The 1,153,433-nt window shown below is 40.1% G+C and overlaps 12 protein-coding genes, 1 non-coding gene and 9 pseudogenes across 16 annotated transcripts; 11 read left to right on the forward strand and 11 right to left on the reverse strand.

The window, feature by feature from the left end:
* Positions 1-14,270: 14,270 nt before the first annotated feature.
* Positions 14,271-586,324, reverse strand: LOC117694026 (claudin-34-like). The gene is made up of 6 exons (XM_034484749.2): positions 586,273-586,324; positions 524,682-524,785; positions 362,977-363,141; positions 305,248-305,285; positions 42,574-42,690; positions 14,271-15,111 (listed from the first exon to the last, which is right to left on the reverse strand). Exons 3-6 carry the CDS (start codon positions 363,079-363,081, stop codon positions 14,451-14,453), a joined length of 921 nt encoding a protein of 306 aa, XP_034340640.2. The 5' UTR covers positions 363,082-363,141; positions 524,682-524,785; positions 586,273-586,324; the 3' UTR covers positions 14,271-14,450.
* LOC117694322 (UBX domain-containing protein 2A pseudogene) lies at positions 50,517-54,029 on the forward strand (annotated as a pseudogene).
* LOC117694875 (proteasome activator complex subunit 2 pseudogene) lies at positions 108,645-109,737 on the reverse strand (annotated as a pseudogene).
* On the reverse strand, positions 175,857-176,508 carry LOC117694712 (high mobility group protein B1 pseudogene; annotated as a pseudogene).
* On the forward strand, positions 193,505-193,643 carry LOC117695643 (small nucleolar RNA SNORA17; annotated as a pseudogene).
* LOC117694325 (ribosome biogenesis protein NSA2 homolog) lies at positions 425,810-426,770 on the forward strand (annotated as a pseudogene).
* On the forward strand, positions 473,747-474,370 carry LOC117694883 (synaptobrevin homolog YKT6 pseudogene; annotated as a pseudogene).
* Positions 586,325-602,287: 15,963 nt separating the features above from the next.
* On the forward strand, positions 602,288-603,112 carry LOC117694884 (EZH inhibitory protein-like). The gene is given in 3 exon segments (XM_076918602.1): positions 602,288-602,366; positions 602,369-602,607; positions 602,609-603,112. Coding segments are annotated over 3 exon segments (822 nt in total).
* Positions 603,113-603,284: 172 nt separating this feature from the next.
* LOC143435553 (EZH inhibitory protein-like) lies at positions 603,285-603,866 on the forward strand. Its single transcript, XM_076918603.1, has one exon. It carries the CDS (start codon positions 603,285-603,287, stop codon positions 603,864-603,866), a length of 582 nt encoding a protein of 193 aa, XP_076774718.1.
* Positions 603,867-660,637: 56,771 nt separating this feature from the next.
* On the forward strand, positions 660,638-826,220 carry LOC117694145 (F-box-like/WD repeat-containing protein TBL1X). Of its 3 annotated transcripts, none has more exons than XM_034484924.2 (17): positions 660,784-661,049; positions 734,949-735,017; positions 793,418-793,512; positions 806,560-806,673; positions 808,317-808,462; positions 811,293-811,554; positions 812,409-812,541; positions 812,886-813,027; positions 813,294-813,357; positions 813,454-813,551; positions 814,499-814,559; positions 815,006-815,127; positions 815,801-815,875; positions 816,271-816,398; positions 818,523-818,688; positions 821,912-822,013; positions 822,937-826,220. In XM_034484924.2, the coding sequence occupies exons 4-17, from the start codon at positions 806,616-806,618 to the stop codon at positions 822,961-822,963; spliced, it is 1,584 nt and encodes a 527-aa protein (XP_034340815.1). In that variant the 5' UTR covers positions 660,784-661,049; positions 734,949-735,017; positions 793,418-793,512; positions 806,560-806,615; the 3' UTR covers positions 822,964-826,220. The 3 variants fall into 3 exon arrangements, with proteins under 3 accessions (XP_034340816.1, XP_034340815.1, XP_076774494.1); XM_076918379.1 differs by lacking the exon at positions 660,784-661,049 and adding an exon at positions 661,617-661,635; XM_034484925.2 differs by lacking the exon at positions 734,949-735,017 and having other exon boundaries at positions 660,638-661,049.
* A 9,618-nt stretch (positions 826,221-835,838) lies between these two features.
* Positions 835,839-840,738, reverse strand: LOC117694071 (claudin-34-like). The gene is made up of 2 exons (XM_034484804.2): positions 840,596-840,738; positions 835,839-836,625 (listed from the first exon to the last, which is right to left on the reverse strand). The coding sequence occupies exon 2, from the start codon at positions 836,601-836,603 to the stop codon at positions 835,965-835,967; it is 639 nt and encodes a 212-aa protein (XP_034340695.1). The 5' UTR covers positions 836,604-836,625; positions 840,596-840,738; the 3' UTR covers positions 835,839-835,964.
* Positions 840,739-866,412: 25,674 nt separating this feature from the next.
* Positions 866,413-866,553, reverse strand: LOC117695614 (small nucleolar RNA SNORA48). Its single transcript, XR_004604665.1, has one exon. It is a non-coding gene; the product is annotated as a small nucleolar RNA SNORA48 (small nucleolar RNA).
* Positions 866,554-892,527: 25,974 nt separating this feature from the next.
* LOC143435470 (cyclin-dependent kinase 2-associated protein 1 pseudogene) lies at positions 892,528-903,496 on the reverse strand (annotated as a pseudogene).
* A 7,235-nt stretch (positions 903,497-910,731) lies between these two features.
* On the reverse strand, positions 910,732-942,437 carry Prkx (protein kinase cAMP-dependent X-linked catalytic subunit). 2 transcript variants are annotated; one of them, XM_034485883.2, is made up of 9 exons: positions 942,009-942,437; positions 933,640-933,808; positions 929,489-929,752; positions 921,861-921,980; positions 919,906-920,001; positions 914,912-914,969; positions 914,138-914,215; positions 913,667-913,815; positions 910,732-913,367 (listed from the first exon to the last, which is right to left on the reverse strand). In XM_034485883.2, the coding sequence occupies exons 1-8, from the start codon at positions 942,172-942,174 to the stop codon at positions 913,690-913,692; spliced, it is 1,077 nt and encodes a 358-aa protein (XP_034341774.1). In that variant the 5' UTR covers positions 942,175-942,437; the 3' UTR covers positions 910,732-913,367; positions 913,667-913,689. The 2 variants fall into 2 exon arrangements, with proteins under 2 accessions (XP_034341774.1, XP_034341775.1); XM_034485884.2 differs by having other exon boundaries at positions 910,732-913,364; positions 942,009-942,401.
* Positions 942,438-974,098: 31,661 nt separating this feature from the next.
* LOC117694885 (zinc finger protein 280B-like) lies at positions 974,099-975,700 on the reverse strand (annotated as a pseudogene).
* Positions 975,701-991,159: 15,459 nt separating this feature from the next.
* On the reverse strand, positions 991,160-999,489 carry LOC117695499 (probasin-like). Its single transcript, XM_034486392.1, has 6 exons — positions 999,406-999,489; positions 997,499-997,638; positions 995,468-995,535; positions 993,384-993,494; positions 991,797-991,898; positions 991,160-991,191 (listed from the first exon to the last, which is right to left on the reverse strand). The coding sequence occupies exons 1-6, from the start codon at positions 999,487-999,489 to the stop codon at positions 991,160-991,162; spliced, it is 537 nt and encodes a 178-aa protein (XP_034342283.1).
* Positions 999,490-1,014,452: 14,963 nt separating this feature from the next.
* Positions 1,014,453-1,019,554, forward strand: LOC117694839 (odorant-binding protein-like). The gene is made up of 7 exons (XM_034485856.2): positions 1,014,453-1,014,608; positions 1,015,056-1,015,195; positions 1,015,641-1,015,711; positions 1,016,507-1,016,617; positions 1,018,425-1,018,526; positions 1,018,702-1,018,731; positions 1,019,342-1,019,554. Exons 1-6 carry the CDS (start codon positions 1,014,528-1,014,530, stop codon positions 1,018,716-1,018,718), a joined length of 522 nt encoding a protein of 173 aa, XP_034341747.1. The 5' UTR covers positions 1,014,453-1,014,527; the 3' UTR covers positions 1,018,719-1,018,731; positions 1,019,342-1,019,554.
* A 4,197-nt stretch (positions 1,019,555-1,023,751) lies between these two features.
* On the forward strand, positions 1,023,752-1,032,977 carry LOC143435549 (lipocalin Cav p 3.0101-like). Its single transcript, XM_076918577.1, has 7 exons — positions 1,023,752-1,023,855; positions 1,024,932-1,025,071; positions 1,028,283-1,028,353; positions 1,029,884-1,029,994; positions 1,031,093-1,031,194; positions 1,031,353-1,031,386; positions 1,032,777-1,032,977. The coding sequence occupies exons 1-6, from the start codon at positions 1,023,775-1,023,777 to the stop codon at positions 1,031,367-1,031,369; spliced, it is 522 nt and encodes a 173-aa protein (XP_076774692.1). The 5' UTR covers positions 1,023,752-1,023,774; the 3' UTR covers positions 1,031,370-1,031,386; positions 1,032,777-1,032,977.
* An 8,167-nt stretch (positions 1,032,978-1,041,144) lies between these two features.
* LOC117694886 (odorant-binding protein-like) lies at positions 1,041,145-1,046,257 on the reverse strand. Its single transcript, XM_034485910.2, has 7 exons — positions 1,046,102-1,046,257; positions 1,045,515-1,045,654; positions 1,044,999-1,045,069; positions 1,044,086-1,044,196; positions 1,042,173-1,042,274; positions 1,041,968-1,041,997; positions 1,041,145-1,041,357 (listed from the first exon to the last, which is right to left on the reverse strand). Exons 1-6 carry the CDS (start codon positions 1,046,180-1,046,182, stop codon positions 1,041,981-1,041,983), a joined length of 522 nt encoding a protein of 173 aa, XP_034341801.2. The 5' UTR covers positions 1,046,183-1,046,257; the 3' UTR covers positions 1,041,145-1,041,357; positions 1,041,968-1,041,980.
* A 10,166-nt stretch (positions 1,046,258-1,056,423) lies between these two features.
* Positions 1,056,424-1,087,512, forward strand: LOC117694887 (cytokine receptor common subunit gamma-like; annotated as a pseudogene).
* Positions 1,087,513-1,092,298: 4,786 nt separating this feature from the next.
* Positions 1,092,299-1,108,341, forward strand: LOC117694888 (anomalous homeobox protein-like). The gene is made up of 9 exons (XM_034485911.1): positions 1,092,299-1,092,547; positions 1,097,692-1,097,819; positions 1,100,176-1,100,299; positions 1,101,137-1,101,344; positions 1,101,649-1,101,769; positions 1,102,545-1,102,846; positions 1,105,887-1,106,001; positions 1,107,870-1,107,954; positions 1,108,219-1,108,341. The coding sequence occupies exons 1-9, from the start codon at positions 1,092,299-1,092,301 to the stop codon at positions 1,108,339-1,108,341; spliced, it is 1,455 nt and encodes a 484-aa protein (XP_034341802.1).
* A 6,047-nt stretch (positions 1,108,342-1,114,388) lies between these two features.
* LOC117694889 (anomalous homeobox protein-like) lies at positions 1,114,389-1,130,432 on the reverse strand. Its single transcript, XM_076918606.1, has 7 exons — positions 1,130,184-1,130,432; positions 1,124,905-1,125,032; positions 1,122,425-1,122,548; positions 1,121,383-1,121,590; positions 1,119,986-1,120,163; positions 1,114,776-1,114,860; positions 1,114,389-1,114,511 (listed from the first exon to the last, which is right to left on the reverse strand). The coding sequence occupies exons 1-7, from the start codon at positions 1,130,430-1,130,432 to the stop codon at positions 1,114,389-1,114,391; spliced, it is 1,095 nt and encodes a 364-aa protein (XP_076774721.1).
* Positions 1,130,433-1,153,433: the final 23,001 nt, after the last annotated feature.

Raw genomic sequence — 1,153,433 nt, forward strand, 5'->3', positions numbered from 1 at the left:
CTCATGAGGAGAACAATACCAACCAGCCAGAGCTCCCCAGGGTCTAAACCACCAGCCTAGGAGCACATATGGAGAGACACATGACTCCAGCTGTATATGTAGGGGAGGATGGACTTGTTGGGCATAGGTGGGAGATGAGGTCAATGATACCTTCAAGGCTGAGCACTGAGTGGGGGAGGGGGGAATCTGAGGGTGGGGAGGCGGATTGTGGGGTAGGTGGGTAAAAACCCTCATAGAAGCAGGAGGAGGGGAGATGGGATAAGGGGTTCCTGAGAGGTGGGGGGAATGTGGTAAGAGGATGAAATTTGAAATGTAAATATTATATCCAATAAAAGAGGGGGAAAAAGTGGTTAGAACCAACATCCTTAATAAAATGTCAGCCCTCTTTAAAAAAAACTATCTTTATACTAAAATTTGTTTTGAGAATTGTATATTGCAGAATGATTAGCCTTGGTGTATCTACTCAACAAGCAACCTGGGCAGACCTGCTCAAACCTCTGAGGTCCGGGAATTCCATCTGGAGGCAGTGAAGACACAGCATGAGAGGCATATCAATTTGCTCTTCCCCCCACTCCTCTTCTAATATCTCAACGCCCATAATCAGCTTGAAGAAGCTAATGAAGAGTCATCGCCCCTATTCCCTGGGCTTGGGGACTAAGGTGGTAAATGTTGGGCTGTCTTTCTAGGGAAAAGTAGTGGTTTTGTGGGAATAGAGAGGATTGGCTAGGGTTTATTGCATAGCCATAACCTATTAGTAGAAATCTGTATAATTAGTATCAAGATGAAGATATAAGTTCTTAAGTGGCACCAATTTACTTTGAGTACAAATTTTAAGGTTTTCATTGGTACGAGCTTCTTATTGATATAAGAGTGAGATGAATATTGTTACCCTCATAGGCACTGTACCAGTATAACACATTTAGGAGTACAAGGCTTAGACCCAGTCCTTCTTTAACTTTTTTAACTGATTTGAGATGGACAGCCTGTGAGTTAAGGGACTATAGCAAATTAATGGCTTGGAGTTTATTGTTATGGTGTTTTCTATGTTTTATTTAGAAATAGCTGAGTGGAGTTAACAGGCAACAGTCCAGATTACCTTACATGGATAGTTGGTTTTCAAAACATCAGAAATCCACAGAATTGACATGACAAACATTTCTGTATTAATGTTCATTTTGATTAGAGACCTGTCTGCTCCTGACAGCTTCCTATATTGAATTCTAAGAAGAAATTGAGCATCTTTGGAGTTACTCCAGTTGTGGTGAGACAGCCACTAGACAAGAATTGCCTCTTTCCTTCTACAGACAAATTACTATCCAGAAAAGGACACACTCTCAGAATAGTCGACTGGTTATATCTGCCTAGACAGAGTAATCAGCCCTTAATAATTCTGCAGCACTAAGGTCTGTCTGATGATCCTGGGCCAGAAGACAGAAAAACAGATGCTCCAAATTTTTGAAGTAGAGCGAGTGTCCAGGTGTTCAGAGGTCTCTATAAATTGGCAAATTTTTAGAAGCTATGCTTAGTGCTTCCCGCAATTATAGTTAACTCAGTCATTCTGGATTTCTGACGGGGTTGAAAACTTATAGCCTCATAGCCAATCCTGGCTATTTAGCTTGAGAGAAAAGATTTGAGTGGATGGTCGTCAGCTGACATTCATCCTAAAGCCAGGTTCAGAACTAAATGTTTTAGTTAGGATATATGACAGAGGTTCTGGTTAGTCAACAAAATGATGGACTGGGTATTAGGACTATCTTGTACCTCACGGGTACAAATTGGCATAATTATGCTCTAACTGTATTTTGAGAGAAAAGTTTCATTTTAACAGGAAGGGTGATATGTAGGAGGAGCTAAGGCGGGAGGAGTACTGAGAGGAAGAGATGGAGTAAGAAGAGGAGGAGAAGATGGAGAGTAGAATCTAGGTGATGAAAGAGAGAAAGAGGGGGGAGACAGGGAGGCAGATGTTCATGTATCTCCACCAGTCAAAGATAGTTGATATATCTAGGTTGGGTAGTGGGTTACACCTCTGATTGAGCAACACTTAACTTAGAAAGCCTATGATTAGCATTTTTTAAAAAAATGTATAAGTGCAAAAAGGAAAAGGGGGCATGGGATAGGGGTTTTCTAAGGGGGAATGGGGAAAGGGGATGGTATCTGAAGTATAAATAAAATATCTAATAAAAATGGAAAAAAATAAAAATTTATTATATATTATCATATATATAATCAATTATATATTAATATATATTAACATATATATATATATATATATATATATATATATATATATATATATATATATTGCATGCAGTGCATTCAGTATAGGTTTACTTTTTTGTAAATTGTTAGTAGTGTGATTCCTTGTGGCAGCTTTAGCCATCCACAGTATAATTTTACCTCCCTCCTCCCTTCTCCAGTACTCCATCCATGTTCCTTAAGAATTACCCAAGTTTCCTCATTACCCCTATCAGAACAATTACATCCTGCTATTTCCTTTTATATCCTTGCAACTTCTATATTTTTTTTCCTCTCACTCTATAAGGAGCTATACTATTCCCCATTTCATCAGTCATATCACTTATATCTTGTAATTCCTCATTAATTTCTAGCCCCTTTTCTTTATTTCCATCCTTGCCATTACTAAAGGAAAGCCCCCACTTTCCTGTTTATCTGATCATATTACTTGTACCTTGTTATTCCTATTTCTATTTCTTCTTACCACCTCCATTCTGGCAATGATCTCAATTTGCTTTTCTAGTTACTGTCATTACTGCAGACTATATACTCAATTGGAAGGTTTGGACCTAGGAGTCACCAGTAAGAAAGAACATGTGATGATTGTGTTTCTGAGTATGGGTTACCTCACTCAATATGATCTTTTCTAGTTACATGAATTTACATGCACAATTCATAATTTCATTTTATTTATGTATTAATAGTATTTCAATGTGTATGTAATACATTTGCATTATCCATTCACCTGTTGTAGGAAACTTATGTGACTTCTATATCCTAGCTATTATGAATAGAGCAGCAAGTATCTGGGGATTATGATGTTGAGATTTTTGGAATATGCCAAGGATTAGTAGAATATTGAATGAGTATTCCCTTTCCCCCATATCACATATAGCATTTGTTGTTGCTTCTTCCATTGATCTTGTAACTCTGACTCAATAACATGAAGTCCCAAAGTTTTTTGATTTGTATTCCCCAACTGCTAAAGATTATTAACATTTTTGGAGACATTTCTCAGCCATTCTGGATTCCTTTCAGTTCCCAGTCCCATTGTTGAGATGGGTAATTTTTTTTACTTTTCTCTTGGTTTAGTGTCTTTGTATACTCTAGGTATTAATCCTCTGTTAGATGTATAGCTGGCAAAAGGATTCTAATTCTTTAGGTTTACTCTTTACTCAATTGATTGTTCCATTTGTTGTTTGAAAGTCTTTTATTTTCACAAAGTCCTATTTGTCAATTTTTGACCTTAATTCCTGGGCAAATGGAGTCCTTTTTTCATAGAGTTCTTTCCTACACCTACATCATGTAGAGTGCCTCATATGTTTCCAGCTAGGTTTTGGGCTTAGTTTAGTGATTTGTTTGGTGTTAGTTTTTATTAAAGGTGATAGATATAGGTGTAATTTTATTTTTTCTGTACATGAAAATCCAGTTTTGCACAGAAACACATGGTGAAGATGCTTTCTTTTTTTCTTGAGTGGACTTTTGGTGTCTGTGCCAAACATTATGTGGCTGAAATTACATGCGTGCATGTTTTATTCTTCAATTTTGTTCTATTGTTTTACATACTTATATTTCATGATACACTAGTTGTTCTCCTCTGACACCTCAGAAGCCATACCTCCACTGTCAGCATTTATTTTGGTATTCTTTTTCTTCAATATATTTGTATTAGATCTTTGATGATATTATACAATATATTTTTATAAAATTCTCCCTTATCACAACTCCTCTCAAATCTGCTCTCTTCTACTGTTTTATCCACAAGCTAAACAAATTTTTCTTCCTTTTTTCCCATGTAAGTTCATTTTGTGTTCTCAACTATTAGAAGTGTGGTTGACTTAACAATGAGAATCATATTATTAACAAAAAATGACTATGCTTCTCTAAAGAGCTAAAAATTTCTAATACCTTCTCAGGTGTATGTAGGATTTCTTGCAAAAATTTCCCCTATAACATGAGATTGTGTATTGACTTGAGTTTGTTCAAATATTTTATATACTCTCATAATCACTGTGATTTTATATATGCAATTGTCTTCTTGTATCTGGAAAACTGTTTTTTTTTAACTTATCTACCACCTTTGGATCTTAAAATTTTTCTATCTCCTCTTCTGTGATGATCTCACAAGCCTGGTGTGTGTGTGTGTGTGTGTGTGTGTGTGTGTGTGTGTGTGTTGTAATCCAATTTGTGTATGAACATTCTACAGTCTTTTATTTTCTTCACATTGACCACTTGAACCTCTGTGTAATTTTCCAGCTACTGTAGAAAGCATTCTCTGATGAGGTTGGAGACATGCCAGGCTCTATGTATATGACTACAAGTGATTATGAGTTATTTTAATAATATGTCAATTTAGCAGAAGACAAATATTAGGTTCTTACCTAGAAACTATTTAGTTAGAGGATCTTAGCCCCATTAAATTTCCAGAAATGGGTTTTATCTCAGGAAGTATGCCTTAGATCTGCTAAGAAATATTTGGTTCCTTCCATTACATCCATACAATTATTTCATCAATTGATATATATTGCTAGGCCAGTTGTTATTTTAGCTACAGGATTCACAGCTAGACAAAAACTGATAAAATTGATTTCACTCTAATGGCATGTATATCATCTTCTGGCACAATGAAATATGTCTAATAAGGATGGCACTTCCAAGTGAGAACTTGCTTTACTCCTCCAGGTTCTGGGACTTCAATATGTGTTGCTTTTAACAATATAGTCGTACCATCAACTTCTAGAATGTATCCAAGGCTATTGGCATTAGTTTGTCATGAGGTGAATTGGGTGGCCAATAAAGCAGGCAGGCAAGGAAATTGGCCTTGGTGACCCACCAGTAGTTCTCTGTTAGATTATATATTGTCAATGCCAGAAATAGTGCTGAAATGAGTGACTGATGTGTAGGTCACCTTTAACTTAATAGTCTTACCTTCTAAGGTCTAACAACAACAACTCATTAAAACCACAAGTATTCAACAGCTTTTCAGCCCAAATGTCTTATATAATCCTCCAAGAAAATTGACCAAACTCAAACACTCATATTGTTAAGTCTATCACAACGACACCTTCATCTTCTTGCTACCAGTTTCCTTTGTTTTGCTGTATAAAACACTGTCACCAAAACCAACTTGGAGATCAAAGAGTTTATTTGGATTACACTTTTAGGTCATAGTTCATCACTGAGAGAGTTCAGATCAGGAAATCAAGGTAGGTGCCCTAGAAGAATATTGCTTGCTTGGGTCATTTCTGACTTACTAACAATCTCATCCTTAGCCATTCTTCTAAAACAGCCTAGTACCACCTACACATGGAAGGTGTTACCTAAAGTGGCCTAGGCTATCTTGCATCAATTAATAGTCAAGACAGTTCCTCTCTGATATGTCCATAGACCAATCTGATAAAGACATTTACTCAAGTGAGACTTTTTACAGTGATAAGACTGTGACAAATTGACAGTTACTGATAACTAGACAGTCACTAATTTGGGTAAGTACTATTAAATACTAATGTTTCTGGGTGACAGCTTCAAAAGTCTACTGATTTTTGTGGCCACTATCAGTGACTGGAGAGAAGAAATCCATACCATGACTGAAAAAGCTACTGAAGTGTCAAAGGTCCTCCTAAAGAAAAATAATCCATGAATTGGCCTTCTGTTTTCATTACATATGGACAATGTCATCTGTCATTATGTATGGACATTGTCATCTATCTTGGTTATTGTCTTGATTACTTTTCTATTTCTGTGATAAAACATTATAATCAAAGAAGCTTATAGAAGAAAAGGTTTATTTTGGGATTTTAGTTCAAGATGGATGAGAGTCCACCATAGTGAGGAAGTGGCAGCAGACCAGCATGCATAGTCATTAGAATAGCAACCTGAGAAGTTGTATCAGTAACTGCAAACACAAAGGTGTGTGTGTGTGTGTGTGTGTGTGTGAGAGAGAGAGAGAGAGAGAGAGAGAGAGAGAGAGAGAGAGAGAGAGAGACTGATAGATGCAGAAAGAAAGAGACAGAAAGAGAATTGAGAATGGCATATGGCTTAGTAAACTCAAAGCCTATCTCCAGTACCATCTTTTTCTAACAAGGCCATGCCTTCTAAATCTAAACAAACTTCAGCACCAACTATAGACTAAATATTAATATCTGCACCTATATGATACTCTTATTCAATCTACCATAACATCCTTTACAACACTTGTGACCCAGCTGATGTCTAAGAACCAAGGGATAAATATTATCTGCATTTTGTTTTGAGGACACAATCTTCATAGAAAATTGACAAAACTATCCAAACTAATAAATAGAATCTAGCAAAACTGTGCCAGGAAACCTCTAAGAAGTAGATATTGTTATGTATTGCCTTCATGAGAATCAGAATAGATTTAAAAATCTAGCATCAAGTTTACCCTCTGTGAACCTCTATTAATTGGAAGGACATTCCTCATACTATGTCTGATCTTAGACACCATGGACATTAAACTACTTCATACATAATAAATCTAGGTCACAAACAGCTACCACTATAGGAATATGGAAATAAGATTATGGCCAGTGACCTAGGCAACTTAGTCAGTCAAGCAGGTCTCAAGGGAGGGAGTGAAGATTGAAAAGAAAAAGACAATTAGACAAAACTATATCATGACTCCAGACAGTACTGAGGCTGAAGCAGCTTTATTTTTTCCTAGTCTGCTTTTATATTATTTTAGGTATATCTAAAAAACATGATCAGTTCTTAGATCAAAGACAAAGTAATCAAGAGAAGTAGTAAACAAGGAGATCACCCAAGATAGTAATCAAGCAAAGTAGTAAGCAAAGAGATCATACAACATAGTAATTAACCAAAGCAATAAGCAAAGCCCCATGTTCACTGTTTCTAATATTCTTATTTGAGCCTACTTCCTTGTCCGAGCCCACTGACAAATCCGAAATTCCTAGAAGCAGCACTAAAAGCTCTCAACAATGTAGTCTAAAATATGAAGCAAAAAGATCATAGACACTGGAAACTGAGTCCTTCTAAAATCCTGGAAAGAATGATCCATAAACAAGTTGATAACATTATAAGAAGAACCTCATCAAATTATTCTGACAAACCTTATGGATGTCAAAGTGCTGGAAGTCAGATTAGGGCTCATATATCTCAACTAAAACAAGAAACTTCAAATCAGAAGATATAACCTGAAGACTTACAGAAAATTGCCTCTCTAAGTGATACATCACACACAAACATATACTGTAGAAACCTTTCATGTTACTTCACCTAATTTTGATCCATAGAAGTTAATGGACAAGCCCACCTTGCTTATCCAGAAAGCATGGATAACTAAGGTATCCTCCTGCTACAGCATGCTGTATCTTTGCCTCATTTATTGATCTTCTTTCCATAGATGCAACCCAAAGTATTTTCATCTGTAATTTTTTATCAGTTTCAAATGCTAGATTAAAACATAGCCATGCTATCATATATAGAAAACCAATAACAGTTCCAGTGACACGTTAGATATTTGTGACATTTTCCCATTTTCATGAGCTGAATCCATTCCTGACTATACCAATTTTAGGTGCTTGTAGCTTCCACATGTTTTTACAATGCATTAAATGTTATTTATGATGAAAATCAACCTTAACCTAAGTATAAGATCTTCAGAAGATGTTGCATAAGTCAAGAATCTCAGTATTTTCTCATTCCTTTTAAATATGATTCTTTTTGTGTGTGAAGAGCTGAAACAAAGCTCTATTAAACCATATCATTGCCAATGAATTTGGATATTACAGATATTTTACAATATTTAGAGCTTTAAGGCACTGAAATGGTCATCTAACATGCCATGTACATTTTATTAAATGAAAAGAAAAATGGACATTATTTTTTATATTTTCTTGTCATACACTTCTAGCATAAATTTTATTTGCTACCCTTCAAAGTACTAATGAATATCAACAGGAAAGAAGAAATCATTCAAAACCAATAACCTCTTGACTGTTTTACATGGATGCTCTTTCTAAGTGCTTTGAAGAATAAAGAAATGGAAGCAATGTTGAATTTTCCCCTCATTTTATGTATCAATGATTTTTCACCAGGGTGAACAGGGTAAACAGGGCAGCTTAGACACTTAGGGATATGTGGTATGATAATCAGCATTAGTTGTTAGGGTGGCAAAAATCTAGAATCACCTTGAAGATGAATCTTTGATCATTTGTTTATTGAATTACCTTATTATAGCAATTGACATGGTTTAAGACTCAGTTTTTTAGTTAGTCTTCTATTTGCTATGATAAAACATTATGACCAAAAGCAAGTTGGTGAAGGAGGTGTTTATTTCATCTTACAGAATGATGTAGTACATCATCCAGACAAGTAAGGGCAGGTACTCAAGCAGGACAGAAACTCAGAGGCAGGAAATGATATAGAGAAAATGGAGGAATGTTTGTTACTGTTTGCTCCCGATGAGTTGCTTAGACTGATTTTTAAAAAAAAATAAATAAATAAGGGCTAGAACAAGAAACCTCAAAGTGGTTGCAACTACAATAGGCTGGGCCCTTCTATATTAATCATCAATGGAGGAAATGCATCATTGGCTTGCTTATAGGCCAATTTGATGGAGGAATTTTTTCAACTGTGGTTCCTTCTTCTGAAATGCTTCTAGCTTATGGCAATTTGAAATAAAACTAACCAGCACAGTCACATAAGATAGATGACATTTTTATAGTCAGGAATATTGGACAGTATAAAATGGAGAGAGCAATATAGGCAATAGCATGCACATATTAATTGCTCTTACTTTTTCATGATTTTCAATTTTATTTCATACATTTTATGTAACTTTTATGTATTATTATTTATTTTATTGAAAACAGACTCTTCTCTCATACAATGTATCTCAACCACAGTTTTCCCTTCCTCCATTTTCTAAGCCCCACCCACAGCTCCCCTTTTTCCCCATATCTACCCTCCTTCATTTTCCTTCAGAAAGGAGCAGTACTCCAAGCAATAACAACCAAGCATGACAAAACAAGGTATGATAAGATAAGACAAAAGCTCTTATATTGAGTTTGGACAAGGCAACCTAATAGGAGATAAAGAGTCCCATGAGCAGGCAAAAAAAAAAAATAAGATACACCAGCTCCCATTGTTAGGAGTCCCAGAAAACAACAAGGTTTTAGCCACAACATATATGTAGAGAATCTGGTGGAAACCCATGCAGGTCCTGTGCTTGCTGCTTCGGTCTCTGTGATTTTATGTGAGCCCTGCTGGAAATGTTATGTTGCTATCCTTCATCCCCTCTGACTCCTAAATTCATTGACTTTTTTGGCCATGTGTGTTTGGTTCTATTCTATATCTCTGAGATATCCAATCTCTGGTTCCTAGTCATCCAAACATTGTCAAGCATGGGATTCCTCTTGTGGCATGGTTCTCAAGTTAAACCGGTCATTGGCTGACTATTCCCACAAGTTCTGAACCTCCATTACCCCAATACATCTTGTAAGTTGGGTTGTAGTTAAAAGGTTTTGTAGCTGGGATGGTGTCTGGGTTTCCCTTTTAGTAACCAGCAAAGTATCTCCCTGTTCAAAATAGCCAAGACCATAGGGGCAAGGTTTCATGCAGGCATCAGCTGGACCTCTCTATCTTCAATAAGCTGTGTGGAACTTGTCCTCAGCAATGTTGATCCATGATCATGAGACTAATGCTCTGTCCTAACACCAGCATGGGTTGTTTGGGGATCTTCGTGGAAATTCTTCTGCCAACAACTTGACCTAATGAAACCAGGCCCAACACTGAAAGCCTTGCCTGGCTACAGAAGATGATCAGTTTAGACTCTGTGTCCTCTATTACTAGGGGTCCTCACTAGAGTCACCGTTATAGATTCCAAGAAATTTCCACTGTACTAGTTTTCTACACTACCCTTCAAGAGACTTCCTCCAATTCTACCTGTCTCTTCCCATTCTCTCTTCTTCCATCCCTTCTCCCCACACCTGATTCCTCCCACTCCTGTATCCACCTTCCCCTTATGACTGTGTTTTTAAAGTAAATGTTTGCTTTAATCTCCTGTTGATATTACTTTCCTGTCATAATGAATTGTGCTTTGAACTGTAATCCTAAATACATCCTTTCTCCATTAAGTTGTGTTGGACTGAGTCCTCTTTCAAATTAATCAGAAAATTTAAAAAAATAAGTTGGATTGTTAAAATGAAGTAGAATAATTGTGCTGACAATCCTACAACTTGGATCTTAGCACTTTGGAACTCTGTTTTTTTCTGATTAGAAAATCAGTTCCATAGTCTCATCCCTAGCTCTGTAGGACACCCTTCACCCATCCTCTATCTCTAGTGGATCACATGGATCTTCCCAGACTAACATCCTTCCCCATATTCATTATACAATTCAACTCCTATTTATAGCAGAAACTCTCTGAGAACTCACAGGCTACTCCAGCCACAGAAAAGGGTAGGCTAACTTCAAAAAACTTTTCCCCCAGTTCCTCCAAAACCACCCCTTGGGCTCATCCCTAGATGTGTAGCAGAATACCTGCTGCAGTCCCTGTTAGCCCTTTGCACAATCTTCAGTGAACTACACATATCTTCCCCTTTAAAAGTCTTTCTTAAACTCATTGCTTTCTTTAAGCCCAGTAACAGTAAGTGCTCCCTAAGAATACACAGGCCACTTTGGCCAAGGAAGTAGATAGGTTAACTGTAGACCTTCACCTTTATTAATTTCATCTTTCCAAGTCCAATCTGTCAGTCTCATGCTGAGATCTATGTCAGACCTTATGCTTTGACCTCTCCTCAATTTCTGCCCCAATTGCCAGGGGGACTAAGAAGTTCCTGGTGGGATCATAGTACTTTCGTCCATCCTGTAGATCCCTCCTTTTATTCCAACCTTATTTCTAAGTATCAGCATCCAATAACTTGAAGTACATTTTACCTGGAATCCTCAGTGAACACACCTATCAGGATTTCAGTAGGATTTCCTAACAGACAACACAGAAACACCACTCTTTCCTAAGAACCAGGAAGGGCAACAGAAACCAAGCTACAAAATATCCACCCAACAAAGATAAGATAGATATTAGCATAAAAATAATGAAAATTAGCAAGACCATACTTATCCACTAGAGCCCATTAACTTTTCCACAACAGGAGGAAGGACTCCTGGGAGCTCTCACACATAGGAACATAGGATAATAAAATGAAAGGATCTCAGGAGCTTGAGCACACCAAAACTTTGGAGCCCAGAAGCAGCCTGACTCCCAAGACCTATCACATCACAACAAGGGTCTCAGGATCACAGGATCACAGAGACAGCTGGACTCTGAGGAGTTTTGACACAGCCAAGATAAGAGAAAAGACAGGCTCCAGTCAGAGACAGTGAGTGAAGGAACGACTAGAAATAACCAAATGGAAAAAGGCAAACACAAGAAAATAAGCAACAGAAACCAAGGTTACTTGGCATCATAAGAACCTAGTTCTCCCACCATAGCCAGTCTTGAATACCTGATGACACCAGTAAAGCAAGATTCAGATTTAAAATCACTTCTCATAATGAGGATAGAGGACTTTAAGAAGGACATAAATAACACTCTCAAAGAATTGGAGGAGAACACAGGTAAACAACTAGAAGCCCTTAAAGTGGAAACACAAAAATCCCTTAAAGAATTACAAGAAAACACAGTCAAACAGGTGAAGGAGTCCAGCGAGGTGTCTGTTGTTCTGGGTGCAGTGTCTCCTCTAGGATATCTAGGGATATGTTGTCTGATGCTCTGAGTTCAGTTGTTCCTCTGTGGCTCTGGGTTGAGTGGACCTTCCAGTATGTCTCAGGCGGAATCCGGGGTCCACACAACAGTAGACAGGGCAGAGGTCTGGTCCAGGCCTCAGATCTGGGAGAGGGGCGGAAGGGGAGTGCTAGTCCGCAGGGGCGGGAAGGGGGGGGTATCTGCTGGAATCTGAGCGCTCACAGCACCCAGCTATGGGCTTAGGGCAGTGTGTGGGTCTTCCTCATAATCAACGTTTTTTATAGAAGAAGTTGCAAGGATGTAAAAGGAAATAGCAGGATGTAATTGTTCTGATAGGGGTAATGAGGAAACTTGGGTAATTCTTAAGGAACATGGATGGAGTACTAGAGAAGGGAGGAGGGAGGTAAAATTATACTGTGAATGGCTAAAGCTGCCACAAGGAATCACACTACTAACAATTTACACAAAAGTAAACCTATACTGCATGCACTGCATGCAATATATATATATATATATATATATATATATATATATATATATAATGTATTATATATGTATTATATACATATATATGTGTGTATATATACATATATTAATATATATTAATTATATATTAATATATAATTGATCATATATAGAATCAACTTTTTTCAACTCAACTTATACGACTCTCTCCAAGAGCCAAAGACCACCTAATACAAAATTTAATATCAGACATAAGAAGCCCTCTTTTTAATTGTTAACCAGGGCTCTCTAAAAGACTCCACAAACATAGCTATGATCATTGTTAAAGTTAGCTGTCCCTAGAATTGTAAGGTATATCTTCATTGTTGGCAACACCATGCACTTTGGAAACATAACACCGGGGCCCCTGAGCTGGAACTGACTTGAATGCGTTCTCCCTGAGGTCCAGATTTCACGGTACCAGAAGCTGCCATACAAGTTCACAACAGAGAAAGGCAAGCAGAAGTCCTACTTAGCCATGATATCTATGAACTACATCAATGACTAGAACAGTATAATCCTACAGGTACAATAGTGGCATACATACCTTGGCTTTAACCAATAAGTCTCTAAATGTACTAAAGACATGCTCAACAGATATGTGCCATGCCTGGTACTAGAAACACAGATAACTAATCAGTGCTATTGAAGTCATGGTTATTGATGATAATCTACAATCACTAATTTACTAAATCGGGGTAATCTCTAATATCAATCCATAAACATTTGTCCTTATACCCATAGGTAACTAACAATTTCATATCCCATGAAGGAAACTTCTCATTGCAACAGAGGCTACTGTAGAAAACCACAACCAATCAAAAGCAGGGACCAGTCCCAATAAATGCACCAATAAAACATTCCTATACATAAGGCTCAGGAAATAATGCTGAAGAGAGGACAGATTTATTCTAAAAGCCAGAGGAACAGACGGTTTGCTGTGAAATTGTGTATTCTAGTAACATCAGAAGCTATACCTATGGAAGGCCACAGAAGTAAAACTTCAATTACCATTTTTGATTATCCTTGTATATCTTTTTTTAAAATTTCTTGATTTACAATGCAGCTCCTCCAATTATTAAACTAACTCTCCTTTGAATTTCTAGGGTCTTTTCACTAAGTCAGACAAACTTATTCATTATAGTGTTAACATTAATATGGTGTGATAGTTACTGTTAATTTCACAGGATCTAGACCAGTAGTTCTCAACCTTCCTAAAGCTGAAACCCTTTAATATTGTTCCTCTGTTGTAGTGACCCAAACAATAAATTCATTGTATTGGTACTTCATAACTGCAATTTTGATGCAGTTATGAGTAGTAATGTAAATATCTGATATGAACTATGATAGATATGGGGCTCCTGTGGAGGTCATGACCCACAATGTTAAGAACTACTGATCTAGAGTTGCATATAATAAATTTCTGAACACACCTGTGAGAGATTATCTAGATTTTATTAGCCTCTGGGAATGACTATATGGTGTTATTTTACGTAGATTAGTTGATTTGGGAAGACCTGTACTGAAAGATGGCAGGACCATTCCCTGGGCCTGGGTCATAGATTGCATGGAAAAGAAAAACCAGGCCAAACACAGCACTTGCCTATCTCTGTTTTCTCACTGTGGATAAAATGTAACCAGCTATCCTGCCCCCATGACTTCCTTACCACTATGGACTGGGTCCCATACTTCCAGCCAAAATTAACCCGTCTTTCAAGAATATCAGCTGCAGTAAGAAAAAAATCCAGAACTCATAACACTAATTGGGAAAGATTTTATTTAATGAAAATCCATAAGCCAATTGAACTACTGAAGCAACCAAGACAGAAAATCACAGGAGGCCGAATTATCATCATTGGGCATGGTTTTGAATGTAGAATATTCAGAAAAGAGTCTGGAAATTTTAAGTAGGTATCTGAAGAATGCTTGCAATTACTCTTGGTAATTTTAGATTTTCAAGTCTATTTAAGTTGGAAATTTACTTTTAAATAGTATAGCGCACTCGGTAACGTGGGGGACGAGTGAAAGAAAGGGGAATTATGCCACCTACTAGAAATAAGAAGCAGGAAATAGTTGCCATTGCCAGTGCAGCGCCAACTTTTTGACTATCCGGGAAAGAGGGTGTATGGAAAGATGGGGGGAAGGCAATCCCATCCTTGCGAAAGATCGATAAATAATTGTACAGGATGGAAAGGAAGACAAAGCTGCTAGCAATGATGTTCAGAATCCCTGGAAGGCGGAACGGATTGAAGGTGTTTATCTTCCGGAGTCTCCCTGAGTACAATTTCCAAAGAGCAACGATGACAGAGAATGTGGCAGTAATGCCAAGAAAGCTTGCGATGAGTAACAGATGTTGGGCAACTCGAATATCCAGAGGGATGAAGGTGTCCTGGTAGGTGTATTTGTAACACACTCTGTTAAAGCTGGAATTGCTTTCCTGGTGGTAAACGCAGGTCCTCCACATGCCTACTAAGGTTATGCCTGGCTTGGACTCCATGGGCTCTTGAAAGAACCATACTCGCCATTGAGGGAGGCTCATAGAGACACTACAAAGAAACCATGCCATGGTTCCTGCAGCAAAACCTCCTATCTGCCGCTTGGCATGCTTTCTGACAATCATCACGGTGACAGTGATCTCTTGGAAACTGAAAAAAAAACACACAGGATATCATAAGGATGGTCTCTTCAGGCCTAAAAGAATGTCTTCTATGGGATCAATACCAGGAGAAAAGGGTCATGTTGAGCAAGTCAGCCTCTGATCAGGAAATCTCTTGCAGAAAGTATGTCCTGATCAAACTCAGAGAAGGTCCAACTCTCTGTGGCAACATTTACTAGCAGGTTGATAATCCACACAGGATCTAAGATTTTCTTTTTCCACTGTTTAGAGACTCCCAATGAAGTTCAGCCCCAAATATCTAGCCACCAAGATGGCCATTATAGCATGAAATTTTATACTGAAAATAGGAAGCCACTTCAAGCACAACAATTGAGTAATTTATACAGTATCCATACCAGGTAGTTACATGTCAACTTTCAAGAGATGAATGTTATAATACATTAAAACTATGGTATTTTGGGCTTGGCACATTTCACTTGACCACATTTTTTGTTATTGTTGTATGGCTCTGCAGTCCTGGCTGGACCAGAACTATGCTCCTAATCTGGCCTTCACATAGAGGCCATCCTTCTGCCTCTTCTTCCCAAATACTGCTATTAGAGTTCCCAGATACATAAAATTATCAACATCATGTTTTCAAAAATTGTACTTTCTCTGCTCCATTATTGAGCTTTGACATGTAGATTGATACCAACATTTATTTATTATAAATAGTGTCATGTGCTTTGTGCATTTCATTTGTGTGCATGTGTGTACGTGTGTGTGTGTATAAAACATCAATCAAGTAGCAGAATCATTCAAAATGTCTTAGTAAGTTTTTCTATTACTGAAATAAAATGCTATAAACCAAAAGATACTTTGGTAATGGGAAAGGGTTTCTATTTTCTTATGGGTATATATAAAACTTATGTTGATATAAATTCTCATTTCCCTTGGATTTTATCCTTAGGAGCAGAAATACCTCTGTGTAGTATCATATCTAGTGTGTATTTAGAATTTACTAAATTGAAAATAGGAATAAGTATAGAAAACATAATATATAAAGAAAGCAAATGAGGGTATAATAACCAAACCATAATCTACAACTAAGAATACAAATATCAAAACTACAAAATGACTGAGATTAATAAAACTTTCCAATAATAATTTTAAGTACACTGAACTCTACTCAATAAAAATACTCAAGCTGAATAAAGGAACAAGATCTATCTTGTTGTGGTCTGCAAGGAACTTGTCTTACTTTCAAAGTTAGAGGCCACGTTAAATTTAAAAATATGAAGACAGTATCTTAAACAACAAATGAGTAGTTATCTTCATCCTAATATAAAAAACCTCCAAAATAAAAGAAAAAAATGAAAAAGGACAAAGAAGGATGTTTTAGGTACACATCATCCAACTTCTCCATCCAGCTTGATCTGTGAATGAGATCTTCTCTAGCTTCTAACTCAGTGAGTACTTATGAACCTCCCCAGATGCACAGACTTCCCTAATGCCAGATCCATCTTTGAGACCTGCATCCTAACCCAAGCCTAGTCTACCCATCACTCCCTAAACCACAAAAAACCTTTAGGCTTCTGCCAGGAGCCATCCTACCTGCCCCTCCATCCCATGGGCTCCTGTCACACAACTCACAACACTTCCATCCAGTCAGACCTAATCCTATCCTCAAGGCTTGGAATAAGAGGCATATCCTATATACCAGGCTAGCTAACTATTTTCAGTAGATTTCATTTCTCCTTAGCCATTTCCAACCTCTAAATCTAACATGCCTGCACCCGTACATCCTCTCTTTTGACTCAATCCACTCTGTCTATATAAGAAAAACTAAGAGGACACATGCCGAGATCTCATTGTAAAAAATGCAACCAATATGAATGATTAAGCTAGTGTATTCTATCAAAAAAACCTACCAAATCTGTACAAGTGCTTGCTAATGAGAACTATATAGATGAACTATGGTGTGTTGAATATGTATGACCCATGGTGTGCCATTATTAGAAGGTGTGGCCTCTTTGGAGTAGCTGTGACCTTGTTGGAGGAAGTGTGTCATTGTAGAGGCATGTTTTAAGACTCTTCTGCTAGCTGCCTGGAAGAGACAAGTCTTTGGAACAAGATATAGAACTCTCAGCTCCTTCTCTAGTGCCAAAATTCCAAACTCCATGAACATCACCATGCTTCCCGCCTTGATGATAATTAACTGAACCTCTGAACCTGTAAGCCAACCTCAATGAAATGTTGTTCTTTATAAGAGATGTCTTGGTCATAGTGTCTCTTCACAGCAATGGAAACCCTACCACAATTATAACACATAATTTAAAAGAACAATCATAGATGTCAGTGGAAAATTCAATGAGTATAAGAAGACACACACACAAAAACAACTCAATAAAGTTAAAGAAAAAGAACAGAAGAAGAATAAATGTCTGAATGATGTGCAGGAACACATAAGAATGATAAAAATTACAAAGACAGCCCTGCCCTCCTGCAGTCTGAGGCCTGCGAGTGAGTGCACCTAGGAGCCCCCCAGACACTTTCTGGGGGATCCATAGAACCCATAGCCAGCGCTAGCAAACCCTTCCGCCGCTCGCCCCTCCTGCAGTCTGAGGCCTGCGAGTGAGTGCACCTAGGAGCCCCCCAGACACATTCTGGGGGATCCATAGAACCCATAGCCAGCGCTAGCACGCCCCTTCCGCCGCTCGCCCCTCCTGCAGTCTGAGGCCTGCGGGTAAATGCACCCAGGAGCCCCACAGACACTTTCTGGGGGATCCATAGAACCCATAGCCAGCGCTAGCACACCCTTCCGCCGCTCGCCCCTCCTGCAGTCTGAGGCCTGCGAGTGAGTGCACCTAGGAGCCCCCCAGACACATTCTGGGGGATCCATAGAACCCATAGCCAGCGCTAGTACGCTCCTTCTGCTGCTCGCCCCCCCTCCGGTCTGAGGCCTGCAGGGTCTGAGTCCCAGACCAGACCTCTACCAGGTCTGCAGTTGTGTGGACCCCGGATTCCACCTGAGACATACTGGAAGGTCCACTCAACCCAGAGCCACAGAGGAACAACTGAACTCAGAGTGTCAGACAACATACCCTGAGATATCCAAGAGGAGACACTGCACCCAGAACAGCAGACATCTAGCTGGACTGCTACCTTGGAGGCACCATATCCTGAGGCATCCTAGAGATACCACTGTAATCAGGGCAGCTGGAAAAAAATCACAAAGACATCTGGACTCCTAGAAGACCAAACAAAAGCGAGACAACTGGAAAGACAGGCTTCAATCAGAGACAGAAGTACAGGTAGCACTAGAATTAACCAGATGGCAAAAGGCAGGCACAAGAACGTAAGCAACAGAAACCAAAGTTACATGGCATCATCAGAACCCAGTTCCCCTATCATAGCAAGCCCTGAACACCCCATCACACCAGAAAAGCAGGATTCAGAATTAAAATCACTTCTCATGATGATGATAGAGGACTTTAAGAAAGACATAAATAACACTCTCAAAGAACAGATAGAAACCCTTAGAGAGGAAACACAAAAATCCCTTAAGGAATTACAAGAAAATGCAACCAAACAGGAGAAGGAATTAAACAAAACCATGCAGGATCTAAAAACGGAAGTAGAAACAATAAAGAAATCACAAAGGGAGAACATCCTGGAGATAGAAAACTTAAAAAAACGATCAGGAGTCATAGATACAAGTATTACCAACAGAATACAAGAGATGGAAGAGAGAATCTCATGTGCAGAAGATACCATGGAAAACATTGACACAACTGTCAAAGAAAATGCAAAATACAAAAAGCTACTAACCCAAAATATACAAGAAATCCAAGACACAATGAGAAGGCCAAACCTAAGGATAATAGGAATAGATGAGGGGGAAGACTCCCAACTTAAAGGACCAGTAAATATTCTCAACAAAATTATAGAGGAAAACTTCCCTAACCTAAAGAAAGAGATGTCCATAAATATACAAGAAGCCTACAGAACTCCAAATAGTTTAGACCAGAAAAGAAATACTTCCCGCCACATAATAGTCAAAACATCAAATGTACAAAACAAAGAAAAAATACTAAAAGCAGTAAGGGAAAAAGGCAAAGTAACATATAAAGGCAGACCTATAAGAATTACAACAGACTTCTCACCAGAGACCATAAAAGCCAGAAGATCCTGGACTGATATCATACAGACCCTAAAAGAACATAAATGTCAGCCCAGACTACTATACCCAGCAAAACTGTCAATCATTATTGATGGAGAAACCAAAATATTCCATGATAAATCCAAATTTACACAGTATCTCAACACAAACCCAGCACTTCAAAGGATAATTGGTGGAAAACTCCATCACAAGGAGGGAAACTACAACCTGGAAAAAGCAGGAAAGTAATCCTCCAAAAACCGTAAAAGAAGGTAGCTACACAAACATATCTCCACTGCCAATAACAAAAATAACAGGAAACAACACTCATTTTTCCTTAATATCTCTTAATATCAATGGACTCAATTCTCCAGTAAAAAGACATAGACTATCAGACTGGATACATAAACAGGACCCAACATTTTGCTGCATTCAGGAAATGCACCTCTGTGGAAAGGACAGACACTACCTCAGAGTAAAAGGTTGGAAAACAATCTACCAAGCAAATGGTCCCAAGAAACAAGCTGGAGTAGCGATTCTAATATCAAATAAAATCAGTTTTCAACCAGAAGTAATCAAAAAAGATAAAGAAGGACACTTCATATTCATGAAAGGAAAAATGTACCAAGAGGAACTTGCAATTCTCAACATCTATGCCCCAAATGTAAGGGCACCCACATACATAAAAGACACTTTACTAAAACTTAAAGCAGACATTGCACCCTACACAATAATAGTGGGAGATTTCAACACCCCACTCTCAGCTATGGACAGATCATGGAAACAGAAACTAAATCGAGACACAATGAAACTAACAGAAGTTATGAACCAATTGGACTTAACTGACATCTATAGAACATTTCATCCTAAAACAAAAGAATACACCTTCTTCTCAGCACCTCATGGTACCTTCTCGAAAATAGACCATATAACAAAACAGGCCTCAACAGATACAAAAAGATTGAAATAATCCCCAGCACCTTATCAGACCACCATGGATTAAGACTTGTCTTTGACATGGACAAAAACATCAGAAAACCGACATACACTTGGCAACTGAACAATGCTCTACTCAATGATAACTTGGTCAAGGAAGAAATTAAGAAAGAAATTAAAGACTTTTTAGATTTAAATGAAAATGAGGACACATCATATCAAAACATGTGGGACTCACTGAAAGCAGTACTAAGAGGAAAAATCATAGCTCTAAGTGCTCACAAAAAGAAAGTGGAAAGAGCATACATCAACAACTTGACAGCAAACCTGAAAGCATTAGAACAAAAAGAAGCTAGTATACCCAAGAGGAGTAGACGGCAGGAAATAGTCAAACTCAGGGCTGAAATCAACCAAGTCGAAACAAAAAGAACTATACAAAATATCAACAAAGCCAGGAGCTGGTTCTTTGAGAAAATCAACAAGATAGACAAACCCTTAGCCAGACTAACCAAAGGGCGCAGAGACAGCATTCAAATTAATAAAATCAGAACTGAAAAGGGAGACATAACAACAGGAACAGAGGAAATTAAAAAAATTATCAGATCCTACTACAAAGGCCTATACTCAACAAAATTGGAAAATCTGGAGGAAATGGACAATTTCTAGATAGATACCAGGTACCAAAGTTAAAGGAGGAGCAGATAAACCACCTAAACAGTCCAATAACGCCTAAAGAAATAGACACAGTCATTAAAAATCTTCCCACCAAAAAATGTCCGGGGCCAGATGGTTTCAGTGCAAAATTCTTTCAGACCTTCAAGGAAGACCTAATACCAATCCTCTTCAAGTTATTCCATCGAATAGAAACAGAAGGAACACTACCCAATTCATTCTATGAAGCTACCATTATACTCATACCTAAACCACAGAAAGACCCAACAAAGAAAGAGAACTACAGACCAATCTCTCTTATGAATATCGATGCAAAAATACTCAATAAAATTCTCGCAAACCGAATCCAACAACATATCAAAACAATTATCCATCAAGATCAAGTAGGCTTTATCCCAGGAATGCAGGGATGGTTCAATATTCGGAAATCCATCAATGTAATCCACTACATAAATAAACTCAAAGAGAAAAACCACATGGTCATATCACTAGATGCTGAGAAAGCATTTGACAAAATTCAACATCCCTTCATGTTAAAAGTCTTGGAAAGATCAGGAATACAAGACCCATATCTAAACATAGTAAAAGCAATATACAGCAAGCCAGTAGCCAACATCAAACTAAATGGAGAGAAACTTGAAGCAATCCCACTAAAATCAGGGACTAGGCAAGGCTGCCCACTCTCACCTTACCTATTCAATATAGTACTGGAAGTCTTAGCTAGAGCAATTAGACAACAAAAGGAAGTCAAAGGGATACAGATAGGAAAGGAAGAAGTCAAAATTTCACTATTTGCAGATGATATGAATAGTATACTTAAGTGAACCTAAAACTTCCACCAGAGAACTCCTAAACCTGATAAACAACTTTAGCAATGTGGCTGGATATAAAATCAACTCAAACAAATCAGTAGCCTTCCTCTACTCAAAGGATAAACAGGCAGAGAAAGAAATCAGGGAAATGACACCCTTCACAATAGCCAGGAATAAAATAAATTACCTTGGAGTGAATCTAACAAAGCAAGTGAAAGATCTGTATGACAAGAACTGCAAGTCTCTCAAGAAAGAAATTGAAGAACATCTCAGAAGATGGAAAGATCTCCCATGCTCCTGGATTGGCAGGATTAATTTAGTAAAAATGGCTATCCTGCCAAAAGCAATCAACAGATTCAATGCAATATCCATCAAAATTCCAAATCAATTCTTCATAGAGATAGAAAGAGCAATTTACAAATTCATATGGAATAACAAAAAACCTAGGATAGCGAGAACTATTCTCAACAATAAAAGAACCTCTGGGGGAATCACCATTCCGGACCTCAAACTGTACTACAGAGCAGTAGTGATAAAAACTGCTTGGTATTGGTACAGAGACAGAAAGGACGATCAATGGAACAGAATTGAAGACCCAGAAATGAACCCGCATACCTATGGTCACTTGATATTTGACAAGGGAGCTAAATTCATCCAGTGGAAAAAGGACAGCATTTTCAACAAGTGGTGCTGGCTCAACTGGAGGTCAACATGTAGAAGAATGCAAATTAATCCATTCTTATCTCCTTGCACAAGGCTCAACTCCAAGTGGATAAAGGACCTTCACATAAAGCCAGGTACACTGAAAATATTAGAAGAGAAGTTGGGGAAGACCCTCGAATACCTAGGCACAGGGGAAAAGTTCCTGAACAGAACACCAATGGCTTATGCTCTAAGATCAAGAATTGACAAATGGGACCTCATCAAATTGCAAAGCTTCTGTAAGGCAAAGGACACTGTCAACAAGACAAAACAGCAAACCAACAGATTGGGAAAAGATCATTACCAATCCTACATCTGATAGGGGGGCTAATATCTAATATTTACAAAGAACTCAAGAAATTAGACGCCAAACAACAAAATAACCCCATTAAAAAATGGGGTACAGAGCTAAACAAAGAATTTTCAACTGAGGAAACTCGAATGGCCGAGAAGCACCTTAAGAAATGCTCAACATCCTTAGTCATCAAGGAAATGCAAATCAAAACAACACTGAGATACCACCTCACACCAGTCAGAATGGCTAAGATCAAAAACTCAGGTGATAGTAGATGCTGGCGAGGATGTGAAGAAAGAGGAACACTCCTGCATTGTTGGTGGTTTTGCAAGCTGGTACAACCACTTTGGAAGTCAGTCTGGCGGTTCCTCAGAAAATTGGACATAGCACTACCTGAGGACCCAGCTATACCACTTCTGGGTATATACCCAGAAAATGCCTCAACAAATAACAAAGACATATGCTTCACTATGTTCATAGCAGCCCTATTTATAATAGCCAGAAGCTGGAAAGAACCCAGATGCCCTTCAACAGAGGAATGGATACAAAAAATGTGGTACATTTACACAATGGAATATTATTCAGCTATTAAAAATAATGAATTCGAGAAATTCTTAGGTAAATGGATGGATCTAGAAAATATCATCCTGAGTGAGGTAACCCAATCACAAAAGAACACACATGGAACTTACTCACTGATAAGCGGAGATTAGCCCAAAAGTTTGAAACAACAAAGATTCAACTACCAGACGACATGAAGCTCATGAAGAAGAAAGAACAAGTGAGGATGCCTAGGTCTTTCTTAGAAGGAGTAACTAAATAACCAAGGGAGCAAATATGGAGACAAAGTGTGGGTCAGAATCTGAAGGGGGGGTTGTAGGGAGACCATTGTGTCTGGGTATTCATTCCATAGGCAGTCACCAAAAAATAGACGCTGATAGGGATGTCAGGATGGGAAAGCTGACAGCAGCCTGATAAGGCTGTCTCCTTAGAGGTCTCTCAGAGTCAGACATACCCAGAGACAGATACCCACAGCTATCCATTAATCTGATCAAAGTTCCCAATGGAGGAGTTAGAGAGTAAATTGAAGGAACCGTGAACCATAAGGGCTGGTGGCCCTGTGAGGAGAGCAAGAATACCAACCAGCCAGAGCTCCCCAGGGTCTAAACCACTAGCCCAGGAGCACATAGGGAGAGACACATGACTCCAGCTGTATATGTAGGGGAGGATGGCCCTGTTGGGCATAGGTGGGAGACAAGATCATTGGTACCCTGAAGGCTGAGCACTGAGGGGGGGGAATCTGAGGGTGGGGAGGGAGGCTGGGGGTAGGTGGGTAAACACCTTCATAGAGGCAGGAGGAGGGGGGATGGGATAAGGGGTTCCTGGGTGGTGGGGGAAATATGGTAAGGGGATAAAATTTGAAATGTAAATATTATATCCAATAAAAGAGGGGAAAAATAGAAAAGCGGTTAGAACCAACATTCTTAATAAAATGTCAGCCCTCTTTAAAAAAAAAAACTATCTTGATACTAAAATTTGTTTTGAGAATTGTATATTGCAGAATGATCAGCCTTGGTGTATCTACTCAACAAGCAAGCTGGGCAGACCTGCTCAAACCTCTGAGGTCCGGGAATTCCATCTGGAGGCAGTGAAGACACAGCATCAGAGGATTGTCAACTTGCTCTCCCCCCAACTCCTCTTCTAATATCTCAACGCCCATAATCAGCTTGAAGAAGCTAATGATGAGTCAGCGCCCCTATTCCCTGGGCATGGGGACTAAGGTGGTAAATGTTGGGCTGTCTCCCTAGGGAAAAGTAGTGGTTTTGTGGGAATAGAGAGGATTAGCTAGGGTTTATTGCATAGCGATAACCTATTAGTAGAAATCTGTATAATTAATATCAAGATGAAGATATAAATTCTTAAATGGCACCAATTTACTTTGTTTACAAATTTTAAGGTTTTCATTGGCATGAGATTCTTAGTGATATAAGAGTGAGATGAATATTGTTACTCTCATAGGCATTGTACCTGTATAACACACTTAGGAATACAAAGCTTAGACCCAGTCCTTCTTTAACTTTTTAACTGATTTGAGATGGTCAGCCTGTGAGTTAAGGGACTATAGCAAATTCATGACTTGGAGTTTATTATAAGGGTGTTCTCTATGTTTTATTTAGAAATAGCTGAGTGGAGTTAACAGGCAACAGTCCAGATTACCTTACATGGATAGCTGGTTTTCAAAACATCAGAAATCCTTAGAATTGACATGACAAACATTTCAGTATTAATGTTCATTTTCATTAGAGACCTGTCTGCTCCGGACAGCTTCCTATGTTAAATTCTAAGAAGAAATTGAGCATCCTTGGAGTTACTCCAGTTGTGGTGAGACAGCCACTAGGCAAGAATTGCCACTTTCCTTCTACAGACAAATTACTGTCCAGAAAAGGACACACTTGCAGAATAGTCGACTGATTATATCTGCCTAGACAGAGTAATCAGCCCTTAATAATTCTGCAGCACTAAGGTCTGTCAGATGATCCTGGGCCAGAAGGCAGAAGAACAGATGCTCCAACGTTTTGAAGTAGAGCGAGTGTCCAGATGTTCAGAGGTCTCTATAAATTGGCTAAGTTTTAGAAGCTATGCTTTGTGCTTCCCACAATTATAGTCAACTCAGTCATTCTGGATTTCTGATGGGGTTGAAAACTTATAGCTATTTACTTTGAGAGAAAAGATCTGAGTGTATGGTCATCAGCTGACGTTCATCCTAAAGCCAAGGAAAAAGCCAGGTTCAGAACTAAGTGTTTTAGTTAGGATAGATGACAGAGGTGCTGGTTAGTCAACAAAAGGATGGACTGGGTATTAGGACTATCTTGTACCTCACTGGTACAAATAGGCATAATTATGCTCTAATTGTATTTTGAGAGAAAAGTTTCCTTTTAACAGGAAGGGTGATGTGTAGGAGGAGCTAAGGTGGGAGGAGTACTGAGAGGAAGAAAAGGAGTAAGAAGAGGAGAAGAAGAAGGAGAGGAGAAGCTAGGTGATGAAAGAGAGATAGAGGGGGGAGACAGGGAAGCAGATGTTCATGTATCTCCACCAGTCAAAGATAGTTGATATATCTAGGTTGGGTAGTGGGTTACACCTCTGATTGAACAATACCAAACTTATAAAGCCTATGATTAACATTTCTTAAAAAATGTATAAATGCAAAAAGGAAAAGGGGGCATGAAATAGGGGTTTTCTAAGGGGGCAGAATGGGGAAACGGGATGGTATCTGAAGTGTAAATGAAAGATCTAATAAAAAAAAAAATAAAATAAAATAAATGTTAACACACACACACACAAAAAAAAAAAAAAAAAAAAAAAAAAGACAGCCCTGGAGTTGAGAACAGAATTCAATCAGGAGTTAGAAACATGGAAGAGAATTCAAACTAAAATGAAATCCAACAGCTAAAATAGAAAACTCAGAGGAAATCATTATAAGAAGAATGACTATAGCATAAGATAAAACATCAGGATTCAAAGCTAAGGTAGAGTATCAAGACAAAACAGATAGTTTTGTCTGGTATATGAGTCTAGGTTTGCCATCATATCTGTTATAATATGTATTGTATTGTTTCAAGCTCTATGATATAAATAGCCTAAACAATTTTATATCCAGCAAACCAAACATTAAAAAGTTCAGAAACTAAAGAAATCAAAACATTAGTATTTTTGAAATGTACCACTGAGGAAAATAACAACATAAAAATCAACAACCAGCTGATCATATTAACATACATGTCTTAGTAATAACTGTAAGAATGAATGTTCTAAATTCTCCAACCAAAAGACACCTACTTTCTGAATAGATTAAGAAAAACTCTATCTATTGCCTCCAGAAAACATACCCCAGTTTTGAAGAAAGAAAGCACCAAAAAGTAAAAGGATGGGACCAGGAAGCAAGTTGACTGATCTACCTTAATAGCTAACAGAATAAACTTTAAAATAAAATGAATAAAAGCAATAAAAATTATACTTTATTCTAATCAAAGTAACAGTTACCTGAGAAGGTAACAATACACTACATATAAGCTGAAGCATCCAATTCCATAAAAAAATACAAACAATTTAAAGACATAGATTAACATCAATCATTTATTGGAGCTTATTTCTATATACCACTTTTTCCAATACATAGTTAATCTAAATAAAAATAAAGAACCCATCATCAAAATTAATTGCCTTTTTATTGAACAAGTATCTATAAAATGTTCTACTTAAGCACCACATGAAAGCTTCTCTAAAATATGCTACATCTGGGGACTGAAAACATATCTTTATAAATTCAAAAAGACTGAAATTACTCTGTATATTCTATCTGATCACAATGCAATAAAACTTAAAACAAATCTCTAGTAAATACATAAACTCATAGAGATTAAAAAACTCACCATTAAATGACTGAGGGGGCAATGAAGAAATCAAGGAAGAAATAAAATACTCCTGTTTACTAAGTGAAATTGAAACTACAGTAAAATAATCCCACAGGGACACATTGAAACCAGCCCTGGAAAGGAAATTAACAGCTCTAGATGCCTGTCCTAAATCAATAAACCAGGAAGAACAGAAATAAACAACTTTATGGTTCATCTAAAACATTTGGAAAATCAATAACAAAACAAATCCAGACCCAGTTGATAGCAAGAAACACTACTACTACTACTACTATTAATAATAATAATAATAATAATAATAATAATAATAATAATAATAATAATAAATCACGAAAGAAACCAATACAAACATCTGGTCTTTTGAGAAGTTGAAGATGATTGGCAGACTCAGGTGCAAATAAAGAATGAGAAGGACATAAAACCAGAATCCAAACAAACAGGGGAATATAGTAACAGACATAAAAAATTCAGAATATTACAAGTGGATATTTTTAAAAAATATGTACTCCTTAAAGATGGAAAACCTAAAAGAAATGGCTGAATTTCTAGATTCATCCAAACCCCCAGAGTTAAACTAAAACTATCAAGAACCTAAACAGACCCATAATAAGTGAAGACATTGAAATATAATAAAGAAGAACCTTAAACCTTAGCCAGTTGGATTCACAGCAGAATTCTATTGATCTTTCAAAGTAGATATACTGCCAATACTTCTTAATTTATTCAACAAACAGTGACAGGAGTAGCACTTTTAAGCTTCTTCTATGAAATCTGTATGACTCAACTATTCAAAATGTGTAAAGACACAGTAGGAAAAGAAACAGAAGGCCACTATTGCTGATAAACGAAGATTGAACATTGCTCAATAAATAGTTGGAAGTAGAAAAAGACATACATCAAAAATGTTATCCACCAGGAGAAAATTGTCTTTATCTCTGAATTGTAGGGTTGGTTCAACATATGCAAGTAAGGAAATATAATAAACCATACAAGTAGACAGAAAGACAAACTCAAATTGTTATCTCAATAGACACAGAAAAAGTTTTTGACATAATCCAACATTCCTACATGATAAAGTCTTAGAGGATGTAAGACTGGAATGAACATAACTAAGCATGATAAAAGCTGTGTGGGGAAAACATTTTCAACATCATCCTAAAGGAAGAAAATCTTGAAACAATCCCACTGAAGTCAGAAAATATACCTTGATGTTCATTTTATCCACTCCTCTTTAAGATTGTTCTCAAAATACTAGCTGGATCACCAAGTAAAGAGGAGGTAATAAAAATAAAATAAAGTTGTCTAACTATCACTATGTAACAACGACATGATACTATGCATTAGTGGACTCAAATATTCTACTAGATAACCCATGGAAATGACAAATAAAGAGAGCTATGCGGCAGAATACAGAATCAGCTTGCACAAATGAATAGAATTTCTCTGAGAAAAATGAAAAGGAGATTGTGGACACATTCACAATAGCCTCAAAGAAAAGAAAATATCTAGGAATAAGCCTAACCAAGAAAGGGAAGAGAATTTTAAACCTCTGAAGACAGGGAAAAAGAAAGATACTAGAAATGGTAAGACATCCTATGCTCATGGGATAATATAAATAATATTGTGACAATGGCCATTTTACAAAAGATGTTTACAGATTCAATGCACTCTCATGCAATCACCATCTCACAGTTGTCAGGAATAGAAAGTGAACTATCCTAAAATTGATAAGGATCCACAAAAGAAAATGGATAGACCAAAAAACTGTTTTAATAGAACAATGCTGGAAGGATTACTATTCTACATCATGATATACTAAAGAGCTACAGTAATAAAAACATTACAGTACTGACACAAGAACTAACAGGTAGAACAATGAAAGCAAATTGAAAACCCAACCATGAGTACATATAAATTCAGCCATTTAATATTTGACAATTAATCATGCCATAAACATGAGCAAGGAGAAAAGAATACATATTGAACTAACAATGCTAGAAATACTGTATGTCCACGAGCTGAAGTGTGAAAGCAAACCTGTGTCCATCACCTTCTACATAAACTAACTTCAAATGGATCAAAGACCTAGACATGAAAGTCATGAAATTCTGAAATTGCTAGAAAATAACATAGGCAGTATCCTACCTACATAATATACTTTTAGGAAAGGACTCTCTAAATAGAACTCAATTTTCCTAGGAATTAAGCCCAACAACTGACCAGTGGAACTTCATAAAAGTAAAAGTTGGTATAAATTGCAGATAGAAATTATTTCTCTTGCTTTACTTTATCATTTTTTACTGGTCTCTGTGGCAGAAATTTCCTGCCCAATGTATTTGTAGTGGGAGCCCTGTCATTTGACAGGGAAGAGGGAGTTGGAGCTTGGAGTTGGGAGGAGGGAAGAATGAGAGGGAGGCAAAATGGCAGCAGACATGTACCTGTGTGTCTCTAGCAGTCTCAGGTAGTTATTCTTATCAAAAGGCTAGATAATTGGGATAACAATTCTAAATTGTGTGTGCATCTTGTGATTTGAATACTTGCTGATGTATAAATCCATTGGTTAACTTTATGCATTAAGAATCTTATTTCTACCGGGTACTGGGAATTGTGATATCTATTGCCAAGATGGCTGTTATTGTCTGGGGTTAAGCCAAGCACTGTGGGGGTGGTGGAGTTGGGAGGGGCTGTGGTTGTCTCTCTCTCTCTCTCTCTCTCTCTCTCTCTCTCTCTCTCTCTCTCTCTCTCTCTCTGTCTTTCTCTGTTTCTTTCCATATCTCTCTTCCTCAGTCTCTCTCCCTCCATCCTCTGTCCTCTCCACCCCCTATCTCTGCCTGTGGATCAGGATGTAGCTGTCAGATACTACTCCAGTGTCACACATGTTACATTCTCCCTGCTATGATGATAATGTTCTAAGCCTCTGAATCTGTAAGCTATGCCCTCATTTAAATACTTTATTTCATAACAGTTGCCTACATCATGGTGTTTCTTCACTTCAGTAGAACAGAGACAAAAGACAAAAATGGTGCATTTAAATTAAAATAATCATAATGATTAGGTACCCTCTTAGGGTCAATGGAAGAGAAGATCATCCCCAAAGAAAAGGAAATTGGAGAATAATGTCATTAAGAGGTAAAGGGGAAACTAGAATAGAAATATTAAATGGAGAGGGGGGTGATAGGCAAGGGTACAGGGCACTTGGGGGCAGGAGGAAGTAATAACACTAATGCATATTTGAAAAAAGTATGAAAACCTACTGCTGTAGAAGATTCCTAAAATATATACATATTTGACAAATTTAAATAGAGTTATTTATGATGGAAGAAACAATGTCTCAATTACATAAATTATGCCACAAAGTAAAACATCCAGTGCCATAAATGGGTTACATTTTGTTGAGCCATTGTGCAGATTTGGGATCTGTTTTTCATAGATCCCAAATATCAAATGGTACTGCCAAGACTCTTGATTACTCTCTATATCCTGGCAATAAGGTCCTATTCTTGAAGACACCACTTACTTACATCACCAACCAGAAAAGCTTTACCCATACTGCTTAGCTAGAAGGTACTTTGTGTGCTACCAGAAAAAAAAAAGCAACCATCAATTTCACCCAGCTTCAAATGTTGACACATACAATAGTAACAAGTTTTTAAAATATACTGATATAATAGTTGCACAAATGTTGTGTGGATAACCAATCACTCTTTCTTTATTGGATTTAAAACTCACTCTATGCAATAATTTGAAACCCCATGCAAAAACTTGGGATAAGGTCACAGGCCTAAAAGAAAATCTCATACGATTATTCTGCTAAAGAAACACAGCAATAAAATGAATCCCAATTATATAATGTTATGTGAATAGATCAGTATCTCATTAAATGTTCATCAAAAAGCTTCTTGTGGTAAAATGGTAATAATGCAGAGAACCACAAACTGTTCATTACACAGAAAATGAAAACTTTGAAATATTCACACTAAATTAGATGTCTTTATAAAATCCCCTCCCCACACAGTTCAGGGGTTTATGTACAAGAGGAGGCAGAAAGATATTTAAGAGCCAGAGGTGATGGATAAATACAAGAAAACAGCATCTTCTATACACAACAGGACTGATGTACACATGAACTCACAGAGATTGTGGCAGCATGTGAAAGGACTGCAAAAGTTAAAAGATACATAATACATACAGAGGAGAAGAGGTGGACAGAGGGTCCAACTCATTAGTAAACAATTATTTGCAACTTATAACTGCTAGGAAAGAGAAAATAAATTTTATTTAATAGATTATCACTGGGTATATCAACCACATACTAAGAGTTGAGACCATATTCTATAGTTATTTACCAACAAAAAATAGACTTCATTTTCAGAGACAGACAAGGGAGCAGACATGAGGAGCTATCTTCATAGGCACATTCTATAGGAACTAATTCCTGCCCAGCATCCCATTTGTTCAGATCCTTTTAAGTTGAAATTAAAAATTACATATGACTGATTCACACAAGAGCCTTTTGCAGATACAGGCTATATTGAAATGATAACACCACAGTAAATTAGAGACTAAACATACAGGTGCAGGTGTTAGAATGATTCCTACTTATAGATTTGAGGAGAGAAATTTTCAGATGAGTGGTAAATAGATCCAACTTATATACATTATATTAATTTGCCAGTCCCAAAAGATCAATTGACATATGATTTTACTAAAATGGACCCTGGTGTAGTCAAATCCAGATGGAGACAGTATAGTAGTTTTTTATAGCAGCCAGAGCAGTGAGAAATGTTAGATGACATTTTATTAGGAGAACATTTCAGCTGAGGTATATGAACAGTGGTGACATTTCCACATCACTGCAAATGTACATATAGCCATCAACCAATTTTTCAAAAGTAAGTCAAAAATTCTGATACTTAGCAACATTGATTACATATACAACAAAGATGGATGAAGAATCTACTTGCCTATGATGCTGTCTCCAAGTGAATTGGTGGCCCCTTATGTAGCAGACTGTGAAGATAACTGGATCAGTAGTGCTAAGGAGAATACACCTTTCTTAAAGACCTTCAAATCTAGTTGGTGACTTCCTAGCTGTGTGGTAACTAGCCTAATTCAGAGTTCTGAGACCTTTATTTTGTCATCAAATTCCAACTCTCACTGATATTATCTCCCAAGCTTTAGCCATTAGTAGAGGTGTGCAATGACAATGTGGGGGCTAATCACACAAGGTTTTCAATTTCTTTGTTGTGTGTTTTCTTGTACAACATTTGCAGGGTGTGATGTGTTTACCAGTGTTTGCCTGCTCATAGTCAAGTCCTACCTGACTGATTCATCCTTGTGTGCTGTTCCTACCTTGTTTTATTCTCTTTGAGGCATAGATTCTAACCCTGTAACTGGAGGTAGTGACATTTTAGAAGAGTCATTGCCATGTACAGGTCCAGGTACTGGCAGAAATAGAATCAACAAACTGGGGTTTATTCTGGTTAATTCATCAGAGATGTTCATAAACATCCAAGGATATAGAACAACCAATGAGACAATAGCTGTAATGAAAGGGAAAATACCCCAAACCACATGTAGAAAACTCCTTCAGTATACCACTGTAGATCATGGTAACATATAATATATAACACACACACACACACACACACACACACACACACACACACACACATATATATATATATATATATATATATATATTACAGTATTATACAGCTACATATTATGTTGAAACATTTAAGAATGCGTCTTATTGTTGCTTAATGAATAGCTCATTTAAAAATTATAAAATTAGCTCACTTCTAGTTCTAAAAAATGCAAAAGGAAAGGAATAAAGAGAGGCTGAACAGAAGTTAAGGAAAATAAGGAATGATGGAATTAGTAGCAATTTGGTATTTTTCTTATTTTTGTTTTTCTGTTAAGATAGTTTCTACATCTAGCTAATGATCACCTTGATATTGAAGTCACACTACCTCTGACTCCAGGGAACTTGTACTTCAGGCATGTTCTATTATAATTTTACTAAACACTTGTATTAGTTACTTTTCTGCTGCTGTGATAAAATACCCTGACAATCTTATAGAAGACAGAGATGACTTGGGCTTATGTTTCCAAATGTACAGTACAAAATGGCAGGAAAAACAGGATTGAAGGCAACCAGGTCAGGAAAATGAGACCTCATATCTGTATCTCATAGATACCAAACTAGAACTGGACAAGGCAATGAACCATCTATGCCCTCTATACAGGGCATGGATGGATGAGAAATTTACCTCAGCAAGACTCTACCTCCTAAAGGTTCCACAACATCCACAAAGACCACCATTTTTTGTGGGTCAAGTATTAAAATATGCGAGTCTATGTGGGACCCTTCTCATTTAAACCACAACAGCAACCATAGGAAAATAAGATAGTGAGTATCTATAGTTTTTTTACAATATTCTGTAACATGGTTACTTAAAATTCTATCCTCACTACTAGATACCTATCACAATAGAAAAAAAACATGCAATAATTACCTTCCATTATTTAAATACTATGTACAGTGTTAGTAGTCACAGGTTATCCTGGATCATAATCCCTTCAAGAAGGACAACTGTACTCAATGCTTACATGCATTGTCTGCATAGGGCCTGGGTTCCAAGCATTTGAATCATTGATCTCACAATGGCCCACCTTCAATTATAACACAGAACATATCAGATTAGAAGTTCTAAATCATTTTCTCAGGCCATATAACTATGAAGTGAGAGGGGCTTTACACCAGGATAGCTGCTCAGGGTGTTAAATGCTATTGCCCTTGACCACTGGACTTCCATCAGATGAAGGAGGGTCACTAGGTATAATATGTCCAAAGTATGGGAAGTGTGTTTATAACTTGATTCTTGTGCACCAGCTGATCACATTCACAGATCAAATGGCTGCACTCAGAATGAAGATTAGAAGAATATGCCACAGAGCAGAGCCTGGACTATTTATTTGACAAAAAATTATGATCCAAGTAATGTTTTTTTATTGTTTGCTGTTGAGACGTTATAGCTCTGATGCATAACATTTTGAATGACAGTTAGCCAATATAAACTCTGTCCCTCATGGTTGTCTGACTAAGTTATTTAAGAATCTGTACCAGGCTCTGAAAGACTTCTAATGAGACAGCTATATCAGGCTCCTATCACCATGCCAGAGCCTGACATATACAGAGGTGTATGCTCACAGCTAACCATTGAACTGGTCATGGGGTTCCCAATGGAGAAGTTAGAGAGAAGACTGAAGAAGCTGAAATAGTTTCTGGCCCCATGAGGAGAGCAACAATACCAACCAACCAGAGCTCCCAGAGTCTAAACCACCAGCCTGGGAGCACATAGGGAGGGACCCATGGCTCCAGCTGTATGTGTAGGGGAGGATGGCCTTGTCGGGCATGGTGGGAGAGGAGGTCTTTGGTCCCGTGAAGTCTGGATGCCCCAATGTATGAGAATATGAAAGTAGGGAGGTGGGAGTGGGTGGGTGGGACACATCTTCATAGAAGCAGGAGGAGTGGGATCAGATAGGGAGTTTCTGGGTGGAGGGGGAATGGTGAAAAGGGCTAACATCTGAAATGTAATTAAAATATCCAATTTTTAAAAATCTGCTACCAGATGAATGGGGGCCTTTCTCTTTCTCTTTCTCTTTCTCTTTCCCTTCCTATTTCTCTTCCTCCTCTTTTTGAGACAATGTGTAGCAATGTACCCGAAGTTGTGCTTGAAGCTCCAACAATGATTACTTCTCTGCACCTCAAGAGTTTGTATAGAAGGAATGGACTTCAGTGCAGTGTTTCACATACTGTTGTGTGTCCAGGAGGGTGTTTGTTAGTGTTTGAACCCACGGTGTCCTGCTCATATTCTCTTCCCATGAACTACATATTTAGCACTCACACTTTAATTCTTTATATAAAGCTGTAGTGGAGTAAATAAAAGCCATCTCCATTCATTGCAAGAGACATTATTTTGTTAAAAGCAAGCCCTGAGCATGAAGTCTACATATTTTCCATGGTGGATTGTAGGGTAAAAACACAATAGCTGACCTCAAGCAACCTCAGTGTATATATAGAGTTCCACAACTTTGCCACTCCTATGCATGCCAATGGACAACTATTAGAACCACACTGTTTCTCATTGAATACTATCAGTATATACACAGATATATGTGCACTCTCTGGAATCCTTACATCTTTGCTAATGAAACACGGAACAGGCAAGCAAGAAATGGGCAGAAAAATCATAATTACATTTGATTCACTAAAAGCCTGCTAGAGCACCACAGATTAATTTCCTTAACTAAAATCCTGAAAAAAAAACATGCTAAGTATAGACAAACAAAATTCCATTATCCACATGTTACACATCTATCATTATAGGGATCATAATACCATCTTTGGAGAAAAAATGGACTATCTCAGTGCAACTTAAAAGCAAAATCCTCTATAACTTCTTGGAATATTTTTGGACAGTCACATTTTCTGATATGACGCACATTCAGAGTAAAAGCTGACCATGTAGAGGAGTCTTAAATGGCAGATCAAGACCCAAGTAGCTTCATTTAATAGGAATCTATTGTATTTGCTGTTCTGTAAGTTTATTGTATCTGGCTAGACAGTTCACTGTAGGTTTTGGAAGTTTCTTTATATGATTTTATTAAAAATATTTTCTATTTCTTTAGTGCCACTTTTCTAAGTCATCATTTAAATATATGGATGCTTACTGGCGTCTCAAAGCTCTCAAAATTTCCATTCATATTTTACTTCCTTTTTACATTTCCTGAATGAATTCTGCAGTTCCCATACCTATTCTTCTAGTACTGATACCATTTGCTATGTGATCCATTCTGTTAATGAGGCTTTCCACTAATCTTTTAATATGTCCTTTTGAGTTTTTTATTTCGAGCATTTGATTTTTATTCATCAGTTCTAGCTCTTCATTGATTTCAGCTTTTATATTTTCTGTTTAATTCCTCATTACATTCAGCTTTGTTTTTGTATGTCTAAAGTCCATTCATATCATCTTGTTTAAAAGTAGTTATAATTTGTGCTTTAAATTCTTTATCTCTAAATTTTTCTAAATTATCCTTATGTGAAATTATAAATATTAAAAACTATAGTTATTTTTCATTTTTAATTATTCATTCATTCATTCATTCATTCAATATCCTAATCACTGTGTTCCACTCCATTCTCCCCTTCACATAGTCCCTGCCACAATTATGCAATCACCTTCTCCTCTGAGAGGGTGGGAGCCCCTGGATATCCCCCTACTCTGGCATATCAAGTCTCTGTATCCACTCCCACTGAGGACAGACAAGGAAGCCCAGTTAGGGGAACGGACGCCACAGTCAGGCTACAGCTTTAGGGAAAGCCCCTACTCCTGTTGTTGGAGAAGCCACATGAAAAATGAGTTGCACATATGCTATATATGTGCCAAGGGCCTCAATTCAGCATGTATGCTCTTTGGTTAATTGCTCAGTCTCTGATAGTCCCCAAGGGTCTAGGTTAGTTTGCTTTGTTGGTCTTCCTGTGGAAATCCTGCTTCAGGGGCCTCAATTGATTTCCCAATTCTTCCATAACAATCCCCAAGCTCTGTCCATTGTTTAGTGATTGGTCTCTATATCTGTTTCAGTCAAATGTTGGGTGGAGTTTCTCAAAGGACAGGTATGTTAGGATTCTGTCTGCAAACATAACAGACTACCATTAATAGTGTCAAAGATTGATGCTTGCTCATAGGATGGGTTTCATGTTGGGCTGGTTATTGGTTAGCCATTCCCTCAGTCTCTGATCCATCTTAGTCCCTTCATTTCTTTTAGACAGGACAAATTTTTGGTCAAAAGTTATATTTTGATGGAATCTCAATGTAGTTGCTGTCCTAATCCCTCCACTGTGTGTCCTACCTGGCTGCAGGAGGTAGACTCTTCAAGTACCATATCTCCAGTGCTATGCATCTCTGTTGAAGTCACCCACATTGACTCCTGGGAGCCTCCCCTTGTAGGTCTCTGGATTGTCCTAGAAATGACCCCCCACCCGCCACCTCTGCAAGCTTCACATTTCCATTCATTCTCATGGCCCTCAGGGCCCCTTCTTCTGTCACTCTCCATGATGGATCTTGATTTCCATTCCCCTCCCCATTACATTTCCTACCCAGTTCCCTCCCTCCTTCTTCCTCCTATGACTATTTTTACTTCCCCTTTTAACTGAGATTCAAGAATCTTCACTTGGACATTCTTTCTTATTTAGCTTTGTTGTGTCTCTGGACTGTATCATGGGTAATCCATACTTAATGGTTAATATCCACTTATAAGTATGTACATGTCATGCATGTCCTTTTATGTCTGGGTGACCTCACTCAGGATGATATTCTCAAGTTCCATCCATTTGCCTGAAAAAGTCATGATGTCCTTGTTTGTATAGCTGAATAGTATTCTATTGTGGAAATGAACCACATTTTTCATATTCATTCTTCAACTGAAGGACATCTGAGTTATTGCATATTTCTATTTGGTTATTCATATGGTATGAACATAATGGAACACAAGTCCTTGTGGTATCATGGAGTGTATTTTGGGTATATGACCAGGAGCATTATAGCTGGTCTTCAAGTAAAACTACTTCCAATTTTCTGAGAAAGGTCACATTGATTTCTAAAGTAGTAGTACAAGTTTGCATTCACTCCAGCAATGGAGGAGTGTTTCCTATTCTTCACATCCTTGCCAGCATGGGCTGTCACTTGAGTGTTTCATCTTAGCCCATTCTGCTATGTGTAAGATGGAATCTCAGGGTAGTTTCCATTTGCATTGCTCTGATGGCTAAATACATTGAATATTTCTTTAAGCACTTCTCAGCCACTGAAGAGTCCCCTATTGTGAACTCTCTGTTTTGCTCTGAATCTCTTTTTAAATTGGGTTAATTTATTTGTTAGTGTCTAACTTATTAAGTTCTTTATAAATTTTGGATATTAGGCTTCTGTCAAATGGAAAGTTAGTAAAGATATTTTCCCAATTTGTAGGCTGCCTTTTTGTCCTACTAACAGTGTTCTTTGCCTTGCAAAAGCTCCATTTAATTTGATTATTGCTTGGTTTGTTACTGGTTGGTGTATATTGCCTTTTTATATTTAAGTATTCAACTTGTATCCCTGATCTTTCAAAGAATTTTAACATGAAGGGGTCTTGGATTTTCAAAGATTTTGCAGCATTTAATTAGATGATCATGTGATTTTTTTCTTTCAGTTTCTTCATATGGAATATTATGTTGATGCATTTTCTTTTTTTATTGGATATTATATTTACATTTCAGATTTTATCCCCTTACCCCATTCCCCCTACCACACAGAAACCCCTATATATCCCCACTCCTCCTGCTTCTAAGAGGATGTGCTCCCACCTACTCCCCCATTCCCACCTACCCACCCTCAAATTCCCCCCGATGCAGTGTTCAGCCTTCATGGGACCAAGGATCTCCTCTCCCACCTATGCCTGACAAGGCCATCCTCTCCTACGTATACAGCTGGAGTCATGGGTCCATCCCTATGTGTTTGCAGGCTGGTGGTTTAGACTCTGGGAGCTCTGGTTGGTTGGTATTGTTGCTCTTCTCATGGGGCCACCAACCCTTCCAGCTCCTTCAGTCTTTTCTCTAACTCCTCCATTGGGAACCCCTTGATCAGATCAATGGTTGGCAGTGAGCATTTGCCTCTGAATGTGTCAGAATTTGGCAGAACTCTAAAGAGACACCTATATCAGGCGCTTGTCAGCATGCACTTCCTGACATCCACATCACCTTTGGTGACTGCACATGGGATGGATACCCAGGTGGAATGGTCTCCAGACAGCCCTTCCTTCAGTTTCTGTCCCACACTTTGTCTCCGTATTTGCTCCCTTGAGTATTTTGTTACTCCTTCTAAGAAGGACCGAAGCACCCACACTTGGTCTTCCTTCTTCATGAGCTTCATGTGGTCTGTGAGTTGAATCTTGGATATTTTAAACTTTTGGGCTAATATCCACTTATCAGTGAGTAAATATCATGTGTGTTCTTTTGTGACTTGGTTAGCTCACTCAGGATGATATTTTCTAATTCTATCCATTTGACTGAGAATTTCATAAATTCATTGTATTTAATAGCTGAGTAGTACTCCATTGTGTAAATGTACCACATTTTCTGTATCTATTCCTCTGCTGAAGGACATATGGGTTCTTTCCAGCTTCTGGCTATTATAAATAAGGCTGCTATAAACATAGTGGAGCATATGTCCTTGTTATATGTTGGAGGAGTCAAGTTGCCAGTGTGTGCTCTCTCCAGTTTCTTTTTGTAGGCACTTAGAGCTATGAGTTTTCCTCTTATTACTGCCTTCATGGAGTCCCACAAGTTTTGGTATAATGTGTCCTTATTTTCATTAAATTCTAAAAAGTCTTTAATTTCTCTCTTTATTTCTTTCTTGACCAAGTCATCATTGAGTAGAGCATTGTTCAGTTTCCACATGAATGTGGGCTTTCCAGTGTTTTTTTCATATTAAAGACCAGCCTTAGTCCGTGGTGATCTGATATGGTGCAAGGGATTATTTCAATCTTTTTTTATCTGTTGAGGCCTTTTTTGACCAATTATATGGTCTATTTTGAAGAAGGTACCACGAGGTACTAAGAAAAAGGTATATTCTTTTGTTTTAGGATGAAATGTTTTATTGATATCAGTTAAATCCATTTGGTTCATAACTTCTGTTAATTTCATTGTGTCTTGGTTTCGTTTCTGTTTCCATGATCTGTCCATAGCTGAGAGTGGGGTGTTGAAATCTCCCACTATTATTGTGTGAGGTGCAATGTGTGCTTTAAGCTTTAGTAAAGTTTCTCTTATTTATGTGGGTGCCCTTGCATTTGAGACATAGATGTTCAGAATTGAGAGTTCATCTTGGTAGATTTTTCCTTTGATGAGTATGAAGTGTCCTTCCTTATCTTTTTTGATAATTTTTGGTTGAAAGTTTATTTTATTTGATAGTAGAATTGCTACTCCAGCTTGTTTCTTGGGACCATTTTCTTGGAAGATTGTTTTCCATCCTTTTACTCTGAGGTAAGTGTTTGTCTTTTTCACGGAGATGAGTTTCCTCTATGCATCAAAATTCTGGGTCCCTGTTTATGTATCCAGTCTGATAGTCTATATCTTTTTATTGAGTCCATTGATATTAGGAGATATTAAGGAAAATGATGGCTGCTTCCTATTATTTTTGTTGTTAGAGGTAGAATTATGTTTGTGTAACTATCTTCTTTTGGGATTGTTGGAAGATTACTTCCTTGTTTTTTCTAGGTTGTAGTTTCCCTCCTTGTGTTGGAGTTTTCCACCAATTATCCTTTGAAGTGATGGATTTGTGGGAAGTTATTGTGTAAATTTGGATTTGTCATGGAATATCTTGGTTTCTCCATCAATAATGATTGAAAGTTTTGCTGGGTATAGTAGTCTGGGCTGGCATTTGTGTTCTCTTAGGGCCTGTATGATATCACTCCAGGATATTCTGGCTTTTATAGCCTCTGGTGAGAAGTCTGGTGTAATTCTTATAGGTCTGCCTTTATATGTTACTTTACCTTTTTCCCTTCCTGATTTTAGTATTTTTTCTTTGTTTTGTACATTTGATGTTTTGATTATTATGTGACAGGAGGTATTTCTTTTCTGGTCTAGTCTATTTGGAGTTCTGTAGGCTTCTTGTATATTCATGGACATCTCTTTCTTTAGGTTAGGAACATTTTCTTCTATAATTTTGTTGAAGATATTTACTGGCCCTTTACGTTGGGAATCTTCACCCTCATCTATACATATTATCCTTAGGTTTGGCCTTCTCATTGTGTCCTGGATTTCCTGGAGATTTTAGGTTAGGAGCTTTTTTCATTTTGAGTTTTCTTTGACAGTTATGTCAATGTTTTCCATGGTATCTTCTGCACATGAGATTCTCTCTTCTATCTCTTGTATTCTGTTGGTGATGATTGCGTCTATGACTCCTGATTTCTTTCTTAGGTTTTCTATCTCCAGGGTAGTCTCCCTTTGAGATTTTTTTTTTTATTGTTTCTACTTCCATTTTTAGATCCTGGATGGTTTTTTTTTTTTAATTTTTTCACATGTTTGGTTGTGTTTTCCTGCAATTCCTTAAGGGGTTTTTGTGTTTCCTCTACAATGGTTTCTACCTGTTTACCTGTTTTCTCCTGTACTTCTTTAAGGGAGTTATTTATGTCCTTTTAAAGTCCTCTATCATTATCATGAGAAGTAATTTTAATTCTGAATCCTGCTTTTCTGGTGTGATGGGGTGTCCAGGGATTGCTATGGTGGAAGAACTGGGTTCTGATGATTCCAAGTAACTTTGTTTTCTGATGCTTACATTCTTGTGCTTGCCTTTCACCATCGGGTTAACTCTGGTGCTACCTGCACTCACTGTCTCTGACTGGTGCCTGTCTTTCCAGTTATCTTGCTTGTGTCAGAACTCCTCAGGGTCCAGATATCTCTCTGTGATCCTGTGATTCTGTGATCCTGTGATCCTGTGATCCTGTGATCCTGTGATCCTGTGATCCTGTGATCCTGAGCTCCAGCTGCTCTGAGTGCAGTGGCTCCTCTAGGATGTCTCAGGATTTGGTGTCTTCATGGGAGCAGACCAGCTAGGTGTCCATTACTCTGGGTGCAGTGACTCCTCTAGTATGTCTCAGGATATTGTGTCTTCAGGGGAGCACACCAGCTAGGTGTCTGCCCCAGCCACAAGGACCAAGTGAGGGGTGAAAGGAGAGTGGTATTCTGCAGGAGTGGGGTTTGAGTGCCTGGTGGGTCCTGAGTGACCCCTGCTCCCAGTTGTAGCTCCGGGGTGTAGGGTAGTGGGTGAGTGTTCTTACCTGCTACTCTGTGTGCAGTGGCTCCTCTAGGATATCCCTGGGGTATGGTGTCTTCACAGGAGCAGACCACCTAGTTGTCTGCCCCAGCCACAAGGCAGATGCATTTTCATATATTGAACAATCCCTATATCCCTGAGATGAAGCTTATTTGATTTGGATGAACGAAGTCTTTCTTGTGTTCTTGGATTCAATTTGTGAATATTTTAATGAGTATTTTTACATAGATGTTCATAAAGTAAATTGGCCTAAAAATTATCTTTCTTATTTTGAGTGTTTGTGTAGTTTAGGTATGAGTGTGCCTGTGGCCTCATAGAATGAGTTCAGTGGTGTTCCTTCTGTTCTTACTGTAGAATTGTTTGAGTGTTTGAGGAGAATTGGTATTAGCTCTTTTTCAAAAGTCTGGAAGAATTCTCTACTAAAATCATCTGTCCCTGAACTTTTGTTTTTGGTTGAGAGACATTGTTGTTGTTGTTGTTGTTGTTGTTGTTGTTGTTGTTGCCGTTGCAACAGGATTGCAGAGTTATGGTCCAAAAAAATGTAGCTCACAGGAGCAGGTGCAGTTTGCAAGTGTTGTGAGTGCTTTGGGGATACAAGAGGGCCAGACATTGGAGGGGAGACGTCTTACCTTGTAGTACCTGATGGCAGTAGTCCTCCTATAATGCACACATGGCAGTAGGCTGGGAAATGGTGTGCACCAGGAACAGGGTGGTGTTTACACTGCTGGGCTTGCCAGAAGGGGATCCTACAGACAGAAAATTAGAAATGAGGGGGTATCTCACTTTGTAGTCCCTATTGGCAGCAGGCTTCTGGGGATGCAGGTAGAGCTATGGGCCTTAAATGGAGCATACAAAAGACAGGTAGGATGTCAAAGTTGCTGGGCTTGGGAGAAGCAGATAGGGAAGGCAGCTTGCAGGGAATTGTAGTACAGGGGTCTCACCCAGTTGACCCTGGCATCAGCAGGCAGGCCTCCTGGAATGTAGACTGATCTGTGTGATTGGAAATGTAGTGCACAACAAAACGAAGTGTTTTCAGTAAAATAAAAATACAAAAATGAAAACAAACAAGCTCTATGATTCTAAAATTCTATGTAATAAAATTCGAAGTGTGTAGTCTTAAAAAATGAAAGGCCACAGTATATCACAGCTTCTTCAAATGTGATTCAAGATGCCAAGACTCACCTCAAACTGGCAATCAAATTTGGCAGTATATCCATGTGATTCTGAATATAGAGTCATGAAGGATACATTAATGAAAGTGGTGTGGAATTTTTCACTGTTAAGAATAGGTTTAGGTTTTGAGATTAGACATGTGAATGGGGTGTTGGTCCATGAATATCCTGTCTCAAGCAAGTAGGTAATATAACAAAAAGTTGTTTTATTATGCAGAGAGTCATCAAACAATATTCATAATCATTCTTCATGATGGTTATAAGCTTATGCCCCCAAGGCTGCTTACCTCTGTGATCTATCTTAGCTGAAATCAGAATACTGAGAGAGACTCTCCAGCTTCAGAGCAGATCAAGGTAGCATCTCTTCAGATGTGCAGAGTAGAGCATTGCTCTTGATCTTTGCTTATATACTGCCTAGTAGGTGCTGTGAAGCTTTAGGACTGTGACTGGTTATCATGAGTGAGTGATGTCATTTGGTTCTGGTTATCAGGTGCAGACTTGGGTATAGTGAGGATTCTGATGAAGGTATTTTTATATGTATAAAAGGCATTTTTACTATGTTCATTACATGCCATGTCAGGCTATGCAAGGCTAGAGTCAAGTAAACCCTCGATTATGTTGGGATTCCAAAATGTTGGACATGCCAGAGCCATGAGATATCATCTAAGTGGATCTTCAAATGAAGAGTGAAACCAGCCTAGGGAAAAGAAGTATTTTGTAGACATATAAGATAGAATTGTGGTGCTATCTAAGCATTCTGATATAGGACTACAGGATTTGAAGTTTGTCCACTGGTTGTTGGTCTTAACTTACTCCAGTATTTCTTCATTCTGCCCCATTCTTCCCTTTGGTAATGGTAATGCTTATTCTGTGCAATTGATTGCTGGAAATACACAATGGTTTTTTGCTTTTAACTTTACAGTTAAGACATTGCTTTGATTCACAGAAAAAACTTTGAGATTTTAAATGAATTTGAAACTAAAAGACTATGGAATCTTCTAAAGTTGGATTAAACTCATCTTGCATTGTGATAAGGTTATAATCCCAATCCTATAGGGAACAAGAGTGTAATGTGGTGGTTTGAATAAAAATGGAACCCATAGGCTCATATGTTTAACCACTTGGTTCCTACTTGGTGAAACTGTTCTGCAAGGATTAGGAAGCATGACCTTGTACAGGGAGGTGTGTCATTGAGGGTGAGCTTTGAAGTTTAAAAAGATTAGCACAGTTCCCTGTGTCTTTCTATGCCTAGTGGTTGTCTCCCAATATAGGACCTCTCAGGTATCATTCCAGCACCATGCCTGCTTACCTGCTGCTTTGCTCCCCACCAATATGCTCATAAATTCAAAATATCTGAACTGTAAGTACCAAATACATACTTTATTTTAAAAGTTACTTTGGTCATAATTTCTTGTCATACAACAGAAAAGTAACCAACACATCCTACAAAGAGAGTATTGTTTATAGGTCAGAAAGGTTCTAGGAAGCTATAATTGAGTCCCTTGGTGTCCAGAATATATAGAAGACACACCACTAAAGGAAATAAGATGAGATAAAATGACTAAGTATCACTTATATCTGGAGTTGGGGAATTTAGATATACAATGGGGGGAAGAACTCTCATGGAGCTGGACCACTTGTCAAGTGAAAAGATCAACACTGTTGAATGAAGGATTTCCCTGTGAATGTATATGTGTATATTCAATTACATTCATATATATATATATGCATACACTCACACATGGACACACACACACACACACACAAACACTCATGATTGCCAACCATTAAACTATCTAGGGAAGAAAATAGTCCTCTCATGATTCTCAAGAAATTTTCAGTTTTACATGGGAAATACTACTCACTGCCCAATAGGAAGCCTTACTCTCTTTAAAGACTTCAGAGGTCTGCTTCCTCATTGTTTAGAACCGTGCTTCCCAAAGGAAATTGCTCTCTCTGCATCCTAGAGACAGCATTATAATTTTGTCTATTGAGTCAGATCTAAAAAGCACTGTGTTACTCTGTTACAACCAAAACTCTATATATCAGAGGGCATAGAATAAGGTGGGCAACTGTCACAAAGAGAAAAACACCTACCTCAACAGAGGTCTAATACTCAAAATAACATTAAACTTTGCAAAAGGTGGCTCTAGGCTAGACAGAGGGAAACAACCAGATGTTTGCATCTCTGGGGAATCCAAGTTCTTAGAAAATTTCTCAGAGTCTTATAGTAGAGTAAAGCCAACTCTCCAAACCTTTGGTCATCTTGTTCACAGATCCTCAGCTCTATAATCAGGTACCCTAGCTATGGGTTCAAGATCAAGCAGCTAGCCATCTTCTGCAGTATAGGTCATTGCTCAGCTGGGAGAATACCCAACTGACGTCTGCTAAAATGACAGATTGTACAGGTTTCTAATCTGGAGAAAAAGGAAATACACACACACACACACACACACACACAGACACACACATGGGGAGAGCAAGAGCGAGAGCGAGAGCGAGAGCGAGAGAGAGAGAGAGAGAGAGAGAGAGAGAGAGAGAGAGAGAGATCACTGCATCCAGACATCTACCTATAAGGCTGACTTGCAATATGGGCATTTTATTCCAAACATCTCCTTGGGATTGCTAATCATCATATAACAGATCTGTCACAATATCTGCCCTGTCCTGAACCTACAACTCCAACTTATCCACACATGGTTCCTCAGGATATTTTATGTCTTGTCTCTAAAAGACAAGTTTAACTGATAAGCAAAGCAAGGAAGGCACTGTGGTACTATTGAAGTTGATCGATGAACACCTACATAAATTAAGACACATTAGTCTTCCTGGATCCTACCAGAATACCAGAAAACCTGTATCTCTACATAATTTGGACCCTTGTCACTATAATCCTTTTATTCTCTAACTTTTGGAGACTTTTACCTTAGAGTCTAAGGTGAAACATAAGTTCTCTTCATCATGTTTTCTCTTGTAGACATGGAATAATTATGCAAGGGAGAATTTTAGTGGAGGAGGTAGGTAAATGAATGAATGAATAGGTTTCTCATTAGCTTATATGTACTGCTATTTTACAAATGTGCCTGGGGAATTACCATATGTGCTTTGGAAACATTTTCACCTACCATTTGGAAGCTTTCCTCTTCATAACTACTGAGACTCAAGAAACACAATTCTTCATTCCTGAGGACTTCTATGCTACTCAGAGGAAGAATACTTCTGAACCTGCATCATGGAAACAGCCCCAGCATTCCTTTCCCATTCTTATACTACCTCAAGAAATTTAACTGGTCTAGAACATCACAAAACTCCTGGATCCTGACTCCCCATAGACATACCATGCCTGATGGATCTTTCTGCTCTATTCTGCTTTAGAGGTAGTTCCAATCCTATCCATGAGTAGCTCAGAAAAGTACAGGCATCAGCAAGGTTATTCTGCTTAAAGACATCATTTTACCAAAATACCAACATCATGATGCTACCTACAGACTTTGTTAGATTGGCCTGCCACAGCCCATGTGGTTTACAGCCTATAATCTGAGCAACCTAGCCATAGGCACAAACACCTACTCACTGACAATACTGGATGCCTATCCTCAGGAAATCAAGCACTAATTACTACATCTGCCTACACAGACTCTGGTTGGGAGTCTCGAAAATGCTTCTAGCACTAACCAAACCTCCTCCCGTGTGAACATAGGACTATCTTTAGACTCCTTCTATGCATGTGGTATGTTGCTGCTATGGCTTCTGTACTCTATGAGTCCTTACTTCCTTTCCAGGATGATACACAGAATCTATGACCCTTCCTCTGTTCACCAACTGAATTTCAGCCACTTTCATGTGCTTAATTTAGCCCTTGTCCTACCATTCATCAACTTCTGATCAAAAGCAGCGCAGTAACAGGGTTTCCTTGACAAGAGAAAAGTGGGTGGAAGGCCTTTTCTAAAAGAAAGCCTAGATATTTTGCAGGAACCTTGAGCAATATAGACAAGTAAATAGGTGCCCCTCTATAAATAATCTATACATTGGTCAGCTCTTACAGTGTGTTTGGTATTGGAGCCGTAGAGAGTGAAACATGACTGCTGCTATTGCCTCTCCTCTTTGGGGCACTCCTCCATCCACATATAATTGTCCCTCTATTGAAGCAGGATTAGAAAGTCTTGGGCTTCTCTCTGGCCCCTTTGTGGAATGGTCCTTGGTCTAGGGGTAATCCACCCCATCAAGGACTTGCAACTGTTATAAAATGGTCAACAATGAAATAGAACCTGTACAAAGGGAGCCTAGGGGAGAATTTGGAGGGGGAAGGAAACCTAGGAGCTTATAAGTAGTCCTACCTACTCACAGCCTTCCTGGCTAGGGGAGAGAACCACCCCTGGGGTCATTGCAATTCCACTGATGGGAGATAATTATCTCTTCTAACAGTTTTTCATTTTCATTCTCTTTGACAATGTCAATCTATAACTAACTGTCAGGGTGAGGTGTTATTAGTTTGTTCAGGAAACTGACAGTCTCTGCATTCTCAAGTGTGTGCCATGTTGGTCTCTGACTCAGGTCAGTAACTGTCACTTGTTTGGGACCTCCATGATCTAAGCTACTTTTATTCTCATGTTGCTGATACGTTCATTTCTTCTGGCTCAGTTTAGATTCAACTATTGCCCTAGCTCATTCTCCAACTGATATTTTCATTTCTTCCTCGAGTGGTTCTTTACACAATATACCCATCTTTCTCTGTCCCACACAAGGAACATGGAAGAAAACCCAAGTGTCTACCACGTAACAAAGACCCATAAGTACTTCATGTTCCAGAAAATATTCTTTATGCAGGGATAGGAAGCCCATAAAACAGCTATGTACAGTATACCATGCCTCTTCATTCAGACATTCTCTTGCTTGCTGATAGGACAGTATTTCTCAACCTGTGGGTCACAACATTTTGGGGGAAGGGTTCAAACAAACATTTTATAGGGGTCACATATCAGATATCTTGCATATTATGTACTTACATTATGATTCATAATAGTAGTCATATTACATTTATGAAGTAGCAATAAAATAATTTTATGATTGAGGGTCACAATATGAAAAACTACGTATTAAAGAGCCAAAGCATTAGGAAGTTTGAGAACCACTGTAATCGGAAGATAGGAAGAGAACTCAGGAAAGTTTCTTACTTCCCTGAGCATCAAACACATTCCTGGGGAGTGATAACCTGACATTCCTGCCAGACATGGGAGACAAAGAAACTGTACCTGGAAGGATGAGCTTCTGGAATGCTCTAGACCAAGGCCTTTGGGGCACAGATATCTCATAGAAGTCTGACTCACCTCAGACTTGCAAAATTGCATTAGAACCCTGAACTCTTGTGCAAGAAGTAGAGAATCCAGGCTCAGAGGTCCTGCCAAGAAAACTACAAAGAAATATTGTAGGTAGGGCATTATCAAAACAGCACTACTTCAAGGCATTGCTACACCAAGAATGACAACTTACCCTTGCTCCAGGTCCACTTTCCAAGATCTTTGATGCACATATGCATGTTAATTTTTGCCTGTCATCTGACTCCCTCTTAGTTCTCTCTATCTTTGCATACTCTGGCCTAATAAATCCTCCCAGTCTTAATCAGGGGATCCATTATATGGGTCAAAGATACCACATGGCTGTCAAATTCATTGGACTCAAGGCAACAGAGAAGTACACACAAGGAGCCTAAACTAACCTTCTCTTAAGATTAAAGAGGGATCCAAAGCCCCAGGAAAAAAAGCCGATGGGTCCAGGGGCTGAGTCCAGGTTAACAAGAAATCACCATGTACAGAATGGGATGCTCAGATTAAAAGTATTTTAAAGTCATGTTAAAGCATAAAAATTATGGACACTGGGCATAGGGGTGAACCCTTGTACTATCACTACATGATGTCAACATTCTGACTCAGGCTTTTTCACAGGAACCTATGCCCAAGAATGAAACATGGTGGCCAGGGCTACCAAGAGTGTCCTACACTTTGTACTCATTCTCTAACCAAGCTTCTAGAGAAAAGGGGACATAGAAGAATGGGGGCAGCTGCTGTAGAAGAAACTAGCACCCACCTAAACATGAGACTAGCTCCAATAATGCGTTCAAACCAAGCAGATGGTAGATCTGTTATGAAGACAGAAGAAAAAAAAAACTTACCCAAGTATGTATACTTTTCAGGCTTTCGGGTTCTCAGGCAAGAGTCTAGAGTTCAGACAGAGATAAAAGCCACCACTGAAACTGTTTGGACATCTTGTACACAGATCACAGACTGTGCCATCAGGTAACATCATTGAGAACTTGGCTGAAAGCTGAAGCCAACTTCCCTAGCTCCCTACATCTCCTGAAAGACAAGCTGTAGAATAGTGGTTCTTAGCCTGTGGGTTGCTAGCCCAGTAGAGGTCATATATCTGATATCCTGCATATCAGATATTTACATTATGATTCATAGCTGCAGAAAACTTATAGTTATGAAATACCAATCAAAATAATTATATGGTTTGGGCTGAAATTTTTGAGAAACTTTATTAAAATGCTGTAGCATTAGGAAGAATGAGAAGCACTGCTGTAGAGGATCCTAACCTAGAGATTTAAAAATTTGAAGAAGAAATACCACATCCTAGTTGTGACCTGCATGCCTGGCATGGATAGTGACACTAATCCTTTCTTTGGGATCTCCAAGAAACCACTATAGTCTTGCTTTATTTCACAATGTCTTACTTCTCCCTGCCTCAAAATATCAACACACAGACCCATAGACCCTTGGGATACTTTTATTTCACCAAAGAACTCCAAGTCTCTGTGGGATTTGTAAAGTTTTTTATTCAACAGACACCTAGCTAATCATAATTGTGAGTGGGAACACATGCAAAGGCAGCCTGGTTTCTGGTCAAGGCTGGAAATCACTGGAGACCCCAGGTGATCCTGAGGGGCTCCGAGAGGAGCTGCTCATGACCCCAAGGCCCCCAGACTCTAGGCTCCTGACAGGAGGCTGCAGCCCTCCATAGATTTGTGTCTTTCAGTCATGTAAGGGCAACACCCCCTACTAGCCTCTCCACAGGTAGAAGGCATGACCACAAATCATGTAGCCTCAAGACAGATCTCCATATTAATGAGGTACCTAAAGGCCAGAAAGGTTTAGTCAATTAAGCTTTCCTTCCCAGACCCTCCTCCCTGTAAAAGGTATTTAATCTCAGGACTGAGAAAACCCCTGCCCTGAGAAAATGAGGTATGGTTCTTATTCATCTACTCTCTGCCATGACAATAAAAGCCTTAAAATCATGGACTGTTTCCCTTTCATAGGGATCTGCTGTACGAATCAATGGAGACGGCCTTCACCTACAGAACTGCCATGTAATCTCCCACAGAAGACTTCTCAGTGTTCCCAGCTATGGAGATCACCAACCCAAGCAAGTTGCTAGCAACCAAGCTGGGACCCAGTGCTCTCCTCCCTCTCCTCCTCAGCCGTGGGTCAGTTTAGCCCATGGGCCCTCACTTCATTCTCAGATTTTCCACAGCTCCCAGTGGTGCCTGGGTGCCCAAGAGCCTGAGAACCAGATAGTCCCCAGCCATCCTCTAGGCCGGGGGACCCCCCCAAGCCAGGTCCAGCTCCCCCACTCCAGCTCAGACTTCAGACTTCACTCCCCCACCCTTGGAGCCGTGTCCCCAAAGCGGCTTCTCACAGCCTGACACCCACCTGGCACAGGCATGGAGTAAAAGCAGTCAAACTTTCCACATGCCACACCCTGTCTCCCCAAGCAGTGGCCCTAGCCCCATGGCATGGTAGACGCAGGACTCCCCTCACTAACCCTACAAATAGACCCATGCTTTCCTCATCTAGTTTTCCTAAGTCATTATGATAAACTGGATTTACTTGACAGGATGACATGCATGCTTGTGCCTCCCCTCCCGCTCCCCTCCCTACACACACACAGAGTCAGGAGAGGAGCCTCACAGATATTCAGGTTAGACAGCCATTTCTGGATTCCAGAGGATTAACATTTTCACTTGAGGAATGCTTTTCACTACCCTAGGGGAATGTTCCTTCCACTTAATGACTCCCTGTAAGTTATTCTTTTCTAAGTTCTCAACACCACCAGTCTAGACACTCAAATGGACTGACCTGCTACAATCCACATGGTTCCAACACAATCCTCTGGATCACCAGGGCATGAGTACAGACACAACTACTGACAAGATAGGACCCATCTCCTCTTGGATGCTGTCACTTCTTGCCACCTGTGCCCATCTCCAGCCTCCTGCTGATGGCTAGGGCCCTAAAACACATCAAGTACAGACCAATAATTATCCTACTCTCTGAGAACTTAGCACTGTGCTTCAGCAACTGCTTCATACATAATATGCTCTCCCATGGCTTCTGGACTTGCTAAGGCCCTGGATCCTCTCCATTGGACACATAGACAACACATACCACACATCCTATTTACAGGTTCCATTCACCCCAGCTTCTGCCATAGGCCACAGATACCTGCCATAACCATTATATTACCTGTGATCACACAGAAGCTTGGTCATCTTCGCATGGAAGAGGGGGGTTGGAGGACTTTCCTAGCCTTGGCCCTGGATACTATTCTGTGATTCTGACAAGTATGGCCAAGAAAGGGTGTGTGTCCTAGGTAGGCCTGGGCCAGATATTGTAGAGAGGGAGACATTCAGGTGAATTCATCCCACATAGTATTTTCCGTACCTCATTTCTTCTGAGAACACTGATGTCCAAGAACTAATCATTGTTGCTTCTATACATGTTCACCCAGAGTAATGACACTGTGTTTTGATGCTTGCTGTTGAACACCCACTGAATGTATATATCTAGAATACTATAGGTACATTCCATCATTGCAGTATTTTCCAACTCACTTACATTGGGATCAAGATGTGGTTCTCTTACACTTGACTTAGTAGAAAAAAGATAAAGGATGGATAGTGAATGAGAAAATAGTAGAAAGGCAGGATGTGCAATTAAGAGAGTTGCATGGAAAAAAAACAGTATTTTCACAACCCTTTGAGAAGAAGCAAGAATATCAAAGGCAGGGTATGATTTCAAGAAGTGAGCTGTGTATGGGGTTGAGGAAGCCCAGAAATCTAGGAATGCTGAATAAAGCCTAGTGTACTAGAAACTCACATTTTCTTTTACTACAAGAATGGAGCCCAGGCAAGCCCCCATATCTCTCAGGCCCAGATGCAGACTCTTGGGGAGTAAGCAAGTCATATCCATGCCAAATATGAATTTCAGAGTCTCCTGGAGCCTGTTTCCTTTTTCTAACAGGTAAAGGGCTCAGAGTTCCTAGGTGACACTGGATCTTACAGACACAGGCCATCACTGGTCATCAGAACCTTGGCTCTCCCATGACACCAAAGAGTGCAGAAGACCACTACACTATTCTTCAGGAAACAGAGTAGGCTGTTTCACAAACATGCCAAGAAAACCACAAGGATCTATTGGGTGCATAAGCAATTAAATTCCACTTCAGTGCAGTATTGCCTAAAAAAATGCCAACAGTTACTTGTCACTAGGTTGTGATACACTGACTTAGCTGTTTCTAGGCAGAGATGTGATTTCGAGCCTGAGCCATAGCATCTTCCCTAAGGATCAAAATCACAAGAGGGTCCTCATTAGCACTGAACTGAGATACTCTAACATTGGAATAATACTTCCTCAATGCACTAGCACTATGAATGCAGGAATGCAAAAAAAAAAAAAAAAAAAAAAAAAAAAAAACCCTCATTCCTAGCTATAATATAGGTCAGAAACTAAAACAATTGAACCTGGAGCAGAAGATGTGCACAAGAGCCTGAACTTCATATTGGCAAATTTTTGACGTGTGCATTGATTCAGGATACTCATCTGTCATCTTAATCCCAGTATCAAGTGTGAAGCATAGGGCAGTTAGGATGCAAAAGATATACTGATACTGCATCCACGCTGCAGCCAACATTCTAGAGAACAAAGAGTGTAGAAGGAAGGAATCTACTGAAGGCAATAAAAACATCTGCCTCAAAAATGACCTCTGGCTCTTCTGCAATTCTGCTGATGTCAAGAGGGTCTTCAGGCACTCCTGGACTGAGGGGCTCCAGCCCAGCAACCAGGGTGTCACTTGTTGCCTGCAGTGACCTGAAGACTAGGTTGCAGAGCCAAACTCTGAGTAGCAGGAAGAAAAATAAGTAGATAATCTTTAAAGTATAAAAGAAGTATAGGTTCATGAAACAGAACTTTCAGACAAGTGACCCCTCAATGATAATCAACAAAAGACTGTGAATATTTTTGACAGCCTTTTTGAGGAAGAAGAGAAAGTTATTGCCAAATGCTTGTCCACTAAACAGAAGAAACAGGGAGATATAAATATAAAATTGTGGTAATATGAATTCAGTGATAATTTTAGAAGTTACACTAACTTCTAAAGTGCAAGGCAGCAGTTTCAGAACTCCATCAAAAGGGGTGGGGATTACCTTCAGAATTATGGAAAATTGTTAATAAAGAGTAAGTAGATGTTAAAGTTAAAGATAAAATATAATACTGTATGCCCTTGTCAGGTCAGGGTCACAGACTAGGAATTGCTACATCTAAAATCATTTCTAAAGCAAAGAGCATCAAAGTTGAAAATAAAAGTACATAGCTGTTTCACTGAGCAATTTAGAGCCCATCACTGTTATCTATATCAGGTTAGTGAATGGACAAAGGACTGTCTAAAGATTCATTTCTCATAAGGTGAGCCACTTCAAACTCTTCATTTAAAAATAACAATCTCAAAGAAGCCATCCCATTGCCTTGGCAACAGCCTTTCTTTTCCTTGGATTTCTAGATTAGATGCTCACATTGGAAGAAGCAGATTTGCAGAATGCCATAATCATTCAGAGGCCCCAGAAAACTGATGGTTTTGACTGAGAGAAATGATGGTTGAAAGTGGACATGTAGAAGTGGACCTGAAATCATGGCTTGGGTGATATTTAACTCTTTATGAGAGGCCATTTAAATAATCACAAGTTAAGAGAGTAGCATATTGCTGGAAACTATAGTCAATGAACTTTTCTCAAAAGGCTACTCAGAAAAAAATGCATTATTTTAAAAATACTAGTTAACCAATATGATATATTAAATAGCTGTGTCATTAGTTTAATGTGGTCTAAATGGACAGAGTATTCACAGCATTAGCATTCAAATATCATTTCCAAACAGCAGATATTTAAATAAATGTTAGTCAACTCAGTTTCTAAACACCAATATAACTAAATATTATACATGATGTGTTAAAAGCATCAATGTAAATATTATATTGCCTGTACCTAATCCTCAAATCTTTTCAGTTTTTATTCTGTTGTGGCAAGAGATATTTAAGTATTAATTTGGCAACATTATCTGAAATATATAATCTTTTAGGAATAAAATTGTGTACATTAATATAATGTTAGTATTAATTTGCCTGCATTTATTATGTATATGTAATTTTATGTATATGTAATTCTATATGTTATTTTATGGACTGGGGGTGGAGTTCCCTGGTAGAGTGCTTGCCTAACATATATGACCCCAGTTTTCATGACTTCAGCAAGGAATCCAGCACTACATTTATATGCCTGCCTCCTTAATCTATCTCTTTCCACCACAGTCCTGGCATCCTCAATGAAAACTCACAAGTTGCCTTTATCTATTTTTTTCTCATAGAGTTGGACTACATGCTAAGGAAAAAGTCATAAGAGAAGGTAGTTGAGCAAGTAGTTCCTACCACTTTAGATGTGCTCACAGACACAAAAGCACAGAAGCACACATGCACACACACACACACACACACACACACACACACACACACTCCAACACAGGCATTGCAAATACCTTCTCTGTATTCATGTGGGATTATCATTTTCACTTGGTAAATGTTTTTCACTACAAAACAGGCTTCCCTTAGTCAAACCCCCCAGCAGTCTGCCTCCTCATTTTTGAGGTCTGTCATTCTGTCTCAATTATTTCTCAAAAGAAATAAACTGGTCTCCCTGCAGCCTGGATATAGCCCCATTATTATTTCTGACCCTCTTGACCAGTCCCAGACTTAGGAGCCAGGTCTACACAGTGTGTGTTGACTCCATGGAACTGTGCTACCAACAAGCTTCTAGAAACCATAAGACATATAAGAAAGGAGTCAGTTTCCACAGGGATATTAGCACCTGCCTCAATCAGGCCCTTAAACCTGGAAGAAGATGGCTCTGGGGTGAACAGAAGGAGACATTCAACCAAGTGTTTTCATCTCTAGAGAATCTGGTTTCTTAGAGAATAACCCAGAGTCTGATAGGGGAGAACAACCCCTTCCCAAAACCTTTGATCATCTTGTTCATAGATCCTAGACTCTTCAATAAGGTATCCTGGCTTTGGATGCAAGGGTAAGCTGCTGAACATCTTCCACAACTCAAATCATCATCAGCTTGGAGTATAGACAGCTAGTATCTGCTGAAATCACAGGTTGTGTAAGACTTTGATCTGTGGACAAGGAAATACCCAATAAAAACATTGTATCCAAGCTGCCACCTGCCTACCTGGCCCAAGACTTGCACATGGGCTCCCAACCATTTCTTTTGCATTCTAGGCAAGCATTATATCACTGTCTTCACAATCTCTCTACTTAGCCTGCCCCACAATGCCACTTTATCCACGCACAGCCCCTCAGAATATTCTTATTTCCTTTTCCGTAGCATCAAACTCTCTCTGTGACATGTAATATTTTTCCTTTGTGGGACATATGGCTAATTATGACAGCCTACTACACAAGAAAAAAAATGGCCCTATGATTTTATTTACATAGACTGATGGCCAGCTAGACACATTCCAGATACCCCTAATCTTCATGTCTCCAAACAGAATGTCAGAATTATACCTCAATCTGGTTCAGTCCCTTGCCACCACAGTCTTGGAATCCTCTGAAGTAGCATACAAGTTGTCTTTATGTTTTCTCTCACAGAAATGTACCACAAAAAGTACACTCACAAACATGCTCTCTCTCTCTCTCACACACACACACACACACACACACACACACACACACACACACCCTCAGGTTCACAAAATCACACTATCCAGGACAGAGTCCTGTCTGAATTGCTCCAGAATTACCATTCTCACTTGAGAAAAGTTTTCACTCCCCAACATGAGGGCTTCCTCTGCTTACCTACAGATTCATGAGTTCTACTTCCTCATGACTGAGACCTTCTTTGGTATTCAGAGGAAAAAGACCATTGTCTGTGTGTACTGCAGACAGCCCTGTCATTACTTTTTCCAATCTCCCACTCCACTAAACCTAGCTTAGGGAGCCCATTTGTTGCTGTCAACCAAACGTTTTAAAAAGCTGGACTGATGTAAATTCTCACCTACAGCAAGCTACTCACTCAAATTGACAGACCTGTTTCAGTCCACACAATTTACAGACAACTGTCTGGACCACTTAGCCACAAAAAGATACACACAACTTGACAGGAATGGATATCTTTCTTCTAGCATAAAAGGTTTAACTGCCACCTGTGCTGACTTTGGCTTCAACTCAAAACTGAGTCCTTAAATTTCTTCCACTAGAAGATAGTCATCCTTTCCTCTCCCATATATGCTACACATGTGTAATTATCCTCTCTTATTCAACACATATAGAAAGGCATTCTATCTACACCTGCTGTGCATTTGGCCTGCTAAGACAACACTTCTGAACTGTCTGAGGCATTTGTCCTTCTCCAGGATACAAACACAGAATTCATATTCCCTTACTTCCTCACTACCGAACACAGCTCATTAAACTCCAGGATCTCCCATGTGCCAAAGTTTTGCCTACCCATAACAAGTCTTTTATCTGTGATCACAGAGAAGCTTGGTACATGAGAACACAATAAATAGGGAGAAGATGGTGGGAGATTTTTCCTAACCTTAACTCTGTGTTGTTCTCCAAGGAGGTTGAGAAAGGTGGCCAAGAAAGGTGTTGTCTCCTCCTACTACCAGCAATGTCTGAATCAGCTACTCCAGGCAGTGGTTTTGCTAGCAATGGTACAGTTCATGAAACCCAGACATATAGCATGCTCCTGCCTTGTCTTTTTGGGGGGTACCCTTCCATCCATAAATGTCTGTTACTATTTCTACTCTGATTCAACCTGAGAAAGGACATTTCCTTCTGCTCCTTGCTGTCATGTACTAAGTAGCTGCATGCCTCCATGATGCCCCAGCTGTATTCCATCCTTGCAGTGGTTCATTGCCCAGGAATTGAGCTGGGAATATGATTGTAGAACCCTTAGACATAAGGCCAGATTTCAAAAAAAATGTTTGGGCCTATACAAAACTAATGCTATGGGCAGAGGCTAGAATATACAGTACAATGAGTAATTCCAGGTAATGAGGTGTGAGTATGGGCAGAAAGGGCAGAACATAGCTAAGAATTTTGGGTACTTATACATAATCTTGCATTTTTGTAGAAGGGCAGGAACGAAGCCCAGGTGTGTTCTCTGAGGCCCACATATAGACTTCTGGTTAGTGAGTCCCTGTCCTCCTGCAAGATATACCTGACAAAAGACCTGTAAGCATGTGCTTCCTACATTTCCAGGCCAAGAACTCTGGAGCCTTGACTACCTCAGAAATGAATTTTGTACTGGACCAGGTAACTACATGTAATTTGATTTCCAGTTATCCCTCAAAGCCTTCTAAGCCTGCTGGAACTCCCTGCCCTGTTCCTTGGGACAATTGTCCACCCATTCATTTCCAAGCAAAAAATAAACATATGGAATTATTGGGTACATCAGCAGCACAATCTGCTTTAGGATAGTATTACACTAAAAATGTTAAGCTACTATTAATCCAAGTACATTCTGTGGTCCCTTTGCAGAGTAAAGCAATGATGCACCTAAACCAGTTTTCCTAGGAAGTGACCACAGTATCTTGTCTACTCTGGCCTTGTATGTATCTACAAACCTGAGTCTGGGGATCTGTCCAGTTAAAACTATTTTAAAAATATAGACACTAGGCCTAGAGCTTGTCAATGGCATAATTACAATCTAGGTACTGGCAAAGGACCTTCTACTGTCACCATGAATCTATGTCTAAGAATGAACCACAGGGTGCTCATGCCTACTCATGGTGTATAGAAACTGGAGCAATGGTAGAACCATATGTCTAGAGACAAAAAAAATCATATAAGAATGAGATTAGCTGCCACTCTAATAAAAGGAAATCTCTTCAAACAGAGCCTTGCCCCAGTACCTCAGGTTCACTCATCATGAGTTTGCATCCAATTTGCCAGCCATCTTACATAGCATGCCTGTCTTGTAGTACTTCAAACCACCATCATATGAAATAACATACTGGGATCATGGGATGAACAAAAAATACATAGAACAAACACTGTGTGCAATCTCCTATCTGATTACCTGATCATGAGAATGGGACCTCAACCATCTGTCTTTGATTGTCAGGCAACCATTATGATTTTTATATCTGTCAATATCTCCATATTCTGGCACTAACAGATGACCATGGTCCTTCAGGTTTTTCTTGGTTCATTTTGCCAAAGAATTCCAAATCCTTCCAAGATTTTAAATTTTTATTTAATTCAATAGCTACATGGTTACACATGACTGTGACAGGGATCTCACTGAAGTGAAGGCACTATGATGCCATTCAAGTAGAGTTTTGGTTACCTAGACATATTCCAGAAAACCCAGTCCTCATGTCTCTATCCAGATTAACAAGACCCTTGCCTTATTCTGTCCCTTTCCATCACAGCACCATCATCCCTTAAATAAATCCTCATGTTGCCTACATCTAGTTTTTTGTTAGTGCTAGACATCATGGGCAATGGACAAAATCAGGTAAGTAGTACTTGTAAACAAGTTGTTTTTAAATCTAGCCTATGTACACCCATATCCATCCCAGTCACTGTTTTCTCACATTCTCTCTACTGAGTACAGCTTAGAGAACCAAGAGAGCTGATCTGCTCTGAACGCTCACCAGCACCTGTCCATGCACTCCAATGAACTGACTGGCTCAGTTTACAATGACCCCATCCAATGGTTGAATGTGTTTGACCACAAGTTACAATACCCACACCATGACAATATCAAACACCTCTCCCCTAATCTCCCAGAACTACACTTTCCACTTGTGCTCACCTGGGTTCCCTGTGAGGGATGGATCACTAATGGGCTTCTGGTACAATCCAGCTGTTCATAAGTATGTGAATTTTGTCTTTGCTTCCACACCTGTTACATATAGCATGCTCTACCATGGCTTCTGGATTCTCTGAAGCATTTCTTTCTCTGCAGGAGACTCACACAGAATGCATTTCTGTCCCCTACTTACCTGCCTGTTGAACCCATGCCTTCTTCATGTATATACTCTACTAGTTATTTCATCTGTGTTCACAGATAAGATTGGCAGAGGGCCGCCTTCACATAACAGATAATGCCTAGGGGGTTTCCATAAATTTGACTCTGGCAGCTCTTAGGACATAAGAATGTTGGCCAAAGAAGGAGTTTCCTCAAAATACTATCAGGAATACATGAATAAACTGTTGCATCTAAGAGAATATATAGCACAATGATAATGAGAAAAACCCAGTTGCAAGGCACACTTCTACTTTGCATTTTTGGAGTCCTTCTATTATTGCACAAAACCTCGTCTACACAGATTCTCCTTGAAGAAGGACACTGATATATGCTCCTTGTTGCTAAGCATCTACTAGCCACATGTTTCCAGTATTCTCCAGGCATATATCACCTTTGAAGTGCTTCCCAAAGCACTTGGATTAGGCTGAGGGTAAGATTGTCTTGCAGCACCCTTGTTTAATAGGTAGAAGATGCCTGAATTCCACCTGCAACCTTCCCAAGTGTGAAAAATTTAATAAATTATCAAAATAAAAAGAAGTTATGCTAAATCTAAAAGAAGATAGATTAGGAAATAGGCTTGAAGTCATTGGCATGGAAAATGACTATCTGAACACATAACTACAGCACAGGCATTAAGACCAGCAATTAATTCAGGTCTGATAGAGGTTTAGTATCTAGAAAACCCAAAGAACTAAAAATTGTGAACATAAAAGAAATTAAATAACCCAATTAAAATTGGCTATAAAACAAGACAGAGGCATCAAGACCTGTAGCAAAAATGGCTGAGAAACAAAAATGTGTAACATCTGTGGTTGTTTGTTTATGCTTAACCCAGGGAGCGGCACTATTAGGAGGTGTGGTCTTGTTGGAGTAGGTGTGGTCTTGTAGAAAGAACTGTGTCATAGTAGTGGTAGGCTTTGAGACCCTCCTCTTCCTAGCATCCTGAGAGTCTTCTATTGGTGGCATTCAAACCAAAATGTAGAGCTCTCAGCTCTTCCCATGCCATTCCTGTCTAGACACTGCCATGCTTCCTGCCAGGATGATATAATAAACTGAACCTCTAAACCTGTAAGCCATCCCCAATTAAATATTGTCCTTTGTAAGAGCTGCCTTGATCATGGTGTTCCCTCACAGCAATGGAAAGCCTAAGACAACATCCCTAGATATGAGGGAAACAAAAAGTTAGAAGTACTCTGAGATTTCAGGTCAGAATGGCCAAGACTAATGAAGAAAATGAAAGCACATGCTCCTGAGGATGAGGGTAAAGGGCAACACTTATTGCTTGCTAGTAAGAGTTCAAAATACTATATGCAATGCCAAAATCAGTGTAGAGGGTCCTTAATAAGCTGAAAATTGGGTAGGTTAAAGTAGGTTAAGTATGTTTAGGATGAAAATTAAATAGGATGTGTCCCACAGAACACAACTCCTTGCTACAAAGATTCCATCACCTTTAAGTTTCTACTCTAGTCATAGTAGTTGAAAATTGGAAACAGCTTAGACATTCATCAACTAATCACTGGATAATAAAGTGTAGTAAATTTAAACAATAAAAATTTAATTCTGTGAATAAGAAATATGATGTGGCCTTTTTGGCTGGGGCAGACACCTGGCTGGTCTGCCCCGTGAAGAAACCTTATCCTGAACCATCCTAGAGCAGCAGATATGAGCCTTCCCTCACAACCCTAAGCCCCAGAGCTGCAACCCACCCAAATCCAGCACCTCCAGAATACCACTCACCTTTTACCCCTTGCTTGGTCTTTTGGGTGGGTCAGACACCTGGCTGGTCTGTTCCATGAAGACACCTTATCCTGAACATTCCTAGAACAGCTGCTAAGACCCCCCCCCACCAACCCTATGCCCCAGAACTGAAACTGGGAGACTGGGGCACTCAGGATTCCTCACCAACACAAACCCCACACCTCTAGAATACCACTCCCCTTCAACCCCTTGCTTGGTCTTTTTAGCTGGTTTACTCCTGTGAAGACACCATAACCTGAACCATATTAGAGCAGTGGTGGAACTACTTCACTCAGAGCAGCTGAGGAACCACTGAACTCAGAGCAGTGGAGGATCCACTGCACTCAGAGCAGCAGGATTTCAGGATCCCACAGGAAGCCTGAGTCCCAAGAGCTCTTACAGCAAGGAGCTCAAGATCACAGGATCACAGAGACATCTGGACCCTGAGGAGTTCTGACACAAGTAAGATAACTGGAAAGACAGGTTCTAGTCAGAGACAGTGAGTGCAGGTAGCACTAGAGTTAACCAGATAATGAAAGGCAAGCGCAAAAATATAAGCAACAGAAACCAAAGTTACTTGGAATCATCAGAACCCAGTTCTCCCACCATACCACACCCAGGACACCCCATCACACTGGAAAAGAAGGATTCAGAATTAAAATCACTTCTCATGATGATGATGATGATAGAGGACTTTAAGAAGGACATAAATAACTCCCTTAAAGAAGTACAGGAGAACACAGGTAAACAGGTAGAAGCCCTTAAAGAGGAAATACAAAAATCCCTATAGGAATTGCAAGAAAACACAACCAAACAGGTGAAAGAAATTAAAAACACATCCAGGATCTAAAAATGGAAGTAAATGGAAGTAGAAACAATAAAGAAATCTCAAAGGGGGATTACCATGGATATAGAAAATCTAGAAAAGAAATCAGGAGTCATAGACACAAGAATCACCAACAGAATACAAGAGATAGAAGAGAGAATCTTATGTGCAGAAGATACTATGAAAAACATTGACACAACTGTCAAAGAAAATGCAAAATGCAAAATGCAAAAAGCTCCTAACCTAAAACATCCAGGAAATCCAGGACAAAACAAGAAGGCCAAACCTAAGGATAATAGGTATAGATGAGAGTGAAGATTCCCAACTTAAAGGGTCAGTAAATATCTTCAACAAAATTATAGAAGAAAACATCCCTAACCTAAAGAAAGAAATGTCTATGAACATACAGGAAGCCTACAGAACTCCAAATAGACTAGACCAGAAAAGAAATACCTCCTGTCACATAATAATTAAAACATCAAATGCACAAAACAAATAAAAATTACTAAAAGCAGTAAGGTAAAAAGGTCAATAATATATAAAGCAGACCTATCAGAATTATACCAGACTTCTCACCAGAGACTATAAAAGCCAGAAGATCCTGGACTGATATCATACAGAACCTAAGAGAACACAAATGCCAGCCCAGACTACTATACCCAACAAAACTCCCAATCACTATAGATGGAGAAGCCAAGATATTCCATAACAAAGCCAAATTTACACAATATCTCCCCACAAATCCAGCCCTACAAGGGATAATAGATGGAAAACTACCACACAAGGAGAAAAACTACAACACAGAAAAAGCAAGAAAGTAATATTCCAAAAACCCAAAAGAAGATAGCTAAACAAACATGATTACACCTCTAATGACTAAAATTACAAGAGGAAACAATCACTTTTTCTTAAAATCTATTAACACCAATGGAATCAAGTCCCTAATAAAAAAGAGGTAGACTAACAGACTAGATACATAAACAGAACCAAGAATTTTACTGTGTACAGGAAACACACCTTACTGGCAAAGACAGATACTACCTCAGAGTAAAGGGCTAGAAAACAATTTTCCAAGCAAATTGTCCATAGAAACAAGACAGAGGATTGCCTGGATCCCAGAGGCTGGAGCAGTCACACAGCTGATCTGCTCCCCTGAGGAAACTGCCTCTGGAGGCATCCAAGGGAGGTCACAGACTGCAAAGCTGTAGGTAGGAGAACCCGCACACAGCCCTAGGCCCCAGAACCACAACTAGCAGTAGGGAGCCCCCACAGCGCACCTGGCAACAAGAACCCACCCCTGCGGAAAACCACTCCCCTTCTGCCCATTGCCCAGATCCCGGAGGCTGGAAGAGTCACACAGCTGATCTGCTCCCCTGAGGAAACTGCTTCGGAGGCATCCTACAGAGGTCACTGACCACAGAGATGCAGGCATCCTAGAGAGGTCACGGACCACAGAGCTGCAGAGCAGGGGACACCATATCCTGAAGCATCCTAGAAGAGCAAATACACACAGAGCAGCAAATACCTAGTTTCTCTACTACCATGGAGACACCATATCCTGAGATATCCTAGAGGAGCCACTGTACCCAGAACAGCTGGAACTCAGGATCATAGAGACACCCAGACCCTAAGGAGTTCTGACACAACCAAGATAACTGGAAAGGCCAACTCCAGTCAGAACTAGTGAGTGCAAGTAGCACTAGAGCTAAGCAAATGGCGAAAGGCAAACTTAAGAATGTAAACAACAGAAACCAAAGTTACTTGGCATCACCAGAACCCAGTTCCCCCAACATAGCAAGTCCTGAACACCACATCACACCAGAAAAGCAGGGCTCAGAATTAAAATCACTTCTCATGATGATGATAGAGGACTTTAAAAAAAACATAAACAACACTCTCAAAAAATTTGAGAAGAGTGTAGGTAAACAGGTAGATGCCCTTAAAGAAATGCAAGAAAACACAACCAAACAGGTGAAGGAATTACACGAAACTGTTCAGGATCTAAAAATGGAAGTAGAAACAATAAAGAAATCTCAAAGGGAGACTATCCTTGAGATAGAAAACCTTGGAAAAAGATCAGGAGTCATAGACACAAGCATCATCAACAGAATACAAGAGATAGAAGAGAGAATTTCATTCGAAGAAGATACCATGGAAAACAACGGTCAAAGAAAATGTGAAATGCAAAAGCTCCTAACACAAAACATCCAGGAAATCCAGGACACAATGAAAAGACCAAACCTAAGGATAATAGGTATAGATGAGGGTGAAGATTCCCAACTTAAAGGACCAGTAAATATCTTCAAGAAAATTATAGAGGAAAACTTCCCTAACCTAAAGAAAGAGATGTCCTTAAATATACAAGAAGCCTACATAACTCCAAATAGACTAGACCAAAAAAGAAATACCTCCCGTCACATAATAATCAAAACATCAAATATACAAAACAAAGAGAAGATACTAAAAGCAGTAAGGGGAAAAGGAAAAGTAACATATAAAGGCAGGCATATAAGAATTATACCAGATTTCTCACCAGAGACTATAAAAGCCAGAAGATCCTGGAGTGATATCATACAGACCCTAAGAGAACACAAATGCTAGCCCAGACTACTATACCCAGCAAAACTTTCAATCAATATTGATGGAGAAACCAAAATATTCCATGACAAATCCAAATTTACACAATATCTTACCACAAATCCAGCACTTCAAAGGATAATTGGTGGAAAACTCCAACACAAGGAGGGAAACTACAACCTAGAAAAAACAAGGAAGTAATCTTCCAACAATCCCAAAAGAAGATAGTTACACAAACATAATTCTACCTCTAACAACAAAAATAACAGGAAGCAGCCATCATTTTCCTTAATATCTCCTAATATCAATGGACTCAATAAAAAGATATAGACTATCAGACTGGATACGTAAACAGGGACCCAGAATTTTGATGCATAGAGGAAACTCATCTCTGTGAAAAAGACAAACACTTACCTCAGAGTAAAAGGATGGAAAACAATCTTCCAAGCAAATGGTCCCAAGAAACAAGCTGGAGTAGCGATTCTAATATCAAATAAAATCGTTTTGTCAACCAAATGTAATTTAAAAAGATAAAGAAGGACACTTCATATTCATCAAAGGAAAAATGTACCAAGAGGAACTTGCAATTTTGATCATTTATGCTCCGAATGCAAGGGCACCCACATACATAAAAGAAACTTTACTAAAGCTGAAAGCATACATTACACTTCACAGAATAATAGTGGGAGACTTCAACACCCCACTCTCAGCTATGACAGATCATGGAAACAGAAACTAAACAGAGACACAATGAAACTAAGAGAAGTTATGAACCAATTGGACTTAACTGACATCTATAGAACATTTTATCCTAAAACAAAAGAATAGACCTTTTTCTCAGCACCTTATGGTACCTTCTCCAAAATAGACCATATAATTGGTCACAAAACTGGCCTCAACAGGTACAAAAAGATTGAAATAATCCCTTGTACCCAATCAGACCACCATGGACTAAGACTTGTCTTTGACATGGACAAAAACAATGGAAAGCCCACATACAGGTGGAAACTGAACAATGCTCTACTCAATGATAACTTGGTCAAGGTAGAAATAAAAAAAGAAATTAAAGACTTTTTAGAATTAAATGAAAATGAGAACACATCATATCAAAACTTGTGGGACTCCATGAAAGCAGTACTAAGAGGAAAACTCATAGCTCTAAGTGCCTACAAAAAGAAAATGGAAATAGCATACACTAACAGCTTGACATCACAACTGAAAGCTTTAGAACAAAACGAAGCTAATATACCCAAGAGGAGTAGACGGCAGGAAATAATCAAACTCAGGGCTGAAATCAACCAAGTAGCAACAGAAAGAACTATACAAAATTGGAAAATCTGGATGAAATGGACAATTTTCTAGATAGATACCAGATACCAAAGTTAAACGAGGAGCAGATAAACCATCTAAACAATCATATAACCCCTAAAGAAATAGAAGCAGTCATTAAAAATCTCCCCACCAAAAAAAGTCCGGGGCCAGATGGTTTTAGTGCAGAATTCTATCAGACCTTCCAGGAAGACCTAGTACCAATTCTCTCCAAATTATTCCACAGAATAGAAACAGAAGGAACAATACCCAATTTGTTCTATGAAGCTACAATTACACTCATACCTAAGCCTCACAAACACCCAACAAAGACAGAGAACTACAGACCAATCTCTTATGAATATTGATGCAAAAATACTCAATAAAATTCTCGCAAACCAAATCCAACAACACATCAAAACAACTATCCATCATGATCAAGTAGGCTTTATCCCAGGAATGCAGGGATGGTTCAATATTCAGAAATCCATCAACGTAATCCACTACATAAATAAATTCAAAGAAAAAAACAACATGATCATCTCACTAGATGCTGAGAAAGCATTAAACAAAATTCAACATCCCGTCACATTAAAAGTCTTGGAAAGATCAGGAATTCAAGGTCCATACCTAAACATAGTAAAAGCAATATACAGCAAGCCAGTAGCCAACATCAAACTAAATAGAGAGAAACTTGAAGCAATCCCACTAAAATCAGGGACTAGACAAGGCTGCCCACTCTCACCCTACCTATTCAACATAGTACTGGAAGTCCTAGCTAGAGCAATTAGACAACAAAAGGAAGTCAAATGGATACAAATAGGAAAAAAAGAAGTCAAAATCTCACTATTTGCAGATGATATGATAGTATACTTAAGTGAACCTAAAACTTCCACCAGAGAATTCCTCAACCTGATAAACAACTTCAGCAAAGTGGCTGGATATAAAATCAACTCAAACAAATTAGTACCCTTCCTCCACTTAAAGGATAAACAGGCTGAGAAAGAAATTAGGGAAACGACACCCTTCACAATAGTCACAAATAATATAAAATACCTTGGTGTGAATCTAACCAAGCAAGTGAAAGATCTGTATGACAAGAACTTCAAGTCTCTGAAGAAAGAAATCAAAGAAGATCTCAGAAGATGGAAAGATCTCCTATGCTCCTGGATTGACAGGATTAATTTAATAAAAATGGCTGTCCTGCCAAAAGCAATCTACAGATTCAATGCAATACCCATCAAAATTCCAAATCAATTCTTCATAGAGATAGAAAGAGCAATCTACAAATTCATTTGAAACAACAAAAAACCCAGGATAGTGAGAACCATTCTCAACAATAAAAGAACTTTTGGGGGAATCACTATCCCTGACCTCAAACTGTACTACAGAGCAGTAGTGATAAAAAAAAAAAACTGCATGGTATTGGTACAGAGACAGACAGGAAGATCAGTGGAATAGAACTGAAAATCCAGAAATAAACCCACACACCTATGGTCACTTGATCTTTGACAAAGGAGCTAAAACTGCCCAGTGGGAAAAGGACAGCATTTTCAACAAATGGTGCTTGTTCAACTGGAGGATAACATGTAGAAGAATGCAAATTGATCCAGTCTTATCTCCTTGTACAAAGCTCAAGTAAAAGTGGATAAAGGACCGTCACATAAAACCAGATACACTGAAACTAATAGAAGAGAAGGTGAGGAATACCCTCAAAAACTTGGGCACAGTGGAAAAGTTCCTGAACAGAACACTTATGCTCTAAGATCAAGAATTTGTAAATGGGACATCATAAAATTGCAAGGCAAAGAACACTGTCAACAGGACAAAATGGCAACCAACAGATTGTTATAAGATCTGTACCAATCCTATATCTGATAGAGGGCTAATATCCAGTACATACAAAGAACTCAAGACATTAGACTTCAGACAACCAAATAACCATATTATATAATGGAGTACCCAGCTAAACAAAGAATTATCAACTGAAGAATCTCAAATGGCCAAGAAGCACCTAAAGAAATGTTCAGCATCCTTATTAATCAGGGAAATGCAAATCAAAAAACCCTGAGATTCCATTTCACACCAATCATAATTGCTAAGATCAAAAACTCAGCTAACAGCAGATGCTGGCAAGGATGTGGAGGAAGAGAAGTGCTACTACATTGCTGCTTGGAGTTCAAGCTAGGAAAACCACTTTGGAAATCAATCTGGTGGTTCCTCAGAAAATTGGAAATAGTTCTACCTGAAGACCCAGCTATTTCACTACTAGTATACCCAAAAGATGTTCTAATCATACAAGGACACATGCTACACTATGTTTATAGCAGCCTAATTTATAATAGCCAGAAGTGGAAACAACCCAGATGTTCCTCAACAGAAGAATGAATACAGAAATTGTGGAACATTTACACAATGGAGTACTACTTAGCTATTAAAAACAATAAAATTCTTAGGCAAATGTATAGAACTAGAAAATATCATTGTTACTGAGGTAACCCAGACTCAAAGAATAGACCTGGTATGTACTCAGTGATAAGTGACTTTCAACCCAAAAGCTCAGAATACCCACAATACAACCCACAAACCATATGCAGCTAAAGAAGAAGGAAGACCAAAGTATGGATGCTTCAATTCTACATAGAACAGGAAACAAAATAATCACAGGATCTAGAGGGTGGGAGATATCTGGGAGGGACAGAGGAGTGGGAGGGAAAAAAAGAGTGGCAGGAACAGGTATTGGAAAAGACAGGAGAGAAGTAAAGAGGATCAGGAAATTGAATAGAAACATGTAGCAATTGGTGATGGGGAACTGGAGTAGCTATTAGAAAGCCTTAGACTCCAGAGAATCTATAGGCTCCCAGGAGTCAATGGCAATGATATTAGCCAAAATACCCAACAAAAGGATGATGCAACCTGTAGAGACCACCTCCAATAGACAGTCATGGCCCCCAGTTTAGAGGTGTGGCCAACTATGCATCTCAAAATTTTAAACCCAGAAATGTTCCTGTCAAAAGGAAAGACAGGGACCAAAAATGGAAAAGATACTGAAGAAAAGGCCATCCAGAGACAGCCTACCCATGTGCAGACACCAAACCCAGACACTATTGCTGATGCCAAGAAGTGCTTGGTGACAGAAGCCTTATATGGCTATTCACTGAGAGGTTCTCATAGCACCTGACCAATATAGATGCAGATACTTACAGACAACCATTGGACTGAGCCCAGGGACCTCAGCTAGGGGAAAGACTTATGGAGCTGAAAGTGATTGCAATCCCATAAGAAGAACAATATCAACTAACTGGACAACCCAGAGGTCCCAGGGACTAAACGACCAACCAAAGAGTATTCACAGAGGGAGCCAGGACTCCAGATACATATGTAGCAGAGGATGGCCTTATCTGACATCAATGGGAGGGAAGAAAGGCTTAATGCCTCAGTGTAGGGGGATTGTAGAAGGGTGAGATAGGAGTGGGTAAGTGGGTGGAGGAGCACCCTAATAGTGACAAAGGGGAGGGTGAAGAAGGGGGATGAGATGGAGGACTGGTGGAGGGGTAATCAGAAAGGGAGATAGCATTTGAAAAGTAAACAAAAAACAATTAATAAAAAAAGATGATGTGACCTCATAAAATTACAAAGCTTCTGTAGGGGAAAGAACACTATCAATGGGGCAAAATGGCAACCAACAGATTGGGAAAAGATCATTACCAATTTTATATCTGATAGAGGGCTAATAGCCAATATAAACAAAGAATTCAAGAAGTTAGACTCCAGAGAACCAAATAACCCTATTTAAAAATGTGGTACAGAGCTAAACAAAGAATTCTCAACTGAGGAAACTCGAATGGCCGAGAAGTACCTAAAGGAATGTTCAACACCTTTAGTCATTAAGGAAATGCAAATCAAAACAACTCTGAGATTCCACCTCACACTAGTTACAATGTCTAAGAACAAATATTCAGGTGACAGCAAATGCTGATGAGAATGTGGAGAAAGAGGAACACTCCTCCATTGTTGGTTGGATTACAAGCTGATACAAGCACTCTGGAAATCAGTCTGGTGGTTCCTCAGAAAATTGGGCATAGCATTACCTGAGGATCCAGCTATACCACTCCTGGGCATATACCTGAAAGATGCACCAACATATAAATAACAAGGACACATGCTCTACTATGTTCATAGCAGCTTTATTTATAATAACCAGAAGCTGTAAAGAACTCAAATGTCCTTCTACAGTGGAATGGATACAGAAAATGTGGTACGTTTACACAATAGAGTACTACTCAGCTATTAAAAACAATAATTTTATGAAACTCTTAGGCAAATGGATGGATCTAGACAATATCACCCTGATTGAGGTAACCAGTCACAAAAGAACACACATGGTATGCACTCACTGATAAGTGGATATTAGCCCCAAAGCTCACAGTGTCCATGATATAACCCACAGATCATATGGAGCTCAAGAAGAAGGAAGACCAAAGTGTGGATGCTTCAGTCATTCTTAGACAGGGCAACAAAATACTCACTGGAGGTAGAGGGTAAGAGTGACCTTGGAGGAAGAGAGGAGGGAGAGGTAAAAAAGGGGATGAGAGCAGGTATGGGAGAAGACTGGGATGATAAACAGAGGGTCAGAAATTTGAACCAAGATGTATAGCAATGGGAGATGGGGAACAGGGGATAGCCAGCAGCAATTCCCAGATGCCAGGAAAGTAAGAGGCTCCCAGGACCCAACAGGGATGAAATTAGCTGAAATTCTCAAGAAAGGGAAGGGAGAACCTGTAAAGACCATATCCAGAGATTAGGCAAGGTTGCCAGTTGGAGAATGGTGCCACCTACTCATTTCCAAATTTTTAACCCAGAATTGCTCCTGTCTAAAGAAAATACAGGGACAAAGTGTAGAGTAGAGACTGAAGGAAACTCCATCCAGAGACTGTCTCACCTGGGAATCCATCCCATATGCAGACACCAAACCTACACACAATTGTTGATACCAAGAAGTGTTTTGCTGACAGGAGCCTGATATAGCTGTATCCTGTGAGGCTCTGACAGAGCCTGACAAATACAGAGGTGGATGCTTGCAGCCAATCATTGGACTGAGCACAGGGTCCACAATGGAAGAGTTAGAGAAAGGACTGAAGGAGTTGAAGGAGTTTGCAACCCCATAGGAAGAACAGTATCAACCAATCAGATCCCCCAGAGCTCCCAAGGACTAAACTAGCAACCAAAGAGTACACATGGAAGGACCCATGGCTCCAGTCACATATGTAGCAGAGGATGGCATTGTCTAGCATCAGTGAGAAGAGAGGCCCTTGATCCTGTGAAGGCTTGATGCCCCAGTGTAGGGGAATGCCAGGGCAGTGAGGTGAGAGTGGGTGGGTGGATGGGGGAACACCCTCATAGAAGCAGGGGAGGAGAGATGGGATAAGGGGCTTCCAGAGGGAAAACCAGGAAAGGGCATAACATGTGAAATGTAAATAAATAAATATCCAATTATGTTGGGCCTTGGACGAGGTAACTCCATTTAACCTGTTACCTTCAGTCATATAAGGCACAGGTAGGGGGCGTGGTTAACAAGTCTCTACCTCCAGAGATTTAAATATTAATGAATTATCAAAAGGCCAGGGGTGTAGCTAATTAAGTTATTCCCTCCTCTTTCTCCCTTCCCTATAAGACTGGTCTCCCCTGGCTTTTGGGGGGGTGGGGGGGAAGCGTACCAGTTGCGCCCATTCACCATGCCATGAACAATAAAAGCTTTGGAAAACTGGCCTCCACGTGTCCATGGTCTCTCCGCCTGATTCCCAGCTTTTGGAACCCTGGAACCTTGCCGATGCAGCCACCGGCCCACCCACCGACAGCTGCGTGAATGTGGGATCCTCCACTGGTGGCGCAGGAAGCTCTGGTGCCGGACCTCCCTGAGACTCTGTCGCTGGACTCCCTCCCTTCCCCCCGCCTGCGAAATTTCTGCCACACACAATTAAAAAGAGTAAAAAGATGAAATAAATAATTAATTAAAAAAGAAAAAAAAAGAAAAACTTAAACACATGGGGAAATAATCAGGAAATTCCAATAAGGAACTATTTTTCTACCAATGAACATCTAGAATTAGCCAGGGAGTGCTAACTAGAACATGCTGTGCTAGCTGAAGTATGTGTGATGGTAGGGTGGTTTTTATCCAAAGGCCCAAAGACTTTATCCCAACACCCTCCAATATCTATCTAAGCTTACTCCCTCCACCTATTCTAGATCCTCCTAAGTCTCTATATTTCATCTTACACCTTTGAAGATGTGTTCTCCAATACTAAGAACCCTCACGGAGATCAATAAAAGCCAGGTCTTTCTTGGGGGTACTAAGTATAGTTGTTATGCAGAAAAATAATATACTCCATGTATGAATTAATCATATTATAAGATGTATATAATACATATATAAATATTTATATTTATATAAAGATAAGTATTTATACCTTTAGATATATTTCTTTCTAGGGAACACACAAAAATTGGGTGCCTGCTCACCTGTTCATGGATCCACTAAACACTAGAATAAGTGATATGCCAAAATTGCACTCTAATCTGCACATTTTTCCATGTTGTCACAAAGTATCTTGTCACTAAGGGCTTCCTTGACTTAGACACTAACAAAAGATACTTAGCTGTTATTTTGACTATATAGAAGCCAGAATGGATACTCTTATGCCTCACCACAATCATGCTTTTAGAGTCAACAGGGCATTGAAGAAGTAGGGAAGCTTACATTGGGGAGATAGATGCATATCTTAAATAATGGCTATGTATAAAAATGGATCAAAACTAGCTAAGGTTGCCTTTGATTTGAACACAGTGAAAAATTCACCCAGGAATATGCACCACTATAAGCTTGAGTTTTTCAGGCCCAAATGTAGAGGCCTGGTGGAGATTACAGACACTGCTGAAACCCTTTGGTCAATTTGTTCAGAGATGCCAGTCTGTGCAGTCAAGTATCATGCCTGTGGACTTAAAAGTAAGTTGTGGGTTATCTTCCATAACTAATTATATGGCTGGGCTGAAAACATACTTAAACATCATCTGCTGAAATTCATGGTGCATATAGAACTTATAGTATCATGATCTGGGAAGAAGTATTTATAGAAAAATATCTTAGATAATACATGCATGTATGTCCATGGGTAAGGGCATGGTACCTAACTTTTGAGAATTGCTAGGCCACAATTGTATGACTGTTCTCTATCACAGCTACTCTTCTGTCCTCATGCTACTACCACAAACTATCCACTCATAATTAATCTAGATTTTTAAAATTGTCATTATCCGAAGAACTTCAAGTCCTTCTGTATCTTGAAACATTTTTCTTCCTCTATGGTGACCCTATGGTTACCTGTGGTTGCTGCCTGGCCTCTATACAACAGAAGACTGTCTCATGCAAATTGACTCAAAGGCACCTAGCAAGATAAAAGGACCTCCATCCACTTGTCTTTAACTGGAAGGTCACTTTCTTAAAATCATAAACCTAATATCTTTTAAAAAATTCATAGCCTTCATCCAATTTTCTCCTACAGAGATGGTTCCCTTTGTCAACTGACAAAGGTAGTGAAGGTATCAGTTGAGGAAATGAGACTCCCACCATTCTATGTGTACTCATACAAATGCTCACACACAAGTACACAAACACACACACACACACACACACACACACACACACACACACACATATATATATATATATATATATATATATATATAGAGAGAGAGAGAGAGAGAGAGAGAGAGAGAGAGAGAGATAGAGATAGAGATATGATGCAAAAAATAAAAATACATGCATCATATAAACTCAATCTCTTTCTCACTCTCTGTCTCTCTCGGTCTCTCTCTCTCTCTCTCTCTCTCTCTCTCTCTCTCTCTCTCTCTCACACACACACACACACACACACACACACACACACACACATACACAGCACAAAACTCCCACTTCAGTGCCTCTCCTATCCCCTTCATAAAAGCAATTCATAAGTTCTGTTTGTTGTCCCACTGTGGATCTATAACTATTAATTTGTATCCAGAACCTTGAGGTTCTTTACTTTCAGCCCTGGTTGCTCCAACTCAGAGTCTGACAAGGGCAGCTCTCCTTCTCCAACTATAATTTCAATTTCCATTCTGAGTAGGCCTTTCACCAGGGCATATAATTCTATATCTTATGCAATGAACTCTGTGGTACAAATAAATGATAATCCCATACCCAAAAACTTAAAATAATTCTACATAGATTCACCCTGAAACACTAACACTCCCTTATGCTCCTTGAACTTGCACACTGAAGTTACATGCATAGAGGATATCACAGATGCATTCCAGTCTTGTAGTGCTTCATAACTCCCTTCTATTGCTCTTGGAGGTGGTTCATTTGCAGAACCACCAGTCTGACTGGTAGTGTGTCCCCAGCCTTTACTGCAGTTCTCCCAAAGGAGGTGAAAAGTAATGATAATAGAACAAACAAGCAGAGAAAAAGAGGGAAGGGAAGAAGGTGGAGAAAGATGAATAATGGAGAGGTAGGCAGAGAAAGTCTAGAAGGAAGGAGAAAGGAAGAAAGAAATGATTTAAAAAAACTTTGAGTTGAAAGTTTATCTGCCCAACCCCATATTTAGAGGACATAATATCCACAAAAAGTGGTTCCAGAATATTTTGTTGTGGGTGTTATGCAAAGCCCAGAAAATAGCCTTGGAAAATGTGGAGGATCGTGCACACTTGGGAGCTCTACATTTTCTTCTATGAGGACTAAGGGACAAGTTGATACATCACTAAATAGGAGTTGAAAGTTTCTGAGCAATGGGTACTCCACATTTCTCTCACACATAATTGCTGCAGGACTTGAAAATGTGCTTCATGTATCTACCAGACCATGAGATCTAGATGTCTACCAACTTTACTGGTCATCCAGATCCTAAGTACTTACAGGCCTCCCAAACCTGCATGATCAGTCTTTCCTGTCTGACAAGATTCCTTTTTCATGTACTTCTAAAAGGCTACATGGAAATACGGAGTCATTGTGAAGACAATTCTATATTAGTACATTATTGCATCAAGAATACCAAGCAACATCTTCCCTAGATTCACTCCCTGAGGGCCCTCTAAATACCCAGATGCCTTCCAGCAGACTTCCCCACTCCCAGTCTGAGTCACATGATTCTCTTATTCAGGACAAAGACACCCCAGGGTTTTCATTTCTATGGAATCCAGAAGTTCCACTAAAGAAAGTTTCCTCCTTTGCCTTAGTTACTTCTTATTGCTATTATAAAATACCACCAATTTATATAAAAAAAAAATTGGATTAAAGTTTCATGTTTTTGGAGTGGAGATGATCAAGTGAAGAAACACCTGAAAGAAATCACCTTGATCCTCAACCACAATGAAGAGAGCTAGCTCTAAGAATTGGACTATATTTTTTATTGAATATTTTATTTATTTACATTTCAGATTTCATCAGCTTTCCCCATTTCCCCTCCATAGAAAATCCCTATTCCATAACTCCTCCTCCTTTTTGCTTTTATACAATTTAAATGACATGCAAGTGCTAAGATCAGTTTTAGGTTGAAAGACTAGCAATACAATAGATGCAAATAGTCAAAGAACAAGCAAGTCAATAAACAAAGTTCCCTGAACACTCCCTGGAACACTGTTTCTAAGGGCTTATCAGGATGACCAAAATATCTGAGCCAACTTCCCAGTCCTAGCCCAAAGTTATTTTCATGTCTGACGTCTACTTCCTTGTTCTATCCTTAAATTTAGATTCTTGCCTGAAATTATTTCTTTGTTCTAGCCTAAGATTTAGGTTCCTGCCTGAAATTACTTCTTTGTTCTAAACTAATGTCAGATTCTTGCCTGCAGCCAACTTTCTTGTCCTTGAACAATGTCATGTTCCTGCCAAGCAGCCCAATTCTTTGTCCTTGGTCCATGTCAGACTCTTGCCAAACAGCCACAGAGGCTCCCCACCTCTCCCCCTTTTTTATTTCATTAACAAGACTGGGCCTGTCTTAGGTCATTCTGAAAAGAATGCCTTCTTTCCTCATTGTGTAATATGCATTATAAAAAAGCAATGCACTTATGTCTTAGGTTGGTAAGGCTCTGTGCAGAATCTTACCTGTCCTTGGATTGCCAGCCTGTTAATTTAATAACTCTCTCTGAGGGTACATTTTGAGTTTCAAGCCATGTACTTTGGCTACCAACATGCTGATGTTGTTAAAAACAAGCTTGAACATGATGGGCAGGAATAAAAGTATTCCCAGGACAAAAAGGGATAGCAGGATCAGGCTATATATATGCCATTCTTGAAGCTTGACCAAAATAGAAATACTGACCTCAGGCCATGGGTCATTTTATCAGCAGTATCTGCCACATCAATTCTCAGCAGAACAGCATCCTTTAAATTCATAAGCTCACTATGCAAAGTTAAAACATCCATCCAGAGATGTGTTAGAATTATGCCAAATACACTGCAAGTGTCCTTAAACTTTTTTTTCTAATTATAATGACTACCACTGTAAATTTTAGAACTAACATGAATCCAAGGGTATTTGGCACGACACTCGATTGCTCCTTACTCTTACATTCTGAACTTCCTTCCAGTAATTTGAATAGGATAAAGAGCATCAATCCATTCTTCCAAATGCCTATCTAAATCCTCTTGTATACTCAACACATTAGTAACAATTTTTGCTAAATGATTAACAAAAGAAGCTGTCTTAACTTCTTGTGTCAAAACAATTGCAGAAGCAGTGGTGCTAGCAATTAATGTAGTTAAAGCTGTTATACCAGCAATAATCAAACTCCATAACTGACATGCCAGATTTCAATACACTAACACAATTAGAAGGTGTACAATCAAAGCAACTTACATTAAATATTGTAGAAGAAACAAAAGTAATTTATTATAACTCAACAATTAAAAGAGCCTTAACATATGTGCTAACACCTGTTTGAAATCCAGATCCTGCTCCAACTTTATCTCTTGCTAACATAACATCATAGAGAACTGCAGCCAACTTCCAAATGTGTCTCTGAAATTGTCCAGAACCAGATTTCCAAATGAAGACTATTATTTCTAATATTGGATTGATTTCTAGACCAGTCCATGGTTGAATCCAAATAACTAGCCATGTTTAAGAACAATACAAGAGTCATTATAGGCTCTCTTTTTTTATTCTCTGTTCTACAAGGTCTAAAAATTTGCGGCAAGGCAGCTTGTCAGATGAGGGGTATAGGTAAGCAATAGTAGATCAGGAACATATGTCCAATACAGCTTCCCAGTCACCATTGTCAGGGCACTCAGCAAGCTCACAGGTCAGCATCATTCTTTGTCCTGGCATCAGCATGACTCACCTGTCACTCTGCTAGCCACCATGCTCCTTCAGCATCCTGCAGAAAAAACACAAACATGCCCTCTTCCCCATATTAAATACCTGATTGGGATTATGCCTTATGCCAGTAAGTGGATCCTTCCCTTTCACCTATGCATAAGTATGCCTAGTTGTAGAGTGCCATAGGCACTCAGCAGAAAGTTCCTTGTCATCCAAATTTTTTTAAACAAAAATTTAAAATAAAAAGAGCATGATTTAAATAAATCTGTGCTGTACAGGAATATATCTCCCCATTTTTTTGTTTTATGAAGATATTGTTTTGAAGTTCTATGGACCCTTTCCACTATCTCTTGTCCTTGACAATTATAAGGAATCCCATATAATATGGGTAATGTTAATTTGCTGCCAAAAACCTCTCAGATGTTTGTCTCCAATAGTTAATTCCATTATCTGTTTTGTTTGTTTGTTTGTTTTTCTTTTTTGTTTTTTTAATTATTGGATACTTCATTTATCTATATTTCAAATGTTATCTTCTTTCCCCATGCCCCCCCAGCAACCCATTATCCCATCCTCCCTCCTCCTATTTTCGTGAGGGTGTGCCCCCATTCATCCACCCACTCCCACGTGCCTGCCCTCGAATTCTTCCTCACTGGGGCATCCAGCCTTCAAGGGACCAAGACTCTCCTTTCCCAATGAGGCCCAACAAGGCTATCCTCCACTACATATACAGCTGGAGACATGGGTCCCTTCATGTGTGTTCCCAGGCTAGCTGCTTAAACCCTGGGAGCTCTGGTTGGTTGGTTAGCTCTCCCCATGGGGCTGCAAGCTACTTCATCTTCTTCAATCTTCTCTCTAACTCTTTCATTGGGGACCCTGTGATCACTTCAATGGTTAGCTCTGAGTATCTGACTCTCTATGTTAAGTTCTGGCAGTGCCTCTTGGGAGACAGGTAGATCAGGCTCCTGTCAACATGGACTTCTAAATATCCACAACAGTCTTTGCATATGGTGATTGAACCTGGGGTGGATCCCCAGGTGGGGCGGTCTCTGGATGGTCCCTCCTCCAGTCTCTTCCCCATTTTGTCCTATTGACATTGTCCTTTGCTTTACAGAAGCTATGCAATTTGATGAGGTCCCATTTGTCAATTCTTGATCTTAGAGCATAAGCCATTGGTGTCCTATTCTGGAACTTTTTCCCTATGCACATATATTCCAATGGTTTTGTTCCATTTGTTCACCCATTTGGTTGTGTTTTCTAGTAATTCATTAAGGGATTTTTGTGTTTCCTCTTTAAGAGCTTCTACATGTTTACATGTGTTCTCCTGTATTTCTTTGAGAGAGTTATTTATGTCCTTCTTAAAGTTTTCTATATACCTCATGAAAAGTTATTTTAAATTTGAATCTTGCTTTTCTGGTGTCATGGGGTATTCAGGACTTGCTATGGTGGGAGAACTAGCTAGCTTCTGATGATAGCAAGTAATCTTGGTTTCTCTTGCTTATGTTCTTGTGCTTGCCTTTTGCCGTCTGGTTATTTCTAGTTCCATCTTCACTCACTGTCTCTGACTGGAGCCTGTTTGTCCTATTATCTTGGTTGTGTGTGGACTCCTCAGAGTTCAGTTGTCTCTGTGATCCTGTGATCCTGAGATTCTGGTTGTGATAGCTCCTGGGAGTCAGGCTGCTTACAGGATCCTGAAATCCTGGTGTGCCCAAACTCCTAAGATCCTCTGATCCTATTTTCCTATATTCCTGGACGTGTTAAAACTCGTGGGATTCCAGCTTTCTCTGGCTTTTGGGGGATTGGGTGCAGAGCTGGCACCCTAAGATTGCTCCAGGCACAGGCACAGACCAGAAGGTTCCTGTGCCACTGGCCTTGAGAGAGTTCCTGGGTTCCTGGGGGTCCCACTTACTCCCTGTTTTGGAAGGGGGTGGTGGCACAGCCTACTCACCTACACTCCTGGGCATACTAGAGCTACTGGGAGTACAGTCTCCTCTGGGTTTTGGAGAATTGGGTGCAAAGCTGATGCCCTAGGACTGCTCTGACTCCATTTTTATTTTTAAATTTAATTTCTAAAAGATTTTGCCCCAAAGTATGTATCTGCAAAGTGTGCTTATGAAGCAACATTGGTAAATAGCCAATCCAATAATTCCAATTAAAACAATGCTAATAAGTAAAGCAATACTGGCTCTGCCAGCTACATGAATCGCACTCTATAAGTAAAGGTCTAGGATCCATGCCAGACAATTTATCAGCTAATATTTTAGCAACATCAGATGCATCATCAGATGGAAATTGCTTTTTGAATGTGTCTAGCACTTGATATTGTAATTGTTCAATATCCTTTCTGACATTAGAATTTCCTTTCAAATATTGTTGAATCTTTTTCCAATCCTGAAGGCTGGAATTATATTGAAAATTAGTAACATAAAAAGCAGTAGAATTCCAGTTACAATTTAATTGCAGCTGTTGTTGCACATTCAAATATTTTTGACCTAACCAAGATATTGATTGTTTTAATGCATCTACTTTTATCTGCAAGCTTGCATCTATTTCACCTGATGAACCCACAATTATTCATGAGAGTCTTTATGCCATTGCTCTACACTCAACCTTTCTAATGCTGCAGCACTTTAATGCAGTTCCTCATGTTATGGTGACCCACAACCATAAAATTATTTTCATTGCCACTTCATAACTGTAATTTTGCTACCATTATGAGTCATTACATTAATAGCTGATGGACAACTCCAGTGAAATGGTAGTTTGACTCTCCCACCCACACATGTAACTGTAAGAAGAGGTTGACAGCTATCAGAGGAGAGACAGTTACCCATATCATCCATTTCTTATGCCTTGGAATGAGCACAAACCATACAAAATTAGTCTGTGGAGTGATAACAGCAAAAAAAAAAAAAAAAAAAAAAAAACATATCCAAAGCACCTCTAAGGGCTCCAGTTTCTCAGGCTAGAGCCTGGATTCTGAAGGAAGATGACAGCTGAATCCCAAACACTTTGGTCATCTTGTCCACAAGGTTACCATCAGTAACCTTGACCATGGAATTGAATGCAAACTGCTGTCTATCTTCTAAAGCCTGTGACATTTCTCAACAGGGGCATCCTCAACCAACATTTGCTTAAATGACAAGTTGTACAGACTCCTTATCTGATGGAATGAATATATCACCCCCCCAAAACCCCCAAACATTTCAGTTACTACTTGTATGCCTAGTTCTGGGCATGGGCATGGCTCCACAAACATCTCCTACAGACTATCAGACTGCCATTATATTCTTACTGTTTATCATAATCTCTGCCCAGTCTATGCCTCACTTTCCACCCCAAATGAACAAGGTATAATTTTCCTTTTACTAAAAATTTATTTGGGACTTATAGTTTTATTTTTTCTTCTGTGGCTAACGAGATATAACCCATGGTTGAAGCCAAGCACACACCCAAGTTAAACGCACTCTAATGCCATTCAAATAGACTGACCAATATCAAGACACATCACAAAGTCCCAGTCCTTACAGCTTTGGCCAGGATGCCACCACCACAATGTCACCCCAGTCCCTTCTCATTACAGTTCCAGCGTACTCAAAAAACTATACAAGTTATTTCATTCAGATTTATATCAAGAAGCTGGATCCCCCTTGGCAAGAGACAAAATCATTGGAGGTGACAGGTAAAACAAATGGGTTTCAAAACTAGCCTATATGCACTCATACGTATGTACACATATACAAAAACACACAGAGAGAGAAAGAGAGAGAGAGGAGAGAGAGAGAGAGAGAGAGAGAGAGAGAGAGAGAGAGAGAGAGAGTCCTACACTCACATAGAATCCCTGACACATAGTCCTTTCTGGATTCCTAGGGATTTATCATATTCACATGTGAAATACTTTTCACTAACAAACACAAAGCCTTCCTCTTCTTAAGGACTGAACCTACAGATGCTCACCTCTCATTCTTGAAATCACTCATATGTTCTACAGACAGCTTCATTATTGCTTTTTAACTCTCCATCTCTACCATATTTAGTGCACAAAACCCTCTGATGTTGACAAACAAGGTCCCTGGAAATGGTCTGATCTAAGTTCTCATCAGTACCAAGCCATACATTCCAGTGGCCTGTTCTGACACAGAATATACAAATGGTTTGGGCTGCTCAGCAATAAGCGTGATGTCTACTCCTCTATAAGACAGATGCCTCTCCTTAAGTACGCCAGCTCTGATTGCCAACTGTGCTCCTGTGCTCCTTCTGAGGTTGCAGTCTCTAAATAGCTTTCAACACAGACAATTGATCCTATCCTGTGGCAACCTAAGGCTGTTATTGTACACCTGATAGATATGTGACATACTTTACTATGGTTTCTGTACTTTCCAACTTCTGCTGTGTACTAAGTTTCAGCATTGTCCTATCTTTCATTCCACCTGTAGTTACAGAACAGCTTTGAAATGAAGACCCTAGGAACACTCCAGGAATATTGAGTAAGGTGGACAAGTAAGGGGAAATGAAGGAGTCTGTGTGCCTGAAACTATGCATAGCTCAGCTCCTAGAGATTTTGTGTTTGCTAGTATAGCCAAGGCAGTCAAACAGCCACAGTGCAGTGATCGTGATTCAACACTGCTAGGCACCCTTCCATCTATGGCCAAATGCTGCTCCTTCTGAAACAGGAAAGGGGAATGTTGACTGATATGAGGAAAATAAGTGACTGCTTTAAGAAAGGCTGATTGTTGTTTTAATAGTTGCCTTCAAACCAGAGGAGCTTGCAGCTGTTACAAAAAGGCATTCAGCCAAGAAGCACCTAAAGAAATGTTCAACATCTTTAGTCATCAGGGAAATGAGAATCAAAACAACCTTGAGATTCTACCTCACACCAGTCAGAATGGCTAAGATTAAAAACTCAGATGACAGCAGATGCTGACAAGGATGTGACAAAAGACAAACACTCTTCCATTGTTGGGATTGTAAGCTGGTACAACCACTCTGGAAATCAATCTGGAGGTTCCTAAAAAAAATTAGACATAGTATTACCTGAGTATCCAGCAATACCAATCCTGGGCATATACTCAAAAGATGTTCCAACATATAACAAGGACACATGGTTAACTACATTCATAGTAGCCTTATTTATAATAGCCAGAAGCTGTAAAGAACCCAGATGTCCTTCAACAGAGAAATGGATACAGAAATGTGGTACATGTACACAATGGAGTATTACTCAGCTATTAAAAACAACAAATTCGTGAAATTCTTAGGCAAATGGATGGAACTAGAAAATATCATTTTAAGTGAGGTAACTCAATCAGAAAGGATGGCACATGGTATGCACTCATTGATAAGTGGATATTAGTCAAAAAATCTCATAGTAACCAAGTTATAACTCACAGACAACATGATGTCCAAGAAAAAGGAAAACCAACGTGTGGATTATTTGGTCCTTTTTAGATGGAGTAACAAAATACTCACAAGAGCAAATATGGAGACAATGTGTGGGGTAGAAACTGGAGAAGGGACCATCCAGAGACCACCTCCCCACCTGGGGATCCATCCCAGGTTCAGTCACCATATGCAAAGACTGTTGTGGATGTCTGGAAGTGCATGCTGACAGGAACCTGATATACCTGTCTCCTGAGAGGCACTGCCAGAGCCTGACATATACAGAGAAAGATGCTCACAGCTAACCATTGAACTGATCATGGGGTCCCCAGTGGAAGAATTAGAGAGAGGACTAAAGGAGTTGAAGCAGCTTGTGGCCCCATGGAGAGAGCTACAATACCAACCAATCAGAGCTCCCAGGGTTTAAACAGCTAGCCTGGGAACACACATGGAGGGACCCATGTCTCCAGTTGTATATGTAGTGGAGCATGGCCTTGTTGGGCATCAGTGGGAAGGAAGAGTTTTCATCCCTTGAATTCTGGATGCCCAATGAGTGGGAGTGGGTGGGGGTACATCCTCATAGAAATAGGAGAAGGGAGGATGGCAATAAGTGATTTCTTGTAGGGAAGAATGGAAACGGGGACAACATCTGAAGTATAGATAAATAAAGTATCCAATAACGAAAAACCAACAAAAAAGAAAACCAAACAAAAAAACAGATAATGGAAATGGATATCATACCCAAGCACTTGAGACTTTTTGGCAGCAAATTAACATTACCCATATTATATGGGATTCCTTATAATTGTCAAGGACAAGAGATAGTGGAAAGGGTCCATGGAACTTCAAAACAATATCTTCATAAAACAAAAAAATGGGGAGATATATTCCCATACAGCACAAATTTATTTAAATCATGCTCTTTTTACTTTAAATTTTTGTTAAAAAATTTGGATGACAAGGAACTTTCTGCTGAGTGTCTATGGCATTCTACAACTAGGCATACTTATGCATAGGTGAAAGGGAAGGATCCACTTACTGGCATAAGGCATAATCCCAATCAGGTATTTAATATGGGGAAGAGGGCATGTTTGTGTTTTTTTCTGCAGGATGCTGAAGGAGCATGGTGGCTGGCAGAGTGACGGGTGAGACATGCTGATGCCAGGACAAAGAATGATGCTGACCTGTGAAGCTTGCTGAGTGCCCTGATAATGGTGACTGGGAAGCTGTATTGGACATATGTTCCTGATCTACTATTGCTTACCTATACCCCTCATCTGACAAGCTGCCTTGCCGCAAATTTTTAGACCTTGTAGAACAGAGAATAAAAAAAGAGAGCCTATAATGACTCTTGTATTGTTCTTAAACATGGCTAGTTATTTGGATTCAACCATGGACTGGTCTAGAAATCAATCCAATATTAGAAATAATAGTCTTCATTTGGAAATCTGGTTCTGGACAATTTCAGAGACACATTTGGAAGTTGGCTGCAGTTCTCTATGATGTTATGTTAGCAAGAGATAAAGTTGGAGCAGGATCTGGATTTCAAACAGGTGTTAGCACATATGTTAAGGCTCTTTTAATTGTTGAGTTATAATAAATTACTTTTGTTTCTTCTACAATATTTAATGTAAGTTGCTTTGATTGTACACCTTCTAATTGTGTTAGTGTATTGAAATCTGGCATGTCAGTTATGGAGTTTGATTATTGCTGGTATAACAGCTTTAACTACATTAATTGCTAGCACCACTGCTTCTGCAATTGTTTTGACACAAGAAGTTAAGACAGCTTCTTTTGTTAATCATTTAGCAAAAATTGTTACTAATGTGTTGAGTATACAAGAGGATTTAGATAGGCATTTGGAAGAATGGATTGATGCTCTTTGTTGGGGGCCGACTTTTAGCAGAAAGTGGCTATCAGCTTTGCAGCCATCTTGAGCCATATACCCTGACATGAGACTTGGATTACAATAGCCTACAACAGCTGAGCACACTCCGATAATCTTGGTTTAGATACCTTGAGATTAAAGGTGCATGAGATTAAAGGTGTGTGAGATTAAAGGTGTGTGACTTAAGAGTATGACTTAGAAGTATAGAGATCAGAGTTAGAGACAAGACCTAAGGGCATGATTAAAGGTGTAACTTAGAGGCGTGGCTTAGAAGTGAGACATATAAAAGGCAGAGGCAGACAGTAGAGATTCAGACTATAGAGGGAGAATCAGACAGGAGACACTTAGAGGAAGAGAGACTGAAGAATAAACCGGATTGAATCACACCCTGTCTGGTCTCCATTCTTTGAGTCTGCCCTCACCCTCGCTCTTGCTGAACCCCCGACCCGCAGACCTGAGCAGCAGCTTGGGCCGGGATACAGTGGCCGCCCAACCGTGGGTAGGCCCAGGCCTCAACATTTTGCCTGGGCTGCAACATTTATTTTGGCCGCCCCAACGTGAGGCTAGTGTGGACCCCAACATTATTTTGGCACCCGAACAGGGACTCGAGCTTGGGCCACAACAGCTCTTTATCCTATTCAAATTACTGGAAGGAAGTTCAGAATGTAAGAGTAAGGAGCAATCTTGAGTGTCGTGCCAAATACCCTTGGATTCATGTTAGTTCTAAAATTTACAGTGGTAGTCATTATAATTAGAAAAAAAGTTTAAGGACACTTGCAGTGTATTTGGCATAATTCTAACACATCTCTGGATGGATGTTTTAACTTTGCATAGTGAGCTTATGAATTTAAAGAATGCTGTTCTGCTGAGAATTGATGTGGCAGATACTGCTGATAAAATGACCCATGGCCTGAGGTCAGTATTTCTATTTTGGTCAAGCTTCAAGAATGGCATATATATAGCCTGATCCTGCTATCCCTTTTTGTCCTGGGAATACTTTTATTCCTGCCCATCATGTTCAAGCTTGTTTTTAACAACATCAGCGTGTTGGTAGCCAAAGTACATGGCTTGAAACTCAAAATGTACCCTCAGAAAGAGTTATTAAACTAACAGGCTGGCAATCCAAGGACAGGTAAGATTCTGCACAGAGCCTTACCAACCTAAGACATAAGTGCATTGCTTTTTTATAATGCATATTACACAATGAGGAAAGAAGGCATTCTTTTCAGAATGACCTAAGACAGGCCCAGTCTTGTTAATGAAATAAAAAAGGGGAGAGGTGGGGAGCCTCTGTGGCTGTTTGGCAAGAGTCTGACATGGACCAAGGACAAAGAATTGGGCTGCTTGGCAGGAACATGACATTGTTCAAGGACAAGAAAGTTGGCTGCAGGCAAGAATCTGACATTAGTTTAGAACAAAGAAGTAATTTCAGGCAGGAACCTAAATCTTAGGCTAGAACAAAGAAATAATTTCAGGCAAGAATCTAAATCTTAGGATAGAACAAGGAAGTAGACGTCAGACATAAAAATAACTTTGGGCTAGGACTGGGAAGTTGGCTCAGATATTTTGGTCATCCTGATAAGCCCTTAGAAACAGTGTTCAAGGGAGTGTTCAGGGAACTTTGTTTATTGACTTGCTTGTTCTTTGACTATTTGCATCTATTGTACTGCTAGTCTCTCAACCTAGAACTGACCTTAATACTTGCATGTAATTAAAATATTATAAAAGCAAAAAGAAGGAGTAGGGATGGGATGGGAGTTCTTGGGAGGGCACATAGGGAATGGGGATTACATCTGATATGTAAATGAATAAAATATCCAATAATAAATAAATAAATAAATAAATAAATAAATAAATAAAATGGCATTCCAAACAAAATAAAACAAACAAACAAAAACAAACAATGTGTCATTCAGGAAAGAGAGATTATGTGACTGTGGATAACCAGAGCAGTACCAATCGCACAAGGGAGGGAATCTGAAGGGAGAACATACCAAAACATACTTATATAAAAACATACTTATATAAAGTCTGATCCAGAGACTGAAGCTAACTCCTACCTATATAGGCACTCTTATCACCATGATGGGAGCAGTTCATCTGTTCTAATAATGATGATATTTTTGTTCTTTTTTCTATTGATGGTTGTTTTTCTATTCCCATGTCAACCTATAACTTATTTTCAGTTTGTCAGCTGCACTTAGCATCTGAGACTATCACTTTGCCTCCAGGCTCCTCAGATCCTCTGCTTTCATTCTAAAAGATTGGGCTTTATTCAAGTGGGAGCAAGCACAGCCAACACTGGCTGAAAATATAACTTGTACAGAACTCTGATCTGTGGACAAGAAAATATCAAAAAATAAAAATAAAATAAACACTACATACCAGCTACTGCATATCTGCATAGCCCTTGACATGGCCTCTAATTACCTCCTCATGATTTCTAGATAACCACTATTATCTCAGTGTTTAGCACAATCTCTCCTAGTTCCTCAGCTTTCCACCTCACTCCATCAAACCATAGTCCCTCAGGATATTGTGATTACAAATCTCTCTGGAACTTATCCTTTCATTTTTTTTTTTTTTTGCAGTGTCCATCTAGCTACCTATAACTGTAGCCTGGCACATTTGCAAAGGAAGGCATTCTAATTCCATTCAAATAAACAGACTGACAGGTAACTAGACACATGCAAGGGACCATAGATAGACCTCATGCCTCCAGTCAGAACTCCAGCACCACACCTTCAACCATTTCTTACTCAGTACTTTCTCAGTATGCTCATAGAAAACAAGTTGCTTTCACCCAATTTTCTCACATACAACTTGTTTATGTGAGAAAAGGACAAAGTCAGTGGACATTGGAGATAAAGGAAAGAGTTTCTCATCAAACTACACACACACACACACACACACACACCACCACCACCACCACCACCACCACCACCACCACCATGGCTGGAAGACAGCTACATCATTGCTTCTTCACTTTCCCTCTCTAACAAATACAATCAAGCCCTTCTGTTGCTAACAAGTGAACTGCCTCACAGACAACCTCTTATGAGTTCTCAACAACACTAGGCCACACCTTCCAATGAACTGACCTCCCACAGACCTTATAATTTTAACAAACTGTAAGGTTTTCTCATTGATGCCTACCATGTGACAATACCTGATGTCTTGTCTCTAGGATGCCAGCACTACTTGGCAACTGTGGGCACCTGGGCTTTTTCTGAGGGTTAGTCCCTAAAGGGCTTCTACTATATACAAACTAACCTGGCCTATGTGTCCTTCCACACATCCAACATGTGCATCACACTCTGAAATGGCTTCCAGATTTTCTTAGGCTTTATATCTTCTCCAGGGAACAAAACAGAATGTAGAACACCTACCCTATTCAATGTCTGCTTAACTATCACCTCTGTTAAAGTCCTTCCCTACCATAACTCCCACATGTAATTACAGGGTACCTTCACACCTAGGGACATTATGACTTAGAGAGGCAAAATGAAGGGCTTCATTAATCTCAAATCCATGTGTTCTACCAGAATTCTCGAAGAATGTGAATAATTAAGGAGGTGCCTTCTAATGGAAACAACAGTGCATAGGCTAGAAGTTTTAGGTATTCATTTTGCTACAAAAACCTCATGGCATACTGCTTATTCATCTCTTTGGGGCACCACTCTTCACACTGTGTGGTCTCTGGTTCAACTCATATGTACCTAAGAAATGATACTGTCCTCTGATCCTCATTGTTCACACCCACTAGCTACATAAATCTAGACTTCTCCAGATTCATACCATATTTCCAGTGCTTCAGAGCATCCTTGTATTGGGTTGAAATTTAATTCTTCTACAGAAGCCTTATCTGTTACTTATAGCCACCCTAAACTCAACTACAGCTCTCCCAAAGGAAAAAAGTAAACTAGGAACAAATAAAAAGTCAAAATTAACAAAGAGGAGTCAGAAAGAAGGGAAAGAAAGGAGAAACTAATTAGAGAGGGTGAAAATGGGAAGTTGTGCAGAAAAGGAGAAGGAAAGTAAAGAAAGCAAAGAAGGAAAGGGGGACAGATTTTTAGAACTATGTATATAATAAGGTCTGTGTGCTCCCCAACCCCATAAGAAGATGTATGAATACACAATACAAGGTAGAATTTTGGAAGATAATGTGGGGGTGGAGGTGGGGCTAGGGAGCCAAGAAAAGAACTAGGGATCTATTGACTGTCTCCATGTACTTGGGAACTATCCTGATTTCTACTAGGAAGACAGGGAGAGCCCAGATAATTTCCCAATATCCCTGAAACATCTGCAGACTTGTTGATAATAAACACCTTGAATCTATGCCAGCTGGACTACTACTGGATCTGGAAGAGTATTTTTTTTGTTTATACTAGGCCCAGAGACTTGGATCCCTACCAGGTTTAACCATGCCTTGTTCTAAAGCATGGTTGGTTACTTATATTCTCAATCTCCCAGGCATCCTAATACTTCAGAATATTCTTGACTTGTTGCACAGGGACCTAAATCCCCAACTCAAAAGCACAGCCAAGAAAAAGATAGGGATGGATTGAGTGCATCAGTGAGACACATAAGCTTCAGGGCAGGATTGTCCCAGACATGAAAAGCTACCCTTACCCCATTTCTATACCCTGGCCTCTGCTGAGAAAAATATCCCATCCAGTTGCCTGTAAACAGATAATGGTGTGGTACTGTTGCAAAACCTTTATCTGACAGGAAACTGTTCCATGTACTTCACCAGCAGCTATCTTGAAGAAAAGGTATAGTTTTTTTAAGTGTTCAAAAACATAAAGGAGAGGAAGAAGTAAGAAAGTGTAGAAAGGAATAATGTGGGAAAGAATGCGGAATGAAGAAGACTGAAAGAGAGGAAGGAAGGAAGGAAGGAAGGAAGGAAGGAAGGAAGGAAGGAAGGAAGGAAGAAGGAAGGAAGGAAGTGATGGATGAATGAACTTTAGGTAGAAGGTCTATGTCTCCCCAGTTCTATGGATAATAGCAGGGGCAATGTATGGCATTAAGAAATGTGATTAGGAATTGAGGACTCTAGAAAATATCTTGGGGGCTTTGGGAGTCTTGTGCATTTAGGAGCTACTTTATTATTAATAGGACAAAAAAGGATCTCAGGCAAGTTCCTCACATTCTTTTTTTATTAATTTTTTTTATTTATTCATGTTACATCCAGATGACAGCTCCTCATGGTTTCTGCTTACACATCCCCTCCCCCATCTCCCTTCCACTTCTCTGAGAAGGGGTGAGGAGCCCTGGATATGAACCCAACCTGGCACATCAAGTAACTTCAGGACTAGGAACATCCTTTCCCACTGAGGCCAGTCAAGACATCCCAGTTAGAGGAAACAGGATCCAGAGGCAGGCAACAGAGTCAGAGACATCCCCCACTCCAGTTGTTGAGAAACCCACATGAAGACCAAGATACATCTCTGCTACATATATGAGGGACTAGGTGCAGTCCATGCTTTCTCTTTGATAGGTGTTTCATTCTCTGGGAGCCCCCAAGGGTTCAGGTTAGTTCAGTCTATTGGTCTTGTGGAGTCCCTATCCCCTTCAGGTTACTCAATCCTTCCCTCACTTCTTCACTTCTGTTTGGCTGTGGGTCTCTGCATTTTTTGTTTCAATTGGCTGCTGGATGGAGCCTCTCAGAGGATAGTTATGCTAGGATTCTGTCTATAAGCATAACAGAGTATCAATGATAGTATTAGGGATTGATTTTTGCCCATGAGAAGGGTCTCAATTTGGGGCAGTCGTTGGTTGGCCATTCCCTCAATCTCTGCTCCATCTTTGTTACTGAACATCTTGTATGCAGGACAGATTTGGGGTTGAAGATTTTGGGTAAGTTTGTGTCCTTATGTCTTCCTCCACTAGGAGTACTGATTAGCTCACCCTGGACAAAACTGAAGTACAAGTGGATTAATGACCTCAACATAAAGCCAGATATATTAATTCTAATATAAGATAAAGTAAGAAATAACTTTGAACACACTGGTACAGGGGACAAGTTCTTGAAAAGAACAACCATAGCTCAGGCATTAAAATCAACAATTAATAAATGGGACCTTATTAAAATGTAAAGTTTCTGTAAGAAAAGGACATTATCAATAGAAAAAAACAGCAGCCTACAGAATGAGAAATGATCTTCACCAAATCTACATCTGAAGGAGGACTAATACCTAAAATATATAAATAATTCAAGAAGCTAAGCTCCAAAAAACAAACAACCCATTAAAATTGGGTACAGAGCTAAACAGAGAATATGCAACAGAGGAATCTTGAATGGCCAAGAAGAACTGAAAGAAATGTTCAATATCCTTAGTTATCAAATCCTTAGTTATCAGGAAAATGCAAATCAAAATGACTCTGAGATTCCATCCTACACCTGTCAGAATAGCTAAAATGTAAAAAAAAAAAAAAAAAAAAAAGAAAAAAAAAAAAAGAAAAAAAAAAAAGAAAAAAAAAGAAAAAAGAAAAAAAAAAACCTCAAATGACAGCACTTGGTGACAGGGATGTGGAGCAAATGGGAACACTCCTCCACTTCTGGTGGGAATGCAAACTTGTACAATCACTTTACAAGTCAATTTGTCAGTGAAAACTGGGAATAATTCTACCTCAAGGCTCAGCTGTATCACTCCTGGATATATATCCAAAGGATGCCCTACTGTACCACAGGGACACTTTTCACCTGTGTTCATAGCCACTTTATTCATAATATCCAGAAACTGGAAACAACCTAGATGTCCCTCAGCTAAAGAATGGATATAGAAAATGATCTGAAAAAGATACTCTCATTGATCACTGGCATCATTATTGTTTGGGCATCGGTTCAAGATCTTCAACTGTCATCTTGACTCTAGGGTCAAAAATGATGTACTGGACACCCAGGCCTTCCAAGGATGTTCTGTATTGTGGAACCACATCAAAATTAAGCTTCTAGAGATCATGGGGTATATATAATGTGGGAAAGTACCATCAGAAATAAAATAGACCCCCTGAAATCTGGTCCTAAGCTCATAAATCACTTTAAGCATAGCTGGAGGAAACAAAAACCTCTGATGTCTCCTTTTTCTGAGGACAGATTCCAGAGTCCATAGAGAGAAAATATCCTTTGCCAAAACCATAGTCATCTTGTCCATAGTCCCTAAACTCGCAGTGAATTCAAATTAAAGCCACTGGCTATTTTCTATGGCTGGTTATGACTTGACTGTTACCATTCCCAACAACACCTGCTGAAATGACAGGTTTTATTGGATTCTAATCTGGAAACAAGAAACTATCCAAACAAAAATACTGCAACCCAGCAGCTACTTCTATGGTTTTGCCTGACATGTACATGTTCATTGCCCGCCCCAATAGTTCCTAGTGATTGCCAGGCATCATGATTTCAAAGCCTTTCTCAGTCTCTCCACTCTCTTCATTTCACACCTCACCTCACCCAGGTATGGCCTTCAGGACTTCAAGTCCTTCTGTAACTTTTTTCTATTGCTTCAACTGTCACCAAAGCTATCCATGAATGCGGTCCAGTACACAGACCAGGGAAGACACTATGATGCAATTCAAGTAGTCAAACAGGCACTTAGACAACTTAGAGAGACCAGAGTCCTCATATCTTCTCCAATGACCCGAGCACCAAACTTGTAAACCAGCCTTACCAAGTACCTTCCCACTGCAGTAATGACATTATCAAAGGAAGTACACAAGTTACCTGATTTCATGTTTCTCTCACAGAGCCAGCCTCCAAGACAAAGGAATAAAGTCAATAGAGGTAGCAGTTAAATACCTGGCTTCTGCACACCCACACCCACAGAGGCAAAAAGAGAGCAAAGAGAGATGGAGAGAGGGAGAGGGAGAAAGACTTCAATGCTAACACTCAATCCCCAAAAGTACATAGTGTTTTCTGCATTCCTGAGGAATTAACATTTTAATTTTAGCTGTGTGGATGGAGAAGTGTTTTGCACTGCCCAACAGGAAACCTTCCTCTACTATGACTGATCGCTCATAGGATCTGGTCTCCTCAATGTTGAGACTTTGTTTCCCAAAGGAAAATGACTACTGCCTTGCAATCTTGAGACTTGCTTTCTGTCTCTTTTCTAACAATCCCAGCTCAATTAGCTCCTTTGGTGCTCACAACTTAGCCTTCCTGGAGCTAATCTGCTCTGATTACTCAAGAACATGAGGCCACACACTCTAAGTGACTGTCTCTATGGTCTTTACCTTTCTAATCTGATAGTCTGAGCTTCCTGGCCAATAGCATAAACACTCTCCCCTTGAATACCAGATGCCTTTCCTCTAGGATCCGAAAACTTATTGCCAAGTGTCCTAATTGTGTTATACCTCTCATTTGAGTTCTTAAATGGCTTCTAAAACAGAGAAATCGTCATCCCCCTTGTGTACTTAGTCCTGCCTCTAAATTATCACCAGAGCCTAACAGCTACAAAGCAACTCACAGTTTCCAGGCAATTGTCTGAGTCACCTAGGCATAAGTGTAGGCACCAAACACTTTATAAGGCTGGACGAGTTTCATGTGACATCCCAGCACTAATGGCCACCTGTGCCCACTCAGTTTCCTGCTAGGGTCTGGGACCCAAAATGTCTTTCAGTGCAAACCAACTGACTTTCTCCAAACAAAACTGGGTCTGACCTTGAATATCTACTACAACTACAGCATATGTTAGAGTGGCTTCTATGATATCTTCACCTGTGGTTGCTTTCTAGTGAGCACATTGTCTCCAGCCCTGTTCACTGTCTCCCTGAATTCTCTGTCCTGTGCAAATTTAGACCCTCCCTACCCTTTCTTCTCCCTGTTGTCACAGAACATCTAGGCACTAAGTGGTACTATTGGACTTGAAAGCTTTTCTAAATATGACCCTGACTGCTCTTTAGAGATTGTGAACAGTGTGACCAAGTTAGGAGGTGCCTTCACATGCACACAGACATGCATGAGTTAGTAACTGCAGGTAGTTTGTTTTCTAGGGAAGTTATGGGTCACAAAACATAGCCACATGTCACCAAAGCTGCCACACATAGTTTTGGCACCTGTCCACACAGGGGTGACTTTGTTCTTCTGAAGCAGGGTAAGAAAAAGTTGACTTTGTTCTTCTGAAGCAGGGTAAGAAAAGGTTAGACTGATCTTGGAAGAAGGAACTGGCTCCTATAAGATGGATTGCTTTTTGCTCAGAGAGAAGCAACCTGCATCTTCACCTCTACCTCTGCTTCACACACAAAGGTTATTACAACTATTCCAAAAGGCCACTGAGTAGGAAAGTGCTTGTGAAAAATTCAAAACCTGTGGTGGCCTAACAAAAGTGTTGGGAAGCCAGCCAGTAGCATATGTTAAATTTGATGCAGAGACCTCCTAGAGAACTTCCACCTAAGGAGCCTGTCATATCACATTGACTGGAGCCATTTGTTCGGTCTAATCAACTTCTTTGTTTCTATTTTTCCTCTCTGGAATGTATTTTCCTGTTCCCCTGTCAATCCACAAACTTTCACACTGTCTGTTATCCTTCCAATCAGTAACTCTTACTATTTTGTCATAGCCCTCAGGATCTACTTACAATCTCTGAAAGTGTTGGCAGATTTGGTTTCCCACATCAGATCTGTAAATATTACTTGTTACCTTGTATCTAGGACTATGAGGACCTCAACTTTCACTCTGGTAACTGCCATTGTTGTCTTTCAATTCTGTGACTGTTACTTTCTGTCTAAGAACCTCATGAACCCTCACAGGGTGCTGGTGCTTTTAAATCTTGCCTCAGATCTCTGGCTGACAAATTATGTCTCTGGCTCCTCTGTTTTTCTCTATCAGTTTCCTATATGAGTGTGTGTGTGTGTGTGTGTGTGTGTGTGTGTGTGTGTGTGTGTTCTCTCCAGAACATACAATTCCTTGTGTGTTCTCCAGAATATACTCTGTGGTGCACATGGACTACTACCCCTCACTCAAGATACCCATAACTTTTCTGGGGGCAAATTCTTGATTTTAAGATGCCATTGCTGATTGGAAGAGCTCTACTAATGGTTAGTTTAACTGACTGGAAAATATGATAGAAACCTCAGTGTGGCCACGATCATTAGTCTCCCTGAGCAACTGTGTGGAGTGAGGTGGACCAAACATGGTCACTATCAGCATACAAATTTCATCAGTCAACTACCCTTTATATTATTTTGCCTAATATTTAATGTATTCATGGCTTTAACCACATACAGCTAAATGGTGATTACCCCCCATAATAGGGATAAACTTGAGCAGGCGTTTATACCAGTATTCTTAAGCTAATGGCCATTATCCACTATTCTTGAGGAAAGGCTACTCTAATCTCTGGTGTGAGGGGTTTATCCTTCCCCTAAAATATTCAGTCAACCTCTTAGTCTCTGTTGCACTTGATGAGTTTCTGTATGGAATTCTAGGCAACGTCTGAATAATGCACACCTTTTCCTTGAACATCATCTAATCAGCTTCTAGTAACCCTACCACATACTCCCAAATCCCTTTGGCACCATCCCTTTCTCCTGGCTATTTCCTTGGTATCAGTCTCTCCCTTTTCCAATTCAACATCTTCATCTCTGCTGTCACAAAGTTTACCAAAATATAGATATAGTTTACCAGAATACAGATATATTATAGTTATTATAATAAATGCTTGGGTACTAGCAGGTCATTTTTGGAGCTTCCAGAGACCCATGATGTTTGAGAAGTAGACACATACCCCCATCCTTAACATAGAAACTATCTCCAATTTACAAGCACTTGAAAATGCAAATTTAATTTAATTTTCCAAAATAAACCTGTAAACTTTATTCTAATATCCCCACATTGCAGTCAGAGACATGGCAATTGGACTAGAAAGATTTCAGTGCAGGATATAAAATTCTTCATTCAAGATTTTGACAGAGAGCTTTGTTCCCATGACAAATACTCCATGGTATGCCTGGATAATTTTTTCTTTGTGCAAGGAAATGCAGACACCAGCTATGTATAGAAGTTTAGGAGAAGTTAAAGGTCACAACCTAGGTCAGACTTTCCCTCTCCCTCTCCCTCTCCCTCTCCCTCTCCCTCTCCCTCTCCCTCTCCCTCTCCCTCTCCCTCTCCCTCTCCCTCTCCCTCTCCCTCTCCCTCTCCCTCTCCCTCTCCCTCTCCCTCTCCCCCTCCCCCTCCCCCCTCCCCCTCCCCCTCCCCCCTTCCCCCTCCCCCTCTCCCTTCCCCCTCCCCCTCCCCCTTTCCCCTCCCTCTCTCCCTCCCCATCCTTCTCCCCCTCTCCCTCGCTGGTAATTTGAAGGCCATGTACTTCACCCCTCTGATCAAGAGGGTCTTGTTCCACACTGGTTTATTACTCTGGCAAGTAACCTAATGCCCAAGGCAGCCTGAAACACCTCTTTTCCCAAGGAGGGTTCAGACCTGTCAGCTCTGTATAAAGGGGCTATAGATTTTGTTCCATTGACCATAGAAACCTCAGATATTTACATGTGTCTGGTATAGACTTCTAACTAGTACCTATAGTATATGACATTATCTCTGTGAACAAACAAGCCTCAGGATTACTTCATCTGACCAAGGTTTTCATAAACCTTTCCTTTATACCCCACAAGACCTCCTACTTACCTCCTTTGACAAATGAAAACAAAATCCTTCCCATTCTTACCAAGAAATTGTGGGACCAAGTTGACTTTGTTCCACTCTGGTTTTCTGTCCCTGAGCCTCAAAGTAGCAAGCAGATCCTTATACTCAGGACATCTCCCTTTAATCCAGGCACTAGAAATGAAATGACTCCATCCTTCCTGCCTGTGCCCAGATAGTGAACACAAATTTGAAGAGGAAGTCAAATTGAAAATAAACTTTCAACCTAGCAGAAGAATGCAAAGATTGCTTTCTTACCTACCATACAGCCCACATGAGCTATGGACATTCTAAACAGTGAAGAGTTGGAAGCTGATCAAGCAGTTCAGAGACATTCCTCTGCTCCTCAAAGTATTCACTTTCTGCCTGCCCAAGGGAAAATCTGCTTTCCTCTTTTGCTGACTATATCCAGAGACTTTATCCCTCTGACAAAATATCTCAGAAGTTCCTCTCATGATATGAGTGCTTCAATGCCTCCCCTCATGTCTAAGACTTTTTATACCTTTTCTCTTTAATACATAGAATGTCAGACATTCTCCTTTGTCCAATGATGCCTCACCTGTCCCACATCAAATCTATGGAGATTCACACATTTACCTCTAATAAAGGGAGTATCATACGTGGTTTGTGTGATCAAGCAAATCTCATATATTCACTGAGTGCTTAACAGATTTTAGAAATACAACCTCTAACCTAGATGCCCTGGAAAGCCCAAATTCCAGTTTTACATTAATTACTGAAGCAATAAATAGTTTTAGAGTTTCAGGCTTTAATACTTGAAAATAGCTAAAAATAAGACAGAAAGAATACTAAATAGTGAAAAATCAAATCTATATCCTTCTAATGAGCATTTGGTGAAAAATGTAGTTTTAATGTCTGTGCATGTGTCTATCTATGTGTGTATGTGTGTCTGTGCGTGTCTGTATGTGTGTATGTGTGTGTGCATGCAGTTCAGATATTATTTTAGAGCTATGTGTTCTACATGTATTAATTTTTGTTTTGAAACTTTTGGTCTAAGTAATACTTTTATTTTGTTTATTCACTTTACATCTCTATATCAGCCCCTCTACTCAAATACCCTCTTATGAATACCCTCCCCTCATTCCTTCCTCCTCATACCTACATATTCTATCCTCCCTCGCCTTGCACATCAAATCTCAGCAGGACTAGGCTTATCTTCTCCTACTGAGGCCAGACAAGTGGGTCCTGTTGTGGGAACAGGATCCACAGACAGGCAACAGAGCCAGGGACAGCCCCCATTCTAGTTGTTGGGAAACCCATAAAAAGACCAAACTGCATATCTGTTACATATGTTCAGGGGGCCCAAGTCCAGCCCATGTTAATTTTTTGGTTGAAGATTCAGTCTGTGGGAGCCCGCAAGGGTCCAGGTTGGTTAACTCTGTTGCTCTTCCTATGAAGTCCCTGTTCTCTTTGGGTCCCTCAATCCTTATCCAAACTCTTCCATAAGACTTCATGAACTCCATCTAATGTTTGACTATGGGTCTCTACATCTCTTCCATTGATTACTAGGTAGATGTGGGCTTATATTTTTCTCTAAACCAACTTGATTTAGGGTTCTTTAATGTTTCAACTTCCCTTCTAGCCCACCTGCAAAAGGTAGGGTAGAAAGAAGGTTAATAGGAAAAGGGGTTTGTGGGATCTGCTTAGTAGTAGTTCTTTGTGCCAATTGCATTTTTTTTCTTTCAGAATACCAGCAGTCTAGTTCAATAGCAAACACCAAACACAATTCAGTAGTAGTGGCACAATCCAGCAGAAACTACAAGGCTCCTCTTAATCATGAGTCAGAAGTGGCCAGAATCAGTCAGAATATCACAAGAAGTTCTTCAGTGCCTTTTTTCTACAATGTAAAGAGCAGTAAAAACCAGTGAAGACATGAAAACCAGGAAAGCATTGCTGGGCCAATGAAGACCAGGATGAAGCAAGACTACTGAGCCATTGCATGGCCAGAAAAGACCAGGAAAGCATTGCATAGCTAGCAAAGACTAACTACAATTGGCATGATGGTCCTGAGAACCAATACTAGTTGTCTCTCTTATCTACTCATCTACTGAGGCCCTTTGTGATTTCAATACTCTGATGGCTCTCTTTCATTCAGTATTTTCATTTTCAAATGCCAAGCTTTATATCGATAACTATCTGGCTTTAGGGTCTGATATAGCTCTATTTACAACCGAACCCAATCTCTGTAAAAAGACAGTAAAGGCTTCTGCAGGACCCTTTATTATCTTAGTAAATAAGGGAAGATATTTCCCCCAATTCCTGAGTTGTATCTCAACCTTTAAAAGCCATAAAACAACATTGTTCAATTACATCAACAAATTAGACTTGATCTTGTAGGTCAGCATAATGTCCTTCACCAAACAGTTGATCTTTAGCAACATTTTATCCCCCTTGCTAAATTATGTTGTTTTATTTTTGTGGCTTTATGCTTCTTACACCATGACAACCACTGTAATTGTTGACCAGCTTCTAGCACATCTGACACCAATCCCTTCCACTCTTGGTGAATACCTCTATGCTGTGTAGCCCAGTTACTTAACATTTCTTTAACAAATGAAGAATGCAAACCATACATTACAATAGCACCTTTAAAATGCTTTAAATCTAAGATTTCTCTTGGATGCCATGTCAACTCATTATAAGCATGAGCACCATCATTAGCAGGCATGTGCTGCACAAAGACTGGGAAGGCTGAAGGTGCCTGTATATCCCTAATCAAATCCTATAGCAGTGCACTTGGCTCAACACTAATGCATTGTCCCTGTACTGCATCCTGTTCTTCCAAGCCATTTGTCTCACAGAGGAATGGTACAGCATCTTTTGAGTGTATTCCCAGGAGGTATATAGCTGGTCTTGAGGTAGAGCTATTCCTAGTTTCCTGAGAAACTGTCAAATTGTTTTCCAAACTGAATGTAAAATTTTGTGCTCCCACCTACAATGAAAAAGTGTTCCCTTGCTCCAAAACCTCACCAGCAGGTGCTGTCCCTTGAGTTTTTTAATATATCTATTCTGATGTAATGTGAAATTTCAGAGTCATTTTGATTTGCATTTCTCTGATAACTAAGGACTTTGAACATTTCTTTAAGGACTTCACAGCCATTTGAAATTCCTCTAAAGAGAATGCTTTGTTTAGCTCTATATTCCATTTTTAATTGGGATATTTGTTTTATTGGAGTCTAACTTCTTGAGTTCTTCGCATATTTTGGATATTAGCCCTTTGTCAGATACAGAGTTGGTAGAGATTTTTTTGCAATCTGTAAGCTGATGTTTTGCCATATTGAGAGTGTCCTTTGCCTTAGAGAAGTTTTTCAGTTCATCAGAACCCATTTATTAATTGTTGATCTTAGTGCCTAAGCCATTGGTGTTCTCCTCAGGAAGTTGTCTCCTATACTGATGAGTTCATGGCTATTTCCCACTTTTGTTCTATTAGACTTAGTTTATATGGTTTTGTGTTGAGGTCTTTGATTGACTTGGACTTTTTGTCCAGTGTGATACATATGGATCTATTTGCATTCTTTTACATGCAGATATCTAGTTAGACAAGCACCATTTGTTGAAGATGCTCTCCATTTTCATTGTATGGATTTGGCTTCTTTGTCCAAAATCAAGTGTCCATATGTGTATGGTTTTATTTCTGCATCTTTAATTCTATTAAACTGATTGTTCTATTTCTATACCAATCAGTTGTATGGGCACAGCACAGCATATTAACTAGAGTTGTTGTGAGTTTGTAATTTTGATAGCTGTATTGAATCTAGAGAATGATGTTACATATCCCGTCATCCTTTTTCTGGCCCTTACATATTCCTTGTCTTCTCTTCTACAATGTTCACTGAGTGTTAGAACAAAGTTGCAAATGCCTTGTTCAGAGATGAGCACAATACCATTGGTTTTCCTCTGCATCTTGAGAGCTATTGTTCTCTGCATCCACCACTGTCAATAGTATGATCAGCTCTTTCTGATTAAGGCTAGGGAACCTTTCCTCTATGGCAGTGGTTCTCAATTTTCCTAATGCTGTGACCCCTTAGTACAGTTTTTCGTTTAAAACATTATGTTTTTGCTATTTTGTGACTATAGCTTTTGCTACTGTTATGAATGGTGATGCAAATATCTGACATGAAGGATATCTGACATGAGACCTATGTGGAGTTTATAACCCACAGGCTGAAAACCACTACTCTGTGGATGAAAAAAAATTACTTTGCTGTAGGGCTGGACTGGCTTAGGTCTTGGTGGGAACTGAGTGATGTTAGATTTCTGAGAGAAAAGAAAAACAAGATTCTGACGTTCAATAGATGGGACTGTGTTTATTAACCCACACAGTGAGGGGCAGCCTCTCTCCCATGGCAAGTTGAGGGTTCTGCCAAGGAAAAAGACTGGCTATGACCCTTTATATGGGTGAGGTAAGCTTTAGAATGAGGAAAATGTTGAAACTATAGCCCATGTTTCTTGCCTCCACTCAGTCTCTCCTTCCTGAAATTGATTGCTCGAGGCACAACAGTTGACAGGCTATCTGCACAGACATTCCTTTCTCTGCTGACTAATAAGACTGAGCAAACTCATCTATAATCTCATAGCAATCCTGTTTTCCCACAAAGATACTCTATCAAATGAAACCATGGACTTTAGAACCAAGCAAAACACTGCTTAGGTGGAACAACTGAGGCAGAATGAATGGAGAGAAGTGGGCAGGCTTGATTGGGCAAAGAAATCACTGAGCTATTTGAACCTCTTGGAAGTATGTTGAGATGAATTTATAGCCTGAGCAGGACAGGCCAGTCACAGAAGGAGTGGAAAATTTTTACTGGGCCATTAAGACCATATGGAAATATGATTAAGGGAACCAGGCTGTAGTCAGGGTCTTGGCAGGGGAGGAATAACTCAATGAGGTATAGAAACTGCTTGGTTACTATGGCAGAACCAAGGGCCCAGAGTCTATCCAGCACCAGAAAACTTACTAGACTGTGGTGGTTCTCAAGTTTCCTAGTGTGTGACCTTTTAATATAATAGTTCCTCATGTTGTGGCAAGGCTAACCATAAACTTATAGTGTTGCTGTAGAAATTTCAGGTCTCAGTTTAAACTTAAGATTAAAAGAATCTCCGGTTTCAGTTTAAACTCGAAAATTAACTGCCCCAAGACACATCCTGGAAGGAGCACATTCCAAAGACTTACACACATTCCAGAGAGGGCCCAAGAAAAGGGAGTTAAAAGGTAATCAGGAAGCTGGGCCCTTAATATAATACACCTGGGTAAACAGAAGCTCCTTAGATAAACCTCATTGTTATAAAGATAAGGTGTAAATCTGAGTTACCTAGTAACCGGGCCTGGGAAGGCTGTTTGAAATCAGCCTTTGTGGTTATTGTTTAAGAAGTGGTCATAAAACTGCCATTACAAGGTCCCCTTTAATTACTAGAGGTCAAGCCTCTATCCCTGCCTTGGCAAGATTAGAATCACCACGGCCCTTCTATACTTGGAGAAGGGAGAATATGTCAGGGGCAGCCCTGCTTATACACTGAAGGCCTAAAATCAGCCATAAGCCTAAAATCAGCAGTAGGCCTGACATACGTGCCTGCTAACACAAAGTCTTGAGTCTCTGTGGAAAAACACTGAAACAGATGGCTATAAACTATTGTAAACAGGCAGTTTTTGTGGAAATTTACCAGCCTGAGTAGTCACAGACCTTGTAAATAGGCAGCCTTGGGGGATAGTACCAACTTAGATAAGGACAAGTGAATCATAGGCAGAGTCATAGGGACCTGTCCCCTGAACCTTTACCCAGATGATACCCTGTTCTGAAAGATATCTGTACTCCCCCTGAATACCTATGTTCCTATGTCATCCCCTTCCCCACATCCTGTATTTTTGTGTTTATAACCCCTGTGTTAAAAAGTAAAAATTATGATTTGATAATAAAAAAAACTGTCCTTATGAGCCCTATGGTATGAAAGCTGCTCTTAGCTTTAACTTGGGATTGCTCTTGCCTGCATGCAAGGGAACCTCAGTGCACTGGTTATCAATATCAATAAACCTCTTGTTATTGCATAGACTCTGCTCTCCATGAGTGTTTCTGTGGGAGCGCTTCCCCCGGTTTTGGGTCTTTGGGTCCAACATTGCTACTTCATAACTGTAATTTTGCTACTGTTATGAATTGCAATGTAAATATCTGATATATTGAGTATTTGATATGTAACTTCAACAGGGGTTATGACCCAAACCAATGCCAGGAAATTTCCCCAATTATAAGGTGATTCAGTCCTAAACCTTTACTCAAGAGTACTTTGGTATTTAACCATTTGACAAGTGTCATATTATTTTCCTTCTTTTCCAGGGGTTTCTCATATCTCCTCTTATGAATTTATGTCATATTCTTTCTATCTGACCAAGGGGGCAGCAGAGTTACCTCCTCTACCAAGGAATACTCAGAGAGTTTCCTCATACAATGAGGTCCTTAACACAGCTCTCATATGCCTAGGAAGTCATCAAACCTCCCGCCTCTGATAAAAAATGAAGTTCTGCCATTTTTTTTGTCCATAAGAGATAGGTCTGAAGACCCTATTCTTTAAAGAATGTTCCAATCTTTTTAGAAAAGAAAAAAATATGTAAGGTCTCCTTGATCTCAGATCATTTCTCTCTGGCCAAGGGGGCTTCAAATCTGCTGTGACAATATGAACATTAGTCTTTACCTATTTGCCCAATGAAAACTAGTGCCCACATCTTTTTACAACGTAAATTGAAGTCCTCACTCCTACCCATAAGGGCCTAAGAAATGTCCCAATCCTTATCACCAAAAGTTACTTACATCTTCCCTTTTGTCTACTGGGGTTCACAAGTACCTTCTATGACAATGGTGGTAGATACATCTAAATCTTCTCAATAATAGGACCCTGTGGCTTGATTCTCTATTCAGATGTCCCTTGGGAATATACTTTTATCTTAAGGTACCTCAGAATTTCTTCTAGTGTCCAAGGACACAAGATTAATTTCTGAAAAGAGGTGCTGCAGAATTTCCATCTCTGCTCAAAGAGGCATTCATCATTGTCACTAGTTTCTTTCTTTATAGGCACCAGGGCTTTTCTGGGGCCATATGAGTCCTTAGACATTCCCCATTTAGTCCAAAGTACCTCAGACCTTTTATGTCTTGCCAGAAGATCCTTAGAACTCATCTCATGACCAAACAGGCCCCTCAAACTTACTTTTTGACCAAGGAGATTTAAGATTAACTTAGAATGCCAAAGAAGGCCTAAGATTTACTCCTTGTGACACAGGGTCCAGGGATGCTCTCTTCCATTCAGCCTATCTTTGATCACTCAAGTTTCATGTCCCCAATGCTAGATTTAGCAATTGGAACCCAGAATACAGTCATCAGAAATGTAGTGGCTTCAACCTTCATGTCCAGACTTGGGCAGCATAGAATACCTCAAGAGGAGATGTAGCTACAGACTGCCATCCAGTTTGCTGGAAGAAAGTTTAAGCTGCTTCCTGATCTGCTGTTAACTCTTTATAGATAATAGCCCACATTCAACCTAAAACTTTCTAACAAGAAATCAGTATTTAGATCTTCCTCCCCTTCAGATAATGGCCATGGACCTTCAACTTTCACCAACAAATGCCTGTAGTCTTCCTACTCAATGAATAGATTGAAGCTCTGATGTTCTCTTAGTCAGAGACAGCAGGTCAAAAGCTTTCATTTACAGATTGTTAAGGTCAGAGGGAAAAAGCCTGAAGCCATCTTGTTCAGAGGGAACAAGACTGAAAATACTTTGTTCAAAGGTATAGGCCAGAGGCTATACCCTATTTAGGCAGAGGGAGAAGGCTGGAACCCTTGATCTCAGATGACCTTCAAAGAAGTAACCCTGGTTCTGAGGACCTCTGAGCAAATAGAAGCTCAAAGTCCTCCTTAAACAAATGTGAATGGTATGAGGCCCCATGACTTAATGAAGACAGTTTGAAAACCCTCTTAGTAATAGAGCATAGGTCTCAGAACCTGTTGGATGAAGGAAGGTTTATTATTTTCTTGTTCAGTAGAATAGGCCAGAGTTCTACTTGGTTTTACTAGGAAGATCTGAGGCCCATCAAATCAAGAAAGACTGGTGTATAAGGTCCCCTTGGTTGGAAGGAGAATATCTGAGACCCCTTAGGGCAAAGGAGTAAGATCTAAGGCTTTGTTAGGCAAATGAAAATGCCTAAGTCCTCATTTGTGAGAGAGGTTTCATCAAGGGTCTGAAGTACTTTTGAGCAGAGGAAAAGGTCTGGAGCTCCCTTGGATAGAGAGGAGAAGGACCAAATCCCACTTGGCAATGGAAGAAATTTTAGGCCCTTCAGGACAGAAAGAGAAGGTTTGTGGTCCCTTTGAGCACAGAGGGATGGACTGAGGAAATATTGGTTACAGGAGGTAGTTTTAAGCCCCATGTGCAAATGGGAAGGTCTGAGTCCCTTTAGTTCTAGAATGAAGGTCTCCAGACCCTTAAAGCTGATGGAAAAGGCATAAGGCTATTTTAGGCAGAAGAGATATGTCTGTGGTTCCACTGGTTGTTAAAGAGGTAGTTCTCAGATTCCTTTGGCATAGGAATATGTCTAAGAAACCTTTTGTAAGAGTTGGAGGTTCTGAGACTTCCTAGGGCAAAGGGGAAGTTCTTATGCCTTTCTTACTGGCCCACCTTACTCTGGGACTTTCCTCACTCTGATACTTTCCCTTTTGCCCAAGAGAACTGCAGACATTCCCCTTCTCTTCAGTGGAGCCTCAGACAAACTTGTCAAACTAAGAGGTCTGGGTCTGAGACCTTCCATTCTAACAGAGTGGGCCTCAGATCTGGTACTCAATAAGCTCACAAGTATAAGCTAAGTTACTGGGCTCCTGGCAAAAGAACCCTTAAATCTACACACTCTTAAATTTTGTTTAGATGGTTAGGTTTGGCACGGGATTGAACCTTAGGTCCCAGGCTTTGTAAATCGGTGTTCTTCAACTCTCCTATTCCTTTTTTAAAACTTCTTATTCAATGAGCAATGGTACTTAGTTTGCATGTGCATCATGTGCATGCCTGGTGCCAGCAGAGATAAGAGGTCGTCAGATTCCCATGGGTCTGGAGTCACAGATGGCTGTTAGCCACTATGTGGGTTGCTGGGAGTCAAGCCCAGGTCTTCTGAAAGAACAACCAGTCCTCTTCAATACTAAGCCGTCTCTTCAGCCCCTTCAAATTCCATTTTAAATGCTTCTCTAGATTGTTGGCTAGAGATCAGTCCAGGCTGTTGGTAAGGCCACCTGTGGTCTTCCATCTTTCATAATCCTGAAGTGTTTTGACCTGCACATTCTCAAGTCCAATAAACTTGCCAGTCATAAACTTAAAAGCTCTTAAGTCATGCTTTCCAACAATTGAGGTAACCAAGGTAATCGTGCAATATTTTTATAATAATATCAATGAAACATGAAAAAGAAATGTGTTGCCAGACTGGAAGTATGGATTATCTGCATAGATAGAAGTGATCATACAAGAGTCTTTCCAGAATCTTTATTTGAATGTGTGTTAAGTAAATTTAACAGACATTTATAATCCTCTTCATTAAGAAAGAAAAGAAAGCATTTATCTATGTCTAAAACCCTTCTCTGAGCTTCTTCTTGCAGTATTTGGGAACTAACAGAGAGACCCACAATTTGACACCGTGCAGAGTGGGAAAGACTTTGGAGCACTCAATCCTAAATTGGAGGTCCTCATCAAAGCCCTCCATCAGGGCTCAAGTAGTTATCTGTAAGAAGAGATAAAAAGACTATAAAAGCCAGAGGTATAGGATGACCCCAAAGAAGCAGTATTTTTCAGACACAACAGGATTGATGCATATATGAACTCACAAAGACTAGTAACAAGATCTGTACTGGTTCAAGCCAGATGGGATCCCAGCACTGAGTGTGGGAAGGAGACAAAGGCTCTCACCCCTACCCAAGAAGAAAGCTATCTACAATAGTTACCTGCTGGGAAAGAGAAAACTCAGTTTTCTCCAATAAAGTGTCACTGGGTATCTCAACCACTCCTTGGAGCAGGCCCATGTATTTTGTTTCATTTTTGTTTTGTCATTTTTTTTTTTTTTTTTGGTCTTACTAGCTATTTGGACTTTTGGTTCAATTTTCATTTTGTGTTTTTTTTTTTTTTTAATGGAGATAATGAACATAAAATTGAGTAGTTAGAGAAGTGGGAGCATCAGAAGGATCAGGGAAAAGAAATATATTATATAGATTTTTTTTAAACAAAAAGTAAACCTCTGCTTAGAAAGAGTCTCAGTGCAAAAAAAAAAAAAAAAAAAACTATTTCAGTTCTCCAGAAAAATTAAATAATGTTTAAGCAGTGTGACACAAGGTGGCAGTATTCACCTGTGGTTTTCATTTACACACAGGCAGGTAGAATACACCAACACCAGCCTTCCCATTGGGGACAAAGCTCAAGAGAACATAACAATTTGTATGGGTAGCAGACATGCAATGATTACATCAGAGAACTGCTACAAGCTTTAAGTATTCAACCCATTTTTTCCCACTTAAAAATAGTTCATATTTATCTTCTTCATTTATGTGAACAGAGCCACTTGATTAGAAAAATTATATCTATTCTGACAAAGAGGAAGAGTTATTTTTAATGAATATTAAAATGTTTAAATTAGCATGTGATATTAGTAAATGATGGTTTTATTCAGTATTTTCTTTGTTTCTATAATAAATTATTTTCTAGTATTTGAGCCTTACAGCCTGACATACGATAAACAGAATATGCTAATGACAACATTCTACAAGAAAATGCACATGCCCACACACAAAGAAGCTCAATGTTTTCAAACAGATTCAAAAAATCTTGGGCACAACCATGTAGTGTTGAAAATTAATCCAAAAAGAATTATATCTAGTCAAAACTCAACTGCAGAGGTTTAGATCTATGGAACTAGTTAGGCTTGCTTCTTTCAAGTTGTAAGAATTTTGCAGAATTAAAAATATATACGTATTCCCCTCAGGCTCTGGGAGCACTATGGAAGAGGATGCTGAAAGATCTTAAGAGCTGGGGGGCATAGAGGAAACTAAGGAAACAAAGTCTTCTAGACACAATAGGAAAAAGACAGTTCTGAACTCACAGAGACTGAGGCAGCTTGCACAAGGCCTGCATAAATCTCCTGGAGGTGAGAGGGGAAGTAGACATACACTCCCATCCCTAACCTAGAAGCTATTTCCAATTGATAACTACTTCCAAATGAAAATTTAATTTTCTCAGAGTCTCACAGGTGAAACAAACCACCACTCTTAAGGTTTGGCCACATTTCCAACAGAAAACGAGCTTAGTAGCATCTTTGTAGGTTCCTTTTCTCACAATATCATGCCAGTGCTTTTCTTAAAGTATATATATATATTCTCTTTTTTATTTTACAGGTCCTTTGTGTATATATTATGACTTCCAATTTGTGTTTTTATGGGATCCCTTAGTGTGCAATTGAGTGGGTCTCTGGTCTATTTACTATGTTTTTTCTTGAGTTCTTTTTTCTGGTTGTTTGTTGGCTCCTATTCCAATGTTAGTTTTTGTTTTATCTTATATTATCTTATATTCCAATCCCTTATAGCCTGTGTGTTTTCTAATGAGAGACAGAAAGAGGATCGATCCAGATGGGAGGGGAGCAGAGAGAAGGAAAACCATAATCAGGACATATTACATGTGAAAAAAATCAATTTTCAAAAGAGAAAAAATACATATGTGAAAATTTCATGATTTCACTTTCTTTAACAGCTGAATAGTATTCCATAGTGCATATTGCCACATTTTCATGATCCATTTGTTAGTTGAAGGGCATTGAGGTTATTTCTAATTCTTGGCTACTGGGAAGGGAGTGGTTATCTGTGGAGTAGAATGTCAAGTTCATTGGGCATATGCAATGAGTATATCTGAGTTATATGGTAAGTTTATTTTTATATTTTTAGAGTTCTCCACACTGATACATCTACAATGCAGGTTAGGCTCAGGGTCATAGTGAAAAGGGGCCTGAAAGATTATAAGAGCCTGAGAGACAAGATGTTTACTGTGAGACTGTACCCTAGAAATATCAGAGAAGTTGCCTAAACAAGACCTCATCAAGGATGATGCCAATAGACATGCCAACATGAAAGGGAGAAATCTCTCAGGGCTCCACCACTAGACAAAGAACTACAGGTACCTAAAGAATGCTGAGACTGAGACAAGTATTCTTCCCAAGGGAAGAGACCCCCTAGTTATTTATTTAATACCAAGTGGTAAGTCCTGAAACCATTCCATACAGGTAACTTTACATAACCTGAGCAGGTTATATTCATATATTTAGGAAAAAATGTAGCCTGCCATATATATATATATATATATATATATATATATATATATATATATATATATGTATATATGCCATAAATTTGAGAAATAACAGGGGGGCTGCATGGGAAGGGTTGAAGGGAGGAAAGGGAATGGGGGAAATGCTATCATATTTTAATTTAAAAATGCAAAAGAAAATAAAAAACATCAAATGCAATAAAAATTAATGAGACTGGGTTGGATCAATTATAGTGTGTGTGTGTGTGTGTGTGTGTGTGTGTGTGTGTAAAATTGTTAAAATTTTCATTATCTGGCTGGGGAGAATGAATGAAGGACAGGATAAAATTGACTAAACTTATGCATTCGAGGCATAATAAGTATTTCAGGAAACAGCAATAATGATCACTGACCTGACTGGTCATTGCTGCTTATGAACTCTTGATTATTTTTATACATAAAGTATAAATCGTTTATTTTCCTTCTAATTTTTAGCTCAGTACATAGATGGCTTTTCTTCACCCTTGGGTTGACAATTTTCTCTAGGTTGCTGCTGATGATATGATAGAGCACAGCATAGAAGGCCCTCAGGTCCAGCACCATGGCCCTAAGCACCCCATAGGCTGTTCATCTCACTCATGCACCAAGGCCCGGTAATCCATTACATGGGCATCCTTGGAGGCCTTGGCTACAGCATCCACACATTCTGAGAAGTACTTGGAAGTGGTTTTCTGGAAAGCTTCTACTTTGGTCTTCACAGCATTCACTCTCTCCAGCACCTTCTCCCGAATTGCCACCCCAAAATAATTTCTATCCTCAGTCTCAGGGATCAGGTGCTGGATCCATGAGATTATCAGAATGCACTTCTCTTTGAGAGTCCACTGCCTTAAGCAAAGCAAGCAGGGCCAGAAGCTTCTCATTCCCAGGGAGGAAGCCAAATTTAGGAACTTCTTTCTTCTCCTGCTTGTCTGTTTCCATCTTATCATCTTTGGGTGGGGGATCTGGAATAGGGATGTCCAGAGGAGCCCGGAGAAAGGAGAGGTCAGCCATATTGAGGGAATCCACTTGCAAGAGCTGACTCGAGGATATGATTTTCTGTGGCAAGAAAGTGTAGAGGAAGTCATCAGCCTCCTGGAAAAGATTTTGTCAGAAAACATCTACCTGTTTACAGGCTTCTCCACTCAAGCGAACCCCACAAGGCTTGCCCATGCTTCCCCAGTTGCCAGCTCTCGAGTCCCAAATTCTTGATTTTTGATGTACATTTACTGATTTTGTGTGTGAGCAAAGGCATGCAGGAAAATAGCTTTAAAAGACAGATGTGCCTCATGTGTGTGGAGATCAGAGGACAAGTCAAGGACAATTCTCTCCTCTCACCATTTGGAGGCTGGGGACAGAATTTAGGTCTTAAAGCTTAATTGTTTACTACCTACTGCCCTAGGGAAGGACATGGGAGTCTTGTAACTTTCTGAGCTTGGGGAGTCTTCTAAGTTCTATCAGCTCTCTGAGCCCTTTAAATTTCATTAGCTTCCTGAATCTTGACCCTCCCTTCCTCCTCCAGGTGGAAATACTTAAGGTGAGAGGAAATAGGTATAGCACAGTGACCCTAATCTTCTGGAATACTTTCCACTACTAACCTAGTTTCCAGGGTGAAGAATATATAGAAGCAGAGGTAGAACAAAGGCATGAGTAATAAGCTCCTGTGTTTTATGTAATGATTCCTGCTGATTGGGAAGAAAGAAAGGGCACAGTTTTCATAATATGAAATTTAGAATACACCTTTTAACTTTATTTCATGCAGATCCACTCTATTTTGTATATCATGGGCTGAAGTAATGATTGGTATTCTGCTGATCCTTGAGGAAGTCACTCACAATACATGAAGACATTTGCTCTACCTGCAAATCTTGGAAGCTTCCTCTCTTCCCTCAGTGATGAATTTAAATCCATGTTCAAAACTCAATCCTATTTTTGGTATCATGAACTATTTCAACCCCAAGGTAGAATAGTGGTTTTCTCTTGTCTTTTTTTGTTGTGCTATTAAACGCACAATATTTTAGTAGAAGCATAGAACTGTGAAAGCTTTCTGATACCATAACGAATTAGTGATATAATCAATGTACAAAGAGGAAAGGTTGGGTTTTGCTCACAACTGGAAGGATCACCACATGCTCGGTTAGCTCTGTGGCTTTCAGCACAGTGGACTCTAATATAGCACTGTGAATGTAAATTTTTTTCACTTGATATCTGGGAAACAAAAGAATGAAATAAGTAGAAACTAGAGAACCACTATATTCTTCAAAGTTGTTCCTCTGGATACCTAATGACTTCCCAGTAGATTCTATCTTCTACATGTTCTATGTTTATCAATAGCTCACAGTGTGAAGACCCAAACACATGCATCTCTAAAAGCCACTAAAATTTCAACAGAGCAGAGCAGATGCTATCCCTTACTGTGAGTTCCTTGCAAATAGATCTTTTTATTTACCCTTGTGCAAGATACATAACAAGATTGCCTTGTCAACAATTCCATACTAAATACACTGTGCTGCTCTCACCTAAGATAATGTGGATACAATAGTAAACACAGTACAACTTTTGCTTTTTAAAAGCAACTACCAACTCAAGTGATCTATCCATGCCTATTTAATCATTTAATGAATATATCATATTTGCCTCATGTCTTACAAACTAACTGAGATGACTGTAGACAGTCTGCATCAAATTCTATTCATTTATGGTTACAAAAAACTTCAGTTTGGAGAAAAAAATGAAGCTTCTTGTATTTTACTTACAGTTATTCAAGCAGAACCTGACAGAACCTGACAAGATCTTTTCCATCATGTGTGGCTGAGGTGACTGATCTGTCCTCTTGGGACTCTAGAAGAACCTCTTATTAGTTCCCATTATGCTTCAAACAGGGAGAGCATAAAAGAGAACCTTGAAGGACCTAAGGCAAAATGTATAGAATTGGTACATTGGTTATTTCAAGCTGAAATGCCATTAGGGAACTGTAACTGAAGAAGTGCCAAATCTGTGCTGTGTCAACTTCTCATCTGCCCAAGTGACCAAACTTGCAGTTTCTCGTCTCAACTTAAATTGTACAATGAGAAAAAAAAAGTAATGACATAGATGTGGTATATCCACTGAAATCAGTTCATATTCTCACCTCAGAGCAGCAAAGACAACCAATCATGGACTGAAACCCTCAATATTGTGAACTAAAATCCAATGTAACAGTTACTGTTAGGAGAGGAGTAAGACTTTGTTTCTGGGTGTGTTTGACTTTGCCTATATTGATCTCTGGTACAAAAGAATTGCCTAAAAATCATCCTTCAGGATAGGCTGTCTCTTATTAACACTAACTGGAACAACCTGTTCTGGAAAGAATGGCATACTCATAATGGATATCCTATTTCTAGGTCCTTCTGATTGTGTGTAGAGGGTAACCAGTTTTGGAAATCTAAACAATGTAAAAAATAAAGATACAATTCTCAAATAATAAAATCTAAGTAATAGAAACTACAGTGGACCATAGTGGATATTTTATAGGCCTTAAAAATCTATTGTCTTCTGTAGTCTCTACTCCTTATGTCACTCAGCAAAAAAAATGAATAAAGTATTTTCTATAGAAGTTTTTATTTCATTCACATCTGATTGTTTGGATATCATACTAACACATAAAATAGAATTCTTCATTTAAGTCACTTCTCCCCATTCCTCCTCAGGCATTCCCAGGAAGGAAAATGAGGATAGGTAAAAGGAAGAATATGACAGATAGTTATAAAGTTATTGTTGGAATTTGACACAAGAACTGGTCACATTCAGTTGGAAGAATATTGAGTTTTAAATTGTGCAAGGTTACAAGAAGGTGAAGACTGTCTTAGGATCATAGACTTTGTCTTATTGAAAGGAAGGTATTAGAGAATGTTGACAGCTTGCATACTCTACACAAAAGAGCAGTTGTGATGAGAGTTTATTACTACAAAAGATGAAACTGACAGTGACAACTACAGAGAACAACTCAGAGTGCCTGGGCCATCAACCCTTCAGCATAGTCTTTTTATAGACCAATCTCCCTGCACCCTGGGGCAAATCAGCTTCACCAAATCTCCCAATTGTCAAATTTGCAGCACGAAGGAAACAGGAAGTACAAAATAGCACATTAATATGCAGCACGCTGTCTCCAGAAGGGAAACTCAAAAGAAGTATGAGAGATTAATCTTTGTCCTGAGATTCTTAGCCCTGGCCTTGAATCCAAAAGGAGGAGTCTATCGCAATAAATACAGTGCTCCAGCTTCTGATACTGGAAACGGGCTGTGGGGCTGCAGGAAGTTAATTTTCAAAGATTCATATGCCTGCTTCTCAAAAGAAAATATGGTGATACATGCCTTTCTCCAAGACACCCACATGTAATCAGGACTTCAGAAACTACCCCATAGCCTTGATCGTTTTGAGAAGTCACAGATTAAATTCATGGGTGTCACTATGTCCATGATTATCTTTTATTTCTGAATTTTTCAAGGAAATAATTTTCTATTCAGATATTTTAAATTCACCATATTCCCATAGATCTAAATACTATAGACTTCATTTTCTCTTTTATTCTAACCACAGAAACACATGCACATACACACTGACATCAGACACTCATAGAACACATATAGAAACTGATAGCCCACTGGATCTCTCCTATGGGAATAATTACAGGCTTTGGAGAAGGATGTTATTTTCTCTCCTAGAGATGTTAATGTGTGATGATATGTCAATTTAGTTATTTGTTGAAATCTCTGTGGTCACAAAGATGAATAAAAAGACCCAAATTTTATCTTTTAAAAATGGGCATTGGAGTTTAACTTGACTTCTAAAAAACTAGCATTTCTCACAAACTACAAGGATGACTGATGGTTTTCACAGACACAGAACACAGAAGAACAGTTATCAGAGTCCAGGTGAAGTGAGAGAGTATAGTGTGCTGATTAATGAACAAAGAATTTTTTAACTGGAGTGATGGAAACATTTAAGAGTAGCAGTGATAACACAGCAGCATGAATGTCACCAATGCCACTTGTGTATTCCATTTTAATATGTGCAATGGCTACACACACACACACACACACCAGTAACCAAATATTTGTAATTTCTCGCATTTATAGTGAAAGAATGCCAGTCTGCAGAATGATGATTGTTGGGTTGTTGTTGCAGGCATTACTAGAGGCTGGCTTTAATCCAAACCATTCCTGCATACATATTTAAATACAAACTTGGACAAGTAGGGCTAGGCAGATGGCTCATAAATAATCTGATTACCACAAAAACAAAAAGATTTGCGTCTGCTTCCCAGAATCTGTATAAAATTTGGGCATGGTGATTTGAGATCTACAATACCAGAACTAGGAAGCCTGAGACTGAAAGATCTCTGTAGCACACTGGTTAGATAGCATAGATGAATCAGTAAATTTCAGGTCCAGTGAAATATCTTTTCTCAAAAATATTGAAGATAGAGAAAGATATCTACCATCTTTTCTGGTCATCATAAATATGCACACATACACAAATTGTACAGAGGAATTTTTCATAAGAATATAATTTTGATCATGGGTATTCTAAGCTGTAAAATGAAACCCTTTTGTTCTGGTGTCTTTACCTCTCTATTTATTGACATAGCTACATTATTTTCAGAAAGCATAATAGAGCCGACAAACTTTGTGTATATGAGCACTCAATGAATTTTGACGCTCTCTATTCATTATTGGAGTTTAAGACTTCTGACCTTGCTTTTCATCAGTGTGACTAAGGACAAGAGTTAGCTCAGAATGTGAACATGAGGAAAAATAGAGAAGCACAGAACTAATTCTTTACTCCCTGCTCAGGTATGTTCCAAGAATTCTATCGCCTTTAATATTTGACATTCAATGTTTAAATATTTACTATTTTCTAGATAACATTCCTGTGAGGCTGAGTTGTCTTTATGCCAGTGCCTTATGCAGATGTCTCCCTACTGACTGGTAGTAAAAACATTTCCAGTTCCATGAAGTTGATGATACAAAGTGTCTATCTTGTTCCTTAGATGGAAAACAGAGGCTTCTGGTTGGCTCTTTTAAGATTCTATACTCATTTCTCAAGGGCTGACTGTCTGTCAGAATGGTCCTTAAGTGAAGAGTGCTGGGGAAGAATCCCAACAGGAAAGAGGGATCCTATTATTAGAAAAAAAGAGGTTGTAAAAAAACATAAAACTGAATTTACACTAGTAGTGAAATTCTTACTGGAAAAGGAAATAAAGCTAAGAAGCAGCAAAAGTAATCATTATACACACTACTATATTTGTTGAATATACAGTACAAAGGAGAGATATAAACCTAGAAAGAGTAACAAGGGGGTTGAGTGGCAAGTGAAAATCCACCTTGATCAATAATGGTAAATAGGGCACCGATAAATAAAGAGCCTCAATGGACAGAGTCTCTGGACTCCCAATCCTATTCTCTCTTACACGTGCTCCTAATTTCAAAACACACAATAAAATATAAGGTAGTGACTTTGTCACTGTTCCTCCTCATTATAACTCCCAAACCTAAATAAAAATCTACTATGCCACTTGAACTAAAACAAAAAACCTTTCTGCATGACAAGTAGGCAAGGAAACTAAATTTTATGCATGCTGTGAAAGTCAGTTTTATGATTCTACCATAAATTGATAAGTTAACTGATCTATACAAAGAATGGTTTCTTTAGCTGACTGATAGTTTTGAGCGTCAGTGGTATGTCTCCTGCATTGGCTTAGAACTCTGAAGTGGATGTGATAGTTTTGAACTTCAGTGACATGTCTCCTGTATTGGCTTAGAACTTCAAAGTGGATGTGGCTGTGTCATACTGACATGTGTCAGGTTAAGCAGTGGTGTCTAGGGCCAGGATGCATAAAAGGAAGAAGAATGACAGGAGGGAGAAGAAAAGGGATGGAGAATAAGTAGAACTCCAAAATTATTTTGGAGAACATATCTGCAAATGTGCCAAAGGGCCCCCATGAATCTTCAACTCCTAGCCTAATACCTCCCAATAGCATGACCTGGGGCCCAAGTCTTTAGCATAACAGGGTGTTTGGAACACTAAATCAAACTACTAAGGAATGCTCATAGCATCACGGCCAACTACTTGGAAGGCTAAGATGTTGCAGCCAGACTCTGTCTATTAAGATTTGTGGAATAAAAAGAATTTTTTTATTCATCTCATGCCCTGAGCTTTGAAATTTCATAAAGACATATCATTGTCTAACCTAGCCAACTCTTCATCTTGTTTTACCTTTACCACCTATGTATAAAATCATGATTTTGAAATTTTGTTATCAACCTGAACAGAACATAAACTTATGCTTCTATATGTGAATTTTGAATAATTATTTAGTAAAAAGTTTGATGTGATAGTGGTTCAAAGTCCTCACATATAAGTGGAATGCCCCAGTATGGATGGTAAATGGAGACAGTTCATCTGACTGACAAGAATTACAGCTAACTCTGTGAAAGCCATTCCTTGTGACTTTGGAGGTAATAACTCAGTTAATTTGATTCGGTTCATATAATGTTTTAACATTATGAGCTTGTGGAAAAGAATCTTGTGATTTAAGATGCATCACCATTATTCATGAAATATGTAGCCATCAGTTCATTTAATGGATTCAACATCTTGATTTTGAGTGAAAATCTTGGCTATTATTTGACAGGAAGATAGGGAAACCTAGTAATTAGGTCTAGAACAGATTTAGACTATTGTGTGTTTGTTGCTTGTTACAATGGATTTACTGTCACTTCTGTCCAATAAGACAATGTCACAAAGAAATGACAATATTTGAGCAGTTTGCTAAGAGGTTTTTTTTTTTTATTGGCTTTTGGGAAATATGCAACTAGATGATGACAATTATTTTATGCATATGTGGATGCCAGAGGACAACTTCAAATATCATTCCTCTGGCTCTGTGGACTTTGTTTTCTTGTTTGTTTCTTTTTTACACTGGGTTCCCACTGGTCTGGAAATCACCAAAAAGGCAAGGCTTGCTGGTGAGTCCCAGTGATCTTCTTCCATAGCTCTAGAATTACAAGTATGCACAAACACACCTTGTTAAAATGTAGTCGCTTGGGATCCAATTCAGATCTTCATGCTTGTCAGACAAGCACTTAACCTCCTGAAAGAACTGAGAAGCTGAAATTTTATGGTGCTGCAACTCTAATATACATACTAGAAATGCTTAGATGTGGTATTGAGGAGAACTAGGGAGACTCCCCACCACTCATTTGAAGAACTTGAGTCCTATGTCTTTTGTACAGGTTTTTGCTGCTGCATTTCCTAGATAGGCCATTTGATCATGGGTCTAGAGTCAGGTCACCCAGAGAAATGCAATCATCTATGCTTACATTTTCTTGAAATTGGTGGAAACGGAAGCATATTGTTGTGTTTTCAGCTACATATATTCATCTTTGGTCCTAAAACCTTCTTGAAGGATGTCTAATGCATATTGAAATGACTCTGAAGATGGCAGAATTGCTTCCAAGGCAGGAGTTTCTTAGTTTTGACCTTTCCCACAATCTTTCACTTCGGCTGGAAATCATAGTTTGTCTCCTGGAATAGCCAGTTTCACTTGAAATAGCCCATTGAAATGCCATTTAGTCTTATTGAACTTAACCCTCAAAAATTGAATTTTAAAAAGTATTAGGTAAATGGAGGTTTTCTCTAAGCATAGTTGTCATTTAAGCAAAGCCCTTTGCTTAACAGAGGTAACAGCAAGACTGATCAAACAACTAAAAGGCCTGTCTGTTTACAAATGTGAATTATAAAAATCCCTTTATATTTCTGCATGCAGCCCTTGTATAGCCAGGTATGAAAACTAGTCAGCCCAATGTTCCTAGTAAGGATAAATTTCTATTCCTATATTCATCTTTCCATTTCTGTTGTATGAGTTTCTTGTATGCTATTTTTAAATTAATTATCCGGACACTTAGAGTGTTACATACCATGCCTATATCAAAATTGAATTTGCATAGTTTATAAAATTATTTTCTATAAAATTAAAAACATTGATGTCTTAACAAAAATAGCAGGTTGCAAGATTTTAGAACTTGATTAAACCCCCAAACAAGCTACATTTTTTTGGTTCACATATTTCACAATAAAAGGATCTTAAAAGAACGTTCAAATATCAGAAATATAGCCAAATCTCTACCAATATAGCTGTGATTATGTTGTCCTTATACCAGGTGCTGTTAGGCAATAGCTTGCCAAGGGGTAAACCATGGCAGAGTTCAGCTTTACATAGGTTCTGATGATCCAAACTCATGTCTTCGTGCTTGTAGAGAAGAGCACCTTACCTCCTGAGTCATCTCCCTAGCCTATACACATTTCATTTAAAGCATGTTCAGGAATGTGCTCATCTCTAAAAGGGTGTTTTCTAAAAATATGTATAGTCTTTTTATAGAATAAAGTCCCCTCTTTCTGTGTTCACTCAGGTGGTGCTATGGAAGTGATTCTCCTTCCCTGCCTCAAGGAATCTTGCTGAGCATTTCTTTCTTGATCAAGCATGATCAAGACTCTGAAATCACCCAAAGGAAAACCCATTTGTCTTCACTTTGACCATTGCTAGCTTTACAGAGAATTCCAGTCATAAGCCTGGGAACACTAGTTGAGCGGAGCCCCACATGGAAGCCATCTAGGAAGGGAGGACCCCCCCCCCCCCAAGTATCAGACTAGAAGTAAATTCTGACAAGAATTCAAATAAATCTAGAACTGGGGGTGAGGGGGTTGCAGACCTCACTCAGTGCCTTTGTTTGACTGAGATTCTTGGTAACATTCTCTTAAAGAACTAGGAGGTGGTGTGTGTCAGATAATAGAAATTGGGTCATCTTAAACTACTACATTTGAATCAATTTTTCACAGCAGTACAATAGCTCTATGTTGTCTCAGGGTTAATATTACTATGTTAAAATGCCATGATCAAAACAACTTGGAGATGAAAGGGTTTATTCAGCTTTTGCTTCCACATCACTGTTCATCATCAAAGGAAGTCAGGACAGGAAGTCAAACATGGCAGCAACTTGGGAGGCAGGAGCTGATGCAGAGGCCATAGAGGGGTACTACTTACTGGCTTGTCCATTATGCTTTCTTGTAAAACCAAGGACCACCAGCCCAGGCCTGGGTCCATCTACAATGGGTTGGACACTCCCTCATCTGTCACTAATTTTAAAAATGCCCAACAGTCTGATCTATAGCCCAATCTTATAGAAGTATTTTCTACACTGAAGATCCCTTCTCTCAGATAAATTTAGCTTGTGTCAAGTTGACATAAGACTAACCAGAATGAATGTTCTCAACGTGACTCACACAAGGCCCTGCAACCTTTTGTTCTGAAGCACTATCAGCTGCACATATTGAGATTTTCAGGGGAAGAAACATTAGTACATTCTTTCAGTTCAAGCTTTCTGAAACAGAAGGTAAAGTTAAGAAGTCTGTTTTTCTGCTGTGGTAAAGATGGCTCAAGGTCTACAGTTACATACTGCTCTTGCAGAAGAGCCAAGTTCTAGCCCCAGAACACAGGTCATACAGTTCATAATTACCTGCAATTCAGCTTCAGAACTGACCTCTCCTAGCCTATACAAGCAATTAAAATATAAATAAATAAGTAGGCAATCTTCAAGCTAAAGAACTATGCTGTTTATTTATGCTCAAATTTGTGGAATTTATTTAAAAGCTTATTTAAAAATACAGGTTCCTCTAGTCTCTTGAACAATATATGCTTTCACCTATTTCTATAATGCTCCAGACAGTTTGGAAGCCTATGCATATTTAAGCTGACTGCTAATATTGGCTTCCCTCTCCTTACAGTGTGGTTAAAGGTTGAAAGCTCTGTCAGGTTTATCACTCTTCAGGTGATTACTTGGCATATTCCCTACATGGGTAAAATGCTGGAAACTTAAGGCAGAATGAACACATGGTAAACAAACAATTTCAAGAGTGTTGAAAGGAATGATTCTCCTGTGATTTGAAGTTATCCTCAAAATTGCAACTTGTAACAATCTAAAACTGGTGCTGTACTTTTTCGTATCCAATGCACTCTTGATGATTCCAACATGGAAAGTAATATATAATTTACCTGCTCATTTTATCTAAAGTTTCCAGGAGCCAGGAACTGCTCCTTGTTCAAATCCAATCTTTCTCCAATTAGATTCTGAAATAGCAGCTGTTACTATAAGTGGGTAAGGATTGTTTTTAGCTTGATGTTTTTCTAAGGAATACATAAAATTACGCTGATTTCTACACCTTCTTCTGACACAGTCCTAATGTATGTATCTAAGTTAATAAAAGGTAAACAATTGTTGAATCTTGTAGCAATTAAAAAAACTTGCGAGGATAAACAATTCTGCCAGGGATTTTATTTTCTGAACTTAAGGAATGGTGGTTGAAGAACTGAGTTTCCTGTTCCAAAATAAGTTGACATCTGTTAACAAAAAAATCAATGAAAATTGATGAGTTAAAAGGTGTTGGGATTCTTAATTAGAAAGCATATGTATTCAAGAGTGTGTTGTGTATGTGAGGGGTTCATGGTCTATAGTTGTTCAGCATGTATGTAAGAGTCTGCAAATTTTTCATGGCAGAAGACATGTCTAAAGTTGAGGATGGGCTATAACATCTACTTCCCAGGAAGACTAACTCAATAAAGTATAAAGGGGAGACTAACTCAATAAAGTATAAAGTTACGGAGTAGTGTTTCTAGAGAACTTACTCCATGATCTCTGTTCAATACCCTGAGTTCAAATGTTATTCCAATATATACTTTGATTAAAAATAAATGAGATAACATTCTTTTCTGTTGGCTTTAGCAATCAGCTCACTCTGAAGATACCTCCTTTTTGCTCACTACATCAACCTTAATAGAGTAGAAAGCTGTGATGAAGGTCGCTGTTATAGTTTATCTCAATTCAACTTGAATAGAATCATTTCCTGCAAGTTCCTGGTCCACAAAGCTGGATGCCTCAGAAGCCTCTGTCTGGCACTGAAAGCCTAGAGAATTTCTGGAGAGCCACTGGTCTTGGAAACATGAACACTGCTCATTGGAACTTGCAGGATTCTTGGCCTCTCCAGTGCAATGACAGCCACAGTTGGACTAGATAGCATGTATCATATAAGCCTACATTCTCTTGGTTCTGTTGCTCTAAAGAAGCCTGATTAATGCAGTCATTTCTGAAAAAGTTTGCCCTCACCATTGCTGAATATGCTTCAACAGGTTTCCTAAAAGTACCTAATGATTGTTTTATACCCTTCACTAGTTTTATGGATGCTTTTCTTTCCATACTTGGCTATCCTTGCTTCAAAGTCCAAGCACCATTTATCATATGTGTTGTCTTACCTCTCTCACCTAAGAAGAAATAAACTTCTAAGGGTGTTAGTTCAGTTCTCTGAGATTGCAGCACGCAGCTTTCAGCTCTTGTTTAATCCAGCACCCTCTGAGGTATATCCTTAATCTCACCTGTTCTCAACTGGAATGCAAACTGCAAAGAAAACTATACATTGCATCATCCTGTGTTTCCACTACATGCACTAAGTCAAGAAAATCTTGTTTTCTGTTGTTTATGGTAGCCAAAATAACACAAGGCTCTCTGCAAGTGTACAAAGCCACATTAAATATATCTGTATCTGAGGCTAAAGAGATGACACAGAGGTTCAAAGCACTTGTTCTTGTATAGTATCCATTCCTAGCACTCACATGTATGCTCACAGAGTTCTTTAACTCCAGTTACCAGAGATTCAGTGCCCTCTTCTGATCTCATTTAAGCAGGAGGCATGTATGTAACAAGGACACATACATGCAAGAAAGATATACACAAACAATAGAAATTTAAAAATCTAAAAATAATTAGAGGTACATATCCTGAAACAAAATATTATCTGAAAATTATAAAGATGAGATTATTATTTAAGGAATAGTTATTTAAAGGTGAAAATAGGGATATTAATTCAAAACAAAATTTTTACTTTTAAAATAATAATATGCTATGTGACTATGTCTAAATTCAGATTACCCAGCAGCAGATTTTTGAGATAGGTGTTTGTATGCAGTCTGTATGCTTTTCCCTTATTTATTTATTTATGTATTTATTTATGTATTTATTTATTTATTTTACATCTCAATCACAGCCCCCCTCCTCCCTGTCTTTTATCACAGGGCCCCTCATTAACCCTCCCCACCTTCATCTCTGAGAATGGGGAGATCGACCCTGGGTACCAACTCAACCTGGCACCTCAAGTCATTGCAGTACTAGGTACATCTCCCACTGAAGCCATACAAGACAGCCCACTTAGGAGAACAAAATTCACAGGCAGGCAAAAGAATCAGGGTACACCCTGCTCCCGTTATTGGGAGAATCCCATGAAGACCAAGCTGCACATCTGCTACATACATTCATGGGACCTAGGTCTAGCCCCATGTGTCTTTTGGTGGTTCAGTCTCTGGGAGCCCACAAGGATCTAGATTAGTTGACTTTGTTTGTCTTGCTGTGGAGTCCCTACCCACACCAGGTTCCTCAATCCTTCTCCCAACTCTGCTACAAGACTTCCCAAGTTCCATTTAATGTTTGGCTGTGGGTTTCTGTATCTGTTTTGGTCAGTTTCTGGGTGGAGCCTTTCAGAGGACAGTAATCCTAAGTTCCTGTCTGCAAGTTTATGAAATGGATTTCAAGTTTGACCAGTCATTGGGTGTCCATTCCTTCAGTCTCTGATTAATCTTTGTCCCTGCACTGTTTGTAGGCAGGACGAATTTTGGTGGGATGTTTTATGGGTGGGTTGCTGTCTTTATCTCTCCTCTAAGAGTCCTGCCTGGCTAGAGGAGATAACCACTTTAGAGTCCATGTTGCCCACTTCTGAGAGTCTCAGCTAGAATCACCCCACAGACTTCAGGGAGCCTCCTCCATCCCAGATCTCTGGCACATCCTGCCTCTGATTTCTGTTCACTCTCCTGGTCCTCTCTGTCTTGTTCTCTATACACCTGACCCCCCCCCCCCACCCCATCACCCATTCCCCTTTCCCACCCAGTTCTATTTCTTCATCCACAATGAAGAAGTGATGACAATTTTATTTCCCATTCTGAGTGAGATTCAGGAATTCTCCCTTAGGCCCTCCTTGTTATTTATCTTCTTTGGGTCTCTGGATTGTAGTGTGGATATCCTTCACTTTATAGCTAATATGTACTTATAAGTAAGTATATGCTATGCATGCTTTTTGGGGTCTGGGTCATTTCACTCAGGATATTTTCTAGTTCCCTCCATTTGCCTGCAAATTTCAGGATATCCTTGTTTTTATCTGAATAGTATTGTGTAAATGAACCCAGACCTTGAGAGAACAATTCTCAACTTAATATGGAAAAATTAAAAACCCAGGATAGCTAAAACAGCCCTGTACAATAAAAGACCTCAAGCTGTACTACAGAGAAATAGTGATTTAAAAAATTCCTTGCTTTTGGTACAGAAACAGATAATTTGATCAATGGAATTGTATTAAAGACCCAGAAATAAACCCACGCACTTATGGGCATTTGATTTTTTTTATAAAGAAACCAAAACCATACAACAGAAAAGGGATGGCATCTTCCACAAATGGTACTGGACTAACTGGATGTCTACAGGTAGACAAATGAAAGTAGATTCAGATTTCACCATGCACAAACTCAAGTCCAAATGTAACAAAATTACAGTTATGAAGTAGCAACAGACATAATTTAATGGTTGGGGGATCAGCACGAGAGGAACTATATTAAAGGGTCACAGCCTTAGGAAGGTTAAGATTCTCTAGAGCCCCACTGTCATGTCTTCAGTGATGACAAAACCCAATTGATGTGTCAGTAAATGGGTAAATTACCTCCTGTAAATACAAACCACAACGAAAATCAAAGATGTAGGCAGAAGGATTGTAGGGGGGTAAGAAATATTAAAGTCTAGTCTTCCTAAAAGTTGATACTAATTTGAGTGTCTGCCTTACTGATTTACTTTTACTGCCTGCATTGTTGAAAGTAATCCACTGCTTCCTAGTTTTTATTACTATTATCTGACAACACATTGATGCTTTTTCTCTTTGCTTCATTTTACTCATCTTCTTCCTCCTCTCATCTTCTTCCTCTCCATGTCTTCTTCTCACCTTTCTAGTTCTGTTTCCAACTTGTTTCACTGCCTTTCTTCTCATCTTCTTCCTTCTCTTCCTGTTTCTTTAGCTTCCCATCTTCCTCCTGTTATCTTTTGTACTTTCTCTTCTTAGTATCATTATCTTAATCTTCTTTTTTCTTCCTTCTCCTTCCCCTCATCCTTTTGCTCCCTTTTCTTTCATTCTGTCTTTTTATAATTCTAGATCTAATTGTTCTTTTAATTCTAATTGTTCTCCTATTTCTAACTTGTCTTAATTTCTCTCTCCACCTTCTTCCCATACTTCTTAATCTTTTATTTCCATAGGTATTAGACACATTTTATGTAGATATTAAGAAACATTAATCTTTCTGAGCTTTTAATAAAGTTTCTGTCGTTGTAGCAAGTAGTATCCCTCTCATTCTACTAATAACCAAAAGTGCACAGCTGGGTAGCATTAGGTCTATAAATGGGAATAGAGGGATGATTGGTCAAAATAATTCCTGTATACACTGACAGCTTGTCTGACTATTGTCATTTCAGAGTTAAGTCTTCAAGCACAGTGTTGTAAAGAGGAAGCCAATTTTATTGAACTGCTTTTGAGAACTAGATATACAGATAAATAATAGTGCTACCAACATATATGGAATGCCTAATATAAGTCATACTACTTCTATTGAGTATTGCCAATATCCAGAAAGCTGTATTCTTTGAGTGGACATTTTTGTCTTTGCTTTGCTTTGCTTTGCTTTGCTTTGCTTTGCTTTGCTTTGCTTTGCTTTGCTTTGCTGCAGTGCAAGCTGGATATGCAACTCAAGACCTCATGCCTGCAGGGCTAGTACTCTACCTTGAAGCTACAACTCTAACCCTTGAATGAGGTTCAGATTTTAAAAGAAATTTTTATTATTTCTTGTGTTCTTTCTGTGTCTCTGTCTCTGTCTCTGTCTCTGTCTCTGTCTCTCTCTGAAATGTGGATAGGGTTTGGGGTGTATAACATGGAGTGCACATAGAGATCAGTGGAAAACTTTGTGAAGGTTATACTTTTCTTCTACCTTCATACAGATTCCACGTTTTATGGCAAGTGCCCTTTCTGTCCAGCCACTTGGCTGGATCCTCAGAATTTAATATGTTTAATGTGACAATGAAATTGTCTTGTAGATATCTCTCTGTGTGTTTTTCTCTTTCTCTCTCCCTTCATCCTTTCTTCTCTCCTCACTCTCTTCCTTTCTTTCTTTTGTCTTCCCTTCCTTGCTTTTTTCCTTATTTCTGAACACCTAAGGCTATCCTCAAAATCACAACCTCCTCAGTCCTAGGGTTCCAAGCATGCATTACCACACTACAGGTGTCTGTTAAAGACTGCATGAAATGAACCATCAACCTCTGGGTCATAATCTAACGCCCTATCTTTTCTTCTATTTGGGTAGCTGAAATAGACTTGTACCTCTGCCAGTCTCATTGTTTTCATGCTATGCAGCATATACAACATACTTGACTTTTTTCTCACACATTTAGAACATATAGATACTTTTGATCCCCTCATTCCAGCCTTGTAATTGTCTTTCTTACTTAGATGTTCCTAATGACTGCTTGAGACAATCTATCCCCCGCTGCTATAATTTGAAAGCTTCAAAACTGACAACCTTCCTTTTTTCTGGCTTCTGCTGATCCAGATTTTGAATTCCAGTGGAAAGCCTTTGTGTGTCTCATTGTGTTTGTATTTTAAAACTCATTTTTTTTTTCAGAATTCCATTTGTCAGATAGTATCTGAGGAAAAACATTTCAAAATCTGGACTCATTATTCTATAGAATATAATGATAATTCTTCCAGCAATTCCAATAGCTCACACACATCTGTTAAAAAGTCTTGTTTTAATGAGCTCCCTATTAGTCTCATTTAAAGTATGTTATCAAGAATGATACATAAAAGAAAATAATAGTCTTTCTTACTATCTTAAGCTAAATTTCTCAATGCATGTGACAGTTAAATGCTGCCATTGACTTTTAAGGGAATTAAATGGGCTTGATTTTGGTGACTGATTATCTAGTGCTGGAACTATGCATTTTTCTACTACAGTAGAGGAAATAATTTAATTAGTGGGTTATTGTAAATGTTCTGATTCGAATGCATTAACTCCTGTGGCCTGAGGCTGATAGGAAAGAAATTAACACTGACTCTTTCTGACTGTGGGAAAGAATTGGTCTTTCTGGGGCATGAAAATTAATTATAAATGCTCTCAAGTTTAAGTCTGCCAGATTTTTTATGATAAATGATGTAATTATGAGATGTCAAGTATACAAATAGTCATGATTCGACATTTCAGCTTATTAATTCCAGCATTTCCCCATTATATAGGGCACAGCCATCACATTTAACTGCTCAGTAAAAAAAAGCAAAAATCATTGTTCTCTCCACTCACCCCATGATTTCCAGTCAGTAAATTTCAGGAGACAATGAATACTAATTCACAGCATCTCCTCTGACAGTCTCATGTTTCATTTTGAGCCAATACCAAAATAAATAGAACAAAAATGACCTAGGAAAGTGGTCTAATGCCATAAAAATTGAAAGAACCTTTTAATTATTTTTTTAATTTTTATTTTGTGGTCACATCCATGGGCACACTTGTCACAGTCCTCATGAAGAAAACAGAGAACAACTTTATGTAGTTCGTACTCTTTTTTCACCAGGACATGAATGCTGCAGATTAACCACATGCTACCAGGCTTGCCTGACAAGAACATTTAAGCCCTAAGTCATCATGTTGTCTATAAGTTAATATTTGTAGAATACATGTGAAATTTTATTATTATCATCAAACATATCTACTCATCCCTCTCTCTTCTACCCACTTTCGGTTAAATGAGTGTCTAGTACCTTGATACAAAGCTCTATTTAGTCTCAGAGATTTGTATTTACCTAAAAATTTCCACCCTCACTTATCTATCATGGTCCCTATACTTTGTTGGATAATGACAATTGAAATTTTTCTTTTTATTAAAAACTGGATTTTTTCATACAATATATTCTGAATATAATTTCACCTCCTCCTCTTAGCTCATCCCCATCTTCCCTCCCATCCAAAGTCACATGATTTCAGTCTCATTAGAAAACAGACATCTGTTTTTAAGTTGAGGTCCTTGATCAACATGGACCTGAGCTTTGTGTAAAGTGATAAATATGGACCTATTTTTATTCTTTTACATACAGACTACCAGTTAGACAGGTATCAGGTTTTGAAGATGCTTTCTTTCTCCACTGCACATTTTTGGCTTCCTTGTCAAAGATTAAGTGTCCATAGGTGTATGGGTTGACTGCTGGATCTTCAATTCTAATTCATTGATCAAACTGTCTGTCTCTGTATCAATAACCAATACCATGCAGTTTTTACCACTATTGCTTTATAGTACAGTTGTGAGGTCAGAGATAGTGATTATTCCAGAAGTTCTTTTATTGTTGAGAATTTTTTGGCTATTATGGGATTTTTCCATATGAAGTTGAGCATTGCTCTTTCCATGTTTGTGAAGAATTGTGTTGACATTTTGATAGAAATTGCATTGAATCTGTAGATTGCTTTTGGTGTGATGACCATTTTCACTATGTAAATTCTACCAATCCATGAGCATGGGAGATCATTCCATTTTCTGAGGTCTTCTCTGATTTCTTTATTTCAGGGATCTCAAGTTTTTTCTGTACAGATCATTCACTTGCATGGTTAGAGTTACACCTAGATATTTTTTATATTATTCATAGCTATTTTAAAGGGTATTACTTTCCTAATTTCTTTTTCAGTCTGCTTAGCAATTGTATAAAGGAAGGCTACTGATTTGTTTGAGTTAATTTTATATCTAGCCACTTTGCTGAAGTTGTTTATCAGTTGTAGAAGTTCTCTGGTAGAATTTTTAGAGTCACTTATGTATATCATATCATCTACAAATAGTGATACCTTGACTTCTTCCTTACCAATTTGTTCTGCTATATTTGGTTTCCATATGACCCCTCAATTCTCCCTTAATTTTAGCCATCCCTCCCCCGTGTTCCCTGCTCCATCCTCCTCTTTCCTCCTCATATCTATTTGATCCCCCCATTTCAGGCCACCCATGTCCATCCATAATTATCTAACCTCCATGTTTTATATAGATTGTTGCTTGCTTATAAGTGACATAAGAGCTAACTAACATCCATATAAAAAATACATGCCATGTCTTTCTGATTCTGAATTACCATACTCAAGATGATTTTTTTCCAGTGTTAACCATTTATCTGTGAATTTCATGATTTTATTTTTTAACATCTGAGTAATATAGATGTGATTGAAGTCTATGACCAGTTAACTTTGAAGAAGAAGCATGATTTCATTCAGTGGACATGGCTAAGTCACAAGGGTCTCTGAAAGATGACAGCAAGAGGCTCAACAGAATAAAAGAAGCTATAAGAATGGAGCCTGAGGTTTAAGCATCACCTTTGAAAGTAGAAGAAGGGGAAATGAAGCAAAAAGTACTAGCAGCCCCTAGAAGACTGTTCAAACATGATAATGGACTGTCTTCTAGAGCATCTATCAACAAATAGCTAGCCCATTGAGGTCCTTCTGATTCTCCGAGGATTGGTAAGAATAAATTTTGCTTATTTTAAGTCACTCAGTGTGCAGCAATTTGTTACTATGACAACAAAAAATAAATATACCACAAAATACATTACAAATATTATTAGGCAAATACATATGTTGGGCTATTTTTACATATAGTTTTGTAAACATGTACTGATTCAACAACAGAAGAAAAATCCTTGGGACTGTGTATGTACTAAACTTGGAAAAGTGCTGTTTTCTTTCTTATAACCATTTCCAAGCAATGCAGTATAACTATTTATATATAACTTAAAAGTAATGTACTTTACATAAATATTTAGAGTAACCTAGAGATTACTTAAAGTGGAGGCAAAGATGTGCATGTGTTACATACCAATACTGCATTGCCTTCCAGAAGACTCTTGAACAGCTATGTATTTTTATATAAATGCATCTTTCTTTTTGCTTTCTTTCCTTCTTTTTACATCCTGAACACCTTTTCCTCCTCTTCCCCAATTCTTCCCCCTACTCCTCCTCTGTTTCTCTTCAGAAAATGACAGGCCTCTCCTGGAAAATCAACCAGCCATGGCATATCAACTTGCAATAAGACCTCATTAAGGTTGGACAAGGAAACCCAGTAGGAGGAAAAGGGTCCCTAAAGTACACAACAGAATCATAGATAGCTGCTGTCCCCACTATTAGGAGCCCCACAAGAAGACCATGCTACACAGCTGTAACATATATGTGGAGGTCCTATGTCAGTCCCATGCAGGTTCTCTGGTTGTTGGTTTAGTCTCTGTGAGCCCCTGTGATCCCACATTAGTAGTTTCTGTGGGTTTTCTTGTGGTGCCTTTGACCCCTCTGGTTGCTAAAATCCTTCCTACCCAACTTCCACAGGATTCCCCCAAGTTCCACATAATATTTGTCTGTGAGTCTCTGGATCTGTTTTCATCAGTTGCTGGGTGAAACACTTCTGATGACAGTTATGCTAGGCTCCTGTCTCCAAGTATAGCAGAATATCATTAATATGTCAGGGATGGGCTTCCTTTCATGGCATGAGTTTCACACTGGGCCATCATTGGTTGGTTATTCCTACAATTTCTGTACTACATTTATCGCAGTACATCTTGTGGGCAGAATAATTTGTAGGTCAAAGGTTTTATGGCTGGGTTGGTGTCTCAGTCCCTGCACTGGAATTCTTGCTTGTTTACAGGAGATGGCTGGTTCAGGCTTCTATTCCTCATTGCTAGGTATAAGTCTTACCTAGAGTCACCCTCATAGATTCCTGGGAGTTTCCATTACATTGGGTTTCTATCTTATCCCAGAGATAGCCCCCAGATTCCAGTTGTCTTTCCAAGTACTATCTCCATTATCCTCCTGACCTGATCCTCCTATTCCTGCACCCACCCTGCAACCAAGACACTCCCACATCCATGTATTTTTGTTCCACAGGGTGTGGGTACATAAAAACACTCTCCCATATATGCAAGAAATGAAAGTCAGTGAACACAGAGCCTCACAATAGCCTGATGAACCTGTAGAAGTCCAACCCAGAGTTAATACTATCAACCAAAGAAGATCAGTACCTGCATGCTGACAATTTCTTCTGTCTTTACTAGGTTTTCTCTATCTATCAGAGTGGTTCTCAATCTGTGGGTCACCATCCATTTAGGAGTTGAATGACCCTTTCACAGGAGTCATCTAAGAGTATCAGAAACACCAGATGTTTATATTAGGACTCATAATAGCAGCAAAATTATAGTTATGAAGAGTAACTAAAATAATTTTATGGTTGGGGGTTACAGCAGCATGAAGAACTGTATCAAAGGGTCACACCATTAAGAACCACTATTCTAGCACTTGTATAATCTCCCAACCCTGCTTCAAGATGACTGTTCCTGATATAGAATACAAATTCAGTCATTATTGTCTTTCAGGCACCTATATAATCATCTACCCTTATTTCTACCTAGGATAAGAAGAATTCGAATATGTGCTCTAGAATTATGACATACAAGTGTATGTGCCTTATATCTCCTTCCTTGGGCAAAGGCGGGACCAGTAAGTAGAACAAATGTCATTCCAAGGACTAAGTCTCTTATCAGGTAAATGTGAATTCATCAAATAGATGCAAATTTTCCACCTATGCACTCACTCTCTACTCCCAAAACATTGACAAGTAGTGGGGCTAGGGATAAATCAGTTGGTAAAATTCTGGGTTGCATGAGAACCTGACTTTGAGCCCCAGATCCCATGTTAAAAAGCCAGCTGTGACATGTGCTTGTAATTCCAGCACTGTAGAAGTATAGATGGGCTTGCTAGCCATTCAGCCAAGCAGAAACTAATTGGCACACTCCAGTCCAATGACAGATTCTTTCCAAAATCAAGACAGAAAGAACCTGAAGAAGAATGCCTACATTTGACCTCTGACCACCACATATGCCTGACTAAGCAGTAGCATACACACACACTTGCATAACCCCCCCCCCACACACACACACAACAAGAAGCAACAACATTTGGTATATTCCATGGAGAAAGGAACCAGACATTCTATTAGCAATGCCTTATGTGGGTTTGTGACAAGGAATCTAGAATTTTAATTTTTGAAGTGGCCTAGGCAGGCAGCCAGCAAGAAAGAAAAGCCCAATCACTAAGACACAGCTGTAAGGAAATGGTTTCTGCCAACAACTGTGAGTGTAGACAGGAGACTAACCTTGAGAATGGAACACAGAGCTAATTTCATACAATAATTTCAACCTGGAGAGGCATATAAGCACAGGTGACACAGACATCTTATATGCAACTCTAGGACTAATAGAAGATTTAACATTCTATTGTTATACAATGTTATAACCACTGTAACATCAGTGGTTATACGGACATAGAAAATAAATACACCTCTCTGCAGCAAGCATTATTTTGTGAGCTATTATGAAATGCCCATGATTAAGTCAAAGCATGTCTTGACATTTGTCATTTTTAAAATTTTTGTTAGTCCTTTCAGAATCTTATATATTTTTATCATATTTAATCTCTACTCCTTCTAGATACATTTTGACTACCCTACATACCTTAGTACCTTCATTTAAAAAAAACTCTCAAGCACTGTTGATGCTACCAATATATCCTTAGATATGTAGTCTTCAGGTAGAATACAATCACTGCTAAATGGACACAGTATTAAACTGACCACTAGTGATTTATTGTTGCACCCGTAAATTAGTGCATCTCTAAACCCTCACCAAAGAAGCATCTACTTTCAATAGCCACTTTTCTACTCTTTCTCCAATAACACAATGGAAGTCATAATACAAATATATGAAGGAATTTGTTAATGTGCATTTATTTATCCAAAGGTTGATGTACACATCCTTCCAACTAAGAATTCCATAAATAACTGATACTTTCATTATAGAAGCATGGCTTCTATAATTTCCATAGTTGATATGGAAATTCTGCCCTGAAAATGGTAGGATATGCAACATTCAGCTTAGCATTCTTGAAGGAGCTGAGGATACCAGACATCTGTGAGTTGCTGGTGTACAATTGACTGGACACAGTGATTCTTGAAAGGATATTAACTAAAGTGAAGCTTCTAAGTCTCCCATAGGGAAAAGGTTGAGATTTCCCTCACAGCAAGGTGCTTGGTTCACCTCATTTTCTAAACTCCACAATAAATGACTTATAATGGGTATAAGCCTAAGAATGAGAAAAATGGGATAATAGTTAAGAAGGCTCCTCACAGAATATAATGGAAGAGCGTGGGATTTACCTTTCATCCAGAAAGTTCCACTCACTAGACTTAATGAAAAAAAGCTATGCCCACAAGGCTAGTAAGAAAAAACTCATTCCTGGGAGATTCCTTTTATATATAATGAATTATTAATTAATTAATTCAATTATTCACTTTACATTCCAACTGCAGTTTCCCCTCCCTCCTCTCCTCAGTCTTTTCCCTCACATCTCCCCCCACATCCACTTCTCCCTTTCCCTTCAGAAAAGCAGAGGATCTCCCAGGAAAATCAACCAGCCTTGGCATATCAAGTTGCAGTAAGACTAGGTGCATCTTCTCCTACTGAGACTAGACAAGGCAGCCCAGTTAGGGGAAAGCATCCCTAAGGCAGGCAACAGTGTCAGAGGCGTTCCAGGAGTCCCTGGGAGATTCTTGATTCTACTCAAACTACATTCTTCTATTTTATGTAAAAACTAGTGGGCTTCTACATAAACCTGTCTTGTGATATATACTTTCCAGCATATTACAGCAACCTAATTATTGTTGAAAGTTTACTATCCCTCCTTCCATTTTCCTTTGGGAAAAGTTCAATTCAGGACTTTCCCAAAGAATATTTTGCCTTATTTCTTTGAATCATTGATATACTGTACATTTTACAATAGTTTTTCTTCTGAATCACAACAATATCTCACATGATAAATTCTAGGAAACATCTAGACGCTGTGGCAGAACTTCTACATGCAAAATGATTGTGATATCTATGTTTGACACAAAGCACAAAGATATTGAGCCAATGCTTAGATTTCATGAAATAGTGATAAATGAAGCACAGAGCGGACATTGTGGTATTGCACTGTTGTCTTAAGTGCATCAGTATACAATCCTAAATATTAGTCTGTGGGAAAGCATAATTCAGAAGAAACTGAGATTCAATATGGCAGGAATATCCCATAGATTAAAATAAAGTGCATCAATCTCAGATAAACCATATTGCAGTATACTGACCATTCTGAGAATACTTGAACAATGGGACAGAGGAACATCATTAGATGATGCAGGGTAACTGTACAAGTGGGTGAAAGCTCAAACTTCTGGAAACATTTCATTTTCAAGGGGAGAGGGTGAAGGCCCTATAAAGAAAAACTGTAGGGAAAAAAAGGCTTGGGGATCCCGCGGTTCCTCCTGCCATGCTGTGGGTAGTCGGCTGGGAACGCTCTGGGTTTCTCCTGCTGGAAGTTGGGCCCGGCTGTTCATTAACTAAAAGTCTCTCCCTGGCTCCTCACGGATCCTCATAGCGGCGCAGCCCCAACACACGAGGAAGCCCTTGGGTTTCCAAACTGGTTTATTCACATGGCGGATCGTGGATGGATCTGGATGCATACCCCTCAAACCCAGGATCGACCTGAGTTAAAAGGGGAGGGGAGAAGGGTGGAGGGGCTGGGGAGGAATGTTTAATTGGCTCCACCTCTGGCCTTCAGGTACCTCATTAGTATGTAAATCTCTCTAGGGCCTGTTGCGCCCTCCACCTGTGTACATGACTGAAGGGTGGAGGTGGAATGGAGATTAGACCTTGTGTTAGGCCCAACAAAAAACGGCTACTTTTCTTTAGCATAACATCAATTCCTGGTTAGAGTTTTTAAAAATAAACATACATGTATAGAATAAATAGATATAACAAGAAGATAATATAAAGGAGATAGATAGATAAAATGAAGAGATAATTGATAGATGATAGATATATGATACAATTGAACAAAATGAATGAGCATAAATGGATGAGATAGATTAAAGATAGATAAATGATAGATAGATAGATAGAGTAGATGGGTGAAGAAAATAAATCCAGAAGTAGATGTGATAGATGACAAATATGACAGATGAAAGATAGAAAACACATACAGGTACAAACGTAAGTACTTATTTTAAACAATGTAGTCATTACTGATGCTGGAAAATTAGCCATGAGCTAAGGTTCCAATAGAAATGAGTAGGTGCTACAGTCTTGGGTCTGCAGCATGGAAATTCTAGCAGGGTATCTATGCTGTAGAAGCATTTCTCTGTAAAACCTCAGTCTTTGTTCTTAAGACCCTCAACTGAATGTCATATCACATACCCTCAGGAAATCTGATTCCCTTAAGATACTATAATTTCAATGCAATCAAATTTAAGAAGTATTCCAACAGAAACTTATGGATCAGTGTTTAGCCAAATAGATAGTTCCTAGAATCTAATAAAGGTACCTCATAAAACTATTCATGACACTATGATTCAAATTTGTCAGAGGCCATTCCTGGTAGTTCTTTCTTCTTGGTTCCTCTTGAGGCAGCAGAGGGTGAAGAGCATTAGCTTTGGGATAAGACTTAGTCTTACAAGGTATTTAGGGTTACTGTATAATAATAAATCATTTACCTATCTTAATTCTAAGTCACTTTGCTACTGTAGTTGACCTGCCTCTGTCCCTTTGAGGCCAGAAACTGCAGGTTCTAGCATTTAGCTACTCATCATAAAACATCAGGGCATTAAGTAAGTTAGCCTTTGTTCTATCTCTGCAGAAAAGTCCAGCCTGCTAGTTGAAGTCGCAGGAAGAAAACAGGATACATTGAAAAGTAGTTTTAACTTCTATTTCTAAGTTCTTCAATCTCCAAAAACTTTTTATAAAAATTCTCCTCCAAAAAGTTCTCTCTAAAAAATTATCACTACTCTCTTCTAATCTTGTTGTTTCCTCCTGCTTTGATGTCACAATAATCTTACTCTCAATATCATTACTCTCAATGAACTTTATTTTTAAGTTCTTCTTGAGTTTAGTTCTGCTCAGTTAAGTCTAAAAAACTTCTTGAGCACAACTTTTTTCTCTTTGTCCTCAGCACTTACACATTTTTTAGAATACATAATCACATGGTAAAAAGCTCATCACAAATTTACACAAAATTCTAATCATAAATTGAATGACAAATTTACAACTGCGAATGTTTACATGTATATCCATTAGGAGTAATTATCTGGCTAAACATTCACCATTTGTCATCAGTTCTACAGGTTCATGGGGAATTAAAAAACAACTTCTGTGACTAAGTTACTAGTGAAGTTTTGTATACATAAACTTAGTCAATATTTTATCTTCTTTGCTTGCACCTATAATAAATCGTTAGTTCCCCTTTTATGACCTTTGGTTAGTTGTTTTACAACCTCTTGGCATGTACTCTAAGCTGCAGATACTTGCTTGCTATCTCAGAAGAAATTAACTCATGACACTTGAAGACTGGCAGGGTTCTCAATGCAGTTTTGATATCAGAAAGGATTTAATAGTAGTCATATTATAAAAGAGCTTAATAATTACTAATATAATTTTAAGAATTCATATAGGATCATTATTAAGAATTAAGAAGCCATCTATTTGTCTTTATAGCATCACTATAAGAGTACATTTTTGTTGTTCTGCAGAGATATGCTCAAAAGAGTGGGCAAATACATAGTGATATATATATGTATATGTATATATACATATATATATATATATATATATATATATATATATATATATATATGAAAAGCATATTGATAGCATGAATTTATTCTCCTGGGCCTTGCCTGTAGGAGCAAATCCATTAGATTTTAATCCAAGGCAGAACCATCTCAGGAAGATCACGTGATCGTTTTTAGCTTCTCCTAGATGGTTCCTGGCAAAGGTTAGCTATAGAAAGGAACTGACACATATCAGACAGATATCAGCAAAGAGCATAGAGAATGGGCTAAATAGGGCCTATGTTTTCATAATAAAATGATGCTTAGCTTGTCAGTGAATAGTTACTGGATAAAGAAGAGGAACTTTTTATTGTTATAGTTCCCACAGACAGAAAAGTAAACAGCTACATATACTCTTTGTCCTGGTAGAGGAACCAGGCTAGAGTTGGCATCAGTAAATGTGACCCAGAGGTCAAGTCTAGTCTACCACCTGTCTATGATAATCAAGCTTTGTGGAAGTTCAACCACGCTGTTTACTTAGGAATTGTGTATGAATGTTTCAGAGTTGGAAGGCAGAGCTGAAAAAAAGATTGCATGAATAACTAAGCTCTCTCTGGAGAGATATTTGCCTTTCAACTGACCTCCTGATGCGGGCATTTGTATGGCAGGACAGAAGCTTGAGGCACACTTCTATTGACAGAGGTCAGCACTGGATGGCCTGCTTCTTCAGAATTAAATAAAGAGAAAGTTAGCATGTAGATTTTAAATCTCAAGTAAAGAAACTTCTTAAAACAAAAATATCTATCAAAGGAACAAAGACAACTAAGAAATTGCATTTTGTGTTGGGAAACATTAGAAATGTATCTATAAGGGGAAGGCAAGAATAAAGGACAAAAGAACTAGCAGCACTTTGTTGTAGTGCCTCGTAAGCATTCGGCTGCACCAAGATGAAGCTGAGTATCTCCTTTGCAGCCACCATTTATCAAAAACTTATTGAATCAGGCAACGAACAGAATCTTTGTACACTCTATGAGAAGAAAATGGCCACAGAAGCAGCTGCTGATGCGCTGGGTGAAAAACTTCAGGGTCATGTGATCTTAATCAGTAATTGGAATGACAAACAAGGTTTTCCTATGAAGCAAGGTATCCCATGAACCATGGCAGAATGTACCTGTTGTTTAGTAAGGTACATTCTTGTTTTAGACCAAGGAGAACTAGAGATAGGAAGAACAAATCTGTTTGGGGATGCATTGTGAATGTCAACCTGAGTGTTTTCAACTTAGTTAAAATAATGTAAAGAGAGAGGATCTTCCTGAACTGACAGACACTACCATATTTGGAATCCAAAAGACTTAGCAAAATCTCGAAGGTTTTCAATACCTCTAAAGGAAATAATGTCCACCAATATGTTGTCAGAAAGACCTTTTAAAAAGAAGGTAAGAAACCCAAGACCAAAGAACCAATCCATGTGTCCTGAAACAAACAAACAACAACAAAAAAAACACATTGCTCTGAAGAAACAATGTACTAAGAAAAATGAAGAGATTGTGGACTGTGGGGCAGTGGGCTGTGAAAAGCAGCTGAGTGTTTGGTTGAGCATGAGTTTCGAACCCCGGAAACTTTATCGGACGGCAGGAGTTCAGCTCTGCTCCCAGACCCTGGTTCTTTTCACTTAGCTTCAGTCCTCCAACAACCCCTCCTATAGAGAGGTTTATGACCATCAGTCACAAGGAATGGTCCCTCAAGCTCTCCCATATGCAGATGAGGTATCTCCAAGCTCTCAGACCAACCCAATAGGCATTATCTGCTGCCAGACCCTAACCCACCCTGAAACTGTATATAAGGGCTCTATTTAGGGGAAGTAAAGTGCTCAAGAATCATTCTGGAGTCTGAGAGTGTCTGTCACAAAAGCTGTAACACTTGGGGAGAGATCTGCTCTCCCAGAACCCGCCTAGGACACCAAGCTGCCTCCTTGCCAGCAAACCGGCTTCTTATCAGCCCAGCCCGGGCCTGGACTGGCTCAGCGTGGAGAGACAGGTGCAGCAGCTGAGAGAGACTAGTCAGCGACAGCAGCGAGCTAGCAGAGGCAGCAGTGGGGGCAGGCAATCTCCCCTCTGGCTCACACTGTGTGTCCTTTGGCCCAGACCTCCCGCATCAGGCCAGGCCTGAGACCTACAGACAGTGGAGATGCAGGCCTGAGGCAGCTTGGAGACAGTATCGAACCTTCAAAGCCTGCTCTCACCCTGTCTGCAGCCGGGAGATCATCGTGGGACAACCTCCAGAACAAGGGACCACCAGTGGGCTATGTTAAACTTCTGGCCAACAGATTGAAGAAAGCCAAAGGAAAATGTCAGAATGTCACAAGATGTAGGCTGCCCTGTATGAGAGACTCTATTTCTAACTATGAATTGAGAAAAATAGGAATGTTTATGATTAACAAGCAAATTATCAGACTTTGAAAGAAAAATACCTAACAGAGCAAATACAAGCATTAGCCAACATGAAGAAAAAAGCAGTTCAGTATTTTAGATCCCATTGTCTCCAAAGAAATCAAAATTATAAAAGCAAACTATCTGAACTAGATAGCAGATCACACTGTGCAGTAAAAAATAAAAAGATCTAAATCAATGAAATGGATTTAAAAACAATACAGATCTAATAAGAATGTGGAGAAAAGTAATAATGAAGTAAAACATTAAGTAACATACATTGAAGAAAAACAGATGACAATAAAGATACCAGTATAAAGAAAATTATTTTCTCAGAAAGCTACCAGAATGATTGAGAAAGAAGAAATTACAACAATTTTCATTACATAACTAACTGCATATGCAGTGTGGTAAGTATTTTGTACCTATTAACTCTAATTCTTATACTAATTCTCTAAGATACAACCTCATTTAAGCCTAATGTATAAATTGAAAATTAAATAATGGTGGGAAGCTAATACATTAGCCATAAAAATCAGCTAGAAATAAATGAAACCAGTATTAAATCACAGGTTGGTTAATTTCAACACCCCAAATTCCATATTTCCAATTTCAACAAGAAACCAATGAAAAATTTTACAGATGGGAAAATAAAGGAAGACCCATCTTTGGAAACCAAATGATTTCCCCCTTATCCTATTCCAAACAAATCAATGAAGAATGGTTCAAATTGTAACATTTGTGTCAAACAATGAAAAAACCCATATCTGTGGGGATGATTGAAATTACCCTAAAACCTGCTTACAAAATGAGACAAATCCAATGATGTCATTCTGAGCTACACAGTTGAGAATGTATTATTTAAGTGAAAGAAAAGCAAAATGTGTTTACATGTAACAAGCTATATGTGGGATAAATAACTAGATACAGGAACTATTATTAGTCATATTTTTATTAACATGTGTTAACTGTATAAAATAATAGACTGCATCATGACATTTTCCTACATGTATAATGTGCTTCAGTCACTTTAACAGCAATTGCCCTCGCTCATCATCCTTCTTCTAATTTTTTATGCCTTTCTTCTTCCTAATTGCCCCTTTGGACCTTCGTGTCTATTTTTCCAGATTATGGAGACATTTAAAAATACTACTTATTTTATATATCTTTTAATTTTATGGTGTGTGTGTGTATGTATGTATGTATGTATGTGTGTGTGTGTGTGTATCTATTTTAGGAATATGTGAACATAAGTTTACTTGCCAGCAAAAGCCATAAGAGGGTATCTGATACCCTAGAGAGGATTAGAGCAGCCTAATACAGATGCTGAAAACAACATTTCAGTCCTCTGGAAGAACAGAGAGTTCTTAACTGCTGAGCCATCTTTCCAGACCCTTACAACCAATTTTTAAGGATAGATGTCACTCAGATGAACAGAATCTTATAAGCCAAGTATAGAGAACAACACTGTGAGGTGATCTTGATTCATAGTAGTAGAAAATCAAGTCACATAGTCATACCACATATATGTTTAAATGCTTTCTCATAAATATGTACTGTGAACCAACTGCTCAAATTGAAGCTAGACTTGTGTAGATACAAGGACAAATTCAACCTTCTTATGTCATTGCATGCATCATGTTCAAATGAAATTCCAGGTATGAAAATAATTCCTCATTTGGAGTATTAGAGGCCATTATTATTATTTTCTGTTGCTCATATAGTAAATGACCCATTTTGCTCATTCTAATTTCTGAACATCTTAATTATTTCAACCATTACCATCATCTGAGAATTGTACTTTTACAAAATTAGCAAAAAAAGAATGGTCCTAATCTAAATAACTCTCCAAAGTGTCTTTGAATGGCCCCTTGATAGATTTTTCAGATGCTTATAACTGCTATGAAAAAGCTTAGCCTATCAAAAATTAGCTCTTTAAGGGCTGAACCAAATCAAAAGAAAGAAATGCCTTGGCATGTAATTTTAAAATTGTTGCTGCTCTTGATTTGGTAATGTAAAGGAATCAAATGAACCACATTACAAGTTTTGTTCAGATTATGCAAAATAGTGGCTGTTTTATGAATGTTTGCTAATGTCAATTATTATCCATTATTAATGCTTCAACATCAAATTAAAAGAATATATATTCATGTACCTCATATTTTTATTCTAGCCCCACTATCACAGTGGTTTCATCACTAATTAATGATTTGACACAATTTAGGAATAGAAATCACAATCAAAACGCCACATGCTCTTGGTTTGAGATGACATTCTGAAATGTTCTCTGCTTATGTATCAAATTTTATTTGTGGTAACTATTTACTTGCACTAATATCTGCTTTCATATATGGGCTGTTGTATGTGATCTTTCATTTCCTTGTGTTCTGGTTCGGGGAAAGAAATTCAGCTTCACATAGCTTTCAATTTCAGAGCTTTTGTTTATATTACTAAATGAATCTAACATAACACTAAGGAGCTACAAATCTTCAAGGCAGTCAGTTGCTTACCCACCTCTTTGGGTATTTTTCTTTTAAGGGAAATAATTTGGATATCTTTCAAAGGTGAGTATTTCCTCTTGAAATTGAGATGGGCTAGAAGCTCCAAGAGCTTGGGTATAATAACTAATGAAGAACAATCATATTGTTTGTTGCCTTCTGAGGTAGCTTTGATGTTGTTCATTAAAGACAAAATTATGAGGACTAAACATCGAGTGATTTTTCCAAGTGTAAAAATTTTAGACTGCTCATCCAGAGATGAGAGTTCTAGTTTTATCATAGGGTATGAACTTAGCCTGTGCAAGGACATGGGTTCAGTCCCTAGCACTGAAAAGAAAATATACAAACCAGCCTTCAAAATAGTGTTGTGATTCCCTTCAATCCACTTTGTTGAAGTTGCTATTATTAAAGGAAAAGTTTTGAAGATCTTACCCAAGAAGTTTTCTTACCTTACTTCTCAAAAATAAATGTGGTGGGTGACACTGAAGGCAATAGTAAACATATTTTGTGTGATTCTCCATTTGGAAGTTTGACATTAAACAGCTTTCCTGATATGAAAAGACTGTCTCAAATATGAATCCAGTGACAGAAATGGCTCCCTCCCTTTCTCCAAAATGATTAATTTCAATGATGAAGGCATTGAAACAATTGAGATTTTGATGTCCTACTCTAAGTTTTAGTTACAAGATGTGTTAATAGTTGCTAATGATACACCTTTTGAAACATATAAGTTCAATATAAACAGAAAAATATCTAGTACATTTAGTTTTAAAAGTTATTACTAGAATACAAAAAATCAAAATAACTTCTATTTCAGTTAAGCAAAGAATCATTTTTTATATCCCATGATGTAACTCCAGGAATATAAAACCTTTGGACATTGTTAAGTGAAGATATCATCTACAAAGGTTAGTCTTTCTTTAGGGAAAATAACTATGTGATAATAATAACAAAAATGGACCCATTTTTACTAGCTCCCAAGGAGGCAGAAATTCCTCCCAAATACCTCAGAAATTGAGGTATGGCTCTTGTTATAACATTTCACAGATGATGTTATCTGCATATCATTTTTTAGTCTCAGCTCCATGTTACATTTTGAAAAATTAAACAACCCTGGAAAAATAGAAATTTTATAAAACAAAGATACTGTCACTGTTATCTCTAAAGCAAGCCAAAATGGGAAAATTTGTACTATAAAATACTGTCAAATTATACAAAGGTGTGTTATTTTTGTTGCTGGAGGTTATATGTGTGTGTGGTTCTCTTCTTTTGAGTTTGTTGTAAACTGTTTAGTTTCTTGTGTTTTCTTTGTTGTAGTTACCCTCCTTGTGTTGGAGATTTCATTCCAGTATCTTCTGTAGGGCTAGATTAGTAGAAAGATATTGTAAAATTTTAGTTTTGTCATTGAATATCTTGCTTTCTCTATTTATGATAATTGAGAGTTTTGCTAGGTAGTACCCTGGGCAGATGATGTTATCTGCATATCATTTTTTTAGTCTCAGCTCCATGTTACATTTTGAAAAATTAAACAACCCTGGAAAAATAGAAATTTTATAAAACAAAGATACTATCACTGTTATCTCTAAAGCAAGCCAAAATGGGAAAATTTGTACTATAAAATACTGTCAAATTATAAAAGGTGTGTTATTTTTGTTGCTGGAGGTTGTATGTGTGTGTGGTTCTCTTCTTTTGAGTTTGTTGTAAACTGTTTAGTTTCTTGTGTTTTCTTTGTTGTAGTTACCCTCCTTGTGTTGGAGATTTCATTCCAGTATCTTCTGTAGGGCTAGATTAGTAGAAAGATATTGTAAAAATTTAGTTTTGTCATTGAATATCTTGCTTTCTCTATTTATGATAATTGAGAGTTTTGCTAGGTAGTACCCTGGGCTGGCATTTGTATTCTCTCAGGGTCTGGATAACATCTGTCCAGGACTTTCTGGCCTTTAGAGTCTCTGTTGAGAAGTCTGTTGTAATTCTGATAGGTCTGTCTTTATAGGTCACTTGGCCTTTTTCCCTTACAACTTTTAATATTCTTTCATTGTTCTGTGCATTTAGTATTTTGATTATTATGTAACGAGAGCAAACTAAACAGAGACACAGTGAAACTAACAGAAGTTTTGAACCAAATGGATTTAACAAATATCTACAAAACACTTCACTCCAAAACAGAAGAATATACAATCTTCTCAGCACCTCATGGAACCTTTTCCAAAATTGATCATGTAATTAGATACAAAACTAGCCTCAACAAACACAAGAAGATTTAAATAATACCATGCATCCTATGAGATAACCATGGACTAAGGCTAGACTTCTACAACAACAAAAAACAACAGAAAGCTGACATACACATGGAAATTGAACAACTCTCTACTCAATGATAACTTGGCCAGGGAGGAAATAAAGAAAAAACTTAAAGACTTTCTAAAATTCAATGAAAATGAAAACACAGCATACCCCAAATTAAGGGACACAATGAAAGCAGTACTAAGAGGAAAATTTATACCACTAAGTGCCCTTGTAAAGAAACTGGAAAGATCCTACACTCTCAACTTAACAGCACACCTAAAATCCCTAGTACAAAAAGAAGTAAACACACCCAAGAGAAGTAGACAGCCAACCAATTATAAACAAAGAAAACTATACAAAGAATCAACAAAACCAAAAGCTAGCTCTTTGAGAAAATCAACAAGATAGTTAAACCCTTAGCCAAACTAACTAAAGGATACAGAGACCAAATCCAAATTAAAACAATCAGAAATGAAAATGTAGACATAATAATAGAAACTGAGGAAATTAAAAAAAATCATCAAATCCTACTACAAAAGCCTATCTTCAACAAAACTGGAAAATCTAGATGACATGGATGGCTTTTAAGACAGATAGCTCATACCAAAGTTAAATCAAGAGCAGATAAATGATCTAAATAGTCCTATATCCCCTAAGGAATTAGAAGTAGTCATTAGAAATGTCCTAACCAAAAAAAAAAAAAAAAAAAAAGCTCAGGGACATATGGTTTTAGTGTAGAATTCTATCAGAACTTCAAAGAATAGCTAATAGCAACACTCCTCAAAATATTCCATACTATAGAAACAAAAGGAACACTACCTAATTGATTCTATGAAGCCACAATTACTCTGATACATAAACCTCACAAAGACCCAACAAAGAAAGAAAACTTCAGGTCAATTTCACTAATGAATATTGATACAAAACTTACTCAGTTAACTTCTGGCAAACCAAATCCAAAAACACATCAAAACTATCATTCACCATGATCAAGTAGGCTTCACCCCAGGGATGCAGGGATGGTTCAATATATGAAAATCCATTAATGTAATACACCATATAAATAAACTCATAAAGATTCACATGATAATCTCATTAGATGTTGAAAACCCATTTGACAAAATATAACACCCCTTCATGTTAACAGTATTGGAGGATCAGGAATTCAAGGCCCTTACCTAAACATCATAAAAACAATATCCAGCAAACCAACAGCCACCATCAAATTAAATGGAAAGAAACTAGAAACAATCCCACTAAAAATTGGGATGAGACAAAGTTACACACTCTCCCTATCTATTCAATATAGTACCCAAAATTCTAGCTAGATCAATTAGACAACAAAAAGAGATCATAGGGATACAAATCAGAAAGGAAGAAGTCAAAGTATTATTTGCAGATGATATGATAGTATACATAAATGACCCCCAAAATTCCACCAGAGAAATTCAAGAGCTGATAAACAACTTCAGCAAAGTAGCTGGATATAAAATCAACTCAAATAAATAAATAGCCTTCCTTTATATAAATGATAAACAGGCCGAGAAAGAAATTAGCGAAACAATACCTTCACAATAGCCACCAATAATATAAAATATCTTGGTATAACTCTATCCAAGCAAGTGAAAGATCTGTACAAAAAGAACTTCAAATCCCTGTAAAAAGAAATCAAAGACCTGAGAAGATGGAAAGATGTCCCAGGCTCACGAATTGTCAGGATTAACATAGTAAAAATGGCCATCCTACCAAAAGCAATCTACAGATTCAATGCAGTCAACATCAAAATTCCAACTCAATTCCTCACAAACGTGGAAAGAAAAATTCTCAACTTTATATGGAAAATCAAAAACAAAACCCATGGTAGCCAAAACAGTTCTCCACAATATAACAACTTCTAGAGGAATCACCATCCCTGACCTCAAGCTTTACTACAAAGCAATAGTGATAAAAATCATGTGGTATTGGTACAGAGACAGACAGTTTGATCAATCAAATAGAATCAGAGACCCAAAAGTAAACACATACACCTATGGACACATGATCTTTGACAAAGAAATCAAAACCATCCAGTGTTAAAAAAGAAAATATCTTCAATAAATAGTGCTGGTATAATTGGTGGTCTGTATTAGGAGAATGAAAATAGATCCATGTTTATACTCAAGTCCAAGCAGATCAAGGACCTCAACATAAAACCAAATACACTAAGTCAAATAGAAGAGAAAATGAGAAAAGGACTTGAAGTCATTGACATAGGGGATAACTTCCTAAACAGAACACCAGTGGCTCAGGCTCTAAGAGAACGAATTGATAAATAGGACCTCATAAAACTAAAAAGCTTCTGTAAAGCAAAAGACAAAATCAATAAGACAAATTGGCAACATACAGATTGGGAAAAATTCTTTACTAACCCTATATCCTATAGAGGGTTAATACCCAAAATACAGGAAAAACTCAAGTAGTTAGTTAATCACACCAAAACCAAATAACCCAATTAAAAATGAGGTACACAGCTAAACAGAGAATTCACAACAGAAGGATCTTGAACGGCTGAAAAGCACTTAAAGAAATGTTCAAAGTCCTTAGTCATCAGACAAATGAAGATCAAATCTACTCTGAGATTCCACTTCACACCAATCAAAATGTCTAAGAGCAAAAAACATGCATAGAAAGAGGAACACTCCATTGCTGGTGGGATTGCAAACTGGTACAACCACTCTGGAATTCAATGTGGTGGTTCCTTAGAAAATTGGAAATAGTTCTACCTGAAGATCCAGATATACCACTCTTGGGCATATACCCAAAAGATGCCACACCATAACACAAGAACATATACTCCACCATGTTCATAGCAGCTTTGTTTGTAATAGCCAGAAGTTGGAAACAACCCAGATTTCCCTCAACCAAAGAATAGATACAGAAAATATGGTTCATTTCCACAATGGAATACTATTCAGCTATTAAAAACAAAGACATCATGGATTTTGCAGGCAAATGGATGGAACTAGAAAATATCATCCTGAGTAAGGTAACTCAGACTCAAGTCAGCATGCATATTTACTCACTGATACATGGATATTAGCCAGACAGTACAGAATATCTAGGATACAACCTACAGATCTTAAGAAGGGTAACAAGCAGAAATTCCCAAGTGAGGAGGCTTCAATCCTACTTAGAGAGAGGAAAGAAATAATCATGGGAGACAGAGAAAGGGAGGGACTTTAGTGGGAGAGTGGGGGTGGAAAGGGGAACAATATCAGATGGGGGAGGGGACAGAAGAGAAGCTCAGAGGGCCAAAAGAATAAATGGAAATAAGCAGCCTCAAAGAGTGGGAGGTTGGAGGACCCTCTAGAAAGTACCAGAGACCTGAGAGGCCCTGCCAGCAGCTGACTGATACAGAAGCAGATACATAACCTAACCTAACCATTAGACTGAAATCTGGGACTCCTATGGTTGAATTAGGAGAAGGATTGAAGAAGCTGAAAGGGAGAGCGACCCCATGGGAGGACCAGAAGTCTCAACTAACCCAGATCCCAGGGAGAGCTTAGTGACTAAACCACCAACCAGGAGCATATATGGACCAGTTGAAGGCCCCTGGCACATATATAGCAGAGAACTGACTAGTCTGGCCCCAATGGGAGAAGACAAGCTTAATCCTTGAGAGACTTGAGGCCCCAGGGAATGAGGAGGCATGTAGGAAGGGATCACCCTCTCAGAGGCAAAGGGGAGGAGGCATGGGATAAAGAACTGTGGGAGGAAGGACTGGGGGGGGGAGCAATGACTAGAATGTAAATAAAACAATTTAATTAAAAGAAGACTATGTTATCCATTTTCACTTGGACTGGATTCTTCCTTACAAATGCCCACCCAACTATTGCTGCCTTGACTTTTATAGCAAGAAAGTACTTACTCATGTTTATGGTAGAGAAGAGGCATGGGAAATTGGGTCTTCTCTAATTACAAAACTTCAGCAGATACAGTGTTATAGTTTCTAGGTGAAATATTCTCCTGAAAGTTCATGTGTTACTGATGAATTGATGCTATGCTCTTTTTCTCATTCCATACTGCAACATCCTCTTTACCATGATATCCAAACATAACAGAAGCCCACCGCAATGATTCCAAGTAAATATGGAGAAAAATCTCTAAAATAAAGCTTACCCCCCTTACGTTACTTTCCTGAGTATTTTGTCAGAAATGTAACTTATATGTAATTTATCTGTTTTACTTCAGCAATGAAATCCATTGTCAATTTTCTTCATGAGTTTAGATCCTCAAATTCCTTAGACACGTATGGCCTTTCTAGAATGGTTGTTATTTTTATCTTATAATAGAGCAGCCACTAGGCACATATGGTTCAGAAAAATTTTTTGAAGTGTGTTTGATGCATTTGCATGACTGTGATTAAATTAAATTTAATTTTTAATCGATATATACTTCAATGTACATGACAATACAACTTAAGAGATTACATTTTGTGGATTGTGTTCAGTGTTATTCTAGCCATCTATAGCACTGCATGGAGTATTTTATTAGATATATGTAAGTAGTTTGATTTTATCTAAGTATATTAACAACTGTACACATTAGAAAAATTCTACAAGTTTGTGATGTACAAATGGAACCATTATATAAAATAAGGTAGTATGACACAACAGAAAAATTTAATTATAAGCAGCACTTCTTTTGTTGACATCACAATGTACTGGAAGCCATGCTGAAAGGACAAGCTTTCATGATTTTAAACCTTTAAAGTGAATTTCTCACTTTTGGTATTCATCTGAAGTTCAGCTTTTTTCTTCTCTGACCTTCCCCTGTTCTAAGTATTGATATGTTTTATTACAGTGTGAAACTCAAAATTTTGTTCTTGTACCCCCCAAGATATGGATTTTTAATGAACTCTTTATTGCTTAATCATATTTTTAGTTCTAAAGAACAGATCATCTCCTCTTTATTCCCACTACAAGAAAGACATAAGCCAGTATACTAAGCCAGGAAAGAATTAAGAATCCTTCTATAGAGTCTGTCCCAAGCATCCTTATAGAGTGACATTTTGGACAGATTACAGGAATTAAAGAACCTCAAAAAAGTAACCATTTGCCAGCAGTGCTCTGGAAAATTCTATAGTGTCTTGACAGTGTACAACCATAGATAATGGAGTCATCCTGGGAGATATTAGCACTTAGGAAATATTTCCATAAAGAGGAAAGTGTTCTCCAGCAGGCTAAGAAAAATACAACATACAGACATATGATAGATCAAAAATGAAGGTAAGAAAGATGTTAAGTCAGCCAGAAAATTTAAGAACTCAACCTTGGTGCCTATGGCCTGGTGTCTATCCCTAAGGAACTAGAGAGTAATAGTGAGAATACTGAGTGTTGCACACTCAAAATATAATCCACCCCATTTTTAATGACACAGAAACACAAGTTAGAGTGTCTCGTGCATATGAAAAATACAAATAGTTTTGACAATAATCCAAGGAGTACATGGTCACATCTGGCCCTAGAAATATAAGTTGACTTAAGACCTATTCAGATGGCCAGGCTGAAAAGGGCTTGGAAAAAAATAATAACAAGACTCCTCAGTGCTTAACCCTAACATAGATGCCTCAAGTCTACACAACAGAGCTATCACTGACTGTGAGAAAAGCTACCAATCTCAAGAGAATATGTATGAACATAGTCAGGAATGGCAGCCACAGAATCATGCTAGTACCTGAAAAATAAGTGGTCATTTTCAGCATGTTTAAGCATGCTGCACTTGTTTCAGTGTGTATGTAAGTGTTTATTTTTCCAAACAAAAGTTAAGCACTCAATCCTGTCAATCACTTTCTCCACTTAGAGTGGAGTCTGTTCAGCTAGATAAATGCACATATTTTGGCTGTGCTTCTCTCTGGGAAGCTGCACTTTCCTTCACTTGGGAAATGATCAAATTCAATATAGGGCTACATGGAATGCCTACTTCCAACTGTGTCCCACAACATTCAGCCAGTGCTTGTGACATGCTGTCCTCCAAATGCAAGCAGTACCTCCAGTTGGAGACTGTCAAATGCCTCCTGCCTTGGAATGAAATGGGGTAACCACCAGCACTCCATGTGTTCTGAATACATTGCTTATTCATGGAGGATGTTGTCATTCTGCCACCCTGTGTGCTCAATCAAGTTGATGTTATTATGGCAATTAGTTTCCTAAGGCAACTGCAGATTTAGTGACTTAAAAAGCAGAAATATCAGTCATATAGATCTGGAGGTTAGAAGTCCAAAGAACAAGTATCAGCGAAGCTATATTCCATCTCAAGGCTTAAAGAGAGATGCCTTTCCTGCTCTGTCCTAGTTGCCTGGTTCTATCATCAATTTTTTTTAGGTTACTTGCACTGAAACTCCATCACTCCAAACTGCACCCCCACTGTCACTCAGTATTGGCTCTCTGTGCTGTTTTATCTAAATGTGTTTTCATCAGCTAAGTCACTATGACACTGGAGTATTACTTCAGTGACTTCATCTTGATATGAATGTTTTCAAAGACTTATTCTTTTCTGATATATTGCATTCTGACCAGCTCCCCTCCCCTGAGTCCCCCCCCCTTCCACTTCCACCAGATACATGCCCCTCCTCCCACATAAGAAATGAACAGACCTCTCAAGAACATCAAACAAACATGCCATCACATCAAGACTGGACGAGGCATCCTAGTAGGAGAAAAAGTGTCCCACATGTAGCAAAAAAGTCAGGCACAACCTCTGCTGCCACTGTTAGGATTCCTACAAGAATATCAAGCTACTCAGCGATAACATATGTGCAGAAGACCTACATCAGATCCCTACAGACTCCCTGATCTGAATTCAAAGTCCTGATCACTTAATTATTTGAGCCTTATTCTCATGGTGTCCCTGACTCTTCTGGCTCCTTTTACCCATCCTCCCTTTTCTCTGAAGGACTCCATAAATGATCTTCCTAATGCTTGTCTGTGGGACTCTGGATCTGCTCTCATCAGTTGATGAATGAAGTCCCTCTGGTATCATTGATGATGACTCTGCCAGGCTCTAATGTGAAAATACCCTGCAGGAAGGACAAACTGTAGGTAAAAGGTTTTGTAGAATGTTATAGATACTAGGGGTTAGGATTGCACACCCCTTTGAGGAGACACTAAACATATAATATGTCACATTTCCTGATTCTAATCACTAAACTTGGTTAACACCCCTGGGAAGAGGAACTTCCAACTGTGATTATACTGTGGACATGTCTGTTGGTCACTGTCTTAATTGATAGTAGATGTAGGTGATCATAGCCCAGCATGGATAGTGTTATCATTGGGTAGGTAGACCTTGGCTATATTAGAATTTTAGCTGAGCAAGTCAGAGGAAGAAAGCTAGTAAACACCACCATTCCATAACCTTGATTTAGTCCCTGCCTTTGGATTCCTAGCTTTTGCTCCTGTTTTGGCTCCACTAAATGATGGACTATAAACTATAGGCTGGAATAAACAAACCTCTTTATGCCAAGTTGGTTTTGGTCAGTCTTTTATTACGACCAAAAGAAAGCAAATTAGAACACTGATATTTGTGGATGTTTCTTCATTGATAATTTTCCCACAAACTTTGATATGAATAGGAAAAAAAGCCCATTCAACCTAATGCTGATTGTGTGTAAAAATTTTATTTCCACGAATGCTACATGCCATCAGACACTAATCTCAATCTAGGAAATAGAATATATTTGCTAATGACTGTACATGGTTTTATGAAAATGTATCTGGTTGTAATAACTATTGGATTGTGTACCTGATCCAATCATTAGTTTAGAGGTGAGTTCTCTTAAAATATGAATCAATAAACTATACCTGTGTCACTTATTATATAAAGTATAGATCTTATTCTGCCTTAGTGTTCAATGCCTGTCACATACAAGGACCTCAATAAATGTTTGCCAAGTAAGAGAAAGAAAAAGATAAAGAAAAAAAAGAGGGCCTGAGCAACTTTCTAGCTTAATGTTCTGTCTTCACTGTTAACCAGCTTAACTCCCCTTCCCACTTAACCTTTCCTAATGGCCTCCATCTGTCTCCTTTTCTGGCCTTGCAAAGCTTCAAACTCATCCTCATTCATTAGTGATAAGCTGAAAAGCGAGTGATAAAGAGTGATGGCTGAGATATTAATCTGGCTCCTATTTGTAGACAGAACAGATTAAGTCTGTGACTGAAGACCTGTGATTCTTCTGGCTGCTAATAGAGACCGCTGTGGGGAGAGTCTGTTTGCATGGCCAGGAGTGATACTGTATGAACATCTGTCAGTCCTAAATGGCAAATTACCATAACTTTGAGTCAGTTATTCAGAATTGTGTCTTAAATACCTCACCCACAGTAGGGGGAGTTTATTTGCACAACTCTAATAATCAGTCATATGCTGTATTGGTGCAAATCATTACATAACTATTTGTTCACATCTTACTAACTTAAAACAAATCATAGTTCACCCTAGCTTCTGCGTGTCAAGAAGTTAGACCACAGTATAGCTAAGTTATCTTTTTTCAAAGTTTTGTAAAAGGCTGAGAAAACATTTGAGCATTCTTTCTGAGTTTACATGATTGTTGGTGGAATTGTTTGGGCTTTTGGCAAGAAGCCACTCTCAACTCCAAGGGGTGGCTTGAGTTTCTCTTAACTTCTGGGATCCACTTAGTCACTTCACTGAAGTCAGCAAGGAAAAGACATCTTCCCAAAATGGAGGTCCGTCTTAGGGAATGTAATCAGGATAATTATGTCCCACTAAGCTCATAATCTATAGATCCTGACCACCCTTGGAGAGGGGACTCTATAAGGGTCTGAAAACCCTGACAAGGATAATAAGAACCATCTTGAATCTGACTACTAGACTCTCTGGCCCAAGTAAGGTCTTCTTTTTAAAACTCAGATGAGATACACTTTTATGGAGAGCAAGCCACAAGGACCTATATGACCCCTAACATGCAAATACCTAGATAATATGTATGGTTGCTACAGATTGACTGTGTTTTCTCAAAATGTGGAGCTATTTATCATAATGGTAACAGAAGGTGGAGTCATAGGGAGATAAGCAATATGTGTTTGTAAGGCTGCCCAGTTTACATTTTATTATGGAAGCCCAATGAGACTAACATAATGATAAATCAGCCTTTGACCAGTGCAATGACTGAATATCTATCACAGTCCCTCAATTTCTATATTGAATCCTTATCTTCAGGGTGATGATGTTAGAAGGTAGAGTCATTCAGTGGCTATGAGGCCTCATGGATGGGATTAGCATTCTTATAAAAGATATCACAGAGGATTCCCTGCCCCTTTCACCAGGTGAAGGAAACAGTGAGAAGACACCATGTATAAACCAAGAAACTTTTCTTATAAGGCACCAAATCTGATACTGTTTAGACTTCTAGCCTCCTGAACTATAAGCAATACATCTCTGTCATTTACGCACACGTATTTGGTAGCAGCAACACAAATGGACAAAGACATTATTTGATGAATGTCTTATTTCAAACTGAAAATGTTCTTCCACTTTGCTTATTCAACAGACCCTTATTAAACATACATTAAAATTTTAGTGATCAAGGGAAACTAATTTGTGTATCTTAAACTGATTAAGGATCTTTTTTCAGAAACTATTTTGTTACAAATAACTATTCAAATACTCTAATAGATGTCTTTGGGATAATGACTACACTAACAAACAAATAGTTGAAGCCTAGACATGATAGGAAAGAATGACGATGTTTAGACAGGCAAGAATGCAGCATAGTTAACTGTAGCTGCTGCCTGTTGCTCTTCTAGAGGCAGCCCACATTGGTGGAATCCTGCACAAAACACACTTCAAGAGTAGGCACTTCATAAGAAAATAAACATGTATCAGGTCTTGCTTTAGACAGACTGAGAAAGACAGAAAATAATAACTGAGAATTCCTGAATTCTCACACTTCATGTTTGTGATTAAAGAGTGACCCCCACCCCCCCAAAACTACTCCAACCATATTTTAATTAAATTTCTTGTGCTGCCTTACCAAACCACATTTGGATAATACTCACATGCTAATTTTTTGTTCATTTTTGTTTGCTATGTGTATATATCTTAAATAACCTTTGTTTTCTGGCACAAATAAAGGTAATTTATATTAACTGACCTTACTATGTGTCCATCTGGTTAAGTACTATTTTTTTACGGTATAGCCTAGGTTTTAATACATAATAATAACATTTTAAGATAATTGTGATTGCTTCTGTCTTTCTAAGTTTTATATTTTCTTTTTTATTTTTTCTTTTTCTCTTTTTCCTTTATTTATTTATTTATTTATATATTTATATATTTGCTTTACATCCCCATCTCAGCCCCTCCTCCCTCTTCCCTCTTCTCCCAGTCTGACCCTCACATGCCCCTCCTCCAATTGTCCCCTCCCCTTTGTCTCAAAGAAGGGGAAGCCCTCTGTGGGCACCAACTGGACCTGGCACATCCGGTTGCAACAGGACTAAGCATATCCTCTCTGACTGAGGCCAGACAAGGTAGCCCAGCTAGGGAAAGGGGAGCCAAAGGCAGGCGACAGAGACTGAGACAACCCCCACTCCAATTGTTAAGGAACCCACATGAAGGCCAAGCTGCACATCTGCTATATATGTGTAGGGGGCCTAGTTCCAGCACATGCACGCTCTTTGGTTGGTGGTTCAGTCTCTGTGAGTGCCCATGGGAACAGGTTAGTTGTCTCTGTGTCCTTCTTGTGGTGCCCGAGTCCCCACCAACTCCCTCAAACCTTCTCCCAGTCTTCCACAAGTCTCTCTGTGCTTCATCTAATGTTTGGCCATGAGTATCTGCATCAGTGTCCATCAGCTGATGAAGCCTCTGAAAATATAATTTTGCTAGCATCCTATCTTCAAGCATAGCAGAGTATCATTAATAGTGTCAAAGATTGGATCTCTCCCATGGGATGGGTCTCAAGTTGGGCCAGTCATTGGTTGGCCATTCCTTCCATCTCTGCTCCATCTTCCTTCTAGTGGAAGACCTGCCTGGCTACAGTAAATGGACTTCAGTCTCCATACACCCAGCTGCTAAGAGTCTCATCTAATGTTACCCTTATAGATTCTCAGGATCCTCCCCTGTCCAAGGTCTCTGGCTTGTCCCAGGGATACCCGCGCCAATTTCCATTTGCTCTCCCAGCCCTCTCCTGCAGCCCTCTCAGATCTTTCTACTCCTGTTCCCCTCCCCACACCCTCTGCCACCTAGTTTCCTCCCTCGTCTATTTCACTTCACCTTCTAAATAAGATTCAAGTTTCTTCTTTTGGGCTCTCCTTATTACTTAGTTTCTTTGGGTCTGTGGATTGTAGGATACCTATCTTGTACTTTATAGCTAGTATCCATTTACAAATGAGTACTTACCATGTTTGTCTTTCTGGGTCTATGTTACCTCACTCAGGATGCGATTTTCTAGTTCTATCCATTTGCCTTCAAATTCCATAAGTCGTTTTTAATAGCTGACTAGTACTGCATTGTGAAATTTACCATATTTTCTTTATCCATTCTTCATCTGTGGGATATCTGGGTTGTTTCCAGTTTCTGGCTATTATTAATAAAGCTGCTATAAAACATACTTGAACACTGTGAATAATTGCTGAGCATTGACTTAGTTTTTCCCCCTTTCAGATTTGAATATACCTTACTGATATTTTTTAAGCTAGTTATCAATTTAAGATGCTTTACTTTGACTCTATTTTTCCTGAGGGTTTATTTAAAATCATATATCAACTTCACTAACCATTCCCTAAAATTATTGACAAACTTATTTTCCTAATTATTTTATTCCTTGATTTGACAAATTATCTCAATAACACAACTTAAAGATGAAAGAGTTTGTTGTGGCTTATAGTTCTAATGTAAAATAGTCCATTATGGCAAGGAAGGCATAGCAGCAGAAATGTGTCTATTTATAGTCAGGAAGTATGACAGAACAGGGTGTGGGGCCAGTTTATAAACCATCAGTGTCCATCCTCAGTGACATACTTTCTAAAAGTTCCAGAACTTTCCCAAACAGAAAGGCCAACTAGGAGCCACGTGTTCAGACATAAGAGTCTATGTATGACATTTCACATTCAAACTATAGCGCTTATCTAGAAATTCTTCTATAAATATATTAATCAAGTAGATTAGATGATTAGATATTATTTTCTTGAAGAAAAAACTCCATAAGCATTAGTAATTAGAAATATATCTACATAAGAATGCATGCCAAAAATGCATATGCAATACAGTAAATATTTGATAAATATTGACCAAATAAATAACAGTACAGTATCTATGATTGTTATCTTAATTGTCAACTTGAAAGTACTTAGAACAACCTAGGAAATACATCTCCAGAAGTTTTCCAAAGAGGCTTAACTAGTGGTTGGCATCATCTCTTGGGCTATGTTCCTTGACTGAATCCAGGGAAGAAAGCAGGAGGAATGCCAGCATTCATTACACTTCTTACTGAATATGAATGCAATGTGACCAGCTGCCTCAAGCTCTAGCAGCCATGCCTTCCTCACCATGATGGGATGTACCCTCAAACATGGGACCAAAATAAAACCATGGTCCTTAAGTTGCTTCATATTAGGTAGCTGGTACATCACTATATTAACAAATAACTGGTTGTAATAATTATATTAAATTAAGCTTTTCATGGTCATCAAAACAGTACACGCTACACTTTCTCCCATCTCAGTACTAACCAGGCCCCACCCTGCTTAACTATCAAAATCAGAAAAGATTGGGTGCATTTGGGGCAGTATACCCACCAGCATATTTGATACACAAAATACATTGCATAAAGAATGGAAATGCCACACTGAACCCCACCATCATTTATAATTAACATATTCTAACAAAAACCCTTAAAACACAATATCTGATAAAATTTAGTCTTCATTTTATCTTTTTCCTTAGGCCACATTTATATTCTCAGAATCACAAGTTGGAGAAGCTAGACAGAAGATGCAATTTTATTTTCCAATCTCATCCTATCATCCTAAATTATTCTTGAAAATTATCTGTGTCATTCCTGGCTCATACTTTTTTATATTCTGCATTATTAAAGTGTACCGACTGGTAATTTTAAAAGGGAAGCATTTAAGAAAGCTGGAATGAATATATACAGTGCTATTAATATTAATGAGCAAATACACATATAGAATATTTCAACAACCAGAAATGTTTTAAACAAGAAATAATGTATCTAGTGTGAAAAGGGATGACTCCTCTACCTAGCATGCCACTTACAAAGGATTTTATAAAGCAAAGTCTGATCCAAAAACAAAAGGTATCTTGAGTTCCAGCACAGATACAGCATTCTACATAAATGAAATGGACATGCAAAGGCCCTTCAGCACAAATGTGTCTGCTGTGTTAAAGTATCATACAGGTGAGTCTAATAAGTAAATGGTTACTGATTGGCTGTGCATGCTCTGGAAATCAAAGAAAAATCACACTGAATTTGCCTCATGTTATTCAGCACTTGGTGCATAATTTGGGTTCATTATGTTAATCAAAATTGTTCTTCTGTAGATGATAGGTTGAAAATGATCCTGGGTTGTACAGCCCTAAATCAAAATTACAAGTGTGTCCATCATACTTTTTAGTGCAATGACAAAAAAAAGGACTCAAAATGAGGAGCATAAAACTTGAAGAGATATGTATTTTGGCTTGTGGTTTTCAATGTTTCAATCCATGGGCAGATGACTCCACTGCAATGAGCCCAATGTGCAACATAACCCAATGATGAAGAATAGGTGGTGAAAGCAGAAAGATACAAGAAAGAATAATGAGCTGGAAACAAGATGAAGTTCCCCAAGAATCCCCAAGAATTTAGATGGTAAAGAATGATTAAGGTGGAGCCTCATGATATAAGCACTCCCACTTGGGCTAGCCCTATATAAACAGCATTGCTATTTAATGATTAATTTACTATGTATACAAGCTCTGCTGTGAGTCATTGCCTGATACATAGGACATGTACCAAATTACATATTAAACACCTTCCTCTTACCACACATTTGTCCTTTAAAGGAAAATCCCAGGATATACATGCATCAACTATACAATATGTTTAGGCTTTACAGCCACAATTTAGACAGCATCTCCCCCCACCCCCTGTAAGACCCAGACATCCTAATCAGCATACATCCATGAGAATACTAATGGATGTCCATTAGAAACAGTAGAAGGGGCTAGAGAGCACAATAGGTAATTTTCCTACAGCACAAGCTAGAGGAGTATGGGTTCAGATGCCCAGAATCCATGCTAAAAAGCCAGGTACATTGGTAAGCACACACAATCCTAGTAATGGGGTAGTAGAGAGAGATTCCAGGAGCTCAAAAATGCCAGCTCTAGGTTCAGTATGAGACTCCCATCTCGGGAAATAAAATAAGTGGAGCTGGAGAAATGGTTCAGTAGTTAAGAGCACACAGTGCTCTTCTTTAGATGACCACTGCATTTTAAGTGCCTGCATTCAGTGGCTCACAATCACTTTTAACTCCATCCAGCTCCAGGATCTATGATCTAAACACTTCTGTTGGCCTCCATATGCACTTGAATTTACACACACACACACACACACACACACACACACACACACACACTCACTCACAAGAGAACAATAACTCAGAAAAGTAAGAATGGTTTCTCATTAATATCCATTCTATTCTTGAAATTGCACAAGACCTGAATTTACATATGTATTGTTTCTGTCATTTTTATCCACTTCCCACACTAGATGTCACTGTGTAGCTCATTATTAAGTAGGCTAAGAAAAACCTTCTCAGAGAAATGGAAACTATTTTAAAAATAAAAAATCCACAAGCCATTCTTACATGGCAGCACTGAGAGCAAGCACTCTGCTTCCCTTCTGACAGAGACACAAGACAACTCACTATATGCTCTATACAGAAGGTGAGCCTGCCCTCATGGAATGCCACGAAGACTTAACAACACCTCAAAATATGTTTTTCTGTCTTTTCTCCATTTGCATACCTGTCAACCTGATAAAAAGTGAGAATTTGGGAAATGCAAATAGCTTACTCATGAAATTTAATGAAGTACGCATATGCTCTAGTTTTGAAGTCTTGCAAAAATATACCATTCTCTTGAAGCTTTAAAAAAAATGACTTTCATGAAAACAATGGAGATTGGAATAGAATAAGGACACCTCCCACCTTCTTTGTCTCTTCTTGATGTCAGGGTAATTTTTTGTACATAATCCTTAAAGGTAGATATGTTTTTAATCAGGAATGTGTTTGTCATTCTTTCCTTAGCTAGAATGACTTGGGAAATTATTTTTTTAAAGACAGGGTCTTACTATGCAGCTCTGGTTAGCCTGAAACTAACTATATAGAACAAGCTGACTTTGAACTCACAGAAATCTATTTGCTTCTTCCTCCAAAGTGATACATTTAAAAAGTGACACACTGCCTACCCTGACTGAAGAGATTTTCAAACCAGGAAAATTCAATTACTTGCCTAGCTGTGTAATGTTCCAAAATTAGCTACCTTGCATTATCAAAGCCCAGAGCCCCACTGAAGAAGTACCATGTATGCACAGAGAACCCTCATTTTTTTGTACCTAGGAACCAAGACAACACAAAGAACACTTAGATTACAAGGCTTTTAAATTCCATCAAGACAAAGTGTATACAATAATTGCTGGATGGTGCTAAAGAAAAATATTTTCTAGAGATGGAGTCATTGGTCATGTCCAAAGTTGTAGCAAGAATAACTACAAACATAATTTGAATTGGACAGTATATCTAAGTTCTAATAAAATAATCAGACTTTCTTCAAAGTTAAATATGGTAACAATCCAGGGGTGATAATATTGGCTGAGAGGCTTACACTTTTCTTTTAAAACAGAAAAGAGTTAATGATCCATTGTGTATTAGGGAAAGGGATGTGAGAGTGCTAGAGATAGAACCCAGATCTCACATGTGTTTGGCAAGTGCTCTACCACTGAGCTATATCCCCACCCTCCACTTCATTGATCTACAAGGCAACACTACAATATACACACTTGGTGACACTGAATTCAAAGGCAAGTTCTTAGGTGATCTAAAATAAAGCTAGAAATAAAATCACATTTTTATTAATTAGACTTTATGTTGCTATAACCAAATACTTGACAAAAGCAACTTAATAAAATGATCATTTATTTTATCAAACTCTCAGAGGATTCAGTCTACAGATACTTGATTTCTTGTTTGTAGATTGAGTATCACAGCCATGAAAGTGGGTAGCAAAGATTATCCATTCCTAGTGGACAAAAAAAAATCAAAAAACAAAAAGAACATGCCAAGGACAAGACATACAGCCTCAGTGGCCTACTTCCAACAGTGAAGTCTCAAGATGCTAAAATTCCAGAATCTCTCAAAATGAAACCAACAGCTAGTGGCCACTTGTTCAACATATGAGTCTATTGGAGTCTTTTCATATTCTAACATAACAATAATCTTTGTCCAATGAAGAACAAATCAACCATTGTTCTATTACTATCAGAAAGAGGTAACAATGGTAGTAATGGTGTTGATTGTTATGATGGCAATAATAATGACAATGATAGTAAATAAGGTGGTGATCTTACCAATATTAATCTTCATTCCTTACCTTTGGGGAATGTAGTTTCATCTGTATCTTATAGACAAGGAGATTTGAGTTCATCTTTGTTGTAGTTTTCTTTGGCAATGTGTTGAAATCTGGCTCTGAAACTGTTTTCCCCTAAAACAACTAATGGGACTCTTTTCCCAAACTTTTCATTCTGTCTAAGGGACTATGCAGATTTCAGTCAATACCAATGCCCTACTCAAGACCTGCTATCCACATGATCCATTTTTCTGGGTACATACTCTAATTATTACCCAAGGATAATCCAAATTATAGACACCTAGCCTTTGGCTTTCATCTGAGTTTTCTTTTTTCTAAAGGATATGGTTAAGAAGAACTTCTAGAAAGGAATACAATTCACATTGAATACTGATTTCTGTAGAATTTCTAAGGAGGTAGAATACAATAAAAATAATGCATGAGTATTTCTTCTTCCACCAAAAAAAATTGAGGAGAGATTAAAAAATAACTATTTTTAAGGTGTGGGAGAGAATGCTGCATGGGGTTCCTAAGGTGGTGGGTCACAGGTAAATAACCATTACTTCTGACTTTAAGTGTCAGTGGATAGACAAAGCTACCAGAATTCTATACTTACTGCATCTATGTTGGTTTCCTGCCTCCTACAAATCTCTACCAGAAGCTGACATCTGACTGGTTACAACAGAACCAAGGTATCAATAAAGCTCCCTTCTCAACCACTCTCACTTTTCTCCTGTCTCTAAAGCTGCACATTCCCAATTTCATGATCCTCCCCCTTACATCTTTCTTCTTTGTATGCAACTTTTAGCTGCATCACATTGAGTCTAAGTCTTAAAATAGAAAATGTGCAAATACAGAATTTGGCAGTTCTTTCTCAGCACTGTGATTTGATTCCCAAGGCTATGTTCTTATTGCAAAACCCTCTGTTTGTCATTGGCATTCAAACACGGCTATGACTCTGTTAGACTCCTTGCCATTCTTCTGCGAGAAAGCAGACTTTCACCTACTCCCTCAACTCTATCCAGTTGGAGGAACCCCTGAGTGAGCTATAGAAAAAGATTACCTTTTTTAGATGAAAAGGAGAAACAAATGGGGAAAAGAGTAATTTCATAATATCTCTTGTTCTATGAAACACCCAACTGCCAAGCATTATTGCTGTGTCAGAAGGAAAATAAACTCAATGTCCTGAGGCAACTTGTGGTCTGAGTCAGAACTTTGAAAATGCAGCCAAACATTCAAAATCACTGTGGAAGCCTAAGACACAGATTCTTCAAAACCATTCATTCCCAGAATGTTGTGATGGGGCTGATATTTTGCTATGCCAACAGGTTTCCCTTGGGATGCTGATATTGCTTGTCTAACAGTGGACATACAGTGTAAACCCACTTGCCAAAATACCCAAGCAAAGCATGGTGGTTCCATTCTGTGAGTGGAGCAAGCAGGCACCTCTAGGCAGGAAACATAGGCACAATCTGTGCTCAGAGAAAACATGAGGTATGAATTTTTTGGGGAGAGTATAGGATGAAACAGTGATTCCGGCAGCAGTCAAAACCAGAACTTAGGATGGAAGGTAAAGAGAAGAAATCAATACTTATGCAAAGGAGTTCAATATAGGTTTGAAATAGAGATTCAAGCTAAAGGAAGAGATGGAAAAGGGAGACATGAGGATTGAGAACATGAGCAGATTAACATCTGCCATGAGGAGAGTCCAGAGTAGCCTAAGAGTACTGCATGAAGCCTAGGAGAGTTGCCTGTATTTTGTAGGACTTATATACAATCTGAGAAATCTTGTTACTAAAAAGAGCCACAGGGCACTGGATACAGCTGAAGGAGACTGGATGCAGTATAAGGGATACTCAAGATGACTATATAGGCACATTTACCTGAGTCCTAAAGGTAAATACTGTAGTTGATACCTTCTCTTTCATAGCTCCATATTTAATTTCTAAAAGCCAAAGTTGGCTACATATACTAGGCTTCTTGATACCTCACTGAACTAAAGAACCATGTGACATTACTAGAAGCCATGGAAAATATGATCTATTTCTTCTATAAGGCCAGACGCTAGGGTTCCTTATTGCTTAATAGTTAGAAGCAGATTTACAGCTGCCAATACTATTATTCAGTAAAGCAGTGCAGGTATGTCTCATTCTAAAATGAATGAGTTGCCACAATAGGAAAACAGTTTTTAAGAATGTATTATTTCATCCATTAACAATCTTACACCTGGATATAATGCATTTTGGTCATTTGACATCCTGTTACTTTTGTCATCTTCTCCTCCTCTTGCTAAACCCTTTGTTCTTCCCAAGAAGTTCCTTTCTACATGTGTGTGTGTGTGTGTGTGTGTGTGTGTGTGTGTGTGTGTCCTATTATAGTGTTTTATTTACTAGAGCATTTAACTAGCCAGTGGCTACATTACTAATGAAAATGTCTGTTACTCCCCAAGCAACGAATATCTGCCAATAGCTTCTCAGGAAGATGAGGTCTCCTACCCCCTCTCCTTCATCTATAATGGAATATCAGCAAGTCCCTCCTTGTCTTTGTGCTAATAACAGATTTGCTGGAAGTGTATCTGTGCAATGACAATGGTGAATTCAGAAAACATTTCACAGAACCCCTCCCTATCCTCTAGCTCTTACATTCTTGCCACTCCATCTTCAGATGGGAATACAAATACCTTAATGGGTAGGTATTTGTGACTATGCAAAGTGAATGTGAAAGCCCACATCCTTCCCTTACCAATAGAAACAGTACAGTAAGAAGTCATGCTATTCTGCACATGAACATGAAAACAACCTTACTGTACAGGTCAGGGCTGAGGCATTATGAATGATTCAGACAAGTGGTAGAAATGGAAGAATTCACTGCTCTTTGCAGAGAAGACCAGAGATGAACCCTCAGTTCCCACCAATGACATAAAAGGAGGCACTTACAAATGGCAGTGCATCCAGAATTGGGTAGGGATAAGAAGAGGCAGGCAGACTTGTAGAAGTTTAATACAGCACACACAATGTATTCATAAGTTATAATCAATTCACCCCTTTAGAGCAAATTTATCCAGGATATGATTGAGGATGCAATTATAAATTTAAATACATACAGTTTAGGCATTAAGGAAGGCATACGTAGAGAAATAGATAGCTTTGTTAACATGGATATATCATAATTGTAACCATAGCCATGGATGTATGCATAGATTTAGGCATTTGTGTAGAAGCCAGCCCCTAACATATTATTGACTAACAATGGATATATACTATAGATATATACTATGCTCTGCATATGTGTTTCTTCCCAATGTTCCTATATGGAAATCCTCATTCATCTTCAAGTTGATGGTATTAAGATGTAAGAACTTTTGTAAGTCTTGATGTTATTAATGTAAAGTTTAATGAATGGCATTACTGTCTTTGTGAAAGTACCTAAGACAGATCCTGGATCATCCCATCCACTAAGAACATAGCAAGACGGTATTATCTATGAAACAGGAAGTGTGTCCCACTAGACACCAAATCTGCTACATCTTGTCCTTGGAGTTATAGTCCTAAGAAGTATGAGCAATCAATGTTTTGGGATTGTTAGTCCATAGTCTATATCTTGTAATAGGTGACAAATGAGTTGGTCTTCAATTGATGATGTCAAACATATTCAGATTAAAAACACAAACATTTCCACGATTTGGTTTTTGTCTGCATTCCAGCTTTTCTAGACGTTCCCAGGTTTTCATACTAAAACTGTGACCCACATCTGTTGTGTCTTTTCCTGGGGAGACACAAGGAAACATCTACTCACTCCAGATACAGAACTACTGACAGACTAAACAATTGCACCAACAGTTCAACTTGGTATATCAATAAATTTTTCTGGGTAACTTACGGGCATTTGTGAGAGGTTATACAGAAGCACAACTACTAAAAGATAGCTGCATCATTGACAACCCACCCTAGGATTGATGAGGACTTACAAAGTAAAATCCTTGGAACCACTACATAGTCAGAGACAGTTTAGATTATCAGACTATTACTTCACTCCAGCAACTGTGACTGCTTGTGTATCATTGGGAATGGTCATTATTAATCTTTTTAGATGCATGAGCTTCCTGAAATGTATGAGTCATTTGCTTTCTGAGTCTTAAGAGCTCAAGGATATCAGTGTTTCAGTCCCTAGCATATTGCTATACAAGACTTTCAGGCAGTGCTGAAAAAGGCTAAACATCAACACCAACATCTTCACTACCAAAGGTGCCCTTATTTTTCACAGATAGTAAATAAATCTTTACATTAAAGTGCAACTTGACCAGACATTGATTTCATGGTCCCATTTCTACCAGTGCTAACTGTGTGCAATGTCCATGTTATGTGAAATTTTTCTCTTGTGCAGTTTTCCAGAACTATGTAAATAAGAATCGTTTTAAAGCATATTAAAAATCAGGCAACCATGGCAACCACCTGTCATCATACAAGATGTGCTTATATAGTTCCTGGGCAAAGAGCTCTTCAATTCTCTTGGTTAGTTAAATGATTTTATCATGGTCCACCATGTTTATTTGGTGTTCCCTTTACAACTGAAGTTTGAATTTTCCTGGTGTGTGTGTGTGTGTGTGTGTGTGTGTGTGTTCAAATACATGTATATAATAGGTGCAAAGTTCTGTAAAATAAAAGCTATGACTATTTATTTGCTTCACAACATTGATATCAGAAGATAGAGTTAGGATGATATGTGAACTACAAATCTAAAAAGTATATATATAATTAATACTAGTCTTATTGTGACTTATACTATGCTTGGTTGATGTTCCTGGGAAGCCTGCTTTTTTCTGAAGTGGAACAGAGGAGGCATGCATCTGGAGGAGAGGAGATTTAGAGGGGGCTGGGAAAAGTGGAAAGAGGGGAAACTGTGGTTGGGATGTAATGTATGAGAGAGAAATTAATATTTTTAAAAGAAAATACAAAAAATAATAATTTAAATTTCTAAAAGATGAGATAAAATTTGTCCTTCATATTTTGCTTAAGTAAATAGAACTGATAATGTAGATTCCTGCTTAAAACATGTACTGTTTCAGTATTCTGTGTTTACCTAATTAATTCCAATAAAATTCGATTGTTATTTCATTTATGTTTTAAATCTTGGATATTTGCTGTGGTTTGAATGTGTTCTTTAAATACAATATATTGAAATTTAATTGCCATATGTGATATTAAGTAATGATTACATCACAAAATGTTATAATAAAGTGGCATATGGCTGCCCCTTTGTCTTCCATATCCTGTAGTATGAGGTTCTAGATTCATTCCTTTTATGATTGGTCAGAAGCATCATGGAGGTAAAAAAAGTCCAGAGTTTAGTAAGCAGTGAACACATAAAAACTTTGGTCTTAGATTTCTCTGCCTCCAGAAAGGTAACAAGTATCTTTTCCCTCTTTATAAACTATTTAATATCAGACAATTTGTTATAGCAGCAAACTGATGTACTGGAAAAATATTGAATTATGTTGCACATTACTGTTTCTATTGATTTTCCTTAATACTGTGCAGACAAGCATTAAGCAAGTCTCTTGAGATTTCCTGATAGGATTCTGTTCATCAGTGATGCCTTGAAACCCTCCTTTCCCTTACACCATTCACAGCACTACAACTTGGTCCAACAGAGCAAGTAAGAAACAGGCCCACAGTAAAGAGAAAAAAATGGAATATAGTCATTTGAAGATACAGTCCATCAGTTTTTGATATATTACATTTGGTAGAAGCAAATTTATAGGCAGATGCAATAATTGAAGGATGAGAATTACACAAATGTATAACTTTAGCCAGGCTTCTTGTTGGCTACAGACTCCCAACCACTCCTTCTATTATTTTCTTTTACAAACTATACTTGTTAATCTGTCTCTGCGCTTTGAGATACACATCTTCCCAAGGAGATAAAGTGCCTACAAGTAGCAAACATGGATGGTCTTAACATGCTTTATAGTAATTACGATGTCCTAATGCATCACTATGTTTCTACTAACACACAACTGTGTTTAAATTCTCCCCTACTTTATGTTATTAGAGAATTGGTTTCATGATACCTCATTGCAATAGTCTTACCACAATACCCTTATTATAATAGTTTTAGAGTCTCAAATAAGATTTTCTTTGATGATGATGATGGGGTGTGCATGTGTTTGCATACTTCCATGAGAGCTTGCAAACATGAACACACTGAAGATCAGGCAAGGGCTTTGCCTAAGCAAATAATCCACATAGCACTGAAGTACACTGTCAGCATCTTCTCTTCTGTTTTTAATAAGCATCCAGTACAAATTAATTTTTTGCAGTACTAAGAGCTGGAGATCATGGCTGGACTAGCCGACACTGTGGTGTGGGTGGGAGAAGTTTCACAGGCTCCCACCCCTAAGTGAAGAGTTGCAGGCTGCTGAGAGAGAAATTGTTTTCTCCAGGGACAAGACCCCTGCTAAACTATCCAATTCCAAGTGATCTCTCCCTAAACACATATGAGCAATACTAAATGGACTCAATAGATTTTGTGTGTGTGTGTGTGTGTGTGTGTGTGTATCTTAAACATTAGCTCTTTTCATATGATACGTGATTATAGTATATTTACATACTAATGAAACATATCCTGTGTTTAAATTGTTACCATAGAATTTGAATGTCTCACAATGTGGGAAAAGAGCACAGATCTCTCTTCCAAGGGAAAGAGTTCATGGAACCAAATATGAGTGACCATGGCCCTCAAATACCATGTTCCAAATTAGGACAGTTTCATGAAGTTTTTTATAGTAATTGAACAAAGAAAATTATAAATCAAAAAATTTTCCAAATACATTAGTGGGTGCATCAGGTGTGAAGGTTCCAGCAAAGTGAACAACCTGTGCTATAGGCTTCAGGTGCTGACAAATGAGATTCTTATCTTTTGAGTTAAAAAAACAGCTTGGATTCTGTAAATACATTCCAAAAGAATTTACCTGATATTTACAAAGACACTAAATCACGTATAAAGGTCTGAAATGAAGGGCTATTTAGGGGACTAACAATAGCCCAAGATAATTTACCTCTGTACCTCCAATATACCAACCTCTCCACAATCACTGAAATTCTATTCAATTTAGTCAGCTTCATGGAATATTGAACACAGGCACTGGCATCTCTTTGGGAACTTTAGTTCACATTTCAAAGGATTAATGATGCCTGGATGACCCAGATAATAAAGGAGGTTAAGAAAATCCAACCAGTATAGGATGTGTCAGTAGTAGACTCTCCAAAGGGGGTGAAAATTAATTTCCCAGCAACCAGTAATCAGTGCCTTATCAGATGAAGAATTGTTTGACAAAATGAAATCAAATACAATTGAGGACAGACAAATAAATAAATAAATCATTGTCTTCCTTTCTTTGAGTCTGTATGTTAGATAAGTCAGACTTGACATTAACATCTTAATAGCTCTGATGGAATCAGTTGCAGCCTGACTCCTATAAAAAAAAGAAAATGTTAATGAGAAGAAAATGTGGGTGATTAATAAATGTGATTGTAATGAAATGACCTTTATTTATTCACAGAGTAATTAAAGTAATTAAGGGAGACCCAACTGTGATGAGAATGTCAGAAAACAGAACCCAATGCAATCACATATCATCTTTGGTGGGGGTTAGGGAGATGAGTCCACTTGATACATATTTTTAAGCAAAGTAGTACTTTTAAAACTGGCTTTTTGAGTGAATGTAAGAGTTTTGGAAAGTGCCCAGGAAATTATCCTACTTTTAGCCAATTATATAATTATACCTTAATGAACACGGAAGCCCCATGAGATAATAAAGTAGCCTGCAAAGATTTAAACTTCTATAGCCTCACATATCCTTTGAATTCCAATTAAGAACCATCCTTAGCTCATGGGCAGTAGCAGTCAGAAAACAATGGCTCAGCAGCACCAGGTCATATTAAGTCCCTGTCATGGTTCATTGGAGGGAAAGTTTGTACAGAGAGTATATTTTCCCTAAAAAGCTTTTATCCTCTCTTTTTTGGCAGAGGAAAAAAAAAAACAATTCAGCCCAAAAAGCTAAGAAGAAAATCAATCCACATGGGAGTGTCAGCAGTAAATTTTTTCCTCTATTAAACTGATGAGGAACATCAGAACATTGCTGCCTTTGTTCCAAAAAAAAATCAAGCAATGCAATGCAATACACTGTATTGTGATGTCCAAGCTCCATTTTCTCTCCCTTCTTCTCAAAACACACTAACCAGGAGCTGGGAATAAGGCTCAGTGAGTAAGGAGATTGCTGGAAAAACCCAAGAGCCTGAGTTTGATCCCTAACACCCACATAAAAAACAAAGCAGATGGCACAATAGCACTAAGGGTGAAATAGTGGCATGTATAACTTGGTAGTAACTAACAGCTTTGTAATTGGACTTAAGACTTAATCAATAAGGGTGGGGGAGAGGGAATCATGCCTGATAGGATGCCTAGCCAACAATCCAGGGATAATGAAATTATGAATCTTGGAGAAGAACCAACAACTACCACTTTACTAAACCAGCATAATTCTTAAGTACATTCTAGATATTTGTCCTCATACCTACAGATAAGTATTGTCCTCACACCTCATGAAAGAAACTTCTCCTTGCCATAGACAGAGACCACTATAGAAAAATGCAACCAATCAAGATGAAGAGTTGTTGAGCTCAGTCCCAACTAACATATCTATAAAATGTTCCTGCACCTAAGGCTCAGAAAGCATTACAGCATTATGGAAGAGAGGGTGGAAAGATTGTAAGAGCCAGGGACAAAGCAGTTTGTGTATTCTAGTAATGTCAGAAGCTATGCCCATAAAGTCTCACAAACATGACTGCTATAACATGAGATAAACATGAACAACAGCAGCAGACATACTAATATGGATGAAAAAAAAAAACAAAGGGACTCAATCTTATACAAACAACGATAGGAAAATAAGGGATGCTGAGAGCAAGAGAAATAATCTTCCCTGGGGAAGAATACATAATTGATTATCTAATACCAAATGGTTATCCCTGAAAACATACATACAAAAATTATGTATTTGTGTATTGAGGAATACATATGTATATGTACACACATGTATGTGGCAACAATTAATGAAAAAGAGACTATGAATTTGAAAGAGAACACATAGGTGTATATGGGAGGGCTTGAAGGGAGGGGGGAAATGATTTAATTATGTTTTAATCTCAAAAAACAAAATATTTTTAGAATATATTCTTAAAAGAGCCAGGCAGAGTAGAAGAATTTGTAACCCCAAGATGGGAGGTTTAGACACAGCTAAGAAGATCCCTGGAGATCACTAGCCAACCACCCTAGGTTAATCAATGAATTTAGCTTCAGTGAAAAATTCTGTCTCAAAAAGTAAGAATGAGAAAAATCAAGAAAGATCCCAACTTTATATGGAAGGCAAATGATGTCAACTGATGACCTACACACACACACACACACACACACACAGGCACACGCGCTCACACATGCAAACAGAGAGACAGAGAGAGAGAGAGAGAGAGAGAGAGAGAGAGAGAGAGAGAGAGAGAGAGAGAGAGACCACAGTTAGAACACTCCAATAGGCATCTCCCATTAGAGATCAGGTAGAATTTCAGCAGCACAGTACCTAGAAACTCACCCAGGTAAAACACTCATCATCTTTCCAAGGATGGTCAACTTGCTAAACCTTCATTTTCTTTTTTTTCTTTTCTTTATTTTTTTTCCAAGACAGGGTTTCTCTGTGTAGCCCTGGCTGTCCTGGAACTCACTCTGTAGACCAGGCTGGCCTCGAACTCAGAAATCTGCCTGCCTCTGCCTCCCAAGTGCTAGGATTAAAGATGTGTGCCACCACTGCCTAGCAATCTTCATTTTCTTAACTCTTTCATTTATGGGCATGAATGGAAGTGGGCTTGCTATATTAAGATTCTAAATCTATCAACATCATGGCAAGCATTTATATAGGTCTTAGTGCTTAGAAGCACTACATATCTAGCTAAATAACTTTACCCTCTCTAAGGACACTTCCCCATCTATATAATGGAAAATAATAATAATTCCCAAGTCTGTTGTACTGAGATGGACCAATAGACAAACAATATATAGTACCTACTAATGAACCAGCTCTATCTACATGTTGACTATTCTAACTTATATTCTCTTTCTGAGCCCCAAATCATGAAAACTAGGTTGAATGACTGAAAATTATACAATGATATTATTATCATAATGTAACATTAAATACTGCAATATAAAACCAGTTCCTACCCCATGGTAGTTCAACTTATTTTCAATTTTATGATAATAATAAACCAGTGGAAACCACACTTTCTACTAAAATTTGGATCATAAATGTCTCTTAAAGACTTATGTGTTGAAGCTTAGACCCCAGTTTGTGGTGCTATTAAAGAGATAATGAAGTCTTTAAGAGGTGGAGCCCAGTGTGTGGAAGTTGGGTCAGTATAAGTATAGCACTGAGGAGGATATTAAAATCGCAGGATTTTTTCTATGCTTTTTGACTGTCACAAGGCAAGCAGTTATAATTTACTACATGTTTCTGCCATGATGTTCTAGCATACCACAGACCCAAAGCATCAAGCTGAGTGACTATATACTGAAACTGCTGACCATGAGCAAATATAAACCCTTTTCTCTTTGCTCATATTGGTTATTCTGTCATAGCAATGAAAGCTAACAAAGATACTTCTTTTTGAATTTTGATCATTTCTTGACCTAATACTACACAGATTAATAAAATATAGCATTGAGCTTCTTTGAAGTCACACCAAACAAAAGACTGTACAGAGAAAGCTTTGTCTTGGTTTGTTTGGTTTGGTTTCCTTTCCCCTTTGGGAGTTTTATTGGAAAAAATGTTTTTATTCAATGTATGCTGATGATACTTTTCTTCCCTCCCTACTACTCCTAGATCCTCTCAAATTCTCTACCTACCCAACATGCTTCATGCTTTCTTTGGGGGGGGGGGGCTGCTTCATTTTAATAGACATATTCCAAGATCCAAACATTTCTTTTTATTGGATATTATATTTACATTTCAGATTTTATCACCTAACCCCTCTTTCCCCCACCACCCAGGAACCTCCTATCCCATCCCCCCTCCTCATGCTTCTATGAGGATGTGCCCCAACCTACCCCCCACTCCCACCTTGCCACCCTCAAATTCCCCCACACACTCGGTGTTCATCCTTCATGGGACCAAGAATCTCCTCTCCCACCTCTGCCAGACAAGGCTATCCTTTCCTTTCATGTACAGATGAAGTCATGGGTCCCTCCCTATGTGCTCCCAGGCTGGTGGTTTAGACCTTGGGGAGCTCTGGTTGGTTGGTATTGTTGCTCTCCTCATGGGGCCACAAACCCTTTCTGCTCCTTCAGTCTTCTCTCTAACTTCTCCATTTGGAACCCCTTGATCAGATCAGTGGTTAGCTGTGAGCATCCTCCTCTGTATATGTCAGTCTCTGGCAGACCCTCTAAGGAGACAGCTGTATCAGGCTCTTGTCAGCATGCACTTCCTGACATGCACATCAGCGTCTACCTTTGGTGACTGTACCTGGGATGGAGACCCAGGTGGAATGGTATCCAGATGGCTCCTCCTTCAGTTTCTGTCCCACACTTTGTTTCTATATTTGCTCCCTTGAGTACTTTTGTTACTCCTTCTAAGTAGGACTGAGGCATCCACACTTGGTCTTTCTTCATGAGCTTCATATGGTCTGTGTGTTGAGTCTTGGCTATTCTAAGCTTTTGGGCTAACATCTGCTTATCAGTGAGTAAATACCATGTATGTTCTTTTGTGATTGCGTTAACTCACTCAGGATGATAATTTCTAGTTCCATCCATTTACCTAAGAATTTCTCAAATTCATTGTTTTTAATAGCCGAGTAATACTCCACTGTGTAAATGTACCACTTTTTTATTTTTTTATCCATTCCTCTGTTGAAGGACATCTGGGTTCTTTCCAGCTTCTGGCTATTATAAATAAGGCTGCTATGAACATAGTGGAGCATATGTCTTTGTTATTTGTTGGGGCATTTTCTGGGTATATGCCCAGGAGTGGTATAGCTGGATCCTCAGGTAATACTATGTCCAATTTTCTGAGGAACCGCCAGACTGATTTCCAGAGTGGTTGTACCAGCTTACAATCCCACCAACAATGGAGGAGTGTTCCTCTTTCTCCACATCCTCGCCAGCATCTACTATCACCTGAGTTTTTGATCTTAGCCATTCTGAATGGTGTGAGGTGGTATCTCAGGGTTGTTTTGATTTGCATTTCCCTGATAACTAAGGATGCTGAGCATTTCTTAAGATGTTTCTCGGCCATTCAAGTTTCTTCAGTTGAAAATTCTTTGTTTAGCTCTGTACCCCATTTTTAATAGGGTTATTTGATTTTCTGGAGTCTAATTTCTAGAGTTCTTTGTATATATTCGATATTAGCCCTCTATTGGATGTAGGATTGGTAAAGATCTTTTCCCAAACTGTTGGTTGCCATTTTGTTTTATTGACAATGTCCTTTGCCTTACAGAAGCTTTGCAATTTTATGAGGTCCCATTTGTCAATTCTTGATCTTAGAGCATAAGCCATCGGTGTTCTGTTCAGGAACCTTTCCCCTGTGCCTAGGTATTCGAGGGTCTGCCCCACCTTCTCTTCTATTAGGCTTCATGCTTTCTTTCTCATTGAGAAATACAACACAAACATAATAGAAACAAGGGAAAACACACAAAATCAAAACCAAAATACACAAGCAAAAGACCAATAAGGCAAAAAAAAAATGATGAAACAAAGCTATATGAGACAAAAAGTTCTAATAGAATAACATTGAGTTGATTTTGTGTTCGCCTTCTTCTCCTAGGCATGGGGCCAACCTTGAAATGTGGTTAATAGACCTTGTGAGACTCCACTGGAGTAAATTTTTATAATACAAGTAATTTTTACAATACAAGCAAGTACCAACTGAAGATAGCTTCTCGGTTAGTCAAGGAAACTAGTGTCCATTTTCCTCCCCTCTCCACTCTGCGATTCCAACTGGCTTGAATCTATCTAAGTCCCGTGCATTTTGCCACAGTATCTGTGAGTTCATATTGCATCAGTCATACTGTGTCTGGAGAACACTGTTTCCTTGGAGTCCCCCATCACCTCTGGCTTTTACAGTCTTTGTGCTTCATCTTCCATATAGATCCCTGAGCCCAGAAAAGCGAGTTTAATGAAAACATCCAATTTAGGACTGAGTGCTCCAATGTTTCTCACTCTCTGTGCATTGTTCAGTTGTAGGTCTCTGTGTTACCTCCACTATACTGCAAAAACCTTCTCTGATCATTGTTGATCACGGAACTGACCTATAGGTATAGGAGAATGTCATTAAGAATCATTTTACTACTATGTTCCTTTAGCAGAACAAACGTATTTTCTTGTCCCTTAGGCCCATCACCTATCTAGTCCTGAATGATTGTTCATCTGAACACTGTTAGGCCTGGGTTCCAGCTCATGGGGAAGGCTTTAAATACAGAAAAAGAGTGGTTAGTTACCTTTACATATTTGTGTCACCATTGTACCAGCATATCTATCAGGCAGTTCACTGTTGTAGGTTGCAAAGCTGTAGCTCTATTAATGTGTACTTTTCTCCTCTGGTAGCATGCAGAGTACTTTCTAGTACCATGAACTCTAGGCAGCTAAGATGAAAACCTTACTTAGCTGCCAGTTGGAATTCCGTGTTTGTTGAGATATGTAATTAATGTCTTCAGCAATAGGACTTTGCCCTCAGTTTCTAAAGACCAACCAAATAGTACTAGCAATAGTCTGAGATGTTTAAGATTTCCATGGGGCCCCTTTTGGACAGTGACTCAACTAGATGTAACCCATTCCAGGCTGAGGAAAATTTACTTGGTGACAAAATGTCTAGTTGGGGCATATTGTCTCCCATTATTTGGTGAATCAATTTAGCTTTTGTATATGAATATATTTTGGTAATATTCTTTGATATCAGGTTTCCATATGGACCTTCCTTGATGAGTAAAGATTTTAAATATTTCTCTAAATTTTTCTCAGCCATTCATGTTTTATATTTTAAGAATTCTGCTTAGTTTTCTACCCCATTTTTAAAATTGGGTTATTTGTTTTCTTGATGTTCAATCTTTTTTCAGTTCTTTATATATTTTAGATTCTATGCTTCTATCAGGTGTGTAATTGGTAAATATCTTTTCCCATTTTGTAGCTTGCCAGTTTGTCTAAATGATGGTATCCTTTGTTATACAGAAGTTTTTTTTTGATTCATCGGGTCCCACTTATTAATAGTTGTTTGAGTGCCTGTGTTATCAGTGTGCTGTTCAGAAAGCCTGTCTTTTCTCCAGTGTGAGTAGTTTTAATTTTTACTTCTTTATAAAAAAATCAGGTGTCTGAGACTTATGTCTGGGTCTTCAATTAGATTTCATTAATCAACATGTCTGTTTTTATGCCAAAACCATCATATTTTTACTACTACAGCTTTGTAGTACAACTTGAAATCTGGAGTAGAGATACAGTCAGGCAATCTTTTATTACTTGGGGTGGTTTTTATGTATTCTCAGGTTTCTTTGTTTCAAATATGAAGCTGAAAATGGTTCTTTCAATTTCTGAGAAGAAGTGTGTAGAATTTTGATGGGCATTGTATTGAATCTGTAGATTGATTTTGGTGAAAGAGCCATTTTCACAGTATTACTGATCCATGAGCATGGGTAATCTTTCTATCTTCTGATATCGTCTTCCATTTCTTTCTTAAATGTTTTAAAGTTTTTATTATACAGTCATTTTTACTTATTTGGTTATAGGCATCCCATGATATCTCTTAGGCTATTGCAAAACATCCTGTTTCCCTGATTTTTTTCCTCAGGCTTTTTGTTATTCATGTATAAGAAAACTACTGATTTTGGAACATTAATTTTGTATTCTGCTGCTTTTATAAGTGTTTGCCAGCTGTAAATATTTCTTGGTAGAGTTTCTAGGGTCTTTTATTATGAAATCATATCATCTGTAAATAAGAATGCTTTGACTGCTTCCTTTCCATTTTATATCCCCTTAATCTCTTATAGTTGTCTTTTACTCTAGATAAACTTCAAGTACTATACTGAATAGATATGGAAGAGTGGATAACCTTGTCTTGTTCTTTATTTTAGTGAAATTGCTTTGAGTTTCTCTCCATTTCAGTTGACAATAGGTGTGTTCTTTCTGTAAGCTGTTATTGGTTGTTATATTGAGGTATGTTACCTGTATCTCTAATACCTGAGACTTTGTGTAAGTGAAGTTAACTGGCATAATGTGAGAGATCTCAATAATGAGCTTGCCAAAGCATAAAGAACTCTAAACTTTTGTTTAATTTGTCTTATTAGAGCTGCAGGCTGACTTATTCTGAAGCTATGTTGCTTCTGTGTTTTATTTCTGTTCATGATAATTGAGTCAACTCAGTTGATAACTGCCAGGTACAGGGATAACTGTCCACATGGCTAAGCCCACTAGCTACTAAGATATTCAGCAAGTACCTGCATTAACATACCTTCAAATTGTTCATTCTTTTATATCACAAAAAAAACTCTTTGGAGACATTTTTGGTGAACCAGTAAAGGTCACAAAACCACACTGTCATATTCTTTAAGTAACCTCAGTAAATATGGCTTATTTAATACTGGACTCTGCACTTGCAGATGCATTCATATCCATTTTACCCTAAACTGAACATGACCAGTAAAGCTCATGTCTACCATCTTTATGATCCTTAACTGAGCATGTCCAGTAGTATTAACCTTCACTATCTTTATGACCTTGAACAGAGTATGCATAATAATATTTACCTCCACTATCTTTATAATCCTGAATTGAGAATACCTAAAAATGTTCAAGTTATCACCTTAACTTACTGAACACATGTTTGGTGACCCTAATATGAGCATACTGAGAAGTATGTCTGCCATATTTTCTTTGTAAATTTTTGTCAACATCTAGTGCATTGGGGTCCCAAGAGTAGAGCCACATTAACTTGGACACAGAAACCATAGCCAAGCCAACTAATGCAAAGTTTATTCAAAATTTCAACCTCTTTTAAAGGCAAAGCCGAATAAGGATTTCCCAGTTTCTTTTTTTTTTTTCTAATAAAAAAAACTGTATTTACTTAGAAGCATTCAGAATGTCAACAAAACAGCAGCATTTTTTTTTTTTTTTGCAATTACAGAGTGGTATTCAGTTAACAGAACAACAATTATCTTTGTATAAGCTGCATCAGAGACAACTGAAATGGAAAAACAAAAAACAAAAAGAAAACCAAAAGAAAAGAAAAACAAAAACCAAACTACTATCCCCATATATAACTAATTTGTGCTGTGCACCAATAAGAACCTGCTTTAAATTTCCATGCCAATTTACAACCCCAGACTGTACCAGGCAAGGTTAGTGGCTATTGAAAATACCACCAGGACAGGGCTATCTAAAGACACATTCGGTAGTGTGTTAACTATACAAAAATGACACTGTACAGTTTTAATACAAATCTTACTTACACAGCCTTACATTTCAATTTTTCTTTAAAAGGAGTGAGTTGTGTACAGGGGGTTAAATGCTTTATAGACAAGAAAAAATGTGCTAGAACCAACTTATTCATCATCTTCTTCATCATCATCTTCATCATCCTCTTCATCACCCTCCTCATCTTCCTCTTCCTTCTTTTTCTTGCTCTTTTCAGCCTTGACTACCCCCTTTTTCGCTGCATCCGGTTTTCCTTTAGCTCTGTAGGCAGCAATATCCTTTTCATACTTCTCCTTCAGCTTGGCTGCCTTCTTCTCGTAGGGCTGCTTGTCATCCGCGGCAGTGTTGTTCCACATCTCTCCTAGTTTCTTTGCAACATCACCAGTGGATAAGCCAGGATGCTCGCCTTTGATTTTTGGGTGGTACTCAGAACAGAACAGGAAAAAGGCCGAAGGAGGCCTCTTGGGTGCATTGGGGTCCTTGAACTTCTTTTTGGTCTCCCCTTTGGGAGGGATGTAGGTTTTCATTTCTCTTTCATAACGAGCCTTGTCAGCCTTTGCCATATCTTCAAATTTCCCCTTTTCTTTAGCAGACATAGTCTTCCACCTCTCTGAGCACTTCTTGGAGAACTCTGAGAAGTTGACAGAAGCATCTGGGTGCTTCTTTTTGTGCTCCTCCCGGCAGGTTTGCACAAAGAATGCATATGAGGACATTTTGCCTCTCAGCTTCTTAGGATCTCCTTTGCCCATGTTTAGTTGATTTTCCTCCGCGAGGCACAGAGTCTCCCAGTCTTCCTGCAGTTTCTAGTTCTCAGCAGCTGCTGTTTCCCTAGCAATAGCTTATCTTGATTCAAAGTGACCCAAACCTCCTTGCAGACTGAGAAATCTATCAGCAGTCCAACTCTTAGATATGCTGCTTCTTATAATTAAAAACAGTTACTTTCTCATGAGAAAAGGATTGTGAAGGTCACTTCCCAGTCTGCTGCTTACTTGGCAAAACACCCGAATCCTCTGCTTAAGAGGCTATACCCTCTCAGTGTCTCAGTATGCTGAGAGTCACAAAGATCCCATTTTGCCTCTCAGCTAGCAAGCTAGAACAGTCATCTCACACCATTTCTCTACAAACTTTGACTTTCAGTGAATCATATTAAAAAATGTATGTCTTACACTGAGCATCATCAGGAATATGGCCTGCCTGAAAAGTGCTTCCCTATGTGACTCTACCAAGAATTCCCAAATAAAATTACCTTTCTTACTTCCTGAGAGTTCTGCCTGGAGTAGCTACAGTGGTCTTCATATGTACCAGAAGGTATGCATCTGTCTCTATTCTTTCATTTCCTGGTTACTCTCCTTAATCTTAGACTCCCCAAGATCTGACATTGTTATATTCAAATACCTGAATACCATAAAAAATGAACAATTTCACAAAAGAAAGGATGGACACTCAAAATTAGAGAGGTCAAATTTCCTGTTGTTCTTGTGATAGCCTTCTGACAAGACTGAGTCTAAATCATGTATGTAGTAAAGACAATGAACAGATTTCAGTCATGTTTTATAGTGTTTGAAAAATAAACTCAGCAAGTATCTTCTGAGTCATTGAGTGCATAATGATTGAGGAATTAAGGGAATAAAGTCTACACTTTTGCCTTGAGGTAAAATATATTAGGCAGAAGAAGATATTAATGGAAAATAAAGGAAATTCATTGGGAAAGCCATAGCTGTAGTTTGAAGAGGTTAAATACAAATAATTTAGTCACTTGTCTTGTATCGGGTTTCATTTTTAATTATGGTGGTTATTTCAACCTGTTATTGAATGGAATAGCTAATGTGACTTAAATGTAAATAGTTAATTTAGATTTCACAAACCTCCTAGTAAATTTAGAATGTTTAATTGATACCATTGCATTTCCAAAGAACAGTTGTCAGTTCCCTGGATTACGGTGGCCCTGACAGAAATATAAAGACCCTCCTTGATTTCTGGTGAGATTATATCCCAATTAACTCAACACAAATTAGACATTCATCAAATCCTACCTGCCTAGCACCCAGGCTTAGCAACAAAAACTTAGCAACAGTGTGGCTGCTTTGGTTCTGCTGTCCACTGCAAATCATTAATACTAACCATTTTCAAAGCATTATTTTTAGACTAGGTCTAGTTGGATTGTAAATCACTATCCAACCCTTGCTATTGTCCACATATAATGCTGTCCCAGGAAAAGATCAGAACTCTAAGTATGAGTTCTGCTTACTGTACATTACTTTCACACCATGAAGCTTCAAAAATTGGAAGTTTGGAGATATTATTCAATATGTAAGAGTGTTTGCTGATCTTCCAGAGGGACATGAATTTCATTCCCTGCACATATCAGGTAGCTCACACCTGCCTGTAATTCCAGCTCCAAGTGATTCAATGCCCACTTCTGGCTTCTGCTGGCATTTTCACTGGCATGCACATACCCTAACATAGACCATATAATTTAAAATAAAAAATATAAATCAGAGGACATTTATCTCAGGATATGATTCTTGCAGGTAGAAACCTGTTTGACTTTTAGAAGTTGCTCAGCCAACTACAGTATCTTAAGTAGAACACACATACCTTGGCTGCCTGCAGCTTTCCCCTCTGTATATTAGATCAATCTGGTCCTTTATCTTTATATCCCTTAACTTCCAAAGATCCTTGGAAATGTCTGACTTGCTCTTCTCCATGGAAGATTCAATTTGCCAACATTTTTTGAAGGAGAAGGAATGAGAAGAATTCAGTTGTTCAACTTAGCTGAAGCCAAAATATAGCACCATGCAGCAATTAGATAACTTTTCAAAATAAAAGCACTTAATTCTCCACTCTCAGATGGCCATGTTCCTCAGGGTGACTTCTAGCTAACTCAACGTTTGTGAAGGTGTTGTGTCCACTAGTTATCTGGAGATACTTCAGTGTACCCTTTGACTAGCTCCTGTCGAGTTAGACCACTCTCATCCATGTTGTGGCTAAGGTCTCCAGCCTCACCTTCAATGGAGAAGCTTTTGAAAGCAAGCAGAATTTATGGTAGCTGATCTTCTTAGCACCTCTGTATTTTTTTTTAAGGAAATTCCTCCATTGACATTGAATTCAAATGTGTTTTATTATTCTAGCTAACAGTATGGCTGAAAAGAAATGAGAACTAAAGACAACTAGAAAATTTAAACAGAAATTATGGGTTTTGTGTTGATTGTAATAGTAAGGTTGTATGCCTGTGGGGGAGGGTCAGAGGGAGCACAATGTGAGTTCTCAGGATCCAAACTCAGCTCCTCATGTTTATCCAACAAGCACTATAACCACTGAGACAATACCATAGCCCTTAAAAACATTTTCCTAGTTAGTTGACCATATTAAAAATGTTTGCATAGGTAGCCATGATTTTTATTAATTAATTAATTAATTAATTAACAAAGTTCATGAGGTGAAAGAAAGAAATACACACCCATGGAGCTAGGGATGGTAATGTACACCCATGATTCTAACACTTGAGATATTGAGAAAGAATTGTGCGTTTCAAGCCAGTGCAGGCTATGTGGGGAGGTCCAATCCAGCCTGAATTTTCTAGCAAGATCTATCTTAAAATCATATTTAGAAAATTGACTGAGTATACTGTTCAACAGATGCACTTGCCTGGCACACATGAGGTACTAGGTTGGATGCTCAGCAAATTAATGTGCTTTGTATCACTTGGGGTAAGAAGAAATATTACAAAAAAATTATCAATGGGGAATCTGAGAAAAAACAGGCTTCACTCAAACGATCTTCTACAAAAGAAATGACCACTGTTTTATAATTTTAGTCTTGGCTTCTCCCTCTGTCTCTGACTCTCTGTCTTTCTTTCCCATACACACTTTTCGCTGCTTATTCACTTTTTAAATCCATTCTCTTAAGATATTGTTTTAATTTTTTCCACAGTACACCATTTGATGACTGCTTTTTCATATTTGTATTTGTATACTTTTGTAGTTAGCCCCAAGGTTAAATCCCTAGCATAACACAAACTGGGTATGGTAGCATATGCTGCTAATACCGGCAATGGGGAGGTGAAGGTAGGAGGACCAGAGGTTGAAGGTTATGCACAGCTAAATAGTAAGTTGAAGGTCAGCTATGTTTACATGAGACTCTGCACTAAAATATTTTTTCATACTGTTTTCAGGATGGTGTTTATTGGTGGTACTAAAGTTTGCATTTGAAGACTGAATAAATGGACTTCCTTTGTCCAGTAAAAAATGAGTACAAGAAAATACCAACACTTTTATGAGGAGATGATTCCTCAGTTTTCCCATTTCTGGGCTCTTATCCATATATCAGCTCTTTCTGAGTGTTGAGCCTTCTGTTGCTTTTCTTATTAAAACTATTTACTATATTAGTTTGTCTGCTTAAAAAGTCATTGGACAGACCCTGTAGTTTCTTATTCTTCACAATTACACAAGCCAACTCATTATTCTAAATCTTTTTCTACTTTCCTGAATACGCTGTATTCTATTTATCTAAAGAAATTCACAAAAAAAAAACCAAAAAAGCAAATCGAACAACAAAAACAACAAACAAAAAGCCATAAAAACTGTGAGAATCTTTAAAATTACTTTGTTGCTATAAGAAATACCTGGGATAATCGACTTATAAAGAGAAAGGGCTCTTTGGGGATTTTAATCTGTGATTAGCTGACCTTGTTATTTGGATGTGGAGTCAGAAAGCACATCCTAACTGAGACACAAAAGAATGAATCCCATAATACCTTCACCAGCATGTCCCCGACTATATTAAAAATCTTCTTTCCACTAAGGCACACCCCTTAGGGGTTCCTCAACTTCCTAATAGTGACATGCACTGGGAAACAAACCTTTAGATGCAAAATTTGAGGTGTGGTAGTGTCATGTTTTACATCATAATTTTATATGCAAGAAAAAGTCAGAAAAAAAAACAAGGAGTCTGGTCAAACTTGGGCAGCAATTTCTGTTATTGCTAATTGGACTATATCAAACACTGTGAATATTCTAGGGAAATCAGGGAATCCTTTATATGTTTAAGGAGATCTGAATTCTAATTTTTGCCTTCCTGATACTAGAGTAATTACAAAATTCCAGTATAAGTATGTTCATTTTATTTGGTCAAAGATTTACTAGAAATTTTTAATAATTATTAGTTGCACTCACTGTGAAGGCTGATAACCACTCTTCCACCCTTGTAGAGGGCTAGAGGAGCAAAATCTGCTCTCATCTTTGTTTATAGATGCTGGAGTATGATTTAGGTAGATAGAATGGCACACTCATAAACCCATCTACTTCCTAATGCTCAGCACTGTAGCATGACATGGAAAAGGGGGTCCCTCTATATATCTGAAAGTTAAGGGTCTTGAGATTTTATATATATGCATATATATATTATATATAATATATATATGCATAAATGAGAAAGAGTTCATCAGTTAAGAGCAATTGCTGTTCTTCCAGAAGTTTGTATACAGTTCTCAATACTCACATTCAGCAGCTCACAACCAGCTCTAAGTGATGCTTCAGGAATGTTGACCTTGGCATTACATGCACAGAAATAAAATAAATGTATTCATCATGAAAAAGAGTATTGAAAAGATTAGAAGAGCTGGACTTCAGGGAGGGACCAGGGCAAATGGTATCTTCTGGACACAACAGGACTCATACTGTCATGAACTCCCAGTATCTGTGGTCATCTATATAAGACCCTCATAAAATCAAGTTAGTAAACATCCTCTCGTGTAATGAGAAGGGATTCATGAGCTCTCACCTATAAGAAACTGTGTGATATTTCATGTATCATATGAATCTCCTTTTAGTACAGTAGGGTGACAGACATTCTCGATATTTCATGACAATCCTAGTTGTAATCTTACTCTTAATGAGAAAATACACTACTTCAAAACATTTGAAAGTTGGCATGATCAAAGTTTTGGATTAACTTATAAAGATAAGGAAGGGACTTTTGTTTTTTTCAAATTGTTAACAATTTATTCTATCTTTGGTTTGTATATGTAGTCTATGTATCTGGGTGGGTGTACCTATGTGTGCATGTGTTTATACCTGAGATTGATGTTAAATGTCTTGTATTGTTTCCATGTTATTTTTTTAGACAGGATTTCTTACTAAGCCTGAAGTCTATAGTTCATAAAGCCTGGCTAGACAGCAAGACCCAGCATCTGCCTGTCTCTACCACACAACATCCACATAGTGCTGAGATGTCAGGAGTGAGCTGTGACATGCAGCATTAAAGATGGATGTTGGGGATCCAATTTCAGGTCTTCATGTTTGTAAATTAGGACCTTTAGCTACTGAGACATATCCCCAGCTCCACACAATGTTTTGACTCTAAACTGATCACTCAAGGACTCATGTGCTAAAAGCATAATTACCAGCTAGTGGGCTAAACTACAGGACTCAATCATTTCTCTCAGTTGTCTTGTCATAATGACAAAGGGTAACTAGAACAATTTAACACTACAGGAAGGAAGGAAGTTAGCTGATTTTTTAAAAATCTCTCTAAAAGGAAGAAGGGGTAGAGAAAGAGGGAGAGGGAGAAAGATTAAGGTGCTTGCCATGCAGAGACAATTAAGCAAGAGGGAAACTAAGTACAAAATATGGACTTTTTTCTGAAAACTGAATACAATTTTTACTTGAAAAAGAACATTCAATGAAATGGAAAACATTCTGTATAAAGATCTCAGCTTCTTCCGAATTGTAATTTTAATTGCTAACATGAATGTAGAACCTGATTTAGCACAAAAATGATAATTGACCATCATTTTCTCTTGTTTTCATCATCATTCTTGCAATGCTGAGTATAATTTAAAAGTTATTCTTCCACATGATATAAGATGAGTTGAAACATACCACATACCCTCTCAAGGAAATGTTGAAGTCTGACCCTGCTATACCCATAAATGTGGCCATATTTGCAAATAGGGAGGTTTCTTAAGGTGGAAATTCAACCAATATGGTGTCTAATATTGTCAATTTGGCAGGATATTAAATTAACTAGGAGATAAACCTCACATTATATCTGTGAGGCAATTCCTAGTTGTATCAGTCAAGAAGGGAAGAACTATCCCTAAATATGTATAGCAGCATTCCATGAGTTAGGGCCCTAAATTGAAAAATAAGAGAGAGGGGGAGGGAAGGAGGGAGGGAGAGAAAGAGAGAGAGAAGGAGAGAGCAATCTGATCATTAGCATTTACCTCCCTCTGCTTCCAAACTGTAATTGCAATGTGACAGGCTGCCTCATCAATGATAGTCCCTTGAACTGTAAGCCAAAATCAATACTTCCTTAAGCTGCTTTTTGAAGGCATAGTATTTCATCAGTGAGAGTAATAACTAATGTAATCCAATGTGATTAGTCCACTTTGTAAAAAGCAGGAATTTCAGTGTAGACTTATATATACAGACAGGGAGCAAATGACATAAAGATGGAAGGAGCTTGCTTTGTGCAATCCAAACCTGGGTGTTTGCAAAGCTAGATGGAAGCAAAAAGCAGAACCTAATTTAGGAACCAATCCTCCTGACAATATATTGATCTTATGTTTCCAGACTCCAGAATTACAAAAGGCATTTCTGTTGGATTAGCTGCATAGTTGTAGTATTTTGTTGTCATGGTAGTCCCAGAGTCCAGTACAGATGTCATGCTTGTTCTATGTCCTTGATATTTTATACATTAAAAGGTACTAATGGCAATGTTAACTGTCTTAGAAAGCCAACATTTTCACACCCCTTCTCTCAATGTACTTGAGGACTTTGGTGTACCTCACAGCGTCTTATTAAAAATTAACTTCTGTAGTATATGTGTGTGAATATGGTCATATACATGTTAGGACATAGGTGCGTGTGTGTGTGTGTGTGTGTGTGTGTGTGTGTGTGTGGAGTCACAGATCAACTTGTAGCATCTTCCTGAGCAATTATCCACCTTACTTTTCTGATAAAAGTCTCTCACTGAATTTCAAACTCACTGATTGGATAGACAGTGAGCTTCAGAAATCAGACTGCCTTTGCCTCACAGAGCTGAAATTACAGATGTGCACAGCTATGCCTTGCTTTTTAATTAACATGTGTGCTAGGAATTTTAACTTGTGTTCTCCAGTCTGCTCAGCAAGCATATTACCAATGAAGTCCCGCTCTGTGTGAAGCAGTGTCTAGATTGTGTTCATCAAGATTAGAAGAAGCATCTCTCCATTCTGGGAAGCACACAGATCTCTCTTGTGTTTTTTTTTTTTTTCATCTCTTGTCTAAATCTCCCCATTGCAATCTCTCAACAATCTTGGCACCAAAGATAAAAATGATTTAAGTCATTGTGTTAGCTGTCAGGAACAACCTGCACCTGTTTTTCATAATGTTGTGTTGTGACACCATGAATGGACACATTATTATCACTTTCTAGTTGCTTTGGCAATGTTGAGTAGTTACAAAATAGTTATTCTATGAAGCTAAGCAAGATGCTTCATTTATGTGATCCTGGCCTTTCAAAGGTTGAGGTAGGAGGGTTGAGTTTAAGGTCATCCTTGGCTACATTACCACGATATATTTTTAAAAATATGTGGTCTACAGACAAAAATATGTACACTCTGATGTTGTGCCAAAATGGCTATGTTGTATTTTATTATTTCTCTTTCAATAAAAGCAGAAACAAACAAACTAACAAACTCTACATGTTTATATTATACTCAAACTCTACAGGACATAACTATAAAAGTAAATAGCAATGGTGTGTGGGATGTCTAAATCACAGATTTCACATCAATGAAAATCACAAACTCATATTCAAATTACATCTATGAGTACATGAAACAGATTGAGGAGAAGATATTTCCGTAGCTGTATATGTAGATGGACAGGAGCGGATTGTATTCATGTACACAGTTGTTGGAGCTAAAATGGCCTCCCATTGACTTAGGCATGGAATGCATGGTCCTCAATGTGCTTTATTCACTCAGAGGTAATATGTCAAGATAAATCCAACTCATCAATAGATTTATCTATAGGCAGACTACAGCATAATAGGCTATTGGCATAAATGTTTAGATGCCAGATCATAGTGTAAAAAAGCAAGAAGATCTGAGTGCCCTTCAAGAGTATATTTTTCCCAGGTACATGTATCTGTCTCTATTTCTCGTTTTTCTCTCCTCTTTCCTAGATACCATGGGGTGAACAAATTTGTTCCAAGATGCACTCTTCACCATCATGTCCTACCTCACTACAAGCTCATAAAAATGAAGTCCAGTTAGCACAAACCAATACTTCTAAAACTGTAAACCAAGTAAATTTCTCCTCTAAGAGAGTCATTTTTCTTAGGGTATTTTGTTGTGGTGGCAGAAATTTTATCTTTCTACAAAGTATCTGTATGTCTACCTTGGCCCTTGTTTATTTCTGATCTTATAATCTAAGTTACAAATTTGTTTTCAGAGATGCTAATGGTCACTTTATTCCCACACCTTAATTTTGGAGAGACACATTTGTGCAAATAACAATTAAAATTCACTTTTGAAGTTAGTTCTTTCCTGTTTACGTGCTCTTCCACATCAGTTTCTGGCATACCTACCTGTGGGAACAGGGATCCAGGAAAGGGTGAGGGAGGCAAAGTCACTGACCCAGGAAACTGACACTGGAGCCCAGCATTCAGTGCAGATCTAATGTAATACACAGCAGCAAACTTTTATATATACAATTCCACCTTGAACCAAGGTGGAACTGCATGAGCTCTGGAGTAGCCAACCATCACATTGTCACTACTGGGAGGTGCCAGGCTGCCAGCATCCAAGGGGACTTCTATAAAGACAGGGGAAGCAGCCACTGCCATCCCTGTTCCAGGCCCACTCTGAGGTTCCACTAGTTTGCTAGGATTCTCTATTTTGCATCAAGCAGTATGCCAGCAGACATTGCCATCCATTTTATTAGAGCTGTGTGATAGCCTAGATAGATGAAATAGACTCATATCAAGGTTTCCCATGTTCTCCTCCAGGGTCTGTCCCAATAATTCTCCTTGACTTCCCCATCTACACCTTTTCTGAAACCTTCCAGATATAGTGAAGGTGACACAATCACTGCTCTGGCCCACTCTAACCATGTCTACCTGCTCCACAGCCAACCTCTAGGCTTCTGACATGACCCACTCTACCTGAAAACATCCACCAGTCCCTTCTGCTCTATTCATGACCACCCCACTAAGTACCCAGACTTCCAAGGTCCTTCTCTATGATATAGTCCTGTGAAGCTCTCTGATGTCTCCATCCACACTCTTCTGTGGTCCATCAGATCTAGTCTAGGTCCTTCAATCAGTGCAACAGTTTAGTCAAGACTCCCCTACCTGCACCACCACTATCTCTCCCTAATGCATAGGACCCACCTCTGTCATATCCAACCTGTCCACCTAGCCAGATCTACCCCCACAATCCAGGCTTAGACCAGGACATAAATCCTATATACCAGCCCAGTTCCCTCTGTCTACTTGACTTCATTCCACCCAAACCATTTTCAGCCTCCAGGCTCAATCTGCCCACACATCCTCTTTTCTACCCCAACCTACTCTGCCTATAACAGACACAGAGCTAACAGAGTAATCCATATGCCCAGATCTCATTTCCAAAATACCAACAATATAAAAGCTCAACCTAGTATCTCTTGACCAAAAATAACTACTAGCCCTGTAAAAATACTTGCCAATGTGAATTACTTAGTTGAGCTCCAGGACACAAAATTTAAAATAATAATAAACTTCATCAGTGAATTCAGAGAGTTTAAAGAAGACAAAAAGAAACAGTTCAGTAAGAGAGAGAGAGAGAGAGAGAGAGAGAGAGAGAGAGAGAGAGAGATATTAAAAAGAAGAAATGACTACTGAATGGTGGCAAATAACACATACGGATCAGTCTGATGAAAATGACAAAGAGAAAGACTTGAGAATGGAATTCAATCAGATGATGGAAACATTGAAGAGAACTCAAGCAAAACTAAAGGTGTAATTTGAATCCCAATAATTCAACTAGAAGACCCAATTAAAAGCCTCACTAGTCGAATGAATTGAGCAGAAGACAGTCTATCAGGTCTAAAAGATAAAACAGGCCAATTTACACCAAATAAGCAAGAAACATGAACAATTAAAGAGACACAGAAAAAGAACATTCAGAAAATAGGTGATACCAAGAAAAATACCAAACCTTTGAATTATAGGAGTAGATGAGAGCGAATTCATAGTCAATTGCATAGACCAAATCTTCAACAAGATTATAGAAGAAAATGCCCCAAAATGAAAGAAAGACATACCCCTTCAAACACAAGAAGCACACAAAACACCAAATAGACAAGATCAAAAAAAGTCCCCATGGCATATTTTAGCTAAAACACTAAGTCAACAGAACATAGAAAGTATTTTCAAAACTGCAAGAAAAAAACAACCTCAATTCACATATAAAGGAAAACCTATCAGAATAACAATTGAATTTTCAATGAAAACTTTGAAATCCAAAAGCGCCTAAAGCAATATATTTCAAGTCCTAAAAGACTATAATGGTCAATCTAGACTAACATACTAAGCAAAATTATCTGCCATGGTTGAAGGAGAAAGTAAAACTTCCTGCAATATAAACAAGCTTTTAAAAACAAATCTATAACAAATCAAAACTAAAGAAAATACAAGAAGCATCATTTGGCCTGAGGAGAGGCATAACAGACTGTGTGGGAAGAAGTATAAAACCATAGTTACTAAAACACAAACTACCACTGAATATTTTCTCTCTCTCTCTCTCTCTCTCTCTCTCTCTCTCTCTCTCTCTCTCTCTCTCTCTCTCTCTCACACACACACACACACACACACACACACACACACACACACACCATGAACACCATCAAAATCAGCAACCCAATAATTATACACACAGTTCAATAATAACTTTAAATACCAATGCCTCAATTTCCCAATTTAAAAAAAAAAAACAAGCTGACTGAATGGGTAAGAAAACAAAAGACTTTTGTCTGTCATCTAGTGCAATGGAAACTATCAGGAATCTGAGGGTGACTCTAGAAAAGACTCTTAGTAATGGTGGATATGGAGTCTGAAACAGCCATCTCCTCTAACCAGGCAAGACTTCCAGCCACAAAACCTTCAACCTACAATTTTTCCTGCCTGCAAGATGTGCCCAGGGTAAATGTGGCACAGGACTTGGGGAGTGGCCAACCAATTACTGGTCCAACATAAGATCTATGTCACTATACAGAGCCCACCCTTGACACTGCCTCGATGGCCAGAAACATGAATCTGTATAGCCCAGAGACTTAGAATAGAACCAAGTGTGACTGGCAAATTTTTAAAACGTCAATGAAATGTTCCTAATGATTCTCTGCCATTCTAGTAGTCTGGATCTTAGCATAATCATCAGAGATTCTCCATCTAGCAACTGAGAAGAGCAGATGCAGAGTCACACAGCCAAACATTAGGTTGAGCTCAGTGAATCCTGCATATGAAGAAGAGGAAGGATTGTAGGAGCCAGAAAGGTCTAAGACACCACAAAAAATGTCCTATAAAATCAAACACCCAAAGCATGCAGAGATTGAATCAATAACCAGGGAGCCTATATGGGCCTGTGTTAGGTCCTCTGTGTGTGTGTGTGTGTGTGTGTGTGTGTGTGTGTGTGTGTTTATGTGTGTGTGTTTGTGCATGCATGTGCGTGTGTGTGTGTGTGTGTGTGTGTGTGTGTGTGTGTGTGTGTGTGGGTGTATGAGTATGTGTATGTATATATGTATATATAATGGTTGTGTAGCTGGGTGTTCTTCTGAGACTCCTAACAATGAAAATGGAGGCTGTCTCTGACTCTTTGCCTGCTTGGAGGACCCTTTTTCTTTTACTGGGTTGCCTCATCCATCATTAATATGGGGGATTACCTAGTCTTGTTGCAACTTGATAAGTCCTGTTTGGTTGATATTCCTGGAAGGCCAGCCCTTTTCTGAAGGAAAATGGAGGAGAAGTGGATCAGAAGGGAAAGGGAGGTAGTGGGGAGTGACTGGATGAAGAAGAAAGAGGTGAAATTGTGGTTGGGATGTAATATATTAGAGAATATGTTTAAAGAAACATATTTTAAAGATAGGAACTGTCATATAAAAAGGATGGGTCAAAGCATTCCAAAGATATAGAATCAGGAACCAAATAGGCATAACTAGCCTAATTAACAAACTAGAATTCAAACTATAACTATTAGAACTATCTAGTTATCAGAAGAAATAAATATGGAATTCCTAATTAAGGAAACAATTAACCAAGAAGACATTACTATTATAAATGTATACAAACTAGAGTCTAGGCTACCCAATTTCATTAAAAATTTACTACTGGATTTAAAGACATGATTAACATCAACCCATTAATAGTAAAATATGTCATATCAAACTTTCTACAATAGACAGGTCATATGGATAAAATTAGAGAAACATCAGAAGTTATAGTTATTAATATACTATGGTAAATAAACTTAATAGATATTTACACAACATTCTACTAAAACAAGTTGAGTGAGTATTCTTATAGTAGAATGGAGTGGGTATATGCCCAGGAGTAATATATCTGGGTCTTAAGATAGACCAATTCTCAATTTTCTGATAAACCACAATATTGATTTCCAAATGCTTGTATAGATTTACACTCTCACCAGTAATGGAGTAGTGTTCCTTTTGCTCCACATCCTCACCAACATGAGCTTTCACGTGTGTCTTTGATTTTAGCCATCCTGACAGGTATAAGACAGAATCTCAGAGTCATTTTGATTTGTATTTCCCTGATGTCTAAGGATGTCCAACATTTAAGTGTTTCTCAGTCATTTGAGATTCCTAGCTGAAAATTCTGTTTAGATCTGCACTCCATTTTTATTTGAATTATTTGGCTTGTTGATGTCTGGTTTCTTGAGCTCTTTATATATTTTGGATATTAGACCTCTGACAAATGTAGTATTGGTAAAGATCGTTTTCCCAATATGTAGGCTGCCATTTTCTCCTTTTATGTCCTTTGACTTATAGAAGCTTTTCAGTTTTACAAGGTCCCATATATTAATTATTGATCTGAGAACCTGAGTCATTGGTGTTCTGTTCAGGAAGTTGTCTGCTATGCTAAAGCATTCAAAGCTATTCTACACTTTCTCTTCAATATGGTTCAGTGTGTCTGGTTTTTGTTGTTGTTGTTGTTGTTGAGGTCTTTGATTCACCTGGACATGAGTTTTGTCCAGGGTGATAGATATGGATCTATTTACATTCTTCCACATTCCAACATCCAGCTTGAACAGTACCATTTTCCAAGATGCTTTTTATTTACTATTGTATATTTCTGGATTCTTTACAAAAAATCAGGTAGCCATAGGTGTATGAATTTACAATTGTGTCTTCAATTAAATTCCATTGAACAACCTGTCGTTATGACGATACCATATGGTTTTATTACTCTGTAGTACAGCTTGAAATCACAGATGGTTATATCTCCAAAATTTCTTTTATTGAACAAATATTTTTTTAGCTATTCTGGAGTGGGGTTTTTTTGTTGTTGTTTTGTTTTTCCAAGTGAAGCTGCATATTGTTCTTTGAAAGTCTGTAAAGAATTGTGTTTTGATTTTGATGTGGATTGTGTTGAAACTATAGATAGTTTTTGGTAAAGTGGTCATTTTTACTATGTTATTCCTACTAGTTGATAAGGATTAGAGATCTTCCATCTCCTGATATTTTCCTCAATTTCTTTCTTCAGAGACTTGAAGGTTTCTGTATAAGCTTTCACTTGTTTGATCAGAGCTAAACAAGATAATTTATACTTTTGGGACTATTGTGAAGAACATTGTTTCCATAATCTCTTTCTCAGCCCATTTATCATTTTTATAAAGGAAGGCTACTGATTTTTGAGTTAATTTTATATCCAGCCACTTTGCTGAATGTGTTTATCAGCTGTAAAAGTTTTCTAGTGGAGTTTTTGAGGTCACTTATATATACTATTATATCATCTATGAATAGCAATGCAGTACTTCCATTTCTTTTTTTACAAATTGTATTCCCTTGACCATCTTTAGTTGTTTTATTGATCTAGCTAGAACTTCAAGGACTATATTGAATAGATAAAAAGAGAACAGCAGCCTTTTCTTGTTCAGAGTTTTAGTGGGTTTGCTCCATTTAAATCGATATTGTCTATCAGCTTGCTATAAATTGCCTTCATTGTATTCAAGTATGTCCTTTGTATCCCTGATCTATCCAATACTTTTAATGAGAATGGGGTGTTGAATTTTGTCAAAGCCTTTTTCAGCATCTAATGAGATGATCATGTAGGGGTTTTTTTTTTTCTTTCAATTTGTTAATATGATTGAATAAATTGACAAAATTTTATATGTTGAACTATTCCTGCATCCCTGGGATGAAGCCTACTTGATCAGAGTGGATGATCACTTTGATGTGATCTTGGATTTGTTTTGTATTTTGTTGTGTATTTTTGCATCAACATTCATGAAAGAAATCAGTCTAAAATTACTTTTCTTTATTGAGTCTTTGTGTGGTTTGGGTATCAGGGTCACTGTAGCCTCATAAAATGAATTTGACAATGTTACTTCTGTTTCATTTTGAGGAATATTTGAGGAGTATTGGTATTGGTTCTTCTTTGAAAGTCTATTGGAATTCTTCACTAAAACCATCTGGCCCTGGACTTTTTTGTTGGGAAATTTTGATGACTGCTTATATTTCCTTAGGGGTTATAGGACTACTTAAAGTGTTTATCTGATCTTGATTTAACTTTGGTAAGTGGATCTATCAGAAAAATTGTGCGTTTATCTTTATATTTTACTCCAATTTTGTGGCGTATAGGTTTTTGAAGTAAAACCTAATAATCCTTTGGATTTCCTCAGTGTCTGTTGTTATGTCCCCTCTTCGTTTCTGGCTTTATTTTTTTTTAATTGGGATATTTTTTCTTTACTTTTTAGTTACTTTTGCTAAGGGTTTCTCTATCTTGTTGATTTTTCTCAAAGAACCAACTCATTGTTTCACTGATTTTTTTTGTTTTGTTCTCTTTGTTTCTATTTTATGGTTTTCAGCCTTTATATGTTATTTGCACTTTTCCCTTTGCAGCTTTGAATATTCTTTCTTCGGTTTGTAAATTTAGTTTTATTATTATTATATGGTGCTGGAGGGGGGGCAGTGGACAGGTGACAACACATGACACTTTCTTTTCTGGTTCAAACTATTTGGTATTCTATAAGCTTTTTGTACATTTATAGGCATGTCCTTCTTAATGTTAGAAAAATTTTCTCCTATGATTCGTTAAAAATAATTTCTGGGTCTTTGAGCTGAAATTCTATTCCTATTATTCCTTGGTCTTTCCACAATGTCCCTGGGTTGTCTCAGGAATTTTTTAAATTTATCATTTTCATTGACTAATGCATCAGTTTCTTCTATTTTATCTCCTATGCCTGAGATTAACTCTTCCATCTTTTATATTCTGTTGGTGATGCTTGTGTCTATAGTTCCTGTTCTCTTACCTAGATTTTCCATCCCCAGAAATCCCTCAGATTGTGTTTTCTTTATGGCTTCTATTTCTATAGAAGTTTTATTCATTTCCTTTACCTGTTTTGTTTTATTCTGGCTTTCTTGGCTTTATTTTAGGAATTCCTTAATTTCTTCCCATTGTTTGTTTGCATTTTCCTGGGTTTCTTTAATGGATTTATTATTTTCCTCTTTAGGCACTTCTGTTATCTTCAAACTTCATAAGTTTGGTTTTAATGTTGTTTACTTCTGCTTCAACTGTGTTGGAATATTCAGGGTTTGCTGTAGTAGAACAGCTGGTCTCTCGTGGTGCCATATTACCCTGGTTGTTGTTGTTGATTGTGTTCTTATGATGGCCTCTAAGCATGCAGGCTTGAGGTAATTATAGGTTTTAGTGTCAATTTATGAATTTGTCTTTAATGGTTGGATATATTTTTCCTTGGTTTATTTTGTCTTTATTGTTTCCTGATTTGGTTGGCTTGTGGTTCTTGTGATGGTTGAGTCTTTTGGCCCAGTAGGGTGTGGTTGTGGCTACCTGTGTGACATCTAGAGTTCTGAGTGCTGATGTTGCTTCTGGGGTTCTGACAAGTGGCATGGCCTCTGGTAGAGCAGGATGCTTATACTAGAGTTGTGGGTGTGGTATAATGACAAGAGGGGGAGCTGTTGTGGAGACGATAGTCTGGCTCTGAGGAATTGTTGGCAGGCTGCAATCAAGGTCTTACCTGGGGTTCTAGGTATTAGCATGGCCTCTGGAAGAGCAGGGGCTTTCTGCTTGAGTTGTGGACTGGGATGTGATGACAAGGGGGAAAGGCTACATTATAAATTTTAATGCCAGTCGCTTTCCATTTCTTTGTATTGAAAGGACAATTTGGAAAACATCAGTATTTACTGAGATAACAAGAAATACAGTAATCCATTGCACCATGAACTAAAAATTGGAACTATTCTTGTTAGGTATTTTGCAAACTGATTCTTAATGCTTCTGGGAAAGTGCCCTTCAAAAAAATTTTAAACTGATACATTAAAATGAAATTGAGTGTAATAGTGGCATGTCACCTGATGGTTTAATATGTGTATTTGTTATATAATGTTTAAAGCAGGTTAAAAATATCTACAACCATGCACATTTATTACTTCTTGGGCTGTAGTTATAGTTAAAATTGATAAATTGCTGAACTTGCAAACATGAGTACATAAGTTTGGGCCACAGTATCCAATCCACATTTTTTTTTTAAAAAGCTGCTTCCACCTAGAAGCATTTCAGGTGTGTCTACTGTGTCACATATGCATGAATATGTGACAGAAAAGAAAGAGGCTATGTCTACCTAGCCTACCATTATTCTGACCTATGAACATCTGAATGATTAGTAGGCTAACATTCCCCTAAAGAAGCAATCCTAAAACGACTACCAGTCTAGCACCATGCAGGCCCTGAAAGTTTCCAGAACCAGGAGCAATCCAGAGACTAGAATTCTGCCTGTAACTAAGGGTCCTAGGCAGGAGTGAGCCCGAAACAGATGAGCCTCATATGGAGCCATTCAGGTGGGCCTAGCAAGGAGAGAACCCAAGATAACCACCAGACCTTTCTGCACATGGAATTAGCCTGAGGCAACCACCAGTCAGGTGCCAGGCAGGCCTGGTGTAGGTGGAGTGGACCGTGCCCGAGTTGACCCCTTCCCAGTGTCATAATGCACTAACAGGGCAAAGCATTCCTGAGATTCCTCGAGACACAACCTCAGATACTCAAGATCCTGGGTGCCTCTAAGAGAAACAAGTAAGTGGTAGAAAGAAAAAATGGAAGAGAAAGAGAAACAGAAAGATATGGGGAAAATGAAGAGAGGCAGAACCAATGGCAATGAGGAACAGTCTGACATGAGTAGCCAGTGATGCCAAACAAAAGTTGATCTCTAATTTGTAGATTGGGTTCCACCAGAATATTGATTTTTCAAAAGTATAGATCCATTATAGATAGTTTTCTTGCCCAAAATAAGTCCAGATTTTTCCTTTTTCTTTATTCATCTTTCACACAATACATCTAGACCACAGCCTCCCCACTCCCAGTTTCCCCATTCCACTTCTCCTCTCTTCTAGATCCACTGCTCCTCCATTTCCCTTCAGAAAAGAACAGTTCTCCCAGGGCTATCAACCAAATATGGTATAACAAGATGCAATAAACTGAGGTGTTAAAAATGACATAATGAAATTTGCAAACAAATAGATGAAACTAGAAAAAAAATTATCCTGAACAATGCAACCCAGACCTGGAAAGACAAACATGATATGTGCTCACATATAAGTGAATGTTAGCTGTTAAATAAATGATTATCACACTCCAGAAACCCAGAGAAGTTATTACACAAAGTTAAGAAGTCATGGGAGGAACACATCTCCCAGAGATGGGGAAATAAGAATGTATTTTGTGGGTGGACTGGGGGTCCTGGTATGGATGAGAACAAGTCCAGATTTTATGATTACAAGGTACAAACAGGAATTTCAATAAGAAATAGAAAATATATTATAATAGTGTGCTTTATGCATGTAGCTATTTTTTAAAATGTGTGTACACTGGCCTAAAATAAAGTAGTTTGAAAATTTAAATTAACATCAACATTGGGGAAGGTGTTATCATTCTCTATTTAATACATTCAAAAAATAATTGTTCCTTCTGATGTTCAAACAGGTTCTTTTACTGAAGTATCAATTTCCCTCTGACATAAATGTCTTAAAGAAGAAATATGTGGTATTTATGTTCCAGGAAATGTGTTATACACAAAATATGACTTTCTTGTAAGAAAAGGGGAATTAAAGTGGTATTGATTTCTCAGCTGTGGAGTTGTCTGGTATTTAATAGAATCGACAATTCTAGTGAAAAATTCTAGTGAGTGAATTCTAAGTAGTGTCATTTATAGGCATAAAATATCTTAGAAAGGAAATGCATTAACTATTCTACATTGATGAGCAACTGAAAATACAGTCTATACTACAAGCCTGAGTGAGTCAGAAGGTCACAAAAGGGACACTTTTTTCATCAGAACAAAATAGAGGGTCCAACTCTAAGTATGGAGGGAACAGGTGGGAATTTCTATAATGTTAGAAGAATATAAGCCCAATTATGTTCTATATTAAGTGACAATAAGAACATTTCATATCTGAGAAGGAGTTAAGGTGAGAATCTAGGATTAACCAAGAACCAACTCACCTTAGATTCCCCAATGAAAAGATATTACATTCCAGATTTGGGGAGATTTCCCAGTTGGTAAATGCATATTTCCCAAACAAGAAAGCCTGAGTATGATCCCAAAACTTCAAGTAATTGTTCCTTCTGAAAATTATACTAGCTAGGCATTTTAAAAGCCAGATGTGATGGTGGTTTTTTGTAACCCAGCCACTAAGAGATCTCACAGGTAGGCAGATCACCAGGGCTCCCTGGCTAACTACCCTACCCTTCCTTTCAGGCTCTATGCTAATAAGAGACTTTGTCTAAAAGAAAATGGTGGGAGCTGGGAGCACATCTCAGTGAGTAAAAGCATTTACTGTGTAACTATGATGACTCAGTTCAGATACCAAGAAGCCTCATAAAAGTCTCTTTGCTTTTCTGTGGAAAAAAAATAAAAAGGAAAGGTAGGGACTTCTAAGTATGGCAAAGGAGAAATTTTATTATAGATAAGCAGGAGAGCATTGCCAGAGGCAGAGACATCTGGGAGAGTTCTGAGCCATGAGAAAATTGTTGGGAAAGGGAAAGGAAAGGGTAGAGAAGAGAACCATGTGAAGCAGCCAGAAGGCCCAAATGTAGAAAGAGAGTGAGTAACAAAAATGTCTGGATTATATGTGGAAGAACAGCTTAGCCCCCTGGGCTAAAGTGTTCAGAGTAGGGGGGACAGGATATACCAGCAATACCCTGTAACAGATAGGGACTGAGGGATGCTGAGAGGACCTGAAAGCAAGATCTACTTTGATATGCCAAATAGGTACCTCAGTCATTTGTCCTAGTTTGAAACTTAACACTCTGTACCAAAAAAGGTAGATCTCCCCAAATTGTCCTCTGATCTTCACACATGTACTGTGGCACACACATGCTCATATTTAAACATTTTACACAAACACACACACACACACACACACACACACACACGGGTGTCATCTCAGGAATAATAGCCAAGGTTGTCCTCTGGATTCCAAATGTATACATATGGACTTGTATACATACAGAGATTCAAAGAATTGCAGACTCATTATAGACCTCACAAATGATGTCAATCACTCTGCTTACAGGTTTCCTGCTTTCTAGAAATGCAACTTAGGAATGAAACAGAATCCTGTGCTCTTTCTACATTTGCCAACCCCATGGAAGGACACTCGGGTATAAAATGGGCATTGTTAATGTCAGTAATTTGGAGTTTAATCACTAGTGCATGACCAACACATTTTGGTGCCTCATGTAAAAAACATTTTTTCTCCCTTTCTTTCTTCTTTCTTTTTAAATGTTCTTTTACTGGATATTTTCTTTATTCACATTTCAAATGAAGCATCTTCTAGCATTTGAGCATACTGAGAAAACTCCCTGGAAGAATCCCTTGTTGGGTGTCTGAATTTTGGACACCCCAGTCACCAAAAGCAAAAGGAGCCTGGGAGTCTCCCAGAAGCCCCAACTTCTTTTGTATAATGGAGAAGTCCTGAAGGAAAAGTGAAATTTAGACATACTAGGTCAACTAAGCCTGTAAATCCATCTCAGGAGCAGGAGGCCTGTACTCTAAAAGCTTTCTTCAAAGCTACTTCTTTCATTCTTTCATTTCATATTCTCTCTCTTTCTATCTCTTTTTTTCTCTCTCTCTCTCCCCTGTTTGTTTGTTTGCTTGCTTTTCAAGATGGGATTTCTTTGTGTAGTGATGACTATCCTAAAATTTACTCTGTAGATTCATTGACTTTCTTTATCAAGTCTAAGTTGACTCTACTTCAACTACTGTCACAAGGAAGGAACTGGGTGATTTTTCCCCTAAGAAAGCAGTACCTAGTTTTTCACTTTGCTTTTTTTTCATTTGGGAAATTCTTTGTCTCCTGTATCTCACATACAGGCATAGCAGTTAAGAACCTTACTTAAAGAAGTTAAAACTAAGGCATCTTTAAAACAAGCTGATAAATATTTGTCATTGGTCAGACCACGCATGCACAATTTCTGTGGGGGCTCCTTGTTCTAGGCCTTATCTTCTTCCAAAAAATTAACAGCCCCACCTCTTGCTAAAATCAAAAAGCTGGCATCTACCAGCCCCAGACACATTTCCAAAACTGTCTGGCCAGTCTAGTCATAATTAAAATGTCTGCTTTCACCTTAAGAACATTCAGGCTTTACAGTGACTTTCGATACAAAGAATGGACATGTTGCTTGCTGATGATGTAAATTTAAGAGTCTTGAAGAAAGCTTTAATTACCCAAATCTCTTAAATAAGAAAGCTTCAATGGATCTGGGAAAGAGAGAAGGTGGGTGAGAGCCATAAGAAGGACAAACTGGGGAGGCTTTGGTCTGGATGTTCTATATAAAAAGCATAAAGAAAAAAGAAAAAAAACAAGAAAAGTAAACATGTAATATATATTAAAAAAAAAAGAAGAAGAGAAAGGTTTCAAAAATGGTGTTCAAATACCTGCTAACCTTCAATTAGTTAACAAGTCAATGTAGCAGGTATTTGAAGGTCAGTTTTTAATCCATTACATTTTAAGTTTTCTTGTTTTTTTTCAGGCTTTGTCACAAAGTAAGCAAGTAGATAGATAGATAGATAGATAGATAGATAGATAGATAGATAGACAGACAGAGAGTTGAAAGTCCTTGATCTTAAGACACACTCTAGATCTTCTTCAACTAACAGGCAAAAACCATAAAAAAAACCTTTATATCCTTTACAAATGTACTAATCTTCTATGACAAGCTATAAAAGCACAGATAATAAAGAGACTGGTACCACCTTATTTCTTTCATTGACTTATGAAAACACAAATTCTGACTATGCCTCTAGATGATTCAAATGTAATACTCATGCTTTTTTCTTTACCTAGAACACACAGGCTTCATGCTATGATAGATAAACCCACAAACAACTTTTAAGGGGAAACTAAACTCAAAACTACCCTGCTGTTGCTACTGACTTAAAAATTGAATTTACTACTCCTTTTTGCACTAATGACAATTAAAAAGATTTGCTTTTTCAGTTACTGATCTCAATAATCAAGCACCTATGTCTCATGGCATTAAGAAAAAAGCAGTAAATCAAAATGTTAAATTTCTAATAAGTACAGTGAAAAATGCCTTTTATCAATGCAAAAATAAGTTAACCAGAATCCCCACTATACCCAAGTCTGCACCCAATAACCAAAACCCAGTGATATCAGTCACTTAAAATAACAAAACAAAAAATGAGTTAGGCTATAAGCAGAAGCAAGAGGGTAGTGGGCTTGTTTATTGCTGGTATAACAGCTATAATTACATTAATTGCTAGCACCACTGCTTCTGCAAAAGCTTTGACACAAGGAGTTAAGACAGCTACTTTTGTTAATCATCTAGCAAAAATATGTTCCTAATGTGTTGAGTATATAAGAGGATTTATATAGGTGTTTGGAACAACAGATTGAAGCTCTATATCCTATTCAAATTATTGGAAGGAGGTTCAGGGTTTAAGAGTTAGGAGCCATCTCAAGTGTCATGACAAATACCATTAGAGTGGTGTTACTTCTAAAATTTACAATAATAGTCATTATAATTAGGAAAAAGTTTAAAGATACCTGTGGGGTATTTGGCATAATTCTAACACCTCTCTAGATGTTTTAACTTTGCATAGTGAGATTATAAATTTAAACAAAGCTGCTCTGTTGAGCTTTGATACTATAGCTAATGCTGATAAAACTATCCATGGCTTGAGGTCAGTATTTCCATTTTGGTCAAACCTCAGGAATGGCATATATAGCTTTATCAGGCTAGCCCCTTTTGTCCTGGGAATACTTTTACTCCTGCCCATTGTGTTAAAGTTTGTCTCTAACTACATCAACAGGCTGGCGGCCAAAGTACATGACTTGAAACTGAAAGTGGACCCCCCAGACAGAGCTATTAATTTAACAGGCTAGCAAGCCAAGAACAGGTAAGATTCTGCACAGAGCATTACCAACCTAAGACATAAGTGCATTGCTTTTGATAATGCATACCCCATGATGGGTAAAGAAAGCATTCTTGTCAGAAGAACCTAAGACAGGCTCAGTCTGGTTTACGCAATAAAACGGGGGAAGATGTAGAGCTTTTGGGGCTGCCTGACAGGAATCTGACATAAGCCAAGGACAAGGAAATGGACGACAAGCAGGAATCTGCCATTAGGCTAGGACAAAGAAGTAAGTCTAGGCATAAATCTAAATCCTAAGCTAGAACAAAGAAGTATTTCAGGAAGGAATCTAAAACCTGAGCTAGAACGTAGAAGTAGGCTTCAAGCATAAAAATGACTTTGGGCTAGGACAGGGAACTAGACTCAGATATTTTGGTCATCCTGATAAGCCCTTAGAAATAGTGATCGCAGGATTCTGTTTATTGTCCTTCATGTTCTTTGACTAATTGTGTTTATTGTCCTGCTTGCTCCTTGACTATTTGCATCTATTGTATTGCTAGTTCTTCAACCTAGAACTGACCTTAATACTTGCATGTAATTTAAACAGAATAAAAGCAAAACAGGAGGAGGAGGAATGGGATAGGAGGTTAATTGGGGGAAGGGAAGGTGGGAATGGAAAAAGGGGGTAATATCTGAAATATAAATAAATAAAATATTGAATAAAAAATAACAAAACACATTCCTTGAGCCCCATGAAACCCACTGGACAGTATATACTCAATATATAAGCAATAGTCTGTTCTGCATATCTAGAGAAATGGCACCTTAATCTTCCCCGTGGCTGTCAAATCTCCCACAGGATTCTGTTTGGTTTCAGAACCTAGGACAATGGACTGGGGTTCATATATCACAAAAGCCCACCTAACCTCCAGGTTTTCCCAGCATCCTTTGGTCCCTACCTACCATGTGCTTCCTGGAACCCTGAAATTTCCAGACCAGAGGCTAGTCTGCACTTCCCTTATAATCCAGATATCTCTCTATCCTCTCTCTCTCTCTCTCTCTCTCTCTCTCTCTCTCTCTCTCCCTCTCCCTCTCCCTCTCCCTCTCCCTCTCCCTCTCCCTCTCCCTCTCCCTCTCCCTCTCCCTCTCCCTCTCCCTCTCTCTCTCTCTCTCTCTCTCTCTCTCTCTCTCTCTCTCTCTCTCTCACACAGAGAGAGAGTGTGTGTGTATGTGTATCTCTCCCTCTCTCTCTTCTCTTTCTTCATTTCCTCTTCCTCTTCTCTCTTCCCATCTTCCTCTTCTCTCTATTCTTCTCTTCTCTTTCCTCTCTTCTCTCTTAGTGCATTCGCCATTCTTTCTTTCTTCCTCCCTCTCCTATCCATGGTGACTTCCTAGGTCTCCATCCTTGGGGCCTATGAACTCACCTAGATCAGCACAGCTTCCCAATAACCCTGCCTTTAATATAATCTAATCTGGTTTAAATTGGCTCAGTTCATTGGTGATGGGGAAATAACCTATCACTGACCTTACAATTCTGCTAGAGTCTGGACCAGACATTCAGCTAAAACATGTGGCACAGGTGAGTAGCCTTGGGGATATAGCCTTGTACCATAATTAGGAACTTAAAGTGTGAATCTTGTCTGATGTATGATTTTCAGTATAATAAAATATAACTTTTGTTAAACTATGTGTGTCTACTTTCTTGCTTGTGACAAATGGATACAAAGGTGAAAAAAACAATAATATATATGAAGGTTAAAATTTTAAAGTAAAAGGTTCATTGTGCCAGTTATAAAGAATGTTAAGATGCATGAAAATGATAGCTGGTCTGCTCCCGGGAAGACACCATATGCTAAATCTTCCTGGAACAGCAGAACAGTGGTGTAACCACTGCACTTGGTGGAGCTGATGAACCACCGCATTCAAAGCAGCTGAGGAACCACTGCACTCAGAGCAGCAGAGGAACCACTAGACTCAGAGCAGCTGAGGAACCACTGCACTTGTAGCAGCGAAAGAACCACTGCACTCAGAGCACCAGAGGAACCATTGTACTCAGAGCAGAGGAAGAACCACTGCAATCAGGATCCCAGAGGCAGCCTGAATCACAGGAGCTCTTCCAGCCAGGAGCTCAGGATCACAGGATCACAGAGACAACTGGACTCTGAGGACTTCTGACACAAGCAAGATAACTGGAAAGACAGGCTCCAGTCAGAGACAGTGAGTGCAGGTAGCACTAGAGTTAACCAGATGGTGAAAGGCAAGCAAGCACAAGAACATAAGCAACAGAAACCAATGTTACCTAGCATGATCAGAACCCAGTTCTCCCCTGTAGCAAGTCCTGGACAACCAATCACACCGGAAAAGCAGGATTCAGATTTAAAATCACTTCTCATGATTAGGATAGAGGACTTTAAGAAGGACATAAATAACTCCCTTAAAGAAGTACAGGAGAACACAGGTAAACAGGTAGAATCACTTAAAGAGGAAACATAAAAGTCCCTTAAAGAATTACAAGAAAACACAACCAAACAGGTGAAGGAATTACACAAAACTATCAAGGATCTGAAAATGGAAGTAGAAACAATAAAGAAATCTCAAAGGGAGACTACCCTGGAGATAGAAAACCTAGAAAAGAAATCAGGAGTCAGAGATGCAAGTATTACCAACAGAATGCAAGAGATAGAAGAGAGACTCTCATGTGCAGAAGATAGCATCGAAAACATTGACACAACTGTCAAAGAAAATGCAAAATGCAAAAAGCTCCTAACCCAAAACATCCAGGAAATCCAGGACACAATGAGAAGATCAAACCTAAGGATAATAGGTATAGATGAGAGTGAAGATTCCCAACTTAAAGTGCCAGTAAACATCTTCAACAAAATTATAGAAAAAAAAATTTCCTAGCCTAAATAAAGAGATGCTCATGAAGGTACAGGAAGCCTACAGAACTCCAAATATACTAGACCAGAAAAGTAATTCTTCTAGTCACACAATAGTCAAAACATAAAATGCACAAAACAAAGAAAAAAATCCTAAAAGCAGTAAGGGGAAAGGTCAAGTAACAAAGAAAGGTGAAGCTATAAGAATTATACCAGACTTCTCACCAGAGACTATAAAAGCCAGAAATTCCTGGACTGATATCATACAGATCCTAAGAAAACACAAATGTCAGCCCAGACTACTATACCCAACAAAACTCTCAATCACTATTGATGGAGAAACCAAGATATTCCATGACAAAAACAAATTTACACAATATCTTCCCAAAAATCCAACCTTACAAAGGATAACAGAGTAAAAACTCCAATACAAGGAGGGAAAATACAACCTATATAAAGCAAGAAAGTAATCTTCCAACAAACCCAAAAGAAAATAGCTACACAAATATAAAAAAATATAATTACACTTCTAATAATAAAAATAACAAGAAGAAACAATCATTTTCCTTAATATCTCTTAACATCAATGGACTCAGTTCCCCAATAAAAAGATATGGGCTAACAGACAGGATACATACACAGGACCCAGAATTTTGCTGCATAAAGGAAACACACCTCCAGTGACAAATACAAGACACTACCTCAGAGTACAAGACTGGAAAAGGATTTTCCAAGAAAATGGTCCCAAGAAACAAGCTGGAGTAGCCATTCTAATTTTGAGGAAAATCGACATTCAACCAAAAGTTATTTTAAAAGATAAGGAAGGACATTTCATACTCGTCAAAGGAAAAATCTACCAAGACGAACTCTCAATTCTGAACATCTATGCTCCAAATGCAAGGGCACCCATACTCATAAACAGCTAAAAGCACACATTGCACCTCACACAATAATAGTGGGGGATTTCAACACGCCACTCTAAGCAATGGACAGATTGTGGAAACAGAAACTAAACAGAGACACAGTGAAACTAACAGAAGTTATGAACCAAATGGATTTAACAGACATCTATAGAAAATTTCATTCTAAAACAAAAGAATATACCTTTTTCTCAGCACCTCATGGTACCTTCTCCAACATAAACCATATAATTGGTCACAAAGCAGGCCTCAACAGATACAAAAATATTAAAATAATCCCTTGCATCCTATCAGATCACCATGGACTAAGGTTGCTCTTCAATAGTAACAAAAACAATGGCAAGCCCACACATACACGTGGAAACTGAACAACACTACTCAATGATGACTTGGTCAAGGAAGAAATAAAGAAAGGAATTAAAGACTTTTTAGAATTTAATGAAAATGAAGGCTCATCATACCAAAACTTATGAGACATAATGAAATCAGTGCTAAGGGGAAAACTACAAAAAGAAACTGGAGAGAGCATACACTAGCAACTTGACAGCACACCTGAAAGCTTTAGAATGGAAAGAAGCAAATATACCAAAGAGGAGTAGGAGGCAGGAAATAATCAAAATCAGAGCTGAAATCAACCAAGTAGAAACAAAAAAAACTATACAAAGAATCAATAAAACTAGGAGCTGGTTCTTTGAGAAAATTGACAAGATAGATAAACCCTTAGCCAGACTAACCAGAGGGAACAGAGACGGTATCCAAATTAATAAAATTAGAACAGAAAAGGGAGACATAACAACAGAAACTGAGGGAATTCAAAAAATCATCAGATCCCACTACAAAAGCCTATACTCAACAAAACTGGAAAATCTGGAAAAAATAAACAATTTTCTAGACAGATACCATGTAACAAAGTTAAATCAGGAGCAGATAAACCATCTATACAGTTCCATAACACCTAAAGAAATAGCAGCCATCATTAAAAATCTCCCCACTAAAAAAAGCACAGGACCAGATGGTTTTAGCACAGAATTCTATCATACCTTCAAGGAAGACTTAATTCCAATTCTCTTCAAACTATTCCACAAAATAGAACCAATGTGGCTTCATAGAACTACTCAATTCGTTCTATGAAGCCACAATTAATCTAAAACCTAAACCACACAAAGACACAACAAAGAAAAAAAACTTCAAACCAATCTCCCTTATGAATATCAATTCAAAAATACTCAATAGAATTCTCCCAAACCAAATCCAAGAACACATCAAAACAGCCATCCATCATGATCAAGTAGGCTTTATCCCAGGAATGCAAGGATGGTTCAATATTTGGAAATCCATCAATGTAATCCACTATATAAACAAACTCAAATAGAAAAACCACATGATAATCTCACTAGATGCTGAGAAAGCATTTAAGAAAATTCAACATCCCTTCATGGTAAAAGTTTTGGAAAGATCAGGAATTCAAGGCCCATATCTAAACATAGTAAAAGCAATATACAGCAAGCCAGTAGCCAACATGGAGAGAAACTTGAAGCAATCCCACTAAAATCAGGGACTAGACAAGGCTGCCCACTCTCTCCCTCTACCTATTCAATATAGTACTTGAAGTCCTAGCGAGAACAATTACACAACAAAAAGAAGTCAAAGGAATACAAATTGGAAAGGAAGAAGTCAAAATTTCACTATTTGCAGATGATATGATAGTATACTTAAGTGATCCCAAAACTTTCACTAGAGAACTCCTAAACCTGAGAAACAACTTCAGCAAAGGGGCTGGTTATAACATCATCTCAAACAAATCAGTAGCCTTCCTCTACTCCAAGGATAAAAGGCTGAGAAGGAAATTAGGTAAATTATACCCTTCACAATAGTTACAAATCTAACCAAGCAAGTGAAAGATCTGTATGACAAGAACTTCAAGTCTCTGAAGAAACAAATAGAAGAAGATCTCAGAAGATGGAAAGATCTCCCATGCTCCTGGATTGGCAGGATTAATTTAGTAAAAATGGCCATCTTGCCAAAAGCAATCTACAGATTCGTTGTAATCTCCATTAAAATCCCAACTCAATTCTTCACAGAATTAGAAAGAAAATTTCTCAAATTCATTTGGAATAACAAAAAACCCAGCATAGCGAAAACTATTCTCAACAATAAAAGAACATCTGGGGGAATCACCATCCCTGACCTCAAACTGTACTACAGAGCAATAGCAATAAAAGCTGCATGATATTGGTACAGAGACAGGCAGGAAGATCAATAGACTAGAATTGAAGACACAGACATGAATCCACACACCTATGGTCACTTGATCTTTGACAAAGAAGCTAAAACTGTCCAGTGAAAAAAGGACAGCCTTTTCGACAAATGGTGCTTATTCAACTGGAGATCAGTATGAGGAAGAATGCAAATCAATCCATTCTTATCTCCTTGTACAAAGCACAAGTCCAAGTGGATAAAGGGCCTTCAAATAAAACCAGATACACTGAAACTAATAGAAGAGAAGGTGGGTAAGAACCTTGAATACTTGGGCACAGGGGGGAAGTTCCTGAACAGAACAACAATGGCTTATGACCTAAGATCAAGAATTGACAAATGGGACCTCATAAAATTGCAAAGCTTCTGTAAGGCAAAGGACACTGTTGATAGGACAAAATGGCAACCAATAGATTGGGAGAAGATCTTTACCAATCCTACATCTGATAGAGGGCTAATATCCAATATATACAAAGAACTCAAGAAATTAGACTCCAGAAAATCAAATAACCCTATTAAAAATGGGGTACAAAGCTAAACAAAGAATTCTCAACAGAGGAAACTCGAATGGCTGAGAAGTACCTTAAGAAATGCTCAACATCCTTAGTTATCAGGGAAATGCAAATCAAAACAACCCTGAGATACCACCTCACACCAGTCAGAATGGCTAAAATCATAAACTCAGGTGATAGTAGATGCTGTCGAGGATGTGGAGGAAGAGGAACACTCCTGCATTGTTGGTGGGATTGTAAGCTGGTACAATCACTATGGAAATCAGTCTGGCAGTTCCTCAGAAAATTGGACATAGCATTACCTGAGGACCCAGCTATACCACTCCTGGGCATATACCCAGAAGATGCTCCAACATATAACAAGGACATATGGTCCACTACATTCATAGCAGCCTTATTTATAATATCCAGAAGCTGGAAAGAACCCAGATGTTCTTCAACAGAGGAATGGATACAAAAAAATGTGGTACATTTACACAATGGAGTATTACTCAGCTATTAAAAACAATGAATTCAAGAAATTCTTAGGTAAATGGATGGAACTAGAAAATATCATCCTGAATGAGGTAACTCAATCACAAAAGAACACACATGGTATTCATTCACTGATAATTGTATATTAGCCCAGCAGCTCGCAATACCCAAGATGCAATACACCGACCACGTGAAGCTCATGATGAAGGAAGACCAAAGTGTGGGTGCTTCGGTCCTTCTTAGAAGGGGTAACAAAATACTCATGGGAGCAAATATGGAGACAAAGCATGGGTCAGAAACTGGAGATTCCATTCAGAGTCTACTCCACCTGGGTAACCATCCCTTGTGCATTCACCACAGGTAGACACTGATGTGGATGCCAGGAAGTGCATTCTGACAGGAGCCTGATATAGCCGTCTCCTTAGAGGTCTGCCAGAGTCTGACATATTCAGAGGCAGATGCTCACAGCTAACCATTGAACTGATCATGGGGTTCCCAATGGAGGAGTTAGAGAGAAGACTGAAGGAGCTGAAAGTGTTTTTAGGACCCATGGGGAGAGCAACAATACCAACCAACCAGAGCTCCCTGGGTCTAAACCACCAGCCTGGGAGCACATAGGGAGGGACCCATGGTTCCAGCTGTATGTTTAGGGGAGGATGGCCTTCTTGGACATAGGTGGGAGAAGAGATCCTCGGTCCCATGAAGGCCGGATGCCCAATGTGGCGGAATTTGAAGGTGGTGAGGTGGGAGTGGGCCAGGGTGGGGGCACATCCTCATAGAAGTGGGAGGAGGAGGGGGGATGGGATGGGAGTTTCTGGGCTGAGGGCAAGTGGGGTAAGAGGATAACAACTGAAATGTAAATAAAACATCCAATAAAAAAGATGCATAGAAATGTCTGGATGGAAAAGAAAGATAAAAGGTTTATGTACGTTGTAATAAAGATAAAGATGGCTGCATGTTTCCAGAATAGAAAGAGAAAATAGAAGGTTTATGCCAGTTATGAACGTCTGAGGAAATGACTTAAGTCATGTAAAAGATGAGAGGTAAAAACAATACATGTAAAAAAATACATGTGATACTAAAACTTCAAAGTTCAGAGTTTAGCACATTGATGTTAAATCTCCACTTAAATCAATGGAGTTCTCATATTTTATTAAGCTACACTTGGTAGCAGTTATAAATGTTACTAAGGCTCTGACACATAAGTATCACAGGCTCAAAAAAATTTTAATATCCTTTGGTTATTCTAAATGTATTCATGTTTGTGTTGATAATTTTCCATGGATTATCTGTGCTGCTGCTCAAACACATGAGCCTGCTGTAGCTGTTTGCAGACACTTACTGACTGCTTTCTTTGTACTAGGAGTCCTAAAACTGATCAATACAAACAATGGTTCTAAGTATATATTTAAAACTTTTATCTTCTGTCAACTTTGGAGATTCATGTCACTTGTAGCATTCCCTAAATGTCTCTAGAAGGCTCAAGCATGGCAAATACAGACCCACGTGTGGCAAACATGGCACTGACAGGCTTTTCCCTTTACCCTTCTCTCTCCCTTGTTTATATTCATTAGATTATATTCCTAAAGCTAGCCCCCAAAGTCCATTCTGCTATTTTGCCATTGAATCATTCCATAGACAATACACCAGTGTCCAACTATCAAAATTCATTATTTTACTAACATGTCCAATCAGGACTTACTAAACTCATTCTTGCAGAGAATCCACTTTTTCCTTAAAATCTCACTCCTGCAAAAAATACCTGCTGCTGCTTGTTTTCTGTCTTTGGTCCAGAGGCAGCACCCCTGACCCCCACCTCCACCTCCACCCCCATCCCAACCCACTTGCCCCTCCAAAGTAATAAATCTCCTTTTTGCTGAGAACTTAGTGTCTGGGTGTGCCGTGTACTAATTCTGAAAGGCCATCCTCCCCTATCCCCTATAACTGCCAAGAACAAGCCATAATTGTGCAATCAAACTTACTGCTCAAATGTCAAAAACCCAAACAAAGGGGGGCTGGGAGAATAAGGGATTAACAGTTCAGGAGTTACTTCCCAAAGCAAAAATACTTTAAATTTTAAAAAGTGTTCCCCTCAAGTTTACCCTGACTTCTCAAGAAAAACATCACAAAGAAGCAAAAAGTTTATCTGAAGGGTTAATGACCAAATAGCCTCAGATGGACTGAGAAGTTCTGGACAGCAAAGCTGACTTCACTTATAACACCTGTGAGCTGCTAGGTTGAGGGAAGCTTCTAATAAGACAACCAATACTACTCTTTGAGTAACACCTAGCACTCTGAGACTGCAGTGCAACTGACCTACAGAAGGCATATTCCATCCTCTGTGATTTTAGCTCCTGATTTTCATTCTTAAACAAATCCATTCCTGGATTCCTATTCATCTCACTTCTCCATAGCATGGGGTATCTGCCTTAAAAGAGCTTAACTGTACCCTGGAACATATATGTACAAAAATATTCATTGGGGTTATTATTGTAGCTACCATAGCTGCTACAATTACCCTGTCAAGGCATCAGTAGCCTCATTTCAGTATGTCTACACTGCAGCAAATGACATTTCTTATCTTTAAAACATCACTCCTGAGTTACAAGAACAAACTCATGTTGACCAACAAATCCCTAAAAGATTAGATGCTCTTGAAACTGCTCTCATGTGGCTTGGAGAGTATCAAGAAGCCTGGTGGCTCTGCCATCAACTTAAATGTGACACAGGTTTTCACTGTATGTGTGCCACCCTATTCACTGTTAACTTTACTCAGAGATGAAATCGCATTATTATAAACACCTCAGAATGGTGTTTAGTTCCCCTTTATAACAAGATATGGCTAGGTTAGATAAACAGCTTTCTCTCTAAATAAAAAAAAAAAACAAAACAAAACAGAGAACAAACTCGAAATACATCTAAACTGGAAGAAGTAGCTACCTGCCTCAATCCCTCTAATTGGTCTTCAAGGATTAAAATCATAAAATATGCTCCTTTATAAGAATAGCCATTCTGTTTGCTTCATCCTCTCAGTCCTACTTACTATGTCATTTCCAATTAGGACCGCCTACCACAAGGTCATACTGTTTCCCGCTGCCCTATAGTATACCATGCCTAGACCAGCTCTTCACCAGTGACCACAACCCATGGACATGCATCTTTAATAAAAACAAAAGTGGGAACTTTGGTGATGCAATGTTCTGAAAATATCTGTCACATTTTAAGAGACAGGAATGTTTACCGGACCTGACAGCCAAAGTTAATAACACACCTTGAGGTCACATAAGACTTAAGAGTGCTATCCTACTGTGTACCTCAACTGTTTGCTTAACCTGCCTTTAAGAGAACATTGTAGCAATCAACCTACTTGCAATGGATTTCCCATGTAATCAACTTTTACAACCTAAGATAATGCGTAGCTGCAATCTTAAATTATGAACTCTTTCATGCCTCTGAGCCAGAATGTGTAAATGTATGCATGTGTATCATTTGCTGAAAGCAGCAAATACAGATGTTGAAAGCAACTACTTAAAATCTACCATAAAATTTAAAAACAATTTATGGATATAGGTTGATAAAGAATATGTTTGTTATATATGTCAGTTGGGATCAGGTGGAATCAGTGACTTAATGCCTTATAAAACACTGTTAAAGCGGTTGAGTTGCCCTGTCCCTCGCCAACTGCGACACATGAAAGAGCAGGTCCTCAACCTTGCCTAGGCAGCACAGTAGAGCCGACCTGGTGGAGGGAAGGAATGTTTCTAGAATGAGATTTTTTTCTAAGCTTTGTGTGTATGTATGTTTATTTAAGGTGAGGAGAGGTTGTAAGAGCAAAGGGTAGTTTTGAGAGGATGGGGAGATGAGCAGGACTGGGGTGCATGATGTGAAGCTCACAAAGAATCAATACAAAGTTTTTTTTAAAAAAAAAAAAACTGTTAAAGATTTCTGTAAAGTATATCCCATTTCTTCCCCCATGTGATGCTTTCTGTGCTATAAAGACTCATAAAAGCCCTTTGTTAAATACATAAAGCTCATAGGACAGACAGATACAGACACACAGCAAACACACGAAGACAGAACAGACAGATTCACAAGACAGCCTTCAGACAAACACAAATTCAGAATCATATAACAGAGGATGGAAGACACATGGAGCATGAAGTAGAGAATTCAAATATGAACTTGATCCTTGTTAAATGACCCGGAAGAGAGAGCACTTTTCTTTCTTTCCTTAATGCTACACCAATGCATTATTGATTACATAGTTAATCGCTGATATATATTTAATGTATAAATATGACACAATTTCAGTTGCTGTGGTGAAATATCTTGACAACAAGACACTTGAGAAAGAAAGGAATTTATTTTAGCTTACAGTTTCAGATAAACCAAGGTAACAAGGATTTGAAGCAACTGGTTACATATGTCCACAGTCAAGAACAGAAATAAATAAATGCATGTGTGTTTACTTGTTTGCTTATGCTTAGTTTGATTTTTCTCTATATAGTTTAGGATCCCTGACTAATGACCAATGCCACCTAGAATGGGCTGGGTCTTCCCATACCAATTAACTTAAGACAATTCCCCTACAGTCATGCCCATAGGCTAACCAGATCTAGACAGTCCCTTATTGAGATTATCTTTTAGGTGTGATTTTAAGTCTTGTCAAGTTAACAGTTAAAACTAACCATCATAGGCACACAAGAGAAGACTAAATTTACTCCTTGCCTCAGAGTATACACTTCTTTGAGGCAGACGCATCACTGGACCCAGATGGGGAAAGTGCTATTATTTTCATCTTACTGGAGTTGTGTTTGGACAGTAGCAAGGAAGCCATAAGTTGGAGCAAAGAAAGAAAATGAGACAGATTTGTGGGTGAATAAAACATCTAGATAAGGAAACTCCAGAGAATAACACTATTTCTTTTTAAATAGCACTGTAATTGAAACTGCAGGACATGTCAGTGTCAATATAGTAGCCATAATAAACTGTGAGTTTGTGTATTCAATGAGGTAGAGAGGCAAGGTAAGGATTTTGAAATAGAAATAAAAAATATTACATCAGATATTTTGAATCAATCACCTTTGGCCAGTGACATCAGTCCAACTAGTAGCTTGGCATATGTCCTTATAGAAGCACTTTTTATACAAGGTTGTGGTACTTTTCATGAAATTTTGTGTTTCTGGAAGGATCTGTGACAGTTACCGCCATGTGTTAGAATTCTTTCTTCATAACCTCCTACTTTGATTTCAATTTTTTTTTCATGGAGTTTACACAAGGGACTCCATTTTGATCCTGATGACTTTGGCATTTTTTAAAATCACAAAATAGCATAGAGAGTTAAAGGCAAGAAAATTATCCTGAGGATGAGGTCTGATTGCATATGGTCTCCTACATACTAATAAAAGGTGTGCTTTTAAACTTCTACTGAGGATTTTAAAAAGAGACATTACAAGCTTGTTTTACAAATTTGAATGTGTGTAATTGTGTCTGTGTGAATTTAGTGTATGTATGCGATGTATGTACATAAAAGTATATGAACCTGTGTATACAGGCAGAGGCCAGAGGGGGACAGTGTCCAATCTACAAGCCTCTGCCTTATTCCCTTGAGACAGGGTCTCTCAATGAACCTAGAGCTAGCCTGGCAATCAGAAAGCCCCACTGATCTTATTACATATGCCCACTTACCTGATGGGCTGGTAGTACACGTGGGTATACCCACACCGGGCTTTATGCATAGGTTCACAGCCCTGAACTTGGGTCCTCAGAAACGTGTTCAACAAGCATCCATTTAGCTTGGTCATTTACAGGTTTTGTGCAGACAACCATAGCTTCTGTGAGTTCACCAGTGTAGTGGTCCAATGTCCAGAAGATATTGTTTTGCCCTTGTGCTTCCCAACCTCTGGCTTTTTTACTCTATCTGCCCCTCTTCAGCAGTGTTCCCTGAGCCTTGGTAAGGAAATGATATAAATATTCCACTGCTGATTGAGCACTGGTCATTACTTATTCTCTGCACTTTGACCACTTGTGAGTTTATGCATTAACAGCTGTCAACAACACAAAGATGCTTCAGGACTAAGAGTTGCACTAATGTGTGGACATAGATAAAAGCTTCAATGGCAGTTTGATACTATTGTCCATTTAACGAATATAATAGTGTAGGTTCACTCCATGGGTCTATGAACTCCCCAGCCACTACGATGTCAGGCATTTTAAGTAGAAAAATACTCCAAAAACATCTGATTCCATATACTTTTAAAGGGACACTTGTGGACAGCAGGTGGGCTAAATCAAGAATGTGTGCTGTTGGCTTCTTGGGCCATCAGCTGGAGACATGCTCTAAGGGTGGCTCAAATTTATCACCACTGTATGTAAGTGCTTAAATTGCCACAAAGACACTGCAAGCATTGCTCTGGTGGTGATAAGTGGAACAAGAAAAGGGAATTTACAAACACAATTTGAAAATATGGAATCTGCTAAATATGAGGACTGGCGATCAGGCTGAGTGTTGTGATGGTCTCTTAGTTAGAGTTTCTATTGCTGTGAAGAGACACCATAACCACAGCAATTCTTATAAAAAGAAACATTTAATCAAGGTCTGATTTACAATGCAGAGGTTTAGTCCATTATCATCATTGTGACACACAGGTAGATGTGATGCTGGAGAGTTTTACATCTGGATCCCCAGATAGCAGGAAGAGAGAGTGACGCTGAACCTGGCTTGAGCTTCTGAAACCTCAAAGCCCTCCCCTACTAAACGTACTTCCTCCAATAAGGTTACACCTACTCCAACAAGGCTACACCTCCAATAATATCCAATAATATCACTATGAGTCTATAGAGGGCATGGGAACATAAAGTACAGAAAGGATAATGGAAACTGAGAGGAAAATGAAGTTATTCACAAAGAGATTTCTTATCATTAACTTACCATTTACACCTTCAAATTGAGGCTGATTGATCTGCCCTTTAAAATGTTCCATGCAGAAATCATATACCATCAGGCAGAGACATAGCATCTACCTGATGATAGTGATGACTATCACTTGGTAATAGTATCTAAGACAGAATACAGAGCCATAGTTATGATGATGAAGGACACAGGATGTCTGTGTAAACACTGAGTCAAAAACCTTTCTAGGATATGTGTACCCATGGTGTGATTAACCTCCAGTTTCCCAGAACAGGTTTAGAATTTCAATTTTATTTGTAGAAGAAGATATCAGACCATACATAGTGGCACACAACTGGTATCTGAATATTTAGGAGGGTGAGGCATGAGCTTTTTCAGGAGTTCAAGGATAACCTGGCCTATATAGTGAGCTCCAGGACAGCCTGGGCTAAAAGACAAAGCTCTGTCTCAAAAAGTAGCTTTTAAAAAGTTCAGAAATGTACATTTGGGTTTATTTGTTTAAAGACAGAAACTTGCTATGTACCCTATGCTGGCAAGGACCTCAGGATACTCTTCTCTCATCTTCCTGAATGAATGTGAGATTCAATACATGTACCACCACCAGTCCCTATAACATATCCAATGGCTTCTACTTTCTTTCTTTGTGCATCTGTGTATGTGTGAGAGAATAGATGTACATTTTCATGTGTGTACACACATGCATTCATGTGTGGATGCCAGAGGTTATTTTCAAGTATCTTCCTCAATCACTCGCTACCTAGTTTTATGAGGCAGAGTCTGTCACTGAACCCGAAGCTCACCTATTTTGCTAGGCTAGATGGCTCATAGGCTAGGATATCCTCCTGTCTCTACCTCCTCAGCAGATTGCAAGCATGAGCCAGCACATTTGGCTTTTCTACATGAATTCTAAAAACTCAACTGAGATTTTCATGTCTGTGTGGCAAACTCTTTACTGTAATTAGAAAAATAAACCCAACACAGACATGCACAGAAGAAATTAATAATTTCTTTTGCTCTATCTAGTTTACATTACTGCAGGGACAGTTGTTCTTTGACATGCATTTCCCAATATTTTCTCTGAATCTTTTGAGATTTGTTTTTAATTTATGCTTTTGGTGTCAAAAATTATAAAACCACTCATCACTCTCTGTTAAAGAGAGCTTTGAAGAATGCATCTGTAAAGCAAACAGAACTAGACAGTTGATTCTTGCAGTATACAATAGAAGTGATGTGATTTCTCAGCAAGCAAGTGTGCTCAATCTAATGTACCCCCAACACTACATAAAAATTATACAGCACTCTCCAGGCATTGGGGGACATCAGTACCTTTTTCTTTAGACATTACTTTGACAAGTGATAAATGAAAAGAAAAGAGAAAGGAAGGAAAGAAAATAATAAAGAAAAAAATCAAAGTTAACATTTGCACATTTCACAATTTTGTTCCTAGAAGTAGTTTGATTCCAAAGCAGATAAACTGTTCTTGTCTTCCATTTAACTTCCTGTGTTACATCTCTTTATTTCAGCTTATTCTTCTATTTTCAATAGAAGAGTATATATAGAAGAGTATTTTCAATAGAAGAGTATGTTGGGAAGAGTTCATTGTTGGAGAGATTGCTCAGTGGTTGAGTGTGCCTTCCAATTTTTATTTTATTTTTGAGATTGGGTCATTTTCCCCTTCCCTTTCCCCACCTCAAACCCTCCTGTATACTCCTTGCTCTCCTTCAAATTCATATTCTCCTCATTAATTTTTGTTACAGGCATATATATTCCTAAATATAAGCTCTTCAGTCTATATAAAGCTACTTGTATGTCTTTTCAGACATAATCATTTGGTATTGCATAACCAATTGGTAACCATTTCTCCCACTCTCCGCATTCTTTCGTTTCCTGTAGTTCTTTGTGCAATATTGAGGCCTTGTGGTCTTCCCACTGTTGTTTTGGTATGTCTGTTGTTGTACTTGTTCAGCTCATGTTAGGCAGTTCTTTTGGCAAGAGTCTGTATATACCCCCTAACATGAGAAGGAGACAATCTCACATCAAACTCCCAAATCCTCTTAGTCTTACAATCTTTCCACCTCCTCTTTATGCAATATTTTCTGAGATTTAGGTTCAGGAATTGTTTCGTAGATATATCCATTGGGACTGTGCTCTACAACTCTACAATTGAACTGGTTGTAATTTTCTGTAATGGTCTCTGTCTTTGTGGTGTACAAAGAGATATTTCTTTGATAAGGAGTAAACACTGCACTTATCTACAGATATAATAATAAATACGTAGAGTGTCGTTTACGATTACACTGAGTTAAAGTGTCTGTTGTAGGTTCTTTCCCAAGATCCAGGACTTTACTAGCCATAAGTTTCTAGTACCAGGCATGATTTCCCTCTTGTCAAGTGGGTTTGAAGTCTAACTAGAGTGTTCTTGGTCACTTCCAAGATGTGTGCATGGCTACTTCATCATTAAGGTTATTGCACAATGCTTATGATTATTGTAGTTCATAGGTGTCATAGATGGATAGGACTGTTGGTTGCTTCCCTCCTTTGAAAGCTTTCATGACACCTTCTGGTACCATGAAAACAAGTCTTCAGGAAAGAAACATTCAGATCAATATGGTAGGGAGGATGTATTCAGTTGGAGAGATTGTTCAGTGGTTAAGAGAACCTGCTGTTCTTGCAGAGAACCTGAGTGAGTTTTGGTTTTCTGCATCCACCTGGTGGCTTACAACTATGTGTGATTCAAGTTCCAGGGGATCTGTCTCCCTCTTCTGGCCTCTATGAGTACTGCACTTGTGCGGTGTGCATGCATATTCAGACACTCATGTAGACACAATCCACAAATAAATAAATTTCAAAAACAAACATAATATGGGGCTAGAGAGATGGCTGAGTGTTTAAAAGAACTGGTTGTTCTTTCCGCGGACCCGGATTCGATTCCTAACACCCATGTGGCTCCCACGGTAGTGGCAGCTGGAGATCCAGTGTAAATTTCTCACATTTGCCAGCACATGTATTGTACAGAACACATGTATTGTACAGAAATATATTCAGGGAAAATATTCATACAGACAAAATAAAAAGAATAAAAAATAGTGTGTCAATCAGTGACCAAGAGACAAGCAAGAAATATTCTGGTGAGAAGCTACAAATATCATTGCATGGTAGAAATGCAATTGTGTAAGAAGAACATTTTGAAAATAATTTTCTCAATTCAAAGCACAGTTGCAGAATATAAACATTTTTACACGTGGCTTAATATATTAGGTATTTTTAAATTCATTTCATTTTTTAATTTTTATCTGTGTGTGTATGTGTGCGTGTGTACATGCATGAGCAGGTACTCACAGATACCACAAAATTGTGTTGCATCTCCTGAAGCTAGAGTTGTAGGAAATCATAAGCCTCCTGACATGGGTACTGGGAACCATTTTCAATCCTCTGGAAAAGTAGCACAACTTTAACTGCCCAGCCATGTCTACAGCCCCAGTTTGTTGTTTTGTTTGATCAATGGGTCTTGGAAAAGATTAGGGGATGCTAGGTTAAAGGTTGGGGTGAAGCTACAGATATAGCTTTAGGTATATATTTGCATTGTTGTAACAAAATACCTTAGTTAAACAGCCTAGGAGGAGGAAAGATTTCTTTTTGTTTGTAATTCACAAGGTTCCACTCATGGTTGACCCTGTGCTTCTGGCTCTGTGCTGAGATGATTCACCATAATCGGAAGTGTGTGTTAAAGCCAGCTGTTTACTTCATGACAACCAAGAAACAAAGAAAATCCTGAATGGTTTTTTCATCAACACACTCCTTCGATGACTTAAATTCCTCCCACTATGCCCTACTTCTTAAAGGTTACAGCATGTTCTAATAACTAGCCAGGCTGATGATCCATCTGCAGTGTAAAGGCTCTGGGGGATACTTATCTAAGGCATAGAAAGTAGAAATGGTGGGAGCAGCTCTAGAAATTTTTCTTCAGAAAATGCAGAGAGGGGTTCTATGGAATTTCAATTTCCTAAGTTCTCAACATAGAGCTACAATCAGTATAAGTTTAAGGTATTTGGACAGAGATCCCAACTCTATATAACAGAGGATGCCTTTTCATTCCAGCTACTTTAACAATTTGTGTATTTATGACTCTATGTGTATGTGTGCCTGTATATACCATGGGAATGATTGAAACTCACGGAGGCCAAAAGAATGGTATTAGATCCCTGGGAGGTTCACATACAAGTGACTGTGAGTCTCTGCGTGCATTCCAGAAATATATCCCAGGTATTGTACAAGAGCAGAGAGCAGTCTTAACAGCTGAGCCATCTCTCAACTCATAGAACCCACTATTTTAAATAGCAAAATTTTAATAAGCACATAGCCTCCTATAATGGTTCACATCTTACTGCTGCTTTACAGGTCCCAAAGTCTTTTCAGACATAGAGGTCACATGCGATCATCCAAAGGCAATTTTCTAGACCATCCATATTTCCCAGCCTGTCTGAAATCACCTTGCTTCTGGGTGTTTTGTTGCATCCCACTACTTTCGGAGCACTGTGAAGAAGAGGCCTGAGGGATTCATGTTTGCCATGCATTAGTGATCCCCACAAGAGGCAGGGTTAGGATGTAACTTATAACTGTGATGGTGATTCTGAGTGTGTGTAGACTAGTTTCCCATTAGTGCCTCCTTTTAGAAGAAATCATTTCTGATCAGTTCCTCTATTATGCAAAGCACTATTTAACACCAGTCACTCACTCCAAAGATCAGTGTGTTTCAGTCTACATATTCACTTGTGGAGAGTGGAACACCTTGAAATCTCTGATGTGTAGAGCTCACAAAATCACCTTAATGTTCCCCCCCCCCTCAATTTTACTTTCTATAATATTGTCATCCCTCCAGCTCTTCCTACAGAAAAGTTTTAGAATTTTCACTCAGCTGTATCACTGAAAAGAAAACCAATTATCCACCCACCACAACTAGATAATAAGACCCTGTTGCTGAGAATATACATTGCTTGTGGGATGCAGACAAATCAACATTGAAGTAATCAGAAAACTTCCTCTCTGCTTGATAGCTTTTATAGTGTCAGAAGGTGCTATGCAGACTGCTGGGAGACAAAAAACATCAATGACCTTACCCAGCAGTAGATTCTGCATGATATAATACTGACCAGCTGGGTACAATGTACCCACTGGTACAATAGATTATGGGGCTGACCAACCACTTTCTTGACTTGCTTTGAGCTCTGCTCTACAGGAGGGAATTCATACTTGGTACTGTAAATGTGGTTAAATTCCCTAGCTAGGGATGTCTTAGGCTCTATAGAGGAAACTACTGATGTTATTTTGCTGAATTGTCATGTTGTCAAAGCACTTGTGGCGTGTGTGTGTGGTGTAGTAGTGTGTGTGTGTGTGTGTGTGTGTGTGTGTGTGTGTGATGAATACATAGATTTGTGCTGCTTTCAAATCACAGTGGTGACTGATTAATGTAGAGATGCATTACTGTTCAAAGTGCTGAAAATAGGCAACCATGAGTTACCAAACAGATATAGCATTGTTATCAACCTCTCTCTAACACCAAGGCTCAGGAAACATCATGGAAGAAAGGGCAAAACAAGCCAGACAGTGAGGAGCAGGGATGTAATATGAAATACTGTCAATGATATATGGCACGGCTGTTGTACACCCGAACTCACAGAAGCTATGGTTACCTACCTCGACAAGAATGATATAAGATGAAGGCATTGGAGAGGGGAGTGAAGGATGGAGATGATCAAGGCTCAAGAGAGGAACATATTATACTACTGTTGTTTTGTTAAATCCTGATCTCATGAAACTGCCTTCTAAATATTATTTTAGAAAAAGGAGAAGTGGTAAGGAGAAAGTCTGAAGCAACCATAGTTTGAAACCAGGTCAACTCATGTCCAGTAATAGATTAGTAATGCAAAGTGTTTTTTTTTTTTTTTTACCTACTATCTCTTCCTGGTTCCTCCCTCTAGCTCCTCTTCCTCTTATTTATATTGTGTTTTAGTGGGGAAGGTACTTGTACCAAGGAATGTGTGTGGAGACAAGAGAAAAACCTGTGATTGTTGGTCCTCTTCTACACATAGGATCTAACTTAAATGCTAGACTCAGCAGCAAGTGTCCTACCTGCTGAGCCATCCCAAGGGCCCTATTCATCCCCTCTTCTTTTCCACCCCACCCTTCTTTCCATTGCTCCCTCCTATTCCTCCACCTCTTTTTTCTTTTCTCTCTCTTTTTTTTATTTACTGTCTTTTCCCAGTTTATGACCCTAAATTACTTTTCCCTTTCTTTCATACCACATAGTTCACTGGGCTAAACGTCAAAGCAACACTTGAGAGACTAGAGCTCTTTTGAATACCAGTTCAGCTGCTGCTGCATATATCTATTCACTTCAGGGTACTTTGAACTCCATCTCCCCTGATAGTGTTTCAAGTATACTTTTTTATTTAGAAAGATGTAGGAAGATGAATTCTCTGACTTTAATGTTTAGTGAAGCAGGGCTCTGGGTTTTAAACATTGGTTAAGCATGAGGCATGTGCATCTTAGTATTAGATGCTTTTCACACACAAAGCACTTCAGGTGCTTTTAATGTTAAGGGTTAAATATCTGTTAGAAAATGCACATGAAATCTTAATGCTGTCATTGTTGTATTGTAATGTGGAACCCTTAAGAATTAATTAAGTCATGGGGCTTGTGGCCTCATGAGAAAATCCACAGTAATAATACAGAGTGAGTTAACTTAGGTATGGCTTGGTTTTAAATGGTCATTCATATTCTCTTCTCCTCATCCATCCTCCTCATTATTCCCTCCTCTCTCTGTTGTATCATGAGTACTTCTGTCCCCTATGTGTGTTTCACACCCTCCCTCCCTCCATCTTCTTTCTTCTCCCCTCACCCCTTCACTCGTCTTCCTTCCTCTCTCCTCACTCCCTCTATCATCCTCTGCCTCTTCTCTGCCCTCTCTCTTACATGATGAGTACCTTTGTACCCTGTGGGTGCCACCCTCTTTCCATCCATCCTCTCTGCTCTCCCTTTACTCCCGCCATTCATCCTTCTCCCTCCTGCCTCTGTTCTCTCAAGAATATCCATCTCTTTTTGTAAATCATTTCCTCCATCCACCCTCTCTCCTTTCCTGTAGTTCTTCTCTCTTCTCTCCCTTTTCTTTCACAATACTCCCATGGTTTTTATCTGAAGTGCTCCCAAAAGCCTGGTACCCAAAAATGGCAACATTACTGGGAGGTGATAAACACTTTAGGTAGTGTGCTCTAAGTGGAGGAAGGAGGTATTTAGATGTTTCTTTGAAATTTACCTTGTTTCTTTCCCCCTTTTTTCTGTTGGACCCTTTCTTGATCCTCAAGAAGAGAGAATCACCATGCCCACTCCATTTTGGTACTCTGGCTTTTTTAACATGCCCCAAAACAATAGAGCCAAGTAACCATGGGCTGAGACCTCTAATACCATGAACTAAAACAAGTATTTCCACACTTAAGTTGTTTTTCTAAGCTATTCTGTCATAGTGACAAAAGATATTTTTCATGTTATACTGTAGCAAAAGGGCCCTCACTATATATGACCATCTCATTATGAATTTTTTGGCTGTCAGTACTGTAACAACTAAATTCCTTTGGTTTATACATTAACAGGCTGATGGTGCTCTGTTACAGCCACAGAAACGGACTGAGAAAGTTTCCAATTTAGAGCTAAGAAAATTGCAGCTTAAGGAAGCACAGCAACTTACTCAAAGCTCACAAGTGATAAGGGGAACATTCTACAGTAGAGTTTTTTCAGTATAACATTCACATTTCACTAAGAATCACAGTACACTGGTTGCCCATATGAACAATTATTTCCAATTTTTCAAAAGTATGACATGCTGTGAACAAGTCTAAAACTATTCTGAATGTAGTTAGTCGTCTAGACCTTCTGGTTTCTCTTAGCCAAAGCTCATGCTTTGGTGAAAAGTATTTATTGGTAAGGAACAAGCTAAGAACCCAACTTTGTCCCACCAGTACCTTTCTTATCCTTTCCCATATTATTTCCCCAGAGATGCAGAACAAAGTAATAAAATTTTCCATTGTATATAAATGAAAAGAGATAGTCATTTTCATAGAACCTGTATAAATCAAAGGCCAAAAATAAAAGTGGTTCAAGTACACATACACACACACACAGAGAGAGAGAGAGAGAGAGAGAGAGAGAGAGAGAGAGAGAGAGAGAGAGAGAGAGAGAGAGAGAGAGAGAGAGAGAAGAAAGATAGAAGATAGATGGGGGAGCAAAGTACTTTACTGTGTAACCATGATTACCTGAGTTTGGATGCTCAATACTCACATAAAAGGTTAGAATGGTGGTGGCATTGTAATCCTAGTACTTAAAAGATGAAGACATGTGGATGCCTAGAACTTTTTGGATAGCCAGCCTAGCCAAGCTGTGAGCTTCAAGCTGGGTAAGAGACCCTGTCTCAATAAATAAAGTGAACAATGGGTGAGGAATCACCCAATGTTGATTTCTGGCCTCCAAACATATGTGTATTACATACACATATATGCACAGATGAACATGTATGTATGCATATACTACACAGACAAAATAAATCAATATTCATATACTTCAATCCCCAAGAATCTTAACTCTGAAACAAGTTTTCACTCAAACCCTGGTGCAACGGATGGTTTGCTACTTCTCAAACACTACTGCCTATCCTCACCCTAGGACACTGTCCAAGTATTGCCTCTGCTTAGCATACTAGGAATACATAGGATAGGCTCATTCCTGGCCTTGCGTAAGTACAGATGTGGCCAAGAGAAATTGATGCCAGGCATTTTGTCTGAACAAGAAGAAGAAGGGTGTATTCCTTAACTGCAGAGCACTTAATAAAAAATTCAGCATGCATTAGAAAGCATGTGCTAACAGCTACAACTCTGTAATAGAAAAGTAGACAAGAAAGAGAAAATATAGCCAGGGCAGTATGGTTGTCCATTGCCTGATGATGCAAGCAATGTTTAGATTCCCATGGTTGTGTCACAGCCCCATGTTTGTGCATACTAGATAGAAGCAATTTGGTCCTATACAATCTTCATAAGCTCATGTTCCTTATACATAAATCAGGGACCACAGACTCAAAATATGTGACAACAGATGCAGTGTCACAGAAACACCTGGTGTGACTTAAGTGATAATTGCAGAAGCCAGTTTACATTGTTCACAGGATGATATGGATTGCATATCCAACTCTAGAGCACCAGATTTTCCAATTCTTCAAGAGGAGCCAAAAATTGGCAATTGACTTTTAAGTGTGTGTGTGTGTGTGTGTGTGTGTGTGTGTGTGTGTGTGTGTGTGTGTTAATGTCTATGCATATACATGTGGGTTCATGTTCATGTATGTGGCAGTACATGTGGAGGCTGACAGACAACACTAGGTTCTCTTCTGTCACATTATGCCTTATCTTTTGACCAGGGTCTCTCAGTGAATTCATCAGCTAAAATGGATGGCCAGGAAGCTCTAGGGAACTGCCTTGTCTCTGCCTGTACCACTAGACTTACAGACATTAACTACCACACCCAACATTTTTCATGATTTCAGAGGATCTGAACTCAGGTACTCATGTTTTCACTGCAGAAACTTTCCTCTATCAGCCATCCTCCCAGGTTCCTAGGTACAATTTTTTTTTTTTTTTGAGAAATGGTCTCATGCTGGCATCAAATCCACTCTGTAGCCCAGGCTGACTTTGATGTCCCAATTCTCCTGACTTCATTTTGCAAGTACTGTAGATTGATCCCAGTGCTACATGCATAGTAGACAGAAACTTTACTAAATGAACTATATTCCTAGCTCAACATCATTATTTTTTAATGGTGGTAGGATGTTGAGAATTTTATAATAGTGTGCCCATACAAATGACTGTATATCAAAGTTACATAATGATTATCAAAGCAACACACAATTAAGGTTTAGTCATAGCAGACACACTATGATTTGCTAGAATTAAATGCACTTTATCTCATAAAATGGGAACAAAGTTTTTACTCTCCAAAAAACTTATGAAGTCTTATCATCTAAAGTTGTCATCTTTTCTATTTTCTTTTATCCCCATTGGTTTTTATGATTTTTTCTCTTTTATATTAAATTATTTTATTTATTTACATTCCAAAAGTTGCCTCCTCTTCCTGGACCCTCCTCCCAGAGTTCTTCACCCCATACCCCCTTCCCCTCAATCTCAGAGAGGGTGTTCCCCACCCGCCTACCCCCACCTTATCCCTACCAGCATCCCTTTTCCCTGGGGCATCAAGTTTCCACAGGATTAAACACATCCTCTCCCTCTGAGGCCAGACAAGGCAGTCCTCTGATACATATGTGCCCAAGCCCCATAGCAGCCCATGTATGCTCCTTGGAGTTTAGCTTAGTCTCTGGGAGCTCTGAGGGTTCCAGGATAGTTGACACTGTTGTTCTTCCTATGGCATTGCAATCCCCCTCAGCTCCTTCAGTCCTTCCTCTAGCTCTTCCATATGGGTCCCCAACTTATAGCCTCATAGTTGGCTCTAAGTATCTGCATTTGTCTCAGTCAGTTGCTGGTAGTGCTTTTCAGAGGACAGACATGCCAGGCTCCTGTCTGCAAGCACAATATGGCATCAGTAATAGTTCCTGGGTTTGGTGTGCAGGCATGGGATGGATCCCAAGTTCGGCCAGTCACTGGGTGGCCTTTCTTTCAGTCTCTGCTCCATTTTTGTCCCTTCATTTCCTTTAGACAGGAAAAATTCAGAGTTAAACATTTTGAAGATGGGTGGGTGGTCTCCTGCCTCAACTGGGTACCATGTCTATCTGGTAGAGGTGGTCTTTTGGGGTTCCATCTCCCCATTGTTGGACATTTCTGCTAATGTCATCCCCACTGAGTCCTTGTAGCCTCTCAGATGCCAGGTCTCTGAGACTTTCTAGAGGTTCCACCCCTCCACTCGCCACAGCTGCATATTTTGATTCATTCCTCTGGCCCTCTGATTGTCTCTCCTGTCTGTCCCATACCTGATCCTGACCCCCTTTCTCCTCTCCCTACCCCCTCCCCTCTCCCATCTAGGTTCCTCCCTCCCTCTACCTCCCATGATTATTTTGTTCCACCTTCCAAGTAGGTTTGAGGTATCCACACTTGGGCCTTCCTTCTTGTTAAGCTTCCTTCAGTCTATGAGTTGTATCATGAGTATTCTGAACTTTTTGGCTAATATCCACTTATCAGCAAGCACATACCATGCATGTCCTTCTGGGTCTGGGTTACCTCACTCAGGATATTTTCCAGTTCCATCCATTTGCCTGCAAAATTCATGACATCCTCATTTTTTTTATAATTTATTTTTATTGGATATTTTACATATTTACATTTCAAATGTATCCCCCTTCCTGGTTTCCCCTCCAGAAAACCCCAGTCCTATTCCCCCCTCTCTGCTTCTATAAGGGTGCTCCCCCTCCCAGCCTCCATTGTTTTTAATAGCCAAATTATATTTCATTGTATAAATGAACTACATCTTCTGTATCCAGTCTTTGGTTGAGGATCATTGAACACATGGGCGCAGGGGAAAATTTCCTGAACAGAACACCAATGGCTCAGGCTCTAAGATCAACAGTTGACAAATGGAACCTCATGAAACTGAAAAGCTTCTGTAAGGCAAAGGACACTGTCAATAGGACAAAACTGCAACATATAGACTGAAAAAAGATCTTCACTAACCTTACAGGACTAGTATACAATAGGGCTGATATATGAAATACACAAAAGCTAATATACAAAATATACAAGAACTCAAAAGGTTAACTTCCAAAAAGACCAAATAACCCAATTCAAAAATGGTCTACAGACTTAGAGAATTCTGAACAGGAATCTCAAATGGCTGAGAAACACTTAAAGAAATGTTCAACATCCTTAGTCATCAAGGAACTGCAAACCAAAATGACCCTGGGATTCTACCTCACACCAATCAGAATGGCTAAGATCATAAACTCAAGTGATAGCACATGATGGTGAGGATGTGGAGAAAGAAGAACACTCCTCCATGGTGGGATTGCAAGCTGGAAAAACCACTCTAGAAAACAATCTGGAGGTTCCTCAGAAAATTGGACATAGCACTACCTGAGGACCCAGCTATACCACTCCTGGGCATATACCCAAAAGATGCTCCAACATATAACAAGGACACATGATCTACTATGTTCATAACAGCCTTATTTGTAATAGCCAGAAGTTTGTTGCCTTCTTTTGGTTTTACTTTAAATTGATTTTCCAACTCAGTTAATAAAAGCAACCTTTGGTTACCAAGAGAAGGTAATAAAATTTTGTCTGATGAGTCTTCATTGAAAGTAACTGCTTTGTTCTCCACTGACTTGTTCTTGTTGGTCAATCTCTCTTGATTCCATATATGTGTTTGTACATGGCATATATACATGGATTTGCATAAAGTGTGTATAAGGGGAATGGATACTGGGTGGGAGGAGAATGGAAACAAAACGAAGTTCATTAGGAGTCATTAGACCATTCAGACTGCTATAAAAGAACTCCATAAACTGGGTGCCTTCTAAGTAACAGACAATGGATGCTAATGGTCCTGGAGACTGATAATCCAAGGTCAACGCATGGAAGATTTAGTGTCTTGTGAAGGCTGTTTCCTGAACCACAAATGGGTCTTTTCCTTGTGACTTCAACAAGGTGTATGGGGTAGGAAGCTCTCTGGGGTCTCTTTGATCAGGACATGAATTCCATCTATAAGTATCCACCCTCGTGACATCACCATCTCACAGATCCCCCCACATTCCAACACCATAACCATGTGCATGAGGCTCCAAAAGGATATTTGTTAGGCAAACACACATTTGTTCTTAGATATAAATTATAATTAAATAATAATGTACTAACAATTTCTTGGGAAAGCATTCCTAATTTTAACTCAATTCTTAAAGAATGTAAATGTGTGAGTTAAAAATAAAACATAATAGAAGTAAAATAGAAAAGTTCAATCAAACAGCTGGAAGGGGTTGTTCAGTGAAAAGAACATTAGCGTTGTGTTTTCTCTTCTGTTGATTGAGCTGTTCAGGTCTCTTACCTATCAGGCATCAAAAGTCAGAAAGCATGAAAGTTCCCAAGAGGGCTATTTATGTCACCATCACTTTCATAAAGAGTGAGCGAAGAGGCATTTTCCAGGTAAGCAAACTGCTGGGTAATAAATGTGCTGAGCAACATGCTTACATAAACGTTCCAGGGAGTTGATTTACTTGGAAATAGAATTAAATGCAATCAGGGGAGATCGTTGGGGAAAGGCTTATGTTGACAGTCACTTGGAAATGTGTCCCTAAATGTCTTCATAGCAGGAGAATTTCAATGGATTGACAGGTACTCCACCAGCATTCAGAGCCTTTTGAGTTCACAGAAAAAGCTGTTCTCTCTAGTAATGTGAAATACCAGCACATGTGGGGCTTCAAAATGATGCTCACTGGGCAAAAGTATCACCTTCCACTTGGTGGACCTCCATTCTCACCACTTGATGTTGCCAAGGATATGAAATTGAGGTGTAAACATTTTTTTCTAGCTTCTCTACACCTAATGATGTATGGCCTTAGATAGATGAAAATCCCACAGACACTAAACAGCCAAACCTCAGAAGAGCATTTATTTATTCAAGAAACTGTCTTTTTTAAGTATTAAATAGAGTTTATTTAGGGAATGGGGAGGGGAGTTGAGGGAGTAGTAGAGACAAGAAAGGAGAGAGAGAGAGAGAGAGAGAGAGAAAGAGAGAGAGAGAGAGAGAGAGAGAGAGAGAGAGAGAGAGAGAGAGAGAGAATGAATTAGAGGCTGGTCATGTGCATGTGGAGAGGGGGAAAGGGGAATCGTGAGAGACTGGGAAGAGGGTAAGGGACCAGGAGCAAGAAGAGAAGAGAGCAAGAGGAAGAAACTGTATTGAATGATACAGGTACTTTATGACAAACTGGCATTAATGCAGCAAATACTCTTCAAATTTTCTAAGTACATCTTGGAAAAAGTCAAGATGTTCTTAGGTACATTCTTAGAAAAAGAATGATGTTCTTAGGTACATTGTACTCTTTTGGCTGCTCATGGGACTGAAACAGAACTTGATGGCCCCCATGTGGAAATTGTTGATGGCTCTACTCACAAAGCCTAGGTAGCACATGTATGCCTGGTGCTTTGGAGGCCAGAACAGGAAAAGGGCATTTAATTCCCTAGGACTAGAGTTACAGATGATTGTTAGCCACCACATAGGTCCTGAGAATGGAGCCTAGGTCATCTGGAAGAAGAGCTAGTGCTTTAAACCACTGAATCATCTCTCTATCCCCATGTTCTATCATTTTGTTACCAACATTTCTTCTTGGAAAAAGATGGCCTTGCCTAAAACCATCATATGTAATTCTCAGTAAACTCATACTAAGTCAACTATGCTTTTTATAATTAGTATGCAAATGAATGTATTTAATATATTTTCCTTAGACATCTAGCATGTACTTAGTTCATATTAACCTCTTCATCTCTTATGCTTGTTGAAAATGAATTTTTCTTAACATAACTGTAAATAGTGAACTAATCTGTTTTCTGAATTTATTTACCTTATGCTAATCCCCAATAACTGCACAAATAAATCAAGATTTACTTTAGGCTGCAATTCAATAGTGGAAGAGTTAAATGATGTGTCTTAAACTTCTATGAAAATCTGGCTACCTCCCAGCCTCATCCCATGATACTTGCACATTATTATTAATCTGGTTCTTTGGATCCCTTCTTCATCACTCCAATTCCTCCATTGTAACTTTATTTTTTTCAAAACCTATTTTTAATGATGGTTCTTAAATGCTTTAACCTCCCTTTAGTCCACCACCCACCAGAGGTAGTGAGAAAGAAAGGATACAGGGGAAGTAGACCTTTTTTAGAAAGGTTCTTTGGAGCAATTCCCATCAATGTTGTCTAGAAATTGGCAGTTCAGGTCATAGGTTAGTGACAGGAGCTCGATCCACCCACAAACACTTCACAGATACACCAGCAATCCAGCTATGCAGTGTAGAGATAACAAACATGAGTCAGCAGTGGTGGCACTACCTAGCAGAGACAGTCAGGCTTCAGTGTCAGCATGAGTCAGCTAGAGGCACCAGGAGTGACCAAGAGGAACACCGGAAGTTCTCAGTTGTGCTTCTCTCAGGGAAGTGAAGATCAGTGAATATGTGGGACCAACAACCATTGCACAACTAGCTCTATAAGTAAGCCAAGCTCAGCCTCAGTCACTGGAGTCTTATTATACATCCTCCAAATATCACATATCTGCCATTGGTCTTGCCTCAGCTAAGGATCTGTCTCAGCCAACGTCACTCTGCCAATCAGCTTGAATCGTGGAAGTGGCAAGAAACTGAGGCACACCAACTGGAAGTTTTTGGGTGCATTTCTGTCTATGGATTCCTGACAAATGCAGCTCAACTATGCAATGCAAGGCAGACAGATACATGAGTGTTGCTAGCAAAGAATCATGTGTCCTTTCACATGCTTGCTTTAGCAGAACATCCTTTCACCTGTGTCTGCTTCAATTAAATGTTCCTTCCCAAGACTGCCGTAGTCTTTCACTTGTGTCCACTTTAGCTAAACATTCCTTCACGTGTCTGCCTGAAAACATCTTCCAACCAACTTTCTAAAAAGAACACTTAAGTTTCCACTTCATTCCATCCTCCTGATAGATCTGATCCTCCTTCTCTCCTTCCTCTCACTGCTGGACGTTCTACCCTATTCTCTATTCTGCCCAGCTATTGGGTGATCAGTATTTATTGACAAGGCAAAGAATAAATGATAGGAACTGTTTACACAAAGTTGAGACTGAAGATTCTTAGTATAAGCATTACAATGCCATGTCCAGTTTGAAACAAAATATGAGGGTATATATATATATATACTCTACCCTCATATTTATATATAGAGAGTATATATATATATATATATATATATATATATAGTCAGTCTGTATTATTAGTCTGGAATATATCTCATTCAATGTAATGATTTTCAGCTCAATCTTATTTTCTTTTGTGGCTGATAAAAAACTTCATCATATATGAATACTGCATTTTCTTTATCCACTCAGCTGTATATGCATATACAGTCTCATTCCATAGCCTGACTCTCACGAACAGGTAGGTACATGCTAAAAATAGGTGTGCAAGCACTTAGATTTCTTCAGACATGAACATGGAGGTGGTATAGCAGCATCATATAGTAGTTCTATTTCCAATTGGTTAAGGAACCTCCAAATTGTTCTCAGTGTCAGTTTTCATTCATCCCAGAAATGTTGTTCTCCCTCTTCCCCATATCCTCATCAGAATTTGTTGTTTGTGAGGGCACTGTGATTAGAAATGAAAAAAATTGACATTTAGAAATTGTCTCAGCTTGAAAACTACAGAGGAGGATACTGGGAGGTTACAAAGTCTAAAAAGGGCTGACAATATCCCAAGAGAGGTTAAACATGTCAGGAAGAATGCTGATGTATTTACAGTTTTGAATCCTATGTTTGAAAATCATTGAGTCATGTCAGTCCACTACTGGAGGAAAAATTGTTTACAAAAAGTTCAACTTCATTCTGCGAATTAGGTACTCCCTCCAAGCTAATGCCAATTTTTTCTCACAAAAAGAGTTTATATTTCCCTACCTTCGGGATTGCACGGTGAGAAGTGACCCTTCCGTGCAATGAGAGGAACAATTACTTTCATGCCCAAGTTAAGTTCTCATGTACTTAATCATGTAATTATTGTCCCTTGAAAATAGAATTTAACATTGGATACTAGCAAACCCTTGTGGTATTTAGTATGTATTTTCTCCAGGGACTGTCAAGGCATTCCAAGAACCCAGGACATCTTGAATATTCTCCAACCTCTCCAGCAGCCTCTTACTGTGATTTTTGAACATTTCTTCACCTTGTGCTCATACAGTGCAAAATAATAATTGCTGTTTCTGCCAAGTTCTTGGTTTCTGTGGCCTTCTATTTCTTCTGCCTATGCTAAACCCAGAGGGACTTTGGATTGCAGTTGAGCAAAGAATTCATGTTCCAAGAGACAAAAGTGTATAGTTCAAAAGACCAAAAGCTGTGGAGATTTTTTCCTAAGTTCTTTTTCTCCACTGAGTTGGGTTGTTGATAGTGATGAATGAACCTGGCAATTAATTTATTAATTTAATTAATTAATTAGTAAGTTTAATTAAATTATAATTTTGTGTATGTATGTATGTATGGTGTGCATGTATGTCTACATGTTCATGTATGTGTGCTCTCATGTATGAATGAATATGTGTGCATGTTTGAGCGAGTGTCTATGGAAGCCAGACAATGTCAGGTTTCTTCTTCAATTGTTCTTGATCTCCAGTTAGCTTGCTCCAGTTATCTTTCATCTCAGTTTCTCAGATGCATTGATTACAGACTGTAGGCCACAACTTCCTGGTATTTATAAAATTGTTATGGATCTGAACTCTAGTCCTCATACTTGCAGGGAAAGCACTTGACCTATTGAGTTATTTTTCCAGCCCGAGTCTGACAGTCTTTTGTAGTCCTCTGAGATTGCAATACATCTGGAAGAAGAAAGATCTTTTTCAAACCTTTCTCAGATTACAGGAATCCAGAAATGATGCTCTTGTATGGATGAGTGCCTCGAGAAACACTGGTGGAGTTTTCACATTACTGTAACTCTCTACTTTCTTTTTTAAAAAGCACATGGCTTCTGACTTCATAGTAAAGCATGGAAGCATGAGCTGTGTGTTCTTGATCTCCTCATTACTGGACATCTCTACCTCCTATCCAGACCACCCAACACCATAATGAGTTGTCATACACTGCTCCTCCTAGTGCATATATTTAGGTCACATGTTTAGAGTACAAGTTTCAGTTGTAAGTTATTTCAATAATTGATTGGGCTAACTATGCGTTTTTTATTAGCCCCCATCTATATTCAACCTGTCATGTTAACTCTTCCTGGGGAGATAGACACAAGCATCTATTCACTCCAGACAGGCCACCCAAGATAGACCACATCATGTTTCAAGTAAAGAAGAACATGAGTAACCAATGAGTTTTTGACTTCTCTATGGAGCACAGACAAGGGATTATTTCTAGGAGCAAATGTGACCTCAAGGAAGCTGCACTAAAGTCTCACTCCAGCATTGATAACAACTTCCCCTAGTTCATAGAACCTTCTCCCTACCCTTTAGTTAACTATGTATGCCCTCTATGCTCTAGCACCTCCTAAGATCAGGACAAAATGAACAGAATTCCATACAGCTAGGAGGGAAGTATAGAAAGGTGTGATTAGCATTTCAGGTGAGAGCCTAATGACTCTCCTCACATCATCCTTCCATAAGGTTCATCTCCAGGGGCTCTTGCTGCCACTCATAGCTGCTGTGAAAAAATGGTTAATAGTTGTTAATGTAGTGTTTTATACACACATGTGTTTGTTCTTATGACAAATTGTACTGTTTTGATTGCTATGCTTTCATATCTCTTAAGGTAATTAAAATTCTTCCTTCTTAGCTATTTTTATCATTTTCATAAAAATTTATTCCTAAGGATAAATTTTAGGTGAGGTTTATCAAGTTTCTGGAGAAATATAAATGAAATATTAAACTCAGATTAATTAGAAGTACTGATAACCTTATAATATCAAAATCATCCCACATCAAAGAAGAAATATCTCTCAATATATTTCAGATTCCTTTTTATTCTTTATAAAAAGTGTGTATTTTAAAATATTTTATTTTTAATTGTACATTTGTATGTGTGTGGGAGGAGAGAGAGAGAAAGTGTGTGTGTGTGTCTGTGTGTGTGTCTGTGTGTGTGTCTGTGTGTGTGTGTGTGTGTGTGTGTGTGTGTATACAGAAACCCTAAAAGTCGGGTAAGAGTGTTGGAGTCTCTCAAGCTGTACTTACAGGTAGTTGAAGGCTCCTGACATGGGTTTTGGGAACCAAACTGAGGTCCTGTGCAAGAGGCACTCTCCTCAAAGCCTAATAACTTCAGTTCAGTAGCAAGCACCTACACTGGAAGGAGAAAACCAACTCCTGCAACTAGATCTCCATATATTTATGGTGGCATGAACCCATGTATGCTGCACACACACACTAGCAATGCCTTATCCTATTTTATAAGAAAAATAAAAGTAAGAGTTAAGGATCAAACTATTTTGTATATTTTATGAGTTTGAAAAAATGGTATATAACATTTGTTTATTGTAGAGTTTTGCCTAATTATAATGTCTTCAGTTTATTAATACCATCATTGAAATATTTTATGATGGTGTACTTAGGCTGGGGAGATGACACAGCAGTCAAAGCACTTGCCATGCAAACATGAAGACCAGAGTTTAAATGCCCAGAAACCTGTGTAAACATCAGGTGAAAATGGTGTCTCACCTGCAATTTCAACCTAATAAGTCAGAAGGCTAACAAAATTAACTATAGTGACAAACTCTGGGTTTGATTAAGAGACTCTGAAGCAATGAATAAGGTGGAAGCAGTATCAAAAATGAATCTTGACATCAACTCTGGATTCATGTGCACACATATGCCTTAGACATGCATAAGCAAAAGCATGCATACACATCAACACACTATGCACAAAAATGGGGAAAATATATGATACTGTGTTGTTATACCACATTGACATCATTACTTGCAGAAATATGCTACCAACTAAGACTACATTGATAATAAATTTATTAAACACAATTATATCATGATTGTAGCCTTTTGTGATTCTTTACATAGTGCCATATGATATTTATACCTATATTTTGATTTTTGGGATCTTAGTACTCTTCATTGGCTCTGACACTTCCTATATGTTATCTTTTCATGAACATGACTCCAAGGACAAGAAATTACTTAGTCATATTTTATAGTTGAACATTTAAGCCTCCATAACTTAACTAGAAAAGAGAGCTTAACTAAATTATCATATCTCTTTGTATGTATGTATTGTCTTTCTGTACATTTTTTCTGGTGTGTTAGTTTTAAATTTGTACTTTCTCTTTTCTGCTTTTTGTGAGGTATTTTCTTCTCATTTAAATGCAAAGCATTATACTTATTTTCTGCTCATACTCACTGATTAAGATGCGTAATTCACTACTGATTTCTTAAACTTGCTGATGTCTAGTGCTGAGTCCAGCTTAGCCATGGCAGGGATGACATGACATGGTTCTTGTCCCTGGAACAGAGCCATCAGGGCATGGACCTCCATGAGTGTTGAAGGGCTGATGGTTGCTGTGGCCATTAAGCATATATTACATATATATCACATATATGCATATATGCTTAATGGCCACATATATATATATGTGTGTGTGTGTGTATACATGAAGATATATATATATATATATATATATATATATATATATATATATATCAAGGAATGTCCTTTCTGCCAAGGTTAGTGACTGCATGGTAAAGACAGCATGAGTCTATGAGGTTAGGGTATGGCTAATGTCTCAGAAAAATGGTAAACTGAGACATTCAGGACAGCACTTAAGACTATGGAAAAGAACTCCGAAGACGTAAGTTCAAAAAAATATATGATTTCACAAATATGAAAAATATAAGGATGCATTATGAATTGTATAAAGAGCTTTACAGATCTAAAAGAACAGAGGCTCTATGAGCCAACTTGTCAGAAAGACACTAAGGAAGGAGAAAAAGAGATTTAGAGAGTAGTAATCATAGGACAACATCCCACTCAGCTAAGTTTTATGTTTGTGCATACAAAGGCAGGCAGATTCTTGAGTTCAACATCAGTCTGGGACAAAGGGAGTTTAGGTCCAGGCTCAGGTAAGGTAGAAATGGTAATTTCAGGGCATACAGCTAGTTTATTGTCTGTGCTTAACAAAGACAGGCAGATCTCTGAATTCTTTGCATTGTTAAAAACAATGTTCTTGCTGTCTCCTTCTAAGAATCAAGGGGCTAGTGTCATGGAATGCTGATTCATTGGATAATCAAAAGGGGACCTGGGGTAGTGACTGAGTTGATATGTAAATAAAAGACTGGACTTTGGATCTGCAAGGGATAAGCTATCCAGAGATAGAAAGTTGTCTTGGACAGAACATAGAGAAAGCAATCTGAAAGCTGTCTCAAGCAGAGCATAGGCCATCAGCTTGTAACCCGTGATTTAAATTTGAGTCTTTTGTTTCACCACTCCCAGACACCCTTTCTGTCATGAACCACTCTGCAAGATTAGGCTGGTAGATCGTTGTCCTACCAAGGCCCATATTTGAGTGAGTTGAATGAGATGAACTCATTTGCCCTGTCATGTCTCCCACTGCTTGGTGTTGTTGGAAATCTTTGTTCTCAGTTAACATAAACATTCTCCTTTTCTTATCCTGGTTTTTATGCACAACAATAAAAATACCTACCCTGTATATCCACTTTCCCCCTATATTTCTCACATCTTCATGAGGTTGAGTACTTATTCTCAGCCTGGTTCCCAAGTGGATTTTTGCTTGGCCAATCTTTGCAAAGCCAGAAGCTTAAAAATATTTTTATCACATCCTTACTTTTCAGTGACAATCTAGCTAGGATATAGAGCTTTGTGGTTCAAAATAACTTGCACATATTATCCTGACGTTATATTGGCATTAATTGTGTGGTTGATTTTATTCATGTTGGTTTGGAGTCAGTCGGTTTATTTCTGGAATTTCTCATGTTTCACTGGTTTTGGTATTTGAAATGTTCCTTCAGTTGTGTTACGGTAGGGTTTTTTTGTTGCTTGTATTTATCATCTTGGAAACTCTCTGTACCATATTTATCTATTACCTAAGATAATGTTTCCTTTTTCTCTTTTAATAATGGAGGTATTTTCTTCTCTTCTCCAAACAAAATCTTCTTTCCGTTGCATTTTTCTTCTGTTCCCCTGGCCTCTGGCATTCCTAAGATAATTAATACCATTTTAGCTCTTCAAAGCATTTACAGATAGTCCTGAAAGCTTCCTCATGGCTCAGTCATTTGCTCTTCTGCATTCATTCTATGATCTTAATACCTATGTCCTTTATCTACATAATGACAGATTTTTATAGCTATCTATTTCAGCCTGATGCATTTATAGGAATCTGGGCTTACTGCTCTCTTTCCAACAGTCATGCTGAGCCTATTCCTTAATATCTATTCTCTATAATTCTGCTTCGACAGGAGGATGTGTTTCCATTTTCCTCCCTTTGAGTATCTAAACCATTACTTACTTTAGCATACTGGTATATGCTATTCAAGGACAGGGTTCTTTCTTAGGAAACACATGATCTCTCTGAGAATACCTGGCAATGCCGAAGTTATTTTTGGCTTTCACAGCTGGATCAATAAAGAAGCTGTATCACCTGGTATGTGAAGGCCAAGGATGCTACTCAAAATTACACACTGTAGGCAACAGTCCACATCAGTTACATGCAGCTAACAATTATCTTGCCCTAAATGTTACAGTTGCTGAGGCTATTACCTTAACTGGCAGTCTTTGATGTTCTGTGTACGTGATAATTCAGGGTTAATCCCAATGGTGAACACACCCCAAAATCACAAAACCAGACTCTTTTTTTTTAATCTAGTGTTGCACCAGGTAGCTCACTAGAAAGATGAAAAAATCTCCAAGGCGTAGAGAAAACCCCCAAGTCTAAACATGGAAAAAGAGAAATTCTGTGTGCCACTTCTCTCCAGACTGCCTTGGCAGACTGGCCCAGGATTAAAGAGAGAACGTCTGCCCCCATCACTTACAAAAGAGAAGTAATGTGAGAAGCTAGCTCTCTGTGGCAGCCCTGCTACAGGCAGGAGGCAGCAGCTCTCATATTGTGGGTTTCACAAGATATCCCTTCGTCCTTTAAAACTACAACAGTGAGTGCTTTATAAATTCTCTTCTTCATTAATGGTTGATGTAATAGATTATTGTAATCTGCAATGGCATGAGATAAATTTATGACTTGTTCTTTTCCCCTCTTTTGAACAGAAAATTATTTTTCTTTAGAGTCTGACAGTTACCATACACATAAATATCTAGATAAGAAGAAAAAAGTCTTTCCCCCTTCCTGGTTTCTATTGAACAATGTTGAACATCGCAGGTCTGTTTTTGCTATCTCAGTGAGCAGAATCACATTCCTAGCTACTAATAACATTAATCAAAGTTGTCTTTTGTGACATTTAAATAAATGGATTTTTCTTTATGCACACAAGGACAATATAGACAATCTTCAGAGAGGGGATATTTATCACGGTGATGCGTTTCTGTTATCGCATTGCTATTATTTAGCCATTGATCCAGAGAAAGGCAACTGCTGAGGGTACCAAGACATTGTGATGGTAACAGAAATAAAAAAGGACTGAGAAAAGTCAAAGATGGCTTTTATGGGCCACTTCCTGTGTCATCTTTAGAGATTCAGTATATGATTTATGCCTAGGATACATACTTCACATGAATAATATGTTCCTATGCTAAAGCAGTTTTTTTCCATGTAAGCAGGATACATTGTTCTAAACCATTTTAGAAAACAAATCTCACACAACCTCAAGCTCAATATCTGAAATCAGGTTTGTGTATATTTGAGTCTGTAGGAGGAAATGACTAATTTTAAATACATGTTCATATCTATTAATTTTCTCTCTTTCAGTGACTTGACATAGAACAATTTTCCATCTCATTGAGATCAAATGGCAAAGTAAAACCAATTATTTATCAAATGCTTGAAATAAATGTTACATGTAAACTCTATTCTAACTACAAGCATTGCTGAGCAGAAAACAATGAACTTTGTGGAAACTGCATAAAATATTATCATTAGTTGCTCGAGTAACCCAAATGACTTGCTTATACTCATATAAATTCAAGGGTTTTCAATAAATAATATTTTGTATTAAAAACAACTATGCAAAGCTTTCTCATTCCCTAAGTGTTCTCTAGTAATTCTGCCAAAATACCTCACAGAAGCAGCATAAGAGAGAAAGGATTTCTTTTGGCTTACAGTTTTGGAAGGAACAGTCTGTCAAAGCAGAGGTCCATTATAACAGGATAAGAAAAGAGCCAGGCTAAAACCTTCATAGCCTTACTGTCAATGATACATCTCTCTACTTGAGGAAGCCAACTCTCAATGATACATCTCTCTACTTGAGGAGGCCAAAGTCCCAAAGGTTCCAAAACCTCTCAAACCAGCACCAGCAGCTGAGGACCAAATTCAAATGTGTGAGTCTGTGGAGCAAGTTTCCCATTTACAAAGTAACACCAGATAACACAAAACCCAATTTACATAAAACCATTGCTTTCTAATTCATGTTTTCTCCTGTACCATTTTAGAAATGAAGGCCAGAGAACTGGTAATTTCAAGTAGAATCTGGTTCTGTTGACTCTTTGTATTGTTCTCTTGTTTCTAATTGATTGATTTCAGCCCTGAGTTTGAGTATTTCCTGCTGTCTACTCCTCTTGGATTTATTTCTTTGGTTAATGCATTATGTGTTCATGCATTCCTGCTTGAGGAAGGCAGAGGCTAATGTCAGGCATTTTCCTCAATTCCTCTCCTCTTTATGTTTTCTGTTTTTTATTTTTACTTTTGTCTTTGTTTTTAGACAGTCTCACTGAATCTGAAGTTCACTGATGTGGCTAGCCCTCCTGGCCAGCAAGGTCCAGGGGTCCTCTTATCTCTGTTCCACTAGTTCTGGAATTCCAGGAGTGTAGCTGCCAAAGTTGAATTTTTAAAAGGGGGAATAAGGGTCTGAATTCAGGCCTTCATGCTTCTCTATTACAGTTGGTTTGTGCAGAGATCAGCTCAAAATCTCCAAGATGATGAACTCATTGTTCAACTTATTAGTGTTGCTGGAAGGGCCAGGGTTCTCTACAGCTGGAGCTGACTATAGAAGCTTCCAGATGATCTTATATACTTTGGTGACTCATACATTCTGGAAATTATCAAGACAGTATCCCCTTTAAGCTAAACAAGTAGCAGTGATTCATACTTTTGTTGGCAAAATGAGAATGTTGATTTGAATCAATAATATCAAATAGCTCCCATCAAGTAAAAATGCCTCCAGCCAACCTTCTGTAGTAATGTTGTCCAAATGGATATGGCCTTGATTTATTAAGGAATAGATGGATGCATGGTAAAAGGTATCGATCTGAACCCTGGACCCCAAGATCCTGGTAGTGGACTATTGATTTAGCATATCATTAGTGTTGTTTCTGCACTAAGCATCTCTTAATTGCTACTGTTATTTCTCCTAGAGTGAGTGAGTTATTCTGGCTTGGTTTTAAATTCCCAAAACTATGGAGCTTCATTAATTATTTTTTGTTGGTTTGTAAGGTTCTCTTCTTTATGATGTATGGGCTAAAAGTTTAAAATGTATCATCAGGCTTCTGAGCACCATTGCCCAAATTTTCTATATACTTTCATGTGCTTGGTTATTTTAATCTGTCATTTACTGGAAAGAAAAAGCATTAAAATCATAAAATGATGACATGTGTGCACAAGTCTATTGACAGTTGTGTCAATTTTATTTTCTGGGGTCTAAGGTGTACAGTATTTTATTTTGTGATATCTTCTTGGTAGATCTGTCCCTTGGTGGTCTTCAGATAGTTACCACATGATTTTACTAAATTGGGCTTTAGATACTGAATGATGGAGAGTTAGCATTATTGACTTGTATTTAATTAGTGTTCATCTTACTGTCTTTTAGCTGTATCCTTTGCTACTCTTTTAAGACAAATTTTTTTTTTTTACCTATGATAATGTAATTGCCATATCAGGCTTCATTTCTGCTGTTTTATGGAGGCTATCCTATGTTACCAAAGATTTCCCCTCTATGCTTTTATTTTTCTTTTCTCCTGGTTGATATTGATTGTCAATTTAACAGGATCTAGACATCTAGGAGAGAAACCTTTAGATTTGACTATGAGCGATTATCTACTTTAGTGGTTCTCAACCTGTAGGTCATGACCCTTTTGGGGTTGAATTGCCCTTTCATGGGGGTTGTATATCAGATATCCTGCTTATAAGATGTTTACATTATGATTCATAAGAGTAGCAAAATAAACTTAAGAAGCAGCAATGAAAATAATTTTATGCTTGGGGGATGGGTCACCACATCATGAGGAAATGTATTAAAGGTACAAAGCATTAGAAAGGTTGAGAACCCACTTTCCTAGATTATATTGAGGTAAGAAGACCCATCCCAAATGTGAGTGGCACCATTCCATGGGCTGATGTAAACTGAGTAAAAAAAGGAGAAAGTGAGCTGAGTACCAGCTTTTATCTCTATCTGATTTCTGACTTCAGATGTAATGTACCCAGCTGCCTCAGGACCCTGCAACCATGCCTTTTTCAACTATGATGGAAAGACACTTACTTTGTTTTTTAGATGTTTTGTCACATCAACCAGAAAAGTAACTAACATAAATTTTTAAAGTTTATTTTTAGCTTCATTTTATATTGCCTCAGATTTGGCTATTCATCATATCTCTATAATTATGCTTGCTACTTTAGTCTTTATATACACTGAATATTAATTTGTCTAATGAAATCTGAAGTCATTTTATAATTGTATTTCTCCTCAAAATATGACATTTATGTCTTCTTCTTGCCAGGATTTAAAATTTTAATGTAAAAATGCTATTTTTCATCTCAGCATTTGGCCAAATTAAGTGGCATTTTTTTTCATCAGCTTGTGCTTAATTTTTGTTTCCCGAGTGACAAGTTTCACAATGTAGCCTCAGTGTCCTGAATGCTAGGCTCATAAGCATGCTTCTTAAGCAAGCCCTTCCTCCTATTTTCTATCGTATACTCTTGATGAAGATTGTATTTGAATATCTTTTTTCAGTGTCACTCCTATGATGTGTATGAATTATTTGTGCCTTAAAAAAGTGTCTTTATTTTATGTCTGGGTATTAAGGTAGTAGTTGCTTTGCTTCCCATCCTATCTCTCCTAAATATGAAGCCAGCTACAATTTCCAGCCCCTTGTAGTTAATCCCTGTTTCTCTGTGCTATCTTAAGACTGTCTCTGTGATCTGAGTGCTCTGCAGCCAGTTATGATAGAATGGGCTTATGCTTTTACACATTTTCACATTACAGTGCACTCTGTTCTTGGGAAGGCTTCAGTTCTGACTAATGTGGAATGCTATTCCATTCTGTATGAAATGCATTAGCCTCTGTGTCTTCAAATACTGTCTCTATGTACCTGCATCATGCACTAGACATTTGCTTTTCATGAAAGTGGTCTGATAGCACCTTAGGCAGACCTCCTGATCTCAAAGTTTCTCTTTCATCTTTCTGTATAAATCAGCTTTTCTATCTGTTCCATCTATTCTAATTTTGCACTCAAATTTCTTGAAGAACATTCTAAGACACACTTTTTAATAAAAGGCCCTTCTACATCACAATGATGTCATTGTTTATATAAACACAACCTGCCACAAAATTTGGAGTCAAATATGATATGATGGATGGCAGAGTGGCACAGATGCAAAGATGACAATGGAGGAGAATGAAGGAAGTCTATAACATGATAGAGCCTCAAGGGAAGGGGTTAGAACTCTCAATGAAACAAAGTTGAAAAGCTGCTTTTCTGAGAACTTGACACTGATGGAAGTTTGTGGGACACGCAAAACTGGGCATCTCTTATAATGCAGAGCAAGGGACAACAAATAAAAAAAACTGATGAGTAAGTGACAACTAAGAATAAAGAAGATTAACATAGATACTATAGATAGTCCTTCTGTCTAGGATGCCAGTAAGAATAATTAATGCAGATGTAACGTACATTGAAGATTGGTAAATGGAAGACAAAGGAAGAAAACATAAGTTCCCACACCAAAAACAAAAGATATCATAGTATAGGTAAAAGTAAGAAGGAAGGGCTATCAATGTATCTAAATTACAAGAATAAGAGGTATCAGTCAAATACAGTAACTCACACATGTAATATACACATATAATCTTACTTATGAGGTAGCAGCTAGAGAATAAAGAAGTCAAGTTTATCTTCAGCTACATAGTGAGTTTTGAGGCCATTATGGGCTTCAATAGACTCTGACTAAAACATATAAAGCCATAATAAAATGATAGATAATCAAAAGATTTTTACTAGCATCTAAGCAAATCAGTGTGTTGTCATACTAGCAAATAAGTAGTGGACTCATTGCAGCTATTTCTACTAAAATATTTAATTTTTAAGGACAAGGACAAGGGATAAGCACTGAAATTTGGAGTAAAAAAACGATACTTTAAACCTTGACTTTGTAATCAAGGCTTTATTCAACTATAAGGACAAAAGACATTCATTCTCATGTATGCCTGCCCTCAAATAATAACCAGAACCTTTTTAGAGATAATTCTAGAAGATGGACTCTAATCAATGAAAATTACCTGAACTAGCCAAACTAAAACCACTCAGTGATTTATGAGTCCTTGTCTAGCTTAAATGTGTGCTCATAAAAAAAAATCACAGACTAGATTTTTTTTCTTAAAACATTGGACAAATAAAATAAGGGAAATAGAAAGGTAATGCTAAAATATATTTACAAATTGAATAAAAGCACTGGAAAAAGCTGCATACTAGAGAAATATTAGCATGAATCACCTCAGAGTCCTTGAAATCCATTAACATTTCTATGTGTATTCATTTCTAAGGTAGATTCTGTTGTTTGCTGTGATTTTATTTGCTGTGTGCTTGTATGGTTACATCATGGGCCTCAAATGCTTACCTAAGTACCCCACATCCTCCTTGATCCCAAGAGCCTGCAAACTTTTGCTTTGCTAGGTAATCATCAAAATGAATGTCCTCCATTCTCTGTGTAGTTACACAATTCGCTCTTCTTGTTACTATTGCTGTTCTCTGTGCCACACCTAGATGCCTAAGTAGAAGTCCAGTGTGCTCAGAAGTATATTCCAACAAGTTCTGAATAAGTGAGAAGACAGGTTAAGTGGGAAACGGCAGATGACCTGACATCAGTGGATAGATTTGCACTGAATTGTTTTTAAACATAAAAACAGACATGACCATCTTCCAAAGAAGTAGTAGACAGGGGCAGCAGAAAATGTGCAAGTTAGAGAAAGTCAGAATGACAAAATGACAGAAGGCAAGAAAATAGGCATGGGATCCAGTATTTATAGGTCAGGGTTAGTCCTTCAGGTAAATGGGAATGAGGTGGTAGATGGAGTTATTCATTAGAAGGTAAGAATAAGACAAGAAGATCCTTACATCAAGAGTGTTACAACAGGAAGCTGCACATTTCCAATGTGACTGCATGTGTTCCCTTAGAACTCTGTGGGTGGTCTGCTTCACATTATGTGTTGGTAAAGAAATGTGTTGGTATGAGAAACAAAGAGAACAAGGCTTGGAAAGATAATGGGGGAAGAATGATCATGAAAAAGGGAGTCTGGAACTATTCGGAACCCTAAAGAGTGAGCATAAATATTCTGAAATCGGATTCCAGAGTCCTACACTCCACTGATACAGGCTTGCATTAAATGGAGGATCCCAATACTGAAAGACAGTAAGGCTTTGTGTGTCCCATTTCCAGATAGCACATCAATAGGTGACAGAATATACGTTTTTTAATTGTGCATATGTTGAGCATATACAAAAGATTTTTGTGTAGCATCCCCGAAATGCTATAGTATAGCAACTATTTTGATATAGCATGTTGTATTAGGATTTCTAAGTCACCTAGACATGAGCTAACATATACAGGAGCACTTTGTAGGCTGTGAATATGACATCAATTTATGAGAAGCGCATAAGCATCTGTAGAACATGAGTATTCATGGTGAAAGGGAAGTCCTGGAACAAAATCTCCAAGAACATCAAGGGATGACTATGTTCCTAAGGAGTCTAATGGGAGAATAAATGTAAAAGAAATATCTAAGGCAATGGCATATGAACTCTAAACCAGAAAAGTAGTGATGTAGAAGTCAAAAGTGGTATTTAAAAAAAAAGAGAGAAACAATGTCCCTAAATATCACTGACTATTCCTTCTCAGTAAATGACAGCTATAGTCAACCTCTCTTGCTCCCTTCTGACAACTGTGTTAGTTCTCCAGAGACACACACTCAACCAACTGACACAACGTAGATACCCGCAAATATGGGAATTCATCTTTTGTAGTACTAATGGTTCAGTCTAAACCCAACTGCTGGCATTGTTGGGGTTTCTTTGGTTTTGTTTTGTTTTGTTGTAGAGGGAGAATCTGTATCAAGCCCCTCATTTAGACTCTGGGAACTGACAAAAGCCCTTGCCCCCTTTGTCCTCCCTATGCACCATCAACATTCCAGTCTCTTCCATCATACATATACCTCCCTTTCCTTTGTATGTCTGTGTGTCTAATCTCAGAAGGACTTCAGGTATACTGACTTAAAGTTATGTTTTATTACACTATGAATTTATTATAATTTAATTAATTATCCAGAAGAAGTCACACTCTGGTATTCTAGAAAGAAGAAAATTCTTGATTATCCCCCCTACTACTCAGATCTCAAAACTGTGTTTACATTAAATATACCTGTGCCCACCAAATCTCTTCATCATGAGCATAACTAAAGCACATTATAATCTTCATTTGTGTGCATTGGGTACTATCCATAGTCCTAAGGTCATGCTTTCACTATGACCATCTGAAAATGCAAACTAAATGCCATCCCTACCCAAATGTACTACCCCATTTTCTGTTACTTTAACAAAATACCCAAGGCTGGGGTCTTCATAGATAAAGAGGTTTATATGGCTCAGTGTAGATGCCCCATTAGCAGTATCAAAACATGTACATAGAACTGTAGTGGTACGCAAAGAAGAGTCAAACAGCAAGATGGGAGGACAAGTTTCACAGAAACTCTAGCCCCTTAAGGGGCATAAAGTTGCAATGAGACTACAAAGGCTATAGAAAACAGACTCTGAAAATGTAAAGGTAGGTAAGTTTGAGCACAAGAAGATAACTCATTCAGAGAATTTCCTGTGGGTCAACAGAGAAAAAGCATACAAGAAGTTGAGGATAAGGGAGGTAAAGTACCAGATGCTGCTATTGTAAGCCACCATATCAACCAATATTCAAGAAGATGGATCACTTCTGCTCTTCCCCCAAACCACCCACCTGCATCCTGCAGCCCTTGTCATTAAATTGATAACATATTGGAATTGGTCCTCTACGAGTTTATTCTATAGGTTGCTCACTTAAAATGCATTGTTTGTTACGACTGCCTTTCATATGGAAATCTATATCTTTATGGGCTGACTTGAATTCCCAACTATCTTACAAATATAAAAAGCAGCTGAGTCTGGACCAGTCTTAGCCCATCATTAGTCCCCACTATATATTTGTTGAATATTTAAGTATACTGGATTCTCTTCATTCTGCATAGTCTTACTATTACCTCGGCACTTACTACCTAAGGGTAAATTGTACCTTTGAGACTTGATAGCTCTGTAGGATGTTTATCATAAACATGTGATATACAGAAAATCTTTTTGAGATCCTATGTGCATATCTAAACACACATATATGATACATGTGTGCATGTGTATGATGTGTGTACATGTGTATATAAGTGTATAAAGATATAAAGTACTTTGTTGTACAAAATACAACAATAAGACTGATTTGTCCCACTAAGTGGGAGGGACTGCATGCAGCCTTCCATAATGATTCTGAGCAAGATCATGAAGGCCTAATTTAAATTCTGGCTTTTCTCTTCTATATTCCTGCATTCTTTTTTTTAAGTCTAAGGGTTGAGAAGACGATGCAGGCAGTAATGTGCTTGCCCTGCAAGCATGAGTGTCTCTGTGCAATCACTGCACACACATAAAAAGTTGGGCGCCACAGGCGAGTATGTTAGATGGGCAGATCCTGCAGGCTCATTAAGCAGCCAATCCCCCAAAATGTTGTGCTCTGGGTTCAGTGGGAGACCCTATCTCAAGAAATAAGGAAGTTATCAAGAAAACTATCTGATGTCAACCACTACCTTCCATATCCTAGTGCATAGATAAGTACAACTGCACACACGTACCACAAAGTCTCAGCCATTTTGAATCTAAATAAGATTCTGGAGTGAATTATGAATTTTACCTATGTTGGGATAAAGCATGCTTCCTCCTATTGAAAATTTGAAGGCATGATTAGAGGAAAAACAAACCTAAGAGTGCCCTGTGGAAACTTTTCTCAAACACACTCCAATTGAGGGAATCAGTAGGGTTTAGGGAAGGGTTGGTAATCTGATGTGCACTAGGAAAGGCTTGATGTGATTAGTGTTATCCCCATTGCTCAGCTTCCCTCACTGTGTGAGACTCAGACACTCCAGGCTGCAGTATCCTGCTGAAGCATGGGCTGCATCTCCAGGTCATTAGACAATGACCAGAAGGAGCTGCCCAGCTCCTTCTGGTGCAGCTCCTTCTGGTTTGCACACACTAACAACAAACAGCTATTTAAACAAGCTTCAGGGAAGAAGGCTGTAATAAGGAACAGGCCTCGTGGAACCAGTCCCTGAAAAGATGTGCAGAATAAGGTACAGAGACAGCAGAAATCAATTCCAGGCAGACAAGCGTGTCAATGTTATTTAATTTTTCAGACAGGTTGGAAGAGAGGCACAAAGGGATTATGTTAGAAGCATTTGAATGTCCCAATCAACAGTTTCTCAAAATAATTTCTAATTGATAGTTTTCTGTACTAACCTCTCAGTGATTTGTCTCATGAGTCACATCTGTGAATTTATATGGAAATCAATATAAGACTTATAATTCCTGAGAGGTGATGGTAGGAGGAAGAGATAAGCTTTCCATATCTTCTTGTAAATTTTTAATTTAAGGAGAGAAACATCAAAAACAAACAAAAAAAAATTTGGAGAAGGGAGAACAAGTTTCCAAAAAGAAAAGACTGAAAGCTTTAATGCATCATTAATTAGCATTTTCTGACGTGGTAGTTGGCTGCTTCCTCAAGGTAAGAATTACAGGATTTGGCTTCCAAGGAAGACAGGGTGGTATGTACCTATAACCCCAGCACTTGGGAGGCTCAAGCCTTTTGTAAACTGAACGTGTTTAGAAGCAGGAAGCCAGGCATGCATAGAAAGACCCTGTTTCAAAAGAGAGGGCTGAAAAAGGAAGGGAGAGAGGAACAGATAGAGGGAGGGAGGGAGAGAGGGAGGTAAGGAGGGAGTGGGAGAGGAAAGAAGGAAGGAAATTGTAAAAAATTGTGTTGTGCTGGAGCAAGTACAATTTTGCTTCCCATGTTAATTTAGCTAAGCTCAGGAAAACAGAACCCAGGGCGCTGGAGATAATACACAGAATTTTTTTCCTTCTTTTCCCACTAATGTCTTTAGCAAATCCAACCTTTGCAATTACCTCACTATCATAGCCTTGAAGTAATTTGTACAGATGCTCATGAGTCCAAAATATTAAGATATAATACAAAAAAAAAGGTATTTTGTAAGCTAAATCCATATTTGCAAGTTCTGATCCGTGGAGGGCTATATGCTGGCATGACCTTCGAGGAGAAACACATTCTGTGTCCATTATAGGAAACCAATGATAGATAAGAACTGGATTTGACAAAGCCAGAGAGAAGTAGGGGACAATCTCTGTCTAGACACTTGGGAAAATATATTTGAACAAATGAAGAATGAAATGTCTTAACTTGGGATGGGCTGTACCTCAGTTATTGTGTGTTTGTACACTATGCATCAAGCCTTCGGCTAGTGGCCAGGCTCATAATAATAATAACAAAGACAGAGAGGATTATCCATCAAGCCCTAGGCTAGTGGCCAGTCGTACAATAAAAATAATAAAGACAGAGAGCCTGTAACCTGAAGAACAGAAAGTGCATTTTAGAATCTCTTCTCCAGCACAGAAAATGAACTGCCTTTTTTAAGAAGCACTGACGGTCGTCTGCACATTAGCCAGCTTTCCATCACTGTAACAAAACACCTGAAGCAATTAATGTACACAAAAATGCTTGTTATTTTGGCTCATGCTTTTACACCTTCTAGTTCGTGATCAGGTGACCTCATTGCTCTGTGTACATCAGGTGCCACATAGGGTGGCATGGAAGAGTAAAACCACCCACCTCATGACCAGCAAGTGAAAGAAAGGGTCAGAGTCCCACAACCCTCGTCATTAGTATTCACCCAATAACCTAACTTTCTCCAATTATGTTCCAGCTCTTAAAGCCCCACTATGTTCCCAACAGCACTATTCTAGGAACTGAGCACTTATTAATGGGTATTTAGAAAGTATCCTAAATTCACTCACACTCCTGTTACATTAACTAGGAAAAGAATATCCAGGATCCACAATGGTATGAGATTTATCCACAAACCCATGGGGAACTCTCCAAAGAGCAGGTTCTCTCTCTGTCTCTCTCTGTCTCTCTTTGTCTCTCTCTGTCTCTGTCTGTCTCTCTCTGTGTGTGTGTGTGTGCACGTGCATGCGCACGTGTGCATATATGTGTTTGTGTATGTGCATGTGTGTGCATCCAACTACATGTACACAAAGTGTGCAGCCATCAGAGGTTGGTGCCAGATGTCTTCAATTACTTTCCATTTTAATTTCTTAACAGTGTTTCTCGGTGAGCTTGAAATTTACTGATGTGGCTAAACAAGCTGACCAGCAAGGCCCAGAGATCCTCCTGTTTGCACCTCTCTAGTACTGGTATTACAGGCACATGTGCTACAGCTGACATTTTTATGTGAGTCATGGGGACCTTATGTCCTCACACTTAGATGCAAGCTATTTACCAACTGAGTCATCTTGCCCTTCTGAAAGATTTTGATTTCACATCCGGATGTCTGTGAATCCTCTGAGTAAGTGACCCAGATCTGTGCCTTTCCCTGAGGCTTAACACATGACTTCTGTCTGAAGAATAAGCTTTTCTCACTCATCTAAGGACCACCAGTCCAGAGAATTCTGACCTCATCTATTTATTTTATGATTATCTGGAAACGCTAAGAAATAACAAAGATGACATTTTTTTCTTTTTTCTTTTTTTCTATCAAATACTATAAACCTTGTGTTTAGGATAAGAAATTCAAATCTTTTATTTCCCCACCTTGTAATACTTTTATGCAAATATTTTATCCTGTACCCTCATCAGTAAAACCTTTGTTTACAAAAAGCCTCCCTGCCTTATTCCAGGAATTTACCTATACTTTATAGCCTGTACACCAATTCTTTTCAGATTAGCCAACTGAATTAAAACTGTGAAATCAGACTCCCACCAATAGGGAAAAGATGCAGTTACTATCTAAGTTAAACAAAAATAAACAAACAAACAAACAAACAAAGAAACCAAATCCACTTCAGTCTCTGTTCACTCTTCTGAGAATCCCCTCTTGATCAAGATCAAAGTTTGCTTTGTCCAGATACTTCAGTTGGAGTGGTGGTCTTTTTCTTTGTGACCCTAAACTTATTTCTAACAAAGCCCAAAACAAAATAATAGCAACAAATAAAAATGAAATTCATGATCTTCTTTGTGTTCCTCCATAAGTATTAGCTATGGTGCCTAGTTTAAGATGAATGTGAAGGCTGAATTATGCTAGCACAGTTAATTTGTCAAGACCCCATGTCTTCATCAGCAGGAGAAAGGCAAGTCCAGGCCAGCTAAGTGTTATATTAAAATCACCATGAAATGAGTTTTACAGCCAAAGATATTGACTATGCTCCACTGCTGTTCTCCCATTATTACTGATATTACCTAATTCACTGTCAATGTGCTGTTCTGTGTGTTCACATGAGTCATGCTGGCCTTTTATAATTACGTATAGGTAGAGAATCCACAACAGGGTTTTCAGCCAGTGTCTAAAAGAAATCCAAGATTCCCACCAGGCTGGGAAGTTGCATAACACAATCATGCATGAGCATTCTTGTTTGGTTGAAGGTCCTCCATTACATCATGGTTCACATTTCGAGTGTCCCACTGTGGTACCACTCATATCCTTTAATCAGTTCCCTAAGGGCTTTTTTTTGTCCCTGAACTTACACTTTGAATGTCATCTCGGTGAAGAGATCTAGATGCTCTTTCTGTGCCTGAAACTCACTTTCTAGAGTTGACTCCTCCTCTAACTCCTGGTTCTAGAGCCTCCTCCTCCAAGTAGGCTTCTCATATACTACAAATCCCAGCACTCTTTCCTAGTCTACTAAAGTCACTGTCACCTTTTCATTTAGCTATGTATTTAATCATGTGCATCCAAATCCTAATTGTGCATGTCTATTACATTGCACAGAGTGGCTCTTCTTTGTGATTCTAAGTTTATCCAAAGTCTTTAGCCTCAAGCAGTGGTGAATTACAATGCCATTGCATTCTGATTATGATTCTGCCCTTCAAAAGCAGGTTGTCTCTAAGAAATACATCTTGATATCCTCTTTGGCAGGATTTGAAGTCTTGTGTGCCCAAAAATAGATCTTCCTCTTCCAGCTTGACAAATTGGAAATTCCAAGATAAGTGATTTATAGTCCACTAAGCATTATGAAGCTCTCAAATACCAAAAAATGGTCTTTTTACAAGTACGCCCCTTTGTTTGCACATCGTATTTATCACACTTTTAAAAAGACAGGGTCTCACAGAGTCCAGTCTGGCCTCAAATTCTTTATGTAGCTGAGGTTGATCTTGAACTTCTCATCCTCCTGCATTTATTGCCCAAGTGAATAAAAACACTGAAATTGAAAAGGAGGACATGACCACTCCTAAAGTATGGAGAAGATTTTATTGTAGATATAAGGGGAAAAGCAGGCAGAGAGAAGAGCCCAGGCTGAACATGGCCTGAAGACTAAAAAGGACAATCAGAGGAGGGAGGAGGAGGAAGAACAAGAGAAGCACAAGGGATCAAGAACAACCCTCTCCCCACCCCCAAGACCAAAGTTAACTTTCAAACCCAGAGATAAACAGCTGAGGTATGCACTTAAAATATCAAAGTGGACTTAGCCATCAGGATTTCCCAGGATCCCTCTGTACAGGGTATGGCTGGCATAACTGCTCCCTGCCCTAAACTCTCTGCCTGCTCTTCTCTATATAATCCACTCAGTTTGGATACCCTTAAAAGCCAAGAGACTGGCTGAATTATACAATGGTGTGGCTGGGGGGAAGGGAAACAGAAGCCCAGCCCTTGGAGGTAAGAGGTTTAGGGTAGTGGTAGAATGAGAAATGCTGGGAGGAGCCAAGAGTGCTGAGTGTGACTGAGGGAGCTGAGCACAGTGTCTGCTTTGATATGCTAATAGGTACCTCAGTAAGCCATTTGTCTCAGGTTTCTAAAACCTAACACCAAGTAATGAGATTTCTGGTATATGCCACTACACCTGGTTTATGAAGTGCTGAAAATAGAACCCAGAACATTATGCATGCTAAGTTAGCCCTCTGCTTACTGAGCCACAGTCACAGGCCCATCATTCATATATATATATATATATATATATATATATATATATATATATATATATATATATATGTGTGTGTGTGTGTGTGTGTGTGTGTGTGTGTGTGTGTGTATGTATATGTAATGTGTATATGTATGCTAAGACTAAAGGAGGTGTAGAATAGAAAAAGAAGAGCTTAACTGCTTCTTACTGGTCAAGACAAAACAAAAGTAAATAATTTGGAAGTAAACTAACATTGTTGTCATTGATGTGTTTCCCCATCTACCTATCCAGGACTACAGTTGACAATGATGAATTTAGAAGTTTCCTTGTTGAGTTAGTCAGTGTCTCTAATGGTCCAACCACTGTCCCCATGTTTCCTGAACACTGTTTTCATGAACATCACAGATGATGACATCACCTACTTATAAAATGACTCCTTTGTAAAGCTGAGTATCTTCACCTTCTAAATTAACCTGGACCAGCAGGTCATTCTTCAGTGACTGAGTCCTAAGTGAGAGGGCCAGGAGATGAAAAGATAGGAAATCTGGGGTTAGGAGATTTTGCATAGAGTGGCAGCTTATGCCAAGCAAGCTTATTAACAAGTACAGTATCTTCTATATTTCCAGGGAACAGTGGGAAATGGGACAGTGTCAGTGAAAAGCCATCACACAATGAGATAAGGTCAGTGGGAAGCTAGTCAAACAATGTTGCTTGCACAAAGCACAGGATAGCTCAAGGAGGTCAGAGAGCATCACATAGTGGCCATGGGACTGAAAACCATACCCCCTTAGAATGAAAAGAGTTAAAATCTCAAGATCCAAGGCTGAAGCTCCCGCTAAAACCCTGGTCCCAGGCCAATACTGGGTATGCCAAGCATAGTTTTGGTTTTAGAGAAGGAACTATGTTCCTTCTTTATATATCAGGGCCTCAGGGAAAGCTTTGGATCAGACCAACCCTGAACACTAAACATCTGTATTTATACCCAGAGAGGACTTAATCAGAGAAGCCTCTATGAGCTGTGGATGAAGGTGAATGTAGAGAGCCATGGCTGCACAAGATGCTGAGACTAAAAGGATAGGAGGAATCTCAGGATTATGCAACATATTTATACAGACCCTTAAGACTGAGGAAACATTGAGAAAGAGGGCACAAAAAGAACATAAGAGCCAGAGGTTGCAAAAAGCTGAGAAATGCCATCATCTAACCACAACATGGCCCTGGCAATCATGAACTCATAGCAGCTGCACCTATTGGCACTAGACCCACACAATACACTCTGCCCAGTAGTCTCACTGGGCCTGACTGTTGAACTCCTCGTAACTACTTACAAGGAGTAAGTAGATTCTTGGAGAGGAGGAAGCATATCCAGTCGCATACCCAATGAGAAACATACCAACCTGTAATAGCTAGTTCCAAATCCCAGGTCACACAAACAGCCCAGGTTAATCTCAATAGGACACAATACAAAATAAAAGTAATGAATATGGGAAAGAGATTTGTAAGGAGGAGGAAGGGATGTTAGGGGTAGGATGGAAATAAAGAGAAGGTTGAGGGAGCACAATCATTGAGTTGTGTGCCATGTATAAAATTGTCAAGGAACAAAATGTATTAAAAAGTCTCATATTTTTGCATCTTGTTTTTGAAAGTGAGATTTCCATTAGAACATGGAAAACCACTACTGATTTCAATTTTTACATTTGTTCTTCTTTCCTGCTGGTTTTGGTTTCGTGGTCTATATAACCAGGCTGACAGTGTGTGTATTCCTAACTCTCCCCTGGCTTGTGATGCTCACTGGAAGATGAAACACCTACAGGTCTGCCACAGGAGAAAGAAATTTGACAACCAAAATTAACCCTGTGCTACAATGCTCAAAGAGAGTAGTAAGCTTGCTCATAACAGGAATACAGCAAACACACAAAGGCCCCACTGTGATCTGGGAAAACGAAGCAATCATCTGTGGGCTTTGGCCAAGCAAATTTCATCACTTCCGCTGCTGCAAGTTTTACTAGGCTGAGGAGTTACAAACAGCATAATTTAAATTTTTTCTGCCTGTGTGTTTCCATTCATTAAAGGCAGCAATTAGTGGCAGTCAGGAGAAATAGAAGCTTCTCAGACTTCAAGGACTTTCTTCACTTCTAGACAACTGGGGCAAAAGAAAATAATTGAACAAAATGTTCTTTGCTTCATGCACTGCAGAAGCCTGGAACTTTGCCACATAGAGCTAGCTGGCCAATAACCTCTAAGAATCAGCCTGTCTTTGCTTCCTGTTGGGATAAACTACCATGCTTCTCCTACATAGGTTCTGGAATTTGAGCGGGGGTCCTCATGCTTTCAAGGCAAGCTATCTGCTCATCCCCAAGGCTCTATCTCCTAATACCATCATCTTGGGAATTAAGTTAGAGCATACACATTTTAGAAGAGCACAAACATTCAAACCTTAGCACCAGTAACAGCTGTTCCACTGATATTTAATGTAATCGAGGGAGACCACTGATCACTTCCCCCATTGCTAAATACAAAGAATGACTCACTGAGCTCCACTCCTGCAAAAATTATAATGATCCAACTTTTCCCCAGCCACTACCTTCTGATTCAAATCCAAATTGTGACTTCATGTGACAGATTATCATCTGGAATCTTATGGGTTTCACAGTTCTCTAGGAATCCCTACCTTGCATCATCATCATCATCATCATCTCTATATGCTGTCTTACATGGTGTCCAGGCATTCCAATATTTTTCTGTCTATCCCCCAGCACTTTATTTTCAGCTTTATGTTCTCTGAACAAATTACATTTTAATATGTTTTTGAATGCCTTCATCAAGAATTTATTCCCTGTCATCTCCCTGGAATTAATGCTTCTTCAGCCTTTCTCCTTCAATAAATTCCTGATGCCATCTTCCTATCTCATCATTCCCTGTGAAGGAAATGTCACCACTGTTCACTCTTTGAAAGCTCCTCTACATCAATGAGTCAAAAGACACATAAGTTTGATAGGATATATTTCGTGTGTGTGTGTGTGTGTGTGTGTGTGTGTGTATATGTGTATGTGTGTGTGTGTGTGTGTGTGTGTGTGTGTGTGTGTGTGTGTGTGCAACGGGACCACTTCAAATGTCACTCTTCAGGAGCCTTGATCTTGTATTTTGAGGAAGAACTTGGAGCTAGGCTAGCTGACGAAGAAGCCACAGTAATCCACCAGCCTTTGCTTCCTCAGCCCTAAGATGACAAATGTGTACATTCACTAACAATTTTTTAGCTTAATATAATTACAATATTTCTCCCTTCCATTTTCTCCCTTCAAACCCTTCATATACCCCTCACCCATCCTTCAAATTCATGGTTTCTAACAATTTCACTAATTGTTATTGTATTCATATATGTGTATGTGGATATGTATATATGTACATATACCCCTAAATATAACCTACTCAATCCATGTAATGTTACTTGTACATAAAATTGCAGGGCTGACCATTTCATACCAGGCAACCAGTTGGTGTGTTCTTTCCTGGGAAAGACCACCTCCTCTGCTCTCAGCTTTTCTCAGTTTCTTTGTGTGGAGTTGAGCAGTTGTGGGATTTTTCCGGGGCTGGAACGCAAGTCCTGATACTTGTGAAGCAAGCACGTTCCTGACTGAGCTATTGCCTCAGCCTCCTCCTATATGCTGCTTCGTCATCCATGTCAGATGTACAAGGACAGTCCTTTGCATTCCTCCATTGAATAATTAAAAATAGCCCCTCTAATTGACATTCATGACGCATAGGCTCCTCTTCTTCCAATTCATTCCCCGTAGAGCTACAGACTCTCCTTCAGAAGCTGAATCAAGCCCTGTTATACTACTATTTAATGTTCCACAGTCGCTCTGTGTTCTCTCTCCAGTAGAAACCAGTCACTATTGAATGAAAAAACAGCATGAAGGGACACCTGGCCAACTTCTCACTATAAAGATCATAACAAACCAACTGCCTTACTTTGAGAATTGATCCCTGAGTCTGCACCACAATGAGCCTTCTCATGAGTTGTTTCTATGAGGTATGAAACACAATAGCAATGCTAACAGAAATTCATTTTGTGAGGCATGGGTTTACTTTTGTTTTGTGTTTGTTTGTTTGTTTGTTTACAAAATGGGATAATATAATTGTATAATTTCTCCTTTCCCTCTTCCTTTGACTCCTTTCAAAGCCTACCATCTTTCCTGATTCTCTTTCAAACGCATATCCTCTTCTTTTATTAATTGTTATTACTTACAGACACACACACACACACACACACACACACACACACACACTATTCCAAAATATAGCCTTCTCTGTCTGTATAATGTTATTTGTATGCATGTTTTCATGGCTGATAACTTGATATTGGATACCCAATTGGTGTGTTCTTCTCTGGGGAATACGATTTTTCCCACTCTCAAAATTCCTTAGTCATTTGTAGATTTTTGTGTAGGGTTAAGTGTTCCTAGACTTTTCCTTATCCAGATTGGCATATCTATTGGTGTTGTCCTTGCTCAGCTCATATTTGGACTACCATGCTCGTGCAACTTTGTGGGTGTAGCTTCTGACATGACTAGGAAACACAACCTCGTTGTAAACTCTCTGATTTTATCATCTTTCTGTCCCTTCTATTGTAATGTTCCCTACGCCTTAGCTGTGGACATATTTTCTAGTTGTATCCTTTGGGACTGGGTTTCATAACTCTATATTTTGATTGGCTGTGGGTTTCTGTAGTGCCCTCAGTCTATTACAAGGATGATTTTATTGCTAAGGGGAGAAGACTACACTTATCTGTGGTTATAAGAACAAATGTTTAGATTGTTGTTAGGGATTATGCTGGCTTGCTAAAGTGGTGGATATAAATTCTCCCCCAAACTCCATGACTAGCACTGATTAGTTAGGTAGGTTTCCAGTATCAGACATGTTTTTCATTTTGTTGAGTGGATTTTCAGTACAATTAGAGGGCTGATGTTTACTGTCAAGTTATTCATGCCACTACTATACCATTAAAGTCCTCATACCATGCTGATTGCAGATATAGTTAATATGCATCTTAGCTGAGTACAACTATTACTTGCCTTCAGCCTTTGAAAGATTTCAGGGTACTTTCTGATAGCATGAAAACTAGTCCTCAGGAAGGAGGCATCCGGGTCAGTTCTAGCTCAGAGATCTCTGGCTCCTGTTTCTGAAATGCATGGTGTCTTTAGCAATAGGGACTTACCTTCTACGTTTGGGGAAGAACAACAGCAGTGGTCTATGTGTTTGGGGAGTCTCTTAGAAAGCCCTATCCAACAAATCAAAATAAGTCTTTTCATGTCTGTTATTAGGGATTTTGTTGGGTGTTCTTTGGATCTTAGAGGGAGCATTGTCAGCTCATATGAGAAATGTTCATCAAAACTGTATATGTATACTTATACAGAAGTATGTGTATTATAAGAGTTTTTAGGTAAATAGTTAATAATATAATTTCAGGCCTTTTGTAGACATCCTTATTGGATTGTTTTATAAATATAATTCTGTTTTAGACCTTTTAGACTGCAATGGTTTTGGTGAATCTCCTGTTAGTTGATGCATGTCTAGGATACGTCTATGAAACCTTCTTTCCCCTTCCCTCTATGCCAAATTTTATTACAGTCAGAACCAACTGCTAGCTGGGCAGTGGTGACACATGCCTTTAACCCCAGCACTTGGGAGGCAGAGACAGGCAGATTTCTGAGTTCGAGGCCAGCCTTGTCTACAGAGTGAGTTCCAGGACAGCCAGGACTACACAGAGAAACCCTGTCTCGAAAAACCAAAAACCAAAAAAAAAAAAAAAAAAAAAAAAAAAAAAAAAAAAAACAAAACAAAACAAAACAGCTACACTCTCTTCTTCCTTCCCATTTCTTTTCAGATAGGCTTTTCCCATGAGTAAATTACTGAGAGTTTAACAGACATTCATGTTCTTCTCTGAGGCCTTCATGTCTTCTCTAAGAAGTGTGTTCACAGACAAGAAGTTGTATTAACTGTGAGAATACACATGAAGATGATAGTGATAGGAGTTATTGACTCCAGTTGTATGACTTCCCTACTGTTGCATGCCTGAAGCTATAAACTGTCTGAAGTGAAAACTTCTGGTTTCTTTGGAGACTCAGTTAAGTTATAATGGTGTTTATGGAGGCAGATAGGTAAATGGATGTTTTGCTAAAGCAGAAATGTGAAAGCATGTTTTGCTAAAGCAGATGCAGGTGAGAGGATGTTTTGCTGAAGTAGACATGCGAAAGTACACGTGATGTTTAGAAAACATAAACATGACCACAGACAGTGGTCCAAGGCTCTAGCATTGGTTTGCCTTGCTCTGTCTCACTAGTCTTCCCTGACAATGCACGTGTACTGGTTTGCCTTGCAACACGTTGCTGATCTTCACTTGTCATGACTTCACAGTAACTCACCAAGGAACTTCTCATGGTATTCCAATGGCTTGTTGCTGCTTTCACAAACTTGTGCTCATCTCACAGAGCAACAGAGTTTATTCTGGATGAAGCTGTTACTGTTAATTCATATGTGGTGTCTACAGAGTGGAATGGACTGAAGCTGCTAATTTGTGTTTGGTGGTTACCTAGTAGACTGAACTACTGATATCCTGACAATGAAGATTAGTTACCCCAAAGAACTATTTCTAAACAGGTCTACATTCCCCATGTCCTAATAGTCTTTCTTTTTCCACTACCTCTGGTGTGTGGTGGTTTAAAAGAGAGGTTAAAGCATTTAAGAACCCCTATAAAAGTAGGTTTTGAAAAATCTAAGTCAACACTATCTATTGCTAATTACCTAGAATTTGTATGTGCAATATTCTCTTAATCTATTTTGTCTTCTATTTTTGCACCTAGAGAGCATGAAAGGCTAAGGCAAAGAATCGTAACAAATATACTAAATTCATCTGAAATGTGGCAAGTGTTTAGTACTTCCACAAAGACTTTACATATTGCCTTGAAAGTGACTCACAACTGTCCCTTAGAGATGGCAATGTCACATTCTGTTATGGCTGTAAAGCTATGCAGAAAAACATCAACGCTGATGTCTATATCCCTTCCTAAATTACACTGACTAGTCACAATTATATAGAAAAGATTGGCATTCATTACCATTCTAGTCAGTAAAAAAAACATATGTAATATTATAGTTCTGAATATCATGAGGAGAAATATACAGACAACAAGACTTAACACAAATGAACAATATTACTCTTCGTGGCCTTTCAGAAGAATGTCAAAATTGATATTTCAAATGTAAGAACAAAGATATAAATGTTGTACAAATATCCATAGAGTATACAAGTCTTTGAAACTGCTTCTCTCTTATGCAGGAATGCGTCTCTATGATTCATTTCAGCTGTTGCATATATTAATAAGTTATTTCTAATGCTGAATGCTAAATGGTAATATGGAAGCAGCAGTATTTTTCATATCCATTGACTCATTAGAGACTATCTGGGTTGTTTTCTTCTTTTGGTTGCCATAAATGTTGTCTGGTGTTTAAAATGAAGCTCAGCAGTAGATTGCTTGCCCAGTGTGCTTAGTTTTTTTTTCAACTAGACATGCCTAAGAGAAGGAATAGCCATTGAGCAATATTTCCATCAGTTTGTCCAGTTATCATATGTATGAAACTTTTGCTCCGATTTTTATCACAGCAACAGTGAAGCAAGCATAGATATCTAGCATTCCCAAAACCCTGGGTTCTATTGCTGGTGTCACAGAAATAAAAGTTGGTTCATACATTCATTTTAAGTGTTTTTGAAAGAATAGGGGTTTTTATTTCTTGATGGAAAATATAGAAGATAATATTGGTTAGTCTTCTGACAATAGTATGTATGATTAATATACCATGCAGTTTCCAGTCTATGTTCCACTGTATTAATCATCTAATCATTATATTTACTGTTTTTCATGTCTAACCCAATTTAGAGTTATTGGGTGCTATCAATATCAAGAATAGAGCAAACAGGCTGGGGATATAGCTTAGTTAGTAAACTACTTTCTAGCAAGCATGACATGACTTTGTTCTCCCAAAATCCATATACAAGCTGGATGTGATGGTACATGCCTGAAATCTTAGAGGCAGGTAGAGTTCTAGGGCTCCTTGACTAGCCGGCCTAGGCCTACTTGGTGAGTTTCATGTGAATAAGAGGCCATATTAAAAAAGAATAGTATCTAAATAATGACAGTTGAGATTCTGTTCTAGACAGAAACATAGACATGTACACAAGCAACTGCACACATGCATAAATGTACAGAGATATGTAAACAAATACACACTCATCAAAAACATGCCCAATGCTTGACACCTACAATGCATGGGTCAACTCAAGTAGACTTGATTTAGGAGGAACAAAGTTATATATATTTAACCTAAGATAAAGGTAAGCTAATGAAATAAGAGAGCCAGAATAGTCCTGTTATAGGGTGCTAATTCAACAATATCTATTTCACAGATTTTTCTCCTAAAATTCTCTGGGCAGAGAGAAACAAAAGACACATACTGCCATGTAATTCCATTTAGCTTATCTTCAAGAGCCATGTGACTCTAGGCTTCTAAGACCTATGGTCACTTCACTGGCACCTAAATCCTTAGATTAACTAAGCCCCTTCCAAATGGAATATTGAGAGTCCGTTTCCAGTTGCTTGTGAGATAACTGTTGGGAAGAGGTTACAGGGAATTCTGCAATTACTATTGCTCTTCTCTTGTAAATTCTAGACCTCAATCAGAAACCCACTCCAGGAACTAGAACCTGAGTGGATAGAAAGGACTCTACCTGGAGCTCATGCCTTTGCTATTTAAATTTTATGGAAATTAAAAAATGTTATATATGTATCAGTATTTGTATGAATGTATTTTGTGCACTATATGCATACAATGTCCACTGAAACCAAAAGAAGGTATCAGGTCCCCTGGAACTAAAGTTAGCTGCTGTGTAGGTGTTGCAAATTGAACCTGGGTCCTGCTGAAGAACAGCCATTGCTTTCAACTGCTGGTCTTTGTCTCCAGCTCCTCTGCTATTTAATTTTTAAATACAGTTAGAATGTACTCAAATGGCTTCCAGCCATCTGAGAAGAAATGTTAATGTGATCTATGGTGCATCTTGCGCTTGTTTCCTTTGATTTCTCCTTTTTTGTGTCATCAATTTATTATGGTGCAGTTTGAATAGCTTACAATTCACCTATGTCAATAAAGTAGAATATCTTAGTTTGGGTTTTACTGCTGTGAACAGACACCATGATCAAGGTAACTCTTATAGAGGACAACATTTATTTGGAGCTGGCTTACAGTTTCAGAATTTCAGTCCATTATCACCAAGTCCAGAGCATGACAGTGTCTAGGTAGGCATGGAGCTGGAGGAGCTCAGAGTTCTACATCTTCATCTGAAGGCTGCTTGGAGAAGATTATCCCCCACGTGGTTAAGAGGAGGGTCTCATTATCCATCACCACAATGACACACTTCCTCCAAGGCCATACTTACTCCAACAATGCCACACCTACTAATAGTGCCACTCCCTGGACCAAAAATATTCAAACCACCACATGAAATATGAGTTAGAATATTTACAGTTTTGGGGTTCACTTGTCAATATTACCACCAACTTGAAGGTAGTTACAGCAATGGTTCTCAATATTTCTAATCCTATGGCTTTTTGTTACAGTTCCTGATGCTGTGGTAACTCCCAACCATAAGATTATTCTGTTTCTGCTTCATAACTGTAATTTTGCTACTGTTATGAACTGTAGTAGAAATAAACATCTATGTTTCCTGATGGTCTTAGGTGAACACAGCAAAAGGGGCATTTGACCACCATAGGGGTCACAATCCACAGGTTGAGAACCACTGAGAGGCTTCCAAAGGAAATTCCTATACTATTCCTAAGACACAGTCTTCACCCCACTATAAAGTATATATCTTTGGACAAACGAATGGTGCATATTTCATAAATGTTTATAAAGCAACTACTTTAAAAATATTTCTTTAATTTTAGTCATATGTATGTATCAGGGATTGCTGGAGGTAAAGGTGGTTGTGAACCACCTGACATAAATGCTAGGAACTGAACTCCGATCCTTTGAAAAAGCATAAGTTACTTTAGTCACTGAGTTCTCCTCCAACCCCTAAAAATCTACTCCTTATCTTTTTTCCTTTTCAAGATGTTTGTTCACCCCATTCCTCCCTGATCCCTTCTCTGTCTGTCTTTCTTTTCTCTGTTTTCTCCCTGTAGGATCAGAACTATGAAAAAAAGCATCTGTAGTGAAGTCTAAGAGAAGGCGAAAGAGTAATGCATCCAGAAAAACAGCATTGCAGCATAATAGTTCAAAAATTAAAACGAATGGGAAAGCTTTGTAATAAACAGAGGCTTTCTTTCCACTAGCCCCGTGCAAGTCTCTTCCCTCCCTCCAATCCTTCCATATGCTAAACCATGTTTACCAAAATAAGCCTGGTGAGCCTGAGCAGCATATTTGCTCTTTTCACCCAGTGCCTGATGATATGGCATAGACAGAGGGCTGATATCTGTTTCCAGCTACTCTTAAAATTCTGCACCTCGGGAAGTGACTTACTCACACTCCACCACACATAGGATCCTGTTTTCATTTCTTCCCCCAATTCATTTTGCCCTTTCTCTTATATACTAGTCAATCAAGACAATTCTGAATGCCAGAGAGGGTAGTCAAAGGAAAGTGAGAAAATTACATGACTTGCAGAGTGGGTGGTTAGCCCAGGGGGTAAGTGAGGTATTGATAGCCATCACTACTGACTGAGACACACAGGATTTTATGACTGCTGTGCCCTGGTGGGACATGGCATGGAAACTCATGCTACATGATAGATTGTTTTCTTGATCTTGAGATAAGAGACGCAAAGGGGTCATAAAATTTCCTGATGCAAATTTATTTTAATTAATGAAAATTATGGAATACCATAAATAGCACAGTGTACTAACATTGCTCTGTCATTGAACCATCTGGTCAAATTTAACCTAGGAAAAAAAAAGAGTAAAACTCAGAGGACTCAGGAAAAAGCGAACAGTAAATGGCTCTAGGAAGCTGTTGGTTATTGCTGTAATTTCAATATTGAATGTCCCACAAAGGCCCATTTTGTACCTTTTAATGGAACTAAAAGCATGATATTATGTAGAGGTAGTGGATTAGGAGGTGGTCCTAGTAGGAGGAAGTTATATCATTGGAGAGCTTTCCTTGGGGGTAAATTGGAACTCTGGCCATTTCCTCAATACTCTCGACTTTCTGATCATCATGAGATAACCAGTTTTACTCAACCACATATTCCCCACCATGATGTTCTACTACACCATAGGTCCAAAGAAATATGGTCAACTGGCTGCAGACATTTAGAAGTTGTCAGGAAAAAAATAATCAATGTTTAGATCAGTGGTTCGCAACCTTCCCTTAATACCCCTTAGTACCCCTTAATATAGTCCTCATGCTTGATGACCCCCAATCATAAAATTATTTTTGTTATTACCTCATTGCTACGATTTTGGTACTGTTATGAGCCATAATACAAATATTTTTGGAGTTTGCCAAGGAGGTTGTGACACACAGGTTGAGAACCACTGCTTTAGATTGATGAATTTGGCTTATTTTGTAATAGTGACAGAGCTGATTGTCATAACTGTAGAATTCATAGAAACATATTTTAAAATGGTCATTTCTAGTGTAATGGGGATTGTAGAGATGTTAGGGTGTCAGTCAAAGAATATAAATTTTTCATTAAGTAGAAGGAACAAATTCCAGAGATTATTCAACATTGTAACTATATCAACAAAAATACATTTTAAATAGAGTAAAATTTATATTCTTACTATAAATGCATAACTAGCACAACTAAGACATATCAGAATATATACATATTGCAAAACACATTTTATGTCAGAAAAATACACAATTTTTATTGTCAGATAAAATAAGAGGCTATTGGTATGACAAGATTCTACATGCATAAAAATGGTTGAACATGTTAGTGAAAATATATGAAAAAATTCAAAAAGATACTAAAGCTCTGTATTACATACAGTAATCAACCTCTTCCTTGTGTAATATCTCACCCACCACACCCACACTCCCCAAATCTGGTCTATAATGCCCCTTGATACATTCATGAAGAAGCCCCAGATGGAGCAAACATCCCAAACATTATTTCCAACTAGAGGTTTGTGAAGATCCATGCAACTAACAATGAGGGGATTTTAAGAGAAAAGTATAGATGAAACCTCAAAATATTAGTCTTTGCTGACAAGATGGCTTAGTGGCTGAAGCTGGAGAGATGGATCTGTGATTATAAGTACTTGTTGCTTTTTACAGAGGACATAGTTTCAGTTCTCAGCACCCACATGATGGCTCACAACTGTAACTTCAGTTCTAGAAGATTCAATGTCTCTTTTGGGAACTAGGCACATGTGTGGTTCATATACATACATGAATGCAAAATACTATTCACATAAAATAAAATGAATAAGTCATTTTAAAAATTATTTTTAAAAGGTAGCTTAGTAGATGTGATGGTTTGTATATGCTCAGCCCAGGGAGTGGCACTATTAGAAAGTGTGGCCTTGTTGGAGTAGGTGTGTCACTATGGGCATAGGCTTTAAAACCTTCATCCTAGCTTCCTGGAAGTCAGTATTCTGCTAGCAGCCTTCAGATGAAGATTTAGAACTTTCAGCTCTTCCTGCATGATGTTTTCCTGAATACTGCCATATTCATGCCTTGATGGTAATGGATTCAACGTCCCTCTGAACATGTAAGCCAGCCTCAATTAAATGCTGTCCTTATAAGAGTTGCTTTGGTCATGTTCACAACAGTAAAATCCTAAGACACTAGAGTACAGCTTAAAAACTAAACTGTCACATATACCTCTGGGAGAGGAAAAATCAGATTTCTCCAATAGAGTGACAGTGGGTATATCAACCACTCCAGGACAGGCCTCATGCTCAGTAGACAAGTACACTTTCCACAGAACCTGACAATCTTGGTTCAATCCCTGAGACCCTTGTGGTAAAAGGAGAGAATCAACTGTAAGGTTTTTTTTTTTTTCTGACTTCCATGCACACACACAAGCAGGCAAAACTTTTACCTCCTGTCCTCTGCTACTCCACCTGTAATACTGATGCTCCCTTAGCATCCCAACACCAGTAATTTATGACAATTCAGTTGTATTGCTTTCCTAGACAAGCATTGTATTGAAGTGACTAAGGTAACACCATCTTTTTCTAACTCCATTTTGTGTCTGTTTAGACACTTCTCAGCTCTCTATCCCCAATAACCAGATCCACCTTAGCAACACATTTGTGGTTGCCATGGCTGTGACCATGGTCCAGATGTACTAATCCAAATCGTTATGTCTCTACAAACTAAACATAAACAAAAAATAACTCAAAAAATATAAATCAAAATTAAGTGGTATGTTGTAGCTAAAATAACTACTATGTTCTGCGAAAACAAATGTTCTAAACACTCATCTAACACTGATTTAATTGTGGTTTTGGCCTTTAAAAATGCTGTATCCCTAATTTCAGCACAAAGGGTTTTTCTGAGGCACCAGTCTACTCTGGGTCACTCAGCAAAAATGAAGGACTCTAATTTGGCTTACCTATACTGTAATGCTATAGTAGTAGTAGTAGTAATAGTAATAATAATAATAATAATAATAATAATAATAATAATGCATGATTAGGGTTGGAGAGAAGGATCAGTGACTAGTCTTTGCTGTGCAAGCATAAGAACCTGAGTTGGCATCCCCACTATCCAAGTAAGAAAAAATATAAGACGTAGTGGCAAGCTCTTATAATATCAATAGCTGAGGAATCAGAGAAAGAAGTATCCCTGGGGCTCACTGAGTATTCAGTCTAGCCAGTCTGTGAACTCTAGATTTGCTAAGAGATGATGCCTTACAAAAGAAGGTAAAGAAGGGCTGGAGGGATGACTCAAGTGTTTGTGAGCACTGGCTTATCTTCTAGAGGAGCTGGGTAAAATTCTCAGCACCCACATGGCAGCATATAACTGTCTGAAACTCCAGGTCCAAGAAATTGGATGCCCTCTTCTGGCCTCCACAGGTACCAGGCACATATGTAGTAAACAGATGTATATGGGTACCAATAAAGGAAGACACCCAAAGACAACATCTGGTATAAGAATTTTATATGTTTTCATTTTAATCCTAGGTGTGGGATATGGGCTGCTTCAGATTGTCCACAGCAGCTGACTATAATTTGCCTCAAGCTTTAGCAGGTGTGTGGTTTTGACAGCTACAGCTCATTTCTGTGAGTATGTGATGTTTGGAATTCTGGAGACCCTTTAGAGCGTATATAAATGGCAGAGCAGTAATAGAAGGGCTGTCTGGTTGGCTGGTTGGTGATTGAATGCTATTGGTCCTGTTGGTTGCAGTTTTTCAAGTAGTTGTGTACAAAGAGATGAAAACAAGAAATTAGATATCCTGACTGCGAAGATCAAACTCGCCCCAAGGCACCCAATTCCCCTAATCAGCATGAAGTAGCCTAAATATATCCTTGCCCTCTTTCCCTCTATCCTGTTTTTTTCTCTCCTGCCAGTGCTAGTGAGTTGAAAGGGAAGAAGTAAAAGGGTGGGAGAGGGACCCACAAAGTAGTAAAAAGTCAGGTTACACTCTGGCCTCCCCGTGTACACACAGGCCATCGCCCACATACACTTCTAGTCCTACACATACACTAAAACAACAGTAAAATCAGAACAGTCATGAGAAACCATGGACCACATTCTTCCTTATAAGAAGTTTGACTTTTGAAAATTATTGTAAAAAATATATATATATATATATATATATATATATATATATATATATACTATATATAGTCATGCATAACAATGTTTCCATCAGTGACAGATTTTATCCATCAAGGTGGCTCCACAAACTTACATTGTGATGGTGTGGTCAAGATGTTCATTCAATGATAAAAATTACCTAACAATGTGTTTCTTAGTGGATTTTTCTGTCACCAGTACATAAATATATGCTATTTTAACAATTTCTAAGTAAACCATTTGCACAGCTGTGTAACTGTTACCATTATAGATTTCCAAAACATTTTTACCCAGAACCTTTCATTTCTTCTTTGTCTGTCTATTGAGAGAGGCACTCATGTAGCCCAGACTGGTCTCCACCATTCCACTTCTTCTCTCTATGAATTTTGTTACTGTAAGTACCTTGTAAAAGCCTAGTCAAACAGTATTTGTCCTGGAATACTTCACTGAGTTATGTATCCTCAATGCTCATTCATGTTGCAGCATGTATCAAAACTTCTTTCATCACAATGTCCTATCACATACATGTTCTGGCATTTTTAGTGCATTCATGCATGCATCATTGGACATTTGATTTATTTCCACTTATTGATATGGCAAATAGGAACATTGGCATAGTGGTAGTTGCATCGCACTGTAGTTCCTTAGAGTGCAATTGCTAGGTTATATGTTTGCTTTAAGCTTAGATTGTGAGGCTGTCCATATGAGTATCACCTATTTTGACAAAATATACAAGATAAAGTGCCAATTCTAGATTTCTCTAAATTGAAATGTGACAGGTACTAAACCCATACAAATTTCTGGTGGAATCATGTAAAAGCTTTTTAAAAAGCATGCATTCAGGGCTGAGGAGATTGCCCATTCACTAAAATGCATTCCATGTACTCATGAGGACCTGGGTTTGGGTTTCTAGTATCCATATAAAAGGTGGACATGACAGCACATATCTACATTCAAAGAACTAGGAGGAAGACACTAGGGTAAACCCTGGAGCTTGCTGGAAAGTCAGCCTAGCTAACTTATTAAGAGAGAGATCCTATCTGAAAGAATAAGTTTAAAGAGTAATCATGGAGGATACCAAACATCTGCCTCTAGCCTCCATATCCATGGGAACATATATGTATATGCAGCTGAACCATACACTTATGTACATACCCATATAAATGTGTGCATGTACCACACACACTAAATAAGTACATCAAAACAAAATGAAATAATAAATACCCAGCATCTTGAAGGGAGAATGTCACAGTCTCATTCTTCATTCCTAACTGATGAACACCAATTCCTTATGCCACTGTTGAAAACGCAGCTTTACAACAATAGATACATCATTGTGCGTTTGAAGCTACTCTGAGAAGCAACTTGTGAAGCTGTACTTTTTCTGGTGATGCTAATAGTTTCATATATCTATTATTAGGGCTACAGTTGTGTGACAAATTTCTTATATTGAATACAAAAACCCTGCATTCTCCCCACACAAAGATGAGATGAGAAATACAAACTCTCCATCATTGGTGCATTCTATGTGCCCACATCTGCACTGAAATAGCCTCCAATATAGCCTATCCGTCTGCTGCTTAGCCACCTGTCCTTATTGTTCTCCATTTATCCTAGCAAAATATCATGGGGCAACTGCAGGCTTCCAGCCTCACAAATAAGAAGGGAACCATTTATCATCTCCCAAGATGGGCTCACTGTCTTTAAAGCTCTAATTGCTGAAGAAGGGCAAGGTCAGAACAGAATGTTCTTGGGTGACTGTCTAGTAGTACAGTGGTAGTAAGGTGCACCATCCTGGGAGCACACATCCTTTTTGATCCTTCATTAATACTGATTTATCAATTCTAAGAAACTTGGCACAGCTCCTGAAGACCTGACCATCAAAATTTATCTGTCCCCCAGGATCTTGCCATCAGTAATTTTCCTTTCTTCTATTTGGAGAAATGGTAAAGTTATCTATTGCATTTCCTTGCACATCAGAAAGCAAAGGTTCCATGACATTTTAAGAACTCCCATGATCCCAGCTTGGAATATGATGCATTTGAGGGGAAAACTGGAAAACAGTAACTGCAACTTTCAGGACATTCAAATCTGTGGCAAAGTATTGTACTATAATGTAATATTGTATAACTGTAGAGCAACAACTTTTCTCATTTTTTATAATTTTAGGAAAACAAATTTCAAGCTTTGGAAATTTTGTTTTTTCCAATGGTTTAATATCTAACAAGTCCACATATGTGATATATTTTGATCATATTTATACCCTATTACTCATCTTTTATCTCATCCCACTCCCTCAGAAACCCTTCTTCCAGCATGCTCCCTGCTGACCACTTTCAGTTCTCTCTTTGAAACCAATTGAGTTTAGTTAGGATTGCTTGCATGAGCATTGGCTAGGAACAATTTACTGAAGGATGGGTAACTAAGCAGTAGGTATTATACCACTGAAGAAAAAATTATCCATCCTCCAGAAGCCACCAACTAGCAAAATTCATCAGGAGTGGGGCCTGATTAGCCCTTCTCCTGTTCATGCTGAAACATTGACAATTTGATTTTAACCAGGTCTTGTGCAGGTAACCACAGCTAGTATGACCTCACAAGCTCAAAGGTCATGTAATGTCAAGGAGAAACTTCATAGTGCTCCTCCCCATTCTCAAGCTCCTATATTCTTCCTATTTCCTCTTCTGTAATATTCTCTGAGCCTTGGACCAGATGATACAGATGTTCCATTTAAGACTGAGTACTCAATACAATAGCCACTTAGTCTCAACACTTTTACCAATTAAAAGTCTCTGCAATAAGCACTTTCTGCTGCAAACAAAAGCAGCTTCTTTGGAGACCAGGTTGAGAGTACCACTAATCTCTGTGTATGAAACATGCAAAGTTGTTTACTGTTTATAAGCCAGTCTTTCCATATGAAGTTCAGAATTTCTCTTTCAATGTCTGTAAAAAAATGTGTTGGAATTTTGATGGAATTCCTTTTGGTAAGTTGGCCATTTTCACTATATTAATCCTACCTATCCATCAACATGGGAGATCGTTGAATCTTCTAATACCTTCTTCAATTTCTTTCTTCAGGGACTTAAAGTTCTTGTCATACAGATCTCTCACTTGCTTGGTTAGAGATACACCAAGATATTTTATATTATTTGTGATTACTGAGAAGGGTGTCATTTCCCATATTTCTGTCTTAGCTTGTTTATCATTTGTATGAAGGAGGGCTACTGATTTTTTGAGTGAATTTTGTATCTGGCCACTTTGCTGAAGTTGCTTATCAGCTGTAGGAATTCTCTGGTAGAATTTTGTGGGTCACTTATGTATACTATCATATCATCCACAAATAATGATACCTTGGTTTCTTTCTTTCCAATTTGTATCCCCTTGATCTCCTTTTGTTGGCTTACTGGTCTAGCTAGACCTTCAAGTATTATATTGAAAGCCTTGTCTTGTCCCTGATTTTGATGGTATTGCTTGAGGTTGCTCTCCATTTAATTAGATGGCTACTGGCTTGCTGTATATTGCTTTTATTATGTTCAGGTATGTGCCTTGAATCCATGATCTCTGCAAGACTTTTAACATGAAGTAGCATTAAAATTTATTAAAGGCTTTTTAACATCTAATGATATAATCATGTGATTTTTCTTTCACTTTATTCATATAGTGGATTACATTGATGGATTTTCATATATTGAAACATCTCTGCATCCCTAGGATGAAGCTTACTCAATCATGGTGAGTGATGCTTTTGATGTGTTCTTGGATTTGGCTTGCAAGAATTTTTATTGAGTAAAAAAGAACTTCTGGAGGAATCACCATTCCTAATCTCAAGCTGTAGTACAGAGCAATAGTGATAGAAACTACATGGTACTGGTACAGAAACAGACAGTTTGATCCATGGAATTGAATCAAAGACCCAGAAATAAACTTATATACCTATGGCCATTGATTTTGACAAAGAAGCCAACATCATACAATGGATTTTTTAAAAAGCATGTTCAACAAGGTGTGGTCAGCATATAGAAGAATGTGAATAGATTTGTACAGAACTCGGTCAAAGTGGATCAAATACCTCAACATAAAACTGCATACATTAAATATAATAGAAGAGAAAGTGGGAAATGTCCTTGAATGTATTGGTACAGGAGATAATTTCATGAACAAAACACTTAGGCTCAGGCCTAAGATAAACAGTTGATAAATGGGACCTCATGAAACTGAAAAGCTTCTGTAAGGCAAATGACACTGTCAGGAGGACAAAACAGAAAACTACAGATTGGGAAAAATAATCTTCACTAACTCTAAATCTGACAGAGGACTAATATCTAGAATATCCAATCAAGAAGTTAGACTCCAACAACCAAAATAAGTCAATTAAAAAATGGAGTACAGAGCTAATCAGAGTTCTCAACTGAGGAATCTAGAAAGGAAGAGAAGCAGTTAAAGAAACGTTCAAAGTCCTCAGTCATCATGAAAATGCAAATCAAAATAACCCTGAGATTCTACCTTACACCGGTCAGAATGGCTAATATCAAAAACCCAAGTGACAGCACATGCTGGTGAGGATGTGGAGACAGGGGGCGCTTCTCCATTGCTGGTGGGATTGCAAACTTGTACAACTACTCTGGAAATCAATCTGGCAGTTTCTCAGAAAACTGGAAATAGTTCTATCTGAAGATCCAGCTATACCACTCCTGGACATATACTCAAAAGATGCTCCACCATACCACAAGTACCCATGTTCCACTATGTTCATAGCAGCTTTATTCATAATAGCCAGGAACTAGGAAAAAACCTAGATGTCCCTCAACTGAAGAATAGATACAGAAAAAGCGGTTCATTGACACAATGGAATACTATTCAGATGTTAAAAATAAGAACATCATGAATCTGGCAGGCAAATGGATGGAACATGAGAATATCATTCTAAGTGAAGTAACTCAGACCCAAAAGGACTTGCATGGTATGTACTCACTGATATGTGGATAATAGCCATAAAGTACTAAATACCCATGATACAACCCACAGACCCCCAGAAGGTAATCAAGAAGGAAGGCCAAAGTGAGGATGCTTGAATCTAACTTAGAAGGGGAAATAAAATAGTCAGAAGAGGCAGAGGGAAGGAGGGAACTGAGTTGGGGAGGGGATGGGGAGAGGAATAGGGGATAGGATGAGGCATCTAGAGAGACAGAGGAATGAGTGGAAATCTGCTGCTGCAGGGTTGGGGGATCTCTAGGAAATTCCAGAGACCTAAGATGGGGGATGTGAGTACCTTTGCTGAGATGCCTAACAATGGGGACATAGAACCAGAAGAAGCCACCTCCTGTAGTCAGGCAGGACCCCAAGTTGAGGGATAAGGACACCAAACCACGGGCAAAACTTTTGACCCAAAATTTGTCCTGTCTAAAAGAAATGCACGGAAAAGATGGAGCAGAGACTAAAGGAAAGGCTAACCAATAACTGGCCCAACTTGAGACTCATGTCATGTGCAAACACTAGTCCCTAACACTATTATTGATACTGTCTTATACGTGGAGACAAGAGCCTTGCATAACAGTCCTCTGAGAAGCTGTACTCAGCCAAACATTGCTTGGAGGTTGGGGACTCTTATGGAAAAGTTGGGGGAAGGCCCTAAAGGGGATAAGAACCACCACAGAAAGATGTGTAACAGAGTCGAATAACCTGGGCCCCTGCAAGCTTTCAAAGACTGAGCCAACAACCAAAGAGCATACAAGGGCTGAACTGAGGCCCCCTGCCACATATGTAGCAGATGTGCAGCTCAGTTTCCACATGCCCAACAACTGGAATGGGAGTTGTCCCTAAAGCTGTAACCTGACTGTGGAATTCATTCCACAATAAGGCTGCCTTCTCTGGCCTTAATAGGAGAGAATATGCCTAATACTGTGGAAAAATCCTGCAGAAACTTGATGTGCCCGGGAGGGGGATAGCCAGTGGGGGCTTACTGTCTCAGAAGAGGGAAGGAAAGATGGGGGAGGGATTCTGTGAGGTGGTGACCAGGAGGGAACAACATTTGGGGTGTAAATAAATAAACAAATAAGTCAGTTTTCCTTAAGAAGTGGAATGTTATTTTGTAACAATCAGCCAGTAAGTAATCCCTTAGACTCAAAACATAATGGTTCTCAAATATTAGCATGCCAAAAGTTGAAAATAGTTCCCATTTGTCTGGTTGAAAACAGTACCCATTCATCTGAGGACATTTGGCACATTAGAACTGCACCAAGGAGAAGATTTTAAGTAAATAGCCCAGAAGCTGGGCAGATATCCTATAGCGCTGAATAGTTTCCAGGGGTTCTTCCTTCTCATTCATTCATCTCTGTACAGTAAGAACTGGGTCATAGGATCCAGATAACTGGCATTTTTTGCCTCTGCTTTATGGTGACAAGTACTGAGGTTTCATCTCAAATACTTGGGTTTTTTTTGGTTTTTTTTGTTTTGTTTTGTTTTGTTTTTTTTATCACATTCTCTTTAAAAGTCAATCTGTGTAGATTTCATGCGATCTATTTTTACTGGTGCCACTGAGATTTTCCTGTTTCAGAGCATGACTTGTCTGACAATTAGCATTCGCTGAGGAGTCCTCCTAGGAAGATAGATATCAGCTGGATGGAGGGATAAGGAGCATTTTAAGCTGATTAGCAGGTTTTGCAACGAGCCAATAAATACATGTCTCTCTGGGCTTGAGAAGACCAGAAAGGTCTTAGTAATATCCACTGAGCTCTGTCCTACCAGCCCCATCCCTGCAGACTGCAGGTCAATAAAAAAGCCGGCTTGGGGATGAGCTGTAGTGCTCATTTCTACCCAGAATTTCTATTTTCCGTTCCCTGGAGCTGTCCTTTAAAGACCTCAATTTTTATTTTTTTTTTAAGGAAGTCTTCTGTTATAGCAGCTTACAAGGCAAAATTCCTTTCTTATATGTCCACTTCTGGGTGCGATAGTTAGTAGTTATTAATATTACAAATTGTAATCTGTTTTGTTGTTGCTCAATAAGCTCCTCCATTGCTTATACCTGTAAATAACATCATCACCCCAGTTCAAAAAAAAAAAAAAAACTCACACGAAATCTCCTTTATGTCCTCCCTTACCCACACATACAAACACACACACACATACACAGAGAGAGAGACAGAGACAGAGACAGACAGAGAGACAGAGAGACAGAAAGACAGAGACAGAGAAAGACAGAGAGAGACAGAGAGACACAATCTGTTGATTATGTTCAAAAACACAGTCCACTGGAGCATAGTCAACTTACTTACTTACTTACTTAGCAGGCATTGATCAGCAATCGTTTTTCAACCAGGGCTGGAACCTCATGTGTTCCTTCCCCTTCCAAGCTGAAATGCTGACCATCTAGACAGTTTTACCAGTGCACAATGGGAGGCAATTTTTTTAAAGAAAAAAGCACGTGGGCTTTCTCAAACCTTGAACTGGTATCTTCCTCAACAACCATGAATCACCCTAACTGTAACTGTAACTGCAATGAGCCTATAGCTAGCTATCAGCTCCCTGTTCTTCTGTGGTGTGTGTGTGTGTTTGTGTGTGTGTGTGTGTGTTCATGTTGGTGTACATGTTGATAGAGGACAGAAGTCAACTTCAGGTATTGTTTTTCTAGCCATAGACCTTGTATTTTAGAAACAGTCACTAAACTTATCTACTAAAAGACACTTAAACTTAGCTGATTAAAATAATATAGCTGGCCAGTGAATTCTAGGGATCCATTGTCACCATTTCCCCAGTACTGGGACTACAAATGTGTGCCACCATGTCTGGCTTTTGTATATGAGTTCTGGGAATCCAAATCTCAAGTCCTCATGCTTGAAGAGCAAGTACATTATTGACTGAGCCATCTCCTCAGTAAGCCTGTTGCTCTTTATGTATCACTGGATGCTCAGCTGCTTTGTGAGCCTTCTGGGAAAGGGTTGCCATAGTAACATGTTTTTCAGGCTGCCTCTCTGCTTCACAATATGACAGGTCCAACTCCTGAAGGGGTGGTTAGTATACACCAAGAAGGCAAACATACTCCCATACTGTATTGTCTAACTGTAGTAGGATCATGTGTTTGAACACTTGATCTCCAGTCAGTGATACTGTTTGGGAAGATTGTAGAACCTGTAGGAAGTGGAACCTTGCTGGAGGAAATATATCATTAGGTATAGGCCTTAAGGTCTAATAGCCTGGATATTCTCTGTTTCCCCATTGAAGAGCCAATGTGGCCAGCGAGCCTCCTGGTTCAGATGCCATCCCTTCCCTTCCTGATGCCATACCTTCCTGACCATGATAGAATGATCCCCTGGAACTACAAGCCCAAATAAATCCTTTCTGCTCTAAGCCACTTATATCAGGCTATTGTGTCAAAGTGACTACAGTAATGCCATCTTGTCCTGATTCCATTCTGTGTCTGTTTACCAGCAGTTTTCAACCTGTGGTTCCTAACCCCATTGGAGCTCAAATGACCCTTTCATAGGGGTTGCCTAAAACCATAAGAAACCACAGATATTTACATTATGATTCAAACTGTAGCAAATTTACAGCTATGATGTAGCAACAAAAATAATTTTATGGTTAGGGTCACAACATGAGGAAGTGTATTAAAGGTTCACAGGATTAAGAAGGTTGAGAACCACTAGCTTACATGTTTCTCAGCTCTCTATTCCCACAACCTCCACATCTGCCATGGCAACATATTTGGGATTGTCAGTGACCCTGACCACAATCCAGATGTATTAACCCAAATAATTAATAAACATTAATTATTATTAATTATTTAGTGCAAACTAAACTAACCAATAGAGGTATATATCAAAATTAATTGTCATGTTGTGTTCTGCCAAAACAGATGTTGCAAGGTTACTCTGACCCTCATCTATGACTGATATAATTGTGAGGTTTTCCTTTAATTAAGAGTCTTTCTGAGGAACTATCCAACCCTTGGTTGCTGGCCAAATAAAGGACTCTTGTAGTTTTATTGGCTTAATGAGTGTAGTGATCTCTAACTTTCTCAAGTAGATTATTTCAGTGTCACTATGACAGAAAGTAACTAATAATTCCATATTTAGGCGTGCCATTTATTTATGTTATCACTTAATAACATTAAAAAGACAGATGCTTAGAATAGACCCAGACCTGGTAACACTATGAAAATCATAAAGAAATGAAGTAGGAGGGTTCGATTCCACACTAATGAGACTGACAAAACCCTGAGAAGTGTGCAAACAAGTAGCAATGTAGAAAAACTGGAACCACACCCATGAGTAATGAGAAGGAAAATTGCCATAATCTCTTTGGATGTGATTTTGCAAAGTCTATTAAACTTAAGATGAATGTAGTCTACAAGCTAGAAATTCTACTTTGATATAAACCCTGTTCCACAATGAACAAAACTGTAAAAAATGTCTATAGCATTGGTTTTTATGTCAAATCTTAAAAAAGAAGTCCCAACAGCCAGCATTAGAGAACTAGATAAATGATACATTATAAAAAGACATTGTCATGGGGGCCATCAAAATCTGGAGCTCCTAGAATGCACTATGCTGAATGGAAATGAGAAACAAGTTGTCAAATCTTTGCTAAAATAAACCATTTGTAGGAGTTTTTAATTTTAGAAAAATCCATAGGCAGTAAAAGTCTGAGACAGATAATTTGGTTGGGGCTGATTAGCTCTAAAGGGAGGAAGTAAAAAGTTTCAGGATCATGTCTGTAACCACTGTGTTCCTTTTCAAATGCTCTAAAGCATCTGCAGTAAAACATAATAGTATGTTAATTTTTTTCTGTAAGTCCCTTTGCAGAGCCTTTTCAAAAATAAGATGTGTCACAGTCAAGGTTCATAACAGTAATATTAACTCAGGGGCAGAAATACCTGGTGAGCTACTATTCTTTATTCTTTAAAAGCTTCATTTGATGATGATGATGATGATGATGATGATGATGATGATATAATGTGCTACAATTGTAGATCAATGGTAGAGCACACACTTACCATGCACAGGGCCTTATATTTGATCCCTAGTACTGAGAAAAACAGAAGAAAGAGAAGGAAACGGGGGGAAAAAAGAAAATGATCAAAAGCAATTTGAGGAGGAGAGGATTTGTTTGGCTCATGTCTCTTGAATCACAGTCCACTGAGGGGAGCTGAGAGAACTCAAACCAGGCAAGAACCTGGAGGCAGAAACTGATGCAGAGGCCATGGAAGGGTGCTGCTTACTGGACTGCTTCCCACAGGCTGCTCAGCCTGCTTTCTCTTAGAATATAAGGCCATCAGACCAGGGATGACAATACCTTCAATGAACTGAACCCTTCCCCATTGATCACTAATTTAAAAAGTGTCTTACAGGCCTGCCTACAGCCAAATTATATGCAGGCATATTCTTTTTTTGGATGGTTATCTTTCATTAATAATAATAATAATAATAATAATAATAATTCATGTTATTTGTTTACATTTCAAGTGATATCCCCCTTCCCAGTTACCCCTCCACCAACCTCCATCTTTTCCTCCCTCCGCTGTCCCCTTTGCCTTTATGAGGGTTCTCCTCCACCCATTTACCCACTCCTGTCACCCCTCTAGCATCTCCCTACATTGGGGAATCAAGGTTCCCTCCTCTCTCACTGATGTCAGACAAAGCTATCCTCTGCTACATCTGCATCTAGAGTCCTGGCATATTCTTAATTGATGCTCCTTTCTGTCTTATGACTTGTGTCAAGTTGACATGAAAATAGTCAGTCCATCTGGGTTACATAAAGAGTTATGACCCAAAGTAATCTTGTGTACCTCTTGAGATAATCATGAATCCTCTTCAAAAGCTTAGAATGTACCTTTTGCTCTTTTATGTAAAACCATGTCAATAAACACAGCGGTTTTGTATTGTAACTATTTGAAAGACCACAGAACTTTTTTCATATTTTTAGAATATAAAAGAAAATGAACTATTAGAAGATAATTGCAAAAGCAGGCCTGAACTCATTAGTAAGGAGTCTGTTTACTGCTGTTTAAATAGGATTATGCAATTACACTGAGCATGAGCAAGCTATTATTACAGATGGGAAAAATAACCTCTTTTCCTTCCCCAAATGACCTTGAAATTGTAAAAATGGTAATAACAAATTTTCAGAGTGGGTAAAATAAAAATGAGGGTGTACATTGTCAATAGGAAATAAGGAGTATCAAAAGTTGCTAATTATTTCTTTCCCAAACATATCATTAGTAGGCATAACACATGTAGTACCAAAATAGTTCTATTTTTACCCACTGGCATACTATGTAAAGATTTTTACTGCAAGTTATATATATATCATTGTTCAGTTAAAGCATTACAGAGTATCTCATCTGTGGAAGGGTCAGCAGCCACTATTGTCACTAACTGAAAATGAAGGACACGAAGCTATTTATGAGGCACACTGTTGGAAACATCAGGCTTTCTCTTGTTCTGTATCCTCACAATATTCTTCAGATGCATTGCTATTGCATGACATGGTACTTAAGTGAGCAGAATCGTTCCCTTTGAGTATTTATCCACAAATAAAAAGAAATCAGGTGCTCTGAGACGCATTCCTAGTTCACAATTGTGCATGTGTATATGGGTGGGTGGCTAGGGTTGTGGATGTGTGTGCAGTGTATTTGTGTATATGAGAATGCTATGTACAGTGTGTTTGTGAATGAGACATGGCATTTACATATGTGAGTGCAGCAACTATGGCACGTGTATAAGTCAGAGGGTGACCTTAAGTGTTGCTTCTCAACCTTACCTGACACTGGCTGTCATGTTTGCTACTCTGTATGCTAAGCTAGTTGACCACTGAGTTTCAAGGATTTTCCCATCTCTGCCTCCTATCTCCTCATAGGGGTGTTGAGATTACAGATGCTCAAACTATATGTTCAGCATCTATGTGAGTTATGGATATTTGAACTCACATTATAATATCCTCATGCTTGTATGGAGTATTATCCATTAAGCCATCTCCCCGGCCATTCACAATTCTTGTGTTCACAGGCAAGATGCCTAAAATAACAGAAATAGTAAACCTCATTTGGAAAAAAAGCAAATTCCTCTAGATTAACAAAATTTTCCAGATTATAGGAAGCTACTAACCCTAGTGTCCTGAAATCATGAAGATTGTAGGGTGACATATGTGTAAAAAGGATTAATTTATAAAGCCATGAAATACTTTAATATCACCCCCTAATACTTTTCCTATATATACACATGAGTTTAGCTCACTGACAATTCCTAGTCCTAGTGGACAAGAGGCACTAAAACACACGTGCTTAATCTTATACTTAGCACACTGTTCCTTGGGATTAGTGGGTTCTACTCAAGTAAAAATAATATAAGAATTCAAGGATCATAACTGATGAAAGTTTGTGACATTATATTAAGTGTCTCGGGTGTCTGCACAGAAATACTAGTTAAAGAGTTGCCTTACTTAGCTTCTTTGGTAAATCCTTAAATTTCTAACTCAGTTCAATAGTATGATGCTTAGTCTCAACACTGGTATATAGGATAAAAGTGTTTCCCAATTTGCAATTATAACATTTCTTCTCTGTATTCAGGAGCAAAAGATAAAGTATTTCCTAACATGCATGTAAAGTCAAACACAGAAATTGCTGGAGATTATCTTCCTTTATTTACCAATACATTAAACAGATGTATGTCTGAGTTCTTGATATATAGTTGCAACAGGAATAGATACTTGAGATTACACAGTGAATAAGTACAGTCTAAGCCTTGGTTATCACAATTCCCTAAACAATAAAGTGAAACAATCAAGTATGCCAACTATTTGTATAATATTCGCATTGCAGTTTGTCTGGGTATGCTTGAAATATATACAGGATGTGCTTATATGAAAATACCACACCGTTTTACAAAGAGAACTTGAGAGTTGGGGCATCATTGTATCCACCCAGAATCCTAGAACCTATGGATACAAAGAGACAGTGTCCTTCACAGGTGCTCTTTAGAAGGTTGTTACTTATGAGAAGACCATGAGCTAACCCGAAATCAGCAGGAAGCTAATCAGATGTGGATCAAAGGTAGAGTGCTTGCTGAACATGCCTGAGGCTCAGGGCTTGATCCAGGGCACAGTGGGTGGGGGAAAGGAGAAAGAACCATATGGAGGGAAAGGGGAAAGATGAGAAGGTGAAAGATGAATAAAGAATGGAGGGAAGAAAAGAAAGGATGGAAAGAGGGATGGAAGAAGGAATTAGTGGGCCCTTGATAAGAACAGACATAAAAAAGCATGAACACTTTCCAGTTTCTAAGTATTTAAATGTGAACTTATGAATTTTCATTCACTAAAATGATAGCCTGGACAGAGAAACATTTGTTGATTTGCCAAAGGCAAAGGACATTACTCTCTCCCAAAACTGACTGTATTCTTTCTCTCTTTCTTGGGGACATTGTCTCTCCTAACTGTTGCTTAATGCCCCCCACTCCAGAATATCAGTGTAGCATTCCATCTCATCTGAATGTAAATTAGATATTTTTCTTCAAATTCTTTCTTTACATGTGATAGTAGTCTATTCTACAAAAAGGCAACATTTATAACAGATCCTAAAAACATCAACATGAAAAAAAATAACCTTTCAAAGAGGGTGACATATACAATCATATACAGTATATCATGACATATACAGTTTGAGGCCAGCACATGATGGTCTGTAATTATTATGAGATAATCACTTGTACTGCTCATGTTTATCAAAAATAGGTGGCATTACAAATAGCAAAGCAACATTCAGATTTCAAGTCACTTAAGGGCAGGTTTGAGATACAGAAGTCACTACCAAATTGCAGAAGTAGATGGAATGTTCAATAGCACTTTGTTATTTACACAGCCTGATAGAATAGAGTGTCCTTTTAAATATCTGAGAAGTAAAGCTATCATAAAGAGAGCAAATGATACTATTATCTGTGTTGTTGAAAGCCCTAGTTTATCTGAGAGACAGTCCTATAAAGCAAGAACAAAATCAAGATAAAACCTAGTATCCAGTTTCTAAAGGAACCTGCTTCATACTAGAGGCCCTAGGCACTCAGTTCACTAACAGACTAGCAAAAGAAGACAGATCCTAAAGCCTTTTACTCTCCTAAAATGAACTGATCTTGCTTCATGAGAAACAGATTCATGTAACACCTTGAGCCACATTATACAAGAGTGGAATTCAGAGGAAACTGTGGTTAAACTGCCTCACCCTTCATTTAGATCTTAATAAATTATAAAGTTATAGTACAAATGTGTAAATTTCCCAATGGACTCCATAGAGTGTATTTTATAAACAGAGGTGGAGCTGCAATCAATACATGTTCTGTCATCACTACTACCACTGCTCTGACACTAGATGTGAGAAGATAGGAGCCTGCATCACATTTTAGTAACAATAGAAAGATGCTACACTAGTATACTGCTGCATTGGTAGAAATCTATATAGAAGCAGGAAGATTACAGTTTGAGGCCAGTCTTCACTACATAATGGAAGCATATCTTAAGAAATGGGGACAAGGGAGACTGGAGATATATCTGAGTAGGTACACTGTCTTAAGTAAGTATGATGTTCAGACTTTGATCCTCAGAATCTATATTGGGTTGTTTGTTTGTTTGTTTGTTTGTTTGTTTGAAAAAGGCAAGGCACAATGGTGTGTGCTTGTAAATCTAGCACTGGGGAGGAAGAAGCAAATTTCTTGGAGTTTCTAGCCAGAGAGGCTACCTTCTTAGAGAGATCCACACCAATGAAAGGCCCTCTATCATAAAAAGAATGTGGCGGCAATTACTATCACAAGAACTACATGAGATCAAGTCAGTCAACTTGCCAGCATAGATAGGAAAGAGAATCAGGAGCAGCTTTGGTAATTGATGGCTGCTACGAGATGAAGAGTCATTTTTCTTTAGGAGAATGGGCTGTCTAGTAGGTCACCCATGCTTCAGGGAATGGTCTTACACTCACACACATATGAACAGGACTGAATTCACTGGGGTATTTTAAAAGAAAAAAAGGAACAGAAATTTGGGAGAAAAATATTGGAGAGGATTGAGGAAGAGGTGAATATGATTATAATACCTAGTTTATATGCATGAAATTTCCTCCAAAAATATACATACGTATATGTACATATATATGTACATGTATTTATTTATGTATATATGTATAAAGTCATATAGATGTCACATGAGAAACAACACCTGAGATTGACACTTCTAGCATCTACAAGTACATTTATACAGCAGACACAAACATGCACACACACACACACAATGCGAGGTAGAGAGAAAGGAAAGAAAACACATATGTATAAGCAATTAAAACTCAATGAATGTTCACCAATTTCCAATAAAGCAGATGTTATTCATGCAAGTTTTATACACATAACAGCAGAGGGAAGGGTTAGGAAAACAGAAACTACCTCTTAAGAATTACTTAGTGACTCCTCCAACTATAGTCTCCAAGTAGAATTTCCTGGCAACCAAACCACTTAGCATTTATATTAATGGCATTTAGTATGTCAAAACTAAATGGAGGTTTGGGGAGAACAGCAACTACTGTTGTTCAGAAAACACTGCCAGCCTGTTTTTACATATATAAAGGCTCACTCAGGACTCCTTTAAACATGTAAACATTGCATTTTAATATACATCATAAATATGAGCAGTTTCCTTATATGAATAGCATTTTACTAGGTTAACTCTCCAATAACCTCAATTTATCTACAATTCAATTCAGCACTCATTGAATATCAGATGGTGCTAAATGTCACAGATTAAAAATAAAACAAAATAGCACCCCAAAGTCTGAGCACTAATAGTGCAAGAAAAAATGAATAATTGTGCAAAAATGAAACTGAAACTTAAGTACTACAAATAGAGGCATAAGGAAATGTTACTGCTTTTTGTTTGCTTGCTTGCTTGCTTGCTTGCTTGCTTGTTGCTTTGGGTTTGGGATTAATGGTGTTTTGCTTTTGGGTGTGGTGTGTGTATGTTTGCATGTATGTATGTGAGTGAGTGTTTGGTAAATTGTTTGCTTGGTTGGTTTGTTGGTTGATGGGGTTTTGCTTGATCTTTGTTATTTTTCAACACAGGGTCTCACTCTGTAACCTAGGCTTGCCTAGAACTGACTATGTAGTCGAGAGTACATATGTAGCCTAGAGTATTGGACTCATTGTGACCCTCCTGCCTTAGCCTCTCCAGTACCAGGACTACTGGCAAATTACTGCACCAAGTTTTTGCTTTGGTTTTGACAGAAATTGAGACAGGTATTTTTGGGAGCCGACTTTTAGCAGAAAGCGGCTATCAGCTTTGCAACCATCTCAAGCCATATACCCTGACATGAGACTTGTTTTTTAACAGCCTACAACAGCTGAAGCACACTCTGATATCCCACATATCTTGTTTTGCTGCTTAGTGTCCCCAGCTGCAAGGCGCATATGGTATCCATGCCTACAAGGCATGCGGTTCACGTGCTATCCACGTGCTATCCACGCCATACATGCCTGTAAGGTGCATGTGGTATCCAAGCGGTGCACATGCTATCCACACTACACACACCTGTAAGGCTTATGTCATATCAACACCTGCAAGGCACGTGGCAAAAGTGTATAAGTACCCCAGATTTCCCTTCAATAAATGAGACTTGATCAGAACCTCTGTTGAAGACCCCCATAGTCGGGAGACCCTTCCTCAAGCCTCCGGAAATCGCGACCACCCAAAGATCACAAGAAAGCATACCTGGATGCAACCAGCAGAGGCTTTATTAGGGAAGTAAGCCGGCGGTCAAAACAAGAAGCTCTTTAGCTCTAAGAGCAAGGTTTTGGCCCCGAGTGGTGGGTTAAAGGGTCTTTTATAGCATGGAGTGGGGGGAGGAAGGCATTTTTGCGCGCTTACACATGAATGGTTGCATTTTCGCGCGCTTACACATGATTGGTTGTTTTACAAATTTTGAACATAGCACTGGGAAGACCAAGGGAGGGGTAACCAAGAACAGTGGAACATTTCAGAGAATCTAGCCCAAATGATCTAGAGTCATGTGAAAATCACTCTGCACACTCATTCTTCTCAAAAATGTAGTTTTTACCATGCTATTGTGTCCTATCCTGCCATTTACCAACTATTTCAGATTAACTATCTTCTGGCTATAGCCCCACCTAGGTGGCAGCATCTTTTATCTGTGGTCAGGAATGTGTCTTCCTACCTTGAGCCTCCCCCACCCATAGGTGGGAGAGGCTTGAGGAATGTAATCCAGCAAGTGTCCTTCACCTGGAATGTGAAGGCCTGAAATCTTATTTTCAGTTCCGAGTTCTGTAAGGCGAAAAATCTACACATTTTTCATAAAATGGCCTTTATAATTGTTCACTCTACACTGTCTTGTCTCCATTCTTCGTGTCTCTCCCCCTTCTTCCCCCGACTCTCTCTCTCTCTCTTTCTCTCTCTCTCTCTCTCTCTCTCTCTCTCTCTCTCTCTCTCTCTCTCTCGACTCTGATCCGCAGACCGGAACGGCAGCTTGGGCCGGGAAACAGTGGCCGCCAAGCATGGAGTGAAGAGGGCCGAAACAGGGTATCACAAAGATAAAACATAAAAGATGATAAAAGGAGTTCCTTTTGCTAATGTTCCTAATGCTGCTGAGAAGAGCCATGCCCCCAATAAAATAAATACCTGTGTTTTGTCTTTCTGGCTTCTATTGATAGTAGGTTATCTCCCATGATTTTTTTTTTTTAATTTCTAATCCAGAATATTGTTCTTTCAAATTTCCTGAAAAATGGCATATGGAAGCCTGGGCTGAACCACATGGTACATAATAATAACATAAATCACATATGACTCTTCAACCTTTACGTTAGAAGAACCATGTTATTCGATGTTGGCTCTAGCCAAGTCCCTAGTGTAAAAGGCTTCAAACACTTTTTTTTCTTTTAAGCTAAAATTGTCTCTTACATATGATGTGCCTAAAATCTAGTAAGCACTAAGTGCTGGGCTGTTTACTCCTCCACCTGCTGAAACACACACATTCTCAACATCTACCATTGTTGGACGGCTATCAATTATGGTTGCATGGGATGCTAAGTACAGATTAAGTTCACAATAGTAAAAGTACTAAGTGGCAATAGTAAAAGTACTAAGCTGTAAGGCAGAGTGGCTGAGTAACAGGGTCATCCAATTCCCTAAAGTTGTTCTCTGATCTACACACATACACCAGGGCACACACGTGCCCCTACACACACACACACACACACACACACACACACACACACACAGAATAAATACATGTAGCAAAGAAAATTACTTTTTTAAGTCTATAAATATGTTTTAATGTTCTTATCAGGTGAAACTACTAACAATTTACTAAAATTTAACTAGTGTGTAGTCATTACAGTAATTTAGTTTTTCTTCCAAAAGATAGTATGTTTCCATTTTTATTCCTTCTGTTGGAATGTATATAGTGTTGTCACTTTAGAAGTTCATATTCAACCTTTAAAATAGTGAAGGGGCTTTTGAAATATCCTCATCACCAAAAGAAGGTGACATACATAACTTAAATACAATGGGTTCATTATTATGTACCAAATGTACCAAAATGTCACAATGAATTCCATTAATATATGTACCTATTGTCTGTCTATTAAATTAACTTACTTAAGCCAGACATGACAGAACATACACCTCAAGACTTGAGAGCTGTAGGAAAGAAGACCAGGAAGGACATCTGCCCTTGCATAATGAGTTGGAGGCCAACAGGGGATAGTTAAGAGCTGTATCTGAAAATAATAATAATAATTTTTAAAACACCAAATAAATGAAAGCAACCCTAATGAATTAACTAAATTAATTAATTTAATTTGAAAATAAAATAATGATATAATCTCCTACCTATAAGGCTATATGAACCATCTATTTTTTTCATAGCAAAACCAGAAAGACTAAGTGTCTAGTTTTCATTATGCCCCTAATTCAAAGATTTAATAAAATTGAACTCCAAGTATTGGAAGCCCTATGTATTGTTCTTATTTTCCAGCCTTCAAATTCATACAAATAAGAAAAAAACATGTATTAGACTTTTCCCTTACAAAACTATAAAAATATATTTATTTAAAAAATATAAAGAGACAAAATGGATAACATTCTACCTAATATTTGTAAAGCTGATTCTCATGTATGCAGGCCATCCTCTAGTGACAATCATACATCTATAATGTCACTCTTTCTCAGTGAACATGTTCTATTTAGTCATCACTGTAGTTCTTCAGATAAAAGCTACATATAAAATATATAGGTCCCACTTTATCATAGTTGAAGGCTTAGAAAGGGCTGGGGAGGGAGTAGAAAGTGACAGTAGAGATGGGTAGGAATGGTTCATATGCACTGTGTACATGTCATAGTAAATCATAATAAATTTTAATTTAAAACATTTCTTTGGTATATGTATAACTCTGGCATTTACAAAACAATGACTAAAAACAGCTCACTAATGAGATGGATGTGCTTGTTTATTTTCATATGCAAAATTAAATGTCGGATGAGTGTCAGATATGGCAGGAGGTACATGTTCAACTTCTCAGGGTTGATCCATATTTTGATTTTATGATTGCTGACACTTTTCATGCTGAAGCATGCATAACACAGAAATATTAAAAAGCTTTTGTTTTCTAGTATTAACTCATTGTTTCTATATGAATAAAAAACTTTCCATGTCCAGTAAAAGCCTTGGAATTCATAACATATACTCCTCTGTAATCTGAACCAAGATATTTCTGGCAGCATTTGTTGGTGATATATGGCATGGTATGATGACACCGTCATTTCAAAGTGCCCATAGACTGATGCTGCAGTGGAGCCATGCGTGGGCATCCACTGTGGGCAGGTACTGCCAGAAACACTTTGAATCCTCTACACATTTGAATTTAGATTAATTTTTGGTCCTTGTGCATTGAGAAACATTTCACTCTTATCAAACTTTTTGCAATGCCCACACTCAGTTACATGACTCTACAGGAGTCTTTAGATTCACAGTCTGAAGAGCTAATTATTAGAATCTGAAAAATCAGTGTTTTGTTTGGGAAATGTACCCGGCACAAGTATAGAAAGTGGCAAAAGTAGCATCAATATTTGAACCACTGCCACGGATATTTGTGTGAAGTATAATAATTGGTGCTATATTTCCAACAGATTTCAATTCCACCTCACTATATATCCAGATCATACATCTAGCCATCTAACATGACAAATTATACTCAGTCCGTCCACAGAGAATGGAGATCAGGCTGTGGGAGTGCCTAGTGCATGCGAGGAGTAGACTGGAGAAGCATCAGGAGGGTGAACATAGACTAAGCAACATTCTGATTCTGAAATCAGCTCAAGGTAAATAAGACCTTATTACAAAAAAATATGTGATAAACAAATATACTCATTCATTAATGTCAGAAACAGGTAAATGAGCTTGTTAATAATTGATTATAAAATACCCAAACTGGAAGTCTGAATACTTAAACAATACTTAAGTAATGCTTAATTATTTAAATGCTTATGTCTACCATACTACCAAAGTTAGAGAAATACTAAAACAATCCATGCCTTACTCATACATGTAACTGGTGTTTCCTATTGTTTTAAACATAACCTATACAAAAGCCTATTTATTCTACTATATTCCATTTTGTTTTGTTTTGTTTTGTTTTAAGTTACAAAGGGTAGACAAGGAGACATGCATTCACGGATTATTCTCCCAGCTGATTAAATATTTTATTTTATGTCATCACAAAATTTTTGAGCAAAGAAAGAAATGATTTGTGGCTTGTTTCTAAACAGAAATAAAACTGATCGCTTGTCCTCAGACAAGTGTCTGCAGTCATAGATTGTATATTCTTAGCTGATTTCAGTCTTAACATGAAAACTTAGTTGAGATAGTTAGCTTATATCTCTATTTGCATTTCTATTGTTGCCTTTGTCAGGATTCCACAAAACCAAAGGTGGAAGATGCAAAGTCCATATAGATATTAACTAAAAATCTCACAAAGTCCCTCTGTATTTTGTAGAGGGAACTATTCCAGGAGGTAGACTCTACTTAATGCTCCCCATGCAAAGAGTCCAAGGCTGATTTTAATCTACTTCAATTAATTAAAAATACCTCTTATCCATGCCAAGTTCTGTCTACATCATTTCAGAAAGCTGGACAAAATCACTGATCAGGACTGGGGAGAAGGCTTACTGGATGAAGCATTTGGTACACAAGCAAAAGAAACTGAGTTCACATCCCCAGAGACCATGTAAAGCCAAACTTGGTAACATGTATCTGTAATCCTAGTACTACTACCGGAAAATGGGAGAGGTGGAGCCAGAAGAATAATTGAAATTTGGAGAGCCAGCAAAGAAACAAACAAACAAACAAAAATTCTGGCTCAAACAAAGTAAACAGAAAGTACCTGCATTGGGACCTGGCAAAATGTGCATAATCTGTGCTCACACAAAGCATCCCCTCACACACACATTTATGGGATAATGATTTTTGACATGTTCTAGGACTTCCATATGGCCACCTTAAAGTGGAATTTTTCCCATGTGTTTTCCCAAGTGCAGAGGGTTGAAGGATATCAGCTCTAATACAACACATTATAAATAAGGTTTGTGCTTTTGAAAACTATAAAAGATGGAAAAATCCTAAAAGGTAGAAAAAATAATTCTGCAGAGTTAAGCATTTAGACAATCGTAATTTGCTAAATTGTATATTTTTTAAATGAAATCTATTAATTTTAAAAGTAAGTTATTTGTTTGGTTAGTGGGGCTAGAAGCAAGAAGCTTACATGTGCTAAAGAGCAACTATTTATCATCACTATTCTCCATATGATGTCATTCATTCCCACTCTGTAAACATAATGCTATACACTGCTGTGTAAACAAGTATGCTATACAATGAGAAAGTGAAGCAATAATGATTACCATCTACCCACCAATAAATATCCCCATGTCATCCACTATAGTCCTGACTATTAGGTGCATCAAATTATGTAAATTTCATGAAACAAAAGAAGCAACCTATAATATTTTGTGGAATAATAATTACTATTATCACAAAGTGAGCCTGTCTTTTAAGTGATGGAATTTTTATGTTTAATTACTGAAATCAGAACATTGATCTTTGCATTTCTGTTAGATATAATCAAAAAGGTGAAAATGAGTAATTTGTAATGATAGTCAGACAGGCAGAAGAAGGAAGAGAGCTACCATAAGCAAAACATTGTGAGTGAAGTAGGGACAGACTGCATATGAGGTCAACTTAATAAACACACATTCAATGTCTGTCCTGTACTCGGGACCACTGTATAGTTTAGAAATATTAAAGCATTAGATACTTTCCAATAAACACTTTACATGGGCACTATCATTATCTACTTTTTGCAGATGGGGAAATTGAGGCATAAGGAAGGTCTACATTAGATACCAGAAGAACTGTGAATGAAATCCTGGTAGCCCTGCCTTTAGAATGCGTGCTCTATGCTCTACCCTCTGAAGGTGTCCATAAATCCCTCCTTCAGACTACAGCATGGCCCCACAGCTAGCCCTGTGTGTCCTGTGTTAGAGATGAAACAATCTGGGGAGTTAATGTTCAACAGACTGTTGTGCATGACTTAGTCAACACTAGCCTAAATGCCAATAATTAAAGGATGCAAGGAAGTCAGAAACAGTAATCACAACATCTATGAAACACGGTGCTGGGTGTTCAATCATTCCAAAACCCGATACAATGAGGCAGAAATCCCAAAGGGTACAATAGAACTGGAAGAAACTGAGGGAGGGTAGCATTCATAATTTCAAATGCATCTGTGCTCAAATTCTTATTGACCAAACAGGGCAATGGATTTTGTGCTCGTGACGGTCTAATTCTTGCTTCTGAGCCTAAACTAACTGATGACAAGACATGGTGCTCTGGGACACATTTTTTGTTCTTGTAAAATAAGAACAAAGAGACAGAATCTCATTTGTTCTGAGTCAAAGATTTGTTTCTTAAGTGCTTATTAATGTTCCTCTGAGGCATGTTGAGAAATGCATCATTCTTCTACTCTGCTTTGGTCTTACATAAAATCACAGATGCCAGGGTTCTCTGGGTCTCTCCTTCTGGGCTTTTACATCTATTTTTTCAGCACATCAAAATTACAGTAATAAATTTAAAAAACCTTCTGTAGCTAATGGTATTCATTTTCCCGGGATGCCGAAATGCCCTGGGAATTGAGCAGCAGCTTACCTCTGGGGGTGGGGAGACTTTCAAAATGCCCTAACAAAAACAAAAATTCAAGTCCAAAATGATGGGTGGATCCTGGCAGTTGGGCATATTGTATCTACAATTAAAAGCAGAGAACTAGTACTTGTGTTCAGTTCGCATTCTCCTTTTTACATAGTCCAGGATTCCAGTCCAGAGCATGAATCCAGTCCTACTCGAATTAAGGTGACCAAGATAATCCAGCAAAGGTATCCATCTGTCAGATGATTCTAGATCTCATCAAGTTGACAACTTAGATTAACTATCACAGAACTTAATCTTTTTATGATCCTGCCCATTAGAAATTATTTTTACTTTCTCATACTTGACTGATACTTTGTATTCTAAAAAATACAGTTCTTAGAAATATGAAAATATTGTTCCACTGTGTTTTAATTTCTATTGTTATTCTTTTTTGATAACATCTACATTTTATTGGATATTTTATTTACATTTCAGATGTTATCCCCTTTATCCATCCCCGTACCCAGGAGTCCCCTATCTCATCCTCCTCCTCCTGCTTCTATGAGGATATGCTGCCACCCACCCACTCCCACCTCCCCACCCTCAAATTCCACCACATTGGGTGTCCGGCCTTCATGGGACCGAGGATCTCCTCTCCCACCTATGTCCAACAAGACCATCCTCCCCTACATATACAGCTGGAGCCATGGGTCCCTCCCTATGTGCTCCCAGGCTGGTGGTTTAGACCCTTGGAGCTCTGGTTGGTTGAACAGAGGTTAATCTGAGTTGTCTCTGATCTCGAACTACATCTCAACCATGTGTTTTATAAGGTATGTGTTTTATAAGAATAAATTTCTCTTTTTGTATCACCTTTATCCCAGCCATGTTTCCAAATGTAGAGTACTTCATAAATGTTTTCTTTTGGTATCAAACAACTAGAGCTTTAAGATTTGGGGATTTTCTTCCAACTCATACTCAAAAGTATTGAGTAATTGTTCAACAGTGACTAGCCTGCAAGAAAAAATTTATTTTTATGATGTTCCAAAGGGTTGGATGACTTGTGACTATAAACCTCTAACATTCATTTATTTTCAGACAGTGTGGCTTGCACAGGCAAGCTCATGAATTGAAAATGAACATCTAAAAACTACAAATCTCTTTCCAAGTCTTGAATGCAAACAAAGATCCTCAAGTTCATTTAGGGATAATCAGGCAAACCATAGATGATATTACTATCAACATCATTTCCGGTTATTGGGCAGAATTTCAAGATGCAAAATATCAGGGGAAACATAGCCAAAAATCTTTGCTCTCAACTTTGTATCAGAGCAACCCAAGGTCACAGAAGGAAGTACATTATATATTTTTTATTCCAATCCAAATAATTCATTTTATTTCATGATTTCTTCACTATTTTCTCAAAGAGCTTCAGTCATGCCTCAGTAGATATTGGAGAAAGATGTCTTTTTATTATACTTGTTTCATCTTGTTCTTTAAAATATTAGCCTTTAAACTCTAGTATACATGAAACTCCTGTTGGCATTAACTACTAGACAACTTAGAACCAATAAATTCATCTTCTGTGCATTTAATACTCTAATTTCCAGGGACAGTTTAACTGTTTATAGAATAAAGGGGGTATGTGTTTGCTGTAAACTACAATCTGTTTTCCTCTGTACTGAAGAAGCAATAAAAACACATTTCCAAAAACCATCTTATTGTAGTCTGAATGAGAAATTCCCCCTCCCCAAATAGTCTCAAGCAATGAAACATTTGTCTCCAGTTGATGGTGTTGTTTAGAAAAGTTTAGAAGGTGGCAGGAAATTTTATAATACAGGGCCTACCTGGAGGATGCAAGTCACTGGAGACAGGATTCAGGGGCTTAAGGCCTTGCCCTACTTAAAGTTTACTCTCTCTACATTATGCTTATGGTTCTAGATGTGATGCTTCTTGCTTAAGTTTCCAAATGTGATTTCCTACCACCCAGTTCCTGCTGCATTAGTTGGTGCTTTCTACCATGCTTCCCTGACATGATGGACTCTCAGCCCTCTGGAACCATAAGCCCAAATAAATTCTTCCTTCTGTAAGTTGCCTTGATCATGGTATTTTAGCACAGCAACAGAAAAGTAACTAACACTCATTGATCATTTTTCTTTCATACATATTCCTGTCATTCTCATTTCCTAGTCAATGTATAGCTGAAACATTCTAATCCCTTCAACACTTTGCACGGGTCCTTGCTTTCTTTCCCATTGTGAGCTATTCTCAGTCATAAAAATAAGCCTCTAGAAGATATATTTGAGGGGCTCAGGGTATAGCTCAGTTGGAAGAGTGATTTCCTAGTATGCAGGAAGCCCTAAATTTAATCCCCAGTAGCACATAAATCAGTACATGGCTTCACACACCTGTAATCTCAGCAGCATTAACAGGAGCCCATGATTTTTCTACTAGTGACAGTTTTAACACCAGGAGATATTTTGTTGTCCAATTGCAGTTTTGCTGTGGATATATATACACATATATACACAGTGATACACAAGAGTATACACATATATATCATTTTTATACATTTCCAATATCTTAGTGACCAAAAAGTTTTTATAAAATTGAAAACACTTGGGCACCAATTAGTGAATGTCTCATACAATCTATTGTCAAAATTAAGTCTCTCTTTTCAAATTTTGGTTGCTTAAATACTTTGCCTAACTAATCACATTGCTTCCACTGGCCCTCGCCTTTCCTTTATTCCTGGTGCTGTGGATGAAAATCAGGGTCTCTAGTGGCTACGCATGCATGCCACTGCGAAACTGCATTCTCTTATACAGCCATTTTATTTCTTAAAGCTGAATAACACAAAAGCCTTGCTTGAGTTTTAAAAACTCAAGCAACCAAGGCAAGTCTTGACTTCTATTGCTGCCATTATGGACATTAAGTTTGTTATATCTTTCTGACAAAGCAGGCCAAAAACCCTCCACTCAATACAGACAACAATCTTTTAAGTGTTTTACTTTGCCTAAACAAAATGTAACCCAATTTCCAGGGACAGAGAATAAATGACACTGAAAGCAGAGACTGAAAATGCCTGTTATTGTAAGCCCTGTAGAGAACAGCACATAGACTAAGCATCTACCCAAGGCAGATGTCAGAATATATACTATATAGTAAGACTCCTGTCTCAGAAAGGAAAACAAAGAAGGGGAAAGACAAAGACAAGGTATATTAGATGATAACATTTTCATTTTTATTTCAAGAGAAAACCGTATGTAGACCAGAATACCTAAGCTAGTTCTGCCAATATCTGGACAAGATGTCTCTTCTCCAACAAAAAAGAAATTCCATAATGTCATTTATCCATCAAATTTACTTCTATTCTTTCAAAGATATGCCCAGAAAGTAGCTAAAAAGCTGAACCGAGAAACCAAAGTGTCTCTAATATGGGCATCACTCTGCTCATGGGTTATAATCTCTAAGGATCTATGACTAACAATCTTCATAGCATTAAGCCACCTCATAAGAACTTATTATAATCACACATTAGTATGTCTCTAAGCTCTCATCAGTGAACTTGTATTTGCAATAGATGACTATTAACTCAGATATCTTCAACTGTCCAAGGGGCGGAGAATAAGTGATTTGGAAAACCCAACTCTAAAAAGTACATATGTATCACACTCCTCCTCCTCCCAAAGCTCAGGGATCATTGTGAACAATATGGAGGAAAGATTGCAACCAAAGGGAGTAGATGACAAGGATACAGTGTTTTCTAGATACAACCATAGCAGTTGTGCATAAAAACTTGCAGTGGTCTTGACAGCCTGCACAAGAGGTGTGCAGACACAAGCCATACCAAACCCAAGCTTAGAAGGAAAAGTGGGCACAAAGTCCCACCCCTAGCTGAGGAGCTATTAGCATTTAAAAGCTACCAGAAGGAAAATGAATTTCCGTAAAAGTTGTGGGGCCTTGGTACCCCAACCATGCTCCAATGGATGGCAACATACCCAAGAGTATAAGTAGCACAGATTGGACTAGAAATGTTTGAAAGCACAAATTGGACAGGGTATATGCTGGAAGAGTCTGGGAAGGAAGTGAATATGATTAAGATATATGGTAGAAGAGCTAGAGAGATAGCTGAGCAGTTAAGAGAACTTATTGCTCTTGTAGAAAATTGGATTTGAGTCACCACAACCATCTGTCACTCCTATTCCAGAGGATCAGGCACCCTCTTCTGACCCTCACAGATGTCAAACACACTCTCATCTACATATATACAATCCAGGGAAAACACTCATACAAATAAAATAAATAAATCTTTTAAAAATACATTGTATAAGATTCTCAAATAAACATCCATGCTGGGCAGTGGTGGCACACGCCTTTAATCCCAGCACTTGGGAGGCAGAGGCAGGTAGATTTCTGAGTTTGAGGCCAGCCTGCTCTACAGAGTGAGTTCCAGGAGAGCCAGGACTACACAGAGAAACCCTGTCTCGAAAATTCGAAAAAAAAAAAAAAAGAATTGCGAGAAAAAACAACCAAACAGATGAAGGAATTAAACAAAACCATTCAGGATCAGATGAAGGAATTAAACAAAACCATTAAGGATACAAGGGATTATTTCAATCTTTTTGTATCTGTTGAGGCCTGTTTTGTGACCAATTATATGGTCTATTTTGGAGAAGGTATCATGAGGTGCTGAGAAGAAGGTATATTCTTTTGTTTTAGGATGAAATATTCTATAGATGTCAGTTAGGTCCAATTGGTTCATAACTTCTGTTAGTTTCATTGTGTCTTGGTTTTGTTTCTGTTTCAACGATCTGTCCATAGCTGATAGTGGGGTGTTGAAATCTCCTACTATTATTGTATGAGGTGCAATGTATGCTTTAAGCTTTAGTAAAGTTTCTTTTATGTATGTAGATGCCCTTGCATTTGGAGCAAAAAATGTCCGGGGCCAGATGGTTTCAGTGCAGAATTCTATCAGACCTTCCCGGAAGGTCTAATACCAATTCTCTTCAAACTATTCCACAGAATAGAAACAGAAGGAACACTACCCAATTCATTCTATGAAGCTACCATTACGTTCATACCTAAGCCTCACAAAGACCCAACAAAGAAAGAGAACTACAGACCAATCTCTCTTATGAACATTGATGCAAAAATACTCAATAAAATCCTCGCAAACCTAATCTAAGAACACATCAAAACAATTATCCATCATGATCAAGTAGGCTTTATCCCAGGAATGCAGGGATTGTTCTATATTCGGAAATCTGTCAATGTAATCCACTACATAAATAAACTCAAAGAAAAAAAACCACATGGTCATCTCACTAGATCGTGAGAAAGCATTTGACAAAATTCAACATCCCTTCATGTTTAAAGTCTTGGAAAGATCAGGAATTCAAGGCCCATACCTAAACATAGTAAAAGCAATATACAGCAAGCCAGTAGCCAACATCAAACTAGATGGAGAGAAACTTGAAGCAATCCCACTAAGATCAGGGACTAGACAAGGCTGCCCACTCTCACCCTACCTATTCAATATAGTACTGGAAGTCCTAGCTAGAGCAATTAGACAACAAAAGGAAGTCAAAGGGATACAAATAGGAAAGGAAGAAGTTAAAATTTCACTATTTTGCAGATGATATGATAGTATACTTAAGTGACCCTAAAATTTTCACCAGAGAACTCCTAAACCTAATAAACAACTTCAGTAAAGTGGCTGGATACAAATCAACTCAAACAAATCAGTAGCCTTCCTCTATTCAAAAGATAAACAGGCTGAGAAAGAAATTAGGGAAATGACACCCTTCACAGTAGTTACAAACAATAAAAAATATGTTGGAGTGAATCTAACCAAGCAAGTGAATGATCTGTATGACAAGAACTTCAAGTCTCTGAAGAAAGAAATAGAAGAAGATCTCAGAAGATGGAAAGATCTCCCATGCTCCTGGATTGGCAGGATTAATTTAGTAAAAATGGCCATCTTGCCAAAAGCAATCTATAGATTCAATGCAATCCCCATCAAAATTCCAAATCAATTCTTCATAGAGATAGAAAGAGCAATTTGCAAATTTATTTGGAACAACAAAAAAAAAAAAAACAGGATACCAAGAAGTATTCTCAACAATAAGAGAACTTCTGGGGGAATCACCATCCCTGACCTCAAACTGTACTACAGGGCAAAAGTAATAAAAACTGCATGGTATTGGTACAGAGACGGGCAGGAAGATCAATGGAATAGAATTGAAGACACAGAAATGAGCCCACATACCTATGGTCACTTGATCTTTGACAAAGGAGCTAAAACCATCCAGTGGAAAGAGGACAGTATTTTCAGCAAGTGGTGTTGGTTCAACTGGAGGTCAACATGTAGAAGGATGCAAATCAATCCATTCATATCTCCTTGTACAAAGCTCAAATCCAAATGGATAAAAGACCTTCACTTAAAACCAGATACACTGAAACTAATAGAAAAGAAGGTGGGAAAGACCCTCGAATACCTAGGCACAGGAGAAAAGTTCCTGAACAGAGCACCAATGGCTTATGCTCTAAGATCAAGAATTGACAAATGGTACCTCATAAAATTGCAAATATTCTGTAAGGCAAAGGACATTGTCAATAAGACAAAACAGCAACCAACAGATTGGGAAAAGATCTTAACCAATCCTACATCCGATAGAGGGCTAATATCCAAGATATACAAAGAACTCAGGAAATTATACTCCATATAATCATATAACCCTATTAAAAATGGGGTACAGAGCTAAACAAAGAATTCTCAACAGAGGAAACTCGAATGGCTGAGAAGCACCTTAAGAAATACTCAACATCCTTAGTCATCACGGAAATGCAAATCAAAACAACCCTGAGATACTACCTCACACCAATCAGAATGGCCAAGATCAAAAACTCAGGTGATAGTAGATGCTGTCGAGGATGTGGAGAAAGAGGAACACTCCTCCATTGTTGGTGGGATTGCAAGCTGGTACAACCACTCTGGAAATCAGTCTGGTGTTTCCTCAGAAAACTGGACATAGCATTACCTGAGGATCTAGCTATACCACTCCTGGGCATATATCCAGAAGATTCCCCAACATATAATAAAGACATATGCTCCACTATGTTCATAGCAGCTTTATTTATAATAGCCAGAATCTGGAAAGAACCAAGATGTCCCTCAACAGAGGAATGGATAAAAAAATATGTGGTACATCTACATAACGGAGTATTACTCAGCTATTAAAAATAATGAATTCGAGAAAGTTTTAGGTAAATGGATGATGGATCTAGAAATTATCATCCTCAGTGAGTTAACCCAATCACAAAAGAACACACATGGTATTTACTCACTGTTAAGCGGATGTTAGCCCAAAAGCTTGGAATATCAAAGACTCAACCTGCAGACCACATGAAGCTCATAAAGAAGGAAGACCAAGAGGGGATGCCTCAGTTCTACTTAGAACTTAGAAAGAGTAACAAAAATGCTCAAGGGAGCAAATATGGAAACAAAACATGGGACGGAAACTGAAGGAGGGGCCATCAGGAACCATTCCACCTGGGTATTCATCCCATATACAGTCACCTAAGCTAGGCACTGATGTGGATGGCTGGAAGTGCATGCTGTCAGGAACACTATATAGCTGTCTCCTAGAGGTCTGCCAAAGACTAACACATTCAGAGGACGATGCTCACAGCTAACCACTAATATGATCAAGGGTTTCCCAATGGAGAACTTAGAGAGAAGACTGAAGGAGCAGAAAGGGTTTGTGACCCCAGGAGGAGAGCAACAATACCAAACCAGAGTCCCCCAGGGTCTAAACCACCAGCCTGGGAGCACATGACTCCAGCCATGTATGTAGGGGAGGATGGCGTTGTTGGGCATAGGTGGGGGAGGAGTTTCTTGGTCCCATAAAAAAAACGAACACAGAGTGGGGGGGGATGTGAGTGTGGGGAGGGGGTAGTGGGGGGGTAGGTGCGGGCACTGCCTCATAGAAGCATGAGGAGGGGGGATGGGATAGGAGGTTTCTGGGTGGTGGGAGAAAGTGGGGTAAGGGGATAAAATCTGAAATACCCAATTTTAAAAAAGAGATGGAAAAAAAAGGAGGAAAACGGAGAAAAAAAAAAGAGAAAAAAGAAAGAAAAAAATAGGAGACTTAATAACACAAATGGAAGGATTTAGAAATTTAGGAGGCAGTTTATGTTAATGGAAACAGCATCATAGAAACTGGAAAATCACACCCTCATAGAAGCACAAGGAGGGGGGATGGGATAAGGGGTTACTGGGTGGTGGGGAGAATGGGATAAGGGGATAAAATTTGAAATGTAAATACTACAACCAATTTTAAAAGGGGGGGGAAGAAAAGTTGTTAGAACCAACATCTTTAAAAAAATGTCAGCCCTATAGGAAAAAAAATTTTTTTTGATACTAAAACTTGTTCTGAGAATTGTATATTGCAGAATACACAGCCTCGGTGTATCTAATCATCAAGCATACTGAGCAGACCTGCCCAAACCTCCGATGTCCTGGAATTCCATCTGGATGCAGTGAAGACACAGCATCAGAGGCTTATCAATTTACTCTTCCCCCCACCCCTCTAGTAATATCTCAACGCCCATAATTAGCTTGAAGAAGTTAAAGAAGAGTCAGCGCCCCTATTCCTTGGGCTTGGGGACTAAGGTGGTTAATATTGGGCTGTCTTTCTAGGGAAAAGTAGTGGTTTTGTTGGAACAGGGAGGATTAGCTAGGACTTATTGCATAGCCATAACCTATTGGTAGAAATCTGTATAATTAATATCAAGATGAAGCTATAATTTCTTAAATGATACAAAATTTACTTTGATTTCAAATTTAAGGTTTTCATTGGTACAAGCTTCTTATTGATATAAAAGTGAGATGAATATTGATATTCTCATGGGCTTTGTGCCTGTATAACACATTTAGGAATACAAGGCTTAGACCCAGTCCTCCTTTAACTTTTTTAACTGATTTAGGATGGTTAGCCTATGAGTTAAGGGACTATAGCAAATTCATGGCATTGAGTTTATTGTTAGGGTGTTTTCCATATTTTATTTAGAAATAGCTGAGAGGAGTTAACAGACAACAGTCCAGGTTACCTTACATGGATAGTTGGTTTTCAAAACGTCAGAAGTCCATAGAATTGATGTTACAAATATTTCTATATTAATGTTCATTTTGATTAGAGACCTGTCTGCTCCTGACAGCTTCCTGTCTTGGATTCTAAGAAGAAATTGAGCATCCTTGGAGTTACTCCAGTTGTTCGGTGACAGCCACTAGGCAAGAAATGCCTCTTTCCATCTACAGAAAAATTACTGTCCAGAAAAGGACACACTTGCAGAATAGTCGACTGATTATATCTGCCTAGACAGAGTAATCAGCCCTTAATAATTCTGCAGCACTAAGGTCTGTCAGATGATTCTTGGCCAGAAGGCTGAAGATTTGATGCTCCAGCGTTCTGTAGTATAGGGGCTTTCCAGGTGTTCAGAGGTCTCTATAAATTGGCTAAGTCTTAGAAGCTAAGTTTAGTGCTTCCCACAATTATAGTTAACTCAGTCATTCTGGATTTATGACGGGGTTGAAAACTTATAGTCTCATAGCCAATCCTTGCTATTTACTTTGAGAGAAAAGATCTGAGTGGATGGTTTTCAGCTGACATTCATTCTAAAGCCAAGAAAAAAGCCAGGTTCAAAACTAAGTGTTTTATTTAGAAGAGATGACAGAAGTTCTGGTTAGTCAACAAAATGATGGACTGGGTATTAGGTCCTAATTGTACCTCACTGGTACAATTAGGAATAAGTATGCTCTAATTGTATTGTGAGAAAAAAGTTTTATTTTAACAGGAAGGGCGATATGTAGGAGGAGCTAAGGGGGAAGGAGTACTGAGAGGAAGAGAGGGAGTAAGGAGAGGAGGAGATGAAGGAGAGGAGAAGCTAGGTGATGAGAGAGAGAAAGAGAGAGAAAAAGAGGGGGGCATGGAGGCAGATGTTCATGTGTCTCCACCAGTCAAAGATAGTTGATATATCTAGGTTGGGTATTGGGTTACACTTCTGATTGAGCATTACCAAACGTATAAAGCCTTTGATTAACATTTTAAAAATTGTATAAAAGCAAAAAGGAAAAGGGGGCATGGGATAGGGGTTTTCTAGGGAGGGGAAATGGGGAAAGGGGATGGCATTTGAAATGTAAATAAATATAAAAAAAATTAAGTCAAAGGTATTTTTGGAGGGGTGGGTTTTTTGGTCTCATATTGTTTTGTTTGGGTATTTTTTAACCTTACTGGTGTGTGTCTGTTTGTGTGTGTCTGTGTGTGCGTGCATGCACACACTCTTGCATGTATCTCCTGCTCTTTCTTAGAGTCTTTGTTCTTTTTGTTTGTTTGTTTGTTAATTTTGTTTTGTCCTTGTTAGTCTTTTTATTTGCTTGTTTGTTTTTTAAGAGAGAGAGAGAGAGAGAGAGAAAGAGAGAGAGAGAGAGAGAGAGAGAGAGAGATGGGGGGAGTGAGAGAGAAAGCACACCTGGAATTGGAAGAGTATGAAGGTCAGGAGAACCTGAGAGGAAATAGGTAGGGAGGAGAAACTATGATCAGACAATAATGTAACTTTTTTCAATAAAAAATAATTTTTAAAAACATTTTAAAAGAAGCAATGTAGTGCAGTATTCATTTAGTGGACTAGCCATAGTAGGTCTCCTAGGGCCTATGGGTTCCATATCCATGGTTCTTGATCTTTGGCACTGAACAGGCATTCTTCCTTCAAGCATTTTCTTCCTCTCTTCTCAATTATTGCTTAATCAATATTCTACTTGTAGCTTTTTGCTGGCCTCTTGTCATTAAATCTGTTCTAAGCACTGTCTTGGGTAATTTGTGTTTTACATTATGTGAATGATGTTCCCTGTTAAATTTCACCCATCTGAAGCTTGTCTATATATATAAAAAAAGAAGGCTTTGCTTTCCCATGTTTGCAGGTTTGCTTTTATTTTGCATACTTGATTTATTGCTACTCAGCATATACACAAAGCTTGGCCTTTATTTATTGCTTGTCATGTTCCTTATCTCTTGCCTTCATTCAGATGTGGCACAATTAAAAAAAAAAAAGGCTCCAATTTTAATGTTTGAGTAGGTTTCAAGGAAGGCTGTTACATGGTAAATGTGAAGATGGAAAAACTAGGTAAACACCGGAACCTATCACTTGCCATTTTATTCCTTGATAGATTAATATACAAATAAATCCCTACAAAGGTAAATTTATCAATTTAATGCACAAACAAGCAATGCATTATTCAATGTAGGATCAAAAGCTATTGTTTTTGTGCTCCATAACATTATATCTATTTTCTTGCATTGCTTAACAACAACAACAACAAGCTCTTTTCAATTCATACAACATTTAAAGCACACTGCCTGAAGAGAGCCTCGCTGAATTCATTCTCCATCACCCCTTGCATACAAATGACCAGGTGCAACCCTTTCTCAGGTTGGGGGTGGTGCAGGAACTGTGGCTGACTGTGAAATGCAAACAGCTGGCAGGACATGCTATTTTGTTTGTCCTGGGGAGCTGGACAAGACTTTGAGAAACAGCTCAAGGTCTTTTTTATTTTGCCGTGGGAATCTGCTTTTTAGGGCTTGCCAGAGATATTCCATGCTGGGCAGAGTTAACAAGGCCCCTAAAATGTCACTATACTAATTTCCAAGTATTATATGGCCAAAGAAGCTAAATAGATGAGATTAAACTATAGCCCTGAGATGGGCGAGAGCATCCTTTATGTTTTATGACAGTGTCACATCACCACAAGGGTCTCTATAACAAGAAGTAGAATAGGAAATTTGACAACTAAAAAGAGTTTCACAGTGAGGCAGGTGAGAAAAAGCCAACCAGCTGTGGCTACCATTGAAGATGAGGCATGAAAAGGTCACCAGTCAGAAATTCAAGCAGAATGAGAAACCGGAACAGGCAAGAAGGACTGCAGAGATGGTTCAGTGGGTAAGTGTGCTTGCTGCATAAAGTATGAAGACCTGATTTTGAATCCTCAGAAATCATGTGTAAAAAGAAGAAAAGAAAAGAATGTGTGTGCCTAGACCCACAGTGCTAAGTGACAAGTCAGGGACTTAGAGACAGGGAGTCATTTGTACTTCCTGACTGAAAGCTTAGCTCCAGATCCAGTCAGACTCTTTCAAGGGAACAAAGAACAGCGGGATATCTAACAACACTTACACACACTTACACACACACACACACAAAACAAGAAAGAAAAAATATGTGGCTGGAAAGACGATTTAGTGGTTAAGAGCACAGCTTATTCTTTCAGTGTAATCGAGTTGAGTTTCCAGTACACACACAGGCAGCTCACAACCTCCTATAACTGTAGCTCCGGGGGATCCAACATCTTCTTCTGGTCTCCATGGACATAGACACCTCAATACACATAAATAAAATACATCTTTTCAAAAAGAGGAAGGAGACACTGTCCTCTGTAAAACATCTCCAGTCTTCCTGTCACCTGACTTTATTCCAATGACATATGTTCTGGCCTGCTGGCTCTAAAACTATATGAATATAAATTAATATTCTCACTATGGCCACTGGGTCCCTCTCCTTCTCCTCTGGGTTGCTAAGATCTCCCATTTGTATCACTGAGCACTGCGGATACAAGTTACCAGTCCACAGTATTGAGAAAACTGTTCATGGAAAGAGGCAGCTGGAACAGAGAACTGAGCTAAAGGAACTGGCACAAAATGATCTCTAGAGAGAGAGAGAGAGAGAGAGAGAGAGAGAGAGAGAGAGAGAGAGAGATTTATGATCAGGGGATGGAGGCACAATGGAGCCTGAAAGTGGGAGAGAGGCAACATGGTACAGGTGGCAGCATCAGGGGCATTGGAGAAGGGTATGGTGTCCAAAATTCTCTTGAAAAACCTGCAAAGGTGATTCATTGGAAAAATGGTTTAAATGGGGGGGGAAATAGTCACCATATGGCAGGGATCCTGAAGGAAGAAACTTTTCGTTTTCCCTAAGAACCCTGGAAGGAATAAAAGGAGTTTTCTGAGTTTTTTCCCCCAAAGGATGATAGGAAGTTCCACCCTGTGTGATTTAGCCTGTGTAGTTTAACCTGGCTCAGCTTCCTTGACTCATAACACTGCACAGCATAGAACATGTACATCTTGCAATTACAATGGGAAAGTGTTGCAAGTGCAGCACATTGTGGCTTCTCAATTCTTTGTTCCAAAGACAGAACATATCACACACACACATAAAGTCCCACTCATACTCATACACAGAGAGTTAGAGATAGACAATGAGGGAGGGAGGGAGGGAGGGAGGGAGGGAGAGAGAGAGAGAGAGAGAGAGAGAGAGAGAGAGAGAGAGAGAGAGAGAGAGAGAAATGGCAATGGTGATGATGATGACCATGAGATGCAGGAGATGTATAGCCTGATTTCTGAGAAAGGCAGCTCAGCTCGGTTGTCTATATAATCTGTGTGAATTCTATGAAGATGAGATGAGGATTGAAGCCTGTTAAATGAGTGTACAAATGAATAGTAATAATGCAGGGAGGAAGGTGTTGTGGTAAATCTCCAACCCAAATAAGACCTCGGTCAAAGAAAACACAACTCAATAATTATGAATACAAACTGCACACCTATATTGGGCAGATTCACCACTACACTACTCTATTCCCCAGCTATGAGATCCCTTGTAACTTGCAGTTTTTCCAGGCCATGTGCTTCTCCTCCATTTCCCTTCCACTTCCTCCTCCTCCATCCTCCTCCTCTCTCTCCTCTCCCTCAAACCTTTTTCACTCCACCTCCCCTTCTACTGCCCAATCACTGGCTTTAGCCTTTATTTTACAAATTAAGGTGGGTAGAAGGTTCACAAGAATTCACCTGTGTACTGATTCACTCCTCCTCTGCAGCCCCTCCCAGGAAAATGGAATTAGCATCAAAATACAAGGTCAGGGCTATCCACAACAAGAAGGAACTTACAAGGTGAAACAGGAGCAGTCTACCATGTCCATATAGCCCAGAAAATCCACTTGGCTGCCTTAACTATTCCTGAGGAGACAAACAAATCTCTATTCACCCAAAATGAACTCTTCCAAAGCCCAACTTGGTGAACCAATGAGTTTATTGGGCTTATTTAAGAATGAGCACGAATGAGGGGTTATTTACATGAACATAAGTGATCCCCAAAGTAGCTGCATTACCTCAAAGTCCCACCCCATCATGTATGACCTCATGGAAGCTGCATCATAAAGTCCCCTTTTCAGTCAATCTTACATTTCCTAGGTACTCCAGCAATGTCCCAAGATCACTTGTAACTAGGGCAGGAGAGAGTCATAGTTAGAATCTCACGTATGGGTCTTCTGACCTTCCCCTGGCTTCTTCTATTACAGACCAATAGCTAGTATAGCATCCCAGGAATCTTGAAGAAAAGGGCCTTCAAACCCCCTGGAAAAAAAAAGACTTTCTGACTCATAAATTTTGAGGGAGCTGCATTTTAAAACATGTATCCTGAAGTGGCGTTTCTGCCATGGGGTACATAGCCAGGCACTAAGTGGAACCATGAACTTACTTTTAAACTGATAGTGCCAGGGCCTGCAAGGCCATTAAGACAGCATGTACACATGGAGGGCAGAGATCAACCTCAGGTGCTATTTCTCAGGTGCATACTAACTTGTTTTCTTTTTTCTTTTCTTCTTCTTCTTCTTCTTTTTTTTTTTTTTTTTGAAATGGAGGTTTCTCACTAGAACCTGAGGCTCTAACCAAGAGCTGCCCCCAAAGTCCCCATTTTATCTTGGTATTATTATCCAATATAGAGGTTGTGTGCTGTTAAAGGGAACATGAGACATCTTACAATGCTTATTTTTTTGCAGTTGACAACACAGATGTGATTTAGTGCAAGGTAAAAATAGAGTGCCTGTATAGACATATTTAGTCTGCAAAGTAGCCCTTTAAGTTCATAGGCAAAGACAGAATGGAAATATCAATAATAGAGAAAAATTGAAAGACTGCAATCGTCTGACACTAAAACAAAATTCTGCCCTCCATTCTCTTCCTCACCTCCCCCCCCCCAGTCAGCTCCAGGTTTGTGGGATGTGTTATTTTTCTTCCTTTAAGCTGTCAATGGCCAAATCCACCTAGTAGAGCACCTGCCTACCCAGGCTTTTCAGTGAGTAACATAACACTATGTGAATCTCCCTTCTACATTTCCTGGTCTAGAGTGAAGATCAATTAATTCGATACCCACTAAAAGAAGTTTTCTAAATGTATTATAGGAAGTCTAGGTACCAGATTCCCTTGATCTCACTGCATTTCTCCACTATCTTCCTCGGTGAAAGTTATCCTGTCCCTTGGTTTGTTTCTTGAAGGCAGGTGTGTGAACTAACTGGCGTTTCCTGATACTGAACAATCACTCTTTCTTTTAGCTTCCATAGGAGCCAAGATATTCTGTCTCTGCGTTGCCATAGGAACGTGTTTCAAATCCAGTGTGTTCCCTCTAGGTGTAGCCTCTAAGGTATCTGAAAGGCTGCATTTCCAAGGAAACCAGAATGAGGCAGAGCCAGCATCACATTCTGTGCTTTAGACTCTCAGCAGGGTTGTTGGGTCAGGGAAATGTGAAGACACATTAGGGGCAAAGGGGATATAACTTCTCTAACCTTTCTACTCACTCGTTTCGCATCAATCACTCTCCTGCTCACATAATAAATTGTTTGGGTTTTTTTTGGGGGGGTGTTTTTTTTACTTTCTTGTTTTCCTGAGATGACTGGTTTTGTTCCTTGACTTTAGCCAAATTAAGATCAAAAGAGGAATGTGGACCCTAGACACATTCACCAGGACAAAGGAAAATATACTTTGGCACCACATAGAGTAAATGAAAGGAATCTGAATACTAATCCATGAGCACATTTCTAAGGTACCTCCATGGGAAATTCATTGTTTACATTACATAGTTGGTGTGTTTCTTTAATACATATACCTCTGGGTATATGTATTATATGTGGGGGGGGAACAAATGTGTAATTACAGTCAATGAAGTTAAAAATGTACTTAAAAACATTGTCCACTCAATATAAGAGCTAGCAGGAGGAAATGCTATTGGCATTAGGAAGGCATTACAGGGACAGATGCTGCCCCTTTAAATAACAGTTAAGTACCTTCAGAGACATTATTTTTGTTTCAGGTAAGACTCTCCAGCTAGGCACGATGTCACCTACAATCTCATCCCTTGAGAGTCTAAAGAATTCCTAATCGGAAGCCACCCTGAGCTTTAGTGAGACCCTGCATCAAACAGTACAACAATTCAGCTAAAATCACTTACTTTCACTCCCATCTTTTGGCTGATTAATAAACGTTGCTCACTATAATGCTAAATCCATCCCCATCTTCTACTTTTTTTCAACATAATGGATGATGCTCAATTGAGCATGCCCAAGAACATGCCTGTATTTACATGGTATAATGCATCCACCCACTATAAATACTGTGATAGTTAATCTTAATTGTCAACTTGACCTGATTTAATCACCATGGAAACAAACCTCTGGGCATGTCTCTGAGGAAAGTTCTGCATTAGGTTAATTGAAGTAAGAAGACTCACCCTAAAGGTAGATGAGCACCATTCCGTGGACTGGGTTCCTAAAATGAATAAAAATAAGAAATTGATTTGAGGACCAACATTTTTCTCTGCTTCCTGAGTGTAGTTCCAGTATGACCTGCTGACTCATGCTTCTGCTGGTATGTCCTTCTCATGATGATAGACTGTACTCTTTTGTTTTGTTTTTGTTTTTGTTTTTTTTTGTTTTTGTTTTTGTTTTTTCGAGACAGGGTTTCTCTGTATAGCCTTGGCTGTCCTGGAACTCACTCGGTAGACCAGGCTACCTTCGAACTCAGAAATCCACCTGCCTCTGCCTCCCAAGTGCTGGGATTAAAGGCGTGCGCCACCACCACCCGGCTAGACTGTACTCTTCTTAACGTGAGCCAAAATAAACCTTTTTTAAGTTGCCTTGGTCAGGTATTTAGTTGCAGCAATTAGAAAAGTGACTGCTACAGAAACCAATGGGTCTATCATGATTCCAGTGCTACTAAGTAATGTGGCACTGTATAAATAAATGGCACGCACTTATTTATTAGCAATATTGTATGTTAGCACCTGAAGAATGTATGTATACATAATGGTGTGTCTTAGAATTGATGTAGGTTGGCCCACACTGTGTATTACCTTTTGTATGGTAAATCTGTCCCCAATGTTTGAAGGGAATAGAGGACACTGACTTTCACCTGTCATAATACAAAGCTGTATAAAGAGAACTCACCACCTCTTCTTGCATTCATCTCTAATGTAACCTGGGTAGAGCCCATATAGACAACTCAAGCATCCATGTAACTAGTAACTCCTAGGCTTCTGGTGTCAGACCCTGGAGATCTCCTAATTCACTGAGGCTCAGCCTATCCTCCAAGAAACTTCCTGGAATTGTTACGATAGTGAGGCACAGGGGACAAACACACTCAGTACAAACACCTCACTTCATAATGAACTTCTGAATGAAATGTTCCTTAAAACACTATTCCATTCCACCCTGTAAAACATAAACTATGTGCCAATATCACACTGAGTTTTCTCAACATCATCCCATTCTTGAAAGGTCACTCTCAAGCAAGCATCCATATTTCCCAAATACTGCATATGCTATTGCCAATATAGAATATAATGAAAACATCTAGATTTCTTTCTCCAGCAGCATTTTCCCCTCCACCATTTACTTACCACCAAGAGGCTGAAGTTTGGGGAGTGGTGCTGGATAAGACAAAAAAATCTTAAGAAAACATCCATTAAAATGAAGATACAGGGCTGGAGATATAGCTCAATTTTAGAGTCTCTGACTAGCACTCAGGAAGCCCTAGATTCAATTTCCAGTACCACATAAACTGATTATGGTAGTGCATACCTATAATCCTTGAAGTTGGGAGTGGATCATGAGGAAAGAAGCCATATTTTTGCCACATTTCAGCCATCCAGAGAGATTCTACTGAAATGTACTGACCATCAGTTATAACACTGAGACCTAGGGAAAAGCATAATCCCTTTGAAAACATCTCACTAAGATAATATCATAGTGAAAATACCATCTGAAAGACTGGAATTTTGGATTAGTGTATGCTTTGCTGCTCTTTTATAAACTAAGTTGTCATGACAATCTAAATTTTTGCCTTAGTAATTTCCAAGGTTTCTTTTCCTCTGCCTGCTACTTCAATGATGATATTTGCCAACATCCCATCTTGGATCCTCATTGCTCTAATCCTTTCCAGGGGACCTCGCCTGTATGTGTCACTTCCATTGCCTTTGGACTGTCGACAGCACCAGTAACATCCTTCTAGATAACATCTCATTTCTTTTTTGTTGTTATTGGTTTTGTTTGTTTGTTTGTTTGTTTCAAGACAGGATTTCTCTGTATAATAGCACTGGCTTTCCTGGACTTGCTTTGTAGATTAGGTTGGCCTCAAACTCACAGAGGCCTGCCTCTGCCTCCTAAGTGCTGGGATTAAAGGCTTGCACCACCATGCCTCAGCTGCTTCCTCCTTCTCCTCTTCCTCCTCCTCTTCCTCCTCCTCCTCCTCCCCTCCTCCTTCCCTCCTCCTCCTCCCCTCCTCCTCTCCTCCTCCTCCTCCTCCTCCTCCTCCTCCTCCTCCTCCTCCTCCTCCTCCTCCTCCTCCTCCTCCTCCTCCTCCTCCTCTTCTTCTTCTTCTTCTTCTTCTTCTTCTTCTTCTTCTTCTTCTTCTTCTTCTTCTTCTTTTCCTTTTTTCTTCCTCCTCCCCTCCTCCTCTTCTTCTTCTTTTCCTTTTTTCTTCCTCCTCCCTTCCTCTTTTTTCTTCTTCTCTCATACATTGCATCCTGACTACATTTCCCCTCCTTCCACTTCTCTCAGTCTCCTGCCATCTCCCTTCTTCCCCAGATCTACTTTTTTCCATTTCCCTTTCTAAAAGATCAGGCCTCCCCCACACCTCATTTTTTTTCTTCGATGCAATCCCCAAGAGGCAGTGGGGTCTGACCCCCGGGCTTTGGAGACAGAGGGGATTTAAAGCCAAAAATTACAAGGAAAAAACCACTTTAAAGCCAAAAATTACAAGGAAAAAACCACAACCCAGGGGGAAACCACTACCCATGGGGAGTGAAGGGGGGTTATTGGAGAGTACCTGTAGAAAGTCCCAGCCCATTATTCAGTTTGTGACAGGGTCCAAGGAACAGTCATGGGGAACATTTTGTATAGGCTATTTTCAAGAGCCTATTCATAATCAACCATATCTCTTGTGGTCAGCCAAGTTCCTGAAACACAGAGCTCACGACTAAGCTGACCTGCGCTCATGGTTCTGCTCAACCTGTTAGGAGTTTTTGAAAATGTTTAACCCTTTCAGTACAATGTTTTTCCAGGTTATGAGCATTATAGGTGCACATCTCATTTCTAAGATCACAAAGTCACAACTTATCAGCTCACAGGACTTCTCTACCTCAATGTTTTCTTTACCCTTCCATAGTGACCATTTCAGGCATTATTCTTCCTTGGTACTTTCATCATCTTTCAGGAGTAATGCCCATTTGTGGTACTCTATATCCTTATTCACTTATAGAAACACATTTCAGAGCCCTCATGCCATCCTTCTCCATCAACTTTCTACTAACATCTTTTAACTCTGTCTTCTTTGGGTATGTATGATACATGTCTATGTACATGTGCATCTGTGTGTACATGTGTACATGCTGGTATGGGAACACATGTATATTTATATGGACTTATGGAAGCCAGAAGTCAAAGTCAGTGACTTCATCAATCACTTGCCATCTTACTCTATGAGGCAAACACTTCTACTAAACTTAGAACTGATTGATTCAAATACAGTGGCTGATCAGCAACCCCCACAGTAATCTGTTCATGTTGGCTTCCTCAGGACCAGCTTTATAAACACTCACCACCACATCCTACTTTGTTTTTTTGTTTTGTTTTGGTTTTTTTTGGGTTTTTTTTTTTGTTTTTTTTTTTGTTTGTTTGTTTTACTTATTCACTTTACATCCTAATCACTGCCCCCTCCCAATCACTCCTTTCCACAATCCTCCCATCTCCTTCCTCTTCTCCTCTGGGCAGGTGGGGTTCCCCCTGAGTATCCCCCAACCTTGGCACATCAAGTCTCTTCTAAGCTAGGCATATCCTCTCCCACTGAGGCCAGACAAAGCATTCCAGCTAGAAGAACATATCCCACATAAGGGCAACAGCTTTGGGATAGCCTCTGCTCCAATTGTCAGACCCACATGAAGATCAAGCTGCACATCTGCTACTTATGTGTGGGGAGGCTTAGGTCCAGCCAGTTTATGCTCTGTGGTTGGTGATTCTGTCTCTGAGAGCCCCGAGGATCTAAGTTATTTGACTCTGTTGGTCTTCCTGGGGAGTTCCCATCCTGTTCAGGGCCTTCCTCTATTCTTCCATAAGAGTCCCCAGGCTCCATCCACTGTTTCATTGTGGGTCTCTGCATCTATCTGAGTCAGCTGCTGGGTGGAGGCTCTCAGAGGACAGCCATGCTAGATACACCTGTCTGCAAGCATAACCAAGTATTATTTACAGTGTCAGGGATTGGTTCTTACCCATGGGATGGGTCTCAAGTTGGAACTGTTATTGGTTGGCCATTCCCTCAGTTTCTTCTCCATCCCCTGTCTCTGCATTTCTTATAAACAGGATAAATTTTGGGTTGAAAATTTTGTGTGTGGGTTGGTGTCTTTATAGTTCCACTAGAGTTCCTGTCTGGTTACAGGAGAAGACATTTTTAGGTTCCGAATCACTAATAGTCACAACTAAGGTCACCTCCATTTATTCTTGGGTGCCTCCCCAACCCAGGTCTCTGTCATATCTTTGAGATGCCCCCCCCCCCCCACCTCCCGACTCCATTACCATTCATTCTCATGGCCATCTGGCCATATCTCCTGTCCCTTCCCTTACTTTTTTAAAAAATATGGATGCTGGGAATTCAAACTCAGATCTTCATGTTTTTGTCACATAGCCACTCCACCCTACCACCTTAACTCTGTTGCATGCCTATCTCCTCCTTATAATGTTCACTGTCATAATGTTTGCCAAGAGTGTCAGAATTTATCAACTGGAATATCACACTAGTTTTCCTTATCACTCACTGCAAGAACAAATCACTGTTTGCATCTAGTTTGTACTGTTTCGATTCATATTTACAGAACCCAGAATGAAGTAACAGATTCCCTAAAACTAGAATTGTAGGCATTATCACTCAATATGCCACCTCCCACACTAAAACCATTGTAAGTTATCACAACCTTTTAAATCACAAATATTCATCCTCAGTGGCAACACCACAATTGCCTGCAGGATGTTCATTCCTTTTACCTTCCGAAGACCATCCCCCACATATCCCCCAAGGACTCCATTAAGTGCAGAGATGACAGGACTCTTGAGCACTCAGTGCATTTGTTCCTCTTGGCAAATTTACATTTACTGGTCTCCCACCCAAATCTGTTTTATGAAATCCTTGACATCTTGATGGCCCTGTGTATCCTGTGTCATAAAACTTCAAGGCTTCTTCTCCTTGAAGCATTCTACAAAACCCCAGTGGGTGTAACCTCCTGTTCTAGTGAGCTGTGAGAGATGCAATTGGAATAGAATCTGTAAGATCCAGCTTACCTGATGGAAGAAAGATACAATAGAGCAAGGCACAGGGTTAATGACTCGAACAGACTGAACCTAGAAGGCAAGGTGACTGGTAAGGTATCATTAACAAACAAGCCACAAGGAGTGAGCAATGCCTAGCAGTCTGATCTAAGTACCTTTCAACAAGCCCTTGGCTGGTGACCAGGATAGACATGGAAGAGATTATGAGTTCAAAGTGTGTAGCACACACACACACACACACACACACACACACACACACTAGCAAGCATCAAATTTAACTAAAAATTACCTCCCCCACCAAAAAGGCCTGTTGGCAGGGATGTGCACCAACATTTACATACTACTGGAGTACAAATTTTGTAGCATTGCTGGGCTACCTCATTAAGGCAAATGTAAGCACTTCCTACCATAGAAAAATTCCATTCCTAGCAATCTACTCAGAAGACGGGCTCACATATGTTCACCAAAAGGCATACACAGTACGCTCATGGCAGCCTTACTCATTACACAAAAAAAGCATAAAAGTAATTCCCTTGTCCATCAAACCTCAAGTGGATGAATACATTATCTTCCATTTAAGTCATGGAAGCTGAGAGAGCACATCTCAACTTCAAGCATAAAGCAGAGAATGAATGACAAGTGAAATTAGGCATTTTACTTTCAAAACCCACCCCAGTGACATATTTCCTTGAGCAAGGCTTTACCTTCCTATAACCTTTCCAAGCAATATCAACAACTTTGACCAAGTGTTCAAAGCCCTGAGCTGACAGGACATTTCACATTCAAACTACCACACAACTGAATGATCTATGCAATTTCCACACTGTTTTTGCACATGTTTTTGTACATACTGAATCAAGTAACAGAACATCACTATCACCTCAAAAATCCCACTGATATCATCTTTTGCCCCACCCCCAAAGAAAGTTCTATTTTGACTGTTTTGCCTGATTTGAAATTCACATACATGAAACATGTAGTAAGGCCTCTTTTGTGCCCAGCTTCCTGCTCAAAATTTAGACAGACCTTTTATAGATTAGCTGAATTAACATGTCTTACAGATAGCCAGATTGAACAGTCTGGAAACATCTAGAAGTATCCACCTAGGTGAATTTGCTCCATTTACTCCAAGAAATCAAAGAGCTTTCCTCTCCTCTCACCTCTCTCTCTCTCTCTCTCTCTCTCTCTCTCTCTCTCTCTCTCTCTCTCTCTCTCTCTCTTTAATCAAGTAAGGGCGAAGGGAAGAAAGGCCTGATAACATACACAGATTTCAATATCTTTGGCAGGTTCTTACTGGAACTTCAGCTCCTCAATTGTCTGCCCTGTTTTTCCGCATACCTGTAATAATCAAGGTCTGTTATAATACTTAATAAATATAAGTTGAATTCTGCACTAAAACCATCTGGCCCCAGACTTTTTTTGGTGGGAAGATTTTTTAATGACTGCTTCTATTTCTTTAGGGGTTTATGTGACTGTTTAGATGGTTTATCTGCTCCTCGTTTAACTTTGGTACCTGGTATCTATCTAGAAAATTGTCCATTTCATCCAGATTTTCCAATTTTGTTGAGTATAGGCCTTTGTAGTAGGATCTGACGATTTTTTAAATTTCCTCTGTTTCTGTTGTTATGTCTCCCTTTTCAGTTCTGATTTTATTAATTTGAGTACTGTCTCTGCGCCCTTTGTTTAGTCTGGCTAAGGGTTTGTCTATCTTGTTGATTTTCTCAAAGAACCAGCTCCTGGTTTTGTTGATATTTTGTATAGTTCTTTCTGTTTCAACTTGGTTGATTTTAGCCCTGAGTTTGATTATTTCCTGCTGTCTACTCCTCTTGGGTATATTAGCTTCTTTTTGTTCTAAGGCTTTCAGGTGTGCTGTCAAGTTGTTAGTGTATGCTCTTTCCATTTTCTTTTTGTGGGCACTTAGAGCTATGAGTTTTTCTCTTAGTACTGTTTTCATGGAGTCCCACAAATTTTTATATAATCTGTCCTTTTTTGATATCTGATACTTTTAATAAATGATTTCTATTTTCAAAAAATATATAAGTTGAACTGGTTAATTATAGGCAAAAATTGAGGAAGCAACTAGGATATTAGAAGCCTTGAAAGGAGGTTCATCTAAGGATAAGTGGAGTAAAAATGAAGTAAGAAGAAAAATGCAATTCTTTGGAAAATGTCTACATTAAAGAGTAGGAACAAAACTGAAAAGCAGGCCAAGAAAATCAATCAAACATATTAGTTCATAAACTCAATTTGGTAAGGTTTTTTACTTGAAGGAAGACTAAAATTTATAAAGCACTCTCCTTGGTAGATTTTGACAAATAATAATTGTCCATCTTTGTGAGATAGAGTCTGGTGTTTGGGTACAACTATATATTGCATATTGATCAATGAGTCCACAGGCTATTCATCATTGAAAACATTTATTATTTATTTTTGAAAAGAACATTAAACCTTTCTCATGGCTATTTTGAATTATATAACATATTTTTAGTGAAACAACCCTCTGTGTCATGGAACACAAAGAGAATTCTGTTCATCTGACTCTGACATTGTACCACATACACAATCTGTCATTTGCTTGATATTTCCACCTCAGCTAAATCTTACCATGTTTTAAATACAGAAATGATTTTCATAACCTTGTAGATATCAAGCAATAAAAAATTGATAAAATGTTCACAATAAAGTCTACCACTCCTGTATATACATACAAGACACTAGATCTATATATTTAACTATCTTGATTATAAACAAAATGGATCTTAGAAACATCTAGGAGACACACCTCAAAGGCATTCCTGTAAAGGGTTTTCCAGATAGGTTTAACTACAGTAGGAAAACACATCTGGAATGTAGGAACCACTTTATGAACTGGGGTTTAGGACTGAAAGAAAAGGAGAAAATGAAATGTGTATCAGTACCATCTCATTCTCTGTTTCCTGACTGTGGATACAATGTGACCTGCTACCATTATGCCTTCCCCACCGTGATAAACTCAATCCTCAAACTGTGAACCAAAAGATACCTTTCCTTAAGCTTTGTCAATGTTTAGCCAACAGCTATTGGAATAGTAAGTAATACAGCACAGTAGTTGTATATCTGTGTTTACTGCTGAGCTACTCAGCATAGCCAATATAGGGAACAATCCTTGATGTCCTTCAACAGATAAATGGTGAGAAAAAAAGTAGTACATGTTTACAGGTGTGTTTTATTCAGCCATAAAGAAGAAGGAAATAGTTACACTTTAAGTAAGATAAATTAAATCAGAGATCTTCATGTGAAGTGAAATAAACCAGATTTGAAAGAACAATGTGGCATGTGCTCTCTCACATACAACTCAAAATTTAAATGGATGGATGGATAGATAGATAGATAGATAGATAGATAGATAGATAGATAGGTAGATAGCCAGCTGGACAGCTAGATAGATGTACAATATAAAATTAAATAAGACAGACTGTGGGGGAAGAAAGGGACTAAGGGGGGGAAAGAGTGGGAATAAGACAGGGTAGTGGAGGAAAAGAAAAATATTACAGATTTTCTCTCATATGGAGTATTTAAATTTGTGTGTGTGTGTGTGTGTGTGTGTGTGCATGTGTGACACTAAAGCAGACAGAGAGTGTTTGAAGAAAAGTAGATGACCAGCAGGAGGGTATGGTAGTGCATATAAGACACAGTAATGGGGGCATAGATGTGAGTAAACTATTATAGGGTGAGAGCCGTAGATAAGGCTTATCAGTTAAGTAACCTTCTGGTCTCACATAGGACAGTAGTTGGTTACACTTTGGGTTGCTCACAACCTGTAACTTTGGTTCCAAGGGATCTGGCACATCTTTTAGCCTCCAAGAGCAACTGCATCTACATGTGGATACCTCCCAACCCCCAACAGACACACAGGCATACACATAATCTAAGCAAACAATAAATCTTTAAAAATATTAGTATGTAGGTATTAAATGTCATAATAAAACAAGAAGTTTTGTATGTCAATTAAAAAGTTCATACTGAAATATGGAATCTTAGAATTCACAAAATTGAAGCTTTCAAGAATGTGATATCATCTTTATCCTGTAGTTTCTAATCATCTTGAAGACAAAATTTGCCTGCACTGGATCCTTAGAATGTATCTCATCAGTGAGTCTGCCAAGATTACCAAATCCATAAAACATATATATTCTTTGAAATGTCTATAGCCACAAACCACTCTTCTTTTCACTTTCTGTTTCATAAATCGAACAGCGTGTGTGTGTTCACTGAGTGGGAAGAAATGTCAGGAAGCAGAGAGTCTGGCTTGCTCATCCATTTGTACATATGCAAGTGGTTTCTCTGCCCACATGAGCCCCTAGGCAGGAATGACTAATACTCAGACTTTAAACATTGCCTATGACTTGTTACTAAAAAGAATAAAATGTACTTATAGGTGGTAACTATCATCTGCTCTAAGATATTCTGATTAAAAAATCCAGAGTCTTTCTCCTACAACTGATAGCAGTATCCACTTTCTCATTTGGTGCTTACATCCATAGATGTTCTTTCTTTTCTACATGTCTTTTTTCATTTTTTTATTTTATATTTTATTTACATTTCAGATGCCATACTCTTTCCCCCATTTCTCATCCTCTGAAAACCCCTACCTATCCCATGCCTGCTTTTCCTTTTTGCTTTTATACATTTTTTAAAAATGATAATCAAAGGCTTTATACGTTTGGTTTTGCTCGATCAGAAGTGTAACCCAATACCCAACCTAGATATATAAACTGTCTTTGACTGGTGAAGACAGGTGAACATCTGCCTCCATGCCCCCCCCTTTCTCTCTTTCTCTCTCATCACCTTGCTTCTCCTCTCCTTCATCTTCTCCTCTCCTTATTCCATTTCTTCCTCTCAGTATTCCTTCTCCCTTAGCTCCTCCTACATATCACCCTTCCAGTTAAAATAACACTTTTCTCTCAAAATACAGTTAGAGCATAATTATGCCTATTTGTATCAGTGAGGTATAAGATAGTCCTAATACTCAGTCCATCATTTTGTTGACTAACCAGAATCTCTGTCATCTCTCCTAAATAAAACACTTAGTTTTGAACCTGGCTTTTTTCTTGGCTTTAGAATGAATGTCAGCTGAAAACCATCCACTCAGATCTTTTCTCTCAAAGTAAATAGCCAGGATTGGCTATGAGACTATAGGTCTTCAACCCCATCAGAAATCCAGAATGACTGAGTTAACTGAAATTATGGGAAGCACAAAGCATAGCTTCTAAAACTTAGCCAATTTATAGAGACCTCTGAACACCTGGACAGCCCCTATACTACAGAACGCTGGAGCATCAAATCTTCAGCCTTCTGGCCCAGAATCATCTGACCTTAGTGCTGCAGAATTATTAAGGGCTGATTACCCTGTCTAGGCAGATATAATCAATCGACTATTCTGCAAGTGTGTCCTTTTCTGGACAGTAATTTGTCTGTAGATGGAAAGAGGCAATTCTTGCCTTGTGGCTGTCTCTGCACAACTGGAGTAACTCCAAGGATGCTCAATTTCTTCTTAGAATCCAAGACAGGAAGCTGTCAGGAGCAAACAGGTCTCTAATCAAAATGAACATTAATATAGAAATGTTTTTAACGTCAATTCTGTGGACTTCTGACGTTTTGAAACCAACTATCCATGTAAGGTAACCTGGACTGTTGTCTGTTGACTTCTCTACATGTCTTTACAGTGTTGGGAGCATGGGTTTCACCTACTGTATGTGTGCCAGTCAGACGCTGTCATGGCAGTCCTTACCTTCTACCTTGTTTGAGACAGGGTGTCTCTTTTGTTGTTCATTGCTTGTCAGCAAGCCTCTGGAGATTTTCTATTTTCTACCTTCCAACTTTCCATAAGGGTGTTCTGTCATGTCTGACTCTATAGGCAAGCAGGAGAACCTCTGTTTGAATCCCCAGTACTTATTCAAGAAGCCAAGCATGGCTACATATGCCTGTAGTCCCAGTGCTGCTGTGTAGGAGAAAAAAGACAGGAAATTTGCTGAGGTTGGGCTCCCTCCCAAATTAATTATTAAAATAGATAACAAGCCATTCAAGTGCCTTATTGATACTAGAGCAGATAATTTTAAGACAAGAGATCCCACGCAAATGGCAACTGATCCCTGGACTCCAGCTCCTAGGCATAGGAGGTACTTCTCATGCATTTATCACCAAATAGGTCTACAGGTAGGAGGATCCTGATGGAGCTACTGGCCTCATGCTCCCACTGGTAGCTCAAGTAGCCACCAATCTTTTAGGGAGTGATATCTTACAAGCACTAGAGGTAGTATTTACCACTCAATCAGAAAGAGACCACATCAAAATAGATGGCATTACCTATAAAGATAGTTATTCTCAGGGAGATCCTAAAAACCCTCCTCCAAATCACCCCCAATTCTAAGGGCCACTGTTAGTTTTGATACTCCCTGCCTTGATTGGCTCTTCAAGGAAGCCATCTGGGTCCCACAGTGGCCTCTATCAAGAGAGAAGCTTAAAGCCCTCACACAGCTGGTAGAAGAACAGCTTCTGCTACAAAACATCTGCCCCTCCCACAGTCCATGGAACACCCCTGTGTTCACTATAAAAAAGAGCTCAGCGGGCTGAAGAGTACTACAAGATTTGAGGACAATTAACAAAATTGTGCAAGTCTGGGGCTCTCCCCAAAGATGGCTGCCCTACATCTCAGCCATTCCTGACAATACCCCCCTACTAGCAATAAATATATACACCTACTTTGTTTCTATCCTTCTCCATCCCTGAGACTGCAAACACTTTGCATTCCCAATACCTCCTATTAAAACTGTGGCCCAGCCTCATGATATGAATAGACTGTCCTCCCACAGGAAATGGCCAACAGACCAACCATTTGTTAGGAGGCTGTAGCCATTACATTAAAACCTTATTTAGATAAAGGACTCAACATATATCACTATATGGATGACATCTTAATATGGGTAGAATCTTCTACCTCCCCTCCCAACTTAAAGACCAGCTAATACCTTCTCTGTCTACCCTGGGATTCAAAATAGCCCCTCATAAAATTCGACTTATTCTGCCTATTGCGTTTTTAGTAACAAAAATCTCCCCCATTTCAATATGCCCCCTCAAACCCACCCTTTCCTTCCCTCAAAATTCACTCTCACCTCCCTCAGAGATTTATGGGTAACCTTAACTGGCTTCAAACCTGGCTCCCCCATCCCACAAACACCCTTCAACCACTCTTTAACCTTCTAAAAGTAGATCAAAGGCCCTCCCCCTCAAGAACATTGACCCCTAAAACAATCCAAGCTCTAAATTTCATCAATACAGCCCTAAAATATATGGCTCTTGCTAGGTATAAACCCAACAATGCCCATACAGCTCTTTATTTTTAATCCCTCCCCTACACTTTGGGGAGCCCTATATCAACCCTAAGGGGGTGCTGAAATGGCTCCATAACCTGATGGGTGGCATACCCCAAATTTTAAATGAAGTGGATACACTCGTTAGTATCAATTAAAAGGATAGGGACAAAGCCCTACAAATCCTAGGAAAAGAACCTGAATTCTTATCACCCCCCCCCCCTTTGATATTCAATGCCTAATCAAAAATCATTCTGGATTTGCTATCAGCTTATAATAGAATTCCCAGGACAAATTGACAATTATCCTGCTGAAAAATGGGCCTCTGCCCTCCCTCTGCAATGGCTGCCCCCAAACTATTTTCAAAAAAGCCCATAGTTGAAACCCCCTGATTATTTACTGTTGGGGTAAAAAGAGGAGCTACAGCAACAATATACTACTCCCTTGAGCATGAACTATTATTTTCCAATTCAGAGAGCTGCCGTATCACTCACCCCAATATAAAGAATTATATGCTACCTATCTAGCCATAAAAGAAGTCAAGGGGCCCCTTAACCTCTTTTCCAACAGTGTATATGCTGTTAATTTGCTCCCCTGGCTGTAAAGATCCTTTGTCAAACTAGATGCCAACCCACTTTCCCCTCTACTCATACAGGTTTCCACCCTGCTACAGGAGAGAGCCTTCCCCATCTAAATCCAGCATGTCAGATCTCACAGTCCCCTGCCAGGTCCGATATCTAAGGGAAAAGCACTTGCTGACCAAGCTGCCTCAACAGGAACATGCATAGTCTCCACTGAGCAACAGACCAATTCCATTTGCACACACACACACACACACACACACACACACACAAAATATAAAGGGGCTTCATGCCTGCTTCACTCACATTCCTCTTGCTCAACTCCAAAAGATAATAAAAACATGTTCCTCTTGTGCATCCCTTATTACCACCCCAGCTTTACAAATGATGGGCACCTATCCCCGATTGATGTCACCCAAATTTCTCAATTTGGTAGACAGAAATACGTTTTTGTTACCATAGATACATACTTGCGTTTGGGCTACAGCCCAAACAAGTAAAAACTCAAAATGGTTAATTTCACCATACACTCTGCATTTTTGCCATCATGGGCATTCCTCAACAAATAAAAAAAAAATGATAATGGCCCTGTCTTCAATAGGTCTCAATTTAAGACTTTCTACACACATTGGGAAATTGCCCACCATACAGGGATGTCCCACAACACTCAGGATCAAGGAATAGTAGAAAGAACACAACAAACCCTAAAAGCCCAACTCCTAAAACAAAAGACAAACACCTATCCTCCTAATGTACAATTAATGATAGATCTGACTACAGTAAATATATTTAACATCTATAAAAACTCTAAACACCTTCCTATCTTCCTCCATTGACACACACCAAAATTAATGCCCCCCTCATCCTGGTTTGTGTTTTCCCACAGGACCAGCCTAAGCCTATCTGGGTTCCTGCCAGAAGTATCTAACACCACCCTACCAACCAAGAAGATGGCCCGTATCTCACTGGTTGATTAAGGACAGAGGAGGAGGAGACAAAGGACGCACCACACCCACCAACAGCAGGATCTCCTGAAAGGACATTCATGACCAGGTGACTGCCGCCCAGGCCATATTTCCTCCACAAGCTCCCCCTCCTCTATTGTCTTGGCTGTTTTTGTGGATCTTCATACTAACTCTGCTTCTATCCAGCCTCTGCCTAGCCTTCCCAACACCTAACACTGGAGATTTTTCACTAGGGAAACCTACAACTGACACAACAAAATCACAGGAACCCAGGATTGCCCACTTGAAGTATGTAGGGCCAGGATTAAGATCCCCCTATACCAGGAGTCCATCTCTACTTGCCCCCAGCCCTTTCCACTGCTTTCCTTACTGAAACAGGTGAATGTCTCCAGGAGGTCTCCACATATGCAGGCTGCAGATATTGGAGCTGCAGAATGAAATCCACCAGCTGCAGCGGCACCATGCTTGCCAACATTAAAACTTATTTTCAGTTTTCCATCATCAGCAACCCATGGGATGAATGTTAGTGAACTGGAGTCATGGGTAAACTCTACCCTAATGGCTATGCCAAATACCCCATAGCTGACATACATGTCTCCTGTGAGATTGGTCCTGCCTTCAAATCAGTCTTTACCTATGTTAATATTCTTCAACAGGAAAATCAATCTCAGAAGGAACTCCAAGCTACCCTCTCCTGGCTACAATACATCCAATATGCAGCTGACCTTCCCTTAACCACCCACCCCAACTGCTCGCAATGCTTTTTCTGTGCTTCTCTCTCCAACCATTATTAGCAGCTGTTCCCATTAACATTTTCCTTCATGAATTCCATGGAGCCTTACCCACAAGAAAAGCACAAGACAGTTCTCTCTCTGACATTTTGTCTTGTAGGACCTTCCTCAAAACCCCATCTTACATGTACCCATGACATCACCATCACCAAATCAGTGTGTGTTAACACTCTTGCTCTCCTCTGGTACAAAGACACTACAGGTTCCTGTATTAACACCGCTTTTCAAGGCTCCTACACGCCAGTGTTAACTGTTCCCCAGGCTTATCTCTATGAACCTGAAGAACTCGATTTGCAGATGGGAGGAAGCTGAAATAAGAGAGAGATCTTCATTCCTCCGCTTGTTAGACTGGGCCTCACTGTCCCACTGGGTGCGATAGGAACTTCTGGAGCAGCCCTTGTTCAAACATATCTGGGCAGTGACTTCCAGGATAAGCATGATCAGGCAGTAGTCTGCACTGCAGACAGCCTTGAGTCTCTCCAAGGCCAGATAACCTCCTTAGCAGGAGTTGTTCTCCAAAACCAGAGGACCCTGGAATTAGTGACTACAGAACAGGGAGGGACTTGCAATTTGCTGGGGGAGGAATGTTGCTTCTATGTTGATGAATCTAGGCTGGTAGAACAAGATGTACAAATGCTCAAAGAGATCTGGGGGGATTCTCTGAGCGCTCGATGTTCCCAACACTCCCACCCCCTTCATACTCTAACCCCTTGGTAGCTTGGCTTCTTCCTCTCCTTGGCCCCATACTAGCCATTGGAGCCTTGCTTCTTTTGCTACCCTGCCTCATCCAATTTCTAAAGCAGCACATGAGTAGCATTGCAAAGATCATTACTAATCAGGTCTGAGTTTAATATCAAACTGTTCCCAACATAGGACACAGTTATTCTGATGACACCTCTTGTTTACAAAAAGAAAAGGAGGTGTTGAGGGGCAGTGGATCGTACCAGGAAACTTGGTAAGGTTAAGTGTGTTTGGAAGCCCCGGCACCTTATACCAGAGGACGGTGCTTCACCTGTTTCCAACAAGGCCCCTATCACATAACCACAGCACCCCATGGAGAGGATTGTGACAGTCAGTCACATAGGGGCAATGCCCCAAGCCCTTCCATATGCAGATGAGGCATCCCTAACATTTCATACCATGCCAATAGAAAGCATCTGCTGTCAGACCTCAACCCACCCCAAAATGCATACAAGACCCTATCTAGAGGAAATAAAGGTGTGAGAATTACCCCATCAGGGATGTTCTGAGAGCTTCTGTCATATAAGAGCTGTAACACTTCCTGGGGAAGAGAGTTTACAACCCAAAACTTTCACTGCTGGAAGCTGCCAGGTCCTACCTATCTGCAACAACTTGCCTGCTAGCAGAGACCCCCACCAGCTCTGCACGAGGTCTTGCTGCTTCCTGTCAACTCTGGAGTAATGGTAATGATTGACTGGTTCCCCACCCACGGAGGAAGAGAACAGTGACTATCTCAATTTGACTACCTCCTCCCCTTTGCTTGACCACTCCTGCCCAGCCAGAGCCCCTGCAGGTTTCTTAACAATAGCTCTGGTATACAGACCAACAGCTATTACATGCCTGTAGCCCCAGTGCTGTTGGATAGGAGGATAAAGACAGGAAATTTGCTGATGTTTGTTGGCTGCTAGCCTGGCTCCAAGGTTAGTGAGAAACTCCATCCAAGGGAATAAGGTGGAGTGATAAAGCAGAACTGCCAGTGACCTTCTTTGATCTCTGTTTATATGAACCTTCATACACCACACACATACACATATACATGCACCACACACACACACACACACACACAGAGAGAGAGAGAGAGAGAGAGAGAGAGAGAGAGAGAGAGACTTTCTATTCTATGCTGGCACTTTTACTATGAATAGTTTGTGAAAAGGTGACAGTATAACTCATCCATTTAAGTGGGATGTGACAGAACATCCATAGCTAGGCTACATGACAAGATAATTAAACAAGGGTGGTACTGTCTCCAGTCAATCAATAAAAACTGATGTGAGGAGGTCTCACACAGTGCTCCTCCTTTTTGGAAAAAAAATCCTCATCACCTCAAGATAATCTAAGCTAGTCCTCCCCCTAACCATGAGAGCAAGGAATCTGGGGAGGCAAGTCCCCAGCTGTCCACTTTTAGGTATTAGCTGAGTGGCGATTTCCTTCAGGTCACTAATAGGTATTCATTAGAATCAAGACCCTGCAGGTGCTCCTTCAAAGGGCTGACAGGCTACCTCCAATCCCTGCAGATGCTCCCCTGTTCACTGCTCACTAATGTCCACATCTTCTCCTCTACCCAAATAGAAGAACAAAACAGACATTAACAATGTTCACCCTCTTATTTAGAGGTCTAATGTAGTTATACCTGTTGTCCTCATTCACAACAGACTAAGGTGACATCAGAGGCATGTGGCAAAAGGAAGATATCTGGACCTGGAAATCAGATGTGGAAAAGAACCAGTACCCACAAAAACAAAGATACATAAAGAAAATGTGAACTATATAAATAATGGAACACGATCTGACTTACAAGAGAAGAAAACCCTGTAATAATACAGATGTGCCTGTAGGTCAGCAAGCTAAAGGAAAGAAGCCTTTCACTACAGGGCTCTACATCACTTACAGAGAGTATCAAAAATAATTGTTTGGAGGCTGGACATTCTGTCTGAAATGACATTCTGGGAATACAGTGCAGAATGGTAGATGAGGACTCCTGATGTCACCTTCTGGCTTCCATACACAGGTACATAAACCCATGTGCCCTCATACACACAAGTAAATACAAACTATTAATGGTACACTCATGAAAACAGAAAGTACAATGTTATCTGTAAGTGGTGAAATAAAGGGAAAATTAGGTTATTTCCTAACTCTGTAGTTTCATTTATTTAATTCTTAAGTATCCTTTGTATGAAAGCATTATTATAGTCATCTTACAAGAATCTTCTATGGTTGTTAACTATAAAACTATGCATATGTACCAAACTCAAAGAACTAATAAAACTTTGGGGAAACACCTCCCACCTCTCTCTCTCTCTCTCTCTCTCTCTCTCTCTCTCTCTCTCTCTCTCTCTCTGTGTGTGTGTGTGTGTGTGTGTGTGTGTGTATGTGTGTGTGTATACTCTACAAACAAAAGTAGTACTAAGTTACTAAGCCAAATTTCTCACAGCTTCTCTAGGCTTTAGGCCTGATTTACCATCCTTGACACACGCATAGGTCCTTACTACACTGCATCCAACCTCTCCACCTAGCTATATCTTCCACCCACAACCTTGTCCATGGTCTAGCCCAGCAAGGTTCCTTAGCCCTCCCCATTCACACACACTCCCCAACCTGCCAGATTTAGCCTAGATCCCACATTTAGTAGCCCGTCCTAGCCTGAGCTCACCTGTCTGCATTTGAAAGTAGCTCAGGGCTTCTGCCAAGACTGGCTCTACCTATCTCCAATACATAGATCACTTGCACAGCACATCAAAAATTTCGATCCATCCAAATTTTCCCTATACTCCAGGCTTGGACCAGAGGGCACATCCTGTACACCAGCTCAATCACCTCTATCCACTAGACTTCATTCCGCGAAAACCATTTCTAATCTCTAAGCCCAACCAACTCACATATCCTCTATTCTATCCCAACATACTCTGTCCATAACATAAGCAGAACAATAGCAACAAAAAAACGTCCATATGCCCAGATCTCATCTCAAACAAATATCAACAATAGAAACAATCAAGACATTTTCTTCTCACTGAAAGCAACCAGATGCTTCCCTTTAAAAATTACTTAGGTGAAATCAAGGACACAGAATTTAAATGAACAATCATAAACTATATCGAAGAGTTCAATCAGCTTAAAGAAGACACAGAAAACCAGCTCAATGAAATTAAGATAAAGATCTTTTTATTATTATTATTATTTATCTTTTATTGGATATTTTATTTACATTTCAGATGCCATCCCCTTTCCCCATTCCCCCCCCCCAGAAAACCCCTATCCCATGCCCCAGTTTCCTTTTTGCTTTTATACACTTTTTAAAAATGTTAATCAAAGGCTTTATACGTTTGGTAATGCTCAATCAGAAGTGTAGCCCAATACCCAACCTAGATATATCAACTATCTTTGACTGGTGGAGACACATGAACATCTGCCTCAATATCCCCCCCTTTCTCTCTCTTTCTCTCTCTCATCACCTAGCTTTTTTCTCTCAAAATACAATTAGAGTATAATTATGCCAATTTGTACCAGTGAGGTACAAGATAGTCCTAATACCCAGTCCATCATTTTGTTGACTAACCAGAACCTCTGTCATCTATCCTAAATAAAAGACTTAGTTCTGAACCTGGCTTTTTTTTCTTGGCTTTAGAATGAATGTCAGCTGAAAACCATCCACTCAAATCTTTTCTCTCAAAGTAAATAGCCAGGATTGGCTGTGAGACTATATGATTTCAACCCTGTCAGAAATCCAGGGTTACTGAGTTAACTAAAATTATGGGAAGCACAAAGCATAGCTTCTAAAACTTAGCCAATTTATAGAGACCACTGAACACCTGGACACTCCCTATACTACAGAACATTGGAGCATCTGATCTTCAGCCTTCTGGCCCAGTATCTAAGATAAAGATCTTAAGGAGGACAAAGAACTGAGTGGTACCAAAGAGAAGATAAACGTAAGAACTTATAGAATGTGTGTGTGTGTGTGTGTGTAGGTTTTTGTGTGTGTATATATATACACGGAGGATGGATATGAGAAAGGTGTGTGTGTGTGTTAACAAGCTGTGTTCCACTAGTTCAGCAATGACTATCTATGTACAGTAGATAAAAGAATCCAGTAGTTGTTTAGGCCACTAGTCTGGATGTCTCAGCTGGTCTTCAGTATATGCCAGAATCCTGAAGAATTAGGCTCTAATACTAGAGAAAAATGGACTTGCTAGCAAGAGTGAGAGCAAGCAGGCAAAGAGAAAGCAAACTGCTTTATTTTATGCCCATTATATAGGCTACCATCAGAAAGTGTGGCCCAGATTAAAAGGGAATCTTACCACCTCAAAGGGTCTGAATTAAAGGTTTATCTTCCAACCCCAAAGATCCAGAATAGAAGTAGGTCTTTCCATTTCAAATAATTAAAGAAAAACCACCACAGGTGTGCCTAGTCATTTGAGTTTTAGTTAACTCTGGATGTAGTCAATGTAACAACCAAGAATAACCATCACAAGGAGATAGAAACATTGAACAGGACTCAAGATAACATGAAGATGGAACTGAAAACCCTGTAACTAAACTAGAAAACTCAAAAGAAATCCTTACAACTAGAATAAACCAACCAGAAGATAGACTATCAGGACCTGAAGATAAAGTGGAGGATCTAGACCAAATAAGCAAGTAGTATAAATGTTTAAAAGTAGGAAAGAAAACAAACATAAAATGTAGTATTCCATGAAAAAAAAATCCCTTTGAATTAAAGGTATAGATGGGGGAGAAGAATCTCAAGTGATTGTCATAGATCGTAGAAGAAAACATCCTCAAACTAAGGAAAGACACATGCCTACAGATACAAGAAGCAAAAACATGAAAAACATGTAGATATCACCAGAAAATAACATGTCCACAGCATATCATAGTTAAAACACTAAGTATATATAACAATTAAAGTGTTTTGAAAGCTTCGAGAGAAAACACAAGTCACATATAAAGGAAAATCCATGAATAACAACTGATTTTTCAATGGAAACTTTGAAAGCCAGAAGAGCCTGGAGCAATGCATTCCAAATCCTAAAAGACTGTGGCAGCAAGCTAGACTAATGTTCCTAGCAAAGCGATATGCCAAATTGAAGCAGAAAGAAAAATTTCAAATGACACAAACAGTCCAAAAAATACAGCCAAGAAAATCCAGAAAGCATTATTTCAGGCTAAAGAGAAAATGAGTGTAGCAGAGAGACAGTGGAGAAAAAAATATCAAGCTATAATTATCGAAACACAAAATACCCCTGAGAATACAAAGAACAATACCAAAAATCAACAGCACACAAAAAACAACACTATGATGACCACAATTAACACATGAATTTCAATAATAACTTTATTTGATTTGATTCAAATCAAAAGAGAAAGGCTGACTGAGTAGATCAAGAAACAAAATCAGTCTGTGTGTTGTGTATGTAGAAAAAACACATCTTAGTTTTAAAGATAGGCACTGCATCAGAGTAAAAAAAAAAAATGGAGAAACTGCTTCAATCAAATGGGACCCAGGAGCAAACAGGCATAGCTATCTAATATCTCACAAAATAGACTTCAAACTAAATCTAATCAAAAGAGATTAAAGAGAAACACTTCATTATAATCAAGGGAATGGTTAATCAAGAAGACTTTGCCATTTGAAACATATGTGAATCAAACTCTGGGGTTCCCAGGATCATAGAAACTTGTCTACTGGATTTAAAACACAGGTAACATCATTCTACTAACATCAATAAGTGATTTCAATACCCCCAGTCTATTAACATCAGTAGATGATTTCAATACCCAACTTTCTCCAACAGACAACTCCTTTGAACAAAAAATAAATAGAAAAACACCAGAATTAATTGACATCATACATCAAATGGACTTTAACTGATACCTATAAAATATTCTAGCCAAACACTAAAGAAGCATATTCTCAAAATCATGTGGAAGCCATTCTAAAGCAGGCAACATCGGTGTTAGCTTTTAAGCTTTCATATAACCATAGAGGTTAAGTACAAAGTAAGTGACTGGGAGGAATTTCCCTAGGAAGGAGAAATAGCATAGATAGTTAGACACAGACAAGGGGCTGGAATAGAAGGTTCAATGAGGAGGAGGAAGAAATACTGGGGTAAGGGAGGATATCTAAAAGTAAGGGTCATTTGAGGGGTTGTATGAAAACCCAACACAGCTGAAGTTTCTTAAAATATTTGCACATATGAAAAATATCTAAATTGAATCACAAACAACAGGGGGAGACAAAGCTCCTATCTCTCACCACCAAGTTAAACTTCTAGTGCCAGAAATAGGGCACAACTAATTGAGGTATTAGCCAAGGGGGTCCAATGGAAGCTCTTAAACAATTCAGGCTATTTCCTAGGCTACTACTTGCTCTCCACAAACTGATCTTGTTGCTGATGACAATACATACATGTCTCACCGAACAAGTCATTCTGGTGCCCAACTAGAGCCCTCTTGATGAGTATTTACAGTGCATTATTTTGACTTTTAAAAAAATTAATCTTACTGGTTTTTTTGATTATTTATTGTGTTTCCATCTGTGTCTAACTGTATTTGTGTTTTTCATTGCTTTTTTCATATTTGCTTATTCCTTTTGTTTTATTATGGTTTGTTTCTTTGCTTGAAAGAGGTTGTGGAGTTGCATAGGTGAGATATATTATAAAATAACATATTTTCAATAAAAAAGAAAAATCCAGAAGAACACAATAAGTGGCTTAATGATGCAATTCAAAATGTTGCTAAAAACAGAGACAAGCAGGAGGATCAAAGGAATAGAATAGAAGACCCAGAAATGAACCCACCCACCTATGGTCACTTGATCTTTGACAAAGGAGCTAAAACCATCCAGTGGAAAGAGGACAGCATTTTCAACAAATGGTGCTGGTTCAACTGGAGGATAGCATGTAGAAGAATGCAAATCAGTCCATTCTTATCTCCTTGTACAAAGCTCAAGTCCAAGTGGATCAACGGCCTTCATATAAAACCAGCTACACTGAAACTAATAGAAGAGAAAATGGGAAAAAGCCTCAAACACATGGGCACAGGGGGAAAGTTCCTGAACAGAACACCAATGGCTTATGCTCTAAGATCAAGAATTAACAAATGGGACCTCATCAAATTGCAAAGCTTCTGTAAGGCAAAGGGCATCATCAATAGGACAAAGTGGCAACCAACAGATTGGGAAAAAATCTTTACCAATCGTACATCTGATAGAGGGCTAATATCCAAGGTATACAAAGAACTCAAGAAATTAGATTCTAGACAATCAAATAACCCTATTAAAAATGGAGTACAAAGCTAAACAAAGAATTCTCAACTGAGGAAAATCGAATGGCCGAGAAACACCTAAAGAAATGTTCAACATATTTAGTCATCAGGGAAATGCAAATCAAAACAACCCTGAGATACCACCTCACACCAGTCAGAATGGCTAAGATCAAAAACTCAGGTGATAGTAGATTCTGGCAAGGATGTGGAGAAAGAGGAACACTCCTCCATTGCTGATGGGATTGCAAGATGGTGCAACCACTCTGGAAATCAGTCTGGCGGTTCCTCAGAAAATTGGACATACCATTACCTGAGGATCTAGCTATACCACTCCTGGGCATATACCCAGAAGATGCTCCAACATATAATAAGGACATATGCTCCACTATGTTCATAGCAGCCTTATTTATAATAGCCAGAAGCTGGAAAGAACCCAGATGTCCTTCAACAGAGGAATAGATACAAAAAATGTGGTACATCTACACAATGGAGTACTACTCAGCTATTAAAAACAATGAGTTCATGAAATTCTTAGGCAAATGGATGGAACTGGAAAATATCATCCTGAGTGAGATAACCCAATCACAAAAGAACACACATGGTATGCACTCACTGATAAGTGGATATTAGCCCAAAAGCTCACAATCCCTAAGATACAACGCATAGACTACAGTGAAGCTCAAGAAGAAGAAGGAAGACCAAAGTGTGGGTGATTTGGTCCTTCTTAAAAGGAGTATCAAAATACTCAACCAGAGCTCCCAAGGTCTAAACCTCCAGCCTGAGAACACAAAGGGAGATACTCATGGCTTCACCTGTATACGTAGTTGAAGATGGCCTTGTCAGGCATCGGTCGAAGAGGAAGGCCTTGGTCCCTGAATGTTTGGATTCCCTAGTGTTGGGGAATTCAAGAGCAGGAAGGCAGGAATGGGTGGATGGTTGGAGTACACCCTCATAGAAGTAGGAGGAGGGGGGATGGGATAACTGGGTTTGCGGGGGAATGGTAGAGGGAATAGCATTGAAAGGTAAGTAAATAAAATATCTAATAAAAAAAACAGATAATGGGTCTGGCAATTGTAGTCAAGCAGTCGTGACTTTTTGTCAATTTATTACGGGGATTTCCTATAATCCTCAAGGACAAGGTATTGTGGAAAAGACCCATGGAACTTTAAAAAGATTGGTGAGACATACTGTTGCTGAGACAAAGAATGATGCTGACCTGTGAGCTTGCTGAGTGCCCTGACAAGGGTGACTGGGAAGCTGTATTGGACATATGTTCCTGACCCACCTTTGCTTGACTATATCCCAGATGGGACAAGCTGCCTTGCCTCAAGTTTTTAGACCTTGTTGGATAGAGAATCAAAAAGAGAAATTATAATGTCTCTTGTATTCTTCTTAAAGGTGACCAGCTATTAGGACTCAATCATGTACTGGTCTAGAAATCAATCCAATATGGGAAATAACAGTCTACTTTTGGAACACTGGATCTGGACTTTGTCAGATACAAATTTGCAAGATAGATGCAGCTCGCTATGATGTTAGGATAGCAAGGGATAAATTTGGGACAGAATCTGGATTTCAAACAAGGGTTAGTGCATGTTTTAAGGCACTTTTAATTGTCAAGCTAAAATTGGTTGTCTCTTCTACAGTATTTATTGTAAGTTGCATTGATTGTTTAATCTCCAATTGTGTTAGTGTGTTGAAACCTGACATGTCTGTTATGGGGGTCTATCAACCAGCTTTCGTCTTACTGCCCTGAGTATTAGAAAACCTTGATTCGCTGAGAAAAGCTTGAAAGTGCTGGAAGAAGTGAGTTAGGCTTTAAGCAAAAGCAAAAGAGTAGCAGGCTTGATTATTGCTGGTATAACTGCTTTAATTCTATTAATTGCTAGCACCACTGCTTTTGTAATAGCATTGACACAAGGAGTTAAGACAACTATTTTTGTTAACCATCTAGCAAACAATGTTACTAATGTATTGAGTATACAAAAGGATTTATATAGGTATCTGGAACAACGGATGATGCTCTATAACCCATTCAACTTATCTGAAGGAGGTTCAGGGTTCAAGAGTTAGGAGCCATCCCAAGTGTCATGACAAATCTCATTGGAGTAGTGTTACTTTTGAAATTCACAATGATTGTCATTATAATTAGAAAAAAGTTTAAAGACACCTGTAGGGTATTTGGCATAATCCTAAAACCTCTCTGGTGTGTTAACTTTGCATAGTGAGATTATGAATTTAAAGATGCTGCTCTGTTGAGCTTTGATGCGCAGATAATGCCGATAAAATTATCCATAACCTGAGGCCAGTATTTCCATTTTGGTCAAGCCTCAGAAATGGCATATATAGCTTGAACAGGCTAGCCCAAGAAGCTGACATGGGCCAAGGACAAGGAAATGGGCTGCTTGGCAGGAATATGACATTGGCTAAGGACGAGGAAATAGGCTTCAGGCAGGAATCTGACATTAGGCTAGAACAAAGAAGTAATTTCAGGTAGGAATCTAAATCTTAGCCCACAACAAAGAAGTATTCTCAGGTAGGAATCTAAATATTAGGCTAGAACAAAGAAGTAATTTTAGACAGGGATCTAAATTTTAGGCTAGAACAAGGAAGTTGGCTTCAGACAAGAAAATGACCTTGTGCTAGGACAGGGAAGTAGGCTCAGATACTTTGGTCATCCTGATAAGCCCTTGGAAACAGTGATCACAGGAATGTTCACATAATTGGGTTTAATGCCTTGCTTTATCTTTGACTATTTGTGTTTATTGTATTGCTTGTTTCTTGACTATTTGCATCTATTGTATTGCTAGACCCTCAACCTAGAACTGACCTTATTACATGCATGTAATTAAAATGGTATAAAAGCATAAAGGAAGAGAGGGTTCTAAAAGCATAAAGGAGAGGGGGTTCTAGGGAGGGGAAACGGGGAAAGGGGATGACATCTGTATTGTAAATAAATAAAATATCCAATAAAAAAAACAAAAACAAAAAAGTTTCTAAAAAAGGTGAAACCAAATACAAACCCACTTGAAAGCAAGATACAAAAAAATTGGAATAATGACAAAGAAGCAAAGAAAATAATACAGAGAATCAGCATATCTAAAAGTTTTGAGAATTTAAACAAGATTTACAGACCCTTGGGCAAACTAATGAGAGAGAGAGAGAGAGAGAGAGAGAGAGAGAGAGAGAGAGAGAGAGAGAGAGAGAGAGAATCAGAAATGAACAGGAAAAGATTACTACAGACAACAAAAAATTCAGAACATTATAAGGTAGTATTTTTAACATGCATTACATTAAGCTGAAAAATAAAAGAAATAGATAAATTTCAAGATTCAGCCAAACCACCCAAATTAAATAAAGAAGTAAATCTATAACAAATTGGAAGATGTGAAATAGTAATAAATAGTCTTCCAGCAAAACAGAAATGAACAAACAAACAAACAAAACAAAAACCAGTCTAAGACCAGATGGATTCACAGCAGAGTTCTATATAAGCATTCAAAGAAGAGCTAGAGACATTCCTTCTTAAACTATTTTTAATAATTAGAAACAGGGGGAGCACCCCTAAATTCCTATGGAGCCAGTATAACTCTAATACTAAAACAAGGTAAACACACACACACACACACACACACACACATTCGCGTGCACGCGTTCTCACACACACAGACACACAAAGGAAGAGGACGGGGGATGGAGGGAGGGAAGGGGAGAGGGAGAGGGAGAGGGGAAGGGAGAGAGAGAGAGGAAAAGAAAAGAAGAGAAAAGAAAGAGAAGAGAAAAAGAAAAAAGGAAATTAAAAGCCAATATCCCTGGTGAACATAGACTCAAAAATACTCAATAAAACAGTTACAAACAGAATACAGACATACATCAAAAAGATTATCCACTGGCTTTACCTCTAAAATACAGGGATGGTTCCACATGCACAAGTTGGTAAATGTAATAAATCACATAAAAGGGATCTAAAGACAAAAATCACATGTTCACTTTGATAGATGCAGAAAAATCTTTTGACAAAACCCTACATGCCTTCATAGTAAAAGTCCTAGAAAATGCAGAGCTATAGGAAACAAAATATGACTTATGAGAAACCAACAGCCAACATGATCCCAATGGAAGAAAAGCTTGTAACAACCTCATTGAAGTCAGGAAGGAGACACAGATGTCCATTATCCCTGCTCCCTGTCACACACTACCAGGAGCAAGAAGATAAGAGAAGGAAATTATATATATATATATATATATATATATATATATATATATATATATATATATATGGAAGTAATCAAACCATCCTTATTTGCAGATGATATACTATATGTTAGGTATCAAAAAATCTGCCAAAAGACTATTAAAAAAATAAATAAAGTAAGTAATGTGGCAGGAAACAGCATCAACTTGAATAAATCAATAGCTTTTCTATACACCAACAATAAACACATAGAGAATGGGATCATGAATACCTTCCCATTCACAACAGCCCGGAAGAAAATAAAATAGCCAGGAATAAATCTAATAAAGGATTTGAAGGACCTGAAAATCGAAACTTTAAGCCACTAGAAAAGGAGATAAAGACACTAGAAAGTGGAAATACACCCTTCACAGATAGATAGAATTAACATTGTAAAAATGACTACTTTACGAAAAGCTCTTTACAGATTCAGTACAATCACGATCAAAATCTCCATTTTATTCTTCACAGAATTAGAAAAAAATTCTAAAATTCATAAGAAATCACAATTGATCGTGGGTTGGAAAAACAAGCCTGATCAAAAAGAACAATGCCAGAAGGATTACCACTCCAGATTTTAAGGTCTACTCAGAGCAAAACTATATAACACAGACATGTATACCAACAGAACAGAATAAAAGACCTAAATATGAATACATGTAATTTCAATCATGCAATATTTGACAAAGATGCAAAAATATAAGCTGGAGAAAAGGCATTTTCATCAAATGGTGCTAGGAAACTGGACATCCATATGCAGAAAAATGAAATTAGACCTCTATCACCTTGCACAAAAACTAACTCCAAATGGATCAAAGACCTAAACCTGAAGCCCAAAACTTTGAAAATGCTAGAAGAAAACTTAGGCAGTATCAAAGGTATAGGTGTAGAAAGGACTTCATTCATAGGACTCCATATGTGCAAGAATTAATGTCAACAGTTAACAAGTGGGACTTCATGACTAAAAGGCTGTGCATAGCTGAAGAAACAATCAACTAGAAGAGAAAGTCCACAATTTGGAGAGGAACTTTGCTAGCTATACATCTGGCAAATAATTAATAGCCAGAACACAGAGAGAACTCAAAATACAAAAAGTTTTGAAAAATGAAAATTTGAAAAACGAGCCTGAGATTTTTTTTTTCTCCAAAAATGCATAAACACACAGACACACACACCTCCACACACGTACAAACTCAAAAATGTTCATCATCATTAGAAATTAGGAAAATACAAAACAAAACAACTTGCATGTTTCCTCTTCCCTCAGTCAGAATGGCACAAATCAATAAAACAACCAACAACAAATGCCAGAGGGAATGCAAGGCAAATGAAACTGATTGCTCAGTGGGATTGCAAACTGGTGTGCCAATTGCAGAAATCAGTGTGGAGAATTCTCAAAAAGCCAAAAGTAAGTCCTACCATATGACCCAGCTATATCACTCCATGGCATATATGTGCTCAAAGAATTAAACATCCTACTCTACAGATACTTGCTCAGAGATGTTCATTGCTGCTCTGTTCACAATAGCTAAGAAATGGAAACAACCTAAATGCCCTTCAGATGTATAATGACTATATGATACATGATACTATTCATCTGTAAAGAAAAACCAAAACATGAACTTTACGGGTAATGTTAGAACTACAAAAGTGATTACATAAGAGTAAGGTAACCCAGACCCAGAAAGACAAATGCCATATGTTCTCTCTCATCGGAAGCTTCTGGTTCCAAATCTTAAGATGTGAGTACATAAAGGAAGATAACTACAGAAACAAGGAAAGTGACGAAGGACCATTGCAAAGATAAGGTATGTGGGAGAGCAGTAGATAAGAATAGCCGGGTACAAGTTATCTAATCTAAAGTATAGAGAGTGAGGGAGACAAACAGAAGATGGAGTAAGGAGTGTGAAATAACAGTAGACATTTGAAAACATCATAAAGAATCAGACTACTAATTACGTACCTACAAAAAACAAAGCTTCTATAATACATACAAATATTCTGTGTATGAATATACAAATATAGATTAGATGAAAATTTCTCATTTGTGCTAACAAACCATCCTAGGGCCAAAACACTACCAAACAAAACCCCAATACCAAGCATAAGAAGCCCTCTTTTGAGTTGTTGCTCAGAGTTATCTAAGAGACTCCCAAAGCATTACAGGCTATTTCTACTGCCTTTGTTTGTCCCCCAGAGGTGTAAGGTAAGTCCCATTGCTAAAGATACCATGTACTTCAGAAACAGGGCCAGAGACTCCCTGAGCTGGAACTGACTTGAAAGCCTCATCCCTATGGACTAGCTTTTATTTTATCAAAAGGAGCCAGGCAAGCTTCCAAAGGAAGAAAGCAACCAACAGTCCTAGCCAGATATAATATCCATGAACCACAACAACCACAGGCATGGCACAATAACACTAAGGGCTCAGTGGTAACATACCTACCTGGGCAGTAACCAACAGCTCTCTAATTGTTCTTAAGACCCACTTAACTAGAGGGAAATAATGCCTGGTACTGGAATCCTAGCCAACAACCCAGAGCTAATGCAGTCATGGATCTTGAAGAAAAACCCCAAACTGCCGCTTTATTAAACTAGCATAATCCCTTACAGTCTAAATATTTGTCCTTATATGCACAGATAAGTATAGTCCTCAGCCTTCAAGGAAAACTTCGCTTTGCAACAGATGGAGACCATTACAGAAAACCCACAACCAATTAAAATGAAGACTTTGGAGCCCAGTCCCAATGGATACATCTACAAAACAATCTCTACATTTAAGCCTCAGGAAACATTGCAGAAGAAAAGGAAGCAGAAAGACAATCAGGGAATTTGCTGTGGGACTGTGTCTCCTAGCAATGTCAGAAGCTACAGCCACAAAGTCTCACCAGCATGCCTGCATAAACATGAGCTGAATAAGGACAACAATAGACATGCCAATGTGGCCAGAGAATGACCAGAGGGCCACAACCTTACACAAAGAACTACATGCAACTGAGGAATGTTCAGAGTAGGAGAAATATTCTTTCCCAGGAAACACACCAGTTGGTTAACCAATATCAAATGGTCAGATCTGAAAATATACATTATACAGACTGATCAGGTTATATTTAGAAATACAAGCACACATTATTACATGTATACATATATGCATGTAATAACAATTAACAAAAATATGCCATGAATTTTTAATTGGCAAAGAGAGGTATATGGTAGCGTTTGAAGATAGGAAAATGTCTGGCCTTCCCACAGTTCTTGTTAACCTGAATTTTTTTGTAGTGTCACTACTCAGTCTCAGTTTTCTACTGACTATATTTTCCTGCCTGAATATTTTATTCATCTGTGACTCATTCCAATCCTTCAACAATGTTTACTTTCTTCCAGTTAACTATTAAAGTCAACTTCCCCTAAGCAACCTCAGGATTATACAAAGAAAATGCTCTCTGTAGGCCTATTTCAGCAGGGTATAATTTCCTGATAGTCCCATTTTTAAAAGAAAATATGTATGCAAATCAGCCTGTATACATACATTTCTAGAATTGCTTTTTTCCCCTAAAGGCTATCTCATTCCACGATTTTTACTTGCTTGAGAGTTAAGTATAAAAAGTGGAAGAAGAGTTGTCACTTTGCTGCTTAGGTTCATGGCAAATTAACTTGCTTCTCTCTTTCACAGGAGAGATAATCTAGATTCAATTGTCCTTTCTTCATTCTGCATGGCTAAGGAATGTATTTAAAGTGGTGTACAAAAGCATAGGCAAGTATTTCATTTCTAAGGGGGTTTCTCCTTGTTAAGTTCTCTAAATCATTCATTTCCAGAGTACAACACCAAGGTATTTTTTTTCCTCAGTAATGAGAAGTGGCAAGTGAGTTCAAAGGAACCCACAAATGTTGCATATGACTAGTTGCATGGTAATGTTATGATAAAAAACTGAAAGTTAATGGTAGCTGGGTCAGAGATGTTTTATGCTTACTGTATGTATTAGTTACTTTCTTATTCCTATGATGAAATATCTTGATAAAAGAACCTTAAGGAAGAATGAGTACTTTCTCCATCATAGTGAGAAAGGCATGACAGCAGACACAGAAAACTGGCTGGTTATATAGTCAAGTAGCAAGAGTGAACAGAAAGTGAGGTCAGGCTTTAAAACTTCAAGGCCTGTCCTCTAAGCCTATCTCCTATGACCCACTTCCTCTAGCAAAGATCCACCTCCTAAAGGTTCCATAATCTTTTGAAATAATGCCTTCAGCTAAGGAACACAAGAGTTCAAACACATGAGCCTATGAGGGACATTTTACATCAAACCACAATAGTATGCAAACTCTGGTCCTATACTCAGAGAGCTGGTAAATGCTCATTTTGAATATATTTTCATAGATTCCATCTTTAAAATGGTTCCAGCAATGAAATTGTTTAAATTGCCTTCCCATTGCAAACTATGCTCACTTCAGAACATGTTAGCAATTCAAAATTGATATTCTAAAAATACTAATAATGTGCATATTCTTTTCCATCTGGGCAAAATTAGATTTATTGTGTATTTTTATCTACTTATCATAGATAATGTGGTTAACAAGAACCTTCTAAATACTATTGTGTTTTAAAAATAAAACAACCAAGCTGGAAGCTAAATTTATCAATTGAAACCATGCTGAGCGTGTTGTCCTAGAGCCCGTGCAATGTTTCCTTCCTTTAAATCAAATGATCATTTTCTATTTTCCAGCATTACTCATCAGCTTATATTTCAGGCTTTCAGCAAATGAGGTTTTGGCAAACTTTTTTTCTCCCAATTTCTTTGAAGGCCAGAATACACTGTGTGAGCATGAATATATAGATTATCCATCCATCACCGTTATGACAGCTCCTCACCTAGACATTTGATCAATAGCACAAGGTCTTGCTCAGTTACCTTGTCACAAATCTTGTTAAATTACTTCTAAGTGTAACCACACAGAAATAAATAAAATGAGACTATAAACATAAGAGTTGATAACCAGTGGGTTAGGTATATATTAAAATACATTAAATGCTGTATTCTTTCAATGTTGGGGAAGAGCTTAAAACTAGATAAAAGTTCTTGGGGCTACAGGATGGGTCAGCAGGTAAGAGCACAAGCTTGAAGACCTGAGTTCAAATCCAAGCGTTCACATAAAAATCTGAGCTGAACTGCACATATCCCTGAGACTCAAGCCAATTGCCTCTGAAATAATTTCCTTGAATTTTTGAGTATACAAAGTAACTATTTACCACAACATACATCTGCAAAGAAGATTTATTAGTTCTTTTCTTGTTTCTGTGACCCAACACCTGACAAAAAAGCAATTTATGGGCAGAAAGGTTTATTTTGATTGCAGTTGGAGAATGATTTCATCATGTCTGGAAAGGCACAGTGGCAGCAGTATCAGACAGCCAGTCCCATTGACTACACAGTCAGAAAGAGGAGAATAGGCAGAAGTAGGGCTGGGCTATAAAACCCCAAGTCTTGCCACTAGAGACCAACTTCATCCAAAAAGGATCCACCTCCTGAAGGTTCCACAACCTTCCAAAAGAGCGTCCTCAGCCGGAGACAGCATGTTCAAACAAATGAGCCTCTAAGGAACATTTCAAATTCAAAACACAACAGGAGATTTATACCTACACGCTCATTTTCCAGGAAGGAAATAATAGGGCTTGTGGCTGCTCCAGTGATCTTGGTGACAACACAATCAAGACTGCCCCGGTTGCTATGGAGACCAAAAGCCCTTGGATCAAGTTCACAGTGCAGTGCTTTGGAAACAGCCCTGCCAGCAGCTGTTGGCATTGGGACCTTGCTATAAAGAAGTCACAGAAAGGGAGGGGACAGTAATTGTTTTCCATTGAAAGTAAGGCACACAAAGAGCATGCAGTGGGAGAATGACTGACCTAGATGCTATCAGAGGATTTAATGAACCCACCCTGGCTAGCAATGTTTTTAAAACCACCCTAACTGCTCAGCAAATGAATCCTGGTATGAGTCTCCTCAGAAAGATTTCTAAGGGGAGTGCACATGAGCTGCATAACCCAGAGCCAGCTGAAACAACAGCTGGGAGAAGAGCAAATAAATAGGTCAGGTATTTTAGGAGATAAACGTATGCTCCCCAAGGTCTCTTGTGCAACTTTTATGAAAAGCAGGTGAAAGCATTTTTCTAGTTGTTTTAAACTTTTTTTTTATAGGGATGATGATATCTGAAATTCAACTGCAAGCTGATGATAATCTCCCATGGCCAATTACTTTCTATTGAACAGGAATTTGTATGTTTCAGAGATTTTTCTTAATTATGAGCAGAAAACATGGAAAGATGTGAAATCTTTAATACAACTTTCGATGTATTACAATGATGACAAGCTGAGTAGTGTTGTTTTTTTGCATCTGTATATGTATACGTTTGCATGCATGTGTGAGTACGCATGCACAAGTATACATGTGATTTTGAAGGTCAAAGTTTAACAGTCAGTAACTTTCTCAATTATTCTCCTCAATGTATATTAAGGCAGAGTCTCTCATTTAAACTCAGAGCTGCCAAATTCCGTTAGTCTAGTTAGCCAGACCACTCTAAGGATCCTTTCTTACCAGCCCCCAAGCACTAAGCTTATAGGAGGTCACCAAGCATGTTTGGTATGTCCGAGGGTATTGGGTTTCTGATCCTCATGCCTGTAAAACAAATAATTTACCCAATGAACCATCCACCCAGCCCCCAAACTGCTTTTTTTTAAAAAATTTATGGATAGCAAATGTTGTAAAGCAATCATGCAGTGATTTATTAAATTTTTCTTACGTAATCTAGTATCTAGCATGGAAAACCCAGGAATTGAAATCTGTGTGTACCAGAAGGCTTTTCTGACTAGAAAATATATGAACTAATAGAAAGACGTGTTGTCATAGGCTGGGCTTTAAAAAAAAAAAAAAATCCTCAATGGAAAACACAAAAGCCAAACTGATTTCTTTCCAAGCATGAGATCATAAATGAGTGAATATTGGTTGGTCAACAGCCACGGCACTGAATCATTCTTGGAAATGGGATGTTTTAAAGCACATTTGCTAGTGGGTGGAGTAGGCAATAGAACAATTACTGAAATTCATCCTGCCTTGAGTTAGAAAGGCAAACAGGAAAGTCTTGGCAGCAAGGCACTGAAATCCCATTGCTAGGGAACTATTTCAATATTTTCCCTTCAAGTTAATATTTAACTATATGTTTTCTTCTTTCAACACTTTATCCTTATTGCTGAGCACCTGTGAATTCCTTGCACTGAAGTAGATGGTACCAAAAAAAAAAAGAGACAATAAACAATAAATCAGTTCCCTTACCTCTGAGAGCTAAAGCATAAAATTGGCTTGAGTTATTAAAATGAGTACTTGTGAAAAGTTAAAATTTTGTTCTCTTTCTGCAATGGATACTCTGACAAAAAGTAACAAATTAAAGGGTTTGTTTGGTTTTGTTTCATTTCATGGTTCGAATGGTATAGTCCATTATTGGAGGGAAGTCGAGGATGAGACTTATATTTACAGTCGAGAATAAAAAGAGAATAAATACATATATTCTCACTAGCTACAACACACTCAACTAGCATTCTTCACTCATACAGTTCAGGGACCAGCTTAGGGAATACTGAACTCAATATTCTTACAGTGATTACCAATAAGCATGATCCCTTACAGACATACTCATAGGTCAACTTGATCTACAAAATTCCTTATTAAGACTCCCTTCCCAACTGATTCCAGGTTATGTTAATCTGATAGTTAAAACTAACCAGCACAGAGAGGAAACCCAGTCTTTCTGATTCAGCAATGGAAATACCTTAAAGCAGCAGTTCTCAACCTGTGTGAGTCACAATCCCTCTGGGGATCAAACAACCTTTTCACAGGGGTTGCACATCAGATAGCCTGCATATCACCTATTTACATTACAGTTCATAACAGTAGCAAAATTACAGTTAGGAAGAAGCAACGAAAATAATTTTATGCTTGGAGGTCACCACAACGTGAGTGACTATATTAATGGGTTCATTAATTAGGAATGTTGGGAACCACTGATATAGAATTATAGATGATGGGAACAGAGCAAAGAACTGATCCCAAAAGCAACAAACCTTGTTGTTGCACAAAGGACAAAATTTACATTCTGAGAACTGAACTCATTTTCTCCAACAGTTGTCTGCTGACGTCAAAGCAATGAATGCCATATGTGGTAGAAGGGCCACTGTCCTGTGCCTTCTGAAAAGTTTACTGTCCTTTTGTACTAATCATGTGTGTTGTGCTGTGACAAAATACCTGACAAAAGTAACATAAGGAAGTGTACAGCTTAGCTTAGAGTTTGAAGGTACAGTCCATCCATCCATCATGGTTAGAGTACTTGTGTGGCACAGAGATTGAAGCAGCTGGTCACATTGCACACCCAATCAGAAAGCAGAGAAATGAATGTTGGTGCTCACCTGTTCTCTTAGTTTTTATTCGGTCCAGTAGCCCACCCCATCCACAATTAAGGTGGGTCTTCCTACCTCAGTTAACCCAATCTAAATAATCCTTCACAGGTGTTCCCAGAAGTTTGTAGATCTCAAAATTATCCATTAAACCCTTTGTGGCTGAAGGATACTCCTTTCTGTCTGTCTTGAGTGGAAGCTTGGCTAGTGTATTAAAAATCCAGTTCAAATTAGAAATCTAAGTTTAAAAAGTTAAAAACTGCTACTGTCATTAGTCACCGCCTGTTACAAACAACACATATTGAGCCAGGTGTGGTAGTGCATGACTGATGTCTCATCACTTAAGAGATGAGGTAAGAGTATCATGTGCTGGATATCAGCATGAGCTCTACAGCATTTCCCATGTCAAGAAGTAAAAACAGATTCCTGATTGCTAGTAAACATTAATGAGAAATAAGCATTTTCATAAATTAATTTTATGTTCTTCTACCACAAGCTTTTTGCTACACCTGTGAGAAGCTCAAAGTTTATTTCAATGTAATCTTCAATATAATGAATCCATTGACTACTCCAGTGAACTCAAGAATTTTCCTCACCTACCAAGCAATGCAGTGTATCTTACCTTTCACTTGTATTTATGTACATCTCTCAATCTCTCTCTCTCTCTCTCTCTCTCTCTCTCTCTCTCTCTCTCTCTCTCTCTCTCGTGCACACACAAAAAGGGAGGGAGGGATGGAGAGAGGGAGGAACGGGGAGATGAAAGGATGGGGAACAGAGGGAAGGAGGGAGAAAGAGAGAAACAGACACAGAGCGATATGCAGAGAAAAAGAGGGCTGCTGAGCTTTGGAGAGAAGCTCTAACATGTTCTCCTAATGAAAATAGTACAAAGGTAAATGAGAATCAATAATCAAGGCTCTCCTAATTGCTGGGAAATTTCAGCTTACTCTCTGTAACAGTTCTAGATTATATGATTGAAAAAAAGAACTGACAGTTTATGGTCATTGAATGTCTAGAGTAAATTCAAATGAACTACACACAGGAATAAGAAAAGTAGCCTTCAGGAAATGGGCAAAAACTGATTAGGTATATTCCAGGGCAAAATCAAAACCCTGGACATGACACCCAATAAGTAAGTATTTCAGTACAGATGAATATACTCAGGCTTATCTCAAACAGTTTGAATCAATGACATTACAAAAAGTATCCCTAATCTATGACAAGAGATTAAAAATTAAATCTATAAGGCTTCACCTTTCAAATACCAGCCATTTGTATTTTGTTTCTCATTAACCTAGAACTTTGTTATTTGGAAGATTGTCCAGTCAGTTTTGAACTTGCTCCCTTTGAATGCCTGGGCAACTCACTCACCAGGAAGGAATTTGAATGCTATGTTAAACATGCTGTTATTGATGTATGTACACTGAGTATTATTTGTCAAAAGCTGCACATTTTGAACACTGAAGTGCCTATATTTTACACTTTCTCGTGTATATCTCAGGTCAATCATAAACAAAACAAAATAGCTCTAAGACTCTATTATTAGATTCTTTCCATTGGGTGGTGCTGGATTGGAACATAGCCAGGTTAAGAAAGCATCTTCAACCATGACCCATGACCCAAATCCAGTCTACAGTCTGTATTTGTCAATAATTTTTTATTACAGCATGGCCACACACATTTGTGATATCTGATGTATACCTGCCCTCACCAAAAATAAGGGCCCACTAAGTTATCTCTTTACTGCCAATCCCTATTTAAGAGAATGGTCAGAAGATCTGGTCCTGAAAAGATCCTGAAATCAAGTACAGTTAGGGAAGTAAAAGTAAAAAGAAAAATTTAACTCATGCATGCAAAGAATGCAAAAGTGTTTAAAGCATATTTTAAATGAGTAAAATGGTACCACACCAAAAGGATGATGACAGGATGGATGTAATAAAACATGCATTCTGTCCCCCAACTTGTCCAACTTCCCAGTAATTCTGTTCCCTCTTATCTCTACCCATGTTGTTCATGGGATTGACCATTTACCAACTAGAAAATGTCTGAATGTGAACTGCTAAAGATACTGCCCACACTATGTCACAGTGCCAAATCCTAGCTGTCTTTGTACTCTGTTACTCAGGCTCTGTCAGGACACACCCATGTTCCCAACCTGCATTTTCATCTATTTCATAGTAGAAAAAGCAGCCATTAAAATACCAAAGAAACATAGCCTGCCTTTCACAGGGAAAAAAATTCCACTTCCATTAGCAGTCATAGATGAGCACAGCTATTCCCCTGAAATAGACAAAAATCACATGAAGCAGAGCACTGAGAGACAGGAACACAGATTACATTCTTGAATAATACCTGTCTGTGTTGTGGTCTCAGTTGCAAAATGAAATAGCTTTTACCCACATCCAATTTATATAGAAGTATGAGTAACATATGTGTGTACTATATATGTAAATGTAGATAAATTTATGTTACACATACATTTTAAAAATACTATAAGGATAGTGGTATACAATTAAAGCCAAGATTCAATGGCAGGTATGTTGAATAATTGTGCAGCTTAAAATAGCTCTTTTCCTACTGTGCCATACCCTTAGACTAGAGCCTAGCATAATTGTCAGAGGCTTCATTCAGTCACTGATGGTAGCAGATGCAGACCCATAGCCAAATGTTAGGCAAAGCTTAGGGATTACTAGAGAAGAGAGGAAGAAAGGATTGTAGGAGCCAGAGAAATCAACGACACAAGAACACACAAACAGAATCAACTAATCAACGCTTATAGGAGCTCACAATTGATTGAACCAACAGTCAGGGCACCTGCAAGGGTTTGACATAGATCCTCTGTACATATATATTGAGGTTATATAGCTTGGTATTCTTGTGAAACTCCTGACAGTGGGAATGGGGATGTCTCTGACTCTTTTGTCTGTTTTTGAGACCCTTTTCCTCCTACTGGATTGCCTTGCCCAGCCTTGATGTGAGGGTTTGTGCCTAATGTTTATTGCATCTTGTTATGCTATGTTTGGTTGATATCACAGGGAGGCCTGCTCTTTTCTGAAGGAAAACAAGGGAGGAGTGGATCTGGGGAAGAGGGGAGGTAGAGGGGAGACTAAGAGAAAAGGAGGGAGTGAAAACTGCAGTCAGGATGTAATATATGAGAGAAGAATAAATAAATACATTTAAAAAATAGCTATCTTCTTGATGTATATTATTTTAGAAATGAAATATAGAAGAATTTATACAATATGGTATTATTTAAAAGAAATAAAAATAAAGAAAATTTCATTTTTATATGGCTTGGGAGATATCGCCATAGGGAAAGTACATGCCATGTAAGAAAGAGGGCCTGAGTTCAATTCCAAGAACCCAGGTAAATAAAGTCAGGCATGGTAGTACATACTTGTAACACCAAGGATGAAGAAACAGGAATAGGTAGAATCCTGGAGCTTACTGGTCAATATGCCTGGTGTTCTCTAGGAACCCAGGTCCCAATGAGAATATCTCAGAGAAACAAAACAAGGTGGCTGATTCCTGAAGAATGACACCCAATAACATCCTCTCTGACATTCTTAGGCATAGGCACACACATGAACATGCATACACACATCAAAAATAGGTTCATATTACACTAAAAAATTTAACTAGAAAGAATATGGTTTAACTGTCCTATTATTAAATAAATGATGACTCATTCAGTAAACACATTACTAAGTGTAATATATTATGTAATCATGAGCTCATTGGTAAAAGAGAAATACAAATTTTAATAGTTTATATTTTGGATTGGAGATAAAGTGGCTATAAACAGTTTAAAACTCAAATATATAGAATGTTAGGCAGTGATAAATGCAATAAAGAAAAGTGAAGCATGAAAGAGAAATTACTGTAAGTATACATCACAACAGTCATGACAAGAGGAGGAGGAGGAGAAAAACAGCAAGGGCTATATTAGCTACTCTTTGCCATGTAATAAATGATAAGAGGCTTAGTTATGTAAAGCAACACATAACTATACTGTCAAATATTTTGTAGGTTAGGAGTCTAGGCAAGTTTGATTTTATTCTTGGTTCAGAGCCTTTTCTAGAGCTGTTGTCACTTTTGAAAGCCTTGTGAGATGGTGTACTATGTGGGAGGATTTGTTCACACACTTGATGGTTAGGATTCAGTTCCTAAGCAGTTCTTAGATCTGTGGCCCGGGCACCTTGATAGCTCTTTGAGTCCTTTGTCATATATATAAATCTTAGTAATATAAGTCTGCTTCTTCAAAGGCAGCAAGGAAGAAGCTTCAGATAATTATAGTCTTTTGTGACCAAACTATGGAAGCAATACCTTGTCTTGTTTGCTGAATTCTAATTTTCAAAAAAAACTTAACATAATTATTTCCTATGGATATGAAACGACCAACATCCTCACAGGTAAGAGACCTCTGATGCTGACCTACAGAATACCTTGGCCCAACTCTCCTAACCCACCACCAAAAAACAGTATTATGATAGCTAGGTCTGTGGTAATGATGATGGACTTACAAGTTAGCTAAACTTTTTTTCTGTTTATTTTTGTTGTTGTTTGGTATATACTCTGATGAATATAAAATTACTATGTTCTTACAGTCATCCTAGAATAATAAATCTGTGCTAAGTCCTTTAAAAAGGAACTAGCTATCATAATATATACCTATACACATATTTGCAGTCAGTAACAATTAATGAAAAAAAGAGGCTACAAATTTGAAAATGGAAGGGTATATAGGAGGGTTTGGAAGAAAGAAATAGAAACAAAGCTCAAAACTCTAAAAGAAAAGAAAAAAGATCATAAGGTGGGCTGTGGCCAGCAAGATAGCTCACTGGGTAAGAGTACTTCCTATTAAGCTTCAGGACCTGAGTTTTATCCCCTGTATCCACACAGTGGAAGGAGAAAACTAGCTCTTGGAAGTTGTTCTCTGACTTCCATATGCACTCAATACCATACCCATATGAACATACACAATAAATCATAAACATTTTAAAGGTACATGCTACAAAGAACTAAATTAAAATTTAAAAATTACTTACTAAGGTTGTAAAATACAATCTTGAGATACTAAAATATTAGTGTCTTTCTTTTCCTTTCATTACTTTCCTTTCTTTTCTTTTTTCTTTTGATTCAGGGCATTGTAGGCTTATGCCACCAAACCCAGCTGTGACTTTAGTTTCTTAAAGTACTTCCAATCCTCTAGATCACACACACACACACACACACACACACACACACACCTTACTTACACCTTAAGGGATTTTTTTTGAGACATGGAAAAACCATTGTGATGTTATTTTTTAATAGGAATTTTGTTCTTGGTGTTTTAGGGGAGAACATGTTGTTCCAAATATTGTACAAACACTTTCCCAAGATTTATTTCTGTCTGGATGATCAAAACAAGTGTAGCAATGTCCAAATTTGCAGGATATGTATAATATTCTCCCTTAGGTTTTGAAGCCCCTCAAAAGCCCCAGCAATCTCCTGCTTTGTCTTTATAGTAATAGAAGCTAAATGGAAGCTTGGGGGAAAATGAAGCATGAATCCCAACTGAGGGAACTCCACTGCCATGGAAGGAGATTACTAAATACTCAACTTTATTCCCTCCCTACTGCAAACATGGTTTGTTTTTTTTAATCACCAAATGGGCTGGTTTTTTTTGTTTGTCTTTCAGGAGAAAACCCATACTGCACATTATGAAACTTTTGGCCCTCCAAAGAGAGGCTGAAATGTCCAAATGACTCATTCATGAGGCATAACAAGAAAAGGTCATTGTTAGTTAATTAGAGACAATGTGACCTTCCATGATGCAGATGTGTTCAAAGGGCTAGTGGTTATTTCTGTAGTTAATATCTCCAGGAAAAGAACTCTCAACATTTATCTTGTTATCATAAAAAATAAATGATGAAATGGGTAGGGGTGGAGTGCTGGCTCCACAGTTAAGTGTGCTTGATGTTCTTGCAAAGAACTTGGGTTCGGTTCCCAGAATCCACACTGAGTGACACACAGCCACCAATAACTCCAGTTCCAGGTATCCAACAACCTCCTCTGACTTCCCTAGGCACAAGGCATGCATGTGATGCACATACAGACAAGCAGGCATACATATAAATAAAAGTAAATTTTTAAAAATTGAATGAGCTAGCATGGAATATTGCTTGGACTGAGCTGTAGAAGATAGGCAGCTGAACGACCTGAGAAAGTGGCTCAGCACTTAAAGGTGGCTGCTCCTCCAGAGAACCCAATTTTGATTGCCAGCACCCACATGATATCTCACAACTATCTCCAGTTCCAGTCCCAGGGGATCTGATGCCCTTTTATGGCCCCAAGAACAATTGTATACACATAGTGCAAAGACATACATATAGGCAAAACACCTGTACACACACACAAGAAATAAAAATAACAAAAGGTTTTGAAAAAAATGTAACTGAGGAATTCAGAGGAAATGGCTAGGTAGCATTCCTCTGTGTTCTCTGCTTCAGTTCCTGCCTTGACTTACCATGATGATGGACTATAAACTATAAGCCAAATAAACAATTTTCAAGTTGCTCTTGATTATGGTCCTTATGACACATAAAGACAATTAACTATGGAAGAGAGATGAATATATGTACACACACAGGTACAAATGCACATATAAACATAGGCACATATGCACATGTACCTGTACACATGAACACATAGCACATATGCAGGTACCTACACATACATGCACACACAGGTACACATGCAGATGTACATACATCATTCACACACAGGTACAGATGCACATGCACCCAAGCACATATATGAACACACACACACAAGCACACATGTGTTGAGAACCGCTCTGCCCCACGTTTGGGGGCCAAAAATGTTGCAGCCCGAGATACCCAATGTTTGGGGGCCAAAATGTCTCGAACCACTCTATCAATATTGTAACCTGCACTGCTGAAAGCCCTGGGGGCTAAATTGTTAGAACTTCCATTGCCCCAAGCTGCTCTGGTCTGCGAGTTGGGGTTCAGCAAGAGAGAGAGTAAGGACGGACTCCTTGAGGAATGGAGACCAGACAGAGTGTGATTCAATCCGGTTTATTCTTCAGTTTCTCTTCCTAATCCAAGTCCCAAGCCTTGAGTTCCTAGTCCCTAGTGCCTCCAAATTCCAAGTTCCAAGTTCTAGTCTTGAGCCTCATCCAAGTACAAGTGTCTAATTCCTAGTTCCTGTCTCCAGTCTCAAGTGCCTACTCCAAGTGCCTAATACTTAATAATAATTTCTTCTGTCTGCCTCTCACCTTTTATATGTCTCACTTCTAAGCCACACCTCTAAGTCACACCTTTAATCATGCCCTTAGGTCTTGTCTCTAAATCTGATCTCTAAGTCACACCCTTAAGTCACACACCTCTAAGTCTCACACACCCAAGGGAAAATCCTGGGTATCTAAAACAAGATGTTATCAGAGTGTGCTCAGCTGTTGTAAGCTATTGTAATCAAGTCTCTTGTCAGGGGTATATGGCTCAAGATGGCTGCAAGGATGATAGCCGCCTTCTGTCAGCTCCCCACACACATGCACACAAAAATGGCCCCTATAGCAATTATATGATATATGATATGCCAACGGTTAACATCTGGTTATTATATAAAATTATGTGAGCATATGAATTAAATTGACTTTAAGATAAAATGGCATGAAAGCAGTTATTTAAGTTGGCAAAAAGTACTGACATGCTTGGCTCTGGGTTTGAGAAGAAAGGAAAAGAAACCATCTCCTATCCTAGTGGAGATGATCATCTGGAATCTTCCTCTGTAACTTTGTCTAGCTTCTTTCATCCTCACGATCCTTTCTTCTTACTGGATGACAGCAGAGAAAACTCAAATACACAGTAATTCTTCATGAAAACAAGTGAACAAAGAAAGAACTGTTTGCTGAAAAACAGAATAAAGAGTCTGTGTGTAGAATGTCTCCATGGAGGAATACTACTTACTGGCTTGCTCCTAGGCTCAGATTCATCTACCTTTCTTACATAGGCAAGATGCAGGTGCCTAGGGGATGATACTGCCCACTGTAGGCTGGACCCTACCACATCAATTAGCAGTCAAATAATTTCTCAGAGACAGGCCTGCATGTCAACAGAGTGGGGGAAACTCTTCAATTAAACTTTCTTCTTTTCATGCATATCAAGTTGACAACCAAGATTAATTAATATCTCTCTCTCTCTCTCTCTCTCTCTCTCTCTGTGTGTGTGTCTGTGTGTGTGTGTGTGTGTGTGTGTGTGTGTGTATGTGTGTTTACTAGTTTTTCTTCTACCATCCATCAAGGTTGTTCCTCTTTATTCCCCATTCTATTTCCACAGACTGACCACCAGATCACTCATGTGAAGAATTTAGAATGTACCTGTCCATATTTTAATAACATATTTGATCATCAATGAACACACAGAATTGTGTTCTTGCTTCATAAAAGCAAAACATTATAAACCTGTTTCTACTTTGTCTTTCACTTTCCACAAGACACATAGAACTTTCTGTACCTTTACTGACATACTCAAATAGTTGTTTTGAATGTCTGTGTGCCATACTACATCACTGACACCCTTGAATTTATGCAACAACACCTATATTGAAAGCTGTTGACTTTTTTGCACCTTCATGTTAGCATTCACAATGCTCAGTATGTATTAGGAGCATTATGATCTACTGTAATTTGTTTCAAAAGGTGAGAGGATTAGCTCAGAGTGTGTATACTTACTATTCTAATACTTACCAACATATTAATATTCAGTATCTATCTCATATACAATAATACATTATCCTCAAATTGCCCTATTTATTTTTTGTGTATATGCTTAGCATTTTAATATTTGTGCAAGGAGGTATGGCACATACCCAGCACATGTGGGAAGAGTGTCTGTACCCTCATTCCTATTAGAGGTTAGAGGAGGACACCAGGTGTCCTGCTGTAACAATCTTCAGCTCATTCCATTGGGACCGTGTCTTTTACTAAGCCTAGAGCTATTCTGACAGCCAGAAAGCTCCAGCAATCATCCTGTCTTTGGACAGGAGTCAAAGCTGCCACAGTGCTGGGACTACAGGCATGTGCAGACAAAGCCAACTTTTTACACTAATTCAAGTGTAAAGGGAACTCAGGCTCTCAGTATCACAAAGTATGTGTTCTTATCCACTAAGCTGTCTCTCCTTCTCAACTTTGTCTCCTTTAATGCACACCCCATGTCTTTCCTCCCTTCCCTCTAGAAACCAGTAGGTAACAGGTGCCCTTACCATGAGCAAAAGTAACTCAGTTTTCTAATGGACATGCCAATTTCATGGGCTACAGTAATCATTTGACCAAGTGTAACAAAATATTATATTGTACTCACTAAATGTGTGCACTTTTTAAAAATTTGGGAATTTAGAAAAAATTATATTTCATCTAAAATATATGCAAATACCCCACTACAAATGAAGTATAGAATTATACAGAGTTCTCAAAAATTGAAATGCAAATGACTGAGGAACTTCAAAGAAAATTCAAACACTCTGTGCCATGAGGAAAATGCAAATTAAAACTACTTTGAGACTTTATCTTACCCCAGCCAGAAGGGCCAAGACCAATAAAACAAATGACAGGACATGCTGGCAAGGATGTGGTGAATGGGGAACAGTTACTGATGATGGGACTGCAAACTTTTCTGGTCCTATGGAAATCAGGGTGCATGTTCCTCCTCCTAAACCTGGGAATGGCTCTACCTCAATATCCAGCTATACCACTATACCACTCTTGAAGATAGATAGATAGATAGATAGATAGATAGATAGATAGATAGATAGATAGATTCTACATCCTACCACTTAGACACTTGCACAATCACATTCATTGGTCCTGTATTCATAATTGTCATTAATTTGAAACAGCCTAGATGTCATCAAGTGATGTGTAGATATTGATAATGTGGTATATTTACACAATGGAATATTATGTAATGTTAAAAATTAAACCATGAAATTCATAGGTAATAGATGGGCTAGAAAAGTCATCATGAGTGGAGTAACCCAGACACAGATGAAAAAGATTGTATGTATTCTCTTATATGTGTATATTAGCTCTTAACCCTTCAATAGGCATGCTATAATCTGTAGAACTATAGAGATTGGGTATAGACTAAGAGATTTATTAAAAGGAAGGATCTCCCAAGGAAGGGTAAATAGAATAGAGTTATAGAAAGACAGAAAAGAAACTAGAATAGGAGGATCAAACAGGGGGAAGGAGGAGAATGTTGTAAATGAAGGACTATGAGGAGGGACTGTCAAAATTAAGGGCCATTTGACAAAGTCATATGGAAACCTACTACAGTAGAAACTTCTTAAAATATGTACATATAAGAAATGATTCTATTATTCTGCTAAAGGAACACAGCAATAAGATAACTCATAATGATAAAATTGCTAAACCTATAGATCAATTGTTTTTTTCTTCCACTCTGATCAGAGAAACTTTTGTTGCACTAGATGGGAATTAACACAGAAACCCACAACTGGACAATGTGCAGAGAGTGAGAGACTTTGGAGCACGCAATCCTAAATGGGATGTCTTTATCAATCTCTGCCCTCAAGCCCCTCCTTTCAAGGCTCAGGGATCTATCTAAGCAGAAGAGGAGGAGAAAAGATCGTAAGAGCTGATGGTAATAGATAATTCCAAGAAAACTTTGTTTTCCATACACAGTGGGACTGATGAACATATGAACTCATAGAAACTGTATTAACATGTATAGGACCTGCACATGTTCAAACCAGATGGGATCCCAGCACTGAGATGGGGAAGTGATCACATAGTCCACTCTTAACCAAGATTCTATCCACAATCATTATCTGCTGATAAAGGAAAAGTCTTCTCCAATAGCATGTCACTGGGGATAACAGCTACACCATATGCCCAGATATAGCTGGCCAACATGAAGTGAACTCCATGATTGAGGTTTTTGCAGGGAGGTCCCTTTGTTTCATTTGGCCATTTATTTCTCTTATTGGTTATTTTGGTCAGTTTTGTTTGGGGAAGTGTTTGTTTATGCTATTTCAGAGAAAGAACATGAAGTTAGATAGATAGGGAGGTATCAAGAATCTAAGAGGAGTTGGGGGAGGAGAAACATGATCAAAAAACATATTGTATGAAAAAATTATAAGAAGCTGGTTACATTGCTTCTTTGACATTATTTTGTAATCTTTCTGCTTCTGGATTCCATGTAAGATGAGCAGTATTCACCCACAACTTGTTACCCCTTTAGGAAAAAGCAGAAAGGAGAAGTTCAAGGCAGTAGGAAGACCATAAATATGAGACATAGGAAGCCAGTTGTGGAGGGGGGGGGTCACAATCTACTGTTCTTATCTGTGTGCCTGAGTGTGTTCTTTACTATCCTCACCAAGCCCTATGTGATTTACTTAAAAAAAATAAATACAAACATGCACATTTTAAGATCAAAAGGCTTCAAAACAATGTGAATTTATCCAGTCAAATTAAAAAAGAAGCTGAGAATCAAGAAAGGACACCAAAGACATTTTTCTCTGATGGTATTTGGTCAATTTGGTGAATTTGATTGATGGCTCATGACAGGGTACAGGAAGGAAGTGACCAAATCCAGAGTTCATCCAAGATGGAAAAATCTAATAAAAGACCTCTCCACTTACATGCTATAAGGAGTAACAAGGAACACTGTCAGAGTAATTTTCAGGCAAAACAAACTCATGTGCTATGTAGGAACTACTGCAACATTTTCAGATGCATTTTGAAATCAGTACAGGGTCTGGAGGCCTGGCTCAATAGGCAAGAGAGCTTCTGCACAAGCATGAGGACCCAAGTTTGAGTCCTAAAAATAGCAGGACATCTATAATCCAAACACTGTAGGAGGTGGATACAGGGTTACTGGCTGTAAGTCTAGCCAGAAAAAGAGTGAGCTTCAGGTTCAGTTAGAGAGCTTGTCTCAAGGGAGCAAGGTAGAGAGTGATCAATCGGGATGCCTAATAGCCTCCTATGGTTTTCACACACACACACACACGCACACGCACACACACCATACACAAGTATACTACACTTATACACAAAGTTTAAGAAAGCAAAAATAATGAAAGAATATATACTGAGAAGTTGTAATATAAAGTGTTACACAAATGTATTTATACTCCAAATTCAAAGCATTTGGGAATCCTAAAATATGTTAAACTATCAATTTAGCTCAAAGCGATGCATCTAAAATTACCTGTGCAGAGGAGCTGGGCTGTCTATTTCATTTTCAATCCACAGAAACTCTTAAACTTTGGTAAAACACAATAAAAATGAATTCCTAAAAAAAATGTATGAAAAAAAAAAGACAAACATTGCACATTGGTGCTATGGCAAAGCCAATTTACTACAAAATTTTTCAAATGTCACTCTCAATTTCCATACTTATTACAGAAAGGCTATACGCATTTTGTGCAGTAATACCATCTGGTGTCTGGCAGAGCAAGGCTCGTTCCTCTCTGTGGAATGCACACCCCCTCAAGCCTTAGAGACTCAAAATACTTTTCCCAGAAAAAGCATATTTTACCAGCAAAAGCAAATCAGTAAGCATACAAGGAAATCAGTAAGAGACAGAAACACCAGACCTGCAAAACTTTCACGTATTGAAATTAACAGACTCTGAATGTAAAACAAACTTATGTTAAAATTCATAAAATGTAATAATGTACTATAAAAATTAACCTGCTAGAATAAAATAAACCAGAAATAAGTGGAAAATAAAATAATCACAAAGTTAAATGCAGCAGATGAGTTTATTTAATAACAGATTACAATACAGCTGAAGAGAGAATTAGTTAACACAAAAGTGGGGCTTATGTTGCTTGCAATATAGCACAGCATCAAAGAAATAGAATAACAGACACGGGGACAGGGAAGGCCACAGAAGGTAGAGAAGGTTGACTAGGAGATGGACAAAGACTCAGCCAATAATGTAATGCTCTTGCCAAAGTAGTGGGAAGACCTAAGTTCAGATCCTCAGACCAATATAAAAAGCTTAGGTACAGTAGCACATGTCTGTAATCTCAGAGATGAGGAAGCAGAGACTGGGAGATAATTTGAACTCACTGGCCAGCCAATCTAGCCAAATCCATGAGATTCAGATTTAGAGAAACTCAGTTTCAAAAAATAAGGTGGGGACTGAAAACAACTCAACATCCACTTCTGACCACCATGTATATGTGCACACCACTGCACAAACATGCACACTCGCATACACATGCATACATGCATGCACACACATGTACACATGTACACCGAGAGAAAATTTATCAGAAGAAATATATTTGAAAAGAGAAGCTTTATGTTCAGAACACGTAGAAGACAGTGATCTAACAAATTCAAGGGTTTAAAGGAATCCCTGGGAAAATTACTATATAACAATGCACACTGTGAGTCACAGTGAAATTTGAAAATCTTTTTTAAAAAGAAGAAGGAAAGAAACAATTGGAAAAGCTTTGAAGAAATGGTAGCTTAGCTCTTGACTTAGAACAGAAAAGCAGAAGGGAGGCAAAGGGAACATGATTTTGCCATCAGTCACATAAACAAGCTAAGAAGTATAGCTTCCTTCAGTTAGGCCTGGAGATTCTGCAAGTGAATGCTTTGGCTGCAGACTGCAAGGCACAGAGCCAGAAGACCTAGATGAGCTGACCCAGGCCTACAGAAATGAGGAGATAACAAATATATGTTTAACAAATGTTAATCACTATAAACTAAGTGGATTGTGTTTTGTATTGCTAGGTTTTTGTATAATTTGCTATGCAGAGATACAGAAACAATACACTTAGCCTTTATCTGTCTACTGCTATCCAACACAGTCACTATTTAGCTATCTAAATGTATATCACCACTCAGGGGAGAGAATGGCATAGAGCACTCTCTATATCCGGCAGTTTTATGTCAACTTGACACAAACTAAAGTCACCTGAGAAGAGGAAAGAATAACTTGAAAATGCATCCACAAGATTGACTGTAGGCAATCCTGTAGAACAATTTCTTAATAGTGATCAATGGGAGATGGACCAGACAATTATGGGTGGTGCCATCCCTGAGCTGGTAGACCTGGGTTCTATAGAAAAGAAGACTGAGCAAGCTATGAAAAATGAGCAGTAAGCAGCACTACTCCATAGCCTCTGCACCAGCGTCTGCCTCCAAGTGGCTGCCTTGTCTGAGTTCCTGTCCTGACTCCCTTCAATAATGAGCAATGGTATACAAGTTTAAGCCAAATAAATCCTTTTCTCCCCAACTTGCTTTTCATCGTGGTGTTTCATCACAACAATGGCAACCCATTTCATTCTATTCAACAGTCATACATTTCATACTAAAACCACCTATTCACAAAGATGGGTTCATCCACAATGGATTGGTCTATAATGGCTGTTGTAGAGCAGGACCATAAAATGGTTGTTTCTCATCTCACTCTTCTAAAGACTAGACTTGTTCCCTTCTTTTTTTTTTCTTTTGGTCTTCTTTCAGTCTTTTCTCTCAGAGCTGGGCATGGTAATCTAGAGCACTGCCTGTGGTAGGCCAGTGTTTTTATTACTGAGCTAAATTTTCAAACCTTGGAGCTAGTCAGTCTACAGAGCTACATGTAAAAGTTCTAACTCTAGTTTCAAAATCTCCCCTATATTCTATGAGACTCTATACACAGTCTTCATATTGTATATCTCTCTCCCTCTCTCTCTCCTCTCTCTCTCTCTCTCTCTCTCTCTCTCTCTCTCTCTCTCTCTCTCTCTCTCATCTCTTTTTATAAGGGCATGATTCACATTGAATAAAGACCCACACAAATGACTTAATTTTACTTGATTATCTCTGAGAAAACTACTTCCAATAAAGTGGAGTCAGGACACTGACATACACACTGGGGGATAGATACACTCTAATCCAGAGTGTAATAGAATGGACAGGGTGGGAGGGTGGAGTATATCCATGTGACAGACAGTCATAAACTTACTCCTTGGAATCACAATCTCATTCCAGCCTCGAAGAAGCTTTGCATATTATTTAACTTGATTCAAAGTAAGCTTGAAACCTCCACAGTCATGTCATTTGCTTGCAAGTGTGGGGTCTGTCATGGTCTGCAGGGCCTCTTTAGCACTGGTTTTGTTCTTTTATTAACAGTTCCTAACAGTATAATGAAAACCACCATAGAGGATGTATGTCAGTGTGGCAGAGGATACAGCCAGCTCCGTGTGGCCTCTTGCAAAGTTCAACTACACATGGTTTATGGATGAACTTTTTAGTGTAGGCTCATAAATCCTATGTAAGCTCATTAAAATCCCAAATGGAAGTCATATCTCAGTTGTCCCAGAGCCCAGATTCCCACTGAATCACTCCATAATGAAATATGAACATAATAAAGTTGTATGAGAGGTCACAGTCTAGAATATACTTCCAAAAATCATCAACAACCACCATTACCTTGTTCACAACAGCTGGCAGTTCCTAGAAAAGAAGCAAGAGGCACCAGTGGGCACATACAATGTCCCTGCTGAATGCAGCCTTACACAGAACATTGCCATAGCATAAGCAACTTCTTACAGTCATTCAGGAATCCTGGTAAGGTCAAAAGACAACTCAAGTAATCAAGTACTTGCCTTTCATGTACAAAGACATGAGTTCCATCCTCAGCACCAACATTTTAAAATGCCAGACATGTCAATGCACGCCTGTAATCTCAGTGTACATGTCTCTAGGTGGAGACATGAGGGCCTCTTAGACTTTCTAGCCAGCTAGACTGTTTACTTGAGGACCTCCAGAAATAGGAGTGGGAAGCTGTCTCAAAAAGCAAGGTGGATGGTGCCTGAGAAACCATACCTGATGTTGGCTGCTATCTATCTATCTATCTATCTATCTATCTATCTATGTGTGTATGTGTATGTCTATGTATATATGTATATATGTATATATGTATATATGTATATATGTATATATGTATATATGTATATATGTATATATGTATATATGTATATATGTGTGTGTATATGTGTGCATGTGTGCATGTATGCATGTATGCGTGTATATGTGTATATATGTATATGTATGATATATATACACACATGTATATATACACACACACAAACACACAAATATGCACACATACATTCATACCAAAAAAGAAAGAAAGCCTGCCAAAGTTTGAGAAACAATTTCATTTTATTTATGCACAGCAGAGCAGCTATTATACTAACACTGGTCAAGTGTGTATATGTGGGTTCCCCTCACCTCAGTCTATCCTGATGTCCCTAAGACAAAGTTCTTTAAATTAAACACTGAAGGCTGGGGCATAGCTTGTGCCAGAACTGCTTGCTTTGCATACACAAGATAATGGCTTTGGTGCCTAGCACTGCTACAAAGGAGAGCAATTAAACAACCAAGACTGAGTTAAGCCTTCCTCCAGGACAGCTGGGTAAGCAGGCGGCAGTGGAGCAGTGCTGCAGATAGCTTTGCTCCTGAAGAGTGTTTGCATAGAAGCATTCCAATCTCCACTCAGCTGGGCTTTGTAGAGTGAAGTAAAATAGCTCACTCAGTTCATATCTCAGAAAGTACTAGAGACAGGATGAGAGGAAATAGATGGAACCAATGTGCACAACAACATAGTCTGCTAAGTTCAGTTAAGAAGAATTACTGCATCGTCTGGAAGCTATTAAGGATCTGTACAGTGGATGCAGAAAGTAAGAAAACATTGGCATTATTTCAAGCAGGGCAACACATTGAAGTGTTCAAGGTAGAATGTATTTCACATTAATAAAAGTTGTATTTAAGTGAAAGCTTTAAACTAACACTCGTCAAACTCCAGTGAGGAGCAAGAGAAAAAGAGGAGAGAAGATAAAACGGGAGAGGAATATGGGAAGATGAAGAGAGAGGGAAGAAATGAAATAGAGCCTAGAGAGGAGAAGACAAGGGAGAGAAGAAAAGAGAGAGAGTAAGAGGTAATAGACAGAAAAATGATTAGCTGATAGATAGATAGATAGATAGATAGATAGAACATATAGATGAAAGATATAGATAGCTGTATAGACTGATGTTAGATGATAGACAGATGATGAATAAATAGATAATATATAAATGGGTGATTGGATGGATAGATTAGATAGATAGATAGATAGATAGATAGAGATAGAGAGATAGAACTCAGGGATATGTCTTACTTGCAAAAAACCCACACTCTTTTCCTTATCCCTACATGGGACATGGGTATCACATGTCCTCCCTGAAACACTCAGGAATTATTGTAGAAGAGAAAGCAGAAAAATTCTTATAATCAGAATCCAGGAAAGACTATTGAAAAACACTGCTTTTCAGACATGACAGGGTTGTTGCGCACATGAGCTCACAGCAACTATGTTTACTTGTAATCCAAGCACTATGGAGGCAGAGACAAGTCGATCAATTCTTTGGCTTCCTGATTCAGCAAGTTCGTGGCCTGGCCAGTCAGAGACCCAAATAAAGTAGGGGCTAAAGATATGGTTGTGGGAAAAAAAAATGGCTGGGGAACCACAGGGTTCCTCACAAAACTCTGGGAAGGCCCTGGGTTCCTCCAGCTGGAAGTTAGGCCCAGCTGTTCAGTAAAGGCCTCTGCACGGTTCCTCACAGCACGGCCCCAACACACGAGGAAGTCCTTGGATTTCCAAAAATGGTTTATTGTCGGATGGTGGATGGATCTGGATGCACACCCCCCCAAAACCCAGGGCGGACCTGAGTTAAATAGGGAGGGGAAGAGGGGGGAGGGGCTCGGGAGGAATGATTAATCAGCTCCACCCTCTGGCCTTCAGGTACCTTATTAGTATGTAAATCTCTCTAGGCCCCAGGCCTGCTTATCACACCCTCCACCTGTGTACATGACTGAAGGGTGAAGGTTGAATGGAGATTAGACCTTGTGTTAGGCCCGACAATGTTTCAGCTAGTAGAGTACCTATCCAGCATGCACAAAGCCTTGCTCCACACCCAGCATTATATAAACAGGACTTGGTGGAACATACTACTAATCCTAGTACTCATCAGATGGAGGCAGGAGAATCAGAAGTTCAAGGTCCCTTCCTACTGGACCATGAGTTTAGGCCAGACAATCTGGGCTTCAACAGACCCTGGAGAGAGAGAGAGAGAGAGAGAGAGAGAGAGAGAGAGAGAGAGAGAGAGAGAGAGAGAGAGAGAGAGAGAGAGAGAGAGAGAGAGAGAGAGGAGAAAGTTAGGCAGCTTATGAGAAACCATATGTGACGGTGGTCTTCTGGCCTCCACATACACATGTGCATACACTTGATATACAAATGCACTCACATGCATGCATCTGCATACACACAGTAAATAAATAAAACAACTCTAAAAGTACATAGAATCCACTCAGATGATTAAAAGTAATCAAGAGCTCCCAATTGTGGAAGCTGTGGAAATCAGTATGGATGCCCCTCAAAAAATAAAATTCAAGTTAGAAATCTCATATGATGAAGGGTGTGTGCCTTGAAGACGTTAAGTCAGCACACCACAGAGCCAGTCGCTGTATTGACAGCTACTGTGCTCATAATAATAGCCAACACATGGACTCAGCCCAGGTACCCAACAGTGGACAGATGAATACACAGAGAAGAGTTTTATTTAAGCATAAAGAACTAAATCCTATAATTTTCAGGAAAGTAGCTGGAACTAGAGATTATCATGTTGAGGGGCAAAAGGCAGATTCAGACAGACAAGTACCATATATTTCTTTCATCTGTGGAAATAGAAAGAAAGCAGACATAAAATTACAAGAGGGTCTGAAGAGGAAAGGAAGAGGACCATGGGGATGGAGGAAGAGACAGCCATGGGAACAGGGCTTAGTAGGGGTGACTGGATAAAAGCATTTGCTGTGGAAGCATGAGGACTAGGGTTAAAATCCCCAGCAACCACATAAAGAGCCAGCAGTGGCTACATATGGTGGGGCTTTAATCTGAGCAGAAACAGGAGGGGTCACTTGGGGCTTCCTAGCTGCCAGCCTAGCTCCAGTTTAATGAAAGACCATGTCTGAAAGGAATAAAGCCAAAGTGATAGAGTAGGTCACCAGCATTCTCCTCTGGCCTGCTCACACACACATGCTCATGTGTCCCACGTATACATGACACATATGTACACACAAATGAGAGGGTAACCAGACACATATACTTAATGTACACTTAAGAAAATGACATCATGAAATATTCTACTTTGTACAATTAATGCATGCTAACTTTGAAAAATCATCCTTAGAATACCCCACCTGCAATACAAGGTAACATACCCACAGGCTCTAAAGATTACCATTTGGAGATATACAGGACTATTATTCCACCACCAAAGATTTTTTTTTAAGCTGACGAGGGAATGTAACACAGACACCTAAAGAAAAAAATCAAAGGAGAAGATATGTAAATGGTGCAGTTACATCTAGTGGGAGTGCAGGCAACACCACAGTGTGTCAATAAAAGCAGAATGTAGTTCTAAAAAAATCAATATTCTCCCTTGACAGAAAATAGACAAATCTGGAAGAGAGTATCACTGCTCCCAGCCCAATTCCTGATATTTACACCTGAACATGTTGCATATGGGATGTCAGCAGCCTTCCTGTTACTATAAGGGGAAAGTCTAAAGTACAGAAACATCAATCCTGAACCATCATGTCTAAAATATTTGTTACTTCTTGTTTTGAATTGAGGGAAATCAATGAGAATCTGTGAATATTATTAAATCTGCTTGATTTAATTTTTCCTACTAACAGTGCCAGTGAGTCTTGTTTCATATACATGAATGTGTCATTCTTGTCATTTTCTACTGTTAGAAGAAAGCATATTTTAAATGTCTATTAGCATACATTAATTACATGTAGTAATGAATTCACTATGCATTTTCATGCAGGTACATAATATATTCAATTATATTCATCCCTTTCCTTACCTTCTCTTGTCCCCTAAAGGAAGCATCTTAATTCTGCCCATCAAGTAGGCAGGGCTGAACTCCTAAACAAAGTCAATGTTTTGTTCATGCAAAAAAAAAAGAAACTTGACATTAAGCTATGATAGAGAATGTCTAAAAATGAAAACATTTTTTTCTCTAATAGATAGATGTTGACCTCTATTACCGGTAATCACAATGCTATGGTCATCCTTTTAAAATTCTTTTTAGACAATGCAGTTTGTTTGCAAAAATTGACTTCATAATTTTCCTCTCTTCATACATTCTTCCCAGAGACTCTTTGTGAATATATCATGAATTGCACAAATTTGAAGGGTTCAACTGCTCTGTGGGAGACCACAGAGAGACATTATCCAAGGCTTCTCTTGTATTACTAGACAAACTGCTGAATAGCAGCATAATCAGACTAATTCCTGACTTGCAGTGTAGGCATAGCCCTGATTTGCTGATAATAGAGTGTTTGAAAGGATAGGATGTGTCCATGCAAAAGCACAAAGTTCTCATCTAAAGGAGGATAAGAGATGGTTTATTCTAAAGCCAAATATGAGTAATCACGGCCCGGGAACACAGATTCAGGTTATGCTGTTTTGACATTCTGTTCCAACAAGGAAGCATTTTCATGATGTTTTTATAGTGCCAAAAAAGTCATAAATCAACACACTTTTCAAGTATGATTATGGGATACCAGGGAGGTGAGTTATATAAAAGCAGAGATACCTCTGCTATCAAGGAGACAGACCTCTCAGTTTGGTGAAGCACTCCCTTACTCGTTACTATATTTATCAAATTCATCTTTCACTTCATCTTTTTGTTTGTTTTTATTTATGTAAGTTGTCACAAGTTAGTTTTAACACAAGTGGGGTGTCACAGAGTCTGCATAGTTTAAGAACCATTTCTCCAAAGTCTCAACCTGACATCTTTAGCAATGTGAGAAAAGGATCAGAAACACCAAAAATGTGCTAAGCACTGTATGCACTGTGATTTGTGTGGAAAGTCATTCAATGCATCCTTACTGCACACAGGTGTCATGGCCACAGAGTGACCAAGAGATAAATTTGTCTTTATTTTGGAAGATGCATACAATTTCTTTTAACAATGACCACATGAATATCTCATGATGCTCAAGAGATAGATGGCTTCATAGTTAAGAGCACTTACCACATTTGCAGAGGACCTGAGATCAGTTCAGAGCACCCACATCAGAGAGCTCACAACTACCTGTAACTCCAACTCCAGGGGATCTGATACTCTATACTAGACTACACAGGCACTGCACCCATATATATCTACATACAAATATATATACACATGATTAAACATAATAAAACCCAATCTTTAAAATGAATCTCATGCTGGCTATCACTCAGCAGTAGGATGAGAACATGCTACCATTTCTGGCTTCTTACATGGAAGTTTGGAATCAAACTCTGGTTCTTGTGTTTGCATAGCAAGTGTTTTATTAACTGAGCCCTAGGCCCTAGAGTAACTTATTTTTCTATGACTCATAACCGGTTGTACAGTTAACTGTCAGTTTCTCCTCCAGCACCTTCGTGCCTGGAATGACAGACACATCACTGGAAATGACAAGAGTCCTCAGGAGATTGTCACTATTGTTCTTCTACCAGGAAGCCTTTCCAGTGGGAATCCAGATGATGAAAACCACCAGGAGCTTCCTTCAAGCAGAAATGTATGCTTATACTTGTAAATACAGCCTCAGCAATAACCGCAGACACACTCATTGCATGCCACACCTTATGCAGCTCACTGCGCAAACACTGGGTTATATATTGTAAACCGCCTACAGATGAAATGTTCCTTTTAAATGTCTAGTGCATAGGGTCTAGTTTTGGAAACTTGTTCTATATTTTAGCAGAACAGGGGAAACTTAGTAATAAACATGAAGAACTACTGTATAAAATGTGAAAGCTTTAGTTTACACAGTAGTACTCTTTCTTAGATAAAATGCCACTTGATTGTTAGTGGTGAACACACCTATTGATTCTAATGAAGTTGTTCTGTGGAAGTACTGCTCAGTGTTCAGGATTTCTTTTCCAACAACCAAACCTATGGCTGTTTAAGCTTTGATCTTGCTTTGGTGAGAGATTTCACCTTTCATCTCCTTTAATATATGTGTAACCTTTTGCTACACATGGGACACACACTCCCCTGAAACTCCCACTGAAAGATCAATATTTAATTTTTATTTTGTGAAGTAAATACAGAGTCTAATTGAAACATATACCAAATGGGTCCAATGTACTTCCCTTGGCAGAGTCTTATATTTCCATTATCTAAAAGAACTGAAAACAGGGGCTGCCGTCTACATACCTGAGCATATCTGTGTTCCACAGGTCTGCACAATCTCGAGGACTTAAGAGCATTCCCTCCCTCCAGGCTCCAAATGGCACACAAGGAGAAGTGGAATGTTTCCATAATCTTTGGTGTGACTTCCTACTCCATGCAATGAACGTGAGGCTCCAGGAAGAAGAGGTCCTGAGAAAGAACAGATAGAAACCATGCTTAAAGGACAAGTGGAAGAAGAGATAGCTCTGCTTTCTGTTTTCTAAGCTACTTGCTTGTCCAACTTGGGAACCACAGCATAGCAGAGGAAAATCAAAGTATATAGGCAATACAGAGTAATTTTAAAGCTCCCCTGAGTAGAAGAGAGCTGGCTCAGTGGTTAAAAGCACATACTGCTCCTGCAGAAAACCCAAGTTCAGTTTGCAGCACCCATGTCAGATTACTCACTGCCTGTAACCTCAGCTCCAGGAAATCTGACACCCCCATTTTTAAAACAGCATTATTTTTACTGACTCCAGAAAAGTTGTCTGAGTAAGAAAATTACATCAGCCTAGATCCCCATTAACATTTAACTGGGTAATGAAAAAATGTTAAGTATACACAATGAGATTTTACTCAGTTATAAAGAAAAATGAAATCATGAAATTTTCAAGAGAATTGATAAATATGAAAAATACATCAAAGTGACTCAAACTCAGACAAAAGCACCTGCTCTCCCTCATAGGTGAATCCTAGCCTATCACATATACAGGTATACCTACAACTAGTGTGGGCAAATCCTAAAATATATATATATAAAGTCTTAAAAACTCTAAAAGAACCCAAGAGGGGGTGATAAGGGCTGATTAGGAAGGATAGGAAAGTCATTTTCATGTCTGAAGCCTATAGAAACAGTGATCATGGGCGTTTTCATGGAACTTTGTTTATTGCCTCGTTTGTTCTTTGACTATTTATATTTATTGTCTTGCTTGTTTCTTGACTATTTGCCTCTATTGTATTGCTAGTTCCTCAACCTAGAACCTGACCTTAATACTTGCACTTAGTTAAAATGATATAAAAACAAAAAGGAGGAGGGGGATGGGATAGGAGGTTTCTAGGGAGGGAAATGGGGAAAGAAGATGACATCTGAAATGTAAATACATAAAATATCAAATTAACAAAAAGAAAAACAAAGGATAGGGAAGAGCCCAAAGAACACATGTGACATGAAAGAAGAATGGGAAGATTACAGTGCAGATAAGGGACAGCAAGGCTTGGGAGAGGGGTAAGGAGAAACATTAACACATATTTTGTTTGAAAATGTCAGTGATATCTAACACCTTATATGCTAAGTTCAAAATACTTAAGAACAAAAAAGTTGGTGACAAAATATTATATCTTTCCTCTATTGATGGATTTCTCAGTTACTATATTCCTGTGTTTTCTCACTTTTAAAAATTTTAGACTGTTTTCAAATCATTGTATTCTTTCCATATAGTGGCTTCTCCCATGTCCTCCTCAATTCTTCATCTCCCCTTTCCCTTCCTTCCCTCCTATCTGTCTGTCTGTCTATCTATCTATCTATCTATCTATCCCCTTAACTTTCAATACTGGGGTTAAACCCTAGGTCTCACACATACTAGGCAGGTACTCTACTGCTAACCTATATTACAGCCCTCTTTTTGTTTCTGACTGTTAGTGTCTTACTATGTATTGCATGCCAGGCAAACTTCTATCTTAACCATTTGGGAGGCAGGTATGCTGGAGATGGAACTCAGGGCCTTGAGAATGCTGAGAGACCCTTAACTATTGTTTGTTATTCCTCTCTCTCCCCTACTGCTGTAGTACCAGGGTTAAAGTCTCACACATGTTAAACAAGTCATCATGTATTATAAGACAAGATCACATTATGAATCCCAGGCTAGCCTTGAACCATTCTGTAATCCAGGCTGGACTTGAATTTACCATCCTCTTACCTCACCTTTCTCAGTAGCTAGAATGACTGGATTGTACCACTTCCACATTATATAGGAATCCTGCTTTAACCACTAAATATTTAGATTGAACTGCATATACAAGTACTGATAGCGGAGTTGCTTTGACCCATAAAAGTATCAGTCTAATAGCTGAGTAATAAAGTTGCTTTTATTCTTCATTTTTATCTTTTTATTACATTTACTTATTGTGTGCAATTAAACATGCCACAATGTGAATGGTCAGAAGACAACTTGTGAGAATTAATTCTCTCCTTCAACCATGTAGGTCCCAAAAATTGAACTCATGTCACAAGTACCTTTGTCCATAGAGCCACGTGGCCAGCTCATGATAAACATTTTGTTATGTTTTGACAGAGCTGATAATTAAACCTGAGACCTTGTGTGTGCTAGGCTAGTAGTCTACCATGGATCCATACCCTTGCCTCTTGCTCTTCATTTTTAAAATGTGGTTAAAACGATTGCCTTCAGGATCACTCTGAGATTTCTTTAGGTCCTAAAATTCTACATACATGACCCTGAAAACCCACAGAAGATAAGTAAACCATCAAACTTGACAGTTTACTCTGATAGATAAGGGAGATGGCTCAATTGGTGAAGAGATTGTATCAGGACCTGAATTTGATCATCATGACTCACATTAAAAAAAAAAAAAAAAAAGCCAGGTGCCATGGTCAGCATTTGTAAACCAAGCACTGAAGGGAAAGAGACAGGGAGAACTTTGTGACTCACTAGTCAGCCAGTTTTACCTAATCAAGGAAGCCCAGGCCACTGAGAGACCCTGCCTCAAAAAGCAAAGTGGATGCTACCTGAGGAAGGATAGCCAAGGTTTCTGAGTGAAGTGTGTGAATGTGCACTCACGCGCACACACACACACACACCCACACACCCCAAAAACGTAAAGATCAAACACTAAGCAAACAAGTTGTGGCTGTAAATGTGATCTTTTCTGATACACTGAACACATCAAGCTATGGGTTTTGTTTTGTTTTTTGTTTTGTTGTTGTTTATCTTACTTATTTTCCTGAGAATTCCAAAACTATAATCTAACTACCTACAGAGTCTCTTTACCTTCACCTATTACTTTCCAAAAGTCAGTTTCAACATAGTTGTCTTCCCTTAGCCTATTTCTATTTCCAAATTGCCTTTTGTTGTGACCCGCCAAAGTGTCTATGACATCTGCAATCCTTGCTAATTGCAGATTCTTGGCACAAGCCCCTGATATCTCTAGGAAAAGGTCATCCATTTCTATTTGCCTGTCATTTATCTGCAGGAAACAGTCTCAGCAGATTGAGTTTCCTCACTATGATTAAAAAATGGAGAGGAAATATGATAATGGGCTGGCCTTCCAGGGGAGGAGAGATGAACATGACTTTGCTGGCACTTCATGAAAAGAAAAATGGGAATAAGGACTATTATAGTTTGAGGGGCAAGCTACTTAAATAATCACATTGCTTTTGTTTTCTCCATTTGTTTTTTTCTGGCATCTTCAATGTTCATATATGCTATCAGTAATAAACTTGAAAATCATGGCTTAGGGTACCAGACTCCAGCCATCAGGAAATTTACCCAAATGTTGCCAGGTTCTTTATCGGATATGATTTTGTTCAGTATAAACTTATGAAACATACTGAAATATTTTCCTGATAGCAAATTATACCACTTAGTAGGTAAATCACATAAATGATAGTACTGTGTCAAGAGGCACCATGTATGTGTGCAAGAGTCACAGCTAGCTTTTTGGCCATACACAAGACTGCATGCTCAGTCAGTCATACTTATAAGCTGCCTCTGGAACATTTCAAATATTGAAATGGATACCTGAAAACATGTTCACTAAAAGTGTTTGCCATTCCTGACCTAATACAAAGAAAGAGGAAAATCAGCAAACTGCTGAGGATTGTTCCAGAAGACTGAGGAAGATGTGCACCCATTGCCATTTTGTCACTCAACTCCAGGGTCTGAATCAAGTACCAGGTACTTTTCTCCAGCAATGGAGAAAGATATACATATAACTATGCAGAAAGGTACGTAGGAGGAGAGAACTGAGGAGATTGCTCAGTCACTAAAGCACCTGTAATGCAAGCATGAGGGATCCAAGTTCAGATCCCCAACATCCATATAAAGCAGGGCACTGGAGCATAAATATGCAACTACAGCACTGGTGAGACAGACAGGAAGATCCCTAGGATTTACTGGTAGGCTTGAATATCAAACCAATGAGTTTCAGGTTCAGTGAGAGACTATGTCTCAAAACTTAAAGTGGAGAGTGATTGAGAAAGTCATGCTGTTGCCTCCTGAACCAACCAGCAGACAGAAGACAACGGACACGGGATCTCCTTCCCAACATGGTTTATTTAGGAACCTTGAAGTATCTCGAAAGCCCCCCCCCCGCGCCCCCCCCCACGCCCCCCCCCCAGAGCTCTAGCTCCCAGCCCTTAAATCTCTGTGTCCTCTCCAATCAGAACCTGCCACGAAGTCATTCTTGATTGGTGCTGAGCACATACGTCACATGGCCAGATCTTACGTAATGATGAACAAGCAAAATACATGCACAGTAAAGCCTAACCTACATGCCACCCAGGCTTCCTGAAATGGTGAGCCAACATGCCAAGGGCATCTGGCACCCAGCCAGATGCCATCTTGAGTTCTGCTCCCTATATCATGCCAGCCAAACACTGACTTCACATGGACAAATAACATGTACACATAACTTGCATTCATACATATGTGCCCCAGAACATGAAAATATGCATGTACACACGCCACATGGATAAACATGCAAAACCAACAAGATGCAGAGCAATCAAGGAAGCTGACACTGAGTTATGACCTCCACCCATAGATGTACACACATTCACATGTGCCACAAGCATACGTGCATATGAAGTCCTACAACACATCCAAATCTCACATATACACAAAAAGAAAATAAAACACACAAGACAACAGCAAAAGATTCTATCATTAGCCAAAAAAGTGTGCTAGAAAGGAAAAGAGGGTGGAAAAGAAAATTTATACTTTGTGTTAGAGTTGAAAAACAGTTAGTGATGCCCATATTCTGTAATGGTAATCAATAAGACAAAGAAAATACTTTTCTGAGCTGGAGAGTGAGTTCCGCTGGTAAAATGCTTGCTGCTCAAGGTCTATACAAACACAAATATCTGAGTTCAATCCCTAGGTCCACATAAGAACAGATAGTCATTATAGCATGAGCTTGTAGTTTCAACTCTAGAGAGATTGAGACAGGAGAAATTCTGGGGCTGACCTGTGTACCTAACTAATTCCAGCCATTGAGAGACCTTGTCTCAAAATCTCAAAAAACCCAACATTTATGGCTCCTGAGGACCAATACCCAAAGCTGGCATCTGAATTTTTTCTTCTGTTTTTTTAATTATCATCATCATCTTGTTATGAAGTAGATGTCCTCCACCTGAGGTACACACTTACAACAACTCACATTAGGGGTGACCCATCAAAATAATGGGTCAACTTGACAGTTTCCATGGAGCAGTTATGTTATTAGCTAGTCCCAGACAAAACTGGTAACGAGTGCTTGTCATGCTGGCACAGGAAGACATGACTTATTTGCATCTGGAAAATTAGATTGGAAAAAATTCAGAGACAAGTCAGAAATCTGTCTAAACAAACAGATGGCCTGGGGAATTATTTTCATCTTCATGTCAGTTCTTTTGATACTAATAGTCCAAGACCTGCATTTTAAACATTTTCTTTTTCCATGTGTGTGCAGTGTGAGGATGTGCATGCGCACACATATACATGAGTGTACATGCATATATAGGTAGAGATATCAACCTTTAGTATTGTTCTTCAGGAGTTGTGCACTTTGCTTGATGATACAAGGTATCTTAGTGGAGCCTAAGGCTCACTAATTAAGCTAGCCTGGCTTCCCAGCAAGCCACGGGGCTCTTGCTGTCTTCCCAGCCCTAGAATCACATGTGCACACCTGGATTTTCTTTTTTTTTTTATTGTTTAACCTCCTTGTGGTGTTTATTTTCTGTAATTTCTTTTGGCATTAGTGTTAGATTATTATATGTTCTAAAGTCAAAAAAAGGCCACGAATTTGAATAAGCAATCATCATCATCATCACCACCACAATCATCACCACCACCATCATCATCATCATCACCAAAATCATCCACTGGGCTGTACACCTGGATTTTCATGTGGGTGCTGGAGTTTGAATTCAGGCTACCGTGCTTCTGCAGTTAATAAACTGAACCATCTCTTCAGCCCTCTGCTGTTTCTGTTTCTGTCCTTTAGATGATTATTAGGGCTGCTTCCATTGACATTTTGGTTCTAGCTATTTTCTGGTATAATTACACAAACTTCTTTTCCATCTCCACATTGGAGATGCATGATGGGTTACATAGAGCATTGTCTGCCTGGGGCACAAGCCAGCTTCACTAAGGTTAGGGGATGCAGAAATACTGCTGTTAGGCTGCTGGCAGACATACAGATGAGCAAGCCAGAACAGCAATACAAACATGAATGGCCATATTCAGGATGCAAGAGAGTGGTTTGCTGAAGACGGTGGTTCCAGAACATCTGGTTGACAAGCCTGGTACTACATTTTAGACATAGTCCAGTACTGACAGGAGGAAAATTCAAATGTCAAAGAGATCAGAATTAAGATAGAAAAGTGGCTTGAAACAAAATGTTGGAGTACCTTTTGGAAAGGCAGTCAGGTAAAACTGGCTATTTATTGGAAATTTTTCTCCCAAAATTCAATTCTTCCAACCTCTACTGAAGTTTCTCATTTTCCCCAGTCCCAAGCTTGCATTTGCAAATTCCCTCTCCAAGACTCATTTCCAACTGGATGAACACTAATATCAGAGCCTATGTGCCTCCAACCAGTTAAGGGACCAGACACTCTAGACACAGTATGACAGGCAAACAGCACAGGCTGTGTGTGCCTCTTTTCATCATGAAGAAAACAGTACAAGAGAGAGCAAAGGATCATAGTGAGGCTTCATGAGCCAACATATAGTACCCACCAAGAGATAGACCTCTAGTCATCATTAGATTCTATTAATATGAATCATGATTGACATTTGTACTAAACAGGTAGTATGTTTAAATACATACAGAAAGTGAGAAAACATTACAAAATGCACCTTAACAATCTTATAGAACTAGCTAAATGAAATCTAATAACCCATGTTCTTGAGTCCAAGATGCCTGGAATTCTAATCTGGCTCTATATCATCTCTAATTTGTGGTGTTTGACCCCTATGTACCTCTTTCCTCTTGAGGATAGACTGGCCTCATGACCTGCTTCTGACAGCATTCTCTCTTCAGCCAAATGGGATGACACCTCTGTATTTCAGTGATAAGCCTGTTACTTCTGTCCAGCCAGCTGATTCTCAATTGCCTTCCTGGATTGCACACTTCAATGTAGCAAACTGTCACATAGCAGAATGAAAGATGTTATCATCAACCCTCCCACCATGGCTGCCCTATGGTACAGTCAAGTCTTACTTATTTGATAAGTACCAGAAGTAATTGAGAGAATCTGTTCTTCCAGCTCAATGCTTGCTCCATCTACTAACCTATCCATCTCCCTTCCATTTCCTAGGAGCTTACCTTCAAAAACACCACAACTCCAGAGGTCCCTAACTCTTATAAACTTTCAGAGCCCCTAAATCAGTGTTGTTTAATTCTGGGCTGATAAATGTTGAATGAGGATATAAACCCCTTGGGGGACATCCATGCAGCTGTAATAACAACTGTGCCATAATTAAAGATTCATTGGAAATGAAATAATCTTATGTGCTTTCCCCAAAAAGAGCTCTTGCTATCCATGAAAATTTCTTTAAAATAGCATAGAACAGTTGACTTCTATTGGAAGACCAGAAATATACACATATTCTTCACAACCTTGAAGCAAAGTTGGAATACATCATTGTTTGGACTTTAGGTGCTTCACAGAGGCTCATGTGCTGTAGGATTCCTTTGCAACACAGCAGTATTTAGAGGTGAGGATGATGGGGGTGATTGATTCAAGAAGATTGATGCCATTGGTAGGTTTATCCATTGATGGTATCATAAATTAGAGAACTATCAGGTAATAATAGAAAGTTAGGAGATAGGGCCTAGTTAAATGGACTAGGTCTTTGTGGATGTGACCTTTGCACTGTATCTTATTTCCAGGCCCTTATTCCTTCTTTTTGCTTCCTGGCTATCAGGAGATGGGTAGCTTTGCTTTACAACATGCTTCTGCCTTGGTATGCTGCTTAACCATGGACCAAAATACATGAAGCCAAATGACCATGAACTGAAACCATGAGCTAGAACATTTTTTCTTTAAGTTGATATTCTCACACATTGTCATTGCAATAGAAAGAAGCTGGCTAACACAGAGAACTATTGATTTTAATCAAACTGGTCAATATTTGTCAACAGATAGCCTATTTCTCTTCCTAGAATTTTAACAGACTGTGAATAAAATATCCAAAGAGAATGAATAAAGCTGAACTTGTTATCTAGTTTCTGTATCTGTCATTTTGTGACAATCTTGTCACTTGGTGTGGCCATCTTAAATGTCTCACATCGTCTGTTTGTAACAGAGACCCATACTGAATCATTGTAAAATCAATTGGGAAGATATTTTTAAGATTTCATATCCCCCAGTGTTTCCAGTCTTTTCAATTACATAATCATCTGGGATCTTCAGTACAAGAAAACAGGTGTGAAAACACTGCTGAACAAATGTTATAAGACTGATCAACCACTTTCTGATTGGATTTATGGTTGAACCCCTAATATTAAACCCATACCTGACACTGTTAAATAACCTCAGTCTAGATAAGTGACATGTCTGAGAGAAAGCCTACTGTTATTGTTCTTCTAAAAGAACATAGCTGTAAAATGACTCCTAATAGCACAATACTACAACCATATGTATTAGCTAGGTTTCTCCAGAGGAAAAGAATTGATAGAATGAACACACACACACACACACACACACACACACACACACACACACACACACTTTTTTTAGAGTCACTTACAGGGTATGGTCCAGCTACTCCAACAATGACTGCCTCCCAATGGAAAGTCCTAGAATCTAATAGTTTCTCAGTTCACAAAGCTGGATTTCTCAGCTGGTCTTCAGTGAATGCCAGAATCTTAAAGAAGTAGACTCTAATGCGAGTGGAGGAATGGGTGTGCCAGGAAGAATGACAAAACACAGGAAAAGAGAGAGCAAGCTCCTTCTCCCATGTCTTTAATATAGGCTGCCACCAGAAGGTGTGGTCCAGATTAAAGGAGGAATCTTCACAACTCAAAAGATATGGATTAAGGGTGGTTCTTCTCCCATCAAAAGATTTAATTAAAAAAATTTTTTCATGGATGTACCCAGTCACTTGGGTTTTAGTTAATTCCAGATGTAGTCAAGTGGACACCAAGAATAGCTATCACAATATAGATAAGTGCCTTGATAGCTTCAGCTATCTTCAAAGATACTTCCTTTTATAGTACATAATAACTAACACAGAGACACACAACTGGACAATATGCAGAGAATGGGAGACTTTGGAGCATTTGGTTCTAAATGGAATGTTGCCATCAAATTCCTCCCCTCAGGGCTCTGGCATCTATGTGGAAGAGGAGGAAAGATTGTAAAAGCCAGAGGTGATGAATGACTCCATGGAAACATTATGGTCTTCTGGACACAACAGGGCTAATGTATATATAAAAACTCACACAGATTATGACAGCACTCAAAATACCTGTAAAGGTTCAGTCCAGACAGAGTCCCAGCACTGAGAGAGGGAAGTGGGCATGGGCTCCTACCACTAACCATGAAGTTATCCACCAACCCACTGGCAAAGGGAAAACTGGTTTTCTTCAATGAAGTTATATATATATATATACACACACACACACACATACATACACACAACCACATTTCATGATTAGTAGGCAACACAGAACAAGCTCAATCATATTTTTCTGGATTTTCTTGTTTCACTTGCTTTGTTTTTGATTTTTTGTCTTATTGGTCTTATGTTTGTTTTCATTTTCTTTTGTGTATGTGCTCTGGGAGGGGGCTGTATTTCTTTTTTGTTTCTCCCCCCTTGGGATTTTGGATTGTTTTTGTTTCTAAAAAGAAAAAAGTTTAGTGAGGGGGGGAGGTGGGGAGGATCTGGAAGGAATTCAGGGAAGGAAAAAAACATGATCAAAATATACACTGTATAACAAATTTTTCAATTAAAAAGTCCTTATTATCTAATAATGAAAAACAAACAAAACAAGCAAGCAAACCCACTACTAAATAATTTACTAGTCACTGTCCCAAGAAAGTAAGAGTTTAGTTCAGAGAACTAAAGTGAGTTGAAAGGTATAACTTAACTATTGAATTCTTACCATTATAATAAAGTAATTAAATATATATTATCCCTACTCTTACACTACAAAAAATATATAGGACATGCTTTAAAAAGTAGTTTCTAAAGAAGGCTCAGAGGTGCATTATACAGGACCAGCTATAATGACTATCTTCTAAGAACTGCATATGGTAGAGCTGGGCTTTAAATTCAATAGCTCTGATTTTATGATTGTCGGTTAAGATTATCTTAACCACACCTCTCTTACCTACTGTTTGTACCCATAGAGTGTCCTCTGTACATGCATAATTGTGTCTTCTAAAAGGCAAACAGTCCACTGGCCACTCTTGCTTGTTTTCAAACAAAGAAGATATCTAGGAGTTTCTGATCACCAGTGTAGGCCCAGGCACACTAAGAGACTTTCTATCAAGGAGTAAAGCAGAGAGTAATAGAATACAACATTGTCTTCCTCTCAGACCTTATCACAGACATTTCTGTGTGCAGTGGACATTGTTGATGCAGAAACTGACAAACTGTCAACACACAAAGAATAAGTATCTGAGACATGCTCAGCCATAACTGGAAATCTGTCTATATCCATTATTTTTTAACCCAATATCCAAATGAAAAGCAAAGAAGTGTGGCTAAAGCCCTTTAATTTCTAAGATATGCACTTTAGATCACTTTTGGCAGTGCCACCTGAATTGGCAGGAATCCAAAGAAGGATGATGCTGTTGGGGCTGAAAAAAAGCTTTGGTGGAGTCTGTATAGGTCTTCCCTATGCTTGTACATGGAAAGGAATTCCTAAAGAATGTTCGGTTATTCCATCCAAATGGAAATATGGAGGAAAGAGGGAAGGAAAGGGAGGAGAAAGAAATAAAGGCATTATAAAATTAAACAGTGGGGAGAGAGTAAATAAATGGCTTTCTTACTAAACAGAACAGATTTCTTTTGATTTGCATGTACAAGAAGAGGATGGAGAAGGAGATGAGGAAGGATAGGAAAGAAGAGGATTACAGCAAAAGAGGAACAAAAAAGATGAAGGCCACGTAAGAGGAAGGGAGGAGAAAAGGAAGATGAGGAAGAGGAGCACTATAATCCACCCTCATACCAAAGGGAGCACCTGCATCTTGCAAGTTTGTGTGCCATGAGTTTTCCTGCTTAACATTTTCCCAGAAGGCCTTGTAACCTTTAGTACTGAATTTGCAGATGATGTTTGCATTACCAACACAACATTTGTGATGTATTTTAGGCTCCCAGTCAGCATCTTCATATGACCTTTTCAAAAGATCTTTGATTTTTTTTTTTTAAAGCACAGAATCCTCACATTCAAAGGAAGCTATGTATGAGCAAGGTATCTATCTAACCCACTTGTCTCTGCTGTAGTGCCTTCTGCAATACCTTGAAATTTGCCATAGAAAACGCACTTTCTTATTCAGTGAACAAATCATTTCTTTCCCTTCCAAATGTGCTCCACTCTAGTCCTGTCACACAGAATGGGTGTGAAAAGAGATACATTGCTATTAGTTCTGTCTACTCAGGCCCTGGAGCAGTTTGCTGCCACTCCCTAGCTAAGCCTCTAGAGCTACTGCAAAAATGCAGGCAAAGGAAAATCTGTCAGACAATATGACAGATGCTCAGACATCAAGGAAATCCCAGCATGATGGCCTTTAAAGAGGCCTTTGCACTGGCTATGATCTTGATCTCTATAAAAAGAAAGGGTAACGCCCCCACTGTGACTGAAGAGAGAGTTCCATAATGAGCTCCAATTTTGAAGGAAAGTGTAGAAAAGCTAGGAAGAGCTTGTCAGTTCAGAACAAATACTGCTATAATAAGCTGAAGTAAAGTGTGTCCTCAGTCACTCTTTAAAGAGAGAAAGAGCAAAAGAAAGGATAAGAGAGGATGAGAAAACAGAAAGAATAAGAAGGAGAAGAAAAAGACAAGGATGGAAGAGGAATGAGGAAGAAAAGAATAAAGAAATAAAAAGGAGAAGAGTAAGGAAAAGAAAGAGGAAGGGGAGGAAGAAGAGCAATGGAAATGAATGGAGAGAACAGAAAGGAGAAAGAGAAGGAGAAGAAGGGAAAAAAGAAGAGATTGAGGTTAAGGGAAAAGGAGGAACAAAGAAAGAAGGAGAAAGAAGGAAGAACAGAAAGAGAATGGAGAAAGGGCGAAGACTAAGGAGAAGAAAATGTGTCACTATTCTTGCAGAAACATGAACAAACGTCTTCTTGCCCCAAACAGGGAACCAAACAACAGACCTCCTTGAGATACCTCCAACCTGTCAAACTTTCTACCAGTTGTACATGAAGACCCAAGTTTCTAGCTTTTATGAGCTGTCACTCATATTGGTGTGGGCTTTGCTGATGCAGCTGTCTTTGTCATTTCTGCTCCTATAAGTAGGCTTTCCCTTATACTGTAACCCCAATAAAACTCACTGATTCACCACCAAGTTGGATGTTACTAGAAAGAGGAGGAAAAACACTGAGGAAGAGGAAGAAAGAGAAGGAGGAGGATAAAAAGAGGAGGGGAGAAAATGAAGAAAGAGGGAGAAAGAGGGAAGACAAGGGAAAGAGAAAGAGGAAGGTAGGGAAGAGGAAAGAAGGAAAAAGAAAGGAGAAAGACAAGGAAGAAGTAGAGAAGAAAGAAAAGGAAGTGGAAGTTTTGTTTGCAGGCAAAAAATATAGTATGATGAGAATAAGGAAGTGTTTGGTATGGAGGAGGATGTCTTTAAGGCATTGTGGAAGCTAAGTAACCAAGAGTGGTCAATAACTTTCCAGACAAGCTCATAGAACCTAGATTCTAAAAGTACAAGGAAAAACCTACATCATTACAGTCTTGGGTGTTGGCTAATTAATATAGTGTCTGTTTTCAAAATAGCAGAATCAGAGTATGGATGGAATTCACATCCTTGTTATTCAGCCAACCAGAGCACAGCCTAAGAGGAGAAGTCAGAGGAGGTAGATGATTACTCTAAATGCACTCCTTACACATCTTTTTGAAGATTGCCTGACACACAAGGCAGTCAGAAGCTGCAACAATGAAGTCCATTGAACTCTTTCCTTTTCCAAAGTCACACTGCCTACATTACATGCACACACAAGTTTCAAATTCAAGATCTCACAGGCAGGCTTGGTTCTTTAGGGAGCCTTTTCTTTTCATACTCCATCAACTGTATAATAAGTTTCCTTGTCTGTGAAGTACCCACAACACATTACTGATTCACTCATGAGACAAACCTAATCCGAAGTGGGTCTCAAGAATCTGCAACCCTAGGTTGAGACTCTCTGGTTGTACGTGGGATGGCATCAAAAATAACTGGTTTTTGCATTTTACTTTTTCACTGAGACAGAAATCTTTCTATTGTAGCCAAGTGACCATCAAACTCATAATTCTCTGTTTCTGCCTCTCAAATGTGGGAATTAAGGATGTGCATCACCACACTAATGGACCAGGTGACTCTTAGGCAATGAAAAATAGCAGTAGTGATGAGCTGCTGCCATGTCTATGGGCATGTTAATCTCTGTCAATCTATGGGCATGAAACATGGATTACTGTTTGCCAGGGGTTCTATAGAGGAAAAGGGGGGAACTTGGGCTTGGGGATGATAGCTAAAAGATATTATACTTCTTTAAGGGTGACAAAGGTGTTTTAAAATGACTATGGTGGCAGGTGTTTGACTCTGCACTTACACTGATAACCAGTTGGCTATAATAATTAAATGGGTGAGTTGTATGGTGTTTAACTGTATTTCAATTGTTTTTCATTAAACCATTTACCAAAAAAGTCTATTTTCTCTCTCTCTCTCTCTCTCTCTCTCTCTCTCTCTCTCACACACACACACACACACACACACACACACACACACACATCTCTATTTCTCTCTTTCACCTCACTTTCTCTTTCTCAAAAAGCAGTCTGTCAGGTAGTGAGCTTCCTTATAGAGAAATCCCAATGGTAAGGTACAGGGGATGCCTTTTTTGACAAGAAGCAGCAAACAGCTCAACATAATAAGCCTGCCAAAGCATGATTTTCCAGTACTCAAGTGAAGGAACTTTGGAGGCAAATCTTTCCACAGTCAAGCCAGAAGATGAGGATCGATTTTTTTTGGTTGGTTGGTTAATTAGTTTTGTTTGTTGTTTTTTAGTTTTGGTTTTTGTGTTTTCTAGCAAGTTCATCGTCATAGACTCCATAAGTTACCTTTGGATTGCTGATATACATAAAGCTGAAATAAAGCATCTAAATGGGCAATTATTGTTACTCCCTAACACATAGCTCATACAACTGCAAAGAGCCTTCTGTATGGTCCTTTATTTTTTAAATTAACTTTTTATTGATTCTTTGCAAGTTTCACACCATGTATCCCAATCCCACTCATCTCCCTGTCCTATCACATCCACCCTCTAACCTTGCAACTTCCCTTCAAATAGAAAACAAAAATAAAATAATAAACAAATATCTTCCACAAGGATAAAACCATCTCCTTGTGGAAACTGCAGTGTGCCACAGTGTGCCCCACAGTACACGCCCCTGTCTACACATTTCCACTTGCAAATGTTCTCTGCAATGGGTTATCAGAATGGTCTGAGGTCTCCAGTCCCCTCACCCTACCCCACCCCCACCCCCACCCCCGAAACACACACACACACACCATCAATAATGGATCCTCACCATGACTCCTCTCAACATCCTGCGGATCTGAAGGAAATAATTACTCAATGAAGTTCTTTCTTCCCAGATTATGTCGACTTGACAACCAAGACTAGTCAATCAGATACCTAAACAAATCACTGAAGTTAAATGTATTTACCTTCTCATTTTTTCTAGAGAGGAAGATAGTGTTTGTGGAATATTTCTGTCTCTGTCTGTCTCTGTCTCTGTCTCTGTCTCTCTCTGTCTCTCTCTCTCTCTCTCTCTCTCTCTCTCTCTCTCTCTCTCTCTCTCTGTGTGTGTGTGTGTGTGTGTATGTGTGTGTGTGTGTGTGTAGACCCATGTGTTCTATAGGAGATTATTCAGATGAGTGGATGAGGTAATGAGATTGGAACTATGAACACCACCAGGCACTATAAGTAGTTCTCAGTCAATGTTTAAGATTCTTCATGTTTCCAGGTGGTTAAATTCATCTAGTTTCATTTTTAAAAGTTCAAGGTCCTGTCCTACCAGAGCTTATTAACTCACTCTTTATAGGAAAGTTTCCTTTGTTATTTCATCCATAAATTTTCATTTTGTCCTCTCCCAGGTTAGCCTGAATTAATAATAATATACCCACTGGAAATGACAGAAGATTCTTCTATAGGACTTAAAGACATTGCTTCTTACAATTCTAAAACAGGGAGGTTTATATGAATAATCAGAATCATCTTAGTGTCTACCTTTAGTCTTTCTACCTATGGCTATGGAAAGGAACTACGTATCAGCTTAGTGATGGACATAAATAGGAACTGTGGGTCAGCCAAGGGATGCGGAAAGTTCCATTTGTTCTCATTGGTTTCCTCTGAAAAATGGGAGTAATTGAGTTCAATAATTCTAGATGCATTTATTCCATTAAAGCAACCAGAATTCTCAGAAAACAGAATTCAAGAGGAGGAGATGAAGACAATAAGCAATAAAGCAATATTGTTATTGCTATTTGAAATATATGAAAAGTGTTCAACATCCATCAAGGAAATGCCAGTCAAAGGTTGAGATCCCATTTCTCCCCAGTCAGGATAGCCATCACTAGACAAAGAAACAAATGCTGCTGTGGAATCTGGGGGGAGGGAGCCTTTATACATGACTCATGGGATATAAATTAGTACAGCACTGTGTATATCAGTACAAATGGTCTTCAAAAGGCTAAAATAGAACCACCAGAGGATCCAACTAGACAACTCCTGCTAAGTTACCCAAGGACTCCAAACTATACTACACAAATCCTCTTACATCCATGTTAAGCTTACTCAATAACCAAGACTGAGAATCAGCCTAGGTGTTCATCTACAAGTAAATGGAAGAAGAATATGTGGTAAATGTTCACAATAGAACATTATACTCGGCATTAATAAAAAGTAAAATTGGTCTAAGAAAATGGTTCAAGAGTAGCAAGGGACAGAATGCTTGTTTTGCAAATGTGAGGGTCTAAGTTTGGATCCCCAGCACCCATGCAAAAAGCCAGGCTGAGAAGTCAAGGTACAATTCTTTGGGGGCTTTCTCAAAAGCCACTGTAGTGAATCAATGAGCTTCATGTTCAATGAAAGACCCTGTATAAGAAAAATAAGGATCAGGGTAGAGGGCTAGAGAGATGGATTATGGTTTAAAATCACTCATTACTATTACAGTCAACCCAGGTTCCATTCCTAGCACCCCCATGGCACCTCACAACCATTAGTAGTTTTAGGAGTAAATACTCACCTCATAAAATGATGGGTTTAATTGTGACATATCATAATATGAGTATCATGTACTTGGCTATATCTAGACTCATTTCCCTTTCCTGCCCCCCTTTTACTGCTGCCCTTCTTCTTCCTAAATATACACATATACACAAAGCTCCAAAGTATCCTACACCCCTCTTCTGGACCCTGTGGGTACTACACAAGGTACACCAATAACACATGCAAACAAAACACCTATATACATAAAATAAAAATAAATAATTAAATCTCAAAAAATAAAGGCAGAGAATAAGTGAAGAAGACACCTGGCCTTCACAACCTCTGGCCTCCACATGCTCATGCACAAGTGCAAGCACACAGTTTTTTAAAGAACAAAACTATGCTATTTTCATAAAAATGGATGGATCTAGAGACCATCATGTTAAGCAGTAAGACAGACTTGTGAAGAAACTATTGAAAATTTTCTTGCAGATGGGGTATCTAGGTGTGTGTGTGTGTGTGTGTGTGTGATAAAATATAAAGGGAGGTGATTTAGAAATAGGAGAAAGTTTGTAAAAAGGAAAGGTACCAGCAAGAGGGGAACAACAAAGGGTAATAACAAGGGTGAATATAGTCAAACACAATATAATCATATTTGAAGACATCACAATGAAGCCAATGCTTTTGTGTGATAATATACATTATTAAAAATAAAATCTTTTAGGGCTGGAGAGATGGCTCAGTGGTTAAGAGCACTGACTGCTATTCCAGCGGCCCTGATTTCAAGTCTCAGCAACCACATAGTGGCTCGCAACCATCTGTAATCGGATCTGATGCCTTCTTTTGGTGTGTTTGAAGACAGCGACAGTGTACTCACATATGTAAAATAAATAAATCTTTTAAATAAATAAATCAAAACCTTTTAAATGTTAAATAAATAATAACATTGTACCAATGGTAATGAAGAGTATTGCTGAAGCCTTACACTGCAGAAAAATTGCACCTCAGGAGCACTCTTATGTATAGATACCTATGTATAACTAAAAAGGTGAAGTTGAACATCCACATGTAAATAAACATATTCAACATTCAAAGTGTTGAGGACTTATGTATTAATTAGCTATTTATTAAACCTACTTGGTCAATATAAAATAACTATTAAGGTTTATAAAATTCCCGCTACAAAATACAGTTTGTGTGAAGTATATTTTTTAGAGCCCATTTCTACTCTAAAAGTGCACATCTGCTTATTACACTACTAGATAAGGCTTAGACAGGAGAGAAAGGGAGAAAAGGGGAAGGAGAAACAGACATGCTAAATAGCTCTATGGTGAAACTATAACTCATTACCCTTAAAGAAAGGGCCAGCCTAGATCCTGACAAAATCTACAACATGTCTATATAACAAACCAGCCCTGAAGACAGAGATGCCATTTAAGAAGAAATGAGAAAGACATCTAAAAGAAAAATAAAACACCTTGCACAGCTAACTGAAATGAATTTGCTTCTCCTTCCAAAAGTTAAGCTAACCCTGATCACAAGAAGAGATCAATTGTCATCAGAGCCTAAAAATTCAAAAGGCAAGTGGGAACCTATTTGCCAAAAGGGATTTAAGCTGCAGGGCAGCAGTGACACCATCCTCCAGCAAGTAGATTTGTAAAGAACAAAGGCAGTTCCACTTCCTTTATCATGACCATTCCCAAGAGGAAAGTTCTTTTTGAATAAAAAGTCATGTTCATTAGCTAAAATGCCCATTTGGCATGAAAGCAGCACTGTGTCCATATGTATAAGCAAAGGCCAAGAGAAAATTAGTGTTTATTTATTTATGGTCCATCTCTCATCCTTCTCAAGGGACAAGAAGGATGAGGTAAGGGCTATTAAGAGAAAGCTACATTTTTTCACTACCACGGGTGCAGTCATGCCCACAAGCATTAAAATAGCTACAGACCAGTTGATGAAGTAAGAGTGCCCTACCAAGATGGTGGACTGAGCTCATCAAGACAATGTCCCTGCTATATAGACATTGCAAGGTTAGCCATTACAGACATTGCAAGGTTAACCATAATCTGTACACACTAAAGTCTAGAGCAGTGGCTCTCAGCCTTTCTAAGGCTGCAGTCCTTAAATACAGTTCCTTATGTTGTAGAAACCCCCACTATCGAATTGCTTAGTTGCTGCTACATAACTGTAATTTTGCTACTGCTATGAATTGCAATGTAAATATCTGATATGTAACCCCTATGGAACACAACCCGCCTCAAAGGAGTCACAACCCACAGGCTGAGAACTGCTGGTCTAGAGCCAAGAGCTTGCAATTTTTTGACAAAAAAAAAAAAAAAAAACTCAGCCAACACCAGGGTAAAAATGGGAGAAATAAGATGCTCCATGGCTCTCCATTTATACATACTATTTTCCATCTGCACCACTAAATTTTCCACTGAAGAGTAAATTTTCTGGCTCACCTATAGTGCGTTCCTGGCTTTGGCTATCATGCTATAAATTCACACCTGCTTTGGTTAAACATCCAAAACTGACTTAATGCAATGTGTCTGTGGTTTGCGGGTATTTCAGTTCATGATAGTTAAGTTAATTAGTGCGCACCAGTGGCGAGTGTATGAAGATGTGTGTGTGTGTGTGTGTGTGTGTGTGTGTGTGTGTGTCTGTGAACATGGACATGTGTACATGGAACACAGAAGTCAACCTTACCTGACATGCCTCAGGAGCTTGATTTTTGAGACAGGGTCTCCCACTTGAACTAGGCCATCTATCCAGGATGACTACCAGTAAACTTCAGGATCCAGCTGTCTGCAATTGCCCAGCACTGGAATAATAAGTGTATCCCTACATCCTTTCATAGCTGGCTATTTTACATGGGTTCAGAGTATCAAACTCATGCCCTTTGATTGTACAACAAGCACTTTACGAACAGAGCTGGAACCCCAGTTCAGAGACATTTTTTAATCACAAGTTGTGCTGGCTCTGCTTTTTCCCCCCATGCATTCAGATTTAGCTGACTACTGTCCTACGAGCCAATTGACTGGAGCTCAGGTTTGCATAAATAAAGTACTTAACCCATTAGGAAACAGCCCATAGTCTGGACTTCTCTGCTTAGCCTTTGATGACTGTCACAGTCAATGAGCAACTGTGCCCTGTGATACCCCTTCAGACTAGACTTGTCCTTCCTCCAGCCATGTACCACTGAGCAATAAATACAACTCAGTGTCATTCAGGACACTTTTATTGTTATCTTTTTTGCCTCCTGACATCTTAGGCTATCTCACCAAGTGCCACAGAAACAAGAAACAGATGTTCCAAACAGGAAAGGCGGAGAGAGGATTTCCCTCCTACAAGCTTCAAGACGGAAGCCCTTAGAACTCCATTGACCTTGAGACAGTGATGTATGGAGAGCCCCCAATGTTCAGCAGAGGAAGAGGACTCATATACAAAGGGAAAGCTAAGCTGACTTCTGGTTCAATAATATATACCGCATAAAAAGGAAAACAGGCTTCAAGAGATAAAAGGTGGAAATCCATAGGCACACACACATATGTAAAACAAAAAAAAATTTAAAAAATATCTAATCTTCTTTGTGGAACATAGAACAAAGTTCTGCAAAAAAAAACATTGCTTGGAATAAATAAACTGTGGTTTATGAATAAATTTAATAATTTAATTTTAGAGTTTCCTATACAATTACTATATTTACATCATTTCCAACACTCATGTCTCTTTACCTTTCACTTTTCCCATGACTCCTCCATAGCAAATTCATAATCTCATATATAAATACACACATGTGCATATGTATATTTATGCATGAGTGTATGTATGTGTGTATATACATGTATGTGTATATATCCAAGCAGACACAAAGATGTATATATAGATACAGTCTGCTGAGTCCGTTTAGGTATATGTTAGGACTGATTCATAGGTATATATTAAGGAATTGGATCACCTCTCAGAGGCCTCATTCCTGAAGAAGAGTGACTCTCCCTCTTTGAGCAGCCATTCATTGCCTCTTTTTCCAGGTATGGGGCCTTGTGAGATTTCCCCCATCCACATTGGAATGTTAACTGAGGTTATTGTTTGTGCAGATCTTATTTAGGTGACCATGTTTTTAAGATTTCAGGGGGTGAATCTTCCTTTCATATATAGAAGACACTCTCCGTAGACATCCTGATCCTCTAGCTCTTAGAATCTTTCTGTCCCTTCTTCCATGATATTCTGGCTCATTGGTATTTTGGGGCAAAAGTACTTTTGTTCTTAAGATCGCTTGATTTACTGGAACTTCTTGATATATTTACTCGCTCGCTCACTTGCTTTCTTGCTTTGACAATGAAGAGGATGAAACCTCTTCCCCTCCATGCTAAAGTGCTCTACTGCTGAACCTCTTCTCAAAAACCCTGTTAGCATATTTGACATATTTAGCAGTGGAACTTTTTATAATAAGGGCTACACAAAGATTCTCACACAATATGTAAGAAAGAGGAATGAAAACGTAAATACAAAGAAGTAAAAAAGATGAAATTATGAAATCCTAGTTGGTCCATTAAATATATTTCAGAGAAGCTAAGAAGAGGGCTTAATTGGTAAATTGCCTGTTGCACAAGCATGAGTGCCCACATAAAAAGATATGTGCAGCAGTGAGCATCTGTAACCCAAACACTGGGGGAGGCAGACAGAGATGAATATCTGGAGCTCAAGAGCCTGCCCATCTAGCTAGGTAGATGAGCTCCAGGTTCAATAGAAGACCCTATCTCAACAATAAGATAAAGAGAGATTGGGAAAGATACCTAGCATCTACTTCTGGTTGGGTACATGTATACATGCACATCTATGGTCTAATATGTACATACCCCCAAACATATACCTATTAAACAATACACACAAATAAGTAAATATATTTAAGACAAAGGTTTTAGGTTATTTGTATTTATATTCTATATTACTTAGAAATACAGTGTTTTAGAGTATTTCACAATTTTACTGCTCTAGAAAAGATAGGGCTAAGTGAGATGTTTAAGAAATAAATAAAGTCCTTCTCTCTAGATAGAAAGGTTGGAGGTCATCATAAGGACCGATACCTCCTGAAAGTGCATGAGCTATAATGATAGGCATCCAATAATGGGGACCCCCTCTAACTGCTTTAGTACAGAAGGGCCATCCAGGTCTAGCCCCACTCTGCAGTCAAAATAAAGCTTTAATGGAGGGTTGTTATTTTGCTACTAGACTAGAGGCAGCAGTGTAATTCCTGGCTTTGATTTCTTACAATAGAAGAACTTTGGGATCAACATTGACAATTTACTCCCATTTCTATTCACACACTCTTGATGGTTACAACAAGGGCTGGGTATTCAAATTATGGCATTTGCCTACTTGCTATAAGTACAGATATTTTTCACCCTGACCCAAAACTACAAACTCCAAAAGGCACATCATAATAAAACTGGGTTAGAATCTGCCAGTAGGGAATTGTAACAAACATATGCGGGCCTTTTGGTTGTGGGTTTTGGGGTGTGTGTGTGTGTGTGTGTGCAGACATGTGGGTGTACAGATGAATGTCCACATACAAGTATGTGTGTGTTGAGGCCAGAGGTTTAACAGATATGTTCCTTATCATTTGACATCTTGTATATTGAGGCGGGGTTCCTTTCTAAGCCCAAAGCTTATAGATTTGTCTAGTCTAGCTGGCCAGATTACTCCAGGGATCACTTATCACTGCCACCAAAATACTAAGATTAGAGAATAGCTGCTATGCCTGCTTTGCATTTATATCATATTGCCGGACTGTCTCAACCTGCCAGTTTCTAATAATGACACAGAGACTCTTTATTATTTATGAAGCCTTAGGCCTTATGGCTAGGCTTGTTCCCAACCAGCTCATATAACTTAATTAACCCGTTTATTCTAATCTACATTCTGCCAAGTGGCCTGGTAGCTCTCCTTCAGTCCTGGCACCTGTTTCTTCCTCCATGTCTGGCTGGTGTATCTCCCATACTTCATTCTTTCTCAGAGTTTCTATCTCTGCCAGGATATTGAGACTTTCCTCTCCTGACCTGCTATATGCCATCAGCTCTTTATTGAACCAATCAAAAGCTAATACACAAGAACTTTACAAAACACTGAGATAGGCGATGGTTCATAAAATTAACAATACCAAAGTCCAGGCTGTACTCAACCCTCTGCTGGTTCAGAAATCAACGTTTGAATGATACAAAGACAATATTTACACCGTGCACAAGAAGATTGTCCCAACAATATCAGCTCTAGGAAAACAAATTTAACTCCTTATGCTTGGGTGACAAGAACTAAATCTTCACCCGAGCCCTAACTGGGACCATTTGTTATGTAGCACTATGAAACTAGCACAGTGAACTAAAATAAACCAATCTTGGAAAGATGTGTGGATTCAAGAAACAATAAGGACATTAAGTAAGGCATATTTTCAACTATCATGGGGAAAATGCACACAAAATAGCTACAACCAGAATGAGGAAAACCATTCTCAAGTACAGAATTACCAAGTAGTAAATGTGGAAGAAATTAAAAATGTGCCTGTCGATGGCAAAGATTGGCTTTCTGTGCTGTGGTATATCATTAATCAGCACATTATTCCTTTTTTTCTTTTTTAGGAAAAAATGACTCACTCATAAATACTACCATTTGAATACTGAATCCACACCCTAGCAAAGCTCATATGTTAAAAGCTTGGTCCACAGGCTGATGGTATTGAAAGGTTATGGGACTTTTAGGGGATGGCATCTGAAGTGTAAATAAAATATCCAATAAAAATGGGAAAAATAAAATAAAATAAAAGAGTTAGGCCACATGACTCTAGCAGCTCAGCCTTTTCCTCTTATTTCCTAGCTCATGAGATGAGTTAGATTTGTTCAAACATACATTCCCTTCAGGATGTGATATGTTGCTAAAGACAACTAAAGCTTCCTAATGGGAGATAAGAAAAGTTCCTTTTCCAACATCCTAATTGAAGCAGAAATCTCTAGCTTCTCAGACTCTTCCTATTGTCTTACTCTGGGTTTCTACTGCTGCGATAAACACCATGACCAAAGCAACTTAGGGTGGAAAAGGTTTATTTCAGCTTATACTTCCACAGAACAGACCATCATCCAGGAGAGTCAGAAGAGAAACTTGAAACAGGGATGTCTCTAGAGTCAAGAGCTGACAGAGGCCATGGAGGGGTCCTACTTACTGACTGCCTCTTCAGGACTTGCTCATTCTGCTTTTTAATTGCATCTAGGACCACCATCCCAGGGTGGCACCACCCACAGTAATCTGGTCCCTGTCATATCAATCGCCAATAAGAAAACTGCACTACAAGCTTGCCCATAAGCCAATCTTGTAGGAGTGTTTATTCAATTGAGGTTCTCTTTTCTCTATTAATATTAGATTATCTCAAGTGGGCATAAAACTACCTAGCATATCTGTCAAAGATGAACACCTGAAAAGGCATAACCCATTCTCTTAAGATATGAAAAAGCATAACTCATTCTCTTAAGATATGTGCCTTGCTACTGCATGTTCTTCTGTAAAATACTTTCATTTATGGATCTATGAATGCCAACATCTGTCTCTTGAGCCCTAACATATTACTATTTGTAGAAATCTCAGATCTATATGAATCATTGCAAGCTTCAGTACCTATTGGAAATATTTGTTCAGGATAGAAAGCCCAAACCAACCTTTGACTTTGAAATAAATACACACCACCACCACCACCTTCTGTGTGTGTGTTTATGTTGAATACAGAAAATGTACTCTTACAATGTTCAATGTTCATGAAGTTTCTTCTTGTGCCTTCTGAAATTCTTCAGACATAACACTGATGTGAACTCTTTCATTAATAGAAAATATTTGGCCCTCTCCTGGATCTGAGGCCTGGACCAGACCTCTGCCCAGTCCGCTGTTGTGTGGACCCCCGGATTCTGCCCGAGACATCCTGGAGGCTCCACGGATCCCACAGCCAGCCTTAGGTAGGAAGACCCACACACTGCCCTAAGCCCATAGCTGGGGGCTGGGAGTGCTCAGATTCCAGCAGATACCTCCCTCCCCTTCGGACTAGCACTCCCCTTCCGCCCCTCTCCCGGATCTGAGGCCTGGACCAGACCTCTGCCCGGTCCACTTTAGTGTGGATCCCAGATTCCGCCTGAGACATTCTGGAAGGTCCACTCAACCCAGAGTGACAGAGGAACAACTGAACTCAGAGCATCAGACAGCATATCCTGAGATATCCTAGAGGAGACACTGCATCCAGAACAGCAGACACCTAGCTGGACTGCTACCTTGGAGGCACCATATCCTGAGGCATCCTTGAGGTAGCACTGTACTCAGTGCAGCTGGAGAAGATCACAGAGGACATCTGGACCCCAAGGAGATCAGACACAAGCAAGATAACTGGAAAGGCAGGCTTTAGTCAGAGACAGCAAGTACAGGCAGCACTAGAGTTAATCAGATGGCGAAAGGCAAGCACTAGAACATAAGCAACAGAAACCAAAGTTACATTGCATCATCAGAACCCAGTTCCCCATCATAGCAAGCCCTGAACACCCCATCACACCAGAAAAGCAGGAATCAGAATTAAAATCACTTCTCATGATGATGATAGAGGGCTTTAAGAAAGTCATAAATAACACTCTCAAAGAACTTAAGGAGAACACTGGTAGACAGATAGAAACCCTTAAAGAGGAAACACAAAATTCCCTTAAGGAATTGCAAGAAAACACAACCAAACGGGAGAAGGAATTAAACAAAACCATCCAAGATCTAAAATGGAAGTAGAAACAATAAAGAAATCACAAAGGGAGACTACCCTGGAGATAGAAAACCTAAAAAAAGATCAGGAGTCATAGACATAAGTATCACCAACAACATACAAGAGATGGAAGAGAGAATCTCATGTGCAGAAGATACCATGGAAAACATTGAAACAACTGTCAAAGAAAATGCAAAATATAAAAAACTCCTAACCCAAAATATACAAAAAATCCAAGACACAATGAGAAGGCCAAACCTAAGGATAATAGGTATAGATGAGGGGGAAGACTCCCAACTAAAAGGACCAGTAAATATTCTCAACAAAATTACAGAGGAAAACTTCCCTAACCTAAAGAAAGAGATGTCCATAAATATACAAGAAGCCTACAGAACTCCAAATAGTTTAGACCAGAAAGAAATACTTCCCACTATATAATAGTCAAAATATCAAATGTACAAAACAAAGAAAAAATACTAAAAGCAGTAAGGGAAAAAGGCAAAGTAACATATAAAGGCAGACCTATAAGAATTACACCAGACTTCTCACCAGAGACCATAAAAGCCAGAAGATCCTGGACTGATATCATACAGACCCTAAGAGAACACAAATGCCAGCCCAGACTACTATACCCAGCAAAACTCTCAATCATTATTGATGGAGAAACCAAAATATTCCATGACAAATCCAAATTTACACAGTATCTCAACACAAATCCAGCACTTCAAAGGATAATTGGTGGAAAACTCCAACACAAGGAGGGAAACTACAACCTAGAAAAAGCAAGAAAGTAATCTTCCAACAACACTAAAAGAAGGTAACTACACAAACATAACTCCACTGCCAATAACAAAAATAACAGGAAACAACATTCATTTTCCTTAATATCTCTTAATATCAATGGACTCAATTCTCCAGTAAAAAGACATAGACTATCAGACTGGATACGTAAGCATGACCCAACATTTTGCTGCATTCAGGAAACACACCTTTGTGAAAAAGACAGACACTATCACAGAGTAAAAGGTTGGAAAACAATCTTCCAAGCAAATGGTCCCAAGAAACAAGCGGGAGTAGTGATTCTAATATCAAATAAAATCGTTTTTTCAACCAGAAGTAATCATAAAAGATAAAGAAGGACACTTCATATTCATCAAAGAAAAAATGTACCAAGAGGAACTTGCAATTCTCAACAACTATGCCCCAAATGCAAGGGCACCCACATACATAAGAGAAACTTTACTAAAGCTTAAAGCATACATTGCACCCTACACAATAATAGTGGGAGATTTCAACACCCCACTCTCAGCTATGGACAGATCATGGAAACAGAAACTAAACCGAGACACAATGAAACTAACAGAAGTTATGAACCAATTGGACTTAACTGACATCTATAGAACATTTCATCCTAAAACAAAAGAATATACCTACTTCTCAGCACCTCATGGTACCTTCTCCAAAATAGACCATATGATTTGTCACAAACCAGGCCTCAAACAGATAAAAAAGATTGAAATAATCCCTAGTACCTTATCAGACCACCATGGACTAAGACTTGTCTTTGACATGGACAAAAACAATGGAAAGCCCACATACACTTGGAAACTGAACAATGCTCTACTCAATGATAACTTGGTCAAGGAAGAAATAAAGAAAGAAATTAAAGGCTTTTTTGAATTAAATGAATATGAGGACACATCATATCAAAACTTGTGGGACTCACTGAAAGCAGTACTAAGAGGAAAAATCGTAGCTCTAAGTGCTCACAAAAAGAAAATGAAAAGAGCATACATTAATAACTTGACAGGACACCTGAAAGCGTTAGAACAAAAAGAACCTAATATACCCAAGAGGAGTAGATGGCAGGAAATAATCAAACTCAGGGCTGAAATCAACCAAGTTAAAACAAAAAGAACTATACAAAATATCAACAAACCAGGAGCTGGTTCTTTGAGAAAATCAACAAGATAGACAAACCCTTAGCCAGACTAACCAAAGGGCGCAGAGACAGTATTTAAATTAATAAAATCAGAACTGAAAAGGGAGACATAACAACAGAAACAGAGGAAATTAAAAAAATCATCAGATCCTACTACAAAGGGCTATACTCAACAAAATTGGAAAATCTGGATGAAATGGACAATTTTCTAGACAGATACCAGGTGCCAAAGTTAAATGAGGAGCAGATAAACCATCTAAACAGTCCCATAACTCCTAAAGAAATAGAAACAGTCATTAAAAATCTTCCCACCAAAAAATGTCCGGGGCCAGATGGTTTCAGTGCAGAATTCTTTCAGACCTTCAAGGAAGACCTAATACCAATCCTCTTCAAGCTATTCCATCGAATAGAAACAGAAGGAACACTACCCAATTCGTTCTATGACGCTACCTTTACCCTCATACCTAAACCACAGAAAGACCCAACAAAGAAAGAGAACTACAGTACAGACCAATCTCTCTTATTAATATTGATGCAAAAATACTCAATAAAATCCTTGCAAACCAAATCCAAAAACACATCAAAATAATTATCCATCAAAATCAAGTAGGATTTATCCCAGGAATGCAGGGATGGTTCAATATTTGGAAATCCATCAATGTAATCCACTACATGAATAAACCACATGGTCATCTCACTAGATGCTGAGGAAGCATTTGAAAAAATTCAACATCCCTTCATGTTAAAAGTCTTGGAAAGATCAGGAATTCAAGGCCCATACCTAAGCATAGTAAAAGCAATATACAGCAAACAAGTAGCCAACATCAAACTAAATGGAGAGAAACTTGAACCAATTCCACTAAGATCAGGGACTAGACAAGGCTGCCCACTCTCACCTTACCTATTTAATATAGTACTGGAAGTCCTAGCTAAAGCAATTAGACAACAAAGGAAGTCAAATGGATACAGATAGGAAAGGAAGAAGTCAAAATTTCACTATTTGCAGATGATATGATAGTATACTTAAGTGAACCTGAAACTTCCACCAGAGAACTCCTAAACCTGATAAACAACTTTAGCAACGTGGCTGGATATAAAATCAACTCAAACAAATCAGTAGCCTTCCTCTATTCAAAGGATAAACGGGCAGAGAAAGAAATTAGGGAAATGACACCCTTCACAATAGCCACAAATAAAATAAAATATCTTGGAGTGAATCTAACCAAGCAAATGAAAGATCTGTATGACAAGAATTTCAAGTCTCTGAGAAAGAAATCAAAGAAGATCTCAGAAGATGGAAAGATCTCCCATGTTCCTGGATTGGCAGGATTAACTTAGTAAAAAATGGCCATCCTGCCAAAAGCAATCTACAGATTCAATGCAATCCCCATCAAAATTCCAAATCAATTCTTCATAGAGATAGAAAGAACAATTTACAAATTCATTTGGAATAACAAAAAACCTGGGATAGCAAGAACTATTCTCAACAATAAAAGAACTTCTGGAGAAATCACCATCCCTGACCTCAAACTGTACTACAGAGCAGTAGTGATAAAAACTGTATGGTATTGGTACAGAGACAGGCAGGAAGATCAATGGAATAGAATTGAAGACCAGAAATGAACCCACACACCTATGGTCTCTTGATCTTTGACTAGGGAGCTAAAACCATCCAGTGGAAAAAAGGACAGCATTTTCAACAATTGGTGCTGGCTCAACTGGAGGTCAACATGTAGAAGAATGCAAATTAATCCATTCTTATCCCCTTGTACAAAGCTCAACTCCAAGTGGATAAAGGACCTTCACATAAAGCCAGATACCCTGAAACTAATAGAAAAGAAGTTAGGGACGACCCTCGAATACCTAGGCACAGGGTCAAAGTTCCTGAACCAAACACCAATGGCTTATTCTCTAAGATCAAGAATCGACAAATGGGACCTCATCAAATTGCAAAGCTTCTGTAAGGTAAAGGACACTGTCAACAAGACAAAACGGCAACCAACAGATTTGGAAAAGATCATTATCAATCCTACATCCGATAGAGGGCTAATATCCAATATATACAAACAACTCAAGAAATTAGACCTCAAACAACAAAATAACCCCATTAAAAAAATGGGGTACAGTGCTAAACAAAGAATTCTCAACAGAGGAAACTCAAATGGCCGAGAAGCACCTTAAGAAATGCTCAACATCCTTAGTCATCAGGGAAATGCAAATCAAAACAACACTGAGATACCACCTCACACCAGTCAGAATGGCTAAGATCAAAAAAACTCAGGTGATAGTAGATGCTGGTGAGGATGTGAAGAAAGAGGAACACTCCTTCATTGTCGGTGGGGTTGCAAGCTGGTACAACCACTCTGGAAGTCAGTCTGGCGGTTCCTCAGAAAATTGGACCATAGCACTACCTGAGGACCCAGCTATACCTCTCCTAGGCATATACCCAGGGAATGCCCTAACATATAACAAAGACATATGCTCCACTATGTTCATAGCAGCCTTAGTTATAATAGCTAGAAGCTGGAAAGAACCCAGATGCTCTTCAACAGAGGAATGGATACAAAAAGTGTGGTACATTTATACAATGGAATATTACTCGTCTATTAAAAATAATGAATTTGAGAAATTCTTAGGTAAATGGATGGAACTAGAAAATATCATGCTGAGTGAGGTAACTCAATCACAAAAGGACACACATGGTATTTACTCACTGATAATCGGAGATTAGCCCAAAAGTTTGAAACAACAAAGATTCAACTACCAGAGGACATGAAGCTCATGAAGAAGAAAGAACAAGTGAGGATGCCTAGGTCTTTCTTAGAAGGAGTAACTAAATACCCAAGGGAGCAAATATGGAGACAAAGTGTGGGTCAGAAACTAAAGGGGAGGTTGTAGGGAGACCATTCCACCTGGGTATTCATTCCATGTGCAGTCACCCAAAAATAGATATGGATGACAGGAAGGGAAAGCTGACAGCAGCCTGATAAGGCTGTCTCCTTAGAGGTCCCCCAGAGTCCTGACATACCCAGAGGCAGATACTCACAGCTAACCATTAATCTGATCAAAGGTTCCCAAAGGAGGAGTTAGAGAGTAAACTGAAGGAGCTGAAAGGGTTGGTGGCCCCATGAGGAGAGCAACAATACCAACCAACCAGAGCTCCCCAGGGTCTAAACCACCAGCCTAGGAGCACATATGGAGAGACACATGACTCCAGCTGTATATGTAGGGGAGGATGGCCTTTTTGGGCATAGGTGGGAAATGAGATCTTTGGTACCGTAAAGGCTGAACACTGAGGGGGGGGGGGAATCTAAGGGTGGGGAGGGAGAGTGGGGGTAGGTGAGTAAACACCCTCATAGAAGGAGGAGGGAGGATGGGATACGGGGTTCCTGGGGGGTGGGGGGAATGCAGTAAGGGGATAAAATTTGAAATGTAAATATTATATCCAATAAAAGAGGGGGAGGAAGAGAAAAGCGGTTAGAACCAACATCCTTAATAAAATGTCAGCCCTCTAAAAAAAAACTATCTTGATACTAAAATTTGTTTTGAGAATTGTATATTGCAGAATGATCACCCTTGGTGTATCTACTCATCAAGCAAGCTGGGCAGACCTGCTCAAAACTCTGAGGTCCGGGAATTCCATCTGGAGGCAGTGAAGACACAGGATCAGAGGCTTATCAATTTGCTCTCCTCCCCCCCCCACTCCTCTTCTAATATCTCAACGCCCATAATCAGCTTGAAGAAGCTAATGAAGAGTCAGCGCCCCTATTCCCTGGGCTTGGGGACTAAGGTGGTAAATGTTGGGCTGTCTTTCTAGGGAAAGTAGTGGTTTTGTGGGAATAGAGAGAATTAGCTAGGATTTATTGCATAGCCATAACCTATTAGTAGAAATCTGTACAATTATTATCAAAATGAAGATATAAATTCCTTAAATGGCACCAATTTACTTTGATTACAAATTTTAAGGTTTTTATTGGTACGAGCTTCTTATTGATATAAAGGTGAGATGAATATTGTTACTCTCATAGGCATTGTACCAGTGTAACACATTTAGGAATACAAGGCTTAGACTCAGTACTTCTTTAATTTTTTTAACTGATTTGAGATGGACAGACTGTGAGTTAAGGGACTATAGCAAATTCATGGCTTTGAGTTTATTGTTAGGGTGTTTCCTATGTTTTATTTAGAGATAGCTAAGTGGATTTAACAGACAACAGTCCAGATTACTTTACATGGATAGTTGGTTTTCAAAACATCAGAAATCCACAGAATTGACGTGACAAACATTTCTGTATTAATGTTCATTTTGATTAGAGACCTGTCTGCTCCTGACAGCTTCATATATTGAATTCTAAGAAGAAATTGAGCATCTTTGGAGTTACTCCAGTTGTGGTGAGACAGCCATAGACAAGAATTGCCTCTTTCCATCCACAGACAAATTATTGTCCAGAAAAGAACACACTTGCAGAAATAGTTCGACTGATTATATCTGCCTAGACAGAGTAATCAGCCCTTAATAATTTCTACAGCACTAAGGTTTGTCAGATGATTCCTGGGCCAGAAGGCAGAAAAACAGATGCTCCAACATTTTGTAGTAGAGGGACTGTCCAGGTGTTCAGAGGTCTCTATAAATTGGCTAAGTTTTAGAAGCTATGCTTTGTGCTTCCCACAATTATAGTTACCTTAGTCATTCTGGATTTCTGACGGGGTTAAAAACTTATAGCCTCATAGCCAATCCTGGCTGTTTACCTTGAGAGAAAAGATTTGAGTGGATGGTCGTCAGCTGACATTCATCCTAAAGCCAAGGAAAAGGCCAGGTTCAGAACTAAGTGTTTCAGTTAGGATAGACGACAGAGGTTCTGGTTAGTCAACAAAAGGATGGACTGGGTATTAGGATTATCTTGTACCTCACTGGTACAAATTGGCATAATTATGCTCTAATTGTATTTTGATAGAAAAGTTTCATTTTAACAGCAAGTGTTATATGTAGGAGGAACTAAGGTGGGAGGAGTACTGAGAGGAAGAGAAGGAGGAAGAAGAGGAAAAGAAGAAAGGAGAGGAGAAGCTAGGTGATGAGAGAGAGAAAGAGGGGGGAGATAGGGAGGCAGATGTTCATGTATCTCTACCAGTCAAAGATAGTTGATATATCTAGGTTGGGTAGTGGGTTTACACCTCTGATTGAGCAATACCAAACTTATAAAGCCTTTGATTAACATTTTTTTAAAAAAATGTATAAGTTACAAAACGGAAAAGGGGGCATGGGATAGGGGTTTTCTAAGGGGGGGAATGGGGAAAGGGGATGGCATCTGAAGTGTAAATAAAATATCCAATAAAAAAAGAAATTACATACAGAAAAAAATAGAAAATATTTGCCAGCCCTCCTAAGTATCTAAGTATATTCTCTCTCTCTCTCTCTCTCTCTCTCTCTCTCTCTCTCTCTCTCTCTCTCTCTCTCTCTCTCTCTCTCTCCCCATCTCCACCATCTCTGTCTCACCTATGCTCTCTTCTGTTTCCCCAATCCCTACACCTTTTTTCCTTTTGGTATTTTTTGACACAGGGTCTCCATATACAATCTAGGTTACACTAAATCTCCAACATTCCTGACTTGGTACCTAGATTACTAGGATTATAACATAGCCAGCCCTGGCAAACATTTTTTAAACTCACAGGCTTGATAAAACCAGTAGTTAGTTCTTCCAACAATCATGTGATGCTCAAGTTCCTTCTAGCAACTACCTAGCTCTTCTGGATAATGTTCAACTTCAAATTTTAACCGCTAGATTTCAGGAATCCCTCAGTAGAAGCAAAAAGGGAACAACACTGAGCTTGCCAGCACAGACTAGGTATGTTAGGCTTCCAAGACCATTTACCAGGAACTCTTATTAATCCATCTCTCCTTTTATATACTATTTTGTCAAGTCAGTAACAAACCTGGAATTTGTCTCTTCTTACATTTCATCTGATTACGATCAATTATTTAAAGTATTTTTAAGTGTAACAAATACTTGTATAACACAGCTTAGATAGCAGATAAATACAAAATCATTTGATCTTCACAGCAACATAAAGGAGACTCTGATCTTCCGAATATTTTCAGGGCAGAGATATTGCTAGAACTTAAGATCCCTTACCAAGAGACAAACAAGATGAAAAGACTAATACCATACTATACATCTTCACCAAAGCTTGGCCCTTCTCTCAGTGTACATGTATATGTGTGGTGTATGTGTGTCTGTGTGTGTCTGTGTCTGTGTGTGAATGTATGTAGGCCATAAGTTAACTTCAGATGTTGTTTCTCTAATGCTATAAACATTGGTTTTTGAGACAAATCTTTCACTGATCTGAAACATGGCAAGGAGGCTAGGCCAGTTTTGAAGTGAGCTACAGAGATCTGCATATACCCAGCACTGGGATTACAAGTACATACCAGAAAACCAGGCTGTTTTGACATGATGTCTGGGGATGGAACTCAAGTTATCTTATTTGCATAACAATTACTTTACCAACTGAGCCATCTCCCCAGTCAAAAGCATGTTCTTTTAATGACCCTACTCAGTCATCATATGAAGCTCATTGAATTCTAAATTTATTATCCCATATATTTGCTATCCTATTTCCCTTTTTAAGAATGTAAAAGAAAATTGGGAATTATGAGGCCAGGGAAAGACAAATCTGAAGAAAAGCCATAAAAGTTCAACCACAGTGCATCAAAAGAATTTGTCTTTTCTCTGCAAGCCAGTAGCTTCCTCCCAAAGTACTAAGGACTACCATCATCCTACAGTGTTTAGTGTAATACCATACAGAGCAGCAGATGGTGACTGTGTTCACCACTCTCAGGGACATTATTCAAAATCTGAAAGTAGTCTTGGTTGTTACAAATAAGATGGAGACTTAGGGAGGCACAGTGCTATGCATCTACAAGCTGAGGACCAGGGTTACTGTTATACACTCTATTATGCAGAGAAATACAATGCAATCATTCTCCAGCCCAAAACACATGCTGTATCAAGGCTGAAAAAAATGGTCTAAATGGCATAATACCGGCAGGGAAGACAACTTAAGAGGTAAAGTACTTGTTCTGCAAGCATAAAGCTCTCAGTTTGAATCCATAGAACCTTTTATAATCTGGCTGTGGTGGTGCACATATATAGACTCAATGCTGAGAAAGAGAAGACTAGAAAATTCTGGGGTCTTGCTAGAGACAGTTAGACCAAAATTGTGAGCTCTAGATTCAGCAAGAGACTGTCTCAAAAATAAGATGAAAAAAGAATTGAGGGAAACAACCAATGCTGATACTTGCCTTCAATGTGCTTTAAAAATGTCCCATGCATGGACATGTACACACATATGAACACAATACACGACATAAAATAATAGAAATTTTAAAATGAAAATATCACAACTTCTGAGACAGTAGACCAATAGAAAAACAGATTCATATGAATTCACAAAGTTATGTTTTCACAAAAATTTTGCATGCTGGCAAGAAGAAAAGGTGAATGAGTTAGAATCAAGTATTGGTTCTTTCAGGCTTCTCCATGTCCTATAGTCTTATTCAGTGCCTTTCCATTCTACAGTGCCATACGTTACAGCTTTACTATTTCCCAAATATGCCGATGAATTTAATTGTTCTCAATGCCAGTAGTATATTCCAAATACTCGGTGTTAATGACAGGTTCAGCACGTTGTACAATTAGCACTTCAAAGCACCAGATATTCCCCAGGTTCACTGGTTTGCATTTTGATTACCATGCTTTTATGTAAACCAACTTCTGGCTTATTTTCATTATCAAGTGAGCCTCACACATTCTTTCTACCATGTGTTTCCTCGGTGTCTTAGTTACTGTTCTATTTCTGTGAAGAGTCACCATGACCGAGGCAGCTTATGAAAGAAAGCATTTAATTGAGGGTGTGCTTGCAGTTTTGGATCATCATGGCAGGAGTCATGGTGTCAGGAAAGCAGGCAGGCATGGCGCTGGACCAGAGAGCTTATATACACTCACCAGGAAGGAGGCAGAGAAAGAATAAGACTGGGCCAGGTATGTGCTTTTCAAACCTCAAAGCCCACTGCCAATGACATACCGCCTTCAACGAGGCCACACCTTCTAATCCCTCCTAAACAGTGCACTAACTGGGAACCAAACAGTTAAATATATAAGTCTATGGAGGCCTTTCTCATTAAAACCAACACTCTGGGTGAATATGTACTTTTAAATCAACAGTATATTCATGGTTTACTTGATTGCAAAGCTAACACACAGCAGATGGTCACAATGCAATGACTACATTTGAATAGTTTGATATTAACTCTTACAATGACTATAAGAAAATAAGTTGTTTCTCATAACTTTTCCTTCAATAGTTTAATAACTAAAATTATGTAAAAATCCAGAAATGTACTTGGTTCTCTAGCCAAGAATGTAAGAAGGGAGCTCCCGTTTCTTATCTCCCTCAATGAGCACCCTTTCCTGAAGGTTATATGTGAGAGTGGAGTCTAGTACTCCAGTCTAGACATAGATTCTCCTGATGAACAGCTTTGGAACTGGATCTCTAGATCTTCAATTACATACAGCACAACTCCTAAAAGTGATTTTAGGGTTATCCCTTTGTAGGGGGAAATGTCATATGAAAGACTGAAGTTTATACATGGAGACATGTTATTCTTTCCACCCTCAAGAGTTTATCCAGTTGTTCAGGTCCATGACCTGGTAAGGGACCATCCTTAGAAAGGCATGCTGACCTTAAGTTATGCTAAAGAGTTGAGTGGAATAATTATCCCTTAATGAGATGCTGTACTTTTCCTCCCCCAAATTCCCATCCCATAGAGCTGCCCTTACAATTGTAGCAGCCATGAGGTTCTGCTGGGTCTACTAACCTTTCTAGTCCTGACTCGGAAATTACAATTTTTCATTTTCGTTTTTCTGTCACTTTTTCATATGGCATTTGAAAAGTAAATATGTCTTTTCTGTTACTTTGGATTTCCTAACTCTCTTTAAGGCCCTCCTCCCTGCTATGTGGCTGTTTGCCACCACGTGACTTGATCTTTAAGGCTTTTCTTTGCTTCTCTTCATTCTCCTCCTCTGGGTAATGGCTGAGTTTATAGCTTGCCTGTCCTGAAGTGGTTTTTTTTGTAAATTCAATAAGATTGTTTTCAAGGTTAAAAATTAAAAGGAAAATGATCTGAGTAGTAAAATGGAAGGCACATTTGTTGTTTTTCTCATTGCTGTGGCAAAGTATTTGCCAAAGTAACTTGAGAAAGGTCTATTTTGGTTCACAATTTGAGGAGAAATAGCCCATCATGATAGGGAAGCATAGTAGCAGAAACAGGAGGCTGGCTAGTCAAATTGTATAGTCAGAAACAGAGCAGATGAAGGATAGTCAGGCTAAAATGCCTGAAAGTCCATAACCCAGTAACCCATTTCCTCCAATAAAGCTCCAACTCTTAAATGTTCAATACAGAGCCTTCCCACACACTTAATGCTGTAACCCTAAAGCTGGGGCTTGAGGTGGACATGGTGGGCACTGGGGAGGATGTGCTAGGGCTTACAGGCCTGCCACCATAGCCAAAACCATGCGATCCTGTCTCAAAAATTTAAGGTGGAAAGTACTAGAGAATGACACCCAGTGGCCTGTGCATGTGCACACGTGCACACATACACATATATGTCCTCCTGTGCATGCATGTGCACCACACACTCAAAGGGGATCATCGACTTCATACCTTTGGTCTATAAATATTTCATATTCTATTGACTAATAACACCACAATAATCAAATTGAAGAAACTTCTTACTGACATACTGTCTGATGTGTACTGTATAGTCAGCTTTCACCAGGTTCCCTAATAACAGTTCCCAAAACTCTTTATAGACTCTCTGGCACCTTGGTTTACATGATGTTTAACTTTTGTGTCTTTACTTTATTATCAACACTATAGACATTGCCAGGAAATACAAGCCTGTTGAGTAGAGATTGTAGTTATTTGACTGATTGCTTCTAAAACAGAGACTATTTTAAAGAGATTTTTTTTTATTTTATGTGTATGAGTGGTTTTGCATGTTGCATGTATGCGTGCACTGTGTGCAGTGCCAGAGGAGGCCTTAAGAGAGTGTTGAATACTCTGGAACTGGATTACAGACAGTTGTGAGCCACCATGCTCATGTGAGTGCTGGTAATCAAGCCTAGGTCCTATACGAGGGCAGCAAGTGCTCTTAACCACTAAGCCAGATGCCTCCCATTCCTAAGAGAGACTATTGCGATAAAACACAGTCTGTCCTGAACCTCAATACACAGCTCAGGCTGCCTTTGAACCAGTGATCCTCCTGCCTCAGCTTCCCAAGTGCTGGGATTAAAGGTGAGTACTATCACACCCAGCTCAAACCTGTTGCTTTCCAAAATGATCTCAGTTTGAACTGGCATAATGTTTCCTCATTCTGTTCAGGAGTCAAAAGCCCCATAGACGTGAACTTCTTCCTCCCTGTGAAATGTGTCATTGTGTTCTCCACTGGTGTTGAAGAGAAATACTGACTTTATTCTCCCCTGACTGCAGACAGCTTCCTTCGTGCACATATTATCTTCAGAGACACCTATTGACTGCATAAATAAAGGAAGTGCTTGTGTGTCAGAGCTTCTTCCAAAGATCTATGTCTCTATTACGTTTCTCTCTAACTTCATGGATCCTGTTGGGTCCTGACCATTTATTTCCATCTTCCTTGGACAAAACAGGAAGGAAGCAGCAGAACAACACAGATGGCTGCCAGCACGCTGATGAGAGCAGCTGAGGACAGGGCTTTGAAAATACTCGGCTCACTCAATTTTCTATAGGAAACACTGCCTTTCTCCAACAGGCTGAAAGCAATTGAGCTCATGGGGTATTTTTAGAAATCTATTATTTTGGCTTATTTATGAAAGCAGATTGGCTGCCACGCTGGAATATGCATTAAACAAGGCATTACCAGCCTCAAATTCAGCGCCAGCTGAACTGAAGACAAGAATCAAAGTCTTGCCCGCACGCTGTCATTTTGCAAAGAACCTACAAGAGAAGGTGGAAACTATGGAGCGGTTTGGCCCTGATTCCCCAGCCCAGTGTGGCTGGCCTGCACTGGTCAGCCTGCAATTCAGTGACTCCCATGAGTACCTCGTATCCATTACTTAACTACCTTCAGTGTAAGAATTTGTACAGTTTCTAGGAACTGTTTCTGCAGCCTTTCGATTCTTGCAGTAATGAGAATTTAGCTGGCAAACACCTGAATTCCCTCCCTTTGTGCTGTCTTTGGTCTTACCCTATGAAGGAGTTGAGAATAATTTGGCATGTCTAAAAAAATCGCAGGGGTACTCCCCAGTAAGAGAATAAAGCAAAGTCCTCACAGGGGAGTTGAATGCATTGAGGTTTGCATGTATGTATGGGGGATGTGGTATGTGTGTGTGGTGTGTACATAGGGATTGTGCACCTATATGCACAAATGGAGAAACAAGAGACAGACATTACATTTTCTCTTCTATCACTCTCTGTCTCCCTGAACCAGAAGCTAAGTGACCAGCAAATTCTTGTGTTCTACCTGTCATCACCCTCCTAACCCAATGCAGAAATTAGAGATGTGTGCAGACATGCCTATCTTTTCATGTGGATGCTGGGGACCTGAACTCAGTTCCTTAGGTTCTCAGCACAGTGCGGTTATCCATTGAACCATCTCCCCAGCCCTTTCCATTGAGTTTTAGTTCTGAGAACTTTTCCTTGATTCCTACAAAATTCTCCATAAGGGCCTCTAGATTCTCAGCTACAATTTTCAGATAGATTGTTACAGAGAGAGAGAGAGAGAGAGAGAGAGAGAGAGAGAGAGAAATATGCAAGCACATGAACTTTAGATATTTAGATATTTTCTTGTCCCTCCTTGCCAGTACTAAGGTTACTGGTACTTGCCACCATACCTTCCTTTTTACACAGTTGATGTATGTCCAAATTCAGGTCCTCACTGTTGCTATCACAAACTAAAGCATCTATGAAGCCTAAATACATTGTAACTTTTTATCAGTAAATATTGTTAAATGAATGGACAAGTAAATACATGTCTTATTTTGCAATCTAAAGGGATTATTTGGGTCTTACAAGTTACAACTTTGTTACTATATTGCAGGAAGTACCCTGGTGCTCCTTCGATCAACATATTCTTTCTGTGGTCAACACTGGATAATGTAAGCAAGACATTCACCATGCCTTCAGGAAAGTGTGGAATTTACTTTTAGGATGCCTGATGGAAACACATATTGACTGAATTACAGATCAGTGATCTGGCTCTGGAGTGTACTGGTCAGCTGCTGCAGTGTGACAAGCAATCTTGAAACTTCAGAACAACAAAATACCAAACACTGACTCATTCACAAGTCTGAGAGTTCAAGGAGATGAGGGGAAATACTGGCCAATGTACAAGGAATCCATTTTTTTGGCTTTGCTAACTTAGGCTGGGCACATTTAGCTCAGGTGTATAACTGTACACCTCTCTAATTGTGTCTGGAAACACCCTAGTGGCCTAAGAAAGTCATGTGGCCAAGTTCTAATACCAACAGCATAGACTAATATATTCTCATCACGAAAGTAAAGGAGTAAAACAATATGTTAAATAATCTAACCTATAACCACACAAAACAAACTGGATCTATGAATTGTGAACTATGGAAGTCAATTTAATTTTCTCAAGACCTGTGTCCTCTACCTCTAGCCAGAATAATCTCTCTTACTTCCCTTATTGCTTATTCTATAAACACATCCCTGTGACATGGCAAAGTAACTAATACTGTTCCCACTCTCATATCCATAAGGCATCTATAGACCCCAAAATCCCAGATATATGACAACAATGAGTCCTCCAAATACCACCATAGTCCCTGCAATTCCCCAAGTACAGCTGCTGAAATTTACAATTTATTTGTCTGTATGTCTGAATAATCTCTATAAGAGAAAACACTGTACTTCATAGTCTCTGTGTCACTCAATAAATGTGTGCTGGACGAATGATTAGAATATATTACATCATCTTTGGTTAAGTATGAAGAGCAGTTACATTATATAAACATTCCCTATCTGTTGAACTTTTCTCTTACCTCAGGTTTTTTCTTCTGTGAAAAATAAAAACAAAATGCCAGAGTGATGACTCAGTTGCTCAAATGCCTGCTATCTAAGCATGAGAATCTGAGTCACATCCCTAACAATAAGAAAATAGGCATGATGATCCATGCCTGTAACCCCAGTATTAAGTAATAAAGATGGATTCCTGAATCTCACCATCAACTGTCTTCCATGCACAAGCACATGCATGCATGCACCTATACTAACAAATACATTCAGCACAGAACACAATTAAATATTTCACATTGCAATTTTGTATTTCATATAAAATAGTGGATTATTCTTCCTTCTCAAGCTAATATTTAACAAAATGTCTAGATCAAAGAAGTAAGTTTGAGGGGTAAAAAGGAGGGAGGACCTGGGAGGAGTTGAGGGAGAGGGGATGAATGTGACCAAAATATATTGTATGAAATTATCAAAGAACTAAAAAAAAAGTATATATGTTACAATAATAAAAATAAAGTGAAAATAAATGTATCATAATGACTACTAATTTATTTTATTGAAATTAGATTTTTTTCATATGATATACTCTGATTACTAGACTTCCAGTTCCTCCCAGTTCCTCACGACTATCTCCTACTATCCAGATCCACAACCTGGATTTCTCTCATTAGAAAACAAGAAATAATAATAAAATGAGATAAAACAAAAACAAAAAAAATGAGAATAGGACCCAAAAAAAAACAGAAGAAAAGGAGCCAAAGAAAAAGCACAAGAAACACATAGTCTCAGAGACACATACATTCACACACAGAAATACCATAAAAAACAAAAACTGGAAGCAATAAAATATCCGCAAGAGCTGTGACATAAATAATAATAGTAAAATTAAAAAGCCCTAACTCAACATTATGAGACAAAAAATATCTCCAAAGAAGTGACTGAATTCATTTTGTGTTGGCCATCTACTGTTGGGCATGGGGCCTATCCTTAAGAGTGGTTTGTTTCCCCAGAGAGAGTCCCTTAAAGAAAATTTAATTTTCATTTGCAAGTGGCTATCAATTGAAGATAGCTTCTGGGTTAGTGATGGGGATGTTTGTCCACTTCTTCTTTCCCCTGTAGGACCCCACCTGGTGTGGACACTTGCAGACTCTGTGCATGCTGCCTTGGTCTCCATGAGTTCATATGTGTGTCACTCTTGTTGTGCTTAGAAGGCCTTGTTTTCTTAGTGTCATCTATCATCTCTAGCTCTTATACTCTTTCTGTCTCCTCCTCTACTAAATTCCCTGATCCCTGAGAGAAAAGACTTTATGGAAACATCCTATTTAAGGCTAATTTTTCCATTTTCTGGTGTCTCTCACTCACTCTTCATAATGCCTGGCTGTGGATCTCTAGTTATTCTCACCAACTATAAGAAGTGTTTCTGAGGATGACTGAGCAAGGGACTGATCTATGAGTAGAGCAGAATGCTATTAGGAGTCATTTTATTGCTATGTTCCTTTAGCAGAACAATAGTATTTGGCTTTCCACTAGGCCTATCTAGTCTTACATTTTTTGGCTACCCATGCAGCTTTGGGTATGGGTTTCATCTACTGGAATGGGCCTTAAGTCAAATCAGATAATAGTTGGTTACTCCCACAAGTTTTTGTGCCATTATTATGCCAACATATCTTGCAAGCAGGTCGTGCTTACTGATCCAAGGAATTGTAGCTAGGTTGGTGTTTACCTTTCTCCTTTGCTAGCATGCAGAGTGCCTTCCAGTACCACTACTAACTAGTGTTAGTGGGGGTGAAGGTTCTAGGTAGGTACCATATTATCTTTTCTCTGTAATATGGTTATGGTATTCAGCAATAGGGCTTTGCTGTCCGTTTGTGGAGAGCCACCAATAGCCTTGACAAAAGCCTGGGTTGTTTGGGGGTTTCCATAGGACCCTTTTGGCCAATAATTTGATAGACGTAACCTTTCCCTGGTACTGGGAGCTTCATTTGGTGAAAAAGAGATATATTCTTAGGGGTTGTCTTCCCCATTATTTGGTTATTCCATTTAGATTCCTTTCTTATATGTATATATTTGAGGAGTTTCTACTATATTAGTTTTCCATAAAACCCTGCAAATAGCCCTTAATGTTAACTGTTTCTCCCTGTATTCACTCCTTCACTCCTGAATCCCTTTCTCTCCCTGTTTGATCCTCCCTCTCCAGTCTCCCCTCCTCATCTATCTATAACTGTGTATTCCATTTCCCTTTTCTAGGGAGAGCTCCCTCCCCCAAGCCCTAAGTCCCTTACTCAATTATCTAAATGTTCTGGGTCTATGGATTGTAACTTGGTTATCATAGACTTAACAGCTGATACCTACATATAAGTGACTATATACTTCCTGGATCTAGGATGTCTCAATTGGGGTGATTTTTATCTAGTTCAATCCATTTACCTGTGAATTTCATTATTTCATTTTTTTAACAACTGAGTAATATTCCATTGTGTAAATGTACCATTTTTTTTATCCATTCTTCTGTTGATAGAAATCTGTTGTCTCCATTTTCTGTCTACTGTGAATAGAGCACCGTCTTAGTCACCATTCTATTCAGTAAGGAGATAACATAACAAAGAAGCCAAGAATAAAATAGGCCCTTGAAAGATACGTCCTTAATGACCTACTTTTCCCAACTACGTCTTACCTCCCATTACCCAATTAAGTGATGACTCCATTCATGGATGACCTCACTAAGGTCAGAATCTTCATGATCCCAACATAAGCCCCAGCTTTTGAGACAGGAGCTAGGTCTTTTTATGTATTAAGGGGGAAAGGTGCATGGTGAAACTGCAAATTGCTCACATATATTTCAATGAAAAAAAGATGTTGCAGTTCAAAGGAAGATTTGTGATAATATATAAAGATAGGGAACACTAGGGGAGATGAAAAAGAAAGCCTATAGTGTGCTATGAGATAACCAAGCTGGTCATGTAAAAGGAAGGACATGGCTCTGGGACAGTGATAGCAAGCTAGCTGAGAGACATTTGGAAAGCACTGTTGTCTTTTCACGTATTCTTGCTTCTAATGCAGCTAAGTGTAGCAGACTAGACAGCAAGAATGGCTTCTAACAAGAAGCATCCAGCTAAGAAATCATCCCAGTCCACTATTTAGACAACAAGGTAAGTATTAGGAACCAAGAAAAACAGAGGCAATGTGCTTGGTAGCTGTAAAAGAGTAAATACTCTGCCATGGTGAAACTACAAGCCTATCATGTAAATGTAGGGATAAATAAAAGCTGGTGTAGTTAATAGCATTTGAGATGCCTGCAAGTTTGAAGGGTGGTAATGGTGCCAAACAACTGACAGTTACCAGAGAATCAAAGTCAGAGTGAGAGATGGATAGATGGGGGCTTCAATCATTACTATCTGGGTTAAGGCACACATAAACAACACAGGATCATCTCTCTGGTTGTGTATGCAGACAGACATAGAGTGTTCCACCCATAATAGCCCTGAGAACTAACCAGACTCACCAGAGAATCCATTAGCCATTGTTCAGTTTCCCTTTGACAACAGAAATTCAGTGGCTGTTTTCCTTCTTAGAAGCTCCTGCCAGCTATATGATTTCTCCCACTTTACCTCAATTTTCCACTTTTGTAGTAATTTTTAATAATGCCTGCTTCCACTTTGCATATGTACTTGAGTCTACATTACAAATTTTCTTTAGCCTGAGGCCATAATCCTGGGAGCCACTGACCTCTGATGATTGTGAATAACTAGCATTTCAGCTCCTTTGATCACACAAAATTGGGACATAAAAGATCCTGTCACACTCAAAAACCCTGCATCACTCTGAAAACTGTTACATCAAGGACCAAACCTTCAACATAAGAGCCTTTGCTAAATAACCCAGATCTAAAGCAACAGGATGGCCTCCACTGGGAACAAAAAGATTGCCCAAAATGTCACTAGTAGGGTGCCTGAGAAGTTCAGCATTAAAGAAAATTAATCAAGGGGCTGGATCTGTAGCTCAGTTAGTAAGGTGTTTACTTAGCATTCATAAAATCTTGGGTTCAATCCACAGCATCATAAAACAAGGTGAGATGGAATAAGCCTACAATCACAGTGCTTGAAAGCTGGAAGCAAGGGTATCAAGACTTCACTGCCAGCCTTAACTCCACAAAAAGACCAGCCTAGACAACATAAAATCCTACCTCAAAATAAATAAGTAAATAAATAAATAAACAAATAAATGTAAGAACAACAGTTATTGCATATGGTATCTATGCCTGTGCTACCTTATATAGTAGGCGCTAACCACAGGTGGCTACATCCAAATGTGACAGCTCTGAGTTGAGATAGGATTTTTTTAAGCATGCTTATTTTTAAAACTTTATAAGAAAAGGTGTAGAATATTTTAATATAATGATCAATGTTGAAATAATACATTGGATACAATGGGTTAAATAAAATACCATGGTAAATTCCCCCCAGGGGTAGGAATTGATCTTAAGATCTTATACATGCTAGGCTAGCACTCGATTACTGAATCACATATCCCCAACCCTTTAAAGCTGTTTCTCTTGCATTTTACTTTTAAAAATGTCTACTATATATACAGCTAAAAAAGCTACCATGCATTTCTGTTTTGACAACACTAGCACTTATTGTTTAGGTATTTCCTTCTGATTGAAACATTCTCTCCTTGAAGGATTAGGGAGGTTCATAAGACACAAAATACAAGCAAAACTTACAAGGTCCACAAAGTAAATGAAACTTACAAAGATTATAAGGCCATCCCCAGTTATATAAGCTATAACAATTGCTGGTGGGAGGAGAGATGCAGACCCAGCTGATAGACTGCAAGTCACACAGAGAACTCCAATGATATGGTTTCATGAGTTCTCAGCCATTAGAGGCTGTTTGTTTGTCTGTTTGTTTGTTTGTTAGTTTGTTTTTATGTGATAGTTATCTTTGAGTCATCCATACTCTTGTAAGTAAGTTCACTGGTTCACTAAGCTAGTCTTGGATGGGATCTTTTCTTTGGTCTGTTGTGGATACCCCTATCTGGGCTGAATAGACAGATATTCATATTTTCTCAGGAAAACTCATACCACAGATTTCCTTCTGCTTCTTGCCAATACTTTACCTGTACATGCATGTAACCTCCGCTTCATTAAGTGCTGTTCACCATGCAGAAAAAACACCTACCTGCTATAATTACAGAAGCTAAGTAAAAGTACTGAATGATTTAATTAGACTAGGAAGACAGAAGGTGAAAGCTTAGTTCCCCTTTCTTTGTCTGTCATAATAATATATGAACATGAAACACAGAGTGCCACAAATATAATTTTTTCAATGACAAAATTATTAGGAATTCTTTTATTTGCAAGGCATCCCCACAGATCAACAGACTAAATGGCTGAAAAGTTCAAAAAAAAGAAAGAAAAATGAGGGAGGGCTTTAAAAACAGACAAATATTTCTAAAGAGAAGCAAGTAAAGTATCTTTATTGAAAGTCCTTTTAGTTTTCAAAGCATTTCAGGAATTTATATTAATTATGCAATATAATGGGTCTCATGATGACATTTTGATACACATAGGTGTGTATGATGTATGCATATATACTTACATATGTGTGTATATGTGTGTGTATCCACTCACAGATAAAACACATTGATGATATTCACCCTCTTGTAGATTAAAGAGTGTACCTCAGAAGAGCAGACAAAATGTTAAATGCATCACTCATCAGACTAGATACCCAGTACCATTCTGTAAAGTGCTTGTTGTAAAAGCAAGAGACTTGACTTTGGATCCCCAGCACCACATAAAAAGGAAGATTCTTTGACATGTACCTGGAATCTCAGCAATAGGGAGGCTGAGATAAAGGGATCACTGGAGCTCAATGACCAGTCAGCCTAACCAAATCCCTGAGCTCCAGGTGTGAAAAACTTTGTTAATAAATATGCATACATACTTACTTACTTATTTACAAACATATATACATACATACAGGGGGATGGAACAATGGCTCAGCAGCTAAGAGCACTGACTGCTCTTCTAGAAAACCTGAGTTTGATTCCCAGCACCCACATGGTGGTTCATAATCATCTGTAACTCCAGGTCCAGGGAACTGAACACCACATACTTGTGGCATATACACATGCAGGCAAAACAACAATACAATAAAATAAAATATTTTTAAATTTGTTTTAAAGAGTGGAGAATAAAAATATCCAGTGTCTACATTTGAACTCTATAAACACTTATATACACATGTACACCACCCACATGGATACAACCATCAGTGTGCTGTCCATACATACTGTTAAATCAGCAGGCAATCTTAGTATCTAGATGACCAAGTTACCAATTCCAGCATGATATCACTAAGGATGTGTTAAATACTTCTTTTAAAAAAGCATCTTATTCCCTGATTTACAGATAGATATTAAGGCCAGCCCTGAAGCCTCTTTATTGCACTAGATAATTGTGATGAGTGTAACCAAAAGTTTATCATTCTGGGTAGAAGTAATGAAAAACACAGATACTCTGGCAGAAACAATGGGGTTCCTAAGTGCTGTGAAGCACTGACTTGTGGTACATTTCAGAGTAGGACCCCAATTTTCACATGAAGTAGAAATGTGGAATCTCTAACCATTTCTTTATAGAAGTGCAAACAGGGAAAGAAGAAAGAAAATAGAACTTTTAAAACTTATTTTGGACAAAAAAAGGCATTAGAACCCCAGACTACAGAATATGAAATAAATGGAAACATTGTCAGAGATGGGCCAGGGTGTACTCAGGAAAAGATGGTTAAGAGCAAACACATCAGGGATCATGAACCAGCTGGAGTTTTACAGAAAGCAAACAAAACCATGTGTTTCAATGACAATGAACAGGGCAAGAAGTAATCATTGGGATCATTTGTTTCCAAGCATCCAAATAAACGTTAAACAGGTGACAGAAGGTGATTCCGACCCACAATGAATTCCCACAAGTAGGAAAACTGAAATTATCCCCAAACTGAAATTATCGAGGACAACCCATATTTGGAATCATCGATTTGCCTGCGGCTGGTGGAAGAATGTAATATAAGTACTGACAAAGAAATTTTAATTTTTAATGTGTATATTTCATCTATATGCATGTTTGTGCGTATGTGTGCACATGTGTGTACACACATGCATGCAGGTACATATGAACTGGGTCAGGAGGATTGCATGTGAGTGTTGTGAGGGCATCCTCAATAGCTGGTACTCAGGATCCATTTACCTTAATTTTGAGATAGTATTTTGCATTAGCATGGAGCTCCCCAATTAAGTTGGGCTGTTTGGCCAGTGAGGCCCAGGGAGTTGCTTGGGTCCACCTTCCCAGTGCTGATATTAGATACACACAGGCGGGGACTGCATGTGGGGACTAGGGCTCAAAGTCAGTTTTTCATGTTTACATGGAAGCTTTGTTATGGGTTGAGTAGCTTCTCCAGAAGTTGTACACAACAGCCACTACTATTGATTGGAAAATGAAAGCTACATATTACATACATTAAACTCTGCGTCCAAGGAAAATTCTGGATTCTTTGGCATCATAGAAAAATATCCATTTCCCAATAAAAGCAATTCAGAAATACAACAAAAATTACATATGCGTAGATGAACGCAAAAATCGATAGTTTGTTCAGAGGAGTTGGAAGGAAGTAATGGTGGATGGATATTGTGGTTTGAATAAGCAATGTCCTCCACAGGCTCCCATATTTAATCATCTGATAGTATCCATCAGGTGACACTGTTTGGGAGGGGAACTTTGCTCGAAGAATAAATGAATGAAATTTCCAAAGGATAAAGAAAAATACTATTTTAAATTTTGTTCTTTATTACATGGGAACTAGTTTTTAAAAAATTAGTAGAATAAAGAGATGTAAATCAGCAATAATCAAATAAATGGCAGCAGCAGTCTATCTTGCTAAGAACGACTTGCACAATGACACCCGTGGCATAAAACAACTGGATATGCAATTTCATTGTCTATTAAGGTTAGCTCAAAATTAAAAAAAAAAAAAACTATAAATAAGTACTAAGCACTAGTTAATGACATGAGAGCTGAATTACTGAGGAGGAATTTTGTGTTCAATTTACGCTGAGAAACATCAAAACTAAGATGGATCCATATAGAAATAAAAGGATAAACAGTTGGAGACATAACATAGCTAAATAAATGTTAATGGAAGAATCTAGGTGATACTGTAAAATTCTTTCAGCATTTCCAGATGCTGTGAATTTTTTAGAAAATGTGTTAGGAAAACAAGAAGAAAGAAAAACTGTACAGAGGCAGCACTCTATGTAAGGTACAGAAACACAGAGCAGGGTTGCAGAGATGGTTTCACAGATGAAACATGGACCAAAGTTCATCTTCATATACTCTTATGCTTGAGGAGGCAGTGACAGGAGGATCCCTGGGCTTTCTGACCAAGCATTCTAGCTAAATCAGTGAGCTCAGTATTCAGCTAGAGAACCTGGAGCAATAAGGGAAGCAATAAGAGACCATCTCAACAACTAGCCTCCACATACACATGCTCAGGTGAATAAGTGGAGCACGTAATAAAAGAGCACGTACACACAAAGAAAGGGGGAAAAGTGAGCATTTAGCCTGTGTCCAAAGGAAGGTTAACAGAACAGAGTAGATAATTAAAAAGTAAAATATCCTAGATCGTGAAATTTAGTATATCTTTGTAGTAAGAACTCAGATGAAAAGAAAAAGATATGTTATTCAATTTTGTTGAGACAAGTGGCTTGCTTTCTGGAATAATGTGTTTGGTTTCATACCATGATAACACTAGTTTTAATTTTTATTGTTAGTATGTGTATATGTATACAATAGTGGGTATGCATGTGCCACAGTGCATGTGTAGAGCTTAGAAAAACTTATGACTTGTTTCCCTTCTTCCACAGTTATATATATATATATATATATATATATATATATATATATATAATTTTAAAGTATTTAAAAATTACTCTGGGGCAAAAAAAAGATGGCTCATCAGTAAAGGCTCTTAGGTACACAGGCCTGACAACTGACATTGGCCCCAAAGTAACTTTTGAATACATTTAAATATATGTGAATGTGTACAAAGAAGTAAAACACAGCACAGAAAAAAATCTTTTAACTCCAGGGAACTCTGTGGCAATTAGGATCCAAACTCAAGAAAGATTAAAAGACAGATGAATTCACCCACTTGGCAGAATTTATCAGAGGAAAGAAGAATGAGGAAATACAAAAGATACGAATCAAGGTACAAGAAAATTGCCTCATGTTGCAAAGTGAATTCTTCTAACAATTGCATTGCTCATGCCCATATAATATCAGCTAGAGAGGGTATACAGAAAGACTGTGGGTAGAAAATCCAGATTTATAGAAAACTTCTATCCTGTTTGAATTTTGAACCATAGAAATGTACTCCCTAATAAACACTTAGGTTTTACAAAGTGGGGAGAGTTCTATAGCAAGTAAGTAGTTTTTAGTGCCCCACCTTAAAAAGTTTAATACTGAGAAACGACCTGTATACTGATATAGTTATAATTTGCATTTCTCTCAGAAGAGGAAGCTATGGTATATAATTCACTTTACAAAAATGGAGTAAGAAAATGCCCATATGTACACAATGCTGACAACCCTCTCTTGCAGATGTTTTCAAAGGCTTTAGAAAGGAGAAAAAGAAATAATAACAGGTAAAAGACATGTTGGGTTTTTTTCACATAGGAACCTTTTATCCTGGTTGAATTTTTGAGCCATGGAAATGTACTCCCTAATAAACACGTGGGCTTTACAAAGAGGCGAGAGTTCTATAGCAAATGAAGACAGCAAGGTGGGAAGCAGCTCGAGTTCTTTGCTGTTCATTAGCGCAGTGAACTCGCCTGCTCTCTCAAAATCACTGACTATTATGCCTGAAAAGAATCTCATAAACACTCTCATCCCACACGGTGGTTTTATAGACTAGAAAACAGAAGCACAAAATAAACTGTCATACTCAACGTCACCAGCAATCTTCTCAGAGCAGAACCAGCAAGAGCTAATATGGGTCACTTCATTTTTATATAACATGGAAGGGTTGCCACAAAGAGAAGACATGGAAAGCCTCAGACACAGAAAGCAAATGTTAGCAAGTAGCAAGCTGACAAAAGACATGTTCCAGACTGTATAGAGAACATTCAAAACTTATTCAAAAGAAAACAAGCAGGGGCCGGCAAGATGGTTCAGTAGGTAATGTTTGTTCCCAGTCCAGATGACCTGACTTTTGTCCTCAGAATCCCCATGGTGGAATGGGAGAACTGACCCCTGAAAGTTGATTGATAAATCAATTAATAATGTAACAAATTTTATTTGTGAAGGAGAGAAAAAGTACCTAAAACAGGCTAAAGATTCTTAGTAACCAGGAAAATAAAAAATAAACCACACTGAATACCACTGTTCAACAATACGTTGGCTAATTTTTTTTAACTGACAGTACCCAATTCTGGGAAGGATGTAACGGACTTGAACACTCATACATACATTGCTGGCACACAGAACCTGAAGTGAAATGACCACTTTATAAAACGGTTTGGTAGTTTTTTATAAAGTTAAATAAATGCATAGACAAAGTTTTCCATATGACCCACAAAGCCACTCAAGTATATTCCCAAAAGAGATAAACACTTACATTAAATAAAAACAATGTATACACATTATTTGTAGTCATCTGATTCCTGTCCATCACAAAGCTGTGCGTGACTCCAGTTCTTCAGATCGCATCCAGGTAATACAGTAATATGCAGGCACAAAAAATATCACTACTGATATAGGCAAGGACTAGGGTAGACACCACTGGTATAGTGCTGAATGAAACCAGAGATCTACACGGCTACTTATGGCTCAATCCCAAGGATCTGACATTCTAGAAGAGGTAGACTTGGAAGAATAGAAAATCTATCAGTGATTACCAAAAATTGGGAAAGAAGTCAAATAAGGGGGAAAACAGTTGTAGAAATTGTCAGAATTTAGAAGGTATGGTGGCAGATGCCCCAACTTAAACATTTGCAAAACCCTGAAGAGTTGTATTTCATAGAGAGCCCCGTTTTTTGAGTAAGATTTATTTATCTATGTGCATGTGCATCTGTCTGAGTGCATGTATATGCACCATGTGTATGTAGGTGCCTTCGAGGGCCAAGAGATGGTATCAGGCCCCTGAAGCTACAGTTATAGGCAATGCCCTATGTGCATGTTGGAAAGCAAACTCCTTATCTATCACCTGCACAAAGCCGAAGTCCAAGTGGATCATGGACCTAAACATAAAACCAGATACACTGAATCTAATAGAAGAGAAAGTGGGAAACAGCCTCAAACTCATTGGCACAGGGGAAATTTTTCTGAACAGAACACCAATGGCTCAGGCTCTAAGATCAACAATTGACAAATGAAACCTCATGAAACTGAAAAGCTTCTGTAAAGCAAAGGACACTGTCAATAGGACAAAACAGCAGCCTACAGATTGGCAAAAGGTCTTCACTAACCCTCCATCTGACAGAGGGCTAATATCTGAAATATATAAAGAACACAAGAAGTTAGACTCCACAAAAACAAAATAACCCAATCTTTAAAAGGTAGCACAGAGCTAAACAGAGAATTCTCAACAGAAGAATCTCAATGGCCGAGAAGCACTTGAAATGTTCAACATCCTTAGTCATCAGGGAAATGCAAATCAAAATGACCCTGACACCAGTCAAAATGGCTAAGATCAAAAACTCAAGTGATAGTAGATGCTGGCAAGGATATGGAGAAAGAGAACACTCCTCCATTGTTGGTGGATTGTAAGCTGATACAACCACTGTGGAAATCAGTCTGGCAGTTCCTCAGAAAATTGGAACTACTCCTACCTCAAGACCCTACTATACCGCTCTTAAGCATATACTCAAAAGATGTTCCATAATATCATAAGGACACATGTTGCACTATGTTCATAGCAGAGCAACAAAAGTCTGGGATAAAAGAGCATTAAATATTTTCTAAGGAACTAAAAGAGGCAAGTTTGAAGCTTCTTGATAGAAAGAAATAAAATGTTTAGGGAATATTACTAATTACTTTGATGTAACCATTTCATACAGATTCAGCTACCATGCTGTATTCCATAAATAGTATTGAGACCATTTTAAAACTATGTATGTGAGGTGTATGACATGGTGCTTTAGTATACACATATATCAAGCTAATCGACAAACCCACTCCTTTGGGTGGAGCCAAATTAAAATAATATCAATAGCCACATGTGGTAGTACACACCTGTAATCCTAGGCAGGATAAGTGTGACTCTGAAATCCATATGAGCTATGAAGCCAGAAGCCATCTCAATTTAAGAATGAAAAGAAAAGAAAGGAAAACAATATAGAGTGGAAAAATAAAATTATCTCATTGGTCCTTTATTACATTTCAAAAGGGTAGCTACAGGCTGGGAATATGGCACAGTGGGAAAAGTTACTCAGAATACAAGGACAAGAACCTGAATTTGAATTCACAGCACCCACAGAAAAAAAAAATGTTAGGTGCTGTGACAGACATCAGGACACGCAGTGCTTAGGGGAGTAGAGACAAGTGAATGCCTGGAGCACACTGGCCAATCAATGTATCGAAACTGATGAGCTCCAGGTTCAATGAGATACCTTGACTCAAAAACTAAGATGAAGAGCATTTGAGCATCCGATGTCCACCTCTGTCTCCTCTGTCCTCCATATGCAAGAACATACATACAAGAGTATCTATATGTACACACACACACACACACACACACACACACAAATAACAACTGATTTTAAGGACTAGTAAAGTTTGCATTATGAGTAGGGAAAAATTCCTTATAATTTTTCTTTGAAAACATAATCCCAAAAGACTATGAAATCCATACCTTAGTTGCAATGTGGGGAGGCAGGAAGGTCCATAAGGTATGATCATATTGCCTGGGAATTTCCAAACATGCATGGGGCCTTCAGCTGACCTGATTTTTCTCTGATTTAGAAGTATGAACCAAACAGAAAATAGAGCCACTCTCCTGGGGACCTCTTTCCTGCCCTGGTGTATTTTTTTCTCTCTTTAAACTGGTACTGGTCAGATACTTTAATTATCTAGAAAAACATCATCCTCCAAAGGAGTCTGTTTTAGTTTTAAAATCTCTATTGTTCCATAAACATCAAGCAAAATAACCCTTGTGCAGTGTCTTAGTTTGCTTTCTGTTGCTGTGATAAATACTGTGAGCAAAAGCAACTTGGGGGTAAGGGAAAGGTTTATTTCACATATACTTTTCAGGTAACAGTCCATCATTGAGGCAAGTTGTAGCAGGAACAGAGATTGAAACCACACTGAAGGTTACTGGTTTGTTCTCTGCTCAGTGATCTCTTTTATACTATCCAGGAACACCTGCCTAGGGATGGCTCTGCCTGCAGTGAGCTGGGCCATCAATCATTTATCAAGACAACTCTTCACAGACATAGCCACAGGCTAATCTGTTCTGGGCAGACCCCCAGTTGAGACTCCCTCAAATGACTCTGGTCTATTTCAAGTTGGCAACTGTAGCTAACTAGGACTTATAATATCTTTTCTTCTAAACTGTTCATTTGTAGGAACCAGAGACAGTTCTAAGTAAATGAACTTGTCACCAAGTCATGATAATCTGAGTTTAATCCCTGGAACCTATAAAGTGGAACAAGAAAGCTAACTCACATAAGTTGTATACACACACATACACACACACATGTATGCACATGTGCACACTCACACGTATAATTTAATTTTAAAGTAAGAATCTAATGCAAGTTAAGATCCTACTGCAAGAATTTTAAAAATAGTATTTTCAGATACCTGCCTATGTCTATTTGTATCGCTATAATATCCCCAAAAGGGAGGAACAACAAAACAAAACAAAAAAAGTATTTCTTGTAGTTCTGAAGGTGGTTACTTGTAGGTTTAGTGTCTGACACTGGCTGCTTTCTCCCATTAAGGTGGTTTCTTACAGACTCATCTGCAAGGGAAAATGCTGCTTGGAAGAAATAGAAGATCAGCAAAGGCCCTTTCCAAGACAGTCCTTTCATTCAAGTGCTATCTCATTAAACACAGAATAATCACTGCCTTCACAATTCAACTGCCACTAAAAAGTTCAGGCCTCTTATTATTATTGCTTCAGGATTAAGGTGCAACATGGATTTAAAGAGTCAATGCCAGTGAGCATAGTTTCCAAATCTGGAATCTGTGAAATATTATCAAAGGCTTGAAACCTCATTCAATGGACTCACCTTGTTGAGTACAAAATCAAAATGAGCATGACCAGAAAATAAAAGATTGTAGAAGTATTTATTGTCTTCAGCAGGTGAGAAGTAGGAATTATCCCAAAAGCACTGTCCCCTTGAGCAAAGGAACTATGAGGATTTTGTGCAGAGAGAGCAAATATATTCATACCAGAACACATTTTAAAGACAGGCAGCTAAGGTAAGAAGTGTGTCCCTGAGCACACTCAGCTAGCAAGTATATCCCTGGGCACACACATCCTTAAACATTCTCATTTAAGAAGTGCATTTCTGGGCTGGAGAGATTGCTCAGTGTTTAAGAGCACTTGCTGCCTGCTCTGACTAGTTTTATGTCAACTTGACACAAGCTAGAGTCATTTGAGAAAAGGGAGTAGTAGCTTTTGTCATGATGTTTTAAATGGTCAAAACAGAATGGACACTTTGAGGGCACATTAATATAGGAGTCTGACCCTTCAAGGTGCCAGCCTCAATATCTGACGTTCTTCCAGATGAGAGATTCAAATATGCAGTGTTAGAGAAAACAATGTTGTGAATGGTGTTCAGCTTTCCAGCTCATGATTAAGGACTATAGTGGCAACTGACCGACTTGTTAAAAGTCTCCACACTAAATGCATATCACTTGGCTTTGTAAGACTCTAATTCCACTTACTGTTCTGCCAAATACTGGCATTTACCCTTTGCACCATTACAGAGTTTCTGAAGCTGGATCAGACGCACACATTCTTCCTAATCATAGTCTTATCAAGGAAATCCACTGTTAGCATCCAGTATTTGCTTTGTGCAGGCATGGAGTAGAGCCATTAGTAAACTCACAACCAGTAGGCTAAAGTTTGTAGGCAAAATAGCAGAAAGAATATACAGTTGGTTCTGCTTAGCACATGTGATGGTTAATACTGAATGTCTTCTTAACAGGACATGGAATGGTTAATACTGGATGTCAACTTGATAGGCTCTAAAATCAACCAGCAAACAAGCCTTTTAGCACAGCCCTGAGGAATTATCTAGATTAGGTTAACCTCTGGGCATGCTTGGGAGATATTATCTTGGTCTGTTTAAATAAGGTTAGAAGGACCACCCTAAAATTGAGTGGCGGTACCATCCCACAGGTTGGCAACTTGGACTGAATAAATAGAAAACAAACTGAGCCACACCCACTCATCTCTATTTCCTGTGTGCAATGTGACCAGCTGCCTCCTCAAGCTTTCCCACTATGGTGGGCCATACCCTGGAACCAAAACAGACTCTTTCTCTCTTATATTGCTTTTCTCCAAGTATGCTATCACCGTGGCATGAAAAGAAACTAAGACTGTGCACCACAGCAGAACAGGTATGCACACAGAGACACAAAATTAGGATCCACTTCTGTACACAATTATACCACGTATGTACTGCTGAGAACCACTTACCCCATTACGACTATAATGTGAAAGTAGATATAGACAAGAGATAAACCACTGACTAGGCCATGACTCAATAAAACTTTCTTTACAAACATAAACAACAGCCATGATGGCTGTAGCTTACTCAATTCTGCCACACATTCTTTGTGAGAATAACATCAAAGTGCTGATGGCAACAACTGTTCTTACTGAGGTCATCATCATCACCACCACCACCATCACCACCACCACTACCACCACCACCACCACCACCACCAGTGATTCCCTGTGTGTCTCAGCGTGTATTGCTGTTGCATCCTCTAAGAAAATGCAAAAGCAAATCCTCCTAAGACACACATGCAAGTGAGAAAGGCAAGTGCTCCAGAGGTTGATGCTTGTGGCCATGCAGGCATTATATGAAAAAACAGCTTGTGGCCATGTAGGAAGCCTGCTGGGAGCAGCATGTGGCCCCAAGACCTCTAGGCATCTCTTCTCTATCACTGAACTCTGGGAAGTTCAGACTATTCTATAGTTGTATGAGATCATTTCATGAGCTGGTACTCCAAGAGATAAGTAGCAAACATTTTCACTGCTGAGATGCAAAAGCTACAAGGAAGAAAAACAGAAAGAAATGTATTCAAATTATAGGAAGCTTTTAAAAATTATTTCCCTGAATGGGCCATTTTCTTCCTTTCTGTCTGGTTATGATCATCTTTATTTTCTAGCTGTAAAAGTATATGTTTGCCATTTGTCTGCAGAAAAACACAGCCTTCAATGCACAGCCATGCTTACCTGGAGTCATTAGGAAATTATCTGTCTGATTAAACAGGCATGCTAAGCCACAGCCTTACAGCATGCCCTCAGCCAGCAATGCCAAGCATCACCTGACTCATAGTGCAAAGACCCAGACCAAAGGGAGATTTCAAAAGAGAAATTGTACCTTTCATAGCCAGTAACATTTGTGAAAGCTATTTTAAAGCAATTATGTGAAATAATTTCAGGAGAGCAATTTGATTCTTTCAGCCTGATGATTCAACAAAATGAAAAGCTTCAGAAAAAGGAGAAAAAATCAGGTAATTTCCCCTCTGATCACAATTTCAACCTGTGTTCTCTCAGAGCTGCCCTGAAAAGCTTATTGGATACAAACTGTCCTCTGGTCATTTATTTGTAAAATCTTCATTGTCAAATTAGCAAAACTATAGTTCACAGCTTCTGGGAGTCCTGTGGCTAGAAGTTCAATACTGAAAAATTGGGACTGGACTGACCCTGACTGTGCTAAAGATAAAATATCCACAGTCAATCACTGTGGCCTCAGACACAGCTACCCAAGTCTCAGACTCAGTAAAAGAAAAGGAGAATTACCCAGATGGATGGGTAGATGAATAGATGGATAAACAATAGATTATATGAGTAATATGAATACATAGATATAAATGATACAATAGATAGAAACATACATACATACATACATACATACATACATACATGATAGGCAGATGAATGACAGATATAAGACAGAAAATAAGTAGATGCATAGATAGATAGGTGATAGATAGATACATAGATAATGATAGTGATGAATTTGTGAATAGTCATAGAATAGATAATAATTAGATAATAGATAATATAGTTCATAGATGATACACAGATGATAGATGATAGATATCTGAAAGATAACAAAAAATGTTAGATACATAGATAAAAAGATAGGAGAGAGATGGTGGATGCATACATAACTTATACAGTAGATGTCAGATAATTAACTAGATAATAAGATAATACAAATTTACATATTTATATACATACTTTACATAAACATGTGCACACACAAAAATATGTAGAAATATGCATTTGTAAACTTCTTAACCTACTCTTAAATCTTAGTTGTTGGTGACTACTCAGGATTAGGTGGAGGAATTGTCACTCATCTGACCACTGCTGTTTGTCATGCTACAAATTTTTTAGAGTTATAAAGCCCAATTTTAAGAGCCAAGAGCATTCAACCACTAGGAATTGGTACTTTGCCTGGATGACATCCAACAATTACTACTCAGAGAGGAAGGAATAGCAGTTCACATTGCACTGATGAGTCTCCATGGCAACTGAGGTTCGGTGCATTTGTAAGTGGCCTGAAGGTTACAGAAATTCAGAGTTGCTCATCTGGGATTAAAGCCCAAACCCATGGTCTTTTCTGTCTACTCCATTCCGCTATCATTGTGAATTTCCATTAGGAAGATCCTGTAAATGCTTCCAAGGGCAAGGTCTAAACCACTCAGAGTTCTAAATTGGCAGAGCTCCCTTTTGTTGGCATTGCTGTACAAAACTGTGACTCATCCAAACATTTGAGAGAAATGAAGCTGCCAGACAAGAGATAAGAAACTACATTAATGAGTAAAGACAGTCGCCAAAATTATCCACCCATCATAGTGGCACCTACAGCATTCCTTTGCCACCAGTAGTTTGTATATGAGTTAAGGCCTTGTGAGCTTTTCCCAGTCCTGTTAGGCATGTTCACTGGGGTCATCCTTGTTCAGTTCACATTTGGACAGTCACTTTGGTGAGATTATGATTGTAGCTTCCGATACTACAAAAGACACAGTCTCACAGCAAATTCCCAAAGCCTTCAATCAATGGATCTATGAATAAGTATTATTAAATGACAACACAGTAGGCAGAATTAAAATATAATGATTATTAGTCATCATGATGCTGAAGAAATGGTTTATAAATGTCAGTTCATGACAGCCAATTAAATACAAGGTACAGTCTTTGCATGCATTTCTTTTTTTGCTTTTCCTTTTTAAGATTTATTTTTATTTTTGATGTGTATGAGTGCTTTGCCTGTATATATCTAATTGTACCATGTGTGTATCTGATCCCCAAGAAGGTCAGAAGAGGGAATTACAAATGGGGATAGAAGGGGCACAAGAGAGAATAATGAATATGATCAAGACATGTTATATATATGAATGAAAATATCATAAAGAGGGATGGAGAGAGCTCAGTGGTTAAAAGCACTGATTGCTCTTCCAAATATCCTGAGTTCAATTCCCAACAATCACATGGTGGCTCACAACCATCCATAATGGGATCTGATGCCCTTTTCTGGTGTATCTAAAGACAGCTATGGTCTACTCATAAAATAAATAAATAAATAAATAAATAAATAAATAAATAAAATCTTTAATTAAAAAAGAAAATACCATAAAGAAACCCATTAGTTTTATAATTAAGATGTGCTCATAAAATATTTTAATGTACTTGCTTCAGAACTGAAATTTTAAATACTATGAAGTGTTTGAAAAATTTGAGTTACAAGGGCTTAAAATTTTGGTATAAATACACCATTGTAAAATTCTCTATCTTCTACCAAGTGTCCACACACTAACCAAAGAGACACATAAAATGGAGCCAGTGAGATGGCTGAGTTTATCAACACGGCCTACATGGTAGAAGTAGAGAACCGATTCTCAGAAAGTGACCTCTGACCTTATAATGCTTTTGCATGTGCACCCTACCACACAGCCAAACATTACTAACAAATACATTTTTTAAGGGAAAATGTTACTCAAGTGTTCTAGTCACATAGATTTTACTTAGAAAAATCACAAAATTAGTATACTTAAATTGCTTATTTTGGTTTTGGTACATGAAGATAAATTAATATATGCTAGTTTTATGTCACCTGCTGGACAAAATTGGCTTATAATGAGTTCACTATTTAGATAACCAGTACATACTAGAAACTGTGTGTTCTCAAATGCTGAATAGAAAACAGCATTGTACGACTACACAAAGATTAAATGAGTAGAGATAGACAGATATCCCCATGCCTAGAATCCAGTAATCCCTTAGTAAATGTTTGCCCTCCCACCTTTTTCTCCAGTATACAGTCTGCAACACATGCAGCTTTATTTTCACCTGTTATAAATTCCTTCTCCTCTCAGATAGGAAGTGGGGAAAGGCATTTCTCCATGAAAAAAAGAGATGTGTGCCTTAAGCAAGTGACTTAGATTCTCTGAGGTCATCTAATACTGATTCAGCCAGGGAAAACATTGCCAGCCTTGGAGAATCTATCAAGACATTCTACATAGAGATGCTCCACTTGAAAGTCCAGGAAGTCCCTGTGTTTCAGAGTCCTTTAAGGGACCTCCTTCTACTGCTCTCCTACCACTTCACATACTAAATATTCAAGGTGCATAATTATGCTCTAGTTCTGGGTATGTTCTCACCCAAGACTAAATCTTTGATCTAGAACCAAAACAGACCCAACACCTACCCAATAAACTTATTCTGTTTCTATTTTCTAATGCAGATACTCAAACAAAAACTAGGAAGGACAATCCCTGCCATGAGACAGGTTAATAAGACCCAAAGTAGAACCAGAGTAGTAAGGTATCAATGAAAGGACAGAATCAAAACCTCAAGAGAGAGAGACAGAGACAGAGACAGAGACAGACATAGAGACACAGAGACATAGAGATACAGAGAGAGAGAAAGACAAAGAAAGAGATAAATGGAGAGGGCCATGGCTTCATGCATGAGTGCATGTTTTACACTGATTTTGAATCCCCAATACACACATAAAAATCCAGGTGTGGCTACTCATACTTGTAACCCCAGAACTGTGAGGGCAAAGATAGAAGGATTGTTAGCTGCCAGCCTAATTCCATATCTTGGCACTGAGGATAAGGTGAAGAGTGAAATAGTAGGACACCCTACATCCTGCTCTGGCCTACACACACACACCACAGAAAGAGAATATTTCCTGCATTTTAGAGGGCAATAGATCAAGCAGTGACTTTATTCTCAAAGTCCCCTCTTGCATCTATTTTAACAGGCTAGTGACAAAGTGGCATGTGCATGGCTGAAAGGTCAGGTGCTGTTGAGGAAAGAATTCATGGGTTATGTTGTATGTTATGTCCCACAAATGTATTCCCTGGAGTGTCCTTCAGTACAAATAGACTTGCCATCCTGAAGTAGCTCAGGACTGACAGATGAGGAAAGACAAAATAACATCAGTATTTTGTGGTCTTGTCCCTGTACTTGAAGATGTCTGATGCTATATTCTACTCCATTTCTGAACCTTCCAATTAATAGGAGTCCGTTACATCCCATATCCCACCCACTCCCACATACAAACACTATATAACTATACTAATTAATATGGGACCGTCCATACTTTTCACAATTGAAGGGAAAACAAGATCAGCAAATGGCTCCATGATATACAGTGACATTTGTCAAATTTGCATTTCACATCATGAGGGAAACTATGTCTGCTGCTAGACACCTAACTATCTACTCCATGCTAGTGAACTCATGGTTATTTAAAGCAAATCTCTAACTTCCAATTTACTAAATAGCATAATCCCAGAAAACTATCTATATAGATTTGTCCCCATAACCACAGATAAGTGTAGTCTTCCTTTACCCCCTTATTCAGGAAAGTTCTCTTTGCAATAAATGAAGACCACTGCAGAAAACCACAACCAATCAAAATCCAACATTGTGGAGCCCAGTCCCATTATGTACATCTACAAAACACTTCTGTGCCAAAGACTTAACAGAACATTGTGGAAGATGGGACAGAAAGATTCAACAAGGAAGAGGATTGGGGAGTTTGCTATGAGACTGAGTCTCCTACTAATATCAGAAACTATACATATAAAACCTCACCAACATGACTGCCCAAATGTAAACTGAACAAGGATGACACCAATGGTCATGCCAAAGTGGATTAAGGAAAGCCAAGGAGCCCTTAAGCCTTCACAAAATACTTCAGGCAACTAAGGAATGCTAAGAGTGGAAAAAATAGTTTTCTCCAAGAAGGATCACACCAATTGATTATCCAATACCAAATGGTCATTCTTGAAAACATACATACAAGTAACACTATAAAGCCTGAGCAATTTATATTTAGAAATACATACATATGTACATGTTTATGCATGTAATAACAATTAATGGAAACAGACGCCATAAATTTGAAAGAGAGCAAGGAGAGATATATGGTAGTGTTTGGAGGGAGGAAGGGAAAGTAAAATGTGGTAATTATATTACAATATCAAAAATAAAATAATGCCTTTCTGCCAGGGCAGACTCCTATCAGGTCTGCTCCCCCGAGGACACCATATCCTAACCCATCCCAGAGGAACCACTGTACTCAGAGCAGCGGAGGAACCACTGTACTCAGAGTAGTGGAGAATCCCCTGCACTCAGAGCAGTTGAGGAAGCCAGATTTTCAGGAGCTCTAACACACCAGGATCATAGGACTTCAGGATCCCAGAGGCAGCCTGAGTCCCAGAAGCTCTTCCACCCAGGAGCTCAGGATTCACAGGATCACAGAGACAGCTGGACTCTGAGGAGTTCAGACACAAGCAAGATAACAGGAGAGACAGGCTCCAGTCAGACAGTGAGTGCAGGTAGCACTAGAGATAACCAGATGTTGAAAGGCAAGTACAAGAACATAAGTAACAGAAACTAAGGTTACCTGGCATCATCAGAACCCAGTTCTCCCACCATAGAAAGTCCTGGACATCCCACCACACCAGAAAAGCAGGATTCAGAATTAAAATCACTTCTCATGATGAGGATAGAGGACTTTAAGAGAGACATGAGACTTAAAGGACTACCCTTTCCTGTTCTGGCCTGAGCGAACAAGACTCATGGGCCAGTGACATCCAGAAATTAAGAGGTTTTTGGAACCCGGGAGGTCGCAGACAGCTGCTCCTTGGCTGTCATCATGTCACAAAATGAATATATTAAATTGCACCACAAATGATATCCATATCGTTATCCATATCGTTTGGACTACCATGAGAAAAAGAGAAAGAAAGAAGGTTGGGAGGCCCATGAATGTTCAAAGAAGGCAAAAAAAGAAAGAAAAAAAAAAAAAAGATTGTCCTGAAGGCTAAGCTCTACCATAAACAGTGCCATGTGGAGAAAATACAAATCAAAAAGACTATTAAGATGCATGAAAAGAGAAACACCAAGCAGAAGGATGACAAGAAGACTCCACAGGCAGCAGTGCCTGCCTATCTGCTGGACAGAGAGGGACAGTCAAGAGCAAAAGTACTTTCCAACATGATTAAGCAAAAATGAAAAGAAACATCAGGAAAATGGGAAGTGCCTCTACCCAAAGTTCATGCCCAAGGAGAAACAGAAGTATTGAAAGTTGTTCGAACAGGAAAAAGTAAAAAGAAGGCAGGGAAGAGAATGGTTACTAAAGTCTGCTTTGCTGGTGATGATTTTAGAAGAAAACCACCTAAATATGAAAAGTTCATTAGGCCAATGGATCTACATTTCAAAAAAAGCCTATGTCACACACCCTGAGCTAAAAGCGACTTTTTGCCTGTCTATACTCAGTGTGAAAAAGAATCCATCATCCCCATTATATACAACCCTGGGTGTGATCACCAAAGGTGCAGTTATTGAAGTGAATGTGAGTGAGTTGGGCCTTGTGACAAAAGGAGACAAGGTTATTTGGGGAAAGTATGCCCAGGTTACCAACAATCCTGAAAATGGGGCACAAATGCAGTCTTGCTGGTTTGACAGTGACATCATACAAGTCATTCCACTCACTAAGGAAGACTACATGCTGTCAGGAAAACACCATCGCTGGGACCTTTCTGAACTACCAAGCAGCCTTACCCCACGTGCAGTCATCAAGAAGTATTTATTAAGATGTAAAGGAAAATAAAACACTGCCCAATTTTACAGTTTATCTTTAGTTTGGGGCCTAATGACTTACATGTTAATAAAATTTAGTGACTGAGTAGCAAGTATACAAAAGCATACTAAGGACTAGGTATGCAGCAATACATGTCTGTCATTACTTGAAAAGCCACCAGTGTAGGTGAAAGTTCCTGTAAAGGTCAAGTATTTCCTATCTTGATGCCATTAATCCTAAAATGTGGAATATTTTAAATACATGGTAGTGTTTAAATTCATAAAATATTACATTAAAAGTCTGAGAGAAGGTAAATTGGATGAAAAAATTTTACAACTCAGTTTGTCACTTGTAATTAATACTTTATGTGGTATTTTCAATAAACTCAACTGTACTTCCACCATTTTCTATATTCTAAAACTAGGGAGTGCATTTATACTGCCACTACAGTGTTGACTTTAGATAATTCTTGACCATGTACCAGTGACTTGAGATGTGGCAACTAATTAAGATTAAAAGTCATGATTTGGGGTTATAACTTAATCCATGTTCTTAAGAGTGTCTGTATATTAATCTATAATCACCATATTGCTTTAAATTGTTTATTTTTACATTTGCTTTCATAATACAATGGGATTAGTTGTGCCTTTAAAAAAAAAAAAAAGAAGGACATAATTAACTCCCTTAAAGAAATACAGGAGAACACAGGTAAACAGGTATAATCCCTTAAAGAGGAAACACAAAAATCCCTTAAAGAATTGCAAAAAAACACAACCAAACAGGTGAAGGAATTAAACAAAACCACCCAGGATCTAAAAATGGAAGTAGAATCAATAAAGAAATCCCAAAGGGAGACTACCCTGTAAATAGAAACTGAGGAAATTCAAAAAATCATCAGATCCTACTACAAAAACCTATACTCAACAAAACTGGAAAATCTGGATGAAATGGACAATTTTCTAGACAGATACCAGGTACCAAAGTTAAATCAGGAGCAGATAAACCATCTAAACAGTCCCATAACTGCTACAGAAATAGCAGCAGTCATTAAAAGTCTCCCCACCAAAAAATGCCCAGGACCAGATGGTTTTAGTGCAGAATTCTATCAGACCTTCAAGGAAGACCTAACACCATTTCTCTTCAAACTATTCCACACAATAGAAACAGAAGGAACACTACCCAATTTGTTGTATGAAGCCGCAAATATGCTCATACATAAACCACACAAAGACATAACAAAGAAAGAAATCTTCAGACCAATCTCCCTTATAAATATCGATGCAAAAATACTCAATAAAATTCTCAGAAATGGAATCCAAGAACACACCAAAACAACTATCCATGATGATCAAGTAGGCTTTATCCCAGGAATGCAGGGATGGTTCAATTTATGAAATCCATCAACATAATCCACTATATAAACAAACTCATAGAAAAAAACACACATAATCATCTCACTAGATGCTGAGAAAGCATTTGACAAAATTCAACATTCCTTCATGTTAAAAGTCCTGGAAAGATCAGGAATTCAAGGCCCATACCTAAACATAGTAAAAGCAATATACAGCAAGCCAGTAGCCAACATCAAACTAAATGGAGAGAAACTTGAAGCAATCCCACTAAGATCAGGAACTAGACAAGGCTGCCCACTCTCACCTTACCTATTTAATATGGTACTGGAAGTCCTAGCTAGAGCAATTAGACAACAAAAGGAAGTCAAATGGATACAAATAGGAAAGGAAAAAGTCAAAATTTCACTATTTGCACATGATATGATAGTAAACCTAAAACTTCCACCAGAGAACTCCTAAACCTGATAAACAACTTCAGCAAAGTGGCTGGATATAAAACCAACTCAAACAAATAATTAGCCTTCCTCTACTCCAAGGATAAACAGGCTGAGATAGAAATTAGGAAAATGACACCTTTCACAATAGTTACAAATAATATAAAATATCTTGGTGTGAATCTAACCAAGCAAGTAAAAGATCTGTATGACAAGAACCTCAAGTCTCTGAAGAAAGAAATCAAAGAAGATCTCAGAAGATGGAAAGATCTCCCCATGCTCATGGATTGGCAGGATTAATATAGTAAAAATGGCCATCTTGCCGAAAGCAATCTACAGATTCAATGCAATCCCCATCAAAATTCCAAATAATTTTTTCATAGAGATAGAAAGAGCAATTCTCAAATTTATTTGGAATAACAAAAAACCCAGGATAGCGAAAACTATTCTCAAAAACAAACAAAATTCTGGGGGAATCACCATCCCTAACCTAAAGCTGTACTACAGAGCAGTAGTGATAAAATTGCATGGTATTGGTACAGAGACAGGCAGGAAGATCAATGGAATAGGATATACCCAGAAGATGCTCTAACATATAACAAGGACACATGCTCCACTATGTTCATAGCAGCCTTATTTATAATAGCCAGAAGCTGGAAAGAACCCAGATGTCCTTCAACAGAGGAATAGATACAGAAAATGTGGTACATTACACAATGGAGTATTACTCAGCAAAACTGGTAAGCCACATGCCAAAAGGTAAACCCTGTCCAAACAAGGTCGATGTCTTTCTGAGGAATGACACATTAGATTGACCTCCAACCTCCATACATCTATATGCATGTGTTCATGCAATAACATTCATACACACAGCACTCAGTTTTATAAAGATAATGTCTCCCTTGGGGCAAATATCTTGTAAACATATGGCTTAACATAAAGGTTGACTGTGCTCTTCTCTCTCTCCATGGTGTGAGGTCCATTAGCCTTTCCTCATCTTGTGGAAATTGGAGGTTGGATAATGTGCTTAGTTGATGATGTTGTGGCTGCTGCTATGGCTCTTGCCTTTTCTTGTGAGACATATATCCCCTTCTGGCTAGCTTGAACCCATACTATATTAACTTGTTTACTATACTTCCTTAGGCCATTCAAGTTTTTTGACACATCTAAGCTCATGCTCAAATAAATGATCTCAAACAAGCATCACAACAACCCCATTAAGAACAGCAGTGTCTGGCTGGTGAGATGGCTCAGTGGTTAAGAGCACTGACTGCTCTTCCAGAGGTCATGAGTTCAAATCCCAGCAACCACATGGTGGCTCACAACCATCCATAATGAGATCTGATGCCCTCATATGGGTGTCTGAAGACAGCTACAGTGTACTTACATAAAATAAAATAAATTATAAAAAAAAAAAAAAAAAAAAAAGAACAGCAGTGTCTTAACTGTCCTCATTATGCAGGCCAGGACCCCAGTATTAGGATAGTGCTGCCCACATTGAGGATAGGTTTTCTAATCTTATCTACCCCAATCTAGAAACTTCCTCACTGGCAAGACCAGAGGCCTGTCTCCAAGGCGTTTCTAGAACCTGTGAACTCGACAATCAAGATCTTCCATCACAAAGAACATTCCAGATGCAAACTAAGACAGAAGCACTGTCTTAGAGGAAAGAGGCAACCTGGATACAAGAATATGTTAAGTCGAGCCAGATCATAAGGAGCTTGAAATGGCAGGATATAACATCACAGCTGTAGAGGAGCAAGCTGCAGGAATTTATTTTGTGTTATTATGTAAATGAAAAGAAGTACTGAAACATAATTTTATTCCCAAGTTGGCACAGTGTACTTCCATGCTGTTTATCAATCCAGGGGCTGACTGATGGATAGGCTATAAACAGGTGGGAAGAAAAACAAATAGCATTCCTGGTGAGCTCATCAGCATTTGCAGCATCAAGGTGGCTTGGAAATTATACTACTTCCAAATTTCTCTTTGTTTCTCTTCCTTCTTTTTCTGTCCCCCTCTCATCTGTTAACTGGCATCTATCTGTTAATATGCTTATTTTTCTTTTAAATCTTCATCTATCTATAATTTATCATTCATATATATATATATATATATATATATATATATATATATCATCTACTCTTTCATCTATTATCTATATATAGACTTCCAGCTATCTATCATGTGTATGCACATGTGTATGCATGTTGTTGTTGTGTACAAATGTGCATGTGTATGTGAGGATACATGTGCCCATGTATGCATGTGTTTGTGTGTGTGAAGTTGATGGTGGGTATCTTCATGTATCTTTTCCCACCTTATTTTTACACATGCTCTTACACTGAACCCAGAACTCACCATTCTGGCTAGACTGTCTAGCTAGTGCAGGGGTCCAGCTGGTACAAAGTCGAACAGTCCCCAGAGTGGGGAGCAAGACTGATTATAGGAAAGATTTTTTAAAAGATGCAAGACACAGATGTAGGAGGGCTGCTTGGTGAGTACCAGACAGCCTTGAGTGTATTTCTCATAGCCTTCTTATATTACAGTCCTGTGGAAAGCAAAGACACAAGCTACCAGAAACAATTTTGCTAAAATGTACATGAGACATTTGTTTCCATCTCAAAAGCCTCTCTGTTCCTCCCACCAAGGTCAATAGAATCTTCAGCCCCTCTCCTTGAGCCTCAGGAGCACCTGCTCTTATTGTTCCATGCCTCAGCAGGCCGGGAAATCAGCCAACAGGCCCTGACCTGCCTTGAGTTTGCCTGGCAGACAGACTTTCTCTCTCTTTTCTATTCTCTGTTTCAGAGAAGCAGCAAACAGCTCCCAACAGGCTAGCAAGCCCCTAGGATCTACTAGTGTTCCTCTCTCCCACCCACTGAATGCTGATGCTACAAGAAGGTGCTGCCATGTCCAGCTTTTATGCAATGCAACCTGGGTATCCAAACTCAAGTCTTCATGCTTACACAGCAAGCACTTTACCCACTGTTTACAGTAAAGAAACTGTTAATATCATTAGTGAGAAACTAGAAACAAGAGGAAAGCAGAAGAGTTTCTTGCTTAAAAAAAGATTGCTCTAAAGGTCTAATTATCTTGTGTTAGGGTTACTATTTCTGTGATGCAACAACATCACCAAAAGCAATTTGGGGAGAAAAGGGTTGATTTAGCTTACACTTCCACACCACTGTTTATCATCAAAGAAAGTCAGGACAGGAACTCAAACAGAGGAATGACTTTGAGGCAGGAGCTGATGCAGAGGTCATGAAGGGATGTGTCTTACTGGCTTGTTCCCCATGGCTTGCTCAGCCTGCTTTCCTATAGAAACTAGGACCATCAGCTCAGAGATGTCACTACCCACAATGAGCTTGGCCCTCCTTTATCAATCACTAATTAAGGAAATGCCCCACAGGGTTGCCTACAGCCTTATCTAATTGAGGCATTTTTATCAGTTTAGATTGCCTCCTCTCATATAACTTTATCTTATGTCAAGTTGACATCAAGTATACAGCAGGCCCTAGAAATACTGACTTTTCAGGTATAAAGCCCAAGTAACCAGGACTAGGTAGATAGCTCAGTAGGCAAAGTGCTTGCCATGAATGCATGAGGATCTGAATTCAGTCCCCAGAGCCCACATAAAAAGCTAGATGCATTTAATCCCAAGACCAGGGAGGCAGAGACATGCAGATCTTTGGATCTCACTGTCCAGTCAGTGAAGCCCATGTGGTAGACCCCAGGCCAGTTAGAAACTGTGTCTCAAAAACAAAACAAGAAAAGAAGTTCCTAAGGAACAATATCCAACAATGCATGTACTCACGAGTGCACACACATGAACACACACATATCACAAAGAAAAACAGTCAAGTTACCTAGTATCAAACAACTCAAAGCAAACACAAAGATCAGAGAGAAAACTAAATACCTGCATATTTAAAATATAGTTGTTAGTAAAGTAAGAAATGAAATTTGAAAATGGATCTGTTCTAGTGTAACCCACAGCCTGGTTAAAAGCATAAGCAACAGCATAAGCCCTATACCTAAGGCTGTTTTCAGGATGCTGATGCTCTGATCCAGAATCATCACAAAAGGACCAGAGAATAGAAAGATTGGAAATGGCCCAGGCATAGCAAAACTACACAGGAAGAAATCATGCTGGGACTCGAGCTTGTTGGAAAAAATTCTTAGTGCATTGAATCACATGTGGGCGGCTCTGCAAATAGTTACTATTTTGAAGAGTTTGAAAGGTTAAGGGTAATTCATTCACAGCTTGTGCTTCATATTAAAAGCTTCATATTAAACATGCATTAAATATAGTTTGTTCAATTAAAAGCAAAAGAAAGAGAAGTTTTCATAAGCAAAGGGCTGTGTTCTCTCTTAATGAGAAACACACTAGCAACTGAAGGCTGTTGGGAGATGTGTTCTCCGCTGTCAGCATCACATCCATCTACAGGAGCAAAACCATTTGAGTCTGAGGCTTTTAAATCCTCACCCTTTGTTTTGAAGTTCTGCAGAATCACCATGCCTTAGCCCTTAGAATTCTTATCAACGAGGGAGCATGTGGAGTGGGTGACCAATAGAGAAAAGCTGATGGGTACCATGCAAAGGTACTGAGAGTTTCCTAGGTACCAGGAAGAAAGATTTCACTCAACTTCCTCTTTCCCTGTATGCCTCTGACAGCCTCCACTCTGCTTTTGGGACATCCCAAATCACACCTCTGGGCATACATCCTAATGTTTTGGCCTTCCTGCTAAAACCAAAACTGATGAGATACACCAATTCCATGGTGTGTTTTGTACTTGTTGTCTGGTACTATAATGAAATACATGAACCAGGTTAACTTTATAAGGAAAAAAGGTTCATTTAGCTTATAGATTTAGAATATGGGCCCATGGCACTTGGAAGGAATGTAAGCAGGGAAAAAAGACACCATGTATAAAGTAGAAAGCAAGAAAAGCTGGTCATCCCACAATTCTCTTGGAGGGCACGTGCCCCATGACATAACTTTCTCCCACTAAGCTCCATCTCTTAAAGGTACCACCATATGCCAACCTTGCAATACTGAGGATCATAATACTGACACGAGAAACTTTGTGAGACATATTTAAACCATATCCATACACCACAGTAAGTATCTGCTAACTGCTGGACTATTTGACTCAGGTGAGTGGCTGCCATTGCTGCTGCCCACTGTTCTCTCCTATATCTTTCAACATAATAAACTATGGGACAATAAAACCAATATTAGAGGAGGTGGAGTGGAAGAGAAAGCAATGCTGCATGCTTTGGTATGTGATGTGCTGGGCTTTTCTAAAGCCACAGGAAACATATCCTTGTTGGGATAGGCATCCCCAGAGCCATGAATTTGGAGAAGGAATTAGGCAGTCAGAATACTGAACTTCCTGTGAGCTCACATCTAGTTTTTGTTCTGTTGGAATGCTTTACGGAGGATCAGTCCATCTTTCTGCAATTCAGATGTTGTGGGTCCACCTCCAAAAGCCATGAATTAAAGGGTGGGTAATGGGAGATAATAGAACTTTTGAGAAGTAGGGATCTTACTGAAGGTCTTCGGGTCATTATAGGTATGCCCTTATAGGTGGTGGAATTTTGGTTCCTTTTGCTCACCCCCTTGCTCCTTCACTCATGAGATGTGGTTTTGCTTTCCTGTCTGGCCGTGGACTAGAGGTATAATCTCCATTCAACCTACACCCTTCAGTCATGTAGGGCACAGGTAGAGGGCATGATTAACAGGCCCTAGGCCCTAGAGAGATTTACATATTAATGAGGTACCTGAAGGCCAGAGCATTCCTCCCCAGCCCCTCCCCCCTCTTTCACTCCCTATTTAACTCAGGGCTGCCCTGGGGTTTTTTTTTGGGGGGGGGGGGTGCATCCAGATCCATCCACCATCCCCCATGACATTAAAGCCTGTAAAAACCCATGGACTTTCGGGGCCCGCACCGTGAAGAACCATAGAGAGGCCTTTAGTGAGCCACAGCAGCCTGGCCTAACTTCCAGCTGGAGAAACCCAGAGCGTTCCCTGCAGACTACCCACAGCCTGGCGAGAGGAACTCTCTGTGTTCCCCAGCCACTTTTACCCACACTTTCCCGTGCCCTCCCCCTACACTCCCTACTCACCACAGGCCAAAATCAATGGTACAATGGATATAGGTTGCGATTGTGTGAGCCAAACTACCCTTTTCCTCTTTGTAATGTAGCTACGTCAGATATTTTATTACTGTCACAGAAAGCTGACCTACACACTTTTTAGTCAGAAAAAAAAAAAAAGAAAATATCAGGCTGAATGCTGAATGGGTTTCAAGCTCTATTCCAGCAGTAAACCTCTGTCATTTACCTGTGGCTTGGCTTCTGTTCCAGAAACTAACAGGTGGTTGCTCTGCACTCTTCTGATCATTCAACCAAATGTCATAGCACACTTCTGTGTGGACACATCTTACCCAAGGTGCTTCTAAATGCAGTCAGCCCTCAAACACTGTGGGATCTATCTGCATGTGAAGAGCCAAGCACCTGCAAACTAGAAACACTCAGAAGATTACATCCTATGAAACACACACAGGGATTTTCTTACTATTATTCCCTGAGCAATATAATATAACAGCTATTAGCACAGACTTCACATTACATTAGGTAATAGAAGTAATCTAGATACAAGTCATGGTAAACGAGATTATGAACATGAATTTTTGCACACATTACACTACTGTTTGAAAGGCAATTGAACATCTATAGGGACAGAGAACCAAACCCTGTGAGCACTAAGGGATAAGTGCACATTGTCTTGTGTTCCGTACAATAGCTCTAGAGAAGCTGAAGAGCCTAGTACTCCATGAAAAATACAGAACGAAGTAGCCATGTATGCAAAATATAAAATCTGAGAGCAGAGCTGGAGTCAGCATCCACTGTCTGAACTATGCACTTTCCTCTCATTTCTTACCACTATAAGGTACCCAGTTCCTAAAACAATTGATCACCATGGTCAGTGGCCTTTTGAGTTCTAAAGTATTAACAATCTGGAAGAATGCAATTGATATTTTACTCCCTCTGATTTTGTAAACTAAGACAAAATTTTAAAGACATCAACTCCCAAAAAATATATTCCTAAAAGCTTCTAGAGGCATGGAATTTTTTGGCAAACCTTGAGTATACATGCAATACTGTATTAAATAGCCAACGAAGACCACTGGATAAGAGTTAAGATTGAGGGCACATGGTAGTGGCACATGCCTTTAATCTCAGCACTCAGGAGGCAGAAGCCAGCCAGTCTCTGAGTTCAAGGCCAGCCTGGTCTGCATAGTGAGTTCCAGGAAAGTCATGGCTACACAGAGAAACCCTGTCGTAAAAGCCAAAAAGTAAAACAAAACAAAATAACAACAACAAAACAAGGCATAGAGTTAATATTAAGGGCTGGCTATGTATGTATGTATGTATGTATGTATGTATGTATGAATGTATGTATGTATGAATGTATGTATGTATGTATGCATGTATGTATGTATGAATGTATGTGTGTATGTGTGTATGTATGTATGTATGTATGAATGTATGTATGTATGGAAAGGTGATTGCCCCTAAGTTTGATGATCTCCTACAAGTTGTCCTTTGACACACATACCACTGGAATGTACTGTACTATGTATACACACTCTAAATAAATGTATTTAATTAAGAATAGTATTGAGCCCCTCCCTTTGTGCTCCCAGGCTGGTAGTTTAGATCCTGGGAGCTCTGGTTGGTTGATATTGTTGCTCTCCTTATGGGGCTACAAACCCTTTCAACTCCTTCAGTCTTCTCTCTAACTCTGGGAACCCCATGATCAGTTGAATGGTTAGCTGTGAGCATCCTCCTCTGTATATTTTAGGCTCTGGCAGACCTCTAAGGAGACAGCTATATCAGGCTCCTGTCAGCATGCACTTGGGAGAGAAGGTTCTTGGTCCCGTGAAGTCTGCATGCCCCAGTGTGGGGGAATTCGAGGGCAGGAGGTGGGGGTGGGTAGGTGGGTGGGGGCACATCCTCATAAAAGCAGGAGGAGTGGGGATGGGATAGGGGGTTTCTGGGTGGAGGTGGGGGAAAGGGGGAAAGGGGATAACATCTGAAATGTAAATAAAATATCCAATAAAAAAATTAATATTGAAGTGAATATGGTGGCACACTCCTGTAATCCCAGCACTCAGGAAGCTGAAATAGAAGAAGTGACATAAGTTAAGGCCAGACTGAGCTATAGGAAGTACCCAGCCAGTCACAGCTGCGTGGCAAGACCCAGTCTCAAAATAAACTCAAAGGGAAAAAATAAAAAAAAAACTTAACACTGAAGAAATGTGTGAATGAGGTCTCAGCTACAAGTGTCACTTTGTCTGACTCATTTCTTCATTAAATAACATCCAGATAAACGTTTGATTGACTTTCTCACACATCTCAATCATTTCAACACATTTCCCAAACCTATTGGCACCTCACAGAGCTGTGCCAGACACATACAGTACTTTCCCACAGTAAACCCAAGACTGTGGCCTTTTACTGAGGCCTTCATTGCTTTTGACATATGTGTAGTGTATATGAATGTGTCTATACATATTTACATGTGTAGATGTACACGGATATTCAGTAACATGTATACAAGTATTCAAATACACATGAAGACACAAAAAAATGATGTTGGATGTCTTCAACACACACACACCACAGAAACAAAAAAAATCAAAGCAAACAAGCAAAAGATCAATAAGACAAAAAAGAATGCCCAAAGCAAAATGAGACATCAAGTCTTCAAAAATATCATTGAGTTTATTTTCTGTTGACCAAGTACTCCTGGGCATGTGGCTTGTGTTGAAGTGTGGTATACCCAGGAGATATCACTAGAGAAAACAGATTTGTCTTTTGCCAGCAGGTACTGATTACAGATAGCTTCTACGTTACGGGTGGGAGACAATGACCATGTCCACCTCTCTGCTGGAATCTTGTCTGCTTTTAAAGGGTCAAGTAGAATTTTAATACCTTTTGTATTTATGTGTGTGTGGATATATGTGAGCACATGTATATCCTCTACATGTTGAGGTCAGAGTATAGAGAGCAGAGGAAGCCCTGAGTGAATTCCTGAGCGAACATGTACTGTTGATATGAGACAGCCATGTCAAGGATTCGAAGGCCTCAGACACATAGAAAATCTGGAAGGCCATGCTCTGTAGGGGCCAACCTCAGTGGAAAGACCAAGTTTTCCTCAGGATTCCAATTGCAAGCAATTATAACCAGTATGTACAAAAATTGGCAAATGTAGCTTCCTTCTCCTGGATGTCTACAGGCTGAGACTGTTAAACTATGAAGGCCTCATACAGGGATGAGCTAATCCTAAACCTAATAAACACAGTGAGGTTACAGCTTGCCAGTACTAGCAGTGCTATTCCATGAGAGTGAGCAGAACACACACAACTGACTCTGCCTTTGCTGTACATGTATCTGTGCGTCTGTCCTTTCTCCATTCCCTCTCTGCTCCTAGTCATGGTTCCAGGATGCAAACTATGCAGGACATGGCATCAAAGAACTTACAGGAGAAAGTTCTTGGGTTCTGGAGCCCATGTGCCTATCACTAGGCCTGGAAGCAAGTGCCTTTACCCACTGTGTCATCTACCAGGCCCGGATTTTTTTTTTAACAAAATGAAAATGGAGAAAATGTGGCAGTCAGCAAAGTGCAAGCTGGAGGGTCATGAGACCAGGTCCTTCAGAATCACATAAAAACTTATAAAAGGTAGATCAGCAGAGTATGTCTATAATCCCAGCTCTGGAAGGTCAGAAACATCCAGATCCCTAAAGAGCTCCAGGTTCACTAATAGACCCTGTCTCAAAATTAAGCAATTGAGGAAAGCATTTGATGTCAACTCCTGGCCTAAACACACACACACACACACACATACTGTCATATATACACATGTATAAACACTCATATGAACAGACACATATGTCACACACACACACACACACACACACACACAAGGGGAGATAAGAAAAGGGAAGTAGGGGAAAGGCAAGAATGAAGGGAGAGAAGAAAAAGACACAGGCAGCCACAGGAAGAGACAAAGAACAAGATGCAGGACATTCAGACAGGGAAACAAAGAGAAGATACAGAGCAGTCAAATAAAAGCCCCATCACACCTGGGGTTCCCACTACCTTCAAAGTGAGTTTGGCCCACACGTGGGAGAGCCCAGCATCACCACAACTGCACGGAAAGTTGCCAAGCAAAAAGAAAAACAATCACAGAGTAACCAGCATATGAGCCTTTTTGCCTCTTCCAAGGAATCAAACAGTGACTCAGAACAGTGCGTAGAAATCAAAGACGGTGCTTCAAAGCTTCAGCAAAGATGAAAAGAGGACAGAAAGCAGCATGACTAACAGCAGCAGGCGGAGCCAAGATGAAGCCCACTCCATCATTAGCTCCTGAAAGTAAGCTTTGACTTTGAAAAGCCACTCAGAGATTTGTACAGGGAGCTTTATGGAAAGTTCCATAACAGACACAAGAATGAGGCATCCTAGGTAAGGGGAAGTGGAAAATAAAACTGCACTTACAAAAAGCTTCCAGATCAATACATACCCTGACTCCAAAGAAGAATGCTCTTCCACTACGTCATATAGCTTAAGCTCAATTTAGGTGATACTTCCAGAGTTAGATCATGGAAAATTGGCTCTCAAGTTAATATATATCCTGGCTTCCCTTTAAAAAATGATTTTTCTGCCATGTCTCCAAGTGTGGGAAAGAAATGAATGTTAGTCCTACATCATTTTTAAATATTTAGGATTTGACAGTGGGTTTCAGTATAAAACTAGTGAAATGACCTCTCTTTCCCTCTCTCCATCATAAAATATTTCTCCCTGTCACTCATGTTTTCTGGCAAACACACACTGTGGTACTGCAGACTGAGTACAATCAGCTCTATATGTGACAAAACTCCACACTATTCGTGGAAAATTGAGTGGCTGTACTCAGTGATGCCTACAAGTTATTAGGCCTCTCACAAAATGAGAACTTCAAGAACAAAGCTATGTTGCTGCCAGTGACAGGATGCCACATCACCTGAATTATGGGGAGGGGGGAGGGGGAAAGTCCATCTTCTTTTCTTCAGAAGTCTCATAAACACTCCACTCTAAAACATTACTCATGATGTTGTCCTTCTTCGAATACTTCTAGAAATATCGAAATACGTATTTCAGGCTGGCTGTGAAGGAACATATCAGTAAATGCCAAGCACGCAGGAGAGCTAGGGTGATGACTCAGGACATAAAACACTTGCTGCACAAGCTTAAGGTCCCAAGTTCAGATCTTCACAACCCATGAAAATGCAGAGCAGGTGTGACAGTAGCTTGCAGTCTGTGCACTGAGGAGGAAGGAGAGGTCAGAGATCCTTGAGGAAAGTTGAAAAATGTAGATTAGCCAAAATTGGACACATTCAGGTTCAACAAGAGTCTCTACCTCAACAAGTACAGTGGAAAGCAATAGACAAAATTATTCACTGTCCACTTTGGACCTCCATGTGATCTCATTCTTCTGTGCACACATACACACATATATGTGCCCTCACACTTCCTAGCATGTATATATTCATACACATCACACATACACACATACAAAAATAGAAAAGTAAAATAATTTAAAAGAACATAACACAGTACCTGAATAGAATAGTTCAATAAAAAATGATTTAAAGTGGTTTCTTTAAAAAGAGAAAAAAGAAAACTTAATGATGTTCTTTCAGAAGCATGGATGGTAAAGCACATATATTTTTAATCTCATGATCTTCTTGATTTTTCCCATATATTAAATCCTTCTCATTGCCTCAGGGAACCACAACCTTCAGTCCCCTGAGAACACCTTGACATTACTTCAGTAGACTTAAGTTTCTAGTGTTTGCTATTTGATTCTTACACAATTTGCACAGAACAGTACACACACACACACACACACACACACACATGCTCATGCGCACGCATGCACGCACGCACACTACATACAAAGAGCCAAAACAGTTAGAAAATATCTATTCTTGCTGACAATGTTCTGTAGCTTCTTATGTCACATGAAGCTCTGTGACTATGTTTACTCTTATTGCTTTGTTCTGTGACAATTTCACACATGTATATAAAACATCCTGATTATTCTTATCCTCCACCCTTTCTCATGCCCCTCTTACCCCCGTAATGCTTCCCTCTCTCTTTCCTAAAGATCTCTTTCCCAGATTCATAGCTTTGTTGTCTTGTGACCCACTGAATTTAAGCATGGCCATCTGTGTGCCCATGGGTTTAGAGCTACTCACTAGAGCCCATTGGGCTCACAAGTGGTCGACGACTAAAGCAATAACTCCCCCTCTTTCAGAATCTATCAATGGTCAATAATTCAGTGGGGAGAGGCAGAGTCCCCTGCAGTCCTCCCCATACACTGGCTGGATTTTAATGCAACCAGCTGAACAGAAACAGATGGCATATGATGTTCCTAATTAAATAACGAGGACAGAATCTTACTCCCTCAACAAAGCTGTCTTTGGATGAGGCGTGCTACACAGCACGTACACCAGCCATAAAAAGGAGTCTGCCAAGCAGGGTATCCCCCTTGATATCATCAATCAAGTCAGTTCTCATTCCTTCCCTTGTCTCTCCTCTGGCCCTGAGCTACATCTTCCTGTTTTTATGCACATTGACAAATAAGAACAAAGATGGAATGATGCCAAAAGTTAGTCACTAACTCTTAAGTCAATATAAGAATACCTGGAAATTTGAAAACTTTCCCAAGTGAATATGCTTTTGCTGACAATAAATTGTTGGGGCATGGGAGTATAGCATGTATTTGTTCTGCATCTTACAGTAGTGCATAGCTAAAAAGATTAATACTGAATAACCACATGTGGTGCTTTAAATATGCTCAGCCCAGGGAGTGGCACTATTAGAAGGTGTGGTCTTACTGGAGTAGGTTTGATCTAGTTGAAGGAAGTGTGTCACTGTGGAGGTGGTCTTTGAAACCCTCCTCGTGGCTACCTGGAAGTCATTCTCCTAGCTGACTTGGATCAAGATGTAGAACTCCCAGCTCCTTCTCCAGCACCATGTCTGCCTGGATGCTGCCCCAATTAAATGTTGTCCTTTATAAGAGGTTATGTTGTCCCTTCACAGTAAAGTAAGCCCTAATTAAGACACCACACCAAGATATCAAATCAACACTTGAGTTCCACGCATCTCTCTACATAAAAGCACAGCAGATGTGCTCCTGGGTTTATTAATGCTAAGTGTAATTATGTTCCTTGCCCAACCCCTTCACAAAATGCAAAGACTTACAAAAGTCCAGGTACATATAGAAGCACATCTAATTTTCTACAACAACAAGGTCTGTACTGATAATTAGAGTAGAAAACATTTGTCACAATAATTTTATAGACTATAGTATTTGGTTTTTATTTTCTGCGTCACTATGGACCTACTAGAAATAAAAAAGGATGTATTCTGAGCCACAAGCCATTTTGTCCTCACTCTACTTACTGAGAAAGGGAGAGAAACATTAAGAATGTAGTAGAATGCTCACAAGAACTTCATTAATTTCAGGTAATGGGTATCTATGACTAGCTAACAGAAGCTGGCCATAATGGTTTAAATGAGAATGGCCTCATGGGCTCATGTTTAATTACTTGGTGTCTGCCGCACATAGGTGGCACTGTTTGGGAAGGATTAAGAGGTATGGCCTTGTTAGAGGATGTGGTTCACTACAGGCAGACTTTAAGGTTTCATTAACTTCTCAGGTTGTAGTTCTTTTTTTATGAATGGCAGGTGTCCACTTTGGTCTTTGTGTTGCTTATGACTGATGAATCCTTCCCTCTCCATGTTCTGTTATTGTTCAGATAAAGCACAAAGATGGTAGGTACCATGAGTTAATCATACTGTTAATCCCAGGGTCCCAGAACATCGACCTGCATAAATGGTACTCAGGTAAGTGGTATCTGAGATAACCTAACAGAGCTGGCTGTAGTGGTTTGAATGAGAATGACCCCATAGGCCCCACAGAATCAACATCAACTTGATCCCCAGTTGGTGGTACAGTTTGGAGAGGACGAGAGGCCTTGTGGGAGGAGGTATGTCACTGGGAGTGGCCACTGAGGTTTTAAAAGCCCACACTATTCTCAGTTAGCTCTCTCTGCCTGTGCTTGTATATCAAGATGTAAGTTCTCATCTACTGTTCCAGTACTATGCTTGATTGTCTGTGGCCATACTTCTCACAATGGTGGTCATGGACTCTAACACCCTGAAACTATAAGCCCCCAATAAATTTTTTCTTCAATAAGTAGCCTTGGTCATAATGAATAGAGAAGTCACTAAGACAGAGATGATTGCTTTCTTCACCTGTAGTGTTTATGGTTTCCTTGAAGCTCTCTTTCCTCACCAGATACATCCTTTTCTCAAACACATATACAAACTCCAAGTGAGTACTCATCTCAGCTATTTCCTTGGGTTTGATCAAGTTTTTATTGTGCCAAGTGAATTTTTTTAACATGTTGCAATGCATGCCCAAAGATAAGGCTTGAGCTTATTTTGTCCTGTCCTGTCTCTTGTGATTGCCAATGGTATCCCAGTGCAGTTCAAGAAGGATAAAGCCACAGTAGTGTATAACTGTTGCAGACCACAAATATCTATATATGAATAAGCAGAAAAATGATTTAGTAAAACTGAGATTCAACACAGCCTGCTCACTCCAAAATAAAGTAATATCATAGATGTAGGGAATCTTAACTACAAGAGCATTCTAGATTTGAGTCTGTGTGGGAAGAAGAGGAAAGCTTTGGTATGTTGGTCAAGGCTCTCTCAAGAAACAGAACTGAAAAAAACGAACATATACAAGATTTTCTAGACTGGCTTTCACCATTTGCCTGGGAGACTGAAGTATGCTGGAGGTGCTGCAAACTTAGTGGCCACTCAGTCCATGAGTCTGGATGTCTCAGTGGTCACAATATGGCATTGAAGGAGAGTCATGGGTTTTTGGTCCATGTAGAAAAGCTAAAGAAAGTGTGGGTCTTATGATAGCAAAGAACGGCAAAATTGGCACCAAGATCAGAGAGAAGGAAGGCTTTTAAAGGGCAATAGCTTTTGCAGCTTTAGAGAAGGTTCAGCAGTTAAGGGCACTTGCTGCTCTTACAGAGGACCCAGATTTGCTCCCCGCATCCACATGGCAGCTTGTAACTATTACTTATTCCAGCTCTAGAGAACTGCACATCCTTTTCTGGCCTCAACAGGGCCCCAAAAGACACATGGTACACAGATATATATGCAGGCAAACACTCATACACATAAAAAATGAATGTATCTTTAAAAATAATGATAGATTTTTCCCTTGAATGTCCCTATATCTACACACACACACACACACATACACTGCCACCACTGCAGCCAAAAGGTTTGCCTATTCTAAGACCGTCATCCTCCATTAATCCTTCCAGAAAATACCATCACTGCCCATCCAGAAGCATGTCTCATTTTTTCTTTAATATTCTTTTTTATTATTTTATTTTATTATAGTCATTTTCAGGTCCAGTCAAGTTGACAACCAAGATTCACCACCATAATCAGGAACTCTGACCAATTCAGGAATAAATATACCCCCAGATCAAGGTTTTCACTGAAATTGGAGCATGGATCCCAACTGTGAACAAAAAAGATAAGCTCATGCTAGTTTTGCTATTGCACCTCACACTGCAAAAATTATAACCACATTGTGCTCTGTGAGGACTCATTTATGACTTTCACCTTGTCACAGAAAAGGGCATGGCACATTCTCACATCATAACAACAGGAAAGGTGGAGAGAAAGGGGCCCAATGCAACATGATATTTTAATTTTAATATCACTTATTTGTTGTATTTGTGGTGCATGTATGTTTGCACGTATGTTTGTTCACAGGCACACATGAACAGAAGCCAAGTGAACATTCAATTGTCTTTATCATTCTTCAACTAATTGTTACCTTGAGGCAAGGTCTCACAATGTACTTGGAGCTTAGCTTTTGGGGTATAGAAGCATTAGGCCAGTAGCAAGTGAACCTCAGCTATCCTTATCTCCATGGCAATTCCTCCAATACGCAGAACTCAACTTATTGACACACAGCTATGTACATCTTTTACATGAGTTCTGGGGATCTGAACTCAGGTCCCTATGCTTTCACAGAAAGTGTTCTTTACTACTAAGCCACCTTTTCAGTACCCTAAATGTTCTATATTAATAGTAGTAATTGTCATTAGTCTCTTACTATGACTATGGCTAACTTATAAATTTTAGCATAGGTATGTGTACATAAAAATACAGTATATATAGGGTTTTATGTTATGCATAATTTCAGTTACATGAGCATGTACAAGTTATTATATACAAGGCCAAGATATAGTGCAAGTTAGAAAAGAGCTAGAACAATTTCACCCCACAAACTCCTGGAACAGACCCGCTAAGGTTCCCTTCAGGACAAAGCCCTCATAAAACAAGAAGATTCTCAGTTGACTAGAACAGCTAGAAGATAAACAAAAAATAGAGACAGCCCAGTAAAGTCATAATTTTTGTTATGACTACACAGATATAACCAAACAGAAAGATTAACATGCTGTTTGGAGCACAACTCCTTCTTAAAGCTCAGAAAAAAATAATAATTTTATGTGAAAATGAACAACAAGATGATCTAACTCAAATATAAAGCATAGTAACATCCCCATGGGCAAAAACATATTCTAGAAAATATATTCTTATAATCCATTTGAAAACTGGATCAAAGAGAACTAACAGGCATCAATGGCCTGAATCATGAAAATATAACATATAACAAAAACTGAAAAACTCAATAAATCCTGTGACAGAACACATTGAAATAGAAAAATGTAATTTCAGAAGAATAAACTAGAAAAATACGAGGCTATAATATATTAGCCAGAACTAGAGAAATGAATTTTAGGAATTTAAATTTTTCAAACTTATTTTATACCTATGGGTGTTTTGCCTATTGTTCATGAGACCTCATTTTCCAAAGAAGTATGGCATATAAACAGGACTAAATCAGTTCTTTGTGTCTAAAACCAGAAGTTCATGACGAACAGTGTCAAAGTGTATTCCCTTCCCTCCCTGCACCTTTTTGAGAATCATCTTAAAAGCCAGGAAACAGATTCTTTTTTATTACTGGGCCTCATGTAACCACAAATGTGTGCATACACACACACATTATCACTACTGGTACATGGTGGGGTTAGAATTGAATTGAATCCTAGCTTCAAAGCAGGTAAATAAAGTAGAAGAGCCAAGTTTCCATCCTGCTTTTCCTGTATTAGTTTTACTATCAGGCACCAACAATTAAATATTATTACAGCTAATTAATGCAACACAGTGGCAGGACTGGAACAGACATACAATTCCCCAGTCAAAGACAGACCCACTGGGAAAAGACAGGACAGCAAAGGCTGTTGAGTAAAGTTCTGAGTTCAGATCCCTAGCACTCACATAAGAGGCAAACATGGTGACATCTTCTTGCCAGAGTTAGGGAACAGACAGGAGATCTGATGCTTGGGGTTCCCTGACCAGCCACTCTAGTCAAAACAGCAACCTTCACATGCAATGAGAAATCCTGTCTTATAAAATAAGGTGGGAGCAATTGAGAAAAATATATTGTGGCATCAACCTCTGGCCTGCACATGTGCCTATGTGGGTAAGCACATGCACACGCACACACACACGCACACACACAGGCTCATACACACACACATACATCCACACAAGTAAAATGTTTAAAAACTGGGAGAGAAGGTGACAGAAAGTGATAAGTCCATGCTACCACTTTATCTGCCACAAAACACCAAGAATATTTATGGACCAAAAGCAGATTATAAGTAGAATAATAATTTTTTTTTTTTTTTACAAAAGAAAAGAAAGAAAACACTTTGGACAACACACCAATTTTTGAACCACTACAGTTATTTCTCCTGAAGTGCACATGTCTGGAAACATTTTGAAGGGGGCCAAGTAGAATATCATTTTAGGAATTACCTCTCAAACATGTCCCTTTTCATCTTCCTAAGATTCCCAGTCTGAGATTCATTTGATCTGTCCATCAGGATGGCAGCTAAGGGTGCTTAGATCCCAGAAAGTAGACCTTCAGGATAGAAGTGAGATCATGAGGTGAGGTGAGATAGAGTGAGGTGAGAAGAGGTGAGCTGAGGTGAGGAGAGGTGAGGTAGAGTGAGGAGAGGTGAGGTAGAGTGAGGAGAGGTGAGATAGAGTGAGGAGAGGTGAGATAGAGTGAAGAGAGGTGAGGTAGAGTGAGGTGAGGTGAGGTAGAGTGAGGTGAGATGGAGTGAGGTGAGGGGATATTTGCTTTTGAGTTGGGGTTTCTTGATGCAGACCAGACTACCTTCAAACTTTCAGTCTTCTATCTCAGCCTCCCAACTGCTGGGATTCCAGTTATGTTTGGCACTATGACAAGCTCAAAACAGAATTGTGCTATTGAGTAGCCGATAGTAGCATGGAGCTACTCACTAATTGTAAATGGGACCCAGATCATTTCCTCCAGGGGTGTCTTTACAAATGCTAGAATTTGAAGTGTAGTTGATGGAGAGGAGACAGATAGGAGATTAGTTTTTATGTGGGATTAACAAAAATTACAAGAAAGAAGGAAACCTATGATCATGGCAACCTATAGAAGGAAGGGTTTATTTGGAGTTTACAGTTCCATGGCAGCCAGCAAGGATGGTAGCAGAAATAGCTGAGAGTGAAGTAGATATGATACAAGCCTTTAAATTCTCACCATTCACCCCCAGTAACACACTTCCTCCAATACGACCATAGCTCCTAAGCCTCCACAAACAGTGCCACCAACTGAAGACTAAATATTCAAATGCCCAAGAAAATGGAGGATATTCCCATCCTAGGGCCTCTATACTATGCCAAACTTTCTGGGATCCTCTGCATAGAAAATGACAGCTAGAAACTGGGAGAGTGGCTCAGTCAGTAAAGTACTTGCCTTGAAAGCATAAGAGCTCCAACGCCCACATAAAAAGCCAAGCATAGTAATGGGCACCTGCCACCTGATTGCTGGGAAGAAATGGCAGGTGTTCAGCTATATCAAATTGAGGAACTCCAAGTGTCAAGGTTTGGTTAGAGACCTTTTCTCAAACATAAGGTGGGATGAGACTGAGGAAGACACCCAATATGACATCTGGCCTTAGTATGCATGTACATACATGTACACATACACCTACATACACAAACACATACACACACACACACACACACACACACACACGAGCCCTCTATTTTCCCAAGAATCTGATATTTATGAACATCATGCAAAGAAGAAATTCTCCAGTTAGTTTCTCCTTTCTCCACTAAAATGGTAACTTCACAAAAGCCTCACTGCTTCAGCACAGGAAATAAGGATACCTGGAACACAGAAAGGGCACTTTCAGAACTATGAATGTGATGAAATGCAGCTTCAAAGTCATGAAAATAAATGGAAGAGTAAAGCAGCCACAAAGGGGTGGGACAGAGGGGCAGGACTGCCCACCAGCACTAGATTCCATGGGCAAATACCAAGTCTTCGATGAGGATTAGATCATAAAACACTATATTTTTAAACTTCATACAATTTTGATTATGTTTTCCCCTCCCCATTCCTCCCAGATCCTCCCTACCTCCCTATCCATCCAATTGTATGTTCCTTCTCTCTCTCTCTCTCTCTCTCTCTCTCTCTCTCTCTCTCTCTCTCTCTCTCTCTCTCTCTCTCTGAACCAAAACAAACCTAGGTGGTGGTGATATACACCTCTAATCCCAGCAGAGATTTTTTTTGTTTCATTTCACTTTGCTTTGCTTTGCACAGCCTTGGTTCCTTCCCAGTAACTTCTGGAAAACTTCAAATAACACAGGCATTAATTCTTCTAATTGGTATATGGGTATTAACATCTTGTAGTTGAAATATTTTTTTAGCAATGTGTTTCAGAAAATATCACTGATACCATAGCCAGGGACATATCTCTATTCATAAGTAAACACATGTTCACTGAGAAATAAGTTCTATAGATTCCTCCAAGTCAATGAATATTGTGTATGTGTTAATGTGGGTATATGTGAGAAGGAACATGCATGTGTGCATATAGAGGCCATACCCTGGGGCTTGTCTTCCTCAGTTGCTATTCATCGTATATTTTCAGAGTCACTCCCAGAACCTAGAACTCACTGATCCTGCTAGGCTGACTGGTTAATGAGTTCTTGAGATCTACTTTTCTATGCTCTACCCTCAAACATTCCATTCCCATTCTGAACTAAAGATACAGATGTGTCCCCATGTTATGTGAGTGCTATGGACATAACATATGCCCTCAAGATTGCAGGGCAATCACTTTATCAACTAACTTGTCTTCCCAACCTAAATGCCCTTTTCTGTGTTAGGAAAATCATAAGTTTTGTCAATCAGTTTGCACTTATATTCTTAGCTTGTAACAAACAACAGTGTATCAGGGTTATATCCATCCTAAATCTCAGTGTTAGCCTAAACATGAATCTCACATTAAACCCAATATAATAATGTCCCTAAATGTGAAAATATAAATTGCATTTTCATGCATTAGTTTATTCATAGCCAAAACAGCAACCATATACTTGTGCTTCCTTAAAAGGCAATTTAGGACAATCCAGGCACCTTTAACCATGTATTGTGACTGCTTAGTATTGCACTAAGTTAGGCTTGCTTCAGTCCACAGTCCAATTTAAAAGCAAAAAGTCGGGAACTTCCATATACTTTCATGATTATAAACTGGAAAACTTTACCATCTGGGGAATTTTTCCTCTCCTATTTCTCAACTCTTTAATCATCTTCCATATAAACAAGTGTGATTGATTAGAAGTGAACAACAGATTGTGCCCTATTTGGGGACTCAAAGACAACCACCTCCCGTGAGAATAAACTAGGATTGGCTAGAAGGCATACATGTACTGGAAGCCAAAAATAATGAACTTCATGGCTCTAATAAAGTGGAAACCTGCTAGGCAGTGGTGGTGCACACCTTTAATCCCAGCACTTGGGAGGCAGAGGCAGGTGAATTTCTGAGTTCAAGGCCAGCCTGGTCTACAGAGTAAGTTCCAGGACAGCCAGGGCTACACAGAGAAACCCTGTCTCAAAAAACAAAATAATAAATAAATAAATAAATAAATAAATAAATAAATAAAGTGAAAACCTGACCCATTTTTACCTTATATGCTTATATGCTTCAGCTATTTCTTAAAGAGAGGAAATTAAATTATATTTACCAATCATCCTTGACCACTGTCTAGAAACTATTTGATACACAATAAAATACCAGCAAATTCTATCTATAGTTAGTAAATGCTGATAAGCTTCAGCCAATAGCAATAAAACCTGCAGTTGGGGCTGGCATTGAGCCATCTTGCCAGCCAAGTTAGTTGATCTGTTTAATAATAGAGATTGGATGATGTTATTTTTTTTCTATGTCATATTTCTGGATAAGTTTTCAAACATGATTAGGTATATTATTTTAGTGAGTATAAAATAGTATGGAGCTGGAATGATGTCTTAGTGGTTAAGAGCACCATAGAACCTAGATTTTATTCTCAGCACCAAGATGGTGGTTCACATCAGTCCATAACTCCAATCTCAGGAAAACTGATACCCTCTTCTGACCTCAGTAGGCACGGTGTACTCATGTGATACACATAAATACATTCATGCATATAGGCAAAACACTCAAATGACTAAATTAAATAAATCTAAAGGCTTTACATAAAGATACATGCAATCCAGGTGAGTATTAAGTAGATAAAAAAAGATGGGTAGATGGAAGATAAATGGTAGATAGATAGATAGATAGATAGATAGATTCATTTCTGACAAGTATAGTGATGAATATCTGTCATCCTAGCACTAATGGAGGCTAAATCAGGATGATTCTGAGTTTAAGGATAGTCTGAGGTACATATTGAAATTCTATCTCAAAAAAGTGAAACAAGGTAAAAGAAATGGAAGGAAGATTAGAGGAAAAGCAGAAGGGGGAAATAACAAAGGCTAGTAAAAAGGAAGAAGTGAACTAAAGAAGAAAGAAAACATGCAAAAATGTTTTCAAATATAATTTTCTAAATTCTTAATTTACCCATGAATTATTATTATTATTATTAATATTATCATTATCATTATTATTATTATATAGTGTAGTGTTGTTACCAAAAACTATGGCAGGAATTGGAACTTTCATTCAGCACAAATTCAAGTTAAAAATCAATTTTACCAAATTACAGTTCAGAGAACAAAGCTTCCAATATGTCTTATTTAGGGTTTTTATTGCCAGGATGAAAAAACATAACCATAAATCAAGTTGGGAAGGAAAGGGTTTATTTGGGTTATACTTCCATATCACTGATCATCATCAAAGGAAGTTAGGACAAGAATTCAAATAGGACAAACCTGGAGTCAGGAGTTGATGCAGAGGCCATGGAGGGATGCTGCTTACTGGTTTGCTCAGCCTGCTTTTTATAACACCCAGGACCATCAGCCCAGGGGTGGTACTGGCCACAGTAAGCTGGACCTGCCCACATCAATCATTAATCAAAAAATGCCCTACAAACTTGCCAACAGGCAGCTTTTACAGAGGCATTTTCTCGATTGAGTCTCTCTTCCCTAATGACTCTGGTTTGTGTTAAGTTGACATAAAATGAGCACATACACCATGGCTGGTCAATCAAAAGATATTCTCCTTCTCCTTAGCTCTTTGAACTTGAGACTTAGTTACCCTGCCTTCTCACACACTTAAACACACAGATTTGGAAAAAAAAAGTTGTAAAATCAAGACCTGTATTTTCACTATGAATAGAACATAATTAGGAAAAGCAAAAGCATCTTGCTGGCAACGTGCTGACAAGCCTCAATAAGCAAAGCCACTTTCTCCTAACCAAAATGGCCATGCAAAATCAAGCGTGGTAGAGCTTTCATAGCGACAACCCATAGGTTGGAGTCTGTGAATTTATCTTTCCAAGTAAATTTGACACTGCTGTCCTTTACCTTGAATTTCCCAGCCATGCTGAGTTTTCCCCCTCCGACTGTCTCCTTTTCCAATGTTAACGGACTTGGTCTGCAGATACGGTTTGGATTGCTGAAGGGGATCATGGATATTTAGAAGCTCTCCTCTGAAAAAGTTCTCAGCTTGTGGTATTGCCAAGTACAGACCAAAAGCCCTTCAATATTTATGTTCCTTCTATCTACACTCAGTAATGGAGAGCTGTAATACCTGAATGATCTGAACCATCTGCTTCGTTGCATCCTTGAAAATGAGCCGGTGGTGGAATTTTACAAGCACATTCTCTTATCTCTTGTTGCCAAGGAAACTATTTTACTTTTCTTGGTGGTGGTGGAGGGGTACCTATAATCCAAGAATCTCTCCAGCACCAAGACTCAACCTTCCTTCTTCCTCCATTTCTTCAAATGAAATAAATACCTTCTCTGAGGAGTCTCCTTCTCAGTCATGCTGGGCACTCAGTCTCCAGGGACATTAGAGATCCCAAGTCACTGAAAATGCAGAGATAACTATTTGTGTAGTCTTCCTGCCTGTGCAGAATGAAGGAGGCTGGGAAGCTTGCTTTGCCCCAACAAAATCACTGCTCACTTGCTGGAGTTTATGAGGTGCTATTTTGTCATTTGTGCAATAAGTCTCTGGAGAAATGAAAAGATCCTTTCTGTACCCTGCCCCCATCCAATTGGAAGTTACTTTACCAAAAGGACCCCTTGTGCGATAAACACAAAATAAAAAATAATTGTGTTCAGCTCTGTGTTGCTTTTTAACTGAAAACATAAAAGAGAATCACCAAGCAAAGCGGGAAACTACCCACGGTTTTCATATCCTCAGGGTTGTGAAAGCATCAGTCCTCTAAGGAGGCAGCCCACAGCCTACCACGGGAGAGAACATGCCAAAAGAGCTATTGAAATGCATCATTTATGTGTCATGGATTTGTTTATTTTGGAGCAGGGTAACTGCCAGCGGCACAGTTTGTACTAGGAAGGTAGCTGTGTCCAGAACAACAGAAGATGGCAGTGGAGAAAGAAAGGAAGAAAGAAAGAAAGAGAGAGAGAGAGAGAGAGAGAGAGAGAGAGAGAGAGAGAGAGAGAGAGAGAGAGGATTAGCATTCTGTCTTTAAAGACACCTGGATAGCATGTGACATTTGCATTCGTCATTTATGACTGGCCTCATTTTCTTGTTCCTAGAGTAGCTGTTCAGGGAACAATTGTTTTAATTTCTCTCCTACATAATCTCTGAAACAGAGAACTTTTGCACATAGGTAAGCAAGGGAAATGTTGCACAGGTTTTATTTGGGTTTGGTTTTTAAGAGATTTGATTGGGCTTAGATTTTGTTGTGTTTTTTTGAGAGAGAGATGGTCTTATGTATCTCAGGCAGACCTTGCGCTCACTATATACCCAACAACAAGAGTGAACTGCCATTTCTCCTGCTTCCATTGCCACAATGTGGGATTGCACCAGTGTGTCTGCTTTATTCCAAGACTGTCTTTAATATGCATGAATCTACAGTCTACAGTATTTTCAAGTTAGAATAAGACTGAGGGAAGAAATGAATATGAAAGATGAGTTAGATGAAATGAAAACAAAAACAGAATACTCATTATAGGTGGAGATTGAGAGCTGCAGAGATGGCTCAGCAACAGAGAGCCCTGGCTACTCTTCTAGAGGACCAAGGTTTGATTTCTAACACTACATGGCATCTCACAACCACCTGTAACTCCAGTTCCTGGGTATCAATCATCCTTCTCTGATCTCCTCTGGAACTGCAAACATGTGGTGCACAGACATATATGAGGGCAAAAAACTCATACACATAAAATGTTTTAAAATAGAGATGGAAAGGAATGTGTTAAAGAAATAGAGAATGTATTAACCTTAGTAACAGAAAAAGAGGACACTGTCAAGAAATAGCATCTCACAATACAGTGCAGAGAATAAAAAACCTAGAAGAGAGTCATGATCAGGTGAGCAGACAATGTTTTCTTTACTCTTTGAATTCCTATCAGGTATTTTTTTTCATCCCCTGGAGTTACTGCTTCTGGTGTGGAAGTCACTATTCAAAATATACAGTTAGGAACTGGGGTGATAACTCAGTCAGTAAGAGTGCCTGCTGTGCAAGCAGGAAGACCCCAGTTCAAACCCCCAGACTTATGTTTAAATAAAAGCCAAGTATGGTGGCATGAGCTTGTAACCTCTACAAAGGAGGAAATGAGGATCCTTGCAGCTTCATCGCTCACTTGGAAAGCATCTGGCTAAAAAAAAAAAAAAATGTTTATTTAAAAAATAATGCATAATGCCTGAGGATCCAAAATGGAAGTTGTTTTCTTGCCACCATACTTGTAGATGCACAACTGCACACACAGAGACACAAAAATAAGTACAATAAAATACTAAAATGAATATACAGCCAAGGCTAGTCTACAACTTGCTCATGCGAAAAATGAAGGTCACTGTCATTTCCTATTATCAACTTTTTATTCAGGTGACATACTCCAGATATAAAGCAAAGTTTGGTGTCCCCTGGGTCAAACAGAAACAGGTCCACATGATATTATTTTAATAGAACTTGCTGTGGAACACATCACACTGAGTAGAAAATCACCCTGACAGCCCAGAAGTACTCTGGGAAAGTATATGCAAATACTGCCTTTGGATTCATTTTCTACCCAAATGGATTTCACTTAAAGGGAACACTCATCCAGGAGTAAGACGTCTATATATAAATTCATACCTTCCAATTCTTGGACCTGTTTCCTCCTCCACCTAAGAATGATGAACAGCCAAAACATCTAAGAACACATTTGCTAAATCAAGCAGGGTTTTTTATCATTATCCCTACCAAGATATGTATAACAGGTTAAAAATGTTATAAACCAGTTCCCTTCCCCCATCAAGTAATTTTTAAAAAAAAAATCTAGTCAATGTGACCACAATGGAAAGTGGAACAAATCAAGAGGCCCATTAACCGCCAAGTCCACCTTCAGAACTCTGATATGAGGGCAAGAGGTGTGCATAACTCAGCAGTCCTAGTGAGTATATGATCCTACCTACAACTGACCCAGCTTCTCGCTCTAGTCTCTCTTGCAAGGTTATCCAACAAGTTGTCAGAAGTGAGTAAAATCTTTTCCTATGTGACAAATTCTGCCTCTGGCTGACAACTGCCTTCAGCCGATTGCTTCTCCCATCATGAGACTCCCAGGAAAATTCCAGTTTCATGGAGTCCATTGTCCAATAGTCTAAGAAAGGAGTGCAAATATCTCTTTGGAATATCTTTATTCCTGCTAGGGCCATTACAATTGTTTCCCCACAATATAGAAAATGCCTTTCAGCTACCTCAAGCAAAATCCCTAATCTCTTTTGTTACTGAAATGGTCCTCCCACTTTCACTTCAGCATAGTTACTTTAGGGTGTAAATAACAATAGTCACCAAGGAGTTGCTAATGAGCCCTTGTAGATTCTAGATTCAGAAGGAGACTAAAGTCTGAGAATTTCTGACTCTGGGACAAAGGCTAACCATATATCCTTCATTAAAGATTCTACAGTCCCCTGAAAATTGAGAATGAGTCCTGCCTTACAAGGCCATTGGCAGTCTTGAAAAAAAATAATAAAAACAATATGTTCCTTTACAACATGACTCTTGGTATGGAGTAACAGGTAGGCACCAAGCAACAGCATCTGGTATGACAGTTAATCTTGGCTGACAACTCATTTCAGTTAGTAAAACAACACTCTTAGTATGTCTGTCAGGGTGTATCAGAGAGGATTTGATTCCAAGGGCTCTGATCATATGAATGGATGGATCTATTGATGGATTTAAAATCTGGGCCAGAATTGGAGGATGAACAAGTAAGGAGGGAGAAGAGGATAAAGGAGGAAATATGGGCAGAAACAGTTAAAATTAAGGGTCATTTGAGTAAACGTACTACAACAAAAGTCTTAAAATATATTCATATATGAAGGTTATCTAAATGGAATCACCAAATAATGGGGGGGGGGAGAAACAAAGCCCCAACTAGACATCTCTTATCACCAAATGAAACCTTCAGTGCCAGGAATGGGCTATATATAATTGAGTCATTGGCCAAAGATGCTTCGTGGACACCCCAAAATAGCCCACGCTATTGCCAAAACTGTTGTTTGCTCTCCATAAGCTGGTAGCAAAACCATATTACTGAAGATAACACATATATTGCTTAGTTAATATGAAGAAGTGGAGCTGGGGCCTATCTAGAGATTTCATCCCAACTGACAAGTGTTCATGTGAATGAAAGATACTCTATATGCTACCAAAGGAGAGGTAAACACTAACCGAGTTACAAACCCTTCATTCTATAATGGTGGCCTGATTTATGATATGTTGGTCCAATAATGGGTTATTGTGAAATAACCAACTAATATCTGATTATAGTTAAGGTCCACTCCATGAGATGGAATCCATGCTGAAACTGTATGGACTGACAAAGAACCTGAGACCAGATAAGTCATGGATCTAGGGGAAAACCAAATATTAAATGCTGCTAAAGGAATATGCCATCTTCTAGAAGCTACTGACTGTGAGTAGCTTCTTGGTTAGGGGTAATAACTCATGCCCACTTCCCGTCCTCCATGCTGAGATTCTGTCTGACTCAGTTTCTGTAAGTTCATATGAGCATCTGCCCTGTTATATCTGGAAAACAAATATTATTTCTTTAAAGTAATTTACCACTTTTGGACTAGTAATGACATTCTACTGTACTTATAGATCAGTGTTTTGCTCAGCCATCATCAGAGAAGTTTCTTCCTGCAGTTGATAGGAACAAATATAGAGACCCATAGCCAGACACTATGCAGAGAGTGAGAGATCTTGGAATACCCAGTTCTAAATGGAATTCTTCTCTAACAAGTCCCTCCCCTCAGGACTCAGAGAACTCTGTGGAGGAAGAGGCAGAGACATTGTAGGAGTTGATGGGGATGGAAGAAAACAAGGAAACAAGGCCTTCTAAAAACAACAGGACTGGTGCACATATGAACTCACAGAGACTGCAGAAGCATGCTCAAGACCTGCAGGGGTCTAAACCAGATGGAGTTCCAGCACTGGGAGGGGAAGTGGACATGAGTTCCCATCCCTAACCTGGAGGCTACCTCCTGTTGACATCCACTTACAAAAGAAAAATTAGTTTTTTCCAGCTGCTCTCACTGGACATACAAACCACACTTAATAGAAGACTAATGCCCAGCAATTGATGGTCAACACAAAATAAACTCAGTGGTATTTTGGGAGGTTGGTTTTCTTGTTTGCTTGTTTGTTGTTTTGTTTTGTTTTGTCTTGCAATGCTTTATCTAGGCTTTCTTTTACTTTATAGGTCTATTGTTTATATATTATGGTTTCCAGTTCTGTATTTTTATGAGATGTGTGTGCAAATATGTGTGTCTTTGCAACTTTATGTGTTTCTTGTGGTTTTTATTTGGCTCCTTTTCTTTCATTCACTTGTTTGTTTTGTCCTAATCTAATTTTTGTTTTGATCTTGTTTTATTTTATTACCATTACTATTTTAGATGTCTAAACATTATTAGATGTTTTCTAATGAGAGAGAGCAAGAAAAGGTGTGAGTTTGGGTAGGCAGGATGGAGGGAAGGGTGTGGGAGGAGCTGGGAAAGGGGAAATCATAATATATTGTATGAAATATTGGAGTGTTTTGTCCAGGTGACAACTCATGCCTACTTCTCTCCTCCTTGCTGGGATTCTGTCTGAGTCACAGTGTCTGTGAGTTCATATGTACATCTGCCCTGTTATGTCTAGAAATTAAACGCTATTTCATCGAAGTAATCTACCACTTCTGGCTCTTACAATCATTACCTTCTTCTACATAGATCTCTGAAGCTTGAAGGGTGGGTTTTGTAAAGACATTGAATTTGGAGCTAAGCATCTCCAAGTTTCTTTATCTCTGCACATTGCCCAGGTGTAGCTTTCTGTGTTCATTACCATCTACTCTACTGCAAGAAGAAACTTCTCTGATGACTGTTGAGCAAAGCACTGATCTGAAGCTCTGGTTAGACTTCCAGGTTCAGACTTCAAGTAATCCCAGATCAGCATGGTGTTTCAGGGGACGGGATGTTTTATCACAGCAAAGGAAATGGAACTAAGATAGCTGGAGAGAGTGTGCAGTAGGTAAAGTGGTTGCATAGATTTAAGTTCAATACTTAGAACCTACATAAGAAAGGTAGATGTGATGGCATGTGTTTATAATAGCAGAGCTGGGAAAGTAGAGACAAATGAATCCCTGGGGCTTCCTGACCAGCTGAATTAGTCTATTTGGTAAGCTCCTTGCCTGTAAATAACCCTGTTTCAAGAAAAAAGAGTGATGCCTAAGGAACAACCTGATATGTGCACTTGCTTACACACACACACACACACACACACACACACACACACACATGCAAGTGAGGGCACTGGCATCATTCTGCCTAATGCTCTGTTGGGGCATTATAAAAATCCCCAGGGCAGGGCCACCCTACAAATCACAGTATCATAATTATCTCCATTATCTCCAAGAATACAGGGATAGAGACCTGAACTCCCCTGACCCCCATGACTCTAAACTGTTGTTACCAAGAAGGATTGAAAGCAATAAGCCAGTGGCAGAAAATAGTGACCAGAAGAGCTCCCTGTGTTTTCCTTTGCAGGAAAGGTAAAAGGAAAATTGTTTACTGCTGTGTCGTAAGGTCTACTGACAGTTCTAAATACTGAAGATGATACTGCACACAAACAATATTTACAAAGGAAAAAAGAAAAGGCAGCATGCCAATATTACGTGCTCTTAGCTCCCTTTATGTTTTCATTGTGGGAGCACAGCATAATTTCTGCAGGCTTTCTGCCCTCGGTTGTTTGTAAAAGACAGTAAAGAGCAGCCCCTGAGAGGCACCATGGGTATACAAATAGCCCTCCCCAGCCACATCTGAAGAGGCTCAAGTCCCTGAAAACTGCTTGCTTGAAACTTACCTTTCCTTTGAGGGACCCTGTTATCTTATTTTTCAAAGAGAATAGAGAACATTTCTAGAAATTGTTTAGGTTCCTACAAAAGATAAATAACCATTATAATCATGTTGCCCCAAATTTATATTACAAACGACACTTAAACCCCAGTAAGAATGTCTGTTTATTTTTTATTCAAATTGTATCATCTCCTTCCAACAAATAAACTGTGTTCTTCACTCAGCTTGAAAAAGCTATCTAAGCCATGCATGTAATCTCAACACTTGAAAGGCTAAACCAGAGGCTATGGGCTCCAAGTCAGTATGGGCTAAAGAGTGAGACCCCATCAAAAAAAAAAAAGGCCAGGACAACACTGTGTATAAATATCTTCCTATATTATGTATCTGTTTCACTCTTCTAAAAATATATATTTGATGTTTATACAATTATACATTATCATATAAGTTATATTATGTATATAAGTATTGTAATTAAATTATATAATTATGTATTTATAATATAGATGTGCTTATATTTAAAATATAGGTATAAAGAATATAGATATATATTTCAGGGTTATACAATTTATATATAATGTAGAGTAATATATGACTATATAATGATATATGACCTTATATGTTTCTATAGATTACTCAACATGTATTTTATAATTTGAATATAAAAGTATATCTATAAAATATATATTACAACATTTACATACTATATAGATGCATCTATAGTATAATTATAATTGCATAACTGTAAGTATTGGTTTTATAACTCAATAGTAGAGCATTTACCCTAAGTTCAATCCCCAGTACTGCCAAAATAATTCTTCATGTAATTCTTCAATATAAGTATTATAGATGAGTATACATGTTATATGTAATATGACATATAAAAATAGTTCTTATTTTATCACTTAAACATTTCTGGAAATGCCCTCAGAGACATATATAGAGCTGTGTTTCCATACTGACTCTGAATCTATTCAAGTTAACAATGAATATTAATGATCACATTATATTTCCCAGATTCTTGCCAAGACTTTTAAAATCAACTTCTAACTGGCCTTTGCAACCTATAGTTAAACTCACATATGTGTTTATTCTTCTTGTTTTGGAGATTGGCAGAATGTCTTGGTGTGCTTATTTTACAAGTAATGAATGGTGCAATTCCACTTATATTTCTTCTGTGACTAAGGGCAGACAGGAGTTGGGAACTATTGTCTGTGAAGAACTAGATGGTAAATATTTCAGATTTTCTGTGCCACACATTATCTGTGGTAGCTACTCAGCCAGGCTGTTGCAACTGAATACAGACATAAAGGCATACTGCTCAGTGAACTGACTAATCTGAAAACATACTAGGGCTCAGAAAAATGGCTGCACAGGTGAACTAACATATTATATGTTCTTGTACGTGTGCACACGTACAAGTGCATCTGTGTGTGTCTGCATGCTCATATAGAGCCCAGAGGAAAAGATCAGGTGTTTTTGTAGTGGATCTCCACATCATTTTTCAATACAAGGTCTTTCATTGAGCCAGAATCTCATCAATTACTCTAGACAGCCAAAAACCAAGCTGCAAAGTCCTCCTATCTCTGCATCACAAGCACTGGGATTACTGGTACATACCACTGTACCCAGTGCTTTACATGGGTTCTGGGGATCAAACTCATGTTCTCATGCTTACACAGCTACAATTTTATTGACTTAGCTATCTCTTCAGCCACTGTATCTGCTTTTTAAATAGAAAGATAAAATAACATACTGTAGTTTTTACTGGACCAAGTACTGCAATTCATTTACACAAGCCTCAAGGTCCTGGGAGAGAAAATCAAGCAATCAGCTTTTTCAGGAGTCTTTTTTTACCCCAAGGGAGGAACTCATCTGCTATCTTATTTCTGAAATATTTACATTCCAGCTTTTCAAAGACAGGTCTGTGATCTGTGCTCCCTAAAGGAACAGCACCAGTATCTTTGGAGCTGAATTGGACTCAGTAGAAGCAAGCAACACTCTGGAGGTTTCAGCATTAGTACGGCAAGTGGTCACCTGTCTGCTAGTAACAAAATCTTGAAAAGCTAGGAAAAGCTGTCCAATGTGTAAATGATAAAGTCTGTGAAAAGATAAACCACACATTGTCAAAAATATTCGAGATCTCTGCATAATCACTACTTGCTTGGAATGCATAGAGATTTTCCTCTGAGAAGTATTTATCTGGCTGGCCTAGTAATTGTTTTTATTTCTCATCAAAGACTTGGCAAAAAACCCAAGATGTATGCAGAACAAGACAATGATAGTAATCATTTAAAGTACTTAGGGAAATCCTAAAAGCTCCACAGGAAAATATAATTTCATGAGAATGCAGCCCGGTGCTGCTCTTTTTTTATTTTAACAAATGTACAATACCACTCTTGTTTGATTTCCTATCTGATCCTTTTTCTAAAGAAAAAATACTGTGAGGAAGAGAGTGCTCTCATAATACACAACTGGTACTTGTTTCAACTTCTCCTAATGTTTGCTATATGAACATCACAGACAAAGTGAAAAGGCTCGTAAGTATTGAAAAGGTCTACCACATAAAGCATACACCCTGAAAAATCTCTTTTTAAATTGTTTCATTTGTTTCACATTCAAAATATGCATTACAAGTGAATTTTTACTGATTAAAGAAAAGTATATGGACTGGTGATTAAGATGACTTAAATTCTACTTAACGATGGCAAGTTTAAGTCATGAATTTATCTATGTCCCTTCCCAAAGTTGGCTCAAAGGGTCACCAGCCACCAAGTTATGAGGCTGCCCAAGAATCCACATGGAAAGCCAACCCAGGAAGAAATCAACTTGCCAACACAAAGATATGAAAGACCCATGATGGAAACAAATTACTCAGCCAGACAGTCTTCAAATAACCATATCTCCATGTGAAATTACTCTGCTATCTCACAACCAACCCTAAATCACAATTGCCACATTGAACAACTGCTGAATTTCCAAATCTCATAAACCTTAGAAATAATGATAAATAATTTTTATTTGAAGCAACTACATCTGGGTGCATTTTGTTCTGCAATATTCCAGAAATGAAAGTAGAAGTGAAACTAAAGTTGGATTGAATACAACTGTTAACTAGCACTCTAACAAATTCCCTGTATACTTAAAGCAGTGGTTCTCACCATTTCTAATGCTATGATCCTTTAATACATTTCCTCATGTTGTGTTGACCCCCCCATCCATAAAAATATTGCTGTTGTTATTTCATAATTGTAATTTTGGCACTGTTATGAATTTTAATATAAACAATTTTGGAAATAGAGGTTTGTCAAAGGGGTTTTGGCCAGAAATTGAGAACCAATGCCCTAAAGAACAAGCTTTCAGTATCTCTCAAAGTACCAGCCTAGGATCTGTGACTACACTTGAATACTTAATTAAGGAAGCATCTATTTCTGATATTACAGAGTTGTTAGTGAGCAATACTAGCTTTTCTGCTGAATCACCAATGCTGACTCAGAGAACAGCTGACTACAATGTTGTGAGGTGGCTCATGCATCCACATAGAAAGCCTATTGAGAAAGGAATCAACTTGCCAACACCAAGTTGTAAGAAAGCCATCTTAGAAATAGGCTGCTTGTTATATGTTGGAGCATCTTCTGGGTACATGCCCAGGAGTGGTATAACTGGGTCCTCAGGTAGAACTATGTCCAATTTTCTAAGGAACCACCAGACTGATTTCCAGAGTGGTTTTCCCAGCTTGCACTTCCACCAACAATGGAGGAGTGTTCCTCTTTCTCCACATCCTCGACAGCATCTATCACCTGAGTTTTTGATCTTAGCCATTCTGACTGGTGTGAGGTGGTATCTCAGTGTTGTTTTGATTTGCAATTCTCTGATGACTAAGGAGGTTGAACATTTCTTTAGGTGCTTTTGGGCCATTCTAGTTTCCTCAGTTGAGAATTCTTTGTTTAGCTCTGTACCCCATTTTTAATAGGGTTATTTGGTTGTCTGGAGTCTAATTTCCTGAGTTCTTGTATATCTTGGATATTAGCCCTCTATCAGATGTAGGATTGGTAAAGATCTTTTCCCAATCTGTTGGTTGCCGTTTTTGTCCTATTGACAGTGTCCTTTGCCTTACAAAAGCTTTGCAATTTTATGAGGTCCCATTTGTCAATTCTTGATCTTAAATCATAAGCCATTGGTGTTCTGTATGTTCATAGCAGCCTTATTTATAATAGCCAGAAGCTGGAAAGAACCCAGATGTCTTTCAACAGAGGAATGGATATAAAAAAAAATGTGGTACATTTACACAATGGAATATTACTCAGCTATTAAAAACAATGAATTTGAGAAATTCTTAGGTAAATGGATGGAACTAGAAAATATCATCCTGAGTGAGGTAACCAAATCACAAAAGAACACACATGGTATTCACTCACTGATAATTGGATATTAACCCAGAAGCTTGAAATACCCAAGATTCAACTCACAGACCACATGAAGCTCATGAAGAAGGAAGAGCAAGTGTGGATGCTTCAGTTCTTCTTAGAATGAGTAACAAAATACTCAAGGGAGCAAATATGGAGACAGAGTGTGGGACAGAAACTGAAGGAGGGGCTGTCTGGAGACCACTCCACCTGGGTATCCATCCTATGTGCAGTCACCAAAGGTAGATGCTGATGTGGATGTCAGGAAGTGCATGCTGACAGGAGCCTGATATAGCTGTTTCCTTAGAGGTCTGCCAGAGTCTAACATATTTAGAGGCAGATGCTCACAGCTAACCATTGAACTGATCAAGGTGTTCCCAATGGAGAAGTTAGAGAGAAGACTGGAGGAGCTGAAAGGGTCTGTGGCCCCATGAGGAGAGCAACAATACCGACCAACCAGAGCTTCCAGGGTCTAAACCACCAGCCTGGGAACACATAGGGATGGATCCGTGGCTCCTGCTGTATATATGTAGGGGAGGATGGCCTTGTCGGGCATAGGTGGGAGAGGAGATCTTTGGTCCCATGAAGGCTAGATGCCAAGTGTGGGGGAATTCAAGGGTGGAGAGGTGGGAGTAGGGGGTAGGTGGGGGCACATCCTTATATAAGCAGGAGGCAGGGGATGGGATAGGGGGTTCCTGAGTAGGGGGGTATGGGGTAAGGGGATAACATCTGAAATGTAAATAAAATATCCAATAAAAATTTTTAAAAAGAAATAAACTGCTTGGAACAAGTCAAGCTTTCAGATGGTGGGCAAGAAGACAAAGACTCAAAGCCAGAAATAGCAATAGAGTTGGCTATTTGGAGCCTCAATTTACCCATATGTGAAATGGCAATTGTATAATAATACCATCAAAATGTACAATAGTATTGATTTAGGAAGGCGATCATCAATAGATGGAAAATATGTTGAGATTATTCTGTAGGATTCTTAATATCTGCAGGCTGGTCAACAAAAAAAGCAGATGTCATGTTCTCAAGTTACATATACTTCTTTGGAAATGGGAAAAACCACAATAGGTTTTTCCTTAAAAGTTTCATAGGACTGGACTAAAGAGATGATTCTTTCAAAAGACCCAGGTTTGACTCTCAGCACCTAGTTCATAACCATCTATAATCCCAGAACTAGGGAACCTGATGCCTCTTCTGATCTCTGTGCATATAATAGGCATTTACATAATGTACAGATATATCTCCAGTCAAAACACCCATATACAATAATAAAAAACAAAAATAACAACAGTAGTAGTAGTAAGGTTCGACAGGACTTGTTACATTAGAACTTCAAGGATGGAGCATGCATAGATAGATAGATAGATAGATACATACATACATACATACATTGATACATAGATATATATATAGATAGACAATATATGTGTATATATGTGTGTATGTAATATATAACATATAATACTATAATATATTATAATATAATATACTAATATATAATACATATATAATAGAGGTACCCTGCATGGGTAGATAATGTTGTTCCCAGGCCATGAGTTACTGATTGAAGGAACACCTCAGTGCCAGATGTTTAACATAGGAAAATCATGTTGAAACTGAGTTAGAAGCTTCCTCTCTCATAGCTAGGTTTCATGGGTTTTGGAAAGTGTTTGTTCAGGCCACTGGAAAAGAAAAGTCATGAATAGTTTCACCAAGTAGTAGATCCTGCATGCTACAATACTGATATATGACAGACAAGATGTGCCCATTGATGAAATAGTGGCATGAATGTTGTAGGGGGAAGGTAATAAATCACTTTCTGGTTATAGTTGAGGTCAATTCCAAAAGAGGAAATTCATGACTGGTACCATAAATCTGGTAAAAATCCCATGTCTCCAGAGGTCATAAGCCTTATGGATTAAACCTACTGCCATTGTTTTGATAATGGCCATGATGTCAAAGTGCCTTTTAAATATTTATGTTTATGTAGGGTTTTGGGTCCTGAGTCAGCTCCACCACGGGGCACAGCCACTGGGGAGGCAGGACACAGGAGTTGACATCGATTACCCCACGCTGTCACAGGTCAGGTGTTGGGCCATAGGGAAGCACTAGGACACCACTCCAGGGGTGGGGAGGCACAATCTATGGTGCAAGACAGCTGGAGCTGGCTCTAGGTTCCCGGGACCTGTGGCAAGGCCTGGGTTGTCTGGTTCTCAGGGTCTTGGACATCCAGGCACTGTTGGAAGCTATGGAAGAGCTCAGTACCGAGTGAGGACCCCACGGGCTGGATCTAGCCTGGAGCTGGGATAAAGCGGGGAGCTTCAGCTGGTCCCTCAGGGGGAGTCCTTAGCTTGTCAGTGGCAGTGGGCATGAGTTTGGCTTGGTCGTGGCTGGGAGCACAGAGAGGTCTTCTACAGGAGACAAGATAGCGGCTCTATAGGCAAAGGCCTTCTTCATGACTCCCCACAGTGGATCCCGATGAAAAGAGACAGGCCATGGTTTTAAGGCATTTATTGTCATAGTAGAAAGTGATATATGGCAAAAAAATGAAAGAAAAGACACTGACAAAAAATTTTAAAATGAAAAAACAGGAAGAAACCCTTTTACTTTTTTAACTAAAAGAAAACAAAGTAGATGGCACATGAAGATTGACACCCAAGGTTGATGCAGCTCCCACATACACACAAATACCTGTGTGAATTAAATACATTTGTGATTAACTCCAAGTCTCCAGTAATGCACTGGTGTCACATTGAACAAGTAAATAAGCAGTTTCCTTAGGAGTCATTTAACCTAGTTCAGATTTAAGTTATGTATTTCATGTTCCCTGTATCTTCTGTCCTTTTTCTGTCTGTAGTATGAGTCTAAATCTGTGCCTGCCTGGGGACTCTCTTGTGAATCTCTGTCTGTACTAACATCTTCCCCTGTCTGTGAGTGAGTGTGTGTGTGTGTGTGTGTGTGTGTGTGTGTGTCCATAACAGAGGGCTTTGCTCTGTCTATTGAACAGCACAGAAAGCATCACTGGGAAGGAATACAAGGGACTAGGTCACTGGCTCCAACTGACCCAACTGACACAGACAGCAGTACTACATACATTTTTGTTTATCAAGAAATAGCCAAGAGTTTTGTTCAATATTTATAGTGGATGTTTATTTTAGAAGATTGATTTCAACTTCTGCATTTACATATTTCAACAAATAATACACATGCATTATTCTTGGTGATAAACAGGAAAGAGTCTGTAACTTGAGATTATTATACTATTCATTAGCTTAATTGTAAAGGTTTATTGGATGGGAAATCCAAGACAAGTAGGGTTGACTCTTGTATTCATTGTACTCTTAAAAGCAGGTTAAACAAACAGGCCAAGTCCACAGTAGGAAAGCAATCTTAAATAACCTCAAAGTATATTATTGTCTCTGGCTGTGAGGTCCAACAAAAGTTCCAGTATCTTAGAATATAAGACATGTTTTCACAATATTGCAATCCCCCCACACACCTATGTACATGTAGACACACATACACACAGTAACATATGCACACAAACATAAGCATAGACATAAACATGCACATAAATGTTCAAGCACATAATGCAACAAAAAGGAAGTCAAGGATAAAAGGAAACACACTTCAGTAAGAAAAAGCAAACACTCAACAAAATAGGACGAAAGCTTTGCATTGCTGTAGTGACAATGAAAGGCTGATAATAGAGAAATAAATGGGACATTCTACAGAAAAGAATGTGACACACTCAAGATGATATTCAAGCCAAGAGGCTGTTCGCCCACAAAAAGGAGCACAGCTACAGAGGCCTGTGAGCACTCTTGATGAGTCCACTTAAAGATGAACTTGAGACTCATAAGAGGGTATAGAACTAAAGGCTTATGGATGGAGAATCTATGGCCACCCAACAGGCAAGATACAAAGAACACACTTCAGTAGACATTTCAAATAACTGTCAGGAGGAGGGCTGCTAAGCATAATATCACTGTTTCATAAGCTAGCACAGCATGAAAGCAGTATGGTAATGAAGAGAACCACAAGAGGAGATGGAAACAAGTAGAAAATGACTAATGTCTAGATTTCACAGCAAAGTATTAAACAGTTGTAGAAAATCAGTATTTTGTACAATTGAATATGGGGCCTGTTATACAAGCAGAAACTTTGTCTCAAAAAGGTGAAAAACGATTAAGGAAGGAATCTAATGTTGACCTCTGGCCTCCACACACATGCATGCACACACAGGTGCATACATGTAAACTCATATACACGCATACTCTCCACACAAATAATGGCAATAAAATAAAAAACTGTAATTCAAAAGGAAGTACCGTCTCTAACTTGTCATTTGTATCCATCATTTCCATCCTTATCCTTAGGGTGATACTTTATGAACTAGTATATTTTGCAAGAGAGTTAAAATCATCGATCTGAATGGAGCCTATATTTCAGTTCCAACCCATTTTTATTCATTTGTGGGAAACCAAGGAAAATTAAGTGCAATGCCTTTATAAAACTGTATCATCCATATGTTACCAGACAAAACAAAGAATTCAGGGAACTATATGCCCATCTTTACTTCTAGCATTAACAAAAGGATCCGATGACAGTGAAAGACGGCAGCAGAAGCAGCAACAATAACACCAAAATGCATGTATTTACCAACAAGGACTAAAGGGGAAGCAAGCAAAGCAGCCCTGATTTTCCCTCAGACTCTTGATACCTATGCTACTGGCGCTGTACAATCCACTCAGGGAAAAAGCTTTTCTCTCGTTTAATTTTTTTTTTCAAGAAATACCCTCACAAAACCCAGATCTAATTAAGTTGAAAACAAGATTAATATCACACATAGCCCTGAACAATTAGTATGGTGGTCATCTGCCATACATGGCACGTACTCCTTGTTGGTGGTCATTTTTAGATGCTTTTTATTTTATTATTTGTGGAGGTTTATACTGCTTAATCTTGGTCAAAATGTTTCATCAGTTCTGTTTAAGGAAAAAAGTCTGTGGTGTCATACACTCAGCTTCATTCAACCATTTCTATTGCACTCCAAGCACTTCTCAGAGTGTGAATTCACTTCATTTAGGACAGCAAAGGATTCCCAAAGCACAAAGAAGAAGCTGAGGGTGGGTTTTATTTTTAGTTCCCTCCTTTCTTACTAACTGGAAGCCTCCTTCAGAAATATGATCATATTTATGAAGCAAAGCATTTCAATTGTACTCTAATAAAGTCATATTTTACCTTTTATGGAAAGAACATTTTAACCTTTTATTAAAATATATTTTTATACAATATACTATGATTATGGTTCCCATCCCCCAACTCCTTCCAGATTCTCCTCACTCCTTCCCCATCCATCTCCACACACTTTCTTTCTTCCTTTCATTATAATAAGGCATCTAAAACAAATAAATAATAATAAATTTAAAATAAGATAAAGTAAAAACAAACAAACCAGAATGGGACAAAACAAACATACAAGAAAAAAGAGCCAAAGGAAAAGCAAAAGAAAGTCATACAGAGGTAGAGATACACATACTTGCACATACAGAAATCCCATGTTATGGTTTGTATATGCTCAGCCCAGGGAGTGGCACTATTAGGTGTGGCCCTGTTGGAGTAGGTGTATCACTGTGGATGTGGGCTTTAAGACACTCCTCCTAGCTGCCTGGACGCCAGTATTCTGCTAGCAGCTTTCAGATGAAGATATAGAACTCTCAGCTCCTCCTGCACCATGCCTGCCTGGATGCTGTTACGTTCCCACCTGAACCTCTGAACCTATAAGGTAGCCCCAATTAAATGCTGTTCTTATAAGAGTTGCCTTGGTCATAGTGTCTGTTCACAGCAGTAAGAACCTAAGTAAGACACTCCATAAAAACAAATTCAGAAAATATATGAGCAAAATTTTGTAAGGTTTAAAAAATGTCCAGAGAAAACATTGTGAGAAAAAAATACCATTGACTTTTCTTTGTGTTCACCACCTACTGTTATGTACGTGGCATTCCCTTCAGTGTCGTTTGTGTCTTAGCCAGTGTTCTCTCCTGTTGCTGTGAAGAGACACCATGACCAGGGAAATTCTTATAAAAGAAGCATTTAATTGTGAGCTTGTTTATACTTTCAGAGGCTTACTCCATTATCATTGTGGTGGGTAGCATGGCAACACACAGGCAGACATGGAGCTGGAGCAGTAGCTGAGAGCTACATCCTGATTCACAAGCAGGGTTGGGGGTTCGGGGGGAACTCAGCCTGGCAGGACTTTTGAAGGCTCAAAGCTGACTGTCCCTTCCCCCCCCCTCCCTAGTGACACACTTCCTCTAACCAGGTCACACCTTCTGATCCTTCTAATCCTTTATAAGAGTTCCGGTCCACTGTGATGAAGCAGTCAACTATATGAGCCTGTGGGGGCCATTCCTATTCAAACCACCACAGTTTGCATACCCAGTGATGCTCCATTGGAGAAAACTAATTTTTCCTTTGTCAATTGGAGGTAACTTCTAGGTTAGGGATGAGGGCTTGTGTCCATTTCCACTCTTGGCACTGAGACCCCAATCTGGCTTAGACCTTCGGAAGCCCTGGGCATGCTGCTTCCATCTCTGTGAGTTTGTATATGTGTCAATCCTGTTCTTCCTAGAAGGCCTTCTTTCCTTGGTTTCTGGCATCCCCTCTGGCTCTTATAACCATTCCACCTCCTCTTCTGCAGTGTTCTCTTTAGCCCTGAGCAGAGGAAATTGATGGAGTTATCCTATTTAAGACTGAGTGTTCTAAGGTTTCTCGCTCTGTGCACATAATTCTCTATTAGTTCCCATCTACTGAAGGAAGAAGCTTCTCTGATGATGGTCAAACAAGACACTGATCTATGAGTCTAGCAGAATGTCATTAAGAGTAATTTTTGCTATATTCCTTAAGCAGAACAGTAGTATAAGGTTTTTCCCTAGGTCCCTGGCCTATCTAGTCTCGGGTTCTTAGGCACCCAAGGAGTGTCAGACACGGGTTCCATGTAACGAAGTAGGCCTTAATTACAATCAGATAGTGGTTGGTTATTTCCACAACTTTTGTGCCACTATGACACCAGCATAACTTGTAGGCAGGTCACCATTTTATATCAAAGGTTTATAAATGGATTAATGCTTACCTGTCTATATTGGTAGCATAGAGTGCCTTTCAGTACCATGAAAACTAGTCAGTAGGGGTGAAGGCTTAAGTATACATCAGCAAGACTTCTTCAGGTTCAATGAGATATATATATTGTATTCAGCAATACAACCCTACCATAATTTTATGGAGGGCAAGCAATAGCATTGACAATAGTCCGAGTTGTTTGGAGTTAATCACAAATGTATTTAATTCACACAGGTGTTTGTGTGTATGTGGGAGCTGCGTCAACCAATCATTGAACAAGTAAATAAGCAGTTTCCTTAGGAGTCCTAACAATTACCACCCACATATAAGCAAATACATATCATATTTGTCCTTTTGAATATGAATTATCTCACATGATTTTTTTTCTCTAGCTCTATGCATTTACCTGTGAATTTCATGATTTTGGTTGTTTTACAGCTAAGTAAAACTAGATTATATAAATATAGCACATTTTAGTTATCCATTTATCCTTTGATGGACAGCTAGGCTGTTTCTAATTTCTGGCTATTATGAATAGAGCAGCAATAAACATAGTTAAGCAAGTGACTTTGTGATTGTATAAGCATTTTTTGTGTGTATGCCCAAGAGTCATAAAACAGGATATTGAGGTAGATTGATTCCCTGCTTTCTGAGGAACAACCATTCTGAGTTCCATAACAGCTGCATGAGTTTGCATTTCCACCAGCAATGGATAAGTATTCCTGTTATCCCATATCCTTGGCAGCATGAGCTATTTATTGATTTTGGCCATTGTGGCTGGTGTAAGATAAAATCTCAAAGTAGTTTTGATTTGCATTTCCCTAATGACTAATGGTGTAGAGAGCATTTCTTTAAGTGTTTCTCAGCCATTTGTGTTCCCTCTTTCGAGAACTCCCTTTAGTACCCCACTTTTAATTGTCATTTGTTTTCTTCATATCCATTTTGAGGGTTTTTTATATATTTTTAGATATTAGCCCTCTATTAGATGTGTATTTGGTAAAAAAAAAAAAAATCTTTTCCCATTCTGTAACCGGTTTTAACCTAATGATACTGTCCTCTGCCATACCAATGATTTTCCATTTAATGAGGTACCAATTGTTTACCTTAGTGATTAGGTGCTACTACTGTCCTACTCAGAAAAGCTTTTCCTATGCCAATGCAATCAAGGATACCCCCCACCTTCTTTTCTATTAGGCTCAGTGTATTTATTTTTATGTTCATATCTTTGAACCATTTGGAGTTGAGGTTTCTGTGGGATGATAAGTATGAATCTATTTGAATCTATTTGTATTATTCTACATACAATCATTCAGTTTGACCAGCACCAGTTGTTGAAGGTGTTGTCTTTGTGTGGGGGGTGGGGATTCATATTTCCAGTTTCTTCTCAAAAAAAAAAAAAAAACAGATATCCATAGGTGTGTGGACTTATATCTGAGTCTTCATTTCTATTCCATGGATCACCATGCCTATTTTTATGCAGCTTTTATTACTATACCATGCAGATTTTATTACTATAGATCTGGAGTACAACTAGGAATTGCAAACTATACTACCACCAGCAGCTCTTTCATTATACAAGATTGTCCTGATTTATCTTTTATTTTTTTGTGTGTACGTGCTCCCACATAATCTGGAAATGTCCTTTCAAGTTCATTGAAAAATTGTGTTGGAATTGTGTTGGACTCTTGATGCATTTAATCTATAGCTTGATTTGTGTAGGATGGTCATTTTTGCAATGTTAATCCTACCAATCCATGAGCATGGAAGATCTTTCCATCCTCTGATATCTTCTTCAATTTTTTCTTCAAAGACTTGCTTAGTTAAAGTTACCTCAAGATAGTTTATATTATTTACAGTTATTGTTATTTTCCTGATTTCTTTCTCAATCCAGTTGTCATTTGTATATATGAAGGCTACTGATTTTCTGCATTAATTTTGTATCCAGCTACTTTGCTAGGAGAATTTATCAGCTGTAGGATTTCCTCAGATAATTTTTAGGATCATTTATGTGTACTATTATATCATCTATAAATAAAGATATTTTGACATTTTTTTTCTAATATGTATTCCCTTGGTCTCCTTCAGTTGTCTTACTACTGTAGCTAAGACTTCCAGTACTGTATTGAATAGCTATGGAGAGAATGGACAACCTTGGCTTGTTCCTGCTTTTTTTTAGTAGAATTGCTTTGACCTTCTCTCCATTTAATTTGATGTTGAATACAGGCTTGCTCTAAACTGCTTTATTATGTTGAAGTATGCCCCTTGTATCCCTAATCTCTATAGGACTTTTATTATGAAGAGGTATTGAATTTTTGTCACAGGCTTTTCTGCATCTAATGAGATGATTATGTAGGGATTTTTCTTTGAGTTTTTTTTAATATGGTAAGTTACATTTACCAACTTACATATGTTGAACCATCCCTGAATCTCTAGGATGGAGTCTACTTAATAATGGTAGATAATCTTTTTGGTGTATTCTTCTATTTGCTTTGCAAGTACTTTATTGAGAGTTTTTTCATCTATGTTCATAAGTGAAATTGGTCCTTAATTCTCTTTCTTTGCTGGATCTTTATGTGGTTTAGGTATCAGGGTACCTGTGGCCTCATAAAAAGAATTAGGCAATGTTTCTTCTATTTCTATTTTGGGGAATAATTTGAGAACTATTGGCATTATTTCTTCTTTGAAAACCTTGTAGAATTCTACATTAGATCTGCCTAGCCTTGAGATTTGGAGGGGTGGTGGCATACTTTTTTTTTTAACTTGAGACACACACCATTGGAAAGAGCCAACCCCTGACACTATTAATGATTTTTATGCTTGCAGACAGGAGCCTAGCACAACTGTCTTCTGAGAGGCTTCATTTGAGTGGATGTAAACAGATGCAGAGACTCACAGCCAAACACTAGGGAGAGCTCAGGGAGACTTGTGGAAGAGTGGGAGTGGAAGGACCAAGGGAGCTGAAGGGGTCAAAGATACCCTAAGAATACCTACAGAGCCAATTAACCTGGGCCCTTGTGGGGCTCACAGAGACTGAACCACCAACCAAACAGCAGGCATGGACTAGATCTAGGCCCCCTACATATAGGTAGAAGATGTGCAGCTTGGTTTTCATGTGGGTCCCCAAACAATTAAAGCAGGGGCTGCCTCTGACTTTGACTCTGTTGCCTGCCTGTGGACCCCTTTCCTCTATCTGAGCTGCCTTGTCTGATGAGACCTGATGTACCAGGACAGGTTGGTATCCAGCGGGGTATGGGGAGAAAGGGGGAAAGGTGGAATTGGGAGGAGAGGATGGAGGGGGCCTGCAACAGGGGTGTAAAGTGAATAAATAAATTAATGAACAAAATGCAACTGAAGATTAACACAAAATTTTAGTGTTTAACTTGAAGTAATGTAGAAATTAATCCACATAATAAACCACCAAACTCATAATTTTTCTGTCAACAAGCTTTTGACAGCAAAGATACTATTTTACCCTTATATGATTAAAATACTTTATAACAATGTTAATAAAAAAGAAGTTTTGGAAAAAGCTGCCCCAGCCCTGTCAGCAGCCAGCCAGTGGCGGGACTGCAGCCCCGCTCCTGTGAGCAGGGCTGGGTCTAGCATGCAGCCCGAAGGTGAGGTTCCATGAAGCTGTACAGCCTCAGTGTCCTTTACAAAAGCAAACCAAAACCGGAGCTGCTCAAAGCTGTGTACAATGTGTCTTCCTTCAGTTTCTTCCAGAGGTCCAGTGTTCAGGAACTCATGACCTTTACAAGTCAACTGGTTATAGAAAGCTCGGCCAAAGGCCCAGAGCTTCTGTCAAAGAACAAGCGTATCTTTGCCAGGTCTACATCCAGAGTGACAGTTTTGCAGGTATAGTCATTCCTGACAGCGAATACCCTTCTAGGGTAGCTTTTACCTTGCTGGAGAGGGTACTAGATGAATTCTCCAAGCAGGTCGATAGAATAGACTGGCCAGTAGGATCCCCTAATACAAGATACCAAAATCCCCAAGAAGCTGATCCCATGAATAAAGTACAGGCTGAATTGGACGAGACCAAAATCATTCTGCACAACATCATGGAGTCTTTGTTAGAATGAGGCTAGAAGCTTGGTATCCAAATCAGAAGTACTGGGAACTCAGTTGAAAGCCTTCTATAAAACTGCCTGGAAACAAACTCATGCTATGCAGTCATTTGAAGTAGCACCCCCACCCCCACAGAGGCAGATGCTGGATCTTCATGTCACATCGGCCCCTGAAGACAAGTAATGTCCTAGAAGAGAATCTGGCTGCTTTTATTTTAAAGTTGCCAAGAGGAATGGAGGGATGATTTAAGAGTGGGAACTCTGGAGTTTGTATGTGTGGTTGTGACTATGAAAAAGAATTTGAGGTCCTTAAAGATGTAATATGGGGAGAATGAAACCATAAACTCTTAAGTGGCTCTTACAGGTGCAGAAGGGCTTATTCTCAGCTAACCCTGGAAGGCTCTATGGGAGGGAATCTTTTTCCTGATCCTTGATATGACTTAGGATTTCATTTATATTAACTATTTAGTGAATGGGGTGGGGGAGGGTGTCTGGTGATACGGCTGGGGTACGCAGAGTTTGAACACTCTAACATTCTACTACCTTGCACTATGGGGGCTTGGAGAAGGTCACCATGGCCAGTAAAAGCAGTGGTCACTGGGTCTCATGTGTTTAGCTTGCCTGTCTGCTAGGACTGTCATCTGACAGGGACAGGGCCCATGCTTAGTACCTTCATCCAGTACCACAAAGATGACTTGTGGGAGGTACTTAGAATGGGCTAAGATGGGCAGGATGTGTAAGTTGCATCTTTATCAGCCAGCAGACTGGGTGCGGGCTGGGGCTGTTCTGGTGTTGGGAGGGTCAGCTGGGAGTGTCCATCTTTGGGGAAGAAGCAGACACAAGTGCCTTCAGCTGTCCAGTGTAGAGGAAACAGTTACCTACCTGGACTTGCAGTTGGACTTTGAACATCAAGATCAAAGTACTGGGGTGCTGTCATCTCTCAAAGATGGTTTTATTTGTCTCCATATCTACAAAATGGTTTTGGCAACTGCCTGGGGCTTGCATGTTGGGACAAGTCATTCCTATGGGTACCAGGACAAGTGCCAGCAGCCTGAACATTTCCCGTGCCCACCTGTGATCTGTTCAATTCTGGCCTACACGCCCCTTATGAATCAGAGACAGCTGCAGGGTAGAGGATGTTGAGGGGTCGGTCTGAGCTGGTACCACTGCCAGCACAGCCTACATGGTGAACTCAGAATATTCCAGGTTTCACATCACCGCTTCATGTTCTGCTGTGCACAAACTATATCCAAGAGATCCTGTCTCCCCAAAAGCCACTGCAGAGTTGTCTCACTCTAATGAACCTTACCCTGAGCCTGCTGAGCTACCCTCAGAGTGCCTATATGGCGAGAGACATATCTACTGTGGCTTCCAAAAATCCCTACTACTTGGTATACCTGTATATTTCTCTGAATACTGCTAGCCAAAAGGCTCAGGCTCTCCCCTGGAGTACCCTGCCCATGTAATTTTCCCACTGCCACAGACCTCTCCAACCCAGGGCCCCTGGACAGCACAGATCCAGTGTGTTGCTGGCACTTAAGGTATAATAAATGGCCTGGGGTGCTGCCTCTTTCTCTTGTTGCTCTGGGGGTACAGAGGAAGGGTAGAGGTGGGTGGAAGTAAAAGTTTGTGAGGAAAAGGTAGCCTTTGCCTACATATGGCTATCCTACAGGATCTCACTTGCCCTGCAGTGGATGAGTTGCCATGTGTTTCCCATTCCCCCATCATATTCTAATGCTAAATCATTTGGCAAAAGTATATTTTAATGATGCCTAATTTCTCTATGTTCTGTTTGGAGATTTCTGTCCAAAAAAAAAATTGTCTTTTGGAATTCAAAAAAGAAAAAGTTTTGTTATACAAACACTATGGATAAATTTTGTTTCAGAAAGAAAATGGTAATTATACAAAAATGTTGTTTAAAAGTTCAATAGCTTTTCAATAAGCATAAATTGAATTTTATTTGACACTTGGTACAATTTTGCTAAGTTTCAATAAATAAGTGAATAAATCCCTGTTAGCATCGCAGAGATTTCCTATACTTCTGTATTCTAACATATTATTTTTTCTTTTATTGGAAATAATTTTTTCTCATATAATATATATCTTGATTACAGTTTCCCTTCCCTCTACTCCTCCTAGTTCCTCCCCACCTCCCTTCCCATCTGGAGCCATTCCTTTCTGTATATCATTAGAAAACAAACAAGCTTCTAAGGAACAATAATAAAATAAAATATTATATAATATAACATAGTATAAGATAAAAAGTAACACATCAGAATAGGACAAAATAAACAAAAAGAAAAAAAAACCAGCCCAAGAAAAGGTACAAGAAGCAAACACAGAGGAAGAGGCCCACCCATTCACACATTCAGGAATAGGTTGAGAACACTAATACTGCTTACATTTCTAATAGAGTACTAATGCTGCTTCTAAATACTGCTTCTATTTCACTAAGAGTTATAGGTCTTTTTAAAATTGCTTATCTAGTCTTGATTTAACTTTGGTAGGTGGTATATATCAATACATTTATCTCTTTCTTTTAGATTTAGTGGAATACAGACTTTTTTTTAAAGTGTAGTCTTATGATTTTTTTTTTTTTTTTTGGAATTTCCCACAGTCTGCTAATCCCCCTGCCTTTTTGCCTCTTGTTTTATTAATTTAATTCTTCTCTCCATCTTTTAGTTAATTTAGCTAAGGTTTTATCAGTCTTTTACTGGTTTTACTCAAAGAATCAATTCTTTGTTTCACTGATTCTTTTTATGCTTTTTGTGTGTTTGTTTTATTGATTTCCATGCTGAGTTTGATTATTTCTTGCCATCTGCTTCTTTAGGGTGTCATTTCTTCTTTTTTTTTTCTAGAGCTTTCAGGTATGCCATTAAGTTGCCAACATAAGAACTCTCCAATTTTTTTATACAGGCACTTAGTGCTATGAACTTACTTCCAAGAACTGCCTTCATTGTGTCCTGTGGATTTGGTATGTTGTGCTTTCATTTTCATTCTATTCTAAAAAAGGGTTTAATTTCTTTCCTGATTTGGTACTTGTCTCATTTGTTCAGTTTCCATAAATTTGTAAGCTTTCTTTTGTTTCTCTGGTAGTTGATATCCATCTTTAATCCACGGTGGTCTAAGAGGATTCAGGATGTTATTTTTTTCTTTTTTTTTCCTTTTTTATTGGATATTTTATTTATTTACATTTCAGATGTCATCCTCTTTTCCCATTTCCCCTCCCTAGAACCCCCTATCCCATCCCTCCTCTTCTTTTTTGCTTTTATACCATTTTAATTACATGCAAGTATTAAGGTCAGTTCTAGGTTGAGGGACTAGCAATACAGTAGACGCAAATAGTCAAGGAAGAAGCAAGACAATAAACACAAATAGTCAAAGAGCAAGCAAGGCAGTAAACAAAGTTCCCTGAACACTCCCGTGATCACTGTTTCTAAGGGCTTATCAAGATGACCAAAATATCTGAGCCTACTTCCCTGTCCTAGCCTGAAGTCATCTATTGAGTCTTGCTTTATGTCCAAGTATGTCGTCAATTCTGGAGAAAGTTCCATGAAGTGCAGAGAATAAGGTATATTCTCTTATACCTTATTTGTTTGGGTAAAATGTTCTATACATATTCGTTAGGTCCATTTGGTTTGTGTCATCAGTTAGCTCCAACATTCCTCTGATTGGTTACTATTTGGATGACCTATCTGTTGGTAAGAGTCAGGAATTGAACTCTCCCACTGATTCTGTTTAATGCGTCAATGTGTGATTTTGCCTATAGCAGTGTTTCTTTTATGAACTTGAGTGCACCTGTGTTTGGTGTATGAATATTAATAATTACAGTATTCTCTTCATGGATTTTCCTTTGATGAGTATGTAATGTTCTTCCCTATATCTTCTAATTAATTTTGGCTTGACATCTATTTTGTCAGATACTAAAACGACTATGCCCACTTACTTCTTGGGTCTGTTTTCTTAAAATGTCTATTTCCATCATTTTGCCCTGAAGTAATGTCTATTCTTGATGTAGGGTGTGTTTCTGGGATGCAGCAGAAGGATAGATCACGTTTTCTAATCTAATCTGTTACTCTGCATTTTTATTAAAGGAATTGAGACCATTGATGGTGAGAGTTATCAGTAAGCAGTGTTTACTGATTCCTGGTTTTGTTTTTGTTGTGGTAGTGGTGTGAATTTTCTCATTGTGTCTCAGATGATTATGCCTTGTGTTTTCTTGAGTGTGACCAACCTGTTATAATTGATGTTTAGCTTCTAGTACCTTCTGTAGAGCTATATTTATAGATAGAATTTTTTCTTTCTTCATATACTGTGATTTTAAGTTTTACTGGTTATAGCCATCTTGGGTGGCATCTGTGGTTACTTTGAATCTGGGGAATATCTGTCCAGGCCTTTCTGGCTTTTAAAATCTGCACTGAGAAGTCAGGTATAATTCTAATAAGTCTGTCTTTATGTTCCTTGGTCATTATCCCTTGCAGCTTTTAATATTCGTTCTTTGTTCTGTAATTTAGTGTTTTGATTATCATATGGTATGTGGAATTTTCTCTGGTCCAGTGTACTAGGTGTTCTATATGCTTTGTGCACTTTGACAAGCATCTCTTTCTTTAGGTTAGGGAAATTTTCTTCTATGATTTTGTTGAAAATATTTTCTGTGCCTTTGACCTAGGTTTCTTCTCCCTTCTCAATTGGTAGATTTGGTCTTTTCATACTATCCCAGATTTCCTGGATGTTTTGTTCCTGGACCATTTTAAGTTTAACTTTTTTTTTTTTTACCAAGGTACCATTTCTTCTATCTTTAATGCCTGAGAGTCTTTCATCCATCTCTTGTATTCTGTTGGTGAAGGTTACCCCTAGGGTTCTTAGTTTTTAAATTTTTACTTTCAGTTTTTCCTCAGTGTGAGTTTTTTAATTGATTCTATATTCATTTTAATGTCTTGAATAGTTTCTTTCACTTCATTCCACTGGGTTTTTACGTGTGTTTTCATAGATTTTAGTAACAGATTTAGTTATATCCTCTTTTATGGTTCTTGACCATATTAGTATTTACTATATTGAATTCCTTGTCTTATGCTTCAGCTATAGTTCATTTCCTGGGGCCTTTGGTAGGGTTGCTGGGCTCTAGTGAAGACATGCTGTCCTGGCTGCTATTGATTGGGTTTTATGCTGACATCTAAGCATCTGGGTTTGGAATTATTAATTCTAGGTGTTTGGATCTGTTCTTGTCTTGTGGATGGGTTTTTCATTTCTTTGCTTCCTTTGAAGATCCTTTCTGGGTCTTAGGAGAGTGTGATTGGTATGAGTTATCTGGTAGAGGGTACTTCTGAGTCCCTGCCAGGTATGTCTACTGGGGATCCCAGGTAGAATGTGTTTCTAGGTATTAGGGGCTGGCACAAAGAATGGGGATGTGTTAGATCTGGACAGGGTTTGAGCATCCATGTGAGAGGAAAGCTGGATCTCCCAGGAAGTTTTATAGGTTCCCCAGGGAGTAGAGTCAAAGAGGGAGGCCAGCCTGGTCTATGTAGTGATTTCCAAGATAATATAATTCTCTTAGAAATAAAGATTGAAAGAAGAAAAAGAAATAAAGAGAGAAAGAGAAGGGAGGGAATGGGAAAGGTTAGGGAAAGGGAAGGAAGAGCTTTTGTAAATATGCTTTTAAATAATTCTGCATTGAAACATTTTGCAAAGTGTGGTTGAAGGTCAATAGAACTCAATTTATATCAGCATCAAAAGCAAACTTTCCTCTTATGAGTAAGAAGGAGTTGTTGGTCACTGCTGCCAAGTCACAAGCTCTGTGTGTGATAGGCAAGCTCCCTTGGAACAAGTTGGGAATGCTGATTTCTGCAGAAGACAGAAGAAATTGCTCTGTACAGGTTAGAGCTTTAAGTAACTATAGAGCTTGAATACAAAAGTGTCTGAAACTGGCCAGGTGCTGGTCTCCAGAAAAATGGGTGCTTGAGTTCATCGAATGGGCAAGGGTCTCCAATGAAATCATGAATGATAATCTTGGAAACTCACTCAAGGCATTCTGCAAATTCATCTATTCCAGTTTAGGAGCTGAGCAGGACCTAGGTGAATGACCAGGCTGGAAACAGGGTGCTTCTGTTTCAAACAAAGTACTACCTCATCAAAGGCTCCCAAAATTACAGTCTCCCTGGTACTAAATTTGTAGAGCAATTGTGACGGTGAGTTTTAATTGAGTCACAATGAGGGATGGTATAGACAAAGTTGGCCTGTGGGCATGTCAGTGCGTAGCATTGCAAAGATAACTACCAATCAGGTCTTGGTTCAGTATCAAACTGTTCCCAACATAGGAGACAGTTATTCTGATGACACCTCTCCTTTATAACAGAAAAGGGGGGAGTTGTGGGGCAGTGGGCTGTGAGAGGCAGCTGGATATCTGGTCGAGCACAGGCCTTGAACCCCAGACCCTAATGGGACAGTAGGTGTTCTGCCTTGCTCCTGGTTCCCTGGTTCCTTTCACTTATCTTCACCCCTCCACAGCCACTCCCACGTAGAAGTCTATGGCCATCAATCATGTAGGAACATTGCCTCAGGCTCTCCCACATGTAGATGAGGTATCCCCAAGCTCTCAGACCAAGCCAATAGGGGTTATTTGCTGTTAGACCCTAACCCACCCCAAAACTGTATATAAGAAACCTATTTGGGAGAAGTAAAAGTGTGTTCGAGAATTATCCCATTGTTCAAGAGTTTCTGCACAAGAGCTGTAACACTTGGGAAGAGGTCTGTTCTCCCAAAGCTCCTTCAGGACCCTCCTCTCCTTGCTAGCTAGCCTGGACTGGCTCAGCACAGAGAGACAGGTGCTTCACGTGGGAGTAACTGAGTGGCAACAGCAGAGATACAGACAGAGGCAGCAGTGGAGGCAGTCAAGGCAATCCCCCCTCCCTGCTTGCACTCTATCCCCTTGGACTGGACCCCGGCACCAGGCCGGGCCAGAGATCTTCATGGGAAGCTCTCCTGAACAGGGACCCACAAGTGAGGGATTGTTTAATTCCCTTTATTGATATGGAAAGACCCAGCAAGAAAGTGACCAAAACCATTCCCTTGGTTTCGGGATATAGACTGTATAAGAGTAGAGAAAGCTAGCTGAGTACTAAGTATGTATTCTTTGGTCTTTACCATGAATGGGACTAGTTATTTGAAGTTTCTGCCTTAACTTTCCCTAGATGACTGTAACCTAGAATTGTGAGCTAAAATAAACTCTTTCTCTATTGAGATGTTTTATGTCAGCAAATTTCATGAGAACAACTGTGAGACTAAGATAGTCTCAAAAGTTAAAGTACTGCCCAAGATGTACAACTAGCATTTACTGGTAGTGCCCAGCTAACCAGCAATTTTGTAAAAGATCCAGTGCAGAGACAGAGCATTTTCTTCCTACTCTGCCTGTTGTTTTTAAACAGTTAAATGGATATTCATAGCCTTGAATGGTATTCACTGAGTGAATGGCCCCAGATATCCTTCCTACACTATTTATGGTACTAATGGAGTTATGTTTGAATGTGACATTGTTAGATCAACATGTCTATAACATATGCTGTGGAAACCAAGATTCAAGAGGGGGTAAGGGAGGCAGAGTCACCAACCTGCCACAAAGACTCTGGAAACCAGCATCGAGTGCAAATCTAATGTATTGCACAGCAGCAACCATTGTTTTAAATCTATTTATTTTAATTTTATTTATATGCATACACTATAACTGTCTTCAGACACACCAGAAGAGGACATCCGATTCCATTACAGATGGTCGTGAGCCACCATGTGGTTGCTGGGATTTGAACTCAGGACCTCTGGAAGAACAGGCAGTGTTCTTAACTACTGAGCCATCTCTCCAGACCAGCAGCAAGCATTTTTATACAGCCTTTGGACCAATGGGGAATCAACTTGAGCGCTGAAGTAGCCACCCATCCCATTGTCACTATGGGGAAGTGCCAGGTTGCCAGCATCCAAGGAGACTTCCATGCAGACTGGGCAAGCAGCCACCACCCTGTTCCAAGTCTAATCTGAGGCTTACAAGTTTGCAAGGATCCTCTTATCTTGTATCATGTGGTATGATAGTGGACAAGGGCACTCATACTATCAGAGCAGTATGGAGTCTTGCTCACTATCTACCAGGTCCCACCAAGGGGCTGAAGCACCCACAATTTGCTTACAATATTATCTTAAAGGAAATGACCATACACTTTGTGACAATGTAATAATCACTTCTTTTTGTTTCAGTGATAAAATACTGGGACCAAAAGCAACATGTGGAAGCAATTACTTTGTCTTATAGTTCTAAAGGGGGAGTCCATACTGGTGGAAAAGGCATGACATCATCGGGCAGCTGAAGCAAGGTTCTGAGAGCTCACATCTTAAATCACAAAGCTGAGGTATAGTGTAAACTGAAAGTGTGACAAGGTTATAAACTCTCAAAGGCCACTGTCCTATAACATACTTCCTCCAGCAAGACTCAATCTCCCAAAGTTTCCATAATTTCAAACAGCACCACCAACTGTGCACCAAGTGTTCAAATACCTGAGCCTATGGATGACTTTGCTCATTCAAACCACTACATTCCACTCCCTGATCCCTATAAAGCCACAGCCATTTCATGATGCAAAGTGCATTTAGCCCAATTTCAAAAGTTCCCCATAGTCTTCCATAATGTCAAAACAGTTCAATGGTCCAAAGTTTCCTCTGATATTCAAGGTAACCTTTTAACTGTAACACCCTATAAAATTAAAATGCTAATTACATCCTTCCCATGCACAATGGCACAAAATATGCATTCCCACCTAAAAGAGAGGAATGGGAACAAAGTGAGAAAATACTGGACCAAAGCAAGAATGAAACACAGCAGACCAAACACCAAGTCATGTGGCTCCGTTCCCCATATTGCTTTCATCAATGATTCATGTCTTATATTTCCACAGCCTCCCCAAACAAGGCCATCAACTGTCGACCAAGTGCTCAAATATCTGAGCCAATGGGCAAAATTTCTCATTCAAACTACATCAGATGAATTAAGTTATAAAAGTTACACAACAAACTTTATGCTAGGGAAGTTCATACCTCACTCAACTCTTAACACAAGCCCACAACAACCACCAGAAGTTAATGTTTAAGTATAGTTCAGAGAGGAAGGGCAACAAGAGGACTTTGTTTAATGTAAACCCAAATGCATGTCTAAGACATCAATAATAGTTTAGCAGATGTATGTCACGTCTGCCATTAGACATTTGAGAAGTTATTGAACTATACATACCATGGAACTTGTCTGTCTTTCCTTTGGCAACCTCCAGACTATCTTCTTCACCACAGTAGAAAAGCTTCAAAATGCCAGTCACATGAAGCCTACCTGCCCGTTAATGTAACTGCTCCAAAACAGGTCACACATTCATCCATCTTCCACATTAAAGTAATGAGGAGTGTTTTAGTGCCCCATTGATTTTCCTACATTTAGAAAGCTTTTCCTACATTCAGAAAACATTTGTGGAATGAATTAGGACACAGTTCTCCAGAGTGTTCATGTTCTAGTTGAATTTTTTTTCAATACTGAGCCTTGTGCATGCCAGGTAAGTGTTCTATCACTGAGACACATTCCCAACTTATATTCTATCTGAGATTAAAGTTTCAAACTAGGCAACAAAACCCTAGTAGATGGATATCAACCCTCAGGCAGAGTCAGCATCCTGAATAAAAAAGGCCTTTTATAATCCTCCCCCAAAACTCAGTCAGCCTCATTTCCTCTGGGTCTGACCTGACAGCTTCATCTACCCACTTCACAAACAACTTACCCGATTCTTTTGCTCCACAGAAGACTTTCTTGAGTGTGCAATTAAGAGACTATCAGGCCCTAGTCTGGGAAACACAGCTCTGACAGACCTTCCCTTCTCCTCAATTTCCTCTGCCTTGCTAAAAAAAAAAAAAAAAAAAAAAAAAAAAAAAAAAAAACCTTAAGATTACATTCCTAAAATTAGCCACCAAGGTTTATTCAGGGGTTGATTACCAAGGTCACAGAGTATTGAAGTCGAACAATCCAAAGCACCCTTTGGTTCACCTCATTAATCAGTTCAACTAAAATTCAACACCTCATCCTAACACAGAGTTTCCCCTTTTACCTCTATAAACTACCATTTGCCTATGGGCCATGTCTGTCTCCTCTCTATCCAGAGGCAGTCTTTAGTCCCTACAGGGCAAATATCCCTGCCCCACTTCCTTGTTCCTTTCCCCATTCTCCTTCGTCCTCTATCTCCTGGTTTTGTCTCTTCTTCCTTGTCATTTGCCTCTCTAGGGCAAAGAAATTACCTTTGTGCTGAGAAGTTAGTCTTAGGGGTCCTGTGCCCTATCCTTACATGTACATTTAACAGGAAGTAAATGTCTTACAAAGGATGGATGGAATTGCATGTAAATGAGTTTGGTAGACACAAAAAAAAATTAAGAAAGGGTCTGCATGTGTGGAAGCTAGAGGTCAAGATCAGACATCTTCTTCAGTTGCTCTTCATCTTCTTTTTAAGACATGGTCTCCGTCACTGATTTTACCACACTGGGTGGCCAGCAGAGCTCAGAAAATCTATATATCTCTGCCTAATACTTCCTACTTAGCCTCAAGTCCTGAGGTTAGATACCCACCATTTTTATATAGGACCTAGGTATCTGGACTCAAGTCCTCATTATCCATTGAGCTATCTTCCTAGCTTCCGACACAAATGAAATTATCCTGTATATTTTCATGAATGTTCAATATACCAAAATGTATTTGTGATGGTTCAGAATAAGACATACTCCTTGAAAGTCCTGTAAATTAATTTCTCTTTGTACAGAGCTGTGAAACACAGCTTGAAATTGGTTCTCATCTAATTACCAGTGGACTTAATCATTGTCTTGGAGATGAGGGTAGTGCAAGGTTGGAGCTTGGCCCTCCCTTCAGGAAAGCTTGTTGGAGTTTTCATGGTTGAACATCATGGTCCACACATTGCATCTTTATTTCCACTCAAGGCTTCAGGATACACCTAAGTTATTTTCTATCTTCACCCCTTAATGCAAGATGCTTCAGCCAATGGTGGACCCTGCAGCAACGTTACCCCTGGTTCATCCTCCCATCCAGGATTTTCTATACCTGTACCACTGACATTTGGAACTCAATAACTGCTCATGGTAGGACCTGCCTTGGACATTGCAGCATCCCCAGCCTCTTTCCTTTCAATGCCATGAGCATATCTCTCTCTCTCTCTCTCTCTCTCTCTCTCTCTCTCTCTCTCTCTCTCTCTCTCTCTCTCTCTCTCTCTCCTCTCTCTAATTTCTAACAAGCTCATTGTCCACAGACATTGCAAAGTTCTCCTGAAAACAGAACTGTCCCAACCTGAGATCTGCTGCCCTAATGAGCAAGTTGAAACTTCACAACAGCTATCTGTGATGGCCTCATGTATTATCATCACCTTGTGAGAAATGGTAAACTTCTGACACCTGAGTTGCATTCTAACCTATTTTAATGAGAAGATTTGAGGGAACAGTCAACTGTCAACATCCTTGGAAACTATCAGATCCCACCCACCAAGGTTATACAAATACTTCTTGTTAAGCTATGGGTTGTGACCTCATAAATGGTTTGCAACTGAATCACATGAATGTTGATGACAGTAAAAGGTGTCTGAATTCCCAAGAACCAAAACCCAATTTAAAAATCAGACATATAATGAATCTGAGTTGTTTGCTTCTGACAGTACTTGCTTGTACTGCATCACAGAACTTCACTGCAGCTTGGATCTGTTGCAAGTAGCATGAACATTTTGCACTGTGCACATGATATGTGCATGCATACCATGTCATGCAATGACAAAAATGCTGCCTGGAACAGCAGAGCTTAGATTTAAGATTGTTGAATGCTATGAAGTGCAGTGTTTTTACTGTACACACAGAATTTTCTGCTGTTCACAGAATTAAAACATGATGATTTAATTGCAGAACAAAAGGACTTAATATTTTGCTCCCATGTTTCCTCAGCATGTAGCAAACTCCACCTTCTTACACTGTATTGTGTTAGAATGTTTGAGTCTTAAAACCAGTGTCTGAGATCCTGACGAGTTTCATAAGATTTCACCAAATGAAACAATTTCCAACAATTTCTGTAATGGCTTTAAGTTCACTTCTGCCAGCTAGGAGTGGGTATTACACACCTTTAATCTCAACACATGAGAGGCAGAGGCAAGTGTAAGGTCATGCTGGTCTACACAGCACGATCTAGGCCAGCTAAAGCTGCACAGTGGGACCCTGTCTCAAAAAAAAGACCATTTTGGCCACCTTGTACTAAGTGTTTATGAGAAGCTGTATTCCCAGCATTGATGATTATAAAAATCAAACTATCAATCATCTCTTTTAAAAGTGAAGATGTTATCTTTCCTACAGTATTAAATAATCTAACAAGATTTAATCCGTTATGTAAAAATAAATAAGTGTGTCCGTCCTATTAGTTTGGAAATTTGTTTGCATCTTAACAATAAAATTTCATTTGCATCAAAGATTGTATTTTAATTAATTTTTATGGTTTATTATCACTAAATGATTAATTTGTATATCTATTTAATGTACCTCTATCCTGAGTTTTCATGAAAATTTCTCAGGCAAAATGGGGTCAGTAGTGGAAAATATTTAGGAAGCCCTGTTCTAGAGAATTGTCATCCAGGTTGAGCAAATGTCCACAGCATCCAAGCAGGCTTGCTGTAATCCACATGGCTGGGCTCAACCCCAGAGCTCCTCAGTGGACAGATCGGTGAGGGAAGCCTATCAAATTGCATCCCCAGGCAGGCATGCTGCTCATAGAAAACATACTTAGGACACAAATGCAGAAGAAAGTCTTGACTATACACATTCCCTAAAGAACTGCTACAATCTTCTATTGCACCATACCAGGATCCATATCCTGAATAAAGCCCCATTCTAACTCTCACAGAACATAAAAGAAAATGGAGTCTTTGAAGGAGGAGGGGATAAAATTCAACCACTGGAAAGGCATGTGGATGAAATATCCAGTTTTCCAGACACAGCTCTTACAGTATTGTTGGTTTCTTCTAGACTTAGCCCTGCAAAATGTAACTGGATATCAATTATCAGTGTAGACTAGCAGACTCGCCAATAAAACAGGGATCCAGGTCCAGTGTCAGGCTTGGCCCTGGGAGTGAGAAGGTTACTTCTGCAGAGTTTCAAATGTCACTTAAAATCAAGCATAACTCTTTGAAGCTGCATTCCCAGACTGCCACCCTGATACATCAGCTCGGAAAATCAAGCAAGGCGTCATGGCCTCATTTTCACTTGAGCAACTCCTTGCCATTCCAAGACATTATCAATGACTAGCCTACAGCTCTTTGGAAACTAAAATCATTGCTGCTTCTTTTTCAGGAAAAAAAAATGACTATATCACTGAGCTTCCTGCTACACTGCAGCATGCTGTGCCTAACACGAAGATAAGATTTTAAAGTAGGATTATTCTTCATTGCCTGTGAAGCGTTATTGAGCCTACAAAATGTGCCTTGGTTACTGAGTTGGCCACCACCCCCTCTCTGTTTGTGTGCGTGCGTGTGTGTGTGTGTGTGTGTGTGTGTGTGTGTGAGAGAGAGAGAGAGAGAGAGAGAGAGAGAGAGAGAGAGAGAGAGAGAGAGAGAGACAGAGAGACAGAGAGACAGAGAGACAGAGAGAGAGTGCACATGTATACAACCTGTGTATAGAAGGTAGAGGACAACCTAACATGTTATATTTCAGGTACCAGCCACATATTATTTTTGAGGCAAGGTTTTTCACTGCCCTGGGGTTCACCAAGTGGGCTAGACTGGCTATCCAGTAAGCCCCAAAGATCTGCCTGTCTCTGCCTCCCTGGCCTTAGGGTTATAGGTACATGTTACTGTGCAAAGTTGAGCTTTTGTAGCATTGTCTATGCCACTGGTTCTCAACCTTCCTAACGCTGTGGGCCGAAGTACAATTCCTCGTGTTGTGAAAAGCCCCTAAACCACAAAATTATTTTTATTATTTATAACTGTGATTTTGCTACTACTATAAATCGTAATATAAATATCTGATATTCAGGATATCTGATATGCGACTCCAAAAGGGTCACAACCCACAGGCTGAGAACCATTGATCTATGCTGTTTATCAGCTAGAACAAAGAAGGACAGGTGTTTAGAGAGAATGTATCCTCCATGCACATGTAAACGGCACAAGACCCTTCAGCTATAATGTAGACAACTTGGGAGCTTGGGTGAGAATTATTTCCCTGCCAATAACATACAGGATGGAGAAGAGCAAAGGGAATTCTTATCATGCAATATCAATCTCATGACTAATTTATCAGCACCATCAGCTCCAGAGAGCAAAGGCATTTATTTGTTGAAATCTGTTACCATCAAAACTGCAAATTGGACACTATTTACATTTCCATAATGAGAAAACAGGGACAGACAGGAGCTTATTCCCTCCATGCCTGTGCATATAGAACAGTCCTAACGTATTTTATACTGTTTCCTTCTGGGCAGCTTAAGCATTAACCATGGTCACATATTCTGAGAAGCTGTTTTTGAATGTGCCTAGATTTATCTATGAACTTGAACAGAATGTCCCATGAGAAAGGATCTCCCTGGCAGAAAAAAATGGCAACTTCCATGTAATCTACCTGACAAGCAGAAAAGTCTAAAGATGATAGACTTCAGCAGTGCTTAAAACTTACATCCTATTACTAGTCCAGTGTTCCTCTTGAGAAAATTAAGAAACAGTGAAAGTAAATGGGGCCTGAGTAATGGCTTGGCCTGTAAAGTAATCCCAGCACCAAGGAGATGGAGACAGGAGAATCCCTAGCGCTTTCTGGACTACCAATCTAACCACTCAGTGAGCTTCGAGCTTCTGATTCAGTGAGACCACACACAGTTTCCACTTTTAACCACCTCCATTCCCTATCCAGAATTCCTACATCTTCCTCCAGAGTCGAGCTGTGTATATCTCCCTAAGTATCCTATCTTACTTTTTTCCCTAACCTGTCAGATCTAACCTGACTTCCCATGTATGCAGTAAAAGGGAGCTCTAGGCTTTGACCAATACCTTCCTTCCCTAATCCCAATCCAAAGGACTCTCTGACTCCATACCCAAACCTTCCACCTAGCTAGATCTACCCCCACACTCCAGGCTTGGATGGGGAAGAAAATCCTCAGTTCCTTCAATCTACCTGATTTCATTCGACCCAAACCATTACCAACCTCTAGGGCCCAACCTGTCCCCACATCCTCTCTTCTGTCCCAAATCACTCTGTCTAAAATAAACTCAGAATTAACCAAAGAAGTCTACAATGCCCAGGTCTCATTGCAAAAATACCAACAATATTAAAGATCAAGCCCTATTGTCTCCCTAAAACCTACCAATACTACAGAAATGTTTGCCAATGAGAATTATATAGATGAAAACCAAGATACAAAATTCAAAAAGAAATAAATGTCATCAAAGAATTCCCAGTTTGTAGAAGACACAAAGAAACACATCAGTGAAATCAAGGAAGAGGAGCATAAGCACAAAAAGCATCTAAGTGAAGTCCAAGAAAACTCAAACAAACTTCTTGCAGCTTTCAGAACACTTTCGTTCATTGTTCTGTATACTTGGTGTTTTAACTATGATGTGCCCTGGAGATTTCCTTTTCTGCGCTTGTCTATTTGGTGCTCTGTGTACATCTTGTATCTGTATGAGTAGGTCTTTCCTTAGTTTGGGGAAGTTTTCTTCTATGATGTAAACATCTTCCAGGCATCTGGGCACCTCTCAAAGTCTTTGCACCTTTACTTTTCTGAGAGTCTGCTTTGCAGCTAGGATTTGCTTAGTCTGGAGGACTCTCACTTTTTTTAGGCAGGGAGGGGCCTAGTGAATGTGGTCAATTTCAGGGATTGCCTGAAGCTTTTTTAAATTGTTTTCTTTACTGCTTAAGGAGCTTCCCCGCAGGATGGAATGCTTTAATCTCAGATGAAGCTTTTTCAACAATCTTTGTTTGCTGGTTGGTTTTTGGTTTTCCTTGTGAACTTTTTGGCTCTGTTATGTCTGGATTTTGTTTGTTTGTTTTTTTGGGGGGGATTACTGGTATTGTTTGAATTTTTAGGGGAGAGAGAAGAAGAGAAAAAGAGAGAGAGAGAATACTAAGTTGGGTGAGTAGGGAAATGAGAATTAGAGAGTAGAAAATATGATCAAAATATATTGTATGAGAAAAGTAAGGTCTGACAGATGATTGACCAAATAAATAAAACACATAAACTGTCCTTTTAAAAAAAAGGCTACAAGAAAAAAACCCACAAATTACATATAAAGGGAAACACACCAGAATAACTGATTTCTCAGTGGAAACTTCTAACTGCTGTAAAAAGACCCTGGAGCAACGCATTCCCAATCCTAAAAGACTGTGGCAGCAACCTAGACTAATGTACCCAGCAAAAAATATATGACATGATTGAAGGTGAAAGAAAATTTTATCCAAGAAACTAAACATACAGAAAATACAGGAAGCATTATTTTGGGCTGCATAAAGAAATGAACACAGCAGATAAACTGTGGAGAGATATAGAACGTCATAATTATTAAAGCACAATTAAACTACTGAGAACACAAGCAACAACACCAAAATTAAAACATGTATTTCAATTGTAACTTTAAATATCAATGGTCTTAATTTTCCTATCAAAAGACAGGCTGACTGAACAAATCAAAAAACAAAATCTAGTCATATGTTCTCTATAAGAAATACATCTTAATTTAAAGGTAAGCACTGCCTTAGAGTAAAAAGATGGACAAAGGTACTCCAATCAAATGGAACCAGGAAGCCAGCAGACATCACTATCTTCTTAATATGTGACAAATAGACTGCAAACTGAACCTAATCAGAAGAGATAAAGGGAGACACTTCAGTCTAATCAAGGGAACAGTTAACCAAACTAGCCTAAACATATATGCACCAAAAAACACTGGCACATGCAATTTCATTTTTTAAAAAATCTACTACTGGACTTAAAGATATAGATTAGCATCAGTAGATTAATAGTAGATGATTTCAATACACCAATTTCTCAAGTAGACAGGCCATCTGGACAAAAAATAAACAAAGCAGTATCAGAGTTAATTATCTCATACATCAATAGATTTAACATATTTATAGAACATTCCACCCAAACACCAAAGAATATACATTCTACTCAGAAGTACATAGAGACTTTATTAAAGTAGACCACATCCCAGGACACAAACCAAATCTTCACAAATTCAAAAAGATTGAAATAATTCCTTGTATCCTATCTGACCACAGTGAAAAATAAACTTAAAATTGACAGAAAAAAACACCTCTAGTAAAAACACAAACTCATGAGGATTAAACAGCTCATTACTGAAAGATGAATGGGTCAAAGAATAAATCAAGAAAGAAATAAAAAAAATTTCCTGGAACTAAATGAAAATGAAAAAAATCAATAAAATCTATAGGACACATTGAAAGCAGTCCTATCAAGGAAATTTATATCTCTAAGGGAGTACATTATGATCAGAAAGAGCACAAATAAATGGTTTAATGATGCAACTCAAAAAGCTGAAAAAACAAGGACAAAGTGCAAACTTAGTCAATAGCAATAAATAATAAAACTCAGAGCATGAATCAATGAAATAGAACAAAGAAAAAATACAAAGAATCAATGAATCTGAGAACAGATTTTTTTTTTTGAGAAAGTAAGCAAGATTGATAGACCCTTGACCCAACTAACCAAAAGAAATAAAGATAGGACCCAAATGAACAGAATTAGGAAAGAACAGGGAAACTTTGCAACAGAAATCAAAGAAATGCAGAAGGTTATAAGGGAATATTTTAAAAATCAGTACTCCATTAAACTGGAAAACCTAAAAGAAATGACTGAATTGCTTGTTGCTGCCCATGAGGCCTCAACCCTACACAGAGAACTACAGGCAACTAAGGAATTCTGAGAGTGGGAGAAACAGTCTTCCCCAGGGAAGAGCACACCAATTGGTTATCTAGTAGCAAATGGTTAGTCCTGAAAACATACATACAAGTAAACTTTAAACAGACTGGGCAGCTTATGTTTAGGAATACACATATATATATGAATATATATATGTATATATATGCATGTAATAACAATTAACAAAAAAAGAAACCATGACTATGAAAGGGGGCATATAGGAGAAGATTTGGAGGGAAGAAAGAGGAAAATGTAATTATGATCTCAAAAAATAAAGTAGACAAGACATCATGGGCGTAGCTTCTGACATTACTAGGAGACACAGTCTCATTTCAAACTCTTTGATCCTCTGGCTCTTACAATCTTTCCATCCCCTATTTAGCAATGTTTCTGAGCCTTAGGTGTGGGAGTTGTTTCATAAGATGTATCATTGGAACTGGGATCCATAATTCTGCATTTTGATTGGTTGTGGCTATCTGTAATGGTCTCTGACTATTGCAAAAAGAAGTCTCTTGGTGAGTGGGTTTTTTATCTGTGTGTTTATAAGCACAAATATTTAGATTGCTGTTGGGCTTATGCTGGTTTAGTAAAATGGTGGGTGGAGGTTCATCTTGAAGATTAATGACTTCACTAGCCCTGGGTAATTGGCTCCATTCCGAGTACTAGTTATGATTTCCCTCTTGCGGGTAGGCCTTAAGTTTAAGGACAACACCAATAGACAGACTAACATGAAAAACACAAATATCATGGCTCCCCAACCCTATACAAAGAATTACATTCTAAGGAATGGAGAAGGAGAAATGGTTTTCCACAGGGAAGAGTCTCATCAGATCCCCCAAATGGTCCAGCCTGAAATCATATACATACAAGTAGTATTGTATAATATGAACAGATTGTATTTATATATTTAGAAATGTGTGAGTGTGCTTGCAAAAAAACTTTTTAAAGGGTTTGTGGATTTGAAAGACAGCACTAAGGGTTGCATGGGAGTGTTTGGAAGGAGGAAATGAAATGGGGAAAATGATATAATTATATTTTAAATTCAAAACTAAAAAATATATTTTTTTTAATTTAAGATGGCTTGCCTAAGGAGTCAGCCTCATGGTAAAGACCCAAAGACTCACTAGTTCTTCCTGGCCTTCCATTCTAACTCATCTCCATTCTGTTGTGACTACTGCTAACACACAAAAGCATTTTCTACCAGAAACCCACAGCTGACACAGCAGTCTGGGACTCAGATCAGAGCATTGATCAGTCCTCATCAGAGAAACTTCTTCTTACAGGAGGTGGAAATTAACCCAGAGACCCACAACTGGACAATGGGCAGAGAGTGGGAGACTTTGAAGCACCCAGCCCAAAATGGGATGTCTTCATAAAATGTCTCCCGTGAAGGTTCTGGAATCTATGTGGAAGAGGAGGTGGAAAGACCGCAAGATTCCTCGTGTTTTGTATATGTGCTCTTTGTTTTGTTTTGGGTAATTATGTTGTATTATTAGTTTCCTGTTTTTAAAGTTTGTCTGTTTTTATTTTGGATTTTGTATTAGGATTTTTAGGGGAGTGAAAGAGAGGGAGAGACAAAATGAAGTCATGAGATTGGACGAGTAGGGATCTGAAAGTAATAGGGGAGGGGAACGACTGTATACAAATGATCAATATACACTGTATAAAAAGAACATTTTAATTATTTTTAAGTTAAGTAGAATAATTAAGAAAGACACAAAGTATCAACTTCTGTGTGCTACACACACACACACACACACACGCACACACAATTACTCATACAAACATGCATCCATATATGCATGCCAGGCACAGATGTGAACACATACACACATATACGGTATGCAAACACACATAATTAAACAATTTTTGTTTAGTCCCATGGACTGATAGGAAATTCTAGTATGCCAAAAAGGAATGTATGTTTAGATTAGAGTTCACAGTCCACAGCCTCAGTTTTAAAAACAACTTCCAGACTCCTCACCACACTCTCGCTCTTATTGCCCAAAAGAATTTAAGGAAGCTCTTTAAATAAACATCACAGTCAGTTTCAAAACAGCAGTGATATGAAACATGAAACATGAGAAAAGTGGGCAGACAGGGCAACAGCAACTGTGTGTTTTGCTTCTTTCATTTTAACATCAAGGTGTGGTATGTGTTTAAATGCTGTCTAAACCTCAAGTAATAGGCAAAATAGAGGTAATATGAGTTGCAAGATTAATTATATGCAATTCATCTCACTGGTATAACATTAAGACATTCAGTTCCATTAAACCAGTGGCTCCCAATCATCATAATACGATGAGCCCTTAATACATTTCCTCATGTTGTAGCGATCCTCAACCATAAAATTATTTTTGTTTCTATTTCATAACTGTAATTTTGCTACTGTTATGAATCATAATGTAAATATATGATATGCAGGATATCTGATGTGCAACTGCTGTGAAAGGGTCATTTGATCCCAAAGGGGCTGAGAGCCACTGCTGCATTAAATGACCATTCATATCTCAAACTGAGGAAGAGTTTTTAAAAGAACAAAAAGCTTGGAAATCAAAGTAGAAATACTATTTCTTCATCATTCTACCTTGCTTTATGTATTACAATGAACTTTAACCTACAGAAATTATGGCATCTGAGCTGAGCACTGTAAGCCACCAAATATTTTCATATCAACTGTCCCAATAATGTATGTCAAAGGTTGGTGTGACAGAAATGAACAATTAAGCAACAGATTATCCCAGTGTGTAAAAAAGAAACTGGTTTGGTTTGTCTGACTTGGCTGTGGGGGTGCTTTTTTAGTTGTTACTTGAGATAGCATTTCCTGTTTCATAAGGGTCTCCTTATGTAACCGAAGCTGACTTTAAATTTGCAATCCTCCTGCCTCAGCCTCCCAAGTGCTACAATTCCAGGTGTATAATATCATACCCCAGGTGACCTCTATTCTTTATAGAATCAAACACATAAAATACTGAGTTTCACATTGGCCTTTAAATATAGGCTGTAGCAGCATACAAACTATGTTAGGCATTCTTGTGGAATTTCTTTTCCTTCCTATTTGATAATCCACCAAATTCTACCTATATTGAGCTGATATAGATTGTATGGAGGGGGGGCTAATGTTTCACTACATTTTACATCACCAGAACTAGCTGCTTTCATTTTTATTGCAGTTGTGTTATATTTATGTGAACTGTTTCACACAGTATTTACAATTTCGTTTAATCGCTTCTTCATTCAATTTTATAGAAGAGAAGATTGCAATATAATAGAAAAACACACCAGAACCGAACTTCAACTGAATCTTCTAGAACAGCACTAAGCAAACACAATGAGTAATTCTGCATTCAGACTAGACACTCCAGGGCCAATGCACATGCAAGCTATATAAAAACAGCTATTTGGGGGTTGTGAGATAGCTCACCAAGTAAAGTGCTTGGTATACAAGCATGAATACTAGATCCCAAGTATCCACACAAATGTCAAGTAGGCATGAAAAACCATCTCTAATCCCAATGCATGGGAAACTGAGAAAGGAGACCACTACCACCACCACCACCACCACCACCACCACCACCACCACCCTGCACAAGCTGGTTAACTACAGTAGCTAAATCAGTAAGCTCTGGGTTCAACAGCCCCTGCTTCAATGTTAAAGGTGGAGAGCAATCAAGGAAAACATGCAATGTCAACAACTTCTGACCTCTACATACACAAACATCTATATGTACCCATACACACATGTGAGCACACATATACATGTTCCAAGTTCAGTGAGAGACTCTGTTCCAAAAATTAAACCAGAGAGTAATTGAGGAAGATACATGACATAAACCTCTACCCTCCATACTTATGTGCACCTGTGTACTTGGTACACACATGCACAGCACACACACATAAACAGATAAATTTAAAATCACTTTAGGTGGGAGTGGTAGTACAGGCCTATAATTGCAGCAAACAGGTGGTAGAGACTAGAAGATCGGAATATTAGGTCATCATCAACATACAATGAGTTAGAGGATAACCTGGCCTACATGAGGCCCTATCTTGGAAAAGCAGGGAAAGACACTCACACATAGAAAGAGAAGAACAGAAAAAAAATATGTCCAATATACAACACATTCTTTTTTGAAAATGTTATAAAACACAGCATCATTTACAATGAATATATGTAATGAAAAGTAAAGGATAGGAGGATAGAAAAGAGACAGGGAGGGGAAGAGTAAGGAAGGGGGAAGAAATTTAGGAACACTGATATAGTTTGAAAATGTATGCAAAGTTTAACAATATCTGATCTATGAAGGTTGGGGACAAATCTCAAGGCCTAGCATAACCCAAGATGTAGATTAAACCCCTTCATCATAAAACAAAAAAGTCTTGAATAACCAATATATGAATATTGAAGGTGTAGTCTATCAAAGGAACAGCACAAAGGAAAGAAAGCCAAGATGACATATGAGAAGAAGGCAAGTGTAGTTTACTGGCAACATCTGCTGGCAACCGGTGAGCCAGTATGCAGAGGTGTTTCTTCTGTGCCCTATGGGCTGAATGTGCAGGCTCTACCTAGCTGTGCAACCTCACTCCCTACAAAGGAAGGTTTACAGAAAAATAGCTCCCTAAAAATTTACATGTACATGATTAGAAAGTAAGATGTGGGTCTAGGAATATAGCTTAGTAAAGTACTTGACATGCAAGCATGAGGAACTGAGTTCTATCCTAGAACCAACAAAGCAATCTGGGTATCGTGGCATATACCTATAATCCCAGTACTGCTGGGGTAGAAACATGAGAATCTCCTGGACTTGCTAGTCTACCAGCAACCTAACCAAATCAAGTTCCAGGTTCAGTAAAAGAACTCTATTCTTCCTCCCACAAAAAAGCAGAGTATAATTAAGGAAAATACTTGGCACTAACCTCTACCTTCCATGCTCAAGTGCACACGTGCATACATGAACACTTGTATCCATAAACACATATGCACACATACATACACCCATACAGGAAGAAAGACACAGTAGTTACCTTTCAAAAATATTAGGGATAGGAGAGATGGCTTAGCAGTTAAGAGCACTTGCTGCTGCTTCCAGAGGACCTGAGTTTGATTCCCAGCACCCACATCAAGCAACTCATAACCATCTGTAACTCTGGATCCAGAGAAATGTATGGTTTCTAAGAGTACCTGTGCACAAGGCATATACTCACAGGACACACATACAAGTGAAAACAAAAATCTAAAATTTTTAAATAAGTTAATTAAAGGCATTCCATTCTGTCTTGACGAACCCACCTTTCAATAGGAAGGATGAGGGTTTATTAGCCTAAAGAGCACTAGCATTTGAGAACTAAAAAATAAATTATGATGACCCATTTTTATCCTAATTCCTTTAGAAAGAATTAGGTTTTATTGCGACATTTTTCAATCAAAATTTGTTTTTGTAGGTTATCTTCCCAGCTTCTTCCCCTTCCCTTCAGTCTTCCTCCCTCAGATCTTCCTCTCTACTTTCATGTTTCATGTGACCTCTTGTTCTCTCCTCCTTTTTCAATAGCCTTGTATCCCCCTTCAGTGGTCTCTTGTCTAGGTTTGTATTTTATACCCACTGTCACAACTCTTTATTTATATACTCAGGAGCATTAAAAGCTAGGACCCACATATGACACAAAACATATGATGCTCACCTCTCTGAGACTGAGTCACCACACTTAACTCTATCTTTTTCAATCCCATCTATTGTCCTCCGGCAGAGCTGAGTAAATTTCCACTGTGCTATGTGCACCACATTTTCATTATCCATTCTTTTGTTGATGAGCATCTAGGCTGTTTCCATTTCCTGGCTGTTGTGAATAGATCATCACCAAACACGGATGTGCAGGTATATAGGGCAGGATCCTTTGTATCAGGAGCTGCCATGTGTATTATGTGGTCTTTGGTATAAGCAATAAATTACTGTGGGCCATTTTTAGTATAAGGTACACTTAGAGCTCATAAAGGAATTAGAGAAGCAGGAGAAACTAGGCCCTTGTCTTTCCTGGGTGGCAGCTGGCACCTGCTTGTCTAGACACTCTCAGTTTATCCTAGGAAAAAGTTACAGACACAAGAAGATAGCACTTTCCTAAAGAACTCAGCCAATAAGAAACAAAAGGGAGGCAGGGGTGCTATTAGAAATATCAAAACTACTATTTTGTGCCACATGAATATGACAGACTTCTTTTTGCTATTTTTTGGTTTTGTTTTGTTGCTTGCTTGCTTGCTTTGCTTTGCTTTGCTTTTGTCCAGGTTAAATCCAGACTTCTACAGAAACAAATGTGAATCCATGGCACGTCTAGTACTCTGATTCTTCAGTACTCTTATTATGAAGTAAGGATCATTGTTTCTCACAACAACAGAGCTTTCTCTAAGATGTCAGGAGTGCTCAACCATTTTCCTCTTAATACCCCAAGCAATACTCCAACACTTAGAAATGTGCTACAGTCAGGGAGAAATATTATATTCCCAACTACCCCAGTGGCATTCATAGGCTTAAATAACCCCATTCTTCAAAGCCACAAGAAGCCTGAGTACACACAGTATGAGTGAGCCATTCAAATACTCAAAACCATTGCCCATTTTCTTTTCACATCAGCTACATTCTGTACAAATTAGCAAAAATGCATGTGCAGTTATATCCTACTCAACTTACCTCTCCAAAGTGAAGCTGACTGCATTTGGAACCACATCACCAAGTCCAGATGCCCATGCTCATCATAGGGCTCTTAGGCTTTGTCAACCATTTCTTAAACTGGAACAGTATCAAAGCTAATGAAAGAGGCATTACTTTCAAGTTTTGCTAAGATTTAGTAGATTAAATGTTCTTTTAACCTTCTTTAGATGTACTTGTTAAAATTAGAAATAATTTACATGGCAGTCTATAAAGCAACAGTTAATTTAAAACCCTTCCTTAACATAAGACCACATCCCATCATTAAAAATATTAAGTATGTATTGAATGTACTCTTGTTTAGACAAGGTCTCATATAAAGCATGCTAGCCATGGATGGCCATGTACTTCTGATCTTGAATTAATTATATCAACAATTAATGAAAAAAGATGTCATGAATTTAAAAGAGAGAAAGGAGGGGTATGTGGAAGGGTTTGGAGGGAGGAAAGGAAAGAGAGAAATGTTACAATTCTTATTTCAAAAAACTGATAGGCTAACATGAGACTTGGAGCTTGGCGAGGAGGCTGTAATTGAGGTGCGTGGGACATGAAGGAATGGCAGAGGGCCAAAGAGCACAGGGAAGAATGACTCTAAAGGATACCCAAAGTTCCTCTCAGACGCTCCAGCAGATGGCAGTAAACGTCAAATCAGGTATGCAAATTAGCTTGGGTCTACCACAACTAGGGCACAATTTCCTCTTATCCTTCAAAAGACAACCTTCTCCTTGTAATGGCATCCCTATACCTAAGCCAGAAAAATCATAAAATTACTTGACTGAAAGGTGAAAATTAATTTCATTACTCTGGGGGTTAACCTCAGCTGTCAACTTGATAGGATCTAGACTCACCATGGACATGGGCCTCTGGCAATGTCAGTAGAGGCATATCTTGCTTGTGTTGGTTGACATGGAAGACCATCTCAATTGTGAGCAGAACTATAATAAAAGTTCCAGGACTGTACAAGACAGAAAGCAAGCTAAGCACTAGCATGCATCACTCTCTGTTTCCTGATTGTCTGATTGTGGGTGTGATGTGACCAGTTGTTTCAAGTTCCTTCTACCTTGACTTTCCCACCATGGTGGATTGTACCTTGGAACTACATGTCAAGGGAGGGAAAACTTTTCCCTTAAGTTGTTTTTTTTGTCAGAGTATTTTATCATAGCAACTGGAAAAGAAACTAAAGTGGATGGGAGGGATGTTTTGAGTCCTTGCAGGGGGTGTTTCAGAGGCTGTTGTAAATGCATGACCACAGTCATGGCTAGTTTTATGTCAACATCACACAAATTAGAGTCATTTGTAAAGAGAGACTCTGAATTGAGAAAATGCCTCCACACAACTGAGTTAATTAATGTTTGCTATGGGAGGGCCCAGGCTCACACACTCAGATCAAGTGCCAATCCTGGGAAAGTGTTCCTAAACTTTACAAGAAAGCAGGTTTAGTAATCCAGAAGGAGCAATCCAGTAAGCAACACTCATCAATGGCTTCAGTTTTTGCCTCCGGGTTCCTACCCTGCTTGATTTCCTGCCTTAATTTCCTTCAGCATTGGTCTGTTACCTGGCAATATAAGATGAGATAAATCCTTTCCTTCCCAAGTTGCTTTTAGTCATGGTGTTTTATCACATCACAGTAAACCCTAAGACAATCACCATTGCTTTGGTTCCTTCGTTGTTGTGTGGAGGCAAGATAAAATGCATCTAAAGGACAGGTCATGATCCTTTGTGCTTCTGGTCTCTACTTCAGGTACATATATACACGTGAGTTTTAGGTACCCAAAGAAGAATTTCAGACCAAGTGTGTCTTGTCACAAAGGCAAGTAAATGCAGCAATGCTGTCTACAGAAATACCCAGAATTCTGGCAGTGCAAAACAAACCATGGGAGTCAGGAGACCCCCGATCATCTCTAATCACTGGGCTTACCAGCTTCACTTGGCTCATGCTGTTTATCAGTGAAATCAAGGTCTGGGATAGCTAAACATTAAATCTTCAGGGTTGAAGAAATGGCTCGGCAATTAAATGTAATCACTGTTCTTTCAGAGGACCAGAGTTCGGTCCCTATCCCACATGCCAGATGGCTCATGAATGTCTCTATCTATAGCTCCAGGGAATCCAATGACTCTGACCACCAGGGACACCTATACTTACATGCATATATGCATATGCAGACACGTAATTAAAACTAACAAATAAATATTCTAAAAGGATAAAAATAAAGTCCCAAGATCCTGTCAGTTCTTTACCATGTAGACTACACTTCTATCTGTGTGAGCCATGGTAGGTAACAACAGATTCAAAACTCAGCTCTCAGCTTGTTGACATTCAAAACTTACCTCCTAAAAGGTGAGTGCAGCCCAGGCAGTGGTGGTGCACGCCTTTAATCCCAGCACTTGGGAGGCAGAAGCAGGCAGATTTCTGAGTTCGAGGCCAGCCTGGTCTACAGAGTGAGTTCCAGGACAGCCAAGGCTATACAGAGAAACCCTGTCTCGAAAAACCAAAAAAAAAAAAAAAAAAAAAAAAAAAAAAAAGGTGAGTGCAAACTCACACCAATGCTTGATTGCCAACTTGACAAGATCTAGGGTTACTATGGAAACAAACATCTGGGCATATCTGTGAACAATTATCTAGGTTAGGTTAACTGAGGTGGGAAGACCCTCTCTAAATGTGTGTTGTACCATTGTATGGTTTGAGGCTATGGACTGCATGAACAAGAGAATGTGAGCTAGGTACCAGCATTAAAGTGACCAGTCACCTCAAATCCCTGCCACTTATGACTTCCCACTATGCTAGCATCCTGGAGCCTTGGGGCAAAATAAATTCTTCTTTCCTTAAGTAGCTTTTGTCAGGTATTGTGTTTCAGCAACAAGAGAAGTAACTAAGACAAATATGGTTTTTTTTCACAATAGAGCCAAAGATGGTCGGAAGCACAGAGTTCAGGGATGCTTGGCTTGGGTACTGTAGCCTCTAGGGTCAGTCAGGGCTGAGTTTCATTTCTTCCCCACAGAAGAAAAGAGGCTTTTATTTTTAGTTCTGAATCCCATTTGGCTGGATGAGAACTCCAGTTTGATCGCTTTTATTCTTCCCACGACTTGATTTCTTAAAAGCAACTCAGTTTGCATCTCATTTGGGAGCTGCTTTTACACAGATCAAAGATAATGACATTCTCAGCCAGTGAAAGACACCATTTGCCAGCTCTTTTTCTAAGACAATTTGTTGGAGCAGATTTTAGGGGAGGCTGGGAAGAGGGGGAAGTACTCCAACTTTCGTTGCTGTGGAAACTTCTGCAGAAGCTAAGAGGGTACTTGTTCAGTTCCTAAGAGAGTGAGATTTTACTTCTTAAAATATCATTCATTTCCACGGTACAAAGATGCAATTAGCCCTGTCTACAGAGGAGGAGGGTTTTCTTTTATCTCCTTTTGAGGCTAGAAGGTCAGGCTGAGATAGAGTCTTTTCATTCGAATAATCACAGCAGAGTCTGAAGAACTATTCTAGGAGCACCTGGAGAGAGTGAAATATGGGAAGCATGAGGTGCCCTATCCCAAAGAATATGCTATTGGCCCTCAACTGAAGACAACCATTTGGGGATAAGGATGTCATAAAATAGTCCTCAGCATACACCCAACAACACTTGATCACAGCCATTGCTTCCTTTGAAACAGTTTGAAGTCCTTGAGCAATTAATGAAGCCTTGCACTTCTGCTTTCTGACCCATAATGAACACAAAAGAAAAGCATAAATCATCCACTATCTGCAGGGCACTGTGGAATGCCAGGTAGACAGAATGGTGGGTCATGTCCACAACAGACATGGTAAGCACTATGATCAACTGCATCCTCAAATGGAAAAGCGTTGAAACACACCCTGAATTTGAGTGTGATATCAGATACCTGTCATTCCAACCCTCAGAAAGCTAAAGAAGATAGAGATTTCCAACCCGGCCTGGACTGCATCCTAAGGAGGCAACTTAAACTATGTAACAAAATCCTGTTTCTTTAAAAAAAAAAAAAAATGGAAAAGCAGTGAAAAAGTAGTCTTCTTATACTGATTTCATCCTTTCTGCCACTATGAGGAGACCTTCTAAATGCTGTACTTCATCCTTCTCATTCCCATGTGACTCAAAGCCTTCCATCTTTGTACCTCTAAATATATTAACACAATCTTGATCCTCTATGCATATCCCATCATGTTGTTCAAAAGACTTGTAGAACACTGGGAACAGTGTTCTCTCTCTCTTCCTCAGTATGTGTCTCAAGATGCAAGCTCTCAGCTACTGCTCCAGTGTTGTGCCTGCTACCATGTCCTCACCATGATGTCATGAACTCTAACCCTGTTAAAATGTAAGGCCACATAAACTACTACTTCTACAAGTTGCTTTCCTCATGGTGTTTTCTCACAGTAATAGAAAGTGACTAAGAAAGAAATGGTACCAGAGAGTGGGTTATTGCTATCATAGGCCTGACCATGCCATTGTTGGTTTTTTGGTTTGGGTTTTTTTTTTTTTTTTTGGAGGAATGTGGCAAACTGTGGGACTGTGCACTAGAAAATTAGATGACCACCATAAGCAGAGCTTAATGGACCATCTTAGTAGTCTTTTGGAAGACAGTAGTGCTAAGAGAAATGTAGACTATATAGGCTCCAGCTCAAGAGGTTTCTAAGAAGAACAATATTAGTAACTGGGCTAGAGACCATTCTTATGATGTTTTGCAAAGAATGTGGTTCCCTTTTGCCCATGTCTTAAGCCATGCCTGAGATTAAGTTGAAAAGTAATGAACTAATTCATTTGCAGAGGAGGTTCCAAGATGGCCTAATACTGACTTTGTCATGTGGTTATTAATAATCAATAGTATGCAGGTCTACAATGAAAACAAAGGAGTTAAACAAAAAATACATACAAAATATGTGGTTGTAGGAGAAAAGTAGCACCAGGAAATTTAACATTGAAGCCAAGGCTTGTGCTGAAAGAAACGACAAGACTAGGATGAGGCCTGATCCTAAATGGAAAAAGGACGGCAAACCCTTGGGAAAAGACCCACCCAGCTAAGCTGCCAACTTGTAGAAAGGAAAGATCTGATAAATGTCCTACTTCTAAGTTACACAACAAATGAAAGCTTCTGCAAACGTATGAGGTCAACATCCCCCCAAAACAGTTAGCCAAATATGTCACCTGCATGGGTATAGCTTTACTTGTGAAGGAAACACAAGGAAAAGGTTGTGGGAATTACATGAGTCTCAGTGTTCTTGTTTATAAAATGGAAGAAAAACCTCGAAATGGGGATTAGATCAGGAACCATGGAGCAATACTATGCATGCTACATGAGAACAGACAACAAATATCTTCCCTGTTGGGCAACAACTATGAGAAATATATAGTATTTCACTCTAACTCACAGACAATCTCAGTCAAGGCCTGTGACAGCTGAGGCAAACTCCTTTTTTGCTGACTTTATGGCCTTTCTTCTCTCATGAATCCGTATAGAAGATAAAATACCCCAGAACTGATACTGCCTATATTGATTTAAAATTAATATAGTCATGAGTTCGGAAAATGGTAATTCAGTGAAATGTTTGCCTTGAAAGCATGAAGAAAACCTGAGTCTAAATCCCTAGAACCCACACAGAAAGCCAGGCATGGTGACCTGTGCTTGTAATCTCAGTGTTGTAGAACCAGAGGCAGATTCCTAAGACTTGCTAGCCAGCCTAACACAGTGAGCCAACTGCAGACCAGTAAGATTTCTGGTCTCAAAAAACAAGGAAGATAGCACCTGAGGAATGACACCTGAGGTCGTTCTTTATGTTCAACAACACACACCTGCATACTCATTAACACACACACCCCACCCCCCAAAAATGCTCACAATGAACTTAGTGACTCAAGGCCAAAGAATAGAGTATAAAAAGGGAAAACAAAAAGTGAGTTCTCAGTACAGAGCCCTGTCACCTAAGCAGGTGATTGAGGTCAACATCATTAGATAACACCATGGGGCTAGAATGCCCTTAAGTTTGGGCCCTGAAAAAATCACCTCACCTCGCTTCAAAACCCTTCAATATACTGATCATATGTATTTCTTGATAAAATACATCAAGAAAACAACTGAAGAACATTCTGTGAAACCTTCAAAACATGAAAAATAAGGACAATATGAAGAAACCTCACAGCCAAGAACATGAGGATGACCAAACTGTATGTAAGATGCTGGGCAGGATGACTGGAGTGTAGGCAGTCAAGAGGGAGGGAGCAGGTGAGGCAACAAGGATTTCTATGAGAAAATGAATAAAACCCAAAGCAAGTCTGGAGTTTAATTCATGATAACAGCCCCCTGATGGTTTCTTAGCGGTGCCAGACACAATTACACATGTGTTATAAATCTAAGATGTGTTCCACAACGTGACATTGATTGATGAAGTAAATCAGCAGACAAGTAGATAAAATCGGACTGTGAACCAGCTGACTGATGTGTTTACATCTTTGCAGAATCTTTTCTACAGCCAGCTAGCTAATCCCTTGGCCATCACTTAAGTCAGGGACATACCTGGCCTAATATCCTTGTAATTGACTTCTTGGGCAAAATTACTGGGAAATATGGATCCAGATTTTGCCCAAAATCACTCTTTTCCCTGAAGAAGACATGCAACAAATTTTGAATCAAAACAAACAAACAAAAAACAACCATGTGCAAGAGCATCCATGTGCAGAGAAAATGTTGATTTTGATTTTTTACTATCCTTATCCTTAGTGTCTTCAAATGCCAATCAATTAGGTTTCTTTTCTAAATTATTAGGGACCTTTTAAGATTCAAATTGGGCTGGCCTTGTGGCCCATTCTATTAATCCCAGGCAGAGACAAACAGATCTCTGTGAATTCAAGACCACCCTGACCTATACAGCAAGCTCCAGGCCACCCATAATTACATAGTGGAACCTTAACTTTTAAAGAAATCCATATCAGAGGTGAGCATAGTAATGTACACCTATAATCTCATGACTCAGGTAGCCAATATAGTGGGATATCAAGTTTAGGCCATCCTGAGATACATAGTTTCTAAAAAAGCCAAAAGAGAGAGTTGGAAAGATGTCTCAGGAGTTAAGAACATTGGCTGCTTATGCTAAGAACCCAGGTTCAGTTCCTAGCACTCACAGTTTTAGGAGATTTAGCATCCTATTCTGAAATCCACAGGCAACAGGCATGCATAAGGTACACATACATACATGCAGCCAAGATAGCCATACACATAAATAAAATAAAATAATCTAAAAACAGCATTAATCCAAAAGATTGGGATGGGGAGAAAGGGAGAGAAGGATGGAGGGAGAGAGAACTGCATACATATCAGTACATGGTCCTTGAATGTGCATTTTTCTTGGTGGTTGGTATTTTATATAGCTTTATCTAAGTATAGCACAAAGCTATCATAATGAGGGCCTTGGTTCCTTTCTTATAGCTTTCTGAATTCAATAATCCTGGGTAATATGACTGACCTGTATCACTTCTGGGACTATACTGAAAACAGTCTACAGCAGCTTGCCACAAAGACACCTGCACATCCATGTTTGCTTCCGTACTCTTCACAGTGGTCAAAACAGGGAACCATCCTAGGTGTCCTTCAACAGTTCACTGGATAAACAAAATGTGGTACATACACATAAACAGTTTTATTCAGCCACAATGAAAAATAAGGCTCTCTCATTTCCTGAAAAATGGATACGGCTAGAGATCATCATATTAAAAAAATCAAGAGTGATACCATGTTTTCTCTCATCTATGGACCCTAGAATCTAACCACATATTAAATTATACAGATGAGTGGGTGTGAACATAGAAGGAGGCTAGTTTAGAATAAAAGCAACTTAGGGGAAAGGGAGGAAGGAAAGAATTCAAGGAGTGAGTAATATCAAAAGTATATGATAATCATGAATTAAAATATCTTTTAAAAGATCCTTACAGAATAAGTATATGAAGAAAGAAAGGGAGGGAGAGAGGGGAAAAGGTATATTTACCTTCTCTACCAAGACAGTGTAGGAAGAGAACAAGATCTCACAGGGGCTTTGTGAGAAGCATTTGCAAAATCTCTCTTTAACACCTTAGAAAAACCTGCTCATACTGGATTTCTAGGGGATAATCCTCCACCTACTTTACTCAAAAGTGTCATCTTTCTCTTAAAGTCTCTCAGGTGGCAAAAATACCCAGGTTTAGTTGTGTGTTACTTAAAGAGGAGCAATATGATTGATTCCCCCAAAGCATCCCTAAAAATAACAGGAAACATAATTCTTTGTGAAGGCTTATCTTAAACACTACAATCACTCACAGCAAAAATGGCTTGTGTGTGTGTGTGTGTGTGTGTGTGTGTTTTACAACATCTGTTGTACATGTGTTTGGATGTGAGTGTAATGTAAAAGAATATCCTCTGTATAATTTCACCTACTGATTAATGAGTAGAATGTAAATGTGTAGCTAATTTAGAAATAAAAAAAAAATGCTGTGACATTCATCCCTTAGCCAAGTGATAAACTGAACAGTACAAATGAAAACCGGGACAGCTTAACCATTAACCTCCCACTGAATATAATATGTTAAAAAATACATATTACCTAGGTACTAGGTAGATGGTTTAGTAGGTAAGAGATTTTTGCTATGCAAGCATAAGGATCTGCATCTGAATCCCCAGCACCCATATTTAAAAACCCAGAGACAGCCAATCATATCTGTAACTCCAACATTGCCAGAGAGGGGTGCCAAGACAGATATGTCCTAGTAGCTTACTGGCCCCAGCCTAAATAAAACAATAATCTTCAGGCTTACCTAAAAATGCCCTCTCAAGGGAATTAAGTAGAGTGTGGTAGAAAAAGCAACCTGATATTCACCTGTGACCTCCACATGTGTGATGTGAGCATGTGTACCTACACACATACATACACACCACACACACAAAAAAAATAATTAAACACTAATATGTATCACTTAGGAGTTATTCTTGCCAAGATATGTTCACTTTGCCTGGGATCATGATCAAATACCAGAAAGGTTGATGATGCAATGCCATATTCAAAGGAGCGTTCCTTGTTTTCACCACTCTTCCATTTGAGACAAATAGCCATGAGCATTGGCCAGCTGTGTAGGATTTTTTTAAAAAACATATTTTTAATTTATTTTTCTATTTTATGTGCATTGGTGTTTTACCTACAGGTATGTCTATGTGAGGGTGTCGAATCACCTAGAACTGGAGTTACAGACAGTTGTAAGCTGCCATGTGGGTGCCAGGAATTGAACCTGGGTCCTCTGGGAGAGCAGCCAATGCTCTTCTTAACCAGCGAGCAATTTCTCCAGCCCCTACTGCAGGATTTTTAACAGCATCCTTGGGCATCTATACCCACATGATTGCCCATCCTGGTGGTTGTTTTTATTGCACTTAACAGGTGTCTAGGATCAGTAAGGCTGGGTGTATCTACAAGAATATTTCCAGACAAGATTTGAGCTGGTTTATTCTGCAACATCCTCTCCAGCAGGAAGGACTAAAACCTCTTAAAGCCATTAGCCAAAATGCATCTTTCTTGAATTCACTCATTTATTAAACATCAGGCATTCTGTCACAGACAAAAAAACCTAACAGAACTCTCCAGGTGTGGCAACAAAAAATATCTCCAGATATTACCATATTACCAAATACCCTACGAAAACAGGCATATTTACCTCTGTCCTTTCCCCTTACAGCATATTGAAAACTGTTGATATCAGAAAACAAGCCCCACCCTTGAAAAACAGCAAACCATGAAAAACAGACAAGTGAAAAGAACATGAAGGTAGGTACTAAACTCCATACATAAACCTGGATCACACATGGAGTAGACCATATCTCAAGTAGGAAGAAAGAAGATAAGTCCATGAACAGAGAATTTTAATTTGACTTCTTAGTGAAATTGTGTGCACAAATTGGCTATTATTTCCAGCACACATGGTATGTAGTTCTATTTGCCATTGACATATGGTGAAAGAAAATTATTTGAGAGGCTGGGGATTTAACACAGTTAGTCAAGCGAGTCCAAAGCCCAAAGTCCAAACATGTCCAAAGCCCTGAGTGCTATCCCCAGGACTCCATTGAACCAAGCATTTTTGGTGGCTTACCCAGTGATCCCAACAATTGAAAAGTGGAGGCAGATCAGAAATTTAAAGCTACCCTCAGCTACATAGAGATTTCCAGGCTAGCCTAGCAGACAGGAGGCCTTATCTTAAAAGAGAGTTGGGAGAAAAGTGGATAAAGAAGAAGGAATAAAGATTGATTTGAGACTACAGAAACCTCATTGCTTATCTTTTATGAGTAATGTTGCTTTTCTGTTATGTTGGAGAGGCCTATTCGTGGTACTGGGGATAGAACCTAAGGTCTGTGTGTTCTAGGCTCTACCCCTGAACACCACCACTATCACCCTGCCTGTTTTTGAGACAAGGTCCTGTGAAGCTCAGGCTGACCTTTAACTCATGGTCCTATGTGACGTGCCATCCTCTACAGAGAAAATCTTGCTGAGAACTTTCTTCAAAAATTACTCGACTGGGGGTAGTAGTACATGCCTTTAATCCCAGCCCTTGGGAGGCAGAGAAAAGTTCGACATAGTGAGTTCCAGGCCAGCCAGAGTTACAAAAAGAGATGCTGTCTCAAAAAATTAGTCAGGCATAATTAAATCCCTAACCTATCATCTTTGATGTGGTTTATCATGAGCAAGCCAGAAAATGGTTTAGTAACTTGGGGCTCTACTTTGGATGGGCTGTACAGATTTTTTTCCAGAAATATACTCTGATCTGCCAGATCCTCCCCACCTCCCTATCCACCCAAATCCATACCCTTTATTTTCCCCTCCCTCTCCCTCTCTCGCTCCTCTCTCCCTTTCTCATTAGTAAATAAACAGGCATCTAAAATAAAAACAAACCAGAATATGACAAAACAAAAGTGTCCCAAAAAAAGCACAAGAAATACATGTAGACACAGAGACATACACATCCATACACACAGAAGTCCCATTAAAAACACAAAATCAGAAACCATTAATCTACAAACAAAAGACCTATGAGGCAAAAAAAAGAAAGAAAGAAAGAAAAGAAAAGTGCTCAGACAAAGCATTATGAGACAAAAGAAAAAAAAAACCTTAAATATACCACTAAGTTTGTTTTGACATACTCATCTTCTAATGATACACTTGACAGCCTGAGATTCTTACCTGCACATGCTATGCATACATTTTCCTCTTTGAACAATGCACCTAGCAACACACTAATAGCACAGGACCCACACTTCCATCAAACTGCACATGCCCGGTTCTGAACAATGGAATAGTTTCCCTTTCCTTTAACAACCATCAAGTTTAAACGGGTTCTATTCAATCCTACTCCAGTTAGGTCTAGGTATGAAGATTGGAGGGGGGGCAATACAGCCTAGACTTGCTTGAGAAGTGGTTATATAGCTTAATATGTCAATCAAAATAAAGATGTTCCCAACTCTTTCCCTTAGTAACCAGTTCCTCCCTCCTTTAGACTCTGAAAATCTGAAAAAAATCTGAAATTAGAAATGGAGCCCTTGCATAGCCCTCTGTCAATCTTGACAATGTTTCTGACCTTTATTACTACTTTGCTTTTAATACAGTTTCTTTGATATGGTTTCATTGGTACTATGTGAACTGTGTGAACTTGTATTGCATTCTTGCACAAGAGAGCAAGAACCTGGAAACATCAGGCCCAGCCCCATCCACTTATAACAATCACAATAAAATGACTGCAATGCTTCCTTATTTTTGGTAGGAAGTATTTGCTTCCTTCTTGCTTCCTTCTCTTTGGTTCATGTTAGTTGTAGAGCTGTTGAGGGGCTTAATGTAAATATTGCCTGAAATATTTATGAAGCTATTCCACCACAAATCACACAGAGCCAGATGCACTGCCCAAGCTTATTGAGTCTCTGGCTAAATTGAAAAATTCATTTCTTGCCCTTTCTGACTGTCAGACTAAAGACTGTATTAATTCCTTGTGTAACTTGTCTTTGGAGCCATGTCCCAAAGGACTCTCCAGTCATTCTTCAATATCCTTAACATGTTGGTTCCAAGCCTCCATGATGCAGTCATCATGATACCAGGGCATTAAAGTTCCTTTTGTAAAATGCTGTTGTATGAACATAAAACACCCATCTCCACAAGTACATTAAATCACCTCTAAACCAGTTACAATTCATTACTTAGTATAATGTAAACAGTTGTCATGTGTCATGTGTTTGAGCACAAAGAAGGAAGAGTTAGACACTGTTTTACAAAACTAAAGTTCATGACCTCAAAGCAATCTCAGTGAAACCATGTATGTGTGAGAACCTAACAAGAGGAGAGGGAGAGACAGAGTGATGTTGGCTTGTGGGTTTATCTGTATACACACATAGCTTTATAATTTTAGGTCATGCTTTCCTTTATTTGGTGAATGTTTTCTTCATTTTTTAAATTTCTTTGGTGTGTCTAGGATATGCATACTGGGGGGGGGGGCATACATGTGGAAACTAGATTTTAACCTCAGATATTACTACCCAAGAGTTGTCTACATCGATTTGGGGGCAGGATCTCTCACTGCCTTAGGGTTCATCAATTAGGTGACTCTGGCTGACCAGTGAATCCCAGTGATTCACTTCTCTCCACCGCTCCAGCACTGGGATTTCAACCATGCACAACAATGTCCAACTTTTACATGGGTTCTGAGGAAGAAACACAGGTCTTCATGTTTACTAAGTATCAATCATGATGGTTAATGGTATTAACTTGACAAAATCTAGAATCACCTAGGAGACAAGATTTTGCTAGTGTCTATGAGGGTTTATCTATAAGAGATTATCCTCTGGGCATGTCTGTGAGGGACTGCGTTGATCAGGTTAATTGGGGTAGGAAGACTCCCACCTTAACTGTGGGCTACAACATTCTATGGGCTGGGGTCCTGTACTAAAAGAAAAAGTAAGCCAAGTATCAACATTCACCTGTTTCTGCTTCCTGATTGCAGGTGCCATTTGAGGAGCCACCTCGGACTCCTATCACCAGGACTATCCCACCATGATGTATATAGTACATTCTAACAAGGAGCCCAAATAAATCAATCCTTCCTTCCTTCCTTCCTTCCTTCCTTCCTTCCTTCCTTCCTTCCTTCTCTCCCTCCCTCCTTTCTTCCTTGTTTCCTTCCCTCCATTCTTCCTAAGTTACTTTTGTTGGAGTATTTTGTCACAGTAACAGTAAAAGCTAACACATCAACTAAGCTTTTTTCCCAGTCCAGTTTTCTTCATTTTAAAAATGATGCATAGACTTGGGATGTTAACTATGGTAGAGCATTTGCAAGTCCAGTATGAAAATAAAATAAATACCAACTAAACAAAATAATGCTAAGGAATTAGGTTAATTACTAGGATTACTTAGATGGTTATCTGAGGAGGACAATCCCAGGTCACCTGAACAAGGTGCTCCAAAATATTCTACCCCTGAAAAAAATATTACTAATTGGGGACAGGAAGGACCACTTGCCTCCCCATTACCTAATGAGCTTATTATTCATGTGAATTCCTAAATGCTAGCCTAAATCTGCTCACTCAGCATCTTGGGTTGGAGCCAATGTGTATGAACATCTAAAACACAAACCCTTGGGAATCCTTCCTTTCACAAACTGAAGGATGCTAATGCATATTTATGTTTCTACAGAGGAAATAATCATGTAGAAAGCTCCAAATGTCACAAAATAAACCTGGAAGCCCCAGTAGCATCTCAAGTAGCCAGTGGCTGTTGAAAAAAGCTCATGCTATTAAAGTGTTTGGAAAAGCCACATGAAGACATGAAGATCACGAATGTCTGCTGTGAAGTCATTTAAGCCATTTAAGATTAGCTGACTACTGCAGAAGAAAGGCAGAGAGGCTAAAGGGTGAGGGGAGAGAGAAACCCATGCCACCGTCTGTAGAGAATACAGCAAAAACATCTTCCTATTGCCCCTGAAAAGCCAGCTAGCCAAGAATACTACCTCTGGGTCTCTTTAGGCTGTGACAGGTATAATGGCAAGCTGTTCTGTTCAAGACCAAGGTGTTCCTTCAAGAAGGAAAGCCCGTGGGGAACTCATGAGCTCTGTTATTCAGGTTCCCCAGGAATGTGTCACCAAGAATCCACATACAAACAACCAGAGCTCCTATTCAGTAGAAGATGCTGAGGGGTACATCTTAAAGATGTTGGGTTTCATAGCTTTGCTTTATAGAAAAGCTTTTTATTGGGGTTGTGAGAAAACTATATTTTGGGGAGAGTTTCCAATCATGAGTTGTTGTTTTTTTTTTTTTTTTTTTTTTTTTTTTTTTTTTTTTTTTTTTTTTTTTTTTTTTTGGTAGGGGCAAGTCTCTGTTGTGGTAAATCTCCAACCCAAATAAGTCCAGTCAAGGAAAACACAACTCAATATTTATGATTATAAACTGCAAGCCTAGATTGGGCAGATTTACCATTGCACTACTCTATTCCCCAGCTATGAGATCCCTTACAACTTGCGGTTTTTCTAGGCCACGTTCTTCTCCTCCTTTGTCCTTCCACCTCTGGCTCCTCTGTCACCTCCATAGCCTCTCTCCCGTCAACTTCCTCTTCTCCTGCACAATCACCAGCTCTATCCTTTATTTTACAAATACAATTGGACAGAAGTTTCACAATATTCACTTCTCCTCGGCAGCCCGTCCCAGGAGTGTAACTACCATCAAAACAAGAGGCTGGGGCTATCCACAAGTCTCTGCATGGAAAAATAAAACAATAGTTTCTATAAATTATCACAAATTGTGAGAGGATGAAGGGACAAGGAAAGACGGAGTTTTTGTGTTAAGGTAGATTCTACACCACCTCTTATCACAAACACTGTGATGAGGCTGGAGAGATGGCTCAGAGGTTAAAAGCACTGACTGCTTTTCCAGAGGACCTGGGTTTAAGTTTCAGCATCTACATGGCAGCACACAATCATCTCTAATTCCAGTTCCAGAGTATGTAATGACCTCTTCTGGCCTCAATCAGCCCCTGTCATGCACATGTGTAAAACTATACATGAAGGCATAACATCCATAAATGTAAGTAAGTAAATAAATAAAATCTTTAGATATATAGACATCATAAACACTGTGAGATTTTTGGTGGAAGAGTTTAGAATTGTGTGTAAAATGGCACATCTACTTCCTTTGCTTATCTCTTCTACAATATTACAGCCTTCATTCCATATTCTATGAGAATATCAAGAGCTATTATTGTATTTTTTGCTCTATTTCAGTATGTGTGCAGAGGAAAGGAGAAAATGTATCCATCTCCAAGCACTATGCAAGTGCAATATAAGATCAGGGAGATAACTTACTCAGTAAAACTCTTTCTGCACAAGGACAAAAAAAAAAAAATCTCAATTCATTCAAATTCCCAGCACTGAAGAGGGACAAACAGAAGGATCCTTGAGTTTTAATGACTAGGCAGCCTAAATTAATCACTGAGTCTCAGGTCCCAGTGAGAGATCCTCTCTCAAACAAGGTATATGGCCATAAAAGAAGCCAGCCAAGAAAGCTTCATATTGATTGTCTTTAGGACTCCCACCAATATAAAAATTAAAAGATCCATGTCCTTATATAAAATAGCATGGTGCTTGCATATAGCTTATATACAGACTCCCATATAAATCATCTCTAAATGACCTATAATACCAAATTCAATGAAATGATATGCAAGAGTTGCTATCAAGAGACCAGAAAAATTGCTCATTTGCCACACAAGCCTGACAACTGAGTTCAATTCCTAGAAATGTCACCCACCCCTTTAGAAAACAGATTCAGTTAAATGCATCTATAATCCCAGCACTCCTAATGTAAAATGGTAGGCAGAGATGAAAGAATTTGCCAGAAGCTCTCAGGCAAGCTAGTCTAGGATATGCAGGCAAACTAGTCTAGAACAGACATCCCAGAAGCAAAAAGTAGCCAAACAGGCCCTGCCTTAAAACAAGGTGAAAGGCAAGAACGTTTTGAAAGTTATTATCTAACCTCCACACTGCCATGGCATGAGTGTACCCTCACATAATCACATACACACACACACGCGTGCGCGCGCACACACACACATGCACGCTTGCTTGTATACATGCATGCACACAAATAAATATTTTAAGAAGAGATGTTTAGGGAATAACAACATGAAAATATAGGCTCAGTAAAAATGCAATTATTTTTCCTTTCTAGAATATTTTCCATTCAAAGTTAGTTAGATTCACAAATGTAAACCTAGCAGATAAAGAGGGGGCACTATATCTTTCTATTCACATATAATTATTGATATTATCATCATTGTTGTTGCTGTTGTTGTTGTTGTTATTTGAGACAAGGTCTTACTACATAGCTCTGGTTGACCTAAAACTTACTGTATGGACCAGGCTGGTCTTGAACTCAAAGAAATCTGCCTGCCTCTGCCTCCTAAATGCTGGAATTAAAGGCATGTTCCACTATGCACCAATAATAGAGCATTATTGACAAAGCAATGTAAATGCAGACAGGTTTTATGCTCAGTTTAATTCTCTGATCTTACTGTACCAATGGCTTGCTCCTCTTGGTAAGTACAAAGCCAACAAATAAAGCCCAAAGATAAGGAAGGGTGGTGAAAAGTTTATTTATTATGTGCAGCAGGGAAAGAGAGGCAAAGTTCTTCTGCAAATATTGTCCTGTTTGACTATGAACCTGGGGTTTTATTTGGAGAGTCCGTAGGTGGGAAAACACACTAGGCACAGGAATATTCTAGTGAAAGCTCAGTTTAAGATGTACATTACTCGATTTAGCAAGCTCAACTTACTAGCTACACAACAGAGCATGCAGTTTAAAACATATGTTACTGAGCATGCTCAATTTAAGTTGCAACTGACTAAGCATGCTCAGTTTAAGATGTTTGATCATGTTCAATTTAAAGTCTAGTTTAAATAAAAAAAAATGGTGAAAACGTGCTTCATTCATGGTCTCAGAGTGTTAAGAACACAATAGACCTTCCCAGTAAGAAATCACTCTGCACACTTAAGAGATTAGTAAAGGAAAAGCTCTTTAATCGTGTTTGTCTAGCTCTGGCTAATGCTCAAAGAAGAGCTAGCCTTGAATAGAAGATTTTACTAACTTATATACCTTAGGCTTACGCATTTCATGTACACTGTTATCCTTAAATCTCTTTTACGTCTAGGACCCAGGTGATCCTCTGAACACTTTAAACAGAGACAGGAGACTACAAGTCTGACCACTTCGGCAGATATGAAATTGACAAAGCTAAGATATTGCCAAAATCATTTCTTTAGTACATCTGGGTCGTTCTTTTTGAATAGTTGTTACCCAGAGTTATCTTGCTCTTCTGACAGAATTATATTTTTATTAAGAAGAGAACTGGGAGCCGGGCAGTGGTGGCACATGCCTTTAATCCCAGCACTTGGGAGGCAGAGGCAGGCGGATTTCTGAGTTCAAGGCCAGCCTGGTCTACAGAGTGAGTTCCAGGACAGCCAGGGCTAAGAGAGAAACCCTGTCTCAAAAAATAAACAAAAAAAAAAAAAAAAAGAAGAGAACTGGGAGCTTTATGTCGGGCAAGTACTTAACATTGGTTTGTGACCCTGCATACCTATAAGAGGCACTTTCTTTGGGGATGGACATACTAGCTGGACAATCTTAGTGAACAAACCTTTGCACCCTGGCACCACAAATGTTGCTTCTCTGTAACAGCTCTGGTTAGCAGACCACTAATCTTTGGGAAATTTTGGAGGCAGGCACTCCCTTAGCTAAATTCTTCTCTGTGTGATTCGATGTCTACTAAGCAAAGCTATTAGTGAATCCTTTATAACACCGATTCTATTACTTTGAGTTTCTTTTTATATCAAGAGTGCTGGCTTAAACCATTAAAATGGCAGGCTGGCACATTTCTGAGCAGGCTTTGTTTACATCATGAAGATAGTGGCCAGGAATATACCTGGGCATGTTCATTTTGTGCCATAAATACGGGAGACAAAAGCATTTGCCACTGAGCTTGGTGACCTGAGTTCAGTCCTCGGATTTGCTATGGTAGAAAAACAGTAATGTCACATCCTGGTTTTGCTCTAGGCCATGCCACTTATGTAACTGTTCCTGCCTGGTTTAAGAGATGCAGAATTTTTGAAAATATAATCTTTTTACCCATTCCCATTAGACCTCAATACTCCCAATTTTCTTATACCCAGAGCTACCACAAATATCAACAGTACTGCTGGTCCTCTGGCCTCAGAAATTGCTAGACACAAGCAAACAAAAAAGTAGGGTACTACATAGGAAAGAATATGCTGCTCGAGTCCCAGTCAGTACTTTTCACCCTGTGTTTCCACCAATGTCTGATTCACAACCTTATGTTGTCCAGGATGCTTGGAGATGGGATAATGTTGAGCTATATCCTCTTTGGATATCATGTTGAGTGACAGTGTGAAACCCAGGGGGAAAAAGAAATATTCTGAATGGACTCTTGTGCCCCCACACACACTTTGACTAGCAGATTAACACTGAAAGTCACAAAAACATTAAAAAATATTTTTATTTTTAAAAGCTTTTCCATACAAACTATTTTGATCATATTCTTTCCACTCCCCAGCTCCTCCAAGATCCTCCCCATCTCCCTTTCCATCTAACTTTTTTCACTTGCACCATTAGTGTGTTTAAAGGGGATGCAGGTGTTGGAAATTGGAGCTGACCTCTGAAGTAAAGTTAAGAGGCTCCCTTCCATTCCCAAATGGCCAAAAGAAGGACTTAACAGACTACAGAATTCTACGAGGCCTGAGACAGGTGGTGATTTTACATCCCACAAAAATCCCAATTCTTTTCTTTTCTAATTTGAGTCATCTCTGAAATCGCATTTTCCTCAAGCCACGTTTTTCTAAGCCTCTGTAACAATGTGGTGGCACACACCATTAATCTCAGCACTTGGGCCACAGAGGAAGGCAGGAAGGCAGATCTATGTGAACCCAAGGGCAGCGTGCTCTACAAAATAAATTCCAGAGTTATATAAAAAGATCCTGTTCCCCTAACTGAGGTGCCTTGTCTGGCCTCAGTGGGAGAGGATGTGCATAGCCTTGCAGAGACTTAATGTTTGAGAATGGGGTTATACACAAGCGGGTCCTCCATTCTCTCAGAGGAGAAGGGAAGGAGGGAGAGGGGAGAGACTGTGTGCAGTGAGGAGACAGATTAGAGCGGCGATCAGGATGTAAAGTGAATAAAAAAAATAAAAATAAAATTTTAAAAAGTCACTAACAGAGATAAGGGAGGCAATCTGGGACCCTGGGCCCATTACCCTCAAGAAAGGATCTGCCTCTCAGGTAAAGTTACAAGTGTCCTTCCCTTTGTCTCCCAGCTTTCTGTGAATTTTCTGATGAGCACACACATGGGGGAGCTGAGGGAAATTAGACTCCCTACCCTCGACAACACTCTAAATAAATACACCTTTTCCTTTGCCAATTTCCATTTTTTTCTTATTTTTACTTTAAGTGTATGAATGTTTTACCTCTGTGTCTGTAAGTATACCACATGTGGATTTATGCATTTAAGTGCCTGGTCCTGTTGGAACCCAGCCAGGAAGGCTTTAGTGTAGTTTGCTGAAAGAAAAAAAATGAAGCTTTTATACAGAGGAATTGTGTACATGTTTGTGTGCATGTGTTGGTATGTTGTAGGTGTGTGTGTACATACTTGTACATGTGTGGAGCCCAGATGGCAACTTCAAGTATTATTCCTCAGGAGGGAGACATCTACCTTATAGTGTGTGTTTGTGTGTGTGTGTGTGTGTGTGTGTGTGTGTGTCTGTGAGTGTGTGTGTGTCTGTGTGTCTGTGTGTGTGCGTAAGCACATGCAGAAAGACATACTTGTGTGTGCATTTGTGAAGAGATCAGAGGCCAATACCCTATGTCTTCCTCAATCATTTTCCATTTAATTTGAGGGGACAGGATCTCTCACTGACCTGGAGCTCACCAGTTCAGCTAGGCTAACTGGTCAATGAGCTCCAATGATCTTCCTATCGCCATCTCCCCATCTCTAGAATTACACATACCTACTACCACACTGGTGTTCTTTGTGGATGCAGGGGATTGAACTTAGACCCTCATACTTGTTCAGTATGCTGACTAATTTTATGTCTACTTAGCACAACCTAGAGTCTTTTGGAAAGAATGACTGTCATTGAGAAAATGCATCTATAAGATTGGACTGTAGGCAAGCCTATAGGGCATTTTTTCAATTAATTGTTGATGTCAGAGGGCTAAGCCCATCATGGGCAACACCACCCCTGGACTGATAGTCCTGGTTGCTATAAAAAAGCAAGCTGAAAGAATCATGAGGGAGCAAGCCAGTAAGTAGCACTCATCCATGGCCTCTGTATCAGTTACTGCCTCCATGTTCCTTCTTTGAGTTCCTTCCTTGACTTCTCTGGATGAAAGACTATAAGCTATAAGGTATAATAAACCCTTTCTTCCACAAGTTGATTTTGGCCATGGTGTTTTATCATGATAGAAATCTTAACTACAACATTTGGCAATCACTTTATAAATTGAGCTACCCAGGTACACTGAAAATATTAGAAGAGAAGTTGGGGAAGACCCTCGAATACCTAGGCACAGGGGAAAAGTTCCTGAACCAAACACCAATGGCTTATGCTCTAAGATCAAGAATCGACAAATGGGACCTCATCAAATTGCAAAGCTTCTGTAAGGCAAAGGACACTGTCAACAAGACAAAACGGCAACCAACAGATTGGGAAAAGATCATTACCAATCCTACATCTGATAGGGGGCTAATATCTAATATTTACAAAGAACTCAAGAAATTAGATGCCAAACAACAAAATAACCCCATTAAAAAATGGGGTACAGAGCTAAACAAAGAATTCTCAACTGAGGAAACTCGAATGGCCGAGAAGCACCTTAAGAAATGCTCAACATCCTTAGTCATCAGGGAAATGCAAATCAAAACAACACTGAGATACCACCTCACACCAGTCAGAATGGCTAAGATCAAAAACTCAGGTGATAGTAGATGTTGGCGAGGATGTGAAGAAAGAGGATCACTCCTGCATTGTTGGTGGGGTTGCAAGCTGGTACAACCACTTTGGAAGTCAGTCTGGCGGTTCCTCAGAAAATTGGACATAGCACTACCTGAGGACCCAGCTATACCACTCCTGGGTATATACCCAGAAAATGCCTCAACAAATAACAAAGACATATGCTCCACTATGTTCATAGCAGCCCTATTTATAATAGCCAGAAGCTGGAAAGAACCCAGATGCCCTTCAACAGAGGAATGGATACAAAAAATGTGGTACATTTATACAATGGAATATTACTCAGCTATTAAAAATAATGAATTCGAGAAATTCTTAGGTAAATGGATGGATCTAGAAAATATCATCCTGAGTGAGGTAACCCAATCACAAAAGAACACACATGGTATTTACTCACTGATAAGCGGAGATTAGCCCAAAAGTTTGAAACAACAAAGATTCAACTACCAGACGACATGAAGCTCATGAAGAAGAAAGAACAAGTGAGGATGCCTAGGTCTTTCTTAGAAGGAGTAACTAAATAACCAAGGGAGCAAATATGGAGACAAAGTGTGGGTCAGAATCATAAGGGGGGGTTGTAGGGAGACCATTGTGTCTGGGTATTCATTCAATAGGCAGTCATCAAAAATAGACGCTGATAGGGATGTCAGGATGGGAAAGCTGACAGCAGCCTGATAAGGCTGTCTCCTTAGAGGTCTCTCAGAGTCGGACATACCCAGAGACAGGTACCCACAGCTATCCATTAATATGATCAAAGTTCCCAATGGAGGAGTCAGAGAGTAAATTGAAGGAACCGTGAACCATAAGGGCTGGTGGCCCTGTGAGGAGAGCAAGAATACCAACCAGCCAGAGCTCCCCAGGGTCTAAACCACCAGCCCAGGAGCACATAGGGAGAGACACATGACTCCAGCTGTATATGTAGGGGAGGATGGCCCTGTTGGGCATAGGTGGGAGACAAGATCATTGGTACCCTGAAGGCTGAGCACTGAGGGGGGGGAATCTGAGGGTGGGGAGGGAGGCTGGGGGTAGGTGGGTAAACACCTTCATAGAGGCAGGAGGAGGGAGGATGGGATAAGGGGTTCCTGGGTGGTGGGGGAAATATGGTAAGGGGATAAAATTTGAAATGTAAATATTATATCCAATAAAAGGGGAAAAATAGAAAAGCGGTTAGAACCAACATTCTTAATAAAATGTCAGCCCTCTTTAAAAAAAAAAAACCTATCTTGATACTAAAATTTGTTTTGAGAATTGTATATTGCAGAATGATCAACCTTGGTGTATCTACTCAACAAGCAAGCTGGGCAGACCTGCTCAAACCTCTGAGGTCCGTGAATTCTATCTGGAGGCAGCGAAGACACAGCATCAGAGGATTGTCAACTTGCACTCCCCCCCACCCCTCTTCTAATATCTCAACGCCCATAATCAGCTTGAAGAAGCTAATGATGAGTCAGCGCCCCTATTCCCTGGGCATGGGGACTAAGGTGGTAAATGTTGGGCTGTCTCCCTAGGAAAAAGTAGTGGTTTTGTCGGAATAGAGAGGATTAGCTAGGGTTTATTGCATAGCCATAACCTATTAGTAGAAATCTGTATAATTAATATCAAGATGAAGATATAAATTCTTAAATGGCACCAATTTACTTTGTTTACAAATTTTAAGGTTTTCAGTGGCATGAGCTTTTTAGTGATATAAGAGTGAGATGAATATTGTTACTCTCATAGGCATTGTACCAGTATAACACACTTAGGAATACAAAGCTTAGACCCAGTCCTTCTTTAACTTTTTTAACTGATTTGAGATGGTCAGCCTGTGAGTTAAGGGACTATAGCAAATTCATGACTTGGAGTTTATTATAAGGGTGTTCTCTATGTTTTATTTAGAAATAGCTGAGTGGAGTTAACAGGCAACACTCCAGATTACCTTACATGGATAGCTGGTTTTCAAAACATCAGAAATCCTTAGAATTGACATGACAAACATTTCAGTATTAATGTTCATTTTCATTAGAGACCTGTCTGCTCCGGACAGCTTCCTATGTTAAACTCTAAGAAGAAATTGAGCATCCTTGGAGTTACTCCAGTTGTGGTGAGACAGCCACTAGGCAAGAATTGCCACTTTCCTTCTACAGACAAATTACTGTCCAGAAAAGGACACACTTGCAGAATAGTCGACTGATTATATCTGCCTAGACAGAGTAATCAGCCCTTAATAATTCTGCAGCACTAAGGTCTGTCAGATGATCCTGGGCCAGAAGGCAGAAGAACAGATGCTCCAACGTTTCAAAGTAGAGCGAGTGTCCAGGTGTTCAGAGGTCTCTATAAATTGGCTAAGTTTTAGAAGCTATGCTTGGTGCTTCCCACAATTATAGTCAACTCAGTCATTCTGGATTTCTGATGGGGTTGAAAACTTATAGCTATTTACTTTGAGAGAAAAGATCTGAGTGTATGGTCATCAGCTGACATTCATCCTAAAGCCAAGGAAAAAGCCAGGTTCAGAACTAAGTGTTTTAATTAGGATAGATGACAGAGGTGCTGGTTAGTCAACAAAAGGATGGACTGGGCATTAGGACTATCTTGTACCTCACTGGTACAAATAGGCATAATTATGCTCTAATTGTATTTTGAGAGAAAAGTTTCCTTTTAACAGGAAGGGTGATGTGTAGGAGGAGCTAAGGTGGGAGGAGTACTGAGAGGAAGAAAAGGAGTAAGAAGAGGAGAAGAAGAAGGAGAGGAGAAGCTAGGTGATGAAAGAGAGATAGAGGGGGGAAACAGGGAAGCAGATGTTTATGTATCTCCACCAGTCAAAGATAGTTGATATATCTAGGTTGGTCAGTGGGTTACACCTCTGATTGAACAATACCAAACTTATAAAGCCTATGATTAACATTTCTTAAAAAAATGTATAAATGCAAAAAGGAAAAGGGGGCATGGGATAGGGGTTTTCTAAGGGGGGGGAATGGGGAAACGGGATGGTATCTGAAGTGTAAATGAAAGATCTAATAAAAAAAAAAATAAATTGAGCTACCCCTATAACCCCATACTGTGACTCCTAATAGATGGTAGGAGTTCTCAAATTCTGCTTCACATCAAACATTTATTTTTTATACACTTTCAGGCTTCCATTTCAATTCTATAAATTTGGGTTTATACAGACAGAAGGTGGCTGCCAGTCCTGATAGCCATGGAATCCCTACAATCCATCTATCTATATGGCTTTCTTGTGTTGTCAACTCTAAAACACAATCAGCACTTGGAAAAAGCAGATCATCGCAGTTGCTGTAAAATGCCTTGGCAGCATCTGACAAAGAGATAGAAGGGTTTGTATTAAAGCTGGCAGAACATATATCCTGTTAAAAGCGACAGGGTGATCCCCAGGGTAGCATATGTTCTTGTCAGAGAGAAGAGCCATTGACAATGGTAAAAATGAGTTTCCATTAGTGCCATCCACAGAGACCATGTGGAGAGAAGTCTGTGCAGCTGATTGTTTCAACCCAATTCTGAAGGCAATCTCTAGTGCTGAAGAGGAGGATCAAGCTTTATCATCAGAAGAACTTTCCTACATTGTTGCTATGATGGCTATAGCAATTTTGGTGGTAAATTCTGATGGCATTTCTGTGAGATCTAATACTGTTAGCAATACTTTCTGAGAAGCCTTGTTCTCTGCATCACACATCATCTTGCAAGCAAATATTCACTATTCTGCCCTGTTGGTGACAGCAGAAATGGAGATGCAGTTCCATGCTGTCACACGCAGCAGCCTCAGGGGTTCTCATAATCTAATCTTTTATGGACCAAATCCTTAGTTTTGATGTAATAAAGAACTTCAGGACAAGCCAGTGTGAAGCAAAGTTGGGGTTTATAAAAAATATTTAATATAGATTTTAAGCACAAAGGTTAAGAGAATTTTAAAGAGAGACCTTAGAGTGTGAGTGTGAACTTCTATAAAAGACAGTCCTGCTCCAGTTGGTGGTGTTGCACTCCTTTAATCTCAGCACTTGGGAGACAGGCAAATGACATCTGAGTTTGAGGCTAGCCTGGTATACAGAAAGAGTTCCAGGACAACCCAAACTACAGGAAGAAACCCTATTGAGGAGAGAGAGTGGGGAGAGGAGAGGAAAGGAGAGAAGAAGAAAGAGAAGTTGCAGGGAGGTCATGATTTTCTGTCTTTTCAAGAGTAACTCAAAGGCAGGGGGTTAAAATGCACTGAAGATTCATTCTGGAAGTGGTAATGTAGCTCAGTTAGCAAAGTGCTTGCCTGCTACTTGCATAAAATCCTGTGTTGGATCCCCAACACTGTATAAGCTGGGCATAGTGGCATCTGTAATCCCAGCACTCAGGAGGTATAGGCAGGAGGATCATAAATTTAAGATTATCTTTAGAGAATTCGAGGCCAGAGTGGGATACGTGAGAATCTTTCTAAAGAAGAAAGAGGAGGAGGAAGAGGAGGAGGAGAGGACTCTCAATCATATATTTGGAAGTTGCTGTTGACACTGATCATCTCAGCCTATGTGATCCCTTCATATAATGTGGTCTTCCTTGCAACATACAGGATAAATTCTCAGGAATGAGATGAATGCCAAATTCTACTTGTTAAAATGGAGGATGAGGGGGACAAAATACCACTCAGATTAAAAGAGAAAAGAAATAGACTCTACCTTCTGATGTGACAATAAAATCTTCTAGTAGGTATATATAGAATATGAAAATTGGCAATGATTAACAACTGGCTATAATAAATGATGAGGTGGTTATACAGAACACTCACCACTCTATCTCCAACAGAAGTGTTACTGGGCACAGCTGTAAAGTCATCAAAACAGATGTGCTATCAGCTACTGTAGATCTTCAGATGCAAACAGCCACAGGATGCTTAAAAAGAAAAAGACTTGTTCTCTCATCCACCATACCATTACTAAACAGAGGCTAATATCAAATCTCTAGAAACCCCAGAATAAATTCAAACATGATTATCTCAGAAGAAATGCCCAATATTCTTTGCCTAAAGAATTAAAATGAGAAATTGCAACATGTTTATAACCCAGTATTTCTTTCCTCACATGCTGGCTACATAGCAGCAGAGCAATAATTTTCCACTTGTTATGTGCTAAATATTTTAATTACATTTTGAAGTAAGCAGTATTCTAGGAAAGATAAATAGTCAAAGACGAGGTAATTAATTTTTGAAGGTAACCATACTAATATATGCATATTTCATACTAGAAATTAATTATTCTCAAGACAACTGTCTTTTCCCTTGTAAATTAGGACATTTTTCCCTCTAATTAGTTGAAATTGCCTGTAGGAGATTCTCACCACTGAGCCGTGGAATTTCCTTCGGCAGGTAATTCCAGTTACCAGTGAGAGGAGCTTAAAATAGAAAAAGCAGAAGCTTGGGCTTCAGTATGCCTCCTCCATAGAGCACAGATACAGAAATATCAGGTGAAGGCTTTTTCACGTGGTGTTAACTTTGAGACTATGTCAATGTTCCATTTCCTTGAAGTTATTGATGATAGATAGATAGATAGATAGATAGATAGATAGATTAGACCCATAGGCAGACAGGTAAATGAACATCAATAAATAGATGCATAAATATATGATAGATGGATAGACATATCCATAAATGGATACAAGAAACACAGAGAAGTGCAAAGACACATAGATGCTTAAAATAGATGATAGATGACTACATGAAAGGATGCACAGATTGAGGCTAAAAGATAACTCTGCAGTCAAAGGTACTTGCTGCTTTTCCAGAGAATCTAGGTTCTGTTCCCAGACCCCATATTAAGCAGTTCACAACTGCCTGTTACTCTAGCTCCAGGTAATCTAATGTTCTCCTCTGGACTCTGTTGTTACCTGCACACATATGGCTTATAGTCACACAGACATACACACACACATATACATTTTTAAAAGAAGTCCTTGACTTGTCTCCTTCCCTGAGGACTAGTTTTCATGGTTCTATAAGGTACTATGCAAGCTTCTAAAGGAGGAAGGCATGCAACAGTTATGCCTATATATGACGCCTATGTATCACATCAGTGACATGGTGTAATAATCCTAAGAGTGCAGTAGTAGCATAAATACCTTGGTGGGAACCAACAGCTCTCTAATTCAACTTGAGACCCAGTCAAGAAGAAGGAAAACATGCCTGGTACTTGAAAGCTAGCTAACTTGCTCAGTTCTAGTGAAGTCATGGTTATTGTAAGAGAATCTATGACTTTTAATTTACTAAACCAGCATAATCCCTAATAACAATCAATAAAGGTTTGTCCTTATACCCACAGATAATTGTAGTCTTTCTTCATCCATCATCCAGGAAACTTCTCTTTGCAATAGGTGAAGACCAATATAGAAAACTACAACCAATCAAAATACAGTGTTGTAGAGCCCAATCCCAAACGATATATCTACAAAATGCCCCTAAAGCTCAGAGAACATTGAGCAGGAAGGGGTAAAAATATTGTAAGAGCCAGAAGATCAAGGAGTTTTCTGTTATATTGTGTATTCTAGTAGTATCATAAGCTACACCCATAAACTCTCACCAACATGACTGCTCATATGTGAGCTGAACAAAATGATACCAATAGACATGCAAAATTGGACAAGGAAAAGCCCATGAGACCTCAACACTACACAAATAACTATAAGCAATTGAATAAAGCTGGGAGCAAAATTGGTCTTCCTCAGGAAAGAGTATATCAATTGTTATGTCAAAGGATCTGCCCTGAAAACATGCAAACATGTGACATTACACAAACCAGATAATATTTAGGAATACATATGTATATACATATATGTATGTGAATTCAATGAGTGAAAAGAGGCTATGAATTTGAAGAAGAATGGGGAGGGTTATATGGGAGGGTTTGGAAGGAAAATGGAAGGGAGAAGCATTGTGATTCTATAATGATCAAAAAAGAAACACTTAAAGAAATGTTCAACATCCTTAATCATCAGGGAAATGCAAATCAAAACAACCCTGAGATTTGACCTTACACCAGTCAAAATGGCTAAGATCAAACTTAAGCAATAGTACACTCTATGTGTACTAGTGAAGATGTGGAGAAAGAGGAACACTCCTCCATTGCTGGTGGGATTGCAAACTGGTACAACCACTCTAGAAACCATTCTAGAGGTTCCTCAGAAAATTGGGAATAGATCTACCTGAAGACTTAGCTATACCACTCTTGGGCATATACCCAAAAGATGCCCCACCACACCACAGCGGCACGTGCTCCACTATGACCTGTGAGAGCCAGAAGCTGGAAACAACCAATAGTCCCTCAACTGAAAAATGAATACAGAAAATGTGGTTCATTTACACAATGGAATACTACTCAGCATTTAAAAACAAAGACATCATGAATTTTGCAAGCAAAGGATGTAACTAGAAATATCATCCTGAGTAAGGTAACCCAGACCTAAAAGGACATGCATCCTTAGCCAATAAAGTACAGAATACCCATAATGCATCCCACAGACTCAAAGAAGTAAATAAGAAGGAAAGTCCAAGCAAGGATGCTTGAATCATACTTTGAAGGAGGAACAAAATAGTCATAGGAGGCAGAGGGAGAGAAAGGAGGGAGTGGGAGAGGGGAGGGGGAGGGGAATGGGGGGAGCAGAATCAGGTATTAATACAGAGAGACAGAAGAGAGATCCAGAGGGCCAGGAGAATGAATAGAAAACCTGCAGCTGTCAGCAGTGGGGGTGGGTAGAATTTTTAGGAAGTCCCAGAGACCTAAGGTAGGGGAGGCTCCCAGGAATCAATATGGGTGACCTTAGCCAAGATGCCTAACAGTGGGTACATAGAACCTGAAGAGGCCACCTCCTATAGCCAGGCAGGACCCCAGTGGAGAGATAAGAACACCAACACACCCACAAAAGTTTTGACCCAAAATTTGTCCAGTCTAAAAGAAATGCAGGAACAAAGATGGAATAGAGACTGAGGGAATGGCCCACCAATAACCAGCCCAACTTGAGACCCCATGGGCAAACACCAATCCATGACATTATGATATTCTGTTATGCTTGTAGACAGAAGCCTAGCATAACTGTCTCTGAGAGGCTAGTCTACCCAGAAGCTGACTGAGACAGATGCAGATACCCACAGCCAAACACTGGAAGGAGGTCAGCAACTCTTATGGAAGAGTTGAGGGAAAGACTGAAGGCTCTGGATGGGATAGGAACCCCACAGGAAGACCAACATAGTCAACTAACTAGACCTCTCAGAGCTCTCAGAGACTAAGCCACCAACCAAAGAACACATACAGGCGGGTTGGAATGAGGTGTCTGGCACACATATAATAGACATGCAGCTCAGTCTTCATGTAGGCCCACCCAAAAACTAGAGCAGAGGCTCTCCCTAAAGCTGTAGCCTAACTGTAGTATCCATTCCCCAACAGAGATGCCTTGACTGCCCTCAGTAAAAGATGTGCCAGGCTAGGGAAATACCAATGGGGGCCCTACCCTCTCAGGGGAGGGGGGTGGGGGAAGGTCTCTGTGAGGGGGGCTTGGAGGGGGGCAGCATTTGGGATGTAAATATATATAATTTAAAAAAAACAGGCTGAGAAAGCCATGGAGAACAAGCCAGTAAGCAGCACCCCTCCATGGTCTCTGTATCAGCTCCTGTCTCCAGATACTTGTCCTGCTTGAATTCCTGCCCTCACTGCATTTGATGATCAACTGTTATATGGAACTGTGAGTAGGACAGACATGTAGATAAATAAAGATATAGATGGATGGACAGATGACAGATAACTGTAGGATAGATGCATAGATAGATAGATAGATAGATAGATAGATAGATGCATAAAATATAGGTAGATAATAGAGAAGTAGAAAGAAAAGGTATGGATATATAGACAAATAGATAATTTATACTATATATAAATAGAACATTTATATACAATGATAAATATATAGTTAATTGATCATTAGATGTGTACATGTATATCATCTCTGGAAGATTTAGATAAAAATACTTTGTTACAATGCTATCTAAATATTATATGCATGATATCCATACTTAGGAATATGTTCATGCAGAGGCTGAGAGACTAGAGTGAGTTTTGCAAAACCAAGGATCCCAGATTTAAGGCTGATTGCTGATAGTGAGGGAATAGAAAGCACCCAAGAGGCAGTTAGCAGCTCTCTCATTTGGGGTCTTGTAAGCCATTGAATATTATTTATATCATCACTGGATGTACACACAGATAGCATCGTGGCAAGTATCTGATAAAATCCTTGGGCGAGATTACACAAGAACTTACAAAGACCTAGGGGAAGTCGGCCTCCACTTTTACCTCTTCTTTGCCAGGAAGCTTAGAAGTAGAAGTTGCAGGGGGTTGGAAACCTTCAGAGACTGAAAAGGCTTCAGTAGAATGTGTGCTCTCAGCAATGACACACAGATGCTGAATTTCCTCACTCTGCTTTTGTTGTTCCTCACAATTGACTGTCTTAAGTTACTCTCAGGCCAGGCATGTTTATATGAAAATACTGGGGTTGGGGAGCATGGAGAATGTCACATTTCTGCTTATTTATAAGCCTAGGCCTTTTAGGGCATAGATGACTTAAGATCTTTGTCCTTACCTGGAAGTAACAAAGGCCCCAGGCCTGGTCTCCCAGAGCACCCAAGGCTTATTTAAAGCTATTTGGAAGCCAAGGACATTTTCCTGAATCCATTCCAAACTAGAAAGAAGATGCTGAGGCCTGATATTTTTTGCAAAATATGCAGGCTCAGAAATTGACAGACTTTACATTGACGTCAAATATGAAGACCCATTTATGAATCTGTATTCCACAAGACTCCTGTCTCCAAGCCAAACTGAACAGCATTCAGATTAATAATCAAAACATAGCTGGCAGGAAAACTTGTTTTCTCTTGAAAGAGGGCCAATTTTTAGTTTGGTGGCTAGGATGCCTGGAACCCAAAAGAAAAATAATTTCATGCTCACACTCTGTGCTGTTCCTTTCCTCCTCCCATTAATTTTATCTGGCATCTCAAATCTGTGCAGTCATATTTTTCCTATTGAAACAGAAAGGTGTTCATTCTAAAAATAGCTTGTCTGCATTTAATTCCATAAATGGTTTCTTACTGGTGAATGCTATTTTTCAAGTCGGTTGCTTTAACTGAAGTTGTTGTTTTAAAAAAAAATAGGCATGTTCTCTTGCAAAATTCTTTAGAGGTATGTGCATTTGTATAATGTATCTGTAGTATATCCTTAACACAGCATACATGCATCAAAACACACTGCTCCTTCAGTCTGCTCCCATATATGATCAATTATCTCCGTTGAAAAAAAGATAATGATCACACTTGCTTACTGGATGCTGACAAAGAGGTAGAAATTCCCCGATTTACCCCCAATCAAGAGCTATGCACAAAGAAACCCTCATCAAATTGAAGAACCAATCAACTCAGAAAATATTTACACACACACACACACACACACACACACGCAATGATGGTTTAGCAGGTATAGTGCTTGCCACCCAAACATGAGCACCTGAGTTCAGATCACCAGCACCCAAGAAAAACAGCAAAGTGAGACAGCACACACCTATAACTCTAATGATAGAGGGATAAATAGCGGATCCAGAAACTCATTAAGTAGCTAGTCTACCCAAATTGATGAGCTCCATGTTCAGTGAGAGAACTTGTCAATAAATAAATAAACAAACAAACAATACAGGGTAATATCAGAAGCTCCTCTCTGGCCTCTACACATCGGACACACATACAAGCATACCAATACACAGACATATGTATAACACACACACACATCTTAATAAGTATGCCACAAATGCCAAACAAGCCAGTATTTTATTGAACAACACAGAGCATAAATTGTTGGCACAGTCAGGTATTCTTGGAATGTTTTTATTCTATTGATTAATGAGTTACCTGGATGAAGATCTAGAAAAGACAGACAGGAGAGGAGAGGTCTGTGGATGCAGCTCATCTGGTAGAGTACACACACAAAGGGTTCCACCCCCAACACCATGTAAAATCCAGCATGGTGGCACATGCCTGTGATCTCAGCACTTAGGAAGTAGACACAGGAAGATTGCGAGTACAAGGCCATCCTCAGTTAAATAAGACATTAGAAGCTCAGGCTAGCCTGTGCTGATCTTGAAGTCTACTAACAGGGATATCAACACAGAAACTGCCCTTTGGAACCTTACAGAGCAATGAAAGAAAAGGCACCTCTAAGGTGACTATGAGAGTTGGTAGATTCTGACACATGCACAACCCCAATTCAGTGACTAAATCAGTCCTGGTCAATGAGAAATAGGTGACAGGTAACTCACAGCTGTATCTTGGATGCTGGTTTGTTTCCATTTCTTCCTGTCTTTATAGAGATCTGAGCCAGGAGATAAAACAGCTGCCCTGCAGCTATGCAACCATGAGGACAAAGACATCAATTACATCAGTGGTGGAGTCAATGAATAGGAAATGCCTACAGCTCTGACACAATCATGGGGCCATTGTCTCACCTTGCCCCTCATAACCTCCACTTCTTGAGCAAGGCAAGAACATCCTTCCTGCTTTCAGTCTTAATCCTTGGGCTTCTATTGCCTTTGGCAGAATAATACCAACTAATACAGAACCTCACCAAGGACTTATGGGAGTCTGACATTGGTGATTCCTGTACATATATCAACCCATTTAAAATTATCCTCAGTGGTTTATTATTTGTGTATGCATGTACATGCATATGCCCATGTTCATATAGGGGTGCATAAGAATGCCTAAGTGAACACATGTATGAAGGGCTGAGGCCAATATCAGATGGCATTCCTCAGGTACCATCACATTGTTTCCTGAGACAAGTAACTGGAATTACCAAGTAGACTGGGCCAGGTGGCCAATGAATGCCAGGCATCCTCCTGACTTCACCTCCCCAGCCCTGAGACTACAAATGCACTCTGTCAAGCCTGGCCATTTTACATGGTTTCTGGCTATTGAACTAAGTTCTCGTGCTTGCACAGCAAGCACTTTACTGAGCCATTTGCCCAATGTTCCTGAGTGATTTAACAGTATGTAACAGTCTCAACTATTCTGCAGCTATGTCTTGAGAAAAGCACTACATTATTACTTTATTCCAGACATAAGGGCAGAGATGTTGACTGAAAAAAAAAAAAAAAAACCTCACAAATTGTCCATACAGTAATAACCTGGTAAAAGAAGCCAACACAGCTTGTAGTAGGAGGATCCAGCAGCGAGATTACAATGGCTTTCAAGAGATAGAGACCTGTGTGCTCAGTTCTCAAAGTGAGGAGCCTTGAGCTTCCCCTGCAACTTTCAACAGTTTTGTATGCACTTGGAGGGTAACCACAACCCAGGAGGAGACACAGGAGAATGTTGTTTAGATTTGCACAATGCTGATGAGAAAAGAGGCAGCCACCGCTCGATACACACAGAAAGTTAGAGAAGACACCACACAAGTGACACTGAAGGAAAACACATGAGTTAGTGTGGTGGTTTGAATGAAATGTCCTTCATGGTCTTGGGCATCTGAATGCTCAAGTGACATTTCTAGTTTGCTGTCTCTGCTTTGTGAGGCCTCAGCTTCTGCTCCAGCCATCATGCCCGCCACAGGTTGCCTCCACTCTGCCATCATTGGATTCTAACCTTCTGGAACTGTAAGTCCAAACAATTTTTTTTTCTTTTATAAGTTGCCTTGGTCATGGTGCTTTGTCACAAGAATAACAAAGTAACTAATACAGTCAGTAAATCACAGTGAGCAAACCCACCACCCACCTAATCTCAAACTCATCACCCCCATTGAGCTAGAATAGGAGAAAGTGACTTTTCAACAATCCTTAGTCCAGCAGTGAGCTGCTAATCAGAGCCCCTCCTCTTAGCTGACACCACATGAAAGAGTTCTCACTATGTATCTGCCGTTCCCAGCAAGCTCGCCAGGCCCACAGGCCTCCTCAGGTACAACATGTTGTTCATCTGGCTCTCAACCACAGATCTAGTGACTCCACTAATTTCTAAAGTCACTTTAAAGCAAATGTATTCCTAACACTGGCATATTAGACGCCACATTTCCATTGATAAGAATATCACGAGAAAAAAAAGCCCAGTTGTGTACCAAGAAAAAACAGCCACCATTTTAAGAATGGTTTGTAAATTATAACCATCTTTTCTGCTAATGAAAGTGCTGCTTCTGTACAATAGCTGGGTGGAAATGTTTTTATTTCTAAATCACACAATAATCACATTTGTAGCTTAAACCTGAGAACATTTTGAAGGTTTTATTTTTCCTGTGATATTTTTGGAAGCACACTGTGTGTGCATTTATATGTGCATATATGAGAGTGTATGTTGGTGATACTGTTCTGTGGTTTTGCTTTTGTTTTGCAGTATAAGAATCGAAACCAGGTCCTTGCAGGTGCTGAGCCAGGGTTTTATCAATGGACTACACTTCCAGCCCAGAAGCAACAATCTCAAACTGTGGCACAGATTTGTCTCCAGGCTTCAGTCCCAGTTTAAGCATCACACTTTATATGCATGTGTGAATGTACATGTTCGTGTGGGTATGTGCACATATCCTGTGTGTGCTATGGTGTGTATGTGCATGTGGGACAGAGGTCAAAGTAGGGTGTTTTCTTCAGTCACTCTTATATCTTAAAGACAGACTTTGTCACTAAACAAGTTCACCAGCTTATCTCCAAGAACATTACTATTTCCTCATCACCAGAACTGGAATTACAGAGGTATGCTACCATGTCCATCTATCATGGGGGGAAAAAAACTTAAAATTTTTCTCAGGTTTATAGTACAAATGTGATTATTGTGTGATTTAGAAATAAAAAAACATTTCCACCCAGCTATTGTACAACGGTACAAGGGATCCAAACTCAGGTCATGCTTGGATGGCAAGCACTTTACCAGCTGAGCCGCCTCCTCAGCCCAATTATTTCTGAACCTTGAAAATGGGAGAAATACATGGAGCCCGGGTTATGTTTCATATTTCACACACCCTGCTGTGTTCCTATCTTACATCAAATCACAGATCCAATGGCACCTTCTGCTATATTGAGCCAACAATAAACTGTAAGATGTGCAGACCTGGAGAATCACTGGAGAATCTGTCTTTGGTAAACAAGGACTTTAAGTGTTGCTCTATTCAGGATTATGTAACGCAGCTTTGTTTGTGCCCTGAGGAACTTTCAATATGTAAGACTTACTCCCTGTATCACACAGATATGCACCATTCACCATGATAAGTGGAGTAGTTTGCAGTACTTATTGCTCTGTCTATCTACCTGCCTGAAGAACCCAAGGAAAGTTCCAAAATGACTACAGCTGGAAACTAAGGAAAATTTAGGAAATTTGATTTAAATAATTGAACATGATAAGTTCACAGCAATTAAAATGCTTGTATGGTACCAGACCAAGATAAATAGTTTTTACATATTATGACTGTTTAGGGGGAGGGTTGTCAATGTGTGTGCAAGTGCATGTGGACACCAAAAAAATAGGATTTAAATAATTAAACATGATCATTTCACAGCATTTAAAATGCTGGCATGGTAGAAACCAGGGTAAGTATTTTTTATATATTATGACTAGTTAAGGAATTGTCTGTGTGTGTGAAAGTGCATGTGGAGGCTAGAGGTGGATGTCAGGTGTCTTCTCAATTCTGCACTAGCTTTTTTTTTTTTTTGAGACAGGGGCTCTTTACTGAATGTGAAGCTCAACATTTTCAGGTAGACTGGCTGGCCAGCAAGCTCCAGGGACCCATGCATCTTCTCCAGTGAAAGGAGTAGGATATGGGTCCAAAAAGGCCACTGAGATGGATTTGTAGGGGTAAGGAGATTATTAAAAGAGTTACTGAGGCCATGGACATATAGACCAACCACAGCCTGGCCAGAGCTCTAAGAAGAGTTCAGATCAGAGGCAGACTACATGGTGTGAATTCTTAAGAGAGAAATAAGGACCCACAGGCCAGAAGTGGGAGAGTCTCTCCTCTTCCTCCTCTTCCTCCTCTTCCTCTTCTTCCTCCTTCTTCTGAGACAAGAATGGTTTCAGGATAGGAGCCTGCAGCCATGCTCTCTGATTCCCAGGCAGGAGGCAGGAAAGGGAGACTGAAGCAGAATTTTGTCTAATAATACCTACTTTGATGCAAACTCACTTTCCTAAGCAGAGAAAGAAATCCTGGCATGTACAAGACTTATGGCTAGAGACTCACAATGTCTTAGTGGGGTACCTGCCTATCTTTATCTTTGAGAAGGGAAGAATTCCTGAAGGTACTATGGCCTGAGCACCTGCTAATTATCTGACATTACATTCTAACATGCACCTGCCCTCAGCCCTGGGGGTAAGATACACACAGCCTCAGTACTTGGCTTTTCCACATGTGTGCTGAGAATTCAAATCCTCATGCTTGTACAATTTGATTCTCTGAGCCATCTCTTCAGTCCCATATATCACAACTCTTAGCCAGTATAAAATTTACCCAGTGAAGTCCATGTGATAGTCCCTGTCTTAAAAGATAGCAAACTGAGACCCAGAGAGATGAATGCCAGGCCTGAGATCGCACAGTGAGGAGTGAGTGGGACCATGGGAAGGGAAAACCATACATGTGTAACTCCAGAGCATTGGCCTTAAGCTAATATGTTATATTGCTTCTCATCACCACAGAGGTTGAAAAAAACGTTCCTATGAGCCACATCTCCCAAAACCTGTTTTTATACCAAGCTATATTGCAACAGAGATATGGCCCTTCTGGTCCACACCTGCTTTCATGTATAACTTCAAAGATGAGTCCTCACAGCAGAAAGCATTTGATCATTTGACCAGGTTCTGGAATGATGGCTCAGTACTTCAGACTGCATGGTACTCTTGTAGGATAGCTCACAATTCTAGCTCCAGGGAAGCCAACACCCTTTTCTGGGCTGCACAGACATCTGCATTCACTCATGCACATACCCCCACAAACATACATACTTTTATAAATAAGAAATAAAACTAGTAAAAATAGTAAAAGAGACTATATGTTCAGCAAAACCTTAAAATAATGTGGAAAAAGTTAGTTGGCCCTTACTTTTTTGAATTATTGGCCCTGCATGAGTAGTCTAGCCCCAGCAAACCCTTTAGACAGAAAATTATAACCAATCTAATGCACTTAGAACATAGATGGTAGAACATGGAGCTCAAGTGACAAGCAAGGTCCTAAAATAAAGAATGGATAATACAGGCTGATGGTGTCCATGATGTATCTATTGTCTTAATTAGGGTCTCTGTTGCTCTGATACATCATAACCAGAAGTGACTTGGGAAGAATAGAATTTATTTCAGCTTATAGTTCTACATCACAGTTCATCACTGAGGAAAGTCCAAGCAAGAGCTCAAGACCAAGGCAGGAACCTGGAAGCAGTAACTGAAGTCACGGAGAAATGCTGTTTACTAGCTTGCTCCTCATGCCTTGGTTAGCATGCTTTCTTACAGCACCCAGGACCACCCACCTGAGGATAACACTGCCCACAGTGAGCTGTGCCTTCCCACATCATTCATCAATCAAGAATATACACCACAGGCTTGCCTACAGGCCAACGTGGCAGGGACATAGTCTCAACTGAGGGTCTTTCTTCTAAAATAACTCTAGCTAATATCAAGTTTACATAAAGCTATCTAGAACACCTAGTATGTTTGAGGCCATGTGTTCAATCTTCAGTGATACAAAATACTAGAAAACAAAACATAAAATAAAAAGACATTGGGGGCACACAAAAACAAACAAAAAAATACCCTCTCGTTTCTAACACAATTTAGGCTAATTTTAAATCATCATACACTTCATACCCCTTTTTCAGGAGTCAAAAGGTAATACAAAAAAGGGCAAATCAGATAGTTCAGCAAGTAAAGGCACTTGCCACTAAGCCTGATGACCAGAGTTTGATCCCTGGGGATCTACATGGCAGAAGGAGAAAATCAATTCACACAAGTTGTTCTCTGACCTTCACATGAACACTATATGTGCGTGCGCACACATACACAATACATGTAATAAAAAATAAATGTTGCACAGAAAAAACTGACAGAGCTTTAAAAAAAAAAAAGGTGAATATGCTTATGGGTGTTAGGTCACAAAGCAGACCCCCAAATAGCAGTGCTGTTGCTAGTGTCCTAAGATGACAGTAAGGACCCAACACGGGCCAATTTCTTACCAGGTAAACAGAAACCTAAACTCAGCCTTCCTTAGAAATCTTGTGAAGTGTGTTTCTGTTTGTCAGAAAAGCTACTGTTTCTTCTGACCCCATCAGCAAAGTGTAACTCTAGCTCCCAATAAACCGAACAGCCTGCATCTGTTCAGAAAAACCAGACCCTGCTGACCATCTCTCACTGAACTGCAGCTCTCTACTCTCCTGAGACAGCCTGGCAGTTTGTCCCCTGATAAACTGTTTTTCTGTCTAAGGAGTGGTCTAGTTCAGTTCCGCCACTGCACCTCGCTTACAATGGGAAGATAGTGCAGAAAGAGTTGAATAAAGTATGACTAACTTGAAGTCTTCTAGCTTTAGAAAAAAATACAAGGATATGGGGATTCCATTGGCTATCAAAATGGTGGTTTGAGGATGATAGAGAGTGAACTAAATATCAATTCTACTGGGTTCTGTGTCAATACTACCACAAATATTTAATACCCAGTCCTGTATGGCTGTTGCAGGTGTCACTACTGCTAATATACTCTGGGAAAGTTGAGAGAAGATGAGGAATGCCCAGGAGATGATACCAACACAAAAGCCAGCAAAAGAGAAAGATACATACGGAGAAGAGGAGAATATATCTTTCTTCACTGGGAGGAGGAGCTTGTATGCACATGTTAGTGTGTGCACTTGTGTACACTCATGAAAGCCTGAGGAGGGCATGGGGTGTCCTGCTCCATTTGTTTCTACCCTATGCCCTTGAGACAAGGTGTCTCACTGAACCTGGAGCTAAGCTGACAGCAAGGAAGCTGCAGCAACCCTTCTGAATCCTCATCCATAGCTTTTTCTGTGAGTGCCAAAGAGTCCAACTCAGGTATTCATGCTTGCATGGTAAGTGCTCTTACCCACTGAGTTAGCCCTCCAGCCCCAATGTTCGCCTTTCTTTCACCAGAAGATTTTATTTTATACCTTTAGACTAAATGCTGTGAACCTAATGATTGATTTTCTTTTCTGTCAGTAGACTTGAACGATGAACATGGTCCTAAAAATATCTTTCCAGCTAAGAGCACACAATAAATTGAGAAGGGGAGAAATTGCATCTGACTGTAGCATATATTCTATCAGCTGCTGCTAATTAACTAAAGGGCCAATTACCCAGTGCTCAAACACTGGAAAGGAGCAAAGAATCCTATTATATGCAGAAAGTCGTCATCCTAATGAAATCATTATCTCCAAGAGGAAAAAAAGAGTTGTAACTCAAGCTCCAAAAGCACAGAGTGTGTGATGGCTGGGGGCATTACAATGTCCCATTCCAGCTGGGGGAAAAGAATCCCATTAACATAGTATATGCCAGATGAAAGTTTTATAGTCCAACACAGTCTGTCTTACATTCTAGAAATCGATGTTCTTGTGAGGTGGGGGTAATGTTTTCTTCATCTAAAGTCATAATGAACACCTTGACAAATTAGCAGAATAAATCAGTATCTCTCTCCCTCTCACTCAATCTCTCCAGCTGTCTCTACTGTCTCTATCTCCTGTCTCTCTCTGTGTGTCTCTCTCTTCCCATTAACTCCCCTCTCCTTTCCCCACAACAATGATCAAAGAGCAAATACTAAGAGGATAACAGTGTTCTTTAGCCCCTAAAACAGCATCCAGGAACATGTTATCACAAAGAATAAAAATAAATCAAAATAGTATTTTGAATCAGAAAATTTAAACTTCAAAGAGTCCAAAAGTAGGAATTAGGATGATGGCTTTAGCACTTTAGCCCGTAAAGTGCTTGCCATGCAAGCATAATAACATGAGTTTGGTCCCCAGAATCCATCTAAAAAGCTAATCATTATCACTCCAACACTGAGGATGGAGAGAGAGGAGGATCTCAGGCATTCACTTCGCTGCCAACCTGGCCTACTTGCTGAGCTTTGGGCCTGTGAGAAACTATGTCTCAACAAAACCAAGGTTGGAAGCTGGAAAGATGGCTCAGTGTTTAACAGTGCTTTCTGCTTTTCCAGAGAACTGGAATTCCCAGCATTCACATCCATTGGCTAGCAACTACCTGTAACTCCAGCTCCAAGTAATCCAATGCTCTCTCTGGCTTGTGTGGCCACCGCACTCACATACACACACACTTGAAAATTATAGAATTCATTTAATTTCTATTTTATGTGTATGGGTATTTTGCCTGCATATATATATATATAATCATATGGGTGCCAGGTGCTCACATGGACAGAAGAAAGCTTTGGATCCCAAGGAACTAGAGTTACAGTTAGTTGTAAGCTGCCAAATAGGTGCTGGAAATCAAACCTGGGTCCTCTAAAAGAGCAACAAATATTCTTAACTGCTAATCTATGTTTCTAGCCCCCCTCCCAAATCAATCTTTTTTAAAGGCTTGCTGGTGCCTGAGGAACAGCTCGTAGGACTGAGTTCTGCCCTCCACGTTTACAGTCATGCATGAGCACCACCACATCTTCAGTACATGCTATAAAAATACCGTCCCTTGGTCGGCGTGAACAAGTGTCTACTCACCCCTAAATAGAGCACTGACAACAGACCAAAGTAGTGATTCCACCTAAGTCCAACAAGGTAAACCCGTGAGTCTATTGTCTTTATTTACAGAGCATGGGCAATCAGTTACATTCAGGAACATAGGTGATCCCATAGCCACACCACTGTACAGTCTTACTCCAGCAAAGATTATAACATCCCCATGCCTACATAGATGGAGTCTATAAAGGTAGTTAGTTATATGTTCAATAGAGTTTGTGACTATTATGGTTTGGATACAATCCCAGGCTAGGGGATATATAAGAAGAAGTGACTATCTCATGAGGACCAGGATATAATCAATGGATAAGTCATTGATGTTTTGGCAATTTGGTGGCATTATTGGAAGGTAATGAAAATATCAGGAGGTAGGACATAGTTGGAGCACATAGGTCCCTAGAGAAACAACATTGAGGACTGGATCTTCTTGCCTGGCCCTTTCCTTCTCTCTGATACCTGTTACCATGATGTAAGCTGCTTTGCTACACCATATACTCCCACCATACTGTGCTCCACAATAGACCCAAGGCAACAGGAGCTGAGTGCATGAACCAAAACCATCCAAACACGAGCCAAAGTAAATCTCTCCTCAAGTTGTTTGTCAAGTATTTATCACAGAGATGAAAAGCTAATAAAATGTCACTGCTTTGATTCTCTCCATAAAAGCAGCAATTGTGGGTAGAATTGCTTCTTAAGACAGGGTCTTACTACATAGCTCAGGTTAGCCTCAACCAACTCATCATCCTTCTGCTTCTACTTCCCAAATACAGGGATATCTAGAGTACACATCCAGGCCTGACTAATTCCTAATTTTATCTTACATAAAAGAGACGATTGACATATTTCTCAAACTTAGAGTAAGTATTTATTCATTTATTTCAAGACAAAGTCTCATTATATAGCTCTGACCAAACTGGAACTCACTGTGTAGACCACTTTAGCCTTGAACTCACAGAGTTTTACCTGCTTCCACAACCTAAATGTAGGGATTAAAGGTGTGTGTCAACACACACTGGGCTTTTTATTCATTTTGAATTAGCATATAAATTAGCATATATTAGCATAAAGTCTTTTTCTGGCATTTTAAAACAAAATTTGTTTTTGTGTTGATTCTCCTCTTCCCCTTCTCCCCCATCCTCCAGGCCCCTACTCCCTTCCATTCCCAGTAGGCTCCTTTCTGCTCAATTACTTCTTTACATTCAGGCTCTGGTGTTTGGGTCAGTTGACATTATTAAAAGGTAGGCTTTGAGCTACCTACCAGAAATTCATTTCTCTCCCAGGAGGGAAGTCCTGACCCCATATCTACATCCCACTCCTGACCCAAAAAAACCTGTTTGACACCATTCAACATTCATTTTCATCAACTCAGGGTCTAGAAGGCTAAGCCACAGATCCAAAGCCATACTGAAAAAATAAACAAGCAAGAAAAATAATGTATGAAGCCCTCTTTTCATTTATAAACATACTTCCTAAAAGATTTCAAAAGTAAATGACTTCCTGGGGGTGGGGCGCTGTGGAGAAAACACTCTGCTTCAGAAATGTCTAAATGCCTAGGGCTTAGTGTGGTTACAATGTTCTTCCAAAAGAAGCATCAGCCATCAGCCACAGGGTAGATGTTTAGGGTGAGATGCCTCTTTTCAGTTCTCTCTCTCTCTCTCTCTCTCTCTCTCTCTCTCTCTCTCTCTCTGTGTGTGTGTGTGTGTGTGTGTGTGTGTGTGTGTGTGTGTGTGTGTGTGTGTTATTTGCATGCATATATATTTGTGTGTGTACACACACATGGGAAGGTGTTCATACACCTGTAGAGACTAGAGGTCAATCTCTGGTATCTTATTCTACTGCTCCTCACCTTATTTTTTTGAAATGGTCTTTCAGTGAACCCAGAGCTCTCATCAATTCAGCTAGAATGCCTAGCCACCCAGCTCTAAGAACACACTGGTCTCTGCTTCCCAGCAGGATTACAAAAGCACAGCTCCAAGCCCAGATTTTGAATGAGTGTTAGGGAGCTCAGGTCCTAATGATCATGCAACAAACACTTCACCCATGAAGCCATCTTCCCAACTACTCTTCCTTAAACCACTCTTCTCAAATTTTAAAGTAGTTTTTGGTGGCAGGAGGTTTATTTTAGCCAGTTAGTTGGTAATTGGTGCAAACCCATTAAACCATGTGACAGCCACTGAGGGGCCAGCTGTCAAATCAGGCCATTGCATTTTGTTGTTATTGTTATTATTTTCACTTATTATTTTAAACATTTATTTATTTTGATGTCAACAGTGTACATGTGTAACAGGCATGTAGGGGTTCACAGAACAATTTGAAGGATTCAGTTCTTTCCTTCCATTATATTGGTTTCAGGGGCCAAACTTAAGTTAGCAAGCTTGGTAGCAAGCATATTTACCCACTAAGTTATGTGGCTTTTTATTTTTCTAAAGACAGGATCTCAAGTAGCCCCAGGTTGGCCTGGAACTTTCAATCTTCCTCACCTCATGTGCTGAGATTTCAGATAGGCACTACCATGCCTGAGTAACTATACATTTTTGCAAGTTATGTTTTACCACAACATGGACAAGGTCATTAAGTTATTAATACTTGCTTTCATTGGCCAAAAAATAATGGCAGAATGAACATAGGCCATGATGAGTTTCGTCCATGGATCTCAGGCCTCCTTTAAAACACCCTTCCTAGCATCCACCTCCACATTTCCCCCTATAGACGACAGTCCTGCCAAAGCAGTGGGGTCTCTGTCCTTGTGGAACTTGCAGGCAGAGGGAACAGCTAGCACAAAGAGCTAGCCTTACCAGCCAATTCTGCAGGGCAAAACTAATCTGGTGGCACCAGCTTATCATATTTTTGTGTGAAAAGAGACACTTACAAAAAATTCTCCTAATGCACTACTTCCAATATAAAAGCTTTCCCTCAGGAGGTGCCCAGTGAAAAGGTTCGGATGGGAGTTGCTGCTGCTCTAAAGGTGTTTAATGTCCACACTGAATGCATCTTCACTGATGGCTTGTGCATTAGCAGAGTTTGGAGGGCGGAGCAACTGATTGTGGGGAAAATACGGAACATCTGCTCTCCATCACTACCTGCAGAAACGTCTGCAACCATGGACGGGGGGGTGGGGGCAGTGCAGGGGCAGGGTGTCTCAGCTAGTAGAGTTTTCCTAGCACTCGGGGCCCTGGATTGGACCCCCAGTGCCACATAAACCAAGCAAGGTGGTGCACTACTGCAATCCCAGCACTCAGTAGGGTGAAGGCAGGAGGATCAAGACACCAAGCTCATTCTTGGCTACATAGGGAGTAGTCTAGGCTGGAGAACATATCAGAGAAGAAAAAGGAGGAGAAGGAGAAGGGAGGAGGAGGGGGAGGAGAGGGAGAAGTGGGAGGAAAAGGAGGGGGAAGGGGAAGGGGAAGGGGAGGGGGAAGGAGAAGGAAGGAAGGGAGGGAGGGAGGGAGGGAGGGAGGGAGGGAGAGAGAGAGAGAGAGAGAGAGAGAGAGAGAGAGAGAGAGAAGGAGGAGGAGGAGGAGGAGGAGGAGGAGGAGGAGGAGGAGGAGGAGGAGGAGGAGGAGGAGGAGAGAGAGAAAATAATTCCATTGCAAGAACCAGCTTCCTAGAATTCTAGCCATAGGTCCTTGAAACACAGAAGATAAAATTTTGGCAGCCAGGAGACAGTTTCTCTTTTTCAGACCTCACTGCTTAGAATCTCAGTACAGAGTCTATATACCTAAGATACTTGCCAAATGAGACTCTAGCTGCGTGACAAATTGTGTTTTGAAAATGCTCATATTTGAATTGCATAAGTCCAAATAAGTCAGTAATAAGCCAAATTGCTTGTCTTTTGGAGAGCTAGAAAGAAAAAAGGGGGTCAGGAAATGAAATCTCAAAATAAACACATCATTGGTATGAAAATTGATATGTCTCACCCCACCTCCAAAATGAACATTCAGAGTAGAAATGCTTACTCCCTGACTTAACTGGTTATTATATCAAGATGTGTTTCATGCATGCATCTCCTAGATAGCATTATTCAGCCATGATGTCCACATCGTTCCAGCATCCATCTGAAACCTCCAGTCTTTTATTGGCAGCCTCTTCCAGCACACCAGATCCTTGAGAGCAAATCTCATTTGGATGATGTTTTGTCTAGGGCCCGCCAAGCCAGGTTACAACAAGGTATATGCAGACAGTGCAACATATTCCCATCTAAAACCACAGAATTACCTGTAGCTGGGAAAATATGGCCCAGAAGTAGGGCAAGCTCAGAACGGCTGGTGAGTGGCTAAGACATCATGGAGATAACACAATAGATACAGCACTTCCCACACAAGCATGAAGAAATGAATTTAGATCCCAAAAATACCACATAAAAACCAAGAATAGTAACACTTGAGGATCCACGTCCTCAGCAGGCTATATAATGAGTTCGAAGCCATCCACAGTTACTCAGTGAGAGCCTGTGTCAGAAAAAGTACCTTTAGATGTAGCTCAATGGGTAGGTAGAATGCTTGTTTGGCATGCAGGAACCTCTATACTAGAATTCCCAGCATTGCCTATAGTCAGGTATGGTACTAAATGCATTTGATTCCAGCACTTAGAAGGTGAAGGCAGGAGAATCAAAATTTAAAGTCATCCTCTACTATATACCAAGTTGTAGGCCAGCCCAGGCTATAAAAACTCCTGTCTCAGATAAATTAAAATTTAGGTGTCCTGAAGGCTTGGAGGGGGAGGCTGGCCTTGCATTTGCAGTTCTTCTGTCTCAGCTTCCCAAGGAGTAGCTGACATTAGAGGCATGTACTACTTACTAGGCTTGAGATTCTTTCTTGAAGTGTAATTTGGGTGGTTCTCTGTTTTGGCTGACAGGCTACATTATATAACCATTTCTCTACTGCATCCATCCCTTACCGTAATGCATCTGATTTTAAGAATATGCCTGTGCAACTATGCACAGGCATAAGGTGGCAAACAAGGAAGTCCTCCCTAAATTCCCATTTGAGGACACAGTTGGCCTTTTATTCTTAATTTTATGTTATATGTCTATACTCAAATGCATGTATGTATATATGTGACACTTGTATGGAGGTGCCTAAGGAGGCTAGAAGAGGGCATCAGGTACCCTGGAATTGGAATTCCAAACAATTGTGAGCCCTCTGATGTGTTCCCTGCAGGAACAATAATTGATTTTAACCATTGAGCCATCTCTCCATCTTCAGTTCCTTAATGTCCATGTAATGCCAAACCAGTCTAAGACAAGATTGCTTCATTTCCCTAGTTCTCGGTTGTGTTCTAAGCCACTACTAAGGGGTTGCTAGGGCATGTAAGTTATTTCCATTGTTTAAAACAGGTAAGGATCTCAGACTGCCAGGTGCATTATCCCAAGAGGGCTGTGTGTATAATCCAAACCATGTTGGGTCCCAGGTTGCTATAGTGTTCCCCCTGCTTGCCTGTCTCTATAGCTCCTCCAAGAACTACTATTTGTCTTTGGCATCTTTGCAGCTATCTATCTTTGCAGCCCTCATTTCTCTGAACTGTTTCTAACCGCCTCTGAAACTGCAAAGCAGACTCAGCGGCCTTCCCCACCCCCATGTGTACCCAGAACTGCTGAGTAAATTAAACCGTGAATCTGAGAGAGTGGAGCCATTTCCCCTTTCGCAGCAGACCTAGCTCGTCAAGGTCGATAGGGCTGAAGGGGGGAAAATCAGGACAAACATCATTAAACATCCAGGCTGCAGCTTACCACTAAAGCAAAGAAAAGCTTGCCAATTAGAAAGTCCCTTGCAAATCTTCTTTCTATTTCTGACATGTAATTATTACAACATAAACTGGGCTGAGCGGATTGAGGCTTTGTTAACTGTAATATTGCCAGCAAATTATTTAGAAGAACAGGGAAACCTCGGGCATTCTGCTCCACTATAATGTACTAAAAACAGCTATAAAGATCAACATACCAGCCTCAGTTGGTATTTACCACTTTGAGACTGAATAGGAACTGATTTGCAGATGGAATCTTCCACCCCAAATGTCCCCTTTTCCACCCTATAAAACACCCAATTCCCCTGCACCACATGCAGTCTCCACTCCTGTGGAGAGACTGCAGTCTATGCTTGTGTGTATTTGCACTTATGCTGTGTGAGGCAACACACACATAGGCACACAAGTATGAAGGAACACATACACACACTGAAATTAATACACACAAGCATGGGTGCTCACACATGGATACAAATACACATACATGCACACACGCAAGTACATATAAGCATGCTTCACATACACATATGTATTCAGACAGCATCAGAGCAAACACACACAAGCATGGATGCACACACAAACATATGTCTGCACACAATAATAGATGTATACACATACAGATATACATAAGGTTGGGAGTACACACATAAATGTATGTACACATTCATATGAATACACACAAACATGGGTGCGCACACACACATATGCATGTACATAAGCCTGCACCCAGAGACAAATATCTCTGTTCATCTCCCACTATTATGAATATAACTTCTATGAGCATTTGTGGAAAAACATGGGCTTTTATTTGTTTAGGAAATGATACTTCCAGAAAAACACAAATCAGGTTGAAATTAGTGGTTTTAGGTGATCCAGCAGGGGTCTGATGTTTCAATAATAAGTGTCAAACATTAAAAAAACACATTTCACATATCATACTGTCTCTTTTCTTTCCCTCATTAAGGCTGTTATGCAGCCCAAGCTATCTTCTAATTTGCTATGTAGGTAAGGATAACTTTGAACATCTGATTCCTGTCTCCGTCACCTTCCCTTGAATGCTAACATTACAGATGTGTACCAGCACACCTAGTTTATGTGGTGCTGTGGATACATACAGTGTTGTTCATATGAATGTGTACATACATTATGTGTGTACTCCCAACCTTATGTATATCTGTATGTGTATACATCTATTATTGTGTGCAGACATATGTTTGTGTGTGCATCCATGCTTGTGTGTGTTTTCTCTGATGCTGTCTGAATACATATGTGTATGTGAAGCATGCTTATATGTACTTGCGTGTGTGCATGTATGTGTATTTGTATCCATGTGTGAGCACCCATGCCTGTGTGTATTAATTTCACATATCAATGTGTCTAGCTTCTGACTGGTTCTGAGTTCTAACACTTTATGGCTAAGAGAAGCTTTCAAGCTGTAGCCTCTGGGTTGAGGGTGTAGGTCTATTGACAGTATTTCCTGGCCTGTATGAAGACCTGGATTCAATCCACAGCACCACATAAACTAATGTTAGCATTCAAGGGAAGGTGACGGAGACAGGAATCAGACATTTAAAAGTTATCCTTACCTACATAGCAAATTAAAAGATAGCTTAGGCTGCATAACAGCCTTAATGAGGGAAAGAAAGAGTCAGATTGTGCCATAAGCAGTCAATCAGGTTGACAGCTCCACTGTGGAGTACAAAGAGTGTCACCAAAGCCTGGTGGATTTTCCAAAGAATCCTGCAAATAAACACCTATTGAATCCTTGTGAGCCTACACATAGGCCCTTTTATGTCAAGAAGCCCCAGGACAACTGAGTTTATTTAAGAAGTGGCCATTTGTCACTTAAAACAATTGAGACATGTTTTGAAGTCTGCTTTAGAAATGTGGTTTTTTAATGTTTGACATTTATTATTGAAACATCAGACCCCTGCTGGATCACCTAAAACCACTAATTTCAAACTGATTTCTGTTTTTCTGGAAGTATCATTTCCTAAACAAATAAAAGCCCATGTTTTCCACAAATGCTCCTAGAAGTAATATTTTTAATAGTTTTTTAAATAGGAAACGACAGGTATCCATCATGAATAGATTAGATACACAAAACATAGTTAACATACATGTATGTATATATGATGAAATATTATTTAGCCATAAAAATGAAGTAATGTTACGTGCTATGTGCTGTATGCTAAAGGAGAGAAGCTACACACACACACGTGCACACTCAAGCATGCACACACACACATGGCTATTTCTTGCTTTATTTATATTGAGCACAGGCAAATCCATACAACAGAAAGCTGACTAGAGGTTGCCAGGGACTGGAGGACAGAGAGAGGGTAGACTGGTACTTGGTGAATATGTGTTTTATTTGGAATTAAAGATGTTTACTGACCACAGGAACATTGTAGCTGCACAACTTGTAAACATGCTACATCCTATTTAATGATTCTCCTTAAAATGGGAAATTGAACATTTCCCATCTTTAAGCTCATGGTTTAAAATATGAAATACATTCTGTCACGTAACATCTCTGATTTTAATGTGGTTTGTGTTTTTGTGACCTTTTCCCTTTTTATGAAAAAAAAAATCAGTTTGTGTTTAAAGCACTTATCCTGGTCTGGGGAGGGAGCTCAGTGGTAGAGCACTGGCCTAGCTGGGTCAGAGAGCTGGGTAAAAGTAGAAAGGGTAAATGGTTTCTGAAGATATAAAAAAAAAATGGATGGGCTGTAGAGATAGTCAGTTATAATGCTTGCTGCACAGGCATGAGGATCTGAGTTTGGATTCCCAACAGCAGAACCAGCATAAAATCTGGGCCTGGCATTCAGGGAAAGAGACAGACAGATCCCTAAAGCTCAATGGTAAGACAGTCTAGTCAATACATGAGATCTATGGTCAATGAGAGTATGTTCCCCCCTAAAAAATAAGGTGGAGAGGGTTAGAGGGAGACATGTCAATTCCTGGCCTCCTCACACACGTTTATACATATATACTGCAAAGACATACAGTGTCAACATAGCCTTAGGCTCATCGGAGCGTGATCTGTGGACCACCATGCTCAGCATCATCAGACATTTCTTAGAAACACAGAGCCAGACCCAACCATCATTCCTCAGTGGCAATCTATACTTTAGCATGCTCCCCATGGGAGCCCCATTATAGGTGGAGAAGCATTAAGTCCTAACGGTGGTGGTAAGCTGGCCACTATCATGTTTCTTGATTAGTAACTAATACATTACTGTGGTAAGTCCACAGAGCTCCTTGTTGTAGCTGTTTTCCTGCTTAATCTGAATGATGCATGCTTAATTTGTAAAGATACAATGTTCGTCATATAATGTAGAGAAGCAGTTCTTAGTTTTTCAGACTTGGCCCCATAAAGATATGGGCATCCTAAATCACTCCCTTCATTCCAGACTTGTGTTTTGTCCTGCTTTATCATCTTTTAGGTGTTCTCCTACTACTACTACTCTTCCTCTTCTTCCTCTTCCTCCTCTTCATTCTCTTCTTCCTCTTTTTTTCATTCTCATCCTTCACTTCTTCCTCCTGTTTTTTGACATGTGTTTTATGTAGCCCAGACTAACCTCAAGTTCACTTTATAGCTGAGAATGAACCTGAACTCCTGAGCTCCCTGGTTCTGCCTCCCAAGTGTTTGATTCCAGTCACATACCATGCTTGGCTTTTTTTTTTTTAGATGATTTTAGCCTGATACACCAAGTCCTTATCTGCTAACTGACTCTCTCTTCCTTAGCTGGGTTCTATTTTTGAAAGTCATTCACAATGTTCTGATGTATTTGGTTTCTGCTTTTTCTAGCACCTTTTTCATATGTGTATGTGTGTGCATACGTATATGTATATATGCACATATGTATGTGTACATGTGGAAGCTAGAGCCAACCTTGGATGTTTTCTTTAGGAATACTTCCTTTGAGACAGGGTCTCTCATTAGCCTGAAGCTCACCAACTAAGTTAGACTAACTAGCCAGTGAGTCTCAGGGGTCCTCTTAGCTCTGCCTCCCAGGCACTGGGATTACAAGCACACACTACCATGTTCGGCATTTTTATATGGGTTCTGGGTCTGAGGATCAAACTGTGGCTCTCATAAAAGGGAAGCACTATACTGATGCTGGTGCTGGAGTTGTTAGGAAACAAAAAACAACTGATAGCCTCTGTATCCAGTGGAAACAACCCCATCCTAGCCTCAAGCCACTAGAGGATAGACTGGGATGAGCCTGGCACTAATTTGAAAATGAGGCAGGCACATTTTACAGGCTGATAAACCTTAAAGCTTACTTTATATGCTGTAAAATATATTCCTGGTCATAACACATTAATATGCATATTATATTACATATTGTAGAATTGTAGAATTAATTACAGATTATATAAAAATACAAGTATAATTTACACTGCACATAATACACACAGCATGTATTGCTTGACAGTACATTCTGGAAATGTGTTGCTCAGAATTCCAGCCTTGTGCAAATGTCCCAGTTCTCTATAGTGACCTAGGTCACTCTGAATGGCCTTTTGCTGCAGTAAAGGAACACTGGTGTTTAAGACAGCTGCTGGCATGACATCACATAGTATTTGTAGTGCAACAGTAAATATGTAACCTGGCAGTAGTTATTTACTATGCCCTGTAATGTTAATAAGTGTACAAGCTGTTTTTACACAACTGTCAATACAGGTAGTCAGTTCAGACAGTACCATACTTTGAATCCTGAATGTCACTCAAAGGTTCTCATGTTCCAAGCTTGGTGGCCACCCTGTGGCACTGATGAGAGGTGGTATAACCTACATGAGGTGGAGCCTTTGAGGATTTGGTAAAGAACCTGATGAGCAAGCACATGGACCTAACTAAGTATAATACCCAGAACTCATGTTGAAAGATCTGATGAACACATGTCATCCCAATGTTCAGGAGGTGGGGACAGCATCAGTAGGACTAGCTGGCCTATCAACAAGCCCTAGGTCATAACGACAGACACAGTCTGATAAAACAAGGTAGATGGTTTTTCACAATACCTAAATTTGAAGTCTAGCTGGCACATGCATGTGTACACCCCCATACATACCTGCATATAAACCAGAACTGGCCACTAACAACTCAGACAGGTTAGAATCAAGACTAGTTAACTCATAACAGTACATTCACAACACAAATAGATTCCAAGGTGACTTGATTTGCTTGCACCTGATCTAGACATCAGATGTCATATATCCTTGAATATGACAGATATAACTTTAAAATATTGCTAAAAGACTCCCAGAATTCTTGATCTTCATAAATTTAGACCACTCTCCTAAATGCATCTGAAAACATTCAAGACAGTGCTCAAGCCTTCTGAGTCATGCTAACAATGAATAGTGTTTTTTTCCTTTCTCTTAGCAGAGATAACTGCACTTGAATATACAGCCCAACTTCACCTCCTTAACAGATTCTTCATCAAGGCAAGTGTGAACTAATTTTTCATGTTTTGCACAGCAAAATTCCTTCTGCAAGTAAGTCAGCAACCCAGAGAATAGATAACACAATTCAAGACCTGAACATAGGGGCTTACAGTTGTATTTGCCAAAATTATTATATGAAATTGTTTCTTTTGTATTCTCAAGTCTCAGCTGAGAGGCAGCCAGAGGCAATGGAAACAACTTTATCCCACTACAGTGTGATCTTGATGAACTTTGCAGAATGTAATAATGTTCTAATAATGAAGCCCTCTGCACTGTGGGAAAGCAAACCAAAGTCACAACATCTACCTCAGAGCTTTGAACCATTTCTCAGTTGACTCTGGCCCCTACCACTGAGTGCTGAATTCTGAGAGGAAATCAAGTACTCAAAGTCTGAGTGACACTGAATGCAATGGCTCTGCCTTCTGATCCCATGGATGAACATCAACCTTGGGACTCCAGGGACAAAAAGCTGGAAAAGGTAGAAGACATAAAAAGTGCCTAGAAAGAAGAGAAAGTAGAGGGAGGGTAAGTGAAGATCAGTAGTAAAGCCCTTGCAGGAAGTTCAGTACCCAGCACAGGGAAGAGAGAAGGAAAAGAGTGATAGAAAAGAAGGAAGGAAGGGAGGAAAATAAAAAGTAGGGAAAGAGACAGTAAGGATGGGGGATCAAGGAAGGGGATGGAGGAAGAAAAAGAGGAAGGATAGAAGGAAGAAAGAATGGAGGGAAGAACAGGACAGAAGAAGAGAGGGAGGACAGAAGGGGGAGAGGGAGAGAAGGAGGAAGGGAGGGAGGGAGGGAGGGAGGGAGGGAGGGAGGGAGGGAGGGAGGGAGGTTCCCAGTGAGCAGGAATCAGCAACTCTCAGGAACTCCCAAATGAGGGTGAATGATACCTCTCTCACTCTCACTCAGCCTCACCATCCCTACACCAGCCACCTTGGGTTTATCCAGAGACACACCACTTCATGAACTGGAACTCATGATAAGAATGACAGAACATGTATAGTTTTCATAAGCTGGCAACACTGGTGATAAACCCTTATATAGTAGCTAGGTGGGACCACTAATATGTGTGTCAAGGGCTCCATCCTAGATAGACAGCTGAGCATTTCATAGCAATAGCATAGATGATATTGAGAGGAAGTAGCAAGTGCCTTGGGCTTTTATTTCATGAAGATCAAATAAACAAGTTGTGAATATGACCCAGTGGGCTCAGAACTTGCCTAGCTTGCACAAGATTTTGGACTCAATCCTTAGCACTATGAGGGCATGTAAAGTGGTACACAACTATGATCCCAGCACTTGGAAACTTGAGGAAGGATCAGAATTTCAAAGCCATTCCCTGCTATATAGCAAGTTTGAGGCCTTAACTACAAGAGACATGCCTTTAAAATAAAATTTTAAAAGGACATGTGACAAAATTAAGAATGCTTAGCCTATAAAGGCACTTGTCACTAAGCCTGACAATCTGAGTTTGATACTTGGGACCCACCAAGTAGAAGGAAAAAAACAACTCCCTTGTTCCAGGTAGAAGGAAAGAAACAACCCCCTTATTGACCTCTGACCTTGACGACATAAACAGATGTACTCAAACACACACACATCAGTAAAAAACTGAAAAAATTTGAACCACTTAGTTTAAAAAATTGGGGAAAGGAGTGTGAACACATATATGAAATGCTTAATCAGTAAACAGCGTCTGTATAAGAAAGACATGATAAAAAATTATGCTAGATTTTCATCTGATTATTGTGAGGGCTGCCAAAGTGAGACAGGAGTGTGAGAGAAGAAGCCCAAGGGAAAAGAGAAATTAAAGGAACAGAAACAAAGGGGAAAAAAGGTGTCAAAGCTTAGCATTGGCTATGGCTATCTGTAGTGGTGTGAGATCATGTAGCTTTAATCTGTTCATGCACTCAGAAGACATTACATCTGAAACCCCAAGTCCTAAAGGTACATGCGGGTTTAGTAGCTGCCTAAGCCAGGAAGCTGTTGCTGCTGTTCTTTTAGGCTGCTGTAGGACACATTTTGTTACCTGAGCTTAACTGTCTCTAGGCAACAGACTTTCCTCCTCCCCGATTTATGGAAGCAGGCATCACTCTCAAGGCTGCAGCTCTTTCTGCCCACCATCCACTCTAAATCTCTTCCATCAATCCCTGATTGTAAATAACCCCCACATTTTATAATCATTAGGGTTCTCCTGACCTATTAATTTAGCGCGGGTTTTAGCTTAGTACTTGAGGCCTCAAAATCATTTCTGATTGCATACAAACATTAGACAGAGCCAGCAGGGTAGGAGAGCGATTGCCATGCAGACTGAGAGCAAGGCCACAGAAGATTTACACAGCTACTAAATGGAAATGCAGTAGATGCTGAACCTATATGCACACAATCATTCCGACAGCTTACACATGTTCACTCTGGAAACACAAGTATACATACTTATGGAAAATATGCATGTGTGTGTATGTATGTATGTATGTATGTATATATGTATGTATGTATGTATGTATGTATGTATGTATGTATGTATATGGGCATGTATACCCAAACAGTAATGCAGTAACAGTTGAAGGATGAACCAGAGCCATTAAGCCTTCTTCCAGACTTGGAAGCTGAGATAACACTATCCTGAATACCAAGATTTTAATTTTGAATTGGCAAATATCCATACCCTCTGATTTTCATCTTGTCACAGTGTGCTGGGTGACAAGCCCTAGGACACTGCTTAGACGTCACGGTATTCTCTTACCACAAAGATAAGGTTTCACTGCTACCCCTCCTCCAACTCTAAAACCCAGTACAAAAAAGACCTGTTACCCCATTTAAAGACAGGCAGGATTGGCGAGGTAGATGCATGTTTTAGTTTTGTTTCTACTACTGTGACAAACACCAGACTGACAGCAACGGGAGAGGAAAACTTTATTGTCTATCACTGAGAAAAATCAGGGCAGGGGTTCCAGGCATATATCTACAGACCAGAACTGAAGCAGATGCCATGGAAGAACACTACCTACTGGCTTCTTCCCCCATGGTTTGCTCAGCTGGCTTTCTTTTTTTATATTTATTTTATGTGTATGTGTGTTTTACCTACATATTTGTCTGTGGACCACTTGCAACCCTGGTACCTGATGAGGACCAACGAGGGTGTCAGATCCATTGGAACTGTAGTTACAGACAGTTGTGAACCAACATGTGCTGGGAATCAAAGTTGGGACCTCTGTGAAACAGCAAGTGCTCTTAACCACTGAGACATCTCTCCAGGGTCTCAGCTTGTTTTCTAGTGCAATCCAGTACAACCTGCCCAGAGACAGCACTGCCAACAATTAATTAAGCCTTTCCATATCAATTATTAATAAAGAAAACGACCCACAGATATCGTCACAGGCCAATCTGATGGAGGCAAATCCTCAATGACATCACTTCTATGTGTGTGACCCTAGCTTGTAACAAAAACTAACCAGTACAGTCAGTAAAATGTTTGCCAAGAAAGAAGGGGGACCTCAGATCCCTGTCATTTTATAAAAGTTGGCCATGGAAGAGTGTGGTGGTTTGAAGGAAAATGGCCTCCATATGTTCATATATTTCAATACTTGTTCCCCAGCTGCTGGAATTGCTTGGGAAGGATCCAGAGGTGTGATTTTATTGCAAGAGGTGTGTCACTTCCACACATACTTGCTTTCATAAATGTACAAACCCACGTGAATATGTATACATACCACAAACACATAAACATAACGCACCCCCCCCCCAAAGGTAGACAGCCTAGATAGCTCTTGAATTTCTGGTTTACCTCTTTTATGAACTGGATCCACCTCATTCTCCCAGAATCGAGCTGACTGTGAGAGAACTAATAAGACAAAAATAAATTGGGGCAAGCTGTCAATCATGAGCTCCTGTATTGGTTACTTTTCTCATTACTGTGACCAACTCCCTTATGAGAAAGAACTTAAGAGAAAAGGGGTTTATTTGTGCATACAGTTTAAGGGGACACAGCTCACCATGTTCATGAAGGTATGTCAGCAGCAGCATGGAGCAGATGTTCACATTTCATGCATAGTCAGGAGAAGAGCATAAACGGGAAGTTGGGCAAGGTCATAAACCTCAAGACCAGTTCACAATGAGTGACTTCCTTTGCCAGGTTCCACCTCCTAAATGTTCCACAGCCTTCCCAAAGTGCACCACCAAGTTGGGGGCATCCACAGCACTTTCTATCTTCTGGCTCTCTGCCAGGAGCTAGGTCCTCCAGCAGGTAGGGAGAGATGGAAGTATGGATGCCATTGGGAAGGGTGAAGAACAAAGCACCATATACACATTGCTTCCTGTCAGCAAGCCCAAGTGTCAGCCATGTTTTGTTCCCTAGGTACAAGATCAAAACTTTGCCAGCAAATTTGCTGCTTCTCTCCAATGGAGTCTTTTCTTTTACTTAAATGTACTTTTTAATTAATACACAAAATGACCCCAGGAAGGAATCTGCAGAGGTTCTGGCTGTCTGGATGCTTGGCAAAGGATTTTTTAACCTCCTATAAAACGGCAGGCAGCCTGGATTCGCTATATCCAAACAGATCAGCAGCCAGGCAGGTGCCCTGGGCAGTTGAGCAGGGCTTCCAAAGCCTCCATTCCTGGTCTCAATCAGTCAAACTTACATAATCAGGGGAAATCACCTGCAAATGAGTGGTAAATTGCAGAGTCTAAGGTTAACTTAGGGCTGGGGTGTAGCACTCTTAGTAAAGAGCTTGTGTAGCATGGAGGGAGCCCTGGCTTCCATTTCTAGAACTCTGGAAACTAGGTGTAGCAATGCACTCCAAAACTCCAAGCATTACAGACTTGAAGGCAGGAAGACCAGAGATTCAATGCCATCTTTGGTCACATAATGAGTTTGGGGTCACTGGACTATTTATTATATATGTGATTGAGTCCAAACCTATTTGTTTATATGTGGGTTTTATTTTAATTCAAGTGAATGATCAAGTGAACAGTTCTCAAAGAAGGAACATGCAGTTCTTGCTCTTTAAAAGTGGATTTAAAAAAAAAAAACAGGTGTAACGGCTCATGCCCTTCATCCTAGTACTCTGGAGACGGGTCAGCCCGGTTTTACATAGTCAATTCAAAGACAACCAAAACTACACAGCAAGAGAAGAAGGAGGAGGAGGAGGAGGAGGAGGAGGAGGAGGAGGAGGAGGAGGAGGAGGAGGAGGAGGAGGAGGAGGAGGAGGAGGAGGAGGAGAAGGAGAAGGAGAAGGAGAAGGAGAAATAATAAATGTCCATAAGATAAATTGTAAGAATATTTATTTGACTGAACATTAAAAAAAATAAGTGTCATCTGTTGTCTTAGTTAGGGTTTTACTGCTGTGAACAGATACTATGACCAAGGCAGCTCTTATAAAGGACATTTAACTAGGGCTGGCTTACAGGTTTAGAGGTTTAGTCCATTATCATCAAGGTGAGAACATGACAGCATCCCGGCAGACATGGTGCAGGAGGAGCTAAGAGTTCTACATCTTTATCTGAAGGCTGTTAGCATAACAGTGGCTTCCAGGCAGCTAGGACAAGGGTATTAAAGCCCACATCCACAGTGACAAACCTACTTCAACAAGGCCACACCTACTCCAACAAGGCCACACCTCCAAATAGTGCCACACCCTGGTCCAAGCATATACAAACCTCTGTAGAAGCATATACAAAATATCTGTAGAAGTGGGGAGCCTGGTGAGATGGCACAGCAAGTTAAGGTATCTGTTGCCAAATCTGACAACCTGAGGTTAAGAACCACATGATGGAGGGAGAGAACCAATTCCTGCTGCCAGTTGATTTCTTCCTACCTACCTACCTACCTATACAGAGAGAGACAGAGAGTGACAAAGAGACAGAGTGACAGAGAGACAGACAGAGACAGGCAGATAGAGACACAAAGAAAATAACAGTGTAGATTTAATTTTTAAGGGCAAAAAGAAGCAACATTGCAGTTTCAAAATCATATAAGAGAAAGCCTTTCATGGGCGAGGGAGAGATGGTCCCACCCCCTGATGGAGATCTGGAGATCTGGCCCATGTGGCATAAACATGGGAAAGCTGATCCTGACCCTCGCCTGGGCAAAGCAGGAAAGCAGAAGCTCGGAAGAGCTGACAGGCTGACCAACTCAGCTACCACTCAGGCCCAAAGTTAGAGTTGGCCCATCCCAACAACTACCCCATCTATGAACTGCTGGAACTCGTGAAAGGGCCAGTCCTGTAGATCCAAAGTGGCATGGTCCCTGTCACACAGGGCAACAACAGGTTGTCTAAGAGGAGTCTCAGTGAGGATCCAGTATTGATGGTGTAGCAGAAGCCACAGAGTCCTGGAACCGCACCAATAATGAACATTTGCAAGGAAAGCTGCTTGGGCAAAAGGGCATACTCTGTAACACACTGTAGTTTCAATGGCTAGTTTTGTTGTTGTTGTTTAATTTTTATTTTTTTGTTTTCTTTTAGAGAGGAGAGGTTGCAAAGGCAGAGGGCAGATATGGAGGGACAGGGAGTGGAGTGGGAGTGAGATGCTTAACATGAAATTCAAAGAGTCCATAAAAGGGTTTTTTAATGAAAAAAGAGAGAGAGAGAGCCTTTAATAACACGTTCTATGCTGTTTCTATGGGAAGGGATTATCAGCATTGTGTGGAACAGAAGCACAAGCTTTACTTTATTACCCATAGCAAGCTGAGGAGCTCTGGTATAAAGCAGAGTTAAAGTTTAATAATGGTATCTTAGCATGGATTTAAGCACTCAGAAACAGTCTCTGACTCCAAATTATGGAAGTGGACTTTTCAAAAAGACACACTTGTGGATATAGATGTGGGAGGGGCATGTATATGCCATGACACACATGATCAGAAGACAACCTCAGATGTTGCTCCTCATCTTTTACCTTGTTTGGGATGATCTCTTATTATACATGATTCTCCTGTTTCCTCTTCATATATCTCTGTAGGTGCAGTACAATTACAGATATGCACTGTGGCGCCCAGCGTTACATGAATTCTAGGGACTCTGAATCAGATCCTCTTGTTTGCATAGCAAGTGCTTTTATCAAGTGAGCCACCTCTACAGCACATCATACCATTGCCTTTATAAGAGTCAGGCAGGATTTTGGTAATTTGGAGCTATTATCTTTAAAGGTTTGCTAAGGAACATAGATGAAATCACAAGGTGGTTCTTGAGGGGCCCCTGACAGAATAATAATTGATAAGGTCAAAATCTGCATCAGAAAAGTAGAGATTTTTGTTGTAAACAAAGTTAACAGGTTTTTTTTTTTTAATTCCTGTGAAGTCTATGGAAGGAATGAAGCCCTACAAATGGCCATATATAGACAGGTCTTAAGCAATCATTATTGCTGTGTTAACATGTTAACATACAAGGAATATTATCCATATGTCAGCAGCTTTTACAGCAAAACAGGAATAATCACGGCCCAACGACATGCTCCAGTGTGTGGATATCATGTAGATGGGATACAAAAATCAGGAAAAATCTCAGCTATAGGTTTCAGATATTAAATTGGGACTGGTGGAAGCTACTGGTCTAAGATAATATATTCTAAAGGTTTTACCTGACAGTTAAAAGGATGTTAGGCCAGATACAGACTGAAGATAGATAGTCCAAGATAATTTTAGTTCTTAATGTCCAACATTCTAACTTTCACTATCAGAAATCTCTACTCATTCGGTTGATCTGAAGACTCTTCAACGTAGGAGTTGTTTTCAAAATGTATTTGTTCCAGCTGGAGAGATGGCTCAGCAGGTTAAAAACAGTGACTGTTCTTCAAGAGCCCAGTACCCACATGGCAACTTACAACCACTTATAACTCCAGTCCCAGACAATCTGATGCCTTCATTTGGTCTCCTTGCGTAGCAGGTATATATATATATGATGCTCAGATAATACATGCCACCATACACATAAACTAAATGAAGAAAAATTTAAATAAGAAATTTGTTTATTTATGTCTATGTGCAGGTATGTGAGTCTGTATGTGTACCACATCATACAGTACTCTCAGAGGCCGGAAAAGAACAAGAGACCCCTAGAACTGAAGTTACACAGTTATGAGACATCCGGTAGGTGCTTAGACAAACTCAGATTTTCTGCAGGAGTTTATAACCACTGAATCATCTCTTGTGACCCCGGGGGTGGCTTTATAAAGGAACTTCAGTTCAGAATATATTAGTCATGAACAGTTAAAATATACTTTATGACAATTGTCCAAAGTGAAAATTTAGAACAGTATCAGTATATTAAATGACCTGGGATTTATAGTTGTTTTAGGCATCTTAGCACTGTATTCCAGCTTACTTAGCATGACTAGATTAGGCTAAACTTGAGTTGAGGGTCCTTGGACTCAGAAAATGTTCATCAGCCTTACAATGTGAGTTGTTCCATTTGTTCCTTATAGATACACCTGTGTACAGCTTAATGCATATTAGAATGACAACAAAAAATGCATCAATATAATGTCTCATCTAATACCCCGAGAACATCTCTTTGATGTCTACCTTCTAAAGGAGGAAACAGAACATTGGTGATGTGCCCATAGTTCCACTACTCCAGATTGGACATAGTCCCAAGACCTGCAAGTGTCAATGACCCACCTCACTTGTGTATATTTATTTCTTATTGTCTTCAGGGAAAATGTGATTCCTCTCCTAACCCATGTATATCTCACCCATGTACATATAACCCATGTATTCTTCAACACCAAACTCCACCCCTCCACTGTTTGACTATTTGACTGTCCTCATATGTCACATCAGACATTCCCCCAAAGTATCATGGTTTCTTCTTGCCTTCTCTTTTTCTTCATACTTTACTTCCTCCCTTCCATCATCCCCTCACTTCCTTCTTCAAGCTAAGGGAAGTCAGGGCAGTAACTGAGAGGCAGAAACCATGGAGGAACTGTTTGCTGACTCACTCTCAGAATCTGTCCCTCACATGTTCATGCTTACCTAGCTTTCTTATATAGCTCAGGAGCAGATTCCTAGAAAATGGTCTCTCTCTCTCTCTCTCTCTCTCTCTCTCTCTCTCTCTCTCTCTCTCACACACACACACACACACACACACACACACACACACACACGCACACACACACAGAGTGGAATTTCCCTCCTGCACCAAGTAACAATCAAGAGAATCCCCCATAGACATGGCCACCAATCACTCTGATCTACCCAATGCCTCCTCAGTCTAGGGTTTCCTCTGAGATAGATGACTGACTCTGGGCTATGTCAAGAAAACAAAGCTAACTAGAACAGTATACTATTAAAATTTTATCATTTTATGTTATAATGGAAATTTTTAAATAAGAAGTAAACTCATGCTAGGCAGTGGTGGCACATGCCTTTAATCCCAGCACTTGGGAGGCAGAGGCAGGTGGATTTCTGAGTTCGAGGCCAGCCTGCTCTACAGACTGAGTTCCAGGACAGCCAAGGCTATACAGAGAAACCCTGTCTCGAAAAACCAAAAAAGTAAACTCATGTGTGTATATATAGCAAGCACACAAACACACACTCATTCATGCATGCACACACCCATAAAGAAAATAACAGATATAGCAGGTAAGTATAACTGCTGTGGACTCTAGACACTTTTTTCACACACCCTGATCTTTAGGGCCTTGGTTTCTCCATCTATAGAATGAAGCAATTGGAGCATATGTTGCTTAGAGGATTAAGTGTGGGGACTCAGAAAGCTCTGCTTTTCCTTCTTGCCTTTTTTGTCTCCCTAGAAACATAAGCATTCTGCAAAAGTTCCAAGTTCAGTTCCCATCACCCATGTCAGGAAGCTCAAAACCACTTGTAACTCTAGCTCCAAGAAAGCTGATGCCCTCTCTTGGTCTCCATGAAGTTCAGACTCATACATAATTGCACAAACACACATATTCATGTATGCATGTAGTGGTTTGAATGAGAATGGCTCCTCAGGCTCACATATTTGAATATTCACTCCCCAGTTGGTAGGCCTGTTTGGGAGGGATTAGGAGATGTGGCCCTGTTGGAGGAAGTATGTCACTGGAGGTTGAGATTTGAAGTTTCAAAAGTGTACATCATTCCCAATTAGCTCTCTCTGTATCCTACTTGCAGATAAGGATATAAGCCCTGTCTAACTGTTGCCATGCTCCCTTGCCATGATGGTCATAGACTAACTCTCTGAAACTATAAGCCCACAAAAATCTCTCAGCAATTGAGAAGTAACTAAGGCAATGTACTTTTTTTTAAATTTAAGGATGCTGGGGTTCTTCAACCAATCATACAACAGCTAGGAGAAGGACACCTTATGAAATGACCTTCTGGACCTCTTCAGGCCTCAGAGCATATTTAAGGAGAAACACAAGCATACTTAATCAGGATCAAAACCTGCTGTCTTTCTTTAACAGTATTTCCTTGCATGTAGTTATTTCACCAATGGAGGGGCATATTTATTGCAACATTCTATGTTTCCACACAGAGTACATCTTGTGAGAGTCAGTTATCTCCTTCTACCATGTGGGTCTTGGGAACTGAACTTAAATTATAATGCTTGGTGGCGTACACCCTTACCTGCCAAGTGATCTCGACAGTCTGATTCATTGTATTTTTAATTAATGTGTCCATATCACATTAAGAGTGATTCCTATAAACAAAGCTCAAATCATAGCTGAAATAAAATTTTCCACCTCATTTTTATTTTCCAGTCTGCAGCCTCAAGTAGTGCTTCTTATAAAACACAATGTGCTTCTGCAGATGACTGGTGATTTTCCCCTAATATGTTCTAATTCTAACTATTTTCCGAGAGCCAGATTTGACAATTGCTCCCACAGCTATAAAAAGCATGTGTATTCTGAGAAATAAAAGATTAGGAAACGAGAGGAAAAAGATACAAAGGGAATTTTGAAAAAGCTGGTGCAGTCTGTCTGGTTGCAGCTCGAGCCAAGAATATGATGTCCTGAGAAGATAATTCTCTCCAGCAGTTTCAGAAAAGGAAGGCAGAGCAAATGGAGCCTGTGTATGAATCCATCAAAGGGAGGAAAGCTAGCTTAGAAACTGCCCTATCTCATTTGCGTGTTTTATTTTGGAAACATTAAAGATAAATGATTATTAGATCCTGTTAAAGAGCCTGTCCAACATTTTTTTTAAATCTCTTTGTCATTTATCATTGCAGTAGGATTTTCTTCCGGCTATGTTTGTTTCTTTGTTTGGCTTGGGGTGGGGGATATTTGGGAATTGTTTTTCTTTTTGTTTGTTTGTTTTATTTGTTCTTGAAAAACAAAATCCTCAAGGTGGGCCACACATCCATCATTCCATCAGCAAATTTGACAGTTCAGTAGTGCCAGTGTTAATAAAGAAGAAAACCCAAGTCCCTCCTCCCACCCCCCCCAAAAGAAGCAACAGCAACAGAAAATCTGCAAAAATATTTTCTCCTGGGTGGTTTAAATCTCAAGGGTTACCAGGATTATTAAAATTGGGTATATGAGACAACTATGAGCGCAGAGGGAGGAAGGGAGGAAAGGGGAGGAAAGCAAGGAAGGGTAATAGGGGCAAATATGAGCAAACTACAGTGGTAGGTGTGTGTGCGCGTGCCTGTGCGTGTGCGTGTGCGTGTGTCAGAAAATGTCATGATGAAGTTCATTATCAGGAGCTGGTGAGATGGCTCAGTGGTAAAGTGCCCTCCATGTAAACATAGAGAAGCTAGTTCAGATCATGAACACCCATATAAAAGCCAAGTGCAGCACCAGTATCACCTTAGCCTGGGGTTGGGAGAAGTTTGGACATGGGTGGATCCTCGCTGAATCCCATTAGCCTGCATCTAAAAATAGATGGAGAGCAATCAAGGAAAACACCCAGAGTCACCCATTTACCTCCACATATATGTGCACATACTGACACAGACATGTACATATATCACAGGGAAAGAAAGAGACAAACACAGAGAAACAAAGAGACTCATAAAATAAGCCCATTCTTTTGTTTTTCTAAGAAATAAATCGGTAAGTGAACAACAAAAATTGGCAGCTGGTCCTAGATAGAGAGATTTTGGGTTCCTGAATTCCGGCCTTGCTTTCTGTGGATCAGTGTCTTCTGAGAGCCATTTTCTGCAGCCTATGCCTGTATTCTGCTTACTATACAAGGAACACACAGTTCTTGTTCCAAGGGGGGACTTAATGAGCCATGAGGCAAATGCCTTACGTCACAGAGCTGCCCTGAGACTCTGAAGCGGCTTCCCACGAGGATGTGGTAGGAGCCTCTGCCAACACCCAGGAGGCAGCATGGTGTTCTTCTCCTGCATTTACAGATTCCTCCTTCAGAGGCTGCCCTGCGTGGGAGGCTTTATGGAATCTGACACACACCAGAGTGTTAACTGGCTTGCACATTCTGAGCTTCTCAGCTCTTCCTGCCTGTGAGTATACTCACAATTGAACAACAGCACAAACCTAGGTGTTCTACACCTAATGAACTGTGTACTTGGACTACCACTTTTTGTGTTAAGGTCCCTGGGTGTATATAACTTCTAACCAAGCATGGGGAAAAAAAATAAATAACTTCAAAGCTTAAGAATGACTCAGGGGCTAGTGAGATGACTGAGTACCTGAGCTTGATTCCCTCGCCTTTGCATGGTTGAAGGAGAGAAGTATCTCATGTTTTCTGTCTTACACACACACACACTATAACAACAGTATCTAACAGCAATATATATAAATATTTCATATATATGTATATATGGTTTGACTGATCATCTTTAAAGTTCACAAACACAGAACATAGATCTTTTAAATATTAATTCAACATTTTTTCTCAGAGCCAAGATCCCACATTTTATAAAGTCCCTTTTTATGATTATATTCTGATAAAAGGAATAGTCACAGTCCATTGACCTCCCCACATTTTTCTGTACTATGTACATTGCCAACAACTTTATGAACTATAATAGATCACTGACTTTTCAAAACTAGAAAAGAAACTGCAAGTATAGGATATGTGTTCATTTTTTTTCTACAAAACAAAGCTGAATTAGCTGCATTGGGAAAGGTATTGAGATTAAATTTAAGTGTTTCATCAACCATTTGCATTGAAGAAAGATTACACTGAAGTATTTTCTTCATACATGCAATGGGCTACATTTTAACAGCTGCGTTATAAACAAGATCACTCTGATATAGTAAACCTTATATTGCTAAGAAGCATATTATGATAGTTGAGGAAATAGTTCATTGTGTAAATGGGCATACTGTACAAGAATAAGGAAAAAATCTCCAGCATCACATAAAAAGCCAGGGATGGCCATACATATCCTTGTAATCCAGCAGTGTGGGAGGAAGAGACAGAAGAATCTCTGCAGTTGGCTGGCTACTAGCCTAGCTCCAGGCTCAAGGACAGAGGCAGAAAGTGATAGAGCAGGACACTTTACATCCTCCTACAGACTCTAGGACATACGCATGCATGGCATACATATACTCACACACATGCAATACACTCACAATACACTCACACATAAAAAGTAATTAATTAAGAAAATATTGTTCTTAACAAAGAGTCCTACAAACCAGATTGGCATCCTTGCTGTGTTTATCACCTTGTTCTACCTACATGGTGATGAGATTTTTGGCATGTTAGCCAATATCTCATTTTAGACAAGTATACTACACAATCAACTACAAGGGCTCACAGAAAAATGGAATGACTCAGCTCAGGAAGTTCTAGGACCAGATCCAATAATCAGCCGGCCTCCAAAGAACATAGCCTGCCATGCACAATGAACTCTAAAACAAAAATTTATGAAGTTTGCACATTGTGACTGGGTCTTTCTCAAGCTTGGAAAATGGCCTTCTGGGTTCCAGGTAATTATTCAAAATATAAGATCTGTATTTAGCAGAACTTGCTTCAACAAAACAGTCCGTCCACAGCACCAAGTTCCTGATCCAGAGTTTGGTGCCTAATTCCATAAGGAAACACCCTCTAAATATAAGGAAGAAATTAAATCTGACTCAAAGATTTCTTGTTGTGCTTATGGATTGTATTATTATTCCAGCTGGAGAGATAGCTCAGCAGTTAGAGCACTGGCTACTCTTTCAAAGGAACTGGTTTTGTTCCTAGCATTCACATTGTGGCTCACAACCATCTGCAATTTCAGTTCCCAGGGATCCAACACACTCCTCTGACCTCTGTGAACACCACGCAGGCACCTGGTGTATTTATATGCAGGTAAACCACCCATGTATAGAACATTTTTTTTTAAATACTGCATTTTTTAAAAAAATTCTTCTGTGCTTCCTATGATATGAGCCAGTTGGTTTAGGCACACAGCATTCAATCAGCATACACATTAAATTTGCCAGTAATCCTTTGGATCAGTGCTATTATTAAAAATGTTCCTTTCTGCAACAGGAAAGCAAAGTTCACCAGAAGGAAAATATGCTGTCTACTTCATACAGGTAGTTCAAGGCAGGTGAAGTATTTTACCGGAGGAGGTTTAGAAATTGGACACATACTCAGAAAGCTGAGGCTAGAAGATCATGACTGGATGATCAGCCTGTGAGGTGAAGGACTCAAAGGAAAAAAAAAGCCTCATGCCTGGGTCTGAAGAGTAGAACGCTCATCTAGCATGCAGGGGGCCCTATACTCAGTCTGCAGTAACACACACAAACTAAAACCAAAAAACCAAAAGAGGCTGGAGAGAATGCTCAGTGGTTAAGAACATTGGCTCCTCTTGCAGAGGCCCCAAGTTCAGTTCCCAGCACACATACATGACAGCTCACAACCACCTGTAACTCCGTCTCTGACCTTATCTTCTCAGTTCCACAGGCACCTGCACACATGTGGCATACACTCACAGAGACATACACAGATAGAGGAGGGAGAGATTACCTAAATCAGGACCTAGAGATATACCTCAGTGGTAGAGTGTTTGCCAAGGTTCCAACTCTAAAAACAGAAATATCTAAAAGAAGTCAGTACAAGTCAGGCATGCTGGTGCACTTACCCATAATCCCAGCCAGAAAAGAATTGCTGTCCTGTTATTGATAGCTGTCTGGGTGGGTCACCTTGCAGTCTCCAGGTCCACTTATGCTTCTAATCTGCCCCCAAATTCCTTGGCTCCGGAACTACACAAGAACCTGTGTTTGCTGTTTTAAGCTTCAAAGGAATGATGTGTTAAACAGCCATAGATAAGAAATACCCCCACAATTAAATACAGAGGACTTCACTCAGAATAGCCTATGCCCTTTCATTTCACAGCACCGCCTTTGCTTCAGCTTCTAAGTGTTTTGACCTTCTCATCAGACATTTTCCTTGTCTGTGTAAAAGGCAAAATCTCACCCTTTTCAATATCCATGTATCGTAGTAGGCGCTGCATTCTTGAAACAGAAATCTCCTCTCAGTTGTAAGTCAGGAGGAAGAATTACAGGGCAGTTTGGATCATGACCCTATCCCCATCACCAATTTGAGTGCTTGTCAATAATAAAAGCACCAGATTCATGAGTTTGGATGAATGTATGAAGTGTGGTCAAAACAGCTATGACACTAACAATCTAGACTTGGTTCTCACTTTATGCTGACACATAGAAGCACAAATCCCATGTGTAAGAAATGTGAGCTCAAGTTCCCAGGAAGGACATAGAGCTACACCTGCTTAAGATTCTACAATGCTGACTGGAACACCCATGATTGGGGAGAGATAGGATATGGTAGATCTGGAATCAAATTACTCCCTCCCCGTATGTGCATGTGTACATGTGTGTCTGTGTGTGAGGGGGGATACTTCTATGTGGAGGCCAAATGTCATTCTCAGGTGCATTCACCAGGTCTTCAGATGCATTTAACCATGTATTTGAAACAGGGTCCCCAACTAGGGATCACCAAGTATGCTAGACTGGTTGGTCAGTGAACCCCAGGGATCACCTACCTCCATCTCTCCAGCACAGGGATTACAAGCAAACACCGCCATATCTAGCTGTTTTTACTTAGGTTCTGGGAATGTACTCAGATCCTCATGCTTGTACAGCAAGCACTTTACCAACTAAGCTATCTTCTCAGCCATTTTTTATCCTTCCTAATGGTCTGGCTCTGTGTTTAACCAAATATCCATCCTTCCATAGTAGCAATTGGGTAAATGCTTCCAGAACATACAAATAGACCACTCAGTTCTACCAAAGGCTTAGAATGTCATCAGATAGCACAATTTGAAGCCTATTCCCCTTATTCACTATTACCTGCCTATCTATTGGTCCCACGAATGTATCTGAAAGTATCTTGATTTATGATTTTCTTTGTTTGGTTACCATCTTGGAACATGATGCTTGGGATAACTCAAGTTCATGTCCCTAGACTATCGTCACTCATGTTTGACTCAAAAAAAAAAAAAAAAAAAAAAAAAAAAAAAACCCTGTCTTTTACTCTCTTTGAGATGAAGGATATGTTTTTGTGTCAAGAGAGAAAGAGAGAGAGAGAGGGGGGGGTGGGGAGAGAGAGAGAGAGAGAGAGAGAGAGAGAGAGAGAGAGAGAGAGAGCTGGTGGCAGTATGATTTTCTGATTTTCATTTATCTAAGCTCCCAGAATAAGATACTATAAAGAACAAGACACATGAATGTTTTCCATGGCATGTAAATATGATCAGGATAGGCACAACTAAGGACTATGTTCCTAAGCCAAAATGTCCCATCCTCCACACATTCCTTTACTTCCTGTTTCTGGCTGACCAGAGGTTATGGGCAGCAGGCCCTCAAATGGGAATGGCCTGGCCTGGCAACAGCCTCCTCTCACCCTAACCATTACTGCAGTACCAAAACCTAAACCTATGAGATAAGTTAGCATTTTGTTTTGTTTTGTTTTGTTTTGTTTTGTTTTGTTTTGTTTTTAAAAGACAGCATTTTAAAAATAGCAGGTTAGTTGTTTGCATGTATGCAATAAATCAACATGCAATTCTAAAATGCTGTCTTTTTGCTTTGTAAGAAATGTCTAGCCCCCAATTTTTATTTCACAACCCAGAGCAAAGAGAGATAATATGTGAGAGAATCAGCATACAGGAAGCATCTGTCAGCCATGAGGGAAAAAAGATGGTAAGGAGAGAATACAAAATGTTGCTAACGGAGGCACAGCTTTGATCACAGATACAGTGTGTGTGTGTGTGTGTGTGTGTGTGTGTGTGTGTGTGTGTGTGAATCTCAGGTATCTTTTCCCAAATATTACTCTACGGTTTTTGTTTTGATTCAGATTTTTGTTTGTTGTTTGGAAGCAAATTCTCAAATAGCCCAGGCTAGCCTTAAACTCACTATGTAGCTCTAGCTGACCTTGATCTCCTGATCCTCCTGCCTCTCTAACTCCTAAATTCTGGGATTACAGGTATACATCATCCAACCAGATTTATCAGTACTGAGAATAGAACTCAGGGCTTCATGGTTGCTAGGCAGGCACTCTATCAACTGACCTACATCTCCATCCCAAAACACAATGATTTTTTTAAGAGGTCTCTCAAGTGTTTAACACAGCATGGTCAAAATACATATATTTCATAAACTCTTTTTAGCCAAACACATCATTTTTGCTATAACTTGAGCCAACAAGCAAGTGTTAGCTCCTCCTTTCTGTAAATGTTGAAACAGCTGAGTCCAGTAACTCACACATTTCCTCCCACGTATAAAAATGGAAACCACCACAACAAAAAAGGCTCTGGAATTTTCCATCCACACAGCTGTTGCTACACATTATCTGTAGTGTAGAAAACTTGCTTCCTGAAATTCACTGCTACTATCCCACACAAAGAAAGTATCTCCACACAAGAGAAAGTATCTCACCATGTATTAGTTACTATCAGTGGCAAAGGCATTGGAAATGATCACAGGAGAAAGAAAGGGGAAAGGAGGAGGAAGAAGGGGAGAAGAAAGAGAAGAGGGAGGGGAAGACAAGGAGGAAGAGGAAAAAGAAGCTGAGTCTGTCGAGATGGCTCAGCAGTTAAGAGGATCATAGTTCAATTCCCAGCACCCACACTCAGCAGCTCACAATTGCCTTTAACTCCAGCTCCCACATGCACATGGTATACACGAATTTGTGCAAACACACACATATGCACATAAACAAATACATCCTTCTTAGAAAATAATTTTTTGACTTCTAGCCTGAGCGATATTTAATACAGAAAAAAAATTAGAACAAAGCAAAGCATGCAGTCTCCTTATTGTCCCCTTATCACCAAGAACAATTTTTAATCTGCCAAGAACAATTTTTGATCTGGGCTTCAGAATACCCATACTCAAACTCTGATGCAAACTTTTAACACTGAGATGACCTTGAGCCAGACTCTTTACCCTTTTAACACTCAATATAGAATTCAAACAAAAACTAGTATGTTCCCTAAAAGATCACCTGTCTGTGCTGATCATGCATCCAATACTCTCCAGCCATTCTGTTTATCTCATGTCTCTGCTCAATTGTCCTGCCTTTTATTCTTCAAATTTTATTGATTTACTACAATTATGCAGCCATCAAACTACTATGTGACTGTATAAGAATGTCTTAGTCTTCCTGTGCTGGCTGTAGAAAATAATTTTAAAGTAAAAATTAAAGAACCTGAAAAGGCACAATAAATTCAATGGTCCTGAGTTTCCGAATTAACTTCATTCATTATAAATTATTAGTGAAGAGGTGTGAAAACAGAATCCCATAAGGTAGTCATAAAGTCAGGAAGTTGCTCATAGTCATCTTGAGAGCTAGATGCATTGTGAAGGGCTTTTGTGGACGAACACATGATTTAGACTAACTGGTGAAGGATCCTGTGTTAGTTAGGGTTTTGTTGCTGTGAAAAGACACTATGACCAAGGCAACTCTTATAAAAAGAAAACATTTAATTAGGTCTGGCTTACAATTTCAGAGGTTCAGTTCATCATCATCATGGCAGGAAGCATGCCAGCACGCAGGCAGATTTGGTGCTGAAGGAGCTGAGAATTCTACATCTTGATCTAAAGACAGCCAGACTTGAGGGAGACTGTGTCACACTGACCAAACTTGAGCATATATATGAAACCTCAAATCTTGCCTTCACAGTGACACATTTCCTTCTAACAAGGCCACATCTCCTCCAACAAGGCCAAACCTATTAGTGCTATTTCCCATGGGCCAAGCATATTCAAACCACCACAGATCCTTTTTCATGAAGATTATTTTCTTTAATTTTTTTTCTTTTTCTTCTAGTTTTTCGAGACAGGGTTTCTCTGTGTAGTCCTGGCTGTCCTGGAACTCACTCTGTAGACCAGGCTGGCCTCAAACTCAGAAATCTGCCTGCCTCTGCCTCCCAAGTGCTGGGATTAAAGGTGTGTACTACCACTGCCTGACTCTTTCTTTACTTTTAACTAAGTATATGTATGGTTATGCACATGAGGGCAATCCCATGAACATCAACAGAGGGTATCAAATCCCCAGAAGCTAGAGTTGCAAGTGATTGTGAACCACGTGACATTGGTACTAGAAACCTAACTTGTGAGGTTGAACATACCAGCTCAGAGTAGAGCACTTCTCCAGTATGTGTGAAGCTGCAAGCTCATCCCTAATATTGCAAAACAAGTTTTAAAAAAGAATTGGGTGTGGGGTGCATGCAAGTATTGCGTCATTTTAAACTGGCCTGATTGGGCTGGAGAGATGGCTCAGCCGTTAAAGGCTAGGCTCACAACCAAAATAAACTGGCCTGATGTAATAGCACATGCCTTTAATCCTAACATTCAGGAGGTAGAGGCGGGGAAGATCCCTGAGTTTGAGGCCAGCCTGGTCTACAGAGCAAGTTCCAGGACAGCCAGGGCTACACAGAGAAATCCTTTCTCAAAAAACAAAAAAACAAAACAAACAAAAAACAAATTAAAAGACATTATTTTAATGAGAGGCTTGAGCATTCACGCTTGTTCCCAGAACCAATCCCCCATCAATACAGAGAGAGTACTAGAATTGATTACGGTAACCGAATGTTATTGGCCATGATGTGGTCAGACATAGTTATAAACCTCCAAAGCAGAAACAGAACACAACAGCAAGCAAATGTCTTCCTCTAAAGGACTGTGCTCAGGGCTGGTGAGGTTGTTTGGTCAGTAAAGGATTTGTTACACAAGCATGAAGACCTGAGTTTGACCCCTAGCACCCATACTAAAGCTGGACCCCACAGCCAGCACTGGCAAGGCGGAGACAGCAGGGATTTCCCATCAGCCAACCTAGACAGTTTGGAAGCTTCAGGTTCAATGAGAGACTCTGTCTCAAAGAATGAGGTAGAAGGGATTCATGAAGACATCCAGCCTCTGGCCTCCACATACATGTACACACACACTCATAAAAAGAGTCCTCAAACTTCATAGAACCACAAGTGTTCAATATACACAATAGAGTCCACAAAACCCAGGAACAAGCCTACCCCAAACTGCTAAAGCAATTTTGAACACTGTGTGTTCGTCTGACAAAAGATTTTTCATTTGATAACAGATATAGATAGATAGATAGAGAGAGAGAGAGAGAGAGAGAGATAGAGATAGAGATAGATATTCTGCTAATACATGCTTGGATTAAAGAAGTGTCGGGGCTATTCAAATCTCTGTCTTTCTCTCTCCCTCCAATCACTACAACTATCCCCACAGATGACCAATTTCAAGTCACCAATAATACATCAGTACTGCATTAAGTACAGAAATAAATGCACTTCGCCTTGGATTCATTTAACCTAGTCCAGATTTGAATTCTCTCCATCAAGGTCCCCGTGTCTCCAACCTTTGTCTGTTGTATGAGTCTTAATCTATGCCTTCCTGAAGGCTGTCCAATGAATCTCTATTTCTGTGTCTGTCCCTGTATTTTTGTGTGTGTGTGTGTGTGTGAGAGAGAGAGAGAGAGAGAGAGAGAGAGAGAGAGAGAGAGATGTGTCCCTATCAAAGAACTTCACTCTTTCTATTGAATAACACAGAAAGTATCACATGGGGAAGGAATAAGTAACAATTTACAGAAATCTTTCACAGAGTTTTACAAGGGATTAAGTCACTAGTTCCAACTGACCTCAACTGAGAAGGTAACAAACGGTACTACAAGCATCACTGTTTATCAGCTAATACCCAAATCTTAGGTTTAACATTTATGCTGGATATTCATCTTAGTAGGTTGCTTTCAACTTCTGTATTTGCTGCCTTCAGCAAATGATATACATGCATTGTTCTGGGTCAGGGGCATGGAAGATTGCATAGTTTAAGATTATAGCTATGTTTTAACTTAGGTTGTAAAAATTGGTCATATGGGAAAGCCAAGGAAAGGTAAAGTTGATTGCTACATTGCTCTCTTCTTACAGCCAAGTTAAACAAATGGGCTGAGTACACAGTAGGAGAGCACTCTTAAGTGACCTCAAGGTGTATTAACTCTGGCTATCAGGTCCAGCAAAAAATTCAGTCTCTTAGGATGTAAAAGATTTTATCATAATGTATAGCCATATGTCACTATTTCTATTATTTGAAAAGAGGGGTTCTTCTCAGATCTTCATTCCACCCTTGACCTCTCTGCTCTGCCTGTCCTTGCCCAAAATAAGAAAACTGTGGAGTCACAGGAATGTGTCTATCATAAGCCCTCTTTCCTTCTCAACCATGTCCCTGGGTATAGGGGCTGATTCTTATCTGGTGTTCGTACAACACTTTAAGGCCTTAGTTTGACAGTGGTGCCGTATTGTTTTTAATCTATCAATTTCTAAAACACAACAAATAATTTAGAAATTATTCTACTTCTTGGGAATTTTCACACTGATAATTTATTGGGAAGCTGTTTTAATGATGCATATTTTAATTACGGAATGAAACAGAATCTGTTCTTAAATTTTTTATATTTTCCTTAAGAATTCTGTGTGGTAGCAATGTTCAAAGAATAATTTTGAAGACAAACATATATATGTCACATGCTAAGAGAAGTACCTATCAAGTATAAGCACATGGTGAGGCAGCTTGCTTTCTGTCCTGACAAATCAATGAATAAGGAGACTGGAGAGAAATACCCCCATCCCGCCCCCCTCCTCTACCCCCATTTTCCTTGAAGGAACAGGCCACGTGTTGGAAACTTTTACTTTTGAAATGAAACAAAATGCAACCTAGACAGCAATGCTTCTACATGATTCATAGGCTGCAGAACTCATAGGACATAAATTGTTTCCTGTTTCTCTCTGTACTGAGGAGAAAGCATGAAGCCAGTGATAAATCAAACTTCAATTTAAAATTTTCCTGGGATTTCACTTTCTGCTATGTGAAAACTTCCCCACTAAGAAATGTATCTCTGTCTTTTGCTGGGTTGACGGTGAGGGTTGGTTTGGTTTGGCTTTTGGTTTGGTTTTTGGTTTGGTTTGGGTTAAACATGACTGTGAGCAGCTGTGACATCTCAGGACATTTTCCCCCATCACAGTTCTTCTGAATGACAACATGCCAGCTCTCAGTAGATTTAAAAAAAAAAAAAAAAAAAAAAAAAAAAAAAGACGACACTGTAATTGGGTGAGGAAAGAGGAGATTTAGCACTTCAACAAGTCTCTGGGAAAATCCCTTTCTTTCATTGTATCAACAATTTAAGCCCCCTGCTGGGGCAGCTTTATCTCTTTCACTTCTCTTAGGCCATCTCTCTCCTCCTTTCTCCTTTCTTTGGGGTTTTATTGGTTTGGGTTGTGGTGTTGGGGGATGGAACACAGACCCTGGCTAGTACTAAGCAGGCACTCTACCACAGAGCTGTATCCACACTCACTTATCCTTTATTCATAACAATTAAGAAACACATTTTTGAGGGTTACTGAACAATTTGGGTATATTGTCCCTTTAAAAAACTTTTCTTAATCTATCTCATAGGGAGAGAGATTGTCTAGTGTGTACAAAGTCCTGGGTTTAATCCCCAAAACTTTGTAAACAAGGCTTTGTGCTATACACCTATAATCCAGCATTCAGGAGGTGGAGGCAGGAGGATCATGAATTAAAGGTCATTTTGGCTACATATGGAGTTCAAGACCATCAAATAATCACATGAGGCTTTGTCCCAAAGACAATTATTTATTTTAATTAAACATATATATTTTTGCTCTGTTCAAATCAGTAAGGTGAAGGTACACCACAGATGCTATTTTAAAAAATGAAGAACAGATTGGTAAAATAGCTCTTGCCTCCAAGCCTAACAATGTGAGTTTGATCCCCAGAAACCACATGATGTTCTCTGATCATCATATGCATACAGAAACATAAATAAGGATAATTTTAAAGTTTTTAATCATAATTTTTTTAATCCTGAAAGTCCCTACAGGTGATGCTAACAAGCCAAATCAGGAGTTACCTTGGTTTTGCCAATAAACTTTTATTGGCATTTAACCCATGTGATAGCTATTCTTGGTTGTCAACTTGACTTTATCTGGAAGTAACTAAAACCAAGTGACTGGGTACACCTCTGAGGGATTTTTTTTTCTTAATTAAATCATTTGAAGTAGGAAGACCCATTTTTCATCTAGCTGTTTTGAGGTGGGAAGATACACACTTAAACTGATCCGCAACTTCTGCTCACAGTTTATATATAAGGGACTTGAAAGAAGGAAGCTTGCCCCTTGCCTACTTGTTCCTACTCTCTCACTGGCAAGTCCATTCCTTCATGGGCATTAGAGCCTACTTTTTGGAATTCAGGTATATATTGAATATTAGCTGAGACATCAAGCCTTGTGGACTGAACAACTCTTGGACCTTCAATTGGTAGACAGCCATTGTTGAACTACCTGGACCACAGCCTGTAAGTTACTCTAATCGATTCCATAGATGTGCCTGTATATACCAAATATGTGTGTGTATGTATGTGTGAGTTTCTGTTCCTCTAAAAAAAAACTCTGATTAATATATGTTGTTTGTTTCTATGTTGTGTGTGGTTATTTTTATTCTACATTGAGATGACAGGTTTGGCTAACCAAGACCCTCGGAACACCATCCCCAGCAGATTAAATGCCTTAGTGAAAATCTTCCATCAGACCTTCCTTATCCCTGAACACAGAAAACTGCCTGCCATTTCCCTAGTACATCCATGAAGTACAAGTGAGACCTTTTAAATCCACTTGAAAACTCAATCTGCAAGAAGCAATTTTTGTGGCTTCTGTTTCTCGTGTACAAAAACGTGGAGGCTCAGCTCAATGCTCTCCAACCCAGAACTTTCTGAATGTGTTTTCCTCTTAAGTCAAATGTCACAGACTTCAAAGCACAGAGTAGAAATTGGACTCTAAGGAGTAGGCACGTCTCATCAGGAGGGAAAGCAGCTGAGTTCTAAAGTCCTGGGGCTCTGAGAAGGCCAGTGAGTCACTGAGTGACACCATTAACGTCAAGGTCCTCTGCACAATGTGAACAAGGAAGAAGCCTTCAAAACCACAGAAGAAATAATTTAGCAAAATCTCCATTGTGCGTTTTTCTTTTTATTCATTTTGAAAGCATATATGGGAGAATCTTTGTCAATGAAAGAAGGGAGAACTGTGAGGTCATTCTCTTTGCAGCTGATTTTCTTGCTCAAGCTTCAAGCCACATCAATCAGACAGTTAATAATTGCTCAAAGCCTGCTGCTGAGCACAATGAAAGCTATCTTTTCATCGGAATAAAGATTTTGACAATCTGAGCATTATAACCCAGGGAAAGACAGAAAGAGTTGCATACTACCTAGAGCTTCCAAAATGTTCGGATTTTAATGTTCCTACCAGTTTGTCCTATACCTATAGTGTATCAATAGGACTCATTATTTTAGGATGCTTTGTTGTTTGAGGCAGGGTCTTACTCTGTGGCTGGCTTGAAATTCCTCTGTAGCTCACCCTAACTTGATAAGCATTGTATAGCCCAGTCTGGCTTCACACTGGCAATCCTCCTGCCTCAGTCTCCCAAGTATAGGGATTACAGACATACATCATAATATCAGGCTCAGAAAAACTTGTAAAGATCCAGAATTGCAGAGACTTTCAGCCACTTAAATTGAATCTGGATTTTCACTTAGTGTCGTTTTCCTCAGAGCACCCACACTTTGGGATCCTTTTCTCTCTCTCTCTCTCTCTCTCTCTCTCTCTATATATATATATATATATATATATATATATATATATATATATATATATAAACAAGAAACAGAAAATGTACTGGGGGGCTAGGGTGATGTCTCAGTGGGTAAAGTGCTTGCTGGCTGCACAAGAATGAACATCTGAATTTGGATTCCCCAACACCCACACAAAAAGCCAGGCCCTGGGGTGCACACCTGAATCCCATACTTAGAAGAGAGAGCCTAGAGGATTCCTTCAAGTTGCTGAATCATTAAGTGCTGGGATAAAATCCCACTGAACCCAGGTTCATTGAGAGACCCTGTCTCAAACTATAAGGCAGAGAGCAAGAAAGCAAGACACTGGAATTCAACGTTAGACCTCCATTAATTCACAGCCCTTGAACTCCTGAGTGCAACTCTTCTTCCTTCCTCAGCCTCCCAAGTAGGTAGGACTACAGGTGTGCATCATCTGGCACAGCAATTGTCAGGAATTTCCAGGAAAAGATAAACAGTAACTGGTATTTTCAAAAGCAATTAAATGGTTTCAAGATGACTTTGTTTTTTTTTTTTTCTCTCTCTCTCTCTTTTCAGCTATAGGCACCTTTAGCAGCTCAGAATTTCTGTTGTAGCAGCTGATTTGTTTGGAGATAATGCCTGACTTATTTACTTTCTGAGTTGTTTTCTCATTTGTTTGTTTCCCAGCCATGTTGGGTATACTCAGGTGATGGGCAGTAAACCTAGGACCTTGTGCAAGGTGTACAGTTTACTAAATGATCTACATCACCAGATTGAGAGAACTTTCTTTTCTTACTTATAGGTAACTGTAGCAAGGCATGTTTTGAAACAAGAAAAGAATACAGTTAACCGTATTGTAGCTATGAGGCTTTTGGGGTGCTGGAAGGTCAGGTTTAAAAGGGGCTCAAGCCTTTAATCCCAGCACTGTGGAGGCAGAGGCAGGTGAATCTCTCTGTGAGTTCGAGGTGAGCCTGGTCTACAAAGAGATTTCCAGGACAGCCAAGGCTACACAAAGATAGACACTGTCTTGGAAAACCAAAACAAAATAAAAATGGGCCCTAATTCAAGTCTGAGAGGTTTGAAGTGGATACCACTGAGGATTTAAAGCAAAGAGGTGGTGATAATTAGCGCTGAGTATTAACTTGGCAAGACCTAAATTCACCTAGGAGACTACCCTTTGGTCTTGCCCTTGAAGGATTATCTAAAGTAGGTTAAATGAGGTGGGAAGACCCACCTTACCTGCCACACAACTAGAAAGTGGAATGTACACTGAGCAGTATTCTTCCCTCTCTGCCTCCTGACTAGAGCTGCTCAAGATCCTACCTACTAGAAGTTGCCCAACATGAAGGAATGTAATCCAAAATAAACCCCTTCCCTTCTCCCTTGTTTGTTTCCAGGCATTTTATCCCAGCATCACGAAAGATGTGATACAGATGTATGTAGGAGATTGCATGACAAACTCACATCCATGTTTTCTCGGGACCTCCTAACACAACCTGATATAGACTAGGTTTTACAGATATAAGATAAGAGTCTATGGAGATGTGATAATCTGGGGCCACCCTGCACTGAGTAGATGGTATGTGCTCACACACAGAGAGAGAGAGAGAGAGAAAAAGAGATGCATATCTGAGGCAGAATGACAAAAAGGCTCTATGAAGACAGAGCTGAGTCTTAAGTCTCACAAAACTGGTGAAGCTGAGAGGGAAACAGATTCGTTCCCACACAAGCCTGCCTGCACATTGCTTTCAAACCTGTGGCCTCCAGAACTTTCAAAATGCACTGTTTATTTTGACTTATTATTAGGGGGTGGTATTGTAGTGCCAGGGAAATGTTAATGATCCCCCAAAACACAGACAGGAGCCAATCTGATGCAACTCACAGCAGGGTCTTTATTCTATTCAAGCTAGCTCGGCTCCCTCACCATCACACAGGATGGTTTTGGTGATCGGGAAGGGAGAGCCCTGGATGTCTACTGGGGCAAGGCTTTATACTAAGCAGCAAGCAGAGAGTACATGTGCAAGCATCCAATTGGAAAGCTACTGTGGCCTTTAACATACTTGGCTGGTGCTGGGAGTCATATCATAAACTTAATTTCTGCTCCCCTCTGCATTGGTGGTCTTTAGGCAGGGGGTGGACTTGTAGCCTGGAGGTGCAGGTTTGTTGAGGGAATAACCTGGAGATGCTGGTCTCGTTGAGGGTGTAACCTAAAAACACTGCTCTTGTTGGGAATTAGCCTAGAAACTGGAGCTAGACTCAGGTTTTATTGGAGGGCAACTTGGAAACTAAAGCTAGTTAATCAGCCTGTTAGTTTATCTGAGTTCAAACTTGTTAGCATTCTGTCTAAACTCCACCCCCACAGTTACCTGACAACAGCCAGGTATGCTCCTCCCCACAGTTACCTGGCAATAGCCAGGTATGTTCCTCCCCACAATTATCTGGCAATAGCCAGGTAGGCCTGGCCTACTATAAAAGGGGCTGCTTGACCCCCTCCTCCCTCTCTTGCTCCTCTCTTGCCTCTAGCTTCTCCCTATCCCCTTTCCCCTTCCCCCTTCCCTTCCACCTCTCTCCATGTACTCATGGATGGCCTCTACTCCTCTACTTTTCTCTCTCTCTCTGCCTCTCTCTGCCTCTACTACCCTCCTGGATCCCCTCCCCATGCCCTAAATAAACTCTATTCGACACCATACCAGTGTGTGACTAGTCCCTCAGAAGGAAGAGATGCCTTGGCATGGGCCCACTGAGACATCCTCTTCCCCCATACATCACCACACACCCACAGAACATACTCTCTTTTTCTCTTTATCTTTTTATAAACACATCAAAACTTAGGTCAGGTTCTCTAAAATGGAGTCCGAACTTAAAAGATTTGCCATCTCAGTATATGCACATCTAGCCCCAAAGGGTCCTGAGGCTGATGTCAGATATCCTAGTCTATGACTCTCCACTTTTGAGACAGTGTTTCTCACTGAACTTGGGACTGAGCTGGCAATCAGCAAGCTCCAGAAATCTTGCTGTCTCCACCCTCCACAATGCTTGGTCATAGGCATGAAAAGACACAGCTTTCTACATGGGAACTGTGCATTCAAATTCAGATACTCATGTTTGTACAGCAAATGTTCTTACTCACTGAGCCATCCCCAAAGTATATATTGTGTTTCAAGCTGGCAAGCCTACTCCTGAAGGCATACATAAATCAAGCTGGATGTAAGCTGGATGCCCTTACCCATTGCTTGTGGTCCATAGTGTTGTAAGATGCTATATAAGTTACTAGTGGAGAAAAGTCACCAACTGCCTTACCCATCTTGGATCCTTAATACTATAACATCAAACTGTCAGGCAAGATATCCCTACTTGGTGCAATAGTGGCACCAGTTGTTTTGGTGGTGACAAACCACTTTCGAATCAGGTTTGAGGCTTACTCTATTGAAAGAAATACATACTTAGTAATGTAGACTTCAGGGGGGGAAAGTATTACTGGGGATGCCACAGGCCTTAAGAGGGAACGTACTTCTGATGTTAAGCTAAACGAATATTTAGCCAAACTGCTTTCTAAACATTTATAGCTATATGCTTAGACTCACACTATCTGCCTTGGCCAGAAAAGCATTTTTTTGCGGTAGGTGGCAGTTAAGGCAGGGACTCTTAACTGAGCAAAGTGAGTACTGTGAATAAAGGACTGTTAGCGCTCCACCCTAAATGGAAGATATCTATTGCTCCCTCCAAGACCCAAGAAACATCATGAAAAATGAAGAGAAAGAATGTTTAGAGTAGGGCTGAAGAGATGGCTCAGAGGTTAAAAGCACTGGCTGTTCTACCAGAGGTTCTGAGTTCAATTCCCAGCAACCACGTGGCTCATAACCCTGTGGAATGGAATCTGATTCCCTCTTCTGGTGTGCATGAAAAACGGAGCTCTCATACACATAAAATAAATAAATTTAAAAAAAAAAGAATGTTAGGAGCTAGAGGACAGTGAAGGAGGGGGATACTGTGAACTACTGTCTTCAGAATGGCCCCATAGTGGCTATATTATTGGCACGAGATTTGCACAAAAAAAGACATGAAAAGAGAGGATTAGCTGAGAAGAAGAAGCTCAGCAGGAATGGGAGGGAGATAAGAAAGGGTATGTGGGCGCGCTGCGAGCGCGTGCATGTATGTGTGTGTGTGTGTGTGTGTGTGTACCAATCAGAATACATTACACACATATTCGAAAGATCAAAACTGCATTTTAAAAACATTAAAAGATCATGCATGCAGATAAGAGTCAAGGTCACTAGGCTAAGAGATAAAAAGGACTGTCAGTCTAATGACCTCTCTGTGGAGGGATGCAGCAGGGTTTCGAGGGACTGTGTGTGGATCAGCCACAATCAATACCCATAGTGACATAGTGTGCTCCGAGGGACACATACAACTGTTACTTTCTTGAGGCTGTGGCCTGAATCCCACAACTGTGTCATAACACCAGTTCACCAGGTTGTACAGTGTTTTTTTTTTTTTTTTAAACAGCCTTTGGCAGCTTTGGATGCCAACCAAGCAAGGCAGACGGCAGAGCTTGGGGAAGCTCAGGCTTTTGAGAAGAGCAATACTTAACACTTCAGTTTGTTTCCATTGGGAGATCTCTGCTGGCCTGGTCAGCTTCTATAAGTTCTCTACAGTATGCACTGGACACAGAAAATACTCTCTACTGGATACAGGTGTGGCAGTGCAGTCACGTTAAATGAAAACTGGCTTCAGCTGAGAGGAACAATGCACAGTGAATAGTACTGATTGTTAATTTGGCAGATTGAGGATCACCTAGGAGATGACCCTCTGGGCACACCTGTGAGGATTATCTAGCTTGGCTGAAGTCCTGACCTGGATAAAAAAGGAGAAAGTGGGCTGAGCATCAGCGTTCATCTGTCTCTGCTTCCTGGCTACTAGCCTAAAGCTCCTTGCCACCGCCGCTGCCACCACCACGACCACCACCACTACACCTTCAAACAGTGAGCCAGACAGAGTAAACCCTTTGTCCTTTAAGCAGCTTTTGTTGTGCTATTTTATCACAGTAGGAGAAAAGCAAATAAGACAAACAGGAGCTGACTCCCCACCACCACCACCACCACCACCACCTGTCACGTGAACTTTAGGCAAGTCCCAGCATTGTGGTGCAGATCGCTGCAGCTTGCTGGTAAACAGCTGGCAGGCCTCTGCTTTGAGACTTGGGGAGGTGACTAGGTCATTAGGATGCACATTTCTCTGGAATGCTCTTTCATTTGCATAATCATTTGTCACAATAAGAAAAAAAGATGAGAGGGAAGGTTGAGAATGCATTGTGGCTCCAAAAGCATTAAAACACAATTTTAAATCCCAACAAAATAGAGGCTACTATTTCAATAAGAAGGTTTTGTTTTCTATGGTAACAAGTATTAGAAAGCTAAATTAAATATGGCTAAGGAGAAAACTGAAAGTAACACATTAGCTCACATAGCCGAATCTCTCCTGAGTGGCGGTCAGGCTGCACTGAATCTGAATGCTACTAAGCCCCTTTCTCTTTTAACCACTGGGCACAGTGAGTGTCCCTGCCTTAGAGCAATCTTTGGTTTTGAGGAGTGATTCAGAAAATGAATTTTACTGTGAGAGAATTTGCCTGTATTGCTTAGCAACCCCAAAAACAAAAACAAAACTCTGTAAGTCAAATATTCAACTGAAAGCTCAGATCTGGCTCTCTTAGGAGGATGAAGAGCCCTGGATCCTTCCCTTAACAAGTTACTGTGGCAGAGGCTTGTTATAAGCTCTCTGTCCTTGTCTGAGACACCCCAGAGCTCCAGATCACAGGGCTTGAGAATGATACCCAGTACAACACCAAAGAAACACACGTTTTAGTCAAGAGGACTGTCATCCATTCAAGACCAGCTGGAAGTCATAACCATCAATAACTCCAATTCCAGAGAATCTGATGCCCTCTTTGGGTATCTGATCCTGTGGAGCTAAAGTTACAAGTGGTTGTGATCTAGCCAACATGGATTCTGGAAACCAAAGTTTAGTCTTTATCAAGAATATCAAGCACTCTTAATAGCTGGACAAAATCATCACATGGACCCAGATTTTATCATTCCTAGCAGCTTCTGGAAATAGATTAGTGTTGGCACAATTCAGTGAATATACAATGTGCCCCTACGCTTCAAAGTGCCTCTGAGAAGTTGCTCTTAAAATGAACAGAGGGGGAAAGTTCACTAACACTGTGGAAGGCTCCAGAACTCAAAAGATCAACTTTCTGATCAAGCCTAGTGCCCCAGGTGATTCTAAGTAACAAACCCAAAAATGTTTCTTCCGAAATCTATGCTCAGCTCACCCTTGACACTTCTATTAAGATAAAATGGATATGTGCACACTTTCAAAAGTACTCTAGAATAATCTACCATCCTACAGCACTACCATTGGAATCAAACAAAGCAAAAACCACAGAGATGCCAACCACTTTTAGCCTCTGGCCATGCCTTGTTGGAACAACTTCCCTCCCCCAAATCCAAATATTCCTAGCCTTGACACTTCTTAGTATGTTTCTGAGCATGAAAGCAACCAAGGGGGGGCAGACTTTTTAAAAAATTATCAATAGCCATTTTATCATAAAAGGTACTGCTTTTGATAAACAACCTTTGAGGTCTCTGCCACATACAGTCAAGGAAGATTCTATCTTCAAAGCCTACACAATGAACGTGTTGCTCTCCTCAATTCTACCAATATACCAGGGCTCCCTCTTTGGTGCCCTGAATAGTCTCAGCTCAGGGGACACAGATATTAGCAAGATGCTTCTCCAGCCACAAAGGCATTACACAGGAATAATTTGTCAGCTGTCCCTCAGGCTACTGGGAAGCTGAAACAGACAGGTAATCTCTTTAAAACACAATCTCATGACCCAGAAAAGAGAATTAATACTGCACCTATCCTACAAACCCCTCAAGCCCAGCTGTTCATAGGGCCTGCTGTGTTAAATGAAGGTCACCTAATCTCTCCACCCTGCTTCTTCCTTGAGGTCAACACCCCCCTGGAAGTCTGTCTATGCCAGGGACTGAAAGACTAGAGGAAGAAAGGCTGAGTGTTTATCCTTGCTTCTTCTCCATTTCACTTACCAAGCCTTGGAAGTGTTACCCTCTTATTCAACACCCACACTTCCAGTACCTTGCAATATAGCTCTGTATGGGAACAACCCTTAAAGATGTGATGTGGTTAAGGGTCAGCTTCATAGTACACAATCATAACTCCAGCACTGGAAATTTAGTCTGTTATTTTACAGTAGAGTTTCATAAAGCCCAAGGGAACCTCTGTGGTGGTTAAAATGAGAACCACCCCCATAGGCTCATATATTTGAATGCCTGGTCCCCAGTTGTTGGTACAGTTTGGGAAGGATTAGGAAGTGTGCCTTGTTGGAGGAGGTATGTCACTGGTGGCAGGCTTTGAGGTTTCAAAAGCCCAAACACACTAGTGTAAGCTCCCTCCCTCCCCCTCTCTCTCTGCATGTTACCATGTTCCCAGCCATGGACTCTAATCCTCTGGAACCATGAGCCTCAATAAATGTTTTCTTTTATAAGTTGTCTTGGTTATGTTGTCTCATAATGACTATAGAAAAGTAACTAAAAGCAATGAGACCTCCAACTCCTGGGTAGGCTAGCCTAACCTTGAACTTCTGATCCTCCTGCTTCCATCACCTTCATACTGGGACAACAATTATGGATCACCGTACCTAGACGTAGCACTCAGAATCTGAAATAGGAGGATCACACAACTGAAGGCAATCTTGACTATGAGTAAGACTCTATTTCTAATACAAACAATAAAAAGATATGGTTAAAGTAAAACGAGGTGATATCTGAATAGTGTTCTTATGAAATGAAATTAGGAGGTATGTAGCTCTGTGTGAGTTCGAGGCAAGCCTGCTCTACATACCACATTCCAGAACAGCCCAGGTTACAGGAGAGACCCTATTTCATAATAACAACAACAAAACCTTCATGATTAGGAAATATACACAAAGAGACAATCCTGTGGTGACAATGATGACACAGGCTGGGACATAAGTTAGTAGAGAGTGCTTGCCTAGCATTAAAAAAGCCCTGGATTCAATAATCAGCATCACATAAACCATGTATAGTGATGAACACCTGTAATCTCAGCACTTGTGAAGTGACTATGGTAACTCCATCTTGTCCTGACTCCATTTTGTGTTTATTTAGACAGTTCTCAGCCCTCTATCCCTTTCCCCAAATAGTCACATCTGTTTGGCAACATGTTTGAAATGTCCATGACCCTGACTATGGTCCAGATATATTATCCAGAGTAATTAATGTTTATACAAAGTGAACATAAACTAAAATAACTGGAAGATGTATAAGTCAAAATAATTGGCATGTTATGTCTAAAAATAACTGCTATATTCTTCCAGAAAGAAATGTTTCAAGGTCACTCTGACTCTCACCTAACTTTGATGTAAATTATGGTCTTTGTAGTTTTTACCTTTACAAACTCTGTACCCCTGAGCTTGCTCACCAAAAGGCTTTGAAGCATGAGCCTGCTCTTGGTCTCCAGACAATAAAAAAACTCATATACTTTTAATTGGCTTAATCAGTTTGGTTGTATCTTTCTCTAGTGGATTATTATACTTGGGAGGTGGAGACAGAAGGGACAGGAGGTCAAGGTCATCCTCAGACACTCAGCATGCTGGAAGCTAGCCTGGGCTACATAAGACTATCTCAAAAGCTCCCATGAAAACATAAGGGGAAGTTAGCATCTACAAGAGGAGGAAGAACCATCCAAAAAAAGGGATTTCTGCTGGTGCTTTCATCGTGAACTTCCAGCATCCAGAACTGTTATGTTTGGGGTTTGGTTTGGTTTGGTTTTGAGTCAAGATTTCATACTGTAGACCAGGCTGGCCTCAAACAGGCAGAAATCCTCCTGCCTCTGCCTCCTGAGTGCTAGGATTATAGGCATGATTTACCCTGCCTCACTCCACCCTCCAGGACTGGGAAACAAACAAAAACCCATGACTACAGCTTAGGCAGGCCAGTTTGTGGACCTGGCTTCAGCAACCTTATCGGTTAGTTTCAGAGGGGAAATGGGGAAAGGGGATGACATCTGTATTGTAAATAAATAAAATATCCAATAAAAAAGAAAGAAGAAAAAAAAACAAAAACAAACAAAAAAGTCAGAAAGAACACAGAATCTAACCTTTGACAGACAGGACTATATTTATTAGCACACACAGCGAGGAGCAGCCTCTCTCCTTCGGGAAATTGAGGGGTCTGGGGGTGGGGGTAGCTTATCTTTATAAAGGGTTGGGTGAGGGACTTGGGAATGAGGTAATTGTAGCAGCAGTAGCCCACATTTCTTTCCTGCAGTCTCTCCTTCCTGAAATTGTTTGCTCAAATCAAGACCTTGGGAGATGAGATGGCTCTACAGACTTGCCTTTCTGAGCTGACCGATAAGATATAGCAAGGTCGTCTGTAATCTCCTAGGAATCCGGTTTTACCACTGAGGAGACACTCTGTCATTAGCAGAGCAACAAAGGCACTGCTCATGGAGATGCTGGCCAGTCTGGCTGTGTGCACTGGTAACAGATGGTGAACTACACCTTTGCCAGTTTGCACCTGGCCATTTTGAAGCTGTGTGCACAGAATGGCATTTAACGGCCTTGCCTATCTCTTTCGAAGGGACAAAAAGCATAACATATCCCATAAAGCTTGCATGGAGCGTGCAAGTGGCTCCAGTTTGGAGAGAGGTTCAGTTTTTCGTGGGAGGGGATTGCTTTCTGGTTTAATTGGCATTCTATTGTTGGGGGGTGGTTCTGTTTTTCCCCTTCCTTTTTTTTTCTAGTTTGCCTTGTAACTGGGGCAAATGGGGGAAGGCTGGAACTGCTTCTTTATGGCATGGGGACACGGTGAGCAACCTGGAGAGAATCCCAAGATACCATTGCCTCATCCACTCATTCCTGTCCCCGCACACACGTACGCTAAAATTCGAACTGTCATTTTTTGAAGTTTTTTTAAGCAGTAGTTCCTGTTACATTCAAGGAAGACCTAGGCCATTTTATTATTAAACAATGGTCTCTTTTTAAGTAAAAAAAAAGTAAACATAAGACCACTTTGGTAGAAGGCTAGGATCTGCCCTACTACAGCTGTGTTTTAAATCTGTTTTCTTAAGTCCTTAATTAAGCTTTCCAGAAACTGGGCGTGTTTTCATTTGCATTCCGAAACAGAAATCTGACGAGTTTGAACATTGTCTGCTTGGGTTCAAAAGGAAACTGTAAATTTATACAGTCTGTTTTTTTTTTTTAAATTGTCAATTGCATCTTAATGAGTCTCTGCAGTGAAGTGCCCCACCCCTTCTCCCAACCCCCTCCTCCTACTGACCCGGCCCTCCTCTGCCACCGCCCACCCCCCTTCCTGCTCACTTACCTCCCCTTCCTTCCTCCACTTCCCATTCCCCTCCATTTCATTTCCCATCTCCCCTCCTTCCGGCTCTACTTTCCATCCCCCTCCTTTTCACTTTCCAAGCCTGCCCCTCCTCCTCCATTTCCGAGGTCCTCCCTCCTTCCCAGCCCCCTCCTTCACGCTTTCCACCCCTTTTCTTCCCCCCCCCCTCCCCTTTTCCTCCCTGAGCCGTGTGCATTCCAGCTGCAGCCCTGCCCCTTCCTCCCCACCCTGCTCAATTCTTCCTCCCCTCCCCCGCCCACTATCCAGCCGGGTTACCAGCCAGGCTCCCAGAGGGCTGGCGAGCGCATGCTTCCAAAGGTCACGTGGTCCTCCGCCTCCCCGGCGGGGGAGGGGCGGCTGCAGAACCTGTTCTTTGTTAAGAGGTCAGAGCCTGCGCCTGCGCTAGCTGGGAAGGAACTACCGAGGAGCTTCAAAGAGCTGCGCAGTCTCAGCGCCCCGCCCCCAGCTGGGCCTAGGCTGTGATCACTGGGCTCCTCAAAGGCGGCCGGGTTCACAGCCTCCACAGGGGCTGGGGACCTTCTGGGAAACCCAGAGACCCTATAAAATAGGGAAACTGGAGAACAGGGGTATGCTTAGCGGGAAGCGCTTGAATGCTCAAATGTGTAATTGTATCTAAAGATCTTTCCCTGTGCAAAAACATTTTCCCCTCCAAAAATGGGAGTTGAGGGGGAGGGGATGTGGGTAATAAAACTAAGCGTGCTCTGTGCAAGCCGTTGAACACCGTGATTAGGTTACATAGCTGTAAAAATATTTTTCTAGGTCACTAGATATTTTTCAAACTGAGACTTTAACTGAAGGCAGTGGAATTTTCTATACCAGAATGTATTAACCACTCCTAATTGCAAAGCATTGCTGTTTCACAGTTTTAAAACATGAGCTGCGCATGGATCTCTGGGTAGTGTGCTTGACTAGCAGCCATGAAACCTGCGTGTTGGCAGCACTGGCTTCCAACCGAGCATTGTGGCACACACACATCTATAATCACAGTGCTGGAGAGGTGGAGACAAGAGGACAGAACTTTTTAAGACCATTATCAATTACACAGTTTTTATCCTGTTTTGTCGTTATCTCTTAGAAGCCTGTTCTTTTCTACAGATAGACAGAAGGGGAGTGAATCTGATGGGAGAGGAGGTGGGGAAGCCTTGGGAAGAGTAGAGGGAGGAGAAACTGTAATCAGGCTATACTGTAGGAGAAAAGAATCTATTTTAATAAATGGGGAGAAATAACTTTAAAATAAAAATCACCATTAAAAAGAAAAAAAAGGTTCCCAGTCTGAGACATATGAAACCTTGATTCAAGACAATAAAAGGTTACAGCTCAGTGGCAGTGCACTTGCCCGGCATTCAGAAGTGGAAGAAAGAGTGTGTAATTGTGTAATTATGTAAGTAGCCTTTTCCTCTACAATTCTCAGTGTGACAAATAAATATAGGTCAGGGATAAGTATGTTAACTTTGTCTGCTTGAATATTCCGGATTTTCTGTTGTTCTGTTCTATGTATATCTGTATACACATCCTGGGATTGGGGAGCACATGGGTGCACTCATGTCATGGCATACGTATGAAGGCCAAAGGACAAATTGGGTTTTCCAGGTTTTTTTTCTCTATTCTCTACTTCTGTGAGCACTGGGATTATGGATGTTGGATACTATGTCCATCTTTTTGTAGGTTTCAAGGACCTGAACTCAGGTGCTTCTGCTTACTTGGCAAGTACTTTAAGCACAGCCATTAGCCAGAATTGGAATGCCTAGCTATAACTGGGTAGATTTAAAGGTAAAATATACTGACCACCTTTCCAAGAGTTTAAGATGACTGACCAGGCTGGCAAGAAATAGCCCCAAACATCCCCAAATCCCCAGGCATTAGAAAACCTTGGGAAAAGCTCTTTGGTTACTCCTTTGAGAGGCACACTTCAGGAATGTCCCATAAAGCCTCAGTGTTTGTCATGAGGGTTGGAAGATTTCCCTTCTGCCCTGTTTTTTGATAAATACCATGTTTCATGTACAAATGCACATTTAAGCAGAATAGTCCATATCACTACTATGTAAATTGAGTGCCAGTGGTGAAAGGCACAGATCTCACTGTGGTGGGATGAGATTTGAGCATCCAGGCATCCAATCACCTCCTTCACCACCATAGGCCTCAAAAGCTCAGGGCCTGCCTTTTGGTAAAGAGTCCTGCAGGTATGTAATGAGTGAATGGAATCACTCAGTGTCTCGAGTGTGTTGTATTCCCAAGTTTTCCCATTTTATTTCTCCTTGAACACTGAATATTAAAAAGAATTGCTGTTTCAGTTACTTTTCTATTGCCATGACAAAATACTAGGGCCAAGTCAACTTATTAAAAAAAATCTTTTAATTTAGGGCTTACAGTTCCAGAGGGTTAGAGTCCATGAACACCACCAGGGGAGTATGGCAGCAGGCAAGGAAGCATGGAACTGGAGTGGGTGAAAACTTCTATCTTGAAATACAACCACAAAGCAAAGAGAGCTTGGAATGGTATGGGCTTTTTGAAACCTCAAAGCCTTACACCAAAAACACACCTCCTCCAACAAAGTTCCATCAACTGGGGACCAAGTATTCAAATATATGAGCATATCTAGGCCCACTTTCATTCAAATCATCATAATCAGCTTCACCCAAGAGAAAAGAAAGCAAATGTTTATAGAACATAAACTCAAAAGTAAAAGAAAAAAATCTAAAAGTGAATCAGTAAACAAATAAAATGTGGTCTGTTCATATAGTGGCATATAACTTAGTCATAAAAAGGAATTACTAACATATTCCATGAGGAGGTTGAGTCTTAAAAACTAAGACCCAAAAGGATATACATGCCATTTGTAAGGAATGTCCAGGAAAGACTGAGCCCTTCACCACTGGACAAAAATGAGCAATGACTCTCAACGAGACTCAGTTTTTACTGAGGCAACAAAAACATTCAGAAAGAAGACTGATCAGGAGTGCATAATTCTACCCATTACTAAAACTAAAGTAATGAATAACACGGTTTCAATGTGTGAGTTTATGGCATGTAATCTATTACACTTTTTTGTTTGTAGAAGAGTCTCATTACATAGCCCACAGGGCCCTGTACCTCAGTTCCTGACTGCTGGGATTACAGGTCCATGCCACCACAATGGCTTCAACAATTTGAATGGTTTTTGCTTTTGTTTGAAACAGGATCTCCCGTAACCCATGCAAGACCTAAACTTGGTGTGTAGCTGAGAATACCCTTGAACTCCTGATCATCCATTGTCTCTCCACTTCTCAAGAGTTAGGATTACAAGTATGCATCACCACCTGCAAACAACCTTACAATTTCCTCCTTGGTAGTACTGCCTCTAAGTTAGAAAGAATCACTGGTGCCAAAGCACCTTCAAACTGACTATCCTAAAACTAGCACAGGCTACAGAAGTTGTTTATGAACACTGGTTTCTTTCAGATAATTCATCTGCTTCCTTACCCAGGTCTAAACCCCAATCATGTGGCTTAAGCACTTGGTTGCGTTGTTTTATACTTTTTTTTGTCTTCTGGCAAGTTCCCACGATGCTCTGGGCCAGATCTCTCTCTTGCTGAGATGTGCTTGGCCACAAATTGAACTCATTTGGGGCTGATGGGATCAGCCCCTGCTTTCTGGATCTTCAATTTAGGTTTTGCTTTAGTTAATTTTGTTTCACATGCCCGAACCCTGTCGTAGTTCCTTCTCCAGGGAGAAATGTCTATCTACCACAGTGAGACTTGCATTTCCTGTGGAAACACAAGACCCACTCACATATACACATGCAGCTGCCATGTGCACCGTGCTAATGAAGTAGTCCTCCCATTGCATCTGTGAGTGCTCTGCCATTTTCTTGTTGACATACTTTCATTTTTCTCAGTGCTAGTCACCACTCACAGCTGGCTTCACAGCCAGCTCTTTTTCAGGACATACTCTCTCCGATGAAAAACATTGGTCTAGACCTGTGGCCTTTGGCCAACAGCGATTCTGCCCCTGAAAGGAGATTAGGCAATGTCTGGAGACATTTTCAGTTGTTCGACAGGGCTAGAAAAGGAGTGGTGCAAAATAAAACACAGGATCAGCCCATCATAGGGAATGCTTGTTCTCCAAATGTCAAAAGTGCTTACCCAGATATGATGGTGCATGTCTTTAATGCCAGTATTCAGGGGCCAGAGGCAGGCAGATCTCTGTGAATTCAAGGCCAGCCTGATCTACTTAGTGACTTCCAGGCTATGTAGTGAAACCCTGTCTCAAAACCAAACAAACAAACAACACAGTACTGAGACTGAGAATCTTGATTTTACAAACATTGCCAGAAACTTTTAGAAAGTTTCATCCTTTCTCATTCACCAATTAGCTTTTTAGGTGACAGTGCTCTCAGGTAAAGCTAGAAAGGAATTGCTATGTCTTCCCACTTCTCTCTGATTACCTCAGCTTACCTGAAATTCACCTTACTAAAGAGGTTTCAGATTACATAATTGATTAGAAGGGTAGAAGATTTTTTTTATTTGCTATATAGCTAATGAGGTATCTTGAGAAACCAATTAAACTCTAAACACTAAACTCCATTCTCTTTCATAAACACCCTACTCAAATAGCCTGAAGGTAATTTTTTCATTTTTTAACACTTATTGATTTATTAGGAGGGCATGAGTGGTGTTGTGTGCATGTGGAAGTCAGAGGACAAATTACAGGAGTTGGGAGTGGGTTCTAGGGATTGAACTCAACTTATCAGGTTTATTAGCAAACACCTTTACATGATGAGCCATTTTACCAGCCACAATTTTACATGTGTATGTGTAGAGTGGGTGTCTGTGTAGATATGTCTGAATGCCTGTGTGCAGGTACACATGGTACACATGCATGTTTGTGCCTGTCAAGACCTGAGGTGGATGTCTGATTACTGGGACAGGTACCCTCCCTGAACCTTTCCTGTTTTACCAGTTCAGCCAGCCAGCTTGTCCCAGCTCTCTCTCCACCTCCTGTGTACTGGGATTACAACTGGCTACTGTATCTACCCACTTTTTCACATGCGTGCTGAGTAACGAAACCGTAATCCTTGTGTTCGAATGCCACATGCTTTAACTACTGAGCCATCTGCCCAGTCCTGAAGGTAATTTATACAATATTTTCTTATAATTTTATGCATAAAACAATGTCGCATGCTGTAAATTTTTTCATTATATCACAACTAAAAAAAATTTTGAGACAGGATCTGTCTATGTAGCTCTGGCTGTAGGTCTCATCATGTAGAACAGGCTGACCTCAAACTCACAGAGATCCATCTACTTCTTCCTCTTGAGTGCTACTATTAAGGGCTTGCTCCCCCACATCTAACTAAAATATTTGGTGTCTTAGAGCATTTCTGATTTTTGCATTAGGGGTATTCAAACTGCATCTATTCCATATATACATGGTAGGACACCTCTAATAATAGCTCAGAGTGAGAAGCACCAACTATACAGTTATCTCCTATCATCAAGGACTGGTTTGTGGTGGATTGCGGAGGCAAGGTCTTCTTCATCCATGCAGACCAGTATTGGTCAAATCCCCAGATCACAGCCTCTAGTGGCCACTTTTAAGTGCTCCAAGTCTGACCCTGCTCACTGCACCCACCTAGTTCAAGACCATCTGCAGAGGTTCTTCCTGCCTTAGCCTAAGGATGCCCCTTTGAGCTTACTTTAAAATCAAGGCACCTCTTGGGCGACACACAGGCCAGCTTTGTTTCTGTCTTCTTGCCCTGGTCTGAAAATTGCATGGGCCTGGATCCCACAAGGCGTCATCACTATACTATGTCTCTCTGCCATTTGATCCTCTCCTGGCTCCCTGCTGATACTCTCTGCTCACATCCACACCATTCTCCGAGAGACAGTCTGTTTTCTGCTCCTGAAAGAAATTCCTCCTTTCAAGACCCTGTCTGATCCCTCTCTTCCTGGATGTGGTAGCCTATGGGATGGATTTAGGACACCCTGACTTCATCCTTTGTTAAGGTTCTCCAGCTTGGAATATTTGATATAGAATAGCTCCAGGACCTTTAACAACACAGAGACTAGGATTTTCTTGCTCTCTGAATATTTGATATGCCTGCCTGAATATTTTAAAACTTCCCCTAGAAGTCTACCCTGCAGGCAAGGACGGAGAAGGCTGGTACCCTTTGAGCACACTGTGCTTGTGTCTACTGTATTCTGTTATAGACATCCTAAGCACCCTCTGTTTTTATTTTTTATTACAGACAAACCATCATCACCCTTAGGGAAACATTCTCCTGTAAGTTAATATTGAAATCCTGATGCGTACAAGCTTCTCCTGGGGAACTCATAAAAGATTATTTGATGAGAGGAGGAATCAAATATCATTTTAAAAAATACTTTTCATACTTGTTTCAATATTGAACGTACCTTGAATGGAAATGGTACAAAAAATATGAATGTTGGTCCCAGACATGGACAGCACTCAAATATGTGAAGTGCTCCATATTTTTGACCATGTCCATCAAGTTTATCCTCCTGCTGGGAGCAAGTCATACTGCTTTGCCACTAAGCCTGGCAACTTGAGTTCAATCCCCAGGACCCACATAGTAGAAGGAAAAGAAATAACTTCTACAAGTTGTCTTCTGTCCTCTACATGTTCATCCACACACATGAAATACATACATACATAAACACACACACACACACACACACACACACACACACACACTGCTTGCCCTCTGGCTATGTATTTTAAGTCAGACTTAGTGGTATGGGTGTCTGAGGTTGGACACCTCTTGGTGGAGTTATCTTATGTACGGTAAGGAGTTTGGTCATATGCGTGGTCTCTACTGTGTATTGTCTTCTGACATTGCTCAATGTCTTTTGGGGAAATACAGAAATGCATTTCTTCTTTACTGCTTTGAGTTACATAAAATAAAAGTGTTATTAAGATATCTTGCAGGGCTGGAGAGATGGCTCAGCTATTAAGAGCACTGACTGCTCTTTCAGAGGTCTTGAGTTCAATTCCCAGAAACCACATGGTGGCTCGCAACCATCTGTAATGGGATCTGATGTACTCTTCTAGTGTGTCTGAAGACAGTTACAGTGTACACATATACATTAAATAAATAATAGTAATAATAGTAGTAATAAAAGATATCTTGAAAGCCAGTGACTTAAGCAGACTGTTCTCTGAGCTGCTGAAATAATAATTCCTGAAGAACTTCTGGAGAGGAGCTAAAAGAAGAAAAAGTGGGGGAAAGACACAATTCAGAGGCTGGGTAACGTCTCAGTTGATAAACTACAAGAACCTGAGTTAGATTCCCAGCAAAATGATGCCAGTGGTGTAGCTACTGTGCTTAGAAGCCCAGGAGTTGGGGTCAGGACCAATCTCTGGATTGATGGCCAGCTGGTCTAACCAATCAGTAAACTCCAAGTTCAGTAAGAGACTGTCTCAAAAATAAAGTGTCAAGAGCTGATAGGAAGACAAACAATGTCAATCTCTGGCCTGGACATGCACATGCATGAACATGTACCCATCCATGAATGTGTATGTGCACAAACATCAGACACATGCCTCTCCTAAAAAAAAGTCCCAACTAGTTTGGTAGTAAAGCATTGTGATAGATTCTGTGAGATAAGTACAGACAAGAGGCCTAGAGGGTCTTGTCTCATTGCCTCTGAGACTTGGGTGGTTGTGTTTTCCCTAAGTCCCTCCTGGTCCATTCTGCCTCAGTCCACATGTTATTGTCTTTAGAGATCCTTTCATCTATTCCTTCACTGAACCTGTTTTTTCAGATGCCATTGACTGTTCATGTGTGAAGATCAAGGTGAGGATGAGCTGAGGACAGGATGGCTCTTCTGCAGCTCAGAGAATCCATGCCATGATTCCATCAGACTGCATATCTCTGGGCTGAGCTGGGCAGGGGATACCACATGAGGAATAGCTGTTATGAAAAATAAAAAGCTGTTGTGGATTTTTCTCAAGTTATGGGTGTTTTAAATTATTTATTTTTATTTCTATATACTTGTATGTTTATGCCAGTTTTTTGAGTCCAGAAGAAGGGAATTAAATACACTGGAGTTGGAGTTAGAAGTGGTTGTGAGCTTCCCTATGTGGGTGTTGAGAAACTAAGTCAGCTCCTCTGCAAAGACAATGTAGTTTCTTGGTAACTGAGCCATCTCTTCAGTCCTGCCCTGTATATTTTCGAAATTTACTTTGTACTGGGGATGTAGTTCTGTGGCAGAATTCTCACTTAATAAGCAACATGCCCCGGGTTCCCCACACTTAGGGACTCATGAACTGAGCATGTTCATGGCCTACTACACCACAAGTGCAGCCTCTAGCACTCCAGAAGTGGACGCAGGATGATCACGAAGTCAAGACCATCCTCATCTACATCGCAAGTTTGATGTCACCTGAGCTACGCAAAGACCAGGTCTCAAAAGAAAATAAAAACTAAGAAAGTTTATTTTGGGGACAATTACAGAGCTATGACTGATACTTACCATGTGGCTTTGACCCTCTGATTCCCCCGCCCCCATATTGTTTCATTATGTAGTCCAAGTGACCTCAACATTTCCCTGCTTCAGCCTCCCTCCTGAATCCTGGGATTGTATCCATGTGCTACCATGCCCAGCATCCTTAGTATCTCTAGATCTGTGGTACTGGTTTGCACTTTTATTATCTACCATAAATACTGGACAGAGATCATGTGAAACTTTGCAGATATATAGGGTCCTACCTGCCCATGACTCATTCATTGTGCACAGGCCAGATGACCTGACCTATATGTGCCTGGCTGACAGGGTACAAGAGATTGGTGCAATTGTGGAGGTAACGAAGAGGGGAGCAGAGAACCTATACATTGAGCCAATGTGTTCCAGTGTCCTTAGACTTTAATCTCATCCCCTCCCCTGGGGCTGGAGATGGTTCCCAAAGCAAGAACTCTTCCACTCAGCATATATCCTCGGCCCTCAGATTTCACTCTCAAATCACCAACTCACAGACAGTGATTAAGAACTTCAGGTTGGAGATGGCAGGCCATTAAACCTAATTTCTTGGCTCCCAGTTACTTGTAATTCATGCACGATCTTGTTTGTTTGGTTGTGAAGCAGGGTCTTACCTTACTGCCCAGGGCTTTCTCAAGTTACCAGACTAAAGTGATCCTCTCGCTTTATCATCCTGAGTAGCTGGAACTACAGGTACACACCACCTGAGATGGTCAACCTTGATTGTCAAACTTGACTAGAGCTGAAATCAAGCAATAAAGAGACAGGTCTGTGGAGACTTTTCTAGGAAGGACTAGCAGAAAAAAAGGAAAAGGCTCCTTCAGACTGAATGATGATACCTTTGGCAGTGACTCGTATGTAAAGAGGTCTCAGGAAAAAACATCAAGCATTTGCCTGCCTACCTTTGCTTCTTGCTGGTGAGTATATCTACCTTGGTGATGCTGCTGATGCCTTCCTTTGCTGACATCAGAACCCTTCATTAGCCTTCCAAAGTGAACTAAAGTCCATCAGCTCTCCAGGAATCCTCCAGACTTTCTGTGCTATATTGGTACTGCTGAGGTCTCTAGGTTGGTGCTCTGAGCAGCTACCAAGTTCTCAGCCTTTGTATGCAGGTTTGCAAGCCAGTCTAATAAATTTGTTTTCATAATATATATTCATTCTTACAGGTTCTGTTCCTCTAGAGAGCCTTATTACCCCACCATGCCTGAATCCTTGGCTTAAAAATTAACATTTTAAAACACTTTTCGCTGTTTACAATGCCAGCATTTTCCTTTTTGATGACATTGTAATTCCCTATGCAATGAGATCACACCTTTCTTCAATTGCATTCCCGTTTTTTGTCCCCGTTATGCATTTCTTGGTTGCTCCATAAAAAAGAGCCAAAATAACCTAGCAGTTGTTAATATATATGTGGGGTCCAAAATATAGACATTACATAAATGTGTATTATTGGTCCCTCACTTGAGGAAAGTATTTGCCGGTGATTTTAAACATAACTGGGTGATGTGGCCTGGCAGAGGGAAGGTGTTATGGGAAAGGATTGTCACCTTAAGCTTATTCTACCTGTCACCTTGTTTCAAGGCAATAGGACCTTGAACCGGGTGTAAATGAACTTGAACTATTGAATATGCCTGGCTCTGGTTGTTGGAACTCCAAGGTGAGATACTAGGGGCCAGGTTTCATGGCACATAGTGAAGGTGGCTGGAACACACTCAATATTTAAAATCAATCTCTTGGTTATCAGCACTGTGTCAGACAATTGTGGTACACAAGATACCCTGGAACCACCATGGGCCCCCTTTTGTCCTGGCTGCTGGGCTTATAACAATAACAATAACATCCGTGAGCTGGAAGACTACAGGCATTATAGCTTTAAAGATGCTGACACCCACCACAAAGGTGTGAGTTACACAACAAAATTGTGCTATCGACCTGCAGCCCTGCAAGCACTTCTTAGCCAACCAGAAGTTCTAGGGTTAAACACAGAAGCAAATCACATTCTTCTGCTTCAAGCTTTTCAAGTACCCTTTGTTCTCTGTGTTTAGCTAACTGGACACAGACCTTACTAGCTAGATAGGAACAAAACCTTCAAACGAAAATGCCTTAGGCTCAGGGATCATATTCCTGCCTCTACTTAGAAAGTGACATTGTTTTTGACCGTAGGAAACCTTCCACATGAGATGTGATTTTTGTTCTATTCTTGAAAAAGATGTGCTGACTTGGCACAATTCTTGCACTGTAGCTCAGCATCATTCTTTGGCAGGAGAGACTAATTTGCATAAGACTGCATGCTGTTGCCATTGCTGGGTGTCTAAAATCCTGTCTTTTGCTACTTCTGTTTAACAAGACATATATTCTTTACCTAGGAGACTCATGACAAGGAGCTTGTCCTTGTTGAAGTCAGAACATTTCCAGTGTTCTTTCACTAAATTAATTTGTGTGTGTGTGTGTGTGTGTGTGTGTGTGAAAGAGAGAGAGAGAGAGAGAGAGAGAGAGAGAATGCCTGTGTAAGATAAGGGTTGATACCAGGTATCTTCCTCCATCACTCTCCATTTTAATTAATAAGCAGAGTCTCTTGCTGAACCAAGAACTCCACAATTCAGCTAGTCTAGCTTAGCCAGGCAGCTTGCCCCAGGTATCATTCTGTCTCCAGTTCCCTAACTAGGATTTCAGGCCAGCTACCATCCCACCCATCTTTTCATGTGAGTGCTTCTGATCTGAATGCTAGTTTCACATTTGTATGGTGGACACTTTCCCTGTTAAACATCTCCCCATGATTTTTATTATTTTTCTTTCCTTTAACAAAATCTTGCTCAATCTTGGCTCAAATGCAAATGATCCCTTTGACTCTACCTTCTAAGTACCTGGGGTTGCCAGTATAAGTCATTGTGTCTGACTACTACTTTGTCATGTTCTAATTGATGAGTAATGCCTGCAGATATTGATGGGATGTCAGAACAGTTTTTTGAAGGATGCTGTTTGGCCAACTTGCCTGCCTGATTTCTCTGAAATTCTCTCTTTCCTTTTCCCTGCCCCTGCCCCCTCCCCCCGGTGTGTGTGTCTGTGTGTGTCTGTGTGTATGTGTATTCATACAAGTGAAAATGCACATGTGCACCTGCATTTAGAGGCCAAAGCTTAACTACTTGTGTCAGGAGCTGTCTACCACCTCTCTCTCAGACCTGAGGCTCACCAATTTAGCTATACTGGCTGCCTATCAAGCACCAGGAATGCAGCCCTAGGATTAGAGGGACCTACACAACTGGCTTTTTAATTTAATTTTTTATTGATTCTTTGTGAATTTCACACCATGAACCCTAATTCCATTCATCTCCCTGTCCCTTCCTACTTACCCTCTGCTATTGCATCCCCCCACCCACCAAAAGGAAAAAAATCTCACTGTGGAAGCTGTAGTGTGTGACAGTGTGTCCCACAGTGTACCCTTCTGTCCACACTTCTTTACTTGGAAATGATCATCACAATGAGTCATGGGTCTGGTTCGAGGCCTCTGGCTCCTGCTACACCATCAATACTGGATCTTCACAGGGACTCCTCTCAGATATCCGGTTGTTACCCTGTGTCATGGAGATCTTGCAACTTTTGATCTGTATGACTGGCCCTGTCATTCACTCCAGCAGTTCATAGCCAGCATAGATGTTGAGGTGGGCCAACTCAAAGCCCTGGATCTGGGACTGGGTGGTAGCTGAGCTGCTCAGCCTGCCAGCTTTCCCACACCTACACCCACACCACCAGGGCAAGCCCTCCAACACTGCCCCGGCAAGCTCAGCCAACACAGCAGCTGACAAGGGCCAGAGCCAGTTGTCCTGGATCTTACACCCTCAGGGCCCTTACATCTTCACTGCCAGGGTCAGCTCTACTGCTCTGCCCAGGTGAGGTGCAGGGCCTGCTGAGTGCTGAAGCCAGTGAAGGGCAGAACCAGTTCTACCACTAGACACAGATGATGAGGGTCAGGATGAGGAGAGCTGGGGGGGGGGGGTGGAGACGGACAGCTCTTCCTCGACTAACACTGTCCTGAAGACAAGTGGCAGGGCTAGCTCTCCTATGCTCACCAGTAAACCCTACAGCAAGGAGCGAGCTCTGCTGTGCAGCCTAGGAGAAGTGCAGGGCCCACACTCCTGAGTTTTGTAGTCACTTTTTTTTCTTACATGGAGATTGAACTCAGGTCCTAGTGTTTGCAAGGCAAATACTTTATCCACTGGACTATCTCTCCAGTTCTTCGCCTCAAACATATGCGTTGGTTTCATTATTTAAATCATGAATTCATTCTAAAATTCCAGAGAACCAGAATTCCTAGATGCAAAATAACCCAAGGCAAAACACAAAGAGGAAAGGAAAGGGATGCATAGCTGAGTGCTTAGGAGCTCCAGAAGTTCTGCAACATGATGATAAATCAGTCTATCTATCTGGTATTTCAGAGCAATATGTTGGAAGTAAAATTTACTTGGTGGTGAGGAGCCTATATTCTTTTTTAAGTATATGTATATGTGTTTGTGGAGAGCAGGGAACAACTTGCAGGCATTCGTTTACTCCTTTTACTACGTGGGTTCAAGGGATGGAGCTCAGGTTCTTGGACTCGGCAGCAGGAACCTTTACTCACTATGCCATCTTATCATCCCAGAGGCTGTCTTCTCAATGTGCAAGTGTTCAGAGTCCTCTGAACAGTTTTGTAGTTCAAACACTTCATAGAGGTACTCTGTTGGTCTGTTCCCCAGTCTCCAGCAAGGAAGACCTCCTGCTTCTAAAGGGAGAGAGACCACAGGGCAAGAAAACCTTGGGTCTTTCCCCAGCATCTGGGGCGGCTGAACTTCTTTCTTCTTCTTTTTTTTTTCCTATGCCCTTGGCTTCTTCTCCATTTCTATATTCTGAGTCAGCTGAGGCAAGTATCAAGAGACCACAAAGGAACTCCCATGAAAGGCGGCATCTCACCGCCTGTTACTATTAAGAAATCGTTGTCTGGTCTGAGGATGTACTAATTAAAGTGAAGGGCTCCTTGGAGATTCTGAAACAAGTGAGCCCCTCCTAAATGTGATCAAGGTCAGCAGATAGGGTGTGTAGTTTGGTTTGCTTTGGAGATCAGCCTCAAGCTCTCTACCAACCCCAGGAGCATGCATTCTCTGCACGGAGTCACTTTTCATAAATATCTGAAAGTGCAAGGGATGCCAACCAAGGCAGCTGCCAAAAATAGCTGACTTCCAGAGCTACAGAGAAACTGCAAGAACAGCGTAAAAGAATCCAGTCACTCCATTAACCTATTTATGCCAGATGGTGGGCTGCTCCTGGTTACAAGACATACCTGCATAGGGCTAATATTCTAGTCTCATTTCCTGCCCTAATGCTTGGGGTTTGGGGAGGGAGCCATATCAATAGTTTGGGGAATCTAGAGAATTTTGCTTTCATATGATCCCCCAGGCTCCATGAATTGAATTAGTGTACTGAAAGGTTGCAAAAATCAGCCTAGCCTGGTTGTGCCAACCTGTCATCCCAGAGTCTCCCGTGTCTGAGGCAGGAGGATCGTAAATTCAAGATCTGCCTGAACTACAAGGTGAGTTCAAGATCAGGCTGGTCAACTTCGGGAGCTTCTGTTTCAAAGTAAGTGTAGAGTCCATTCACAGGTGAGCAGATAAGATATGATAGTATACACCATGATTTCATTCAGTTCTCAAGAAGAATATGACAGTTGCAGGAAAATGAATGGAACTACAGGTTATCATGTTAAGGGAAATAAGCCACACTCAGAAAGGTGAATTATCTCATTCTTTCTCTCATTTGTAGACTGTAGACCTGAGAGCAGGGAGGGCATGAATGTATAAACAGAACTATAAAGAGAAGCATGAGGTCTAAAATGAAGCAAAGGGGGAGAATAAAGTATGATGGTGGAACATACACACATCTTAAAAGGAGAGACTATGTGGGTGGAGAAACAGGACCAGCGAGAGAGGGGTAGGGAGGGGCAGAGTCCTGGATGGGAACAAAACATAACCACACAACCAAACCCATTTCTTTGTATGCTAGCCAGAAACTTAATTTAGAGAGACAGAGAAGGGGAGAGGTTAGCCCTGAACTTCAGATCCTCCTGTCTCTACCTCCTGAGTGCTAATTACAAGAGTGACCCATCACAAATGCTTTATACAGTACTGAGAAGAATAGAACCCATGGCTTCATACATGCAAAGCAAGCACTCTACCAATCCATCCACATGCCACAGCCCAGTGCCTTCCTTTTGAACACAGCTCAGATCCTCCTGCCTCTGCCTCATGATTCTGGGACTAAAGGCATGTGCCACCACTCTAGGACTAGGCTGAGGTGAAAGGGTGATATCAAGAAGACAAAATCCTCCTTGTTTGTTTGTTGAAACAGGTTTTTTTTTTCTGTGTAGCCCTGGCTATCCTGGCATTCACTCTGTAGACCAGGCTGGCCTTAAACTCAGAGATCCACATGCTTCTGTGTTCTGAGTGCTGAGATTAAAGGCGTGTGCGACCACTGCCTGGTTCAATAACCTACTTATTACAGAAAGGGCACCAATTTCAATACAATCAGATGTGTATTCTCTCTGCTTCCTAGGCTTAGTGATTTCCTGTTGACAGAGTTTCACAAAGGAACTTGTTGAGTTCCAAAGCAAGGTTACTAAGTAGAAATGACTGTCCAGTCTTATTATTTGGATAACTGCTAAACAAACTAAGAATCAAAGCAAGCAAAGAAAAGGGAAGGAGAAAACTGATAACCACAAAAACTACCTTATCAAGTCCCAGCAGGCAGCCTCTAAGTAAGAAGTGACTATCATCAACTCCAAGTTGAACCATGAGACCATCTTTCTAACTAAGCCTGGAAGGTGCATCTAAATGCCTCCATGATACCAAGAAAAGGGAGTTAATTAGGTCCAATGTGGAAAACTACTTTAGGTTCTGTGCTTATTCTTGGCTTTCCTGGATCAGAAAGAGTTTATGGGAATTAGGGTGATAGGTCAGCTGGAAACACATCTGTGTGGTACAAGCATGAGGACCTGAGTTTAACCCCCAGAACCTAAGTAAAAGCTGGCACATTGCAATACAGTATTAGGAAGAAAGGAAGATTCCTGGGGCTCACTGAATGTTTAGTAGAGCCTAATCTGCAAGCTTGGGAATCCAGTGTGAGTCCCTGTATCCAAAAATAAGGTAGGGCCTGCCTATGGCATGATTCAGCTGGGGAAGGCTTGCTGTCTAAACCCAGCAAACAGTCCAATCTCTGGAATCCACAGGGTGGAAGGAAATAATTGACTCACAAAGTTGTTCTCTGTCTTCCACACAAATGCTGTGGCAGTGTGCCCACACACATATCACATACACAATAATAAATAATTAAAAATTTTAGGCCAGCCCCCTCCCCCACACTCTCCCACTGTATCTGGTCTCTACCCATCCTCGCTGGGTCTCAGGCAGCCACTTCACCTTGCGAAGCCACCAAGAAGCCATTTCTCCGAGTCAGTAAGAAACCTTTCGGCCAATATGACCACAAAGTCACCCCCAGAGAAGGCGCTGAAGGCACGTAAAGACACTGACCGGTTCCGAGGTAAAGCTCCTGCTGCTTTGGTTCTCCCAGTGGCACCTCAGCGGCCTGCAGGGCTCTTCTGGGCCTCAGAGCTGAAATGACAGCAGCTGACTCCATCTCCATGACTGGTGAACAGCTGAGGCTATTTTCTGTACCTGGGAATCAGCATTTCGACCCTGAGGGTAGCTGTAGCCCAAACACTGAACTTGGACGTGTTAGGCCCAAGATGAGAAGCCAGAGAGAGGTAGGCGGGAAAGGTGGCAGCAGCTCTCCCCCCCCCCCCCCCGGCTCAAATAAAGAGCAGTAGAAAGAGGAAGCAGCCCAACCAAAACCTAACTACAGAATATGCAGGTGGGCTTCAGCTTCCGGAAGCTCTAGAGTTGCCGGGTATGCCTCAGCCACCATCTTCTTTGAGCTCTCAGCCTAGCAGCAGCCACCATTTTGAATTTTCAGTGGGGAACCTAGAATCCCCAGGACCTACCCTCCGGAGCAGCACCGTGCCACTCTATGTGTCTACTCCAACCCCTAAGGCCCTGAGCCAAGCCGTTCTGACTGTTTCTGGTCCTCACAGTCATACACTTGAGTCCAGCTGTGATGGGCGTGACCACTCCACCCTTGTTGGCCAGGAACTCTGTCATCAGGCCCCTCTGCAGGTTCCTGATGATGGACTTTGTCACAGCGGTCCTGACCCCAAAGGTAGTGTGTCCCCTGAAGGCAGGGTTCTCCGCTCACGAGTCATAACATTTGGTGGTCATAGCAGTGTATCTGTGGTCAGCCCCTAAGTTCGCCCCAAGCCCACAACATCCGCTGGAATTTACGCCCTCGGGCCACTCCAGGAGTTCCTGCTCTTCACAGCTGTACCCTGGGGTCCAGTTCTGATAGTGAAACTCAGCGCAGAAGCAGCCGCATGGCATCCAGGCTCGGCTCTAACAATCAACGAACCATAAAATAAAGATGGAGCTGAACCTGGAGCCAGAGCCCGAATCAGAATCAGAGCCAGAGCCAGAGCCAGAATTTGAGCCAGAATCAGAGCCGGAATCAGAATCAGAGCCAGAATCAGAATCAGAGCCAGAATCAGAATCAGAGCCAGAATCAGAGCTGGAGGGAGAGGCAGAGCCAGAACCTGGCCCTAGCAGCCAGCCACAAGCAAGCCTTTCCACCTTTAGGCCTGCAGTTCCAAGGAGATCCTTGCTAGTAACCAGAGGCTCTCCTCCAAGGCTCCCAGTCCGTATGGGGGCCTCTTCCCTTTCTCCTCCTGGTAGGCACTGTCCTTTCCCTGGGCAGTATAATGAAGGTGCCAGTTCTTCCTCCAAATCCTCCAACGAGGATGTCTCCTGTGTTTCAGGTCCCCCTTCTTTCCTCAACAAGTCACCAGAACGGGACTCCTCATCTTCATTAGGTGACTTAAGCTCTGACTCTGGTCCTAGTCCTGGTGCCCTTTGGCGTGCCTTGATACCTGACCTGGATAACCTTGATTCTTCCTCTTCTGGTGAGTCAGAGAAAGAAATAGAGATTGCCTCTCACCCTCCTGCATAGGAAGAAGTGTAGGGGATGCCCCTTACTCCCACACTCCACCCTTGCTGTAATTCATGGTGACAGTTCTCCCAGACTCACAAAAGGAATAGGCACATATCCACTGTTGGCTGTGTGATTATCTGTGAGGTTTCTAGGGTTTCTACCTATTCACCGGTAGTCTAAGCAGTTTTGAAGTCCCCTGTTCCCCTCACCCCAACTATCTAGTAGCACTTATAAGGACTTTGGTTCCATTCAGTACCCCCTTTATCTTTAAAACAGCCTGGGTTGTTTATTTGTTATTAGGTTTGGGTGGGGTTTTTGTTTTTATTTTATTTTATTTTATTTTTTGCCTCTGAGTTTTGTTTTCCAAGTTGCTTTTCTGTAATTAAGTATTTTAATAAAAGTATTGTTTTATTTTTTTAAATTAATGTAGGTAATTCGAAGAGCACCACTTGAGGTTTACTTCAAACTTCTACAAATACACACACACACAAAAGAGAAGGAAGAACAGAGGGAGCTGAGGGAGGACAGGAAATGGAGGGGAGGGAAGAGAAGGGAAGAGAAAAAGGAAGAAAGGAAGGAAAAAGGAGAGAATGAACAAGCCGAGCAAACACACAAGCAAAAGAACTCATGTTGGGAATCTGCTTCATTTCCTTCCAGATCATCCAAAGTTCTGATATTGACAATCTCACTAAACATTTTTGCCCAGTCTATTATCTTCACTGGGCTACATGATACTGTCAATATATAAGAAAGAATGTGGTAGGTATGACGCTGTATCCCTCTCATTGTATCTGCTTGTTCTTACTCATCATCATTTTGCACAGAGAGATCCAAGAGAGTTCTTGCAAGTTAATAAAAGTCCAGAGACCTGGAGGTGGGGGGAGGTGATCTTTTCAGATTTAGTCTGTAAAGTCATTTCCTGATGCAGAAGAAAAGAGTGTGGTCATTTTTCTGCTTTTGGAAAAAGACGCAGAGGTAAGGAGCCCCAGAGAGACAGTAAGCCACTCATCACAGGAAATGCAAGTGATTAGTGCAATCATCAACTGCAACATTCATGCTAGAAAAATCAATACAGAAAACATTCTCTCTCTCACTCTTCAGTTTTCCTGTGCCCTGCTTTCTTGCTACCTGCTTTTCTAAGAATGTATAAATCTTGAGTTTCTACACAATGAGACTTGAGGCCAGCATGGAAAGAGGCAGGTAGAGAATCATTAATTTTATTTTGTCTATTCCTTCTGTTGTGGCAGTGACAACAGCTTTCAAACAGATCCCCAGAAGCACAAAGTTTCCCAAGATGCTCACTGATTCCAGTTTTACATGCTCTGGTGCTCCTAGCCATAATTTCTTTGGCAGTCTCTCACAAACTCATGATGTTCTGAATGAAACAGCACTTCAGAAAGTCCAGAATAAATTTCTCCTCTTTCTCCACACTTGTGCAAAGCCCATGTGATGTAATAATAATTCTACATTAAAACAAGTTTACTGTAACATCCACAGATGGTGTAGAACCTTTAGCCCCCTCTTTATTTTATATTTTCAATGAAATTTAGCACATAAAGAGCTCCTACTGTGTGCCAAAGTTTGTGTTAAATGACAGGAAGATAGTACAAAGATGAATTAAAAGACATCTGTTCTTGAATAACTTCTTTCCTCTATGATACATCCCAATAAAATCAATGAGCTGATTCATCAGACAAACTGATTAGTGCATTAGGGCATGAAGACACATTTCTGTAATCCCGGGGGCTGGGAAGGCTGAGACAAGACAATTCCTGTGGCTCGCTGGCTAACCATTCTAGCCTAATTAGCAAACTCCAGTAAGACTGAGACTTTGGGAAGTGAGTGGTGTTCCTGAAGTTGGTCCCCTGATGTTGTCCTCTGGGTTCCACATTCACGCACACACACACACACACACACACACACACACATACATACACACAATTCCCACATGTACCTATACAAAAACAAAACATACACATATGCACATACACAGAGACAGAGATACAGAGGCAGAGACAGAGAGACAGAAATGTAGACCATAAGAAGAAACGAGGAAATATAAGACTCAACTATTAGCATCCATGATTCAACATATAAAAGACATCCACTTAGTAAGGGAGAGCTCTGTATTCCTAGCAGCCCATGTACAGAAAGAACCATGATCACTCATGCATTCATAACATGAAAACAAAAGGAACAAACGCAGTAGCACAAACACTGCCTTTCTTCCTGGAACAAATTCTATCCTTATTTCCATGACACCAACTCCTCCAGCACATGAAGCTAAAGCAGCTAACAATGTAGGTAGAATAAACACAGAGAAACAAAGTACCTATGAGTACAAGCAGTGGGTGCAAAGTTAACTGATTATATAAATACAACAAGCCATAAAACAACAGTGGAAATGCTGGAGAGACAGCTCTGCAGTAAAGAGCGGGTACTATCCTTCCAGAGGACACAAGTCCCACATCAGGTACCTATAAGCACAAGGGGTTGCAACATCAGATCTGTAGGTAGGAACAACAGTCTAAACATGATGGTTGAGATGTAAACAGAGACCAAGTAGGTATGCATAGCATGCTAGTCTTCTCTAGCATTGCAAAATAACAGGCAGAGCCCCTACTTCAAATATGCACGCTCTGAAGCTTGCTTGGATTGATGAAAGGGGAAGGCTATAACCAAAAAGGCTTTGGGCTTTTAGGCATGGGCAGTCATGAGGATTCTAGTAGCAATAACCAAACTAGGCAAAGAGATCCAGAATCTGCAAGACCCATCACATTAGTCAGCATAGTGCTTTTATTAAGTGTCAGTGGAGGCTCAAATTGATGTTTGACCAAAGAGTCTAGTTAACAGACAGGTGACAGAAGTGTTCCACACTTTGTTTGAAACTAGGCATACACAGATGTGGACCTTTGTCAAAACCTGCCCAGTAGCGTGCCTAAAGCTATACATTTTTCTGGAGTGTAGTGGTGCTTGGGTATACATGTTGGTGTCTATGCGCATGTGTGTGCAGATTTACATATGTGCACATGGATGTGAAGGCCAGAGGTTGACACTGTTTGTCTTTCTCAGTCATCCTCCACTTGTCTTTGAGTTAAAGACTCTCACTGAACCTGTAACTCACCTATTCAACTAGATTGGCTATCCAGGGAGTTCTAGGGATCCACTTGTCCTTGCCCTTTGATCACTGCTAGAGTTATAGACATGCACCTATGCTAGACTTTCACATGAGTACTGGGGATCAAACTCTGCTTCTCACATTTGCTCATCAAGCACTTTACCAATGGAGCATCTCACCAATACCAGCTATGCATTTTATTTCAGATAAATTATACAACTTTAAGTAAGGTGTGATGGTTCATACCTATTATTCCCCATTTATGGCTGAGGCAGGAATATAGACAGCTTAAGGGTGACCTGGGCTACTTAATGAGACACTGTCTCAAACACTAAGGCAAGCACCAACAAAACACAAACCAACTAAATTATATGTTCTTCAGTTAGCAATTTTTAAAAAGCCAGGCAGTGGTGGCACATACTTTTAATGCCAGCACTTGGGAGGCAGAAGCAGGTGGATCTCCATGAGTTCAAGGCCAGCCTAGTATACATAGTGAGTTTCAGGATAGCCAAAGCTACACAGATAAACCCCATTTTGGAAAAAAGAAGTTTTTTTTTCTAAATGAAGACTTCAGAGGAGGGAGGGTGCATCAACCCACCCACAAAACCTTCAATCCAAAATTTGTCCTGCCTACAAGATGTGCAGGGATAAAGATGGTGTAGAGACTGAGGGAACAGCCATCCAATGAGAGCCATCCCATGTGAGACAGCCAACCACTGACACTATACTTGCAGACAGGAACTTAGCATAACTGTCTTCTGAGAGGCTTCATCCAGCAGTGGATGGAAACAGATGCAGAATCTAAACCTCGGGCAGAATCCAGAGAATCTTGTGGAAGAGTGGGGGAGGGGGGGTCTGGAGTGGTCAAAGACACCACAACAAAACCTCCAGAGTCAACTAACCTGGGACTATAGGGGCTCATAGAGACTGGGCCACCATCCAGGAAGCATGCAGGAGCTGGGACTAGACCTCTTATACATCTGTAGCAAATGTGCAGCTTGGTCTTCATGTGGGACTCCTAGCAAGTAGAGCAGGACTATCTTGGTCTCTGTTCCCTGACACTGGATCCCCTTGCCACCTATTTGAACTGCCTGGTTGGGCCTCAGTGGGAGAGAATATGCCTAGCCTTTCTGGACTAGCTGTCCCAGGTTGGGATGGTACCCAAGTATATTGCCGCAAAATAGACAATGTCTGGATTGGAGAAATGGTTTGGTGAGTAAGAAAGATTACTGTGTAAGCATGAGGGCTTGAGCTTAAGTCCTCAACGCCACATAGAAAGCTGGCCATGGTTGTAGACCTGTGTATATCCCTAGGGTTGTGAGAAGTAAAGACAGAAAAATTACTGTGATTATCATCCTAGCTTCAGGTTCATTAAAGAGAAGGTACAAAAGAATAATTAGACAGAAAGTGATATAATAGGACACCTGATGTCTTCTGATCTCTACATGAGCATACATGTGTGCATGCACCTGTTCATGCATGTGTGTGCAAGTAACAGGGAATGGGGTTATGTCTGTCCTCAAGAAATAACTTGAACTTTGGAAATAGACAACAGGGAAGGGGGTTTTTGAATTTGGTAGAGACTTGGGAAAGTTATACAATGCATTTGTGTACCTGCATGTTAATATCTGGGTTATTTGTAAAGTAGCCTAACTTGCTAATATCATTGCCAAAATAAGCTGCAGAAAATGTCTATATGGTTATATGTTTTGCCTTTAAATATATTAGGCCTGAATGTTTTTTTTTAAATATTGGATATTTTATTTATTTACATTTCAAATGTTATCCCCATTCCTGGATTCCCCTCTGCAAGCTCCCTATCACATTCCCCCTTACCCTGCTTCTATGAGGGTGCTCCCCCACCCACCCATCCACTCCTGCCTCACCACCCTAGCATTTCCCTACACTGAGACATCAAGCCTTCACAGGACCAAGGTCCTCCCCTCCCATGGATGCCATGTAAGGCCCCTTCAGCTCCTTCAGTCTTTCCCCTAACTCCTCCATTAGGTCTGAATGTTTTAAGAATGTTTTTTTCTCACCTGTCAAAGCCTAGGCATTACCAGATTTCAATTTAGGACATTTTAGTGTCTTCCGTTAAGTCATAACATATTAAACATTTATCTCAGCAACACATATCTAAAATAGAAAACATTCTAATGGCGGAAATGTGTGTGCGCGCGTGCGTGTGTGCATGTGTGTGTATGTACTGGGGTTTATTGTGTCTTTTCCCCACTTGAGTTAAAAGAACACATGTGGAAACTATGTTTCCTGGCTGATTGTGTGGGAGATAACCACAGCTTATTCTAGAGACTTTCAGATTTTTCTCTTGTATCTTCAGGCCAAGGAAATCAAGACATTAGAATCTTTGGCTTAAGCCATTTAGCCCAGAAACAATGAAATCTAACTAGTGTAGCCAAAATGGATCTTTGCCCAACATGAGCTCTTGAATCATAAAACTCACCTTTTATCATATGCCCAAGTCACTTGCTGTACTAGTTACTCTTCTTGTTGATGTCACAAAACACCTGACAAAGCAATTTAAGGAAGGGAGGGTTTGTTTTGGTTCACATGCAAGAAGGCATGGCAGCAGGAACACCAGGCAGGTCATTACTTTGTTCCTACAGTCAGGAAGCAGCCAGTGATGAATGCCTGGTGCTTAGCTAGCTTTCAGCCAGCTCTAGCCCTTTATTTCTAGTATTCATGAGATATGAGTTATTTTTGCCATGGTAAAGTATTAAAAAATATCAGAAGGGATCTGGGCATGGTGGTATGTGCCTATAATATTAGTACATAGGAAGCAGAGGCAGAAGGATCAGGAGTTCAGGTGACTTTACAGTGAATTCAAGACCATCCTTGGCCTTGAATACTCTCTATCTATCTATCTCTCAAAATAAAATAAAATCAGAGTCTGGAGAGATGGCTCAGCAGCTCAGAGCATATACAGTTCTTACAGAAAATCTGAGTTCACTTGCCAGCACCCATATCAGCAGCTCATAACTGCCTGTAACTCCAGTTCCTGAGAACACTCTTTTCTGACCTCTGTGGACTCATGTGCACATACTAACACACACACAACACACACACACACACACACACACACACACACCATGGCACAAAATGCAAATATACATAGTTTCATTTTTTTTAAGCAGAAGGAAGCTGCAAATATGCCTCATTTGGTAGAGTAGCTGGATAACATACTGGAGGCTCTGGGTTCAATCCCCACCCAGCACTGCATAAACTAAATGTGGTGGCACTCCCCTGTAATTTCAGAATTTGGGAGGTAGAAGTTGGAAGAAGAGAAGTTCAAGGTTATCCTTGTCTAAATAGCAAGTCTAAGGTCAGCCTGCCATACATGTGACACCAGTCTGCCATACATGAGGCATCAACTCAAAACAAAGATACCAAAGGCAGCTGAGTATGATGTTATGAACATATAATCCCAGCACTTGACAGGTGGAGGCAGGAGAATGAAAACTTTAAGGTCACCTTGATATTTAAATGAAAGAATCTGTCTTAAGAAAAAGGGAAGGTCATTTCATGACACACGGAAAATTATATGGCAATGCCAGCATCTTCAACCTTAAGGAAAATTATATCAAAATCAGAACAAAACCAGGCCTTACTGTTTATACACCATCTGCAAGTGATACAGATGGCACAGAAGCCTGTCAGGCTACAAAGATGAATGTGTTTCCTACCCAGTTCTTGATAGAACAAGTTTGCCCAGCCTTCTTCTATACCACCTGAACATTCCAAGATTAGAGTAGTCAAGTCCTATGGTAAATGAGCAGCTAACATCTCAGGACTCAGTTTACCCTTTTAAGAAACCCTAGCACAAATCTTGAAAAGATACCCACTAAACAAGACCAGGCTCTCTCACCATCCAGTGCAGGTGCATGGTTCACATTCTAAGTCTAATTTTCTGTGTGTGGCAGACTTGAGGTTCTCATCCACTTGGTCTGTGTACCGCACATTTTTTCCTATTCTTTGAACAGGAGACTGACTTTGTATTTGTCATTGGACTCTGTAATCATATAGGCAGTCCTGCCAATATATATTCATTTTCTAATCTGACTTTTCCCTTCCTTTTGTCTAAATCCAAGGCCTTACATATACATGTCAAGTGCCATACTGCTGAACCACATCCCTAGCCCTTTGGTTTGTTTGTTTGTTTGTTTGTTTGTTTAGTTATTTCAAGACACAGTTTCTCTGTATAGCCCTGGCTGTCCTGGAACTCACTCTGTAGACCAGGCTGGCCTCGAACTAGAAATCCACCTGCCTCTGCCTCCCAAGTGCTGGGATTAAAGGTGTGCGCCACCACTGCCTGGTTTTTAAAAGCAGGTCTTGCTACATTTGTATGATCTTCCTGCCTCTGCCTCATGAGTGCTGGGATTATTAGTATATACCACCACACCTTGCTGTTTCTGTTACAACTCCAGTTTTAGCTTTTAACCCTCAAAACATTGATCATCTGTGCCCTGAAAGACCCACAAGGAAATATTCCTTACTCATCACTCTTCTGCAAACAGTCTGTGCTGGAGCTGATGCTCTTGAGTTCTGTCAATATTTCCTCTCCACTCATCTTTCACACCAAAGGAGCATGCTCAGCTGTGTGACCAACAAGCATAGGGCAAAAGATCTGGGTTCTTGCAAAGCACACTATGCAAATAGCTCCTGGGAGCAGAGTATCAATAGCCCAGATCGCTGTTTTTCAATTAGAATAGCTGCCAGTGGAATCCTATGCCTTTTCCAAGAGGACCCCATGAAGACTAACCCTACAGCTAACCACAGCAGTCACGGCTGTACAACACCCCCTTCATCACTGCCTCCTCTTTCCTGACTCCCCTCTACACTGTCTTATGGGGAAAATCTTGGGTTAGATCACACATAAACCACTGTGCTCAAACCAGCTCTCAGATGTACTTTTGGAAAAAAAAAAACCCGCAAACCTAGATTTTTAGTTTCAAGCTCAGTTGCGTTCATTATGATGAACGCATCAGTTGATTAATATTTTAAATAACCATAATTAAGGACTGAGAGATAACTCCGTCAGTAAAGTACTTGCTGCTCAAGCATGAGGACCTGAGTTCTACTCTCAGCAGCCAACTAAAATGTCCAGCATCATGGTACATGCTTGTAATCTGGCACTGGAGAGATGGAGAGAGTAGGGTCCCTGGGGAATTGCGGTTGCACCAACCCAGCATAATTGGTAAGCTCCAGGTCTCAGTAAAAGACTGTCTCAAAACACAAGGTGTATGCTCCTGGGGAATGAATGACACCTGAGGTTGCTTTTTGTCCTTCATACACACATACATGCACGCACACATGCACTCACACACAAATACTAATTTTACAAGGTACTGTGAGAGCTATTTAGCTTATTTTTCTGCAGTTGCTCACAGACACTTTTCTCCTAAGTGCTAAAACGAGCTTTGATGAACCCAAGGGAATAGGTGATGACAACTTCCAGGCACCAAATTATATACAATTAAGAGGTATTTAAAAAAAGAGAAGGAGAGAGGTTGTGTGATAGATTGGGAGTAAGGGCGCTTGCTACTAACCCTGACAGTCTGAATTTGAACTTCAGATCACACAGTGGAAGGAGGGAACAGATTCCTGCAAATTGTCTTCTGGCCTCCACACACAGCCCCATTACACATATATGTGCATGGAAAAGAATTTCTGAAAAGAGGCATTTAATCCTACTTGGTTCACAAATGTAATATGTCACGGTTAAATCACTTTTTGGACAAAGAGAAATCTAACCCTGCTGAAAATATCTTCATTTAAAAAAAAACAAACAATAGAGAGTAAGCATGGATTGCCACATTGCAGTCTCTGTCACCTGATTAGCTGGGCCAGAGTTCTCAGGCAGAAAAGATTAAATATTGATCCTCACTGGAGAAGGGAGAGAAAGCTCTCTGCTGCTTTCTTCCTTTCCTTCTTTCTTTTACCTTTTCTTTCTTCAGTTTGTGTTGTATGTGAGCATGTTTATGGTGTGTGTGTGTGTGTGTGTGGTGTATCTGTATGTGTTTGAGTCTGTGTATGGTACGTGGGAGTGCATTATTGTGTGCATGTGCATGCATGTGTGTATACATAGTGAATGCATATATGTGTGTGTGTGTGGTATATGTATGTGTGCATGTGTGTGTGTGAGTGTGTGAGAGAGGGAGAGTACTGTATTTTTGGCATATATGTATTTTTTGTGTTAGTGTTTGTCCCAAGTATGTTTTCAGAGGTCAAGAGAGAATATTCAGTGTCCTGCTTTATCATTCTCCCCTTAGCCCTTTGAGATAGGGTCTCTACCTGAACCTGGTGCTAGGCTGGCAGACAGCAGGCCCTGCAGATCCTTTCATTTCCACTACTTTGAGTTACAAGTGATTGGACAACCCAACCACATGCTGCTTTTAAAATGGGTACTAGGGTTTTTCCAATTATTTTATTTAAAATAAAATTATTTTCACATAATATATTCTGATTATGATTCCTCATCCATCATATCCTCTCAATTTCCTACCCTTCCAAATCCACACCTTCTTTTTCTCTCTTAAGAAAGCAGACAGGTCAATAAATAAGACAAGTAAACAAAATAGAGGGGCAGGGGGAAGAAACAACAAAAGTGCACAAGAAATGCATGCACCACATGCATGCATGCACACACACACACACACACACACAGAGAGAGAGAGAGAGAGAGAGAGAGAGAGAGAGAGAGAGAGAGAGAAACTCAAAATTGGACGTCATAATATACAAACAAACAACCAGTAAGGGAAAAAAATAAAGCCCAGACAAAGCATTATGAAGAAAAAAATCTCCAAAAACACCTTCAAGTTCTTTCTGTGTTGGCCATGTACTTTTGAGCATGAGATCTGCCCTTAAATGTGGTTTGTATACCCAGGTAAGTGGAAATCACCTTTCTGAGTCCAGGTTAGATATGGTTCAAGTGCTGAGGATTTGAACTCAAGTCCTCATCCTTCCAAAGCAAAGTACTACTACTTACTGAGCCATCTCCCTAGCCCCTTTCCTTCTCCTTCCATGTATCTCCATCTTTATCTCTTACAGAGGGAGGGAGGCTGTTTCAGTTTCCCCTGCAAATTCATTATGGCCTTCTCCATCGTATAGAATAAATGAGTTTTGGAAGAAAATCTTACAGACATCATTTGTCATTGGAGAAAAAAAGATCTTATCCCCTGCAGGGAAGATATATCTTTCTAGGAGTGCAAATGAAATTTGAATGTCAGAATTATTCGCTGTTGACATTAAAACTTAATGTACAAGCTTAGAGATGAAATTACTCTCTTAGTATCTCCCATAGAGTTTTTTCTTCCTAAGCATGGTTAGCTTCTATTATAACAGATGGGAAAGTCAGTATCATATATAATAGATAAATGATAAAAAGAAAACCAGCTTGGTTTCAGAAGGTGCTTAGGAACCCTGCTCTTTGTCCTGCTTTGCTGCTCAGAGCTTAGGCACATCATCTCCATTTCTAACAAGAATGCACAACAATTTCTTGATGTAATTTCTTAAAGTAGGGAAAGGTGGTTGACTTGGACCATCTCAGCCTTTCGCTTCCTTTTGTTTGGTGACTGTCAAAATCCTAATGCATGTCCACACTGTATACATATAGTGGACTGCTCTAAGAGGAGGGAGATATTAGTTTTGACACCTAGGCCTCCTGCTACAGTGTTAGCTCTTGGAAGACATTCTTACAAAGAGGTCCTCGAGAATTTTCAGATATATACCAAGCTTGCTTTTCTGTTAATCACAAGTGCCAAGGAGGACAAAGCACATAGCTTTTATCATCACAAGACTTCCCAATCCTATTTCAAAAACACCAAGTAGTAAAGTGCTAGAGTTTGACTCTTAAATGTCCTCTCAAAGCTTTATATTTAGACAGCCCAGACTGGGTGCTATTGGGAAATAGCAAAAGATTCCGGAGGTAGATAGAGGCTGGTGGGAGGAAGTTAGGTCATTGGCTACATGCCCTTGAAGGGGATATTGGGAACCAGATTTCTTCCACTTTTAGGACTCTCTTACCCACAGAACCATCTCCGTAGTGCAAATACTAATTTTTAAAAGTATATTTTAAATGCAATTATTATAGAGTAGAAAAAGCAGCTGGGTGGAAGCACGTGCCTGCAATCCCAGTGCTTAAACCGCTGAGGCAGGATTGGGAGTTTAAGGTCAGCCTGGGCTATGTGGTAAAACAATTTCAAAACAAGAGATGGAACCAGACATGGTGGAGCCTGCCTTTAATCCTAGCTTTCAGGATGCAAAGGTAAGTATCTTTGTGAGTCTGAGGACTGTCTAATCCACATAGAGAGATCTAGGCTAGCCAGTGCTACATACTGAGACCCTGTCTCAAAAGCAATTAGACAAACAAAACCTTAAAATACAAAACTCAAGCAAACAAAATGCCTAAAGTTAGAGGTAAGGCCACAAACCATGAGAATGTGGTCATTGATCTTGCAAGATAAAGTCATTACATAGAATTAATCTTAAGAAACAAGACATTGCCGGGCAGTGGTGGCGCACACCTTTAATCCCAGCACTTGGGAGGCAGAGGCAGGCGGATTTCTGAGTTCGAGGCCAGCCTGGTCTACAGAGTGAGTTCCAGGACAGCCAGGGCTACACAGAGAAACCCTGTCTCGAAAAAAAAAAAAAAAAAAAAAGAAAGAAAAAGAAAAAAGAAACAAGAAATTTCCACATAGTGGCTCATAACCATCTGTAATGGGATCCTATGCCCTCTTCTAGTGTGTGTCTGAAGACAGCTGCAGTGTACTCATATACATAAAAAATAAATAAAGCTTTTTTTAAAAAAAGAAAAGAAACAAGACACTTACAGAGCTGAAGATGTAGTTGGCTGATAGAGTATTTGCTAAGCATGGACATAGCCACATCTTCTATCCCTAGCACCTAATAAAACTGGGCAAAGCAGCACACACCTGTAATCTGAGCACTCAGTAAATGAAAGCAGAAAGATCAAACATTAAAAGTCATCATAACTTGTTTACAAACAATAAGTAAAATAACTGAATATTGTTTAGCTCCACAGAGGAGTCAGGGGGTCTCTAAAAACCCCCATCAGGGATCCAGGCGGTGGTGCACACCTTTAGTCCCAGCACTAGGAAGGCAGAGGCAGGCTGATCTCTCAGTTTGAGGCCAGCCTGGTCTACAGAGTGAGTCCCAGGACAGCCAGGGGCTGTAACACAGAGAAATCTTGTCTTGAACAAAGCAAACAAAAAAACATTAGGGAAGCAAGAATTACTACTTTTTATCGCCACAAAAATGGCAGGTTCCAGGCATGCCACAGACAATAGGAATCAGGGAGTGTGGGCTTAAATCTGCTTCTAACTCCAACCTTGATTCAATTTAATTTTTGCAGGAGCTGATCCTCATTGTAAATAATCAAAGGTTCAGATTCCAGGTGGGTTGGAAAGCTTTGGCCAGCTGTCTTTATTTCTTTGCCTGGACTACTCACCCTTAGATAGCAGTGAACAAAGAAATGCATTCTTTTCTCTCCATGCATTCTTTCACAGCCTTAACTTGGAAATGACACCTGATTGAATAGCAACTTAAAATAGGGTTTTGCAAATCTTCTGTATAAAGGGGCAGGGGCAATGCTAGAGAGATGGGTATAGCACTTGTTCCACAGCATGAGTATCTGAGTTTAGATCCTCAGAACCCACATAAAAGCTAAATATGGTGTCAGGAGCATCTACAATTCCAGATATCCTGTGTGAGAAAGAGATGGAGGAAATCTTGGAAACTCACATACCAGGTAGCCTGACATACACAGTGGTGAACAATAAGAGATATTGTCTCAAAGATAAATGTCAAGAACTGACACCTGGATGAGAGAGAGAAAGAGAGAGAAAGAGAGGAGGGGGCATGGAGGCAGATGTCCACGTGTCTCCACCAGTCAAAGACAGTATATATATCTAGGTTGGGTATTGGGTTACACTTCTGATTGAGCATTACCAAACATATAAAGCCTTTGACTAACACTTAAAAATTGTATAAAAGCAAAAAGGAAAAGGGGGCATGGGATAGGGGTTTTCTAGGGAGGGGAAATTGGGAAAGGTGATGGCATCTGAAATGTAAATAAAATATAAAATAAAAAATAATAATTCATTTAAAAAAAAGAACTGACACCTGGCCAGGCATCCTGGCACACACCTTTAATCCCAGCAGATTAGGCAAAGATAGGCAGATCTGTGTGTTTGAGGCCAGCCTAGTCTATATGGTGAGTCCCAGGACAGACATAGCTAAGTAGAGAGATCATGTCTCAAAACAAAACAAACAACTTTTCCCCCAAATGAACAAAAACCTGACACCTGATCTCCGCATATGTCCCATAGCATGCCCACATTCAGACATAGGAGTGTTCACACTCAAACAGCAGAGCGGGGTTGTTGTATATTTATTCTCCTGTCTGTTGCTCATGCAGCTTGTGTCTCAGCTACCTAAATCTGCCCTGGTAGCTTAAAGCCAACACAGGCAATATGTTATACAAATGAGCATGAGTAGATGTCAATAAAGTTTTATTTATAAAAACCAGGCCGTTCATGCTGCTCTTTGCAGTCCATGCTTCTGTGCTCTAAACTGAGGATTGGGATTTTTTTTTTTTTTGCAAGCTGAGGACTGAATCCATGGCTTTGTGCTCATGTGATCTACCACTGGGCCATATCTATCTATGCCTCCCCTCCATTTCAATTATCTGCAAATTGTCTGGATCTTACCACCAAATATCCTGTAGCAATGAGCCACTGCTGAAGAAGGAATTGGAAAATGAAGTTGAGAACACAGTTTGTGTTATCCAGAGCAGGAACAGAAACAGGAGGTCCTGTTGCCACACTTGATTAGGTGTTTCTGGGGTGAAATCCCAGTTAGAAGTAGGTAGGTCAACTTTGTATCCCTCTATTATGCCCAGTCCTCGATCAAAGCAAATAAAGAGAAAAGAATCCAACCAAATTAATTCTTTGCTTCAAGCAATTATACAGGCCAAGGTTGATAAATTATTTAAAACAGAAATTAATTATTCAGTGAGAGTTCAGAAGCAGCATTTGTGTCCCTGCAGTCTCAGAGAAGGGCAAGCCAGATGCTGCCTCTGAACTAAGATGCACAGAAGCCAGTGTCTAGAGACTATGGGCTTGGGGGCATACACCAATCCTTAAGAATTTTGTGCATCTAAAGAAAAAAAATGGGGTCGAGAATGTAGCTCAATTGAAAGGCTACTTGTCTAGCATTCATGAAGCCCTAGGGGTCTGTCCTCAGCATCATGTAAACCAGAAGTGATGGTGCATATCTGTAACCCCAGCACTCTGGACACATAAGTGAGACCAAGAAGTTCAAAACATCCTTGGCTATAAGGAGTGTTCATGGCTACCCTAGGGTACTTGAGACATTATCTCAAACACATACATACATACACACACACACACACACACACACACACACACACACACACAAAGGAGGAAGAAGAAGAAGAAGAAGAAGAAGAAGAAGAAGAAGAAGAAGAAGAAGAAGAAGAAGAAGAAGAAGAAGAAGAGCAACAACAACAACCAAGGCATCTGTGATGGCTCAGCAGGTAAAGGCAGTTGCTGCCAAGCCTAATGACCTAAGTCTGATCCCTGAGTCACACAAGGTGGAAGAACACAGATCCCCAAAAGTTATTCCATACTAGTAAATTAAATAAATATAAAAAAATTTAAAAGTAAAGAGAAAGTAGGAGGAAATCTATCATTTTTTTTCCTGAAGGTACTGACATTTGCATGGGCCAAGAGGCAGTGGTCCAACCTGCTCTGATGTACACCTGCTTACCACCTTTGTGATCAGGCACACTGTGAAAGCATAATGTTTAGACAAAGCTACCACTGTGGTCAGTCACAGTCTGAACAGTGCCTGTCAAGCTCTTTCCTGACAGAAGCTCAAGAGGCGCTTCATGAGCATTCTGTTGGACAAATGGATGGACCTGTTTAAAGTATCTCCTTCATGGTTTCTCATAAACCAGAGTGTGCCCACTAAATTGTGTGCCATGCTTTTGGTTTGTTTGTTTATTTGTTTTCATTTTTGTTTTTTAGCTTCTGATTTGAAAATAATTGTGGAGTCATGGGAAATCATAAAATAGCACAAAGAAGTTCTTTGTACCCATCCCCAGCCTCCCCCAAGGAAAGGTATCTTTCACAGAGGGCATGTTCCTAACTGCAATTTAGACCTTTCATCCAAATACAACGTCTTTTTTCTTACCTACTCATGAAATGGGTTAGTCTTTATATGTATTTCTATTCATACAATGTTCACAGACTTGTAATACACATACACACAAACACACACACACACACACACACTCACTCACACCCCACACATACACAAACACAATGGTATATTCTGTAACTATAAGGACAGATCAATTCTAGTCCTTTGGGAACTGCCTTGCTCCACTCATGATGGTTTCAAATAGATACCACCATTGGCCCCTGAAAGATATCAGAGCTGACAGCATTAGCTGGTAAGCACCATGGATATCTGTAGGAGCATTTACAGAGGAGAAACAATATGATTCACTCATGATGAGAATGTACTGAATCTGTCCTTGGTAAGCTGAGTCAGAAGGGATGCTGAGAGTTCAAGGCCAGCCTAGGTTGTATAGTGGTTCCATGCCAGCCTAGGAGATAGAGTGAGACTCATCTTTAAAAAATAAATAAATAAAATAAAGCAAAGGGCTGGTAAGATGGCCCAGCATTTAAAAGCACTTGCACTCTTTCAGAGGACCCAGGTTTGGTTACCAGCACTCACATGGTGACTCACAACTGTGGTCCAATGCCCTCTTCTGGTCTTCTCATGTACCAGACACACACATAAAACACATATGTGCAGGTAGAACATATAAAATTCATGAACCAAGTTTATTCTGGGTTGCCTAAAAAGATGAGGCAAAGTGAGCTGATTTCTATCATATTTCTTTTTAAAACATGTGATCTATGACCTTGACCCAAGCAAGGTCAGAAATATGCACCTTAAACTGAACATGCTCACAAATGTACCACAATTCTGACATGTACTTTCCTATAGGAGTAGCTACAGACTCCCCAGTAACTACACCATACTCCAGGTAAAATTGTTGCTTTGTAAATATCTCCAATTCACTTAACATTCCTCCATCCTTTCATCTTCTGTTTATACTCACTGCTTTGTGCTCAACAAAGAAGAACCATTGTGTTGTTAAGGTGATGGTTTGGGTTCTCTGGGCAAGAATTCAGAGGAACCTAAATTTTCATTTCTATGATAAATACCCAGGTGTGACTGCTGGATTACATGTCAGTCCTACTGTTCAGCTTTCCAAACAAGACCTAACAAACATTAAGTGGTTTTATTTTTGTGTCCCTCTTCCACCTGCAAGGAAAATTATGTTTGCACACCAGCCTTTTGGGCTCCTGACAAGATCTATCATGGAATTCACTGGCTCAACTGGAATGTTAGTCAATCCACTTATTTTATGCAGGAATTGTGCTCTAAGTAAGCAAAGGGGGAAAAAAAACAAGGAATTTCTATGAGGATATTTGTCACGAGCCAAAGAAGTCTAGGAAACAATGAATGCTTTCTTTTGACAAGTGTCTGGTGAACAAGAATTTTCCAAATAGAGGTAGATGACACATGGTAGAGCCCCTGGGATTCCTTGGCAGTCCCTGTTGGAATGAAACACTGTACAAGAACCTATCTTTTACTTTTCAACCTTTCCCTGTTCAACTTGGATCTGAGGCATGTAGCTTGCGGGTGGGGTGCATCCATGGTTAAGGCTGCCCAGAATTTGGCTTCTAACTTCAGTCTCTTTACCGACTTCCTGACCCATCCCACTCCACACACACACTGTATAATCATTTAAGTTTTGGTGACATGAACTCATCTTTTAAAAAAATTGTGTGTGTGTGTGTGTGTCTGTGTGTGTGTGTGTGTGTGTGTGTGAGAGAGAGAGAGAGAGAGAGAGACAGAGAGAGAGAGAGAGAGAGAGAGAGAGAGAGAGAGAGAGAGAGTATGGAGAGTATGATGAGTGTATATGAATGCAAACATGCCATAGTTTGTGTGTGGAGTCAGAAGACAACTGCAGGGCTCATTTCTCTCCTACTATGTGAGTCACAGGGATCTAACTCAGGTCGTTAGTCTTGGTGTCAGGTACTTTTACCCATGGAGCCATTTTTTCTTGCTCCAGTCTCGTCTTTCATGATAAGTTTAGGTGTGGAGAGACAACTACTTCCCCCATCTTTGACTTATACTCTGATTTAATTTCCTTGAGGGATTCCATTGTCTATGGTAGAAATATAACTGTTGTTGTTTTACTCCAGGGGAACAGTGGAGAGTAAGAAGGGTTGTTTCCCACAGCAGGCTTCTTATCGAAGGAGGTCTTATTCCCCATTCTCTGGGAGGCAGTGAGGAGCCCAGACTTCGTGACTGATGAAGGAAGTAGGGCCAGGGCCTCAACTCAAACGTAACTCAGGACATAATTCAAAGAGCTCCATATTCTCCATCTCCCCACCCAATCAAGTACCAACATAAGGAAGGACCTATTTTACATGCTAAGCAGGAAGACAGCATCGGTCAAATGCAAAGCAAGGGTTATTTTCTTTCTTGCTACAGCCCTAAAGGTGGTCATAGTATTCCATAGAAGGTATCAAGAAATATATGTGGAATGGTGCTAATGCTGTAGTTTAATTGATAGAGTGTTTCCTAAATATGCACGAAGCCCTGGGTTTAATCTCCAGTACGATATTAAGCAGGCATGGTGCTGTACACCATGCTGTCTTTCATCGTTCAGGAGGTAGAGGCGGAAGGATCCAAGTTCAAGGCCATCTTCCCATATATTGTGAGTCAGTGGCTGGAAATAACAAAACAATTTTTATTATTTTTTGGTTTTTCAAGACAGGGTTTCTCTGTGTAGCCCTGGCTGTCCTGGAATTCACTCTGTAGACCAGGCTGGCCTCGAACTCAGAAATCCGCCTGCCTCTGCCTCCCAAGTGCTGGGATTAAAGGCATGCACCGCCACTGCCCCGCAAAACAATAATTTTTAAAGAAAAGAAGTATTTATTTGTAAAATGCATTCTGCAGGCATTTGACAGCAACAAAAACACTAATGTTCAGGACTCCTAGTTTGTCATATCAATAGGTAAAATGACTGTGAAAACCGAAGTCATGAATCAAACAAACTACCCGAGCTGTAAGACATGTCCACTACTGAGTAGTTACCGAAATCTCCCACTCAGGCTGAGTGGGGTGAGGGAGGCCATCACAGGCAACATAGTAAGCTCAAAACTGGTCAGGGATATGTAGCAAGGCTCTGAAACAAGGAAAGAAAAGTAAGAGAATTAAGGAAGAAAGGCAGGAAGGGGGAAGGGAATGAAGGAAAGAAGAGAAGGGGAGGAATAATAGGGAAAGATTTTTTAAAAATAAAAGAGGGGAGGGGATTATTAGAAATAGGTCTCGAAAAAAAGAAACAACCACTTCAACTGAAGTGTCTGGAAAAGGCAAACTTTATTCTTCAACAAGAGTGTGTGCTCAGAAGAGTAAAAATAACGAGACAGGAAGTGCATTTGGTTTCTATTCTAACTCAAGTGGTGGCTATGTCTTTTCCCCATTGGCTGTGGTCCAACCTCACAATCTTATTCAATTGTCTAGTCCGAAAAGATTTGGCTTGCAGGAAATGACAGAGGAAGGGGGAAGGGGTCCCTGCTCCAAGTAGAAAAGGATCACTGTTCTGGGCCATCAAATTCCTAGAATAGAGCAGTGGGCCTTTGTGTAAATGACGATTTTTAATGGGTGGGGAGAATTAAAGCCTTTGCTTAAAAGTCTTACAAGGTGGGGGAGATAAAATAGTACTTGACAGAAAATACTCATATATGATATTTCTTACAAGGAATGAAAAAGATAAGGAGAATTAGGAAAGGCCTCTTGGTTCCATGCATTCAAGCCCACACTTTGATTTTAGACTTTAAGCCCCCATAACATTATGAACATAAAATTCCAGTTCTTTGTAATATGTTACAGAAGTCTCAGCACAGTAATGCACTTTTGTCACAAGATATTGAGAAGATAATATTAGCTGACCACTGTTGAGTTGAGTAGGCCTTACTTAAGACCTTTCACAACAACACTGGCCCCTATATAAAAAGGACCTTGCTTGAGTGCATCGATGTCTCACTGTGAGAGCTTTCTCTGGAGAAAGCATAGTACCAGTTAAAAGAGTGTTGAGTGGCTTCTTAAAAAGTCACAGTCTTCATCCTTGTCATCATCATAGTTGTCCTAGTCATAGTCTTCTTCTTCTTCTTCTTCTTCTTCTTCTTCTTCTTCTTCTTCTTCTTCTTCTTCTTCTTCTTCTTCTTCTTCTTCTTCTTCCTCTTCCTCTTCCTCTTCCTCTTCCTCTTCCTCTTCTTCTTCTTCTTCCTGCTTTCTTTCTTCTTATCTTTTAGTTCTTTTCCTTTTCCTCCTCCCATTCCCCTTCATCGTCCTCTTTTTTTTAATGTGTGTGTGTGTGTGTGTGTGTGTGTGTGTGTGTGTGTGTTTAGTGCCCAAGGAGGACAGAAGACGGCATTGTAGCCCATGGAATTGGACATACAGTCACTTGTATGCCACCCAGAATAGGTGCTTGAACAGACATGAGAACTTCTAGAACAGCAGCAAACACCCATAACTGCTGAACCATCCTCTAGCTATAAGATGTTTTTTAGATCTCAGGAAATAGTTGGAGAAAGCCAGTCATAAGCTATGATCTCAGCCTTTTGGAGGTAAAGGCAGGGGATCAGGAGTCTGAAGACACCCTCATTGACTCTATAAGTTCAAGGCCAGCGTGGAATATATGAAATCCTATCAAAATAAAATAAAGAAAAACAAATAGTAAGAGAAAAAGAGGTTCCCTCACCATGCTGCTTTCCCCAACTCTTGTATTATTATTAGTTTTCTTTTGGATCCCAAAGGTTTGTTGCTGAAAAATGCATGGTAAACTGTCATTTTAAAGAAATGATACCCAAGCCAGGTGTAGTGGTGTATGCCCTTAATCCTATAATATGGGAAGTAGAGGAAAACAGATCTCTGAATGTGAGGTTAGCCTAGTCTACATATCGAGTCCCAAGCCAGCCAGAACTACATACATATAGTAAGTCATTGTCTCAAAAAAGAAAGAGGGGGAGGAAAAGAATGAGGAAGGGGGAAGAAGGAGGAGGAGAAAGGGGAGGAGGAGGAGGAAGAAGAGGAGAGAATGAAGCAATTATCCAGGGGCTTAAGAGGTGGCTCAGCAGTTATGAGCACATACTGCTCCTTGTAGAGGAGATTGTTTTGTTCCAAGTACACACATCAGGTGGCTCACATCCACCTCTAACTCCAAGAGATCCAGAGTCTTCTTCTGGACTCCAAGGACAACTGCAAGCACATAGACACACAAATAAAAATCATTTTAAAGATATTTTTAGCAACAACAACAAAAGAAATAATATCCTAAGTATTCATTAGTGTCTTATCTTCTGTGTGTCTCTAAAGTCATCTGCAGGGACCTTATAGCAAGAGAAGAACTTGTGAACAAGAGGATATGAGTTGAGGGGGTCCAAGAAAAGCAAACAGATCTGAATCTAGGACTGGGGGCTGCTTCTTACAGGTTCCTGGAAGACAGGGCAAAATAACTCAGAAAGGCACCCCACTCCCACCCCCAATGTTGCCATTAACTCCTGACCTGAGACTTTAAGTTTGCAATGGTGCCATGTTTTTAAATGTATATACATAAATGTACTGGGGATGCAGATTGATCATGTGGGTATATATGGAATGTGCATGTATGTTGACATTAGAGATTCCGGTGTGTGTCATTTCTCAAATAACCTTGTTTTAGGTTATTTGAGATAGAGTTTCTCACTGAACCTCTAGCAGATTGATTAGAGTAGGCTAGCTAGCCTGTGGACCTCAGGTACACACATGTCTCCACCTCCCCAAGAACTGGAATTATGGCTTTTCATGAGGATGCAGGAACTCACAGAGGCCAGAGGAAGACATTAGGTATCTTGCTCGACCATACTCCATCTTATTCCCTTGAGATAGTGTCTCTCACTGAATCTAGAGCTAGACTCAGCAGTCTTCCTGTCTTTTTTCCCTGATCAAAGCTTGGGTTATGGGTGCACACCGGTATACAGAGTTTTGTTTTGTTTAATGTGGGTGCTTAGGATTCAAACTCAGATCCCCAAGCTCAACTTCTTGAGAAAGAGCTCTCACCCACTAAGCCATCTCCCCAGGCTCTCATGACATATCGCATGGAGATTTTTCACATGTCCTGTACTCAACAGCTACTTGACATGGGTAAGGTACAATTTTAAAGCCTTCTGTTTGTCTTCTGTATTCTGGGGAGCCCAACAATGGGCCTTACAGGTGTCTTTGTACCATTCTCTTGGTTCACACTTCATAGTAGTACAGGATCCTTAGAGAATCACGCATTCCATGCTGTCCTTAATAGAGTCCTCCTTTAAAGCCTGGCCCTGGGCTTCTCCATTTCATTAGGCATCTTGGACCTTGTAAGTGTAGCTGAATCCAAGCTCTGAGTGTTTCAGTGAAGAAATCTATAAGGATAAGGAGCCACCAGCTTTCCCAGTAGGGAGCCACCACACTGGGTCCCCTTAATATCTCAGAGTCCCTTAGGTTTCTACACAGCCTAAGGTAGGCAGTGTGTTCTTGGAGTCCTGGGGAGGGGTTCAAATTTTCAGCACTTCCTCTCAAGCAACTGGCAACTCCTGAACCTGGTAGCTCTTTGGCCCTTATTGAACTAACATGCAAAAAGAAGACTGCAAGTCTGGACAGCAGAGTGCTAGACCTTGGTGGAATGGGTCTCAGACAGACTACTCTCCTTTGCATATTGGAACATCAAGCATACTGGTCCCTGGAAACTGTCTCTGTTCTTCTATCATGTCTTTTTCTCTCTCCAGGATACCTTTACAGACCAGACCCAAAAAATGGCAAGTAGGATTAAGTAGAAATCTAATCTAAGTCTGTTAAATCAGGAGACTAGATCCTTAGTATTCATTATTAGTATGTGACTCAGCTATGGTCACATACCACACAAATGACCCACAGTAACTCCATTTGTTGTATCACTTGCTGACTTCCTCTCAGCTACCCTAGTAATGTAGTTCTTAGAACAGATGTCCATCATTAACTAGCTCTGTATTTGTCAAACATCACTTACCATGAGCCTGACACTACTCTAAAGTCTTTATACAAATATTACCTCATTTAATCCCTGTAACACCACTGCTGACAACACAGTTTTCAGATCAGAATGTGGTGACCGCACAAGCACAAGCTCCAAAGCCCAGTTCCCAGACTCTATGGAGGCGCTCTTATCTCTGTGGGGTGGTGAGCTTACTCAGTGAGTAACAGCATTTACTTCCATGCCTGGTGATTTACATCCAGTCCCTAGAAACCACATGAAAAAAGCAGAGAGGTTGTCTTGTGAGCTCAGTCTGTACAGTGAGGCACACCTCCTATCTCCCACTAAATAAATGAATCACATTTAATTATAAAATGTTAAAGCAAGCCAAGGAACATAGATAGAAATTTTCCATAGTGAATCTAACAGGAATTTTATAGGGTATGACTCTTTTTTCAAGTTCTGAGTTTTCTGTTTTTATAAATGTATATAATAAGCCTTTAAGTATTTTTCATTTTTTTTAATTGTGTGTGTGTGTGTGTGTGCGTGCTGTCTTTCTGTGTACATGTGTACATGGGTGCCCACAGAGGGGCCAGAGGTTGTCTTCTTCAGTTGCTCTCCACCTTTTTTTTTTTTTTTTTGAATCAGGATCTCTCTGAACCTGGCACTCCCTAATTCAATGATACTGCCTAGATAGCAAGCCCTGGGATCTACCTGTCTCTGCCTCTTTCCTGCCACAGTTCTAGAGTTACAGGTGTATATTGCCATACTCAGCTTTCTACGTGAGCACTGAGGATCTGACCTCATATCCTTATGTTTACATAGCAAACATTTTAGTGAATGAGTGCTCCCTGTCCCCAGCCTGTATAGTTCTGGATTGATCCCTCCAGATTACACCCTGACCAGCAACTACAACCTGGAAGAGCAAACCCTGACGAAACTGAAGACACACCCAATGCTGCAGTACCACTGCCCAGTGTGAAAATCTCACTTAATATTGCTACTACATTTTCACCCATCCTTGTTTCCTGCCATGAACACATTTTTGGTTTTGGTTTTTGTATTTTGGTTTTGTTATTATTGTTTTGTTTTGCTTTTCTCCTGCCTGCCTGACTCAGCTTTCTTGTTTCCAGGATTTTGATAACGAGCTTGTGAGTTTTCAGTCTCTTGTATGTTCTTTGCTAGGAGCCAGCAAGTTCCTAATTAACAAAAGATGATGAATTTAGACTGTTAATTTGCATGACATGATGGTTTTGACAGAAGCTGGCAAGCTGTAGCCTGTACTCCACCAGGAAAGGGCTTGCTAATCTTTGGAATGCTGTAAACACTGCAGAGATCTGGTAAATACATTTTTTTCAGATTCCAAAACTCTGACAATTCTTTACATACATGTGAATAGTATTATTATTATTATTATTATTATTATTATTATTATTATTATTATTATTCTGGAATTTTGTTTGTTGAAACAGGGTTTCATGTAACCCAGGCTTGGCCTCAACCCCCCTATATAGTCAAGGATGACCTTGAACTTTTAATCTTCCAGCCTTTACTTCCCTGGTGCTGGTTTTATACAGGTACCCACCCCACCACACCTAGTTTGTGAGGTCTGGTGGAACCAATACTGGACTTCCTGCACATTAAGCAAACTGCTCTCCCACCACAAACCTAACCCCAGCCCATTTCTTACTATTTTTGACAGATTCATATACATTTAAAATGATCTCATCTTTGGTTTTTCAGACTCTATGTTAAGTTATACCTTCCTTTCTGTTTCTTGTGTGGGTTGTGCATGTGTGGGTGTGTCTGTGTGCATGTGTACATGCATGGTGTAGCTGTGTATGATGTGTGTGGCACACATGTGGGTGTACAGTCCATGCACACACAGAGACCAGGGCAAGAAATCGCCCTCATTGACTTGAGACAAGGTTTCTCTCTGAACTGGAAGCAATCCATTTTACTAAGCCAACTGGCCAGCAAGATCTCGGGATCTGCCTGTCTTGGGCTACAAACCCTGGAGTTACAGGCATGAGCATGGCTGACTTTTTTATTTAGCATGCGTGCTGTGGATTTGAACTCAGGTCCTCATGATTTCAGAGCAAGTGTCCATACCCACTGAACCATCTCCATAATCACTAACCAAGTTTTGTTTTTGTTTTACACTATTGCTATGCTTTTATTCCTCATTTTACATTCCCTGAATGTGCGCATCTTGCTAGCAACACCAGCCTGAGAATGGGTGAATACATTTTGCCTCTAAAATTCCTGTGCACTGGGAACTGGAGAGATGGCTTAGAGGTTAAATGTACTTAATGCTGTTTCAGATCTGAGTCAGTTTTCAGTATCCACATGGAGATTTACAACTACCTGTAACTCAAGTTCCAAGGGACTTGATACCCTCTTCTGGCCTCAAGGGGCACCTGAACATATGTGGTACCCATACATAAATCCAGAACCATGTGCATATGCACACACATACACACACACACACACACACACACGTGTACATGTGCACATGCATACATGCAGGGGGCAGGGGAGAGAGAGAGACTTTTTTAATAGAAAAAAATTAAAAAGAATTTCTATGCACCTCAGGGGTTCTGTAATGTTAAATTCTTTATGTAACTACTGAGTCTGGGCAGAACGGCTATTAAAAGAAGAAAAGGGTTTTCTGAATCACGGATCACAGCCTTTTTGTGAACATACTAAAGATAAAAATGGCACAACTAGGTAAATAAATATTCCAAGCTTAGAAACTGAGACATTTGACATAAGCACTCAGGTGTATACCTAGATGGTGGACCAGGAATGCTCATGTGTGTTGAAAGAAAACCTGAGAGTTGCTGATGTATACATGAGTCATGATTGATGTTGTGATTACCATTGAATTAATTGTCAGGAAAGAAATTAATGCAGGAATATGGCTTTGGGAATATATTATATATTATTATTAATTTATATATAATATATAATAAAATAACACACACACACACATTTTTCAATTTTTCAAAAACAGGTTTTTGTTTTGTTTGTGCAGGCCTACCTGTCCTGGAACTCACTGTTTTGCCTAGGCTGGTTTTAAATTCAGAGATCCGCCACCTCTGCCTCCCCAGTGATGGGATCAAAGGTTATCAGCCACTACCACCCAGCAGTATGGTTTTTTTCAATTAAATATTTCAGAAGCAATGTTTTCAAAAGTGTGTTAAAATGTAGTACTGCTAAATTAATAGGCTCTGGTTCTTGAATCTCCTTCAACGAAGATGGTAGTGTTTGGGCAGATGGCTCAGTGGGTGTGAGTACTTACTCCACGAGTATGAGGACATGAGTCTGAGTACCCAGCACCCATGCAAAGAGTTGGACTTGGCTGCATGCTGTCAGAGGGACAGAGTCGGGGGATCCCCAAAACTCACATAGCTAATATGGCCAACTTCCATCTCAAACAGGGAACCCTGCCTGGAGGTGATAAAGTGAGAGTGGTAGAGAAAGATTGCCAGCATCCTACTCTGGACTACACATGTACAGATGTACATACCCACACAATCATGTGCATTCAATTCAACACACACACACACACACACACACACACTTCTATACACACAACAAACAATGAAATAGATAGCTTTTCCTAGATTAATATTGGGTGACTATGAATTTTTCCACAGTGCTGACTGATGTTTTTTAGCATGAGTCTAAAAATATGCTGTTGGATATTTTAAATAGGTTCTTGATTTTTGTCCTTAATTTCACTGTTTTTGTTTTCCCCAACACTCCCCACCAAGTGCTCTGGTGATCATGAATTTATGACTTGTCCTCAAAGGACATTCTTAAGATGGCTTATTAACCTAAACCAGGTTATTATATGTACCGAACCACTGCACTGAAAGTACTCTTGCTTAAAAACATTTTAAATTTAGAAACTTTGTAGAACATCACAGCAATTTCCCAAATGGCCTGACCTGGTGTCATTTTACCTTTACCCATGACCCATCTTTTCTAAATGAGTCCAGCCAAGCAGGAGCCACTGTGTCTGCAAGTACAACATACTCAGTGGATAACTCCTTTTAAGAGATGCAAACTTCCCTTGCTGGCGCTTACATCACCCCACTTAGACAGCTAGCATCTCACCCACGAGGCACCCAATCCATAGTTGAAATTTGGCCAGAGGATCTGTTTCCCTCAGTCTTCTTTATATTCTGTGGTTTTCCAGAAACATTAAAAATAAAGCCACTGCCTTGGCTGTAAAATGAGTAGCTCTCTAGGGGTAGGGAGATGGCTCAGTCAGTAAAGTGCTTGCTGCACAGGCATGGGAACCTGATTAAGATCCCCCAAGGAAAAACCCAAGTGACTCAGAACACACCTGTAATCTCAGAACTAGGGAGACAGAGACCAGAGTATCTCTAAGGCTTACTGGACAACCAATGCATCTGAATAAGTGATCTGAATTAGTTAGACAGTGTTTGAGGAAGGCACCTAACACCTGTAACTACATACAGAAACACACACACACACACACACACACACACACACACACACACACACACATACACATATACACAGTGTATACCTCTCTACTTGGTCTAAATGAGAATTGGCATGAGCAATACGAAGAGACTTGAAATGTGGTGTACATGTGAGTGGCAAAGACAGTATCTCCTGCAACTAGGTTATGTATTATAGCTTGCTAAATACTTGGTCCCTCCCCATCTGGTGATGCTATTGGCAGGTAGTTGGAGCCTTTAGGCAGTGGGAAAAAGTTAGGTCATTGGGAGTGTGCTCTTGAAGACTAGATTGGTACCCTGGCTGGCCCTTATTCTCATTCTACTGTGCTTTCTCAGTTTAGGTAACTTGGTTGACAAATGAAAAAAAAAATTTTTTTTGAGTTTCAGTAAAGGTGATCATTTATAGGACTTTCCAAACTCAGTGTCATGAGGACCAAACAAACATATGTGGGAGGTACTTCATGAGTGACAAGGGATAGGGACCTCTCTATTCTTACATGCACATGTGGTTATACTGTCTCAAGTAGGATGTGTGTTTTGAGTTACTTGGTTTTATTTAGTTTAAACTTGTTTTTGACTTTGAGGATTGAACCTAGAGCTTCATTTATGTTAAGCAAACACTTTACCATGAAGCTGAATCCCTAACTATCTTTCTGTTTATCTGTTTGTTCATTTGTTTGGGATTTTGTTTGGATTTTTGTTGTCATTATTACTTTTGAGACAAGATCATATATATCTCCTAGGCTGGCTACCCACTTACTATATAGCTGAAGACAGCCTTGAATTTTCTGAGTGTGTTCATGTGGTGGAGTACAAGGGTACGTGCGTGTGGAAGCTGACTGTTGCCATTGAATGTTCTCCTCAATCACTTCACCTTTTTTTTGAGACAACGCTTCTCACTGAACCCGGAGTACTCTGATTGGCTAGACTGGCTAGCCAGTGAAGCCCCTGGAATCCTCCAGCTTCTACCTTCCCAACCCTGAGCTCACAAGTATGCAGCAGCACAGTGTGCTTCTCAGCTCTTTTGACTTGGAAATGGAGTTTCCCTACTTTGTGCTGGGAGGTGTTGAACTTGCCCTCTTCCTGACTCAGCCTCCCAAGTAGATGGGATCACAGGAATTTGCCAGCAGGCACAGCTAAGCCGATGTCTTTACAGTTTCTTTTTTGATTTATTTATTTTTATTGTATGTGTAAGTGTAAGTAGTTAGGTTGAATCCCCAGTCCTCTCAAAATATTAAAAATTAAAATTAACGAATAACAATTTTAGCAAGAGAACGAGATTTTTTCCTAACCTTTTCTTCCCATCCTCCTGCTGAGCATCCACTGTATGACAGGCCCCCTACTAAGCATTTACGCAAGCTGAACTGATCCTTACTGCAGGCTCCTGTGACTATTATACAAAGAGAATGCCATATCTATATGGAGAATATGGAATCCAGAGAAGCAGAATGGAGCCTGGGGCTCCAGGAAGGGAGCCCTGTTTTGAGCCTGCTCTTCTACCTCCATCTAAATCAATCCCAGAGGGTCTGCGTAGTCTGAGGCTGATCAGAACCACAAGATAAATGAGCTTCATCATCCCAAGGCACTGATTTTTATCTGCAAGTTTGGGTGGATATGTTACAGAATAGGTTACTAAACACACACAAAGCCTTAGATCTAAACTTGAAAAAAAAAAAACTTGCTTCCAGAAAATTGCTTCTAACCATGCCCAAGGCTGTCAGAAATCCAGCCACTTGCCAACCAAGGTAGGGACCATAGCAGGAGAACAAAAAAGCTACCCAAGTATGGACTGAGTACCAAGGCAGAGAACACAGTGTCTCTGTACTGCTCAGTTTGCACTGCCCTTTCCTCACCCTCTCCTATGAGCTTATGTAGAACAGAGGCCAAGCTGTCATGGAAAAGAAGATACCAATAGAACTCTGGACATGACCACGCATGCTTATAATCCCTGCACTTGGGAAATGGAAGCAAGAAGATTGGGAGTTTGAGGCAAGCTTCAGATACACAAATCGATCAAGACTATCTGGGATACATCATACCTACGCTGAAAAAACAATAAACCAAACAATGACACTATGAAAAAAAAATAAAAAGGAAAGTTAGAGACTAGAGAGACAGTTTAGTCAGTACGCATAAAGACCATAGTTTGGATCCCAGAACTTGCAATAAAAAGTCCAGGCATGGTGGCAAACATCTAAATGTGGATGAGGGTAGAAACAACAAAGTCCCTGGGACAGGCTAGCTAACCAGGCTTGTTGAAATGGTGTTTTCCAGTTCAATGAATCTAATCTAAAAACACAAAGTGGATAAAGAATAGGGTGATAGAGGAAGATTCCCAGAGTCAATCCCTAGCCTCCTGCATTGTCGAGAGTATACATACACAGACATGCACACACAGGCATACATGACAGATGCACAAAGGCTTATTCAATTTGGTTAGTCATGAATTATTTATAAAAAAAATTAGTTTGTAGCTGATGAGATGGCTCAGCAGGTAATGGCACTTGCCATGAAGCCTGACTACCTGAGTTCAATCCCTAGGACATACATGGTAAAAGAAGAAAACTGTGTTCACCAAGACTGAAAACACACACACACACACACACACACAAATAAAAATGTTCTTTTATTAAAAATATTTTTTCATAGAATATCTGTTGGTTCTGGTTCCTCCTCCCTCTACTCCTCTCAGTTCCTCCCCACTTCTCCCCCCATCCAGCCTCAAGTCCTTTCTGTCTCTCACCAGAAAACAAAACAGGCATCTATGAGAATAAAAATAAAATAAAATAATACATAATAGAATAGACCAAAACCAAACAAATTGGGATATAACAAAAAGAACCAAACAAGAAAAAGAGCCAAAGAAACAGCACAGAAAACATTTATAGACTCAGAGACACACACATTTTACATACATAGGAATCCCATAAAAAAACTAAACCAGAAGCATACATATATATATGTATATATGTATATATATATGCAAACAACCTGTAAGGTAGAAAAAAAAAATGTCCTGGCTTAAGATTATGAGAACAAAAAGTCTCCAAAAAGAATCTTGAGCTTGTTTTGTGTTGGCCATCTACTGTTGGGCATTTACGGTGGTTTGTTTCTCAGTGAAACTCCCTTGGAAAAACCTAATTTTTCATTTGCCAGTGGCTATCAACAAGAGATAGCTTCTGGGTTAGGTTTAGGGCTTCTGTTTACTTCTATTCTCAGCTTTAGGATTCCATTTGTTGAAGATCTGTTCAGGCTCTGCACATGCTGCCTGAGTCTCTGAGTTTGTATGTCCACCAGCCCTGATGAGTGTAAAGGATCTTGATTCCTTGTTGTCCTCTATCCCCTCCGGCTTTTGCACTTGAGTGAGGCATTGATCTATGAGTATAGCAGAATGCCATTACAAGCCATTTATTGCTTTATTTCTGTAGTAGAACAATATTATTTGGTTTTTCCCTAGGTCCCTGGGCTATCTAGTTTTATGTTCTTGTTTACTTGAAGCTTCAAGTATGGATTCCATTTCATGGAGTTGGCTTCTGAGTCAAATCAGATATTGATTGGTTATAGCCTTGGCAATAGCCTGGGTTGTCTGAGGGTTCTCTTGGAAGCCCTATGTCCAAACACTCAACTAGATTTAAGCCATTCCTGGTACTGGAAGCATTATTTAGTAACAAGAGATGACCAGTTGATTCTCTTTCTCTCCTGTTATTTGGCAATTTCATTTAGATCACCTTCATATAGGTATATATTATAGGAAGTTTCTACTGTGTTAAATTCCATACAAACCTTCAAATGACCCTTAGCTTTAATTGTCTTTTCCTATATTTACTCTCTAGTCCCCTCTTTTCTCCCTCTTCCTTGTTTGATGCTCAGATTTTAGTATCTGCCTCACACATCCATTGCTATTTCCTCTTCCTGGGCAAATCCATTTCTATCCTACTCTCTTATTCTATATCTAACATCTGTGGATAAATAGATTGTAGCTTGGTTATCATTGACTTAACAGCAAATATCCACGTAAGTGAATACATGCTGTATTTGTCTTTCTGGGACTGGGTTACTTCACTCAAGATGATTTTTTAATCTCCATTCATTTACCTGCAAATTTTGATTTTGATTCCATGTTTTAAAAGACTGAATAATATTCCATTGTATAAATGTACCATATTTTCTTTATCCAGTCTTCTGTTAAGGGACATCTAAGTTGTTTCCAATTTCTGGTTATTATAAATACAGCAGGAATGATTCTGGTTGGGAAAATTCTCTTGTGCTAGGATAGAGCATGCTTTGGGTATGTGTCCAAGAGTTCTATAGCTGGATCTTGAGGTAGATAGATTCTCATTATCCTGAGGAACTCCCACACTGATTTCCATAGTGACTGTACCAGTTTGCACTCTCACTAGCAATGGAAGAGTCATCCCTTTAGTCCACACCCTCACCAGCATGAGCTGTCATTTGTGTTATTAATCTTAGCCTTTGCGGCACGTGTAAGACTTGGAATCTCAAAGTAGTTTTGATTTTCATTTCATTAATGGCTAAAGATGTTGAACATTGAAGTGCTTCTCAGCCATTTGAGTTTCCTCCATTGAGAATTAGCTGTTCAGGTCTGTACTCCATTTTAAATTGGGTTACTTCTTTTGTTTTGTTTTTGATATCTAGGATTTTTTCAGTTCTTTATATATTTTGGATATTAACTCTTTATCTGATGTATAGTTGATGCAACTATTTTACAATATATAGGCTGCCACTTTCTCTAAATGATGGCTTTCTTTGCTATACAGAAGCTTTTCCATTTCATGAGGTCACATTTATTAATTGTTGATCTTAGTGCCTATGCTAGCAGTACTCTGTTCAAAAAGTCCTGTCTTGTGCCAATGAGTTCAAGACTATTTCCTATTTTCTCTTTTAGTAGACTCAGATAACTGTCTTCAACTTCATGTTAAGGTCTTTGATAAATTTGGAGTTAAGTTTTGTGCAGGGTGGTAAGTATGGATTGATTTGAAGTCTACAAATAAACTTCCAGTTTGACCAGCACCATTTGTTAAAGATGGTTTCTTTTTTTCTTCTGTGTACTTCTGTCGTCTTTATCAAAATTTATGTGTCCATAGGCATGTAGACTTATGTTTGGGTCTTCACCTTAATTTCACTTATCAACATGTTTGGGTTTTGTGCTAATACCTTGCAGTTTTTATCACTATTGCTTTGTAATACAATTTGAGGTCAGGAATGGTGATTTCTCCTGAAGTTCTTTTATTCTTCAAGATCGTTTGTTTTTTTTTTTTTTTTTTTTTTTTTTTTTTTTTTAGCTATCCTGGGTTTCTTTTGTTTCCATATGAAGTTGAAAATTGTCCTTTCAAGTTCTGTGATGAATTTTGATGGAAATTTCATTGAATCTGTAGATTGCTTCTAATAGAATGGCCATTTTTACTGTATCAATTCTATACTGATCCATGAGATGGAAGATCTTTCCATCTTCTGATAGCTTCTTCAATTTCTTTGTTCAAAATCTTAAAGTTTTTATCACACAAGTCTTTCATTTGTTTGGTCAGAGTTACTCCAAGATATTTTATATTATTTGCAGCCGTTATAAAGGAGTTGTTTCCATGATTTAAATTGGTCGTCTGATATTGATTTGCCTTTCCTAAATGGTGAGTATTGAGAAAAATATGTTTCTTTTAGATTATCCAATTTGGTAGACTGAAAGGTTTTTTTTAATATTTTATTTACATTTCAGATGCCATCCCCTTTCCCCGTTTCCCCTCCCTAGAAAACCCCTATCCCATGCCCCCTTTTCCTTTTTGCTTTTATACATTTTTTAAAATGTTAATCAAAGGCTTTATAAGTTTGGTAATGCTCATTCAGAAGCGTAACCCAATACCCAACCTAGATATATAAACTATCTTTGACAGGTGGAGACACGTGAACATCTGCCTCCATGCCCCCTCTCTCTTTTTCTCTCTTTCTCTCTCTCATCACCTAGCTTCACCCTTCCTGTTAAAATAAAACTTTTCTCTCAAAATACAATTAAAGCATAGTTATTCCTAATTGTACCAGTGAGGTACAAGATAGACTGAAAGTTTTAAAAAGAATGTTCTTATGAATCTCTGGACTTCCTTGGTGTCTGTTGTTATGTCCCACTTTCATCTCTAATTTGGTTAATTTGGATCTTCTCTCTCAGCTTTTTAGTTAATTTGCATAAGTGTTTGTCAATCTTATTGATTTTCTCAAAGAACCAAATCTCAGGTTTCATTGATTTTTTTGTACTTTTTTTGTTTCTATTTTACTCATTTCAGCCCTTAGTTTGATTATGTCTTGTCATCTACTTCTTTGGGTGTGATTTTCTTCTTCTTCTTCTTCTTCTTCTTCTTCTTCTTCTTCTTCTTCTTCTTCTTCTTCTTCTTCTTCTTCTCCTTCTCCTCCTCCTCCTCCTCCTCCTCCTTCTCCTTTCTTCTTCTTCCTCTTCTTCATTTTTTGTTCTATAACTTTCAGTTGTGCTGTTAAGTTACTAGTATGAGATCTCTGTAATTTTTTAATGTACACACTTAGCACTGCTTTCATTGTGTTCCATAAGTTTGTATATGCTGTATATTAATTTTCATTGGATTCTGGAAAGTCTTTCATTTCTTCCTTTATTTCTATCTAGACCAATTTTTCATTCAATAGAAAGTTGTTCAATTTCTATGAGTTTGTAATTTTTCTGTTATTTCTGTTGTTGATCCCTAGCTTTAACCTATAGTGATTGGAGAGGATACAGGATATTATTTCAATTTTCTTGTATCTGTTGAGACTTGCTTATATATAAGTATGTTGCCAGTTTTAGAGAAAGTTCCATGAGGTGATGAGAGGAATGTATATTCTTTTGTGTTTAGGTGAATTTTTTTTTGAAAATATCTGTTAGATCCGTTTAGTTTATAATGTCATCTCCAGCATTTCTCTTAGTTTTTTGCCTGGATCACCTGTTTATTGGCAAGAGTAGGGTATTAAAGTCTATGATTTAAGCTGTAGAAGTGTTTCTTTTATGAACTTGGGTACCTTTGTATTTGGTGCATGGATTTAAGTGGCTTCTTGGTGGATTTTTCTTTGATGAGTACATAGTATATACTTCCCTAGCTCTGATTAGTTTTGGTTTGAAGTCTATTTTGTTAGATATTAAAATGGCTATCCCAGCTTGCTTCCTAGGTCTATTTCTATGGAATAACCTTTTCTAATCCTTTACCCTAATGCCTGTCCTTGATGTTGAGGTAGCTTTCTTTCTGCTTCCCTTGCCTGTGTTGCCAGAATGTTCCCAGGTAGTGCCTGGGGTAGGTGATGGCTGAGACAAGGGGGTATTATGGAGAAATGTTGGGGTAAATTTGTGTGATCTGCTGGCAGAGATTAAGGAAGGCTGAAGCAGATTGCCTGCTTACAGGGTTGAGGATGAAACTAGGGGTTTGGATTTGGAGGAGAGGAGGAAAAATGAAGATCTGAAGATTGCCTATCTGCTTTCCTGACCAAATCAATTTTTTTTTGAGACAAGATCTCAGTATGAAACCTCAGCTGCCCTGGAAGTTGCTCTGTAGACCAGGCTGGCCTTGAACTTACAGAGCCTCTGCCTCCTGAATGCCGGTATTAAAGGCATCTGACCAAAAAAATTGTAATGACTTCATCCAACTTAACAACATAAAAGTCTGTATGCAAATGTATTTTTTGTCATTAAGATAACTATGTTATTTAACTGAATTAATAGTGAACTGGAAATTGCCATTAAAAATCGTAACTGTGGATCTGGGGGAGAGGGGAGGTAAAGGAAGAGACTAGGAGGAAAGGAAGAAGGGGAAACTGTGGTTGGAATGTAATATGTGAGAAATAATAAATGAAAAAGATCATAACTGACATCAGAGATTATCAATAACCCTAAAAATCTTATTGTACTTATAAACAAGGGCTCTCCACCAGGAAAGAATTCATTCCCGCATGAACTCACATTTATTAAGGTTGTATTTTATTAAATTAGGGATCTAGCTCTAATAGATTATTAGGCTCATAAGCATAGCTTTGGAATCAAGAGTCAATGTAGCAAAGCAGTTCCAGTGTGCACCCACAGGGACTCCGAGCTAATGTATGGGTCCTGGCAGGAAACAGATAGAGCATTGGAAAGATTAAGTGGAAAATGTTACCTGGTGAAGGAAGATGTTTGCAGGGAATAGGGCGAAGCAGGGAGAATGAACACAAGAAGCTGGATTTGGAAGACAGCACTATGTGTGGGCTGTATAGCAATTAAGCATTGCTGCTGGACCTTATCTGAGGCTCTTGAAGGGAGAAAGCACTTTTCTCATGCTTTGACCTTCAACTTCTTTATATGCTGTGTTTTGCTACATACAAGTGTGCCAAAATACATCTAAGCAAAGCTTATTTTATTTTATTTTATTTTATTTTATTTTATTTTCCATTGAGACAGGGTCTTATGAACCTCAGCCTGGCCTCAAACTCACTGTGTGCCTGCAGATCGGTTTGAACTTCTGTCTCGACCTACTGAGTGATGGGATTACAGGCCTGCCCCACTCTTCTAGTTTGCTCTCTGTTGCTGTGATAAAACACTAAAACCAGCTTGGGGAGAAAAGGGTTGCCATGGCTTACAGGTTATGGTCCATCACTGAGGGAAGCCAGGCAGGAACTCAAAGCAGGAACCTGGAGGCAGAAACTAAAGCAGAGACCATGGAGTAATGCTGTTTTATTGACTTAGTCTCTGCCTTCTTTCAGCTGTCTTTCTTATACAACTAAGAACCACTTGTCCCATGCTGGCACTGCTCACAGTGGGCTAGCAATCAAGAAAATGTCCCTACAGGTCATGCCCATGGATCAATTTCATAGGGGCAATTCCTTAGTTGAGGTTCTTCTTTTGCACCATGAGTGTCAAGTTGACAACCAACGATAGCCATCAAAACCATGGTCTTGTGCTTGGTTTATGTGACTCTGGTGATGGAACCTGGACTTCTTGCATGCTAGGCAAGTGCTCCACCATCACTACACCACCAAGCCTAAGTAGAAGTTTTAAATGCACTGGTGCATCTAGGTTGACATGTACTTGGCCTTGAGAAGAGCGGGCGCCAGTTAAGATATGGCACTAGGTCTGGGAAGAATGTATGCAACTGAGCCAAGTCTAGTCTGGCAGGACTCTGCATTGTGATCTGATGCGTCAGCATTAGGAGCAAGGACTCGGTGTCTGCTCTGAGAGCAAAAACTCCCCAGAGGCACCAGGCAATGCAGTGTGCAGGCACCAGCCATCACAGCACGCAGCAGACAGAGAGGAGCTGAGGGTATACATGGGGATGTGTGGAGATGAACTCCTCTGTAAGAGCACAGAGGTAGAAACATGAGACGTTTATTTCATGCAGAGACAAAGGGGGAAAAAGACTCCCATCTGCACACGGCAAATGAATCAAGCAGACTGAGGGAAGACACTCCACAGAGAGCACTTCAGCAAAGACAGCAGCACACCAGCACAATTTGTTTCTCTACCAAGTCCTAATACTATAAGGAAAATGGTCCCCTGAGATGCAAGGAGATGCTGCGATATGCATTCTCAAGCAGTGGCAATGGGGTCCCCTTTCTTGCATAATGTCCTGCATCCAGCTTGTCAGAGCTTGTGCAGTGTGCAAGGGACAGGGTTGGAACAGTGGTAGTTTATATGTTATGGCAGGCTCCCCCAGGAAGCCAGTCCTTATACAGCCGTGATGGTTGATCTTGATAGCTTGATGGGATCTAGAATCACCATGGCAACAAACCTCTGGGTATGTTTGTGAAAGAGTTTCTATGTTAGGTTAATTGAAGTGGGAAGATTCACCCTTAACATTCCGTGGGTCTTGGACTGAATAAAAAGAAGATAGCAAGTTAAGCACCAGCACCCATGTCTCTCTCTGCAGATGCAATGTGGCCTGCTGCCTCAAGCAACTGCTACCATATCTTCCCCCATCATGATGGATACTACCCTCAAACTGTGAGCTGAAGTAAACTTTTACTCTTTAAGAGTGGTTTCTGTCAAATATTTTGACCCAGAAACAGAAAAAGTAATTTACACAAAGTCTGGGGAAGATCTCCAGTCCCACTGAGGACTCCTTAAAGGCAGGAACCCACCATTGCACATCTCTGTAGACATAAGTTTATATATCCCTAATAACTAGTATGCATTTATTACTGTTTATGTAACACCCTCCCCGAGAGGTGTAATGAAGAAGGCATGAAATATGAGAGGATGAACTGAGGCATGGAAAGCAGCATTTGGTATTTACCTGTCACCACACGAGATTCTCCCTACAGTTGAAACCAGACTGAGAGAACAAATGGGTTTTCCTGTTTGTGTTGGTAGAACTCAACCTTATATAATTTGTGCACACATTTGTGTGTATGTATGTGTGATATGTGTGCATAATATATGCACACCAATGTTACCACATGAAAGTCAGGAGAATGTTAACTGTTCTATTACTCTCCGACTTAAAAGCCAGCAAGCTCTAGAAGTCTGCCACCCCACAGTGCTAAGGTTACAGTGCTAAGGTTACTGCTGTGCCCAGCTTTTTACATGGCCAGTGAAGATTTTAAATCAGATCCACAAGCTTGTTCAACAAACACTCTTACCTATGAGCCGTGTCCCTAGCTCCTTTGCTTGGCTTTTGAGAACAGATCTTACTGGAGAATGTTGTCTTAACTCTGTGAAGAGACACCATGACCAAGGCACCTTATAAAAAAGAATTTACTTGGATTGGAGGCTTGTTTACAGTTTCAGAGGCTTAATCCATGATCATCATGGTGGGAAACATGCAGCAAGCAGAAAAGCGTGGTGCTGGAGTAGTAGCTGAGAGCTACCACCTGATTCACAAGACAGAGGCAGAGAGAGGTCAAGACTGTGCCTAGCGTTGGCTTTTAAAACTGCAAAGCCCACCATGGTGACATACATCCTCCAAGAACTACACACTTCCTAGTCCTTCCCAAATAATTGCACCAATTCCATTAAAATATTTGAGCCTATGGGGGCCATTCTCATTCAAACCACCACAAATGTGTCTCTTTAATATTTGGAATTAGGATCCTTCTATAGAAGACCAGAGCCTCTACTGGAGTATTCAGGATAGCAGAATCACAAAAGGCTGCTGGTGAAGCAATAACCAAAGTGAACTCAAATGCAATACCACAAGCCAAAGAGGAAACAGGAAGAGTATTCTAGACTGTCAGAAATAGAATGTCTCATTCCAGAAGAATGGGGACTGCTTAAGGCCCAGAAAAAAAAAAAAAAAAAAAAAAAAAAAAACATTCTGAGAGCAACAGGCTACTGCTATGTCATTGTGCTGAAAATTCAGGAAGAGACTGGGTTCAGCACAGTCAGGCTAGTCAACTCCCTTCTTATTGGCTTTGCTCCATTCAAACTTTCCATTGGGAAAATCAATCTACTTTATCCCCTCTACACTCACATGTAAATCACACTCTTCCAGAAACTCCCTTCCAGACCCATCCAGTTTAATGTTTGAGGCAATGCCCATGACCCAGTCAAGATGACACAAAATTAAGCAGCACATGAATTCACCACTGAACAATTATCCTTAGCATGACACCATTTTCAGATACTTTTATAAAACTTTAGGTGCTAGGGTAAAAAGAACAAAACAGGGAATAACGGATAGTGCTGGATTGACCACTTAGCTATTAAGAATGTTTGCTGCTCTTCCAGAGGACACAGGTTAGGTTCTTAGCACTCACATCAGGCCACTCACAACTGCCTATAACTCCAGCTCTAGGGGATCCAATGCCCGCTTCTATCTTCTTCCATTGGCACTGTACTCACTTGTATGCACATATTCAGTGCACTTTGTCAGCACGCACTTAAAAATTAAAATGAAATCTTCTTGTTAAAGGAGGCTAGTGCTATGCCTCAGCAGTTAAGAGCACTAATTGCTCTTACAAAGGACCAGAGTTCACCTTTCAGCACCCATATGATGGCTCACAACCACCTGTAACACCAGATCCTGCCTGTGCAGATACTGCATTCCTGTGCAGACACACACAGACACACACAGATACACACACACTGATACACGCACACAGATATACAAACACACAAACAATAAACAAACTAACTAAAACAAATTGTATGAGCTTGAAAAGTTTCTTTCTTTCTTTTTTTTAAGAGGGCTGACATTTTATTAAATACGTTGGTTCTAACAACTTTTCTTTTCTTCCCTTTTTTTTTATTGGATATAATATTTACATTTCAAATTTTATCCCCTTACCCCATTCCCCCCACCACCCAGGAACCCCTTATCCCATCCCCCCTCCTCGTGCTGCTTGAAAAGTTTCTACATGGCTTCAGCGACCAGGGAGTTGGCTAAGGGCAATTAAGATAGAGTCCTATAGGAAGCTTTCTTTAATATAATTTTTAAAGTTGTAGTGTACAAATAAATGGCTTATTATAATATTTTATGATTTATATCATTATAATGTTACCACATGGCAAACATATACCAGTGTCCCCTGTTCCCTCTTCTTAGGTATTAGTTTGAAGGCTCATTAAAAGTTCTTTACTTACCTAAATCCCAATACAAGTGCCAGGAGATCCCCTCTATACCCTGAGGTGTAGAGGATGCTGCAGTAACTTGTTATCTGGTAAAGGGAGGGTCCCTGCTGTATATACATGGTTTTTTTTGTTTGTGTGTTGTGCATTTTGTCTTCATGATTGCATGTGTTTGTGTGTATGTGTGTGCATGTTCAAATTTGTGAGTATAGATGTGAACCTGCCATAATGCATAAATGCAAGCCAGAGGACAACCTTCTCCTTCCACCTTGTTTGAGGCAGGTCTCTTTGTTATTTAACACTGTATGTGCCAGGCATAGTTGTCCCATGAGCCTCAGGGTATTCTTCTGTCTCCACCCGTTATCTCCCTGTAGGAGTGAGAATTACAGAGTGCCCACTCACGTTTGGTTTTACATAGGTCTTGACATTCTAATGGTCCTTATGGTTGCATGGGGCAGGCGAGTGCTTTCCTCACTGAGCCATCTTTTCAGGCCTTGTATACTACTGACATTGTTCATGTAGTCTAGTCTAGTCTTACGTGGTCTTGTCATCCCCAGGGCTTCAAAGGCAGTCTGGTCTACATGGAAAGACCTAGTCTAACCAGTGTTAGAGACCCTGACTCAAAATAAAATTATTTATTTTATGTGGTTTTGCCTGTATAGATATATGTGCATCACCTGCGTGCTTGGTGCCCATGGAAGTCAGAGGAGGACATCAAATCCTCTGGAACTAGAGTTACAGATGGTTGTGAACTACTACCATGTGGGTACTGGGAACCAAACCCAGAACTTCTGATAAAATAATAGGTGCTTTTAACTACTGAGCTATCTCTCCAGCCTCACTTCCCACTCTTCTTTTTAAGCTGTTTGTGTATGATAGTTTTTAATAATTTATTTTTATTTTATACATGTTGGCGTTTTGCCTGTGTATGTATGTCTGTGTGAGGCTGTTGAGTCTCCGAGAACTGAAGTTACAGAGAGTTGTGACCTGCCATATGGTTGCTGGGGATTGAACTCGGGTCTTCTTGAAGAACAGCAAGCGCTCTTAACTGCTGAGCCAAATCTCCAGTCTTACGGCATTTTTTTTTATGTGAATTTTTTTATGTTTTTTTTTTTTTTTTTTTTTTAGGTGTTTTGCCTAACTTATTTGTGTGGACTATGTGCATACCTGGTACCCAAAGTATACTGAAAAGAACACCTAGAACTAACCATTGTGGACCACCATGTGGTACCAACAACCAAACCTAGTTCTTCTCCAAGAGTAGCAAGTATTTTTAACCTCTGAGCCATCTCCCTAGCTTTTATCCATGGTATTTTGTCACAGCCATAGAAAGCTAATACCTTGATGATGAATCATTGTCTAACCCTACATTTTTTTATTTTGGTATTCTGGGCTCCTTAATGATCCTTGAATTTCTGCCCTACCCCTACCTCAGCTTTCTCATAGGGTTGGTTTTTTTTTTTTTTTTTTAATTATGCACTAGACTGCAAATCCTATTATGAGCATTGTGTCTGCTCACATTCCTACAATCATTTCAGATAAATCATTCAGTGGGATCCTCAGAGCTTCAATTTGTTAGTCAGTTGCTGTGTGCCACATAGTGCTGACCACAAAAATCAACTTACCCCTAGGACAGGGATAATGTGGTCTCAGTTTTCAGAGGCAGAATCTGCACGGTACCAATTCTGAAATGTAAAGCCATGGTGAGCCAGGTGCAGTGCCTTTGCCCATAGACCCAGGTACTTGGGAACCTGAGGCAGGATGGCTGTGTGAGCCGAGGAGTTTAAAACCAGTCCGCAAAGTATATCAATACCTTAAGCAACAACAACAACAATAACAATGACTAAACAAACAGGAATTCTTGCTCCCAGATGAGGTAGTCTTAGAAATGTCAGCTCTACACCAATTCTTTGGCCCATTCAAACGATCTGCAGCTTGGCAAAGCTCATTAGCAGCGCCAAGGTCAAGGCTGGAAGAACATCAAAGGAACATCCTGTTCCTTTGTTTAATCACAATACATATGTGTTCTGAAAGGGCATTTGTACTGGTTGCTCTTTCTGGTTTGGAGAAGACTGGCACCTCGTTAAGAAGCACTGCAAACCATAGCAAACGTGAATCAAAAAGCTTCTCTTGCCATGTCAAACTGGCACTTGGCCTTTCTGCTACAGCTAGCCAGCCCCACAATTACAGGCTGACAGAGAGCCACTTTGCTGTCTGCTTTTCTCACTGATACAGATTTCTTGAAAACTCCCATACTGGTCCTTCTTCTCCACATTTGGCTCCTTCTGTTTCAGACACACACACGCCATCCACCAATGTCTCCAGTTGGTTTGGCTCTGTGAGTCAATCCCTAAACAGACTCTGCCCTAAACACTAGTAACTCCCCTTCTTGCCCTTGCTGTGATCACAAAATACCTTGTGCTGAGTAATGTATGATGAAAAGAGGTTTCAGAGACTAAAGCCCAAGATTTGGTAAGTGGTCCACTCCCCTTGACCTTGTTTGGGGCCTTTTAGGTACATTTGAACATGGTCCATGGCATCAGAGGTGGGGATTGTCACACGGTCTGTCACTTTTTCTGGTGCTATGATAAAATACTCGACAAAAGTGATTTCCTAGACATAGCTTTTATTTTGGATCACAGTTTAAGTGTTCAGACCGTCGTGGTGTGGCAGGAGCTTAACACAACTGGTCACACTGCATCTGCAGTCAAGAAGCAGAGAGAGGTACATGTTGATAGTCGGCTAACTTTTTCTTTTGCATTCAGTCCAGGACCTTAGCCCATGGGACGCTGTCATCCACCCACCTCCGTTAAACTAATCTAGATAATGTCTCCTGGGAATGCTCAGACACTTGTCTCCTACACAACATTTTTTCTGCTGATAATCAGGGTTAAGCCTTACACATGGTGAAGACAGGAAACGGGCGCTGGGGTGGAGACAGGCCGCTCCATTTCTAGTCTCCCAGTATGAAAGAGCTTGGAAGACAAACCAAACTACAGCACTCAAATACCTGACAGATGGGTGGGGGAAACAGAGGGCCAGAAAGGAAAGAAGAAACCATACCTCTCAGCCAATACCCTTGAGTTTGGCTAATAGTCAGTCATCAAACCTCAGTGGTGTACCTTCTGCTCTCAGCGACCTGGGACAGTCACTGTTCTCCAGCAGCTTCAAATGGAGGCTGCAAGGAAACAGGAGCAAGAAAACACACCCACTCTGTCACTTCAGCCATTTGCTTCCAGGTGCAATTTTCAGCTCCAAAATAAGCGAGAGAGGGGTTCTTTTTTAAAAAAAAAAAAAACACTTTTCTTATTGAAAACACTGACTGTCTTCGGAAGCTCAATTACTATAGATTGATCTTCAGCAAGCAACAAGATGTCCCTGTTTACTTTGGTAGGCCACTCCTCTATGAGATGTCTGCTTTTGAGGGGCTTTGAGGAGAACATTAGGCAAGGTCTGGGTGTCTGGGGACCACCCATTCATTTATTGTGTTAGGCTCTTTGTGAAAGCAGGCTAGATCACCTAGATCACGTCAGTGTTTTCTTTCTGTGACCTTTCCAAATGCTGATGATCCCTGATATACTCCCCTTGATATAAAGGTGTGCCCTCCACCTTTCAGGGTTGATAACTACTGGATGGTGTTTGGCCAGAGAGAGGAGAGCCCTCTCTTGAAGGACACACATCAAATGGATTTCTTTCCTATTGATCTAAAACTGTTTAAACAGAGGATGAAAGAAAGAACAACTCAGCAGAAAAGAAAATGACTGTAAGAGATTCCAGCTTATACCTTATACCCTCGAACTCACAGTACCACTTGTCTCTGTTTCCTAAGTGTTAGGATCAAAGGTGTGTGCCATCACACTCTGATGTTTGAAGGACAGGGTTTTATGTAGCTCAGGCTGGCCTGAAACTTGCTATGAAGTAGAAGATTGCCTTGAAGTCTTGGTCCTTCTGTCTTTATTTCCCAACTGCTGTGAGTTTGAGGCCCCCCTGGTGTTCCAGGATGGTCAAAACTACATGGTAAGTCTCAAAAACAAACAAACAAACAAACAAACAAACCAAAAACACACAAACAGCTTTTTTTACACTTCAATGAATAAAGTTATAAATAAGGGAATCACAAAAGAAAATGAGAAAGGACAGCAGATTTTTATAATGCCACCGAAGTATAAAAGAAATCTAGATAAAAGAGATGCTTTTTAAGTCAGTCATGAACTTTCTCTTCCACACTTAACTGCATTGCTTGTGCCGTGTGGTGGTGGCACATGCCTTTAAGAGGCAGGTGGATCTCTGAGTTTGAGGCCAGCCTGGTCTACAGAGTTCCAGGAATAGCCAAGGCTATAGAGAGAAACCCTGTCTCAAAAAAAAAAAAAAAATCCCTGCATTGCTTGCCAGTCATATTTGAGTTGAGTTTGTTTCTTTTTTGTTGGTGGTGATATTATTGTTTTCTAGAAGTGGTCTCACTCTGTAACCTTTACTGGCCTAAAACTTGCTATAGATAGCAACTTGGAGAGATAGCTTAGTGGGATAGAAAACCCAGGTTTGATTCCCAGCACTGACACATTGGCTCACAATAATCTTTAACTCCAAAGTCACAGAAAACCACCTGTCTCTGCCTCCCTGTGCTGGGATTAAATGTGGGGGCTACCAAAAAGAAAAAAAGGGAATAAGCTGAGCAGTGGTTCATGCCTTTAACCCCAGCATTTGGGAGGCAGAGGCAGGTGGGAATCTGAGTTTGAGGCCAGCCTGGTCTACAGAGTGAGTTCCAAGGCAGCCAAGGCTACAGAGAGAAACCGTGTCTCAGAAACAAAGCAAAATAAAAAAAACATTAAAAAAAGAGCGTGGGATACCAAAACCAGGATAGTCTGCTTCTTGAGGGATTGTACATTTCTACAAGATGGTACTGTGTCTCTTTCTCCCCATAGAACCATGAACTATACCCAGTAACTATTTGAATAGAATTAAATGTACATTAGAGGAAAATGTTTTTGTTTCCAGCTTGTTTATTTTTGCTAGAGGAGACACTGAAATTGCTGTTCTAAGAATAGCTTGGAGTCCTTGTTCAGGAGGTCATGATTGCAGTAAGTGAAGTAAGACCTAAACACTTCCAGGTCCATTAGGAAATTATAACTAATATGATTTGAAAAGAACATTGGGTCAGACGTTTCAAACACATCTCAGTTTGCAGTTGTTTCAATTTCAGCAAACATTGAACAAACATTTTGCATGCTGAACTCAACTACAAATGGATCAAGGACCTAAATATAAAATCAGATACACTGAACCTAATATAAGAAGACATAGTGGGTAATACCTTGAACTCATTGGCACAGGAATAGACTTTGTGATCAGAACACCATTAGCACAAGCGTAAGATCAACAACTTGGATGAGAAGCTTCTTCACAGTAAAGGATACTTTCATTTAGACAAAGTGGCAACATATAGAAGGAAAAAAGATGTTTACCAATTATACATCAAATAGACAGCTGATATTCAAAATATATAAAGAACTAAACCAAAAACTAGATATCAAGAAAACACATAGCAGCCTGGTCTATAGAGGGAATTCTAAGACAGCCAAGATTACACAGAGAAACTCTGTCTCATATAACCTAGAAAAAGAAAGTAAAAGCAATTAAATGAGCCAATTAAAAATGGAGTATTCACCTCATCTTTATACAAGTGATATATGTGTGTGTGTGTGTGTGTGTGTGTGTGTGTGTGTGTGTAAGCATGTGTGTGTATGTGTGGTTCTGGAGAAAGAACTATACCTACCACTCTTGGGCATATACCCAAAGGATGTTTGGAGGTCCATCAACAGATGAATGAATAAAGAAAATGGAATTTTCTTTACAGAATGGAAAATTACTCAACTGTTAAAAATGAGATTCACAGGTAAAGGGATGAAGCTAGAAAAGAATTATCCTGACTGAGGTAAGCCAGACCCCAAATGACAAATACATGGTATGTCTTCTCTTATATGTGGATGTTAGCTTTTAAGCCTTCCATAAGCAGGTTACAATCTATTTAATCACAGGGGTTAGGTATAGAGTAAGGAACTAGGGGAAGAGAAAGATTTCCCAAGGAAGGGGAAATAGAACATATAGTTAGCGAGAAACAGGGGGAAGACTGGAATGAGAGTATTAAATGGGGAAGGGTAGGAAGAGGGTGTTAAGGTAGTGAATATGGGGAAGGAGAAAATCAAATTGTCCTCTGACCTCCAGCTGCGTGCCATGGAAGGTGCACACATACACAATCAAGAGATGCAATTTTTACAAAAGAGTTAAAGGTTAGCCTCTGCTACATTAGAACCTATCTTTAAAAATAAAGGAAGGAAAAGAAAAACAAAAAAATAAAGGATGGATTGGAGTGATAGCTTAGTGGGATAGAAAACCCAGGTTTGATTCCCAGCACTGACACATTGGCTCCCAACAATCTTTAACTCTAGTTTCATGGGTACCAGACAGGCACATGGTGCACAAACATACATGCAGGCAAAACAGTCATGCACATATAAAAAAATAAATCTTTAGAAATCAATTTACTTTGGCTCATGGTTTTGGGAGTTTCAATCCATGGTCTGTTGGTCCTACTGCTTTTGGGCTTGTGGCGTGGTAGAACATGGTAGAAGCATGCGGTAGAGTAAAGTGTTTACATCATGGGCACTAGGCATCAAAAGAAAGAAAGGAGAAAGAAAGGGTGCAAGAAAGAGAAGAGAAGAGAAGAGAAGAGAAGAGAAGAGAAGAGAAGAGAAGAGAAGAGAAGAAGAGAGAGTGTATACCTGAATTTTAATATTCTCCTTCAAGGACACTCTCCAGTGGTACAACTTTACCCCACTAGGCCACATCTCTTAAAGTCCTCACCCCTTCCTAATAGGCTGGCCACTAAGCCAAGTATTCCTTTGAGCCTTTTCAAACCATAGCAGCTTTCCTATTGATAAGGAGAAAATCTTGATCTCAGATGGCTTACATTATTGAATAAATTGCATGACCCACAAAATCAAGTGGCAGAGCCCCACGCTGCATTCCAATTTCTAGGTCTAACACAAAAGATCTAAAAGGTTCACTGCTGAACCTACACCTGCTAAACTACCTCTTTAAAACTCAGTTTAAAATTAAATCTTAGGGGTTGGCGCTATAGCCCAGTGACATAATATTTGCCTGTTATCTATAAAGCGCTGGGTTTTATCCACAGCACCACACAAAACCAGACATTGTGACACACACCTATAATCTGAACATTCAGGAGCCCAAGCAGGAAGTCAAGGTCATTCTGAATTTCATAGCAAAAGAAGGGAAGGCAGAGAGGAAGGTAAAGGAAAGAAAGAGAAGACAAAAGAGAAATGCCTTGGGGTACATTGAGTAGTTTTTCTGGGCCCCTAATCCATCCTGGCAGGGTCCTCAGAGGACTTACCCCACTGACTTTGCCTCTTCCTACATTAAAGGGGGTGAATATCCTCACTCATCACCTGGAACATCAGACTCTTAATTATATATTTCTCACGTATTTGATTTTATTCCATTGGATTACATTTCTGTTTTTGTGCCCAAACTATGTTGTTTTTATTACCATGGCTCTGCAACATAGCTTTCGATCTGGAATTGCAATCCCTCTAGCATTGTTCTTTTTGGTCAGGATTGTTTTGGCTATCTTGAACACTTTGTGGTTCCATATGAATGTTAGAATGGTTTTTTTTCTACTTCTGTGATGAATGAGATGGAGATTTTTAATCAGGATTGCATTGAATTTGCAAATAGCTTTCAGCAAAATGGTTACTTTCATAATGTTGATTCTATCAACCCCATGACTATGGCACGTGTTTCTATTTTCTACTGCCCTTATCTCTTTCTTCAAAGATTAATGTTTTCATTGGAGAGGTTCTTCACGCCCCGGATTCAGTTTATCTTAGATATTTTTATTTTCTTTGAGATTATTGTGAATGGGAATGTATCCATGATCTCCTTGTTTTTATATTTGTTGGTGGTGTATAGAAAAGCTATTGATTTATGCAAGTCAATTCCATATCCTGCTGCATTGCTGAATTTGTTTATTGTGTTTAGAAGTTTTCTTTTTCTTTTTTTTTTCCATGAGACTCAGACAGAGTCACACGGGGAAAGCGGGATTCGAACCCGGAGAGAGAGAGAGAGCAAAGGGCGCTGGCTCGCCCTCTGCTGGCCAGCACCTAAGTAGAAGTTTTCTAATGAATAATCTTATGTCATCTGGAAATAAAGATAGTTTGACTTATTTTTCTATTACAGCTTTCAACACACTTTCTTGGTTATGCATTCTTATTGTTTTTTAATGATATGCTGTAGGGATGTTCTTTTCTGGGCTTGTATACTTGATGTTCTAAGTGCTTCCTGTATCTGTGTGCCTTTCTTTAGGTTAGGGAAGTTTTTCTTCTATGATCCTGTTGATGACGAGCTATTCTTTGACACTGACTTTGGTTTCTTCTCTCTCATCTCTGCCTATAATTTGAAGCTTTGATCTTTTCACCATGTCCCACATTTCCTGTATGTTTATTTCCTGCATTTTAAAGTTTTTCTGTAAAGATTTTTTTAAAATATTCTTTGCTTATTTGGTCTAGATCCTTTCCATCATCTTCAAGTCCGATAATCTCCTGCTTGAATTCTTTTTATTTGTGAGATTTTCCTTTGAGTTTTCTAGATGGGATACTGGTTTTTTTTTTTAATTCTATCTTCATTTCAGTTTGAGTCTTCTTCATTGTTTCTCTTTATCAAATTCTGTTCTCAAGTCCTGGATTGTTTTTGGCCCTTCCATCAGCCTTGTGTCTGTATTTTCTTTGGCATTACTCAGGAGTTTGTTCTTGGTAAGTTCTGTGTGTCAACTCCTTGAATTCTCTGATGAAGATTATGTTTATTCCTTTTAAACTCTATAGCCTGGGGTTCATGTAGGTAATCGTCATGAACAAACATTTCTGTAGAAGTCAGATTTGAAGTCAACAGATTTGAAGAGAAGATACTGGCTTAATTATTCATATCGTTGGTAGTTTTTGTGGTATTGAGATCTAGGTGTGTGGATTTCTTTTGTTAGTTCTGAGTTTGTTACTGACAGAGCAAATTGAGATAGAAGAGAGGATGAGTGAATGAGTTGGGTCTAGAGGTTCGAAATGGGTCGTGTGGAATGAAGTGAAGTGTACAGAGAAAACTGGGTTGGTATACAGGACAGGCTTCTATGTCTAAGCCTGTAGTGTAGGGGTAGATATGGCTGGGTTTTGGGCATAGGTAGGAAGTGTTTTGGCTGTGTAGGCAGGAGAGGCCAGACTAGGCAGCAGCACTGAATGTGAGCCTCAGGCTTGATCTCAAGGGTTGGGGAGAAGGCATATACAGGGAAGTCTGGGAGAGTCACCTAGCTAGACCTTGGAGGAAGATATGCAAAGTCTGGCTGAGTTCAGTGGTTGGATGCAGCTCAGCATGGACTTGTCCTAATTTGGCTTTTTAAAGGAACGAGGTGTTAATCATTAGAGCCTCATGATTCAGAAGCATAAGAACCGGCATTTTAAATGATTTTGTGATTTTTAGGCCTTGAAGATGATTTATTTCTGATTACTGTTTATACACAATTTGGTATTTCCGTCCACATTTATTTAGATTATATTTGGTGGGCTAGAGAGATGGCTCAGCTGTTAAAGGCTAGGCTCACAACTAAAATAGATTGTGTTCGGGGTACATTATAAGTAAGTGCTGCTTACTATTACAATTTTTATATCTCTTGTGTGTGCATTTGTACACATTTGTGTGTTAACACATGTGCATATGTGTGCATGAGGATGCCAGATGCTGACTTCAAGGTGCCATACTCAAACATTTTCCTCTTTATTTTTTGAAGCACAGTCTATCACGGAACCTGAAGCTTACTTATTTGGCAAACGTCGCTGCATAATGTAGTCTAAGGATCCTCTTGTCTAAATCCCAACTGCTAATATTACAGATACAGATGCACCTGACCATAGCCAGCATTTTTACATAGATGCTGGGGATCTGAATTCAGGTCCTCATGCTTCACAGCAATCTTCTTTATCCACTGAGCCGGCTCCTCAGCTTGGCATATGTGATCAAGTTAAGATGAGATTATGTGGGTAGGAGTGGGCCCTAAATCAAGCAACTACTGGCTTTATAAGTGAAAAGAGAAAGGAGAAGAATGTTTAGATGGATGGATGGATGCATGCATGACACATAGATATATGGATCTGTATATAGAACTTTGTAAAGACAGCTGATAGGGATGATGTAGCTATGAACTAGGAAACACCAAGGACTGCTGGCTACCCTTGGAACCTGGAAGAGGCTTAAAACCCCATGTGTTTTCTGCTAATTGGGGCAAGTATTTTTAGGAGTAAAGTCCTGTGTTAACACGCTTTCAAAGTCTCCTCTTCCGTTTTCCAGCTAAAATTATCTGGAGAGGGCTGAGCATGCCAGAGGCATCCTGTCAGCCATTTTTATGAAGGAAACTGGGTATGCCCAGAGGTGGTCCTGTCACCCATCTTGATGAGGGAAGCCAAGCATGGCCAAAGGTATTCTTGCCTAACATTTCAACCTTTAGAACACTGTGCTACATGAATTTTAGCTAAGTATTGCCCAAATACATGCCTGCCATCTTTTCTTCATGAACCATGTTAGAAATAAGTTCAGCGTTGCAAATAAAGGGATCAGTATGCCAATTGAAGTTCCTGGACAAGCAAATTTTTCTCTCGATCAAGAATCTGTGCTCAGAAGAGCAAACACACAGGGACAGAAAGTGCATTTAGCTTTCATTCTATCTCAGGTGGTAGTTGTTTTTTCCCCATTGGCTGGGTCTGGCCTCACAGCCTTAATTTAATTGGCTAGCCTAAAAAGAATTGGTGCACAGAACGTGAGGGGTGGGGGGAGTCACACTGTTCTAGGCCATCAGGTTCCTGGAATGTAGCAAGGGAGCCTTTGTGTAAACAAAGGTTTTACTGGGCAGTGGTGGGGGATTACAATATTTGTATAAAAGTATTACAAGGTAGGGGAGATAAAATATTTGAATTCCTTGTCTCAAACACAAGCTTTATACTATTTGATAGAAAAGAAGCATATATTATATCTCTTGCAACTATAATCTTAAAAACTGATCATTCTCAGGAATTTGTCCTTTCCTACCATGTTTTCATGTACTGTAAAGCACCCAGGTAGATTTCTGGAAAGATATTCTGACTCTTGCTTTGATTGAATAGCTGCATTGCTTTGGAAATAACTCCTGGAACTTTTTACTTGATGCACACAATGCATCTTCCTTTTGTGTGCCTTGGCTGTGCTTGTGTTGACTTTCCACTCAGCAAAATGCAAATCCATTGTGTTTGGTTACAGATCAACACAGAGAGCCTTCAGATGCATGATGACCTTTTGACATTTCCAGTTTGAACTTTGAGCTTGAAGAACATTGAGAGAATATATGAATGGCGTCTTAAGCCACTGCATTTGTGGTACTTTGTTAGGGTAGCCCTAGAAAATACTAAATGAGGTCCTGGATCCAGTAACTTAGAGCCTATTGCCTAAGTGCAAAGGGGACCACCACACTACTGGCTTTTCCTCTTTCTCTTCCCTCCTATCTTCCTCTCAAGTGCTTGGACTATAGATTTGAAATTGCATGTTCAGCTTTTCTATGTTTTTGAGATAGAGTCTCATGGTGCTCAGGCTGATCTTATTGCCAAGGACAGCCCTGAATTTTGATTCTGCAAATCAATCCCAGTGTTTCATGCATGCTAGTCAGGGAGGACAAGGTTTATTTGATATATACTTTTATACCACTGTTCATCATTGAAGGAAGTCAGAACAGGAACTCAGACAAGGCGGGAACCTAGAGCCAGGAGCTGATGCAGAAGCCATGGAGGGGTGCTGCTTAGTGGCTTGCTCTCCATGGCTTGGATGGCACCACCTACAATGGGTTGGGTCCTCCCCCAAAAATCACTAATTAAGAAAAAGACTTACAGCTGGATCTTTGGAGGCCCTTCTTTCCTTCCTTCCTTCCTTTTTTCTTTCTTCCTTTCTGTCTTTCTGAGACACAGTTTCTCCATATATCCCTGGCTGTTCTGAAACTCTCTCTGTAGACCATGCTGGCTTTGAACTCACAGAGAACCAGCTGCCTCTGCCTTCTGAGAGTTGGGATTAAAGGAGTGTGCCAACACCCAGTGCTGAAAACATTTTCTTAATTGAGGGTCCCTCTTTTTAGATGCCATTAGTTTATCTCAAGTTGACATAAAACTAGCCAGCACAACCTACAACATACATATGTGAAACTAATATGAGGCTATTGATCTGCCAAGAATCACCGAGTTGCTGAAGCACCTCTTGAAGGACTTTTTTTTTTATGTCAGTGTACTATCATGCTTGACATGGGAGCAGGTGGTTTGTTTTGTTTTGTGCAGGAACTATTTATAATGAGACCATCCTCTGTCCTGTGCTCATTCCCCTTAGAGCTTGTTCAGTGCTAACTGCAGAAAATGAAACAAAGAGAGGGCAGAAGCATGTACATTCTCATCAAGGATTATGGAAGTCAGGAGAGGACATGGCTGTGGTAAATTGCTCATCTAGCATGCATGAAACACTGGGATTGATTTGCAGAATCACATAAACAGGGCAAAGTGGCTCATGGAGGGTGGGAATTAGTTCAAAGTAATCCTCCCAGAGGCTTCTGGGGACAGCCTAGGCTCTGTAAAACATTCTCAGAGGAAGAAGAGAAGGCAGCAACACTAATGTCTGCTGGAGAAATGGCTGGGGGTTACTGACTGCTCTTCCAGAGGACCTGGGTTTAATTCCCAGAACCCACAGATGGCTCACAACCTTCTGTTCCTCTACTTTCAGAGAATCTGATACTCTCTTCTAGTCTCCACAGGCTTGATATACATGTGGTACACAGACATGCAGGCAAGTAAAGCACTCATACACATAAAAATAAAGTAAAATTTAAAAATATTTTAGATGTGGAAGAGGAGGAGGAAAATGAAGAGGAATAATAATAATAATAATAATAATAATAATAATACACTGCTGCCATTGCTACCAGCCACTAGAGTCATGGCCACCACTAGGCCTAGTGGCAGAGCTCTGTAATCTCAGATTATGTGGAAGTCTGAGGTGGATGCATTATAAGTCCAGAGCCTGCCTGCGCAATTTCTTGAGATTGTTTCTTGAAATAAAAGTATACAAAATAACTCTGGTGAGATGGCTTAGCTGGAAAGAGGTACTTGCCATTAAACTTGATTCTGAATTTGATCCTTTGTCCCCACAGGGTGGAAGTAGTGAATATGTCCTCTAACTTTCACACATGGTGTAGATGTGTGCACAAATACAATGTAATAAATGTCCCCAAAATGGGGACATTCCTTTTAGCTACTTTCTTCCTCCTTTCTTTTTCTGCTTGAGATAGGTCCTAGTTCCCAAGCCCAAGGTTTCCTGCAACTCTTGATCATCCTGCCTCCACGGCCCATGTGCTAAGGTTGCAGGTGTGTGTCACCACATACTTAGTGCCTCAGTTATTCCTTTGCTCAGCAGTTTGTACTATGATGTTGACTTTCTTTGCTTTCATAGCTGTACCTCAGGCACTGGATTTTTCTGTTCTCCCAGAATCTAGTGCCATCACCAAATAGAGGGGACTTGGTTTCCAAAGACACCTGCTACTCCCTTTCTACTATGATTTTGTTTCCTTGTTTTATTTAGAGAGACCACACATGCCCCCACCCCCGACACCCACACTTAAACACAAACATGCACATGTATCCATACACAAATATTGCAATATATTTGGGGCCAGGGTCTATAGTTCAGTGGCAGAGCACTTGCTTAGCCTGCATGGAGCTCAGCAGAAAAGGACACTATAGTGTTTACCTTGACAGCTGTATTTTTGGTACTTCTTTCTATTTCTTTTCTGTTGTATAATACTTATATCACAAGATATAGTGGTAAAGAACACATTTTATTTATCCATTTACTTATTTTTTTTAGCTAGGGTCTCATTCCTGGCTGGCCTGGAACTTACTAGGTAGACAGGTTAACCTTCAACAGTAAATCTGTTTGCCTCTGCCTCTGCCTCTGAAGTGTTGCAATTAAAGGTGTGTGCCACCACACTAGACCAGAGAACTCCATTAAAAAATTTTTTTATTTGCATATATTTATTTGTGGTGAGTGTCAACAACAGATGAGAGTTTTCAGGAATTAGTTCTTTCTGTTCAAGTCTTTATTGGATGAGTCATCTCCTAGACTCATTTTTATTTCCTATCTATTGCTAATGTGGTTATTTCTTACCAGACCAAGTTTAAGACTTCTTTGGGGGCTGAAAAGATGGCTCAGCTGTTAAGATCAAGTATTGTTATTTTAGAGGTTTTATTCTAGCCCTCGCATGGACAGCTTATAACTGCCTATAACTTCAGCTCCAGGGATCCAACACCCTCTTCTGGCCTCTACTGACATTCACATTCATGTGCATAGACACATGGACACAAACTTTAAAAACTAAATATATATATATATATATATATATATATATATATATATATATATATATATATATATATACAAAATCCTTTATTGGGCCCGGGTTTTACAACTGTTTTCTCTGTTTCTGGCTTGTCTTTCATTGTCAACACTATGTTTTACAGACTTCCATGATTTTAATGAAATGCAACTCACTTTTTCCTTTCATGCTTTTAGTATTCTCAAGCCACCACTGTTGAGAAAAGAATAGTCTTGGTGCTGCACAAAGAAATACACGACCAAAGTGAAAGCAATTCAGGAAGTCAGTCGATTTCTTTCTGCAAAAAGTGATCACCAAGATTGAACACACACACACACACACACACACACACACACACAGAGAGAGAGAGAGAGAGAGAGAGAGAGACAGACAGACAGACAGACACACACACACACACACACACACACACACAGCGCACCTTATTCCTCGTTCCTCTCCTTTGTTTTTATGCTTTCTTCCACAACAGCACCTACAGCAAAGAGCCAAAGCAGATGAATAGAATAATCTAATTTTCCATTCATGTAGTAACGTTTCAGAAAAATGTTGGTGATCTTATTATTTAAAGGGGGTACTGTTTTTATGTTTTTAGGTCTTACAATGTTTCAGTGGTTCCTATGACTCTTTATTATAAACCCTTGACTTAATTTTTTGGATAGGGGCTTGCTAGGTATCCCAGTCTCATCCTGCCTCAGCCCTCCAAATTTTGGGACTTTCCCCATAGCCCTCTACCAACTTTCTTTCTTTCCAAAACAAAGCAAAACAGGGCTTATTTATTCATTATTCTTAGGAGTATGTGTACCTTTGAGAATTTATGTGCCCCACATGCATGCAGGAGCCCTAGGAGGACAGAAGAGGGCATAGTATCTCTTTGAACCGGAGTTACAAGTGGAGATAGTCTGGCTTGTAGGTGCTAGAAATTAAAATTGAGTCCTCTGTAAGAGCAGTAAGCACTCTTAATCGATGAGCTAGCTCTCCAAATCCCTAGTCCTTGACTGTCCAAAAGCAAGAATTGGGATTATTGCTATAATATATCACGCTGGCACGGTAGAAAATCTAAACTCCCACTTTATTAGTCAGAGGAAGCCTATAATAAAACCTGGTCACTATGCTCCCTTAATGGCAGATGAGTTTTTTTTTCCCCACTACTTTCCCATACTTTAAAGATGATCATCACTTACTAAGTAACAGAAACATGCGGGGAAGCTTTTAACCAACTTCAGTTTAGAATTTCCAAGCACTAATTTGGGCAAGCCGAGCTGAACAAGCTAGGTGGGTAGGGTTTACTGCGCAGCTACTCGAGGGTCTGCGGTAGCTGAGAGCTGGCGACCGGGTAAAGCCTGAAGCTGTAATGATGTCAACTTGTTATTTACTTTCCAAATCTGAATGACTGAGCAAGGCGAAAGGAGAATCAATCAACCACAATGTGACCCTACAGGCGGAAAAAACGCAGCGCTACCACCAGCATGCAGTGGGGGAAGGGAAGCACGTGTAAACTGGGCCAGGGTTGCATCACGAGCAGGCTCGGGTTTTCGATTGCACCTTTCGTAATACCTCAGCATCAGTCTGCACAAGCTCAGGAGTCCAAGAGCTAAGAAGGGCAGGCTCAAGGGAGCTCTACCAAGTCCTTTGGGGGTGGGGTGGGGGCTTGAATGGCAGCTGATAGCTAATAAGCCAGTGTTCTGCTGATTCACAATTATGGAGACTGTGTAAGTGTGTATTTTTTATTGATGCGCTCTAATAACGGTGTACCAACAGTCGTTTGACATATTTGACGTTTCGTAGCAATATTCTGCAAGGTAATTTTGAGGTCCGCCTTTTTGATGGAGAACCGGCCCCTTAAAAACTCGCCCGGGGTTCTCCCCTCCACCCCTAACTACCAGAGCAACAAATGCCTAGTGTTCAAGGAAGGAGCAAGTGAGGTTAGGGTTTAAATTGCCGAGTGTTACTGGGCTCTTAGCACCGAGCTCATTAGAAGCCTAAGGGAGGGGCAAATTGATTTTAAAAATACTCAGCAAGGCAGACACCAAAGGTGCTGAGGAGGAGGGCCGGATATTTATTTAATTGAATTAAAGGCGGGAGTTGGGGGGAAATCGTCACCAACGTGGAAGGGAGGAAGAAGCGCCAGGGCTGGGCCTTACCAGTCATGGCAACAGAAAACAGTTTGCCAGCGCCCGCGGTTTCAGGCCTGGGGGTGGGGATTTGCAGATTTGAGGGCCCCAGTACCCTAACATAGCTCTCCCCGGCATATTTCTGCCTTAGTCTGGTACTGAAGCGTCTCCCAATGCATTTCTGACTGTTGGCTGAGAGGTGTTTTGCAAAGGTCATGGCTGCGCCCGAGTCCTCAATTTTTGCGGTGGGCGTAAAGGCAACTGGGGAGTGCTTTACGTCGTTAATTTTGAAGAAGATGCGCTCGGAGATGGGTTGCGCGAGAACCTTCTAGGCCAGCTGGGCGGCTTCATCTTTTGAGGTGGGGGATGGTAACACTTTCAGTGGCTTGGGTTACCATTCCCTCCCCTAATCTTCAGGGTGGCCCTTGTTCCCATCCCCTTCCCCCTCCCGAGCCACCTTAGAGTCCCGGGTTTGGGATTGGGTATCCGTGGAGGGACCCTGTTCCTCCTCATTCCTCTGGGAGCCTGTAGAAAAGGAGCCAGGGGCCGGGTTGGGGCCCAGAGGGCACCGCTTAGGCTTCCCTCCTCCACCTTGGGCTTGGGGCGGGGTGAGGTGGGGGTGGGGAGGCTTTAGGGTGAAGAACTGTGCAGAGATGTAAGTCTTTTCCCTGCCCGCGGGGGGCTGGGTCTGGACTTGGTCCTGGGAAGGGCGGGCCTGGCGTCCTAGCCCTTAGTGGGGGAGGGGCTGCCGCGTGGGGACGCGGGGCCCCCCCCCAAGGAGCTGGGGGAGGGGCCGGCGGGCACGCGGTGGGGGAGGGCAGGGCTGTAGAGAGCCTCTTCCAGGTGTCTGGGGAGGGCGGCGCGCTGTCGACCCCCTTGGCACGTCTCCCAGCCCGGGTAGGCGCGCTCGCGTCCGCTCCCAGCGGAGGTCACTGGCCGTGTCGGTCCCTCCCGCCGTCCCGCCCTCTGCCGCCGCCGCCGCTCCCAGCCCAGCCCCCCCAGTCTCGACGCTCGGGAGCGACAAGCCGCCAGCGCCCCCGCCCCGCCGCCGCTGCAGCGCCCTCCGGCCGCCATTCGCCACCGAAACTTTCCAGCGCCCGCTCTTCTCGTGGACTAGGTGGCGGGCCAGGGGCAGCGCGCGGCTGCTCCGGGGCGCTTGGCCCTCGTTGGCCTCTGCGCGGCCCGGGGTTGGTGACGGTGGACCCGCCAGTAAGCTGAGTGCGCGGCCACAAGTTGCACGGCTCGCGGCGAGGTGAGTACACGCCGGGCAGGGGCGCAAACTTCTCGGGCCGAGGGGCGCGGCGGTGACCCCGACCGCGGGCCCTGAAGCTTCTGGAGGGGCAAGTTGCCGTGTACCCCCCCACACCCAGGTTGGGCGCGCTCCCTGCACGCTGAACAATACCTCCGGGGCGGCCGCTCCCCGAAGTGGCCGCGCGCGCGGGGGGCGGGAAAGGCCTGGGTGCGCCTTTGTTTTGGGGAGAGGGAAAGGCAAGTTTAGGGAAGCTCTTGCAGTTCAGTCCCAGCATCTCTTTGTCTGAGGCTCCAGAGGGGGTTGGCTGGGCTGATTCGGGTCGCCCTGGGACTTGGGGGCCGCGCGGGATCCCCTTGTGGGGGAGGGGAGCCTCATTCATCCTCGAGGCGCGGGCCGGCGCTCCCGGAACCCGGTGGACGCGCGGCGGCGCGCGGGGGAGAGTGGCTGGCCCGTCTGTGCTCAGTTTCCGAGGCTCAAACTGTCAGGGAAGTCCGGGAGCCCCCTCCCCATACGTACTCCCAGGCCTGGTCTCAGGGACCTGGGCTGTGGGGGGGTGACAACGATGGAGGGCGGCTCCTCTGGCTAGGTAAGGGAGAGGGACCGCCCAGCACGGCCTGGGGAGGGTGTAAACCTGTTGCTTTGGGGCTGGGGAGGGGTTCTCTAGATCCGCACTCACCCACATCCCCGTCTTAGGAATTTCCCTTACGTAGAGACGGGTGCAGGGAGCAGGAGTTTATATGGGAGGGGTGCGCCTTTGAACCTCGGTGATCTTGGGGTTTTGTGACAACTTTAGGAGGAGGCTAGAGGCCCGCTGGTGCTGGATGGGGCCTGGGCTTCACGTGCGTGAGCAATGCGCAGTCAGGAGCTTGGGGCTTTTTTTTTTTTTTTCGCCTTCTTTTGCTTACTTTTTTTTTTTTTTTTTTCTTTTTTTTTTTTTTCTTTTTTTTTTTTTCCGAGCTCCTGGCATTCTCAGAGGCCTCCGCACCGTAAATTCCGCAGTTAGGGTCAGCTTGTTTCTTTCTGACCAAGTGTTGTGGAAGCAAACCCTAAAACAGCTCCCCTCCCCCTAACCAAAACCTAAGCCTCACTGCTAGTGCAAGTGTTTGTTTCTGTTCTGCTTTGGTGTGTGCGCCTTGACCTGACTTGTGTTTTGTTCTGAGCCAATCCCTGGTTTAACTTAAAAGAGGACCCAGGAATTCAGGAGGGGGAGTGAGTGCTTTGTCGTGTCCCCCCCCCCCCCCCCCCCCGTCTTCGTTTAGGGTAGCAAATAGGTCTTGATGGGTCTATGAAATTTACCATTAGTCATTTCTAGAAGACGCATAGAAAGGTGTGAAATAGTGTTGAGTGTAGACGGCACTTTTATTTTTAAAGGGATTTCATGTCCAAGTGTGTTGCAGATTTTCATGGCACCACCCACCTGGGCAATTAGTACAAGGATGAAAGTTGAAGTTCACTTGATCCACTTATTAAAATGGCCCCCTAAAGCTTTTCAAGCCTTTAATCACACACACACACACACACACACACACACACACACACCCCTACCTGTAGGACAGGCATGGGTGATTTGGGGTTTAAGGCTCTCATCTACCCTAGGATACATTCTTACTTGGGTCAGAGAAGTCCACTTAGGCATTACTACTAAAAGAAAGAGGAAGATATTTTACCCCTTTTTATGGTATTGGGCAGATACTCAATTTGAAGTTTACCTCGGTTTTGCTGTTGGGTTTTGCTGGTTTTCTAGGCCCAGAGAGTCACACCAAAGCAAGGCCTTTGGGGAAAATTGTAAAAGGAGGCTGATTGCTGTCTAGTACGGTGGGCTACCAGGATCTTTGGTGTGATGATAATTTTCTTTGATGTAGGATTATTGTGGTTTGAATGAGAATGGCCTCCATAGGCTCATATTTGAATGCTGGTTCCTCAGCTGGTGGAAATGTTTTTGAGAAGGTTTAGAAGTGTGGCCTTTTAAGGTATGTGTATCCCTTTGAGGTTTCAAAGGCCTACACCATTCCCAGTTAGCTCACACTCTGCCTGTGTTTGTGGATCGGATGTAAGGTCTCTTGCTCCAGTGCCATGCCTACCTGCTGCCATGCTCCCTGTCATGATGTCATGATGTCATGGACTCTTAACTCTCTGAAACTATAAGTACCAGTGAGTTCTTCCTTCTGTAAGTTGTCATGATCTCTTCAAAGCAATAGAAAAATAAGACAATTGGATCAGTTCAGAGAACTATAAACACCTTTAAGTTTTATATATTAATTTCTACATCTTAAGTTTGCTTCAGTAGACAGTATAGGTACCAGTAGTGTAGTATAGGACTGTGGAATTGTAAGTGATCTGGAAGCCTATTTTTTTAATGTTTTCATGTATATGTAGATGTGTTTGTGCACTTGTGTTTCTGGTTGTGTGTGTCTATGTATGAGGGAGGTGGAAGTCAGAGATTGATATGGGGTATCTCCCTTAGTTGGTAATTATCTATCTGTGTTCTTTTTTCAGACAGGGTTTCTTTCTCAGGCAACTTGAAGCTCAGTAATTTGGCTAGACTGACAAACCCCAAGGATCCTCCTCATTGTTGGAATCATAGACACAGACTGTAGCACCCACGTTTTTTACATGTGTTCCCAGGGATTAAATTCAGGTCTTCACTGTTCTGATTGAGTCATTTCCTTGAACACCAGTTTTACATATCAGAGACTCTACATTTTTATTGTTATGGTTACATGGTGAATCTACCTTGCTAGGTTCTTGGGATAGTGTTTATTGGGAACCATAACTGAGAAAGTGGTTACTTAGAACAGCCAAGTTGCTGGGTCTGTTCCAAGTACTGATTGGAGAGAAGAAGATGCTCTAGCCCCATTTAGCCTGAACTGTGAAAAAGCCCACCTAGATACCCAGTTGCATCATTTTATACATTTGCAAAAATCAAAAGGAGGGGCTAGGGATGTAGCTCAGTTGGTAGGGTGCTTACCTAGCAATCAGGGCTTTTAGCAGTCATTTGCTAAAAGAGGCCCTGTGTTCAATCCCTAGCTATGGAGATCATCTCAGTATTGAGGAGCTAGAGAAAAAGGTTAGTAGCAGGCACAGCTTGGTTGCAGAGAGGTTGTCTTAGTTAGTGTGCATGAGGCCTTTGGTTCAAACCCTGTTAATTCTAGAAAAAAAGAAACAAAACAAAAACTTTATTATGCAAATGAAGAAGTCGACTTCACTTTACCAGAATGTCCTTCAATGAAGATTTTAATTTTTTATTACATTTCATTTATTTATTTGTGTGTATGTGCTTGTACACATAGAAGTCCGGACAAGTTCTCTTTTTCCATCTTGTGGGTTTCGGGTGTCAAATTAGGCACCAAACCCCTTACTGGATATACCACATTACCCACCCTATGATGAGGACTTTATAGCCCTTTCTGATACGGATTACAGTCACTGTGTCCATTTTCCAGCCAAGGAAACTGATTCTTAACAGAGGGCAAGTAATCCACTCATACATAGGGGAGGGACAGGCATGTGAGTCCCAAGGCCTAGCTCTTAAACTTGGACTTCCTGTGCTTTCTTGTCTATCTAGTGTGGATTTTCCCACTTGGGACAAGAGATATATAAATTCCACTCCCCTCTCCTGCCCCCCAGATTTCCATTAAATGTTGATAGGGATCTGTCAATCAGTATTGTTTCTGTTTTATCCTGGAAGGCCCTCCACGATTCAGATGGGGATTGTTTTTTTTTCTGTAGCTTTGCCACTGTGTATGTCCGTAGAATTAGCTGAAAACAGTTTTGCTCTGTTGGAGTCCATTTTATGGATTCAACAGCACATGATATTCAACCAGTAACATGTTTTACTGAACAGAGTTAAATGTGCAAAGGTCTGGTCTCCCAGGGCTGTTTTGGTACTTGAAGTTTTCATTAAAAAAGCAGGAATTTGAGTTTAGTTTTTGTAGGGTGCTTTTCGATTTTGAAATAATTCACAGCCAGGTTGATTTAAACGCGTGTGCGTGCGTGTGCTCACGCGCGCACATATTCATGTTGTTGAACAATTCCTCATGTCATTCCTCAGGTGTCCATATTGATTTCAGTTTTTGTGTGTGTACCTGTGCAGATGTGTGCAGATGTGTGGGCATGTGGAGGCCAGAAGTTGACACTAAATTTCATTTATATTTTGAACAGGGGGTCTTACTGAACCTGGAGCTCACCAATTTGTACACACTGGAGTTACTATATATTACCACTTGACCAGTGAGTGTCAGGGATCTTGTCTCTAATTCACAACTCTGGGATTATAGGCATATACCATCCACTATCCCTATATTTTTATATGGATACTGAGGATGAATCCTCATACTTGTGTGGCAAGCACTTTGCCCACGGAGCCATCTTCCTGACTCCCCACCCCTTTCTTTTTGAGACAGGGTTTCACCATATAATTCAGGTGGGCCCAGGACTAGTTTTGTAGACCAGGCTGGCCTGGAACTTGGGCATCCGCATGCTGCTGCCCCTGCTGGGATTAAAGGTGTGTACCACCACCACCTGGCCAGCTTGTACAGTTTTTTTTTTTTGTGGGTTCTGAGAATTAAACTCAGGTTCTTGTGCTTGTGTTACAGGGACTTTGCTGGCCCAACTACCTCTCCAGTTCCCAGATTTTTCTGTATTTGTGTGCGATAGTGAGTATTGGGTATCATATATATGACATGTAGGTAAAATCATGGAGCTACATTTGCAAACTCCATTTTATTCTGAGACAAGACTTCACCAGGTACCTAAGCTAGCTTTGAGTAGGTAATCCTCTTGAATAGCTGAGATGATGGATGGGCCTGGGCCACCTCACCTGGTCTGTGTCTGCTATCTCTTGTAAACTCTGGGTACCTTGGGTTCTTTCCTTTCCTTTCTTGAATTTTAAATCCTAAATACTGAGTTTGAATTCAGGAGGTCAAAGTCTTCCAAATTATAAAAAGATTCACAGAAGAAGTGCTTCCACAAGGTGCTGGTCACAGCAGTCAGTTCCTATAAAGAATAAAAACATAACTGTTAGTGTTTCCTGAACATTGGCCTTTGACTCAAGGTATTTTTAGTAGTTAGTTGATCTATCCTTTGCATAGTTATGTGAATATGTTAGGACAAGGGAGAGGAGAAACCCAACTTGTGTTTCCTGGAGACATCTCTTTGTATCTGTCCTCATGCACTATTTTTATCTTTTGATTTTAATCTTATTATTGTTTGGATTCACTCTTTTGCTCTCTCTGTCTCCCTTCTCCCCCCTCCTCCCTCTTTCCGTTCTTTGAGCCAGAGTCTCACTACATAGTCACTGGCTGGCTCTGTAGACCAGGCTTGCCTGCCTTGTCTCCTAAATGCTGGTATGAAAAGTTCCATACTTGGTTTAATTAATTAATTTATATTTTGTGTGTGGTGTGTGCATGTGTTCATGTATGTGCATTCAGGCATGCAGATGAATACATTTGTGTTGTGCACACACATGTGTGCCAGAGGTTGATGTTAGCTGTCTCCCTCAATCATCCTTTCAGTTTAGGAGACAGGAGCTCTCACCATTGCTGGGCTTCCAGATATACACTGCCCTGGGAGAGAGGGAAGGGAGACAGAAGGCAAGACCTGAGGGGAAAATCTTGCCTCTGTCTCCAAAGGCCAGTTCCTTCCTTCATACTAAAATAGTCATGGAAAAAAGAAAAAAAAGTTTATCTTTCAAACATTAGGAAAGGATAAATGTTTACAAAATGATTTTAATCTTGCTTCCTCATTGGAGATGATTTTAAAACGTATTTAGTAGTGAAAGATTAACAGTTTATTGAATGTAGTATACCAGTGAGTTTTTTTTAAAGGGGAAAAGGGTGAATCTGAGGTGTCAGGAAACCTGAGGAAGCAAGTGTCTTGGCTCAGTCAGCTGAGAAACTGTCATGTTCAGTGCTGAGTGATCACTGTAGGTCACAGAGGTGGGAAATCTTGATCAGGAAGCTGGGGCTCAAAGGGGGGAAACCCCAGAATTTACTTAAGATACCTTTATACCCACAGGAAATTAGTTGAACTATGGGTCCATTATAAAAGTTATTTTGAGTCAAGTCTCCCCCAATGGCTTATTTTGAGCTTGACCTCCCTCTGCAAGACTCTCTTTCACTGATAGAAGAGTCAGTCACATCAGGGCTATCCAAGTATCCTGATGGAGATAGGCATGGGGCCTCGCACTTACCATCCCTTTGGAAGAGAGTTGAATTTCAGAGTCTTTGCAAGATCAATAGGTGGTCTTAAGCACTGAGCCTTTTCTCTAGCCCTGCCTCCAATTGGCTCTTTAGTCTCTTCCCTCAGCCTCTGGAGTGCTGGGATTACAAACATGTGTTGTACACAGCTGGCACATTAGTGTTTTGGGGGCAGGGTATGTTAAGAAATAAATGACCATAGCTGCTGCCAGGTACAATAAGAGTCTCGGATGCTCACAGGAAAAAGGAAAAGGGGTGAGATGGTACTTGAATAATGATTGAAATTCAGGCCTGTGGGTATAGGGGAAGAGGGAAGAGGGTCAGAGAAACGCTGCTTCCCAAGAACTCAGAGCCCACGAATATACAAAACTTTCTGTTTCTTACTGTGGTTTTTAAAGATGTTACAGAGCACTAGATTTGGCTTCAAGTCACCTTCTTATTTGTGGTTTTGATTAGGAGAACTCCCAGATAGCCCTGTCTCTGTTTATGCAGACTCAGAAAGAAACCAGTGGAAACACTGGTCAACCTGGAATTTCAGTGCCACACAGGTACGATAGAAACCTGAAAGAGTATAGATAGGCAAGGAGTGTCTCAGATTTTTTGTGTGATTGTGGACTCTAGATGCTGCTTCTGTCTGCATCTATATAACTGGTGGCATAGTGAAGTGAGCCCGAGGTTTGGGGACTGTGCTGTTGTTGTTGTTTTTTTTTTTTTTTTTTTTTTTTTTTTTTTTTTTTTTTTTTTTTTTTTTTTTTTTTTTTTTAACTTGACACAAGCCAAGGTCATTTAGAAAGAGAGAACCTCAACTAAGAAAATCAGATTGGCCTGTGGATAAGTCCATGGAAGTGGGAGGTGCCACATCTGGGCAAGTGGTCCAGAGTTTTAGTATAAGATAACAAGTTGTGCAAGCCATGGGGAGCAAGCCAGTAAGTAGCACCCCTTCATGGCCTCTGCTTCAGGTTATTATTGTTATTTAAAATTTTTTGAGATTATAATTACAGCATTTCTACCTTGCCTTTTCTTCCTTCAAATCTTCCCATATACTGTAGTCTGTAATTTCAGTCCTAGGGGACTCTGTCATCCTCTTCTGACCTCTGTGTATCAGGCAGGCACATGGTGTACATATAGACATACAGCCAAAATGTTCATATACATAAACTAGTACAGTAAATAAATCTTAAAGAGAGCAGTAATTTTTCTGTACAGAACTGCTGACAGGTGTTAAATATCATTTAATATTTACAGTGTTCAGGTGGGGGCCAGGCTGTTTGTTATCTTCAGACACAGGGCACTTGGGCATGCAAAGCTCCTAAAGTCTTCCCCATAGATCAGTCATGGAGAAAATTGAGAACTCATTTTGTGTTTGTTTTTTGGAAAAAGGTGAATTATTGTTTTGTTGTTTTTTGTGTTTTTTTGGCAGGGGTTTGTTGAGACAGCGTCTCTTGCTGCCCAGGTTAGTCTTACATTTACTGTGTAACTGATGTTGACTTTGAATTCCTCCTGATCGCCCTGCCTCAGTCTCCCTGCTGCTGGGATGCTGGGTGTGCACTGCTATGTCAGGCTTTAAAAAAAACAAATTCTTACTTGCACTGCTCACCTCCATTTTACTTTGGGCAATAATTTTTTTTTTTGCTTTCTGTGTTTTCATGGCAGCTGCTATGTTTTCTAGAAGACCCCTTGTCTTGGCAGTTTGACAACTTAGATCTTAATTTTCTGTTCTTATGACAAGACGTCATGCCCAAGGCAACTTAGAGAAGACAACATTTGATTTGGGGGTTTTAACAGTTTCAGAGGATTAAAGTTGGTGACTACCATATTGAGGAGCATGGTAGCAAGCAGACAGGACAGGCCTGGTGCTGGAGCAGTAGCTGAAAGCTTACAGGTGGAGACACCAACCATGAGGCAGAGCAGGCTAACCAGAAATGGTGTGGGCTTTTGAAATGGTGTGGGATTTAAGCTCCCCCAACCCCTTCAAAAAGACCAAACCTCCTAATCCTTCCCAAACAGTTCAACTGCTGGGGACCAAGTATTCAAATATATGAGCCTGTGGTAGCCAGTCTCATTCAAACCATCACAAGTGGCCTGTCAAGTGTGTGGGATCACTTGAATCTGTGTGTCCAGCAGTGTATACATGTTTGTGTATATGTGTGCACAGGCTTGTGTGTTACATGTTTACACATTTGTGTGGAGGCCAGAGGTCAACATTGGGTATCTTCCTCACCTAATATTTTGAGCCAGTTTCCTTACTGAACCTGGTGCTTGCTCATTTGCTGACTGGACAGTGAGCTCTGGTGCTCTGCCTGTCTCCATGTACCCAGCACTGGGATTACTAACCACTACAGCTGGCTTTTATGTGGGTTCTGGAAAAGGAACTCGTCTCCATGTCTGCAATCTGTGCATTATAAACCACACTGTTTCCTCAGGCCTAGGTGTCAAGATTTTAATTAGAAAGCCATGCATTAATTTTTTCATATGACCACTTTTCCCCTTTAGGTTTGTTAAGGATCAATATTTTATGTTGACTAAATGCTGGGGTTGGGAGGAACAGACACTTATTTCTGTCTCAGACTCAGTCTGTTGTTTTTCTCATGATTAAAATAGGTACTGTATAGTTAACATCAGTAGGATAGGATGTGAATTATAGTTAAACACAGACACACACAGACTGACTATCTCTCCCTCCCTCTATAGTGAAAGTTAAAGCAGGTAGAGATTCTCATTAACCTAATACCTTGTCTACCAGCACTGCCCAACTTCTGCTAGAGGCCTTGCCTGGTGCAAGCAGGTCTTGGTTTAATGTTGGAAGCAGGTCAACAGGATCCTGTGACACTGCTTTAGCTTGGAGCCAGCATCCTCATATCTTTGTTGAGTGACAGCAGTCATTATCCATTTGATGGTTCGACAACCAATTACACGATTGTAATATTTCAGAAATCTGTCTCCAAGGATTGCCCTAAATGGACTGTATCTTCTGAACCGTACTGGTTTGTATTTACTGTGTGTTGAAACAGTATGCTTACTATGTGCAGGTGTTTCTGCACTATTCTGAAAAATTGAGGAGACTGGTTAAGGCAAGGGAAAAGCCACTGCGCCATGAATGCTGTTGAGTCCAGGAACCTGGCAAAGAGAATATAGAATGAAGTGCTTGGTCTGGTTACACTGAGCAAGGACTGTTAACAGAATTCACTCAAGGAATGAAGTGGCTTCTCCTTAGAAGATGAGGCTATTAAAATGAGCTGTCGTGGATTTTCCATGGAAATAAAAATCATTTTTTTTGTTCAAATAATTGTGAGGCTTGATAATTATAAAGATCTGAAGTTAGCAAAATTATATAGCCCAAGTTTATTACATTAGTGTGCTCAAATCAAATATAGAGTAAGATTAACAGCTGCCTTCTCCTATTCTCTTTTCCTTTCCTGATTTTTTCTTCCTCCTCCCTCTCTTCTCTTCTTCCTTTCTTTTTTCCTTTTGCTATTGAACCCAGAGCTTTGTACATGCTAGGCAACCATTATAACGCTGAACTATATTCAGAATATCCCAGTTAGCTGCCTTCTGAATACATACCTGTTTTGAATATCCAAGATATATTTTCAGGAAAATTTGTCGAAACAAGAGACTTTGAATTTTTTTCGTGTGTGTGTGTGTGTGTGTGTGTGTGTTTGTGTGTGTTTTGTGGGGGTGGAGTTCTTCAAGTACCAAAGGCAAAGGCATGCCAGTTCTTTTTATGGTACTAAGATGACGGAATCTAGGGCCCTTTCAAGCTAGGCAAGTACTCTACCACTGAACTATTTCCTACCGCCATTTAATTGGAGAAGATGACTAAATATCTGTTCTTTCTACCTCCCAATTACTGGGATTATAGGTGTTCACCACCATGCTAAGCTTATAAGGTGCTGGAGAGCAAATTTAAGGCTTTGTACATATGAGGCAAACACTCCTATAACTAAACTATCGTCAGGGTACTTCCAGTCCTCCCCGCCTCATTTAAAAAACACATATTGTTGAGCAATCAGGCATAGTTGCTAGTACACATCTTTAATCCCAGAAGTCAGGTATATCTTTGAATTATAGCCAGCCTGGTCTACAGAGTCAGTTCCAGGACAGCCTGGGCTACACAGAGAAACCCTGTCTCAAAAAAAGCAAAAACAAAAAAACAAATTTTTTTTTTAATCATTTAAACAAAATCTTACAAAGTTACCTAGGGATGCCTCAAACTTTAAAAAATTGTTTTATTTAAAATTTGTTTATGTGTACGGATGTTTTTTCTGCATGTCTGTGCACCATGTGTGTGCCTTTTGCCAGAGGAGATCAGAGGAGGTCATTGGATCTCCTGAATTGGTGTTACAAAAGATTGTAAATCACCATGTAAGTACTGGTAACTGAACCTGGGTCCTCTGGAGGAGGAGAAAGAGAAAGTGTTCTTAACTGCTGAGCCATCTCTCCAGGCCTGGGTTTGTTTGTTTGGTTTTGTTGTTGTTGGTTTTTTTTTTTTTTTTTTTTTTTTTTTTTTTTTTTTTTGAGACAGTCTCACTCTATATTGCTGTGTGACAGAATTTACTGCAAGGCCCAGGCTAGCCTCCAAACTCATGGCAGCCGTCCTGCATCAGTCTCCCAATAAGTATTGCAGGTGAGAGCCACCCTGTATCTCCTCAAGCTTTTGATCCTCTGTCTCATTGTCCTGAGAAGCTGGATTTGCAGGTGTGTATCACCAAGCCCTGCCCTGTTGAATTTGGGGTCTTACTTTCTTCATGTCATAGTAAGCGAGCAGCAGGAGGCCATTACTGTAATCTTGATTTTCTGTGATGCCTTTGCTTTTTTCCAGTTCATGGCTTGCTCTCTGATTTCCTGTTCTATTTACTTTTCCATTCAGTGTTCTATATTTGGACAACAAATGTATTTCTGTGGGTGGGTTTCTGGTGTCCCAGATGTTCATGGGAGTGGAATTTCCCCAAGCGCACAAGGGGGCCTGGGTAGCAGCTAGTGTTTGGCTTTGTGTATCTCCTAGAGTTGAAATAAGATGATCCTGGATGTGGAGTGGGCAGCAGCTCCCGTTGTTTTGCTTTGCCTTGCCCTCAGTATTTGCTTTAGTTTTGGTTGCTGGAGATACCAGCTTCAGGGATGTTTCCTTTGTCATAGAGCTCATTTTCATTTATTTATTTTTCTCTTGCAGCACTGGAGATGGAAGCCAGAGCCTTATGTATGCTCTCTCCCACTGAGTGATACTCCTCCATCCCTTCCACCCTTGACATAGAATTCTAAAGTTTGCCTTTTAAAGTGACTGTTCTTCACCAGCATTGTTGGTTTAAATGACATGCCACAAAAGTCACCATCTTAAGTGACCTATGCAAATCTCACTGTTAGTAGCTTGTAGAATATTCTCATTGTAGTTCATGTCCAGTGGTCAGTTGACTCCCTAACCCTGTCATCGGCAAGCTCTGGATAAGTGTTTTGTTTTGTTTGGTTTCCTCAAATTTTAGAGCCCTTTTTAGTTTTAATTAAACTTTCAGAGTGTAATATTGGACTTAATACTGGTCTCCCCGCCCCTCCTTACCAAGGGGAGTGATTGACGGGCTAATTTAATTGGCATCCCACCTCTGTTTGTTTGTTTCTTTTTTCTTTCTCTTTCTCTCCCCTTTCCTCACTCCCTCCCCTTCCTTCCTTTTTTCCTCTCTTCCTCTCTTTTTCTGTTTTTATATATTTAATTTTTTTGAGGTGGAATATCTCTGTGTAGCTCAGGCTTTTTATATGCAGATGCTGGGGATGGAACCCAGGGCTTCATGCTTATGAGGTCAGCACTCCAATTGAGCTACAGTACTAGCCCTGGATGTTTAAAAATCTTGTGGTGTCTGTTCTCTCCTTCTGCCTCCTTCTGTGCCCAGGGGATCACACTCAGGTTTGTCAGGCTTTTGGTAACTAGCACCTTGACTGGTTGAGCCCCCTTATAATTTTTTGGCTGCAGTATAAAGGAGGTACGTAGATGCTTCATAATGACTGAAGCCCCTGGCCTAGAGATTTTAATATTCTCATAGAAGAAACACAAGCCTTTGCTACTGATCACCAAGTAGGTCTTATTTTTTTATATATAAAACGAAGGGTTTGCAAGACTCAGAAGCTCATTTTAGAGGGGGAGAAGTAATTTTCTACCCCCTTGGAAGTGTTTATTCATCAATATACAAACAATGAATGGCCAATGCAGATAGAGGAATTGGGGAACCGGGAGTTTTCCTCTGGGAATTGCATTTCATTTGTGTGTGTTCTGTTCTGAAGGTGCCTGGCTGACTGACGCTTGCCTTACTTAAGAATCGATGAGCTTGCTATCTTCAATTTGTGTGGCATGCAGCCTTCTCTCCAACTCTTGTCTGCTCCTGCTCCAGGAATATGGACTGCACAGATCTGTCTGCTCCCTTGCAATTTCTGTGTGGCTCCTGGCTTTCTTTCAGAGATAGCTCTCTTTTTCTTTATTTTTGATACAGGCTTGTTATGTAGCCTAGGCTGGCCTGGAACTCAGTATCTTGCCGGTTTGGCAGTGATCCCAGCTCAAAATCCATTCATTTTTTTCTAAGACAGGAAATATAAAAATGCTGCTTTAAAAAGAGCCCAGGCTGTGCAAGTCTCCTTCTCTGCCACTCTCTAGACTACCCAGTGTTCTACAGGGTAATTTTTTAGACCTCTTTTTCTAGCAAGTTCCGCAGCTCTGTGCAAATATGCAGTCTCATACTTTTAATCTATATGGAATCATGTTATGCCTGTTTAGCTTCACCTACTTTATTTTTGTTTTTATTAAGTTATGTTGGAAATAAAGTAGAATGAAGCATACATTTAATTAATTTTTTGGCACACATACATGTGCACACATAAATATCTGTAAAACTTGGATGACAACCAAGTACCAAGTATTCTTCCTACACTCCAATTTCCTAGTACCTTTTAGTAATCTTACTTGTACGTTTGGACACCCCTGATCTGCCCTCAGATAATCCTTGATCCTCCTTCTTCCCCACCCCCAACCTAACCTTTTGTGCCTGAAAGATAATTCCTCTACCACTGAGCTACAGTCTCAGACCCTGGGGTAAATGTGTACTGGAGGTTGTTGAATTGGCCCCTGGTGGGCTTGCTAGCATATAAAAGGGCCAGGCCGCACTCCCAGGCTTCTTACTTTGTGTTGGTGGTGCCTGGCTTCCTAACAGCTTCCCAGTGACAGCTGCCGGTGGAAGGCTCACACACACTTTGAAGGGCTCTTGCCTTCAAGGAAGTCCTTAAAAATGATGACTGGGACTTCATTCTTTCTTTTGACACTTTTCTCTCCTAGACTGTTCTTTGTCTTATAAGGTTGCTGGTAGCTGAGACACTAGGTTCCACATTTTTGTATGTGTGGTTGAATATGGCTCCTGGGTTTGATTTCTTGGCGACAAGAATTATCTATTGGGAATCCCCTGGGGTAAGTGAGGTAAGGTGTTAATTTTCTGTATACCTCAGCCTTGAAATTCTCCCTTCCTCATCAAATGGAGGCTTACCTTTATTGATCTCTGCCGGCAGCTGGTATGGCCCTTGGATGCAGTTGTGGAATGGGTAAGCACCTACTTATGTGTGACAGGCTGGTAATCGTACTTATTATGCCTAAGACTGCAATGTAGTACTGTGCCTGCTGAGGCTTAAGGGTAAATGGAACACATTACTTGTTTTTTCTTTCATAGCCAAACCAATTCCATTCTTTATGCACCCTCACCCCTCATAGAGCCAGACTCAAGCTCATCAACCCAGTTTTAATTCCTTGGTTAGTCTCTTGTGAGCAGTGTGATACAGGACCTTATTGGAGAAGCTAGAGATCACAAAAATGTTTAGATTATGGCCAGTAGATTTGATAACATTGATTTAGTTTATTCGGGGAAAAAATATGCTTGTGTGAGAGCAAGTCTGCATGCTTACCAACTTCCTGGTTTTGTCTTTCTTGTTTGTAGGTGGTGCCAGGAATCCATCTTGTGAATTCTAGGTGGATCTCTGCCTCTGAGTCCAAAACCTCAGCCCCACATCTTTTCTCTTGTTGCTGAGCAGAGCTCATACATCTTAGCATAACCAGCTCAGAAGATGCTGTGGGAGGGAGGGCTTATTTTGGATGATTTTATAAATAAGCATGTAATCACTTCAGGTAGTGTAAGACTGACCAGTGATTTCATCCAAGTGTGGTTTGGTGAACCAATGAGTTCATTAGGGTTACTTACAAGAGAAAAGGTGACTCAGAGGTAGTTATATCATTAAAAATCCCACTCCAGTGTGGGTGACAACTCACAAAAGCTACATTCCTGGATCTTGTTGCTTACCCAGCTTTACCATAGAGATTTTCCTCTGTACTAATTGCTTACCAATTGCTATGACCTCAGGGAAGGGACGTGTGGACCTTACAACTTAAAAAAAACATTAAATTATGTTTATTTACTGTGTGCATGTATATATGCTCACCATGTGCTCCTTTGCCATAGTGCCAGACTGGAGGTCAGAGAACAACTTGGGGAATCTGGTCTCTCTTCTACCATGTGAGTTCCGGGGAGCACCTTTACCTGTTAAGATACCTAACCAACACAAATCTTGTAACTTTCTGAGCTTTCCTGAGCCTGTAAGTTTCACTAACTTACTAATTCTTCTGAACCTATATCCTCCTTATAGGAAATGTTTTATAGTAAGAGGATTCAATCTATGGGATTCTGGAATTAAAAATTACCTGAAGTACCTGGTTGTCATAGCATAAGGTCCTGGTAGATGCTTTAGCTTTTTTTGTGAGTGGGGGATTGTACTAGGGAGACTAGGGGATAGGAATGTGAGGGTGGGTGGACTGGATAGAAATGGGGGGGGGGTGGATGCTAGGGATTGAAACTCAGACCTTGAGCTTGTGTTAAAAGTGTGCATTGTATTGGTAAATTACCCCTCTGGTCCCCTATGCTTTTACAATGACAGATTTCCTGAGAATACATACAAGTAGACCCTTTAAAGTGTGTAGTTGAGAAGTTTCCTAGTGTGTTTAATAAGTCGTGTACTCAGCATTTCTAATTCTAGCACATTTTCTTCATCTTCCAAAGAGATCCTGTGGCATCATGACATCACCCCTATCTTTCCTTCCCTCCAGCCTCTGTCAACCACAGATCTCCTTTCTGTCACTATGGATTTGCGTAGAATTTATATTTCATCAAAATGGAGCTATACATCATTACATGTATCCCTTAATGCCTGGCTTTTTGCTCTTAATTAAAAAATTGCAGTCAGGCATGGTTGGTATATGCCTTTAATCGTAATCCTAGCACTTGGGAGGCAGAGGCAGGCTGATCTCAAGACCATCCTAGTTTACATAGCAACTTCCAGAACAGCCAGACCTACATAGTAAGACCCTGACTAAACAAAATGAAAAACCAAAACCACAAAACAAAAATCCATTAGTTAACTTATTTGTGTATGTGTACATTTGGTTGTATGTATACATGTATGGGGAAGTCAGGTTTCTTCAAGTGTCTTCCTTTTGCCATTAACCTTTGAATTAGAATCTCTCACCGATCCTGGAGCTCATTGATTGAACCAGGTTTGCTGGCCAGCAAGCTCTAGATATCATCTTCCTGTCCCCATATACACAAAGCTGTGATTAGAGGTGTGTACCACTATGCTTAGCAGTTTTTACTTGGGTGCTGGGATCTGAATTCAGGTCCTCAAGCTTTCTTGACAACCAGTTTACCCTCTATTCAGCATTTCAATTAATGTTTTTCTTGTTTACCTATGTTGAAGAATAGTTGGGGTAGAGAGGGCTTGGGTGTGAGGTGAAAGATGATAGGGACTAGTCATAGTCAGCATCTCTTGTGATTGATTATATTAGGTGTGGAGATTGGTCCACAGGTACAGTATTGTGCATGAAATCATGTATGGTTCAGCTTCCAGTTGAGCCTGAACTGCCGTTTTTCTCCTTTCTCTTTCCAACTTTCTCTCAGTTTCCTCCACCCAGAGGTCAACGTAGAAAACAGCTCAGTGTGGTAAAGTGCTTGCTGTGCAAACATGAGGATCTGATTGAGGCTCCCAGTATCCATGTAAAAGTCTTGGCATGGGTGCACATACTGGCACGGTCAGTGCTGGGGAAATGGGGAAAGAAAGATCCCTGGGGCTTACTGGACAGCCAGCCAGCTTGGGCTACTGGTTCATTGAGAGATCCTAGGTCAAAAAGAGTAAGGTGGAAAGTATGTTGGAGGAAGACACACAGAGTCGACCCTGGCCTCTACATGTACGTGTACACACACACACACACAACACACACACACACACACACACACACACACACACACCATGCACACACACAGCAAGTTCTCTTTGGGGAGGGGATTAAGCTGCTTCTGCTGACCTCTGTCTTAAGTGGTAGTGCATTTTCTCTGGAGTGTTAGGAATGTTAGGAAGGATGGCTGTTCTGTGGTGAAGATTTAGGAATCTTTTCCTGACTTTCCCAAAGGTATGTGTGGCATTCATTAGGTATCTGGGAGTGCCAAGCAGGTAGAACATTCCAGAGCCACAAATTTTGCTGACATGGTAGTAAAATCATGAAGTGTTTACTTTTCTGTACCAATTGTGTATATATAGACAAATTTACATTCCAGGATTGGGTTTGAGAATATAGAGATTTTTTATTTTATTTTTATTTTTATTTTATTTTGTGGTGCTGGCGATGCAACCTGGAAGCTGGTGCTTATTAGCTAATCACTCCATCACTGAGTTCTTTCTGCTGACCTCAAAGCTGATTTTATCCAGTTGGCCATGAGGATATCAATACTTGTTATGGTTGGTAAGTCTGAAGGTGCTTTTCTGGTTAATCAAATTTAAAATTTGTTACAGGGCCATCAACTTACCAGCTTCCCAAGCAACATAGCAACACTCACCTCATTATTGTATTATTAAAAGATTGTTTTCTATGTATAAGTGTTTGCATGTATGTGTGTACCACATGAGTACACTGTCTAGGGAACCCAGAAGAGAGCACTAGATAGCACACTAGATAGCATGGAACTAGAGTTACATAGGTGGTTGTGACCTACTATGTGGCTACTGGGAACTGAGCTTTCATCCCAAAGAACAGTGAGTATCTTAACTGCAGAGCCATCCCTCCAAACTTCTATTTTACAGTTCTGAAGGTCCGAAGTCTGAAGATAGCAGTAATCTACTTTCTTTTTTGGAGGCTCAACAGGTCAACCCCATTTCCTTACCTTGAGTTTCGAGAGGCTGTCCCTCTCTTATAGTTAAACTTAGCCAGGATTTCTTTTCCTCTTAGATTTTTGTTCATGTGTAGGGCCTTCACTTGTACACAGGGCCCTGCTTCTTTCCCAAGAACCTCAGGATCTCTGTTTGCTGCTTTGAGCTGTTGGGATTTTCTCTGAGTTTCAATCACAGCCACTTCTGTGGACTCTGACTTTAATATGGAGTCTTGAACTGAGTTTGAAGAGACTGCCACAATGCCAGCAATTACAGGAAGTAGCAGGTAAGACACATTCCCTAGGGTTTGAGGATGCTCTGTGTGACTCTGTAGGGGCCTAAATCCATATATATGTACCTGGGCTGTGGTTCCACAGAATGGTAGAGGAAAACCAATGGGATTAGGATTAGAAAACTTGCCCTGTAGTCAGTGACATAGCCATAGCTGCTTTTGACTTGGCTAATGTCAGGAAAGTCTTGGTCAGGTTGTGCTCTGAATGATAGATCTTGTACTGGGGACAAGGGATCCTAGGGCAAGTCTTATTGCTTCTTTCATCAGATAAATTAGAGGAGCATGCAGGCACATTTATAATATCTGCTTGTCATTCTCAATAATATTCCTTTGAGTAAGTCACAGTTTCCTTAGGGAGGTGGAGGGCTATATTAGTTGAGAATAGTTGTAGATTCACATGGCAGATGGAGCAAGCATAGATGTCTGTTATGGGCAGGCAAGCCAGGATGGCTTTTGCTGTTTGGGGGAGGCAGGGAAGATGACCTAAGTATGAGAGTCTGATTACTCTTAAGCCAGGAAATAAGCTCTTGGTGGATGCTGAGAGCCCCGAAGCTGCTTACATAAGGAACTTCTTGGTTTAAGACTGATTTGCAGCTGGCAAAGTCAGAATTAGGGGTAGAGGTCGGGAGCTTGCCTAGCACCAAACTGGTGGAAGCCACTGTTGTTCCCAAAACAAGAAAGTGTTTTGCCTAAACACCAGGAGAAGCAGGCCATTGGCACAGTTTCATGCACTTTGTAGAGTCAAATTGTCCATCTGGAGGGGGAATTGGTGAGGCTTTCTCAAGGGCCAGGTTAGGAAGTATATAGCTCTAGAGTACAGCACATGTGTGAAGCCCTGGCTTCAATCCCTAGCGCTGGGGGAAAAACATTAATTGTCCAAAATTCCACTGATAGCTATGCAAAGACCAGTTAAAAGCCAAGGGTGCTGGTGAGGTTTCTGTTACTTGTGAATTGTTTTCTTTTTTTCTGTGTAGCTGTGTTTTCCAACTTTAGTAATTCTTCCCTATTATTTAGATTAATAAATGAACCTTTTATTTGCTGTGGCAAATGATTTTAATAAGAGATTTCCTTAGGAGCTTTAGCTTTTTGTTTTTGTTTTTTTTTTCTTTTTGTTTTTTGTTTTTCCTTTTTAAGGGGCCCTTGCTGGTTTTTATACAAATAGGATTTTGAGGCAAGGGCAGTGGTGCTGGACATCTTACCAGCCCTGATTGTAGCCTTTTTTTAAGGCAATAAAGGCTTATTTGGTTCACAATTTCAAATTACAGTATATCATTTCAAGGAAAGCATAGTAGCAGGAAGTTGGAAGCAACTGTTCACATAACATCCATAGTCAAGAGCATAAAGTACTGATTTAGATTCTCCATAGCAGCACTTGTACCTTCAACATTTTTATGCACTGTGAAGTAGTTGGTATATGGTAATTACTGGTTGGTTGCTAACGTCATCAGTTACAACATAAGTGAAAGTTGCACTCTGGTTAGGTACTGATTCTCAAGCATCTAGGGAGTAGCTCTTATATGTCACTGTTAGTCTCCTTTCTCCCTTTTCCTTTCCTCCCTTCCCTTTTATGTAGAAGGACACTGTTTAGCTGGGTCTCTGCAGAAGGATAGAATCTGTGGAGGGTGGGCTTGCTCCCTCCCTTCCTCCCTCTCTTCTTCCCCCTTCCCTGCCTCTCTCCCTCCTTTCTAGGGTCTCCTGTATCTAAGGCTGACCTCAAACTGCTGTGTAGTCAAGGATAATCTTGAACTTTTATCATCCTGCCTCTGCCTTCCAAGTGTATCTTGGAAGTGTATCTTATAGATGTGTATCTTCATGTCCAGTTTTATGGAGTGTTGGGGACATGTGCAAGGCAAGCACTCTAGCAACTGAGCCATTGCTTGCTTCAGCCCCTTTGTTCCTTGTACCATGTTAAATATCCATCTGCTAGGCCATTAGGATAAGCAGATAGCATGATGAGACAGAAATAGAAACATCAAGTAAATTAGGATATGGGGAGAGGGCTGGGGCCGAGGTGCTTGGCTTCATTAAGAAAATGAGAAAGCTGAGTAGTATTTTCCAAGTATCGGTCTATCAGTTTCAAATGTCATTATGTCACCAGTCTAGCTTATTTCCAACTGTGTTTTCTGTCAAAGACAATTGACACGAGGGGCTGGAGATGCAGTTCAGTGGTTAAGAGCACTTGCTGCTCTTGTAGAGAACCCCCAGTTCAGTTTATAGCACTCACATTGAGTAGCTCAGAAATACCTGTAACTTCAGCTCTAGAGGATCTGGCATCCTCTTTTGGCCTCTGAGGTAAGCTGCATTCATGTGCACATTCTCACAAACAATTAAAAATCATAAAAAGAAAATCAGTGTGAATATAAGGTAGTCTTTTCAGAATAAAATGTTAGTAGTGACAAAACTTAATGCCAATTTTTTGCGTTTGTCTTTCTTTTTTAAGAAAAGGTACCCTAAGACTGGTAGGTATGATATTAACACTTTTATTTTACTTTTACTTATTTGTGTTTGTGTGCAGTGGCTCATGTATGCAAGACAGAGTGGAAGCCTGCAGTTCTCTCTCCTACCTTGTGGAATGTGGGCATTGAACTCTGCTCATTGCAAACTTTGTTTGCAAGTGACTTTACCTGCTTTGAAACCTAGGCCAGACCTAATCTCAGGATTTCTCTGCTTCAGCTTCCTGAGTATTGAGATGACAGGCATGTGTCATCATGCCTGGCTATCCAGAAATTCCTAATGCTTGGTAGAGAAGGAATTTTCTTGCTTGTGTATGCAGGTGGTTGGCCCCCTCCCTTCCCGCTTCCCTCCATTTTTATGGTGCTGGGCCTTGAACCTTAGGCAAGCATTGTATCACTGAGGTACACCCTTAATCCTTTTCTGTTTTGTCTATAAAAACTAACTTTAAAAAAAGTGATTTTATTTTATGTCTGGGTTTGGTTTATGTGGTTCTGCGTGTGGAATGCAAGACTTTAGTGTGGTAGGAAAACTTTACCAACTGAGCCACATCCTCAAGCCCCTCGTGTATTTTTTTTTTTAAAAACATAGCTGGAAATTGAACCTAAGGCACATGGGTATGACATTTATTAAAAGCTGTCTTGGCTTCTGTTAGAGAAAAATCAAGTTTGGATACTAGTGTAAATAGAAGTAAAGGAATATGGTTACCTTTATCCAGGATCCTAGTTATCTTTAGTAGACGACCTTACACCATACTGATACTGAGATTATTTTTTCCTTCTTGAAAAGTTCTTGGAGAATCAGCCAAATTCTTTCTTTTTTCTTTCTTTTTTTTTAAGTTTTGTTTTTAAAAGGGAATTGTTAAAGATATAGCCTGGGCTGTGTTTCTTGTGCTTTTCTTTTGCTCTTTTTTTTTGTTGGTTTGTTTGTTTGGTCATGTTCTGGTTTGTTTGTTTTATTGTTTTTAGATGCTGATTAGTTTTCTAACAAGGCTGTGGTTTGGGTGGGAGGGAAGGAACGGAGGCTCTGAGAGGAGTGGGGGAAAGGAAACCATAATCAGTATGTTATGGAAAACTCGATTTTCAGTAATAGAAAAAAAAAAGAAAATTGATATTCTTTTGCATTTTTTAAGTTTAAAATTTAAATACAACTATTTATTTGTGTGGGTCTTGTTTGCTCACCATTTTACACATCTGGAGGTCAGATGACAACATGCTGAAATTGATTCTCTCATCCACCTTGAGGCCTGTGCATCTGGAACTTTAGATCAGCAGGCTTAGTGGCGAGTGCCTTTACTCACTGAGCCATATCATCACACCATCTTGTGTGTATTTATTAAGGAACACATTGGTACATTTTAAAAAGGTTCCTTTCTGTTTCAGAGTCTCCATCCTTTGAGAAGGTGAGTGAGAATGATCATCTTGGAAAGTTCAGCTATAACTGGATGTTGTGATTGCCCCAAGTTACAGAAGAGAGGTTCACTTTGAGTCCCTGTGGGTCCTTTGCTTTCTTGGAACTATCTCCACATCTGGTCTTAGACTTGTGTAAAACAGGAAGAAGCAGTTAACAGACTGTTTCATAACCTAGATTTGCTTCTTGGCCTAAATTTTATTTTTTCCCCTTTTCCCTCTGTGTCAGTCTACCCCCTAAACAAACGGGTCAAATAGCAAAGTTCCTCTGAGAGATGCTGAGTCATAGAAGTCCCTGAGGAGACCTGGCCTGGCAGACACTTCCAGAGCCAGCACTCGGCACAGGGGAAAGATTGACCTCTGGCCTTCATTTCCTAGTTTTTTTTCCTCTTTGGCTCTAGCTTTTTCCATTTGTAGCTGCCGCTGATGGCCATGTTACCAAATTTCACCCAAGTAAAAGGGGTAGCATGTTGCTCACATAAGAAGGCTGTGCTAAGCCATACAGACTTTGGGAGTGGAGAGGGAAAGGGTAGTTTAAGATGGCTACAGGAATGGGGAAGCACAGTTAGATGACTTTACCTTTCTTTTTCTTGGTGGATGTGAGGAGGCTGCTGTGATGGCTAAACCTTCAAGGGAATCATGTCCAAGTCCAACTTTTCCACAGTAGGTTCTGATCAAACTCCAATAGGAAGCCAATCTAATCTTAGTTAACCACAGTTCAGCACTCTGCTTATGTTGGCTTATTGCATGTTATAGGCCAGACTGGCTTGGAACTTGCCTAGCCCAGGCTAGCATCAAACCTTGTACTCTTTAGCCTTTGACCACAGGAGTGCTGGGATTACAACTATGGACCATCACTGTTGGGTTGGAACTAATTATTTACTTTTTATTTTAATTTTTTGTTTGCATTTTTGAGATAGGGTCTCCTCTCTGTGTAGTCCTGGAACTTGACATATAGGCCAGACTGGCTTCAAATTCACTCACAGAGCTCCACCCCCCCCACCCCCCCCACCCCCTGCACCTGGCTTGGAAGTAATTCGAACCAACAAAAGTTCAAAGCCCAAAACTATGACTGCACATAGTTCAGTCTTTTTGTGGAGGATGTCTCCTCTTCCCTACCCTTTTTAGTGCATTGTATCATTGATGTAATAGGAGAATCAAAAATTGATAGAATTGATGATATAAAGGACTTTTGCTTAGGAAACTCTTAAGTCACACAAATGGAATTTAGCTAAGGAGTGGTGCCTTAAAATACCCCAAAGGTAAGTAGTGTGCTAATCAGGCCTGTTAGAGATAAGGGAAAATTTGGATGCTGGGATGTGAAATGTTTACTTAACTGGATTGACCAGCCATTAGGCTCTGATTCCCCCACACCAGACACATAAATAAGCTGGACACTTCAAGGTTGGGTGTGCAGTGCAGGGTTACAATCATCGTTAAATTCAGGTCTATTATTAAGTCCCCTGAGCTCTTATCAGGAAAGACATTTTACTCCTAGGTGAGCAAGATGACAACAGGCAACTGCTATTTAAAACAAAACAAAACATTGGTATATTTCAAATAATTCTGGCAAAAAAACCCTTTGTTGTGTAACTCTCTTATCTGCCTAAGTGGACAGACTTGTAGTCTCCCGTTTCTGTTTTAGTCCTTTGAAGTGTTACCTGGGGCTGGAACCCAAAAGGAAGAAATTAAGGGTGACAGTATTTGTGGAATGCATTGGGCCTAGAGGGTATATAAATTAGTACCCACTGAGCTCTAGTGTAAGGGTAGCCTCTCCATTTTTTAGATTTTGAATAGAGGGGAGAGTTTTTCTTTCTCCTTCACTCTCGGTTTTACCCAACCCCACCACCACACACACACACACAGACACAGGGTCTCTCTGTGTAGCCATGGCTGTCCTGGAACATTTCTCCCATGTAGACTGGTTAAACCTTGTTGCTAATTGAGTTAACATTGAATAACCAAAGGAAGAGGATCACTCCAGGATGAAATATGGCCTAGTAGGCAGCAGGGAGGTGCAGCCTCTGATGGACTGAACACCGAACCACCGTGTAGAAGTGGATATATTGATTGTTATACAAAAGTTCTTTTTTAGAGTAAAACAAGTTTTTCATACCAAAACCCAGATCTAATCTACACTTTTTTTTTTTTGAAGGAGCCTTGCCATCTAACTCCTTATTGCACACAGTTTGCAGTACTCAGTAATGCAAGACATTTCAGGTTTGCTGGGACCATCTTGTGACTAAAGTCATGCAAAGGCTGTAAAGCTCCCTCAGGGGGAAAACAAAACAACCATAAATCACAGAAAACAATTCCTTTTTAAAAAACAAAACAGAAAATGATTTCTTAAGGCCTAAGTACTTCTAAAAGATATCTACTTCATTTTGATGTTTACCCTAGATACAATGAGAACTAATTTTTTCCTCTACAGTTCCCCTTTTGTTTTAAGCTATTTTAATTACATTGAAGATTATGTAGTCACATAGTCAGTACTGTCTTTTTTCTATCATGTTATTCTGTAGATAAGCCAGAATACATTTTAAAGCTAGTAAAGTTATTACAGCAAAAACAAATATAAAGATTGCTAGGATAAGAAATCTATTGAATTTTTGTTAATATTTTTGCAGTGAGAAAAATGAGTGTAATATGGTCTATTTTATACAAATCTTTATAAACAATCCTTAGCATGGCAAACAATAACGTACTGTCTCCTATCACAGGGGTGTCCTTTATCTCCTCTGACAAAAGACATTTAGATTTTGCATTGGCGCTGGGCAGTGGTGGTGCATGCCTTTAATCCCAGCTCTTGGGAGGCAGAGGCAGGTGGATTTCTGAGTTCTAAGCCAGCCTGGTCTACAGAGTGAGTTCCAGGACAGCCAGGGCTACACAGAGAAACCGTGTCTCAAAAAACAAAACAAACAAACAAAAAAAACCAACAACAACAAAAAAGATTTTGCATTGGCAAGGATTAACTTGCCACACAGTCATTAAGTATAACAGTATCATTTTCAGGTTAGTCCTTGTTTCTTCAAAGTTTCAGCTTGATGAGTTAAAGTCCTGATGTCTGTTTAAGTTGTCAGCTTACTCTCCCTCTTGGGACATCTCCTTTTGATGGATTTGTCATATGCCTTTAGATGTTTCATTTGTCTGGTGGTTTCTGGAGATGAGCCATCTGGGACTTTGTTTTTGTTTTAGTTTTCTGAAAAGACACAAGCATAATTAACATCACCTCAATGTTAGAATGCCAGGTTCTCTCTCTTTTTTAATTTAGAATTTACTTAGGTTGTCTTTCTTTAGGACAAATGCTTTGGGGAGGCAGAAAACCCATTATCTTTTAAAGTGAAAATTTAAAAAAATTAACATAAACGTAGTATAGCATGTGGGGATGTAAGTGGGCTTAACCTCTTACTCTATGTTTTAATTTTTAAAAATTTGTCTATTAAGTATTTATTTGATGGTGTTTTATAATAGCATGACCCTTTGGCTATTAAGGGACTTTGTAGATGAGTAATATTAAAAATTTTTAAATCATTTGTTAACATAAGCAGAAACATTATGATTTTTTTGTTGTAATGAGTTCTAAAAAGGACATGTATATAAAAGAGTTATTTGGCAAAGTTAAGTTTCAGATATGACATATATAATGAGTCCTCAGGGACCCATGGGGCTTGCGGCTATGCTTTGTAGCTGACTAGTTAGGGAGAGGCATTGTGAATGCTTTGAGCTCAGATCTTTACATACCTGACAGCAGAGATTGTCCAAGATATAGACAGCTGTATTTTTAGATGTCAAGCTGATGTCATTTATTACTAATTATGCATTAGAAGTTTAGAATATTGTATAAAATTTGTCTTTATGCTATATGAAACAACGTCTCTAATAGAGGATAGGCTCTTGGGAGCCTCTTTTAACTACTTTTCTTGCTAGAGTCTGATCTTTTATCAGATCAAGGGAAAGCTTAAAACTAAAAAGCAAACAATTCATTTAATTAACAATTGTCATTGACTTTTAAAGATGTAAATTTAAGGCTTTTAATGTAAGATTTGGTATCTTTAAAATTTAGGACAGTCTTAATTACGAGTTTAGAAAATCTTGAAGTGGAAACTGATTGGATTTTTTTATGAAAGTACCTATTCAACTGACATTGGAAATGAAACAAAATTGTGAACAATCTCAAAGCATAGTAGTGAATGGAGGAAGAACTTGTTATCACCTTTGGTCTTTACTACATTTTAAAGATAGATTGAGGTAACAGATTTTTAGGCTATAACAAAAATAATTTTAGGTGAAAAACGTCAATATAATCTAATTCTTCCTGGTTGTATTTTTGGCTTAATTTCTTTTCATCTCCAAGGAAATTTGAAAAAAAATATAATTATGTTTGTATTTTTTGATCAACTTATTATGCAGAGTAAATATTTTAAACTTTTTAAATTTTAATTTACTTTTCCCTTTAAATCTATCCCAAGCCTGTTTATATTGTTATGTCTAATTTTTTGTTGTTGTATAAAACTATAAATTTAAATATTTGACCAGGCAACCACATAGTAGGTATACCTGACTTTACAAAAACTTTGTTTTTAGTTACTTGTTTTAAGCTTAACCTTGAAAACATATATAGAAGGCTAAAGCTTGTCATTGCAAATGAATTAAATTTTGTACTTAGCATAACTACAAACTTAGTTCTGAGCACATTAAAAAACGTGATCATTTATAAGGTGATTGACTATTAGTTTGTAAGTCTTAATTATCTTTAACAGCTTATAACAAGTTAATAGTTTTTATATAAGATTAGGCTTTTACAGCTTTAGACGTATATTTCTAAGTTAATTTTTGTTAACCTGCTATACCTTTATAGCCTTAGGAATTTATCATCAAAAATCCATTCTAATCCAAAATAGTAATAAATAAAGGACTTTTTAGGACTAAGAAGTTTTATAGGTGCTGCCTTTGACCAGTAACAACCACAGCTGTTCCTGGCTTTTCTCCTAGGCTGATTTTTTTTTTCTGCTAGTGTTTTCTAGAGATGGTGGTGCCAGCACTTTAGTATGTTTTTTTTTTCCATATAGTCAAATGTTTTAGTACTCCACAATATAACTTGATTCATTGTGTTTTTATGTTGTTACCACTTAAATTAACACATCTTATAATTCTTAAGCATGTTGACTCCTAAACTCTGCTCTTCTTCAAAATTACGTTTGCTGCAGCCAGTACATGATCCGTTTTGATAACTCTAGATTTACTTTCACAAGCATTTGTCCTGGATTCTTCTTCGAATCGATGTACAAAGAGTAGGCATTTCAAATGAATCAAGACGTCATAGCACCTCTCCAGACAGGTGCAGCAGCTTCTGCTTGAAGGTGCTCATGAGGAAGCCATGGGGTTCCTTGTGTTTTTATCCACCAGAAGATTGTGGTAGAGAGCACCTTTGGTGCCAGGGGTCGCACTTCCCTCAGTCTGCGCTTCCAGTTCAGTATACTTTTTTTTTGTTGTTGTTTGTTTGCCAAAGTCTTTTTTTTTCTTTTTAAAAATTCTTTCCAAAAAGGAGAAGGGGGCATGGGATAGGGGTTTTCCAGGGAGGGGAAATGGGGAAAGGGGATGGCATCTGAAATGTAAATAAAATATCCAATAAAAAATAAATAAATAAATAAATAAATAAATAAAAGAAAAAAAATCCTTCTTTCATACAGTATGTCCTTCCTGCCTCTCCTCTCAGTACACCTGCCTTACTTCCCAGTCTCCCCCAGATCCACTCCTTCTCTTTTCCCTTCAGAAAAGAGCAGCCCTCCCAGGGATATCAACCAAACAGGCATATCAAGTTACAACAAGTCTAAGAACCTCTCTTATCAAAGCTGGAAGAGGCAACCCAGTAGGAGGAAAAGGTTTTCAACTACAGGCAATTGAGACCCTACTTCCACTGTTAGAAATCCTACAAGAAGGCCAAACTATACAACCTTAACATATATGCAGAGGGCCTAGATCTGTCCCATGCAGGCTCCCTGATTGTCACTTCAGAAAAAGCCTTTGACAAAATACAATACCCCTCCATGTTAAAAGTCTTGGAGAGATCAGGAATTCATGGCACATACCTAAAAATAATAAAAGCAATATACAGCAAACCAATAGCCAACATCAAATTAAATGGAGAGAAACTTGAAGCAATCCCACTAAAACCAGAGACAAGACAAGGCTGCCCACTCTCTCCCCATCTATTCAATATAATATTCAAAGTTCTAGCCAGTGCAATTAGACAACAAAAGGAGAAAAAGGGGATACAAATTGGAAAGGAAGAAGTCAAATATCACTATTTGCGGATGGGATGGGATGATATGATAGTATACATAAGTCACCCCCGAAATTCTGCCAGAGAACTCCTACAGCTGATAAACAACTTCAGTAAAGTGGCTGGATATAAAATTAACTCAAATAAATCAGAAGCCTTCCTTTATACAAATGATAGACAGACAGAGAAAGAAATTAGGGAAACAATACAATAGCCACAAATAATATAAAATATCTTGGTGTAACTCTAACCAAGCAAGTGAAAGATTAGTATGTTTTAATAAAGTTAGATTTATTTGTTTATTATTTTAAAGCAAGGACACTGGGCTGAATGAGTACATTAAGCCTTTTTTCTTTACTTTTTATTTCTATCTCTAAACTATTCATGTCTCTTCCATTCTAAGTTTCTGTGAACTAGACTCAATTTTTAAGTACCTCATCCCAAATATTTCCTTTTATTATATCCTTTTTAGTTCATTTGATTTCCATTCTCAGTGTTCCTCTGTCCTTTGTGTGCTAATTTATATATGAGGTAAGTTAATTTTGAGCCTCAGTATTCCTTAAGTGTACCCATTTTGGATGAAGAAATGTAAACTGGGGTTTCAAAACTATCCATTATGACCATAAAACTCTTGATTCTTTGTACTCCTACTCTGTCCATTAAACTTTCATCCAAATTTAAAGTCAGTTCAAATATCCGAAGGCTGAGAAAACATCTAATGAAACCAGATTGATATAGTGTTAGACTTTTGATCTGTATAACCCAGAATGGGTACAATCTTTTTTTTTTCATTAATGATATGGAATTTTGTGTGTAAACATGATTTTTGTTCTTTTCAAGAGCCAGCTATAAAAGTATAAGAAGCAATCTCTATAGGATTTTAAGATATAACCTTAGGCAATATCCATGGAGTATTTTTATAAAATGTTATTTTTTTAGATGCCAAATAACATGTTAATGTGACTTGCTGATGATTATTAACAGCTGGAACAAATAATTTACCTGTATTTTATTTAGTGAAAAATAATTTTTGTATACTCCTTATGAGCATTATTTAATAAGCTAATTACTTGAATCAGGTGTTACATTTTTTTATAGAATTTAACTGACAGTTTTGAGAAAGCAACGTAAAGAGCAGAGGCAAATCCTCAGTAGTGATAAACACATAAAAGTTTACCCAATGATATAGTTCAAAATTAGAAATTCTGTTCTTTTAGTATTTACTATGAAAATTAAGCATTCATTTAAGCATTAATTAGACGATCAAGGGAACATCTTCCATATAATGAATGAATAATACCTCTAGAAATTTAAACAGCATTGGCTTAGTACTTTATGTCCTGTTTATGATTGTTTTTGTACTAGAAGTTGGGCTTGTTTTCATTTTTTTCTCATGAAGAGACCATTGATAACTAAGTTATTCCCACTATTAGGGAAAAACAAAAAAAAACCATTTTCCATGAAGGGACCCTTAATACTGAGTTATTCCCACTATGAGGGAAAAGCAAAAAATAAAATAAAAAAAAAAACATTTAAACAAAACTCAAGCCAACAAACAACAAGAAAACTCTTTAAGTTCTGGGCCAGCTGTGCTAGCTCATGCTGCAACAGTGGAACCCTGCCCATCATTCCTTGGAATTCAAGTGTTACTGCTCTGCACTGACAGATCCTTAGCAGAAAAGGGTAACAAGCAGTCACAGCTGTAGAGTTCTCAATTCCAGCTGTCATTAATTCCTTCCAGTGTTTTGGGATAATTTTATTCTGTGTAGACCAGTTACTTAAAATCTGTCTTACATAGGATGAATGCATACCATATGCCACCATTGCTTCTTTAAATCGTTTCAGATCTGTCATTTTTGTAGGTTTTCAACTAATCTGAACATAACCTTAAAGATAATGATGACTCACAGGCATTTGCTGCATAGCAACTGGAACCATCTGAGGCAATGTCTTTCTGACCTTAGGCAGCCATTCCCCAATACCAACATAAGGAGGTGAAGTAGATCACTGATTAGACGGTTCTCCTTTTTCCACTGGGAAGGGCCTTTTTTCTTGATTAAACACTTCCCTTTCTTTTACTAGGAAAATCTTTCCTTCCCCCTTTTCTATCCTTCCCCCCTTTTATTCTTTGTCTCTGGAGATTATTTGTATTTGTAAATGTTGCAAATGTGCAGTTAGTGCTTCTCATTTAGCAAGCATCTTAGCAATGATATATTGCTGATTCTGTGTGATGGGGAATTCCCCATGTCTCTGCCAAATCCTGGAGTCTTGCTTACCTGAGATTGTACTTTACTGCTAGTCCTTGAGTATCCAGACCTTTTTTCCTCAGGCCCCATGTTGGGTATCAGGTGTTGGTAATTGAGGTATTCTCAGGACCAACAAAGAAAGAGGGTTACTCAAGGATGAAATATGGTCTTGCAGGCAGCAGGGTGCTTCAGCCTCTGATGGACTGAATGCTTTGAGAAGCATATTTATTGTTTGTTACACAAAAGTTATTTTTAGAGTAAAACAAGTTTCTTATATCAAAACCCAGATCTAATATACATGTTTCTTGAAGGAGCACCTTACCCTTGCAGTTTTAGTCTTTATTGTGCAGTTTTCGATATTCAATAATGTAAGATGTTTCAGGTTTGCCAGGACCATGTTGTGACTAAAGTCACACAAAAGCTGTAAAGCTCCCTCATGAAAACAACTCTATAAATAATCACAGAAAACAATTTCTGTTTTTAACAATGATTTTTTTTCAAGGTCTAAGTACTATTTTTTCTGATGTTTATACTAGATACAATGACTTTACCAACTTTTTTCCTACAAAACTTGCTGTTCTGTCATCCAAATTGCCTTCAACCAGCAGCCTTTTGAAGGAAAGGACAGCAGTCAGGGATTTAAATACATAGCTCTCATGGCTAGTTGCTGCTGTTTGTAATTTAAGGCTTAGTCTATGAGAATAGATGTCCAATGAAGTCATTTTCATTCTGCTTTTTTTGTTTGCTTGTTTGTTGTTTTGTTTTGTGACAGGGTTTATCTGTGTAGCTTTGGCTGTCCTGCAACTCACTCTATAGCCCAGGCTGCCCTTGAACTCACAGAGATCTGCCTGCCTCTGCCTCCCAATGCTGGTACTAAAAGTGTGTGCCACTACTGCCTGGCTTTTCCTCCTGGTTTGTTCAGTGCTGAAAACTCAAGTTATGTTTTAAAAGTGTGTTACTGAAAAAAAATTCAGATATGATAGACAGCAAGCAGGACAGTACCTTTCAAAGCAATGGAAGTGTTGAATAGGGTTTCTGTTACAAACAAGCTTTCCAAACGTGATCTTGAAATCACAGTCATGTCCAATAAATGGAGAAAACAACAGTAAAAGTGTGCATCTAGGGATGGGGCTGTAGCTTGGCTGGTAGAATGCTTGCCTAGCATGTACAAAACTATGCATCTGTTCAACAGCATTACACATGCCAGACATGGTGACTCATAGGTCCAATGCTAGCACTTGAGAGAGGCAGGAGGATCCAGGAGTTCAGAGTCACCCTCATCTGTATAGATAGTTGGAGTTCAGCTCAAGGTATAAAGAACATTGGTAATCAACTGGTGGGTGGCTATAAAAAGTGACGGGTCCATTGTTAGGGTGGTTTTTTGGTGTGTGTGTGTGTACATGTGTTTCTGTTTGTGCACATGCCAGTATGAGGATGCAATATGCATGTACTTGTAGAAGCCAGAGGTAGACGGTTGTGTTCCACAGATCTATCCAGCTGATGGCTATTGCATAGCCAGCATGGCTCAAGGTTCTCCTGTCTCTGCCTCCATAGTCCTGGAATTACAGGTGTGCCCAAGGAAGCAACAGATCCTGTGGAGTTAGAGTTACATGATTGTGAGCCACAAGCTGATACACCCAAAGTGTGTGCTGGTAATTGAAGTTAGCTGTGTTGACATAGTGTGGTCACTAAAGTCCACAGTTCACAGGGTCATTCTACATGTTTGTTGTCTGGATTTGGATGAATATATAAGGGAGTTGTATCTACCTGTGCTTTACCAAACAGTAGTTTCACTGCCTTAGAAACATTCATGTCCTTCCTGCCTTGAATCTGTGCATTTCCTTTGGGAAATTACCATTAGGGCTTAGGCTGCAGCTCTGTTTGCAGAGTTTTTGCCTACCATGCATGAAGCCCTGGGTTGCATTCCTAGCACTTCATAAAACTGGACATAGGGCACACATGCCTGTAATCCCAGACTTGAGAGGTGATGACAGAGGATCATAATGATGACAGTCCTCATTGGCTACATCGTGAATTAGAGGTCACCCTGGCCTACAGGAGACCTTCTGTCACAAAATAGACTAAACAAAATGCTTCCTGTATTTAGTTAATGGAGAAAACCAGAGAAGCTTCGCAGGTCATGGGGTTCATCAGAGCTGATATCCCAAGGGAAGTGAATTGTGTTCTCAGCAAGTAAGAATGAGGTCTATAAAGTCTGGTCTCTTTCTGAACTGAACTGTACCCCCTTCCCTGATCCTGTGATGCCGTTTTGAAACTTGCTTAAAATGACTTTGTGTTTTATTCACACAGGAATTGGATTTTTCCCCTGTGTCTAATTTCAATAAATATGAACATCTACAGTTGATTTTGAATATAGTGATCATGACCATGTAAGATGCTGCTTCCTTGGGCACTTACATACATGTGTGTGTGCACAGAGACACAGATAAAAAAAAAAGTTTTAAAGGAAGGGGGAGCTAGAATTGGTGGCTTAAGCCAGCACTCAAGAGAGCAAAGGCAGAAGTACTGAGAGGAGGATTGAAGGCCAACCTGGACTATATGACAAAGACACTGCCTCAAAACACCAAAACAGAGCTGAAGAGATAGTTCAGTTAGTAAACTATTGTACAAACATGAAAACTGAATTTAGGTCACAGAGCCCACACACAAAGCTGGGCACAGAGGAACACACCTGTAAGGTGTTCATGTCCAAGAAGACTTATGAGGACAGGGATGTGGCTCTGTTGTAGAATGCTTACCTAGTTTGCACAGTGCCCTGGGGTGTCTGTAATCTCTGCCCAGCATATGGGTAAAGCACAGAGAAAGCTTTAAAAAAAGCTCAACGGAGTTGGAACCTGCACCTTCCCAATACTAGTTATGTATCCAAGAGCATAACTCTCAAAGTATATAGTGGACATTGTTGTGAATGTCCTGAATGGATTGTGAAGAGTTTTATAGCATGGTGCTTGCAGAAGAACTGGCATACCAGCTACAGGGGATTGACTATGCAGGAGAGATGATATTTTTGGCACTAGAGCAGAGATTTGTTCCAGCACTGGGGCTAGGTGAGGGACCCATTAGCATATTCTTCCTTCTTTCTAGACTAGGCTGACCTTTGAGGAACCTGAGGCTGATTTCTGTGTTGGTGCAGGCCAAGGAGCTGTTAGTGTCTATGTTTTAGCTGTTAAGATGGGAGGATGATACTTTCATATTCTTCCTTCTTTCTAGACTAGACTGACCTTTGAGGAACCAGGGGCTGATTTCTGTGTTGGTGCAGGCCAAGGAGCTGTTAGTGCCTATGTTTTAGCTGTTAAGATGGGAGGATGGTACTTTCACTGTCCTGCTGGTTTGCTGGGGAAAGGTATCTGGAATTGCTGCAATTTTAGTGCTGTCTTTAGATTTCCATGAGGGTGGAAGGAAAGCCTTTATAGCAGATGACTCAGAGAGCACTAGGCCAGTGTTTATAGATGAGCAACCAGTAGCCCACTCCTTGCCTGATTGGTAAAGCTTATTTTTGTGTGGTGGGGTTCGTTGCCTTAACTCGTTCGGCCATAGGCTGTAACCTCTAGCAGGAACTTTTTTGAATAATTTTGGTACTTGTAATCTTGCAAGGTCCAGTATGATTGATAATCATAGTCCTCACTGATTCCAGAACTCATGACTCAGGGCCTGTCTTAACTGAGATGCCACTAGAAAGTAAAAAATGCAGAACAAATGAGCTAAATATGTGATGTAATGAGAATGGAAATGATGACTTGGGTCATGAACCTTATCTTCCATTTGATCTGGGGTGATCTTTGCCTCATGAGGTCCAAGAGCTAAAGCAATATAATTTATTATCCTCCTCTTCTTCCTCCTCCTTCCCCCTTTCTCCTCTTCTTCTTCTTCCTCCTCTTCCTCCCCATTCTCCTCCTTATCCTCATCCTCATCCTGGTTGGTATGTTTTCTTTTTGAGACAGTACCTCACTACTATATAGTCCAGGCTGGAGACTCTCCTGTCTTAACCTCCCAAGTGCTAGGATCCAAGATGTACTTTGCTGGGTTGTAAAGTGCTTTCCTAATAAACATGCATGTTCTGTCCACATGCAATGTGGCAAGGAGATTACTTTCATGCTTTTATTGTAAGACGTATGCCTTGGTATTATGATTGGTAATGGCTAATGACTAACAGTGACTGTGTGAGGACAGTGGAGGCAGTAGTTAATGTCAGCAACCATCTTCACAATTGATGACACCCTTAGCATTGCCATTTCTCACCAAGAATATTAGATGTGTGCTGGCTGAGAGTTCAGCAACAGATACTAGCCACTGAAGCTAGTTCATTACTGGCTTGTGCAAGTGAGACACAATAGGAATGGGAAGTTGGGGGAATGTCATGTGTGCATCTGTGGTGGCTTTGGGCTTAAATAAGCAAAAGTTTTATTCTATGTGTGGAGACAGAAGGTGGATATTAGTGGCCTAGGTCTGGGAGAGGCCCAGGGATAAAGTTAACATGGTCTTTTGTGACGTGGAATGAGGAAGGGGCAGACAGTGCTGCCAAAGATGACCTGAAGATCTCTTTTGAGGCAACTCTTAGGTGAGAGTTTAGTAGTAGCAGTTTCCTGGAAAATGGTACGAAGACAGCTAGCTATCTTTTGCTGTTTAATTCCCAGATCAGAAGGTGACTTTGTTGTGGATTATAAGGAGTAACCAATTACAAGGAACAGCAGAAGCTTGCTAAAGGAGTATTACAGTTTAGATATAAAATTTAACAATACAGTTTGTTATGTTTATCCTTGGGTGGATAATGATGGATGGGGCAGGCTGGTGAGGTGGGATAGGAGCCAAGAGGCCCAGGACAGTAGACTAGTGCAGAGAAGCTCTGGTAGAACCACCCCCTCCTTTCCATCATGAGGCCCTGGCCTGCCAGTGGAGGGCAGCAGTGTGGCCTCCTGGCAGGAGAGTGAAACTGCCCCTCAAGAGGACATAAAAAAGAAGAAAAATAATTAGAATTGTAGCTGGGACATTTCATTGGGCTTTGTTGTCAGCATGGAAGTACCTTAGGTGTGACACTAGAGCTGAAAGGATAAAAGAGATGCTTCCTGTTTTATAGTTGGGGAAACTGAGGTGAGGGTGAGTGACCACACCAGATCTCCCACCTCTGAGCTGTGGGAACACCAAGAGTGGGATGGTCAGAAGTGAACCAGTATGATTTCTAAGCCTCTGGTTTTAGGATGGTGTGGTACTTTTTCAAATGTTAGGGTTTCATGCCATAACCGATGATATGAAGCAGTGTAGGAATTCAACAGTGCCCTCGAGAGCCCAAAGGCCATCAGTATAGACACCCCATGATGTGTGTAAGAACAACCTGCAGGAATGATAATGTGTAGGTTAAGCAAGTGTGAGGACCTGAGTTCAGAGCTCAAGCATCTACCAAAAAAAGCCAGATGTGACCACATATACTCCCATTCCTGAGGATGGCTGATAAGCCTATCCTAGCTGGGATAGGGGTTGGGGGAATGTTAGGGGACAATGATGACAATTCCCTGTTTCTGTGAGCAGCCCCTGTCTCAGGGGGGATTGTGGAGGAGAACACACCTTGTATTCTCTGGGTGCAGTTGCATGTCAGTGTACATATGCACAAAATATGTTACAGTTAGAAGCGGTCTTCTTTTAAAGCAGAGGCTAACCTGTCATCTGTTTTTGTACAGATATGAACCAGAAAGGCTTTTATACTTAACTGATGAGTGCAGTGTATATGTGGAGGTGAGCTGGAAACCCTGGGACCAGTTAAAGTGATGTAGATTTCGAAAGTCAGCATTTGTGCATTAAGTTTCACAGGAACATGGCTGTGCTGTGTATTCATGTACTGTGTGTGGGCTATCTTGTTACAAAGGGTGTTGTGACAAACCAACTCGACTGCTTAGGGAAACCTATGGCATTTACGGTCTGGGCTGGGGAAGACAGTTCAATTCATATAGTGCTTGCTGTGTGAAAATGAGGACTTGAGATCCAGCCCCAGAACCTTTGTAAAAAGCCAGAGGATCTCTGGGGCTTGCCTACCCTGAGTGAGCCCAGATTCTAGAGAGAGATCCTATCTTAACAAAAACAAGGTGGACGACACCCAAGGATAAATGATACCCAAGACTGTTCTTTTGCTGTGCATCCTTCCATTCACATGTCCATATGTACCTGTGTGTACACACACACACACACACACACACACACACACACACACACACACTCTGTCTCTGTCTCTGTCTCTGTCTCTCTCTCTCTGTCTCTCTCTCTGTCTCTTTCCCCCCCCCCCCCACAAACACACACTCTTATGTGCAGAGCATTCCGTGTATGTGGCAGGTGTCTACTTCTTGGGTTGTTTCTCTTGTTCAACCTTGTGGGTTCTGGGCTCAGACTCGGATCCTATTTTTATAATGTGGAAATTGATTGCGCTTTTCTTTTGGAGAGAAAAATCTTTTCTGAGGAAAGCATGTGAAGTGTTAGGCTCTTTGGTGATGGCTCTTTGTTTCAGTTTCTTTTCTCAATCCATCTTCTGGTATGTGTAGTAGAAAGTCAGTGTTTTCATCCATTAGCTGTGAATTTGGTAGATGGCTTACTTCTTTGGGTGTTTGTGTTGTTGTTGTTCTTTTTGAGGAGGATGGGTTTTATGTAGCCAAGGATCACCTTGAATTCATGATCCTCTTGCTTTTACTTCCCAAGCACTGTGTTGTTTTTCAAAGCATTCAAGATGGAGGGACACACAGACACAAATGCAGACAGACATGCATCCCCCCCTTTTTTTTTTTTTTTGCTCTGATGAGCAGTGGAAAAGGGGTTGGAAGAGAGGTTATGTAGACTACAAAGTTAACAATGACTTCTAGGTAATTTTTCATCCCACCCTCTTGAAATATCCTTGGACAAATGGAGGGTGAGAAAATCTCTTCAATTTTCCTGTTCTGCTGTGACCTAATCTACAAGACGGTCTGATCTCTTTGGCCTAGGATAGTTCTTTTTTCTTAAAATGAAAACCAAACCAAAACTATTTATTTTGTGTGTATATGGGTACAGGAGTACACTTGTCTGAAGGTCAGAGGTCAACCTGCAGCAGTTGATTCTCTCCTTGTACTGTGAACTCTTTCTCCCAAGGATGGAAGTAGGGTCCTGAGTCATGCTGGCAAACATGATCCAGTGAGCAATCTTGAGGGCCTTGAGTTAGTTCTTGGTTGGATCAGAGCTTACAGAAACTTGGCATTCTTCACTGAATCTCCTGGAGCTTGTGGCTGCGGGGGTGGGGCTCATGCCTGCAGTCCAGTCTGGATTCACTGCAGAACTATTTGGTCTGCCTCTGGTTTCCATTATGACTTTCCTAAATAGTCCTGGCCCTGCATCTTCCTTTTATGAAGGAAGCCAGAAACTGGTTTACATGTGTATAAGACTTACTTGCTGAGGGACCCCAGCTTCAGATTCAGTAGAACTAATCTTCACCTGCTCAAGGCTCTAGTTTTACTGAACCAATCAGATATGATTTCACAAATCTTGGGAAGTATAAGATGTGCTGGGAAGATCTGCAGACAGGAATTTGAAACCGTTTTCTCACACTAGATGGTTTTGGGTGATGGGTGAAGCTGAGAGCAAGCACTAAAAGGCAGGTGGGCTTCAGAGGCCCTGAATAGTGACCAGAGAGGAATTGACAGAGTCCAGTAATATCACCTATAGAGATGGGGACTGGCAGAGAGAAGAAAGACATGGACAACTTTTGAAAAACCATGATATTTGGGAGGTAAGAATATGATGTGTCTGCTGCAAGCTGAAGGTGGGAAACATGGAATAGTGAATGAATGGGGAGGTGGTGGATACTACCTCTTTGGAGACAGGTCTGACCTTGAAGGTAGGGAGAGAAAGAATTCTTGCTTGCCAAGGATTTACTACTATTACTACTACTACTGCTACTGCTGCTGCTGCTGCTGCTGCTACCACCACCACCACCACCACCACCACCACCACCACCACCACCACCACCACCACTACTACTATTTGTGTGTGCACATGTTTGAAAAAACTACTATACCTTAGGTGTTCCTGTTTGTTCCCTTCCCCCTTTTTGAGGCATTGTTTCTCATTGTCTTGGGGCTTGCTAATCAGGCTCAATTGGTGGGCTATCAAGCCCCAGGGATCCTACTTTTTCTGCCTTCCTAGGTCTGTGATTACTCACCAGACCTACCATGCTCACCTTTAAAACAAAAACCAGAAACACATTTTGGGGATAAAGCATAGGCTTTCATGCTTGCAAAGTAAACACTTTGAACTCACTGACTTTCCCCTAAGTCCTGTTTTGAAGCTTATCATGTAGGCTAGCCTTCTGGCAGTCTGATTGGCTGGCCTGGCAGGGATCCTCTTGTTTCTATCTCCCTAACCCTAGGGTTTAAGAGCATGCTATCATGTCTAAGTGTTACTTCTTTTTAAACATGAATTTGAGGGATCAAACTCAGGTGCTCTCCTGAGCTACCTCCCCAGGTTCTGGAGGATGTTTTAACATGAGTAGCAATGTGGTTGAGTTGCGGATGTTTAGGAGATAACTGAGAGCTCTGGCATCCACCCCCCTTTTGGAAGAAACTCTTGCTCAGGTCTCCCTTGAACTTAATAGTCCTGGCTTTCTCAGTTTTCTCCACCTCCCTAAATCTATCCCTTCTTTACCTGTGGCAGGGATGGGACTGTGAGTTGCTGCTCTTCTCCCTTGGGCTCTCTCCTCATATAACGAGTAGCCCTCATCATGCTGTTGCCTAAAGGATGCTTCCAAAACAGGCATGGCTGGCTCTTCAGCCTTGGGGACAGGAGTATCAGCAAGTCCCTGTGCCAAGGCCATATGTGCCAGCCACCTGCCTTGTAGGCAAGAGTTTGTGTACTGCTGTTTCTTAGGTTGACTTTCCTCTGATACCAAGCTCCGTTGAACCTTTTGTTTTGAGTTCTCTTTACCAGACAACAAAGTTCCTTTAGTCTCAATCATTTCTAAATACATTTAAAATAGTCACCACAAGGAAGAGATGATCATAGCAGTATTATTAATAAATGACTTACTAGGTAGTTGCTGTTTCCTTCTTCTTTGTTTCACGGATATTTAATATGAAATTTTCTTGTCAGTCACTTTTGAAGTATATTACTTCTTTCTGGTAAGTGCATTCATTTATATCATCCAGAGATTCTGCAGAATCTTGTAGATCTGATACACTGTCCCTGCTAACTATAATGTCCCACCCCACCTTCGCCATGTGCCCAGTAACTACCATTTTAGTTTTTTGTTTCTGGATTTGGATTCTCTATTGACCTCATAAATAAATGGAGTTGCATAGTTATACAATATTAGAGGGGACTAATTTTATTTCCTTTAAGCTTAATGTCAAGCGTCATCCACATTGTGGCATGTGTCTGAGTGTCTTTCCTTTTGAGAGTGACTAGTTTTCTACTGTAAGTATATACTACACAGTGTTTAGCCATCCATCTGTTGATTTGGTTTGTTTCCAGCATTTGGCTTCTGTGAGCATGCTGCAATGAAGCTGACTACACAGGTTACCTCTGAGATTCTGCTTTTTTTTTTTTAATCATGTGTGTTTTATTCACTTTTTTCGTTCCCCTCTGTCTTCTTCCCATATCCTTATGTGTAATGTGTGTGTATAAAACATGTCATGACATGTGGTAATCAGAGAACAATCTTAGGTGTCAGGCCATTCTCTTAGCTGACTCATGAGCTTCTGGAGGAGTCTCTTCTTTGCCTCCCAGCTTCCTCCCATAGCAGTGCTGGCATCACAGACATGGCACTACCGTGCCTGGCTTTTAAAATGGATTCTAGGGATTTGAATGTGGATCTTTGTCTTAGTTAGGGTTTTACTACTGTGAACAGACACCATGACCAAGGCAACTTATAAGGACAGCATTTAATTGTGGCTGGCTTACAGGTTCAGAGATTTAGTCTACTATCATCAAGGCAGTGTCCAGTCAAGCATGATGTAGGAACATCTGAGAGTTCTAAATCTTATTCTGAAGACAAACAAGACTGACTTCCAGGAAGCTAGTAGCATTGAGGGTCTTAAAAGTCCGTGTTCACCATGACACACTTTTCTCTTTTTTCACCATACCTACTCCAACAAGGCCACACCTCCCCGGGTGCACCACTCTCTGGGCCAAGCTTATTCAAACTATCACAGTTTGCATGGCAGACACTAAACACTGTACCTACTGAGCCATCTCGTCAGCTTCTGAAACAGTTCAGACAACATGATCTGGCAGGCCACATTAGCTGCTACCATTTCAAAGTAGTGTTGAGTGTTGTGGAATGCCTGTGCCATCTGTTGATGAATCTTGAGAGTTGCTAATCCCAGAAGGATTTATCACCTGTATTATGAAATCTGCTGAAAGCTTAGTTAGTGAAAGTAAAGCAGCTTCCACCTCCCATCCCATCATCAACATTCCAGCTAAGTTCTAAGACTGATATTTCCAGAATACCACTGGAGCTTTTTCTTTCTTGTTATCTATGGTTTGAAGTTCTACCATGAAATATGGCTTGTTCCCATCTCCACTGCTCATTCATTCACTGGCTTGATTAGCACAGTCTGCTGAACTCATTTGATTAGCATTGTCTGATATACCGTGCTGCAGGTACAAGAGAAGTAAACATGAAGGTGTGTGTGTGTGTGTGTGTGTATCACACTCTCATTCAAAAGAGGGAAGAAGAAGCAGACATGTAGCCACAAATGCCACTGGGTTACAGCAATCATGAAGGCTACTCTCAGTTCCAGGCAGCCATGAGGGTCTGTGGGGAATTGGATGTCTTAAATGTCTATGAGGAAAGAATGTTTAAGGTAGGGTATCAAGAATGGGTGACGCGCGTGCACACACACACACACACACACACACACACACACACGGGGGTGGGGAGGAGAAGAGCAGGAAGGAGATGGCTAGAAAACATTTCCTGAACACTTTGTGGGCTCCCTAAAGTTAACTCTTAACCTGAGAATGGTGTACAGTACCCATGGAAGGGAGTGCTATCGTCATGTGCTCCTATGGAGGCCTATTGTTGCTTGGAGCAGAATGTCTTGGAGATAGGCAGCAGAGAAAGGAAATTAGCTGTTGGAAACAGTTGGAATATTCTAGAAGGAAGCTTACTTGAGCTAGAGTGGGGGACTGTTGCTCTTGCTCAGCATAAGATGCATGCATGATCAAGTTGAAAGTCCTTTTGTTCTGAATCTTGCCTCTTGCACTTTAGGTCAGACATGAGCTTGCTTGCCTTCTTGATTTGAATATTGGAAGTATTTTATTCCATGTCTGAATTGAATGCATACTCCTTTTTCTGGAATGTAGGATCTAATATGCCTGGAAATTTGGGACAGATTTATTTGGAAGAGGCTGGAAAAGTAATATTTCTCTTGTGGCAAATGCTGTGGGGGAGCACTTGGTGTTCCCTGCTGCTGTGAGAGAAAGTTATTAGCCCTCCCTTGACTACTCACCTGGTATGGAGATAGGTTTCTGAGATGGAATTGTAGAGGTGTGCTTTTTAGAAAGGAATTATGCAGATTTAAGTGGAAGATTAAGTGCAGATTTTTGTGCGGTCTCTCAGGAAATGCTCTGGTAGTATGCTGTGCAAGATTGGTGTGTGAACAGAGGGAAGCAGCCCCCTTTAGCGAGCATATAAATGTACTGTGCTATTTAAGTAGACGTGGCACATAAAACAATACCAGCTTGGCCAGCATTTAAATTGTTTTCTAAGTGTACAATATGATGAACACATTGTGCCCTGTGTGTTTCCTTATGTATTTTATACAGAAAAAAATTATTTTTCCCAAGGAGCCTTTTGTGCTATAATCCCTGATACTGTGGGAACTGTGAGGTATGTTAGGTTTGAGATTTCTGCTTTTTACTTCAGAGGGAGGATGCTGAAATATGTAATGATGTGTTAGTGTTCTGGTACACTCTTGCTTTAATTTTGCTTCTAGTAGTGATTCCTCTCAGAAATAAGACTAATAAGTGCAGTGTGTGGTTCAAAATGAAGGATGGAGGGGAAGATGAAGGGAGGGAAGAGAGGAGGAGAGGAAGATGGAGTGGAGTGATAGAGGAGAAAAATGAATGCGTGTGTGTATATACATATACACATACATATATGAGAGTTGGAGATGAGAATGATAGTGTATGTCTCTACAGAGAGAATGGTAGAATGTATGTTTCTATGTAAATGTGAGGAAATTTTGCTTCAGTTTGACAATTTCATTCTTGTTTTTTTTTTTTTTTTTGTTTGTTTGTTTTTTTTTTTGGCTTTCTAGCTCACCTCTATGCCATAAATCACCAAAAGTGAAGAATTTTGACTGCACAATTAAAAAGCAATTAAAACAAACTCAGTTATTAAAGTTGAAGTTATTTTTCTGGATAGAAGATGGTTTAAGATTCAGTGTATTTTAACACTTATCTTTTAATTAACAGGCCACATTGTGGTCTTAAATGATCAATGGCTTTTTAAATTTTTTTTATTAAAAAATACATTTTTCCTCTATCCTTTTCCTCAGAAATAATGGCTTTAAAAAAATAGGTTAAAAATTCCCTTCAGCCTTCAGTTTAGAGGTACCCTTGATTTTTTTCCATCAGTTGTGTGTATGTTGTATTCATGCAGAGGTCAGAGGTCTGTGTATGGTGTTGTCTTCTATTTTTCTCCGCCTTACCTTTTCCTATAAGGAAGGTCTTATAGTGAACTGGAACTCTCCATTTTAGTCATACTGACTGCTAAGTGATGATGTAAAAGGCTTGTAGTGATGTGGTTGATTTTATGTGGGTCCAGGTCTCAGGAACTCAGATCTGTATGTTTGTGTGATGAGCACTTTATCCACTGAGTGATCTCTCCAGCTCTAGTCCCTGAAATCTTTAATGAGGAACAGAGTTATGGTATTCAGGATATTTCCCCAAATCCTGCTCAAATTTAAATTTTATTATTTGTTTTTTTTTCTCATTTCTGGTGAGCTCAGCTAACTGTTAGCTTGCCCTATAAGAATAGGAATAGGAAGGATTCCATTTATTTAAGGATTTATTTAAGAAGAGGATGCTCACAGATCTGTGCAGGTGTAAGGTGACAGAATCTCCAAAGACTTGGAGTGTTCTCTGGGGGACATTTTCAGGATATTGGATATGTGGATATATGGACACACTGGTGGTAATGGGAGTGTGTCCAAAGAGGTGTTAAGAAATTCTAAGGAGTATTTTTGGTTTTGTGAGAATAACTGTGTTCTCTCCTTTTAGATGATAGAACTTGGCTTTGATTTCTTGTTGAAATGAATAGTAAAAGATGGCATCCTTCCTCTTTGCCTTCCTTGGCAATCTTGAAAGTTCATCTTAGTCTTTAAAGTTAGACATTGCAGGATTCCTTCTCTTATGATAACTGTGAATCAAATGGAGACAAACAGGTGTTTAAAAACACTTAAAGCATTTTAAAGTTAATTGTTTTTTCTAGTTCTAATTCTGTCATGCATGTTTTTGGTTTTGGTGGTAGATAAGTGCATAAATATGTTTGATACTGAAAGTGTAAGATTTAATGTGAAGTTTCACAGTTCTGTTCTGAGAGGTTGTTTTAACTGTTGAGTTGTATAGACTTTGCATCTGCTTAATTTTGGTATATGGCATTTTTATTTATTTGCAATGTTTTTCATAATGAAGTTTATAGATTTAAGGTGGTTTTGTGTGTGTGTGTGTGTGTGTGAGAGAGAGAGAGAGAGAGAGAGAGAGAGAGAGAGAGAGAGAGAGAGACAGAGACAGAGACAGAGACAGAGAGACAGAGACAGAGAGCTCTCATCCATTAATCTAGGCTGGCCAGTTTATCTCAGGGGTCTCTCTGTCTCTGACTGGCTGGCCCTGGGATTACAAACTGGAGCCACAATATTTTGCTTTTTAAATAAGACCTACCACCACCTTCGGGTTCTAGAGATTGAGCTCTGGTCTTTATATTTGCATTGTAAACATTTGACTGAGCTGTTTCTCTAGTTCCTGAAGTAATGCATTTCCAGTTATGTTTAAAGACATGAGTATGGGTGAAAAGCACTGAGGAAATGGAGAGTGAGTATTCAAGGTCATACAATGTTTGCAGAATAACTTTTTTTTTCTTTTACAGTTGAATGGTTTCAAATCCAGTAGTTGGAATTAAGCAACTTTGGCCTGAACACATATTTCTAAACACACACAATTGCATTGTCATTAATATACTATGGCTACCTGTAGTGGAGCTATCACAGGCAGTCCTTACCTGGTCACAACCTGAAGCTGTAAGCCTTCGTGCTTTTTAAAACACTTTACAAGCCACAGTATTAGTCATTACAGGTTATTACATATGGCCAGTGGAAGTATGTTGAGTGTTGGGTAATTCTTGTTTGGCTAACCATTGACACAGACTGCTTGGGTTGTGTGGTGTTAGTGTTTTGTTGGCAGTGCCTCATGCAGTTAAATATGTTCTGTGCATTTTGATTGCACAGGTAATGACTGAGTATCGATCGACCTCTGAGCTCATCTGTTGAGGTCAGAGCAGATGTAACTATGATTGGAGTAGGGTCTGATATACTATTCGCATATTTTCCTTTCTCACCATGAGAAAGGTGCTAGACACAGAGAAAAATGACTGCAGATTGGGCTGCTGCCTGAATTTTTATAGCAGCCATGCCTTTCCTTTTCTCTAGTGGCAAGACAAGACATTAAAGGGTTAGTATCTATTTCCCAAAGTTTATTACCCAAATTTTGAGTAATCCTAGAAAGGTTTTGAGATACTATGTCACTGATCATTTTTTTTCCAACTCAGTCTTGAAGCAGTTTACTAGCTCACTCCGTGGATTTTTTGCAGTTATGAGGCACCTTTTACTGAACCATTTGGAATTTTCCTCTGGGTAGTTCATGTTTATTGAGCTCATTGTGAGCAAAGTGGGATATTGTGGGACATGGAAGGTAGTCGAAAAGGATCTTTGTCCTTCAGTGAATTATGGACTTGAGTCATGTATGTTAGTGATAACATTGTTCTTGAGTTCTTCATATAGAATAATTTGCTATTTTAGTTTTAAAAGACTTTGACAAAATCCACGGGGGGATGGCTGAGATAAGCATCTCAGTGTGTAAAGGTGCTTGTTCCCAAGACTACCTGAGTTCAGTCCCAGGTCCCTCATGGTAGTAGGAGAGAACAGTCTCCTGCAAGTTGTCATAAGACACTTACAGGCACACGAGTTCAGACTTTGATGCATGCATACACAAAGGAGTAAATAAATAGAATGAATGTAATTATGAAGTGGCAAAAAAAATTTCCACATAGCATTTATCATCTTAGCCCCTGCTATTGTCTCATATTCCACTTCTTCTCTTTCAGTTCCTCCATCTCCTGTCTGCCCCTTCACTCCTTCTCTTCTACATCTTTCTTTTGTCCCTCTTCTCTTCCCTCCTCTCTGTCTCTTTAACTCTCGCTTTCCCTTTCTTTCCTTGTCTTTTCCCTCCCTCTTCGTTCCTCCCATTTTCTCCTACTATATTTCCCCTTCTCTCCACTTTTCTTTTCTACATCTTCCTTCCCTCCTAATTGCTCCCTTCAGTGCTGATGACTGAACTCAGGGCCACAGTAAGCCATTTCTCCCTCATGTGTGTTTCTTGTCAGGTATGTTGTCACAGCAGCACACACAAGTAGCTACTGTATCAGGGGTGATACACTTGGTAATATGTAACTGGACAATTGCCATTGCGCAAATAGATCAGGTTTTGTTTTTCTGGTTACTCATTTGTGGGCACTTGGTTTTGTTCTGCCTGTTGACAGTTGTTAATGATGCTGTGTGCATTGGTGTCTATTGATTTTAACTTGTGCTTCTGTTGACATCTGTACTGGCTCAATTTGACACAGGGTAGAGTCATCTGAGAGGAGGGAACTTGAGTTGCCTCCATGGGCATTTTCTTAGTAATTGTTGTGGGATGGCCCAGCTAGTGTGAGTGGGTCTACCCTTGGGCTAGTTATCCTGGGTTCCATAAGAAAGCAGACTGAGAATACCATAGAGAACAAGCCAGTAAGTAATACTCCTCCTTGGCCTCTATATCAGCTCCTGTCTCCAGGTTCTAGCCCTGTTAGAGTTCCCACCCTGACTTCCTTCAGTGATGGACTGGGTTATGGAAGTGTAAGCAAAAGGTACACTTTCTTTTCCAAGTTACTTTTGGTCATGGTGTTTCATCACACTAATAGAAATCCTCACTAAGACAACATCCACGTAGATAGCTTTGGGCACTGGCTTGGTTCTGTCAACACTAAGTGGCCTAGATCTGTATCTGTTTTGGGCCTGGGAATCTATGGAAGCCAGCTATGGTCTGTGTGGGTGCACTGGAGATATGGATGGTATGGGAAGTTGGGGTTCCGAGCCATAATCTAAGAGGTGATGGCTTTGGAAGTCTGTCTTTGGTGACTGATTATACTCAAGGTGTGCCTTTGTGGGTTGTTCAACCTTGTCTGTGGTTAGGGTCATGGCATGGAGACCACTGATAGAATGGATGCCAGTGGAAGGAATGTGTGAAATGTTAGTTAGGGTGGGTCTGGAGGTCTAGTTACTAATTTAAGGAAGAGATTTTGGGACTAAAGGTTTGAATTCATTTGACTTAGATTTTTTTTGTTTTGTTTTTCCTTCTCTTCAGATGTCTGAGTTTTGTTAGTAAATGCTTAGCATCTCACTTTCATAATTCCAGCCTAGTTTGTGTTCCAAATTCCCAGAGAATACAGGTCACATTTGCTGTGGATATAAGGAACTGTAAAGTGTTCTTGGAAGCCAAAGGTTGATGTTAGCTCTGTACCCCTGTCATTTTTCATCTTTTTCTGTAACCATTCTGTTTTTTTCCTCCTGGTGCTATACCTGGATTTTACATGGATGCTAGGGATTGAGCTCAAGTCCTTATGCATACATGCTAAGCTCTTCAACCACCAAGCTGTTGCTCTAGAATGATTGTATTGGTGGTGGTGGTGGTGGTGGTGGTGGTGGTGGTGGTGGTGGTGGTGGTGGTGGGGCTGTGCTTTAGTGACTTGTGCATTCTAGGCAAGTGCTTTGTCACTGAACCACACCCTCTACCCAACCTTCTCTCTTGTAAAGAAGGATGTGTGGGATGTTCTTTTGTGTGGGTTTCCAGGGAGATGTTTGCTGTTTATTTTGTTTGGAAGATGCTATGTGTTCAAAGACCCAGTCTATCTTCTTTACTTGCTGGCAAGCCTGAAGTCTGCATACCAGGTCTTTGGCAGGTACTGGTGACTGGGGAAAGGTTGTATGGCCCAGTGCCAAAGTGGATGTGCACTTGCTGTGAAGAAGCTGGCCTGAGGCCCTTCCTCAGTACTCAAGATAAGAATGGGCAGTAGAGCAGATGGATGACTTAGCTGCCTAGAACATGCTACTCAGTGAGCAGGAGGGAGAGAGAATTGGCAGGAGAGAGAAGATGAAGGATACAGAAGATGCCAATCTTGGTTTCTATCTTTGTGCACCATGTGGTGTTCAGAATGAAGATGAGGGTAGATTGTGTTTATGTATGTGTGTGTTGGGGGGGGCGGGTAGCAAGGAATATCGTAGAGCACGGCGTATGTGTTTAAATTTATAGAGACCTTGTGACCTTCACTGCATTCTTGTCATTCCATTGAAGATAATAGGGCCACATGAAATCTGACGTGGGGAATGACAAGGATCAGGATGCTCCTTGGTGAATTAGCTTCTTTTTACCTGTGTGTGAATCAGAAGAATGCTTAAAGAAGTAAATTGTTGGGAGATTTCTGTGAAGTTGCATGGGCGAACAACTTGGTACATGGACAGTTGGTAAGGGTTATTCCATTGTATGATGGTCCCTACCCCTCTTTCTCCATCTGTGTTCTTATTTTTGACTTGCTCAGATATCCCCCTGTGCTCAAAAAAATCCCAGTGGCTTTCTGCTTTTACATACAGTTATGTAATATATCAAGAGCTGTAACACCTCTTGGTTGATATGGGTGTTTTAACTTTTTATTGCTGTGACAAAATACCTGATAGAACAACATCAAAGGAAGACAGACTTGTTTTTAGCTCATGGTTTCAGGGGTTTTGGTCACTCTGCTGCTCCTTAGGTTCCTGGGTGATGAGGCAAGAAATAATTGATAGGGAGCATATGGCTGAGTAATCAGGCTCACCTCATGGACATGAGAGAGACAGAGATGGGAACAGGCTGAGACTTCATGATCCAGTCACTTCCATAATTCCTATCAACTGGCATCTACTCCTTTAGGTACAAGAACCTTCAGGGACATTTTCTATTCAAGAATATATTCAAATACCTTTTGGTAGTCTTTGTACAGTTCTGTTTTCCTACTAAACTATCCTCTGAGATGTGGTCAAGACAGTGACATTTTCATCTGTGTTCTTAGATCTGGATTCCAGAGCCTGGTTTTTGGATGTACATGACATTTAATCTTAAAGCTTGCCTCTCTAGTGATCTTCGTTCAGAAAGGCTGTACTACCTAAACTTTACCCCCAAAGTGCTACTAACTGTGGACAAAGCGTTTAAGTGCCTGAGACCATGGAAAACATTTCTTATTCAAACCACGACACAATGTACTGCTCTGGATAGGGTCTTAGAATAGACTCATTTGCACATAGAGAATCCATGGATATGCAGAATCTATCCAGAGTAACACATCATAACTGTGTGGCAACCAGGATCGGAGAGGATGTAGTGTCACCAAGACAAAGTGACATAAACTAGGTGGCAACTTACTCAAGAAGGAAGAGTGCTGGAGGAGCCTAGACATTGAAATCTGAGAACAGGATCACAGCCAGATGGGTCTGCCCAGGAGGATCCAAGTCAGCTTTCAGTGAGCCAAAGAGAAGCCAGCATGTGGCCATGGCCCTTGTAGACAAAATCCTCCTGCTGTCTTTCTGTCCTCATAAAGCTGACCGTCATATACAGGAAAATAAATTCAAAACAGGGGAAGAGGTAAACAAAGCTGAAGCAGCAAAGGGAAGTGACTCCAAAGATAATCACTATTCCCTTCAAAAATGTGGTTTAGGGCCAGATGAATGATGTGTGTTCACAGTTCATGAAAGACTTAAACCTTTTATCACCCACAAATCTAAATGCTGAGGTTTTGTCTTGGTGCTGTTTTTCCATTTTTTAAAATAAGGTACTTATGCATTCACTAATGACTTGGATATTTTTTGGAAAAGCCTCCAAATTAGTGACAAACTCCAGGGAATATTATTGTAAATTGTTTAGCATCTTCTATTGTTTGTGAAAATGAATCCTTCTGTCAGCTTAGTTAGGCCAGAATGCAGTCTCTCTCTGCTGTCTAACTTTGCCTGGGCATAAATGTAAAATGTTCCTTTGTGAAAAGTGTGTTAAGTAATTAACAGTTAGATGGAGAATTTCTGTTTACTAGGGTAAAAGGGGAGCTTGAGAATCAAGTATAAAAATTAAAGCAAACTGTCTGTTTAGTGGATTTTAGCTCCGATTAACTCTCCTAATTCAAGATTGTGGGAACAAGTGGTCCTTAGGGGATAATGGGGCAATGCTATTTGTGTGTATTTGTTTTTAATTCATTGCATGTTTAGTATTTGACTGGGGTGGGATGCTCAAGTATATGGAACTTATGCCATAAGAATTGCATTGGGCCCATTCGGTTCTGCTTCTCCAAGGACAGGAAAGGGGTTTCACATCTTGCATATGAACTCACTGGATGGATAGATGGACATAGATGGGTAGGGGTGGGTACTGTAAGAACAGTTTACCGGAGGAACTGATGCTTGAAAAGGAGATTGGGTTTCAGGGTAAGTCATACTTTGGCTTCCTCCTTTTCAGATTTTGTATACATTTATGTTTCTTTTAAGCTAATGCTGTTTATTTAGGTTAACATTTAAAAAACAAGACAGCAACAATTTAAAAACTAAAAGCTCTTTTCTCTCTCTAAATCTCACTTTCCGTGGGTAAGTTATGATAATAGTTTTTTGGGTATTTTCCAGGATGGTGTGTGTGTGTGTGTGTGTGTGTGTATGTGTGTGAGTGAGAGAGAGAGAGAGAGAGAGAGAGAGAATATATGAATATGTCTGTCTGTCTGTATGTATCTTGGACATAATAGCATACCAATGCACTCAACATCCCTAGGCTAATCACGGATAATATCTCTTATGGTTGGGTAGCAGGAGTCTGGGCAGTTTTGCTGAACTAAGAAACAAGACAACAGAAATGACTGACTGTGTGACCTAGATACCACAACAGTGATAATAGAGACTCTTTCTTTCCTTGGCCTTGTATTTCAAAAACCAGTGTGTACATATATAGTAGCTAGGTGACTGTTCATTAACAGTCAAGACGGAAGACTTGGCTCTCACTCTTAACTCGACACTTTACTAGGTTTTGATGGACCATTAAGCAGAGCTACACAGCTTTGAAAAGTTGACAGCTGATACAGACATTGTGGCCTAAGAAAATGATTTCTGTCCACCCTATTCGATACCCCTTTGATTTATCTTTTTCCCTCTAAGGACCAAATCCAGGGTGTTGCACTTGCCTAGCTAAATCTCGAGCCCTTTCCCTTTAAAATGAAAAAAAAATATGTGTCCCCTATGATTTATTTACATCTGCAGTGCTAGCTTCTCAGGAACTGATAGGAGAGGATCACATAAGACCAGGAGCCTGAGCGACGTAGCAAGACCCCCACTTCAAAAGCAGAAAGGAAACCTAAATCTTGATAGGTTGTCTCTTCTTGCACCTGGGTTTGAAAAACAGTTTGAGTAGAGGAAATAATTCCAGTCTCTAGAGGGTGATTTTTGTCATTGGTGTTGCTATGGTTGTAGTTCATGACTTGTCATGGGTAAATGTCGGTGAATGTCTGACTTTTAACTGCTTTGGAAAATTGCCTGGAGTTTTATTTGCTAGGTGTGTAAGGTGGTAAATATGTTGTTTAAAGTCATCAGAATTTCCTGGAAGTTTTTCCATAGACCAAGTGCTTGGATTTCAAATGTTTCTTCCTACCCTCAGGCTGTTCCCAGCAAGATTCACTGTCTGGCACTACCCACTCCTGGCCTAACACTGGCTGATTTGTATCCTCTAAGCCTTGTTGGAAGGCACTGCTGCACTTGGCTGCTTAGTGGTAACTTAGGGACCAGCAAGACACATCCTACTAAGCACACATGGTACATTTTTCTGTCATAGTGGAGAGACTTGGGGACCAGACAGAGGTATCCCAGTAAACCTTCATGGTACATTTTCTGTCACATTGGGAGACAAGTAGTCTTAGTTGATGACTGGGGTTAACTATCTCTCTGAGGTTAATCTGGTATATTGCTATCATGAATTTGGGAAGACCTTGCTTTGAAACTTCTGAAATCTAGGAGAACAGACTGAGGGAAAGTACAATTCTATAAAGTCTGTCTTTAGCATTCTTTGTCAGTTGGAAGAAGAATCTCATGTATGCCAGGCTGGCTGCAAACTTGTCATGTAGCTACTAACTAAGGCTGATTTTGAACTCCTAATCTTCTTGCCTCTACCTTTTAAGTGCTGGAGTTACAGTTCTGCTGCATCTGTTTATGTGGTGCTAGGGATGAAATTCAGGGCATTGTGCTTGAAGGCAGGTATTCCACCAACTGAGCCTATCCCCAGCCCAATTGTTCAGCATTATATAAGACTGAAAGGGGGAAATATCCACAGAAAGAAAGCAGGATATTCTTAGAAGATGTATGTAGAGCAGTAAAAACTGAAGGAACCATTCATTCATAAACCTGACTGGCAGAATTAGATGGGTCTTCCCCCTACCCCCGTGTGTGTGTGCATGTATGCTTTAGGATAGCTACAGATTTCAAGGACTTGATTAGTGGGCACTCTTTATAGCTGTGGTGTATTGAGAAATAGCTACTGACCCAGAACAATGGGAACTCAGTTACTGTGTACCTTGGATTCCCGAGGAAGAAGGTGGTAGGAGTCCCCAGCCCATATCTTCCAGACCTTTGCTCTGGGTACTGCTCTCTAGGGAGGATTACCTGAATAGGACAAAAACAATAGGAGTTCCGGCTCATGTACCCAAGCCTCTCTGCTCAGTCACATCTCCTTCATCTCACTTCCCTGTTCCTTGTCACCATACCTTATTTCTGTAGGTGCTTTTTAGTTTGCAAAATTTCCTTAAATATTGCTGTGACAAAGAGAGAAGGTGTGATTGTTATGGTGTGTACATCTCAGAAAAATACTGTTGCTTGCTCCATAGTTGTGACCTTGCTGAATATGTGAGACAAAAGCTGTTGCCTTGGAATTCTTGTTGACCATGTGTCATGGTTGCCTTGGCTTTGTTAGTCTTTTTTGTATGTGTCTATGTGTCTACTTGAGAGGCTAGGGAAAGGAAATAACTGGTCAGGAGTCTCGGCACCAGGTTCACCCAAGGGAGTCATATTTCAGCTTTCTGTGGGTCTCACTTTTCAAAGCAGAAGGGATGCTGGGTATCACTGACTTTTAAGAGATCATTGGTTTTAAGAGACGTGGCTCAGTTTTAATCTTCACACTCATTTTCCTGTTTTATTTTAATAAACATCCTAGGGCACTTGGTTAATGGAAGAAGGAAGTCTAGTTCTTGCAAAGTTATGGTATGTTGCTTATGTTCAACCTAAGTATGTGTGTATATACATATACATACATACATACATACATACATACATACATACATACGTAAGATGAATGATTATTTCCTCAACTACTTTTGCTTGTGTGAGTGAGTGGCAGTGTATGTATACATGTTGTATGTAAGTGAGCACATACAGGCCAGAGGAGGATGTGGATTAGCCTGCTGTTCTTTAGACAGATTCTTTCACTGAACTGGGAACTAGATTGGCTATCAGCAATCTCTGGTAATCTTTCTGACTCCTCTTCACAGCTCTGGGATTATAGTACATAGAGCTATACCAGACTTTTTGCATGGGATCTGTATATTTGAACAACAAGTATTCTTTTCACTGGTCATTCCCGAGTCCCTTGACTTGTATATATATATATGTGTGTGTGTGTGTGTGTGTCTTGTGTGTGATCTTATGCAAGTGTCTTCAGAGGCCAAAAGATGCTATTAGATTCCTTGAGCTAGAGTTACTAGTGATAATGAGTCACCTGACCTGAGCACTGGGAATTGAAGTCTGGTCCTCTAGAAGAACACTAAGAGCTCTTAACTATGGAACCATGTTTTCAGCACCTCTGACATTTTAAAAGAAAACTATTATTGTTATTATTATTTTGTGTGTGTGTATGTGTGTGGCAGAGGAAGAGGGAATACATGCCTATAGAGGTCAGAGAACAGTTTGCAGGAATCAGTTCTTTGCTTTCAATGTGTAGGTCCTGGGGATCTAACTGAGGTTGTAAGGCTCAGTGGTCTTTACCTGCTCAGTCCTCTTTGTAACCCTATCCTGAAGAAATTGCTGCCACAAAATTCCTTTAAGCAAGCATAGGCAACTAGTTAGCTCTCACTCTGACCTTCATTTTGTTTTACTTAATCTACAAGCATACATTTCTTCAGTCATTTGATCCTTGTCATCTCTGAGGCCTCTTCATTGTGTTTGGTTTTATGTCTCTTTTCTGTGTATTAGAGCTCTTCTCTACTTTCTCCCAAGGCATGGGAGTTGGATGATCTCTTTGTTTTCTTATGATTAGAGTGAGATTTACAGCTGCACTGCTAGCCAGGCAGTTGTGGTACATCCCTTTAATCCCTGCACTTCAGAGGCAGAGGCAGGCAGAGCTCTGAGTTGGAGGCCAGCCTGCTTTACAGAGTGAGTTCCTGGACTAGAAACCCTGTGTCTAGAAAATGAGAGAGGGGAGGGATGGAGGGAGAGGGAGGGAGGGAACTGCATAGCTGACTATTCCCATTTGAATGAAGGTGTATCTACTATCTTTGGAAGGTGTTTGACCACCTAGGTGTCATTGCTCCTTCTTTTTCACATATTTCTCATTAAGTAGTTAAAAAGCATGTGCTGTTCTTAGAGAGGACCACCAGTGTATTGTTGCACATGTTGAGAAGGGCACCTTTGGGGAACTGTGGCTCTTTGGTTTCTACCAGTCCTATTCACTTGCATGTTGACAGTAGCTGGGTTCATGATAAACACAAGGGAAGTAGAATTATTGGGTGAGCCTACAATATGAAAAGCATTTTGTTTGGGCAACTCCTCAAACCATATGCTTTTAGGTAAAAACAACAACAAAAAATATGTTTCTAATTCTCCTATCCATCTTGTTTATATTAGAATACAGTCTATTATTTTCTTTTAGATCTATTTTTATTTTATATGTATGAATGTTTACCTGAATGTATGTATACTACATGCATGCCTATGGAGGCCACAAGAGGACGTTTGATTCTCTGGAAGTGTGTAGTTAAAGACAGTTGTGAGATGCCATGTTGCAGCTGGGAATTGAATCCTGGTCCTCTGCAGGAGAAACAAGTAAACTTAACTACAGGGCCCATCTCTCTAGCCCCCCTAGTTTTAAAAAAGAGCCTTCAAGCTGTGCTTTTTTAAAAAAATAAAAGTCACTGTGTGATTTTTGATCGATAACTTGATAGGATCAGGGCTCTTCAGACCTGCAGTATGTCTAGATTATGTTCACTAAGGTGGCAAGACCTACCTTAACTGTGGGTGACACCACCCCATGGGCTGGGGTCCTGTACTGAATGAAAAGGAATGTGAGCTGAGCACCAGGATTTACCTCTGCTCCTGACTGTCAACACAGTCTGTCCAGCTTCCTTGAAAGGTTGTGCTTTTTCTGTCGTGGTAGACTATTCAAACTGTGAGACAAAATAAACCCTTCCATCTTTAAATTGCTTTTGTCAGGTATTTTGTTAGAAAGTAGAAGTAACCAGTCATTCGTCCTTTAAAACTGTGTTATAATCCTTCATTGTCATACTTGTGTTAGATGCACAAACTACTCTAAATTTGAATAGTTGGGAGTCTTTTCAAGGTGAGTCTTGGGTCTTTTGGTCAAGTTCCTCTGTAACCTTTTAAGTGTATATTTCCAAGGATGCAAAGCTATTCCTGTTTCCAGAGCAAATTCTCAGGCCCTGGCCTAGAGTAAGTCTAATTACCATGGCAATTAGAAGTTGAGAGCAGCTAGTTTCCTTTGTTGCTGATGTTTGTCTCTTGGCTCTTTCAGTAAGGAGGCCCTGGAGGTGGGTATTGTTTACCTGTTAGGCTTCCTGCTGATGCTCATCATTGATTGTCAAATGCAGCTTGGAAGGGTTCTCCTTGTAGCCCAGACCCCATCCTGTGTATTTAGGTTCCAGAATTAGGGCTATTATCCTGCTGATTTACTGTAGAGTCTATTCCCACCTTTAGGGCTGGGATCTTAGGTCTACACCTGCTGGGCCCAACTTTGCATACTGTTTATTTTTAGACACTTTCAAGCTATGAACTTTTAAGTAGTTGATGGTGGGGGATGGAAATAAAAGAGGTGAATTGGCTTGATAGATAGTTCAGTTGGTAAAATGCTTGTTCTTACAAATACGAAGAGCTGAGTTCAAATCCCCAGCGCCTATCTGAAAACCTAGGTATGGCAGTACTTGCTATAACACCAGAGCTAGAGCTTGGGGGCAGAGAGAGTATCTGTAGAAACTGCTAGCTGGCCAGTTTAGCCTATTAGGTTCACTTCAAGACTCTTTCAAAACCTAAGGTGGAGAGCAGCTGAGGAAGGGCACCTAATGTTAGCTGTAGGCCCTCACATATGCTTGCAGGCACACAAAACATGAACCTTGTTTTATGACATTAGGGACTGCTTTCATGAAAGTCAGTCTTTAGTCCCAGAGGGAAGACTGGCAAGGTTGTGAGGGGATGGTGGCCACAGATCAAACTGTTCTGAGGATTTAGGGCCAAAGGCATACTTGTATGACACTCTGAGCCCACCCTGGGGAATTGGTTTGATTTCTAAGAGCCCCTTCACTTGTGAACTTGGAAATAGCCTGTGATTCTGCAGTTCGGTTCTGCTTTGTATGTGGGGGTAGGACATGGTGATTGGAGTTGGATAAAAGTGTTCATTGAAGGCATGGTTAAAAGGATAAAAGAGCTTTGATGTAGACTGTTTCCATCCATCCATTTAATTCTTGGTCCACAAGTGGAAAGAAAATAAACAACCATTCAAAAGTAATATTTATGTAACCTGCAGAAATCTCGGCCAGCCATGGGAAAGATGATGTGCTTTGACGTGCAGGATGGTCTCCCGAGTTTCCCCTGGCCTCAGGCTTCTGAGCAAAGCTAATGAGAGAGAGAGAGCAATCTCTGTTTCTGTCGGAGTTTTCTGAATCCTCTTTGTAACATAGAAACTTTTTTTAAAACAATGAAAAGATAAGTTGCACAGATTTTACATTTAGGTCATTTTCATAGAATGTAGGTCATTCAAACAAATGTAGTGGGGGAGTATGTTGCTTTTACTTTTCTGGTGTGTATGTATGTTGTGTGTGTGGGGGATATATGTACTTGTTGGTGTATGTGTGTGTGTTTGCAGAGGCCAGATGTTGGGTTTCTTTTCTTTATTGATTTTGGGAGTCTTTTTTCCTAGTGATCTTTCTTTACCTTTATTTTACTTAAAAATTAGGTTTTAAAAAAGATGTATCACATGCCTGTGAGTGTATATTGTGTGTTTATATGTCTATGGAGCCAAAAGAAGATCTTGGTTCCTTAGAGCTGGAGTTAGAGATGGTTGTGATCTACTGCCGAGAACCCAGCTTGGGTCTTCCATGAGCACAGTATAGGCTGTTAACTGCCAAGCCATCTCTCCAGCCCACATACCTTACTTTTGAAGATGAGATTTCTCACTGAACTAGAAGCTCATTGATTGAGCTAGGCTAGCTAGTTCAGTTGAGCTTAAGGTAAGAGTCTCTCTGCCTTCACATGTTGCTTGGGTTAAAATCTAGTGCCTGCCTACCTGGGCATGTGCCTAATAGAGTTGATGTCTGGTGTGGGATGGGGTACTTCTGGTCTCTGCTAGATGGAAGCCCAGGATGATGTTGCATACTAGCCTTCTCTTCCTGTCCCCAGAATGATTTACCTCATGCAATTTTACAACTAGACTGAAGTTTGCCAACTTCAACAAGATGTTCCTCTGCTCTCATTCTTTAGCCTACGTTGCAAGGTTTTCCCAGCTTATGGAAGTAGAGATAGGTAAAGATGGAGGAGGTGCCCTGCATGCACAGTGTCCCCTATAAGCACAAAGGTAGAGAGAGTTTTGTTGGCTCAGAACCATTTGTTAGACATATTTTCACTCCCAAGTATTCACAAGGAGGTTTTTCTTCATAAAGTTTTAGAGGTGGGGAATGTATTCATGGTGCAAACATCTTCTGTGTACCTATAACAGCAGGTGCTCAGACAACTCTGAGGTGCAGAGACGTACCTTTCCTCCTCCCTTTCCTCCTCGCAAGAACCTCCAGTCAGGCTGGAGAGGTGAACTAGGATTTCGGTGACACCTTCTCCAGTATAGAGGGCAGGTGTTTTAGGGACACTGAGCTGAGCTCAGGCAGGGCCTCTGTGGAGCAGGTATTAAGGAGGGAACAGGTGAGGTGGGTACTGTCCAAAAATGGGGCAGGACCTTGCTAGGCAGTGCTTGGGTGTTCTGACAGAAGAGGAGGTTGGGATCCAGCTGAGGTCCAACAGGTATTTTGTGCCATTCATGTAGAAACTGCGTGGCATGCAGGTTTGTGTCTGATGCCATGTGCCTGTGCAGTTGAGGAATGCCATTCTACCTATTGTATGTGACTGGGGAGGTCGTAATGTGTTCGAGGAATGAGGGAGACAGGATGAGAATCTAGAGAGCTTTTCTATTTACTTCTGAGTTTAGGGTCAGATCAGAATTGCTTGTGCTGGCATCCTTCTCTGTCTTTCTTGTTGTTCTTTTGTTGCTCCAACTGTAACTATTAATTTTCATACCATTTCCCACAAATTCTGAGAACATGGACTGTCTACAAATCCAAAAGCAAGTGGGGATATATGGATTTGCTGAAAGCAAAGATAACTGTTTAGAAAATATGAAGGGAGGCATGGACATCAATGCGTGCATGCATACACTGCAATGTTCTTGCCTACTATTGCTATTTCTGTAGGTGCAATCTAAACTGGAATGACATGGCAGGTAGAATCATGGCCTTAAAAGGGATCTGTTCCTTTCCCACATCCATAACCAGTGAGTTTGTGCTTTAACATGGCTAAAGAGCTTTTGCATGTAGAATATAAGGATTTTAAAACATATTTGCATACAGAGCAATGACAAACATGCTCTGAGTAGAGGGGACATTCAGGAGGTTCAGAATCCAAGCCCCGAAAATTGGTTTTCTTAACATACTTATGCGGAGTTGAAAATTTACTTCAGAAATAAGAGATTTGGATCTTATAGTTCTTAGTTCTGGTAAGCAGGCATTGTATGGTTTCACCATCTAGGTGCTTTCTGTTATGATGAACAAGACACATTGTGTGCATTTCACTTTTTAGCACAGCTTGGCTAAAACCTGTGCTATGTACAAATATGATTATATTCAATAACATTTATTGTTCAGATGTAATTCGAATTAGAAACCATTCTCTGTTTCTTACTAAATTATGCTTTTATGCATTTGAGAGGAGTGGGAATGCATGTATGTTAAATCACCTTACATCGCAAACAAATAAAGGGTTTTCATGTTTTGAGAAATTGGTAGTCTTGAGGTTTTTGACTGTCCATTAAGAATATAGTATGCATGTGATATTTGACATTTGTGCTTGCATAATCCTGGCTTCAAAGAGCTTGGAGAAGTTTAAGAAAAGAAAACCATTCTTTGTTATTAGTTTAAAAACTTAACCTATTATTATAGTTGTATATATGTGTGTGATTGATTGCCTTTCTGTGAATGTAGGTGTCACAGAACAGCTGTAGAGGTCTCCCTTTCTACCTGTGGGCTCTAGGTATTCAACTCATGGCAAATAGCATTGAACCATCTTGTTATCTACTTTTTGTTTCTTTTTGTTTGTGTTTGAGACAGGGTCTTACTATGTATCCCATCCTGGCTTGAAAGTCATAGCAATACTTCTGTCTTCCCAGTGTGTGAATTACCAGGCTTGTGCTCCATGCCTGTCTAAAAAATGAACTTCATTAAGCTCAATAAGCAAAATTCACCTTGTGTAGTTGTATGATCCAGTTACTTTTTATAGGTATAATTGGGTAGACATTAATATCTTTGAAACCATTAGCAACACATTGTCTCATTCCTCCTTGGCAGCCATCATTAATCTATTTGTGTCTACGAATTTCTATATTATCATATTAAATTTTTTTACACAGGTGTTTAATTAACTTTATTTACAGAGTGGGGATTTCACCCCCCACCCAATTCTCCAGGGGTGCCTAATATTAGACAATAATGCCAGTTTAAAAGAAATTTATGCAGAATCCTAAAAATTGCATGTGTTGGTGTTCCTCAAGAAATGACAAGCCTGGCTAGCAACAGCTACTCTGCATTTATCTCTCAGAAACACTTCAATTGCTGTTTTTGCATTCTATGATTTTGAAGACAAGGTCACCGTTACTGCATTTCTATTGAATTACATAGCACGTGTGTTTTCTTTCTTAAAATTTTTTATTGCTTTGAGGGTGTATTTTGGAGTAGAAACTGGTGCTTCAGCATTTGCATGTGCCTAAAATTGGGCCTCCTGCTTGAACATTTCAGGATTCTGTACGTTGATCTTTTAGGATACACAGAAAAATAGCCTCCAGTGACAGAACTAGTATTATGATAGCATATTTTATGATTAATCAGACCTTAGGAGATTGCATGGATATGCTTCTGGTATTTTTATCTCTAGTTCATTTCTTCTTCCTTCATATTGTGTGTCTGGGGGTCCTGCTATTTCTGCTCTATTTCTAATTCTGAAAAATTCTTATCCACAAGATGTACTTTAATTTGATTTTTGCTCATCTGCCATTTCTGTCACCATCATCCCTAAATTATAATTCACAGGAAAATACAGATTTGTTTATGTTGGAAAACTATTACTGTATGAAAAATTTACTGAATCAGCTAAAAAACTTATCATCAAGATCACCACCATTATATGGAAGCATTCTACATGGTAGGATCTTTACCTGCAGATAAGGTTGTGAGCAGGCATAGCAAGTCACTGAAGCAGTACCTGAGAGCTTACATCCAATTACTAGCTTAAGGTGGAGAGAGAGCTATTCTCATGGATTTTTTTAAACAGTGGGTTGCAGAGTTCATATGTTCTTTTGTGTTTGGCCTCCTTCATTTTGTGGAATGTTTCTCTCTCCCACTGCATCTATTCTTGTTGCTCTCTCCTTCTTTCCTCCCTTCCTCTATTTCTTTAGTACTGAGGATTGAACTCAGAGCCTTACTTGTGCTAGGCAAGCACTGCACCTTTGAACTATATCCCCAGTCTTCTTTATGTTTTACTTTGAAACAAGGTCTTGCCAAGCTGGTTAGAAACTCACTTGGTAGTCCAGACTTAGCCTCCTGAGTGTCTGGAATGACAGGCCTATACCACCAGGCCCAGCTGCTTTAATGTATCAAGGTTCATTCACATTGTGGCATGGATGGATAGTAGATCACTGTACTGTTTAATGACACCTCAATTTATACTGTATTTTATTAGTGGTTAAAAACAAAAGGCAATTTGTTTATTCATTGTTAAAACATACTTGATCATGATGAATGATTGTTTTGATATGTTTTTGGACTCAGTTTGTGAGAATTTTATTGAGTATTTTTCCATCAATATTCATGAGGGAGATTGGTCTGAAATTTTCTTTCTTTGTTGGGTCTTTGTGTGGTTTAGGTATGAGCATAATTGTGGCTTCATAGAAGGAACTGGGTAGTGTTCCTTCTGTTTCTATTCTGTGGAATAGTTTAAAGAGAATTGGCATTAGGTCTTCTGTGAAGGTCTGATAGAATTCTGTACTAAAACTATCTGGTCCTGGACTTTTTTGGTGAGGAGACTTTTAATGGCTGCTGCTATTTCTTTATGGGTTATGGGACTGTTTAGATGGCTTATCTGATCCTGATTTAACTTTGGTACCTGGTATCTGTCTAGAAAATTGTCCATTTCATCCAAATTTTCCAGTTTTGTTGAGTATAGGCTTTTGTAGTAGGATCTGATGATTTTTTGAATTTCCTTGATTTTTGTTATTAGCTTTCCCTTTTCAGTTAAACAATCATCCATCATGATCAAGTAGGCTTTATTCCAGGAATGCAGGAATGCTTTGATATATGGAAATCCATCAACATAACCCACTATATAAACAAACTCAAAGAAAAAAAACCATATGATCATCTCACTAAATGCTGAGAAAGCATTTAACAAAATTCAAAAATTCATGGTAAAAGTCCTGGAAAGATCAGGAATTCAAGGCCCATACCTAAACATAGTAAAAGCATTATACAGCAAACCAGTAGCCAACATCAAACTGACTGGAGAGAAAGTTGAAGCAATCCCACTAAAATCAGGGACTAGACAAGGCTGCCCACTCTCTCCCTACCTATTCAATATAGTACTGGAAGTCCTAGCCAGAGCAATTAGACAACAAAAGGAGATCAAAGGGATACAAATTGGCAAGGAATTAGTCAAAATATCGCTATTTGCAGATGATATGATAGTATACTTAAGTGATCCAAAAATTTCCACCAGAGGACTCCTAAACCTGATAAACAACTTCAGCAAAGTGCCTGGATATAAAATTAATTCAAACAAATTTATAGCATTCATCTACTCAAAGGATAAACAGGCTGAGAAAGAAATTAGTGAAATGACATTCTTTATTATAGTCACAAATAATACCTTGGTGTGACTAACAAAGCAAGTGAAAGATCTATATGACAAGAACTTTAAGTCTCTGAAGAAAGAAATTGAAGAAGATCTCAGAAGATGGAAAGATCTCCCATGCTCATGGATTGGCAGGATTAATATAATAAAAATGGCCATCTTGCCAAAAGCAATCTACAGATTCAATGCAATCCCCATCAAAATTCCAGCTCAATTCTTCATAGAGATAGAAAGAGCAATTTACAAATTCATTTGGAATAACAAAAAACCCAGGATATCGAAAACTATTCTCAACAATAAAAGAACTTCTGGGGGAATCACCATCCCTGACCTCAAGCTGTACTACAGAGCAATAGTGATAAAAACTGCATGGCATTGGTAGAGACAGGCAGGAAGATAAATGGAATAAAATTGAAGACCCAGAAATGAACCCACTCACCTGTGGTCACTTGATCTTTGACAAAGGAACTAAAAACAGTCCAGTTGAAAAAAGACAGCATTTTCAGCAAATGGTGCTGGTCCAACTGGAGGTCAGCATGTAGAAGAATGCAAATTGATCTATTCTTTTTTTTTTCCAAGACAGGGTTTTTTCTGTGTAGTCCTGGCTGTCCTGGAACTCACTCTGTAGACCAGGCTGGCCTTAAACTCAGAAATCCGCCTGCCTCTGCCTCCCAAGTGCTGGGATTAAAGGTGTGCGCCACGACTGCCCAGCTAAATCAATCCATTCTTATCTCGTTGTACAAAGCTCAAGACCAAGTGGATCAAGGACCTCCACATAAAACCAGATACACTGAAACTAATAGAAGAGAAGGTGGGGAAGAACATTGAATACTTGGGCACAGGGGGAAAGTTCCTGAACAGAACACCAATGGCTTATGCTCTAAGATCAAGAATTGACAAATGGGACCTCTTCAAATTGCAAAGCTTCTGTAAAGCAAAGGACACTGTCAATAAGACAAAATGGCAACCAACAGATTGGGAAAAGATCTTAACCAATCCTACATCTGATAGAGGGCTAATATCCAAGATATACAAAGAACTCAAGAAGTCAAATAACCCTATTAAAACATGGGGTACAGAGCTAAACAAAGAATTCTCAACTGAGGAAACTAGAATGGCCAAAAAGCACCTAAAGAAATGTTCAACATCTTTAGTCATCAGGGAAATACAAATCAAAACAACACTGAAATTCCACCTCACACCAGTTAAAATGGCTAAGATCAAAAACTCAGGTGATAGCAGATGGTGGTGAGGATGTGGAGAAAGAGGAACATTCCTCCATTGTTGGTGGGATTGCAACCACTTTGGCAATCAATCTGTGGTTCCTCAGAAAATTGGACATAGCATTACCTGAGGACCCAGCTATACCACTCCTGGGCATATACCCAGAAGATGTTCCAACATATAACAAGGACACATGCTCCACTATGTTCATAGCAGCCTTATTTATAATAGCCAGAAGCTGGAAAGAACCCAGATGTCCTTCAACAGAGGAATGGATATAGAAAACGTGGTACATTTACACAATTGAGTATTACTCAGCTATTAAAAACAATGAATTCATGAAATTATTAGCCAAATGGATGGAACTAGAAAATGTCATCCTGAGTGAGTTAACCCAATCACAAAAGAACACACATGGTATGCACTCACTGATAAGTGGATATTAGCCCAAAAGCTTGCTGTACTGAAGATACAACTCACAGACCATCTGAAGCTCATGAAGAAGGAAGACCAAAGTATGGGTGCTTTGGTCCTTCTTAGAAGGAGTAACAAAATACTCAAGGGAGCAAATATGGAGACAAAGTGTGGAGCAGAGATTGAAGGAGGGACCGTCCAGAGATTGCCCCATCTGGGGATCCATCCCATGTGCAGTCACCAAATGAAGACACTGATTTGGATGTCATGAAGTGCATGCTGACAGGAGCCTGATAAGGCTGTCTCCTTAGAGGTCCTCCAGAGTCTCACATACCCAGAGGCAGATGCTCACAGCTAACCATTGATCTGATCAAGGGGTTTCCAATGGAGAAGTTAAAGAGAAGACTGAAGGAGCTGAAAGGGTTTGCAGCCCCATGGGGAGAGCAACCATACCAACCAACCAGAGCTCACAGAGTCTAAACCATCAGCCTGGGAGCACATAGGGAGGGGACCCATAGCTCCAGCTGTATATGTAGGGGAGAATGGCCTTGTTGGGCATAGGTGGGAGAGGAGGTCCTTGGTCACATGAATACTGGATGCCCCAGTGTAGGGGAATTTGAGGGTGGGGAGGTGGGAGTGGGTGGGTGGGAGCACATCCTCATAGAAGCAGGCCGAGGGGGGATGGGATGGGGGTGTAAATGGGGAAAGGGTATAACATCTGAAATGTAACTAAATAAAATATCCAATAAAATAAAAGAAAAAAAAAACCATACTGTATTTTGTTTCTCTAGTTTTAAGTTGGTCTTGATTATGTTCCTAGGAGTAGAACTGTTGGGTCAGAGCATATTATGGTTTTAATGTTAATTGTCTTTCATAGGCCAATGAGCTTGATGCTTGGTCCTGTGCTCCCACTGCTGTTTGGGAAGGTAGTATAACCTTTACAGAATGAACTGGGGTTAGAGCTTGGTGCCCTATTTCCTATGTGCATTGGTTTTTCTCTTTAGGTAAGCAGTGTGACCAGCTGCTGCTGTCTGCACCTTCCCTGTGACTATGGAGTGTATGCACCTTCTAAAACTTTGGGCCAAAATAAACTCTTCTGAACTAAGGTGTTTGATCATAGCAACAATGAAACATATTTAAATCTTCACCTTTAAAAATTAAATCATTTTATGTGTATCTGTGTCTTGTCTACATATGTTTATGTAAATGCTTGGTGTTGATAGAAGCCAGAAGAGGGCAACAGATTTGTCAAACTGGAGTTACAGAAAATTTTGAGCCAGCATGCATGTGCTAGGAATCGAACCTGGTTCCTCTGGAAGAGCAGCCAGTGCTCTTAACAACTTAGCCACCTCTCCAGCCCCATGTCCATTTTTTTAGTACATTTTTTATTTATTCTGTCTCTCTCTCTCTCTCTCTCTCTCTGTCGCTCTCTCTCTCTCTCTCTCTCTCATCTCCATTTCCCTTCTCCTCTCAATTTTGTATATCCTTCTCAATTGTGTGTATTATTTCTCTATTGCCCTCTACCCTTTTCAGGACTGTGGACTCTACTTAAACTTTGGAGCCTGCTGGGATTTTTGGGGAGTGGCTGGTTACTAAGCTGCAACATTTAACTATCTCCACTGTACCTGGCTTTTTACTTGAGGGTCAACATCTGAACTCAGGCCTCATGCTTGCGTGACAAGCATTTTTACCCACATCTTTGCCCACATTCTTATCCAAGCATCTTGTCAGCCCCAAGTCTTTATTCTACACTTCTAAAGCCCAGAGTGCAAGACTCCCTTTGATTTCAAAGGTGCAGAACAAGCATGATGAGGCTAACTGAATGACAGGGAGTTTTTCAGAATGGAAACTTTAATGCAGGAAACAACAAGGTGTCAAGAATTGAAATTTGAAATAACATACCATGTATGCCCCTGAGGGAATATGAACAAAATTTTCAGGAAAGTAAGAAGAAAGTGCAGCTACACACTTTTGGATACCAGACAGGGACCCAAGTGGAGCTGCAAATGAAGGCTGCTTTAGTCACTGTTCTATTGCCACGAGGAGACACCATGACCATGGCAACTATTATAAAAAGAAAGAATTCAATTGAGGCTGGCTTACAGTTTCAGAGGGTTAGCCCATTATCTTCATGGCAGGATGGTTGGTGGCATGCAGGCAGACATGATGCTGGACAAGTAGCTGAGATTTCTGTATCTGGATAGGCAGCAGGAAGAAGGAGCATGGGCTTTCAAAACTTCCAAGATAACGCACTTTCTCCAACAAATGTCATACCTACTCCAATAAGGCTGTGTGATGCCCTAATCCTTCTGTGTAGTTCCACTCTCTGATGACTAAGCATTCAGATATATGAACTTATAGGGGGCATTCTTATTCAAACCACCACAAAGCCCATGGAGGAAATAGGAGCTTCCAAAAAAGATTTAGTGTTACCATTATAACAATTAGGATTAAGACAAAGGGGATGATGGTAGTGAAAAGAGGGCCAAGGACCTCACCTACATTTTAGAAATATGGGAGATAAAGCAACCCTAGAGCAATATGAAATTGCATTGTTCCCGTACTGACTTGTTTCATACATGCTGACTGGGCCAAACAAACCCTAGTGTAGTCTTGGGCTGCTTGGAATGGGGAGTCCACGTGTAAGACTCTAAGGGCTCTGTCTTTGAATGCAGTGGCTATTATATAAGGCTCAAATGGAGGCGGTTCTGAAACAGCAATGCCAGATGGTTCAGGGAAGTAGGCAAGTTGAGGCTCACTGTTGCATCTGTAGAGTTTATTGAGGTTATTGTTTTAACACAACAGATGTAGAAAGTTCCTTTGGTGATTCACATGATTCTAATCTGGGGCCTCTTTTTCTCATTTATGTTGTCATAGTGTCTGTGTAGAGACATATGCCCAGGACTTGACTTTTCCTAGTTGGTCCAGCTAGAACCTTCACCATCTTGGTTATTGACCAAGTAAACATATGGTGGCAATGTGATCCATCATCCAAATATAGACAGTTTTGAAATAGAATTACTATTAATAATGATTCTTCTGTCATTAATGTCAACTTCTGAAATGGCAAGGCTTTTGTGATATTTTTATAGTTCCTTACAACAGTAATATTTTGATCAGTCTCTGGTATGATACAATATTGCTTCTCTAGTAAGCCGACTTTATGTCTCAGAGGCTAAGCTCTCAAGAGTGTAAGAAAAGGTGATGTTCAGTTCTCACTCACTACCCTTCCAACTTGCAGACTACTGAGTACACATGTTTTTAAACTAAACTTACTTGCTAAAATTTAAGAAGACTCCATATACACCAAATGACTACTCCTTATGTACAGGACTTGAGATAACAGGGGGAGACCAAACAGACCCTACTGGGGCTTGAGATAGCTCAGTGGTCAAGAATATTACTTGTTCTTCCAGAGGACTCAGGTTCACACCATCCATAACCTCAGTTCCAAGGCATCTGACACCCTGTGCTGCCCTCCATGTGTATTAGGCATGCATGTGGTATACATACACATGCATACAGGCAAACACACTCTTACATGCTAAATAAAACCTAAAAAAAACCACAGAGACAGAAAAACAGAGGTGGCAGCTTGCTTTATTTTAGCCAGGAAAGCAGTAGAGAGGACATTTGCTATCAAGATAACATTGCCTTTGCTGTATTCCTTTTGTCAAAGGAACATAAGTCACTGGGTTCTTTTCTCAGAGGACAGGATTCAATTAGTCACTGTGCTCACACAGATGAGAGGGGGGACCGACACAGGGAATAGCCTATTCAGGCAGTTTGGCTCTTGTATAACCAGAACATACTGCAATTCAAGTTTGAGGCCTCCGATTCTCATATTGTAATGATTGTGTTGCTAGACTGAAATGCTAGGGTTTTTCCTTCTGAAATTCCCAACCCAAATTCATGTCAATGTTTTAATGCTAGATGTTTCAAAATTATTTCTTAAGGAATCTGGAAAAATTTTTAATGCACCCTTCAGATATTGTTAACAGTCTTATGTATATTGTCTCATGAATGTGACTATTTTGTAAATAATAGTCAGATCTTTGTGTAATAAATGGACATATATACTATTTAAATATCACTGTAGAATATAGTGTCATTGTGTAGTGTTGTCTTGCTATTTAAGTATGCTTTTCAGAAACATTATTAGATTGTGAAAGCCAAGCTTTGGGTTTTACTGTATAGGTGATCCACACAATGTTTTGATGCTAAAAAATAATTATTCTTGGAGGCCAAGTATGGTGGATCATGCCTGTAACTTCAGCTTTTAGAGGTGGGGATGGGGATAATGCTGGGACTGCTAGGACAATGCTGATCTACATTTCAAGTTTTGGCTCAGTTAGGGCCACATAAGGAGAACCCATCTTAAATGAATTGAAACGGAATGAAACAAATCAGCAGTGGGTGTTTAGCTCAGTTAGTGGACTACTTCCCTGGCATGCAGGAAATGCTGGGTTTGTTCCCTAGAACTACATAAAGATTTGGTAGTACATGACCTTCAATGCTTGAACTCAGTTGAAAGCAGGGGATAAGGAAGTCAAGATCTCTCTAGCTGCTCAAAGAGTCCCAGGCCACTTACAGATACATAGTGAGAATCTGCTTCAAAAAAGGACAAAGGTTCTTCAGCTGGGAATGTAGTTCAGTGGTAGAGCACTTGCCTAGCACATGCAGGGCCCAGGGTTTAATTTCTAGTATTGCAATAAACAAATTTAAAATATAGATGAATAAAAAATTTAAAAATGGTTCTAGCTCTCACCTATTATTATAGTAAGTTGAAGGCTTGAGGGTAGGGGCAAAAGACCCTGATAGCCACATCATAGGTTATTAAACAACTGTTAAAACCAGTATTATGGACACTTACTTCCTGGCAGGGGAGATACCATGATCAGGAAGGTGTATTTTCCAGTGTGAGGCTTATCCATTGCACTCTGTATATACTTACTGGCACCAAAATGTGATTATAAGATACAGCAAGGTGTTTCTGCAACCCCCATTGACCAGCCAGCCTGTAGTTCGTTTGGGCCTGTGAGTGCTTCTGCATGTATTCTTGGAGTAAGCCAAAAGAACTGTCCCTTTTGTTTACCTAGCCTAGACCATTCCTCCTTCAGAATGTTTTCTTTCTGGGACCTGCAGAAGAAATTTTATACATGCATAAGAAGTCTAGAAGCTGGGTTCCTGATAGTTTGTTTTTATTGTTGAACAAGCACCTCATTGTCTTCTCTTGGTAGATTGCTGAGAAACCAAGAATTAGATCTGTGGTACCCATCCTCTTGATAGAAAGCTGTTTTCATTGGCAGACCTTGGGTAGTCGTACCTTCATGTTGGCTTAAGCTCTATATTACCATCTACTTTCTCAGGTCCGTGTTGTTATTTCATTTTTGTTATTTTGTATGGGATTGTGAGAGCCATTATTATCCCCCCCCCCGTCTTTTCCTGGGTGGAGAAAGATAAGGGTTTCACTGACTGAGACTGTTGTGGTTTCTTGAAGGTTGGTAGCTGGCAGTAGCTTTTGGAATTTGATGTGTTAGCGGCATGCATCCTATTTTAATCTGGCTTCCTGTGGAAGTGCCTTGGGGACACAGTGTATTTCTAAATTTAGGGTGATGAATACTGGATCGCACAGTTTCTGCCAGACCCTAGGCAAAACTTTGGAGGTCGTTCAGGTCTGAACATGAAAGATAAAGTTCTTCAAAAGTGGTTTACACGAGAGATTTCTAGTGATTAACAAAGTACCTGAATCATTGAATTTTACTACAATTAAAAAGTCTTGGTGGCTAGAGAAATGGCTCAGTGGTTAAGAGTGCTTACTGCTCTTGCAGAGGACCTGAGCTCCGTTCCCAGTACCATGTCAGATGGTTCACAACTGCCTGTAACTCTGACTCCAGGGACTCTTTTCTGGCCTCTGTGGTATATATATGCACATACATATATACAAAATAAAAAAATAACTTTGAAATAAATTCTTATGTATCAGGTTAAACACACTCAAGTTATTTTCTATCTCTTCACCTGTTAAAGGGTGATCTTTCTCTAAACGCCATTGAAGTCTGGGCTTTAAATAGACTTCATGAAGTTTACAGAAAAGGCAGAAAATGAAAGTGAGGTATTAGAGCTAAAAATTTTCATAGGAACTGAATGGCCTAGTGGGTTAAGTGCTTGCCATACAAGCATGAAGACCTGCGTTCAGATCCCCAGTACTCATGTAAAAGCTGGGTGTGGTTGTGCCCATGTTTAACTTCATAACCAGGGATCAGAGGCACACAGATACACGTACGTACACACACACACACACACACACACACACATGTATGTACACCCTAAAAGCAAAGCAAAGCAAAGAAAAAGCTACAAGGAATTAGTCCAGAAAGAACATTTTTTTCCTTGATGTAAAAAGAGAAAGTTTGAAGGAATACTTTTCATCAGCTCTTCAGTATATTTGATTTTTTTTCTAAATCTTTTTTTTTTGAGACAGGTTTTCTCTGTGTAGCCCTGGCTGTCCTGGAACTTCCTCTGTAGACTAGACTGGTTGTGAACTCAGAGATCCACCTGCCACTACCACCCAGCTCAAAATATCTGTGTATTTTCAGTGACAGCTAGTAATGATGTGTTTCATTTGCTTGCTTACTTATTTATTAGTTGGTTTGTTTTGTCATACAGTCTTACTCTGCATTCCAGGCTGTCCTCAAACTAGTGATCCTTCTGCCTTCACCTTTTAAGTGATGAAGTGACACGTATGTGCCAACAACTTTGGCCAACTGATAATTTTGATGAGCCAGGAGCAGAAGGACCATGCGGTTTCCATATATATCACCCAGCATATGGGTAACATTAGGTGTCCCTCATTCTGTTTTAAGTGTAAGGTGGATGATGAAAGATACCCCCCCACTCTACCAGGTTTTTGTTTGGGTAACCCAGAGCTGAATGACAAGACATTTTTTGTATACACCATGGAGTTCAATCCCAAAACCAATTTTAGATATATGACATTCTCTGCATGCCAGGAAGGATTCTGTGTACTCTTTGTACTCTTTAGTGCATGAGGTAGAGGCTGTCCTCTAACATTATTCTCGTCTTTCAGGAAGTCATTTACATTATGTAGGCAAGGAACAGAAAGTCAAGAGTGGGATGGACCCTGGGATGCTAAGCCAGCTGGTTGGTTCTGCCTCAGTTTCTCTGGCCTGGGATCTGTGCTCTTGATTCCTAGAGACAATAGAATCATAGAAACTTCTTCACAACCAGAGATGACCACTCAGAGAACAGGCTCTTTCAGAGTTCTTTTGTTTTTTTTTTTGTTTGTTTGTTTGTTTTTTGTTTTTGTTTTTGTTTTTTTCGAGACAGGGTTTCTCTGTGTAGCCCTGACTGTCCTGGAACTCACTCTGTAGACCAGGCTCTTTGAGAGTTCTTACTTAGCAATTTTTATCAAGGATTTAAAAGGGAATATGTTGTAAGGAATAACTCTGATAAGACAGGTCTGGGCTCTACATAAGATCTTACAGGGTTCAGGCATGGATGTGAAGGATAGAGGTGCTGATTGTGCTGCAAGTGTGAGGAGAATAAATAGGTTTTCTTCAAGGTCATGAAACTAGACAATGGGAAACTAGTTAGGAAACCTGTTTAATATCTCAGACAAAGAATGAAAGGTGGGCCTAGATGGTCTGGCATTCACAAAATGGTTAGCACATTTTGCAAAGCTATGGATGAAACCAGTTTACCACTTTGACAATTATGGGAAATCATTGCTTGTGTTGATTTATCTTTGTATTCATTTATTTCCCTAACTCATTCAGATTTGTATCCTCTCAACTCCTCATACTGTCCACAGTGGAATGCACCACTCCAGTAAAACTAAAAATAGTTGCCCCTCACCCATGAGCATGTGATTTAAGGTCTTCAGTAGATTCCTGATACCAGGGTTTGTTTGAAATTTTTCTTTTCCTGTGCCTACATATGCGTAATAAACGGAATATATGTTATTACACTAAGAGATTAAAATAATAAAACAGTTGTAACACTATACTATGAACTATAAGAGAACTATATGAATGTGAATTTCCCTCACTATACCATTATGTGGTACCCACTATTACTGTGATGCCCCTGTGATGGAGTGAAATGAAGAGGGTAAGTTTATCATGAAGGTTAATATTAAGTAAAATAAAAAATATTTGAATGCATAAGCACTGTAGTGCTATGACAAGCCATATGATAACAGAGATGTCTTCTAAGTGACCAATGGAGAAGTAGCGTATACATACAGTGTAGATATGCTGAATCAAGGAATGAATCTCCTCCTGGATGAGGTAGAGGGGGACAACACAATAATTCATACTTAAAACAACAGAGTTGTTTAGTTGTGGGATTTTGCACTTAATACTTTTAGATTACATACAGCTGAAACCAGCAGAAGTCAAACCATAGAAACCAACACCTCAAGAAAGGGAGGACTAGTGTATTATGACTGTAGGATTTTTTAACAACATCCCAGATGTCTCTACTATTTCAAACCAAGAACGTTGTCATCCTCAATTGTAGTAGCCTAAGATGTATACAGACCTTGTCTTGTCTCTCAGTGGGTGGGCATGGTCATTCCTAGTTGGCAACAGCCCCTTTAAAACTTGGGGATAAGAGCTGGAGAGAAGCCTCCTTGTTTTAAGAGCACAGAGGAATTGGGTTGCAGTCCCAGCACCCAGCTTACAACTGTATGTAACTAGTTTCAGGGGATCTGATGTCCTCTGCTGGCCTCTGTGGACACTGCACTCATGTGGTACATGCACATGATTTGTGTGTAGTGGGCATAGATACATGAAGATACACAGATACTCATGCAGGGAAACATCATACACATAAAATAAAGAGTACAGTTCACTATGGTGTGGCTTACTTTTTCCACCCAAGACTCACTTCTTGAAAGTCTTACAGCTTTTCCAAACAGCCCCATCAGCTGGGGACCAAGTATTGAAATACATGAGCAGGTATCTTGGAGCTGGCCTGCTTACTGGATGCAGATATTTCAAAACTGCTGGCCATGAATTCTGTCAGCCTACACTGGCTAGACATATAGCTGCGTTTTTGCCCATCTTTCTATCTAAATGGTTCTGTCCTCCTGCCTAGGGTGAAAGGGAGGCAACACACCAAAGAGTTAGAACCCCTAGTTTCCCTTTTTCTTTGTCCTTATTATCTTAGCCATGAAGACAGGATTTTCCTATATGCAAAAAGCACAGAGAATGAGTGAGGGGTGCTACTGGTCTCTGAGACACCATGGGGGATTCACAGTTCAGTAGACATGGCCCAGCAACAGGGGTCCTGAATGATGAGCACACCTACTTGAGCTAGGCATGGCTTAGCCCTCTGCTCCTACCTGCATTGGAAGCTAATGTAGGAATTACAAGATCAGCTTGCATTGGAGCATGACTTGGGATGCTTCTTATGTTGGTGTCCAGTTGACAATGGTGTACCCTCCCTCGTGTGTGTGTGTGTGTGTGTGTGTGTGTGTGAATTTGTTCACAGCTATTTGTCTTCAGAAACTAGGGATATCACATGTTCTTATCTTTTCTCTCTTGCCTGAAACCAGCAAGGGCCACCTCATACCCCTTATGTTTTTCCCACCATATATTTCCTCTACTACAAATTCTAACAGGGCTGTTTGTGTCCTTTAGGGGTGTTCTCTGTATTAGGGGAACAGCTTCAGTTCAGGGTGACTGTGTAGGCTACTATGTAGCCCACGCTAGTCTTGAACTTAAGATCCTTCCGTTCCTGCTCCCTCAGTCTTGGGATTACAGTTGTGCACTGCTGCAGTCTGCCCATATAAAATTACCTTGCATCTTACCTTGACTTAAGAGAAAGATCTACATTTTCACTTAGTGTGCTTTTGGATGACAGAGGAGATTGTGTTAGTGTTGAGAAGATTGCCTGGGGGAATTTCTGTAACTGAGAAATGTCATTTATGGGCTGGTCACGAACAGTCTGAGATCATGGTAAACTCTGAGCAGGTTTGTGTGAACTGTCATTGTTGCTTTTTTACCGAGGTACAACCATCAAGTTGATCAGTGGCTGCCTGCCACGTTACATGATTCTTAGCAAAACTACAGAATGTTGTTGTGATATAGTTATGGAACACTTCAGAGGAGTATATTGTAAGAAATACATCCTTAAATTTGCTGGTGGGCACCCATAGAGTGCTTATACAGGAAGTAACCTAATTGTGATACTGCAGATGATGAAAGAATATGGGTACACTATCTTATATGTGGTCCATTGTTGGCAGACACATCTACATGCAGGACTGATTGACTATACTTAACTAAATTACTTATCTGCCCAGTTATAAGATGTTGACAATATATACTTTAGCATGTGTTAATTGACAGTTTAACCTTACTTTGGGTATTGTATATTAACAGGTAATTGAAGATAGAAGAGAGGTCTGACAAAAAAGTGGAGAAGGGGGATTTGCCTGTATTTGCTTCTGAGTAAGTGAAATGGTTAAAATGGATTTTTCACTAAAAAGAGAATTAACATGCCTAGCCTTCCCATACTTCCTGAGATTAATAAATAAATGCAACAGTGTTGGCTTTGTGCACTGGAAATGGTGATTTACCAACATTTGTTGCAATTGGCTGATTTTATTAGCAAAAGGCTGAGAAAGAAAAGGAAAGAATTATGAGAAATAGCAGCAGCAGTTTATGACAAATGTTTTTTACATTTTTTTTAGATGTGCTGGTCTTGGAACCTTAGACCTTGTGTGTGCCAGGCAAGGATGCCACCATCAGCCTGCACCCCTAAAGCCATACATTACTTTTTAATTTATTTTTAAGAAGTTAGAGATTTATACCATTCTTTTAAATTTTGCAGTACTAGGGGTTAACAGTCCTATGCATGCCGGGCTCTAAACCTTCAATCCTGTATCAGGTTTAGAAAACAAACATGGAGAGTTGACTGCAATGTGTGTACTTTTCAGTGGAGCATAGCTATTGATCTCTTCTGTCTTGTACTATGAGGTTCTTAATCCACTAGTCAACACTAGCTTCTAAAAACAAATTGAAATCATTTGGCACTTGTTTATATCCTGGGTTTTCTCTGTCGTGTATGTCCCCACTGAAATTAGTGTAGACTTGGAATTCTATGTATGTTAGCCAGATTATTTCCATAAACATCTTTTAGCCCCATTCTGAGATATTTTTCATTTGTGATGATCTGGGTAATTTATCAGAATAGGAGGCAGCCTCTGGTAGAATAGGACTTTTGGAGGCTGACATGCTATCTGTCTTTTGTCACTCATTTTACAGTGGGGCATGATTGAGAACATCCATTTTAGGCACTCCTTAAGAACAGCTTCTCATTTTTTAGTATGGTTGTTTTTGTGACTTGTTAACTTCTGTCCTGTTGTAGAGAATGCAGATATGTGAGGTATGGATGAGTTTATTTGGAGCGAGGAGTCACAGAGGTGACTGTGGCCTGTCTAGGTGTGTGTCCTTTGCTAAGTATTTTGTAGCAGCGTTACTGAGATAGACAGTTCACCTGTTTAATGTACACAATTTATGTTTTTTACTACATTCAAAGCATCATATCCCCACCATCAAGTTTAAAATATTTTATCACTTCCTAAAAAACTTGTACCTGTTAGCAGTCATTTTTTTCACTCCCACTTTCCCTAGCTCCTGTGTACCATAGACCTACTTTCTGTCATGTATTTGCCTGACTGTGGCCTTTTGTGTGTGCTGGTTTCCACTCGGTAGACTGTTTTTAAGGACTACAGTGTAGTTTAGTATCACTGCTTCATTTCTTAGTAGACTCAAATGTTAATCTATCATCTACTCAGTCACTCACTACATGGTCAATTTTGAAACCTCTTTTCCTGTGGTGATGGGTACTACTACACTCTGGGTCCTGCACATGCTTTGCCAGCACTCTACCAATGAACTGTGTAATCTCCCAGTCTTCTTATTTTTCTTATAAATACGGCACAAGGCCTCTCTTTGTTGCTCAGCTTGACCTCCAACTCACATCTCTCTTTTACTCTCTGGAGTGAAAGTATGTACCACCATAATTTCTCAAAACTTTTTGCTTTGAAACCATGATAGACTCATAGGAAATTATAGGCATATTACTGTGATTTTTCTGTCGTTAACATTTTCTAGTATTCATATTGTCCTTCCTATAGGACAATCTGTCAGTATACATACATTTGTGTGTGCATGCATGTTAGAGAGGGAGACATAAATGCACATGCACACACACATGCAGAGACAATCATAAACAAATAAATACAAATGCATTTGCACACACATAGAGGCCAACTTCTTAGAAGTCTGGCCAAGCCGGGCCATGGTGGCGCACGCCTTTAATCCCTGCACTTAGGAGGCAGAGGCAGGCAGATTTCTAAGTTCGAGGCCAGCCTGGTCTACAAAGTGAGTTCCAGGACAGTCAGGACTACACAGAAAAACCCTGTCTAGAAAAAAACAGAAAAAAAAAAGAAGTCTGGCCAAAAGCATTGCATGTACAGAATAAGACTTGAATGGCTACAGTATTGGATGTACAGTAATGTAGTAAGAAATGACATGCTCTTAGAGCCCCTATCCAATGTGCATGTTCTCAGTGTACTTGTACATTGGGAAAAGAATCACCATACTGTATTAGTTCATTCAGGCTATTGTAACAAAAAACTAGAAATCTATTCTCTCACATTTCTGTAGGCTGAAAGTTGAAGACCAAGGTACCAGGAAAATTCAGTTTCTGGCTAGCCATTTCTTTTGTCTTTTAGGTGGCTATCTTTGTGTTGTTCTCTTGTATCACATCACCTTTTCAGTGTGCATTTTTTTGTGGAGAGCAAAGGAAGGAGGGGGCAGAGAGCAAGTGCGTGCGAACGCAGGAATGTTTTTGCTTTTCTTAGACTGCCTCTAAACCCTAATAAATCAGGGCCCTAAGCTTATGAACACATTTGAACAGAATTGCTGTCCTAGATGCTCACCAGGTTGTAAAGCTGTGGATGGGCCATGGAGAGGGTTAGAAATTGTTCCATGAGGGATCCACTTAAGTTGTGTATATTTTTTTGGATGCAGTAAGCATGGATATTAGCTGTTTCTTTGGCATACTGGTTTCAGTTTTCCAGTGTATATCTAGGACTAGTACAGTTGCATCTTATGATAGTTCTAGGTTGTATATATTTGTGTGTATAAAGAGTACATAGGTGTGCGTATGCATAAGGAGTACAGAGGTCAACATCAGATATTTTTCTCACTTGCTCTCTACCTTGTTTTTTGAGTCAGAGTCTGTCACTGAAACTTGAGTTTATTGATTCAGCTGGATTGGCTAGATTGTTTGGCAGCAAGTCCAGAGATCCTTTGCTCTCCCAGCTCCTCATCCCTGGGGTTACAGAGTCTGCTGTTCTGCCAGGCTTCTTAAGTGGGTGCTGAGGATCTGAACTCAGGTCTTCATGCTTGCATAGCAAGCACTTTATCCACCAAGCCATCTCCTAAGCCATAATTTTAGTTTTTTAAAGAAAGCTTCATATTTTTCATAATGGTGGCAATAATTTGCATTCTCCCCCAACAATATCGAACGGTTCTCCTTGATTATGTCCTCACCAGCACATATTAGTTTAGTCTTATTGATTACTGGGATAAGGTGATACCTTACTATCGTTTTCATTTGTGTTCCTCTGTTGATTAGAGATGGCTTGCTTGCTTTCTCTCTCTCTCTCTCTCTCTCTCTCTCTCTCTCTCTCTTTCTTTCTCTCTCTCTTTCTTTCTCTTTCTTCCTTTCTTTTCTTTCTCTGTTCCTTTCTTTCCTTTCATTATCTTCATGTTGGTTGAAAATATTTTTTATACAATATATTCTGATTACTGTTTCCCCTCCCCAGCTTCTCCCTACCCACCCAAATACCTTTTCTCTTTCAGTAGAATACATATTGATATCTAAAAATTAATATCAAGCTAAATAATAATAAACTGGAATTCTCTCCCCCCCCCACCCAGGATAGGGATTTGGATACATCCTATTTAGGACTGAGTGTTCTTGGTCTCTCATTCTCTGCACATTGTCCAGATGTATTTTTGTCTGTATATTGTTCCCATCTGCTGCAGGAAGAAGCTTAAGATGATGACTGAGTACTGATACTGCTCTGTGAGTATAGCAGAGTATCATTAGGAGCCATGTTATTGCTACATTCCTTTAGCAGAACAGTAGTAGCACTTGGTTTTACCATAGGTCCCTAGGCTATCTAGTTTCAGATTCTTGACTGCTCAAGCAGCATTGGATATGGATTCTATCTCATGTACTAGGCCTCAAATCCAGTCAGTTATGGGTTGATTACTCCCATAAGCTTTGGGTCATTATTGTGCCAGTGTATCTTATAGATTGAAGGGTTTGTGGCTGGATTGTTGTTTACCTTTCTCCTTTAGTAGCAGACAGTACCATGAACTCTAGTCATTAGGGGTCTAGGTAAGCACCAGCTTGACTTCTCTGTGCTCAGTGAGCTATGCAAGTGTTGTCAGCAGTAGGGCCTTTGCATCAGTCTGTGGCAACCAATAGCCTTGGTAATTACCTGGATTGTATAGGGGTATCCATAGAACCCCCCTTGGCTAACAACTCGATTAGATGTTACCCATTCCTGGCACTGAGGATTTCATTTGGTGTTAAGATGTCTAGTTGAGGCTTTGTCTCCCCCATTATTTGGTGATTCCATTTAGATGTCTTTCATTTATTATACAAGATTTCCATATGACCCTTCAAATGGTAGTTAGTTTTAGTTGTCTCTTCTCATATTCCTTTCCTCATCCCTTCTTCCCGTCCTTCTCATTTGACATTCCCATTCTATATCTTTTCCTCATCCATTCATAGCTATCTGTTGTATTTCCTTTTCCTATGGAGATCTGTTCCTCCCCTCTAGTCCCTTACTCTAAACCTAAGCTATGTGAGTCTACAGATTGTAGCCTGCTTATCAAAGACTTAAGACCTAACAGCCACATATAAGTGAATACAGGCCATATTTGTCTTTTGGGTCTGTGTTACCTCACTTAGGATGTTTTTCCTAGTTCCATCCATTTAACTGCAAATTTATTGTTTGTTTGTTTTTTTTAAATGAATGAGTAAATTGTGTAAATGGACTACATTTTCTTCATTTATTTTTCTTTTGGGGGACATCTAGGTTATTTCCAGTTTCTGGCTGTTATGAATAGAACAGCAGTGAACATTAGATGAACTCACATTTTAAAATGTGGGTGTGATAATGCATGTTTGTCCTAGCAGTAAAGAAGTAGACACAGGTGGACCTGTGTCTCTGTAGTAGAATGAGATCCTTTGGGTATATATGCCCAAGAGTGTTATAGCTGGATCTTGAGGTAGATCAATTCTCAACTTTCTGAGGAACCACCATATTGATTTCCATAATGGCTATACAAGTTTATACTCCCACCAGCACTGGATGATTGTTCCCCTTGTTCCACATCCTCACCAGCATGAGCTGACACTTGTGTTATTAATGTTAGCCATTCTGACAGGTATAAGAGGGAATCTCAAAGTAGTTTTGATTTGCATTTCCCTGATGGGTAAATATATTCAACATTCCTTTAAGTGTTTCTCAGTCATTTGAATTTCTCTATTGAGAATTCTGTTTAGACCTGTACCCATTTTTAATTGGGTTATTTGTTTTCTTGAGTTCTTTGTATATTCTGTATATTAGTCCTCTATCAGATGTGCAGTTGACGAAAACCTTTCCCCATTCTGTAGGCTGCTGCTTTCTCTGAATGGCAGTGTCCTTTGCCTTACAGAAGTTTCTCAGTTTCATGAGGTCCCATTTACTGTTGATCTTAGTTCCTGTGCTGACATCATCTTGCTCAGAAAGTCTTTTCTTGTGTATGGTTATTTATGCAAATAATTACTTCAAAGGTGAATCTGTTATGGCTGCACATGGTGACAGGAATTTGAGGCAGTGCATGCACTTTCATGAAAAATTCTAGACTGCTTTTCTCAAAGGCTTTTTCCATAATCGCTTTCCAAATTCTCTGCTACTGTTTAGGGACAAATTCTACCTTTCTATGCTTTCCAGGCTCCAAAGGAAAGAACAGAAGAATAAAAGCAGCAGAAGCATCAATATACTGCAAGCATGATTCATCTGCTGCCCTCCCATTCCAAGCTGCTTGCCAGGACTCTCCCTATGTTCAGGACTAAGTAACAGTCCTCTGCCTGTCTTCCTTCACTGACCCCAAGCAAACTTTTTTTTCCACCCCATGTAAACCTACTCCCACGCAGAGCTGAATTTTCACTCTGTTTGGATAAAGTTTTAGATGGCTCCTGTAATCTGGGAGACGAGGTTTCATCTTCATGTGAAAGCATTCTTGATTAGTCTGACATATGGTACCTACTTCTTAACAGAATGCATCTAACTGGAATCCCAGCTCTGTTTGCATCTGACTGGGTTCTGGCCTGTTACCAATATCTGTAATCCCATAGAGATGCTGTATACTGGTCAAGGGTGTTACTTTATTCACATTGGATAGTTGGACAGACTTTGCTGTTTTGGTGTAGAGATGTGTGCGCCATCTCCTGATCTTCATTCACTGTTACTTTGCTCATCAAAGGATGGTGCAGCCAATCAAGTGTTTGCAAGCTTGATCTCCAGGACCTATGTTTACAAAGCTGTGTGTAGTAGAAGGGAGCCTGTAATCCCAGTGCTGGAGAGGTGGAAACAGGATGCCTAGGGCTCATGAGCCAGCCAGTTTGGCCAGTGGTGAGATCCAGGTTCAATGACAGACCCTGTGTTGAAAACAATGGAGTGTTGTTGAGAAAGATACCAAACACCTATATCTTTGACCTCCACAGGCATGTTCACAAATGTACACACACACACGAATACATACATAAAATACCTGGCTTGTAGATATGGGGCAGGAATTTTGGCATATTAGTTTGTGGTAACCCAGGTTTCATCTGATAGGTAGCAAATGTGCAGCTCATTGAAATAATGAAAATGAGTGGCAGGAGCTGGGGAGATGGCTCAGGGATAAAGCACTTGCTGTGCAAACACAAGGACTTAGAGTTTGGATGTTCAGTACTCCCATATAAAATAGCTAGTGTATTGCAGCCCAGCTGTATCCCCACTATTTGAGAGACAGATGGAATTCCCAAGGTAACCTAGCTCGCTAGAATAGCCAAATTGGCACGCTTCAGTTTCGTTGAAAGACTTTGTCTCAATAAATTAAATGTGTAGTGAACCAGGAAGACACCTGACACCCATCCCTTGCATACACACACACACACACACACACACACACACACACACAGAGGGGGGGGAGAGGGAGGGAGGGAGGGAGAGGGAGGGGGGCAGGCATGCACACGTGCACATATGCACACATGTGCACACACATTGGCACATACATGAACCACATACATGTAAGCATGCATGCATACCACACATACACTTTAATAAAAGGAAGCTGTATGATCTGTACTTTATTGTGGAGAGAATGCACTTTATGTTATCTTCGAGTGCTCTGCTGGTGTTTTAGAACACACACATGCCTCCTGTTATTGTAAGCTAATTAAAATAAAGCTCTTCCACTCCTTTTCTCCTTTGAAAACCTAGAGAAATTTTCATTTGTAAGGCATTCTCAAAGCAAGAATTTCTGGGTTATTTACTGGGATGCATAAATACTTATTTTGCTTTATGTCTCTAATTTACTTTAAATTTGACTAAGAATTTAATTTATACTTTTTGAAAACATTAATTGGATCATTGGCTGCTTTTATGGTTTTGTTTAAGAACCTCTGAATTAAAGGCAACATATTTGACAGCAATGGAGGGCTGTTACTTACTGATGTTTAAGCTTCTTTACATCTACTTTAAATAAACATTTTCTCCTCCTCTGTATGACCAATGCTTAATGTACAATATATATGCATACATGTCTCCAAAACAGTAGGTTTTAGCTGCACTTATCACCTTACAACTGGATCTTTCTGAAGGTTTATTTACATGGATATTTGATACTTTGCACTCTGTGGATATTTGTCTTTGTCAGTAAGTGGGGGGGGTGTTATTAATCTTGCATGAAATTCAGATAAGCAAGGAACAGATGGATTTATGGTTCTGTAGTTGAGGCTGGTTGATGAATTATGAATAAAATTCTGGGAGGGCTCAAGAGATGGCTCAGCCAATGAGTAAGGTACTTGTGTGTGAACATGAGGACATGAGTTCTATCTATAGAACCCACATTTAAAAAGCAGGTATGATGGTGCATGCTTGTCCTAGCAGTAGAGGTAGAAACAGGTGAACCTGTAGCTTGCTAGGCAGCTAGCTTGACCTACTTATATGATCTCTCTTCTGAGAGATCTGTCTTAATAAACAAGATGAATAGCCATGAATGAAATCTGAGGTTACTCTTTGACACAAACCTTTTCTTCCCCTTACATAAAATTCTTGGCTGTCTCTGATGAGTCCTGGAATGACCTACTTGGACAGAGAATGCATCACTACATGGAGTGCATTCCTTGTCTATCTTCTTGTTGGTTCCATGGAGTAGAATTGGTTTCTCTTTGAGTAAAGTACTGGTGAGTGGTGAAATGCCTTCATCCTATGTGAGAATAAGAGATCTGTGTGTGAGCATTTTCAGTTATTCTGTATCCCAAGAATGACCCTGGAATCCTCATGCCAAGACCAATTTTTTAATTGTGATTACTCTCTGTGTGTTGAACAACTCTTGTTTCCAATCCCCTTGTCCAATAGCGTCCAGGTGAGGGCCCAGGATGTTCATGAAAAAAAAAAAAAGAGAGATTGTGTTTTCTGCTGGAGCATCTTATAAAATGATATAAGGGCCTACAACTTCCTGGAAAGAAGGCAACAGGTAGTGGGGTGCATTGCTCTATGGCATTATCTCCAGTGCAACAGCTCAATTCTTGCATTTAGGAGCGACTGGAAATCATCATTATGTTTTCTGGAGAGTCCAGCTAGGAAGGTTTCATGTAATTAATGGATTCATGGACAGACAAACTTTGCTTGGAAAAGTTTGATGTTGGAAAAGCAAAGCATGCCATGTGTGTCAGTCTTGTGTTCCCAAGAAGAAACAGGAAGAAGGGACTTTGTGGATAGAGCATGTAGAGACAGCCTTGGAAATGATACATCTTTCCACTTCTTGTGTTATGAATACTAGAAAAGCAACTGAACTCCATCCTCCTCTATGAACATTATTAACCTTCTCTACAGTAAAGTGTCCCAGGCACCACTGTACTAAATCATACTGGGCAGCTAGCTAGTCTAGTTGAATCGGTGAGCTCCAGGTTTAGTGAGACACTCTGTCAGAAGACAAGCTAGAGAGTGACAGAGGTTTTGTGCAGAACATTATAGATGAAGTATGCAAAGATTTTCAGATAACTACACTTTTAATCCTGTTGCAGATCTCCCATCTCACCTCATTCTTTTTGAAGAGTAGCGTATGGGAGCTGTTTTCAGCTCTGAAAGGTAATGGCTTGGGTTTAGAAGATACTTACCCAGTTAGAATGCAGCAAGGAGACCTGGGTGACAGTTAATTGTACAAGAATATGGTCTGTGTTGCTGATGAATCTCTGTCTCTCTGTGTACCTGGTGTTTTGGCTTAGGGCTTTTTCAAATGCTGGGCAGTCCAGGAGAGCAAGCTGGGTGGCATTCATCAGAGAAGACCAAGTTACACGATGAGAGGAGGGGAGTCATTTCTGCAGGCTCAGGCAGCATGCCTGAAGGAGTGAGTGGAGGTGCTAGCTCTCTTCCACGCCCTAAAGCCATCATTTTAGACCCAACTAGGTAGTTACCAGGCTCATACTTTTAATTAATTGCATATAAATTATATATGTAATTATTAGGGTGGCATATACCTTCTCTTTTGACTTCCTACTTATTTTTAAAATTATGGTTCTTAAAATCATAACCTTCCAATACTAAGTGGTCAGTTTGTAGAAAATTCATTCATAACATTCTTTAAAATTATCTGTTATTATGTACGTGTATGATTGTTGGTACATATATGCTACAACCTACATGTAGAAGTTACAGGACAACTTTTGGAGTTGGTTTTCTTCCTCCACTGTAAACTCTAGCAATCAGATTCAGGTCATCATTCTTGAGTAGTGTGAAGGCTGTGGTAGCTGGGAAGCAGAGTGGAAGAGGAGGGGCCATGGTCTTTTTATCTCCTTCACAGGCACACCCCTTAGTCACCTAAGTTCTGCCTGTACACATCTGTGTTTTAAAGGTGCTACTAACTCCTTGTAGTTCTACCCTAGGGAGCAAGATTTTATGAGCACATAGACCTTTAGAAAATGTTCCTGGTGCTGTTGGCATACAGTGCACACAGAAGGTGGGGATATTCCATCTCACATTGCTACTTAGAGAAACTGCTTTATACCAGACAGGTGAGAAGCATCCCTATGACAAGACAGAGACAAGCAACAAGCCCTGCTTTATAAACAATGAGCCAAGGGACTCTGAATGAGGTCAGAACTCTGCCAACATGCACAAGGTAGGCTGATAATTCTAGGGCTCAGACAGGAAGCCAGGCATTTCATTGCTCTGTAGCTTCCCATACTATTTCTCCTTTGCTGTTCTCATAAACTACAGACTTGATGTATAATTGTCTGTTGTTAAGGAGTAGAGGGCAGGGTTGTTGGTAGAATGCTTGCACAGCATTCACAAACCCCTGGGTTCAGTCCTTAGCACCTCATAAAATTGAGTATGGTGGTACACAGTTAGAATCCTATCCCATCACTTGAGAGGTAGAGGCAGGAGGTCATCTTTGACCACGTGGCAAGTTGTGGGAAAGCATAGGCTACATGAAAACCTGCTCTCAAACAAAACAAAGAAGACGCCGCGGACATGGCTCAGTGGATAAAGCACTTATACGAATGTGAGGAGTAGTATTTGGATCTATAGAACCCACATAGCTCTCAGAAGGAAGAAACAGCATCCTCAAAGCAAACCGGTGAACTAAAGTAGCTTGTATTTTAGAGCTCTGGGTTCAATTGAAGAAAACTCTTACTATCAATCTCTGTCCTCCACATTCATCAGCATCCATGTGCACATGTACCCACCTCCACAGGTGACCATATATACACACATGTATTCACATTAGAGATATAATCAGTTTTTAAAAACTACCAGTAAGCATTAGAGGTAATGTTAGAACAAGCCCCGAAGCCCTGCAATTTGATTTTGTGTTTAGAGATTCCAGGCCCGGTGTTAAAGCATCACTATGGTCAAGTAAGGAGGGATAGCTAAGCTGCACCTATGTGTCCTTATCATTTTCTTTAACAAACTTCACTTAGAAAGCAACAGGAAAGTGAATTTGGCTTGCCAGTCTGGGCAGCATCTTGACTAAGCAATTAATTGGGAAATCACAAAGAGACTTTGACTTACTTACTTGTTATACTAAGGTGGAATTTTTTAAATTCTTATTGGTAATCCTCATCCCCTGCTAGTCACACACCCTAGAGGAGGTTTTGGCCTCTGGAGACACACAAGTTGTAGGCGTGGTCTCATCAGTAATGCATGCAGGGCCTGTGTGTTGGGATTGTCATTCCAAACTGTGTCAAGCTGGAACAGACAAGAAAGGAGCACAGACCCACAGAGTTCTAAAACAGTGCTCTGTTAATGCTAGGTAGAACTAGGCACTGTAATAAAACAAGCAACTCCTGTGTATGAGGGCAACTGGAACTTCTGTGGCAGGGAGAACACTGTCAAGCTAAGTCCTTCGTTTCTTTGAGATACTGCACGTTATTGTAGTGTTTCTCACCCTGATGACAAGGCAGGACAGCTTGCCAAACAGTCAACACTGATAATAATTATCATGCTAGAAAAACCACAGTGCTTAGAAGTGATTGTGTACTGTTTGGCTGAAAACACAAAGTAATATATGACAACTATGTCAGCCAGGTAGTAAGATGGTTAGGTGAGAATTTAAATTGAAACTATTCCAAAAATAAGCTTTCTGAAAACCACAAGATCCCAGGAGATGTGGACATTATTGATTGCATGGTTTCTTGAAGCAAAAGCTAGTCTCATTATGTGTTGCTTACAGGTGTAGGCAGTTTATTCTTTTCCCTTTTTCAAAATCAGGAATTTGGCTTCTTTTTTAATAATAAAGTTGAAGGGAATAGCAAGCCACAACAAATTGATCAAATGTTATTCTCCAAATTCAACTCTTTTAGTAATTACCAAACCCCATTCAGAGCCGACTTCCTGAAGTGTGCTGTAGGAGGCTGATGGATGTTTCTTGTCCCTGCAGATGGTTTGCATTTAGTAGGTACTTCACATTGCCTTGACTTTAAGAACTCGTTCAAGTCCTGGTACCCTTTCCCCAGATGTATGGTCTTTTACCACAGCCTGTTTCCTCACCTGTAAATGGAGAATTTCTACCCTTTAGGACTGTGTGGTGCAGAATGCAAAACACAGCAGCTGTGGAGGCAGGTGAGTGAATGGGTGAAGGATAGACTAGTTGGAGGGTCTTTCTGCATTGGGCTGGGGTTGAGTACACCCCCAGTGGGGCAACAATAGGGGTCCCTGACTCTTCTCATGGTGGGTTATGTAGTCTTTCTCTGATCTCAACTTGACTGGTGTCTGTCTGTCTGTGTCTGTCTCTCTCTCTTTCTTTCTCTCTGTCTCTGTCACACACACACACACACACACACACACACCATCCACCTTTCTCAAGGTTCCTAGTTCAATGCTCTCTGCATGTGAGCAGCTACAAGCCTGAAGATGACCCTGCGGACATACTCCTGGACTCAAAATTGACCTTTTATCTGAGGCTCCATCAGGGAACTTGAGCCAACTTGTGGATGCAAGTGCACATGTGTGCACTCACAGCATATCTGTTAAGTGTCACTATAGGGATTCTCACAGAGACAAGTGTAGATCTGAAATTTGACATGAAATTTTTCAGCCATTCGGGGACAGGGTTTCTAGGATTTTCACCCTTAAAAGATAGTGCTCCTAATCGGGATAGTCAGTTTGTTGGCACTGTATGTGACAGATCCTGCTCTGTTTTCTCCTTAAGAGTCCTAGGTAGGAAGTGATGACTGAGACATGGGTGACATTTTCCTTTGCAATGTACATGGCCAGTTTCTCTGTTGGGAAAGTCCTGAGTCTACTGTTCTGTCAGGAGCCTTCATGTGCTGATGCTGAGGAAAGGTTTGTTTTTACTGGGCATGCTGTATGGCAACAAAGAGCTGAAGTGCATGGTGTGGATTATCTGTTGTTTAATAGTGAGGTGTTTCCTCCGTACACTAACATGTTCATTTGACCATGCTGCATGCACAGAAATGCCAATTTAGTACTAGATTTTGTATGTTCTCCAGCCATCTCAATAGAGAAAAGGACTAGAGAGGTAACACTTGAAGAAAATAACATAAAATTAGGGAATGGTTTAAGAAGGCTTATGTTTTGTTTCCTTTTAAAAATGTGGGATGTATGTGTAAGAGTGTGTATGTTCATATGTGTACATGTACACATGTGCATTTTGAGGCCAGAGGGCAAACTTGGTCAGGAATGTCAATCACCTTTTCAGATAGGGTCTTTCACTGGTCCGGAGCTTTCCAGTAGGCATCTGTGTGGGTGCAGGGTATAGGACTTAGGTCCTCATGCATATAAGGCAAGAATTTTGCCAACTGAGCTACAATCTTCTCACCCATGTTAGTTTTGATGTGTGCTAAGTGTCCTGTCTAGGGGACAAAGAAATGTCTCAGTGGGTAAAGGTGCCTATTGCCAAACCTGAGGATCTGAGTTCTGGGACCCACATGGTAGAAGGAGAGAACCTGCTCATGAAAATTGCTCTTTTATTCACACACGCACACCCTCCCCACCAACAAAATAAGTAAAATTTAATTTAAAATTGTAAACAGCCCTCTTTAGGATCTGAGGAGATGGGTAAGAATGTTTAGGTGCTACACAAACATGAAACTGGAGTTCTCACTCTAGCTCCCATGTGTGCCTGAGCACTGGTGCTGAGGAAGTTAGAGACAGGAGGATTATGGGTCTTGCTGGCTGCCATTCTATCTCTAGGGAATAAGGTAGAGAGTGATAGAACAGGACCCTTGGCATCTTTCTCTTGTTTTTATGTATACATAGCTATACATGTGTGCATACACCACATTCAAGTCCTTCTGTTCCACTCAACCCTATCCTTAAAAGCAAATGTTATATATCTGTGTTGCCAGTGTGTCTATGTAGGTATGCACATGTGTATGCTGCTGATTGTGGAGGCCAGAAAAGGCCATCACATCCTTTGGAGCTGGAATTAAAGGTGGTTGTGGTCTACCTGATGTGGGTTCTGGGAACTGCCCTTTACAGTAGTGTGTTATTAACCACTGAGCCATCTTACCCTGTCTATCTACTCTAAGCACCATGTGAGTATTCATGTTCTTATAGCTGTTACCACTGTTGAGAAATTAAGAGCCATGAAGAACAGTTGCAACATCCAGGTGTCTAAAAATTGCCCATAACTGAGCTAAATCTTTTTTTAAAACCCTTTCATATGCTGTATTTGTTCATAAGTAATTTCATTTTACCTTCTCCAAAGTTCATCTGAGTGAATCCAATTTCCTTGTCTATTTGTACATTCTCTTCTTATGGTCTGTATGTGGATGATTTATTGTGTTTCTGGAATAAAAAAAGGAACAGAAGCCTGGGCTTGGTGCCACATGTCTTAGTTCCAGCTCTTGAGGAGATGGAGGCAGAGAATCAGAAACTCAAAGTCAGCCTCAAATATATAGTGAGTCAGGCCAGTCAGGGTTACCAGAGACACTGTCTTAAAAAAGAGTGAATGACAGAGCTCAGGGAATCCTGTGGAGATTGTAAAGAGCCAGAGGGGATGGAGGACACCAGGAGAGCAAGGCCCTCTGAATCAACTAGACAAGACTTATATGGACTCACAAAGACTGAAGCAGCAAGCCCAGAGCCTACACAGGTCTGCACCACATTCTCTGCATATATATTACAGCTATTAGCTTAGTATTTTTGTAGGACTCCTGAAAGTGAGAACAAGTGGGTCTCTGACTCTTGTGCCTATTTTTGGGACTCTTTTTTCCCCTCCTGTTGGGTTGCTGTGCTCAACTTTGATATGATAGTTTTTACTTCATGTTACTGTATTTTATTTTGTCATGCTTGGTTGTTATCTCTTAAAAGAAGCCTGTTCTTTTCCAGTGAAAGAAAGTAGATCTGGAGGGAGGAGGAGGAAGAGGGGTGGGGGCAAGGACTGGAAGGAGGAGAGGAAGTGGAAACTATAATCAGACTGTATGAAATATATGAGAAAAGCATCTATTTTCAATAAAAATAGCTTTTCAGACACATTATGGGATAAGAAATACTAAGTTTAAAAATGCACGTTCTTTAAGTAACACACTTATGGTCTTTCTTTCAAGTAAAAATATATTTAAAAATGAGTGAGTGAATAAATTAATCAATGAATGGATAGATAAATAAAAATAAATGGCAAGTGAGTTTACACTTGGTTCAGATAGGTCAAAATGGTTGGCCTGTACACTCTTAGGCTTCTTAGGAGTGCGACACTCATGAAGGGCATTATGTCCTTCAACAGAATCTTGGCAAGGCCTACAAATACTTGTGGTTGTCACATCTTAGAGGTGCTACAGGCATCTGTTGGGTAGTCTCTAGGTGCTTCTAAACACCTTCCTGTACATAAGACAGACTTCAAGAACAGTGGGTGCTCTGCCAAATGCCAAGAGCAATAATGTCCTGCAGTATTCTGTACTGGCTCCATGTTTCTAAAAGGTTTGTCTGTTAGAATATCATCCCTGGGAAGGCCATGGGCCTGGCCTGACCTGGTGAGCATGGAGGAAACAATAGATATCGACTGTTTGTGAAGCCTAGGCAAAGAAGGGAGTGAGGTACCTACTTTGGAGGAAAAGGCATGTAAACCACATAGGCATCAAGAGAAATTACGTTAATTGAAGAATGTAACACACTTGTGCTGTACAGTATATCCACTCAACACACAGCATGTTTTTTAAAAAGTGCAGTCATGCTAATGCTAGGTTATAGTGAAAGTTCATTCTCTGAAAAGCACCCCCCAACCCAATTCATGGTACTTATGCCCCACCCTATTGCCCTACCCCTGCCAGCCCTTATTCTTCTGTCCCTTTATAATAGACTTCTTTTATTGGTGTGTTTTTTGAGGTCCATGTTGCAGTCAGTGTCTAAGAATTATTCCTCTTTATCACACATTGCTCTTGTTTTACTTGTATAGACCACTTTTTGTCTGTTCATGTTTCCCATCTACTTTCTGATTAATGGATATTTATATGTGTGTTGGTAGGGGAATTATAGGGAGAAAAAAAGATAGGACCATGTCCTAGCATCCACCTGCCGGGGTGGATCAAGGACAGATTCCCTAACCAGAACTGATAGCAATTTTGACCCCAGGAATCTGCTTTGTTCACAAGAATCTTAAACTAAGATCTTCCATGAGTTCTCCAACCCCCCAGAGCCAGAAGATAGGGAAATACTGACAAATTGAATGATTGTTTGAAATCATTTTTTAATCTTCTTTCGTCTAGATGTAAAATATATTTCTCTTGAAATCATTGTGTAGTACTGCCCTACTGTACTTTTTCTCCTCCCTTCTCCTTTTACCCCACCCCTTTCTCTTTCCCTTCTGGTCACCCTTACCCTCACTTCCAATCCCACCCCCAGGTTTATTTCCTGTTCAGAACAGATTTTCTTCTCTCCCTTTTCTTGTTGCTGTGGATGGAACCTAGCACTTCTTACTTGCTAGCCACACTCGTAGACCCTATTTTATTTTTCTGTCTAGAATTATTTGTAAGCTGATTTATCCCTCTACAAACTCAGCCTTCCAAATCCCATCTACCGGCAAGGTGGCCAAGAGTCTGAAAGCTTTCAAAAGATCACAGTTAAAAAAAAAATAGACATCAGAGTCCCAAGTTTTAAGCTTTTTGAGCCACATAAAAGAAAACAGATTTCCTTCTGCAGCCAACCCTGTCCCTAAGACAGTCTCCCTTCTCCTTTGGGCTCCCACATTGTCCTTTTCTTTCGTAGAAAAAGTGGTTTAGAACTTGTCTAGCAGAGCAAGCATTGCTAGCAACATGGGAACATGCCTTCTAATCTTCCCAAAGACGACAGGGCTACAGCTGGAAGAGCAATCTCAGAAGCTGTAAGGTGGCCTTTGCCAGCTGGGCTTTGGTAATTCCTAATGCTGTGTGACTGATGATTGGTACAATCTTCTTGTACCAAGCACGTGTGTGTATTGGCTTTCCCAAGGACACCATAGGATGTGTGGAAACATCTAGAAACTCAAATAGGAAAGGTATTTTATTTTCCGTGTAATGTGGTTGTGTCAGTGTGGTGTGTGGTGTATTTAGAGACGGTCTAGTGGACTTGAGGAGACAAGTGATCATGTTCTGTATGTGAATACAACTTTGCCCAAATGCTAGTCCTGACTTTGGAAGCAGTGTTCTGGAAAGATGGGATGAAAAGGAATTCTGGTTTGGCACATAGCAGCTGTTAATGATTCGTACCCCATGCAAAAGGGCATAGCTTTAAATCTAATTCATGTTTCTCTTTAAGTGGACCAATACCCTGAATTGGTTTGTCAGGAGATAAACCACTGAGAAACACAGCAGATTGGCCTTTCTAGTATCCACTGCAGATATGGGTGAAATAAAACTGAATTTCATACTGTGGTTCATTTGAAATGATACTCACCATGAATTAAGGCTGAAGAAGGCATTCTGGTTGTACCTTCCACCTTGTTTGAGAGAGGATCTCTTTTACGATTCACTATACTGCAAGCTGTGCAGTTTCAGAAAATAATGAATTAAAGGTAGTTCATCTATACTTCCTTCTTTACCGTTACTCAGGTCTACTAGGCAAACTAAGGAGTCATAATTAATTAACACCTAGATCAGCCCTCCTAATTCCCTACAAAATGAGGAGTCAGCTGTATTTACCATTCTACAAAACCTGTAAGCTAGTCTGGTCTCCTGGGGGAAATTTTGCTCTCCAGGGGATTTTTTTTGCTAGTATCTTAGAGACATGTTGGGGTCATGATTCAGGGGAGGGTACTTAATGGGAAAAGACCAGGAGTGTTGTAAAATGTCCTACAACACACTGGACAGTTTTTGTGCAAAATGATACCCCCAACCCAAGAACATTTCATAAGCACTGTGCCGTCTTTCACATGACAAAAATCTTTCCAGACATTACATAATGCTCCCTCAGGGAGAGGGAGGATAATTACCTCCCTCTCTGAACTTTGAGGCTGTAAAATCAGCTGTTAGTTCCTTTCTTCTGAGTTCAGGTAAGTTTAAGCTACATTGCCAGTTCCCTGGCTTTTTGTAGGGGCAGAAAAGAAATTCCAAAGCTCTCCACTTATTCACTTTATGTGCTGTTGTCCACCACTGTGGCAAAATACCTGACACAGACAAATTCTTTCAAAAGGAGAAGATTCAGTAGGGGAGAAAATGACTCTTTTATTCAAGTGCTTGCTCCTTAAGGGAGAGAGCCCGAATTTGATCCCCAGCACTTATGTAAAAGGCAGACATGATGGTGCCTGCCTGCAATCTGAGTTCTGTAGGACCCCTGGGGACATGCTGACCAGACAACTCAAATTGCCAGTCTCCGGGTTCAGTGACCAGTCCTGTCTCAAATAAGGTAGAGAGTGAGAAAAGACACTGATTGCCAAGCTATGGCTTCCATATGCACTTATGCACACATATGGGAACATACATACCTCAAAATGGGGAAGAACATAGAGACTTATTTGAGCTCATGGTTTCAGTGGTTTTAGTCTGTGGTTGTCTGGTCAATTGCTTTGGGATTAGGCAGGCAGAACATTGCTCATAGAAGTAAGTGTGAGGAGGAGCAGAGCTGCTCACCACATGGTAGCCAGGAGGGAGTGGGATCATATTGCTCAGGGACTATGTGTATCTTTCAGTGGCACTCTCCTAGTGACCTTCCTCTAGCTAAAGCATACCTCCTAAAGTTGCTACCATCTCCTTACAATGGTGACAGCCACCCACAGTCAGTCAGTAAATTCTTGGTGCTGTTTGTTGATCTCTGGAGATGTTCCAGTTATGACCCAAGGAAGCTTTCCTGAGTCATGTTCCATTATTATGGATCTGAATTTAAAGCTCCTGATAGCAATTAATGGCTGTGTGGTGTGTGTGCAAGGATAAGGGGTTCAGAAAGAAGATAGGTTTCGTGGTCTTCAGGTTTTAATCATGTATTGTGTGGCAATTTTCTCAGAGATAAAACTTCTGTCTTGGAGGGGAAGCTCTTCAAGATAAAAGATATTCTCAGGGGAAGTGAAACATTCCATCCTGTGGGGAAACACCTTAACCCCATAAAGTAAAACAACTTAAATGATTCAGGAACTCCCTAAAACTATTCAGATTCACTAGGCCTCTTCCTCTCCAAGCCTCTGTAAGCCATAAGGACTGCTGAGAGTCATTCTCAGGCTAGCTGAGCTCCCTAGAAGAGGTTCAGACCAGCTGAACCACATGAAACAGACAGACACAGAGCCCCTGAGCTTCTTGCAGGTTGTGTATGATACATGCTCCAGGTTCTCAGCTTTCACAAGCTGTTGCCAACCTACACTGAGGGTTGGTGGGGGGTTCCACTTTTAGTGATGCAGCTGTATTTAAAAGTCATTTCTGCTCTTGTAAGTATGCCTTCACCCATATTCTTATAAGTAACCCCAATAAAACTCATTGATTCACCAGTATGGAATTTGGAAGTATCCTTACTTTGATCTATTATTGATTCCTTATTTGGATTACATAGACATTGGTCATGTCTCCTCAGGACTAGTGTCACACCATACCACAACGAGTGGCTAGATAATGTTCAGGATGGCCCAAATTGTCTTGTGATCACACAAAACAAAATACATATTAGAGACTGGTCCTCAGTAGTAGAGTAACTGTGCTGTATGTAAGAGACCTTGAGTGGATTTTAGGTGGGGATAGACTAGGGGAAGAGGAAGAGAGATTGGGGGGGGGGGCAGGATGGGGGAAGTCAAACATTTGAGAAACAAAAATAAGTTTTGTTGTGTTTGAGATAATAAGACTGGCTTCAAACTGGTTCTGTGGCTAAGGCCAATCTTGAAGACCTGGGGGGCCTCTGATTCTCTGTAATGATAGCAGGGTCTAGAGTATCAAGTTAGAAATAATTGGACTAAAATGGTAAATTTTTGACATTGGTTCTCAAAAATACATAAAGAAAAAATTGTAAATGAAATTGATGAGGAAGGAAGAGAACTGTGACCTAAATAGACAGAAGACTTGAGGTTGGACATATTAGAAATAAGAGTTAACAGTGATAGCAAAGAAGACAGGTTTTTAAAACATAGGCTTAAGCAAGATATGATGGTGCACACTGCAATCCCAAAACAGGAGGTAGAGGCAAAAGGACAGAGAAATCTAACCTGGGCTATAGTGAAACCCATCTTAAACAACATTTATACATGCTTTAAGCATATTCACATACAGTTTTTAAAAATATAGGAAACAGAGTTGGGGAGTCACAGAAACAAGGACCTGAGCTCTGTCCTCAGAACTTAGGTACAAAAGTCTGGTGTAATCCCAGCCTTGGGGAGGCAGATACAGGTAGATTCCCCAAGAATCATTGGCCACCAATCCACCTTAGCCTACATGGAGAACGTCAGGCCATTAAAGACTGTCTCAAACAAAAACAGAAAACAAAAAGCATGATGCCCAAGGAAGGATACCCAAACTTATTCTCTGGTCTCTGCATTGCAAGCGCGCAAGCGCACACACGCACACTAGAGGGAAGATGAGCTATACAGAAAAGATTTTTATGAGCAGTCCTGGGCTTTGGAGCACTTACTACTTCAGAATGGAATGTGTTTGCCTGTGTATTTTTATTAATTTCTTTCTTGTAATGCTATGGGTAAAGCCCAGGTATCTATCCATGCATATTGGGCAAGAATTCAACTGTTGGATACTACCTCTACTCTTCTTTTTTATTTTTAAAACAGTGTAAGGTTGGTGATGTGTTTCAAAGCCTGGAATTGTGGTCCTATTAATCTCTTGTTGCCTTCCCCAATGAATTCTGCAAGCATTTTTTCCTCCCAAAGATATTAACTTAAAGCAGTCTTGAATGACCTTTTGAAATCCTTCAACACCTCCTCCCCTGCCACCTCGCACACATACCCAGCTCCTCACAAGGCAGAATGTATTTTAAATGCTGAGAGATACAGACAAGGACAGAATGGCTTCTTAAGGAAAGGTACACATGGAATCTCTGAAATGTATGGAAAGTGTTGACATCCAACAATCTTCATGCCAAGGGTGGATTTCATGAGTGCCTTTGTAGCTTAGCTTTTGGAACACTTAGTCCTTAGGGGCAGCTTAATTAAGTACAAGCCCTGATTAATTATTCAGGTGCGTCAACTTACAGTGGGGCTCAGATTCAATAAATCCATTGTAAATTGAAATATTATAAAGGCACAAATGCATTTAGTTCACCTACCCTACCAAACATTAGAGCAGGATGTCTTAGTGTCTTAGTGTGTACTGTTATCATTAAACACCAGACTGGGTAGCTTAAACAGGAGTTTTCTTTGTAGGCTGGAAGTCCCATATCACAGCATAGCAGATTGATGCCTGGTTATGGCTGCTTCCGGGTTCATTGATGGCTCCTTCTTACTGTATGTTCACAAGTGAGGTTTCTGGGCGTCTTCTGGAGCCTATTTTAAAGCAAATCAGCCATACCCATACGGCTCCACAATTGTGACCTCATCACTTTCCAAAGCCCAAACCTCTTAATAGTGTATCACCTTTTAGGTGAGGATTTAACAGGACTTTGGCCAGGTTTGGGGGTTTGGAGAGAGGATGATTATGGCACAGGGCTTATTGGAATGAGTCCCATAGTGCATAGTATTTTTCTTTTGCAAGAGAAACATGCATACCTCTCATCTTAAGCCTTGTTACTAAACTGATCTTATTGGTAATACTTCTTTCCGAACTGGTAAAACATAACAGTCACTACTAAGTGTTGTGTGACTAGTCTCATGGAAACCCGTGGTAATTTCTGAGTTGGTGCCAGTGGAGCCAATCCAGGTCACATACTATAGGTGCTTTACTGGATCCAGGAGGGAAAATGATGAATGAGGCTTGTTTTCTTTATGGTTTGAGTGGGAGGAGAAGCACCGACACCTCTCTCAACACAACCCTACTGAATTAATCAGTGTACCAACCCAGTGTTTCAGGAGCCAGAAGGACTGAGGGAGGGTCTGAAGGAAGACAGCAGCTTTGTAGTGAAGCCTTTAAGAAAACTTGGAATATTACCTAGGGGAAAAGGCTTAGATAGAACAAGACAGGCCAGGTCATGCACTGCAGCATGTGCTCCAAGGAGCACTACTGTATGGAGAATGATACATGAAATTTAAGCCTCTAGCCAAGCAAATAAATCTACACAGAGGCAGAATGCAGTGGGGGAAGGGGAGGGAAGTGGCACCCAGTCTGCCGCCACCATTGTCCTTACAGTATGTGCATGTGGGTCTCCAGGGAGGGGTTCTTTTGGCTATGTGGGTACCCCATAGAGGTCTTCAAAAGGTGTAGTGGGCTGGGACCTAGATCTTCTGAGGAGGCTATATCCCTTGGGCTCGGGTTGACCTTGTTTGTTTGTGTGTGTGCACACATGTGCTTGTTCATATATGTGTGTGTATAGTAAGTATACACATGCTTGTGAAGGCTAAAGGTCAACCTTGGGTATCATTCCTCAATTTCTGCCTACTTTTTTTTAAAGGCCTTCCACACTGGCCTGCAACTCAACTCGCAGCTGATTAGCCATGCTGGCCTGCCAGTGAACCCAAGGGATCTACCTGTCTTGGCTACCCAGCTCTAGGATTGTAATTCTGTGAAAATGTCCCATTTTTAAACTTGGTTTCTGGGATTGGAACTCTATTTCTTGTGCTTGCTCTATGCATACTCTGCACATTGAACTATTTACTATCTCCCCAGTCCTGGACTTGGGTTTTTATTTCATTTTATGGCTGCAAAAGGATGCTGAAGCTATTCAGCTCTAGGCCACTTCCATATTTGGTTTACTGCTGAACCTTAAATGACATGGTTTGGAATGGTGTGGGGTCTGCATATACATGGTTTTTTGAGAAAACTCATAAGCTGTATAGTCTAGAAGGATCAGAAAAGTTAAGTTTAAGTATGTTATAAATGTATGAAATGTATATAGATAATGGTCTATTATTTATGATCATAAAATAATACAGAAATTTATTATATAAAGTTAGAATTTAAGGAATGAGGTATATAGCCCAGTAGTAGAGTGTTTGTTTAATGTGTGCAATAGAACTAAATATAAAAATAATACTTGAGCTTGTTCATTTTGTCATGTTGACACAAGCTTAGACATATCTGGGAAGAAGGAACCTCAAATGAGGAATTGCTTCCCATCAGATTTGTTTGCAGGCAAGTCTGTGAGGCATTTTCTTGGTTGGTTGGTTGGTTGGTTGGTTGGTTGGTTGGTTGGTTGGTTGACTGACTGACTGACTGATTAATGTGAGAGAGCATAGTCTGTGGCAGAGCTACTTCTAGGCAAGTAGTCCTGCATTATATAACAAAGAGCAAGCCAGTAACCAGTGTCAATCCATGGTCTTTGCTTCAGTTCTGCCTTCAGGTTCCTGCCCAGAATCCTGTCCTGAATTCTCCCACTGATGGACTTTAATCAGGACATACAAGCTAAATAAACGCTTTCTAATAGCATTAGAAAACAACTGGGGCAGTACTAAAATATTGTAAGAAGCATTAAACATTAGTTTTCTTACATCAAACTGTACAACTTTTAAGACAACCAATTCAAATCTTTTTATCTCCCCCATGTTGTAAAGCCTTTATGCATATATTTGTATCCCACCAAACTTGGCAAAACATTCTTTAACACAATTCTCAGAACTGAATTGACTTATGTGGCTGAGCCCTTCCAGTTTTTCTTCATTTCTTTTGTGCTGATTCTTTTAAAACTAACCAGTTGTGAAAGACTGTGAGGTCAGTCACCACCTGCATTAGACTAAAACCAAGTTCACTTCCTGCCCTGGGGTGCTTGCTCTTCCACATTGTGAGTAGTGCATCTTCTTGATTAAGAGTCCTTGTCCAGACACTTGTGCTCTCTTTGTTTCCTTGTGTGATTTGGAGATTATTTCTAGCAATAGTAAAAAAATATCAAAAATGTGTACCCAAAAAGTGTTATCTATGGTGTCATTTTTTTTTCAATTAAGAGAAATCAAAAGCGCCGGGCGGTGGTGGTGCACGCCTTTAATCCCAGTACTTGGGAGGCAGAGGCAGGCGGATTTCTGAGTTTGAGGCCAGCCTGGTCTACAGAGTGAGTTCCAGGACAGCCAGGGCTACACAGAGAAACCCTGTCTCAAAAAACCAGAGAGAGAGAGAGAGAGAGATCAAAAGCACTATGAAGATACAGCATGAAATTGTAGCTGCATCACATTAACTGTAAAATGTCTTACATACAGTTATAGTCTATATACAGTGTATAGTCATTGCATATCCACACCTGTTGCTGCTTTGGGGTATTATGCAACCACTGATATGACTGCTCTGTTTTTTCAGTTTTCTTATTTGGTAGAAAGTTGTTGACTTATTCTCATCCACCGTTCTTGAGTATGATTTAGGAGAGATTATTATTTAGAGACCTAAGATAGAGTGGTAACCTTCCCTAGGAAATTTCCCAAATGTATTCTCATTTCTGGAGTCCTTTATCTCTGAAGATTTGTTCATTTTTCTTTCATTTAGTTGAGAATATACAAGATCCAGGTGAGGGAAAAGTCAGCCCAATGAGTGAGACTACAGATTAAACCCCACCTCTTATACACATGAGTGTGTGTGTGTGTGTTACATAAATATCAACTAATTTCTTGGTGTAGGTCATAGGCATAATTACAGGATTATTTACTTGTTCTTAAATTCCTTACTATTAAATACAAATGGTGTTCTCTGGTAAGAGATTAATATAAGCACAGGGACCATCTGCCCTACCTATGTTCCAGTATAGATATATCTAGAATGTCCCTTTTTTTTCTTGGTAATGAGGTTACTTGACCTCAAAGTGGAGAAGCATAAGATGCACAGTCTTTGATTCAAATCCTGGCTGTATCTTTGTTTACCTTGATTTTTTTCTTTGTTTTTTTCCCATTGTTTTTCTTTACCTTGTTTTTGCACCTAGGAGTCTGAATTTCAGAAGTTACTCACCAGTTTTCTGGTTGCTTGACGAGCCTAACTAATTTCTAGCCATTTGTTATATTCAGTGGAAGCCTTTCTTTGGATCCCAAGACTATCCTAGTGTACAAAGCTGTGTCATGGAGGTTAAGAGTTGAGCTATGTGAACTCAGAGCAATAGTATTAACTGGTACTCAGGGAAAGGCCCACCTGCTTTTTTATGGCTTCAGTTTCTCTTTTTCTCTCTTTCACATGAGCCCACATGCAGGTTACTTTTATTCTATATTTTGCAGATGCTGGGATAGATCTTGGTTCTTTGTGTATGTTCAGCATATTATTATAGAACTGAGTTACGCCTTCAGCACACACACATATGTATATTATACACACAAATACATTTTATTTATTTGTATGCTTATTTGTCTTTGAGATTATAATATAGGACTGGAAAGATGGCTCAGCAGTTAAGAATACTGACTGCTCTTCCAGAGGTCCTGAGTTCAATTCCCAGCAACCACATGATGTCTCACAACCATCTGTAATGGGATCTGATGCCCTCTTCTGGCACGTGTGAAATAAATAAAATCTTTAAAAACAGAGATTATAATATAGTCACATCATTATTCCCTTCCCTTTTCTCCTTCAACTTCCCCATTCCCTGTTGCACTGTCTTTCAAATTTATGGTTTTATCTTCTTTAATTGTTGTTGTTGTTGGTGGTGGTATGTGTGTGTATATCACATACATTTATAGATAGATAGATTCCTAAATATATAAATATAATTTCAGTCTGTATAATGTCACCTGTATATATGTTTTCAGGGCATACTATTTGATAGTACATAAACAATCAGTGTGCTCTTCCTTGGGGAACACTATCCCCCTTTCTCTGAGTTGCCTATAGTTCTATGTCTAGGATTGAGCCATTGTGGGCTTTCCCCACTCCACATTAGCATACTTGGTGGTGTTAGTGTTCTGGTCATGTTTATGCAGGCATGCTGGTGAACCTTCGTGGCTACAGCTTCTGACATTTCTAGGAGACACAGTCATACAGCAAACTCCGACTCCTTTGGCTCTCATAGTCTTTCTGCTCCCCTCCTACAATGATTCCTAAGCCTTAGGTATGGGAGTTGTATTGTAGTTATATCATTGGGATGGGGCTCCACAACTCGGTATTCTCATTGGTTCTGGGTTCTTGTGCTGGTCTCTATATGCGTATTTTTAATAGAAGTTTCTCCAGTAAATTGAATCTGTATGTTTTATTTTTGTGCTTAGTATATACTGAGAATTGGGGTGGAGTTTTCTAAAATTTCTCTATCTTTTTTTCCCATGCACAAGCCCATTGCATTTCAACTTTTAGGAGGTATATGCTGTGTTTGCTTTCCTTCACTGTAAGAAATAATACAAAATAAATTTTTTTTTAAGGAGGAAAGGCTTATTTTATTTTGGCTTCTTATTTCAAAGTTCTTCAGTTTCTTGACAGTCACTCATGGTATAGAGCAAAACTATATACCTAATGGTAGCCATGAAATGGGAGAGTCAGAAAGAAATTGAGGTCCTATTATCCCTTCTGGGCATGCCTCTAAGGGTTTTATTAACCCCCTTTAGCACCACACACCAAAGGCTAGGTCTTTGATACATGACATTTGGGGGATATGTAAGATAAAAACCATAATATACTTAACACTCATGATGGAATGGGTTTCATATCTTTTGAAAATGTCGGGCAAGTTTTAGTCATTCTACAGGCAGGTGCCTACATTTTGCTCATGGTGTAAGCTGCTCACCACACCCACACTCTACAAGTCTTGCTCCATTACAAGTCACTTCAACTTTGTATAGTATTTTATTTTGGTACTTCTGAGCTTCAAATCCAGCCCTTTGCACATGTTAGACAAGCACAGAATTTGTGTGTGTGTGAATATGGAGTTAAGATGTTGGTGTGGATGTCTTCCTTGGTTACTCTTCATGTCTTTCATTGAGATAGGGTCTCTCACTTGAACCAAGAGCTCCCAAGTTTGACTAGTGTAGCTAGCCAGGTTGCCCTGGAGACCTCACATTTCCTTCTTCCTATATGCTAAGATTGTAAGTAAGCTTCCTTCCATGCCTTTCTGGTATTTATGTGGGTCTGAACTAACATCTTCAGGCCTCTGTGGTAAGCACCCAGCTGCCATCAGAGTTTCTCTTTTGTTGATCTAAACCCCTCTGAACACCTTTTTTAAAAGAATAATTTTAGAATAATACTGATAATAAACTGAATACAAAGACACACACAGCTAGCTGTGCATAATAGGACTGAAAAACCAGATATTTATGTGCATTGAAATCACTAAAATACTGAGTTCATGATTTGTTACCTTGACTTATTCCCTCTCCAGTCCCTGCCAGCACATGGACAGTGGCTTTAGAGTCTCACAGTAGACCATGGGTGAGCTCATGGAACAATAAACATAGGTACAAGTCCAAGATCAAACCCACCACAGGCTCTGTTTCCTACGTGCAGAGTGACCTTGAAGCACACTGTGATTATTTTAAATCCCCATGGTTGCTTTCATAATATAGCCCAGACATAGGTTAGAACATATATTGTCTCTCCTTTCCAGAGGCTACAGGTTTAACATCAAGATGTCATTGGGTCCATAGGGGAAGATAACTTTCTACCTGAGTGCTTGCTTTTTTCTGTGACCACCTTAATAGGATACTATTCACACTATAATGATGGCATCCTCTTCTGCAGTTGAACTTTATCTTCTAGATCACTATGGAGCCTTGCAGGTGGCCTTTAGGACCTCCTGATCCTCATATCTATTTCCTCAATGAAGGAATTTTTACATGCATACACCAGCATGCCCAGCAGAATTCAGTTACATTTACAGTGTTTTATGTATATGATTGTTTTCACTATATGTATACCATGTGTGTACCTAGTATCTGGTATAGGTCAGAAGAGGTAGACCTGGAGTTACAGATGGTCGTGAGCTGCCATGGTGAGTGCTGTGAACTAGATCTGGGTCTGGAAGAACAAATGTATGTCATCATGAACCATTCCAACAATGGTTCTTTTAAAGATGAGATCAGATCAGTTTCTGGGTGTCTGCAGATTCTTCATGTCATTTTAGGGAACTCAGTCCAGACCATAATAGTAAACATACACCATCCCTTTCTACCCCACCTTTTTTGTAGATTTCCATGTTGCCCATGGAACAGAGTAGCCAAAGGAATCTAGGCAGGTCACATTCTCTGTCTTTGTAAAGTGAATATGTACATAGTATAAGTTTTCTGCCAATTATTATGTCTCCTAAAAGACCATTTCTACATCCAAGCATCCAGGTTCAAAGTCAAACACAGAATTTGGAATTGTAGTTTGTGGTCATCTTACCCCCTCCCAACTCATTAGTATTTTAGGTGGTATTTTACTGACTGAAGAACGGGTTGAGGTATGAGTTGATCTGTGTTGTTGTTAAGTTGTCATCCTCTGGGGCTTTTCTCAGAAATCTTCTATGGTTATATGCACTAGGTAGATTTTGGTCCAGGTGGCTTAACCTAAGGAATGAAACGAGCTTTTGTACAGGTATGGGCTGAGTGCCCACTCAACTGCGATGCTAAAGCAGTTTGAAGGGTAATGTGGGGGTGCTCTCTGATGTGAGTGACTTTGCACAAAGCCATGATCTTCTTCTAGTGATGGGTACAGAGGAAGAGAAGAAGCACTTTTGCCCTGGATCTTTTGATGCCCAGACTCCAAAGGCCCTTCCACAGAGTACTGTGCAGTTTTCTCCAAGAGAACTGATCCTTTGAGTCTTGGGTGCTAAGCTCAACGTCTTTCAACACTCATAGCTATTTTCAGAGAAGTGTGTTATACAAACAGATGGCCTGCTGAGAAGTACTCTGTGTTTAGAAGTTTCAGAGCACAGCAGGGGAGGCCTTGACCTTGGAGTTTCCTCTCCCGTGGTGTTGGTTTCAAATGTAAACAAGGCGTTACCTTGGTGGTGTATCACCAGCCACCAGGCTCAACACTTGGCAACAGATTGGCAAGCCCTAGAGAATCAGCTTTCCATAGCAGTGTTATGGGTGGGAGTTCAGTTTGCATCTTGCATTATGATTAAAAACCTAAAAAAAAAGGTTAGAAGCCTGCTTCATAGGAGGGGTACAAGGTAGTGGGCATGTGTATAGTCATTGGTTCCATGATGCTGAAGACCATGACCAAATAGCTCAGAAGTGTGCTTTGGAGGGAAGTATCAATTATGCTTCACGATACAGCATGAATCTGAGTCTTTAAACCCACAAAGGGTTTCCTTTCTGGGAAATCAATTCTTCTGTGATGTAGGGCAGGGGAATACCTTCCTTAAATCTCCATGGCATGAGTTTGCCATGAAATAGCAATACTTGTGATAAGAGGCTGATTCTGGAAGATTCTGGAGTTTAAGGCTACATGGAAATCCTGTCTTAAACAAACAATGAAATGATTTAGTAAATAAACTAGATGACTTTAAGGTTGACTTCAAGATAAGTTAAGAACTTTGAGCAGGGCCTTTGTTAAAATCTTAATAACGCATGTCTTTACAACATTTGCAAGTTGAAATGCTTCCTAGTGAGAAACAAATTCATTCCTAGGGATTTGAGAATGATAATATGCATTAATTCGGGTTCCCAGTTTATAAGGCTCTGTATCTGGAAAGTAAATACCCCAGTATACTCCAAAAGCAGAAGTAATGTATCATGCTGGCTTGATGTTTTTGTTCCTTGTTTGCATGCTTATTTGAAGGCAAAGACACAGAATGATGTAATGATGATTGGCAGAAACAGGATGTCACAAATTGGTTTTTATGTCTGGTTTTCTTGTCTACAAATGTGTACCAGTTTCAGCTACTGTTTGAGTTATCTTTTGATGGCTGTGTAACAGATACCTTGAACCTCTGTGGGTAACTGGTGCTCTCATGTGTATCCTAAGACCTAGGAATCCTGGTGCAGCCCAGACTCGAAAGGTGGAACTGGCTATACTATATATACTATATACTTACTCTGTTTAGTGTATGTGATGATATGTGTGTATGTGGTCCTGTGCATGTGCTTGTGCAGAGGCCAGAGTAGAACACTGGATACCCTGCTTTATCATTATCACTGGCTACCTTATTCCCTTGGATCCCATAGGATTTCTCACTGAACCTAGAACTAGGCTGACAGTCAGCAAGCCCCAGTCATCCTCCCACAGTGCTATGATTACAGGTGCATAAGCATGCGCTGCTTTTTATGTGGGTGACAGGGATTAAAAAATCAGGCCTATTTGCTCTTGCAGCAGCTGCTCTTAGACCTCTGATCCATTTCACATTCTTCTGGATTTATATCTTCATTGTAAGAGTAATACACCACTCATTTTGCCATATTCCAGGCCAGCCATGATGAATGGAAAATTATTCAAGGGCTAGAGAGGTAGGTCAGTGGTTAGAGCACTTTGGCGATTTTTTTTTTTCAGAAGACCTTTATGGGCACTGTACATATGAGGTGCACAGACATATATGCAAATAAAACACCCATACATGTAAAATAGAATAAACTGGGGGAAAAGCACATATATAGAAGCATGAGAACCAGGAAGAGGGGGCTTTTAGGGCTCTGAGACACTACATATCATAGCCCTCTTTATTACTTTAATACCCATAAATTAGCATTGTGGCTAGAGAACAACTCCTTTGGATATATAAGCATTATTGGAAAATGCTGGAAAAGTTCAGTTGCTCCCCCTTTTCCATGTTGCACACCTCCTAAGACATCCACTGAGTTTCTAAAATGATTGATCGTTCTTAATCTTCTGTGTTGTTCTCCCTCTACATGCATATCTGTGAAGAACTTTAATCTTGGCATATAGAGGAAACAATTATGCTGCTTTTTGGCCTGAGTTGTTGTCATCTATTCTTGTACTTTGGGGCCATTATCAAATACAACTTTTTTTTCAAATACAACTTTTTATACTATGATGACCTATGTGATTTATTAGGATGGCTAGGTAACTGATGTGGGTAGCATTTTTAGTATGAGTATGTTGGATGGCAGGATGATTAATAATCTGGGAGGTCTTCACCCCATCCTCAAATGTCCAGGACAATGGAATTTTTATCAGATGTTCATTCCATTTACAAGACTCTTGGTCATAGTCTACTGTGTTGTTTGAGGATTATTTTTTAAAGATTTGCTTATTATTCTAATTTTATTTATGTGGTTATTTTGCCTGTATGCAAGTATACCACATACATGCAAAGCCCATGGAGGCCAGAAGAGGGATCCTGATTCCCTGGAACTGCTATAGTGAATGTCCATGTGGGTGCTGGGAACTGAACCCCAGGTGGCCTGCAATAATAGCAAGTACTGTAAATACCTGAGCCATCAGTAGCCCTTATTTTTGTTGTTGTTATTTTGTGCCTCATATATTACTAGACAACTTGTCTAGTAATATGGTCACATTCCAGTAAATAGGTCACATTCTAGTCTTCTTGGCCATGATTTAAGAGGTGACAGTGTGGCTGTGGAAGATGGATTCCTGGATTAAAAGGGTTTGACCAAAAGTGTGGGGGCCTGAGGTTGGATTCTTAGAGCCCATATTTAAAAAGCCGGATGCTATAGAGAGCTGGTAATCTCAGTATTTCTAGCAAGATAAGATGCAGAGACAAGAATGCCTAGAGGTTCACAGGCAGCTAGCCTGGTGTATGCAGCTGTTTTGAACAATAAGAGACTGTTTCAAACAAGGTGGAAGGTAAGGACTAACACCAAAGATTGTCCTCTTACCTCTTTGCAACTGCATTCATACTCAACACACAGGAACTCTGTGGTGGCTAATCTTGGCTTTCAACTTGACTTCATCTTGAATCAAGTAAAACACTGTGTCCTGGAACAGATTATTTGTAGCAGGAAGACCCACCATATCTGGGTGATACTTTCTGGTGGCAACCCAGATAAAAGGACACAGAAGAAAGAAATGCTTTTCTTTTGCCTACTTGCCCTCATTCTTGCTGGCAAAACCATCTATCTTGTTGCTGCAGAATTCCTTCAGTAATTTAGAACCAACTTCTTTGGCTTTCCACCATAGGCTAGAGACCAGCAATTCTTTAGCACCAGATTAGAACTCCTGGGACATCCATTCCCGTGGACAGATCAACTACTACTAGATTCCCAGCCTCTCCAGTGTGAGACATTGTGGAATTACCCAGACCTAACTCATTCTGTAAGCTAATGTAATAAATTCCATGTATATGTATATATGTTCTATCATTTGAGTTCCTTTAGAGAACTCTGAATAAAACCATATTCACATATACATCATACGTTACGAAAGTAAGAGGTGACGATATATTTATTACATTTGGGTCTTTCAGCACTAAAATCATTTTGTTAATTTATTAATTCATTCAATAGATCTTTCTGGATACTTTTATGTCCCAGTCGTCTGGTGAGGTACTAGAAATGAGACTATGTGGGCAGAGAAAAGTGATAAGGACAGACAGACAGTGTTTTGATACCCATTTGCCACATACCACAAATGATCTATGTTTGTGCTAATTCCATTTTGTAAATTCTGAAAAATTGCAGTGACTTAATGAACATTTTGGAATGGGGGTTGTTCTAGTTTCACTTCTGTTGCTGTGATATAAATACTCTTAAGAAAAAGCTGCTTGGAGAGAAAGGGTTTATTCTAGTGCACAATTGTGGGGTACAGTCAGTCCATCATAGATAGAAAGCCATAATAACAGGAACTTAAACCAATTAGTTGTATCATACCCATAGTCAAGAGCAGAGAGATGAATGAATGTCCATGTGCTCTCTTGCTTGTGCTCAGTTAGCTTCAGATTCCCTTTCTTCAGGATGCCCTTGTGTGTAGTTTCACTTCTGATGCTATGATGAAAAATACTCTAACAAAAAGCCACTAGAAAGGGTTTTGCAGAGTCCCTGCCTAGGGACTGGTGCCACCCAGAGTAGACTGGGCCTTTTCTATCAGTTAACTTAACAGTTATCTGCTGGGAAAGCAAAACTGGGGAATGCTTCTGACTTCATTGAGCCTGGCACCACCACTGTGCTGGGCTTTAGGGAAGCACGGAGACAGAGACACTGCTCAGGGTGGGAAAACACAGTCTAAGACGTGGGAGGCTGAAGCTGAGGTGCTCTGACTCCCGGGCATCCAGTCGCTGCTGGCGAGCAGTACCAAGGAGTCAGGAATGATGGATCAGAGGTCCACAGGCTCATGACAAGCCCGTCGGGGGCCGTGGGTGGGTCGAGGATGATGACAAACTTGGGGCCAAAGAAATGGGGGAACTCTGGCTTAGCTTGTGATTGTCCTTATCTTAGCAGCAGTTGTCTGGAAGCACAGAGAGGCCTTCTATGGCTCTATAGGTGAAGGCCTTTTCTATGCTGCCCACAGCGGTTTCAGTGGAAGAAACAGTCCATGTTTATCCATACCATTTATTGATTGTTCATTGTGGAAAATGGATGCATACACTGCAGGGTGGACCAGAGATTAAATACCTTTGCAGGGAGGAATGTTGGGGAAGGAAAGCTTATTGGCTAAATCCTCAGGGCTTCTAGATACCTCATTAGCAGGAAGAACTCTGTTCTGGGGCTATGTAACCACAAGTCACGTTTCAGGTGCCCTGGTGCCAGGGACTCAGGGCCTGCTCAACCTACCAAGTTTTCTGGCACAGTCCACTGTCCTACAATTCACAGATATATTATTCACAGACTAACCCAATGTGGATAATCTCTCACTAAAACTCTTCCCTTCTAGGTTCCTGTCAAGTTGATAGAGGTAATCAGCAGACCTCAGGGTCTGTTGTCTTTGTTTTATTTTAAGACAGAATAGGGCTTCACCTTGAACTCACAGGATCTATACCTCATTCTACTCTGTACCTGGGTTACAGATGTGAATCCTACTATACTAGGCTGAATATTTTGTAGGATCGTAAGATCTTCAAATTGGAGGGAAGCCTTGAGTGTTCTTGTAGCCTTCTGTATTTCATGGATAGGCTCTCATGGTCCACAACAGGAAGTGGCTCCTATTGTGGAGAGCTAGGGCTGGAATGGTAGAGTGTAATATATCTTTGGTCAGTTCCTTGCATTTCCTATAGAAAACATGCATCATTTCAGGTCTCTGTGTGAGAAGTGACCAGTTGGCTCACTTCCAGGTTCTGTTGCTGCACCTAGTGGCCCTGACCTTGTATTCAATATTGTGCATTGCTTTGTTCTGAAGTTTCATGATATCAGTGTTTTTATCCAAAGCCAACCTGTCCTTGAAATTTGCGGCTTTGACGCCATCCTCCTCCTTGATTCTAACTTTTCTATGAAGAATTTTTAATTCCCCAGTTTTAAAAATCTGATATGGTAGCCAAAGTTTCCTGATGTAGGGAGTCATCTGGAAACAAAATCTGAAGTGGAACATGGAAGAGATGCCATCCGGAATGATCAAGATGGGATGTTTGCAAAGACAAGCTAATAGTATGGGAGAATTGTTTTGTTTGCTTCAGGGTTGCAAAGAGTGATTAACATGTATTGAAAGCCTCAAGCTATGAAACAAAACATTAGGTTCTCATTGTGCCCCCATGGCAGCTTTTTAACACATTGGGTTGGCTGATTCTCTATGATGTACTTGTACAGGGGGAGTGAGCCATCCTGCAGATGACAGGTGGCAGTGCTTTTATAGTGACTTACTGCTTTCAAGAGTTTACCTGGAAGACTGAGACACAAGGATACTCAGTTCATCAAAAGCATGAGCAAAACTAGTAGTTGTAACAAATAAATGCTGGACATAAATGCTGGACATAAATGCTCCCTTTAACTGTCTTTTAAATTATTAACCAGATTTCAGATGTTTTCAGAGCTTGTCCATTTTTCCACAAATATTCTTTTTAATTTTGAGTATCTTGTCTGGGAAAATGTGCTGCCTGAGTACCTCCTGTTTCTTACTCTGTACATCTATGGTAGTTTTTTAGATTTGCCTTGTATGTGTTGACCTTGACAGTTTTGAGGCATCCTGGTCTTATGTTTCTGGCCTGTTGTTTTTGGGGTGATTAAAATGGGATAGTATGTTCTGGGGGATGCTGGAGGTGAAGTAACTAACAGTCCTCTCCTATCAAGGAGTTACATAGTCAGTCTAATATTTGGTGAAGTCATGGGAGCTAAATGTCTGTGTTATGGAGTTAATGCTTTCTCCTTTCTACATATTGTTCATTCAAAGTCCACACTGGGCTTGATGTGATAAATTTCACTTCCTGGAGGATTTTTGTTTATATTTTACGTAAAAATACATTCTGTTCACTAATCTCTCCATGGAAAGTATTGGGATTTCTTTGTAAATATTGTCTTAGTGGAGTGTATGTGTGTGTATTCACACAAATGCATTTACAGTTGCACATGAATACATGAACGTGTACTAGAGGCTAGAACTCAACTGTAAGTGTTGTTCCTCGGGCACTACTCACCTTGTATTGTGTGACAGTCTGTCTCTGTCTGTCTGTCTGTCTGTCTGTCTCTCTCTCTCTCTCTCTCTCTCTCTCTCTCTCTCTCTCTCTCTCTCTCTGACCTGGAAGTCTACAAATAGGCTAGACTTGCTGGCCAGTGAGTCCCAGAGATCTACCTGTCTCTGCACTTTAGCTTGTACATATATGCTTAGGTTAAGTCTATTAAAAACATCCAGATAGGTTTCATTGCAAAACAAAAACCTTGTGCATTGTGGTAGCTCACTGGATTTACGTAATATTTTGTCTAATTTTCATAGATGCATCAGTAAAGTAATTCCACTTGGCAGGAGCAAGTTTGGAGATAGTCAGCAGTTGCATGCTTGTATTCAATCCTGTTGAACCAATTCAGTTGAAATTCTAGGGGTTCTATAGCTGTTGTGAAGGAAGAACCTTCCTTCCCCATGCTGTGGGCAGTTGGCAGACCCTCTGCAAAAGAACTCCTGTTAATTCAGCAAGAAGTTTAAGCAGAGGCCTCATTAAGTTTGTATCTTTCTCCTCTGAGTATTTTTAGAAGCAGTAAATATCAACCATAAATATTTAATGTTGTGTTTATAGACTAGCATCACAAAAGTACAAAAAGGTGACTGTGAGGAAGCTAGTTGCACAGAGATTGGAGAACAAGTATTCTAGAACCTTCCTTCGTACAAAGAAATTATCTCCAATATCCCTAGGAATGGAAGTAAATAGCTCATTTTAAGAAACTCACAGAGAAAGCATCAGTGATGAATTTACTCTTTGGATACGAGGCTCTTTAAGATTCTTTGTTAGTTGTAAAAAATGAATGAATGAATGAATGAATTGTCAGCAATTTGGAAAATAAAATTAAACATGCAGAGATACAGACACATCCATCCATAGAAATTTCCTGCCAACCTTTGTCTGTCTTTATTGGTTGGTTTTCTAGCTTTGAAGTCTGTATTTATATTAATTACTTTTCTGTTTCTGTAAGAGATACCATTAGCAATTTGTAAAGAAAAGCATTTAATTTGGGAGATCCTGCTTCTGGAGGGTTTTTCTAGTCCATGCTCCTCACAGCAGGGGACATAGCAGCAAGCAGGCATGGCACTGGAGCAGTACCTTTGAGCTCACATCTGATCCACAAGTTTTGGAGTCTGAGAAAGATTTAACTAGGAATGTCATGGGCTTTTGGAAGCTCAAAAGTCAACTCCTAGTGATACACCTCCTCCAATTAGGCTTCACCTCCTAATCATCCCCAAATAGTTCCACCAAATGTAGACCAAGAAGTCAAATGTATAAGCCTATGGAGATGATTTTTATTTAGACTAACACGGTATGACCCCCATTAAATTTGGAGAAAATGCTTGTGGACTGAAAATATGTGTCCACATCCCTCCTGTCAAGCACACATTCTATGATTTATTTAGCACACACGCTTGCATTTAGACTGCTTCCAGTTTTTGCTTTAGGGGAGATTGCTGGAAATAGAAGTGTAGGGCTCTTGAGACAGATTATCAGATTGCTCTCTTCAAAGGTCAAGGAACTGGTACCATAGGGAGGCAAAGAGGTTGGAGGAATGGAGTGGAAAAGGGTTACAGTCAGATGAAACAGCTTACATGTTCACAGTTAACCAGGCTAGGCATGCCTGGAATCCTGTGTTTTCGTTTTTCCCTTGCATTCCTTTGATTCTTAAACTGGTGGAATTTTGGTCTTCATTTGCGTTTCTTTTCCTGTATTTGAAAACTCTGGTGTTCTCTTGATCTGAACATTCTATGAGTTTTCTGTCGGCTGAAGGCACCCTACCAGACATTTGTTGGTACATTAGTTTCTGGACTTGAGCCAAATGCTGAGTTGACGTATAAGAGCTACATATTAAACAAAGGCTAAAGAGAACACGTTAACAATTCACTGTGCTAAGACTGGACACAGTACCTGTGTAGTTAATTATGACACTTCTTTCCTTAAAAGTCAGTGCTACATCCCACAGTTACAGTTGCATGCTCATGGCAATTAATATACGTGGAGCCTCCATCTCCTAGCTCTAGTACCTAGTCCTGAATTGGTAGATTTAAAAAAAAAGTATTTTTAAGGGCAGAGAGGTTGGTGGCTTGGTTCCTAAAGTACCTTCCATACAAGGACATGAGTTCATATCCCTGAGGCTCATATAAAAGTCAGGCAGTACAGTACACTTCTGTAACTCTAGAAGGAGTGAGATAGGGAGAAAGGTGGATCTCTGGAGCTTGCTGGACAGATGGTCTTGCCAATCAGTGAGCTTGTAGTTTAGTGAATGACCCTATCTTTAAAAATAAGGTAGAGATTTACAGAGGAGCAGACCCACACAGATGTGCACATACCCACAGACAATATTTAGCTATACATTCACACAAAACAAACATGCTGTTCGTTTATTGATATAAACAATATACAGATATTGTTGATTGACATTCATAAATTGAGTTATTAGGCAACAAAATAATATTGTTTTAAAATTTAGGTATGGTTTGACAATTTTGTTTCTGCTTGTCATTATTAGCCAGAGTTCAGTGTTTCCCAAGAAAGGGTATGTGTTGATGTATCTTGAATTACATACAAGTTAAGTGAGTATTTGATGTGGCAAGCTGCACACTGTCTTAGAAGCACTTGTGGTGGCTTGCATGTACAACATGGGGAGTACTTGTCTTCTGTATTTCTCTAAAGTAATTATTCAAGCAAGCGTGTGTGTGTGTGTGTGTGTGTGTGTGTAAAATTGTTCACATGGCAACCATTAGGAGACTGGAGGATGATCTTGGGTGTTGGTTTTCTCTACCTCATTTGAGAGAGTGTCTCTTATTTGCAGTTTCATATTCTAGGCAAACAGCATTTTTGATTGTCTTGTATCTACGTTCTGTCTCCTGGTAGAGGCTGGGATTACAGATGCTTGTGTTACTATGCCATTTTAACCTGAGTTCTGGGGGGTCTAAATTTAGCTCCTCATGTTTGTATGTCATCACTTCACCACCAAGCCACCTCGCCTGCACTGTTATTTAGGCTTCATCTAACAGATCTCCTTTTATGGCTTCGCGACATCATGCTCTCCAAAAGTAGACCTAGTATCTCTTCCAGCCTGTGCAGAGCAGAGTTTTCTTTAAGCTTGGTCTCTTTACTTCTTCCTAAGAAAGACCTTGAAATGAAACAGAAGTAAGGCAAGGCAAATGATGATTGAGAAGTTACTGTTGGATTGCTTTGATAATTTTAGAGTAGATCGTCTGTGTTTTACAGTTTAACAGATTTAACTTGTTGATGGTGCTTGCATATTTTTGCTCAAAAGTATGCTCACTGGGTAAGCCAGGCTTTGAGTGAATCATTTCCTGCCAGGTTCAATATAGTTTGAGCTAATCCATGGAGATGTGGCTTGTGATTCAATTTTTTATCAATAGGAATTTGGGTGGCACCACCTCATGCAGTGAGCATAGACATTAGAGAGGCATACTGTACTTACTCAGATCCTTCTCTCAGAAGACGGTACCTGGTGGGTGCTAGTGACTTTGATCTTGGCTGCATAGGATTTGTGTGTTACATCAGGTAGTTTCATCCAGGAACAAACAACTCATGATCAGATGAATCTAAAAGCAAATCTCTTCCATTTTATTTTGTTCTTTGTTTGGTTGGTTGGTTTTTGGTTTTTCGTAACAGGGTTTCTTTGTGTAGCCCTGGCTGTCCTGGAACTCACTCTGTAAATAGCAGAATTCACAAAGATCAACCTGCCTCTACTTCCCAAGTTCTGGGATTAAAGGTGTGTGCCACCACCACCTGGCAAGCAAATTTCTTGTTGTGATTTGTAATTTCCATCTCATGAAGTGAACTACATACTTGCCACACATATCCATGATGAGTTAGTTCAGTTTTAAACAATTTTCTTTGCTGGCACAAGGGCCCCCAAGTAGTTTGACTTGTCACTATGGATTAAATACAACACTACATGCCCCAGCATTTGAAGACATTTGTTCCTTTGTGCTTTTTGTTTTAATTGAAAACAGTTTTTTCCATAAATATATTCTGATTGTGATTTTTCTCCCCTATTCCTCCCAGATCCTCCTCACTTTAACCCCCCAAATCTATACTCTTTCTTTCTCTCTCTCATTAGAACACAGGCTAATAATAATAGTAGTAGTAATAGTAAATGAAATAAAATAAAAACAAAATAGGATAAGACAAAACAAACAGAAAAAAGAGTCAAAGAAAAAACACAAAACACATATAGACGCAGACACACACATACATAGAACACATAGAAATCCCATAAAAACAAAATCAGAAACCATAATATCTAAGCAAAAGACCTTTATGGAAAAAGAAAAAAGAACAGCCCAGACAAAGCTTTATGAATCAAACATAACATAACGTCTGCTTCCTTTCAGTGCTTGTCCCCTGATGTGTCTGTACCTGTATGTATGTGTACATGTCCCTCCCCACACACATGCATGTGCACATGCATGTGTGAGTGTCTTTGGAGGTGGGGCAGCAGTTGATATTGGAAGTCTTCTTGGATTGCTCTCTACACTATTAATTGAGGCAGTCTCTCAGTTGAACCAATACCTTGCCTGTATGGCAATTCTGGCTAGTTGCCTTGCCTTGGGAATCATTCCTGTCTCTGCTCGTGAAACTCCAGAATTAGAGACAGGCCAACTCACCTACCCAGAATTTATATGAGTGCTGGAAACCTGAACTCCTGTCTTCAGGTTTGCACTACAAGCCCTTTATCCACTGAGCCATCCCTGTAGGCCTCACAACAGCTAAAATTTGTAAGGGTCAAAGAGCTCAAAGGTGCAAGGTGGCTGTCAGCTCAGTGTAGGAACTACTTGCTCATAACTTTTTATTCTAACACCCACGGCTTCTACCTGCAGCTTGCTCTAGTGTCTAAGGGAACTTATAATAATTTAGTATATTAAAAATAACTTCAGAGAAAACTGCCTTTTTATTTTTCCTTGGGGATGACTTTTCTTCTGCCAGAACTCTGTGAGATTATTAATGTGTTTCAAACTGGTCAAGAAGGGAGAAAGATGGCTGAGAGCATAGAACTAAAACAGGGATTATAGAACCTTGAAAACATTTAACTTTGGAGGTTGTAGAGGTGGCTTGATGGGTAAGAATACCTGTAACACCAGAACTGTGGGGGCAGACATAAAGAGGATTCCAGGGTATGACCGGCTTGTCAGCCTAGCTCCGGCTTCAGTGAAAGACTGTCTCAAGGGAATAAGGGCGAAATGATAGGACAATGAGCGTCCTCCTCCGGCCTCTATGTACATTTGGAGGCATGCATACACACTTAGACATAGATTACACACACAGACTTCAAGTGCCTTGTCATCATTGACAGCTACCATTAACATGTTTCAGAGTCTGAAGTCTCTATTCACACACTGTTTTGTTCATCCAGTAGGAATTGGAAGTCAGCCACAAATGAGAAGGTAGAAAATAGTAAATTTATATTCTAATATCTGGCCCTAGGTTAAATCAGTACTGAAGCTTTCTTTTTACTATATCATACCATGAATTTGAACTTTATCTAGAGACTGGAGAAATGGCTCTGCAGTCAAGACTGTCCTATTTTTGCAGAGGAACTGAGTTTAATTTCTACTACCTACCATGGTGACTCACACACTGTAACTCCAGTTCAGGGGATCTGATGCCACACTCTTTTGCTCCCAGAAGGCATGTGCATGGGCATATACACTGCAGGCGCCAGCACCATGTACAGAAAATAAAAGTAAATCTTAAAAAGAATTACTTAGTGGGACTAGAGTGAACACTTTTTAAGATCACTAGCTGCTCCTACAGATGACCTGAGTTCCATTGCTAGAACGTTTGTGGTAGCTCACACATTGTAACTCCAGTTCTAGGCGCTCTGCCACCCTCTTCTGGCCTCTGCAGGCACTACACACACATGGTCCATAGACTTGCAGGTAAAAGTATGCTTACAAATAAAAGTGAAATTTACCTGGCGTATTCCAAGTAATCTAATTTCTATAGACACCCCTTGACCTATATACTAGCCATGTGAACAGTGTGTGGATTTTGTGTGTCATTTTTGTTGTGTATCTACAGTTACAGTGATGATCTGGTCTGGCTTGGAGCTCTCAGGCTCCTTTTTGAAACTAGGCAAACCAACTCATAAGATGGAAAATACTTTTTCAGATGGAAAGTTGTTCTATTTTTAGGCAGGGGTTAGTGTTAAACTAGGACAAGTTTGTGGTTATTAATGGATTTGGAAGTGGTTCAGGAAGAAAAATGCTGTAGACATGTAATTTAAAAATTTGTGTGTGAACCAATTAGAGAAGAATTTCATGGCTGAAAAGTTCGCTTTTTCATGTGTGCATTTTATGAGCTTCCAGTCACGTATTTTCAGAGAAAATTTTACATCCAAGTTGAGATTTGGTGAATGTGAAAAATGAAGACACATTTGTTAGTCTCAGAGCTTGAGTGATAGGAAGAAAAGAAATGTAAAAGGCATTAATACTATTTTGGCTATTTCTGATGTTGAGATGAGGTCTCATTATGTAGCCCAGACATCTCTCAAGAGCCGTCTGCCTCAGCCTTCTGGATGCTGGGATTACATCTGTACATCAGCATGCCTAGCTTCAAAAAGTAAATTTTTACAGGAGATACAGGGAGAAAGGGTTTATTTTGCCCCATAGATTTATACATTATGGTTGGGAGGGCATGAATGCAGGAACAGGGGCATGAAGCAGCTGGCTACATTGCATTCAGACTCAGGAAACAGAAATGACAGCTAGGGCTCAGCTCATTTTCTCCTTTTTATTTGATCTTCCCCAGCTTATGATGTAATGGTGAGATTCAAGGGTGAGTCTTCCACCTGTGTTCACCTAATCTGGATAGTCCTTCATAGACATGCCCAGAGGCTAGCCTAATCTAGACACCCCCCCCCCCCACACACACACACACACTTAGATCCAGAGGGTTGTCTCCTAGGAGATTCTAGATCTTGTCAAATGGACAATCACAATTAACCATAGAAGTATCTTATACCTCTGTGGCTGGCTCTTTGCTTAACTTCCTCATGGACATTTTCTTCTTTGATGATGTCATCTCTCAACCTAACAGATTGAACAACCCAATGACTATTTATTGTGCAGATACTAGGTAAAATGCAGGGAAGGTAGCAATGAACAAATCAGGCAAATAACTTGAATCCTACTAGGTAAAGTATATACCATGCATGGAACATGCCATGTCATGATTCTCAGAACAGAAACCTGATTTAAAAAAAAATAAACATGATATTTGTGTTTTATTGTGACAATGTTCACCAAAGAAGCATACAGTATAAGTGTTAAAATATTGATGGAACAAGGACCGAACCTAGGGTCTCAAGCACAGGATATGATCACTCTTACTACTCAGCCCTTGCTGAACATAATTTATAGTATTATTTTGGTATGCTTGGAGTGCCACAATTTTGATCTGTGTAATTTAAGAAATGTGTAGAATGTCATTTATCTTTGCTTGGTTGAAGAAAAGAACATTCTTCAGGGTCTCTCTGTCAGTTAAAAAGACAAAAAAAGAGAGAAATTGTTTTTTCCCGTCGTTGCTATAATGATTAGGATATGCCTTGCTTCTGTTCACATGTTATCTTATAATAATATAATCTGCTCTCTCTGCATATTACTCCCATGTATGTTTTCAGGGCTGACTATTTGGACAAAAAATAATTTTTATGTGTTTGTGTGCATGTTTACATATGTATACATGTGAGAAAGAAAAAGAGGCTCTCATATTTCAAGTGGGGGTAGTTGAGGGGTTCAAGGGATGGTAACCGGGAGTGGCTAGAGGGAAGAAGAGGGAGTGATCTACTTCAATGAAAAATATTAAAAAGAATTTGATGCTTTAATTCTTGCTAAATATTTAAGCATTAATTTTCCTTTAATGGGGCTTTGTAAATTTAACTATTCCAACCCAGTGTGTCCATTCTTTTTTTAGTTTTAAGTGTGTGTGTTGTTGTTGTTGTTTACGACATTTGAAGGAAAGGTCTAATTCCACAAAAAATGGGAGACTCTGAGATGTATCCATTAAACTACTAAAAGTTATGAGACTATAGCAGAAGTCCAATTTACATTCCTAGTGTTGTCCCTCTGTGATTACAGATCCTGTAAATTTTGCCTATCTTGGAGCTGTAGAACTGGGAAGCTAGTTCATACTCAGACAAAAAAGTCAAGTAAGGGCGAAGACAGTAGGGAGCGTCAATTGAAAAAAAAAAGAAAAAAACACTAACACTATAGTAAATCCTGAATGATTAGCTTCATCACACCTATCTTCTCCACCCCAAACAAAGACTGCTCTCTGTGTAACACAGGTGCTGGTGGGCTAGGGTAGGAACAGGTTGTGATCTCCAGTTCCATCCAAGGTACAATTTCTCTGAAACTCAGGAGTTTTTTGTTCATAGTTGAAGTCTTACTGGAACTAGGCTCTGCAATTGATTTTTATATTGAATGTGACTATTTGATGCAATAGCAGAATAGAGGGGTGATAACAGAGGCAACATAGCCTCAGGCTGGTTTTGCTCTATCCTCCAAGAATAAATTTGAGCAGCAGGCCCTGTAATCCCAGCACTCAGGAGGCTAAGGCAGGCAAACCCATAGTTCAAGGCTATTTCAGACTGCATAACCAGTTTTGAGGCCAGCCAGAATTGCATAGCAGACCTTCTCTTAGAATAGAAATAAAAGATGGGTGGAGCAGAGAGGGTTAACTGGCTGGTTGAGCCAAGTTAGACACCCAATACATGGCTTTTGACTGCTACACCTATCTTCAAGAGTCAACTGTAGTTGTTGAAGACCTCGAGAAGCTAGATGCTTTTTGTTTGTTTGTTTTAAGTAAAACATTACATCTTCATTTTGCTTATATCAGATGTATCCTCTTTTGTGCTTGGGATTCAACAACTTAGCTTCCTCATATTTCTGTTAAGTAGGCAATATATTCCCACTGAATTGGAGGTATATCTCAAAAGTGAAGGTGCCCAACCTGAGAAAAGTCTTCAAAATTCTGATCCTTTGTTCATGCTCAATTTGGGAACAAGATCTGTATCCAACTAAGAGGCACTGTCTCTTTTGTTGTTGTTGTTTTCAACTAACCCTATAAAATGATATAAATGTCATTCTGGATATTCTTGGTAGTTTTTATGCTGAAATATTTTGCATATTCCCTCTGTGGATGATGTCCTCAAAATGGTATTTTATTTTTAATACTTTTAAATTTTTTATGTGTTTGTAGTGTCTATGATATGTATTTGTTTGTGTGCAGGTATGCACCTGCCATGGTATTCGTCTCAGGTCAGGGGACTTCCTTGGGTTGGTCATTGCCTTTCACATTTTTTGAGATTTTGGTTGTTGACTGCTACATACTCTCTAGGCTAGTTGGCCTATGATTTTTGTTTCTTCTGCCCAAATGTCTGGTAGTCTGCTTGGATTATAGACATATGCTGCAGTTATCTTTATGTGGGTCCTATGGATGCAGGTTCAGATCTTTATGGCCAGTGCCTTCCCCACTTTAGGACCACACTTTGTATTGTATTTGTTGTCAGGAGCATCAACCCCAACCATCATACCTGTGTCGATGTAGCTTACATTCAGCGTATTGTTTTATTGAAATCATCTTAGAACCTGAGACAAATTTTGACAGGCTCAAAGGGAAATAAAGTTGCAAAATTAGGCGGCACATTTGGAATTTAATTTTTATAGGAAATGGGGCATGTGTACTTTTTTCTGAAACTGCATTTGGAAATGATATTTGTATGAAAGAGTCTGTTTGGAAAAGAGGAAAGGAGTAAAAAAGAGAAAGGTGGGCAGATAAAATCATCTGGGAAAAGAGCCTGGAGGAACCTTTCAGAGTGCCATTCATGTAGTCAGATTGGCAAGGCATGTACAAATTTAATTTGAGAGTTAGTAAAGACTTTAATGTTCTCTTTCAGAAGGAAAAATCTGCTACCCCCCCCCAATTTGGTTCTTTTTGCCTTGCTAAAACCCACTTGCTGCTTCTAAAAAGTCATTATAATTATGTTATACAGAGGACAAATTTATCCCCTTAGGTGGACAGTTTAAGTACACCTTAAAGGGTGTGTGTGTTGGGGGGGGGCATGCAGCCTCCTGTAGTTTCAGCCTCCCTGTAGTTCTAGTGCTTGGAAAGGGGGGCAGGGGTACCCAGGAGCAAGGTAAATGAGGGGCCAAGGAGATGCTTCAGCAGGTGAAAACAGCTAAACTAGCTGAATGAGAGGAGGGGTTCTGGGTTCAATAGAGAGACCCCGGGGAGAGATCTAGGAAGATTCTTGATGTCATCCTCTGACTGCCACATGCATGGGTGCCTACATTCATAGCGAATATGCATACAAACATATACCATATGTATTTAATAACATGAAAGAAAATTACCCAGTATTCTGGTGATATATGTGCAGTTATCCTTATTGTGCCCATATGTGTCTGTTGTCTGGTAACAACCTGCAGATGTAGCTTTACCTATATTGGAGTATATGACTTCATGCAGTAGAAGTTGAGAGCACTGTGCCCATTCATTAGCACAGCAATCTTAGATTATTTCCTACAAGACACCCAGTCTTCATAAGGAATTCTGCTCATCTAACAACAGCTTCCCCTTGGAAATAATCTCTTGAGAAGGTTTTCTAGTTTACAAGGCTAGGGAGACCATGTCCTCCTAGGGATAAAGAGTGTAATTTCCAAGAAATAAAGCCACACTGGAATGCAGAGATGGGGGGGGGGGCAACTTATGTTGTGCATAACTAGAATGTGATTGAGATGAACAAGTGATATGTAGTCAATAGTTTGATTATAAAGCACCAAGAGAATGAAGTCAGAATATCCTCTTTTAACTTCAGAGTGTCTCTTCCTGTTTTGTCATGCTTGGTATTCTGGGCCCTTTGACCTTTGAACTAACAGCTAATTGTCCTGTTTTCTCTTTGCTTCTTGCCAGGAGATTACAAGTTTACACCCACACATCTGCATCTTACGTTGGTTCTGGGAATGGAACTTGGGAGGCCAGGCTTTGCAGGACTAGTGTTTTCACCTGATGAACCATCTCCTTGGCCCTTATTATGTTTGTTAGTTATTTAAAGCATTTTGACACAAGCCATGTGGTATTATGAAATGTTGGTGGAGTGACATGTCAGTGACCTACATTCAGGGTTCCCTGGGTATGATTCTGGGGGTCAGATTTTCAGTTCTGAAAGCCTTAATGTGAGATTTATCTCTGTTTCTGAGTATCTTTATAGCACAAGGTACTTGGCATGTTATTGATTCATTCAAATGAACTTCACTGTATTTGTGTTGGCTTCAGTAACCCATATTCAGACTAGTAATCCTTAAAGGACCAGCAGTGATGATAGGACATGGAAACCCTTCTCCCTTACTGAGAAAGACCTTAAATGGATTTTTAATCCCTGTTTTGAGCTTTTTTGAGTCTTTGAGATGGGAGCAAAAACTTAACCTTTGAAAGATGTTATGCTTGGTCCTTCTACTTCTTTTAGAGTTTGTCTTCCTTTTAAATTAACATTTCTATTTATTATTGTTAGAGAAGAGGGGGGTGGGGCAGTAAACACAAGTGCCTGATGGGTGAGTATGGGTGTGAATGTATGGAAATAGAGGTCACAAAAAAACCTTACTATTCTTCCAAAGTAGCTCCTGCAAATTGAACTCAAGTTGTCAGGCTTGTATGGCAATTACCTTTACCTTACCTACCTCAGATTCATTATCTCACATGGCCCATATTAATATATAGCATTCATAATACAGCATTTGTAATACCTGGCACCTCATGAGATTTATGTCAGCTGCTTCATCGTGATGAACATGGCTTTTATTTAAGTCACAGCTTTCTTGCTTTGTGTGAAGTGTTTGTTGTCCCAGTGGTCTGACACTGTAAACCATCTCCTTTGTATCTGCCACCTCTGAGAATACACTGGTATCCCTGTTCTTCATTCACAGCTAAGACTATATACAAAGGAGGACTAGCAACCATGTCACTGCATGTCTTTGCAGAGTGTGAGGAGGAATTCTGCTTTTTTGCTAGTTTAGTGTTTTCTACACACTGAGTCCATTCCAGTTAGCATCATCAGACAGTAAGAAGGCACTGAGGGATTAGCTCTTGCAAAATATCTGAGTGTTTATGTTAGGAACTGAAAAATATGTCTTCAGAATATCTGGAAGTTTTTTGCAAAGCTGTTTGTGTTCACATCCTCAAAACCTCATCAAAATACAAAGTTTGGTATTCCAAAGTTAAAGATCTGAGGGACCAAAATCTGGGCTGTGGTCCATCTTGTGTTCCTCCTCTCTCTACTGATATGTTTCTCGGTGACAGAAAGCAGACCTGTGTTACCTTGGAGTGATATGTTCTCTCCTTCACTTGGAGTGATGACCTCTCCAAACAGTGTGTAATGCTTGTGTTTACTCTGGTGACAGCTGTAGATTATCTATTTTAACTTTTCCATGTGTTTGCAGTGTACTGATTAGCCAGGCCATGGTAATAGGCTTCAAGGTAGAGTTCGGGAAACTATTGCCTATAGGACCACTCAGCCAGTTTTTATAGGTAAAGATGTCTTGGAACATATCCTCACCTGTTCATTTGCTTCTTACTGACTGCTTCTCTGTTCCTACTTAAGAGTACAATACTTGCCTTGATACTATAGTCACAGTGTCTGTGATACTCCATCTTTGGTCTTGTATATAGCAATGTGCTGGCCCTGATCTGTCTTCCTGCAGCTTCCCTCCACTGTGTTGCATATGTAGGTTAAATTCGTTTCAGAAAGTACACTGTGGCAAAATATCTGACAGGATCAATTTACAAAAGGGAAGATTTATTTTGGTTATGGTTTCAGAGAGTTCCATCCCCATATCATGGCCCTGTGTGCTTGGCCAGAACCTTGTGTTCCAGGAGCATGTGGCATAGAAAAACAGTTTCTGTCACAGCAGTACAGGACCAGGGTAAGATGCAGTCTGTTACCTTTTACTCCAACTTTCACCTTCTACCACTTCCAATAATGTTACCATGTCATGAAGTCACAAAGGAATCAATCCATCATCTGTATGGAAACACCCTCATAGACAAAACCAGAGATGTGCTTCATTAGTCTCCCAGGTAGCCTTTAGTGTTATCTAGTTGATGACAAACCATGGTGGAGGATTGTAACTATAGTAGCTGCCATAGTTTGAGGTTGAAATGTCTCCCCTACACTTTGTATTAAATATTTGTTTCCCATCCCATGATGCTATTGAAGGCATCATGGAACCTGTAAGTGGGGCCTAGTGAGAAGTTGAGTCACTGGGGGGTGTGCACTTGGAGGGGATATTGGGACCTCCACCTCTTTCTGACCCTTTATTTTATGAGCTGAACTCCTTCCATTGAAAGCAGCCTCACAACAGGTCCAAAGGCAGCAACTGTAAGCCTAGTAAACCTTCCTTCCTTCTTTAGTGTTTGACTGTAGATGCCTCAGTTACCCTCCTTGAAAATGAAGAAAATGAACCTCTCAAATGTCCATTGTGGTTGCCAAGTTATTGTTCAGTCTTCTTGTAATAGAGTGCTGACCTTGTATGATATGACATTCACTTACCAACCATATTAGATATAGGCAGAACTGTGTAGCATCTGTGAATCAATCCATGTTTTTTCTTCATTTGTGAGGGCTAGGGATGTGGTTTGTTATAAAGTCTTACTATCTAGTTCTTGCTATCCTGGATATGTAGGTTGTTGCTGTGGTAAAATACTCTGGACAAAAATTAACTTAAGGAAGGTCCCATATCCTGCTATGTAGATCAGGATGGCTTTGAACTCATAAAGGTCCATCTGCTTTGGCTTCCCAAATGCTTGGATTAAAGGTGTGAACCACCAAGACAGGCACTTTTTAAAAATCTTGTTTTGTAAGACAATCTTGTCATGTAGCCAACACTGGTCCCAAGCTCTTGATCCTCCTGCCTCACCCTCATATGTGGGTCTGTAGTTCGTGCATGGTTGTGGGTTCTGTTGGGCTGCGTTGTGGTTCCCGCTTGTCTGTCCCCCAGGTGGCTGGAACCACAGCTCAGGGAGCAGAAACACGGGAATTTGACTGAGTTCACACCACGTGTTGCCGGGCAGACATTGGGCTGTGAGAAGTGGAAGAACTCCATTCCGGGAAGTGGGGAGATCTCAGTCTGAGGTCCCATGGGAGTAGAGCTCTTGGGTTCTCAGGACTGAAGTAGCTGGTGGGAGACTGGTGGTCTCAGCCCTTGGGCACCCAGGCACCACTGGGAGACCACAGAAGGACTGAGACAGGGGTGGGGGCATATGGGCTGGACCGGCCTGCAGCCACGAGGGACAAGGGAGAGAAGCTCCCTCAGGCCCTTCGGGGTAGAAACTCTTGGTCATGGCAACTCGCTTGGCTGGGTCACGGCTGGCTCTGCTAGCCTGCTTGAGATGGGTGGGCTCTATGGCTGGAATGCAGAGACTTCCTCTGGCAGGAGATTAGGTGGTGGCTCATTGGTTGAAGGCCCCCTCAATGGGTTCTCCATGGCAGGCCCCAAAGACAAGAAGTCCATGATCTTAAAAGGTTTATTGTCATGGCAGAAAATGGATGAAGCAAATACCCCATGTCCTCAGGGCAGTCCTGAGATTAAATATCTTTTGCAAGGAGGAGGGTCTGGGAAGGAATGCTTAATTGGCTATGCTCTCTGGCCTTTAGGTATCTCATTAATATGGAGATCTCTTGAGGCTCTGCATGTAGTCACAGCCTCTACCTGTGCTACTTGACTGTGACCGAAGTCCACAAACCTTTCTTTGGGAGGGGCTGTGGATGGCTGGCACTAAGTGAAAGGAACCAGGGCCTGAAGTCCTACCATCCAATTAGGGTGACCTAGGTTCAAAGCAAACTTAACTGAGTACCCCACTGCTTCACACAGCCCACTGCCCCACACTCATATGTTTGGGATTACAGGTATGCAGCACCATACCCAGTTTACATTTTTCTCTTTTATGTTCTTTGTTTTTATTATAGGTGTATGTGTGAGAGAGAGAGCAGGTATGTGCAAGCCAGGATGTGTGTATGGTGGTCAGAGGAAACCAAAGGTGTGGGTTTATATCTCCATCATGTTTGAGATGGGGTCTCTAGTTTATGGCTTCATTCTCTAAGCCAGCTGTCCTATAAGGTTCCAGAGGCCCTCCTGTCTCACTGAAAGAGTGCTAAGATTACAAATGGTGTTGCTGTGGTAAATATTATGACAAAAATCAACTTGAAGGAGGTTCCATAGAGATGGCTTTACAGTTTAAGAGCCCTGCTTCTCTTCCAAGGTCACAGCATCCACATGACTCATTACTGTCTGTAACTCTAATATGATGGATGCCCTCTTCTGACCTCTCAGGACAGACACCACACATGCATACACATATGTGTACAGACAAATATGCAAGGGGGAAACATTCACACATGTATAATCAGTTTTTTGAAAGCAACTTAATGGGTTAAGTGTATTTTCTGGCTCATAGGTCAAAGCTACAGTCCATTGTGGTAGGGAAATCAAAGCCACAGAAACAGGTCTATTGATTACTTTGCATCTACAATTAGGAAGCTGAGAGATCAGTTGGCATTGTCATTTTTTATACAGTCCAAGACACAGCTGAAGAAATGATGCCACTCACTTTCATAGTAGTTCTTCCCTACTTCAGTTAACCTAGTCTGTTGATACAATTTATTACAGGCATGCCCAGAAGCCAAATAATCTCTCATAGGTAGGCCTGGAGGCTTGTCTCCCATGTGAGCCCAGAAACTGTCAAGCTGAGAATTAACACTAGCTACCACATATGTTAATATGATTGTATGTGAATTTGTTAATATAATAACATATGTGTATAAGGGTGATTAATATATAAATATTCTCAGTGATATCATAGTAAGCATGACATATCAATCAGTTCTATATACATGCACTAGTAGAATACACATGCACACAGTATATGATGTATTTTCATAACATGAATGAAACCTGCCTTGTTATCATGCACTTGTATTATTTCAATACAGCATTTAATACTGGCCATTCATTTTGTATTTCTACAACATTTTTTTTATATTTCTTTTCCCTGTCCCCACTTCCTTTCCTCTATACTTTTATGAATTAGGTATTTTTACAATTTACCCTTTGATTAGCTGTATTGTATTTTCTCGTTTTTCGCTCTGTGCTTCTAATGTTTACAGCCATCAACTTTTTCATATTTTATATCTGGTGATCTATTGACATATCATGTTAGAACTTCACAGTATCTCTAGTTCTGAACTATTGCCACATGTTTCATTTGTATATATGTTATAAATCAATGACTATTGACTTCTGTAGTTAACTAGTTTCTTCTTTTTTATGAATACTAACCCACATTGGGAAGACAGTGGTGAGAAATTCTGCATTTATGTTTTCATTTTTATAACTTGGCACTGACTTCTTGCACCATGCAGATTTGGGTTATGGAGAAAGCACTTGCTCCTTTGTAGGAAATATGTAGAACATTGAACACTTGTGAAAAGTGGTGTCAGCAGTTGGCTGAATACTGCTAACTTACTATGCAGACTCTGGTAAGCTTAAAAGGTTTTCAGAACTCCTTATTTTTACTTGGATGGGTGTTTTGTCTCTCTTTTGCATGTATTTTGAGCACCACAGGCATGCCAAGAACTGGAGTTACATGTGATTGTGAGCCACCATGAGGGTGCTGTGAGTTGAACCCAGGTCCTGTGAGAAAACAACTAGTACTCTCAACTGTTGATCCTCTTTGGTCCCCATTTCTTCTCTTTATCTTAAATATATGTCAAACATTGTTCAAATTGTGTCACATTCTGTAGAGTCTCTGCAGATAACAGCAATGAAATGTTCTGCTGCCCTCAGAGACACCTGGACTCAATTCAGCTTGTAGACATAGAACAGCATTTATTTTTATCATTTTGCCTATACTATTTTTAAATTAAATTTTCTACAGTGTTCCTTGGTTTAAATGTATAGCTATCTATTGTGTCTATGCTGTATAGGCTCAGCTTTTAAAGGACATTAAATTTACACCCTCAAAATTTGTATATGAAATTACAGTTATTGTTAAGAAGGCAGTGCTATAACTCTAATTTTAAAAAAGGAAGAGATCCCTTGTGTCTTCAGGAATGTATTTATGTACAACAATGACAAAAAACACCCTGCTAAAATCATGGTATTCTTTTGTTTTTCTACTTGTGAAACCTTTTTGCTCAAGTAATTTTTATACAGTTCTGCATATATAGGATATATAAAACGTTTATTGATGATAAGTCACACAAATTATTCCAAACCAGTTCTTTGGTACAACTTTGTCATTAACATGAAAGCAGATTTGCATACTAATAAGATGAATGCTCTTGTTATATAAAGAATTAAATCATAATGTAGTAAGGTGTAGAACATCCTCAGTGGTTTTCAAAGTTGATCAATATTTTGAATTTTTAGTCTCCAGTGCCAAGAATGTCACTTTGTATAAATACATAGCACAAAATATTTAAGGGCCTTTCAGAAATTTTTGGAAATTCCATTCTAAGCCAAAGTCCCATTATTATTGTCATTATTATTACTTTAATGAAACTGATGTCAGATCTTGGGAGATTGCTCAGTGTTCAGAGCACTTGCCTGGCAAGTTGAGTTTGGATCTCTTCCTGTAATAATTTTACACTGGGAAGATAGAAACCTGGAGTTTCTCAGAGCAAGCTGGTTAGCAAGACAATCAGTGATCTCATTGAGCCCTGCTTCAATCAGTAAGGTGACAGAGAAATGAAGGATGATTCCTGGCATCTACCTCTGGGCCCCACATACACAAACATGCATATACACACATGTACAATACATGTGAAAATGGGAGAGAGAGGAGAAACTTGAACACTAGTTTTTAAGATCAGACATCCAAAAATAAACTGACTTGATACTGGCGTGCTGAGGAATGATGTAGGAAAATACAAAGTCTTTGCTTTTCATAATTAAGCTGTGCTATTTCTATAAGAGCAGAAGTCTGTGTATCTGGGAAAAGCACTGCAGTTCATAACAGTCTAAAATCTGAGTATGTTAACTACATGGGCAGTTCGTGTGTTATATTTTTAGAAGCAAGGATGCAGTGAGGTTACAAACAGGCAGCATGGGCAAGTCCTACTGGGAACCCCTCGTATTCTTTACAAGTTTGACTTTGAATTGATTCTTGATTGCACATTCAGAAACCTTGAACTATTGATAATTAATTGGTTTTGTAATAAGCCCTCAATTTGGCTACATGACACTATATGAGATCATACCTGCAGCTTAAGAAGTTATGGTATGAAAGAAGGGTTTTCCATCATAATATAAAAGACAAAACAAAATATAAAAGTAAGGTGATCTGAGGAAACAATTCATATATTGTCAATTTTCTCCTTCCTGTGACCATTGTCATAGTTTCATAAGAAAAAAAAATTGAGGATGGTGGCCTAATTTTAATTCCCAGTGAATAAAGGTTCATGGAGAACTGCCCTACTTCTTGGCACTATTATTATACTTAATTTTTAAGTCATTAGCATCTTGGCATACTTTGGTTTCGGTCAAATATTGTCATAAAATTTCAAGCTTGCAGAGTCTATTGGGAAATACACATTGGTTTTATATTTCTTTTGGAGAAAACATGGACTATGTGTGTGTACATGTGTACTTTTCTTTTTTTCTTTTTTCTTTTTTTGTTTTGTTTTGTTTTTGGTTTTTTGTGTAGCCCTGGCTGTCCTGGAACTCACTTTGTAGACCAGGCCGGCCTCGAACTCAGAAATCTGCCTGCCTCTGCCTCCCAAGTGCCATGTGTGCTTCTCTTCCTGTTTAAAAAAAGTCTCTCTCACTGTCCTGGAGCTCACCTCCACCTGGTCTCTCCTGACATTGTTCCTGGAAGGGAAATCACTCAACGCTAATAACATGGTGCATGGCCATAAAAAAGAATGAGGTTAGATGCTTGCTGCTGAAAGAAGCAGTTTGGAAATATGGTCACTGAGAGAAGCCAGACACAGATGGTCACTGTGTGATGTGTATTTATGAAATGTGTTGAGTAGGGAAATCTACAGGCATGGATATCTAACTAGCAGCTCTGATATTCTCAAGAGGAGGGGTGGAATGATTGTGAATCAGTGGAAGGTATTCCTTTAGTGTGATGAAAGTGTTTTGTGGGTAGTGGTTCCTTAAGATACTTAAGGTACTGCCGGGCGGTGGTGGCGCACGCCTTTAATCCCAGCACTTGGGAGGCAGAGGCAGGCGGATTTCTGAGTTCGAGGCCAGCCTGGTCTGCACATTTTCAAAGTGATTAAGTCTATGTTAAGTGATTTTATTTTACTTGAACTAAAACCAAAGAACAATCTTGAAGATGCTGGGTTATAATTAGGATAGGGAGCTTAAATTGGGATGTTCTTATTGTATTGAGTACATGAGTACTCAATAAATGGTAAATTTATTTGTGATAATGAGTCTTGAAGACAGGATTTCCTCTTGAGAGGAAAATATTTTGAAATTTGGTATCATGTTTAAAGAGAATTCTTTAAATTGCTAATGCTCTTCTCTTAGGTTGAGAATGTGATCCCCTAAGATGACTGCCTTTGAGAAGAACACACTTTTAGTTACCATTTAAGCTTATCTATCTTATTTCTTATATGCAATTTTAAAGTTTTGCATGATCATACATGGCTCAGTGGATAAACCACTTACTATACAAGAAAAAAAAAAACCAGGCTTTGAGCCCCAGAACCTACATAAAAACCTAACTATAAGCCTGGTGTGCAAGAGACAGGGGCATCCCTGGAGCAAGTTGTCTAGTTAGACTAGCTGAATAAGTAAACTCAGTTCAATGAGGGGCTATCTCAGTAATGTGCAGAGCAATCATGGAAGTTACCCAATGTCAGCCTCTGTCATATTAGGGGTACGGAAGGAATACTTACAGAAAATCCTGTAGCCCCAGCATAGAGAAGGCTGAAGCAGAAGGATATCATTTTCAGGGCTAGTCAGCATCATTATACTGTCCCAAAAGAAAAATAGAACTGGGGGGGGGGATGCTTAGCATATGTGAGTCCCTGGATTCCAACCAACACAGGAAGAATTCCAAATGAATCTTTCTGAACTCTAGTATCATTGTGAAAATATTTTACTCCTTCTGGTATTTTGCAATAAAGACAGACAGGAAGAAAACAAATGTGGCAGAGAGATTGTGTAATTACTGTGTTATCAGCTACTGCAGTGCTCTGTGAACATATATGGTCTATCTCCCCTACAAGTACTTCCCCTCCTTCAGATTACATTTACTGTACATATTCTGTGTCCAGCCTAGAGTGCAGAAATTAGCATGGGCTGGACGGTCTTCATGTTAGCCGGAAGCATAAAAGTGCATGCTTTGGATAACATGACAGAGGGAAATACAGGATACAGTTGCAGGGCTGGGGTGGGGGGCTTGGGGGATACTTATACCCCTGGAGTTTTGTGTTCAACTTAGGATATCAGCTAAACAGTAAAAATACAATGAGTCTCTTAGTTATTTTTCTACTATTCTGATAAAATGCCATGACCAAGGCCAATTGTCCTTAGTCTAGAACACACTGATTGAGGTAGACTGTTTGGCCAGTGAGCTTGAATGATCTGCTTGTCCTTACCCAACAGCACTGGGGTTACAGATGTTCACTGTAGTGCCCAGGTTTTACATTGGTTCTGGGGTTGGTTCCATCTCCTCAGGCCCAAGAATACCAACTATTGACGATGGTTCTGTTTTAGGTACTTACTAATCATGGGGAATCCATCTAAAATAGCTATTGGAATGTTTAGTTTCTTGTTTTGATTTATTGTTTTCAGTAATCAGCTGATTTATTTTTTGACAGGCTGTATAGCCAGAAGATTTAACCAGTCCTAATTCCCGTGTGTGTGTGTGTGTGTGTGTGTGTGTGTACAGATGATAAAGTCAATTAGGCTTACACAGTTTCACAATATATATAAAAGATAGTCTTCAGTTTTGAAACTCTGATTTGTGAGTTACCATCTGTTTTGGACCAAGGAAAATAGAAATTTATTTCTAAAGTTTTTTTTTTCTGAACAGCTTGTAATAGGAACTGTTAGTATATTAATTGCTTATTGAATTATGATGGGGTTTAATCTTTTAATTTACAGGCAATTTAGAGCTTATTGTGGTGACAGCTGCTTATATTTTGATACTTTGTAGCATTTAGCTATTTTATCATAAGGCTTATCCTTCTCCCACCCCGTAATTTACAGCTTACCCTAAGCAGTCATTTGCTTCCTCTTCAGCTTCCTTTAAAGAGTTTTGTCCTTTTCCACCGTATTTTTCCTTAAAAAAAAAGATTTATTTTGTATTTGGTGTATATGAGTGTTTGTCTGCATGTATATATAGGTGTCACATGCATGGAGTACCCAAAGAAGCTAGTATTCTCAGGAAAGAGAGTTACAGATAATTGGAGTGGCCATGTGGGTGTTGGGAACTCTGCTAGTGCAGCACAGTGCTCTTAACTGCTGAGCCATCTCCCTGGCCCCTCTTTCCCAGTGGATTTTTTTTCATAACAAAATTTGGTTTTATTTTATAAGCGTGTTCCTTTGTGCCTAATTCTTTCTGGTTTGGTGCCTCTTAATTTTCATTCAGAAATTTGTGGGTGAATTTTGTATGGATCTTATTTTTATTTCTAAAATCCTTATGAGTTTTTTTCTTTTTTAATAGGGGAATGAAACTTGGAGGCCTGTGAACTTTCTTGTTAAATCTCTTTCATTTTCTTCTGTTAAACAGCAGAACCATAAACATGACTCTATAGGAATGATTTGCTTCAATTTCCTGAAAACAGTTTATGATGGTAATAAGCAGCAACTTTCCTCACAGTTTCACTGGTGGCTTTGAGTTACAGTAAACCTGCACCTTTTAGCTACTACTCAAGATGATTAAGAACTTGAGAAGCAGGAGTTCAATTTCCTTGGTTCTTGTATTTTCTGATGGTTTTGAATAGATTAAACTCTAGGAAGCTGGATTCATTCACAACTAAAAAAATTTTTGCAAGGTTAGAAGTACATCACATTAGGCAACTGCTTGCTGGTTCAATGATTTGTGTTCCTAGTTATTGAAAAAAAACATATTTTTATCTGTTATTTTTTTCTGCAAAATCACTTCAGGGTCCTGCAGGATAGTTCAGAGGCTAAAGGTACCCACCAGCAAGCTTGTTGGCAGACCTCAGTTTGATCCCAGGGATAAACATGGTGGAAGGAGAGAACTGACTGGAAAGTTGTCTTGTGGGTGCTGCAAGTGCACACACAGATACACACTAAATAAGTAACCAAGTAGGTTTAAAATAAAATCCAGGCCGGGCGGTGGTGGCGCACGCCTTTAATCCCAGCACTTAGGAGGCAGAGACAGGTGGATTTCTGAGTTCGAGGCCAGCCTGGTCTACAGAGTGAGTTCCAGGACAGCCAGAGCTACACAGAGAAACCCTGTCTCGAAAAACGAAAAAAAAAAAAAAAAATCCAGACAGAACCCTTTGAAAAGGCAGTTCATGAAAGAAAGCACTGCACAAAAGGTTAGGATGGGCCTGGGGTAGAATTCTTACCTGGCTCCTACAGTGCTGTAGGTTTTTCCCCTAGCACCAAGGGAAACAAAAGACTAAAGACATATTAGTTGGTGATGTCTTTGCTTTGAAACGAGTCAAAGATAAGATATAATTTGCAAGCAGGGTATATGAGCAGGTGTGCCGATTAACAAGCATGGTAAATGTATTGTAAAGACTACTCATGGGTATCTTAGGTGTCTTTGAGCTTCATTGTGCTGTCTTTACCTGAGGGTGTGTACACATTGTCAGTTGCGTAAAGCACTGTCCTGAAAACTAAGGTGCCTCCTAGGACATTATTATTAAGTAATAGCAGCAGCAGAATCTGTGCTAGTAGTGATTTTTTTGTCGTGTCAGAAATGCTACATGCATAATAATGCCTGGCCAGCTATTTTAATCCCTATTCAGTTTTTTATTCTTTGCATCTAGAACTTGTATCTTCATCTAAAAGGTGAAGACAGAAAATTATGAACAAATAAAATGTTAAATTTGACTTAGGATGAGAAGGATCTCTAAAGGAACAGAAGGGGTGAGATGTGGATATGCCTTCATGGATTTTTTTTTAATGACATTTGTTTGCAAATCTTTCTGTTTCTATGTAGGGTGGTCCTGGACTTTGTGTGCACCTCTCAAGTTCTGTGATTGGATGCTGGGTAGCCCACTGCTACAGAGGTCTACACATGCACTCACTGTGACGGTAAGGAGCCTCCTTTTATGGGGTCACTCCACCTTGTGCCTGAAAATCCATTAGAGAAGTAGGCCTGCATTCTGCAAAGCTCTGCACTTGTTTCCAAATTACATTTAATAAAGAAATTGCAGGTACTTCAGCTGAAATTGAAGGAGAGAGGGAAGGCTGGAACATCAGTAGCCTACTGGGGCTTTCATGCTTACTTTTCACCTTAGATGACCCTCTAAGAGTTTTGGATTTTGGCTGAGCTAAAATAAACTTCTCCAAGTGTTACTGTGAAAAAACAACACCTTCAAAAATCAATCTTTCTTGTCAATAGCATGAGCTACAAGTAAACTGCCCCCTTTTCTTAGAATGGGACACAGGAGTATACCTTTATTTGGATCCCATATGTGACTTCATCGCTTCATTGGTTTGTGAATATGATTTATGCAAACTGACTTACTGGATGACTTTGAAGTTATGTAGAAAGTTCATGCAGATTCCCCTGAATAAATCTAGTCAAAGGCCAGGATTTACCATATAGCAGACAATGCTGTGTATGTGCCAACTGATCATTTGAAATACACATCCAAAATATAATTGATCCTAGGAAATAGTAAGGGGTACAGCCCAGCTGTAGGGCATCTGCTTATCATGGATGTAGCCCCAGGTTTCATCCTGAGTGCTGTAACAGAATAATAAATAAGCAAGCAAGTAAATAATTGTTGCTTTTGATTTGAGACCTTTGTTTTATTTGCATATTGTATATGTTCAGCTACACTTCTAATGGGTTTCAGTAACTCTGATCCACTTTTTAAAAAAATCTCAGTTTTTTAAAGTATTTCATATTTATTTTTTCATTTTCTTTTTTTTTTCTTTTATACAATTTTTAAAAATGTTAATCAAGGCTTTATAAGTTTGGTAATGCTCAATAACAAGATGCCCATACAATCAGAAGTGTAACCCAATACCCAACCTAGATAATACCAACTATCCTTGACTGGCTGTGACATGCAAACATCTACCTCCATATTCCCCCCCCCCCCCCCCATCAAATAGCTCCTCCTCCTCTCCTTACTCCTCCTCTTTCTCTTTTTACTCCTCCCACCTTAGCTCCTCCTACATATCACCCTCCTATTAAAATAAAACTTTTAGAGTACAATTAAAGCATAACTATACCAATTTGTGTCAGTAAGGTGCAAGATAGACCTAATACCCAGTCCATCATTTTGTTGACTAACCAGAACCTCTGTCATCTCTCCTAACTAAAACACTTAGTTCTGAACCTGGCTATTTTCTTGGCTTTAGAATGAATGTCAGTTGAAAATCATCCTCTCAAACTTTTTCTCTCAAAGTAAATAGCCAGGATTGGCTATGAGACTATAAGTTTTCAACCCTGTCACAAATCCAGAATGACTGAGTTAACTGAAATTATGGGAAGCACAAAGCATAGCTTCTAAAACTTAGACTGCTGAACACCTGGACAGTCACTACACTACAAAACATGGGAACATCCGATCTTCAGCCTTCTGGCCCAGGATCATCTGACAGACCTAGTGATGCAGAATTATTAAGGGCTGATTACTCTGTCTTGGCAGATATAATCAGTCGACTATTCTGCAAGTATGTCCTTTTCTGGACAGTGATTTGTCTGTAGATGGAAAGAGGCAATTCTTGCCTAGTGTCTGTCTTGCCGCAACTGGAGTAACTCCAAAGATGCTCAATTTCTTCTTAGAATCTAAGACAGGAAGCTGTCAGGAGCAGACAGGTCTCTAATCAAAATGAACATTAATACAGAAATGTTTGTAACGTCAATTCTGTGGACTTCTGATGTTTGAAAACCAACTATCCATGTAAGGCAATCAGGACAGTTGTCTGTTAACTCCTCTCAGCTATTTCTAAAGAAAATATAGAAAACACCCTAACAATAAACTCAAAGCCATAAATTTGCTATAGGCCCTTAACTCACAAGCTAACCGTCTCAAATCAGTTAAAAAAGTTAAAGAAGGGCTGGGTCTAAGCCTTGTATTCCTAAATGTGTTATATAGGCACAATGCCTATGAGAGTATCAATATTCATCTCACTTTTATATCAATAAGAAGCTTGTACCAACAAAAACCTTAAACTTGAAATCAAAGTAAATTTTGTACCTTTTTTGAAATTATAACTATCTTAATAACAATTATACATATTTCTACCAATAGGTTATGACTATGCAATAAATCCTAGCTAATCCTCCCTGTTCCAACAAAACCACTACTTTCCCCTAGAAAGACAGCCCAATATTAACCACCTCAGTCCCCAAGCTCAGGGAATAGGGGCACCAACTCTTCATTTACTTCTTCAAGCTGATCATGGGCATTGAGATATTAGAAGAGGGGCAGGGGGAAGAGTAAATTGATAAGCCTCTGACACTGTGTCTTCACTGCATTCAGCTGGAATTCCAGGACATCAGAGGTTCGAGCAGGTCTGCTCAGCTTGTTTGATGAGTAGATACACCAAGGCTATGTATTCTGCAATATAAAAATTCTCAAAATAAATTTTAGTATCAAGATAATTTTTTGTTTGAATTCTGGAATCTAGTCTTCTGGCTGCCTGCCTCTGTCATGTCTGATCCATGTAATTCTGGGAGTTTCTATGAGGGTGTGCTCCTACCATCCTCCCATTTCTGCCTCCCTGCTCTCAAATTCTCCAACACTAAGGAATCCAAACTTTCAGGCACCAAGGCCCTCCACTTCCACTGATGCCTAACCCCTCACCCCATCCTCCCTCCTCCAATTACTATGAGGGTGTGCTCCCACCATCCTCCCATTTCTGCCTCCCTCCTCTTGCAATTCCCCAACACTAGGGAATCCAAACTTTCAGGTACCAAGGCTGTCCACTTCCACTGATGCCTGGCAAGGCCACCCTCAACTACTTATACAGGTGGAACCATGATACCCTCCCATTGTGTTCTCGGGCTGGAGATTTTAGAATGGCTACTCTAGCTTGTTTCTTAGGACCATTTGATTGAAAAATTGTTTCCAGCCTTTTACTCTAAGGTAGAGTCAGTCTTTGTCACTGAGGCAGGTTTCCTGTATGCAGCAAAATGCTGGGTCCTGTTTACATATCCAGTCCATTAGCCTATGTCTTTTAATTGGGGAATTGAGTCCATTGATGTTAAGAGATATTAAGGAACAGTGATTGTTGCTTCCTGTTATTTTTGTTATTCGAGGTGGAATTATCTTTGTGTGGCTTTGTTGGAAGAGGATTACCTTCTTGTTCTTTCTAGTGTATAAATTTTCTCCTTGTGTTGGATCTTTCCTGCTATTATCCTTTGTAATGCTGGGTTTGTGGAAAGATATTGTGTAAATTTGGTTTTGTGGAATATCTTGGTTGCTCCATCTATGGTAATTGAGAGTTTTGCTGGGTATAGTAGTCTGGGCTGGCATTTGTGTTCTCTTAGGGTCTGTATGACATCTGTCCAGCATCTTCTAGCTTTTATAGTATCTGGTGAGAAGTCTGGTGTAATTCTTTGTTTTGTACACTTGGTGTTTTGATTATTATATGACAGGAGGTATTTCTTTTCTGCTCTAGTCTATTTGGTGTTCTGTAGGCTTCTTGTATGTTTATGGGCATCTCGTTCTTTAGATTAGGGAAGTTTTCTTCTATAATTTTGTTGAAGATATTTATTTGCCCTTTAAGTTGGGAATCTTCCCTCTCTTCTATACCTATTATCCTTAGGTTTGGTATTCTCATTGGGTCCTGGATTTCCTGGGTATTTTGTGTTAAGAACTTTTTGCATTTTGCATTTTCTTTGACAGTTGTGTCAATGTTTTCCATGGTATCTTCTGCACCTGAGATTCTCTCTTTTATCTCTTGTATTCTGTTGGTGATGCTTGTGTCTATGACTCCTGATTTCTTTCCTAGGTTTTCTATCTTGAGGGTCATCTCCCTTTGTGATTTCTTTATTGTTTCTACTTTCATTTTTATGTCCTGGATGGGTTTGTTCAATTCCTTCACCTGTTTGGTTGTGTTCTCTTGCAATTCTTTAAGGGATTTTTGTGTTTCCTCTTTAAGGGCTTCTAGCTGTTTACCTGTGTTCTTCTCAATTTCTTTGAGAGTGTTATTTATGTCCTTCTTAAAGTCTTCTATCATTATCATTAGAAGTGATTTTTAAATCTTAATCTTGCTTTCCTAGTGATATGGGGAATTCAGGACTTTCTTGTGTGGGAGAACTAGGTTCTACTGATGCCAAGTACCCTGGGTTGCTGATGCTTATGTTCTTGAGCTTGACTTTTGCCATCTGAATCTCCTTAGTGCTACCTGCCCTGTCTTTGACTGGAGGCTTTCTTTCCTATTATCTTGGTTGTATCAGAACTGTGTAGGTTGGGTGTTACTACTGGGGTTAGAGCTGGAGCCCAAAATCTGTTCAGTGCTCCAGGCCAGGAGTGACTTCTTGGGTCCTAGTGGGTACCAGTTACTCCCTGTTTGGAGAGAGTGTTTCTGTCTGCTTACCTAAGATACTGTCCTGGTTAGAGCACCTGGGAGCCCTGCTTCCTCTGGGTTCTATGAGATTGGGGGCAGAGCTGCTGGCTAGGATCTGCTCGGTGCTTGGTAGGGCCCAGACTGGAAGGAACCAGTGCTCCAGTCCAGGAGTGACTTCCTGGGTCCTAGTGGGTTCCAGTTACTCCCTGTTTGGGGCAGGCATTGCTGTCTGCTTACCTAAGATACTGCTGGATTAAAGTTCCTGGGAGCCCTGCTTCCTCTGGGTTCTGTGAGATTGGGTGCTTCACAGTTTATTATATAACTTTCATAACATAAAGGTCTTCAGAAGGACTCAGGTTTGATTCCCAGCCCCAAGCTTGGGAGCTCACAAGCACCTGAAACTCTAGTTCCAGGGAATCTGATGTTCTCTTCTGGTGGACACCAGGCACACAAGTAGCACACAGACACACATAGAGACAAAAGAGCCACACAGATAAATTAATAAAATTTAAAGCTCTCAAAATATTGATGGATATAGTAGCTGCTTTAAAAAAGATTAATAGTTCTTCGCTAGCTGAGATCTGGAACTATTAAGTGCCCAAGAAACTGTCTTCCAAAATAAATACACCAAAGAAGCAAACCATGTCCACACAAACTTTTGCATACCAGTATTCAGAACATCATTTTCCAGAGCAGGCAGTTTGTAGATTTACAGAAAAGTAAGTTTACTTTTCTGTAAATCTAAAAATTCCTGAAATATTGTGGTTCTTGTTCTAGTAAAAATCAGTTGTTTTCTGTTGTAGAAATGGGAAAACCTGCCTTAGATTAAGAAAGACCAAGAGAGATTGGAGGTTGTGGTGTCATTATATTAGGCTGGTTTTTCTGTTACTAAAAGGAAACATGGGAGGCTGGCTACTTACTCAAATATAGAAGTTTGTTTAGCTCATAGTTTTCTAACCTGAAAGTCAAAACATCATATACAGGTAAGTCTGGCTCATATGAGGGCCCTGTAGCTGCATTGTCTTCATGGTCATCATATCACACTGGTAGAAATTTATGCACGATGGATTGTATCAGAAGACCAGGACATGGGGAAGGGATCAGTCTGTAACCTCAAGTGGCCTTGCATTTTAAATGTCCACTACCACACTGCTCTCAACATCTAACTTCTTGGGGGACACACTCAAACTGTTGTATTCAGTCCATAGTGATCAGCAAGCATCTTCTAATGGTTTATGTTTTGTGAGTTAGGGAACCTATGCTGAAGCCATTTGAACTTGTTGAATGCCAATCAGCTTGTGTATCTGGTGATAGGTGGTTGGTTGCTAATCCCAAGCTGGTGAAACACAATGGTTTCTCATCTGTTGTAGCTGTTTAGAATTGGAGATAAAATCTCCACTCTCAGAGACAGGCTCCACAAGGCCCTTGATATGAATACCCTAGAAAAAAGAATGCTCTGCCTTCTGGTATCAGGACTGAGATTGAGGGACCTGCTCACTGCTGCTATTGCCTTTTTATTTTATTTTGCATTTCAGGTGTTATCAGTCTTGGGGCCAGGAAGATGGCTCAGATGTGAAAGTGCCTATCATGTTAGCATAAAGGACCTGAGTGGGTTCCTAATTCCTAAGTAAAAATTGGGTGCAGTGAATACTGAATACAGTGATTTCAATGTGCCTCCCAAGGATTCAGATGCTAGGAGCAGTGGGGCAGTGGACATTTCAGATTCATGACCTACTGAGCTCACTAAATGGCTTCTCCTCTTCCCTTCTCTGTGTCTTGGTCTTATGATAGTCTTATGCACTCACTTGCAAACCTTGTGTTGAGGCAGAGGAGAAACTAGTAGATCCTAGAAGCTCACTGACCACCCAGGCTACCCCGAATGGAAACTTCCAAGTTCACTGAGATACCCTGCACCAAACATTTATTTCCTACCTCTGGCTTCCAAATGTGCACACACATATGTGTCTACACACAAAAACGCCACACAAAGTATTATCCGTCTCAAACTAGCTATAGTGATGTATTTTATTAACCCCAGGACTCAGGAAGCTGAGGTAGGAAAATTGTTGGTTTAAGGCCAACCTGGTGTATATAAACAAGACCCTGTCTTAAAAAACAAACAAGCAGTAAAACAAAACCACAAAAATGTTATCAGTCTTTTGACTGTTGAATTTAAACTTCTAACCACTTAATCACAAAACTTAGTGCCTGTGTATACAGGTATATAAATGAGGCTTTTCAGATTGTATGGTGTGAATGCTCCAAACCAGCAGGTTTATGTACTTGAATACTTGGTCCTCAAATACGATACTGTTTTGAGATGTGTGACACTTTAGGATGTGAGGCTGAGGTATAAGAGGCTCCAAGCCTCAACAGTTACAGCTGAGACTGGTTCCTAAACAGGCTTAGGCCTATCTGTTGGTATCGTCCAAGCCACCTGATTTACCAGTCTCGGAGGAGAAATTTTAAGAAAATCTTACTGCTTGGCTTGTGCATATCCTTCACTAGTGTGAAGTGGACTTCCATAGCAGATGTCTGCTCTTAACCAGGTAAACATGTCCAAGAATGTTTACTTCTGGATCTACCTTCTGCATTCCTTTTGTGTAACATTACCATCTGTCATGGGTGTACACATGGGACGGTCTAGCAGAAAACCTCAGGAGGGCAAATTTTAATCAACCCAGTAAGGCAGCCAGGGATGCCTTTTGGTGAAAATAATCTCATTTAAAAACCAGAGTTCTTTTTATAACAGAAAACTCTCTTCTTCCAACCCTGTATTTAGTTCTTTGCCAGATTTTAATTATGTTTTAATAAATGTAAGCCAGTTCATGTTTACAATAAAAAATATAAAGTGGAAAATTCATAAAGCACACACAAATATGTAAATGTGACATAACTGTCCCTATAGAGCTAATTATGAATGGAGAGGAGGGTGTAAACACAAAACAAAAGGTAGTATCATGCACACATCACTTTTATGTTGACTGATTTGTGCATGAGGGTTACACATATGTCTAAAGGTGCACTTGCTCATATAAGCAAGCACATGTGGAAGCCAGAGGTCCATGTCATGTACTCTGTTGCTTCTCCACATTTATTCCTTGAGTCTCACTGAACCTGAAGTTGGATCCTTTGCCAAAGCCTGCTAACCATCAAGTCCAGCTCTGCCTATCTCTGCACCATAGCACTGAGGTTATAGAATATACACCAGCATGCCAATCCTTTACATGGGTTCTGGGACTCTAACCCACAGTCCTCATATTCACATAGTAGGCACTTTCCCCACTGAGCCATCTCCTCAACTCTCACCTGCTTTTTCTGCACAACACTATCATAGGCATTTTCTCCTAAATATTGTTTTAATGACTGCATATTATTCCACTGTGTGTTATTTCTTCCCAACCTTTCCTGATTTGCATATTTTCCACAATTGGGCTCAAACTATAAAATGCACATTGGCCACCGTTTTGGTTTAGTATATGTTCTTCCCTTCTCCTGTTGTTAATCTAATGTACAAAGGAGAGTATCTGTAGTAGAGCAGGAAAGACATTTATAGAGGAAGGACCTCAAGGGTTATTAGTCTGTTGTCATGAGGAAATCCCCAAGGCTGACTACTTATTAATGAAAAGAATTTTGTCTTAAAGTAGCTACCGATTATGAAATGAAAATAAATTTAACTTAGAGACTAAAGATGTTATGGAGAAAAAAGCCAGGGACTTAGGAGCTGCTGAGACTAATACAGCAGAGAAACAGGCACTTTATGAAAAATTATTTAGTATTCATATATGCATGTAATGTGTTTGGCTTCCCTGCCCTTGATGGAAGGGGTGCGTTAAGACCATTTTTCATCCTCTGTGGTTGGCTGTCTTGAATCCTCATGGAAATAAGACCCTGAGTCCTGAGTCTCAGTAGATAATTCCTTTTACCTCAAACTCTTCTGGCATAAAAAACAGCATGCTCATAACAGGAACGAGATACTTTCTTACCTCCCTGAGAAACACAGGCAGCTTGTCATGGCAATAAAAGTTCTCTGAATCATGGGACAAACTGTGAAAGGAGAATTTTTGCCATATAATGACGTGTCAGATGTACTACCTACACTAAAATGTGAGTACCTTGCACCATCTTCTTCACTGCAGAACAAAATTGCCCTCTTGTGGCAAGTAATGAATTTGTTCTCTGTGTCCTTACAGCAGCACCATCTCTCTGAGCTAGGGAAGTCTCAGGTTTCCATTTTAAAAGATACTGCATGGCAATTTAGATCTTGTTGATTTTGAGCAACCGTCTTGTTTCCCCAAGAATAATAGCTATTGAATACTGTAAGCACACCTGAAAACCGGTAACAAATAAGTCACTTTACCCATCTGTGGATACTGAATCTTGACCTGTTTTGAAGGAAAGGGAATTTCTGCAACCTCGAAGTCTTGAAAAGAAGACAAACAAAAACAGTAGACATTATGTTCTCTTAATTTCTTGAGATCTCTAACCCAATTATTATTTCTGTTAACACTTATCTCTAGTGTAGGAAGTTCAGAGATGTCATCAACTTTTTGTTGTCGTTGTTGTTGTTTTGCAGAACAGGGAAGGAGGGAGAGGAAATTGATTTAGTTTTGGCTTCAACTCCAGATGGAATTGTTATTTTTATTATTTCCAGTCCTGTACAGTCCCAACTTCAAAGACCTCATATCAACTACTTGAAGGTGTCTCTATTGAAAACTGGTTCAGGCAAGAAAATAAACTCAGATGAAACATCTTCCCTATTCTGTTTGGGGCTGAGCATTTCTATGAGCATAGCAAATGTTGCCTTTTATTTGTAACCAGGAAGGTTGCAAAACATTTCTTGGAGCCTCTTGGAGCTCCAAGCTAATGTGGGTGCTGTCCTGCTAATTCGTCATGTGTTAAATGAGATCTGAATTTCCACTTGTACATGACTGGAGATGGCCAGCGTGGCTCTCTGCACTGCTGTTTTCTTTGATGGGCTTTGTGAAGCTCTCCTTTCCTGAGTGACAGTTAACTCGTGTGAACTATTATAGAAAACAGAGCCCGAGTCTGTGATAACTGCAGTATGTTTGTCTTACTCATTCACATGACCCCTTTGGGTAATTTTAGCAACATTTTCAGAGTTGTTGGATAATAATACTTGCTAACATAAATGGGTTATTTGTCTCATACTCTCTATCCACAAGACTCAGGGTATTGCAGAAGAAGAGATTCGAAGACTGTAAATGCCAGTGATTGGGAGACTACTGCAAAATAGTATCTTCTGGGAATGATCATTGAACTCACAAATTTACAATAGTTGTTGCCTGTTGAAGATCAAGACAGTCACTATTTCAGCATGGATGGGAGAGGGATTCACAAGGCCCTGCCCCTAGCTGAGGAGCTAATGACAGTTGGTGGATACTGGGGTTGGGGGTGTGGAGATTCAGATTTCTTTAAGGGTAGGTTGCCCATACTCCAGTGGATGGACCCGATACATATATGGGCAGCAATAACTGTATGGACTCTATACTCTATGGGTTATAAAAACAGGACATGGGGCTAGAGAGATGGCTCCTGGCTGCTCTTGCAGAGGACCTGGGTCTAATTCCTGACATATATGCAGCAGCCCCTAACTGTAACTTAAATCTAAGGGAATCTGATGCCCTCTTCTGGCCTCTGTGAACACTGACATACATGCCTGCAAAATATATATATATATATATATATATATATATATATATATATATATATATATATATATATATATAAAATTTTTTTTAAATGAAAAGGGGAAAAGAGGATATGGGGGATAGAGTACAGCAGTTAAGAACACTTGCTGCAGATTCTGTTACAACATCCAGATGGCAGCTCACAACATTCTATAACTAGTTTTAGAGGATATGATGCCCTCTTCTGGTCTCTGCAGGTACTGCACACACCTGGTGCATACGCCTATGTGCAGGCAAAACCCTTATATACCTAAGATAAAAATAAGTCTTGTTAAAAAAAAATAAAAAGGGGGAAATGAGATTAGGAATCCTCTGGAGTTGGAGTTACAGGAAGTTGGGAGCTGCCTATTGTGGGTGCTAGCACAAGCAGCAGTATGTACTCTTAAACCACTGAACCATCTCGCCAGCCCCTTATTTCCTGTGTGTTTAAGATGAACATTCTTCAGAATATATTTCAGTCTCCTATTTACTGCCTCCCATAATCTAGCCTGGAGAATAATACTAAAAAGTATAGTTCACTTGTTTTGGTAAGACCCGTTTTTCATATTATTTACTTTCTGTCACTCTAATAACCCAATATGACTTCTGCCATTTTGTTACCTGGTCATAACAGGTTATTTATAGAAAAATTAGATGTTTGCGGCTGTGTGAGATGTAGAGAAACCCTGAGACTGTAAGCCTGCCACTGCAGCTAAGATGGACATCATTATGACAATATTTAGCCTTACCAAGTCTGCTAACATGCTCAGGCCTCGGTGTTTTTCTACACATACCAATTGCATTTTCTAATTTCTTTAAGTTATATTTTTGTTAGCTTTCAATATGAATTTATAGCTATTTACTGAGTCTCTATTTCGTCCCTCTAAGGCACCAAGTAGAAATTGCAGGTCATATTTTTGTGGCAGTGCTTGCACAAATACATTAATATCAGCAAAGTAAGATAAGTGTGTGTGTATATAAAATTAGTTTTCTGACAGATTCATACATGCATGCAATGTATTTTCTTCTCACTAATTGGTCAGTCTTAACTGATTGGTGTAGCACAGTATGTTTCCATGAGATTTTCTCTGTCTTCCATGTTCCTTGAATCTCTTCACTTGGAGTCCTGACACAGAAATAATATCAAGATGACATATGGAACTACTTGGCCCACACCTGTTCACCACCCTTGGGGCTTCTCATACCCTGTAGGTAGAATGACCTTTAGGTATATGACAAAATCCCTTTAAACTTCTCAGGAGAGGACACAGTGGTGCATTATTTCCTCAGGACCACACTGTCATTCTTCCAAGGTAGGCTTGAAATCACTACCAGTCTGCTCAGGTGTCTTCTGTATGGTAAGGTACTGATCCAGCCACATCTGCCCATGTCTCTTCAGGGTTCCATATGTGCAGTGTTCCATTATGACACACATTCTGAATTATAATGCACTGTAGTTTCACTGACTAAATACAAAGTCAGCTGATTGTGCTCTCTGCTGACCCTGAATCTGGCTTCCCTGGTATGATTCATATCATACTCTATCCTGACCCTAAAATATATGTTAGCTTTTCTCTTTTGGGAAAACATTTTATTTATGTATCTATATCTATCTATCTATCTGTCTGTCTGTCTGTCTGTCTGTCTCTATCTATCTACATATATATATATCACACATTCCTAGTTGTATTTCTGTTTCAATGATAATATACCCTGACAAAACCAGCTTAAGAGAGAAAGAGTTTGTTTGGCTTACAATTTCATGATGCAGTCCATCATAGAGGAGAAGTCAAGGCAAGAACCTGAAGCAGGTAGTTCACAGGAAAGAGCCAGGGAGAATGTGAATGTATGCATGTGTTCAGCTTGCTTTTTCTTATTCATACACCCAGGACCCAGCTTCACTTGGGTGCCACTCAAAGGGGCTGGGCTTTCTCTTATCAATTAACACTATCAAGACTTTTGAGGTCTGTGGTTTATACTGTGGCAGGATGCCAAGTTGATGCCAGTGATCCCAGTTATATCAGAGGGCTTATATCCTGGTCCATGGCTCTACTGCAACCAAGGAACCCTGTTTGTGGTCTGTGCTGATATCACAAATCTATAATCTATGTTCCCATGGTCTTTAAAGAATAAATAAGCCATTTTCACAGAGATATTGATAACTGCAGAAACACAGTTAATAAAGAGAGACATGGAAGACAACTCCCTCCCCAAATAATAATAGCCTAGACAGAAAGCCATGGGGAGAACTCCTAAAAATTATGATAGGCTGCTGAGGTGTTGCCCTCCACAATAGATAACTTCTGGCAGGGATGCAGGAAGGTAAGGAATCACTTGTCTCCATTTAGGGAACAGGCCACTGAGGCTTTGACCACGCCCCATTGAATCTAGAGGTAATACAAATTGCACTTTTTTGCTGGGGATGTAACAAGGATGGGGGATTGGACAGGGAAAGACTAGAAAGTAAATGTGACAGTAGTGTATGATTTGAAATCCCCCCCAAATAGTCAACAAAAATATGTTGGAAAAAAAGATACTCCTTCACAGACATGACCATAGGTTGGCCTGCTCTAGATGATCCTTCATTGAGTCTTTTTTCTCAGGCCACTGTCAACTGTGTCAAATAGACAAACCATACACACACACACATTCATATGTTCATGTATATTACACATACATCTATCTATCTTGTATAATACAATATGATGGTAACTAGTCAACCCATAATATTTATGTGATATTATATTTAAATCATCTCAAAGGGGTATAGCTAAGTAGTGGAGCACTTGCCTAACATACATAAGGCCCTGAATCTGTCCCTAGCACACATGCCCCTCCACACACACAATGCACACACATTCAGAAGACAAATACCCACAATATATTCAAAACAGTGTTTCTGATGTTTTTCTAACAGAGGGTGGCTCACACTTGATTGAGACGAAGACCTCATCGCCGAAAGGTGAGGCTAAGATGAGCATTACCAGCGACGAGGTGAACTTTCTGGTATATCGCTACCTCCAGGAATCAGGTAACCAGCTTTCTTTTCTGTAGGAAGTTCATTTTAAATATGTTTTGGACAGAACAGTTGACCACCAGTGCAAGACAGACTATCAGATCATCAAAAAGACAGAAAAGTAGTTTGGAAGGTACTTCATTCCTCATTTAGAGTGCAGGGAGAGCATGTTCTTTCTTCTCATGACAGCAAATCAGTCAAGAGTAGTTGAGCCAGGTGTGATGACATTCACCTTTAATGTTAGCACTTGGGGGTGGGTGCAGGTGGATCTCTGAGTTCAAGGCCACCCTAGTCTACATAGAAACTGGGTCCCAGTGAGTGGGACCTTGTCCAAATGTTGCTTCAAGGTATATAGTTAAAAGGCTAGACACATATGTTTTCTGTTGGCAAAATAGTCCTTGTTGGGTAGCTGTTGGGTTCAGAGAATCTAGGGTGGGGCAAAATGCTATTTTGTCATGGTCTAATGTGATTTCTCCAGTGAGTGATTTTAGTTCTCAAGTAAAACATTTTTTTAATTCTCACAACCTGAAGATAATTAAAATCTACAAAATGACACTAATGAAAACCTACCCTTGTACCTACTCATGCAACAAGCTATTTCAGTCCAATAGGGAATCCCCTATGTTCACTTCCCTGGTGGAGAATCGAAGTCTCTGGTGAAGCTGTTGGCAAGTATTTCCTTCTGAGGGCTGTGGGAAGTCAGTTCTATGCCTCTCCTAGCTTTGGTGGCCTCTTGGCAACATTAATCGCCTTGGTCCTGATGTCCAAATATGTCCACATTTCCTTTTTATTTAAAGACCATAGTGGTCTAGGGTCTCATCATACTTCTTTTAATAAATTATATCCGCAATAAACCTATTTTTAAATGGACATACTTTAGGATATAATGTGCCCCCCACCTTCTGGAGTTGCATGTGTAGTTCTTTAATTAACTTTCTTTCACTGTGACCAAATACCTCAAACAAATGAAATTAAAGGAGGAAATGGGTTTTTCTGACTTTCAGAAGTCCATGGTTGCTTTGCTCCTATTGATTCTGAGTCTGTGGTGTGGGAAAGCATCATGGTGGTAGTATGTGGCATGGCAAAGTGGCTCACCTCATAGCAGCTAGGAAACAAAGAGAAAAAGATGGAAAAAGTTGGGAGTCCCCAGTATCTCTTTAAAGGTCACATCCTTGATGACCTGAGTTCTTCCTAGTAGGCCTCACTTCTTAAAGGCTCTGTAAGCACTCAGATGTAACACTGACTTGTCACTCAAGTCTTTAGCATATGAGCTAAATTAGTACATTCCTCAGTGTAATGTTTGAGTCAACTCTGTTAAACGAATCTTATGTTGAAAATGCGAGTCAAAACTGCATTGAAGGGCTATGGAGATTGTATGCTAGGTAAAGTGCTTGCTCTGCAAGGATGTGGATCTATGTTCAGTTCCCCACATCCCATGTAAAAGCCAGGCTTTGCCATCAAGGTGTTCTAATCATATACCAGCACCAGTCCTTACTTCTGTGTGCTTCCTGTTCTTGATGCCTGCTCAACCCTAACCAGAATCGGAGTTTTCATTCTACAGCCTCCCCCTCAGCACCCACAGCTCCATGTTCACATTTCCAAACCACATTTCTCTCCCTACTTTGCTCTTACCTGCTTCTGTGTCCCTCTTTCTGCAGGTTTTTCCCACTCCGCCTTCACGTTTGGGATCGAAAGCCACATTAGCCAGTCCAACATCAATGGTACACTAGTACCACCGGCTGCCCTGATCTCCATTCTTCAGAAAGGACTGCAGTATGTGGAGGCGGAGATCAGCATCAACGAGGTATGTTCACTCCTGAGAATATGGCAGAGTTCCAAACTCCCCCTAGCAGCTCTCAGAAGAATATGTGTATTATCCCTGTATACAGGTCTGGTGTTCATTGTAAGGTATATGGGGAAAAGTGGAAGCTACAAACAGGACACTACACCATCAGTAAGCTTTGGGTGCCCCCTTGTGCAGGTTTGAAAAATTGCAAGGTGTTGACTGATGAAAACAACCAATTCATTCTTACAAACAGACTTTCATCTTTATTCCAGGGCTTTGCATGAGCAGACAAGCCCTCTTTCTGATTACTCAGGGCAGATTGCCCAAAGTGGGGCCTTACTGAATGCTCATAGAGACTTTTTATTTTCTGTCAAACTGACAGGACATAACCAGAGGGAAATTTGAAGAGCATTTCACACTCAACCCATTTCTCTGGCTATTACATTCTCTCTCTGTCCTCCTCTTCCTCCATGTTCCCTGACTGAGCCTTGGAGCAAGTGATAGAGTTGTCCATTTGGAGCTGCAAATTCAGTGGCCATTTGTTTTCAGCACTTTTACTGCTTATAAGTCTCTGTAATAAATACCACACACTGCAAAAAAAAAAAAAAGAAAAAGAAAAAAGAAAAAAAAAGAAAGAAAGAAAGAAAAAAAAAGCTTCTCTGACCAAAGCTAATAGCAGCACTAATCTATGGGCTTAAACATAGATATTTAGAATTTGATAGGCACACCATGTCCATTTAACAAAACCATAGCAGTATCTTCTCCAACCACCCACTTTTATCCAGGTTTACAGAACCAGCTATGAATTCCCACTTGTGGAACAGGTCTCAAATCCAATCAGATAGCAGCTTTTAATTACCCTCAACATTCAGGCCACTGTTATATCAGTGGACACATCTTGCCTGACAGATTTTTGATACAAAGCGTGTGGAGTTCACAGCTGAGTGATGATTCTTTCTCAGCAACACTATATATATATATATATATATATATATATATATATATATATATATATATATAGAGAGAGAGAGAGAGAGAGAGAGAGAGAGAGAGAGAGAGGGGGGGGGGGGGGAGAGTGAGTGTGTGTGTGTGTGTGTGTGTGTGTGTGTCTGGTTTTAGCAATGCATGCACGATATCTCTGTTCATACTTTGTTTTGTTTTTAGCTTACAAAATAACATTTCTTTACTGCTTTTTTATACATACTTCAGTTTACCCACTCCAATACATACCATCCCTCTCCTTCCCTGAACATGATCCACCATTAGAAATGTCTTACCTGTTTCTTGTGTATTCTCTTTTAACTTTAAAAGTTATCCTTCTGAACACAAGAAAAGTCTCTGATTTCTATTTCTCTCATCTCCCAAGAGGCTTTTGTTTGTCTAGGAATAAATAGTCTTTGTTATGTGTTTCCAAGAATTACAAAAAGAACTCAGATGTGGTGGTATTTTTATTATGTTGACAGTAACCTACCTCTTTTTCTAGTTCATTTTAAGTATTTTATGTGTATGTTTGCTTTGCCTGTATGCATGTCCGTGTACCACTGGATTTCTGGTGCCTGCAACAGCCAGAACAAGGCATGAGGTTGCCCAAAATTAGAGTTACTGGTGCTTGTGTGCCACTATATGGATGCTGAGAACTGAATCCAGATCACTAGAAGAACAGCTAGTACTCTTAACTGCTGAGACATCTCCCTAGCCACATGATCATGTTTTATGATATTGTTCGCTGTATCTCTCTATGAAAGAAAAAATTGACATGAAAGGATCAAGACTTATCAACCTTGGCCGCTCATGGCCAGAATCCAGGGCCAAGTGGCTGATGAGTGATACTGAATGTACTATGTCATATTACTTTTCCTGTTTTTTTTTATATTGCATTATAATTCAAAATGAAAAACAAACAGAAATCCACCTGGGGCTAAGTGTTGTTTAGATAGTATTCAGCCAAAACTTGTCTTCTCCATTTCTGAAATAATTGAAGTTTACAGCATATGGGAACATGGTTTTTCATCTAGTAGACCGCCTGGAGGCATGTGGAGATACATGATTCAAATATTTGTAGTATTTCCTGAGGAAAGCACTTTTGTGTTTTTTAAAGATATGTGGAAATATTTTCATGGTAGATGGAAACCAAAGTACAGGGTTTTTAAAATGCATTTTAGAATGAAGTGACCCTATTGCCTGGTTTCATCATGTTGCTATTTTATCTCTACACTAAGCCCAGGGAGTCATGGAGCACATTCAGGTGGACCCAAGTGCCAGAGTCCTATTCTGAGTGGTGCAGTTGTCTTTATATTGGGCTCATTCTTCCTTCATTCTTAATAATAGTCATTTCAGAGATGCCTGATCTGGTGATAGCATCCAGTCAGGGTTGGCATCAGTTTCAACACTATACCTTTGTGGCTAGGTAATGTTCAGAGGAAGGATGTCCAGTGCATCTGAGGATGGTGAGGATGACCTGCCTCTGCTCACTAAATGACAATATATATCTATGCTCCCGGTGTTGACAACTGAACATGCCTGTGCCACATTGAGACGTGTCCTTCAAGGAGCCAATTCTACCCTAGTGGTTGAATAACCACTACATTGGTGGTAACTAGTTTTGTCATAGGATAAAAGTAACCCTGTTCAGATACCTGTAATGCCCAAATTTAGCTAGACATCTGTGAAATCACTAAGGATGGTCTTCTACTGCTAGCTCTCCAAGAATGGTCTTCCTCATCCACTTCTCCATTCCTCTTTGCCATCTAACCTGTCCCACCACAAAATCCCTTGCACCATATTCCTAGTCCATTCCAGCTTCTCTGGTCTGTGGTAGCTCATGGGTAACCCGACCTTGCTTTCCCAGGATGGCACGGTATTTGATGGGCGTCCGATTGAGTCCCTATCGTTAATTGATGCTGTGATGCCCGATGTGGTACAAACAAGACAGCAAGCTTTTCGGGAGAAACTCGCCCAGCAGCAAGCCAATGCAGCAGCTGCAGCAGCAGCAGCCGCAGCCACAGCCACAAGCACAGCGGCCACAACACCAGCAGCTGCTGCTCAGCAAAACCCACCAAAGAATGGAGAAGCCACCGTGAATGGGGAAGAAAATGGAGCCCATGCACTAAGTAAGTGGAGAATGCTCTGGTCTTCAAGGAGTCGTGCTTTTTTGTTTGTTTTATTTTCTCTCAAATCTATGTATAGTTGAAGGGATGCTTAAAGTGTGGCCCTCTGTCAATCTGTTAAATTGCTTTCTGGGCTTTGCTTCCTGTCTGTCCACAAGATCTCCATCTTTGACTTCACTTGCCTCCCTTGGTTTCAGGAAATTTTGCACCTCTGTGAACGTCCATATCACAAGGGGAGCTTCCATTGGTGTATCATTTGTGGAGCCCTTCAATCCCAGTATTTCACTAGTATCCCATACTCAGGTTCAGGTGATGCATACATGTGGGCATGACCATGGTGGTGGGCATTAAGGTGGAAATGCAAGATGGAGGGACATCATGGGAGAAAAAGAAGTCAGAGCAGACTGCAAATGACTAACTGACTTTCCACTAGGAACCACTTTTTTTATTTTTTTATTTTTTATTTTTGGTTTTTCGAGACAGGGTTTCTCTGTGTAGCCCTGGCTGTCCTGGAGCTCACTCTGTAGACCAGGCTGTCCTCGAACTCAGAAATCCACCTGCCTCTGCCTCCCAAGTGCTGGGATTAAAGGCGTGCACCACCACCACCCAGCTAGGAACCACTTCTTAAAGGTCCCATCACCTGCTGGCATATCCCCATGTGGACACCAAGCTTCCAGCACACTTTAGGAACAAATATACAGCATAGCACGGTCAAAACAAAAACACAAAATGTACACCAAACTGCAGAAATGCCCACTTTTTACAGTCATTGGATGTAGTGTTACTTTGATACATACAAAGAAAGTATTTTTAAAACAGTAGTGCCTAAGAGTGCATTTTTCATGTTTGCTTGGCAGATAATCACTCAAAACCAATGGAAATAGATGGGGACGTTGAAATTCCACCGAGTAAAGCCACAGTCCTTCGAGGCCATGAGTCTGAGGTGTTCATTTGTGCCTGGAATCCTGTTAGTGACCTACTTGCTTCTGGGTAAGAATTTGGGACAGGAAAGCATCTGGGTTTGCATTCTTCTCTGGAGTACTGCCTTGAGGAAAGTGCACTGGTTTGTCGGACTTTCCTAATGAATACTGAGGAACAGGCTGCTTTGTGCATCCTGTACTGTGGGAAAGACAGTGGTCCCAGACACTTCTCTGTTTGGTGGGGAATAAGACAGACACATCTCAACTAAATAAGTAGAAGAGATGGGCGAGGAAAGAAACTGAGCAAGAAAGGTGGAAGAGACAGGGGCACATGCTAATGATGTGAGACCTTGCCCCACGTCAGTCACATCTTCCCATTGAACCAGAGTCAAATGTTCCATGTTGGTTCTGCAGATCTGGAGACTCAACTGCGAGGATATGGAACCTTAATGAGAACAGCAACGGGGGCTCCACGCAGCTTGTGCTGAGGCACTGTATACGTGAAGGCGGACATGACGTTCCCAGTAATAAGGATGTCACTTCATTGGACTGGAATGTAAGCTTCTACCATCAATGTGTTCAGATGGAGGATGTGCAACCTCAAAGAGTTCTGTTTGTCTTAGCTCCCACATTAGGATACTGGTATCAGGGGCTCATGATCAGGTCCTAGTGGAAAGACAGCAGCCTGAGGGTGGGAAGTTGTCTCCATTGTTGTGAACTTGTGTTGCCTCTGTCAGAGGGTTTGCTCTGGTCACATAGCCCCATGTGGGAAGGAGGAAAGTACCCAGATACTAATGTGTTTTGTCTTTTTCTGTCCCCAAGAGCGATGGAACACTGTTGGCAACAGGTTCCTATGATGGTTTTGCAAGAATATGGACGGAAGATGGTAAGTTTTGCATCCCTCATGTGTGTTAAGTAAGAAGGACTTGGTGTGTGAACAGTGGATAACTGAAGTCACCATGTCTGTGTTTTCCCATCTCAGGTAACCTTGCCAGCACCTTAGGTCAACACAAAGGCCCTATCTTTGCCTTGAAGTGGAACAAAAAGGGGAATTATATTTTGAGTGCTGGTGTAGACAAGGTGAGTGAATGTCAACTTTAAATACATCCCTTTTATCTGTGAATGTGGATTTATTTTATTTATTTTATTTATTTTTTTGTCTGTTGGCTTCTTTGGTAAAATAACTCATTTAGGCAGTTTATTTCTCTAGTTTGATCTTACTGCTGACTATTAACAAGGAATCACCTCATACATTTACCTCTGTAGACCTTCATGCAGAATGTGCTCTCAGTCCCGTGATGGAAAGAGGAGAAATCTCCAAGTGGAGCTTCTAAAAAGTATTCGGTTGTGGATGTTTCTGGGTTGACTTTTATCCATTGAGCAATTTTTAGTCACAGACTCTTTTTTCCTCCCCTAGCTCCACCTTTTCTCACCTGATAAACCACTGCTTCCCACTGTAGATGGCAGAATTCTCTGAGACCTGATACAGGGCAAACGTCACAGAAACTCATGGAGCTGACTTACAGTTTGATTTTGTTTTCAATCCATACTTTAGGTTTTTGGGCTGTTCCACCTGTTCTCCCAGTTCATGGCATGACAGGGGATTGTTGGAAGTGCCATTTCTATAGCACTTTGGAAAAATGTCCAAAGGACAAGCAAATGTGCCTTCTATCTGTTACTTAATGGTTTTCTGGGTTTGGGAGCTAAGGGGAAATTTTGGTAGAATTTCCACATATATTGGTGAAGGCTGCTAAGCACCAGTTGCTCTCATTAATGTGGTATCCATATTACTGAGTGTGAAATGCACAGTGTACATGGACTTAGATCAGAAATATAGAAGTGGCATGTTGTATGAATACACTATTGCATATATAAATGATACAATCTTGGATATATATAGGCATAAAATATGTTGTTAAATTAATTTTTAGAAGGAAAGGGGGCTGGTTGTCTTTTCTAGTACAAAACATTCTTCTAGATAATTGCTTTTTGAGAAGAATAACTTACCCTCTGTTTATGGAACACAGACAACAATAATTTGGGATGCTCACACAGGAGAAGCCAAACAACAGTTTCCTTTTCATTCAGGTAAGTTTACTGTTGGGGTTATGCAGACATAGCCCCAGGATTTTTTTTTTTTTTACTTATTTAAGCTTGTGTGATATTGTCTAAGAGCAGAGAAGTGTTAAGACATTGAGACTTTGGACAACTGTGAAACAAAGTATTGGAAGTAAGAAAATAGGTGGTCTAGCAAAAATTAACTGGTACCTTCCCTTTACTGGTAACTGGGTCTGTCCTTGAGGGTATTTTCGTTTCATAGAAAGGTGGCAGTCTCTCTCCAGGAGCATCTTACAAATTGGAAGGAGAAAGTCTTTAAGGTCGTTGAAGGATGGTTTTCATGGTGTCAGTATAGTTAATTCACACTGGGGGTGGTATTCATGGTCATTAGACTCCTGGGAATGCTTTTGTCTGCATCACTGAGCTCTATATTCAGTTAATCAGGCAAATGTCCTTTCTTTCCTCCTGCTTTGCAGCACCTGCCCTTGATGTGGACTGGCAGAACAACACTACCTTTGCCTCGTGCAGCACAGACATGTGCATTCATGTGTGCAGGCTTGGCTGTGATCGCCCAGTCAAAACCTTCCAAGGACATACTGTAGGTGGCAGTTCTGATGCTCGGGGTTGGGGGTTGTGAGAGTGTGGTGTGTATCTTTTCAGTGCCAACATTAAAAATTAACTGTCTGGGAGAGACTACTTGTTCAGCAGCACTTTGCTGCTGAGAGCCTCCGTGACTGCCCTGGTGGTGGAATTAACCCAGCTATGGTCCTTGGTCTTGGAAATATCTCAGAGTAGCTACCAGCTAGCCCTCTCTTTGTTCTGTCCTGAACCTGTTTTTCTTCTAACCCTATTCTATTTCCCAACTTTTAATAGGGACATATGTTTTAAGTCTGATTTCTCTTATTTCTGCTTAGACTTTACCTCTCTCACAGCCTGCCTCCTGGTTCCATAAATGATTCTCACCAGTGCTGATTGCTGTTTATTGTATGCAAATTATTTTCATTTGGCTTCCTTAGTAAGGAATTTTTTTCCCTAAAAAAATATGGATGAGAATGTGGCTGGTCCATTGTAATATATGGCAGTGTTTTTCATGAATGAAAAGCGAAGTGAGGAGAGCGTAATCATGTATGGGTTCTTGTGATGTGGTCTTTGATATCCTGTGAACTCTCAAAAGGCCCTCTGCACTGGCAGCATGCTACTGCCCCTTGGTAGAACCAGCTTTCTTAAATAAATGCTATGATTTCTTTCTGAAATTCTGTGCTCTCTTGCAGAATGAGGTCAATGCTATCAAATGGGATCCTTCTGGAATGTTGCTAGCCTCCTGCTCTGATGACATGACATTAAAGGTAATGTTGGTGTCTAAAGGGATGATGAGTTGCTTAATCCTAGACAGTCCCTTGTTACAGGCACACAACCCTTCCCACCCTCATCATCTGGAACATTACTTTGAACTGTCTTTTCTCCATGACTTTCCTGGTCTCAAAACTTTTGTTCTTCCATGAATTTTGACATATTAAGGCCACAGTTCCTACTGAGAGACCTTATGGCATACCCACCAGCATCCTTCCTCAGAGTCACCTGCTAATCTAATGTGCCTGGTGGACTCCTTGCTGGCTTGTGAGCCTCTCCCATATCTACCACCTAAGGAATGCTCCCTTAGGTATAACAGAATGAAAGGTGCTGAGCCATTCTCAGTTAGGGGCACAGTATTAGCTCACACTGTTACCAATGCCTCTTCCAGATCTGGAGTATGAAGCAGGATGCATGTGTCCATGACCTCCAGGCTCACAGCAAAGAGATATATACCATCAAGTGGAGTCCCACAGGACCAGCCACCAGCAACCCGAACTCCAACATCATGTTAGCAAGGTAAAGCAGGGCAACCTCCCAGCTCTGAATCCTTCCTGAGCACAGCTTTGTTCTCTGCCTAGTGAGTAACTCATCTGGGAAGACTCACTCAAATCTAGAGACAACAGTGTTGAAGCTCTTCCAAACTGAAAAAATGGTGGTTCTCTGTGAAGGGAGGCAAGGAGCTAGAAGTATACCCTCCCTCCATATCCATGGAGATAATTCCAGGAACCTTTTTGGGTACCAAAGTCCATAGTTGCTTAATTTTATTTCCTTACAACCTCTGAATACCTTCCCTTGTACTTTAAATCATGTCTAAATGGCCTGTAATATCCATACAATGAGAATGCTATATAGATAGTTTAGGTAACAGTGCCAAGCAAAGGATCTGTACATGTCCGTTACAGTGTGTGTGTGTGTGTGTGTGTGTGTGTGTGTGTGTGTGTGTGTGTATGGTTTTGTTTTATCTTGTTTTGTTTGAGACAGTCTGATTTATGTAGCCCTGAATAACCTGGAACTTGTCATGTAAATCAGGCTAGTTTACAGATAGACCTTCCACTTCTACCAAAGTGCTAGGATTGTAGGCCTGCCAAAGATGCATTTTCCCTTCCCTCTCAATGGTTTCTTATTTGCAGTTTGATAAAACCATGAACCTACAGGTGTCTTCGGGGTGGGGTTGTGGGGCTGGCATAATCTAGTGAAAGTTTTTAAGACAAAGACAAGAAAACAGAGTTTAGCTTCAAGCTCAGAGTTTGTTCTTGAGGCTCTATTCAGGGCTGTGGTACTGAAATTTTGACTAGAGATAAAGGATTCCCTGCCTCAGCCAATGATAACCTGAATCTCTTAATATTAGAAATGCCAGTCAGCCAAAGTCCTAGAACCAAGGGGCCAGAGGTATCTCATCCAAAACTTTGGGCTTTTGGTGCACAGATGGAACCTATGGCCTTGTGCATGCTGGGCATGTATGTACTATACCATCGAGTACACTCTTGGTAGTTTAATGAAAACATTTAGACAGATGCACTAAGGTCATTATAAGCCAGAATGATCTGAAAACCATGATATCCATGCACTGTGGTTGTTTAGTCCGGACAAAACAAGACCCCAAAGGAATATTTATTTTCCAAAAAGCAGTGGGGAGCAGTGGCCTGTATTGTTCCAGAGAATTGTGGAGGAAAAGATGGATAGGTAGTTCTCTTCTGAGGAGTGAAGCACCTAGTAGCAGTAGGATGGACAGCCTTTTCTGGCAATGAAAAACAGCTTTGTGGAAAGTGGTCAATCTAAGGCTGTCTTCAAGAAGAGACTGTAAGTAGTTCTTGGGTATACATCAGTGGTAGATCACTTGCCTGGCGTACACATCACCACCAGAAACTGAAATGATAACGAACCTAAAGCACACACAAAAGTAATTCAAATACTGAGTGGCTGAACTAGAAGAACCTAATTCTCCTTTTTCAATAACTATCCAAAAATCTAGTTACATTACAATAATGCAGTGTTACAAATAGTTGTCTTGGTATCACATGGTACATAATCAGGAGCAGATATATATTATCCTCTAACTCACAAGAACAGAAGGACACATTGAGCCTTGTGAGACCATGTGGAAAAACAGAAAGCCAGGTAATGACAGCCCTTTTGATCTGTGCTGTTCTTTTAATTCTGAAAATAATTAAACTTTGTACCCTTGCCAATGTAATTGCTTATGCACATGTGATTGTACATACACATATGTAGGTTTAGAATTTCTCACGTGTAAGTGCATCTCACTCAATTCTTTTTCTCTCCAGTCATGGCTGGGTGGACTTAGAGTTATTCAAATGGAAGTATTATGAACAATGATGTTTTAGAAAAGTTGGTTGAATGGTCTACAAAAGCATTTTGTGATAAGAGATTCGGAAACTGGAGAAAGAAATGAGCACAGTGGCAAAGTGGGAAAACTCTTACTTGGCTTGTGCAAGGTCCTGGGTTCGTCTGGTGGCAGCTTTACTTTTCTCTGGAGAAAAAAGGCTCAGTAGGATATTCTCTTAAAACAAATTCAAGTATGTTTCAGATATAATGGAAAGATGCTTCACATGAGATACATCATAGAGATTTTGAAAAACCAACTTATTTCAGTGGTTGTTTTTCCTGTCATCTTCCTAGTGCTTCATTTGACTCTACGGTTCGACTGTGGGATGTGGAGCGAGGCGTTTGCATCCACACGCTGACCAAGCATCAGGAGCCTGTCTATAGTGTAGCATTCAGCCCTGACGGGAAGTATTTGGCCAGTGGATCTTTTGACAAGTGTGTCCATATCTGGAATACTCAGGTAATATCTTGAATTCTGGCTGAATCATTCCTGAAAGACACATATGTCCTTCCTGAAAGCCATGTTCTCAGTTCCTGGAGTGTCAGGAGGGCTGGGGAATGAGTTATCTCAGAGAGTGAATAGAGCATCCCCATGAAGATTGCAGGTTCTGTGTGGTCTGCTCTGTGGAACTATAAGCCTGGAGGTCCTCTACACTCTTTTCCATCTGACCTCAAGCCAGAACTTTCAGCTTGTCATCTTTGGAGCATTCTCCCTTGGAGAAACCACTATCTTCAGTTGTCTTATCCTGGCAGGGACCTCCTACCTATGTCATGCTGAAGAAAACACATGACCTAGTTCTGTCACCTTAGAAAATGCTGCCCTTTGTGGGAAGGTCCTGTGGGTGGCCTTTCATAAAACCTTTCCAGGGGGACACTGTGGGACAACCAACTTGACCTTCCCCCCTGTCCACTGTGGAGCAACTTGAAGCACAAAGGAATATAAGGCTTGGAATTTTCACATTTGAAAATGTCTCACTTGTTCAATACAGGATCTATGAATACTCGATTGTCATTTCAGCAGAGATTAAAGGTGAGGGGTTGGAGTCAGTATATCCACTGTGGGAATCTCTGGCCTTACACGAATAAGCAAATTCTGAATATCAAGAGTAGAAGTGGATGAGAACAAGTGTTGTAGACTGGTGGGTTAGAAAAGTGTTATACTGGGCAGTTCTTTGTTTTCTTCTTGTGGCTGTGGATAGAACCTAGTGCCTTGGAGGTGGCTGGCAAACATTCTGCCCTGAGCTACATTTCAGCCCTTGGTTATTATTCCAGTTGAAAAAATAGGTTGGCTATGTTACTGAAAATAGGTAAGGAGTCAATTTGACCTCAAGAAAGATCCAGTGCTTTATATTTATGTAATTCACCTTTTTCATTTCTTTTTGGTTGGTCAACATTTAGAAGAATTTGAATTCTTAAGTTCATGCTCCCTTGTGTCAGGAGAGGCAGTAAATAAGTCATGCTCCAGGAGTCTACTAAGATCACAGCCTTTTCAGGGGCATACCCCAAAAGCTGGCAACATACCTCTAGAGTGTGCCAATAGAAGCTTGTCATCCTAGCACTGGAAAGGCAAGAGGATTGGGAGTTGAAGCCAGCTTGGCTTGTGTTATCAAGAAGCAAAACAGAACAAAATGTAAAAACATATGTAGGACGACTTACTCATAAAGAGAGAATAGATTTTGCTAGTGATAGCTCACTTTGAAGGTGCCAACAGCATGAAAATACAGGTACCTCTATGGAATCCAATTCACTTCTGTAAGATGGCATAGCATATTTTTACTAGGTGACTCACAAAACCCCGTACAATACAATGTGAGTATTATAGGAATAGTGGTTAGACTTCTTGGGTTTTTTTCCTCCCCCTTACCTTCTTTCTTTCTTTTTGTTTTGATATTTGGGATTGAATCCAGGGTCCTAGAACTCACTCTGTACAGCCCAGGTTGGCTTCAAACTTGGAATCCTTTCCCAGCTTTTGCAGTAGCTGGGATTGCAAGTCTGTGTCACTGAAACTTGACTTAGTAATAGAGTGAGTGAGTGAGTGAGTGAGTAAGTGCTTGCTTGCTTGCTTGCTTGCTTGCTTGCTTGCTTGCTTGCGTGCATGTTTTTTGAGAAGATGCTGAAATCGTTGAAAGTTACTAGGGAGCAGTGAGTTATTTTGAGACATCTTAAGAGCCTGTTTTAAACATATAATACTGTTGGCTTGCTGTTCTTCATAGTCACAATACTACACTTTGTTTTTCTATGTAAACAGAAACTAATATTTATCTAAATGCATTTTTCATTATGCTTTGCTAATAGTTACTATAGCTGGATAATGGTAAATATATATTTTTAACAAGTAAATATATGTATGTCAAGGACACTTTATTGCTATGGGTAAGAACTAATGAGTAGTTGGTGGACAGTGGAGTTAGTGACTGTATTAGTCAAGGTTCTTTAGAGGAATACAGCTGATAGGATGTGTTTATATCCAAAGGAAGTTTGTCAGCATAGCTTACAGGCCATGGTCTGGCTAGTTCAACAATGGCTGTCTGATCACAAAGGAAGGGCCAAGAATCTGGTAGTTTTAAAGTTTACAAAGCTAGGTGGCTCAGTTAGTATTCAGTCTACATTAGAATCCTGAAAATGTAGGCTCTACTCCTATCAGCCAAGTAATGTCTTAGCAGCAGGATAGATGAACTTACTGGTGAGACTGAAAGCAAGCAGGCCAACAGCAAAAGCTTCCTTCTGTGTCTTTCTAATGTGGACTGCCACCAGAAAGTATGGCCGAGAATTAAGGTGGGTCTTCCCAGTTCAAATGATCAAATCAAGAAAATATTTCACTAGTGTGTCCCAAATACTTGGGTTTTAGTTGACTCCAGATATAATTGAGTTGACAACCAAGATTAGCTATCACAATGACCTCTCATGCCATGTTTTATGAAGACATTCAGTGAACTGAAGGTTTATTCAAGTCTAGAGAAACCAAGGCTTCCTGCATCTTGTGGTGCATGCCAAACCAACCACTAACAATTACCACAGTACAAATGTGTATGTTCACTTTTACAAACTATAACCAAAATTGAGTTTTAACTTCATGCCACGTTAATGCATGTAATTGTATAATTGCTAGTGAGAGGGGTCTTCTGTGTTCGATCAAGTATTCTGAGGAGACAAGAGAGTAAGATGAAGTCTGATGATAATCAGAGCAGGAACTAGGTAGCAGCTGGAGCAGGTACAAAGCCCTCAGCCCAGGAGGCTGATCCAAGCCCTAGGAAGGAAACAAGAAAGGATGGCTTAGTAAGGGACACTCATACCTAAGCACTGTAGAGGCTTAATAACATCTTGGCGGAGCCAATGGAGAGAGCAAGGAATGTGGCTTTGTGGTAGAGCTCATGCCTAACCCCCTGATGCTCCAGATTTCAAATCCAGAACTTAAGGGTGAGAAGAAAGAAAAAGGTCAAAGAGGTCATGAGACTAAGGTCCATATCTGGCAAGTGTGAATCATCTCATAGAAACCTGCTGTCTTGGCATAGCCTTGGCTTTAACTGAAGTGTGGGGCAGTAGATTGGTGTTTATGGTAATTCCTTTAACTTCAGTATGCTTGAAAACTTCTTGATCAAATAGAGGTTTATGGAGGAACAGTGTACCCCCTTTTATTTTTGGGAGTTCCTTCAACTTACCATGATAAATGTTTCGCTTTTCAGAGTGGAAGCCTCGTCCACAGCTACCGAGGAACAGGTGGCATATTTGAGGTGTGCTGGAATGCTCGAGGAGACAAAGTGGGTGCCAGTGCATCTGATGGCTCTGTAAGTGGTGCCTCTGGTCTATTAGGAGTTAAGGTGTGCTGGGCAGCTGATTTCTGATCCAACACTAGGTGCTTCCAGAGATATTGTGAGGCTCCTTGGTCCTACTGCGCCTTACAGCATAACAGCTGTTCATTACGTATGCAGATGCTTGCATGTGTTGTAAAGGAGGCTTCTGTTTGAGTTAAAAGTAGCCTTCTCTTTGCCCCTGAATGTCAGTGAACTTGATTGTTCTTACCTGCACTGATTATAAACACATGTGTGTATACCCAGGACATAGGGGATATTTGGAGTCCTATTTGGTTGTCACCACTTTGGTGCAGGGTGCCGTTGACATTTCACTGGTGGAGTCCAGGGATTCTGTTAAGCCTCTTATGTTCTGAACTCCTCACTATTGCCAAAAAATATCTGGCCACAAATAGCATTAGTATACAGACTAAGAAACTTGTTCTCAATGTCACCATGTGCATGTTCTGGCCAAACAGTGTCATGAGAAGACATCGTTTTTAGACAGGCCTCTTGATTTCTGTGGATCTCATTGTGGTCCACTAGCATATGTAAAGTTTAATTTGCCTCTGGACTTGAGGTTGTGTTCTGGCTAATGGACTGAGTGGTTGATGTGGTCTCATATCTTTTGTTATCTGCTCTACCATATAGGCATCCAGACTGTGACTTCTGCTGATGACCTCTGAGTTTCTGGAAATAGCCCTTGGTCTAGCTTTTCCCTTGCTTGGTCTTTACTAGAGTTTGGTCATTCTGTTGCTTAGAAACTACCCTTTTTCTAGAGTTTTCCTCTCCTCCTGACTCTGTTCTATTAAAATTTTACAAGCATAAAGTTGGTGGCTAGGCTAAACCCTGCCAGCATGTGTTTTGAAGGCACTTGATGTTATCTCTCAGACTAATAGACACTTTATCTTTCTTTCCAGGTCTGTGTTTTAGATCTCCGAAAGTAAACACAAAATGTAGAAAACAAAACCATTCTAATGGAGCAGCAGTGAATGTGTGGGATTGCAGCACCCTTCCTATGATGGGCTCCAAACTGTGTGAACTTGACTTGTTCGAGTCTACTTGGAAATCACCTGTCCCTGGCCACAGGATTATTTCCCCCCCTCCCCTAATCTCCATCCAGAATTTTAAAACACAAACAAATACAAAGTCATACGCATGGTTGTATCACAGGAATATGGTTTCCAACTAGAATGCTCAGCTGGGGAAGGATGAAGCCATCAGCTACATGGTGCATGGTTGGTTTCCATCCAGAACAGGCTCTAATGACTGAACAGGGAAGGAGGAACACAAAGCTGTGCCAAAAAATAAAGAAAAGGTTAAAAATAATGAAAATGAAAAAATACTGTGATAAACCAAAAGGGAGGAAAGACCTGCCCCTTATAGTGTTCCCCTCCTATCAATTTGGATACTACAGTTGCTTTCCAAAAGCCCAGTTTGTACCAATGAAAATGTGTGACTTTGTAATCCCAACGCTGTATTTTCTAGAACCTTCTTTGGTGGTTTTTCTATCAGCTAAAATTCTGTGGTCTGGGGCCCTCCCACCTCAGATGAAAACTGTTTTTGGCTTATTCCTTCTGTCCTCCCTTGTTGTTGCCCACCCCTTCCTCTAATGTCCTTGCTCTGGTGTGGTCTCACTTCTAATGAAATTCTGCATAGATACGGCCACATGCACACAGTGGATCTTTGTTGGACAGCACTCTCCTTCCCTCTCGTCCCACTCCTACCTATTGCTTACTCTGTCCCTTTCTCATAGTTGCTTCACATTAGGTCCCAAAGGCACTTTCAGAGCATAGTAAGTGCTTTATGTAAGAAGGCAGGGATGGGGACTTTTTACAGAAAAAAAAGACTTACTTATAAGAGAAAGAACCTGGAGTATTTTTTGAAAAAAATATTTTTATGTTAAAATGACTTTAAAATCCTAAAATGGCCATCAGACATAGAGAGTTTTGTGAAATTCATATTTAAAAGACTAAGAAGACACTGGCAGAGTCTGAGGTGTCTAACTACCCCTTTCCCTTCAGCTTCACGAAAGGCAGTTAGGAAAGCCGTGGATTGGGAAGCGTCCTATGGAAGAACAGGGGGATTGTTTTGGCAGCTGGTGGGGAAGAAAGAACCCACTGGTTAGGCATCAAGCAGAATGCTGAGCTGTTTGGTACACATTTACTTCAGCAGCCAGTAGGAACATAGTAAAGAAGCCACCCTGACCAAGTGTGGCTCATGGGACCTGCCAGCTACATCTTTCTCACAACAGTGTAGCTACAGATGGGCACTTTTATTAAGAGCATGCTTGGTGAATCTTGCAAAACCGACCCAAAGGCCTCAGTGTCACTCAGTCTTGTGAAGACAGTGAGTCTCAAGGGAGACTTTCAATCCTAAAACAGAATTATGACCCAGGTAGAATGTCACTGATCAGTTCTGCCCACTTTCCAATTTGTCTTACAGAAGATTAGGACAAAGCTTTCTAAAAAAAAAAATGAGAAAAAATAGGAAGGAAACTTTTTGGCTATTTTTTAAAAACAAAATAAGGCATAGTGTGCCTGGTAAAGTTTGCCATCATTGAATCTGATGGCCTTTGTTCGTTTCTTGTCATAACTTGACACTGACTTGTTTCTTTAATTAGTGATGGGGGACAGACCAGAAGGGAGCTGCAAGAGGCAGTATGCAGGGTTCAGTCTGCAGCTGTGGCAAGTGTTACTTAGAGCAAAGTATACATATATGAAGCCAAAAATCAACCAGCAAGGAAGGTCAGGTGCTCCCTACACAACAGATAAATGTTAGCACCAAAACATGTATCGGCCTCCACTTTGACATGTAAATTATGTGAGCCCTGTAATCTTAAAGTGTTGTGGTATTGAGTTGAGTGGTGAGTTTGGATTCTGCCACCTAAATGCTTAGCAAAGAAAGCCCAAGTTCTGTGGAAATTTTGATCATAGCAGATATCTCTGTGTCAGTGGATATGAAGTTTCCTGCCCTGAGACTGCTTTAGCTTTAGGATATAATTTTGGAAGTCCAGATACATCCTATCATTGTTCCTCAAATACATTTCTGTTCATCTTTACAGAAGATCAGCTGTTAGGTGTCAGTCTGTTGTAAAGGTATGACTTTCATTTGACAAGTTCCACATTACTATATGGTGGTAATGGGTAGATGGCACATAAGGGGTTCATCAGACAATCTCTGGGTGTCCAGGCTACACCCCCCTAGATGAATCTAAGCCACATAAGAATTATTATTTTGGAGTCAATGGCTGTGAGACTAGGACAAAAGGGTTCAATCTACACAAGAAGAAACCTAAAGACCATTCACTTCCCTGGCCTTACAGCTAAACATGGACAGGAACTTAGTGCTGGCCACATGAGGACCAAGCAGAAGAATGCAGCCCACACCCCTGAAGTTCATCCCCATAAGGCAGCTCAGTCTGCAGCTGTTTCTGGAGCAGCCACCATTTGGATGCCATCATTTGTCTGCTGTCATAGGGCAGGCACATCATCTTTGTGGTCAAGGGGTGCCCCATGTATTATGCTGTTACTTAACCTTGTTTATAACTCCTAAAACATTGTGAGGAATGGTTAGTCTTGTGACCAAATTCAACCTTGAAAGCAGTGTAGTCACATAGCAGCCTTTCCAGGTATTTTTTCCATGAGTTTGAAGTAATCATATACCATTCCCAGTGCATCCAGGATGCTGCCTGTAGAGGACCGAAGGGCCAGATGGACATTACAAAGTTCAACTCTGACCCCACTCAACACCGTAGGACTTGACTTTTTGTTCTGTCTGAGTAAGAAATAGACCATGGAGCCAAGTGAAGTGCACTTTGTCACATGTAAGGATCTGCTTTGTTCCTTGTTGCTTTTCCCTTTTTAAGCCTTTGTTATACCTTTCCATTCTGTTTCTTGTCAAATGCATAAATGTCTGTTCTGCAACTCACTGAAGTTTGAATTCTGGCTTGTGCAGTTTTTATTGTCTGTGTCAGACGTACAGCCAGACATGGTCCTCTTTCAATATTTTCCACATTCTGTTAAGCACCATCAAAGCTCTCCTCCCCCTCTGTCCTCTACCCCCACTCCCATTCACCCTACACGCTCTTCGAGACGAAAAAAAAAAGAATCACCTTGTGTGTTGTAGCTCATTTGTTTCAAGAGAGAATCAACGGATCATATTCAGTGTCTTGAATAAATTGCTCTATTTTGATATTAGAGAACATAGTGACTGTGTTTTTCTTTTTGTTTGTTTCATCTTGCTTGGAATCTGTAAAATCTGCTGACAACTGAAGGAGAGAACAATGTAGATCACTTATTTCTTTGAAGATAGCTGAAAAAACTTAGATTTATTTTGGCTCTTGGTTTTAGAAGGCACAGTCCATCATGATGGAGAGGTTGTGGTGGTCTTGGCCCCATCTGTGGTAGCAAGAGTATGAGGATATTTGTGTATCCATAGATCAGTTAAGTGGCACAAACGTAAACCCACAAGCCCCAAATCTAAGCCAGTCACCTAGGCCACATGCCCTCCCAATGTGAGGCCAACTTGAACAAGGGTGAAGATCTGAGACAGTCTTGGATCAGTTGGGTAGGTGCAAAGTCCCCTTGAGCAGAAAGGAAGGTCTGTTGTTCCAGTGGGAAAAATGTCAAGCAGAGTAGACTAGAGCAGAAAGACCCCAGATCCTGTTGGGCTAAAGGTGAATACTACAGGATACCTTGTTCAGTGGAGGAACATTGCATAATATCTCTTGACTAGGTACTACTGCCATGAACCAGCCTAGCATCCAGGTAGACTGAGGCAGGTAAGTGGTGGGTGGCTTCGGTGATTGCAGGGGCAAAACTTGGTTTTGCAAGGGCAAAAATTGCTTAACTTTGGTAATACCTTTCTAATTTGCTATTCTGTGGCTAAAAACCACTGGCCTCTGGCGATTAACACCTGCTGTTAGCACTGAGGCATTAAGTAAAGAGGTTGGTTACTTAGCCTCTTTGTTCTTTTACTCATGGGCCCCTCGCTGATCAGGTGAGAGGTTCAGAGTTCATTAACTATGAGCAAGGAAAAAAAGGGGAAGGAAGAAAATCATGCACGTAGGAAAAAAACCACTCATTCACTCTGGATGAAACAGAAAGACTCCAATCACTTTACATACATGCATGCATACACACACACATTTGGTGGGTGGAGCAAAGTTCATATGAGCAAACCCCAACAACTTCGCACACATATATACACATATTTCATGGGTGGACTAAAGCTCCAAAGAGCACGCTCCAACATGTCTTACTGCCTTTTTCAGTATGTATGCTGTCTCTTTAAAAATTATCTCATACAACTGTGAAATAGTATGGGACAGTGGACCATGTCACCAGACAGAAAAACTGGTAAGGTTGTAGCAAGTTCAGAACCCTGATGAATCTCATATTTGAGAATGTCAGGAATTCAAACTAGCTCCTGACCAGCTCACTAAGGTGTGAGGGCCTTGTCACAGAAAATGAATGTTTAAGACCCCTTTGGGCAAATAGGTATGTTCTAGGAGAGAGGCCTGATATTCCCTCCAATTAAGTGAGGGGGGAATAAAACACCTTAGGAATAGAGGAAGCTCTGTGTTCCTCTTGTGAAAGTGGAAATTTCTGAAGCTCAGGCAAAAGTGAAGGTCTTATACGGGTAAGACTCATATAGCCTGGTCTGGAAAGAATGGAATGTAACCTGTACCTTGTACAATAGAGGAAGTTCCCAGCACTGACTCAGCAGGTTCCAAGTCTTCACCATTTAGAATACCAATCTAGAGGAGACCATAAGCCAGCCTGCAGCATTCTTCACACAGGTTATATGGCTGTCCTTGACTAAAATTGGCTCCTCTAATTTGTGTTCATCTGTTCATATATGGGCAGGCTTTTCTTGTGACTGGCTTGAAGGCAAGTAGCTTGGGTTCCAGACTTCCTACTGTTAATCCCAGGTTTATACACAGAATCTCTCATGGCCCATCTTAGGGTTTTATTGCTGTGAAGAGACAGCATGACTGAGGCAACTCTTAGGAAACATTTAATTGTGGCTGGCTTACAGTTTGAGAGGTTCAGTCCATTACCATTGTGACAAGAAATATGGCAGACCTCAGGCAGACTGCAGGATGCTGTAGGAGCTGAGAGTTTTACATCTTGATTCAAAGGCAGCCAGGAGACTGTCCTCCTCAGGCAGCCAGGAGGAGACTTTATTTTGCACTGGGTGGAGCCTGAGCACTAGGAGACTTCAAAGCCTGCCTACACAGTGACATACTTCCTCCAGCAAGGCCACACCTATTCCAACAATCCCATACCTCTTATGGCCACTTCCCATGAGCCAAGCATATTGAAACCACCACAGTCCCATTGTCAGAACTATTCCATGGAAGAACTCCTTGGTCAATTAGGGGAAGGTCTTAAGCTACATCATTCAAAGAAGGGAAAGTGTTAGGCAGAGGAGGACAGAGCAGGATGGTCAAAGACCTTCTTGGACTGAGGGTGAATGTCCCAGGGTACATTGCCCAATATAGAATAGGGCAGACACTGCCTCATCAATTTCCAAATCTAAAAGTTTCATATCTCTGGGAACTCTGTTTCAGGACTAGCAGCAATTTGAGCAGTCCTTTGTTCTGTGTACCCCTTAAACTTATAATCAGCTACATGGTGTTGATATAGAGAATAGGTTCTCTCCACTTCCCATGACCAATTTAAATGTACATGGCCTCCATGCTAAGCTTTTTGCTCTTCTGACATGGAGCCTCACTCCAGAGTTCTCGGAAGTCTCTTTGGGCACATTTGTATTTGCCTGACCACCCAGTTCAGGAGTAGAAACTTTAAGGCCCTCTTAGTTGAAGGGCTAGATACAGGGCTCCCATGGACAGAAGGCTCTTTAGCATTCTTGTTTGTGTGGATGTCTGAGGCATCTTGAGCAGAGAGTGAAAGTTGAAGACCCTTTGGTCACAGGGACAACTCAGTAACCAACATCATAAGAAGAGCATTTCTCAGGACCCCCCTTTACAGAAAGGGAATCTCCGAAGTCTCCTTGGTTAAAGGAGAGAATTCATAGTTTTCACTTAGGCAAAACATGAAGGTTTTAGGTGCTTTTGGTTAGAAGGAGTAGGTTTAGCCTCCTTAGTAGAAGAGGTTTGAAGACCTGCTTGTGCTCCCTCCAACATTTGTTCAGAGTCCTTTGGTAAGAGAACTTAAGTCTCAGATTCTCATATGCAGCAGTGTGAGTCCTGAGGCCCCCATGGTGAGGTTAAAGTCTAAAGTCCCCTTGGAAAGAAGGTATAAGGTTTGAGGTCTTCTCATTCCAAGAAAGAATGCTTGAAGCTTGCTTGAGGAAAGTAGAGTATTCTGAGGCCCACTTGGTTATATGGGGTATATTTGAAGCCATCTTGGGCTGAAGAGAACTTGAAGTTCTGTGGCCCTCTTGCATAAAGGTGGAATGTATGTAGTCCCTTTGGTCAACTGGGTCATGTACAGATGTCTAATAAGGATAAGGAGTGGATTGCAGGCTCCCTTACTCAGATTAGTTAGATCTCTTGGTCTGATGATCTTTGTGGCATGCCTAATGCCTTGGCAGAAGTAAAAGATTGGAATCTCCTAATTCTGAGGAAAGTCTGATACCCCCTGGTTAGAAATAGGTATGATTCACCCTTGGCCAAAACTGGAAGATCTAAAGCTCTTTCAGTCAGATGAAGCATGTCTGAATCTCCCTTGATAACTTGAGAACTTTGGGGTAGAAGAAGATTCTACACTCCCTTAGTAAGAGGTGATAGATCACAGACTTCACCTCCTGGATAAGAAACATGCAAGGTCTTATTGGACAGAATGAGAAGATTTGAGGCCTTTGTAGGCAGAAGATGGTAGTCTGAGGCCCCTTGGGCATAAGTTGAATATATTCCCACCCTTGATCGGATGGGAAGTTTCTGAATGCCATCCCCTCCACATAGCCACAAGGGCATATCTGAGGCCTACTTTATTACAAGGAACAGATCTGATATCCCTTGTTCAGAATGGGAAAATATTAGGCCCCTTTTATTAAAAGAACTATGTCTGACACCTACTTTATAAGATTAGGAAAACCCAAGGCCCTGTTGATTAGAAGGAGGCCTGAAGGCTCCTTAGATGCCAAGTCCTGCTTGGCTATGGCAAGGACAGCATGGCATGGTTCCCACCCTTGGAACAGAGCCAGTAGGACATGTGCCTCCATGAGTGTTGATTGTTGCTGTGGGCATTAGGTTTGTTTGAATAAAAATGTATTTTTTTTACTTTATTTTCCTCTTGCCAAGGTAATCTGGGAATGTCCTGTCTGCCAATATTAATGACTTCATGATAAAAAAGAGACAGCACTAGTACAAGAGGCGAAAGTATGTCTATGTCTGAGCAAAATGATAAATGCTGTGACCTTCAGGACAGCCCTTAAGGCTGTGGGAAAGAACTCTGAAAACATGAGTTCAAATATCTAATTTCTCAACTATGCCAAATGTAAGGATACAATATGAATTGTATAAGGAGCTTCACAGGTCTAAAAGAACAGAGGCAGCTGAATTATGAGCCAGCTTGTCAGAAGGAGATAAAGGGATTTAGGGAGTGGTGATCACAGGGCAAGATCTCACCCAGCTAAGATTTTTGTTTGTATTTACAAAGGCAGGCAAGGTCAGCCTGGTATACAGGGAGTTTAGTTTCAGGCCTAGGCATCCCACAGTAGGAATGGTAATTTCAGGGTCAGGGTCCCAGGAAGCTACTTTTTGTCTGTGCTTAACAAAGGGAGGCATATCTCTGAATTCTTTTGCAGTGTTAAAAATGTGTTTGCTGTCTCTAAGAACCAAGGGGTCTTGGGATGCTGATTCATGGGATAATCAAAAGGGAACCTGGAGTAATGACTAAATTGATATGTAAATAAAAGGCTGGGCTTTTGATCTGCAAGAGATGAGCTATTCAGAGAGGTTTTAGAAGAGCAAAAGAAGGAAAATTGTCTCTGCAAAGTGTGTGTGTGTGTGTGTGTGTGTGTGTGTGTGTGTGTGTGTGTGTACGAGCGCATGAGAGAGAGAGAGAGAGAGAGAGAGAGAGAGAGAGAGAGAGATCTAGAAAGCTGTCTTGAACAGAACATAGGCTGTCAGCTTATAACCCAGGATTTGACTTTAAGTTGTTTTTCTGCTCCCACACATCCCTTCTCTCATGAACCCCTCTCCAAGCCAAAGCTAGTCCTTGGCACTTGGAGTCAGAAGACAAATTTCCATGTCCTATTTTCCAGTGAGGTTTCACTGGAAAATGTAGGAATATTTGTGGCCTCCTAGGTCAGAAGGAGCAAGCCTGAAGTAACTTTGGTATAGGGGGTATTGGTGCTCCCTAAATAAGAGAGGGTAGATTTCAGCACCCTTCATTTGAACCCTCCATGGATAGAAGGGGAAGATGCTATTTTACCTTGGTGAGGAACATGTACTAAAGAGGAACTTTGGAACACTTGTCTACCTCCACCCCACAAGGGAGAAGCTAATTAACATTCCTGTTCTGGTCAGGAACTTTAGAAAGGTCATGGGACACTTGCCTGATGGGAGAAGCTGATTAACATTCCTCAGACCACAAGAGAGGGAACCCACCTGCGGGTTGGGAAGGCCCAAAGCATGTAGACACATTCAGCAGGATGGACCAACCCTTGCCACCTGCAGACAAGGGAAGCCCTTGCCACCTCATTCTCTAAAGACCAATCAGTTTAAAAAGTCACACTATTCTGCCAATCACATTGTGCCTAATGGCTGCTGCCCTAAAACCTATAAAAATTGACCAAATGGGCTGCCTGGGGTTGCCACTCCACCTTCAGTGTAGGATGACCCCAATGCATTGGGATCATTAAAATTCTTCTTGCTTTTTGCATCAATCATGTCTCTGCGTGGTTCACTCAGGGGGTCTCCGGTAAACTGAGGCTCACAGGAGTCTTACAGTGTGAGTCCTTGTTGGATGGAAGGTGAATGTCTGTGTCTCCCTTGATAGATCTAAGGTCTCCATGGGCAGAAAAGGTTGGTTGTTTGGCTCTCTAGACCAGAGTAAAGTACTCAGAGTCCTCTATTATTATTAGGCAATTGTTGGACACGTTCTTGGTCAGAATGGGAAGCCCTGGGCCCCTCTTTTGCAGATGGTTGAAGCATCTTGGACAGAAAAATAATGTCTCAAGGCCACCCTAACTGAGGCACCCTTGGACAAATGTGGTAGATGTAAGACTCCCTTGAATAGTGATAGATCTTATTTCAACAGGAAGAGAAGATGTGAGCCTCATCTTTGACAGAAGCAAAGATGGGTTGAAACCTTTATGATCTGTCTGATGGGGAAATTCTGAAGCCCCCTTATATAAAGAGGGCATGGCTAAATCCTTTTGATACTAGAATTAGAATTCCTGGGGTCCATCTGGGGAGAAGGGAAATGTCTGAGGACATAGTCATGAGAAGTGATATGTCTAAAGCCCTGTTGTGCAGATGTAGATGGTCCTAGAGCCTCTTAAGCAGATGGAAAGCTTTTAGAGTCCCTTGGGGAGATCTGGAAGGTTTCAGAGCTTCATAGGCAGATGTGGAAAGTTTCAGGGACCCTTGTACAGATAAAAAAATTATGTGGCCTCCTTGAGAAATAGTGGTAGGTCTTCAGCTACATGTTATGTGGTCTTGAAATTTCCTCTGCAAAATTAATTCATTACCTTTTAATTTAACTCCAGTCAAGTTCTTGAGATATTAGAAAAATTTAGCCATATTTTTTTCAAAATATCACATAGCTTCTATCTGAGTTGCTAGTAGAGTCCTTGCTTCCCCCTGAAACTTTGAAAGTTAGACCTCCATATCTCATTAATCTTATCATTACTGTCTTTCAAGATCCACCTAGAATGGTTAGTTAAGCTCTACTTAACAACATTTAACTGTTTTTTCTAATCCAAAGTTCTAAAGTCTTCATCAGTTATTTCTTTCTAGCTATGATACAATGTTGTGCCCACAAACAACTTATAGAAGAGTTTATTTTGGCTCATGCTTCTGTAAGTGGAGTTCGCAATGGTGGGGAAGGCATGGCAGAAAGAACAAGAAGCTGGCTGATCACATTTTTACGCATATACAGGAAATGGAGAAAACAAAAATAGGACAAAGCTATAAACCTCCAAAGCCTGTCCCCAATGATTCACTTCTGGAAAGGCTCTACCTCCTAGATGTTTCATAATCTCCCCAAACTGGACTCCATCTATGGATTATTTGTTCAAATACATGAGCTTATGGGGGACATTTCTCATTTAAACCACCATACTCTTCTCTAGAGAATTCCAACTAATCTAGGCACAAAATATTTTAAAAACTACAATATTGCAGCAGTAATATGGTAAAGTGAAGACTATAGAACGAAAAGAAGTTGAAGGCGCTCCAAGATGATTGACTCTTTAGACCTTATTTCCATGATTGTGGAATGTTGGAATGTTGGGTTTCTGGAGACAGCTCATCTTGGGCCATATTCAGCTTTCTTGCTATCCATCCATTGTTCATCTCTTTTTGACCTAATAGTCTTCTTTGGAATGTACAATGATACCATTAGCTTCTATTAACCCAAAGGTAAAGATAATATGCATAACCTATAATAAAGACTTTTTTCTCATTTTGCTTTAAGTCAGCTACTTGATCTCATGCATGTTTTTTAAAAATGCCTTGAAAAGTTAAAAAGTGCCATAATCTATTACTTTCTTTTATTGTGTAATGATAAAAACTTAAAGATTGTAGTATTTGAATCCATGTTTCCAGGCTATGGTACAGTCACATTTGATTCCAGAATAAATTATTTCTTACTCCTTTCAAAATGAAAGCTGTATTTTGTGTCAATAATGCACACATGCAGAAGAAAGATATTATCTAAAACTTATTGTATGTAAAAGGTCACATCTCAAATAGAAGCAAGAGTGAATGGTAAGAAATTGTAATGACATTGTGCTCACAATGGGTTAGATGATGCATACTCAGTGACAGTGATTAGGCTGTGTTTACTTAGAACTAAAAGGATATATAACCTTTTGTTTCTAACACTCCCCTGTTCTAAGCTTTTGATGCCTTTCATAAATTCATCTTATGACTTTGTTTAGTAAAAATAAATAAATACATAAATAAAAACCCTTTATCTTTTGACCTTGTTGTAAATTACACTTTTTAGGCAAGGTTAGAAAATGAGAACTTCTTAAAGCAGCTTTAGGAATGTAAGTTGAAAGCCACCCAAATTCCTGTCTGCCAGTGGTTCTCAACCTTCCCAATGCTGTGTTCCTTTAATACAGTTTCTCATGTTGTGATGACCCCACACATAACATTATTTTTGTTGCTACTTCATAACTTTTTTTTTTTTGCGCTGTTAAAAATCATCCCGTGAATATTTTTGGAGATAGAGGTTTGCCAAAGGGGTTTCAACATACAGGTTGAGAACTGGTGCTAAATGCTCATTGTAAAAAAAGAAAAGAAAAGAAATTAACAGTCCTTTGAGAACCCCACATAATCTTTTGGGGTGCATTTTGTCTTTCTCATGAAGCACCTTTTTTTCTGTCCTTAATAAATATAAATTTCTTCATATTTGATCCATCCTATAATCCACAAGTTTAAGGACAGTTTGTGTGGCATAGTAAGATCCTGTCTCCAAACAAACAAAATAAAAAGAAGGTAAAAAGAGGCCAGACAGTGGTAGTACACACCCTTAATCCTGGGAAGCACCTGGGAAGCAGAGGCAGGAAGATCTCTGTGAATTTGAGGTCAAACAGAGAGAATTTCAGGACAACCAGTGCTGTATTCAGAAACCCTGTCTTGAAAAAAAAAAACAAGAAAAGGAGGGGGAGGGTTGGGGAGGGAGAAGGGAAGGAGGAGAAGGAGGAGGAAGAAGAGGTGGAGAAAGAGAAGATAAGGAGGGAATAAAGGAAAGGAACAGAATGATAAAGACAGTGTGGTTGTAGAGGATCTATACACTTTTAAAATCCATATTACACCTTCTACTACTGCAGACAGGACTTCGTTCTGCCCTTTATCCACCATTCTTGGTTAACAAGGCCCACAGGCTACCAAGAATGTAAGATAAGGTATAATTGCAAGCAGAGCTGTTTCACCAGAAGCATTATGTAGGAAGCATGCTCACAGAGCTATGCATAATACTGTATGAATGGTGCACTGTGAAGCTAGTCTCAGATTCTAAGGACAAACAGACCCTTGAGGAAAGAGAGGGGAAACATCCCTACTAATATAAGGAGCTAAGTGGCATCATAGCTACCATGGGGAAAGAAGCCACTACTGACTGAACCCTGCTCTGCCTCTGTGCATAATAAAAGCATTAGAACACAAAGTGTCTCGAGCATATGAATAAAATACATATGCCAGGGATATGTCATCAAACAATCCAAGATTACAGTTGGGGACTTGATAACAAAGGATAATTGTTAAATCTCTAAAGACATGATATGATCAGGCACGAAATGCTTATTTTTAGAAAATAGTATTATACTATATGGGGATGAAAGGATGTGATATACAGAGTTTAAAACACTGGGAAACATGGCTTAAATGGGCTGGAGAAAAGAGGAAATATGTCTTCATATTTGCAGTCTCATAGAGGTGAGATTTGGAGAACATGCCAGGGGAAATTGGCATGCTTTTGTTCTTGGATTCAGAGAATAAAGTAAGAAATAAATGAACTCCAACATTTCTGAACTCCAACATTTCTTTCCATGTATAACCAACAGCAGTCAAAACTCATATCTCATCAAATCAGTGCATGAACAAGATTTTATTTAGTGAAAGCCCATAATCCAACCAATGAGATAAAACAAACAAGACAGAAAATAGAAGGCCATCTTAGCCATCTTCAGTCATAGGCTATTGGAGTGTGGTTTGAGTCTTTGGAAATTTTATGTAAATGTCTTTAAAATACTTGCTATAACTCCTGTGGATTTCACAGTGATATTAGCTGTAAATGTAGTTTCAAATCTCAGGAAACACTTGCTTTTCCGCGGAAGAAGTATAAGAAATGAAAATAGCGCCACTGCCTAAAAACATGAGAGCACATATACACGCCACTACATTAGCAATTCCAATTCTCTGCTTAGGTGGGTAAAATGGCAAATGGAAAGATGGTGGGAAGGCAATTCCTGATTTGTTAATGACAGAGAAGTAATTGAATAAGACGGCAAGGAGGACAAAGATACTGGCAACGATGTTGAGAATGGCTGAAATGATGAATGGATTGTGGGTAACATTCTTCTGTACTTTCTCTGCATACACATTTCGAAGAGCAAAAATAGTGGTGACTGTTGCAATCAATCCAAGCATGTTGGAGAACAGTAACAAGTGTTGAACGATACGAACATCCAAAGGGATAAAGCTGTCATGGTAGGTGTACTCATGGCACACTCTGGCACTGCCAGGTTTGCTGTTTTGGTGATAAATGCAGACTCTCCACAGCCCTATAAAGGCTGTGGTAGGCTCGGTGAACACTGTTTCATTTAAGTACCAGACTCGCCACTGTGGGAGGCCTGTGGCGATGCTGCAGAGGATCCATGCTATGGATGTCAAAGCAAAACCTCCAACGTGGCAGTTGGCACTTTTGCTAAGCAACAACATGGTGACAGCGAACACGAGACAACTGTAAATAAAAACAGTATAGCATAAGAGTGGCTGTCTTTGGCTTAAAACAGTGTTCCACTACCATGAAGGACTACTCAGTTATGTTTGAGAAAGTGTGGATATGCTGTTATGAGTGTGATCTCAGTAAAGTCAGAGAAGGGTCAATATTTACTGACAGTGTGACAGTGGGCTACACCCTAACTAACAGTTCCACTTCTGACTATTGGTCCAGCTATACAATGACATTGCTCACATTCACCCATAATGATGCTCAGCACAGAACTATTTGTAATAGTGGTGATGATGTTCAAGGCCAGCAAGGCTCCATAATGAGTTCCTGTCTATGAAAAAAACCAACATTGTCTATCAATAATGTATAAGCAAATTAATAATAATTAAATTAATAGAAAATTTTGTGATTCTGGAAATTATAAACAGTTGTCCTGTACATTAACAGAGGACAATTGGGAACCAGGATTATAACCTAAATTGAAGAGAGAATAGTAAATACATACTACAGTATGATTGTGATTATTTATTTTGTCTATTGTGAAACCAGTTGGGAAGATACAAAATAAGATAGATGTATCTGAATGTCAAAATTACTAGTGATTCATCTTCCCTCTCTTTTTAGGTTGAAAATCTGTCACATTTTTGTTGTTCTTTGCTTAGTGGTTTTGTTTTGGGGGGGCAGGGTCTCATTAACATGCTGGACTTCTTTCAGACTTACCATGTGGCTGAGGTTAGTTTCACACTCAAGGCAATTTGCATGCTTCATACTCCTGAGTACTGAGATCGTAGGCATGCATCACTTTGCCTGACATATATGAGGTTTTTTTTTTATATTATTATTATTGGTTTTGTTTGTCGTTGTTTTCTTTTTTTAAAAAAAGATTTATTTATTCTTTGTGCATTGGCATTTTACCTGCATATATGTCTGTATAAGGATGTTGGATCCCCTGGAACTGGAGTTACAGACAGTTGTGCACTGTCTTGTAGGTGATGGAAATGCTCTTAACTGCTGAGCCATCTTTCCAGCCCTCTTTTTTTCATTTAAAAATTCTAAATTTTAGCTGGGCAATGGTGGCACGTGCCTTTAATCCCAGCACTTGGGAGGCAGAGGCAGGCGGATTTCTGAGTTCGAGGCCAGCCTGGTCTACAGAGTGAGTTCCAGGACAGCCAGAACTACACAGAGAAACCCTGTCTTGAAAAACCAAAAAAAAAAAAAATTCTATTTTTTTGAGACTTTCAAATGTGAGTACTATATTTACATAATTTGTACCCCTTCTTCTCCCCTCTCCAAATCCTTCCATGGGACCACATCCCTTTCAAATTCATAACTGAAATGCCAATAGAACTTAATGATCTGTGCCTGTGAGGCAAATGCTTTATCATTGATCTGTACCCCTTATACACATCCTAAAATGTATTTCATGATGTTTATTTTCAGATGTTTTATATTCGTGTACCCTTTCTGGTGCTCTAGGGAGAAAATGGTAGGAATGGACTTCAGGATGAGATCCAGTGGAATTCATTTCTCTCAAGTTAACCATCTATAAAATGGGTAAAATATAATTCTTGGAAATGTCTGAAGGCGTCTCCATTTTCATTACTAAAAGAAGCAGCATTTAGGCATAACATGGTTTTACTTTAAATAACCCTTTGTTTGTCCATAGATTGAACTTATCGCATGCATCCTATGTGTCAGCCACTAAAAACAGCCAGTATGGGAAGATGTGTCAGCTTATGTCTCAGAGGAGAGGAACATGGAGAGATGAAGCCTCCATGGTTGTTGGGAGACTATGAGAATGAAAGAAATTCTTTAAGGAATGAACTCTTAACTCAGCCAAAAGAAAGAGTCCAAGTTTTAGAAATGGGGAGAGGGGATGCAGCCATGTGTCTGAGATGTGTCTGAATAGCATGGTTAAAGAGCACACTCTAACATTGGAGGCTGATGAATGTCAGGTGAGGGTTCAGATGAATTAAGACTGATCAGATCAATTCAATCTGTGGAAAACTGGAAGCTCTAAATCAATTGGTAGTGGAGATTGAAGCTAGGGAATCATGCAAACTAGGCAAACTCTCTACCACTGAACCATATTCCCAAAATTTTAAAACTTTTTCACTTTGAGATGGGATCTTGAAAGCTACCTAGGCTGAATGTAGATTTCCCTAAGTGTTTCAGAAAGACATTGTCTTTGCTGTTGCTCGTCTGATTTGACATATGACCTTATTGTGTAGACCATTGTACTGACTAGTTTTATGTAAACTTGACACAAGGTAGAGTCATGAGAGAGGAAGGAGCATCAGTTGAGAAAATGCTTCCATAAGATCTGGCTGAAAGCCAGGTGGTGGTGGCACACGCCTTTAATCCCAGCACTTGGGAGGCAGAGGCAGGCAGATTTCTGAGTTCGAGGCCAGCCTGGTCTACAGAGTGAGTTCCAGGACAGCCAGGGCTATACAGAGAAACCCTGTCTCGAAAAACCAAAAAAAAAAAAAAATCTAGCTGAAAGGCATTTTCTTAATTAGTGATAATGAAAGAGAACCCAGTCCATGGTAGGTCATGCCATCCCTGGACTGGAGGTCTGGGTTCTTTAAGAAAGCAGCCTGAGCAAGATTTGAGATACAAGCCCATAAACAGTAATGTGGCCTCTGTATCAGCTCCTTCTTCCGGGTTCCTGCCCTGAGTTCCTGTCCTAACTTCCTTTGATGATGAACAGCAATGTGGAAGTATAATCTGAAAAAAAATCCTCTCCTCCCAACTTGCTTTTTGATCATGGTACTTCATTGCAGCAATAGAAACCCTAATTAAGACAACCATGCTTGTTTCAAATTGACTAGGTAGCTTAGAGCAGGCTTGAAGTCATTTACCTTCTTCCTGTCATCAAGGTAACACTGTGTTCAACTGACATCAACATAGACTTAACAAACTAGCTGTGCATCTCAGGCCCAGTCTTCTTGCCTTAAACTTCAAAGTAATCAAATGTTGTAATGGAAAAAAATAGTGAAAGAATTAAGGAAGACCACAATGGAGTAGTGGAAGAGACATGTATTATACTTGAGACCAGAAGAACCAGAAGGGCTACTTAGAATATTGTGTCATAAAGGATATCACAAAAAAATAGTAAAATCCAGGGAAGTTTCAATGTATTTAACAGACCCTTTCTACAAAGAGGCCTATCTCAAATGATAAAGATGTTCAAGTTGCACCGGTAGGTATCTTGATTTTAGGATAAAGAATCTAGGAGACAGTGTAGTGATTCAGAGAAACCAGCCATGGGGCTGGTCTGATCATCAAGAAGGAAATTTGTTTCTTTCGCACCATGGGAATGTTGAAAAATAAATATGAAGTTGAAGTGTCACATCTCAAAGCCTCTGTGTGACCAAGTACCTGAGAGAACAAATTAAAGGGATGAATTACTTGGTTTGCTTCAGTTTCAAATGTATAGTCCTTGACTGTGTCAAGTCACGTGTATGGTTAGTCAGGAAATCACTGTGGTGAGACCACGAAACAGAGGCTACTCATCTCAAGATGAACAGAAAATAGAGAAAATGGGACCAGGGATTAAGTAAAACTTTCAAAGGCACCTTCACTGGTATCTACTTGCTTCAGCTATGACCCAACCCTTTCACAGCCTTCTGAAAAAGCACTACTGGCTAGAAACCAAGGGTTTAACACATGAGCCTTTTCCTGGGACAGATCATCTCCAAATTATAATACTATAAGAGGTTAAATGCCATGTCATTCTACTAAGGAGGTCTCTGGAGCAGTCAACTCCAGATAGTATAGTAGTGGTTGCTAGGGGCCAGGGCAGTGAGAAAGGAAAGATAATATTCAAAGAAGACATTTCAGTTGGGGAATATGGACAGTGTCCTTTACACACTATGAACCACAGAACCACACAATTAAGAAAGTGAATAGTGATATGAATGTTTAACCCCATTGTTACTCAGCATATATAACAAAGATGAATAGAACCTCTTCTAACCTGATATGTTTTCTTCAAGCAAATCAGTGATCAGCAGTGTGGTAGAATGTGAAGGTAGCTGTGTCAGTGGGGCAGACGAAAGCACAGCTCCTCTCACGTATCTTTCAAGTCTTGTGTCTGGCTTCACAGTCACCTGTGGGCTCTTGGCATACTACTGAGAGGCTTCAGAGTTCTGAGACCTTTATTGTGTCATCAAATTTTATTTCTTAGTGACCTCATCTTTTGAGTTTTAGCCTTTAATGTATGAGTGCAGTGATACCTTTGGAGCAGTTATTCAAGGCTTTCCATTTCTTTTGCCCTGTACTTTTTTTATGCAGTCATTGTGGGATAGGGTCTATTTACTAGTGTGCCTTCCTGCTTATAGTCAAGACCCATTTTGTTAATTCAAACCACCTTGCTGTTCTTCACTTTGTTCCTTCTCTTTAAGGCCTGGTTTCAAACCATGCCATTGGAGGTAGTGACAATTTAGAAGAATCATGGCCTTATATAGATACAGATGGTAGAAAAGGTAGCATCAACATATTAAGAAAGGTCCTAGTTAATTCATCAGAGATGGCCCGGCATCATGGCATATGCCTTTATTCTCAGCACTTGGGAGGCAGAGGCAGGTAGATCTCTTGTGAGTTCCAGGCCAGCCTGGTCTACAAAGCAAGTTCCAGGTCAGCCAGGGTTACACAGAGAAACCTTATCTCAACAAAATAAAGCAAAACTTCATCAGAGATGTGCATAAAGATACAGGAATGTGGAACAGCCAGTGAGATTATAGCTGTCATGAAAAGGAAAACCTCCTAAAGCACATTGAGAAATTTCCTTTAGTAAACCACTGTAGATCCTAGGGAGGCATGTACAAAGCTATGATAGTCATCTTTATGACTGAGCTTGTGCTCTGTTTTACCTGCTAGGGACATGTCTAGTCACAGGGATGAGACAAGAGGCACATGGTTCGTCGAGTGTATCTTATACTAGTGGCTGGACCTAAAACTCCTGAGTTAAATCAATAATTTGGACTATGCTCTGCTGAGATTTTCTTGTTGTTACACAGCAGAGTTTTGGTGACAGTTAATCAATACAACTTGTGCATCTTGCAGTTAACTGACTATAAGTCAAAAACATGTGATCAGTAGTAATGTTTATTTATATTCTTTAAGAATCAGTCACATGGTTAGATAGCTCTTTGTCTCCCTCTATTTTTCTTCTTTTTCTTGTTCCTCCTCTTCCCCATTCTCTTCCTCCCCATCTCTACTCCTCTGCTTTTTTTTCCTCTTTGCACAGTGCCCTGAACAGGCAGACACTGAATTCTCAACAATACTCTTCTTTCATCACCTCAAGGCAAGTGTGAGGTACAATGCCTACTTTAAGATAGTCTCTTTTTTTAGGACATGAATGGTATGTACTCGCTTACTTATAAGTGGATATTAGCTATAAATTACAGGATACCCATGCTACACTCCACAGACCCAAAGAAGCTAAACAAGAAGGAAGGCCTAGGGGAAGATGCTTGAATCTCACTTAGAAGGGGGAATAAAATAGTCATAGGAGGAAGATGGAGGGAGTGAACTGGGTGGGAAATGGGATGGGGAAGGAAAAGGGGATTCAGGATCAGGTGTGGGGAGAGAAAGAGAGGTCCAGAGGGCCAGGAAAAATGAAAGGCAATCTGCGGCTGGTGGGGGTGGAGGGCATCTGGAGGACATGATAGAAACCTGGGATGGGAAGGGCTTCCAGGAATCAATAAGGGTGACCTTAGCTGAGACAACCCCTGACACTAATAATGAGGCTCTGTTGTGCTTGCAGACAGGAGTGTAGCATAACTGTACTATCAGAGGTTCCCCTCCAGCAATTGACTGAGACAGATGTAGAGACAGACCCACAACCAAACATTGGATGGAGCTCAAAGACTCTTATGGAAGAGTTAGGGGAAGGATCAGGGGCCCTGAAGGGGATAGGAACTCCACAAGAAGAACAACAGAGTCAACTAACCTGGACCCTTGGGGGCTCTTGTAGGTAAAAATGGCTGGAGAAATAGCAGAGAGTTCCTCATCCCAGTCTGTGTGTAGTTGGCTGGGAACACCCTGGGTTCCTCCAGCTGGAAGTTAGGCCCAGCTGCTCACTAAAGGCCTCTCCATGGCTCCTCATGGTGCGGCCCCAACACACAAGGAAGTCCTTGGGTTTCCAAAACCGGTTTATTGGCATGACAGATGGTGGATGGATCTGGATGCACACCCCGCCATAAAAACCAGGGTGGACCTGAGTTAAATAGGGAGGGGAAGAGGGGGGAGGGGCTGGGGAGGAATGCTTAATTGGCTCCACCCCCTGGCCTTCAGGTACCTTATTAGTATGTAAATCTCTCTAGGACCTGGGGCCTGTAGTGACTGAAGGGTGCAGGTTGAATGGAGATTAGACCTCGTGTCAGGGCTGACATCCCTCTCTCTTTTCTTTCATAAAAGGAGGGTCAACTCTGTGTTAATGAGAGATGTGGACCACATGGAGTAGTCTGGAATCCGGGAGCATGGGGAGATATATGCCGTCCCTGACAGGCAATGTCCTGTTGGGTCCCTGGCTATCTCAAACCCAGCGTTCTACTGGGGAGACCAAACCATCTCTTTACAGCCCAACATCTCACTCTCTTTTAGTGAAAATTTTGGATAAGGGAATCAAAAGAAAACACTATGAAGGCCATAGGGTATGGCACAATTAAGCCACAGGGTAGGGGAAGCTGGGGGTGGGGGTTAGGAAGGCAAGGGATCTTTGAAACAATTAAACACAGGTGGTACAGTTTGAGGGTAATAACATCTGATTAATCTAAATAGATATTATGTTTTCCTCACTAACATGTAACTTTAGCTGTGTGACTGGCAAAAGAGTTCATCTGTAGCTGGAAGGTCTGGATCTATCTTCTGTAGTGAGCGTCTCTGGGTCTGGCATGTGTCCCTGGAGTCTTCAGCGTGTGTCTCTGGATCTCAGCATGCATGTCTGGGTCTCAACGTGCATCTCTGGGGTCTTCAGTCAGAAGAGGTGGCCGGAAGAAGATGGCGTTGTCTCTGCTGGACTTGTGGGAGCACCTATAGGATAATCACGACAGGGAAGCAGCACCCCAGCAGGGGGATGTCTGCAAAGGGTATGTAGCAAGCATTAGGCTACTTGGGAGCAAGCACATAATGGTCTATTGTTGAGATCCTAGAAAAGTAATGGTGTTTGAGGAAATGTAGTCTTAGAAGGCACCTTTGAGTCTGTTTTGGATGGCTGAGGAAGAAAAACATCATGTTAGTTGTGTATCTGGGGTAGGCAGCAACAGTTTGTCTGTAAAAGGGAACTAGTTGTTAATTAAGAGCTGAAAAATGTTGATCAGCATGTTGGTTTAACCTGTTGAAGTAGAGTAGATGACTTTTGAACCTTAATCTTAAAAATTGAAAAAATGTTGGACATAGATCACAAGTATTAGAGAGAAAAGGAAACATTTAAACAAAAAACAAGAAAATTTTTGGTTGAAAGACACGAACATTGTTGCTTTAGGTGGTCCTGTTAGGGAGAAAAAGAAACATTTAAAATTTTTGCCTGAAAAACAGGAAAGGTGTTGTAGGTCTTCCTGTTGTGGAGAAGCAGTAATGGCAGGTTTAGAAGCAGTGGGGGGAGGGCCTTGCACTGCCATGTGGCGTCTGGGTGCTCTGGCAGAGAGGACCTGTATTCCACCTTTTTTTTTTCTTAGAAATCTTAAATGGAGAGAAGGAGAAAAAGCTAACTTTGAAGAAAGCTTAGAGGAAGAGACATACAGGCTTGATAAGAGCCAAAAAATCAGAGAGAGTGAAAGGCTGTGTCTATGGGAGAGACACGTGGCAACCAGGCCCGGCCTGGTGTTTTCAGCCAAGAGAAAGAAAGTCGAAGGTGGGGAGAGGAGCAAGCAGGGTCCCAGACCCGCCGTTTTTCAGGCAAACCAGCTGAACTAAATGGTCAGCCGCAAATGATGGCAAATAAGGGGAAAGCCTATGTTTGCCTATGTTAGCAGGCTGTGTGACTCCCTAGGGGAGAAACACTGGGGACTAGAGTTTAGAGTCAGTGCTCTTGAAAAGCTAGGAGGCACCCCTGGGGGGAGGGGCAGAGAGCAAAGATTAGGAAGCCACCGCCATCTTGTCCAGTTGGAGAACACGTGGGGAGAGAGAAAGACAGAAACTTATGTTAGCAGGTAGTATGCAAAGATTGAAGTTAGCGCTCCTGAGAGTTTAAAACCAAAGGGGCTAAGGGAAAGAGTCTTAGAATGATGGTCACAGTGAAGACCCCCCATACTCGGGAGACCCTTCCTCAAGTCTCAGAAAATCACGACCACCCAAAGATCACAAGAAGCCATACCTGGATGCAATCAGCAGAGGTTTATTGGGGAAAAGAGCTGGCAGCTAGTGGTCTGACCACGTACTTGCGCAGGAGTAGGGTCCGACCCCAACATCCAGTCCGTGGAGTGTTTTAAAGAGAAAAACCACAAACCAGGGGAGTGGGGAGGGGGTGAGGGGTTGCCAAGGATACCTAACATAAGAATAGTGAAACATTCCAGAGAAACCCACCCTGAATGGTTAGTGTCATGTGGAAATCACCCTGCATTCTTCTCAAAAATGTGGTTTTTATCATGTCATTGTGTCCTATCCTGCCATTACCAACTTTATCTTCTGGCTATAGCCCCACCTAGGTGGCAGCATCTTTATCTGTAGTCAGGAATGTGTCTTCCTGCCTTGGGCATCTCCCACCCATAGATGGGCCTACTGCTTGAGGCTTGATTCAGGGGCAGTGTCCTCCACCTGGAATGTGCCCTGGGGAAAGTGAAGGCCTGAAATCTTATTTTCAGTTCCTCATTCTGGAATCTGCACTTTTCTGCTCAGGTCTAAGGGCAAAGAAATCTACACATATTTCATAAAATGGCCTTTATAATTTTTCACTCTACATCCCCCATTTCCTCTAATGACAGTTTTTAATCATAAAAACTCAATTATTAATAAGTCCATTCTCACCCCACTTTTTCCGATTTGGATCTTTAGAAAAGTTTAAACTCCAGTGTCATCATAATTATCATTTTCTTGACCTAAAGCTCTATATTGGTGGCGCAACACAAAAAGCTGAACAGCACTTATCCTTTCTCTAACAAAAGTTACTAATCTATTTAAAATGCAAGGGCCTATGGTTAAAAGCAAGAATAAAATCACAAGAGGTCCAGCAAGGGAGGATTGAACCAACTCTCGAATCAATGTTGCTGTGCCTCTCTATCTTGTCTCTGGTCTAACCTTTCTCTGAATTTACTCTCTAGTCACTCCTGGATGGTCTGCATAAAAGTAACATTTTCTCTTAGAGCAGCACACAGACTTCCTTCTTTTAAGAAACAGCAAGTCTAGTAACAACTTAACTTTGTTACTGACTGTTCTAGAGCTCTCAAATCTACATCAGTGGCAGCTCTCAGCTGATGAAAATAATGAGGTGTCTGTATCAATGTAGCCACACCTGTCTCTATACCCGTGGCCACTCCTAGTCTCAATGTAACAGCTAGAGTATAGGCTCTCTGCAGAAGCGTCTAGGGTGTATCTCAAACTCAGTTCAAGAGTACCTGTGGGAACTAGCTGGACAAGTACACAATAATCTTTGACTGCAAGCTCACCATTTATCAATCTTAGGAATTAAGTATCTGTTAGCAGGGCTTCTTGAGCTCTATTCTATTGACTAGGGATTTCAAAACATTTCATTTTCTTTGAAACACACTTTCAAAGTTGTCCTCTGACTTTTACACATTTTGTGGCACATAGCTGTCTACATACACATAAAATCACATATATAATAAAGAGAAATTGCAAAAAGGAACAAATCTATATAACTCTAGATTCACGTTCCAATTTCAATCTTGGAATCACAAGCTGTCATTTAACCTTGGGTGTATACACCCTAGGCCCCATCCTCTAAGGCAGCATTTCCCCTGTGCCTCTAGGGTGGGATGTCTCAGGAGTCAAGGCCTGCTCTTTGGCCTTGTAGAATAGCAGGTGACCTTGAGCTAAACAGCAGGAAGTTGCTCTGGCATCTGAATGTTCAGGCACACGCGTTGGTGGATTTCAAGGAGGTCGGATGGTCAGCAGCACCAGGAAGTCTCTTAGTAGCCTGAAAAATCATTTCTCACACAAAAGGGACATTCTGGGTGTGGAACAAGGACAAGGGACACTCTAGCCAGCGCCAGTTCCCAAGGGTAGTTTAATTTTAGGGTTCTGTATATTCTCTCTACCTGTCCTGAGCTTTGGAGACAGTATAAATAGTGGAGCTTCTAATATCTCTGACAATTTCTGACTTACCTTAAAACTGCTATCTGATCTAATTACCTAGGACACTTGAAACCTCGGGAAGGTCCCTATTCTAGGCTGTTTTCTCCTAGGTATTTCTTATTTACTCTAAGTCTTATTATTTCTCTGGCTCAAAACCTAAGGTCCCTTATACGCTTTAAATCTCTTGGCTGCTTGGTTGCACTCATATCTTAAGAGTCCATCTGTGCATTTAGCTTGGTAAGTCTTTTGCTTTCTGGGGAGTATAGTTCTCCCTTCTTGTGTGCACCATTGTCTCTTTTAGGCCCCAAACTGGGAAGGGCTCCTGTATCAAGCCACTTGATCTGTCCGGTTATTGTCTCAGGCCAGAGTCTCCTCCCTTTTGGTGTCCTGGGCAACAAATATTTACAGCTTCTGGTTTCATCAAGGTTTTCCTCTCTTGGCATATAGCCCTGTGGGCATGGGCTGTGGCAAAAGCATACCTGCTTGTAGGCCTCAGGTTCCAAGGTTGCTCTCTGCACCGATGATCTCAGGGGTGGGGAGTCAGTCCAGATGACATTTGTGTCCACCACAGTAGCGCTGGCTTGTCTCTGACCAGCATGGAGAAAACTGCTCCCGTCTGTAAAGTAGGTTACCTCGGCTCCCGGCTGGAGTCAGTCCTCTACCCGTTGAATTCTTGTCAGCTAGTTGCAGCCCGGGTAGGAAGTGTTGTATCTGGATGTCCATCCTAGGGAGTAAGTCTCAACCCGACAGGGGATAGGAGCAGTCTAGGATGACCATAAATGAATGGGATACCCAGCCCATCTCTTAGCCCACCATTTTCGGGTAGTCCATGAATACATTTTTGCCCATTGGCCTGGAGGGAGACCCTGTGTCTATCAACAGTTGGGTGGCTCCAAGTTGCCCCGTCTATCTCAATAGCCATCTTCACACAGAGCTATTATCTTCTCCATTTGGGGTGTTTTTCAAGGCCTGGGATTTTCTGGCCCTGGCTTCTATTTGTTAGGGCCCTCTTGGACCCCAAAGCTGGCTCCTTTACTTGCAATGTGCACACTGGTCTTTTTCAAAGAGTTTATCTCCCTTTGATTGGAGTCTCCCTTCTCTGCTTTCTGTAAATTTTTTGTCACCTTTCTCTTTCTTCACTTCTCTCTCTAGTCTCAGCAACTTACACTAGACCTTTTATCTTCTCCATTCTTTTTCTCTAGACTTCCACTGGACTTTCTCAGCAACTCATACTAAATCTTTTATCTTGTCTATTCCTTCTTCTCCAGACTTACACTAAACCTTTTAATGACTTATATTGTTGTCTCTCTAGCCTCTGAAGCATTGCCTATACTGACAGAATGTCTAGAAAGGCTGTGGGCAGCTCATCTGATCCCTGCTTAACCTCATGTGCCTAGGTGAAAATTAGTGGGGTCTCATGTTCTTATATAAGATCTATCAACGGGATCTGGTGTGGGCCTTTGGGTGTCCCTTACCTTCTGTAACCCGCTGCTGACCAGGGCCTGATCAGTTGATGGGGTCCCCAAGTCTCCATGTCTGAGGGAACATTCTTTTTCCGGTGTCCCCTCTTGTTCTTCACTTCTGAAGACCAGAACCTGCAAGGATCTTGTGAAAGAAAGGCTTTTATGGGGGGAAGAGTATTCCTCCACTAGATTTATCTAATGACTATATTGGGCACTAGATCTAGGTGTCTGAGGGATTCTGGCCTATCTATTGCTTTAATTACTAACTTACTTTTTACTATAACTTTGTATCTGTACAAAAAATGGAGGCCTATTCTTTTGGCTCTCTGACATAGGACAGTCTTAACATCTTGTAGCAGGCAACCTGCCTGACCTGTCTGACCTGTCTGCAGGCAGGTTTGTTGGTTCAGCGTTTCTAAGCTGGAGTCATGTCACGTGACTTGTCTCAGTGCTACTTATTTACTTTTCCCTTCTTAAAAATCTCAGTGCTATTTACTCACTATATTTTTAATAAAAAATATACAATTATAACTTTCAGGTGAATAATCTTGGGGCTGTTTGTCTAGCTGCCCTGGCTCCACTGCCAGGTTTTTTAAGCATCTGGGCTCTATCTATCTTCATAGGTGGCAGGTGGAATGCCGCTGATTTGTTACAGCAGTGACCTCAAGGTACCCAGTACAACCAGGAACACCAAACTAGGTAGCTGTCGCACGCTGTCGCTGTGCTGGGGAACCATGAGTTGTCACCCACCAAGTTCGGGCTGGGCGAGTGCACCCTCCATGTGGTATTACCTGGAAGATACCCTACATGTGGTAGGTGGGCTGTCTGAACACGAACTGCGGCGGATGCCCCGTATTAAAGGACCTGCCTGCCTTTCTGCAGCTGTATTCTTGCACCAGTGGCTTCATTTCTCTCTCTGCCGGCAATCATGTTACCTATTTTTAACTGGAGATGTTTAACACAGTAGATTAACAGCTAACACACAGATGATTTGCCAAGAAAAGATACACACTCACAAAAAAAAAAAAATCCAGCACAAATAGCTCACCCCTCTCACGGGTGGCACATAAACCAGGTGATGCAGACAGTTCTCGCCCCTGCCATGGGCACAGGGACCAAGTTACACAATAAGGAAGGGCATCAGAAATCCTCCTGCCTCTGCCTCTCAAGTAAGACTCCAATAACCAGACAATGCGGTCAGTCTTCACAGATTCAGATTTAACAGGTTCAGAAGACTTGGCCAGCCTATGCTGGACCAAGTCTAACAGATTTCTAACATGCCAGCAATGAACAACCCAAAAAGAGACACACTGCCATGAGAGCACAAGTGAGAGCACAACAACCATGGTGGCCATTTCTGACCTTTTCTCTCTGGTCTAATTGTTAACACACAAAAAGACTAACAAAAAAACCTGTCTCAATCGCCAATGTCAGCTGAGAGGGGTTCCACATCCTCTCCAGCACCTAGATGTAAACCTGTGCCAGCTGAGAGGGATTCCACATCCTCTCCGGCACCTAGATGAACCCTCAGACGTCTCTGGGGGGTGCAGCAGCTAGTGACTCCCCAGCACGTCTGCTAATCACTCATTTATCTCTTCTCGAGACAAAAACGGTTTACTGCCCCTCACGAGACAGAAACAGCTGCCACTCCAAACCGAAAGTGCACTTTTCAGAAACCAAATAATTCAGACAGACGGGCACCAACAACTTAGAAACCAAACAACTTAGACAAACCTAGACAAAATGACACACGAGAAATCAGACGATTTACACAATCCAGCACATCCAGAAACCAGGCAATTTAGACAAAAGGTCACACAACAACCGGACAGAAAAACCTCGATGTCCCTTCACCTCCCAGTGTGGTTCTTTGATTAGGGTGGTCGCATATCCAGGACGAGCCCCCAAATGAAAACCCCCGTACTCGGGAGACCCTTCCTCAAGTCTCAGAAAATCACGACCACCCAAAGATCACAAGAAGCCATACCTGGATGCAATCAGCAGAGGTTTATTGGGGAAAAGAGCTGGCAGCTAGTGGTCTGACCACGTACTTGCGCAGGAGTAGGGTCCGACCCCAACATCCAGTCCGTGGAGTGTTTTAAAGAGAAAAACCACAAACCAGGGGAGTGGGGAGGGGGTGAGGGGTTGCCAAGGATACCTAACATAAGAATAGTGAAACATTCCAGAGAAACCCACCCTGAATGGTTAGTGTCATGTGGAAATCACCCTGCATTCTTCTCAAAAATGTGGTTTTTATCATGTCATTGTGTCCTATCCTGCCATTACCAACTTTATCTTCTGGCTATAACCCCACCTAGGTGGCAGCATCTTTATCTGTAGTCAGGAATGTGTCTTCCTGCCTTGGGCATCTCCCACCCATAGATGGGCCTACTGCTTGAGGCTTGATTCAGGGGCAGTGTCCTCCACCTGGAATGTGCCCTGGGGAAAGTGAAGGCCTGAAATCTTATTTTCAGTTCCTCATTCTGGAATCTGCACTTTTCTGCTCAGGTCTAAGGGCAAAGAAATCTACACATATTTCATAAAATAGCCTTTATAATTTTTCAGTCAACAACAGCAGGTGCTGTTGCTTAAGAGACAGCTGTTAGCTGTGAAGGAGCCCTCTCTGTAGAGCTGGGGGGATGGGCAAAGTGGAGGCTAGGGAGTAGCTGCCATCTTGCCCTTGAGCTGGAGAGCAGGTGGAGAAGGAGAGATAGAGAGAAAGAGAAAGAGAGAGGAGTTAAATCAGAGAAGCTGACCAGGAACACATGGAGAGAAAAAGAGAGGGACCTAGTCTCTTTGAACTAGCTAGTGGTAGCTAAGAATTAGAGAGAAGAAGCTAGCAAGTAACACGTGGAGAGAGAAAGAGAAGGGAGACAGAAAAAAACCTGCCTAGTCTTGTGAACTAGGCTGGAGGTTACTCACTGTCCTGGAGTTTCATGGAGACTTTTTTGTGGGCACCAGCGGGGGTGGGGGGCACTCTTGGAGCTGGCTCCGCCTGTGTCCTCTACCACCCGTAGGGAATGATGTAGGCTCATGCATGGGTGTGAGTCTATGTTGTCTTGTGGGTCCATGTGTCTGTCACAGCTCAGTCGACTGGAACTGTGGCTCAGCATGGCAGAAGCAGCAGTGTGGGATCTTTAACTGAGTTGGTTCCACACTGCACTGGAGGGCACTACAGGCCCCACTTGGGGGGGGGGCAAGTTTTCACTCAGTCTGAAGTTTCGTGGGGTGCAGAGCTCTTGGATTGGGGATCCCTGGAGGTGACCAGAGACCGACTGGTCTCAAGCCCTCAGGCTCTCAGACTGCCGAGAGGCTGCAGAAGGACTGAGACCAGGGAGCATGTGGGAGAGCGATCGGCTAGCCCACAGCTGAGAGAAATGAGGGGAAGCGGAGAAGAAAGAGGCTCTGGTAGCACCCCAAAAAAGAAAGGTTACTGTACTTGCTTGGTTGCATGGGTGATCGAGTCCCATGTTGGTCAAGCCATCTGTTGTTAGGGGTGGATGTCTGGGGGGGGGGGCGCAGGGCTCTCGGTGAGAATCTCTGTTCTGGACCCCAGTTGTCTTGGGGTGGGCACGCAGCAGGACAAAGACTGTAGGGCGCATGGCAAAAGGTCCATGCGCCGAGATTGGCTACCATCTTGGGGTCTTTGGACGCTGGCAGGTTTATTGGCATGATGGATGGTGGATGGATCTGAATGCATAACCCCCACCCCCCACCCCACAAAAAACCCAGGGTGGACCTGAGTTAAATAGGGAGAGGAAAAGGGGGAAGGGGCTGGGGAGGAATGCTTAATTGGCTCCACCCTCTGGCCTTCAGGTACCTTATTAGTATGTAAATCTCTCTAGGGCCTTGGGGCCTGTTTATAACGCCCACCTATGTAGTGACTGAAGGGTGCAGGTTGAATGGAGATTAGACCTAGTGTCAAGCCTGACAGGTTCCATATCTTTGAATATGGAACCACCAATGTAAGAGCATACACAGGCTGAAATTAGGCCCCCACACATATATAAGAGATGTGAAGCTCAGTCTTCATGTGGGATTCCCAACAACTGAAGTGGGGGCTATTCCTAAAGCTTTGGAATCTGTTTCCCTATCTCAACTGCCTTGTCTGGCTTCAGTGAGAGAGGATGTGCCTAGATCTGCAGAGACTTGATGTACAAGGGTTGGGGCCTCACTTCTCCCAAAGGAGAAGAAGATGGGGGATGGACTGTGTGAGGGGGAACTGGGAAGGAGGGCAGTGATTGGGTGTTGGGAGCCGAGGTTTAGCAGAAAGCGGCTAGATCATCTTTGCAGCCATCTGGAACCATATACCCTGACGAAAGATTTGGTTTTCAAAAGCCTATAACAGCTGAAGCACACTCTGATATCCCACATATTTTGTGTTGCTGTTTACTGCCCCCAGCTGCAAGGTGCACGTGGTAGTCACGCCTGCAAGGTATTGCAGTTCAGTGCTGTCCACATGCTATCTACACCATACATGCCTGTAAGGCGCACGTGGTATCCAAGCCTGCAAGGCGCATGGTGCACGTGCTGTCCACACTATAGATGCCTGTAAGGATTATGTCATATCAACACCTGCAAGGCACGTGGTATCCACACGCCTACAAGGCACGTGGCAAAAGCCTATAAATAGCTCAGAATTCCCTTCAATAAATGAGACTTGATCAGACTTTCTGTCTTGTCTCCATTCTTCGCATCTCTTCCCCTTTATCCCCACTCTCTCTCTCGCTAGACCCTGACCCTTGGACCGGAGCGGCAGCTTGGGCCAAGACACAGTGGCCGCCGAGCGTGGAGCGGAGCAGGCCGCAACATTTTGGCCCACAAAGCCGGGCAGTACGGGCCGGGACAATTGGGATGCAAAGTGAATGAATGAATGAATGAATGAATACTCTTGTTTTGCTAGAGGCTGTTGCTAGTATTTGAACCCAGCACATCATACTTATATCCTCTTCCCCTGAACTACCCATCCAGCACTACTATTTTGATTCCTTTTAAAAAGCTGTAATATATGAAGTAAAAAGACCTGTTCCTTCTCTTCTATGCAGTTATTTTGTAAAATTCAAGCATAAGGAACTGCTGCTAAGTAGTAAATATCAAGCATGAAGTCTGCACATGTTTGCCAAGATGGAATTATAGGGTGAAACTCTAAGCAAGCCTGCTGCATATAGAGAGTGCCACAGCTGTGCCACTGTGCCACCCAGGAATGCCTAGGACTGACCATTAACACTACATTCTCTCTCTCTGTCTCTCTGTCTCTCTGTCTCTGTGTCTCTCTCTCTCTCTCCCTCTCCCTCTCCCTCTCCCTCTCCCTCTCCCTCTCCCTCTCCCTCTCCCTCTCCCTCTTCCTCTTCCCCCTCTCTCCTTTTTAAGGTTATGATATAATTACAGCATTTCTCCCTTACCTTTAATCCTCCAAGCTGTACCACACACCTTCTCTGTTTCTTTCTAATTCAAGGCCTCTTTTTCATTGTTATTGCATGTGTATGTATGTATGTATGTATGTATATACATACATATTCTTAATTGTAACCTGCTCAGTCTCTATAAGGTAACCTGGATGTATGTTTTTAGGATATTGGATAACCAACTGGCATGCTCTTCCTTGGGAAAGTTTATTTTCCAGCTCCCAACATTCTTTAGTGGTCTGTAGTTCTCTGTGTAGGGTTGAGCTTGGTGGGTTTTCCCCCGTCCACTTGGTCACATCCATTATTGTAGACCTCGTTGCACTCATGTTAAGGCAGTCATGTTGGTGAGACTTTATGTGTGTAGATTCTTTCATCCTACTAAGGAGATATAGAACAGAAAAGCATGGAATGGGCAGGCAGATTCTAATTATGTGTGTTTACTAAAAGCATGCCAGAGCACTACTTATTGTATAAGAGAAAGTTCTAGAATAGCATGAAAAGCCCAGGTACAGAGAAGAAACTTTATTCACATTTTACACACACATTACTAAAACTATCACAACACTATATTTGGAAGAAAAGAGTTACAGGTAAATGAATTGGTGTAAATCCATCTTCACCTTTTCCAACATGTCTCATGTTGACAACAAAGGCTAGCCTGTTAGGAATAGAAGAAGGTTGCTGTTGGGAGCTGACTTCTAGCAAAAAGCGGCTATCATCTTTGCAGCCATCTTGAGCCATATACCCTGACAAGAGACTTGCTTTTCAACTTGTTTTGTTGTTTAGTGCCCCCAGCTGCAAGGCACATTCGATATCCACACCTGCAAGGCATGTAGCAAAGCATATAAATACCCCAGATTTCCCGCTCTAGATGCACATACACAGTTTAAAGGTTTCTAAGTGTGCCCTGGAAGAGAATGTTCTCTCCAGCAGCCACACAGCTTGAGTTGCAGAAAATCAAACAGAAGTCCTCATTATAAGGTTGTCTGAATTACAACCAAAATTGAAGTCCCAGCCTCAGGGGTGTCAGGTTAAAGTAAGGGCATTAATTTGGTAAAGAATGGACTTCTGTATCTTGGTATGAGGATGTGTGGGAGGACCCTACTGAATTGAGAAATTTGAATCCGAAGATTTTCAGGGGTTTATCTCACCCGAGGAAGTAGTAGACTCGGCCCCACCCCGTTAAAATGTTGCCTTTTTCACCTTTCACTGAGGAAATTAATCCTTCACTGTCTGGGACTTTTTTACGGAAGTGCCAATAAATAAATAAATAAAGACAATACTGATGTTCCTCAAGGCCCACCAATAGTTGCCTCTAGACCTATAGCCAGACTCAAGACAAAGCAGGCTCCTAGAGGGGAGGTAGAAAGTATAGTTCATGAGGAGTTGCATTATATTACTAAAGAGCTTAATGAGTTTGCTAATTAATTCAAACAGAAGTCTGGGAAATATATGTAGGAATGGCTTTAAAAGGTGTTTAATAATGTTGGAAGGAACATAAAACTAGATCAGGCTGAGTTTATTTGTATGGGCCCTCTGGAAATTTCAGGTTTAGTATGGAAGCTCACACAGTTAAAAATGGTGTCAAAAGTTTGTTTGAATGGTTAGCTGAAGTATTTGTCAAAGATGGCTGCTTTTCTGGGGTTTATTGGATCCAGGTTATGAACTGATGCTGATCCCAAGAGATCCCAAGAAAAACTGTGGCTCTACAGTTAAAGTAGGGGCTTTATTGGAGGCCAGGTGATTAATGGAGTTTTGGCTAATGTCTGACTCACAGTAGGTCCAGTGGGTCCCCAAACTCATGCTGTGCTTATTTCTCCAGTTTCAGAATGTACAATTGAGATAGATATACTTAGAACTTAGCATGATTCTCATATTTGTTCCCTGACCTATGGGGTAAGGACTATTATGGTTGGAAAGGCTACATGGAAACCTTTAGAGTTGCCTCTGACAAAAAGAATAGCAAATCAAAAACACTGTCACATCCCTGGAGGAATTACAGAAATTAGTGCCACCACATCTCCCCTTAACTCTCCTATCTGGCCCATTCAGAAGACAGATTGTGGAAAATGATAGTCAGTTGACTACTGAAAACTCAGTGACATAGTGAATTTGACTGCAGGTGCTGTACCAAATGTGGTGTCCTTACTTGAGCAAATTAACACATCTCCTAGTACATGGTATGCGGTTATTGATCTAGGAAATCCCTTTTTCTCAGTACCTATCCATAAGGACCATCAAAAGCAATTTGCTCTCATTTGACAACATCAGCAGTATAACTTTTTTGTTGTTGTTGTTTTTTCGAGACAGGGTTTCTCTGTGTAGCTCTGGCTGTCCTGGAACTCAACTCTGTAGACCAGGCTAGCCTCGAACTCAGAAATCTGCCTGCCTGTGCCTCCCAAGTGCTGGGATTAAAAGCGCGCGCCACCACCGCCCGGCGTCAGCAGTATAACTTTACAGTTTTACCTCAAGGATATATTAACTCTCAAGCCCTGTGTCAAGGCTTAGTTAGAAGGGATCTTCATAGTCTGTCTCTTCCACAAAATATTACACTGATGCTCTATATTGATGACATTATGCTGATGGGACCAAGCGAGCAGAAGGTAATAACATTTTGGACTCATTGATAACCCATATCCTTATCAGAGGATGGGAATAAATTTTACCATAATTCAAGGCCTTCTACCTCAGTGAAATTCTTAAGAGTCCAGTGGTGCAGAGCATGCAGAGATATCCTTTATAAGGGGAAAGATAAATTTTTCCACCTGGTCCCTCCCACCACCAAGAAAGAAGCATAATGTGTAGTGGACCCATTTGAATTCTGGAGACAGCATATTCCTCACTTGGGTGTGTTACTCGGGCCCATAACCAAGTGACTCAGAAAGCTGCTAGCTTTGTATTGGGCCTGGAATAGGAGAAAGCTCTTCAACAGGTCCATTCAACTGGGCAGGATGCTCTACCATATGATCCAGCAGACTTGATCATTCTTTTTTTTTAATAATATTTTTATTGGGTATTTTATTTACATTTCAGTTGTTATCCCCTTTCCCCATTTTCTCCCCACCCATCCAGGAACCCCCAATCACATCCCCTCTCCTGCTTCTATGAGGATGTGCCCCCACCCACCACCCACTCCCACCTCCCCACCCTTGAATTCCCCCACACTGGGGCATCCAGCCTTCATGGTGTCAGTGGCAGACAGGGATGCTGTTTGGAGGCTTTGGAAGCCCCCATAGGTGAATCACAGAAAAGACCTTTGGGATTTTGGAGCAAGGATCTATCATCATCTGTAGACAACTATTCTCCCTTTGAAAGATAGTTCTTGGCCTGCAGTAGAAACTGAATTTTTGACAATGTGACACCAAGTTACCATGCAATTTGAGCTGTCCATCATGAGCTGGGTGTTATTGGAAATACCAAGTCATAAAGCAAAACAAGCATAGAATCAGTCCATTATCAAACTGAAGTGGTATATACATGATGGGGTTGAAGTTACATGAAGAAATTACCCAAATGCCTATTGTTTATACTTCTGCTACAATGTCATCTGGTGCCAAGCAGGTGCTTATAGCTTCATGGAGTGTTCCCTAGAATGGTTGACTGAGGAAGAGAAGACTAGAGCCTGGTTTACTGTTGGCTCCGCATGTTATGCAGGCACCACCCAGAAATTGTCAGCTGCAGCAATAGAACCACTTTCTGGAACACCCTGAAAGATATCAGTGAGAGGAAATCTTCACTGGGTAGAACTTTGGACACTATACATTTTGTCTGGAAGAAGAAATGGCCAAGTATATGATATTCACTGATTCCTGGGCTGTAGTCAATTGATTGGCTAGATGATCAGGGACTTAGAAAGAGCAGGACTGGAAAATTGTTAAGAAAAACACCTGTGGAAGATGTATGTAGAGATCTCCAAAGGGATGAAGGATGTAATGATATTTGTGTCCTATATAAATGTTCATCAAAATGGGTAGCTTCAGCTGAGGAGGAGTTCAACAATCATGTAGATAGGATGACCCATTCTGTGGATAGTCGGCCTCTTTTCCCAGCCATTCTTGATATTGCCCAATGGGCCCATGAACAAAGTGGCCATGGAGGCAAAGATGAGGTTTATGCATGGGCTTGACAACATGGACTTACACTCACTAGCTAACTTGGCTACAACTGCTGCACAGTGCCAGATCTGCCAACAGTAGAGACTAACACTGAACCCTATATGGCACCATTACCGGGGGAGACTAGCAAGCAACCTGGTGACAGGTTTACTAAATTGGATCACTTCCTCCTTGGAAAGGACAATGATTTGTCCTTACTGGAGTAGATACTTATTCTGATTATAGATTTGTGTTTCCTGCCTTCTGCCAAAACTACCATTTGTGGACTAACAGAATGCCCTTATCCACTGTCATGGTATTCCACACATATTGCTTCTGACCAAGGAATCCACATCCAACCCATAGAAGTGCAACAGAGAGCCCTTGATCTTGGAATCTACTGGTCTTATCATATTCTCTACTCTTCTGAAGCAGCTGCCCTAATAGAAAGATGCAATGGCCTTTTGAAGACACAGTTACAATGATGGCAGCAGTCTGGAGGGTTGGGACAGGGTTCTCCAGAAATATGTGTGCTTTGAATCACCATCCACTATATGGTATGGTTACTCTCATAGCCAGGATCCACGAGTCCAGGAATTAAGGTCTATAAAAGGGAGTAGTACCACTTACTATGAACTGGAAGCTCTGATTTCCTAGACAGAGTTCCCATCTCCTAGCCGTGGCCCTATGGTCTTCTCCTCCCAAGACAATGGTGAATAGTAGAATGTCACCTGGAGCTTGCTTTAGATGTGGCAAAGCTGGCTATGGGGTGAAACACTTCACTTCATCTCACCCACCTCCAGAACCCCATATAAACTATAGACAAGCAGGACATTGGAAAGTTGATTGCCCCACTTTGCCTACACAAGGAAGTCTAGTCCCCTAAATTCTTCCTCCATATGAAAGTCTCTTGAATCTTCTGGGCCTGGCAGGCAAAGACAAATGATGCTCTTGGACCTCCTCCTCCAACAAAATCATGAAACCATGGAGGAACTTAGGGTGATTGTCCAGGTAGCTGGTAAGTCTCTGTCATTCTTAATAGATTCAGGAGCTATTTGATGTATACTGCCTGCTAACTCTGGTGAAACTTATCCTTTTCAGATCTCTGTGGTGAATGCTGATAACCTGCCCCATCAACTAAGAGCTATAGGCCCCCTCCTTTGCTCTCTCTAGGGGTGCCTGATAGCTTACTCCATCTTCATTGTACCTAGTTGCCCATTCCCATTATTGGACAGCCAAGGCCGCCTAACTGACCCTCTAGATCACTGGTTCTCAACCTGTGGGTCACAACTCCTTTGGGATCACATATCAGATATCCTACATACCAGATATTTACATTATGATTCCTAACAGTATCAAAATTACAGTTATGAAGTACCAACAAAATAATTTTGTGCTTGGGGTCACCACAACATGAGGAACATATTAAAAGGCCCAGCATTAGGAAAGTTGGGAACCACTGACCCAGATCCTACTATGCTTGTCATGCCTGCTTTCTCTTGCCTCCCGGAGGTAATTTTAAAGGCTCCTGCTCTGGCTCTCCCTGACTTTGAGCTACCCTTTATCCTGTATGCTATTGAAAAGTGGGGAATAACTCTAGGGGGGGTGGGAACAAATGAGAAGACCCACCTTTGCCCCTGTTGTTTACCTTTCCAAACAGCTAGATACAACAGGAAGGGGATGGCAGCCTTGCTTATGGGCTCTATCAGCAGCCTCCCTACTGGACCAGGAGGCTTACCTGTAAGCTTGCTTTTGATCACCCTCTCTGTTTCTCACTGCACCATATCATGGTCTCCTATCACACAGGAGTCTCTTCCCTGTAATGATATAGCCTTGGGAAATGCTTTTGATGACAAGACTGCTAAAGAGGTAAGCCAACATTCCTAGCCTCCTGGCTCCACCAAGCCCGATTCCTTACCTACTCTGAGTCCCAACTGTAGGCCCTTCAAGCTATGGAGATCAGATAATGGCCACACATCCCTTCCTGAAGTCATTCAGTTAGTCTCAAGAGCCTTAGGGGTACAGTGGCACCTCCACGTTCTCTACTGACAGTCCTTGGGGAAGACAGAAAGGGTTAAATGGACTTAAGACTCATTTATCCAAACTGTCTTCTGAACTTTCCCTTCCTTGGACTCAACTTCTACCTCTTGCCCTACTCACAGTCCGGCCCCACCCAAGCGCCCTCGTTCCTCAGCTCCTTTGAGTTAATGTTCAGCCCTCCCTTTCTTCTAGGAAATTTACATCCTTTGGAACCAGCCCACTCCATTTACCCTCTCTCACTCTTTTTCGACAGCTTCTCTGGAAGCATACTGATGGTGTCCTCCCTCTGTCTTCTACTGATCCTATCACCCAAATCATACCACCAGGAGACTAGGTTTATTTGGAAGCCACTCACCCACAGGCCTTCAACCCACACTGAACAGGACAGCATCTGGTCATTCTTACCACACCAACAGCAGGAATCAAATTTCAAGGAACTAAAACCTGGGCCCACCTGTCACTGCTCAAATAGGCTCCTGCCCACTTACCTGATAAGTACAGCTGTCAGTCTAAAGCTTGAGCTCTCCTGCCTACAACCCATTCCTGAGAATGGCCTCTTTTTTCATCCTCCTTCTGGGGGGGCTCTCTTTGTTCTTTCAGCCTCTCACACAGCAGAACCTAGACAAGCCTGGAACGTGCCACCCAGAATGATAGAGTCCTTGGTCCCACCTTCTGTCCAGATTCTTGCTACTGCTCAGAGATCTCTGTAACTTTTTACCTCCAAGCAGCCAGTTTCCACAATTGCAGAAAGAAACAACCCAGCTTCAATCTATGTGACAACCCCAAGCACTTTTGTCTTCTCCAACACCAAACAAACCTGGCTTGCACTGAGGATCCCTCCCTGGGTAGATGCCTGTATTGGTGCTGTAAGTACCATTATTCTGAACCAGGACAGGGCATACAATCCCAACAACTCTGCTGTTGGCTCACTTCAGATATGGTTATCTTTACCACCAGGAAAACCTGGGATAAAAAAAAAAAACAGGTTCAAGGGCTGTGGGACAGATCTACATCTATATGGAAGGGGCTAGTGCTTCTCACAGAGAAGGAGTGGTAACTTTTAGATCTTTTGAAGCATCTGTCACCTTTCTAGATGATATAGTAGAGGCTATTCAATGCTCTGAAATCATCCTACAGGCCGTGTGAGACCTCTCTTAATCTAGCCTTTTGGTAGACTATTCATTCATTTAGAAAAATGAATCCTTAAGTCACCTCCACATGTAAGACAGTAACTTTGTGCTTCATTGCAGCAGTCCCTGGTGGCAGCTATCCCTCTCATGAATGTAACCCTAAACGCTATGCTCTATAACCCTCAAACTAAGTGGTTTCCTTCATCACCTCCAGTACCTCTTTACTCGCTGGGCACATCAGGTGACTGCCTTTTCAATAACCCTGCTCAATCTTGCTCCTCTTCAGCACATGTTAATATATCAATTTCAGGAACCTTACTAGCCAGGAAAGGAACCCTCTTTTGGTGCCAGTTTAAGCTTTCCCAGTGTATAGACAAATCTACACATGGTCCCTGTTTCTCTACTCTGTTACTTCCCCAACTCACGTATACATGGGAAGGGAAATCTATACTCTCGTCCAAGTGTCACACAGGGACTGACTAGTCATAGCCTTCCCAGACATAATTGGAATTAGTCTGGACTCAGTGGCTGCTACAGGTTTGGGTGCAGGCGGCTTGGATCACACAGTCTTATCTATCTCAGCAGGTACCTACCCAGCTACCAAATACCAACCAGGAACCAATCCTTTTTTTAAAAATACTTTTTAAAAGATTTTATGTATTTATTTTATATGAGTACACTAGCTATTTTCAGACATACCAGGAGCGGGCATCGGATCCCATTACAGATGGTTGTGAGCCACCATGTGGTTGCTGGGAATTGAACTCAGGACCGTTGGAAGAACAGTCAGCGCTCTTACTGCTGAGCCATCTCTCCAGCCCGAACCAACCCTTTTTACAATTACTCCAAAATCAGCTCATTTCTCTTGCCCTCAACCTGCTAACTGCTGAAAGGGGAGACACCTGCCTCTTCATCAAAGAAGAATGCTGTTACTATGTAAGCCAGTCTGGCCAGGTGGAAGAAAGGATTAGAGACCTACACAAGCTGGGAAGGACTCCTTTGCAGAACTCTCATTTTGGTCTTCCTTGGGCCCCTGGTTCCTACACCTCCTTGGGCCACTGATTTCCATATTTCTTGTGGTTGTCATTGTTGGCTGTTTTTTCAGGTTCTTTCAAAGAAAACCTAGCAAAATTACCTGATAGTCAGTAAACCAGATGCTCCTGACAGGATTTCTCCCAGGTCTCTTACCCTAGCTGACCAGCCTGAGCTTTGCTTTGAAGCAGCATTTCAAACTACTTCAAAGCAGCCTGTAACTTTGCTAGGCCCAGATAGCCCCACAGAACCTGGGCAGTGAGCAAGAAACCAGATGTTTTTGGTCATTTCCTGACTCTCTTTTCAGACTCTTGACTGGCATTCCAGCTTTACTGGGCCCTGACAACTTGGCCCCAGTCCAGCAGGAAGTAGTGACAGAAGAGACTAGCCATTCCTTTTTACCACCAACAAAAGGCTGGAAATTAAGATCCCCCCAAGACATTCCTAAAGCCAGCATCCCCTTGAGAGCTTGAAGGAAGTTTCTACTTACTAAAAGCAATTATTCTTATCTCTGGCAAAGGGATATGTGGCTCTTCAATTAACGTATGACTGTGGTGTCAATTAACATGTCAAGGTCATTGTTGGCCTCTAAGCAACCTCAGGCTCTACTCACAAGCCTCTGCCCTAGCTTCTTCCCAAATACTCATCCTCAGATAATCTTGGAGATGCACTCCTCCGACCCCTACCCCATAGTTTCTTGCTTTCCTGGAAGATAATGTTGGTAGTTTGGAATAAACTTTTCCCCTTTCACCCACAGAGCATCTATTTGGGTTTCTTTACTGCATCCATTTTTCATTCAGATAGAGACAAGAAAATGAAATAACACCCTGCATCCTATCTGAGCACTGCAAATTAAAGCTGGATAACAACAACAAAACAACAGAAAGCGTACAAACTCATGAATATTGAACCACTCACTACCAAATGAAAAATGAGTCAAGACAAATTAAGAAGGAAATGAAAAACTTTTAATAACTGAATAAAAACGAGAACACAACATGTTCAAACTTGTGGAACACAATGAAGGTAGTTTTGAGAGGCATGTTGACACTACTCAGGGCCTACATGAAAAAAATTGGAGCGGTCTCATATTAACAATGACACACTTGAAAGTTTTAGAGCAAAAGGAGGAAATAATATGTCAAAGGAATAAACAGCAAGAAATAATTAAACTCAGGGCTGACATGAATAAAATAGAAACAGAAGGAAAATAAAAGAAAACAGAGTTGGGTCTTTAAGGAAATCAGTAAGATTGCTAAACCTTTAGTCATATTAACTAAAAGGCAGAGAAAAAAATACCCAAATCAACAAAATTGATATTTTTTGCAGTCAGGCATCTCCACAGCCAGCCTGAAGGACCTAGCAACACCAGGATGCACCATCACTAGCTGCCAGGAGGCAACACAGTCCCACTGTTGCCTCTTGTCACATATCCTCCTATTGGGCATGGGCTGCATCCTTTGATAAAAGGCCCCATTCCTCCTCCCCTCCCCCCTTTTCCTCCACTTCCACCCAGAGGTAACTTCTGTATCCCCCCTCACCCCACCACTCCTGCCACACATGCTTCATGAGATCTGTCTCATGGTATGACTTTATGGATTTTGAGACATAACAGATAATGAACAGAGGGACATAAAAACAGACACTGAGAAAATCCAGAGAATCATAAGGACATACTTTAAAAAGTGTACTCAATCAAATTGGAAAACCTAAAAGCAATGGATAATTCCCGTGATGGGTACCACCTACCAAAATTAAATCAAGATCAAATAAGCAATTTAAACTGCACCATAAGCCCAAGTGAAATAGAAACAGTCCTTTAAAGACTTTCAGCCAAAAAGCCCAGGATCAGGTAGTATTAGAGTACAATTCTACCAGACTTTCCAATCAGAGTTAATATCAATATTCCTCAAATGTTTCCAGAAAATGAAAACAGAAGAAACATTGCCCAATTCATTTTATGAGGCCATAGTTGCTATGGTCTCCAAACCACATAAAGACTCAAGAAAGAGAATTACAGATCAATTTTCCTCATAAACATAGATGCAAAAATACTCAATAAAATACTTGCAGACTGAATCCAAGAACACATCAAAATGATCATCCACCATGATCAAGTAGGCCTCATTCTAGAGATGCTGGGATGGTTCAACATACCTAAATCCATAAATATAATCCAAAAAACGAGAGAGTCTCAGACAGATAATATTCAGAGAGTGAAAGACCTTGGAACATGCAGTGCTAAACAGGAAGTCTCCATTAAATCCCTCCCCTTAGGGCTCAGGGAACTCTGTAGAAGTGGGGACAGGAAGATTTTAAGAGCCAGAGGGCAAGGAGAACACCAAGGAAACAAGGCTATCTAAAAGCAGCAGGACTGATGCATGTCTGAACTCCCAGGGACTGTGGCATATAGGGGTTTAGAGCTGAGAAACAAAGTAGACACAAACTCCTATCTCTTACCCAGAAGCTATCTCCAATTGATAACTACTCAAAAATGGAAATTTTAGTTTGTTTTTCACTAAAAAAAAAAAAAAATCACTCTTAAGGGTAGGTCACATGACCAAAAGAAGATGGCTATGTTTATTTATTTTTCTTTCCAGTGTAGTGTTTTTATGGAATCTCTCTGTGTGTCTCTGTGTCTATATGGTGTTTCTTACGCTTTTTCTTTGGCTTTTTTTCTCCTGGTAGTTTGTTTGCTTTGTCCTATTCTGGTTTGCTTGTTGTTTTTTAAACTTATATCATATTATATTTTTTCAGATATCTGTTTGTATTCTAATCAGAAAAAGAAAAAAAAACGGGGTGGATTTGAGTAGGTATGGGGTTGGGTAGATATGGGAGGAGTTGAAGGACAGGAAACCCTAGCCAGAATTTATTATATGAAAAAAAATCTATTTCCAAAAACATATAAAAGAAATAAAAGCCAGACTTATAAGGACCTATTTTCTTTTTCTTTTCTTTTGCTTTTAATTCATTCGTTGTGAGGTCCACATCATGCACCACAGTCCAGATCATTCGCTATTCTTTCACATTTACCCTTTGCCCTTGCAAACTCCCACCCCCCCCCCAATAAAATCACACAAACAAATGAAGAACATTAAAAAAAAAAAAAACCAAAGCATAGAAAACATCTCATTGTGGAAGCTGTAGTATGCACAGTGTGTCCCACAGTATACCCTTTTGTCCACACACCTTTACATGCAATTCATGATCTCAATGAGCCGTTGGTCTGGTTCAAGATCTCTGTCTTCTGTGACACCATCAATATTGGATCCTCATCGGGACTCGTCTCAGTTTATCCTGTTTTTCCCTGTGTCATGGAGCTTGTGCTGCTTTGATCAGAAGAAATGGCCCTTCCCTCAACCATTCGCAGATGATATAGATTTTGGGTGGGCTAACTCAATGTCCTAGATCTGGGCCTGGACAGCAGCTGAGCTACTCAACACACTGGCTTTACCTTATTCAAACCACCAGGGCGAGCTCTCTAGCACTGCTCCTACCAGGCGACTCAATGTTGCCATCTGACAGGATGCAGGGCCAGCACTCCTGCACTCATGCCCTCAGGGCTGGCTAATCCTAACACAAGCTCCCAGAGTCAGCTCCACTGTGCTGCCCAGTTAGGTGCGGGGGTCCACTCTTTCAAGTGCTGTAGCCTGCGTGGGGCTCACACCTTCAAGACTGGTTCACCTGTGCCTTGACCATCAGGGCCAGCTCCACAGTGTTGCCCAGGAGAGGCATAGAGCAAGCTTTCCCAGAATGCTGCTGCTGGTGAGGGGTGGGGCCAACTTTCCAGAGGTCAGCAGCCAGTGAGGGGGAGGAACCCCCCCCCCCCCCGCAAACCCTGGACATCCTCATTGTCCCTTAGGTAGCTGCCCCGACCAGTAACACCTCCATGTTGCCTAGTGGTAATATGAGCCACAGACATCGATCCCTGCTGCTGTGTAGCCAGGGTCTCAGACATGGCCCTCAGAGGAAGTTCAGGCTGGGACTTCAACATGACCCCAGGTGGGAGGTGGGGTGGCCACTCACGATAGGCTACTTCTCTCCTCCTTTGTGTCTCCAGTTCCATCTCTCTTCATAATACTAAAGCCACCCCACTTCTCTTTCTTTCCAATCTGTCCAACATGTACTCACACATTGTGGTGGCTCCCACTGCAGGCTGGCCATGCCACAGATAGGCCCCTGGATGACATCCTTCATCCTGCTTCTTGGCGTGGGGCCAAACAGTTATCTATGGCACACCTGTTCTGTGCGCTAGAGGGCAAGTCTGTGGGTGGTATGGCATAACAGTCTGCAGGTCTGTCTGTCTTACTCCTCCTGCACTGTGCTGCCTGGATCTGATCTGATCTGATCTGATCTGATCTGATTTGATTTGATTTTTTGAATCCCAGGCATAAGACAGTTTTGGTCATCAAGCCAGGCATCAAGCTAGGATGAATAAAGGACTGCCATCTGCTTTGCCTCTGATTGATGTAAGAACAATGCCACCAAAAAGGTGTTCCTGCCCATTGCGGAGGGTGGGGGCTTTTAAAGTTATTATTATTTATAAATAGCTGCTTTTTACCGTCTGAGCTTCTTGGTAAATGTGACCTCTATGTGGATGGCTTCATAAAAAGTATTGGTTCACTGCATCTTTCCATATCAGTGTAAGCATTTTTTTTGTTCCACTACTCTCTTCTTGTTTTGTACTATACTATCAATCATGCTGAATATTACCTTTAAACATTTTACCATGTTATTACGACTCATTCATCTTAAAACCCAATATCAAATTAGTATGTGATACACAGTTTGTTTTTAATAAACATTTGTAAGAGTTAAAATGGACTATAGTTATTTATAGTCTGGAGGAAAGACTAAAAGCCAGTGACTAAACAGGAATATCAATTAAACCAGTGTGGCAAATCAAATGTTATAGTAGTGCCATGTCAACTCAAAATGGCAAATAATTAAATGTGTATCATTTTATAATATTAAACAGATGGATTTACAAATACATTCCTAAAACAACCGTGGTATAGTCCACATTCTGTCTACACATAGGCCTCCCTAGACAGGCCCTTTTACAAAATGGTAATCAAAAGACTTCTATTCTGCTAAGGAGCCATTTTCATCGGTACTGGCTGTTAAAATAATAATGACTCTATTTGTAATCAGTGAAAGAGAGCCACACATTACTTTAGAGTCTAAAAGATAATTTTAAAGAATACATTAATTGCTATAATAAATATCCAGTGCTTTGATAATTGCTACAGAAATAAAATATTTCATCGACTTAAAGGTGCCATCAATGAAGTTATCAAATATTCTAGTATTGAAAATAATTCTACAATAATGCCATACTATAAATTTATTATCACAGCTGGGTGTGGTGGCACACATTTTTAATCCCAATACTTGGGAGGCAGAGGCAGGTGAATCTCTGTGAGTCTGAGGCCAGCCTGGTCTACAGAGTTCCAGGACAGCTAGGGCTGTTACACAGAGAAACCCTGTCTCGAAAAACCACAAATGAACAGACAAATAATTTGTTATCACAATTTTCTATTATAAAACTTAAATATATATTTACAATTGTCAAAATAATTAACAGTATTATTTGCCCTACACCAGTGGTTCTCAGCCTTCCTAATGCTGCAACCCTTTAATACAATTTCTCATGTGGTGGTGACCCCCAACCATAAAATTATTTCATTGCTACTTTATAACTGAAATTTTGCTACTGTTATGAATCATAATGTAAATATCTGACATGCAGGATATCTGATATGTGACCCCTGTGAAAGGGTTGTTTGAGAGATGGGTAAGCAGTTAAGAGTACTTGCATGCTCTTCCAGAATTCCTGAGTTCAATTCCCAGCAACCCATGGGTTGCTCACAACCATCTGTAATGGGATTAGAATCCCTCTTCTGAATTTCAATGTAAGTATCTGATATGCAATCCCTGTGAAAGGGTCATTTGACTCCAGAGAGATCACTGCTCTATACCCTTTCTTGAGACCCTGGCTCCAAGCAAATCTTGAGTGAAGTGATGCTCTCCTGCACTGCTGCATGAGGATAATCAGTTCTCTGACAGTCTGGGATATTTATGAAACCTCTCAATTTTCCTTTCATAAATTACTTACTGGAGTGGAAATATGTCAACATAATCATCCTATGTAAGCTGGTTTGTTGCCTGGCAGCTGGAAGTTCAATTACTTCCCACTTTGATCAGCAGATGATGGTGGAGACATTAACTGAGTAACAACTTGTTTAACAGCAATATTTCTTTACCTCTTCTAATACAAAGAGAACATTTCATGTCTCCTCTATTGCACACTACATAGACCATTCAGACGGCGAGTTTAATGGAGATATGTCATATCTCTATTTACATACAAAATCTTTAAGTTTCCATTCCATCTCTGTTATTTCTGTTCATCCACATTAATAGCATACAGCCCTGTAAAACAAAATGCTATTTTAAATATATCAGTGATATGACAAATATGAATGTGGGTGTATCAGTCATGGTTCTCTAGAAAACTTATGTAATGAATACACACACACACACACACACACACACACACGATTTACTAGAATGATGTGCTAATCCATCAATGGTGGCCTATGAACAGAAGTTTCAAGAGTCCAGTAGTTGTTCAGTTCACGAGTCTGGATGTCTCAGCTGGCCTTCAGTATATGTCAGAATCCTAAAGAATTAGGCTCTAATGCCAGTTTAAGAATGGACTTGCTAGCAAGAATGAGAGCAAGCAGGCAAAGAGAGAGCAAACAGCTTAATTCTTTGTCCTTTATATAGGCTACCAGCCGAAGGTGTGGCCCAGATTAAAGGGGAATCTTCCCTCCTCAAAAGGTCTGAAGTAAACATATGTCTGTCTTCACACCTCAAAGATCCAGATTAGCAGTGGATCTTCTCACTTCAAATGGTTTAATTAAGAAAAATGTCTCACAGGTGAATCCTGATACTTGGATTTTAGTTAATTCCAGATGTAATCAAGTTGACAACCAAGAGTAGCCAGCCATCAAAATAATATACTTTAAAAATTAAAATTACAACAGGCATTAAAAGGGGTATTATACATTTAGCATTCATCATTATTAGAGCTTGTCATACATTTGTGTTAGATAGAGAAAGCACGTGGGACCGTCACAGAGAGGCACTGAGGCCAGCAAAGAGGAACTTAGCCCCAGGATTTAGCCCATGGGTAGTGAGTCCATTTGGCAAAGGGAATTCCTTAATTCAATGAGTTTTGCCTAGAGCATGGGTTCGCTAAGGTAATATACAACATCACTACCAGGAAGGCTGGCTTGGAGGCACCTGGGTAGATAGGGAGCGTCGCCACAACACAAAGCCAGTTTGGGCAGCAGAACTACTCATGGGAAAGGCAGAAATAAGAAAGAACATTGTTTTACAAGTCCCTCCTGTATGAGATACCGATTAAGCTATGAGGGAGGCATAGATCTCCTTTGTGGAAAGGGACTGGACTTCATAGCAGAAACCTGTTAGTTCTTTGTCTCAAGGGACAGGCCACATAAGTCACTACACCTGGCCTTAAAGCACAGGCCCATGATCTAAAAATATGGATAATAAAATATATACTTTTCACTATCAAATTAATCCATATATTTCTTATTTTTATTATGTCACTAATTCATTTAAAACATCAAAGATATTCAGGCCATTAATTAGCTAGATTAAAAAATAATTTTCTTTCGATAAAATAATAGTTTTGAAATAAGAAATGTACCTAATTCATAAATTTTTATAGAAAGCCTACTATTCAATATATAGCTATTAAGGAGACAAAGACACCTGAAGTCATGGAGCTCATGTTGTAATTGAAACTGTCACAATAATTAGAAGTATAATAAATGAATAACACAGAATAATAAATAAATAAATAAATAAATAAATGTAATTGAAACTCCCACAATAAAACATAAATATAGCATAATGACCTAAAAGCCTAGGCTGGCTGAGAATAACAACACAGAGAATAACCTTCTGCAAAGCAAAGCAGGGACTTGGAAAGCCAAGGCCCCCCAAATTCTTAAATAGGTACTATAAATTATGTAACTATAGCTCTCATGAATGTAGAAAATGAAAGATAAATGATGTATGACAATTCAAGAAAAAAATGTGGACTCTAGAAAGTTGAAAGATATACAAATAATTACATTAAAAATCAAATTAAATAATTGTGCTTATTAATAATAAAGCGGTAACTAAAATATGTCTAGTTGATAAAGGTAAGAAAGCTCCAATTTAAATTCCCCCATGGTATGGGCATTGTGCCTGTATAACACATTTAGGAATACAAGGCTTAGACCCAGTCCTTCTTTAACTTTTTTTGTTTGTTTGTTTGTTTGTTTGTTTTTGTTTTTCGAGACAGAGTTTCTCTGTGTAGCCCTGGCTGTCCTGGAGCTCACTCTGTAGACCAGGCTGGCCTCGAACTCAGAAATCCACCTGCCTCTGCCTCCCAAGTGCTGGGATGAAAGGCGTGCGCCACCACTGCCCAGCTCCTTCTTTAACTTTTTTTTTTTTTTAACTGATTAACTGATTTGAGATGGTTAGCCTATGAGTTAAGGGACTATAGCAAATTCATGGCTTGGAGTTTATTGTTAGGGTGTTCTCTATGTTTTATTTAGAAATAGCTGACAGGAGTTAACAGACAACAGTCCAGGTTACCTTACATGGATAGTTGGTTTTCAAAACGTCAGAAGTCCATAGAATTGACATTACAAATATTTCTATATTAATGTTCATTTTGATTAGAGACCTGTCTGCTCCTGACAGCTCCCTGTCTTGGATTCTAAGAAGAAATTGAGCATCCTTGAAGTTACTCCAGTTGTGCAGAGACAGTCACAAGGCAAGAATTGCCTCTTTCCATCTACAGAAAAATTACTGTCCAGAAAAGGACACACTTGCAGAATAGTCGACTGATTATATCTGCCTAGACAGAGTAACCAGCCCTTAATAACTCTGCATCACTAAGGTCTGTCAGATGACTCTGGGCCAGAAGGCAGAAGAACAGATGCTCCAACGTTCTGTAGTATAGGGGCTGTCCAGGTGTTCAGCAGTCTCTATAAATTGGCTAAGTTTTAGAAGCTATGCTTTGTGCTTCCCATAATTTCAGTTAACTCAGTCATTCTGGATTTCTGACGGGGTTGAAGACCTATAGTCTCATAGCCAATCCTGGCCATTTACTTTGAGATAAAAGATCTGAGTGGAAGGTTTTCAGCTGACATTTATTCTAAGCCAAGAAAAAAGCCAGGTTCAGAATTAAGTCTTTTATTTAAGAGAGACGACAGAGGTTCTGCTTAGTCAACAAAATGATGGACTGGGTATTAGGACTATCTTGTACCTCACTGATACAAATAGGCATAATTATGCTCTAATTGTGTTTTGAGAGAAAAGTTTTATTTTAACAGGAAGGGTGATATGTAGGAGGAGCTAAGGGGGAAGGAGTACCGAGAGGAAGAGATGGAGTAAGGAGAAGAGGAGAAGAAAAAGAGGAAAAGCTAGGCGATGAGAGAGAGAAAGAGAGAGAAAGAGATGGGGGGCATGGAGGCAGATGTTAACGTGTCTCCACCAGTCAAAGATAGTTGATAGATCCAGGTTGGGTATTGGGTTACACTTCTGATTGAGCATTACCAAATTTATAAAGCCTTTGATTAACATTTTAAAAAATTGTATAAAAGCAAAAAGGGAAAGGGGGTATGGGATAGGGGTTTTCTAGGCAGGGGAAATGGGGTGGCATCTGAAATGTAAATAAAATATAAAAAAATAAAAATAAATAAATAAATAAATTCCCCCATGGTAGGGTTGTAATACAGAATAATATATCTGAAGGACAATTCTACATTTAAGGAAAAATTAAAATTTCACATGTCTTCTTAATAAACTTTTTATGGACTCATTATGAGTTTCACATCATGCAACTTCTCCTCATCTTGCTGTCCCCTCAATTCTGCTTTTTGTTCTTGCAACCTCCCACCTCCAGTAAGGGGCGCGCTCGCACACACACACACACACACACACACACACACACACACACACACACACACAAAACAAAGCATAGAAAAACATCTCATCGTGGAAGTTGTAGTATATCACAGTGTGGCCCACAGTATATGCCTTTATCCACACATCTTCACTTGCAACAGTTCATTGCAATGAGTCATTCATTGGTCTGGTTTGAGATCCCTGGCCTCTGTGACAACAACAATATTGGATCCGCATTGGAACTCCTCCTAGTGTTTATTCTGTTCTTTCCCTGTGTCATGTAGATCCTGAAGTTTTGGGTCAACAGGATTGACCCTTTCATGTATTCACAGATAATAAAGATTTTGAGGTGGGCCAACTCATAGTCCTGGATCTCAGCAGGATAGGTCTCCCTTGTCTGCCCCACCAGGGCGAGCTCTCCAGTGCTGTTCCTGCCAGGCCACTCAAGATTGCCATTGACAGGAGGCAGGGCCAGCATTCCTGTGCTCATGCCCTTGGAGTTGGCCAGCTCACCTGAGCCCAAACCTCCAGCGTCAGCTCCACTATGCTGCCAAATAAAGGCACAGGGCTCATTTTCTCAAGGACTGCAGCCTTTGAGGACCTGGGTCAGCTCTCTGGCTCTCACACCTCTGGGCTGGCTCACCTGTGTGTTGGCCATCAGGTTAAGCGCCATTGTGTTGCCCAGGTGAGGCACAGGGCCTGCTTGCCTGAGTGCTACAAGCCCGGGAGGTGGCAGGGCCAGCTCACCGGCTCCCATGATCTCAGGGCCAGTTTATCCAACTAACTTCAGATGTTTTTAGTCTGAAAATTCCAATTCAGGAAATCTGAAAAAAAAAAAAAAAACTTTAAAATGGAAAATAAGCATATAATTAATAAAAACGTTTTGTTTTGATTTGTTGAGACAGGGTTTCTCTGTGCAGCCCTGGCTGTCTAGGAACTCACTGTGTAGAGCAAGTTGGCCTCAAACTCAGAGATCTACTTGCTTCTGCCTCCCAAGTGCTGGGATCAAGGCATGTACCACCACCACCACCACCTAGCTAACAATGAAATATTCTTAAAGGTAAAAGTGTTAGACACTAAGCATAAATCATCAAAGGGATTATTTAAATTAATACTAACATTGCTGAATACCATGCAGACATGAAAATATTAAACAATGTTTAATGTCTCGTAGCATTTTTTTTTTTTGCATTGTGTGAATGTATTTGAGCAGGGCATCATTGTGTTATATTTGATCCAAGTCATCAGCAGCAGTTGTTTCAAGCAAGGTTAAAAGATTTAGCAAAGGTTCCTATTTGGGTGAAGAAGCGGCTGCTTAGAAGTCATAGGCAACACGCTGAGCTGAGGAACAGGCTGGCTTGGTGGTTTGCCCTTCCAAATAGCAATCTGAAGGCTCTATGAGGAAAGACAAGGAGTATAGCGTAAGGGGAAATCTGCAGCTAGGAGGAGCATAGCACAAAAGGGTGAGGGGCACCAAAGCTTAAGCATTCATAGTCTCATTGAATTGTACTTTAACTATGGCTAAAAGAACAATCTCATGCAATGTGTATTTTCCCTCAATAAAATCAGTGGGCAAAAACCTAAAATATCTCTTGACACTATAATATTACAACTCTCCCATTTAAATAATATTATAAAAAATTCAAACATTCTACTAAAATAAATTCTTTGTGTTCTCTTTCCTAAGCAAGCAAGCATGTGGAGATAGATGACCTAATCCTCTCAGTACAGAATAACCATTGCACTAGAATATTACCTTCCTCTTTGCTGACCAAAGCCTTATGGAGTGCATAAAGATGTTCCCCATGAAGCTGGGAATGGTGGCCTTACTCAGCAGGGGCGGGGGCATTCTGGGATCTCTTCTGGCAAAACATCATTATGTACTTAGGAAATGAGAATGTGCATAACAGGCATGGGGTGCCATCTTGTGGAAGTAAGAAGTTGTGCACCCTAGCAGTGTCTTCTGCCATAGTTGTCTCAGCTCCAAAGCCAGAGGAAGAGTAGAGACGAGCACATTCCCTTTCTCAAACAGAATCCCCACCCTAGTCAGGAAGGAAAGGCATAATTTCCAGTAAGATCCATGCATAGCTCTCAGCCTGGTCAACGTCTTTCAGATCCATGATTTGGCTATAAAACCAAATGTCCTTGGACAACTCAGGCCAGTCAGTATTTTCTACCTAGTCCCATGAGACATTTGTTGACCTGCAAATACTCAACTAAGAGCTCTCACTCTACAAGCCATGTCAGATGTCATGGTAGAATTCAGTCATCATCATGAATCCAATGAATGAATGGCATATTTTATAATGAGCTAGTAGGAACTTAAGTGTTTCTGGTTGTTGGACACCAAGAAGAAGCTGAGACCCAGAAGTAGAGGGCAAGGGCAGGCAGGTCTCTAGGAGTGGGAGAGCAGCCTGGTTTACATAAACAGCTCCCAGCTAAACACAAACAGTAACTCTTCCAGATGTTGTGTCCTTTCTGGGTGCAGAGTGTAAGAGCAAACTTCATCAAGCCAAGAAATGTTCATAACAAATTCAGAAACCTGAGTACCAGTGTGGCATCCTGTGTAGCACACACAAGAACAGAAGTAAATAAAATATCAGTCAAAAGCCGGGCGGTGGTGGCGCACACCTTTAATCCCAGCACTTGCATTTGGGAGGCAGAGGCAGAGGCAGGCAGATTTCTGAGTTCGAGGCCAGCCTGGTCTACAGAGTGAGTTCCAGGACAGCCAAGGCTACACAGAGAAACCCTGTCTTGAAAAACCATATAATGATATATATATATATATATATATATATATATATATATATATAATCAGTCAAAAAAGTGTAAAGCTGGGCTGGATAGATGGCTCAATGGTTAAGAGCACTGGCTAATCTCCCAGAGGTCCCAGGTTCAATTCTCAGCACCCAATTAGAGCTCACAGCTGCCTATAACTCCAACCCCGGGGGTTTTGACACCTTCACACAGACACACATGGAAGCAAAATACCAATATACATAAAATAAATTTAAAAATGTAAAGCCTGCCAAAAATGCTTTATTTGAAAGCCACACTAATTGTATTTGTAATATTGGGACAAATTACTCCTTGGATACATCCCAGTAAATATCCATACTGCCTATTCTTACTAACTAAAAAGCCTATGACATTCTTTCTTTTTTGTTCATCTGGTTTTTTTTTTTTTTTTTTTTTTTTTTTTTTTTTTTTTGACTTCTTGACGCCAGTACTGTTTGTAGAAAAATAGGGAGGGGTTTTAGAAATAATCACATATGCCACTGCCATTCACTAACACTGGAAATTGACTTCAGCATGTGGGTAGAAAAATATGTGTGCCCATAGTTATCCATACAAGGAAGAGTCCTCTGTAGGTTGGGGGTAAGCAACTCTGCAGTACCATTTCCCAGCAAACAATTCTTTCTGTGTAAATAAGGGCATTTCTGTGGTACCAGGTTGCAAGTAGTCCTTATCAGCTGCATAATTCTGACATTCTGTGACTCTAATTGGATAAAGGGTAACCCTGGGTTTTTTTTTTGTTTTGTGGGTTTTTTTTTTTTTTTTTTTTTTTTTTGCCTAGAGAATTATTTTGTAACATGGCTTAAATGACCTGTGCCCTAGCTCTCTTTCTGTCTCTGTCTCTGTCTCATCTCTCTCTGTCTCTGTCTCTCTTTCTCTCCTCATCCCTCCCTCTCAATTCTATTATTTTATGTTTATGGGTGTCTTGCCTGCTTTTAGGGGTGGATAGGTAGGTGCACCACATCAGAAGAGGCCATTGCATATCATGGAACTGAAGTGACATAGGGCTGCTAGCCTATCTGCAAGTGTTGAGAGCCAAACTCGGGTCCTCTGGAAATCATCCCATGTACTTCACTCCTGAGCTATCTTCCCAGCCTCCATCTCCCTCCCTTCTCTCTTATAATCACAGCTCCTTCCTTTACGTTGTCATTTACTGTCGATGTTGCTCATGCAGAATACACACACACACACACACACACACACACGCACACGCACATGCACACGCACATGCACACGCACACGCACACGCACATGCACACGCACATGGAAACTGGAAGCCTTACACAATAATTCCCAGGGTTACAACATCCATTTTAAAAAGAGAACATTCTTGTAACTCCCTCCAGACACACCATGGCTGTGAATACCCCATGCCAGTTTCTTTTGTTTTATCATGGTCTTCTCACTCCAAAGGACAGGAAGGAGGTGAGTGGAAGCAGTGGGGGCTATCTCACAGGTTGGTGGATACCTAGGTTGAGCTTTCTAAAAATCAGCAACCAATGGCATTTGACAAAAAGGACAGAAGGTGGGTAGCCTGCCTGGCTTGTTATGCACTTCCTCATTTCCACAGGGAAAATGCATGAGACCATTAGCTAGAACAGGTCACCCAAACACCACCTTTAGTTTTTCACCCATGGAAGTAGAACCTTCTTTACACACAACACAGGGATGTGACCAACACATTTCTGTGCTGGAACCCCTTGATAAGTTCATCAATGAATTAATGTTACGTGCGAGTGGTTCAGAGGGTGTTCCACAATGTGCATATGAAAGTTAGAGGACAAATGTAGATGTCCTTGCTCTCCTCCTAATATGTGAGGCCCAGGGATGCAACTTAGGTTGTCAGGCTCACTGACAAACGCCTTTACTCATTGAGCCATCTCACCTCACCTAGATGATTTTGTTAGTTTTGGTTTTTTTTCTTTGTTTAAGATAAGGCTTGACTATGCATCCCTGGCAGGCCTGGAACTTACTATGTAGAACACGCTGATCTGGAACTCATAGATTTGTGCCTGCCTCTGCCTCTCTAGTGCTGGGGTTAAAATCATGATCATCATCCCCGGGGTCCAGGTAAGGTTTTGCGTCTTCGTGGTTTTGGTTGGTTTGTTTGAGAGAGAGAGAGAGAGAGAGAGAGAGAGAGAGAGAGAGAGAGAGAGAGAGAATCTATGCATACTTGGCAGTTCTGGAACTCACTATGAAGAACAGTCTGCTCTTGAATGCAGACATCCACTGCTCTCTGATTCTCAAGTGCTGGGATTAAAGGTGTGCAGAACTATACCTGGGGCAGGTGACATTTTTAAATGTCAGTAAAAACTTAAACTCAGGGAAACAATTATAGACTATCCCCTCCCAGCTCCCACCTCCCTTGAGAGAATGGGACAAAGCAAGCACACTAGGATCTGTTTTGCACTTCAGGTCAATGCCATCAACAGAGGTCGTCAAAGGAGATCACGGGCCAATGGTATCTGACAGAGGTGTTCAGCACATGTTGTGAGAAGTTGCTGCCCTCAGCTTCATGGGAAACTGAAGACTCACTGAAGTGTTCATGGCTTTCAGGGATCAGGTTGCTACCTCAGAATGGCCAACAATGCCTATCCTGTTTACTTCTCTTAAAAATACATTTCTCAGAGGTGTGGTCATTTATACTGGGACTCACCTAACAGTGCCTAGCACTAATGTATTGGAAATGATGTTTTTACTTCTGAATTATTTACTTTGGCTGAAATTCTATAGGTGCTTCACTGTACTCAGAAAACCACACAGAACCAGCAGCAATGTGTTTCGAAAGCATTGGTGTCTGACTATAAATAGGCAGATTAAATAGAAGGAAAACTTTTTTATTGGATATTCTACTTATTTACATTTCAGATGTTATCCTCTTTCCCCACTACCCCCCCCCAGAACTCCCTATCCTGTCCCCTCTCCTGCTACTTCTATGAGTGTATGCCCCTACCCATCCACCCACTTCCCCTTCAACACTCTCAAATTCCCCCCAACTCAGTGTTCATCCTTCATGGGACCAAGGATCTCCTCTCCCACCTATGCACGACAAGGCCATCCTCCCCTACATATACAGCTGGAGTCATGGGTCCCCTCCCTATGTGCTCCCAGGCTGGTGGTTTAGACCCTGGGGAGCTCTGGTTGGTTGGTATTGTTGCTCTTCCCATGGGGTTGCAAACCCTTTCAGCTAGAAGGAAAACTTTTGAGTCATAGGTTTAAATGTTGAATACAGCACACTCAGGGACAGCATTCATTGGCCCAGATTCCCAGTTATCACACTTGATGTCCAGAGGTGGTAACCCATTTCACACCTATATTCCACTTTGCCCCTATTGTAGTAGATTTCAGAGTGTGGGTTTGCTGCGCTGTTTTCAGTGGAGGGTAGCTGCTCATAGGCTGCCTTCTCCTTTTCTTCTGTGAAGGTGCAATTTAAAGGAAGAGACTATTCAACTACATACACATTTTAGGAAGCACTTATTCAAGATATTACCAAGTAGGGAATAGTGGGAGTTAGGGTGAAGACAAGAACAATGTGCAATGATATATGTGTGTGAAAATATCACAGTGAAATACATTATTAAATGTACAAATTATAATACTGATAAAAGCTAACTTGGAAAAGATGATACCAACCAATGCATTTTAACTATTTCTCCATGATAAGTTCGTTCTTCTTTTTGTTGGTTTTTGAGACAGGGTTTCTCTGTGTAGCCCTGGCTGTCCTGGAACTCACTTTGTAGACCAGGCTGGCCCACGAACTCAGAAATCCACCTGCCTCTGCTTCCCAAGTGCTGGGATTAAAGGCGTGAGTCACCATTGCCTGGCTAATAAGTTCGTTCTTGAATGAATGTGGTTGAATTTGGGATTTAGAACCACAGTGCATGAAGAAATCAGTTTATGTTTCCTTAATGTAAAAATATCAGCCTAATTACAAAATATTATAAAGATGTATTGGGAATATTTATGGTGTCAAGCAACACATAAAATTTAACAGACAAGACTCTGGGAACATATGCCCTGTTTGCCCTCTGACACATCACCCTCTCCATCAGAGGGACCTGTCTCTTGTTACTAGACAACAGGGGCAATGACAAATTAGTATGTGATTATGTTACATGATGGTGCAGCTAAATTTGTAACACAGTCCTTGCTGAAAGGCCCCCTCCATACAGCCCTTTGAAGAAGAGACTTGCCATACTGTGAGCTTTCCAAATGAACAAGGCTAGGAAGCAAGTATTAGAAGGCTCCTTCCAGCCAACTGTCAGCAAGACGTCTCAAGTTTAGCAACCTGCAGAGCATTGGATGCTACCAACACCCACAGTGAATGTTGAATAATACTGCTAAAGCCTTCAACAAGACCGTAGTCTCCACAGATGCTATATGACTTAACAGCCAGTGAAACCAGACCCATATATATGACCTATAGAATGGCTACAGTAATGTTCTTATGTCATCTAATCTTCTAGTCACTATCTCCTTTAGTCTTAAGCATATTTCTTAAAGACTTATTTATCCCATATTATAGATAAGCCAAGATTGTTCCTTTCCATTGTCACATCTCCAACTTCCTGTCCTGTACTCAAGTCCCACTTCAGTCATTTTTACAAGGGCACTCATTGAAATGGAAACTTAGGAGCTCTTTGGAGAGTCAGTTGTGTTGGATGGGGTTTTGCTGGGGTAAACCTGTGGAGTGTTTTCCTAAAGTGGACACAGGTGAAAGATTAAGGCAAACTCATGAAGGAATGTTTCACCAAAAGAGACACAAGAGAGAGGAGGTTCTGCTAAAGCAAATACGTGAAGGGACAGGCGATGAAGCATTCTTCGATAACGACACACATGTATTGGTCCACCTTACACTGTGTAGTTGAGCTCCATTGTCTGGTCTTAGGGTGATTGGATGCACATTCTGAAGCAATACCCACGCTGGGACAAAATGCCTGCTGAGGCAAGACCGGTGATGAGGCAAGGCACATGAAGGACATGTGATGTTTGGAAGGTATAAATAGGACTCCATGGAGTGACAGAGACAGAGCTTGGCTTGCTGGTACATACGGCTTGACGCTGTACAATGATTGTAAGTGTTTCATCTTTGCTTATCTTCTCTTCAGAGAGAGAGAGAGAGAGAGAGAGAGAGATCGCACAGCTGAGAACTTTTCCTGGTGTTCCTGTTGGTCCCCTCCTGCAATCCAGCAGAGGTTGAGGCCTGGCTGTCTCTGCTAGGTCATGTCACCGATGTTGCTAACCCAACTCTACTGAACTGGACTGCTGGTGTATCCGAGGGGTATTTATGAGTGGATCAACTTGCTGCTGCCTGCGAACCTGTGAACTAAACTGCCGATTTCCACATAACACAGATGGAAGTTGCTCCAAAGAACTTTCTAAACAGGTCCACTTCCCCCGAATACTTTCTTTTCCACTACCTCTGATGGGTGGTGGGCTACAAGGGAGGTTAAAGTGTTTAAGAACCACCATTAAAAATAAGGCATGAATTTGGAAATGAGTGGGTGGCCCCATCCCCAACCAGGGGCCTTGCCTAACCTCTGGATATGGTCTCTACAGGTTCTCCCTTCCCTTTGTTGTGTATTTCAGCTAAAGTCATCCCTGTTGGGTCCTTGGAGTCTCTTGTTTTCCTGGCATCTGGGACTTTCTAGTGGCTACCCCCAGTCCCCCATCACCCATTGCTACACACCTCTGTTCAAATTCCTGACCCTCTGTATATCATCCCTGTCTCCTCTCATACCTGATCCTGCCCCCCTTTTCCCCTCCTCCTTCTCTCTTCCTCCCAAGTACCTCCCACCCTTTCCCTCCCATGAGTATTTTGTTCACCCTTCTAAGAAGGACTGAAGCATCCACATTTTGGTCTTCCTTCTTCTTGACCTTCATATGGTCTGTGAATTGGATGGGGGTGGGTGGGTTCTGGAAGGGAAACCTAAAAAAAGGGATAACATTTGAAATGTAAATACACAAAATATCCAATAAAAATAAAAGAAAGAGAAAGAAAAAAGAAGGTTTGAAAAAATTAAAGTTACACCTTGTAATTTAGGGTTTAAAATGCATAATTTAAGACCATAGTCATAATCTCAAGATCTTGAAGAAACATACACACACAGCAGGCACACACAGAGACAGAAGGCCCAGTCTCTCCTTGAAGCAAGGATCTTAAAGGTTATTGTGGGCCATCATCCCACAATTTATTGTTTGCCAGTTTGAACAAAGGCAGAGAGGCTAATAGGTTCCCAACCTTGAGGTTAGCAAATCCTAGGTTAGCATTACAGCCACAAAGCAGGGCAAAGCAGGGCTCAATGGTGTACTAGTACAGAAACACACTGGCATATACTACTATAGCAATGCACATGGATTCATTCACACAGCAGTTCACAGGGATGCAGTAGTAGACCCGATCTAAATTTGTCCTTTCTCGCTATCATGATGTGACTTCAGCTACCTTGATTGTGACTTTTATATGTGGTGTTTATAATAGTTCTGTATAATAAACTTTTTTTTTTTTTTTTTTTGGTTTTTCGAGACAGGGTTTCTCTGTATAGCCCTGGCTGTCCTGGAACTCACTCTGTAGACCAGGCTGGCCTCAACCTCAGAAATCCACCTGCCTCTGCCTCCCAAGTGCTGGGACTTAAGGTGTGTGCTACCACCGCCCGGCCTGTATAATAAACTTAATTCCTAGTTCCAGCCTAAAAACCTGGGTAGTTTACATAAGTTACCAAAAGTCTTTTGCTACTGGGTTCCCCCATGATTGTGATAAAAATCATTTATACCCATTTCCAGAAGTGTTTTCATTATCCCCAATGTGTTTAAAGCATGCAAAATCATAATACAGTATTCTGTGTTATGGGTTATTTTAGATATTTACATTCTCAATATACCCCAGCGATTTCTCTCAGCTTTCTTTAATGAAGGGAGGTTAATACTATACTATTAAAACATAATGTAAGCTGGGCAGTGGTGGCACACGCCTTTAATCCCAGCACTTGGGAGGCACAGGCAGGCAGATTACTGAGTTCAAGTCCAGCCTGGTCTACAGAGTGAGTTCCAGGACAGCCAGGGCTACACAAATAAACCCTATATAAAAAAACAAAAAAACAAAAACAAAAACAAACAAACAATAAAACATAATGTAAAGGATAATCATTTAGTTTCATATGATCTTACTAGTTATGCCTATGCATCAATACTTTGTCTCTACCTTGTATAACTTTAGAACGCTACAAACTTCTTACTATCCATTGAAGGACATTATGTTAAACATATAATATATGCATTATGAAACTTTAATAATAAAGATAATAATAAAATAATAACAACAACAATAACAATACCCCACCAAGCTCTGAAATAGGACATGGGACTACCAGAGCAAGGGAATGAGACCATATGCTTGGTGTTTAGAGGTACACAGACATTCAAAAAATTCTACCTTAACTGAAGAATGAAATTTTTGTCAAATTATTAACCTTTCTGAGCTTCAGGGTTTTTTTGGTTGTTAAATTGTATTATGTAAATGTAGGTTAATGTATATGAAATACATATCCTACTACTGACACTTGTGGTGGCAGTGTTCACCAATAAATATATAAACAGGTGCATAAACATGAAGTATGTATGTACTAACAGCATAGATTGTATCTAGAATCCATGTGATAATAAAATGCTTTGTAGCCTTCTGTACTGGCTAGTTTTATGTTAACTTGACACCAAGTTAAAGTCATCACAGAGGAGGGAACCTCAACTAAGGCTGTAGGCAAACCTGTAGGTCATTTTCTTAGTTAGTGATTGACAGGGGAAAAGCTCAGCCCATTGTGGGTGGTGCCATCTCTGGGCTGATGGTCCTGGGTTCTATAAGAGAGCAGACTGGGCAAGCCTTGAGGAGTAAGCCAGTAAGCAGCACCCCTCCGTGGCCTCTGCATTAGTTCCTTCCCCTAGGTTCCTGCCCTGTTTGAGTTCCTCTCCTGACTTTTTTTCAGTGATAACAGTGATGTGGCGACAGAATCTAAAATAAACCCTTTTCCTCCCCAAGTTGATTTGATAATAGTGTTTTATCATGGCAATAGTAATAGGAGATATTTTCTTTTACATGAAGTTAGTTTTAACTCTAGAGGTCAGACATACTGATAAAAAGAAAACGTGGTCCACTGCCTATCAGGTATTCCTTTGGTTAGTAACTTAGGAATGAGGCCCTTTCCTGTTTATGTCCTTGAAGTTGTGCTATTCAGCTTGTGAATCTGGTATACAAGATGACCAAATGACTCAAGTTTGAATCTTTTAAATTGCCAGAAGATACTTTTCACAACTGAAATCTGATTCACCCAAATTGAGACTTACTATAGTTTCTTTAGTAGTACACGTATCTTGGCTTCAGCAGTGTAATTTCTACTCTTAAGATTGCAAGAAGCATAGTGGAAGGAAAACCCAATAAGAAGCTAGAGCAGTGGTTCTTAGTCTGTAGGTCATGACCCCTTTGTGGGTTGAACGACCCTGTCTCAGAGGTCATGTATCAGATATTCTGCACATCAGATATTTACATTATGATTCCTAAAAGTAACAAAATTACAGTTATGGAGTAGCAATGAAATAATTTTATTGTTCGGGGGTGGGGGTCTCCACAACATGAGGAACTGTATTAAGGGGCTGCAACATTAGGAAGGTTGAGAGTCACTGCTCTAGAAGAATGGAATGCTAAACCAAATGAACGACTATAGAAAACAAAAGCGAACGGCAGGGTCAGCAGCAGAAGCCTTAGTAAATGCCATCCATGAGTCATCCCCAGGCACTGAGTGGGAGCTGGTGGCCAGCTGGCTGACTTTAAGCTCAATTCCAGCAAACGGCCAAAGCTGCCTCCCACGTTGCCTCAGATTCTCATGTCCCTGAAGCAGCCCTCCTGGTACAACTCAAGAGGCCACCCTGTGGAAACACTTCCCCCTTAATGTCTTAATCCTACTCAGTGCAGCTGTTGACATAATTGGATTAATTATGTTGAGTTCTTTGGAGCAAACCTTTTGTCTTTAGAGTTGATCATTGCCTTGTAATTGCATGTTTCCCTCAACTGTGTTCTCCCTGCAACCAAAGAGGAGAGGAGGAGGGAGTAAGAGGAAGGGAGGCAGCTCCCACAGCAGCCTCAACCTGCGCTTTCATGTGAGAATAAAATTCTGTTCTAAAAATGAGAGAAAGAGAGAGGGGGCATGAAGGCAGATGTTCACGGGTCTCCAAACAGTCAAAGATAGTTTATATATATCTAGGTTTGGTATTGGGTTACACTTTTGATTGAGCATTACGAAACTTATAAAGCCTTTGATTAACATTTAAAAATTGTATAAAAGCAAAAGGAAAAGGGGGCATGGGATGGGGGTTTTTCTAGGGAGGGGAAATGTGGAAAGGGGACAGCATCTGAAATGTAAATAAAATATCCCATAAAAAAGGAAAAAAAGAAATTATAACTTCATCTTAATAACAATTATACATATTTCTACCAGTAGGTTATGGCTATGCAATAAATCCTAGCTAATCCTCCCTGTTCCACCAAAACCACTACTTTTCCCTAGAAAGACAGCCCAATATTAACCACCTCAGTCCCCAAGCCCAGGGAATAGGGGTGCCGACTCTTCATTAACTTCTTCAAGCTGATTATGGGTGTTGAGATATTAGAAGAGGGGCAGGGGGAAGAGTAAATTGATAAGCCTCTGACATTGTGTCTTCACTGCATCCAGCTGGAATTCCAGGACATCAGAGGGTTGAGCAGGTCTGCTCAGCTTGCCTGATGAGTAGATACACCAAGGCTATGTATTCTGCAATATAAAAATTCTCAAAACAAATTTTAGCATCAAGATAATTGTTTGTTTGAATTCTGGAATCTAGTCTTCTGGCTGCCTGCCTCTGTCATGTCTAATCCATGTAATTCTGGAGTTTCTATGAGGGTATACTCCACCATCCTCCCATTTTTGCCTTCCTGCTCTCAAATTTCCCCAACATCAGGGAATCCAAACTTTCGGGCACCTAGGTCCTCCACTTCCACTGATGCCTAACTCCTTACTCCATTCCCCTCCTCCAATTACTATGAGGGTGTGTTTTCACCATCCTCTCATTCCCACCTCCCTGCTCTTGCAATTCCCCAACACCAGGGAATCCAAACTTTCAGGTACCAGGCTGCCCACTTCACTCGATGCCTGACAAGGCCACCCTCAACTACCTATACAAGTGGAGCCTTGAGGTCCTCCCCCACTTTGTGTTCTCGGGCTGGAGATTTTAGAATGGCTACTCCAGCTTGTTTCTTAGGACTATTTGCTTGAAAAATTGTTTTCCAGCCTTTTACAATAAGGTAGAGTCTGTCTTTGCACTGAGGTGGGTTTCCTGTATGCAGTAAAATGCTGGGTCCCGTTTATGTATCCAGTCCATTAGCCTATGTCTTTTAATTGGGGAACTGAGTCCATTGATGTTAAGAGATATTAAGGAACAGTGATTATTGTCTCCTGTTATTTTTGTTATTCGAGGTGAAGTTATCTTTGTGTGGCTATCTTCTTTTGGATTTGTTGGAAGAGGGTTACTTTCTTGCTCTTTCTAGGGTATAATTTCCCTCCTTGTATTGGACTTTCCTGCTATTATCCTTGTAATGCTGGGTTTGTGGAAGATATTGTGTAAATTTGGTTTTGTCATGGACTATCTTGATTTCTCCATCTATGGTAATTAAGAGTTTTGCTGGGTATAGTAGCCTGGGCTGGCATTTGTGTTCTCTTAGGGTCTGTATGACATCTGTCCAGCATCTTCTAGCTTTTATAGTATCTGGTGAGAGTCTGGTGTAATTCTGATAGGTCTGCCTTATATGTTACTTGGCCTTTCTCCCTTACTGCATTTAATATTCTTTCTTTGTTTTGTGCACTTGGTGTTTTGATTATTATGTGACGGGAGGTATTTCTTTTCTGGTCTAGTCTATTTGGTGTTCTATAGGCTTCTTGTATGTTTATGGGCATCTCTTTCTTTAGGGAAGTTTTTCTTCTATAATTTTGTTGAAGATATTTATTGGTCCTTTAAGTTGGGAATCTTCATTCTCATCTATACCTATTATCCTTAGGTTTGGACTCCTCATTGTGTCCTGTATTTCCTGGGTATTTGTGTTAAGAACTTTTTGCATTTTGCATTTTCTTTGAAAGTTGTGTTGATATTTTCTATGGTATCTTCTACACCTGAGATTCCCTCTTCTATCTCTTGTATTCTGTTGGTGATTCTTGTGTCTATGACACCTGATTTCTTTCCTAGGTTTTTTATCTCCAGGGTAGCCTCCCTTTGTGATTTCTTGATTGTTTCTACTTCCATTTTTATGTCCTGGATGTTTTTGTTCAATTCCTTCACCTGTTTGGTTGTGTTCTCTTGTAAGTCTTTAAGGGATTTTTGTGTTTCCTCTTTAAGGGCTTCTACCTGTTTACCTGTGTTCTCCTCAAATTCTTTGAGAGTGTTATGTATGTTCTTCTTAAAGTCCTCTATCATCATCATTAGAAGTGATTTTAAATTTGAATCTTGCTTTCTTAGTGATATGGGGAATTCAGGACTTCTAGTGTGGGAGAACTAGGTTCTAATGATGCCAAGTACCCTGGGTTACTGATGCTTATGTTCTTGTGCTTGCCTTTTTGCCATCTGTATCTCCTTAGTGCTACCTGCCCTGTCCCTGACTGGAGCCTGTCTTTCCTATTATCTTGGTTGTATCAGAACTTTGTGGGGTGTGTGTAACTACTGGGGTAAGTGCTGGGGCCCAAAATCTGCTCAGTGTTCATGTGCAGACAGGATGCTGCCCAGGTTAGAGCTCTGGGAGCCCATTTCTTCTGAGTTCTTGGAGATTGGGGGGCAGAGCTGCCACCCAAGATCTGCCCAGTGTTCTGGCCCAGACTGGAAGGAACCAGTGCTCTGGGCCGGGAGTGACTTCTTGGGTCCTTGTGGGTCCCAGTTACTCCCTGTTTGGGGTGAACATTGCTGTCTGCTTACCTAAGATACTGCCCAGGTTAGAGTTCCTGAGAGCCCCACTTCCTCTGGGTTCTGTGTGATTGGGGGCAGAGCTGCTGTCTTGGATCTGCTCAGTTCCTGGGCCCAGACCAGAAGGACCTGTTTACAGATTTTGTGTTCTTCCATTCACTTCTTCCCACCTCATAACCTTACTGTCATGCTTGTGGTCATCCCCATCACATCAGGACATCCGTAGTCAGGTAGTGGGCTACTCTCCCAGTGTGGTCTGTCATCATGGAGCCTTCTACCCTCTTCTCTGTTCCTATTTCATTCTGAATACTTTGGTTGAGTCCCTGGTTTCAGGGGACTGTCTCAAGCAGTCAGCTGTAAAATAATTTAGTTGGAGATATTTAGTTGCTGTCATATCTGTCTGATTGGAGGAAGGCTCAGCAACCATCTGAGGGTCACATGACCACAGCACCTTTTGGGGCAATGTTGATTTTCCCCTTTCAGAAGAAGGACAGTTAAGCATGGTTTTAGTATCTCACTGCCTGCTTCATTTTTTTCCACACCTCCCTAGGCTTTTGTTTTCTCTGTCACAATAATTTTGATGTACCTGTTTAGTAATTATAATTTAAATTTCTTTCAATCTTGGTTGTGGTTTTTTTTTTTTTTTTTCAAGTTGACCTTTTATGCAGAAGAGTTGGGTGCAAAAGGAACAAAAGAGCTTTTACACAAATACAAATGGATTTTTCAGGACAGAAATCCATTTTTTTCCCTTCCAAAATAAGATTGTTTTGTTTTGACACATGGTTTCTCTACATAGTCCTGACTGTCCTAGAATTCACTATGCAGACCAAGCTAGCTTCAAGCTTACAGTCATCTACCTGGGATTGAAGGCATGAGCCACCAGGTCCCATTGCAAAATAAGATTTAAACCTACTAGTTGGAACTGGAGACAGTACTCAGTGCTTAAGAGCACTGCTGTTCTTTCAGAGGACCTGGGTTCAACTTCTGGCACCAACCCAGCAGCTCTCTCTGATGTGTATGTATTGTATATCTTTTATTCTGATTGTATATCCAGTGAGCAGCCTAAAAACCTATCTATTTCTGAGGCCAACTCTAATGAGTATACTTTCTTATTGAGACTTTTATGTGTCAGGAGAAGGTCAGTGTAGAATCAAACTAATCACACTTAAAATAGTGGAATGAATATAGTAAGTCAAAAGCAATGGGGAATCTCCAGTAGAAGATTGGGTCAGTCCCTTAAACAAGAAGGTAGGATGTTAGCCCCCATAGTTTCCTATCCTTTCTGAATAAACAGAAGAAAGTAGTTGGGAAGTCTATGTGTAAGAAATTAGAACTTTTCATGAATAACTTTCTGAACATACCCCATCAGCATCATAATTAAATTGTAAGCTAAAATTGTTTACTTTAAATGTTATAGGTACCAAAGTTTACTGTGTATATTTTACAAGGAGAAGAATAGATTTTCCTTATAAAATATCTATATTTCATTTTATGCTATCTATTCTTGGGTTGAAAGTTAACATGGCTCCATAAATGTACAAATATTATTTATAAATATAATTCCAAATTTCAATTAATGTAGTAATAGCAAAGGTTTTGTTTTTCAGTATAAATGAATATTAATGTTAGAAATCAGCAGTCCTCAAGCCTGCTCTCAGGAACTCAGTGCTTTTTGGTCTGTCTCTCTGTCTCTCTTTTTCATGTCCTGACTCTGAGATGGCCATTTGCACATCCCCAATAAAGCTCTCTCCTGAGATCTATTTGCATGGTGTGGTCTCTTTGCAGCATATCTTGGCCCCAATCCACCAAGGACCTTCTGCCACTAAATCCTAACAATTATGAGTTTTTTCTTTCTTTAAATTTTATTATGTGAAGTAAAAAATAGAGGCAGTAATGGCATACGTGCTGGAGTTTCTTCTGTCAAGTACATGATTTTTAACCACAACATTGCCTGAACCATGTGGCTTTACAGAGCTTACAATGTTAACCTCTATCACAAGGGGAAACTGACTTTCACACTGTACATCTTTACTCAGGGAGATTTCATTCCTCATGTATGAGACTCGGCAGCCAGGACCATTTGTTGGGAAAAATGGAGAGATACTGAAACCTGTTCACAAACACTGCTTTTTTCTTAAATTAAATTCCACTCAGTCATCAAGTACTTGTTATTTAGTAAACTTTTCTCTTCTTTCTAAAAAAGTATTTCGTAAGTGCCAAACTAACAGAAAGTTTCTAGAGAGGCAGCAGTAAATAAAACAGTGTCCCTTGTCTTCAAGAAGCTTATGCTTTTTTTGGGGTGAGATGTCACAAGCCCATAATCTTAACATCTGAAAATTAGAGGCAGGGGGATCAGAAATTTAAGGGCATCTTTGGCTACAAATCAACTTTGAGGCCTGCCTGATATACAAGGGACCTTATCTTAAAGGGACAGGGAGAAGAAAAAGGAAAACAGAATAATTAAATAAAAATGGAAAAAAGAAAAAAAGTGTTGGATATTTCTTCCTTCCATTTCTCCTCCCTTTCCTTTCCCTTCATTCTTCATGTTCTATCATAGCTTAGATGGGACACAGGCAGAGAAAGATGCATGGAGCATATAAGTGGGCATGTTATAAGTATAAGTTGATTATGAAGAAATATGGACATTTAGCAAACTTAACAGAATTATTTGTATTTTTAAAAATATTTTTATTATCTATATATATATGTGTGTTTTGTCTGCATGCTTGTCTGTGCACCATCCATGTCCCAGTACATACAAAGGCCAGAAGGCATTGGATCCCTGAAACTCCAGTTACCAATGGTTGTAAGCTGGAAATTGCACTTAGGTCCTCTGGAAGAGCAACCAGTGCTCTTAATCACTGAACCGCCTTCCCAGACCTAGAATTAGTTCTTTTTGTAGCAACTGCCACTTTATTAGTTGTTCCCTTACTGGAGAAGGAAAACTATAAATATGTTGTACATATTTCACAACCCTCATCCCAAGTCATTTACAGTGGGAAAGTTTTGTCAAGGTTTTGACTCATTTTGTAGTTGTATGCCTTTGCCTATACTGGGGCAAAGATCAAACTCAGAATGCTGTGCAAATAGTTTTAGTGTTTGGATTTTTTTCAATAAACTTAAATTCTAGACCCATTCCTCGCCCGTTAGAGACCGGGTTTGGTTAGGTAGGCCAGGCTGGCTTTTAACTTACACTCCTCATCTGAGCCCCCTGAATGCTATGTGCCACATCTTACTTTCAATTTTTTAGAGAATTCTCTAAAATCAGAGGAAATTGCAAGAACCCACTGAGTCTAGAATAATGAATCCAACAGTGAAAGAAGAATGTGTGTGTTTGTGTGTGTGTGAGGGGGTAAGGGGGAGGCGGAGGGAAGGGAGAGAGAGACGGAGGGAAACAGAGAGACAGAGAGACAGAGACACACAGAGAGAGGGGGAGAGAGGGAGAAAGACAGAGAGACAGAGAGAACTTTGAAAATCATTCAGAAAATGTTTAGAAACTTTTTTTTGAAACAATGTTTCACTATATAGTTTCTGGCTGGTGCTACCTAGCTCTAGGTGTCCCTCAACATGTAGCCCTCAGGATATAACTGTGTTCTCTCAGCCTCCCAACTGCTGGGGTACAGGATTAACACACCTACCTTCAGAACTTTTAAAATTAAAGTTTTCCATTTTGCAAAGGGCAAATACACATTACTTTTTTTGTTTTTTCCTTTTTTTTTTTTTCTCCTCAGGACAGGGTTTCTCTGTGTAGTCCCGGTTGTCCTTGAACTCTCTTTAGACAGAAGGACTTGAACTCAGAGGTCCACCTGCCTCTGCCTCCTGAGTCCATTTCTATTTTCTTAACCTTCGACTGGCAAAGATTGACAAAGAAGCTGAAAATAGTGTCCTAGCTGAGCAAGCATAGACAGCACTTACTACTAGCTTGTCAGTGATCAGCAGGACTTCGTGCTCCCTGGAGGACACCATAACTGCCACCACTCTTGTCACACAGAAGCTGAACCTCTGTCTGTGTCCCCAGGAGTGATGCCACTTAGTCTTCTCAGCTATAGACAAATTGGCTTCTAATATCTGTCACACTGATACCTATGCTTCTCAAAATGCATTGCTTCTTTTACACAGTGTGCCATGTTAAATCCATGTTAAATACACGGTGGAAGAACCTGGTATCATAGAGTAAAACATGTCTTAATAATGGTGGAAACATCCCTCCAAAGTTTGGTAAATGTTCTGAAGTTTCAAAAGCCTATTGGTGCTGGTCCCAGGGCTAATGATTTTGTTGGGAGGGGTGGCAGAGGATTTGTGGGTACCTGCAGGATCAGGCTGTCTTCCCAGGCTCAAGTGAAGCCCTTGCTTCTGAGCAAGTAGAAAGTGTAGGTGTGCACTGCCTGGCTAAGGTTTTGAAGATTTGTTTTCTTCAGAAAGAAAACTGACTGATTCTTTCTTCCTGCCTTTTTTGAAGGGAGGGGAACTTGAGGAAGTGACGCTGCTAAGGATCAAATCCAGGAAGCAAACGTGCTGGGTAAACCCTCTATCACTACACCGTATTTCTAGCCCAATATTTGAATCGTGAGTAGCAAAGTCTAAAGAAAACCCATCTGAGTGAAATAATTCTTCCCTGGGTTCAATCCTTAGCACTGAAAGAGAGAGAGAGAGAGGAAAGAGAGAGAGAGAGAGACAGAGAGAGAGAGAGAGAGAGAGAGAGAGAGAGAGACTAATATAATGAATGAATTTGATAGAAATGGACTTTTCTGTCTCATCTTAATGCAATTTATATTTTCCTTTTAATGCTGGGAATCAAATCCAAACACGTTTACATGCTAAGCAAGTGCTTTAACAGTGAGATCTATTTCTTAAGTGTATAGGTGTTTTGCACCATGTGTACCATGGGCCTATCTGGTGTCCAAGAAGGCCAGAAGAGGGCAGCAGATCCCCTCCAACTGAAGTTGTAGACAGGCGTGTGCCACCATCTGGCAGCGAAAATTAGAAACTGCATCCTCTGGAAGAGCAGTTTGTATTTTTAACCAATCTCTCCTTTATAATTTTAAAATATTTAAAATACTGCTTAAATCATTTTAACCATGAAGCTATATGGTTTTTCCTGGATTGTGTCTTATGTAGCATGAAAAAATTTTCCACTAAGTTCCATGGATAATGTTATAGTTTATTTAGAACTATGTTTCCCCTAGGCACAGATTCTCGGTCATTTCAGATGTTAAGTATTTAATCATTTAGGATTTAGTTTGAAGCCATTTTCTCTTTGGCTGTGGGGCTTGAGATGATGCTCTAGGCTCACACTCTGGACGAGAGCTCTTCCACTAGCCACACATCCATCCCTGATCCTCTTTGATTTTGGACATGAATTAACCATCATTTCGCTATTGACAGAATTCAAAATCAGATGAAATTATTGCCCAGATAAGTATGTGATATATCTAAAATTTAGGAGTTTACAAGGGATAAAGGTGTTTTTAAGATTTTTTTTTGTAAGCAGAGAAAATAATCTGCATGAGACACTGGTTTAATACCCAGCAACTCCCCTCCATCTAAGAAGTTTTACCAAAAGCATATTTTATACAAATCATTTCCATTTCCTCACTTGATACCTGCCATAGCCAAACACATACAGAATGACAAAGCAAGCAAACAACAAATACAATTCTAAATATCTTTTTTTTAATTTTAATTTTTTCTTTATTGGATATTTTATTTATAATTCAGATGTTATCCCCTTACCCCATTTCTCCCCCTGTGTCCCATCTGTGGAGAACCACACTACCCCAGAGCTGCCCTACATTTGGGGGCCAAAATGTCTGGGACTGCTCTATCGATGTTTGACCCACACTGCCAAAAGCCTTGGGAGCTAAGTCGTTAGAGCCCACTGCCCCAAGCTGCTCCAGTCCACAGGTCAGGGTTCAGCAAGAGAGAGTGAGGACGGATGTGAAGAATGGAAACCAGACAGAGTGTGATTCAATCCAGTTTATTCTTCAGTCTCTCTTTCTAGTTCAAGTCCCAAGTCTTGAGTTCCTAGTCCCTAGTTCCTAGTCCCTACTACCTCCAAGTTCCAAGTTACTTCTTCCAAGTGCAAAGTGCCTAATGTCTAATTCCAAGCTCTTCTTCCAAGTGCCAAGACTCAAGTGCCTAATTCCTACTCCTAGTTGTACTCTTAAGTTGTACTCTCTAACCTAATTCCTAGTTCCAAGTTGTACTGAACTCTTCTGTCTGCCTCTCACCTTTTATATGTCTCACTTCTAAGCCACGCCTCTAAGTCATGCCTTTAAGTCATGCCCTTAGGTCTTGTCTCTAAATCTGATTTCTAAGTCACACCCTTAAGTCTCGGCTCTAAATCACAGCTTTAAGTCTCACACACCCAAGGGAAGATCCTGGGTATCTAAAACAAGATGTTATCAGAGTGTGCTCAGCTGTTGTAGGCTACTGTAATCAAATCTCTTATCAGGGTATATGGCTCAAGATGGCTGCAAGGGTGATAGCCGCCTTCTGTCGGCTCCCCACACCATCCCTCCTCCTCCTGCTTCTATGAGGATGGACCCCCACCTACACCCCCACTCCCACTTCCTCACCTTCTAATTCCCCCACACTCGGCATCCAGCCTTCATGAGATCAAGGATCTCCTCTCCCACCTATGCCCAACAAGGCCATCTTCCCCTACATATATAGCTGAAGCCATGGGTCCCTCCCTTTGTGCTCCCAGGCTGGTGGTTTAGACTCTGGGAGCTCTGGTTGGCTGGTATTGTTGCTCTCCCCATGGGGCCACAAACCGTTTCAGCTCCTTCAGTCTTCTCTCTAACTCCTCCATTGGGAATCCCTTGATCAGATCAGTGGTTAGCTGTGAGCATCAGCCTCTGAATATGTCAGATTCTGTCAGGCCTCTAAGAAGACAAATATATCAGGCTCTTGTTAGCATGTACTTCCTGGCATCCACATCAGCATCTACCTTTGGTGACTGCACATGGGATGGATACCCAGGTGGAATGGTCTCCAGACAGCCTCTCCTTCCATTTCTGTCCCACACTTTGTCTCCATATTTGCTCCTTTGAGTATTTTGTTACTCCTTCCAAGAAGAACCGAAGCACCCACACTTTGGTCTTCCTTCTTCATGAGCTTCATGGGGTCTGTGAGTTGAATCTTGGGTGTTTCAAGCTTCTGGGCTAATATCCAATTATCAGTGAATGAATACCATGTGTGTTCTTTTGTGATTGGGTTACCTCACTCAGGATGATATTTTCTAGTTCCATCCATTTACCTAAGAATTTCTCGATTCTAAATATCTTATGGTGGTATTCTATACCATGCTTTAATTTTAATAAAAAAATATGTTAAAACATTAAAAAAAGTCTGCAAGTGTCAGGTGTTGGAGGTGGGGGCATCGCTAGGACGAGACAGATACCTGGGATAAAGGAGGCATCCAAGAATCAATGAGAGTGACCTTAGCTATGTCTCACTACATTGGGCATATGGAGTCTAAAAAGGTCTCCTCTTATAGCCAGACAGGAACTCCAGTGGAGCAATAGAGACACCAACCCATCCCCAAAACTTTCAACCCAAAATTTATCCTGTCTACAAGTAATGCAGGCACAGGGGAGGAAGCAGAGAGACTGAGGGAATGGCCATCCAATAAGCAGCCTAACTTGAGACCCATCCCATGGGTAAGCACCAATCCCTGACACTATTAATGATACTCTGTTATTATGCTTGCAGACAGGAGCATGTTGTCCTCTGAGAGGCTCCCACAGCACCTGAATCAGATACTGACACCACAACCAAACAATGGATGGAGCTTGGGGTCTCTTATGGAAGAATAAGAGGAAAGATTGTGGCCCTGAATGGGATAGGAACTCCACAGGAAGACCAACAGAGTCTAGTAACCTGGACACTTGGAGCTGTCAGAGTTTGAGTCAACAACCAAAAACACAGGCTGTACCTAGGCCTCCTCAAACATATGCAGCAGATGTACAGCTTGACCTTCATGTGGGTCCCAAACAACTGGAGCAGGGGTTATCCCAAAAGCTGTTGCCTGTATGTGGGATATGTTCTTCTAGCTGGGCTCCCTTGTCTGGCCTCAGTGGGAGAAGTGCCTTGAAGTGACAGGGTGGGGAGATACCCAGGGAGGCCCCACCTACTCTGAGGAGAAGGGGAGGGAGATGGGGGAAGGATTGCGGGAGAGGTGACTGGGAGGGATCAGTGAGTGAGATGTAAAATGAATAAGTAAAAAATAAAATTATATTTTTAAAAGGTATACTTGAAAGCTGTAGAAAAAAATCAAGTACACCTAAGAGCAATAGAAGGCAGGATATAATCAAAATTGGGGCTAAAATCATTTCAGTTAGAAACAAAGAAAGCAGTACAAAAAGTCAATGAAACCAAGAACCGTTTCTTTGAGAAAATTAACATGATAGACAAACCCTTAGCCAGATTAACCAAAAGACAGAAAGACAGTATCCAAGTAAACAAGACCAGAAATGAAAAGGGAGACATAACAACAGACACTGAGGAAATTAAAAGAATCATTAAGTCTTACTTCAAAAGCCTGTGTTCCACAAAACGGAGAAATCTCAGTGAAATGGACAATTTTCTAGACAGATACCACTTACCAAAGTTAAATCTAGTTCAGGAAAACTATTTAAACAGCCCTATGAACCCTAAGGTAGAGAGAACAGTCACCAAAAGTCTCCCAAGATCCATACCACCGCATCTGGAAAGAGAGAACCTACATTGAGGAATGTCTTTAAGAGGTTGTCAGATTGATGAATGGTGTGGGAGGACTCACCCCACTTTGGGCAGCACCATGCCCTAGGCCAGTTGGTTTGGGTAATATATGAAAAACAGCTGAGCATGAGCTAGTGAACAAGATGCTTGAGCTCATATGCCTCTATGCTTCATGGATGATTCTCCACCAATCATGACTCAGCAGCTGAGCATGTGTGGGGATGCAGATGCCTTTGGATTCTGTTACCTTTAGAACATAATAAAACTCAGGATGCATTAAAAAAGTCTCTAAAACCCCCACCCAAAGCCCAGGGCCAGATGGTTTTAGTGCAGAATTCTACCAGACTTTCAAAGAAGAGCTAATACCAGCAGTCCTCCAACTATTCTACAAAATAGAAATAGAAGGAACACTGCCAAACTCATTTTGTGAGGCTACAGCCACCCTGATACCCAAACCACACAAACACTCAACGAGAAATTCTCAGACTATTTTTCTTATGAACATTGATGCAAAAAACCTCAATAAAATATTAGCAAACTGAATCAGAGAACACTTCAAAAACACCATCATTATCAAGTAGGCTTCATCCCAGGGATGCAGGGATGGTTCAATATATTAATATCATCATTGTAATCCACTATATAAACAAACTGAAAGAAAAAAATCACATGATTGTCCCAATAGATACTGAAAAGACTTTGATAAAAATCCAACTCCCCATTCGAGTTAAAGATATTAGAGAAATCAGGGATACAGGGCATATATGTAAACAGAATCAAAGCAATATACAGCAAGCCAATAATCACCATCAAACTAAATGGATGTGAGTTCCTGATTAACTGTTAATGACTGCTATATATATTTGATCACTGTATATATTTGATGCCTGATCCATCACACTAGATGCTTTTAGTAATGTTTTGGTTATTTAGTAATGTTTGGTTATTATGTCAGCCAGGATTGTTACATTGAGCCAAAGCTTAGTATGAGTGTTCATCTCATTGTAGTACCACCCCATACCACTAGGAGACACTCTTCTCCAGATAAGTTCCATCTGCGTTGGACAGTGATTTTAGAGTTGGGGTTTTCTTTTCTTTCTTCTTTTTTTTAAATGAAAATAAGCTTTATTACATCAAGTAACAAATACAAAGATGCAACAGTTTCAGTCGTTTTCTTCCAGATGTTGTGATGTGCTCACAGTAAACATGGAACTGAGATCTACAGTTTCAGGACGGGCATTTGCAGGGTGCTTGGTAGGTTGGGTAGATTGCTCTTTTTTCTGTATTTATAACCTGTGCATTTTAAAGATTGATTTCAAAGCACTCAGTCATGCAAACGCTTAAGCAGAGTGGCTCCATGAAGCTGCGTCTACACTGTACACAGGAGGGCTAGCTACTAAGCGAATGTGCTGTGGTCTGCACTCAACTCCTCAGAGGCAGGTGGGCTCATGGAAGGGAAGTCAACTGGGGTGATGCAAATGGAAAATGTATCCGAATGGAGGTGAAAGGGGACACTGGTATTTGGGGACAAATGATAGCTTGCTGTGAAGTGGCTTCACAAACATCTTTTAAATGCTTGGAAAGAAAAAAAAAAAGCTGGGTCATTCCTAACTACTTAAAATGCACATCGTCAGTTAATGCAAAATGTCTTCCCAATCTTCTGAGGGTGAGTTCAGAGCTTGATGACTGTGGCAGAAAAATTACTGCCATTTTGAACAAAGCCTCTCATCTCCACGGAGTAGCAAGATGGGTCTTCAGACTGGCCAGGGGCTAGGACAAGGCATTACGTTCCCTTTCAGCCAAGCACTCCTTAACCAGGTTTCGGGCGTGAATGATACCTCGTTTTAGCCTCTCCATGGCACTCTTGCTCCCTGCATACGTGGGTCTGATCTCTTTCCCCAGCTCTTCAATAATGGCCAGCAGCTCTGCATATTTACTCTGAGGCACTTGACTATTTCCAGTTTTCTGGGCGTAGCCTAGCGATGGAGACCCACAGTCACTCAGCAGCTAGCGATAGTGGGAGGAGATCGCCAGGCTAGTAGACGGTGAGTGGACACCTCGGGCGTTGAGGGCGGCGGCAGGCTTGTGCGTGGTCAAGTTCGGCTTGTACCGCATCCCCGCGGGCGGGGCGGCGGGCAGAGTCGGGCCAGGCTGCGAGCACAGCGGTGGCGGCGAAGCCGAGGTCCAGGCCCGGGCTGGGAGGCTCCATGTCCCCGCACCCGGCTGAGCGCCTGCCGAGTTGGGGTTTTCTGCATAAGCTAACTAGTTTCCTACAAGTTGATTGCCGCGAATGTTAAATTGTGACTCCCTAAAAGTGAAAGGTTTTGTTTTACTTCTAAACATACACAAATAATTTCAAAGTTAGGCAATGTAGAGTTACAGTTTGGGGCTGTGATAGAATTAAATTTACATGTGCCCAGTAGCTTGGTTTCCAATAATGTGAAATCACGAGGAATAGGACTTTAGGAGGGTAAGTGTTTGGTTGTTTTAAAACCTTTTTGTTGTGAGCTTGCTAAAGAGTAGGGCTGACATTTGGGTTCAGTAGACACAAGTGGGTATTGGTTATCTCCCAATACATTCCAAAAGCATTAGAATCCCATAATGATGGGGTATCTGATTAAAAGATATTAGAGATTAGCTGTCCCAAGATGATACCTGTGAGAAATCCTTCACCTCATAGGTGGACAGAGTTGTTCAAAGTATGGAAAATTAATGAAGCCTAAAACACAATATATACTGTCATTGCTCATTTTTTAAAAAAACCTGTTCCTTCTTGTATTCTAAATGGGAAGGATATACTGTCATTGGATGGATTAAAATATGGCTTGAGAGGGAGCAGTTTGGTTGTTATTGTTGCTATGTCATTCTTATTGTTGGATACCTTAGTTTCTACCAGTCCTCATCTTTTTCTACCCCAGATGGGTACCAGAATTGATGTAAAGCTGACTTCCATGGCTGTGCTACTTGTAAAATTTCTATCAGAGTATTAGCTTTGAATAATTAAAAACTCATCTTGTAGGGAGGGCATCCCAGCAGATGAAATGTGTTGATCAACATCGATTTTATGTTTGTTCTAAGCATATCCAGTGATCTGCATAAATTGCTTTTTGTGTGTGTGTCTTTCTGTAATCCTCCAGATATTTTCAACAATTAGTATTTCTAGAGGTGTTAGTAGGATTATTGTGTTTGTCTTGGTTGGTAAAGCTCTTAAGTCATGGGTTATAATGCTTACTATTCTGCATGGCCTGTTTGCATTTACTATCATGTGCAGTTCAACAGATGTGGTGGTTTGAATAGGAATGGCTCACATAGATTCATGTGTTTGAATGCTTGGCTATAGGGAATGGCACAATAAGGAGGTGTGGCCATGTTGGAGTAGGTGTGGCCTTGTTGGAGGAAGTGGGTGACTGGGTGTAAGCTTTGAAGTCTAAAAAGCTCAAGTCTGGCCAGTACATCACATCAGTTTCCTTCTGCTGCATGTGGATCAAGATACAGAGCTCTCAGCTACCTCTCCAGCATTATTTCTGCCTGGATGCTGTCATGTTTTCCGTCATGATAATGGTCTGAAACTCTGAACCTGTAAGCCAGCCCCAATTAAATGTTTTCCTTTATAAGAGTTGCTGTGGTGTCTCTTCACAGCAATGGAGATACTAAGACAACAGGGTTGTGTGGCCATTCTGTAGCATTCCAGTAGATGGCTATTACATTGGTATTATTAAGTCTGATGGTTGCATTAAGTCCTTCCATCCTTCTACAATATTGGGGAGTTCTGGGGTGAATGGATATAGTGGGCTAGGTCCAGATGACTGCATTGACAGTAGTGGTAGTAGTTTCAAAGAGGGCCTTTTACCCTCTTGTACACAAAGAGAGGTTTGATCCACTTCATTCTCAGTGTTAGTGATCAGTGTGTGGTATCCCAGTAGGTGTATAGTGCTTGGATAGAGGTGTTCATTGTATTTGATATAGAGCCAGTTCAAAACTGAGGTCAGTAAGACTACAATTAAGGCAAAATAAAGTGTGAGGATAGTGATGGGCTATGTATCTACCATTAGGTCTTAAGATCTAATTTCATTTTTGTCTTCCAGGACCAAAGCAAAATCTGATCCCAATATGCGGTTGTGTAGTAAGTACAAATTTGTTTAAAAGTTTTAGAATGGTTATTATGTTTTCAAATAATGGTATATCTGGTGATTATTCTCCCAATTGAGATAGGTCTGGAACAACATCCTCCCTCATATCTGGGAGGCCAAATCTCAAAACCAATTTGCATATAAAGTGAGTGGAACTGATAAAACTTATTAAGGTAGTAAAGTCATAAGTAGTGCTATAGACCAATTAGGGTCTGTGTAATTAGTCTAATACTATGTCCCACTAAGTTGTGATAACATTAATTTGAAAGTGGCAATGCCACCTTTATCTTTCATTTCATCTTTCAACCAGTGTGCTACTGAAGCAAATAGTGTAGTCAGTGCCTAATATCTCCAGGTGTTATTGGAGGTGTTGCTGAAGTCCAGATGTTGGAAAAGAACAAAATATTATAGATAGGCTGAGTCCCAGCTGGGTCAGGGTAAAAGCTGCTTTATTAATAAAATCCAATTGCAGGTTAAGTTAACCAGACATTAATTGTTCTTTGATCATGGAATTACATATTTCCTGATATATGGTATATAGAAATTCCATTATATATCTAATTATTTGCCAGTTCTTGTGTCATTTTGCCTGTGAAGTATGAGCCTTTGTCAGAGTCTATTATTATAAACTTAGGACAAAGGCCATGTACCAGAACCAAAGATTGTTCATGGAGGCTTGCTGTGTAGAGCACATGCTACTATTATGTCTACTCCTATAAAGTTGTCTGCCATTGTTCATGTATATTTACTCCTCTATGTGCCCAATGGTCCTTTGAAGTGTATTTGTATTGTATAGTTAAATACATCTATCTTACAGTGTGTAGCCTTACCAGTAGAGTTGTATCTAATTGAAATTTATCTGAGAATTTTTTCACAACCTTTGATAGTATTTGGTCATTTGGTTGTTTTTTTTTTTTTCAAGATAGAGTTTCTCTATGTAGCCCTGGCTGTCCTGGAACTCACTCTGTGGACCAGGCTGACCTCAAACTCAAAGAGTCTCTTGTCTCTGCCTCCTGAGTGTTGGAATTAAAGTTGTGTGCCACAGACATCTGGCTAATAGTATTAATAACATGCCAGGGTGCCTGAATATTGCATTAATCTATCCAGTGTCTTAGTCAGTGTGTTCCTTGATGTCCTAGTTTCTGATGTAGTGGCAATAAACACCTACAAGTGACCTTCTCTAGCTTAATGGTAGGTAGTATTTATTCCCATGTGTCATTTTCCCTTTTGATTCTAGTTCTAGGTATTTGTTCCTGATTCATCTTTTATCTGGTTGCATTGATCTTGGATAGTTGATCACAATGATATTATTATGTCTGGCTTCTTCTATATCTTTGTTAGAGTATGCCTCCCTCACAGATATTTTGATATCATATTTTGCTTTAAAAATCCAAGCGTGTTTAGACCAAATATCTGATTGTAAAAACTTGCTTTTTTCCAGTTTTAGAGCAGATTTCAATACATTTTGCTAAGGCCCAAGAGTCAGCAAATAGGTGCGCGTGTGCGCTTGCGCGCGCGCGCGCACGCACACGCACACGCACACACACACAGATACACAATTATATAAAAATATACATAGAGACAGAGAGAGACAGAAAGACAAAAAGAAAGAGAATGTTTAAGAATTGTTGTACAGCCAAACCTTGTTACTTGGACTTCGCATGTCAGGCAGACCTGGGCATGCCAGGCTCTGTTATGGTTTGACCACCAGAGGGGCTAAAAGCAGCTGACTTCCTGACAAACAATTGTCACCGAGGCAGAGGCATTTTGTAGGAACAAAGTATAATACTTGAGGAGCCCCTAAGACCCTATAGATATTGAGTGCTGCTCCTTAGTCTTCACCTTTGGTGGAGAGACTTCTATGGCTTCAAGTTCTTCAATCCACCACACTGCCTGGGTGTACCATTTCTAGGTTAATAGCTTTTGTTCCATCTGGAAGCTGCAGAGCACTTTTCCAGTCATTCCAACTCAAGGTAACAGAGCTATAAAGCATCAGAGAATTATCTATTGGCCCAGTAACTGCAAGTTTAAACTTTTTGTTTTATTTATTTTGTTGTTGTTGGTGGTGGTTTTTTGTTTTGTTTTCCTCCCAAGACAGGGTTTTTCTTTGTGTAGCCTTGGCTGTCTTCAGACTCACTCTATAGACCAGGCTGTCCTCAAACTCATAGAGTTCCATCTGCCTCTGTCTCCGGAGTGATGGGATAACAGGCATGTGCCACCATCACCCTACATACAGGTTTAAATTTTTTAATGCCTCAAACAAGGTCCAATCATGTTTCTCAAAAACTGAGTTTCTAATCTCAATATTTGGGAAAGTTTTACACCGAATTCAATAGGTTTCATACTCTATCCCATTTTTGACTTAACATCAAATTACCATGTCCCTTAATATAAATTATGCCTATTATGCAAGGTAAGGTTATATTAGTTTTGTTTTTTTATAAGGAAGGAGTATTTTGTTATGGTTATGTTAAGGTTAGGATTAGGGTTGGGGGATTATGGTGAGGGTCTTAGGGTTAGTGTTGGCATTAAAATTGTTTTTTTATACAAAATCTGATAGGTTTCATATTTTATCCATTATTTCCTGTAACATTCAATTACCATATCCGTGAATATAAATTATCTCTAAGATGTAAGGTAGGGCCAGGTCTAGGTGTGGGAGTGTTTTATACTTTGTCATGTTAAGGTTTAGGGGACTATGGTCAATACTTTAGGGCTAGTGAGTGTTTGCATTAGAAAGACAGCTCTCCAGTCCCCTAACTCATTTTGTTTGTTCATTTTTTTGTTCTTACAATGTAGCTCTGGGTGTTCTGGAACTCATTCTGTACACCAGGGTGGCCTAACCCAATGTTGGATCCAGTCCCCAGCCTGGGTTTATAGACTCTTTTAAACCCTCTGGGAGATATAAAAATTCCAGAGCACTTGTGGACCCAATCCAGGATCAGATCTGGTATACAACATGTTTCCACAGCCCCTGATGAAGCCTCTAGCATGGTAAGTTTACCCTGGCCTTCTGAGCTTAATCCCTAATTCAATCTGGACCTCCCTTGGGTCTCCATCTTCTGCTCAGGGTTCTGTACATTTTCTCATCTCCATCATTTTATTTATAGGTCATGTCTACTTTAGATTTGCACTAAGCACCATAAAATCCTGTTAAGTTCAGTTACAGCAGACTCAACTATACTCCCAGTCCCCTGGAAGCTGAGGCAGGAAGACTATGTCTTCAAGGCCAGTTTAGGCTTGCAGATGCTACGTCAAATAGAAAAAGAGAGAATGAGTCCTGGACTGACATTAAAATGCATTTGCTGCTCTTCTGTGGGACCAAGGCTTAATTCTCAGCCTCCACTTGGCCTCTTATAACCATCTGCAACTTCAAGTCCCTGGATCCTTACAGACTATATGGATAGTAGATATACAAACATGCAAGGAAAACATTGATGCACAGAATATTTTCAGTAGAAAAAATGTGATAAATATTGACAAATAGATGGGATATAGCATACAGAGATTCAACAGAAATTTAGACAACTAAGTAATAGTAATGCATTATTTAATATTATTATTAATAATAGTCATTCATATAGAGAGTTTCTGGAGCTGACATTAAGGACCATTAGGGATATTTCTAGTAGCAAGACCATTCTAAGCACTCTAGAATTCTGAGCAGCAATGGATACCTCTTCATGTTGGGAACAATGCCTTTTCCAAAGTGGAAGCAAACTGTCATTTGACATTGCAAAGGGTCCTTTCTACAGATCATAGGCTATGTTGAGAACCTCTGTCTTGCAGTGAAGGAGGTCTATGGGAACTACTGCAATCATGTCAGTTACAAGCATAAAATCTTTGGTGTACATAGCATAAATTCTTACCCCTCTTCCCAAGCCTACAAGGAGGGATCCCTACTTTCCCACATGGGCCAGAGCTCCCCTCAAGAGCTCTTCTTGCTTTGCTGCATTTCTGTGGTATAACAAGTCATTTTACTCCAAAGACCAGTCAGTCTCGGTGTAACCCCTGTACTACTTCTAGAGTCATTTTGCTCATCTCACCCCTCACAGGGTCTCCAGCTGCCTTTTTGTGTAATTCAATCTCAGCCACACATATAGAGGCAGAAAGGGAGCTACTGAAAATCTGAGGACTCTTTAATACGTTTGTTTTGTTTCCTTATGGCATTGAGGATCAAAGGCAGGGCCTCAGGCTTGCAAGACACAGTCAACTACCTCATTCTGAGTCATAATAATTCACACAGGGAAACCTTTGTAGGAAAGGTCCAAATTAGAATCTCAGTATTTAGGGGCGGGAGAGATATCTCAGTGGTTAACAGCACTGGTTACTCTAGTAGAGATCCCTTGTTCGACTCCCAGCACTCACACAGTAGTTCATAACCATCCCTAACTCCAGCTGCAAAGGTTTGGTAGGAGGAAGACTATAGTGCGTCTGATGCCAATCTGAGCTTCAGGCCACTCTGGGCTATGTAACAAGACAGTATTTAAAAACAAAAACCAAGGAACTATCTTAATAAAAAGTTTTTATAAGTCACATTCAAACAATTAGAGTCATTAAATATAGAGTCAAATAAATATAAAGAGACACAGGAAAATACAACCAAACATGTGAAGGGTATGAATAAAAGTGTCCAAGGCCTGAAAAGGGAAATAGAAGCAATAAAGTAAACACATACTGAGGCAATCCGGGAGATGGAAAACCTAGGAAAGAGAATAGGAACTACAGACACAAGCATCACCAACAGAATACAAGAGATGGAAGAGAGAATGTCAGTAGTATCAGATATCAACATATCAGTCAAAGAAAATGCAAAAAGTTCATGACATGAAACATTCAGGAAATTGGGAACATTATGAAAAAAACCAAATGTAAAAACAATAGAAACAGGAGGAGGAGGAGGAGAAGAAAAGAAGAAGAAGAAGAAGGAGGAGGAGGAGGAGGAGGAGGAGGAGGAAAGAAAAAGAGGAGGAGGAGGAGAAAGAGAAGGAGGAGGAGGAGACTGCCAGCTCAAAGACCCAGAAAACATCTTCAATAAAATCATAGAAGAAATTATCCCTAACCTAAAGATAGAGATGGCTATAAATGTATAAGAAGTTTAAAGAACACCAAACAGATTGGACTGGAAAAGAAAATCCTTCTGTCACATAATAATCAAAACACTAAATATACAGAAGAAAGAAAGAATATTAAAAGCTGCAAGGGGAAAAGACCAAGTAACATAAATGCAGACCTGTCAGAATTACACTCAGTTTCTCAACTGAGACTCTAAAAGCTAGAAGGGTCTGAACAGAGGTCTGGCAGACCCTAAGATAACACAGATGTCAGCTCAGACTAATATACCCAGCAAAACTTTCAATTACCATAGATAGAGAAACCAAGACATTCTATGACAAAGCCAAATTCAAACAGTACTTTTCTACTAACCCAAACCTTCAGAGGACACAAGAAAACTCCAAACCAACGAGGCTAACTACACTCAAGAAAACATACAAGAAATAAATAATTTCACACCATTAAAAACAATAGAAGAGAAACACACACACACACACACACACACACACACACACACACAACCACTAACATCAAAATAACAGAAAGTTATAACAATCATTGGTTACTAATATCTTTCAATATCAATGGACTCAATTCCCCAGTAAAAAGACACAGGCTAGCTGAATGGATGTGTAAACAGAATCCATCATTTTGCTGTATACAACAAACACATCTCAGCAAAAAGATAGATATTATCTCAGAATCAAGGCTAAAAAAATGTTTCCCAAGCAAATGCACCTAAAAAACAAGCTAGAGTAGCCATTTTAATATCTAATAAAACAGACTTTCAACCAAAAGTAATCAAATATGACCAGGAAGAATACTTCATACTTATCAAAGAAAAAATCCACCAAGATGACATCTCAATTCTGAACATCTATACCTCAAAAGCAGGAGCACCCACATTCATAAAAGAAACATTACTAAAGCTTAAGTCACACATTGAAACTCACACATTAATAGTGGGAGACTTCACCACCCCACTCTCAACAATTGACAGGTCATCAAGACAGAAACTAAACAGAGAAATAACAAAACTAACAGAGGAAATGGACCTAACAGATAGCCATCACCTAAACACAAAAGACTACATCTTCTTCTCAGCACCTCATGGAACCTTCTCCAAAACTGACCATATAGTCAGTCACAAAACAAGTCTCAACAGATATAAGAAGATTGAAATAACCCCATGTATCTTATCAGATCACCACAGATTAAATCTGAACTTTAACAACAACCGAAACAACAGAAAGCCCACACACTCATGAAAACTAAACAACATTCTATTTAATGATCAGTGGGGACAGGGAACAGAAAGAAATGACTTTCTAGAATTTAATGAAAACGAGGGCAAAACATACCAAAACTTATGGGAAACTATGAAAGCATGGCTAAGAGGAAAGTTTATAGCACCAAATGCCTCTATAAAGAAATTGGAGATTACTCATACTAACATTAAAAGTCCACCTGAAGACTCTAGAAAAAAAGAAGCAAACACATGCAGGAGGAGCAGGTGGCAGGAAATGATCAAAGACAGGGCAGAAATCAATCAATTTGAAACCAAGAGAACAATACAAAGAATCAACAATACTGGGAGAAAATTCTTTGAGAAAATAAACAAGATAGACAAACCCTTAGAGCAACTAACCAAAAGGCAGAGAGACAATACTCAAATGAACAAAATCAGAAATGGAAAGGGAGACACAACAATGGATACTGAGTAAAGTCAAAAAAATCCGTAGGTCTTATTTCAAAAGCATGTACTCCACAAAATGGGAAATCTTATTTCTAGCCAGAAACCAATTACAAAAGCTAAATCAAGACCAGGTAAACTATCTGAATAATCCTATAACCCCCAAATAGAAGCAGACATTAAAAGTCTCCCAACCAAAAAAAGTCCTGGGCCAGGTGATTTTAGCTCAGAATTCTACTTTCAAAGAACTAATACCAATATTCCTCAAATTATTCTACAAAATAGAATCAGAAGGAACATTGCCAAACTGATTCTATGAAGCCATAGTCACAATGATACCTAAACCACACAAAGAAAGAGAATTTCAGACTAATTTCCCTTATGAACATTGTTGAAAAATACTCAATAAAATACTTGCAAATGGACTCCAAGAACACATTAAAGCCATCATCCACCATGATCAAGTAGGCTTCATCCCAGGGATGCAGGATGGTTCAATATACAAAAAAAAAAATCATTGTAATCTACCATACAAACAAACTGAAAGAAAACAACTAACTATATGATCATCTCACTAGATGCCAAAAAAGCCTTTGACAAAAAATTCCAACACCCATTCATGTTAAAAGTCTTGGAAAGATGAGGGATACAAGGTGCATGCCTATACACAATAAAGGCAATATGCAGCAAGCCAATAGCCAACATCAACTTAAATGGAGAAAAAATTAAAGCAATCTCACTAAAATGTGGGACAAGACAAGGCTGTCCACTCTTTTCCTATCTCTTCAATATAGTACTTGAATTTCTAGCTAGAGCAACAAAACAACTAAAGGAGATCAAAGAGATATAAACAGGAAAGGAAGAAGTCAAAATATCACTATGCACAGATAATATGAGAGTACACATAAGTGGCCCCAAAATTCTACCAGAGAACTCCTACAGCTAATAAACACTTTCAGCAAAGTGGCTGGATACAAAATTAATTAAAAGAAATCAGTAGCCCTTTTATATACAAATGATAAATGAGTTGAGAAAGAAATTAGGGAGACAACATCCTTCACAATAGTCACAAATAATATAAAATATCTTGGTGTGACTCTAATCAAGCAAGTGAAAGATCTGTATGACAAGAACTTCAAATCACTGAAGAAAGAAATTGAAGAAGATCTCAGAAGACGGAAAGATCTCCCCATGCTCATGGATTGGCAGGATTAACATAGTAAAAATGGCCATCTTACCAAAAAACTATAGATTTAATGCAATCCCAATCAAAATTCCAACACAATTCTTTGCAGATCTTGAAAGAACCATTCTTAACTTCATATGGAAAAACAAAAAACCCAGGATAGGTAAAACAATCCTGAACAATAAAAGAACATCTGGAGGTATCGTTGCCGTTCCTGACTTCAAGCTGTATTTCAGAGCACTAGTAACGAAAACCTCACAGTACTGGCAAAAAAAGAAAAAAAAAAAAAAACCATACAGGTTGATCAATGGAATTGAATTGAAGACCCAGAAATAAATCCACACATCTATGGATACTAGATTTTTGACAAAGAAGCCAAAACCATACAATGCAAGTGGGAGAGCATTTTCAACAAATGGTGCATGTCTAATTGGATGTCTGTCTGTAGAAGAATGCAAATAGATCTATCACCTTGCACAAAACTCAAGTCCATTGGACCAAAGACCTCAATGTAAAACCAGATACAATAAATCTAATAGAACAGAAATTGAGAAATAGCCTTGAACTCATTGGTAGGAGACAACTTCCTAGACAGAACACCAATGGCTCAGGCTCTAAGATCAACAATAAATGGGAACTCATGAAGCAGCTTTGGTAAGGCAAAGGACACTACTACCAGAACCAAACTGCAGATTGGGAAAAGATCGTCACTAACCCTACATCTGACAGAGGGCTAATATACAAAATATATAAAGAACACAAGAGGTTAAGACACGACCAACCCAAATAACCCAATTAAATATGGGGTACAGAGATAAATAGAATTCTCAACAGAGGAATCTCGAATGGCTGAGAAATACCTTAAAGAAATATTCAACACCTAAGTCATCAGAAAAATGCAAATCAAAACCACTCTGATTCAATCTTATCTCCATCAGAATGGCTAAGATCAAAAACTCAAGGGACAACACATGCTGGCATGGTTGTGGAACAGTCTTCCACTACTAGTGGGAGGGAGTACAAACTTGTAGGTGAACTCTGGAAATCAATTTGGCAATTTCTCAGAAAAAATGGAATAGATTTACCTGAAGATCCAGCTATACTACTCTTGGGCATATACCCAAAAGCTGCTCTACCATTCCACAAGGACACATGCTCCACTACGTTTATAGCAACCTTATTTATAACAGCCAGAAGCTGGAAAGAACCCAGATGCCCTTCAACAGAGGAATGGATACAAAAAATGTGTTACATTTACACAATGGAGTACTACTCAGCTATTAAAAATAATGAATTCGAGAAATTCTTAGGCAAATGAATGGAACTAGAAAATATCATCCTGAGTGAGGTAATCCAGACCCAAAATGACATGCATGATATGTATTCACATATACATGGTTATTAGCAATAGTGTACAGGATAACTATAATCAACAAACCCAAAGAAGCCAAATAATGAGGGCCCAAGGGAGGATGGTTGAATTTTTCTCAGAAGGGGTAACAAAGTAGATATTGGAGACCTATGGAAGGAGGAATCAGGGTGGGAGAGGGGATGGGGAGGGGAGCCGTGCTTGGAGGTTCAGATATACGGAGACCAGGGAAGAGAGAGAAGGGAAATCAGCAGTGGGAGGCAATCTCTAGGATATGCCAGAGGCCTAGGATGAGGGGAACCACCAGGGGTTCTATGGAAGCAGCTCTAGCTGAAACTCATAACTGGGGTATATGGACCAATAAATAGCCACTTCCTGTAGCCAGGCAGGATTCCCAGTGGAGGAATAAGGACAGCCACCCACCCACAAAACCTTCAACCCAAAATGTGTCCTGAAGTGTAGGGATAAAGAGCAGAGCTGGAGGGAATGGCTCACCAATGACTGGCCCAAACTGAGTCCCATCCTGTGGGCAAGAACCAATCCCTGACACTGTTAATGACACTGTGTTTTACTTGCAGACAGAAACCTAGCATAACTGTCCTCTGAGAAGTTCCACCCAGAGATGCAGAGACTCACACCCAAACATTAGATGGAACTCAGGGAGCCTTACCAAAGAATTGGGAGAAAGATTGAGAAACCAGAAGACAGGGACTCCACAGGAGATTGAACCAACAACCAAAGAGCCAGCACGGGCTGGACTTAAGTCCCCCTGTACATATGTAGCAGATGTTCAGCTTGGTTTCCAACAGGAGGAAGGGCTCTACCTGAATCTGTTGCCTGTCTACCTGGGGGTCCCATTCCCCTAAATGGACTGCCTTTTCTGGCCTTCATGGGAGAGGATGTATGCCTAGTCCTGCAGACCTGATGTGCAGCAGGGCGGGGGTAGGGGATGTTATCTAGAAGGGGGGACTCCCCCTTCTCAAAGGAAAAGAGGAGGAAGGAATGGAGGGAGGTTTTACATGAGGGGTTACTGGGAAGGGGCAGCTGATATTGGGATGTAAAGTGAGTAAATAAGTACATATAAAAGAAAATTCAAAGAATTTAAACAAATTTAGAGCCACTGTTGGTGCACAGGTTTGGAGGTCTCCAACTAAGGTGTGGCTTATTTGTTCTTTGAAACTGTTTCTTGCTGTGTGTAGCTTTCACTGGCCTCCAACATCCTCATCTCAGTGTCCTAGGTGCTATGATTAGTCTGTTGAGGTTGGCTAGGAAGAAAGGATGTTTCCATGTGCAGATGAGAAAACGTCATTGCTTTAATTGCTGAAGAATGAAGCACTGGTAACTCTGAGAGGCGGAGTACAGCTCCCTTGGTAGCACTTGCATTTAGCCTTCTCCAGGTTTCTACCCTCCCTAGTGGATAGCCTGGAACAGCAGGTATTTTGAATAATGCATTCCTACCACTTTTCCTGGCTCACACTTGTGACTTAGGTTATGTCCCCCCCCCCCCCTTCATAACATCTGAAGTTTGTAATACTTCCAAAATCCTGGGGGCTAATATTCCTCAAAACAATCATCAACCTGTTACAGGGGTGCATACCCATTTCCTTGATTAACCCAACTTCATTTGAGCCTCAATAATTCTGCCTCTGAGAAATGGGTACCAACTACTGTTGGTGACTGCATCACTGTGGTCATTAACCATGGTCAATGACTTGTGTTTTTTGGTGTTACCCTGTGTTACAGGGAAAAGTCAAGGAAAGACCTGAAACAGATTTAAAACATACAAACTTTTATTAAACAAACCTGGACTCAATAATAGTATTTTATAAATTAGACAGCAGAAAACGTTTTCCTGGGGCAAATATAGAGATATAGATAGATATATACAAAAATCACAGTGATTTTTTTTATAATTATGCATCAGGATTAGAAAGTAAGAAAAAAAACCAGGCTTTTTCATTCTACATGGTAAGTTCAGGCAAGCTGACAGGTGCTCGGCAGCAGCGGGGTGCACCTGCGCAGTGCATGTGGCACCTGTGTTATAGCAGGTCAAGTGGTGAGCCCCACACTCTGAGAAGAACAGAGGTTGACAAGGGGGTTTAAGTCTGACCTGTGAGGACCAGGAGCGCTGCTCACTTCCTATAAGTCACACAGGTAATGATGTCTATTTATATAACCAACTGGAGTAACTCCCTCACCTCCCAAATGACAGTGTGAGGTCAGATGCAAGGTTGTGAGATTCACAAGGCAGATTTGATTGGAAAATATAATAATTGAGGAGCAGATCCTCCCCCTAAACTGATGGGGATACACACAAACTAATGGGGGCCCCCCCCAAACTGATGGGGGTACCAACCCACACATAAACCTTGACTTTGCATTATAATTTTCAGGTGGTTTACAGTGTGTCTGACAAATAAGAATGACAGGTGACAGATGTTCATCAAATGCTTCTTATGGAGCTTCATCAAAAACAGTAACAACAACAACAACAAAAAAAAAAACAAAAAAAATCCCAGGAAATCAACATATTTCAAATCTACAGTCAGGAGTGTGACCCTTTCTGCGATTTTCACCTCAACATCTAGACCCACACAATGCTAAATCTTCACTTGAGTTCACCTAGCAACACAGTGGTGATTGGTATGTTTTGGTCCAATGTTGGGATATTTGCACAGCCTGAGGGTCCTGTGAACAGTATTTAGCCATCAAATCACATTTTACAGTGTAACATGTAACAGCTAGTTAGGTGAGACAAGCACCAATCCACAGCACTTAGTACTTTATCTGTACTAAACATTTAAGACAGTCTTAGTTGAAGAGCATGGAAACTTGTTTTTAGGTTATTATTGGCTAGTGATTACTTTATCTTTTATACTTGGTTTGAATCAAGCTACCACCTGAGGAATTTATTAACTATCCTATTGCAGGTATTGGGTGCACTCAGAGTGAAGAACAGGGCATATTTCCTTTATCCTTTTTCGTGGTTGCTCTCCCCACCACCTCTTCCAAATTTATTTTTTGCATGTTAACTATGTGGATTGCACAGGATCCAGGTTGGGCTCTCAGCATCCACAGGGCGGCACACAACTGCCTTTATAGGCAGCTGGAGGGTCTCTGGTGCACTGGCTGGCTGTGTGTACTGCGGTCACATGTACACACAGAATTAAAACTATTCAAATAAAAATTTATGATTCCTATGTGCTGTCTGATGTCACCGCAGTGACATCACATGGTATAATTTACAGCCTGATTAGGGGTTTTTAATTTGATTTTTAGGATTGGAGTCAGATTGCAAAGTGCTTTAGGAGCACACAGAGGATGCGTGTGCACACGTGTGATCTCTCATGTGTGTTCAGAATTAAGGCAATGTTTCCTATGCTAACGTTATGTTATTTCCTACTTAATAGCAAACATCTATTGACAGGACTTGATTATAATCCTGCAATTCTATCTCCTGTATGTGTTTGTTTGTTTGAGGTACACAACCAAGTTAGTTTGCATATTGGAAAGCACTGGGAAAGCTCACTAAATACACGGCTCTGTACAAACTTTCATAGACGCTCCCGGCCTGGAACCTGAGTTTTCACGGACGGACATGGCTGGGAGAACAAAGTTGAGATGGTGAGAAGAAAATGTCATTTACAACAGAGGAGGGAGGAGCTTAAGGGGTGGATCCTTAAAGTTCCCTTCTGGGGATACGGATACATTTCTATTATCATTAAACGGCAAGCTTTGCACCCAGGTTGCCATGAAGCTAATGCTGTATGCAGAGTTCTGGCTTAACTTTAGGAAGGGCTATTTTACTGAAAACATTTAAACTGGAAGATTTGAGGAAAGCCACACATTTGTGCTATATCTGAATAAGGGTCTACAGGACATGTGGCTTCCTGACTTCCAAGTTCAAAGTGACCAGAAAGGAACTAAATAAACAAACAGTAACTACATAAACAGTGCACACAAATGATTGCAAAATAGATAGAAAGGCATTTTAAAAATGCATATATCTCACCCTTTTGTTTTTGCCTGCAGGGCGACAGATTTTTCAGAAAGCTTTGAAAAATGATTATGTCACAGGCACATCAACGTGCCAAAATTTCCAGTTTGCACAATTTCTGTGCACGTACACATGGACAGCTATAATCAAATGGGTGAAATTCAAACTTAAAAAGTTCAGTAGAAAAACAAACAAACAAACAAACAAACAAACAAACACACTAACTACCTAACTGACTGACTAAATTCACAGCACAAAAACACAAGACTCATGAAGAAGGAGAAAACCTACAGTTTAACTGTTTTTGCGAAATTCCCACTGGGCAGGTTTCTGGTTGTTGAAATGAGGCTGGGTCCCAAGGGTGATGATTGTGTTGACTTTGCAGGAACCTGGATATACATACCAAACCTTCTAGTTTCACAGCAAGAAACGGAAACATACAAGAAAAAAAAAAGTTCTGGTCATTGGTGTGATGTGGATGTTTTCACCCCCCCTTGCAAAGAAAAAGAAGGGGAGAGGGTTCAGTGATTGGCAACATTAATACTGAGTTACCTGTCAACCATACATAGTAAGAAGCCCTGCAGACTGGTTAACTCACCATCCTCAGTTGCACTGAGTGCATTTTTCTCAACTACATGGTAAATTCAAAGCTATCCTCAGTGACATGGCCCCCACCCTGCTTTGGAATTCAGAAAAAACAAAAGTTTTACCTTGCAGACATGAGTTCTCATCCTCAGAAATTTTTGAATGTTTCCAGGTCTTTGTCAGATACAGAAGGGGTCTTCTCCAACTCCCTCTCTGGATAAGTTTCAAAGTTGGAGATGTCTCCATCACCGGATAACTTGGGCACAATGGGTGGCTGAGAGTCATGCAAAATAAACAAGCAAGGCAACAAAAAAATAAAATAAGCGAGTGAGGTGACACCGGGCAGCCCAGTGGAAACATGTAGTGCCTGTCACTTGGAATGTAAATTTTATGAGGGGCTGAAGGCACTCCAGTACTGTAGTCACATGCTGTACATGAACACAAAAACAGTACATGGACATAAAGCACTAAACAAATGACAATAAATTTCTAGTAAATTAATTTGGAAGACTGAAACAGACCAGTGGGAGCTCACTGGGCGGTTAGCACCATATATGAAGCTGTTCATTTAATTCAAGGGTGTACGATAGTCCCACCTTCAGTTTTTTCTGTGGCACGGTCTCCCACTCCACACCTCGGAACCAGCGGTGCCGCTTGATGTCTTCTGCCCCGTTCTTGAGAGGAAACATATAGATTCAGTAAAAAGCATTTGAAAAAAACTGTGTGTGTGTTTATGTATCATGTCTGAAATCTCCCTCTAATAAAGCAGTTTAAAAATACAGTAAGTGGCCAGGTTTGGTGGCACATGACTTTAATTCCAGCACTCTGGAGGAGGCAGGTGGATGTCTATAACGTTGATGCCAGCCTAGTCTACAAAAGAGATTTCCAGGACAGTCAGAACTATATAGTGAGACCTTGTCTTATAAATAAATAAATACTCTAAAAAAAAATAAAGAATATTAAGTCAACCATGAGTGGGGGCCTATGCATGTCATCTCAGTCCTGGGAGGTAGGAGGTGAGTGGGTCACAAGTGTTCAAGGTTATACTCAGCTACTACATAGTGATTTTGATTGTAGCCTGGGCTACACAAAAACAGCAAATAGGGGCCAGAGAGATGGCTGCTCTTTCAGAGGACCCAGGTTCAGTTCACAGCTCCTATATGGTGGTAGACAACCTCTTATACCTGCGGCTGCAGGGGACCTAAATCCACTGTGGCAGGTAATGTTCCTGTGTCATATATATACAGAATTAATATAAACAAACAAACAAACAAGCCAAAAACTAACTTAACACTGAGCATGGTCTGGGATCCTCTGAGTGGATGATGTTACTGGCAGTGTGCAAACTGGAAGGCTCTAGCATGACTCACCTTCATGTTGCCCAGGCGCCGGGTCCTGTCCACCACCAGCAGCTTCTTGATGAGGTCCCTGTATGAACAGAGAAGACTCCACTTGGATCCAGAAAACGCCAGAATCAACTCAGGTGCTAATCTCACCCATAACACCACACATACCTCCATTGTGGGAAAGGACTTATCAGGATTTGTGGGGAGCAGGGCAGGTAGACACCTTGCACACTGGGCTCCAACCCCTAACAAGGACCTTTCCTCCTACATGCCAGGGATGCAGACTGGTATTCCATTTAAATGGTAAGGGATAAAGACCAGCCCTAGGGGCATGTTAGTGCCAACTGGGCCACCAGCACGCTACCCACTGAGCTAAGTACTCTGCCACGTGAGCTACAAGCATTCTATGCTTGAGAGACAAGAGTTACAAACTGTCTACCAACTGAGGTGTAAGCATCCTCCCCACTGAGTTACAAGTACTCTGCCCATTAAGCTAAAAGCACTCTAGATACTGAGCAGCAGGCACCCTACCCACTGAGCAACAAGCCCCCAGCCAACTCTGCCTTAAGCACTCTCTCCACTGAGTTACACTCCACCCACTGAGCTATAAGCCTTCCAGCCAGTGAAAAATCGCCTGCAACCCTTTAGCACTTATCCATTCCAGTATCATTCCTTCCTGTGTAACTAACTGAGGAGGCTGTTTTGCAGACCACACCTGTGTTCATTTACACAGTTCTGTACAGGGAAACCAAACCAAGTTTGCAGGCTGCACACACCTGTGGAATATTCTCCTGTGTCTTTATTGTGGATAAAAGACAAGATAATGCAAAGGATGGTAAGGTGTATTAAATCCAAGACTTGGAGAAGTTAAGGCAGGGTGGAGACAGAATACCATGGGTATGGTTGTGTGTGTGTGTGTGTGTGTGTGTGTGTGTGTGTGTGTGTGTGTGTGAGAGAGAGAGAGAGAGAGAGAGAGAGAGAGAGAGAGAGAGAGAGAATGTTTGCACATGCGCACACATGAAAACTCATATACCCAAATACCCTGAAATCCATAGACCCTATGATAATATCCAGCAGGGACTATATAGCTCGGAGAAAAAGATGTTCTTAGCTCAGTGAGCAGAGTGCTTGTTGCTCAGTTGGTTGAGTGCTTATATTCAGTGAGTCTTCACCCAGCCCTGGATCTCATCTGCTGCATCACCTACCCTAGATACTGGGGGCACAAGTCTGTTTGTCACCCTGTTGTTTGTCAGGAAGCTGAGCGAAAAGGATCAGAAGTTCTGGACTATGTGGGATTTTGCTGCCTAACTAACTAAAGGAATAAAATAAACAATTGGAACCTAAGGCTCATTCTGGTTAGAAAATGCTCAAATCTGACCACAGTCAAATCAAAGAAGGTTGAAGGTATTTATGTTTTATTTAATATACAAATATGTTCTGCCTTTTTCTTTTTCACCATTTTCGCCTTAATCTTCATGAAATGCATGGTCAGCATGAATTCTGAGCAATTGTTGTTGAACTCTAAACATCTTACATCAGAACTGAAAAGGGAGACATAACAATAGAAACTGAAAAATCTTTAGTTCCTATTACAAAAGCCTATACTCAACAAAACTGGAGAATCTAGATGAAATGGACAATTTTCTAGACAGATACCAGGTACCAAAGTTAAATCAAGACCAGATAAACCATCTAAACAGTCTCAAAACCCCTAAGGAAATACAAGCAGTCAATCTCCCATGCGCGTGGATTGGCAGGATTAATATAGTAAAAGTGGCCATCTTGCCTAGAGCAATCTACAGATTCAATGCAATGCCCATCAAAATTCCAACTCAATTCTTCACAGAAATAGAAAGAGCAATCAACTCTCAACTTCATCTGGAATAACAACAACAACAAAACCAGGACAATAAAAACAATTATCAACAATAGAAGAGTTTCTAGGAGAATCACCATCCCTAACCTCAAGCTATACTACAGAGCAATAGTCATAAAAACTGCATGGTATTGGTGCAGAGACAGGCAGGGAGAACAACTGAATAGAATTGAAAACCCAGAAATTAATCCATATACCTATAGTCACATGATCTTTGACAAAGAACCTAAAACCATCCAGTGGGGAAAAAATAGCATTTTCAACAAATGCTGCTGGTTGAACTGGAGGTCAGCATGTAGAAGAATGCAAATTGATCCATTTTTATCTCCTTGTACAAAGCTCAAGTCCAAGTGGATAAAGGACCTTCACATAAAACCAGATAAGCTAAATCGAAGACAAAGTTGGTAAGAGCCTCTAACACCTAGGCACAGGAAATAATTTCCTGAACAGAACACCAATGGCTCACGCTCTAAGATCAACAATTGCAAATGGAACCTCATAGAACTGAAAAGCTTCTGTAAGGCAAAGGACACTGTCAATAGGACAAACCAGCAACCTAGAGATTGGGAAAAGATCTTTACCAACCCTACATAGAGGGCTAATATCCAATATATACAAACAACTCAAGAAGTTAGAGTCCAGAAAAACAAATAACCCAATTTTAAAATGGGGTACATAGATAAAGAAAGAATTCAAAACTGAGCAATCTCAAATGACCAAGAAGCACCTAAAGAAATGTTCAACATCCTTAGTCATTAGGAAAATGTAAATCAAAACAACCCTGATATTTCACCTTACACCAATCAGAATGGCTAAGATCAAAAACTCAGGTGACAGCAGATGCTGGTGAGGATGTGGAAAAAGAGGAACACTCCTCCATTGTTGGTGGGATTGTAAGCTGGTACAACCACTATGGAAATCAGTCTGGCAGTACCTCAGAAAATTGAACATAGTATTACCTGAGGACCCAGCTATACCACTCCTGGGCATATACCCAAAAGATGTTTCAACATACAACAGGGACACATGCTCCACTATGTTCATAGCAGCCTTATTTATAATAGCCAGAAGTTGGAAAGAACCCAGATGTCCTTCAACAGAGGAATGGATACAAAAAATGTGGTACATTTACACAATGGAGTACTACTCAGCTATTAAAAATGACAACTTCATGAACTTTGTAGGCGAAGGGATGGAACTAGAAAATATCATCCTGAATGAGGTAACCCACACCCAAAAGGACATACATGGTATGTTCTCACTGATAAGTGGATATTAGCTCAAAAGCTCAGAATAGACATGATACAACTCACAGACCATATGTAGCTTAACAAGAAGGAAGGCCAAAGTATGGATGCTTTCAATCCCACATAGAAGGGGGAACAAAATAATCATGGGAGGCAAAGGGAAGGAGGGACCTGGGTGGGAGAGGGGAAGGGGAGGAAAAAAAGGAGGGCAGAACTAGGTATGGGAAGAGACAGGAGAGAAGTCCAGAGGGCCAGGAGAATGAATAGAAATAAGTAGCAGTGGGGGGGGGGGACTTAGGGAACCACTAGAAAGGCACAGACACCAGGGAAGCAATAGGCTCCCAGGACCCAATGGGGATGACATTAGCTGAAACACACAACAGCAGGGAGATAGAACCTGAAGAGACCACCTCCAGTAGATAGACATGGCCCCCAGTGGAAGGATGGAGCCATCCATCTATCTAAATTTTTTTTGTCCTTGTCTAAAGGAAATGCAGAAACAAATATGGAGCACAAGCTGAAGGAAAGGCCATCAAGAGACTGTCCCACCATGTGATCCATTCCATCCGCAGACACCAAACCCTGACACTCTTGTTGATGCCAAGATGTGTTTGTTGACAGGAACCTGGAATTGTTGTCCTCTGAGAGGTTCTTCCAGTACCTGACTAAGACAGATGCAGATACTCACAGCCAACCATTGGACTGAGCCCAGGGACCCCAATGGAAGAGTTAGGGGAAGGGCTGAAGGAGCTGAAGGGGATGGCAACCCCATAGGAAGAATAACAGTATCAACCAACCAGACCCCCCCAGAGCTCCCAAGGACTAAACCACCAAGCAAAGTGTACACATGGGTGGGTGCATGGCTGCCACTACATATGTAGCAGAGGACTGCCTCATTCAGCATCAGTGGGAGGGGAGGTACTTGGTCCTGTAAAGGCTTGATGACGTAGAGAAGAATACTAGAGGGGTGAGGTGGGAGGAGGATGGGTGGATGGGGGAGCACCTCTTAGAGGCAAAGGGGAGGGGGATGGGGTGGGAGATTCATAGAGGGGAGACCAGGAAGGGGGATAACATTTGAAATGTAAACAAATAAAATTAATAAAAAAGGAATTCTTTATATGTACAATTTCAGTAAAAAGAGATAAAAGATAATAAAGAAAAATTAACTCTTGTGGTGCCACAGAGATTCATTCACAAGGGGTTCCCTAGCTCAGTAAATAAACCAATGCCATTAAAACACACTATATGTGTGTGGAACTGTCTCAAAAAATTAATAAAAAATAGTATATTTACACATGGAAATGATCATGAAAAAGAACCTAGGGCCCCACTGTCTCCTTCAAGGTCCTACCTCCAATAAACTAACTTCTCCACTAATCCCTTCTTAACGGTCCAAAGAAAAGTTAAAAATTTAAACAGGTTAAACAGTTAATAAAGAAGCTGTGTATGGTTGTACATACCTTTTATCTCAGCACTCAGGGGTCAGAGTCTATGAATTCAAGGCTAGCCTGTTTCTAGGCTAGCTAGAGCTATAAACTGAGACCCCTGTCTCAATAAACTAGTTAATAACTAATAAATGAAATAAAGTTAGATGGATAGAGGGAAGGATGGATGGATGGATGGATGGACAACCTGATCCCTTACACAACTGATTCCAAATCTGCATTAATTTCAACACTGTCTATCTTAAAAGAAATGAGATATGTAGCAGGCCCTTTGAATATTAAATTTCAGTCAAATGAGAATAACTGAAACATTTTCCCTTCTGGTGGAAAGAAATGACTGACAGAATTGCACTGATTCAGAGTTTGTCAGGAGTGTGTGCTTGCAGTGTGGTTTCACACAACTCTGGAAATAGACATGGCAGCATGGTAGAAAACCAGGAGTGCACTTACTTAGAGGTGAAATCCAATTGTCTGGGGAAATCTATTTTGCATGCAAGGATTTTCTGGTAAATCCCAAACGGGTTGTCATCAAAAAATGGGGGAAACCTGTCACAGAGAGAAGCATGGAAATTTAGTAGACAGTTAAATACAAAATTATATCTATTTTGTGCCAACTATTTTTGCTTAATGGAGGCAAAAAAATTTTTGTGTCAAATGAATATGCTATTTGATAACTGGTCATATGGCCATCTGAAGACAGATGGGAAACAGATGACCTTAGGAGATAGTATAGCCACAGGAGGAGAGGAATGGCATGAAGGGTCCTGATGGCCCCCAAAGAGCTTCAGTTGATAGCTTCCTCCCCAGCAGTGGGTGGAAGTGATCATTAGAAACCTTCAAGAGGCCAGGCTTAGTGGGAAGTTAGATTACTGGAGATATGCTCCTCAAAGACACTGGGCCCCAAGTTCTTCTTCACAATCACTTCAATGTGATAAAATAATTTTCTTTTTTTTTTTTTTTTTGGTTTTTCGAGACAGGGTTTCTCTGTGTAGCCTTGGCTGTCCTGGAACTCACTCGGTAGACCAGGCTGGCCTCGAATTCAGAAATCCGCCTGCCTCTGCCTCCCAAGTGCTGGGATTAAAGGCGTGCGCCACCACCGCCCGGCTTTTTTTTTTTTTGGAAAAAATAATTTTCTGTTGAAATTTTCTAAAGTATTCTTTTGTGTGTATACACACACACACACACATATATATATATGTGTGTGTGTGTGTATGTGTGTGAATATTATACATTATGTTATATATTATAAATTATGTGTATATAAATGTGGTTTTATATTAGTAAATTTTTAAGAATATACTTCATGGATTTAAGAATATACTTCATGGATTACACATGCACACACACACAATATGTGCACATTTTTCAGAATACATGACTGTGACATCATTTGCATATAGGGCCTCTGCTTAGAGAATGAGTGACAGATCTTGACATGAGTACATTCTGGCTACAGATGACCCTAAATGCAATGATAGTGACCCCATGACAGACAAAAAAGGAGATGCAGACTCACAGAAGCCCTGTGGAGATTGAGGTGATGTGGATGTGGCCACAAAAGCCAAAGCACACCTGGCACCTCCAGGAGCTAGAAGAGTGGATAGATGATGGATGGGTGGGTGATTGGATGGATGGATAGATGGGTGGGTGGGTGAGTGGGTAGATGGATGATTGGTGGGTGGGTAGATAGATACTTTTTCTTGACAGATCTCACACTATTTTAGTAAAATCCTTCTTCAGGCTTTTTTTTTTTCTGGTTTGATCCACAAAGGATGAACTTTTCCTTTATCTTGGTACCCTGGTTCTGGGAAAACTGTTACCTCCCCACAGGAGCCAATAACTCTGCCATGGTGTTGGTTCCCAATTCCTCTGGCTATACTTAGATCTGTGGGCATCTTGCTTTCAATGTTTACACAATTATTATCAGGTGTATACTTGCCTCCACAGATACCAGTGCCCCTCAGGAACAATCAACCTTGCCATCAACTGAGAGACAGAGACAGAGCCCATCACTCCCATATCTTGTGCATTGCCAAGAGAGGGAATCTAGAGTGAAAAAACAACCCAACCTTGCCTTCCTCATCTGCTTTTCAATAATTACTTACAAAGCTGGTTCTGATTAGTGTCATTTGTTCACCTTGGGTACTGCTTAGACTGCGGTGTCCATCACATGAAGAAGATGGATGTTATACATATGGAACCATGGATGTCTATGACAATTTAAAGTCTTGTTTAAGCAAACTAAACACCTAATCACCCTTTAAATCTTGACAGTAGGGTATGTGAGTACATCCCACATCCAAGTGTCTGCAGACTTAAGAGAAAGAAGATGCTAAGATTCTTCACAGGGTGTGAAGGAGATGCCGTGTGTGTATGCAGCCATGTCTGTCAGGAGGGTCACTCACCCAGACAGCATCTCGAAGATAAGGATGCCCAGTGCCCACCAGTCCACAGCCCTTCCATGACCTTTGCTCTGAATGACTTCTGGGGCGAGATATTCTGGTGTCCCACAGAGAGTCCATGTCCTGTGGGGGTGACAAAAGCATGAACCCATAAGACTTGGAAGGTGCTAAAAGATACAGTGATTAAGATACTGCAAGTGTGGCCACTGTGCAAAAAAATGACATATGGCCATATAGGTTGACCATTTTCTAACTGAAAGAAACTGAAATGCTCCTAAATCTAAAACTTTCTGAGCATCAGTGATGTGACAAGTATAAGATTCCATGATGTGAAAGAGGCACAAGTCATAGTCACCATGAGGAGACCAATTCCCCAGGCACAGGGAAGCTGTGTTGTGAGCTTTAACTGTCAACTAACACAACCAAGAATCTCCTGGGAAGGGTCTTAGTGAAGGATTTCCCACATCAGACTGGCCTATGGGCCTCGCTGTTCCATAAAACTAAAGAAATCCAAACTTTGGGTATTCAATATGGCTTAGCTGGTATATTGTTGTGCAAGTCTAAGATTAATCTACAGAAGAGCTAGAAGAAGTTGGGTGGTGGTGGCGTACGCCTTTAATCCAGCACTCAGGAGGCAGAGGCAGACAGATCTCTGAGTTTGAGGCCAGCCTGGTCTACAGAGTGAGTTCCAGGACAGCCAGAACTATACAGAGAAATCCTCTCTGGGGGTGGGGTGGAGTGGATTGAGGAGTAAGAAAGAACAGAGTGCAAAAGGTTGTCCTGTGACAGCATATATAGAACAACAACAACAATTCCTAATTCTTGGCTCTTTTCTTTGTTTTTAGCCCTGGCTGGCCTCAAACTTGTCCACTCCTTAAATTATAAGCATAGGCCACCAACCCTAGTTGCTCCATCTATAGTCATAATGTAAGTTGACCCTGTAATGGTATGTTCTTTGCTGAATGTCTTACAAGCATTAACTTCCATTTAATTTAGTTAATAGATGATCCCGTGATCGTTTCTTGTCCTCAGCCAGTACTGCACTTGCACGCACATATGCACAGAGACAACATAACTTAAAATAACAATATTTACAAAGTAAACAAAACTGAACGTAGTGGAAAGAATACTAGGGAAGGAGAGAATGAGAGGTGAGTAAATCGATATGCAGTATTAATAATTTTTAACATTAGTGATAGGGGCTAGAGATGTAACTCAGTTGATATAGCACATAGCTGGTGTTCAGTAGACTCTGGATTCAATTTCCAGCATAGTGTGGAGATGGAGGCAGGAGGATCAGGACTTCAAAGTTTTTGTGTATTTTGAGATAAGGCCTCTCTATGTAGTTCTGGCTGTCCTGCAGCTTGCTCTGTATATCTCAAACTGGCCTCAGACTCAGAGATCCATCTGCCTCTGCCTCCCAAGTGTTGGGATCAGGGAGCCTGTGTCAAAAATCAAAGAAATAAAAAATAAAATGACCCTCTCCTCATCAACTCTGCTGTGCCAGCACTTCCCTAGAAGCCCACTAAGCCCACTGTCTCCCCACTTGTGTGCCAACAAGCTCATTTCTGGAGAGAAAAATTTCCAGAATGTTGAGAATATCTCTCTCCGATCCCTAATCAGGAAACATTTTTGTCAAAAAAAAAAAAAAATTAGGACAGGTGGTAGGGGGTGGGAGGTGGGAGGTGTATTTGGCTTTCGGTGCCACCCAGAGGCAAGAAAGATGCAGGGATGTCCAGTAGGATGTTTAGACAAATCTAAGAGTTTTTGCTTGTTTCTTTAAAAAAAAAAATTCTCCCCATCTCTCCCTGTTGGGATAGAGACTACATCCTGCTCTTCCACCACCAACTCCCATAGTGCTGGGTATGGAACCCAGGGCCTCATACATGTTAGCTAACTGGTTTACCATGAAGCTCTATCCTCAGTAAACTGTTCTACCACAAAGCTTCAGCTTCAGGCTTTCTACTGTGTCCTCACAGGAGAAAAGAATAATTTTAAAGAAAGACCCCATTTGAAAAAACAAAAAGCTCTAATGCATTTGTTTTTTTATTTTGAGACAGGGTTTCTCTGTGTAGTCCTGGGTGTCTTGTAGACCAGGCTGGCCTCAAACTCATAGAGATCTACCTTTCTCTGCCCACTGAATGTTATCTGGGATCAAAGGCATATGCTACCTTGTCTGGCTTTAATTTATATTTAAAAAGAGTCAATTGGTGTGGCAAACAGCTGCTGACATCTGCAAGTTACAGAGTATATAAAATGAAAAGTTGATTGTTTCTTTTAAAGAAAGATAAAATAGGAAAAAATGATTGTTTCTCTCTTCAAAAGAAAGATTCAAATAAAAAATAAACTAAGCTATACAAGGTTAATAAACACCATGTGGTCCAATTATAAAAAGAAATATTATTCAACCATGAAAAGGAAAGTAAGTCTGACAGGTGGTACTTCAAAGATAGACACAGAGGCCATTGTTTAAATTGGACACAAAAAGATAAAAATATTGTAATGATGCTATATGTGTAAAGTAGGCCAGGAAGATCCAGAGAGGCACACCACAGGGTTGTTGGGGGCAAATGAGGAGAGTTGGCAGTGACTGCTTCATGATTCATCTTTACATATGACCAAAATGTCCTGGCGCTAGGACCGTGGGAAAGTTGAGAGAGTGCTGGCCTAGCGTGCAAAGATAGTCAGTGGGTCAAAGCAATTGTGTCAAGCTTGACAACCCAAGTTCAGTTCCTGGGACCCTCCTGGAGGAAGCAGAGCACTGACTTCTGTAAGTTGACCTCTAAACTGTACTTTCCCCCATCCAAAATAAATGTAATTATTTTTTAAGTGGGCTCAAGGGTTGGCTCAGTGAATAAGAGCACTTGTTCTTGTGGGAATCTGAGTTCAATTCTGAGCACCCACATGGTGGTGATACAACCACCTGAGACTCCAGTTTCAGGAGGACCTGATGGCCTCTTGTGACCTCTGGGGGGCACCAGGAATGCATGTGTTATACAGACATACATGTAGGCAACAGGCACAAACATAAAATAATAAAGTAATGTTTTTTAAAAAGGAAAATTCTCTGCTCAGTCTGGGGCTCCCACTGGCAGTCCAGCTACTCAGAAGGCAGAGGCAAAAGGATAATGAGGTCTGGGGGGCACCTGGGCTGTAATGGTAAGACTTTGTCTGCAATTAAAAAGAAAAAGGGCAAGGATATGAATAGGAAAAGGAGAAAGAGAAAGAAGGAATAACTGATTCTATTAAGACACCTTCAAGCCTGCATGTTTCTTTGAATTTATCCACTGCTCAGTTCCATCCATTTTGCTCTAACCCTGAAACTCACAGAGGGATATATCAGCAAGACTTTCTAATAAGGACTCTAGTGGCTCAGGAAGGAACTGACAGAGAAGAGGGCACAAAACTCAAAAAGCGCAGTACAGTACAGGGAACAGATAAGGAGAGTAGTTCTGCAGGTGAAACGTACAAAAGGGGATTCGGGTCCAGAATCTGTAAAGAACTGATCTAACCCGGGTGCAAGAGATGGCATAGTTCAACTCAGATGCTTCTGCAGGGATAGAACTATAGGTGCACGAATAGAGTGCTTGTCGCTCAATGGGCAGAGTGTTTGAATTGCAGGCACTGAGTCCAGATTCCACCCCCAGGATAAGCGACATGTGAAGATGCTCACTTATCATACCAGCACTCCAGAGCTCCAGACAGGAGGATCAGGAGCTCAAAGTCATCCTTGGCTCCCCTAGTGAGTACCAGAATAGCCTGGGCTGCATTTACACCCTCTGCTTCCTCTCCCTTCCTAACAGAATCAACTAGAAGTCAGTCACAGGCTCCCAACATTCTGTGTGCCACTGGGCCCATTAACTCAGATTTTGATCCTTGTAGCCTGACTCAGTTAGAACAAGATCAGGGCAGATAGAGCACTGTAGCTGATCAGGCCACAGGTAACTGTACCTGAGGCAGCTCCACTTACCCCACTGAAAGCTGAGTCTTTCTATGTCTGCCTGAGGCTGGAGGCCTGCATGCCTCAGGCTGTGGAACTTTCTAATTCTGACTTGTTTCTTCTGTAGCCTTGAACCTCTCTTCACACATTCAATTTTTACAAAATGTCCCCCAAACTGTCTGTCTGGTTAAGGGTACTTAGCATAACACAGCAATACTGGGATCATGGAAAATCTGTCCCCAGCACAGACACCCTGTTGAGGCTGGAAAATACCCAATTCCTTTAATATTGAGCCTTCTTTCCCTCCACCCCCTGGCTATGGGTTAACAGGAACATGACACCATCTTCTTCATTATCAGCAAAGAGCTCCCATAGCTCTGAGTAGGGAAAGGAGCCCTCGGCAAAGGACCCTAAGGACAGAGTTCTAGAAATAGAAAGTGCTAAGGTAGAGGCTGGAGAGGCATGTTAGCCTTACTGCTAGCTGCTCTTGCAGAGAACCTGGGTTCAATACCTAGTATCCATATGACTGTACACATTTACCTGTGACTCCAGTTCTAGGGTATCTGATGCCCTCTTATGGCCTCTATGGGCATGAGATGCACATAGGCACACCACACAGACATAAAATAAATGCATCTCATGGCAAAAAATACAACACTAAAAAAAAAATTGAACTGCCATGTGATCCAGCTAAAGTATCCCTGGGCATATGATTGTGTGTGTAAAATATACATACACACACACACACACACACACACACATACATACAGTTACATATAAATGTATATAGATGACTGTACAAGTAATATAGAGATGCAGCTAAATATATACATGTGTGTATATACATACACACATTATAATACACACACACACACACACACACACACACAGTATTGGAATTTTCTGGAACAAAATTCAACCACTTTGATGACAGAATAATTTTCTCCTTTGCTCACAACCTGGAGGGGCCTCCCAACTCCCATAGTTGTACACTAGGTGTGGACTGTCCCCCCACAGGCTCAGGTATTTTAACACTTGGTGTCCAGCAAACAGCTCTGTTTGGGAAGGTTCTGGACAAGCTTTAGGCAAACTGGAGCCTCACTGGAGGAAGTAGGTCAATGGCAGTGAGGCTCAAAGTTCAATAAATGTGATGGTTTGTATACGCTTGGCCTAGGAAGTGGAACTGCTGGAGTAGGTGTGGCCTTGTTGGAGTAGGTTTGTCACTGTGGGCATGGGCTTTGATACCCTCATCCTAGATGTCTGAAAGTTATTCTTCTAGCAGCCTTCAGATGAAGATGTAGAACTCTCAGCTCCTCCTGCACCATGCCTGCCTGGATGCTGCCATGTTCCCACCTTGATGATATTGAACTAAACCTCTGAACCTGTAACCCAGCCCTAATTAAATGTTGTCTTTATAAGACTTGCCTTGGTCATGGTGTCTGTTCACAGCAGTAAAACCCTATTAAGACAGAAGTTGGTATCAGGGACTGTGGTATTGCTGTAATGGGCCCGACCATGCCTTTGTTTGGAAGAATGTGAATTTGGGGAGTTTGCATTTGGGAAGCACTGGAATGCTTTACGTGGGGCTTAATGGGCCATCCTAGTAAGAATATGGAAGACTTTGTTGCTGTGAGTGATTTGAACTGTGGAAGGCTGGTTATAAAGGTTTCAGAGGAGAACAATTTTAATACATGGCCGAGAGATTGTTCTTGTGATATTTTGGTGAAAAATGTGGCTGCTTTTTGCCCTTGTTTGAAGAGTCTACCTGAGGCTAAGGTAAAGAGATTTATATTAATTGCATTGACAAAGGAAGTCTCAAAAAGCACAACAGAGACTTTATTCTCTGGTTAAGTCTCATGAACAGTGTATAGAACAAGTGTAACAAGCTTAGAAAGGAAAAATAAAAAAAAATGTGTGGTCCAAGTAATAAAGGGACTCCAGGAAGTGAAATGGAGCTGAATTCTGTGTTCAAGGAGATAAAGACATTAAGGGAGTAGCGATCTCACTGTGAGATCCCATTCAGCTAAGTTTACTGTTTGTAGTTGCAGTTGAACAAGTAATAGCTTGGACTTTTAATCTGGAATAAAGTACAATCTAGAAATGAAGAGTACACTTGTGATTCGGATATCGAGGCTAAAAGATACAGGCTTTTGATCTGGATCTTGAGGAACAATGGCCATGAAAAACTTAGGCCAGGCATGGTGGTATATACTTTTTATTCCAGGAGAAAAAGCCAAGCAGATCTCCAAGTTAAAGGCCAGCCTGGTACAGAGCAAGTTCTAGGTAAAGAAAAGCTTAAGTCCAGGTGTGGTAGTACATGCTTTTAATCCCAGCATTCAGCAGACAGAGCCATGTACATCTCTGAGTTCAAGGTCAATCTACAGAGCAAGTTCCAGGACAACCAAGCTTAGGCCTTGAGGGAGTTGGAAAACAGAAAGCTGCTAAGAGAATAAGGCGGGGGAGTAGGGGGATGTTCCAGCCCCAGGAACTCAGCTGCGGAACTCAGCAGCTTCGACCATCTGGCTCTGGCTTTACAGTCAATAATAGAAGGGACTACTGGGACAATTGTTGCTGGTTAGCTGGAGCTAAGAAATTAGTGATGATTGAGAACAGATACCTGCCATGCTGGGCAGTGGTGGCGCACACCTTTAATCCCAGCACTTGGGAGGCAGAGGCAGGAGGATTTCTGAGTTCGAGGCCAGCCTGGTCTACAGAGTGAGTTCCAGGACAGCCAGGGCTACACAGAGAAACCCTGTCTCGAAAAACCAAAAATAAATAAATAAATAAATAAATAAATAAAAATAAAAGAAAAACGAAAAGAGAACAGATACCTGCTGAGGAAAGTTGCTAACAGGGAGTGGAATCAGCCCAGAACAAAGAACTTTGTAGTCAAAAAAGATGAAAAAAGAGTAGAGATCTGAACTTCAGAGTTTTAATATTATTCAGACTGCTATAGACAATGGGGACTCTGGAAGTTGGACTAAATGCATTTTTTTATTATGCTATGGCTAGGCATGGCCCCCAAAGACTCATGTTTGAACAAGCCCATGGGGGCCAGGGAGTAGAAGGTGAAGGTTCATATATGCTTGGCACGGGGAGTGGCACTACTGGAGTAGGTATGGCCTTGTTGCAGTAGGTGTGTCATTGTGGTCATGGGCTTTGAGACCCTCATCCTAGATGTCAGAAAGCCAGTCTTCTAGCAGCCTTCAGATGAAGTTGTAGAACTCTTTAGTTCCTACTATACCATGTCTGCCTGGATGCTGCCATGCTCCCATCTTGATGATAATGGACTGAATCTCTGAACCTGTAAGGCAGCCCCAATTAAATGTTGTCCTTATAAGAGTTGCCTTGGTCATGGTGTCTGTTCACAGCAATAAAACTTTAATTAAGACAATAACCCTGCTCTACTTCCTGCTTGCTCTTCCTATATGTGGCTACAATGTAAGCAGCTGTCCTCTACACATGCTCCTGTTGGCACCTTTATCCCTGTTCTCCCTTAAGCTGCTCTTTAAAGATTGTTTTATTACTATATCAATGGGAAAATAAATGGGGGACCCATCTAAACAGATGGATGGAGGGGTGCATCACACTAGAGCCCACCATGCATCTTCTGCCCTTTCTGTCCACCCATTTAAATCAAACTTTGGTTTTTCAATTAACCTCTGATGACCCCATGACTGTCCCCACTCACCTATCCACCAGTTTCTTGGCGAAGCCGAAGTCCGTGAGTTTGATATGTCCTTCCCTGTCTAGAAGGATGTTTTCAGGTTTCAGGTCCCTGTAAACAATTTCCCTGGAGTGTAGGTATTCTATGGCACACACGATCTCTGTGGCGTAGAAGATTGCAGCAACGGAGGAGAAGCGGCCACGATTACGTAGGTAGGTGAACAGCTCACCACCAGGCACGAACTCCATCAACATGTACAGAAAGTAGTTGTCATGGCTTGTCCAGTGCCTGTGAGAAACAACAAAGTGCATTATAGGTATTGAGTTGGGTACTCAGATATGGATACTCATGGATGGATGTTGGTGATTGACAGACACTGATGACAACATGTCTGTACAGACTCCAGATATACAGAGGTAAATGTTCCCGTCAATATACTGGTATACACAGACCCTAACAGGTACATATATGCAAATATCAAAATATAAATACAGATATCAAGATAAACACACAAACAGATGCTAACATGTGCATGTGTCCTGATTAGTTTTAACTGTCACTTTTATGACCCAAAGTCACTTGGGAAGGTATTTAGTGAAGAATTTCCCATATCATCCTGGCCTGTAGGCATGTCTGTGGGGAGGGTCTTTATTCAGCTGATTAGTTGATTTAAGTATGACAATCATACCCCATGGTGGGCGGCACCATTCCCTAGCAGGGGGAAGACGTGCTGTCAGCTTTAACAGCCTGAAGTCACCTAGGTAGGGACTCAGTGAGGCACTTCCCACATTAGATTGGCCTGTGGGTGTCTGTGGGGAGTGTCCTGTTTGATAATTAACATAGGAGACCCCACTCATCATGGATTGAGCTTCTTGGGCTGGATGAAAGCTTTCTGCTTCTGGTTCCTGCTCTGACTTCCCTCTTAGATGGCCTGTGATAGGAAAGTGAAAGCCAAGTAGTCAAGTTAACCCTTTCCTACCCTCAGTCCCTCTGGGTCACTGTTTTATCACAATAGAATCAAAGCTGACAAACAAGTAATGAAGATGTTTGATAAGATATCTGATGTCAGTTCACTCAGATCATAATGTTGTGCTTAGATGGACTGTGGATGCACGTTGATATTAGACCATCACAGGGTGCTAAAACTGTGAGGACAACCTGAGGTTGGAGTTCACAAGGAGAGTATGTGCTAAGAGGTGGTGCCCTACGTGGGACCTTCACCAACACCATGAGTTTAAACAGGACTATGTATGTATGTATTTATGTATGATCATCTATCAATCAATCATCTATTATCTATTTATCCTATCTATCCAACCATCCATCACATTTCTACCATCTATTGTCTATCCATCCATGATCTTTCTCATCTATGCCATATATCTACATCTATCTACTATCATCTATATATATTATCATATACCATGCAAGTAATTCCCACCCAACTACCACAAGGTTTTCATCCAGAAGCATTATTGCTTTCCAGGGGTACAAAGCAATGTCTACAGAGCACTCTGACTATAAGTCCTGAGGATGAGAGGCTTCTCCCAGCAACCGTAGTAGGGCACCCAAAGACACTGGACTTTTAAGAGTGCATAATGTAGCCCACATCAGACTTCATTTCTTGTTGGACCTCTGTGTGTACATCCCTCTGACATAAAGGAATGAGTGCACAAGGTGAGGGATCGTGGTCTCCATGTAGAGCATAAACTTTCTGTGTCAAATTGACAGTACAGCCTCACCCTGTCTAGGGAATGGTGCCACCCATGGTGGGTGGAGTCCTATGTCAATCATCAATTAGAACATATTCACAGGCTAGTCTGATGTGGGAAATTCCTCAGTGAAACCTTTTCCAGGGGATTTTGGGTTGTGACAATTGATAGTTGAAGCTTACCACACATTTTTCCACTGTCCTGAGAATAGTGCCATGTATGGCTGAGCCTAATAGTGACTCTTGGTAAAAAAAAAAAAAAAAAAAAAAAAAAAAACCATTTGTAAATAAGCCCAGATTTCTGCAGCAACGTAAGCTGAGATTTTCATCAACCATTTGAAGCCATTCCCAGTCTGCTGGGCGACCTATGTTTCTTCACGATAGACTACTCCATGTTCATAGGCAACATGTGCAAGTTAAATAGATGACCTCACAAGTATTCATAGCTAAAGGACAGAGTGTAAGACTTTTTAAAGACCTTAAGTAGCATGCATATTATCCTTTGAAGTTCAAAGACCTGCTAACACAACCCGCTAAGTTGTGTTACCACAGCTGGACAGATACACAGTGTACTCTGCCATGCTGTGAGTACAGTATGCAGGCCAAGTGCAAGTTTCTATAGCACTAAGTCACTCTGACCTAGTTTTTAACCCACCTGCTGAATCCTGTAAATGCAAAATAAAGAAAGCAAAAAAAAGAAAGAAAGAAAGAAAGAAAGAAAGAAAGAAAGAAAGAAAAAAGAAAAGATTCCTATAAGGCGTGCGTAGTTACACAGTGGTGGGTAGAGTTGTCTAGTCTGACTTAGTAAGCGCTCAGGATTCATCCTGTCAGAATTCCTGTATTAAAAGTCTGCATACCCAGGACCTTGGGACAGGGCTGTGTGGAGATGGGTCTTTAACTGGAGAAACTGGGGTAGAATGAGGTCTTTGTGGTAGACATGACCTAATGGGACTGGGTCCTCATAAGAAGAGGAGACTGGGACACAAACACTCACAGAGCAATGAACCTCAGTTGGTGCTGTGGCTCAGAGAAACACATTTTGGCTAATATTGAAGTCCATGTAGATTTTAAGTTCCATGTGTTTCAAATATTAAAAATATATATTTATCTGTATTTTATTTATTTATTTATTTATTTATTTATTATTGATGTCTGTGTGTGTGTGTGTGTCCCAAAACTAGAATTACAGATGACTGTGTGCTGAGAGGTGAGTGCTGGGACCCAAACCCAGGTCCTCTGCAAAAGAAGCAAGTACTCTTAACTGCTGATCCTTTTCTCCAGTCCCTGATGCTCTAGTTTCTACAGTATTCTAATGAATTTTGACTATAGTACACTTACATCATGTTCTGATGGCATAGCATGGCAATTGTGCCGTGGTGTTTCAATAACACCATGCCGGGTAATTTACCCTCCCTGAGGCTCCCTGGGCTTTCTGAGTCCCAGGCCAGCAGGAGGCCTTGTCTCAAACACTTAGTTTAAACTAAGGAATGACAGCAGATGTTCTCAGATCTCCACATGCATATGCCCATATGGACCTTGACATACTATATATGTATATAAGAATATTTATATACATATATATTTATATACATATATATATATACATATATATTTCTGAAATGCAAAAAGGGATTTAATGTTAAAAAGTCACCAGTTTGAGTTTTTTATGAAAATCAAATAAATAATTAGTTTACTCTGTCACCTTGATTGGAAGCCATAACAAAAGACCCAGCTCTTAGACTTTAATGGGGCATGAACATTGAAGAGACTGTTAGAATCATGGCTCCTGGTTACGTCATACAAAAAAATAGTTGTTATAAAAACTGATGAGTTGAGTCTTGAGGGATGGACCAGAGTTGAGTTTAAGAGCACTTGCTGCTCTGAAGGATGCGTGTTGGATTCCAAGCACTCAGTTGAGCAGTGCACAGCAACCTGTAGATACAGTTCCAAGGAAATATAGCGCTGTCCTGTGGCCTTTGTGGGCATTGTACTCATGCATATGGTCACACACAATAAATAATAAATCAAGGCAAAACCTGGATAGCATCTCCCACCTCACACCACTGAGCTACAAGCACTCGACCCACTGAGCTACAGACTCTCTACCCACTGCTCTGCAAGCACTCTTCCCACTAAGCTACAAGCACTGACTGTATTAGCTGAGCTGCAAACTCTCTCTCCACTGAGCTACAAGCACTCTATTACATGAGCTACAAGTATTCTACCCACTGAGGGATAAGCTCTCTACCACTGAGCTATAAGCACGCAATCAACTGAGGTACAAGTATTCTATCCACTGAGCTACAAACAAGCACTGTAGTCACCTAGGTACAGCTCTGCATTAGCTGAGCTAAAAGCACTCTATCCACTGAGTTACAGCCCTGGCACCACCCCTACAATGCACTCTTGAAAGAATAACCTTAGAGACGTGAGGAGGTGAGAAGGAAGGAGCCAGGGAACTCACAGTTTAATGAGGAAAGGATGGTTTATTTCCTTCAGTACTGCTTTCTCATTCTGCACATGTTGTTCCTGCTTTAGGCGAATGACATCTGGTATACTCATAATCTTCAATGCACAATATCGCCTGCCTGTCTTCTCCTTCACCAGGTTTACACGGCCAAAGGTTCCAGTTCCTGAAGAAGACAATGCATCCAGTCAAGGCTCAGGAAAAGAAAAACATACCTAAGGAATGGACACCGTGCCAATTTGGGGCCTTAAAGCTGAACACAGGGAAAGAAACTTAGATGAGCACTGAGTTCCGTATAGATATGCTTTCACATACAACTGTCAATCAAGGGGTCAGGGAGATGGTAGGCTCTGAGGGTAAAGAGCTTGCCTTGGGGAATGGACAGACAGCCACTCAACAAAGTTTCTTGTGATGTCCACAAGCATGCTATTGCATACAACCACATATATGAACAGTAATGATAATGACTAAAACTTAAAACACATAATTGCCTGCTATGTGCATTGGAGATTGAAATACAGCCATGAGAAGAGCTGAGATGCTAGACTTGGTGACTCCTGGTGGGGAACTCTGAATCCTTGTTTTGTCTGCCACGTCTCCTCTTCCATCTCTATCTGCCTCCGTTGTCTCCTCCCCTTCCCTCCTCTTCCTCTAGGACAATCTGTTTCTTCTCTTTCTGAACCTCTCTGTTCCTTCTGCTCTTTCTTCGTCCACTGAGCTCTCAGCCTCCCATGCCCTTTCATCGGCTCTTCTCTTATTTCCCTCCTAATCATTATTTATCTCCCTCCATCTGCATCTCTCCCTATGCCCCTTGTGTTCCTTTTCTCTTCCAGATCCATATATCTATATATCTCTATCTATCTATCTATCTATCTATCTATCTATTCTTCCTCCTTTTCCTCTTACTCTTTCTTTTTCATTTCAATCTGTATACTAACTCATCCATACACACATCCATCCCTCATTCCTTCATTCACCCCCTACCTCTCTCCCCATCCAGCCTTTAAACCCAGTTGCTTTCGGCCTTATGCCAATTTGATGTATAGCACTCTTACTTATGACGCAGGAAAGCTATGTACTCCAAAAAAAGGCAAACCTCATAACATTTCATTCTTTCCTCATCATTAAAAAAACACAGAATGTTCCCCACAGCAAGCATAAGCTAAGTACAGGATCAAAACGGACAAACCCACAGCTAGACAGCAGGCCAAACAGCCTGATAACCCACAAAAACCATGTTTAGTACTGAAGCTGTTTAAAAGGGACGACAGGCATGCTCTGTCATGCCCAGCCTCAAAAACATTTTTTTGACTTCTGCTATCTAAGCTTACAACGAATTAATTAGGATATAAAATAGGTCTTGGGTGCTTAGTTGTTTCTGTTTTTTCTTTTTTTTTTTTTTTAAAGAAAAGGTGATGTCTATCAATCAGGAGACACTTGCCACAGAACACACAGGAATAGAGAAGGCACATGGAGTCATAGATGGCACTGAGTGGAAGTCAGGACTGGCCTAGAGTGGATCAGATGAATTGAAAGTGTGTGTGGGAATATTTATAGATATTTCAATGAAGAATGGCATAATTAAGCTGAAAATGCTTAAAATAACCTCAGTCTGCTCCAGGCTACCCCTGAATGTCTAATTCACTGGTATAGGAATTCCCACCCTGAATATGGGCATCACCATTCTTTGCTGTGGTCCTGGACCCAGAAAGTAAGCTGAGCCCCAGTGTTGCTTCTCTTTGCTCCTGCCTCCATGATGAGTTGGCAGCAGTCTGAGCCAGAATAATCCCCTCTTCCCTTAAATTCTTATTATCAGGCATTTTGTCACAGTAAAATGAGAAAAGCAAGTGTCATGACACCAGAACCCTTGCCTGTGCTTCTGATTGGTGGATCACATGTCACCTTTGTGCTCAAAGTATGGCACGGGAAGAGAGCCTGTGACAGCTGTACTGCGATGTGCAGTCCACAGGATGGCTTCTGCATCAGATGGCTACCGACTTGTTTCCTTCACACTTGTGCCTGCAACTCATGGGTGCAGAAACAGCTGGTGGTGTTGATTACACAGAGCAGAGAGCTGCTGAGCCAAAGCACAGGCTGAGAGAGAAACTTAACACCGTGGAAAAGAACAGTGTAGCAGAGTGCCAACTGCTAGAAGCTGTCAGAACAAAGCCAACCAAAAGTACCAGAAAGTCTCAGGGTATTTATTGCCTAGTGGGAGAAGCTTAGCTCACTAGGGGCATGTTATTGAAGGAGACACGAGGACTTGTCTTCTTTTTTCTATGCTTCCTGACCACTATGTGGTAAGCAGCTCTGTTCTACTACAAGCTCCCATAATGCTCTGAATCTCCACAGGTCCAAACCAACAGAGCCATGGAAGGATGCCTCTGACAACACAAGCCAACCCAAATCATTCTTCTTTATAATTTTATAATGTCAAAGATCTTGTCACAGCAATGAGAAGTTAGCTAATACATATTCCACACCAATTTTCAAAGCCTGTAAAAAAAGACTTGTGTTGTCATTGGACCCAAACATAAGTTGCCTGTCCCTACCCCTCCTCCACTCTCAATCCCTTGGTTGTAAGCCACCAAAACAACCTACATTCACTCAAATGCACACTGTATATGCCCATCCCAGTCAATGTTCCAGCATCCCTATGTGATACAAAATCACTCCATCTTTGATGCTTAAGCCTCAGCCATTTGCAGCAGTTGCTACAGCAGAGTCCCTTGACCTGTAAGGAGACTCTGAAGTCACAGGCCATCACAGTAACAAACACCACCACCTAAATTCATTGTAAATTATTTTACAGCTCTTATAGATTCCGAGATTGCCTTCCACACCACAAGGATGAATGGCCTTGCCAATAAGACAAACAAACAAACAAACAAACAAAATCAAACAACAAAAAACCCCAAATGACTACCTCAGAGGAAGAAGATCCAGTCCACACACATGCTCTACAAATGAAAGTCAAGTGCCCTGTCCACAGATCCCTGGAACCTTTCAGAAGTAATTTTCTGTATGTTTGACATGGTGAGGGGGAAATGTGAGTTTTTATGTAGGTAATAAGGCTCCTGGGGTAGCTGAGGAAGATGTTACATGGAAGTGGCCCAGATGCCTAGAACTGGGTTTCAAGAGCCAATGTGCACAAGCAGGGACAATTCCAGTAGGCTGTGAAGACAGATGCAGGTCCTTTCCTAGTCTCCATCATATTGGAAAATGGTGATTTTTGTCCAAGGTCAATACAGCATTTGATATTCAGAGGTTGGAAGGATGGGCTAGAGATGTAACTCAGTGCTGGAGCTCATGATTGGCACAAGTGAGTTCCTTGAGTGCATCCCCAGCACCTCATACAACAACAATAAGAGCAATAATAACAATAGTGATGATACTACTACTACTACTAAGTTTGATCCTGTGTGTGTAGCTCAGTAGCTGCTTACCTAACATGCATGAGGCCCTGGCATTCAGTTCGTCCTTCCAAATCATAGAAATAACAATAACAATGATAATAATAAACAAGTGTATTATTATTATTATTAATACTATTCCCCCCACATTCTAACCCCAGCCTCAGAAAGGAAAATATAAACATAAAAGTGGACTGGAAACACAACCCAGATAATTCCTGAAGGAGCCAAGTTTCAGGTACAGCAGTGTGTCATTAGATCAGATGGCCTCCCACAGGAAGAGCCAATCTACTAAGCCACAAGTGCCCTACCCACAGAATTACAAGCTCCATATCAACTGAGTTCCACCCCCAGCCTCAGGGAGAAATCTTTTCTGCATAAAGGAAGTGGGAGGGCATGGTGGTTATTTCAGATAGGAAATAAAACTAAAAGTAGGATATTTAGTGTAGTATGCATGGAGCCCAGGGCACAATCCCAAACTGTGCATAGATTCAGCCTAGTCAGGTAGGCTTTAATCCTAGTATTTGTAAAGTAAGGCAGAAGGATTAACAGTGGTTTTGGGATAGCCTGGAATACACAGTGAGTTCCAGGAAAGCCTAAGCTACACTGGGAGACTCTGGAAAGCAAAGGGGAGGATGGAGGAGACTTAAGTGGGAGTAGGAGATTTTTAGTGTAAGTAAGGCTCTATATTCAATGCCCAGCACTTCAAACATAAAATTAAATCAATATGTGAGTAAATACAGAGAACACCTAAGGATACATAAATCCTCAAGAGACTGAAGGTACTCAGTGTGTGGTTGGTTAGACTTAGACTAGAGCATCTAGGCTCTCAAGGAGATTGAAGCAAGAAGCATTGGCCTCTGTGATGTATGTTGTGACTTCCTGCTCTCCTTTTATGTGATGTCCCCAATCCAGCCCTACCCCTGTAGGAAAATCACCCTGAAACTCACTCTAAGACCACCAGTGACTCAGGACAAGTGCCTCTCAGGGGGTGGGGGTAGTATATCCCCTTTGGTGATTCAGGATGAAGATGCCAAGGAAATGGACAGACATACAGCCAAGGGTTAGGGGTTGAGAAGGAGTACAGGACCGATTCTTTATATCATAGGAGAGCATTCAGGAGAAAACAGTCAGGAAAAGAAACCTGAAAGAATATTTCATGGCAGTGAACAATTCAACATGGCTGCCTTGGGTGGGATTCTAGATGGTTCAGTTAAGAAGTCCAGGGTAGGTAGCGTTCAAATGGTTCAGATTACGTGCTATTAAAGATGACATACATAGCTTCAAGGCAAAATGGCACAGGTTAGGTGGAATTTAAGATGGCTCAGGGTGGGTGGGGTTCAAGATGGCCCAGGTAGGTTTAGTCAGGATGCATAGAACAGGAGACATCCAAGGTGGCATAGAGTGGGTAGACTCATCTGTTATCCTTCATCCAAGGATGGAAATATGAGGTAGAGATCCATCAGCCCCCTACTCCCCATCTTCTGCAGGCCTCAAAGAAGACCCTCCTGACCTCATCCTGCTCCTGGGTGCTCTATATATCCTGTGGCCATATCCCTCCAACCCATAATCCTTCAGTTTCTGTTGGGGTGGATGCTTGGTTTGAATGACAGTGAGGTTCCATCTTATAAATCATAATGAATTATAAGGTGGCACTCAGGGAGGTGAAGATGTGGTGAGGGGCATTGTGCACAGCCTTCCACCTTTAGGGACTTTGCAAAGAGAACAGCCCAGTGCACTATGGTGAACACAATTTCTCCTCTGCCAATGGGACTGGTCCAGAAAGAGGCAGAGGCTGCCCTTGCATAATGTGGGTGTGTATATACAAAATGTATATCTGCATATTCATGAATGTTATGCAAATCCCACAGCCTACACCATTACTAATGACCAGGTGTATGGTGGTGAGAGTGGGGCTTGCAAGGGGGATGACTTCATGGAGGCAGAAGCATGACATAGTTGCTCTCCTTGCATCAGTAGGCATAAATGCTGGTGACTTGGCAATATTGATGGGTTATTGATTTCTTTTGCCTTTTAAGCACTCTGGGTCCCCACCCATGCACAGGGACTCCAAGTGTCTCCTACACAGTTCTAAATTTGGATTAATGTCACTATGGACTACCAGATGGCATCAATGTATCTCAGAGCCCAAACCCCCAAACCCCACAGGACCTTCAGTAATTTCTCTCTAGTGTATAAGACACTAGCCTGCAGTGATCTGTTAGAGCACTGATAGCTACTCATGTGATCCTTCATCTAGAGAGGATGTTCCCGTCCAGACAGACTGCAGATATCCTGCCCTTGTAGGACTGAGAATTTAGTACTGGCTTTCCATAAGACAGCAGGCCATGGAACACTGAACAGTAAACTGAGGCACAGGACCCAAGAGATCACAGCTGAGTACAGGAAAACAAGAGTGCAGAAGACCTGCTGGACAGAGGGGGTCTGTTCAGCAAATTTAGATCTGAGATTCACTGAGTTACAAGCACTCTGCTCACTGAGCTATAGGCAGTCTACTCACTGAGTCATAAGCACTCTATCCACTTAGTTCTACCCAATGAATGCAAGCATTGTACTAACTGAGCTACAAGTACTCTACCCACTGATCTATAAATACTCTGTCTACTGAGTCAAATGCATTGTACCCATAGAATCACAAATAGTCTTCCCGTCAAGTTGTAAGCACCATCCCAACGAAAGTATAAGCACTATCTCAACTAAGCTATAAACATCGTACCCACTGAGTCACATCCCCAGGCTGGAATGTTCTCCACTTGAGTCTCCTAATAAATGGAGAGATGAGCTTCAGGTCAGAGACAAAAGCACCAACACTTATTTCCTGGAGAATGCAGACTGGGGTGTGTGCTGGGGACTAGGGATGAGGGGGTTATCTTCGTGTGTGTGTGTGTGTGTGTGTGTGTGTGTGTGTGTGTGTATGGAGGTGTTCCATGTGGATTTAGGGTGGTATGTACTTGTTAGTCACCAGCAGTTCAAGGCCAGCTTCATCTACACAGCAAGTACCAGGACAGCCAGGGTTACACATGGAGGCCTTGTCTCAAACACCCCTAAAACTCCATGTTTGTCATAGACACCATCTAAATTTATGTGAGGGCTCAGTGAAGAGAGTGCTTGTAGCTCAGTTATGTGTGTATACAATATGAAAGGATGAATGGGGGAGAGGGAAGGCTGATATGTGCACCCAGGTCCTTCTAGAAGGTTCGGAAGGAACAGGGTCACAATGCAGAATGGTGAAGAAGTTATGGGACTCAGGACATGGCATGACCCAGAGAAGCTCCCAAGATGCTCCATGAGGTCTATGCTAGGAACACAGTGGGCCAGTAAAAGGCCTCAGCAGGCCAACAGGCTTGCTGCCAAGTCCAAGGACTTTTTAGTTTGATACCATGGACAAAAACTGGGCAAAACAACAGACTCCAAAATGCTGAACCCTGATCCCCAACACTTGTGCTGCCCCCTCCCCTCATTCACACAGTAAATAAGTGAATTTAAAAATTAACAAAAGAGCCAGGTGTGGTGGCACAGACATTTAATCCTCACACTTTGGGAGACAGAGGCAGGCACAGCTCTAATAGTTAGAGGCCCAGAGCTATGTAAAGGGTCCTTGTTTTAAAAAACAAGCAAAGCAAACAAACACACAAAAAAGGAAGAAAAAAAGGAAGGAAGGAGCGGAGAACAAGCTAAGGTACACACAGAGAGAGAGGACAACAGAAAAAGAAAGAAAGAAAGAAAGAAAGAAAGAAAGAAAGAAGAGAGAGAAGGAAAGAAAAGAAAAGAAAAAAGAAAAGAAAAGGGTGGAGAACCAGTTGAGGTGCCAAGTGCCTGTGAGTGAGTCCCTGTGGCCCCAGCACCAACACTGGGAAAGCTAAGACAGGAGGATTTCGTGGAGTCTCCAGCCAGCTTGGGCTATGCAGTGACTTTCAGATCAATGTCTCAAGAACCATTGGGGGGTGTCCCAGTTCCCAGCACCCATAACCAATCTGTGGTGGAGTGGTACTCGGTTCCCAGCACTCAGGAAGGAGTGGTGGGGGAATGTGTAGTTTAAGGTCATCCTGGCTACACAGTGATGGAAAGGCCAGCCTAGAATACATCATAAATAAATAAACGACATTCAAGCAGTTCAGTTTCCCTCAAAAGTTCATCAAAAGCCGAGATGCAGTGCCAGCCTCCAAGAGAGAACCAAACCCTTTTACCCACCTCACTGGCTCAGCTGAGAAAGTGTTAATCTTCCCTCAGCCTGGCCCTGAACCCTGACTTGACTTCCTCACTTCCAAAACCAGGGTGAATGGAGAAGCCTCTAAAATCTCTGCCCCCAGCTGATCAGAAGACACCAGTCCCTCCCTCTGTCCTTCCTCCATCCTCCCGGAACACTTTCCTAATAATCAACACACCAAGCACAACTGTCCTAGCGACCGAGGTTGCGAGGAGAAGCCCTGGACTCCTGGGCTTCAGACTTGGGAAGCTGCCGCCCATGATTCGAACGATCCTAGCCCCATCACAGAACCCTGGCCCGTTTAGGAATCCACCGGCTTCCCTAGCAACCTGCGGGGTCACAGGGGTACCAAGTTTGGAGTCACTAAAGAAAAAAAAATGAGACCCGAGTGCACAGAAGATGCTGGGAAAACATCCCTGAAGGATCCCATGGGGGTCACGCGTCCCCTCAAGTCCCGCCAGGGGTCCACAGTGGGGGCCTGGATACGATCCCGAGAAATCTTGGGCATGAGCGGGTGCGCAAGCGCCAGGGAGGTCGGGCGTGGTGTCCCAAGGGTGACTGGCACCCCAGTAGGGAGCCACCGAGTCCCCAAGGTGAAGTCACCCTCCTGAAAGCTCTGTGACGTGGGGCTGCCCCGTTTCCGGAGGCTCAGTACTAAGCGTGTGGGAGATAGAAATCCGAGGGTCGCTCCCAAGCCGCATCCCCACGCAGGAGTTCTCACTCACCCACGGTGGCTATGGTGTCCCAATCTTGTAACGAATGTCCCGCTTTCTGTGTCGATGTCCTGGTTGGGGGGTCCGCGGCGGGCGCCGAGACCTTGGTGTCAACAGGGTCATGGTCTCTGGCTGCAGGATCTTGTACGGTCTCCGCGGCACCAGCGGGCGGCTCCATGGGGCGGGGGACGCACGGTGTGACAGCGGCACAAGGGCAGTCTGGGCATCAGCAGAGGGCTCACACGCGTGTTCCAGAGCCCGCGTTGGAGAGGACAATGGAAACGACCTCAGTGGGGCTCAGGGCGGTGGGAGGGGCTCTCAGAAGCCGCCCGAGGGCTCCACGGACTTGCGTGGGGTCCGCGGGACAGGAGCCAACCGCAGCGATCTTCATTCCCGGCGGAAGCCGGCTGGGCGGGGACCGGCTTGTGCCGGAGGGGGAGTGGGATGTCTGCATGACGTGAGGGGGCGGAGCCTTCACTGCGCCCCGCCCTCTCGCGTATCCAATCGGGGAGGAGCCTGGACATTGGCCCCACCCTGCCTATTGTTACTCACCCGCGGGGCCCAAGGGATGGACCTGCACCAAAGTAAAAGTGATGGAGGGGGCTGCACAGGTTCCACGGGTCCGGCTTGCCCCCCCACCCCGCGCACCTTGTTCCTTCCCCTAGGCAGGAAGCGGGAAGGAACGAGGTGCGGGAACTTCCGGCTGCTGCCGGTGGATATTACCCGCAGAACTTGAGCAGTGGGTAGAGGCACCAGGAGGAGGAGTTCGGGTGGGGCACGGTTTCTCCTCAATCTCAGGGGATTGAACTCCTGGCGTTCTGCAGTCCCAGAGCGCCGCCCTCCCGAAAGCCTGGGCTCTCAATAGCCCTGCGGCACCTGCTGATCCTGAGCCCAGGGACTCCTGAGTAGACAGGGTTTCCAGGGACTTGTTATGTGGCATCAAACAGGCCTGGGCTCGCAGGGAGTGCTGAGAACTGGGTGCTTTACAGACCACAGCCACCACCTGCAAGTGAGGGCGGTGTTTCCCTGAGCCTGGAATGCAAAGAATGCGGTCCCCGGGCTGCTCAGAGCATGCGCACCGCACTGCCCTGCTCTTAGCTTTGAGGCACTAGGTCCTAGGAGACACAGGGCCAATAAGGCCCTCAGTCAGGGATGGAATAAGGACCATCCATTTGGAACTAGGTGTCCTGATGATGCCCGTGGGTAGCAAGTACTCTTGACCTTGGAAACAAGGAAGTCTGCTGGCTTCTTTATTTTTTTATTGTTTCACATTGAGAACATTTTCTTATTCAATAAACACTGAGTACATGCTAGGACCTGCTACTGCACTAGTCAGGATGCACAGAGCTTGCCATTATTTTGGGTTTGGTTACACTATGACAAAATTGTAGCAGGATCCCAGACCTTAGTAGACCCCCAGACTTTATTTAGCACAAATGACTCCTTGATGGAAGTACCACTCAGGCTGTAACACTGAAAATGCAGACAGCGCCATCTACCAAAACTAGAAGACCTAGTCCACCAAAGCCCTTAGTTCTGGGAAAGTTTCTAAATGTATTAAGCTTGCATTTTGGCTTCTGTAGTTCCACTTCTGGTTAATTGTTCTTGTTAAAATATTTCAGCTCAGAACATAGTTTTTGTTTTAAAAGCTCACCCTGAGAAAGGCTTGGGACTACACTGAGAACCCAAGCACCCATTGTAGTCGCTGGCTGGCTGATAAAGACTTTCTATTGCCTCAAACCCATGTCCACGCAGTCTTTGGTGAATATCTCACAACAAAAAGCATTTAGTCAACTCAGCAAACATTGACCTTCTCATAAGCCAGATACTCTATGAGACTGGATGCTTGAGCAGTTAGGGTGTGAGTTCGAGTCTCTAGCACCCACGTGAAGCATATACACATCTGCCTAAGGCAGGGGGATGGCCAGAATTGTTGCAATGTGCTCCTCTACCCACCTCCTGCATGTGCACATTACCACTCACCCTAGGGTCTGCCACTGCCTTAATAGGTGTCATTTTCCAGAAACCCAGGGTGATGTCAGGCCTAGCACCCAGGAAGGGCTGCAGACTCAGTATCTAAGGCTGCCCTACTGTGATTGTGATTTTCTCCTCCCCCTGTCACATAGTAGGTCTCTCTTTTTTTGATGCTTTGTACTCTGCAGTCTTGTTTTGTTCCCACATAGCCATCACTTAGTCCCCATGATCTTGTGGACCCAGGCCTCTCAAATTGGGTGCTCTTATGGTGCTTCTTGGTGCTCTGCTGACATGATCTGCTTGATGATTTCTGATCACATGGCTTCAGGGTCTCAGGGGGTGAACACTGGCAGAGCTGGGGGTCTCCTGGGGTCACGGCACTTGCACATGAACCTGAAAGCAGCTCATGCTTTGGCCTGAGCAAAGGTCGTGACCCCGTGCATTACTTATTGGCACCTTGATCTCTGACAGGCAGAGCTGGTTTGTTAAAAACCAACTGCCACTGATAACTGAAGTGAAACTGCCTCAGACACAGCACATGTGCTATGTTGATCCCAAAGGATTCACAGTGGCAAGGAATCTGCTCCTACCACGAGTATGGTAGAAATACAGAAAAATAAAAGGAAACGTGGGCAGTCAAAGGTGGGGCTGGGGTGGGGCTCAGTGGGTAGAGTGCTTGTAGTTGAGTGCTTGTGCCTCATTGGGTAGAGTTCTAGCTCACAGGTAGAGAAATGGCAGCTTGTTTGGTAGAATATTAAATCTAGGATGACCCAGGATGAGTGAGATCCAAGATGACCCAGGGTGGATCAGATTCAAGATGGTACAGGTTGGGTTGGACCTTAGGGTGGCATCCAAAATGGTGCAGAGTGGGTGCGATACAAATTGGTGCCGGGACTCTCAGGTGGCTGGTGTATGAGGTTCACATCATGGCTTCCTTGTCATGCCCCAGGGAGGATCCTTTCAGTCCCTTCCAGCTCCTGAGTGACTAATGGGTGGCCTCTTTTCACCTCATGGGTGGCTGGGTTTCTCTTCCCTATCAGTGATTTTCGGGAAAATGCTGCTGATTTCTGCCCTTTGTTCAGTTCCTATATTTGGCACTGAACTTGCAAGTGATCTTCAGAGGGTTCTTGTTTTTAAATAAAAGTCACTTTCTTTGCTGTTGGTCAGGGAGTGTGTCACAGCAACAAGAAAGAAATCAAAACACGAGTGACAGCAAGCCAGAGGTGGCACAAGCCTTAAGCGTCCACCCACCAGAGGGCCTTCCGTGCCCTCCTTTGTGAGTTCGAATCCTGCTGTCTCTATCTCCCGTGTCTCTCCTGAGTCTCATGGGGAAAAAAAAAGCCGGGCGGTGGTGGCGCACGCCTATAATCCCAGCACTTGGGAGGCAGAGGCAGGTGGATTTCTGAGTTCGAGGCCAGCCTGGTCTACAGAGTGAGTTCCAGGACAGCCAGGGCTATACAGAGAAAGCCTGTCTCGAAAAACCAAACAAACAAACAAACAAAAAACAAACAAACAAAAAACCCACTAAACACTAAACATCAATGAGGCTGATGTCCAATGCAGCTTCTTCAGTGAGTCTGAGGAATTCTTAAGATTTCAGATGTGTGCTAGTACATGTGCTATGTGAAAATATTAAAAACAAACAGAACAGAGTCTCCCTTGAGGAAATGCCTCCATGAAATCCAGCTGTAAGGCAATTTTCTCAATTGGTGATCAAGGGTGGTAGGGCCACCTGTTAGCAAACCAGGGGAAGCAAGCCAGTGTGTAGCATTGGCCTCTGCATTAGCTCCTGCCTCTAGGACCCCCTTTGTTGATGGGCAGCAATGTGGAAGTGTAAGAGGAATAAGCCCTTTCCTCCACAACTTGCTTCTTGGTCATGGTATTAAGACACTGCGCTACAGGCACACTACTCACTAATCTTCAAGCACCCTGTCCACTGAGCTATGAACACCTTATCCTGGTAGCTATAAGCCCAGCTCCAAAAAGCCTCCAAAAGGTGAGAGATGAGTCTTATGTAGACTTAAAAACTCTATGTTTAAGACAGGTTTGTGGGTTTGGTGTAGTGTTCATAGATGTGTCTTGTCAACAAAGCTCTTGGGTTTCCTTGTGGTCAGTTATGTTGATTGACAAGCAGGTGGGTGGAGCTCAAGTGCTTGGGTGAAAAGTAAGAACTTGCTTTCAGAGAGGTGTCAAGTTATTGGTGTGTGTGTATTTATGTATGTGTGTGTGTGTGTGTGTGTGGTATTGTAGTAGGGCCTCAGTCACAGGTGCCAATGGAAACCAAAACAGCCAGGAAGGTTAAAGCTTCAGAGTTTATGACACTAGAAGTTGGATCTATTTTCTAAAATAGTCAGAAGTCATGTTTGACCATGGAGATCTGGATGCTAGAGTTGTGGAATTTATGAGCCTCTTTGTGGGTGCTGGGAACTGAATTCAGGTCCTCTGCAAAGGTAGGTGGTACTTGTAACTACCAAGCTGTCTCTCTAGTCCCTTATATACTTTTATTATATTGATTGATTATTGATTGATTGATTGATTCATTCATTCATTCATGCGTTTAGTGTCTAAGAGCTTCCTGCTTTTACAAGTCTGCATATTAACTATTTCATGACTGGATGGGCGCCTGTTGTTTCCTTTTAGATCTGTGGCTTGTCCCTGCTTTCCTGTGAATTCACCTGGGACAATCCTTGAAGACACGCATATTCCGTAGTCTCAGATTATCTGTGAAGCTCCAGATGTTCAGGGTCACAGCTTGGAGTTCGGTAGAGTAAATTTCCCTTGGGCAGCAACCTTCCCTGTTGTAACTCTGTCTCCTCTCCATGACTGAGTCTCCATCTCTGCAAATACCACCTTGGTTTCTTGTGAAAATAGCTGCAAATTCCCTTTTCTTTCAGGTAACTACTTGGTGGCTGCAGCCCAGAGTCAAGGACTATAAACTAAGAAAACTTGGGAAACTTTGCAGACCTTCACTTATAAACTTGCCAAAAGTTGCTTATCAGATGCCTTCGAGGCCAGCACTTAGGAAACTGAGGCAGAGGGATATCTGTAAATTCTAGGCCAGCCAGGTCTGCATGGTGAGACCTTGTCTCAAGACAGAAAAACAAAACAAAGCAAAGCACCCAAATCCCCAAAGAATATTACATGAAATTCTATTCAGTATGTAGATGTGGATTGTTAGGAAATTGTAAATGAATTTTAAGTTTGTGTTCCCTACTTGGGAGGTGTTTACAATAATATTGCATAATCTAAAGAAAATAACACCCAGTGGGCAGAGACAGGTGGATCTCTGTGAGTTCGAGGCTAGTCTGGTCTACAAGTTTGAGAATAGCTAGTGCTACACAGAGAAACCCTGTCTTGAAAACCAAAACCAAAAATATAAACAAACAAAGAGACAAAGAAACTAAATAAGGAAAAAATGCACATTGCTTCTGCTTAGATGAGAGAAATAGGAGGTGAAGTTTGCTGAGATTCAGTCCAATGACTGTAAACAATTTTGATAAAATTGCAGAAATGTGTGGCTTGGATTGGAAGAGGAGAAATTCCTCACCTTGGTGTGATCCTCACCGTGGGTGGCAGGAAATGCCAAAATTATTTAGATTTTTGAAGACACAGCAAGAAAAATTACACACACACACACACACACACACACACACACACAGAGTCTCAACACACTTAGAAAGTCTGAGGACAGAGTCACAAGCTAAATTCACTTTTTTTTAGTGAAAAAAGAGAAAGTTTCAATATTAGGCATTCTAGGACTATACTCAAGCCTGACAACATGAATTCAATTCTCAGAACCCATGGAAAGCTGGGCAGACAGAGCTGATGTCATGAAGCTGTCCTCTGACAGTCATAACATAACAATAAATAAAAGTAAAAATAAAATTTAGCTTCTGAATGGGTCAACAGGTTTGAACTCTGGTCCTCAGTCTTGGCAATAAACACTCTTACCTCCTAAGCCACCTAGCTTGCCCCAAAATTGTGAATGTTAAAATCAGAAAATGTGTCTAGTGCTGGGATGTTTTTAGTTCTCCACAACTTTTTATTGTTTTCTTATTTAAAAAATGTTTAATCTTACAGAATAAAACATAAAAGGTGAGTTTTGGTATCAGCTTTCCCACCCAATCTAACTCGCTCTCATACTATTTATCTTTTTTGAGGAAATGTTTGTCACTACTGCTGTGAGGCTAGGCCAGATGCTATCTCAAACCACACAGACCAACTTCCTGTTGTTGACTCAGCCTTTCACAGAACCTTCCGAGTGACCCTCTTCTGGAGCAGCTCCTGGCAAGACCCCTGCACAGTTTTCTTGTCAACTGATTCCTCTTTAAATGAGTCTGACTAGACAGTGGGTGACAGCCACAAATATTTTTCTTTAGAAAACATCTGCCTGTGGTAGATTTTGTAATGTGTTATCCAAAATCTGAACCCCATGTACCCCCCACAGTGATTATGGGAAAAAACTATACATATATTTTTTTAATTTTTAAAAGAGTATTTAAGTAACCAGGCAGTGGGGGTGCATGCTTTTAATCCTGTAATTTCAGCACTTGGGAAGCAGATCTCTGAGTTGGAGTCCAGCCTGCTGTATAGACTGTGTTCCAAGACAACCAGGGCTACACAAAGAGAAACCCTGTCTTGAAAAACTAGAAACAAACAAACAAACAACAACAGCAACAACAAAATTAAGTAAATGGATAAGGAATTCACAGTAGTAAATAAATAGAACCAACCCTTCAAATTGAAGATGAACTACAATCTTTTAGAAGAGTCATACTTCTAGAAGCACCCTGTGACTCAGCCCAAGCTTAAGATACTTGATTGTGACCTTGTAGTTTTTCAGAAGTTGTAGCAGGTCCTTTTCAGCAGGTCTACACCATTGATCCTGGTTAGCATTAAACCATGGGTGTGATTTCAGCTCCTCCCTTCTTTTGGAGAAATGAGAAAGAGGAACAAGTTTGCAAAGAATTCTATTTTTGAAACTGAGACTTCAGTGCTGTGCTTCTGTAGCTGAACCACCTCTGGAGGTGGTCTCCCTCCCCTCTCCCAACCCCTACTCCTCCTTTCCCCTCCCTTGGTCCAGTTCATTTCTCTTCCCTTTTCCTTTCCCCCTCCCCTTTCTCTACTTTCCTCTTCATATGGGCTGTATATAGACTGTCTCTCTGCTCCACAAATGCACATTCTCTGTTCCCTCTCATATAGTCCTGATTGAAGCTGAGCTGATATCACTCACATCTATACCAGGATGTTTCACGACCAAGACACAAGGAATGTGGTGTCAGTGATTTAAGATACTTGGTGCTCACATCACAGTCAGCCATGACAAGTTAAGACTTGGCTGTGAATTCATTGTGAACATCACAGATAAGGCATGACATTGGAAACAAAGAAAGAAATACAATCCACCTATCCATGCATCCATCTATCCATCTATCCATATATCCACATACCCATCTATCCATCCATCCATTAATCCACACATCCACCTATCCATTCATTCACCCATACATATATCCACCCATCCATACATCCACCCACCCACCTGTACATCTATCTGTCCATCTATCCTCTCACATATTCACACATCCACAATACATGACCTATCCATCCACCCACCTACCCATCCAACCACCTATCCATTCATCCACCCATTCACTTATTCATCTATCTACTCACAATCCACCAATCCATCCACCCATCTTTCCATCCATTTACTGTTGCAGGATATTTGATCACACTGTGCAACCCAAGATTGGGTTGTTTACTGGAAAAACTTGTTTCTAGTTGTGGTGTACCTCACTCTTAGCACACACCTTTAATCCTTCTGGCTGGAATATAGGCAAATCCTTAGTACACACCTTTAATCCCAAACAGTGAAGGTAAAGTTAGTTTGTAGGAGGAAGCACCTTATCCTATGAGAAGAGAGAGGAAATGAAACTACTTTAAGAGAGCAGTGCAGAGAGAGAGAGAAAGAGAGAGAGAGAGAGAGAGAAAGAGAGAGAGACAAAGAGAGAGACAGAGACAGAGACAGAGACAGACTGGAAGGAGGTATTTTTACTGGGAAAGTTTTACAGAGATAGGTTGCAGAGAGAGACCAAGCAAGACACAGGTGAAGACAGAATGAGTCAGAGAATGAGAATAAGCCAGAAGTATAGAACATATTGCCAAAGTTAGTATGAGGCTAAGTAGAGAAATCCAGGAGAAGACAAGAGAAGCAAGATTGAATCACTTAGCTTGGAAAGCAGTTCTGAGCCACAACTGCTGAATTGACCAGTCAGCAAGAGTTCAGAAATAACAAGAAAGGGTGAGAGTAGTTAGCAGCAAGTCTCAGAGGCTGAAATCATTCTAGGCCTATATAAGATTGTACTGAGGCTAGAAACTTCCAAGACTAGGCTTAGGTTAGCAGATGGAGACAATAAGCCTTTAAGACTATAGTTACATTGGGAGAATAAAAGAAACTTTAACAATTCTCTCATCCACCCAAACACCCATCCATTCCCTCACTCATTCAGCCACCCACCTACCCACTCATACATTCACTCATCAGACCCTCTACCTGTACATCCACCACTGATCTGTTCATCTACCCATCCATTCACCCCCATTTGTTCAGCATTCATGCATGCATGCATCCATGCATAAGCCCACCTCTGGATGTCAATGCATTACTTCTGGGTGTCTTTCCATCAGTGCAGACATCCATCCACCCATCATTCAGGTAGCCATCTACTAACAACCCTATCATAGGGTGAGTGTATGTGTGTGTGAAATTCCTGTCACAGGTGTATGTGTGTATATTTATGAGTATGTGAAATCCCCATGACAAATGTGTGTAAAATTCTTACCACAAGTGTATGGGTGTGTGTGTGTAAGAAAGAGAAATCCTTGTTATAGGTGTATGTGTAAATGTATGTATTTGTGTGTGTGTGTGATGCCTGTCACAGCTATGTGTATGTGAATCCCTATCACAGTTTTGTGTAGGTGTGAAATTCCTATTTCAGTGTTGTGTGTGAAACTCCTGTCATAGGTATGTGAGTGTGAAATTTCTGTCACGTGTGTGTGTAAAATTCATTACACAGATGTGTGTGTATAAATTCATATCACATGTGTATATGTGAAATTTCTGTATCAGGTGTGTGTGTGTGAGTGTGTGTGTGAGTGTGTGTAAAATTAATTTCACAGATAAATATGTCTGTATATGTATGTGACGTTCCTTTCACATGCTTTTATATGAAATTCCTGCTACAGGGATGTGTGTGTGTGTGTGTGTGTGTGTGTGTGTGTGTGTGTGATGTTCCTGACACAGGTGTGTGTGAAATTCCTGTCACAGTGTGTGAAATTATTGTCACAAGTGTATGTCTGTGTGTGTGACAGAGAAATCCTTGTTATAAGTGCCTGTGAAATTTCTGTCACACGTGTGTGTATGTGTTAAATCCCTGTCACAGTTTTGTATGTGTGTGAAATTCTTGTTACAGTTTTGTATGTGAAATTCTTGTCACATGTGCCTGTATAAAATTCATTTCACAGATGTGTGTATGTAAAAACTCATATCATAGTTGTATGTGTAAAACTCCTGTATCAGGTGTTTGTGTGTGTATATATGTGAAATTCCTGTCATAGGTGTGTGGAATCCCTGTCACAGGTGTGTGTGTGTGTGTGTGTGTGTGTGTGTGTGTGTGTGTGTGTGTGAAATTCTTGTCATATGTGTATGTGTATGAAATGCCTGTCATAGCTGTGTGTGAAATTCCTGTCACAGGCATGTGAATAAAATCCTTGTCACATACATGTGCGAAATTCTTGTCAAAGGTGTGTGCATGTGTGTAATTACTTTCACAGGTTTGTGTGTGAAATTTCTTTCACAGGGGTGTGTGTGTGAAATTTTTGTCACAGGTATGTGTATATGTGTGTGGGGTTAGGTTTGGTCTATTGTTATATATTCTTGTCAGTGGTGTGTATGTAGGGATATGAAATCCTTGTCACAGGTGGGTTTGTATAGAATTCCTATCACAGTTGTGTGTATGTGTGTGTGAGAAATTCTTGTCAGGGTTGTATGTGTGGAATACTTGTCACTGGTGAGTATATGTGTGTATGTGAATAATCCTTATCATAGGTATATGTGTGAAGTTCCTCTCACAGTTGTGCATGTGTGTGTGTGTGTGTGTGAAATTCCTGTCAAAAGTTTGTGTGCGAAATCCTTGTCACGTGTGTGTGTGTGTGTGTGTGTGTGTGTGTGTGTGAAATTCTTGTCAAAGGCACACATATGCAGTTCCCTTCACATGTTTGTGTGTGAAATCCTTGTCACAGATGTATACAGCCTTGGAACTTGGGCCTGAGCAAGCTGAATAGCCACTGTTTTGTTCTTGTCTGTTTTCTTCCAACAAAGCATAGATTTTATATGTGTGTATGTATGTCTGTGTGTATGCCTCTCTGTGTATGTGTTTCTGTATCTAGTCATGGGGCTCCATGCCTGTGAACAGTGCCTGGGAAGTGGAGGCAGGAAGGTTTGAGATTTGCAGCTGCTTTGAGCTGCAGTGGGCCCATACTTGAAAATGCAATCAAAATGCAAAATTGAATGTATAACTGGAACTGCTCTATGTCAATTTTTTTTTTTTTTTTCTAAGACAGAGCAGCTGAGATTTTCATACGGAATTTTATGGGCAGCTCTTCTTTTTTTTTTCTTTTTCTTTTCTTTTTTAATTAGATATTTTATTTACACTTCAGATGCCATCCCCTTTCCCCATTCTCCCCCCCCTTAGAAAACCCCTATCCCATGCCCCCTTTTCCTTTTCGCATTTATACATTTTTTTAGAATAATGTTAATCATAGGCTTTATAAGTTTGGAATTGTTCAATCAGAGGTGTAACCCACTGACCAACCTAGATATAACAACTATCTCTGACTGGTGGAGATACATGAACATCTGCTTCCCTGTCTCCCCCCTCTATCTCTCTTTCATCACCTAGCTTCTCCTCTCCTTCTTCTTCTCCTCTTCTTACTCCTTTTCTTCCTCTCAGTACTCCTCCTACCTTAGCTCCTCCTACACATCACCCTTCCTGTTAAAATGAAACTTTTCTCTCAAAATACAATTAGAGCATAATTATGCCAATTTGTACCAGTGAGGTACAGGATAGTCCTAATACCCAGTCCATCCTTTTGTTGACTAACCAGCTCCTCTGTCATCTATCCTAACTAAAACATTTAGTTCTGAACCTGGCTTTAGGATGAATGTCAGCTGACGACCATCCACTCAAATCTTTTCTCTTAAGGTCAATAGCTATATGTTTTCAACCCCGTCAGAAATCCAGAATGACTGAGTTAACTATAATTGTGGGAAGCACAAAGCATAGCTTCTAAAACTTAGCCAATTTATAGAGACCTCTGAACACCTGGACACTCGCTCTACTTCAAAACGTTGGAGAATCTGTTCTTCTGCCTTCTGTATGGGCAGCTTTTCAATGTCTGTAAATCACAAGTTTTGTTTTGCCGGGCTGTGGTGGTGCACGCCTATAATCCCAGCACTTGGGAGGCAGAGGCAGAGGCAGGCGGATTTCTGAGTTTGAGGCCAGCCTGGTCTACAGAGTGAGTTCCAGGACAGCCAGGACTACACAGAGTAACCCTGTCTCGAAAAAAAAAAAAAAAGTTTTGTTTTTAGTGAGCAAATACACAGAATTTTCATGGGCAGAAGAATTTACACCAAAAAATACTAATGAATTTGTCCTTTGTCTTTAATTCTGATGCTCTTGATAGAAGGAAACTGGGAAGTGGGAAGCAGACAGTAATACTATGACTCATTTATATCAGCACACATGTGCACATAAGGAGTATCCCCCTCTATCACTGTCCACCTAAACCTGGAACTTACATGGCAGCCAGCTTTCCAACCCTGCCACAAACCTCTCCAATGCCCCTCCCCTCCTCAATGTTCTAGTTCCTGGGAATCAAATTCTCTCCTGTCAGTGCTACTGAGTGAGTGTCACAGGAAGTTAAATCCATTATGTGGATCAGGCTGGTCAGGAGCTCAGAGATCCCCTTGCCTCTGCTTCCTAAGTGCTGGGTAGGATGAAAGATGTGTGCCCCCTGAACCCTGCTGAAAGCACACTCGCATCCAGTGACAGACAGTGTATTTCTATTGATTTAAGCTGTCCAAGGGTATTAGTTACCCTACACATTGCTTTGACAAAATACTTGAGTCAAGCAATTTAAAGGAAAGAAGAGTTTGTTGTAAGTCATAGTTTGAGGGTTCTGTGCATCAGGTTGGGGTGAGGCATGGTAAACTGCATCCCAAATTCCAAGGTGGAACATAGAGTTTCATGATGGTTTTTATAGGAACAAAGTCATCAATCAAGGTTCTTTTCAAAATACATGGGTGAGAATATGAAGCCAGGTAGATGAAGAACAATTTCATCTAATTAGACAGACAAAAAAGTTGTTGTTGTTGTTTTTTTAATCTGTTAGTCACAGGATGTCAGGTCTGACACAGGAGGCTTAGGAATGGCTATCTAGAGGGCTGAAAATGGTTCAAGAGAAATTATAATTAGGGCTCTGGACCCTCAGCATTCCAACTCTGCACACCTACACACACTACCACTTAGCCTATCAGGTTAACTTTCAACTCCTTTTTGGGAACTTGGCTTCCAGCTATAGTAACAGCACCATCTGCTGGCTGGGGACAGATAGTCCACACCTCAGAGTATATGGAAAACCATAAGGAAAGTGTTTTCTTTGAACACTGTTCAGATAGCTTGAAAGTCCTACATGACCAAGGGGGTGGGGGTGGGGTCACAGGAGCTGGGTCAAAAAAAATAGCGGAAAGAAGAGGGTAGAAGGAAGGGGAGAGGGAGAGAACATCGGAGGATTTTCTCCCAATCCTTTATGCACAGCAAACTTCTTTTGCTTCTGCTTCTTTATGGGCTACTGACACTGTGATTCATTTCCTTTTTAGACCTGTGCCCTTCCCCCAGCCTTGAGCAGGCCTGAGAGACCTTGCTTACCACAACAGACCAAGTGATAGGATCTAGGTGGAGTTACCCACCTTGGCTGCATGGGACTTAGAAGAAGAACTGCCCCTGGGCTTGCCTTGAGATATCTCTGTGACCAAGAACGGATTATGGATTATCCCACCCTTCTCAGGCTGAAACCAGGAGGGGTTTTGGGTTGGGCCTTCCCCTTTAAATTGAGAGCTGAACATTAAAGCTTTGAGCCTTGATCAGAGAACTTTGTCTTGGCTTCATCTCTTGTCACCCTACGTCCCCTTTCATTCCCAGCCCCCCTTTCAGGTGAACCCAGTTGATTGGTGGCCGCAGGCGGCTACATAGATCCCCAAACATACTGTAGGGCAATGAGGCCTCAGGGAGTCTAAAATAAATACAACCAGAATTCAGATTTCAGTCTGACATTGTGTATTTTATCTGACTACTGGCTTTTCCAAGAGTGTAGAGGAAAGCAATCAAGAAGCCTTAGGCTGTTCTTATCTCCTGACACCTTTTACAAAAGGCCCGGGGCTTGTTTTATGTTGCTGGGGAGTTAAAACTAAAGGTTCATTTGGGACTGGAGATATGGCTCAGAGGCTAAGAGGACCTGGGCTCACTGGCTCAGAAAGCACTCAACTCACTGTTGTTGTCTTTTACATTTAATTTATTGTTTTTTCAAGACAGGGTTTCTCTGTGTAGCTCTGGCTGTCCTATAACTTTCTCTGTAAACCTGGTTGGCCTTATCGAACTCATAAATCCACCTGCCTCTGCCTCCTGAGTATAATCTGCTGTTTTTTTTTTTAAATATTTATTTATTTAATGTATCTGAGTACACTGTAGCTGTCTTCAGACACACCAGAAGAGGGCATGAGATCCCATTACAGATGGTTGTGATCCACCATGTGGTTGCTGGGAATTGAACTCAGGACCTCTGGAAGAGCAGTCAGTGCCTGGTTTTAAAGGCATGCATCGCCATTTCTCAGATGATTGCCTTTAATTTAACTTAATTTTTTAGCTTTAAAAAATCTTTTTAATTTACTGTTATATGTTTGTAGAGAATGTTGCTTCCTTTCTACTTTTACACTGACTTACCCTCCTAGTATCCCTGAGTATATTTCAATGACCTGTGTGCCCCGGGCCCTCGAGCTGCCCCTTCAGCTGTCTGGACTTTGCAACAAACCGACCCAAGAAATTAGAATTTTTCCAGAGAGAACGCATAAAGGCCTTTGGGGTCAGCCACAGGGAGATTCCATTGGAAGATACTGCACATTGAATGGAATGAGGACATGACTGCTCCCAGGTATGGTTGAGGAGAACAGCCAGAGGCTTCTGGAAGAGTCCAGAGCAGGGAGAGAAAGTAGTGGACTAAACGTGGACAGTGGACTGAACCTGGCCATGAGAGGTCAGGGGTAGAGAGGGTGAGGAAAGTGAGAGAAAAAGAGAAGAAAGAGGGAGCAAAGGAGACTGGGCTGGCTTGGTTTAAGGTATGGGGCACGATGAGAAGAATAGAGTCACAGTTCCAGAGTGAGTCTAGAGGCCATCATGTGCTTTGGTATGCTAATAGGCACCTCAGGCATTTGTCCTCAGTTTCATTTAGAAAACACACACACACACACACACACACACACACACACACACACACCCCTGCACTTCTGCTAACTTCTCAGGTCTCCTTGCAGACCAGATAATGCAGCCTTGCCCAGGCTTGTTTCCAAATGTCTACATTTTGCATTAAATCCAAAAAACCCTCATTGGTCCCCAAAGCCTCAAATCTTGACTCTGGGGACTCTCTGGCCTTATTTGTGCATCTTAGTGTGGCGTAAAATTTGCATATAATTTGTGGCCCCTCCTTGCAGTACCGATAGAAGCCAGAAGAGGGAGACTGATGCCCACCCCCACACCGTGCTCCTGTGGGAGACCTCATCCCTAAGCTTCTGTAAGTGAAGAGAGTGAAACTTTGTACTTCACAAACAGGGCTCAGAATGGAGCGGGAACGGAGGTGGGATGAGGCCCTAGATCAGCAGGCTTGGGCACAGAACATGTGGGGGTGATAGCGCGATGTTACCTAATACTGGTTTCCAGCCAAATCACTACATTTCCCAGAACCCCTTGCTCCGAGATGGCTATGTAAGGAAGGACTACAGGGCGGACCTACTGCCGCCCTGTAAGGGCCTCATCCTGGCTTTCTCTTCAGACGTATTGGCTATCGCCACACACGTGTGATAAAGCGCCACTCACATGAATAAGTATGGTTTCTTTTGAAGCCGCAGTTCTCCCTTTTCTTACAGAAGGGCCCTATTGACGCCCCGTAGTCCCTCCTTCCGGAAGTGCTTGCCTGGCCGCAAGGTTTTCTGGGAAGTGTATTCTTTTTAGCAGGAAATTACTAGCTCTGAGGTCTATCTGTGGCTGTAGGATTATTTTGTTACTGTTTAATAATATTCTTTTATTATTAATGGATACAACTTAATAACTCATACAGGGACGCAATGTGTATCGATTAAATGAGATTAGAATTTTTAAATGTATAAAATACAATATATCATTTTTACCTTCTGCGCTTCTTACCAGAGGAAAAACACTGGTTTAATTTAATTTCACGTTACATTACTAAATATTAAAATTAATTTAAAAAGATTTATTTTATGTGTCTGTGGACACAGGATCACTCAGTCACGTGATGATGCACAACCTTCACAATTTTTCAGTATTGTTTCACTTCAGTATTCCTTTGAAAAGATATCTTCAAAAAAATATCAAAGCAGAAAATCTGAAACACTTTCATATCCATACCTAACATCAAATGTGCAGACAACAACTCTTTTCTTTTTCTTTTTTTTAGGAAAAGACATTTTATTTTATTTATTTCATGTATATGAGGACACTGTAGCTGTCTTCAGACACACCAGAAGAGGGCATCAGATCCCATTACAGATGGTTGTGAGCCACCATGTGGTTGCTGGGAATTGAACTAAGGACCTCTGGAAGAGCAGTCAGTTCTCTTAATTGTTGAGCAGTCTCTCCAGCCTCACAACAACTCTTTTTTTTGTTTGTTTTTCTTTTCTTTTCTTTCTTTCTTTCTTTCTTTCTTTTTTTTTTTCCAGACAGGGTTTCTCTGTGTAGCCCTGGCTGTCCTGGAACTCACTCTGTAGACCAGGCTGGCCTCGAACTCAGAAATCCACCTGACTCTGCCTCCCAAGTGCTGGGATTAAAGGTGTTCACCACCACTGCCCAGCCACAACAACTCTTAATCATATTGCTATTATGCTCACCTGAATAACCAGGGGCATGCATGCAATGCAACTACCTGATTAAATCTTAGTTCTGAAAAATTAATTAATTAGGATGGCCTTTTTGTTTTATTTTGTTGGATGCTCCCCATTAGGCACAACAGTGCCCTCCAGACAGTGGGACTGAATGCGCAAATCCTTGAGTTCCATCCAACCGTAGCATCACATAAAAGTGGACAAGTTTCAACTGACAAAATTTATATCAGAAAAATTTTAGAGATTTTCGTCTAGACATTTAATCTGGACATCTAATCTAGACATTTAAAGATGTTTTTGCTTAATCAATAAACAACCTAAGCTGGGCAGTGGTGGCGCTTGCCTTTGATCTCAGCACTGGAGAATCAGCAGCAGGTGGATCTCTGTGAGTTAGAGGCTAGCCTGGTCTACAGAAGAAGTTCCAGGACAGCCAAGACTTAGAGAAATCCTGCCTCGAATAACCAACCAACCAACCAACCAACCACCCCCCCCCCCTTCCCTCTTCCTGCTCCAATAAATAAATAGCATTTTTAATTTGAGCAAGCTAGCTGCATTGCAAGGCACGGTCGCAAGGTGGCGATGTTCGACTACCTTGGTACAACAGAGCTCTTCTAGAAACTAGGATTTTTGGCAAATCCTTCTTTATGATTTGGTATAAAGGCTAATACTACTCCCGAGAGGCTTTTGCCCGCCAGCTGCCTGCAGACTCAATCACGGATAATAAGTTTTCACAGCTGAGGTGGGAAAACTGGAACATCATCTCGGGATTTTCTTCTAAATCCAAATGATAGAAATGCCTGTGCCATTTGCATGTGTTCTCATTCAATTAAAACATTGATTGTATGCATTTTTCCTTCCAGACTGAAAGAAATAGTGATGGATGTTAGTTGTAGAAAAAATATAATTAAAAAAATTACTTGCATGGCACAATGGTGCATACCTTTAATCCCAGCTCTCAAAAGGCAGAGGCAGGCAGGATCTTTCCAAATTCAGGGTCAGTCTGGTCAACATAGTGAGTTCCAGATCAGTCAGAGCTATGTAGTGAGACTCTGTCTCAAACACAACAAACAAACAAACACCCCCAAACCAAACCAAATCAAACCACTACCACCACCAAAGACGATGACAACAACAATGACAAAAACAACAGAAATACCAGATGCATGACATGGCAACTTTTACTGAGTTTTTATACTGGTCCCCTGGTGTGATGTTGTATTTGTGGCCAACTTTGATGCCACTGGCTTCCTCCTGCTGCCTGAACATTTGATGAAAACCCAATTAAATGCATGCCTTGAAGGAAGGACACCTACTCATCAATATTTATATTTACTGATGTGAAATGGCAGAAATTGAAACATTCCATATGGGACAGTGGAAAACACCCTCCTGGGAGTCAACCCAGCAAGACTCATGTGAAAATTTTCCTTTGACTGTCATTGGTGTGCCTCATCTGTCAATATACATTGGTACCTGTCTTTCCAGAAAAATGTCCTGAAACAAACATCCCTTGGCAGACAGAAGAGGAAGGTGTGTCTGAGTTTGCTGTTTGATATGCTAAGATAATCATAACTTGTGCTTCCAAATTGTCCTTGGACACTTCCCAACCCCAGGGCCAGGATATAGCACATGACCTAGGCAACTTGTGATGTGTTCCTGTGGATTTTGAAAGAAATTCATCTTTAAACATAGAGTCCTAGCTTCCTTGTTACCCAATCTACTGAGTTCATGGCTGATATCCCAGGCGCTCAGGGCTTGGCTTATCCATTTATTTGTGTGTGTGTTTATGTTTGTGCAAGCATGAGTGTGTGTGTGACTTTTCTTAGCATATTCTTTTGCAGATTTAGTATTAAAATGCAGTGTGAGTATTTTTTTAACTTTTGTCCAACTCAATAACTTCTCTGCAAATGTGTCAGTGTTTTCTTAGGCAGTCTCTGAAGAATCAATTGTTCCCTGTAAGAACCGTGTGGCTTGTTTCCTAATTCCCAGGAATCTTTTCAGTCATTAGTGGATTGTGTTTGCAGGCAATTTCACTTCAGGATTAGTTTTGGATAAGAGTATCTGCCTGTAAGTAGCATTAGTAAGAAAAAGGGCACCTTTTCCATGAGAATTCAATGATGCAAATAATGACATCATCTGTAAATGTTATAGTTTTATTAGTTTAATCATCAGTTTGTTATTTCATTTGCTTGAAACAAATAAAGGGTCACATAGTGAGAGTAGATAAAAAAGGAGAGCACGTGTTCCAATAATTGAGCATATAAGCTTATGTGTGTTTCCGTGTGCATACATACAACAACATATAAAATAAACAGACACATTAGTCTTCTTGGTGTTTTAAACATGTCGATACCAGAAACGGACTCAAATTTAGAGAGAAGAAAATAGGAAAAATACATGTGATTTCAAAAGCAAGACTGTGGGTAGCATGAATGAAATAGAAGTAACACAGAGAACTGTTCCATTTAAGAACTCTCAGGGTTAACAAAACAAAACAAAACAAAAAACCAAAATAAACTCTTGGATTCCACAGACAGGCAGCAGCTTTAGGTACAGCTTCTGTTGGGGGACCCACATGAAGACCGAGTTGCATATCTGCTACATATGTGTGGGGAGGCCTAGGTCCAGCCTGTTTATGGTATTTTCTTGGTGGTTCAGTCTCTTAGGGCCTCCAGGGGTGCAGGTTACTTGACTCTGTTGGTCTTCCTGTGGAGTTCCTATCCCCTTCAGGGCCTTTCAGTCCTTCTCCCAGCTCTTCATGGAATCTGTTTGTCTAACTGAGCTGCTTGTCTTGCCTCAGTGGGAGAGGATGCACTTAGCTTTGCAGAGACTTGATGTGCCAGGGTAGGGGGATACCCAGAGGGGCCTCCACTCTCTCAGAGAGAAGAGGAGGGGGAGATGAGGAGAGACTATGTGAGGGGAGACCATGAGGGGGTATGTAAAGTGAATAAATAAATAAATTAATGAGAAAAAACCTCACACAGGCACACACCCATACACATAAATAAATAAAAATGATATTAAAAATAAAAACCCAAACAAAACAAAACAAAACAAAAACCTCTAGGGGGCTGGAGAGGTGGCTTAGCGTTAAGTATTAGAGTTTACTGTTGCTGTAACAAGATATCACAAATAAAAGCAATGTATGTAAGACAGATTTTGAGTTATTCATTTAAGTTCCAAAGGGTGATGAGTCCATTGGGACAGGGAAGCATAGTGGTGAAGGGTGGGCACGGCAGTGAGGGAAGCACACATCAGGAACAAGTATAGCAGGAAGAGGCTGGCAAGGTGTCACCAACAAGGAGCTGAGAGCTCCCATTTCCAACCAAGCAGATGGTGCTGGATGTTTTAGAATCTCAAATAGCCCACCCCACTGATACACTTTCTCCAACAAAGCGCAGCAATGGAATCCCCCACAAGCAAGGCCAACAATAGGGACCAAGTTCAGCTTCCAGCACCTACACAGGAAGCTCACACCCATTGCTCCTATTCCTGGGGACTCCCACCCTCTACTGGTCTCTCATGGTACTATAGTCACGCATGCCCAGCCCGCCCCACTCCATACACAGACACACAGACACACAGACACACACACACACACACACACACACACGTATTTAAAATGAAATAAAATTTTAAAATAAAAATTGTAATATATATGTGTGTGTAATACAATATGTACTGCATATACACACGTATACATAATTAAAACTAAAAGTGTAAAAATACAGCTTGTAATATATATGTGTGTGTATAATATAATATGTAATAGATATAAACATAATTAAAATTAATATTAATCTTTTGAAATAAAGGTTGTAATATTCACGTGTTTTGAGACTGCAATGGGATACTATTTGGACATAAGCAATTTAGAAAGTACCCAATTTTATTGTGTCTGTTAATTTTTCTTAGGAAATCAATTGACATCAATGAGGTGATTCTACCAAAATGTATCTTGCAGTTGTGTGCCACTATGGAAAACTCCAACCAGGAAGCAACCCAGAAGGCCCTGGGAGACACAAAGAATTCTGCAACTATGAGTGGGCTGATGCTCTGGAAAGTTCTCAAACACCCCATAATTTCTCACAGCTTATATAGGTCACATGGCAGGTGATCATTGCCATCTGGCAGGCATGATGGCAGGATCTGCAGTTACCAGAAGATGATTTTGCAGGGAGCAATAAAAATGTACAAATATTTGCTGTGAAGGCTTCCAGTATTGGGCTGGCAGGGAACAATAAAGGAATAATCTCTATCTAAGCAAACAGAATCTTTTCAGGTATCTGTGCCCATCACTCCTTCTAGAAGGTTCTGCCAGGTGTTTGCTCTGCCAAGATAAGAGTGAGGCAGAAATCCACACTTGAAGGTCAAACTTTAACCCATTCCACCTTTTTGTTTCTCTAAAATCCCAGTTTCTATGCCAAGATCTCTATGAAGCTAACGCTACACAGGGCAATAATTCCATTTTTATTAGGTGCATGTTGACAAGCGCACAAAATATATATTTCTATCGTGTGCTCTTAGCATTAGTTTCCAAGTAATTGAGTTAATGATGGAGAATTGGAGTCAGTAAACTCCTATTTAACAATTGAAGGAGAAGTTACGTAACTTGCACAAAGGTCAGACTTTGTACAACAAGAATAACAACAACAATAATAAATGTCAAGGTCGGGTGTGTGTGTTTCATCCATCATCTCAGTATGTGAGAGGCATAGGCAGGTGGTCAGGAATTCAGGAATTCGAGGTCATGCTCAGCTACATAGTGGGGGCCACAGGGAACTATACGAGGTTCTAGCAATAAATAAATGACTGAAAGTTTGTGTGTGTGAGAGAGAGATGGGGGGAAGTGAGGGAGGGAGGGAGGGAGAGAGGGAGAGAGAGGAAGAGAAGAAAATAAATGATACTGGTGTCCTAGTATCCCCTGAAAGGACTCACATTTAGTGAATTGATTTATTCCCAATGTGACTTCTTGCAGTGAGACTGAAGCCAAAAGTGAAGAGTTGTTGTAGTTATGGGCTGTGGTAACATTCAGTTTTGTTTTGCAAACTAGTGGGATGGATACAGCTAGGCCAGATACCCACTCATTCACTTTCATTTATTACCAATGATCTCTCCAGCCCGTGACCTCTAAATTGGCACTTACATTCCCCCTAAAACATATGCTTTGATTTTCATTTTATTTTTTTTGCTTCCTAGAGAGCTAGGCATTTACTCATTTTTATGACATTAATAAAATTTTATCAATGCATTGATGAAAGTTCTTCAGTAAAAACAGATAAAAGGTGACATAGTGATTCCAGGAAGAATATGTTTAAAAATTTTTGTAATGTGGAACTACTTTTTCAAAGTTGTATTTCTTTTTTATGTGTGGGCCATGTATTTCTTTTTGCAGGTGTATGTGAAGTCTGAAAGAGGGTGTAGGACCCATAGGTGCTGGACTTACAAGTGGTTGTGTGCTGCCCACCAGGGTGCTGGGGACTGAACAAGGGTTCTTCACCTCTGAGCTGTGTCTCCACCTCCAATCTTTGTATTACTTTTAGATTCTCCTTTTTATTTTTTTGAGATAATAATAATAATAATAATATAATTATGTCATTTCCCCTTCCATTTCCTCCCTCCTTCCATACACCCCTTCTTGCTCTCTTTCAAATTCATGCCCCATTTTAAAAACAAATTGTTATTTCATGCATATATGTACATACATATATTCCTAAATATAAATGTAAAACCATTCACAAAGCCACATTTACCTCCATCATCTTTTGAGGTACTGAAATAAATTTTATATGCATATATTGAATGAAAAAAATGAGGACATGACTACTCCTGGGTATGGTAGAGGTGAAGGTTTATTGTAGATATGAGGAGAGCATAGGCAGAGGCAAGGACATCTGGGAGAGTCCATTGTCAATGAGAACCTGAGCAGGGCATGTGAGGAGAGGGAGAAGGGAGAGTCAGGAGACCAAGAGCTCAGGAGGGGAAAGAGATAGACAAAAAAGGGCTGGATCACCAAAATGGCTGGATTACATAGGGAAGAACAGACCAGCTAAAGGAGTTTTGGGTAGGGAGTCGGCCATACCCCATAACAGGAAAGGACTCAGAGATGAAAAAAGAACCTGACAGTCAGGTCAGTTTTGAGATCTAACATATACAATAAATCTTAAAACAATAGTTAAGGTAGTGTTTCCTCTATATAACCTCAGTTTTAATTTTTAAAAGAATAATGAGAAAACTATAATAAATATTTAAATGGAAACAATTCGAAGGTAGACATTTTTTTTTTTTTTTTTTGCTGTGAGTTTCTGCACAGAGTTAAACCTCTTGTGATGGATTTCTATAGAGAGATTCTTTAACCAGCCTTGGGGTAGGGGTAAGGACTTTGTACCATTCCCTCTAGTTTCTGGAATATCCAAATAATAGGCCTCAAAAGTCTAAAATTTCCTCAGGAAAGAAGACAAATTCAGAAACCTAGACCAGGTAGAAGGTAAACATTTCTCCCTGAGAGAATTTGATAGCTTTTAAGTTCACATTTCAGGATAATAGACTCTCTGAGGGGTCAGGTATGGGTGGGGCCAAAGCTTCACCAGAACTGCTACCTTAACCTTGTATCAGGTTCCTGACAATGGGTTTGTTACCAGGGATGAGGGTAGGAGTGATGGTGGCATGGTGATGTTGTGGTAACAGTGATAAAGGAATGAGGGTGGGGTAGTGTTAGGGTTGGGGTGGGAGGTGGTATAAAGGGGTAAGTGGGGGGTAGGTTGCTGGATCTCTTTGTCAATCTTCCCAATATAGATAATCCAATAAATCTTTCTTTGTTTTTCAGTATGAATTTGGTCTTGTTAAGTGGCTGAGGAATGATTAAGATGTGTCAGACAACAATCTGTATCCTGTATATTCATATTCATTCATTCACAGTTCAACGTTTCAGCACATGAAGCTCCTTAAATCCACCAGCAAAACTGCTAAGAATTTACAGCCAAAGATTTAATATGAATAAACCTGGAGGGAAAAATGCTTTTCAAATTCTCACATAAAATATTAGAATGGGGAGGATTTTCTTGATGTTAGGGGTGGGTCATTCTTTATTTGAAAATAGGAGACTAGTTTTGTTTTCTTTTTTTAAAAAATATTATTTCTTTAATGTATATGAGTACACTGTAGCTGTCTTCAGACACACCAGAAGAGGGCATCAGATCCCATTACAGATGGTTGTGAGCCATCATGTTGTTGCTGGGAATTGAACTTAAGACCTCTGGAAGAGCAGCCAGTGCTCTTAATCACTGAGCCATCTCTCCAGCCCTAGTTTTGTTTTCTTAAGTTTTTGTTTTTCTAGGAATTAGAGGTCAGCGTGGGCAACATACCAAGTCAAAGGGTGGTACCATCAGAAATTCACTTGCCAGCCTCTTTTCCATGCCAGCCATGGTGGGTGGTTTGTTAAAATAATAATGGGATGGTGTTTTATTCAATCCTCTTGGACCTGAAATTGGATGTCAGCCTGAGTTTTAATCCCTTTTCATTCACTACCATGAATCACCTCAGAAATGCCATAAATATTGTCAAAATCCCTTCAGATCATAATGATATCACCTGAAGTCCTGACCTTGCCCAGTTCCATTATGTTTTTTTCTCCCTCTCAAGAGCCCACCTATTGGGCACCCAAGTACCCAATTCAAGACAAACAATCCACGCTCTGGGATCCTCAAATAATATTCTTCAAGTTCATGAGAGAAGAACCCAAAAGCCACTGATTGGGGAGACTTTGATGGATGTTAAGTTCTGTGGGACCCAAGTGAGGAAAGGCTTCACCATTTTCAAAACCACCCCTCATTCCCCATGTCATTTACCCCTTTGTTTCCCACATAATTCCTCTGATACAAGCAGGAAAGTATATGAATAATCAAATGTCAATAAATGATAGTGCCCACATTCAGGGAGGGATTTCTCACCTCAGTTATACCACAGCTTTCTCACAGACATACACAAGGGTTTATGTTATAGATGATCCCAGATCCTGTCAAGGTGATACTCAACAGTAATTACAACAAATGTCCTGGAATAATTTAGTGAGTATTAGAGAGGGAATTTAGAGACCAATATAAATATCTTTTTTGGTACTTTGACTCAATAACCTGACAGTAGTCAACCAAGGGAAGACCTTATTTTGGACCATAGTTTGAAAGTGGGACCCATCATGGTGGGAAAGGTGTGATAGATGAAAAGAGTCTATTTTTTCATAGTCAACTTTAATGGTCAATTTGACACAATCTAGAATCATCTGGGAAGGGAGTCTCAATTGAGGGATTGCCCCGATTACATTGATCTGTGGGATTATCTGTTGGGGAATGTTTTAGTTGATGATTGATGTGGAGGGCTCATCCCAATGTGGGCTCACCATTCCCTAGTCAAGCTTTATGGGCTGTATTAGGTAGTTGGTTAAGTGTGAGTGGAAAAACAAACCAGTACATAGCATACATGGTTTTTGATTCAAGATTCTGTCCTAACATCCCTCAATGGTAGATGGTGGCCTGTGTAAGATGGGTAAACCCTTTTCTCTCCTAAATTAGGTTTTAGTTAGAGGGATTTGTCACAGCGATAGAAAGCAAGCTATATTTTTGTATGTGTGCTGGGAAGAGATTGCAACACTTTTCCTGATATCTTGGTGAATCAGGAAGCAATGAGTTTGGGCTGGATGTAGGATACAATTATAACCCAGGGCTTATTTGTCTTACACTTTCAAATCATAGTCCATCACTGAGGAAAGTCAAGAGAAGAACTCAAGATAGGATCCTGGAGTCAGGAACTGGTGCAGAGGCTATGGAGGGGTGCTTCTTATTGGTTTGCTCCCCATGACTTGCTCAGCCTGCTTTGTTATGTATCCCAGGACCACTAGCTCAGGGATGGCACCACCCACAGTGATTTTGGGCTCTCCAACATCAACCACCAATCAAGAAAATGTCCTATAGGATTTCCCACAGGTCCAACTGATAGAGGCGTTTTCTCAATTGAGATTCCACCTTTGTAGGTATGCATAGATTTGTTACAAGTTGATAAACACCAGCATAGAGACTAAATTGGATGTCATAAATAAAAAGAAAATTTGGAAATTTGCAAATATGTATAGATTAAACAGCATGGCCACACATAATCTACTGTCAAAGGAGTAACATTTGATTTCAATGTTTCCAAGAAAGTGGAACCTGGCCAAATTTGTAGAATTTTGTACATTTTATATAGAGCTCATGGTAGCCAATGCACAATGTACAGTTGTCTATATGTCAGGACTGGAATATTGCATGGTTAGCAATCTAAACACTCATCTCAATATGGTCCATCATTAACACCAAATTAAGCCACATATTAGAGGAAGCTACATGCATCATATTATAGTAAAATTAAGGAAAAATAAAGAAGTAGGGAGAATGTCAACAAAGTCAAAGACTGATTTTATGTAGAGATCAACATGAGGAAAAAATAAGCCATATTGACAGAGTAGCAAATAAAATGAGAAATCAAAGTTACATTAGTTTGAATTTGCTGAAATCTAAACTATAAAAAAGGTGATAACTAATCCTTTGGTGGTGTTTAGGCCACACAGCTAAAGAGAACACACTCCTGCAAGGCAGAAAGTATCAGATGGAGAGATAGATAGATACATGGATAGATAGATAGATAGATAGATAGATAGATACATACATACATACATACATACATAGCCAAATAGATCTATAACATGTAAGAAACTGAGTTAGAAGGCTGGAGAGATGGTTCAGAGGTTGAGAGCACTTACTGCTCTTCCAGAGGTCCTGAGTTCAATTCTCAGCAACCACATGGTGGCTCACAATCATCTGTAATGAGATCTGGCGCCCTCTTCTGGAGTGCAGGCATATATGCAGGCAGAATACTATAAATAATAAAAAAGAAACTCAGAAATTCTTTTTTTCTCAAAGTAAAGTCAGGGATTAGATAATTAGTGTTAGTTAATACCTTGACTTCATGACCTTTTAATTTAATTTAATTTAAAAAATATTTACTGTGTGTAAATGTATGTCCATGCCACAGAGACCAGGAGATCATTTTTGGGTGTTGGTCCTCTCCTTCTGCCATGTGGGTCCTTGTGATATAACTGAGGTCATCAGGATTATTGACAATCCACATTGCCCACTGAGCATACTCATCATCCCTGCTTCACAAACTTTTTCAAATGCCTCAAAAGGAAAAAAGAAACCTCAAATTTTCGTATTAGAGCAATAGTGTCCTGACACAAAAAGTTATCAAAGATATCCTTAGAAGATTATAATAATTTTTATTTATTATTATTAATGTTATTATTATTATTGATTTTCCATGAAAACTAGTGCTCAAAATTGTCAATCATATGCTAATAAGTTTTAGTCAGAATAATATAAAAAATGTCTGTGTATCATGGCTTAATTTGGTGAAATATATCAATTAATGTGCATTGGCTAAACCATAGGAAGTTATTTTGATAAAAGTTTATTGATTGGGACCATGTTTTTGTTTAGAAGTTTCCAGAAAGAAAAGAGCGTTCTCTAGATTGGAAAAGAAAGCACATTTAAATGTAAGTTTTAAAATTGTATTTGTTCTACTCAAGTGCAGAAAATTTTTTCAACAGCCAGAATGGGGAATTTTCTTTTCAGAAAAATAAAAATATCCCTGGCACAGCAAATTCCAATTTCATGCTTACCAGGATGTAGCATGAACAGACATATTCAGCTGTGAAGTGAACAATGGAGAACACTATCTGATAGTGTAAGAGAATAATAATAATAACACACATACACCCCAAAAGTATTTGAATCTGTTATGTGTGCAATACTTATTTGATAAGAATTTTTTTTTTTTTGTCTGTGAATTCACACTTTGGTGTTTGCAGAGTGAAAACAGCACAAAAATATTTATTTTGTGTAATAAGTGACCCATGGGGTTATTTCCAAAGTAATGATCCTTCTTCAACAATGAAAGAGTGACATTTAATCAGAGGGCCTTTGCATATTCATATAGAAAAGTGATTTGAGCCGGGCGGTGGTGGCGCACGCCTTTAATCCCAGCACTTGGGAGGCAGAGACAGGCGGATTTCTGAGTTCGAGGCCAGCCTGGTCTACAGAGTGAGTTCCAGGACAGCCAGGGCTACACAGAGAAACCCTGTCTCGAAAAACCAAAAAAAAAAAAAAAAAAAAAAAAAAAAGAAAAGTGATTTGAAGGCAGACACGTTTCTGAAAATGCACAGTGAAAATGCACATTCATGACCATGCTCAGTTTAAAGTCTGTTTCCATCTGTGCTCCGGAGATAACCCTGTGCCTCAGCTCTCTGTACCCAAATCCTTACTGGAGAGAGTTGGTCTCCCAGGAGTACTGACACACCCAAGGTCACAGGTGAAATCACCACTATTGCTCTATTAGCTGGCCTAAGAGGGACCCACCAAGAGCCCACAGGGCACAGGAACCTCAGAGCAGCTGGGGACAGGACTCAAGATTCCCAACTCAAATGGCCAGTAAATATCTTCAACAAAATTATAGCAGAAAACTTCCTTAACCTAAAGAAGGATATGCCTATGAACATACAAGAAGCCTATAGAACACCAAATAGATTGGACCAGAAAAGAAATTCTTCTCATCACATAATAATCAAAACATCACATATACAAAATAAAGAAAGAATATTAAAAGCAGTAAAGGAAAAGGTCAAGTAACATATAAAAGCAGATCTATCAGAATTACACCAGGCTTCTCACCAGATACTATAAAAGCCAGAAGATCCTGGGCAGATGTCCTACAGACACTAAGAGAACACAAATGCCAGCCGAGTTTACTATATCCTGCAAAACTCTCAATTAACATAGATGGAGAAACAAAGATATTCCATGACAAAACCAAATTTACACAATATCTTTCCACAACTCCAGCCCTACAAGGATAATAGATGGAAAAGTCCAACACAAGGAGGGAAACTACACTCCAGAAAACGCAGGAAAGTAATTTCTTTCAACAACCCCAAAAGAAGATAGCCATACAAACATAATTCCACCTCCAATAACAAAAATAACAGGAAGCAACAATCATGTTTTCTTAATATCTGTTAACATCAATGGACTCAATTCCCCAATAAAAAGACATAGACTAACAGACTGGATACGTAAACAGGACCCAGCATTTTGCTGCATACAGGAAAGGCACCTCAGTGACAAAGACAGAGTCAGAATAAAAGGCTGGAAAACAATTTTCCATGCAAATGGTCCCAAGAAACAAGCTGGTGTAGCCATTCTTTTTTTTTTGTGACATTAAAATAACTTTATTTGGTAAAACAAGCAACCAACTTCACAGAGTAACAAAATAGTAATCTTGACAAATATTTAATACATGTGTAAACAAAACAAAGTGACATTGCTTTAAAAATAGATAGAACTGTCAATATAAAACAGAAAGCTTCCAGAGACTCAGCTCAATCTACTTCTTTGTGTTAGAGGCACAAAAATGGACTTAAACTAGCTCACTTCTAAGACAGCCAAAGCTCTTGCTAAGGGTTTCTTCTTCAAGTTCTGTGACTAGGACAGTTAGCTAGATTGTGGAGGGCAGAAAGCTGCAGGGAGAGGTAAGTTGCCTTTCAAGAGAAGAGTTAAATGGGGCTTCGGGAACAGGGGACATTTCTAGTCACTCTAAAAATCTCCATAAGCTTAAATAACCACAAGTGAGGTAGCAGCCATGCAGGCTTAGGGAAAGAAAGCACTGGGAGAGCAGCCTGTGCAGCCTCTGAATCAGGAGGAAACAGGAACTGACTGAGGAATGGCAGAGTCAGTGGGTCACACAGTGCAGTAGCAGGGGGTCAGTTTGGGCAGTGGCAGGGGACAGGGGAAGCAGGTAGGCAGGAGCCAGAGCCCTGGGCCTCCCTCAGCAGTAAACAACTGTCTGTGCTTCTTAAGAGCACGCTTTAGTGAAACAGAAAACTACAGCGCCCGGGCTGAAGACATCAACACAGGTCTAAGAGAGTTCCGCTTTTACCATAGACAGTACATAAGCCTGCAGACTCATTTCATAAACAGATTTTCCACCAGAATAAGTGGGACATCTACACTTTCCACACCTAAAGGAAAGGTATGGGGTAAAGAGTGTGATGTGAAAAAACAACAACAACAACAACAACAAACAACAACAACAACAACAAATCATTGAAAAGGCCCATTAAAATAGCCAAGAGGCAGATCACAGTCAATGATGGAGCACAGAGCAAACAAAAGAACTTACAACCTCTTGTCTTCTGCAGCCTTAAGAGCCAGGACAAGGCCTGGGGATAACCTCTTCCCATTTTTTTTTCATGGAATCTAGGGAAACTTCACTAAACTGAGGAAGAAAATAATGGAACATTGACATCTAAAGAACCTGTCCCCAGTGCCTCCTTTGTTGTTCAGGGACAAGTCTTGCTGTATAATTTGGAACTCTCTGAAGAGCCCAGGCTGAGTCCGAACTCCAGATCTTCTTGCCTCAGCCTCCCAAGAGCTCTTATTACCAGTGTGTGCTATCACACCCAGCAAGATAAGGTACCTTTAAAGAAAGGAACAGGACACTCAAGAGTTTTGAGACCAGTGTCTATTACCAGCGTGCAGCCAGACTCCTTGAGGGATGAGCAGCAGCAGCTGGTCACCTGGGCTGGAGGTGGAGGGACAAGAGAAGGACAACAGGCCAGGCTCAAGGACACAGCCCTGGAGATTTACAGAAAGGGCCAATGCTACTGAAGTTGCTGAAGACCAGTCCTCAGAGGATGCTCTACAGTTCAACGTAAAGTTGCTCCTCCACAGGCTAGTGACCAGCTAAGTAGTATGAGGGACAGGAGAAGGAAAGTCTTCATTTAGGACATTATCTTGCACACAAAAGTGCTTCAAGTAAGACCCAAGCAGTATTAGTGTGATCAACTTGGAGATTATACAGACATTATAACCACTCAAATATGAGACAAGACACAAATTGTGACTAGGGATCTATTTCAGTGGCAGAGCCCTTGTGTGGTACATGTAAGGCCCTGTGTTTAATCCCTAGCACCAAGGGGGGGGGGGAAGCACCAGGGCATCAAATTGCAAGCTTCACATATTCAATCACTCAAGATACACACACATGGACTGGAAAACGAAGACCCCATAGAGGGTTTGAATCCTAGTCACCCTGGTTGGGTTTTTGTGCTATGTCCAATATCATTAGGCAAGTTCCTATTACAGCTTGAGGGTAGAACTAAGTTCAGCCCAGGCCACAGACAGGACAGATGCCATTTTTCCAAACCTTTTCAGTTTTAACTCAGGTTCAATATGTAGAGTGAAAAATTATAATGGCCATTTTATGAAATATGTGTAGATTTCTTTGCCCTTAGACCTGGGCAGAAAAGTGCAGATTCCAGAACGAGGAACTGAAAATAAGATTTCAGGCCTTCACTTTCCCCAGGGCACATTCCGGGTGGAGGACACTGCCCCTGAATCAAGCCTCAAGCAGTAGGCCCACCTATGGATGGGAGAGGCCCAAGGCAGGAAGACACATTCCTGACTACAGATGAAGATGCTGCCACCTAGGTGGGGCTATAGCCAGAAGATAGTTAATCTGAAATAATTGGTAATGGCAGGATAGGACACAATGACATGATAAAAACCACATTTTTGAGAAGAATGCAGGGTGATTTCCACATGACATTAACCATTCAGGGTGGGTTTCTCTGGACTGTTTCACTATTCTTATGTTATGTATCCTTGGCAACCCATCACCCCCTCCCGGCTCCCCTGGTTTGTGGTTTTTCCCTTTAAAACCCTCCACGGACTGGATGTTGGGGTCAAACCCCACTCCTGCAATAGTGCGTGGTGAGACCGCTGGCTGCCAGGTTTCTTCCCTAATAAACCTCTGCTGATTGCATCCAGGTATGGCTTCTTGTGATCTTTGGGTGGTCGTAATTTTCTGAGACTTGAGGAAGGGTCTCCCGAGTATGGGGGTCTTCAAATACACTTCATACGACAAATGACAAGCCTTCTTTCCTCGGGAAGGGACAACTTGCTTTACTGCTGTGGCCCAGGAGGACATGGCCAGTTCTTCAAACACAGCTAGCCAAAAGAGAAACGAGAGTGGATAACTCTAGCTTCCCTAAGCATCAAGCAGAACAAAGTCTGTGGTCATCGGCTCTGTGTCTGTCTTCTAACTACCGTTACTGTTTCACATGGCTCTGAGACTGCACAGCTGTGCTTTAATGATTACAGGGGCCTTTCACAAACACAGGCATTTTACAGAAATGGCTTGGCCTCCCTGGATACTCTTTTAGGTAAAGACATTCAGGCAGGATTCCTTTGGCTTCAAGACTGAGAAGGACGTGTATCTGTCCATTTACCCATGCTATACCACTGAAGATGGCTCTCTCCCTCCTATAGAAAGCATTAACTGCCTGTAGATCTTCAGGGAGAGGTGGGGCATTGTGAGCCTACCAAACTTCAAACTTTCACATAAAAGAGCTCTCAAACTTTAGACTTATATGAAATACTAATAAATCGGTTTTAACTTGTTTTCCATTCACGGGGATACAGACACCAACACCTTCCTTGTGTTAAGTAAAACACTTAATATGAAAACCAGATGTATTTTAAATAACACTCACTGTTCACTCAGAAAATGCTGTAGCTGGGGACTGGGGTAATGGAGCACTTGCTTATTGTTTGTGAAGCCTTGGATCCAACTCCAGCACTAAATGAGAACAAAAGACACCCTCAAAAACCAGACAAAACCCTGCATTATCTCCAAATCAAGGGAAAAAGATCTGTTCATCAGTTCAGCATCTTGGGCACCAGTGATTAACTGATATATGGGTTTGTACTCTCGTCTCTCTGAAGGGTTTGGATTGGGACTTAGGTTAGAATTAACGGGACTTTTTTGAGAGTCTGCCTTGAGATCTGGGGTAGGACGGCTCCCAGTCGGTTGTGCTCACAGTGATTGAGGCTACTTTCACAGATTCTGACTCAACAGGCTTCACTGACACCTGGATCACGACTTTCGTCTCAGGAGGCAACCCTTCCAGCTTCTTAGGCTTCTGAAACATCTGGTGGCACTGGGTCTTATGCTCCATTTTCTCCTTGAAGGTTAAAAACTGTAGCCGGCTCTTGGAGCACTGGTGGCTGATCCTTTCCCAGTGGCCCCTGTAATGGCACATGTACAGCATCCTAGTTTTGAAGATCTTAAGACAAAATGGACAAAGCAGGTTCTTAGTGTTTACGTGGCACTTTGTAAAATGTGTTTCCACATCAGCTAAGACAGAGGACTTGTACTTACAGACCTGGCACACATAGGGAATCTCCCCAGGCTTATGATTGTCCTTCATGTGCTGTAAAAGGGCTTGCTCTGTCTCAAATGACAATTCACAGATTTTGCAGACCACAGAAGGGTCTGGTGCCATGTGCACACGGTCGATGTGGCACTCCAGCTGGAAAGGGGAAGCAAACTGGCGGTGGCAGCGGAGACAGGTGATGTGGCTCTCTCAGGCATCATCTCTGCCCTGCCTCCCGAGCTCCAAATGATGCTTGGTGTGGTTCATAAATTTAACATTTTTTAGAGCTTTCAAGCAGCTGGGACATTTAAAGGTTGTATGAGTCTTCTGCTCTGGCTTCCCATCCACTTTATACTGTCCATAATAAAAGTCACTAAGTAACAGGGTCAAACTTCCTTTCTTGGGATCAAAAGTCTCTTGACTTGTGGGATTTGAAAAGTCCGCTTCCATCAATCCACTGTCCTGGCGAGGGTGGACAGAGCCCTCTGAAAGAGGTGCCCCATTTACAAAATGGTTCAGTGAGTTGGGAGCATCAAAGGAAGGTGTCCTCTGTTGCGCACTCGAGGTATGCAAAGTACCTGAAGGGGGCAAAGCTGAAGGCAGGTCTTCTACAATCTCAATACTACGTTCAGGCCTCTGTGGGTTTATGGAAAAATGGCACTTCGATACATACAAACTTTCATTCAAATCTCCTCTTGAAAGCGCTGCCTTCACTGGCCTATTCTCTGAACTTGAGAGTGTAACCAGAGGTGAGCAACACTTTGAAGAGCTACTAGGCACAGCTTGTGGTGAATTACTTTTATCATCAGACTCGGACAAAGGCTCAATAACAATAGGACTATCTGTTGATCTTGATTCAACTGGAGACCCAGGCAAGACAATCACTGCCTCTGATGTGGGGGCGGCAGGTCGTGAGGGCTGCAATCTTGGAGTCGTGGCCTCTCTAAGCCTGCTATGCTTTCTTTTTAACCGTGAACCTGGGGTGACTCTGTTTAGAATGTTCGAGTTGGCTGGTTGGGAAGTTGAATTTACTCCAACAAAGATCAGCTCAGCATCTTCTTTCACGTTCTCCACCCCTACAAAGATCAGCTCAGCATCTTCGTCAGCAACGGCATCGTGGACTTGGATGGGTTCTTGTGAACTCTGCTGTGGTTCTGGATCTTGTTCTTCATCATCTAACAGGAATGGCTGCTCCATTTCTAATGTGGCTCCTGACAGGTGTGGCCACCTCCTCCACACACACTGCCACTTTTTTTGAATGAGTCTCACGATGTGGTCCTCCCTCTTCCTCCCTAATGGTAGAGATTCCAGGCGAGCCCTGTAGTGGGGTCTGCAGTCTTCAGGACTTTGGGCGAGCTAAGAGCCCCAGAGGCCCTCAGCGATGGGAAAGGCATTTAAGGGGGGCGTGGGGGGCTTGTAGGAGGGGGGTGCATGTGTGTCTGGGCTGCCAGTAGGGGGTCTGGCCTACCCATGCTTGCTTTATGGAGACACGCAGGCGGCCCTTACCTGGTGTCCCCTCTGGATCGCCCCTGCAGAGGTCACCAGCTCCACGCCCCTGTCCTTACCTCCCCGCCAGCATACGGGACATACCGGAGCCTCCCCAGATGCCCCAGCCCGGGAGGCGCTGTGCGGGAAGCCCCACACCACGACCTCCGGGACTCCCAGCCGCTCCGTAGCCATTCTAATATCCAATAAAATCGCCTTTCAACCAAAAGTTATCAAAAAAGATAAGGAAGAACACTTCATACTCATCAAAGGGAAAAAAATCTACCAAGATAAACTTTCAATTCTGAACATCTATGCTCAAAATGCAAGGGTACCCACATTCATAAAACAAACTTTACTAAAGCTCAAAGCACACATTGCACCTCACACATTTATAGTGGGGGACTTCAACACCACACTCTCTTCAATGGACAGATCATGGAAACAGAAACTAAACAGAGACACAGTGAAACTAAGAGAAGTTATGAACCAAATGGATTTAACAGATATCTATAGAACATTTCATCCTAAAACAAAAGAATATACTTTCTCAGCACCTCATGGTACCTTCTACAAAATACACCATATAATCTGTCACAAAACAGGCCTCAACAGATGCAAAAAGATTAAAATAATCCCATGCATCCTACCAGATCACCACAGACTAGGCTGGTCTTCAGTATCAACAAAAATAGCAGAAAGCCCATATACATGTGGAAACTGAACAATGCTCAACTCAACAATAACTTTGTCAAGGAAGAAATAAAGAAAGAAATTAAAGACTTTTTAGAATTTAATGAAAGCAAAGGCTCGTCATACCAAAACTTAAGGAACACAATGAAAGCAGTGCTAAGGGGAAAACTCATAGGTCTAAGTATCTACAAAAAGAAACTGGCGAGAGCCTACACTAACAACTTGACAGCACACCTGAAAGCTCTAGAACAAAAACAAGCAAATAAATTGAGGAGGAGTATATGGAAGGAAATAATCAAACTCAGAGGTGAAATCAATCAAGTAGAAACAAAGAGAATTATACAAAGATTCAGCAAAATCTGGAGCTGGTTCTTTGAGAAAATTGACAAGATAGATAAACCCTTAGCCAGTCTAACCAGAGGGAGGGCACAAAAAGCATATTCAAATAAACAAAATCAGAAACAAAAAGGGAGACATAACAGCAGAAACCAAAGAAATTTAAAAAAAATCGTCAGATCCTACTACAAAAGCCTATACTCAACAAAACTGGAAAATCTGGATGAAATGGACCATTTGCTAGACAAATACCAGGAACCAAAGTTAAATCGGGATCAGATAAATCATTTAAACAGTCCCATAACCCCTAAAGAAATACAAGCAGTCATTAAAAGTCTCCCCACCAAAAAAGCCCAGGACCAGATGGTTTTAGTGCAGAATTCTATCAGACCTTCAAAGAAGACTTAGTACCAATTCCCTTTAAACTGTTCCAGAAAATAGAAACAGAAGGAACACTACTCAATGTGTTCTATGAAGCCACAATTATGCTCATACCTAAACCACACAAAGACACAACAAAGAAAGAGAACTTCAGACCAATTTCTCTAATATAGATGAAAAATACTCAATAAAATTCTCACAAACTGAATCCAAGAACACATCAAAACGATCATTCACCATGATCAAGTAGGCTTCATTCCTGGGATGCAGGGATGGTTCAATATAAGGAAATCCAACAACATAATCCACTATATAAACAAATGCAAAGAAAAAGCACATGATCATCTCACTAGATGCTGAGAAAGCATTTGACAAAATTCAACATTCCTTTATGTTAAAAATCTTGGAAAAATCAGGAATTCAAGGTCCATACCTAAACATAGTAAAAGCAATATACAGCAAGCCAGTAGCCAACATCAAACTAAATGGAAACTTGAAGCAATCCCACTAAGATCAGGGACTAGACAAGGCTGCCCACTCTCACCCTACCTATTAAATATAGTACTGGAAGTCCTAGCCAGAGAAATTAGACAACAAAAAGGAAGTCAAAGGGATAGAAATTGGAAAGGAAGAAGTCGAAATATCACTATTTGCAGATGATATGATAGTAACCCCAAAAATTATATCAGAGAACACTTACACCCGATAAACAACTTTTCCAAAGTGGCTGGATATAAAATCAACTCAAACAAATCAGTGGCCTTCCTCTGCTCAAAGGATAAACAGGCTGAAAAAGAAATTAGGGAAATGACACCCTTCACAATAGTCACAAATAACATAAAATACCTTGCTGTGAATCTAACCAAGGAAGTGAAAGATTTGTATGACAAGAACTTCAAGTCTCTGAAGAAAGAAATTGAAGAAGATCTCAGAAGATGGAAAGATCTCCCATGCTCCTGGATTGGCAGGATTAATATAGTAAAAATGGCCATGTTACTGAAAGCAATTTATAGATTCAATACAATCCCTATCAAAACTTCCAACTCATAACTTCATAGAGTTCATAGAGTTCATAGAGTTCATAGAGTTCATAACTTCATAGAGTTAGAAAGAGCCATTTTCAAATTTATTTGGAATAAACAAAAACCCAGGGTAGTAAAAACTATTCTCAACAATAAAAGAACTTCTGAGAAAATCACTTTCCCTGACATCAAGCTGTACTACAGAGAAGTAGTGATAAAAACTTCATGGTATTGGTACAGAGACAAGCGGGGTGATCAATTTGATAGAATTGAAAACCCAGAAGTGAACACACACCCATGGTCACTTGATCTTTGACAAAGGAGCTAAAATCATCCAGTGGAAAAAAGATAACATTTTCAAGAAATGATACTGGTTCAACTGGAGGTCAGCATGTTGAAGAGTGCAAATTGATCCATTCTTATCTTCTTATACAAACCTCAAGTCCAAGTGGATCAAGGATCTCTACATAAAACCAGATACACTGAAACTTATAGAAGAGAAAGTGGGGAAGAGCCTCAAACACATGGGCACAGGGGAAAATTTCTTGAACAGAACACCAATCACTTATGCTCAAAAATCAACAATCAACAAATGGAGCCTCATAAAATTGAAAAGCTTCTGTAAGGCAAAGGGTACTGTCAATAGGACAAAAGGGCAACCAACAGATTGGGAAAAGATCTTAACCAATCCTACATCCGATAGAGGTCTAATATCCAATGTATACAAAGAACTCAAGAAGCTATCCTCTAGAGAACCAAATAACCTATTAAAAATGGGGTACAGAGATAAAGAGAAAATTCTCAACTAAGAAATCTCGAATAGCTGAGAAGCTCCTTAAGAAATGTTGGACAACCTTAGTCATCAGGGAATTGCAAATCAAAATGACCCTGAGATTCTACCTCACACCAGTCAGAATGGCTAAGATTAAAAACTTAGGTGAGAGCAGATGCTGTTGAGGAACACTCCTCCATTGTTGGTGAGATTGCAAGCTGATACAACCAGTTTGGAAATCAGACTGGTGATTCCTCAGAAAATTGGACATAGTACTACTTGAGGACCAAGCTATACCACTCCTGGGCATATAACCAAAAGATTCTCCATCATATAATAGGAATGCATGCTCCGATATATTCATAGCAGCTTCATTTATAATAGCCAGGAGCTGTAAAGAACACAGATGTCCTTCAACAAAGGAATGGATACAGAAAATGTGATACATTTACACAATGGAGAACTACTCAGCTATTAAAAACAATGACATCATGGAATTTTTAGGCAAATGAATGGAACTAGAAACTATCATCCTGAGTGAGGTGACCCAGTCATAAAAGAACACACATGGTATTTACTCACTGATAATTGGATATTAGGCAAAAAGCTTGGAATACCCATGCTACAACTCAGAGACCATATGAAGCTCAAGAAGAAGGAAGACCAAAGTGTGGATACTTCAGTCCTTCTTAGAAAGGGGAACAAAATACTCATAGGAGGTAGAGGGTGGGAAGGACTTCAGAGGAAGAGAGGAGGGAAAGGGGGGAGGGGGAAAAGGGGGAAAAGGGAAAAAAGGGTGGAAAAGGGGGAAAAGGGGGACAGGATCAGGTATGGGAGTAGACAGGGATGATTATATAGAGGGTCAGGTAATTGAAGAGAGTTGTGAAGCAATGGGGAATGGGGAACTGGTGGTAGTCACCATAAAGTTCCAGATGCCAGGAAAGCAAGAGGTTCCCAGGACTAAACAGGGATGATTAGCTGAAATGCCCAACAAAGGGGAGGGAGAACCTGTAGTGACCATATCCAGAGGGTATGCAAGGCCCCTAGTTGGGGGGTGGGGCAACCCACTCATCTCCAGATTTTTGACCCAGAATCGCTCCTGTCTAAAGGAAATATGGGGACTAAGTGTGGAGCAGAGACTAACCGAAAAAGGCCACCCAGAGACTACCCCACTTGGGCATCCATCCCACAGACAGACACCAAACCCAGACACTATTGTGGATGCCAAGAAGTGCTTGCTGACATGAGCCTGATATAGCTAGCTGTCTCCTGAGAGGCTCTGCCAGAGCCTGACAAATACAAAGGGGGATGCTGGCAGTCAACCATTGTACTGAGTGTGGGGTCCCCAATGGAGGAGTTAGAAATAGGACTGAAGGAGCTGAAGGGGTTTGCAACCCCATAGGAAGAACAACAATATCAACCAACCAGACCCCTGAGCGCTCCCAGAAACTAAACTACCAACCAAAGAGTACACATGGAGAGACCCATGGCTCCAGCTGTATATGTAGCAGAGGATAGCCTTATCTGACATCAAAGGGAGGAGAAGGCCTTGGTTGTGTGAAGGCTCAATGCCCCAGTGTATGGGAATTCCGTGGTGGTGAGGTGGGAATTCATGTGTGGGTAGGGGAGTACCCTCATAGAAGCAGCTGGAAGGTGGATGGGATAGGGGTTTCCAGAGGGTGAAACAGGAAAAGGGGATAACATTTGAAATGTAGATAAATAAAATGTCCAGCAAAAAAGAGTAAGAATTTATTTTAGTTGTATTTGTGTATGATTACCGGGGTTAATAAGATATATATTAATATATTATATATTAATTATATATTTGTTAATATATTATAATAATATATAATATATTAATTACATATAATTATTATATATTGATTATATATTAATATATTATATAATATATATCATTAACTTATTTATGTTATATATACATATATAACATAGAGAGATGAACAATTGTTACTAGATGATATATAGATAGGCAGATGACATCTATATATAAGATAGGCATGTATATACTTCAGATCTCTAAATATTTACAAACATAGTAATATATTTATAAAAACATGTGTTCATATATCAATAGAAATATTTCAATTTAATATATACTGAAACATACTTATTGATATATATACCCATCCACCCAGCCATATATCAACCATTTATCTTCATCAATCTCTTGCCTATCTATCTATCATAGATCCATGTTTATAGCTATCATATACTTGTCTAACATAAAATCTATCATCTAGCTCTCTACTCGTCATCTATACATCTATCAACTACATAAGCATCTATGCACTATCTATGTGTTTATCATTCTAACTAATCTATATATCTATATGTATCTATTTCTATCTATCCATTCTCTATTGATATCTCTCTACCCATCTATCTTCCTATCTATATATTTATCTGTCTCTCAATGGTATATCAATCATCTATTGATTATGTATCTGTCTATCATATATTTATATCTATCTATCTATCTATCTATCTATCTATCTATCTATCTATCTATCTATCTATCCATATTGCTGTAATCACATCTACTTCTAAGTCTGAGAATGTGAGATCATTGAATTCAAGTCCAGGTAGTGTTGTAAAGTAAGTTTCTGGGCTCCTTAGTGAAGCTGTGTCACAATATAGAACATGATAGTAGTAAAAGAAAAATATATTGATATATGATAGGTGAAAGAAAGACTGATTAGATGATAGACACATGATAAATTGATATAGATGATAGATGAATAAGTGATAGATTATAGATAGGTAGATGATAGAGAGTTAAATGATATATCAATAGATGATATATCAATAGATGATAGATGATGGATAGATTTATAGACTAATAGATGATAGATAGAGATAGATTAGATAGATAGATGCATGGTTGGATGCATGCATAGGTGAAAGAATCAATAAACAGATGATTGATATATATGCACTATTATGGATGTCACTCATAAGTCTACTCCTAAGGAGCTATAGAGGGATCATGGCTTTTTCAGGAATGGCAGTCAGTAATATTTCTTAATGGTGTGGCTCAGAGTAGGCTCACATGCCAAGTTTCTGCCCCACTATGATGGACTGTCCACCATCTTAAATCATGAGTGAATCAACACTTCCTCTCTCAAGATGTTTCTGTCAAGCAGTTGGTCAAAAGAAACTACTACTATGTTATACATGAACATATGTTTTGGAAATCTGTGTGATCAATACAACCAATTAAATATATTTTCAAAAAAAGGAAAACATACAGTGTAAAATTTATGCACATCTCTGGTTTGTTAAGAACAGAACAACAGGATGTCAAAAAGTTACATGCTGTCTGAGTAAACTTTTATAGTCTGGCATTTGAACACATCTGTAATAAAGATTTCTTTTTGAGGTAATTAACTTTTTCATTTAGAAAAGTTATTTATTATTGTGCATGTCTAGGGGTGGGTGTATACATCACAACCAGCAAATGTATGGATTTCAGGGGACACTTTTGGAGACTCTTCTCCTCCCTCCCTCATTTACATATGTCCTAGGAATTTAACTCAGATCTCTAGATTTGTGTGGACAGATGGGACATCTCACTGGTGTACTTCATTAATTAATTAAGTTAAATTAAATTAATTAAATACTCCAGGTGTATATTTTGTCAGTAAACATACAGTTTTTAAAATTTCCTTTTTAAAGAAGATTTATTTATTTTATATATATGAGTACACTATAGCTGTCTTCGGACACACCAGAAGAGGGCATCAGATCCCATTACAGATGGTTGTGAGCCACTATGTCGTTGCTGGGAATTGAACTCAGGACCTCTGGAAGAGCAGTCAGTGTTCTTAACCACTGAGCCATCTCTTCAACCTGTAAACATACATTTTTATGTATGCATGTACATGGATTCCATAGATGATGGAATTTATGTTGTGTCTTCCTTGATTATTAATCACATTAATTTATTTTTTGTTGTTTTTGGACAGAATTTTCCTGTGCAGCCCTGGCTATCCTGGAGCTTACTCTGTAGATCAGGCTGGACTTGAATTCATATATCTGCCTCCCATGTTCTGGGATTATGTGCTACTATGGTCCTGCTCATGGTAATTTTTTAATAGATAGATGGGTAGATAAATGGTGAATAGACAGACAATGAATATATACATAGATAATACATAGATAAATGATGGATAAACATGATGTATTGATAGATGATGAATAGATATGTGATAGATACTTGCATCTATGTAGAGATAGATCTATAGATAGATGATAGATATATAATAGATGATAGATGTATGATGAATACATAGATGATGATTTTTTAGATGATAGATATGTGATACATACATACACATGTTGTGGGGAGCCGACAGAAGGCAGCTATCATCCTTGCAGCCATCTTGAGCCATATACCCTGACAAAAGACTTGATTACATCAACCTACAACAGCTGAGCACACTCTGATAACATCTTGTTTTAGATACCCAGGATCTTCCCTTGGGTGTATGAGACTTAAAGCTGTGTGACTTAAGGGTGTGACTTAGAGGCATGACTTAGAAGTGAGACATATAAAAGGCAAGAGGCAGACAGAAGAGTTCAGTACAACTTGGAGTACAACTTGGAACTAGGAATTAGGTTAGAGAGTACAACTTAGAGTACAACTTGGAAGTAGGGATTAGGCATTAGGCAGTACAACTTGGAGTAGGAATTAGGCATTGAGGAAGAAGACACTTGGACTAGAGAACTCAGAAGAATTATGATTAGGCACTTGGCACTTGGAGGAAGAACTTGGAAGTAGTAGGCACTTGAGACTCGAGACAGGCAACTAGGAATTAGACACTTGTACTTGAGTCTAGGAACTTGGAAGAAGTAACGTGGAACTTGGAGGCACTAGGGACTAGGAACTAGGGACTAGGAACTCAAGACTTGGGACTTAGAGAGAAGAAGAGAGACTGAAGAATCAACGGGATTGAATCACACTATGTCTGGTCTCCATTCTTCTCGTCCTCTCTCTCTTGCTGAACTCCGACCCTCGGACTGGAGCAGCTTGGAGCAGTGCGGGCTAACAAGTTAGTCCTCAAGGCTTTTGGCAGTGCGGGTCCCAACATTGACAGAACGGTCTGAGACATTTTGGCCCCCAAACGTGGGGTAGTGCAGTTCTCAACAACATGTATATACTGTCTATGTTGCATAGTTTATGTCATCTTGACACAAGCTGAATTCATATGAGAGAAAGGAAGCCCAATTAAGAAAGTACCTCCACAAGATTGGATTGTAGGCAAGCCTGTAGGGAATTTTTTTAATTAGTGGTTGATGGGTGAGGGACTAGCCCATTTTGGGTGATACTATCCTTGGGCTGATAGTCTTGGGTTCTTGAAGAATGCAAGCTGATCCTCCCTCAGTGCAGGACTAAAGCATTCACAACCTTGTCTTCTTTCCTTCTATGCTCCATACTGTCTGTGGGTTGTATCATGGGCATTGTGAGCTTTTGGGTTAATACCCACTTATTAGTGAGTACATACCATGTGTGTTCTTTTGTGTCTTGGTTACCTCACTCAGGATGATATCTTCTAGTTCCATCCATTTGCCTAAGAATTATATGAAGTCATTGTTTTTAATAGCTGAGTAGTCCTCCATTATGAAAATGTACTACATTTTCTGTATCCATTCTTCTGTTGAAGGACATCTGGGTTGTTTCCAGCTTCTGGCTATTATAAATAAGGCTGTTATGAACATAGTGGAGCATGTGTCCTTGTTATATGTTGGAGCATCTTCTGGGTATATGCCCAGGAATGGTATAGCTGGGACCTCAGGTAGTGCTATGTCCAATTTTCTGAGGAACTGCCAGACTGATTTCCAGAGTGGTTGTACCAGCTTGCAATCCCACCAACAATAGAGAAGTGTTCCTCTTTCTCTACATCCTTGCCAGCATCTGCTGTCACTTGAGGTTTTTTTTTTTTTTTTCATCTTAGTCATTCTGATTGGTGTGAGGTGGAATCTCAGGATCGTTTTGATTTGTCTTTCTCTGATGATTAAAGACGTTTAACATTTCTTTAAGTGCTTCTCAGCCATGTGAGATTCTTCGATTAATTCTCTATTTAGCTCTGTACTCCACATTTAATAGGGTTATTTGGTTCTCTAGAGTCTACTTTCTTGAGTTCTTTGTATATTTTGGCTATTAGCCCTCTATCAGATATAGGGTTGGTAAATATCTTTTCCTAATCTGTGGGTTGCAATTTTGTCCTATTGACAGTGTCCTTTGCCTTACAGAAGCTTTTCAGTTTTATTAGATCCTATTTGTCAATTGTTGATCTTAAAGCATAAACCATTGGTGTTCTGTTCAGGAAATTTCCCCCTGTGCCCAAGTATTTGAGGCTCTTCCCCACTTTCTCTTCTATTAGAGAAATAGAGGGAAGCCTTGGATGGAGACAGGAGGGGGAGGAAATTAGGGTGCACTATCACGAACTGGACGAGATGTCAGAGAGGTACAGAAGGTCAGGAAATCAACCAAAAATATGTAGCAGTGAGGGATGAGGAACTGGGGATAGCCACTGGAGGGTCCCAGACACCAGGGAAACATGAGGCTCTCTGGACCCAATGGGGATGACTTTAGCCGAAATGCCCAGAGAAGGGGGAGATAGAACCTGTTAAGACTACCTCCAGTAGATAGGCATGGCCCCTGGTCGAGGGATGAGGTCACCCACCCAGCTCAAAGTTTTTAACCCAGAAATGTTCCCTTGCAAAGAAAGAAAAGGCATAAAAATGGAACAGAGACTGAAGGAAGGGCCAACCAGAGACTTTCCCACCTGGTGATTCATCATGCCTGCAGACACCAAACCCAACCAACACTGTTGCCATGGTCAAGAGGTGTTTGCTGACAGGACCCTTGTGTTCTTTGGGAGGTCTGGCCAGCAACTGAGCAATGCAGTTGTGGATGCTTGGAGCCAACCATCAGACTGAGCTCAGGGAACCTGGTAGAGGAGCTGGCAGAAGGACTGTAGGCATGGAAAGGGATTGCAAGTCCACTGGAAGAACAACATAGGCTGGCCTGACTACCCAGTGCTCCCAGGGACTAGACCACCAACCAAAGAGTGGACAGGGAGAGATCCATGGCTTCAGATCCATAGGTAGCAGGGGATGGCCTTGTCTGACAGCAATGGCCACCAATCAAGAAATGCCTCACAGTTGAACCTGGTGGAGGTATTTTCGTGAGTGTCTCCTTTCCCAAATGACTATGGCTTGTGTCAAGTTGACAAACTAACAGCACACAAAGCTCTTAGTGTTCACTTTAAACAACCAGTATAATAATTTACCCTCCTTTCTAAAGTCAAAATTACAATATTGGAGTCTGTAACATGCAGGAATGACGAGACTCTTTGGTGTATGGTGTGTGTGTGTGTGTGTGTGTGTGTGTGTGTGTGTAGTTTTGCACCTGTGTTTGTGGACGCACATGTGTGCATGTGAATGTTGAAGGCCACAGGATGATGTCAGGTGCTATCCTTCATGCACATCTGCCTTATTTGAATTTATTATTTTTTAAAATTTTATGTGCATTGGTGTTTGCTTGCATGTTTGGCCACATACATATCAGATCCCTGGGAACTGGAGTTACAGACAGTTGTGAGCTGCCATGTGGGTGTTAGGAATCTAACCTGGGTCCTCTGGAAGAGTAGCTAGTGCTCTTGACCACTGAGCTGTCTGTCATGTCCCCTGCCTTATTTTTTGAGATGGTCTCTAACTGGCCTGCGATATTTCAGGTAGTCTAGGCTGGCTCCTGGTGACATCAGAAGATTCATTTGTTTCTACCTCCTTCCCTGGTGCTGAAATTACAGTCATGAGCCAGCAGACCTGGCTTTTCATGTGGATTCTAAGAATTGAAACACATATTTAAAATTTGTACTTACATGGCAAACACTTCAACAACTAAGCTTTACCCAAGCTCCTCAAATTATTATTAATAAAAAGCATCTAATATTATTAATCCATACTTGCATTAGATTTTTTATTTGTGTGTGTGTGTGTTTGTAATCTGTGTGTAGTGCTCAAGGAGTCCAGGAGAGGGTGTCAGGTCCCCTGGAACTGCAGCTGTGAGCTGCCTGATGTGGGTGCTAAGAACTGAACTCAGGTCCTCTGGAAGTGCAGCAAGCTCTGTTACCCTTTGAGCTACCCCTCCAACACTCCTCTCCTTTTAAAAAAGTCAAATATATATTTATGTGCATTGCACTTTAGCTTCCTTTCTTCAAAGACACGTATGCAAATGAAATAAATTTATTTAAACATTCAAAGATGCACTAACACCGATTAGAACATGAGAAAAAGAACGTATGGAGACAGGAATTGTAATTTGCAGTAAATAGGAAGATGTGATTCGAGAGAAGAGATTGCTTCATCTTCATATTGATGTTTCAGGTTTCAGGAAGAATATACTGGAAAGTTCCTGATGTCATCTGTAATGTTGGAACAGAATTACTTTATAGATTTAGGCTAGTAATACATGATATTTGATGAGAGTGGAGATAAAACAAATACAAGCCATTAAAGAGGCAAACAATGACAAGATGTATCATGCAAAAACATTTTACAGGATTTTGTATGTTTGGGAATATACATGAACTTTGTATGGAAGTTTTCCATATATGGAAATTTTTAATATGGCAAATGATCTTATATCACAACCTAAATTAATATTTTTTAGGACTCACATGTTTATTTGAGGATGTAATTTCTATGAATCTAAACTAAAATGATATATATTTTTGTTTCAAGGTACTTTTACATTGGAGTTTATCAAGCTTCATGTATCCTACAGCCAGAGTCTCTCTCAAGGTCCCAGATAGTAGTTGAATCTTAGAGGAAGACTAGGGGTAGAACTTGCTGCCCCCAATACCAGCCCCATAGAGGAGAATGACATCTCAACACTAGTAAGAGTTAGTCCCCTTCTGGATATTGTCAATGTCTCCTCTGAAAGAAGGAAAATTACCTAATATAAAAATGTATAATTCCATAAATAGATAGAATTAAAGAAAGTGGACATCAAGATATAAAGAAATGAGCCTGGGCCCTTCCCTGTCACCCTGCAAAAAACTCAAATTGAAATGGATCAAAGACAGTGTCATAAGACTTGGTAACCTGAAGCTGATAGAGGAGAAAACAGGGAGTGTGTGTTGACCTTAGACACAGGGATGTATTCTCTGAATAGGATTCTTGTAGCAAGAAATTAAGACCAACACTGGTCAGATATCATGGAATTAAAGACAACAACAAAGGAAGCTGTCAATTAAATGCACAGGTATGTCAGGGAATGGAGATCTTTGCAGCTACACAAGTGATGGAGGATTAGTGTCTACTAGATACAAAGAACTTAGAACAAAGCAAAGCAAAACACAAAAACTATGAACATCAAATAAACAAACTCAAAAATTAGTAAAAGAATTCCCATGTGATTCAGTTACAGCATTTCTAGATATGTACCCAAAAGGATTTATATCCTGTTACAGAGACTCTTGAATGTTCATGCTCATTGCAGTTAAGTTCATAATAGCTAAGAAATAAACTTGACCTAACTGTTCATCAACTAATGAGTGGATAAGGAAAATGTAATGTATAAGATGTAATATTACTCAGCCATAGAGAAAATGAAATATGAAATTTACAAGTAAATAGAAGGAACTGGAAATTATCATACTCAACAAGGTCACCCAGGCCCAGAAAGACAAATTGCACATTCTATCTCACATGTGGATCTTAGATTTGAATCTTTTATTTTGTATGCATAATATGGAGTATGTGAGGAAGCCAGGTAATTAGAAACCAGTTTGAATTGGGTCCATCAAGGGAGTGGGTCCATCAAGTGAAATACCATTAAAATGAAGTATAAAGAAGAATACTGGGGGCAGGAAGGCTCAATTATGGAGTTGGATGTGGAATGGAGAAATCAGGGTGTAATGGAAGGTTTAACCAGAATGAAGGGTTATAAAAACTCATATGGAAACCAATGATTGTGTGATTAAAATATAATTAGACAGGCACTGATGACAGGGAAGATAGAGGGGGGAAAGCTGTGGGTTAGAGAAGCAGGTGTGGATGTGGTTGGGCATAAGGAAGAGCAGGGGTAGGGGTGGGTCAACTAAAACTGAAGGTGTATGAAGAAGTCTTACAGAAATCCACTAGTTTGTAAGCTAATTAAAAATACAGCATTAAAAAAGTTTCAGCAGAGGATCTCTGCAATGGTACAATTGCTGTTCCCAGAAGACATTGTTTATTCAGTGAAAATCTAATTTTTAGTCACCAGGGTACCACCATACTATTTATTAGTGGAGGGAGGCCTTAGAATCACCAAAATAACTTGGCTATTGCCATATCTCTTGGCTATCCAGCATAAGTAAATAGTAGGACACTATTACTGCAGACATCACGTGCTGTGGCTGTAGGGCATCAAGAAATCAATTTCAAATGGACTAGGAAACTCTTCTTCAGTTCTTAGATGTACTTAATAGGCTGTGTATGTGAGATAAGATATTAGTGATGTCATCATGCTGCTCCAACACACTATAAAAGCATCCTTGTATCCACTGGTGCAATAAAGGCTTTATTGGGGAAACCAACCACTCTCTGATTAAATTTGATGCCAGCTCCATAGAAGGGATCTCACATCTAGGGAAGAACAGGGGTAAGGGTGGGTTCCTATTGTAATTCTAGTAAAAAATCCATAACAATGGCGCTCATGGAACCTATGGAGGAGACCAGTTGTGATAAAGTGTTATGTTTCCAAGCCACTGTCTTTAAAATACTCATAGATTTATGCTGCTTTCAATTTTGGTCAAATCAACTTTTTACCTTTTTGTTTGTTTGTTTAGATAGAGACTATGTACCTGGCTGTTCTGGAGCTCAGTATATAGACCAGGCTGGCTGATACTCACAGAGATTCATCTACCTTTGCATCCCAAGTGTTGGGATTAAGGGTGTGCTTCCAAGTCTGGCTTCTGCTCAACTTTTTAGAGTGGGGAGTGGTTCACACAGAACTTTGTAGCTGGTCAAAGGGCTGAGGGCAAGTGACTGTGGATGCTCAGTCATCAGTGGGGAGTAGAGCCAAAAAATTCTGTTTTTTGAACATGAAAGACCTGTTAAATCATGAACTTACAGAAACTGTGGTGGTCTGCACAAGACTCTGGCCAGATCAAATTAGTTAACATTCTAGAATGGAGCAGAGGGGGACTCAGGACAATCCACCACTAACCAAAGAGCTATTGCCAGTTGATAGTTTCTGGGAGAGGGAGGGTCTGTATTTTTCTTTTTTCCTCTTTCTGCCTTTCTGTCTGCCTCTGTCTGTGTGTCTGTCTGTGTGTCTGTGTGTCTGTGTGTCTGTCTGTCTGTGTCTCTCTGTCTCTTTTCCCCTCCCTCCCTCCCTCCCTCCCTCCCTCCCTCCCTCCCTCCCTCCCTCCTCCTCCTTCTTTCTTTCCTTCCTTCCTTCCTTCCTTCCTTTCTTCCTTCCTTTTCTGTCTTTAAATTTTTTTGGTTTTATGAGACAGGGTTTCTCTGTGTAGCCCTTGTTGCCCTGGAACTCATTCTATAGACTAGGCTAATCTAGAACCCAGAGATACACTTGCTTCTGCCTCTTGAGTGCTGGGATTAAATGCATGTGCCACCAGCTCCCTGCAGTCCATTTTTTCCTATGGATTGCATATTTTCCTATCACACTGCTCATATCTCCAGGAATTGACACACCCTATTCAGAGATAGCACCATTTAGACTCATTGAGAAAATGATGATGATGATGATAAATTTAAAAAAACATTAAGTATAGAGGGAGATGTGTTTCTGGGTCTCTGGGATGAGGTGTGTGGGAGTAGGTAAGATCAAGATACATTATATACATATATGAAAAAGTTAAATAACAAATAAAATATTACTTTAAAAATTGAATTAAAATAAAATGTCAAGATATAAAATGAACGTGCTTCGACTCACTTAATCTTGATCTTGCTTGGACAGTTGTCTAAAGGAGAGTAAACATGGAAAAATAATATTATTTTTAATATAATAATATTTTAAAATGATTTATTAATTTAAAACAACACTATTATTTTAAAGTAATACCGTACCTCAACATAATATTAATAATAACATTACTGCATACAAACAGTTTTTGTAAAAATGCAGATAAAAAGCTAAGTTTTAAATAGAGTATCTGAACAAAGGATCCTGGGAACTGAGTTTCACTTCAGGTAGATTTTGTGTGTGCGTATCTATCTGCATGGTTCATTGTATGTCCATAGTCACGTGAATGACATGGGTACTCCCATGCATGCATAGGCAAGAGGCTGACATTTTAACATCTTCTTTATTCATTCTATACATTGTTAGTTTTGAGACACTATCATTCAGATAGATCTACTACTAGAAAGCTCCTCTTGTCCCCTTCCCTTCCCAGCTCTGTTATTCTTGGCTTTCTAAATGGGTGCTGGGATCCAAACTTGGGACCTCATGCTTATGTGCACTTTCCCCACTGAGCCATCTTCCCAATACCCTCTATAATAAAAAATACATATTTATTATAAAAATGCAAAAGTAAGAAATTACACACACAGGTTGCTACTATACCTGTGTCCATGACACGCAGTACTTTCTCATCCTCAATGCCTATTGATTCCACTAAGTTCATGTACTCCGTCATCTCTTCCTTAGTCAGTTGTTTGCCTTTTCCTGCGTTTCATGGTGTATAGGGAAGATGTCACAACATTAGTACTCAGCACACTAATAAAATATTCTCTATTGCTTAGTCTCCTAAAAAGTGCCAAAGCACAACATCTGCCTCCTTTTTTCAATAGTTTGACAGTGCAAAATTGCATCATTTTCCTAAGATATCAAAGCAGTGAGTGAACCCCAGGATGTAATATACTATCTCTCATGTTTTGTAACATTGACAATTTTATCAATATCTCATTTTTTTGCTCAATATTCTGACAAAATGCTTTGACAAAAACAATTTATGGTAGAAAAAGGTATATTTTCCCAATTATAGCACATTTAATTGAGGAAATTCCAGTGGGAGAAGTTTAGGGGCAGAGACACCATGTGCATAGTGAGGAACAGAGATCAAAGAATGCATACATATGTATGCTTGCATTTAACCAACTTTCCCAGTCTGATACAGGTTAGGATGATCTGCCCAGCAAATGGTACTGAAAACAGCGGGCAGAGTCCTCCCTTTGTAATCATCATTCAGTATATTCCCAGAGACAAGCACACAAGCCAGTCTCATGAGAGAAATTCCTCGCTAAGAACTTTGTCAAAGGATTCTGTGTTGTGTCTGTCAGTGATTGAAGCTTCCAGCATATCCTCTTGCTGCAGAATGGTGCCACCCACGTTGGGTGGAGACTTCTTACGCTAATTATCATTAGAGACATGTCAAGGGTAGTCCTGCTTACACTGAAGGCCTAAAATCAGCCATAGACCTAAAATCAGCAATAGGCCTGACATACATGCCTGCTAACACAAAGTCTTGGGTCTCTGTGGAAAAACACTGAAACAGATAGCTCTAAGATACTGTAAACAGGCAGCTTTGGTGGAAATTTACCAGCCTGGATAGGAACAAGTAGGCATTGGTCTTGTGGATAGTCATAGACCTTGGGTAGCCTTGATGGATAGTACCAACTTAAATAAGGACAAGTGAATCATAGGTGGAGTCATAGTGACCTGTCCCCTGAACCTTTACCTAGCTGACACTCTGTTCTGGAAGATATCTGTACTCCCCCTGAACACCTATGCTCCTGTATCATCCCCTTCCCCACATCCTGCCTTTTTGTGTATATAACCATTGTGTGAAAAAGTAAAAACTACGGTTTGATCAACCTATAGACAAGCCACGTTTCTTTGTGTTCACCTGTGTCCCCCATCCTCTCTTTCAGGTGACCTCCCCGGACCCCTGTTTAATGCCCTGCTGGACAGGGCAGAGACACACCCACAGGTCAGTCTGCTATGGGAAATTCCCTACTGAGACCCTTCCCAGGGCATTCTGGTTGTGTCAAGTTGATCTTCAAAGCTAACCATTACAGCTTCAGTGATTTATCAACATGACAAACAGAATCAGATGCACAAATACACTGCGACCTTTGGGTACAGAGATATACATGCATTCATGTCCTTGAACCACATACTCAGATGACTAATTTCATGTGTGACACTCACCCAAAACTCCAGCCACTCGTGTGACCTCATTTTTTTTGTTCGTGTTAAAATAATGAAACAGCAATATCTTCTCATTCACTGTCTTTAACACTAATGCGTTGTTCCCTTCATCTGCAATAGATAAGAAATTTGTATAAATACATATAAAGTCAACAAAATGGTTGTTCGGGTTCATTCTAACGTCAGTTATGGATGTGTATATGGAGTATATAATTTCTGACCCACAATATTCTGGTCTATGAGTTGAAACTAGTCAAGACAAACAGGGAATTATAAATCAAGTTTAAAATTTTGTTGTAAGATATAAAATATACCTAATATCCCATACTTACCTACAAATATGTAGAATCTATATTGATTTGGAATAATGATGGTCCTGATACCAAGATGTCTGAGTTCATAGAAGGTAGCATAGTGCAATCCTCTTACTTGGTGATAATAGCTGTATATGCATACACACATATGTATATACATTTTATTGATCCTATTAAATTTAATGCTGGAATTGTTTACACATACATATATTGAGAAAAGATGTAATATATATATATTATATGCGTGTACATATATAGGCATTTTCATGGATCCTATTACATTTTATGGTGGAATTATCTACACATATATACACATATTGAGGAAAGCTCTCTGATTATATATATATATATATATATATATATATATATACACATTTTCATGGATCTGATCTACATTTAGTGGTGCAATTGCTAACTTTACCAATTTTACCTCAGAGACATGACAGAAAAAAAGAAAGGGTGCCACATATAGATTTTCTCTAAACCAGAACATTCTGTCTTGGTAGCTCATGAGATTTGAGAAGTAAAAATCCCACAAGTCTCAGGATGATTTTGAGAATAACAACTTTCAGTAGGTCACTCACTCCACAGTGTTATGGGAAAGAGTGAACAAGCCCTGTGGAAGAGACTCTGACTAGTTTAGCTGTCTGTAAGCCTTGTTAAAGCTCTAAGAATAAAGCTTTCAGGAGTGTCAGCCAAGCTGGGTTGGGCTCTTCAGAAATGCAGCCATATTTACACATGCTTTTGTAAGTTACTCCAATACACTCACTGGTTCACTAACAAGAATTCTTAAAGAGAGGAAGGGGCTGACCTAAGACCCTCCACATTGATATGATGACTGTTCCTTTTCATGTCAGTGTTAACTCATTTTCTTTTTGAGTCTGGTCTCACTATGTATCCTTGGCTGACTTGAAACTTGCTGTGTAGACCAGGCTGGCCACAAACTAAATTACATAACACACAAGGTGGAGTATGGGGTTCTTTGGAGGGATATTTGCTTGTGAGTTGATTCTGCTCCTCTATTTAGGTACAATAAACTCATCTATAAATCAAGCTAGAATCCATGACATGTTTAGTCTATTAGTTTAATGTATTGGGTTAAACAGACACTTTATGGTGGAATAGAAGATAATGAAAGTGTCTTTAACACTTGTTTCATGACAAATTAAACTGATACCTCAATTATTTATAAATGGATTTCAGTGTGTTTTAGGTTATATGCCTCGCCTGTCACAATTAAAGAGATAAGATCATTCATGATGCTTAAATTTATATATTGTAAATAATTTTCTCCCCAATAAAATTATAAAATTTAGATCATTCATCATCACATATACAAGACTCATGTTTCAGAATTTCTGGAAGTCATTTTAATAGTTGATAAAATCTTAGTTCCTATTTTGCATCAAGTTATTTTTTGAAGTGCTCAAGTCATCTTTTAATTTCTTTAACCATTCTCAGATCCTTGTCTGTGATTTACTTTACACTTAAAGCTAAACAAGGGAAGTGTGATTGGTACAAACATACACCATGTAGATAAAAACGTTTTTAAATTCATTAAAAACTAAACAAACAAACCACATCTCTTACTAGCTCCAAAATGACTAAGAAGAAAATGAAAGAGGCTTTCTTCAAGATTGCATCTGTAATTTGTAGAGACAAATGCACTGGAATGTAGATATCAGATATGCAAAATTCAACTATGACCATGAATTTTGAGAAAAGAAAAACAATTAAGGTCATGCATTCACCCCAGTATTGTCTACTCACATTCTGCAAAGTAAACTTCTTGTTCTTTCCTTCCTGTGACTTTGTACTCTTGGCACTTGGCCCCTTTCCTGAAAAACAAATGTATGCATGTTGTTGTGTTGTATATTACTCCAGAGTCCTGATTCCTCATAAATGACAGGACAGTTTATTGCAAACCACATTTTCCTCTGTAGATCTGTCATAAGAACATGTTGTTGTAGGACATCTTTCCTAAATATAATTAATACATTCTTAAATGTCATCAATCACCCTGTTAGGTGTTTGCAGGCATCTCTGTTAGGGCAGAATTAGCTCTTCTGTGTGATACCTGTTGCCTATCCTGACCTATGACCAATAAATGTCCTTGAACCCCTGATCTTCTTGCTTCTACTCACCAAGTGCTTGAATGATGGGAATGTAGCACTGCAACTTTATGCTGAGGATGGAACCCTGGGCTCTGTGGTTCATGCTATAAAATCACTTTCTCAACACAGCTGTATCCCAAGCACCCAATAATGACTATTGATAAATGAAAAAAAAAAACCCAAAGTATTGAGAAAAATTCTACCCCAATCTGAGATGAGAAATGTCTGTAGAAATTGGGTTTAAAGCGTGCAAGGCCTCCTGGTGCAGAGCACATCTCAGTGCCCTACATACACTATAGTCTAGCCTCCATATTTACATTGGAACCATGTATTCATTTTTTGCCTCTCTCATAAATGTCACCAATATTATAGATTCTGTAACAGCAATTGCTTTGTGCATTTAAATGGATTCAAATTCGGCCTACAAATTTATTCTGAGAAGATTTAAGTTGTGATGTATATCGACAGATCAGGAGATTCATAGAGTCGTAGGCATGGTCATATATTCAGATCTGTATTCAACTCATCAGAGATCTATGTGACTAATAGTGACAGTCTCAGCTTAGATTTGTCTTTATGGCTCTAAAAACAAGGAGTAACTGGGCTGCAGAGATGACTCAGCCATTAAAGGCACACATCCAAAAACAAGCAAAAAAGATGGAAATAACTGTTTAGATCAGGGATGTGGTTACATAAAGCCCATTGAAAGCCTTGGGGTCTATTCTCTGCATGTAAAAAAGAAAATCACTCTTGTCTGGAATGGCGATCCCTCCAGCACTGTTCCTTTTGCTCAGGATTGTTTTAGCTACCATAAGATTTTTTTCTGGCTCCATATGAATTTTAGGATATTTTGCAGTCTTCCCTGAAGAAAAGTCTTTCCTATCAATTGGTTTTTGAATATCAAATGGTTTCTGTAAAAATCATATCTATACAAGTAACATTATATAGAATGAACAGGTTGTATGTTTAAGAACACACACACACACACAAACAAACAAACAATAAAAAAAAGAAGCCTAGGATTTGAAAGAAACCAAGTAAGGAGGGTAGGAGGGTACATGGGAAGGATCAGAGGGAGAAAATGGAAGGGAGAAACGAGGTAATGATTTAGTTTAAAAAATGTATTTAAAAATAAAAATTTTATCTCTTCATAATGCTAGAGTATACACCTATTTGATTTTAAACTATTGCTCTTTTATTTATTGTATACTAAGCCAAAGTAAAATAATAAATATCAAGAGATGGGTGGATATTATATATAGGTGATAGATACATAGATAATAGATTTAAAAGTATATAGAAGATAAACATACACAAATGTAGGTAGTTAAATAATAGATAATTAGCTAGATGGAAGATAGATATATACATAGGTATGTAGGTAGACAGATAACATGATAGAGAGAAGATATATTAATAGATAAATAATAGATGGATATATGCATGTATACATACATAGTTGGGTAGCTATGTATATATAGTAAATATCGACAATAAATAAATTAACTCATTCTAAATTAAAAGTACAGTTATCATATGTTGTTTTCAGGACCATACAGAGCAAAATGATATAAGAATCCTCACTTAGTGCTGTGTGTGTTCACAGACATGAATGTTGACTGAAAACATTTCATTTCTCTACCCACAGATCATCACATGGATTGTTCTGTCTCTAAATATATCTTACTTAATAAAAAAATAGAGGTAGATTTGGTTGCAGTTTCTCCCACACAAAATGAGACGGAAGTAGGTCCTCAATGGAGAGCCTTCTTTTATCTTGTCCTCAGTACTGGCAGCTAAGTAAATTGTTCGCCATTTCCCTTCAAGCTGGAAAAAAAAGCAGCTATGGAAACAAGGCAGGTAAAAGTAGGGGATAGTTTAGTAACCCGGGATTCCAAACCCACTTGGATGGGGTAATTTACAACCTGATTATGTAATAAGGCATATGTAATAAGGCAGCCTAGCGTCTTTTATGTTCATGCATACTCTACACAATGAACCCAATAATGATTTTAGACCCCTCCCCAAGCCAACTGCATCAGGCTACTCACATACCCCTTTCTTAACAATGATGTAGAGTTCCCCATATAACAACCTCTTCTTCCTCTTCCCCACCTGCATCAGAGTACTCACACACTGATTTGTGAACAAGGCTGTAGAGTACACAAAAGAACCCCTCATAGTCCCCAATCCTGCATCTGTCTAGTCATATACCGGTCTCTGAAGAATGATGTAGGACTTTCCACACCCCTAACTATGATCAAGTCCAGACAGTTTCCATTCAATTATATACTCAATGTATCCTGGTATGGAGAGTAGAAGCTCTAATCTGGCCTGAACTGGTTTGGGGTGTATGCATAGTAAGACAAAACCATGTTATTCAGATGATCTTACCCTACCTATTATGGCTTTGTGTAATTTGGCATATGTATGATTAAAATCAGATGCATTATGAGAAGGGACATACATATAGTTAGAGAAATAAAAGTTTTAATCTGTCAATCAAAATAAATCTGGCCCCTTAGTAACCAGCTTATTGGTCTCCTTGGTACCCCTGATAGAGACATACATAATATCTTGGGGACCTTGAGTCCAGTCAGTCAAGTGGGCAGCTGTCCATCCTTGGCAGTATGTCTGTCTGTAATCTGTACTCTAGCTTTGTCTTGAATTAAGTCATCTTGTTTTTCCTGAGATCTTTTTGAATCCTTACTTTTAATATTTTAGATAACAGGCAAAAGTAGACAATAGTCACTGCAAGCATAATATTAGTACAATTCACCCATTTACATTACTTCATCATATTCATTGTAATGGCTTCAATTTCTTCATAGGGTGAGGCACATGAGTGGAAACATAGGAAGCAATGTAAGTGTTTGGATTTGCTGGGAAAGCTGGACACACCCTTGGTGCCAGACTGATGGATGTTCTCTCTATGTCTCTCTCCAGGTCTCTCTGTGTGTCTGCCTCTCTGGTCTCTCAGTCTCTATCTCTCAGAAAACCACTCCTTATACTATTCTCTCTCCTTGCCATTCTCCACTCTGAGATGTAGAGAATACGTCCAGAACATTCTTCCCCACTCCTATTTCTCTCTGTCACACAAAGATACACAGAAAACCTATCTTCAGAAGCATTATTCTGCATGTATCTCTGTCTTTGTCTCTTGCCCTCTCTTTGTGACTCTATCTCAGAAACCCACCTTTTAGACCACCTTCTCTTTCTCTGTCTCTCTCCACTCCTCATGTAGAGAATACCAACAGGGTAATTATCCATCCCTAGCAAAATTCTCCAGAAACTGTCTCATTTCTCTCTGTCTCTATCTCTTGGTATCTGTCCCTTTTTCTCTCTCAGAAAAGCATTTATGAGACCCAACTACTCTCCTCCCAACACATTTGTCACTCCCCATTACCAGACTTAGCAAACACTAACTTCCAGAACATTCTTTCCCCTTTTAAGGTATTTCTGCCTCTGCTTCTCTGTCTCTTGCTGCCCACCCCCACCTGCAAAAATCCCCCTCCCAAGCCTCTCTCTGTCTCTCTGTTTGTATCTGCCCAGCATGCCCCCCACATACAGCCCCCTTCCTTGAAGGCCTGCTACCTTCTGTTTGAGTCTCTTCTCCATCATCACACTGGAGACGCCTAACACATCCAGTGTGAGCAGGAGGATGATGACCCTCATCATGTGTGAGCAACTGTGTCTGCTCTGTAGGTATCTGGACCTCACTGACAAGGTGCAGAATAACTCCCTGCTTTTTATAGCTGCCTTTCAGGATGGTTGGCATGAGCAGTGTCCTGCATCCCAGTTGGCAGTTGTGCACTGACGTTGACATTGTGTCATTTAGTATACAAATAGGTTCCTGGAGAACTCTACTAGGAATGGAAAATTGACTTTTATTGTCAATTCCAATGCCCAATGCCTGTCCCATGTTTCAAGCATATTTTTATTCATTGGTTTTATGTTCCCATTAAGAAAAAGGAAGACTAAGAACAAGATGCTATCATATAATCTTAACTGGAATGGTAGATGTTTAAACCTAATGTCTATTATCCATTCCTCCAATCAGATAGATGTTGGTGGAAGGATATCAAGTCTGGCCATCTTCAATCAAGTTTTCAACACTCTTGAACCTGAACCATGGATTCATTAGCAATACTGGGGAGGTTAAATGCACTTGTGAGCAATGCTTTAACATCGACACAAACCACACTGTTCCCATGACCAAAGACACTGCAGTAAACAGGCCTGAGTAGAATTCACATTTGTTTGTGGAACTGGAGGTTCTAGCCTTTGTCTATTTAAACAATTGTGATAACATAGAGCATACAGTCTTGTTCCCAAAGATAAAGTCTTGCTTCTATAGATATAATTTATTGTTATTTTTTTACAAACATCACTCAAATTTAATAGCCTGTCAATCACAATTATGATGTATAACCTAAGAAACATTCAGAAAGCTTATTGGATAATCATAATATATATGGTTAAATTTTAATTTTTTCCTTTTCTTATCTATTTTTAGTTCATGTGTATATATCTGTGTGTCTAGGCTCAGGTTCCCAGGCTTGGCAGCAACCACCTAGAGGTTGAAGAGCCATCTCATTAGCACTGGGTTTTCTTAGTTTTTGGGAACCTGTGCTGGTGAGACATTTGGGAAATGTAACACTTCCACATGTCAGAATCCACTAATCTCAAATTTGAAATAGAATGTTTGGACTCATGTCTTCTTAATAGTGTTTAATAAGCAACAGTGTATACATATACAGTTTTTTTCTTTTTAAAAGATAGTATCAGTATTTTTTGCACAAAATCATGTATAATATTTAAACAGCCAGAAAGACAGTTTTGACTTCTGTATATGTATGCACATGAAAGAGAAATATCATGAAATACTTGATTTTACAATTACTTTGGGTTTTCAGTTATACATTTAGTAAGTGTCCTTATTAGTTTACTTGTGCATAATATGTGTTAAAACTTTATCATTTATTTTGTACATGGGAATGGGTATGTTTATACCCTGGCATGTGTGTGGAGGTCAGAATATAGCTGGTGGGTACTAGTTCTCTTTCCTCCTACTAAGTGGGTCATAAAACTCAGTCATCATTATCCCCTGAGATGTTTAACATCTCAGGAACATAGTTCTGAAATATAAAACAATGTAGAAATCATCAAAACTTACAATATAGTGCAAAAATTATTCAAGTAGGTATGTTTTCCCCCACCTCCGCTTTTAATTGATATCTCTGTTAGTTATTGGAGCACTAAAAAAAGCAAATTTGTTAAAGTAGAAAATGCAACTCCCAGAAGGAAGGTTTTTTTTTTTTTTTTCTCGAGATTATTGTTTCAGAGGTATGAGTTTCCATCTTCATCGTGGCAGTGGCTTGATTCAGAAGCTGAGAGCTTACATCTTGATCCAAAAGTGGTAAACAGAGCAAAGAAGACATTATGTAAGGCATTGAGACCTCAAATCCCATTCCTTACAGTGGCGTACTTACTCTTGTGAGGCCAGGCCTCCTTAGGACACCAAACAGCACCTCCTATTGTCCTATTAAAAGGAATGGGATAGGATTGATCAAAATGTATTATGAGCATTCATAAAATTCTCAGTTAAAAAAAATAATACAAAGTGACTGATAATGCTATAAAATTCAACACAAATTTTAGGACTTTAAAATATACACTTAACAACCAGCTGGCTGGAGGCAGGAAATATCAACCACCATGGCTTCTCTTAAGATACCAGGGGAAAGATGTAGAACTTTGATGGACTTGAGCCTGAAAGAGCTGACTCAAGCCTACCATGGCACTGATTGTTTAGGTCACTGCGTTACTAAGTAGTAAATGTCACAGCAGAAAAGACAGAAGAAAAATTCAGACAATGGGTATTTGCGAGTCAATATTCTCCTCTGTGTCATTTCCCTTTCATCAACACTGCAAGTTTTGGTTTTGTCAACTCCCAACCTGTCTGTGCAGCTGCTGTCTGCTTTGACTCCCCTGGTTCTGCTTACACATCTGTTTGCAAAGAGAAACCCTTGGAGAAGAAATCATCTGTCTTATATTTACTGTTCTTCCTTCTAAGATAGGCTAGATTTTTTTTGTTTTCTGGCATAATTTTTTGACAGTATTTTAAAATCTAATTACAAATACAAATATTTTAATACTGTGAAAAAAGATATTTCAGCATACTGTTGAAAAGTAAAGCAGGAATCTAAACATTTTAGAAAATAGCAATTCCACTCCTCTGGAGATCTGATTTTTGGATAAGCTCTTTACACATTCTGTTGATACAAAAAATAATGATTCTATTTATCTGCTTTTACAGCTACACTTGTGAGCATTTCCTGCAGGAATGGCAAGTTTGTTTTGAAAATACAATGTCCTTAATCAGGCACTGAGATACATACATTTTAATCCTGGCACTCTGGAAGCATGCAGGTTGTTCTCCATGAGATCAAGGCTAGTCTGTTCTACATAGTGAGTGCCAGGACAGCCAGGACTACTTAGTGAGACCTTGCATCCAGAAAACCAACCAATGAACAAGCAAATGAATAAATTATTCTCCAGAAAAATGTGCAGTTTTTACAAGTCTAGTGTGTGTGCATATGTTTATATGTTCCTGTGAGTGAAGGCATGCACATGCCATAGCAAATGTGAGAAGAATGTCATATGTCAAACTCATGTGACAATCTTCATTTCCCACAGACAAGGATAGAGTGTGTTTGATGGTGGAGTACTTAGGACTGGCTTTGGTTTTAAATAAAACTTAAGTAAAGTGGGATATTTGAGTTTTTAGTAAACAGAAGAGCGGAGTCTATGTGAAGCCTTTCTATGCAGAATCTTTATTTTCTGTTACTTTTCAGTCCCTCATTTACATATTGACTTATTCACACTGAACATGCTTAAAGTCACTTTAATGCATATAATAATTTTATTACATTTTGAAAATTTCATACTTATACACAATGAAAATCGATAATATTGATCCCCATTCCTGCCTCTAATTCCTTCCAGCTGCTTTCTTACCCCTCTACTTGCTCATTCTTTTATTTTAAAACTATGCTTGGAGTTGTATTTGTGTAGGGTACATACTCACAGGTGTGTGACCTACTAAAGGGTATACCCTTCAAAATGTATTCTCCCTCTGCCTGAACTGAGTAGCTGCTCACTTAGGGGTGGGACTCGTGAACCATATTGAAATGCAGACAATCTCACTCTTATTTTCTTAAAACCTTTATTCCCCTACTTCTCAATATTCCCTTAAGATGACTCAATTTTTAAATTTGACATTTGACAAAAATCTGATTTTGTGCAGTTACTCAGTTGAGGAGTTGGTATGAATTTTGTCACTGTATCATCATTTTGCCAAATTTGTTGCATGAACATGTGAGGATTGAAGGTTTTCAGAATCATATGTTTTTTTTTCTTTTTCTGTTTGTCACTGGCATTGAGATCCATGTTGTTTTAAGCCACATGTTTGAACTCCACATCTCTATTCAATACAGACAGAAACCAAGGTTACGTGCCATTATCAGAACCCAGTTCTCCCAGCATATAAAGTCCTGGAGACCCCATCACACCAGAAAAATAAGATTCAGATTTAAAGTCACATCTCATGATGATGATAGAGGACTTTAAGAAGGACATAAATAATCCCCTTAAAGAAATACAGGAGAACACAGGTAATCAGGCAGAGGCCTTTAAAGAGGAAACAAAAATTTCTTAAAGGATTACAGGAAAAACAACCAAACAGGTGAAGGAATTAAAAATGGAAGGGTCTAAAAATGGAAGTAGAAATGATAAAGAAATCACAAAGGGAGACTACCCTGGATCAGGAGTCATAAATGCAAGCATCACAAACAGAATACAAGAAATAGAAAAGAGAATCTCATGTGCAGAAGATACCATGGAAAACATTGACAAAACTGTCAAAGAAAATGTAAAATGCAAAAAGGTCCTAACAGCTCCTCACCCTGGTCCTTCCTGCTTGGGCAGACTCATAGTTGGCCTGCCCATATTCAGACCCATCCCAGAGGATCTGCTTCACTCAGAGCAGTTGATTAGAACCCTCCCCCACGACTGCAGTCCCAGAGCTGCAGCTGAGAGACCAGCAGTGGCACACTAGGAACCCATCACCTACCAAAAACCACACCCTCCAGAATACCACTCCCCTTCTGGCCCCTCCGCCTGGTCCTTCCTGCTTGGGCAGACTCATAGCTAGAAGACACCATATTCGGACCCATCCCAGATGATCTGCTGCACTCAGAGTAGTTGAGGATCCATTGCACCCGGAACAGTTGACTCCTAGTTGGTCTACTTTCATGAAAACACCATACCTTGAGCCGGTGAACTGAGCAAAACTTGGGCTCTACCTCTGCAAACAATCTCACAATAACTAAAGGAAGCTGGACTCCCTGGAGCTCTAACACACCCAGAATCATATGATTACTGGATCCCAGAGGCAGCCTGACTCCCAGGAGCTCTGACACAAAGGATCACAGGATCATAGGATCACAGAGACAGCTGGACTCCGAGGAGCTCTGACAAAACCAAGAAAATAGGAGATGAAGACTCCAGTTAGAGAAACTGAGTACAGGGAGTACTAGAGATAACAAGATGGAAAAAGGCAAGCTCAAGAAGGTAGGCAGCAGAAACAAAGGTTATTTGGCATCATCAGAACCCTGTTCACCCAACATGGCAAGTCCTCGATATCCCATCACACCTGGAAAGCAAGATTCAGACTTAAAATCACTTCTCATGATGATGATAGAGGACTTTAAGAAGGACACAAATAACCCCCTTAAAGAAATACAGGAGAACACAGATAAACAGGTAGAAACCTTTAAAAAGGGAACACAAAAATCCCTTAAAGAATTACAGGAAAACACAAACAAACAGGTGAAGGAATTAAAAAAATCCAGGATCTAAAAATAGAAGTAGAAACAATAAAGAAATCAAAAAGGGAGACTAACCTGGAAATAGAAAATCTAGGAAAGGGACCAAGGGTCATAGATGCAAGCAAGCATCACCAACAGAATACAAGAAACGGAAGAGAGAATATCAGGTGCAGAAGATGCCATAGAAGACATTGACACAATGGTCAAATAAATTGCAAAATGCAAAAAGCTCTATCCCAAAACAAATAGGAAATCTAGGACACAAGAGGAAGACCAATCCTAAAGATAATAGATATAAAAGAGAGCAAAGATTTCTAACTTAAAGGCTCAGTAAATATCTTCAACAAAATTATAGAAAAAAACTTCCCTAAGAAAAAGAAAGAGATGCCCATAAACATACAAGTAGCCTTCAGAACTCCAAATAGACCGGACAAGAAAAGAAATTCCTCCCATAACATAATAATCACAACACCAAATGCACAAAATTAAGAAAGAATATTAAAAACAGTAAGGTCAAGTAACATATAATGGCAGAACTATGAGAATTACAGGAGACTTCTCACCAGAGACTATAAAAGCCAGAAGATCCTGGATGGATGTCATATAGACCCTAAAAGAACAAAAATGCCAGCCAAGGCTACTATACCCAGCAAAACATTTAATTATCATAGATGAAGAAACCAAGATATTCCATGACAAAACCAAATTTACATAATATCTCACCACAAATCCAGCACTACAAAAAATAATAGATGGAAAACTCCAATACAAGGAGGGAAACTATACTCCAGAAAAGGCAAGAAAGTAATTTTCTTCCAATAAACCCAAAAGAATATAGCCACACAAACATAATTCCACCTCCAATAACAAAAATATGGAGCAACAATCACGTTTTCTTAATATCTGTTTAACATCAATGGACTCAATTCCTCAATAAAAAGACATAGACTAACAGACTGGATACATAAACAGGACCCAGCATTTTGCTGCATACAGGAAACGCACCTCAGTGACAAAGGCAGACACTATCTCAGAGTAAAAGGCTGGAAAACAATTTTTCAAGCAAATGGTTCCAAGAAACAAGCTGGAGTAGCCATTCTAATATTGAATAAAATCAATTTTCAACCAAAAGTAATCAAAAAAGATAAGGAAGGACACTTCATACTCATCAAAGGAAAAAATCTACCAAGATGAACTCTAAACTCTGAATATCTATGCTCCAAATCCACGGGCACCCACATTTAAAAAAGAAAACTTTACTAAAGCTCAAAGCACACATTGCACCTCACACATTTATAGTGGGGGACTTCAACACCCCTCTCTCATCAATGAACAGATCATGGAAACAGAAACTAAACAGAGACACAATGAAACTAAGAGAAGTTATGAACCAAATGGATTTAACAGATATCTATAGAACATTTCATCCTTAAAAAAAAGAATATACTTTCTCAGCACCTCATGGAACTTTCTCCAAAACTTACCATATTATCTGTGACAAAACAGGCCTCAACAGATGCAAGAAGATTGAAATAATCCCATGCATCCTACCAGATCACCACAGACTAGGCTGGTCTTCAATATCAACAAAAACAGCAGAAAGCCCATATACATGTGGAAACTGAACAATGCTCAACTCAACAATAACTTTGTCAAGGAAGAAATAAAGAAAGAAATTAAAGACTTTTTAGAATTTAATGAAAGCAAAGGCTCGTCATACTAAAACTTATGGAACACAATGAAAGCAGTGCTAAGAGCAAAACTCATAGCTCTAAGTATCTACAAAAAGAAACTGGCGAGAGCACACACTAGAAACTTGACAGCACACCTGAAAGCTCTAGAACAAAAAGAGGCAAATACACCCAAGAGGAGTAGAAGGCAGGAAATAATGAAACTCAAGGCTGAAATCAACCAAGTAGAAACAAAAATAACTACACAAAATATCAACAAAACCAGGAGCTGGTTCTTTGAGAAGATCAACAAGATAGATAAATACTTAGCCAGACTAACCAGAGGGCACAGAGACAGTATTCAAATTAATAAAATTAGAACTGAAAAGAAAGACATAACAACAGAAACTGAAGAAATTAAAAAAAAATATCAGATCCTACTACTACAAAATCCTATACTCAACAAAACTGGAAAATATGGATGATATGGACAATTTTCTAGACAGATACCAGGTACCAAATTTAAATCAGGAGCAGATAAGCCATCTAAACAGTCCCATAACCCCTAAAGAAATATCAGCAGTCATTAACAGTCTCCCCATCAAAAAAAAAAAAAAAAAAAAAAGCCGAGGACCAGATGGTTTTAGTGCAGAATTCTATCAGACCTTCAAGGAAGACCTAATACCAATTCTCTTCAAACTATTCCACAAAATAGAAACAGAAGGAACACTACCCAATTTGTTTTATGAAGCCACAATTACACTCCTACCTAAACCACACAAAGATCCAACAATGAAAGAAAACTTCAGACCAATCTCCCTTATGAATATTGATGCAAAAATACTCAATAAAATTCTTGCAAACCAAATCCAAGAACACATCAAAACAATCATCCATCATGATCAAGTAGGCTTTATCCCAGGAATGTCGGGATGGTTCAATATAAGGAAATCCATCAACGTAATCCACTATATAAACAAACTCAAAGAAATAAAACCACATAATCATCTCATTAGATTGCTGAGAAAGCATTTGACAAAATTCAACATTCCTCCATGGTAAAAGTCCTGGAAAGATCAGGAATTCAAGACCCATACCTAAACGTAGTAAAAGCAATATACAGCAAGCCAGTAGCCAACGTCAAACTAAATGGAGAGAAACTTGAAGCAATCCCACTAAGATCAGGGACTACACAAGGCTGCTCTGCACACTCTCTCCCTATCTATTCAATATAGTACTGAAAGTCCTAGTCAGAGAAAGAGATGTCTATAAATATACAAGGAGCATACAGAACTCCAAATAGATTAAACCAGAAAAGAAATACCTCTTGTCACATAATAATCAAAACATGAAATGTAAAAAACAAAGAAAAAATACTAAAAGCAGTAAGGGAAAAAGGTAAAGTAACATATAAAGGCAGACCTATAAGAATTATACCAGACTTCTTACCAGAGACGATAGAAACCAGAGGATCCTGGACTGATATCATACAGACCCTAAGAGAACACAAATGCCAGCCCAGACTACTATACCCAGCAAAACTCTCAATCACTATTGATGGAGAAACCAAGATATTTCACGACAAAACCAAATTTACAGAATATCTTCCCACAAATCCAGCACTTCAAAGGATAATTGATAGAAAACTTCAACACAAGGTGGGAAACTACAACCTAGAAAAAGCAAGAAAGTAATCTTCCAAGAACCCCAAAAGAAGATAGTTACACAAACATAATTCTACCTCTAATAACAAAAATAGCAGGAAGCAACAATCAGTTTTCCTTAATATCTCTTAATATCAGTGGACTCTATTCTCCAACAAAAAGCATAGACTATCAGACTGGATACATAAATAGGACACAGAATTTTGCTGCATACAGGAAACCTACCTCAGTGACAAAGGCAGACACTACCTCAGAGTAAAAGGATGGAAAACAATCTTCCAAGCAAATGGTCCCAAGAAACAAGCTGGGGTAGCAATTATAATATCAAATAAAATTGATTTTCAACCAAAAGTAATAAAAAAGATAAGGAAGGACACTTCATACTCACCAAAGGAAAAATCTACCAACATGAACTCTCAATTCTGAATATTTATGCCCCAAATGCAAGGGCACCCACATACATAAAAGAAACTTTACTAAAGCTCAAAGCATATATTGCACTTCACACAATAATAGTGGGGTATTTCAACACCCCACTCTCAGCAATGGACAGATCATGGAAACAGAAACTAAACAGAGACACAATGAAACTAACAGAAGTTATGAACCAAATGGATTTAACAGATATCTATAGAACATTTAATCCTAAAACAAAAGATTATACCCTTTTCACAGCACCTCATGGTACCTTCTAAACTGACCATATAATTGGTCACAAAACAGGCCTCAACAAATACAAAAAGATTGAAATAATCCCTTGTACCCTATCAGACCACCATGGACAAAGGCTGGTCTTTAAGAATGACAAAAACAATGGAAAGCCCACATACACTTGGAAACTGAACAATGCTCTACTCAATGATGACTTGGTCAAGGAAGATACAAAGAAAGAATTTAAAGACTTTTTAGAATTTAATGAAAATGAGGACACAGCATACCAAAACTTGTGGGACTCCATGAAAGCACTGCTAAGAGGAAAACTCATAGCTGATTCTAATCTTGCCAAGGCAGGGATAGAGGCCTGACCTCCAGTAAGTAAATGGGACCTTGTAATGGCTCTAGTCCTGTTGTGGGACCAGATGGTTTTAGTGCAAAATTCTATTGGACCTTCAAAGAAGGCCTAATACCAATTCTCTTCAAACTATTCCACAGAATAGAAACAGAAGGAACACTACCCAATTTGTTCTATGAAGCCACAATTACGTTCATACTTAACCACACAAAGACTGAACAAAGAATGAGAACTACCGACCAATCTCCCTTAGGAATATCAATGCAAAAATGCTCAATAAAATTCTCACAAACCGAATCCAAGTACACATCAAAACAATCATCTATCATGATGAAGTAGGCTTCATCGCAGGGATGGTTCAATATATGGAAATCCATCAAAGTAATCCACTACATAAATAAACTCAAAGAAAAAAACCACATGGTCATCTCACTAGATGCCGAGAAAGCATTTGATAAAATTCAACACACTTTCATATTAAAAGTCATGGAATGATCAGGAATCCAAGGCCCATAACTAAACATAGTAAAAGCAATATACAACAAACCTGTAGCCAACATCAAACTAAATGGAAAGAAACTTGAAGCAATCCCATTAAATCAGGGACAAGACAAGGCTGCCCACTCTCCCTACCTATTCAATATTGTAGACCTTACCAGAGCAATTAGACAACAAAAGGAAGTCAAAGGGATACAAATAGGAAAGGAAGAAGTCAGAATATCACTATTTGAAGATGACATGATAGTATACATAAGTGACCCCAAAACTTCCACCAAAGAACTCCTAAACCTGATAAACAAATTCCACAAAGTGGCTGAATACAAATTAATTCAAACAAATAATTAGCTTTCCTCTGCTCAAAGGATAAACAGGCTGAGAAAAAATTAGGAAAATGACACCCTTCACAATAGTCACAAATAATGCAAAAAACGTTGGTGTGACTCTATCCAAGCAAGTGAAAGATCTGTATGACAAGAAAGAAATTGAAGAAGATCTCAGAAGATGGAAAGATCTCCCATGCTCATGGATTGGCAGAATTAGTATATTAAAAATGGCCATCTTCCCAGAAGCAATCTACATATTCAGCACAATCCTCATCAAAATTCCAACTCAATTCAGCACAGAATTAGAAAAAGTAATTCTCAAATTCATTTGGAATAACAAAAAAACCCAGGATAGCAAAAAATATTTCCAACAATAAAAGAACATCTGGGGGAATCACCATCTCTGAACTCAAGCTGTACTACAAAGCAATGGTGATAAAAACTGCATGGTATTGGAACAGAGACAGGGAGGAGGATCAATGGAATAGAATTTAAGATCCAGAAATGAATCTATACACCTGTGGTCACTTGATCTTTGGCAAAGGAGCTAAAACCATCCAGTGGAAAAAAGACAGCATTTTCAACAAATGGTGCTAGTCCAACTTGAGGTCAGCATGTAGAAGAATGCAAATCAATCCATTATCATCTCCTTGTACAAAGCTCAAGTCCAAGGGGATAAAAGACCTCCATATGAAACCAGATACACCGAAACTAATAGAAAAGAAAGTGAGGAAGAGCCTCGAACACATGGGCACAGAGGAAAAGTTCATGAAGAGAACACCAATGGCTTATGCTCCAAGATCAAGAATTGACAACTGGGACCTCATCAAATTGCAAAGATTCTGTAAGGCAAAGGACACTGCCAATAGAACAAAATGGCAACCAACAGATTGGGGAAACATCTTTACCAATCCTACATCTGATAGAGGGCTAATATCCAATATATACAAAGAATTCAAGAAAATAAACTCTGGAGAGCCAAATAATCCTATGGAAAATGAAGAGCAGAGCAAAACAAAGACTTCTCAACTGAGGAAACTCGAATGGCCAAGAAGAAACTAAAGACATGTTCAACATCGTTAGTCATCAGAGAAATGCAAATCAAAACAATCCTGAGATTCCACCTGACAGTAGTCAGAATGGCTAATATAAAAAATTCATGTAACAGCAGAAGCTGGCAATGATGTGGAGAAAGATGAACACTCTTCCATTGTTGGTGGGGTTGTAAGCTGGTACAACCACTCAGGAAAGCAGTCTGGCAGTTCCTCAGAAAATTGGACATATTACTGCCTGAGTACCCAGCTATACCACTCCTGGGCTTGTACCCTGAAGATGCTCCAGCATATAACAAGGACACATGCTCCACTATGTTCATAGCAGCCTTATTTATAATAGCCAGAAGCTGGAAAAAAACCCAGATGTCCCTCAACAGAGGAAGGGATACAGAAAATGTGGTACATTTACACAATAGAGTATTACTCAGCTATTAAAAACAATGAATTAGAGAAATTCTTAGGCAAATGGATGGAACTAGGAAATATCATCCTAAGTGAGGTAACATGGTCACAAAAGAACACACAGGGTATGCACTCTCTGATAAGTGGATATTAGCCCAAAAGCTCAGAATACCCAAGATACAATCGACAGACAACATGAAGCTCAAGAAAGAAGACCAAAGTGTGAATGCTTCAGTCTGTCTTAGAAGGAAAAAACAATATACTCATGGGAGTTAGAGAGTGGGAGGGACTTGGGAGGAAGAGAGCAGGTTGAGGGGGGAAAAGGAAGATAAAATCAAGTATGTAAGCTGATGGAGATGGTATACAGAGGGTCAGAAATTTGAACAGAGGTGTGTAGCATTGGGTTATGGAGAACTTAGAATAGCCACCAGCAAGTTCCAGAAGCCAACAAAGCAAGAGGCTCACAGGACCCAACAGGGGTGAGATTAGCTGAAATGCCCAACAAAAGGGAGGGAGATCCTGTAGAGACCATATCCAGAGGTTAGGCAAGGTCCCTGCTTGGGGCATGGGGCCATCCTCTCATCTCCAAATTTTTACCCCAAAATTGTTCCTGTCTAAAGGAAATATGAGGGGAAAGTATGGATCAGAGACTGAATGAAAGGCCATTCAGAGATTGCCCCACCTGGGGATACATCCAATAGACAGTCAGCAAACCCAGACACTACTGAGATGCCAAGAGTGCTTGCTGACAATATCCCGTTATAGCTGTCTCCTGAGAGGCTCTTGCAAAGCCTGACAAATACAAAGGGAGATTCTGGCAGCCACATTGTACTGAACAGGGCACCCCAATAAAAGAGTTAAAGGAGTTATAGTCTGAAGGAGATGAAGGGGTTTGCAACCCCTTAGGAAGAACAATAATATCAATCAACCAGACCCCACACCCCCGAGCTCCCAGAAACTAAACTACCAACCAAAGAGCATACATGGAAGGCCGCATGACTCCAGGTGAATATGGAGCAGAGGATGGCCTTGTCTGACAACAATGGGAAAGAGGCCCTTGGTCCTGTGAAGGCTTGATGTCCCAGTGTAGGGAAATGCTAGGGCAACCGGTTAGGCAGGAGTGGGCGGATGGGTGGGGGAGCACCCTCATAGAAGCAGGGGGAGGGGTGATGGGATAGGAGGGTGTCCAGAGGGGAAACAGGAAAAGGGGATAACATTTTAAAAGGAAATAAATAAAATATCGAATTAAAAGAAAAAGAAAAGGAGACAGACATTTTGCCAAGTTCTCAAAGGTCAGACATCAAAGAGCTCCAAACTTGGCCATGACTTCAGTAACAGAATCCATTGTGTCAATATTTTGTATATTTTGACTCTATCCATTGAAGAACCTACATTTTCCATTCTTTCTTCACTTCTCTGCTGTAGACAAATATGTGGATATGGTTTAATCATAAATTACTGGAAATGGAAGCAAATATATATGTATACATATTCATATGTGTATAACTTAGAATATATAAACATGAATATAAATTTATGTATATTTATGTATGATGTGTATACAAATAAATATATATCCACAGATAGAAAATATATAAAAATATGTATCCATATATAGGATATTCATGAATAAATACATGTCAACCTATGAAACATATATATATATATATATATATATATATATATATGTTTCTCTATATATGCATATATATGAGTTGAACATTAAACTTCAGATAGCGATTATCTTTAAGTTTCATAGGAATAAAGGATATTTTTGACATGAAGCAGAATTTGTTTTACCTTTCTATATCTCCAGATTAAGCTGTATTGTATCATCTTTTCTGTAAAAGAAAAGAAGATGGTTGGTAGAGAGGATAGAAACTCATTTCACTTAATAAATAAGGAAGGAAAGCTTACATTTTCATAAAAGTGTTGGAAATTTGGAACAATGAACCTGAGTTTGTGCAACATTGTAGGTAATTTTCCATAAGGATACTCAGAAAATAGGATTAATGTGTTGTTTTTACTGGGTCTGGAGGAGAAATGAGAAGGACTTTAATGAGTGCTCATAAAGTCTTAGGTACTTTTCCACTTTGGGCAGTATTAAATGATAGCTCTTCTTGGTTGGTTTATCTTTGTGTATTATCCAACATTATCTTTATTCTGAATGACATTGGAATTCTGGTGGAAAGTAGAGTTTTCCCAAGAAATCAATGGAGGAAAATAAATATGTTTGTAGGTTAGCCCAATTTTGTTGTAGTGGAACTGAGTTAGCTAGTTTTGAATCAAGCATTTGGATAAATATTTGCAAATCCTTCTACAGTCCACAGTTCTGAATGGATAAAATGTTGAGAATTTGTCAGATAAAATCATGAGAAAATTAGTAGCTGATTGTTCATTGCACAAATGATTCAGAGACACAGTTGTCAAATAAAATACACTGGTAGCAAGCAGATACAAATGTGTGCGTATTCATTGTTGAAAATATAAACTAATGTTGGCATAAGCAATGACCTTTACCAGGACATGGTATCAACAACTGAGCCCACAAACAGTGGGAATTTACAGCATTAAAAATCTTCACTTCTTGATGAGAACATCAAATTGTAAAAATGTTTAAAATCATGAATCAAAATTGCAAATTCCTGCCAAGGAACTAAAACAGTACACTTATGCACAAAGACTTTTACAAGCATGCCCCGGAATGATGGAGAACATTCCAGAGCATTCTAGAATGTTGCAGAAATATGTGTCCATTGTTATTTAATTACATAAAAAGTGATTAATATCCATATGGTAACCAGTGATCAAAGGGTCTGAGTGATCGGGAATTTGTCATTGTTAAGGTAGCCAGAGTCATATAACTTCATTTTCTTGTACTTGTTCCAAATGAGAAATTTGGACTTTAGAAACATGAATATTTGTGTTTTCTGACAGACAGCCCATGTCCACAGTGGCTTGAAAGGTCAATTTCACGGCTTAACTCACGTTAATCTCATTAGGAAAGTATCAGAAAAACAGAATTGTCATTCACAGTTGTTGCCACCAACCAGGATATGCTGGAATTTCACCATGGACAATCAATGCCAATCTGAGGCCAATTATCAATACTATATAAGGTGGAGATGGCTCTTGGTCTTTCCACCACCTGTCCTTGGTCTTCAAACTCCATCAGAAGCAGAGAATCCAGGCTCTACCATGGTGAAGTTCCTGCTGATTGCTCTTGCATTAGGCATGTCCTGTGCACATCATGAATCTCTTGATTTAAATCCCTCAGAGGTGTGTGCATTTGGGGATAAAGGGGTCTGGGGTGTTTATGTATGCTCTGAAGTTGGTTTGAGTATATGTATCATATATTATAAAATACACATCCGTGCTGTATCTGAATCCTGTCTGTAATTCAATCCCAGTGTCTTTCAACTCTTTACATGTTTTCAATAAGATCTGTCTACAGTATGAAAGAAGGTTGAGAGAAAATCACAGATTGGGCTTTGCATCATTATTGACTGACACAGCGTGAACTGTATCCAGCATCCCATGTTCTAGTGTGAATGAGTGATGACACAATCTCACAATCTACTCTGTAGCAGGGAGACATCTGCATTTCACTAGCTCCAAGTTCATTTGTTGACTGACCTAAACTACATGTAATAATGAGGATGGATGCTGCTGGAAAAAGGAACAGATTGACTAACTAACTTCTGCCATGGTTTCTGTCCTATTTAGGTCAATGGGACCTGGCACACCTTGTACATAGCTGCGAATCCTGTGGACAAGGTAGTGGTAGGTGGACCCCTGAGAGCTTACTTTGAGCACATGGAGTGCAGTGATGAATGCCAGACAATCAAAATCAAATTCAATGTCAAGTAAGTGACTTTCACCTGATGCACATGGGCAGGACTGAGAAACGGGGGACATGAATGTCAGTGTGAAATTTTCACCAACACTTGGGTCATGTGTAAAAAAATGGAGTTGATCTCCTGGGCATATTCATTCTGAGTTGTGTCCTTGACTTAAGGAACACTGGCTGCAATGGGTTCTACAGATTTAGAGGGTTGGGTCATTCTGGTTGAAACTAGTCACAAACAGTAAAGGTGAGTAGAAAATGAGGACAGAGTCTTCCCCTGGATGCCTGAATTTATTTTCCATGTCAATCATAACCCCAGAGTGTCTGTTTCAGTCTTCAGATGTAGGTTTATTTAAACAAATTAAATATTTCCCAAAGGCAGTTAGTAATTCCACACAATGATGAAATACAAGCAACCTGAAAGAGTAAATTCAGAAGCAAGTTTTTGCTTTTTATTTTTGAAGGGTGGACGGCGAGTGTCAGACACACACTGTTGTGGGAGAAAAACAAGAAGATGGGCGGTACACTACTGACTGTGAGTATGTGATCAGTTAATGGGGTGGATAATCAAGAAAGAGAGAGAGAGAGAGAGAGAGAGAGAGAGAGAGAGAGAGAGAGAGAGAGAGAGAGAGACAGACCAGGCTACTAGAACAATTTTATCTGATAATTTCAGATGCCACTTCCAAAATCCTAACTAAACTTCCAGACACTTATGGGATCATGTAATGTAAGGCGCATTTACATACATTCATATAAGAGTATTTTTAGAGACATTTCAGGGCCTATTATTTAAGATAAGTGTAAATGACATTCAGAAGGCAATCCCACAAAGCTGCATGACTGATTTCTTAAAGGATTTATTTTATGGAAAACTATATATTTGCTACACACACACACACACACACACACTTCTTGTTTTTTAATTTTTTTGAGTAGAGTTTCTCTGTGTAGTCCTGGCTGTTCTAGAACTAGTTCTGAGACTAGGCTAGCTTCAAAGGATCATTCTGATTGCTGGGATTTGAGGTCCCTGCTACAGTGTGGCACCTTAATATTAGCCTGATGATTTTTACTTTTTAAATAGGCTGTGGAGGCATAAGGTAATTATAGACATTCTTATTTTTAATTGAGAATAGATTTTTTTTCATTAAAGCAATAGTGTCTCTCCCACTCGGTAGCTCTCATTTACAATTTTATACCATTGTAAAGGACATTTGTCTAATAATTGAATGGAGAAACAAAAGTATCATAGATTTGTTATATCATATGTAAAATAATAATAAAAATTCCAACAATTCTACTGATTTCTAAGCTGACTCTGTTTTAATTGCAGACTCTGGTAGAAATTATTTCCGACCTGTACTGAAGAAAGAAGACACTATTTTCTTTCACAACGTTAATGTGGACGAGACCGGAAAGGAGACAAATGTGATTTTAGTTGCTGGTGAGAGTGGTCCCTATCATAGGGTTTTTATTGATATGATAAGCACCTTGACCAAAAGCAGTCTGGGGAAGAAAGGGTTGATTTGGCTTAAGCTAATTCATTTTCTAGAAGAAGTCAGTGCTTCTCAGCCACTCCAGATTCCTTAGTTCGGTATTCTCTGCTTAGTTTGTACCCCATTTTTTGACTAGGTTGTTCGGTTTTCTGGAGTCTAACTTCTTGCGTTCTTTGTATATTTTGGATATTAACCCTCTATCGGATGTAGGGTTAGCAAAGATCTTTTCCCAATCTGTAGGTTGCTGTTCTGTCTAACTGACAGTGTCAATTGCCTTACAGAAGCTTTTCATTTTCATGAAGTCCCACCTGTCAATTGTGGGCATTAGAGCCTGAGCTATTAGAATTCTTTTCAGGAAATTTTCCCCTGTGCCAGTGCATTCGAGGCTGTTTGCCACTTTGTCTTTTATCGGGCTCAGTGTATCTAGTTTTATGTGGAAGATCTCGATCCACCTGGAGCTGAATTTTATACAGGGTGAGAAATAAGCACCAATTCGCATTCTTCTACATGCACCCTACCAGTTAGACCGGCATCATTTGTTGAAGATGCTTTCTTTTTTCCACTGGATGGTTTTAGCTTATTTATCAAAGATCAAGTGTCAATAGGTGTGTGTGGGTTTATTTTCAGGTCTTCTATTCTATTCCATTGATTGATCTATCTGTCTCTGTACCAAGGAACTCCAACTCGACAGGAGCCGGGTAGCCAGAGCTGATGCACAGGCCATGGAGGTGTGCTGCTTACTGGCTTGCTCCCCAAGTCTTGCTCAGCCTGCTTTCTCATAGCACCCAGGATCATCTGCTCTGAGGTGGCAGCACCCTCTGTGGGCTGGGCACTCTGCCATCAATCAGTAACTAAGTAAAATGTACTGCTGAGTTTTTCTGCAGTGGGCTGGACCCTTCCACATCAACTGTCAATCTAGAAAATGCCCTACAAGTTTTCCCACAGAGCAATCTGAGGGTAGCATTTTCTTAATTGAGGTTACCTCTTTGCAGATGACCTTGCCTTGTGTAAAGTTGACAAAAACCCCAAAACAACAAACAAACAAACAAACAAACAAACAAGAACAACAGCAACAAAACCAACCATATTGCTTTGTTTGACAAAGTTGGGAGGGGAAGGGAGGGAGTAGGAGTAAAGTAGGAGACTTTGGCCTGGGGGATGGGGGATGGTAGTGGGGTGGGTAAGGTGGGGTGGTGTTGGGGTGTTGGTTGAATTCAGGTTCATGAACCTGTCCAGCCTGATTTCACTGCTTATTTCAATAATTCTCAATATTCCAAGGCATGGATTCCAGAATCTACACAGAAGTAAGACGAAAAGTCAGCATGGACAAACATTCAGTTCACATATTTTAACCATCAGGATTCTGTACAGGCCTCTTTGGAAATAAATATTATGGTGATGTGGAAAGCATGAAAAACTATAACAACAGTAGTAGGAGTAGTAATAGTGATGATAGCAACAACAACAATAATAATGGTAATTACAGCAATAGCAACAACAACACACTTAACGATAGTATTCATTAGGGTGTGGACTGTCATATTAGTTGCCGACATTGCAGCTCCATTAAATGTGTTCTGTTTACTTTAGAGACCTTAGGTTGACCAGAATTAGGCTGGTGGGGATGAGGGAGGGTCCAGAAGGTAGGATGCTTCCATGGGTCAATATCACACAACCCATTGTAATTGCATCTGTTCTGAGCCACCCAGTATCATAAGCTACACTTTGTCTTCCTTTCTGTTCCATGCCATGTAGGGAAAGAAGAGACCCTGAGCAAAGCACAGAAGCAGGAGCTTAGGAAGCTATCCAAGAAATACAATATTCCAAAGGAGAATATCCAGCATTTGGTGCCCACAGGTAACATCATTTTGCTTCACACAGCAAACAAATGCACCTGAAAATATTCAGGATAATCATCATTTCATACTTCTAAGTCAGAGTTTTAAAATTATTTAAAGTCACTGGAGATATTAAGGAGATCTGATGATGTTTTTTGTTTGTGATTATTTCCTTCCTCTGTTGTCTGTCACAGACACGTGTAGCCAATAAAGACACCATATGGGTGAGTACAAACAGGGCAGCCAAGCCTGCTAATATTTTAATCTGCTAGAAATTCATTGTTTATTCTATTAGTTATGCATTGAATAGAGGAATTCTATTCATAATTCTAATTAAATATGTAATCAAAGGTGGCAAAGCTATGATTTATGTTGCTGTTAGTCTTTATAACCTGGGAAAAGGGAACCCTCTTACTGCAAAGTGTAGATTTATTTTAAAGGTGATGGGTAAGAATTTTGTGAAACTCTTCACTATTAAAATAGGTGATATTTTTGATACTCAAGAATGTATCTTGCATTTGGAAATACTGTAAATGTAGATAAACTTGGTAGAAGTCTCCTTAGGCACAACCTTGCACATAAGTTTTATGGTAGATAATATTTAGACAGAAGATTGTCAATCTAAAGGCTGGTATAGAGTTATAGAAGTCAAGCAAGAACAAACATAGGCCTAACCCTGTAACAAGTGTCATTTTAAAAATCAAACCTTCCACTATATTAGTCATTGATTAATTTTTGTTTTTCATTTACAATCTCAGAAAAGTTCATGTCAGAACCATCAGCTCATGCACATCTTCCTGTTTTGTTTGTTTGTCTTGCTTTTTACTTTTGAAGCTTCACAGATGACAGCAAGATCAGCAATATTTCCCACATCACCTTTTTCCATGAAATCAGAATCGTGACAATGAAGATAGCTCATCCTTTTCCTACTTGTTTCTTTTCATCTTTCCTATGAAGCCAGAATCTCTGCTTCATGGATTTGTTTCCCATCCTCCTACCATGGTACTGATTCTTCTGTTGATGAAATAAATTGATTTTCCATGCACACATTTTTGTCTTCAATCATTGTGATGTCATACACAACGTCTTACCTTGGGTTTTATTGCTGTGAAGAGACACCATGACCAAGGCAACTCCGTTAAAGGCAAACATTTAATTGGGGCTGCCTTACAGGTTCAGAGGTTCAGTCTATTTATCATCATGGCAGGGAGCATAGCAGTCTGCAGGCAGACATGGTGCTGGAGAAGGATCTGAGAGTTCTACATCATGATCCAAAGGCAGCCAGGAGAGTCTTTCTTCTGCGGGCAGCTAGCAGGAGGCTCTCTTCCTCATTTGGGAGAGCTTGAGAATAGGAGCCTCAAAACCCACTCACACAGTGACACATATGCTCCAACAAGGTCATACCTACTCTAACATTGGCACACTTCCTAATCTTGCCAATTCCCACAGGCCAAGCATGTTCTAACCATCACACACAACAAAGAAAATGTGCACTCTAGCTATTGAAAAATAATCTGGTTTGGGATGACTCAGTGGTTCAGAGTACTGGCTGTCCTTGTACTGGATTCAATTCCTAGCAACCATATGGCAGTGCACACCCCTCTGTAACTTCAGTTCCAGAGGAATCTCTCCCTCTTCTGGCCTGGGCAGGTACTGAACCCAGCTGGTACAACTGCTTATGCAGACACTTAAATATATACATACTTAAAAAAATACATTTAAAATGTTATTAGCTGGGCATTGTGCTGTCTGCTGTTAATTTCAGGGCTTGAGAAGCAGAAATAGATGTATTTCTATTTTGAGTTCAAGGATAACTATGGGTAACTAATGAGAATGTGTTTTAAAAGAAAACAACAAACAAATCAATAATGCAACAAAAACAATACTAGTGAATAATACCACAAGAAATAATTTTAATGGAGAATAACTACATATTTCCATAATGTCTCATTATTAGACTGAATAAATTACCCATAATATTTTATACATGGTATTCAGGATGTGATATAAACTTTCTATGATATATCTTTTTAGTATTTGAGGCTTTTAGCCAAAGTGGCGTAAGAGTTGAAGGGAGTACTCTTTTTTAATTAATTGGGAGACAGGAGCCCTATCACCTTGTATATGTCTTTGGTACTGATATATTGCCCTCTTCAGGCCACTCATGTCATTGAATAAGAAGCCACAGCCTTCCTTGGGATGCTTTTCTTTTTTTTTTTGCATGGGACTCTATCTTCCTCTTATTAAGTCTTAAGGTGCTACATGGACTCTATCACCCTCTTCTGGGTGTTTTGAATGCTGCATGGAAACATATCAGCTTTTGGATGCTTATGTACTGAATGGAACTCTATCATCCTCTTCCAGATGCTTTGGGTACTTCATGGGGCTCTCTTGCCCTATTTTGGCTACATCAGTTAGTCTATAGGAAATTTTCTTCTATTTATGGATGCTCTGGGTATTGCATCAGAAGCTGTTACATTCTTCTGTCAGCTGTGAATACTGACTGCGTGGCTATCTTTTGTCCTCTTCTGGATGCTTTGTGTTCATTATGTTCAGCTATTACCCTGTTTTTGCATGTTTGGATGCCACAAGTAAAACTATTGCATTCTTCTTGGCACTGCTGGTACTATACTCACCTGGTACACAAACAGATACATACACATAATTAATACTGAATTAAGTCATTCTTAAATAAGATTCAAAACTGAATACAATCACATCTCTATGGAATAGACATTTTGCAAATACACCTATGTAAGAAAATATATTGATGTTTAATTTTCCTTGTTATCCCAAGACCTGCCAACAAATGTTTATTAACATTTAATATATAAAGATTACATTAGAATATGATCTGCAGGTACTACACTCACCTGCTACACAAACAAATACAGATACATAATTAATACTGAATTAAGTCATTTTAAAATAAGATTCAAAACTGCTGCTATAATGAATGATAATGGGTTACTTAAATCACAACAAGTACCTGTTAAAATAATTGGGTTTGGTGTTTGATATCTGTAACTCAAAATTCCAAGAGACCTGATGCCCTTTTCTGCCATCTGCAAACACCAGGTGTGCCCATAATGTGCATATAGACATGCAAACAGATTATACATGCTCATAAAAATAAATTTTTTAAATTGGGTTTCATAAAATAAAATAAAATAATGACTCAAACTCTAACATTTAAATTGTGGGAAATTCTAAAACCATCAGTATTTCATTAGTTTCAATACATTGAATTTGAGAGCTTAGGACCTGGACTGGAAGAAGTCATTGTTTCCAGTGCAGAATTAAAGCTGGACTTCAACAATGAAACAACACACTCATGGAAAATGAACAACATTCTATTCAATGATCTCTGAGTCAGAGAAGAAATAAATATATAAATAAACACTGCCTAGAATTCAATGAAAAATGAAGGCACAGTATACCCAAACTTATAGGATACAATGGAAGCAGTGCTAAGAGGAAAACATAGCACTAAGTACCTCCATAAAGAAATTAGAAAATACTCATATCAGCAATTTGAAAGTACACTTTAAATCTCTAGAAAAAAGAAGGTAGGAAATAATCAAAATTATGGCTGAAATCAATCAATCAAATCTAACAGAATAGAAAGTGGGGAATGGCTGTGACCTCAGACAGATGCAGAGCCCTACAGCCAAATAGTGGATGGAACTTAAGGACTCTTCAGGAAAAATAGGAGGAAGGATTGCAGGCCTGAAGGGAATAGGAGCTCCAGAGGAAAACCAACAGAGTCAACTAGCTATACCTTGAGGCTTCTCAAAGTCTGAACCACCAACCAAAGAACAGGCTGGACTTAGGCCTCCCTGCACATATGTACAGATGTGCAGCTTGGTCTTCATGTGGGTCCTGAACAACTGGAATGGGGGTTATCCCAAAAGCTGTTGCCTGTACATGGGATGTGCTCTTCTAGCTGGGGTGCCTTATCTGGTCTCAGTAAGAGAGGATGCATCTAGATTGGCAGAGACTTGATGTGCCAGGTTGGGGGGATGTCCAGGGGTGGGCCACTTGCTCAGAGAAGGAGAGGGGGTGGGGGAAGGATTGTGGGAAGGGGTGACTAAGAGGGGGCAGTGAGCAAGATATAAAGTGAATAAGTAAAAAGAATAAATAAATAAATTAATATACTTTTTAAAGATTCTATTTTTCTCCTTCTCTTTTTCCTTCTCCTCCTCCTTTTCTTCCTCTCCTTCTTCTTGATCTTGAATCAACAATTTCAAATGAATAAAGAGTTAATGTGGTTTACATAGCAAGTGATGGGGACTGAGGGAAAATATTTTCATTGTAATTTTCATGCTGTATTTTCCTAATTTGTGTTATGTACTTAAGAGTGTTCATATAACTTGTTTGAATGTTACTAAATGACAAGATAATATGTTTAACTTGAGAAAGCAAAGTTAAACCTGTAAATTCGTCTTCAAAAACATATATATATATATATATTCCTTGGAAAATATTTATTCATAAGAATATGCAGACCAAACACTCATTAATGTATAATTAAAAATTAATTCATGTTGGCAATAAAAAAATTAATTAAATTTTAAATTTAAAAATATTCTTGAAAATAAACATTTATTTATATAATATATAGAAGCCCCTTGGAAACATATTTTATAGCTATGATGCTATGCTATATATATATCCTTTGTAAATATGCTTTATGATATATATATATATATATATATATATATATACTTGAAAAGACATTTTATGCATCTTTCCCCATTTCAATAACTGAAGCTTCAAACCAAATTAATATCTGTGACCCCTGAAACAGGCCATGTGTTTTGTGTGCTCATTACTTTTCCAAAAGTCAATTTTTCAGTGGAGCCCTGCATCACTAAAAACAATCTTATCAATAAAATAACACGTCATTGCAGGAAGCACAATGACACGAACCAGGAAATTTCTAGACATTTTATACATCTTTCCCCATTTCAATAATTGGGACTTCAAACTAAATCAATATCTGTGACCCTTGAAATAAAACTTGTGTTTTGTGTGCCCATTACTTCTATAAAGGCCAATTGTGCACTTGGAGCTCAGCACCACTAAAACACAATCTTATCAATAAAATAATAGTTCATTGCAGGAAGCACAGTGACATGAACCAGGAAATTTCAAAATTACTCCATATCTCATGATAAAGAATGATTCCTTCATTATATATTATGAAAAAAGATGACAAAAAACCCTTCATTTTCTGAGCACTGGAGAAGACGGAAGACTCTGAGATGGAAGCTCTGTTGCTGGCTGTTGTGTTTGCTTGGATTTGTTTTAGAAGTGGGTCTAATGAACAGCTCAACGAAACCCAGGTACTATGAAATAATAAGATTATAATATATAAAGATTCTTACTGCATTATTCATTTATCTCAAATGCTGAGCAATCTCAAATGCTCAATAGCATTTACTAAGTGTTTATGTACTGCGGAAATCACTCATTCAGGGAGCAAGTTGGGGAAATTCAACACTCTAAATAGAATATAACTTAATATTTAATTTTATATGACTTAATATTTAATATTTTTATTTTAGACATTTAACATTTAGACATTCACATATATTCGTGTAAATTATATAAAAACTGCATGCAAACTGCAATTACAAACATTATTAAATATACCAGATAGAATGTTTGGCTTATTATATGCTCACTGTAGTATATATGATTTCAATATAAAACATGGTATAATTACATGTCTTTATATCAATAACTCATATAAAAATAATATGATATATAAGAATCTCATCACCTGTGTCTATTTCTTCCTCTGTTTTCCTCAAAGAGATTTATATGAATGTCAGATTCTGTAAACCATTGGTTCACACTCATATGTTTTCATTGAAAACAAATATTATTTACTGTCAATTTTATATTTTCTCATTTCTATTTAGAGCAGATTTTAGGTGATATAACTCAGAGACCAAATGAAATATTTTGGTTTTCATGGTATTTGTTAACTCAGTCTTAAATATGTTAAAAATGTTTCACCATCATGTTTTAGATATCGATTTGGATAATTGTGTCACCTTATGTTTGTACATTCCAGGGAACAGAAATTTTACTAGGTATTTAGGAATTGTATTACTTACTATGTGTCACAATATATTGTAAATGGAATATGTTCAATTGCATTTGGTAATTTTTAATTTTTTTCCTGTAATACATTTTGATCATATTCATTCCCCTCAACTCTCACATCTTCCCCCACCTCCATACCCACACAAACTCATGTTCTTTCTCTAACAAAAGTATAAAATACAAGTTTTAAGGAGCAGAATTTTATACTGCCCATTAAAAATCAAATTTTCCCCCTCTCAAGCTAAATTATTTGTTGGAGCTGACAGAAAACATCCATTGATTTTCCTAATGGCATCTTCATTCTCAGATCTCGGGTGATTGGCACACCATTGCCATTGCAGCCACAGAAATTGATGTGATCACTGATGATGGATTGATGAAACTGTTTTTTCGTCACCTTGAGTGTGCTAAACAATGCAAAGAAATCATCTTGACATTCTATGGCGAGTAAGCTAACCTTGCTGCAATCTAAAGGTTCAGACATTTTGATATGATGGGAGGTATTTAGCCGTTTTCCAGACTGACAGCTACATGATACTGTCACTTACCAAAATACATAAATATTTCCAAAATAAAAAATAATGCTAAGGTATTATTCCACATTTCAAATAAAATATATTTAATATGAATATTTTATGATTGATAAATATAAATAACATGAACAGTATTAAAATACTTACGATTTATACATGTATGTTGTATATACATTTGAATTATTTAAAACAGCATGCATATTATAATAACAGATGATATTTGGTATACTAGATAGAATGTCATTTTGTATATATGACTACAATATAAATTATGAATTACCTATATATGAGTTACATATTACATGTATATTAAAAACAAAAATACGCCATGTGCATACTTACAATACTGTATTTTAAGTCATATCATATTTCAGATTAATTATATCAAATTTTGTGGCTGTATACTACAGAAAATATACTATATCAGGCTAGAAACATTAGTCAGTGGCTAAAGTATTTTAAAATTATTTATAACATTGTGTTATTTTATGATGACATATACATGTCACTATATAAAAATGATTATATTTATATATCATGTATCATACTTTATATTTTAATTATACCTGAATATAATTGTTTGTTGTCAAAGATTTGTGTTTTATGGTATTCCTGTGTATGTGAACGTTTTGGTTTCTGCATCTATATGTGTTTCTTGTGCTTTTTCTTCGGCTCTTGTGTTTTGTTTTCTGTTTCTTTATTTTGTCCTAGTCTGGTTTGCTTTTATTTCTTTCTTTCTTGTTTTTAATATGCCTGTTCATTTTTTAATGAAAGAAAGTGTGAAGGTTTGGATGGGTGGAAAGGTTGGGAGGATATGGAGTTATAAGAAGGGAAACTATAATCAGAACATAGTATATGAAAAATCTATTTTTAATTAATAAAAAGATGGGTTTTAGTTATATCAAGGGTCTGGAAATTAGTTTTAAATATAATTAATTGTTAACTCCAGTCAAGGAAGCCATCAACTGTCAATCACTCCTGATTGATGAGTTGATGGCTCTTGGGTGAGGAATTGGCAAAGTTTTAGAAGCTATGATTTGTGCTTCCCATAATTTCAGTTAACTCAGTCATTCTGGATTTCTGACGGGGTTATATTTCTTTAAGAATATAGTCACTTGTCGGGCTACATTCATGCACATATGTTCAATAGTAACTGGATACAATGGGTTTCTTTTTTAAAAAGGAGAGAGAGAGAGAGAGAGAGAGAGGAGAAAATATCTGAGGTTTGGAAGGACTGGACTAGACAGAGATGAATCCAACTACACTCTTGCAAGTATGAAATTCTCATATGTACAGCACTGACTGGAAGTCTATAAACATGGATGACATAGAAAGAAAGAGGAGGGCAGCAGAAACAGGGGGAACTATTGCCCTGGCCCCGGGGATTCAGCGAGACCCTAGGGAAGGGGGCAAAAGAATGATGGACAAGAGACAGAAAGAAGCACCTGTCTGATCAAGTGCTTAAATTTTATTGTTCAGGCTGCCGTTATAAAGGCAAGTAGGCAGGAGGGTCATCCCGCAATTGCAAAATTCTCTAAGCCCACAAGAATTCCTAGTCCAAATTACTTACCTAAATATTTTCTCACAAGCAAGAAGGCAATTAAAACATCTCTCGGCTCAAGTTGCTTATCTGATTAATATTTTCTCCCTGGCAGGAGATGCAATAAAAATGTTCCTTAACTCAGGCTATTTACTTAATTGACATTTGCTCTGAGGCAGGAGGGAGTCTTGGCTCCCAGCAAACTATATAAGCTCACATTTTATTTTATGTGTGTATGGGATTCTCCAAAAAAAAGTTAAAGTGAAATATAAAAATATGTAAAATAAATTCATAGATCAGTATGTAATTAGGACTAGGGTAAAGAAAGATAAGATTACATTAAAGGTCATTGTCAGTTCAAGGAATGTTGGTCATCATGTCCAAAATGCATTTAGATTATTTTAAGTAACCTAGCTGGAAGTGTAAATCAAAAAATTAATGCTGAAAATTTTTACACATAATAAATGTTACTTGGGGTTTAGCAGCAGAGAAATTAGCATGGATTTTGTGGAACAGAAAGGAATGATATTGTTCATTTTCTGTACAATAACTCGTTCTCTGTTAATAGTATATTAGAGATTATATATCAAGAAGAATTTTCTAGAAATATTAGTCATTGAATAATACATATGAAAATAACTAAGTTTCCCATTTTACAAATATGATTATAATCTATATGAAGGCCTTAACATCCCACCCCTTGCTTCTTTCACAGTGTTCACTATTTAAGATGGCACTACTAAAATCTGAGTAGAAAAAATGGCATAAAGTATACATTACAACCCAGTAACAACAGAGACACATGTGAATTGTAGATTTTATATATCAATGATTTTGTATTCCTTAGATCTATATTTGATATGTGAATACAATTATCTGCTTGTACATCCCCTGTACAGATTTATGTGCCCATCCTGGCCTAAAATCATTGATGTCTATATGAATGTTTTGCTGAGTAAATATAAGTTGAATTAACAGAAATCAAAGTACGCATTGAACAATGGTGGCTTCAGTGGGGTGTGGTGGCACATGCCTTTAATTCCAGCACTCAAGAGGCAGAGGCTGGTGACTCTATGTGTTTGAAGCCACCATGGTCTACAGAGTCCCAGGATAGCCAAGTCTGTAAACAGATAAACACTGTCACAGAAGAAGAAAGAAGAAAGAATAAAAGAGCAAAGGGAGGAAGGAAGGAAGGGAGGAAGGAAAGAAGGAAGGAAGGAAAGAAAAAGAAAAAACAAACAAAAATAATGATAAATTCAGTGATCCTAGAAACTGAAGTGTTTATAGAAAATAAATAAATAAATAAATAAATAAATAAATAAATAAATAAATGGTTCAAAAAGAACACTATACATTTCAAAGGAATCTGCAGCTATTACCAGGTAAAGTCTATTGATATCTTTGCCTGAACCGTTGCAAATGATTCATTCTCAGTGACAAAGTCAATTGTTGTGGTTCCTACAACGCAGTGAACCAGTGTCTAGTGATATAAGAGGGAAGATGTTCATGATGTCCATCATTGCATTATTCAGATCACACAGGACCATGATAAGGGATATACAATATCTGTCTCTTTGTATTTTAGGGTAGATGAAGAATGTGAAAAGTTTGAAGTCAAAGCACAGAACTACTACTCAGATTTGTTTACTTTTACCTGTGAGTATATGTGATCTTTCTGGAATATTTAAATTCCTTGGTACTGGCATCATCCCATAACCTGAGCCTATAAGTATTTCTTCTCGCACATCTGCAAATGCTGATGTGGATGCCGATGCCAGGAAGTGCATGCTAACAGGTGTCTGATATAGATATCTCCTTAGAGGTCTGCCAGAGCCTGACATACTCAGAGGCGGATGATCACAGCTAACCATTGAACTGATCATGGGGTTCCCAATGGAGGAGTTAGAGAGAAGACTGAAGGAGCTGAAAGGGTTTGTGGCCCCATGAGGAGAACAATAATACCAACCAACCAGAGCTCCCCAGGGTCTAGACCACCAGCCTGGGAGCACATAGGGAGGAACCCATGGCTCCAGCTGTATATGTAGGGGAGGATGGCCTTGTTGGGCATAGGTGGGAGAGGAGATCCTTGGTCCCATGAAGGCTGAACACTGAGTGGGGGGAAATTCAAGGGTGGGGAGGTGGGAGTGTGGGGGGGTAGGTAGGGGCACCCTCTCATAGAAGCAGGAGGAGGGGGGATGGGTTAGGAGGTTTCTGGGTATGGGGAAATGAGGAAAGGGATGGCATCTGAAATGTAAATAAAATATCCAATAACAATTAATTTTAAAAAAAGAATTTCTTCTTGCAGCTCCCCACCAGGCCTTACACCTCTCACTGGGTCTTTGAAGAAGTCATGATCTCATCACACATGTTACATTAAATATCAAAAACAAACAAACAAAACTCTCAGGTCTGATTGTGAGATATTCACATATAAAACAGCTGAGAATATATTTTATGTAGAACAATTTAAATCTCATTTATATAATAATTGTTGTGACTATTCAATAAATAATCAAGTTTGTCAGTTATGGGAGGTTGTTGCTGTCCCATAAGACTCCAATTCTGATCACAGTACTCACATTTGATGGTGCACAACAATCTGTAACTCTGGCTTTTTGGAGATCCAGTGTTTTCTACTGGACTCTGAGAGCACCCTGGTCAAATGCATAAAATTACAGGTGCACATGTACACATAAATGAAAACAAAATCAATCTTTCAAAAGGATAAAATATTCAAGTGTCTGAAAAGACATTTAATAAAAGAGTTTAATAAGTACATTATAATTAGCTAAATCCAGATGCTAAGAATGGCAGTGATTAAAATGACAGATTAAAATATTCATATCAAAGTGTACTTAATTTAAAATTCAATTCCAATGGTAACAAAATTGTATAGGTCTTTGTTTGTAATAATTGACAGTAATTTACAATCATCAGTTTTTTATAATGGGATGTCCAGATGCTTAAGTAATTCATTTTGTGAAAAAAAGTACAATATATTATTCTCATCTCAGCCTGAAAAATATCTACTTTTAAGTTAAATGTGACTGAGGGGATTGTTAATGAATCAGTGACACTGAAGAAGGAAGGGGACTTATTTCTGGGGTCCTTAAATTGAGCCTGGTAAAATTAAATGAAGTAGTGTTAAAATGTGTGAATTCTGACATCTACCTTTTTACACTACAGATTCAGGTAATAATTACTTTAGGATTTCATATGTATCAAGCACAAGTATGACAATTTTTTGTTACTATTCGAAGGATGATTTCCAATACAAACATGTATTCTTTTTGCTTGGTAAGTATCATGAGTCATTATTATTATTATTGTTGTTCTTTGTGCTGCATATGAGTCTGCTTATCACATGTGTGCTTGGTATACATGGACACCAGAAGAGAGCATCAGATACCCTGCAACTGGAGTGACAAATTATTGTGAGCCACCATGTTGGTGATGGGAATTGAGCCCAGGTTCCCTGAAGATGAGACAGTGCTTGTAACCACAGGACCATCTTTCCAGCCACTCATAGGATTTTTTTCTATAATACAGAACATGACTACATCATGTCTGCTTTTAATTTAAAAGAAAATGTGTGCATAGGTTATTTATATAGAATTCATTTATTCATAGATGTGTCCACATAGAAGATTCAATATTCCTCTTGACTGAATTAAGGATGCAAAAATATTTTATTAAAAATAAAGATTTATATCCACCATGGACTGCCATCCGAAGTATTTCCTTAAATTGGACACATACAATGTGATGATCCAAGATGTTCTATGATGACCCCATTGAATTAACAGGTTTTCTTATCAGAAGATGATTTATGTCACCTCATAATCCAATAATAAAAATTTTAATTGGGACGCTTTAAAGGAAAATTGGGATTGAATTTAGGCATAAGACACATGAGGGGGAGTTTTAAAAAATTGTTTTATTGTTTTGTTTCTGGAAAGTTGGCATTATTTACCCCCTTCATTTCACCAGGGGTCTATGATAGGAAGGAATGGATATGGTGATAATAATATAGGTTGAGTAGGAAGAAAAAGGTCATATTTTAGAAACTTTCTGATATCTTAAGTGCAATATACTTGAATTCCAAAGTTATTATGTTTAAAGAATACTAATACTCGGGGACATGGTAGAGGAAGGCAGGGGGTGTGCTCAAGTTACAGGAGCATACCCTATAGAAGGTATTCAATTGTGAACTCAGTCAGTTTACAGTTGTGAATGGGAAATGAGGTTCCATGTTTTTAGTCCTTGTCAAGTCACCATGAAAGACAGAGGTGGGAATGGGGAGAGGGTTGGACACACAGTAAGACAGCATGGAGGATGCATTCTACTCTGAAGAACATTCCACATGTTTCTCTTCTCTTTTTCCACACAATGAAGGGAAAGGAAACAGTGTGAGGGAAGCAGACCAACAGACATTTACAAAAGCATGTAATATGATGAAACTTCCAAAGGAGAATATAAGATACCTGCTTGAGAAAGGTAATAAGGAAATGACCATAGAGGGGACCCTAGCTGTCCCCTGAGACTTTATATGAAACAAAAACTTAAAAACCATATTATATTTATTCAAATTTACTACTCACAATTTTAAAGTTATAATCCTTACAACAATGTTGTTTACCCACCCTATTTTGCAGATATTTGTCCTAAATAAAGACATGCATACCTTGGGTGAGTAGAAACATGACAGTTCCCACTCTTACTAAAAATCAATGTCTTTTTGATTTTGTTTGTTACATTTATTTAAAAAAACAAAAACAAAGAAAAAACCATGGGTGTGATGTGGGTGCAGTGTCCTTGGAGAACAGAAGATGGCACCAGATCCCACAGAGTCACATGGAACTGAGACACAAGTCTTGTGCAAGATCAGGGATGGTTCTTCTCCACTGAGTCTGTCAGCTTTCATACTAACCTTCTCTATTTAATTTGCTCCCTTGAGACCTCAAGATAAAACTGCTACTGATCAATCAGCCACACAGAACAGACTTGAGAGCTGAACTATGATCCCTGAGCTAGGATGTTACGGGGCTTTTAAGTCTAAAAACTACAAATATATGTGTCAAGTTACAGTCAAATTTTTCCATCAATTGAGATTCAGGTATAAGGGACTTTTCTAGAAACATTTCTTTGTGGTACATTTATTCTGTCCTCATTGGTTAGTTTACTTAACTGTGGCAGAGTGACTCATTGCCCAGCATTCATGTCTCAACTTGTCTACCAGGGCGTTAGTCACCCAGTGAAATCTTAGGAACTTAAACTTTGTTTGAACCCTATTCAAAATGGAAGATTTATTCAAAATGACTTTTTTTCTTACAAATTTCCCTCTGTTACATTGCTCATCAAAGGAATCAATTATAAAGTTATTTAATGCCATATAATATTTATATATAGAACTGAGTTTCATAATGACATTCTTCATACATGCATATTATACATTTTAGTCATATCCCCCCTTTATTTACCTCTTATTCTCACCTGTTGCTTTCCTCATCCTAACAGCTGAGTCTCCATTATATACACATATATACATCTATGCATATATGTATTATATATAAATTTTTATTATAGAGTATATAATATATACTATATTATATTATATATACTATATTATAGTATATTATGGAGTATATACAGAGTATATTATATACACTATTATAATGTATATATACATTATTATGCATTGTATTACATATATAAACTTTCTGGTGACACAATCAATTTAATTAGGATTGCTTGCACAAGCATGTGTACAGACATATTTTCAGGAGCATGGACACAACATTAGCAGCTACACTACAGAAAATCATCTCAGGCTCTTCCCCCAGCAACCATTATTTGCCTGTAAACTCTCAGAAATGTGTGGGGCCTTGTGAGTGAGTCTCCCCAACCACTCAGCAACTTGTATTGTCTATAATCCCTCAAAAGGAAGGGGATCAATTCCCTGCCAATTCCACCAGGGAATGGTGATTTGGTTCAGGTCTTCCTTCATTGAAAACTTAAGGACACTATGCTACTAAGAAGAACTCAACTAAATTAAACATTTTCATTCTCATCTCCACAGATTATATCATAAAGAATATCTGAAACTGTAACTTCTCAATGGCAATTGATTCATCTCTGTGAAGTCTAATTATTCTGCTTCCCATCCAATGAAGACCTAAGTTCTAATTTTTTGCTTCCTTTCTTTCCTCCATGTATCCCTTGTATGACATTCCTTACTTCCTGATTAAATTGATACCATATGCATACACAAATCTCAGAAGCATGCTCTTAAAGTTTTCAATGCTTGGAAATGTTTCACTATGGATAACTACTAAAAAAAAAAAACCTACTCATCTATTACCAAGTAGGAGAATTTTATTTAAAAGAACAATGAAAGGGTTATGGAGATGTCTTATTCAGTGCTCACTGTAAGCTGTCTATTGCCTCTAGCTTCTAGGGTAGGATTTGGCCCATGAGCACTCTCCTACCCCTATTGTTATAATTGCATGGTCAGGTCTCACACACATAACCACATCTGCTTTGAGTTCATGGGTGCCTTCAAAAAGAAACTGGAAAGATCTCATACTAGCAATTTAACAGCACACTTGAAAGCTATAGAACAAAAGAAGCAAACACACCTAACAGGAGTGATGGCAGGAAATAATCAAACTCAGAGCTGAAATCAATAAATTAGAAACAAAAAGAAAAGTTCAAAGAATCAAGGAAACCAAGAGCTCTTTCTTTCTTTCTTTCTTTCTTTCTTTCTTTCTTTCTTTCTTTCTTTCTTTCTTTCTTTTTTAGAAAATCTACAAGATAGACAAACCCTTTGTCAAACTAATTAAAAGGCACAAAGGCAGTATCCAAATTAACAAAGTCAGAAATAAAAAGTGAGATATATCAATGGACACTGCAGAAATTTAAAGAATCATTAGGTCTTACTTCAAAAGCCTATAGTTAACAAAATTGGAAAATCTAAATGAAATGGATGGTTTTCTAGATACATTCCACTTTCCAAAGTTAAATCAAGATCAGGTAAACAACTTAAGTAGTCCTATAACTTCTAAGTAAATACACTAAGTCATTAAAAGACTCCTAACAAAAAAAAAAAAGCCAGATGGTTTTAGTACAGAATTCTACCAGACTTTCAAACAAGAGCTAATACATATATGTCTCAAACTATTCCACAAAATAGAAACAGAAGGAACACTACCTAATTCATTCTATGAGGCCACAGTCACCCTGATACCTAAACTACACGAAGACTCAACAAACAAGACTTTCAGACCAACTTCCATTATGAACATTGATGAAAAAATACTCAATAAAACATCAGCAAACTGAAACAGAGAAAATATCAAAAACATCATTCAACATGATCAAGTAAGATTCATTCAAGGGATGTAGGGGTTGTTAAATGTATGAAAACAAATCAATATAATCTACAATATAAACAAACTGAAAAAGATGATCCTTTCATTACATGCTGAAAAAGCCTTTGACAATATCCAATCTCCTTCATGTTAAAAGCCTTGAAGGGGTGAGAGATACAAGCACATACCTAAACACAATAAAAGCAATATACAGCAAGCCAATAGTCAAAATAAAACACAGAGAAACTTAAAGTAATTCTACTAAAATTAGGGACAAGACAAGGCTGACCACTCTTTACATATATACTCAATATTGTACTTGGACTTCTAGCTAGAGCAATAAGACAATTAAAACAGATTAAGGGGATTCAAATTGGAAAGGAAGAAGTCAAAGTATCATTGTTTACAGATGATGTGAAAATATTCATAAGTGACCCCAAGAATTATACTAGAGAACTCCTACAGCTAATAAACACTTACAGCAAAGAGGATGGATACAAAATTAATCCAAAGAAATCAGTAGCCCTCTTTTATACACATGATAAATGGACTGAGAAAGAAGTTAGGAAGAAAATATCTTTTGCAATAGTCACAAATAATATAAAATATCTTGGAGTGAATCTAACCAAGCAGGTGAAAGATCTGTATGACAAGAGCTTCACATATCTGAAGAAAGAAATTAAAGCAGATACCAGAAGATAGATTCCACATGCTTATGGATCAATAGAATTAACAATGTAAAATTGTGTCTCTCCCTGCCTTTATTGGATCATCAGGCAATATTTGTCCATGTGGGCAAAGGGAACAGAGATGACAGATGAGAGGTTCAGAAACCCTGTGAGTACATACAGTAAATAAGACAGCACAACCAGATGTAGAGAGACAGACCAATTTTACTTTGGGTGATTCAAGGATTATATAATTTGGGGACAGGTAGAAACATCCAAGATGGGCAGAGGTCATTGGCTGAAGGCTTAGGGTACCAAAATGACTCATTAGCATGGGAAAGCATTTCAGGAATCTCAGATGTTAGCTGAATGAATTCTTATCAGGAAAAAAAAGAAGTTGAACGTGTAATCTAAGACTATGTGATATTCCACAGGTAGAGGTGTTGGGGAGGGTAAATTCACCAGACAAGGTCAGAGAAGGAGAATCCCTGCCAATGAAGGAAGTCTTCCATATTGTGCCAATCCCTAGAAAGCTATCCAGCTAATGGTAGACTTCAATATTAATTAGCAAAGTTTTTGCATATAAATAGCCATTTTACCAAAAGCAATCTACAGAATCAATGCAATTCCCATCAAAATTACAACACAATTCTTTACAGACTTTGAAAGAACAATTCTAAACTTCATATGGAAAAAATGCAAAAAAACATCCAGGATAGCTAAAACAATCCTGTACAATAAAAGAATCTCTGGAGGGATCATCATCCCTGACATCAAGTTGTACAATAGAGCAATAGTAATAAAAAAATGCATATTATTTGGTGTAAAAACAGACAGGTTGATCGATGAAATAGAATTGAAGACCCAGAAATAAAGTCACACCTTTGGACATTTGAGTTTTGACAAAGAAGTCAAAACCATACAATGGAACAAAGAAAACATCAACAAATGGTGCTAGCCTAACTGGATGTTTGCATATACAAGAATGCAAATAGATCTGTATTTATCCCTGCAGAAAATGCAAGTCCAAGTAGATCAAAGACTTCAAGTAAAGCCACATACACTAAATATAATAGAACAGAAATTGGGAAATAGCTTTGAACTCATTGGTACAGGAGACAACTTTTTGGTTCAGGCATTAAGATCAACAGTTAATAAATGGGACCTCATGGAAGTGAAAAGCTTCTATAATGCAAAGGATATCACGAAAGAACAAAACGACAACTAACAGATTCAGAAAAGACCTTCACCAACCCTACTTCTGACAGAGAGCTAACATGTAAATATATATAAATATATTAAATGATATATATATGTATACATATACATATATACATATACATGTACATATATATCCTCTCAAGATCTTAGATACCAAAAACCAAAATAACCTAATTAAAAATGGAGCAAAGAGCTGAACAGAGAATACTCAACAGAGGAATCTTGAATGGCCGAGAAACACTTAGAGAAATGTTCAACATCCTTAGTTATCTGGGAAATGCAAATCAAAACAACTCTGAGATTTCACCTTATACCCATCAGAATGGCTAAGATCAAACCCTCAAGGGACAGCAAATGCTGATGAGTATGCAGAGCAAGAGGAACACTTCTCTATTGTTGGTGGGAGTACAACAACTCTGTAAAACAATTTGGCAATTTTTCAGAAAATTGGGAATAGTTCTACCACAAGATTCAGCTATATCATTCCTGGGCATATACCCGCAAAAGCTCCACCATCCTACAAGGACATTGGTTCTACTACATTCATAGCAGTTCTATTTATAGTAGCCAGAAATGGAAAACAAATCAGATGTCCCTTAACTGAAGGATGGATAAAGAAAATGTGGTTCATTTACACAATGAAATACTACTCAGCTATTAAAAATAAGGACATCATAAATTTTTCAGGCAAATGGATGGAACTAGAAAATATCCTGCGTGAGATAACCCAAATCCAAAAAAAAAAAAAAAAACCATGCATAGTATGTACTCACTTAGAAGTAGATATTAGCCATAAAATACAGGATTGCCACAATTCAATCTACAAACCCAAAGAAGCCAAATAATAAGGAAGGCCAAAGGGAGAATGCTTGAGTCTTTCTCAGAAGGTAAAATAAAATATACACTGGAGGTGGGTGGAGGGAGGGCACTGCTAGGAGAAGAGATGTGGAGAAAAACAGGGCAGGGGATTAGGTATAGGAAGAACAGGGGATGAAGAACAGGAATAAGTGGAGGGGCATCTTTAGTACATGTCTAGTAGGCCACCTACACATTTGTAGCAGATGTATAGCTTGGTCTTTATGTGGGTTTCTTAGGAACTGGAGCAAGGACTGTCTCTGACTTTGAGTCCTCTCCCTTTTGCTGGCCTCCTTTGGCTGGCCTCACTGGGAAAAGATGTACTTAGTCCTTCTGCAACTTGATGCTCAAGGAATGGTTGAGGAGAAAGGATGAGCTAATGGAGGGAGGAGTTTATGAGGGTAGGACTGAGAGAAGGGGAGGTTGTAATTGGGGTATAAAGTGAATAATTAATTAATTAAATAATTAAGAGAACTCAAATACTAGAATCCATATTGAGATCTCACCATGTAAACTTCTTTCTTCCTACTTGATATTATCAGGTATTCTATGTCCAAAGGAAGATTTTATTTCAAGTGTGGTTTCTAATACCTTGAAATATAAAACAAATGTGACTGCAGCATTGGAAAGGTAAATCAAATTTCATATGGGAGAAAACATTTTTTCTGTCTGATACTTACAATAGTGTTTTCATCATGTTTTACATGAATTTCACTAGTGAAGAGATATATTTTCTCTTGTGTTTTCAAACATCATCATGATGAATAAAGGACCTTGGTTTTCAAGGTACTCACATATCCTCCATGGAGTATGTACCACTGCAGTCCTTAGGCATTTTCATATAATATAACAAATACAACATTGGCCCTGAATTAACTACACAAGGATGAGGTGTCATGGATGAATTAATCTCAAATACATACCCAATATGCCATCGAAATTATTTGGACAATGACACATTTAACTTATTTCCGTAAAGGTTTACCTTTTTTTCTAACTTCACAAGCTCATCAGTTATACTTTTAAAAAAACTAATATTAAGTCAACATCTTAGATGTAATGCAATAGAAATGTATTCTGACAAGAAGGTAAGGATTGTGAATTTCTACTTTGTTGCTCATAAGGAAACATGGGTGACATAATGTGCTAGTTGAGCCGTTCAAACAACATGTACTTCAGATTTTGATTTTTCCACTGAGTAGATGATACAACTCAACAAGAGGTAAAACTGGAAGATATACTACATAAAACAAACAGATACAAACCAGTTCTTTAATGGCTTTTAGACACATCTTTTACCATGAAAATATGGCAAAGTTTTCTTTAAATAGCCTCATTATAATCTGAACTCAAAAATTAATTCATATCAGAGTGTTCACACTGTGAACACTAAGTCACACATAGTCTCATCTGGTCTTCAGGAGACTTCTAGGAGTTATCATTATTTTGATAAGGGGATTTGAAAGAGATAGTAGGTTTTTACAAAGTGACAGCCAACTGAACAACAGATTCTCTATGCCAGGTTCCAAATGGCATTTCTTCCAACTCTTCCCCATCAAATGCAGTAAGTGAAACAAATTCCACTGAAGAAATGTAAAGATAATGTGAAATTGAACAATAAATACAAAACCCCCATACAATTATAATAAATGTAGGATGTAATATATAAGAGAAGAGTAAAAAAGTAAAATAATTTAAAATTTAAAAATAGTACTTAAGAGGTGGTTTGAAAATATGGACACAAAGTGTGGGACAGAAACTGAAGGAGGGGCCGTCTGGAGACCATTCCACCTGGGTATCCATCCCATGTGCAATCACCAAAGGTAGATACTGATGTGGATGGCAGGAAGTGCATGCTGACAAGAGCCTGATATAACTGTGTCCTTAGAGGTTTGCCAGAGTCTGACACATTCAGAGGCAGATGCTCACAGCTAACCACTGATCTGATCATGGGGTTCCCAATGGAGGAGTTAGAGAGAAGACTGAAGGAGCTGAAAGGTTTTGTGGCCCCATGAGGAGAGCAAAAATACCAACCAACCAGAGCTCCCAGGGTCTAAACCACCAGCCTGGGAGCACACAGGGAGGGGCCCATAGCTCCAGATGTATGTAAGGAAGGATGGCCCTGTAAGGGCATAGGTGGAATAGGAAATCCTTGGTCCCATGAAGGATAAACACCGAGTGGTGGAAGAAATTCAAGGGTGGAGAGGTGGCAGTTGGGGCGGGGGTAAGTAGGGGCACACCCTCATAGAAGCAGGAGGAGGGGGGATGGGATAGGTGGTTCCTGGGTGTGTGGGGGGAATGGGGTAAGGGGATAAAATCTGAAATGTAAATATAATATCAAATTTTAAAAATTTTTAAAAAAAGAATAAGGATGGGTTATGTAAGAGGGTTTGGAGGAAGGAAAGGGAAGGGGAAATAACATAATCTCAAAAAATAAAATAAATAATTTTTGAAAAGATTCTTAACACAGAGTTAAGCATTAGGCTTGATGGAAAGAAAGACTGGCTCAAGAGAAAAATCCAGCTTACACTTAAGAGCATGGGTGTAAGCTTTTCAAAGAAGAGTCCCTTGGGTCTCAGCAGTGGCTATATTAAACATTTTGATGTTTCAACTCACAACCTAAAAAGATGCTAAGAATACTTTTTGTCTTTTCTCGCTCTTTTTGATAAGTGCAATGTCAGGGTGGTTCCAAGAATGCTTTGGATGTCGCTATTACCAGGTAAGATGAAGCTATGATCCATAAGGTTACACAAGGACATTACGCCCCTGCTTTGACTGAATGGGGTTTCTTATGATATTCTTGAGACACTGGGAGTTTGTAGCTAAGAAATGAAAAGGGACAAGCATAGTGTGTTTCTATGTTAATTTTTTTGTTTGAAGTATCTCTGTATTAAAGGAGATTTGTCAACCTCAAAAAAAGAAGGTGGTCTGACTGTGCTCAGTTCAGAGAGTAGCACTATTAGGAGGTGTTGCCTTGTTGGTGTAAGTGTGGCCTTGTTGGAAGAAGTGTGTCACTGTGGGTGTGGGCTTTGAGACCCTCCTTCTCACTGCCTGAAAATAGTCTGCTCCTAGATTCCTTTTGATGAGAATGCAGAGCTCTCAGCTCCTTCAGCACCATGCCTGCTTAGATGCTGCTCTGCTTTCCACCTTGATAATAATGGACTGAATCTCTGAACCTGTAAGCCAGCCCCAATTAAATGTTGCCCTTCATAAGAGTTGCCTTGGTCGTTTTATCTCATCATAGCAATGAAAATCAACACTAAAACAGAGCTTCTCTGGTTCTTAAGCCACACTGGCTATAAAGCCTCACATATTAAAAGGCATATTGTAGAAACTTTGAATCATAACTTGAATACCATATTTACAATATTGTGGGCAATATTTTTCTGTTCAACTATGACACATCAATAAATTATGTAATTATTCTCAATTAAATAATTTATTTTGGTATTATAGACTGCTTTGGTTTTTGTTGCATTTTGTATTTTTTATTATTTTGATTGTTTTGTATTGAAACACATACAAACTATGTAGCCATGATTATCCACACACTCAATATATACAACAGGGTGGCCTCAAAATCACAGAAATTTATATACCTCTGCTTCTCAAGCCCTGAAATTAACAGCAGACAGCACAATGCCCAGCTAATAACATTTTAAATGTATTTTTTTAAGTATGTATATATTTAAGTGTCTGCATAAGCAGTTGTACCAGCTGGGTTCAGTACCTGCCCAGGCCAGAAGAGGGAGAGATTCCTCTGGAACTGAAGTTACAGAGGGGTGTGCACTGCCATATGGTTGCTAGGAATTGAATCCAGTACAAGGACAGCCAGTACTCTGAACCACTGAGTCATCCCAAACCAGATTATTTTTCAATAGCTAGAGTGCACATTTTCTTTGTTGTGTGTGATGGTTAGAACATGCTTGGCCTGTGGGAATTGGCAAGATTAGGAAGTGTGCCAATGTTAGAGTAGGTATGACCTTGTTGGAGCATATGTGTCACTGTGTGAGTGGGTTTTGAGGCTCCTATTCTCAAGCTCTCCCAAATGAGGAAGAGAGCCTCCTGCTAGCTGCCCGCAGAAGAAAGACTCTCCTGGCTGCCTTTGGATCATGATGTAGAACTCTCAGATCCTTCTCCAGCACCATGTCTGCCTGCAGACTGCTATGCTCCCTGCCATGATGATAAATAGACTGAACCTCTGAACCTGTAAGGCAGCCCCAATTAAATGTTTGCCTTTAACGGAGTTGCCTTGGTCATGGTGTCTCTTCACAGCAATAAAACCCAAGGTAAGACGTTGTGTATGACATCACAATGATTGAAGACAAAAATGTGTGCATGGAAAATCAATTTATTTCATCAACAGAAGAATCAGTACCATGGTAGGAGGATGGGAAACAAATCCATGAAGCAGAGATTCTGGCTTCATAGGAAAGATGAAAAGAAACAAGTAGGAAAAGGATGAGCTATCTTCATTGTCACGATTCTGATTTCATGGAAAAAGGTGATGTGGGAAATATTGCTGATCTTGCTGTCATCTGTGAAGCTTCAAAAGTAAAAAGCAAGACAAACAAACAAAACAGGAAGATGTGCATGAGCTGATGGTTCTGACATGAACTTTTCTGAGATTGTAAATGAAAAACAAAAATTAATCAATGACTAATATAGTGGAAGGTTTGATTTTTAAAATGACACTTGTTACAGGGTTAGGCCTATGTTTGTTCTTGCTTGACTTCTATAACTCTATACCAGCCTTTAGATTGACAATCTTCTGTCTAAATATTATCTACCATAAAACTTATGTGCAAGGTTGTGCCTAAGGAGACTTCTACCAAGTTTATCTACATTTACAGTATTTCCAAATGCAAGATACATTCTTGAGTATCAAAAATATCACCTATTTTAATAGTGAAGAGTTTCACAAAATTCTTACCCATCACCTTTAAAATAAATCTACACTTTGCAGTAAGAGGGTTCCCTTTTCCCAGGTTATAAAGACTAACAGCAACATAAATCATAGCTTTGCCACCTTTGATTACATATTTAATTAGAATTATGAATAGAATTCCTCTATTCAATGCATAACTAATAGAATAAACAATGAATTTCTAGCAGATTAAAATATTAGCAGGCTTGGCTGCCCTGTTTGTACTCACCCATATGGTGTCTTTATTGGCTACACGTGTCTGTGACAGACAACAGAGGAAGGAAATAATCACAAACAAAAAACATCATCAGATCTCCTTAATATCTCCAGTGACTTTAAATAATTTTAAAACTCTGACTTAGAAGTATGAAATGATGATTATCCTGAATATTTTCAGGTGCATTTGTTTGCTGTGTGAAGCAAAATGATGTTACCTGTGGGCACCAAATGCTGGATATTCTCCTTTGGAATATTGTATTTCTTGGATAGCTTCCTAAGCTCCTGCTTCTGTGCTTTGCTCAGGGTCTCTTCTTTCCCTACATGGCATGGAACAGAAAGGAAGACAAAGTGTAGCTTATGATACTGGGTGGCTCAGAACAGATGCAATTACAATGGGTTGTGTGATATTGACCCATGGAAGCATCCTACCTTCTGGACCCTCCCTCATCCCCACCAGCCTAATTCTGGTCAACCTAAGGTCTCTAAAGTAAACAGAACACATTTAATGGAGCTGCAATGTCGGCAACTAATATGACAGTCCACACCCTAATGAATACTATCGTTAAGTGTGTTGTTGTTGCTATTGCTGTAATTACCATTATTATTGTTGTTGTTGCTATCATCACTATTACTACTCCTACTACTGTTGTTATAGTTTTTCATGCTTTCCACATCACCATAATATTTATTTCCAAAGAGGCCTGTACAGAATCCTGATGGTTAAAATATGTGAACTGAATGTTTGTCCATGCTGACTTTTCGTCTTACTTCTGTGTAGATTCTGGAATCCATGCCTTGGAATATTGAGAATTATTGAAATAAGCAGTGAAATCAGGCTGGACAGGTTCATGAACCTGAATTCAACCAACACCCCAACACCACCCCACCTTACCCACCCCACTACCATCCCCCATCCCCCAGGCCAAAGTCTCCTACTTTACTCCTACTCCCTCCCTTCCCCTCCCAACTTTGTCAAACAAAGCAATATGGTTGGTTTTGTTGCTGTTGTTCTTGTTTGTTTGTTTGTTTGTTTGTTTGTTTGTTGTTTTGGGGTTTTTGTCAACTTTACACAAGGCAAGGTCATCTGCAAAGAGGTAACCTCAATTAAGAAAATGCTACCCTCAGATTGCTCTGTGGGAAAACTTGTAGGGCATTTTCTAGATTGACAGTTGATGTGGAAGGGTCCAGCCCACTGCAGAAAAACTCAGCAGTACATTTTACTTAGTTACTGATTGATGGCAGAGTGCCCAGCCCACAGAGGGTGCTGCCACCTCAGAGCAGATGATCCTGGGTGCTATGAGAAAGCAGGCTGAGCAAGACTTGGGGAGCAAGCCAGTAAGCAGCACACCTCCATGGCCTGTGCATCAGCTCTGGCTACCCGGCTCCTGTCGAGTTGGAGTTCCTTGGTACAGAGACAGATAGATCAATCAATGGAATAGAATAGAAGACCTGAAAATAAACCCACACACACCTATTGACACTTGATCTTTGATAAATAAGCTAAAACCATCCAGTGGAAAAAAGAAAGCATCTTCAACAAATGATGCCGGTCTAACTGGTAGGGTGCATGTAGAAGAATGCGAATTGGTGCTTATTTCTCACCCTGTATAAAATTCAGCTCCAGGTGGATCGAGATCTTCCACATAAAACTAGATACACTGAGCCCGATAAAAGACAAAGTGGCAAACAGCCTCGAATGCACTGGCACAGGGGAAAATTTCCTGAAAAGAATTCTAATAGCTCAGGCTCTAATGCCCACAATTGACAGGTGGGACTTCATGAAAATGAAAAGCTTCTGTAAGGCAATTGACACTGTCAGTTAGACAGAACAGCAACCTACAGATTGGGAAAAGATCTTTGCTAACCCTACATCCGATAGAGGGTTAATATCCAAAATATACAAAGAACGCAAGAAGTTAGACTCCAGAAAACCGAACAACCTAGTCAAAAAATGGGGTACAAACTAAGCAGAGAATACCGAACTAAGGAATCTGGAGTGGCTGAGAAGCACTGACTTCTTCTAGAAAATGAATTAGCTTAAGCCAAATCAACCCTTTCTTCCCCAGACTGCTTTTGGTCAAGGTGCTTATCATATCAATAAAAACCCTATGATAGGGACCACTCTCACCAGCAACTAAAATCACATTTGTCTCCTTTCCGGTCTCGTCCACATTAACGTTGTGAAAGAAAATAGTGTCTTCTTTCTTCAGTACAGGTCGGAAATAATTTCTACCAGAGTCTGCAATTAAAACAGAGTCAGCTTAGAAATCAGTAGAATTGTTGGAATTTTTATTATTATTTTACATATGATATAACAAATCTATGATACTTTTGTTTCTCCATTCAATTATTAGACAAATGTCCTTTACAATGGTATAAAATTGTAAATGAGAGCTACCGAGTGGGAGAGACACTATTGCTTTAATGAAAAAAAATCTATTCTCAATTAAAAATAAGAATGTCTATAATTACCTTATGCCTCCACAGCCTATTTAAAAAGTAAAAATCATCAGGCTAATATTAAGGTGCCACACTGTAGCAGGGACCTCAAATCCCAGCAATCAGAATGATCCTTTGAAGCTAGCCTAGTCTCAGAACTAGTTCTAGAACAGCCAGGACTACACAGAGAAACTCTACTCAAAAAAAATTAAAAAACAAGAAGTGTGTGTGTGTGTGTGTGTGTGTGTAGCAAATATATAGTTTTCCATAAAATAAATCCTTTAAGAAATCAGTCATGCAGCTTTGTGGGATTGCCTTCTGAATGTCATTTACACTTATCTTAAATAATAGGCCCTGAAATGTCTCTAAAAATACTCTTATATGAATGTATGTAAATGCGCCTTACATTACATGATCCCATAAGTGTCTGGAAGTTTAGTTAGGATTTTGGAAGTGGCATCTGAAATTATCAGATAAAATTGTTCTAGTAGCCTGGTCTGTCTCTCTCTCTCTCTCTCTCTCTCTCTCTCTCTCTCTCTCTCTCTCTCTCTCTCTCTCTCTCTTTCTTGATTATCCACCCCATTAACTGATCACATACTCACAGTCAGTAGTGTACCGCCCATCTTCTTGTTTTTCTCCCACAACAGTGTGTGTCTGACACTCGCCGTCCACCCTTCAAAAATAAAAAGCAAAAACTTGCTTCTGAATTTACTCTTTCAGGTTGCTTGTATTTCATCATTGTGTGGAATTACTAACTGCCTTTGGGAAATATTTAATTTGTTTAAATAAACCTACATCTGAAGACTGAAACAGACACTCTGGGGTTATGATTGACATGGAAAATAAATTCAGGCATCCAGGGGAAGACTCTGTCCTCATTTTCTACTCACCTTTACTGTTTGTGACTAGTTTCAACCAGAATGACCCAACCCTCTAAATCTGTAGAACCCATTGCAGCCAGTGTTCCTTAAGTCAAGGACACAACTCAGAATGAATATGCCCAGGAGATCAACTCCATTTTTTTACACATGACCCAAGTGTTGGTGAAAATTTCACACTGACATTCATGTCCCCCGTTTCTCAGTCCTGCCCATGTGCATCAGGTGAAAGTCACTTACTTGACATTGAATTTGATTTTGATTGTCTGGCATTCATCACTGCACTCCATGTGCTCAAAGTAAGCTCTCAGGGGTCCACCTACCACTACCTTGTCCACAGGATTCGCAGCTATGTACAAGGTGTGCCAGGTCCCATTGACCTAAATAGGACAGAAACCATGGCAGAAGTTAGTTAGTCAATCTGTTCCTTTTTCCAGCAGCATCCATCCTCATTATTACATGTAGTTTAGGTCAGTCAACAAATGAACTTGGAGCTAGTGAAATGCAGATGTCTCCCTGCTACAGAGTAGATTGTGAGATTGTGTCATCACTCATTCACACTAGAACATGGGATGCTGGATACAGTTCACGCTGTGTCAGTCAATAATGATGCAAAGCCCAATCTGTGATTTTCTCTCAACCTTCTTTCATACTGTAGACAGATCTTATTGAAAACATGTAAAGAGTTGAAAGACACTGGGATTGAATTACAGACAGGATTCAGATACAGCACGGATGTGTATTTTATAATATATGATACATATACTCAAACCAACTTCAGAGCATACATAAACACCCCAGACCCCTTTATCCCCAAATGCACACACCTCTGAGGGATTTAAATCAAGAGATTCATGATGTGCACAGGACATGCCTAATGCAAGAGCAATCAGCAGGAACTTCACCATGGTAGAGCCTGGATTCTCTGCTTCTGATGGAGTTTGAAGACCAAGGACAGGTGGTGGAAAGACCAAGAGCCATCTCCACCTTATATAGTATTGATAATTGGCCTCAGATTGGCATTGATTGTCCATGGTGAAATTCCAGCATATCCTGGTTGGTGGCAACAACTGTGAATGACAATTCTGTTTTTCTGATACTTTCCTAATGAGATTAACGTGAGTTAAGCCGTGAAATTGACCTTTCAAGCCACTGTGGACATGGGCTGTCTGTCAGAAAACACAAATATTCATGTTTCTAAAGTCCAAATTTCTCATTTGGAACAAGTACAAGAAAATGAAGTTATATGACTCTGGCTACCTTAACAATGACAAATTCCCGATCACTCAGACCCTTTGATCACTGGTTACCATATGGATATTAATCACTTTTTATGTAATTAAATAACAATGGACACATATTTCTGCAACATTCTAGAATGCTCTGGAATGTTCTCCATCATTCCGGGGCATGCTTGTAAAAGTCTTTGTGCATAAGTATACTGTTTTAGTTCCTTGGCAGGAATTTGCAATTTTGATTCATGATTTTAAACATTTTTACAATTTGATGTTCTCATCAAGAAGTGAAGATTTTTAATGCTGTAAATTCCCACTGTTTGTGGGCTCAGTTGTTGATACCATGTCCTGGTAAAGGTCATTGCTTATGCCAACATTAGTTTATATTTTCAACAATGAATACGCACACATTTGTATCTGCTTGCTACCAGTGTATTTTATTTGACAACTGTGTCTCTGAATCATTTGTGCAATGAACAATCAGCTACTAATTTTCTCATGATTTTATCTGACAAATTCTCAACATTTTATCCATTCAGAACTGTGGACTGTAGAAGGATTTGCAAATATTTATCCAAATGCTTGATTCAAAACTAGCTAACTCAGTTCCACTACAACAAAATTGGGCTAACCTACAAACATATTTATTTTCCTCCATTGATTTCTTGGGAAAACTCTACTTTCCACCAGAATTCCAATGTCATTCAGAATAAAGATAATGTTGGATAATACACAAAGATAAACCAACCAAGAAGAGCTATCATTTAATACTGCCCAAAGTGGAAAAGTACCTAAGACTTTATGAGCACTCATTAAAGTCCTTCTCATTTCTCCTCCAGACCCAGTAAAAACAACACATTAATCCTATTTTCTGAGTATCCTTATGGAAAATTACCTACAATGTTGCACAAACTCAGGTTCATTGTTCCAAATTTCCAACACTTTTATGAAAATGTAAGCTTTCCTTCCTTATTTATTAAGTGAAATGAGTTTCTATCCTCTCTACCAACCATCTTCTTTTCTTTTACAGAAAAGATGATACAATACAGCTTAATCTGGAGATATAGAAAGGTAAAACAAATTCTGCTTCATGTCAAAAATATCCTTTATTCCTATGAAACTTAAAGATAATCGCTATCTGAAGTTTAATGTTCAACTCATATATATGCATATATAGAGAAACATATATATATATATATATATATATATATATATATATATATATATATATGTTTCATAGGTTGACATGTATTTATTCATGAATATCCTATATATGGATACATATTTTTATATATTTTCTATCTGTGGATATATATTTATTTGTATACACATCATACATAAATATACATAAATTTATATTCATGTTTATATATTCTAAGTTATACACATATGAATATGTATACATATATATTTGCTTCCATTTCCAGTAATTTATGATTAAACCATATCCACATATTTGTCTACAGCAGAGAAGTGAAGAAAGAATGGAAAATGTAGGTTCTTCAATGGATAGAGTCAAAATATACAAAATATTGACACAATGGATTCTGTTACTGAAGTCATGGCCAAGTTTGGAGCTCTTTGATGTCTGACCTTTGAGAACTTGGCAAAATGTCTGTCTCCTTTTCTTTTTCTTTTAATTCGATATTTTATTTATTTCCTTTTAAAATGTTATCCCCTTTTCCTGTTTCCCCTCTGGACACCCTCCTATCCCATCACCCCTCCCCCTGCTTCTATGAGGGTGCTCCCCCACCCATCCGCCCACTCCTGCCTAACCGGTTGCCCTAGCATTTCCCTACACTGGGACATCAAGCCTTCACAGGACCAAGGGCCTCTTTCCCATTGTTGTCAGACAAGGCCATCCTCTGCTCCATATTCACCTGGAGTCATGCGGCCTTCCATGTATGCTCTTTGGTTGGTAGTTTAGTTTCTGGGAGCTCGGGGGTGTGGGGTCTGGTTGATTGATATTATTGTTCTTCCTAAGGGGTTGCAAACCCCTTCATCTCCTTCAGACTATAACTCCTTTAACTCTTTTATTGGGGTGCCCTGTTCAGTACAATGTGGCTGCCAGAATCTCCCTTTGTATTTGTCAGGCTTTGCAAGAGCCTCTCAGGAGACAGCTATAACGGGATATTGTCAGCAAGCACTCTTGGCATCTCAGTAGTGTCTGGGTTTGCTGACTGTCTATTGGATGTATCCCCAGGTGGGGCAATCTCTGAATGGCCTTTCATTCAGTCTCTGATCCATACTTTCCCCTCATATTTCCTTTAGACAGGAACAATTTTGGGGTAAAAATTTGGAGATGAGTGGATGGCCCCATGCCCCAAGCAGGGACCTTGCCTAACCTCTGGATATGGTCTCTACAGGATCTCCCTCTCTTTTGTTGGGCATTTCAGCTAATCTCACCCCTGTTGGGTCCTGTGAGCCTCTTGCTTTGTTGGCTTCTGGAACTTGCTGGTGGCTATTCTAAGTTCTCCATAACCCAATGCTACATACCTCTGTTCAAATTTCTGACCCTCTGTATACCATCTCCATCAGCTTACATACTTGATTTTATCTTCCTTTTCCCCCCTCACCCTGCTCTCTTCCTCCCAAGTCCCTCCCACTCTCTAACTCCCATGAGTATATTGTTTTTTCCTTCTAAGACAGACTGAAGCATTCACACTTTGGTCTTCTTTCTTGAGCTTCATGTTGTCTGTCGATTGTATCTTGGGTATTCTGAGCTTTTGGGCTAATATCCACTTATCAGAGAGTGCATACCCTGTGTGTTCTTCTGTGACCATGTTACCTCACTTAGGATGATATTTCCTAGTTCCATCCATTTGCCTAAGAATTTCTCTAATTCATTGTTTTTAATAGCTGAGTAATACTCTATTGTGTAAATGTACCACATTTTCTGTATCCCTTCCTCTGTTGAGGGACATCTGGGTTTTTTTCCCAGCTTCTGACTATTATAAATAAGGCTGCTATGAACATAGTGGAGCATGTGTCCTTGTTATATGCTGGAGCATCTTCAGGGTACAAGCCCAGGAGTGGTATAGCTGGGTTCTCAGGCAGTACTATGTCCAATTTTCTGAGGAACTGCCAGGACTGCTTTCCTGAGTGGTTTGTACCAGCTTACAACCCCACCAACAATGGAAGAGTGTTTCATCTTTCTCCACATCATTGCCAGCTTCTGCTGTTACATGAATTTTTTATATTAGCCATTCTGACTACTGTCAGGTGGAATCTCAGGATTGTTTTGATTTGCATTTCTCTGATGACTAACGATGTTGAACATGTCTTTAGTTTCTTCTTGGCCATTCGAGTTTCCTCAGTTGAGAAGTCTTTGTTTTGCTCTGCTCCTCATTTTCCATAGGATTATTTGGCTCTCCAGAGTCTATTTTCTTGAATTCTTTGTATATATTGGATATTAGCCCTCTATCAGATGTAGGATTGGTAAAGATGTTTCCCCAATCTGTTGGTTGCCATTTTGTTCTATTGGTAGTATCCTTTGCCTTACAGAATCTTTGCAATTTGATGAGGTCCCATTTGTCGATTCTTGATCTTGGAGCATAAGCCATTGGTGTTCTCTTCATGAACTTTTCCTCTGTGCCCATGTGTTCGAGGCTCTTCCTCACTTTCTTTTCTATTAGTTTCAGTGTATCTGGTTTCATATGGAGGTTCTTGGTTCACTTGGACTTGAGCTTTGTACTAGGAGATACGAATGGACTGATGTGCATTCTTCTACATGCTGCCTGCAAGTTGAACCCTCCCCGTTTGTTGAAATTGGTGTTGTTTTCCACTGGATGGTTTTAGCTCCTTTATCAAATATCAAGGGACCATAGATATATGGGTTCATCTCTGGGTTTTCAGTTCTGCTTCATTGATCTTACCTGCCTGTCTCTGTATCAGTACCAAGCAGTTATTTTTTAATGATTTCTCTGGAATACAGTTTGATATCAGGTATGGTGATTCCACCAGAAGTTCTTTTATTGTAGAGAATAGTTTTTGCTATCCTTGGTTTTTGGTTATTCCAAATGCATTTGCAAAATGCTCTTTCTAACTCTATGAAGAAATGTCTCCTTTTCAATAGCCCACTGACTTTTACTTCTCAAAGAAACAACAAATGTTTATTGGTGTTTTTTTTTCTTCTTTGCTTTTATTCTCTTTTGTATTGAACACAATATTTGGCTTTATTTACTTGCTTGTTTGTTTCCTTTCCATTGATGTAATAATATATGGATTCTTCTATGCATTTAATTTTAAGGAAAAATCATGGGGAAATGAGGCACTAGACATTCTGACACTTTCTTTGTGGTGACGGTTGGATCTTGCTAATTCTCCCATTCATTAATGGTAAATTTCGGTCATTCTTAGAGTCAGCCTTTCTGTATTTGAAATTTTATAACCTTGGGAGAAATATTGTGACTAAAGTATAAACTCAAATAAAATTTAAATTAAATTTTAAACAGGAAAGAAGCTTTACAATCTTGTCTTTTTTCAGGTCATAGAGAGAAAATGTTTTCCTTATTTAATGTGTTTTAATGTTATATTATTATATGTTAATTATATTAATTACATATCTTAAAATATTCTATTCTTATAATCAGTTTTATTTCAAAGTACAGCTCTATTCAGTAACACTTAAAAGATTTTTTTGGATATTTTATTTACATTTCAGATGCCATCCCCTTTCCCCATTCCCCCTCCCTCCGGAAAACCCCTATCCCATGCCCCCTTTTTCTTTTTGCATTTATACACTTTAAAAAAATGTTAATCAAAGGATTTATAAGTTTGGTGATGCTCAATCAAAAGTGTAACCCAGTACCCAACCTAGATATATCAACTATCTTTGACTGGTGGAGACGCGTGAATATCTGCCTCCCTGTCTCCCCCCTCTATCTCTCTTTCATCACCTAGCTTCTCCTCTCCTTCTTCTCCTTCTCTCCTTACTCCTTCTCTTCCTCTCAGTACTCCTCCCAACTTAGCTCTTCCTACATATCACCCTTCCTGTTAAGATAAAATTTTCTCTCAAAATACAATTAGAGCATAATTATGCCAATTTGTACCAGTGAGGTACAAGATAGTCCTAATACTCAGTCCATCATTTTGTTGACTAACCAGAACCTCTGTCACCTCTCCTAACTAAAACACTTAGTTATGAACCTACCTTTTTCCTTGGCTTTAGAATGAATGTCAGCTGAAAACCATCTACTCAAATCTTTTCTCTCAAGGAAAATAGCCAGGATTGGCTATGAGTCTATAAGTTTTCAACCCCATCAGAAATCCAGAATGACTGAGTTAACTGAAATTGTGGGAAGCACAAAGCATAGCTTCTAAAACTTAGCCAATTTATAGAGACCTATGAACACCTGGACACTCCCTCTACTACAAAACGTTGGAGCATCTGTTTTTCTACCTTCTGGCCCAGGATCATCTGACAGACCTTAATGATGCAGAATTATTAAGTGCTGATTACTCTGTCTAGGCAGAAAATAATCAGTCGACTATTCTGCAAGTGTATCCTTTTCTGGACAGTAATTTGTCTGTAGATGGAAAGGCAATTCTTGTCTAGCGGCTGTCACCGCACGACTGGAGTAACTCCAAGGATGCTCAATTCCTTCTTAGAATTCAATACAGGAAGCTGTCAGGAGCAGACAGGTCTCTAATCAAAATGAACATTAATACAGAAATGTTTGTTATGTCAATTCTGTGGACTTCTGACGTTTTGAAAACCAACTATCCATGTAAGGTAACCTGGACTGTTGTCTGTTAACTCCACTCAGCTATTTCTAAATAAAACATAGAGAACACCCTTATAATAAACTCCAAGTCATGAATTTGCTATAGTCCCTTAACACACAGGCTAACCATCTCAAATCAGTTAAAAAAAGTTAAAGAAGGACTAGGTCTAAGCCTTGTATTCCTAAGTGTGTTATACTGGTACAATGCCTATGAGAGTCTCAATATTCATCTCACTTTTATATCAATAAGAAGCTCATACCAATGAAAACCTTAAATTTGAAATCAAAGTAAATTTGTGCCATTTAAGAAGTTATAACTTCATGTTGATAATAATTGTACAGATTTCTACCAATAGGTTATGGCTATGCAATAAATCCTAGCTAATCCTTCCTATTCCCACAAAACCACTACTTTTCCCTAGAAAGACAGCCCAATATTTACCACAGAGGTTTGAGCAGGTCTGTTTAGCTTGCTTGATGAGTAGATACACAAAGGCTGTGTATTCTGCAATATACAATTCTCAAAACAAATTTTAGTATCAAGATAATTTTTTAAGAGGGCCGACATTTTATTAAAGATGTTGGTTCTAACAGCTTTTCTTTTTTTCCTCTTTTATTGGATATAATATTTACATTTCGAATTTTATCCCCTTACCCCATTCCCCCCACCACCTAGGAAACCCTTATCCCATCCCCCTTCCTTCTGCTTCTATAAGGGTGTGCAGCCACCTACCCCACACTCCCACCTCCCCACCCTCATTTCCCACCCCCCACATACTCAGTGTTCAGCCTTCATGGGACCAAAGATCTCCTTTCCCACCTATGCTCAACAAGGCCATCCTCCCCTACATATACAGATGGAGTCATGGGTGATTGGGTTACTTCACTCAGGATGATATTTTCTAGTTTCACCCATTTAGTAGTGTATGGGTCTTCCTACCTACCGATCTGGGATCAGTGGAGCCTCCAGGATGTCTCCTTTGGAATCCGGTGTCCACACAAGAGCAGACCAGGCAGAGGTTTTAAAAGATTTTTAATATTATTATTACTTTAGATTTTAATGAGCTTACAAATTAGCATGTTTCTTTTACCAATATTCAAGCACTTAATTTTGATTAGCCCTCTCATATCTTCTTCTGTGCCCTATAACTCCACTCCTCAACCCAGTTAAACCATTCACTGTCCAACACTAGCAGTTCTGTTTTACATTATGTATTACACAGTACCCATACCTCCCTTATGCTCTGTTTTATTTTAAAGATATTTTATTTTAGTTTTTGAAACCTTTCCACACACTTACTTCCTCCTATATATGCACATATAAGTTGCAAGCTTGGATTTGCCTACCAGTGGTTGTTTTTATCATTAACTGATTTATTAAAATTAATAATATGAACTTTATGTATCAATTGAGATAATTATCATGGATATTGCCCATAGTCCTATTGTTTTTGGATCTGGTTTTGTCAGCTAGTGGGCTGGAGCTGACCTTAACCAAATCAGTTCAGTAGAATGCTTTCATCTTTGGAGTGTTAAAATAAATCACAAAAAGTGTGCTTTCTTCTTTTTTACATGATAGGCAGGGTTCAGTATCAAAACCATCTGGTCTTAAATCTGCCCTTGGAGGAAAATATTTTATTACTGACTCAATAAATAGTAACTAAAAATATTTAATATTGTCCTATGTAAGTTTTCTGTACCTCCATGTCTTAGGTTGTCTACTGCTGGGATGAAACACCATGACCAAATGCAACTTGGGGTGGAAAGAGTTTATTTGTCTTATGCTTCTACATCATAGCCCAGCAGTTAAGCATACAGTACCCAAATCATCCACAAGTGGGTGATAGAGATCTATAAATTACCCAAAGCACTAGGAGGACGGTGACAGCTTCCCATGCAGTACCTAAAGCACCCAAAAGCAGATAACAAATTCCTACACAGCACCTAAAGCATCCAGAAGAAGGCAACATGTTTTGATGAAGTATTTGTAGTATCTAAAAAGAGGAAGATACCTTCCAATATAGGATTCAAAGCTGTCAGAGAGATTCCTTCTCATGCAGTACTCACAGTGGCCGGAAGGGGGCAATAGAGGTCCAAGTAGTATTCAAAGTGTTCAGAGAAGGGAACTAACCACCCCATGTAGTATCTAAAGCACCTAAGGGAGGGCAATACTTTCCTTTTCAATATCCATAGTGGTCATAGAGCTCCATGCAATACCCAAAAGCACCCATAAGAGAGCAATACCTTGCCATGTAGTCCCCACAGTGGAGCACCAAACTGTTTAGTAAAGGGCAATAGCTTCTTCTGCAGGATCCAAAACATCTTGAAGAAGGCGATAGAACCCCAAGTAGTGCTCTATGCACCCTAAAGAGGGTGGCAACTTTCTAAGCAATACCCAATGCACTCACAGACGGAAATAGAGCCCCATGCTGTAACCAAAGCATCCAGTAGAGGTCTATACCTTGGTATGCAGTACTCACAGTGAGCAGAAGAGGCCATTAAAGTCCTGTGAAATACTCAAAGCATCTAGAAAAGCTTTCTATGCAGGACATAAAGTATTCTGAAGAAGGCAATAGAGCACCATGTAGTACTCAAAAGTATCCAAAAGATGGTGATAGCTTCTGATGCAGTATCTGCAAACTCTAAAAAGAGGACAACAGCTTCTCACACAGTAATCTAAGCAGCCAACAGAGGGAGATAGCACCCTTTTTAGTCCCCAGGGATAGTCTCCTGTGTAGTACCTGCAGTGGCCAGAAGAGGGCAATAGATCCCCCTGCAGTACCCAAAACACCCAGAAGAGGTATATAGAACCCCATGCAGTCCCCTAAGCAGCTAGAAAAAGGCAATAGCTTCTGATGCAGTACTCACACCATCCAGAAAGAGGGAGTTTCCCATGCCATATTCAGCAGTAGCTTTTGTTTACTACTCTCAGTGGCCAAAAGAAGCAATAGAACTCTATGTACTACTTAAAGCATCTTCAAGATTGCAACAGAGCCCCTTGTAGTATCCAAAGCATGAAAAACTAATTGATAGAGCCCCCACATAGTACCAAAAGGATCCAGAAGACAGTGATACTTTCCCATGCAGTTCCAGTAGCAGCTAGAAGAGGGTGTTAATACCCAAAGCAATCAGAAGAGGGTGATATCTTATGATATATATCCTATAACACCCAAAACAAGGGTAATAACTTTCCATGTAGAACTCAAAATTGCCAGAAGAAGGATATAACTTTCCATGCAGGACACAAAACATCCAGAAGAGGGTGATAGTTTCTGATGGAGCTATCCAAAAAGAGGTCTAAAAGCTTCCTATGTAGTACTCAAAGTAGCCAGAAGCAGGCGATAGCTTCCCATGCACTACCCAGCGATTACTTCCCACTCAGTACCGGCAGTGTCCAGAAGATGAAAGTGGAGCTCCATGTAGTATCCAAATGGTCAAAAGGAGGGTGATAGTTTTTGATGAAGTACCTGCAAGCATTCAAAAGAGGGTGATACCTTCCCACGCACTAGTCAAACAGCTGGAAGAGGGAGATAGCGTCCTGGGAAATACTCGGAAATACTCACAGTGGCCAGAAGTAACTGTTAGAGCCAACTGCAGTATTAAAACCATACAGAAGAGAGACCCCCGTGCAATACCCAAACCATCCGAAAGCTCCCTCATGAAGTACCAAAAGCATACAGAAGAGGGTGATACCTTGCTCTGCAGTACCAACAGCAGCCAGAAGGTGATAAAACCAAGTACCCTAATCAGCCAGAAGAGGGCAATAGAACCTGATGCAGTACCCAATGCATCCAGGAAATGACCATAGCTTCTCATAAAGTATTCAGTGTTGCCAGAAGAGGGTGATAGTTTCCTATACAGTACCCGAAGCATCCCGAAGAAGGTGATAGAGCCCCATGCAGTGCACAAAGCATCCAGAAATGAGTGATACAGTACCCACAACATCCAAAAAGAGGCCAATAGCTTCTTGGTGACAGCTTCTGGTGCAGTGCTCACAATGACCAGAATAGAGTAATAGAATCAGAAGGGGGCAATAGAGCCCATGCAGTGCCCAAAGCATCCAGAAATGAGTGATACAGTACCCACAACATCCAAAAAGAGGCCAATAGCTTCTTGGTGACAGCTTCTGGTGCAGTGCTCACAATGACCAGAATAGAGTAATAGAATCAGAAGGGGGCAATAGAGCCCATGCAGTGCCCAAAGCATGTAGAAGGGGTCATTATATCCGCTGATACTGGAGGTACAGAACAAACAGGGTGCAGAGAACTGATTTTGGGTCCTGTGGAATAGTAGTGCTCACTTTCAACTGCATCTCCATTGTTCATCTTTAATTTTTATAATCTTATAATTTTTAAAGGGTTTACTTTTCTTATGAAGTGCTTACTTATCCTAATTTTTTTTAATTGAAAATATTTTTTGATACTGTATATGTATATGCATATGTATATGTTGATTTTAGTTTCCCCTCTCTCAATTCCTCCAGATCCTCACCACCTTCCCATTGATCCACACCCTTTCTTTCTCTTACTTTCAACAAATGAACAGCAAAAAAAGAGAGATGAAATAAAACAAAAAATTGCAATTGATGAAACAGAAGAAAAAAAGGCCATAGGAAAGGCATAAGAAACACATGTAGTTGCAGAGAGACACACAGAGAGGAATCCCATAAAAATACAAAACTAGAAGCCATAATATACATGCAAAGGTAAAGCATGTAAGGTAAAACAAACAAATAAACAAACTACAGAATAAAGCTTTATGAGACTAGGAAGTTCCATTTTTCTAAAAAAATATAATAATAGTAGAAATGCAATTCAATCTAGAAATCTTTGTTGAGAAAATTGAAATTTTGATGAACTATCTAGCTAGGTCTGGGCTCACAATCTTGTCATTTTGGCAAATGTCTATCTCCAAAAATATTTACATTATGATTTATAACAGTAAAATCACAGTTATGAAGTCATAACAAAAATAATTCTATGGCTGGGGTCACCACAACATGAGTAACTATATTAAAGGGTTGCAGTATTAGGAAGGTTGAGAGCCACAGTGTGTGTAGTGCAAGTAATTTTGGAGGCTGAAGCAGTATGATTATTGATTCAAGGCGAGACTGAGTAGCTTTGAGACCCTGTGTTAAACTAAAAAAATAAGACAAAATAAAACAAAACAAAAATGGGCTGAGATTCAACCCCTAATACCAGAAACAAGAGAAACTCTCCCATTAACCATAAGTTCAAAACTGTCAGCCTACCCTATGCTATGCTCCATGGCTGCAAGAGCAATTGATTTGGTGAAAATTTTATATTGGATAAGTATGTATTTTAGCATATATGTTTGATTGAGCAGAATTAGTTTAAAATATATTGAGATATTATCTTCTAAAGATAAAAAGACAAAAATCATCTTAAAATTGACCATTGTTTCAAGGGCTCATTAATTGGTTACCTTGAAAAAACCATCAAAAGCCATGATTCCAACACCCTCATAAAAACACACACACACACATAATTAAAAATAAAATAAATCTTTAAACATCATGATGAAATTTAAGGTCATCATATCAAACATTTTGACAATTTCCCTTTTATTTGCTTAAATGACTGTCTCCACCCTGGTTACAGTGTGCATGTGAAGTTTGAATTGTGTTTGAAAAGATGAGAAGTTCAACAATTATGATATAAGTCCTGGAGACAATAGGGATACAAAAACCATACATAAACATAATAAATCCAGTTCATACCAAACATTTAGTTAACATCAATTTAAAAGGAGAGATATTCAAAGTAATTCCACTAAAATCAGAAGCAAGGCAAGGTTGTTTACACTCTCTCCATACCTACTCAATATAGTACCTGAAGTCTTAGGTAGAGCAAGAAGACAACTGAGGGGGAACATGGGGAAACAAATAGGAAACAGGAAGGGGAGAAGTCATAGTGCTTTTATTTTTAGACAAGATTCTGCCTAATTGACCATCCAGAGGTGAATGAGTGAAGCAAATCACACACACACACACACACACACACACGCACGCACGCACGCACGCACGCACACACACACACACACAAACTAGAGATTTATTCTGCCATAAAGAAGACTGAAATCATTTCATTTTCTAAAAAATAGGTTGAACTACAGACCATTATGCTTAAGGGTGAAGCCCTCCTCCAACAAGTATCATTTTAAGAATTTGGTAGCATAGTGTTTGAAAATGTTTTTGTACTATGTAGTACATCCTACTGTCCAGTTAAAGATACCACTACCTGAAACTATTGCTCATAGACAGAAGCTGTCTCAGTATATAAATAGAAAAGCAGAGTTTGAGAAGCACCAATGAAAGAGATAGTTATTTAATTTTTTTTATTTTTATTTTTATATTTTATTTACATTTCAGATGGCATCCCCTTTCCTCATTTCCCCTCCCTAGAAAACCCCTATCCCACACCCCCTTTTCCTTTTTGCTTTTATACATTTTTTAAAATGTTAATCAAAGGCTTTATAAGTTTGGTAATGCTCAATCAGAAGTGTAACCCAATACCCAACCCGGATATAAAAACTATCTTTGACTGGTAGAGACACATGAACATCTGCCTCCATGTCCCCCCCCCTTCTCTCTCTTTCGCTCTCTTATCACCTAGCTTCTCCTCTCCTTCTTCTCCTCCTCTCCTTACTCCATCTCTTCCTCTCCATACTCCTCCCACCTTAGCTCCTCCTACATATCACCCTTCCTGTTAAAATGAAACTTTTCTCTCAAAATACAATTAGAGCTTAATTATTCCTAATTGTACCAGTGAGGAACAAGATAGTCCTAATACCCAGTCCATCATTTTGATGACTAACCAGAACCTCTGTCACCTCTCCTAACTAAAACACTTAGTTATGAACCTGGCTTTTTTCTTGGCTTTAGAATGAATGTCAGCTGAAAACCATCCACTCAGATCTTTTCTCTCAAAGACAATAGTCAGGATTGGCTATGAGACTATAGGTCTTCAACCCTGTCAGAAATCCAGAATAACTGAGTTAACTGAAGTTATGGGAAGCACTAAACGTAGCTTCTAAAACTTAGCCAATTTATAGAGACCGCTGAACACCTGGAAAGCCCCTATACTACTGAATGTTGGAACATCAAATCTTCAGCCTTCTGGCCCAGAATCATCTGACAGACCTTAGTAATGCAGAATTATTAAGGGCTGATTACTCTGTCTAGGCAGATATAATCAGTCGACTATTCTGCAAGTGTGTCCTTTTCTGGACAGTGATTTGTCTGTAGATGGAAAGAGGCAATTCTTGCCTTGTGGCTGTCTCTGCACAACTGGAGTAACTCCAAGGATGCTCAATTTCTTCTTAGAATCCAAGACAGGAAGCTGTCCGGAGCAGACAGGTCTCTAATGAAAATGAACATTAATATAGAAATGTTTGTAATGTCAATTCTATGGACTTCTGACGTTCTAAAAACCAACTATCCATGTAAGGTAATCTGGACTGTTGTCTGTTAACTCCACTCAGCTATTTCTAAATAAAATATGGAAAACACCCTAACAATAAACTCAAAGCCATGAATTTGCTATAGCCCCATAACTCATAGGCTAACCATCCCAAATCAGTTAAAAAAGTAAAAGAAGGACTGGGTCTAAGCCTTGTATTCCTAAACGTGTTATACAGGCACAATGCCCATGAGAGTATCAATATTCATCTCACTTTTATATCACTAAGAAGCTCATACCAATGAAAAAATTAAATTTGAAATCAAAGTAAATTTTGTATCATTTAAGAAATTATAGGTTCATCTTGATAATAATTATACAGATTTCTACTAATAGGTTATGGCTATGCAATAAATCCTAGCTAATCCTCCCTGTTCCAACAAACCACTACTTTTCCCTAGAAAGACAGACCAACATTAACCACCTTAGTCCCCAAGCCCAGAGAATAGGGGCGCTGACTCTTCTTTAACTTCTTCAAGCTGATTATGGGCGTTGAGATATTAGAAGAGGGGTGGGGGGAAGAGTAAATTGATAAGCCTCTGATGCTGTGTCTTCACTGCATCCAGATGGAATTCCAGGACATCAGAGGTTTGGGCAGGTCTGCTCAGTATGCTTGATGAGTAGATACACCAAGGCTGTGTATTCTGCAATATATAATTCTCAGAACAAGTTTTAGTATCAAAATTTTTTTTCCTAGAGGGCTAACATTTTTTAAAGATGTTGGTTCTAACAACTTTTCATTTTTCCCCCTTTTTAAAATTGGTTGTAGTATTTACATTTCAAATTTTATCCCTTTATCCCATTCACCCCACCACCCAGGTACTCCTTATCCCATCCCCCCTCCTGGTGCTTCTATGAGGGTGTGATTTTCCAGTTTCTATGATGCTGTTTCCATTAACGTAAACTGACTCCTAAATTTCTAAATCCTTCCCTTTGTGTTATTAAATCTCCTATTTTTTCCTTTCTTTTTTCCCTTTTTTCTCCTTTTTCCCTCTTTTTCCATCTTTTTAAAAAATTAGGTATTATATTTACCTTTCAGATTTTATCCCCTTACCCCACTTCCTCCCACCACCCAGAAACCTCCTATTCCATCCCCCCTCCTCATGCTTTTATGAGGCAGTGTCCGCACCTACCCCCCACTACTGCCTCACATCCTCCCCTCCCACTCTGTGTTCGTTTTATATGGGACCAAGAAACTCCTCTCCCACCTATGCCTGACAAGGTCATCCTCTCCTACATATACCGCTGGAGTCATGGGTCCATCCCTATGTGCTCCCAGGCTGGTGGTTTAGACCCTGGGGGGGCTCTGGTTGTTTGGTATTGTTGCTTTCCTCCTGGGGTCACAAACTCTTTCTGCTCTTTCAGTATTCTCTCTAAGTTCTCCTTTGGGAAACCCTTGATCATATCAGTGGTTAGCTGTGAGCATCGTCCTCTGAATGTGTTAGTCTTTGGCAGACCTCTAAGTAGACAGCTATATCATGTTCTTGACAGCATGCACTTCCAGCCATCTACATCAGTGTCTAGCTTAGGTGACTGTACATAGGATGAATACCCAGGTGGAATGGCCTCCTGATGGCCCCTCCTTCAGTTTCTGTCCCATGTTTTCTTTCTATATTTGCTCCCTTGAGTATTTTTGTTATGCATTCTAAGTAGAACTGAGGCATCCACTCTTGGTCTTCCTTCTTCATGAGCTTCATGTGGTCTGTGGGTTGAGTCTTCGCTATTCCAAGCTTTTGGGCTAACATCCGCTTAACAGTGAGTAAATACCATGTGTGTTCCTTTGAGATTGGGTTAACTCACTCAGGATGATAAGTTCTAGATCCATCCATTTACCTAAAAATTTCTCAAATTCATTATTTTTAATAGCTGAGTAATACTCCATTGTGTAAATGTACCACATTTTTTGTATCCATTCCTCTGTTGAAGGACATCTGGGTTCTTTCCAGCTTCTGGCTATTATAAATAAGGCTGCTATGAACATACTGCAGCATTTGTCCTTATTATATGTTGGAGCATTTTCTGGGTATATGCCCAGGAGTGGTATAGCTGTGTCCTCAGGTAGTGCTATGTCCAATTTTCTGAGGAACTGCCAGACTGACTTCCAGAGTGGTTGTACCAGCTTGCAACTCCACCAACAATGGAGTAGTGTTCCTCTTTCTCCACATCCTCGCCAGCATCTACTATCACCTGAGTTTTTGATCTTAGCCATTCTGACTGGTGTAAGGTGGAATCTCAGGGTTCTTTTGATTTGCATTTCCCTGATGACTAAGGATGTTGAGCATTTCTTAAGGTGCTTCTAGGCCATTCGAGTTTCCTCTGTTGAGGATTCTTTGTTTAGCTCTGTAGCCCATTTTTAATTTTTTTTAAAAATATTTTTGAGTTTGTTTTGAGACCAAGTTTTTCTATCTAGCCCTGGATGTCTTGGAATTTGCTATTTAGACCAGGCAGGCCTTGAATTCACAGAGATTCACGTACCTCTGCTTTCTGAGTGCTGAGATTAAAGATATTAAATTGAATTTTGTTTTAGTTATCAGCAATCAGAGAAGGTCATAGGAGAAATGAACTATCTTAAATTTCATCTAAAGCCAATCTGTTACTGATAGTTCTGAAATCCTGGAAAATGTCTAACTGGGGTGCCTATTTTAACATATTAAAGTGGACCTGGACACCATGTTTTATCATCCATCGGTTCCCACCTGTTGTAGTTATGGCTGTCATATTCTGCCATTTACCCTGAACTTTCTAGCCCAGGGGCTGGGCTGTCCTTCCCCCAGCTGTCCTTCCCTTACATAATCTAGTTTTTTAGTTACTGAGTCTTTCTGCCTACCCTTTACTCTCCTGTGGTCTTGGTCTCTCCCTTCTTTCTGCCCTCCTCTCCCCACATGACCCTGTTGATTCTGGACTCTCCCAGATGTCCATTTCTCTGGTTATACTCTCCTTCATATCTACAATAAATCTCCTCTACCAGAGCTAGGAGCAGTCACATCTTACTTTTTCTTTCTTCCCTTTTTTATTCACTTATAAAGAAAATATGGAAATAAAATGTCAGTCATGCAAGAACCCTGTTGAATCCATTTCCTTGTGTGATCTTATTGCTCTGAGTACTTGTGGGAAGTTAAAATGTGTCATTTTAGGTGCCTGAGATTTGTGTGTGTTGGTGCCTTCCTTCTCATCATCTGTACATAGCCTTCATTTCATTTGCTTGGAGAGGTTGGTTTGGATATGTACTTGGTTAATATCTGTCTACAACACTCATTCATTTCCCCTAGGTGCCATTAGGGCTGAGTGGTCAGAGTTAAATCAGAACAAGCAAACAACAATATGCGAGCTATTTACAATGTGTTTGTGCAGATTCTTTTCTATAATATGAAGTATACATGTGAACTTTAATAACAGAACTTTGATTTTTAAAATGTGAAAGTAAAATTGCCCCTATATATCTCCTATAATTAATTCTCTACTACTTGTAATTCTTACATACAGTGATGTAATATTATTTTTAAAGAATCTGTCTGAGGCCCCATGGGCAGAGCTCCCAGGGTCTAAACCACCAGCCTGGGAGCACATAAGGATGGACCCATGGCTCCAGCTGTATATGTAGGGGAGGACGGCCTTGTTGGGCATAGGTGGGAGAGGAGGTCCTTGGTCCCATGAAGGCTGGACTCCCAGTGTGGGGGAATTCGAGGGCAGGGAGGTGGGAGTAGGTGGATGGGTGAGTAACACCCTCATAGAAGCAGGAGGTGTGGCATGGGATAAGGAGTTTCTGGGGGGGGGTATAGGGAAAGGGGATAACATCTGAAATGTAAATAAATAAAATATCCAATAAAACAAACAAAAATTTACCAAGAAGTTTGAAAACAAAAAGAATCTCTCATTCTAAGAGACTGGAACTTTTGCTGGGCCTCACAAAGTTAATAATACAACTCAAGACCACTTAAAATCCAAGTCTTTCTGAAATCACCACTGGAGCTAAGGGAACAGCAAAAAGCAATTTTTAAGTCAGTAACAATAGCATGGTAGCTTTGAGTTTAATTAGAAACTGACATCTATCTTTATTTATCGCTGTAGGAAGTCTGTTAGGGAAAAGTAAGGCTCAGGGTTTTACCTTTGAAACATTTAGAGACCTAGCCAGAATTTATATCTTCATAAGTCAATGAAAAAAGATATTCCCAAACTCTTCATTATATTTTATGGGTCATTATAGAACACTAACAGAGTCCATAAAGGTTTTGTAGATTTTTTTTTCTGTTAGTGGAAAAAGACTCTGGCTGTGTTTGAAGATCAGGGACTCCTCTCTCTCTCTCTCTCTCTCTCTCTCTCTCTCTCTCTCTCTCTCTCTCTCTCTCTCTCTCTCTCCTTTGCCTGTTTCTGTCTTTCCTTTATCTGTCTCTATCTCTCTTTCCTTTAAGACCTTGTGGCAATCTGAGAGCCTGTTGCATGACTCCATTATCTTTTTAAAATTGACCAATAGAGGGCCTGCAGGCAACTGAGCCCCAGTTTTGAGGATTTCTTATTAAAGAGACTAAGATAATTAAGATTTCCTTTAAAGTTCTCATACTTGTATCACCAGCAACACTGGGTCCATACTTTCTGTGCAAAGTTATTTCAAAGCCATATTATTTAAAGGCAAAATTAGGTGTTTTAGCTATGGATTGAATAAGCAGTCAGCCTCAGAAAAGGAGGTGGCAGAGGCCTGCTTGTTGCTGTAGCAGTGAGTGACAGGCTGAATTGTCTGATGAAGATAGGGTCTGCTATAAAGAGGTCCCAAAGGAATTTTGTATGCATGGTGTGCTCAAAGATGAATGGTTTACAAGCTTGTTTGAATTATGTTTTTGTTCTAACTTCTTTAAGTAAAGTTCTTTTTTTAAATTAAATTTTATTTTTTTACTTATTCACTTTACATCCTACTTACTACCACCTCCCTATCACCCCCCTACTAAAATTCTTCCTCCATTACTGCTCCCTCCCCTTCTCCTCTGAGCTGGTGAGGGCCCCCTGGGTATCTCCCCACTCTGGCACATCAAGTCTCTATGAGGCTAGGTGCATCCTCTCCCACTGAGGCCAGACAAGGCAGCCCAGCTAGTAGAACATATCCTACACATAGGCAACAGCTTTTAGAATAGCCCAAGCTCCAGTTGTTCAGGACCCACATGAAGATCAAGCTACATGTCTTCTACATATGTATGAGGAGGCCTAGGTCTAGCCCATGTATGCCCTTTGGTTTGTAGTTCAGACTCTGAGAGTCTCCAGGGTCCAAGTTAGTTGATTCTGTTCGTCTTCCTGTGGACTTCCTATACCCTTAGGAGCTACAATCCTTTCTCCTACTTCTTCCTTAAGAGTTCCCAAGCTCCATCCACTGTTTGGCTATGTGTGTCTACATCTGTCTGAGTCAGCTGTTGGGTGGAGCCTCTCAGAGGACAACTTGCTCCTGTCTGCAAGCATACTAACAGAGTATCATTAATAGTGTTAGGGATTGATGCTTGCCTACAGGATGAGTCTCAAGTTGGGCCACTTATTGGTTGGCCATTCCCTCAGTCTCTGTTTGATCCCGTGACCCTGAATTTCTCATAGACAGGACAAATTTTGAGTTGAAAATTTTGTAGGTAGGTTGTTGTCTCTATTGCTCCACTGGAGTTCCTGTTTGGTTACAGGAGGTGGCCTCTTCAGGTTCCATATTTCCAATGTAGTGAGTCACAGCTATGGTCACTCCATTGGTTCTTGGGTGCTTTGCTTTCCTTATCCTAGGTCTCTCTTTCATCCTGGAGATGCCCTTCATGTCCTCATCTCTGTCAGTTGCAGATTTACTTTCATTCTTATGGCCATCTCTCCTGTCCTTCCCCACACCTGATCCTGAACCCCCCATGCCCTTCTAGTTCCCTCCCTCCATCTGCCTTTTATTATATGCTAGATTTATTTTGAGCTGGAGGGAGGTTCTCTATTCTGATTTCCAGAGTGGTTATACAAATTTGCTTTCCCACAAAGAATGAATGATGGATAATTTTTCTTCACAATCTAGCCAAGATTTGTTGTCAGGGTTTGCTGTTTATTTAATTGAATTTTTTTAGTTTTTTTTTTTGTTGTTGTTTATATCCATTCTAAGTGTGGTAAAATAAATTTTCAAAGTTGTTTTAATGCTGTTCCATTATTGGGGGGCACTTTGGGTACCTCACCTGTGCACCCCACCCCCAGCCCTCCCATCACACTAGGGATGATGAACATTTTTTTAGTTTTCCAGTAGATGCATTCTTTACTTTTTAACTCTTCAGTGATTGCTTTTGAATTTGACACCATGTAGCACAATGCCACTCATCTCTCTATCTCATCGTATTTGTCCTCTAAACTTTCAACTTCTCTTTTGAAAGAATATAAAATAAACAAAAGAAAACAAAACAGAAAAACAAAAATCTCGTCATGGATGCTATAGTGTGTCACACAGTATACATTTTTGTTCATACATCTTTGCTTGCAAATGTTCATTGCAATGAGTCATTGGTCTGGTTAGAAATCTCTGGCTTCTGCTCTACTATCAATACTGCATTTTCACTGAGACCTCTCTTGGATATACTGTTGTTGCCCTTTGTCATGGAGATTCTGCAACTTTGTATGTTAGGGACTGGCCCCATTCACATGTTCCTGTAGTTCATGGTTGGTGTAGATGTTGGAGTGAACTAACACAAATTTCTGGATCTTGGTCCCAGTAGCTGAGTTGGTCAGCTTTGTAGTTCTCTTGTACCCACACTACCAGGGTGATCTCTACAACACTTCACTGGCTATCTCACTCAGTGCCACACGCAGCAAGGGGCAAGGCCAGCTATCCTGCTTTCCTGCCCTTGGGGGCCTTCCCCACTAGGGCCAGCTCCATTGTGCTTCCCAGGTGATGTGCAGGGTCCCCTATGCTGAGTGCTACAGCTAGTGAGGGGTGGGACCAACTCTCAGGCTCTCATAACACTGGCAACATCTCTCCTGAACTCAGCTGTTGACATGGGATAAGGTGTGGGAATCTCACCCTTGCTCATGATATTACATGGCAGATGAGTGGCAGGGCCAGCCTTCCCTTAGTCACACTCTCTATGCCAGCTCACCAGTGCACCTGATAACAGGGTCTGCTTTAGTATACTGTTCAGGCAAGGTTTAGGACTCACTTTCCTGAGTGTCACAGCTAGAGAGGGGCAGGGACAGGTCTAGAGCTCTCATGACCTTGGGGCCAGCTCCTCTGCCCACTACAGGTACAAAGGGGCACTGTGGGGGTAGGCAGAGCATCTCTCCCTCACCCATAGGACCATAGGGCAGAAGAGTGGCAGGGTCAGCTTTCCTGTGCTCATGTGCTTGGGGTACTTCACCTGTGCAATGCCCCTCTCCAAGAGCCAATACTATGGTGTTATCCAGGCATGGTGTAGGGCCAACTCTCTCAAATGCTCCAGTCATTGAGGGGTAGAGCCAGCGTGTACAGCGCTTGGATATCAACTTCATCCTAGGTGGCAGCCTAGTATAGGGACAATTTTGTGGCCTTTTCTGGTAATATGAGCCATAGACATTGACACAGACTTTCCCTTTTGCTGTATAGCCATGGACCTAGACATGACCCTCAGCAGTAACACATGCCAGGACTTCACCACGGCCTCAGGTGTCAGGGCAGACTCCTTATATCACATCAGGCTATCCCTTTCCACCCTCGCCTCCCCAGTTATGCATCTCTTCATAGTGTCCAAACCTTTCTGCTTTTCTTTCTCTTCCATTGCCCTATTTCATACATGCACATTGTAGTGGCTCTTGCAGTGGGTGAGCTGTGGGGCAGATGGACCACTGGCTTTCTTGAGCCTGCCTGTGCTTTGTTGAGGCAGGCAGGTCTCTGGGTTGTTGAAATTTTTAAAAGGCATCTCTGTATTTGTTTCCTCCTCTATTGAGAACTGTGCCAAATAGTTTTATGTCAACTTGATACAAGCTAAAGTTGTTTTAGAGAATGGAATGATAAGAAAATGATAATTACACCCCATAATATTGGGCTGTAAGCAAGCCTGTAGAGCATATTTTTTAACTGGAGATTGATGTGGGAGGGCCCAGTCCACTGTGGGTGGTGCCACCCCTGGGTTGATGGTCCTGAATTATATAAGAAAACAGGCTGAGCAAACCAAATTGAGTAAGCCAGTAGCAGCACCTGTCAATGGCCTTTGCATTGGCTCCTGCATTTAGGTTCCTGCCATGTTTGAGTTCTTGTCCTGACTTCCTTCAATGATGAACAGTGCTATGGAATTGTAAGCTGAATAAATTCTATCTTCCCCACCTGGTCATGGTGTTTTATCACAGCAACAGAAACCCTGAGTAAGACACAAACTGTCTGTTTGTAATTGGTCATTTCTTTCATAGACTCTTTGTTTTTTGAGTTCTGTGCTTATTCTGGATATCAGTCCTTCATCAAATGGAGCGATGCCCCAGCGTCCCTCCTATTCTATGAATTTACTCTTTACTCCAGTGATTGTTTCCATAGCACTACGAAAGCTTTTCAGTTTTATGAGAGCCTATTTGTCAAATTTGGGCCATAATTCCTTGACAAATGGAGTCCTGTTCAGAAAGTCTATTCCTATATTTGTACTTTGTAAGGTACTGCATTCTTCTAGTGGTTTCATAATATTTTAATAGTTAAATATATTTTATTCAAAAGGAGGAAGGGAGATGGGATGGGGGTTTATGTGGGGGAAAATGGGGAAAGGGGATGACATCTGAAATGTAAAAAATTAAATGTAAAAAATTTAAAAAAATGAATGAGAAAAACAAAACAACAAAAAACAATTATATTCTATTCATGATGATAATATATAACATAATTATAATTATAGTTAAATAAAATAGCTTTAATAATTAAATATATAAATATTTAATAAGTAAAATACATTTTAAGACGATTATATCATTTTTCCTTCCCCCTTTTCCCTTTGAACCAGTGGTTCTCAACCTTCTTCATGTTGTGACACTTTAATAGTATTCCTCATCTTGGTAATCCCCATAGGTAAAATTCTTTTTGTTGGTACTTCAAAAGTGTAACTTTGCTGCCGTTATGAATTGTAATGTAATGCAAATATTTTTGGAGATAAATGGCTACCAAAGGGGTCTTGACCCATAGGTTGAGAATTGCTGCTTTAAATCATCCCATATACCCTTATTGCCTCTTTCAAACATTATATGTATATATATATATATATATATATATATATGCATATATATATGTACATGCATATATATATTCATAAATATATAAACATAACATGCTGGGGCTATATAATATTACTTTTAGGCCTGTTTTCAGGGCTCACCATTTTGCACTGTATAATCAACTCTTAAAGGCTCTTTTTACTTACTATTCTCTGCATTCTTATTTGTCTATATTTCTTTGTATAAAGTAGAAGCCACTTTGGTTTTTACAAGTCCAGTTTGGCATGTTTACTGGTGTTGTTCTTGTTAAGCTCATGTTTGAGAAATCATGTTGGTGAGATTTGTGGATGTAACGTCTAAAATTAAGAGGGCATACAACCTCAAGACAACAACATAGATCCTCTGGCTTTTAAAATAGTTCTGCTTCTCTTCTACAATGTTCTCTGAGCCCTATGTATGGGATTAGTTGAAGATATATCCATTGGGACTAGGATCCACTTCCAGCACAAGACTGAGGTGTAGAAACAGTGGCCAACTTGTTTTTTTCCTGATATAAATGGAATTTCTTCCAATTTTCTACAATAGGATAATGTTGGCCATTTGTTTGTAATATATACCCTTTATTATGTTGAAGTATGGTCCTTCAAGCTCTACTCTTGCCAGGAATTTATCTTGAAAGACTGTTGTATTTTGTTAAAGGCCTTTTCTGCCTTTCTTGAGTTAATCAAGTGATCCATGTCCTTAATTCCATCATGTGATTTATGAAATTTACTTAATTATATATGTTAAACCAAGCATTCACCTCTAGAATAAAGCCACCTTGATCCTAACTTTTCTGAATTTTTTTCATTTTTAATATATAGATCTATAAATTACCCTATGTAGCTCTACTTTGCTGTAGAAAATGACTTAGAGGTCCCTTTTGTTGATTGTTGATCTTGGAGCAACTGGCATTCTGCTTAAGAAAATTTCCTCAGTGTCCATGTGTTCAAGGCTCTTCCCTACTTTATCTACTATTAGTTTCAGTGTATCTGGTTTTATATGGAGGTCTTTTATCCACTTGGACTTGAGCTTTGTACAGGGAGATAAGAATGGATTGATTTGCATTCTTCAGCATGTTGACCTCCAGTTGAACCAGCACAATTTGTTGAAAATTCTGTCTTTTTCCCACTGGATGGTTGTCGCTTCTTTGTCAAAGATCAAGCGACCCAAAATGTGTGGATTCATTTTTGGGTCTTCAATTCTATGCTATCAATCTACCTGCCTGTCTCTGTACCAATACCCTGCAGGTTTTTTTTTAATCACTACTGCTCTGTAGTACAGCTTGAGGTCAGGGATGGTGATTCCTCCAGAAGTTCTTTTATTGTTGAGAATAGTTTTTGCTATCCTGGGTTTTTGTTTATTCTTAATGAATTTGAAAATTGCTTTTTCTAACTCTATGAAGAATTGAGTTTGAGTTTTGATGGGGATTGCATTGAATCTGTAGATTACTCACTGCAAGATGACTATTTTTACTGTATTAATCCTGCCAATTCACGATCATGAGAGATCTTTCCATCTTGTGTGAAATTCTTCGATTTCTTTCTTCAGAGACTTCAAGTTCTTGTCATACAGATCTTTCACTTGCTTGGTTAGAGTCACACCAAGGCATCTTATATTGTTTGTGACTATTGTGTAAGGTGTCATTTCCTGCAAAGTTTCTGTAAGGCAAAGGACACTGTTAATAGGACAAAAAGGCAACCAACAGATTGGGAAAAGATATTTTCCAATCCTAGATCCAACAGAGGGAGAATATCCAATATATACAAAGAACTCAAGAAGTTAGACTCCAGAGAACTAAATAACTCTATTAAAATGGGGTACAGAGTTAAACAAAGAATTCTCAACTGAGGAATCTCCAATGGCCAAGAAGCACCTAAAGAAATGTTTGACATCCTTAGTCATCAAGGAAATGCAAATCAAAACAACACTGAGATACCACCTCACACCAGCCAGAATAGATAAGATAAAAAACTCAGGAGACAGCAGATTCTGGTGAGGATGTGGAGAAAGAGGAACACTCCTCCATTGTTGGTGGGATTACAACCACTTTGGAAATCAGTCTGGCAGTTCCTCAGAAAATTGCACATAGTATTGCCTGAGTACTTAGCTCTACCACTCCTGGGCATATACCCAGAAGATGCGCCAACATATAACAAGGACACTTGCCCCACTATGTTCATAGAATCCTTATTTGTAATAGCCAGAAGCTGGAAAGAATGCAGATGTCTTTCAACAGAGGAATGAATACAGAAAATGTGGTACCGGTTGAGGGATATGGCCACCCAATCATCTCCAAATTTTTAACCCAGAATTGCTCCTGTCTAAAGGAAATATGGGGACAAAGTGTGGAGCAAAGACTAACAGCAAACGGCCATCCAGAGACTGCCCTACCTGGGGATCCATCCTATATACAGACACCAAACCCAGACACTATTGTGGATGCCAAGAAGTGCTTGCTGACATGAGCCTGATATAACTGTCTCCTGAGAGGCTCTTACAGAGCCTGACAAATACAAAGGCAGCCAACCATTGGACTGAGCATGAGGTCCACATTGGAGGAGTTAGAGAAAACACTGAAGGAGCTGAAGGGGTTTTGCAACCCATTGGAAAAAGAACAATATCAACCAACTAGCCCCCCACAGCTACCAGAGACTAAACGAACAACCAAATAGTACACATGGAAGGACTCATGGCTCCAGCTACATATGTAGTAGAGGATGGCCTTGTCGAGCATCAATGGGAGGAGAGGCCTTTGGTCCTGTGAAGGCTCTATGCCCCAGTGTATGGGAATACCAAGGCAGTGAGGTGGGAGTGGGTTTTAGGTGGGTGGGTGGGGAGCATTCTTATCATAGCAGGGGAAGTGGAGATGTGATGGGGGTTCCTGGAGGGGAAACTGGGAAAGGGGAAAACATTTGAAATGTAAGTAAATAAAATATCCACTAAAACCAAAATGACTTCAAAGTTTCTGATTTTCCGATTTTTCTTTATTTTTCCCCCCAAAGCAAATTTTGTTGTAAATCATGAGCTTTCTGAAGTTAAATGCTTATCAAATCTTTCTGCGTATAACACCCGTCAATATCATGCTCCATTACATTTCCAATACTGCAATGTATTTTTATTATTCTCAACTTCATATATAGTATTAGGGACCACTATATTATAAAAGAGATATAAGTTTTTTTGTTTAATATTTAAGGTTTAAACGGACAGATAATAATGATCTTGATTCTGAAAACTAAATACTCTGTAGTTTTCAGATGAATGACAAATTCAGAATCCCTAACCTCAACAGTTTCCTTTGGTTTTGGTTTCCATTATAGTCTTAGGCATTTATCCTCAATTCAGGGGTTGAGGTCAAATCGGAACAGCTTTTGAAGTTATTTTCTTCTCCCTTCTTCTTTCCTCTTTTCTATGGCATTAATGCTCCATGGAAATTCCCTTTATCTTTCTTGGGGTATAAGCATATGTACAAACTCAATAATTTCATTTTCTGAAACTTTATGAAACAATAAACTAATCTATTTATTAACAGATTATTTTGTTTCTCTTTGTAATCACAAACCAGTGAAATTAGTTCATCAAAATTTCACAACTTTTGCATATGTAATTGAAAAAAAGCCCTGAATTTTGGTAGCAAGGATTATTGTACAGGATGGCACAAGTAGAGGAAGGGAAAAAATGAAGTGATTATATTGCAATCTCAAAAATAAAAGAAATATAAAATCAAAACTTTCAATTAAAAATGCATAATATGACTCCAAATCTGTTTATTTTGAGGAGTATGAAATTCCAACAATTTCTATATTTCTTTCATATATATTTTATTTTAATCTTAGAAAATCCAGAGAATCATAAGGGCATATTAACAAATAATTTTCTCAATACATACAACCTGCCAAAGTTAAATAAATGTCAGAAAGGCAACATGAAAAGAGCTGTACCTCCTAGTGATACAGAGGCAGTTAAAATAATATAGAAGCGGAAGAAATAAAACTTGAACTAGATTCTGGGGGATCCATAGAACCCATAGCCAGCACTAGCAAGCCCCTTCCGCTGCTCGCCCCTCCTCCAGTCTGAGGCCTGCAGGTGAGTGCACCCCGGATTCCGCCAGACACATTCTGGGGGATCCATAGAACCCATAGCCAGCGCTAGCACGCCCTTTCTGCCACTTGCCCCTCCTCCGGTCTGAGGCCTGCGGGTGAGTGCACCCTGGATTCCGCCAGACACATTCTGGGGGATCCACAGATCCCACAACCAGCTTTAGGTAGGAAAACCCACATACTACCCTGAGCTCATAGCTGGGTGCCCTGAGTGCTCAGAATCCAGCAGATAGCACCCCCCTTCTGCCCATCTCCCGGGTCTGAGGCCCAGACCAGACCTCTACCAGGTCTGCAGTTGTGTGGACCCCGAATCCCACCTGAGACATACTGGAAGATCCACACAACCCAGAGCCACAGAGGAACAACTGAACTCAGAGTGTCAGACAACATATCCTGAGATATCCAAGAGGAGACACTGCACCCAGAACAGCAGACATCTAGCTGGACTGCTACCTTGGAGGCACCATATCCTGAGGCATCCTAGAGATACCACTGTAATCAGGGCAGCTGGAAAAAATCACAGAGACATCTGGACTCCTAGAAGACCAAACACAAGCGAGACAACTGGAAAGACAGGCTTCAATCAGAGACAGAAGTACAGGTAGCACTAGAATTAACCAGATGGCAAAAGGCAGGCGCAAGAACGTAAGCAACAGAAACCAAAGTTACATGGCATCATTAGAACCCAGTTCCCCCATGATAGCAAGCCCTGAACACCCCATCACACCAGAAAAGCAGGATTCAGAATTAAAATCACTTCTCATGATGATGATAGAGGACTTTAAGAAAGACATAAATAACACTCTCAAAGAACAGATAGAAACCCTTAGAGTGGAAACACAAAAATCCCTTAAGGCATTGCAAGAAAATGCAACCAAACGGGAGAAGGAATTAAACAAAACCATGCAGGATCTAAAAATGGAAATAGAAACAATAAAGAAATCACAAAGGGAGAACACCCTGGAGATAGGAAACTTAAAAAAACGATCAGGAGTCATAGACACAAGTATTACCAACAGAATACAAGAGATAGAAGAGAGAATCTCATGTGCAGAAGATACCATGGAAAACATTGACACAACTGTCAAAGAAAATGCAAAATACAAAAAGCTACTAACCCAAAATATACAAGAAATCCAAGACACAATGAGAAGGCCAAACCTAAGGATAATAGGAATAGATGAGGGGGAAGACTCCCAACTTAAAGGACCAGTAAATATCCTCAACAAAATTATAGAGGAAAACTTCCCTAATCTAAAGAAAGAGCTGTCCATAAATATACAAGAAGCCTACAGAACTCCAAATAGTTTAGACCAGAAAAGAAATACTTCCCGCCACATAATAGTCAAAACATCAAATGTACAAAACAAAGAAAAAATACTAAAAGTAGTAAGGGAAAAAGGCAAAGTAACATATAAAGGCAGACCTATAAGAATTACACCAGACTTCTCACCAGAGACCATAAAAGCCAGAAGATCCTGGACCGATATCATACAGACCCTAAAAGAACATAAATGTCAGCCCAGACTACTATACCCAGCAAAACTGTCAATCATTATTGATGGAGAAACCAAAATATTCCATGACAAATCCAAATTTACACAGTATCTCAACACAAACCCAGCACTTCAAAGGATAATTGGTGGAAAACTCCATCACAAGGAGGGAAAACTACAACCTAGAAAAAGCAGGAAAGTAATCTTCCAAAAACCGTAAAAGAAGGTAGCTATACAAACATATCTCCACTGCCAATAACAAAAATAACAGGAAACAACACTCATTTTTCCTTAATATCTCTTAATATCAATGGAGTCAATTCTCCAGTAAAAAGACATAGACTATCAGACTGGATACGTAAACAGGACCCAACATTTTGCTGCATTCAGGAAACGCACCTCTGTGGAAAGGACAGACACTACCTCAGAATAAAAGGTTGGAAAACAATCTTCCAAGCAAATGGTCCCAAGAAACAAGCTGGAGTAGCAATTCTAATATCAAATAAAATCAGTTTTCAACCAGAAGTAATCAAAAAAGATAAAGAAGGACACTTCATATTCATGAAAGGAAAAATGTACCAAGAGAAACTTGCAATTCTCAACATCTATGCCCCAAATGTAAGGGCACCCACATACATAAAAGACACTTTACTAAAACTTAAAGCCTACATTGCACCCTACACAATAATAGTGGGAGATTTCAACACCCCACTCTCAGCTATGGACAGATCATGGAAAGAGAAACTAAATCGAGACACAATGAAACTAACAGAAGTTATGAACCAATTGGACTTAACTGACATCTATAGAACATTTCATCCTAAAACAAAAGAATATACCTTCTTCTCAGCACCTCATGGTACCTTCTCGAAAATAGACCATATAATTGGTCACAAAACAGGCCTCAACAGATACAAAAAGATTGAAATAATCCCCAGTACCTTATCAGACCACCATGGATTAAGACTTATCTTTGACATGGACAAAAACAACAGAAAACCGACATACACTTGGCAACTGAACAATGCTCTACTCAATGATAACTTGGTCAAGGAAGAAATTAAGAAAGAAATTAAAGACTTTTTAGATTTGAATGAAAATGAGGACACATCATATCCAAACATGTGGGACTCATTGAAAGCAGTACTAAGAGGAAAAATCATAGCTCTAAGTGCTCACAAAAGGAAAGTGGAAAGAGCATACATCAACAACTTGACAGCAAACCTGAAAGCATTAGAACAGAAAGAAGCTAGTATACCCAAGAGGAGTAGACGGCAGGAAATAATCAAACTCAGGGCTGAAATCAACCAAGTTGAAACAAAAAGAACTATACAAAATATCAACAAAACCAGGAGCTGGTTATTTGAGAAAATCAACAAGATAGACAAACCCTTAGCCAGACTAACCAAAGGGCACAGAGACAGTATTCAAATTAATAAAATCAGAACTGAAAAGGGAGACATAACAACAGAAACAGAGGAAATTAAAAAAAATTATCAGATCCTACTACAAAGGCCTATACTCAACAAAATTGGAAAATCTGGAGGAAAGAGACAATTTTCTAGACAGATACCATGTACCAAAGTTAAACAAGGAGCATATAAACCATCTAAACAGTCCCATAATGCCTAAAGAAATAGACACAGTCATTAAAAATCTTCCCACCAAAAAATGTCCGGGGCCAGATGGTTTCAGTGCAGAATTCTTTCAGACCTTCAAGGAAGACCTAATACCAATCCTCTTCAAGCTATTCCATCGAATAGAAACAGAAGGAACACTACCCAATTCGTTCTATGAAGCTACCATTACACTCATACCTAAACCACAGAAAGACCCAACAAAGAAAGAGAACTACAGACCAATCTCTCTTATGAATATTGATGCAAAAATACTCAATAAAATTCTCGCAAACCGAATCCAACAACACATCAAAACAATTATCCATCAAGATCAAGTAGGCTTTATCCCAGTAATGCAGGGATGGTTCTATATTCGGAAATCCATCAATGTAATCCACTACATAAATAAACTCAAAGAGAAAAACCACATGGTCATCTCACTAGACACTGAGAAATCATTTGACAAAATTCAACATCCCTTCATGTTAAAAGTCTTGGAAAGATCAGGAATTCAAGGCCCATACCTAAACATAGTAAAAGCAATATACAGCAAGCCAGTAGCCAACATCAAACAAAATGGAGAGAAACTTGAAGCAATCCCACTAAGATCAGGGACTAGGCAAGGCTGCCCACTCTCACCTTACCTATTCAATATAGTACTGGAAGTCTTAGCTAGAGCAATTAGACAACAAAAGGAAGTCAAAGGGATACAGATAGGAAAGGAAGAAGTCAAAATTTCAGTATTTGCAGATGATATGATAGTATACTTAAGTGAACCTAAAACTTCCACCAGAGAACTCCTAAACCTGATAAACAACTTTAGCAATGTGGCTGGATATAAAATCAACTCAAACAAATCAGTAGCCTTCCTCTATTCAAAGGATAAACAGGCAGAGAAAGAAATCAGGGAAATGATACCCTTCACAATAGCCACGAATAAAATAAATTATCTTGGAGTGAATCTAACAAAGCAAGTGAAAGATCTGTATGACAAGAACTTCAAGTCTCTAAAGAAAGAAATTGAAGAAGATCTCAGAAGATGGAAAGATCTCCCATGCTCCTGGATTGGCAGGATTAATTTAGTAAAAATGGCTATCCTGCCAAAAGCAATCTACAGATTCAATGCAATACCCATCAAAATTCCAAATCAATTCTTCATAGAGATAGAAAGAGCAATTTACAAATTCATTTGGAATAACAAAAAACCTAGGATATCGAGAACTATTCTCAACAATAAAAGAACCTCTGGGGGAATCACCATTCCGGACCTCAAACTGTACTACAGAGCAGTAGTGATAAAAACTGCTTGGTATTGGTACAGAAACAGACAGGATGATCAATGGAACAGAATTGAAGACCCAGAAATGAACCTGCATACCTATGGTCACTTGATCTTTGACAAGGGAGCTAAATTCATCCAGTGGAAAAAGGACAGCATTTTCAACAAGTGGTGCTGGCTCAACTGGAGGTCAACATGTAGAAGAATGCAAATTAATCCATTCTTATCCCCTTGCACAAAGCTCAACTCCAAGTGGATAAAGGACCTTCACATAAAGCCAGGTACACTGAAACTATTAGAAGAGAAGTTTTGGGAAGACCCTCAAATACCTAGGCACAGGGGAAAAGTTCCTGAACAGAACACCAATGGCTTATGCTCTAAGATCAAGAATCGACAAATGGGACCTCATCAAATTGCAAAGCTTCTGTAACGCAAAGGACTCTGTCAACAAGACAAAACGGCAACCAACAGATTGGGAAAAGATCATTACCAATCCTACATCCGATAGGGGGCTAATATCAAATATTTACAAAGAACTCAAGAAATTAGACGCCAAACAACAAAATAACCCCATTAAAAATGGGGTACAGAGCTAAAAAAAAGAATTCTCAACTGAGGAAACTCGAATGGCCAAGAAGCACCTTAAGAAATGCTCAACATCCTTAGTCATCAGGGAAATGCAAATCAAAACAACACTGAGATACCACCTCACACCAGTCAGAATGGCTAAGATCAAAAACTCAGGTGATAGTAGATGCTGGCGAGGATGTGAAGAAAGAGGAACACTACTCCATTGTTGGTGGAGTTGCAAGCTGGTACAACCACTTTGGAAGTCAGTCTGGCAGTTCCTCAGAAAATTGGACATAGCACTACCTGAGGACCCAGCTATACCACTTCTGGGCATATACCCAGAAAATGCCCCAACAAAAAACAAAGGCATATGTTCCACTATGTTCATAGCAGCCCTATTTATAATAGCCAGAAGCTGGAAAGAACCCAGATGCCCTTCAACAGAGGAATGGATACAAAAAATGTGGTACATTTACACAGTGGAATATTACTCAGCTATTAAAAATAATGAATTCGAGAAATTCTTAGGTAAATGGATGGAACTAGAAAATGTCATCCTCAGTGAGGTAACCCAATCACAAAAGAACACACATGGTATTTACTCACTGATAAGCGGAGATTAGCCCAAAAATTTGAAACAACAAAGATTCAACTACCAGATGACATGAAGCTCATGAAGAAGAAAGAACAAGTGAGGATGCCTAGGTCTTTCTTAGAAGGAGTAACTAAATAACCAAGGGAGCAAATATGGAGACAAAGTGTGGGTCAGAATCTGAAGAGGGGGTTGTAGGGAGACCATTCCATCTGGGTATTCATTCCATGGGCAGTCACCAAAAATAGACGCTGATAGGGATGTCAGGATGGGAAAGCTGACAGCAGCCTGTTAAGGCTGTCTCCTTAGAGGTCTCCCAGAGTCGGACATACCCAGAGACAGATACCCACAGCTATCCATTAATCTGATCAAAGGTTTCCAATGGAGGAGCTAGAGAGTAAATTGAAGGAACCTTAAGGGCTGGTGGCCTGGTGAGGAGAGCAATAATACCAACCAGCCAGAGCTCCCCAGGGTCTAAACCACCAGCCTAGGAGCACATATAGAGAGACACATGACTCCAGCAGTATATGTAGGGGAGGATGACCTTGTTGGACATAGGTGGGAGACAAGGTCAATGGTACCCTGAAGGCTGAGCACTGAGGGGGGGAATCTGAGGGTGGGGAGGGGGGCTGGGGGTAGGCGAATAAACACCTTCATAGAAGCAGGAGGAGGGGGGATGGGATAAGGGATTCCTGGGTGGTGGGGGAAATATGGTAAGGGGATAAAATTTGAAATGTAAATATTATATCCAATAAAAGAGGGGAAAAATAGAAAAGCGAGTAGAACCAATAATCTTAATAATATGTCAGCCCTCTTAAAAAAAACTATCTTGATACTAAAATTTGTTTTGAGAATTGTATATTGCAGAATGATCAGCCTTGGTGTATCTACTCAACAAGCAAGCTGGGCAGACCTGCTCAAACCTCTGAGGTCCAGGAATTCCATCCGGAGGCAGCGAAGACACAGCATCAGAGGATTGTCAATTTGCTTTCCCCCCCACTCCTCTTCTAATATCTCAACGCCCATAATCAGCTTGAAGAAGCTAATGAAGAGTCAGCACCCCTATTCCCTGGGCTAGGGGACTAAGGTGGTAAATGTTGGGCTGTCTCTCTAGGGAAAAGTAGTGGTTTTGTCAGAATAGAGAGAATTAGCTAGAGTTTATTGCATAGCCATAACCTGTTAGTAGAAATCTGTATAATTAATATCAAGATGAAGATATAAATTCTTAAATGGCACCAATTTACTTTGTTTACAAATTTTAAGGTTTTCATTGGCATGAGCTTCTTAATGATATAAGAGTGAGACAAATATTGTTACTCTCATAGGCATTGTACCAGTATAACACATTTAGGAATACAAAGCTTAGACCCAGTCCTTCTTTAACTCTTTTTAACTGATTTGAGATGGTCAGCCTGTGAGTTAAGGGACTATAGCAAATTCATGACTTGGAGTTGATTATAAGGGTGTTCTCTATGTTTTATGTAGAAATAGCTGAGTGGAGTTAACAGGCAACAGTCCAGATTACCTTACATGGATAGCTGGCTTTCAAAACATCAGAAATCCTTAGAATTGACATGACAAACATTTCAGTATTAATGTTCATTTTCATTAGAGACCTGTCTGCTCCGGACAGCTTCCTATGTTAAATTCTAAGAAGAAATTGAGCATCCTTGGAGTTACTCCAGTTGTGGTGAGACAGCCATTAGGCAAGAATTGCCACTTTCCTTCTACAGACAAATTACTGTCCAGAAAAGGACACACTTGCAGAATAGTCGACTGATTATATCTGCCTAGACAGAGTAATCAGCCCTTAATAATTCTGCAGCACTAAGGTCTGTCAGATGATCCTGGGCCAGAAGGCAGAAGAACAGATGCTCCAACGTTTTGAAGTAGAGCGAGTGTCCAGGTGGTCAGAGGTCTCTATAAATTGGCTAAGTTTTAGAAACTATGATTTGTGCTTCCCACAATTATAGTTAACTCAGTCATTCTGGATTTCTGATGGGGTTGAAAACATATAGCTATTGACCTTAAGAGAAAAGATTTGAGTGGATGGTCGTCAGCTGACATTCATCCTAAAACCAGGTTCAGAACTAAATGTTCTAGTTAGAATAGATGACAGAGGAGCTGGTTAGTCAACAAAAGGATGGACTGGGTATTAGGACTATCCTGTACCTCACTGGTACAAATTGGCATAATTATGCTCTAATTGTATTTTGAGAGAAAAGTTTTATTTTAACAGGAAGGGTGATGTGTAGGAGGAGCTAAGGTAGGAGGAGTACTGAGAGGAAGAAAAGGAGTAAGAAGAGGAGAAGAAGAAGGAGAGGAGAAGCTAGGTGATGAAAGAGAGAAAGAGGGGGGAGACAGGGAGGCAGATATTCATGTATCTCCACCAGTCAACGATAGTTGTTATATCTAGGTTGGTCAGTGTGTTACACCTCTGATTGAACAATTCCAAACTTATAAAGCCTATGATTAACATTCTTTTAAAAAATGTATAAATGCAAAAAGGAAAAGGGGGCATGGGATATGGGTTTCCTAAGGGGGGTGGGGGTGGGGAATGGGGATAGGGGATGCCATCTGAAGTGTAAATAAAATATCTAATAAAAAAAAAGAAAAAAAAACTTGAACTAACCAAAAAATCAATTTAATAAAGGTCCAAGGTCAACAAATAAAAACCAGGTTCAGTTGATTTTTGTACAGAGTCATACAAGACTTTCAAAGAAATGTTAATTCCAAAGTTCTTGAAAATAATCCACAAAATAATAACAGAAGGAACATTTCCTAATTCATTTTTCAAGGCCAAAGTCACATTGTTACTGAAAGGACATAGAGGTCCAATAAAGAAAGAGAATCACAGACTAAATTTTCTTGTGAACAGAGATGGAAAAATTATCAATAAAATACTTGCATACTGAATCCAAGAACATATCAAAAAATAATTCACCATCACAGAGATGCAGGAATGGTTCAATGAAGAGGTAAATCATTAACCTGCTGTTAACTCCTTACTAGCAACATCCACCTCTTGCTACCACCCACCAAAACACACACACACACACACACACACACACACACACACACACACACACAGACACTCACAGAGCCTTATGTTCAATATGCCCTAAGAAGCTCAGAGGCTGAGCCACTCTTATTACCCCAGACTCTTACATGGCTTCATGCTTTCTCTCCTTTTCCCTAGAGTCTGATCTCTCTGTTTCCCCATCATGGAGATTCTAACCCTTCTTTTTATCATAGTCTCTTGCCTGGGGAAATCTAAATTCCTGCCTCTGTCTACTTGTCCAGCCACTGGCTGTCTGCAACTTTATTGCCCAATCAGAGCCAACTGAGGAGGGGGACTTTCAGCACAGATGTGCAGGTTCCTGTGTGATTTGAGGAGCCAAAATAAACACAAATAGCATTAGAACCAATCCAATACATCTCACACTTCTGTCATTAAAATGCCTTTTATTTCAGATATACATTGAACATAGTTTCAGCAGTTAGTAAACTATAAGGCATGATATACACTAATAATAATGAAATGATTGTGAATGCCATATTCTGTGAATTTCTGATGTTTTTGAAGACTATCTATCTATATAAAGTATATCTGAACTGTTAAATCTTGACTACTCTTAGCTATTTATATTTGAATAATATTGAAAACACTTTATTATAATTAAATCAGAATCTAATATAACTATGAGTTTACTGTCTGGCCCTTAACTTGCATTACTTAGTCATCCTAAGTAGTTTGTAATAGCAGCTATAAAGAATTGGGTCAAAGCTTTGCATTCTTAAATGAGTTGCATAGGTACAATGCCTATCTACAAGTAAAAATATTAATTTCAAATTTTGTAGCAATATGCAGAGATTTGTACCAATGAAAACCTTAAATCTGTATCAATATATAAATTCTGTACCAGTGTAAGAAATTATAACTTCAGTTTGGCATCAATTATAAAGATTTCTGTCATTATAAGATTATGACTATACAATGCTTTGCTCAAGAATAAATTTAGTAATCTATCCTATCTATTTCCTCCCTGTTCAAAATTATGATCATTTCCAAATTATTCCTTAAAATGACAACATATATATTTATAAAATAACCACAACCAGACATCAAAACCCAAGAAATTTGGATGATGACTCTCCACAACTTCATCCTGTTGAATAGGGTTGACAAATTTTTCAAAGGGGTGAGGAGGGGTAGGAAAATTAGAAAAAAATGGTTTGACTTAAGAAAGTAGCTTTTGCATCTGTTATCCAGTTTCTGTATGCTTAGAAGCCTCAGTACTTGATTGAAATTCTGACTGGCTCTGTCTGAAAGGCTGGATGAACCAAGTCCATTGGGAATCAGCAACTACTCCTGATGGTGTTTTGGGAGGCAGATAGTTGGAACAGCAGGTCATTTCAGTGTCACTGCAGATGAATCTTGTCAGAGCTGTCCATTGTGTAATATATAAATCTTACAACCAAAATTTTAGTATCATTAAGATATTTACATAGATTGTGCAAGGTGCACAGATCAGTTAAAGATGAATTTTTTGTTCCTTGTTTGAGCAGGTGAAAGATGACTATCCTTTTATGAGTTAATTTGATCAATAACCAAATGTAATAAATTCATGCCATGTGAAAGATGTCATGATGAATCTTAAAGATTCCATAACCAACAAGATTAATTGTCTGATTTTAGCTGAAGTTTTGGCTAGAGATACTTTTATGTCTATGCATGTTTCAAGGTTGTTTCCCTGTGGAAGGATCAGCAATTTATGTTACCTGTCCTGTTTGGTCTTGAATTTTTCTTTTCCGTCTGTAGCGAAGATCTTCAGGGATCTTCCACTATCATATCTGGTCCATATTAGTTTGGAAGGGGTCCAAATCCTTTTCGTGTTGACACAAAAACAGAGCCTCTTTCCCAGAATTAGTATGTCCTTGGTCTGGCAACCCAAAATGGACTGGTTCAATTTTGCACCCTCTTTTTTCTCTGGGCCTGTTCTACTCTGAATTCTGTCCCAGAGGATTACTGTTGTTATTAATACCACCAAGCTTACAATCACTTTCATTTTGATAATTAAAACAACTCAAAACAATTAAAGCAATCTAAACAATTACCATTATCAGTTGAGACAGTGCTCCCCCACTATCTCCTGCCTTGTTCTTATATGAGATCAAGTCCTAAGTTTGTTTATTCATCTTTGCATACTTAAATTCCTCCTTCTATGGAGATTAATATCTATGTGGATATATTATGCCCTTTCTCTTTATATAACTTGAATTAACATCCTTTCCTGTGTATTTAACTGCAATTAAATTCCCTTCTATATTTCTGTATGAGCCTATTTCTAAAATCAAATGCATCATATACCAGGCTAAGCAATCCCACCTCTGTCTCCCTGCCCAGCCATAGGTCATTGACAACTTTATTTTCTAATCAGAACCAACTGGGGTCAGGGGCCCTCAGCCTAGACACATGCAGGCCCCGTGTGATTTCATCAGCTGAATTAACATGACTAGCATTAGAACCAATCCACAATGGTTCAAGATACAAAAAACAATAAATTTAATAAATCACATGGTCATCTCATTAGATGCAGAAAGGGCCTTTGATAAAATTGAACACCCCTACAGGATAAAAGTCTTGGAAAGATTAAGCATACAAGGTACATACCAAAATATAACAGAGGCAATTTACAGCAAGCCTATGGCCAACATCGAACTAAATAAAAAGAATCTAAAAGCAATTCCACTAAAACTAGGGAACAAGACAAGGGAGTCCATTCTTTCCATACTTATTCAGTTTAGTACTTGAAATTCTCTACAGCAATAAGACCACTGAAGGAGATACAAATTGGAAAGCAGCAAGTCAAAGTATCTTTATTTGATGATGATGTGACAATATGCATAAGTGACCTGAAAAATTACATTGGGAAATTCCAGCAGCTGATAAACACTTTCAGCATAGAGGCTATAATGAATACTGTAATCAATAGTATAAAATATGGTAAAAGAATACTGTAATAAATAATATATAATATGGTGGATGTCATGTAGGAGGAGCTGCAGTTGGCAGATGAGCTTCCTGGAGAAGGCCTACTCTATTGGGCTATATATCCTGCAGAATAAAGTGAAGATGAACTTTCATAAAACAGTATGGTTTACATGAATTAATGATTTTATAAAATTCCTAATTTGATTTAAATACTTTTAGGAAGTTAGAGTAGTTGACAGAAAGTTTAAGGAGATGATTTAAATTTTTGGCTAGAAAGATATAACAAAGTTAGAATTAAGAGCAGAATGTACCCCTTCCCTTGTAGAATAGTGGAGGCTGCATGGGGTAGGAAAGGAGTACAGTGTGTTTTCATTCATTACAAGCACATAATTGTACTTGGAAGAGAAAAATAGGCTTGGAACATGTTAATAATCAAAGAAAACAAACATTCATTCTAGGTTGGGTCTGAGTTCCTGGATCTTGTGATCTATGGATATAACCATACATTTTAGTGTACACCATGAAAAGGCAAGGTTATGAATAGAGAGTAAATAATTCTGTCATGAGGGCTTTCCCTCCTTCTCTGACTAATGTTTCTCACACATTTGTGCCTGAGGGTTCTCTCTAGAGTCCATGAACACAAGACTTCTTGTTGCAGTCTGTAGTGGTTTGAATGAGGATATGTCCCCCGTAGTCTTGAGATTTTGGACATTTGGTTGCTAGGTGGTGCTGCTGTTTGAGCAGATGTAAGTTGATTCAGACTTGCTGGAGGAAGTTTCTCATTAGGGTAGACATTCATAATGTCTCTCCTTGTTTCATGCTTGCCTTTGAAGATGTGAGGTCTCAGCTTCTACCTGCTGCTGGCTGCCATGCTTCTCTTCCATCATGGATTCTAATCCTTTGATACCATAAGCCCAAAGAAGCTTTTTTTTTTTAAAATAAGATTCCATGGTCATGAGGTTTTATCAAAATAGCTGAAACGTAACAAATAAATACATAGTCCATTGTTTTAAAAACTCCAACCTTGTTATTTTGTTTATGTGAAGCATTTTCCCAGGCATTTTGTTATAGCTACAAGACAAGTAATTAAGACAATTTGTTTGTAGGCATGTAAGAGCTTATAACTGTCTGTTTGGCAATTTAGCCTCAGATGGTTCAAGGAAAAAAGTTGCTCTAGTAAACTTTTATTTCTGTTTATTATTATTTAGGGGAGAAATAAACATAGGAACTTATTCCATTAAATAGATTGTTTCTATTTTTATATAAACATACTGGTTCTTTATGTTTTCTGTGAGAGAGCAGTAACACACAATAATGGATTATACAAGAACAGTAACTAGAGATCCTGGCAACAGGGAGACGGTAGCACAATTTCTTACTACAAATGTATTAAAGATATCAATATAAAACATGAAATGCTGAATCTGTACAGTAAAAGGGCCAGGAAAGAATAACTGGACACTGGCATGACTCATAGCCCAGAGACTGAACCACTAAGCAAAGAAAATAGATGAGCTGAACCTAGGCCTCCCTGCACATATGTAGCAGCTGTGTGGCTTGGTGTTCATGTAGGTTCCAAACAACTGAAATGGGGGTTGGTGTCTTATTCCCAAAGCTGTTGCCTGGACATGGGATATGTTCTTCTAGCTGGGCTGCCTTGTCTGGCCTCAGTGGGAGAGGATGTGCCAAGCCTCACAGAGACATGATATGCCAGGTTGGGGGAAACTCAAGGGGACTCTCACCTGCTCAGAGGAGAAGTGGAGGTGGAGTAAGGGAAGGATTGTTGGAGGAGGTGACCAGGAAGAGACAGTGAATAGGATATAAGTGAATAAGTAAAAAAAAAGTAAAAGTAATTATTTAAAGGCCCTGACACTGGACAGTCAATGAGAGTCCCACATCCCCCAGAGCGACCTCAGCATCACTCTTCCCTTACAGGTACCTTACCAAGCTGGTCCTAACAACTTTCTGAGATTTGGTCCTGACTTCTACAGCCCTTGAACACCTCAATGTTCCTATTCTGTCCCTCCCAGAGGTTCAACGCTTTGTGTTCAATGTCGAGTATATGCATTGCACTTGGAATAGCAGTTCTGAGCCTCATTCGACCAACCTCATTCTGCACTATAGATACAAAGGATCTGATAATAATACATTCCAGGAGTTCAGCACTATCTGTTCTCAAAAGAGATTACTTCTGGATGTCAGATACAAAAAGAAGATATCCAGCTCTACCAGACATTTGTCATCCAGCTCCAGGACCCCCAGGAACCACAGAGGCAGCTGAACAGAAGCTAAACCTACAGAATCTTGTGATCTCATGGGCTTCAGAGGAACTAACACTTTACAACCTGAGTGAATCACAGCTAGAGATGAGCTGAAAAAGAAGATATATAGAACACTGTTTACACTGTTGGTGCAGTACTGGAGCAACCGAGATCTAGGCTGGATGGAATAGTGACTCATGAACCTAGATTCTCCCTGCCTAGTGTGGATGAGCAGAAACTGTACACATTTCATGTTCAGAGACATGTTAACCCAATCTGTGGAAGTACTCAACACTGGAGTAAATGGAGCAAACCAGTCCACTGGGGGAGCCATACTGCAGAGGAGAATCCTTCCTTGTTTGCACTGGAAGCTGTGCTTATCCCTGTTGACACCATGGGGTTGATTATTACCCTGATCTTTGTGTACTGTTGGTTGGAACAAATGCCTTGAATTCCCCTCATCAAGAATCTAGAGGATCTGGTTACTGCATACCACTGGAAGTTTTTGGCCTTGAGTGGTGTGTCTAAAGGGCTGACTCAAGAGTCTGCAACCAGACTACAGTGAGCGATTCTGCAACGTCAGTGAGATTGCCCCCAAAGGAGGGGACCTAGGATAGGGGCCTGGAGGTTCTCCTTGCAGCCTGCATAGCCCTTACTGGCCTCCCCCATGTTATTCTCTGAAGCCTGAAGTCTAAGCCTCAATCCTTTGATGGAACCTCAAAGTCCTATAGCCCTAAGTGATGCTAACCTCCCCCTACTCATCTTGCCAACATGGATTCAATGCTTTTTGCCTCCCCTGTGGCTAATTTTCAGTTTCATGTCCCATGTAACTGCTTTTCCATTCCATATGCTCTACCTGAGAATGCCCCTTGCCCTGTTTCCCTGCACAAGTGCTCCCCTACCCAGGCTAGCACCTTTTCACCTTTCTGGAGAGATTACTACCCAGTAGCCTATGGTGGCTGGGAACTCACTGCGTAGGCCAGGTTGACCTATAACTCATAGGCTACCCTTCCACCTCTGCCACCCAAGTATTGGGGTTATTGGTATGCACCACCACATGGAGCACGGCCCTTCTCTTTTATAGGACTCTCCTTCCCTTTTTCTACCTACCATTCAACTGTTTCTGAATCAACAAGAAATAAAGATTTTTACCAATGATAAAAAAGGGCTCTGCCACTGGCATAGCCCATAGCTCCTAGACTTGGAAATCCCTGCCCCAACTGACACAGCATTAATGGCCAAACAAGGTTTTCTATGCAGGATATTTTACCACTAAGCTCATTTGTACATGCTTGAAAAATTCTATAAAAGCCTTCCCCTTTGTCCAGTCCTCCTTAGTCTCTCTTATCATTAAGAGGCAGCTGTTCTATGAATATGTCTTCATATTGAACTTGTTCTTGTATCTCAGTCTAAGGATCTTCACCTATCAAATGGTTGTACACTATATTAATACCTCTTGGTCTATTGTGCTCTTCTGAATTCCTGGCTTCTTCTATCAACCATGACAACCACGGTAATCGAGGGGCAGCCTCTTGAATAGCTGTTACCAACCTCCTCCAGTCTTGAGGATTAATTCTATTTTGAGTATCCCAATTATTTAGAGTTTGTTTCACATGGGTGAGTGCATCCCACAAGACATCCATCATAACCACTTTAAAATGTCTAAGTCTATCACTTCCATAGGAACCATCTTATCTCATTATAACCTTGTGGGTTACCCCATTAGCAGTCATATGCTTTATAACTATGAGGAAGGCTGTTGGTAATTTTTTGACCTAGGACTGCCTGTCCTCAAAATGTGCTATGAGTTTGACCCTGTTTCCTGAAAATGCTGTCTTGTCTCACCTGAGCATATTCCTGCATACATGAAGAATCACAACCTGTCTGTATACCTCTTGCTGACTGTCAGCATTGCTTTCTACCAGTAAGTGGATTTTCCCAGAACATTTGAGGCACACCAAGTGAAACAGTCACAAATCATAACTTGCTCTGAGAGGTTCTGGAATGTATTTGAGTCAGAAACAAATAAAAGTAGGAGCCAATCTTAAAATCATATAGTATTCAAATCTGTGAACTTATGGGGGATAGACTTTTTATTTTATTTTTTATCTATCTATCTATCTATCTATCTATCTATCTACCATCTATTTACTTTACATCCCAAATGCTCCCCTCCTGTCTCCTCCTAGGATCACACTTCCAAATCCTTTCCCACTGACCCTCATTATCCCCAGAAAAGGGGAAGCCCCCCCCTTTGTGTACTGCTCTACCATGGGACACCCACTTACAAGAAGACAAACTGCAGTCTCTCCCATTGGGAACCAACCAGGCAGTCACATACTGAAAAAAAAAAACTCAAAGGGGGATTCTCACTCAAGTCTCAGGACAGCGCCCACCCAAAAACTCACAAGAGACCAGTTTGCTGTAAACACATGAGGCAGTGTAATATCAGAGCTCTGGGCCAGCCCATATCTCCATATCTCACATAGGAGATAGAGGGACTGACCCAGAGGCTCTAAGAATTAGGACTTTTATAACCAAGGGGTGGAAGAAGTGGGAGATTTTTACGTGGGTACACATGATTAGTTGTTTTACATTTTTGAACATCAGCAGGCTGTATAGGCTGAGCAGGCCCAAAAGGGAGAAAAACACCAGATGGCCCATTACTCATTTGGACATATCTCTGTTCTTCTAAGGATGTTCTTGTATACTTATTATCTTTCATGGTCAGCCAGTTCTGGAAGACTTAGCAGGCCTTTGTCTTATAATTTCACATTTTCTGTGGCTGACTAACTGGGACCAAACCTGCTGACAGGCATTTTTAACTATTTAGGTTAGGGAAAAGGAATCACAATGCCCTGCTATTTTATTAGTTTGGGCCTATTTTAAAAGTTTCTTTCAGTACAACAAAGGGGTTTAGCTGCAGGCAACAGAGTCAGAGACAACCTCTGCCCCAAGAAAAGCAGGCAGAGGCCTTTGAAAAGGAAAGGAATAAAGGAATAAATTCCTTAAAGATATAAAAAATGCAATTAAACGGGTGGAGGAAAAAAACAAAAGGGTTCAAGACATGAAAGTGGAAATAGAAGCAATAAGAAAAAGAGAAATTGAGGAAGTAGTGGAGTTGGAAAACCTAGGGAAAAGAACAGGAACTAGAGACACAAGCATCACCAACAGAATACAAGAGATGGAAGAGATAATCTCAGGCATAGAAGATATGATAGAAAAAACTAATACAGCAGACAAAGAAATGTTAAATCGACAAATTTCCTGACAGAAAACATCCAGGAAATCTGGGATACCATGAAAAGAACTAACCTAAGATTAAAAGGAAGAGAAAAATGGTGTCTCTTAGGTCAGTACCACCTGGTATCTATAAAAGAAAGAACAAGAAGAAAGAAGGAAAGAAAAAAAAGAAAGAAACAAAAAATGCAATGAAAAACCAACAAAACTACTTGCTTTTACTCCAGAAGAACAGGAAACAGCAGGTACAGAAAAGAGAGAAAGAGACTAAGAAGAGTAACTCTCTGATTGAAAACTTTGCATTTAGAAACCAAATCTTAACACATATTCATTATTCATAGGTATTGCTTGCAGTGTGTATTTTATAAGGTATGTTTAGATATCTTTGCTTCAGAAGGATATCACGATAAAATTGAGAACACACAAGCAAAGGCCTGGAAAGGGTTAGCACCACTAACCAGACAGGTTTGGAACACCACAACTTGGTAAAAAGTTTTGTTTTAAACAGTGAACTATACAATGAGTATAATGATACAAGAGGCATAGGCACATATGAAAGTGCATCATGCCACAGAAGTGAACAGAAGACTATACATGTATACATACACACATAGGTACACACATCACATAAACAGCACACTCCTAGTATATACTACACACACACACACACACACACACAGGATCTCTGAGTATCTAGGAAACCTAGAATTGTCTCTGCTAAAGGCTTGAGAAGCTCCACAACTTGGCTGTCCTCAGTGATTATGTCAGAGTGCCCATAGTACCATAAGGCCAGCAACACGTCACGGATCACAGGCGACCAGAGTGTCACACAAGAAAGATCAAGGGTTTTTCATGGACCAAATTCCCCCACTCTAGTAAAATGCAGGGGCCTTTGCTTCTTGCTGCCAAACGCGGTTTTTAAAGGTACCTCTGGCCTGGAGGAGCAGAGGCTCAAGTTTGGATACTTTGTAGCTCCTTAGCTTGCAGCCCGTGGAGAACTAGTCCCGGGAGCAACAGAAGTCACGATGGGGGGTGTCAGGAGGAGTTGTTGGAAGAGGAAAGGGTGGGACAATGTGGTAGGGAGGAGCTTCGGTGAGGCCAATGGGCAGTGGTGTCCAGAAAGCCAGGAGAGCTGAGGTGCAGACTACTGTGCCTTGCGAACTCCACATCCGGTGTTTGGAGTCTAGCCTCTGCGAGTGAGCATCTTTCTGCAAAGGAAGAGCATTTTGAAAAGGTACCAGGAAACGTGGGCTGGCTTTCTGGTCCCAGCATGGGTGGGGGTTTCAGTGGGAGCCCCTTTCTTCTTGGATCAAGGTCTCATCGAGCACTTGATCCTAGAAGACACTGTGCCTGATCCAGCAGGGAGCTGCACTAAGTATTGGATGAAACCGGAATCCCGAGATAGCCCTGCTCCAGGTTTGTGAGAACCATGAACCCTCTTCTGTTGAGGGCTGATGAGGCACCTGATGTTCACCCCGATGTGTGAAGGAACTAGACCTGGGGAGGCTCTTGCTAGCAGGCAAAACAGGCTGGGCTCCCTGCACGCCCACTGTCCTCAGCCTCACTTTTGGAGAGTAGTCCATAGAAAAGGCCTCTCCACGCCGAGGTTTTATGCCTGAAAGCTTATCAACAAGCTGCGTGGATGTCCTCAGCTGGGATCTCTCCAGGCTTGTGAATTTGCTGAGAAATCGTTGTGATTTCTCTTCTAGCAGCTCCCTCCTGGGGATGCTCCAGGACACAGCATTTCATCCTGGAAATCTGTGTCCTCAGCTCTGTGAAAAGAGCTAGTGTCTGTATTTGGGTGACTATCTTGTCACCCATGTGGCAGATGCCAGGGCTTCTGGGAAACCCACGGAGGATACAACCAAGAGCAAATGGAAACCTGATTGTAGATTCTATGAAACCATGGAGCATAGGAAGAATGAAAGAGATGAAAGGATCAGGTCAGGGGTAAAGGTTAAGGCTCAGAAAGTTGAGATTGCATGGTTGCAGAGAGCCCTGTTCAGTGGTCTCTTTACAGCTGCCTTCCTCAAGGACAGGGTTTTTGGGGGGGGAAGTAGAAGGAGGATGTGTGAAACCACTCTAGCTTCTCCCAGGTGAGTTATCCCACCTTGGACATGGTTTAACCTGAGGCTCACATATCACCTGCCCTGTGTAATGGGTCTGAGGAGTCATGGATAGAAACCAGTTGACATCAGTGTTTCTCTTAATGTTCTTGTTTGGCAGAGCTGGTCTTGCAGGATGCAGGAGTTCCTGAGGCTGCTGAGGGAGCATGGGGACGACAGCTCTCCCCCACCAGATTTGGTGACCCTGGCAGGCAAGCTGTGTCGGGACTTCCAAGACAAACCTGTTCAGGTGCTACATTTGGTGGAAGCCATTCTGAACAGCAAGCATCGTTGGGCTCTTGTGAAAAATGAAGATGTGACCATGGTGTGTGTCCATGTCCTGATCCAGCAGGAGCAGCACCTTTTAGCCCTCCAGATTCTAAAGGTATGATGGCGGTATGGTGGTGGGTACAGAGAAAAGTGGGGACACAGCACCTTCCACTGTCCCCTAAGGTGTCATGAGCTGAGGCAGGATGGCACACTGATTTGACCAAGTAACCCCTAGCTTGGGAACCTGGGCAACTATCCTTTTAGTAAATCCCTATTTGGTGGAGAAAGGGGACCAGGTGGTGAGAAAATGTGTAGTTCTGATGTCCTTGTGTGAGAAAAATTTCCTGGGGAGACGAAACCCACTTGTCTACTCACCTCAGATAGGGAACCCACAACAGACCAAAGTAGGGATAACAGCAAAGTGCCACTTGGACTAAATCTCTTCAGGCCCCTGGTCTGGTCAGTCTTCTGTGCAGCTGTCCTAGTGTGACACCCTTCTTAGCCTCTGGGCTGTTTGCTCTGGCAGGGAGGGGCCTAGTGAATCTTGAAGCTACCTTTTTAGTTGTTTACCTCCCTGCTTAGGGACCTCCCCTGCAGGATGGAATGTTTTAATCTGGGAAGAAACTGTTACACAACACTCCACCCACTATTTGGCTCTTGCATTCTCTTCCTCATCCTCTTCCTCCTCTTCTTCCTCCTCTTCCTCCTTCTCCTCCTCCTCTTCCTTTTCCTCCTTCTCTTCCTCCTCCTCTTGCAATGATCCCTGTGCCTTGGAGTGGGTGATTTCTTCTAGTGGGTAAGAAAAGAAGCTCCCCATGTCACAGTAACAGTCACTTGTGATCAGGAGATTCACCAGTGGCTATGTGTTGAGGTTTATAACCTCAGTGATGTATGAGTACACATGTGTTTACAGGCAGTTTGACATCACATCCAAGAGTAAAAGCATAAAAGTAGCTTGCCCATTGGAGCATGTGTGTCTCCAACCACAGGATATTCTCCTGGCTTACACTACCCGTGTGAACTCAGTATGGTGGATCTGTCCTTAAATGAATTCAGAAGGCTATCTTTCTGACCCACTCCCCATAATTGAACCATGTTACCATGAACAGGCACATCCTGCCTGGCATGTCTATATTTTAGCACGCAGGGTCTGTAGTCAAACAGAAATGTTGGTGACAATTCTCTAGCAGCACCTTTCATGGCCACCCCGGGCATTGGGAAAGCAGGTTAGCAGGCTGAGCGTTTCCAGATCAGTCCCATCTGAAATTTCTATCTCCTACAATCAGAGCATGGACTTATGGTGTCCTCTGAAATCAGGTCTTACCATCTAACTTTGGCCTACACCCAACAGCAGAGGCAATAATAGCCTTTCTGTTATGCCTGGCCTCAAGGACTTCCCTGACCAACAGCTCATAGACTCACTCCTGGCCCTGGGGTTTCATTCATCAACCTTGTGGCCTCAGTGTGTGTCCTTCTGGATTCCAGTTATCCCAACCTTGGTAAGGCAGTAGGTCCATGGAAGTCCCACTGTACATACAGGTCTCTGCAAGGGCTTTCCAAATCTGCACAACACTCAGTGCTTTAAATAATGACATCTGTATAAAAAACAGCTTTGCCTGAGGATGGGCAAGGCAAGACAAACTCCCCAACCACCATCCCATAAGGTATAGGTCAACTAAAAAATACCTTGGCAAAACCACTCTGGTAGTCTATTGTCTTCTGTTCTCAGCAGAGATCAAGTGGTCCCAGAACTTCACAACTAAGAGCATGTACTAAAGTCAATCAGAAGCAAAGTCTTATACAGCATGGCATGGTTCCATGCATTTGATATCAGTTGCTTCTTTGATCCATCAGGGTGGGTACAAAGCATGGATAAGAGGAGCTAACTTTAATTGCTCCCTGTAATCCGTGGTCATTCTCTCTGAACCAACACAAATTCATATCCTAGAGTTCTTCCTTGGAGCTTCCCTACATTTCTCCACACCTGATAAATTGGTGAGCCTGATTTAATCTACTCAGTCATACCACACACAGTGCCAAAAGGGACCACGGTCTTGCTCTGCTCTGCTGCACCCGCTGACTCCCTGGGTTGGCAGTGGGGAACATATGTAGCTGTTGCCTCCCCTTTCACAATACCTGGCTGCTGGGGAGTTCCTGACAGGAGAAACCATCTCCACCCCTAGCATAACTTTTTCTTGAGGGAAAGTTCCCTTCCTTAGTCTGTGGGGGAACAATTACCCATTTGCTGGGTCAGAACAGGCTTGGCCATCATCACCTGCATTATTCTATCCTGAAAGTCTTCTGTGAAGTGGTCTTTGGTTTTAAGACTTCCACACGTTTCTTAACACAACATTTGTTTTGTTTGTTTCTTTTTTGTTTTAAAATCAATTTTTTTTTTAATTTAGGAAACCCAGTTCCACTGAAATTCAATCACATTTGCCTTTGAGTAAACCAGATAGAACTCTTTCTCTGCTTAACTTGTTTTCTCATCTCCGATGGGTTGTTCTCTAACTTTATAGACACTCCTTATAGGCTGGATGGAGTTACTTGGTTCATCAAACTTCCTGCTGTTTAAAGATCTTGCCTAACCAAAGGGCTCAGGAAACCAGACTAAATCATGGTGGCTTGAAGGTCCTTGCTGAGCCAACATTTTCTTTGATCGCTCTATGTACTTGGTTCTATCTGGTCCAGTAAAAAGAGACTCAAAATCAGCTGCTTTTACTCCAAGTTCCCTCAATAGCATCTTCCCCTTCTCCATGGTCCTTCAGACCCTGTTATTTATGGGCACTTCAGACAGATCACCAAGTGTTCCTAATGGCTTTGATAAGCCAGTACATCAGGGATTGATTTTTCTCACCAGGTCCCTGTTAATCAGCCTTTGCATTACAGAGGGATAGGTTAGTTATGTTACTCAGTTTTCCTGGGTCAACCATGGTCAGACAGAACCCATCCACTCCGGTGTCCTACAGCCTCACAGTTCAGGCTGAGACAAGCTCTTTCATTACTTGTTTGAGACTCTTCCCTTACTCTACAGGCTGAATGAATCAAACTCGTTTCTTGAATTGGGCCATGGTTAATGCCCACATCTGCATGATGGATTATATATTTTCCCTGTTTTCTACTTTGGACTTGAGGGGTATCTTCAATTCTAGCTTGTTCTCTCTCTCTCTCTCTCTCTCTCTCTCTCTCTCTCTCTCTCTCTCTCTCTTTCTCTCACTTTCTCCTTCCCTCGCTATCTCCCTCCCTCCCCCCCCCTCCCTCCCTCCCTCATGTAGTTTAGTTGCTAAATCAGCAGCTATGAGAGGGGATGCTATCTGCATCTCTCTTTCTGGTTGTATGTGCCCTTGTATAAAAACAATTCCAGCTTGGCTGACATCTCAGCCTCAGACAAACTTCTAACTATACACAAAGGTGGTCAGGCAAACTCTGCTGCCGATTATAGTAATCTGCGCTCTTGTGCACAATCTCAAACACTGCAAAATTTCTTCTAAGCCTTTAATGGTTTTAAGTGATTCTCTGTATTTACATGGCAGACACCACTCTTCAATCTGGCAAGCCCACCCATTCCACACATAGAAGAATGACATCCTGGGATTTGTTCCAGGGACACTCCTAACCGTGATGACTCAGCCTTAGTTTCATGTCTCACTTGCAATAGAAAGGACCATGTAACTGCTGTCAGAACACACAGTCACACTATACACACCACACAGGAATAGCCAACTCTTATCAGAATCTCCTGGATGTATGTTCAGGCCTCCCAGCCTCAGTTTATATGCCTGGCATGCATAGTGAGATCCATGAAGGTACTTTGTACCAACTCATCCTTGGTTCTATTTGGTCCCTCTTTGGGCTCCAATCATGTTGTTTGACTTTATACATATACAGACACATACATATACACCTACACACACATACATATATATACATGCCCACACTCATGTGCTCACACGTGCACACACACACACACACACACACACACACACAAACAGTGGAGACAAAACCCTTTTGTCTACTCACCCCAGAAAAGGAACCCATGACCGACCAAAGTATGGATACTAGGAAAACCCAAATAAAGAAAGATCTCTTTGGGTTATTAACAGGACTATGGGTGAGGGGTTACTTACAGAAGTAGAAATGATCCAGACAACTGCATCACCAATCTCCCCATCCACCAGCATGTGAGACAGCAAACAGAAGCAGGGAGCCTTGAGCCCATTACACAGCCTATAAGCTGTGCCCTACAGGCTTTTTTAAGCCTATAAATAGAGGCCACTCACAAGGTTAGAGGGTGCCATTTCTAAGTGCCTCAGTTGAGCTAAATGTCTTCCAGGCAGCTTGACTGGATTCTCGTCTTTCTGGGCAGCTACTCTGGTCTCAGTCTCCTTTAGAATTTTGCTTGGCCAGGAGTGTTCTTTGCATCGTGGCTCTACTGTGTGTGCTTGGGGTCTTCTTGGCAGCTGGGCTCTGCTAACTCTGGATTGAGGGGCTTTAGTGAATCTGGTCAGATTCAGGGTACCCTTGAAGCTAATATTTTGTCAGTTCTTTGTTTCCCTGCTTAAGGAGATCCCCTGGGTGAATGGAATGTTTTAATCTGGGAGGAAAATGTCAAACAACAGATGTGGTGACACATCCTACATGGACACCAGACCTGATGCTTAACATAGAGGTGCATATCTATAATCCCAACACTCATGAGGTTGAGGAAAGACAGTGGTGAGTTTGCAGGCCACGCTGTGATAAACGATAACACGCAAACATTCAGTAAGAATGTAGGTAACAATGAGGGGACCTCGTGGTTGGTCTGCGGAGACTACAGATCGGCAGTTTTAGTAGCATTGGTGATTAGAATCCCTGAAGTGGGACAAGAATCTCACTGAGGGAGTTCCTGCCTAGATCCAGATAAGGCTAACAAGGCCTGGTGAAGATGCCATGCCTTTTACTCAGGACTAGGGTATTTGAGTAGAGGACTGCTTTACTTATTGTTTTGGAGATTCGAAGGGCTTAAGATCAGAAACCAGGCCCCTAGTTTATTCATGGCTGGCATGAAGCCTGCCATGGCTTGTGGGTAATTGTCTGGCCCAGGGTGTCACCTCCTCGGGTCCTGCTGGTACTGGAGAATTTTTATGTTCGGTTCATATTGGGGGTTTGCAGACCCAGATGATTGCCTTTCCAAAGCCTGGGTTGGTGTTTATGACAGATTGTCACCCACTCCAGGGAGTATAGAGGTGACTGGGTTTCAGCATGTTTTTCCTACAGGTGTGTCACATGCCAGGAGGCAGCCAGGACCTGGTAGAACTCTGGAATGACATCCACTACCAACTGACCATGAAGAGGCTGGGTGTCACTGAACTGACTGCAGCACAGAGGTTTCGCTGCAGGAAGAGGTAGTTGCTGATTTTCCTCTGTGCAGGCTCCCTGGGACTTCCAGGGGAGGAATGTGCCATCCAAACCCCAAGGGTCTGAGGAAACAATGACAGAAAGTCACCTTAGCAGCATTTATTACAATGTAATGTACACCAGGGCTCCCAGGTTTGTCACATCCTGGTGTGTGTGCCCTTCACCAGCCTGGTGCCTGAGTGTTGTGCAGGCTGGAAGTACATGATCATATGCAGCTCTGTCATCCAGACTGTCTTGACTTCTCTTCATCACTAGACACAGACCCTGTGGATGGGGATAGTGAGAGTAGGGCAACTAACTGAGTTTTACTCTCCTGCTTCTCACATCATGTACTCCTCATGCCCTAGGCATCATGCTAGCCCCTGGGGACTGGAAGAAGAGAATGTAATTAATATTAGTCTCACCTTTATCATTCATGGAGGACAGAGCTGGTATGGAGCAGATAAAACACATGCATGAGGTGGGGTGTGTGTGTGTGTGTGTGTGTGTGTTGGAAGGCCAAGGTTCCCTAGACACTGAGACAGTGAAGCCTTTGCTCTTCATCAAAGCCTCACACCAGAGACAGAGGGCTGAGGACTTTTACATTCAGACTAAAGTCCCCACTCACTGCAGGGCCCCACTCACTGCAGGAAGAAGTGGGGTTTGTTGTTGTGCTTGCTTTGTTTTTTTTTTTTTTTTATCAGAGAGTCTGCCAAATATTGATTCTCTGAGACTTGTCCTCAGAACCTCAGTTGATAATCAGCCTTTTGACTGGATACACGACCACATCATCCTAGAGGCTGATGGCCCAGCAGAGTGCAGTGGAGCTGTGACACTGTCATGTCCCTGTGTTTGTGAAGTGTTCTTACTGTGCTGGATGCTTGCAGGTGGTGGGTATAGACCAGGCCTGATTTTCTGCAGCCGGCCAAGGGACAGGTTCCAGGGACAATGGAGAAGAAATAGAGAGGATTTCCTCATGTAGGGCTATACCAACAGTAAGAGAACTGAGACAGATCAGGTCTTTGCTGTTGAGAAGGGGCTACATTTGACCATATGATCAGTACATATGATCTGGCGGCCTTGGATGAGAGTGGGGGAAATCACACAGACAGAATTTTTCAGCTGGAAGATGCAAGCCAGAGATTGAGAGGTACCTGCTGTCCGGGAGTAGACAGCAGACACCACAAGAGCATCTAGCCCTTCCCAAATACAGATGGGTTCTCAGGCTGTGACCATAGGAAAAGGGGGTCCTTGGTTTACATCCCCCATGCCAGGGCCACCTGGGACACTTTGCAAGCAACCACTGGAGGGTGCGGGCAGAGACCAGAACATGGGCTTTGCTGTAACTATGCTAGCCAGCTCTGCAGTGTTCTGAAGTCAGGCTGTGACCCAGAACTGAAGTCTAGGCAGGAGGAGCTCCCTACTATATGTGAACCCCAGGCACAGGGCACAATATTCTGCGTGTGCCTGGGCAGGAGAAAGCTCTGGGCTCAAAGGTAGATTCTATTTGGGATGTGTTAGATGAGATGGTCCTCTTAATGTGCTTGCATGGCACACATCTGTCATAGCTACATGTCACCTATTCCTCAGAAAAGTGGCCTTTACATGTGTCATGTGTTCTTTATGAAGAAATCCAAAAGGAAGAGCAGGAAAAATCAGTCTGGACAGAAGAGAATGGTAGCTACCCGGTCCCTTAAGCCATCCTGGAATTCCTGTGATGTATAGAGATCAGAGGGAACAACAATACCATGGGCCTCCTGCATGGTGCAGGGGTTCCCAAAACAAGAGGAGCAGCAAGAAGAGGGGAGTGGAGGACATGAGGGATTGAGAAGCTGATTCCAGAGGATAAGTGAGATGGGCCAAGTGGAAGCCAGCAGCTTATGACACATGTGTACACACACACACACACACACACACACACAAACTGGGAAGGTTGAGGTTATGCTATTGCTCATTCTATGAGAAGTTGTGCTGCTAGGGACCAAGCCAGGAGGGCCAACTAGAGGGATTCCTTTATAAGGGAAGAGATTCATAGCTTTGCCAGTTGATGGGGGTGACCTGGAGTGACAGGCAGATGGTGTGGAACAGTATTAATAAGCCCGAAAGAAGCAGAACAGGAGCGAGATGGTGCTTGTTCTGGTCTGGCCATGGGGAAGCCTGAGCTCACTCACTGGGTGAGATCAGAGAATGGTAGACTGTCAGCTGCCATCCCAGAAAGTAGGAACCAGGCCACTCTAGGTGACTGGGACTGAGGTGCATGGGTGGACTGAAGAATGCTTATCAGAATCCTTCTGCTGACAAGCCCCAGGCCCCGAGATGGTGGAAGTTGTGCTATATAAATCCTCCTCTCCACCTCCTATACAGGAATCCACCACCCCTTACCTTCTGCCCTGAGGGTCCTAAGAACCGGAACTTTCTCCCAGAGATTCGGAGCTGTCTGCAGGACTTTGCCAGAGGTGTGACTGCTTATCCCAAGAAGGCCCAGTTGGTAAGGACAGCACCCACTCTAGGTGGCTCCTCTCCTACTCCTCCAGAGACTTCCCCACACATAAATCCAGTCTCCCTACCTCCTCCTGAGTAACTCTTCCCTCTTCTTCCTAGGAAGCTCTCCTCCCTGCATCCTCTCAGCAGGCTTCTCTCCCCTCTTCCCCAGGGAGCTTCATTGTCTTCTTCCCAGATAGGGCCCCACACCTCTCAGGTGGCTCCCCCTCTGTGATGTAACTTCTTGAGCTCTCTGTGTCTTCTTCTGGCCTCACCAGCCTTCCTCCACAGACCCCACCCTCATTCTCTTTGCCCACACCCCATATTGCCAACATCTCTGTGAGACTTGATTTTCTCATGAGGATCTGCCCACTTCCAACCTGGTCAATTCCCAGATGCTCCCCAGTCCTTTGTTGTGTGATCCAAACTGAAAGTCACAGTGTAGCAGAGAAGGGACATTGGTTAAAGACAGTGCAGACACTGATCCAAGGGCTCAAGGTAGTTTCAACCTGGCCTTTGTCCTTTAATAGGGTCTTGGGTCCTCAAGAGTGTCAGCTGGTCCTGAATGGAGTGAGTGGGTGCAGAACATGTGTGTGTGTGTGTGTGTGTGTGTGTGTGTGTGTGTGTGCACGAGTGTGTGTATTGCCATCTACTTCTTCAGCACATGCTCAGGAGCTGATGATCTGTTTTCCACTGCACCAGTTCACTGAACACAATATCTGCCAGCATTTCAGGGGTCAAGCTGGGCTGTACCCAGTTTTCTCTGTGAATATTACCTGACCCAGACACTTGTGTGAACGCCTGTAACTCAAGGATGGTTGTTTATTTTGGGGTTGGGGGGCAGGAAAAACTGGCATCGGAGACAGGCTTGACTACTGAGCAAGTGTACAGCTGGTTTGCCAATTATCGGCGGCATAAGAAGGGTCTTCTCAGGCATGTGGCAAGAGCCCAGGAGGCCACATCAGAAGTTTCCCAGGCAACGGATCATGTTCCTGAGCCAGCACAGCTCTCAGGAAACCATTGTGAGTCTCTGACTGTATCTCAGTGCTCAGGTGAGCAACCCAAGGCCCTTTGAGAGGCTGATTTCTGACAAGATGTACCTGGCTCTGAGTTGACCCTGGCATGGCTGTGTGGGTCTGGAGGCGGGGTTCAACGTAGCTATTAGGACCTACAATGTGTTATTTGGGAAGAGAACCCATTGCCAGGCTGGGAACTATTGGTTTGCACTGAAGTGAGCCCAAGGGACAAGACTATTGGGATGACTAAAGATCACTTCTTATTGTAGTCTGTGGAGCTGCTCTCAGCTGGGCAGGGGGGCTGGGACCTAATGCACTCCTCTCTGTGGTTTGCTTCCAGCTGGATGTGAAGGAAGTGAGACTCTACAGTCCCCAGAGACTACCCAAATAGCTAAGGGGCTGACATCCCCAGCTGTGAGGTTTTCTGAAGACAACACAACATCACCACCACTGGGTTTCAGGTAGTGTCATTCACTCAGACCAGGGGACAGGTTTCTTTCTTTAGTTTGCAACTCCTTTGTTGGAGACCTGAGTGTAATTTATCCTTAAACCCATCCCTTTCCCTTCTGGGCTCTGTCAGGTTGGCTTGCTTTTGTTATCTTTTTTTTTTCCCCCAAAAGTTTGCTGTCCTTTCATTTTATGGAGTAAGCAGCAGCCTGTATGTACCTCACTGTCTGGGGCTACTCCCCTGTGGCAAGGCAGGAGCCTTCTGCATACAATTCATTGCTGGTGAGTCATGGGGGCAGTGCCAGGCTGGACACTGCCCAGGAGTGTGACCTCTGCAGTTTCACGTAAAATGGGGATTTTACGTAGGTGCTAGGGCCTACCATACAAGCTGTGGTAGATGTTGAGGGGGTGTTTAAGGAGAGCTCTGATCATGTTTGAGATACCTTAGCCTTGTTGGAATACTCATTAAATCACTGTCAGCTTCTGCCTAATATTTTTTAATATTAACCATCATTTATTCATTTGATATTAGGGTCTTGCAAATCATTCTCTCTTTTCTGGTTCTTTTAAATAATTGGTATTATATGTGATTCCGGGCAGGTCAGGCCCTTTCCTTGGTAGCCACAGGGAAGATCAGGCAGGGCCACTAGTGGCAGTGATGTGCAACCTTCCACAGCATCATTGGCTTCAGCCCATATTCTCAACCTTGGCTGCATTCCTCTCCTAAGACCCACCCACCCCACCTTGGCCTGTACCCACCAGGGCACATGGTTTGGTTATGTTCCCCAGGTCACTCTATGGATGTGAAGGACACCCGGAGTGGCGAGTTCATCATCCTGCCAGTCTCATGTCCAAGGACTCTGACCCTGGGCCTGGCCTCTGCCCTCCGGCTGCTGGCAGTAGTGACATGCTTGATTCCTCTATGAATGCCCCTGAGTCCTGGATGATGCCCCTTACACTGCCATCCTTCGAGGAAGTTTTCTTCCCAGTGGAGCAACCGGGACATAGACAAAATCTGAACTCTGGGATGGATCCTGAAGTTTCTCCTTTGTCCGTGGCCATTGCCGCCCTTGCTGATCTCAACCATGCAGGTGAGTCCTCCATATACAGACTGTGATATTTTGGGCCAGCCCCCACAGCTACCCCGGTCCTCAGGTACTGTGCTGGGCTGGATGCGTGGATGTGGCCATCACCTGCTTGAACCAGAAATGTTCAGTGAAACCTAGGACTATTCTAATCTGAACAGAGTCTTCAGAAATATCCAAGATTATTTTTCATTTGTGTCTCTTTTGGAAAAAAAATGCAGATGAATGGCAAAAAAACGACAGTTAGGAAAGAGTTAAAAATGGATGACAGTAGCTGCCTGCCCACATCAGCACCCCCAGCTCTCCTACCTTATCTGTGAGTAGCTGTGCAGCAACTGAAAGCATACACATGGGACATGCCCCTCCGTACTCTGAGCATCATTTCTGGGTAAAGACTGCACAGTTATCACGGTTGCTTTTTTAGTCTCCATAACAATGGAATTATGTGACTTTCCATCTTACAAGGGCAGCAAGTTTGCTTGTGTCTCTTAGCATTCTGTGACCATAATGCATGCTTTTGTTTCTTGCAGTTTTTAATTTCCTCCTTAAAAAAACTTAAAGCCCCTGATTTTTCACATTTTAATACCTTCCAGTATTTCTAGCATGCCATTTGCAAACTTACTTCTCGGGTACCTCCTTGTCCCAGTCTCTGGGTAGATGAGGGCTCCCCAGGTCTGGGGTGGTAGCTTCATGCCAAAGGCCACCTTACTTCCCCACTCCCAACTTCGCACAAGTCCTCCTTGCACTGCAGCTCTTGTTCGGCTGATCACATTCCCACAGGCATGCAGATTCTAAGGAAGGTGAGCTAGAAGTGGGGCAAAGCTGTAAGCCCAGCCTCAGCGTTAACACTTGCTCCAGCAAGCCTCCATCATCCAGACCCTCTACCTGTGCAAAAGCACCAGTGAAGGAGGAAGAAGTGTCCAAATTCCTTGGCTAAGTGACACTTTCTCATTCAAAGCACCAGAGGCTCCATCTTAAAATACCCACCCCCTCTCTGTCCACACCCTCTATGTGTGTACAGGAGGGTTCCTGCATGCCAGCACACACAAGTAAGTCAGATTTGGATTCTAGCATTCTACCTTGAAAGAAGTCTCTTGTTTGACTTTGAACCACCAGAGATAACTTGGTCCCCAAACAGGCACCCATCTTGGCAGTGGGAACAGAGGCTTCATATCCGTGCTTTGCCATCCAGCTTTTTTATAAGGGTCCCTGAACTCAGGTTGTCATGGCTACATCACAAGCCCCTTACACAGTGAGCCATCTTCCCAGCCCAAGCTCCACATTTTGGGACCTGCAAGCCACAAGCCTGCCCTGGCACCTGACCTTGCAGAGTTGTGGCAACTGGGCATGTCCGTTTTCACTTTTCTTTCTCATGGGGAGAAAAGACAACAAAACCCTGTTGTGTTACTGTGACTTAGGATGTGTGCCTTGACCCTCTTGACCTTGCAACATTACAACATTTATTAAGAGCAGTGTCTTTCAAATTCTTCAGAAGTGAAGAGATCAGAAACAGAGATGGAGGCATGCACAACGTGGCCAGAAAAGGGCTCTGTGACCTCAGAACGTGCTGAGCAGTGGGCACCACATCAGGCAGATATTCTGGTGATCAGGCAGGAGGCTAGAACAAACCTTGACCTAGGCCCTGTGTTCTGACTGTGGCCAATGCTGTGTTATCGAGGACAGTACTACCCCATTGTGGACTCAGGGCAGTATGAAGCCTGCATGAAGCCTGCCTTTCAGGCTTCTCTCCTACCCGTGTGCCCAGCTAGAGATGACCACATCTACTAGGCTGTCTTTTAGAGTCAAAGCTCTAATGCCTTACTCAGCCACCGTCAGAGAAGTTCTCCCCTGCAGCAGATAAGAACAAATAAAGGGACCCACAGTAGACATCACACAGAGAAAGGGATGGGGGGAGGAAGGGGGAAGGGAGGAAGGGCAGGAGGGAGGGAGGGAGAGGCACGCACAGAGAGACAGAAAAAAAGATGGAGCTAGAGATCAAGAGAGGGCGAATTGGGACAACACAGCTCTAAATGTGATGATGTGATGTCTCCATCAAATCCCTCCCTCTCAGAGCTCAGGGAACCCACAGTAAAAGAGGCTAAATCCAGAGGTGTTGGAGGACCCCAGGAGTACAAAGCCCTCTAAATCAACTGTGCAAAGCTCATATGAACTCACAGAGTCTAGAGCAGCAAGCACAGGGCCCATAGGCTTCTGTACCATGTCCCCTGTGTAAATACTATTGCTTTCAGCTTAGTACTTTTGTGGGACTCCTGAGGGTGTGAATGAATGGTCCTCTGATTCTTCTTCTTGTTTATCTCTCGGAGTTCCTTTTCTTCTGTTGCATTGCATTGTCCACGTTGAACGTGATGGTTTTTATTTTATCTTGCACTTCAGGTTGTTGCATTTTGCTGGTATCTCTTAGAAGCCTGTTTTTTTTTTAAATGACAGAAACTGAGTGGATCTGAATGGGGGAGGTTGGTGGAGAGGAAGTGGGAGGAGGAGAGGGAGGATAAACTGTAATCAGGATATACTACATAAGACAGGAACATATTTTCAATAAAAGGGGGTAGGAAGAGTCAAAGATCTTTCAAGATACTCTGGCTAACGTGGAGAGAAAGCCAAAGAGCAGAGTGAGGTAGCAACAGCTTTCACCACAAGAAACCCTCAGTGAAGTAGGGAGTAAAGAGTGGAAGCACCAAGCAGGCATGGGGCTGATGGCTGAAGTGCACCTTGGTGTCCTGGGTAACAAGAGAAGCCTGTGTCGAAGAGATCCAGACTCTGGCATTGGACAGTGGGAAACACACTGTGGCGTAGGCCGGTTTAGAGTCAAGAGAAAGAGACTTTCACTCAGTTCCAGGAGGTCGGATAGGTCATAGAGGTGGTGGCTCCGTCCATCCTTTTCTTGGGTGGGAAGCTGAGTCCCAGGGATGGTGAACTGGCTTTTGTACAGTCAACTCCGCATCCTGCAGACAAGTAAGTGTGTGTGTCTTTTGTGTACTGCGTGCCTTTCTGTCACCTGTGTTTTGTGGGATTTTGTTTTCTGTAGGATGTACTGAGCAGCAGGGAAGTTATCCTCAGAGCTTGTACCCAGAGGAGGGTCCAGGACCCAGAGGTGGGCAGGCAGCTTCCACTACAGTCTCTACAGATTGTTATCACCATAGGTAAGCCTCAAGGGCCCTGGGCTTTCTGGGGGTCACAAGGCAGAATTGGGCCTCCTTTGTAGACTCCCTATCTCAGAGTTTGAAGATCATATTTTTCCTCATGTCTTTTGGAAAGCGTCAACACTTTTTGTCAACAAAAGAAGACCCCAAACAGAGGAAACGTGGGTGGGCATCCCACACTTTCGATAGTGTGCAGGCTTGTCACTGGCATCGATCCCTGAGTTCTACAAGCCTGTTCCTCATGCTTATTTCATAAGCAAAGCCTTCTGCTTTCTGGGAAGCAAGGATGTTTTCCCTCTTGATACTGCAAATCGTTTTCTGGAAAGGTCTAAAATTCTTTAGAGATGCCAAAGTATGGACTGTTAAGTTAGAGGCCATCTCAGAGGACTGGAGAGACATGAGTCCAGTGGTTCTGTGTTAGAAAGATAACAACCAAAGTCCCACGGGATTCAGAGATAAAGATGGTTAGTGTCCAGAGTGGTCCATTCCTCTGTGACTGAGAGAAGATTCCCAAGGTTTTACATGAGATGGGGTCAGGCTATGGAGTGGTCTGAGGTCTTCTGGTAGATAAAAGTTGGCAAACATCTCCAGGTTGGGCGCTAGCTCCAGAAAGCTGTAAGGGTTGTCTGGGGTCTTCTGGTGGAGAGGGAATCACTACTGCTCATCCTGTTTTAGTGGACACTTGTCATGTCTACACTAGGGTCAACCAAGTCCACATGATTCCAGGTCATGATTGAACCTTCCTCGTCTCATCCACCAAGCGTCTGATACTAGTGGTCTAGTGGATGTCCTTCTGTTGTCATGATTAGCTGTATTGCTGAGTGTGACACTGTTCCTGGGGGAGATAAAAATAAATGTCTCCTCACCCCAGATAAGGAACAGATGTCTACTCACACCAGACAGAGATCAGATGACAAAGTAACAATAAAAAGTCCATCTTAGTGAATGGGAGAGTTTACTGGGGTTAGGAGTTGCTTACAGAGCAGGCATGGCCAAGGGTAGTTGGGCCTCACCAAACCACAGCCAGTGTGGGTGGTGACTCATGAAAGCTGGAAGCCTGGAGTTCTCTTGCAAGCAGCTTGTCAAGTGTAGCATCCTGGCTAGGCAGCTTAGCTCATGAGAGGGAGTCTTCTCCAGGCAGCTTGGCTGCTCAGAGTCCCTGCCCTCAGCAGGTGCTTGCTGCTTCAACAGCTCTGGGGAGGAAACTTTGCAGATCTTAAGGTTTCAGCTTTCCCAGACGTTTAGACTAATTCCCTAGTCTCATATGCTTTGCTGCTTCCTCCTGGAGGGAACCCTTCAAATCTGAGGAAATGCACCCATGACAATTCAGTAAGTAGGATTCCGTGTAAATAGAAGCAGATACTATGCACTGAGGTTTCATCTAGAAAGATGGCATAAAGGTCTCCTTGTGTAAACCTGGCTAGCCTCTAAATGCCAGCTCTCCTCCCGCTTTAGCCTGTGATTCAGTGCTGCGGTTGTCGACCAGCCCTGTTTTTTCTTTTCCTTTTCTTTTTCTGTTTGTATCTTTCTTCTTTGCTCTATTGGCTAGTGCTTAGTGTGTCCACTGCAAGATTTGTCCTGCCAGGACTGGGTTAGCATCAGTGATGCCTTCTTCAGTTGGTCCCCATGACCTGCTGGATGAGGCTGCTCACATTAGCATGTATGTATCCCTCCTGGCTCACTCTGCACAGAGTGCCTTGTCTGAACAGTGTTCACAATTCCTTCAGTCACTCAGAATGTCTTTGATGTACAGATGTGGGACTGTGGGGATCATGACACCCAGTGTTACCATGAGACAAAACCTATTCTGATGTGTGAAGTCAAGGATATCCTTTACAGTTGTAAAGGATAGAGCTCTTGTCTTTCAGTTCTCTGGAAGCGATGCCAGCCTTACCTGCCATGCCAGCACCTCTGTCCACGATGGAGCTGAGCCAGCCCTTGCCCTTCAGCCAGGTGAGGCATTCTGGAGTTTGCATGGGTTTCTTCTTAGAGCTAGTGCTGCTGGATGGCCAATAAGGAGCAGAAATCACTTCTGGGTGGAGGTTACTAAATCCAGACCTGCCCTGGAATTTTTTGGTTGGAGTGCTAGACCCCTCTCCTAAGTTCAGAATAGGTTTTACTTTGCCAGGAGGCACCCCGGTGGGAAAGCTGGTATCCCAAAACCTGACAGAGCATGCCTCTGTTTGTAATGCTGTGCTGCTTTTTGCTTTCTTTCAGGTGCAAAGAGCTGATGACCAGGCCTCGTGGGATGCTTTCTGGGGAGCCACAATGCTCCTTGAGTTTTCTGAGGGCGCCCTGGGTCGAAATGCCGGTGTGGAGACGGAGCAGCACACAGAATGAACAAGTGTGGATTGTGCACCTGTTCAACACCAGTTTCAGAGATTCACTGTGAACAAAAGTCTATGTTCTCAGAGTTCCCCCCCCCACCCCCGGAGCGAGTCTGCTAGGAAGTCCCAAGAGCATCTTGTCACATTGCACTGTTTGAGTAGTTTGGATGGTAAATTTCTTTATTGCAAAGTTTTTTGAGAACTGTCTGTGGTGTCCAAAGTCCACGGTGGTTCTCCTCCACTCAAGTAATGATAAATGTTTAGTTGAGCCTCCCGACGTGAGCCTAAAAAAAGGCTCACTGCATCAGAGAATGTTCCACTGGTGAGCCTTCCTACCGCCTTGTACATAAGGACACCCTCTTCCACTCATTAACTTTGTGAGTGCTACAGAGAGTGATTTACTACTTTTCTGGACGTGAGACCCTCCTCCTCGAGTGCTGAGCAGCAAACTTGACAAGACTAGGCCCAGATAGGGTTCAGCAGAATGGGTTTCCCTTTCACCCAGCGTTTGTTATATGCTTCTGGGGGAAATGTTTTATTAAACTAAATCCAGGTTTTTGTTTCAAACTTCACAGTGCATCCTAACATTTGTTTGTGTCAATGCAAAAAGATTTCCATTGGCTTTTCAGACCAGAATTTGTGGTGGGGTGGTGGTAACAGCTCCCTAACTGCCCCTCCCACCTCCTTCCCCAACCCTTGGTTTACTGCAGAGGACCACTTTTCCTCTCAGGGAGGTTCACATTGTCCTAAGCCCATGACCTTGGCACTGTGCATCATGATGTGATTGCTTTCTAGGCTACTACATGAACACCATTTTGTTGGTACCTCTCTCCTCTGTTTTTTGTTCCTTCCCCTTTGTTTCGTTATATCTTCATTATAAATTCCAGGAAGCTGGGTTTCTTGGTCCTCAGTGCCTGTCTATTTAATTTGCTGTAGTCTCTGGCCACCTGATAACTCTCTGCTCACCTCCCGAGTTGTCTGTTGCAGAGTAGAAGCCTTATATTAGCTGGGAGATCCTAGAAATGGGACCTGCACATCAAGGTGTCAATCCTGATGTCAGAAGCTTCCAAGTCTGTGGGGGACAATAGACATAGAAGACCTCTCATGGGAGGTGGGTACAAGGATGAGGAGCTTATGTTGGAATACATGAAGGTTGGCATCACAAAGCATGAGACTCTTAACCAAAATTGGCAAAGGGCATGGTGAGAGATTGAAGTGTAGTACAGCAAATGAAACAAGTGCTTTGGATGAATTATGGATGAAGGTCATTTTATGCCTCATCTGGGTAGACATAATCCTCAGTCCTTGAAGGGAAAGCAGGTACTGACAATGGCTGTTCAGGAGTCTAAGTCAGGATCTGTCACCAGCAACCACTTGTCTGATGGCCATAAGGGACTCTTTCTGTAGGTCTGCCTCACCAGGCTGACTCCTCTACATCCATGTGTGTAAGGAGAGCAACCATTGTGCCTTGGGTTACTGCAGAGGACCACTTGTCCTGTCAGAAAGTTCACATTGTCCTCAGCCCATGACCATGGCACTGTGCACCAGGATGTGTTCCCCAGTGTATTTTTTCCTCTTTTTGTGGCCTAACACAAGGGACACTCAGTATGGGATGCTGACATGGTTTGTATTTGTCCAGCAATATAGAGGTGGTAAAATGTGATTTCTGGGACCAGTCTGCACCACTGTAGAGTGGGAAGAAGGGTCACAATTCCCCAAAGCCTGTTATACTGGAGGGGCCAGGGGTGAGGTGATATAAAGTAGACCTTGTCTCCTTTTCCTCTCTTTTCATGAAGCTTCCTGAATGTGAGCTTTGCCTTAGCATCCATGGGATACGGACATGGTTTGTATTTGTCCAGCAATATAGAGGTGCTAAACTTATTTGTTGCACACACAAATAAACCCAGTTCTTATGTGAATGACATGGGGCATCACATGTTTCAGACCAGCCTGGGCTACATGGCTGACTAAGACAGTATCTGGGGATGGATAAAAAAATTTACGTATAGCTCAGTGTTAAAGTGCTTATATAAAGTTACAGATGGATACTAGGATCAGAAGCCATGGACCACAGTTAAGGAATGGGGAGCCCTTGGGTAAGTTTAGTGCTTTGACTGGCAAGGGTATAGCAATAGATGCTGTGTGGGTAAGAACTTGGCAAAAAAGCCCTGAGAACTTGGACCACAATTCCAGCAAGACAATCTCTAGTCCCATCCTGTGTTGACAGTAGTCCATCTACAAGAGCCTATATCAGACACTCTCAGATGAGAATCCTTGCCCAAATGTCAGGAGCCTCAGACTTTCTAGTGCTAGGATTGCAGAGATTAGACAACACACATGGCATGGCCCACTTTTTCTTTTGAAGTTCTTTGTAATTCTGAAATGCCATGACTCTCAGGTCAAACAAGATGACTATTATCCAAGGCCCATGTGAAATAGGTAGACATTATTCCTGCTGACATCTACCCAAAAAGCTGTGGTAAGAAATCAAGGATGATTTTGCTTTTTTTTTATTTCTATAGAGCAAGGGAGTGTTGCATGCATTCTGCCATCTAGCAGTATCCCCCAAGGGTGACAGGTTTATGTCAACTCCCCTACTTTTGGGGCATTGTCAGGCCAAGCATTATGTGGGTCCCTACTTTGGGAGGGAGAATGAGCAGCGATGACAGGACCAGACTTAACCCATAGGCCCTCAGTTGCCTGGCTCCCAGCAGAGGAAGTATGAAATGGTCAACAAGGAAATCAGAGCCTACCTAGAACTGAGCTCTTGCATTATGAATGAACCTTATCTCAGGACATTCTGAATGTTTTGGATATTCAGCCACAGATCTGAGAGCCGGGAAAGCAGTGACCTCTCCAAGTCACAGGGTCCTTACCTGCTCCTAAAGCCCAGGGAATGAAGCTCCAACACGCCTGAGTGAACTACCTAACAAGACCCTGCTTTAAAATCTTTGGATTCTGGGCTGGAGAAATGGCTTAATGATTAAGAGAACTTGCTGCTCTTACAGAGGACCTGAGTTTGGTTCCCAACATCCAATCTGGGTGGCTCACAGCCACATATAATTCCTTCTCAAGGGGAATCTGATATCCTCTTCTGGCTTCCACAGGCACCCACATGCATATGCTATATATTCTTTGTCTTAGGGTTTTACTGCTGTGAACAGACACTATGACCAAGGCAACTCTTATAAGGACAACATGGAATTGGAGCTGGCTTACAGGTTCAAGGGTTCAGTTCATTATCATCAAGGTGGGAGCATGGTAGCATCCAGGCATGCATGGTTCAGGAGGAGGTGAGAGTTCTACATCTTCATCTGAAGGCTGCTAGTGGAAGACTGACTTCCAGGCAGCTAGGATTTGGGTCTTAAGCCCATGCCCACAGTGGCACACCTTCTCCATCCAGGTTACACCTACTCCAACAAGGCCACACCTCTAAATAGTGCCACTCCCTGTGCCAAGCATATAGAAATCATCACATTCATACACACATTCATATATGTAAAAATAAATTTTAAAAATAAAAGGAAAAGAAAGACATTCTTAGAACAGCACAGGTAATTTTAGGAAGCCAAGAAAGCTGGCATGTATATAACTGCAGCATTCAGAAGACTGAGGCAGAAGGATTGTCAAGAGTTAGAGGCCAAACTGATTGACACCTTGTAACAAGAAAAGGAAAGAAGCCAAATAGAGTGGCTCATGCTTATAATCCCAGCATTCAACAGGCTGAGACAGGAGGACTGCTGTGAGTTCAAGGCAAACCTGAGCTACTATGCGAGACCGTGCCACAGAGAAGGTTTCTGCAGGAGGGAATGGGATTGGGAGACAGAAAGACAGGTTTGAAAGAAGAGATACCAGAACAAAACTGAGGACTGCCTGCCCCATGCTGAAGAAACCAATCTCCTCATTCTCCCTGGCAGTAGGAAGAGCTTTCTCACTCCTCTAAGTGACCCAGGCCCAAGCCTAGATATAAGCCCCCCCCACACACATTCTTGTTCACAGCCACCTGAGCCTGGAGTGGGGGCGCTGGAGTCCTAAAACTACCCCTAACATGACATGAGTTTTTCTGGAATACTCAGGTCCATCACACCAGGGCCCACCAGGCAGCGCATTTGCACAAAGGTGGAAGAATAAGTGCTACCGGCCACCCCATTTGCTACCAGGGCCAGATGGCTAGAGCTGTTGTTACTCCAGTCATGTACTGGGGCCCAGAAATGGGCAGGTGGACTCTGCCCCTACCCTCACAGATAATCTAGCACATCTGGGACAACAGGTCCATTCTCAGACTTCTAAAATTGAGCCATGATCCACAGCATCCCCCAGAATCCTACTTCTCTGCCTACCATCTCCATCTGTCTCTTACTTAATCTCCACCTCAGAGGATTCTACAGTGGTGCAGACTGGTCCCAGAAATCACATTTTACCACCTCTATATTGCTGGACAAATACAAACCATGTCAGCATCCCATACTGAGTGTCCCTTGTGTTAGGCCACAAAAAGAGGAAAAAATACACTGGGGAACACATCCTGGTGCACAGTGCCATGGTCATGGGCTGAGGACAATGTGAACTTTCTGACAGGACAAGTGGTCCTCTGCAGTAACCCAAGGCACAATGGTTGCTCTCCTTACACACATGGATGTAGAGGAGTCAGCCTGGTGAGGCAGACCTACAGAAAGAGTCCCTTATGGCCATCAGACAAGTGGTTGCTGGTGACAGATCCTGACTTAGACTCCTGAACAGCCATTGTCAGTACCTGCTTTCCCTTCAAGGACTGAGGATTATGTCTACCCAGATGAGGCATAAAATGACCTTCATCCATAATTCATCCAAAGCACTTGTTTCATTTGCTGTACTACACTTCAATCTCTCACCATGCCCTTTGCCAATTTTGGTTAAGAGTCTCATGCTTTGTGATGCCAACCTTCATGTATTCCAACATAAGCTCCTCATCCTTGTACCCACCTCCCATGAGAGGTCTTCTATGTCTATTGTCCCCCACAGACTTGGAAGCTTCTGACATCAGGATTGACACCTTGATGTGCAGGTCCCATTTCTAGGATCTCCCAGCTAATATAAGGCTTCTACTCTGCAACAGACAACTCGGGAGGTGAGCAGAGAGTTATCAGGTGGCCAGAGACTACAGCAAATTAAATAGACAGGCACTGAGGACCAAGAAACCCAGCTTCCTGGAATTTATAATGAAGATATAACGAAACAAAGGGGAAGGAACAAAAAACAGAGGAGAGAGGTACCAACAAAATGGTGTTCATGTAGTAGCCTAGAAAGCAATCACATCATGATGCACAGTGCCAAGGTCATGGGCTTAGGACAATGTGAACCTCCCTGAGAGGAAAAGTGGTCCTCTGCAGTAAACCAAGGGTTGGGGAAGGAGGTGGGAGGGGCAGTTAGGGAGCTGTTACCACCACCCCACCACAAATTCTGGTCTGAAAAGCCAATGGAAATCTTTTTGCATTGACACAAACAAATGTTAGGATGCACTGTGAAGTTTGAAACAAAAACCTGGATTTAGTTTAATAAAACATTTCCCCCAGAAGCATATAACAAACGCTGGGTGAAAGGGAAACCCATTCTGCTGAACCCTATCTGGGCCTAGTCTTGTCAAGTTTGCTGCTCAGCACTCGAGGAGGAGGGTCTCACGTCCAGAAAAGTAGTAAATCACTCTCTGTAGCACTCACAAAGTTAATGAGTGGAAGAGGGTGTCCTTATGTACAAGGCGGTAGGAAGGCTCACCAGTGGAACATTCTCTGATGCAGTGAGCCTTTTTTTAGGCTCACGTCGGGAGGCTCAACTAAACATTTATCATTACTTGAGTGGAGGAGAACCACCGTGGACTTTGGACACCACAGACAGTTCTCAAAAAACTTTGCAATAAAGAAATTTACCATCCAAACTACTCAAACAGTGCAATGTGACAAGATGCTCTTGGGACTTCCTAGCAGACTCGCTCCGGGGGTGGGGGGGGGAACTCTGAGAACATAGACTTTTGTTCACAGTGAATCTCTGAAACTGGTGTTGAACAGGTGCACAATCCACACTTGTTCATTCTGTGTGCTGCTCCGTCTCCACACCGGCATTTCGACCCAGGGCGCCCTCAGAAAACTCAAGGAGCATTGTGGCTCCCCAGAAAGCATCCCACGAGGCCTGGTCATCAGCTCTTTGCACCTGAAAGAAAGCAAAAAGCAGCACAGCATTACAAACAGAGGCATGCTCTGTCAGGTTTTGGGATACCAGCTTTCCCACCGGGGTGCCTCCTGGCAAAGTAAAACCTATTCTGAACTTAGGAGAGGGGTCTAGCACTCCAACCAAAAAATTCCAGGGCAGGTCTGGATTTAGTAACCTCCACCCAGAAGTGATTTCTGCTCCTTATTGGCCATCCAGCAGCACTAGCTCTAAGAAGAAACCCATGCAAACTCCAGAATGCCTCACCTGGCTGAAGGGCAAGGGCTGGCTCAGCTCCATCGTGGACAGAGGTGCTGGCATGGCAGGTAAGGCTGGCATCGCTTCCAGAGAACTGAAAGACAAGAGCTCTATCCTTTACAACTGTAAAGGATATCCTTGACTTCACACATCAGAATAGGTTTTGTCTCATGGTAACACTGGGTGTCATGATCCCCACAGTCCCACATCTGTACATCAAAGACATTCTGAGTGACTGAAGGAATTGTGAACACTGTTCAGACAAGGCACTCTGTGCAGAGTGAGCCAGGAGGGATACATACATGCTAATGTGAGCAGCCTCATCCAGCAGGTCATGGGGACCAACTGAAGAAGGCATCACTGATGCTAACCCAGTCCTGGCAGGACAAATCTTGCAGTGGACACACTAAGCACTAGCCAATAGAGCAAAGAAGAAAGATACAAACAGAAAAAGAAAAGGAAAAGAAAAAACAGGGCTGGTCGACAACCGCAGCACTGAATCACAGGCTAAAGCGGGAGGAGAGCTGGCATTTAGAGGCTAGCCAGGTTTACACAAGGAGACCTTTATGCCATCTTTCTAGATGAAACCTCAGTGCATAGTATCTGCTTCTATTTACACGGAATCCTACTTACTGAATTGTCATGGGTGCATTTCCTCAGATTTGAAGGGTTCCCTCCAGGAGGAAGCAGCAAAGCATATGAGACTAGGGAATTAGTCTAAACGTCTGGGAAAGCTGAAACCTTAAGATCTGCAAAGTTTCCTCCCCAGAGCTGTTGAAGCAGCAAGCACCTGCTGAGGGCAGGGACTCTGAGCAGCCAAGCTGCCTGGAGAAGACTCCCTCTCATGAGCTAAGCTGCCTAGCCAGGATGCTACACTTGACAAGCTGCTTGCAAGAGAACTCCAGGCTTCCAGCTTTCATGAGTCACCACCCACACTGGCTGTGGTTTGGTGAGGCCCAACTACCCTTGGCCATGCCTGCTCTGTAAGCAACTCCTAACCCCAGTAAACTCTCCCATTCACTAAGATGGACTTTTTATTGTTACTTTGTCATCTGATCTCTGTCTGGTGTGAGTAGACATCTGTTCCTTATCTGGGGTGAGGAGACATTTATTTTTATCTCCCCCAGGAACAGTGTCACACTCAGCAATACAGCTAATCATGACAACAGAAGGACATCCACTAGACCACTAGTATCAGACGCTTGGTGGATGAGACGAGGAAGGTTCAATCATGACCTGGAATCATGTGGACTTGGTTGACCCTAGTGTAGACATGACAAGTGTCCACTAAAACAGGATGAGCAGTAGTGATTCCCTCTCCACCAGAAGACCCCAGACAACCCTTACAGCTTTCTGGAGCTAGCGCCCAACCTGGAGATGTTTGCCAACTTTTATCTACCAGAAGACCTCAGACCACTCCATAGCCTGACCCCATCTCATGTAAAACCTTGGGAATCTTCTCTCAGTCACAGAGGAATGGACCACTCTGGACACTAACCATCTTTATCTCTGAATCCCGTGGGACTTTGGTTGTTATCTTTCTAACACAGAACCACTGGACTCATGTCTCTCCAGTCCTCTGAGATGGCCTCTAACTTAACAGTCCATACTTTGGCATCTCTAAAGAATTTTAGACCTTTCCAGAAAACGATTTGCAGTATCAAGAGGGAAAACATCCTTGCTTCCCAGAAAGCAGAAGGCTTTGCTTATGAAATAAGCATGAGGAACAGGCTTGTAGAACTCAGGGATCGATGCCAGTGACAAGCCTGCACACTATCGAAAGTGTGGGATGCCCACCCACGTTTCCTCTGTTTGGGGTCTTCTTTTGTTGACAAAAAGTGTTGACGCTTTCCAAAAGACATGAGGAAAAATATGATCTTCAAACTCTGAGATAGGGAGTCTACAAAGGAGGCCCAATTCTGCCTTGTGACCCCCAGAAAGCCCAGGGCCCTTGAGGCTTACCTATGGTGATAACAATCTGTAGAGACTGTAGTGGAAGCTGCCTGCCCACCTCTGGGTCCTGGACCCTCCTCTGGGTACAAGCTCTGAGGATAACTTCCCTGCTGCTCAGTACATCCTACAGAAAACAAAATCCCACAAAACACAGGTGACAGAAAGGCACGCAGTACACAAAAGACACACACACTTACTTGTCTGCAGGATGCGGAGTTGACTGTACAAAAGCCAGTTCACCATCCCTGGGACTCAGCTTCCCACCCAAGAAAAGGATGGACGGAGCCACCACCTCTATGACCTATCCGACCTCCTGGAACTGAGTGAAAGTCTCTTTCTCTGACTCTAAACCGGCCTACGCCACAGTGTGTTTCCCACTGTCCAATGCCAGAGTCTGGATCTCTTCGACACAGGCTTCTCTTGTTACCCAGGACACCAAGGTGCACTTCAGCCATCAGCCCCATGCCTGCTTGGTGCTTCCACTCTTTACTCCCTACTTCACTGAGGGTTTCTTGTGGTGAAAGCTGTTGCTACCTCACTCTGCTCTTTGGCTTTCTCTCCACGTTAGCCAGAGTATCTTGAAAGATCTTTGACTCTTCCTACCCCCTTTTATTGAAAATATGTTCCTGTCTTATGTAGTATATCCTGATTACAGTTTATCCTCCCTCTCCTCCTCCCACTTCCTCTCCACCAACCTCCCCCATTCAGATCCACTCAGTTTCTGTCATTTAAAAAAAAAACAGGCTTCTAAGAGATACCAGCAAAATGCAACAACCTGAAGTGCAAGATAAAATAAAAACCATCACGTTCAACGTGGACAATGCAATGCAACAGAAGAAAAGGAACTCCGAGAGATAAACAAGAAGAAGAATCAGAGGACCATTCATTCACACCCTCAGGAGTCCCACAAAAGTACTAAGCTGAAAGCAATAGTATTTACACAGGGGACATGGTACAGAAGCCTATGGGCCCTGTGCTTGCTGCTCTAGACTCTGTGAGTTCATATGAGCTTTGCACAGTTGATTTAGAGGGCTTTGTACTCCTGGGGTCCTCCAACACCTCTGGATTTAGCCTCTTTTACTGTGGGTTCCCTGAGCTCTGAGAGGGAGGGATTTGATGGAGACATCACATCATCACATTTAGAGCTGTGTTGTCCCAATTCGCCCTCTCTTGATCTCTAGCTCCATCTTTTTTTCTGTCTCTCTGTGCGTGCCTCTCCCTCCCTCCCTCCTGCCCTTCCTCCCTTCCCCCTTCCTCCCCCCATCCCTTTCTCTGTGTGATGTCTACTGTGGGTCCCTTTATTTGTTCTTATCTGCTGCAGGGGAGAACTTCTCTGACGGTGGCTGAGTAAGGCATTAGAGCTTTGACTCTAAAAGACAGCCTAGTAGATGTGGTCATCTCTAGCTGGGCACACGGGTAGGAGAGAAGCCTGAAAGGCAGGCTTCATGCAGGCTTCATACTGCCCTGAGTCCACAATGGGGTAGTACTGTCCTCGATAACACAGCATTGGCCACAGTCAGAACACAGGGCCTAGGTCAAGGTTTGTTCTAGCCTCCTGCCTGATCACCAGAATATCTGCCTGATGTGGTGCCCACTGCTCAGCACGTTCTGAGGTCACAGAGCCCTTTTCTGGCCACGTTGTGCATGCCTCCATCTCTGTTTCTGATCTCTTCACTTCTGAAGAATTTGAAAGACACTGCTCTTAATAAATGTTGTAATGTTGCAAGGTCAAGAGGGTCAAGGCACACATCCTAAGTCACAGTAACACAACAGGGTTTTGTTGTCTTTTCTCCCCATGAGAAAGAAAAGTGAAAACGGACATGCCCAGTTGCCACAACTCTGCAAGGTCAGGTGCCAGGGCAGGCTTGTGGCTTGCAGGTCCCAAAATGTGGAGCTTGGGCTGGGAAGATGGCTCACTGTGTAAGGGGCTTGTGATGTAGCCATGACAACCTGAGTTCAGGGACCCTTATAAAAAAGCTGGATGGCAAAGCACGGATATGAAGCCTCTGTTCCCACTGCCAAGATGGGTGCCTGTTTGGGGACCAAGTTATCTCTGGTGGTTCAAAGTCAAACAAGAGACTTCTTTCAAGGTAGAATGCTAGAATCCAAATCTGACTTACTTGTGTGTGCTGGCATGCAGGAACCCTCCTGTACACACATAGAGGGTGTGGACAGAGAGGGGGTGGGTATTTTAAGATGGAGCCTCTGGTGCTTTGAATGAGAAAGTGTCACTTAGCCAAGGAATTTGGACACTTCTTCCTCCTTCACTGGTGCTTTTGCACAGGTAGAGGGTCTGGATGATGGAGGCTTGCTGGAGCAAGTGTTAACGCTGAGGCTGGGCTTACAGCTTTGCCCCACTTCTAGCTCACCTTCCTTAGAATCTGCATGCCTGTGGGAATGTGATCAGCCGAACAAGAGCTGCAGTGCAAGGAGGACTTGTGCGAAGTTGGGAGTGGGGAAGTAAGGTGGCCTTTGGCATGAAGCTACCACCCCAGACCTGGGGAGCCCTCATCTACCCAGAGACTGGGACAAGGAGGTACCCGAGAAGTAAGTTTGCAAATGGCATGCTAGAAATACTGGAAGGTATTAAAATGTGAAAAATCAGGGGCTTTAAGTTTTTTTAAGGAGGAAATTAAAAACTGCAAGAAACAAAAGCATGCATTATGGTCACAGAATGCTAAGAGACACAAGCAAACTTGCTGCCCTTGTAAGATGGAAAGTCACATAATTCCATTGTTATGGAGACTAAAAAAGCAACCGTGATAACTGTGCAGTCTTTACCCAGAAATGATGCTCAGAGTACGGAGGGGCATGTCCCATGTGTATGCTTTCAGTTGCTGCACAGCTACTCACAGATAAGGTAGGAGAGCTGGGGGTGCTGATGTGGGCAGGCAGCTACTGTCATCCATTTTTAACTCTTTCCTAACTGTCGTTTTTTTGCCATTCATCTGCATTTTTTTCCAAAAGAGACACAAATGAAAAATAATCTTGGATATTTCTGAAGACTCTGTTCAGATTAGAATAGTCCTAGGTTTCACTGAACATTTCTGGTTCAAGCAGGTGATGGCCACATCCACGCATCCAGCCCAGCACAGTACCTGAGGACCGGGGTAGCTGTGGGGGCTGGCCCAAAATATCACAGTCTGTATATGGAGGACTCACCTGCATGGTTGAGATCAGCAAGGGCGGCAATGGCCACGGACAAAGGAGAAACCTTCAGGATCCATCCCAGAGTTCAGATTTTGTCTATGTCCCGGTTGCTCCACTGGGAAGAAACTTCCTCGAAGGATGGCAGTGTAAGGGGCATCATCCAGGACTCAGGGGCATTCATAGAGGAATCAAGCATGTCACTACTGCCAGCAGCCGGAGGGCAGAGGCCAGGCCCAGGGTCAGAGTCCTTGGACATGAGACTGGCAGGATGATGAACTCGCCACTCCGGGTGTCCTTCACATCCATAGAGTGACCTGGGGAACATAACCAAACCATGTGCCCTGGTGGGTACAGGCCAAGGTGGGGTGGGTGGGTCTTAGGAGAGGAATGCAGCCAAGGTTGAGAATATGGGCTGAAGCCAATGATGCTGTGGAAGGTTGCACATCACTGCCACTAGTGGCCCTGCCTGATCTTCCCTGTGGCTACCAAGGAAAGGGCCTGACCTGCCCGGAATCACATATAATACCAATTATTTAAAAGAACCAGAAAAGAGAGAATGATTTGCAAGACCCTAATATCAAATGAATAAATGATGGTTAATATTAAAAAATATTAGGCAGAAGCTGACAGTGATTTAATGAGTATTCCAACAAGGCTAAGGTATCTCAAACATGATCAGAGCTCTCCTTAAACACCCCCTCAACATCTACCACAGCTTGTATGGTAGGCCCTAGCACCTACGTAAAATCCCCATTTTACGTGAAACTGCAGAGGTCACACTCCTGGGCAGTGTCCAGCCTGGCACTGCCCCCATGACTCACCAGCAATGAATTGTATGCAGAAGGCTCCTGCCTTGCCACAGGGGAGTAGCCCCAGACAGTGAGGTACATACAGGCTGCTGCTTACTCCATAAAATGAAAGGACAGCAAACTTTTGGGGGAAAAAAAAAAGATAACAAAAGCAAGCCAACCTGACAGAGCCCAGAAGGGAAAGGGATGGGTTTAAGGATAAATTACACTCAGGTCTCCAACAAAGGAGTTGCAAACTAAAGAAAGAAACCTGTCCCCTGGTCTGAGTGAATGACACTACCTGAAACCCAGTGGTGGTGATGTTGTGTTGTCTTCAGAAAACCTCACAGCTGGGATGTCAGCCCCTTAGCTATTTGGGTAGTCTCTGGGGACTGTAGAGTCTCACTTCCTTCACATCCAGCTGGAAGCAAACCACAGAGAGGAGTGCATTAGGTCCCAGCCCCCCTGCCCAGCTGAGAGCAGCTCCACAGACTACAATAAGAAGTGATCTTTAGTCATCCCAATAGTCTTGTCCCTTGGGCTCACTTCAGTGCAAACCAATAGTTCCCAGCCTGGCAATGGGTTCTCTTCCCAAATAACACATTGTAGGTCCTAATAGCTACGTTGAACCCCGCCTCCAGACCCACACAGCCATGCCAGGGTCAACTCAGAGCCAGGTACATCTTGTCAGAAATCAGCCTCTCAAAGGGCCTTGGGTTGCTCACCTGAGCACTGAGATACAGTCAGAGACTCACAATGGTTTCCTGAGAGCTGTGCTGGCTCAGGAACATGATCCGTTGCCTGGGAAACTTCTGATGTGGCCTCCTGGGCTCTTGCCACATGCCTGAGAAGACCCTTCTTATGCCGCCGATAATTGGCAAACCAGCTGTACACTTGCTCAGTAGTCAAGCCTGTCTCCGATGCCAGTTTTTCCTGCCCCCCAACCCCAAAATAAACAACCATCCTTGAGTTACAGGCGTTCACACAAGTGTCTGGGTCAGGTAATATTCACAGAGAAAACTGGGTACAGCCCAGCTTGACCCCTGAAATGCTGGCAGATATTGTGTTCAGTGAACTGGTGCAGTGGAAAACAGATCATCAGCTCCTGAGCATGTGCTGAAGAAGTAGATGGCAATACACACACTCGTGCACACACACACACACACACACACACACACACACACACATGTTCTGCACCCACTCACTCCATTCAGGACCAGCTGACACTCTTGAGGACCCAAGACCCTATTAAAGGACAAAGGCCAGGTTGAAACTACCTTGAGCCCTTGGATCAGTGTCTGCACTGTCTTTAACCAATGTCCCTTCTCTGCTACACTGTGACTTTCAGTTTGGATCACACAACAAAGGACTGGGGAGCATCTGGGAATTGACCAGGTTGGAAGTGGGCAGATCCTCATGAGAAAATCAAGTCTCACAGAGATGTTGGCAATATGGGGTGTGGGCAAAGAGAATGAGGGTGGGGTCTGTGGAGGAAGGCTGGTGAGGCAGAAGAAGACACAGAGAGCTCAAGAAGTTACATCACAGAGGGGGAGCCACCTGAGAGGTGTGGGGCCCTATCTGGGAAGAAGACAATGAAGCTCCCTGGGGAAGAGGGGAGAGAAGCCTGCTGAGAGGATGCAGGGAGGAGAGCTTCCTAGGAAGAAGAGGGAAGAGTTACTCAGGAGGAGGTAGGGAGACTGGATTTATGTGTGGGGAAGTCTCTGGAGGAGTAGGAGAGGAGCCACCTAGAGTGGGTGCTGTCCTTACCAACTGGGCCTTCTTGGGATAAGCAGTCACACCTCTGGCAAAGTCCTGCAGACAGCTCCGAATCTCTGGGAGAAAGTTCCGGTTCTTAGGACCCTCAGGGCAGAAGGTAAGGGGTGGTGGATTCCTGTATAGGAGGTGGAGAGGAGGATTTATATAGCACAACTTCCACCATCTCGGGGCCTGGGGCTTGTCAGCAGAAGGATTCTGATAAGCATTCTTCAGTCCACCCATGCACCTCAGTCCCAGTCACCTAGAGTGGCCTGGTTCCTACTTTCTGGGATGGCAGCTGACAGTCTACCATTCTCTGATCTCACCCAGTGAGTGAGCTCAGGCTTCCCCATGGCCAGACCAGAACAAGCACCATCTCGCTCCTGTTCTGCTTCTTTCGGGCTTATTAATACTGTTCCACACCATCTGCCTGTCACTCCAGGTCACCCCCATCAACTGGCAAAGCTATGAATCTCTTCCCTTATAAAGGAATCCCTCTAGTTGGCCCTCCTGGCTTGGTCCCTAGCAGCACAACTTCTCATAGAATGAGCAATAGCATAACCTCAACCTTCCCAGTTTGTGTGTGTGTGTGTGTGTGTGTGTGTGTACACATGTGTCATAAGCTGCTGGCTTCCACTTGGCCCATCTCACTTATCCTCTGGAATCAGCTTCTCAATCCCTCATGTCCTCCACTCCCCTCTTCTTGCTGCTCCTCTTGTTTTGGGAACCCCTGCACCATGCAGGAGGCCCATGGTATTGTTGTTCCCTCTGATCTCTATACATCACAGGAATTCCAGGATGGCTTAAGGGACCGGGTAGCTACCATTCTCTTCTGTCCAGACTGATTTTTCCTGCTCTTCCTTTTGGATTTCTTCATAAAGAACACATGACACATGTAAAGGCCACTTTTCTGAGGAATAGGTGACATGTAGCTATGACAGATGTGTGCCATGCAAGCACATTAAGAGGACCATCTCATCTAACACATCCCAAATAGAATCTACCTTTGAGCCCAGAGCTTTCTCCTGCCCAGGCACACGCAGAATATTGTGCCCTGTGCCTGGGGTTCACATATAGTAGGGAGCTCCTCCTGCCTAGACTTCAGTTCTGGGTCACAGCCTGACTTCAGAACACTGCAGAGCTGGCTAGCATAGTTACAGCAAAGCCCATGTTCTGGTCTCTGCCCGCACCCTCCAGTGGTTGCTTGCAAAGTGTCCCAGGTGGCCCTGGCATGGGGGATGTAAACCAAGGACCCCCTTTTCCTATGGTCACAGCCTGAGAACCCATCTGTATTTGGGAAGGGCTAGATGCTCTTGTGGTGTCTGCTGTCTACTCCCGGACAGCAGGTACCTCTCAATCTCTGGCTTGCATCTTCCAGCTGAAAAATTCTGTCTGTGTGATTTCCCCCACTCTCATCCAAGGCCGCCAGATCATATGTACTGATCATATGGTCAAATGTAGCCCCTTCTCAACAGCAAAGACCTGATCTGTCTCAGTTCTCTTACTGTTGGTATAGCCCTACATGAGGAAATCCTCTCTATTTCTTCTCCATTGTCCCTGGAACCTGTCCCTTGGCCGGCTGCAGAAAATCAGGCCTGGTCTATACCCACCACCTGCAAGCATCCAGCACAGTAAGAACACTTCACAAACACAGGGACATGACAGTGTCACAGCTCCACTGCACTCTGCTGGGCCATCAGCCTCTAGGATGATGTGGTCGTGTATCCAGTCAAAAGGCTGATTATCAACTGAGGTTCTGAGGACAAGTCTCAGAGAATCAATATTTGGCAGACTCTCTGATAAAAAAAAAAAAAAAACAAAGCAAGCACAACAACAAACCCCACTTCTTCCTGCAGTGAGTGGGGCCCTGCAGTGAGTGGGGACTTTAGTCTGAATGTAAAAGTCCTCAGCCCTCTGTCTCTGGTGTGAGGCTTTGATGAAGAGCAAAGGCTTCACTGTCTCAGTGTCTAGGGAACCTTGGCCTTCCAACACACACACACACACACACACACACCCCACCTCATGCATGTGTTTTATCTGCTCCATACCAGCTCTGTCCTCCATGAATGATAAAGGTGAGACTAATATTAATTACATTCTCTTCTTCCAGTCCCCAGGGGCTAGCATGATGCCTAGGGCATGAGGAGTACATGATGTGAGAAGCAGGAGAGTAAAACTCAGTTAGTTGCCCTACTCTCACTATCCCCATCCACAGGGTCTGTGTCTAGTGATGAAGAGAAGTCAAGACAGTCTGGATGACAGAGCTGCATATGATCATGTACTTCCAGCCTGCACAACACTCAGGCACCAGGCTGGTGAAGGGCACACACACCAGGATGTGACAAACCTGGGAGCCCTGGTGTACATTACATTGTAATAAATGCTGCTAAGGTGACTTTCTGTCATTGTTTCCTCAGACCCTTGGGGTTTGGATGGCACATTCCTCCCCTGGAAGTCCCAGGGAGCCTGCACAGAGGAAAATCAGCAACTACCTCTTCCTGCAGCGAAACCTCTGTGCTGCAGTCAGTTCAGTGACACCCAGCCTCTTCATGGTCAGTTGGTAGTGGATGTCATTCCAGAGTTCTACCAGGTCCTGGCTGCCTCCTGGCATGTGACACACCTGTAGGAAAAACATGCTGAAACCCAGTCACCTCTATACTCCCTGGAGTGGGTGACAATCTGTCATAAACACCAACCCAGGCTTTGGAAAGGCAATCATCTGGGTCTGCAAACCCCCAATATGAACCGAACATAAAAATTCTCCAGTACCAGCAGGACCCGAGGAGGTGACACCCTGGGCCAGACAATTACCCACAAGCCATGGCAGGCTTCATGCCAGCCATGAATAAACTAGGGGCCTGGTTTCTGATCTTAAGCCCTTCGAATCTCCAAAACAATAAGTAAAGCAGTCCTCTACTCAAATACCCTAGTCCTGAGTAAAAGGCATGGCATCTTCACCAGGCCTTGTTAGCCTTATCTGGATCTAGGCAGGAACTCCCTCAGTGAGATTCTTGTCCCACTTCAGGGATTCTAATCACCAATGCTACTAAAACTGCCGATCTGTAGTCTCCGCAGACCAACCACGAGGTCCCCTCATTGTTACCTACATTCTTACTGAATGTTTGCGTGTTATCGTTTATCACAGCGTGGCCTGCAAAACTCACCACTGTCTTTCCTCAACCTCATGAGTGTTGGGATTATAGATATGCACCTCTATGTTAAGCATCAGGTCTGGTGTCCATGTAGGATGTGTCACCACATCTGTTGTTTGACATTTTCCTCCCAGATTAAAACATTCCATTCACCCAGGGGATCTCCTTAAGCAGGGAAACAAAGAACTGACAAAATATTAGCTTCAAGGGTACCCTGAATCTGACCAGATTCACTAAAGCCCCTCAATCCAGAGTTAGCAGAGCCCAGCTGCCAAGAAGACCCCAAGCACACACAGTAGAGCCACGATGCAAAGAACACTCCTGGCCAAGCAAAATTCTAAAGGAGACTGAGACCAGAGTAGCTGCCCAGAAAGACGAGAATCCAGTCAAGCTGCCTGGAAGACATTTAGCTCAACTGAGGCACTTAGAAATGGCACCCTCTAACCTTGTGAGTGGCCTCTATTTATAGGCTTAAAAAAGCCTGTAGGGCACAGCTTATAGGCTGTGTAATGGGCTCAAGGCTCCCTGCTTCTGTTTGCTGTCTCACATGCTGGTGGATGGGGAGATTGGTGATGCAGTTGTCTGGATCATTTCTACTTCTGTAAGTAACCCCTCACCCATAGTCCTGTTAATAACCCAAAGAGATCTTTCTTTATTTGGGTTTTCCTAGTATCCATACTTTGGTCGGTCATGGGTTCCTTTTCTGGGGTGAGTAGACAAAAGGGTTTTGTCTCCACTGTTTGTGTGTGTGTGTGTGTGTGTGTGTGTGTGTGCACGTGTGAGCACATGAGTGTGGGCATGTATATATATGTATGTGTGTGTAGGTGTATATGTATGTGTCTGTATATGTATAAAGTCAAACAACATGATTGGAGCCCAAAGAGGGACCAAATAGAACCAAGGATGAGTTGGTACAAAGTACCTTCATGGATCTCACTATGCATGCCAGGCATATAAACTGAGGCTGGGAGGCCTGAACATACATCCAGGAGATTCTGATAAGAGTTGGCTATTCCTGTGTGGTGTGTATAGTGTGACTGTGTGTTCTGACAGCAGTTACATGGTCCTTTCTATTGCAAGTGAGACATGAAACTAAGGCTGAGTCATCACGGTTAGGAGTGTCCCTGGAACAAATCCCAGGATGTCATTCTTCTATGTGTGGAATGGGTGGGCTTGCCAGATTGAAGAGTGGTGTCTGCCATGTAAATACAGAGAATCACTTAAAACCATTAAAGGCTTAGAAGAAATTTTGCAGTGTTTGAGATTGTGCACAAGAGCGCAGATTACTATAATCGGCAGCAGAGTTTGCCTGACCACCTTTGTGTATAGTTAGAAGTTTGTCTGAGGCTGAGATGTCAGCCAAGCTGGAATTGTTTTTATACAAGGGCACATACAACCAGAAAGAGAGATGCAGATAGCATCCCCTCTCATAGCTGCTGATTTAGCAACTAAACTACATGAGGGAGGGAGGGAGGGGGGGGGAGGGAGGGAGATAGCGAGGGAAGGAGAAAGTGAGAGAGAGAGAGAGAGAGAGAGAGAGAGAGAGAGAGAGAGAGAGAGAGAGAGAGAGAGAGAGAACAAGCTAGAATTGAAGATACCCCTCAAGTCCAAAGTAGAAAACAGGGAAAATATATAATCCATCATGCAGATGTGGGCATTAACCATGGCCCAATTCAAGAAACGAGTTTGATTCATTCAGCCTGTAGAGTAAGGGAAGAGTCTCAAACAAGTAATGAAAGAGCTTGTCTCAGCCTGAACTGTGAGGCTGTAGGACACCGGAGTGGATGGGTTCTGTCTGACCATGGTTGACCCAGGAAAACTGAGTAACATAACTAACCTATCCCTCTGTAATGCAAAGGCTGATTAACAGGGACCTGGTGAGAAAAATCAATCCCTGATGTACTGGCTTATCAAAGCCATTAGGAACACTTGGTGATCTGTCTGAAGTGCCCATAAATAACAGGGTCTGAAGGACCATGGAGAAGGGGAAGATGCTATTGAGGGAACTTGGAGTAAAAGCAGCTGATTTTGAGTCTCTTTTTACTGGACCAGATAGAACCAAGTACATAGAGCGATCAAAGAAAATGTTGGCTCAGCAAGGACCTTCAAGCCACCATGATTTAGTCTGGTTTCCTGAGCCCTTTGGTTAGGCAAGATCTTTAAACAGCAGGAAGTTTGATGAACCAAGTAACTCCATCCAGCCTATAAGGAGTGTCTATAAAGTTAGAGAACAACCCATCGGAGATGAGAAAACAAGTTAAGCAGAGAAAGAGTTCTATCTGGTTTACTCAAAGGCAAATGTGATTGAATTTCAGTGGAACTGGGTTTCCTAAATTAAAAAAAAAATTGATTTTAAAACAAAAAAGAAACAAACAAAACAAATGTTGTGTTAAGAAACGTGTGGAAGTCTTAAAACCAAAGACCACTTCACAGAAGACTTTCAGGATAGAATAATGCAGGTGATGATGGCCAAGCCTGTTCTGACCCAGCAAATGGGTAATTGTTCCCCCACAGACTAAGGAAGGGAACTTTCCCTCAAGAAAAAGTTATGCTAGGGGTGGAGATGGTTTCTCCTGTCAGGAACTCCCCAGCAGCCAGGTATTGTGAAAGGGGAGGCAACAGCTACATATGTTCCCCACTGCCAACCCAGGGAGTCAGCGGGTGCAGCAGAGCAGAGCAAGACCGTGGTCCCTTTTGGCACTGTGTGTGGTATGACTGAGTAGATTAAATCAGGCTCACCAATTTATCAGGTGTGGAGAAATGTAGGGAAGCTCCAAGGAAGAACTCTAGGATATGAATTTGTGTTGGTTCAGAGAGAATGACCACGGATTACAGGGAGCAATTAAAGTTAGCTCCTCTTATCCATGCTTTGTACCCACCCTGATGGATCAAAGAAGCAACTGATATCAAATGCATGGAACCATGCCATGCTGTATAAGACTTTGCTTCTGATTGACTTTAGTACATGCTCTTAGTTGTGAAGTTCTGGGACCACTTGATCTCTGCTGAGAACAGAAGACAATAGACTACCAGAGTGGTTTTGCCAAGGTATTTTTTAGTTGACCTATACCTTATGGGATGGTGGTTGGGGAGTTTGTCTTGCCTTGCCCATCCTCAGACAAAGCTGTTTTTTATACAGATGTCATTATTTAAAGCACTGAGTGTTGTGCAGATTTGGAAAGCCCTTGCAGAGACCTGTATGTACAGTGGGACTTCCATGGACCTACTGCCTTACCAAGGTTGGGATAACTGGAATCCAGAAGGACACACACTGAGGCCACAAGGTTGATGAATGAAACCCCAGGGCCAGGAGTGAGTCTATGAGCTGTTGGTCAGGGAAGTCCTTGAGGCCAGGCATAACAGAAAGGCTATTATTGCCTCTGCTGTTGGGTGTAGGCCAAAGTTAGATGGTAAGACCTGATTTCAGAGGACACCATAAGTCCATGCTCTGATTGTAGGAGATAGAAATTTCAGATGGGACTGATCTGGAAACACTCAGCCTGCTAACCTGCTTTCCCAATGCCCGGGGTGGCCATGAAAGGTGCTGCTAGAGAATTGTCACCAACATTTCTGTTTGACTACAGACCCTGCGTGCTAAAATATAGACATGCCAGGCAGGATGTGCCTGTTCATGGTAACATGGTTCAATTATGGGGAGTGGGTCAGAAAGATAGCCTTCTGAATTCATTTAAGGACAGATCCACCATACTGAGTTCACACGGGTAGTGTAAGCCAGGAGAATATCCTGTGGTTGGAGACACACATGCTCCAATGGGCAAGCTACTTTTATGCTTTTACTCTTGGATGTGATGTCAAACTGCCTGTAAACACATGTGTACTCATACATCACTGAGGTTATAAACCTCAACACATAGCCACTGGTGAATCTCCTGATCACAAGTGACTGTTACTGTGACATGGGGAGCTTCTTTTCTTACCCACTAGAAGAAATCACCCACTCCAAGGCACAGGGATCATTGCAAGAGGAGGAGGAAGAGAAGGAGGAAAAGGAAGAGGAGGAGGAGAAGGAGGAAGAGGAGGAAGAAGAGGAGGAAGAGGATGAGGAAGAGAATGCAAGAGCCAAATAGTGGGTGGAGTGTTGTGTAACAGTTTCTTCCCAGATTAAAACATTCCATCCTGCAGGGGAGGTCCCTAAGCAGGGAGGTAAACAACTAAAAAGGTAGCTTCAAGATTCACTAGGCCCCTCCCTGCCAGAGCAAACAGCCCAGAGGCTAAGAAGGGTGTCACACTAGGACAGCTGCACAGAAGACTGACCAGACCAGGGGCCTGAAGAGATTTAGTCCAAGTGGCACTTTGCTGTTATCCCTACTTTGGTCTGTTGTGGGTTCCCTATCTGAGGTGAGTAGACAAGTGGGTTTCGTCTCCCCAGGAAATTTTTCTCACACAAGGACATCAGAACTACACATTTTCTCACCACCTGGTCCCCTTTCTCCACCAAATAGGGATTTACTAAAAGGATAGTTGCCCAGGTTCCCAAGCTAGGGGTTACTTGGTCAAATCAGTGTGCCATCCTGCCTCAGCTCATGACACCTTAGGGGACAGTGGAAGGTGCTGTGTCCCCACTTTTCTCTGTACCCACCACCATACCGCCATCATACCTTTAGAATCTGGAGGGCTAAAAGGTGCTGCTCCTGCTGGATCAGGACATGGACACACACCATGGTCACATCTTCATTTTTCACAAGAGCCCAACGATGCTTGCTGTTCAGAATGGCTTCCACCAAATGTAGCACCTGAACAGGTTTGTCTTGGAAGTCCCGACACAGCTTGCCTGCCAGGGTCACCAAATCTGGTGGGGGAGAGCTGTCGTCCCCATGCTCCCTCAGCAGCCTCAGGAACTCCTGCATCCTGCAAGACCAGCTCTGCCAAACAAGAACATTAAGAGAAACACTGATGTCAACTGGTTTCTATCCATGACTCCTCAGACCCATTACACAGGGCAGGTGATATGTGAGCCTCAGGTTAAACCATGTCCAAGGTGGGATAACTCACCTGGGAGAAGCTAGAGTGGTTTCACACATCCTCCTTCTACTTCCCCCCAAAAAACCCTGTCCTTGAGGAAGGCAGCTGTAAAGAGACCACTGAACAGGGCTCTCTGCAACCATGCAATCTCAACTTTCTGAGCCTTAACCTTTACCCCTGACCTGATCCTTTCATCTCTTTCATTCTTCCTATGCTCCATGGTTTCATAGAATCTACAATCAGGTTTCCATTTGCTCTTGGTTGTATCCTCCGTGGGTTTCCCAGAAGCCCTGGCATCTGCCACATGGGTGACAAGATAGTCACCCAAATACAGACACTAGCTCTTTTCACAGAGCTGAGGACACAGATTTCCAGGATGAAATGCTGTGTCCTGGAGCATCCCCAGGAGGGAGCTGCTAGAAGAGAAATCACAACGATTTCTCAGCAAATTCACAAGCCTGGAGAGATCCCAGCTGAGGACATCCACGCAGCTTGTTGATAAGCTTTCAGGCATAAAACCTCGGCGTGGAGAGGCGTTTTCTATGGACTACTCTCCAAAAGTGAGGCTGAGGACAGTGGGCGTGCAGGGAGCCCAGCCTGTTTTGCCTGCTAGCAAGAGCCTCCCCCGGTCTAGTTCCTTCACACATCGGGGTGAACATCAGGTGCCTCATCAGCCCTCAACAGAAGAGGGTTCATGGTTCTCACAAACCTGGAGCAGGGCTATCTCGGGATTCCGGTTTCATCCAATACTTAGTGCAGCTCCCTGCTGGATCAGGCACAGTGTCTTCTAGGATCAAGTGCTCGATGAGACCTTGATCCGAGAAGAAAGGGCCTCCCACTGAAACCCCCACCCATGCTGGGACCAGAAAGCCAGCCCACGTTTCCTGGTACCTTTTCAAAATGCTCTTCCTTTGGAGAAAGATGCTCACTCGCAGAGGCTAGACTCCAAACACCGGATGTGGAGTTCGCAAGGCACAGTAGTCTGCACCTCAGCTCTCCTGGCTTTCTGGACACCACTGCCCATTGGCCTCACCGAAGCTCCTCCCTACCACATTGTCCCACCCTTTCCTCTTCCAACAACTCCTCCTGACACCCCCCATCGTGACTTCTGTTGCTCCCGGGACTAGTTCTCCACGGGCTGCAAGCTAAGGAGCTACAAAGTATCCAAACTTGAGCCTCTGCTCCTCCAGGCCAGAGGTACCTTTAAAAACCGCGTTTGGCAGCAAGAAGCAAAGGCCCCTGCATTTTACTAGAGTGGGGGAATTTGGTCCATGAAAAACCCTTGATCTTCCTTGTGTGACACTCTGGTCGCCTATGATCCGTGACGTGTTGCTGGCCTTATGGTACTATGGGCACTCTGACATAATCACTGAGGACAGCCAAGTTGTGGAGCTTCTCAAGCCTTTAGCAGAGACAATTCTAGGTTTCCTAGATACTCAGAGATCCTGTGTGTGTGTGTGTGTGTGTGTGTAGTATATACTAGGAGTGTGCTGTTTATGTGATGTGTGTACCTATGTGTGTATGTATACATGTATAGTCTTCTGTTCACTTCTGTGGCATGATGCACTTTCATATGTGCCTATGCCTCTTGTATCATTATACTCATTGTATAGTTCACTGTTTAAAACAAAACTTTTTACCAAGTTGTGGTGTTCCAAACCTGTCTGGTTAGTGGTGCTAACCCTTTCCAGGCCTTTGCTTGTGTGTTCTCAATTTTATCGTGATATCCTTCTGAAGCAAAGATATCTAAACATACCTTATAAAATACACACTGCAAGCAATACCTATGAATAATGAATATGTGTTAAGATTTGGTTTCTAAATGCAAAGTTTTCAATCAGAGAGTTACTCTTCTTAGTCTCTTTCTCTCTTTTCTGTACCTGCTGTTTCCTGTTCTTCTGGAGTAAAAGCAAGTAGTTTTGTTGGTTTTTCATTGCATTTTTTCTTTCTTTCTTTTTTTTCTTTCCTTCTTTCTTCTTGTTCTTTCTTTTATAGATACCAGGTGGTACTGACCTAAGAGACACCATTCTTCTCTTCCTTTTAATCTTAGGTTAGTTCTTTTCATGGTATCCCAGATTTCCTGGATGTTTTCTGTCAGGAAATTTGTCGATTTAACATTTCTTTGTCTGCTGTATTAGTTTTTTTCTATCATATCTTCTATGCCTGAGATTATCTCTTCCATCTCTTGTATTCTGTTGGTGATGCTTGTGTCTCTAGTTCCTGTTCTTTTCCCTAGGTTTTCCAACTCCACTACTTCCTCAATTTCTCTTTTTCTTATTGCTTCTATTTCCACTTTCATGTCTTGAACCCTTTTGTTCTTTTCCTCCACCCGTTTAATTGCATTTTTTATATCTTTAAGGAATTTATTCCTTTCCTTTTCAAAGGCCTCTGCCTGCTTTTCTTGGGGCAGAGGTTGTCTCTAACTCTGTTGCCTGCAGCTAAAACCCCTTTGTTGTAAGTGGCTGCCTGGTTTGTTCCCAGTGGGAGAGACTGCAATTTGTCTTCTTGTAAATGGGTGTCCCATGGTAGAGCAGTACACAACGGGGCTTCCCCTTTTCTGGGGATAATGGGCGTCAATGGGAAATGGATTTAGAATGGTGATCCTGAGAGGAGACAGGAGGGGAACATTCTGGTTTCCCTCTGAATCAATAGATTGGTAGACAGACAGACAGACAGACAGACAGACAGATAGATAGATAGATAGATTAAAAATATAATAAAAATGTTTATCCTCTATTGGTTCATAGATTTGAATACTTGGTCACCAGGGAGTGGCACAATTTGAAAAGATTAGGAACTATTTCCTAATTGGAGGATGTATGGCACTGGAATTTGGCTTTTTGGTTTCTGAATTTTATATCAAACTCAGTGTCTCTCTCTCTCTTACTGCTACCTGCAGATCTGTATGTATAACTCTCAACTACTGTGTCTATCAGTGTGCCTCCATGTTCTCTAATATGATGATAATGGACTTAGACTCTGAAACAAGACCCAGTTAAATTCTTTTCTTTATAAGATGTGGTGTGGTCATGGTGCCTTGTCACAGCAATAGAACCTTAACTGACGCACCAGTGAAATAATTTTAATATTGGTTCCTACTTTTATTTGTTTCTCTCAAACATATTATAGAAACTCTCAGAGTAAGGTATGACTCCTGACTGTTTCACATGGTATGCAACAATGTTCTGGAAAAATCCACTTACTGGTAGGAAGCAATGCTGATAGTCAACCAGGTTGTACAGAAAAGTTGAGATTCTTCATATAATACAGATCTGTGTGACTACTGACTGAGAATGAGGAATTACGGTATGGGGTGAGAAGACAAATATAGGCACTTTCATATTTTGATTCACAAATACTTCAGGCGGGTAAGATATCTCAGAAGGTAAAAGGTAAAAGCCCCCAATTTTGAATTTGATCTCAATTTTTTTTTTTTTTAAAACCAGATGTGGCTGAGGAAGCCATTGATACTAGAATAGAACCAGAAAATGTTGTCAAAGTATCTTTTACATATTTACTTTTATGCCAGTCTGTGTTAGTTTCTTTGCACTGGTATGTTAAGACACTATGGCCAATGCACCTTGTGTAAGAAATCACTGAAGTTGGACTTGAATGTTCAGAGCGTTGGACTCCATGATGGTGGACCAAAGGCATAGTGGCAGGAAAATAGCTGAGAGCTTACCTCTTGATCCAAAAGTAGAGGGCAGGAGACATGAGAATAGTGTGATCATTTTAGACTTCAAAGCCTGCCCTCCTGCTACTATTTCCTTCAAGAAGGCCATATCTCATAATTATTTCCAGACTGTTCTACCAACTGGGCATGATGTGTAGAAGCATAAGAGCTCGTAGGGTCCATTCTACTTTAATCCATCAGAACATCGATGTTGTCCGCTCTCAACATTTGTCAGTGAGGTTTTTTGTTTTCAGTGTATAGTAGTAGTCAATGGAGAGATAAATAACCAGTCAGGGGCATGAGAAAAAGACACTGAGTGCATTACCCTAAATGGAACTTCTATATTATTCCCACATGAGCAAGGCTCAGGTAACACTGCAGAAGAAGAGTTTGGAGAGAATATAAAACCTAAACAATATGGAGTGCTGTGAAATGCTGTCTTGTGGATGTGGCAGGAACATCACAGTAATAAACCTAGGGAAGTGGATTGTATATAGCTTAAATAATAGCAACCCTGCCAAAATCTCACCACGGATGAAGGATCATCTCCAGACCCAACCACTTACTGGGGCTATTTGCAGTTAGTAGTTGTTTAGGAAGGGAAAGACATTCATTTATAACAGTGTGCCAATAGTAGGTTTCCTATGCAGCACAGGATAGCCCACCACCATGCACATGTGGATAGTCTAACTGGACTTATTGAGTTACCAAAGGGAAATAAAAAGGACCTGAAGTTGGAAGAGTGCATGGTGGGAAAAATATGGAAGAAGTAACACAGGAGAAATAGAATGTGGACATTTTCATATTTCAGCAGGTACCTGTTTGAATTCTCAAAAATTAAAAAAGAAATTCAACATTATTTAACAGTCTCACCAATCATGGGCAAAATGAAGTACGTGCCAGAGGATGAGGGACAGGGAGAGGATCTCCGTGAGTCTGACTCATATGTGATTTACATAGCAAGTTCCAGGTCAGCCAGGCTCATAATAGTAAGACTGTGTGTCTCAGTAAAAAATAAACAAAATTCAAAACCTACCCCAGTTGGATGGATCACTTCCAAACAATAAAAGTTATTGTCATTGCTGCTAGTTTCATTCTGAAACTGAAAAATAGAACTATTTGTGAAGATCATATGCTTTGATTGAAGAATTTGGAGAAAGAAGGCTAGGACTGAGTATCCCCTTCTTGTGGACTAGATCTAGTAGTGCCCAGTAAAAATTATTGGTTCCTCAAGTTGTACTTGGTGGTATCTTTACTTTGGTCTGTCATTGGTTGTCTATCGAGGGTGAATAGACATTTGTTCACATATCACCAGGAAGAGTGTACACAAAAGCTCCTAGATTCTAGATTATCTGTTGTAAATGGTTGAGGGTGAAGCCATTGGTGATAAGAAGATGAATCTGAGCTAATAAGTATTTGTAGTGTTGAAATTGTCATATTTCTTGTGATGGTTCTTTCTTAAGAAATTTAATTGAATATTTACAAACTTGAGCACCAAACATATTTCCAATCTGCTTTAATGATTGTTTTATATATGATAGTGCATTATGATCTAATTGGGGAACTGATTTCCACCACTGAGCTTCAGTTTCTCCCTGTATATATCAGAGACAGTTTTATAATTAAATTGGGTATTTAAAGTCAATAAAACAATACAGGAACACTGGGCTTCCAATCACACTTTTCTTGCAGGCTGTTTCCAAGATTCCGTTTTGTTCTCTGGTGGCAGGCTGTCTCTCTGTCACTTTTCTCCTTTATATTTCTGCAGGGATTCATTATTCCTCCAGTGGCATAAGTATGTTCTTGGAGCAAGAGCATGTGAACACATCCATTTGTTTCTTGCTCCTCTTCAGGCAATACATGGATAAGGAGTATCATGCTGTAAATAAGAAACTATAGAGATTTTTTGGAGTAAATAAAGATATATGTTTCTGGTAAAAGAAACTTAGTTATTTTTCTATTGCCATGAAAAAAACCCACTATGATTAAGGTATCTTATAAAGTAAAGTATTTATTTGGATCTCATGAATCCAGGGGTTTAGAGCTTGTGACAATAATGACAGGGAATCCAGGAGTGGGCATATAGGGATGGTGCTGGAGTAGTAGCTGAAAGCTCATGTATTGATCCACAAACATGAGAACAGAGAGTTAATTAGCAATAGGCTTTTGAAACTGCAAAGCCCAACTCCAGTGGTAATTCCTTTCCAACAAGGGCACACTCCTAATCCTTCCCAAATAGTTCTACCAATTGGGAACAGATCATTGAAATATATTAGCCTGTGTGCCCATTCTCATTCAAACCACCACAGGCACTTCAGTAAATAGCCTTAATTAATTAGATCTATGGACCTATGATCCTATTAGTAAATACATCCTCCTGAGAGATGTCATAGTAAGACTTATCCATACCCCTTTTGATTCCCTTGTAGCCAAGGCTTTTTTTTTATTGTTCTAATCATTATTTAAATAGATGTGGCCATGACTCATCCATCTTATTCTTCTAATAAAATAGGTGTTATATTACATTTAGAGTCTCTTTCTTCCAAAATGACTTATCAAATGTGTTTCTCACCAAATTCATCAGATTAAACATCAAATTATGAAACAGAAGGTTTGGCCCATTTTTCTTAGTTTCAATTATGATATTTTGTACTGTACAAAGGCTCAAATGGGACAGATCTTGATTAGAATTTCCTAGTAAACAAATTTCTTTTTATCTAATATGTTTGTAGACATTTTCTTCAGTTTTAAATTTTGAGTTATTTAATCAGTCCTTATTTACTTAACTGCATGATATGATTGGAGTCTTCCAAAATCTAGGATCTAAATTATCAAATGATTCTGACCCAGGGATGCTATTTTTTCACCAGAGTGTCTCCTTGGTTTCTGTAGGTCCCTGGATAGACTCTCTCAGGAAGAATATGTGGCTGGTGGCCTAGAGCTTCCTCAAGACAATAACTTCATTGAGAAATAAGTACCTGCATGAATCACCGTCTTTACTCTCTGAGAGACTACAAGGGTCTAATTCCTAGAGCTATGGAGTTTTCTCTGGTAGAGATGGATAAATGGACTTTAAAAATAGGATATAAAGAACAGTGACTGTTGGTTGATCAAGCCCTAAGTGCCTCAGCTCAAATCAGTTTCTTGGACTTCCATGTTAGGGAACAATGCAGACTGATGTGACCCTTACCAGCTGTCCTAGTTAGGGTTACTTTTGCTGTGATAAAATATTATAACCATGATCAGCTAAGCTTCATCTCAGGGGTGTATGGATAGTTCAACTTGAAAATGTATAATGTAATACACCATATCAAACTGAAATAAAAAAATCCACATTATTTTCTCATTAGATGCCAAAAAAGCCTTTGAAAAAAATCCAGTACCCCTTCATGATAACAGTCTTGGAGAGAGTAGAAATAGAAGGGACCTACCTAAACATAATAAAGGCAATAGACAACAAGCCAATAACCAACATCAAATTAAATGGAGAGAAACATTAAGCAATTCCACTAAAATCAAGAACAAGTATCATTGAATATATTTAAATAAAGCACTTGACTAGAGCAATATGACAACTGAAAGAGACCAAGGGGATAAAAATAGGGAAGGAGCCGGGTGGTGGTGGCTCACACCTTTAATCCCAGCACTTGGGAGGCAGAGGCAGGCAGATTTCTGAGTTCAAGGCCAGCCTGGTCTACAGAGTGAGTTCCAGGTCAGCCAAGGCTATACAGAGAAACCCTGTCTCGAAAAACAAACAAAAAAAAAAAAAAGAAAAAAGAAAAAGAAAGAAAAAGAAAAAAAAAGAAAGGAACCAACCAAAGCATCTTTATTCATAGATAAGCTACTACACAGAAGTGACCCAAAAATTCTACCAGAGACATCTTACAGTTGATAAATATCTTTATCATAGTACCTAAATATAAGATTAACTCACAAAAGTCAGTAGCTCTTGTATATACAACTGAAAAAGAACATGAGAAAGAAATCAGGGAAAAATACCATTCACAATAGCCACAAATAATATAAAATATTTTGGGGCAACTTTAACCAAGCAAGTGAAAGTCCTGTATGATAAGAACTTTAAGCTTTTGCAGAAAGAAATTGAAGAAGATATCAGAAGATGGAAAGATGTCCCATGCTCACTGATCAGTAGGAAATGGGCATTTTACTAAAAGCAATCTACAGGTTCAACCCAATCCCCACCAAACTTCCAACAAAATTCATTACAAACATATGAAAAAATATAAAATCCAGGATAGCTAAAACAGTCCTTTTAAATAAAAGAATTTCTGGTGGTATCACCATCCCACAATTCAAGCAGCACTACATACTTTATAGTAATAAAACACCACATGTTATAGGCATAAAAAAGACACAATGATTGATGGAATTTAATCAAAGACCCAGATATAAGACTTCACAACTATGGACACCTGGTATTTGAAGCCAAAATTATACAGTGGAATAAAGAAAGCATTTTGATAAATAGGGTTAGTGTAACTGGGTGTCTGCACATAAAAAAGAATGTAAATGAATCAATATTTATCATCCTGCAAAAAACTCAAGTCCAAGTGGATCAAAGATCCCAACATAAAACAAGGTACACTGGTTCATCTGTGAGAACATCATCTCTGTTCTGGTCTGCATCTCTGCCAGGGCATATTGGCATGTCTGCCCCTGTCTACACCCCACAGTCTGCAGGTCTCCCAGGACGTCTGATGCAGCCAAGGACACAGGTCTCACAGAAGACCTGCTGCAACTTAGGGACACAGGAGGCAAGCTCCAGACAGAGATGCCCATGCCATTTAATACCAGAGATAACCAGATGGTAAGAGGCAAGCAAAAGATCATAAGCAATAAAAGCCAATATACTTTGGTGCCATCAGAAACTAGTTCTTCAAAAAAAAAAAAAAAAAGAAACTAGTTATTCTAGCCCATAGAGACCCTAATCCACCTGAAAAGCATGATGGTGACTTAAAATCCTATCTCATGAAGATAATAGAGACCTTTAAGGAGTATATAAATAACTTACTTAAAGAAATACGGGAAAACACAATCAAATAGGTGAAGGAATTGAACAAAAAAGTTCAAAACCTAGAAATGGAAGTAGAAACAATAAAGAAATCACAAATGGAGGTAACCCTGGAAATGAAAAACCTAGGAAAGAGGTCAAAGGCTATAGATGCAAGCATCACCAACAGAATTCAAGAGACAGAAAAAGAATCTCAGGTGTAGAAGATATCATAGAAGTTATTGACACAATCATCAAAGAAAATACAAAGCATAAATCACTTCTAACCTCCAGAAATCGAGGAAATCTAGGACACAATGTAAAGACCAAATTTAAGAATAATAAGAATTGAAGAAGGCCGGGCGGTGGTGGCACACGCCTTTAATCCCAGCACTTGGGAGGCAGAGGCAGGCGGATTTCTGAGTTTGAGGCCAGCCTGGTCTACAGAGTGAGTTCCAGGACAGCCAGGACAGCCAGGACTAAACAGAGAAACCCTGTCTCGAAAAACCAAAAAAAAAAAAAAAAAGAATTGAAGAGAATGGAGATTCCCAGCTCAAAGGACCCAAAAAGTATTTTCAACAAAATCATAAATAAAAATTTTCCCAACCTAAAGTAAGAGATGGCTATAAAGGTACAAGAAGTCTATAGAACACAAAATAGATTGGACTAGAAAAGAAAATCCTCCTGCCACATAATAAAACATAAAATGCACAGAATAAAGAAAGAATATTAAAAGCTGTAAAGGAAAAAGGACAAGTAACATATAAAGGCAGACTTATCAGAATTATGCCAGAATTTCCAACAGAGACTCTAAAAGCCAGAAGGTGCTGGACAGATGTCCTGCAGACCCAAAGAGAACATAAATGCCAGCCCAGGCTATTATACCCAGCAAAACTCTCAATCATCATAGATGAAGAAATCAAAATTTTTTATTACAAAATCAAATCCAAACAATCTATATACCTACTAATCCATCCCTACAGAGGACTCTAAAAGGAAAATTCCAATACAAGGAAGGTATCTACACCAAAGTACAAACAAGAAATCAATTATCTTACAACAAACCCTAAAAGAATCACACACATATAATACCACCTCCAACAACAAGCATAACAGGAACCAACAATCATCTGTCTTTAATATTCTCTCAGCAGTAACAGACTCAATTCACCAATAAAAATACATAAGCTAACAGACTGGATATACTAGCAGGATCCAGCATTTTGTTGTATACAAGAAACACATTTCAATGACAAAGACAGATACTACCTCAGAGTAAGAGGCTGGAAAAAAAGTTTTCCAAGCAATGTTTCCAAGAAACAAGTGGGAGTTTCCATTCTAATATCCAATAAAATAAACTTTTAGCCAAAAGTTATCGAAGGAGATAGAGAAGGACACTTCACATTCATCAATGAAAAATCCACCCAAACCCTTCAATTCTGAATATCTATACCCAAAATGCAAGATACCACATTCATAAAGTAATTTTTACCAAAGCTCAAAGCACACAATGAACCACACACAATAATACTGGGAGATTTGAAAACCTCCACTCACACCAATGGCTAGGTCATTGAAAGAGAAACTAAATAGAGACACAATGAAACTAATAGAAGTTATGAACCAAAAGGTTTTAACAGATATATACAGAACATTTCACCATAAAACAAAAGAATATGTCTCCTTCTCAGCACCTCGTAGAACGTTCTCCAAAACTGACCATATAATCTGTCACAAAGCAAGCCTCAAGTGATAGAAAAAGATTGAAATAGGTCCATAAATCCTATCAGATCACCACTGAGTAAGGCTAGCCTTCAATAACAAGAGCAAAAGAAAGACCACATACCCAAGCAAACTGAACAACTCTCTAGTCAATGATAGCTAGGTCAAGGAAGAAATAGAAAGAAATTAAAGACTCTCTAGAATTCAATGACAACAAAGATACAGCATACTCAAACTTATGGGACACAATGAAAGTATTTTCACACTTAAGGGAAAAATTCATAACACTAAGTGCCCTCATGAAGGAATTGGAGAGATCCTACACTAGCAACTTAACAGCACACTTGAAAGGTCTAGAACAAAAAGAAGCAAACACACCCAAGAGCAGTAGAGGGCTGGAAATAATCAGGGCAAAACCAACCAATTAGAAACAAAGAGAACAATACAAAGAATCAACAAAACTAATACTTGGTTCTTTGAGAAAATCAACAAAATAGATAAACCCTTAGTCAAACTAAATAAAGGACACCTAGACAGTATGCAAATTAGCAAAATCAGAAATGGAAAGGGAGATATAACAGAAGCTGAAGAAATTAAAAAAATCATCAGATCTTACTACAAGAGCCTTTACTCAATGAAATCAGAAAATTTAGATGAATAGTTGATTTTCTAGACAGATACCATGTATGAAAGTTAAATCAAGAGCAGGTAAACTATCTAAATAGGCCCAAATCACCTAAGGTAATAGAAGTCATTAAAAGTCTCCAAACAACATCAATGACAATGACAACAACAACAACAACAACAAAATTCTCAGGGCCATATTGTTTTAGTGCAGAATTCTACCAGACCTTCAAAGAAAAGTTAACATCAACACTCCTCAAACTATTCCATTCACGCATCAGTAGAATTAATATAGTAAAAATGTCCATCTTACCAAAAGCAATCTGCAGTTTCAATGCAATCCCCATCAAAATTCCAACTCAATTCTTCACAGAAATAGAAAGAGCATTTTTCAGCTTCCTCTGGAATAACAAAAAATCTAAGATAGCAAAAACAATTCTCAGTAATAAAAGAACTTCTAAGGGAATCGCTATCCTTGACTTCAAGCTGTGCTATATAGATCAATAGTGATAAAAACCACATGGTTTTGATAGAGACAGACAGGTGGATCAATGAAATAGAATTGAAGATCCAGAAATAAATCCATATACCTTGCTCTTTGATAAAGAAGCCAAAACCATACAGTGGAAAAAAAAAGACAGCATTTTCAACAAATGGTGCTGACTTTCTGGTGCGCTGCATATAGAAGAATGCAAATTGATCCATTTTCATCTCCTTGTACAAAGCTCAAGTCCAAGTGGATCAAGGACATCCACATAAAACCAGAAACACTGAGTATGTTAGAAGAGAAAGTGGGAAAGAGCCTTGGACACATAAATACAGGGGAAAATTCCCCTGTACTTTTTCCAATGGCTCAGGCTCTAAGATCAACAACTGACAAACGGGACCTGATGAACTGAAAATCTTCTATAAGACAAAGGACTCTGTCAGCAGGACACAATGGCAACCTATGGATTGGAAAAAGTTTTTTTTTTTTTTAACCAATCAATCCAATAGAGGGCCTTTACTCAAAATATACAAAGAACTCAATAAGTCACACTCCAGAAAACCAAATAACCCAGTTTCAAAAATGGAATACAGAGCTAAACAAAAAATTCTCAACTGAGGAATATTGAATGGCTGAGAAGCACCTTAAGAAATGCTCAACACCCTTAGTCATCAGGGAAATGCAAATCAAAACAACCCTGAGAGTCCACCTCACGCCAGTCAGAATGGCTAAGATCAAAAACTCAGGTGACAGCACATGTTGGCTAGGATGTGGAGAAAGAGAAACACTCCTTCATTGCTGGTGGTACAACCGTTCTCGAAATCAGTCTTGAGGTTCCTCAGAAAATTGGAAATAGATCTACCTGAAGATTCAGCTATACCATTTTTGGTCATATACCCAAAAGATGCCCCACCACACCACAGGGACATTTGCTCCTCTACGTGCATAGCAGCCTTATTTGTAATAGCCAGAAGCTATAAACTACCCAGATGACTCTCAACTGAAGAATGGGTGCAGAAAATGTGGTTCATTTACTCAATGGAATACTATTTAGATATTAAAAACAATGCCTTCATGAAATTTTCAGGCAAATGAATGGAACTTCAAAATATCACCCCAAGTGAAGTAACCCAGACCCAAAAGGTCCTGTATGGTGTATACTTGCTGATGAGTAGACAGATATTAGCCAAAATGTATAGAATACCTAGGAAACAACCCATAGACTGTAAGAAGTTTAACATGCAGGCAGATAGAGGGAGGGATCTGGATGGAAGAGGGGAGGAAGGGAAAAAAGGGAACAGGATCAGGTACAGGGGGCAGGAGAAAAGCTGAGAGGGCCAGCAGAATGAATGGAAATATGTAGCCTCTAGGGGTGGGAAGTAGGGGGACCCTCTAGAAAGTATAAGAGACTTGGGAGCTGAGAGACTCTCAGGACTCAGTGGAAGTGACCTTAGATGAAATTCTCAACATCATGGAGAGGTAACTGGAAGAGTTCACCTCTAGTAGATAAATGGAGGCTCAAGTGGAGGGATAAGGTTGCCATCCCACAGTCAAAAACTCTGATCCAGAATTGTTCCTGTTTGAAAGAACTGCAGGGAGAAATGGAGAAGAGACTGAAAGAAAGGTGGTCCAGTAACTAGCCCAACTTGGGATTCATCTCTTGTGGAGGCACCTTGACCTGACACTATTACTGATGCTATGGTTTGGGTACAGAGAGGAGACTAGAGGCCCAACTGGAAGCAGACTAAGGCAGAAGCATATACCTACACATATATAGCAGAGGACTGCCTGATTTGGTCTTAGTGAGAGAAGACAAACCTAATCCTTGATAGACTTGAGGCCCCAGGGAGTGGGGAGGCCTGCTGGGGAGGGAACATCCTCTGGGAGACAGGGGAAGAGGTATGGGTGGTGGAACTGTGGGAGGGGAGACTGGGATGGAGGCAATGACTGGATTGTAAAAAATAAAAGTAATTTAAAAAATAAAACCAGGTACACTGAACCTAATAGAAAACAAAGTGATGAGTATCCTTGAACAAATTGGCACAAGAGATGACTTTTTGAATAGAATACCAGTCATGTAGGCACCAAGACTGCTAATTAATAAATGGGACCTCATAAAACTGAAAATCTTCTGTAAGGCAAAGGGCATGAATAGGAAAAAATAACAAGCTGCAGAATAGATAAAGATTTTCACTAAATCCATATCTGACAGAGGCCCAATTTCTTAAATATATGAAGAACTCAAGAAACTAGACATTAATAAACCAAGTAATCCATATAAAACTGGGATAGAGAGATACCTAGCTGGTCTGCTCATATGAAGACACCTAGATATCCTGAGACATCCTAGAGGAGCCACTGCACTCAGTGCAGCTGGAGCTCAGGATCACAGAAACACAGAGGCATCTGGACCCTGAGGAGTGCTGACACAAGCAAGATAACTGGAAAGACAGGCTCTAGTCAGAGACAATGAGTGCAGGTAGCACTAGCATTAAGCATCTGGGGAAAGGCAAGCGTAAGAACATAAGCAACAGAAACCAAAGCTACGTGGCACCATCAGAACCCAGTTCTCCCATCATAGCAAGCCCTGAACACTCCATCACACTGGAAAAGCAGGATTCAGAATTAAAATCACTTCTGATGACAATGATAGAGGACTTTAAGAAGGATGTAAATAACACTCTCATAGAATTTGAGGAGAACAAAGGTAGACAGGTAGAAGGCCTTAAAGAGGAAACACAAAAATCCCTTAAAGAATTGCAAGCAAGACGGGTGGTGGTGGTGCACTCCTTTAATCCCAGCACTTGGGAGGCAGAGGCAGGCAGATTTCCAAGTTTGAGGCCAGCCTGGTCTACAGAGTGAGTTCCAGGACAGCCAGGGCTACACAGAGAAACACTGTCTTGAAAATTTGAAAAAAAAAAAAAAAGAATTGCAAGAAAAAACAACCAAACAGATGAAGGAATTAAACAAAACCATTCAGGATCAGATGAAGGAATTAAACAAAACTATTCAGGATCTAAGAATGGAAGTAGAAACAATAAAGAAATCTCAAAGGGAGACTACTCTGGAGATAGAAAACCTAGGAAAGAGATCTGGAGTCATAGACACAAGCATCGCCAACAGAATATAAGAGATAGAAAAGAGAATCTCATGTGCAGAAGATACCATGGAAAACATTGACACAACTATCAAAGAAAATGCAAAATGCAAAAAGCTCCTAACCCAAAACATCCAGAAAATGCAGGACACAAAGAAAAGACCAAACCTAAGGATAATATAGGTATAGATGGGACTGAGATTCCCAACTTAAAGGGCCAGTAAACATTTCCAACAAAATTATAGAGGAAAACTTCCCTAACCTAAACAAAGAGATGTGGAAGAACATATGAGAAGCCTAAAGAACTTCAAATAGACTAGACCAGAAAAGAAATTCCTCCTATCATATAATAATCAAAACATTAAATGCACAAAACAAAGAAAAAATACTAAAAGCCATAAGGGAAAAAAGTCAAGTAACACATAAAGGCAGACCTATAAGAATTATACTAGATTTCTCACAAGAGACCATAAAAGCCAGAAGATCCTGGACTGATATCATACAGACCCTAAGAGAACACAAATGCCAGCCCAGACTACTATACCCAGCAAAACTCTCAATTACTATAGATGGAGAAACCAACATATTATATGACAAAATGAAATGTACATAATACCTTCCCACAAATCCAGCACTTCAAAGATAATTGATGGTAAACTCCAATACAAGGAAGGAAACAACAACCTAGAAAAAGCAAAAAAGTAATCTTCCAGCAACCCCAAAAGAAGATAGTTACACAAACATAATTCCCCCTCTAATAACAAAAATCACAAGAAGCAACAATCATTTTTTCTTAATATCTCTTAACATCAGTGGACTCAATTCTCCAATAAAAGACATAGACTATCAGACTGGTTACATAAATAGGACTCAGAATTTTGCTGCACACAGGAAACACACCTCAGTGGCAAAGACAGACACTACCTCAGAGTAAAAGGATGGAAAACAGTCTTCGAAGCAAATGGTCCCAAGAAACAAGCTGGAGTAGCAATTCTAATATCAAATAAAATCGATTTTCAACCAAAAATAATCAAAAAAGATAAGGCAGGACACTTCATACTCATCAAAGGAAAAAACTACCAAGATGAACTCTCAGTTCTGAACATCTATTCCCCAAATGCAAGGGCACCCACATACATAAAAGAAACTTTACTAAAGCTCAAAGCATACATTGCACCTCACACAATAATAGTGGGAGATTTCAACTCTCAGCAATGGACAGATCATGGAAACAAAAACTAAACCGAGACACAATGAAACTGAAAGAAGTTATGAACCAAATGATTTAACTGATATCTATAGAACATTTCATCCTAAAACAAAAGAATATACCTTTTTCTCAGCACCTCATGGTACCTTCTCCTAAACTGACCATATAATTGGTCACAAAACAGGACTCAACAGATAGAAAAAAGATTGAAATAATCCCTTGCATCCTGTCAGACCACCATGGATTAAGGCTGGTCTTCAATAATGACAAAAACAATGGAAAGCACACATACATGTGGAAACTGAACAATGCTCTACCCAATGATGACTTGGTCAATGAAGAAGTAAAGAAAGAAATTAAAGACTTTTTAGAATTTAATGAAAATGAGGACACATCATACTAAAATTAGTGGGACTCTATGAAAGCACTGTTAAGGGGAAAACTCATAGCTCTAAGTGCCTACAAAAAGAAACTGGAGAGAGCACATACTAACAACTTGACAGCAGACCTGAAAGCTTTAGAACAAAAAGAAGCAAATACACCCAAGAGGAATAGATGGCAAGAAATAATCAAACTCAGAGCTGAAATCAAACAAGTAGAAACAGAAAGAACTATACAAAATATCAACAAAACAAGAAGCTGGTTCTTTGAGAAAATTAACAAGAGAAATAAACCCTTAGCAAGACTAACAAAAGGGCAGAGATACATTATCTGAATTAATAAAATCAGAACTAAAAAGGGAGACATAACAACAAAAAAAAGGAAAGTAAAAAAAATTATCAGATATTACTACAAACACCTATACTCAACAAAATTGGAAAATCTGGATGAAATGGACAATTTTCTAGACAGATACCAGGTACCAAAAATAAATCAGGAGCAGATAAACCATCTAAACAGACTCATACCTATAAAGAAATAGATGCAGTCATTAAAAATCTCCCCACCAAAAATGTCCCAGTTCATTCTAAGAAGCTACAATTATGCTCATACCTAAACCTCACAAAGACCCAACGAAGAAAGAGAACTACAGACCAATCTCTCTTATGAATATTGATGCAAAAATACTCAATAAAATTCTCACAAACCGAATCCAACAACACATCAAAACAATTATCCATCAAGATCAAGTAGGCTTTATCCCAGGAATGCAGGGATGGTTCAATATTCGGAAATCCATCAATGTAATCCACTACATAAATAAACTAAAAGAAAAAAAACCACATGATCATCTCAATAATGCTGAGAAAGCATTTGACAAAATCCAACATCCCTTCACGTTAAAAGTCTTGGAAAGATCAGGAATTCAAGGTCCATACCTAAACATAGTAAAAGCAATATACAGCAAGCCAGCAGCCAACATCAAACTAAATGGAGAGAAACTTGAAGTAATCCCACTAAGATCAGGAACTAGACAAGGCTGCCCACTCTCACCCTACCTATTCAATATAGTACTGGAAGTCCTAGCTAGAGCAATTAGACAACAAAAGGAAGTCAAAGGGATACAGATAGGAAAGGAAGAAGTCAAAATTTCACTATTTGCAGATGATATGATAGTATACCTAAGTGATCCTAAAACTTCCACCAGAAAACTAAACGTGATAAACAACTTCAGCAAAGTGGCTGGATATAAAATTAACTCAAACAAATCAGTAGCTTTCCTCTACTCAAGGGATAAACAGGCTGAGAAAGAAAGTACGAAAATGACACCCTTCACAATAGTCACAAATAATATAAAATATCTTGGGGTGAATCTAACCAAGCAAGTAAAAATCTATATGACAAGAACTTCAAGTCTCTAAAGAAAGATATTGAAGAAGATCTCAGAAGATGGAAAGATCTCCTATGCAAATATGGAAACAAAGTGTGGGATAGAAACTGAAGGAGAGGCCATCTGGAGACCATTCCACCTGGGTATCCATCCCATGTGCAGTCACCAAACGTAGATGCTGATGTGGATGTCAGCAAGTGCATGCTGACAAGAGCCTGATATAGCTGTCTCCTTAGAGATCTGCCAGAGTCTGACATATTCAGAGGTGGATGCTCACAGCTAACCATTGATCTGATCAAGAAATTCCCAACTGAGGAGTTAGAGAGCAGAATGAAGGATCTGAAAGGGTTTGTGGCCCCATGAGGAGAGCCACAATACCAACCAACCATAGCTCCCCAGGGTCTAAACCACCAGCCTGGGAGCACATAAAGAGGGACCCATGACTCCAGCTGTATATGTAGGGGAGGATGTCCTTGTTGGGCATAGGTTGGAGAGGAGATCCCCTGAAGGCTGAACACCAAGTGTAGGGGGGATTCGAGGGTAGGGAAGTGGGAGTAGGGGGGTAGGTGGGGGAAATAAAGGAAATAAAGGTTGTTATAAAGCAGCCAACAACTAATTAATAAATATATATTTATTAATAATAGCTTCTACTTTTTGTAAAATTATTTTTCTTTTGTCAATTGTTGAGGGAAATTACAATTTGTATCTCTCTTGAGAACATTAAACAGAAGCTTACATTCTTTTGTGGAGAGCTTAAAATAAGATCTTAGCCAATTAGCATCTCCTAGAAACTTTTGAAAATAATTTAAAATATGTTAACTATATTTTCTTACTTGAAAAAAAAAACTGGGATAGATCTAAACAGAGTTCTCAACAAAGGCATCTTAAATGGCTGAGAAGCACTTACAGAAATGTTCAGCATCCTTAGCCATCAGGGAATTGTAAATCAATACATCTCTGAGATTCCATCTTATACCTGTCAGAATGGCTAAGATCATTAACACAAGTGACAGCTCATGCTGGTGAGAATGGGGAGCAAGGGGAACACTTCTCTATTGCTGCTGATAGTGCAAATTTGTACAGATACTTGAAAATCAATATGGTATTCTCAGAGAACTGAGAATCTACCTGTCCCAAGAGAAAGCTTTAACACTCTTAAGCATGTGCCCAAAAGATACTCTGTTCTACCATAAGGAAACTTGCATAACAGTCATAACAGTTTTTTGAATAATAGCCAGAAACTGAAATCAACCTAGATGTCTATGAAGCCAAGAATGAATAAAGAATATGTGGTACACATAAACAATGGCTTATTGCTAGGTTGTTAAAAAATATCATGAAATTTGAAGGCAATGGATGGAGCTTGAGAAAAATCTTCCTGAGTGAGGTAACCAAGACTCAGGAAGACAAACATGGTATGTACTAACTTATAAGAGGATATTAGCTGTGTTGTAAAGTATACTCATACCACAACCCACAGACCTGGGGAGGCTAATTGACAAGGAGTACTCAACGAGGAAACTCAATCGACCTCTTTGGAAAGGGGAAATAGATTTTGTGGGTGGGAAGAGGATGGAGGAAGAAAGTATTGAGAGAGAGACAACTGGAATTGGGAGGAATTTTAGGAATGAGGTAGAAATGTAGTGCAATGGAAACTCTCAGGAACGTGCCAAAGTAACCCTAGTGAAAACTCCTAACAATTGCACGTGAAACCTGAACCAGCCATGTTCTGTAACCAGACAATGACACTTCCAGTAGAGTATTTGGCACAGTAACCCTGCCATAAAACCTTTGACCTACAATTTTTCCTGCCTGTAATGGTATACTAGGGTAAATGTAATGCAGAAGTTGTGGGACTGGCCATTCAATGACTAGTACAACTTGAGACTCATGACATGAGAGGGAGTCCACACCCAACACAGCCTGGAGAACCAGGAACCAGAGGCGAGATAGCTCAGAGACCTAGAATGGAATCAAACACAACTGACAAAAAATAAAAAAGTCAATGAAATGATTCCTAATGATATTCTGCTATAGTTGTAGATCAGAGCCTAGTATAATTGTTTTCTGAAAGGCTTCATTCATAGATTGATAGGAACAGATACAGAGACCCACAGCCAAACAGTAGGTACAGAAGAATGGGAGAAAGAATTATAAGAGTCAGAGGGGTCAAGGACACCACAAGAAAATGGTCCACAGATTCAACTAAGCAGGGCTGTTAGGGGTTCGTAGAGACTGAACCAATAACCAGGGAGCCTGTTATAGGTTTGACCTAGATCCTGTGCATTCATGTTATGGTTGTGTAGCTTGATAGTCTTGTGGGACTCCTAATCATGGAAGTTGGGGCTGTCTCTGATTTTTGCCTGCCTTTGAGACCCTTTTTCTTCTACTGGGCTGCCTTATCCAGCCTTAATATGAGGGGTATGTCCTGTCTTATTGCAACTTGATACACCATATTTGGTTGATATCCCTGGGATGCCTTCTCTTTCTTGAATGAAAATGGAGAAGAGGTGAGGGGGGAGGGACTGAGTGGAGAAAAGGGATAGAAACTGTAGTGGGAATGTAATATATGAAAGAATAATAAATAAAAATAATAACATAACCAAAAGCAAGTTGAAGAGGAAAGGGTTTATTTGGATTATACATCTATAGCACTGTTCATCATTGAATAAAGTTAGAACAGGAACTCAAACAGGGCAAAATCTTGGATGCAGGAGATAACACAGAAGCCATTGACAGGTGCTGCTTACTAACTTGCTCAATGTGGCTTGCTCAGCCTGTTTTCTTATATAATCCAGGACTATCAACCAAGGGGTTGCACCACCCACAATAGACTGGGCCCTCCTACATTGATCACTCATTACAAAAACACCCTACACTTTTATAGAAACATTTTCTCAATTCATGTTCCCTCTTCTCTTATGACTTCAGTTTGTGCCAAGGTTACAAAAAATTAGCCAAGATATTTGTAATGAATTTGCAACTCAAAGCATGTTTAAACCCCTATGAATAGTCTTTTCTTAGGGCAGAACAAAGCCATACAAGGGGAATGACAAATCTATACACTTATCTGCTTAAAGCAGACCAATGACTCATTGAAATGAATAACTGCATGCAAAGCTGCCTAGCTGTCTGGGACACACACACACACACACACACACACACACACACACACTTTGTGACACACTGCAGTTTTCAAGGCCACTACAATGAATAGATATTCATATTCAATAGAGTGGTTGTGGAAAAGTTAGAGGAATGTAACGTGAGTGAGAGGCTGAACCAGAGATGCAAAGGCAGCTATAGGTATGAGAAAGCCTTTGGTGGATTGGGGAACAAGTTGTTGTAGAGTTGGGCCAACAGCGTGCGTGCAGCAGCCTGGAGCTTGCACTCCAACTTAGCTTCATAACATGTTGCCCTGAAACATGATTACCCTGGTTTTGAGCAACTACGGATTGCCCAAGATGAAGAATGGTTCAGTTTTGGGATTAGACCTTCTCCAAAGACTTCTATGGTTTATGTTGTTCCCGGAGGCCACTTGGATATCCATGGTCCACTGCCCTAGGCTAGTTTGAAGCCTAAGGTTCATGTGGATGTCTGTGGTCCTACAGAATCTGAGAGCCATGTTGATGCCCCTAGCCAGAGTTACCACTGGAGGCCATTTTTATGTTCTTGGCCTGTGCTGCTGTCAAGGGCTACGGTAATGGCTTTGGTCCATGCAGTGGTAGACATCCATGTTGATGTCTGTGGTCTGTAATCCCACCAGAGACCATGGTGAGGTCTATGGAAAGTGCTCACAGCAGAAACCTTGTGGATATATGTGGTTTGTGTTGCCAGAAACCATGTGTGTGTCCCCCCAGATGGTAAAGGAGAAGAAAGCTACTTTTGCTGTATTATTGATGACTATAGACTCAATGTTGAGAAAGAGTGACACAAGAGGCTTCTGCAATAACTCCTAAACTTACCCCCCCCCCAAAGTAACAACCTAGACTGGAAGCCATCAAAGAGACCTCTTTAAAATTGTGATAATGATGCTGAAGTATGTAGTTCTCCACAATTAATGGCTTGTGGTGAGGGTGTGAGAAGGGAAGGATTCAGTTTTCTTTAAGGAGATGGGCACCAGGAGTTTAAATCATGTTCCAGTTAGTATATGGAAAACACAGATTGGACTTTTAAAAAAATTCTTTTTTGGGGGATGAGGTCACAAGGAGGTGTTGGGGCAGACTAGGGTGAGTGGGAAGCTAGTGTGCTCAGGGATTTAGGAAGTAAAATCCCCAAATAATGAAAAATATTGTGAAAAAAGTGAAGAGAGGAAAAAACTAAAACAGAGTCAGACAGACAAACAGAAAATCAATCAAACAAACAAAAACCTAAACATTCAGAAAATATCAGACTCTAAATTCTACTCTTTCACTGAAAACTAGGAGTGGTCACTTATACCCTGGGGGGTGGATTTCCTTCCAGCTGCTGTCTGAGAATAATGACTGATGTGGTTCACCTGAAAAATAAGGTATTTTGAATAACACTAACTTTCCACCTATCTCTCTAGTTAATATTATGAGGATTTTTTTGTAGAAACACCTTTTATTGTTTTGGTAGAAACACCTTCCTTCAGGTAAAATAGGAAATAAAAAGATCCTGTGTGCTTTTATTTGCATACCAATTTTTCTTTGAATCTTTTTACAGCATAGCACCCATTTGTATGGGTAAAATTTGGCTTCAGCTTAGTAGTTCTCAATAGGTAAATACACTCTCTGTGAAAGGATGTTTAGAAATGAATGGTCTTCACAATGGGGAACAGAAGGGCACTAGAGCCCCCTTCTGGGCAGTGCACATAGCTACAACTAATATAGCTCCATTGCATACTCTGATCTCCTTACCAAGGAAGAAGGTAGTGTCAAAGCTTAGAGATCTTGTTCCAACCTCAAAGACTACATTAATACTAAGGGCCCCATGGTGCAGATATAGTTGCTTTCCTATTTATAAGTGTGTTTTCCTGTTTATAAGTGTTAGCTTATTTATGAACCTCCTATCATCCTGGAGTTGATCATGTGCATCTATGCAACATGGACTCTATATGCAGTCTTTCCTGTCACTGTCAAAAGTATCTGTATTTATGATCTTGGACTATAGATTTCCAGAAACGAAGACTTTCAAAGACAGGAATACATTTGGAGCATAAAGAAGGCTGTAAGAAAGTATTACACTGTAGGAAATGAAGTCAATGTTTCATTTTTAATGAGTATATGACAACAGTAGGTTTATATGCATGTAAGAAGTATCTTGAAGGA

This window comes from Arvicanthis niloticus, chromosome X, assembly GCF_011762505.2.
Source record: "Arvicanthis niloticus isolate mArvNil1 chromosome X, mArvNil1.pat.X, whole genome shotgun sequence".
NCBI lineage: Eukaryota > Metazoa > Chordata > Mammalia > Rodentia > Muridae > Arvicanthis > Arvicanthis niloticus.

Excerpts from the sequence above, each read along its gene's own strand:
- LOC143435549 (XM_076918577.1), top strand. The coding sequence starts at position 1,023,775 with ATGGAAGCTCTGTTGCTGGCTGTTGTGTTTGCTTGGATTTGTTTTAGA. Across the intron at positions 1,025,072-1,028,282 it reads ATCTTGACATTCTATGGCGA|GGTAGATGAAGAATGTGAAA; the intron begins GTAAGCTAACCT and ends TTTGTATTTTAG. Across the intron at positions 1,028,354-1,029,883 it reads AGATTTGTTTACTTTTACCT|ATTCAGGTAATAATTACTTT; the intron begins GTGAGTATATGT and ends TTTACACTACAG.
- LOC117694839 (XM_034485856.2), top strand. The coding sequence starts at position 1,014,528 with ATGGTGAAGTTCCTGCTGATTGCTCTTGCATTAGGCATGTCCTGTGCA. Across the intron at positions 1,015,196-1,015,640 it reads AAAATCAAATTCAATGTCAA|GGTGGACGGCGAGTGTCAGA; the intron begins GTAAGTGACTTT and ends TTATTTTTGAAG. Across the intron at positions 1,016,618-1,018,424 it reads AAATGTGATTTTAGTTGCTG|GGAAAGAAGAGACCCTGAGC; the intron begins GTGAGAGTGGTC and ends CATGCCATGTAG.
- LOC117694145 (XM_034484925.2), top strand. The coding sequence starts at position 806,616 with ATGAGCATTACCAGCGACGAGGTGAACTTTCTGGTATATCGCTACCTC. Across the intron at positions 815,876-816,270 it reads CTGATGACATGACATTAAAG|ATCTGGAGTATGAAGCAGGA; the intron begins GTAATGTTGGTG and ends TGCCTCTTCCAG. Across the intron at positions 818,689-821,911 it reads TCCATATCTGGAATACTCAG|AGTGGAAGCCTCGTCCACAG; the intron begins GTAATATCTTGA and ends TTCGCTTTTCAG.
- LOC117694888 (XM_034485911.1), top strand. The coding sequence starts at position 1,092,299 with ATGCAGGAGTTCCTGAGGCTGCTGAGGGAGCATGGGGACGACAGCTCT. Across the intron at positions 1,092,548-1,097,691 it reads TAGCCCTCCAGATTCTAAAG|GTGTGTCACATGCCAGGAGG; the intron begins GTATGATGGCGG and ends TTTTTCCTACAG. Across the intron at positions 1,101,770-1,102,544 it reads TCACCACCACTGGGTTTCAG|GTCACTCTATGGATGTGAAG; the intron begins GTAGTGTCATTC and ends TATGTTCCCCAG.
- LOC117694071 (XM_034484804.2), bottom strand. The coding sequence starts at position 836,603 with ATGTTGTTGCTTAGCAAAAGTGCCAACTGCCACGTTGGAGGTTTTGCT.
- LOC117694026 (XM_034484749.2), bottom strand. The coding sequence starts at position 363,081 with ATGGAAACATTCCACTTCTCCTTGTGTGCCATTTGGAGCCTGGAGGGA. Across the intron at positions 305,286-362,976 it reads TGGAACACAGATATGCTCAG|GAACCCAGTCCACGGAATGG; the intron begins GTATGTAGACGG and ends TATTCATTTTAG. Across the intron at positions 42,691-305,247 it reads GGTGCTCATCTACCTTTAGG|GATCCCCTTCTGGCAAGCCC; the intron begins GTGAGTCTTCTT and ends TTCTGTCTGTAG.
- LOC117695499 (XM_034486392.1), bottom strand. The coding sequence starts at position 999,489 with ATGATGAGGGTCATCATCCTCCTGCTCACACTGGATGTGTTAGGCGTC. Across the intron at positions 997,639-999,405 it reads AGAAGAGACTCAAACAGAAG|CTTGAAGGGAAATGGCGAAC; the intron begins GTAGCAGGCCTT and ends TTTTTTTTCCAG. Across the intron at positions 995,536-997,498 it reads TACCTCTATTTTTTTATTAA|GAAAGGGGCCAAGTGCCAAG; the intron begins GTAAGATATATT and ends TTTGTTTTTCAG.
- LOC117694889 (XM_076918606.1), bottom strand. The coding sequence starts at position 1,130,432 with ATGCAGGAGTTCCTGAGGCTGCTGAGGGAGCATGGGGACGACAGCTCT. Across the intron at positions 1,121,591-1,122,424 it reads ATCCCAAGAAGGCCCAGTTG|GAAAAACTGGCATCGGAGAC; the intron begins GTAAGGACAGCA and ends GTTGGGGGGCAG. Across the intron at positions 1,114,512-1,114,775 it reads AGCCCTTGCCCTTCAGCCAG|GTGCAAAGAGCTGATGACCA; the intron begins GTGAGGCATTCT and ends GCTTTCTTTCAG.
- Prkx (XM_034485883.2), bottom strand. The coding sequence starts at position 942,174 with ATGGAGCCGCCCGCTGGTGCCGCGGAGACCGTACAAGATCCTGCAGCC. Across the intron at positions 920,002-921,860 it reads ATCTTCGAGATGCTGTCTGG|GTTTCCCCCATTTTTTGATG; the intron begins GTGAGTGACCCT and ends TCTCTGTGACAG. Across the intron at positions 914,970-919,905 it reads CAATTGGATTTCACCTCTAA|GGACCTCATCAAGAAGCTGC; the intron begins GTAAGTGCACTC and ends CTGTTCATACAG.
- LOC143435553 (XM_076918603.1), top strand. The coding sequence starts at position 603,285 with ATGGAGCTGAACCTGGAGCCAGAGCCCGAATCAGAATCAGAGCCAGAG.
- LOC117694886 (XM_034485910.2), bottom strand. The coding sequence starts at position 1,046,182 with ATGGTGAAGTTCCTGCTGATTGCTCTTGCATTAGGCATGTCCTGTGCA. Across the intron at positions 1,044,197-1,044,998 it reads TGGGCGGTACACTACTGACT|ACTCTGGTAGAAATTATTTC; the intron begins GTGAGTATGTGA and ends TTTTAATTGCAG. Across the intron at positions 1,042,275-1,044,085 it reads AAATGTGATTTTAGTTGCTG|GGAAAGAAGAGACCCTGAGC; the intron begins GTGAGAGTGGTC and ends CATGCCATGTAG.